A 1,153,433-nucleotide genomic window follows, 5' to 3' on the forward strand; every position below is an offset into this window, starting at 1 on the left:
CAGCCCTTCCAAGTCTTTGTTCCAAAGTTCAGGTGACAACTAGCCTGACCACTCCATTCAATACCCCACCTCTAGCACTCTTCTCCCTTTCTACACTTAATTTCTCTCTGTAACATACCTTCTACTCATCTGTACTTATCATTTGTTGCCTGCTTCCCTTCACTAGAAGGTAAACTCCATAGGAGGAGTTTTTACTGTTTTATTTCCGCAGATACCAGCACCTGTTTACAACGCCTGATACACAGTTGACCCTCAATTGCTTTGGGTGAATGAATGTATGAATGAATGGTCTCAGGAGAGAGGTATGGCATCTCCTGGCATGTACTTACAGGTTTTCCTTGCATCTGCCCTCATTCTCCCTAGCATCTTAGCACAAAGGCACACTTCAGAGATGAAGCCCCTGTCTCTGATGCTTGAATTCCCTCTAAGACTGGTGACTACTTTGTAACATGATGGCCCAGAGCCCCGATTTTGATAAGAACAAAGTGTTGAAAGTGTTAAATGATACGCAAAATAATATGGTATGGGGTACAGGTGTGCAAAGAACAGAGGTAGGGGGAAGGGAGGCAGGCAGGCTTCCATACATTGGCGCAAGCAGTAGGCTCAGAGAAGGGCAAATACACTTTGAAGTGCAGGATGGGTTAGAGGCAGGATAGCGCATTATTTCATATCAGTGCAGAGTAAGGCAAACCAATGATAGTGAACAGGATAGTGGTAGAGAGCAGTGCCTCTCAAACTTTTGCATAAACTAACCACCTGGGGATCTTGTTAAAATGAAGTTTCTGATTCCAGTGTGGGGTCTCAGAGTCTGCATTTCTAACAAAGTCTCTGGGGATGCCTCTTCTGGATTACACTTCGAATATTAAAGAACGTGGACTCTGCAACCAGACTCCTTGGGTTCAAATTACACAGTTACCACTGATTAGCCGTAATCTTGAGCAAGTTATTTAACCTGTTGGCGCCTCAGTTTTCTTGCCTACAAAATGGAGATCCAATGAGGTATTCTCTGTAAAACGAATACTATTGACATGTGACAGATGGTTAGCGTTACTTCAGTCGGGGAGGGTTCAGCACGGAGTGCGAGTCAAAGAAGTCTTAGTCGTACTTTTGTAATTTTTAAAATAAAGTATTCCGCTATTGACATGTGCGCGGATTTTCCTCCTCTCCCACGCAAGCAAGTTACATAAGAAGCCGGATTAGTGATGCCTGCGCTACGCTCTGGGCCGCCAAGGAAGCCTGTCTGCGAAGTGTTTCGGGTCTTCGGACGCAGATACCGTGCGTGGGGATTGTTTTGCATTGGGAGCCGAACCCTAAATTCCTCTCCCTCATGCAGGGCTCACGCGGCTCCAGGTATTCGGAAAGAATACCTTTCCCCGGCACCCGCGGAGCGGTGGCCACAGCGAGGCGCTCAGGAGAGGCGCTGCGAGGCGAGCGGAGGCGAGTCGGGGGCGGTACGGGGCCGGGGCGGGACGAGGGCCGGCCCACGTGGACCACCGGGTCCGGCGGGGGAAGGGGCGGCCGCCGGCCCGGCCAATCAGCGCGGCCCGCGGTGGGCCGGCCCCTCCCGGCCCGCGCGCCTGCCGGCTCCGCCCTGCACTGCTCCCTGCGCTCGGCCCGGACGGGGCGCACGGAGCCGGCGTGCGGCTGCTGCCGGACCCCAGGAGGGGAGTTGCGCCCGCGCTTCTACGGTTGCTGCTTTTCTGCGGCAGTTTCGGACTTGCCTTCGGAGAGACGTGGGAACTTTCACGGACAGCCTGCGGAGGTGCTGGGCCACTCCCTGGGCGCCCGCGGGGAAGTGGCGCGGTGAGCGTCCTCCGGCTTCTGTGCGGAGATCCGTGCCTCGTCCTGGGCCCGGCCGCCGGACTTGGCTGCGGCTCTAGTCAAGTAAGGTTTGGGAGCTGAAAGGACAGGGCGGGAAGGTGGCGTTGGGGTGGCTCTGGATCCAGTGCTCAGTCTGTGTCTCGTGGGTAGCAGCTGCCTCTCGGGCTGATACCGGCTTGACTCGGCCCCCTCCCCCCCGCCCCCAACCCCGATGCTCTTTAGTGCGGGAGTGACCTCCTGTGCGGTGTTTGCCGTGCACCTCGAAGTTGGAAGCCGCGCTCCTGAGTGAGGGGATGCATGGCTGGGGCTGGGCAGCTGCATCTTGCAACTTCAGGGTTCGTGTTTGCCACTCAGAGATCCCCGGGGAGCCCCTTGGGTGCGGGAAAGGCCACTTACGGATCGGTATGAAGAGGGCGAGGGCGAACTCGTGGTGAGCAGTTGTTTTGGAGAAGCCGGCCTTGGGCTTCAAACCCTTGGGTCTGAGCCGGGATCCTTATAGGAGCCAACGGGAGAGAGCAGGTTAGCCTACACCTGAAATCTTGGCTGTGAGGCTTTTGCTGGAAGGACTCAGCGTGCACCTGGCACGCGTCTTCCGGCTGAAGCGCTAAGCTTCCCGCCCATGTGGAAGCACTAAGAGCGGGTCTGGAAGTTCCGTCCCTTCCCGCCTTAGGCACCTCGGATTAGCCACCAGGGCAGAGTGTCTGCATTGCCTCCCCGCTTTTTTAAACGTTGTCTTGCATCATTTGCCCTGTCAGTCCGCTCCTGGAAGGGAGAGCATATTTAACCCTAAACTCATGGCTTGGGAAGGATGAGAAGTGAAAAGCCGGATATCCCACATCTATGGGCAGCTGAAGCTAGACACGGTGCCACTGGATTTTCTCCTGAATCAGTATTGTTTAACGTCTGGGGTTCCACGGATGCCAGTGACAGCCTTAGGCAAGTCATGAGGCAACTCGCAGCAAGATGTACACGTACAGATTCGTGGACTCACTGAGACCTACTGAAGTGCCCAAACTCCCCCCCCCCCCTCCCCTGCCCCCAACCAGGATTTAAGGACCGCCCTTGGTGAAGCATCTGCATCCCTGTACTCTTTTCCCCTTTAACTTTTCTATGGCCGTCCCTCCAAGACTAGCAAGGTTGATGTGATGTGACAGGCAATCCTGGTGTGTGGGGATCGGTGTGTTCAAAGCCTTGGTCGGCTTCTTTCTCTAATACCCTTGGTATAGGGATTATCCACACCAACCTGAAAATTAAACCTGCACACCCAGACACCCACACTTGCCCAGTCACAATATAATCAGTGTTTTACACTTGGTCATTCTTGAACAGATGTATGACTTAAAAAATTCAACAGCTCCCTGTGGGCTTTACAGTGAGAGGCATTTCTGCTAAGTTTGTAGTCATAAATCAGTGTGCAAGCCTAACACTTCCTTTGGATTGGAAATACAGATCTTAATAAGGCAGCAAGAGACAGTTTTCAGAATCATCATGACTAATAATGACTTATGTCCTCCCAAACTGACCGCGTGAGGAGGCATTGCTCATTTGTGCAAAAAGCTTTCTTCATATATGTGGACGTTACTTGATCAATATTCTCATAAAGCTGTATTTCAAGGTTTCCTCCCTCAGTTCTGTCTCATTGTTCTGCTTTGCGTGACTTTTCTCTCTTCCCTCCGTGGCATCTTAACTACCCTTTGATGCTTTAAAATTTACTATAAGGTTTTAAGTCACGATTTGACTTGGCCAATTTACCCTGTTAAAGAAAGTTGCTGTTCCCAGAAAAGCAATACCTGCTTGTTCACTTATTTTTTTTTTAATTTTTTTTTCAACGTTTATTTATTTTTGGGACAGAGAGAGACAGAGCATGAACGGGGGAGGGGCAGAGAGAGAGGGAGACACAGAATCGGAAACAGGCTCCAGGCTCCGAGCCATCAGCCCAGAGCCCGACGCGGGGCTCGAACTCCCGGACCGCGAGATCGTGGCTGAAGTCGGACGCTTAACCGACTGTGCCACCCAGGCGCCCCTATTCACTTATTTTTGAATGACTTTAATTTTTTAAAACTTCTCTCTCTCTCTCTCTCTCTCTCTCTCTCTCTCTCTCACACACACACACACACACACACACACAACTTATAAATGTTTTTACTTAATTACTGAATATTTTTCATTGGAAGCAACATTTTCATATTTCTAGTGCTAGAATGTTCTAGGTCACTTGAATTTCAATATTTATTTTTTGCTTTTTTTAGAGATGTGTATTGTTTGATGACCTAGTTTCATTTAATCTAAAAAAAAAGTCTTTGTCCCCCCACCTCCTTTTCAGTGTCACGTAACCTTTCTCTAATAGCTGCTTTTATCTGCACCTCCGTTTATTGTTACACTTAATATAATACTTTGTTATGTAAATGTTGTGTTGATGCATATGATATTAAAACTGCATTCACTGGGGATTAACCCATGGGGATGACATCATCACTAGCCAATCCTCTATCTGATTTGAACGTGCATTGACAAGAGTCACATTATCATATTGAGCAAGCGTTTGTACCTCGTCCGTGATGAATAAGAGAAAGAGGGACGTCATTTTGGCTCTTCCTAACTCTCAATTAGCTGCCCAGTTGGAGAGTTTTGGGGATTTCTATACTAAGAAGCTTAGCTTAATAAAATTAAGACTGCAGTTTATAGATCTCTTTACAATTTGCAGAGAAGTATGTTTTTCCCCCCTTCTGCCTTTTTCCTCTTTGGGAGTTTTTACCCTATATTTTGGCTCTAATTTCTTTACAGTAATGGAGAGACATCATGGTAACTGGCCTAGCCTGCTGAGATTTTTTTTTTCTCCTCAAGATAGATGGAACATCTATCCAACATCTAGATGATGGACTTATTTGTATATGTGTGTGCATTTCATCTGGTGTTGGATAAATACATCTGCTAAGATTAGCAAAATGACTTCAAGTCCTGAAGCCAATCCTGGATGACTGGGAGATCATACAGTGTACTTTATCCTAATTTGTTAGGGAGATACAGGATTGAGGGTGAGGGACAGGCAGTAGGGAAAGGATGTCCACAAAGGGATTGGCGAAGTGATCTTGGCCACATTAATCACCATAAATACTTGTTTTGAAAACATTACTAGAAAAAGCTCACTTCCTTCCTTGAAGTCCTTGCTTACAGACATAGGCTTGAATTACACTTTGTAATTAACTTTGGCTTTCCATCTTTCTGATATCTATTAGAAAAAGAAGTAACTCTTCCTGCTTTAGAGTTACTATTCAAACTAAATCCCATTTCTTCCATAAAGTCAGTTAAAAGGGCTCTTGTGCTTTTTTTTTTTTTACTTTTAAACATAAATTTAATTGCACCATCTGGTTTAAAGAAAGACCCAAAAGCTCACAGAATTTTAAATCTGGAGAATACTTCAAGAGTTTAGTGTTCTAAAAGATCAAGGCTAGAAGGTGTTATGACTTCAGTCCACTACGGTGTAAAAAGAACTAGGATCCTAACTTCTGGCCCAGTGTCCTTTTCTGACTTTTCCAATAAAGGCCTGCAGGGTGGTGTGGGGATGGTGGAAGGACCCCTCATTTCCGCTGTGTCTGCAGAGCCCAATCATGTCCCCTTCTTTCGCTTTCAAGGATCAGTTTGTTAGAATGTTATGCTGGTTGAGCCCAGCTCAAGAATTTGACAGCTGCAAGCTTGGGCCACTTTCAAGTAGCTGTCATGGTATCTGCGGTTACAAAAGAGACATTTAAGGGGAGGTGGCAGTGGAAGAAGATGGGGTAGCGTGACTCAATTTGGACCCATTTGAGCACATAATAAGACACAGATGTTAAAATGACGACGAGGCATGATACAAGGCTTGAAAACTCAGAATATTAATTTATTGAGGGATAGTCTCCTCTTTCATAGTTGGTGCTTTTTAGTTGCTGTAAAAACCAAACTGGTTATTTGGAATAAAACTCTGTTTTCTGGCATGGTTGTGAGTAATGATAATGGTGTTCTGCATTTGTGGAACACTTAATGTGTGTCAGGTGTAGAATGTTGATGGTAATGAAACATCCTGGTTAATAAATGGCTTTCTCTATATGGATGAACTACTGATTTTCAAAGAGTCATGAATCTAAAACCGTGTTGAATATTTTTTTTGTCACTCTTTTTAATTCAAAAGGTGTCAGGATCTTACTAGTAGCAAGCAAGTCATTAGCATGAGCATAAATAATTTTAATTCAAAAGTATGGTGGTGTCAGATATTAGGGAGTTCTTGTTAATAAAATGTTAATGAAATGGCAAATAAAAATATGCTGTGTTTAGGAAGATAGATAGTAAAGATGTGGCTAATTTGTCTCCTTTCATAAGATTGTAGTATTGCTCATGCAGAAGAATAAAATATCTCCTTTAGAAAGACACTCTAGTATTTTTCTTTTTTTTTTTTAAACATTTATTTATTTTTGAGAGACAGAGAGAGGCAGAGCATGAGCAGGGGAGGGAGAGAGAGAGAGGGAGACACAGAATCTGAAGCATGCTCCAGGCTCTGAGCTGTTTGTTAGCACAGAGCCTGATGTGGGGCTTGAACCCACGAACCGCAAGACCATGACCTGAGCTGAAGTTGGATGCTCAACTGACTGAGCCACCCAGGTGCTCCATAGTATTTCTTATAAAATAGAAAAAAAAAAAACAGTAGGCCTTTACAAATATTTATTTTTATTTTTTATTTTTTGAAGTCTATTTAGAGAGAGAGAGCAAGCAGGGGAGGGGCAGAGGGAGGGAGAGACCGAACCCCAAGCAGGCTCTGCACTGACAGTACAGAGCTGGACACAAGGCTTCAGCCCACGAACCGTGAGATCATGACCAGAGCTGAGACCAGAAGTCAGATACTTAATCAAGTGAGCCACCCAGGCACCCCCTAGGCTTTTTCTTCTTTTTTAATAAAAATATGGCATTGCAGAAAATAGTAGTCTATTTTGATTTTTTTTAGTGCTGTAAGTTCATTTCAAATTAGAAAGCAATTGAACATTTCTATAGCATTTTACTTGTCTTAACTAAAGGTGGAACTGTCCAAAGCCAGTTATTATTAGTTTTTTAAATGACAATTGCACCTGCTTGAATTCTGTTTCATATTTATGCCACATGTCCCAAAGTATTCTCTGAAAATTCACAGTTTTATTTCTTTTGCTTAATGAATCATGAAAACATCGATGAGACTTTGGTATATCGTGGGCACTTCCCTGTGCATCACTGGCCCTAAAACTGAGACTTTAGGCACAGAGTCTAAAATAATCCAAGAAAGTTTCCAGGAAGGAAGAAACTTAAAGACCATCTAGGGCAGTGGTTCTCAACTGGGGGCAATTCTGCTCCATCAGGGACATTTGCCAAGGTCTGGAGACATTTTTGGTTGCTACAACCAAATTAGATAGGTCTCTAGCAGGTAGAAGCCTGGGGTGCTGCTAAACTTCTGCTAATGAATGGGGCACTCCCACAACAAAGAACTCTCTGGCTCAAAATATTGGTAGTGCTGAGGTGGAGAAACTCTGATCCAGGTCAAGTTTTGGGGCCCAGACCAGTGAAAGGGCTTATCCAATGTCCCTAGCTCCCTATTTCGGGCAGGGTACTGAGGTCTGAGGTGTCTAATGCAGAAGCTAGGATTCTTGCTGTTGCTCTAGCCTTCTGGTTTGAAGATGTCTTTTTGATTTCTTTAATTTGTAAAGATAATGCGTGTTTGGGGTAGAAAATTCAAACACTGTAAGAGAGTATAAAAAGGAAAGTGAAAAATGAACCCAGTTTTGCCATCGAGAAAATACCTTTTCATATTTCAATAAACCTATTTCCATTTCCCTCCTTGTGCCTTTATCCACATATAGACGTTTAGACCAAATCATTTTAGATAAATGAGGCCATATATCATATAATCTGTACTTGGCAAAGGGCCACTGGCAGGCCTTTGGTGAAACCATGGCGGGGGAAAGAGACTGTTGACATCCATGCAATCATGTGAAATGCCCTTGATTAGGAAGACTTTCTGTGCAGTGATAGCTGTTTATCTGCATTCGTGTAAGACTCAGATATACTCTGGAGCCATTCTGGGAAGGATGACAATTCAGTGAAGAGAGCTAGAGGACATTCTTTTTCATGGCTGTGTGTTTTTCTATGTAAAATTTCATCTTCCTCCTGGTCATAAAACACTCAGAGTCAAAAAGCAATTTTGAGTTTCTTTATAATGCATTCCTCTTTGTCAGAGACAGCAAGTTTCATAATGTGAGTGTTGGAAAAAGTCCTTCTGTTCAAATTTTTTTTTTAATTGGTGTCTAGTTTAAGATTAAAAAAAAATTTTTTTTAACATTTATTCACCTTTGAAAGAGAGAGAGGGAGAGGGCGCGCGAGCGTAAATGAGGGAGGGCAGAAAGAGAGGGAGACACAAAGTCCGAAGCAGGCTTCAGGCTCCGAGCTGTCAGCACAGAACTTGGCGCAGGGCTCGAACCCAGGAACCACAAGATCATGCATGACCTGAGCTGAAGGCGGTCACTTAACCGACTGAGCCACCCAGGCACCCCTCAGTTTAATATTTTAAGTGGTTTGCAAGCCAGAAATTTTTTATACAGTGGGGCGTTTAATTAAGGCAATCCAAAAATATATTATTGGGGTGAATTCTCTGCATGTATCAGTGGGGGCAACAATTCACTGGGGCCTGCAATCTCCGTGACTATTTAAATCATTTGGCAGCTCTTGCAGAAGCAGCCAGATTGTAATGTAAACATCTGTTACCTTTTCTCTGCTTTCAGAACTGATTATGCAACCCGGCTTCACATCGGAGACACACAGCTTTCTTCATCTATATTTTTGGATTAATTCCTTCTCGACACACACACACACACACACACACACACACACACACATCCACACACACATCCACGGACACAAATCAAAAGAGCCATAAAATTGGTTACCATGGACCCAGTCCTCCCAGGATAAAACTCACATCTTCACCCTCTGTCCTGCTCTTTGCAGACCCTTGGATCTGCTCGGGAGCACGGAGCTCCATTAAGCAAGCTGGGGGATGGCTATGAGTCTGTCCCCTGGTACCAGTCTCAGTCTCCTTGTGTGCTGAATTTCCACTCACCTCAGCTGAGGGGATTTGGGAAATGAACTGGTTAACATTTAAACCTCCCCAGCAAAGCCACGTGGTACCAGCTAGTGTAGGGGTGGGTGAGAGTGGGCAAGGAGGCATTTGAATGGAATTGGACGTTAGATAACAAATGTCTCTTTCGCTAAAGTTTTCTGCTGGTATTTGCCACTGCTACGTTAGGGAATGTTTGTCAAATATTTGCTTTGTTGACCTTTCAAAAAATGATAGTAGCTACAATAGCTATCATTTGTTGAATAAGGATGTTGCTGGGTACTGCGCTGTTTTAAAAAATTGTGCTAAAATTGGGACGCCTAGGTGGCGCAGTCAGTTAAGCATCTGACTTCGGCTCAGGTTATGATCTCGTGGTTCGTGAGTTCGAGCCCTGTGTTGGGCTCTGTACTGACAGAGCCTGGGGCCTGCTTCGGATTCTGTGTCTCCCTCTCTCTCTCTGCCCCTCCCCTGCTCACAGCCTGTCACTCTCTCTCTAAAATAAGTAAACATTTAACAAATTGTGCTTAAATACAAATTACATCAGTTCACCTACTTTACCATTTTAATTTTTTTCTTTTTATTAAGATTTTATGTTTAAGTAATCTCTACCCCTAACGCAGAGCTTGAACTCATGACCCTGAGATCAAGAGTCATATGTTCTACTGCCTGAGTCAGCCGGGCGCCCTGCTGCTTAACCATTTTTAAGTGTGTAGTCCGGTGGTATTAAACATAAGCATTGTTTTACAGCTGTCCCCACCGTCCATCCCCGGAACTCTTTTCGTCCCATAAAACTGAAACTCTGTGCCCCTTAAATAGTGGCTCCCCAGCTCTCTCCTCTCAGCCCCTAGCAGGTACATTCTACTTCCTATCTCTAGGAGTTTAACTGCCCCAGGTACCTCACTGAAGGAGAATCATGTATTTGTCTTTTTGGGCCTGACTTACTTCACTTCGCATAGTGTCTTTGAGGTTCATCCATGTTGTAATGTGTGTTGGAATTTCATTCCTTTTTAAGGCTGGGAAACATCACCTTTTGTTTATTCACCCATCGATGGATGTGTGGGTCACTGCTACCTTTCGGCCTCTGTGAATAACGCTCCCATGGACATGGCTCTACAGATATTTTTCTGAGTCTCTGTGTTCATTTCTTTTGGATGTATATTCAGAAATGGAATTGGCGGATCATATGGTAATTCTATTCTTTAGTTTTTGAGGATCCGTCAGTATTGGTTTTCATAGAGGCAGTATCATTTTACTGCACTGAACACTTTTACGCACTATCTCATTTAATTCTCTCCCAAGCCCTCCATGGTAGAGAGCGTCATCATCTCCCTTCTGTGCACTAGGAAAGTGAAGTACGTTGGACGAAACCACACAGGAAGCTTGTGGCAGAGCCACGGCGTGAACCCAGGCAGTGTGGGAGAGCCAAAGCTCTTTCTAGGTGATTCATTTTTTCAGTTCAAGAAAGATGACCTGAACACCTCCTGTGCATGGCCTGGGTGTAGTGGGGGTCTAGGAGATAAATAACAAATGTGTTGATTGCAAGAAGAAGCTCTGAAAGTCCTGATCTTACCACACTAAGGAATTTGATTGAACTGCGGTGTTCTGTGAGTCACGCTCATTGTGAAATTGGTGTTTGATCAAAATAGTAAGAGGCCGATAAATATCTACTGTGGTTATTTTGGCTGTTCATATTAGTGCTGCCTCAACTCCTCTGGCGATTAATAACCATGCAGCTCAGGGTTTTTAACATGCCATGCCAGTTTTTGTTTTTCGTTGGAGGTGGGGGTAGCCATGGATATAGACAGTACAAGGAAATAATGGAGATCAAGATAAGCCTTAGGTAGGATCTGAGTGATGATTGCATTTTTATTTTACAGAGACAGTAGGCAGAAGACATTGGCGTCTTCCCCACCAAAAATACAGCTAAATGGAGTTCTTGCAAAAGAAGGCACGTTTTGTCACTTTATAGAATTAACAATTGATCAGTTTTGTGGTTCCCGAGTCCTTTATAAGCACCCCATGTTTATTCATTATTGTGATTACACAGTCCAAGCAGCTCTGCTTGATGTGATGAGCAAAAAGCAAGACGCTAGGGCATTTAAATACACTTGAAATTAACGTTTGCACAAACAGGTGTCTGATGGGGTATTCTAATTTGATTCTAAAGGCCTAGAAATAAGTCTGTGTCTAGGGGTGTCCTCCTGGGAATCCTAAGTCAGATGTGTGCAGTTCATTTGCAAGGTTTCTGTATTGTTTAAAAGGAAAATGGCAGTGTTTGGAACCTATCAGCCCTACGTCCTTTGTGGGTGAGTAGAGGGAGCAGAGAACCAGTAAACGTGGCTGTTGATACTGGCCTTGCATACTGGGTTACCCTTTAGGATGGAGAGGCAACCTGTAGGTTCCTGGTAACGGGAAAAGTCAGCTTGTCTGGATATATACTCGAACAAAGTACACTAATCATCCTACGGAAGTATTAATCAGAGAAGGAAAATACTCCTCAAGTCTGAAAGTTAAGGTCACCCTGAGAAAAAGGACTGGCAGAATTCCTAGAAAGCTCTGTTTCTTCAAGACATTTTGGTTCCAAATTTACTCTCTTCACATTTACAAAAGACTCATGATCCCAAGTGTAAACTCCGTTTCTAGTTTGATGTGCAAATATTTCTGAACCATAGCATAAATAGACATGAACTTACAAGCAGTTGACTACATCCATATACAAGTTTCAAAGTCCTCATTTACTTAGAAGTAAGTAACGAGGAGAGAATATAGGGTTTATGCTGATGGCAAATTTTTGTCCTCTGAACATACTGGATTTAAGAAATCTATTTCATGTTATCAATCTTGTTTGGTATGCCAGTATCCCAATTCTAATCTTACTGCAATTCTTTTTATTAAAGTATAACAGACACACAATGTTACATTGGTTTTAGGTGTAAGACATAGTGATTTAATAAGTCTATGCCTTACGCTATGCTCATCGCAAGTGTAGCTACCCTCTGTTACTATAAAACAGTTACAGTAGCATTGACTATATTCCCTATGCTGTATCTTTTACCCCGTGACTTACTCCTTACAAAACTGGAAGCCTGGATTTCCCACTCCCCTTCATCCATTTTGCCCATCCCCCAAGCCCCCTACCCTCTGGCAGTCATCACTTTGTTCTCGGTATTTAGGGATCTCTTTCTGCTTTTTGTTTGTTTGTTTTTTAGATTCCACGTATAAGTGAAATCATATGGCGTTTGTCTTTCTCTGTCTGACTTACTTCACTTAGCATAATACCCTTTTAGGTCCATCTGTGTTGTCACAAATGGCAAGATCTCATTCTTTTTTTTTTTTTTATGGCTGAGTAATATTTCATTGTGTGTGTGTGAGAGAGAGAGAGAGAGAGAGAGAGAGAGAGAGACATCTTTATTCCTTCTTTAGTCATCCTTCTATTGATGGACGCTTGGGTTGCTTTCATATCTTGGCTATTGTAAATAATGCTTCAATAAACATTAAACATAGAGGTGCATATATATTTTCGAATTAGTATTTTTGGTTTTTTTGGGTAAATACCCAGTCGTGGAATTACCGGATTGTATGGTATTTCTATGTTTAATTTTTTGAGGAACCTTTATACTGTTTTCCACAGAAGCCGTACCAATTTATACTCTCACCAACATTGTGCAGGGGCTCCTTTTTCTCCTGCAGTTCCGTGTTTTCACTTAGACTAGTGTATAAGGAGAATTTTGTTCAAACACAGATTCCCAGGGCTCACCCTCAGAGCTACTGGTTCAGTAAGTCTAGGGCGGAGCCTGAGAATTTGCATTCCAACGAGTCACACAGAGCGTTGATGCTGACAGGCTTGTGCTTTACCCTTCTCCAGTTCATCTTTCAGAGGTAAAAAAAATTTACAAAACAACAGGGTTGTTTTGATTAGGTTGTGAGCTTCTCATTTTGTGATACACTGGTTAAGTTTGTGTAACTAGTATAATTCTGAAGATCAATATAGATTACTGAGCCCAAAATACAAATTAGATATTGGTTGGATCAGTGTTACACATATGAGACACTGATTTTGATAATGTCCATAAGTTCCTTTTAGAATATAAGATGTATTTTCTGTAGTTGAGGACTTCTAATGTTTGTTTATTTTTGAGAGACAGAGACAGAGCACGAACGGGAGAGGCACAGAGAGAGAGAGAGAGAGAGAGAGAGAGAGAGAGGGAGAGAGAGAGGACGACACAGCATTGGAAGCAGGTTCCAGGCTCTGAGCTGTCAGCACAGAGCCTGATGGAGAGCTTGAACTCACCAATTGTGAGATCATGACCTGAGCCAAAGTCGCATACTTAACGGACTGAGCCACCCAGCCACCCCTGTAGTTGAGGCCTTTTAGAATAAGAATTGTATAGTTGTGTGAATGGGTATTGAGGCTGTTTTGCTGTATGTAGCATGTAACCAGCATATCACCTACTTCTGTCATCTGGCTGATGTCTGTATTGATCAGGAAAAAAAAAATGTGCCTTCTATTTTCTTCTATTTGCCTTTGAGTCTGATATAAATTGTAATCCTATCGGCAGGTGACATACAGGAATTTCGTTTTGGTTCCTGTATAGTTAAGACTCAGCAGATGTTAAAAGCTGATGTGGATTTAAGATTTCATCCATTCTGGGAATAATTGAAGATTTAGTTAGGACCAGAAGATGGAATTGTAGATAGAGTTATAGGACTGAAGGGGGTATGGAAAGTTTTTGCACAGATGCCTGGCTTGGTGCTTTCTCTTACCACTTGGAGGAATAAATTACTGTCCATGTTTGGTTAAATGAAAAGCTTTCAGTAGATTTTACTATGTCTTGCACTATTAACAAGAACTTGAAGTTTGCAAACCACAGTCTCTCCTGAATGAGAAACAAATGTTGAAGAATTTGATTGCTTAAATCCTTATTCATTTTTTTTTTTAAGTTGGGGTTTTGGGAGATTATTTTAGAGATAGTCTGACGTATAGAAATGTGTGGGTGTTGGCAGGAAGGTTGGAACTGGCAGCCACCAAGAAGAGTGGATGGGCTGGGTCAGAGTCGTTTAACCTCCTCTGTCTCCAGAGCTGTGTTGTAATTACATGGCTGGTTTGCGGAACTTTGGTGTTCTCTCGAAGGCTGTGGTGTGTTGTGGATGTTGTACTAACATTTCCTTGGGACCCATCAGTCACTGTTGTCCCTTTGGCACATTTTCACTTTGGTCATCTTTGCCCACCTGTCAAGATGCTATAGCTCTCTTCCCTGGCTGCCTGCCATTTTGCCCTCTGTCCCCCTCTAGTTCTCAACTCCAGACAGTTCGAAGATGAGGCTTCCAGGTTGAGTGGCAGACTAGGGCGCGGCAGAAGTTAGTTTACATGGAAGACAAAACGGCAGAAGCATCCAAACAACAAACTTGCCCTCATCTGCCCTAATCTTTTTTTTTTTTTTTTTTTAAAGAACAAATATCCAGTTAAAAAAAAGCATGGCATTTTATTTACTATAGAACCTAGAGAGTGTGGATGGAATTCTCTGTTGGCTGGGAATTGGCAGTGTAATTACAGCCGCAAGTTTTGTATCATATGGACAGTGATTCCACCAGTGATAATAAGCAACCAGTGACCTTGTGGAAGCCCTGCTGGTGACATGCAAGTTGTAAAAAAAAATAAAAGTAAAATTGCAGTAAGATAAAAAGTAAAGATCACCTTTAAGGACCCCTCCAATCCATTTCTAAAGCTGTCTCCCCACCAACTGTTAAGAATTTGGCTAATCTCTTTCTGCATATATTTACAATACGTTATGTCTCAGTGAAATCCCAACGTGAGGAGGGAGAATGGCCTGATGGTATGCTGGTAGATTCTCCCTAACCATTTGCAGTTCATCTGTCAGTGCTCACTGGTCAGTAGAAGTAGGGAGCATTTACGTTTATTTCAAAAGTATAATGTGGAAACATCAAAATATATTTAAACTTTTCTATTTATATTATTTAATTTACATATATTTACTAAATAGGTAGTATTGTGCAGTATTGTGTAGAATTTTTTCACTTAAATAGTAATTTATATACATCTGTTTCAATAATTTGCATTGTTCCCTTACCATTGTCTTGGAGAGTTCCCCATAACTCTTGTCCATTTCTTTAACTGTCTAACTTTCATTTGTTTCATCTGTTTCAGTAATTTGGGTTGTTCCCTTACCATTGTCTTGGAGAGTGACCCATAGCTCTTGTCCCTTTCTTTAACTAACTTTCATTAGGAACGTACTGCATTTTATTTAGTTGTTCCCCCTACAGGTCAAGCTTTTTACATTACAGATCGACAAAAGTTTCAGTACAACTTCCTGCCATGAAAGAGAATATTCTAAAATCCGTGTCCTCCACTAACAGCAGCCACTGAGCCACATGTGACTGACTGTTGAGCACTTGAAATGCGGCCGTTGTCAAGGAGGAACTGAATTTTAAATTTTATGTATTTTCAATTAATTTAGCATTATTTAAATAGCTGCTCATGTCTAGTGGCTGCCTTTTTGGACAGTGCATGTATAGGCATACCTCCCTCAGAAGGGGTACAGCTACTATTTTACTGTCAAAATGTTTTAGTAAGTGACTCATCGAGTGATGGAAGTGTAGTCTGTTTTGTTCAACAAGAGGATCAAGACTTTTTAGCTGAAAAGAGGGAGATAAATAATCTAATGAAAACAGGACGGAGTCGTTAAGATTTATCAGGCGTTTTCCTTCCCTCCTTCAGACCCCTGTCTGCTCTGCCGGGGCTGGGCTTCCTGATGGGAGCTGTATCATTCTACCAGGGCAGTTCTTTGTAAAGTGAATTGATGGCTATGTAAATACAGCCATTAACCTTAAGCACCTCAGACAGCTCCTTGGGCGCTGCAGTTCTGGTGCCCTTGAAAATGCTGGTTGATGGATGCCAAGATATTAAAAAATATTTTCTCCCTCTAACTGTTTGAAACACGGGACCTTCTAAGTGATAGGCCAAAGGAGCCAGTGAAATTGAGGCCCTACTAGGTGTAAATACTATAGCAGGGGTTTGGAATTCTCTCCTTGCAGAGGGATATTTTGTAGGTTTACTCTGGATAGATAAGCAATAGGATCCTGTGTATTTGTATGTATATCTTCTTTTAAAAAATACACATATTGAGATAAAATTTGAAAGCACAGAGAAAGCTTGTGGAAAATTTGCTTTTAAAGCAAACGGAGTTTTATAATTCTGAAACTTTGTAGATATTTGAAAATGAATAGCATATGTTGCTATTAAAAGATACCTTCTCTTTCTTGAAAGTTAGAGAAGGAGTTTGAGTGGAGGTGGAGACAGACAGAAGATAGATAACATTTCCATGTTGAAAATGGATTTTGTTGGGGCTCCTGGCTGGCTCAGTCGATAGAGTATGCAATTCTTGATGTTGGGGTTGTGAGTTTGAGCCCCATGTTGGGCATGGAGCCTGCTTTAGAAAAAAGAAGTGGGGCACCTGGGTGGCTCATTTAAGAGTCCGACTCTTAATTTCAGCTCAAGTCTTGGTCTCACGTTTCGTGAGTTTGAGCCCCACATCAGGCTCTGTGCTGACAGTGCAGAGCCTGCTTGGTATTCTTGATCTCCCTCTCTCTCTGCCCCTCCCCTGCTCATGCTCGCTCGCTCTCTCTCTCTCTCTCTTAAAAATAAATACATGTTAAAACAATTTAAAAAAGAAAGAAAATGCATGTGGTTGTAGGAAAAGTAGCAGTTGTGTAGAAGTAGGGCCAAAAGATGTCAGTTGCCAGTGTCTCAATTTTCTGATGTCATCTGAGACACCTTCCCCTTGCTTATTTCCCTAAAACCACTTTGGCCATCTCTCATTTCCTAGAATGCCTAAACTCATTTCTTCCTCAGTGGCTTTGTACTTGACGTTCCTTTCCTTGGAACTTGCATCCTGTTTGTTTCCTTTTCTTTTTTGGCTGGCTCCTTATTCTTTAAATCGTGAATGTTACCTCAAGGCCATAAATCCCTTACCTACTCAGAGCAACAGCAGTCTGGCCTCCTATAAAGCATTGGTGGGTGTTTCCAATTGCTGACTATGTGGAAATGCTTTGAAAACTGCAGCTTAGTGTATAAATGCACACTGTCATTATTCCTGAAGTCCTGCCAAAAGCCACATTGCCTCTGCCAAGCTGTAGTGATCTTCCATACGGCCGGGCACTGGTGTGAAAACGCAGAGCTGTGGAATTCGGAGTTTGGGCTTCTCCCTTTCCATCTGATCCTTGGTCAATGCCATCACTTCTCTCAGCTTTCAGTCCTGCCATGTTGACACACAGGGGAGTAAGACTGTGATCTTGCTCTTGGGTTTGGATGAGGTAGAAACACACACGGTTTTATAATCAAATTTCACAGGAGACAAAACCTGAACACTCAAACCATAGAACATGTTGGTGTCATAATAAGTAGAGTTGAGGTGCTGTTTACCTGTGAAATTTGCTACTTTGTTAACATGATGAGGGAATATGCACTACTGACCAATCCAAGAAGAAATGTCCGGTCTGAGAATATTCACATCTATGGGTGAGTGTTGGCCTCCAGGATGATAGAATGGAATCTCCTGGGAGGTTCCCTGAGGTGACAAGAGGCGCCATATTGGAGTATCTACATTTCTTTCTTTTATTTGGTCTTCGATGGTTCATCTGTATACATACAATACAGGGTTGTGGAAGAGATGCTTGTTGCCTACATAATATCCATTTCCACCCATTCCTTCCTAATGACGCTCTGATTTCTAGCTAGGCACATGCTGTACAGAATCATGACTGTTTCACAATCTTTCTGGCAGTAAGGTGGCCATGTGAGACACATGTAGAAATGACAGGTGGTATTTCTGTGGGAGTCTTCCTAACATTGAGAGTGGAGCCCTTTGGGGATATGTTAAGTACTGGAATGTCATGTGATAGTTGGTGCCCGAGCAGCCGTCTTGGTCCGTGAGGTGACCTTGAGGAAGAAAGACAGGTGGGAAGAAGGTTAAACAGATAAAAGCAGCAGGAGGCCTTGGCGATTGTATGGTGCTAAAGTACCTGCCTTGGCCTGCGTACCAGGGGACTTAATTTTTGTAAAAGAGCAAGTCATTTTGTGTTGAAGCCTTTATTTTCTACGTCATCATTACATGTAGTGAAGTGAAATGGTACAGGCAGAAGGTTAACACCTCACCCTTAATGAGTTCATAACATGGTAGAAGGATTTATAGCTCATAAATCCAGAATGCTCTGTCAAGTTATGTGTAGACATAGCTTTAGTTCTGGAAGATCTGAGTGATGGGAACAGACATGCTCCATTGCAGATTTAGATCTGGAGGGGTGCATTTTACATCCCTCCCATACTACATAGATACTGAGAACCATTTCTGGGGAGGGTCAGACAGAGATCCTCTGTGGTTTGGGGGCAAGAAGTGAAGAGAAAACTGCCACAGCTATTAAAAGCCATCAGAGCATTCTCCAAATTGCCAATATTGAAGTTAGTTACAACTCATTCTCCAATAGATTGAAGTCTTACCCATTTGATGTGTTTTGACAGGAAATGTATATTTACTGCCTGAAATGATTCCATGAGCTTTGAACCACAGTATATCATAAATGATTAACATTAGAGCCAGTAGGAACCTCACACCTTTTCTTAAACAGCATTCTATACGAAACAATTTCTCACAACTGTAAGATATTTACCCTATTTCCAAAAGTACACATTCACGGCGGTAGGTTTTGATTTTGAACTTGTCTGTCAAAAATATTTATTGCTTTTGCAGAGATAAAGAGTCACTTAAAATCTGAGGAAATGAGCACATAAACTCAGTGTGGCTTAATCAGTACCATATGTATTTAATGAGGACTAGAACTTCCTGTTTCTTCCTTCTTCCATGTATTTCTCAAATGCCCATTTTGCATAAGATGGTGAGCAGGGTACCATTCTTGATTCCAATATGGTTTTCATATTCAGGGAATTTTCAGTCTGGTAGCTACACTGAAGATAGGAGGAAGGATATTTCATGTGCAAGAGATAGTCTATTGAACGTTCAGAGGTAGGAAAATTCATCTTCCATCACTGTTTGACAGTTAAATTCTCTTATCAGCCAATTGGCACTCCCAATTATTTTCTCTTGGCACATTTCCATCAATAGCCTTAAGTGCTGATGCTCTGAAGATACGCTAATGCTGGGGCACCTGGGTGGCTCAGCTGGTTAAGCATCCGACTCTTGTTTTCGGCTCAGGTCATGATTTTGTGGTTGGTGGGATTGAGCCCCATGTCAGGCTCTATGCTGATAGGTCGGAGTCTGCTTGGGATTCTCTCTCCCTGTCTCTCTCTGCTCCCCCCCCCCCAAAATAAATACATAAATATTAAAAAAAAAATGAAGATGCACCAATACCTTGAAAACAGAAGAGGACTCTAAAGTGGGTTGGTTTTTAAGCAAGAACTAACCTGAGGGCTCAGTAACATTCCAGAAAAAAAAAAAAGGGAAAATTTTATTTTTTTTTGGGACAGAGAGAGACAGAGCATGAACGGGGGAGGGGCAGAGAGAGAGGGAGACACAGAATCGGAAACAGGCTCCAGGCTCTGAGCCATCAGCCCAGAGCCCGACGCGGGGCTCAAACTCACGGACCGTGAGATCGTGACCTGGCTGAAGTCGGACGCTTAACCGACTGCGCCACCCAGGCGCCCCAAAAGGGAAAATTTTATAATGTATTACGAGAAACCCATTAGTTCCCTCGCAACGGTTTGTTTTCTGCATTGTCTTGTGGAAGCAACTTCCGATGGTGCTCTGATTGCCACTGGGTCAGGACTCAGGGCTTGCACACATCCTCTGAGCTTTATAAAGTCAGACTCTGGAGCAAAAGAGCTAATTATGGTGGTTACTTGTGAACACCTCAGTGAGCAGGGATCTCAGGAACCCTGAGATCAGGACCTGAGCCGAAATCAAGAGTCAAATGCTCAACTGACTGAGCCACCCAGGAGTCCCGAAATTGGAATGTCAAGAAATATCATTTTGATTCCGCCTCCCCCACCCATGCTATTTAAAAATGCAAAAACCATTCTCAGTTTATAGGTTGTAAAAGAACAGGCTGATTCAGTCCTTCCACCCTTGGACTAGAATAAAGGCCCATTTGACTCCCGTCCATAGCTGCCTCATAATCTGGTGATTTCTGAATTTCTAAGTTTCAGTCATTTGCACATTGCCTTCATGTTTTTTTCCCCAAAATTTCCCATAGTTTTATTGAAATAGACTTATATTCAGTCTCATTTAACGAGACTGTGAAATAACGAGTTTGATCTTTCAATTAATGAAACACAGGCTAAATGCCTCAGTGCTTAAATAATGTTTGAAACTATTAATTATTAAAACAAAAAATTTAACTTTGTACATGTAATCACATGTACCATACTGACCAAATGACCCAGTTCATTTTTGAAACTTGAGGTGTAACTTACAATAAAGTACCCAAATCTTAGCCGTGTGAATATGCACATATATGCAGCATGCCCACAAAACCGCTATTCAGAATGCAGAATGGGTCCCTTATACCCACCCCACTTAGGTGACCATGAATCTCTCCCTTAGCTTTCCTTCTTCTATGGCTTCATGTACGTGGGAACATGTGTGTGTACTCTTTCCTGAGTTTTCTGGGCAATATGATGTCTGATCTTGCACATAACAGTTTTTCACTGCTATGTAGTATTTCATCACACAGATAGACCACTCTATACTTATCCATCCCGGTATTAAACATTTGAATTTTTTCTAGGTTTTGGCTGCTATGAACACTCTCATACGTGGTTTCAGTGGACATACAATGGTTGTTTCTTTTGCATAGCTTTTTTTTTTTTTTTTCAGACTAATGTTTGAGCCCGGGCTGTTCTTGCCAGAATTGTTAGTTAAAATAAAACACTTAGGTAGCGCTTGTCGTGTGCCAAGCACTATTCCAAATCGTTTGAACATATTAGCCCATTTAATTGGGGTGAGTAGGACTATTGTCTTCATTCTACAGAGGAGGAAACTGGAAAAGAGAGTGTGGAGCCTCTTGTCAGCATCTCTCAACTAGTAGCTCAGAGCTTGAATTTCTCCCCATCTCTCTCTTTCTGTCTTTCTCCGTCTCTAATTGAGAATGTCTTTCCAACATTGATCAGATTAGTAACATTGATTTCTCCAAATGGTTACCCTTCTGCAGGACCTTGTGCCCGACAGAGAGGCAGCAAGGAACAGCACTATAAATTGAACGCTAGCAGCTAGTGATTTGAGCTGGAATTTGAACCCAGGTGGCCTGCCTTCAAAGGCTCTGCTCATAACCGTTCTGCTAAATAAAACAAGCTTTGTCTTTGGCAGCCTTTCCCTGTCCCTTCCAGCACGTCTTTCCCCCCTCTTCCTGGACTCTTTGGTGTTCCAGCTGGCCATGCTGCCTCCCCTATGCCCTCTTTTCTGCTCCCTGGTGGTTAGCTTTATTTTGCAACCCCAACCAGCCACTAGGTGTGAATGGGGCAGAACTAGGTGGCCTTCAGAAAACCGTGCTCTACCGTCCCTCTACCTGGATTTCAGTCTTGGCTTCAGTCCTGACTCTGTGCAACCCTGGGCAAATAATGTTAATCAGGTGTCCTCATCTTTAAAAAGAAAATATCAGGTGTGAATTGGATAGGAAATACCCGCACAGCACACAGCGCAGTGTTTGACACGCAGGAAGTTTTCATTAAATATAAGCCCCCACTGTATTTATTATTATTTAGTTTCGTTGGTGTTATTCAAAAGGATTGTCATTAGGGCATTTTAGTGAAAGACTGAGTAGCCTAAAGTCTTCCCATGTTAATTCCTCCAGGACAGACAATTCCTTAATAACCCCAAGCATTGATCTCTAGCAAGATAACCTGGCTGGGGAAATATTTTGGGGCAGGATTCCTTCCCCCAGTGCCTTCAGTCGTGCTTTCTCAATAGCCACCTGCATTAGGAACCTGTGTAAATGCCGTGAACCCCTAAAGTGAGATCCCCAAGTGGTTTAACAAACACCCAGAGGAAAATATCAGAGAACTCAGCATCTTTTCTTTTCATTTTGTTAATCTCTAGTGGTTTTCTGAAGCCCAGGGAGAGTAGTCTTAGGACTTTGCAGTTTTCTGGCTGAAGTGGAAGAACCGAGTTTGATCTCTTGGGGCTTAAGAGAACAGCCAGAAATCCAGGAGCACTTGAGTGGGAGCCAACAGCACCTTGGTCTGCCTGGTTTTCAGCTACACCCGTCATTAATTCTCTCTGAATGCAGCGTCACATGCAGATGAGGAAGAGTTGATTAACGGTATGCTGCTCGGTTTCTCATCTGGTCCCCGGCACTTTGAAAATGCAGCGGGATGGAGTGGGGGTGGGGGGGGGGAACCAGGGGTGTTCCCTGTTCGGAAAAAAAGAAAAGCCCAATATAGTGTTGCTCATCCCCTTTTGCATTAATGCTACTGTTTTGCATTTAATTAGTGGCCAGTAGTTAAGTCAGGCATCTAACATTTTGGTTGTGTCCTTGAGCTATGGCAGTCTTTTAATCAACCAGTACCCCCCCCCCCCCCCCCCCCCCCGCTTCTTTTGATGTAGTGTCTGCAGGCAAATAAAAAGACCCAGCTTCGATGGGACTGGTAAAAATGGAAGGGAGATTTTGGTTTGCAGGTTTTTCCTGATGTTTCATGATTAAAGGGGCCCTGCCAGGTGTTAGGAAAGGAAATTGCTCATACACCCTTTAGGGGCAGGCTTCCCTTTAATGTCTTGGGAAGTGGGAAACAGACAAGGGGGAAAATAATAGAATGGAAATAATGGAATAAAGGTGCGGGAAATATTCTGTGAGCCTAGACTCAAAGAATGAAGGGGTAGGATCAGTGATTCGCTCGAACGTAGCGGATGAAACATTGATCCAAGGGGGCTTAGGGGAGGGGTGATGCCTCAGAGGTGAGGTGCGGAGAATTGAAATGATTTCACACCACTTGGGCTGATGATCTGGGCGCCAGAGCCCTCTGTGTGGGCAAGAAACATATTACTACTAATAAGGGTTTTGAGCCAAGACAGCCCCACCTGCTGACACATACATCACAACATACACGTAAGCTTTCCTGGAGGCTTTATGGCTTTTTATTTTTCTGTCTAATCTTTTCTGACATACTGATATAAATTAAACAATCTTCTTTCCCTGTCCCCTACCTGCTACCCCAAAATTACAAGTGAATTTGTATTTTTGTGTCTTTCCTGCTTATTGGTGCTCTGGCTTATTTATAAGCCGTCCAGTGCCCAGGACATATACTTTCAAATATTTGTTGATTGGCTTTGGTGATTCTGCTATGCTGGAGAGATGCTGTATATTAGGGGATCCTCTTCTGAGGGTCTAGCTTCCAATTCCATGTTGGGTGTGTGTGTGCGCGCGTGCGTGTGTGTATGTGCGCATGTGTGCGCGTGTGTGTGTGTGTGGCTTTGGGCAAACCGTGTAACCTTTCCCAGAGCTTCTGTTTCTCCATATGTAAAACAGAGTCGACCGTACCCATCAGTTAGGAGGGTTGTGTGATACAAATGAGCTAGCATGGGGACCTTGTCCAGCACAGTGCCCAAGACATAATGTCTCTGTTACCGTCCCCTTTCTCTTTACCCTCGCAGTCCACATCTGCAGGGAGTGTAAATCTTGTAGAGAAGAACATTTGGGTCTCATTGGAAAGCACCTTTTAATTGTCTGTGTTTAGTCCTTGTCTTCTGAGAAGATGATAGAGACATAGGGTAGAGGAGTGAGAAATCGCTGTGCTCAGTCCTCTATAGGAAAAAAATGGATTATGGAGGATTAATCTTTACAGTTCGTTTTATCGATCAGCCTGGCATAATTGCTCTCCTCTCGAACGTCCGCAGCGTCTTCGGTTTTAGCAGCAAGCTGCCCAGAATGTGACCGGGCCCTTAACATGTTTTGTGGCTACAGTTATTGAAATGTAAATTCCACAGAAGAGAAAGATACAGAGCCTAACCCTGTTTTGGGGAAAGTGACATCGAAATGAGCAAATATTCCAGGCACAATCTATCATCAAATCTTTTTTGTGTGTGTTTAGTAATTTAATAGGAGATAGGAGCTGATATTTATCGAACACTTAATTAAGTATCAAACATTGTGTCACCCTCTTAATGATGTTTTATCAGGACAAGCCTATGAGGTTGGGACAATGGAGTCAGACTGCCCATGGGATTTCGTGCTGAATTAAGTGTCTAAAAGAAAAATCGTGTATAGTCCGAATTCTTTCCTGAAACATCCCATAAAATATTTTTGGGTACAACCCTGTACAAGAGTTCTTATACCTTACGTTTGAGAACTGCTGAGCTAGTCCACAGGAAGGAACAAAGGGAACGCAGAAGTCTGGGTGTTCAAATGCATTGAATAAATGAATGCTGAATGAATTCTGCTTGTAACTACCAAACTTCCATAGATGGGTGATGGGTTGAGAATTCTTAAGTGTTTCTCTGGCTTAAAGGGTTGGCTTACTTTTCTTTTAATCTTAAATCTCTTTAACCTAAATCTATTCTATGAAATCTGTTGTTGTGACGTTTAAACACTGCTTTGGAGACAAACTTGACCCTGGTTACATTCTAAAGTGAGTTTGTATATTAAATGTGCCAATAATGACTCCATTGTGCTATTAGTGCTTTCTTTCTTTCTTCTTTCTTTCTTTCTTTCTTTCTTTCTTTCTTTCTTTCTTTCTTTCTTTCTTTCTTTCTTTCTTTCTTTTTAAAGTTTATGTATTTATTTTGAGAGAGAGAGTGAGAGCGAGAGCAAGCAGGGGAGGAGCAGAGAGAGAGAGAGGGAGAGAGAGAGAATCCCAAGCAGACTCCGGGCTGTTAGCACGGAGCCCAACATGGGGCTCCAGTTCACAAACCGTGAGATCATGACCTGAGCCAAAATTAAGAGTCCGATGCTTAACCAGCTGAGTCACCCAGGTGCCCCTGTTAGTGCCTCATTTCTATGGAGGAGAAGCTGGAGTGTGCTGACTTGTGAAGGTCACTGTCAGACACTGTGGTAGTTAGCCTTGTGTGATCCCTGCCTCCTAGAGTTCACACCTTTGTGGGCCAGGATCTGACTTGCTTCTAACCAATGGAATACAGCAGAGATGATGGGATGTCATAGCTATGACTGTTACATTATGTAAACTCTGGTTGCTAGTAGCCTTGCCCTAGAGATTCTCTTTGGTAGCTTGGAGATGTAAGCAGGCATCTTGGGAAAGCCCATGTGGCAAAGAAATGCAGATGACCTCTAGGAACTGAGAGCCAGCAAAAAGCCTTGAAGCTTTCAGTCCTGCAACCTCAAGGACAGTGTTGCCAACATCCTCATGAGTGGGAAAGTGGGGTCTTCTCCAGTTGAACCTTCGGGTGAGAACCCGGCCCTGGCTGACACATTGCATGCAGCTTCATGAGACCCTGAGGAAGCACACAGCTAAGTTGTGCCCAGATTCCCGGTCTACAGAAAGTGTGAGATAATAAACGTGTGCTGTGCTGTGTGAAGTTGTCAAGTGTGTAGTTAATCTGTTATGCAGCAGTAGATGTATCGTCACAGAAATAGTGAGTGTCAGGGTTTGAATCCCATCCCATTGATAGCAGATGTGAGGCTGTGAGCAGATTTGGAAGGACGTTGAAGGCGATCTAGTCCAGCAGCCTTTTGGTGGGTGCCTGTCCCGGCCAGTGGTCAGCCAGCTACTTAGGGACTCCCACACACTGGGGGAATTCATTGTGTCTTGACACATTTGTATTCCATTTGGACAGGTTCCTATTTCATTGATTGGTTCACTCACTTAATATATATATGTATTTTTTAATTTTTATTTTATTTTTTTACGTTTATTTATTTTTGAGACAGAGAGAGACAGAGCATGAATGGGGAGAGTCAGAGAGAGAGGGAGACACAGAATCTGAAACAGGCTTCAGGCTCTGAGCTGTCAGCACAGAGCCCGATGCGGGGCTTGAACTCATGGACCGCGAGATCATGACCTGAGCTGAAGTCGGATGCTTAACCGACTGAGCCACCCAGGCGCCCCCTTATATATATACACACATATATGTGTGTGTATATATATATATATATATATATATATATATATATATATAAACATATATATATATAAACATATACATATATATATGTTTAAGTTTAATTATTTTGAGTGAGAGAGAGAGAGAAGAGGAGAGGAGAGGAGAGACAGAGGATCCCAAGCAGGCTCTGTGCTGTCAGTGCAGAGCCCAGTGTGGGGCTCGAATTCACAAATTGGGAGATCATGACCTGAGCTGAAATCAAGAGTTGGATGCTTAACCAACAGAACCACCTAGGTGCCCCAATTCATTTACTTATTAAATGGAAGTATTTCTTGAGGGTCTCCTCAGTGCCAGGCACTCTGCTAGGGGGTAGGCTATGGTCTTGCTTTACGGAACTGACACTGTCATTATTAAACACTTATTTCTACACAGCCATGATTGTTTTTTAATTTTACTCTAATTTCTCTAAGTCCTAGTTCTGTTCAGTGGGCTCCAAAGAATATTTCTAACCCTTTTTCCACAAGACAGCACTTCAGATAGTAAATACTGTTGCCATTTTGTCTCCCCGAGTCTTTTTTTTTTCAGGCTTGCTCTCCTTCCGGCTTTCTTCACCATTTGGCGTATGGCTTGGTCTGGAGCGGTGCAGCTCAATAAGTAGCTATGAGCCATAAGCAGCTACATAAATTTAAATTGATTAGAGTGACATGAAACTAAAAATTCAGTTCCTCAGCCATACTAGCCACATATCGAGAGCTCAGTAGCCACATATCCAATGACTGTTGCATTGGAGATACAGAACATTTCATCGCGGCAGAAGTGCTATGGGGCAGGACTGAATCTTAAATTGGACTGAATAATATGAGATCTTTCATTCTGGTCTAATTCAGAGTATAACCGAATTACCCTTCTCTAGTTGTAAGTAATATAGTTTCATTAATGAAACGTAATATCAAAATAACATTTTTAGCAGCCATATTGTATTCCCCGGTTTAAATTCAGCATTTTAAATTCAAAGTCATTTGAGACATCTCTGAGCAATTTTTCCTCCATGTGCTACATGAGAGCGGTGTTTCTTCCATCCTCTGCTTTCTACTTAGGTTTTTAGCCCCAACCTTCATAATCTGCATTTGCCTCCAGAGAATTTAATTCTGTTAACTTTCAATGGATTAGGCACTTTACCGGAGTTTTTTCAGTTTTGCTTTTGACATATCAAAACTGTTGTTTTTCTTCCTGGGTTCAGATCATCCCCAAATTTGAGTGGGATGCTGGCAATGTCAGCATCTAAATTAATGATAAGAAGATGACCAGGATGGGGGCCCTGGACAGAGCCCAGCGCCATTCCTCTAGAGAATACACTCTGAATCGACATAGATGTAATTAATCAGCAGCAAGGAAAACTTGTGATGGGTTATTCAGCCTATTTATTTTCATTATGTCTGGACTATATTTCTTTATAGTTTTGCTTGGAGTTTTATGAAAAACTTAGAACATGTTGCTGAATTCTGGAATTGGTGATCATAACAGCCTTTGATCGTCAACTGCTATGAGTATGAAAAAGGGAATGAGCATTGCCTGGCATGGGTTATTCCTTGTTGAATCCATACAGATTCCAAGGAATCCTTGCTGCTCCTGGCCACGCATGTTAATAATGGCATTCTAAGTGTTTTTTGTGAGGTTGGCCCATGCTTACCGATAACGCGATTGGCAGAACCTCTGTTTTCACTCCTTTTCATTTGCTGGTACGTCTCCTGTTTCCTAGATTTTTCAGTTTGCCAGTAATATTTTTGCCACCTCACATCCCATGCCATCAGAGGTATGGGATTTAATTCATCAGGGCGAGGAGCCTTGGACTCATTTAGAGAGGGCAGGCACTCTGACAATTGCAACACCTATTTTGGACCGCACTTCCCTCTAACCTGTGTTCCCTCTACCCCTTATGGAAAGCATCTCATCCTTCTTAACAGAACACAGGCACAGACTGGAGGTTGAGTAATTCCACTCGCTGTCACCCGGTAGCATCATGCCACTGTCTCCAAGCAAGAGACCCATGTCTTGTTGTTCTCCTTGCCCTGAGCATGACAAAAATAGCCCTTTTGTAGTTCTGTGCGTTTTCTGCTGGGCTCAGTTCATTCCAGCCTTTTGCCTTCTTGACACTCGTATCAGAAGCTGGAAGATTGTTCATTTGAGGATCGAGGCATTCTCCAAAGCAGGTGACTTTCCAGGAGCCAGCTAGATAGAAAGCTATTATCTTGAGAATGACAGTTGGTGCATATCTTTGCCTCCACCTTCTGTTTGGACAATGGGCCTTAATTTCTTCGACTACTTCGGGTATTACTGGAGGATCATTTTCTCTAAACCTTTTTCTTTCCTTTTTTTCTCTCTCTTGGCTAAAACCATTTTTACTGAGACCCTTTCATGATGGATGTAACATACTGTGGAAACTGGTTTTCAGATGGCAGGAGTTGTGTGCGAGATGTGGGCTCTCTTTTCCAGGCGGGCTTCCAACCTTCACGACACCGTCACCACGGCAAGTCAGCTGTGCGGTTAACACCGATTTAACAAAGCCCTTAGAGCTTGTATTAAGAGAAGGACTCTGGAGTCAGACCCTTGCTGGTTCAAATCCCGGCTTCCCCACTTACCAGCTTTATGACCTTGGCCAAAGTATTAACCTTGCTGTGTTTGAATTTCCGCTAATAAGGTCCGTGCCTTGGAAAGCCGTTGCAAGACTTGAATGAGTTAATACATACAACAAGTTTGCAGCATAACATTTGGCAACTAGTTAGTGCTAAATAAAAGGTTTCTGATAGCAGTGATTATTATTTGTGGACTGAGACTCTCAAGGCTGAGAGGCTTCAAATAATTGAAATTAGAGGGCAGTCAGCTGGCAAGATTCTCAATTCTGATGTCCAGGGAGGGATATATGAAATCGATACCTGATTTTCTGTTGTGCCAATCAATGTATCATCACCCAGGACATGAGAAAGGGGCAGGGATGCAGAACAAGCTTTGCCATTTTGAGGAAGGACCCTTCACCTTTTGAGGAGCCCCGAGGCTGCACCTCGCTTCCTTAGTTGGCCTGTGTGCACAGGACACTGTTCACCTGTGCCTCCTGCCGCTTGCTCCTTACCTTTTCTCCCTCAGATGTGAAATTACTTTATGGTTGAGTTTTGTTTTCTTCTTTCCAAATGCCCTGGGACTACAGGCAGTTGGGGAGTTTTCCTTTGGGTTCAAGCCTCATTAACCCTGGGAACCTCCCCAGTTCAGTGATCTGTGGGTGAAAACGTGGAAAGCAAAAAAACCCAAAAAAAACAAACAAAAAAAAAAACCCCAAAACCAAAACCAAGCAAACAAACAAATAAAAATGAAAACAAAACAAAACAAAAAAGCAGGAAAGAAATCCTTTGGTTTGGTTGGAAATCTACTTGAAGACAGGACTGTGTATACTTTTCAGAATTTGTCATTATCTGAAAATGCATTTCCACAGTGCGCTTTCTCTCTCTGACCAATGAGAACTGCTGCTTATAATAAAAGCCCTCTTGTGGGGCGCCTGGGTGGCGCAGTCGGTTAAGCGTCCGACTTCAGCCAGGTCACGATCTCGCGGTCCGTGAGTTCGAGCCCCGCGTCAGGCTCTGGGCTGATGGCTCGGAGCCTGGAACCTGTTTCCGATTCTGTGTCTCCCTCTCTCTCTGCCCCTCCCCCGTTCATGCTCTGTCTCTCTCTGTCCCCAAAATAAATAAACGTTGAAAAAAAAAAATTAAAAGCCCTCTTGCACCCACCCTAGGGGAGACTGTTCTCACTAGCACTCTAGCTGGTCTCTTTGCACCTCAGGGCCTTTGAACATGCTGTTCCCTTTGTTTAAAAGTCCTTCTTCCATCTATCCCACAGCTGGCTCCTCTCATCTTTTAGTCTCTAACTCCAACAAGTTTCAACTGCCCTTGCTAAATTATCCTCTCTGCCCTCTCCCCCTTCCTTGCCACTTTCTGCTGTCATCTTTTTTTTTTTTTTTTTTTTAATCAATGTCTGGAATACTTTTTCAGATGGCTGATAACAGAATACAAGGCAGAGACCTCACGTGTCCCCTTTGCTGCTTGTCCCCATACCTTGAGGCAGTGCCTGTCACATAGTGGGGGCTCCGATATATTTGGTGAGTGAATGAATTTTGAAATTCAGTGCAGGAAAAGCTGCTCTGGAAGAAAAAAAGCTCACATCCCACCTTTGCCGTGGGTAGCAGATACCTCTGGTATCTTATGACATATTCCTCATCCCCCGGCAGCTGCAGAGGACCATTCTGAGCAAGTCCAGAGGTGAACTTCTGGGGAGCTGGGGGAAATAACACAAGGTAGCAACTTGAATGAGCAGCCCGAGCTGCTCACGTTCTGTCCCTTGTGTTTGTCAGGCCTCCTTCTGCCTTCCTCACAGGGCCTTCTCGGATGCAGTGTGTACAAGCCAAGGCGGCCCGCACGAAAATGGGAGGTAATACCCCTGATGAAAACCCCGTGGAGAGATGCTTTCACCAGTGGACGATTCTGGGAGCCGTTCTCTACAATTCTGGGGAGGCCCTATGGAATCTGCCTGCCACCATACATGGCAGCAACCTCAGTCATGCACCTCATGTCCTTGTCTTGGGCTCTGCTTGGGCCGGGGCCTCTCACCCCGAGACCCCGTTCGTATTGATAACTTCACTTCCTTGTCCCCTGCCTTCTGTCACAGCCTGCACACGCGCTTGCGATATAAATCGGGAAAGCTTTTATGAACCTCTTTGTTAGTGTTTGCTTGCATGTGTATTTTATCTCTTTCAGGGTGACAGGGGTCTCTTTGCCCTTGGACTTCTGACACTTGTTACCCTAAAGATCTTTGACAGTTCATCTCCCTTTCCTCTCAGCTGCTCACTGAGCAATCTGCTGGCCTCCAGCTCTGCCAGTTTCTTCCTTGAAGATGCAATCATGGAATCCAGCTTGCTCTTGCTTTCTTTCCCAGGCCATGCGTATTTATAGCTCTGGCTTTTAGATTGCGGGCTAACTTTCAAATGTGCTTGCTTTGAAATAGACTTTCTGAAGGACCTCTGTGGGGATAATGAGGCCATTTCTACACTTGCAAGTTGGAATACATTACAAATAGTGGTTGCAAGAAGTACTTGAAACGATGGTACTTTCTATACAGGGCAAATTGTTTTTTTTTTTTTTTTTTTTTAACCTTGCAAAACTCATTCTGCAACTCTCGCCTGGTGCTTTTGTGACTGGTTTATGCCTTACACAGAAGTCAGCTGCATCATCTGTGAGTTTTCTTTCCAACTTGTGGTGTCAGTACTGGCAGAATTGATGGGTGCTGGGTTCAGCTTCCATAGGGTGGGAAGGGGAAGGAGGGAGAAGGTAGCTGTGATGTTGTATCCCATGTTTTGCCACGTCTTGGGAGGTAGATTCTTTCACTTTTTCTGTGCCATAGTTACTTTTGGAGGTTTGGTGAGGCCAGTGGATCCTGTCTCAGAATAATACCTTAAAACACATTAAAGAAAGTTTATACAATTACAAAGGAAGCCAGCTATACTGAAATGTAGTGGTCAGGGGCGCCTGGGTGGCTCAGTCGGTTAAGCATCCCACTCTTGATTTCAGCTCAGGTCATGATCTCATGGTTCATGAGGTCGAGCCCCACATCAGGTTCTGTGCTGACAAGTGGAGCCTGCTTGGGATTCTCTGTCTCTCCATCTTTCTCTGTCTGCCCCTCCCCTGCTCGCACTCGGTCTCTCTCTCAAAAAAAAAAAATATGTAGTGACCAAAACATTACGGCAATTTGTGATCAAGAGCATGCACTTTTGTATTAATGCATTAAACAGCATGCTCTACAGGCGGATCCATTAACTACATAATTGTGGAGTGGTGATGGATACATATTCTGAGGTATGCACCACAAACTGTAATGTAACTTGAAAATACCTGTGGTTTCTCTTTGTGACCAAGTCTTAGGAACTGTTATAAACTTGTGTCGTTTGTTGCTGACTTTGATAATTGAAGGAAATACGGAGTTTCAAATAGAGGTTATTGCAAATAAAGATGTCATTGTTTTTCTTCATCCCAGTTCATGGACCCTTGAATTCTACCCAAGGACCCCAGATTCAGAACCCCCATTTCCAGGATTGACAGTTTGCTTTACGGCCTGTGCTAAAGCTCCTGTTTGGCTAGGCCACTGGTGACCGTCTGCTCTACTGTCTCCTCACGGATGAGATGCTCGGCAAGTGTTGGTTGAAGGGAAGTGTTGCCAGCACTGTACCTGCCGTCATTATAGGTCAGACCCATGTTAATGACGAGAGCCACGACCCTGGGATGCTACTTCGCGGGATTCCTGTGTCTGCTTTTTTTTTTTTTTTTTTTTTTTTTGGTTTCATCTGTTATAGAAATAGCCATTGATCGGGAGAACCAACGATGTCTGAAATTACTTATTAGATTGAAAATACTTTGGAATGTGGTTTTACTAACTTGGTTTGTCAGGTTTTCTCAGGCAGGATCCATTTGCTGATTACTACTTTGCATAACGCTGTGGAGTGAACAAGGCTGATTTCGGTTTTGACATCAAGTGGTTTCATGTCCAGTAAGGTTTCATACCCATACACGAAAACATATGCACACAAGGGGAAAACGTTTGGAGCGAAAGCCCGAGAGTGTGTATCCACAAAGTGAACGATCCAGGTATTGGTTGAAAAAAAGGGGTGGTAGGGGTAGGAGAAAAGGGAGGCCTGAACACTCCTTTGTAGACATTGGAAAGACAGTGTTGCACAGTGGTTAGGGGGGCAGAGGCTGGGACCTGGGTCCATATCCCAGCTCTGCCACTTGGTAGCTGAACTTGAGCAAGTTACATTTGGATGCCCTGCTTCCTAATTCCTCCTCTTTGAATGGGGATGAAGATAGCACTTGCCTCAAATTGTGGGGAGGATTAAATGAATTCATGCAGAGGAAAGCTTTAGGGCAGCATGGGGCATTTATAGGGGTTCTGGAAGTCACAGTGAGCTGTTATTACAACAACTCATCACATTAGCGTGGTTGCAGTTTACTCAGCCTTTCCCTATACCATGCCTCATTTCAACTTTACAGTAGCCCAAGTAGCTATTTTAAAATCCATTTTTGGGGTGCCCGGGTGGCTCAGTCGGTTAAGCGTCTGGCTTCAGTTCAGGTCATGATCTCGCGGTTCGTGAGTTCGAGCCCCACGTCGGGCTCTGTGCTGACAGCTCAGAGCATGGAGCCTTCTTCAGATTCTGTGTCTCCTCCTCTCTCTCTGTCCCTCCCCTGCTCATGCTCTGTCTCTCAAGAATAAATAAACTTAAAAAAAAAAAAGTAAACTCTAAAATCCATTTTTAAGATGAAGAACTTGAGGTTCAGGGAGGTCCGATGATTTGCCTGTTGAACAGATGTGACGCACTGGGAATGAGAGCCCATGTCTTGGGTTGGCAAGACCTGTTCATGTTCCAGTGTCTTCCACTGCATTTAGTGTATCGGCTGAAGGGAGCTTATGCAGTTTATTTTACTTTACTTTTCTTGGTGAGAAATGAACTTTTATTATGTTTGAGCCATTGAATTTTTGGGTCTTTTTGTTAAAACGGCTTGCATTCTTTTGCACCGGTGCTGGATATCATGTTTCCTGCATCCTGCATAGGAAGACTTTCTTAGCTTATTCCTTTATTTGGTGAGCACCCCCTCCAATTGCTTTCTTAGAAGGTATGCTTGAGCAGTAAATACCTTGGGAGCTGGGTTCATTTGCATTTGACCTGTTTTTTATCCTTGATAAAATCCTGGATCCTGGAACCTTTAAGGATCTTCTTTTTGTCTCCAGCGTTCTGGTGTATGTTGTTTTCCACTATTGTGCCGGGTACTAAACCCTTTCAATCTGGACACTTGTATCCTTCATTTCTGTGAATAAAATTTTTTCTTTGATTATTCCCCCCCTCCCCACCCTTGCATTTTCTCTTTGTTCTTAGTGGAACTCTTAATACTCAGGTACTGGACTTCCTTGTCTGGCACTCTAATTTTCTTGTGTTTCTCTCCTAGCTCCCCTCCATTTCTTTTTGTTTTACTTTTTGGGAAATGTCGTCATCTTCCTTCTACTGATTTTCTGGTTTGTTCCCTGAATATTTCTTTTTTCTCTTAAATATTTATTTACTTAAGTAATCTCTGCAGCCAGCGTAGGGCTCAAACTCACGACCCCGAGATCGGGAATTGTTTGCTCTTCTGACTTAACCAGCCAGGTGCTCCCTCTTTTGTTTTTAAAATAACCCCTTGATCTTGTTTCTTGGTTACAGACCCTCTCATCCCTCTGAGGACATTACTGACAGATTTGTGTAAGTTTTTTTTCTTCCTGTGTGGGTTGCTGCTTCTGAGTTGCCATTTCCTGTTTCTCGAGTTCATTTTAGGTTTTTCAAATGAAGGGGACTGACCCTTCATGGATCCAGTGCTGTCCCATAGAACTCTCTGCAGTGATGGAATTGTTCTATAGCTGTGCTCTTTAATATACCATTCGCCAGGTGGAGCTGTTGAGCAGTTGAAATGTGGCTAGTGCCACTGATGAACTCAGTTTAAAATTTTATTTCATGTAATTTTATTTCAATTTAATGGCTCACGTGGCTAGAAGCTATCACTTGGACAGGGCAGACGGAGTTACTCTTGCGTTAGAAGGTGTGAGTAAGAGGCCTGCCTGTACCACCAATTAGCTTTGTAACCTAGGGAAGCTAACATCTTGGGTCTCAGTTTCGCCATCAATGAGACGGGGGCAATTCTATTTGGATTCACCAACAACAACAAAAAATCACTCCAGCTAGACCAAAGGTGAAAATTACTATTTTAAAAAAATTCTTAGGAGTTCTTATGTAATGATGAGAGGCCAAGGAAAGGCTAAAAGTAGAACAACCTTGTGGAACCTGGATCAGACTCTTGTATCTCATTTCTGCTCTTTGAGTATCTGTGTCAGTCTTGTGTCTGTGCAGATTGGCTTGCCTTTTTTTTTTTTTTTTTGGTGCCTCTACATGTACTGAGAGAAAGATGGCCACTCCACAACTTCCAAATTTATGTTTCTCCCCTTCAGTAGCTTAGTCTCAAATGACTAGCTATCTCTGTTTCTTTCTTTTTTTTAAAGTTTATTTATTTTGAGAGCGAGAGAGCAAGCCAGGGAGGGGCAGAGAGAGAGGGAAGGAGAATCCCCAGCAGGCTCTGCACTATCAGCTTCTGACGCGGGGCTTGAACTCACAAAGTGTGAGATCATGACCTAAGCTGAAGCCAAGAGTTGGACACTTAACTGACTGAGCCCTCCAGGCGCCCCATCTTGGTTTCAATTCTAAGTCCCAGGAAGCAGAAACTTTACCTGGTGTGGCTTGAGTGAGCCATGGGCGGCAGAACAACACAACAAACGATATTGCCATGCATCTCATAAGAGGTTTGGTGGGGGCTGGGATGTTCTCAGGGAAAGCCGTAGTTCTAGTTGCTTCCACACCTAAAAAAGTGTCTGTAGTTAAAAATTTTGCCACAAGGTGAGTACTGTGATTGAAAACCCAGATTTGTTGGGGAAAGGAGACTGGATATCCTGCTTCAGTTTAGGTTTTCAGATTCATTTATTGATTCAACAGATATTTGTTGAATGCTTGGTACATGCCAGGTCCAGTAGCAGGGGCTAGAGATGAGATTCAGTGCTGAGAGAAGAAATCTGTCTCTGGCCTACATGGAACTTCCAGTCTTATGGGGGAGACTCCCGTGAGTATAACAATGCAATTCTGAATAATCAAGAAGAAAAGGCTAAAATTTAGAGATTTTATTTAGTAATTAGGAAAGTGCCTCCATCAGGGTGGTTGTCCTGAGAAATGAAGATGAAGCAGGAAGTAACTAAGTGGAGAAGGACAGAACAATATGTTTGTCTATGAACAAAAGGAATGACATGTGCAAAGGTCCTGAGGCAGGAAGCCTATGAAGGACTGGAAAAAAGAGCTGGATCATATTGGAATTTCATTGTTTCTGCTCCGTCTGGCCCCTGTTTACAAAAGTACTTTGGAACTGGTTACAATGGACGGGGTTTCAGGGGACTCTGTTATTTTAATGAAAGGTTAAAGGTCCCGTAGGTGACAAAGGTAAATCTACATCTTACGTATTTTTATGGTATGCAGCAGATTATGACAATCTTAGTTTTTATATTCATTTCTTCCTTTTGGGGATGAATGCTGCATTTATTACCTTGAGGGCATAAACTCCTAAGAATAAGAGGTTATTGTTGCCAGCCTCTTGTGTTTTTCTGCTTTAGAAGTCTTGTCAAGTTTGTAGCACATCTCTTCTGTGCTGGAATTACGAGATCATGACCCCATAATTTCCTTATATTTCCTTATATGGGCCTACTTGCTGCCAGAATATTTCCCTGATGCCCCAAAGAAACATGACTAGTGAATTCTTGTGTGAAAATGTGGACTCGGCACAGAAATTTCTTAAAACTCAGTTTCTGGTTGTAACACGTTATAAATGTTAGCTGGTTTTGTTTTTGTTTTTGCTTTTGTTTTGGGGCGGCGTCTTAAATACAGAAGAATGGCCTCACAGGTCTTTGTCTGAGTCGATGCTATCAAATCAGGAGGAGATTAAGACAATTGCTGTGAGTGCCACAGGTTCTTTCCAAGTGAAGAGAAAAAAAAATAATCCAGAGTGTATTGTTGTCTATGAATCACAACTTACGGTGTTACTGATAGGCCTGCATTTTGTTTTTCACTTTCATAATATATTTTGTTTAACCCTCATGTCTACACCGTTGCCGTTTCCGCGTGTAATGAGTCTTAAAGATGATTGGTGGGGCGGGTCTTTCTTTTGTACTCAGGCCCAGTGTGCCTTGCACTCGCAGAGCCCGTCTCATCTACTGAGATGTACTGAGACGTGTTCACTGAAATACTGGATAGGTGTTTCCTAGTGTTCACACATGAGGAAGTAGACATGTGGCAGGAATTTATGCGATGGGTTCCTTCCTCAGCTGCGGCCGGGTGTTAGGAGGGCTCCGTCCTTGCCATCACCTCCATCCTCGGACTGGGAGGCCTTCTGAGTGGGACTTTGTGCACACCGCACTCTGCAGTCTTGACTGAGCATGTACTACGTCCAGCTCCCCCTCTGGTTTCTCCAGACTTTTCTGTTTTAAACGCCCCTTTCCTCCCAGAGGGTGGACTCTCTCAGCCTAGTTTGGAATCCCGAGTCCCCCATTTCCTTGTCTTGTGCTATTGGGCAAGTAAGTGGAATGATTTCTCTTCTGTACGGATTGAAAACAAAATAAAACAGAACCGCGTTCTCAGATGATTTCGAGGAGTAAATGAGATGAGAAGTGAACCGACGGGTCCAGTGTTGGGCCCTGGGTATCCATCTGTTAGGTTATTACCACGATGCCAGATTCTTCGGTTGTCTTCTCCTGAGTTTAGATACAAAGCAATCGGATGTGGCTTTCCATTGCTTTCCAGGGCCCATGAACATTCTTCTAGATTCTCAGATCACACAATGCCTGATCTTAATTTCATATGGCATGATTGGTTGTGAATCCCTGTGAGCCAAGGCTGATCTTTTCTTAAAGCTGTAAAACATAGGCCCTTGGGGTCCCTTGCCATCCCATCCCTTGCCCCTTGTCTTCTTCCAGGTCCCCTGACTGCTTACTTCCCTATATTACATGCAATAGACTTTGGGCCTCACATAAACCAGACCCTAAAAGTCCTTTGACCCCTTCCCTAACGACTTACAATCTACCAGGAAACCCATCCTCGAATTGCATTGTGATTCATTGCCTGTTAATTCCTGTATCATGTGGTCTGGGTTACGTTTTTCATTTTATTCTTGGGAAATAATGTTTTACCCTTAGGTGACTGTCACAAGGTGGGAATTTTGAGTTCTGGTCTGGTGAGTGGCATGGGTCGGCAAAAGGGGAGTGGACAAAGAGACAGGGTGAGTTGAACTTTGGATCCCTTAAGGCATATTAGATAAAGTGGTCTTGTTCATATACTCATGTATTTGTATCTGTCCCCATCAAAACAGATTTGAGAATGTCTTTAAAAATATTCAGTGAAGATAAAGGGAAGATAAAGAAAACTAAGTATAAATTAGGCATATAAAACGCATGGTGAAGAGTTCTATTTGCTTATTGGAGGTAGGCTATAAATTTGGCTCGGAGCTTCCTAGTTAGCTAAAGGGAAGAGTGAAATAGAATACACTCTCGGGTGTGCAATGTCCGTAAAATAAGAACCAGTGTTCCTGGTACCAAGACCCGAGACTTCGACCTTGTAAGTTAGTTCATTAGTTTGCCTCCACACGGAGTGCCTGAGGTAACCCGGTGTTGTGTGTGAGAGGACTTCTTCGGAAAGAGGCTCGACTTCATTGGTGCTCTATTCTCGAGATAGCTGGACAAATTTCATTCTTTGTCTCTCTCGCTCTCTCTTTTTAAGTTGAAGTGTGCTCGCCACACCGTGTTACATTAATTTCAAGCCTAGATTCGTTCTCTTGCACTTCTAGGTTGAGACCTTCATGTGTGCCAAGCAAGCAGTTGATAAAATGTTTTGCTAGTTTTTCTTCACTTGAGGGTATAGATAAGGCAATAATTTTCTTGGACCCACAGGTAAGATAGACGCCAGCCCTAGAGAGAATTAATGAAGGGGAAAGGGGAGTTTACCCCCCTTGCTCCCTTAGGCACCAGCTCATTGGTTCGCAAACATCTATTGGTAGCCTGCTGTATGCAGTTGCTGCCTTAGGCTTCAGAACATGAGTTTTTCTTTGGCTCTTTTTCCACCATCCTGCTTCAAGCCCTCACCCTCTCTTGCTTGGACTCCTACAGTAGTCTCTCAGCATCCCCCCCTCCCCCCACCACAGGGTGCAGTGTCTTCCCAGCAGCTGGAGGGCTCTTTTCCCTAACCCGTCTCCTTTTCCTGTCCTGTTTAAAACTCTCACATCGCGTGTGTGGAATCAAATCCCAGCTCCACACTATGATTTGCAAGCTCCCTCATCATTTGCCCCTGGGACTTCTGTGATATCATCTCCAACCCCTCCCTCCCCTAGCTTATTACCCGCCCCCCCCCCCCCCATTCCCGCCACTCCGACTGCTGCTCTGCTGCTGACTACACCAGGTTTATTTTGGTTGGTGGTTCCTGCAAGCGCATGCTGGTTCTCTATGTAGGATGCACTTGAAGCCCACATTTTGTCGCTCACCATTGTATCAGAGTCCCCTTCTCAGCAGGCCTTCTCTGGGCACCCAGTCCAGGTAGCTGTGCATCCTCCAAGCCCAGCCAGTCTCTGTCACACTGTTTGCTTTTGTGTTCTTGGTTATACTTACTCCAATCCACAGTTACCTTATTCACGCTCGTTTGCCTGTTTGTCTGTCTCCCGTGCTGGAACACTAGCTCCAGGGCCTTAGCTATCCTCTGTGCACAGTGCCCAACACATGGCCTGCTGCGGGAGAGTTGATCAGAAGTGCTGGTTGGGGTGCCTGGGTGGCTCAGTTGGTTAAGCTCCGACTTCCGGCTCAGGTCATGATCTCATGGTTCGTGGGTTCCAGCCCTGCTTTGGGCTTTGTGCTGACAGCTCAGAGCCTGGCACCCACTTCGGATTCTGTGTCTCCCTCTCTGCGCCTTCCCTGCTTGTGCTCTGTCTCTTTCTGTCTCTCAAAAATCAATAAAAATGTTAAAAACAAAAAATAGGTAGAATCTTAAGTTTATTTAAGGATATCTTATATTCTGTTTATAAATATGGCTTTATTAAAAAATTAAAACATCTACTTATTTAACAAAAATGGGTCAGTTAACATTAGCACTGTCAAAAGACTTTTTCTTTTCTGCCACAGGAGGGCACTGTTGGCAAACATAAGATGATTTTTAGGTTGAAATTTAATAAAGGTTTAGATTAAGCTCTTAAGAAGCATTTGTCCCACTAATAGATTAAAATGGCCAATATTGTCGGCAGTGGGCATTGCCTTGCCATTAATCCTGTCACGGCTGAATTTACTGTGTATATATGTCCATGAACTGCATGTTATCTATATCAGAATCATACTGTGTTTCACCTAGAATGCTCTGTGAGTCATTTTCACATATGGAAGTCACCTTGGCGGGTCTTCTAGTTGAACTCTGTTAGTTCACAGGTTCATTTAGGGTCATAGAAGTTAGATGACCGTTCATTTGGGAGTGAAACTAAAGACTTACATTTATTCATTTATTTAACAGAGCATATTTAACACCCATGATGCACAGGACATTATGGTAGAGATTAGGGTACAGGAGAAATACAATATCATCCTTCCCCTCAAGAGGTTCATTCTGGTTGTAAGTGAACAGACCCTGACCCCCACCCCCATCCCCAACCCGTAACCCCACGCCCCAGCCAGGAGTGCAATCATTAACATAGTAGAGGCACTGTTACCCATCTTTATGTACAACTTACCTTATGAATATTCTTTAGGTAGACATTAGACACATCACATAACAACTTTTACGGTAAAAATTCAAGTGCTTGGCAACTTGTGGGTAGCCTTCACATATTATGTTGGTTATTTATTATGTTAAAATCCTTGGACGCTGTTTTGATGATTTGAAAAATGAGAAATGAGAGGAAAATTTCCAATTAAAAAACTGGTCTAATTAAAAGAAATAAACCCTCTGCAGTAAGGATAATTAGGCCTTGAGAGATTTATGGCTAAATTGCCATTACTGTTCCCATTGGTTCAGCCCCAGACCTGGGCGATTTCCCTCGGACAACAAGCTGTAGAGTCATGCTGGGTGTGCCTGAATTCGGTGAGTGCATTTCATTTCATGTAACTTGCCAGTTTGTTTTCTCCGTTTCCTGTATACCGGCTCTGGATGAAACCATTGTCACTTACTGATGATTGCTTTTGTGCTTCTCGTGGTCACTGGAAGGCTGGATTTTTCTTCATTAACAAAATGCACTGTTTGCTCATAATTCTACTAGAAAGGATTGTGTCACTGCCCTTAAGTAAGGATGCTGTGTGGTTTTAAGGAATTTCTCGGTTCTTAAAATGACAGTGTGTGAACCTTATAAAAACACAGCATGTCTGTTTAATTTATTTAAATCATCGCCAACTGGAAGAGCCTTTTTAAAGAACTCTCCACCACCTAATTTAGATGAGATAGTACTGGTAACACTTGAAATTAAAAGGCCGTTTATAAAATGTTTAATATTTAATAGACACAGTTATTGTCTTTAATGGCTCATTTACAACATGCTTTAATATGTTCTAAAATGGCTCAGTAGTAAATTCTTCATAGATGTTTTTAAGCAGGCAATAAAAAAGCAATTTATGACATGTATATACCACATTCTGGCAGAAAAAACGTGCCCACTCTAACATATGACGGTGAACATGCTCTAAATTACTAAGTAATTCCATGCGTCGTGTGATAATTATAAATGATAGCCCAGTGGAGGCATCGGACATGTATCCATGTTTGAAATATATTCATGTAAGCATCAATAACCTATTAGATACATTTACCTTCATCAGCACACTCTTAAAAATAGGAAACTCATTAATACTTGTTTCAGAATAAATTTGTCAAGAGAAGGTTTATATCGGCTTTTATGTATTTTTGTGGAAAAGCTGCTTGAAAATTTCTAGAAGACAATTCAATGCGGTTTTGTTATTTAAGCAACTGGAAATGGAAACATCTTTCCTCATTTCTGTCTGAAGAAATGATGAATGAATTTATGTAGGCAACTTCCATTTCAAAATTTCCATTGTTTATCAGACAAGACATCCCTTAGTGGGATCATCTTTTCTCATGTTTTTCACTCACGAACCTGCTCCCCCCCCTTTTTTTAACTCCCCAAACCCAGGTTGCTAATTTATGATGCATTTGTCATTTACATCATCTGCTGTCTTGGTTGAGTAGAAATTAGTGTGGTAAAATGATTTATTACAACGTCCAAACTTTTAAGGGTGTCACCTCTTTTATTAGTTGTTGGGAGAATTATGCCAACCTGTTCCCTGATACAGGGGTGGGGGGCTGAGAACCAGAGTTGCCAGGCCCTCCTAGTAGATCCCACCATGGGAGGTCAGACGAATTGAAGGTGAGTCTGGAAATAGCCAGTTATTGGAAAGTGGCCACTGTGCAGGTGATGCAAGGCAGAACTTGTAACACTCACCATTGGCCAGGCGGGAAAGGGCAGTGCCGTTTGGGACCATTTGCTTTATTATTTTTTTAAATTTAATTATTATTATTATTTTTTTATTTTAGAGACAGAGAATGAGAGTCAGCAGTGGAATGGGGCAAGGGGGGAGAGAGAATCCAAAACAGGCTCTGCGCTTAGTGTGAAGCCGACATGGGGCTCGATCCCATGACTCTGTGATCGTGACTTGAGCCGAAATCAAGAGTGAGTTGCTTAACCGACTGAGCCATCCAGGCGCCCCCTGTTTGCTTTGTTATTAAGCGAGAATCTGCTCTGCTGTGTTGTTGCAAAAATGCTTCCAAATTGGAGTTTGTCAGGAAATGAGTCTGGGAGGGTGCATAGACAAAAATCCTCTTTTTTTTTTCCTTTGGTTTTGTTTCAATGCCGAATTCCTTCATTGAAATCCACAAAAGTAATTTAGCCTTCATGCGGTATGTTCTGGCTCTGGCGTATTTTCTCTGCAATGTTTTAGACAAGTTGTGATCTGCAGTGTGGTTGTCTCCCATCTGTTTGAAAAATGGCAGCTTAAGCATTCAAGGACTTTAGAATTCTTGCATGTTTGGTCTTAATTTGGAAAATGACATAAGACTTTAATAAATCTGCAGCAAATCAGAAGCCTGCAGCAATTCTGAATCCCTGTTTTTCCGCAGCTTTTCCGAGATGAAGCAACATTTATTTAGGGGTTAATAGTAAACACCTTTGGCTCCAAGCCTGCATCTGCTTGCACATTTAGTCCAGTTGCCTACACACATTTTTCCAGGCAGAATTCTCATCTTTAGGATGCTGATCAAGGTCTTGAGTCCCTAAAGAAGATAGATTTATTTTCAGTCTATTTACTAAAGCATGAAAAGAGACTAATACGTTTTGGAAATAATTTCACAGGAACTGGAACAGTAGGTGCCTTGGTACCAGATGGCTTGAATTTGAATCCTAACGTAGCTGCTTGTTGGCTGGGTGACCTTGGGCAAGTCACTTACTGTCTTTATGCCTTACTTTCCTCATCTGTGTATCAGGGTATAAATAAATCCTACTGATATTTTATTTGTTAAAAAATTTTTTTTTAGTGTTTATTTATTTTCGAGAGAGAGAGAGTGACAGAGCGAGCAGGGGAGGGGCAGAGAGAGAGGGAGACACAGAATCCAAAGCAGGCTCCAGGCTCTGAGCTGTCAGCACAGGGCCTGATGTGGGGCTTGAACTCACCAACCGTGAGATCATGACCTGAGCCAAAGTTGGACGCTTAACCAACTGAGCCACCCTGGTGCTCCAATCCTACAAATATTTTAAAGTGCTTTAACATAGGGCCTGGCACTATGTGAGTGCTTCTGTGGGGGCTTGAGTGGATGCTCAGAGAATTGAATTAACCAGAACATTCCAACTACCAACTCTCCATGTTGTTTAGGATTGGTAATAAATTCTAAACCACTTTGGTATATCTTATGAATGGAAGGCTTTTAATTAGATATGTCACTTCTTGTGGGCTATGGGCATTGAGGAAGGCACCTGTTGGGATGAGCGCTGGGTGTTGTATGGAAACCAATTTGACAATAAATTATAGTACGTATAAAGACATGTAACTTCTTATTTTGACATCATTTCTGACTTAATGAAAAGTTGAAAGAATAGTACAAAGAATGCCTATATGCCCTTTACCTGGATTCACCAATCGCTTACATTATGCTCATTATTTTTTATATTCATACATTCAGTCTTCTGTGTCTCCCTTCCTTTGCCCTTCCCTCCTTCCCCCTCCCCCCCAGCATCATTTGAAAATGAGGTAGAGGCATCTGCTTTTTATTCTTAAATATTTTAAGGTGTATTTTTAAATTAAATTAAATTTAATTTTTTTCTTATTATTTTTTTAACGTTTTTTTTGGGACAGAGAGAGACAGAGCATGAACGGGGGAGGGGCAGAGAGAGAGGGAGACACAGAATCGGAAGCAGGCTCCAGGCCCTGAGCCATCAGCCCAGAGCCCGACACGGGGCTCGAACTCACGGACCGCGAGATCGTGACCTGAGCTGAAGTCGGACGCTTAACCGACTGAGCCACCCAGGCGCCCCAAGGTGTATTTTTTTAGTAATGACATTCTCTTTCTTATTTACAGTATGATCAAAATTAGGAAACTTAAGGTTGCTACAACCCTCTATTCTGCAGGCTACGTTTTGAAATTGTTAATTGTCACAATAATGTCATTCATTTATAGCAGTGTGTGTGTATGTTGTGTGTATGTGTGTGTAGGCACTTCATCCTGAGGATAGCTTTGTGTGTGTATGTGTGTGTTTCTGGTCCCAAGATCCAGTCAGCGCACCATCAGAATTGCATTTTGTTGCCATGTGTCTCTCCTTTATTTGAAACAATTCCTTAGAATTTTTTTTTTTTTTTTTTGGTCTTTCATGACCTTGATACTTTCAAAAGCAATTACATTTTAGAGTGTCCCTCAAATTTGAGTTAGTCTGATTTTGCGTCGTGATTAGATCTTGCTGTAAGGTCATTGTGTCTTCCAATTCTAAAAGGAACTGTGATATATCATCCCTGTAAATTTGTAGACTGGAAAGCTGAGAAGGAACTTGATGCTATCCAGATTGACATGTGTGGAGTGAGGCGGGTGTAGCAAAACCAACACAGATATTGTGAGGCTGCTTATCTACAAGTAAATGACTATTTCAAAAGAATAATCCCCTTAGGGAATTCGCCCTACTCGTGGTGGGGGCAAATAGATCCAGAGAAAAGAGAAAGGGAAAACCTCACTATTTCCTTGATAAGAAATCAAGTGTAGGCAGAATTTTTTCCTGTGTACAACAGAAATAAATTAAACATCTGAAGAATGGTCTCCTGTGGCTGGAAACCTCCAAGTTTCTTGGTACCAGGAAGCATAAATAGGCACTCTCTGCTCCTTTGTTGGAAGAGAGTGACTATCCCTACGCAGTACTAACACATGAGGGAAAAGATGAAAAATGTACCCGACATCTAAATGCCAAGTGTTTTGAGTTCATTCTGAGAATGATGGGGCGCACGAAAACATTTTTTTTTTTTTTAAGTCAAGACACGGGCAGTGTCTTTCATCATGGAAAACATGGAATCTCTTTAAAAACAAACACGTTTGGAAGCAGATGGGTAGGAAGGACTGTACTATGGCTGGAAAACAACAGAGAAGAGAAATGACTAGAAGTAAATGCTTTTGGTGCCATGTGCGAAATTATTCATGCTCTTGATTGCACTCAAGTTTGGAAGTGACAAGAAAGAGTTAATCCTTTGAAGCCAGCGCCTAGGGTACACCCTGGGAAAATCTGACCGAATGAGTTACTGTCCAGCCTAAAATTAAACTCCTGGCTCCTTGTCTGGCATACGAACGATGAGATCACATTTCTTTTCACTGATGGGTCCATTTTTTAATGAATTGAAAAGAAGAATCCCCAGTGGTTCCTTTTGTGTGAAGAAAACAAGATAAATATTAGCTAGGAAAGGTCATTTTGGTTTCCAATATGTGGGAAGTTCATTATGATGGATTCTGATAAATTATACTGTGTATTTCTTTCCGGTAACAGAAGGTCACACTGTGCCCTTGGGTGGACATCAGGACAAACATACTTAATAAAGTTGGAGGATGTGGGACATGAACAGTTTCCAGTACTTTTTTCCCCAAATACCTTATATTTGTGCAGTTATTCAAAGTCTCTTTCCTCTTGTTGAGCTGTTCACTCAAGGCCGACTCTCTTTCCTTAAGCCCCAAAGGGGTGGGTCTGTGTTCTTCAGTCAAACATGTAATTACCTTTAGGGGCGTCTAAAGAAGAGAAAAGGCTCAGTTGTGCTTTGTGGCGGGTTTGTAATAGGTTCAGTGTGATTCTAAAGTAACTAGACTGTGTTGCAGTGAACATTTTTATCTCATGTTTGCAACTGTAATATTTACTGATGCACATCGTCATTTTTCTCTGATCTCCACCACTGGAAGGGATGCCTTTAACTTAGCAATGTTAAATATGGTGTAGTTTTGGGGCACCTGGGTGGCTTACTTGGTTGAGCATCCGACTGTTGATTTCAGCTCAGGTCATGATCTCATGGTTCGTGGGACTGATCTGCTTTGGGATCTGTGCTGACAGTGTGGATCCTGCTTGAGATTCTCCCTCTCACTCTGCCCCTCTCCTGTACTCGCTCTCTCTCTCAAAATGAATAAATAAACTTAAAAAAAAAATGGCGTAGTTTCAAGGTCCACTTCCCCCCCGCCCCTTTGACATGTCTTTGGTTTGGGATCATCTGAATCCTTGCAAAAATGTTTCGCTGAGTGGAAAAGTCCTTTGAGGTCTGTGCATTAAAGGACCGTGTTGGATGTCAATTAGGGAATTAACAAGTGTTCTTTGTATTTTGGTGTAATGGTTTATATTGGAAAGACGTTTTTACCCTCTTCCTCCCATTAACATTTTTCGAAAAGGATCCTCACAGATTGTCTAGCAACATTTTTAGGTTTATGCCACACAAAGCTAGGAATTCAGATCTTCATGCTGGCTTTTCTTTCTTTCTTTCTTTTCTTTTTTTTTTTTTTTTTGGTATTCTTTTTTTTTTAATAAGAAATTTATTGTCAAATTGGTTTCCATACAACACCTAGTGCTCATCCCAACAGGTGCCCTCCTCAATACCCATTACCCACCCTCCCCACCCTCCCACCCCCCATCAACCCTCAGTTTGTTCTCAGTTGTTAAGAGTCTCCTATGTTTTGGCTCCCTCTCTCTCTAACTTTTTTTTTTTCCTTCCCCTCCCCCCATGGTCTTCTGGTAAGTTTCTCAGGATCCACAGAAGAGTGAAAACATATGGTATCTGTCTTTCTCTGTATGACTTATTTCACTTAGCATAACACTCTCCAGTTCCATCCACATTGCTACAAAAGGCTATATTTCATTCTTTCTCATTGCCACATAGTATTCCATTGTGTATATAAACCACAATTTCTTTATCCATTCATCAGTTGATGGACGTGCTGGCTTTTCCACTGCGCTGTGAGCTTGGGCAAGTTGCGGAACTCTTGGAATGGGCCATCTCCCACTTCATTTTCATCCCAATGTTAAAGAAATGGGGAGACTGGAATTTTGCATCATGAATGGTTTGGGATCCTCCATCAAATTTTGAATGCCTTTGCTGCTGAGAGAACTTTTCCTTTAAAATTGTGTTCTGGTAGCCACATCTGTGGCTAGTGAGCGTAGGATTCTGTATCCTTTCCCCCTTGTGTGTTAGGACACTTTAAAAATATAGATGCATTCCGTTGCCTACCACAGTCCTGCAACTGCAGATTTCACTGTAGAAAACAGTACTTTGCTACCGGAAATCTGTATCCTTTCAACATTAGAATGCTAATGCCTTGCCATCTTTTTTGTTTCTTAAATAGGTCTTCCCAAGCTAAGATAATTTTTTGGAACTGCAGAAATTGTTGGCGATAGCTACAAATGGGAATTTGGAGTTGGTCTGAAATTCATCTTGAAATAATTGTGTTTGACTGGAACCATATCTTATGAAGTCACCAAGGTAAAATGATTTTAACAGACACCTAGAGATGGTTTCTTTATGAAGCATTGAGGATTTAGCAAAACGGAGTATCTTAGAGTTGATGATCCTTTATAAAAGGTTTCTTTTACATTGAATTTTTGGGTATTTTGGGAATCCAAGTTTTTCAAATTTTAGTTCTCATTTTTGAAACCATTTCCGTCTGTAAAGCAGTGTCTTGGCTACTTGGTAGGGTGACAGGCGAAATTTTAAAGATAAGCCAATTTTGTTATACTTTTGAACAAAATGTTCAATGTGGAAGAAATTGAAGTTGAAATATTATGGTAGATGTAGTAGGTCAGAAATCTTTTTACTGGGGGTCTGGTTTATTGACTAAAATAAAGAAAGACTGTTGAATGTTCACTCATCCCCAGGCCTTTTTCCAGACAGCGACAGCTGTTGTTAAGTAAATACCTGTTCTAGGCACCGGAAACGTCTCCCAGGAACCTGCTACATAGAATTGTCCTTATAAGAAAATGGATCAGGGATCATCCCCTAGGATTGGAATGGGTGCCCTTGAGGCTTTGGCATTGGGGTCTGTTGTTGGGATCCAACCAGGTAAACAGAAAAGGCATTCTGATAATGTTGGACAGAGGGAATTGAATTCAGGGAATATATGTAAAGGGGGAGTCAGAGAAGTCAAGCAGAAGGTGTGGAGGCAGCCCAGGGATAGGGAACAGTGGGAAGCTACTACCATCCAAGGCTCGTAGAACAGGAAGGAAGTCGTGTTTGCCAGCACCTGGGAAGGAAGTTGTGTTTGCCAGCACCTGGGGGAAGGGACCCTCGGTGGGAGCTAGAACCATAATGGGCCTTCTGGCAGGAACTGGCACCATGGAGGAGAAATGACCCCTCCATAGATCCTGCCCAAATTGGAGAAGGTGGGGAGAAATACCCCTATCCTTTTTCTTTCACTCTCCAGGCTCTAGGTACCATCTCCTATTGGTTAAAGCCAGCTGATTCAGGGGCCTGGAAATCGCATCCGGTAGGAGTGACCCAGGGGAAGGGAAGAGAATGGATCTTAGGTCAAAACAGGCTCTGGCAGGGAGAGCCTTCATGTATGAAACCACTTCCTGTGACATTTTAACAAGCATGGTGTGGTCTCTTTATAGCTCTGAGGATGAGTCTTCTCTTGAGGATGACTCCCCAGCCCCACAAAGTAAATGAGGTGTATTTCATGTGCTGTCTTCTGTTTGAAGACGGACAGTAGTGGACACTACAATGCCCCGCCCAGATCCCCCTTTAGGAATGAAGGATTTATTCCCTCACTGTTGGGAGTGCTGCGGAAGGTGGCCTACAGCTTCTTTGAATTATCCTCAATTCAAAGAGCCCCCTTGCCTAAAATTACCCCCCTTTTTAGGGGCGGCTCATATCCAGTGATGGACCAACATGGAAAAGGTGTGGCCCTTCATGCCAGCTTGGGACCACTGAGAACGGGCATCTCAGCTGTGGAATTCTCTACTGGGTTATCTGAGGCCTTTTCCTCCTTCTGTCCTGCCTTCTCCCCTCCCTTTGCCTTCCTCCTCTGTAGGTGATAACCCTAGAGCACCCCTCAATTAATTCTCTGCTCAAGCAATTCCCAACCTTGATACTCAGAGAATCTCAAATACACTCTCCAAATTTGGTAAGACCCATTCAGACAAGTTTAGGTGATAAAGAGACTGATAAACAGATGGAAACCAGATTTCACTTGTACATTAGGTAGGAGAGGTTATAGTTCACCTGAAAGACCCAATCTGAATTTGGAGACTAAATTGGGTGGGACTTAGTGGTTAGAGACAGGGGAGCCAAGCCACAAAGCCGAAGAAAAGTCTTTAATGATACTGAGTGGAAGGTAAAGAATTAAGAAGCCAACGGGCATCTGGAAATTGGATTAAGAATAAAAAGGTAGGGAGGTGGGGCGCCTGGGTGGCTCAGTCGGTTAAGTGTCCCACTTCAGCTCAGTTCCTGATCTCACAGTTTATGAGTTTGAGCCCCGCGTCGCGTCGGGCTCTGTGCTGACCTCTCAGAGCCTGGAGCCTGCTTTGGATTCTGTGTCTCCCTCTCTCTCTCTGCCCCTCCCCTGCTCACACTCTGTCTCTTTCTCTCTCTCAAAAATAAGTAAACATTAAAATTAAAGAAGAAAAAAGAATAAGAAGGTGAGTTTCAGAACAGGTTGACTCTGATGGGTTTATTTACAAGGAGAGAGAGCAGTTCATACTTGAAATTCTCAGCAATGTGACTCACATCTCAGAGAATGGATCGTGGATACACAGACTGGGCAGGGGGGGATTCTGGTCTTCAGGTCAGTCTGGTACCTCTGAGGAATGCCAGCTGAAGGAAAGGATAGTGAGGGAGAGCACGTTCCCTTTGGGTAACATTTTCCTCGGAGTTGAGAGCAGGTCCTGGCTGTTGGCAAGAACACAAGGACCTCAATTATATGGGCCCAAGGAAATGGATTTTGCTGATAACACACAGTTGCTTGGACATCATGCTTTCCCCAGTTGAGCCTCTAGGTGAGGACATGCCCAGAGGACATTTTGATTTCTGTCCTGTGAGTCCCTGGGCCGAGGACCTGGCTAGAATGTGCCAGACTTCTGACTTAAGTGCCCTGTGAGATAATAGGTCCAGTGTCATTGTAAACTGCAGAGTGTAGCAGTTTGTTATGCAGAAACAGAACACTAATACCCCATTTATCTGATTCCTTAAAATTCTCCCTTTTGGGGTCACTAATTGCTGCCAACTGGAAGCCAAAGTGCCCGATCCAGCCTGCAAATGTGTTTTACTTGGTCTGTTCTGCACTCTGTGTTTAAAATAAGACAAATGGAGTTAGTTGCCAACATATAAAACGTGCTGATCGCATACCAGAGTCCATTTTCTCTTGAAAAGTTAGTCCTGGCCTCCCTGGGCTCACATTTCTGGGCTACAGTAACAGTCCGGGGCGGCAGCCGCTGTCCCTAGCTAGGCCTCCCCACTCCCTGCCACTCCCAGTGCCTCGGGTCTCGCCAGCCTACGCTCTCACTTGCAGGCGTTTGAATTTTTGACACTTGGGTTAGAGCTTTTGTAACAATTAGGTCAGCAACTAATATTGGAGTTAACAACTGGAATTTAAAAAAAAATTTTTTTATTTTTTTTTTATTTAAAAAAAAATTTTTTTTTTTCAACGTTTATTTATTTTTGGGACAGAGAGAGACACAGAGCATGAACGGGGGAGGGGCAGAGAGAGAGGGAGACACAGAATCGGAAACAGGCTCCAGGCCCTGAGCCATCAGCCCAGAGCCTGACGCGGGGCTCGAACTCACGGACCGCGAGATCGTGACCTGGCTGAAGTCGGACGCTTAACCGACTGCGCCACCCAGGCGCCCCTAAAAAAAAAATTTAATGTTTATTGTATTTTTTTATTAAAAAATTTTTTTTTAAACATTTATGTATTTTTTGAGAGACAGAGACAGAGAATGAGCAGCGGAGGGGCAGAGAGAGAGGGAGACACAGATTCTGAAGCAGGCTCCAGGCTCCGAGCTGTCAGCATGGAGCTCGACATGGGGCTGAAACTTGTCAACCACAAGATCATGACCTGAGCCAAAGTCAGACACTCAACTGACTAAGCCCTCCAGGCACCCCACAACTGGAATTTTAAAACACGATGGGTTGGGACAGAGCACTTTGCCCACAAATTCCGCAAATACGGAATTTTGAAACTACGTGCTTTCCCCAGTTAGTAATAAATTAATAATCAATTCCCTAAAATGATAATATAATTAATTACAGTTGATTCTTGAACAACACAAGGGTTGGGGCACTTGAGTCCTCCAAAACGTAACTACTAAGAGCTTGCTGTTGACTGGCGCACCTGGCTGGCTCAGTTGGTTAACAATCCGACCTCAGCACAGGTCATGATCTCACAGCTTTTGAGTTCAAGCTCCATGTTAGGCCCTGTGCCGACAGCTCAGAGCCTGGAGCCTGCTTTGGAATCTGTGTCTCCCTCTCTCTCTCTGCCCCTCCCCTGTTCACGCGCTCTCTCTCCCTCTTCCTCTCTCTCTCTCTCTCTCTCAAACATAAGTAATAAAACATTAAAAAAAAAAAGAGCCTATTGTTGACTGGAACACTTACAATAAACAGATGGGAGAGATAGGAGATGGGGCTTTGAGAAATGAAGGCATGTGTAGGGCCTTTACAGCAGAGAGACTTGATGTCCCCATGTTAGTTTAGAATGCTCAGGATTTCCAAGGCGACGGGCAAAACAAAGTCAACACTTGGTGCCTTTTTAATGCCGAGTTGTTCAAAGATGATACTGGAACCTTGCCTTCCCCTGGCTGCTTCAAAGGCAGACGGTGTCTCCTGTCAATGAGGAGGATGATACCTTTTCAACAAGATCTGTGTGGCTGAACTGGGAGACGCCAAGAGAGAAGGGTGGGGGTAGAGTATGATTTGGATGCTAGGTGCCCAAGGCAGTGCTTTCCCTCAAGCACAGACTCGGGGCTCTGGCTGAGGTGATGCTGGTGGTCATGGGACCTCGACCCTTCCTTCCAGAGCTTTAGGAATTTCATCTCTAGTGAGGCAAACCGGAGGCCAAGCCCATGGGCCTGTCTTTACTGTCTGTCTGTGAGTGTTGATACATGAACTACATATATGAAGGGGATTCCTTTGATCCACTCCAGTGAATTATATCAGGGACAACATGACTCATGTGCCTAATACCACTGGAGTTTCACATGCCAACCTCTCTGACTTTTGCTTGAAAAAGTTAATTTAAAAAATTTGAAACAAGTCGATCACGTTCTATCTAATGTCCTTGTCATGTCAAAAAGGGCAGGAAATTAGGGAGATGTCAACCATCCTTCAGTTAAAAAGCAAATTGGGGGATGGGGCCCCTGGATGGCTCATTTGGTTGAGCATTACACTCTTGATTTAGCTTCTGGTCATGATCCCAGGGTCCCAGGGTCATGGGATTGAGCCCTGTGTTGGGCTCTGTGCTGAGTCTGGAGCCTCTTAAGATATTCTCTCTCTCTTTCTCTCTCTCTCTCTCTCTCTCTCTCTCTCTCTCTCTCTCTCTTTGCCCCTTCCCCCCAGCTTATGTGTACGCTCTCTCTTTCTCAAAAAAAAGGAAGAAAGAAAGAAAAGAAAATTGTGGGGGGAGAATGCATTTTTGATACCTTCTTTTATTTCTTTTGGGTTTTTTTTTTTTTGAGAATAGTAGACTAAACATCCACATGAACTTGTCTTTGGGCAACTGTTTTGATATTGTCCATTCATATGAACCTAGGTTTATTTATCTTCCCAGCTTTATTGAAATATAATTGATACATAACCTTGCATGTGTTTAAGGTATACAATGTGTTGATTTGATAAATATAGATAAATTGCAAAATGGTGACCACCATAGTATTGGCTGTCATCTCCATCCTGACACATAATTACCATTTCTTTTTTGTAATGAGAACATTTAAGATCTACTCTTAGCAACGTTTAAGTATATGATAAAGTATTGTTAGCTGTAATCACCATGCTATACCTTAGGCCCCTGAATTTACTAATCTTGTAACTGAAAAATTGTACCATTTGAACAATATCACCCCCCATTTTTCTGCCCTCCCAACCTTTGCTAACTACAATGTTTCTCTGAGTGGCTTTTTTAGATTCCATATATAAGTGTTATCAAATACGATTGGTCTTTTTCTGTGTGACTTGTTTCCCTTAGCCTAATGTCCTCAAAATCGATCTGAATTTTGCAAATGACAGGATTCCATTTTTTTCATGGCTGAATAATATGCCATCATACATATATACCACATCTTCTTTATCTTCTCATCTGTTTTTATTTTATATTTACCTATTCTTGCCCATATTCCCACCAAACTTTGAGGCTGATAATCGTCTATTAATGTGTATATATAGTATGTAGCCAGGAGAGAACTCTCAGGCTGAGTGTGACAATTTCCATGGTTTCTTTGAAATGCAGAAACCGTGGCTATTTTATTTGAATCCACCTTTAAGTATGTAACTTTCTCATTTCATGATATAAAATAGTATATATACCCCCATGTTCTATCAGGACAAGTCAAGGTATACACTGGGGCTTCATAAATAGACTTAGCAGTTGTAAAAATTTTTTTAAAAATGGTTATTTTTGCAAGACAGAGCACGAGCCGGGTGGGGGTGGGGGAGAGAGAGCAGGAGACCCAGAATCTGGAGCAGGCTCCAGGCTCTGAGCTGCCAGCACAGAGACTGATGCAGGGCTCGAACCCATATGCCGTGAGATCATGGCCTGAGCTGAAGTCAGCCACTTAACCGACTGAGCCACCCAGGTGGCCCTAAATAGACTTCTCACTGAATCACATTGCTAACATGAAAACTCGTAATTACAAAAAGTGTTCATTGCACATTGAATTAATACGTGGTGCAAATCAGATGTAATTGGCCTTCACTTTCCTCGGGGGGAGAAGAAGTCCAGCACTGAATATGTCCTGCAGCTTTTTCCCAGTTCCCCCCCAGAGCCTGTTGGCATGTTTGCCCCAGGGCCTCACCTCACTGAGCTCTCGCTGACTTTGTGTCCTGCTTTCTCTCCAGGATGAGAGTCTCTGCTAAGTCAGTGTTACTGTCACACTGGCTCTTTCTGGCCTATGTGTTAATGGTGTGCTGTAAGCTGATGTCCGCCTCGAGCCAGCACCTCCGGGGACACGCAGGTAAGCCCTTTAAGCTCATGATATGCCACTGAGATCAATTAATAAAACCCTTGCAAACGTCGGAGCCCATGTTTGAGACACAGGTAATTGACAAGAGCTTTTGATGGTGTATAAATAACGGGAGAAAGCATGAAATAATCAGAGCAAAGCAGTTCAGTGGTGTGGTGTTTAAAGAATGTTGCTGCAGACATTTTTTTAAAGATGTTTTCCAGGTTTGTTCCTTTTCCTTTCTTGAGTACATTTCCATTCTTACAGTGGTTTTTCTCAAAGAATCCCAGAGAGCCAGCAGCACTTTCTTTGTGCATGTATTACTGCTGTAGCTTCCTTTGAAGGCAGAACATCTTTATTGGTAAACTTAAACACTTCCAGGGCTAGAACGAAGCTTTCAGATAATCTAAGACCTTTCCAACATGTGTGGAGAAACGATGGTGAAGGGTTTAAAAAAATGAAGAAGAAAGGAAAGAAAAAAGCAGTGGTAGCTTTTGTGTGGGACCTAAAATAAAACGTGTCTAAAGTTTTAGAGTATCATCCTCATAACTTCTAGTGAGACCCTGGTCTATACTTTGCTTATTTCTAAAAAAAGATGAAAATAATCACTTAAGTATCTGTGTGTGGTTGTGCAGGTGCATGTGTGTGTTTGTGTGTTTGCCCCCATTCCCCTTTCCTTGTGACATCTACATTGAAAGTGGTACATACTTGGAAAGCCCACAGTGAATTGTGTTTTCCTGAGTAATTCACGTTTGTGGACTTATTGCCAGGTAATTAATTTACTGTCTTGGCTTCCATAGTTTGAGGCGTGGCAATGCCAGGCTTGCTTTGACGGCTTAGTGAAAAAGTGAATATTGAACCCTTAAACCAGGTATAGGTCAGAATCGTGAATTCTCTCCCACAGGTCTTGTGTGTAGAGTTTATCAGATATCCCTACCTTCAGATGTGTAACAGGCTGTGCGTTCCACTCTGTTATTCTGGTATTTAAAGGTTAAGACATAATTTTAGGCTTCAGATGAGTTTAAAAATCTCTCACGACTCAATTTTCCCTTCTCAAACGAGAGTTCAGAGAAGAAGGGAAAAATAATTGAAATTTTAATGAATCAGCATAAAATCAATACCATTTGGCTGCTGTGAAGTGCCTACAGCTAGCTGGTCATTGCACTGTGTGTCTTTTGATGAGCTTGTTCTCAGGGATAGAGTGTGTGAAGTCATTAGTCTTATCTGTTTAATTCGTATCTCTTTTCTTGGGTGGAGGTTGAGAGGGTAGCAGTCAGGCAAACCTTTCAATGGGGCAGGTTATCAAGAACAGATTTCCAGACATCCAGGAACTCAGCTTGTGACACTGTGTTGGAAAGTGATTAAAAGTTGAAGGAAACAGAGGATGTGACAGAACCTTCAGTTTTTATCCATGTGGCAATCCTCATGTCTTTGAATTTAGAAAAGGTGCAACCATAGGGATAGATCTAAATTAAGATTAGAATTACATACACAAGAAGTAGGGACAGGATCTTCCATGTGAGCAAAGACTCAACAGCAATCAGGACAGCAAGAAGTCAGAGCAAAGCCTTGGCAAATTCTGCTAAGGAAATGAAATTTTCGTTCCTAGGTGATTTTATTTGGATTCTCAGCACGTGCTTCTTGGCTTTTGGGGGCTTCCTCCATCTTTGTGACTTAAATCCCTCTCACCACTTGTCTAAACAACCATCAAAGGAGCCAGGACTGGTTCCCTCCTGCAGGGGGCTCTGTTCTCTTATTCTTTTACCGTGTGTGTGTGTGTGTGTGTGTGTGTGTGTGTGTGTGTGTGTGTGTGTGTGTGTGTTAGATATAGAAAGAGATTTCTTATGATGTATTGGCTCACATAACTGTGTAGGCTGAGATGTTCCATGATCTGTAATCTGCAAGGTGGAGGGATTGGATGAGGCTCTGACACATTGGGCAGTGGCATCTACTCAGTACGCCAATTTAAATGCTAATCGCTTCCAGAAACACCTTTACAGACACACCCAGAAATAATATTTTTTAAAAACTATTTATTTTGAGAGAGAGCGAGTGAGTGTAAGCAAGTGGGGGAGGGGCAGAGAGAGAGAGAGAAAGAGAGAAAATCCCAAGTAGGCTCTGTGCTGTCATCATGGAGCCCAACCATGAGACCAACCATGAGACCATGACCTGGCCCGAAATCGAGAGTTGGGGGCTTACCCATCTGAGCCACCCATGTGCTTCAAGACACGCCCAGAAATAATGTTTAATCAGGTATCTGGGCATCCCATGGCCCAATCCAGCTGATACATAAAATTAATCATTAACAGCTATCCTTCTGGAAAAAAAAGAATGTGTATACCAGTATGTGTGTATGCACTTACATATTATTGTGCTCCTTGTTTTGATTTTTTTTCCCATTTAACAATAGAGTTTGTAGATTTTTTCATGTGAGTGCTTATAGATCTATTACTCTCTGTCACTCTTAGTGAGGACTCTTAGTCCTCTATGGTATGGATGTGCCATAAATGATTTGACCACTCCCAATTTTGTGGACACTTGGCTTCTTACCATATTTATACAACTGTGTATGTTCCAACTTCAGATGAATTCCTAGTAGTGAGATACTGAGTTAAAGTGCATGTAAATGCATTAGTGAGAGTAGCCTAATTGCTGTAACCAAAAGACCAAGTACACAGAATGGCTCAACAAATGGAAGTTTGGTTTTTGCTTATAAGTCTTGGGGGTAGGAGGTAACTACGTCAGCCGGGTGATCATTCTGTACTGCAGTCTCTTTGGAACCGACAGTGGATGGAAGTACTATAACTTTCAACCTGTGGCATCCCAGGTTGTCCTAGAGTGGCCTCTATTCTAGTCACCTGGGAAGGGAGATGTGCAGGGAAAATTCACCTGAGAGGTGTTAATGGGGTGGCCTAGAGGAGGGCTGCATCACTTGCACCATCCTGCCATTGGCTAGAGCAAGTGGGGGAGGAGCAGAGAGAGAGAGAGAGAGAGAGAGAGAAAATCCCAAGTAGGCTCTATGCTGTCATCATGGAGCCCAACTCTTACTCGATCTCACCAACCATGAGACCATGACCTGGCCCGAAATCGAGAGTTGGGGGCTTACCCGACTGAGCCACCCGTATGCTTCAAGACACGCCCAGAAATAATGTTTAATCAGGTATCTGGGCATCCCATGGCCCAATCCAGCTGATACATAAAATTAATCATTAGCAACTATACTTCCAGAAAAAAAAGAATGCGTATACCAGTATGTGTGTATACCAGAGGCCCATAACCACACCTTACTGCAGAGGAACTGGGAAACACTTTAGCTGCGGGTGCAGGGAGACTAGCAGAACCTGAATTTTGGTGAGTATTCAGCTTCTGACCCAGCACGTTAATGTTTCAGTAGTGCCAAAGTGCCCTTCGAAACTTTTGGACTTATTTATACTTCCACTAACAGTAATTGTGTGGTCATGCCCGTTTCCCCAAACCCTTGTCAGTGCTTGGTGCTTCAAGTTTTGTTTTGTTTTTTTTTTTTAACGTTTATTTATTACTGAGAGAGAGTCACAGAGCGTGAGCACAGGAGTGGTAGAAAGAGGGGGAGACACAGAATCTGAAGCAGGCTCCAGACTCTGAGCTGTCAGCACAGAGCTCGGGGCTCGAACTCACAAACTGCGAGATCATGACCTGAGCCGAAGTCAGTCGCTTAACCAACTGAGCCACCCAGGCGCCCCATTGGTGCTATCAGGTTTTAATTTTTCACCAACTTGTGGGTTGTATGGGCTTGCATCTGTTTTTGACTGACAACTCTGTGCTGGTGAACTGTTTGTTTTTATTTGAGCTACTGTATTCTTTATCCACTTTTCTTATGGCTCTTGTGATTGTTTACTCATTGGTTTGCAAAAGTTTTTTGTAGACTGGGCACTTTGATAATCCCCTCCCTCATCCCTTCACTGTTCTCCCTTTTCCCTCCCATTCCAGTGAGGCTGTGTGTGTGTGTGTGTGTGTGTGTGTGTGTGTGATGGGGAGGGGTTGGGGACTGGTAGAAATTTTCACTAACGACCTTCAGGAGAAGCAAGTCTGTGGTTTTCTTCCTAGCATAAGAGCTCCGCTGATAGAAAACTCAGAGTCAGAATCAACAGGAGTGGGGTGGGGGTGGGGGAGGCTGTCTGTACTGAGAGGCTGAGAAGCTCTAGTCAGATTTTTACTCCGCTCTGTATGTAGGCAGCTCCAGAGCAGGAACAAGCCGCAGAGGGTTAACTGCAGAAGCCTGTGCATGAGTGTCCAGAAGGACTCCTGACACTGTCCCAAGGGCTTTGTGTTTGGTGCTGGCCAATTAAAGGAGCTGTGGCCCCGGGAAACCCTAGTTAGAAGTTTATTGGATGCTTTTAATGGCTTGGATTAGGAGAGTGGCTCATTGATGGTTGTGTATAAACAAGGAGAGTTCTTTTTTTTTTTTTTTAACATTTTTTTAATGTTTATTTTTGAGAGAGCATGAGTGCGGGTGGGGCAGAGAGAGGGAGACACAGAGTCCGAAGCAGGCCCTAGGCTCTGAACTGTCAGCACAGAGCCCGACGTGGGGATTGAGTTCGCGAACCACGAGATTGTGACCTGAGTCGAAGTCAGATGCTTAACCGACTGAACCGCCCAGGCGCCCCTAAACAAGGAGAGTTCTTACAACGACTCTCTAAGATGGTGGGAAAGAAGGTGCGACTCACCCCACTTTTGCAAGATGAGGTGTTAGGTGTGGCTTGCGGTTTTCATTTCAGTTCAAGCATTAAGAAGCCAAACCTAATAAAACCCCACCTACTTTTCCTAGGATAGGTGGTGGGAGTCTTTCTTTAAGGCACATGGCATTCATGGACAGAAGTCCACAAGTAGTGTTTCTAAGGAATTAGAAAACACAAAAGACCATCCTTCTTTGTTTTTTAAGGTCTTACTTGATGTAATGATGGAGTGTGAGACCACATGGGCTTGTGTAGCCTCAAGCAATAGAAAAGGTGAAAGGGTCAACTGCTAGGTCAGTTTCTTTTAAAAGAAGTCAGAGTTAACTCTGTTATTTCTTCAACTAGCGATTTGTCTTTTTCTTCTTTTTCCTCTTTTTTTTCCTGTCAGTAGCACCGTTTCCCCGCAAGAGGGCAGCAGACAACACGATGGAAAGGTGCTGCCAGCTTCAGAAACTTGAGAAGCTTGTGGAATTAGTACTGGGGGGATCTTTGCAAAAGTTTCGTCCAGTGTAGACATGATGAGTTTGGGATGATAAACACCCTACGACCTTGAGATTGATTCCTAGGAGAAATTGGACACTTCAAAGAAATTTACAATTCCCCTTAGAAGTTGGATGCTGGGGCGCCTGGGTGGCGCAGTCGGTTAAGCGTCCAACTTCAGCCAGGTCATGATCTCACGGTCCGTGAGTTCGAGCCCCGCGTCAGGCTCTGGGCTGATGGCTCGAAGCCTGGAGCCTGTTTCCGATTCTGTGTCTCCCTCTCTCTCTGCTCCTCCCCCGTTCATGCTCTGTCTCTGTCTGTCCCATAAATAAATAAAAACGTTGAAAAAAAAATTAAAAAAAAAAAAAGAAGTTGGATGCTTCTTCTCTGATGTAACATCATAGCTTCTTTTCTGATGTAACAGACAGTTAGGAACGTAGGTGCTGCTGATTTGCAGATTCATTTCAGTGGCTCTATTTCCCCAGGGAGCTTTAAGTATGACCTGTTTTGGGGTTTTAAATGACAGCAGATGCTGTGGTGCTTAGCTGCTATTTAATATAATCTGCTTTGGTGTAAAGCCTCCTGTGTGCTATACTCTGTCCAGGTGTAAATAGGCCCTGACTAATTGGAACACACGTGAGAATGAAGCCATAAAGGGAACCAAGTATTTGGACTCTCAAGTCAAATATAATCCTGATTCTGCACGTATGGCTGTGTGGCTTTGTCAAGACCACTTAACCATTCTGAACCTACTTCATCGTCTGTGAAAATGGAACGTTCTATGTATTTACCTTACGAGGTTATGGGGATGACAGAATGAGAAAAAGTAGGCAGATGGATTAGCACATAGTAAACACTCAATAAATGGTAGCTATGTATGTATTTAGAGGCATCCAGAATGAGAGCCAGTCTGGAAACTTTCATCTTTGAGGAACGGCTGGGAATTGTGTCAGTACAAGGAGATAGATCGGTGCCTTGAGAGGTCAAAACTTTATCATGTACAAGAGAAAAAGGCTTGTTTTTCATGGTTCTAAAAGGCTGACTGTGATGAAGAGCATTGCTTTATGAAGACTGACATTTCGGCTCAACTTGAAGAAAGCAGGAAAAAAGGTATTTCTAACAAGGCTGCAGGAAGCTGGGGACAGAGTGAACTGGAGGTGCTGGAAGCTGGTCGGGTGATGAGAATTGTGACAGGTCTGAGATCTCCCCCTACTTGCCAGCTAATGAGTCCGCCAGTCACAGTTTCCTGGGTGCTGGCAGAAGACATGAAATGCCTGGGTCAGATACAAGGGATTGTACCGTTCGTGGTGCAGTGGGCTGTGGGAGTTTCACGTGTGCTTGGTTCCCCCTTCTGTACTTGGGTGGATTATCAATTCGGTTTGGGACTTAGTCTCCTCTGTGAAGTGGAGATAACAAAATATAAAAAAAGAGTCCCGTTAGGTTTGTAACTAGGGGTCCACCACAGGCATACTCTGTTTGATTGTACTGGGTTTTCTTGTGCTTTACTGAATTGTTTTTTTCTTCGTTCCTTTTCTTTCTTTTTATCTTTTCTTTCCAATTGAATGTCGTAATCTTGTGCAAGGAAGTGTACTGGCACCATGTTTGCAATAGCATTGGCTCATGTCACATCTTTGTGTCACATTTGAGTAATTCTTGCAGTATTTAAAACCATGTCTTTACCGTATTATGGTGATCTGCAGTCAATCCGTGATTATGACTCACTGAAAGCCTGGATGATGGTTAGCAATTTTTGTAATAAAGTATTTTTAAGGTATGTACATTGTTTTTTAGACCTAATGATAATGTGCCCTTCACAGACTATAGTGTATTGTACGCATAATTTTTATCTGCACTGGGAAACAAAATCCTTTTGTCTTTATTGTGTCGTTGACTTTATTGCAGTGGTCGAGAACTGCCCCTGCAGTATCTCCGAGGTATGCCTGTATTCACGTCTTGAAAGTGCTAAGAATTGCGTTCCACAGTTAGTGCTCAATGAATGTTAGTTGTCTTTATTGCAACCTGCCTTCTCCTTTTAAATGTATTCTATTTTCTAGCTATCTGTACTGTCGAAATTTATGGTAATTTAGGTGTCCTGTTTTCCGTATTATAAATGATGATGAAAATTTGAATGTTGTGGTTCTGTGATTTGGTGTGTCAGGGAGCAAGAATATCTGGTCCCCTCAAGGTCCTTCTAGCTGGATTAAGAATCAGACTGACACGAGACAGATAAACAGGAGAAAATAAAATTTAATAGGCTATGTACGGGGAATCCATACAGACATGGAAGTTACAAAGCCAGGCAAAATGAGGTATGTCCATCATTCTGAATCAAGAAGTGGGTAGGGGTCTGGGCCTTCAAAGAGAAGGAATGCAATCCTTAGGAAGAATGAAGCAGTAAATGTGCGGTAAACAGATGTTTGCTGGGATACTCAGGAACGGTGGGTTATAGACAATGTTCATGGACCAGGCCTATTCTCCCTCTCTACCATACCTGGTTCATATCATAACGTAGTTACTTCTGGTGATAGCTCTCTTCCTGGAGCAGGTCTTCTATCAAAAATCGTTTTACAGAGTTTTCACGGGGAGTTAAAGAGCGTTACTTAATCCACTGGGTCTTGATTGCTTTCAACTCAAAATAACCTTTATGCCAACGTGGCCCATCTTGGGGGTGGCCAGCCCTTAGCCCCTACAGGTGCCTTGTGTTATTTTTAACTTAGGATAAATCGAAGAGTAGTTATTGAATCTAAGTTTGAGCTCATGGTTCTGGCTCCTATAATGGCTGAAATTTTACAGGAACTCTGCAGGTACTTTTGATTGGAATGACTATTTTCGCCCTAATTTTCTGTAAGAAATGTCTTTCTTTCCAAGATAACAACTAAGTGGGGAATGCAACTTCTACTACAGGAGTTATTTTGATGAGGCTCAAATGCAACTTACTTGTGAAAACTGCAAATAATAAAGCTGCATATGTAAGCTACTATTGTTTACTTTGCAGACTAAAATGAATAGTACTTATACAGATGTTTGGAAAATGATTTGCCTGTGTTGCCGGAGTTCTGACACTAGGGGGCAGGCAAGGCTCAGAAGAGCTCAATAGCAGAAAGCAAGCCTGGTCTACTGCATGGTGGTCCAGTAGAAATATGAGAGCTGCATATGTAATTTTAAATGTTCTATAACCATGTTAAAAAGTTGAGGGAAATAGGTGAAATTAATTTTATGAATACGTTTTATGTAACCTAATATATCCAAAATATTATTTCTACCTGTGGCCCTGGCCACATTTCAAGTGCTCCATAGCCACATGTATTGTGATAAACAGCACAAGCTAACACATTGGGTCTGAACAGTACTTCCTGAAAGATGAGAATTGAGTTATTTGCATTTTCATGGGTCAATTGTAGGGCACAATGTTTTATCTGTGTTTTTACTTAATTTGTTTTTATGTTGTATTTAGTCCCCCTGCTCCCCCCCAATGACTACTTCTAGGTTTAGGGAAGATGCTAGGTAAGTGGGGTTTGTGACCTCTGTTCATAAAGAGTGGGGAAGATCGTTCCATTTCCTCATCACTGCCTATGTGACCATTCTTTGCAAGAGAGTACTTTTAGGAAGAGTGAAGTCTCAAAATAATTTGAGATTGTGTGTGTGTGTGTGTGTGTGTGTGTGTGTGTGTGTGTGTGTGTGTGTGTGAGTGATGGCTCCAGCCAGTCAGTCTTGAAGTTACTCCACGGACAGCTTCTTTTGACCAATACTGGGCATTTACCCCCTCAGGTGCAATCTGATGATGCAGTTTCAGTACGGTTTCTTCCATAATTTCCCTGTCCTCCTCCTGCCCCACCTCCAGCGAATGGTTTCTTTATGTACGCAGCTCCACAGGCAAATCCTTTGTTTTATCAACAAGAAGAAGGATTGTGGAATGGTCAAAAAGCCTCTGTTTGGGCGGTGATTGATAAGGGTGTCTGTATGATGATGCCTACTTAATTCTCTCTCTGAGGAGCTATTACACGATCAAAGGCAGAGGCTTTTCACCACAGCTGCGTTGCGTCTGAATCTTGCCAGGTGGAGCCCAGGCAACTGTATTAGCTAATAGCTACCTGGTGAGTGTTCAGGCCTGGGGCCAGAGATGAGAATCACTGATTTGGAAGGAAAAACAAAGTGAGACTCTCGCTCTTACCAAGCTCTGGTTTCATCCGGGCCTGTTGAGTCTCCATTTTAGCCTTAATGTGCCACAGCTGGGCTGATAGAGGGGTATTTTGCCTCTAAAACGGTGACTTCCATCTCCACTTTTCCGAAGGACTGTGAATAAATACTCATTTTGCCCCGGCACGGTCATTCCTGGATGCCGAAAGCCTCTAGCGTCCATTCACCTACCTTGTACCCCACATTGTTTTCCTCCAGCGCCATCTTGATGGGCTTTTCAGAACCTTGGCATTTAATAAGAAGGGAGAGGAACAGATTACACGAGGTGTTAGTCCCCGGCTTCTTCCGACGTCCTCAGCTCTAAGTTCGAGTCCCAGTGCTGTCGGCAAGGTCAGCCTTGCAAAATGCCTGACAAATGAGCAGGCTTCACATCGTTTTTCGAGGGAAGGAAGGGTTGTTTCACTGACTGGAGAGAAAAGAATTTCAGTTCCTTAAATGAGCTGGGGAGTCACCCTACTTGGCAAAGCAGGCTTTTCCTTCTGCCCCCTTTTGAGTCTTTGAGGCAGAGCAGGCAAAGATCCCGCCTTTGAAGGGTTCTCTGGGTAGTTAGGAAAAAGGTTCTCCTCACCCTTGAGAAGAAAGTTCCTCTTTCCTCTTTCAAGCCATGCAGTTAAACTCATCTAAACAAAGCCTACAATTTGGGGTTTAAAAGCTACAGGCCAGTATCTCCTCTGGATGTCAGTGCTATATAAGGAAATCAGAATCTTTTGTCCCATATAAAGAAGATGAAATCATTGGTAAAAAGAGTCAGGAAGGGTAGAGATGGGACAGGAAGAAAAAGGTTTTGTGTTTTCTTAGGTGTAGTTTGGATGCTTGAAATATTTTGCCGCATATGGTGGTCTCAGAATAGCACACTGGAAATAATGTTATTGAAGAGATGTTCAAAAAGCCACTAGAAATGATTGATTGTTTATGAGAAGGCTATGTGTGTATACAGAGTTAAAAAAAATTTCACTCCGGGGCGCCTGGGTGGCTCAGTCGGCTGAGCGTCTGACTTCTGCTCAGGTCATGATCTCAGTTTGTGAGTTTGAGCCCCACGTTGGGCTCTGTGCCGACAGCTCAGAGCCTGAAGCCTGCTTGGGATTCATTCTCTCTCTCTCTCTCTCCCTCTCCCCCTCCCTCTCTCCCTCTCCCTCTCCCTCTCCCTCCCTCCCTCCCTCCCTCCCTCTCCCTCTCCCTCTCCCTCTCCCTCTCCCTCCCCCTCCCCCTCCCTTCCTCCCTCTCCCTCTCCCTCTCTTCCTCTCCCTCTCCCTCCCTCTCTCCGCCCCTCCCCTGTTCACACTGTTTCTCCATCTCTCTCAAAGATAAATAAACATTAAAAAAATTAAAAAAACCCAATTTCACTCCTAATGTCATGTGCCATCAGTGTATCTGTTTTAGGGAATGTTGGAAATCAGGTGAGAACTGTAACCCATTTAAACAAGACTAGGAGAGCTTGAAGGTGGTGACGTCTCCAATTGGGTTTCCTGTTTCTTACCTGTTTGATGTGAGTTACGGGGTCTCAAGGTCAGAAGGGAAAATAATAGAGAACTTTGTTTCAGGAAAAAGATATTATGAGCACGAAATGAATAAAATGGGAGTATCCAGAGTGTTACTAGAAGCAGGTAATTTTTTCTGGTTCGTCACTGACCTTTGCTACCTGCTAAAGGACTAGAAATAAATACCTGAAGTCTGGGGGTGGAGGACTTGAGCAACCTGAACTTGGTGATGGATGAAGGAGAACATAGTTGTGTGTCTTCTTCCTCCAAATGAAGCACCATCACGGAAGTTGTTGTTTGGAAAGCATTTGCAAGGGATGGTGGAAGGCACTTCTTCCAACAGGAGCTTTGAGAGCCTGGGTAGATTTGAGTCAGGGAAGTGAATATGTTTCTGTTTTCTCTACCCCTTCGCCAGACGTCCTGCAGTGTCATCCTAAAGACTTCCAAGTAGTGTTGACCAGCGGACGATGGGGAATTCCAATTGGCAGTATTACATGGGCTTAAGCTGTTGCTGGCCAGTCGTATCCTGTAGGAAATAACGCCTGTATGTAAAGAGAGAGGGCAGCTTATTATTTTCCTAGTTAGCGTACTTTTAGGGCACCACCTAGAAATTTGAAACATCCACAGAATGGCTAGATCAGCGTTTGGTTGCCAGGGGTGTGTGTGTGTATGTGCATGTGTGTCTGCTCCTGGAGAAAAATTCAGGGGTTTGATCTCTCCAGGTGGGAGCAAGGTTATTAGCCTGTCCTTTCCACCCTGTGTTGTGCTGATGTTGAATTTATTTTACAGTGAGCCTCACTTGCAACTCTCAGGGGGTGTGTCACGCGTCGGAACCTGGATTGTTTCTGAGTCACTGAAACCTTAATTTGAACCCTATTAATTTTAGAGTTTGTGATGATCCTGGAATGATAGGGATGACATTTACCTATGTGCTGTCTATGAAAAGAGATTTGCTAAGCAAATAAATAGTGTAAATATATTTGCCTGGGAGCTGTTGAAGTTATCTTAAAAAATTGTCAAGTTCTTTGGAAACATTTGTTTAACGCGAAATCAAAATGCTTGTGCCTTTGCTCTGTAAAGTCCTAGCTATGTGAGTTCCTGAATAGCAAAGTTATTCATTCTCTTGGAGCCTCAGTTTCTTTTTCCTGGAAATGGGCCTAGCAACGTGCCACATTTCAAAGTGTTTTTGTGAGGTTTTAAATTAAAGAGTTCATATAAAGAGTTTTGGTCTTATGTTTGGAATGTAAAGCCCTTCTTTTAATTGCATTTCTTCTTAACGGCTTTATTGACGTGTAACTGACGTACCGCGAATGGCACATTTAAAAGTGTATAATTTGATAAGTTTTCTCTTTTTTGAGAGAGAGAGAGAGAGCACGCGCTGCATGCGTGTGAGCTGGGGAGGGGTGGTGGGGGGAGAGAACCTTAAGCAGACTCCATACCCAGTGCACAGCCCCACATAGGGCTCCATCTCCGGACCATGAGCTCATGACTAGAGCCAAAATCAAGAGGCAAATGCTCAACCGACCGAGCCACCCAGACATCCAAGTTTGTTGAGTTTTAGCACATATATGTACATCAGGAAACCATCTGCACGATCAAAATGATGAATATATGTGTCACCCCTGAAAGAGGTTTGCCCCTCATGATAACCGGTACCTCTCGCCCCCGCCCCCACCATCCCTAGGTAAACTACTGATCTTTCTGTCATTAGAGATGAGTTTGCATTTTGTAGAATTGTGTTTAAGTGGAATCATGCAGTATATATTTTTTTCTTCTTTGATTTCTTTGGGCATAATTGTCTTAAGTTTACTTATTTTTTGAGAGAGTGCATGCATGCGCAGGGGAGGGACAGAGAGAGAGGGACAGAGGATCTGAGGTGGGCTTTGTGCTGACAGCAGAGAAGCCCCATGGGGGGCTCCAACTCACGAACCGTGAGGTCATGACCTGGGCTGAAGTCAGACGCTTAACTGACTGAGCCATCCAGGTGCCCCTCCGTGTGCATAATTGTTCTATGATTCTTCCATGATGTCATGTGTATCAGCTGATTTAAAAAAATTGCTGAGTAATTCCATTGTTGGTCACACACTGTTTATCCATTCACCTGTTGATGGACATTTGGGGTGTTTTGCAGTTTGGGCCATTTCAGAGAGAGGCCTTACGAACATTTTGTACAAGAGCTTATGTGGACCTAAGCTTTCATTACTCTTAAGCAAACACCTGGGAGCACAATGATTGGTTCGTGTGGTGGATGTATGTTTGACATTTTAAGAAATTGTCAAACTGTTTTCCAAAGTGGTTGGACCAGCCCCCCACTCCCACCAGCAGTGAATGAGAGTCTCAGTGCCTCATGTTGTTGTGCACGCCTGGTAGGCTCTGTGTTTTTATTGGTGGGCTTTTCACTAAGTGTGCAGTGATACCCTACGGTGGCTCTCATTTGCTTTTCCCTAATGACTGATGATGTCGCACCAGATTTCCATTGCTGTGTGTATCTATGGCGGAGCGTGGATTCCAGTAATTTGTCCCTTTTTCAAAAGTAGGGTTTGTTTTTGCATACTGAGTTTTGAGAGTTTTTTATGTATCCTTGATATAATTCCTTCACCAGGTAAGTAAATTGCAAATAATTTCTGTCAGTTGGTTCATCCTCTTAGTAGTGTCTTTTGAAGATCATATTTTTTTTGTTGTTTTGATGAAGTCCAGTTTCCCAGTGTGCGCTTTTCTGTATTGCGCTTTTGATGTCTTAGGAATGGTTGTCTCTAACCCAAGGTCACAGAGGTGGTTTTCTAGAAAATGTTTTAGCTTTAGGCTTTACATTTAGGTCTGTGATTCATGTGGAGTTAATTTTTGTAAATAATGCACCTAATGCATTTTTAGCAGGTAAAATAAAAATATTGCCAATTATAAATTTTCCTCTTGTTACCTAGGTGAAGTTGCTGAGAGTACTTGAAAATAATAAAATCATAGATTTATTTTTAAATTACTTAGGCATGTTAATAAGCCAGACTGATATGACCACTCTAATTAGTCTGAATTAGTAAGTTAAAATAACGGTGTGTCATAATTTAAACCATACAACTTTTTGGATAAAAATATTTTAAATCACATCTGTGTAGTTCTGATGCCTGAGAACGCCTGCCAGGAGACCCGCCTTTCTTCCAGGTTTAGACAGTAACTAGTTTTGTAGACCATGAAATATTACTAGGATAAATTTCTGAATTTCTTGGCCTCAGTTTCTATAGCTGTAAAACACAGAAGTTAGATGAGTTTTTAAATTGACAATGTGTAGATCTGACTAGGAGAGGGGCAGATTCTTATGGGTCCTTCTATCCATCTTGGTAGCAATTACAACATTAGATAGATGTCCTCCATTTGTACGTATCTCATTTTTCAAGCGTGTGCTGATGGCATTTTAATGGAGAAAAAAGAAATTGACTTAAAAGGGCTTTGATTTTCTATTAATGCTGTGTCATGGGTGCCTTTTTGTAGTCAGAGTGCAACAATGCACCTACTGTCTCATTGGAAGTAGATTGTGACCTTTATTTTTAGGAGTAAAATGTATTCGCACTCAATGTAGCTTGAACCCTCCAGCTAAATGATCTATTGCTAAGGTGCTCGTGAGCATTGAGCTGTAGTGAGGGCGTGGCCACAGATAGGTCAGCAATTGTGGCCAGTGGGTTTCATCATTGCTGAGATGCCAGTTCAGATGGTTCCAATCCAGGATGACTAAATACCTGCATTCTGCTCCCTGGCCCCTGACAGTGTCCCTTATCCTGCTTGATCCACGTTGCTGATGGCTCATAAGGGGGCATGTGTGGCAGATAGAGTGATGCATTTCACAATTAGAAGATATTTGTAGCTTGAGCGTTCCTGAAGGATAGAATTAGAATCTCTATGAATATTGTGTAATAATATATACTAGTTTGGAAACCCTCAGGAACACGTTAATCAACAGGTTAATTAGGGTAAAAATAAACATCCTTGTAATGACTGTTGTGTGGTCCATGTGCCACTCTATGCCTATTTTTACTAACAGCGACATGTGGATGTGCATGTGTCCTAAACACTGTTTAAAAATGTAGCTATCTTACTTTGCAATCCCATGAGTTTTATTTTATCCATTTCCAATATTTGTTTTGAGAGGAAGTTTGCAGGTTTCACCGTGGCCTGAAAAAGAGGAAGATTTGCTGTGTTTACAGCCACATCCTTGTCTCCCTGCCCTTGTTAACAAGCCCAGGGTCTTGGTAAGGGGTGCTGGAAACACAGGCAACTAGTGGCATCCACGGAGAGCTGTTTCCCTCCAGGGCAATTACTTGATGGTTGTGTGGCAGGCTGGCCTGTCACCACCTCAGGTGTCAGCAAAGATAAGCTTACCCTTGGACCAGCTGGGAAAAGCCGTAGGGGATACGTCAGTCAGCACCGTGCTAGGGGAAAGCTCCGGTGCCATACTGCAATATTGGCACATGGAGCTTGTGTGTGACCCATTTGGGGGGACATTGGTGGAGTTTATTGGCCCTCCTCAGGTATCCAGTAAGTTGAATCTCCTCGGCTCCCATTCGTGTTCTCAATTTGCAGTTCCAGCAGTTGGGAGTCAAGATGACAGGTCACAGGTGGCTTGAGTTTCTGGTGATTCCTAGTGTCCCTTCCTGCCCATTTGTGGAGAGAGAAATAAGGGAATGCTTGAAAACTTGCAGGGCCATGGCCTTGCCGCAGAGGGTGTAGAGCTGAGCCCAGGGGAGGTGGGCTCACGCCCCTGCATGGCTGCCTAGAGCAGCGTGTCCATCCGTCTCCCGGCGTCCCATGGTGGTGCCAGTGCCTTCAGTGTTTTTCATTGCATAGGTGTGCACGTCTTTTGCGGCCTTTATCACTGGGGATGAAAAGGATTTGTGTCTTTCTCCTTTCCAAGGCAAAGAATTCCGAAAGGATGGGCACGTGTATCTTATTTTTGTTTCACAGGGTACCTGGCACAATATGATTTGTTTTAAAAAATGGAGCGAATATTGAATACAGTAGGCTCTTTTCTCATGTAAAGTAAAATTTCTCAGGGCTTGTCATCTCGGCTTTTCAGGATGTAAGTGGGAAAGATTTTCCCGAGTTAGTTCCTGAGAGTGAGTAAAGAACAGGCCCAAGATTCGAATTGTGGCCGAACATCCCATAGCGAGCGGACACCCTCCACAGGTGACTTCATTCTCTTCGCAGTGGACATTGGGTTGCTCCAGTTCTCCACTATCCCAGAGCCAAACGAGAACAACACCAACAAAAGTGCATTGGTGATCCATGTATGTGTCCCTGTATGGACCTGTTCAGAAATTTCCCTGGGATATATGGACAGCTGGGAGGAATTGCTGGGTTGTGTATGTGGGGGGTGCAGATGCCACATTACTAAATATTAATTGGTGGCAGGCCACGGTGGCCATTCTCCTTTCTAGTCCCAGAGGCTGTGGTTGAGATGTCTTCTTTGAAAGGGAGGAATTTGAAGGCAAAGATTGTGGAAAAATAATTTCTGGGCTTCCCTTGATCCGTTTCAGGGTCATAGCCCAGTGACGAGTGTACGTGAGTAGCATATTGGGTTAGAGACCTAAATGGACTAGAACTACCTTTTAGCAAACCCTTTGCAACCACCGGATTTAAACATTCTGCACACCCAGTAGATATTCAGTTTTAATTGTGTAGTATGCTAAGAAAATCTGGTGCTAGGAGTGTCTACAAAGTGGGCAGTGGCTGCTTGGGACTGAAATATTAGATGGTCCTTTTGTCAGAGTGACAGGTGTCCACACGGATTGGTGAACTCTCATCGCCAAACCTGTGTGATAGGCTACCGTCTCGGTGCTGCTTTCGCTGCTTGGATGCAGTGCAGTTCAAGGTTGGCGCATGGTTAGGAAGTTCTCTGCCTAAATCATTTCCATTATTTCCCGGGTCTCAGCCCATTAACCAATTTGGTCCAAAGGCCAGGAAGAGAAATGGCATTCTCGAAATATTATTAGCATTTTGCGGTGAATGCTAACTACTGTACATTTACAGCCGATTAAGTTTTGCTCTCTCTATTTTATTATGGATTATGACAGGGATTTTGAGACTGAGTTCTGTTAAATAATAAATAGAAGCAGCAAGGTCATTTTCTACCTGAGCAAAGGAAAACTTTGCAGCAGAAAGACATGAATTAAGAAACAAGTTTAGTTAACTGTCTCAGGAGGAAGGAGGGATTCACGTTTTCCAGAGTTAAACAGATATCAGATATTTGCTAGGAAATGTGAACATCACCAATTATTTATTTCCAGTGATTGGATATATTTTTCCCCCACCAAAATTTGGTTAAGTTATCGTTGGAAGCAGAGGTTTCAAAGTGGTGGACCACATAATGTTTTGTTTGGCCCAGATGATATTTAAAAGTGTTTTTTTAAATCGGTTGAAGTTTTTGAAAATCACAGGATTTGACATAAAAATTCAGATTTCGGGAAACAGTAGATTTTTGTTTCTTCTTTGTAACAGTTTGCTGTAGCTGACTGCTAGCTTCCCCAACCTTTGGGGCATTTTTCATTTTCTATGCCACCTGCTTCCCTCATTTATGTTGACTTTCTTGACCCTGCAGTGTCAGCAACTGAGTCTGAGAGCCTTGATTCACATGTTCAAGAATAAAGATAAAAATAAGTAGAAGATTTTTATTTCAGGTTGCATGCGTTGTCGTCATTCATAGCCCATTGGTTAAGAGTTTCGGCTCCAGGGTCAAAACCGCGTGGAAATAAATGCCGGTTTCTTCAAGATGAGCTGTGTGACCTTAAGCAGATTACTTAACCTCTCTGAACACTAGTGTGCTCAGTCAAATGAAATAGCAATTGTATGTACCTTGTAAAGTTGCTGTGAGGATTCCACCTGGATCTGTGTGGATGTGTGTCCATTAAACACTGACACTCAGACACACCCACACCACTTAGAATAGTTCCCGCTAACCCATCAAATATTTTTATGTACAATTTCGTTGAAAAAGAAGACTTAATGGATAAATAAAAAACATAATTTCTCTTTTCCCATCAACTAAGAAAGTCAAGAAGTAATACTTGTGCTTCCCACAGGCGTTCCTTAAAATGATGGGTTGCTAGGTTGATAGTATTATAATTTCACTGTAGCATAACTACAAGAAGGATATTGTGAAAGCGGATGGACGTTTTGCTGTTCCCGATAGCCTTCCAAGCACTGAGACTTAAGGGGATGGTGCATGTGTAAGGGATGGCAAGCATTTCCATGAAGTATTATCTGTGGGCGAGCCTTGTTCCTCATACGGGAACATGTGGCTTTATGTGATGGCTTCCTTGCTCCACGTGAGGACTTAGAGATAATGCCATACTGATTGATAAGGTGAGCAGGATCCGGCAGTCCACAGAGGGGAGGAAAAACAGGATCACTCTCAGTGAAGACAGCATCTTGTCGTGATATTTGGTGTTTGATAAGCAGATGGAGAATCAGAAATCAGATTTACATGACTGGATGATGGAATGAGATGGAGATAAATGGGTCTGCTCTAGTCCTTACCTCCTCTCTTGACTACAGTCAGAGCTTAATATATTGTATTGCTTCAGATAATAGGGCTTTTTCCTGCCCCACTCCCCCTTTAAAAAAATGTTGGTTTCAGGGGCTTTTTGGTGCTAAAACTAAGTGCTATTTCTGAGTGGTTTTTGTCTTTGGAGCTCTAACAAGGAGAATTAACATTTTACTATATATATACATATACATACATATATATGTATATGTAAATATATTTAACTGTGGTTATATATATAAATAAGTGTATATGCATTTATGTTTCACAGTGTACTTCTATATAACTTATTTTTAGATAACGATACATTAGGAAAGCAGTCATAGGATGTAAAAACCATTTTCCATTTCAATGATTTGAAATCATTTTGATGGCAATTAAGAGCATTACCTGAGTGGTTAAAGGTTGACATCCATGGGTTCTTGTTAGCTAACATCTAACATTATTTCCTCTTTAACCCTCTTTCCAAATTAGTCCCACAGTTTAGGGTACAGGCATTGTTTTTCCATCTGTGCAATGCTCTCTGTATGCTTAATGTGCTTAGTAAATTGACAGGCCATGATGTTCCTTTATTGAGAGGGACTTTGTCTTTTATTTTTTATTTTTTTTATTTTATTTTTTTTTAAATTTTTTTTTCAACGTTTTATTTATTTTTGGGACAGAGAGAGACAGAGCATGAATGGGGGAGGGGCAGAGAGAGAGGGAGACACAGAATTGGAAACAGGCTCCAGGCTCTGAGCCATCAGCCCAGAGCCCGACGCGGGGCTCGAACTCACGGAGCGCGAGATCGTGACCTGGCTGAAGTCGGACGCTTAACCGACTGCGCCACCCAGGCGCCCCGGACTTTGTCTTTTAGATGTACTGTATCACTTAACAATTGTGCCACCAGTATATCTTTGAGCTTTCAGAAGTAGCTATGTGGCAACATGTGGACACTGCGTGAAGTGGGAGGAATCATTGAATGCCATTGTGACAGGGAATCTGATTGCCACATTTGGAACCTGGAACAGGTGCATGGAAGCTGATTATAAGAATGCTCTGGGAATTTAAGTTTAATTCAGGAAGAATGTTATGTACATGGTGATGAGTTTAGGTGACAGTAGTAATTATTACGATGTTATTAACCAGAGCTGAGCCAAATCATCTACCATACGCACATCCCATTTGACTTCCACCCTGGTCCTGGAAGTCTGTGTTGTTATCCCCTCATGTTTGTGCTGAGGCTCAGATCCTTTCAGTGACCTGAGGTGTAATTATTATTTATTCCATCCATAGGAGTGCTGAAAACCGTATCTTGGGGTGAGTGCCTTTCCTAGTATCGATTAGTCCTAGTAGAAGGGGAATCATAATACCTAGTTTGCAGCTCAGGATTCCTACCTGAGACTACTCTTAGGAGTTAATTTAAAAATCATGTGAAGGTTACTGCTACATATGGAGCTTATAAAGTTTGTTACCCCAAGAGGCTGCTTAGTGGGTTGAAATCTAGGTCAAGAGAAGCTTCCATAAGACTCTGGGAGAATGGAATAGTCAGACAAGTTAGGTGTGTTTGGGAACGTGTTAATCTTTGGAGAGGGACATTGTGTAAGCCAACATGCTCGCCCATTCCTTTGTGCAATATTATCTATGGACTCTTAGAATGATCCTCTTTTCTTTTTTCTTTTTTTGACTAAGTGGACACAAATAATAAAGCAATGTTCTTCTAAAACATTCAGAAAGATAAAATCAGAGCTTCCAGGCCTCTTTGCCCATGTGCCCCTACCCAGTTTTGACCTCAGAGATAACCAGAGCTGTTAGTTTGGTGTATTAATCAGTTTGGATTGTGTTCACCTGCACATAATCAACTAAATGTAACCAAATCAACTTACTTTTTTTCCCCCTTAACGAGGAGCCTAGAGGTGGATAGTCCAGAGTGGTACACTGTTTAAAAATCCAGGTATTTTTTTTCCTTTCTGCCTCACTGTCCTTATTGTGTGACTTTTGTGGTTATGGTGGCAAGGTGGCCGCTCTAATCCTAGATAGCTGGTGTTCATTTCGGGCAGGAAAAACAGGAAAGGGCAAAGGGAAACATGTACATGGCACCTGACTCCCATCCTCTTTGTCAGGAGTGCAATAGGTTTTCTGGAAAACGTGTCCAGTACAATGTGCTTGCATCCATTGGTCACAACGTTGTCACGTGACCACTTTGGAACCCAATCATTTTGCTGATGGTAAGGAAGATGGGGCAAAGGGATGTTGGGTTGGTACTTATCTGCTTATCCACTCATTCTTTTTCAGGATGTTTAGGTACATGTGTAAGTACATACAAAACCCTTGCTCTCTTTTTTTCCCTAACCTAAATGATACCTACTCTAAATAATCTTCTTCAACTTCATTTCCCCTACTTGGCAGTTTCTAATGTCAGCAATTTATTGGGCTTCATTACAGAAATCAAATTTTCTTCTCATTATATATAAAGTACAAGAGCAAATCAATCTTCACCTACTGTATGCCGAAACTTGGCTTGAATTCGACGAATCTAGATTTCTATTTTACTGTTTACTTTTTGTAAATTAAAAGATACAGAATGTAAGTGAACGCTTTGGTGTCAACTACTTTAGAAGCGTTTAGTTTTGAGTTTTGTAGTAGCACTCTGCATAGTTTGTCTGTGATTTAGATTTTTTTTTTTTAACTTTCATATAATGATCTGTTATCACAGTCAATATTCTGGTCCCTAAGAACTCCACCATCCTGTATTAGAATTTTTATTCTGCTGTGCATTTGAGACCAAGGGTTAGGATTATAGGTTAAGTAAGAGTGTGTTGGGAAGTTATGACTGATTCTTTTTTCTTTTTTTAATGGTTATTTTTGAGAGAGGGACAGAGTGTGAGTGGGGGAGGGGCAGAGAGAGAGAGAGACAGAGAGACAGAATCGGAAGCAGGCTCCAGGCTCTGAGCTGCTAGCACAGAGCCTGATTTGGGGCTCAAACCCATGAGCAGTGAGATCATGATCTGAGCCGAAGTCAGACACTTAACTGACTGAGCCACCCCGGTGCCACGAGTTATGACCAATTCTTGCAGAGCTCCATAAAATGTTTTGTGTTCTTTCAGGGCTGTGCTCCAGCTGCTTGAGGTTTTTGGAATGTGGACTTCTGTGGAGGAGAAATTGTTGTTCACTTTTCTTTGAAAGGTGGATAGGAAAGGAAACAAACCAGCTTCTCCCCCCCCCCCCCCCAAAAAAAAAACAAAACCCGAGAAAAGAGCTTATTAGAAGATACTTGGTGATTTTTTTTTTTTAATAAAGTCAAATGAGAAGCAAAGATCATTCATTCAGTCAGAAAGCTTTGATCATATATCTGTTCCTTGCTCCAGAGAAGCTGGGTGAGATTCCAAGAATTGCAGGACTTGGTGCCTGCCCAAAGGAGCTCAGAGAACTCACAAGAGCACCTAGTGAATGGATAGCATGTTGACAATTAGTGAAAATGTATGTGATTCTACTATATTCTCCACACTGCACATCATGTCACTTCCTTACTTGTAACCGTGTAGTGGTTTCCAGTGACCTTAGAATAAAGCCCGTAGCCCTTCCCGTGACCTCCAAGGCCCTCATTAGATCGATCCCTGACAATCATCTCTTGCCATTGTCTTCCTTACTGACTTTGCTGCAGCCACACTGGCCTCCTTGCTGTTCTTATAAAAGAATGCTCTCATCTCAGACTTGTGTTCTCTCTGCCTTGAACTCTCTTTCATGTTCACTCCCGTATTTCACTGAGGACTTTGCTTCAGCGCTGTCTCTTCAGGTGCCCCCTGTCCCACCATATTACTCTCTCACCCTTTATCCTGCTTTATAATTCTTTATGGAACTCACAATTATCTGACATCCTAGTAGATTTTCGTTTGTTGTTCTCTCTCAATGAAAGAGGGTTCACAATGATATCCCCTGAATAGTGTCTGGTACATAGCAGGTGTTCAGTTAGTATTTGTTAAATCGGGGAGTGAGTTCTAAAATATGAAACTGTCCCTGTACCCTGTTTATTTCCATCTTCCCTGAGCCCAGGAATATGTTTAGAAATAGTGTTAGCAGTCAAAGCTAATACTTACTGAGGCCTGCTACACTTGAGGCAGTGTTGTGTATTATACTGTTAGCTCTATTTGTACAGATAGGGGAACTGAGGCACAGCAGTTAAGCAGCTAGCCCAAAGTCATGCACGTAGTAAGTAGAGGATCCAGAATGCCTCAGACTTGGGCATTTTTCCATCCATTACCTGCTTGGCTGTGCTGTCTTTGTCTAGAGTAGGCCTTCAATAAATATTTATTGCATTGAAGTGAATAATTAATAAAGGGCCATATCACGGAAAACAGATGAGTTAGAGAGTATAGGAAAATATAGAGGGGTGCTGATTGCATTGTACAAATTAAAAGAAGTAAAATAGGAATTAGTAAAGGGAGTGACCCAGAAAAAGTTAGAGGTCCCAGTCCCACCCCACGTCACAGGACAGTTGGGACTTACTTGGATTTTAAGAACAAGTTCCTTCTAGTAGGCAGAGAGGAGGTAAGGTGGAATTAATAAATGGTAAATCATGCATTTAAAACATTAAAATAAGCTTGAAGTTAATAGAAGGAAGATGAATGTTAAAGAGTCACACTTTCTCATATTAAAAACACAACTGACTCATATCTGTTAACACTTGAGTTATTTTTAGAACACTAGCAGGGGAAAAATGTGTTTTTTTCCCCCTTAGTTCTGTAGTAGATAATAATAATAATTAAGGCTAATAGATATGTAAACATTGTGACACTCCAACTTTATATCTATTTGACATTATAAATTAAAGTATAATTTACTTATTCAGAAATGACATTGCTTTGTACATTATTACCATGTTCTTGCAAAAGATTCAAGTGAATCACAACTGAACTTTTGCAATTCTGGTTTAAGAACCCTCAGTTTTCCTTTGAAGGGAGCTGAGTTTATTAAGGAGGAATTATTTCAGAACACTGTAGGGGAAACGCAGAGGGTTTTTAGATCCAAAAGGATTATCTAGTCTGATCATGAATATGAGATGAGGGATTTTCCCCCCCGACCCCAGAGCTCATGAGAGCTGAGGGCTCAGTCTTGGTAGTTTACTTTCCTTTTGGTGGGTGACAGTGCTAAATTGAGGGTGGTCTGGTAATGTTTGGGAACTTGGTTAGTGAATTTCAATGAGTAAGGATTCAGGCCTAGTGAATCTGAAAAGAAATTGGTCGTGGGTGTGCATTGACTTTTGTGCCAAGCTGAAGCTTGGCCATTTCAATTCACTTTAGTTCAATTCTGTAGCCAGTGGGGCTTGGTAATGCTTCTCCTTGGAATTAGATGGACTTCTGTATTCTATTGCTGGCAGATGTGGACAACCATAGGTCGGTTGCACAGAAGTGGCCCTCACGTGGCTCAGAGCTGGCCAAATACAAGTGTCCTGCGGGCATGGAAGTCCCGAAGGAGAAGGAAGGGGCTGGGTCCAGTTTATCCTCCCAAACTCCCGAATGCAGTTAGTAAGATGCCTGGTTCTTCCTAACACTAGTGGGCTTGAAACAGTCATCTCCCTGCAAATGAGCCCCTCCTGATCTCCCTTTTTCTGTCTTGGCCTTGTATGTCTTGAGACTGAAGAGTTCGTGCTGATTCATAATGTCTTCTCATGTTTCTTGCTCATCATGTGCTAAGACCCCAAGTAGGGCCTCTCAAAGAGTGGTCTGTGGCCGCTTACATCAGAATCAGAAGCTATTAGAACACATGTTCCTGGGCTCCCACTCAGATGTACTCAGTTAGTGTCTCTTGGACTGAGCCTAGGAAGCTGGATTTTTAAGAAGGTCGTTCTGAGGTGTGCTCAACTTTGCTCAACCCAGTCCTAGAGGTTTGACCTTAGTCCTGCCCTTGAAACTGTCTCCATTTCTGCTGCCACCATCCAGGTTCCTGCCCCATTTATCTCTCCCCCAGGTTGTTTTCCCCCTCTAGTCTTGCCTACCTTTGATCTTCCATACCTACTGGACCATATCAGTAAATTTTGAAATTAGATAATCCAATTTGTAGCTTACGCCTAAGTGTTTAGTATAGCATGTTGCATTTATTTGAAGGTATAAGAACCTTTGGTGACCAGATGGAATTTGAAAAGGAGGGCAAAGATGCTGGTTGCTCTATGGGGAAAGTGGCAATTTTGTGGCATCTTGGTAAATGGCAACCAGCAAGCCAAAGGCCCTTTAGAGAGGCTGAAGTATGGGGAGGGCAGAGCAAATAGATGAACCTGTTGAGGAATGGCAAATAAGCCATTCAATAGTGGATCCTTGGGGAGAGAAGATGGTGAGTGAGACAATGTGATTAAAAGTTGGGGTTTTGAGGCAGGACTGGTTATTATTTGAAGCTTGTAAGAGATGACTCCCAAAATGCAATGATTTCAAATAGCATTTTATTAGGTCGTGATTACAGATCAGGAATATGGCACACTTGGCGAGGGGGTGGTTCTCCACGTGGATTGGGTTGCTTAATGGCATTGAGATGACATCTGGGCTAGTGTGAGGGATTTAAGGTAGCTTCACTCAGGTTTATGCCACTTTGGCTGGCGTGGGAAGCCTGAACTCAGCTGTGTTTCTTTGCATGTAGTTTCAGGGTCTCTCCAAACGGTCTCTCTAGCAGCGTTATTGAACCTCTTACTACTGGCTCAGGGCTCAAGAGCACGCTTTCCAAAAGCTATGGAGTAGAAGTTGTCAGTCTTTGGAGGCCTGGGCCCAGAAATCGGCTCAGCGTGATTTCTGAATATTCTAATATTTGCAGTGGTCACACAGCACATTCATATTCAAAGGGAGGGGACACCCACCCCATCTCTCCCTCGGCTGAGTGTCAAAGCATTTGTGGCTGTCTTTAATAATGTCACACCGAGTTACCATCACATTTTAGATCAATCGATTGAGCAAAAAGAACCTAAGAAATCTGAGAAGAGGGAAATAAGGATTTTTAAGTGAGACTGCTACTCGAATAGCTAAATAAAGATAAATAATGGAAAAACTATGTTGCATTATGTTCATCAGCTGGAGTTTTTATTGCTCCTTTTCCCTGGAAGGATAGCTTGTGCTAGAGGTAGGAAATTTATTTAAGGGAGAACTTTTAGAGGACTGTTTTTATTTTATTTTTCCCTAGGCGTTTTTTGGTTTTGTTTGTTTGTTTGTTTGTTTGTTTTAGTTGGCATTCTCCCTGACAAACTGTTCCAGTGAATCCAGTTGGTTTTTGTTAGGTGAGCTTACACAATAGAAAAGAGACAGTGTGCCACATTCCACGTACTACGAACTGTGCATGTTCCCACCCTAAGGCAGTCATGCCTAAGAATGTGGTACGGGGGTTAGGACCTCTGTCTCAGGGTAGAGAGGGGTGTCATGCAGGCTTCACTGCCTCTGGAGGTAGTAATAGATAGTATTCCCTGAGCCGCTGGCCCTGGATGTGGGAGCTGTTAAAAGGGCATAGGGATCATCGAGGGGATGAGGAAGTAGGACAGAATAGGCTAGCCCCTATTTACCTTTAATCCACGTTCACGGATCCATTGCCACCAAGGTGAGTTGACCAACCATGGTCCATGGAGAGGCCGAATAGGAGAACAAAAAGACCATTACATTTTCTACCTTACTGACTGAAGACCTTACACGGGTCACAGGAAACTCCAGTTAAATTTCATGCCCACAGGACTAGAGACTACAAGTGGAGACCATGATTTTTATTTGCGGATAGAGGGCTAACAGCAGAGAGAGGATGCTGTCCGATTCGTTGTCTTCCATGCCTTATCTGCCTCAGGAGTTCCCTGCAGGGTAGAGCCTCGGAAAATGCTGGAGAGGTTCATTTTGTGTGTGTTCCAGTTACAGATGGAGAAGGCCGATACCCACAGGTGTTGCAAGGTGGCAGTTAATGGTGCAGGCACTGGAGCCAGACTGGCTGTGTTCAAATTTTGGTTCTGCCACTGAATGGCCGTGGAAACTAAGACTCGTTTGTCTCCCTTTCCTCAACGATAAAATGGGGCTGATAATAACATCTACCTTTTAGGGTAGATGTGAAGATAGAATACATTATTGCATAGGAAGTTGGCATAGTGCTATAAAAGGAAGAGGTATTAGTAGCGGTAGTCTTTAGCTTTCCTAGAGAAATTCCTAGCATTAATTCCTGACACAAGGCAGGGACTTAAAAATAGTTGGTGAGTGCCGTTTGTGAGATCGAGCCGCACGTCAGGCTTTGCGTGGACAGTGCAGAGCCTGCTTGGGGTTCACTCTCTTCCTCTCTGCTCCTTCCCCCCCAATAAATAAAATAAGCATTTCTTTTTTTTAAATATTTATTTTTGAGAGAGAGCTTAAGTGGGGGAGGGGCAGAGAGAAAGGGAGACAGAGGATCCGAAGTGGGCTCGGCGCTGACAGCAGAGAGCCCTATGTGGGGTTCAAACCTGTGTTCCATGAGTTCATGACCTGACCTCAAGTCAGACACTTACTGAGCCACCCAGGTGCCCCTAAAATAAACATTAAAAAAAATACTTGGTGAGTGAATTATGAATATGTTTCGCTTAACCTGTGGAGGACAAGTTCAAGACAGGAACTGCATACAAAGGTGGCAAATGTTTCCAAAATATGTTATGTATCTGGGATATTAATGTGGATTTTATGACCAAGTGATTTCATACCTGATTGTGCACAAATCTACCAAGGTGGAACTGGTAGCCTTTGAGAAGCTCTCACGCCCCTCTAGTAGATCAATTGAAGGTGACAGTGCATGAATTGTGGAGGGTGATAGTCATGCCATGTGATTTAGCTCAGGGGCTGATAGCCTTGTGCTGTCAGGGAAGAGAGGCAAGAACAAAGCCAGACCATTGTGGAACCACAGAGACTTAATGCAGATTAAAAGTTGCGTGTGTGTGTGTGTGTGTGTGTGTGTGTGTGTGTGTGTGTGTGTTATTCTTTAAGGTAACCTTCTGTTTAGACTTGTAAAAAGGAAGCCTTTGAATGGTGTTAGATTTTTGCACGTAATACAGCGTTACTGTCTTGACAGCAGAGGTGCGGAATGTGAGACAGGGCAAGCCCAGGATTAGAAAGAAACTCCACTTAGTTCAGTATTTTAGGAGATAATAGTAACTGAAGCAAGAATGGCAATGTTGGGGCGCCTGGGTGGCTCATTGGGTTAAGCGTCTGACTTCGGCTCAGGTCACGATCTCGTGGTTCGTGGGTGTGAGCCCCGTGTTGGGGTCTGTGCTGACAGCTCAGAGACTGGAGTCTGCTTCGGATTCTGGGTCTCCCATCTCCCTCTCTCTGCCCTCCCCCCTCTCCCCTGACTCCTACTGTGTCTCTCTCTCAAAAAATAAACAAACATAAAGAATGGCAATTGTTGGTCAGTCTAGCCATGGTTGGTGAAGAGTTTGGCAGGTATGGTGTCTCCCAGAGGGAGACCATGAAAGCCTCCTCATGCAGGAAGGGTGTTTGCTAATAACCTGTGGAACCATGGGGAAGGGCCAGGACTCGGTTTTCCCTTCTCCATGACCACACTGGGTACGTGAGAAGGTCATCAGCTGACTTCTTTAGCTCCTGTCTTTGGGTATTAAAGGAAACAGAATTAAAGAATTTTATTTTTAAAAGCCATGTGTTTTATATCTCTGGAGCATTTCTTGGAGAGATTACTTACCTAGGCTTACAAATGGTCTTTCTGCAACCTGTAAGTGGTGAGAATAAGTTCCGTCCCAGGGGGTTTCCTGATACAGTCCACATTTGCCACAGGGTCCTTTTGTCTCACAATCTCTATCTTTTCTTGAGAGTTTAGCCTATGGGAGCAAAGCATCTCTTTGGAGAAAAGATCTTGTCCTTTCACAGCTTCTATCAGAAATGAAAGGAGGTAAACTACGGAGTCTAATAAAGTTATTTCTTCCTCTAGCTTTCTGACTATAGAATATTAAATTTGTGGGCACAGCTTGGTTTTCATGGTGGACCCATTACGGTTCTCTTCCATTTTCCTCACATCCCAGCACCTCTGTGGCTGTCACTGATGGTCTCTATGATCATCAGTTTACAGAGTTGGTGTCCTTAGATTTTCCCCCCCTTAACTGTAAATCCAAAGACCAGATACTCTTTTGCAACAGACTTCGGTAGTGAGGATTGGCTGATCTCAAACTTAATGCTTCTAATGGATTAATGTGAGGTTGGAAGGCAGAGTGGCAGGCCATATGTCAGGGAAAGAAGGCATTAAAATGATTTTTTAAGAGGCAGGGGAACATTTTTCAATATGAAAAGGTTGTGAATTACATCGGAGTGTTAATGAAGCTTGAGTTGGTGCAGAGTTTTCTGGGACCTGTTTAAAATATTTGCATTTACATCATGTAGTAAAATTTTCACTTCTGTCTTGACCATTAATATTTGTGGCCTGAAGCCATTTTTATTAATGACTTGTGTTTGTTTTGGACATTGTTTCCTATGTTTCCTTATGGTGTTCGCATTATTCACCACGGTGATCATGGTTGTTTTTTTTTTTTTTTCTTTCTCAAAGCCTGTGTTTTATTTATTTGTATTTTTAAATTCCAGGGAGATTAATATACAATGTTATATTGGTTTCAGGTGTACAATAGTGATTCAACAATTCTGTACCTTTCTCAGTGCTCATCAAGAGACGTGAAACCATTGTTGCACTATATGCTAACTAACTTGGATGTAAATTTAAAAAATTAGAAAGAAAGAAGTGAAGTTTTGATCCCCATTATCTATTTCCTCAGGCCCCATCCATCTCCCCTTTGACAACCAGTAGTTTGTTCTCTGTGTTTCAGAGTCTGGTTTTTTCTCTTTTTTTCCTTTGTTCTTTTTTTTTTTTTTTTTAAAGTTTGTTTATTTTGAGGGACAGCTAGAGCACAAGCAGGGGAGGGGCAGAGAGACATGGAGAGAGAGAATCCCAAACAGGCTCCGCAGTGTCAGCACAGAGCCTGACATAGGGCTCAAACCCATGAATCATGAGATCATGACTGGAGCAGAAAGCGAGAGTCGGAAGCTTAACTGACTGGAGTTATCCGGGCACTCCCATTTATTTTGTTTCTTAAATTCCACATTTGAGTAAAATCATGTGGTGTTTGCCTTTCTCTGACTTATTTCACTTAGCATTATACCCTCTATGTGCCCTTGTTTACCGCAGCAAGATTTACAAAAGCCAAGATATGGGAGCAGCCCAGGTGCCCACTGATAGATGAATGGATAAAGAAGATGTGGTATTTATATACAGTGGAGTATTAGCCATAACAAAGAATGCGATCTTGCCATTTGCAACAGCATGGAGGGACCCATGATGATAATTTAACTTTGGCAGGCTATGCTGTATCTGCGAGAGGAATATTCATTTCTCTGTTTCATTCAGAATTCTGCTTACATGTAAGCTTCCTTGGCCACCCTCTATGAAAAGTCCTCTTCTGCTGTCATTCTTTACCTCATTATTTGTCTTCATAGAACTTAATTGCTCTCTACATTTTACTGTATTTGTTTACTACATGTGTCCTGCTAGAGTATGGTCTCTCCGTGGGCAGGGGCTCTTATCTGTTTTTATTCACTGTCGTAGTCCTATCACCTAGAGAAGGGATCCGTAAACTGTAACCCAGTGGCCCAATCTGGCCCATAGCTAGTTCTGGTACTGCATGAGAACCAAGAATGATTTTTACATTTTAAAGGGTTAAAAGGGGGGGGGTGTTAAAACTTGAAGAAATAATAGGGGGCCCACAAAGCCTTAAAAAACAGTGCCTGGCTGTGGAACAGGCTCTCGACAAATATTTGGGCAATGAATGAATGTTACATGGATCACTCAGTGTTGGACTCTCCATCTACCTACAGTGATGCCTTATAAACCTCTGGTGTTCAGTAAAGTTCCTTGATTAAGGTCATGAAGATATAAAAATGGATTCTTGTCACTGAAAACAGTAATTCTGGTAAAGTATTTTTTGTAGCTCAGAGTTACAGCACTTAACCCATGTACAGCCGTGGAGTCATCATTTTGTGATAAACTACTAACAAATCTCCCGGTGACATTTTCAGTATTATAAGAAAAATGTTAATAGCACTCGACACAAATGATACTTTTGATTTGTGCCCCAATTCTATAGGATATAAAAGCATACTTTTCAGTGTTTCCAAAGTGATATTCCAGGATCCCTTGTGTCTCAATATCTTCAGGGGGTGATGGTTTAAAAATTGTGAATTGTTTGACCCCATCTCAGGCTCATTGAATCAGAATCACTAGAGTGAGGCCTCAGGAGTTTATATTTTCACCAAGCTATATGTGTGATTCTGATGTTCACTAAGGGATAAAATCATTGGTCTTAATTCATCTCTTGGCTGGAGAAGTAGGAAGGAGAAAGTTGGAATGTACCCATTCATTGTAGAGCAAGAATGCGTGTATCATCATGGGCTCACTCCCCAGCTGGGTTTCCCAACCTTCCGTGTCAAATGACTCACACTTGGAGATCTTGCTAAAATGTGGATGGACTCAGGCCTCAGATTCTACTCTTCAAACCCGCTACTGGGAGATGCTCTTGGTACCTGTTCTCAGATCATTTAGTGTAACTCTGGGATTGCACCGGGAGTTGGCATTTTTTTTTCTCCAAAGGGTCAGAGAGTGACTGTATTAGGCCTTGTGAGTCATACAGCCTCTGTCACAACTACTCAGATCTGGTGTTGTCATGTGAAAGCAGCCACAGATTATGCATAAATGAATGGGTGTGTCTGTGTCCTAATAAAACTTTGTTTACAAAAACACGTGGCCAGTTGGATTTGGCCTCAGGGTCATAAAATTTTCCAGCCCTGGTTTGGAGAATCATACCGATTATGACCACTGTTCTTTAGGAATTTTGAACACCTTCCATATGCCAGGTAATTTGCTAGGTGCTTTCTTTCATCCTTTGCATCCTGATATAATACATAAAACTAAAGAGCTGGAAAGTTAATTAAGGAGCTTTCTCAAGGAAGCACAGCAAGCAGTCGACATGGTGAAATCTTGAACCCTGACCTCTGGATTCCAATTTGAGGGTTTTTTTTCTTCCATACAAAGTGAGTTCCATACTAGCAATGACTTTTGCTTTGGAAATAACTTTTCTTTTTGAAGGACTAGTAGAAAGTAAACTCCATCAGGGCAGGAATTTTTTTGTTTTGTTCTCTCTTCCCTGCCTAGAGGGGTACCTGGAACATAGCAGGTGCTCAATAGACATTTATTGAATGAATGACTAGTTTCTGATTTGCCACTTCTAATGTTGGTGTTTTTATTTTTTTAAGTTTATTTTGAGTGAGAGAGAGAGAGAAAGAGCAGGTGGGAGCGGCAGAGAGAGAGGGAGAGAGAGAATCTTCAACAGGCTCCCCACTCTCAGTGCAGAGCCCTATGTGGGGCTTGAATCAGGAACTATGAGATCATGACCTCAGCCAAAATCAAGAGTCAGACGCTTAACCTCCTGAGCCACCCAGGTGCCCCTATAGAAACTGATTTTAAAGGTAAAGTAATTCAATCGATGAATTGCTGTGTAAGTGTCAGTCCTAGAATCCAGATTTTTGTACATAGAGGCTCCTTGGTTCTCAAGCTTCTTGATACTCAGGCTGTTTCATATGTAGCAGTTGATTTAAATTTGATAAGTACCATTTGCAGGGACCTAAATTGTTCCCTGCGGCTTAAATAGATAAGAGCCCCTTTTAATTTTGAGCCTTCAGTTTCTTCTCAGTATTGGGAATAAAGTTGTGTTTTGACAAAACATCCTGGTGGATGGAGGAATCAGAATTATTTCTGGGGCAAGAGATTTGAGACAAAACCCCCATCCTCTTGTGACGGGGGTGTTCCTACAAAACATAGTGGTCCATTCTCATGCCAACAATCAGAAGAGGTAAGAGGCTTTGATGGAGGGTCGTACACCCATTTCTTCTTTCTTCTCTGTAGTTTCTCATTTTAGACCACTTAATAAGGTTTTAAGAATAAAACGTCCAGATCTTGCTGGAATGGGGGTTTTTTTTTTGGTAACTATATTGCATATTATTGGAAAATACACCGCGATTTGCACAGGGTTCTTCTGACTCAAAGGGAAGGGCAATTTTGTAGGCGTGCTTGAAGAATCCCAAGTGATTTTAAAGAGGGGTATGCAAAGACGAATAAAATGGCCGCCCTGAAGTGGAATGTACTAAAGTAAAGATGGTGTGGAATGGCTGAGAGTCTGGCTTTTGTTCCTGAGGAGGGAAGTGGAAAGGCGCAGCTGTGGAAGCGACCGGGAGACTGACTTGAGGAGACATACAGATTTCTTTATCGTTTCTAAGCAATTCCTGCCCCCAGTGACCTAATTATGTCACCTGCAAGCCAACTTTGTACCTTTGCAAGACAGCCACGCGACATCGGAGCTTTGTAGTGAGATTTCCCACAAAAATACTCTCTCTGTGCCGCGCTTGAGTGGCTAACTTCACGAGTTTACCTTAGTTGGAGAAATTGCAACTTTGCAGTTTGGGGGCTTATTTTTTCAAGATAGTTATTATTATCAAGTCTTCTAGAAGCCGCAGGCAAGGAAGAAAGACCTTTGTTTGTATCCTGTGCCTTCACCTCACTCATTTATTCCTTTAACAAATATCTGGGTATTATTAACTGTGTATCAGCCCGAGTTCTCATTTCTGGGAAACGAAGTCTTTGTCTTCAACGAACTTTTAATGCTAATAAGTGGAGATACACGATAAACAGAAAAAACAAATATCAGATGGTGATGCGTTCTAAGGAGAAAAATAATGGAGTCAAGGGACTGGAGGAGCAGGGTGGGTGTGGGCGATGTAGCTGTTCAGAAAGGGTCATCGGGAAAGGCTTTCCTGGGAGGCGCCATTTAGACAAAGACCTGAGGATAACGGGGAGCAAGTGTTCCAGGCGGAGGGCAGAGCAAGTGCCAAGGCTGTGAGGGAAGTAGGTGGTCAGATCAGGGAGTTAAGTGGAGTGAGTACTGCAGGGAGTGGGGCTGTAGACCATATTGGGCTTTGTGGGCCCCTGGGAAGACTTTGGTTTCTACCCTGAATGAGCTGCAAGAGCTTGGTGAGTTTTGAGCAGGGGGAGACCTTGCCTGACTTGCAGTTTAGAAGAATCACTCTGTTGGGGTGTTGAAACTTAGGAAGGAGTGAACAGAAGCATGGAGGCCACTTAGGAGGCTGTTGAAATAATTTCTGGCAAGAAACAGCAGTGCCTTGGATGAGGGTGGTAGCAGGAGAGGTGGCAAGAATGGAGTAGACTCTGAAAATGTTGTGGAATGGAGCCAACACGACTTGGCTGACAGATGGAATGTGGATTGAGAGAGAATGAGAGGGATCAAGGATGATGCCAATGTTTTTGGCTTGATCAGCCAGAAGGAAGGGGGTACTACTTCTGAGATGAGGAAGTGTATGGGAGGAACAGGTGTGTGTGTGGAGTGGAAGTGGATGTGGGATATGTTGAGTTGAAATGCTTATTAGCTACTCACATGAAGTTGTCAAGAAGGCACTTGGATATAAGGTAGTGAACCTCAGGTAGGAGGATTTAGGTGATGATGCTAGTAATAGGTATTAGTGTTATGTGCCTATTAGTTGAGGTAGAGAACGTTCTTTACCACGTGTCTGAATTCAGAACCAAGTGATAAAAATCAAACAGGTGGAGAATTAAAATTTCAACGTTACTGCCAATAACGGCAAGATTAGAGAATGTAGCCTTGGGTTTATGGCAAAGGGGACTTGCCCATACTTTAGTCTTAAATAAGATGGCTTCTTTACCATGTATGGTTGGCGTAGGTTCCTTACTGCACAGAGCCAAGAAGATCAGAATGTTAGTGTCCGTTCAGGTAAGCAGATTATAAAAGGGCTCGTACCACAGATGGACCTTGGAATGGCCACTTCCTTCTGCCTACACTTGCCAATCCACCAATTATGTAAGTCTTTGTTTCTCCTCTCTATAGAGGGGTTCTTCCAACTTGGGGAGAGAAGCCAGGGTGAGTGTTACCCTGGCTAATGAGGTATATGAAATGGGGAATGAATGTCTCCGCTAGCCATGTAACGGAGTGTTTGAAACTTTACAATAATTGTTTCAGGTAATCGTCACATTTTTATCATTGTTATATACATGAGGCAGCTTAGACTTGAGGCTGCCACTTTACCATAGATCTCCCGGCTCACCATGGGAATACCTTGGTATGCATTTGACACTAGACTTTTATTCCTCTGTTTTGTAAAGACAGGAACTTTGAAAGCGGTTAGATTTTACATTTTTTTAAACTGTAGACCTGAAAATGTTTGATTTTTGTCATTGTTGATGACGTTTTAGGAGTGGATCTCAGTTAAGGGAAACTTTCATTCAAAGTTTATAAAAGAATTAAGAAAAATAGTTCCTCCAAATTAAATATTTACACACAATTTAAATTAAAAAAGTTTGTGGAGTGTTCATTGTTAACAGACTTATTTTTAGGAAAAGTTCTTGATTTCATTTCTATTTCTACTAGTTCCTTTTCTTCTAGTTCTGTTTCACAACTAACCTGAATGCTTTCGATACTCACGATAATCTTTACACTGATGTTTTTGTTTGTTTGTTGGTTTGGTTTTTTTACTGGGGCTTCCTAGATAGACATGCTAATATAACCTTGGGTGCTATATTTCATATGAAGTTATGTTGCAGTTATGGAAAATCCTAGGCTCTGTGTCTGTGTATTACATATGCTGAATCTGTTATTATTCCAAAGTCTTTGGAGCAACAGGTAACTTCCTTTAAAATGCAAATCTGAAATAGTACACGACCTCTTATTTTATCTTACATCTGGTTGTCCTCATAACGTTACCGGGTAAGAAAGGTTGGAGTAGACAAGAATCGAATGTTCAGAAGGAATGTGTTTTCATAATTCTTGAGCCTCCTCAGACCATTGATGATACTGTACAGATCTTCCTTGATTTATGATCGGGTTATGTCCTGATAAACCCATGATAAGTTGAAAATAATAGCATAAACCAAACAGGTACTTAATAGACATAGCCTTCTGAATATCATAGCTTAGCCTTGCGTCCCTTAAATGTGCACAGAGAACTTAAATTAACCTACGGTTGAGCCAAATCAAGTAACACAAAGCCTATTTTGGAATCAAGTGTTGAGTATCCCATGTGATTTATTGAGTACTGTTCTGAAAGTGAAAAACCAAATGACTCTGTGGGTACAGAATGGTTGGAAATGTGTTGGTGGTGACCCTCGGGAGTGCGTGGCCGACTGGAGCGGTGGCTGCCACTTCCCAGCAGCACCAGAGAGCATTCTCTCATATATTGCTAGCCTGGGAAAAGATCCAGATTCGATAATTCCGTATGGTTTCTCCTGAATGTGTATGGCTGCTGCATCATCTCCAAGTCACAAACTCGTTAAGTCCAACCATCGTTGAGTCGGGGACCATCTGCACTATGTCTGTTTCCTCTTCCCCTTCCTTTCCAGGTAGTGCTTCTTTACTGCGACTGTACCCTCAAATGCAGATAAACACTGTGGTGGGTGGTTTTGCATCATTTTATTTATCTGCATAACACACCTCTGAATTAACCTTCTTCTTATCCTTTTTTTTATGGACAAGAAAACTTGGCATGGTCAAGTAATTGTGGTTACTCAGATAGTGGCAGAACTGGCTCCTCAAAAAGTAGGCTTTCTGATTCCAGGTCCAGTGTCCTGTTGCTATCTTACCTCTTCTCTTTAGCTCAAATAAACTTCCCTCGACTCTGCCATGATTCCTGGCCTCTGTGCTCTGTTTCTGTCCAGCAGCACTCTCTCACCCTTCAGAACCCTCTTTTCTTGCAGAGCTCCCTGCCTGTCCTGAAGGTCCTTCTGGTTTGATATCTTACTAAAAGCCTCTTTGTGATGTTGACCACCAGCCTGGGTTACTGACCGTGTCCCTCCCCGTCCAACAGGTTTGCACTGTTGATTTCTGCTTACTCCCTCTCACATCCATTAGGTTGTCAACTGTTTGAGAGCAGGGATGGACACTTCACTGTGTTGCCCATAGAATGCAAAAGAAAGCCTTGCACAGAAGGGCAGAAATGGTCATTGAATGGACCTGAGATATCCTGAACAGGACTCACAGGTAGCGAAAGGCTTTCCCTTCAAAGGTTGTGTTTTCATTCTTACGAGTTACGAGTTACGGCGGGGATAAAGAAGCTGCTAAGTGAGCCTCTCCTTTTTGCTTTCCCCTCCTCTGAAGTATGTCATTTAAGGCCAGGTTAATACTGGATAAATAAAAATAAAATTCTAAACTGACCGGGGTCATGGCAGTGACAGCACTAGGCTCTCAAAAGCCCTGAAGGAAAGCATTAAAACTCTTGGTTCAAGAGTAAGTGAGAACGGGTCTAGAAAAGATAGGGCAGCGAGTCTGGAGGAAAAAGGACAGGGAAATACCGAACAGGTAAAGCAGCTCATTCATGGTAGGTGTCCCAAGGGAGCTCTTGTTAAGAGTCTGGTGGCTAAGAGGAGCAAATCCTGGTTGTGCCCCTTGCTGGCCATGTGACCTTGAACTGCGAACTTAAAACCTCAAAATTCTCCTCTATTACACTGAAGATGATATTTTCAAACTCATTGGATTGTTTTGTCATGCTAAACATAATTAAGAAATATGGTTAGAATGGTAGGCAGAGTAAGGTTTCCCAAAGAGATCCGTATCTGAATCCCTGGAACCTGTGAATGGGTTATTTTACATGACACAAGGGACACTGCAGGTGTGATTAAAAGTTAAGTGTTTTGAGGTACGGAGATGGTCCTGGATGAGTCAGGTAGGCCCCATGTAATCACAAGGGTCCTTTTGAGTAAAAGGGAGTGGGGGTGTAGGGGTGTCAGAGTGAGAAAGAGATGCGATGTTAAAGGTAGAGTGATGTGGTTGCTAGTTGTGGAGATGAATGAGCCAGGAACCAAGCAATGGGGGCATCTCGTAGAATCTGGAAAAGGCAAAGAAATAGCTTCTCCCTGGAGCCTCCAGAAGGAATGTGGCCCTGTCAATGCAGATTATAATGCAATTACACCCGTTTTGGACTTCCAACATGCAGAACGATAAAAATAATGTTGGTATTGTTTTAAGCCACTGAATTTGAAGTAATTTGTTACAACAGTAATAGAAAAGAGATACAGTTAAGTATTAAAAAATGATCTTTGTTGTTGTTGTCACTTTTTTTGGGAATAACTTAGAGTAGCCACTTAGTCTCTCCAGGCCTTAGCTTCCTCACTGGTCCTGGGCACTGTCCCTGAACCACACCACCAGCGTTCATCCTCCGAGTCATGAACTCTTTTTGTCAGAAAAGAGTTACGTATGGATTATGTTTGTTTTTTTAAACAGGTTTTTAGACGTTTACTTTTGGGAGAGAGAGAAGATAGAGACAGCGTGAGCGGTGGGGGTGGGGGCAGAGAGAGAGAGGGAGACACAGAATCTGAAGCAGTCTCTAAGCACAGAGCCTGACTTGGGGCTCGAACTCAGGGGCTTGAACTCACAGCTCATGACCTGAGCCGAAGCCAGATGCTCAACCCACCGAGCCACCCAGGGACCCCTGGATTGTGGTTTTAGTTGACAAAATTAAAATCATTACTACAACAAAGGAAACCCATTATGTTTTTTTTTTTTTTTTTTAACACATACCACTTACCATCTTCACCATTTTTTTAAAATCCTGATTTTATTTTTTTTAAAGGAAGCTCTAGGCCCAGTGTGGGGCTTGAACTCATGACTCCTAGATCGAGAGTCACATGCTGTACCGACTGAGCCAGCCAGGTGCCCCCAGGAAATTTATTATGGTTTTAATTCATAAAATAAAGTTCAATACTACAACTAAGAAAACCCATTATACTGAAATACAGTTATCAAATATCCAAACAACTGAGAGTTAAGCTGATATTTGAACTTTAGTAACACACTTAAAAAGATCATGTAGCAGGCCTAATAACTACTGTAATTTTGAAGCAGAAGTGAACAGAAAGGACTTTTTAGCACGTCTGACACAACTGAAATGTGAGACGAAAATATCCACGATTGCTTTGGGTGACAAAATCTCAGGTACAGCTGATAGTATTGGGTTTCACTGACTATATTCATCATTGAAGGAACTGCTGGATTCAGTGGGAGGTCAGGGGAATAAAGATATAACTTGTTTTCCCCATTTAACTTCACTTTCCCTGTATCCCCTCCCCCACAAGTTTTGACTGTGGGCCCCTTGATGCCCGAGGACCTCAGGTATGCATCCCTGGCAGGGGCATTACGAAAAGACAACAGGAAGTATGATGAAATCCCAGTATCTCTCTCTCTCTCTCTCTCTCTCTCTTTTTTTTAAGTTTATTAGAGTGAGCGGGAGAGGGGGAGAGAGAATATCCCAAGCAGGTTCTACACTGACAGCACAGAGCCCAATGTGGGCTTGAACTCACGAACTGTGAGATCGCGACCTGAGCCGAAATCAAGAGTTGGATGCTTAACCACCTGAGCCACCCAGGAGCCCTGAAACCCCAGGGTTCTCATATTTAAAAGCCAGTGAATGTCTTCTATATATTCTCTGGGGTTGAAGAGGTGGTAAGTCCGTGAGGACTAGGAAATGAGTACATTCCTTCATTTAGAAAAGGTGAATGCAATTCTGGTAAATTTGTGTGAGTTGATGTAGGCCTCATGGTTTTGAAACATTATTGGAACAAAACTAATGTACCAGGAGAGAAGAGCTAGCAAATAAACAGTTTTACAGTAGAGTTAAAGAGGTGAGTGTGATATTAATTCCATATTAGCAAAGCTTTAAACACTGCAAAAGGAATGAAACGTGTCGCAAGAATTTCAGTGAAGTCTCTTAGAGGTATTTTGGATAACTAGCAGTGGCTAGAAATATTTTCTTGACTGAGAATGAATAAGAAGGTCCAGTAAATGGTGCTGATGGTTGTCCTTGAGAGGTATACGCAGATGAGCTTCAGCTGAAATTCATAAGAGAGTCGCTTATTTGATAGCATATTAAATAGCTCCTTGGGTGAGAATTTTAGGCTTACATCTGGCACATTGCTTTGCACGTAGTAGGCATGCAGATGTTAGTGACATTGACCTGATTCAGTATTTTACATCTTACCCATCCTCGGGATTACATTTTTTTTTTTTTTCAAAAGTCAGTATTTGTTTTCACTGGATAATTTAGAAAGACAGCTATGCCAGCCACAAGTAAACAAGTAGCTTTTCAAAGCTTTCCACACCTGCCACAGAAATAGAGTGAGCATAATACATTTTTATTTTGTTAACATGAGGCTCAGTAGGATTGCAAAAATTAATACCAGTAGAGGTTTTCTACAGGCGGTTTTCCTTGCAGATTTACTGGAGGAGCACTCGCAAATATCTCTGTAAGTGATGGATTTGACAGCCACGTGTGTCTTTAAATAGAAGACAGAGCGCTGTTAGGTACTTATTGTGGTTTAAGCATGTCAATATTTTCTCATTTTTCTTTTGGATAAGAAGTTGGATATGGGCAAAACACCTGAAAGAAGCGTAGTTATTGCGAATGGGCCCTCATGGCCTAACTCTTTGTGGCAAGACTTAAAATTGAGGGGGGCAGTGGGGTTTATTGTTGGAGTGATATGTAAGAACTCGTGTAATTCATAATGCATGTCTCTTTGAGGACTTGTTTTCTCCTGGAGAAAAAAGAACCAGAAAAACAAAGTTAACTTCATGGCTCGTAAATCTGCAGCCATCATATCTTATTGTTGCCTTGATGCTGTGTTTATTTCCTCCGTATTACCTCTAATAGCTCTGAGTTTGTTCCTAAATTAAGAGCTTGGTATATATTTTGGAGGTGGTTCAAAAGCTATGGATGTTTGGCCACGTTTTTCAGCATCATTGAATGTATGGATGACATTATTATAGAACTAAAAATAATTTGTAAGTGGTGACTGTTAAAACAACAGCACAATAGTGAGTAAGATAATTGGCAGAATCGGTTTCCACGGTACTAACGAAGTCACTGGGCGTCCGCATACCAGCTATATGGGCACCTTCCTGTGGCATAGCATGACCAGTTTGTAGTTTCCATGGCTTACTCACTTTGAAATGAAGTTTTTCACATTTTGTTTAAGTGTGGAGGATTTCATTTTTCCTAACTTTTTGCATGTAGTAAGATTGTAGTATTTTCTATCTCCCTATTATAAATTTGTATATTTTAAAAATGCAAAAAAAAACCCCACCCAGCTATATGATGTTGGTAACAAATCATGTTTCTAGACAAATAACTATAATCTCCATACTGTTAAAATGCACTATAAATTCATGTCTACCGTATTTTATTGTAGTAGAACTTAATTGCATTGGTTAACTAAATTCACAAAATGGCAATCCAAGAGATATTATTGGTTTTGATTTATATTGATCACTGTTCTTTCAGGGCTTCGACTTACACTTTAAATGTTCAAATCTGGGGCCCTTGGGTGGCTCCATTGGTTAAGCGTCCGACTCTTGATTTCAGCTCAGGTCATGGTCTCACAGTTCATGAGTTCGACCCCCCATAGCAGGCTCTATGCTTACGGTGTGGAGCCTGCTTGGGATTCTCTATTCCTCTCTCTCTCTGCCCCTACCCACGCTCTCTCTCTCAAATAAATAAACTTAAAAAAATTAAAAATGTTCAAAATCACTGCTATCATCATATTAGAATAGAATACCAATGAATGACTTGTTGCTGAGCATGAACCCTGTAAACTAGAGGTATGAAAGTATTGCTAGGAAGTGTTCACTAACTATGTAAGCTGATGCACTTATTAAAGATTTTAATATTCTTTGAAACTACTTGTTGCCCTTTCCTTCCCTGTGTCTATGACATCATGTTTGGTCATATGGTTTGCTTTAGCCAGTGAAATCTGAGTGGAAGTGACATGCACCTTCTGAGTAAAAATCTTAAGAATTATTAAGAATTCCCATGTTCTAGGGGCGCCTGCGTGGCTCAGTTGGTTAAGCGTCCAACTTCGGCTCAGGTCATGATCTCGCAGTCCGTGAGTTCGAGCCCCGCATCGGGCTCTGTGCTGACAGCTCAGAGTCTGGAGCCTGTTTCAGATTCTGTGTTTCCCTCTTTCTCTCTCCTCCCCCACTCATGCTCTGTCTCTCTTTTCTCAAAAATAAATAAACGTTAAAAAAAAAATTAAAAAAAAAAAAAAAGAATTCCCATGTTCTTTGTTCTCTCTGTCATGAAGAGCAGCCATGTTTAGGATAAAGGCTGCTCCCTTAATTTGTGTTCTAGAATGAAAATGACACGGAGCAGAAGCATTGTTGATCTACATCGGATGTTTAACATAAGTGAGAAGCAAACTATTGTGGTAAGCCCATGAGATTTGGGGGCAGGTTGTTATTGTACTGTCACATACCCTATTTGGCCTGCTGTGTCATACCTCGTGGCTCCCTCTAGATATTTAGAAGACAAAACGATCACTTACGGCTTCTGTATATGGGATTTGTATTGAAACATAAGGGAAAGATAAAGGGTTTAGAATTAGCTGAGAATAGGCTTTGCCATAGGGAAACCAGAAGGTATGAAGATGGGTTTTGAGACAGCTTGTGATCTATTTAGGGAAAAGTGTAGATTAGGGCGGCTCATTGAGAGGGCTTGAGTAGGCAGTAAGTTATTTTAGGAAGATTTGTTGGGTCTAGATTGTGAACACTTTAAGATAACTTGGAACTTTGGAAAGAAAGACATTAGTAATGATCATTTTAGGATGACTGTTATGGTGGCTGGATAAATATTAGGGTCATGGGACAGGGGCAAGAGGTATTTGCAATGGCCTGACCTGGGTGGGGGAGTTGAAGGTCCAGGGCCAGCTGGAAGCCTTGAAAGGGCCATTTTTAGAGGCTTGCTCATGGATGTGAGTGCCTGTGTCTTAGAACACTGCCTTTCTCCTGTATGTTCCTCCTCCTCTGTTGTGACTGGTTTCAACCCCATCTCAATTCTTTTTTTTTTTCCAAGAAATATTTTTCAGTACCTCCTTTACTGACTTAAGCCAAAGTTCACCAAGAGTACAATCTACTTATACACACAACTAAAGAAAAACTCTTTAGTACTATGCCTTACCCTATTATAAAGGAGAAACCAAAAGGAATAGAATGATCTGTATTCAATATGTAAATGCTCAGGCCTGACAGCATCAGAGGGCATGATGTTATCAGATACTTTAACACTCTGTAGAATCTCTGAATGTAACAGCTTCAGATGCAAACCAGCAGAGGTGTATTAGGTTGGAGAACGTGACACAAAGCAGTCCTGTATAGGTGGTAGGTCTACCTGACATGGTGAGCGTCTCTTTGCAAAGCTCTGGACAAAACAAAACGGTCGTCTCTACATTTACTTGTTAGTGCACTCCACCTTTATATGCAATGCAGGATATTAAAACTCAAGTAGATCTCTCGAGAGTTCTTCACTGTGCAAGACTTCAGGAGTATTGCAAGATGCCCTTGTCCACCCAATTCCTGAGACGACCTGAACTGCCCTATATATTTCCAAAATGTCTATGTGTGGGCAGTCTGGCTCTGAGTTGGGGATTACTGCTCTTCGTCATTGCTTCTGCTTGCTCCCTGTTTCTGCTGTGCTGTAACGTTAGCTAGCATTTGCCTTTAACAAGGCCTTGCTGTCCTCCTTACAGAAAGACAGACTTCATGAACTCCTGGCTTCAAGTGCCCTTGCTAACTACCTTATCTCTTGGCAGTCCTTTGTTCAAGTTCCCCATTACTGAACCTAATGAAAAACAAGAGAAAACAAGAGAAAAATCAAAACATCAGTAAAATAGGGTTAGAGACTGAGGTTCAGACCTCCAGCCCAGCCAGACTTGTTGATGCTTCCCTCCCCACCCTAGTCTTCTTCTTGGGACTCACCCTGGGCAGAATAGTTGCCAGTCACTCTTTTATCCACATAAATCATCATGGCAGGTCTCGGCCTGCGTCATACCTCTTGAATGGGTGATGGTCGCATCAACGTGGCACTTGTGAACAAATCAACCTTGCCCAGGACAGAGTTATGGATCAGGGATGTTGCGCTCCTCATTTTACCATTCAGATCAAGAGAAGATAGCAGTTTCAAACCAATTCTGTAGAAACACAGGGAAAGGAGTATTGTTCTAAGATATGCATTTCTGTATCTCTAGTTATTTAGTACAGTAAATAGTAGGCATTAACAAGTAGATGGATGTGGATCTCACATGTATTTACTTGCTGAAGCCTGGTAACTACAGAATATTGTCACAGCTGCAGTACATAGAAAATGAGCTCCCTTTGTAATTTCAGCAACAAAGAACTTTTTGGATGGCATTTCAGGTATCCAGTTAGGTAGATATAAGCAAGGAAAAAAGTCACAGTATCTAGAGAATGGTGGAAAGTTACGCATAAGCTAAAGCAAACCAACCCATTAGAATTGTCCATTGCGTTGTTCAGCTTTTCATCTTAAGAGTAAGAGGGGATTTTGACAGCAAGTTGCCAGAGAAAGCCCTTGAAATTCTCTTTCCGGTTTTGTAGTGCGAAAATGTGGTAATTTAATTGAAAGAAAGAAAGGCTAACTTCCTTGTCATGTAACCTTTAAGAATGAGGCTTCCACATGCGTCACCACTGCATGGAAAAGCTGGGTGATGTCTCGGGTGTTCTACTGTACTTAGAAATCTTATGCTGTGGAGAAGGGATTCTCATTCTTCTGCATGTGTCAGACGGTTCTCTGTGTGCTCTGTGTTGTTCAACATTGTTGTGTTTTGGCTGCTCTTCAAAGCAGAGTACTTCTAGAGCTTCCATATTTATGGTAACTTCAGGCCATCTGCTGCTCCGCTACTATTGGAATGAAGGACAATTTTCAACTGAAACACAGTCATACTCATGGTACCAAAGCACTTTCCACAGTATTTATTTTCTAATGACTAGATTTTGTTGTCCTAAACCTCCATTGTTATCAGTTGCTCCTTTTTTTAAGAAAAGATTTTCCTTCCTGCCAGCAAAAGAAAAAAAAAAGAATCACCAGACTGCCTTTTATTTCTGGGCCAATGTTCAGGGCTCTAAACATGAGAAAGATTCATTTTGACCTTCTGATTAGCATGTAAATTAAGATACTTGAAGCAGAAGGCTCCATATTTTCTTCCAGTTCATGTGCAATGTCAACAGATTGGTACAAATCAAAATGGAACACTTACGAAGCAGCTTCCATTTATAAAATGTCGATTAGAGAAGGAAAAATTGCCTATAAAAGTTAGCTAACTGGTGATATCCATTAGAATAGTTTTCTCTGTTGCTTAATACCACTATTATCATTTTGTAACAGGGTAAGAATACAGTGTAATCTCCCTCCTGTCATTTTGAAATATCTCTTGTAGTAAATATCTAAAGCAGGCTCCAGGCTCTGAGCTGTCAGCATAGAGTCTGACGCGGGGCTCAAACTCATCTGGTGAGATCATGAATGGAGCCAAAGGCAGACGCTTAACCGACTGAGCCACCCAGGCACCCTCATACTTTAAATTTTTAAAAGGTCAATTTAAATGGTTATTTAGGCATGGGAATATCCTTTATCCTGCTTCTTGGCCCTCAAAGTCTAAATATTTACTGTTTGGTCTTTTGAGAAAAAGGTTGCCAGCTTCTGGTCTGGATCATGGAATTAAGACTTGACCTAATTGAATTGGTGTGATAGATGGGTGGGAAGTAAAAAATGGTTTTAGGGGCCACATTCTTGTTGGTATCAACAGATACTTATAGCAAGCAAAGCACCACCATGGCTTGTGCTGTGAATGGAGAAGTATAAAGAACTAAGAAGCTTGTTAATCTAAGATTCTAAGAAGCTTCTTAATATACTTTTCACCTAAGCCACAAACAGCTATTAGTGGAAAAGAGATTTAATTGGTTTCCAACCTGTACGTGTATATTGCCCAAAACACTTCAGCAAAATTCATAGGGATTCCAGAGCTCATTCATAACTACAAGGTGATGGTCAATTAGATAAATTGACACAATAAAACAGGGATGCCTCAGCAAAACAGTAAGTCGTCTTAATGTTTTTGTTGAGAGGGATATGGGTGTGCGTTTCACCTGGAAATCGACATGTCCCATGATTAAAAAAATAAATGATTAATAAATACCATTTTCATGTACTGTCTCCATAAAAGTAAAATTAATGACCCTGGGATGATGGGTGACCTTTTCTGGAACTTAAATGCACAACAGTTCTGGCTTTGCAACTCTGGCATCCTAAGAGAGTGGCCACCCAAATTAATGGTGGGCTCTTTTGTGCCAGGCTGCGGTGGCCATTCAACACGTGAAAGCCCAATTAGTTTTGCAACTGTCAAAAGGTAGGCATCTGTGCTCTTCCCCTTGGATGCCTGCCACATACCTACAGCTTTGGTGACAAAGCTGATGTCCCGTGTTTTTGATCTTATAACTTTGCCCTCTCCTTAGCCTCTTTTCAATTCCACGTCTCATTAATGATGATTCCAACACATTTTTTTCATGCGCTCTGGTTCTCATTAAATTTGTGGAATATGTACCTGGCAGAAGAACTTGCTTTTCTTCTGCTCTTTAAGTTTTGACAAGCTTTCAAATGCACCTTAATGAAATTCTTCAAAAGGCAGCCTCCCCATTCTGGTGCCAGGTCTTGGAGAGCTGAGAAACAAGCATGGGGCACACCTGTTAGAGGGGAGTGTGAACAGCAAGGCAGGGAAGTCACTCTTTCTGAGGTTGGGCAGGTTGCCTAGCCGCTCTGTGGCTCCATTTTTTCCTATTGGCAGAACTGCTGGGCTGTGCAAGAATCACTCCGTGCTTCCTTCTGTTTTGAAAAGCCTAGCTCTGTGATGCCAGGATAGAGTGTCTGTAAGACCACTGGCTTTATACCACAAACATAATTGCTCCAAACAACACACATGTATCATTTCACAGTTCTGGAGATAAGAGGTCCTAAAATCAAGGTGTTGTCAGGGTTGGTTCTTTCTGGAGGCTTGGGAGGTAAATCTGTTTCTTTGTCCTTTCTTTGTCTCATTCCTTGGCCATAGCCTCTCATGACTCGGCCTCTTCTGCCTCTTCCCTTGTCACATTGCCTTCTCTCTGACTCTGAGCCTCCTGCCTCCCTCTTAGAATGACCCTGTGACCCTGTTGAGCCCACCAGAATAATCCAGACCTTTCTCCCCATTTCAAGATACTTATTCACACATGCAAAGTCCCTTGGCCAGGTAAGGTTACCTATTCACAGGTTCTGAGAATTAGGATGTGGACATTTGTTGGGTGGAGTGGGGCAAGGGGAAGGTTTGGTTTTATTCTGCCTACCAAGTATTCCTAACATGTCTCTGTTCAAAAATCCTTTGATGGATGATTCCCTGTTGTCTAGAACATAAACGTTTACCCTGATTACCAGGAATCTCAGCTCCTATTTATTTATTTATTTATTTATTTAAAGTTTATTTATTTTGAGAGAGAGAGAGAGAGAGAGAGTGGGAGTTGGGGAGGGACAGAGAGAGAGCATCCCAAGCAGGCTCTTGACTGGCAGCCCGATGTGGGGCTCAAACCCACAAACCACGAGATCATGACCTGAGCCAAAACCAAGAGTTGGACGCTCAACTGACTGAGTCACCCAGGCGCCCCAGCTCAGCTCCTATTTAAACTTAATTACAATAACTTTACTGATACTTATATATTTTATGATTTTTCTTGGTCCTATTTTACTTTGTGTGACTTCATTTTATTAGTTTTGCTTTTCTGAAAAAGGCAATATACAATTTTATTCTGTATATAGATATTTTTAAAATACTGTGTAGCACCCTTCTTTTTGGAACTAGCAAGGTGTCTGATTCCTATAATCAGGTCTTTGTCTATAGTTTGGCCATTTTTTTTTTCTTTTTCGGCCTCATCCCCTAATCATTGACTGTAAACCCCCTGCAATGAGCATGTGGTTTATTCAGGGTCTTGAGCTTTTATAACATTGGTCATAAGGATCCTTGTTTTACTTAGCTTTCTTTCCAAGTGGCAGTAAGTTATCCAATGTGTCTGAAGCCAACAACAAATCATGGATGGAAGGTACCCTTGTGAAGGCAGAACTTGCTGTCATTATAGCCTGATTGACCTTCCAACAAGAGCTCCAGAATTCACTTTTTGTCTGTCTTTTGCCTCTGCTCTCCTGTGGACTTTACCTTTATTTTCTGGTTCCATGTGGTGGCAAGATGACAGCAGTAGCTCAAACCTTCTGTCCTTAGGAGTTTCAGTGTTCTGGGACGGAGCAATAAACTCATCAGTTGGGTGTAAGACCAGGTTAGCTCTAACTGGGCCTGCTTTAGGTAGGACTGAGTTATGAACTTGACTAAATGCAAGGCACTGACCTCTTAGATCTGGGTCATAAGGTCTGTACATGGAGCTGGAGGGTAGGATCCTACCTGAGTCACCAGGTTGAGCCTGGGAAAGGAAGGGCCTTTCACTAAAGGAAGATCAGGCTGTTACTGGCACTGAGATGCTGGGCGGTCCAAAGCTCACAACTGTAGAAGCTGTTCCCATCTAGAACGCTTTCTGCCCTCTCTGCTTGTTTGTATCTACAGCTATTCTTGAATGTCTAGCTAATTTTTTTTTTTTACCTCTTTTCTAAGTGCTTCCTGTGGGAATCTCTGCACAAAATCATGTTTAATTTATCTGATTATCTGTGGAATCTATTCTTTTACTTAATGAACATTTAAAGGATATTTGTCTCTCAGACCATGTATGCTGAGTACTGAAGTGTTGATCATTGCTCTGAGGGATTTAAAATGTAGAGGGAGACACTGGCATTTCACAGGTCGCTGTAAGCACGATGAATGTTAACAATAAAAAAGGAATGGGAGAGTGTAACAGGAACGTTTAGTCAGGGGGTTCTGCAAGGTCTTCATGAGGAGCTGTTATTTAACATCAGTCCTGGAATTACCTACACATAGGTGTGGAGAATTTAGAATAAGCTGAATGGAATATTGCCTATTGAAGGATGTAGAAAGGCCCAGAAAGTTTTATACACCATATTCAAACTCCTGTGTCTAGGAGGATGCATAATCAAAAGAAGTGAGCCAGAATTGGTACAAGCTGTGGGGGCAGGGATTATGAATCAAAACACTCAAACCGGTTTCAAGTGTCTTTGTCCTCTGAGCTCCAATCTACGATGCTAGATTGTCTGGTCTTTCAAGAGTTTCTCATTTCATACTTGGGGAATTAAAAATGTTGGCAATAGATTAAAATTTAATTGTATGGGCAAAATAAAATTCTGACTGAAGTGTTTCTCTATTTTGTGATTTCTAGGACACATGAATTTGTTCGGGTAGCTAAGAATTGTAATCTGTAGATTTTGGATTTTATCCATTAAAAGTTTTAAAGAGCATGCACCTGGATGGCTCAGTCAGTTAAACGCTTGAATTTTTTTTTTTTTTTTTTTTAAATTTTTTTTTTTTTTTTTTTCAACGTTTATTTATTTTTGGGACAGAGAGAGACAGAGCATGAACGGGGGAGGGGCAGAGAGAGAGGGAGACACAGAATCGGAAACAGGCTCCAGGCTCTGAGCCATCAGCCCAGAGCCCGATGCGGGGCTCGAACTCACGGACCGCGAGATCGTGACCTGGTTGAAGTCGGACACTCAACCGACTGCGCCACCCAGGCGCCCCATGAATTTTTTTTTTTTTAAAGGAATGGAGTAAACCATTGAATTTTGACATATTGTGTGGGTTTTTTTTTGTTCTTTTTTTTTGTTTGTTTATTTTGAGAAAGTGAGAATGCAAGCAGAGGAGTGGCAGAAAGAGAGGGAGAATCTCAAGCAGGCTCTGTGCTGTCAGTGCAGAGCCTGATGCGGGGCTCAAACTCATGAAACTGTGAGATCATGACCTGAGCTGAAATCGGGAGTGGAACGCTTAAGCGACTGAGTCACCCAGGCACCCCAGGCGTCTGACTCTCACTCTTGATCTCAGCTCAGGTCTTGAACTCAGAGTCATGAGTTCAAGCCTACATTGGGCTTTGCGCTGGGCATGAAGCCTACTTAAAAAAAAAAAAAAAAAAAAAAAATTTTTTTAAGGAGGGAAGAATGAGTGTTGTACAAGACCGGGGTGTATACTGGCTTTGAAAACTGGTGATTTATTTTGTAAGACTTTGGCAAACAAGTTATTAAACCCTGGTAGCTTGAAATCCACCATGGAGGACTGGTTACACCATGGAAATTAGCAAATGCCACAAATCATCCACCTTTCCTGCCTCTGAGATGGTTGTTAAACATTTGCAACGCACCATTCTGTTCATCAAATACATACATATATTGTATATGTGTATGTGTGTATATGTATCTATTTTTTAAGGTTTTATTTGTAAGCAATCTCTACATCCAGTGTAGAGCTTGAACTCACAACCTCGAGATCAAGAGTTGCACGTTCCACTGACTGACCCAGACAGTTGCCTCATATACATGAGGTTTATATAATACACATTCATTTGTATAGTTTGAAAGATTGTTCTGGCCATATCACGGAGAATGGTTGGAGAGGGCAAAATGGAAGATAATACTGTAGGCGAGAAATTATGATGGCCGTAAGGAGATGAGTAAGTCAGTATAGAAGCTTTTGCCTCAAAACATACGGCTTAAAACAACAGCCATTGCTTAGCCTGAAATTCTTGGCAGTTGTCTTGGTTTGTGCCAGGCTCAACAGAGTATGATTGGGGTGCCTGTGTGTTCACCTGCTTGTGTGTCTGTGGTCATTTAGCAGGTCTCCTAGGGGCTGAATGATCAGGATGGCTCCACGTAGTAGTCTCAATGTGCAAGTCCCACTCAAATGCTTGCTAATGTCCCAGTGGCCAAAGTAAGTCATAGATATGTATCCTGGATTCAGAGATAGAAACAGATACCTCTTGCTGGGAGAAGCTATAAAGTCCATTGTAAGGGCATAAATAAAAGGAGGGGAGAAATCTTTGGCCGATTTTGCAGTCTGTCATGATGGATTTAGGAGGTAGCTGGGAAATAGTATTGTCAGGTCTGGTGACCGAGTGTGGAAGAGTGAGCATGATTGGCTTGTGTGTGCATGTAATCTCCCTCCCAGAATATACACGTAGGACAGAGAGTGTCATGAAATAGAGGAAACGATTGCCCAATACCATGGTCAACTTATTTGTTGTCCCAGTTAAGTAAAATTATTCTCTTGTCAATTTTGCCACCTGAGTTTGACTAAATCACAGCACCAGTTTGCCACACACAGAATAGTATTCCATGTTCATTTCCTTCCCAATAAACCTTGCTCAAAACTTCCCTATTTCAGAAAGCCCCCCCCTCCCCCCGAAAAATAGAATCTGCATACCCTGGTTCTTTCTGCCATGATGCATTTGATAGTCTCATGTGTTGAGGCCTTACTATTTGGCCTCAGCCCTTGAAGTGTGTATGCACATTGGTAAAAATGGTTTGTAATTCTACTGACAATACACAGTGGTGTGATGTCTCTTGTTACTGTCAGATTCATCCAGTGAATGGAGTAGAAAAGATTGTGTGCTCCGTGGGGATGGGGACCAGGTCTTTGTTGCTCGAAGCTATATCCCGAGTGTTAAAACAGCATCTGATGCACAGTAGGCTTCAAATACCTATTGTTGAAAAAGGGAGCCTTTGGAATTTATTTTGTAGTTCGTGGACTGACACACCTGTCTTTATTCTCTAAAATAGAGATGCAAAAGCACATCAGAAAACCAGCTTCTGCTATAAGTTCACTACCTTCAGCTCCTTGTTGTAATTCGTCAGTAACCTACACATCCAAAGAAACACTTGTGCCGGAAAAGTGTGTTTATGCTTATTCTTTTTCTTACCTGTGGTTCTTGAGTGAATCACTGTGAAAACCCAAGTATGTCTTTCAATGCTAGTAAAGCAATTATAGCAATTTAAGGTTTCAAAATTAATGGTGATTTTGCTAGTGAAGCATAAACATGATTCAAAAGCAAAGGCTTAGTTTAGGCTTTATAACTCTTAGTAGAGTATGTTTTTTCAACTGTACCTGCCCTTAATTCTGCAGTAACTGTATTGTTTTTCATCTTTGTGTTATGATGGAGCTAATTTCAACTACTCTTTGCCTTGGTGGTGTTAAGTGGGTGATTATTAATAATAATGAAGGGAATCAGAATTGCTGGGTCACATTCATTAATGGGGTTGCATCATGCTTTCTGCAGTGTGGAGTGTATGTACCAACCCCTCGCCCTCCACCTGCCATGATTGACACATATTCTTGGCACTGATATTTGCAGAGAGGCCTAAGCTATTTACTATTGAGATCAGTACTTAGTGTGGCATTTTGAAAGAAGTGTGAGGGAAGGAGGGAGCCAAGGAAAATGGAAAGAAGTGATTTGGAAGGGTTAACAAAGCTGGAGAGCAGACCTGTGGTCATCTGGGCAGGGGGGGAAAGGAGAAAATCATCTGAAGACCAGAGCTGTCCCTGTTACTTGTATTAACTGACAGTGAGGGCCTTTAAAGTCATTTTTGGTTACTCTGTATTAACAGCATAGATTTAACATGAGTAACATACGGCCATGTTTATATTAACCTATGGCTTTTAAAATGACCAAGGAAGAAGTGAAAACAGCCAGGGTGGAAAACAAAGGGTAAATTGGGGCGCCTGGGTGGCGCAGTCGGTTAAGCGTCCGACTTCAGGTCACAATCTCGCGGTCCGTGAGTTCGAGCCCCGCGTCGGGCTCTGGGCTGATGGCTCAGAGCCTGGAGCCTGTTTCCGATTCTGTGTCTCCCTCTCTCTCTGCCCCTCCCCCGTTCATGCTCTGTCTCTCTCTGTCCCAAAAAAATAAATAAACGTTAAAAAAAAAATTTTAATAAAAAAAATTAAAAAAAAAACAAAGGGTAAATAGAGGGTAAAGAAAAGGAAGCAAATTAATCCCCTTAGCTTATATTCATGGTCATTGACTCCTTATAACATGAGTTCCATGTTCTCATCGATGACAAAATAAATCATCATAGGCCTACCAAAGCTTGGTAAAAGAGACTAGCATTTTTAAGAACACCTTGTATTCCAAAGAGAGGAGTTTAAAAAAATAGGGGGTGGCACGGGTCAGGATCCTAGCAGCTCCTCAGGGAATGAAAGGTGTTTATGTCCCATCGATTCTGACAACCTGCCCACTTTTAAATGAGTCATCGGGGACAGGGTGTAAAGCGAAGCAGCTTTGCAGTTCCAGTGTCCTGACACATTTTTTGATTATGCCATTAAACACAGTAAGGCTACATCTTGAGTTATTTTATAGATCGGCAGGTAAAGAGATGGCGTTTTCTGAATTTCACTTTATCTGATTTGGAATCCCTCTGTCTATGCCTACATTTGATTCATTGTTACAAGAGTGAATTAAACTTGCATGCGTGATGCAGTTTTTAAAACCCACAACTCAAGCACGGCAATAAAAATGGCAGCTCCCTTTTTTAAAGAACTGGCTCAAAGTCTCATTCCTTTTGCAAAAGATTGTAACTGTTACTCTCCATGAAGTTCAGCTAACTCTTACAGTAGAGAGCATTTTGGCTTATGCTAAATGTTTTTAATGTTCTCTTGATCAAATATCAGCTCAAAATTAACATGCCATTTTTGCCATTTAGCTTTATGACTAATCATTGTATAAGTGGCAGTTGGATTTCCGAATTGGGCTGCCTAGCTACGAACCACCAAATAGGATTGCTTATCTGAAACAGTTCGCTGCAAAACCAAACCCTGAAACGAATGACAAGAGAGCAATTAAAACAGAGGGCGTTTTTCAGTAGACCGATGATCATCTTGGTGCAGTTACTGGCCCAGTATTCCTTAATTACACAATCCGCTTAGTGGAATTTAAAAATAATACTTTTTTTTTTTTTTTTTTTTTTTTTTTTTTTTAGTAAGTGTTGGGGGAATGTGTCTTTTTCTGAATTGAATCACATAATCTCATCCGCAGATCTATCTCCCAGTGTAGGATTTGGATAAGTTGGTTTCCACTTCCCTCAAATGAGAGAGAGATAAACTGCCTGTATTTGCCTGCCAGAGTTTGAGATGCTTTGCGAAGTCAAGAATAACAACAGCAGAAATATAGGAAAGATGTAATCCCGCTCTTAAGAGACACTATAACCCGTTGTTCTCCCAGAAGCAGTAGTGCAGCTGTACAGGGATAATGAAGAGAATGAGGAGGCTTTTTACCTGTGTGTAGATGGCCATCAATTTAATAGAAATAGGAAAATATCAAACTCATTTCATTTTAGTGTTTGAGATTCTGCTTGCATTTGAGATGAAAGGTCTCAGTTTCATTAGGAGTAGAAGCGAAGTTGTATCCATCCTCTGAACACATATTGTGCACAGTTAATTGGTATTCTTTTAATCTGGTTAATTTGAAAACACCTAAGATGGAAATTATTGCCTGTGCGAAGAAAAATAATTACACAATGACATGGGAAACTTTAGACCACTTTAGTAACCCAGAAGATTTTTTTTTTATCAGCTAAAACAGGGCAAGAGACAGCATAAATCAATCTGATTGTTTTCCTGAGAAGTTGAAAGCTTTGAGGAGATTATCTTTGGGGTATAAGTACATTATAATTTGAATTTGAAACAAATACTACCCAAGTGTTAGAAAAAGTCTTTCGGGGCGCCTGGGTGGTGCAGTCGGTTAAGCGTCCGACTTCAGCCAGGTCACGATCTCGCGGTCCGTGGGTTCGAGCCTCGCGTCGGGCTCTGGGCTGATGGCTCAGAGCCTGGAGCCTGTTTCCGATTCTGTGTCTCCCTCTCTCTCTGCCCCTCCTCCGTTAATGCTCTGTCTCTCTCTGTCCCAAAAATAAATAAAAAACGTTGAAAAAAAAATTAAAAAAAAAAAAAAAGAAAAAGTCTTTCATTCTATTTTCTATTGTACACGTTTGCAAACTTTGCTCCATACTAGGACCACCTGGTGAGCTTTTAAAAATCTTGATATCCAGGCCATGTACCAGACCACGACATCAGGATATGTGCCATCAACTTTGAAATTTCAGTTCTCTCTTAGAAAAATTCCCTCAACTCATTGATTGAAACAATGATTGTCAGTGGGTGAGTCCGTATATGTAATCATAGCTCATGTTCTCAATCAAAAAACAGAAATAAGATTAATAATTTATAATTTCCCTCTACTAATGATGATGAGTTAAGGGTTTTTGTCCATTAACCTCGTAACCTTCGTAAGTACTATTTAATAATGTGGTATCAGTCCAGCATTTCATTTTATGAGTGAAATGAGCTTGCACGGATGGATATTGATGGGATGTTTCTAAGAAAAATTAAGAGTGTTTAATAACTTCAAAAAATCCAGACAACTAGTGAAATCCACGGGTAGGCTCTTAAGTATTGAAAGTACTATGACTTTTCTGCCAGTTCCAGAGTTTTGTTAGAATCTTAGTCTCTGCCTTGGGGTACAGGGTGTGATTGACAGAAGGGATTGTAGGCTCACAGCTTGTGGGCCATGTTTGGCCCAAATAGGTGCTGCGTTCAGCCTGCACAGTGTTTCACTGTCTGAAAATATACACATCAGGATCTTAATTTCTTGTTTCTAACAGAAGTTTAGTATATGCAGAGCTGAGAAGCTGCCACTACCCCAGATGCAGGACTTTGATTTGTTTTTGTACCTATTTAGGTTATATGGCTGCTCTTCTCATTTACTTCGTAGGCTTTTAACAAGCCTGAGATGCCTGCATCAGGCAAAGGTGTGAGGCAGGGAGTGATTTATTTCTTGGGTGTTCTTCTAATGGAAACAAAACCTTATCTTTTCTTCTTGAAGTGATCATATATTCCAAAGAGAAATGTTGCCCTTTGCTGTCTTAGTTTCCTAGGACTGCCCTAACAAAGTACCATAAACTAGATGGCTGCCAATAACACAAAGTTTTTCTCTCACAGTTCTGGAGGCTAGAAGTCCAAAATCAGCTTGTTCATAGAGCCATACTCCCTCTGAAGGCTCTCGGGGAGGATCATTCCTTGCCTCTTCCAGCTTCTGATAGCCCCAAGTGTTCCTTGGATAACTGCAGCACTGCCGTCTTGCCCTCCATTGTTACATTCTGTGTGTCTGTCTTTACTTGGCATTTTCCTCCTCTTGTAAGGACACGGGTCTTTTGGATTAGACTTGATCTTAACTTGATTATATCTGCAAAGGTCTTATTTCCAAACAAGCACACATTCTTAGGTACTGACTTCAGTATATCTTTTTGGAGGACACAACTCAACCTGTAACACTTTGATTGAACAGAGAGCAAGACCGTTGTGACCAGTGGCCCTTGGGCCATGTATAGTCAGGTCTTTAGGGTGGAGCCCTTTTTTGGACCCTGTGGCCTAAGATCAGTCCATAGTACCGAGATGCCTCCAGCCACCATGACCTTGTTTTACCATGTTCCTTCCTCTTTGAGTCACATGTCTCTGATAACAGTCTCCATCTGTTACACACCTGACTTACTCTCCTACTAAGCTAATACCCACATTGGCATTGCCCATAAATACTTAAAAGTAAATCAGTGTGTTTGTTGGTAGTGGGCATGGATATTAGAGCCAAAACTTGCCCGAGTAGGGTTCCTGAGTCTTGCCTTCTTAGTTTCTTAATGCTAAGCTTGTACAAAAGGTGGGAGAGATCCTTTAAATTTAGTGCTATTTCTGGCTTATACTCTCCCCACTTTGCCCCAAGTTTGCAGATCCAATGGTTGCAGCCATTTTACTTCACTTCTTTGGCATTGTAACAATTTGTTCCCTGGTTGCAGTGCTTCTGGACTCATGTCTAATTTAAGGTCATTTGTACTAGGGGATTCAGGGGATTTCCATCTCCCTATGAATGGAACACTGAACTTCCATCTCAGAATTGACTGTGTAACGCACATCACCTGAGTATACTTAGCATGGCTTTTTCCCTTAGCATATGAAGGGTTCTTACTGCATTAAACTACAAGTATTGTTATTTTATTCAATCTGATAATCTCTGTCTTTGAATTAGTTGTTTAGATCATTTACATTTAATGTGATGATATATTTGGACTTAAGTCTATCATTTAATTATTTGGGTTTTTTTTTTTTTTGTTTGTTTATTTTTTGTTTTTGGTAGGTTACTACTTTTTCCTCCTTTGTTCTCCTTTATTCTTTTGGGTTGAGTGAATTTTGATACTTTATGTTATCATCTTTCTGGCTATATCTCTTTGTATTATTATTTTTTTTAATGGTTGATCTAGGGCTTAAAATGCACATATCTTTCACAATCTACTTTAAAGTTGCTATTTGGACTCACTGAGCAAAATATAGAAGCCTTCAAGCATATAAATCTGTTTATCCTCCCTCCTTTATATTATAGCTGCCAAATGTATTATAGATGTGTACATTAAAAACCCTACCAAGTAATGTGATAATTTTTGCCTTCAATAGCCATACACATTTTTTTTTAATGTAAGAGGAGAAAAATAGACAATATGTATGTAGTTATTTACCACTTAAATTGCTCTTCCTTTATTGATAAAGTTGCAAATTTCTTTTTGTTAGGATTTCCCTTCAGCATGAAAAATATCCTTTAGCATTTCTTTTAGGGCTATGATACATTGTACTCTCATTCTAGAGGTGTGGAGTAATCATGGTTTCATTATTACATACGTGTATGTGTTAAGTGTGTGCTTTTTGTTTTCTGAGGAGAAACATTTAATTCATTGAATGACTGTTTTCTTTCAGTGCTTTCTATGTGCCAGGCACTGTTATTCACCAGACAATTGATGATAGAGCAGTAGACAAAAGAAAAAAAAATTGCCCTCTTGAGGCTAACATCATAGGTGGGAGAAAATAGACACTAAATAAGCAAATAAACTATGGCATGTGTCATGAGTTCTCCAGGAAGAAATAAAGCTGGGATCAGAGTTGGACTTTTAAATTGGGTTGTCAAGGATGACCTCTCTTGGAAGGCAACTTGGGAGTAAAGACGTGAATCAGGTGAAGGAGCCAGCACTGATGAATTCTGGGGGGAAGAATGTTCCAGGTGAGGGAACAGCAAGTGCAGATGTCCTGACTCAGAAGGTGACTGGCATGTTTGAGGAGGAGCAAGGTGGCCAGGTGGTGAGAGAGAAGAAATGTAGGCCTTCAGCCGGATAGGTGAGGCTAGGATCATAGAGAGGCTATATAGTGAAAAAGAGCTGGGAAAAAGGATCCATCTGTTACACCATAGCATGACATTTATATACAGAAGGTTTATTTTTAAGTCTTTCTGCTTTTGGGACTATAACAAGGGTCAAAAAACCTCAAACACCTAAGACTTGTTTCTAACTGAAATAGGCAAATGTAGGCCTAGCATTGCAGTCTTCCAATTTTGTCAGGCAAGCTGGAGATAGACCATTGAATTAAATCTCTTGACTTTTTTTTTTTTTAATTTTTTTTTTTCAACGTTTATTTATTTTTTTGGGACAGAGAGAGACAGAGCATGAACGGGGGAGGAGCAGAGAGAGAGGGAGACACAGAATCGGAAACAGGCTCCAGGCCCTGAGCCATCAGCCCAGAGCCCGATGCGGGGCTCGAACTCACGGACCGCGAGATCGTGACCTGGCTGAAGTCGGATGCTTAACCGACTGCGCCACCCAGGCGCCCCTAAATCTCTTGACTTTTAAATACTGACAACTAAGAAATTAAATTCCTTTAGGATCCTTGAGCCAAACACAATACCTGTGGGCTGGAATCATTTTACAAGCTGCCAGATTTTGAGCCCTGGCCTAGAAGCCTTATCAACAAGAAGCAGCTCCATTCCATCCCTCTTTAAGGACAGATGGCTTTAAATTTGATTTGTGTTCCTGTGCCTTCTTTTAATTTAATGTTGTAGTCAAAGACTGTGTCCCATAGTGAATAGCTTGGTGAAAAATACTTCATTTGCAGGTATTGCTGCTTGTAGTACAGATAAGATGTGACCTGTTGGGGTAAGTCATGGGGATCTGGTTTCTGAAAGGCTCAAGGACGAGACCCATGATGCCAGTGGGCATCATCCAACTTCTGCCCTTCTTCTTTACATGACAGACTTTGGACATTATCTGACTTTATTGCCTGAGAGGTTTATTGTACTTAGCACAGCTTTCTCCACAGCCTGGTGAGATAATTATGATTGTTATCTTCCCTCTCTCTCCTTTTTATGAGATGAAAACCTCTGGTATAAATATGTGACAGCTAGGGCATGCGCTTTTTCTTCTTCTCAGCCTAATGGATGAACAGCTGGGAGTTAATGAGCTTTTAATAGTGAGTGTAGGGGGTTAGTTTGTTGCAATTTCAGTCTCTGCTGAATACTCTGAGGTCTCGTTGTTTTTCTATTTCCTCTTAACATTAGCTTTATTGATACCTGCAAACACCTGTTTAAAATTCACTCAGCATGGAGGGAACATATTTCTCTTTGGATCACCTTGGCCTCGACTGACTCTCCTTTAATTACGAGGCTCCTGTGGAACTTCATGTGATGTTTTTCTCTTCATTTTTAAGGACCTCAAAAATGTTAGAGATGAAATTTTTATTTAGCACAGAGATTTTTCAAAAAGCCTTTTGCATGAGTATTTGTATGTTTTCCTTGACCCTTTTAATTTTTCTACTCTGTCCTTAAAAGCAAAACAATACAAAATCCTTCCGCTAGTACATTTTATAGCTATTTTCTTAGCATTTATTTCTCATTTATCTTTTCACCTTAAATTAAATTTTCTCTAATCTATATCATGTAAATCCTGGGCCATAAAATGATTACCTCTAGCTTAGAAAAAATCATGATTAGCAATAATATGTGACTTTAATTCAGTTTATGCAACATTCTCTAAAGGTTACAAATCACCTCCATGCATCTGTATTTCCTCATTAAGTTTTCACAATTACCTTCTGAGATGAGCTGGACACGTATTACCATTTTACAAAGTAGAAAACCAAGGTACAGTATGTTATTATTCAAGGTTAAGTGGTTATAAAAGTTAATACATGTACATGGTAAAATTTGAAACAGTGCAAAGAATGTACAAAAGTTTTTCTACCTAGAGGTAGCCAGAGTTAACCATTTTCTTGTGTTTCTTCCAATAACTGTCCATGCATGTTTACACTTGTGTCTCCTTTTTTCTTTTTTTAAACACAGGAGGAGAATGGTCTCCATACTGTCCTGAAACTTGACTTATTTATTTAATTGTGGAAATTGAACATGTGTGATAGTAATCCCTGCAGATCTCTCTCCTGTATTGTGTGGACTTAACATAATTTGCTTAACTAGTCCCCTATTGATGGACATTATGTTTGTTTATGCTTTTTGGTACTGAAGAGCCTGATACATGATGCTGTGTAGATATTAGAAATATTTCTGTACCTAGACAAACACAAATCCCTAGAATTAGAATTGCTGAATTATTGGGTATGTGCATTCAAAATTTTGATGCGTATTTCTAAAAGTGTCCTAAATACATTGTTACAATATTTACACAATGTAACAATTTACACAAAAGATTGTGTCATCCCTCACAATGACTCTAATTATGTAGATTCTAGAACTTTTTTTTTAGTGTTTATTTATTTATTTATTTTTTTTTTAATTTTTTTTTTCAACGTTTTTATTTATTTTTGGAACAGAGAGAGACAGAGCATGAACGGGGGAGGGGCAGAGAGAGAGGGAGACACAGAATCGGAAACAGGCTCCAGGCTCTGAGCCATCAGCCCAGAGCCTGACGTGGGGCTCGAACTCACGGACCGCGAGATTGTGACCTGGCTGAAGTTGGACGCTTAACCAACTGCGCCACCCAGGCGCCCCATTAGTGTTTATTTTTGAGAGAGAGACAGAGCACGAGATGGGGAGGAGCAGAGAGAGAGGGAGACACAGAATCCGTAGCAGGCTCCAGGCTCTGAGCTGTCAGCACAGAGCCTGATGCGGGGCTTGAACCTACGAACTGTGAGATCATGACCTGAGCCGAAGTCGGATGCTTAACCCACTGAGCCACTCAGGCGCCCCTAAATCCTGAAACTTTAAATTGCCAGTCTAGGTTGGTTTAATTTGCACATTTTAAATTATTAGTGAGGTTGAACATCTTTTCATATGGTTAGAAGCAGTTTGTATTATATTTCTATGTCTGGTCTATTTGTGATTCTTTGGATACTCCGTAATCTTTTGTTACTGATTGTAAGCATTTTTGACATATTGAAGAACATAGTTCCATCTGTCCTGTTACAAATATTTTTCTAATTTATCATTTGTGTTTTGACCTTTTTTTCATTATTGCAAGAGCAAACAGGATCATTATAAGAATAACTCGGGAAAATCTGACAAGTGAAACAAAATTAACGTCTTCGTAATCTTGTTATTTAGTGACAACCACTTTTGTTGTATTTGGTATATGTTCTTTCCAACTTTTTTTTCTGTGTGTGAGTGTGAGTGTGAGTGAGTCAGGGAGAGAGGGAGAAAGAGGAAGAGAGAGAATTGTTTTTTCAAAGTTTATTTCATCTTGCAAATTCTGGAATCATCTGGGGTGTCAGAGAACTAGGTGGGGAGCTCTGAAACAGATGCAGCACCTTTTTTGCATCACCAGCCTCTTTGTATTTTATTTTGGAAGGAAAATCCCCAGTGCTTGCAAGGATCCTTTGTTGTTGTTTATCTAAGAACACTCCTAGGAAGTGGTAGATGGGCCTTTCCTGTTTGGACTTGGGGCACAGCACTGAAGCTCCTAAGCTGGTTAGAACTTTTTGTCTATGTTTGTCTGATTCTGACACTGTCCACCTTTGTTTTGGTTTATTGCTAGGGATGTAGTTATAGTATTTGAAGACCAGTTACAGTGTTACACATCCTGCATTTAAAAAAAGGCAGGTCGGAGGTTTTGGGGGGGAGGGGCCAATATGGGGGAGCAGTATGGAAGCACCAAACCATTTTGCACACCTAGAAAATTGATCTGAGGACTAACACAACAGTTAGTTGTGAGCCACGTGACTCAGCAGGTATGCAGCACGGAGAGGTGAACTAGGGGAGAGAGAAGCCACGGGGAGTAGGGAGCTGTTTTTGTTTGTGGAGAGAGGACAGAGATGGAAGAGAGTATAGGAAAAGCACTCCCCCTGAAAGCAGCTGGAGAGAAAGAGTGGAAACGCCCACAAGGAACTGAACGAGAAAGGGAAAAAGGAGAAAGAAGAGGGTTTCAATACCATTAGGACTCTATTAATAGGGGAGCACAGAATCGGAACCTCTGCAGCTCAATACCTGGCAGTGCTCGGGTGGGAAGGGCGTGTCCCCAGGAGCAGACAGGGAGGTCTGAGGAGTCCTCGGGTCGCGTGGGGAGAGGTGGTTCCCCTGCCGGGGGGACGTTTGGTAGAGGCCATGCAGCCTCCCCAGAGGCAAAGGTCCCAGCGGACCCCAGATTACAGCCGTGTTTGCTGGTGTGGGAACAAGGATGCTAGGGTGCAGCAAAGCCTGGCACCACATGTGTGTTGTGATTTACCATATCCCTGAACTGCTGCTGCTACACAATGATGGAAAATTTTTCTGGGGCAGGCTGGCACCTGGGCACAGTCTCCAGGCCTCTGCGGCAGCGCGATTGTGCGTTCCCGGGGTTGGGCGTTCCCGGGGTTGGGCTGACCCTCGGCCATTGCTTGGGGAGACCCTCCCCCAGAGGGTTGGAGTAGGTTCAAGCTGCAGGGTCCTTAGAAGTGAGGGGTTGGGAAACACAGCCCCATGTGACATACAATTCGGGAGGGAGGTGCCATTTGGCAGGCTGATGGCTTGGTCTCAGACACTGCAGAAACAGGGAGTGGACGGAAGCTGCAGACGAAGGATGCATGATTGGCTGTTGGCGAGAGCACAGAGTTCTGATGCTAGAGACTGGGAAGCTGAGTGATGCCATTTTCACCTCTCCCATGCATGCGCGTAGACCTGTGTGTGGGCCACACAGATCCACCCCAGTGAGATAAGCAGTGCCACCTAGTGGAGAACAGAGCCGTTACATCAAGCCCCATCCCAACTATGCCAACCAAGCCTTAGAGGACCGCCACAAGTCTCTCCCTCTGCTTAGTGTACAGGCTATAGTGTGCTTCATTGTTTGACTTCTAGGGCAAACTGGATGTAATTTCATTTGAATTACAGATGCATAACCTATAAGGGAAGACAGATAAGGTTCGCAGCAGTCCTACCCACAGAAACTTGGCAGGCCAGAAAGGAGTGGCAGGATATATTCAACATGCCAAAGTGGAAAAATATGCAGCCAGGAATTCTTTATCCGGCAAGGCTATCATTCATAATAGAAGGAGATATAAAGAGTTTCCTAGACAAAACCTAAACGAGTTTGTAACCACTAAACCAGCCCTGCAGGAAATTTTAAGGGAGACTCTCTGAGGGGAGAAAGGATGAAACAAAACAAAAAAGACCCAAAGCAACAAAACCTAGAAAGGACCCGAGAACACCATTAGAAACTCCAACTCTACAGGCAACACAGTGACAATAAGTTCATTTCTTTCAGTATTCTCTAAATGCTCCAATCAAAAGACCTAGGGTAACAGAATGGATATCAGACCCAAAGACACCTTCAGATTGAAAGTAAGGGGTTTTAGAATCATCTGTCATGTGAATGGTTGCCAAAAGAAAGCTGGAGTAGCCATACTTATATCAGACAATCTAGATTTTAAAATAAAGACTGTAACAATAGATGAAGAAGGGCATTATATCATAATTAAGGGGTCTGTCCATCAAGAAGATGTAACAATTGTAAACATTTATGTCCCCAACGTGAGAGCATCCAAATATATAAATCAATTAATCATGACCATAAAGAAACTCATTGGCAATAATACCATAAGAGTAGGGGACTCCAACACCCCACTTACAGCATTGGACAGATCATCTAAACAGAAAATCAACAAGGAAACAATGGCTTTGAATGACACACTGGACCAGATGGACTTAACAGATATATTCAGAACATTTCATCCTAAAGCAGCAGAATATACATTCTTCTCCAGTGTGCATGGAACGTTCTCCAGAGTAGATCACATACTGGGGTACACATCATCCCTCAATAAGTACAAAAAGATTGAGATCATACCGTGCATATTTTCAGACCACAATGCTCTGAAATTTGAAATCAACCACAAGAAAAAATGTGGAAAGACAACAAATACTTGGAGAGTAAAGATTATCCTACTAAAGAATGAATGGGTTAACCAAGAAGTTAAAGACAAAATTAAAAAGTACATGGAAACCAATGAAAATAATAACACCACAGCCCCACACCTCTGGGATGCAGCAGAAGGCAGTCATAAGAGGGAAGTGTATAGCAATCCACACCTTCCTAAAAAAGGAACAAAGGCATCCAAATCAGCAAGGAGGAAGTCAAGATTTCACTGTTTGCAGATGACATGATAGTCTATATGGAAAACCCAAAAGATTCCACCAAAAAACTGCTGGAACTGATCCACAAATTCAGCAAAGTGGCAAGATATAAAATCAATGCACAGAAATCGGTTGCATTTCTATACACCAATGATGAAGCAACAGAAAGAGAAATCGAGGAATCGATCCCATTTATAATTGCACCAAAACCCATAAAATACCTAGGAATAAACCTAACCAAAGAGGTGGAAAATCTATACACTGAAAACTATAGAAAGCTTATGAAAGAAATTGAAGAAGACACACCAAAAAAAAGGAAAAATATTCCATACTCATGGATTGGAAGAACAAATATTGTTAAAATGTTGATACTACCCGAAGCAATCTACACATTTAATAAAATCCCTATCACAATAACACCAACATTGTTCACAGAGCTAGAACAAACAATAAAATTTGTATGGAACCAGAGAAGACCCAGAGTAGCCAAAGCAATCCTGAAAAAGAAAACCAAAGCTGGAGGCATCATAATCCCAGACTTCAAGCTGTATTACAAAGCTGTAATCATCAAGCCAGTATGGTACTGGCACAAAAACGGACACTCAGATCAATGGAACAGAATAGAGAACCCAGAAATGGACCCACAAATGTATGGCCAAATAATCTTTTGACAACGCAGGAAAGAATATCCATTGGAATAAAGACAGTCTCTTCAGGAAATGGTGTTGGGAAAACTGGACAGCAACATGCAAAAGGATGAACCTGGACCACTTTCTAACATCATACAGAAAAATAAACTCAATATGGATGAAAGACCTAAATGTAAGACAGGAAGCCATCAAAATCCTAGAGTAGAAAATAGGCAAAAACCTCTTTGACCTCGGCTACAGCAACTTCTTACTCAACACTTCTTGGGAGTCAAGAGAAACAAAAGCAACTATGAACTATTGGGATCTCATCAAGATACAAAGCTTCTGCACCACAAAGGAAACAGTCAGCAAATCTAAAAGACAACCCATGGAATGGGAAAAGGTATTTACAAGTGACATATCCGATAAAGGGTTAGTATTTAAAATCGATAAAGAAATTATCAAACTCAGCACCCCAAAAACAAATAATCCAGTAGAGAAATGGGCAAAAGACATGAATACTTTTTCAAAGAAGACATCCAGGTGGCTAGCAGACCCATGAAAAAATGCTCAACAGCATTCATCATCAGAGAAAGACAAATCAAAACCACAAAGAGATACCACCTCACACCAGTCAGAATGGCTAAAATTAACAACTCAGGGAACAACAGATATTGGTGAGGATGCAGAGAAGGGGGAATTCTTTTGCATTGCTGGTGGGAATGCAAACTGGTGCAGCCACTCTGGAAAACAGTGTGGAGTTTCCTCAAAAAAATAAAAATAGAACTACCCTACCACCGAGCAATTGCACTACTAGGTATTTATCCAAAGGATACAGGTGTGCTGTTTCAATGGGGCACATGCATTCCAGTGTTTATAGCACGCTATTGACAACAGCCAAAGAATGGAAGGAGCCCAAATGCCCATCGATGGATGAATGGATAAAGAAGATGTGGTATATATATACAATGGAGTATTACTCAGCAGTCGGAAAGAATGAAATCTTGCTGTTGGCAACAACATGGATGGAACTAGAGGGTATTATGTTAAGCGAAATTAGCCAGAGAAAGACAAATATCATATGCATTCACTCATATGTGGAATTTAAGATACAAAACAGATGAACATAAGGGAAGGGAAGCAAAAATAATATAAAAACAGGGAGGGGGACAAAACATAGGAGACTCTTAAATTTAGAGAACTGAGGGCTGCTGGAGGGGTTGTGGGTAGAGGGATGACTAAATAGGCAAAGGGCATTAAGGAAGACACTTGTTGGGATGAGCACTGGCTATTGTATGTAGGGGATGAAACACTGCATTCTACTCCTGAAATCATTATTACTATATGCTAACTTGGATGTAAATTAAGAAATAAAAATAAATAAATAAAAATGAAAAAATGGCAGTTTTTTAAAGACATAATTTACATATGCAAAAATCATCTCTTTTGGAATCCTCATGCATTGTTGGCAGGAATACATGTTGGTACAGTCATTACAGAACACAGTATGGCGACTCCTCAAAAATTGAAAATTGAAATATCATTAATTCTATTTCTCCATCTTTCCTCAAAGAAAACAAGAGCACTAAATCAAAAATATATATGCACTCTTATGTTTACTGCAGCATTGTTAATAATAGCCAAGGTATGGAAGCAACTTAAGTGTCCATCAAAAGATAAATGGATAAAGAAGGTGTGGTGTATGTTCACAATGGAAAATTACGCAGCCATAAAGAAAAAAAAAAGAAATCTTGCTACTAATAAAAGCAGGTACGGACCTAGAGTGTATTGTGCCAAGTGAAATAAGTCAGATAAAAACAAATGTGGAATATAAGAAGCAAAACATACAAACAAACAAAAAACCAGAAACAGATTCATAAATACAGAGAAGAAAGTGGTGACTGCCAGAGGGGAGGGGATTGTGGGGATGGTGAAAATAGATGTAGAGGATTAAGTGGCATAAACTTCTAGTTATAAAATATGTAAATCGGGGATTTAATGAATAGCATAGGGAATATAGTCAACGTTGTGATGAACTTTGGTGAGAGGTTGTAACTATAGTTATTGTGGTGATCATTTTGTAATGTATATAATGGTCAAATCAGTATGTTGGATACCTGAAACTGAGATAATATTACATATCAACTATACTTCAGTAAGAAAAAGGACCACTTTTAAGTGCATACATTTGATTAATTTTGATAAATACATACAAGTAGGTGTAATAATCACAATCAAACTACAGAAAATTTCCATCATTCCTGAAAGTTGCCTTGGGTATGTTTGCTTTCCTGTTCCTTAATACCCAGCTCCTGGCAACCACTGATCTGATTTCTTTCCTTACGATTTCTCTGTTTTCTTGATTGAGATATAAATACAATGATACAATATATTGGCTTCTTTCAGTTACCATAATTCATTTGAGAATCCTCCACATTGTCGTGTATGTCAGTAATTTGTTCATTTCTACCGTGGCGTAGTATTCACTTGTATGGATTTCCCATAATTTGCTTATCTATTCACCAAGTGATGGACACTGGGATGTTTGTAGCTTTTAATTTTTGTTATTTTTTTTTAATGTGTATTTATTTTGAGAGAGAACATGTGCACATACACATGATCAGGGAATAGGCAGAAAGAGAGGGAGAAAGAGAGAATACCAAGCAGGCTCCACACTCACTGCAGAGCTGGACGTGGACTTGAGCTCACAACTGTAAGATCGTGACCTGAGCTGAAATCAAGAGTTGGATGCTCAACCAGCTGAGCCACCCATGTGCCCTGGGATGTTTCCAGTTTTTGCCCATTAAGAAAAAAGCTGTTATAACCAGTGTTTACATACAAGTCCATCTGGGGAAATAAGTTGTCCTTTCCCTTGGGAAATGGGTTACTGGGTTGTATGGTAGTTGCCTGGTTAACTTTGTAATAAACTGCAAATTTGCTTTCATAAGTGTCTATACAATTTTGCATTCCCACCAGCAGTGTATGAGAATTCCAATTTGTCTACATTCTCATCAGATTTGGTTTTGTCAGTTTTATGATTATAATTATTTTAATAGGCACCTACTGCACCTTATTAAAGTTTCAAATTGCATTTCTCTAGTATATGTTGATGTTGTTGTTATTGGAGAAGGAGCTATATATCCATTAGTTTGTTCTCTTACTGAGTTACAAGAGTTCTTTATATTCTGGATACAAGTCCTTTATCAGGTGAGTTTTACAAATTATTTTTCCTACACTGTGTATTAAAATTTCTTCTTTTCTTAAACAGTGTCTTTTTAAAAAAGTTTATTCACTTATTGAGAGAGAGAGAGAGAGCATGCAAGTGGGGTAAGGGACAAAGAGAGAGGGAGAGAGAGAATCCTAAGCAGACTCTGCACTCACGGTGGGGAGCTTAGACTTAGGAACTGTGAGATCATGATCTGAGCCAAAATGAAGAATTGGAAGCTCAACTTATCCACCCAGGCACTCCTTAAACAGTGTCTTTTGGGCAAAAGTTTTTAATTCTAATGAAGTTGAGTTTATCTAATTTTGTTTTCTTGCTTGTACTTTTAATGTCTTATACACATCTAAGTATCCACTGCTAAATCCAAGTTGTGATATTTTCTTCTTTGAAACATATCGGTATTGCTTTCAAGTGTACAACAGAATGATTCAATATTTGTGTATACTGCAGTGATCACAGTAAGTTTAGTTTCCAACACCTTATAAAGCTACATAATGTACAATACAACATTGCTAACCAGTCACCATGCTGTGCATTACATCCTCATTACCCATTCATTGTATGACTGGACGTTTGTACCTCTTGACCCCTTTCCTCCCTTGTTATCCACCATCAACCCCCTTTCCCTCTGGCAACCACCACTCTGTTCTCTGCATTGATGAATTTTGTTCCTTTATTTGTTTTGCCTTTTAGATTCCACATACAAGTGAAATCATACGGTATTTTTCTTTTTCTGTCTGACTCATTTTGCTTATCACAATACCCTTAAAAGTCCATCCGTGTTACAAATGACAAGATTTTGTTCTGTTCTTCTGGCTAAGTAATACTCCGTTGTATACAAATACTACAATTTTTTTATTCATTTATTCACTCATCTTTTGTGGACACTTGGGTGTCCTTATCTTGGCTATTGTAAATAATGATCTTTCAGTGAATATAGGTGTATATATCTGCTCAAGTAGACATTTTTCTTTGCTTTAGATAAATATTCAGAAGTGGAATTACTGGATCATATGTTCTATTTTTCAATTTTTGAGGAGTCTCCAGACTCCATATTTTCCCATAATGACCGCACCAGTTTGCATTCCCACCAACAGTGCAAAAGTGTTCCCTTTTCTTCACATTCTTGCCAACCTTGTTATTTCTCATCTTTTTGATCATAATCATCCTGAGAGGTATAAGGTGGTGTCTCCTTATGGTTTTGATTTACATTTCCCTGATGATTAATGATGTTGAGTGTCTTTTCATGTGCTGTTGGCCATCTGTATGTCTTCTTTGGAAAAATGTCTATTTAGATCACCTGCCCATTTTTTTTTATTAGGTTGTTTTTTGTGAGTTGTATGCATTCTTGATATATTTTAGATATTTAGTGGATATATTGTTTGGAGCTGTCTTCTCCTACTTTTCTAAAATAGCTTTCTGTTTTGTTGATGGTTTCCTTCACTGTACAAAAACTTGGTAGTTTGTTGCAGTCCTTTTTTCTTTCTGCTGGTGCCTTTGCCAGAGAAGAAATATTCCAAAAAATACCCCTTAGACTGATGTCAGAGGGCTTAGTGCCTGTGTATTCTTGAAAGAGTTGTATGGTTTTAGGTTTTACATTTAAGTCTTTTATCCATTTTGAGTTTATTTTTGTGTACAGTGTAAGAAAGTCCACTTTCATTCTTTTGCATGTGGCTGTCCAGTTTTCCCAACACCATTTGTTGAAGCAATTGTCTTTTTCTACATTGATTCTTCTTGCCTCCTGTTTTATAGATTCACTGACCACATAAATATGGATTTATATTTGGGCTCTCTATTCAGTTCCATTGATCTTTGTGTCTGTTTTTTTGTGCCAGTACGATGCTGTTTGTTTGTTTTTTTAACTGTAGCTTCGTAGTGTAGTTTAAAATCAGGGAGCACTATACTGCCAGCTTTGTTCTTTCTCAGGATTTCTTTGGCTCTTCGGGGTCTTTTGTGGTTCCATACAAATTTTAGGATAATTTGTTCCAGTTCTGTGAAAATGCTTTTGGGATTTCATAGGGATTACATTGCTTTGGGTAACATGTAACAGTATTAATTTTTCCAATCCATGAACACAGGGTATTTTTCTATTTATTTGTGTTATCTTTAATTTCTGCCATTAGTGTGAAACAGTTTTTAAAGTACAGGTCTTTTACCTCCTCTGTTAAATATATTTCTAGGTATTTTATTCTTTTTGTTGCACTTGTAAATGGGAGTGTTTTCTTAATTTCTCTGTCTGCTACTTCATTATCAGTATATGAAAACATCACAGATTTCTGTGTGTGAATTTTGTATCTTGCAGCTTGACTGAATCCATTTATTCTAATATTTTCTTCCTTCCTTCCTTCCTTCCTTCCTTCCTTCCTTCCTTCCTTCCTTCCTTCCTTCCTCTCTCTCTCTCTCTCTGTTTCTTTCTGGAGTCTTTATGGTTTTCTATATGTAGTATGCCACCTGCACATAGTGACAGTTTTACTTCTTCTCTACCAATTTGGATGCCTCTGTTTTCCTCTTATTTATGTGGCTAGCACTTCCGATACTATGTTGACTGTAAATGGTAAGAGTGGGTATCCTTGCTTTGTTCCTGATCTTAGAGGAAAAGCTTTTAGCTCTTCAGCTTTGAATGTGATGTTAGCCGTGGGTTTTTCATGTATGTCCTTTATTATGTTGAGGTGTGTTCCCTCTGAACCAACTTTGATTTTGTTATCAGGGTAATGCTAACCTTGTAAAATGAGGTTGGAATCATTCCTTCCTCTTCAATTTTTGGGAATAACTTAAGGATAGGTATTAAGTTTTTAAATATTTTGTAGAATTTGCTTGTGAAGTCATCTGACACTGGACTTTGGTTTGTTGGGAATTTTTTTTTAATTACTGATTTAATTCATTACTAGTAATTAATCTGTTATTTCTGTCTCAGTCTTGTAAGGGTGTGTGTTTCAAGGAATATATCCATTTCTTCTAGGCTGTCTAATTTGTTGCACAGTATTTATTTCTGTATATGCTAATTGTTCACAGTATTCTCTTCTGACCCTTTGTATTTCTGTTGCATTGGTTAAAATTTCTCCTCTTTCATTTCTGATTTTATATGGGCTCCCTCTTTCTTTTTCTTGATGAGTTGGGCCAAAGGTTTGTCAATTTTGTTTATCTTTTCAGGGTACCTGCTCTTAATACTCTTAGATCCTTTGTCTTCTTTCAGTCTCTATTTCATTTATTTCTACTCTGATCTTTTTTATCCTTTCTTCTAACTTGGGACATTTTTGTCTTTTTCTGTTTTCTTTAAATGTAAAGTTAGATTGTTTATCTGAGGTTTTTCTTGTTTCTTGAAGTAAGCCTGTAGTGCTGTAAACTTCTCTCTTAGAATTGCTTTTGCTCTCTCAACAATTTTGGAACTTTGCCTTTCAATTTTCACTTGTCTCAAGATATTTTTTTGCTGTCCTCTTTGATGTCTTCATTGACTCACTGGTTGTTTAAGAGCATGTTGTTCAATCTCCACATTTTTATGTTTTTTAATTTTCTGTTTGTTTTTTCCAGCTTTCTTCCCACAGTTGATTTGTAGTTCAGTCCCCTTGTGGGAAGAAAAAATGCTTTGAAATATTTCAGTCTTCTTGAATTTATTGAGACTTGTTTTATGGCCAAATATGTAATCTGTCCTGGAGAATGTAAATAATGTGTATTCTGCCTTTTTTGGATGGAATATTCTGTATATATCTGCATATATCTATTAAGTTCAGCTGGGCTAATGTGATATTTAAAGCTAATGTTTCCATATTGATTTTCTGTTTGAATGATCTGTTCATTGATGGAAGTGGTATATTAAAGTCCTGTGCTATTATTGTATTACTGTCTGTTTCTCCCTTTACTTTCGTTAGAATTTGGTTTGTATATTTAGGTGCCCTCATGTTGGATGTATAAATATTGACAAATGTTACATACTCTTGTTAAATTGAGCCCCTATCATTTTGTAATGCCCTTCTTTGTTTTGTTTCTGGTTTTTTTTTTTTTTTTTTTGGTAACAGTTTCTTTTAAAGTTTATTTTTTCTGATACAAGTATTATTCCCCCGTTTTGTTTTCATTTCTATTTGCCTGATAACATTTTTTTTCTAACCCTTTAAATTCCATCCATGTCTTTAGGTTTGAAGTGAGTCTTTTGTGGGCAGCACATAGAAAAAAAACTGTTGTTTGTTTGTTTGTTTGTTTGTTTGTTTGTTTGAATTCATTCAACCACACTGTGTCTTTTAATTGGAGCATTTAGTCCATTTACATTTAAAGTAATAATTGATACGTATGTACTTACTGCCATTTTGTTCATTTATTTCTGGCTGTTGTTTTAGTTCTTTGTACCTTTCTTTGTTTCTTTTGTTCTTTGAATGTTTTCTTTAGTGTTTTGTTTAGATTCTTGGCTCCTTTTGTGCATTTACTGTAAGATTTTTTTTCTTTGTGGTTACTCTTTTTTTTAACGTTTATTTTTGAGACAGAGAGAGACAGAGCATGAACGGGGGAGGGGCAGAGAGAGAGGGAGACACAGAATCGGAAACAGGCTCCAGGCTCCGAGCCATCAGCCCAGAGCCTGACGCGGGGCTCGAACTCACGGACCGCGAGATCGTGACCTGGCTGAAGTCGGACGCTTAACCGACTGAGCCACCCAGGCGCCCCTCGGTTACTCTTTTTTTTAAATGTGCATTTATTTTTGAGGGATAGAATGTTCTTGAGTGGGGGAGGTGCAGAAGGAGAGGGGGACAGAGGATCCAAAGTGGATTCTGTGCTGACAGCAGAGAGCCTAATGTGGGGTTTGAACTCATGAGCCATGACTCATGACCTGAGCCTAAGTCAGATATTCAGCTGACTGAACCACCCAGGTGCTCTGGTTACTCTTCAGTTTACATAAAATAGGTTATATGGATGTAACAGTCTCTTTTGAATTAATAATAACTTAAATTTGAACACAGTCCAAAACTTTACATTTTAATATTTTTGGTGATACATTTTACTATTTTTTTATGTATTCTCTACATAATGAACTTTACTCATAAATGAACTTTACTAATTTTTTTTCAGTGGCTACGCCTTCTTCTTTGGTTTGGAGCATATTCCTCTCTCTCCTCATTTTGCCTGTCTCTCTTTGTTAATCTGTATATATTAAGCTAAACAGCTACCTCCCTCAATCTTGCATAACTCATCTTCTGTAGGAGCTATTCCTTGTGGCGCAGAGTGCAGTCTCTCTTCTCCATCAGAGTCTGGCACTCTGTGGTGTCTTTCCTGTGAATTGTGTTTGGGCCTTGGCTTCTGTAAGGGAAGGGCCGGGCTCTGGGTATTAACTTGTAACAGGTTGCTGCTTGGTTACTGAGTGGTTTGAGCTGTGTTAGAGTTGATTGCTCGTCCTGGTTGTGGCTCAGTCTCTGTGTGGGTGTCAGCAGCACTGGGGAACTCCTTTCCTGCTTGGGAAGGTCATTAGTTGGGGCACTTACCCTGCTGGTTGCTCTTTAGTTTCTGGTGGGGTTGGTGGAGCTCCAGGAACTTACTCGGACTTGTTGTGGATTGGCTACTACATAGGGAGGATGGGGTTCAAGGTGCTTACTCTTCCTGCTTTGGAGTTGATCTTTCTGTGGGATGGGCTCTGCTCAGGGCAGTTGCTGGGCCCAGTTGTTGGTTAGCTGCAGTACTGGGATGTCACGGCTCTGGGCCCTTTTGTGGCTCAGTTTCATAGCTGGATGAGTGAGGCTTGGGGCACTCCTTGGTCCATGTGTGTTCCCATCCATTGCCTGAGGAGGGTGGGACTGGGATACTTGCATGGCCTGGTTTGGCTTGGCTGCTGCTGACTGGGGTGGGTAGGGCTCAGGGTGCCTGCCGTTCCCAGTTCTGGGCTAGGAGGGCAGGATCAGGTTGTTTGCCTGATAGAGCTGTGGCCCAGTATTTGCAAGGGTTGGGCAGTGCTGGGGTGTTTTTGTTTTAAAAAAAAATTTTTTTTAACACTTATTTATTTTTGAGAGGCGAACCGACCATGAGCGGGAGATTGGCAGAGAGAGGGGAAGACACAGAATCCAAGTAGGCTCCAGGCTCTGAGCTGTCAGCACAGAGCCTGACATAGGCTCGAACCCACAAACTGTGAGATCATGACCTGAGCCAAAGTCGGATGCCCAACTGACTGAGCCACTCAGGTGCCCCAGTGCTGGGGTGTTTTTGCCCAGCTTTTTTGCAACTCTGAACTGTAGGTGGTGGGTAGGGTGTGGGTATGGAAAGGACACCATATGGTACTAGCAATTTAGAAGGAGGACACCAAAAATGGCACCCTATCAGCTCTGTCACCAGCAAGTTAGGATGATTTTGCAAAAATAGCGTCTACCCACACTTCCTTCCTAGGTGGAGTCTCTGCAGGTTCTTGCCTCTCTAATAGCTGCTTTAGAATTAATAAGTTGTGTTCTCTATTGGTCTAGGTACTTTCAAACTTTTATTTTTGCCCTGGATATCAGGGTGAGTGGGTTCGTGCATGAGCTTGTTAAGACTGAGATCTCCGTTACCTGTAATTCTGTTATCCTCCTCGTCTTACTCCCCATTAATTTTCAAAGCCATATATTTTGGGTACTTATCTTTCTGTTGCTGGCCCCTGGAGATTAGGGTGCCTGGTGTAAGTAAGCTGTAAATTTATTGTGTTCACGAGAGGAGAGGAGTTCAGGGTCTTCTGGCTGACACCTTGAGCCCTCCTTCCATTTTCCCTTTAAATCAATCATTTCCCTTTATGTATTTTTTTTTTTTTATTTTTTTTTCAACGTTTTTTATTTATTTATTTTTGGGACAGAGAGAGACAGAACATGAACGGGGGAGGGGCAGAGAGAGAGGGAGACACAGAATCGGAAACAGGCTCCAGGCTCCGAGCCATCAGCCCAGAGCCCTAGAGCCCGACGCGGGGCTCGAACTCACGGACCGCGAGATCGTGACCTGGCTGAAGTCGGACGCCTAACCGACTGCGCCACCCAGGCGCCCCGCTTTATGTATTTTTAAGCTCTGTTGTATATAGTGTAACGATGTCTATATCTTCCTGTTAAACTGACCTTTTTATTCTAATGAAATGGTCATCTTTATCCATCGTAGTGCATTGTATCTTGAAATACGTTCTGTCTACTCCTAATACAGCTGTTTTAGTCTCTTTGTGCTTGCTCTTGCATAGTATATCTTTCTTCCATTCATTTACTTTTCACCTTTCTGTTTCAAAAGTGTATATCCTGAAAAAAAATAAAATTAAAAAATAATTAAAAAAGTGTATACCCTGTAGCTAGCATATATTTGGGTTAAGTTTTTGTTTTGTCTATTCTGACAGTCTCTGCCTTTCAACTGAATTCTATAGTCCATTATTATTTACTATAATAATTTATATGTTTGGATTTGAGACTACTGGTTTATTTATTTATTTTGCTTGTTGCTTTTTTTTTGTCCCTTCATCCTCCCATTCCTGCCATTTTGAATAGTTTTTGGAATTATACTTTAATTTTCCTGTTGTATTTTGCCTTCATTTTTGAACATAAATTTCTGGGTTGGCAGGTTTTTTTCCTTCAATACTTTAAAACCGGTGTTCCATTGTTTTCTGGGTCATTTTTTTCTTGGTTTCTTGTGTATGTCTCATAATTGTCATTTAATGCAAGACAGTGTGTATGGAAGAGGAAACTGAGATAAATATTATTTATGATCAGGAATAGGCCCATCTCTTTTTTTCCATGAGGCCATGAGTTAAGTCAGTCTAGTCTGTAGTTAAGCTGAATTTGTTTTGATGTTGTTCTTGCCCTCATTACCCTCAGTGCCCCCGCAGCTTTCCCATCCCTTCAGTAGTGGACTGGTGCTACCTTGTGCTTAGTGTTGGACCTGTGTAGAGGTGGTCTTTCTCGTTGCTTTTGTCCTTTCCCCAGTGGTAGACTGATAGTGCTCTTTTTTCAGCGCAAGTCTCATGAAGGAAGCAGGGATGTTGATGGCTCTTCTCTTCCAGTATCAGTCTTAGGCAACCCTGTATGTCTGAGCCTCAAGGACAGGGCCTTTTCAATGCTTTTTCTTCCTTCTGCCTCTCCCTCCTTGGTGGCTGAACTTGCCCTCGCATCTGTAGAGGGAAGGCAGTGTGGGAGGGAGTTGGTTTCCTACCCATCTCCTCTCTCCCCAGCCACCATGGCAGCACAGTTCTGCTTTTTATCATTGTAGGATCCCAGGATTGTTTTTGTTCTTACCTCTCTTTAAGCTGCCCTGCTCTTGGTTCTCTCAACCCAAAAGTTCATTAAAAATTTAACAAAAATCTTTTCACAATTTTTTAATGTTTATTTATTTTTGAGTGAGAGAGAGAGTGTAAGTGGGATAGAGGCAGAGAGAGAGGGAGACAAAGAATCTGAAGCAGGCTTCAGGCTCTGAGCTGTCAGCACAGAGCCCATCATGGGGCTCGAGCTCACTACGAGATCATGACCCGAGCCGAAGTTGGTGCTTAACCAACTGAGCCACCCAGGTGCCCCAAAATCTTTCCACAATTTTGATTTATCTCTTGTGATATAATAAAGAACATTTCTGGTGTTTGCCCCTTCCTGGCACAGCACTTTAAAAAACTTTGAAATTTCCTGAGTGGATAGTACTGTCTTTGTCATGCTAATGCAGCCACTTCGTCATGCTAATGCAGTCATGCTAATGCAGTCATGCTAATGCAGCTAATGCCGGGACTCAGGCTGGGTCCCCAGATAGCTTTGGAAGGGGAAGTAGAGGATGGCCACAAGAAAGACCCAGCTGTGATTAAACGTTAGGAACTTGCAGCCTTCCAACCTCTGGGTGGAGGAGGAGGGCTGGAGACTGAGTTCAGTCACGTGGCCAGTGACTTAATCAGTCACGACTATGTAATGGTAGTTCTGTAAAATCTTTGGACACAAGTTCCATTGACCTTAAGGTTGGTAAACAAAACCTCAATACGCTAGGAGAATGACATGCATTTAATCCAAGGGAAGGGGGCATGGGAGCTGTGTGTCCAGGACCCTTCCAGACCTTACCCTGTGTATATCCTTAACAAAAATATAAGTGTAGTGTTTCCTTGAGTTGTGTGAGCTGTTCTAGTGACTTATCAAAGCTAATGGGCTTGTGGGAACCCCTGAATGTGTCGCCAAGGTGGTCAGAACTGCAGGTGACTTGGCATCTGAAGTGGGAGCAGTCTTGTCAAGGATGTAACCCTTAATCTCTGAAACTGCGGTAATTCTAGGTAGCTTGAGGATTACATTGTAGTATTGCAGTACACCCTAGTTAGGGTAGAAACAGAACATCTAATGTTATAGGGGATAATATGTCCTCTTTTAGGAATGACTGTTGCAATTAACTGTGACCTTTTAGTAGATGCTCTCATCTAGGTGATAGAGAGCAGTAGTTGCCTGGTTAACTGAAAAAATCCTTTAGAGAAGGCGTTATTTTTTTTTTTTTAATTTTTTTTTTCAACGTTTTTTATTTATTTTTGGGACAGAGAGAGACAGAGCATGAACGGGGGAGGGGCAGAGAGAGAGGGAGACACAGAATCGGAAACAGGCTCCAGGCTCCGGGCCATCAGCCCAGAGCCCGACGCGGGGCTCGAACTCACGGACCGCGAGATCGTGACCTGGCTGAAGTCGGACGCTTAACCGACTGCGCCACCCAGGCGCCCCTAGAGAAGGCGTTATTTTTTTAAAAAAAGATAAAACTTGCCTTAAATATATTATTTGAAGTTAGTGTCTGTAAGTGTGCACTGATTTCCCAATCAATTGATTTGTCATATGAAGGTTATTTCTTTCAGCATGGATCTAATGTTCTGAATTCCATATGGTCTTTTTTGTGTAAAGCTTGCCTATTTGTCACTTTGGAATTGGAGATTCTTTGGAAAAGTAGAGGGTGGTTCTGAGACCCTTGTGAAGCCTTTAGGTTGACATCTAAAATTCTTCCTCATTAGTGAAATTCTTTTGGGATTTCATCTCTTAATGAGATGAAAGTTGGGGAGGATGCCTTCTGTGACACCAAATTTCAAACTCTTCTTTTTTGGGGTATTAACCCAGAAATATTTATTCCTAGCACCACAGCGAAATATGGGTTGCACAAAAGTTTCTCTTCATAAAATGAGAGAAAGTGAGCTGGGACTGGAGAGCAGGCATATTTGTGCTTCCATCCGAGCACATCCTATATGTTTAGGCAAAATAACAATGTATGGAGAATTAGCTGGAAACCAGTTTTCTTAATTGTGAGTGTACCTCTTCAAAAATCTTTCTGTATTTCTAGAAGTTGGCATAACCTCCTTTGAAAACTGCTGTTGCAGAACATTGGTTAAGAGAACATCTGCTTTATTTACTCCTATTTTTATAGTGCTTTTCTTTTCTTTAATTGTAAAATCAATTCTTGTTTATTCCAAAAATTGTCTTCCTTGGTGTCATTTTTCAGAGATGATCACTATTATCAGCAGTGGTATATTGTACTAGATTTGTTTCTGGCAGTTCAAAACATGTTATCACCCACTTGTCCTGGATACTCAAAAACTTTACTGTCCTTACAGCATTTAAATTGTATAACCCACACAAGAAACTCTATTTTTACCCCTCTTTGGGCATCATTCTTAAGGCCATCATGTTTTTAGGAGGGAGGCATTTTTTAATGTGTTTATCTGAAAAGTTTTATTAAAAGCAAACAAAACAAAACTGAAAAGTAAAAATGAACTAACTGATAAAAATCTAGGAAAAACAAGGTTTGGCATGTGAATAGGATTATATTTGAATTCCTCCTCCTCCTTCCCCCCCTTCCTCTTCCTCTTCCTCTTCCTCTTCCTCTTCCTCTTCCTCTTCTTCTTTTAATGAGTCTGAGTTCCCAGCTAGCCCAGAGGATGAGCATACAGTCTCCTGCAGGGAAATCTTCCTTGGTTTTCTGTGGTATTAAGGTTTTACTGGCTCGAGTTCACAGGCTATTGATGGACCTTTGATGTAGCTGTTGTCTTCTAGTATTAATGTGGGCTGGTATATGAAAAAAGAGGACTAACAGGCCTAATTCCTTAATTCCAAAAGAATTTATTGAATGTTTATTGTGGGGATCTAATCATGAATACAAGTTGTATTCTCTGCCTTCATGAACCTTATAGTCTAAGAGAAGGTGCTCAGGAAAAAAATTAACTATCATGAGCCCATCCTTCATTGAGATTACCCCTTTTGTCTTGGAAGTTTTAAAAAGAGTTTTTAGCCAATATTCTTGTAAGGAATTACGGTGCTATTGTGTGACTCCTTAAGTATATCTGAAAAATGCAGCACATAAAGATAGATTTTTTTTTTTTTACTTGAACCTTAGTGTCATAGAAAAAAAACTTACTTAAAATAGCAAACTATACTTAGGCATAGTTACCACTGCAAAGGAGCCACTTCTTATGTGTGCATACATCTGTGTTATGTGTATATGAATATATATCTATACACACACACATATACATGTGTGTGTGCGTGTGTGCGCGTGCATGCGTGTGTATCAACATATATATATGCATATCAACATATATGCATATATATATATATGCATGCCTGTAAAGATTTCAGCTATGAATATAAGATAGGACGGCTTTGAAAATCATCTGGCTGGTTACGATTAAATTTACCAAATTAAGATTGGTATATTATTGAAAATAAACTCCCTCCTCTCACTGTATTTCCAATTCTCTCCAGCTGAAACTATTTTTTTATATCTTAGATTTTTATTTGTACCATGTTTCTAAACATAGGCATATACTGTGATTTCTTGATTCATCAATTTTAGACATTATTAATCTTCTGTTATGACAGGTAAAGATTACATTGCTTTTCTTGGACAGTTTTACTGTTCCTAACTGTTTTATTTGCATGTATATATGTTTTTTGGGTTAGGTATCATATCAGAGTCTCTTGTTCCAGAATTATCCATTCTGGCTAGCTGAAACACTGACCCTGTGGTTTTGTTTCACTGATCTTTTAGATTGAATTTCTTGTTTTCCCCTATCTCTTTCTCACTTTGCTCCTTTATTTTGCTGTAGCATATCCTCCTCTAAGTTTTTAAATAGTTGGGTTCATGAAAATAAAAGTTTTGAAGCAATGCCTGAAAAATGTTTTGTTTCACACTTTATTGATAGTTTGGTTGGATATAGAAATTTTCCTTTAGAATTTGAAAAGCATGACTCCATTGATATTTAGCATACTGTGGTGGTTTTGAGAAGCCTAATAAAATGGTTTTGTTTCCTTTTCTCTCTATTAATATTTCCTACCCTGGCATTTCCAAGTTTTTACCTTTTTTGGGGGTATGGTTTTGTTGTTGTTATCCTAAAAAGTTTGTTTCTTGATTATGTGTATTGTGGTGTTGGTCTGCTCTTCATGCTGTGTTTGTGCAAACTGGATTGAAGTTACTCATTGTTCTGATCTTGGACATGTATTTTTTCTTTGGTGATATTCTCACCATGCTTTGTGCTTTTGTTGTTCTCTATCTCTAGAATAGGATTTTGGGCCATCTGGATTGTTTCTCGAAGTATTTCCTGTTTGGTTTCATTCTTTACATCTCTTTATGTTTTTTGAAATCTGAGAGATTTTCTTGGGGGCGAACTCTTGATTTTGCTATTAAAAAAATTCTTAACGGTGTTTTCTTTTTGCTGACATTATTATCGTACGGTTTTCAGTAACCTATTATGGGGATTTGAAATGTGGTTTCATTTTGTATTTTGAATATTTGATGGATGATTTTGTGAAACTGTGTTATTCCCGTTTTACCTATTGTCAAAGATTTAATGCGCGCGCGCGCGCGCGTGTGTGTGTGTGTGTGTGTGTGTGTGTATTCCATAACTATGGGAATTGATAGTTATATATGAAACTAATAAGGGGATATGTATAAAGGCAAATATATAGGCGTATGTGTATATACACATACATGTATAATGACACACAGTAAAAGTTCATCATCTCCTTTTCTTCCTTCTCCTCTTCCTCATTTTTTTTTTTTTTTTTGAGTCCTACAACCACTGTTAGCACTCTTAGGTCTTTGTTCCTTGCATTAATTCTCTATCCTCTAGTTTTATTTTTTCACTTTGTTTATTTTAATCTTTTTCATATTAGAAAATTTCTCCAAATGTTGTACTCTTTCTTGAACAGTGCAAAAGTTAGCACCAACCCCTGTGCCATGTACAACTTTTAACTCCCACAAAACCTTAACTACTAATAGCCTACTATTGACTGGAAGCCTTACTGATAACATAGTCAATTAACACATTTTGGGGGCACCTGTGTGGCTCAGTCCGTTAAGTGTCTGACTCTTGATTTTGCCTCAGGTCATAATCTCATGGTTCCTGGGATTGAGACCAGCATCTGGCTCTATGCTGACAGCGCCGAGCCTGCTTGGGATTCTCTCTCTCCCTCTCTCTCTGCCCCTCCCCTGCTCATGCTCTCTCAAAACAAATAAATATTTTTTAAAAAACCCACTTACATTGTATGTTCTCCATATTATATATTGCATTGTTACAATAAAGGAAGCAAGAGAAAAGAAAATCTTACTAACAAAATCATAAGAGAAAATACATTTACAGTACCATACTATATTTATCGAAAAAAATCCAGGCATGCGTGGACCCGTACTGTCAAACCTGTGTTGTTCGAAGGTCAACTGTGCTTTCTTAGGGAATGGTGACATCTCTGAATATAGATAGGATTTAGTGACTAGTAGGTTTTTATTTTGAGTATACTGATGCTTTCAGCCCCATGCCTTGAAGGACCCATTGAGTGCCTTGGAATTGAATCAGTCTCATTGCCTCAGTATCCACTTCTCTGTGTCTCTGTCACTTACTCCTAATCCACCTACTTTCCATCTTCCCAGAGACTATTAAAGGTGTCTCGGCTGTTGGTACCTCCACTTTGCTCTCTTTGCTTTAGTGAGTTTGGATCTTTTGTCTTCCTTTACTGGAGTTTTAGTGAAGTCTTAGGAAAGAGAGACGAACAAAGCTGGTTCTTTGACCATCTTTAACTGGAATTTAGAAATTACAACATCTCTTGAAAATTGGTTCTGCTGTGTGCTGTTAAAGACACATTGATAATGGCACGTCAGGGTAATTTTCTGTTTGAATTCTAGACTTAGGTACTTCGTGCCACGTATCATATGTCAAGAAAAATCATACTTATAAGAGAGTGTTTAAGTAACACCTAAAATATTGTTTAGGGTATGATGAAAAACATTATGCAGTTTCTTGCTAGAGTCTATTTCCATTAGAAAGTAAAATAGAACAAAATTTCCTAAGGGAGAATGTTAAAAATACATATATACTTTTTGTATTTTAAATGTACAAATAGAAGCGTATCGCCAATTTCTGTATTATATGTGCATACATTTATTTTTGTCTACTGAGATGGTTGTGCATACAAATTTAGTAGAACAAATAAATCTATCCAGCTATGTATGAAATGTTACTGAAATCACAAATGCAGATAATGAAAGGGATTTGCAGGGACTAAAACAAGCCTTGTTTATTTTATCTTTAATTCTCATTTGCTTTTATTTTGTATGTATCACTTTTTAAACATGTTCTTTGAACACAGCAATTTACTTGTCTTTCTTTTTGTTTTTTAAATAAACCTTACATTTAACCGACCCCTCCTTTTTTTGTGTGCTAGGAAAGAGGGGGAGGCAGACTGGGACTCAGAGGGGAGGCATGGGTGAAGTGTAATGTGGGCTCTCTGCTTCATCAGTTGCCTCTAAATGGAGAGGCTTTTTGCAGTCTCTTCTATGTCTCTGCAGTTATGTTCCCCTTTCAGAGGAAGGGTGCTCAGTCTCATCCACTGGCATGGGGAGGCACTTCATTTGATTTCCTGTCCCCTGGTGATCCTGCTGATTTTGAAACCAGTAAAAGTATTAGGCAGTAGTAAAACCAGGAGCCAGAGAAATAGGAACTGGAGTGTCCAGGATGGATAGGAGTCAAGACTCAGGTCATTGGAAATGCCTAAGTTTGTTATCACCTGGTTTTTGATCGGAGAGCTCAGGGTTTGAGGAGGTACTGGATGATCCTTGGGGGGAAGTAAATGGATTCATGTACCATGTTGGAAAAAATTAAAACAAAGATGGCTGACTATCTCCGATCTCAGAAACAATGAACATCAGTTGGCTAAGGGGCCTTTGCAATGCTGATTTCTTGCTCCTAGAAGGCATTTACTTTTTCCTTATTGTGAGAAGTATAATTTTTTGGAAAATGAATTGAATCTAGTTTCTTGTATTTCTTCCTAGATCTTCCCAGTTTGCTAGTTGTTTAAATAGTTTATAATAGGGACGCCTGGGTGGTGCAACTGGTTGAATGTTCAACTCTTGACCCTAGGTCATGATCCCAGGGTCGTGGGATCAAGCCCCACATCGGGCTCTGCACTGCTTGGGATTCACTCTCTTCCTCTCTTAGCTCTTCCACTACTTGCTCATTCTCTCTCAAAATAAACAAATAGACATTAAAAAAATTAATAGTTTCTAATAATAGAGTGATAGTTATGATCATACGTAGTGTATTATTACTAGTATTACTAATATTTATTGAGCAGCTACTATATGCCATGTGGTACTCTCTATATTAGCTTTATGCTCACATCAAACCTCTGAAGGTTTATTATTTTGCAGATATGGAAACCAAGGCAAAGAGAAGTGAAGCCCCTTGTTGGAAACCTCACAGAAGTAGAGAGATGGCAGATTGGTTTTTTAAACAGAGGCATCTGGGGTCTATAGCTCTATAATGCCTTCTAGTTATTTCTTGTAATGTTAGCTTGCCTCCATCTACACCCCCCAATTTCATATTTGCACACTTAGAAAACCTAAAGAAGGGTTGGAAGGAAAGTAGAATGAACATCTTTATATCTCTTACAAGAGTTATCACATTATACCCTATCATATTGGAACTACCGGTTAAAAATCTGTCTGCCTATCTTGCCATTTTTTTCTGAATTGTTTATAAGTAAGTGGCAAGCTACATATATTTCCTAAGGACCAGACCATTCTTCAGTACAATTTGGCATTGTAGTAGTCTTTGTTGCTGTAAACTAAGGCAGGCAGAATCCAGACCACCAGCAGGTAAAGACAAAAATCATGCCTTTTACTTGATATTTTCCAATACTCTGTAATGAATTGTAAAAGCAGTTTCACGGACATACACCTGTACCCATGCACACATGAAGAGACTTTTTCAGAAACGTGAGTGATCCCCAAAGATTTGTTTTGCCCAGTCATGTTATTAGTGCGATACCCCTTGATCTGAAGTATGTCACCTTTACTCATTCTCTAAAGTTAGAATTAATAAGTAACAGTGTATATTAGTCACCTCGGCCTGCCATTAGAAAAAGGAGAGATCAGGTGGCTTAAACATCAGAAAGTTATTTTCTCATAGCTTTAGAAGCTAGAAGTCCAACATCCATGTGTTAGCAAATTCATATTTTGGTGGAGACTTGATTCCTGGTGTGCAGATGGCTACCTTCTCACTGTGACATCATGTAGCCTTACCACTGTGCCTGTATGGAGAGAAGGGACACCATTCTTGCTGGATTAGGGCCCTGCCCTTAAGATCTCACTTAACCTTAATTACCTTGAAAAGGCCTTATCTACAACTGTGGTCACTTGGAGTTTAGGGCTTCAACAAGTGAATTTGGGGATGGGGGGTGTACAGAGTCCATAACAGACAGTTTGATGGACTGCTTGTGAAATAATGGAGGATTCGTTCCACTAAAATGTTAAGTGGTATTTCAACGTAACATTGAAAAGTTATGTGTTGTTAATTAAAGCCAGCTTTTGTATTATAATTAAAGTGGGAGCTATTGTGTGTGTGTGTGTGTGTGTGTGTGTGTGTGTGTGTGTGTGTGTGTTGATATGTGTGTATTTGCACTTGTGTGTATTTGACATACAGTATTGTTAGAGTTTTAGTTTCACACCATAGTGATTTGATATTTTTATACATGATAAAATGATCCCCATGACAAGTTGTTACCATCTGTCATCATACAAAAATTATTCTAGGATTACTGCCTATATTCCCCATGATGTGTATTACATCCCTGTGACTCATATATTAGTTCTTAATCCCCTTCACCTATTTACGTCACCTGCCCTCTAATACCTTCCACCTTGAGTAACCTGTAGTTTATTTGATGTTTCCATGAGTCTGTTTTTGGTTTGTTTATCTATTTTGTTTTTTACATTCCACAGGTGAGTGGAATCATACAGTATTTGTCTTTCTCTGTCTGACTTACTTCATTTACCATAATACCCTCAGAAGCCCATCTATATTGTCCAAATGACAAGATTTCATTTTTTCTGGCTCAGTAGTATTCCATGCACGTTGATGTGTCTGTGTGTTCACATCTTTATTCATTTATTGGTGGATACTTAGTTTGTTTCCATATCTTGACTATTTTAAATAAATGCTGCAGCGAACATAAGGGTACATATATCTTTTTGACTTAGTGTGTTTGTATTATTTGGATAAATATCCAGAAATGGAATAGCTGGGTCATATGTTAGTTGTATTCTTACTTTTTTGAGAAATTTGCACACTGTTTTAGATAGTGACTACGCCAGTTTACAATGTGACCAACAGTGTGTGAAGGTTTTCTTTTTTCCACATCCTTGCCTTGTTAAACTCGTTATCCCTTGGGGCGCCTGGGTGGCGCAGTCGGTTAGGCGTCCGACTTCAGCCAGGTCACGATCTCGCGGTCCGTGAGTTCGAGCCCCGCGTCAGGCTCTGGGCTGATGGCTCAGAGCCTGGAGCCTGTTTCCGATTCTGTGTCTCCCTCTCTCTCTGCCCCTGCCCCGTTCATGCTCTGTCTCTCTCTGTCCCAAAAATAAATAAACGTTAAACTCGTTATCCCTTGTCTTTTTGATAAGAGCTACCCGGACAGGTATAAGGTGTTACCTTATTCTGGTTTTTGTTTGCATTTACCTAATAATTAGTGATGTTGAGCATCTTTTCATGTGTCTGTTGGCAATCTGTATGTCTTCTTTGAAGAAATGTATACTCCGATCCTCTGCCCGTTTGTTAAGTGTTTTTATTTTTGTTGTTGTTGAGCCCTAGGAGCTCTTTATGTATTTTGCATATTTGCACCTGATCACATAGATAGTTTGCAGATATCTTTGCACATTCCTTTAGATTGCCTTAACATTTAATGATGGTCTACTCTGCTATGCAGAAGCTGTTTCTTTGATGTGGTCTCATTTGTTTATTTTCTCCTTGCCTTTGGAGTCACAAAGATGTTGCTGAGACTGATGAATTTACTGCCCATTTTTTCTTACAAGAATTTTATGGTTTCGAGTCTTCCATTCAAGTCCATCTATTTTAAATTAATTTTGTGTATGATGTAAATACGGTCTACTTTCATTCTTGCATTTGTGCCAGTTTTTCCAACACCATTTATTGAACCGACCTTTCTTCCTTGTATCTTCTTGGCTCCTTCTTACAGATTGTCCCTATATATGTTTGTGTTTTTATAGGCTTTCAGTTCTGTTCTGTTGATCATTTGTTTCTGTTGCCAATACCATACTGCTTTGGTTAGTATAGCTTTGTAGTGTAGTTTAAAATCAGGGAGCCTGATACCTCCAGTTTTGGTCTTCTTTCTCCAGGTTGCTTTGGCTGCTTGAGGTCTTTGGTAGTTCCATACAAATTTTAGAATAATTTGTTCTGCTTCTGTGAAAAATGCCATTGTCTCCTTGGTTAAATTTATTCCTAGGAATTATACTCTTTTTGATACAATTGTAAATGGTGTTGTTTTCTTAATTTCTTTCTGCTAGTTGTTTGTTTTTTAGTGGATAGGAATGCCCAAATTTCTGTATATTGATTTTGTATCTTGTGAATTCAATGAATTCATTTACCCCAGTAGTTTTTTGGTGTTTTTTAAATATAGTATGTCATTTGCAAATGGTAAGTTTTCTTTTTTCCTTTCTGATTTGGATGCTTCTTCTTTATTTTTCTTGCCTAATCACTGTAGCTAGAATTTACGGTACTGGGTTGAATAAAAGTGGAAAAGTAGGCATCCTTGTCTTCTGGATTTTTGAGGAAAGGCTTTCATCTTTTCATCATTGAGTTGAGGTTAGCTGTAGGATTGTTATATATGGCTTTTATTATGTTGATGTATATCTCCTCTAAGCCCATTTGGTTGAGACTTTATATCATAAATGGATGTTGAATTTTGTTAAGTGCTTTTCTGTATCTTGGGAGATGATTGTATAGTTTTATCTTTCATTTTATTAATGTGATATATTATGTAGATTGATTTGCAGATGTTGAACCTTCCCTGCTCTCTGGAATAAATCCCACTTGATTGTGATGTATGATGCTTTTAATGTATTGTTGAATTAAGCATTCTAGTAATTTGGTGAGGATTTTTGCATCCATATACATCAAGAATATTGGCCTGTAATTTTTGTGAGTGTGGTATCCTTGTTTGGTTTTGGTATCATGGTATTGCTGGCCTCATAAAATGTGTTTGGACGTTTTACCCACTGTTAGTTTTTGGAAGAGTTTGAGATGGATAGGTATTAATTCTTTTTTGGATGGATGGTAGAACTTACCAGTGAAGACATCTAGTCCTGGTCTGTTGTTGGTTGGGAGGTATTTGATTAGTATTTTAATATCCTTACTAATAAATGGTCCTTTCAGATTTTCTGTTTCTTCCTGAATCAGTCTTGGAAGATCGTATGTTTCTTGGAATTTATCCATTCCTTCTTGGTTATCCAGTTTGAAGGCATATAATTGTTTGTAGTAGTCTCTTGATACTTGTATTTCTATGCTATCAGTTATAACTTTGCCTCTTTCGTTTCAAATTTTATTTATTTGAGTCCTCTATTTTATTTATTTATTTATTTATTTATTTATTTATTTATTTATTTAGGCTAGTTTGTCCATGTGTTTGTCAATGAACCAGCTTAGTTTCACTGATCTTTTATCTTTTTAATAGTTTCAAACAGAGAGGGAGGCAAATCATGAGACTCTTAAATACAGAGAACAAACTGAGGGTTGATGGGAGGTGTGCGGTGGGGGGAATGGGTGATGGGGATTGAGGAGGGCAAATGGTGGGACAGCACTGGGTGTATGTATGTAAGTGATGAATCATGGGAATTTACTCCCAAAGCCAAGAGCACACTATACCCTGTATGTTAGCTAACTTGACAATAATGTATTTTTTTTAATATAATTTATCTTTTTAGTCTCAATTTCATTTCTCTTCACTTTGATCTTTATTATTTCCATCCCTCTACTAATTTGGGGCTTTACCTATTCTTTTTTGTCTAGGTCCTTTACAGGTAAAGGGAGATTTATTATTTGATATTTTTCTTATTTCTTAAGGTAGGCCTGCATTGCTATGAACTTCCCTCTTAGAAACCACTTTTGCTGCATCCTGTAGATTTTGTTTGATCGTATTTTTGTTTTCAGTTGTCTCTAGGTATTTTTTTAATTTATTTTTTGTCCAAAGACCCACTGATTTTTCAGCAGCATGTTGTTTAATCTCCATGTTTTGGTGTTTTTTCCAGTTTTCTTTTTGTATTTAATTTCTAGTTTCATACCATTGTGGTTAAATAAGATGCTTGATATTATTTTGGTTTTCTTGAATTATTGAGACTTATTCTGTGGCCTAAAATGGAATATATCTTGGAGAATGTTCCATGGGCACTTGAGTAGAATGTGTATTCTGCTGCTTTTCTATGGATGATTCTGTATATATCTGCTAAGTCCATCTGTTCTGATGTGTCATTTAAGGCTAATGTTTCCCTCCTGATTTTTTGTCTGGATGATCTGTGCATTGATGTAAGTGAGGTGTTCACATTCTCAACTATTACTGTATTACTGCCTATTTTTTCCCTTTATGCCTGTTAATATTTGCTGTAATATTTTGGTCCTCCTATGTTAGGTGGGTGGGTCTGGCCCCTGGTCCAGGGTTGGGGTTCATCAGCAACTGCTTCTGTGCATTTGTGGGCAGAGCTCTCAGTGGTACTATCCACTGATGCTAGCAAGTTAGGGGGAGAATTCTAAAATGACACCCATTCGGTGCCAGTATTAATAAGGTAGACTGAGATCACACAAATGGCTCCCACCCGTGTCTTATTTTCTGTGGAGAGTCTCTGCTGTCTGCTGCCTTTGTAACAGACACTATACAATTGGTAAGTGGATCTCTGTGGTCTAGGGTGTATGTGCTTTTCAGATTGGTATTATTGAGCTGGTTTCTAGGTCAAGTGATTGTGCACATGAGCCCCTTTACACAGTGTCTCCAGTCCCCACAGTTTGATAGTTCTCCTGAACATAATCCTCATCAGTTTTCAAAGCCTGGTATTTGGGGGCTTGTCTATCCTGTGCAGGGTTGGTGTCTGATGAGATCGAATCCCTTGCTTCTCAAGGAAAAGTTCTGTACCGTTGTAATGTCTTCTGGTTGTGAGGCACTGAGGCTGGGATGATTTTTTTCCTGGTGAGTTCATGTCTCTGCCTCTTCCTGTCTCAATGCTGTCCTTTTATCCTTTGTTGTGGATGTTCTCTGAAGTGGTTTTTCAGGTCCCTTTTAGAGGGAATTACTCCATACGTGGTTGTAGATTTGCTGTGTCTGTGAGAGGAGGTGAGTTCAAGATCTTGCTCTGTTACCGTCTTGAACCCACCTCTTTGACCTTATGCATTCACTTTTGGTTCTTTTAAGGCCACTGGCTATTTTTTCTCTTCTTCCAAACTCAACGCATAAATATTTTTTTTTCCCCTCTGGCTACAATTACTCTTTTGGAGATTTTATCCAGTGTGCCATGACTTTAAATACCATCATCCTATATTCCAGTGGTAAGTAACTGTGCATCTGAAAACCAGACTTCTCTCTTGAATTCCAGACTCAAATGTCTTACTGCCTATTTGACCTTCCTCAGTTAAATATCTAATTGGCATTTAAAACTTAATAACCAAGCTCCTAGTTTTTCACTCATTTATTTAAGGGACAACCCAATATTCTTATTGTTCAGGTCTATAATTTTGGAGTCAGCATTGACTCCTCTCTTCCTCTCACATCTTAAATTTAAGCCATCAACAAATCCTGTCCCTTCTACTTTCGAAATAAATCCAGAACCTGACATTTTCTTATCATTTCCACTGCTATGATGGTCCAAGCTATTATCACCTCTCCTTGGATTACTATGGGCAGGTGCTATGTCTCTGCTTTCATCCTTACTCTTCTGCTCATAGTAGATCTTTAAAAAATATATGTCCGATCAGGTCATTCTAAGTTCATAATTTCCAGCGACTTCCCACCCCATTGTAAGTAAAAGCCCAAGCCCCCAGTGACCCATGAAGCCCTCTATAATCTGCCCATTCACCCTCCATTATTTCTCTGGCATCTACTATTAATTTTTCCTTCTTTCACATAGCTCTAGCTTTAAGGGCCTCTTTCCCTGTGATATCTTCAGGACTTACTCTCTTACTGCTTTAATTTCTCGCTCAAATGTTAGTTTCTGAGGCCCTCCCCATTTTCAATTGTATCTTTCCTGCTTTGTGTTTCTTTCATTACTAAAATATGAAAAGTCCTTGCGGAAGAGGATATTTGGGGGCCTGTTTTGTTCAGCATTGTTTGCATGTGCCAGCACGGAGTAAATGCTCAACAAATATTTATTGAATAAATGTGTCAACAAAAACAAGTCATTTATTCAACATCCATGGTTTTTCAAGTAGTTCACTATGTTCATTAAGCAGTTTAAGATTTATAACCATCGTGTGATGTAGATAATAAATTCCTTGTGTCTGAGAAAATGAGAGTGAGAGCCTCCTTGGAATTACCCAAGTCTGCAAGGTAGCATCCTAGCTCAGCAATTCTGACTGCGAGGCCATGGCTCCCTCTGTCGTTACCAGAAGCTAAAGAGAAGGCCATTTCCTCCTTGGGAGTCTTGTGAGATATTTTGTTCAAGTCTCTCTACTTGTTAAAACCACAGGCCATGTGGCTTTATTGTTCTATCGTCATTGCCAGCAGGGGGCCTGATGCCTAGTGTGAGCTCAGAAGATACTTGTCTCCACAAGTAAGTTACCATACTTGCCCAGCTAGTCCCATGGCTACCATTGTTTTACATCGGTACTATGACATACCCCTTTGTGACTGAAAGCCAAGCTGGGGCAGGCATAGGGGGAGAAAGTTGAGAAATGTAGGAGAACCACAATCAGAAATACTAAGCATGTTTTCCAAAGGCGGTGACTACCCACTGCCTCGTTGTCTGCTTTCTATTCATGAATTCTTCTTTTCAGCATCCTCTTTCCTCTGTCGTGCTTTCGTGGAGAGAAAGGATGAGAATGCCACAGAGAAAACCACACTCAAATAAATGCCTTCTAAGAAGATCACTGGAGTGTGAGGCTTCCTTTTAAGGGTGTATGTTCTTGTGCTAGGCAGGAGAAGGAAGGGGGAAAAGGGATTTGAACAAAAGGAAAAGGATCCAAGGGAAATAATAGCAGGAAGCACATCACTCTCATCTGATGCCTCCTGTGTCTCTATTGGCTTTCAAATAGTTTCAGCGAAAGAACTTCTGTTGCAAATGAAATTTTGTAGTTTCTCTCCTGAACAGCGGAAGGGCCTTCACTGCATTGAGACAAATGAACATTTCCTTTGTTGTTCGCAACGTCTCTAAAAAGCATAGTTAATAAGGAAAAAAAGATAAGCATTTAAACAGTTTCCTCTCCACATAAGTTTAATCCATCTTCTATAGCAATTGCATAGTAGTAAATTAATGTTTTAAGAATGATCATAATACGTTGGATGATGTCCACATTAACTTCAGGTGAATGAAGAATTGCGTATCTTAGATTTTATGGTCTTGCTAATATCTTAAGTCACCTTTTATTTTCCCCCCAAAAAGAAAGTATGCCACCCCACCTGGTTGCAAGGTCAGAAGTGTGGAAAGGCATCAAGGAACAATGTCAAGTTTCCACATTTAGAAGATATGTCTTCAAGAGCACTGAGAACAGTGTCTAGTCTGTAGCATATTGTATCCAAGTGTTGGTTAAATAAATAGAAATAAATATCTTCCCTTCTACCTACCCAGACAAAACTGGCAGGGAAATGGCCTAGCAGCTCACAGGGATTAAGAGACAGCATCAAGACGATAGAGTTTTGTTTTTTCTTCAGCCAGTTTTTCTTCAGAGAACAGCTCTACTCCTGGATAACTTAGTCTTACCTGTCCCAGTTCATACCTTGAAACAGTAAGGTAAATCCCATATGGAAAGTTTCAGCTGCAACCTCTCTTATGTATACATATTTACTTTAGTTTTCAAGATGGATCCCCAACCAAAATGTTTCCTGTTGCTGAAGAGGGAGATGTATCTTTAAGTGAATTTATTGGTAGTGGCCACTCGTTGGTCCCAATCTTATTGTGCAACGCATCCCTCCTGTACTTTTCTAGAAAAGTGAGTTTACTATGAAAATTTCTTGTCTGTTTTAAAAGCTTTCATTTTTCCCCCAAGTAACAGGACTACACTACATAGTTGTGTGATGTTTATGGTGGCTAATTTTATATAACTACTTGACTGGGCCATGGGGTGCCCAGGTACTTGGTCACACTTTATTTTGTGTGTTTTTTGAGGGTGTTTTGGAAGAGTTTTGCATTCAAATTGATAGATTGAGTCAAGATTTCCCTCCTTAATGTGGGTGGGCCTTATCCAATCAGTTGAAGGCCTAAGTAGAACAAAAAGGCTGATTTTCCCCTGAGTAAGAGGGAATTATTCCTGACTATGGATTGGGACATTAATCTTTTCCTGCCATTGCAAGCTGAAACATCAGCTCTTGCTGAGTTTTGAACCTTCCATTCGTTGAGCTGGAATGCCAACATGGGTTCTCTTGGGTCTCATCAAGCCCTTGGGCTCAGACTTGAACTGAACTTTTGGCTCCCGGGAATCTCCATCTTAGTGCCTTTACCCTAAAGATCTTAGGAATTTTCAGCTTCCATAAGCACGTGAGCCAGTTTCTTAGAGCCCTGGCTAATACAAGATGAACTGCTCAAGCAAGTACAATCTGTGGTTTTTGTGCATCAAGGTCACAATGGATTCCTGTCTTCTGCTCTCGTTCCTTAAGTACTTTTAAGAACTCGTTTCTGAAGACTTATCGCCTCCGCCAGAAACTGTAGGTTATAAAGAAATGAGGGCTATTCTTACTCCAAGACCACAGTCCAGTGTTATCAGTACACAGACAACTAGACCTAGTGACTGTATAGAGTCCCACAGACACTGTCCTCATGGAAGAAAGATGTTTTCAGTGGGAGACTGAGCCATTTCTCGTGATTGGCTGAGGTGGAGATGCCATTTTGGCGCCACTTAGTGGAATAGTAGTTAACTACAGCTCCTACCTTTCCCCTGCACACTTTGACAGTCCAGACACTGCCTGGGTTTATGTCTCTCTATTTTTCAATTTCTAGTTGTGTGACCTTGGGCAAATTAATGTTTGTACATTTTGTTAAACGTGCAAAAGGAATGAAAATAGTACCCACATCATAGCATTTTTGTAAGATTACATAGGAAAGTATTTCTAAAGAATTTAAAACAGTGCCTGCAAACTACCCTATTTTATCAAATCTAAGACCATCAATTGTGAGACAGACTGCTGTTTTGTGTATTTCTGAGAAAGAAAAGCATTGCCAATTACAGTGATAGGATGCTATCAGTTGTGATAGCTCCTGAAATGTTAAAGATGAGAAAAATATGTATCTTAAAAATCAATGAAGTACAATAGTCAGTGGTCTGTATAAGTGAATAAAATCCTAGACCAGCAAGCTGATTATTCAGAGACAAGTTTGTGAAAAGGAAAAAAAAAATCTGTTTGTATTTGTGGATGGTTATCTAACTAGCAGCAAAATTCTAAGCAACTATAATACTAGTAAATGTCCAAATCACTTCTCAACTATTTTAAGTTGCTAAAACACATTTCCTTTATTTTCTTAAGGAGGTTAAGTGCTATCTTCATGGCTCTCTAGGGTCATTTAAAATCTAATTACTGTGGGGCGCCTGGGTGGCTCAGTCAGTTAAGCCTCTGACTCTTGATATTGGCTCAGATCATGCTCTCACGGTTTGTGAGATCGAGCCCTGCATGGGACTCTGCACTGACAGAGCGGAGCCCGCTCGGGATTGTCTCTCTTCCCTTCCCCTGCTCATGCTCACTCTCACTCTATCTCTCTCTCTCTTAAATAAATAAACTTAAAAAAAATCTAATTAATGCATGATGGCTGTTATATAGATGGAATATTTGTGTCCCCCCCACCCAGTTCATATGTCGAAGCGCTAATGGCCAAATGTGACTATATTTGGAGACAGAGTCTATCAGGAGGTAATAAAGGTTAAGTGAGGTCATAAGGGAGAGTTGGTGTTTTTATGGGAAGGAAAAAAAAAAGGAAGAGACAGCCGAGCACTGTCTCTGCCGCATGAGTGCGTAGTGAGAAGGCAGCTGGTTGCCGGAAACCAGGAAGAAAGCTCTCACCAGGAACTGAATTGGCCAGCATCTTGATCTGTTACTTAAGCCACCCAGCCTGTGGTACTTTGTTGTGGCAGCTGAGCAAATGGCAACAGTGGCCAACAAGGAGGGGAAGACACTGTTGGAGGACTGAGGATAAATTCACCTTGGCCCCCCCAACTACATGGCTAGCCATTCAGGGAATGTTTGACCTGACTGTGTTTGCTTGCAGTTGGAAACCAGAGACAGGATCTCCTCATGAACTCTTCGAAGACCTTACTTTTCTGCTTACTCAGCACTAAATTCCCATGCTACTTTCCTCACATTGTAATTACGATTTACTTTTACTTAATTTTTACAGTTTGTGTATAACTACCTATGGGAAATCCGCATTCTTGTTGTATACGTTTAATTAGGTTTATAGTTGTAATCACTTGATGTTTTCTTCTGTAGTGGATTGAAAACTCTCTCTCATGATGGTGGTTTGATTCTCTGGGAACTGGTTCTGCTTTTATGTGTTTTACAAATGAAACTTTGCCTTAGTATTTGTTCTTGCCAGTAATTTTGAAGTTTGCTTCCACCGACAGTTAGCACAGTATGCAGAGGAAGGGTGAGAAACTTGTCAGAATAATATAGAGGTTGTTTTGTGGAAGGGCTAACTTTATCGATTAAAAACATTGCCTAATTCACATTTTTAAGCCAGTTTTGTGATTTGAAGGCCATGTACCAAACAACAGAAAGCAAGCAGAGCATTAGTCCCTGACAGTCTTTGGGGAAACCTGTTTTAATGAGTAGATGAGATTGCTTGTAATTCACGGAACAATTTATATGTAAATAGTACGTGTGAAAATTGAGAGTGCTCAAGGGGGCTTGAAAAGGTTGTCTTTTATTAATAATTTCTACACATTGCCTCCACAAACTTGTTTACATTGTTTTTATCAGAGCAGAGGTAAGTCTCTCCAATCCTGGTATAGCCAGAATTAGTGTATTAGTTATCTATTGCTCTGTAACAAATTAGCCTAAACCCTAGAAGCATAAAACAACCCACAAATATTATTTCATACAGTCTCTTCTCTCATTATCAGAAATGTGGGTGTGACTTTGCTGGGTGGACCTGCTTCAGGGTTGTCTGATTGCAGTTAGCTGTCGGCTGGGGTTGGAATCTTTGAAGACTTGACCAGGGCCATAGGAACCATTGCGGGACAGTCTACAAAATAACTGGCATGTATTCTTTAAAAATGTCAAGGTTAGGGAAGATAAAGGCTGAAAAGTATTAGCTGATTAAAGAAGGCTAAAGAAATGTGAGAACGAAATACATCATAGGTCCCTGGGTTGGATCCTGAACAGGGGGAATAATGGCTATAAAGGACATTATTAGGACACCTGGAAAACCTGTAGATTATATAATAGCATTATGTAATAGCATTGTATCGGCATCAAATGTCCTGATTTTGGTAATTATGTAAGAGAATGTCTTTGTTCTTAGAAAACACACTCTCAGGTGTTATTTAAGGGTAAAGGGGTATCGTGTCTGCAACTGACTCTCAAATGGTTCAGAAAGATACATGAAAGAGAGGTAATGACAAGGCAAATAGGGTTGCATGTTAACAATGGTGAACCTACACATAAGGTATTATATTATTCTGCTATTGCTGCTGTGACCAGTGACCACAAGTTTAGGGGCTTATTTCTGTAGGACAGAAGTTTGGCACACTAGCTGGTTCCTCTGCTCAGAGTCTGACCTCTGGGTTAAAATCAAAGTATCAGCAGGAGTGCTTTACTTATGGAGGCTCTGAGGAAGAATCTGCTTCCACATGTATTCAGTTTGTTGTCCGAACTCAGTTCCTTGTGGTTGTAGGACTGAAGTCACCATTTTCTTGCCTTTTGACCCTCTGTCTTTAAGGCAGCAGTGGTGTTTTGAGTGTTTCTGTTTTCAATCTGACTTCCCCTTCTGCTTCATTTGTCTGCTTTCATGGGCTCATGTGATCACATCAGCCCTATCTGGACAATCCAGGATAATTTCCTTCTCTTAAGATCAACGAGTTAGTGATTTAAAAAAAAAATTTAGGGGCGCCTGGGTGGCCCAGTCTGTTAAGTGTCTGACTTTGGCTCAGGTCATGATCTCACCACTGGTGAGTTTGAGCCCCACATTGGGCTCTGTGCTGACAGCTCAGAGCCTGGAGCCTCCTTTGGATTTTGTGTCTCCCTCTCTCTCTGCCCCTTTCCTGCTCATGCTCATGCTAGTGCTCTGTCTCTCAGAAATAAATAAATGTTAAAAAAGTTTTTTTTTAATTTTTAAATGTTTATTTTTGAGGGGGAGAGGGGAGAGAGCATGCATGTGCAAGTGGGAGAAGAGCAGAGAGAGGGAGAGACAGAATCCCAAGCAGGTTCTGAGCCATCGGTGCAGAGCCCAATGGGAGGCTTGAACTCACTGACCGGGATCATGATCTGAGCCAAGCTCAAGAGTTAGACACTTAACAGACTGTACCACCCAGGTGCCGCTAACCAGCTAGTGATTTAAATTATATCTGCAAAATCTCTTTTGCCATGTAAATAACATAATTTAGCTGTGGCTGTGATACTAGGAGTTGAAGGTCCTGGGGGCTGAATTTCTGACTACCACAGGTTCATAGGAGTTTTGGTTTTTTTTTTGCATTATTCATACCACCTTTATATATATTTGAAATTATATGAAAGGGAAAAGTTATAAAGATTCCTAAGCATAGAACAGGAAGTTAGAAAATGTAGTCATGGCATCATTCGTCTATGTGGTAGCTTCATTTTTTCCTCACAGTGCCGCGTTTGTTTTTCTCCCCCTTTATCCATCAGGTCACCACCAAATCAAGCAAGGGACCTGTGAGGTGGTCGCTGTGCACAGGTGCTGTAATAAGAACCGCATAGAAGAGCGATCGCAAACAGTCAAGTGTTCCTGCTTCCCAGGACAGGTTGCTGGCACAACTCGGGCCCAGCCTTCTTGCGTTGAAGGTAAGACCTTTCTGGTCCATTTTCTCCAATCCTGCAAAAAGTGCCTAAAACTACCAAGAACCTCCTTGCTTTACAGTCCTTGCAACTCAAGGAATATGAGGCTGATTCTAGGTTAGTGCTGCTCTGAAAATGAACACAATTGTAACTCTACAAATTGCTTGGTGGATAAGGGAAGTTAATTAATGATATTTCCCAACAGGTACTAGTAGGGAATTCTGTTACTGGACCATCAGGGAGATAGGCTTTGATTTTTTTTTTTTTTTCCAACTGTCTATCCAAATCGTGTGCATCAAAGCAGTTGCTTCCTGGGGCACCTGGGTGGCTCAGTCAGTTGACCGTCTGACTTCAGCTCAGGTCATGACCTCATGGTTTGTGAGTTCGAGCCCCGCGTCAGGCTCTGTGCTGAGAGCTCAGAGCCTAGAGCCTGCTTCGGATTCTGTGTCTCCATCTCTGCCCCTCCCCTGCTCATGCCTCTCTCTCTATCTCTTTCTCTCACAAGTAAATAAACATTAAAAAAATATATATTAAAAAAAAAAGCAGTTGCTTCCCTAGACACAATTTTCTCCCTGATCTCAAGCTCTCAATTCCAAAGCGATTAGCACCCTGATTTTCTCAACTCATATTTAATGTTACAGACTTACATTCTCTTTATATCTAGTTTACTATTTTAACAAACATTTATGAAACATCTTCTTTGGAACAACTTCCTTGAGAAAAGTTTGGAATCACATGTCATTTATTGTCTCCAAATCCCTAGCAGAGTGCTGTGCCAATGAATATTTTTAAAAAATGAATGAATGTTGATAGAGGCCTGGGATTGATTCCTTTTGATGCCTCTGGCCGCTTCTAGCAGACAGCTTGTTAGAAACAAGTATCATTCCCCAGGGGAATGGATACATGAGGTTAAGGCTTGTAGCACTTGATCTATAGTGGCAAGAAAACTCCCTGAAAGTGAATGCTTCTACTCTTACTTGATGCGTGTCTAAAGGTCAGCCATTAAAATGCACATATGCATTCTCTACTCCAGAATCACACAATCAAGAATAATAATTGACTTTCCCATATCCCACCTCCCCTACCAAACACAGGTACAAATTTATGATCTGTATGGTCACTAGAGTTGGGTATCAGCATGATCTCAGCGACCGTTAAATCTGGAAAGTGAATATGGCCAACTTGCCATCTGCAATTCTTCATAGAAACCCTGGGGCCAAATGTGTTGCTGAATTCAGATTTTTTAAAGGCAGCATAGTACATACAGCATCTGTTACCTAACGAACCTACTGTCTTTTCCAGTTGTACCCCATATTCACAGATGCTGGTATTTCTACAGTGCAGTATATAGAATATTCTTTCGGAACAGGATAGGGCAAGATGGCCAACCTCCTGTTAATTCAAATCAGGTTTTGTTGCCATTGTACAGAACTCCTGTCCATTTTCAGAGCTTTTTGGATTTGGGGATACAGATAAAGGATTGTAATCTATAAAAGAAGATGGTTAACATTAAAACAAGACACACTTAAAAGAAATTTGCCAAGTTCCTCTCTCTCCAGCCGGGACAGCTGAACATATTTATTTTCTCCATCAATTGAATCCAAACCATACCTGTTTTGTCTCCAATTCTCTGTGCCGCTGTCACCTCCACGGTGTAGGAGCCCAGATTACATTTTGACAAGCTTACTACTCCTATCTCCCATTTTCCGCCCTGCAGTCAGAAGATCCTTCTGCAAAAACAGAACTTATCATGTCAGTCCTGTGTTTAAAACCACATTTGCGTGACCTCCCAGTATCTTTAAAATAAAATCCAAATTCTTTACCCTGGCTTTTGAAGCCTGGCGTAGTCTGGCTCTGTCTCCCTCCTCTCTTTCAACTATACTACCCACATCCAAGTGGGGTCCTTTATGTTCCCTTTTTATTTTTGAGGGGGTGGGTGGGGAAGGGACAGGGAGAGAGGAGGACAGAGGATCCGAAGTGGGCTCTGTGCTGACGGCAGAGAGCCTGATAATAGGGCTCAAACTCACAAACTCTGAGATCATGAACTGAACCAAAGTTGGATGCTTAACCAACTGTGCCCCTAGGTGCCTTACTTTATGTTCCCTTTTATCCTGCACTTGTACCTGTATCCTTGGCCTGGATCATTGCCTTCTTCCCCACAACACACATTCTGTCTACTTAATTCCTCCTTTCCTTCCATATGTCCTGTATGCTCTTGTGTCTCCCTGTATATCCAGTTCATGGCATGTATCCCGTTATGTTTTCAGATCTGAATGTGTGCGTTCCATTAATCTCTAGGTTGCTCGAAGATGGGAGCTGTCTCTCTTTCTTCTTTCTACCCACCCTCGCATTGGCTGGTGCATGAACGATTTGGGCACAATGGAGAACATAATCATTTTCAGTAATCATAGACTGTTTTCAAACGAATGTGTTTGTTTACTGTGCGGATTTTAAACCTCAAGAATTTTGAATTATAGCATAAACTCTCTTCTATCCAGCATAGAATCTTTAGATATAAGAAGTCTTCTACATTTCTCTCAAAGCGTCAGGATCTGGAAAATACAGTTAGGGTGGCAATCATATTTAATATCTTTCCCTTACTAAAGAAAATATTAATACCTTATTCTGCAGTAGCTTATTTTAATCTTTATATACATTTATTATTTGGGCCAAATCCCTGTTGGCCACCACTGTAAGAATAACTGCATTTCTCTGTTTGGTCAATACATTTTTTTTTTTTTTTGGCCTATTTGTGTATTTGAGATAGTTCTCCAGAAAAAGTGGTATATTGCAGTATGAATGCATGTTTTACCCAGATGGTATCATATTGTGTGTGTGTGTGTGTGTGTGTGTGTGTTTTAAATTTACATCCAAGTTAGCATATAGTACAACAGTGATTTCAGGAGTAGATTCCTTAATGCCCCTCACCCATTTAGCCCATCCCCCCTCCCGCAACCCCTCCAGCAACCCTCTGTTTGTTCTCCATATTTAAGAGTCTCATATGTTTTGTCACCCTCCCTGTTTTTGTATTGTTTTTGCTTCCCTTCCATTAGGTTCATCTCTTTTTTATCTTAAAGTCCTCGTATGAGTGAAGTCCTATGATACTTGTGTTTCTATGACTAATTTTGCTTAGCATAATACCCTCTAGTTGCATCCACATAGCTGCAAACAGCAAGATTTCATTCTTTTTTTTTTTTTTTTTAAATTTTTTTTTCAACGTTTATTTATTTTTGGGACAGAGAGAGACAGAGCATGAATGGGGGAGGGGCAGAGAGAGAGGGAGACACGGAATCGGAAACAGGCTCCAGGCTCTGAGCCATCAGCCCAGAGCCCGACGCGGGGCTCGAACTCACGGACCGCGAGATCGTGACCTGTCTGAAGTCGGACGCTTAACCGACTGCGCCACCCAGGCGCCCCAAGATTTCATTCTTTTTGATTGCCGAGTAATACTCCAATGTTTGTGTGTGTGGGTGTGTGTGTGTGTGTGGGGGTGTGTGTGTATCACACACACACACACACCCACACACACACCCACACACCCCCCCACCCCCCCCACCCACCCACCCACCACATCTTCTTTATCCATTCATCCATCGATGGACATTGGGCTCTTTCCATACTTTGGCTATTGTTGATAGTGCTGCTATAAATATTGGGGTGCGTGTGCCGCTTTGAAATATCATACCCGTATCCCTTGGATAAATACCTAGTAGTCCAATTGCTGGGTTGGAGGGTAGTTCTATTTTTAATTTTTTGAGTAAGTTCCATAGTTTTTTTCCAGAGGGGCTGCACCAGCTTGCATTGCCACCAACAATGCAAAAGAGATCCTCTTTCTCTGCATCCTCGCCAACATCTGTCGTTGCCTGAGTTGTTAACGTTAGCCACTCTGACGGTGTGAGGCGGTATCTCATTGTGGTTTTGATTTGTATTTCCTTAGTGAGTGATGTTGAGCATTTTTTCATGTGTTGGTTGGCCATCTGGATGTCTTCTTTGGAGAAGTGTCTATTCATGTCTTTTGCCCATTTCTTCACTGGATGATTTGGTTTTTGGGGTGTTGAGTTTGATAAGTTCTTTATACATTTTGGATACTAACCCTTTATCTGATAATGTCGTTTGAAAATATCTTGTCCCATTCTGTCGGTTGCCTTTTAGTTTTGCTGATTGTTTCCTTCGCTGTGCAGAAGCTTTATTTTGATGAGGTCCCAATAGTTCATTTTTGCTTTTGTTTCCCTTGCCTCCAGAGATGTGTTGAGTAAGAAGTTGCTGCAGTCAAGGTCAAAAAGGTTTTTCCCTGCTTTCTCCTGGAGGATTGTGATGGTTTCCTGTCTTATATTTAGGTCTTTCATTGATTTTGAGTTTATTCTTGTCTATGGTGTAAGAAAGTGGTCCAGGTTCATTCTTCTGCATGTCGCTGTCCAGTTTTCCCAGCACCACTTGCTGAAGAGACTGTCTTTATTCCATTGGATATTCTTTCCTACTTTGTCAGATTAGTTGGCTATGCATTTGTGGGTCCCTTTCTGGGTTCTCTATTCTGTTCAACTGATCTGAGTGTCTTTTATTGTGCCAGTACCATACTGTCTTGATGGTCTTGATGATTACAGCTTTGTAATATAGTTTGAAGTCTGGGATTGTCATGCCTCCAGCTTTGGTTTTCTTTTTCAGGATTGCTTTGGCTAATTGGGGTCTTTTCTGGTTCCATACAAATTTTAGGATTGTGTTTCTAGCTCTGTGAAGAATGCTGGTGGTATTTTGATAGTATTGCATTGAATATGTAGATTGCTTTGGGTAGTATTGACATTTTAACAATATTTGTTCTTCCTATTCAGGAGCATTGAATATTTTTCTGCTTTCTTCTGTCTTCTTCAATTTCTTTCATAAGCTTTCTATAGTTTTCAGTGTATAGATTTTTCACCTCTTTGGTTAGGTTTATTCCTAGGCATTTTATGGGTTTTTGTGCAATTGTAAACGGGATTGATTCCTTGATTTCTCTTTTTGTTGCTTCATTCTTGGTATATAGAAATGCATCTGATTTCTGTGCATTGATTTTGTATCCTGTGACTTTGCTGAATTCATGAATAAATTCTAGCAGTTTTTTTGGTGGAATATTTTGGGTTTTCCATACAGAATATCATATCATCTGAGAAGAGTGAAAGTTTGACCTCCTCTTGGCCGATTTGGATGCCTTTTATTTCTTTGTGTTGTCTGATTGCTGACGCTAAGATTTCCATTACTATGTTGAATAACAGTGGCGAGAGTGGACATCCCTGTCTTGTTCCTGACCTTGGAGGGGAAAGCTCTCAGCTTTTCCCCATTGAGGATAATATTAGCATTGGATCTTTGGTAGATGGTTTTTATGATCTCGAGGTATGATTCTTCTATCCCTACTTTCTTGAGAGTTTTTATCAAGAAAGGATGCTGTATTTTGTCAAATGCTTTCTTTGCATTGATTGAGAGGATAATGTGGTTCTTATTCTTTATTTTATTGATGTGATGAATCACATTGATTGTTTTGCAGGTATTGAACCAGCCTTGCATCCCAGGTAAAAATCCCACTTGGTCATGGTGAATAATTTTTTAATGTATTGTTGGATCCGATTGGCTAATATCTTGTTGAGCATTTTTGCATCCATGTTCATCAGGGAAATTGGTATATAGTTCTCCTTTTTTAGTGGGGTCTTTGTATGGTCTTGGAATCAAGGTAATGCTGGCTTCATAGAAAGAGTTTGGGGGCGCCTGGGTGGCGCAGTCGGTTAAGCGTCCGACTTCAGCCAGGTCACGATCTCGCGGTCCAGGAGTTCGAGCCCCGCGTCAGGCTCTGGGCTGATGGCTCGGAGCCTGGAGCCTGTTTCCGATTCTGTGTCTCCCTCTCTCTCTGCCCCTCCCCTGTTCATGCTCTGTCTCTCTCTGTCCCAAAAATAAATAAACGTTGAAAAAAAGAAAGAGTTTGGATGTTTTCCTTCCATTTCTATTTTTTCAGAACAGCTTCAAAAGAGCTTCTTAACACTTCTTTAAATGTTGGGTAGAATTCCCCCGGAAAGGCATCTTGGCCCTGGACTCTTGTTTTTTGGGAGATTTTTGATTGCTGATTCAATTTCTTTACTGGTTATGGGTTTGTTCAAATTTTCTATTTCTTCCTGTTTCATTTTTGGTAGTTTATATGTTTCTAGAAATTTGTCCATTTCTTCCAGATTGCCTATTTTACTGGCATATAATTGCTGATAATATTCTCTTATTATTATTTGTATTTCTGCTGTGTTGGTTGTGATCTCTCCTCTTTCATTCTTGATTTTATTTACTTGGTTCCTTTCCACTTTCTTTTTGATCACACTGGCTAGTGGTTTATCAATTTTGTTAACTCTTTCAAAGAATTGGCTTCTGGTTTCATTGATCTGTTCTGTTTTTTTTGGAGAGGGGGTTGTTAGCTTTGATTTCTGCTCTACTCTTTATTATTTCCTGTCTTCTGCTGGTTTGGGGTTTTATTTGCGGTTTATTTCCCAACTCTTTAAGGTGTAAGATTAGGTTGTGTATCTGACACATTTCTTTGTTCTTCAGGAAGGCCTGGATGGCTATATATTTTCCTTTTATCACCACCTTTGCTGCATCCCAGAGGTTTTGGGCTGTGGTGTTATCATTTTCATTGCCTTCCATGTACTTTTTAATTTTCTCTTTAACTCCGTGGTTAACCCATTCATTCTTCAGTAGGATGGTCTTTAGTCTCCAAGTATTTGTTATATTTCCATATTTTTTCTTGTGGTTGATTTTGAGTTTCATAGCGTTGTGGTCTGAAAATATGCATGGGATAATCTTGATCTTTTTATACTTGTTGAGGGCTGATGTGTGTCCCAGTGTGATCTATTCTGGTGAACATTCCATGCGCACTGATGAAGAATGTATATTCTGCTGCTTTAGGATGAAGTGTTCTGAATATATCTGTTGAGTCCATCTGGTCCAGTGTGTCATTCAAATCCATTGTTTCCTTGTTGATTTTCTGTTTAGATGATCTGTCCAGTGTTGTAAGTGGGTGTTGAAGTCCCCTACTATTATGGTATTATTGCCAATGAGTTTCTTTATGTTCATGGTTAATTGATTTATATATTTGGATGCTCTCACGTTGGAGGCATAAATTTTTACAATTGTTAGATCTTCTTGATGGACCGACCACTTAATTATGATATAATGCCCTTCTTCATCTGTTTTTACAGCCTTTATTTTAAAATCTAGATTGTCTGATATAAGTATGGCTACTCCAGCTTTCTTTTGTTAACTATTAGCATGGTAGATGGTTCTCCATCCCCTTACTTGCAATCTGAAGGTGTCTTTAGGTCCCAAGTGGGTCTCTTGTAAACAGCATATAGATAGATTTTGTGTTCTCATCCATTCTGTTACCATATGTCTTTTGATTGGAGTGTTTAGTCCATTGACATTTATAGTGAGTACTGAAAGATATGAATTTATTGCCATTATATTGCCTGCAGAGCTGGAATTTCTGGTGGTCCTTTCTAGTTTTTGTTGCTTTTGGTCTTTTTTTTTTCCTCCCATCTTTTCTTTCCTCAGAGAGTCCCCCCTAAATTTCTTTCAGGGCTGGTTTAGTAGTCATGAACTCCTTTAATTTTTGTCTGGGGAACTTTTAATCTCACCTTCTACTTTGAATGACAGTCTTGCGGGATAAAACATTCTTGGCTGCATATTTTCCCGATACAGCACATTAAATATATCCTGCCACTTCTTTCTGGCCTGCCAAGTTTTTGTGGATAGGCCTGCTTCAAACCTGATCTGTCTTCCCTTGTGAATTAAGGACTTTTTTCCCTTGCTGCTTTCATGATTCTTTCCTTGCCTGAGTATTTTGTGAATTTTACTATGATATGTCTTGTTGATGGTCAGTTTTTGTTGAATCTAATGGGAGCCCTCTGTGCTTCCTGGATTTTGATGTCTGTCTCTTTCCCCAGGTTAGGAAAGTTTTCTGCTGTGATTTGGTCACAACACCCTTCTACCTCTTTTTCTCTGTCTTCATCTTCTGGGACCCCTATGATTCTGATGTTGTTCCTTTTTAATGAGTCATTGGTTTCCCTAATTCTTAAATCGTCTCTTTTGCTACTTTCCCTTTTTTCTGCTTCATTATTCTCCATAAGTTTGTCCTCTGTATTGCTGATTTGCTGCTCTGCCTCATCCATTCTTGCCACCATGGCATCCCTTTGAGATTGCAGCTCAGTTAGAGCTTTTATTAATTCATCTGGACTAGCTTTTACTTCTTTTATCTCCACAGAAAGGGATTCTAATATATTTTCAAACCTAGTTAGTAGTCTTAATATCGTGATTCAGAATTCTGGTTCAAACATATTGCTTGTATCTGTGTTAAGTCCCAGTCTGTCGTTTCTTCCTGCTATTTCTTTTGTAGTGAATTCCTTCATTTTGTCATTTTGAAAGAAAAAACGGAATTAATAAGGTAAAAAAATTGAAATTTAAAAATTAAAAACAACACACACAGATCAAATAAATGATGCTAGATCCTAGGTGTGTTTTGGTGTGGGTGTTGAAAGGAGCTTAACAGGTTAGAGAAAAAAGAGAAAGATAAGAAAGGAAAAAAAAAAAAAAAAAGGAAAACGTTTAAAAATTTGAAAAAAAATGAATACAGTGAAATAGAATAAAATGAAATGATGGAAGTAAAATATAATTTGAAAAATTTACAAAAAGTAAAATATATAGTGGAAAAAATTAAAAATATTTTTAATAAAAATACAAAATAAAAATATTTTATTTCTCTGTGTTCAAGAAAAAGAAAAAAAATTGAATAGATGGATCAGTGTACAGACTGAAATACGATTGTAATTACACAAGTTTCCCCTAGAAGTCAAACTATGAAGCACTTTATAGTCCATAAATTAAGCAGGCAGAGAGATTTGTGGTGTTCCTGAAGAGTGAGGATGGCCCAGTTGGCCAGGGCTTAGTGTAATGGCTCCATTCTCCACTAGATGGCTCTGCTTAGCTCATGGGGTGTATTGTGGTGGTGCTTGTAGGGGTGTATGCGCATGTGCAGGAGGGGTGAAAAGGGTGTCACCCAGCTACCCAGTGTCTAGTATCAGAACTCTGTTCTGCCTGATCAGCAATCGCACACCCATCCTTTGTCTCTGGCTTCCATCCACTCCCCACTTTTATATTGTCCATGACCAAGCTGTTAGGCTGCCAGGCGGTACCTACCTCCTGAGTTTTATCTCAGATGCAGCTTTGTTTCCCAACCCTTCACTTCTGAGAAACTGCAGTTTGATCCACTCAGACCTTCTGGGGGAGGGTCTCACTGAGCAACGGCCAGGTGCCAGCCACACTACACAACGTGCTGCTGCCGATGTCCAGAGACTGTGGCTGGGTGCCAGCCCACCCCAGAAAAAATTCACGCAATTGTGTAGCAGTGTTTCAGGGATTATGGAAAATCACAACACACATCTGGCGCCAGGCTTCACCCTTGATGTCCTTGTTCCAGCACCAGCGAATGTGGTTGTTCTTTGGGGTCTGCTCGGACCTTTGCCTGTGGAGTAGCTGCACAGCCTCTACCAAATGTCCTCCCAGCAGGGAACCACCTTTCCCTCTGTGGCCCAAGGACCCCTCGGACCTCACTCTCTGCCCCTGGGGATTTGCCCTTCCCACCAGAGTCCTGCTAGGTATAGAGCTACAGAGTTTCATACTCTGCGCTCCCCTTGTTTATAGCCAATAAATGCTATTGAGCATTTGAGATGTTACTGGTATGGATTTAAATTTAAATTGGAACTTGTAACTAGAAGCTTCTCTATTGAACATTGCAGGATTAGCTGTATGTACATATGTAGCTCATGAATACAACATTTGTATCCAGAGAATAACCAAATTCTGAAGGATAGGATTATGATTGTGTGTTAATATTTGTGTCCCCTGCACCTAGCCTAGCCTGGCAAACAGTCAGTGTTCAATAAATGTTTATTGGATCAAAGTCACAGAGGAGATGTTGGAAGTCGTAGTTTAGGCTCTAGTTAGAATATGTGTCTGTTTTCACATCCCCCTGATCTTCTATTCATTATTTGAATGCTTCCATTAGGGCTTTTTAGCTTTATCCCATAATAATCTTTATCCCACAATAATTATGCAGGATCATGCTGCTAGTTGGTTTGTGGAAGACCTAGTCTCTGCTGATCCGTTCCTCTTTTCATATTTGTCAATAAGAATGTGGAGAGGATCTAAAATATAAAATTCACTTGAATTTACATTTAAATTAAAACAAAAGCGAGAAGACATTGGAGCAGGGCATTAATTAACGTTGACATAGAAAGTGGAATCTCCTTACGCATTTCTGTTAATCTAGAGCACAGATACTTACATTGTGTTTCCATTGCTTTTCCATAAAATCATAGCTTTTATTAGTTAAAAAGGGAGAAAAATTAGCTGTTGTTTTTCCTCCAATAAGTTCTTTTTTTTCTTAGTTATAATTAACTTATAAAATCCTGTATTGTTGAAATGTGTCTGTCCCACACATTGGGGATTTGGGCAGAGGGGTGGGAAATTACTTGATTATAGCCAAGGTTACTTGGTTCCTACAGCAAACAACTATGTGGTTGGTGAGCATGTTTCCATTTGAATCTTCAACTGCCAAATATACGAAGCTGTTTAATGACGGGAACTGTATTCTTCACATTTATCAAAATACCACTCTACAGAGATAATGCTGAATGCTTTATGATAAAACGGGATAAATGTGTACTATGGTGAAGCATCATTTATTTTGTCAGAGTGAATGCTTTCTAAACATTGGGTTTAAAAAAGACTAATAAAAGCTGAGAAATGGGAGGCAGCTATTTTTTTTCTTCTTCTGATGCCCCAGTTTGTTTTCTGAGATGTCACAGATTACTTAGTTAAGGCCTAGAATTCCTGTTCATATTGTAGACAACTTGCGTGGCTTTATGGACTGTGTGATAAGTTACAGGGTCTGTCTTCAAGATGTGATTTCACAAGGTTTTGTGACTGGCTGTGTTCCATGATGCCACCTGAAAGACAAAGTGGGTTTCTGAGTTTTTCCCAGTGGCGGTAGGGTGAATGACAACAAGGTGTACTTTACAGAAGCACTGGGGGAGGTTGGAAGGATGTGCACGCTGCATACATTGGTTCATTATATTTTAACTTAGCACATTGTACCTGGCATGTCCTAGGTGCTGGGGGATAGCATGTTAATGGGACCCTGGCCCTGCTTTCAAGGAGCTCAGTTTATGGGGAAAGAGAGACAAACTCTAGGAAATAAGGTACTTGAAGAGTAAGCAGATGTGGGGTCAGGGATGACATCCAGTGAGAAGCACTGGGTCTGATTTCACCAGGCAGGAGGGGAACTAAGTGGTGTAGCAGGGTAAAGCATGTCAGGATGAGCAGGGTGACCATGGGAACTAGAAGCAGCTCGTTTGGGCTCTGAGGTGGTCATAGTTGAGGCTGGAGATGCAGGCAGAGCCTTTGCTATTAGAGACCTGCCGTCAACTCAAATTTTAGGATTTAATTCCTGCCTTTGGGGAATTTATATTCAAGGAGCAAGGTTGATCTCAAATACCCTAAAATTCCGGAAAAGGAACGATGTGATCTCTGAATTTGACGGGTCAGATAGGTTGTCAGCATAGGTTTCAGGGTGAGCCCTGGAGTAGCCAGGATTTGTGTGTGGGAGAGATAGCAGTGAGAGTGAGCCAGAGAAACAGATTCAGAGAGAGATGATGCAGATTTTCGTCTTGGGGGATTGGCCACAGTGGAGGCAGGAGGGAAGATAAGGAGTAGAGGTGGCATTGTATTTACCGTGTATTGGGATTATTTTCACCAGCCAAAGCTTTAATGAAGTCTCATGAACTAGCTCAGCTTCTCATCATGGGCTGAGTACATCTCCGTAACCAGAGTTAAAATTTTTTTTTTTTCATGTTTATTATTTTGCAAGAGAGAGAAACCATGCAAGTTGGGTGGGCGGGCAGAGAGAGGGAGACACAATCCGAAGCAGGCTCCAGACTCCGAGCTGTCTGCACAGAACCGGACTGGGGCTCGAACCCGTGGACGGTGGACCGCGGCATGATGACTTGAGCTGAAATTGGATGCTTAGCTGACTGAACCACCCAGGCGCCCCTTTATTTTTGATTGAAAGTGTGTGCAAGTGGGGGAGGGGCAGAGAAGGGGAGAGACAGAATCCCAAGCAGGCTCTGCACTGTCAGTGCAGAGACCCTTGCAGGGCTCACACTCAACCAATGGTGAGAAAGAGTCAGACCTTTAACTGACCGACCCACCCAGGCGCCCCACCTCGATCAATGTTTCTTAACCAGGGGTGATTTTGGCCATCCTAGGGATATTTGATGATGTCTGGAAATACTTTGGGTTGTATACTGGGGGAGAGGGTGCTACTGGCATCTCGTGGGTTGAAGTCAGGGATGCTGGTGACAGTGTTATCATTTGCATGTATACCCCATACAATCGAGAATTATGGGGCCTCTAAAGGGCTACGATCGAGTAACTCTGCCTTAGAGGCAGGTCCCTGCTGTACATGGTTGTACTGTGTGAGCTTGCACGTAGTTTAGAAGACAAAACTAGATCCCAAAAGATCGTTCTGTACATATTTATCCACAGCCTCAGTCAGTACTCTGTGTACTTTGCGGAAAAAACAGTACCTTGTTATATGTGAAGTGTGTGAACAAGTGAAAGGTTCTTGAACAAAAAATCGTGTTCGTAGGACTGCCTTTTTGCATGTTACCTGGGTCAGGTTGGAATGGCTTCTTTTCTTGAAATAACAAATCTAAATTGGCAGGTCTTCCCACCTGCCTACCTTTAAAGTTAACCAACGGCTTAAAGTTAATAAACCTTTCTTTAAGGTTAATTCGCCAAGAGCATCTTGAAATGACAATGTTAAGAACAAAGTAGCTAAGTATATTAGACACTCAGAGCATATTTTTGTGATCGTTTCTATTTTTAAGACATCCATATTCTAGGAAGATGTGTTCTTCACCTTTCTGTCTGTAGTTTCATCGTCAAAGTGCCCTTTTCTTTAGAAAAGCTTAACTGGGCGTAAATACAACTGAACTAAGACAAAAAATGGAAGACCACCTCCTGAGAAGTGAGCCTGTTTGTTGGTAGTCTTATTCAAAGGTGGGTTTATGTAAATAGCTATATGAATACATACTGTGTTTTATGTCATGGAGTAATATTTAATTGGGACAAGGAATAGAAAAAAATCTCAATCTACTTTATGCAACAGAGAGGACAGAAAATGTACCAGGAACGAAATAGCTAATTGGTCCCATTATATTTTCACCTAGAAAACAGCATTACAGAAAACACTAGTCACTACCATAAAAGCAGAGCTTCAGGGTTTTTTGTTTTGTTTTGGGTTTTTTTTTTTTTGTTTTTTGTTTTTTTTGTCTTCTTTCTACATAAAACTAGAAATTCATTACAGGTTGGCAGCTTGAAGATAGGGATGTTTTGTATTTTCATAAGTCAGGAAGGCATGGGGCTTTCTAAAGAATTTTATTTTAAAAATAGAAGTGACAAGACACTTTCTCATTATGAAATTTTATAACAGGATAAAATAGATACCTCCTACAAACTTATTTTCCTCTGGAGACAAGGCTCAGTTAAGTGGGCAGATGTTCTCAAGAGTTATTTTAACAAAATCCTGCTCCTGGGTCCTTTGTTTCCACCCAAAGCTGAGCTCAGTACGCACTCAGAGCTTGACCTTCTGGGCTTTTTTCTAAAGATTTTTTTTTAATGTTTGTTTGTTTTTAAGACAGAGACAGAGCACCAGCAGGGGGAGGGGCAGAGGGAGCCACAGAATCCCAGGTAGGCTCCAGGCTCTGAGCTGTCAGCACATAGCCGGACAGGGGGCTTGAAGCCATGAGCTGTGAGATCATGGCCTGAGCTGAAGTTGGATGCTCAACCCACTGAGACACCCAGATGCCCGGACTTCTGGACTTTTTAATCACCTTATTCACTGGTGGGTGAAACCCTTAAATGGTCCTCACTTTAGCTGTGAGTTCTTTAGTCAGTCTTTAACCCATTAAGGAACTGGAAACTTTTCTTGTGGCTACTGTGGTGCTTCTCGTGAAGGTTTCCTTTCTGAAAGAGTATTTGTTGTTAAGTAAGTCTTTAACACACTTGTAGGGTCCCACGTATTCACTAAGATATGAAAATGATTTTTTTTAAATTTTTTTTCAACGTTTTTTATTTATTTTTGGGACAGAGAGAGAGCATGAATGGGGGAGGGGCAGAGAGAGAGGGAGACACAGAATCGGAAACAGGCTCCAGGCTCCGAGCCATCAGCCCAGAGCCCGACGCGGGGCTCAAACTCCCGGACCGCGAGATCGTGACCTGGCTGAAGTCGGACGCTTAACCGACTGCGCCACCCAGGCGCCCCTGAAAATGATTTTTTTTAAGCAAATAGCAACCTATCCTGAAATTTAAAGTCTATTTTAAGGAACCTACTGTGAATCTGTCTTCAGAAAAATCACATTTTCCAGTTAAATGAAAGAAAACTGGTAAATAATTTCACAAGAGCTCGATCTTCCATGCTTTGTTATTTTATTTAAATAAATTTACGTTTTTAAAGTATTCTGAAACTATTTTACTCTTTTCTATAGTTAAGAATTGGCATTTTTTTAAATCCCCTCAAGCTCCTTTTCTAGATTTGGCATCAGAATTATCTTGGGACCCCATGAGGCCAATAAGGGCTTGTATTTCTCTGCTGTGAAGTTGAGATAGAAAGAATCAAATTATTTCCTCTGTAGGGAATTTACGCCCAGATTTCTCAACTTATGCCTCACTTGGTCTCTTTCAGACTCCTTTTTGTCCCCAATGGTTTATCACCTGCCAGACTAGCTCTCCTGGGCACACAGTTTTCCCTTGATTGTGGAACCGCCTTACTAGAAACTTTCCATAGCTCGCTTCTGCTTGGGAAATCAAGTCTAATCTGGACTTGACATTAAGAGCCCCTGAAGGTTGCTTCTCAGACCACCTTGCTCAGCTGACTGTCCTTTGCTTTTCTGCTGACCCCTCACTGCAGCCACATGGACCTCCTCCTGGCTTTCTGGTGGGCCACTCCCTGTCTCAAAGCGCCAAGTGTCTTCACTTCCACAGATCACTTGTCATCTGTCTGGGCCTCTTTGGAATCCTCCATGAAGCCCTGACACCTGTCAGGTTGCCACTGCTGAGTGGCAGAGAATCTGCCTAAGAAAACTGTTTTAAAGATAAAAAAAAAAAGTATTTTAAATTCAGCTGTAACTCTGTGTAAATATAACTAAGCTCTGTCAACATTTATATAACTTTTGCAGTCCTGCAGATGGAATTTTCAAATTGAGGGTTGGGAACCATCTCTTATTTATCTTTATATCCACTTGGGACCAACCTGAGGTATTCAGAAAATAATGAATGACTGGTCAGCACATTGAATCTGGTCAAACTCTGTGTAGCCTATGGTAACCTAAACTATTATTGTAAATTGTGGTACAGTCGAAAGACTTGCAGATCAAGAGGAAGAAGCCTAGGTTCTCATACCTCCTCCCTCATTTTACTCGCTTTGTGGAAGGCTCTTGTTTTTATTTCCGGAACCATCTGCCTCTTCTTCCTGCTGCTGAAGGTTGTTGGGACAATCAAAAGAGCAACGGTATAGAAAGGGGCTTTGAAAATAACAAAGCTCCACCCAGTTTTAAGGTGAGATTTCTATAATGTTTGTGACTGAAGAGCATACAGCTTTCTCCAACTTCACCCGACTGTCTCTGTCTACTCAAGTTCATTGGCAATTTCTGCCAAAATAAGTAACCCATAGAGCTATATTCCTTTCTCAGCGTTGGCACCTTCTAACGTATGGTGTTTCTAGATCACAATTGTGCCTCATTTAGGGATTATTGGTTTTAATAGGACTCTAATCTGATAGTAGCACAGTATTGGGCCAGAGTAAGGAATGGTGGTTTCGTGTAGAGTAAACACAATGTCTGGCCATTTCAGCAGATAATGAAATGGTCCTGTGCCCTAATCCTGCCATAGTGCTGTTGCCTGACAGGAGAAGAGTTTTTAATGCATGAGCTTGCTGTATTATCTACTGTTGTTACTGCCTGTATACCTCTAATTGTTTCTACTACAGCTCGCTGGTGTGAGGGAGGGGTATGAATACAACAAGGGTTGATGAGGGGGCTCCAGTGGTCGAATGCCTCTGTTCCAGTGCTGTTTGCCCAGTGTGACTTTGAGCCTCAGCCTTTTCTTCTCCATAAAATGAAGGAAATACATTTAGCAGGATGCCTGACCCTCAGTAAAAACTAGCTATTAGGAATTCTCAAGATTTGCTTGAAATTGAGTTCAGACTTCCCAAGACGTGGTAGTTAAAGTCACATCCATTGAGGTATGTTTTTTTTTTACCTAAGTGCTGCTATTTCAACAGAAAAACAGAGCTCTGTGTGCCTGGGTGGCTCCGTCAGTTAAGCGTCTGACTCTTGCTTTCAGCTCAGGTTACGATCTCACAGTTTCATGAGTTCCAGCCTTGCATCAGGCTCTGCGGTGGCAGCATGGAGCCTGCTTGGGATTCTCTCTCTCCACCCCTCCTCCACTCACACTGTCTCTGTCTCTCTCAAAAATAAACAAACTTAAAAATTAAAAACAAGAGAGAAACAGGGCTCAGCCACCCCATCTCCCTAAATCCACACACCCTACCTGCAGCCCTAGATCTCTGATCCGTACCAGCCTTCTGGCTGGGCCCACCTTTAAATATGAATCACATTCCCTTTTGTCCTTTGACTCTGTGAGAATACCTGGCCAAGTTGATGGAGTTTCCTTAACTTCTCGTAGTCTGCGTCCACACCTGGAGAATTCTTAGTGGTAGATGTCAGCAGGGATGATGGGGTAAGGAGGAAAGAGAATTCCCAGGTGAGAGAACAAGCCTAGGATGTGGGCATGTGAGGGAGTACCAGGCTTACCAACTTTTACTTGGCTTCCAGCTGAGTTTAAGGAGTTATTCCACCACTTGCTGGACTGGCATGGAGAGATGAACCCCTCTCTGATGGAAACATTTACTGTTTTTAATCTGTGCCACTGGCAACAAAGCCCGTCAAATGTACTGACCACACCAGTAGCTAAGATTTTCTGACAACCCAGTGACTGGTCCATGGTTAGCCAAGACTTTGCTGTGGATTACCTTTATCTTCTTGACATCTGTGGTGAGGTTCTATTTTTATCTCCATGTTACAGATGAAGAAGCTGAGTCCAAGAGGAGTTAAATAGCCTAAGGTCATGGGCGAGAAAAAAAAAAAGCCCAGCCAAATCCATACCCAGGCATGTTGTAAAGCTTGGGATCTCACTGTTTTCTCGAGCATGTGGCTGAACGCAGTCTTTAAATTGACTTACGTTGAAATGGTTCTTATTTACAGTCTGAAATCTGTATACTGATCCATCTGAGCTTCATGTCGTCCCTGTTTGGAGGAAGAAACACCTTCACGAACACTGGCCTTTGTTTTCCAGCTTCCATCGTGATTCAGAAGTGGTGGTGCCACATGAATCCTTGCTTGGAAGGAGAGGATTGTAAAGTGCTGCCAGATTACTCAGGTTGGTCCTGTAGCAGTGGCAATAAAGTCAAAACTACAAAGGCAAGTATAGACAAACACAACTCTCGTTTACAACTTCCCCAGGTTATTAACTATGTGGTGTCCCCCCTTCAGTTTATCCTGGCACCACCAGCGACGCTATTTTATGTTGATAAACCTCCTTGGCTGGTCCCATCCCATTACTTTGGCCTTTTGAAAAGCCCATTGCCTAATATCACCCTTTATGTCAGATCGTATGGAGCAGGGACTTGCTGGATGAGTCACTCAATTCATTGCAGCTTCTTCGGGAGCCCACTTTAAAATAAAGGAATCAGAGTCGACAGCCAGCATATCCAAACAGCATGGTGAGATTCCACATCCAGATGATTTGCTCAAGGAGGGATACTTCCTGTGAGGAGTAAGACTTATATAACACTTGGATTTAAGTCAAGAGTCGTCTCTCGCAAGGATGTGCTTTCTAGTCCCCACACTTGCAGAAGTCTACCAGTGTCTACCCAGTTCTTGAGCCCAAAATCTTACTTCTTCCTTACCTCTCTATGTCCAGTCTATTACTGGTCCCTGCGCTTGTTATTTCCACCTCCCTCCTTGAGCATTGGTCACCATCCTTACAACAGTGGTCCTGTCCCCACTGTGTCTCATGTTGATACCTCACATCCACTCATGCTCCCTTTTTAGGTCATTCTCCATATGAGGACCACAATCACATTTGTGAAATGCAGATATTCCTAGCTAGTCTGCCTGCCTATCTGGGTCTTAATAAATAACCTGGCAAGCCACATCCCATCATTCTTTTGTTTGTTTGTTTGTTTCAGTCTTCTGTTAGTACTTCTTACCATGGTGCCTTTGCAATTGCAGAGAAAGGTGTTCTTCATGGAATGTGCTTCCCTCCCTTCTTTACTCCTTAACCATTATTTCTTTAGAATCCTTCACTGACAGGATTCATGTCTCCTCTATCTTGCAACATTTACTATGGTTATACTTTCCATGGAAAGGTATAGTTAGGTTTTTAGTACCTAGAGTGTTCTAAGAACAGACCTGTGAAGTCAGGGCTCATGTCGGTTTTCAGTTACCTTCATAGTCCCAATAACTTTTTTGAATAGAAAGTAATAAAATTGAAAAAAAGTAATAAAATTGGTCATTCTAATGAAAGAATAAATTTAGAACAATGATAACATTTTATAAACAACTATAAAGATAAATTTTAGCTGGCATCAAATACAAGATCAGCAGTAGTATAATTGTCAACTTTTGTTAGTAATATAAAGGTGACTTAATGACCTGATAAAGGCATATCTCGTTTTATTGTGCTTTGCACATACTGTTTTATGGTTTGTTGTTGTTTGTACAAATTGACGATTAGTGACAACCTCGTGTCAAGCTTTCCAATAGCACTGGCTCACTTGGTGTCTCTGTGTCACATTTTGGTAATTCTCACAGTATTTCAAATCCTTTCATTCAGTGATCACTGATGGTACTATTGTAAGTTTAGGGTGGCACCCCTTTGTGTGTTCAGTTCCCCTCTCTTCCTCTCCTTGGCCCTCCTTATTTCCCGACACACAACGATATTGAAAGTGGGCCAATTAATAACCCTACATGGGCTTCTGAGTGTTCCAGTGAGGGGAAGAATCACATGTTTCTGACTGTAAGTCAGAAGGTAGAAGTGATTAAGCTTAGTCGGGAGGCCTGACACAAGTAACCAAACTGTGAATACAAAGGCAAAACTCATGAAGGACATTTAAAAAAACTACTGCAGTGAACCCCTTCCATGGAGACAGTTTTAGTGGTCTGAATAAAACCTCCATCTAGCCACAATATTCCCTTAAACCAAAGTCTGATCCTGACCAAGGTCCTAACTCTTTAATTCTATGAAGGTACAGAAGAAAAGTCTGCAGCTAACAGATGTTGGTCAATGAGGTTTAGCAAAGAAGCCATCTCCATAACATACAAGTGCAAGGTGAAGCAGCAAGTTATCTAGAAGTTGTAGCTAAGACAATGAAGGTGGCTACTCAAAACAGCCGATTTTCATTGTAGACCAAACAGCCTTCTGTTGAAAGGAGATGCCATCTAGAACTTTCATAGCTAGAGAGGAGAAGTCAATGCCTAGACAGGTTGACTGTCTTGTTAGGGGGCTAATGCAGCTGGTAACTTTAGGCTACAGACAGGGCTCATTTACCATTCCAAAAACTCCTAGGGTCCTTAAGAATTAGGCTCAATCTACTCTGTCTGCTCTACAAGTGGAACAAAGCCTAGATGACAGTCCATCAGTTGACAACTTGGTTTACTGAATATTTAAAGCCCACTATTGAGACCTCTTGCTTATAAAAAAGATTCCTTTCAGAACAATCTACCTCGTCACCCAAGAGCTCTGATGGAGATAGACAATGAGATTAATGTTGTTTTCATGCCTGCTAAAATGACTTTGATCCATGGGCTGCAGAATGGATGTTATTTTGACTTTCATCAGGCTATAGCTGCCACAGGTAGTGATTCCTGTGATTGATCTGGGCATTGTAGATGCCATGAAGAACACTTCTCATTCCTGGAAAGAGGTCAGAATTAACAGGAATTTGGAAGAAGTTGCTTTTAACACACATGGACAGCTTTGGGGGGTTCAAGTCTTCAGTGGAGGAAGTAACTGTGGATGTGGCAGAAACAGCAACAGAACTAGAAATGGAGCCTGAAGATGGGACTGAATTGCTGCCATGTCATGAGAAATCTTAAGAGATGAAGACGTGCTTCTTAGGGTGGAGCAAAGAAGGTAGTTTCTTGAGATGGAACCTACTCCTAACGAAGATGCTCTGAAGATTGTTGACCTAACAACAAAAGACTTAGAATACGACATCAACTTAGTTGAGAAAGGCAATGGCAGGGTTTTAGAGGCTTGACTCCCATGTTGAAAGAAGTTTTGTGGGTAAAATGCTATCAAACAGCATGGCGTGCTCTAGAGAAAGCATTCATGAAAGGAAGAGTCTGCCAACGTCACCCCAACCCTTAGCAACCGCCACCCTGATTAGTCAGTGCCATCAACACAGAGGGCAAGGCCCTCCACAGTTAAAAAGATTATGACTGGCTGAAAGCTCAGATGATAGCATTTTTTAGCAATGAAGTATTTTTAAACTAAGGCTGGTACATTGCTTTTTTAGACCAAATGTTGCACACTTAACAGACTACAGTGTAGTGTAAACATAACTCTTACATGCACTGGAAAACCAAAAAATTAATTTGGCATGCTTTCTGGTGATACTCATTTTGTTGTGCTATTTGCTTTATGGCAATACTTGCTTGACTGGGGTGGTCTGGAGCCGAACCTGCTGTATCTCTGAGGTATGCCTGTGTATGCTTTTATATCCACAGCAGTGGACCTTCATGGAGTCCCTTGTTGGTGGACGAAAGAGGTTAGCATTCCCCATCATTTCTAATTAACTTCCAGTCTATATACACCCAAGTGTGCTTGCTAAGCAAACCCTGCCTTAAAATAATTCCACTATCCTTCCCCCCACCCTGGCCCTTTTCAGCCCCTTTTCCCCCTTCCCTTCCTGAATAAAAATGTTGGAGCTGCCAAGGAGCTAGCATATTAGATCCATCAATGATAAAAATGTCTTCTTATCCTATTTCTTGTGGACAAAGAAATAACATTTGGAAGATTATTCTTGTATTGATTCTTATACGTAAATATAAAACAAGACCATGAACACAAGCCAACTATGTTCCGGAAAAGAATGTGTCTAAGTAGTCTCTTGCTGGGGAGGCTCCCTCTCTATTTGTGTGCAGTTAGAGCATTTGCAGGAAGCAGACCTTCAGGGGCATTTTGGCTCTGTCTGCTGGGAATATAAGTTTGCTCTAGCTAAAACCTCAATGGTAGTGACATTTTATTTGGAAATTCTAAAAGTTGTAGAAACACAATACAGTTCCCTAAGCCATAATGATACTTAGCTGCTTTTTTTTTTTTTTTTAGTGATATGACACTTGAGAATAATCTCAAAGTAGTAAAATTTTGTTTCCTTTATTAATCCAACTCATTGTGGCTTGAACTGCATAAAACATTTTATGTCTTTTATGGTTCTTATGAACACAGAGCAGATTCATTTGTGGAGGTGTGACTGGCTTCTGGGAAGAACTTGGTGCCCTGAGATTCTCTTTTTCATAAAATAGATACTAACCTTACCCATAAGTGAGACAGCGGTCCTACAACGGTTGAGGGATTACAGTTCCTGCACACCAACATCAACACGTGGAAAGGCTAAAAAGTAAGATGATCTGCAGTAAGAGACCTATGTCAGAATTTTATTTTTCATTTAAATGCAAATATGAAGAGAGCAGTCAAGTTGAGAGATTAACAGATTTAGATGAAGATCAGAAAACAAGGGGGGCAGTTTCCTAGGAAGCCATGCTGTCTGTTCCAGGTGTAAAAGGTTGGCAGTGAGTTTATTGTGCCTGGATAGCTTTTGGTGTTCGCAGAGAGCATTCACCTACCAGTTCTTGTGGAAAAATACAACTTTCACTGTCATTCTGCCTCAGTTTTCCTCGTCTTCATTTGGAGTCGTTCGTGTTAAAGCTCCGAACAATTGCACACAATGTTGTTTCAGCACCAAAGCCAGCCACTGTCCAGGGCTATTTGATGTTTGAAAATGGAAATAAATCGTAGTGAATTTCAAGAAATTTTAGATGTTTAAGGTTTTTATTTTTCCAACATCTAAGGGTAAAGAGCTATGCCTTTGGAGCAGTTCTCAAACAGGGGCAGTTTTTCCATCAAGGGTCATTTTTAGTTGCCACACGTTGTGGGAATGGGGGTTGTTCAGACATCTTGTGGGTAGAGGCCAGACAGGTTGTAAAAATCTTAAAACGCATAGGAGGGGTCCCCCATAGCAAAGAATTAACTGGATCCAAATGTATTTTTTTTCCGGTAGCTCTTGGTAAGCATCCTACCTGATTCTCTTACTGCATTTACTTCTTCTAAGTTTGCATTCTCTGCATGCTTCTAGTATTTCATATTAGAAAATGAGAGAGAAGAGTTAAATGAGGCTTTCTCTGCTATACCATCTCTTACCCTTAAGATCTAAGATGACCCGTTCTTGTGGTATCTGCCTGAAAACACCCTGTGAACAGTACCTTTCTGTGTTTCTTAGGCTACCGCTATGAATCATCTTCATTCTCTTTTGCTGCATTATTATAATAATTATTTAATGGTAACAGTAGCTTCAGAAAACTCATCCTAGGGGGTCCTTGTACCCACTGTTTTGAGCCACACTCCTTGGATAGTCTGGTATAGTAAGTCTGGGATGGGGCAAACCATTCTTAAAAAGCGCTTCATCCGTTGATTGTCATTTAACCGGGCCCCACACCTGCTCTGTTTTTGCTGTAGTGCTGTTTTCTGTGTTTCCAGGGTAAATTCCTTGCCGAGGTTTCTCCTTGGTGAGAGACCATCAATGGATCCCCATGGGTAACAGAAAATAGAGTGTAAGCATCTTGAGGTCAACCCCTAAATGTGACTCCCCCAATAGACCATGTATTTCCATACCCCCACTGCTACCTCATTCATCACTTCTCTTTTCTCAAGTTCTAGTTGTCTTTTAAGTTCCAGCCGAGATGGTTCCTTTCCCCTGAGGTCTTGTCTTTCCTGATCCCTGTGGAGTAGAGCTAGTATTGGCATGTTAGCAGTGTGGTATCCACCGAATTTCAAAGTGACAATGAACCTTACATATACAGTTAGCAAAATGAAAACTTTACAGGAAAATAAATGCTAAAGAATCCTGTCATTGAACTTGAGATCGGCTCCAAAATGAGCTGGGCAGGGAAAGTAAGCTTCCTTAAATAAGATGCATTGAGAATTACATCCTCCATCTATACTTAGATCCAGAAAGAGCTAATGTGGCAGTAGCCACCATTTCATGAGGTTAATCACAGGACAAGCACCGGGTCATGGCATTCACGGTTCACTCACTCTTCACTATAAATGAAGGGAGAAGATGCTACTTAAACATTTAGCAGCCGAAGAAGCTCAGGCAGGGATACTCCTCCCCATCAGAAAAAGACCGGTATTCAAGATTAAGACTCTGGAGTAATTCCTGAATCCTCATTCTCTCCATCCTTTGTCCTGTTGGCTTTGCCTTTCAGCACTTCTACCAAACTGATCCTCTTGACAGTCCAGCCATGCACCCCTTGTCTCACTTTTGTACCTGAGGTGGAGAAAGGCCTAAGTTTTTCCCCCTAGGTAGTCAGGACTCCCTCTCACCACTCCAGATTCTCCTCATGTGACAATCCTCTAGAAATCACAAGACTTCTACCCACCTGGCCTTAGTATCTTTTTTTTCTCCCTAGTGTATATCACGTTCTGACATACCCTTTCTTTGTCTCTTCATCCATCCCTTTCCTCTAGAAGAAGAATCACCAAGCTGTGGCTTGCAAGCCACATCCAGCCCTTGGCCTGTTTTCCTAAGGTCTGTGAGCTAAGAATGCTCTGTACACTTTTAAGTGGTTGGAAACAAAAGGGGAAAAAAATTCATAACATGAAAACTACATGAAATCCTAACTTCAGTGTGTACAGCTCACATTTTATTGGGATAAAACAGTGCCCATTAGTTTACATTGCTGTCTTGTCTATGCTCCTTTTGTGCTATAAAGGCTGAGTTAAGTAGTTGTGACAATGACTATATGGCCTACCAAGGTGAATGTATTTACTATCTGGTCCTTTATAGAAAAAGTATGCTAGCCCTATTCTAGATAAACTCCATGAGGACAGGTTTCTGTTGTGTGTTTGCTCTAGTATTCCCAGCACAAGCAAAAGAGCAACTCTTTTGTAAAATGTATAAAATAAAGGCTTTATGTCAATTGACAGCAAATCTGAGGTTTGAATAAATAATTGATTGGGTCTAAAGACCAGGCAGGATGACTCTGTCATCAAGTAGTATCTTTTTATGTTATAGGCAGGTTCACATCTCAAGCTTTTGGGTTTTTTCCCCTCTAGCTTGTGTATGGATTATCTAACCTGTAAAATACATTACCAAATAAAACTATAGAAACTGATTTATTCTAAGTATTTAAAAGTAGAGAAAATCGTAAACTTCTTAATGAAGATCTGTTTGCAGTCATTATGGCAGTTTTCTAAAATAACCTATTTTTTAAAATAAAAGTTAACTACATTAAAAAGTAACAAAGGTAGCATTTTGATCTTGACATACACGGATCTTAACTGGCATTCATTTGAAAAAATTTAGTGCCTTCAAGAAAGCATGCTCAACATGCATGAGTTAACTTGATGGGCAATGAATGTACCTAATCTGATGGGGTTTTGATAACGCTAAAAAATACCAAGCTAAGGTACATAATATCGTGTTGTGCAAGTCTTTGTGCATGTTTTCTTTGCAACCTGAAAGTAAGAAATGTAAAGGATTTGAACAGGTGATTTGGAGGTGGGTTACAAATAAAGGAACAATGTGCCCAACGGTGCACAAATGACATAGACAGGGACTTACGGGTCTGGTAGTAGAAGGGACCGTTTTTGGTTGGGGCTGAGATACTGAATGCTCACTTACTTGTTTTAGGTAACACGGTAGCAAAGACAGATGTGCTTAACGTGGGAGGAGCGACAGGATGCAGCAGTCTCCTATTTGGATTACCATCCTGGCTGGTTTGTGGAAAATCGTCTTGGATTTCAGCAACATCACATTTGTATAAGTATGCTGTACGGAGTGTCATTCACTTAACTGTCCCAGCCCTCTCGGCTTCATGATTTTATTACATTGAATTATAGCCACGGGCTGCCACACAATTCACATCCTATCTGGATCCCAAGGACCAAACCTCCAAGAAACCCTGGAGGAACAAAGCAGAGACTTCAAAGTGGATCTTCGCTGGGTCTTCTGTTTCTTTCTGCCTTCACAAAGGAGCGTGGACCGGTTCACAGGGTTCTTATTCCTGTCTTCTTTTGAACTTTTCCTTTAGTCCTTGCATTAAAGTGGTTTCAAAGGGGTCTAAGTATCAAAATGCTTTGGCAAAACATATTTGCAGGTGTAGCTCAATGAAAACTCTGATTAGGGAAGAAAATTTATTTTCTAAACCTTAATGAATAGCCTTGGTGGGGTTCTTGTGTGTGCATTTGTATTTTTGCTTTAGAGCGTTTCAGTGTTTGCACTTTAAGTTCTGTTGTCAGGTTAGCAGAAATAAAATAACATTTTAACATCAGTACACCATTTTACGGAGTGCTAAGGAAGTGTATCAGCTCCAATATTTTATAACCAAAGCTTGATCATGACATATTCACAAAAGAAATAACACCTGTGGGGATTTTTATGGCTTAAGGTATAGTCCTAGAAGTAAATTATTTAAAATCTGAAACAGTCTCTGTTTAGATCAAGGGTGATTTCTGAGATCCAGTTTATGTCACTTAAAATATTTTGTTAACCCTTAGAAGTCTTGAAATGTTTGATTTTTAGACTGTAAATGATTTATTCACTTAGCACTTTTTTCATTTGTTATTTTATTTTTTTAAATGTAAGTAAAATCTGAGTCATTTTCTCTTGGTATAATGATTTTGCAGCAGACGTGTGTCTGCATAGTCTCGGATGCTGTCATGGAGAAATATATTACAGATGAAAAGTGACTGACCCAGATTTTAAATGCATAATGTCATTGAAACACCTACTACTGTAATAACTGATAGATTTTATAAAGAAATGCCAAAAACATCCTTTCTGCACTATTAATTATCCTTGTCCTTTCACAGTCATTGGGGAAAACATTACTATAACATTTATAGGAGCAACAAGTATGTCCATTTTAGTCTTGCAAAAAGAATGGAAATGGCTGACATGCACTTGTTGGCTAACTTTGAATTTGGACGCTTACCAGAATTATTACTGTCCTATGAGTAAGTAAAAAAGTCACTCTGCTGATGGCACATAAATTTTTGTGATTTTATTGCCTTAAATGCAAATGTGAAAAATCACTTAAAATTACATTTAATTGTGGGCATGTCAACTGTATGGCAAACTTGAGACCTATACACGTAACATTCAAGATCATTTAAAACCTAGGGAAATTTGATTAAGTGTAGGGCCCCACATGATGTTTTAGGCATTCTCTGCTGCCTTTAGTATAGGACCCTCCATGGTAAGAACAGAGAGTTTAAAAAGTCAATTTTATGGCACATGAAAGAATGTGTCTTTTGCACACACATCTGATCTTGTACACCAAATAAGATCAAGTACAAATGACACTGCTTCACCTTGAGATACATTTCTACTACTTTGGGGGGGAATAAATGGTCCATTAGGGAAAATGGTGGGTATTAGAGCTGCCATTCTCATCCATTATTGCTTCAAAGTGTACTTTTTATTGAGTTCAAAAGTTAGTCCTGAAATGCAGCCTACTTGGAGAAGCATTTTAATGTTATCAGCCCTATACCATTCCTGTAAGGAGGTGCATAAGATAGGTTTGCTTTGAATCCTAGAATACATAGAAAACTATTGATGGAGTTGTGAGAACATGATTAATGGCAGCATTAAGCCCTCTGATTGTGGCACTTGTGATCTTAACACCTGCAGACTTTCAATTCTTAGATCTAAAAACCTGAAGCTGCCCTGCAAGGTTGTAGACTTAGCCTGTGACTCTGCAAAGGCAGCAGCAACCTAGATTTTCTAGCTCTTCTTCAGATCCAGATGTGTGGCTCTGAAGTGTATGGACCTCAACTCTACACAGGTAGAACTCCATTCATAAGCTAAATTCAACAAACATTTAAAGAACCTTCCCAAGACCCCCAAATCGTCTACCCTTATACACACAAATCTATTTTTTCTTTTCAACTTGGCAGGTCTTTATGAATATTCCCATTGTATAGAATTTAAGACCCAATAAAATTAAACTTACCCACACTCACATAGTTACTACTAGGAATTTTATGAGAGCTTTTCAGATAACATACTAACCCTGTGTCCTAGGGTGTCAGGGACATGGGTGAGTCTTAGACTCTGGCTAGTAGCTGACCTAGTTTATCAGGGTCCAGCACCACACTGTTTGCCACGGTCTTATAATGTGCCAGTACACTGATGAAAAATCGTACTGCTGGCCTTTTTGAATTGGGTGAAAGGAGATGGTCCTCTAAGCCTACGAAGTCTCAGAACTCACTTCCTCCTATGGACACACCACATCTACAATTAAATGTAGAGCAATTTCTACTGAAGAAGAACCAAAGGTTCATTGAACAGCTTTGGCATAAGCAATGACAGGGGGACCACCTAAAGTAGGCTAGGACAGATGGACACATGGTAATGATGGGAACACCACCCCTGATGTGATGATCTGCTCTAGGGAGGGCTATCACTGAGAGACGTATACACACACTCACCTGCCCCAGGCACTGCCATTTAAAATGCAACGACACTGGAAGTGAAGGAAAGCCATTTACAACCCTACAGCATAAACCAGAGTGTGGGAACTCTGAGGTTTTAGGTGCCACCAGGCACTACTGTTTATGTAACCCCCTACCTTCATAGTACCCTGAGCCTGCACCACCCATTCCACCAAGGTGGCCTCAGTGTATGCTCTGGGCCTCCCCTGGCCTGTGCTCAAACCAGCCATCCTGCCAGGGCAGCCCTAGCACAGAACACCCAAGAACCGCCTCAGGCCTGCACCACTTGAGCCATCCTTCAAGGGTGGCCCCATCAAAGAGCCATCAGGCAGAGTGCCCACTTCTGCTTCAGTTCCAGCTATCCCTCCAGGGCAGCCTTAGGGACATGCCCTGAGAAGCCCAGCCCATGGTTATAGTTCCAGCTGTCCTGCCAAGGTTGATCCAGTTCATAGCACCCTGGGACCTTGCGGTCCATGTCCACTCCAGCTGCAGTTATCCTGCCAGGGTGGCCCTGGTGGAGCACCACCTGGAGCCCTCCAGCCTGCACCTGATTCAGCTTAGACTGCTCAGTCAAAGCCACCAGGCACAGATAGCACCTACACTGGGGATGCTCCAATGCAAGGTGACTCTTTCAAGATTGGGAGAGATGGGTGTTCTCCATAATAAGTGTTCACAGATACAAACACAGAAAGTTCAAAAGAAAAATAATGAGACTGAGGAATACATTATAAGCCAAAGAACAATATAACCCCTGCCCCCCAAAACTCTAATGAAACAGAGGTAATTTACCTGATAAAGAATTCAAAGTAATGGTCATAAAGATGCCCATTCAACACACAACTCCAGAGAAGAATGGAAGAACAGAGTGAAAGACTTAGTTAGTATAAGAACGTAACAAGTCACAAAGCTGAAGAACATAATAACTGATATGAAAAATATGCTAGAGGGAATCAACTACAGATTAGATGATAAAGGTCAGTAATCTGGAAAAGAGAACATTGGATATTACCCAGTGAGAAGACCTAAAAGAATTAAAAAATGAGACTAGTTGGACCTCTGGGACAACATCCAGCATATCAACATTTACATTATATTGATCCCGGCAGAAGAATAGAGATAAAGGGACTAAAAACCTTTTTTTGAAGAAATAATGGGTGAAAAGTTCGCTAACCTGGGGAAGGAAACCAACATCTGGGTCCAGAAAGCAGTCTCAAGAACCCAAAGAGATCCAAACCAAAACATAATATAAAAGCAAAAGTTAAAGAGAAAACCTTAACACAGCAAGAGAAAAACAAATAGTTGCATATAAGGGAAACCTTGTAAGACTATCAGCTGATTTTTCAGTGGAAACTTTGAGGCCAGAAAGAAGTGGCATACGACATTCAAAGTGCTGAAAGGGAAAACTTAAAACCAAGAATACTCCACCTGGTAAAATTATCATTCAGAATTTAAGGTGAGATAAAGAGTTTCCCAGAGAACCAAACCAGCTTTACGACAAATGTTAAAGGGTCTTCTTTAAGCAGGAAAAGACTTAACTAGAAATTAGAAAATACATAAAAAAATCTCAATGGTAAAATGAAATATATAGTAAACAGTATATCAGTCCTTTGAAAAGTTAGTATAAAGGTTAAAAGACAAAAAGTAAAACCAACTCTAATAATAAATAGTTAAGGGATGTACAAAATAAAATGAAGTAAAATAAGACATCAAAGTATAGAGATTAAAAATGTGGAGTATTGGGACACCTAGGTAGCTCAGTTGGTTGTCTGACTTTGGCTCAGGTCATCATCTTGCAGTTCATGAGTTCAAGCCTCACATCTGGCTCACTGCTGGCATTGCAGAGCCCACTTCAGATCCTCTGTCCCTCTCTGTCTCTGCCCCTCCCATGCTTGCACTCTCTCAAAAAAAAAAAAAATGTGGGGTATTAAAATGAATTTGAACTTAAGCAACTACCAGCTTAAAATAGACTGTTACATATGTAAATCACTATATTCCTCATGATAGCCACAGGCCAAACACCTACAGTAGATATACAAAATATAAAGAGAAAGGAACCCAAACATAACACTAAAAAATACCATCAGGGGCGCCTGGGTGGCTCAGTTGGTTGAGCGTCCGACTTCTGCTCAGGTCATGATTTCATAGTTTGTGGGTTCGAGCCCCACGTTGGGCTCTGTGTTGACAGCTCAGAGCCTGGAGCCTGCTTCGGATTCTCTGTCCCTCTTTCTCTCTGCTCCTCCCCTGCTCATGCTCGCTCTCTCTCTCTCTCTCTCTCTCTCTCTCACAAGAATAAATAAAACACTAAATTTTTTTTTAAATACCGTCAAATCCCAAGGGAAGAGATTGAAAGAAGAAAGGAAGAACTGCAAAAACAACCAGAAAACTAACAAAATATCAATAAATATATACCTTTTAATAATTACTTTAAAATAAATGGACTAAATGCTCCAATCAAAAGGCATGAAGTGGCAAAATGGATAAAATCAAAACAAAACCTATCAATATGCTGCCTACAAGAGACTCACTTCAGATTTACAGACATACACAGACTCAAAGTAAAAAGACGGATAAGGGATTCCAAGGAAAGGGAAATAGAAAGCTAGAGTAGCAATACTTCTATCAGACAAAGCAGAGTTTAAAACAAAAACCGTAACAAAAGACAAGGGCAGTACATAATGATAAAGGAGTCAATCCAAGAAAACGATATAACATTTATATATTTATGTACCCAACATAATACATATCTTAAATATAAAAAGCAAATGTTAACAGACATAAAGGGAGAAATTGAGAGTAATAAAGGAATAGTAAGGGACTTTAACACTCCACTTACTTCGATGTAGAGATCATCTAGACAGAATCAATAAGGAAACATTGGCCTTCAATGATACTTTAGATCAGATGGACTTAATAGATATATATAGAACATTCCATCCCCGAACAGCAGAAGACACATTCTATTCAAGTGCATATGGACATTCTCCAGGACAGAGTGCATATTACACCACAAAACAACTCTCAATGAATTTAAGATTTAAAAAAAGGTCACTTATTCTAATCACTTTTTTAGTTTCTATGAAACTAGAAATCAATTACAACAAGAAAAAGTGGGGAAAATGCACAAACACATGGACACTAATATGTTATTAAACAACCAAAAGGTCAATGAAGAAATCAAAGGGGAAATTAAAAAATAACTTGACACAACTAAAAATGGAAACACTGCTTTCTTAAGTGTATGGGATACAGCATAAGCAATTCTAAGAGGGAAGTTCATAGCGATGCAGGTGTACCTCAACAAACAAGAAAAATCCCAAATAAACAATCTAACTTTATACCTATAAAGAACTAGAAAAAGAGGAAACAAAAGCCTAAGTTAGTAGAAGGAAGGAAATAATAAAGATCAAAATGAGAATAAGTGAAAGAGACCAAAAACATACTAAGAAAAGATAAACAGACCAAATAGGTTCTTTGAAAAGATATACAAAATGAATAAACCTCTAGCCAGACTAATCAAGAGAAAAAAAACAAGGTTGAGGGCCAAGATATTTCAGAAATGAAAGAGAAGCTACAACTACCACCACAGATAAAAAGAGTGAAAGATTACTACAGTTATTTGCCATAAACTGAAAAACCTAGAAGAAATAGACAAATTCCTTGAAACATACAACTTTCCAAGACTGAATCATGAATACTCTCTGAACAGATTGATTACAACTAATGAAATTGAATTAGTAATTTAAGAACTCCTCAAAACCAAATGTCCACTACCAGTTGAGTTCTGCCAAATATTTAAAGCCATTCAATTAGTAATTTAAGAACTTGCTAAAACCCAAAGTCTAGTACAGTTGAGTTCTACCAGATATTTAAAGAAGACTTAATATCTATCGTCAATTTTTTCAAAAATTTGAGACAAAAGAATGTTTCCAAATTCATTTAATGAGGCCAGCATTACCTGATACCAAATCTAGACAATGACACTCCAAGAAAAGAAAATCACAGACCAATATCCCTGATGAACAAAGATGGAAAAATCCTCAACATAATATTAAACAAACTGAATTTAAAATGCACTGAAAGGATAATACACCATGATCAAGTAGGATTTATTCCAGTGATGCAAGAATGATTCAATGTGTGAAAATCAATTAGCATGATACACCACATTAATGAAGCAAAGGATACAAATCAATTGATCATCTAAAAAGCACTTAACAGAATTCAACAAAGCAGGTAAGGAAGAAACTTGGCTCAATAATAAAGGTCATATGTGGAAACTGACAGCTAACATCATACTTAATGGTAAAAAGCTGAAGCTTTTCTCTAGGATCAGGAACAAGAAAAGCATATCCACTCTTGCCATTTTTATTCAACATATAATTAGAAGTTTTTGCCATGGAAATAAGAAAAAGGAAGCATCCAAATCAGAAAGAAAGTAGTAAAGGTGTCTGCAGAAGCCATGATACTATTTATTAAAAAACCCGAAAGGCTTCACCAAAAAACAATCAGAATAAATGAATTGTGTGAAGTGATCAGATCCAAAGTAACATACAGAAATAGGTTTTGTTTAAACACACTAATAATGAGGGGCGCCTGGGTGGCGCAGTCAGTTAAGCGTCCGACTTCAGCCAGGTCACGATCTCGCGGTCCGTGAGTTCGAGCCCCGCATCGGGCTCTGGGCTGATGGCTCAGAGCCTGGAGCCTGTTTCCGATTCTGTGTCTCCCTCTCTCTCTGCCCCTTCCCCGTTCATGCTCTGTCTCTCTCTGTCCCAAAAATAAATAAACGTTGAAAAAAAAAATTTAAAAAAAAAAAAAAAATAAACACACTAATAATGAAACAGGAAGCTTAAAAAAAATACCACTTACAATTGGATCACAACAAACAAAATACCTAGGAATAAATTTAAGCAAGGAGGTTCAGAAACTGTACTCTGAAAACTCTAAGACATTAATGAAAGAAATTGAAAGTGACACAAATAAATGGAACAATAATCTGTGCTCATGGATTGGAAGAATTAATATTATTAAATGTCCATATGACCCAATACAATCCCTATCAAAGTCCCAATGATTTTTTTTTTTCACAAAAATGGAACAAAGAATGCTAAAATTTGTACAGAATCACTAAGGACCCTGATAGCAAAACAATTGTGAGAAAGAACTAAGCTTTAGGTACCATGCTCCCTGATTTCAAACTATATTACAAAGCTATAGCAATCAAAACAGTGTGGTGTGGACATTAAAATAGACATGTAGGTCAATGGAATAGAATGGAGTCCCCCTCTCTCTACCAAAAGACCTCAATATATGTATGATCATGAATGACAGAGGAGGCAAGAATATACAATGGAGAAAAGACTGTCTCTTGAATAAGTGGTGCTGGGAAAATTGGACAGCTACATGCAAAAGAATAAAACTAGACTACTATTTTATACCATTATACAAAAATAAAATCAAAATGGATTAAAGACAAATATAAGAAACCAAGAATTTCATGAAACCATGAAAATTCTAGAAGAAAACACAAGCAGTAAGTTGTTTGACATTAGTCTTACTAATATGTTTTTGGACCAGTTGCTTCAAGCAAGGACAACAAAAGCTAAAATATATATAAAAATATATGAAGCTTTTGCACAGCAAAGGAAACCATCAAGAAAATGGAAGGACAACCTACAGAATAGGAGATAATGTTTGCAAACCACAGGTCTGATAAAGGGTTACTATCCTTAAGAAATAAGGAACTCAGACAACTTAATAGCAGAAATACAAATAATCCAATTTAAAAAAGAGCAGAGGACCTGAACAGATGACATACAGATGGCCAACAAGCACATGAACCTCAACATGAATCATTATCAGGGGTATGCAATGGAAAGCACAAGGAGATATCATCTCATACCTGTCAAATGGCTATTATCCAGAAGACAAGAGGGGCACCTGGGTGACTCAGTCGGTTAAGTGTCTGACTGTTGCTTTCAGCTCAGGTCATGATCTCATGGTTTGTGAGTTCCAGCCCCACATCGGGTTCTGCACTGACAGTACGGAGCCTGCTTAGGATTCTCTCTGCTCCTCCCAAGCTAGCGCTCTTTCTCAAAATAATGATAAAAAAAAAAAAATAACAACTGTTGGTGAGGACGTGGAAAAAAGAGAACCCTTGTGCACTGTTGGTGGGAATGAGAATTGGTACACCCACTATGGAAAATAGTATGGTGGTTTACCAAAAATTAAAAACAGAACTACCATATAATCCAGCAATCCACTTCTAAGTATTTTTTCAAAGAAAATGAAAACAGAAGAAGAGATATGTGCACCACTTTGTTCATTGCAGCATTACAATAGCCAAAATATGGAAGCAACCGAACCGACCACTGATACATGAGTGGATAAAGAAGATGTGGTATGCTTGTATACAATATTACTCAGCCATGAAAAAAAAAAATGAAATCTTGCCATTTGTGACACCACGGATTAACCTAGAAGATATTAGGCTAAGTGAAATAAGTCAGAAAAAAATAAGTATCATGATTTCACATCCATGTTCATTCTAAAAAACAAATGAACAAATAAAACAAAACAGAAACAGACTCATAGGAAATAAGCTGTTGGCTACCAGCGGGGTGAAGGGATTGAGAGGTTGGCCAAATAGGTGAAGGGGATTAAGGAGTAGAAGCTTCCACTTATAATTTAAAGGAAGTCATGTATATAGTCAATAAGATCATACTCACTTTGTATGGTGACACGTGGTAACTAGAATTATCGTGGGGATCATTTTGCAACTTCTAACAATATTGAATTACAATGATACACACCTGAAACACAGGCTATTGTATGTCAACTGTACTTCGATTAAAATTATTAAAATAAAATAGGGTGAAATATTCATTAGCAAATGTCTACTTGAGTTTAAAACAGTGACTGTGGTCTCTTTTACTTATTGAAGGGACACTATGGGACTTAGGTAATATAGAACAAAAACTGAAAACTTCCAACTACTATCCAGTAGTTGGACTTAGACTATAACCAGCTAGAATTTTATAGATACCACTGTGTAAACTGGCAGAAAACCACCCTTCTCCATGTAATCTTTAGTCAGAGGCTGCAGGCAGGCAGGTATCTGCAGCCCCAGCATGTTTCATGGCTTCCCAAGGTTTTTTCTCAAGATGATGCAGTAACACTGAGTCCCTACTCCTCCACAGCTGTTGGATGGATGAAGACAGTGGCCTCTTTGACATGTGCTCCCTACTTAACCCAACCCCATGACTTGGTCTGCTTCCCTCAGCTGAATTGTTGCCCACACTAAGGAATTTCTGGAAAAAAAAATTGTTGATGCACAGACTGGGTATTGACTCCTGAAAGTGTCAATGGAAACAACCTTACCAAAATGACTGGTTCACAAACAAGTTTCCCAAGATTGGAAGAAATTTCTGCACAAAAATCTTTGTCATGCGCTATTAAGGACTCACTGGTGATGAATCCAACGCTAACTAACTTTACCATTTAGGGTGTTTATGAAATAGGCCAGGCATTATTAAGGGTTGTACCTAAAAGCATGTGGATTCTTCTGTAGGGGTTGGGCAACTGCAGCCTGTAGGGTCAAAATCAGCGTGGCTCTTGTTGTAAATAAAGATTTATTGGAACACAGCCATGGCATTTGTTCATGTATCATCTCTGGCTGTTTTTGCACTAAAACAGCAGAGTCACATGGTTGTTACAGACAACCATGGTCCACAAAGCCTAAAATACTTGGTCTTTGGACCTTTACAGAAACATTTCTTAGTTCCTGTTCAATACAAAGGAAGAACATGATTTTTTTGGTTTTTTGTTTGTTTGTTTTGTTTGTTTTTTAAGGAGTTCATTCCAACATGTTGTACAAGATAATGGCAAAGAGTTCAGGTGCTGAAGGCAAACAAAACAAAGTTTGATTATCAACTCTGCTATTTACCCTTTTCAGCTATTTTAAGTTTCAATTTCTTTACCTATAAAATGGTTATAATAATAAACACACCTCACAGGAAATGTTAAAAAGCATTTCGTATCACAACATGCTTAGCATGTTGATTAACAAATAGTTCTTGATGAAGGTGTTTCTCTCTGATAAGTAATTTGTAGCCCACGTAGTGGCCTCATACAAAAAAAGACTGAAACAGCCAGCCCTCGCTTCAAGACTGAACCTAAGGTTTAAGCAGACATAACCGACAGAAAATTAAGACCAAGTAAGAATAGGTGTTCAAGTGTGTTCCCTTTGTTTCCGAGTCCGTTGGAACTTTGAGAAAGCAGATCAAGGACAAATGTGGAAAACAATTCAAAGAGCATTGCTTTCCCTTGACCTTGGCTGTCAATTAGGTAGGATATGGAAAATACTTGTGCTTTCTTCGTGGACAGGTCAATGTCTTGGACCTGTAATACTACTCTGGTAGAAGCTGAAGCACTGCTAGGCAGAAGGATGTGGCACACAGGTACCTTGATTTGAATCTGCCACCTGAGATGGCAAATACAGCGCATACATACAAACAGCGTTCTTTCAAGTTCATCTTCCAGTAATCTTATAAACACAAAGTTTGAACAAAAGAGCTCTGTAAATAATTGATGAACAGTTACTGAAGCATGTTGGGCAGTCTTTGTGGTATTGATTTTGGACTGTGAACAAAGCAGACCTCTGCAAGCCCAGACTTTAGTCCCTTTCTCTCCTTTTTGGTGCTATCAATATTCATAGCCTTCTCACATGTTGGGAATGTGAAATGATGCTTCTTTCATGTTGCTCATTTGGGCCTTTGCTCTCTGTGGATAGGGTCTCTGACCCATCCTTTAATTATCAGCTTTGATCCCCTTAATGAGGCGTTATCAAAATAGTTCAGGACACTGAATTATTAATTGAATAACTGTAATTAACGATCAAGGAATGGAAGCAAGCAAATGAACTTTGGTCTTCTACTTCCAAATTCGAAATCCTACTCTCGGTAGTTCAGCTCGGGTCTCAGAACTTCTCTGCCCTCTTTTTGAATTGCATCTTCACCCTTACTTTGTTACACATATTAAGTTCAACGTTTGGTGTTTTATAGACCATTCACAGACATCATAGAAAATAAAATCATGTCCTTGCAATTTTAGCATTGCAGTAACTGAAAAGAAAACATAAAAAATAATCCATCATTTTTCTCTCAAACTCTCTCACACACAAATCAATAGAGCAGAATGCTTAGGTCAGCTCAGTGGGGGCATGGGTTGAAATAGGAATCAGGACAATACTTTGGAATATTTAAATATTTATGAGTGCTGTATAGCTCAGAGAGGACTGAAACAGATTCTTAATGCCACAGTAAAGAAACTGGAGTAAAACCATCAAGTCTCAGCTTGAGAAAAAGTTAGTGACAACTCTTGAAACTGTCACAATCAGAAAAACAGGTATTGGATGCCGCCATATGCTATCGCAATCACGGTCTTTCCTGATTCGCCAGTAGAGCACAAAGAATGGCAATTGGGAAGGGGATCTCTAAAACATGCTGTGTCTGACACTCTCAAGGGAAAGGGACTTTGTCGAAAATCAGTACAGATGACTCTGTTCTGGTGATGTAGGCACTTGGGCTGTGGTGAGAGGAAAATAGAAAGAAATTTGAGCGTGTTTTTGGAAGGCTCTTATTTCACTTCTGGTTAGACAAAAAAGTAGTGTAGAAGGTCTTCCTCACTTGTTACTCCATTCTTCTGGTGGTTTAAAGAGCTATGTTCATTTCTCTTTTCCCTCCTGACATCTCAAATGCAAGAAGGGGTGAGAGGTGGGAAAAAGGTTTTTTCAGGCTCGGGGTAGGGCCTGGAAGCTATCCATTTTCAATAGGAAAATATTTGTAAAAACTGATAGAATTGACTACATAAAAAGCAAAATCTTTCACACGGCAGAATTCTGTAAACCAATCTAAAACTCAGACTAGAAATCCTATTTACAGCTTATATGTCAGGCAAAATGTTAGTAGCCGTACATACAAAATTTTTACAAATCAGGAAGCAAAATATGAACACCTGAAGAGTGAAGTTAATAGACAGTATAATAATTCATAAAAGAAATACTAAAATGACAATGGTTTGCAATTTTTGATAAATAGTTGAGACTCAACAGTCTTTCATGTATCAGTTTGGACAATATTAAAAAGAAAGAACATTTAACAAGGGTTGCAGGGGTGCAGTGATATACTGTACATACTGCATATCAAGAGGCCTAGCGGTATAATACCTCTTGACTCAAGATTTCTACTTCGAGGAATTTAAGGCATCAAAAGGCCAAGTGGCATGAGCAAGAATATGTCACAGAATTGTTCCTAACAGCAAAAATCAGAAATCCTAAATAATTACTAAACGGAGCTATACTTTTGGTTCTGGGCAAGATGCATTCCATTTTACTTCTGCAAATTGCAACAAAAATCCCTGGACAAAACACATAAGTCATTTAGCAGAGCACTCAAAGATAGAGGAAGGTCAGACCTGCTAGGCACATTGGGACTCAAAGAACAACCTAACAGTGAGGTCCCGGGTTCCTTTACTTCCTTTGTTTCCCTTTTTCCTCTCGTTCCCTTCTCCCTCATTTGCTTCCTTCCTGTCTCCCTTCCTTCCTTGTGTCCTGTGTGTCCTGACTGAGGCACTGGAGAGGCCTTCAACCCAGAAATGCCAAAGAGGTCAGAAAAAAATAGGCCCCCTAAAAACCTTATCTTCTTTTGTGCAAACAGCTGGGAAGGGAGCAGTTCCACAATGCATAGATCTTTAATCCTATCTACCTTTTTTAATAAGTTGATTGATTTATTTTGAGAGAGAGAGTGTGTGTGTGTGTGTGAGAGAGAGAGTGGGGGAGGGGCAAAGAGGGGGTGAGAGAAGGGTCTCAAGCAGGCTCCACACTGTCAGTGCAGAGCCTGATGCAGGGCTCAAACTTACCAACCACTAGGATCATGACCTGAGCTGAAATCAAGAGTCAGGTGCTTAATTGAGCCAGTTAGGTGCCCTATTCCTATCTACCTATCTTGAGTGAGCACCGTACCAACCATGTGCAGCCATACACATCCCCACCCAGGGCTGAGAATACTACAGTTGATGACATTTTGTCATCAACATACAAGTAAAATAGAAGGAAATAACCCTGCAAAGGCTTTATAGCTAAATTGACATTTGAACTACCACCCACAAGAGTGAGCCAAGACATACATTTTGAATGTAATAGGTTGACCAGCCATCAAAACAAGATTTAAATGGGACCTAGAGTTTGATAACATAATATTCAAAATGTCCAGGATGCAGACCAAAGTTACTCATCACTAACAGGAAAATCTTAACTCAAATAAGAAACTATCATTAGCAGATGCCAACAATGACAAAGTTGCTGCAATTTTCAGACAAGGATTTTCTAGCAAGTGCCATAAAAATGGTCCAAGAGGCAATTATGACACTCTTGAAACAAAAAATAGACTATCTCAACAACAAAATGGAAGATGTAAAGAAGAACCAAATGGAAATTTTATAATTTTTTTAATGCTTATTTTTGAGAGAGAGAGAGAGGAGAGAGGGAGGGAGGGCAGGGAGGGCAGGGAAGGGCAGGGAGAGAGAGGGACAAAGAGTCCAAAGGAGGCTCCAGGCTCTGAGCTGTCAGCACAGAGCCCAACATGGGGCAGAACCCATGAATGTTGAGATCATGACCTGAGCCTAAGTTGGATGTTTAACTGACTGAACCACCCAGGCGCCCCAGAACTAAACTGAAATTTTAGAACTGAAAAGTACAGTAAGTGAAATTTTAAAAAAGCTTCCATGGATGGGTTTCATAGCAGAAATGAAATGAGATAGGAAAAAAAATCAGTAAACACGCAGATAGACCAATCAAAATCACCCGGTCTGAGCCACAGAGAGGAAACAGACTGAAATAAACTGAGCCTCAGGGGCCTGTGATAAAATAATGAGATTTAATAATCATCTCCTCAAAGTCCCACAAGGAGAGGAGAAAGACTATGGTGCTCAAAAAAGTGGCTAAAGACCTCCCAAATTTGGCAAAAGATATAAACCTACAAATTCGAGGATGCATGTACAAACTTAAGTTTTCACTTCTCCGGGATAAAGACCCAGGAATACAGTTCGTGGGTTGTATGGTAAATGCATGTTTATAAGAAAGATTGCCAAATGTTTTCAGAATTGTGGTACCATTTTACATTCCAACAGCAATGTGTGAGAGATCCAGTTACTCAACATCCTCACCAGCATTGTACAGGTGATTATTGTTATTCATGGTAGTTATTATCTATAAAGTCACCATGAGCACTAAATTAATGAATACTGAATCATTGTTCCTATAGCTTATACAAGCTTCTGTTCCTGCAGGCCTCTGGTCACATTTTCATCAACCAATCAACAGAGTACCTTATTTTATATGTGTTTCTGTTTAAAGACACCTTATCTAATACAATAATGTTGACTAACATTGAACTCCTGGACAAAAGCCCTAAAACTCATGATGGAACAAAGCTTATTTAACACATGCATTTTCTCCAGGGTAAATTGCAGCCTTCTTATGCTTAGAAACACTGGCCAGCACTCAGCACTACCCTTGGAGTCCATCTAAAATGGTGCAGTGACCACAAAAAGCTCAGAAATGCAAGAGAATGTGGTGCTAAGGAGACTGCCTAAAGAATCTCATTTACACTATGGGAGCTGAAACAAAAAGGCAGTGTCCCTGTATTTAACATCAACTGCAGACATTTGTATTGGATGACCCAAATTTTTATTGCTCTATGTAGGCACATGTCCAAATGACTGTGAAAGCTCTCTGAGTATTGATTTTGGGGTTACAAATAAATTTTAGCAAGTAGACAAATTCACAAATAACCCATGAATAAATAAGGACAAATTGTACCACCATCAATATTCTGGTTTCAACACTGTGCATAAGGTACACGTAAACTACTAATTTTCTAACTTCTTGTGAGTCTTAAAAGATTTCAAAATAAAATCTTATTGTAAGGAGGTGTGGCTAAATATGTTATCATATCTCGAAGCAATAAAGTATTATAGAACCATTAAAAGAGTACTGATTTATTTCTTGTATAATCCCATTCAATTAAAATATACACATAGATCTCATATATAAAATGTTAAGAGGGAGGACATTGTGTAGTTTTAACTTCCTCTTTCTCAATGTCCTTTTTTGAGACAGGTTCGCTAACATGTTTAATCTCCAACTGGGCTCCCTTCAGATATTCCCTTGGCTCCCTTGGTCATTCTAACTTAAACTGAATTATTATTCCACAGCAAGGAAGAGAATCCAGATATCTAGAAGTGACATCTCGTTTAAGTGTCAAAACTCTCTAAGATGATCACTCTTTCGACTTGATCTCTCATAAAAGTCCCACCAACCCAGAGATGTCATCTATCAGAATGTTTGGAGTGCTGTGTAGCCGTCGGAATTCATCTACTGCCTTTCTGTCTGATCCTCCAGATTCTAGGTTTTGATACAAGTCTAAGAAATCTTTGGATCCATTGTACAGAAATTGCTAGAAAAAGAAAGGAAACTGATGCTAACAAGCACCCACAATGACTGAGGCAGATGAACAGAATAAGTCCTAGAAAAAAAATGAAAAGCCACTGTGAATACTCAGAGATGTTAAGTATCAGAGCCTGTCATGTTCCTACCTAACCTTTTTCAGAGGACTGTAATTTGAGTCAATGTTAGTGAATAATAATGTCAGAAACCCCAACTCATTCTCATGGCTTCAAAGGCTTCAAGTACCCCCAGAGAAGGCAATGTAAAAATGAAGCTATATCAGGGTGGTGATACTAAAAATCAAAAGGAAAGAGATTTGGAGCCTAATGCTATAATTAATTTTGTAATTACATAAGACTGTCCAGAACTGGGAATTTGAGTTCTTAGAAAGTAAATAAATTTAAATGAGAATTACTTAACTAAAAATTTGATAAGACACTAATTGATTTTAGTAAAAAGACATTACGCGAAGTATAGTCAGCAAGACTGGTAAAATAAGGAAGTAGTGCCTTGGAGCTTAATGGAACTTCATCCCAATTGGCAAGACGCTGTCTCAGCAGACAACAGGAGCCCACAGGATGCTATTAGATAGGAAGAGGTTGTTCTCATGGCTAAAAGGAAGAGTAGGCAGGGCCTGGGGGGAAATCTCTTCTGGTTACGCAGCTCTGCATGTGATAACCAAATGCCTGTGGCAAAAAACACAAGATTTCCTTGGCCAGTCCAAGGTTTCTTCAGGTTAGAGAAAGGTCTCTCTTCAATCTGGGCCACTTAGTCCAGAAGAACAATGATGAAATTAAGGCCTGAGAGAAGAAGAGGCATATCTTCATTTGGTCTCCAGTGAAGCCACATATATTTTTCAGTAAGTATCCTCATTCTACTTTGTCACAATCTAACAAAAGAGAATTCCCTTTAAGTTTCTGTCTAAAAAGTTCTCTTTGTCAAAAAGATAGCAAGTATTGTGTTATCGCGAGCAATATCAAATCAGTGCTAATGACTGCATTTGGAATAAAATGCAGATAGCAGGAAAGACAAATTATAAAACCAATCTCTATGGTCCCCATGGAGGGACCATAGTGAATGTTGATTTATTGAATCAAAGGAAAGCCTTTGTTGGTAAAAGTGCCTAATGACATAATTAAACCTTTGATCATATGTGATGTTTGAGCCCTGCTTTAGTTTTTCACTCAAGATGTAAAAGCTATAATAACCCTTTGGTTCACAGTTAAAAAGGGGGAAGAATCAAGAAACAAACAAAAAGTTTTCTTCTGTTTTTTTTTTTTTTTTCCTGATCATTGAAAGAGCTGTGGTGTGGTACAGATCAATTGCTAGAGATGCCTCTATACATCAGATGTATTCAAGGGACACATTGATTCAATCGCTCAGGATAATTCAGAGTTCATCTAATGGGAGGTTAAGATACTAAAGCACCTCAGGTTCAATTTTCCTGCAGTTTCATCCTCCAATTGTATCTGAAATTTAGTCGTCCAGACAGTCCCAAGACACTGACAGAGACATGTAGTTAATTTGTCCATTAGAATCTAAGATGCCTTGAAAGGTAGGCAGATCATTCTCAGGAAACTTGACTCTTTAAATAACAGACTTGTTAGCAAAATGGCATGTTGAAAATCTAGGCCCACCAGGGTGAATTGTTCCCCCTCAGATTTACTTTTTAAGTTTGTATTTAGAAATAGGACTTGCAGGGATTATTATACAGAGAGATGGTCTCTTGTCTCTTTCACCAAGATCACCCACTGGTTCCATCGGACCTAATTACACCATAGTGTCAACACCAGGAATCCAACACTGGTACAATGCGTATGTGCAGTTTTAGACATAAAATTATTGCATTACCACCCAGATCTCCTTCGTGTTACCCTTTTAAATCACACCCGACCACCCCCACCCACCATTCCTAACCCTTGACCACCACTATTTTCCATCTCTATAAAAAGGCAGCTCAATGCCCTTGAGATCCGTCCAGGTTATACATGCCAGTGGCTTGTTCTTTTTAATTGGTGAGTAGTATTCCATGGTATGAATGGACCACAATTAGATTAGCCATTTACCAACTAAGGCATATTTTGATTGTTTCCAGCTTTTAGATATTATAAATAAAGTTGCTATGAACAATTATATACAAATTTTTGGTGTGAACATTGGGTTTTCATTTCTCTATGACAAATGCCCAGGAGTGCAATTGCTAGGTCTTATGATAAATGTATGTGGTTTTTTTTTTTTTATCATTGTTGTTTCTTTAAGAAACTGCCAAATTATTTTTCAAGAGTGGCTCTACCATTTTACATTCCACTAGTAATGTATGCGTGGACTGGTCTTTCAACATCCTCACCAATACTTTACCAGTGTTTGTTTTTAATCAGGAGTTTTGAGAGTTTCTTCCATATTGTAGATGCAAATCCTTTGTCAGATATGTCGTTTGTACCTATTTTCTCCCAGTCTGTAGCTAGCCTTTTCTGAACTGGTTATTTTGAAGAGTAAAAGTTTTCAAATTTTAACAAGGTCCCATTTATCAGTTATTTTGTGGATGGTCATGTTTTTAGTATCCTAACAGCCTTTCATTAAGCTGTTGGTCCTAAAGATTTACTCTGTTGTTGTCTTCTGTAAGTTTATCTTTGTTTTTCTTTTTAGGTGTAATTTTTTTGGTAAATTTTATAGTTTTTCATTTTACCCTTAAACCTATGATCCCTTTTCAGTTATCTTTCCTACAAGTGGAGTTTAGGTCAAAGTTCTTTCCCACCCCCCCACCCCCCCATGGATGTCCACTTGCTCCAGCACTATTTGTTGTAAAGACTACATTTTCGGGCGCCTGGGTGGCGCAGTCGGTTAAGCGTCCGACTTCAGCCAGGTCACGATCTCGCGGTCCGTGAGCTCGAGCCCCGCGTCGGGCTCTGGGCTGATGGCTCAGAGCCTGGAGCCTGTTTCCGATTCTGTGTCTCCCTCTCTCTCTGCCCCTCGCCCGTTCATGCTCTGTCTCTCTCTGTCCCAAAAATAAATAAACGTTGAAAAAAAAAAAATTAAAAAAAAAAAAAAAAAAAGACTACATTTTCTCTACTAAATTGCTTTGGTGCTAAGCAGGAAAGAGTATCCAATGGAAAAAATTCTCTTTAGCAAATAGTGCTGTGAGAACTGGACAGCAACATGCAGAAGAATGAAACTGGACCACTTTCTTATACCATACACAAACTGGACCATGTTTCTTACACCATACACAAAAATAAACTCAAAATGGATGAAAGAACTAAGTGTAACGCAGGAAACCATCAAAACCATAGAGGAGAAAAGTGGCAGCGACCTCTTTGACCTCAGCTGCACTGATTTCTTGCTCAACACATCTCCAAAAGCAAAAATTAACTATTGGGACCTCATCAAAATAAAAAGCTTCTGCACTGCAAAGGAAACAATCAACAAAATTAAAAGGCAGCCAATGGAATGGGAAAAGATATTTGCAAATGACCTATCAGATAAAGGGTTAGTATCCTAAGTCTATAAAGAACTTACCTAACTCAACACCCAAAAATCAAATAATCCAGTGAAGAGATCCAGGAAGAAGACATGAATAGATAGTTTTCCAAAGAAGACATCCAGATGGCCAACAGACACATGAAAAGATGCTCAATGTCACCCATCATCAGGGAAATACAAATCAAAATCACACTGAGATACCACCTCACAGTGGTCAGAGTGGCTAACATTAACAACTCAGGCAACAACAGATGCTGGTGAGGATGTGGAGAAATGGGAACCCTCTTGCACTGTTGGTAGGAATGCAAACTGGTGCAGCCACTCTGGAAAACACTGTGGAGGTTCCTCAAAAAATTAAAAATAGAACTACTCTATGACTCAGCAATACTACTGCTAGGAATTTAGCCAAAGGATACAGGAGTGTTGATGCATAGGGGCACATGCACCTCAATGTTTATAGCAGCGCTTTCAACAATAGCCAAATTAAGGAAAGAGCCTAAATGTCCATCAGCTGATGAATGGATAAAGAAGATGTGGTTTTTATGTACAATGGAATACTATTTGGTAATGAGAAAGAATGAAATCCTGCCATTGCAACCTTGTGGATCGAACTGGAGAGTATCATGCTAAGTGAAATAAGTCAGAGAAAGACAAATACCATGTTTTCACTCATATGTGAATCTTGAGAAACTTAACAGAAGACTAAGGGGGAAGGGAGGGGGAAAATGGTGTCAAACAAAGAGGAAGGCAAAACATAAGACACTCTTAAATATGGGGAAAAACTGAGAATTGATGGGGGTGGTGCGGGGGAGAGGGAAAAATGGCTGATGGGCACTGAGGAGGGCACTTGTTGGGATGAACACTGGGTATTGTATGTGATGGATCATGGGAATCCACCCCCAAAACCAAGAACATACTATATACACTGTATATTACCTAACTTGACAATAAATTCTATTAAAAAAAAAAAAGAAGAAAAATACCCTGTAAGCCAGCAATTACACTAATAGGTATTTACCCCAAAGATATAACAATACTCATTTGAAGGGGCACATGCACCCTGATGTTTATAACAGTGTTATCAACAGTAGCCAAACTATGGAAAGAGCCCAAATGTCAAACGTCCACCACTTGGTGAATGGATAAACAAGATGTGTCTCATATATGTAAATATATATGGTATATATACATAATGGAATATTACTCAGCCATCAAAAAGAATGACATCTTGCCATTTGCAACGATGTGGACGGAGCTAGAGTATACTATGCTAAGTGAAGTAAGTCAGAGAAAGACAAATACCATATGATTTCACTCATGTAGAATGTAAGAAACAAAACAGATGAACATAGGAGAACCAGGAAAAAAACAGAGAGGGAAGCAAACCAATAAGAGATTCTATAGCTATGTCTATAGCAAACAACCTAAGGTTTGATGGAGGGAGGTGGGCGGGGGATGGACTAAATGGGTGATGGGCTAAATGGGTAATGTGTATCAACAAGGGCACTTGCTGGGATGAGCAGTGGGTGTTATATGTAAGTGATGAATCACTAAATTGTACTCCTGCAACCAATATGACACTACCTGTTAGCTAACTAGAATTTAAATACAAATCTGAAACAAACAAAATAATACTAAAAAAAAATTGCTTTTGCACTATTGTCAAAAATCACTTGGCCATACTTGTATGAATCTATTTCTGGATTCTCTATCTTGTTTCATTTATCTATGTGTCTATTCCTCCACCAAATATACAGTCATGATTAGTACATAATAAATCTTACAATTGATAAAGTGACTCCTCTGGCTTTATTCTTATTTTTCAGAATTATTTTTAGGTGTTTTAGTTCCACTGTCTTTCCATATAAATTTTAGAGTAGTCTTGCTTATATAGAAAAATATAATTGTGGTGCCCGGGTGGCTCGGTTGGTTAAGCATCCAGCTTTGGCTCAGGTCATGATCTTGCAACTTGTGCGTTCTAGTCCCATGTCAGGCTGTGTTGAAGCTCAGAGTCTGGAGCCTGCTTTGGATTCTGTGTCTCCCTCTTCCTCTCCCCTGCTTGCACACTGTCTCTCCTTCAAAAATAAATAAACATTACAAAAAATGTTTTTTTAATGAAAAATATGATTGCATTAAATCTCTTTATTAATTTCTGGAGAATTTTACTAAATGGAGACTTCCAATTCATGAACATGAACATGGAATATCTCTACACTTCTTTACATCTTTGAATTTTATTCCATCAGTACTGTGCAATTTTCAGCATGTAAGTCCTACACAGGTTTTGGTAGATCTGCAACTAAGTATTTCATATTTTTGGAATAAATGTAAATAGCATTTATTTTTTAAATTTCATTTTCCATGCGTTCGTTGCTAGTATATACAAATACTTTTCCCTTTTAACTTCAAAGTTCTAGGAGGTTTTTTTTTCTTTTTATATATTCTTTGGGATTTTTTTTGTATAAAACTTCAGGCCATCTGAAACAAGTGTGTTTTATTTCTTCCTTTCTGATCATGTGCCTTTTCTTTTCTTTCCTCATTGTGCTAGTTAAAACTTTCAGTACCATGTAGAATCAGAGTGGTGAGAGCAGGCATCCTTGATTTGTTCTTGATCTTAGGGGAGAAGCATTTAGTCTTTTACCATAGAGTAAAATGTTAGCTTCAGGGCTGTTGTAGGTATTGTTTATCCATTTGAAGAAATTCATCTCTATTTCCTTTTTTCTCAGAGTTTTTATCCCAAATAGGTACTGAATGTTGTCAAATGCTTTTTCCTACCTCGAATGATATGATCTTTGTCATTTGTCTTCTTTAGCCCGTTATATAGTGAGTGATATCAATTGATATCTGAATATCATAACTTTGCATCCCTGGAATAAACCTCCCTTGGTCATGGTGTATATTTCTTTTCGTATATTACTCGGTTGTATTCATAAGAATTTTGTTAGTTATTTCTATATTTATATTCATGAGGGATGTTGGTGCACAGTTTTCCTTTTTTGTATGGCCTTTGCCTGGTTTAGTACTAGAATAATAGCAGCTATACACAATGAATTGGGAAATGCTCCCTCCTCTTCTGTTTTCCGGGAGACACTGTTTACAGTTGGTATTAATTATGCTTTAAATGTTAGACAGACTTCTCTAGTAAAACCATGTGGGCCTTGAGATTTTCTGGTCTATGCACATTGGTGTTGCCAGGTTACTGGTTTCTCCAGCACCCAGTCTGAGACAGAAGTGAGGCAGAAAGAAAGCCCAGGTAATTCAGTATCATATTGTTCCCTGGATCCTAGGTTTCCTAGTTAGTCTACCTTCTTGTTTCCACCTTTTAGACTTCTGTTATATTTGTCCAGAGATTTTACTTGCACTCAGTGGGAGAAATAATAAAAGGTACATATATTCCATGTTCCCAGAAGTGCAAGTTTCCCAAAGGACTTTAACCTGGCGGGTAGCCAAGAGGAAAAATATTTAGGACAAAGGAGAAAAGAGGGGAAATTTTGGTGAACTGTTCTGTCTTGGACATATATGGATAATGATGATTTGTGTCTACTGATGAACAACCTCCTTCACCTCCTTGTTTTGTTTTCTATAGAGCTATAATTCACATACCGTAAAATCTATGCTTTTCAAGTGTACCATTCAGTGAATTATTAGTATATTCAAAAAGTTTTATAGACTCCAGCACTGTACAATTTCAAAACAATTTTATCACTCCAGAATGAAATCTCATACCCATTCCTCCCACTCCACATTCCTTTCTCCCCAAAGCCCTTCAATGATCTACTGTCTCTCTCTATTTGCCTATTTGAATATCTCATATATGTGGAATCATGCAATACGTTTTCCTTTGGGTCTGGGTTATCTAACTTAGCATAATTTTTTAGGTTCACCCGTGTTGTAGCATATATCAACACTTTATATCTGATTGATATTCTATTGTATGCACAGACCATATTTTATTTATTCATTCAGTGGTTGATGGGCATTTTGTTTGTTCCTACTTTTTAACTATTAGGAATAACGCTGCTATAAACATTTGTTTATGTGTGTTTTTGTGGAAATATGTTTACAATTCTCTTGGATATAGATCTAGTAGTAGAACTTCTGGGTCATATAGTAAGTCTATTTTCAACTTTTTGAGAGATTGTCGAAGTGTTTTCCAAAGTGGCTGCATTTTACATTCCGATTGGTGATGTGTGTGGGTTCCAATTTCTCTACATTCTCATTTTCCATTAAAAAAAAAATTACAGTAATCCTAAGGAGTGTTAAGTGTTATCACATCACCTACTGGTATTATTTTCATTTCCCTATTTATTTTTATTTCTCTGTTGACTAATGATGTGATTACCTTTTCACGTGTTTTTTGGCTTTTTGTATAATTTCTTTGGATACGCACCTTTCCAAATCATGGCCTGTTTTAAAATTGGATTGTATTTTATTAATGGAATATAGGAGTTCTTTATATGTTTGGATACTGGATCCTAATCAGATAAATAATTTGCAAATACATTCTCCCATTTTGTAGGTTGTCTTTACGTACTCCTGACAGTGTCCTACGATATATATATTTTTAAAAAAATTATTCTTAAGTTAGTGAACATATAGTGTAGTCTTGCCTTCAGGAGTAGAATTCAGTGATTCATCACTTACATCTAACAGCCAGGGCTCATCCCAACAAGTGCCTTCCTTAATGCCCATCACTCATTTTTCCCACCCCCATCAACTGTTTGCTCTCTGTATTTAAGAGCCTTTTATGGTTTGCCTCCCTGTTTTTATCTTATTTTTCCTTTCCTTCCACTATGATAGTCTGTTAAGTTTCTCAAATTCTACATTTGAGTGAAATCATGTGATCTGTCTGTGACTGACTTGTTTTGCTTAGCACAATACCCTCCAGTCCCTTCTACGTTGTTACAAACGGCAAGATTTCATTCTTTTTCATTGTTAATATTCCATTGTACATACATACATACACACATACACCGCATCTTCTTAATCCATTCATCAGGTGATGGACATTTGGGCTCTTTCCATACTTTGACTATTGTTGATAGTGCTGCTATAAATGTGCCCCTTTGAATTGGCACTCCTGTATCCTTTGGATAAATTCCTAGTAGTGCAGGTACTGGGTTGTAGGGCAATTCTATTTTTAATTTTTTGAGGAAACTCCATACTATTTTCCAGGGTGGCTGCTGCACCAGTGTGCATTCCCACCAACAGTGCAAGAGATTCCCCTTTCTCCACATCCTTGCCAATATCCGTTTTTGTCTGAGGTGTTCATTTTAGCCACTCTGACCCGTGTGAGGTGATATCTCAGTGTGGTTTTGATTTGTATTTCCCTGATGATGAGTGATGCTGAGCATTTTTTCATGTGGAAATGCTGGATGTCTTCTTTGGAAAAATGTCTATTCACATCTTTTGCCCATTTCTTCACTGGATTATTTGTTTCCTGGGTGTTGAGTTTGGTAAGTTCTTTATGGATTTTTGATACTAACCCTTTATCTGATATATCAGTTGCAAATATTTTCTACCATTCATTGGTTGCCTTTTAGTTTTGTTGACTGTTTCCTTTGCTGGATGCACAAAATTTTTAATTTTGATCAATTTTATTTTTTCTTTTATTCATTGTGCTTTAGATATCTTGCCTAAGAAACCACTATCTACTCAAAGGTCACAAAAATTTATACTTAAGTGTTAAAAAAAATAAATAATTTGGACACTTGAATTTTAGTCTTTGGTACATTTTAAGCTAATTTTTATATATGATGTGAAGTAGACATATTAGGTTCATATGGCTTTTTAATAATTGGCTTAAAACAATAGAAATTCATTATCTCACAGTTTTTGAGTCCAGATGTCTGAAATTCGTTTCACTGGGCCACAAGCAAGGTGTCAGCAGCATTGTGTTCCCTCCAGAAGGACAAGGGGAAATTTTATTATTACCTCTTCTAGCTTCTGGAATGCTGCTGACATTCCTTGGCTTAGGACTACATCAGTCCATTCTCTACCTTTGTGATCACATGCCTTCAATTCCTCTGTGTGGAGTCTCCGTTTCCTCCTTATAAAGGATACTTCTGATTGCATTGTGGGCCCATCCTGATAATCTGGAATCATCTCCACATCTCAAAATTCTTAATATAATCACATTTGCAAAGACCCTTTTTCCAAATCAAGCAACATTTATAGATCCCAGAGGACAGAAACCGATACCTATGGGAATCCTAATTCAAACCGTTACATGAGGTGTGCAACCTTTCTTGTTTTTGCTTATGGATATCCAATTGTCTCACCACTTATTTTTGAAAAGTTTGTTCTTTCCCCACTGAATTGCCTTGTCGTAGTTGCTGAAAATAAGTTGACCATAAATTTATGTTTTTTCTTCTGGTTCCACAATTCTATTCCATTGATCTCTATGTCTGTCTTTTTTTCTTTTTTTAAGGTTTATTTATTTTTGACGGAGAGAGAGAGAACATGAGTGGGGGAGGGGCAGAGAGAGGGAGACACAGAATCTGAAGTAGGCTCCAGGCTCTGAGCTGTCAGCACAGAGCCCGATGCGGGGCTCGAACTCACGTACCGCGAGATGGTGACCTGAGCCGAAGTCGGATGCTCAACTGACTGAGCCACCTGAGCGCCCCTCTCTATGTCTCTCTTTATAGCAACACCACAATGCCTTGATTACTGTAGCTTGGTATGAAGTTTTGAAATTTGCAAATGTGAGTCTTATAATTCTTTTCTTTTTCAAGATAGATTATGGGAGGTCTTTTGTATTTTCTTATGAGTTTTTGGGTCAGCCTACACATTTTTGTACAATAGTCAGCTTCAATTTTGATAGAGAATGCATAGGATCAGTATATCAATTTGGAGAGCATTGGTATGTGTTAACAATATTAAGTCTCTCAATGATATTGTGTAGTTTTCAGTGTAAAAAACTTATACTACTTTTGTTACATTTACTCCTAAGTATTCATTTTGATATGGCTGAAAATGGAATTGTTTTAATTTTTTATTTCTCATGACTGAAGTATAGAAGTACAATTGACTTTTTAATCATGATCATGTGGGGCGCCTGGGTGGCGCAGTCGGTTAAGCGTCCGACTTCAGCCAGGTCACGATCTCGCGGTCCGTGAGTTCGAGCCCCGCGTCGGGCTCTGGGCTGATGGCTCCGAGCCTGGAGCCTGTTTCCGATTCTGTGTCTCCCTCTCTCTCTGCCCCTCCCCCGTTCATGCTCTGTCTCTCTCTGTCCCAAAAATAAATAAACATTGAAAAAAAAAATTAATCATGATCATGTAACCTGAAACCTTCATTAATTTATTAGCTTTAATACTTTATTTTGGTGGATGTCTTAAAATTTTCATTATACTAGAGCATGCTACCTGACAATAGAGGTAATTTTACTTCTTTTCAATCTGGTTACATTTTATTTTTATTTTCTTGCCTAATTACTCTGGCTAAAATCTCTAAGACATTGTTGAATAGAAGTGGCAAGAGTAGGCATGTACATCTTGTTCCTGATCTTAGTGAAAAATCTTTCATAGTTTTAACATTGAGTATGTGTTAGTTATGGATTTTTCAAGTGTGTCCTTAAACAGGTTGAGGAAGTTTCCTTCTATTTTTAGTATGTTATTAGTTTTTTGATCATGAATTGATGTTGGACTTTATCAAGTGCTTTCTCTTTTTATATTCAGATAATCATGTGTTTTTGTCATTTCTTCCATTAATGTGGTGAATTACAATGATTCTCATATGCTATACCAATCTTGCATTCCTGGAATGAATCTTTCTGGGTCATCATATGTAACTGTTTTTACATACTGGTGGATTTGGGTGGTTAAAGTTTTTAAGAGATTTTTCCATCAATACTCTTAAGAGACTTTGATCTGTAGTTTTAATTTCCTGGGATATTTTTGCTTAATTTGGATATCAGGATAATTCTGACCTGATAGAAGGAGTTGGGAAGTGTTTCCTTCTTTCCTATTTATGGGAAGAATTTAAGAAGTTTTAGTGTTAATTATTCTTAATCCTTTGATAGTATTCACCAGTGAAGTCATTTGCATCTTGGCGCTTTATTGTCGAAAGTGTTCCTGAACACTACATCTCTTCGCTTGTTATAGACCTAATGAGGTCTATATTCTATTTTTTCTTCAGTTATTTCCACTAAAATGTTTCTTTCCAGGAATTTTTCTATATAATGTAAGTTATCTAATACATTGGCATATAAAAGTTCATAATATTCTGTTCTAATTCTTTTTATTTCCATAAAGTTCATAGTAATGTTCCTTCCTTTTGTGATAATTTTTAATAGTCTTTTTTTCTTGGTCAGTTTAAAGATTTATCAACTTTGTTGACTTTCCAAAGAATTAACTTTTAGTTTTATTGATTTCCTCTATTTTTTTTCCTACTGTCTATTTCATTTGTTTTGGCTCTCATATTTATTGTTTCCTTTCCTCTGGTTGTATAAGGCTCAATTTGTTCTTTTTTTCAAATCTTAAGGTATAAGTTTAGCTTACTAATTTGAGATTTTTTTTTAACATAGGTGTTTACAGCTAATAATTTTCCTCTAATCACTCTGTTAGTTGTACCAAGTTTTGGTATGCTTTGCTTTCATTTTCATTCACCTCAAACTAGTTTCCAATTTCCCTTGTGGTTTCATCTCTGATCTCTGAGTTATTTAGAAGCAGGCTTCTTAATATCCACATTCCCCCCCCCCCCACCAAAATTTCCTTCTGCTAATGATTTGTAATGTCTTTCAGTTGCAGTTAGGGAACATGGCTTATATGATTTCAATTCTTTTAACATTTTCAAGACTTATTTTATTGCCTAGCATATAATCTACACTGGAGGTGTCTTCATGTACACTTTAAGTGTATTCTGTTGTTGGGTAGAGTGTTCTATAGATGTCTATTAGTTTGGTTGATTCATAGTGTTGTTCCATTCTTCTATTTCCTTGTTCAGCTTCTAGTTGTTTTTTCCATTATTGAAAGTAGTGACTTTAGTGTATTAACTAAAATTTAATTTAAACAATTTAAAAATCCAACTATTGTTGTTGAATTTTATTTGGTCCTTCAATTCGCCAATTTTGGCTTAATATATTTTGGGACTCTCTTGTTAGGTGCACCTGCCTCCTGTTGACACACTTCCTACGTGAATTGACTCTTTTGGGGCTCAAATATAGATAAAGCAATATTCTAAATATATTTCGTATGTAACAAAAGTAATTGAATAACGAATGTTCTCGATCGGTGGCCAGAAAACATTTTCAGCAAAGGGCCAAATACTGTTTTAGGTTTCTGCAGGACATACAGTCTCTGTCACAACTACTCAATGCTGCTTTCGAAGTGAGAAAGCAGCCACAGAAAACATGAAAGCAAATGAGTGTGACTATGTTCCAGTGAAACTTTATTTACAAAAACAGTCAGTGGACTGGACCACGTTTACCAACCCCGGCCCAGATGATTGCTTTTTGGAAGTGTGATTTATTAACAGGGTATGTGTATCAATACTATTCTCTGTACTCTTTTGGACTATTTCCTCTGCATTAATTCCAGCACATAATTTGATTTTATGCACTTTACTCAGAGAACATAATTGACCAACTTGTAATGAGTTTATTTGCAAGAAACAATTCTTCCTTCTTTAATGTCTTCAGTTCTGAAATGTGGCTATGAAAATGCATTCCTGTGTTTGTTTGTTTGTTTGTTTTACCAGCCATGTCTACATTAGTAGCATCTTGAATATTGACATTTGATATATAATCAACCTGAGACAACATAATATTCTCATCCTATATTCTCCATCCTTATGCATGGATTTGAATGAGTTGCATCTGTGTTCAGAGTAAACCCCTGCAAATCAATTACAAAAGAGCAAAATGAGGTATACCATATTTAGCTGAGAAGGCATGAAACTTTGTGTTTGACGAGATTTGGCAAGTATTGAGATTTCAAGATTCCAAGAATACTCCAGGGGTTTCAGAGATGCAGGGCAGGGAAACTGTGCCCATTCCAACATACAGGTGTGACAACAGGAAAATTGAGTGCTAATTGATTACTTGCTGCTCCGCGGCATGAAGCAGAGTCCAAATGAATAAATAATCAAATCCCAGCTATAAAGTAATGGAATGATAGATTGCTCAGGAAGGCTCTGTTACCAAGACATGTTAGAGCTGCAAGAATACCTTTATACTGTGGGAGGGAACAAGAGACATGATGCACGGTATTTATCACTCTATGATTATCCCATAGAGGGTTTTTTTTTCCCCAGGAGCCTTTGAGTTGCTGCCACAAACTTCATCAGTGAAAGGGGACAGAGGGGGAAGTTATCTTGGTTTAACAGACTTGGAAATGATGGCCCACAATGGCTTAGTGACATGCCACTGAGCTTGTTCGCTTCGGCTCTGGAACCCCTCCTGGGATGAAACCTGGACAGCATCCCAAGCTGCCAGCCTTCAACTGCATTACAGCAACAAGTACTTATCTGGCTTTGGCTGTGTCTGGTGAGGAGGATAAGAGGATAATGGTTGTTGCAAGCTTCTCTGGCGCCTGGTCCAGTGGTAAGGGTTTGACACATGTTATCTCATTTATTCCTCACGGATGATGCCACGTAGTGATTTAAATGACCCTTATTCTAAAGATGAAGAAACTAAATCTGAGCGCAAAGAACTTGACATATTTCAACGTTGTCTCTCTGATTCCCAAACTCTCTTTAAGCACTTTCTGTAGTTTCTTTGGGCAACACACCTGTTCTTGTTTGCTTGGCAGCTACACCGTGTGCTAAATGACAGTGATGTCATTCTGGCGTTCTGAGCAGTCTCTTGTGAATCTGGGCAGGCTAAATTAGTCTGTCAGAAGTGGATAGGTGATCAAATGAAGTTGCCCCAAAATGAGAGACCCACATGAATGAACTGGTTTTTGGGAGGCAATAGCCGCCTACATCTTGCCCCCTTTTCCCTTACCTACAGGCAACTGTAGTGGGAGGTTCTGGGGGGCTAAAAGCTGTGTAGGTGCTCCCCCTCCACCCCAAGATTTCTGCTCCCTGGTGAACACACCCTGTGTAATTCTCTTCCCTTGTGTATAAACAGGCCCTGTGACTATGACAGGACATCACTCCTATGATTAAATCGTATACCAGAAAAAAAGAAAAGGAAACAAACCACCAGAGACTCTTAAGGATAGAGAACAAATTGAGGGTTGATGGAGGAGAGGTGGGTGGGTGACAGGCTAGATGGGGGATGGATATCAAGGCAGGCGCTTGTTGGGATGAGCACTAGGTGTTGAATGTAAATGATGAATCACTGAATTCTACTTCTGAAACCAATATTACACTGTATATTAACTAAAATTTAATTTAAACAATTTAAAAATAGATTACATGTCAGGTAAAGACATTTTGCAGATGTAATTAAGACTCCAATTCTATTGGTTATGAATTAATCCAAAGGGAGATTATCCTGGGTGGGCCTGACTTAATTAGGTACAAGAGTGGACTGTTTTGAAGAGATTTATTCTCAAGCTCACCTTGAAGAAACAAGACGGCACTTTGTGAGAGGGCCACATAGCAAGGACTGCAGGCATTCAGAATCACCCCCAGCTAACATCTAGTAAGAAAATGGGGATCTCAGTTCTCCAATTACAAAGAACTGAATTTTGCTAACAACCATATGAGGTTGCAAGAGGACTCCAATTTCTAGAAGATACAGACTGGCCAACACGTGAATTGCAGTTTTGTTAGACCGTGAGCAGGGGCCTCAGTTAAGCCATGCAGGGACTCTTGACTCACTGGAACTGAGATCATAAATGAGCGTTGTTTAAAACCCTATGTTTCCATCTTTTTTGCTACATAGCAACAGATGACTAATCCAGAATCCTTTCTCGAGGAGGGATGTCTTAGGATTCCCTAGGGAAAGTCCCACTGTCTGTTCTCTGCAAGCTGGAGAACCAGAAAGCCAATGGTGTTATTTAGTCTGTGACTTTCAGAGCCCAAAGCGATGGTGCAAGGCAGGAGAAGATCAAGGTGTTAGCTCAAACAGAAAGCAGTCTGCTCTTCCTCCACTTCTTTGTTCTATTCAGTTCCTTTAACAGATTGGATGATGCCCACCCATAGTGGTGAGGGCAATCTTTATTCATTCTACTGATTCAGGTGCTAACGTGTCCTGGAATCGTCAAAGACACACCCAGAGATGTATTACCTGCTATCTGGACGTCCTTTAGCCCAGGAAGATTGACAAATAAAATTAACCAACACAATGGGCTTTCCCACTTCTTTTCTCTTGTCCCTCTCTACACCCACTGTCCAAAGAGCAGCTCAAGTGACCTTTCAAAACTGTACAGCAGATCACGTCTTTCCTTGCAGGAAACTCCTTAGTGTCTTTCCTCCTGACCAAAGTCTTCTCTAAACTACCTCAGCCTACAACACCGTGTATGACATGCCCTCGCTCTTTCCACGTTCACGGTGCCATTTCCTCCCTAGGCTTACACTCCAGCCTCACAAGCCTTCCTTCACTTCTGAGAGGGTACCACCAACCACTTTTTAAGTTCACACGTGCTGTGTCTGACATTCTTCACCACACTCCGAAGAACTTTATATTCATTGCTCAGGTTACTTTTTCAAAGAAGACCTTCCTCCTACCCTATATAAATTACAAGTATTTACTTACAATTAGTTATTCTGTCCCAAGGACATGTAACTGTGTATTTGTGTGTTTTTAATCATCTCCATCCTCCCTGCCTCATGAAATTGTAAACTCCATGAGGGCAAGGCACATATGGATTTCATTTTGCGCTGAATATCCAGATTGCTAAACACCGGTGCTATGCAATTCATTAGAGCTACTCACTGATAGTTTTTTTCTCTCTTCCAAAGAGCACGAGGTGGAATAGCTCTTTGGGGTCCCTGGAAGCTAGAGGCGAACATGGGACTTACTTTGGCTGATTGAATGCAAAAGGGCATGATGATTATTACTTCTGAGTAGAAGAATCGAAGGACTACTATGTAAGTGTCCATGTTTCTCCCACTCCTAGCCACACATGATATTCTGGACCTGTATTCTATACTACAGTGACCAGTGGCCAAATGTGGCTATTAAAATTTAAATTCATTGAAAGTAAATAAAAGCACAAATTTAGTTCCTTGGTCACATTCACCACATTTCAAGTATTCACGTGCAACCTGTGAGGAGTGGGTACCATTTTGGCAGTGCTGACATTGACCATTTCCTTCACCATATAAAGATCTACTGGACAGAGCTGCTGTAGATGCTGGAGACTCTGTGCCTCTAACTGAAGAAAGTATGAAGCACAGCCATCAGCCACCTAAGATACACGTATTATACGAGTGTAAAATAACCTGTGTTATCAGCAACTTGTATTGCAGGTTTGTTTCTGCAGCTTGTTTTCCCAGCCTATCCTAACTGCTAAAAGTCATCACTAAGTACTTGCTAAGTAGCTTAATGATCGAATGTCATCTGAGGTAAGCGGCTAAAGAAGGGGAATGGAAGAGCTTTGAAGAGTAGTGAACAGCATTAGCAAACGTTTAAACCTGAGAAGTAACCAGATCTCTGGGGTAGTATGGTTTATGCGATGAAGCTTCAGACAAGGGAGAGACCAGGAGAGAAGTAGTAAAAACTAAGAATCGGTACACAAAACATGAGAAGGTCAACGGTAGATGCCAAACTTGCATCTGACCCTTAGATCCACTCAACAGTTAAAATCTACAGAACCTATAACTTGAGCCCATGACTGATATTGCCTTGCCAATTTAACCACCATAGTATGCCACCTTCACAAACCACCACATCCTTCAAATGGAGATGACAAACCTACTTCAGAACATCATCAGTGATTTGCTGAGGAGAACATGTGTAAAGAACCTGGATGATGATTGGTACCCAGGAGGATGTCCTTTTGGTTACAGAATTGTGGCTTCAGCCCACAGCTGAAGAAGAGTGGAAAAATACAGGATGTTCCAAAGTCAGAATGAAGAGGGCAGCTACTTTCCTGGAGCACTTGCTCAAGGGCGCCATTAACTAGCCCCATCTCCCCCACTCAGCCTTGTCACCGCATTAAGAGAAGTACAGTAGGAAGAGCTACTGCTTCTATTTCTCCCAGTGGGTGACTGGTGAGAGGTACCTCCTCTCCTTGGAGTCAGCAGTCCTCCAGGAAAGTCACTTCTAAAGCTTGTGAGTGACTGAACTACTTTGCTCATGGGGTGGGGACAGGTTGGAGACAGGAGATTCTTAAGGTTGGCGAGACTCAGGATTGGACACAATGGGGCAAAGGGAGAAAAGATAAGAATAACATTCAAAAACAACCGGGACTGAATCTCGGTACGATCCTAAAGACACCACTGGATCAAGTGAAACATAAGACAAAACAAACAAACAAAAACACCTAAAAGTTGTGGAATTGAGCTGAGACACTAAGGATGATGTTACTCAGCTGGGAAAGAGTGGGGGCAATTTTACACATGCTTCTTTAAAAAATTTTTTTAATGTTTATTCATTTGAGAGAGAGAGAGAGAGAGAGAGAGGGAGAGTGAGAGAGGGCATGAGCAGGGGAGGGGCAAAGAGAGAGGGAGACACAGAATCTGAAGCAGGCTCCAGGCTCTGAGCTGTCAGCACAGAGCCCAATGCAGGACTCGAACCCATGAAATGAGAGATTATGACCAGAGCCGAAGCCAGACGCTCAACTGACTGAGCCTCCCAGGTGCCCCAATATGCTTCTTGAAGCCTATTATTAGAAAAGTTTTTCCCTAAAAGTTATTCTAATAATTTGAGATGCTTCAATGAGCCAATTATACGAGGATGATGCTGGGGACATAGCAAGCCCTTGATGATCTTTCCAGGTGTGACAGCTGGTGAGATGTTTTTAAAAATTGGCTCTTGAAGGCTCTTCACTTCTATCCCTTAAGCTCTGAGTTGATGAAACATAAAGTTATCATTAAAAGAAAGTGTGGGGATACAATCTGATATTCTTAGAGTATTGCTAGTTTTATAATTAATTCATGGATGAGAGAGCCATTATCCGATAGCATCCAGAAATGGGGAAATTATTCGTTTCAGACAAGCACCCCTGGTCCTGTTATAATTTTTGATTAAAATGAAAACTTACCAAGTTTTATTCTTCAAAATGTGATAGCTTCGTGGGCAATTGCAATCAGCTAGTTCCATTGTTGGGTTTCTAATTCCAGGGCTTATAATAATATTTTTTTTTTTTTTTGGAGTCAAACATGACATAATGCTCGAACTCCTGGAGCTAGCAAAGACGATAAAATGTTTTTGCCGCAGCAGGTGCTCTGCAAAATCCTTTATTAGAAAGGGCTGCCACACACAGGCTCCGAGTGTGATGGATTGTACAGAAATTAAGAGTGACATACTATGAATTTACAACATCAAAAATTTCCCCTAATTAAAGCAATGGGAATGGCCCCCAAACAGAATCTGGCTGGAGCTGGATGAGAATGATTATATTCCCCCAGGAGTCCAGAAGAAGGATTCTTGACCCACTGTCCTCACAACAACTTAGTACTTGAATTAAGCTATAAGCCGATGGTAAAAGGCAACTGACGTTATTTCACCAAAAGCCTTTCTTTTCTGCTATACTTTGACTTCTATGTCCAGCATGTGATGCGGACATTTCCTTTAAAAAAAAAAAAAAACGTGTGCAATTAGACTTGGTAATGTAGCTGTCCTGGTGACAGAGTAAACCCTCCTGACAGTACGAGCGTTCTACTTCCAGACATCAGAAGGGCTCACAGAGTCGTTCAAACTGTGACAGAGTGTCTTGGCAGTGACTGAGGAAAGCTTGACAAGCGGTACCTACTAACAAGTCCATGATTGCCGGGGAAGGTGTTGAGTGACTTTTCCTTACCTGCACGTTCGTTCTCGTTCATTCTCGCACAGAGGGAAAGGAAGGTATGTGTACGTCTCCTGCAGGAGGTATTTAATGAGCCACAACTATGACACAAAAACAGACGGATACCGTGTCTTTCCCAGCCTTTGGAAGAGAAAGGATAGGTGGCCAGGATCATGCCTGGAACAGAGCTTTTCGGAAATAATAATGTACCCACACAGATAATGGACTCTGGCGCTAAACGAGCTCACTTCTCCCCGGATGTATATTCATCTCCTAATTGTCAGGTAGGTGTTTCCCACACAGATCCAGACAGGGACACCCTAGTGTTTCCTTCATCCAGCAGATTTTATGGCTTCCCCCCCCCCCCCTTTAGAACTCTGAGGAGGACATGAATAGCGACACGCATATTCTCTCTCTCCCTCCCTCTCCATCTCCCTCACTCTCTCTCTCCCCTGTCATACATTATTTCCATACATTACGAAAAACATACACAAAGGACTTCAATTTCTCACTGTTTCTTAAATACATCTGTATTTCTCATCCTGATAAATCGTTTATTTTAATAACTTTTCTTCACTGGTGTGAAAAAGCATTATTATTATTATTATTATTATTATTATTATTATTATTTAATGTTTATTTATCTTTGAGGGAGAGAAAGAGTGTGAGCGGGAGAGGGGCAGGGACAGAAGGAGACACAGAATCTGAAGCAGGCTCTGTGCTCTGAGTTGTCAGCACAGAGCCCGATGTGGGGCTTGAACTCATGAACCACGAGATCATGACTTGAGACGAAGTCAGCCGTTCATCTGACTGGGCCACCCAGGTGCCCCAAAGCACCTGGCTGGGTAGTGTTGGGCAAGTTACCTAACTAAATCTCTTTTGCAAACGGAGGATGTTAATAGTATCTATTCTCAAAGAGTTGTTCTGAAGAAGAAATGAAATTATGCATGTATATCCAGCATATGGGGTGCACCCACTAAATGTTAGCTATGAATATTTACCACCATCATAATTATTATCAACGAACTGAGACCTAAAAATCACTCGAGCTGGTAAAAAATTGCATTTGCAGAAGCTGAAACTGGTAATAAATTACAAAACCGTTTCAGGAAGGCAAGGAGAGGCCTCTGCCTTTATTCATATACTCCTATTTTCATTATTCTCAGTGTCAGACATGGGTGATGTCAGAAAGAGGGTAAGAAAAATGTGAGGACAGGCAAGGGGGAAGAAGTGAAAAAGTGAGAAATTGAAATGGAGGGAAATTCCAGAATGTGGAGAATATGAAAGATGTGATGGTACCTAATTCTAAGACGACATTTTTCTCTCTTTTCCACAAACCAGCAGCTTCTCTGACTGTTCCACTTATTTTAATGAAGCCCCATATTCCAGCTCACATGCGTTTGAAATCTTCTCTAAACACTTTCCTAACACGATGATTTTAATGGTGTCAGGGCCAGATCAAAAATACCCTCACTATCAAAATCGCATATACCCGCTAGTCTATTCTATCCAAACCACGGTGACTTAGAATCCACGGTCCCAGGATGGCAAATAGACTTCAACTCAGATACCATCTCCCACTGAGTGGTTATGGCCACTTGCATGGCTGTGTTGAAACGATTTCTGAGTCTATGTCTGGCTACAACAGCAAAGAAGGGCACAACTCATGTCTGCCTCAAGCATGGGCGTGGGGAGTGGAGGCAAGATGTTCATGTATTAGCCCCTCTTGTGATCTTTAGCATCGTATCATTACCTTAATTGGTTATGAATCTTATCCTTCCTTGAATTCACTCATATGTGCCATCATTTCACCTATCCCCTATTTTTTTTTTTTTTTTTTTTTTTTTTTTTTTAGGAATTCAGAAAACAGGAGGTCTTTTTTCCCCTCTTAACAGTTCCACATGAATGCTTTGCATGCTGCAAATACTTGGTAATTATATGTTGACTGATTGACACCCGGGAGCAGAAATTAAGGTGTTTGAGTGATTGCAGGCAACCACACAACAACAGCTCTTCCTTTCTGCTGGCATTTTTTTTTTCCCTAAGCACCCAGACTGTAACACCTTACAAGCTCCCTTGGTGCTTTTGAAAGCAAGATACAAATACGCTGTACGTGGAAAGGAAGACGTGCCTGCCACGGTCTGCAGGATTAGTCTCTGCAACACAGAATTACTGAATCTGTAAAGTTCAGTATCATTTTCTCCGTCCTGCACGCCGTTGGGAATGGCAGGCTACAGAAAGCAGATCTCTTGAAAGGGAATGCACATCCACTCATCTCCACAGGAACCACAGTGAAAAGGGTGTTCAAAGCGAGGGCACACAGCTTAGGTTTGGCAAGAATCACGGCTAGCTTGGAGAGCAAGCGCCTACTCACAGTGATGCAGTTTAGCTTCTCCCGTTCCCCATTGCGCCTCTCAATGGGTTCAAGAAAAAGTCACAATGAACCAACCACGGCAGGGACGTGCTGTCAGCAAGTCAGAATAATTATGGCACCTTTCAGGCTGTCAAGATGTAGGCTCAAGAGACAGTCTTTATGGGGGCGCCTGGGTGGCGCAGTCGGTTAAGCGTCCGACTTCAGCCAGGTCACGATCTCGCGGTCCGGGAGTTCGAGCCCCGCGTCAGGCTCTGGGCTGATGGCTCAGAGCCTGGAGCCTGTTTCCGATTCTGTGTCTCCCTCTCTCTCTGCCCCTCCCCCGTTCATGCTCTGTCTCTCTCTATCCCAAAAATAAATAAACGTTGAAAAAAAAAAAAAAAAGAGACAGTCTTTATATTTGAGTTCACAAAGTGAGGGTGTGTAGGTACGCACGCACACACATAATAACAGGTACACATGGATCAGCTCAACCACTGCGATTTTTCGGGAAATTGATCTAGCTAGATCAAGCCAGAGAGATACGTGCTGCCTTGTGCATCACAGAATGCTGAGTGCATCCCTGGCCTCTCTACCCGCTGGATACCCTTAGTTAGTGTCCACTCCTGAGCTGTGATACAAGGGTCTCTAGATATTGCTAAATCCTCTGGGGAAATCTCACCCACGGCTGAGAACTGCTGGACAAGACCTTTCTTTTTCAGTTTCCTGAGGGTGAAAGAGACATCACATGCACACAGGATTTACTGGTGATATAGTTTGACAAATTGTATACATGTACCATTTATTTTATCACTCAGAATTGCCTTGAAGGAAAGTCGTATTTGTCCCAAGCAGCAGTTGTGTTAAAAATGTCTTTATGGGGCGCCTGGGTGGCGCAGTCGGTTAAGCGTCCGACTTCAGCCAGGTCACGATCTGGCGGTCCGTGAGTTCGAGCCCCGCGTCGGGCTCTGGGCGGATGGCTCAGAGCCTGGAGCCTGTTTCCGATTCTGTGTCTCCCTCTCTCTCTGCCCCTCCCCCGTTCATGCTCTGTCTCTCTCTGTCCCAAAAATAAATAAACGTTGAAAAAAAAAATTTAAAAATGTCTTTAGTGTATTCAATCCTTGCAAAGAACACGGGATTTTGATTTTGAAACACATCACCCTACATTAATCAGAGTATTTTCGTGGAGACAGAAATATACCATCCAAACACAAAGAAGTTAAAACTACAAATCATGGCAAAGCTGGCAGTATAACTAAATTGGAAATGAGGTGACAAAATAAATGAAAACACAAAACATTATAGAATAAGCATGTCCCTCACTGCATCTTTTTTTTTTTTTTGGTTATAAATTGAAGAGAAACATATACAATAGGAGTTAAATACACAATACTTTCCACCTATCAGAATGCACTAATGCAAATAGATTTCCGAGCAGGTGTATCTAAATGCTGTAGTCATTAATCTGGATTTGCAAACATCTTGACTTTCCAATGACAAGGTGGGAAAAAGTAAGTGAAATCCTCATCAGCATTAATTGAATGGTGAAACAGCGCTAAAGATACACCGTATCACAAGTTTTCAATGAGATTTTATACCTTTTGTTAGTAGGCATTCCTTCTATTTGTTTCTATTCCTTCTATCTGTAGAGTTGGCTGCTGCTAATTAACTTATTAGACAGTGATGATATGAAAAGAGGACAAAGACTGGGGCAAGTGACTTTTAGGAAGTTTTCTATTTCACAGTCATATTTTCTCCAGGACAAAGGAAAGCATTTAGTCAAATTGCTTTCACCAAGTAAAATGTAATTGTTAATTCAGCAGATCTAGGGATTGAGTAAAGATTGTTTTAAGTATAGTTTTTTATCACCAGAAAAAAAAGGATTAGAAACACACAGTCACCTCAACATTATGTTCACATTGGATAATATAACTGAGTAATAATTCTGTCAAACTGATTCATCACACCATTCCTTCCCGTTCTAAAAACAAGGATATTTTCCATCCAACTTAAATTTATTCTCTGTCAACAGCCGGCTTGTGCGCACAGCTGAAGTCACTACTTTTTTGTCACTGTAAGGAAAAGCCTTTCTATTTCATCGGGTCAAACTGTGAACTGTTTCATTCTTACTGTATTTGGTTTCTGGCTTGACAATTAGGCACCCGCCATTGAAAAACTTAATTCCTGCACTGAATTGGCACTTCTGTTGTGAAAGATAATCCCCTTGCTTGCTGAAGTATCTCCCCCATGCCTCCATTCTAACTATTAGGAACTGAAAACTCTTGGAGCTTGCTTTCCTTCCAGGACACAACTAGGGAGTCCAAATCAACCGCTAATGAACTTGTGAAAATGCAAGGCGTTTTCTTTTGACGATGGAGGTTAAATGCCTTCTGTGAATTTATACACGTGATCAAATGATGGAAGTGAAAAACAAGAAGTCACCCCTCCAGACTCAGCTCAGAGAATCCTGCCTCTATAAACCACCATGATCAGTCAGTCTATTTTTACTCTGTGCTGCATCGTTTTGAACCTAATTCCTGTTGGCATTTAGCTCGTGGTACCAGGATTATTTATTTTAAGGTCTTTCTCCCCTAATAGACTGTGAGCTACTTGAGGGCAACAAGCACATCTTATTTACTGGTTTGTCTCACAGAATGTGTCCTTTTGTAATACTTAGCATAATTATACAAACTTGCCTAATGCCTGTCTTCTCTGCTGGACTGTTACGAGGTGGCACACATTGATGATAGTAACTTGTGCTTACATACGTGGTTCTTAAAATGTGTGAGCCACTGTTCAAAATGGTTAATAGTATTAGTTACCTCCTATTTCATTCTCAGAACTATATAGAAGGTCAATATAGCATCAAATATCATGTTATAATTGTTTCAAGTTTATTTATTTTGAGAGAGTGAGAGAAAGTACGCGTGTGCACGTGAGCAGGGGAGAGGCAGAGAGAGAATCCCAAGCGAGCTCTGAGCTGTCAGCATGGAGCCCGACGTGGGGCTCAAACTCATAAACTGTGAGATTATAACCTGAGCCAAAACCCAGAGGGGGTTGCTTAACCAACTGAGCCACCCAGGCGCCCCCAGCATGTTATAATTGAGAAACCTCCCGTCTGAGAAGTGAAGTGACTTACCTAAAGCAATCAGCTACTAAGTGACTGGGCTTGGATTTGAACCCATGCAGTCTGGCCGAAAGGCAATCACTCTTCAGTTCCATTATGCTGCCTATCAGGGACCCTGACACTGTTTGGTAAATGAATACAAGAAAGAAAAAGGATTAAAAAGATTGAATAAAATGAAAAAAGGAGCAAATGAACAAGGAACTGTTGGTCATTATTAAATGTTTGCTAAGTAACAGAAGAGTAGAATCTAATTGCCACAGCAAGAAAACCGAGATCCATAGGAGGGGAAAAAAGGTTTTTATACTATATTCAAATAATGAAAAATGGAATTGACGTTAAAAATTATAATCTTGGGGCGCCTGGGTGGCGCAGTCGGTTAAGCGTCCGACTTCAGCCAGGTCACGATTTCACGGTCCGTGAGTTCGAGCCCCGCGTCAGGCTCTGGGCTGATGGCTCAGAGCCTGGAGCCTGTTTCCGATTCTGTGTCTCCCTCTCTCTCTGCCCCTCCCCCGTTCATGCTCTGTCTCTCTCTGTCCCAAAAATAAATAAACGTTGAAAAAAAAAAAATGATAATCTTGAGATTAAGTTAAGATGGCAGAGCAACTGGAGACCCTGAGCTTGTCTCATCCCTGAAATGCAGCTAGATCAGCACCAAACCATTTTGAACACCCAGGAAATTGATCTGAGGATTAACACAACAATCTGCATTACCTGAGCCACAGAAATCTGCAGGCATACCACGAGGAGAGGTGAACTGAGGGAGAGAAAAGCTGCAGAGGGTACTGAGTTGTTTTTGCGCAGAGAGGACAGAAAAAGAGAAAGAAAGAGGGCGGTGCACTGGGAGTGCAAGAAAAGCACTCTCCTGAAAGTACCTGGAGATAAAGACAAAGAGTGAAAACACTCTCATGGGACTGAACGAGAAATCTGTTCCCCAAAACCACTCATGGAAAGAAAGGGGAGGGTTTCAATACCGCCAGGATTCTATAAACAGTGGAGGACAGAGTCTTAAGTTCTGGGGATCAGTGCCTGGCGGTGCTCTGGTGAGGGAGCAGGGCCAATCCCCAGAAGCAGGCAGCGGGGTCTGACGGGTCCATGTGCCACATGGGGAGAAGTGGTTCCCCTTCCTGGAGTGCATTTGGTAGAAGCCATATGGCCTCCCCAGAGGCAGAGGTCCCCACAGACCCTGGAGAGCGGCCCCATTTGTTGGTATTGGGACAAAGACACCAGAATGCAGTGAAACCTGGTGCTGGCTGTGTGTTGTTGTTTGTCATAATCTCTGAACCTCTGCCACTATGCAATCCCACCAATGTTTTCTGGGGCAAATGGTTTCAGGCCAGCACCCGGCCATTGCTCAGCAAGACCCTCCCCCAGAGGGTTGACACAGGTCCAAACCACAGGGGTCTCTGAAGCATGGGGTTCTGACACAACCCCATCTGAGATCAAACTCTGGAGGGAGGTCCTGCCCAGGAGGCAGGCAGCTTGGATGTACAGGGTAGAGGTGGTAGTGGACAGAGGCACTCTCCTGAAAGTATCTGGAGGGGTGCTGAGAAAATGGAGGGGTGAGAGCCCGAATTTCCTGTGCTAGAGCCTAGGGAGCTGGGTGAAGCCATTTCCACCTCTGCCACACACGCACATGTGTGCCACACTGATCCACTCCAGTAAGTTAAGCAGTGCCACCTAGTGGAGAACAGAGCCATTACACCATGCCCTGCCCAACTGTGCCCTCCAAGCACATCACCTAGAAGACTAGCACAAGTCACTCCATCTGCTTAGTGTAAGGATTATGGAAGGCTTCACAGTTTCAGTCATAGGGAAAACCGGATATAACTTCATTCAGGTTTCATTCTGTTTGCTGGTTCATTTATCTGTTCGTTTTCTTTGCTTCTGTTTTTGTGTAAATTGCTTTCTTTTTTTCCTTCCTTTTCCCCCTTGTCTTTTTTTGTTGTTGTTGTTCCTCATTTTTGGATACAGAAAGAGAAAAATTAATGTTTTTTACTTTATTTTTTATTTAAAAATTTTAAATTCTATTTCATTTTCTTTATTTCATTTTATTCTATATGTATTCTTAATTTTTAAATTTTTCTTACCTTTTACTTTTCTTTCCCTTTTTTCCTCTATCAAGCTTCTTTCAATAAGCAGACCAAAACACACCTAGAATCTAGCTTCCTTTATTCAATTTTTTGTTATTTTTACTTAATTAATTTTTATTTTTTATTATTTTTTCCCCTCCAAAATGAGAAAAAAGAAGGAATTCACCCCAGAAGAAAGAACAGGAAGAAATAACAGCCAGGGATTTAATCAACACAGATATAAGCAAGATGTCTAAACTAGAACTTAGAACCATGATACTAAGAATACTAGCTGGGGCTGAGAAAAGCTTAGAATCCCTCTCTGCAGAGACGAAAGAATTAAAATCTAATCAGGACAAAATTAAAAATGGTATAACTGAGCTGCAATCTCGAATGGATACCACAATGGCAAGGAGATGAAGCAGAACAGCGAATCAGTGGTTAAGAACATAAAATTATGGAGAATAATGAAGCAGAAAAAAGAGGGAAGTTAAGGCAAAAGATCATGATACAAGACTTACAGAACTCAGTGACTTATTAAAAAGGGGCAACATCCAAATTATAGGAGTCCCAGAAGATGGAGAGAGAGAAAAAGGGGCAGAGGGTTTATGTGAGCAAATTATAGTAGAAAACTTTACTAATCTGAGGAAGGACACAGACATCAAAATCCAAGAGGCACAGTGAACTCCCATTAGATTCAACAAAAACCGACCATCAACAAGTCATATCATAGTCAAATTCACAAAATAAACAGACAAGGAAAGAATTATGAAAGCGGCAAGGGGAAAAAAGTCCTTAACCTAAAAGGGAAGACAAATCAGGTTTGCAGCAGACCACAGAAACTTGGCAGGCCAGAACGGAGTGGTGGGATATATTCAAAGTGCTGAACTCAAAAAATATACAGCTAAGAATTCTTTCCCAGCAAGGCTGTCATTCAAAATAGAAGGAGAGATAAAAAGATACCCAGACAAACAAACAAACAAACAAAGAGTTCATGACCACTAAACCAGACCTGCAAGAAATTTTAAGGGGGACTCTTTGAGTGGAGTAAAGACAAAACAAGCAACAAACTTTAGAAAGGAACAGAGAACATCACTAGAAACACCAACTCAACAGGCAACCCAATGGTGCTAAATTATTATCTACCATTCTCTCTAAATGGACGAAATGATCCAATCAAAAGACATAGGTTATCAACTGTTATTCCACATAGTATTGGAAATCCTAGCCTCAGCAATCAGACAACACAAAGAAATAAAAGGCATCCAAATCAGCAAGGAGGAAGTCAAACTTTCACTCTTTGCAGACAACATGATACTCTATGTGGAAAACCCAAAGTATTCCACAAAAAAACTGCAAGGACTGATCCTTGTATTCAGCAAAGTTGCAGGACATAAAAATCAATGCACAGAAATCGGTTGCATGTCTACACAACAATATGAAGCAGAAGAAAGAGAAATCAAGGGATTGATTCCGTTTCAAATCACACCAAAACCCATAAAATACCCAGGAATAAACCTAACCAAAGAGGTTAAAAATCTATACACTAAAAACTATAGAAAGCTTATGAAAGAAAATGAAGAAGACACACACACACAAAGGAAAACATTCATGCTCATGGATTGGAAGAACAAATTTTGTTAAAATGTCAATACTATCCAAAGCAATCTACATATTCAATGCAATAGCTATCAAAATAACACCAGCATTCCTCACAGAGCTAGAAACAAACAATCCTAAAATCTGTATGGAATCAGAAAAGACCCTGAATTGCCAAAGCAATCCTGAAAAAGAAAACCTATCCTGGAGGTACCACAATTTCTGGACTTCAAGCTGTATTACAAAGCTGTAATCATCAAGACACTATGGTGCTGGCACAAAAACAGACACTCAAATCAATGGAACAGAATAGACAACCCAGAAATGGACTCACAAACGCATGGCCAACTAATCTTTGACAAAGCATGACCTAGGATAAGCACATTCAAAGTAACAGAAGGTAGAAAAGAGGATATAAAGGTCTAGAGGGGATGGAAAATGAGGAATAATTGTTTGATGGGTACAGGGTTTGCGATGAAGTTCTGAATATAAATAGAAGTGATGATTATTCAACATTATAAATATATTTCATATCATTGAAGTATACACATAAATGGTTAAAATGATAAATTTTGTATATTTTACCCCAATATATATATAAGTAAATTAAAAAATATAGCTAATAATCTCATCTAAAGGTAAAAAAACTTAATGCTCCCTTAAATTTGCAAAAAGAGGGGCACCTGGGTGGCTCCGTCAGTTGAGTGTCTGACTTCAGCTCGGGTCATGATCTCATGGTTCATGGGTTTGAGCCCTGTGTCGGGCTCTGTGCTGGCAGCTCAGAGCCTGGAGCCTGCTTCGAATTCCTTGTTTCCCTCTCTCTCTACTCCTCTTTCGTTCATAGGCTGTCTCTCTCTCTCAAGAATAAAATAAAAAGATTAAAAAAATAAATTTGCAAAAAGAAAAAGATGACTCCTTTCAACATTTAATTAAATATTGTAGTGGAGGTCATAGCCAAAGCTATATAAAGCTAGAAAATAGAATAAAAGCCATAGATATCAAAAAAGAACAAGTAAAAATGTCTATTGGCAGATCACATGATCAATTGTGTAGAAAATTCTAAAGAATCTAAATAAAGTTACTAAAACTAGCAAGTAAATTTAACAAGTTCACAAGATCCAGAAACAAGGTCAATGTACAAAAATGAAACGTGTTTCAATTTAATAGCTACAAATAATTAAATAAAAAATTTAAAAATACCATTTACTGTAGCATCAAAAAACCGTGAAACACATGGAGATATGTTTATTAAAATTCGACAAGACTCAGAACCTTAAGATATCAATTCTTAGCAAACAAATCAATAGGTGCAGTCAACCTCAATCAAAATGCAGTCCTTTGAGTCTAGGTTGTATTAGTCAGTACAATATTTGTAAGATGTCTCCACGTTGCAGCCATGCATTATTATTTGGTACCATTTTATTGCTGAGCAGTATTCCACTGTGTATCTGTTTTCTATCCATCCATTCATTCCACAATCTTTGATCCATTTTTTCTGTTGTTAGACAATGTATTATTTCCAAGTTTGGGGATAATAGTGAATAAAACTATGAATATTGACGTGTAAGTGTATGACTATATATTTTCATTTTTTCTTGGGTAAACAACTAGGAACGGAATTGCTGCCTCATATGGTGTGTATATATTCGTCTTTGTAAGACAATGCTCAACTGTTTTCCCAAGTGATTTTACCACTTTGCTTTTCCCTAAGAAATATTTCAGAATTCTAGCTGCTCTGTATTTCTGCCAACACTTGATATGTATGAAAATTTTTTGCATGAACATTTTTGGAAAGATAGTTTTAACGGTGACAGAAAACACAAATGACTGTTTAAAGAGGTGGGGGTTGACTGCAAAGGGACAGAAACATTTTGAGGTAAAGGAAATAGCTTTTAGCTTGATGGTCTTGGTCATTACATGGGTCGTGGAGTTGTCAAATCTCACCAGAGTGTACGCTTTAAATAGGTGCGTTGTATATAAAGTTACTTCAACAATGATAGTTTAAAACTAACTCAGAATGTTTTTTAATCTAAGTACTGTATTCCAGAGTAGGGTAGTATTTTGACAGATATTTGTGAGTAATGTGGCTACAAATAAATAAATCTCTTTTCTAAGTTTCGGAAATTCCTCCACTTGGTAAAACAGAGCTCCTTTTCTACTACAAAACATTCTCGCTGGTAGCCAGGGAATGCGCCTATGACCTCGGTTTAGCCCAGCATATAAATCCCCTAACCGCACGCTTTTCCGCTTTGAATGACAAACTGGTCCCATGATGAAGTCAAAACTGCAGAAATCCTTGTGTGACAGGTGGTGGCAGCAAGAACTATGGATCCAGGAGCTCTCGGTGTCTGGCACTAATTTGGTGACTGGTGTCAATTGTGGTGCCTGTGCCTGGTATTGGAAGCACTAGAATGTTTGTGTTACAACCAATCTGGCAACAGAAGGGAGCCAGGTAGGTTCACTGTCTCCTGGATTCAAAGGCAATCTCTCTGACTACATCAGGAGATTCCAGTACCATTAGTAAGGTAGAGCCAACTGGGATCCCTATCAACAAGTGTCCAGGGGAATTGCTTTTCTTTCCCACTGAGCTGGAGATCTCTTTTCTCTGCCCAAACTCCAGGCAGACTGGGAAGAGGAATTCAGCCGCCATAAGCATTCAGCTTGGGAAAGACTATCCCCCCACAGGCAAAGAAGATTCCACTATAGTAAGTATCTTTAAAGATTGGCTAAAGGAAGTTCTTTATTTATTTATTTTTTTTTAATTTTATTTATTTATTTTTTTATTTATTTTTGGGACAGAGAGAGACAGAGCATGAACAGGGGAGGGGCAGAGAGAGAGGGAGACACAGAATCGGAAACAGGCTCCAGGCTCCGAGCCATCAGCCCAGAGCCCGACGCGGGGCTCGAACTCACGGACCGCTAGATCGTGACCTGGCTGAAGTCGGACGCTTAACCGACTGCGCCACCCAGGCACCCCGGAAGTTCTTTAAATATAACATTTGAAAATAAAAAATCTTACAAAGTGAAGGAAGACTATTAATAATGTTAAAAGCAGAAGTAAAGGTACATATAATACATGCTCTTTTTCTAATTAGTTGTATAAATCAAATTTGAATATTGCAACAAAAATTATGACGTCATCTGATCTAACAATGATAGTTAAAAACAGGAAGGGACAAGGACCTAAATGGAAGTGAGTTTTCCACAATTCACATGCAGTGGTAAAATGTTCATAGTCGTAGACTTTGATAACTCACAGAATGAAATTGGAATACTTGGCCACTACAAAAATTACATAAAGAGATATACTCAAAAGCACTATAAGTGAATCAAGATGAAATTTAAATAGAAAATGTTCAGTAACCCAGAGAAGCAAGAAAAGAGAAACCAAGAAATGAAAGAGGAGAAAAATATAAAACAAATAATAGAATGGCAGGCTTAAGTGTTAGCAAATCAATTATTACTTTAAATGCAAATAGTCTGAATATAACAATGAAAAGACAGAACGGCAGAGTACATTTTAAAGCTACATGGTTCAATTATATGTTGTAAGAAATCCAAATTCAATGACATAGTTAGGTTGAAAAGAAAAGGATAGAAAAAGATATAACCCGCAAGATTTTACAAAAAGTATTGTGGCTATATTAATAACTGATACTGCAGAATTTAGCACAAAGAAAATTACTAGAGGCAAAGAGGGATATTGCAAAATGAGAAAAGGATTAATCCACCAGGACGATATAACAATCCTAACTGTTTATGCACCAGACAAACAGTGCCTCTGTGGGGAGTTAGTTTAGGAATTCCCTGAGCTTGCACCAATGGGTTAACAAGGCTTAAAGCAGAAAGCAGCCACAGGGTGAAAATGACCCCAGCACAGAACAAAGCGTAGAGTGGGAAGCCACTTCCACAGGATCAAAGCATCTGAGAACAGGTAAACAGGATGAAAACACTGAGCGTAGAACAAAGTGTAGGGCGGGAAGCCACTTCCACAGGACGAAAGTGTCTGAAAATAGGTAAACAGCACAAGACAGCCACAGCAGGGTGAAAGTGCCCAGAGCTAATTAGCAGAAAAAAAAAAATGCCTTGTTGACCCTGAGGTAACTTTCTCTGTCTTATCCCCTAGACAAGTTAAGATAAACAGACAAGGCTCCTGGTACCTGCCGTAAACAGCTATCTGCTTGGTGCTGGGATTTTGTTTTGTATTGACCCAAACCCCTAACATGGCATATCTTCAAAACCCCCTTTCTTTCACACACATAAGTTAATGATCCCTGTTTCATTGTCTCTTTCTGCACGTCCATCACATTTGTAAGCCTTCTGATCCTAATAAATGCAGAGTAAAGACCTTTACTTGGGGCTCTTGTCTCCTCCCGGACACTAGCCTCTCTTGTATTCAATTTCTGCATCCACTCTCTTCCTGGACAAGAGAGAACTCCAGACTCACAGTCTGCGACATGCCTCAAAATACTTGAAACAGTAACTGATAGGACTGAAGGGGAACAAGACATATTAACATTATATTTGGACACTTCAACATTCCTCTCTCAAGAACTGAAAGGATTACTAGACAGAAAATCAACAAAAATATAGAGGATTTGAAAAACATAATCAACCAATATGATCTAATGACACAAATAGAACATTTCACCCAACATCAGCAGACCATCTATGTTTTCAAGTTCCATGGAGAATTCATGGAGATACACCATAACCTGAACCATAAACAAACTTCTACAATTTTGAAAAAGTTTAAATCATATAGAGTGTGCTTTCTGTCCATAATGGGCTCATACCAGAAAATCATTAACAGAAAGACAATAGTAAGACCTCTAAATATGTAAAAATCAATCAACACATTTCTAAATAATGTGTGGATCAGAAAGTCTCAAAGGAAATTACAAATTACAGCCCAATGAGTTAATATCAAAAGTTAATCTATCAAAGTATGTGATATACAACTAAACCAGTGCTTAGGGGGAAATTTTTAGCACCAAGTGGGTACACAAGAAATGAGGAAAGGTCTCAAATCAATAATCTAATTACATACCTCAAAAGCTAGAAAAAGAAGAACTAAACAAACTCAAAGCCAGCAGAAGGAAGGAAACAGTAAGAATAGAAGTCAAATGGAAGTGAGAATACAAAAATAATACAAAATAAATCAATCTGAATCAATCAAACTGGTTCTTTGGGAAAAAAATCATTAAAATTGATAAATCCCTCATAAGACTGACAAAAATAAAAGGGAAGAGGGCACAATAATATCAGAAAAGAAATAGGCAATTTCACTGCAGATCCTGCAGTCATTAAAAATTTAACAAAGAGATATTATCAACAATTTTATGCTCATAAATTTGACAATTTAAAAGAAAGGGCTCCCTTTCTCACAAACCACAAACTACCCAAACTTAATCTAGAAGAAACAAATTCTGGAGAGCTATAGAATTCTTAAACAAGTTCGATGTGTACTGTAAAAACTCCCCAAAATGAAATTTCTGGACCTACATTGTTTCCCTAGGGAATTTATCCAGAGATTTAAAAACAAAATCAACAATTTTACACAACACTTTCAAAAAATAGAAGTCTCATTCTATGAGGCCAGTGTTATCTTGGATATTAAAGCCAGACAACAGTAGTACAAATACAGAAAAATGCAGACCAGTATCTCTCAAGAGCTTAGGTTAAAAAAATCTCTAATATTAACAAATTGATCCAAAATGTCTTAAAAAATTATACACCATGAGTAATTTAGAATTATTTCAGGTATGCAAGGATTGTTGAAGACTTGAAAAAAATCAATACAATCTACCATATCAATAAGCTAAAGAAGAAAATTCATACTATTTGACAGAAGCAACATTTGGCAAAACCCAATAGTTACTGTGATAACAACACTCAGCAAGTTAGGCATAGAAAGGAATTGCTTTAAGTGATAAAGCACATCCACAAAAAAATTACAACTCGTGTCGTACTTAATTCTGTCCACCTGTCTTTCTAATATCAGAAAACAAGCAAGATTTTCTGCTGTCACCACTCATTCAACCTAGTACTGAAAACTGAAGCCACTGCAATAGGCAAGAAAAAGAAATAAAAGGCATATATATGGTAAATGAAGATACAAGATTATCCTTATTGCAGATGACATGATAGTCTATATAGAAAACCAAGTAACGTACAACAGCAAAAAATCAGGGCTATAATTAATAATTGCCTTCATCAAGGCTAAGGTATAGAAGATCAACACACAAAAATCAGTTTCATTTTCTTTTTCTTTTAAGTAGGCTCCATGCCAAGTGTGGAGCCTAATGTGGGGTCTGAACTCACAACCTAAAGATCAAAACCTGAGCTGAGCCCAAGAATTGAATATTTAACTGACACTCAGGTGTCTCAAAAATCAGTTGCATTTTTCGATACTAAAAATAAATGTGTAGAAAGTGGAATTAAAAATGCAATACCATTAACGGTAGCAAAAAAAGAAACACAGAAATAAAAGTAAGAAAAAAATACTTAGGTATAAATCTAACCAAACATGTACAGGATTTGTAGGCTGAAAATAACAAAATATTGATGAAATAAAGACAATCTAAATAAATGCAGAGACATACCATGTTAATGGATTGGGAAGTTCAATAGAATAGCAATACCATCTATCATTCTCAAATTGATCTATACATTTAATGTAATTTCTGTCAAAATCCCAGAACTGATTTTGTAGACCCAGACAACACCCTTGTGAAATTTGTACAGAAAGTTAAAGAAACTAGAATTTTAAAACAATTTTGAAAAAGAAGTATAAAGTAGGAGGAATCACTCTGATATTAAAGCTCATTACATGGTGAGAGTAATAAAAAGTATATGGTTTCACAAAGGGCTGGACACATATATCAATGGAATAAAAAAGAGAAACTCCAAATACCCCTTTGCAAGTACAGGCAAGTGGTTTTAAACATAGGTTTCAAAGTGATTCGATGGAAGAATGTTGGCCTTTCAACAAATAGTGCTGGAGCAACTGGGCATCCATAAACAAAAAAATAAACCTCAATTTAAACCTCATGTTTTATATAAAAATTAACTCAAGATGGATCACAGACTTAAATTTAATGTGTAAAACTATAAAACTTAAAAAAGACATAGGTGAAAAATCTTTGCAATATAGAGCTATGCAAAGAACTTTTCAACTTGACATCCAAAACAATTTCTAAGAGGATACATAAATTGGACTTACTTCATCAAAAGTCAGAAAAGCCCCTGTGAAAAGGATAAAAAGACAACCTATACACTGGGAGAAAATATGTGCTAATGATCCATATGACAAAGGCCTAGAGTTTAGGATATATTAAAAAAATTTTGAAAACTCAACAATGAAAAGCAAACACACCAAGTAGAAAATGGGCAAAAGACATAAAGAGACATTTCACTAAAGAAGATAAAGAGATAGCAAATAAGCACATGAAAAGATGTTCAACATCATTAGCCACTAGGGAAATGTAAATTAAAATGACCATGAGCTGTCACTATCAGCCTATCAGAATGGATAAAATAAAAAATAGTGATTATACCAAATGTCGGTGAGGATGGAGAGAGAGTGGATCATTCATACAAGCTGGTGAGAATGTAAAATGGTACAGCTATTTCAGGAAGCATTTATGTAGTTTTTACTTACTTACTTACTTACTTACTTACTTATTTATTTATTTATTTATTTATTTATTTATTTATTTATTTAAAATAAAACCCAACATATAGGGATACCTAGCTGGCTCAGAGAGCTGAGCGTCAGACTCTTGATTCTGGATCAGGTCATGATCCCAGGGTTGTGGGATCGAGCCCCATGTTGGGCTCTGTGCTAAGCATGGAGCCTGCTTGAATCTCTCTTTCTCTCTCTCTGTCTCTCCCTCTGCCCCTCTGCCTCTCTTCCCTACTCATGCACTCTCTCTCTAAAACATATAAAACAAACCGGCAAAAAAACAAAACAAAACAAAACCCTGCAATATGCAATTACCGTTTGACTCAACAAGTATACTTGGAAATTTATCCCAGAAAAATTAAATGCAGGTTCACACAAAAGCCTGTACATGAGTGCTTATAGCCATTTTCACAGGAGCCCCAACTAGAAACACTGCAGATGATCTTCAACAAAAGAATGGTTAAACAAAGTGTGGTACAGAAATGCCATGGAATACTACTCAGTAACAAAAAAGAACAAATTACTGATATTCACAATACCTGGATTGGATTATGCTGAGTAAAAAAAGCCAATTCTAAAAATCCAATACTATATGATTCTACTTATGTAGTATATGTTAATATCAAAATTTTTAGAATTGGAGAGCAAATTCAAGGTTTTGTGCTGTTAGGGATGTTGAAGGTGGGGAGGGAGATGGGTATCGTCATAAAAGGTCAACCTGGGTGAACCTCATAATGTTCAAACTGTTGATTATTTTTTTATTAATTTTTAAAGTTTATTTATTTATTTTGAGAAAGAGAGAATTCCAACCAAGCTCCATGCGGTAAGTGCAGAGCCTGATGTGGGGCTCAAATTTACAAACCCTGAGATCAAGACGTGAGCTGAGATCAAGAGTTGGATGCTTAACTGACTGGGCCACCTACGCACCCTTTAAGTGTTCATTATTTTGACTGTGATGGCAGATACACATACATATCCATTTGGTAAAACTATATAGACATACACACACACACACACACACACACACACACACACACACACACACATACATATAAAAGTAAGGGAATCTGAATAAATGTAGTGGGTTGTTTGAATGTCAATATTCTGGTTGTGAAATTATACTACAGTTTTGCAAAAAAGGCTACCAATGGGAGAAAAGGGTACGTGAGAATCCTGCATTAATTCTCATACAGAGAACTGTAGATTCAGTTATCTACAATTATCTCAATGAAAATTTTATTTAAAATTTGTCTGTACTATTTTTGAGAGAAAAATAGCTAACAATATAAAAATACACAGACTTTTAGAAAAAGAGATATAAAATTTGAGAAATGAATAAAAGATAAAGGGTATTATGTATGAAATGTTGATTAAAAATGTAAATTTATTGGGCACCTGGGTGGCTCAGTCACTTAAGCATCCAACTTTGGCTGAGGTCATGATCTCATGGTTCGTGGGTTCAAGCCCCATGTTGGGCTCTGTGCTGACAGCTCAGAGCTCAGAGCCTGGAGCCTGCTTTGGATTCTGTGTCTCCCTCCCTCTCTGCCCCTCTCCCACTCATGCTCTGTCGCTCTCTCAAAAATAAATAAATATTTTAAAAAGTGTATATTTATTGTCCTTTTGGGAGAAGGCCAATTTTGTAGGAAAAAAATGAATTGCAAGATGTTACTATTGACGGAAACAGGGTAATTATACAAAGAGACTCTGCATGATTACTTAAAACTGCATGTGAATCCATAATTATTTCCAAATTAACAGTTTAATTTCAAATTAGTGACAAATTCCAAAAAGATGAGACGTTATGGAGAAGGAGAGAAAAAAGGGAGATAATGACAAGAGAATTTCCACATATTTTAAATGATGGGAAAAAAGAGAGAAGTCAGGTCTGCAACTTGACCAAATAGAGAGTTTCAATAAAACTAGAGTGCATATTTCATTGTCAGTTACCTTTGATAGGGCCCATACTTAATGACAGTGATAAAGGAAATGATAATGATTAAAAGGGAAAGTCATGGGCAAGGAGAAAAAAATCAAAATTAGCACAAATCAGATTCTTATTACCAGGAATTATTGCCAGTAATTGAAGGTGGAGGAACCCCTATGATGCCACACCTTGGACTAAAATGAGGACTTGCAGAGGCCTAAGGGTTGCATACAAAGGAATAATTTGGGTTGGTAAACATATTCTATTGATACTATATGTCTAAATATTTCTGCATATTTCATATACCTGTTTCCCTCACTGGTTCAGCCACAACCAGAGACAAAAAATTAAACAGCTGTAAAGGTATCCTGTCACAATTCTACTAGTAGCCATCATAGCAAGAAGATATTTGGACTGAGGGATGGAAAAACTCACTGTCCAGGTGGACGTGCAAACTGCCTAGAAAAAAGGGAGGATACGAGAAAAAGTCAATAGAAAATATCAAAAATGTTCCTAAAGCAGACACACTACAAGGAATATAGGAGTATAACACAATAAAAGTTTAACGAACTGGATATTCAACATTCTAATGATTCGTAGGTGAAAGAGGAAACAGAGTGAAATTACACACTTTTGGAAAGTATTGTCAATGACACTTGCATTTATTAAAGTGTATAGGATGTAGCAAAAAAAAAAAAACTTGAAAAAAATTCCCACTCTTTAATAGTTCCATTGAGAAAAAAACACAGCATCAAAAAAACATTCAGTACAATAATATAAAAGGAATAAAGTAACAAGAAATCTGAAAGAATTAAGATTAAGGCAAAAATTAATAGATTTGAAAGCAAAAAGGGAAATGAAAGATATCTGCAAGAACAAGATATGTAAAAGCACCAATAAAATAGATCAGATTTTCACTGATTTGAATTAAAAGAAAAAAAAAAAGAAAAAGAACAACTTTGGAAAGAATAACAGTTAATAGTCATTCCTGGAAGATTTTTTTTTTAATAACAAAACAATTCCAGGTAAAGTTTGTCCATTTAAAAATCTAAGTTGAATAGTTGATTATTTAAAGAAATACTTAACAAAATGGATTCCAAATCAGCATATCCACAAGTTTAATTGAAAAGAGTACCAAAGATCTATGTCTTAAAAAAAAAAAAAAAAAAAAAAAAAAGCAGGAGAAAAAACTTTGTTGGTGAGTCTATAAAGTTATTTAATATTTTTGTATTTTTCACAGCACAGAAAAAGATGGTGTTACAGGTTGACTTGTAAACCCCCTCAGATTCTTAACCTCCAAAGTGAATGTATTTGGAGATAGAACATTTAGGAGGTAAATAGGGTTACATAAGTTCATAAAAGTAGGCCCCAATCTGATAGAGGCCATGACTTTACAACAAGAGACACCAGAATGCTTTTTTGCTCTCTCTCCCAGCCAGGTGAACACAGCAAGAAGGTGGCCATCTGTAAGGGAATCTGTTATCAGAAACTTGTTTGGCCTCACCTTGGTCTTGGCTTTGAGAATCTTAAGAAAAGAAAAGAAGAGAAAAGAAAAGCAAAGAAAAAAGAAAAGAGAAGAAAATTTCTGCAGTTTTAGCCAACCACTCTGTGGTAATCTGTTCTGTCAGCCCCAGGATGAAAACTTTCCCAACTTATTTTTACCAAAGTAACGATACTGATTCAAGACCTGACGGACAAGAGTACCAAAAACCAACAGCCCAATCTCCTTCAAGGTCTAAAAAGCAAATTTTTTAGGCTTTGTGAGAAAATCCATGTGTGTTACTACAAGTACTCAACTCTGCCAATGTAGCACAAAATCATCCATAGATAATATGTATATTATGTAAAAATTATGTTAAAAAAGGTCAGAGAGACAGAGGAAGGGAGAATCCCAAGCAGGCTCTGCACTGTCAGTGTGGAGCCCAATGTGGGGCTCAAACTCAAAGTGTGAGATCATGACCTGAGCTGAAATCAAGAGTTGGGTGCTTAACCAACTAAGCCACCCAGGTGCCCCAGAAAGCAGTCATCTTTTTTTTTTCTTTCTTTCTTTTATTTCCATAGGGAAATACAAAAAGTACAGCCATTCAAGTTAGGAAAAAGTTTACTGATGCCTGGTATTATTGCTTTCACTCAGTTATATTGGATATCTTTGCCAATGCATAGGCAAAAAAAACCCAAACCCCAAAACAAAACATAAATATTCTAGTAAAGAAGGTAATGTTTAGGCAGTATTTTTTTCTATTCTAAAATAGATGATAAGCTGAAAAATTATTATAATAGACACAGATTTGAATTGTGTGGTTGGAGACAAGATAAATATACCAAAAAATCAAGTGTTCTTTACAAAAGTTGGCATACGACAACTCCCCAACATCATTATTCTTCTAAACAATTCACCGTGCACAATTATGACAGGCCCCACTGAAGGGAAACACTGCTGCTGTGAGTCACTGTTAGGAATAAGAGTCACCTGCATCCTTTAGGTGAGCTAAATAAAGAACCAACTATTGAAAATAACTGAAGAATGTGAAGAAGGCAATCATCAAGTTTTCCTAGATGAAACATTTGCCACTGTAAGAATACTTAGTCTCCAATAAAATCACAAAAGCATGCTTTTGAACTAGAAAAACTATTTTGTCATGCACGTATTCATTCATCAAATGATTATGCTAGTCATTCTTCTTGCCTGAATTCATTAAAGAATAAAACATGGGGCGCCTGGGTGGCGCAGTCGGTTGAGCGTCCGACTTCAGCCAGGTCACGATCTCGCGGTCCGGGAGTTCGAGCCCCGCTTCAGGCTCTGGGCTGACGGCTCAGAGCCTGGCGCCTGTTTCCGATTCTGTGTCTCCCTCTCTCTCTGCCCCTCCCCCGTTCATGCTCTGTCTCTCTCTGTCCCAAAAATAATTAAACGTTGAAAAAAAAAATTAAAAAAAAAAAAAAAAAGAATAAAACAGGCAAAGGTTCCTGCCTTTGTGGAGATTATATTACAGCCAGGCAAGAGAGGGCTTCGACAAAATTCTAGTAAATAATGTAGATTAGGAGGCAATGAATATAGTAAAAGAGAGATCAACAATGTAGGGACAGGCACGTGAGCGGTGAGTTGCAATTTTAAATGGGGGTGGGGGGGGGGTGGTTGGCTCTACCCTTATTGAAGAGGCACATTTTAGCAGAAATCTGCAGCAAGTGAAGGAGGGAGCCATGATGATATCTGATGGGAGGAACATCCCAGATGGAAGGATCAATTAATGCGGGAAGAAAAGTAACAGATGATGTCTGAGAGGCAAGAGGAAGGGATCATGTACATCTTACATCATTTTATGAAAGTAAACAAAACGCTAAATATTAAATAGCACAATGTTAGTCGTGCCGGAAATAATTTATTAAAACACCATAAATGACCATGTGATGTAACAAGTAGATAAAAAAGCCTTAATAAAACAGAAGAAATGCTTTAGGAGAGCCACATATATTTGACAATTTGGTACAGGACGGATTTAGTGTTTCAAATTTAGAATAGCTATCTATTTGGGGGAAAAGTCTAAGTTAACCATACACCATGGAAGAATAGAGAGGACGTTGAAATGTAAAAATCACTGCTGGCTTTGAAGACAGGAGAAGCAGGTCCTAGCCAAGGCATGTGGGTGGACTCTAGAAGCTAAGAATGATCCTGAGCTGACAGTCAGCAAAGAGATTGGGATTTCAATCTTAGAATTTCAAGGAACTGACCTCTGCCAACAGCCCAAATGCACAAGGAAAGAGATTATCCCTTTGAGCCCTGACAAAATTTGATTTTAGCCTCATGCAGCCCATGTCAATTTTCCACCCATATTACTGTATGCTTCATAAATCTATGTTGTTTTAAGTAACAAAGAATAAAGAAAAGCATTAATTACATCTGAGTTAAAGAATTAAAGATTACATAATTTCTAGGAGAAAATGTATGAAAATATATTCCTAGTGTTGGTAATGGAAGATCTTTCTTGGAATAAAAATAAGCCTAGAAATTTTGAGGAAAAGGATTTTTGGTTACAGTGTATTTTAATTAAAAATTTTTGATATAGCAAATGGTATGACACACATAAAGTTAAAAGAGAAAGAAGAACCTAGAGAAATTATTGTAACATATTACCACTATGTGTTAATATTCTTAAACATGAAGAACAGTAAATAATCAAAATAAAGAGCAGCCTCCTAATAACAAAATGCACAAAGGTATGAGACCAAAAGTTACAAAAAATACAAATAGTCACCCGCAACCAATAATGAAAGAAAGTTTACCAATAATGAAAGAAATGCAAATTAAGTAATAAGTTTGATTTTCCTATCGATGGGAAAGGATTTGGGCTACCAAAAATGCTCAGGAATGGAGAAGGGAAAAAGAGACGGGCTCTCTCACAAACTGGTAAGCTGGTGGGTACTTAAATTCTTACTTTCTCGAGATCATGATGGCAAGGATATCAAGATTCTTTTTTCATTATTAATTTATTTTCAGATTACTTAACATACAGTGTAGTCTTGGCTTCACAAGAAGAACTCAGTGATTCATCCCTTACATATGATACCCAGTGCCCATCCTGAAAAGTGCCCTCCTTAATGTCCATCCCCCTTCTAACACCCACCCCCAACCTCCTCCCTCCAGCAACCTTCAGTTTCTTCTCTGTATTTAAGTCTCTCATGCTTTGTCTCCCTCTCTGTTTTTACTTTATTTTTGCTTCCCTTCCCCTAGGTTCATCTGTTGTGTTTCTTAAATTCCATACATGAGTGAAAACATATGATAGCTGTCTTTCTCTGACTGCCTTATTTTGCTTGGCATAATGCCCTCCAGTTCCATCCATGTTGTTGCAAATGCAAGGTTTCATTCCTTTTCACTGGTGAGTAGTACTTCATTGTGTTGATGGATATTTGGGCTCTTTGCATACTTTGGCTATTGTTGATAGTGCTGCTATAAATACTGGGATGCATATGTCCCTCTGAATCAGCATTTTTGTATCCTTTGGATAAATTGCTATTAGTGCAACTGCTGGGTCATAGGGTAGTTCTATTTTTAATTTTTTGAGGAACCTCCATACCGTTTTTGCAGAGTGGCTGCACCAGTTTGCATTCCCACAAATAGTATAAAAGTATCCCTCTTTCTCCACAAGAGATAACAAAATTTTAAATGTGGAGTGGATTTAGCAATTTCACCTCTGTAAGGTGATCTTAAGGATCAAATATGTAACTCTGTGAAGATATGTAAAGTTACATATACTATACCACTGTGAATAATAGTAAAATCCTGGCAAAATGCTAAATATTAATTGCATAATAGATAATGAAATTATGGAACATTCATATAATTAGATTAATATGAAGCTATTAACAATGATGAATTAATTTATACACATCATCAGGGTAAGTTTTCCTCTCTATGTTAAGCTAAAAAATCAGGTAGCAAGTAATATGGACACACTTATGAAACAAGATAAATGTTATGCAAGTGATCACCTATGAATACAAAATATGAAAAGGAACATTTCTCAAATAGAAGAAATATTTAGAGTTGGGAAAAATACATACCGACAATAATAATGATCTCTATGTGCCTTCACATGAGTACTTTCTTTTTTCTTTTCTTGTATTTTTGGATTGTTCCTTAATGAAATATGTAGTGTTTATAAAAGTTATTTTATACAAAAGTGTATTAAACAGTAATGAAGACAGTAGATAGATGGTCAAGTATCTAGGGAATCAATTCAATAAATACATTCACAATTCAGGCAAAACAAACAGATAAAAATAAAGGGACAGAAGGTTGGAAACGTGAAGAAATACATACAAGGAATCCCTGAAAGACAAGAGAATTGTCACAACAGAATGAGTAACAAAGAAAAGTACAGAATGGTCAATTCTTCTGTCTTTAAGAAAAGTTGTAAGAAAATATTAATGAAAAGGGCTAAATGCCTAGGCTTACCCAGTGACATCTTTTGAATTTTAGGAAATTAAAATCCATCTTAGGGGCACGTGGGTGGCTCAGTTGGTTGAGCATCAGACTCTTGATTTCAGCTCAGGTCATGATCCCAGGGTTGTGGGATCAAGCCCCGTGTTGGGCTCTGTGCTGAACGGTATCCTGCTTAATTCCCTCTCTCTCTCTCTCTAAAAAAAAGCATCTTATGAATAATCAGAAAAAATGTCACAAAGGAACAAAACCCTAGCTGTAGGTAGATACTGTAATACTAAGCCAAGAAAATAAGCAAATCACAAACAACATTTGAGAAAAAGTGCCTATCTGTGCAATAGACTAACACAAAGAAATATACATTTAGAACAGTAATAAATGAAGAGGATGTCTGGATGAAATTTGCTTTCTTAGACTCTTGAGACCAAAGAGCAGGTATTTCCGAAATGGCTAGGTAGAAGACCCAGGGATGGCTTTTGAGACAATCCCTCTCAATTTCTAGTGCTTTTCAAGGAGACAGCTCTTTCAAGGGAAGCAATTTCCATTTCCATTGATGCAAACTTCTGACAGGTATTTTTTAAAAATACAGAGAGCCATTATGTTGAGTTCATATAAGAAAGAACATCACTTAGAAGAGCGTGGCTTATCCTCTAAAGAGTAGAAATTACTCCCAATTATAGGAACGGCAATTAAATGCTTGAGTAGGCTTATGTAAATGACAAGGGGCATTGAAAAAATCTTGCACTGTGGGCATTCCAAACTCCAAGACCTGGCTGAGAAGACCTGGGAACCCCACTGGCAGGAATCATAAGGCTGGCCTCAGTTTCAGTGCTGTCACTGGGAGGTCCTGTGAAAGGTACGGAGCCTCTCACGGCCCTGGTTTCTTCAATCCCGGTCAATGCCTCATTTCCAAACACTCCAGAACAAGCCACTGGGCACACATTAGTGCATGGTACTGGATAAGATCCCAGAGGTTCAATGTCCAACAACTGGAGTTCAAATCCTGATTTGACCACATAGTCGTGGTGAGGCTGTGGGCAGTCTTGCTTTTACTCGTTCTCATCGGCAAAGAGGAACATAATCCCTCATCTTCTAGGTACATACGGAATAAATAGATACACATTATACCTTACATAGTCTGAAAGTGCTCCGTAATTCCTTCTATCAGAGGGGAAATATTCGTGAAATAAGAGAACGATAGCAATAAAAGCTTGCTTCTTCTATGCCAGGAACTTAATTATTACCTACAACAATTCCATGAGAAAGCCTTTATTATTCCCATTTTACTGATCAAAGAACAGGCTGGTGGGGATAAGAAACCTGCTCAAATAATAAACAGAAGCGCAGAAGTTGTACTATACTTCAGGTGTAACTAATTCCAGAGCTCAACTTTCAGCCACGACCATTTAATGCCTGAATAACTGTCTATACACTGAGGACATTTTGCATCCATTACACATTTTACCTAAAAAGGACTCCATTAAGATAAAGTATCCATTTCCCTCTCCTGATCTTAAATTGAGGTGACTAGCTTCCTAGCTTGCAAGCTGGTTCATTAGACGGAACAATTATAAGCACCGGAGGAATCAGTAAATGGTGAAGTTTGTCACAAAGTAAAATATTAACAAAGGCAGTTGCGATTAATTTTGAAATAATTGCTGGATCCTACTCCCACCAACACGAAGCTACATATATATTCCAACTAATTTGATGGGGCTGAACTTCAAAAACAGATTAAGTCTTTTTAGATTTTTACCTCAAAGATAATTAGCTTGAAATACAGGAGATGAGAATAAATCACAAATACTGTTATTTCAAAGACATTTCCTTTCGCTCGATCCTGATTTGCCTGACATCTTGATGCATAAAAAGTAATATTCCATCTGTGCAAAAGCTTTGCACATTTTGCTCAGAAATACCATTTTTATACTTTAGCCCCTGGATGGCGATTTGCACGGTTTCATCTCCACTTGCTTGACAGTTATTCCGTGATTGCTTAGAACCTCCTGAGTATACACAGCAAATAAGGAAAGGTGGTAAAAGTGAGAAATCTCAGGAAGGTAAAGATGAAATGAGAGAAGTGTACAGGAGAAGCTTGAGAAAAATAGCTCAATTCTTGCTGCTTTGGAAGACCAGAAGCCACTCCTAAGCCCTTCTCCTGTGTCTGGGTTAGGTCAGCTGGAGCTCTCACTGGTCTAGAAGGAACCTCAAGATATTTGTCTGCCTGACAGTTTCAAGCAAGGTTTTACCCCATATAGCAACATGGACATCTGGGCAGTGTTTGGGAAGCTGAAATAAACATTTGCCAACACAAAGCCCCAAGTTTGTCTTATTGCCTTAAAGGACTTTTTTTTTTTTAAGTGTTGTCTCATTTTTAGCAAAACCTCTACACTGTCAAGGGGACCCTAGACAAAGTCCAATTTGATTTCTCTCCTGTGGCTTTGCCTGATGTATCGTGCATCTTGCTCTCTAACTTGTTTACCGGGAGTCAACACTTATGTTTGCCTTCTAAAGAATAGCTCGTAACACCACTCATGTATCTGATTCTATGGATCACTGTCAATAACAAAATACTGAATGGAGTCATTTTCTGTTTTTCATTCCTGTTGGATTCACCGGCCACCTCCAGAGGAAAGTGTTGCTATTTGGTTGCTATGGTGGCCAAGGAAGGGAAATAGTGGCGTATATTTACCTTGGAAAATTATCTGCCCTTTTCCAAACCATGCACTCTGACTGCCTATCTTTAAAAATAACATTTCAAAGCCTGACCAAGGTGTTGGAAGTAAATTTGTACTAAAAGCTTGCCTTTTCTATCACTTCCCATTTTTTACTTCATTACCATGAGAAAAAGTGTATTAGTGTCTGAACGTCGCATCAGTTCTGAGAACGGGAGCTGTAGGCAGTTCATAAAATGGAAATTGTTAACTGGTTGGATCCCTATTTGCAAGGGTACCACACGCGCAACTGTTTGATTTGCAACAGATTTGCATACTTTGGGCTCCAATCTTATACGTGTGTATTGCGCTGGGAACAGGGGCTTGGTTGATGGTGGTGGACGAAGTTGTAGCACAGCTTGAGAGCTGAATTAGGGTTGTTTGTGCAGTAGGCAAAAACCTGAAACATTATAAAATATTCTGTTATTCTAAAATAGTACCTTACATGTCTTCCCTTTAAAATTGAGGTGTAATTGATATATAACATTGTGTTAGTTGCAGGTGTACAACAACGGGATCAATATTTGTGTACATTGCAAATGATCACCATAGTAAGTCTACTCAACATCTGTCACCATACCTGGTCACAGCACTTTTTTTTTCTTGTGATCTACGTATCTTCTTCTGCTATCACTCGTATTTATAGGCTACCTCCCAAAATTCGTTCTAGGGCTACAATGAGTCAATTATTGCCCCTGACCCTGTATGGATCAGATAACAGAATCACCGCCTAACTGGCTTTTGAAGTGTTTGTGTGAGAAACAAAATTGACCAGGGTAAAATTGATCTGTGCAAATCACCGTGGCAACTCCAAAACAACTCAGTTTTTTTTTTTTTTTTTTTTTTTTCTGTCGAGGCTTTAAGCAGACAGGGGCCACAAGGACCTGTGTGAGTCTCTCGTAAGACAAGGCATTTTCTTGGCAAACATTTTTCTGTAGGATGGGCGAAGATCATTTTGATATCCACTGTGTCCTACGTGGGAGAGGCTTTGCAGACTGCTAACATTACAAACACACACATATCCAAACACGAGCTTCGGCATGACTGTTCTGAGGGCCCAGGATGGAGTGTTCACCCCAACTTGTATACTAATAAGTGGACCTGTAACCAAAATGATACCTGATAAAGGGCAAGTGATTATGGAGCAGGGTTTCAGAACACGGATGTGTTTCCCAAGATCTCTATTCTTTGACTTCAAACTCAGGGCGCCTCCTTGGGCTCTCTATGGTCACGTGGGCAAAGTTTACAAGGGCGGTAGTCCATCTCAGCTGTTGCCAATCTTTCACACTCTCCTTGCAGTTAAAGGTGATTGATTAAAAGGATGCACGGCCAGCTCCCAGACCAACCCAATGATAGGTTTGGGGAAGGTACCCCTGGGGGCTCAGGAGCCATTTTGAATACCAAAGCTAGTTCTCCAAATTTAAGAAGAAACTGACTGGAATTACCTGGAGAAACCATAGGCAGGGATGGGTCCCCTAGAAGCCAGGTGTCCTCTGCTTCTCAGGGACAGCTCAGTAAGGTTCACCATCGGACCACAGATGACAGTGACAGAGAGGGGAGCTCTGAGTAGCTGGTATCTTTGCCATGACGGGTAAAGACAAGATTGACAGAGGGTAATCAATCTTCCCCTGAAGAGAGTGTTGATTGGTTCTATTTTTTTTTAACTTTAAAAAAAATGTTTATTTTTGAGAGAGATTGTGCATGCAGGGGAGGGGCAGAGAAAAAGAGGGACAAAAGATCTGAAGTCGGCCCTGCACTGACAGCACAGAGCCCAGTGCCAGGCTGGAACTCATGCACCGCAAGATCGTGACTGGATTGGAAGTTGGATGCTCACCTGACTGAGCTACTCAGGTGCCTTGGTTCTGCTATTTTTGGTTTACAGATCCTGAAAAGAAGAAAAATCTACCCAAATAAAAAGACTTCTTGGGGTGCTGGGCTGACTCAGTTGGTGACGCATGTGAGTCTTGATTTTGAGGTTGTGAGGTCGAGCCCCACCCTGGGTGCAGAAATGACTTAAAACTAAAATCTTGAAAAATAAAAAAGGACTTCTTAAATATTACAATTGAGCTAATTGCCTTGAGGGGATTGGGCCAGGTGGACTCAGGTTTTAGATAGACACCAACCTACAATTTACTTTGGTGTTTAGAAAATAATTTGTTAAGTTCTATCTTGATTTCTTCCCCCCCCCCCTGCCCCACCCTGTACCTTGACAAAATCAGTAAACTTCTTTCAGTAGTCAAATGACCCACAATTACTGGTTGAGTGAGCCTCAGAAAATCAGTGTAGTCACTCTGGGAAATATAAAACCATGATTCTCTAAAGGATGTTACCTGACAAAAAAGGAAAAACCTTACACTAAAAAACAATTCAAGAATAGTTTCATTTTACGAATATCTTAGAAAGTCATTGCATTCCAAAGCAGCCAAAAATGCTTCACAGACTACAAAGAATTGAGCTTTGAAAGCTAAATAGAATGTAAATAGGCATTTTATTTATCTATCGATTTTCACATTTGGCTGGTTACACCGTAATTTTCCTGGTTGCATGTTCCTCTCTCGTCCAGGAAAAGTGAGCCTCAAACTTTTTGAGCATGAGAATCATGTACTGTTTGGGGCACTTTCTCGGCTGTCTGTGCCTTCTCATGTTCCGAACTGGCTCTGAGCATTTCTTTCGGTTATATCCTCTTAAGAAGATAGTCCAGAATTGTCAAGAGCCATAATTTCTCCTTGTAAGTATTAATTGATCGCCACTTACAACAAATGGATTAGAAATCTATTATTCAGATAAAGATCCTGACTCTGGGTTGCTGACTGTAAGTAGCTGGCATAGGGCTGGGGAGGGGTCTGCCGATGGGATGCTGCTGGACACCTGGTCAAAGGGAGAAGGGAAGGGACCAGGGGAACTTGATGGGACAAACATATGCAGCCCAGTGTGACTATTGTAGTCCCTGGGCGGTTTGAGTCCTGGCTTTGCCACATCCTAGCTGCGTGACTGTGCTCAGATTTCTCAGCTTTTCTGGGTGTCAGTTCCTTAGGTAAGTGGATCTCGATGCTGCTGATCTGAAAATGGTATGAATATGAGCAACATTTGCTCAAACGGGTTACTGTGGGTGTTAAATAATTTAACATTTAGGAAGCCTGGTGGAATGAAAGTAAAGTAGATTTATTTTGTGTATTTAGTTTATTTTTTTAACTTTTTAATGTTTGTTTATTTTTGAGAGAGAGAGAGAGAAACAGAGAGAAAGAAAGAATATCCCAAGCAGGCTCCAGGCTCTGAGCTATCAGCACAGAGCCAGGCGAGGGACCCGAACTCATGATATCATGACCTAAGCCAAAGCCGGACACCCAACCGACTGAGTCACCGAGGCGCCCCGTATTTATTTTTAACTTTTCAAATATTCCATGTCATTGTTTACATTTCATTGTATCAATGTTTATATGGCATGAATACATGTGTTACATTTTCAATAGCTGAAGTTCATAAACTTTAAAATGGGGTGAGAAAAGAGTACCATTTCTTGCATTTTTAAAAAATTTTAAATATTTATGTATTTTGAGGGAGAGAGAGGGGGACGGGGAGCAAGCAGGGAGGGGCAGAGAGAGAGAGAGAGAAAGAGAGAGAATCCCACGCAGCCTCTGTGCTGTCAGAGCAGAGCCCAATGTGGCTCTCGATCTCAAGAACTGTGAGATCATGACCTGAGCCAAAATCAAGAGTCAGATGCTTAACTGAGCCCCCCAGGTGCCTCTCGCTTCTGCAATTTCATGCATCCTAACCTAAGAGATGAGAATCTGCAGGGTAGTACCCAGAACTCTGCATTTTGAAAGTCAGTCCAGCTATTTATAACACAGATGACACCTGAGCTACCTTTGAAAAACCATACATATACTCCAAATGTCTTCTTGCGGAGACAGCACCTCTGGATATCTTCAGCAGCTAGTACAGAGCATGACACATAGTAGCTACTCAATAAACATCTGATGGATGAGTAAAGGAATCAACCGTTGGATGAAAATAAATACTAATCCAGAGTTTCTCAACCTCAGTGTAACTGATTCCGGGCCAAATAACTCTTTGTTGCGGGCACTGTCCTGAGCATGATCGGATGTTTAGAAACAACCCTTACTCATTCCCATTGGATGCCAGTAGCACTCCCTCCAGTCGTGACAACCCCAAATGTCACCAGACATTACCATTTATCTCATGGGGGCCAAACGAGGCCCAGCTTCAAACTACTGTCCTAGACGGAGGCACCGGTAGAAGGGGAAAGCCCTCACACACTGTGTGGCACACAATAAACATGGGCCCAACATTGCTGCTATTGCTTTAAACCATTTGGGATGCTGAATCACTGCAGATGAAGAGGAGGAAGCACCCAATCAAAGGGTTGTACTAGAGTTCTGTGAGCCTTCTTGTAGGATTAGATAATTACTTTCTCCTTCCGAATGCTTATCTGAGTATGCTCGTAAGAAAAAAAATTAATTTGATTTTGAGCACCCCTAGCAGATGTCTGGCCCTTAATTTAAAAAAAAATGTTATGTGTTGTAATTGATCAGTGTGATTCCTCTTAAGTCAGTGGGGAGTCAAGGAATAAATCCATATACAAGGCTTCAAAGTGTAACCTTGAGTGTGATCCACTTGTTATATTCATGAGAATTATAATCGATTGCCTATATAGGGACACATTTATTTTATTCCCCCACCCTTTAAAAATCTAAAGCCACACACACTTTGTAAAAGGAACTCACTTTGTCAAGAAAGCAAGCAGAAAAATTAAATGTAAAAGATCAGTGTCCTAAACACCATTTTCACCTTATTCTTTAAACACGTGGCCACTCGTACAGCTTCAGACCAAACTTTTGAATCTCCCTCAGGCAACTGACAATTACAGTTTGAAGTACAAGGAGGTGTGGTTTTGTGCTCTCCTCCAACAAAGGTAAAAGTGAGGATTAATGGCCTCATGGAAGCACACGTGGGTACATAGCTCAGATGGAATTCTGCGTTTCGCTTGGGGTTCAAAATAATGACTTGGGAACTTCAGTAAGACAGGTAAAATGAAAGAAATGATAGAGAAATCCAGCCTGAGTTCTGCTCAGATTTCTACCACAACAGCAGTTAATGCTATAACAACGTCAACAACAGACACAGACCACAAGACAATACACATCTCAACTGCAAACTTTTGTTCTACACCTGCTGTTACTAGCCAATCATGGCAAGTGCTATTCCTACGCATGCCTGCGTCTGGAACAAGGTATGACAACAACCCTAACCAATATTTTTCCTACCGCTCCTCCACTGCTGCCAGAAAATAACTCTACTGAGACCTCTCTACAGTCCATAAGCTTCAAACCATCCGATGAGGTAGGAATTTAGTTCCATGTTCCCAAACTGAGGCTTAGGGTTTGTCTGATGTGCTCACTAAAGGCAGGAAGACCACTCAAGTCGTGAGTCCTCGTCTCCAGTTCAGTGATGTGCTACTTGACACCGTGGCCAGATGGCCCCACCTTCCTGGAACTGGGCCATCTAGTTTGTTGAATGCCGGGAATGGATTAGGTAACATGTAAGCAGTTTCCTCTATTCCTTCTCAGATGAACTCTATCACTGTATTACATAAGCCCAGAGCAGCATGGCCCCACACAGTGACCCGGAACGGAATGTTCAGATGTGTCCTCCGGGTTCCCATAGGGGCAGCTAGCTAGAGCTGTGGCTCAAGCCAGCAGGTGTTAATTGAATTTGTTGTCTGCTGGCCAATAGGGCAATGTTGAGATCAGGAACCTCCCCTCCCCCCATGTCCACACCAACACTGACCATTAAATAAGCCATTTGTATTTGAACTTTGAGGTCCAAAGAGTGAGGACTATGGAAACCCCATAAGTTAACCATCCTTTAAGAACATGTTCCTTCAAGAAGAAAGACTAAGGGAGGATTTGAGAGTAGGAAGGACAAGTTCTGGCCTGTTTGTAAGTAACAGCATTGTCGATGACAGCAATGTTCCTAGTACTGTTTATAATAGCAAAAAGTTGGATACCACTTACAAGCCCATCAGGAGGGGGCTGGCTACATTAATTATGAGACTTCTCTACAGCACAGTACTGCAAAGCCATTAAAAATGATGTGTAATTCTGTATGTGACACAAAATGACACTCATTTTATGTAAATGACAGGATAAATTATCATCATACTCCCACTGACAAAAGACAACTCATTTCTTTTTTTTTAATTACTCTTTTTTTTTTTTAATGTTTATTTACTTTTGAGAGGGAGGGAGAGAGAGAGATAAACAGAGTGCGAGTGGGGAAAGGACAAAGAGAGGAAGACAAAGAATCCAAAGCAGGCTCCAAGCTCTGAGCTGTCAGCATAGAGGTCGACGTTGGGGCTCAAACTCACGGATGGTAAGATCACAACCTGAGCCAAAGTCAGACGCTTAACCGACTGAGCCACCCAGGGGCCCTCATTTCAAACTCTGTGTTAACAACGAAAATTGTATATATATATATATATAAAACCACTACCTCTTGGCAGTGGATTAAACTCGATCTTTATTTTTGCCTGTATAAATTTTAAATAATATGCAGAAAAAAGATACAAAGCTATTTCTAAAGACAGGGAAATCTAGACGTAGGAGGCTACACTTATATTCTGGTGACAATTTTCTATCACATCCCAACTTGGTAAACAGCCTATCGGTTTCGTTTATATACTGTATGAGAAAATCAGACCTCTCCTCTTTAAAAACCCACATCTCCTATCTGAACAGCCATGTTATTTGTTAGCTTTGATCCTGAACAACTGGTAGCCTCTCGTGAAAAGTCAAATCCCCCCAGCAGGAGATGGACTAATCCTGGCAGGTGCAGGTTATGACAGTAGCTCATGTAAACACCATTAGAATAAATACGAAGCTTCAAAGTCAACTGCAGGGAAGGAAACAAGGCTAATCTGAACACATCCATTATAAAGCGTGAGGAAGGAAGAGCACTTTTTTACGGCACGTAAGCCAACACATAGAGAGATACAATCAGCTCCCTTTAGCATAAGTTTTATATGATTTTCAAATGAAGCCTTTCCGCATCTCCCATCGTGCTTCCCAGACCCAATTTGGTTTGCTGATCTATTTCCATCCGTCAATTTTCTCCTTGAGTACAGTGCATTGTGGGCTCCTCTTTTCCTCGAGGCCTGAGGCATGTTAATAGGATGAGTCAACAAATGAGCTTAATTGATCCTGTTGGGCTTTTGTTTACGCAAGGATGGAGAGGAGCTGTTGGCTCAGTTCTCTTCTGAAAATTTTAACTTGGGAAAAATGCATTTCCATCTAATTTTACTTGCCGAAAGGATAGTCACCTATCTATTATTCAACACATATTGACCACTAGATTACAAGCGTCCTCACTTTAAAAGACACCTTTCGGGGCGCCTGGGTGGCGCAGTCGGTTAAGCGTCCGACTTCAGCCAGGTCACGATCTCGCGGTCCGGGAGTTCGAGCCCCGCGTCGGGCTCTGGGCTGATGGCTCAGAGCCTGGAGCCTGTTTCCGATTCTGTGTCTCCCTCTCTCTCTGCCCCTCCCCCGTTCATGCTCTGTCTCTCTCTGTCCCAAAAATAAAAATAAAAAACGTTGAAAAAAAAAATTAAAAAAAAAATAAAATAAAAGACACCTTTCTCCAACACTGCTGGTACGATTTACAGCATCTGTTCTCCAAAGAATTCAGGGGCTTTCAAATACCTTCTCACGGCTACCCCCTGCCCCCACCCTCCCTTGGCAGTGTGTAGGTGAGAAGGAAACCTTATTTACCAGAGGATGAGGAACCAGCCCAAGGCCGCTAGCAAATTTACACCAAAGAGCACAGCAGGACATTTTTCTCAGGTGCTTCCCACCTCCCATGACCACCGCCAGGGTTTGCCTCCCTGCCATTTTCTTAGGCTGCCAAGACGCAGTGAATTCCTTGATGTGCCCTGAGCACATTCCTCAAAAACAGAAAAAAAAAAAAAAAAAAAAAAAAGCCCAGTACTGGAGATGTTGTCCTGTCCCCTCTGCCCGCCCCCCCCCCCCCCCCCAAAACACAGAAGCAAATGACTTGATCTTTTGCTTATCCCTTGACCCATCGTCTGGTGGTAAGCCATGCTTCCTGGCGTGAGTACCTTGGTTCCCTCCCCGGTTGTCTCCTGACACCTCCTCCCTTCTCAAAATGCTAACATCTCCTTCGGCTCAGCATTCTTAGCTGACCAGCTTGCCGTTTCCTTCTTTGAGAAAATTCAAGCAATAACACGAGAACTTCCACAATCTCCCATGTCCGCATCAACTCACCTTTCCACAGGCTCTGTCTCCCTTCTTGTCCCTGCCGGTAAACCACCTCTGCTCCTCTCCGAGGACATTACCTTACCTTGTGCCCACCCTCCTTCTCTCTCCTGCTCAAACCACCCCTCTCCCTCCCACGTCATCAATTCTCCCCTGTCTGCAAGATTGTTCCCAGCTGTGTGAAAGCACAGACGTCTCTCCAGCCTTACAACAGTCCCCATTCATTCCATCGCTTCTTTCTCCCAGAGCCTCATTTTCCTCCTCTCCTTTAGCGAACCTCCCCTAAGAACTGTTTAGGCTAATGGTCTTCACTTTGACCTCGAGCTTATTCAACCATTCTTTTCCACGCTTTTCTCCATAGCACTGTGTTGAAGCCACTCTGTAATCTCACCGGTGAATTCCTTGCAACTACTTCCGGTGACCTCCTAACTTAGTCTCCCTTTTCCCATCTTTACCTCCCATGCAATATGATAACCCAGCAGTAAAAGTCAAACCGTGTCATGCTTGTGCTCAAGACATGTTCATGGCTTCCCATTATATGAAGTCCCAATAATTTTATGCAATGTCTTATGTCATATCACTGTCTCTCACCATTTACTCTCAACCCTCATCCCCTCTACTCTGCCTCAGCCATGTCATCTTCTTAGTCCACCTTGAAGAAATCAGGCACACACCCACCTCAGGGCCTTTGCACTGACGATTCTCCCTCTGATATGCTCTTCCTTCAGTTGCATGCTGGCATACTTCCTTACATTCTCCCTGTACCTGCTTAAATACCACTCTCTCATTTCGGTCACCCTGTCTATTCTATTTACAAATATACTTTTCATCTCCGTGCCTGGGACTGCCCTGCTACCACCCCCAACAATTAGGTTTGGTTTTTCTCAACATCACTTACATTTTATTATTATTTATTTATTATGGTGTTTATTGCTTATCCCCTTTGGTGGAATGAAAGCCAGTTGAAGGAAGTGATATTGTATTCTACCTTTAAAAACAATTATTAGTTTTAAAATTTTTATTTATTTTTGACAGAAAGAGAGAGAGAGAGACAGACAGACAGAGAGACAGAACGCAAGCTTGTACCAGCAGAGGAGGGGCAGAGAGAGGGAGAGAGAATCCCAAGCGGGCTCTACACTGTCAGCACAGAGCCCAATGTGGGGGGCGCAGACTCATGAATCATGAGATCATGACCTGAGCTGAAGTCAAGAGTCTGGTGCTTACCAGACTGAGCCACCCAGGTGCCCCTAGAACAATTCCTGGCACAGCACACGCTCGGTAGATCTTGAATAAAGGAGTTAGTGGCAAGATGACCACTGGTACTCTAAGCAACTGGTCGCAAGGTACTTATAAAACATGCAATACATTTGACTCCATACCTAACTATTTAATTACAGTCTCTGTGGGTAGGGCCCAAGAATGGAACTGATTCTTTTTTTTTTTTTTAATGTTTATTTATTTTTGAGACAGAGAGAGACAGAGCATGAACGGGGGAGGGTCAGAGAGAGAGGGAGACACAGAATCCGAAGCAGGCTCCAGGCTCTGAGCTGTCACACAGAGCCCGACACTGGGCTCGAACTCACAGACCGTGAGATCATGACCTGAACCAAAGTCGGACGCTCAACCGACTGAGCCACCCAGGCACCCTGAATCGAACTGATTCTTATTCACAGTGATTTCTGACAGCAATGATTTGAAGAAGGTTAAAGAGCTAGAGCTACAGAATTCTGAATGGCTCTTTGGTAGCAAGCCAGGGGGAGGTAGTCACTCAAAAGGCTTGAATAGGCCGATGATTCTGATCCAGGGTTGTGTGCTCTCCATCGGACAATGTCTAGAGCCATTTTACTCGTCCATACGGAGTACTACTGGCATCTAATGAATAGAGGCTAGGGACCCTTGTAGACATCCTACAATGCACAGGAAGGCTCCCAATCATCAATAATTATCTGAGCCAAAAAAGTTAATAGTGGTGAGGTTAACCTTGGACTAACCTCGTTTCATATCCTGGGCTGTTCACTTGCACAATTTCTGATCCCTAGCTCCCAACAAGAAGTGTGGCAGAGATTTACAGAGAGAGAGAGACCAAAGGACAATCAGGCAAAGGGAACATTGCTTTTGGAGGAGTTATCTGACTTCCAGCCTCAGCCCTGTTTTTAACTGTATGATCTTGATTATCACAACTATTCATTCTGTTTGGATCATGTTATGGACTGAATCGTCCCTCTCAAATATTATACGTCAAATGCCCTAACACATGATGTGGCTGCATTTGCAGATAAGGCTGTAAGGAGGTAGTTTAGGTGAAATGAAGTCATAAGGGTGGGGCTCTAATCCAGCAGAACAGATGGGATTCCCTTATAAGAAGAAGAAGAGACACCAACAGTCTGTCAGTACAGAGGAAAGGCCACGTGAAGACACAGGGAAAAAGTGGTCCTCCGTAAGCCAGGAGTAGAGGCCTCATCAGAAACTAACCCTGTCAGCACTTTCTTTAAAAAAAAAAAAAATTTAACGTTTATTCATTTCTGAGAGTCGGAGACAGAGCGCCAATGGGGCAGGAGCAGAGAGATAGACAGAGGGAGACCCAGAATCCGAAGCAGGCTCTAGGCTCCAGGCCGTCGGCACAGAGCCTGATGTGGGGCTCCAACCCACAAACTGTGAGATTACGACCTGAGCTGAAGTTGGATGTCCAATCGTCTGAGCCACCCGGGGAACCCCTAACACTTCCAGCAGTTTGATCTTGACTTCCAGCCTGCAGAACTGTGAGCAAATAAAATTAAGTGTTTGGTGTTTAAGCTCCCCAGTCAGCGGGGTTCTGTATGGCAGCCCAAGATGACAGATGCAGAATGCAAATAAACTTTGGGTTTATGCTGCCCAGCATACACTCCCCTTTCTTCTTAGGTCAGCATCTTGATTTTGCCTTTGGAGCGCCGGCTCACCTTTTACATCACTCCCTATAGTTCAAGTAGGGTTGACCTCACCCTCTGGCTCCAAGGGCTGACCTGGGAACTCAGCTTGGCTAATCGGAGTGTTTGTTCTCTTGACCACAGTGATTGAAACCGGGGCAAAAGCAGGTATGGGATTTTTGTTGGATTTCTTGGAAAATTCTGCCGGCTTGCAGCTGGGAACATGGGCTACTGTAACCGTCAGGTGTCTTTGCAGCATACGAAGACAGAGCCAAGAAAAGGAGAGACAGAAAGTTCTAGCAACTTGCAACCAAGGAAGTCCTGACTCAGATTTCCTTGAATGTTAAATAAAAAGGTAGATTTACATTACAGCCAAAAAGTGATAAGATGCAGTAAATGAGACCGAGGAGCCAATGTTTTTATATCTTTGACAATTATCAATAATAATCACATGCAAGGTGAGCCTCTGACCTTCCCCCCCCCCCCCCAACCAAAAGCGGACCGTGAATCAAGTTTGAGGCCTAAGGTAGGGATGAGAAGAGACCCCAGGTCTCTCCCCTGGGGTGAAGATTAAATTGGAAACAGGAGAAAGCCTTGTAACATTTGTGAGACATTAAAGTTCAAGTGGTAAGGCGAGCCAACTCTGGCCTAGTGGAAGGGGAGAGAGAGGAGAAGAAATACAACAGTAAATTAGTATTAAATGTGTTCACGCCAACTGGCTTTGCTGATAAGTCTTCATGTATTACATACATCCCATGATGTACCTAGTGTGGAAACCGGGTTTATCGTCCCTTGGAAAAGACAGTCATAATTCAGAGCTATTAACAAAAATAATAGGGCTGGGGCCCCGAGGAGCTTTTCTTAGAATGCCTACACACATTCTACCTAACCTAATTTAAGCGATGTCATGAGTCAGAACAGATCCCCATCAAGCCTGTCATGCTTGTCATAACATAGCATTTGAACAGAAGACATCCCTTCCCAGGAGATATTCCTGCTAAGGAACTGTGTTATTTAATGGGGTTTAAAGAGTCCTTTTAAGTTGCAGGGCCTGTTTGTAGGAAATTTGCATTGGAGAAAGCAACTGCTGGCTGAGCTCCACTTAAAGGGAACCAGGCTTTCTCCAGGCTCGGATTTGGAGGGCAGGCTCCACAGCTGTAATTAGCTAATGATGGCAGGAGAGCATCGCGGACAGAGGGATTGGGAGGGAGGGGTTGGGGGGAGGGGGGCTTTGGGTTGAATTTGAAATGACGGGCATGGTTTTTTAAGAGCTACCATCTGGGATTCTGACTCACTTCCAAAATAGCCCTGTGGTTATTCATGATGATGTTTGCATTTCATGGTGTCGCCTCTCTGCATGAGGTGATCGGACCAGAGTTGGACACCTGGCCCAGTTTTGGCCATCATATCTTCTTGGGGTTTGGAAATGAGACACAAAAGTAATCTACTCTGTTTGTCCCAAACTTTTTTTCTTGAACTTGGGACATACACATTTCAAGAGACATAGGCTGATGGAGGCCACAATTTCCACTTAGCTTGGAGGAAGGAAGAGCATTAGCTTTGAAGCCTTTGGACAAAGCCTTGGTAAAAGCAGAAAGGGACCCAGAGAGAGAGAGAGAGAGAGAGATCTAGAGCACTTAGAACCTTCAGTCTAGTTCTGAGACACGGCAGATTCCTTATCAGGTGAGTGATTTCAAGACTAGTAGGGGTTAAGAGAAAAGAGTGTGTTTAATTACCAAAACCTCTTTATAATTTTATTTCAAAAGTAGCACTTCAAACTCCGAGGTTCTACTGGTATAAAAGTGACAGAGTAATAACGTCGCTGGAGTTATTTAAACAGAGAGTTACTAAAGCGTCTTACTCTTACCCATCTTTAAATTCTTTCCTTCTGGCACTCTCCACCTTTTCGAAGGATATTTTTGACTTGAAATTAACAAAAGTGGTACCTGAGTAAGGAACACGGTCAAAATGGCACAGTAGGATTCACCCTGTTTAATTCAGAGAAGGATATCTGCTCATGGAAAGGTAGACACAGACTGCAGATACAAAAAGGCCAGCTTGGTATGTCAATCGAGTACCCAGATATTGCCAGTTCCTAAATATCTGCACTCATCTTTAATGTTACGGGCTGGGTCAGTATCCAAGTGATTCATTATTCCTCTGGATATGTGTTTCAGAGTTTGTTTGGCAGTTAAGTAGCAGGAAAAAGTTCCATTTTTCACATCAGGAAAAATTCGCGAATAAAACGAAACCTCTCATTAGTGCCTCTCCTTTCTAAATGCTGTGTTGCCGTATTTATCACAAGTCATGACAGCACCTTATTCGAACCTCACACTTCTATTTCAGCTTTCCTTGCTTTCTTTACTTATCTATTGTTTTCTGTCTCTTTTACCTCCCTGGTTAGAAAAACCTCTCAAACTCTAGTTCAGTAAAAGTGTCAGCTAGGCTTTCTGGAAGACAACATGGTTGGAGCAGAGGGGAGAACACTAGCCCTGAATGGTTCATGTTTTGGGGACTTTGGGCAGAAAATAACAGCTAGAACGTTTGTTGCTAAATAAAATTGTTATTTTTAGGTCCCTTACTCAGCGAGCATCACGAAGAGAATGCTCCTTGTCTGTCAGAAAGGAATGGTTTACCTCTCGTAGTCTCTGGATGATTGGGGCAGAGGAGGCTGACAGTGAAAACCTCCTTACAACCGGCACTGAGACAGTAGTTGTGGTCAGGCTACTAAGTTGGTGGTGGCAGCGTGACTATCACTACACATTCCCAACCAATTAGTCCTGGGGTGGATCCAGGAGCCTTTGAACTGCAGCTGCAATATCAGTTTGGCTAAGAAAGCTAACTCATGAACCACAGGTAATTTCACCCCAAGGCGAAAGCCTGAAATATTTGTGGGAGAGCAAATTCGTCAGGCGTCTCTCTGTAGGGATACTGAATTCATTCTGGCATACACATAGATTGACTTCTGGGAAGTCAAAGGAGCGGAGAGCTTCAGGAATGGCTGTATCCAGGGGACCTGTTGTTATCCGTCTCTCTCCATCTTTCAGCTCTGCTTTATTCTGGATTGACTTTTTAGTCTTGTACAGGCCTTCTCATCGTGGTGGCCCTAACAGCTTCAGCTTACACTACACTTAAAGCCAGAAGGAATCCAAAAATTCCAGTAGAAAGAGATCTTTCTCCTTTATTGTCCCCCTTTTCCTCCCTAATATGCTCACAGTATTCCTGAGATTGATTCACTCTGGTCTGGGTGGGTAATGAAACTCCCTGACCAGACCAAGGAAGTGCTCTTTTCTGGAGACAGGTGCGTGTGTGTGCGTGTGTGTGTGTGTGAATGGGACAGGGTGTTGTCACCTTGCACTAAAACCCATAAATGAAGAGTGAGAAAGAGGTGACTTTCCACAGAGAACCTAGGTACAATTTCCAGAAGAATGGGGGCTAGAAGACGGGTTTACAAAAACCAGTTTGCAGATATTTTGCAGATATCCACCCTAAGGAAACCCTTACAAGGACTGCCCTTCATCCCTGAGCGCACAAGGATTGGTAATTATCCACACTGCGCATAAATGTTCACATACCTTCACTCACACTCACAGGTTGGCAAAACCCAGCTCATTTAGGTTTGACCTGTTTTAAATTGACCAGGATGTGTCCGCATGGGAGGGGAGCCCCCTAACCTTTACTGAGTACCTGCCACATACTGAGCACTTGCGTATGTATGATTTCACTCTCTTCTCATGATGTTCTTTCAAGGCAGGTGTTGTTAGCCACATTTTAATACGGAAGCCAAAACGTACAGCAACAAAGAGGCCTGTCCACAATCATACAGCTAGTGGGAGAATCTAGCACTGGCCTTCAACCTAGCACATTACTTTTATGTTTACATAATTCACAACATTAATTAATAAGCCAGAGGTCTCATGGTTGGTGGCGATGGTGGGGGTCACTCCCAGAGCCTCAAATGTGTTATCTTTCTAGCCCTTGATACAATTTCTGTGGTTCTACTGCTTGTCTGTCTTAGTGCTCACACTGCTGTGACAAAACACCATGGATTTGGTGGCTTACGCAATAGATATTTATTTCTTACAGTTCAGGAGTCTGGAAGTTTAAGATCAGAGTGACAACATGGTTGGTTTCTTGGAGAGGACTCTCTTCTTGGCTTGTAGACAGTCACCTCATTGCTGTGTCCTTGCATGTTGGAGAGAGAGCAAGAGCTCTGCTCTCTTCTTCTTATAAGGACACTAGTCTCAGCAGGGGCCCCTGCTCTCATGACCTCATCTAAACTTAATTACCTCCCAGAGGCTCCATCTCTAAAAACCATCACAATGGGGGTTAGAGCTTCAACAAATGAATTCTGCGGGGGCAGAAGCACTCAGTGTATAACATCATCCTATCTTCCATTCTAGCTGAACTTAACTCATAGAGTTATTTATTCTCATATTCCTTTCCTCAGTTCTGACTTCCTGCCGTATCTCTCTGCTAAACCTATCTACACCACAATAGGAACTGCTTTTGGAAAATGAGATAGAGTCTCTCTCCCCCTCTCTCTCTCTCTCTCTATCTCTCTCTCAGACTCTTCTGACATCGGGCATCCTTTAGCAGGCATGTTAATGCAGAGAAGGGAGAACTGGCTTTCTAGAGGCCACTTTTGCTTCTGTGTTCAATAGTGCACACATCTTAGAGCCAGAGGAATCACTTTGATTCTTTTACTCAGGCTTTACCATATTTCATTCCAATACAATTTGGGATTTTTGAACCAGTAACAGTTATGAGTTGGATTCTCAATTAACTTTCCCAAATAAAAAGGGGGGGGGTATAGTGCCACCCCACTCATTTTGATAAAACACTTTATTTGGCATCTACTGAGAATAACAGCCTTAAGGTGTTAGCTGGCTGAGCTGAGTAGATTAATAACTTGCCTTGGGTTATCAGCTGAGTTTTATCCGCAAATAAATCCTGTCTGATCACTTGGTACGAGCCATGAGATTATTCCATCTAGTCCAGAGGCAAGGATTTTTTGCCTTGTAATTGAGCGGCAAAATGACTCTGAATAAAGCATTATTTTGTGTGTCTCAGGGTTTGGCTACTTTATGAACTATGGTCATGGAAGAAAGATGGTTTGCTCCCTGTCATCAGAAATTATATAGTCAAAGAGCATATACTTAAGCTAGAACAGTGGTTCTCAGCCTGGGGGAAATTTTGTCATCTTCCTTCCCCCAGCAGACATTTGGTAATGTCTGGAGATATTTTTGATTTGTCACAATTGAAGAGAAGGGTACCACTGGCCACCAGTAGGTAGAAGGCAAGGATGCTGCTAAGCATCCCGCAATGGTCAGGGCATCCTCCTCAACAAGGGATCATCCAGCCAAAATGTTAATAGTGCTGAGGCTGAGAAACCTTACGGTAAATCGTAAGTAGCCAAAATGACCCTTGGATTTCTTGTTGGATAGGCTATTTTCTTAAGCTCAAACAGGAAACACCTTTCTCTTTTGCAGATGCTGCTGGTAAGGAATGTAGTCCTTGTATTAGTTTCCAATGGCTTCTGTAGTGAATGACCACATGCACGGTGGCTTAAAAAAAAACAAATGCATTATGTTCCACTTTGGGAGGTCAGCAGTCTCACTATGTCCCTTCTGGAGACTCTAGGAGGAGAATTAATTCCTTGCCTGTTTCAGCTTCTAGAGGATACCTGCTTTCCTTGGTTTGTGGCTCTTTTCTACCTTAAGAGTGAGCAATCCCTTCTCTCTGACCTCTGCTCAGGAATTCTCTCTCCTTCTCTGACTCCTTAGAACACCCTACCTCCATCTTGGAAAGATCCTTGTGATTACGCTGAGCTCACTGGATAATCCACGAACATGTTCCCACTTCAAGACCCTTAACAATATCTGCAAAATCTCCTTTGCCATATAAAGGCAACACATTCACAGGTTTTGGGGATTAGGAGACAGATGTCTTTGGGTAACCATTATTTCGCCTATCATGGTTCCATTCCTTTGATACAAGTACCTGTAGGCTACCCCTAAGTTCTGAGATACCTCTGCCCCAAATGCACATACATTACTAGAATCCTGAGACTACAGAAAAATAAAAAGCAGTTCTAGAAAAACAAATCAAAACAACAACATCCCTGCCAACACACGAAAGAAAATTCTTTTAAAGGAGCTTCTGGCCACTTGTTCAAGCTCCTAAACTAATGGCACGTAAGACTGAATACAATAATGATTATAACTTCAAGATTTCAAGAAGATAGGAGAATTGAACCATTCTTGGGACTTGCATCATTTCTTCTTTCCGCATAGAGATTTATAGTAAATAGAGTCTTCTTTTTAAAATTTGAATCTCTAGTATTCTTTATTCTATCACTGAATCAAAATTCAAGAATCAAAATTTCAAGAACACAGCTACTATTTTAATCCAGGTGGGTGTCAATATTCAACTCAGTCCTTCATGGCCTCCCAAAACGCAGATACTGAACTTGAAGCTTACCATAACAGAACTGCCTGTAGGGTCTGTATTAACTGCGTGGACTGGAGCATCTACATGCTTATCACTGTGCTTTGGAGGGCAAAAACGGGTACTGGAGAAAAGCCAGGCATCCTGCAAGGGTTCAAGGAACTTAAATCATGTTTGCCTTCACTTGAGTCGTTTGGGAACTAGAAGAATAAAATTCCAGACAACTGAGTAAACGTTTATAGAGCATGTACTCTACACTACCTTGGCATAAAATGTTAGGATATAAAGATAAATACACAAATGCTTCTCTTGAACTCAGGACCCAGAAGGAATGCCTTAATCTTTCTCATCAGGCTGTGTTATCATAGGCATTTCTATAATAGTGAGTCTTCAATTTGTCCCCATCTATAAAATTGTGTATCAATAAACGTGACACTGTGCAAAGAAAAATAAAGTCATTGCCTCCAAAAACTAAGCTTTCAAATCCTAGAATTTCTCTTGGGGTCTCTTCTTAAAGAGGCAATATGACATGGTAGAAAGCACAGTAGCTCTCAAGTACACAAACGTCAGTATGAACCCCGGTGTGGCCCCTGACCAGGAAGTAGGACCTTGGAAAAGTCACTTACTAGTCTTTGTTTCAGTCTCCTTATTTGTAAAATGGGGCTAATAAGGGTTCCAACTAAGACACCATAGGAAGGGCCACCAAAAATGGTGGAAGGACTTCACACAGGAGCATAGTGGGTGGTGGATGAGTGATGCCTACAATCCTCACTCTCTCTGTCTCTGGTCATGGACCCACTGCTTCCATTCAGCCTTACCAAGTTTGCCTCAGTTGCACACTCATCCTTTACGGCTCCCCCACATCCCCCATGGCCTTGGAAAGAGCTTAATATGCAGACCAGTTACAACCTTTAAATGTAACTCACTTGTCCCATAATTGGATGCTATAAAAGCCTACACCTTTTTTTTTTTTTTTTTTTTTATTACACAACTGAGTATCTTCTAGAAGGTGCTGACTTTACACTTTTTAAAACTGGTTACTTAATGGAGTCATTTTTCATGTTGGAAATAATCTCTCATTTTCATGGAGCACACAGGGCTGGCCACACAGCCAACTGGGAGCTTTTACAATTCTCCATTCCATTCATCTGTCTCCCATTTGGTATAATTTTGCCTGGAGAAAAAAAAATAGTATTGACATTTTTGATCCATTCCCTGCTTCTAGGAAATTTGAACATTGACATCTTCATTTTATGATGCAATATTTATGTGGTTTTGAAGTGGTGAGCAGTTGAGATCTTGGGATCTGTAGTCAGGGAGGATGTAATTTCAATTCCAACTCTGCTACTTACTAGTTACGTGGCTTTGGGCAAGATACTTCCCTTTCTGTCTCTCAGTTTACCCATCTCCAGAATGGAAGCTGTAATAGAACCCCATAATGAGGTTCACTGAGATTAGGCATAGTACTGTAGTGCCTAGTGCATACATTATTATTATCACTGCTGCCATTATTATTAACAATACCATCACTTTGATTTATTATTACCATTGTACTATTATACTTCACTGATTGACGGTTGGGATAAATTTAGATGTTACGCGTAAAGTACTTAGCATAAAGTCTGGCTCGTAGTAAGTTCTTAGTGAATGGCAAATATTATTTATTATTCTTTATTTTTACTTATGGAAGGGTTTTATAGACCATAACTTAATCATTATCCTATGTGTAGTTTCAATTATTCCCATTCCAAAGGTAGATAAACTGAGGTACCAAATGGCTAAAAATTCTGCTCAAAAAATACAGATATTAAATGGTAAAGCTGGGGTTTGAACCCAGGCACTTATTAAACACAGCTCCATTTTATTCATTTGGCTGTAAGATGCTGCTCCATCTAAAATGTGTCATCAAAATGCCCCTCGTATGTCATTAAAGTCATGGCCATGCCGAAAGGTCAGTTAAATTATCCCGAACTAGACAAGATAAATGAGATTATAAAAATATTACTGGGCTTAGTGTTGTCCCTCCCTTTCTAGGGCAGCACACCATCTGGATGGCCCAGAGAAGGCAGGGAGTCAAAATCATTAATAAACTGGCTCCCTCAGTGTGGAGCGGCCATGAATCCAGCATCCATGAAAAGAAGCGAGGCGCCCGCTGATTCAAGCAGACTGGTTCTTTAGTAAGAATAACCGAACGTTTTCGTTGTCTTGATGGCAATTGACACAGCTTCTCATCAGCAGCTGCCTCACTCCCTTAAGAAGAAAGGTCTTAAATGGGGATGTGGTTTAGGAACACTGCTTCTGGTAGGAAGCTGAAGGGAGAGATTACATTATAATGCTGATTAGAGCCCATTGAGTAGGGTGATTGGCTGGGAGAATTCAGAGGGTCCCAGGAAATCAGTGGGTTGGATTACTCAGTGCCCAACAGAGACACTGCTTGTCCTAGAGAACACTCCTTGGCTCAGTGCCATCTGGTGTGCAGGGAGCCACTGCATTTTACAGCACAGGGGCAGTGATGGATTTGACAATACTATTCTTAGTGGATACCATTTACTGAGCATTCATCAAGGGTGTGGCCCTTTCCGTACTAATTCTCACTGAATCCTCACATGAGCCAGCTAAAGAAAAGTAGAACCTTTTTTCCCATTTCACATAGGAAACTGAGACTCAAAAGCTTGAATGCGCCCATGTGGGCACAGTCAGAATTCAAACCCAGGTTGGGCTGACGCCATCACCTACTGGTTTAATTACTCAGCCACACACAGAGCTGAAGGTGGTGGAAAGGGCCAGATCGGAAGAATTGTAGCTAGCCGGGAAGTATAAGGGACAGCACATTGTTTTCTCATCTGTACAATAAGGAGTTTGTACACAAAACACCCTTGGCGAGTCTCTGTCGTTCACAAAGACAACCTGAGGAACAAATATCATATAACTTCAGTATGTTTTGAAAAGTTTAGGAGGCAGCTCATTTGATTTTCCACTATTAGAACAAAAAGATATAGCTGAATATAGCTCAATATAGAAGCCAAATTTCTAGAGACTTTCCTAAGAAAGGTACAGATTCATTTGTGGCACTGAAAACTCGAGCATAATTGTACTTGAGTTATCCCAGCTGATTTTCTATGAGTTCTCTGGATCACTCAAGAGCAGCACTTCTCAAACTTTAGTGTGTATCAAATCACCCAGAGGGCTATGACAATGGAAACTGCAGGGCCCCACCCACGCTCAGGAAGTCTGGACTGGGGACACAGCAGTTTGCATTTCTAAGTCGCAAGCTAATGCTGGCTCTGCTGGTCCAGAGACCACACACTGGAAACCACTGATCTAGACGGTAGTATATTTCATGGAGGTTTCATTCAAAGGCATACACAATATCACCAACACCCAAATGGCTCTCCTCTCTCTGCCCTCTGCAGAATTTCCTTCATCTTAGCCTCTGCACTTGCCTTTAGCAATTCCTCATTGTAATGGCATCAGTATTTCTGTAGAAGAGCTAGATTCTATTTCCTCAGACCTCGCTTTATAAGGGTGAGAAAGCCAGGAGACCCGGGTGGCTAGGTCGGTTAGGCATCTGACTTCGGTTCAGGTCATGATCTCGCAGTTCATGAGTTCGGGGGCGGGGGGGGGGGGTGGGGGGGTGGGGGCTCGGACTCTGTGCTGACAGCTCAGAGTCTGGAGCCTGCTTCGGATTCTGTGTCTCCCTCTCTGCCCCTCCCCCCCCCTCTCAAAAATAAAGATTAAAAAAAAAAAATTACAAGGCTGAGAAAGCCAGAGTTCCTCATCCCTGGGAACACCATCTCTTTCCCCACAATGTTCCGTGGATCTTCTTGGTTCTGATCTGTTCAGGTGCTTGTTTTTGAGCCAATCCCTTGGGGATGGAGGTTGACCAGGCTAATCAGAAACTCTGGAAATATAAGTGGGAAGTGAACCCCACCTGAAACACATGGCTGAGAAGGACTGAGGAGGAATCCCCCAAAGAAAAATCAGGGACCTGACCTTTCATGGGGTGGAGTGGAGATAGATACTGGAGAGATAAACAACATATTCTCACAATTTTATAATACGTGAGATCCCTCGATAAAGCCAGGGCTGAGGTCAGAGCTAGTCCTGGCCATGCAGGCAATTTCAGAACAGGAACATCCTTCAGGAGGTAGCCTGACTCCTCAGAATACTTAGCCATGCTTGCACGGGGTTCAGCCCCATTTTCTCTTATTAGGTAGGTATCAAGTGTTCAAGATAAATGTTATCTCTTCCTGCTTACATGGCTTGATAGCACTAAGGAAGAAAGAGATCTTATAGTCAGAAGATACCAGTTTCCAGTTACGAGATAAGTAAGTGTAGGGGATGCAATGCACAACATGGTGACTACAGTTAATATTGTACTGTACATTTGAAAGTTACTAAGAGATAGATCTGGAAGGCTCTTGTCACAAGAAATAAGAAAAAAAAATATCAAGGACGTTTGGGTGACTCAGTTAAGCATCTGACTCTTGATCTCAGCTCAGGTCTTGGCCTCAGGGTTTTGAGTTCAAGCCCCATGTTGGGCTCCACGCTAGATGTGGATAAATAAATAAATAAATAAATAAAAACAAAAACTGAGTGCTGGTGGATGTTAACTGTACTTTCTGTGGTGATCATTTTACGACATACACATGTGTCAACTCATTGTGTTGTACAACTAAAACTAATACAATATTATATTGCAAAGAAAAAGAGAGCCCCGAAAACTGGCAGTGTGACCAATTTTTAAGCCTGCCAAAAAATCTCAAAGTCTTAAAGCTGTAACCATTAGCCCTAATGATGACTGGGGTCTCTAGAGAACCCATTTCTCAGTCCTAGGCGATTATTTAGGCAATAAGTATCCTTATCATGTAGCTCAGGGTGGGGTCCACAGACCTTTGATCCATTGTCTAGACAACAGGGAAAATGCTCCACTCAAGACAATGCTTTGGTAAAGGAAAGGATTGAGGCTCATTTCACCTAAGGTCAGCTTTGTTCATTGCACCTAAGTAGGGTGGGCTTCTTGGGAGGGGGCCCGGGGAGAAATAGCTCAGGCACAGAAGTCCTCATACATACGGCTTCTTACAGAGAGTCAGGCTTTTGTCCCTTATGTCACCCAGTTTCTAGGTCTCTTAGACTGACCCAGACCAGTATTGGGAATTCTCGACATCATTCCTGATTCCCCAGCACGTAACATATTGCTTGATAAAAATGAGAACCCCAAATGAAAAACGTTTAAGACTATTTGGCCATTTTGGCTAGACTTGGGTTTCTGGTTGGCACTCTTTTCTGTACAGAAAGGGTTCGGCCCATCTTTTGGCAGCTGCCGGGGTCGGTGTCCACCAGATCTTAGAAAGCATTCCTGGGACCTTGGAATGATTATGGAGGGGAACAGCCCCAGGAAGGGAAAAAAGACATTTTCTCAGTAGGAAGTCTTGTGACTGAGTCATTTCATTTGCATTTTCGACCACAAACTGGTAAAATTACAGGTCAGTAAAATAAAGATGACAAGAGCAACAATTACATTTAGTATATCTTCGAGTGCTCACTAAATGCAAGGCATTTTTTAAAAGCACTTTATGCATGTTAGCTCTTTCCATGCTCATTTTAACAGTGATAAACACTATTACCATCACCATTTCCCAGATGGAGAAATTAAGGCGAAGGGTTTAGGTTACTTGCCTAAAGTCATGTAGCTACTAAGTGGCACGTGCTGCTTTTGGTCTTAGATTGGTGGCTGTCAAATATTAACAAGTAACAAATCCTTTTCCGGCATTTGTTAAAACACCAGTTGGCTAGGCCACGCCCCCAGAGTCTCTGATCCTGTATGTCTGGGACGGGCCTAAGAATGTGTATTTCTAAGTGTGCAGGAGGTGCCGATGGTGTTTTTTCCAAGGGCCACACGTTGAGAACCATGATTGTAGAGAGACAGATTCTGGAGTTTACACACCTAACAAATTTGGGGTGAAAGGGACATTCATTGAGAAATTGTGGCACTGGTTGCTTTGACTTTTTTACTTTTTACTCCTGGTAAAAGTTTGCATTTCTGTGCCCAAGTACGAGTCATCACTTTCTTATGTCCAGGACCATGAGCATTCACACTGAGCACTTCCGAAGCACGTTGTGTAGAGTTCCCACAGCTGTAGTGTGAGGTTGACTTTTCTTCTGTGGACTGTTCACTCTCAGACCAGCCTGCTACTCTGGCCTAAGTAGCCCTATGTCTGGTGACCATCATTTAGTGATAAACTAAATAAAAGTCTATACATCTAAACAAAGGAATACTACAAACCTGGAGAAGAATGGTGGTCCTCCTAACATCTGTTTTCTGCTTTTGTTGGCTACATGGCCGGTCAGCTAGAGAAATCATTTCCCAGATTTCCTTGAAATGAGGGGTAGCCATGTGATTAAGTGCTCCCCAAATGACGTGGATTCAGCTCTCACTTTATAGGAAACTTGTTTTTTCTTGTTTTTTTTTTTTTTTTCCTTTCTGCAAGTTGGAGTATAGATAGGATAGCAACCCAGCTTTGATCTTACAGATGATGACAGGACCCTAGGGGTAAGAGAACAACAAGATAGGAGGAACCTGGGTCCCCAAAAGACCGTGTGGAGCACAGCTTCCCTACCAGCCTGGGCCTCACATCTCCAAACTATTTTATGGGAAGCATAATAAACTTATACTTATTTAAGTCATTGTATTTTAGGATTGTTGTTTCTTTATTAGCCTTTGCAATAACTAACAAAAATGACATATGATGTATGTTTTAGTTATCTAAAATTATCCCCAAACTTAGTGGCTTTGAAGAAACAAATGTTAATGATCTCCCAGTATCTGTTGATCATGAATTTGGGAGCAGGCTAGCTGGATGATTCGGACTCAAAGTCTCTCATGAGGTTGTAGGTAAGATGTTGAATGAAAGCCTTACTTGGACTGGAAGATCCATTTCCAAAGTGACTTGTTCACACTGTATTGGCAAGATGCCTCAGTTCTTTGCCCCTCCATAGGGCTACTTGAGGACTCTCCCAATATGGCAGTTGGCTTCCTCTACGGTGAGTGACCCAAGAAGGAATAAGGAGGAAACCACAATGCTTTTCATGACCTAGTTTTGGAAATCATACTTCATTCTTTCTGCAGTGTCCTATTTGAACACGTCAGCCCTATTCAATGTGGGATGGGACTATACAATTAGGAGGGGGTCACTGTGGTCATCTTAGAAGAGTTCCACTGTATCATATGAAACTATATCCAAGATAAACTCTCAGCCACTAGGGGGTGAAAGGTAGGCACAGTATGCTCTCATGTGTGTTGATTTTATGGATATACATAATACGTGCTTATATACACATACGTGCCTGGAGATTGTTTGAGGGGACACCTAACAAACTCCTAACAGAGAATGCCTCTGGAGTAAGAGTTAGGGGACTAGGGGTATAGAGTAGAATAGTAATATCGTTCATGGCACATCATTTTGTCCTGTTTGATCTATATATTTATTTGTAGCCAATATTTAGTGAAAACACTTTTTGTTAAAAGCCAAACCAAAAAAAATGACAATAATGCAAACAAAAATTGTAATCCAAACTTGACTCCAATATACAACCATCCCTAAAGAAGCAAGTTAGTATTAGAATTTGATGTTGCTCCTTTTCTTCCCCTCAGATTAACTCACTATCATTTAATAGCGATTTTTTTTGCAGAGTTAATATCTTTGCTCTAATGCATAAATATTTGGAAGGCGAAGTTGAAAGTGCTGGAAAACAAAAAGTATCATCAATAGCAAATGTGTTCAGTAGGCAGAAATAACAAAGAAACGTAATGAACTCCATATTTCACTTTTAGAAGAACAACTTCTTTTATGTCACCAAAGGCATTTAAAATGCTCCTAATTGATATGGTTTATGTCTTGAAACAAAGAAGCCCATGTCTACAGAATTGCAAAGTTATTTGCAAACAACGAACAAACTCTGTCCCCTGGAAGGCTTTACAGAAAGTTTATTTTAGATTGTGTTCTTCAAAAGAAAAAGGGAGAAAAAATCTCAAAAAGAATTAGCTAGAACAATAAGTTGGCAGAAATAACAATCTTTTGTTTAGGACCCCAGGGTTGGAATGGTGAATGGGGTTTATGTAACTAACTATGGAAAAGTAAAAAACTTTTTTTCCATTCCCAGCTTGTGAGCTACATCAGTGGATCTCAATGGATTTGTAGCGAGCAAAACTTTTAAAACTTCGCAATCCATGGTATGACCAATATAGGGCTCATGCCATGTGTGACTCACCAGATGAGCTAGACAACATGCAAACTAGCCTATTTCCTTAAAAAAAATTTTTTTTAACGTTTATTTATTTTTGAGACAGAGAGAGACAGAGCATGAATGGGGGAGGGTCAGAGAGAGGGAGACACAGAATCGGAAGCAGGCTCCAGGCTCCGAGCTGACAGCACAGAGCCCGACGCGGGGCTTGAACTCACGGACTGCAAGATCATGACCTGAGCCGAAGTCGGGTGCTTAACCGACTGAGCCACCCAGGCGCCCCAAGCCTATTTCCTTTAAAAGAGGCTAAGTTCAGTGAGCACAGGCTTGAGTGGCATGGCAATGTAAAATTACTATGGACGTATCTAAAACTTACTCTCTATTTCTATATTTACTTCCTCTCAGACCTAGTCAGGCAGTTCACAAAAGGTGCCAATCACTGAGCCAGACATCAAACAATACTGAGTTAGATCAGTGGTTATGGGTGGGAAGTGATTTGGCCAATAAAGTATGATTGGACATGTTTGTCTCATACATACTGTTGTGGGTTCAACTGTGCTTCTTGAAAAGATATGTTCCAGTCTTAACCCCTGGTGCTTGTGACTATGACCTTATTTGGAAGTAGCCTTTGCAGAGGATGTAGTCAAGTTAAGATGAGGTCACACTGGATTAGGGTGAGCTTGAAATCAAATGACTTGGTGTCCTTCGAAAGAGAAAGCGAGCTGAAGACCAAAAGAGCCACAGGGAAGAAGGCCGTGTGAAGAATGAGGCAGAGTTGAATTACATAGCCACAAGTCAAGGTACACAAAGGATTGCTGGCAGTTATGGAGGACAGGAAAAGGCAAGGTCACTCTAATTCTCCAATGGCGTCAGAGAGTATAGCCCTGCTGTCACATAGATTTTGGTCTTCTAGCTTCTAGACTATAGGAGAATAAATTTCTGAGTTTTTTGATATCCAGCTTGTGTTACTTTGTTACCATATCTTTAGCAAACAAGTACATACACTAGTAGTGAATTCTGTGGAAAAAAGTTTAAAAAAGGTTTTTACGGCCAAATAAGTGTAACAAGAAGAAAGTTAAACAAAGCTAAAGATTTAATCTCAATAACATTCCTCAGGCCTTTGACATAAAATCAGCAGCGACTATTGACTAAAAACTGTCCCGAAGATGTGTCAAAAGTGTTAGGCACACTAATGTACTTGGTTGACACAACAACTCTATGAAGTTGAATGTGTTCCTGTCCTCATTTTGGAGATGATAGAATGGAGGCACAGAATGGTAGGACGACCCACATAACTGGTAAGAGGGGTGGAGCCAAGATTCAAAGCCTGGAAGTCTGAGTCTGGAGCTTGGACTCTTTCTGGCATGTGAGGAGCACGGAGGATCTCTGAAGTCTCCCCTGGTGACAGTGGGATCCTTTTTTTGTACAGCGATTCATAGGATGAATGTTCAGTGGGTAATGACTGTGGACCTGTTCTAGTACTGAGATTATCTCAGGATTCAGGCAGTTCAGAATCTCTGAGAAACTAACTGAAGCGAATACCCATGGCTTCCAGTGGCTCAGACATTTTCAAAGAGCTGAACGAATTATTTTTATATCTAGACATTCCCATTTGGAAGCAACTTCTTTTTTATCTTCCACAGGTTCTGGGATTTGCACAGGGAGGCACATCTTGGCTAGTAACGAGTACAGCCTGACAAAAGCACAAGAAAAAACCCACCCTGGCAAATGGAAGAAGGAGCTAAATTGATGGGCCATAGAGTTGAAGGGAGACAGACCCAGGTGTAAAGAAACGGGCATGGATGTGAGTCACGCCATGTTGCTAAGAGAATGAGGTCGTAAAAAAAAAAAATGAACAACACAAAAGGGATCAGGGAGACTCGGACAGAGAACCAGGGGGATATGGCTATTGGCAAACAGAAGGAAAGGGAGACACGGTCGGTCAGAAGCATTTCAAAATGCACACACATTGAGAGGAGAGGTCAGGCAGGAGGATGACTACAAAGGAGTAGAAGCTGATACTACTGGCAGAAAGTCAAGCTCTGTTTTCCCACACAGATCATGACTTTCCTTCTTATTTCGTTGAGAACACAGGAGCAATCAGAAAACAATTTTCTCATGTTTCCATCACCAAATCTACCACCCACCCGCATCTGTACCCATTTCTTTTCTTTTGCTCCTGATACATGGCATCATCTATCCCTTCCGGTCCTGCCACCATGCACTGGATGACTTTCCTTCTCACCCACTCTGGGACTTTATCCTGCAGTCTTCCTCTTTCCCTCTGGTGTCATTATTTGTTCTTTCTCTACAGGATCATATCAATCAGTTTATAACCATACTGAAATGATTTCCCTCCTTAAAGGGGTTTCCCCCACCCCTATTTCTCCCTCCAGCTACAACCCCATTTCTTCCCTTCCCCTCTCATAGTGAAACTGAAGAATTCTTCATACTCCTCTTTTCCACTCTTTAGCTCAATCTGTCTTGCAAACACTCCAATCAGGCTTTTTATCTGGACCACTCCACTGAATCATTCTTGTTAAATCTGCAATGACTCTGTGTTGCCAAAACAATTCTCTCTGTCCTCATCTTACTCAACCTCGCAGCATATTGACATGGCTAATCGCTTCTTTGAAACTCTTTCTTTGCTGGGTTTCCAGAGTACCAAATGCACCTGGTGTTTCTTCCATTTCACTAGCTGCTTCTTTTCAGTCTTGGTTCGATTCTCTTCTTTTTGACCTCTAAATGTTGGGACTCAGTCCTTAGATCTCTTCCCCATCTATACTTGCTCAGCAAGAGCTCTCATTCAGTCCCATGGCTTTAAATACCATCTATGAGTGGTCTTCTCCCAAGTTTGCATCTCCATTCCTGACTTTTCCCCTGAGCTCTAGGCTCATACATACAATGGCTTCCTTGACATCTCTCTTTAGCTGTCTAACGGATAACTGACACACATTCTGTTTAAAACAGAACTCTTAATTTTCTTCCCTCTCTGCCTTCAAACATGCATATACAGGTTGGGTTCTTTGGAAATAAATGTTGAGACGGAGTTTGGTGAGCAGGTATTTAGTAGGGATAAGCATCTGTGGATAGGAAGGTAGAGAGGGGGAGAGAAGCAAGATCGAATACAGAAAGGAGTTTCGTTGTGAGGCAGAACCAACAAAATGTTGGCTTACTCCCTGGAGAGTTCTGGATTGCAAACGACCCATTAGAGTTGTGCCTTCTTGGGCCAGGCCTTTCTGCTCCCTCTTCACCAATCACTGAATGTGGGCTTCCCTCAGAAGGGTGTACTCTCAGATGGGGCAGCTCTGTGCAGCTGAGCAAACCATGAAGGCACTGACAGTTGGAGGTGAGTATCTCTGACTGGAAGGAAGTCTTTGTCATCACTAGAACCACGTTGGGTTCTACCTAACCATTTTGTAGAGCAGACCACCTCTGAGTTTTAAACAAGCAGCGCGTTGTGAATACAGGCATTTTGCTAATTGTTGGCATTTTATCCCCGGCTACGAGTATTTTTTGCATAACATCAGGACCCCGATGCATTCACTCTACGATGATTACAATGGTGATCTCCCCAAAGCCGCTACCCACTTTATTTTATTTTAAAGAGATTTTTCAAAGGCACAATTATGACAATGAAACGCTAAAATTGTGAGGCTCGTATCTCCAGAAATAATGAATCTCTACACAAAGACAAGCAGAAACTAAGTGTAAGGAATTAATTCTGTACAGGGGTTTCTGTAAGTATCTCAAACTAGAATGGATTGAGAGTCTTTCAGGCTAGGTTTTTTCCAAATTTCTACGTAGTTGTTGAAAATAAAGTAATTGAGTAAGTCTGTAAAGACTTGTGTATGAGGTGAGTCCCTATTTTCTGAACGATGAATTTTGAGGCAAATATCTTGCCTTATAACCAGGCATTACGCTATTCAAGATTACGTAAAAACCAGATAGATAGATCTGTCACAATGGTTGAAGTAAACCTGACTCTATATACCGAAGTAAGTTCCTCATGGGCCCAAGCAACAAAACTACTTTTCTTCAAAGCGACACATCTCGAAAAAATCGTGCATTCATGTTTTACCTCCATTTAATTTTCTACCTACAACTCCTCTTGAAAACACAAGCGCCTCGTGGAACAGGTAAGAGACCCTTAATTCAAGGCACAGACTTTAGTATTCCACAACACGTGGGCCCAAGACGCCAATTTCAAATTTTATAATCTGCTTTTAGAAAACTTGGCCTGTCCTCTTCTCCCCTGGGGTTCGCTTCCTCATCCGGGACATTCGGGATGTCTTGACTGCTAAAGTCAAGAAATAGGAACGAGTGCCTGTGGGGACAGGTCTCAGAAGCCCACACATAGCGCCTCTGTGTTTCAGCGAAATTTGTGGATATTTCTGTCACCTCACAATGTGTCAAGGCCTCAGACACATGACTGCAGAAGTCAGAAATGAAATGGAGAGCAGACATGTTCCTGATCAATACGTTTTATTTTTTAAAAGTTTAACAAATAACAAGCTTTCATGCCACTCTCTACGTCTATCAAAAGAGATGCTATTGTTTGCTGTTTATTCCTACTCTTTCCCCACCTTCACTCTGCTGTTACTAAAAACCTGAAGAGTAGCATCACGAAAGGGACTTGGTACTATGGTTTAACTGTATTCTGTGATCTCCCAACATGGCCTGAGGTTACGTGGACCACGACATGGGCTACTACGTGGCATGACTGGGAGTCACCACTGCACGGCCTCCTTTTCTTTCAGCTTGTCTTCTCCTTCATTTCTCTCCCACAACATCCTTTGGCTTAAAACAATTTAAACCAGTCATTGTTACAAAACAATCCAAGGAAACCAGCTAGTATTTATGGACTGTATGTTTCGGGGTTATTCATCTCAACTCTCTCCTTGAGAGCGAGACATTATCTCTCGAAATGGCCATTATCAAGCCCATTTTGCAGATGAGAAAACTGAGACCAAAGAAGTGAAGAAACTTCATAGACAAACATATTTAAGTGGGAGGTTTGGCCTACCTGCCAAAACTTATCCTCTTAACCCCAGCTTATCTCCTTGTGCTCAGAGTTTAAACGCATCCAGCAAATTCTCTGTTCCAATCACCTCATTTTCAGGACAGGAGAGTGACTCATTTGAAATTACACAATAGCTAAGCCAGATTATAGCTTGGATCTTTTTCATTTAAATCTGATGGTCCAGGTACACTATGGTGCTGCCTCCAACATGATGAGGATTCTAGGAAATAAGAGACTCAATGCTCCTACTGGTTTTGGCACAAAGAAAATGCACTTGAAATTCTAAGAGTTATATAAGGGCAAACACTTAGGACAGAAAGTAGTGTCTCTTTACTTCCACTTACTTTTCAGCTTCTTGTAATTCATGCCCATCATGCTAAATTGGCACCCTTCAGTGATGCCAATATAAAGTGCTCTCATTGATTTGGTGTCTGCCTGTGTGGATGTTTGGGTATGACTGGGAGGAAATCATTTTGCTTGTCTGATTTTCTAGGACTTTGCTCTAACTTTACTCATCTTGCTTGTTTAAAAGTGAGACCAGCAGAATCACTAACATGAATCTTTGAGATATTCTGCACGCTGTATCTTAGTGCTAGTTTTTTTTTTTTTTTAATTTTTTTTTAACGTTTATTTATTTTTGAGACAGAGAGACACAGAGCATGAACGGGGGAGGGGCAGAGAGAGAGGGAGACACAGAATCGGAAGCAGGCTCCAGGGTCCCAGCCATCAGCCCAGAGCCCGACGCGGGGCTCGAACTCACGGGACCGCGAGATCGTGACCTGAGCTGAAGTTGGATGCCCAACCGACTGAGCCACCCAGGCGCCCCATCTTAGTGCTAGTTTTTTTTGTTTTTGTTTTTTTTTTTTAATATATGAAATTTATTGTCAAATTGGTTTCCATACAACACCCAGTGCTCATCCCAAAAGGTGCCCTCCTCAATACCCATCTCTTAGTGCTAGTTTTTAAAGGATTTACAGAATATTTTCTCCCTCCAAGCTTTATCACTTCTCTATCCATTATCTATCTATCTATCTACCTACCTACCTAGCTACCTACCTACCTACCTACCTACGTATCGACCTATGTGTGATTATATTTTTATTTCTTTAGTGGCCAGATGAGAAAACAGATTCACACACCAAACCAAGTATGATAATAGAATTCCTCATAGAGTAAAGAGTTGGCTTTCTATACATTCTGGTTTAACTATGTTTTTGCTAGTTTTTTTTTTTTTTTTTTTGTGAAAACATTTCATGGAGACTGATACAGAATTCAGAACCACTTCTGAGTTGACTGCCAAACCTATTTATTAATTAACAAGGACAGTGACTCCATGCAGGGGTAGCACTAAGAGAGGCAGTTTCATAGAGTATGGCACAGATTTTGATCTACAAAACTCTTCTAATAGATTTCCTGGCTAGACTTTCAATTCTTATTTGCCATGGTACTGATGCACACTACTTTTCATGGATTAAAACAAATGATGGTGTTGAAGAATAATTTACCACCCCTTATACTGGAGTTTGATAGAACTATTCAAAGCCATGTGATCAATGAATTATTTATAAACTACAGTACTGACGTTGGGCAGCAAGGCTATTTTTAAGGCTCTGTCGGCCTTTCCAATAGATCTCAGCCTTTGTTTCTCCCTCACTGTGGATCACTTGCCCATTTTAAATTGTAGCAAGTAGACACTTGGTGGAGAGAATGACATTTTATAACGAAAATCACCAATGGCTCAGTAGATAGTAAAGAAAATTGCCTTCTCAGTCACATTTAAATCCCCAGGCACACAAAGTTTGCAGGTAAGAGAGTTGGAATAAGCATACATTTTTTTTCTCAAAACAAAACCAAGGTGGGTTATTATCGAAGAGCACAATACACTATGTTTTTATATAAGATTTGAGATAGGGTGAACATACAAATAAATTACTGGGCAAACTCACACTACCATTTCCCCATTTATGGGGATCATTGTCCCCTGACACAATTAGACCTACCCCCTAAATTCTCTCAAGGCAGCATTTCCCAACATCTTCAACTCCCCATCATTAGCATAGGGGAAATGTGGTGCTCATGGACATGACAGACATCACTAATCAACTGCAACACTATTACAGCCCTCTTTGCTGCTGAAATTGGCTTGGCCAAAATGTAATTAACCTTTGCTAGTTGTCTATGCACTCATATCCACTGAGAATGCACTCCACCACTCCCATTCAATGGGAAGAGCAAACACAGTTTTGAAAGGTCTAAATTCTACTTCAAATCAATTTCACAACAGTTGGAGGCACTGTGGAGATAGTGGGAGAGGAATCAGATGTGACTTCAGGGCACAATTAGCTCACTAGACCACCCTGTGTATGAGTGCTGGTATAAAATCTCCCCTACCTCACTGAGTAAAAGTGCCTCCTTCATGACCTTAAAGCCACACATGCTCAATAAATAATAGGAATGAAAAGGAATTGCACAGACAGGTCATGCCCTGGTTGTTTGATCTAAAAAAGTAGCCACTATGCATTAGAATGAATGCGGTTTCCCTCACTGACCCACCTCCTCAAATCCCATCAAGTTTACCATAATCTAAATTATCACCATCTCCTACCTGGAATAATGCAATAGCATTTTAAGTCATCAATTCTTTTTTTTTTTTTTTTTTTTTAAATTTTTTTTCAACATTTATTTATTTTTGCGACAGAGAGAGACAGAGCATGAACAGGAGAGGGGCAGAGAGAGAGGGAGACACAGAATCGGAAACAGGCTCCAGGCTCTGAGCCATCAGCCCAGAGCCTGACGCGGGGCTCGAACTCCCGGACCGCGAGATCGTGACCTGGCTGAAGTCGGACGCTTAACCGACTGCGCCACCCAGGCGCCCCAAGTCATCAATTCTTAACTTGGGTCCCTGCACAGAGTTTGGGGAGGGGGGTGTCCTTGAAATACAATGGGAAAAAATATATCATTTCCACTAACCTCTAATTTCCTCCTGGTTTCCCTGTTTTCATTTGCAGTTCATTCTCCACGCTGCAGTCTCAGGGATTCCTGTCAGAGCTTAGCACTATCATGTCTCTGACCTTCTTCTGCCCTCCAGTGGCTTCCCAATAGAGAATGAAATCTAGACTCCGTGCTGTGGTCTATATAGAACCCTCTGTGACCTACCCACCACCTACCCCATTTTCTCAGGTCCCATCTGCTATGTCTCTTGCCCACCCTGACTTCTTTGCTCTTCTTTTGGGCTTACTCATCCATCTGGATGGAAACCTTGTCCCCTGGTTATCCTCATGGTTCCCTTCTTACTTCTTCAGGTTTCTGCTCAAATGTATCTATCGGAAAAGCCTTCCCTAGCTACTCTATTTAAAGCAGCTCCAATCTCACCACTCTTTCCTCATTTTGTCTAATTTTCCTCATTGCTTTATCAACCGAACATAGTATATACTGTTTTTTCCTCCACCGGATGCTTAGGTTTGTGTCAAAACAAAAAAATGGGTAAATAATGTGAGGAAAATGCAGAGGTAAGTAATGCACAGGTGAGACAAAGCAAGAGGATGCCCAAGCGCCAAACTGAAGAGTCCCACTATTTCTCCAGAGTCCCCTCCTGCCAGGGGGATGATTCAGGTGATTTTCATGGGTTTACAAGAGGTCAGGTGATTTTACCCTAATCCTCAGCAAGGGGAATTCTGGGAAGGCCAAGCAAAATCAGCGTGTGGCCTGGGACTGAGGCCTAAAGTTCTTGAACTGGGGCGAGCTACATAACGTCTCCAAAATCTATCTTTCTCAGCTGTGGAAGGAGAAAATATTTGTGTTCATTGGGTCAAATATACGGTAGTACAGAAGACTAAATATTCATGAGCTTTAGAGAGAAAATACTACAGGTCAAAGACATTTCCTACCATGGAGGCTTAGGACATTGCCCCCATATCTCCAGAGGGTAGAGCACCACTTATGGCTGCTGATGGGTGCTGGTGATGGGTGCAATTTAGCACAAGCATGGGAGAAGCAACAGAGGTGCTTACATTTTACTGCGAAATCAAAATTCTCTGCAAAAATGCATTAAAATGCCCTAGGTTTTAATTCACTGGCTGAGAGGTGAGACCCAAGGATGTGCATATGTAAAAAGCATACTAAGGAGTTTTGATACAAGTGGTCCAAGGCCCACTCTAAAAAAGATGTACTGAAAGGAAAGAAGTAAAAAAGAAGGCCTTTCAACATATATTAGCTTAGGGTCAGAGTGCATAATGGTTTAGGGAAAACTCTATAGGTAACAACAAAAAGATGCATTTGCATGGAGGGCCCTTTGTATCTGTAGTATTGGAACCCATGTGGTGATGGAGGGCTGGTTGAGGCTTAGAGATCTTTACCATCTTCTCCTTGGGGACCTAGCTCACATCCACTGCATTTTCTATGATTCATTTACAGTCCTTTTTATCCTGGAACAGCTTTTACTCTGTCCAGTAGTCCAAGGGTAAGTTCTCGATTATCTCCTGGAGTCCTAGATTTAGAAGGAAGATCTGGTGTGCAAATACTAGCAAAGAAAGAAGACAGAGTACGGTAAATTAGGTTGTTATTAGGCAAAAGAAATCATTTGCTTTCACTTCTCCCCGACCTCCATGGGAGGAGTATACTTCCCAGCCCTGTTAATTTTGGGTTTGATATGATAACTTCCTTTGGCTAATGGAAATTGAGAAGGGACAGTGTGTGAATTCCCAGCCCAGACCATAAGATTCTGTATGTTTCTACTCATTGCTTTGTGTATTAGTTTTCTGCAGTTGCTGTAACAAATTGCCACAAACCAAGTGGCTTAAAATAAAATTTTTCTTTCACTGTTCTGGAGGCCAGAAGTCTGCAATAACGGTGTCAGCAGGGCTAGCTATACTCCAGGTCAAGACTCTAAAGGAAAATGCTTCCTTGCCTCTTTCAGCTTCTTGTGGCCCCAGGCGCTCCCTGTTTGTGTCTGATTCACTCCATGTTCTCTTATCTTCACGTGACCTTCTCTTCTATGTCTGTGTCTTCTGCTTCTTTTAAGGACATTGGGTCACTGGATTTAGGGCTCATTGGGATTACAAATCATCTTACCTCGAGCACCTTAATTACATCAGCAAAGATACTTTTTCCAAGTAAGGTCACCTTGATAAGTTCAAGGGTCAGGACAGGAACATTCCATTTTGGAGGCCAACATTTAACTGAATACACTCTGGGAGCTTGTGGCTTCTACAGTGAGAACATGCCTTAGTTCTCCAGTCTGGGCCTTGACAGAATTTAGCCCAACCCATTGCCTGAAGCAGAGCACATCAGGTGACCTGCCAAAATTTGAACAAGAGATAATTGCTGATTTCAGTGTGCCACTGAGACGTTGTGGTAGCTTGTCATGCAGCAAAAGCTGACTGATACACCAGGTGTGAAGAACATACTCCTTTATTTCTGTCTTGGTGAACAAGAATTTGTAAACTATGTCACAGACACATCAATGGTAAGCAATAGTAAGAAGTGACTTTCTTAACATGGAAGTTACTAGAAAATCTGGTTTTGGGGTCTTATTCCAGATAATTTACCCCTATATTGGACTGGCAATATTCATTCTGCCTCAGGACTCACATAAAGTGATATAGCTGCCAATAGGGTGGGTGGGGAGAGGAAATTATTTTAGCACTTCTTACTTGCTTACTTCTCAATAATGCAACCCACAGTTGCAAACAGTGATAAGGCTCCTTTGGATAATTTGCATTTTTCTTACAGAGAGAAACTAGCTTTTTGAAATCTGATTAAATGTATCTTGCTACACCACACTGTTAGCTGAATACATACCAGTCTTTGTTCAGCTTTAAGAAAGGAGTTATTAGTCAGATTAGAGAAAGTAATGGATGAGACTGTGAAAAATGTGTTTGCCACCAAGCAAACAGAAGGCAATATATAGGAATGGGGAGGCACTCAGCAGTGGAAAAAAATTACAGCCTCACTTCCAACCCGTGGTCTTTGCCCATGGACTGAATTTAATAGGACATTTACTCATTTTCATAGCAACCTGTACAAATAGCGGCTGCAGTCTGTGAATTGAAAGAAGGGACTAGATTTTGCTCAATTTTGTGTCCCCAGTACCTGGCCTCAAGACTGACACTAAGTATATGCTCAGTAAGTGTTTGTTAAATGAACATGCAGGAGCCAGAGTGAGACTCTTAAAAGTGTAAGACCCGTCATGTCACTCTTCTGCTCAAAACCTTTCAGTGGCTTTGAGCCACTGTCATCCAAAGAAAACTGCAAAGTCCCCTTGATGACTCTCAAAGCCCTACATTGTCTGACCCTAATGCCCGTGTAACCTCATCTATCTTCTCGTTCTCTGTAACTCACTCATTCTTTCCCAGCAAGACAGCCCTCCCTCTGTTTCTCGAGCTCAACAAGCATGCTCCTACTTCAGGACCTTTGCATTTCTTAACCCCTCTACCTGTGTTGTTCTTCCTGGGTGTCTGCATGGCTCACCTCCTCACATCCTTGAAGTCATTATTCAAATGTTTCGATCTCCGACTGGCCTTCCGTGATCACCACACATGCAACTACATCTCCCAACCTTATTCCTCAACACTTCCTGCTTCCACTTACTGTTTTATTAATTTAATTTTTCTTTGTTTTTAACCCAATATAACAATGGATCCCAATATATTTTTTTTCTCTTTCTAACTAGGCTGTGAGCTTGCCCGAATGAAGAGATTTATATATGTATATATATATATTTTTATTTATTGCAATATCCTAACATAGTGCTTGGCACAGAGTAGTAACATGATATAATTTGTTGAACAAGTGATAGAGTGCCAGTATGTGCTTCACAGAGGGTGATTCCAAGAACAAAGAAATACACTTTGGCAATGAATGCTGTTGCCCCAGCTTAGGACCATGACTGTCTCTGTAGAACTCACTTGAAAGGAATGCTGCTCTTAAGACTGATAGAAAGTGTGTAGGAGATAATTCTTCAAGTTGTTTGTGCTTATCTAACCTTGACAGCTGGAATAATAAGCCAGCTTGGTGCTAACGTGCCATGTAGGGGCAGCAAGTGTATTTTAGTTCAAGATTAAGAATCAGTCTACAGCTTTGTAGTGGTCAACAGGAAACAGCCAGACGAATACTGTGATTTATTAAATATGTCTCCCTAATTAAGCTAAAATAGTTGATGCATTAGTATTTCCCTTGCCTGCTGCCTGAGTCTAAGGAAAAATAAATCTCCTAAGAGATAAGTCCCTCAGATTATGATGTATCGCCTTGGGGGAGGGACTTTTGAAAAGCTGGCTTTTTCTGATGAAAAGTAAAAGGGAGAGGCACCCTAAAAGTTGTGAGTTCTGGAACAGACTGTGGCTGCCTCTCTGCCATTATAGCCAGTCATTAGGGTGGGGCTCTAAGAACCAATGCTACCTCTCTGGCTCTCCCTGGACTGGAAAAGATGGGGGCCCCAGTCAATGGCTCAGAAAGTGTCATGAATACAGCATTTTCTACAAGTGAAACCAATTTCTAGGGGGAGGAACCTCAGACCTTGTTTACCTTGAGTGTGTTGTATCTTGGGGTCAGGGTAGGAGAAGAGAGGAGGGAACGGAGATACCCATTTCAACTTTATCTTATCCTGCTATACACACATGCACACATCTCTTCAGCAGGCTTTCTTGAATACTAGGATTAAAGAATGTTTAAACCTGGTAAACCACATTGACAGTCTCAAGAGAACTCAAATACACTCTACTTTTTAAATAATCCAAATGACGGTGTATAAAACGAATAGGGCTGTACTGTGCAAAGGGAAAATTCCAATCTATCAAATCCCAGGGCATAGATAGAAGGCTGCTGTGGAATCCAGGGCAGTGACTATCTTGAATGTTGGCAATATACGCAAGGTGTAGCCACATTATCTAGTAGAATTCTCATCACAATCTTATTAAGGTGATAATACCATCCTAGTTTTTTGTAGGTATTAGAAGGTTAATATAATTTGACTAAATAATACATTATTATTTAAAAAATTTTCTAAACATTTATTCATTTTTGAGAGACAGAGAGAGACAGAATATGAGTGGGGGAGGGGCAGAGAGCGAGAGAGACACAGAATCTGAAGCAGGCTCCAGGCTCTGAGCTGTCAGCACAGATCTTGACGTGGGGCTCAAACCCATGAACCATGAGATCATAACCTGAGCTGAAGTCGGATGCTCAACCGACTGAACCACCCAGGCACCCCAATAATACATTATTATTATTATTATTATTATTATTGCCCAAACAGGAAACAGTTGTAGTGAAGTTAGGTGACTTATCCAAAGTCAAACAGAAGCAACAGAGTCATAATATAAAGCTGGGTCTTTCTCTTCCCAAGTCCTCGTCACCATACCCCACTATTTCACCAGAAGCAGGAGAGGATCGGACTGACATCACCTCAAAGAAATACAATATTATGCAGAAAATAGTTTCATATAAAACTAGTTTACCAAAAATGGCATTCTTGGAAAGCTCAAATTTTGAAAAAAATTTTTTCAACGTTTATTCATTTTTGGGACAGAGACAGAGCATGAACGGGGGAGGGGCAGAGAGAGAGGGAGACACAGAATCGGAAACAGGCTCCAGGCTCTGAGCCATCATCCCAGAGCTCGACGCAGGGCTCGAACTCCCGGACCGCGAGATCGTGACCTGGCTGAAGTCGGACACTCAACCGACTGCGCCACCCAGGCGCCCCTGAAAAAAATTTTTAAATGTTCTTATTTATTTATTTTGAGAGAGAGAGAGTGCAAGCTTGTGAGAGCAAGAGTAGGGGAGGGGCAGAGAGGGAAGGGGAAAGAGAGAATCCCAATCAGGCTCTGCACTGTCAGCGGCACAGTCTGCTGCGGGGCTCCAACACTTGAAGAACCACGAGATCGTGACCTGAAACCAAGAGTTGGATGCTTAACCGACTGAGCCACCCAGGCACTCCAGAAAGCTCAAAGCTTCAAAAGGGCTCTGCACAAGTTCAACTCTTACCCACACCTTTGACTATCATATTTTATTTAACTCTCCAGCTGAACATGATTGCTCACAAGATTTCTCATCTCCATGTCTTTGCAGGAACATTGTTCTTTCACACAGAAGGCTTCAACCTTCAAAACAAACACTACATACCTATTCCCCCAAACCTGTATGAAACGCCTTCCATCTTGGGAGCCTCCATCTTTGGAACCTAGGTACTTGCCTCTTTACACCCCTCCTTGGGAGCCAGGTTTGTCTCTGATTTATTGCTACGATGTATAGTAGTCGCTTAGAACATACTTATAAAATGACGAGATGAAATGAAAATAGACTAAAACTCCATACTCTGCACGAAACGTGGCCCAGAGCTCCTTTTGCACACATCACCAAGCATCACAGACTAGCACCTTGAAGAGAAGCCAGGCCATTAAAAATCTGGCCACATGTGGTCCACCAACTTTGTCCCTTTTGACGTCTGTGCATTCCCTTCTAAAAACCCTCCCACTTGTTATTAAGGAAGAACAGGTAAAATAGAGAAGATAATTTACAGAGCTGTAATTTTTTACCTATTGCAAAACTTCACGTGCATTGAGCAGTGTTTTGTCTGTCATGGCTCACAACAGCACATGATAGGGAATTCAGAGAAATGCTCCTGTCCTCAAAGCAGATGAGGTGATTTGGTAGAAGGAAAATAACACAGGCATACATAAGAGTCAGAAGATCTGGGTTATAATCTCAGATATGCTACTTTGGGTAATCACTTAATCCCACTAAGCTCAAATTCCTCATTTGCAAACAAAATTAATCACATTTTTTTCTGCCTGCTTTGGAGGGAGATTCTGGCAATAATTTAAGAAAATATTATTTCTGATCACTGTAAAAGCATAATTACAAGTTTCCTAAGTAACAAAAACCCATAGCTTTTGTTAAGACAATCTTTATTCCGTATACCCCCATGTGGACTGGCCAACCTAGCAAAGTGTGGGCAGAGGATATTGAAATCTACCATCAATCACATTTCTTTTAAATAAGTTATTGTCTTATTTCTGGTGCTGCCTATGTACTAGCAATACTATGAGATTAAAATTCACAGTTTCTTTTTTCTTTTTTTAGGATTTAACTATCTCACAGGTTAACTGACAAGAAAAACAACTCCATGTTTAATGTGGTTACTGCTCCTTGAGGTTCCAAATCAGCACTTAAGATCCCATCTTGAAAACCTCAATAGAAGGTGAAACCATGCTAATTAGGATAATGGGAATTTATATATCGAAGTATAAGCATCCATCGGGGCAGCTCCTCACTCAAGTGGGAGTGAAGAAAATATACTGGGAAGGTGATAAATATTTACTACCCAATGAAAATATATCTAGAAGACTCTATCTTCTTCTCTGCTTGGGGCAGATTTAATGCTGTGACACAGACTCAGAAGGAATTCTCTGGTGTCTGAGATCTATAGATACTTCCCTATCCCTCAGTCTCTTGTGTAAATCTACACACACACACACACACACACACGCATACACTGCAGTGCCTTTTCAAATTCATTTTCCCCTTTAAGCCTGCCTTAAGGCTTCCAGCACTTATTAGTTCTCTTCAGTATCATTTTTGTTGCCTCTTCCAAGAAAAGGGGATACTAATTCTATTGGTCAGATTCTAGGATGCCTTAGGGAAAATTTACTAGTGGATGGAGTCACTGCAAATTAAGAGATTAAAAATACGGTATTTAGGGACAGAGTCAAAACTCTTTAAGAAAGTTCAGTGTTAAAATAGACTTTGAATGAACTAACGTACATTTGATACCTAGAATTCTTCCCCTAATATCTGTCTCACATCTACAAAACTGGATCCCTGTGGATAGTCAGATAAGAGCATGAATTTTCTTGTCTTTCTTTTCCTCCGAGATAATTGAGTGTGATTTTCCCCTTCATTCAGACTTTCAGTTCGGAGAATCAGTTATATCCCAGTGTCAACAAGGGTATAGATGTGAAAGGTGACTAAAATAAGTTTTCTTGCCTAGGGATTTATATTTTTGAAATTCTGTTATTGGGTTCCAAGGAGTTTATTCTTGTATCTTTGAAATATGAAGTGACAAGCTTCCTCACACCTCCACCTCCTCCCATTCTGTCTCAGAGACATGGGCATTTATGGTCTTTGGCTGAAGGAATTAGTGGGAGCGAGTTTGTCACCGGGTATCATTTGGGAGTTTATAAAATCCTCGTGAAAGCCTGTCTCTCTGAGTCAGCCTGGGATGGGGACTTTGCTTGACTCTCATGACACTGAGTACACCACACCAGAAGAACAAATTCCAAGTTTTGCCAACCTAATTGTCTCTTTCTCCGTGACACTGACGAGACAGGAGCCAGTGGCACATGCACACACATTAGACACAGCAGTTGGATATAGTGCTCTCTCTCTCTCTCTCTGCTTTTCTCTCTTCTTTATCTTATTTCTAAGACAAAGGTACACAGAGTCACTGGAGGAATCTTGTTAACATTTAGATTCTGATTCAGTAGTTTTGGGGGAGGGCAGACATTCTGCATTTCTAACAGGCTCTCTAGTGATGCCGCTGGTCTGCAGACCATAAACAAGGACATCCCCAAGCTTTAGCTCGGCTTGCCAGAGGGTGGCAAGGGTAGGGTGGTAGCCACGGATCCACTTAACAGTCCATTGGTATTTTGCTTTCCCTCACTTCTATCCCTTGTAGGTGCAATTCCCTTAAACTCTTTTATTTATTTATTTTTTTTTTGTGGAGAGACGATTGGGAAGGTAGGTAGGATCGTCTGGTGCAGATATTGCACTGATATCTCCAGGATGTCACCACTATTCCTGTATCCCACTATTCCATCGAAAAGTCTAGATTTAAAACTGTCATCAGTTCGATTGCTGATATTTTTGCAGACGCCTGCGCAGGGGCTAGTAAGAGCTTTTCTAAACCAATGACACCTGAATTAAAATAACGTTCGCAAACACAGCTTTCAACATAAATGAAGACTCAGCACAGCTACAGAGGCACATTAGCTTGCTTAACGAGGCAGGCAGGGAGATGGAGAATTATTCTTGTTGGATTGAGGACCTTAGCAGCCTCTGCAGAATAGCTGTTCTTTGGCATCAGTAATAATCCTGAATTCTATTCCTTTACGGGAGTGTTCTTCTATAAACATTATTGAACATTTGCTTCGTGTCGGGGACCCCTGTGAAGTACTGTGGGAGAAACAAAGATGAATAAGACAAGCGCCTGGTTTTCAGAGATCTAAATGCAGGCTAGACCTAACACATTTAGTCGCACGAGATTTGCAAGGATTTAGTAGGCCATTAATGTGTTCATCTAACGGATCTTTGTCACATCACTACCACGTGCCAGGACATAGTGGTGAAAAGAATACATACAGTCCCTCATACAGTGGAACTTATTAAATAGCCAGCCACACAAATAAATATGTGATGGCAAGTTGATATAGGTGTGATACAGGGGAGACGGGCGGTAAAGGAAGAAGGACCTGGTTGAGAAGGGAATCAGAAAGCTGTTGAAAAGATGAGCTGCTCTGCTCATTTCTCCTGAGCTCTTGAAGGATGAGGAAGCGTTTGCTAGGTAAAAGGATGTCCAGACCAGTCCAGGAAGAAAGAAGGTGTATCCTGAGGCCCCAAGGCAGGAAAGAGCTGGTGCATCCCAGAACTGACAGGGGGCCAGTGTGGCCAGATGGCTGTGAGGGAGGCGATGCGGGTAGTACGATGATGCGGGACCAATGAGCAGAGCAAGCTCACCTTACGGCAACTGCAGGACCTCTTATGGAGTCTGCATTTTCTTCTGTGTGCACTGGGACACCTAATAATCGAATCTGCATTTTGAGAAGCTGCCTCTGACTGCAGGCAAACAGAAGAGAGGCAAAAGGCAATGCCAAGGGACCAACGGGGGTCACTAGCTGGGTCATGCTCATCACCTTCTTCAAGAAGCTTCCACACTGACTCAAGTGCCTGAAGTCAACTTGGACACAAGTCTGGCCACAGTGTTTCATTCACTCATTTGATAACTATTTGCTAATTATCTCTTATATGCTGGGGAAAAGAAGTTAATAAGATAGAAAAAAAAATCCTAGCCTCTCCCCTTCCCCCCCCTTTCTTCCTCCCTCCCTCCTCTCTCCCTTCCTCTGTCCTGTTTTCTCTCCTTTGTTCTTTTCCTCCCTAAAATGTGGATTAAGTGGCTTCTGTGTGCCAGGCCTTCTATAACAAGCTTGTGAATACTTCTTTGCACAGAGGTCCTTTAACCACTCATACCTTTGGGTGGATCAGATCTATTAGTTATTAAGATCTGCGTTGGGATAAAATAAGAAAGTACTTCCTATTAAAGTTTATCATCATTATTCGTTATCATCTATTCCCTTGCTTTCCTCTATATTGTAAGATCAGGCCCTCTGAGGGGTGTGAATTAGAGAAAGAATTTTAGAACATGTCCTCCGGTGAAGAACGTGGGTTTGAGAAATGACCTATAAACACATAGTAAATCTTAAATTATTCTTGTGGGTAAGAGCAGTGTACTGGGTGCTGAGGGACATGGGTTCCCATTCCCATTCAACTCTTTGTAAATTGTAACCTTGGGCAGAATGCTTATTTTTCTCATGTACAAAGTAAAAACACTGAATTGTGTAATCTCCAAGGCCCCCCTCAGCTACAAGTTTCTTCTGTGGAAATCAACATGGGATTTGCAATCGGAAGACCTAATAGTTGTGCTCATTCACTTGTGACCTTGGCAAAGTCACTTGATATCCCTGAAGCCAGATTCCTCGTCTGGAATGAAGAGAGAAATGACACCATCTCAACCCAGTACGCTAATGCAATGCCTAGTACTTAGTAGAAACTAAAAAGCTATTTTTCAGTGGATGATGGATACATTCTATCTTATAAAAATTAAATGAGATCAGGCATATAAGAAAGGTCTGGACTATGTGGCACTCTTTCAATAATAGTTCACATACTTCTTATGAACTGAGTTTATATTACACATTTAAAAAACCCTTTGCTGTGGTTTGGGCAGGGCATGACTCGTTATCCAGCATTATTTGTTAAATTGAGGATACATCTCCAAATTCTTCGGGGCACATTACAACAGCAGAAAGTAAGGTTGGGAGAAATGAGTAGGCATGCCACTTAATGAGCTATTAAACTTCCCATCAGAAAGCCAGAAACTCAGAGGCAGTCCAAAATAGCAACTCTGCATAACCACCCAAATAATAAGCTACACTCGAGAGCGAGCGATCCATTCTTAACACGCCGACAAGATAAACTAAACAGGAAGAAAAAGATGCCAGCCTTGGCTCAGAGACTTCATTGTAAGGTAACTTTATTCATCATCTTGAACCCTTCCGATTTCCAGGCAACCATCTCTTAACATGGGCTTGCAGGTTTCACATGAGGGTGACAAGGAGTCTGAAGTATGAAAAGTTACCTCCGCTGCAGTGTGTTTGTCTTAGGTTGGAATTTCTTGATTTCAACCTGTCACTGCTATTTGAATGCCAGGGTGGTTATCCACCCTGGTCCCCACCCTATGTTCCAATACTCCAGCTTGTCCACCACCGCTTTCCCATTCTGGAAAGAGTTGTAGGGGGACCGGCTGTAGTTTGGTTTGGCTTTGATGTCCAGGAGCCTTCCCATCCTTCCCATGAATGATTTCTGTTGCTGAGACTCACTTTGAGCTTGAGGTAGAGTTCAACGTTCATTAAAGACTGAAAAAAAAATTCCCTTTGGTACGTATTGTAAAGAAAAAACACTGCCTCCTTTTTTCTGCTCCAGTTCATCTCTCTGGAAGGCAGGCTGGTGGGAAGGCTGGAACAAAGGCTAGGCTAAATTATTCTGGTTCCAGCACTCACTACTGATCTATTGCACCAGGAAACCTGCTGGTGGCCTCCTTGAGTGAGCTGGGAAGAGGATAAGGCAGGGATGGCTGTGACTGTAAGGGGCAGAAGAGATAGGAGCCAGTATTTCCCCAGGGGTAGTGTGGTTGCCTATCTTATTAGTAAGAACCGCAGCAAAAAGAGAAGCAACGCCAGTAACAAAACAACTACCATTTAACTGAGTGTCTATTACGTGTCAGGTACCATGCCTTGTTTATTCCTTTCAAAAACCATGTAAGATTTCCACAGATGAGAAAATGGAGGGAAGGGGAGGTTAAGTGATTTACCCAAAGTTATGCGGCTTGGGTGATAAGAGCTGGGAGTCAACGCCAAGTCCATCAGGGTCTACAGCCCAGGCTTTCACATTTCATCACACGATGGAGTGCCAAGGAGGGTCTCAAGGACTTGCGAAGGATGGCCTTCTCTTTCTAGCTCTCCTGACTTCCAAGGCTTATGTGAGGGAGATGGAGTTGGCTCCGGGCTAACAGAGTGATTCTTTTTTGATGAGAGAATGAGAGCTTTGATTTTATTTTTTCTGCTTAAAGCTAACAATAATCTGAATTTTGAGGTGTTGGCAAAAGGAAAGAGGGGTGGTACAAAAGGTAAAGAGCATCCTGGTCATGTCTGCAAACTAGTAGCAGGTGGATATATACCCAAAGGGGAAACACAAAGCCCAAGAGGGCTTTACGGCAGAGATGAAGTATATCTAATTAGGCGGCAGTGACAGACTCCCAAAAGGCTTCATCGAGGAGGTGGCTTTTGAAAGACAGGAAGAGTGCTTTGAAAGAGAGGAAGAGTGATGGGAGGCAGAAATGGGTATATTCCAAAGTTAAAAATAGAATCCTTATTAATTGCATCCCAGACAAAAGCGTGATCTTAGGTAGGAGAAACTCACACCGTGAAGGCAAGCATCTTCTGGCCAGTAAAAATGTTGACCCCAGAAGTTTGCTAGAGTGGATATGAGTGCACTCAAGTGGAAAGATTATTTACTTGGCTAGAAGGTCTGCTTTCAAATTCTAACTCTGGCACTGAGGTAGGAGGTAACCACTCTGAGACTTAATTCCTTCAGCTATAAAGCTGTTATGGTCTCTGCCTACCCGCCTCCCAGGTTTTGGAAAGGTTCAGGTAAGATAAAGTAGATGAGAGGTTGCAAGTTAAAAGAATTATCATTTCCTTTGAAGGACTTTTTTCCCCTAGTACTTTCTGGATAATTCTGGGGATAGTGGCTTCCACTGGAAAATTCCTTCGAGTTCCCCTGGCTAACTGATTGGCCTACACCTTTTAAGAGTCTAAGTCAAAGCTTGCAAGGTATTTGAATTTCTCAAACAAGTAAATGATCAAGATACGTTTTTGATACAGCTTTCCACGCATCAAAGTTGGTCATAAAGAAATCCATCACATTTGCACACACAGCACATATACACGTGCAAATACAAACACACACTACCATCGGTTCTCACCAGCCTTCTCTTGAAGAAAGACACTTGGATGACAAAAAGTAGGAAGGATAGAACTTCAGTAAACTGTCCTTTAAATGGAATAAGTGTGGCTTTAGGAGAAATTCACTGTAGCGTCCCTCTGCTGTGAAGATTAAAGCATCATACTGTCATGACATCAAGCCACAGGGGGCCCCATTTCAAATTTGCCAGATGTTTGCTGGGGACAGTTTATTTATTTATTAAAAAAATTTTTTTTTAACCTTTATTTATTTGTGAGATAGAGAGAGACAGAGCATGAACGGGGGAGGGTCAGAGAGAGGGAGACACAGAATCTGAAACAGGCTCCAGGCTCTGAGCTGTCGGCACAGAGCCTGACGCGGGGCTTGAACCCACAGACCGTGAGATCACCACCTGAGCCGAAGTCAGGCGCTTAACCGACTGAGCCACCCAGGCGCCCCAGGGACAGTTTATTTTATTTATTGACTGGTTTATGTGGATGGTCATTCCATACGCTTGAGGAGAGAATTTCTAGGTACTGCACTTCTGTAGGTTGAGACGAAGTTTAAGACTCCACGTATCCTTTTAAGGCATCTACACTCCTAGCCCCGACACAGTACCTGAGATGGAGGACTGAAGACGGTGCTGGGGCGTAGGAAATATGAAAGGAAATTAGTTTATTTACTCTTTGAAGTTTCTAGGGGTTTATCAGGTAAAAGAGAAATTATGTTGGAGATGGAGCATGAGTGCATTTAATCTACAAGATGACTATAGACCTAAAAGTTTCCCAACCCCACCAGCCAGAATCTTACACCCAGATTCTACTGTATCATCTCCTCTACTAGGTGAGTGTTAGAGAGTTTTAATGGGAAAGTGGCATAAACTCTGAACAATCAGGGGCATTTTATAGTTTTTCCACATATCTCACTTTCTGCTAAAGATTTTCTAGTTATGTTACATGCTCAAACATTCAAATGTCCAGGTATCTACATAGGGACTTCCCTCTTGTTTCTTCTTTCAGGGCTTCTCAAACTCTGATGGGCATAGAATGATAGAAGGATGTACACAAAATCACGGACCTGAACTTTGGGATAATCTATAACCTTTTCAAGGTTATTTTTGATCAGTCATAATTTCTGCCTTAACACAATGACATTCCCTTTGAACTGAACGATGGACCAATACCATGAATCACTGGGCCAAAACTCCCAGAACTTGGAATTTTACTGGCAAGTAGAGAAATTGTTAGCACTGTGGTTAAGTGACCCAGCAAGTTCAGGAGAATGCTGAAACACTGCCAAAGAATTTGCATGAAAACTAAGAAAAAGCTTCTAGTTTGTGTCTGTGATGTTGTATTAGTCGGCTATGGCCACAATAATACCATATAACAAATGAACTCCGAGCTCAGTAATTGAAAATAACAATTATGTATTATCAGGCACTTGGGTCAGTGACTCAGGTTCTAGGCTGTAATCCTCTGGGCAGCTCTGCGTTCAGCTGTGGGTCAGCTATACATGGCTCTAGGCTTGGGGTTCGGCTCAGTTTGTTCTGTGGTCCGGGAGGAAAGGGCAGGAGCTACCTAGAGCATGCTCTTTTCAACCTTGAAAGTACAGTTCAAGTTTATGCTTGTATTGTCACTAACTGCCTATTATCAAAACAGGCCACATGATTTGCAATCAATCATGAATGTGACCCCAAGTGAGGAAGTCCAGCTACACCATGGGAGGAAGGGTTCTGGAGGCTAAAAGGACCAAATCTTGCTTGGTGAGTTAAATTCTCCTTCAGGCTGCTAATTAAGCACCCCTTCCCAAGGAAGTGACTTGATTTTCCTATCAGGCTTTATTTCTGTTGCCAGATCCAGGCTCTGGTGGCTATGATTGATTTCCCCAGAGCTAGTATATGGCACATAGGTGAACATGGAATAAAGGTTCACCAGTCAAACTGTGGAAAGCTCAATCCTTGATTTCTGTGACCTAATCCTTAGCCCCAAAATAGAGCAGTGGTAACCTGAGACAAGTTACTTAACCTTTCTTTGCCTCAGTTTCTTTACTTATAATTATAGTGGATCCAAAAATGTATCTGCTTCATAGGATTATTGAGAAGAAATATAAGATAATGTGGATGAATTATTTGTTATAATAATGTCTCGGTAAACGCTTTCCTTGCTACTTAAATGAAAACAACTCTCAGAAAGGACATCCTATAGAAGGACAAAGAAGGATTTCTCAGAACATGTTATATTAAGTTCTTCTCAAGATGACTGGAGAAGGAAGGATACTGTAATGGTACTTTTAAGTGACTTTGACAAGAGAACAAAAATGGATATCTAAATACAAGAACTCCGGTCAATGTGACTGCTAAAAATCAGCAGCTCCTCATTTCTGCATTGCCTTGTTATCTTACATTCTGGCTTCATGGTCACTTCAGGAAACATTTGCTGAACATACTGTCAGGATTTTCACTGGAAGAACAAAGTCGTGTCTGGAAACACTGTTCATAGGACCTCTCAACTCATACTTTATTTTGCCATGCTCTGAGCATTAGGGCTCTGGAATGTGTTTATTATTCTGAATTTGTAAGAAGTATCATTCTGAGAAATCTTTTCATAACTTACACACTTGTCTAGACGCAATGACTTAGGACACAGACAACTTTCAGGAAATAACAGAGCTTTATTTGACTTTGCAAAATTTTGATCAAATGCCAGGCTGGGAGTTTTGTGGGCTGACAATATCAGAGTCTATGTGGTATTATCCCAGGAGCGGTTATTGCTGTTTGAGATGAAAATCAGGAGTCCGGTGACAATTCTTATTTTAGTGATTCTCAAAAGGAACGTCACAATATTACTGGAGTGCCATGAATCCTTTGCATGTTTGCTTTCTAGTTTTGATGAATGTGTCCAATTAATTTCTTTTTCAACTGAGGGTATATATTATTATAATTTCTGTCTGATATAGGGTTGTGCAGAGTGAGACTTAGGAAGCCCTGTAGAGCAGAGAAATGTTGACATTAAGAAGAGGCTAATCATGATATCAAGTCAGCATGAAGAAAGAGTCGGGTTTCTTGGAATACTCAAGAACTCTGCCTTGTGGGTATGTCAGGGGAACTTAGGAAAGTAAACCGTTCGTCGTCTAAAACAGTCTACATAGTCTGCATTGTGTTGAAAGACAATCAACGAAGATGATAAGACGATTTTTTTTTGTGTGTGTGTGTACTATGTGGTATCATCTCATTGTAATAGAATTGTACCATAATTATTACAGACTGATTTATTGTTGCTTTCAATCTCTTAAGGGCTTTAATGTGTGGCCAAAATTTCTGTTATTATAAAGGTAGAGAATCACTAACTTACCACCACAAAACCCTATCCTTTAAACGCTGTAGGGAGAGGGGGGCCTGGGTGGCTCAGTCGGTAAGCATCCGACTTCAGCTCAGGTCATGATCTCACGGTTCTTGAGTTCAAGCCCCTGTGCTGATAGCTCAGAGCCTGGAGCCTGCTTTGGATTCTGTGTCTCCCTCTCTCTCTGCTCCTACCCCACTCACACTCTGTCTCTCAAAAATAAATATACAGTAAAATTTTTTTTTTTAAATGCTGTAGGGAGAGAAGCTCAGTATTAACCCAGTGAATGGAAATCTGGGATCTAATGTTCCAGGTTCTCAGGAGGGTTGTGGGATTTGAGGAAGCACAAAAATATCTGAGTGGCAAGATTGGAACCTCCCATATTAAAAAGATGGAGAGAGTGATGATGGGGAATCAAATGCCCTAAAAATAATGAATAATAAAATGCAGCTAATAAAAAATTGCTACATGCAGGACTTTGAAGGAACAGAATACTAGTGACTGAATACTTACTGGCTGACTAGACAAACGAATAAATTAGTCAATGAATAAATAACCTTTACCATATATTATATATATAATATATGGTATTGTATATATAACATATATATTATATATATAACATATATATAACATAATATATAATAATAATATTATATATTATACATGTATATGATCTTATACAAGAAGGCAGATATTCTTACGCCCATTTTGCCCTTAATGGTTTAAAGTGAGAAATTCACTTGTCCAGGATGAGCTAGTCCATGATAAAGCTGGGATTTGAATTCAGAACTACCTAATTACCAAAACCTATTCTATCAAGCTGTTATCATTAAACAAAAAGCTGTAGATCTATTCACTACAGATGAGCCCAATTAATCATATAAAGCTTCAATGTGATCATATCCTTCTATTAAAACCCCAGGACGGTTTTCTGTCACTCAGAAAACAAAGCCCCAACTCCTGACCCTTGGGCAACAAGGTGTCACATCATCTGGCCCCCGCCCACCTATGGCCCCTCATCTTTTTGCACCGGGCTCTTCTTGCTGTTCTAATCAACCAAACTTGATCCTCCCTCCAAAGGCTTGCCTTTACTGTTTCATCTTCCTGGAGTATTCTTCCCCCCAATCTTTTTAGATCTGTGCATAAATGCCGCCTCTTAGAAAGCCATTCAATGGTCACCCTGTCAAGTCGTATGCTCTATTTCTTTAACTTACTGTTTAAACCATTACCTGAAATTAGATGTTTTGTTTATGTATTTATTGTTTCTCATTTCCAGTAGTATGTGAGCTCCAAAGATCCCTTCAATATTATCACTGTAGCCCTAGGCCCTCAATCAATGCCTGGAAACAGCAGATCCTCCACTAATGTTTATTAAATGAGTGAACAAATTCATTCTCTGAAGCAAAGACTGAGCACTGATTGCAATCATGAAAACATTTCTTTTGTCCAGAAGATAGATAATACCTCGTAGGATTAGGTAGGTGAAAAATAATGTCTAGGTAAAATATTGTCACTTTAAGAAAGCACAAGATTGATTAAGGGACACAATCCCCCAGCCTGTAAGAACAAGGCAGCATAAAGGTGAAGGTGAAACATAGAATTGAAAGGGTTGAAAATTTGTGGTTATATTCTCACTGGTCAGGTTAAACTTTATGACCTCAAAATGGTGCAGGTAAAAATGAATTTTGGCCAAAGTTAGCTGAGGACAAATTTGGCCTCAGGGTCACAAGGCAGACATAATTTTAACGTAAACCACCTTCTGTAGCAAGGGCAGTGTCCTATTTGTGAGTGTGATTCTAATGTAATATTTTAAGGGGCTGCAGCAGTTTTGGCCAGGCACAGGACTATACAAGTCTCCAGTTAAGTTTCAACGACTGCAGAATTCAGAATATGCCATCTGAGTGTCAAACTGTGAACTCTTAGCTCTAGCAAGTTTTAGAAGGTGACAAATCAATTCCCATTCAGCTACCCTTCCCAAGGTTAAGGTATCTCTGAGGCACGATCTCCAAGACTCAGATGTAGTTTGGAATTTAACAGTTATTGTTTCAGGTTAGAAGTATAATCTAATGAAGTGTGCAGTAATATCCTGTGGTGAGCACTTGAACGTTAATCTGCTTGGAATAAGGCAGTGGATCTCATCCGACCTTGTCATCTATATTGAATTTAACACTCCCAGTGAACGCATTTCGAGCAGCCCATGTCAAATGGATGCGATCTATTTCGATTTTCATTCTTCCCCCTAATAGTTTAATACAGCTGAGTAACTCCTGGGGCCTCGGTACAAATCAGCAGTAGCTCCTGCTGCCAGTTACGGGCTGGTGCATGACATAGCCAGAAACTGACCTTCATACAACACCTCTCTATTTTCCTTCACCGGTCCTGATTCTAGGAGGTGATTGCAAAACCCAATAGCTAATTCTCCCCGAAGCGCTAATTCTCCCCTGAAGCTCTCCCCTCAACTAGCTCTTGGAGAGCCCTAGTAGATGCAGGAAGGGTGAGAGATGGGAATGTCTTTTTTTTTTTTTTTTTTTTTTTTTTTCATATTTAGAGCTAAACTTCTTTGAGCAGTAGTTTAATGCTGGGGGGTAACATTATACAGCAGCTGCTAGTTTCCATATTTGGTAGAGAACGGTGAGTATGGCATTATTCAACACTGATCAATTCCATTTTCCCACAGAAAAGAATAGCCTTTTTCTACACCCCATCCAAGCAAACAATGGATAATTATTTAACTAACATTATTGTATAGGCAATTGGAGAATCCAGGTCTCAGGAAAGGGGCTGCTTATGTAATAAGCTATGTTGAGAATGAATGTGTTAATCTGGAAATTGGTAACTGTGGGCAAAACACACCCTTTGGATTATAAGGGAATATGATATTTATTCCCTTTGTGTAAATCAGATTAAACTAGGTAGACTTTAAAAACCTCTGGGGCGCCTGGGTGGCGCAGTCGGTTAAGCGTCCGACTTCAGCCAGGTCACGATCTCGCGGTCTGTGAGTTCGAGCCCCGCGTCGGGCTCTGGGCTGATGGCTCGGAGCCTGGAGCCTGTTTCCGATTCTGTGTCTCCCTCTCTCTCTGCCCCTCCCCCGTTCATGCTCTGTCTCTCTCTGTCCCAAAAATAAATAAAAAACGTTTGGAAAACAAAACAAAACAAAACAAAAAAAAACCTCTGTTACTCCTTGACGTAGGTTACACAGCTTTACTCTCCTCAGGAAAACAACTACAGTTTACGTACTCAGAAAGACAACAAAAATGGGTCAAAATGTCACCTTAATCATTTATGGAGAGCCTACTAGGTATTACAGCTGAGTTTCATAAAATCAAGTCATTTTAAAGATGAAAAAACTAAGGCTCGGAGAGGTTAAGTGATTTTGCCAAGGTCTCACAGCTGGTTGCGGGCAGCCCTGGGATTTGTAATCAAGTTCTTTCTGATTCTAAAGTCCAATGTTGCCACAACATCCATCTGCAATCCAGTTTTGAGGTTCTATCTACCAGCAACGGGCTGACTCCCTAAAGAGATAAGCTCTGAAGGAGCTGAGATAGAAGCTCTGAAGGGTCCTTCTGAGACAGTACTACCAGCTGGTGCATTTGTTGAAATACTTGGAGGATTATACCTGCACAGTTTCCACGAGGAAATATTCATGTCTGTTGTCTTCGTTAGTTATTCCTAGTATCTGGCAAGTAGTAGGAGCTTCATAAGTAATTAGGTGCAAAAGGGAATGCATGAACAAGTAAATGAATGGCATACTCAAGAAGAGTCTAAAATACTTTCCTAAGTAGAAAGACGTTAGATTATCAGCTCTGGGTAAGACACACGTACGTCAAAAGCAAGAAGCAATCAAGGATACCCTTAGTTCAGGCTACGAACTCTGCCTGAATAATCCTATAAATCTTTGTGCATTTGGCTCTTTCTTTTCCCTGAGGGCTCATTTCCAAAGTCATCTCCCCAGAGATGCTTTCCTCAACCCTGGCTGGGGTTTGCCTCAAATCTAGTCACTTCGTGTTCCCTGACCCTGTTTGATTGATTGATGTTCACGTAGGCTTCACTCTCAGTGTGGAGCCCAATGCAGGGCTTGAACTCATGACTCTGAGATTAAGACCTTAGCTGAGATCAAGAGTCCCACGCTTAACTGACTGAGCCACTCAAGTGGCCCTGATTTATTTTCTTTATAGAACTCGTCATCCAGGATGTCTTCATTATTCATTTGTTTGTTTCTTATCTTGCATATTGTGGGCTTCCCACCTTTAGAATGCCAGCTGGAAACTTGCTTGTTTTCACTAAAGTATCCTCAGTGCCTAGGCACACAGCAAGCACTTTATAATTATTTCCTGAATGAAGGAAGCCAAATTCTAGAAAATGGGTTCAAATCAGGATTTCAGAGGTCAAGGTCTAAGAGAAGCGTCAAGATCCAAGAAGCTGGACCCTAGTTAACGCAACAGCACATAGCTGATCCCCCTGAAATCCTACATGTCATCTCTTTTGGAGCTGGCCTGCTTTCCAGGACATTCTCCCTGCGAAGACTGCATGGACTGAAATTTTTGAATCCCTTGGCCTTTCCAATTATTCTTCAGTAACCAACACAGGAAATAGGTGATTGAACAGATTTCAGTCTATGACATCAACATTCCTGACCTCATTTCAAAGGCCATAAAGGGTCCAAATGGTCCCTTGCTGGAGAGAACTCAGAATCTCTTAGGAGATACAGTATGTTGTCCCTGTGTCCCTGAACTCCGGGAAGGTACCATTCTCCAGGATCAGCCCATCCAGGATTATCATCTTCTCTATGACCGCTGTTAGCATTTGGACCGCTTGGTTTTCTTTTATAAAAATCCTCTCATTTATGCTTGGGGTGCCTGCATGGCTCAGTCGGTTAAGTGCTGATTCTTGATTTCAGCTCAGGTCATGATCTTAGTTCGTGAGCTCAAGCCCTACATCAGGCTCTGTGCTGACAGTGCAGAGCCAGCTTGGGATTCTCTCTCGCCCTCTCTCTGTTCCCTGTCTCCACTCATGCTCTCTTTCTCTCAAAATAAATAAATAAACATTAAAAAAAAAAGCTTCAAAAATCTTTTCATCTAGGCTCCACGGTTATCCCCATCTTATAGATGAAGAAATGGAGGCTCAGAGAGGTAGGGTAGCCTGGCCCACAGATAACCCAGCTGGAAAGTCATGCTGGAGAAAAATACAAGTTAATCTGACTTTAAAGATTATACTTTTCTATAGCAACATGGAAGTGAAAAGCTGCATGGCTCTGCCTGATGCTGAACTCTTCATTTTGGCCACAGTTATGACAAGGGGCTGGTGGGATAGCCTTCAGCCTCTTTCCATCTCTGTCCTATTGAAATTGTATGTATTTTTCCTTTTTCTTTAAATGTTTTTTTTTTAATTTTTTTTAACGTTTATTTATTTTAGAGACAGAGAGAGACAGAGCATGAACGGGGGAGGGTCAGAGAGAGGGAGACACAGAATCTGAAACAGGCTCCAGGCTCTGAGCTCTCAGCACAAAGCCCGACGCGGGGCTCGAACTCACAGACCGCGAGATCATGACCTGAGCCGAAGTGGGACGCCCAACCGACTGAGCCACCCAGGCGCCCCTCTTTTAATGTTTTTTAATGTTTATTTTTGAGAAAGAGAGAGCAAGTGGGGGTGCGGGAGCGAGAGAGAACGGGGGAAGGGCAGGGAGGGAGACAGAATCCAAAGCAGACTCCAGGCTCTAAACTGTCAGTACAGAGCCGAATGCAGGGCTTGAACTCATGAACCGTGAGATCATGACCTGAGCGGAAGTCAGACACTCAACCGGCTGAGTCACCCAGGCACCTGTCCTGTTTCTTTTAGCCTTAAGCTCTCCAACAGCATAGGTGATTACATCTAACTAGTTTTGAAGCCAGGACATGTAAAGTAAGGGTTAAATGACTTAAAAGGCACCAGCATTGAGCAGTCAAAAGGTAGTTTGGAAATGTTCCCCAGGGATGGTTCACCTGAACAGATCTAGCTTCAGGGGCTGGCTCCTTACACGGTGATGTCTTGATGTCCTCCCTTCTCGCTCCCCCTACCCTTGGTCTCCAGCCAGACAGGCAGCTTCATCTTCCTGCCATCGTGCTGCATTTCTCACCCTGAGATTCAATATATGAGTCTTACCAAAGTAAATCTCATGCAGGCTGCCTGGGCGGCCTCAATATTAGGGCAGGAAATGCTGCTGTCCATCACTGTTTGGGCTTTTCCTGAGAAAGCCTGCAGGTTCAGGGAGGTCTGTCATTGTCCAAAAGGCACATTCTTTTCCTCAAGGCAAGAGAGGAGATTTGTCTAATCCCAGATTGCACTCAAAATCATTTTATTTTCCTGGAGGCTGATGGGCTAGAAACAAATAGGAACATGTTAGTGGTGCACCACTCACACAAGGTGAATTGCTCATAATGATCGTCCATAGTGTTATTATGGCTGAAATGTGTCAAGTATTTGTTAAGTGCCAGCCTGCATGTTGCGTTACTTGATCCTCATACCAATCTTCTGAGGTAGTATTGTGATTATTCCCATTTTCTGGAGGCTCAGAGATGCTAAGAAATTTTCCCAAGGCCGCACAGCTAGAAAGTGCTCGAGGTAGGACTTGAACCCAGATACTCTACAGCAATGGTTCTCAGTTGGGGTTGATTTTTCTTCCAAGGGGACATTTGCCAAAATCCAGAAACACTGTTTTAAATTAGCTTTTTTATTTTACAAGAGTTTCACAGTTACAGAAAAGATCTGAAGGTAGTGAGTTTCCATATACCTCATATTGAGCTTCTCCTCTTAAAAACATCTCTTGTGTTAATCATTTACATAGTACATTTGTAACAATTGAGAGCCAATACAATACATCCTTAAATAAAGTCTGAACCTTCTTCAAATTTCATTTGCTGTTATGTGATGTCTCTTTTCTGTTCAAGGATCCCATCCAGGGTACCATGCAAGGTTTAATCATCTGACTTGTTAGTTTCCTCTTGGCTGTGACAGTTTCTTGGACTTTCTTTGTTTTTGATAACCTTGACAATTTTGAAGAGTGCTGGTCAGATATTTTGTAGAACATCCCTCATTTTGGACTAGTGTGTGTTTGTCTGATGAGTAGAACAGGGTTATAGGTTTTGGAAGGAAGATCACAGAAGTAAAGGGTGATTTTCATCACATTATATCAAGGGTACATCGTGTCAACATGACTTATCACTGTTGATGTTCACCTTGATCACCTGGCTGAGTAGTGTTTGTCAGGTTTCTTCACTATAAAGTCACTTTTTAAATCACCCATACTGTAATTTTCAGAAGGAAGTCACTACATGCAGCCCATACTTGATGAGTGTGGAGCTAAATACCATCTCCTTGGAGGCAAGTATCTACATAAATCACTTCGAATTCTTCTGTAGAGAAGATGTTATTATCCCATTTAATTGTTCGATAATTTATTTAGATCAGTATAAACTCCTGAATATATATTTTATACTTGGGGTTAAAATCCTTACTCATAAGTTTAAGGCATTACTTGGGGTTAAAATCCAATGCTACTTTATTTTGTCGCTCAAATTGTCCCCAGGTTTGGCAATTGAGGGCTCTTCGTTTGGTTACTGGGGTCCCTTTGACATCCCCCCATCCTTAATTTTGTGTGTGTGTGTGTTTGTAACTTCCTTTTTTTTTTTTTTTTTTTTTGATACTGTGAGATGCCCTAGGCTCATCTTATGTATTCTTACCCCCGCCACAGAATCAGCCATTTCTCCAGAAACATTTTTAATTCTCATGACGGGGGTGGGGCGGGGTGGGGGCGGGTGCTACTGGCATCTAGTATATAGAGGCCGGGGATGTGGCTAAACATGGTGTGATGCACAGGACAGCCCTGCAACAAAGAACGATCTTGTTGAAAATGTCAAGAGTGTCAAGGATGAGACACCCAGAAGTGTTATCTTGACAATTACTGCCTTCTCTTTATCTAAACCTTCCGAGTGAAAATATTGGAAAGGTGGGGACACAATCTTTGGGTGCCACACGCTGTTCCAACCAACATGAAGACATCAGGCTGGTTAAAAGATTCTTTTTGCATTTGCACACATTTTCCTTGCCTGGATGCTTGTCTGGAAGAATGAGATATATTTGACAAAAGGAGGAAGAGTTTTTAAAGTAGAGCACATAAAACAGAAGGAGCAATAAATGAAAACATGAGGTTAGCATCTGCTAAATTAAAAATAAAAGTTTGCATCCCTGGAGAAAGCTCTGGTACCTTTCCCTCTTTTCTCCTAGCAAATTCTCCTTAGTAAGAAGAACTAAGACTCCTCTCCTACCCTCTTCTATATGAGGATATTTTAGAATCCACCCTGGGAGACATTATGTGACCAGAAAATACAACACAGTACATGGTAAGAGGAATGGACTTGTGGCTTGTTTGTGTCTTCTCTTAATTTCAGTACAGTTAGTTTAGAATCAGCAAAGATTACTGCCTTCCGTTTGGTTATCACAACTTCCTAACACCTGTTCGTGTCAAAGTCACATTTGTCATAGGTTTTCACGTTGTAACGTCATGGGCTAATAGAGCGCGCATGTTCTCTCTTATGTGCATACTTTCTCTCTGTCTTTAGAACAGATCCCATTCCCACTTATACGACCTGCCAACACTTGCAAACAAACTGATAAAAGAACAACACTATTCATGAAGACAAAGCCAGGTCATTCAGAGAAAGTCAAAGCTTATGAAGTATGCCAGGTCAATCTCTGGGACACCCAGATATGTCCTTAGCAGATTGAAACAGATTGAGAGAGACCAAATTACCATCTAATGTGGATCATCCTTAGCCCTTACCTTCAGCCCAACACATACAATGATCCATGATTGAAGGGTACTTCTGTGCAGGGAAAGACACTGGACTAAGACAAGTTTCTAGTCCTGGCTCCATCACTGCCCAGCCAGGTGAAAGGCCAGACATTGAACCTTTTTGAGCCTTCTGGGTAATCATTTGTAAAAGTGGGATAATTTAACTACCTCAAAGAGTTAAGAGGATTCAGTGAAATGGTGAATAGAAAGCACTTTTCATAACGCTGTTTTCAAAAAGCTACATGTCTTAGACATTTCATAAATTATGTGAATTAGACTCACCTATTTATAAGAATTATACTGATATGGTAATTCATAGAAGAATAGCTTTCTGAGAAAAAGTGAAGCTCAGCCAAGTTAGTTCACTGCTATTGATCTTGGTTTCTTCATTTAGAAAAGACAGGGTGGGACAAAATGATCTTTGAACTTCCAGAGTTGATAAAATTCTAGAATTCTATGATTCTATTAAATTAGCATTGAAATAATGAATATTAGCCAATTATGACTGATATACATACACACATATTTTTGTTGCTATTATTTATCATAGGAGGTCCCTACATCCTGTTTTCATAGACCCCTGAAAAGAAAGGGCAATTTTCAGCCCAAATTCTCTCTTCATCCCCCTACCTTGTAATCCATTCCTTGCCTTTCCCCAGCCAGGAGATGTAAGGAGACAGATCCAATAAATGGCAGAGAAAGGCAGACCCAGAAGGGCATTGGTAGAGTAAGACTTCAACTGGTACAGTAGAGAGGTTCATTACATCTTCACAATGAAGCCATGGAGAAGAGGGGATGATGGGCATGTAGAGGATGGGGCAGGGGTGGACAGTGGGCAAACAAGGACTCCAAAGAGTCTCCAGCATGTGGAGAGAAGAAGAAAGGGGATATAGTAAATGTTGAAACTTTTCAATTGGATCTCTTGAATTATCTCATGAATTCAGGTAAGGAGGGACTTTTCCCTTTGAACTTCAAACAAGTACACACCCCTGCCTGCTCGACTCTCTTCATCCATTCAGACTGCTATAACAAGATACTACAGACCAGGTTGCTTATAAGGCAACAGTTCCTACAGTTCTGGAGGCTAGAAGTCTAAGATCAAGGGGCCAGCATGGTCGCTTTCTGCCGAGAGCCCTCTTCCTGGTTCACAGCTAGTGCATTCTTGCTGAATTCCCACATGGCAGAACGAGTGAGGGGTCTCTATGGGTCTATCTTGTAAGAGAACTAAATCCCATTCATGAGGGCTCTGCCCTCACGACCTAAGCACCTGCCAGAAACCCTAACTCCTAATACCATCAAATTAGGGGTGAGAATTTCAAAATGAGAATTTGGCAGGGGTGGTGATGGTGGGAGGGGACACACAAACATTCAGATCATTACATCTACTTTGCCACTTGGATACCTAACCAGCATTTTAACATTGCCTGTTCAAAACTGAATTCCTAATCTTTTCCCCAAACCAGCTTTTCTTATCATCTTTCCTATCGCAGCTGAGGACACTGTGATCCTTTAAGTTGCTCAGGACAAAGTCTGAGAGCCCACCCTACTGGAGTCTTCTCACACACTCATATCACATAATCAGTCAATTCAGTGAGGGCTACTGTCAAAAACCAATCTGATTACTTCTCACCACCTACATTGCTACCACCCTGTTCAAACCACTATTATCTCTTGCCTAAAATATCGACATAGCCTCCTGGTTGGTTGCCCTATGTCTGCCCAACACACCAGCTAGAGTGATACGGCTACCATATAATCAAATCATGCCATTACACTGCCCAAATCCTTTAATAGCCCTCTATCCCATATACAATGTGATGGTGATGATTAATTCTATGTGTCCACTTGACTGGGCTACAGTGTACCCACATATATTGGTCAAATATAATTCTGGGTGTTTCTGTGAGGGTATTTTTGAGGGTTTAACATATAAATTGGTAGACTGGGGAAACCAGATCTCCTTTCCTAATGTGGGTGGGCCTCATATAATCAGTTGAAGGCATGAATAGCTCAAAATACTGGATTTTGAGCCTACTGGTCTTCAGAGTGGAACTATACCATCAGTTCTTCTGGGTCTCTAGCTTGGCAACTGCACATCTTGGTACTGGTCAGCGTCTATAATCTTGTGAGCCAATTCCTTATAATCTCTCTCTCCATCTCCCCCCCCCCCCCCCACACACACACATGCACACACATGCACACACACACATACACATCCTGTTGGTTCTGTTTCCCTGGGGAACCCCGACTAATATCCAAAGTAACATCCAAAGTTGTTGCAATGATACATAAGACCCTACACATTCAGATATCACTACACCTGCTCATTCTTTTAGACCAGAGGTCAGCAACTGATGGCCTGTTGTCTGTAGCAGCCTTCGCACCACAGTGGCAGAGCTGAGTGGTTGTTATGGAGACTGTATGGACCCCAAGGCTGAAATCTTTTACTATCTTGTCTTCACACACAAAGTTTGCTGATCCTGGCTCTAGTCTCTTACGGGCCTCCTTGTAATTCTAAGAAAGGCCTAGCATTCTCCCACCTCAGGCCTTTACACTTGCTGTTCTCCCTACCTGGAATGTTCTTTCCTCAGACAACTGCCTCTCTCCTGGCTTCCTTCATACTTTGGGACAAAAGTCATCATCTCAAGGAAGCTCTCTGCTCCCAGTGCTCCCAATCGTCTTTTGCTGCGCTTTTTTCCATATCGCTTTTCATCATCTAACTTGTCACTCATTTTATTTTGATTGACATATGTTTTCCTCCCCTCAGTGTAAAATCAATGCGAGAATACTTTTTGTTTAGTTTGTTCACTGTTGAATCACTAGTGGCATGAACACGGCTGGCACAGAAGATATTCAACAGAAATATTAAATAGGCAAATGGAGTCCATCTTAATCTATATCGGGGTGTTGAACTATGCCTCCCGAATGAGATACCATAGACTGACCACATGGGTCACAGATGCCATAGGGTTTCACACGCTTATTTAGCTTGTGTACGTGTGGATCAGCCCAGAATCGCATAGAATGAAACAGCAGCCTGCGCAAAAATACAACAGAAATAGATTCCCTTCATCTGAGAACACAGTGTATGCTTTAGGCATTACAAAAAATTTCTTCTAATCTTTTTTCCGACCCTTCTCTTGCACTTATAAGCATGTGTTGCCCTCTGCTTACTTCCTTGACTCCCTGACTTTCCCTGAAATGACTACATTTGGTTTTCCTGTTCTTATTATCTTCTGATCCTCTTCTATTTGTCCAGATCATCTCAGCTCTAATCCTTTAATTCCATTTAGCAAATAAGAGTGGAAAGAATGAAAAAGAGAGATAAACCACAAGCACGGAGATTGTGGACCAAAAGAAGTTGTTATGAGGAATAGATATCTGCCTCTTATTAAATAGCTCCAGGAAGTCTCCTGGGCAACTTTGCACACTTACTTCTTTTCATAGAAGCAGATATTCCTGGGCTTATATTTTGTGGGTGGATGGATGGGTTGTGGGGATCTGGTGACTTTGTGTACTATTCAAACACCAACATATTTATGAACCTTTCCCCTGAATGCAGTTTCAGACTCCTACATAGAAGTATAGACAGACATATAGATGATATCATATGATATATGTGATCTGTATCTATAATAATAGATAATATCTATATCCATACCTATTATCCTTTTGGCATTCTCTATGCCTCAAAATATTTATCAGATTTTAAGATGAATCACTATGAGTGGAAAAAGAATTCTAACTTCCCATTTTTAGTCCTTGTTGATTCATATGGTAAGAAACTTAACTCAATCTGGTTTAAGTGAAAAGGAAATTTTTGGGCTCCCATAACGAAAATGCCTGTGGGGTGATTTCAGGCGTAGTATAATGCAAGGGCTCAAACTGACTCAAATAAGCCCCACTTTCTTCAGAACCCTAATAGGGAGACTAACAACATTCCGTGGTAGCAAAAGCTAAAGGTGCCTTACCCATATCCTCCTTAGGTCTTATTTCAGGGCAGCAGGATGTAACTTCCAAATTCTAGCATCTGTATCTCTTTGCTTGATGTTACCCTTTGGTGACTAAAACTTCTACTCTGCTTGTGCTCAGGGTGGGCCAGAGGTAGGAGGGATGAACACGCCCAGGAGCAGCCCTTTACCAGTGACTGACCGGGATAAATGTGCACCCCTCTGACGGCTCCTGTTCTACACTGACTCCTCGTCCCCCAAGATGAAGCCCCAATTCCCCTCCCTTATAATTTACCTGATAATGTCAACCAATATTTCCTGAGATCATTTGTCAGGTAAATGATTTATACTCAAGTCCTAATCTCTAGATGTGCTTCTGGGGGATTCTTTCTGATTGAACATATCACAAACCTTACCCCGGTTGGACAGTTTGGGACCACACCCCATCCCTGCACCAGTCACTGTGACTTGGGGAATTGGTGTGTTCATTGGTTAGATTTTGGTCACATTCTCTACTCATGGAGCCAGAAGCCCAGACAAAGCAAAAGCACGTGAACAGAGGGTCGGGTGACAGTGGTTCCCAAATGACACGAAGGGAAATAGATCCTAAGTAACCCAGAAAATAAAACCAAGAATGACCACTATTACTTATGTCGGCTATATCCAATAGGAAAGTCCATTTGTATCTCCACATTTTATGCCCCGGGTGTCATATCTAGTCGGAAGGTGGACTTGCTTTGGCACAGATAAACTCGATTAGAGGTTGGGCTGAGTCTAGCTGCTGACTGTTGTATGTAAGTAAAGTTTTATTGGAACCTAGCCACACCCCTTTGTTTATGTATTGCCTATGGCCATTTTCAAGCTATAACAGTGGCGTTGAGTAGTTGCAGTTGAGATTTTATTGCTCACAAAACCTAAAACATTTACTATCTCGCCTGCTATAGTCTGAGTATTGGTGCTTCCCCAATATTCCCCTGTTGAAATCCCAATTCCCTTATAAAAGAAGTCCCAGGGAGCTTCCTAGCCCCTTCAGGTAGACAAGATAAAAGAAGATGTCTGCCATCTTGAAGAGAGCCCTCATTCTACCATGCTGGCACCCTGAGCTTAGATTTCTTGCCTCCCAAACTGTGACAAATAAATACCTGTTGTTTATAGGCCACCAGTCTGCGGTATTTTGTTATCGCAGCCTGAACTAAGACATGACATCTGCAGAAAAAAATTTGCTGACCCTTGAGCTACACAGTAACCACTCTGACTTCAAGATGTTGTCTCTTAGGTTCCAAGACAGCACATGAAGAAACGTGATTCTCAACTCTTTTGTCTCCTTTTCTGTTCTTTTGCAGAGACCTCCATGTGAGGAGGAGCACATGAACAAATGGCGATTAAATTAGCAGATTCAACTTGTCATGCTTCCTTAACCAAGAACTTTGTATTAAATCACACAGCTCTGCAGCGAATCTTGTCAGCAGCTCCGTGCCCATGGTCCTGGTAATGGAATACACTTAATATAAAATGCAACCTGAGCACTTCTAAACACAGTTGTCACAAGTATGATTAATTCAGTCACGTTCCCCGTATTCAGCCTGAGAGGATGAGTTACTGAAAGGTAAAAGTTGGTGGGTTATGAACCCAAGGTGACAATCTCGGGTGTGTAAAAACTAACTCTATTTCGATGAAACCTGTTGATTTTATGAGTCAAGAATCCCCCAGAGAGAAAAATTAACCTATCCCTTTCTAGGACTAGTCCAGAAATTCAGTCCCCTCCAGAGATTGTGACTTGTTACTTCTAGGTTAAAACTCAGGCTCATTCAGAAGATCTCACACAATCATCTTGAGGTTCTCTGCTTCCCCCCTAAACCAATCCTGATGCTCCAGGGCTAAGACAATTGCTACAAGATGCCACTGGGGAGACAAGTACAGATTTTGGTCTTACTCTGTCTTCATACTTGGAATTTTGGGGGGGGGAGGGACACAGATTCTTTAATATCGGCAAAACTTGTCTTGCCTGAGTCTTGAGGGTACTATCCGGTCTACTATGGCATTTTACCCTTTACGGCTTAGAGTCATTGGCTCCTAGCTACTCTTTGGGCACATCCTTTTAGCCATATTAATGTATTTGTTGAAAATGACCAATGATGCCATCATCTCTGAATAGGGATAGCAATGATTTTCAAACATTTCACCCTTCTAACCACCCACCCAACTTTTTCAGTGAATGCCTGCTATATACATTATTCTGGGCTGGACTCTGGGGATATAAAACTTGCCCTGGAGAAGCTCTCATTCAACTAGGGGGGCCAGAAAGTAAAGAGGTAATTTCAATGCAATATGATAAGCACAAAAGTAGAAGTATGAATACAAGGCTGTGGGAACCCAAGAAGGTAGTTTCTCACCCATGGAAATATTCAAGGAATAAAGAGGGTAACTTTCCAGAGGGAGATGACAAAAATAATATAGAAGTTAAGAACACTACTGTAGTAGGCTTCACATGATATCCATTTCTAATCGTCAGAACCTGTGGATAGGATTCCTTACATGGCAGAGGGGACTTCGAAGATGTGATAAATTAAGAACAGAGATGGAGAGATTATCCTGGATTATCCAGGTGAACCCAATGTAATAACAAGAGTTCTTTTAAGAGAAAGGCAAGAAGGTAAAAGTTAGAGGAGATGTAAATGGGGAAGCAAAGTCCCCCCAAAGAGAGGGGGAGACAGAGACAGAGAATGAGAGAGAAAGAAGGAGGGAGGGATAAAGAGAGGGGAGGGAGAGAGATAGGGAGACAGAGAGTGATTTCAAGATGCGACACTCCTGGCTCAGAAGACAGAGGAAGGGGCCATGAACCAAGGGCTGCAGACAGCCTCTAGAAGCTGGAAATATCAAGGAAACAGAATCTCCCCTAGAGCTTCCAGAAGCAATGCAGCCTTCTGACACCTTAATTTTATCCCAGTAGAATTCATTTTAAACTTCTGTCCTCCAGAACTATACAACAGTACATTTGTGTTGGTCTGTTATCGCAGCAATAGAAGACTGATACAGCTACTTTGGAGTCAGGATGTCCTGATTTGAATTCTCACTCTGCCAATTCTGAGACATGTATCCTTGGATAGGTGTCACTTTGCTGATGATGGACATGTATCCTTGGAATGGTGTCACTTTGCTGATGGACATGTATCCGTGGAATGGTGTCACTTTGCTGAGCTCCACTTTGCTCTTCAGATTCCTTCTTATGCCTAATAATGGTAACACATCACAGGGTGTTGATCATCACAGTGCTGGATATGCAACATGCACTGAAGACATATGACTTACAAAGGTGATCCTTGGTTAAAGACTTGAGGCCTCCAGAGGAACGTTCCAGGCAAAAGGCAGAGAATATACAAGGACCACATCATGATCAGTTGGGAGACAGTGAAAACTCTGCTATGGCTGCAGTAAAACATACAGCGTGGAAGAAGCCAGATACGAGGCTGAAGGGGTAAGAGAAAGACAAATTGTGAATGTCTTGCATGGTATGTTAAAAAGTTTCAATTTTACCTAGTCGACTAGGAGTGATCTTTTTTTTTTAATGTTTATTTTTTATTTCTGAGAGAGAGAGAGAGAGTGAGAGAGAGCATGTGCAGAAGTTGGGGAAGGGCAGAGAGAAAAAGACAGAGGATCAGAAGCGGGCTCAGAGCTGGCAGCGAGAGCCTGATGTGGGGCTCAAACTCATGAACCGTGAGATCATGACTCGAGCCAAAGTATCATGACCTGAGCTGAAGTCTGATGCTTAACAGACTGAGCCAAACAGGTCCCCATTCAGAGTGATCTTTAAGGGAGGGAGGGCCTTGATGAACTTGGGTATTTAGAGAGAGAACTCGTTTGTTGGTGATAATATATATGTATTGCTACAATATATCTATGTATCTATATTCATAAAAGAGGAAGAAAGAGAGGGGGAGAAGATCTGTTTGAGGGAAATAAGAATGCAAAATGCCCCGCAGTTTGACAAATAATGATGATAATTACTGTCATCATAACCATCAAAATCCAAGTATTTCTTGAGTACTTACTTTATGCCAGGCACTATGCTAATTACTTACCAAAGTTATTTAATATAAGGATCCCAATAATCCTATAACTTGGCAAATCATTAACATCAATAGACAAGGGAAACACGTACGCTCAGAAAGTTAGGTGACTTGCCTAGTGTTACCCAGGAAGCAAGGAGCACAGAGAGAATTCAAGTCCAAGCCATTCAGATGCCAAAGGCTGTCATTTTACCTGCTGGGTAGTTTTTCACTTCTATCTTTCCGGCGCAATCTCATAAGTAAAGCCCTCTTTTGAGGAAATCCTTGGGCCTTTGAAAACTAAAATAGGCCTCCATGAAGGACCCTCACTTGTAGCTATCCGATCTCGTTCTTTGGAGATCCATACCCGAGCCAGTTTCCAGTATAGTAGTTCTCTATGAGCTCACTCTTGAATCTAGCCCTCATGTATGCTAGAGACTGTTGAACCACTGAACATCTTTATGGCTATGGATTTATGCCCTTCTCTGTGTTCGGCAGATGAAATAACAGCTATTGATGAACCAGTGAAGCACTGCTGATGCTGGCATTCTAGAAATATAGCCAATTAAATTCATCGGGCAGAAGTGAACCCTATCATAACTGTTGCCGGTGAAAGAGACAGCTGTTTATCTTGGTATAGGAAATAAATATAATCAGTTTTTGCTTTCTGAAAGTGCATCAGAGACCATAGCTGCCTTTCTGGGTACAGAAGATGCTGTGATAGCAATTGAATACCTTTCCTTATGTGGAATGGGTGAGAAGGAGATGGATGGAAGGTAGCTCAGGTAGAGGAGTCATATGAGATGTCCTTTATTAGGGATTGTTAGGGAGAGCTCGACCAGCCTCAGTGACATACCTTTAAACACCAAACGCACCCAAAACCCAGAGAGTGGGATCGAGAAAGGGCAGTGTGGAATCTGACGTTGCAAACTTAAGGCCGAATGAAACTGAAGAGCAGCTTGAAAGGCAAAGGAAGACACTTGTGGTTCCTAATACCAAAATAAGTAAGGTAAGTCAAAAAGGAGGAATAGAAAGAGAGAACGGAGAAATACAGAATTATGGATTTTAAGAGATAGGAAATTGTAGCTTCTCTAGTTCAGGGTTAGCAAACAGGTGACGTTTGGTCCGTTATATCCCATGCACTCCTGCAGGGATTATTCCCTGACCTCAGTGTTCTCCTGCCTAACAGTCCCCTGTTGGTTGAACAAAATGACAGCCGGGAAATACGGAAACCTGTGACGTCATACCTAAAGGTCAGCCTGGAGGCAGAGATGTGGTGAAAAGTAGGTAAAGAAGGGCAAAAGTGAGGTGTCTACAACACTGTGGGTAAAACTTAGTCTTAGTTTAACAATTAGAAATGACTCTCAAGTCCCTAGAGTAGTGAAAGTGCTGGAAGAAGCCATGTGACAGCCTGTGTATCACACCAGGATGGATACTTAGCTCCTTGGTGGCATCTCCTTCTAGTTGTAGAGAATCAGGCAGTGGTCTCTCATTAAAAGACATAATAGGGGCGCCTGGGTGGCTCAGTCGGTTGAGCGTCCGTCTTCAGCTCAGGTCACGATCTCGCGGTCCGTGAGTTCGAGCCCCGCGTCAGGCTCTGGGCTGATGGCTCAGAGCCTGGAGCCTGCTTCCGATTCTGTGTCTCCCTCTCTCTCTGCCCCTCCCCTGTTCATGCTCTGTCTCTCTCTGTCTCAAAAATAAATAAATGTTAAAAAAAAACTAAAAAAAAAAAAAAAAAGTAAAAAAAATACAAGACATAATAAGTCTCTCTTCTCTCTTATTTTTTTAAATGTTTATTTATTTTGGGTGGGGGCACGCACACATGTGGGAGGGGCAGAGAGAGAGAGGGAGAGAGAGAATCCCAAGCAGGCTCCACACTGTCAGCGCAGAGCCCGATGTGGGGCTTGATCTTATGAACTGTGAGATCATGACCTGAACCAAAATCAAGAGTCACCAATTAAGTGACTGAGCCACTGAGGCACCCTTCTCTTCTCTCTTATTGAGCCAATAGTTCATCCTAAGAAATACTTGGTGACAAAGAGTTTACTGTTGTACATGAGCTAGACCCAAGGTCAGACCCAGCTGGTGGAAAATCACGCTGAGTAACTTACAGGGCCTACTTGCCTTCAACAGGTGGCTGTCCTTGCTTCCACCTCCTGTATGTCCTACCTTCTGGAATATTTCCCCAGCACATTTCTACTATACTCTTCACTCCTTAGGTTAAGCTGTATAGCTGTTTTTGACCATGGGAAACACTCTTCAACCTTATGAGGAGAAAACGAAATACCACCACACGATTCATGAAGCTGAACACTCACAAAAGGCGTACTTTTCGATATATACACATACATATTCCACTTCAGCGAAAAGTTAACATTTGTTGAAAAAAGTGACGTTTCCTCCTAAAACGTATGCACACATTGTTTTCAAACATTCAAATATGGTTATTTTAATATAAGTCATTGAAAAATATGTTTCTGTTAGAATAAAAAAGTGTGGCTTTTCAGAATGTTCAGTATGTTTCTGTTAGAATGAAAAAGTATGTCTAGTGGACACAGAGATCTGTTTTCCTCCTCAGCTCTACTTTCTTTGTGGGATCATTTCTCCCACTGTCCATACGATTTTGTGTATGGTGGCACCCGCTCCCTGAACCTACAGATGATCATGTAATTCACTTGTGGCCAAAGTACTCCCTTCCTCTGGCTGCACAGACTGATGTGAGAATGGATACTCAACTCAAGGAGGCCAATCACAGTCCTCCTTGATATATCTGCTGGAAATCTGAAGAAGATGCATCCTCTTATGCTTAGATACTAAGTTGCAAGAAGGACTGAATACACATGGGACTGCTGGCTGTCGTCTATCCAATTACATGACAGGAGAACGAAAATGAGGCCAACGCATATTGGAAGTGAAAGAGAAGGACACATAGAGATGAACAGAGAAAAGCAGCCAGACATCATCTGAGGCCCTGGAATCTGCTATGCCCCGCATGTCAACATCTGTGCTTGACTCCACTCCTGGACTTCACCGCTAGATGAGCCAAAATATTCTGTTTTTACTAGTTTGAGTAATGATTCTGTCTTTTTTTAAAAATATTTTTTATTTATTTTTGAGAGAGAGAGAGAGAGAGAGAGAGACAGTGTGCGAGCGGGGCAGAGGCAGAGAGAGAGAGGGAGACACAGAATCAGAAGCAGGCTCTAGGCTCCAAGCTGTCAGCACAGAGCCGGAGGTGGGGCTTAAACTCATGAAACCCGAGATCATGACCCAAGCTGAAGTCAGACCCTTGACCGACTGAACCACCCAGGTGCCCCTATTTCTGCCATTTGTAACTCAAAGAATTCCATCAATACAAGGGTGTTAGTAATGTTTCTATATTTAAAATTATTATTAGGTTTCTTTTCTTCCAAAGGTTGAAACACATTATGGGCCTCTCCTTTGGAAGGAGAAATTAAATAATAATTGTTTTGTTATTTTCCAATCTCATTGTGCCTCACATTAAAGGGAAAACGATCTTATATTCATCAGCATGCATAAGCCCTGTTTCCATATTCAAGGATCATTATTGTTTAAAAGGTAGATAAAACCCTGATGAAATCACAAAATCTTCTGGATTGTATATTCCCCCCACGCAGTGGTCTTGAGATTCTTGACTTTGAACTTGCCTCTGAGACTACATTTATGCGAAAGCATTCCAATTCAGTAGAACTCACCTCAGCTTTCTGGGATTTGTAGGAAGAAAGAGAAAGGCAACGACCCCTTCATTTGGAGAAGCAGAGAAAGGCTAGTGTATGGCCTCTACCGAGAGATTGAGAAAGTCAAGCCCCCAAGAAGAGAAGGCTCAGCGACCAGCAGAACTGTCCCAGACTGTTCAAAAATACCCCCAGGGTCATTTAGAGCCTGCCAGGACCATAGCTGTTAGGTTTGTCCTCATTCACCTACTTTCTGGGAACTTCCATGTGCTTTGGCCTACAGTCAGACTCTTTCCATATTTCAGTTTTAGAGCAATTGCACATATTATTACATTCTCTCTTGGAACAGTTGCAAAGAGAAACCTTGTTGCCTTCTCTCAGGTTGACTGGTTTCACAACAGACCCTACAACTAATCTTCTATGATGACACTTAATGAGAACATGGCCTTGATCTTAAAATAACTAATAAACCCTAACTTTAAGGATGTGTAGCCCATATAAGATGTGATCTCAGACATTAAGATTTATTTTCTAGGCTGACCCTGGCCTTTCCTTGAAATCTGAAGTTTTGTCCTATAACACAAGGTCATCATTTTTGGAATGAGAGGGATTTACCTACTGATCAAGGTACTAGAGTCTCAAAGCTGGTTTTCCCTTCTTCTGGCTGTTTATAGCATCCGTTTCTTATCACCTTGTCTCAATCAGTTTAGGCTGCTGTAATGAAATGTCATAGACTGGGGGGCTTAAACAATAAACATTTATTTCTCACAGCTCTGGAGGCTGGGAAGTCCAAGATCAAGGTGCCAGCAGATCTGGTGCTTGGTGAAGGTCCTCTCCCTAAGTTGCACATAGCTGTCTTCTCATCGAATCTCAGATGGTGGAGAGCAGAGAGAGGGAGATCCTGAATCTCCTCCTCTTTACATAAGGACATTAATCTCATCATGAGCCCCTCACCCTCATGACCTCATCTAACCCTAATTACCTCCCAAAGGCCAAATACCATCACATTGGGGGTTAAGATTTCAAAATATGGGGGTGCCAGGGTGGCTCAGTCGGTTAAGCATCTGACTCTTGGTCTTGGCTCAAGTCATGATCTCAAGCTCTGTGAGTTCGAGCCCTGCAACGGGCTCTGCCAATGCAGAGTGTGCTTGGGATTCTTGCTCTTTCTCTCTCTGTCCCTCCTCCACTCATTCTCTCTCTCCCCCCTTCTCAAAAAAAAAAAAAAAAAAAAAGATTTCAACCTATGAATTTAGGAGGATATAAACGTTCACTCCACAATACACCCTCACTTCCACCCCCATTCTGGGCTGCCATTATATCTTGCCTAGATTGTGATCATAGTCTCCTAACTGGTCCAGCGGCTTCTATATTTGTATTTCCACCTCTACAATTTTTTTTCAAGAAGCAACCAGAATTATTTTATTAAAAGAAAATTAGACCATGTCACTCTTGTGCCCAATACCCTACCATGGTTCCCATCTTACTTAGATTAAAAGCCCAAGTCCTTACTATAGCCCAGAAGTCCCACACAATACAGGTCCTTATGACTTTTCTGATGTCATTGCTACCTCTCTCTTCCTCATTCACTTTGCTTCTGCCCTTCTGATCTTCCTGCTATCTTTGATCTTCCTCAGATTCACCACACATCAGCCCACCTCAGGGCCTTTCTACTCATTGCTCCTTCTGTCCAAAATGCCTCCCTTCAGATAATCTCCTGGATAGCACCCTCATTTTCTAAGGGTCTGTTCTCAAGAGTCACTTTCTCATGGAGGCCATCTAGGACCACTTGATCTCAATTTCAAGCCCCATCCTCTAACATTTCATCTTGTCCTTCTTGCTTCGTATTTTATTTCACCAACTAGTTCTGTTCCTTCTAGTAGAACGTATACTTTCTGAGGCAGGAAGTTTGGTCTGTTTATTTCACTATTGAGTCCTTAGGGGCTTGACGAGTACCCAACATAGAGTAGGTGTCAAAAAAAGTTTTGTAGAATGAATAAATGAAAGGATGCATATTTAAAATGGACGACAGGGACACGTGGTTGAGGGCTAAAATGAAGATGCATCGGGGAGCCTTTTCAGAGAAGGGTTGCTCCCAATGGAAGAGAGGGCAATGGCTTTCTAGAAGCAGGGAATACACAACGTGTATGAAATGCTATTAGAAGTTAAAAAAGATGAAGTTGAGGCAAACATATTGACACAGAACAATCTTCAAGATACACTAGAAAGCAGAAAACAACAACAACAAAAAGGAAGTTGCACAGCCATGAACAAATAAAAATATGCAACACTGTAGATTTCTGTCTATTTGTGTGTTTATATATGTACAGACATAGATACATACCTAGCAAAAGGTCTGGAAGTCTATCCCAGTAGTCAAACATTTTTTTGTCTCTAAAGGACCAGACTGGAAATATTTTAGGCTTTGCAGGCCCTAAAACTGTTGCTGCTACATATTATTCATGTTTTTATTTTTAAATAACCCTTTCAAAATGTAAAAAGAGTCTTAGCTCATGGAATGTACAAAAATAAAATCTAGCCTGTGGGCTCACTGCCTGTTGACTCCTAATCTGGGGCTTGGTTAGTTATGGTGAAGGCATTGGGAAGAGTGAAGTGAGAGTTTAGATTTTTTTTTCCTTTGTATGCTTGCTATTGTTTGAATTGCTTTTTTTTTCCCTCAGGGAACGTATTCCTGAAATGTATGGGCAAAAAATAATATGTGATAAAATAAACGAATGGGAAAAAGCCTGGCGCATAGTAGGTATTCAAGATCATTTGCTGAATAACCGAATGGATTTTAAATGAATGAATAATTAAATCTTCAAAGGAACAGATGAATGCATGGATTCATGTGCTCCCAGTCTTTTGGCTATGTTTTGTGTGGAAGCAAGGAAGTTGTTTCTGAAGTCCTAGAGCTAACAGAGCACGCCCTGAAAAAGATCACATAAGCTACTAATTTTACATTTTCATCATTATCAGTTTCTTAATATTAGTACAGGAAAACCTGTTAAAAAGTCAATTCTTTGTAATAAAAACCCTTTTACCTAATGCATTCATCTTTGATTTGTATCAGGTTCTGCTATAATACACCAGAGGAAAGCTTAAAATAATATTTGGTTACTTCACATTTTATTCCAGGCTTAAGTGGGCACTGGGCCACGAATATTTATTCATATTAAACCCACTTTTCTAAGTATGAGCTGCTTTGCAGGCTCAACATATCAGACAGTTTTTAGAATAAGCACTTTAAACCTTCTTGGATTTTTGCTAAAAACCTGTTGTTCAATGGCCTGTTTGCAAAGAAGGAAAAAAAAACATGCACGTCTGTGTCCTTGTGGAGAAAGGAGACTATCTGTGCTTTTGCTTTAAAATGCTATTTTAATATTAATAATGTAAATTTCAAATTGTCCTTGAGATTAGTATCTAAATTGCTAACAATTGTTTAAAACATCCCTTCACCATGCTTTAGTACCTATCCCATGTGGTTTCACAAAATAGCATATTTATCATCATCAACATAAATCTCATTAAAAACACACATTAGGCACCCATCTGTACTGTTCTGGTGCCATACCGAAGGACTTTGGGAAAAAGAAAACCAACAGTACAAGTCTGGGGAGTCCTTTAAAAGTCGCTATCAGGAATGATTTTAATCCGGTAAGATTTTTGTCTCTTAAATATCTAGATTTTCTCCCAGCATTATCGAGATACAAATGACAAATAACAGTGTGTCAGTTTAAGGTGTATAAATGTAAGGATCTGATCATTAAATATCTAGATTTCCACCCCCACCCCCACTTTGTTTGCAGGAAGTTTTCACTACTCAGTTGATTTCCTAATTTTATTTTCAAAGAAGTATTTGATTGAGGTCCACATTTCACTGTTTTAGGCTAGAATTACCATCATCACACAAGAGTTTCTTTCGGCTTTAACTGATGCTGTCAAATTTACTGCACTGAATGCCATTTAAAATAAATGCTAAAATACAGTATTAACTATCCGTGAGCAAATATCCGACTACAATATGTGAACTACCTAATATTTTCTTATCGTCGCCAAAAGTGTGAATTAAATTATAATATAATGAGAAACGAGCAGTTTGTAGTAATTCCAAATGCGGCAAATCTTCACCAGTGCGTAAAAAATTTTCAGTGACTGTGAAAAACAGCTGACTGATTTGAGCCTTGAAGCTTTCTCCCAACGACCAAAAAGGACCCAAAACAAACAAGCATAGCTAAGCATTTCACCCTGGAAGCGGCTTATTGAATTAATAAGACAAGTCAATTAATGTAATGCTCTGTTGCTTTGGGATAAAACATGAAAATGGAAAAATGTGGAGCTGTTTACCATATTAGGATCAAGCAACCAGTAAGTCTCTGAAAAAAACATCCTCCTTTCTCCAAGTCTTAGAGAGGAACTTGACACATGGCTTCTGCTGTCGACTGATACGTGTTCTCCCCAAATTCATTTGTGAAAGGCCTAACCCCCAGTGTGGCTGCATTTGGAGACACGGTGTAATGGCGTATGAGGAGTAATTAAGTTTACAGAAGGTCATAAGAGGTGGGCCCTGATCCCATAGGATTATCATCCTTACAAGAAGCGACACCACAGAGCTCACTCTCTCTCTCCACAGTGTGAGAACGCAGTGAGAAGGCAGTCATCTATGAGCTACAAGGTGGGCCCTCCCCAGGAGTCGAATTGGTAGCAGCTTGATCGTGGCATTCCGGCCTCCAGAACTGTAAGAAAACAAATTTCTCTTATTTGAGCTACTCAGTCTGTGGTGTTTTGTTATGGCAGTCAAAGCAGACCAATGCCGCTTCCACAGGCATTCTGTGTAGTGCTCTGGAGAGAAGTCTGTGGTGAGACCAGCCAGAAGTTCACCATTTGGGTCTCTCAGCCTTCCCAGGCACACAGTGGACTGCATTTCCCAGGCTCCCTTGCAGTTATGTGGGGCCATAACCTGGATTTCTACTTAATGGAAATCCATTGTACTGTACTTGTACTGTATTACCACTTCCAGGGCTGCCTTAACAATTCCAGAATGGTCCTCTCTCTTCTCTGTCTACTGATGGGAAGCGGAGGCTCAAAGGGAAGTGTCCATGGGCCCAGAAGTGACAGAGACTCTCACGAATTTTTAGCCTTGAGTCCATGAATGCTGGCCTATGAATAAAGTTTGAGGAGTCCACTAACTTGGTTAGAAGAACATCGTATCTTTGTTTTCATGAAACTCTGCTTGGTTAGAAAAACATTAATCTCTATTTGCATCAAACTCGAACTTAAATTTAGCGTTTTCTTCTATTATGAATGTGGGCAAATAACCACAGTGGTTTAAGCCCTACCTCCGACTTTGTTACCTAGAGAAATCACAGGTATTTCATGTCACATTACAATTACAGATATTTCAAAATATTTTGCACTTACCACTGCTTTACAGTTATGATAGTTAATAAACCTGCCGCGAGATTTTATTATTTAATGCTTTAATAAAGAGGCACAGATATTACTATATCACATTAAAGAATATTTTGATGACTGAATTTTAATATAATTTTCTTTAAATCCTGTGTATTTTATTTTATGCATTTGAAAACTATGATGCTGGAAAAGAGTTGACAGTCATCTCCAGACTGCCCAAAGGGTCCAAGGCACAAAACGATTCAAAATCTCAGCGCCCCGTGGAAGGAGCCTGTGACACGAGGGGAACATAATCATTTGTTGGGTTAGCACACAGGCTTTGTAATTGTTCATTATATTTGTCAGTCTCTGCAAATAAAAGGGTCTACACCCTCCCAGACATGGGTCAGCAACGTTTTTCTGTAAAGGGTCAGACAGTAAATATTTTGGGCTTTGTAGGCCACACATTCCCTTTGCAATTATTCAACTCCGCCATTATAGTATAAAAGCAACCACAGACTACGTATGAATGAACAGGCATGGCTAGCTTCCGATAAAACTTTATTTATAGGCACTGGGATTTGAGTTTCTTATCATTTTGATTTGCCACCAATATTATTCCTTAACGTTCTTTTTCAGTCATTTAAATACATAAAAACCATTCTTAGTTCACAGGCTATACAAAGGCAGGGAGCGAACTAAGTTTGCCAACGCCTGGTCTAAGACATGGGTCAGGTGGTAGTTTGGGGCAAGATTAGGGAGGGTTATCGTGTGAACCGTTCAACTAGCGGGATGAGTCAATGCAACATTGCATGAGTTATTGGAGACATCACTCAATGGCCATCTGAAACAATTCTTTACTGTCTATTCTTCGTAAATCTAAATATCATCCTAATATCATCACCACCTATGTCCTTCATGTTGAGGTTAGTGGTTCCGAGTCTGGCTGTGTTTTACGACAGCATGGAGAGAACTAAGAAGCAAAAAACATCAAGGCCTTGGGCTTCACGCTGGACCCATTAAATCAGAAACTCAGAAGCTCTGAGAGCGTGCACTGGCATCCTTACAAAGCTCCCAGATGTTACCACATACAGTGAGGGAGGAATCGCTACTGCTCATGCAGTGAGGCTGGACATGAGCACTACTGCCTTCCACGATGGGGGGCTTGAATGAAAATGAAGATTTCTTTCTCCAGGGCCTTGGTCCTCACTTTGTTTCATTTCTGGTAGGTTGCAAATGGCACGTATCATTTTTGCTGAATAAATACAGAACATCTCCTCTCTTCTAATACATACCACATCATGAGAGCAGTGCTGAATGAACAGATGTAGTCTTTTGCTTGGAGTTTGAAAACTGGTGGTTTATGGAACGACTTTGACCATTTGCTTCTTTTTCCTTTTTTTTTTTTTTTTTTTGACTTTGACCTTTTCTTTTTGGTTTCCTCTCAGCCTCTCTGCCTCCATCCCTCTCTCTTTCCCTTATTCCCTTTCCTCTTCCTTTCTAACATATGTTTATTGAGAACCTACTGTGCACTTGATGGATACTTTTCTGGACACCTTGAGATTTGTTTTGGTTTTCCTGTGCATTGCCTTAAACACTTTTCAATTATTTCCCAATCTTTAAAAATAGGGAGATTTCATCGCATCATTAGAGGAGATGGAGACACTGGACATTTCCACATGGTGACAGTCAGGTATGGTTGAGTACCAGGATCCCTTTACGTTGGGAGGGCAGGTTCTTTCTGCTGAACTCTAACCTCACCACTTCCAAAATCTTATACACACGTACATCTCTCATGTAACTGAAAGTTTTCACCCTGCAGAAATTTGATCTGTGACCTTCTACCAGAGCCACACTGTCTTTAAAACAGTTTTACAATAAAAATAAATAAATATAACAACAACAACAACAACAACAAAAATATTCTATAATCCACACCTTTCCTCTCACTAAGTGCAAATTCCCACATGAAAGCAAAATATTCTGTCCCCGTCTATATCGGAGGTGTGCAAACTATGGCTCAAACACCAAATCTAGCCTGTTACTTGCTCTTGCAAATAACTTTGTAAATAAATTTCATCAGAATACAGCCCTATCCATTTGTATATGTATTGTCTATGCTTTCTTGCAAGTGGTGATGGCAGGTTCAGTAGTCCCCTGCAAAGTCTAAAACAATTACTTCCTGACCGTCTACACACAAAAAGATTGCTAACCCATGATTTAACTATTTGGTTTAAGAAACTTGTATACCTAGACATCTGTTAGAAGCAGACTGATTTCATTTTTAGCTTTTCATTCAGACGTTTCATATTGTTGTGGCATCCACTTACTTCTGCATAATCCATTGAGCAACCCGGAGGGCCCTGCTCATCTCTGAGAACATAGAAATTTCAGTAACAGAGAACACAGATGGAAAGATGTTAGGAGGTTAGTAACATCTATGGTTGTTCTTTAGCTGAAAGCCTTTGGCTTCATATTAATTTTAGTCACAGTTATTGTTTTTTTCAGTCAACTGCTTACAGAGTCATTAAGAAAATTTTATTTTATCTTATTACCTAGGAGAACAAAACCCGCGCCGGAATTTTCAGCAAATTCCCATTTACTCCCAACCTGTAATGGACAAAAACACTAATGGTTGGAGATCATTAGACCATTTAAAACACTACGGTTGAAGCTAATCGACTTGAAACATGCTTAAGAAAATATGCTTATGTCAGATCTCTAGGCAGCAGGAAAATGATCCAGTTTCCCAGGTTACAGCAAAATGCTTGACAGTAGTAAGATACCTATCACAAGGCTTCATTCTTTCCCAGGAAAAGCTAGTCCAACCTGAAATTCTTTTTTTTTTTTTTTTTTTTGAGTTTCCTCTTGTAACTCCAACTTCTCCCCACCCCTGCTCAACTAAGAAGGACTTGTTAAAAAAAGGTTCAGTCTTTACAAAGTGCTTACTCGGCAACACTTTCTCAATCTTCCTTCATCCTGGGATATGGACTTTTTGATGAACTTCATGGACTGTGAATCTCATCAAGAGAAAACAGAACATGGTATAATTCACTATTTTGGCCCATAACATTCCAATGTTCTGTGGGAACGGGTAACTGTGGATTTAATCACACACTTGTGTCTTCAAGTATCTTAGAAGGTGTCTAAGGTTGTTCTCAAGACTGGAATGGGAATAACCATAAGAAGGATAAATAGGGTTTAGCTTTATTAAGACACAGTGTTAAGAGCCCTGATATCAGAAGATCTGATATTCATCACAGCTCCACAATCAAGGAGGCTTGTTTACCCTGGCAGAGTTGTTTCATTCATCTGGGCTATGTGTCCTCTACTATTCAACATGGGTACCATCAGGTACTGTCTGAGAGCCCAAATCCAACACTGCTAAAATGATGGGTGAGTCCAAATGAGACAAAAGAGTGTTAGCACTTTGTAAAGCACTCTACAAAGGGAACTCTCTCTCTCTCTCTTTAAAGTTTATTCATTAATTATTTCTGAAACAGAGAGAGAGAGAGAGAGAGAGAGCGAGAGAGAGAGCGAGAGCAAGTTGAGGACTAAGAGAGAGAAAGAGAGACACATAGAATGTGAAGCAGGCTCCAGGCTCTGAGCTGTCAGCACAGAGCCCAATGCAGGGCTCAAACTCACAAACCGTGAGATCATGTCCTGAGCTGAAGTCAGACACTTAACCGACTGAGACCCCAGGCACCCCAACAAGAGGGAAGGGGCTCTTAATCGCTGCTCAGGAAGCCCTTGCAATTCCTAAGGAAATTCCTTTCTGGTTTGCCTTTAAAAGTCCCTGGAAAGCCCTCAATAAGTTTCAAACAGCAGAAGAGGAGGCAATTTGAGCTTCAGTAAGGATGAGACATGCAAAGAAACAAAAGACATCAAATATATTGACCTCCACAAAGTCACAACAATACTAAAAAAGTCACTGATTACATTGGACGATGCTGATGAAACATCTCAATATTTTGAAAGCTGACAAATGAAGAGAAGCAAGCATTTATTATGCCTTCTTATAAAATCTGTACCTCTAGATAATGATGAGGAGAAAATTTCGTTTTTAGACAAGTATTCCAGTTAATAAACAAAGAAGGAATGAGAGAATTAAAAATATCACTATTTCTTTTTTAAAAAATTTGTTCAATGTTTATTTTTGAAGGAGAGAGGTGGGGGGCATGAGTGGGGGAGGGGCAGAGAGAAAGGGAGACACAGAATCCAAAGCAGGCTCCAGGCTCTGAGCTATCAGCACAGAGCACATGTAGGGCTTGAACTCACGAGCCATGAGATCATGATTTGAACTGAAGTCAGACAACCAACTGACTGAGCCACTCAGGCGTCCCCAAAATATCACTATTTCTAACTTCTAAGAAATCAGTGAATCTGAGTAGTGATCATCAATCACTGATGATCAATGACATCACAAAAAGAGGCAACCAGACATTATGTGCCTCCTGATGAAAGTATAAATCTTTGTTGGAGAAGTCTTACCTGAAGAAAGAAAGAACAAAAAAATACAACATGAATCTCATCTAGCCTCTTGATCTCATTACTGATATATAGGAAATTCAACGGACAGGATTGTTTTAAACAATACTACGGAGATCTAATCCACAAAGTGAAGACTTTGGGAAAATTCTACAGGACAGAGGCAATTGACTGTTTCAATTTTTTTTTTTTCAGATGGAAAAAACCAAGGAAGATAGAAGGGAAACCCGCAAGATTTAGGAAACATATCAATCCATTGTTGCATATGGAACTTGCATCCATATTTGGATCTTGCAACTTACTGAAAAATCATAAGATAATCAGAAGAGCACAAATAGCACTGATCTGTCATTTGGTGATATTAATGATCCATTAATTGTTTATTAGTTTTGGTAATCATATCATGATGATGTTTTCTTAAAAGGTGCCTTACCTTTTACAGCCTGAAAGATGTACAGTTGAGATGATACGAGTTGCTTCAAAATAATCTGGGGTGGGGGATCTTGGTGGGCATGTGGAGAATAAAAAAAAGTTGGGCTACGTACTACCATTTGTTTAAGCTGGGTTTTGGGTAAACAAGGGTTCATTATACTATATCATCCACTTTTGTTTTATGCTTGAAATTTGCTACAATAAAAAGTTAAAAAAGAAAAAAACAATTGCTCCAACATGGAACAAGTAATGGACCTATACGTCCTCATGTGTGTTCAGGAACTTTGGCCTTAGAGCTGGAAGTTCTCCGAGCAGAGAGGGTAGAATGAGGGCCCCAAAGACTCACTTTTCTATCAAACGCTTAAACTAGGCTTTGAGTTGCCAACCCTGAAATTTCATAGAAATTCAAAGCCCCCTCTGTCAAATCCATGTCTTACATATGCACACATGTCACATGTCACTGACATCTGTTAAATACCTCAGAAGGTAGAAAACCAACATAATGACCACTGTTTCCCAGCTAATTGAAAGGCTGTCCCTGAGAGACTTTTAGCCGGTCTTGAGTTTTTCTAATAATGTGTTTGATCTGACCCAAATCCATTATGCTTTTTACATGCAATCTGGAATAAATGTGAAATGTGAGCAATTTGAAATGTAGGGTTTACCTTATTCAAAGAGATCATTAATTTTATGTTTAGACTACAATATTTGACACAAAGAGTTTTTATATCCAGTTGTAGAATTTGCAGTGTTTATGTTGGAGGCCAAATGGAATTATCATGAAAAATATAAATCTATCTCTAATTCTTCTCTGGGATTTAAAAATCCTCAGTTGGTGCACCTGGTTCGTCGGTTAAGCAATCATCTCTTGGTTTAGGCTCAGGCCATGATCTTAAGGTTATGAGGTCAAGCCCCACATGGGGCTCCGTGCTGAGCATAGACCCCCTTGGGATTCTCACTCTCCCTCTCTCTCTGTCCACCACCCTTCAAAATAAATAAATAAACATAAAAAAGTACTCTGTGGTGTTTAGGAAGAGAATGACATTTTGAAATCAATGCCTTCTTTTCTCCTCTCTTTGGAACTATAGTCAATGTTTAAGCTGAATAATTATTTCATCAAAATCCCATCCCATAAATGGCAATCGTCCACAGGAGGCTGCAGAAAGCATGCTCCCAGTGATGTTGGCCAGTGACCAGCAGGCCGAGATAGTATTTTTGAGAAAGTCTGAGTTGCATTATCCATCTTTTCTAAGTTACTCTCAGGGCATATTCTATTTTGAAAAAGACTATAAATAAAAATAAAGTATTTTGAGACTTTTAGACTCTCTTTGAAGCCATTAGAGACATCTTTGTGTGCACCAAAACTTGGTTTAGGAATCAATGACTTAGATCTTGGTTTGAAGCCTTCAGCATTTGGAAGGGAACGATTCATTAAAAGAAAAACTGAAAAGGTTCTTAGTTGCTTTTTGTGATGCCAAGCAGCCCACAGTGCAGCTTCAACCCTGCAAGCCATCAGTCAGTTACTCAGTTTCACATTTGAAGCCCTTCCCATGCCTTGAGGCTCTCTTAACTGCTGTTTTAAATGAAAAAAGAAAAAAAAAACCCAAGCAAGAATGAAAAAGCTTTGAGAAACATTAAAAAAAAATCCTAAATAGTTTGGAAGCTTTGTGTGTGTTTTTTTAATGCACCCTCTACCTCAAAGCACTACTGAACTATAAAGTTGTTAAGCTCCTTCTAAGAAACATATCATTATTGAATCTTAAGAGAGGCTGTAAATTCTGAGGAATACCGCACATCTTAATAATTTTTATTTTGGAAAAAATCCAAACAGAAACCTGCAATCATCTCATGGATCACGGGATAAGAATATATTCTGCATTGCTGTCTTAAAAATTGGATGGGGAGGGAAAGGCAGATGAAGGAACCAACAGACACAGCTTGAACAGTGCTTGAAATCCCTAAGGGGTGGTAAGTGCTGATGGAAATCCAGCAAAGTACAGTGCCAAGTATTGATACGTCTTAATTATTTTTGCATGCTGTTATGACTGTAGTTCTTAACAAGAGCAAAACCTTACCCTTATGGACCATGTGGAAATTTGTGCAGCGATTTATTGTTGCTACAGGGGTTATGGGCTGCTACTGCTATGTGATGAGAAGAAAAAGATGCTGTATGCCTGAAGTACGCGACATAATGCTGCTCAAGGCAGAGTCATTGTCCCAAAGAATAATTAATGTCACAGTGAACGTTGGTGTAAGTGAAAACCTGTTTTAAGTGATCTGAGCCCAGAAGTGAACTCAGACACAAAAGAGAAATTTTGCATGTTTTTTAAAAAACTGAGGCATAATTAACATTCCATAAAATTCACCCTTCCTCCTTTGATTTATTTATTTTTGAGAGAGAGACAGAGAGAGAGACAGAGAGAGAGAGAGACAGAGAGACAGCACAAGCAGGAGAGGAGCAGAGAGAGAATCTGAAGCAGGCTCCAGGCTCTGAGATGTCAGCACAGAGCACGACACGGGGCTAGAACCCATGAATCACAAGATCATGACCTGAGCCAAGGTCAGATGCTTAACCAACTGAGCTATCCGGGCACGCTTAAGTTCACCCTTTAAAGTAGCATACAAATCAATGGTTTTTAGTATATTCAAAAGGTTGTATATCTAGATGGCAACTACACTTGTGGCGAATGGAGCATAATATATCAAGATGTTCAATCACTATGTTGTACATCTGAAACTAATGGAACATTGTGGGCCAACTATACTTAACAAAACAAAAACCAAAAAACAAAAACAAAAACAAAACAAAACAAAACAGAAAAGGGAAAAAAAAAGAAAAGGAAAAAGGAAGGTTGTGTATCACCATTATCTAATTCCAGACCATTTCCGTTAGTCCCAAAAAACAACTAGCTGTCACTCTCCCATTCCCCCTTCCCTCCAGCTCCCGGACACCAACCAATCTACTTGCCTATTCTGAACATTTCATTTAAATGGAATCATATAATATGTGACCTTTTGTGTCTGGTTTCTTTCACATTTTGTTTAATCTGTTCGTCAATCGATGGACATTCGTGCTGGCATGACTTTGATATAGTAAATTTACTCAGGAGCGTGGCTAACATGTACATGGGGAAAGACTGTCCTTCTTTGTCCTGAACTTTACCGAGAATTAGTCACCATTTTAGAAACAGCACATTAGCAATAGGAACATGGATTGTGGATTTGAGTCAGCAATAAACCTAACTCTTTCAGTTTTTATTTACAGATGCTGCATTGTTGGCTTTAGGTAAACACACCTTCTCTGTTACTTTGTCTATATTTTCTTTTTCTTTTCTTTTTTTTACATGAAATTTATTGTCAAACTGGCTTCCAAACAACACCCAGTGCTCATCCCGACAGGTGCCCTCCTCAATGCCCATCACCCACTTTCTCCTCCCTCCCACCCCCCATCAACTCTCAGTTTATTCTCAGTTTTTAAGAGTGTCTTATGGTTTGACTCTCTCCCTCTCTAATTTTTTTTCCTTCCCCTCCCGCATGGTCTTCTGTTAAGTTTCTCAGGATCCACATAAAAGTGAACACATATGGTATCTGTCTGTCTCTGTAATACTTTGTCTACATTTTAAAGCATTTGTACACACACTCACAAAATTTTTCTTAATCTGTAATTTAAAATATAATACGTCAGCAGTATCTGAATAAATTTTACTTCTCTTAAATCTAAACTTAGTCATTATACATGTGCTCAAGTCTCTAAGTTTTTCATAACGTTTTCTGGCATTATGTGCCAGAGCACTTACACGTCAGAATAAATATTATTTTTATTATACATCAATTTTCTTGCATTTCTCTTTTATATTATACTTGCAAACTACAGTAAGTTTTTGGAAACACATGTATAGAGAAGTTGTAGTATCCATGAATTTCATTACAGGAGGCTTAGGTGATGTCGAAAGGAGGCAGTGCATCTTTCAGGGTTGACAATCACCACATTAGGGCAGGATTATAAAGAGATTATTTTGTAGGGCGATGTTCCTCTGACATAGGCCACACATTTCTTTGATGGCATTTGCATGCAGGCAGGCATTGTTCAGCACTAGTATTTGGCACTTTGTTGTTGAAGTCGGGGTAAATGTACCACAATGAAAAATTAATTAACAATGAACGTGGCACCCCTGAGTGTTTCCATTCAACAATTTTCTCCCCAAACAAAACTTTCTCCCAGGGCAAAGGAATATCTGGTGGTCTTTTATTTAGATATGCCTGGAAACAGTGCTGAGATCATAATGGGCATGTTAAGACAGGAAAGTGAAATAGAGTTGAGGTTTTGGTCCAGGTGAATTTTCATTTATGGAGTATCCCACTAATTATATGTTACTGTCTTTAATGATAACTATAACTTGAATGATAACTATAATCTGATAAACCATTGGAAAGGTAGTGGAGACATCCCTGGGTAAAATATTTGGTGAGGTGTTCAGTTTTACATTTTTGAACCAAGTCCTGCCTTCAGCCATTTGGATTTTGACCCATGTGTTTGTGGGCTGCTTCCCTGTTATCAAACTTCTGATTGGTTCATCCTTGCAGTTGAAGTTATACCTGATCAAACATCCCGGAAATCTTTTGTCCCATCTCCATAACAAAGGGCTGCTGGTTTCCTGTAAAATTCCTGTGACCCCAAGTCACTCCCATCATCATCTCATTATTGCTGTAACGGGCTGATGAGCAATGGAGCTGGCTTGCTCCAGGTGTGGCCAACTTGCTTTGAAGAAACTGATGGCCGGTGAACAATACTTCTGGGTCAGTTAAGGGATATCTGGACATCTGAACGAGGCAACTTGGATACAGGCGGATTCAGTTGCTCTTCAGGGTTTAAGAATGTCTTGCACCGGGGCGCCTGGGTGGCGCAGTCGGTTAAGTGTCCGACTTCAGCCAGGTCACGATCTCGCGGTCCGTGAGTTCGAGCCCCGCGTCGGGCTCTGGGCTGATGGCTCAGAGCCTGGAGCCTGTTTCCGATTCTGTGTCTCCCTCTCTCTCTGCCCCTCCCCCATTCATGCTCTATCTCTCTCTGTCCCAAAAAAATAAATAAACGTTGAAAAAAAAAATTAAAAAAAAAAAAAAAAAAAGAATGTCTTGCACCATAAGAATCTGACAGTACAAATTATCTCTAATTTTATTTCTACTCTACTGGTAAGAAATCAGGCTCAGCACATTACAAATTCTGAGAAGTACAAAGTTGTGTAGGCATGAATCCTCCTAAAGAACTCCTAAGAGTTCTCTTCTGTGTGAACACCATTCACAGCAAGAAAATCACTAACTCCTATGAAAAGCCTATTGGGTACATTGTTCTTACCTTCACTGAAATATATTTAGTTATAAATTCCATACACTCTTTAGAAAACTAATTTAGTCCCTCTTCTAAACGACAAAACCTCCAATATTTAAATATCCTTAAATATCCTTCTCCTTCTTGATCTGTTTATTCTTTTTCACAAATCTAAACATCATGTCCTTCAACTATTCATAACCATCAAAACTACTTTCTTCTGCCTACCTGTTTGGTTGAACTTGATTTCACCATCTTATATTCTCAATGACCACTTTGACTGTAGACCATCTCCAAGATTTGTCTGCATACGATGTGAATACCCTCTTTCACATGGTTAGTAATAAGACAATGCACTGGACACAGCCAGGACAGAACTCAGGTTTCTGCTACTAGGAACCTTCCTCCAGAATACAATCATTCCATGATTTAGAAACATTTGAATATGGCTATTCATTATGGTTATGAGCCCACACAAATTTTTTTAAATTTTTAAAAATTTATTTATTTTTGAGAGACAGAGAGAGACAGAGCGTGAGCAGGGGAGGGGCAGAGAGAGAGGGGGACACAGAATGTGAAGCAGGCTCCAGGCTCTGAGCTGTCAGCACAGAGCCCGATGCGGAGCTCGAACCCACGAACTGTGAGATCATGACGCTCACTGACTGAGCCACCCAGGCGCCCCGCCCACACGAATTTTTACTATCATCCAGCCTTTTCCATAATAGACCAGGGGTCAGCAAGCTTTATAAAGGGCCCACTGCTAAATATTTTAGGCTTTCTGAGCCATCAGATCTCTGCTGTAGCCATTATCCAACGGCTGTTATAGTGCAAGTGCAGCTATAGCCAATATGTAAACAATTGGCTGTGTCACAATAGAACTTTATTTATAAAAACGGACAGCAGGACAGGTTTACTGTAAGAGCCATAGTTTGCCAGTCCTTGGCCAAGGACACCTACCTTGCTAAAGTCTAGACATATCATATTCATCAATTTCTTCTATTTTCTTATTTTTTAATGCTTATTTATTTCTCAGAGAGACAGAGAGAGAGAGACAGAGCATGAGGAGGGAAGGGACAGAGACAGACAGAGACACAGAATTCAAAGCAGGCTCTGGGCTCTGAGCTGTCAGCACAAAGCCTGATGTGGGGCTTGAACTCACAAGCCATGAGATCATGACCTGAGCTGAAGTCAAATGCTTAACCGACTGAGCCACCCACGCGCCCCCATATTCATCAATTTCTTTAAGTCTTCCGGACTAGTTAAAGAAAATAGGCCAATGAAAAAAAGGTGTCTGGCATGACTTTTTTCTTCTCAGTGAACACAAGTTGGCTCCTGGTGATCACTATTTTCCCAATTATTCACAAAAATTCCTTAAATGATCTACTGCAGCATCTTGCCCTGGGCTGGCTTCAGGGGCACTGGTCTATAATTTTAAAAATTCACTTCCTCCTTTTTAACAATTGTAGCTATACTTAACCAATATTAGACTTCAGGTGTCTTTTCCAGATATCTCAAAATTCCCCGTCAGGAATGTAGTCATTTTTTGATCGTTTTGTGATTTTTTTTCACACAGGTGGTTATACACTGGAGCTGGCTCTTACTGGCTTGTGGGGGTCAATCACACACATCTCTTCCCTACTTCACATTCGTAGCTTGAAATCGGCCATGACGCGAGTATTTACAGCGCAGAAATCAATGGATAGTACAAAGCAGGGCTTCCTCCCTCCCCCCATCACTGCACAGGGTGCTTGAATCATTGAGGAGAGCTAGATGCTGTCTTACAAACCACTTCTTCTATGTGATATATACATTATATTACTCAGCCATCAAAAGGAGTGAGATCGTGCTATTTGCAGTGATGTGGATGGAACTAGAGTGTATTATGCTAAAACAAAATAAGTCAGTCAGAGAAAGACAAATATATGATTTCACTCATGTGTGGAATTTAAGAAATAAAACAGATGAATGTATGGGGGGGGGGGCGGAATAAAGAGGGAAACAAGCCACAAGAGACTCTTAGAGATAGAGAACAAACTGACGGTGGATGGAGGGAGATGGGTGGGGGATGGGCTAGATGGTGATGGGTATTAAAGAGGGGATTTGGTATGATGAGCACCAGGTGTTGTATGTAAGCAATGAATTACTGAATTCCACTCCTGAAACCAATATTGCACTGTATGTCAACTAACTAGAATTTAAACGAAAATTGGAAAAGAAAAAAAAAAGGTAAACCACCCCCACAAATTTCTTCTTCTATCTTGAGTTTCTCTCTTAACAATATATTCCTTCCAGATGTTTTAGGCAGAAGATAATTTTACTGACAAAAAAGAAAATAGAAACAAAATAGTTGGCTTGAGAAAAATCTGAATTTCTATCACCTTCCTGGCTTTAGGCAGTAGATTTGTCCCATTTGCTCTGAACATAGCTACAAGAAGTTTTTTTTAGCATGATCTTACTATTCCTGGAAGTCAAGTTTAGTCGTAAATTCATTTACCTTTGTAACGATATTCTTAGAGGTCTCTGTCACTCTTACATACATATAATCTTTACTGATTATGTGACTGTACCAATTTTTCACTTACGTGCTTTAAAATTCCACACTGGAACTTTAGGCCAACATTTTCTCCTGTTGGGATGATTTGGTATCGCCTGCACAGGATGTCATTTCTGAGAACCCCTTCAAGAAGTGTAAATGATTCCTTAAGTTAGGCCTAGAGATTTGGGTTCTTCACTGCATTTTCTAGAATGCCATACTTGTTTTACCATTTGGTGAAAGAAAATACCAGGATTAGAGACAGATTTGAAATTTTCTCGTTAATAATTGAAATATACTTGAATATATACTTGAAGCTTTGCTCATTGATGATGAGGCTAGGTCGAATCACAAGGGACTAAAAGCTTGCTCACTATGATTCACTTTTATGAGATGTGGCACAGCCTTATTGGCTAATCAAGATGGCCTTGGATAACTAAGCCTATTAAATGGAATCTACAGATGTAGTTGAGATGTGAACGCAAGCTCTTAGCTTCTCCATAAAATGAAAAGCATGACTCGTTGATTTGCCCCCGGTTTTGATAGGAAAATTCTTCATACATGTTTACTAAATAGTATAAAAACCTCCTTACCGGTACCTTCAGTTCCACTTGTGTGCCCTTCCCATCTTTTTCCCTTTTTGGACTATAGTGGTCACTTTAAGATTGCCTTAGGTGGCTCTCTCCATAGGAAGGCTGGGAGACAGAGATTTCAGTGCAAATAGTATAGATGAGAGATGAAAGTACGCAGCACTGGCAAGGAAATGAGGCAGCGAGACAGGAAATGAGAGGAACCCAATTAAATGCATCTTTATGGGCAGGTTTGGGGCAGCTGGGGATCAATCCCACTTGGTTGTCCAATACAATAGCCATTAGCCACAGCTGGCTATTTAATTACTAAAATTAAATAAAAATTGAAATAATTTCTTATGTCACAGTTGACACATTTCAAATGCTCAATGGTCACAGGTCACGATAGAGAATATGACTCTGAGTTGTGCCACCTGCGCGAGAGAAAACTGGGAAATTTGTACATCGAGTCCCATCTGCCAATGGTTGATGGTTGCTCTCCTTCTTGCCTGATACATCTGGTCTACCGTGCATGTGTATGGGACCAAGGAGACGATATGGATGGATACTAATAATGTCAAGTGTAAGTATAAATGAGATTGTGTCACTCCGTGGTTAAAAATCTTTTTACTAACATCTCTTCCTGGCACAATATAGATTAAACTCAAACTCTGTATAGCCTCATTATCTGACTCCAAGTTTACCTCCCCAAACTCAGGTCACTTTGCTTTAACTACTTCTGTGACAGCAAACTGAAAGAGACTTTATCTCAGTTTTGCAAATACAATGAAGTCCTCCGTGGCTAAGGCCTTGGTACATACTAATCTGCTCACCTCCTGTCCTAATCATGTCCTCAACAGCATGGCTGTTGCCTGCTACCCTCTAGTTCTTAGCCTAAATTTCACCTCCGTGAAGAGAGGCTCCCTCACTACCCTTCTTCCTAAAGTTCATGTTTCCTTCCCATTATTTACTTTCTCGGCTCCTTTAGCATTTATTTTATCATGATTTATGATTATTTGTTCATTTTTGGTTGGTTTCCCCTAGAATAATGTAAATTCTGAAGTTATCTCCAGCATCTAGTATTGTGTCTGACATACAGTAACTACTCAACAGACACTTGGTAACTGAATGACGACTGACTGAAAGCAATCTTTACCAGTTTAGCAGCTGTAAGAGTGGACAATGAAAGGTCATACCTCTGCAGTAACAAGGGTTTTATGGGAACCTGCTTGGACAGTTAGCCCGAGGGACAAGAGGCTGGATGTGGGGAAAAAAGTAGCCAGGTAATAACATCGTGTGTAGTTGCTGAAAACTGTCTTATGTACCAGATGGCTCAGATCGTTATCAACTGGATAAACATTCTGGACACCAGCAAGGTGCCTTCTCCAACCCGCAATTGCTTGCTTGTATCAATGGCATTGCTCGAATGTAAGTTACATTGACATTTTCCAGTGGTTTAAAAACAGCAGCCAGTGGTAATGGCAAATGGCAAATCCTACAAAGTGGAGCAAGATCGGTCTAGACATTTAACTTTCTAGAAAGAGAATATGAAATAACATTTTGGCTGTTTTACCTAAGTTTGTTCTTTGGTTTACCTTGAGTGGGGCTAGCATTGACACAGGTAGCATCTAGGTGACACATAATCATAGGAATCTGAAAGAAGAACAAAACAATCATGCTTACGTACTGATTTCCATTTATAAAACATTTCCATCTTCTCTATTTCCCTGGTCCTCCCATAACCTTTAAACTTTGTGCACAGTCTCTGCTTTATAGACATGAAAACTCAGAGAGAGAGGGTATAGGATTTTCTAGGTTGCAAGTGGGGAACAAGGACTTAAATCTTTGGGGGGGACTTTTCTGGCTTACATTTTAGGGCTTCCCCCCCCCCCAAAAAAAAACAGTGCCCTATCAGCCTGAAATGTGAAAGAGAGGAGAAAAGTAGCCATGCTGAGGTGAGCAGCAGGTGGGAGGGGCAAGAAACCTTGAGAGTTTCTAAATCTGGGGGAGGATCCAGATCAGGGGCAAAGAACTCAAGAACCCACATGTGTGGCAGCGGTATGTGGAACACGGAAGCAGAGAGAAGAGGCCATTCTGACTGGGCACCCAATTTGTAACGTTCTTCAAATTAAACGCACAAGCTTCTCACATCTCTTACCACCAGCAGCTGGGATCTGCTGAGCTTGCACTGCCCTCTTCCAGTCCCTGAAGTTTACTCCCACACCAGCTCGGGGCCCCCAAGCTGAAATCTACAGATTAATCAATTTACTCCATTCTAGACAGCAGATGACCTCTTTGTGTGACCATGGCATGATCCCGATCAAGGATAGTTGATGTCTATTGCTGCACCCACAGTATTTTCCATAGAAAAGTAAAGCAGTCGGCAAGTTAAGCACAATGATCTTCAAACAAGCTCTATCTCCGTTGCTTTCTCTACCACCGGAGGAGGCACATGATAATGCCAATCCATGGGAATCATGTAATTTTAGGCCAGATTTGCAGACTGTTATTTCATGGACAGAACAGAGTCGTCAGCCACTTTCTTTTAATGCAAATCCAATGTGTTATAAATTTCTGAAATTTAGAGAATTCATACAACCCTCTGAGTTTCTGGATTTTCACAAAACAACAACAAACAGAAGAACTGGGCCACCCCGGCTCCCTACTGCTGCGTGGCAACAATAGTCTGGGACCAAATGCTGGCTGCTGGAACCGTGGTGTCCCATCGCCAGTCTCGTCACTGTGGCCCTATGCGTTAACAGGTGACCCTTGTTAATTAACTTGTGTTTCCCGACTAGCTCCCGTAGGCACATAGGCTTCTTAGGCCTTGTTTGAGAACTACCCTTGAGCCAATTATAATTCCTTCCAAGACATATTTGCAGACTTTATTAATACTAAGAAGCCACTTCCGGCCCACTTCATGAGGTATGACCACGCATCCATGTAACTTGGCGAAACGGTTGACAACCACTGACTTAACGGCAAGTCTGGCCTCAGGTTTTCCTCAGCACATTCATGCGAGCCTATTCTTGGGTTAGCGCCTCTCAACAGGTGGGAATTAGGGCTACAGATGCAGTGCCTAGTCTATAAATATAGTCAGTTATGTCTGGGATCCTGGCTTTCCTGTGTAAGGACTGGCTATTATTATTTTTAAAAATAATGCAACTAGCTGCCAAAACAAATAAAGGAGGGCTTAACACTTTTCAAAAAAGTGAAACAAACTAAATAACAAACAGACAGATGAGAGCCATTCACTGACCAATGATGTGAGCATGCCAGACTTCCATTGATACGCCTCCGAGAAGTTTTACAAGGAAAAAAAAAACACCTGGCTTATTCAACCTAAAAGTTTTAAATCTTAAAAAAAATTATTTAGTTGCTTTTAGTTTTGAAGGAGAGACAGAGTGTGAGCTGGGGAGGGACAGAGAGAGAGGGAGACACAGAATCCAAAGCAGGGTCCAGGCTCTGAGCTGTCAGCACAGAGCCCGACGCGGGGCTCGAACTCACAAAGTGTGAGATCATGACCTGAGCTGAAGTCAGACACTTAACTGACTGAGCCACCCAGGTGCCCCTAAAAGTTTTAAATCTTTAACATGAGATGGTGTGTGTGTGTGTGTGTGTGTGTGTGTGTGTGTGTGCGTGTGTCTTTCTTTTTAATTTACTTTTAAGTGTGAACATGAGTCTATTTTAAACAGTTTGTCTGAGGTCCACAGGCACTAGGATATCTGATTCGATCACTGCTGCCATTAGTCCTGAGTCCTCCCTTTCCTTAGTACATCTTTTATCTTATTTTCTCACATTTATAAACTAGATGGAGGTGGGTTAGCCCTAGAATTTGCTAGACACTAAACCTTTTATTTAGAAGACAGCTCGTTAAAAGGAATACGATACATTTCTTTGTCAAGGAAACCTTAAGAGATCTTGAAATGAAAGTGTCAAGCTTAATTAAAAGAAAAACTCATATTATGTCAGGCTATTTAACCTTCCGGGACGCAGTGCATATCCCACGTGAGGAATGTGTGGATCTCCTCATATAAACAATCTTTATACCTTTCATAACTTATATCAGTGACAATGACAAGGTAGCACTATAAAATCACCATACTGTTCTGTGAAAGTTACATTGGATTTCACCAGAAAAAGGATGTTGGATTGTGTGTTGGTGAAAACATTCTTTATCATTCGATAATGGAATAGTGCCAAGTAGCAAAACTTCTCGGTGTGCTTGCCAAATCCATTAATAGATAAAACTAATCAGGCAAAAAAAGTCAACAAATAAGCTCTACCTAACTGGCAAATCTGTCTTATGAAATGAGCCATATTTTCTTTTTTACCAAGAAACGGGGTCTGGATGAAACCCTTTCCATTTGCTCTAATTATGTTATGACATTATTCATCATCCTTGGTGCACAAGCTCAAAATCATTATTAGTCATACCACACTGAGCTCTTTATTACAGCAATACATGATAAAAGTTTTTAAACCACACATGTAGGCATGGGGTAGCCACTGAATCCCCCCCTAACTGGGGTGGGTCCAATTTAAACACAACGTGACGGTTCACACATTTGTATAAGGGACTTGATAAATCCAAATTGAATTTGATGACATTTACAAATATTTGCACGGTTTTACGGGACGGTTGCCTGATTCTGATGTGGTCTTTTTTTCTCCTTCTCTCTTCTTCCAGGCCTTTCCAAGGGAGGCTAATGCATCAAGTAACCACTACGAAATGAACTGACAGATGTGGGCCTCTAGACTAATTCTTTCATTGGCTTACAGGCTCTGGTTACAGAAGAGGAGAAGCTGTGAGTTCCCCATATCGTAAATTATGAGAAGGGTCTGTATGTGCGAGGCCAAACTTCACATTGGGTTTCCATTCAGGACCAACGCTGTTAACAGGGTATTCCAGGAAACAGTAATCTCATAGAAAAGACTACATGATCACGGAATTTGGGGCAATAACAATGCTTGCAGAGTTTTTAATAGCAAACATCTCAGATTAGTTCCTCTTATTTAAGAATGTTAGGAGATGTTACATAAAAATCCAGATTGCTGGTGCTCTTGGAAAAAATTGAAGATGTAACAAGGCAGTGAATATATCCTCACAGAGAAATAATTTCTTGTACCTTCTTACTAGGCAGGGATGTGCTGTCCATTAGTCAAGTATCCACCTAACAGGTCTGGATTTGGGAAGATTTTTACTTTGCTCCCCGTGTTTTAGTCTTTCCTGAAGACATACAACACTTTTTGTGCATTAAAGGTTCTGAAAATTTCCTCAGTAAATATGTCTGTTTATTTTATTAAAAATGTTCCCCCAATATATTTGATTAGGGAGGTTTTTTCCTCCCCATCTTGGGATGTACCCAAGGTCACTCTTTGCATTTAGGTCACTCTTTGCATTTAGGTCACTCTTTGCATTTAGGATCTCAGTTGTTACTCTGAAAATTACAGGTGAAAGTCGATTGCCAATATATTACTCGGTGCACGGAAAGGGACCATAAATTCAAGAGACTGTGATTTGGTTGTATGAATATTATGCTATCTTCTGACAAATATTTGTGAAAGTATTTGGAAAGCCTAGATTTTGTAGTTAGGATTCCATTTCCATTTCTGGATGCTTTTATAGGCATTCAAGATGGAGAACCCATCTATCTGATTAGAGTATCTACATATTCAATCAGACTTCAAGTTATACTGGTAGGCATTAAGGAGCCTCTGGATATTACCTGAGGTTTAACTTTAAAACTCCAAACTAGGCGGCCCAATGTGCTGGTGATCTAATACGAAGCCCTAAAACATGTATTCTAGAGGGAAGGCTTTGGAGAAAAAGTAGATATCCTTGCAATATGATAGGTTAAGCAACAGGAATGTATAATACTATTACACTATCCCAGGTAGATAACAAGTAGTTATTTCCTTTTTATAATCATTATCTGAGTAACTTTTAGAAAGAGAAGATGGACAAGAATTTCTTTTTTCGGGATGGGAGCCCCATATGTATTGTCCAAGTGACCAGTACAGAAACCCAATAATGGGATTTGACATTTAATCTTGCTGGCTGAGAACACAGCAGTCATAGTAATGAATTTCTGATTTTCAGAATACTGGGGTTGGAAATATTGGCTGCGATTGTAGCAAAGACGTCATGGAAAAATTCTGGGTGACTACGAGTCTCTAAGCAGGGTGTTCTGTGGATTTGGCTAAAACTGACTCAGGAAAAATAAATGGCAAATAAAGAGGACAAGTAGGTTTAGAAAGAAGTTATTTACCACTTTAATAGGGCTGTCCAGCATTTGGTCACATAGATCATTTTGAAACCTAATTGCTTTAATGGTCTTCCTATCTCACCAGAAGAGATTTGAATACTCATGAAAAAAGCAAATCAAACATAGAAAGAGGTACCATGATAAGACTTGTTGCTACAGCACTATGTACTTAATGATGCCAGACTTTGGATTTCATTGGAGGACATTTCTGCAGTCTAGGACAGCTATACAAAGCCTTAAGACATTGTATTTACAGAACTTATTAATACAGGGACCTGTATTCTACCATAATTTTGCCAGAGTCTTAATAGCACGGTGGAGCAGCTCCCTCAAGAATTCTTATTTTTCTTATCTGTGGAAAGCTAGTAGTTCTAAAAATACTTTCCTGGAAGAGGTTAGGATGGTTATTATATATCAATTGAATATAAAGTATGGTTATGTAAGCCAAGCTTGCATGCTAATATTGCACAGGGTAGAAAGCAATAAAACAGGACGATGTGCTTCCTTGGGCCATCTGGTAGAAACAGAAGGAAGCTCTCGATTCAGTATTGTTACGATGCCTCAGATTCCAGGAGTCCACCTGTAGCTGGCCTTCCAGCGTGAGTGCCATGTTGAAATTTCAGAAGGGCACATGTCTTCCTCGCCAAGAGAAAAAGAAATGCAACAAAACAAAACAAGACATCCAAACTCAAAGAGGTACACCAGCCGCCTCAAACTGTGGTATTGTTCATTTCTTGAAGAGAATATATAATATTTCAAAATATTATATATATACATATATTTAAAATGGTACAAAGTAACTATAGATCCAAATTAGAAGATAGTTGATCGTTCTTCGTAATCCCCAAAATTTTCACGGAGAAAACCCTTTTTTTAAACCCACTTTCCATGGTGTTGCCAAAAATGCAGGGTCTTCTCACTATAGGATACTTCATGACACACAGTAAAAGCACTGTGATTTTCTGGTAACCAGTCAAAGTGCAAATAAGAAATCCATTTGGCTTGTAATGTGTAAGATGTTTTAAATTCTTAAAATGTGTTTTCTGCAGAGGTGGTTTTCCTTTGCTACTATAACAAATGCTTCCATTAGGTTCTTGGGTGAATCTGAAACCAAAGAAAGAAAGAAATTTCAGGGAGAAAAGAACAAAATGAAGGCATAAAGAAAGGTGACTAGGCAGAAAATGAGGACATCTTGAATTTTTAGTATGTGGCTTCTTTCAAGTGATCTGAAGCCAAAAATGTTAGTCTACAACCGTAGTTCTCAAATGGTGATAAAAAAGCACACTGACAGGCCATCATATTTTTATTAGTTCATTAAAGGTATTTTGCCACAACCGAGGAAATGGACTCTTGGAGCAATGAATAACGATGATTGGCTTCATGAGCATGTCACATATGCATTTGCACAGAGCCCTGTGCTGGAAAGGGCCCCACACTTCATTTAATGATCTTCTATTGAAGTCTTGAAATTATTACTAATTTTTAAATGAGAGACGCCATGTTTTCATTTTTGTACTGGGCCCTTCAAGTTATGTAGTTAGTCCTATGTCTGATGAGAATTTGAACTGAGTAGGTCATTCCATGACCTTGTCAAGCTGGCTTGCTGTGACAGGTAGAGGGGTGGCCATAAGGTAAAGTCACTGCCAAGGTTCGAACACATTTTCTTAGGAACACAGGAGGGCTTTGCAGGTTGAGGAATTCTCCCTCTCAGTGACATAGTATTCAAGAGTAACCAAGAGCATACTCCTATAACTAATGATGCCATTTAATCTATTTGAATATGGCCCAAAGACTCTAACATTCAACAGGATACATGCACAGAGTGTCACTGGTTTAGGGCAGAAATGATGATTCTAATAGAGTTGAAGGTTCTACTTTAGAGTTCTAGGAATAGGCATTTTTCTTCATAATCTCTTGGTTCTTTATAGTCTTAGAAATTGAGTGTTCTGGGTCCAGGGGTGGAGTCCATTAAAAGATTTTAAGGTTGGATAGGAATAGTAATAAAGTTGCCTTTCAAAAGTTGGTTGTGCCATGGGCAGCATGTGTAAGAAATCTTCACACACTTATTATTTTTTTTATCCTCTCCTTAGAAATGACAGATTCTTCCAAACCTCGGTTTCCTACATTCTGATAATGTATATCACCTCCTGTTTCCACTGTCTTATTTTTCACCAAAAGGAGGGAGAAAGTGACATTTACAAAACTGAAATGGGTTGCCTTTCTTTTATCTCTATCAACTTACCATCTCTACCCCGCGCTACCCAACCTTAGGCCCTATCCTCCATGTAAGAACAGGAGGTTGGTCATCACATCCCAAGACCTTCACACATTAACTTTACAGAGCAGAGGCTTAAATATATTTATTGGCCAAAGAAATGGATGAGTTCACTTGGACCCAGGGGCAATTGTGATGGCATAAATTGATTTGTTTTTCTTTCTGGAAATTTCCAAATCCACACTTTCCCTCCTACTCTTCTCTCTTAAAGCTAGTTCATACAAAATGGTCTGAACATCAGGATTGTAAAGGCTTTTATAACCCTTGACACCTGATGGAATTTTGAGTGATGAAGCTGGGATGTGTCACAGCTGGAAGTTTGCCCTTCTGTGATATAAAAAACACTGGCTGATGAGAATGGATGGAAATATGTGAGGTCAGAGTCACTGTTAGGAGAATGGGCCCAGGTGAGTGTGGGCAAATGACAGTAGTGCATTTGTGTGAAACATCAATTTGGCTGGACAGCCATTGTGGTGAGATGGGCAGTCTAACACGGCCTTTTAGGGAATGGAACTTGACTCTATGTTGTATATATCTAACTGTTCATTTTCCCAGGAGTCTGAAAGACACTAACATATTGGGTTGAAGGAAATCCAAAGTTGCTTGATAAGTTCCCAGGTATTATACCAGATTATGTTCTACTATTTTAACCTGTTAATTTTGCCTTCCTAGTGACTTTGGTTTTCTCCTCATTTCCTTCCCTGCCTTGTTATGTCCCCCAAAGCCAATGTTCCCTTTTTATATGTGAATTATTACAGCATTGTCAAACAACTTATTTCCTCTGGGGCGAAGTCTGTCTTTATAAATTAAAGCATTATTCTTGAATACACAGAGTATACATTTCTTCCTGAATGCATTAGATACAGCATCCCTAGCTTATTTTTTTAATATGTACTATATTATAGCATATTATGTATTATTATTTCATATACATTAAATATAATATTGATTATAGGGAATTAGCTCATCTGATTATGGAGAGTGCAAATTCAAAATCTGCAGAGCCAATTTCCCAACAGTGCCCCCAACTTTCAAACTTATGCGTTTTTTTTTGTTTGTTTTTAGAAATGTTTTTATTTTTGTTTCTATTTTTGAGGGAGAGAACATGCGAGCAGGGGACAGGGGCAGAAGGAGAGAGAGAGAAAGTCTTAAGCAGGCTCCACGCCCTGCATGGAGGCTGACATGGGGCTGGATCCCATGACCTGAGCCACCAGGGGCGCCTCAAACTTATGTTACGTTTAAAGAAAAAAAATAAACCAATATTTATGTAAAACCATAGGAAACTACCTCTTGTGAATATCTGGATTGGTTTGTCTTGCCACAAACTACCAACAAAGTAATTCGACGAAACAACTGAAGCAATGGTCGAGCAGGTGTAGTTTAAAATTTAGCCATGAAACTTCACCCAGATGTACCAGGCTTCTTCCCAGGAGGGTTTCTGGCACCAGCTTTATTGTACCCCATGCTGGGTTTTGGAAAACTTCTCAAGGGTGACTACCTTCTTTCCGTAAAATGACATTCAGGAAGCTTCCTCTTTCCTAAGACTTATTCTCTCCAGTCTCCTGAAAGGGAAGCCTATGCCTCATTCTACTTATCTTTTCTCCTGCCTTCTGTAGGTTATACTGTCACCCAGATCTAGTTTCCCCAAGGTTCTCCTTCAGACTGTGGCCTGTTGTCCTGGCTAGTTCATATTCTGGGCTGCCTGGTCCTTTAAATCAAACAATGAATTTCTACTCTCCACCATCCTTAAAAAATGAGCACCATGCAACTTTGAATTAGATCACACTTTGAAACATCTTTTGTTTATCTACATTGCACAGACTGCTGAGAATTTTGACTCAGGGTGATTATTTGGGAAGTAATTCATAATAGGAAGGTTTTGAAAACACCTACATAGGGAAAATGACATCTTAGGACTCTATCTTGCAAATATCTTCATATTGGCGTTACTTTTAAAAAATAACAGTATGACGGACGGAAACTCGCAGTTGCCATTAACTATCTGGGGATGTTTCTTTTGTGTTTTTGGTTTTTTTTTGTTTTTTTTTTTTTTACTGAGACCACTCTCTTTGAATCAGTCTTATATGTAAGAACCAAAGAGGTGATTTAAAAAAATTTTTCCTCTTTGAGAAGAACTTGAATTTTTTATCCTAAAGATTACCTCTTAAATAAGAGTAGAACATTGAAAACCTATGACTCACAATTAAAGTACATCTGTTTATTAAACTGTTTTGAAAGTTAAACTGCCAGAGTCAATACTTGAAGTGTATAGGCATATTTACACTCTGACAGGGAAAAACACATAGGGCATACTAGAAAAATTAATATAAAACCTATTTTGGAGCCTATGATCTAAGGACTGGTGTTGGCCTGCCATTTATACAGAATGGAAAGCTCCTGTATGTATCAGCTGAAGTTAATTGGTGCCTTTGTGTTTAAAAGTGCTTATTTCACTGTGAATTTCTTTGTAAGGAAGTGGGGAGAAAATTTAAGTCAGTAGTAATGTCTGAGTCCTCTCAAGGTGTAAAAAGTACAGCTTAGTGTTTTCTTTTCCTTCTCTAAAGACAGAGTTGAGATTTATTAGTTGAGTGATGTGTTGCTCACACGACTGTAGAGCAACCTCTTATTTCCTCGCTTGAAATGGATGCACATATCAGAACAGGTACATCCTCTGCTTTCAAACCAACTGCATGGGCGATTTATTTCTCTTGTACACTCAACTGTCGGGTTGCATTCAGCCCACCCAGGACAGTAGCAAACACAGAGGCTGTGCTCCAGCCTCTATTATTGTGATCAGACCTGCACTGTACTTCTGTGAGGAAAGAAAATGTCTAGGATGTACTTACAGTGTTTTAAAATATACTCTACAGAGGCCAAAAAAAAAAAAAAAAAAAAAAAAAAAAGAGTGTTACACCGTCATAAAAAGTAGCATTAACAATTTCTGTGTTTTGTTTATTTATATTCTATTTTCCAAAGAGTCTCCTAGTTAGTACCCTTGGAATCTCACATACTCAAATCCTGAAGTAATTTGACTTGTATTCTTATTCTTGACTGAGTTTCAGGTCTGGAGGAACCATAAGATCAGGGTTTATATTCAATAAAGGGAGATCAGTTATCATTTGGAAGAGGAAATAGAGTTTTGGCAGAAAATACATCAGCAACCTGTTTTAAACAATGGTGATCGAATTCCAATCATACTGATGATAATTCAGAGTATCTGAAAACTGACTTGGAAGGGCGTCTTCAGATTGTTTTGTAAAATTAGTTTCAGGCAAAATGTAACCAAAGGGAAATATGAAATCCACTCTCCATCAGTTAATGAAGATGGTTTCTGGAGGTAAGTGTCATGAACTGGGTTCATTTTTGAATAATCTCTCCTGAGGCTGTTTCTTTGAAGTGAAATATGATAATCCAAGCTGAGCACCTCAGGTGCATGAATGCATGTTAACAAGCTAGGATGGTTCAGGAACCTCTCTTGGCCACAAGCCAATGAGGTATAACAATTTACTGCTTAATGCAGTCAATATAGGCAATGAAATTGGATATGCAGAAGAGTCTCCACTTATCTTATGTATGAAAGATATGTTTTATAAGATATTATGTTTTCCATATCACGAGGCTGCCAGTACCAATGTTTTTTCTTGAGAAGATAATGCTGAGAACAAAGATCAATTTAAGACTCATTATATAGGGGTGGGAATTAGAGATGCCCTTTTAAATTCGAGTCACCCTTTTGGAAGGCTACAAGTTCAGCATGTTGGGATTTGTAACTGGTGGATCTGGCTTTCAACAATACCCAGTACATTAAAACACATATACACGCAACAGGGCTGAGAGCCACATGATATACATACATAAAACCACACTAGTTATTAAAATATTGACATGATTGTAATTATGTAATTAAAATATTGTACTACATTTGTATTTTTTTTTTAAATCTTTTTTTCAACGTTTTTTATTTATTTTTGGGACAGAGAGAGACAGAGCATGAACGGGGGAGGGGCAGAGAGAGAGGGAGACACAGAATCGGAAACAGGCTCCAGTCTCTGAGCCATCAGCCCAGAGCCCGACGCAGGGCTCGAACTCACGGACCGCGAGATCGTGACCTGGCTGAAGTCGGATACTTAACCGACTGCGCCACCCAGGCGCCCCTGTACTACATTTGAATAAATACTGTCTTAAGTGCTCTGAACTACCCTGTCTACCCTGCCCTCTTTAGGACTCCCCTACCTTCCCATGATCTATTATCTACAGGGCCAATGGCTATCCTACCTGGGCTTTTCCAAACTGCTCTGGCAACATGATACCAATTCTCATGGGTTGGATGGCCTCACCATATAGGTTGTTATGTATTTTGAACATAGCTCCTTATTTTACCACAGAAACCAAGGAATGATAATTCACATCACAAAAACTTTTCACTCATTTAAAAGATCATCAAATAATTCTTTTAAAGAACATGTAGAACAATGGCTGTACTTAAACGCAGCCCTCTTCCGCAAACCATCTGGACAAATTAGGCAGGACTCTTATTTTCTTATCTATTTTGAGCACCGTAGTAGTTGGCTGAATTATGCGACTAATTGCTTTACCGTTCTTCTTTCTTTTGGCTATGCTAATCCAGCTTTATTTGTGACCCAGTCACACAAACGCTAAACTGCTCAGCAGGGAAAAGTCAAGTTCCATGTCTAACTTCTTGTTGCTGGATGGACACTGATATGAACAGTTAAGAATGTTTTCTGTCAGGGAAAAGGTCTTCTTATCTCCTGTTCAAAGCTTCCCTGGATGCTGTTGTACAACTCAAAGGCAACACGGTATGGTTGGTAACATGCATGAGATATTTGAAAGAAATACACTTACTCTTGTGGTCTTAATTTTATTGCCTGTAGCGCACATCCAACCGGAATTATCAGGTAGCGTTTTACATTCTTCTCCTTCTAGACAAGGCTCCATCTCACACCACCATTTCCCAATCACTATGGAGGCTGTGCAAAAACAGGAAACAAGTGTGTTTGCAATTCATCCAAACAACGTGGGCACCAGTGACGTGACCCTCTGTAGGTGTTCATTCTCTTTGAAGCACGCTACTTTCTCTTGAGCCTTCTAGGGCCGGCTAAGAATTCGTTATGAAGAAAAGTAATATTTTCATTTACCGGTCTTACAGAGCAAATCTAATTTTCTACTTTTATGGTTTTATCAAGCAACAGTTTGTCAAAAATCACCCTCGTACCCTGAAAGATGAAAATCTATGCATTGGGAGGTATACTCTCTGGAGAAAACTTTATGTTTTCACAAACCGAGGACCTTTTACTCTTTCTTTTCAGGGAAGGGGACAAAAGTAGTAACTGCCCTTCAGAATGATAGAGCTATTCCTTCAGAAAGGCCAGTTTATCCACCCGGCATTAGGGCTCATCCCCCAGCCTCGGCATTAGGGCTCATCCCCCAGCCTCGGGCCTTCTTTGAGAATTTCAAAGGCCTACCAACAGGAAAAAAAAAAAAAAATGAAATGACTGGAACCATAAAAGAAAGCCTGCAAAATAAAAACCAAGGGTATTAATAAAAAGAAGTATTTGTTTACAATCACAGGTATATTCATGTCAGCTGCATTTCCTGTTGATGTTTGATATGAGGTGGGTTGAACTTTCCAAAGTTGAGCCTCTGATAAAAAAAAGCCCTATTTTGCAGGGTGATATCAAAGATGACCACAACGGGAAGCTGGGGATGAACTGAGTGGATGTATTTATAGCACAGTCTGGTTTTTATTTTAAGATTGTATGAAATAGCAACTGAATGCACTGCACCCAAGTCAAGGAGCTCCACATCTTCCTTACTGCCTTCATGAGCGAAGAATTATTTCTGCCATTCGAAATTCTTAAAACGTCTGCCAGTGGTTCTTGTGTGGTGCTTTCTGATTGCCTGTTTTCACACTGGACTAGAACCCTAGTTCTAGAGATACTGGCCTTCAGCCTCTTACACCTGCCGGAGGGGAGTCCCCACCTTGATGTTTCCTTCTCACAATGACAAAGAGGCCAGATGACATCTGTTAACATCACAGAGGATTCTTATTAAAATGGAACGAAGTAAATCCCGAAGCAAAGCAGGAGTACATTATAAGTCCCCAGTGGGAGAGAGGGATTAGATTGCTAATTTAAAAACAGAATGGTTTAAACATCCGGATGTCTGCCCATATTCAAGTTTTCTTCTTTCTACACTACCCTTACTTTGGACTTTCCTTCCTCTGGAAGCCAGCGTATGGATTGCAAAATTTGATCTTATATGCAAAATCATGTCTACTCCATTATCGGGTCAATTTAAGGAATTTTGCAAGGGTAATTTTGCCTCTGCTTGATTTATACCTTATGTGCGGACCAGAATGAACCACATAAAATGCATCTCCATTGGAATATAGCACGCAAGTATAGGAAGTAAAATCTCCTAAATAGTCCATCCATATGCAAGACAACGTGATATTTTGGTAAAACATGGCGTAGTAACAGAAGACACAAATTCTCCACAGGGTACAAAATGATTATGAGAGTTAAGAGCGTCTTTCTTTTCAATAGCAGGGTTCTCTATGAGCATGTGGAATAAGGGAAGATTCCAGTCACGGGTAAAAGAGACCTCATTTAGGTGAATTAATAGGTGACGATGTTAAATGAGAGAAGCATGTACTTTGGCAGCAAGAAAAACACATGCAGCGTTGAAAAGGGAACAAAAATAAATTGCAAAGCTTCCAGTAACCTAAGATAAAAGCCAGGGTTTGGCAGTGTTTATTGAGAGCCTAGAATCGGAAGTGTCCTTTCGGTTAGCACTCAGGCAGCAACAGGCTGGTGACATTTGCCACACTTGTCCCCTGAAATCCCACCTAATATTTCACTATTGCTGCCCTGAATCGACACCAACAAGAATGGAAAGCCTCTGATCTTAGCTCCGAGGGGAAATTGCCTTTCCAGACAGTCTTCCATTTAGGGTTTGTGACTTTTTTTTTTTTTTTTCCCCACAGAGGCACACAAATAATGAACAACTGCCAGTGGGGTCAGCTTTAGCATCTCTACTTTCTTCTAAAGGATGCTGTTCCTTCTTCTTGAGGTTGCTCTCTGCCCTCTCAGAGCTGACCTACTCTGTTGTTAGCTAACAAAGCAGTTTCTGTGTCTTAAGCATTAATGTCTTCTAAATGAAAATGTAGACAATAGGAAAAAGAATGCGTCTCAAAACCCACAGATCACCTTTAATTCAAAGGAGTAAAGGTCCACTGACTCAAAGGGAAAAAGGAAAGCCTTTCTAAGAATAAAAACATCCCCAGACTGGCCTGTAATCTCTAAAAATTCCTATTACACTTGCTTCTCCTTAACAGAGTTGGATGCTTTGACGTTACCCTCTGGTTTATTGGCATCTAGTTCATTCTTCCAGGGTTGCTTTTCTAAAGATGCTATTAGACTGATTTTGCTTTTGATTTATGCATTACATGGTCATTCTGATATGTTTCACATCATCTTCTAGGTCAAACTATAGTCTTTTCCCCTAATTTTTTCATATACTCGTATTTCCTGCAATATTTTCAAAAAAAATTCACAGAGAGGATTTACAAATTGTGCTCTCTCCTCCCATACTGGAAGTCACCTAAAACCTTCAGATTATTGAAAGAGGAATGATCGATTAGATTTAATCAATAAATGCAATATTAATGCAACTTAACTGGCTTTATAATTTTTCTTATGGAGATACCTATAATAAGAAAAATGCAGCACAAATAATTCTAAATATCTTGAATTACAATGGTCAGTGCAATAATAAAAATGATAATGGACATTTTTGATGGCCTCTTCTGGGTTTCTGTGTTAGGTACTTCAAAATGTATGATCTTAGGGGCGCCTGGGTGGGTCATCCGGTTGAGCTGAGCGACCGACTTGGCTCAGGTCATGATCTCACGATTTGTGACTTCGGGCCTGTGTCGGGCTCTGTGCTGACAGCTTGGAGCCTGCAGCCTGCTTCCAATTCTGTGTCTCCCTCTCTCTCTGCCCCTCCCCTGCTCACACTCTGCCTCTCTCTGTTTCTCAAAAATAAATAAATGTTAAAAAAAATTTTAAATGTATTATCTTAATCTTCAGAGCAATCCTAACGGTGGGTATTATTATGAACCCATTGTATGGATGAAAAAAAAAAATGAAGCTCAGAGAAGTTAAAAAACTTGGCCAAGCTTACACAGGTAGGAAGTGTAGGAATTAACACTACGTGCAGGCCTGCTTAATGACAAAATCCTTGTTTTTCATCATTATAGTGCTAACTTATGATAGTTTTGTGTTCAGGATTCAGAGAACTCTTAAGAAACATATGATTGCTGAGTGAAGGAATGAATTCTCTCTGATGTCTTATTATTGAAGAAAAATTCATATAAATACAAACGCTTGAGGAAAATACAAAACATGTAGTTTCTCATAAAATTAAGTTAACATAAAAATAAGTTGCGTAATAGCTAGTTTATATCATATTTGTTTCTTCCTAGACAGAGCTCCATATTGCTTGATTTTATTCCTTACAGCATTTTAACAGAAAGTCTCAGTAGTGAATAATTTTTGAAGCCACAAGAAACTTGTGAGGTAGACATATAACTTCTGTGAGGACTTTTTATCCCCTAGAAGAACAGAGTTAATTAAATATGAGCTGCAAAAACCAACTCTCTCTTATCTATGATGATTAGGAGAGAGGCTCTTAAAGGTCCCTTTTAACCCTGGGGTTTGGAATTCGCTCTCTTACTGGATCATGTTCAGGAAAATATCTGATCTTCAACTTGGTCAAGAATGTTCATTTTCCTTGAAAGATTCTTAAAATTACTAAAGCTACTTTAATCATGAGTTTTGATTTCATCCTTATATCATCATGTTGCTGCAGAGCAAAACAGAGAGACTGTGAAAGGAGACTCAATCCAATTTTCAGTGAGAAGTCTTAAATAGAGAAGTCCTTCTGTTGCTGTTATTGTGTTTACTTTGGGGTATCTTACCACGTAAAGAGAACAAGGTACTGATAAGCAACGGAGTTAATAAATACAGCAAATATACATTATCTTATTAAAGAGTCAAAGTCCCTTTTTATCATTTCAATAAACAATGTTTGGGTCTCAATTTAATAAGTGTTCTTTGGGCACTTTCTGCAGCCAAAGGACTATGTGGCTTAGTGGCATGGATAAAATGATGAACATGACATAGTTCCTGCCCTGAGAGCTTATGACTTAGCTCAAGGTTTCTCTCTCTATGGGCACTATTGGCATTTTGGCATGTGTTATGGTAAGGAGGTGTAAATGAGCAAAGTGCTCCTCTGGCAGGAAGCACGTTATTGTGCAGGAAGAATAGGCTCACGCTGGGAGTGGGAAGGGAACATCTTAATAAGATTGTGGAAGTTCTTGAAAGCATGAAGCTCAGGCTTCCCTCCCCCCTCAAAGGAATGGCAAGTCACTGAATATTCTAGATTCTGTGAGCAAAGGGAAGACATGATTAACGGGTGTCTGGGGGAAGATGGATTTGGCAGTGATGTCCAAGATGGAAGGAGGAAGAAGAAAGTAGCTGAAATGCCACATGAGCACAGGTGCATTCAAAGAGAAGGGATAGGTCTTGCTTTTGGATGCCTCCTCCAGAACTGTGAAGAAGGGCAGAGCTGAAAGCGATGTTAGGAACAACTGAGGAAACCATATAGCAATAACTCAACTATGTTAGCCGTAACCTTAACCACACCGCACTTGAATTATTAGCTCGTGTGCCTGTCTATTCACCAGGCAGTGTGCTTCTTGAGGGCAGGGATCATATTGCGTTCGTCTTTGAATGGGACATGGTAACTCAAGGCAGGTTTGCAATTTATGATTGAATGAATAAAAAAATGAAAGAGAAAAAGAAAAAAAATCATGCTTCTATCAAAGGATGGTGAGGATGCCATGAGAAAATGCATTCAAAGCACTTAGCAGCGTATCTGGCATTCAATAAATGTTTGATAAATATTAGCTATTATTATCATCGGCATCATCATTTTTATGACTCTAAAGAATAAAATCACTCCAAAACAGAAACACAGTTCTTCACAAAGTGAGAGAGTAAACCATTGTTCTTCGATATTATGCCAAACACCCAGCTTGCTTCTATGACTTATGAGAGTTTGAGCATAAATTAAATGGTTGAACATATGATTGCATTCATGTTCCCAGAAGTACATTATAAGTACATCAATCAAGACAAATTTCCAGGCTCATTTTTGTGCAACCTGTCATGCAATTTAGGCAATGGCTGGAACTCCATTAGAAGGCTGGGACAGCTCTCCCGCCTTCCTTTTCGCACAGGTTGTTGGAACAGCTGCTACAATGCTCTTCTTCAAAAGACGTGCAGTGGCTCCCTCTGTGTTACTGTCTTTATCAAAGTAAACAGAAAGTTAAAGGCATTGAATACTGTTGCCTGCAGCCATGCCCAACTCCCTCTTTCCTGTGAGCCCACATTTAAGGATAAGCTCCAGGGCAGACGCATCATGTAATGGTTAAGACTCTAAGCTCTTGGGTATGTGACAGAGGGACCTGGGTGTGAATCCTAACTAACGCCACCACTTCTGGACAGCATGGCTTTGGAAAGTCTCTTAGGTCAAGTGGCAGGTTATTGAGTTATAAAAGCACTTAAACAAAATCACAACTGGTTACAGTAAATTTTAGAGGAGATCAGGATCTCGGTGTAACACATGATAAACTTTATATGCAACAGATGGCAGTTATTACTGTTATTTATCCATGTGTCCTTATCGAGCTATGTATGCATCCATCCAATTACCTTCACAGAGAGTTAATGCCTGATCTTTAACGGAAGCTTGTATGAATTGTGGGATGCTTATATCCAGTTTTTTACTAATTAGGCTGTATTTATTAGTAGCATCTACAATATATTTCAGAGGCACACATGAAATTAATGATGAGTGATGAGCATTGCTTTCCTTCTACGAATTCTATTCCAGGGTTTTTCAAACTGGGGCAATTTTATCTTCCTTGAAGGTGTTTGAAGACAAAAATGATCTTTTATTCATTGACTGCCGTGAACGACATAAGTAGACATAAGACAGACGCATTTCCTAGCCTACCCTAAAGTGGCTTACAGTCTGTTGTGGGAGATACTAAATATAATGGTGGGATAATACAGAGTGACAAATTATGAAAAAGGTACTAGGGAAACTAACGAGTGGATCTGATTTGGATTGTCAGGGTGATGGTAGTAAGACAAATCCTCATTAAACATAGGGGTGCATATATCTTTTCAAGTTAGTGTTATCATTTTCTTTGGGTAAATATCCAGTAGTGGAATTATTCGATCATTGTGTGGGAACCTCCATACTCTTTTCCACAGTAGCTGTATCAATTTACATTCCCATCAACCGTGCATGATGGTTCCTTCTTCTCCACATCTTTGACAATACTTGTTCTTTCTTTTTTTAAAAAAAAAACCTTTCTGACAGGTGTGAGGTGATATCTCATTGTGATTTTCATCTGCATTTCCCTGATGATGAGTGATGTTGAGTATCTTTTCATGTGTCTGTTTGCATCCACATGTCTTTTTTGGAAACATGTTTTTCGAGTCCTCTGCCACTTTTCAATGAGATTGTTTGGTTTTTGAGTGTTGAGCTGAGTCAGCTTTTTATATATTTTGGATATTAACCCCTTATTAGCTATATCAGTTTCAATATCTTCTCTCATTCAGTTTTATACAGCAATAAAAGGAGTAAGATCTTGACATTCCCAACAACATGGATGGACCTAGAGAGTATTATGCTCGGGGAATTAAGTCAGACTAAGAAAGACAAATACCATATGATTTCACTCATATGTGGCATCTAAACAACCAAACAAATGAATAAACAAACAAACAACAACAAAAAGTCAGAAAAAGACCTACAAAGTGATGGCAGCCACATGAAAGGGAGGTAGGGAATGGGCACTACGCTCACCGAAAAAAAAAAAAAAACAAATAAAGGTCTTCCTTGATGAAGTAATTTAATAACTAAGTCATCAGCAAAATTGTTTCCATAGTAAAGCAAACAATTATACATGTTGTGAGGCAGACGCCTAGCTTCAGGGGAATTTCAAGATAAAACACAAAATGTAAAGAAATCTTTTACTTGTCCTGGGCTGTTCCAAGCTGTCTTATCAGACCGTAGGGGTGCAGTTCGTACTGCTTTGAAAAAAACTATCTGCTCCGGTAACAAGGAATACGCAGAGACTTTTTGTCCACTCAAGGGAGTGCTCCTAATTCTTACCAGTACTGATACTCTTCTTTGTGGGCTACAGACACCAAGGCTGGAGTTCCCGGCTTGGCCTGCACTTTCAATACATGATGACTCTATCCTTGCGTTCACTTATAAATCAAACACTGGATGGTGGTAGGCTTTCACTAAATCAGTGGTTTTATTGTAAAATTAACTCTAGCTCTGTTTTTTCATTTGTGTGTATACCTAACTTTAAGTTTAAGAAGGAACGCAAAGAATCATGGTTATTAAATAAATTTTCTACTGAACATTCCTGTGTTCTCAAACTTAACATTCTATGTTTAAAACATTTAAGAGCAACTCTGAGGTTTATGGTAAAGTGTGATGTGTAATTCTGTGGAGACACACGCATTCTGATGTTCTTCTTTTTGCCAACCATAGAAACCTTTCCTTTTCCTAGTTTTTTAATTGTTTTTGAGAGGGAGCACGAGTGAGAGGGGCAGAGAAAGGGGGACAGAGGATCCAAAGCGGGCTCCATGCTGAGTGACAGTAGCGAGTTGGGTGTGGGGTTTGAACTCACAAACAAAGACGTCATGACCTGAGCCAAAGTCAGATGCTCAATCAACTGAGCCACCCAGGCACCCCTTTCCTCCCTAATTTTTAAAAGTAATAGATATTCTTTTCTAAAACTCAAAGCATACAGATAATTAGCAAAAGGAAAATAAACATTATCACATTAGGCAGAAGTAGACTGCTACATATGGGTATGTTTTTTCCAGAATTTCTCTCTGATTATTCTTGACACAGCATCCAGCGTGATCTTTTAAAATGCAAATCATTTCCTATCATTCCTCTGCTTAACACTCTCCAAAGGTTTCCAGCACATGGAATAAATTCCACATTGCTTACTCTGCCCTTCAAAGTCCCATGTTACTTGGCTCTTCCTCTCTCTCCGACCATGTATTTTTCTACCAGCCCCACCCCCACCCTCCATCTGTATCAACCTCTCTGCCCCTCTACCTCTTTTGCAAATCTGTAAATCTCTTTTCTGATTTGGCTCACCCTCTGTCCAGGGAATGTTCTCCCCAAACTGCCATTAACCCCAGTTCATAAGCCACAATTCAACTGTGTTGTGTTTTGTTTTGTTTGTTTTGTTTTAGAGTGGCCTCTCTTGATAATTTACCTAAAATAATCCACACTCGCTTGACCCTGACTCTTTCCCCTTATCGCCTGCTTTGATTTTCCTCATTACTCCCTGCATTCACATGACATTGTTACTTTACCTGGATATTTGTCACAGAACAGGTCATCAATATGTATTTTTTAAATGGTTGAATAAATGCATATACTAACTAGGATAATTTTATTAATAAAAGTAAGATCATTCCACACATACTGCCTGCCACCCTTCTTCAACACCTAACCATGGAATCATAAACAGTTTCCTATGTCTATAAAAATGAAATGCATTATTTTAAGGCCCACATAATGCTCCTTAGTGCATCTTATTTAGCCAATCCCTCAGTGTTAGAAATTTTTCTTTTTTGTTGTTGGTTGGTTGACGGTTTGCTATTAGTAAAGATGCTTATATCAACACCCTTGCACACATATCTTTGCAAATATATTTAATTATTTGCCGAGGGAAAATTCCAAGAAGTGGAGTTTCTGAGTCCCGAGGTAAAAAAAAAAAAAATGTTCAGCACTTGTGATACATAAATTGTCAAGTTGTCCTTCGGAGAAACTGTACTAACACTGTTTCTCACCATAAGTACCCATTTCTCTGCAAGGCTGTATCAACCAGATTAGAATTCTTGACGATTTTAGTGAAGTATTTAGTGAAGATAAGCATTTACTTATCTTTTGGGGTTACAGAAACACATTCTTAGCTAGCTAGTGAACGCAGCCTACTGTCAGTCTTCATATTCCATGTTGACTATCTATAGAATAGACCTAAAATAGTAGAATAGCAACAATGACAACAAAGTCTCAATTTGTCCTTAAAGAAATCTAACCAAGAGGGCTATAACAAGTGAGGAGAGAATAATGAGGTCAAACAGTGAAGGCTCTACACCAATACAAAAAAAGGACAACAAAAAAATCTGCATTCCTTAGTGTAATTTGATATTTCTTTAAAAACATTTTTTTTAACGTTTATTTATTTTTGAGACGGATAGACACAGAGCATGAACGGGGGAGGGGCGGAGAGCGAGGGAGACACAAAATCCGAAGCAGGCTCCAGGCTCGGATCTGTCAGCACGGAGCCCGATGCAGGGCTCGAACTCACGAACCATGAGATCATGACCTGAGCCGAAGTCAGATGCTTAACCGACTGAGCCACCCAGGCGCACCTTATAATTTGATATTTCTTGGCAGTCCCTGAAAAATGGGATGTCTTTACTACGCACGTACACCTTAGGCTTAGCAAACTCAGATGGAGAACCTTGCTATTTCAGAATAAAATAGGCATTTATGTTGGTCCCTTTGAAGTTTGGCTTCCCTGTGGTCACCGTTGCTGTCTGATCCTTTAACTTTCATGGTAACAGAACGGGGGCGCTGGATGTGGTTGTGGAGAAGAACTCCAAAATGTCTCTGTATTTTAAGTCAAAGTGAAAATCAGAATAAAAAAGATACATATGCAACTTTTAAGCCACATGCACATGTATAGATCTTTTGAGTGCTAGCTCTCTGTGTTCTTCCAATAGAAATGGCTCACTGGAGGAATATATTTGTATACAAGTATTTTCCCAATTTGGAGAAGTACTTTGCGAGGTTATTATTAAATTCTATAATACAGTTTTTGCTAAAATTGCTACAGATTTACCAGAATAAAATAATGTCAGTTAAGTACATTTTCCTCTTTTTGTATGTAAAGTAACCACGTTTACTGTTATTGATACATTAACATATCACTTTTGGTTGATTCCACTTTGCAACTGATCCCAAATATTAAATTATTCCCAGAAAATTCTTGGCATCAAGTCCCTTTGCAAAGCTAGGGCTTGCGATCTTGGCAGTAATGGGAAAGTTGTACGCCGATTGTAAGGTCCTTCATTTTAATCTTGCTCCCACTAGAGAAGATTGATATAAATAAAATTTAAATAGAAAACACATTTCAGATGCCAACAGTGAAAAAGACTTTGTCAGCCTAATGAAAAGGTATCAATTTTCTCTACTTTATTCAATAAATTGTGAGTCATTTTCTAAATGGATTAGATTAAAGGAAAGTTCAAACTCCCAGGGAGATGCTCTTGGCAATGATGGAGACTTCAGACAAGGGAAAAGGGACAGGGCACATAAAACCTCTTAGGTCTCTTCAGATCTATAAAAATTGATAGCAAGTAGGAGAGAGGTGTCTCTAACCCTGAACTCACCTATTGCCTTAGAAGCCAAATCATGGGGAATTGAACAAGACACGTTGTTTCTCTTATTTTATTAGGATGTCATGGGTGGTTGAGTAAATTACAACTGAGAACATGGAAACCTTGGGAGGGGTGAGTCCTGGATGAAAAGCCTGTGGCTCTCTATGCTTTCTCTGCCTGTCTCATAGATGTATGCTAAAGTAAGAGAACAATATGCTCTAATGCGATTATGCTCATGCAGTCTCTGTGGGAGACTCTGAATACCTTCAGGTGTATTATAATTAATTTAACTTCAGAAAACATAACCTACCTTTCATGTGAGGATGAAATGTGTAAACTTTGATCATAGAACACTCTCGGATCTAATGTGATTCGTGTGTACGTGTTTGAAATGGCAAAATAATTTGATAACTGAATATTTTTGTAATTGAGAAGAACTGCCCCAAACCTCTTTAGCATGTGCATTCATTTGCCAACCCCTTGAGAACTGGGAAATAAGAATCAATGTTTTATTTTCCTCTACAGATACCACACAACTAGCATGGTTATTTGTGTGGAATTGTCTGAATGGTTTGGAAGAATTCAACTTTCCTTATCAGAAAATATTTATAGGCTGTCTACTCTATGCTTAGCACCACTTGATATAGGCAGTCTGAGTGACACAAAAGCAAACCAGAGCTGTCACATATGAGTTTTAAAGTAGAAGAGGAAATAAGAAATCTTAAGGTCCCGATTCCTAAACATTTAGTTCCAGTAATACCAAACACTTTGAAGCTGTGACCGAGATGGCAGAATGCGAAGACCTGGAACTCACCTCCTTCCACGGGCACACCAAATCTAAACCTACATATGCTGCAATTCCTCCTGAAGAAGAATCGAGGGCTGACGGAATAGCTTTTGCACACAAACAATAGAGGCACCACATAGAGGAGGGCAGGATAGATAGAGACATGGTAATGATGGGAATCCCACTCCCACTATGATGATCTAAGCTAGGAAAGGATATCACTGAGAGGCCAGTGCACTGACTGGCCTGCCCTGGGACACAATGGAAAAAAAAAATAGTTTCAAAGGCAGCTGGACTATAGGTGAAGGCAATCCATTTATTAGCCTTAGCCTTAGACAAAGGTGGGGAACTGCTAGAACTCTCTCTGGAGGGGGAGGCACTGGCAAACTCCACTTTCTACGTTTCCCCTCTGCCTTGATAGCATGGGTCTTGGTACCCTAGCCAGCCTTCCAAGGCAAACCAGAGAGCCCCAAGTCCCCAGCTCACCCCAGCTCCAGCCATTCTACCAAGGTGCCACTGGCATGGAAAGCCCTGGGAATCTCCTGCAAATGTCCCACCAAAGTTGCTCTGTTGTATCCTGTCCCAGGACCCATTTTGACACCCACAGGAGCTTCAGCCACCCACCAGGGTGGCCCTGGTGTGGTGCACCTTGGGACTTCCCTGGCCCACACCTGCTCCAGCTCCAGGAGGTCTGTCAAAGCTGTCAGCACATGAAATCTATATAGTGAAGGTTCCTACATGAGGCCACTCCTTCAAGACAGGGAGAGGTAGTTGTTCCACGTAACTAAGAGAAACAAATAGAAGTCAAACAAAATGAGGAGACAGAGAAGTATGTTTCAAGTGAAAGAACAAGATAAAACTCCAGAAGAAAACCATAATGAATCAGAAGTAATTTACCTGATAGAGAATTCAAAGTCAGGGTCATAAGGATGCTCACTGAACTCACCCAAGAGTGGGGAACACAATGAGAACTTCAATAAAGAGTTAAATAATATGAGAAAACCAGTCAGAGTTGAAGAATATTGTCAGTGAAATAAAAAGAAATATATATATATATGTATATATATATATACATATGTATACATATGTATACATATGTGTGTGTGTGTCTATATATATAGAGAGAGAATCAACAAGAGATTAGATGATACAGAAGAATGGATCAACAATCTGGAAGACAAGGTAAGAAAAAATCATCCAATCAGAACAGCAAAAAGATAAAAAGAGTTTTGAAAAATGAAGTTAGTTTAAGGGACCCCTGAGACAACATCAAGGGTATTATCATCCACTTTTTAGGGCTCTCAGATGAAAAGAAAAAGAGAAAGGGGCAGAAACCTTATTTTAAGAAATAATGGCTGAAATTTGTCTGACTTGGGGAAGGAAACAGACATCCAGGTCCAGAAAATACAGAGTCTCAAACAAGAAAATCTAAATAGATCCATATCAAGACACATTATAGGGGCGCCTGGGTGGCACAGTCGGTTAAGCGTCCGACTTCAGCCAGGTCACGATCTCGTGCTCCGTGAGTTCGAGCCCCGCGTCAGGCTCTGGGCTGATGGCTCAGAGCCTGGAGCCTGTTTCCGATTCTGTGTCTCCCTCTCTCTCTGCCCCTCCCCCATTCATGCTCTGTCTCTCTCTGTCCCCAAAATAAATAAATGTTAAAAAAAAAAAAAAAAAGACACATTATAATAAAAATGGCAAAATTTAAAGATAAAGAAAGAATCTTAAAGGCAGCAAGAGTAAAACAAATAGTCGCATATAAGGGAAATCCCATAAGACTACCAGCAGAATTTTCAGAAGAAATTTTGCGGTCCAGAAGGGACCAGCATGGTATATTTAAAGTACTGAAAAGGAAAAACTTACAACCAAGAATACACTACCCGGCAAAGTTATCATTCAAAATTAAAGGAGAGACAAAGAGTTCCCCAGACAAGTAAAAACTAAAGTTCATCACTACACCAGACTTACATGTTAAAGGGTCTTCTTTAAGCAGAAACGACAATTCACTAAAAATAAGAAAACATCAAAGAAAAAAAATCTTACTAATACAGGCAGATATATAGTAAAGGTACTGAGTCAGCTACTTAAAAAGTTGGGATAAAGGTTAAAATACAAAATTTGCTACACCTTCATGTAGTTATGTTGTGGCTTTACAACGTGTTTAAACTTAAGCAACTATCAGTTTAAAATAGACTGCTGTATACATACAGGTCAATATATATGAACCTCAGGTAACCACAATCAAAACCCTACACTGGCTACACAGGTAATAAAAAGAAATGAATACAAACACAAAACTAAAGAAAAATACCAAATCACAAGGGAAGAGACCAAGAAAAGAAGAAAGGAACAGATAAAAACTACAAAGACAGCCAGAAAACAATATTAATAAAATAACCGTAAGTATATACCTATCAATAATTAATTTAAAAATAAATGGACTAGGGGCGCCTGGGTGGCGCAGTCGGTTAAGCATCCGACTTCAGCCAGGTCACGATCTCGTGCTCCGTGAGTTCGAGCCCCGCGTCAGGCTCTGGGCTGATGGCTCAGAGCCTGGAGCCTGTTTCCGATTCTGTGTCTCCCTCTCTCTCTGCCCCTCCCCCGTTCGTGCTCTGTCTCTCTCTGTCCCAAAAATAAATAAAACGTTGAAAAAAAATTTAAAAATAAATGGACTAAATGCTCCAATCAAAAAACATATGGTGACTGAATGAATAAAAAAAAAAGGCTAATTTATATGCTGTCTACAAGAGACTTACTTTAGATCTAAAGACACACACAGATTGATAGTGAAAGGATGGAAAATTATATCCTATACAAATGAAAACAAAAAGACAGCCTGAGTAGCACTATTGACATCAGAAAAATAGACTTTAAAACAAAGACTGTAACAAAAGACAAAGAAAGGCATTACAAAACGGTAAAGAGGTCAATTCATGAAAAAGATGTAACATGTGTAAATATTTATATAACCAACACAGGAGCACCTAAATATATAAAGCAAGTGTGAGCAGACATAAGGGGGCAAATTGATAGTAATACAATAATAGTGGAGACTTTAACAACCCACTCACATGAATGGATACATCATCCAGACAGAAAATAAATAAGGAAACATTGGCCTTAAAAAACACATGAGACCAGATGGACTTGATAGATATATATAGAATGTTCTATCCCCAAACTGCAGAATACACATTCTTCTCAAATGCACATGGAAGATTCTACAAGACAGATCATGTTAGGCCACAAAACAAGTCTCAACTTCAAAAAATTAAAATAATATCCAGTGTCATTTCTGATCGTGACAGTACGAAACTGGAAATCAACTATAAGAAGAATGATGGAAAAAACACAATCACATGGAGACTAAACAACATGTTACTGAACAACCAATGGGTTATTGAAGAAATCAAAGAGGAGATAAAAAATTACCTTGAAATAAATGACAATGGAACCACAGCTTTCCAAAATGTGTGGGATGCAGCAAAAAAGGGAAAATACTAAAAGGGAAATTCAAAGCAATATAGGTCCACATCAAGAATAAGAGAAATCCCAAGTAAACAATCTAAATTTACACATATAGGAACTAGAAAAAGAACAAACAAAAGTCAAAGTAAGAGGAAGGAAATAATAAAGATCAGAACAGAAATTAAAATAAATAGAGAAAAAAAGCAACAGAGAAGATTAATGGAACTAAAAGCTGGTTCTGAAAAGTTAACAAAATAAGTAAACCTCTACTCTGACTCATCAGGAAAAAAAGAGAAGGCCTAAATTAATAAAATCAGAAATGATGAGGAGTAGTTACAACTGATACCACAGAAATACAAAGGATTATAGGAGATTGTTATGAAAAATTATAAGCCAACACACGGGAAATCTCAAAAAAGGAATGTTTCTAGAAACACACAAGCCAAAACTGAATGATGAAGAAAAAGATATTTGAATAGACAGATTACAAATAATGAAACCGAATCAGTAATTTTAAAACTCCCCCAAAACAAATGTCCAGGACCAGATGGTTCACAGGTAAATTCTACTAAACAGTTGCATAAAAGTCACTACTGATTCTTCTCAAATTATCCTCCCCAAAAAATTAAAGAGGAAGGAATACTTCCAAACTCTTTTTATGAAGCCAGTGTTAGCCTGATATCACAACCAGACAAAGAAACACACACAAAAGAAAATCATAGGCCACTATGCAGCGGATGCAAAATTCCTCAACAAAATAGTAGCAAGCCAAATTTAATAATAAATGAAAAGGATCATACAACATGACCAAGTGGGATTTATTCCAGGGATGTAAATATGGCTCCATTAACATGATACACTCTATTAACAAAATAAAGGATAACAATCATTTAATCATCTCAACAGATGCAGGAAAAACTGTTTAACAAAATTCAACGTCCATTTATGGTAAAAACTCTCAAGGAAGTGGGTATAGAAGGAATGTACCTCAACATAACAAAGACCATACGTGAGAAACTCACAGCTAACTTCATAGTCAATAGTGAAAAGCCAAAATCTTTTTCTTTAAGACTGGGAATAAGACAAGGAGGCCCAATCTAGCCACATGTATTCAACATAGTACTGGAAGTCCTAGACAGAGAAACTAGGCAAGAAAAAGACATAAAAGTCACCAAATTGGGGTGGGGGGGCGCCTGGGTGGCTCAGTTGGTCACGCATCTGACATTTGATTTCGGCTCAGGTCATAATCTCAGGGTTCCTGAGAATAAATCCCATATCAGACTCCATGCTAACAAGTAACAGTGCAGAGCCTGCTTGGGATTCTCTCTTTTCCTCTCTCTTTGCCCCTCTCCCACTTATGCACGTGTGCTCTCTCTCTCTCTCTCAAAAATAAATAAACTTTAAAAAAACGTTACCAAATTAGAAAGGAAGAAGTAAAACTGTTACTATTTGCAGATGACATAACCCTTTATATAGAAAGCCCAAGATTCTACCAACAATCTACTAGTACTAATAAATGAATTCAGTAAAGTAACAAGATACAAAATTGACATACATATACCAGTTGTGTCTCCATACACTAACAAATAGGTATCAGAAAGAAAAATTAAGAAAAAAAAATCTTATTTACAATTGCATCAAAAAGAATAAAATACCTTGGAATACACGTAACCAAGGACGTATGAGACCTGTTCTCTGAAAACTCTAAGATACTGATGAAAGAAATTGAAAGCAACACAAATAAATGGAAAGAAAGACTGTGGTCATGGATGGGAAGAATTAATATTGTCAAAAGGTCCATACTAAGCAAAGCATTCTGTAGGTTTAATGCTATCCCCAACAAAAAACCAATAGCATTTTTCTCAGATCTATAACAAAGAATCCTAAAATTTGTATGGAACCACAGAAGACCAAGAATAGCCAAAGTCATCTTGAGGAAGAAGAACAAAACTTGAGGTATCATGCTCCCTTCAAATTATACTACAAAGCTGCAGTAATCAAAACAGTATGGTACAGCATGTAAACAGATACATAGGTCTGAGAACCCATATATAAACTCACGAATATATGGTCACTTAATCTATGATAAAGGATGCTAGATTATACAATGCAGAAAAGGCAGTCTCTTAAAAAAAATGGTGGTGAGAAACCTGGACAGCTACATGAAAAAGAATGAAACTGGAACACTATCTTATACCATACATAAAAAAATTCAAAAAGGGGGGCACCTGGGTGACTCAGCCGGTTAAGCGTCCAACTTCGGCTCAGGTCATGATCTCATAGTTTGCGGGTTCGAGCCCTGCACTGGGTTTTGTGCTGACAGCTCAGAGCCTGGAATATGTTTCAGATTCTGTGTCTCCCTCTCTCTCTGTCCCTCCTGTGCTTGCACTCTGTCTTTCTTTCAAAAATAAATAAACATTAAAAATAATTCGAAAGGCTTTAGAGCCTTTTGAACATACGACCTAAAACCATAAAAATCCTGGAAGATAACAGGCAGTAAGTGCTTTGATAGGATTCTGAGCAATAATTTTTTTGGATCAGTCATCTCAGGCAAGGGCAATTGAAAGCTAAAATAAACAAATGGGACTACATTGAACTAAAAAACTTCCATATAGCAAAGAAAACCATCAGCAAAAAGGTAATGTACTGAATGGGGGTTAATATTTGCAAATTATGCATCTAATAAGGAGTTAGTATCCAAAATACATAAAAAAACTTATATAACTTAATATCAACCCCCCCCAACAAACAACCAATTAAAAAATGGGCAGAAGGCTTGAATAGACATTTTTCCAAAGAAGACTACAGATGGCCAATAAGCACAGGAAAAGATGCTCAACATTATTAATCTTCAGGGAAATGCAAATGAAAACCTCAATGAGAAATCACCTCACACAAGTAAGAATGGCCAGTCTCCAAAGATAAGAAACAACAAGCTCTGGCAAGGATGTAGAGAAAAAGTACCCTAGTGCACTGCTGGTGGGAATATAAATTGGTGCAGTGACTGTGAAAACACTATGGAGATTCGTCAAAAAATTAAAAATGAGAACTACCATATAATTCAGCAATTCTACTTCTGGGTGTTTATCCACACACACACATACATACATACACACACACCCCCCCCCCCCCCCCCAGAAAAGAAAGAAAAGAAAACACTGATCTGAGGAAATGTATGCACCCCCATGTTTATTGCAGCATTCTTTATAATAACAAAGATATAAAAGCAACTTAAATGTTCACTGATGGATAAGTGAATAAAGATGTGGTATATATACTATGGAATAGCAGTCATAACAAAGAATGAAATCTTGCCATTGACAATTCCATGGATGGACAGGGAGGGTACTATGCTGAGGGAAATAAGTCAGGTAGAGAAAGACAAATACTACATGATTTCACTTAAATCTAAAATCTAAACCAAACAAAAACACAAGACAGAAACAGACACCTAGATACAGGAAACACACAGCTGGTTACCAGCGGGAAAGAGATGGGCGGGTGGCAAAATGGGTAAAGGGAATTGAGTGGTACAAGCTTCCAGTTGTACAACAAACAAGTCAGGTAATGTACAGCATAGGAAATATAGTCAATAATATTGTCACAACTTTGTATGGTGACAGATGATAACTAGACTTAATTATGGGGATCATTTTATAATGTATGAAAATATTGAATCACTATAATGTACACTTGAATCTAATAGGATACTGTATGTCAGTTATACTTTGATAAAAAATCAGACACATTTTTTAAACAATCAGAATAAGCTTTTAGGAAATGCTAACATACATGGGAAAAGAAAGCTCACTATACTGGCATTTCACAATTAAAAACAATTTTTTTAATGTTTATTTATTTTGAGGGAGAGAGAGAGAGAGACAGAGCATGAGTGGGGGAGGGACAGAGACAGAGGGAGACACAGAATGTGAAGCAGGCTCCAGGCTCTGAGCTGTCAGCACAGAGCCGGTTGCAGGGCTCGAACTCACGAGCTGCAAGATCATGACCTGAAGTCAGACACTTAACCAACTGAGCCATCCAGGTGCCCTGGCACTTCGCAATGTTTTTTTTTTTTTTTAAATTATCTATTTCTTTAACGAAAGAAAGAGGGAGAGAGACAGAGCATGAGCGGGGGGAGGGGAAGAGAGAGAGAATCCCAAACAGGCTCCTCACTGCCAGGGCAGAGGCTGGCATAGGGCTCAAACTCACAAACGTGAGATCATGACCTGAGCCACAACTGTTTGACACTTACGACTGAACTCAGGAGCCCCAACACTTTGCAACTGATTTACTTCATGTTAATGACAGCGTCAGGAAAGCTAGAAAATCAAAGGAAACCAGTAACGTAAATATAACAATGTTTCAGATGCAGCCATTTGCAAAAAGTTCAGAATTCTAGTTTGTGCCTTGAGGCACCTATCTTCTCCTTTTGTGATTTAAAAATCTGTAAGTTTAGCTAAATTGGAAGCGGGATGCATTGTAAACCCAAAGTTCACTCTGAGGGCTGAGCATCTGTGAAGAAGGTGGAGATGGTTGCACTGGCTGTGCTAGGGACTTAGTCATGCGGATTCATTTTTAATTTTTCTATTTAGCATCTCTTTATGTCAGGTGATACTAATATCCTCTCTCCTGATCACAGCAATGGCCACAGAATCTTTCTCTCTGTCCAGAGCTTTGCAATGTGACATTGCCTCTCCTCCCATCCAGAAGTGGAGTCTGGCGGGGGGGGGGGGGGGGGAGGGGGGGGCGGTGGATGGGTGAAATAGGTGATGGGGATTAAGGAGCGAACTTGAGATGAGCACTGGGTATTGTAGGGAAGTGTGGAATCACTATATTCTATACTGGAAACTAATATAACACTGTATACTAATGAACTGGAATTGGAATTAAAACTTAAAAAAAAATGGAGTCTATTTCTTCAGTCCTTCTATCTGGGTTTGGTCATTTGATTTGTTTGGCCAATTAGAAATTAGCCAACATGGCACAGGAAGAGGCTGAAAGCTCTTATGTCTGGGTTTGCTGCTCTTTGTAACCCCCTGCTGACCATGACGAAAGGTAGACTATTCCACCTGAGGCCTTCCTGGATTAACTAGCCTACTAACCAGCAGATGTAGGAATGAGATCATCCTTGACTCTAGCTCCACAAAGTCACTGCTGGCCTGTCCTCAATCCTCCTGCTTGCTGTCTTGAACACTTATCGTGACAGCTGTAACTTCAGTAGCTATCACAGCAGGAAACTGCTCCTAGTGCTGACGTCACCAGTGAACGAACACCACTAGCCAATACCTCTGGATTTCTTGCCATACGAGAAAAAGCAATTCATATTATTCAAGCTACTCCAACTGGGCATCTGGTACTTGCTTCCTAACACAATCCTAAGTAACAGTGAAGGTATTCAATAAATACTTGTGGACTAACTGAATGAATGGATAGATGAATGAACGAACGAATGCAGTAGTTTCTTTGCACCGGACCAGAACATTGCCATTTCTAGCCACAGGTACTAGATATTCACAACAGCTGAAGAACAATTTCCTTTTTGGCATTGAAATTCAGAAATTCAATTGACCTATAGACAATCCTGAGAGTGGCTTTCGGTCCTCATTATGTGTCTCCCTATTTTGCATGTACAATCACATCATCCTTCACCACGCACCAGATGCAGAAGATAGAGAGCTGGCATAGCTCTATGTAAATGAGGCATTTTCCCAGAGCACTTCAGTGTCAGTGGCAATGTTGAGCTTTCTTAATTACAATCCAGATACGCTCACGATGGAGTCACACTAACTATTATGGTCCAGAGAAGCCGCATTCAATTTTACTAAACTATTAAGATTCATTTACATGTCTCTGGTACTATCTGGGCGAGAAGAAGAGAGCATTTAGAGATTGCTCTCTTGGTGAAATTTTCTTCTGAAGCTTGCTGTAGCACAAGGAAGAAATTGGAAAAGGGCTGAAAATCAGCTCTCAAAAAAAAGGGGGGGGGAATGCAACTAAAGAAACTCCTAGTATTTATTTGTTGGTTTAAAATCATTTTCTGTCTTAGCTGTAGCAGACTGAAATCTATCTCTACCTGAATCTGAGCCCTGGGAACAGAGTCTGAAAATATTTTTGAATTGATATGATTTTGGGAGAAGACAGGTCTGAAGAAATTTTTTTTCTTATTTTATGCTCTGAGTTTTTTAAGTTGGCTCTAACCCAAGTGCCAAGCTCAAAAAACCATTTTTATTTCACTTTCTGAGATGACAACTTTTCTTAAAGAAAAAAACCATCACCAGTGCAACATGGATTAACATGAAATTCTGAGTAAAGGCATACTGCTTTGTATTATAGAATTTTTTCCATAATACACACACAGCCTAATATGAATTTATTTCTGAGATGTTTCATGCTACGGAATGTAGCTGATCCAAAACTATAAGGCAATCATCAGTAATTTTCTAATTAGCCCCTTTCTAGATTGTAATTTAGACCAAGAAGCTCAACAGCTTGAAAAATATAGACACACGTGTCACCTTCTACTATTTGGGAGTTCAAGACAAATTACTGATATTCAAAATCAAATATAGCCTTATTTATATTCATTGCAAAAGTTGTCATCATGTAAAGAACCAAGGAGCAGGCCTCATGGAAAAAGAAAAATTAATCTGAATCCAGTATTGTTCTTGTCTGTTATTTTGGCCTCTCCAATAATAATTCCATTTCCCCCACTGAGTTAACCCATTGAGTTTACCTTGGGAGAAACAAGCTTCTCTCATTCTCTTAATTCATATGGTCATGGGTCCTAGTCCCAACCTCTGCATATTCCTTCCCCTGTGCCTCAGTGATTGGTTCAGATGTAAACGAAACTACCCCATGACTTGGTTCTGAACCTTTGATGGGCTCTTAAAGAATGTCTCTTTCCCACGAGTTTGCTAACCCCGTAAATCAAAAATCTGGTGTCCAGGACCCCACATAAAATAGTCCTGTTTGAGAACAAAGACAAAACACAGGAAATCACAGCTAAGAGTTAGTGACCAAGAGACCGAGTCTTGAGCTCTACTGGATGGTCTGAGTCCAGATGTGCCTCATTTGGCATTTGGACTTTTCAATAGCAAGCCACGGAATTTATCTTGTTTTGCTCAGTCAGTTTGGTGCGTTTGTAACTAACAAATGGAACAAACCAGATTAATATAAATAGTACCTGGTTTGATGCAAATGGTGGTAATATTGTGAATTATACTGAAAAGCTTATCATCTGAAATAAACTAAAAACAATCTAGTACCCATATCCACACAGACTTATACCTGTTACATAAATTTCTTGAGCAGCAAAGTCATTGAAGTGTGACTGTTAAAAGTGAAATCTTTGAAGTCTGATTCCCTTGCTTTAAATCCTGGCTCTATTGTATGATGTTGGGAAAGGCATTAACTTCTTTCTGCCTCGGTTTTTTTTTGAATATCTGAGATGGAGATAATAATAGGACTTAAATTAAAAGATTGTAGAATTGAAAGGATCAATACACATAAAACCCCAGATCAATGCCCAATACAAACCTTAGCTTTTAATTACTATTATACAAGAAAGCATCAGCTGAGCTCATCCGGATGCAAGTCTATTAAACATAAATGTACTGAATTTCTGTACTATGTTGGGGCTAAGGACAAACTGAATAAATTTCAGTCCACATATACCCTAAGCCTAAGGAGCTTTCGGTTTAATAAAATATCATTTAATCAATCAATGTGGTCAGTGGGTTGATAAAATAAATAACACTTTGAAATCATAACACCTATTGAGCACCAGGCACTGAGCTCATTGAATTGTATTGATTCTATAATTTAATCCTGTTAAAAATTCTGGAACATGAGCACCATTATTAGCCCATTTTAGGGAGGAGGAAATTGAAGCAAAGGGAGGTTACATAACTTGTCCATGCTCGCACCGCTAGTAAGAGGCAGAAGTGTGAATCAGCCCAAGCCACCTTTTCCAGAGCCGATTAAAGGTCAGAGAAATGATGTCAGAGATAAGTGCTCAAGGATGAATAGTGATTTGCAAAATAGCAAAGTGGAGAAGCATCATCTGAGTGGAGGTAATGCTGTGCACAACCCAGACGTGTGAGTTAGAAAATTGTATTCCCAGAACTATTAGTGAGCGGTTCAGCATTTGTGGACCACTAGTGCATGTTTACGAGTGAGTGAGGGCAGGTGAGGCTGGATGTACTTTAGGTATTGTGAAATATGATCACAGTCTTCTTAATTAACTAGACAAATGCAACTGATGTGACAAATCAAAGATACCATGATTATAATGGAAACCATCACTTTTGGTCCAGCGCCAGCTCTGTCCTCTCAGGTGATACCGTTTCTCTGTCACACGGATTTCTCCTCTTGTGCCACAGTTCTGCATTTGGAAGGTGCAATTTAGTAGGTGGTTCTAGGCATGAATTAATTCATTTGACAGAAGCAAGCAGTGTGGCCTCCCTGAATGTTTCCTTCTGTTCAGATCTCCATCAGAGGTAACCTAGAAGATCCTTGTATCTCTCCTCGGATCGCAGGCTTCCACAGCGTTCCCTGCACCCAGGCTGCAAGACCAACTTGGGACGCTTGGCCTATAAACAAGGAGCCAGGGCAACAGAAGCTGTACAAAGAGCTTCACCTGAGTTTTAGGCCACAGAGTGTCACTTCTAGAAATAGCTTCTTTTACTTAAACAAATTTATACAAAAAGGGAACTTTATTTCCTTGTTATAAATGGAAAATGGGTGTTTGCTGTAAGGTCTAAATAAAAAACAATACAAAATAAGGTTACTAAATCTAGTTAGATACTGTTGTCCTAAGGTGAAGTCCTCAATTTGTTTTTAAAAATTGGCAATGAGCAAATTTTAGAGAGACGTTAAAGACAGGATAGTACCAAACTGAGATCTTCTCTTTAAAGGTATAAAACACAATAAAACGACCTCTCTCTCTCGTTATGGCTCTCTTGATCTTTTTGCTCACCTCATGGAGAATGGGAGGAGGTAGCATGAACTAGTTCTATCCTTAATTGTCACACAATATCCCGATTGCTTTCAACCCAAGAGCACTTTTAATTGAGATCAAATCCAAGAACTAGACACATTAATTGAAGAGATAAATAAATGGGGCTGTAAAATACGAAAACAGCTGCAACCTAAGTAGCTTAAGATTTTCGGTTGGCGTTCACACTAAAAAAAAAAAATGTATAATCCAAGGCTGACATTTCTTGAAGGACAGTTCAGTTTTAGCTGTGTCTTCATGATGAAAAGCACCAGACTGAGAAGTCATCGGTCTGGTATTTTAAGACACATTTAATCACTGAATTTGGAAGACAGTTTCCAGGACCTGAATGTCCAGGAAAAAATATTAAGCAATCACGTTTTATCAGTGATGACCAATAAAAGAGAAAAGGTAAATTCAGCCCTAAATTTCGTTATTAAGACGGGTTGAGCCGCCTCCCACATTCCTTAAAACACCAATGGCCTTGAGTGCTCAGGATTGTGAGAGAGATGCATTCTGAAGATAAAATAGGAGAAAGATGAACAGAGACCAGACTGTATCTGCTTGTATTGATCAAGGTGAACACTGTGAAATGGATTTGGGGAACTGATGGCCAGCACAGCCTGTAAACAATGCCTAGTTTCTGCACACTTCAAACTCCCTAGGCTACTACATTCCATGCCACTGTCAAAGGGGATGTTCGTTTCAAGAGAAGCTCATGGCTACAGTTTAGGATGTTTATCTAGGAAAGAAAAATAAGGGGACAACATGTTTGAACAAACCTCAAGTACTTTATGTACAGTACTTCATTAATGCTCACAGCAAACCCTAGGATGGCTATTATTATCCACGTTTTACAGATAAGGAAGGTAAGGTTCAGATTTTAGATAATTAGCCCAAGCTAATTAGTGGCTGAGTGAGGATAAAACTGGAGCTTTTATGAGCCTGATGTATTTTTTTTTGGCATATTTTTTTTCCCCCACAAAGCTGTTGGAATCACAGATTTGGTGATGCCAAGATCAATTTGTAACGTAGCTTGTTGTTTCTATGTACCTAGCATCTGCTTCCTTGTCTTCTGGCAAAAATACCCTAATCTTCCTTTGGGGAACTACTCTTGTCACAATGTCAGTCGGATGCTTTGGATGGAGGTGGAGGGGTCCATCCCTTGGCAACAGAGAGGGCATATGACTAGGCTCGTCCAATCAGATCATTCCATATGCATGTAGCTTAATGATTGCAGGAAAAAAATAGCCACTCCTCTTATTGAAAAGTAAAGTATCGTTTCCCTCCTGCTGAAACTGAGTCGGCCTGAGTAACTTGCTTGACCAACAGAAAGCAGCAGAGGTGTATTCTAGGATTTCTTAAGTGAGGTCATAAAAAGCCTTGTAGCTTCCACCCATGCTTCTTGGAATCCTCTCTCTGTAAATGCTTGTTAGAAGTTCAGCTACCCTGAGATTACCACGCTCAAAAGAATGTAGATAAGCTGAATCCATCCTTCCAGTCATCCACTTTAAGCCTGTAAATGAGCCATTTTTGACTTTCTGCTCAGCCCAGCTCAGTCACCAACTAAACACCATGGGGTGACTTCTGGTTATGTCATGTGGGACAGAAGAATCAACCTACAGACACGCATCCAAATTACTGACGAATAAAAGAGTAACGTGAAATTAAATGATTACTATTTTAAGCCACTTCGTTTGGGGGTAATTATGCAGCAGCTAAAAATGAAAACAATCTCTTTGGCCACAGTGATTAGTTCAAAGATGAGCTTGTGACCTGAGTCAATCAGTGATATTCATTACAGGAGTTTTGCTAATACAATTGGGAAAAAGATGCTTTCTTTTCATTATCAGGTGATGGTCTTGTAAGGTATGAAACTGGGGCTGCTGGTAGCATTTTTTTTTCTTTTATTACTAGAACAGAGCTTGTTTGAGATTGAGGTCAGTATAGAAGAAAACAGAAGGAAGATGGAGAGAGGGGTAGTGATGTCTGAAAACAGTCATAGCACTGGCCTTTCATTCCATGGGAAAATAAAATTTTGTCCAAATTAGTTGAATTTTTTTCTCACCACTAAAGGAGAATTCAACTAAGAAAAGCTATACTAGGGGGAGAAAGGTGAACGAGAAGGAAAGATTTACAAACAATAAAATCAAGGATCCCTATACATGTATTTGTATACATGTGCATATTTTAAGTGAATATCAAAGGCAGTTTTAACAGTGAAGTCACACTAAAAGAAGGAGGAGGGGCAAACTGAAGATACGTCTAAAAATATTTTGCCAAACCCAAAGAGGAGGGCTCTCAGTCCAAAGACCATTTTGATCTTTCTAATTGTATGTCTAACAAAAGCTACTGGGAAAAATATAAACAAGCAGAATAGTGTAATGGTCAAAACCATTAGCTCATGTCTCAATGGGCAAGTTACTTTGATGGCTGGAGTTCCATCTTCCTTCTCTGTAAAATAGGAATAACACCTGTTTCATTCCTCATCTTAACAAGGTTTTTAATGAAAGGAGTTAGGGCTTTTACAGGCAATTTGAAATAGGCAAATAAAACCATGTTTAGGGCTCACAGTTGGGGGGACTTACTTGGCTGCACCTCTCTTTATGAAAGAGGCAATGATTTGTGTCAGCAGAAAAGACAGATACGACTCCTAAGGTTGATGCTAAGAGTCCAGGGCTGCTATTGTCAAATAGGGCAGACACCAGGTACACGTGACTATTTTTTTTTTTTAATTTTTTTTTTCAGCGTTTATTTATTTTGGGGACAGAGAGAGACAGAGCATGAACGGGGGAGGGGCAGAGAGAGAGGGAGACACAGAATGGGAAGCAGGCTCCAGGCTCCGAGCCATCAGCCCAGAGCCCAACGCGGGGCTCGAACTCACGGACCGCGAGATCGTGACCTGGCTGAAGTCGGACGCTTAACCGACTGCGCCACCCAGGCGCCCCTACACGTGACTATTCAAATTAAAATTAAATGCAATTAAAATTTAACTCCTTAATCACACTAGGTACATTTCAAGTATTTAATAATTATAGGTGGCTGTGGTTCCCCTACTGGACAGTGAAGAAGAGAACATTTCTCACTACATAAAGTTCTGTTGGATACCACTGCTCTAATATACCTGACATACCATCTGCCCTGCATTATTAACCATCATCTGGCATAAGCCCGCCTACCCCTTCACCAGCAGTACCCACGCTACTCCTAAAGGAGTTAGCAGCTTTGTTCTCCACATCCCTTTCATGTTTTATGCTCACCACTCTGGAGGCACCTCCTGAGTGATGTACAGTGGAAGGGAATTTAAGACTTGAGTTCTGATCTCATAGGGACCACTAGTGTAGATGAGAACTTCAGCCAATCATGTCATGTCATTAAATCTCAGATTCTCATCTGTAACGTGGGTGTACCACTCACTTTACACAGTTGTTATTGAAATTACAGGAGAGAACACAGGTGCTTTGAAAAATGTACAAAGTTTAATACTGACAAAGCTCTCAGAAAGTTAAACTTTTTTTCTTAGGCACCTGTCAAGCTTTTATAGTCAATAGTCAAGATCACAAGCTCTCACACCAAATAAAACACTCTTTTTAATGTATTTGCTTTAAATCCCAGTTAAGTCAATTACTAGCTAATATGACCTTGGTCAAGTTTTTGACCCTTGGCCAACCATAGCCTTTTTTTTTTTTTTTAATGAAAGAACTCACTTAATAGCAATGTGCTAATTTAATGAGATATCACAATTTTAGTATTGTATCTGGTACACAGATGGAATAAAAACTATTAGCTGACTCTTCTAGCCATGGACACCCTACAGGCCATTACATAGCCTTCAATAAATACACATGCATGATGGGTGGTTATAGGATTATATCTGTACTTTTGTGGGTGGATAAAGAAAATCGTAGAGACTCGTATCTAATTTTTTAAAAGTATATTTTCTTAAGCTGGCTGCTCATAATTTCTCATGTTGATAAAATGGTCTCAACTTTGAAAAGTTAATGATATTTTCTTCTTTTAAAAATTTTTTTTTTCAACGTTTTTTGTTTATTTTTGGGACAGAGAGAGACAGAGCATGAACGGGGAAGGGGCAGAGAGAGAGGGAGACACAGAATCGGAAACAGGCTCCAGGCTCTGAGCCATCAGCCCAGAGCCCAACGCGGGGCTCGAACCCACGGACCGCGAGATGGTGACCTGGCTGAAGTCGGACGCTTAACCGACTGCGCCACCCAGGCGCCCCAATGATATTTTCTAAAGAGTAAGTTTTTTTGGAAGTGCCTAAGTTCTATATTATGGGCAATAAATCTAAGTCTGCTAAGTGATGAGAGAAACAGAATGAAGTTTATAAAGACTGGTAGTCCTTCAGCGCATGAATTGGTTGAGAACTTTCACTGGGGAGTCAGTGAGGCTAAGGTTCTTGTAACTTTGATTACATTGGGTGACTTCTATAAACCTTGGTGCCTGCTGTCATCAGACAGGGACAATCATAATTTTCCTATCTGGTAGCATTGATGGGATGAGTATGTAGTAAACAGTTAATACGGAGAGAAGTTAGAAGAGGGCCTGCCATCTATAAATTCACCATGTGTTATTGATGATGGTGATGGCTGCCATCATCACTTGTAGCACTCAGAGCCATTCCTGATATATAAGTGCTCAACTTAATATTGGATATCACTTATATATTTATTACTGTCTACTGTTACTCTACAATGATATATTGGTTTTAATTTGAATAAGTAAGCTATATTAAGAATTATAGCAAAGACAAAGGATTTCAACAAATTAAGTTTTTCTATGGTGACTAAGACCACCAGGAAAACGTTAAAGGATTGTAAGGCTCGTGAATATTAATCTGAATTTAACTAATAGTATTCTTTTGCAATTTAAAAGTAGGTATTTCTTTTTACTGAGTAATTATGGATGTTCCCCTTCTTAGCTTAAGTAAAGAATTCCTCAGAATCATTTTATAGCATGAAAAACTCGTGATATTTATCCAGCTCACACCCCATTCTCTCCATTCAATTAACTCAGGGTTTACTGTTTTGATATAAGAACAATTACTACCTTTTCTAGTGTATTTCTGAGTTCTAGAAGGAATAAGTTATTTCATCTTGTCTTCCCCTAGAAATATGTGATTAGCAACCTACTGAAGCTACAGAGATAATTACGTTAATAACATTTATGACAAATGCATTTGCTAACAGTATTATTTTCACATTTGTTTTCATACCCATTACTTCATGTTTAAATTCATCATAGCAAGAGGCTGAGCCTTATTTCCATATTTATTGCTACCCAGATATTTATACTATATGTTTATTTAAAAAAACAGCAATGGGTGTAATCTTCAATATGCAAAGCAAATGGAATAAGATTACAAAAGATCTAATGAGGTTTCTCCCCACCCCACCCCCACCCCTGCTTTCAGAAAATAGCTAACACAGTGTGGAGAGATAGGTATTTGCATTTGAGTCCTCTTAATATATGCCTGGAAAATCAGTACAATAGATACTTGACCTTCCTCTTGTTCTTCTGAATAAACAAGTCCATACTGAAATCAAAAGGTATAAAATCGTATGTATCATAATAAGCTGATTTACATCTGGGAGCAAATTTGTAACTTCTATTTACCTGATAGGCAAAGAAGAGTAATAACTTGCCTATTACTTCCCTTTACTCTTTTGCAGAACCCAATATATCTGTCACTTTCCTGCATTTTTATTTTTGTTTTATTCATTTTTTTCTCTATGCAAAATGTTACAGCAGAAAGAACAGTGAATTGAAAGTCAGAATTCCCTAGCGTACATCTGCCCTGTGTCGTTAATGAACCATGTCACCTTGTTTGACTTCCTCAACTTTTGTGAGTCTCCATTTCTTTACCTTAAGAAGTATGTGAACTCTAGGGGCACTTGGGTGGCTTAGTCCTATTTTAGCTCAAACCTCGCTCCTGCTTCCCTCCCTCCCTCCCTCCCTCTCTCAAAAATAAACATTAAAAAAAGGATGTAAATTCTACATTTTAAATGTAATATACATTTTGATAATATCTTAGGGACAGTTGGGAGCATAGTTGGCTGAGGGCTTTTGCCCTGAGACACAGAACTGGGAAATGTGATATTGGACCTCTTTGACCAGAGGTGGCTCTCTGAGTTAACAGGTAAGCTATTCTTCATGAGAGAGGAGGGTTAAACTGTGCTTCCTCCTACAGCTCAAGGTGTAAACTGGGAGTGACTTTTCACTTTAGGACCCGTGAGTGGAAGGGAAAATATCAAAGAGGGCTATGTACGTATATATCTGTTTATTGCAGTGTGTATGGGTGGCGAGGGGAGGAGGTGATCACTTGATTGCCTGGCAGTCTACCAGTACTAGGCAAAGTGCTAACTAAGCACTGGGGATGCAAGGCTGGCCAAAGCACTGTTCGATCTTTTCCCTTGTTGCTCAGAAGGCAGTAGATGTGACAGTCAAGTCAATGGGCAATTGTGATTTTGGGTAACAAGTCTATTGTAGGGTAAGCAGTGGATATTAAGGCAGCACAGGTGAGAGACGCCAGACTCAGCCTCGGAGGGTAAATAAGGAAGATTTTTGTGAGCGATGCAAAACAGAAAAAGAAAGAGCACCAGAGGCAGAGGGATCAAATTTTGCAAATGCCTGAATACTACAGGAAGCATGAAATAAAAAGATGGGGACAGATCATTAAAAGTCTTGTAAGGCATGATAATGGCATTGGACTTTATCCTGACATAATGGAGACTCAAAGTTACATATAATGTGGGTCTTTCCCCCTTAAGTCCAGAAAGGGACTAGTTGTGGAGCCAGGTGCCTTGACAAAATGGTGTTGTTCCTTTCAGCCTCATTTTATCCTTCCTTTACAGATCCTATTTCCCTTTGGTTTATCCTCTGTCCTCTGCCTCCTCGGCAGTGTTCACATTCTGAGAACCTTCCTTTGCTTTTCCTCGTGTAGCTGTGTCATTCTCTGAAGAGGAATGAACCAGTAAATTACACGCACGTGGAAATGGCTGAAAAGGATGAGATGTGTCACCCTTTCATGGGGCTTTGGGTTTTAAAAACAATTAGGATGACAACAGTGATTTTTTAAAAAGTCTCCCATTTTTCATGATCTCTATTAGTCCTTGCCCATAAGCATATCTAAATTTTACATGATTTAAATTGAAATTTGGTTAATTCTTTGAATCCCTTTTTGTTCATATAAAACTAAGAACATACTCACTTTGTCTTGATAATGGCTTCACCCAGCAAAGAGTGGAATGTGGGGTTTCAAGAGATGGGGTTGCCAGGTACACCTGCCTAGGATCATGAAAAAAATCTGGCCAGTGTCCTTCAGTTAAATGTATAACTGTCTTTCTCTCTACCTTCCTGAAGGGTAGAGTGAATATGACATGAACTCTAGCAAGGCCACGTATATTGACAATGCTTGATTAACTTGTGTTCTTTCTTTTCACGTCGGACCACACGATACAGGATTCCCCCAGACTCCTTGTGTAATTTGTTTGTGACAGTTAAACATAAGAGTGTATATAAGTCACCTAGGACCGTGCCTAACACATACCAGATGTTCAATAAATAGTTCTTTTTGTATGAAGAGATTAACAGGAACACATCAATACCTAGAGGCCTATCTGCCAGTCATTAGCCAATTGGACAGACTAGTATTTGATTCTTGACCTCATTGCTGACACCCCCACCATGCTCCTGCCTTCCGGCCTCTGCTCTTGCTTTTTCTGCTGCTTCTCCTGTCCCATCCCATGGCTTTGCTTGGACAACTCCAACATCTTCTTCTGGTACTTATTCGACTCTAACTTGCTCTGTGAGCTCTATGTGTATCATTTTATTTAATGTTATTACTTATCTCCCTTTCTCCAAGCATTCGGGACCCAACATCATCCTGTTTTTTCATGAACTTATAATTTCCTAATTTAAAATATTACTGTTCTCTTCTCTTCTCTTCTTTCTCTTCTCTTCTCTCCCTGTCTGTCTGTCTGTCTGTCTGTCTATCTAATTCCCACCGTTGGAATGCAAAGTTTTCAAAGGCAGAGATCTCTTTCTGTTTTATTCATGAATGCATCTTAGGTGCTTAGGACTGTTCCTGGCACAAAGGAACAAAAATTGTCTTGAATGAATGGTTCTGTCACAAGTCACGTGGTCACTGGGCCAAATGCTTGACTTTTTCAAGCATCTAGAAAGTACGCATAATGACAATATCTACCAAATAGGGTTGCTATGGAGATTAACTGAAACAACGAAGAGGCTGACACCCAGTGAAAGCTCAAGATATGCTACAAAAGATATAAAGGCAAACCCAAGATGTCTTTCTGGACAGTGGGCATTTTTCTTTGTTGTTGTGTACTCAATTTTGGTGTCCTCCCAAATTTATAGGTGGAGCCTTGACCCCCAGCATGGCTGTACTTGAAGTAAGTAATTAAGGCTAAATGAAGTCATAAGGATGGGGCCCTGATATGATAGGATTAATATTCTTATAAGTGACATCAGAGAGCTCACTTTCTGCCCCACCCTCCACTTCCATGTACACACACCAAAAAAAAAAAAAAAAAAAAAAAAAAAAAAAAAAGACCATGTGAGGCATAATGAGAAGGCAACCATTCACAAGTCAAGAAGAGAGACCCTACCAGAAATAAGAACATTCACCTTGGACTTCCAACCTCCAGAACTGTAAGAAAAAATTTCTTTGTTTAAGTGGCCAGTCCAAGTATTTGGCCATTTTGCATATGAAGACATGGGTTAAGGGAGATAAGAGGTTCATATAAGGTTGCAGAGTGAGATATGCTAAGATATCTGGGTATTTGGTCTACAGTTATCTTTACCACATCAAATTTCTACTCAAGAGTTAATCTAGTCTTATGGAAAATGTAACAATTTTAGAGTTCAAAAACCTTGTAAGGCCCACTTAGAAGGACCCCTGTGTTTCTTATTAGATCTTGTATTTCTCAGCACAGCCCAGCTGAATGTTAACTATAGTCAGAAGGTACGTTGAAGGGGAGAAGAGCTGAAGAATTCTAGCTCCTAGTTTTAATTGAACTTGTTTGCTCTGATCTGACTACCACACAATCAGAGATAATAATTTCCAAGAATACTCACATATCTCATTTTTTCCATATAAATAATATTTCAATAAAACCATCTTTCTACTTTATCTCAGTAGCACCAATAGCAGGCTTTCTTCCCTCAACCCATTACACCACTGTTCTTCATCAGTCTATGCTTACTACTTGTTTTTTTAGCAGATTATCTCATCTTTAGTTCATTTTGGGGACCCAAAGGTGGTTCTATGGTAAGGTAAGTTAGGTGGCTGTCCAGAACAGGGAGGGCCAACAGGCTTTAACTCAAGTGCCAATCCAGTCATTGATAGTGGCTGCATAGGGTACAATTTTGAAGATTGTAAAGCAGGGTCTAAACTTGAGAAGAAAGAGTGCTCTGATTATCAGTGTCTCCCGTGGGTGGCAGGAAGGCATCATGAAAGCTATGGATTTGCTATGCATGGGCTACAACTTCAAATATCCAAGACCCTTCCTGGAACACAGGCCTCGCTTGTGGCCATAATAAACACCTTCCATCCCGGAAAAAAATAATGTGGGATACTATAATGCCATAGGAATACAGGTTTCGGATTCATTTGCAGGATGGCTGCTTTTGGGAATGATTTAAGTGAAATGAATGGCTATATTTAAATCTTTCCAAAATGAAAGACATTTTCAGGAATATTTCCTCTGTCAAATTCATTGCAATGATCACTGTTAGGTGTTAAATTAGGGCAACCTGAAAAATTAACTTCCATGACAAATATTTTACATATGAAACATTTTGTCAATACAAGGACAGTTATTTCACCCTGAATTAATGGGCCTCAGTGAACCAGTCAGATCACAACCAAATACAGACCAATGGAGCTCCATATAGAGATCAATATGTATTATGCCTAAATAAGGTTTACACCAACTCTCAGATATTGGAAACTACCTTGGAGTATAAATTGATAAGGCATATTTGCTATATGTATGGTGCACAGGGGACACATGCTAAGGTGACTGCTAATTATTTGTGTCCTCTTTCAATCCCCTCTGCATTTTATGAGTAGCACCTGTAAATGCATTTTAGAAAACAGATTATGGAAGGGGAGCCTGGGTGGCTCAGTCAGTTAAGTATCCAACTTGATTTCAGCTCAGGTCATGATCTCACAATTCATGAGATCGAGACCCACGATGCGCTTTGCACTGACAGTGTGGATCCTGCTTGGGATTCTCTCTCTCTCTCTGCCCCTCCCCTGCTCATGTACTCTTTCTCTCTCTCTCAAAATAAATAAACTTAAAAAAAAGAATATGGCAGAAGAGATGAGGATGTCACTTCCATAATTATGTTTCATTATATAAGATTCTATCTTCGTGGACCAGAGAGAGATTCTCTTGCTGGACTTGAAGAAGGAAGCCATCATGTGTGAACTGTCGATGGAGAGGGCCATGGGATAGGGAATTATAAGGAGCTTCTAGGATCTGAGGGGAGGTTCCATCCGGCATCCAGTAAGAAGCCAGGGCCCTCAATCAGACAGCTGCAAGGAAATAAATTCTAGAAACTGCCTGAATAAGCGTGAAACTGGATGCTTCCTAGTTGAGCCTCCAGTTGAGAATGTAGCCTACACTGACTTTGAAAGCAGACTGGTAGACACTGAACAGAAAACCCAGCTAAGCCATGGCTGAACTCCTGACATCCAGAAACTGAGTTGATGTACGTGTGTTGAGTCGCTAGATTTGTAATTTGTTATGCAGACACAGAAAAATAATACAAGGTGGTGGCGAATTGGTAATGAGAATCTTACACTTGAAGGGTGTGATTATAAGGTTATTAACCTGATTGTAAAGTTATAGGAAAATGTCATGTGTGAGAAAACCTGTTAAAAGGCAAAAGGAGAAGGTGTTGGAAGAATATAGGTTGCATCACGTATGACTATATCCTGGACCGTGGTTCTTAATGTGTTGTGTTTGCAAAACACTTTTAAACACAGTGGTTTAACACTTGAAAGGATTAAACTGTCACTGCCTCTGCAATTTCCACATTACCTACTGGGGCACCCTCCAAAACCTTGTCACTGTTTGAGTAGAAGCATTTGCTGCCCTGACTCTGCTCTTTTCCGTACATAGGAGGTAGCTCTTCCACGTTCCAGTAAACACATTTGGCCTTTGGTTCCTTGTTTAGCCAAATGCCACGTTTCTTTTACTTGCAAGATATACTCTCTCCTTACCATTCCATGAAACCCACAAATTTTACACTGACAGCCTTTTGTCATAACCTTTGTTTTTGAGTTGATCACTTTAGTTTTAGCAGGAATAATATTCATTTCTTGACCATATCTTGATTCCTTGAAGGGATGGTGGTACAGCTGTGTACCACAGCACAAGGTTGAAACAACTGTCCTTTGGCTTTGCTACCATTGGAGAGATTTTGTGGTCGGTGATGTTTTTATTAATGTAGATGGGGAACATTTTTTTTTTAATTTTTTTTCAATGTTTATTTATTTTTGGGACAGAGAGAGACAGAGCATGAACGGGGGAGGGGCAGAGAGAGAGGGAGACACAGAATCGGAAACAGGCTCCAGGCTCTGAGCCATCAGCCCAGAGCCTGACGCGGGACTCGAACTCACGGACCGCGAGATCGTGACCTGGCTGAAGTCGGATGCTTAACCGACTGCGCCACCCAGGCGCCCCAGATGGGGAACATTTTAAAGCTCATTACCTCAAATGTTTTGAGGCTGGAAGGGAAATTTGTAGTAAAGGGCAAAGAAAAGGACTGATAACCACAATATAGATTTGACAGATTTCCTTTTTCTTTGAAAGAGATGGAGTCATATCTGAAGACACTTGATATATGGTCGCATGGCAGGGATAGGTGCAGGGCTTTTGTGATTGTGCTCTTGTATGGCTCAAGCGAAACTAATCAAGTCAGGTCAAAGACCTAGTGGTGGAAACTGCAGGAAAAATTGGCTGTCATGACTGGATCCTAGTGACAAGCTTGGTTAAGATGCTCCAGGAACACAACTCAAGTCAAAGGAGGTCCCTCACAAGGCTATGGCAGGCAAATCGACACGGCCACTCTGTGAAGAGTTTGTGCTTTGAGCAACTCAGGTTTGGAGGGCAGCAAAAAAAGCCCTACTGGTTACCAAAGCAAAGGCCTAGTGAGCAGTTTCCCTCTGGCTCAACCTGGTGAGCTGGGCAAGACAAACTTGGTCGTACAGGAAACATCCTTACAGAAAAATGCCTACAGTAAACGAAAGGCATGTACAAATTCCATGGCTGGCAAGATCTACCCTTTTCTTTTTATTTAGTTGTACACAAATGAGACTCACATGTGGTTATTTATCTTTTCCTTGTCCCTTCATCTCAAGTTTATACTTCAAATATGTAATCTTTTATAAAACACCAGTCAATTATGCACTAAAAATGAGTTTTATATCTACCGGATTAATTTTCTTTCTCTGATTACCAAGTTTATCCCGATTATATGGTGATGATGGTATAATGATGATGATGATTACCATGGCCATGGATCATCACCATCACCAACTAGTTAATCCTTCTGTCAGCAGTGAGCACTTAGTTCAAATACAAAAACGAATCCATCAGGGCTGTTTCACTGGCTTCCTTTCCAAGATATGTGTTATCAGAAAATGAGGCCTCATTCTGGGGAAATGGATACACACTCGCTTTTTACCAGAAAGGCCTTCCTATCAGGAATGATTCTTGGAAAAACTGATAAAAAGCTGTGAAGGCAAAATTCACATAACTAAACCATTTTAACTATTTTAAAGAGTAAAATTTCAGGGTGTTTTAGGGCACTCACAAGGTGTATGTATCACCACTATCAAATTCCAGAACATTCTCATGGTCCCAAAAGGAAACCTTGTGCCCACTAAGCATCACTCCCCATTTCCCTCTTTCCACAGCCCCTGGTAACCACTAGTATGCTTCCTGTTTCTAAGGACTTGCCTATTCCAGCCATTTTATACAAATGTATATACAATATGTGCCCTTTTATTTCTGGCTCTTTCATATAGTATAATCTCTTCCTTCTCCTCCCCTCTCCTCCCCTCCCCTCCCCTCCCCTTCTCTATGTTCATTTATTTATTTTGAGATACAGAGATAGTGTGAGTGGGGTAAGGGGAGAGAGACAACACCAAGCAGGTGCTGCACTGTCAGCGCAAAGCCTGGCATAGTGCTTGAACCCACAAACCATGAGATCATGACCTGAGCCAAAATCAAGTCTGACACTTAACTGACTGAGCCACCCTGGTGCCCCTACTATAATGTTCTTTCTTTTCTTTTTTCTTTTCTTTTCTTTTCTTTTCTTTTCTTTTCTTTTCTTTTCTTTTCTTTTCTTTTCTTTTTTCTTTTCTTTTCCTTCCTTCCTTCCTTCCTTCCTTCCTTCCTTCCTTCCTTCCTTCCTTCCTTCCTTCCTTCCTTCCTTCCTTCCTCCCTTCCTTCCTTTGATTCACTTTAAATCCAAGCTAGTTAACATATAGCGTAATGATTTCAGGAATCGAATTTAGTGATTCATCACTTATGTATAACACCCAGTGTTCATCCCAACAAGTGTCCTCCTTAATGCCCCTCACACCTTTAGCCCATCCTCCCACCCAACACTACACCAGCAACCCTCAGTTTGTTCTCTGTATTTAAGAGTATCTTATGGTTTGTTTACCTCCCTGTTTTTATCTTTTTTTTTTTTTTGCTTCTCTTCCCCTAGGTTCATCTGTTTTATATCTTAAATTCCACATGAGTGAAGTCATATGATATTTGTTTTTCTCTAACTTATTTCACTTACCATAACACATCTAGTTCCATCCACCTTGTTGCAAATGGCAAGATTTCATTTTTTTTGATCGCCAAGTAATACTCTATTGTGTTTGTGGTGTGTGTGTATACTGATTGTTTATATATGATATATATATTGCTGATTGTTTCCTTTACTGTGCAGAAGCTTTTTATCTTGATGAGGTCCCAATAGTTCATTTTTGCTTTTGTTTTCCTTGCCTCTGTGTGTGTGTGTGTGTGTGTGTGTGTGTGTGTGTGTGTGTACACATACAAACACATACCACATCTTCTTTATCCATTCATCAGTCAATGGACATTTAGGCTCTTTCCATAATTTGGCTATTGTTAATAGTGCTGCTATAAACATTGGGATGCCTGTATCCCATCAAATCAGCATTCCTGTATCCAATGGATAAATACCTAGTAGCGCAATTGCTGGATCATAGGGTAGTTCTATTTTTAACTTTTTGAGGAACCTCCATAATATTTTCCAGAGTGGCTATACCAGTTTGCATCCCCACCACCAGTGCAAAGCAGTTCCTCTTTCTCTGTGTCCTTCCCAACATCTGTTGTTGCCTGAGTTGTTAATCTTAGCCATGCTGACTGGTGTGAATTGGTATCTCATTGTGATTTTGATTTGTAGTTCCCTGATGATGAGTGATGTTAAGAATTTTTTCATGTGTCTGCTGGCCATCTGGATGTCTTATTTGGAAGTTTCTATTCATGTCTTTTGCCCATTTCTTCAGTAGATTATTTGTTTTTTGGGTGTTGAGTTTGATAAGTTCTTTATAGATTTTGAATACTAACTCTTTATCTGATATGTCATTTGCAAATATCTTCTCCCATTCCATGGGTTGCCTTTTAGTTTTGCTGACTGTTTCCTTTTTTTCTTGATGAGATCCCAATAGTTCATTTTTGCTTTTGTTTTCCTTCCCTCTGGAGACATGTCAAGTAAGAAGTTGCTGTGGCTGAGGTCAAAGATGTTGTTGCCTGTTTTCTCCTCTAGGATTTTGATGGCTTCCTGTATTAAGTTTAGGTTTTTCATTCATTTTGAGTTTATTTTTGTGTATGGTGTAGGTCAAGTTTCATTGCGTATGGTTCAGGTTCATTCTTCTGCATGTTGCTGTTTAGTTTTCCCAACACCATTTGCTGAAGAGACTGTCTTTATTCCATTGGATAGTCTTTCCTACTTTGTCAAAGATTAGTTGGCCATACATTTGTAGGTCCATTTTTGGGTTCTCTAGTCTGTTCCATTGATCTATGTGTCAATTCTCAAGACAGTACCATACTGTCTTGATGATTACAGCTTTGCAATACAGCTCGAAGTCTGGAATTGTACTGCCTCCAGCGTTGGTTTTCTTTTTCAGGATTGTTTTGGCTATTAGGGATCTTTTCTGGTTCCATACAAATTTTAGGATTGTTTGCTCTATCTCTGTGAAGAATGCTGCTGTTATTTTGGTAGCAATTGCACTGAATATGTAGATTGCTTTGGGTAGTATTGATATTTTAACAATATTTGTTCTTCCAGTCCAGGAGCATGGAATGTTTTTCCATTTTTTTTGTATCTTCTTCAATTTCTTTTATAAGTTTTCTATAGTTTTCAGTGTATGGATTTTTTACGCCTTTGGTTAGGTGTATTACTAAGTATTTTATGGTTTTTGGTGCAATTGTACATGGGATTGATTCCTTGGTTTCTCTTTCTTCTATTTCATTACTAGTGTATAGAAATGTAACCAATTTCTATACAATGATTTTATATCCTATGTATCAGTTCTAGCAATGTGGATACCTTTTATTTCTTTGTGTTTGATTGCTGAGGCTAGGACTTCCAACCCTATGTTGAACAACAGTGGTGAGAGTGGATATCCTTGTCATGTTCTTGACCTCAGGGGGAAAGATCTCAGTTTTTCCCCATTGAGGATGATATTAGTGGTGGGTCTTTCATATATAGCTTTTATGATCTTGAGGTATGATCCTTCTATCCCCACTTTCTTGAGGGTTTTTATCAAGGAAGGATGCTGCATTTTGTCAAATGCTTTCTCTGCATCTATTGAGAGGATCATGTGGTTCTTATCCTTTCTTTTATTAATGCCATGTATCACATTGATTGATTTGTAGAATTTGAATGAACCCTGCATTCCAGGAATAAATCCCACTTGATCGTGGTGAATAATTCTTTTAGTGTATTGTGGGATACAGTTTGCTAGTATCTTGTTGAGAAATTTTGCATCCATGTTCATCAGGGAAATTGGTATGTAGTTCTTTTTACTGGGGTCTTTGGTTTTGGAATCAAGGTAATGTTGGCTTTGCAGAATGAGTTTGGAAGTTTTCCTTCCATTTCTATTTTTTTGGAACAGCTTCAAAAGAATAGGTGTTAACTCTTCTTTAAATGTTTGGTAGAATTCCCCTGGGAAGCTATCTGACCTGGGACTCTTGTTTGTTGGAGATTTTTTATTACTAATCCAATTTCTTTACTGGTCATGGGTCTGTTCCAATTTTCTATTTCTCCCTGTTTCAGTTTTGGTAGTTTATATGTTTCTAGGAATTTGTTCATTTCTTCCAGATTGCCCAATCTGTTGGCATATAATTGTTCACAATACCCACTTCCAGCAGTGGACAGATCATCTAAACAGAAAATCAATAAGCAACAATGGCTCTGAATGCCATACTAGACCAGATGGACTTAACAGATATATTGAGAACATTTCATCCTTAAGAAGAATACACATTCTTCTCGAATGCACACGGAACATTCTCCAGAATAGATCATATACTAGGTCACAAATTAGCCTTCAACAAGTACACAAAGATCAAGACCATACCTTGCATATTTTCAGACCACAATGCTATGAAACTCAAAATCAACCACAAGAAAAAAATCTGGAAAGACCATGAATACTTTGAGATTAAAGAACATCCTACTAAAGAATGAATGGGTTAACTAAGAAATTAAAGAACTTAAAAAGTACATGGAAGCCAATAAAAATGAAAACACAACAGCCAAAACCTCTGGGATGCAGCAAAGACAGTCATAAGAGGGAAGTATATAGCAACCCAGACCTTCCTAAAGAGGGAAGAAAGGTCTCAAATACACAACATAACCTTACACCTAAAAGATCTGGAGAAAGAACAGCAAATAAAGCCCTAAGACAGTAGAAGAAGGAAAATAATAGATATTAGAGCCAAAATCAATGATATCAAAATAAAAAGTACAGTAGAACAGATCAATGAAAACAGGAGCTGGTTCTTAGAAAGAATTAACAAAAGTGATAAACTCCTAGCCAGACTGATCAAAAAGAAAAAGGAAAGGACCCAAATAAATAAAATCACAAATGGAAGAGGAGAGATCACAACCAACACTGCAGAAAGGCAAACAATAATAAGAGGATATTATGAGCAATTTTATGCCAACAAACTGGGCAATCTAGTATAACGTTTTCAAAGTTCATGTATCTTGTAGCACGGAGTAGTACTTCATTCCTTATTTTTGGCTGAATAATATTCTATTGTATGACTATATCACATTTTGCTTACCTATTTATCTAATTATGGACATTTGGTTTTCCAACCTTTTGGCTACTATGAATATTGTTATTAGACACATTCATGTAAGAGCTTCGGGTTGAATAGAAATCTTCAATTCTTTTAGATCTTGGAATGATTTTGAGGCTTGAATTTGAGTCTTATGCTTTGGTCAACACTTGTTCCGACAACATCATAGCTTTCTGCATGTGATATTTCTGACAGCACGAGTAAGCAGGTGTTTGATTTGCAAGGATGAAGGTGAATAAGGCAAATGGCAAGTACAAGTGGCAAAGTCAGGGAGGGAGAAGCATGCAGGCAATGGGAACTGGGTCCTCTCTGAAGTAAATGTAATTCTGCATAGTCTGGGGCGCCTGGGTGGCTCCGTTGGTTAAGCATCCAACTTTTGATTTCAGCTCAGGTCATAATCTCAGATTTCGTGAGAATGAGCCTCTTGTTGGGCTCTGTGCTGACAGCATGGAGCCTGCTTGGGATTCTCTCTCCCCCTCTCTCTCGGCCCCTCTCTCCCCCAAATAAATAAACATTTAAAAAATAATTCTCCATAATCTGTTATATTGGTACCGTAGAGATTATATCTACTTGCCTATGATTGTCTGACTATTTTCATCTGTGTTTCAGTAGTATGTTCAGTTCCTATCCAGTTACTCAATGTTTAGTAATCCATCAATTGTCTGAAATGATTAGTACTAATTATCATAAATCAGGATATTTGGACATTGTAGCCACGTTCCATTAACAAGTATTTTGTGTTTGGTGACAGTCCTTGTTTCTATGTATTTTAAAGCACAAGAAGACCCAAATTTATTTTTCCTAGCAGACAATAAGAACAGTAATTATAATCATTATCTATAAAATGGATTTCATAACAGGCTTGCTGTGAGGATTAAGGAATTTAACACATTTAAATTGCTTAGAACATTGCCCTTAATAGGAGTCGACTATTATCATCATTATTATTACTCATTCAATACATAGCAGCAAAACTGATATTAAAAAAAATAAATCAAAGCCATACCATCCACCTGCTTACTATCCTTCAGTATCTTTCCACTTTACTATTCAGTAGAGAATGTGCAAGCACTAAGACACTGCCGGAATGATTTAGCCTCTAAAATATGCCAAAGGTTTTTGGACTATTTTTATTCTTGCTTAGTCGATGTCAACCACACTTTTTTTTCCTAGAACAGATCAAGATTTCCCTGCTGCAAAGACTTGGCAACTGCTTTTCCCTTTTTTGAAAATGTTTGTACACTATATTTCTTTTGGCTATTTGCTCCCCTTTGGGGGAACCTGGATTCCGTGCCACTTTCTCACAGATGTCTTCCTTGCTAAAGGAGATTCCCCATTATTGATCTCTGTTCCTACTCCTTTTGGTTAGGTCAAATGATAGCCAAATTATAATCTGCAGTTATTTTATTTAATTACCCACTGATTACAGTTTTGCTCCTCCCTCCAAGTCTCTTGAAAAGACCAATGTCTAGCACAGTGTTTAGATATTCATGGTATGTATTTATTAAATATTTTCCAAACAAATATAATCTCCAAATAGTTTTCATTTTCATTTCTGATAGAGTTAAATAATTGTAAGTATGATCACTTTATATACTATCATGGTAGATATAATCAATTCTCTTGTTATTATACCATTTTAAAATTATTTATTTATTATTTTGCATATTTTCTTCCTCTTCATTTCTCATGGGATTTGAGATAACAAATTCTATCCAGTCTTGGTTATGGCCCGACTTCACCCAAGGCATGTTTTGACCGTGCATTCATTTTGTATAATAATTCAATTTGAAGTAGAATCAAGGAAAGAGGAAAAGAAAAGTAGAAAGATCTAAATTTTGTACATGAAGGTTCTTAGCTTCCAAGAATATTGTTCCCTTTCTTCTTGTAACTGAATTTCAATTCCCATTGGAAAATCACCCCATTTTACCGTGCACGCATATGCTTCATGAGTTGTGCGTATTACTTTTGCGCGTCCAATCATAAACCATGATCTTCTGGTCACAGTGATTGTTTAATGTAGGAACTGACAAACCTTATTCTGTATAGGTACAGACAGTAAATATTTCCACCTTGAAGGCAACAGTCTTCCTCCAACTAGTCAACTCTGTTATTACGTGATGAAAGCAACCTATTCAATATGTAAACAAATGGGCATGACTATGTTCCAATAAAACTTTATTAACAGCTGGTGGAGGTGAAGACTTGGTATGTAGGTTATAGTTTCCTGACCCCTGGCTTAGAGTACTGCCCCTTCAAAGGGTGATTGCTATGGGCCTGCAACAAGGCAAGTACAGAAATTAAGAGTAAGTGGTTAGAAAATTTGATATTAATTTGACAGAGTAATCTGATGTCTATGAAATTTAATAATAATTTGGGCTTGTATTTTGTAAGTCCATTTTTTCTTTCATTTTTATGTTAATTCGTTTTTAACAGTATTTCACAAAATTATTGCTCCATGACAGATTGGTTATAAAAAAGAAACAATGAAAAAGTCCTTGGTGATGGAAACACCAAGGCTTAGAACACAACATGACTTAAGCCAAGCTCACCAGTCCAAACTAAGCTTATCCCAAGACTTTTAGGAAGAGACTCGCTTCCCCCAGAAACCCAGAAAAATGTGAGGCTGGAGATGTCTGGAGCCGCTTCAAAGGGCCTAGGAAGGAAGGTAATATATTGGAAGATTCGACCAAGAAGTGGACAGAAACTGAGCATGATGACATCATCTGGGACCATACCTTGATGAAACCTGCAGTTTCCTTGTTACTGTGTACTTGTGTTTTACCTGGTCCCCCAGCTAGTAAGTTTTCACCACTGGACATCACTTGTATGTAAGCCAAAAAAAATTCCTTCTGCTCCTTCAAAGAAAAAAAAAAGCCAGTTTAGGCTTTCTGTCGCTTGTCACCAAGAGAATCCTGACAAATATAAATTTTCTAACCTTTCACTTTGATTAACTGTAATATAACCACCTCCCTTAATCATATATTCATTTCCCCATCTAGGAAAATAATGGGGTTTTCCCAAATACTACCTTACTTCTATTAGAACTTTAAAATCTATTACTACACTTACATTTTTATGGTAGGTTAAAGGTTTTTATGTTGTAAATTTAAAATGTGAATTCAAGAATTTAGTTTGTATTGCATATTCTTAGAAAAAAAGGACTCCTAAACAATATGAGTCCAATGCACTATCCACTGTGTGACAGAGCCACCTAAGACTCCTAAACGATAAACAAGAACAAAAAGCAAAAATAGCGTCCCTCCCGAGAATTCAAATTTCAGTTAAGTCATGCCATTGCTAAAACATATTTAGAACGATTTGAATGCTTCAATAAACAGTAGGTGTTTTTTTTTTTTGAATTAACATATAAAGAGTTTTCATGGAAAATACTGCCCCAGATAATTGTCATTCCTGTCAGTTTGGCCCTGACAAATAAAATGAGTTGCTTAATATAAATAAAAATTCTGCCTGGATCTCCAACAATATTTTAATACCCAGGCTGCTTTATGAGGGTTGAGGGATAATGTATCTCTTCGATAATTTCTACAGCTCCACTTTAGTGACAAGAAGCTGACCATTTTGACTTCTATCAAGATAAAGGCAAAAGATGGTTGCAAAACTAGGAGAGGGAAAATTTACTCCTAGGCTCTAGCCAATACATGTCAAAAATCCCGTTTGCTGGAGACAGGCTTTCAAGGCTCTATTTCCCAGTAAGTGTTAAAAAATATCTCCTGTACTCATGAAAGTCCCTGAAGACAGTTTCAAAGTCAATCACCCTGGCAGCTGATCCTCCAGACATAGGGACTACTTCAAATGTTTCCTTCTACGTGGTGGCCACTAAAATAGTTTTCTCTCAAAAAAAAAAAAAAAAGCCACCAAAAAACTTCTGGAGGCATTTTTATGATCCAAAATAGGTTTTTTAAAATCCTCTGCTTGAATCAGCTTTCAAAAGAAAATGATCTTTGCATCCTCAAGCTGTCTTGCATTTCCAGTGACATCTTGGGCTCTGTAACTACCACATTTTCAATCAGGGGTCACCTTGGCCTTGTTTTCTTAAAATAATAAACTCCACTTTCGAGACATGCAGCTTCTTGGGCCCATCTCGCCTCAGTAAACTTTTGTGGTTTGGGATTTACATTTGCACAGACGTAGCACTGTTTGTGGCTCACAGCACCCATTTATCCATGTGATTTATAACCCAACACCTGCAGATTATAAGTATCTGTGAGAGTGGGGACAGTCACTAATTTATCTTTGAATCCCAGTGCCTGGTTCAATACATATGTGTGGAATGGATGATTATAAAATAATAATAATTATTATCATTAAGGCCTCTCTCCATTCCAGGCTCCATCATGAATATTTTCTCTACTTCTAATCCTCACTGCTTGAAGGTGACCGTATTCTTGTGCCCATCTTACAGATGACAAAACAGGGGGTACAGAGAAGTGAGTCTTCCAAGGTCCTCCAATAACCAGTAAGTGCCGAGTCAGAATTCAAACTCTAACACAGAATCTCTTAACCATTTCACAACACTGAGGAGTGAACTTGAAGCCACTCTTGATGAAGAACATACTTGACCACCAAGCCAGAGATAAGCCATCAGAACCCCTGATAGGTGGTGCTCTCTAGAATATCATCAAGTAGATCCTTTGGAAAAATTCAGTTCGTTCATACCGACTGGGGATAATTCTCCAATGGCAGGGGACCGCTGAGTATTTCTCTTCATCCAGGCCACCACTATGTATAGTCCAAACCATCCCTTTCCTCCTGGGCTACAGTTATTTCCTCTAACACACACACTTATCCCATCCTTTCCACACACAGCAGTTACAGCCATCTCCACAAACAAACCCACCATACTGTCATTTTATTTTTGAAAACCTTCACTGTAATTCCATATATCCTTAGGAAAAAGTAAAAATCCTCCTCTGAGTGTGTAAAGTACTTACTGAGGGGTCTGCTTATTTTTCCAGGCTTCTCTCAAGCTTTTCTCGCGATAGCCAGCCCCACTCTGTCTACTTTCATTTCCTGAGGGAACCATGCTCTTTCCTAGCTCAGGACATTTGCTCAGGCTGAAACTTGTGTTGGACACACTACCACCCCCCACTGCCACCCACCCAACTGTGTCACTTTCACTTGCTCTTACACGTCCACTCATCCTCCTTTTTGGTATCAACTTGTCCAGAAAGGACTTTCTTGAGACCTCTCAATCCCAGATCGCCTTGGATTCCTCTAATTTATATGAGCATAGCTTTGCCTTGCTTTTCTTTCTTTAAAACTCTCATTATACCCTTACAATTTCTTGTTTAATATATGCCTGCCTTCCCGGCCAAATCCCCTGTGCCCATAATAAGGTCTGTCATATTGCTGACACTCCATAAATCGTTATTGAATGTGCTAGTGGACCTATGTTAAATCATTGAAATATTGTTACTTCTAGCAACCACTTCGAGACGAGAAAGGGTCCAAAACATATCTTGAAATTTTGAATAGTTGATAGAGCACTATAAAAGTTTACCCAAGAACATTGACAGTCAGAAAAAAGTGGCATTATTAGCAGCTAATATGTGCCAAATATTTGCTATGTACAAGGTACTGAAAAGTGGTGGGTTTTGGTTTTGTTTTTTCATTTGGATTTTCACGAAGACCAAGTCAGAAATCTCTCTCTCTCTAAGCTGGTGAGAAACAATAACAATGTTAATAGTAGTGGTAGCATTGGTGGTAACAGTAAAGATAATTGTGAAGATGATGACGATGATGTTTGTGCATTACTATATGGCATGTTTATTATATGCAGCATAATAATATGTGGTCTTCAGGACCATCCCATGAGTTAGTTAATACTATTACCCATACCATAGAAATGAAGAAACTGAGTCACAGAAGCAGTAAGTAATTTTCTACCTTTGTGTAGATAATAAAGACCAAGTCAGGATACATACCAACCCAGTCCTGACGTTCAGATTGCATGCTCTCAACCACTATGCTTGACAACATCTCTTATAGTTATCTACCGCTGAAATTTTAGTAGCTGAAAACAACAATATGATATTTCAATTTTGTGGGTTGAATGGCTCAGATTTGAGGTTCTTGCTTGGGATCTTTCATGAAATTGCAATCAGTTGTCAATTGGGGTCTTTGGTCATCTACAGGTATGAGAGGTTTGGATATCCAAGATGGCGTACCTGCAGGAACAAAACTGCTGCTGCTGTTGGCTAGGTGCTCTTTGAGACTGTTGACTGGAGGACCGCTCCATGAGGCATGGGCTTTTTGCAGCACTAGAGCTGAGTTTTGATAGGGATCATCCCATTAGGAGTGCTCCATGATACCAGAGCAAGATGCAAAGCTTCATGTGACCTGGGAGTTCAGAATGTGACTCCTCTCACATTCTATTGGTCAAGCAAACATGAAGAATGTCCAGGGTTCAAGGGGTAAGGAATTAGACTCAGTCACTCAACATAGAGAGCAGCAAATATGCACACAGATGAAGGCCACCTTGGAAACTATCTACCTTAACATGCTATCTTTCCCCATAATTTATTCATTCCTGGTACTCTTTAACCTTGAACATACAGACTAAGAAGGCAGGCCTTGCCATATATACTCCTTCAAATTCTCATGGGAAAACAACTTTAGGCATACGTTAGACAAAACACAGACACAGTGATATCTGATTTGAAAAGATCTGCTCTTTGCCTTTTTCTTTTTTCTTTCTTTCTTTTCTTATTCTTTTTTTGTTGCTGTTGTTTTGCTCGAGAAAAAGAAGGTTCACTATCATTGTGTTTCAAGAGGCAAGTAGGAAAATCCTACAAGACAAACAAGAGCACTTCAAAGGACGCCTCTTAAATCAATGTCCACATAGATCCTTTTTCCCTTTAAGTCTGTGAGGGAAGTCTGGAGTTGCCTAACTGACTCTGATGTAAATTCCTTCCTCAGTTTCCTTTCTTTCTGGATCCACATGGGAGCCAGAGGGGCGTGCATCTTTTTGTACCCTAACAATCAACCCTGTGTCGCTTTAGATATTTGTCCTTGGGCTATGCCTGCAGCAGGGTAGACTGTGGACAGGGTGGAAAATGTGCCCCCTAATCCAAAAGGACTGAGAATGGTGAAAAGTAAATTAGTCAAAAAATTCAGTTAAAACAATAAGTGACAAGTTGATACATATACCTTATATACATTTCAGTGTAACTTAACATAGCCAAATGTACACTTATTTTCCAATTTAAAAATTTAAGGCCAAGAACTTTTCTTAGAGTAAGAATCCAGATTTTGAGGTTCCAAGTTGTCATCCTTGCATAAACTACAGTTATTATGCATTATCTTTAACGCCAGGTTTTGTTTTATTTAAAGTGGGAACTTAAAGCAGAGCAGAGAATACTTCCCATGAATACTTTTTGAAGCAATTTTTCCCACCTGCAAAAGGGCAATGTTTCTTTTTTATTTAAACTTTCTAAAGCATTTAACTCTTTTTTTTCCATCCCATATTTCATTAACTTATATGATATTTAATTGTGTATTTCAATAGCAAATAAAATATGCATGAACAAGTTTGGAAACAATGAATCTTGGTACGTATGCAACTCAATCAGCGAAAACACAAGTATTCAAATGAACGAGGAAGTGGCCTCATAGCCAGCCAAAAGTTTTGGGGGCATTTTTATGGAAAGAATGGAGAGTATGAGTTCACCTGGTGTGTTGGTTAGAGGTCGGTTAAGGGAGTTTCTGCTGTGTTCCCTTGGTTTTCACCCCGGCTATCGCTTAACCTCATTGAAAACCACATTGTCCACAGTCCAGAGAATCAACATGATCTTTTTGGAAAGTACTAAGGAATCCAAGCCCAGTTTAAATAAAAATTATCACTTTTTTTTTTAAAGCATGTTCTATGTGCCAGGCATTGTTAAACACGTTTCACGTGCTTTATCTAATTTTATCCTTACAGTGACTGAATGAGGTAAAATATCAGTAGGAATTGCATTCAAATGCTAGAGTAGTTGCAACAGAGGCTTAAAAAGTTTAGGCTTCTTGTAGGAAAGATGACTTAGAAGGCATTACCACAAGATTTGTGTACTATCATTAGGAATTTAATCATTGTGAGTAATTCCTGTTTTCAAGATCATTGCATGATCCAAGATGACCATTGGTGCCTTCACATCTGTTTTTCAGCAGCAAATGTGGCAAGGGAGAAAAGTTCTCTGGGAGACTTTTCTAAGATCTAAAACTTACATTGCAAGGGTCACACTTGGCTATATATTTTTTAGCAGTGCTATTTGATATTCAGCATAAAATGTGAGTTATTCTACGAAGAAAGAAGAGACTCACACACTAGGATGCAGATAATTTTTATCATTGACTCTGTTTCATAGAGGAGAGAACTGAGAATAATCAAGGTCAAAGTCTTGATCACCAAGGTAGTAAGTGACAGGTCTGAAATTTATACCAGATGTGGTGTTAGAGTTAACACCACCAACCCTGAAAGCTTTATAATATCAGTCCTAATTTTCAGGAAACTCAAGCTTAGAAAGGCTAAACCCACAAATAATTACATGGCAAGTAAAATCAGAAGCTAATATGGAATCCTGGTTCATCAGATTCTTAAGTATGAGCTCTCAACCATCATTACATCATATTTGACTTCACTGGGTGCTTTTGGGAAGAGTCAACATCAATTTCGGATATTGTCTCATTCCTCTGTGCTTGATGCCTCCAAAGAATGTTGCTCAGTTTAGGAAAATATCACATATTTACAATATGCAATTAGCAATATGGTTCATTATCCTTAAATCTGTTTTAAACTTTCCAATCACTCAGTATCCAAATATGCCTGATCATAAAAATTACCTGATGTATTTGTCAAAAACAAAAAAAAATTCCCAGTTATTTTCCCTAGAAATTACATTCAGTAGATCTGGGATAAAACCAAGAAATCTATGTCCAAAAACTTCCCCAGCTCAACCTTATGAACAAGCTAACATGGAAAGTACCCTTCTTACATGCTAAATCGGGGCTTTTAAAAAAATGTGTATTTATTTTGAGAGAGAGAGAGAGAGAGAGGGAGAGAGAGAGCGCTAACCACAAGCAGGGGAGGGGCAGAGAGAGAGGGAAAGAGAGAACCCCAAGCAGGCTCTGTGCTGTCAGTGCAGAGCCAGATGCAAGACTCTGTGTCACGAACCATGAGATCATGACCTGAGCGGAAATCAAGAGTCAGATGCTCAACTAACTGAGCCACCTAGGTGCCCCTCAAGGGCTTTCTTTTTAAGGCTCAGTTCACCCAGAGCTTGAAGATGGAAATGCATTCTCACAAGACTGTTTTTTAAGGCTTTCCTTCTAACAACAACAAAAATCCCAAAATGTTGTCTTTCCTTTCTGATCTTCTGTGTTTTCTACAAAATAAATATGGAAACAATTTCAAGCAAACTATGGTTCAAACTCCAAAGTCACTTATCTTGAAACTTCATGATTGAAAAGTCATCCCTGAATAAAATCAAGAATGAGAGTCCACAGTGAAACAACAGAGAACTTGAACAAACACTCTTTTCAGATTCATTCATTGGTTTCTTCTTTCATTCATGGAGAGATCAGATGAACTCAAGAAGAAAGGAGGCTATGCAGACTATCAGAGAAGCAATTCACTCAGAAATTCTCTCTGTAGTCTGACTTCCCTGGGTTTTGCTACCTTAACTTTCACAAAAGGAAGCTTCAGGGACATAGAAACCTGCACTGAGTGTTCTGGAAAAGGCTTGATGCAGAAAGGCCACTGATGGAAATAGAATAGGGCCAGAAAAAGACGATGGTTCTTAATTTATCAAGGCTCAATCACAGGAGGGAAGGGAGTTTTTACAAAGCCTTTAGCCTTTTCTGGAGCAACACAACAATAACTGGGGACTCACATGGACCAGTCTCTACAGGTGCAATATATAGAACAGAAAACATCTCATCCTCTAATATTCTGTGTGTGTGTGTGTGTGTGTGTGTGTGTGTGTGTGTGTGTGTGTATGCTCAAGTTTTTGTCTATGTGTTCATAATACATTAGCACAGAAGCGCTTATATGCAGACTAAATAAATAAGAACACATAACCTGAGGGTATGCTCCATCACATTGGTTATTTCATTATTTTTATTCATTTATAATTTGTGATAAATCTCTTAGCAGCTTTCCATAATCACAACACTGTGCATTAGATCCTCAGAATGTATACATCTTCTAACCACGAAGACTGTACCCAATAATCAGCATCTCCCCCATTCTCTCACATTTCTACTCTGTTTCTATGAGTTTAGCTTTTTAAGATTCCACATATAAGTGAAATCATATGGTATTCATCTTACTCTAACTTCTCTCACTTGGTGTAATGTCTTCTAGGTCCACCCATAGGATTTCCTTCTTTTTTTTTTTTTTTTTTTTACGGCTGAATAATATTCTAATTTAAAAAATGGGCAGAGGAGCTGAATAAACAGTTTTCCAAAGAAGACATACAGTTGCCCAACAGACACATGGAAAGTTGCTCGATAACACTGATCATCACGGAAATGCAAATCAAAACCATAAGACATCATCTTATACCAGTTAGAATGGCTATTATCAAAAAGACAAAAAGTAACAACAGTCGGTGAGGATGTAGAGAAAAGGGAATCCCCATGAAATGTTGGTGGTGCAGTGCCCAAATTGGTGCAGTGACTATGGAAAACAGTATGAAGCTTCCTCAGAGAAATAAAACTACAATATAATCCAGCAATTCCACTTGAGTATATATTCAAAGGAAATGAGACAGGATATTAAAAAGATATCTGCCTTTTTATCTTCATTGCAGCATCATTCACAATAGCCAAGATATGAAAACAACCAAAGTTGTCCATCAGTGAATGAATAAATAAAGAATATCTCATTTAATCTTTACAAGGCCCTGTGATGGAGGTATTTTATTGCCATTATACAGATAGAAAAAAAATGAAGCCCAGGGAATTCAAGGAATTTGCTCAAGATCAAGCACAGTATCTGGATGTGGGACTGGATGGGGCTCTAAAGTGTTTATTCTTAAAAGCCACAAATTCTGCCATCCATCTATAGTTCTGGAATGTGTTGAAATATGCTTATATCCCTCCCTACTGATCACCGATTGTCTATGGGTGGAGGGACTCTACGAAGAGGAAATCTGTGCTACATTTCTTTTATGTGGAAGTTCTCCAATACGCACCAATGAAAAGCAAAAGTAAAAACATCCACGAGACCCTAAGCATTTCAATAAGATTAATTTCTATCACATTATCTTTTTTGGTAGAGCAAACAGTTTGACGCTGACAGGAGTTTCAACATTTACAGCAACACACATCCACCTTTACCAGCATGCCACAATTTATAACAAAGCCTAATTAACTGGCTGTGAAAAACGAAAATCACAAACATATTTATTTTTTCTTTTGTCAAACCCAGAGGTTTTAAACAATGAAAGAAATTCATATCATGGTTAAAGCCCATGTTGCTGGTTTCTCACTGTAATTAGAACCATGTGTACTTTGCTGGTGAGAACTACCAAGTTTCCCCAAACCTTTTCTGACCTTATAATATTTTGGATTTAGGTCACATATCTGAGCAATTGACATTCTCTCTTATTTGCAATTAAATTCTGAAGTTTTCAAACACTCTGACCCATCCTAATATTTTCATCTTTTTAGAAGTTTAAGAATGCCCTTGCTTGGGTTAATTGATCCCAAAGGGCTGTACTTTCTTATATTTTATTTCATTTTGTCCTTGGCTTATTGTCCAAACTTACTGGAAAAAAAAAATCATCACAATAAACTCATGTTTAGTACTAAATGCTTTCAAAAAGAAGCCTACCAACAGCACATGCCAATTTGTCCCCCAAAGAGTGCATGAGTATTGGTCATGATGATTAAATGCCACACAGACAGATGAGAAATAGGTAACTCAGTCGTTCAAATGCCCACGATATCAAGACATCTGGATAATTAACTTAATGATTGCCTTTTTATAAGGATTATTGCTATGCTGACAACAACAAACAAGGGTTCATTTCACAGAGCTGAGTTCACCATTGTTAAATGCTTTGCTATGTGCCCCATCGTGGGTAAGTCCAATGCATTGTCTCTTACAAGTAGTTATTTCAAAACCAACTGGCTGGAATCAAACATCTGGTAAAGCCAGTTGGCGAGTTGGCAGCATTTACCCGTCTTCCCCATCTGGCTTGTGTGTGATAAAGTACTGGCATTGACTACCAGAGAGATTTTTTAGCCTGTAGCTGTGGAAATTATTAAGAAGAAAAAAGGACAGTCATTTGTTCTGGGTGGATTAGAAGCGCTAAAGGCTTGAGTGCTGGGGACTGCAACCAATGAGCCCTTTTGTGGCTTCTTCATCTGTGTAGATACGGCCACATCCACCTCTTTGAAATTCGAGTAATCCCCCTACCTTTTCAAGAGCATGTGCCGCCATGGAAGGTAATCAAGAGATGAGTTAAAATAGCCTTGGTTATGATTCTTGCCTTGAAATTAAACCCCAGCAAGCAAATTGTTTCCTTTTTCCCCGAGAAGGTTTTAAATCCAATTTATTTGAGGTTTCTATTTAAATGGAAAATACTGTACCATCTCATGCAAAGTGAAATCAATCTCTTCAGAAACAGAAGGAGGAGAAGGGAGAAGGGGAGAATGTGGGCCAAGCATATGTAGATTAAAACTTGCTTTTTCAAAGATTTTGAAATATGAAAAACTATCTCTGCCTATAAGATTAATGATGGATCCTTGGGACCGCACCACTCTGTTTAACTGCTTTCTTGGATGCTTAATAGGCATCTTGAACTTAATGTATCTAAACCCAATTCCTCATTTTGCTTCTGCCTAGCTTAGTTCTCTCCTAGGCTTTGTTCATGCAGCAAATGGAACCAACAACCCAGCTGTTTATGCCAACCTGTAGAAATCCTCTTTGATTCGTCTCTGCATTTCTCAAATCCAATTCATTAGATCTTATCTCCCCAACACATTCCAAATTAATCTCTTTCTGCTTCTATTACCCAGGACCATCTCCTTTCCTCTAGACCACTGCTAGGGCCTCTTAGCTCATTCCCTTGTTTACATTCTTACTATAGGAAATCCATTCTCTACACAGCAGAGGGTGCTTTAGAACTACAATGTCCAACATGGTAGCCATGAAACACAAGTGGCTATCAAACCCTGGAAATGTGGCTGCTTCCAACTGAGATATGCTTTAAGTGCAAAATGCACTCTGTATTTCAGAAACTTCGTACAAACATGTAAAACGCATTGTAAAGTTATCTCATGGATATTCTTTATATGGATTACACTTTGAAGTTAAAATATCCTGGATGCCTTTGGATTAAAGAAAGATATTACTGAAGTTAATTTCACCTGTGTCTTTTTACATTTTTTTTTGCTTGTAACTGCTAGAAAATTTAAAATCACATGCGTGACGCACATATTTCTATTGGACAGAACCATTATGATACAAATATTATAAAATAGATCAGTCTCCTCATGTGTCCTTTTTGGTATAGCCCACAAACCCAGCCACATTCATTTGTTTCCTTATGGTGTATTGGGTTGCCTCCGTGTTGTAAGTGTGGAGTTGGATATTTTTGAAAGAGAGCATATGTGACCTCTTGGCCCACAGAGCTGAAAATATTTACTACCTGATCCTTTATAGAAAAGTGTGCCAACCTCTTATACATATATAAAGTTATATGAGATCCTTTATGAATCGAGCTTCGTCTGTCTCACCAATATCTTCTCAAGTCATTTCCTCTGTCCCATTCGATGCTGCAGCCAAGCCACACTACATGATGACGTCTGCTGGCACCATCTTCTCTCAGGGGTTTACTTTGGTGCTTGTTTTCTAGTCTGGAAACATCTCTCTTCCCTATATCTGGCAAAACCCTATGTTGGTTGCAAGAGACAACAGAAATGACCCCACCTAGTTTAAGAAAGAAGTTAAATTCAGTGATTCTATGAATTAAGCAATACACAAATAGGACTAACTTTATTCCGGGGTTTAAATGATGTCCACAGGTTTCTTTCTCTCCATTGCTCTCTTCTTCCTCCTCTGTTTTGGCTCCAGATGCAGAAGGCTTTCAAAAGCTCCCTCAACCCTAAGGTTCTAGAGGTTCCCAGGGAGACTGTTACTGAATGGTTCCAATTGGACCATCTGTTCCTGCGTGAATCCATCACCCTGGCCAAAGAATGTGTTGCTTTAATTAGCTCAGAACTAGGCTAGTTGTCAGCGTGGTGAATGAGGTACGCCATCAGTTCTAGTACAGGGCAGAAGTGGGGTGCCTGTGTGGCTCATTCCATTAAATGTCCGACTTTGGCTCAGGTCGTGATCTCGTGGTTTGTGGGTTTGAGCCCCTCATCAGGCTCTGTGCTGACAGTACAGAGCCTGGAGCCCACTTGGTATTCTGTGGCTCCCTCTCTCTCTCTCTGCCCTCCCCCACTCTCTCTCAAAAGTAAATAAACATCAAAAAAAAATTAAAGAAAAAAGAAGGCAGAACTGAAGGTAGGGAAGGTGATCTTCTCAAGAAAATTAGGACCTTGTAACCAGGAGAATCAGGAAATGAAAACTGTGTAGCAAAAATCATGGATGTTTCGGGGCGCCTGGGTGGCTCAGTCGGTTAAGTGTCCGACTTCGGCTCAGGTCGTGATCTCGCAGTCCGTGAGTTTGAGCCCTGCGTCAGGCTCTGTGCTGACCGCTCAGAGCCTGGAGCCTGTTTCAGATTCTGTGTCTCCCTCTCTCTCTGCCCCTCCCCTGTTGATGCTCTGTCTCTCTGTCTCAAAAATAAATAAATGTTAAAAAAAAATCATGGATGTTTCACTGCCATGTCCATTAAATCTTGATGGAAAGGCCAACATCTTCTTTTGGGAGTCTTCACTGATCCCTTCAACACGGTTCCAGCTGAGTCCTGTACCCATTCTGGTCTCCCATGATCCTGGGATTTTCCCTACATGAGCACTGCTTAGATCACATGGTAATAAGTGGCTAACTTGCCTCTTTCCTGCAGAGGCTTCAGCTTCTTGAGACAGGACTTTGCTTTTTGTATCCATAGTATCCAAACACAGTGCCTGGTATAAAGGAGGAACCCAATACATACTGAGCAAATGTTTATTAATATGTACTTTATCCACTGTTTTCTCAAGTAAGGAATAAGTATACAAAGGACGATTACTCTGGTAATGACTTACAGGGTAAATGTGGAAACACTGAAGCTATAAGGTCCTTATTATGTTTTGGAGTGAACTGAAGAGGGATGGCAGGGGGGGCTGGGCCATGGCAGTAGGGAAAAAGGTGAAGGAACTTGATGACTAGAAATTCTCTCTCTGTATCACTCATCTAGAAGCAAATTCCTAAATTATTGATCCAAAGCTTAGACCAATTTAAAAAGCTGCTTTTTACTGATACTTGCTTCTGTGCTAAACCCTATGCTATCTACTTTATAGAAATTAACAAATTAAAGCCTCTCAGGACCCCGTAAGGTAAGTAATATTCTACTTTTAGAGCTAAGGATATATTTTCAATAATGTTAAGCAAGCTGTTCAAGATATGCAGTGAAATAAGGCAGAATCTAGGTATGAATAAATACCTACCACTAAAGGTCACATTACCAATAAAGTGAAAAGAGGTATGTAAAGTGAACAATTTTTCTAAAACTCTTTCATGTTCCCAAATAAGTGACTTTGCGATTCAGGGTTTATAATTACTTTTTTTTTTTTTTTTTTTTTTTTTTTTTTTTTCAACGTCTATTTATCTTTGGGACAGAGAGAGACAGAGCATGAACGGGGGAGGGGCAGAGAGAGAGGGAGACACAGAACCGGAAACAGGCTCCAGGCTCTGAGCCATCAGCCCAGAGCCCGACGCGGGGCTCGAACTCACGGACCGTGAGATCGTGACCTGGCTGAAGTCGGACGCTTAACCGACTGCGCCACCCAGGCGCCCCAATATAATTACTTTTAATAATTACAGGAAGTCATCGCTTGTTTATAGTAATACTCTTCAGAAAACTAACAGATTAAAACATCCACTGTTTATAGACTCCCAAAGGTCTACTGTCATCATAAGATTTCAGGAGATTTCCCTGATGGCACCGGGTAAAGTCAGAATTTAGGTAATGCTCATGAGTTGAATAAAGAGCTCATGCTTTGTTGTCACAGAGTCTGAGTAAATAGCAGATCTAGTAATCAGAGAGATATTAGAATTCAGCCATTTAAGTTCAAAAGATAATTGTTGATAAGGTAGCCAAGATGATGAGGTATTCTTATAATAATATACTCTCATTATTTGCTACAAGAAGCAACACTTACCATTAATTGTATTTCTGGCCTCCTTCTTTCTCTCAAAAACCTCACAATCTAAAAGAAAGCAATGAGATAGATACCTAGGGTCTTGAGGATTTGAGAGTTTCATAGAACATATGAGTTGGTAGGGATATTCCAGATCATTTAGGTGAATGGTTCTGAAACTTCAGCATTCTTCGGAATAACCCGGAAGATTTTGTGAAAACAGGTTATTGGGCCCCACCTCTAGAGTTTTTGACTCAGCTGCTTCTGAGAAAACCTTGAGAATTTACCTTTCTAACAACTTTCCAGGTGATGCTGATGTTGTTGGTATCCAAGTCACATTTTGAAAGCCATGTATCTTAATTTGCAAATGAGATAATCCAAGGCCAGAGAAGTGAAAGACTTGTTTCAAATCATGTTAGCTAATGTCATAGCTGAAAATGAGGCAAATAATAATTTATGGACTTCTCTCTAAAGTGGAGATGTGTGTCTGAGTTTGTGTATGTGTCTACGTGTGAATATCAATGTATGCAGGTATACGCATGCTGTTTTGTTGTTGTTGTTATTATTGTTGGCCTATAAAGCATCCGTTACTCCTTCCTGTGGTCATGACAATACTTTCCTGCTCTTGATTCCTATGATTTGAGTGGAGTTGATATCATGCCTAACTGCAGAGACAAGCAAAAACCTGGAAATATTTTAAAAATTTATGTAACCCCTCTGATAGAGCATGTCGATTTTCCAGAATGTATCCTACAAATACAGTCTCGTGTTATATAAAGATATTAAATATGGATGTCCATTCCAGCACTGTTTTTTTAAATTTACATTTTAGTTGGGTAATATACATTGCAATCTTGGTTTCAGAAGTAGAATTCGGGGGTGCCTGGGTGACTCAGTTGGTTAAGTGGCTGACTCTTGATTTCAGCATAGGTCATGATCCCACAGTTTGTGACATAGAGCCTTGTGTCTGGCTCTGCCTGACAGCCAGAAGCCTACTTGGGATTCTCTCTCTCTCTCTCTCTGCCCCTCCCCCGCTCAGGTGCACACACTCTGTCTCAAAATAAATAAACATTAAAAAAGATTATTAAAAAATAAAATAAAAAAAGAATTCAGTGATTCATCACTTACATACAACACCCAGGGCTCATCACAAGTGCCCTCCTTAATACCCATCACCCCTCTAGCCCATCCCCCATCACCTCCTTCCATCAACCCTCATTCGTTCTCTATCATTAAGAGTCGCTTGTGGTTTGTTTCCCTTTCTTCCATTCTTCCCCCTTCCCATATATTCATCTGTTTTGTTTCTTAAATTCCTCATATGAGTGAAGTCATGATATTTGTGTTTCCCTGATTGACTTATTTTGCTTAGTATAATACATTCTAGCTTCATCCATGTCATTGCAAATGGCAAAACTTCATTCTTCTTGATAGGTGAGTAATATCCCAGTGTGTGTGTGTGTGTGTGTGTGTGTGTGTGTGTGTGTGTGTGTCACTATTAGGTATTTACCCAAAGGATACAAAAATACAGATTTGAAGGGATACATGCACCTCAATGTTGACAGCAGCATTATCAACAATAGCAAAACTATGGAGAGAGTCCAGCACTGTTTTAACAGAAAAAAACAAAACAAAACACAATAGCAAAGAACCAAAATGTCCACCAAGAAGAGAGTTCAGGGGTGCCTGCGTGGCTCAGTTGGTTAGGCGACTGACTTCGGCTCAGGTCATGATCTCACAGTTCGTGAGTTCAAGCCCCGCATCAGGCTCTGTGTTGACAGCTCAGAGCCTGGAGCCTACTTCAGATTCTGTGTCTTCCCTCTCTCTACCCCTCCCCTGCTCACGATCTGTGTCTCTCTGTCTCTCAATAATATATAAACATTAAAACAAAAAAAAAAAAAAGAAGAGAGAGTTCAGCTGAACTATGGGAGATGGCTGTACTGGCAACTTATGTAGCCATTTCAAAAAATAAGAGAAACGTACTGATATTGATTACTGAAACTCTTGGAGAATTCTCATTGAGGACATTGAAAAACTAAGATCTAGGGGCACCTGGGTGGTTCAGTAGGTTAAGTGTCTGATTTCAGTTCAGATCTTGATCTTGCAGTTCTTGGGTTTGAGCCCTGCATCGGGCTCTGTGCTGACAGCTCGGAGCCTGAAGCCTGCTTTGGATTCTGTCTCCCTCTCTCTCTCTGCCTCTCCCCAACTTGTGCTCTCTATTATAGGGAATAGAAATATATGCATTCATGTAAATATACATCAGCACATAAGTATATCTGTGTGTATGCAGCTACCATTTTAGCATAGAGCAATATATATTCATATATATATTTATATACATATATATACATATACCACATATTAATGCATATAGGATCACTATGAAGGAATATGTATTTAAATATATCATAAAATTAATTTTCTCTTTGGAATTCTCTTTTTCTCTTATAATGTAGAACTGGAGTTTGGTATTTGCATACGTAACACATTTATGCATTTTTCAGGAAAACAGTCACTCATTTAAATAATACATTTTAATCACTGTGCAGTTACATGTTAGAGCTCAGGTTGTCCTTATGTAAATGAAAAAAAGGGCTGGTTGCTTCAAAGTGGAACAGAAACTGAGGACCACTTAAAATAAAATAATCCTAGCATTGATAGGTTCAATCTACATAAACTTATATTTATTCATCACTTTCCATAGCTTATAAACTACCATAGCACAGATATGATTCCAGAATTTGAGGGAAGAATGATTATTTCAGCTTTTAGCTTCTTATGGAAGGTGGATAAATATTCATTGAAAAAGAGTTTCAAGTTACTCAGACTCTAAACCTCACTGAAAATAATTTTTTTTCTTTTCTTTTTTTTCTTTCTTCTTCTTCTTTTTTTTTTTTACTTCCCCTTCATGTCATGGAAGTAACTAGAATTTTTTTTCTCAGATTGCTGAGAGGCTTGCAGGATCTCTCATTTAGGGAGAACCCATTGACTTTCTTGCTGAGCAACATGAACAGAACAACTAAATATGCACAGGTGTCCTGAGCACATGATGTAAACGTTGCTGAGAATTCTCAGTTCTTCTGTCAACTTGCCACCCCATGTTCCAATTTGTTAAACAAAGATAGTGGCAAAGTTGGAAGGACCGAATGGGACAGGAAATGCGAAGGCTGACATCTGTGAGAATTTAGGAATCACAGGGAATGTGTCTGCTCATTTTTCTCCAAGGACCAACCTCAGTCTTAATCCCCAGAAGTCTTCCTAATTCTGAAATTCTGTGCTTGAAAAATTGCCTCCTTTTTCTATGAATAATACACCAGATCGAAGTCTCTTGGGAACAGATGAAGGATCCCCAAGCCATTGGCACAACTGTTTCCATGTTTACTGATGATCCATACCCTTCATTCTAAACTCAAATTCTAAAACTCAAATTAAAATGGCAAGGATACATCAACAATATGATTTAACATCTCATCCCTGCAAAACCTGATAATATGAAGTGTTTGCAAATATATGGAGCAATCTGAACTCTCACACACTGTGGGTAAGGGTATATGTTGATAAAACATCTTTGGAAAATTATTGGATGGTATCTTCTGAAGCTGAAAATATGCATATTCTTTCACCCAGAAATACTACTCTTAGGTTTATATACAACAGAGATAGTCACATATGTGTGCCAAAAGAGGTATGTAACAACGTCTATAAATGTACTATTTGAAATAGTCCCACACCAGAAGCTAATTCAATACACATCAAAAGTAGAATAAATCAATAAAATGTGGTATGTTCGTTCTGTGAAATACCATACAACAATTAAAAAGAAGATACAATTAGTTTAAACAATAATATGGATGGATCCTGCCCACAAACTAGGTTTAAAAAACAGACCAGGGCTTCTGGGTGGCTCAGTAGGTTAAGCTACTGACTCTTCTTTTTCTTTTTTCTTGAATGTTTATTTATTTTGGAGAAAGAAAGAGAGACAGAGTGCAAGGAGGGGAGGAGCAGGGAGAGAGGGAGACAGAATCTGAAGCAAGCTCCGGTCTCTGAGCTGTCAGCGCAGAGCCCAATGCGGGGCTCAAACTCACCAACCGGGAGATCATGACCTGAGCTGAAGTGGGACACTTGACCAACTGAGCCACCCAGACGCCCCCTACCGACTCTTGATATTGGCTCAAGTCATGATCTCATGGTTGTGACATGGAGCCCCACATTGGACTCCTCACTGAGCATGGAACCTGCTCGGGATTCTTTCTCCCTCTCTCTCCCTGTCCCTCCCCCACTCACACTTTCTCTCTGTCTCTCTTTCTCAAAATAAATAAAGAGACATTAAAAAACAAATAAAAATAAAAGAAATCAGACACAAAGGAGTAAATAGTATATAATTTCCTTGACAAAAAGAAGTTCAAATGTGTTCATTCATTCAAAAAAAGTTGGAAAACGAATATATGGTGTTGGAAGTCAGGATACTTAATGTCTGTGAGGGAAAGTAGGAGGTAGAAGGAAATACAAAGGGGCTTCTTGGATGCTGATAATATCTGTTTCTTCATCATGTGCTGGATACATGGGTAAGTTTACTTGCTATAAATTTCCAGGAGTTTTCAGTATGTACGTTATATACTGACAAAGACAACAACAAAATCAATAGCTATCATGATAGACTTTACCTGTTTCATTGTATCACCAATATTGAAAATTCTAATAACTATAACACTGGTATAACTTTTTTCAGGTTACTGTGTTTTACATCTCCTTTTTAAAATACGAGATCCTGGGAAAAAATTCCTATGAGCTTGAGAAGACAGATGTTAGGACATAATCCACTTGGGGTTAATGTAGGTGAGGTCCTAGTTCACATCATATACTGTAACCTCAACAGGTGCATAATCAACAGGTGTCTAACTATGAAGACATCCTAACAGAAAAATGCTATTTATTGGGTTTCCTTAATCATATGAAAATATTCTTTCTTACTCCATACTTTCAAATAGGCAGTGAATGGAGAATAGGTATAAATTCGGGTTAAACCCGAATTCTTCACAGATTGTATGTCACCTCAAATTCTTCAGTGCCCGGTGTCTGTATTTTTAAAGACTAGTTGAGTTCCATGCTTCTCTTTCATAGCCTCTGTGCCAGGCAGGACAGATACCAAGCACTTTCTCACTATGTTAAATGGCGGCTGGTTTCTGGAGACCATGGTGACTATCTCAGACTTAACAGCTGAAGGTCAAGCCCTTCAAAATGAGAAGCCAAACATTTAAAAAGTTGCTCCAAAGGGTGGCGACAGAACCTTTTCACATCTGACCTTGAGCAAGATGGATTTTTGATTTCAACATCAATGGTAAATTCAAAGGAACAGAGCTTCTTTGATAAGGAAGTAGGACCTTAGCTAATCAGTTCAGCAGATCTCATCTCAGCTCTGAGAAACACTTCACATTTCTGATATTCAAGAGGAAAAACAGTCATATAGTGAAGAAACAAAGCTACCCTAACGTGATAAGCAAGAACTTTGTCTCAGGAATCAAAGTTATCTCTGCCACTTTCATTATTTCTCCTTCTTACACTATTTTTTCACTTCTGCTAGAGACCTTATCCTACTGATGATTTATTTGGGTCCTTTTGTGTTAATCTCTTCTATGCCTTTCTATGTATGAGCCTTGTCAAATTTTATTTCTGTGGAAAAGTAACAGAAATGATTGGGAATATAGTTAGGGAAACAATTTTCAAGGATTTATGAAGCTAAGATTGTCAAACCCATGATACATCCATGGAAAGTTGGCTCTCTTGACCACCGTGCTCTCTGAAAGCTGCATTTAACTCTTTGATCACTAGAGACCAAAGGCTACACAGTGAGTCCATACCTTACTGAGCTTTACTCTGGTGGCTTCTACCAAACAAGTTCTAAAGCTTCTGGATGTAGATAAATTCTGACAGCTGGATAGCTCTGGCTTGCCCCCATGGATGGTATAGTCAGCTCACCATAGTTTTGAGTAATGGGGCATAGATGTAGAAATCAAGCCTGAGGCAAAACCTCAGATTCTCAAACTGATGAGCGGACAGTGCTTCATTCCTATTGTAATCCCTGTTCCTATCCCCTTTAGAGAAGTGACATAGCCTGCAACAGTGGTAAAGACACATGTCCAGAAACAGGTGCACTTGTGTCTGGAACAATTTGAGAAACCTGGTTTAGTCACTTAATCTCTCTTTGTTTTACTATCTATCTACCATCTATAATGCCTTCATAATAGTGTTACGATATTATAAAATACCTATCTATGTCAAGTGCCTAGGAAATGTTTTGGCATTGAAATTATAGTCAAGACTTAAAATGAAACCGTGCCTTTTATTCATTTAGGTGGCAAGGCACCATGTCATACAAAGTCAAAACTTAATCCACTTTGCTCATGGTGACTTTCTCCCTGAAGCCTTTCTTCATTTCAATATTGATCTCACTCTTCCCATGTTTCAGAACTCTTATGCGCTGGCTAATTAAAGCATAACAAATTAAAAAAGGCTATAGCCCTTGTGGAGATTACATACTAAGGGAGAGGAGATACGGAATAAATAAGCACACAAGTAAATAAATAAAATGATTAGAGATTGTAATAAGTTCAAGGAAGATAAACAACAACAATAACAAATTATGTGAGAGAGTGAACGGGGTTGGGAATGAGTATGCTAATCTCAGTCGAGAGGGTCGCTCTAGAGTTTTTCTGTACTTGTAGGAATCTGGAAGTCAGGGACCAAGACCAAGGCCAAGACTATTATTTCCTTTGTCTGGAGCTACTTGGCCCGGCCTACCATGGCAGACAGATTGCAGAGATGATGCTCCTTATCTCAAGTGACTATTATTTCCTTTGTCTGGAGCTACTTGGCCCGGCCTACCATGGCAGACAGATTGCAGAGATGATGCTCCTTATCTCAAGTAATCATTCCACCTTTGGTCAATTCTAGTTGAGAAGGAGGCAAATGCAACAGGTGAGGCTGTTGCTACCTGGTGGCAAGTTTCATTATGGAAACGATGTCATCCACAAATACGACCACTAGGTCTTTAGTGTCTGGTAATAAATGCTAAACACAAAAAGAGATGGGCAAGTTAAGAAAAAATCCACTTAGCAATTTATACATCCAGAGATTACAGAAAATTCTTCATTTTCTATCTGTCCTGGACTGTCACAGACTCATGTTATAATCATCATCATCCTCATTGTCATTATCATTGTCTTGGGATGATCATTATCATTTTCATCATTTCCTTCTATATCCCCTCTTTGTCACTGGGAAGAAGCTGTGAATTAGAATCCCATTTCTATGTTTTCTGGTTAGATACAGTCAATGAGAGGCATTTGAGTGAGTTTTGGAAGGTGGATGAGAAATCAAAGCCATTGTTCTCTAGTGGAAGTTTCAGCCAGTTCAGGTCAACAGCTTTCCTGGGCTACTGAGGATTCCCAGGTAGCTGAAATAATGGACGGTGGTTTGCTTTATCATCTGTGGGATCTTCTGAAAATAAAAACCTCATCAAAATATCTAGAGTGGCTTCTATTTTCTGTTGAAAGCTTGACTGATATGCCATTCCTCATTTTTTACGTTGTGTTCCACATAAGAAGCAAATTTTATTGGTCAAAGTAATTCATTAGGTAAGTGGGCACTTGGTTTAAAAATAGCTATCATTCACTGGGGACTTATGATGTCCCAGGCACTAAGTTAATTGTTTTATATGCATTTTATTATTTCTAAGTTAAGATAATTATAAAAAATACCATAGAGAGAGCTCATTACTTGGTTTACTCTAATAGTAACATTTTGCCAAAATATGGTAAAATATCATGACAAGGATATGGATATTAATACAATCTACTGATTTTATTCAGAGTTTTACAGTTTTATTTGTATTTGTGTGTGTGTGTGTGTGTGTGTGTGTGTGTGTGTCTGCGTGTGTGCATTTAGTCCTAAACAATTTCAGCACATGTTACAGGCTCATGTATCCACTACCACAGTCAAGACACTGAACATTTAGTTCCATTACCATAAGGACTTTATGTGTAGTTTTAAAGTTCAAACCCATAGGTGCTATTATTATATATAGGTGCTGTTATTATCTATTTCTATTTTCCAGGCAAGAAAACTGAAGCTTTGATAGTATAAGTCAATGGCCCAAGGTTATATAACTAAAAGGTATCAGAACCAGAACTTGAACCCAAGTTATTTAACATCTGGCCCAGTAGGAAAGAGGAAATGCCCCTGGAAGACAGCCAGTGAAGTTCCCAATGTCCGACCGAACATCTCTCTGACTTTTCAAAAGAAAAAAACAAGACAACCAGACTTAAAAGCTAGCAAGAGATGACGAACGAATTATGGTTTTTCCATTGTTAACATGCCTCCTTTCCATCTGAAGAACAACTGACTGTTTCTTTCAAATTCCGTCTTTTAACATCCAACAATACTGTAACAAGACAAAATAAATGCATTCTTTTTTCCAACTTTTTAAGCCTTTTCTAGCTCTGACCTAAACAAGTAATTGGAAAAGAACTTCAATTTGAGCTGCTGGGACATGCTGCTCATTTCTTCTTCTTTTTTTTTTCTTCTGTGACTTTCCGATGGATCAACCACTTTGACAAGAAATAATTTGACACTTTGTGGAATTCATTCCTTACTAAAAATGATATAGCTATTGATGAGTTAGCAGTTTTTAAAGTCATGCAGGCAGCAAACATATGTCTTTCTTAGAAACCAGATTTGAAGAGAATAGAAAAGTGTTGATAATGTGAGCTTCAAGCTGGATGTAGCTAACCACTGAAGAAGCATCATAAATCTCAACAATATTGCCAACTCTCAACCATTGGTGGTAATAGAGGTCTAGGAGAGCACAAATACTATAATTGAAATCTACTGATAATTTAAAAACTTCATTTTACCCAATAGCTTCAGTGCCCTCTTAGGCCAAACCCTTGACAGGAATGGATTATCAAGTGGTCAATGTGACTAATTTGAGTTTCATCTCCTTCTTCCTGTTTTGGCTCAACCTAGCAGCAGAGGTGCTCAGCCTTGAAAATGCAACGAGCAAAGCCTGTCGTTGAGGGGCTGCTGGTGGAATTTGGCTCATGTCTCATAAATACAAAGAACTGCAATTTAGACTTATGAAAATATCTTCAAAGAGTTTTATACACAAAGTAACAGAGGCACAATGTAGGAATACAGGAAAGTATATGTCATACATAGTTAAACTTCTATGCTGTCTCTAGATCACTACCTTCCTGGTTTAGGCACTATGAATTAATATTTTTTATACCTATTATTAAGGTGTGAATAACAATAATACTATGTTTCTTTCATTTTGCATCAAAAGCTAAAACTTGTTAAATAAAAGTCTTCAAACATCTTATAAGTTTTGAAACTCTGTTTTAACATTGCTTGACCTTTTTGTATGTATCAGGGCCATCAACAAGTGGAAATGGCCTGTGACACTGAAAGATCTTTAAAAGAATTTAATAGGTATTGGGTAAGTCTTCCTGACATCATACTAAGGGGTACAGTTATCTTTGATTTTCAAAAGGTAGAGACTACTTATTAAATCTTTACTATAATGTATATAAGTTTTATGAACATCTCTAGGTTTTGAATTTTTTAATGTTTATTTATTTTTGAGAGGGAGGGAGAGGTGGGGGAGGGAGGAAGGGGCAGAGAGAGAGGGAGACTAGGTTTTGAGATATTTACCCACTCATAAGCATGGTCTTAGTGTGAGTGTTCAATGGTCAGAGACCTAGTGTTTAAAGAAAACTGGTGAAATCATGGCTATGAGGGTCCGGAAAGCCTTGAAAAGTATAAATATAGTTTCTTCAAAAGTATTTATCATTAGGATAAACAGTTAAATATTTGTAATGGAGTACAGAGAATGAGAAAGACTCAGATTCTCATACCTAAAAAAGATCGAATGTTTCAAGGTGTGGGCCGTTCGCATGTTATCTACCTTCCTACCTTCTCTAACCATATGGAAAGTGGAAATGGTAAAAGTTACATTTCAGCGCTATTAGAATGGAAGAGAATATACATACATCAGTTAAGCTTCCCGGGTTACACCATGAAAACAATATCCAAATTTCAGGAGCTTAAAACAAAGTTTTCTTTTCCCACTTGTGTGTCCCCTGCAGGTTGGCTGGGCTGTCCGCTCCATCTCATTGTCGTTCGTAGTTTGGGAATGAGACCAAGAGAGAAGACATGCTCTGGAACACCTGCTACTGTGGCAGTGGAGAAACTCTGCACAGTTTTGCATCAGTAAATAATGCTTTGCTGAGATGTGAAGCACGTCACCTCACTTATGCCTTTCCCAAGCTCTAGGGTAGCAGGAAGTGCATAAAGCTACCATATGACCCGACACAGAGCAAGAAGTGGAATATTTGGCAGCCAGTTCAAATGCAGAGCCTGACGCACTCAGTAGATGGTAGCTATTACCACGGCAATACACAATACGATCAGTTCTCAGTACGCCAATAATTGCCAATCTGCCAATACAGCAGTCTGTGGCAGACAGACTGCCGGCATCTCTGCTCCCCCCTGCCCCCCCATATATTACCTTCTTCCGTTGGTAATTGGTTCTCCAAGTTTTCACTGGATTCACAGTTCTTAAGCCAAAAGGCATTTTCCAGCCTCTTTTGTAGCTAAGAGAACTCATGTGACCAAGGGCAAAAGTGCTGTTGGTGGAAACAGCTGTCCTTGAAAGGAAAGGCCTTATCCTTCTCTTTCCTCTTTCCTGCTGGTTGGAAAGTGGACTTGGTAGCTGGAGATAGAGCAGGTACTTGTCCTAAAATGTTACTTTGGAAATGGGTTCTCCGGTAGTAGAAGAATAAAATTAAAGACCCATTCTAGTCCTGGAATATCTGCATCTAGACTTTGAGAAACTGACTGCTATGTTGTTTAAATCATTGCTCTTTGGGACTTTACTCCTCATTTTACTGTCCATGATAGGGCTCAGCAAATTTATACACACATATACCAATTAGAATGTTTTTGGCTGTAAATAATAGAACACCCAAATCAAAACTGGCTTAAGCATAAAAGACAACTAGAAGTGTCTAGACATGGATGGTTCCACAATTTTGATGCTCCATAGTCTCAGGCTCTTTCTTTCTGATCTGTGATCCCCTGCACATTGGATTTGGTCCCTGTATACTCATAAGATGGCTGCTGTAATGGCAGTAATCCTTAATACTTAATATTTACGGCATAAAGAGGCAGCGGCCTCCCGTTATCTCTCTTTTTATTGGGAAGCAAAATTCCTTATGGCAGCTTATGAAGCTCTCTGCTCTTCTTCCCTCCCACCCCACTCCACCGAAAACTTTCTCCTTCATTATCTGTAAGAAAACCACATACCCTCTTCTAAACCAATCATTAGCAAAGGAGGCTGGGATTATTATGTATGGCTTAGGACATCATGACTCATCTCGCAGGACTGAGGAATGGACTACCCGTCCCTGAGCAAACCGCTGCCCCAAATCAGGATTCTGTAGGTTAAGGAAGAAGGTGGAAACAGTGTCTTCCTCAGCAGTTAAAGAATCTGTCTACTTTTTCCTTTACTTTATTTTAATGTTCATATATTTATTGGAGAGAGAGAGGGAGAGAGAAAGACAGGCAGAGAGAGAAGGAGAGGGACAGAATCCCAAGGTGGCTTTGCACCACCACCAGCACCGAGCCCCACGCGGAGCTCAAGCTCACGAAGTACGAGCTGAGATCAAAAGTCAGAGGCTCAACCAAGTAAACCACTCAGGCACCCCTAGCTTCTCCTTTACGTTTGTACTTAGCAAGTCATATAGCTCCATGTTTGTTCTAAATACACAGAACTACAACCTGAGAGGCAACGCAAAAAGGATATCTCATCACTGCTCTGCCTTTCATCCATCCCCCTACCTTCAACTGACTCTCAAACAGCAGACATTAGCTACATTGGTTTTTTTTTTTTTTTAACAAATCGTATAACATTACTGCCTTTGCTTAAAACCCACTGAAAACTTCCCACTGCGTGGATGAAAATATCCACACCTCTGACTGTGCTCTACAAGGTCCTACGCCGTGTGACCCTGGCTTCCTTCAGTACGACATCTCATGCCACTCTCTCCTTCCCTCACTGTGTTCAGTCAGAAGGGACTTCTGAGTATTCTACAAATGGTATGAACTCATTCTTACCTTGGAGACTATGACTGGGAGTCATGATTCCCCATAAGATTTTACCTGAATGGCTCCTTCTGGTCCCTTCAGGTCTCACTTCAAATGTATCTCTCCTGAGAGACTTTCTCTGACCATTCGGGGGAAAGGAGCTCCCTCCACTTCACCTGTCTGTACCTTTACCTTTTGTTTTCATCGCGTTATTTTTACTATCAGAAATTATCTCATTTAAATATTGATGTATTTTTCCTTCTTGTTTAGTGTTTTACTCCCACTGTCTTCAAACTGGAAGGCAGCCAGGGCGTCATCCATGTTCTTTATCTATGTAGCTCTAGCAAATATGTCAGTACCTGGTACATGGAAGGTGTTCAACAAACAGACAAAAAGTTGGGCGATGGTGGTGGTATTCGAGATCATCCCTACCTGGCTGACAGAAATGGCATGAAATCAAATTTCATTTGCCTACAAAAGGGAAATGTCATCCTACCTCATCAAGAGTCTACTGACTCAAATCTGTGAAGGGTCAGAAAAAGCACAGTTGCTATTTATGAAATGATGTGGAAAGCATAAGCCTATCCATTCACTTAATAAATAGATCAATGAATTTGTGTCAAACCATATGTTTGACCATATCTATCTATCTATCTATAACCATATATATGTATATATAACCATATATATATATATATATATATATAAAACCATATATATACACACACACACACACACACACACACAGTAACAACATGTATCTTATTCATGAGGGCTATTTCGGAGGCTATGAAATTGCCTCCTAAGCTATGGTCATAATTCAGCAGAAATGTCTCAAGGAAAATAAAACTAAATGTCAATCCTACCAAAAAAAGTTACCAGGTTTTAACTTTAGCCAATAATAATGCCCAACATCAACTGGCAAAGCTTATTCTTGGGTATGAGGACGTGCTCGGCATTTTATATTGAAGTGTTCCTTTCTGTGTAAATCTGGAACACAGGACACAGATTCAATGCTCGGGTGGAAAGAGAGTTTACAAGTGACAAATATAAAGAAAATAAGCAAAACAATTCAATAGGCAGGGGTACCTTTTCTGCATGTTGGGGGGGTGATCCAGGGAGAAAACCTAACTGATTATATTACTAAAATCCTCATTCTCTCGTCAAGAAAAAGGGCTAATCAAAAACCCAACTAAAATGAAACCTTTTGATAAAAAAGGTTTGTAAGTGACTGCATTTGAAATGCAAGTTGTTTGTAATAACTCCGGGATGAAACAGTGGTTTTTCCATTATGCTCCAGGAAATAGATACTTGCTAAAAAACTCCTTTAACTTTTTCTGGCATCTATTGATTATATGCATAGAAATTAACTGAAGAAACCAATTAAGTTTAAAATTTAATGGTGTTCTGATGCTGTTAATTTACTGGCTGACTCATTCAATGTGTCACCCTGGATGGAAATCTATGCCCTCCTCCCATGTGCTAGAGAACTCACTGATGCCCTTTCAGCTAAAATTATAGTGATCACAAGAAACCAAAGAACTTAGAAGCAGGTACCATACAAAGAAGTGAGAGAGTGACAACAGAAACCTACAAGAATTTAATCTATGTTTTTATAGAGATCACTGAAATTGAATTTAACAAACGTCTTGAGTAGTTTTGACTATCTTAGGGCTTGCCAATTTTGGAACTCACTAACTGCTATATAAGCCACACCCATAACAAAAGGTAAAATTTTCTCTACCAATAAGAGCTTTCGCATATGTGTGCATGTGCGTGTGCATGTGTGTGTGTTGTAATTTTAATTTGCTTGCGAGGAAATGAAAAGAAGTTCTGGGCATATGCCATGATTTAATATGAAAAAAAATGCATGGTTACTCTCGAAGGAGATTATTCCATTTATCATAAGATATTAGCATACAGAATAAGCCTAAAGCTTAAACAGTCACTTTATGACAGTGGACTTTCCCCATGATACCATTTAAGACAAACTAGTAGTAATAAGACACAAGTCACTAGAATATCTTACTTTTCACAGAATGTACCAATGATCGTTTCTCTATTCGTTTAACGTATTATTTCCTTTTAAATGATATTTTGTTAAAAATGGTTTTTGTAGATACGTACATGTATTCAAGAATACTTCAAAATACACCAAAATGTTAGATCCTGTTTATCTACCATTAAAATGAGAATTTTCCCAAGCTTTTCAAAAGTGTACCTTTAACAGCCAAAATATATTCTATCTTATCAATGCCTCATAATCATTAACTTTCTCTCTTCTACATAGCAAGATTTTACCACTTTCTCTACCTTGAACTTCCTCGTTGCAACCCAGAAAACAGCTCTGGGAGAGATGATTTCTTTCCTCCAAAGGTGTTAACCCAGTGTACACTACAACCAAAAGCGCCCGCGGTACTCTCTGTCATGGAGGAGTAACCAGAAAACCAGCAGAGAAGGGCGCATCTACTGTCCGGCCCTGCGTCCCAGGAGAGCACTGCTAAAATTACATACCATGATTGCAGTGGAAGAAAGGCAAACGGGACCACAAGGGCAACGGTCTTCTGCTTGAGAATAGATGAACATAATAAATGAGATAGGTTTTCATTCTCAACGACACTATGATGATATGTTGTGGGTAGCTTGTGCTCTAACATGAGAGTTTCCACAAAAACCATAGAGACCACTGTTACGGAAAGGGGATGGAAATAAACAGAGGGAGATGTATGGAGCAAGGCTTCAATCCCTCTTCAGGTTGGCACTTCCACCAAGATCCAGGATTCAGTGAGGACTGCCAGGGAAGCTGAGAGCAGATTGGATGCCGCTAGGAAAAAAAAAATTGGGCCACATGGCCAGTTCAGGCTATGCACACACACGTGCAGCACAACTGGTGTGGACCTCTTCAGGATATCCTGGCCAGGTATTTGCACACTTTCGGTTGCCTGTCTTGGGCTCTAAGAGCAGATCTTTATCTGTTTTACATTTGGGGGTTTGGAGACAGATTTCACTTAAAGGTATCTTCTTCTTTTTAAATCTATCTATCTATATACAGATACAGATACAATTTTTAACGTTTATTTCTTGTTGAGAGACGGGGGTGGGGGGAGGGGCAGAGAGAAAGGGAGACAGAGGATCCAAAGCAGGTTCTGAGCTGAAAGCAGAAAGCCCGATGCCAGGACTCAAGATCATGACCTAAGCAGAAGTCAGAGGCTTAACTGAACCACACAGGCGCCCTTCAATATATTAAAAACATTTTTTTGTAAGTTTTTAGCATAGTGGTTCTCAGTGTGTGATTCCCAGACCAACAGCATGAGCACCACCTGGGCACTTGTTAGACATAAAAATTCTCAGGCCCCAGGCCAGCTTTATAGAATCAGAAACTCTGGCAGAGGGACTCAGCAACCTGTGTGCTAGCAAGTCACACAAAGTCTTGCCTCCCCTTTCACTGGCATCTCTGTGTGTATATTCATCCTCTGTGTTTGGGGCTCCACTCCTGGGAAGGGGCAAGGGATGCTTTGAATCTGGAACGTAGAGAAGAGAAAGACATCCCCACAGAGATCTTGCCTCTGAATGCAATCGCTAAAAATATAGCTCAACATCTTTTATTAAATGGTTATGTTCCTGCTGGCATCTACCCTGCACCTTATTATGCTAAAAGTCTGTCTCTTCTCTGGATCTGAGTAACAGCACTGAAAAATAAAAGTCCTTTATTCGTGGAGAAACTAGACCCCAGAGAGTGAGTGGTGAGGGGGAAAAAGAAAATCACCCTTCCATTGATTTCTTCCATGATGTAAGAAGGGAAAAACGTGATGCATCAGATGGGGCAGGGTGAGCCAAAATTTCCTTCCAAATCTGGAATTCTGAGATTTGAAAATGTCCACTTTTTTTCCTCCCCTCTTTTATTTTAATTAATACCACCCTAAGCAGTTTCCAGCTAAGTTTTTTTTTTTTTCTGTAGAAAGAGGAAGCATAAAAAAAAAAAAAGCCTCATTCCTCCTTTCCTTCTGATATCTAAAAAAGTAATTTTTGAGCCCACTTGGAAATTGGGGGAAAAACATAAGGTCCCCATTTTAGGTGATGGAACTAGTGTTCTCTCCAGCCCCAATGAAGGGCCTTCAGTGCATTCATTTACCACGAAATGGTGATTAGTGGGTGAATCTAAAGAAACTAATACTGATAACACAGCTTGATTTTAGAGTTAATGATTTTAACACAGCCTCACTGTGTTTTCCAGAGCCTCAGGAATCTTGGATTACACATGAGAAGTTTACTTTTATTTATCATTTTCTTTTCTTTCGCTAGGGATGATATTACTTCATGGGCACTTGACTGGGGCATCTCAAAATGAAAGTCTTATACGGGCAAATAGGGAATTAGGGAAAAAGCAGCAATGAGATTCCTTTGTATTGATCTTATCACTCATTTCAAAGATGAGATAATACCTTCTATCAACTGCAAACACTTTCATTCAGCTCCCATAAAACTAGTATTAGTTCCATTTATTTTGTCCTCCGAACCAGGATTTAGTCATATTTATTCAATTCTCTGAACTTGTATTTTTCAAAAATGAACATTCAAGGCTAAATCATTGCTTACTTCTCCTAGTGCATTAAAAGAAGTAGGGAACAAAAAATCATGTTTGAAATTAGACCCTACTTTAAAAATCTTATTTCTTTCTAGAAGATGGATTCTGAACTCCCGATCAAAGTGTAAAAATATACGAATTTTTAAACATTATCAAGGGTTCTTAATATTCTAAAGTCTGTCTATTATCTTTGTTCTTAAATGTTGCTGAAGCTTATTATCCTAAAGACTAGGAATATTTGTGGTGGATCTCCACTTTCGCGACCAAGAGGCTCATTCTCCCAGATCCTGCGGGGGGCCACAGTTCACTGGGAATTGCCTTCAGCTGAAGACAGCCTCCTTGCCCAAAGTCAAATCCCTCCCAGGGGTCACCCTGCATTCAATGAGCAGCAAATGTGGGGAGAGAATGGCCTGCCTCCCGGCCTAAGGGAGAAAATCCTGAAGAGCTATCCTGGGGTGATGGCTGTAGAGTTTGCTGTGACTGCATCACAACTCTGCCCCTGCCTCTGTCATCCTGGCTACCTTGTACCTTCCCTCCCACAGGTGCAGGTCCTGGGGCCATTACTCAATATAACTTCTTTTTAAAAAAATTTTTTTTAAATGTTTATTTTTTTGAGAGAGAGAGAGAGAGAGAGAGAGACGGAGTATGAGCAGGGGACGGGCAGAGCCAGAGGGAGACACAAAATCCGAAGCAAGCTCCAAGCTGTCAACAGAGAACCCGACGCCGGGCTCGAGCTCACTGACTGGGAGACTGTGACCTGAGCTGAAGTCAGTTGCTTAACCCATTGAGCCACCCAGGTGCCTCCTCAATATATCTTCTGCAAGCATATCTCTCCTAGAGTCTGTATCCCAGAGAACTTATCTGAGAAGATATTACTAAATATAACGTGATTTACCCTTTCCTATAGCAGTAGTGAGAAAGTTTTTAAAAAGTAGAAACTCTCCAAATATATCTACTCCAACCACACAAGATTCTCAGCCAAGCAACTCTAAGTGACCTACATATGGAGTATTTGTCCATAAGACATCTGGGAATGTCACAGTAGTAGTTGCCATCTTAGGATTTATTCCCAGTTGAGAATCTTTAGAGACCCTTAAGAAGACTGGGGTGAACAACAAACAGAATTAAAATCCTATGCCCTGGTGTTGAATTGGACAGACCATTTAACTTTGCTGAACCCTCTTAGAAATGATAAAATAGTGAACAAGTGATCTTGGTGAAAAGCAAAGCTGTAACCATGGATTATCGAATATCTGCCTACTAATTCACACAATAAAACCAAAGATTAAAATGTTTCGTGGATTCATTGCCTTACATAAGAGTGATATGGTCAATTATTTCAAAGCATGATTCATAGGAAAACTTCATCAGAATGACCCAGGATTTTTGCTAAAAAGGCAGATTTTTGGATCCCCACCCCCATCTACTGAATCACAATCTCTGGGGGTGGTGTTAGGAAGATAGCATTTTAACTAGACATTCTTGGTAACTGTTATGCAACCTGAAGAGTTACAGGACAGGGGTGGGTGTGGGGGCTTTGAAGAAGAAGGAGAAGAAGAAGAAGGAGAAAGAGGAGGAGGAGGAGAAGAAGGAGGAGGAGGAGGAAGGGGAGGTGGAGAAGGAGAAAGAGAAGAAGAAGAAGGAGGAGGAGGAAGGGGAGGTGGAGAAGTGAGAAGGAGGAGGAGGAGGAAGGGGAGGAGGAGAAGGAGAAAGAGAAGGAGGTGATGGCGGGGGAGGAGGGGGAGGAGAAGAAGGAGAAGGAGAAGGAGGAGGAGGAAGAGGAGAAGGAGAAGGAAAAGAAGAGGAAGAAGAAGGAGGAGAAGGAGGAGGAGGAGGAGGAGGAGGAGAAGGGGGCTGAACAAGCAGCTCTTATGGATTAGCAACAATAGTCACAAAGAACTGTCACTGAGAGCTGAGGTGTGGATGGATGAAATGGCTTTGCCTAAGGTCCAAACAGCCCAAGACTTCCAATACTTCTTAAAAGCTTAGGAATGGGCTTGAAGGCAATGGACTTCTCTAACAATCTATAGCTGGGGTTGGTATCAAATAGCATACAGTGAGGGAATATAGATAGAGGCTGCCAAATTCAGTTACGGAGCAACACTGCTTGAAAGACCTGACACCGAGATCAACACTGGGGAGGAAGAACACCAGGACCAAGTAGGAGATGACAGACTGAGGAAAGAAGGAGGGACCAAGGGGTTTTCCACTAGGGGTAAACAGAATCAAGTTCAGGAGAAGCAACAGAATAGATGGAACACAATAGACGAAACACACAAAGGTTTCAAGCCAGGGAACATTTAAGAGACGAAATATATATGGTGACCCTATTTCTTATGAAGAAAACACTGGAAACCTGGAAAAGCTGGCACAATTCTTTTACAATTGGGTCGAATATAGGAGATCTCTTATTTGAAGCTGGAGAAGACTCATGCCCATTTAACAACACAAGTGCAGCCACTGCTATAAATAGACAAGTTGCCCTAGGTGCCCCACTGATAACAAACATCTGTTAACCTGCTTCTACTTCCATTGAATGTGCAAAGAATTAATTTTTCGTTTCAGTATTTCTCTTTACGCTTTATTTACTCAGATGTGCCCCAGAGTTCAGTTCAGATTTCCAGCAGAGTGCCAAGGCAAGAAGGCATTGAAATTGTTGCATCTTTATCAATGAAGGAGAAGCACGGAGAAGATTATGGGGAATGTGAAAGCCTTGCCTGCAATGAAAGACTTGTATCTAATTGTCATTTAAATCATGGGGTTGATGAATAACATCCCAGGAATAATGAGTATTCAGCTTGACAAATAGTTCCTTAAAAATTATCTAACACAATTTTGGCATATTGCTGTTTGTCAAATTACTTCTATGCCAGATGCTTACACAAAATCTGTTGCCCATTGCCAAATGGCATCGCTGCACATTTTCTCATTAGATGGCATTGATATTCTAGGCAGAGAATGTATCAAAATATAATTGAGGACAAAGAGATTTGCACTTGTGTTCTGCACGGACAATGCCTGTTGCCACTCCCTACCTCCACTCACCTGCTGTTTCAAGTCCATTCCTCATCCACTCATTTTGGGCATCCGGAAAAACCTCAGTCACTGAGGACAGGGCTCCAGCTTGCATTTTTATCAGAACAGGAGTGAGAAGTGGCTTGAAGAAGAGTTGCATTTATAACATGCACTATTTCTGTCATTTTTGAAACACGCTGCATTTTCTGATTGGAGACATTTTCACATCCTAATATAGGAGCTGTCACTCCCCAGCACAAATTACATGAGGTTGAGAGGAGTCTGCATTGGCTCTCTTGTCAAGACAGAGGGTTTGGGGCACCACCTCTGACCCACTCAAACCCCATCATTCTTAAAAAGAATTCAAAAATCTTGAGCAGGTAACTCTCAAGGTTAGCGAACACTTATGTCTCTAGAGATTAATCCAGTTTTTCAGTCTTAGTGAAATAAAGCAATGCCATAGCAGTGAGGGGGAAAAATGAGTGTCTGGCTACATGTAGTGTTTCAAATGACTTTATATTATCATTCAAAGAGGAGAGGAGATGAGCCCATGATTGACAACTACAGTATTCAACATTTACAATTCCCTCTTCAGGGATATTCAGAATCGATTGAAAAAGAATGCAGTGTTTAGGAACTACTCAGGGGTACTTTTAGTAAAATGCTTTAAATAATGATTGCCCAAAGCCTGCTAGACACTTTGTAAATGTCAGAAACACATTAAATATGTTAAATGGGCATGTTCAATATGTAGAAAACAACACAAGTGATTTACAATCAATTTCACACATGTCCAGGAATGCCTCCCTGATGGAAGACAAGAGCGTCCTCTCTGACCGAGGCACACCGATCCCAAGTCTTCATTTTGGTACAGGATTTTCCTCATCCAATGCCTGGTCTCCAGCCTCAATCAGGCCATCACAATTGCCCTTTAATCCTTGTATTTATCATCAGCCGATTGCCTACCTCACCGTCACTGACTGTTCTGAAACTCCACCTCTCTCCTTCAGCTTACAGGACTCATTCTTAGCAAATGGCTCTGGCCCCTGCCTCAGTGAGTGAGTATAATTCATCATTGTGGTCCTTCTCAATTTTCCATCCTGTGTCTTTATAAATTTTTCATGCCTGTGTACATCTGCACCTGTATTTTCCCCATCTTAGATGTTGAATTTTCCTTTTCTTTTTTTTTTAAGTCAACCCCTATGTTTTCTTTGGAAAAAGTCTAGTCAGGACCTCTGCCCATTTTTTAATCAGACTGCTTTTTTGGTGTTGAATTGTATAAGTTCTTTATATACTTTGGATACTAACTCCTTATCAGATATGCCATTTGCAAATATCTTCTCCCATTCAGTAGGTTGCCTTTGTAGGTTGATGGTTTCCTTCTCCATGCAAAAGCTTTTTATTTTGACTTAGTCCCAGTAGTTTATTTTTGTTTTGTTTTCCTTGCCTTAGGAGACATATGTAGAACCATGTTGCTACATATAGCCACTGTTGAAAACAGTATGGAGCTTCCTCAAAAAATTAAAAATAGAAATACTGTATGATCCATTAATTTTGTTCCTGGGTATTTACCCAAAGAAAATGAAAACACTAATTCAAAAAAATATATCCACTCCTATGACTTTTGCAACATTATTTATAACAGTCAAGCTATGGAAGTAACTTAAGTGGCCATCAATAGATGAATGGATAAGGAAGATGTGTGTGTGTACATGTATATAAATATATGTGTGTATACTTAAACATATGTGCATATAAATATACATATGTGTATACACACATATAAGTATATATATATATGCACATATGTGTATATAAATACACACATATACACACAATGGAATATTATGCAGCAATAAAAAAGGATGAGATGCTGCCAGTTGAGACAACATGGATGGACCTAGAGAGTATTATGTGAAGTAAAATAAGTCAGACTAAGAAAGACAAATACCATATGATTTCACTTATGTGTGGAATCTGAAAAAATCCCAACAAATAAACAAAAAGCAGAATCAGACATAAATACAGAGAACAAATTGATGGTTGCCAGGGTGAAGGGGAGAAGGAGGTATGGGTTTCCAATAATGGAATGAATAGGTCATGGGATAAAAGCCACAGCATAAAGAATGTAGTCATTGGTATTGTAACAGCATTGTACGGTGACAGATGGCAGCTACACTTGTGGAGAACGTAGCATAACGTATAAACTTGGTGAATCACTATGTTGTACACCTGAAACTGATGTAATATTGTTGGCCAATTATACTCGAAAAACAAATAAAACCATTTCAACCTCTCTGTGCTTAGAACATTATTAGGAGTCAACAAATATGTGTTGAATGTATAGAAGAATGTCCAGATGGAGAGAGACGATGATAGGGATATGAATTTACGGATAAGGTCTTTTTTTGTAAGTTTATTTATTATTCATTTTGAGAAAGAGAGAGAGAGCCCAGTGGGGAAGGGCAGAGAGAGAGGGAGAGAGAATCCCACGCAAGCACCCCACTGTCAGCACGGGAGCCCTATGCGGGTCTTGAACCCACGAACTGCAAGATCATGACCTGAGCCCAAGTCTGATGCTTAAATGACTGAGCCACCCGGGTGCCCCAATGGATAAGATCTTAGTAGCGTTTATCTTTTGTGATGGAGGAGTAACTTCAACACCATCTCTTTTTCTCCCTTTAGAGACATCACCACATGTCTTTTTCCGTATTCCCTCAAGTTTCTCCTCTACTGACAAATTCTTTAAAATTTATTAATATGTTTGAGTTTTTACCATACTAGGTACCAATTTCACTCCTCCACTCAGATTCAACATTTCTCATGCATTTATTTAACAACTGCTTCTCAAGAGCTTATATGATCTGTGACACATGGTGACTCAAAGACGTGTCTAGGCTCACAATATTTTTTGACTGCTCACTGCATGAGTGGGGTGATCAGATATCATCTCAATCTAGACACTGCTTCTTTTTAGGTAGGATGTTGGCACAATAGGCATAAACTGGATCACTCTATTTTTTACCCATTTCAGTGTGAAAACAGAACCTAACAGTACTAAAATCCAGAGCCTAGACTCTGGAGCTAGACGGCCTGGGTTTGAGACTTTACCCCTACCTCTTACTTGCTGTCCTTCCTTGTGAAAATTTTGTAACCTCTGCCCCTCAGTGGGCTCAGTGTAATATGGGGATAGCCACAGTACCTTATAAGGTTTTGTTTTAAAAGAGTTAAAATGAAAGCACTTAGGGCTGTGCCTGCAATGTAGTAAGTACTATGCAATTATTATTGTTAACTGGTATTGTCCTTATCAGTTCACTGAACTTGCTTTCACTAAAATGAACAATGAACTCCAAATTTCCCAGACGAATGGGCCATTCTCTCTTCTTAATGCATTGGACACTTCTTAGAAATCTATTCCTCCGGCCTCCATATACCCTATGTCTGGAATCCTTTTATTCCTGTTTGTTTTTCCAGGGCGATTTTGTGGGATCTTTTCCTCAAATGTGCTGTTCCCTGGGCATCTGTCAATGAGCCATTCTTGAACGTCAGGCTCTCCCTGAGTGATGGAATATACTCTCATGGCTTCACCTACCAACCATCTGCTGCTGACTAGTGAAATCCAAATTTTTCACCCAGATCTCTCTGCTCACATAGCCAACTTTCTGCTCAACATTGCTGTTGTGTGTTCCAAGTTTACCTCCAACTCAACATGTCCCTAACTGATCTCATCTTCACCCTACGTCTGCCTTTTCTTTCTTATTCCCTTAGTCGACAGAACCACCATCAGTTTCCATATACAAAGCAGAAACCAGAGAAGGTAATTTTTTTGCTCTCATAGCCTCCAAGCCAATAATCACGAAGCCTTCGATCACATCCCCTAAGGATCCTGTGAATCCACCCCGCCTTTCCAACCTCATCTCCATAGTTTGAACCCTCTTATCCAGCCTTGCCTGGAACATAGAAACCTCCCACTATTCTCCCTGCCTCCGGTTTGCTCCTAGAACCCATCTCCCAGGAGCCCATCAGTCCACGCTGTCTATGGCAAGACGGGCTGCAAATTCAAATGTCAAGCTTTGGGCAGGTATCGTGAGTGAGTGAAGCATGCTAGAGTAAGAAAGAAAATATTGTCTCTCTCATTTTTCTTGAAACATGTGGTCTACTTGGTGTATCTTTCACTTTTTCACTTTCAACAGATACATGAGTACAGACAAATACTTCTTAACTATAGGAAAAGTGCCATAAACCTGGTGATAAATGGTCTTACTTATTTGGGCTCGGAGTTGGCAAGGAAACAAAAAGTGGTGGGACCAAGACCACCTGGACAGCTCCTGTCCAGTCTAAATGAGACAGTCACTAGTCAGCCATGGCCAAATGATGCCAAGCACAATATGAATTCAGAGATATTGTATCTTTTCATTTTTTGGAAGGAGGGTAGTCTCATGATTTTTAAAAAACGTTTCTTTATTATTTTTGAGAGAGAGAGAGGGAGGGCGGAAGAGAGAGAACGAGCAGGGGAAGGGCAGAGAGAGATGGGGACAGAGGATCCAAAGTGGGCTCCACACTGACAGTAGAGAGCCTGTTGTGGGGCTCGAACTCATGAACCATGAGATCATGACCCGAGCGAAAGTCAGATGCCCAACCAAGTGAGCCACCCAGGTGCCCCTCTCCTGATTTTTAAACATAGGAAGAATTTTAAAAAGTCAATACACTCGGCAAACAAATACCAATTTTTTCAGAAGATCACCAATTTATACTCTCTTTCTGATCTCTACATCAGATCGTATCAATCACTTACTCAGAAGACATTAGGGTCTCCCATCCCCTACAGAATACTGTTCAAGAAACCTAGCACAGCAGGTAAGAACTTCTGTGTTCTGGCGCTTCCTTCTCCCCTCTTATCTCTCCAAAAGCCCTCTCCTCTCTAGTAATTCATGCTCTGGAGATGGCAAAGGAGTCTCATTTCCTGCATTCATAAGGTCTTTTCTTATTGTGTATTTCTTGTTATGCTGCCCCCTCTAGCTGTAACATCAATAACTCTTTCTTTGCCTGACAAACTTCTATTCAACCTTTAAGGCTTGGTTATCACTTCCCGCAAAGGCGAGAAGGGTGGGGAGGGTCTTCCCTGGCTCCTGTCTCCTCGTCACATTATCACTGCATTTCCCCTACTATTTTGTGGAGATATGTCTGTCTTTCCCAGAGTAGATTCCAACTGTCTTGAAGGAAGGTGGTCATCTCACTCATATTTATATCTCAGCAGCATGAACCCTATCCCCGTGTGGACACACAGGAGGCATTCAGTAAAAAACAGTTTGTTTGTTCTTTTCCCCAGTATGAATGGGGAAGTGGCTTCTTGAATACTAACCAAGATCTCTTAGAATTTATTAAGAAAAGGCTTTAAACAGTCATTTCCAGCTACATTATTATTTTTTTTATCGAGATCATCCACAGAACAGAGGTTTGTTCCCATTTTACAGTGGAAAAAAAAGTGAAACTCAGAGAGGTTAGGAGACTTAGTCAGGTTACATAATTACAAAAAAGTTATTAAATTCTACTTCTTTTGCCTCCCATATCCAGTTTTCCTTTTACAACATCAGAACTACTTTTAATGTAGTTCAAAGTTTCAGTGTTCGGAAATAAGAGGGTCTGTGACCTTCACAGGAACAAAAATTACGTCTTTACCTTCATTAACCTTTAAGTGAAATTTATCAACTCCTTCCATTATGTAAGAAGGTAACAAACACTAGAACAAGAAGTTCGCGCAACTATATCCAGATGGAAATCGCCAAGATTTTCCTGCCACAGCAGAGTTGTTGCAGATTATTTGAAATTCTGTTTATGTTCTTCATTATTTCAAACTATAGCCGCTATTAGACTCACTGATGGGTCTTGTTATTTACTGCATTAATAAAGGAGTATGTATACTACTCTCTTACAAAGTGACTTCTACAAATACGTTTAACATGTGGATTTCAGTATATTTGACTTTTTTAGTTACCTCATGTGATTTGTAGTATGCATTTAAAACATTATTCTGGGAAGGGGTCTGTGGATGTGACAAGACCGTTAAAGCCTCCATTGCACAAAACAGATTAAAAAGCTCTGAGACTATCTTCTTATGTTGTCCCTCACTAGGAGAGTACCTCAGGCATGCAAAGGTCTGTCACACACACTCCTGCCCTCTAGCAGGAAGTGACCACACCATTGACAGATTCTTGGGCTTGTATCCTGGCCCTGCTACTTAATTACACTGAATGTGAATGGGGTAAATCATTAAACTCAGTGCTTTGGTTCCTTCACATGTACCTATTTTATAGGACTGGTGTGAAATTAACCAAGGTGATATTTTAACGTGTTCAGTTCTGGACCTGGCAATTCCTGCAGTATGTGTTGATTTTTTTCTGATTACTATTTATAATGTTCTTTCCTTCTACAGCAGCACAGAGCTTCAGAATCCTTCTCAGTATAGCACTGCAGCAGCCACTGACAATTGATTAGAGGCGACTTGAGAGGTGGAAATTATTTGACAGCCTCGGGATTATTCAGTTTATGGGACTGGGCGTGCTTCCCCCTGATTTTGAGGTACACTACTCTGTGGAAACATACACTTAAAAAAATTTCAATTACCATCTACACTTATCTACGTATTGTCCCTATCTTTGGGATGGACTCTTTTGGCTTAGTCCATGATCAGACCAGAAGCTAAAGAGTTTAGGAGCTGTGGCCACCGATACCTGATGCAAGGCTGTTTTCTGTAGAGTAGACAAGTGACTCACCGGGGGAACAGGTAAGACCAAAGTAAATGATGCTTATGGATGAATGTAATGATCACATCCAGAAAATTTGTGGAGGGAGTTTACCACGGGCAGAGTAGAGTAGTTGACAGTTTCGTTGTTAGTTCACAGTTCAATCCTGGCTATGGCTTTTACTAGTAGGGTAAACTTGAGAAAGTCCTTTCAGCTCTCTAAATAAAGCTCAGTTTTTTGTTCTATAGAATAAAGTAATGCTACCATGAATATCATGAGGCTGCCAAGATATGTCTTGAGCTGATAAGCATCAATGTAAGAACAGCACATGGCACATTTACTTTCCTTTTTTTTTTTTAACCTCACTTTTTAAGTATAGGATATCAACCCAATACCATATAATCCTCTTAAAGTTTCTTGCCCAAATGACCAAATACAATGCAAGAGAATCTTTTAGGTCACCCTTTACTGTTGAACAAACTCAAAAATGCAACAGACAGATAATTGATGGCCCTAAGTAAAGCACAGTGATCAGATCCAAGGAGTCAGCACGAGGCTATAGATCTTCTTTTCTGACGACTCCAATGAAGACCTCATCAAGTAGCAACAGCATGGAGATTATGCGCTCTGTCCAGTGAACACCTTGTATTGCGACTCATGACTTGGGTCCACATGAGCAGTTCTCTCTAATTAAATGGACATGGCAGTGAACCACTCATCACACTCACTGGGCCCCTTTGTCATCTCAAAAGATTAAGCTTCCACTGTGTCTTTTCCAAGAGTGAAGGGTTTAAGAGGAAAGCTGACTTGGTGATTCCTTTTAGATGTAAGTCTTCCACCCATCTGGCAGAAATTGGGTACTGAAGGGTGTAATTCAATTTCTTTTAATTTGCACTCTTTAATGACAGGCATATATAAATGATTTGTCTTTATGATTTACCGTCCTGTTGGTGAGCTCATAGCTAATTCAAATTCTGAGGCCATACAGGGAACTTACATAAGGTACAGATGGAAGAGAAGGGGCCAGGTCTCTTGCCATTCTCTTCCACATTTACTTCCCTATTCTTTAGCCAGGGGTCAGCAAATTCTTGAGATAAAGTAACAGATACTAAATATTTTTGGGTTGGCATGCCATATGGTCCCTGTTAGGACTATTCATCTCTTCCATTGTAGTGTGAAAGTAGCCACAGACCGCGAGTAAACAAGTGATCATGGTTGTATTCCAGTAAAACTTTATTTACTGAAACAGATGGTATGTCAGACTGAAGGTGCAAGACATAGTTCGCTGAACTTTGCTTTAGGCTAGTGGTTCTCAGAGGGAGATCTCAATAAAAGCAACATTACTTGAAGGTTTTTTTTTAAAAAAAAATGTACGTTTCTGAGCCTAGATGTACAGAATCAGAAATCTTGAAGATGAAGTCCAAAAATCTGTGTTTCAAGAAGCCCTCTAGGTAATTCTGCTGCATGAGAACCCCTGCGTTAGCCTAAGGCACCATGTGTCTGAGGCAGATAGAATTCCCTCCTACCAAGTTAACAGCTAGAACTCATTTCAAAAAATTTTCATGCTGAATGCTAATTTCAATGTCTGGAACTGCATCAGTATTTATATATTTGTTCAATATAAATTATCCATGGAGAATTCCTCTGAGAAAATTAGTTTGCCCATACTCCATTGCATAGATCATTTGTTCATTTGCTGACTGATTAAAACAATAATCTCACAAAGCAGATAATCCTTCAGTGCTCAATTCTATAAAGGTGCACATCCAACCACCACACAAATTGGGATCGAATTATAGGCTGTTTGGTGCAATCAGAAGACTTTCTTCTAACTGGTCTGAAGTGATTGATACCACTTCCCCAAGATGCAAAATTAAAAATGGCAGAAATAGACAATGGACTATTCATAATCTGCTAAGCAGGTATCTGAGTAAACCAGCTAGTTTTGCAGTAAAGAAAATGCTCAAAATGCAGTGTGTGTCTATACATAGACACACACACACACACACACACACACACACACACACACACACACGGCATGCCTTCAAGCTTAAATACCAGCAAGTCCAAGTCTTGTCTAATTACCATTGGATTAGGACAAAAACTAAACGAAGAGGGTGACTATAATTATCAAGAGAACTCTTCACACACGTTTTAAGTTACCGAAAAGTTATTGGTAAAACTAGATAAATTTATCTTCCCATAACAACCCTGTGAATATTTTATAGATTACAAAATGGGATGTTAAATGTAGTAGAGTAGTGCTTGAGATTACAGGAGTTGCAAAGGGTAAATCTGGCATCTGAACACAGATTCATCTTAATTTCAAGAAGAGCTCGCAGCAGCAGAGGCAATGGACATTCCACAGACACGGTACAATGTTCATATTCCTGCAAATATTCTTAGGGACAAACAGTTCAATGGCCAGCTCTTCACTGGAGAGTTGTATGTTTCCATGGTGTAATATCATTACTGGAAAGCACAGACAAGCAAGGACTGTACTTCCAGACTCAGTCCATTTAGCAATGGTCATGTGACCACTTCTGGTGGAAATAATGCACGTCACACAAGGCTGAGAGAGCAAAGAAATAAAGCAGACTTGAGAACGCTTTCTAAGAAGTAACACTGGAGATGATTACTGGTAGGCAGAGGTTATGCGGGAAAAATAGGTCAGGAGCCTCTGAGTGTTTGAAGGAACTATGTTGCCATAAGAGAAAGCTCAGATTTAAATTTAAAAAAAAATGTATTTAGCCATCCAAGCTTAAAGAAACTCTTAGGTTCCCAAATCACTAAGAATAAGAAATATGCCGTGAAAACTGTAGAGCCCGAGGGGGCCACTCTGCCTGGCACTCTACTCAGATGAGGCCACAGGGGATGATGGACAAGGAGGACCTGCCATGTGACTGAGGAGGGCCATGGAAGAACATGGACCACTAGGGCAGGGATCCCTACAATGCCTGTTGGGCAGGATTTCAGATTGGGAAGAAATGGTGACTCCGTTTCTTTCCCTTTCATTCCTGCTCTGAAGGGCACTTTTCATTGCTTCTGTTCCTGCTTCCACACATATATTTGGTATGTGGGGTGGGGTGAGGGTCAAATCATGCATGTTATAGTTTCTAGGAGGCCAGACGATGAGGAGTCTCGTCTAGTCTGGAAGAAACTACTCAGATATAGGAGACTCTGGACTTTGGCTATCTCTTCTGGTGTTGGGGATGGGTGTTGTTCTCTGTGTGGGGACATATTTGGTGGCTGGAGACAAGTACTGTGGAAGAGACACCCGGCTGCCTCCCAGAGCTCTTCTGGAAGTGTTCTTCTTTCATAGAGCAAAGAAGCGACCAAGAAAAGTCTGCCTTGCTACCTTGCTAGAAACTCTATTTTCCAGTTTCCGCACAATGAAGCGGGACCGCTCACCAAGACCATGTGAGTTGAACGGATGTGACCATTTCTGGGCCTTAGAAGTAGGTGGGTCTTCGCCACTGTCTGCCGTATGATGGAGATGCTCCCAGTAGCCATAAATGACAGAGCTACAATAAGGAGGATTTGAGGTTTCCTGGATCACCACACAGAGGAGAGCCACCTGCCATGCAGGTACCCATGAATCAGTTTTCACGTGAGTGAGCAGTGAGTTTCAGCCACTGAATCAAGAAGCCAGAGTTATATAGGATGCTAACATCAAATCTCTGCCCCTCAATTCTTATCAGATGCCTGGTGCAGAGCAGCAGTCTTTAGGAAAGTTTGCCTGTGGGATAACCCAAGCTCTTCCCTAGGTAACTAAAATCTGTTTCTGGTTTCAGTCAGGCTAGCTGAGCACTGCTGCATGAACTGGGTCATTGTGCAACACACAACCACTGGAACTACTTTTATTGAATCGTGGGAGGCCATCAGCCCACACTAAGGAATGCTGGCAAAGCACCCCATGAATTTTGTGATATATAGTACAGGCTCCTCCAACCTTGCTTTCTTCCTCCATCCACTCACTAAATATGTATTCGCAGACACTCTGTGTTAAGCACTCTATTAGGGTGTTGGGGTTTGCTGTAGATACCATTATTTTATATGGTATCCTCTCTATTTGAACCCGGAGAGGTTGCTCTCTGGCATTGTGCCAGGAATAGCTGTTCCCCTCCTAAGAAATTGCCTGGATTAAGCTGGGAACCTCCTAAATCTTGTAACCAATCTCGTTTCCCTCTTTGCATTGCCTGTAAGGCTTAGAAGGCTTAAGGCCAATTTGTAGCCCACTGCTGGCATATTTATAGGCCCCCGTGACCTTCTCTCGATGTGTTCACTTCCCTCTTGGCCTGCTCACAAGTCTCCTATGCTTGCTTTCCCTGGATCCTGACTTCTTTCATGCGTACATTACATTTTATCTTTCCCTGATGTGTGGGCTGCATCCCGGGAAGTTACCTTTAATCTTTTTCTGAATATTTATAAATGAAAAATGAAGAGAAGAGAAACCATTTTCAGCACCATTAAGAGGTTCCTAATAAAGTGGGCTGAATCGGGACAACAGAAGTGGAGTCAGCTCTATCTGTGAATGAGAGCCAAGGTGTCACAAAGACGAGCATCTGTCTCCCTGAGCACCGGGGATTATTAATACCCAGTGACTCCTTGTTCATTTTTGAAGCTCTATGCTGATTTAATCTCAGCTTTTCACAGAGACATCTGTTGGTCCCACATTTGTGTTAAACTGATATCAGAGTCCAAGTTTTGGAATGGACTCTGGGCGACCCTTTAATTTATTCTACTTTGTACAATATACACCTGCTTCCCTCACATTTGGGGACCACGTTATTAGATGATCAATTAATGAACACTTGCTCAAATGTGAACATTAGCCTGGAACTCAAGAAAGCAATTTGGCCCCAACTTGCCTTTCTAAATGTTTTTTCCTATTACTCCCTGAGGCACCAGCCAAACTAATTGGTGCCCTTGGAACATGCCTTGTGATTTCTGCCTCTGTCCTCATTTCTCTTATTAAATGCATCTGGGTTAAGAAAAATAGTTTATATTCATCAAGCACTTATCTGCCAGGTATTTGTAAATCACTTTATTTGTTAACTCATTTAGTCCTTGCAATGATCCTACCAGGGAGATAGTATTAGTTTTCCATTTTACAGAAAGGAAACTGAAGGCAGACGAGTAAGAACTAAATTCCTTTCATGCTGACATTACATTTTATCTCTGTCTTCCTATGTCAGATATAGCAATATAAGCCACCTTTAATGCATAAACAAATAAAAATTAAAATAGCAAAAATACTTCCATTTCCAGAAAGGGCTGTAATTCTAACTCCCACCACCTTAGTCTCCAGCCCATTCTGTTGCCCACTACACATTTGGTTCTTGAATCTAGTTACAATTTAGTATCCCTTGTGGAGCTTTTTTTTTTTTTTTTCAACGTTTTTTATTTATTTTTGGGACAGAGGGAGACAGAGCATGAACGGGGAGGGGCAGAGAGAGAGGGAGACACAGAATCGGAAACAGGCTCCAGGCTCCGAGCCATCAGCCCAGAGCCCGACGCGGGGCTCGAACTCACGGACCGCGAGATCGTGACCTGGCTGAAGTCGGACGCTTAACCGACTGCGCCACCCAGGCGCCACCCAGGCGCCCCCCTTGTGGAGCTTTTAAGAAATACAAACGGCCAGGCGCCACCTTAGCCCAATTAAGTACAAATGCCTAGGGGTGTGGTCAAGACATTGGTAGTTTAAGAACCTCTCCAGGTGATTCTAATGTGTAGCTAAGTGGCAATGCATAGTGTTCTTTAATCTTCCTAGCATGGGAGGTCTCTTCCTTCCATGGTGAAGACATCAGTGGAATCAACTCTCCTCTTGCCATAGTGCTATTGATACACTGCCAAGAGTTTTCCCGAAGAACCTTGGAATCCCGTCCTAGACCTTCTGAATATGCACAGTGCAGGGCTTTTGAGTCATAGGTCTAATTAAATGCCATGACTTCCTCTGAAACTTGCTTCCTCTTCCATAATCTTCACCCTGAGTTTTTGCCCACAAAACTGTGACACACCTTTGCTGAGCGAGCTTTGACCCAAATATCACAATTGACCGGCATCCTTTCCGGCATTCCTTTCTTGGGTTTATTCTATCGTTAGAAATATGGGCCCAAGTACAATGAAGAGCAGTTCATTATATAAGCTCCTATAAGCAGTTCTTATAGGAGAAACAATTTGTTAATTCCTTTGCTAGCTAATGATAACTCTCCAAGATAAATCCAACCATGCCATTTATGGGCACACAATCCTTTAGTGCCTGAGTCCATCCATTTTGGACAGAGTTCCATTTTTGCAACATGGCTGCCAGGATGCTGCATGAGCTCTCACCCTGGTGACCACTCTGGTCTCACATCTGCTCACACCTATCCTATGCTCATCTCTCCCCAGGTGCACTGAGCTGCTTTCAGATCCTTGGATTCATCAGATACCTTCTTGACTCCAGACTTCTGCAGGTATGGTTCTTTCTACCTCAAACATTCTTTCTCATCATCTTACCTAGATACTTAGGGCCTCAGTGTGAATGTCAGTTCTGATGGGGAACTATCCAGAGCCTTCCCCAGCTTGGGTTAGCACCCTCACCTCTGCTCTCACAGCACCCTGGACTAATCCCCATCACAGCACAAATCACCCAATTTTGAAAGCACCCATTTACTGTTGTCTCCCCTGGATCTCATAATCATTAAAGCAGGGTCAGTGTCCTATCAGTTACTCTATCCCTGATGCTTAAGATCAGAGAGGATGAGTCAGTATTTGCGGAGTGAATCTTTTGAGGTGGGCATTTTCTTGGGCCATTTTATATATCATTTTTGGTTTATACAGGAGGTGGGATTAAACACTTTTCTCTTGAATTCTTTTTTTAAATTTTTTTTTCAACATTTATTTATTTTAGGGACAGAGAGAGACAGAGCATGAACGGGGGAGGAGAGAGAGAGGGAGACACAGAATTGGAAACAGGCTCCAGGCTCTGAGCCATCAGCCCAGAGCCTGACGCGGGGCTCGAACCCACTGACCGCGAGATCGTGACCTGGCTGAAGTCGGAGGCTTAACCGACTGCGCCACCCAGGCGCCCCTCTCTTGAATTCTTTAGATCCTCAAAGATTAAATCATCAAAAATGACAGGTTTCAGACAAATGATGTTAACTCTAAAAGATATACCAATATTCTGTCAGTCAGCCAGCCAGTCAGTAGGCTACAAAGCCATTGGTAGAGCTTGCCTGCCTGAATAATTGTTGAGTACACTGAATAATTCTACCTTTGATCAAGAGTTCTGTGTAAACTTCATCCTCATATATGTTTTATCTCCATTGGAACACAGGAAGAGTCAGGGATGGGATATGTTTCTGTCTGAGGTCTTTTTTGTTTGCATTAAAATGGAATAAAAAGTTCTCATTATATAAACACAAAGAAAGGGCTAAGTAACGTCAAGCTCTTGAATGTACTTTAAAACAATCATTTTAAGTGGAGAATCTGATGAGTTTCTATAGATGAATCTGTTTATATAACTTTTATAAGTAGTAGAGAATATTTACACTGTCTTCCAGTGAGTGTTACTTATAACAAGTGCCTAGCTAGAAGAGGCTGCATTCAGAGACAAGTATAAAGGCAAGAGATAGACTAACCTTCCAGAGATTATAGCCCTTTAATTACTGAAAAAGCTAAATTTTAGGGCAAAGCATCCCAAGTTACCACAACACACACCACCATCCAGGTATTAGTAACACAATGTAAAAACCCAATTTTATTTATTTTAGGTCGAGTAAATATTTAAAAAGAGTTCATTGTCAATTGGGTTTTGATAGTGATTATCCCTTCCATGAAGTTAAAAACCACCTGACTTTTGATTTCTCCCACCAATTACAAGGATTCATCTTTCCTCTGCTTTCACCATGGAGAAAAATTAAAGGAGTGCAATATTTCAGGTGAATTTGTAGAATAATGAGGCCAAAAGAATCTTCTGTTCTGTACAAACTATGCCTACTCAAGTGTAAGGCTGAAAATTGCTGTGTTGACTTTAATTTCTCCATATTAAGAGTAGAGAGCCCCACAGGTGGTCCACCAGAAATGGAGGGTCTTTACCCTTAGAACCAATATTTATTGAGAACTAATTCTATGTTACGTGCTCTACACGCATTTCCTCAATTCATCCTGATGATCTCACCATGAAGCTGTCTTCTTGTAATTCCCATTTTCAGGAATGTGGAAATTGAGGCTTAGAATCATAGTAGAGTGGGGAATGGAACACAAATCTGTCTGATCCCACTAGCCTAGGTGTAAAAGGCGTGAATTATTTGAGCGTCTACACCAGGCATTGAGCTGGGCACTGACGTATAGCCTGAACAAGACATTCGCATAGCATCTGTTGTACAGCAGTGAAGATAACATTGAAATGTAGTTTAAAGTGGAAATTATGCTACAAAAGGGGAAGAACAAAACACCCTGGTAGCATCTATCAGGAAGAATTATATTACTTACTGAAGGCCATGTATGAGAGAGGCTTCAGGCAACAAGAAGACATTTCAGCAATGAACGCTAAGGATGGCAATGGCCTGAGCCTGGTTGTTAGAAGTAGGGATGGAAAAAAGAGAAAAGATTGGAGAGATGTTTAAGCAGTAGCATCAAGGATGCCTGGTAGAATGGATGTGGGTGTGAGGAAGTGAGACAAAGCAAACATGTTTCCCGAGAGGCTGGCTTGAATGAGGAATAGATGAATGTCTTAGTTCTTACAGGCTGCTAAAATAAATTTTCATAGTTTGAGTAACTTTTTTTTTTTTTAATTTTTTTTTCAATGTTTATTTATTTTTGGGACAGAGAGAGACAGAGCATGAACGGGGGAGGGGCAGAGAGAGAGGGAGACACAGAATCGGAAACAGGCTCCAGGCTCTGAGCCATCAGCCCAGAGCCCGACGCGGGGCTCGAACTCCCGGACCGCGAGATCGTGACCTGGCTGAAGTCGGACGCTTAACCGACTGCGCCACCCAGGCGCCCCTTGAGTAACTTTTTTTAAAAAAAAAAATCTTTATTTTTAAGAGAGAGAGAGAGAGACAGAATGCATTCAGGGGAGGAACAGAGAGAGAGAGGAAGACACAGAATCCAAAGCAGGCTCCAGGCTCAGAGCTCTCAGCACAGAGCCCGACGCAAGGCTCGAACTCATGAACCATGATATCATGACCCGAGCCGAAGTCGAACGCTCAACCGACTGAGCCACCCAGGAGTCCCTGTAGTCTGGGTAACTTTTAAGCAGAGATTTATTTCTTACGATTGTGGTGGATGTAAGTGAAAGATGTGGGTGCTAGCATGGTCAGGTTCTGGCGAGAGCCCTCTTCTGGATTGCAGATGGTCAACTTGTTGTATGCTTGCTGACAGAGTGAGGGATCTCTCTGGGGCCTCTTGTATAAGGGCACTAATCCCACTGTGAAGGCTCCACCCTCATGACCTTAAGGGGCCCTACCTCCTAAGACCATCATCTCAGGACTTAAGATGTCAACATACGAATTTGGGGGGGACATAAACATTTAGTCCACTGCAATACAGGTGCTGTTCACTGATGTGAGAATAACGTGTGCATTACCATGCTGGTAGAAATGTGTACTCCATTTTGAGCATATTGAATTTGGGTACCTTTGAGAAATCCAAATGGTGATGTCTAATAATTGCCTGAATAAAAGGGCCAGGAGTTTGGAAAAAATGGATTAGGTTAGGTAGCAACCGTCTAAGTCTTTGAAGCCATGAGAGTGAATGAGTGAACTCACCCAGGGAGAGTGTCTCTAGTGACAAGAGAAGAAGGCAGCTCTTCTGTGAATGTTGAGAAAAGACCAAAGCCAAGGTTAAGTCCATTCCAAATGGAAAAACAAGTATCACATTCAACTTGCTTTCTTTCTTCATGCTTCTCTGGGGACAGGATCCTAATTAGTTATCTCACCTTCTTTTGTTTCTGTACACACATTTGCAGGAGCTTAAAAGTCGTGGTTTTTTTTTTTTTTTAATTTTTTTTTTCAACGTTTATTTATTTTTGGGACAGAGAGAGACAGAGCATGAACGGGGGAGGGGCAGAGAGAGAGGGAGACACAGAATCTGAAACGGGCTCCAGGCTCTGAGCCATCAGCCCAGAGCCCGACGCGGGGCTCGAACTCCTGGACCGCGAGATCGTGACCTGGCTGAAGTCGGACGCTCAACCGACTGTGCCACCCAGGCGCCCCTAAAAGTCGTGTTTTATGGTTGGAGGTAATCCACTGAGGTGGGGGTATATAACTATTGGTATTTCAACCAAAACCACAGTTCTGACTCATGGTTTCTTATCTCAAAATCTAGATGCACACTCATTAACAAAAATATAAATTTAATATTGTTTTCTGAAAATAATCATGAATTTATTAGAGTTAATATAACGGGGGACTCACGATATGCCTGGGGATTTTGTGGTTTGTGTGCATTATCTTTTTTTTTTTAATTTTTTTTAACGTTTTTTATTTTTGAGAGAGAGAGCATGAACAGGGGGAGAGTCAGAGAGAGAGGGGGGACACAGAATCAGAAGCAGGCTCCAGGTTCTGAGCTGGCAGCACAGAGCCCAACGCGGGGCTCGAACTCATGGACCACAAGATCACGACCTGAACCGAAGTCGGACGCTTAACCGACTGAGCCACTCAGGCGCCCCTGTGTGCATTATCTCATTGGATACTCTCATCAACTCTTTGACATTGTACTTTTTTCATTCTCTGCTTAACAGATGAGGAAACTACGGCTCCAGGGGAATAATATGCTGAAGGAAATTGGACTAATCAGTGGCAAAACTAGGGTGGAAATCCAGGCCTGTGCATGTTCCAAGTGCAGCATTCTATATTGCCACACAAATTTTCTTGTTCTCTGTCTGGGAAGCAACACAGTCTCAACATCTTACAGGAACGCTGCTATCCGACTATCCAGGATTAAATCCTGGATCTACAGTTGGGTAGCCATGTGACCTTTGGCAAGCCCCTTTTTGTTCTGAGCCTCACTTTCCTTATCAATAAAATGGGGACAATAATAACAGTATCCATTTCATGTTGTAAAATGACATGTAAAAATACGGCTCACATTCTCAGGGAGGTGCCTGACACATAGTGCTTAACGATTTACAATTTGTGTAATTATTATTATAGTTTTTCTACAAGGGCTGTTAAGTACAGTGAATAATTTTTATAGCATACGTATGGCTTTATTACATTGTTTATCAAATGCATGTGCTTGAATATTCTGAAGGGAGCAGGACTTGTTAATGTGAGAAACAACCATTTCTCCATTATCTCCTTCACAAAATAGACTCATTAATGCCTGTGTACCCATTTGAATTTTATACACTACCGCAGATTTTTTTAAATTATTATTATTATTTTTAAATGAAATTTATTGTCAAATTGGTTTCCATACAACACCCAGTGCTCATCCCAATAGGTGCCCTCCTCAATACCCATCACCCAACAACCCCCTCCTTCCCACCCCCCATCAACCCTCAGTTTGTTCTCAATTTTTAAGAGTCTCTTATGCTTTCGCTTCCTCCCTCTCTAACCTCTTTTTTTTCCCTTCCCCGCCCCAATGGTCTTTTGTTAAGTTTCTCAGGATCCACATAAAAGTGAAAAACATATGGTATCTGTCTGTCTCTGTATGACTTATTTCACTTAGCATAATACTCTCCAGTTCCATCCACGTTGTTACAAAAGGCCATATTTCATTCTTTCTCATTGCCACGTAGTACTCCATTGTGTATATAACCACAATTTCTTTATCCATTCATCAGTTGATGGACATTTAGGCTCTTTCCATAATTTGGCTCTTGTTGAAAGTGCTGCTCTAAACACTGGGGTACAAGTGCCCCTATGCATCAGCACTCCTGTATCCCTTGGGTAAATTCCTAGCAGTGCTATTGCTGGGTCACAGGGTAGGTCTATTTTTAATTTTTTGAAGAATCTCCACACTGTCTTCCAGAGCAGCTGCACCAATTTGCATGCCCACCAACGGTGCAAGAGGGTTCCCGTTTCTCCACATCCTCTCCAGCATCTATAGTCTCCTGATTTGTTCATTTTGGCCACTCTGACTGGCGTGAGGTGATATCTGAGTGTGGTTTTGGTTTGTATTTCCCTGATGAGGAGCAACATTGAGCATCTTTTCATGTGCCTGTTGGCCATCCGGATGTCTTCCTTAGAGAAGTATCTGTTCATGTTTCCTGCCCATTTCTTCACTGGATTATTTGTTTTTCGAGTGTGGAGCTTGGTGAGTTCTTTATAGATTTTGGATACTAGCCCTTTGTCTGCTATGTCATTTGCAAATATCTTTTCCCATTCCATCGGTTGCCTTTTAGTTTGCTGATTGTTTCCTTTGCAGTGCAGAAGCTTTTTATCTTCACGAGGTCCCAATAGTTTCATTTTTGCTTTTAATTTCCTTACCTTTGGAGATGTGTCAAGTAAGAAATCGCTGCGGCTGAGGTCAGAGAGGTTTTTTTCCTGCTTTCTCCTCTAGGGTTTTGATGGTTTCCTGTCTCACATTCAGGTCCTTTATCCATTTTGAGTTTATTTTTGTGAATGGTGTAAGAAAGTGGTCTAGTTTCATTCTTCTGCATGTTGCTGTCCAGTTCTCCCATCACCATTTGTTAAAGAGACTGTCTTTTTTCCATTGGATATTCTTCCCTGCTTTGTCAAAGATTAGTTGGCCATACGTTTGTGGGTCCAATTCTGGAGTCTCTATTCTATTCCATTGGTCTATGTGTCTGTTTTTGTGCCAATACCATGCTGTCTTGATGATTACAGCTTTGTAACACTACCCCAGATTTCAAGAACACAGGGGTCAGACATTCTTTGGTATAGGTATTAGGGAGACTTTTTTTTTTGGCTCCAAAGAACATGGCATTATCAATTCATGATGAAATGAACTGGAGTCGGAGACGATCAAGTGTTCAGAAAGAAAATAAACTAACCTGAGCCTGTAGTTAGCCCCCACGTTTATGTATATCCCAAATTATAAACCTTTTGCCTTAATGCCCCTCTAGGAATAAAGAACCTACTAGTTAAAATGTTATCTAATGACAGACAATAGAATTGAAAGTCAATGACTTAAAATTTCTATCAGAAGGTTTTGTTTGCTTGATTCGGTGGTAGTTATGAGGATTCTTTCAGCAGGATGAGTGGTTGGGAACGGACAGAGTGTGAGACATTCAGGTGACAGCCACCATGTGGATAACAGCATGTGAGGAAGGCGGTGATATCAACAAGGCAATTTGATTTGCCATGCTTTGCCATTGTTTGAAGTGTGAGTGTTGAAGTTTTGCAATCTGTTGGCAGACACTACAGAAGGAGGATTTGGTCGCGGTAGAGGCCTCTTGAGTCACCTCCTCATGTACCAAATTCCAGGCTGACTTACCATCCAATTTCCCACAAGAGATTCCACGTCGCTGCCTTCTCTAAGAATTTGATTAGCACGTCTCAGTTTTAACAATTAGGATAACGTATAAACTTGTTGAATCACTATGTTGTACAGCTGAAGCTAATGTAAAACTGTGTGTCAACTACACTCAAATTAAACAAAAAAGAACTATATTAAGAACTGGAGAGGCACAGATCAATTACAACAGTATTATTTAGCCCTGCCTATCTTTTCTGCCTCCTTTCACACATGATCTTATTGTTCTTTGGGTTTCAGCCACGATGGCTTTCTCTGAAGTTCTTGATCAAAACCCAAGGCTATTGCCCATGCTGGCTCTTTGCCTGGAAAGCTTTTCACCCAGCTAGCTTGAGTCATATCTCCCATCTCCAAATTCCTCTCACTTCTTCACGGAAGCCTCAGCTTTCCAGCCTTCTTTAGATTCTTTGTTATAACACCCTCTCTGAGGACTGAATTCTTTCTGTCTGAACATGTAATTTCTACCTGAACACTGGAACATGTAATTAGATTAACATGTATGTGTTCCCCTGCTGGACTGTAGGCTGCATGAAAGCAAGGGCTTTGTTCATCATTATGTGAGTAAGTGTTTAGCATAATTCCTAGGATGCCGTCAACACTTTGCAAATAATCGTTGAATGAATGGGTGAGTCTATCAGGGAAAATCACAGTCAACAAAAGGATCTAGTACAATATGTTAAGTTACAGTAAATGTTGTACAGGATGCTTTGAGGATGTGGAGGAGGGTATTTATTAGTTTTGAGTGTGGTGGTTTGAGGGAGGGCCTCTGGAGCTGGTAATCCAGTTGGGTAACAAATTCAGAGTTGGACAATACAGAGCATGGTATTGAAGGAACATTAATTAGGGTCAACATAAGAGTCTATGGCAGTAATGAAATTAGAGTATGGTGAGAAATTGAAGTATCTGAGAACCATGGGATGTGAATGTTAATGGTGTATATATTTGAGGGGATGCTTAGGTAAGGACCTAGCACGCCTGAATGGCAGTGTCATTCTCTGAGGAAGGGAATACAAGAAGTGAGCAGGTACTCTGAAATTTTGCTATCCGTGCTTCTCGTACAATCTTCTACAACCATTTCTAGCAGTTCCTCATTTGGGGCCCCAGATCTCCTGCTGCTATTCTTAGAAGAAATGATTTAACTTCCCTATGGCATCAGGTTCTTCCTCAATAATTTGGGGATAATAATAGCAACTTTCTTATAAGGCTGCTGCTTTAAGAATTACATAAATTAATACAGGCCTATTTCAGAAATATTGCAGGTACAGTTCCAGACCACCACAATAAAGCAAATGTGGCAATAAGGCAAGTCAACTAATTTTTTTTTGGTTCCCAGTGCATGTAAAAGTTATGTTTATATTATACAGTAGTCTATTAAGTGTGAAATAGCATTATGTCTAAAGAACAATGTACATGCCTTAATTAAAAAATACTTTATTGCTAAAAAATGCTAACCATCATTGGAATTTTCAGTGAGTTGTAATCTTTTTGCTGGTAGAGGGTCTTGACTCGATGTTGATGCCTACTGACTGATCAGGGTGGTGGCTGCTGAAAGGTGGGTTGGTTGTAGCAATTTCTCAAAATAAGATGACAAGAAATTTGCTGCAGTGATTTTCACCGTAGCATGGGATGCTGTTTGATGGAATTTCACGCCCAGTAGAACTTCCTTCAAAATCCGAGTCAATTCTCTCAAATCCTGCCTCTATATTTATGTCATATTCTAAAAACCTTGTCTCATTTCAACCACCTTCACAGCGTCTTCACCAGGAGTAGATGCCATCTTAAGATGCACACTTTTTTGCTCATTCATAAGTAGCAACTCCTCATTTGCTTAAGTGTTCTCATGACATTGTAACAATTCATCCCATGTTCAGGCTCCATTTTTAATTCCAAATTTCTTGCTATTTCTACCACATCTGTAGTTACTTCCTTCATTGAAGACTTGAACCTCTCAAAGTTGTCCATAACAGTTGGAATCAACTTCCAAACTCCTATTCATATTGGTATTTTGACCTCTTCCCATGAATTATAAATGTTCTTTTTAAAAAAATTTTTTTTTTAACGTTCATTTATTTTTGAGACAGAGAGAGACAGAGCATGAACGGGGGAGGGGCAGAGAGAGAGGGAGACACAGAATCAGAAGCAGGCTCCAGGCTCTGAGCCATTAGCCCAGAGCCTGATGCGGGGCTCGAACCCACGGACCGCGAGATCGTGACCTGAGCTGAAGTCGGATGCTCAACCGACTGAGCCACCCAGGCACCCCAAATGTTCTTTTTAAAAAAAAATTATTTATTTATTTTAAGAGAGAGAAGGGGTGAGCAGAGAGAGAATGGGAGAGAGAGAAAGAATCCTAAGTAGGCTACCCAGTGTCAGTGCAGAGACCAGTATTGGGCTTGAGTTCACAAACTATGAGATCATGACCTGAGCCAAAATCAAGAGTTGCATGCTTAGGGGTACCTGAGTGACTCAGTCAGTTAAGCATCTGACTCTTGATTTTGGCTCAAGTCATGGTCTCACAGTTGTGGGATCTAGCCCCACATTGGGCTCTGTACTGAGTGTTGAGCCTGCTTGGGATCTTCTCTCTTTCTCTGTCCCTTCCTCACTCACACTTTCTCTCTCTCTCTCTCAAAATGAATAACTAAACATTAAAGAAAATTAAAAAAAGGGCCTGACTCTTAATCAACTAAGCCACACAGGTGCCCTGAATCACAAATGTTCTGAATAGCATTTAAAATGGTAAATCATTTCCAGAAGGTTTTCAATTTACTTTGCCCAGATCCATCAGAGGAATTGCTATCCATGACAGTTATGACCTTACAAAATATATTTCTTAAATGATAAGATTGGAAAGTCAAAATTACTCCTTGACCCATGGTCTGAAGAATGGATACTGTGTTAGCAGGTACAAAAACAACATTAATCTCATTTTACATTACCATCACAGCTTGGATGATCAGGTGAGCAGTATTTTGAAAAAAAAAAAAAAAAAACAAAACAAAAAAACAAACTTTCATTATGAGCAGGTCTCAACAGTGAGCCTCAAATAGTCAAACTATGTGATGAACAGATGTACTAACATCCAAGCTTTGCTGTTCCATTTCTAGAGCAAAGGGAGAGTAGATTTAGCATAATTATTTTTTTTCTAACTTTTTTATTTTAATTCCAGTACAGTTAGCATACAGTGTTATATTAGTTTCAGGTGTACAATATAGTGATTCAACAATTCTATACATTATTCACTATTCATCATGATAAGTGTGTTCTTAATCTCCTTCACCTATTTCACCCATCTCTCACCCACCTCCCCTTTGGTGGCCATCATTTTGTTCTCTATAGTTAAGAGTCTGTGAGTCTATTTCTTGATTTATCTCATTTGTTCCCCCATTTGTTTTCCACATATGAGTGAAATCAAATGGTATTTGTCTTTCTCTGACTTATTTCACTTAGCATTAAACTCTCTAGTTCCATTCATGTCATTGCAAATGGCAAGATTTTATTCTTTTTTATGGCTGAATAATATTCCATTCATCTATATCTATATCTGTATCATCTACATCTATATCACCTATATCTATATCTATGTATCTATATATTATTTATCCATTCATCTATCTATGGACACTTAGTCTGCTCCCATAATTCGGTGATTGTAAATAATGCTTCAATAAACATAGGGGTGCATATCAATCCTTTCAAATCAGTGCTTTTGTTTTCTTGGCATAAATACCCAGTTGTGTAATTACTGGATCGTAGAGAGACTTAGCATAATTCTTAAGGGCCCTATAGGATTTTTGAAATGGTAAACAAACACTGGCTTCAACTTAAAGTCGCCAGCTGCATTAGCCCCTAACAGGACTGTGTCAGCCTGCAGCTATTGACTTCTACTCTCAAGCTATGGGAATCCCAGACAGCATCTACTTTTAATAGAAGGCTGTTTCATCTACATTTAAAATATGTTGTGTAGTGTAGCCACGTTCACTGGTTATCTTAGCTAGAACTTCTGGAGAACTTGCTGTAGCTTCTACATCAGCATTTCTTGCTTCACCTTGGCATTTTTATGTTATGGAGGTGGCTTCTTTCATTAAACTTCATGAACCAACCTCTGCTTCATATTTTTCGTATGAAGTTTCCCCACCTCTCTCAGCCTTTACAGAATTGAGGAGAGTTAGGTAGGGCCTTGCTATGGATTATGCTTTGGCTTAAGGGAATGTTGTGGCTGGTTTGATCTTCTATCCACACCACTCAAACTTTCTCCATATCATCAATAAGGCTGTCTCCCTTTTTTATCACCCATATGTTCACTGGAGTAGCACTTTTAATTTCCTGAAGGAACTTTTCCTTTGCATTCACATTTTGACTAACTGTTTCAGGCAAGAGGCCTGGCTTTCTGCCTATCTTGGCTTTTGACACATCTTTTGACATGTCTCACCAAGCCTAATTATTTCTATCTTTTGATTTAAAGTGAGAGATGTGACTTTTTTTTTCCACATGAAAACTTAGGGATCATTGTAGGATTATTAATTGGTCCCATTTCAATATTGTTGCATTTTAGGTAACAGGGAGGTCCAAGGAGAGAGAGAGAGATGGGAGAGCAGAGTTGGTCTGTGGAGCAGTCAGAACACACACTTTTATTAAGTTCACCATCTAACAGGTGTGGTTCATGCTGCCCCCCAAAACAACAGCATTGGTAACATCGAAGATCACGGAGCATCACATCAAACGTAATAATAATGAAAATGTTTGAAATACTGCAAGAATTACCAAAAAACGTGATGCAAAGACACGAAGTGAGCAAATGCTGTTGGAGAAATGTTGCTGTTGCCCCAAACCTTCAATTCGCAAAAAATAGAGTATCCGTGGCATTCAATCAAGTAAGGTATGGCTGCACATGTAGTACACAGGCACTGGCACAGAGGAGGACTCGATACTTTTCAGCCAGTATAACTAGCAGTTTTAAACTAGTACTATAACTAGTGACCATACAGTTGACAGGACTGTTTCCAGCTAACATGGACAGACTTAACCTCCCTCATCCACAGAGAAAAGAGAAGAAGGCCAATATCCAGAAGGGTCCCCAGACGAAAGGTGACATCATGTGTGAGACAGAACTATGAGAAGCACACGTGTCCTGGTTCTGTGTTAGCTTCCTTGAGTCTCGCTATGGAATAATCTCTGCGCTTGGACTCCTGTAGAGTCTCACAATAACTTGGCTTCTCACTTGAGCCACTACTGAGAGTGTTTAGGTTTCCTGCATTCTGAAGAGTGTTGATGAGAACAGGTGTCCGGCAGAAAGCAAATCTGGTGTGTAGGCACCAAAGGAGATGATGAATGAGACCTTCTGAGGAGGTGCATACAAGCCCTTCTAAATCTGAAAAAATGGGACCTTCCTTTGAAGGAGTGGCTGGTTAACCATGCAATCACTTTACCAGCCTAAGTAATATTAGCTAGAACTGAATTTGAGTCCATTGAATTTTCCATTGAATTATTTAAATAATGCAATCTTGGGAGGTGCCTGACTAGCTCACTTGGTGGAGTGTGTGACTCTTGATCTCAGGGTTGTGAGTTTAAGCCCCACACTGGGTGTAGAGATGACTTAAAAAATAAAATGAAGAAAAATGATACAGTGATGAAAGTACCAAATAATATCAGGGATTATAGGTGAAGTACCTAGGTTGGGGGAAGGTAAGAGTGTTCCACCAATGTCTTAGCTCAGTGAGAAATCTAGTTTTAGGTAGTTGGTGCATGAAATTTCTTTTCTATGTCCACTCTACCTATTAAGGAGCCTAGGTTCCTCCTTTCACTTCCGGGAATTCATAAGCATCCTGGAGGTCACCTATGCAGTATGGAAGGCTAAGACTCCGGTGGTTATAACTGCTTTTGGAGAGTCAGGATGCAACAGGCTAGCTGCCGTTTGTGGATGGTCTTCCCAGGAAGGCAACCAAAAGGATATGAAGACAGTGTGTTAAGTTATCATGTACAGTGCTCTCTTGGCTGGTGGTTGGATAGGTGAGTCTATACGTCTCTGGTGGTAGTGGTAGGCAGCCTTTACTCCAGTGGACCACATTTTTCCTCCTCAAGTGTTCCTTTCTTTCTCCCTCCCTGAGCTGACCCATCATATTACCTTGGGGGGAGGAATAAATGAACTCTTCCATTGTATATCGGAGTCTCAGAATGGCTTTTGAACTTAAACACCAAATATTTGGGCCTCTATTCTCTGGTTAGTGGGTGATTCATGTTTTGTTGGTTGGGTTTGAAGTAGGCCCTCAAAAATTCCACTAGCTTGGGTATATTGAGGAATACATCATTAATTTTTCAAAAGAGTATTCATCTGCATAAATTTCTGCACAGGCTTCAGAAGGGGACATAAGTTTTACCACATTCTTAGATGAAGATATCGGAACACTCCACAAAGAAATGTACCAACATCCTGAGCGGCTTCCAGCATTGTTGCGGAAGGACAGGGCTATAGATTTTCCTAGAAGTGTGAAATAATTCAGAAGGCTCGCTCGTTATTCATGTGGACAGCACATTAATAACACAGGACCCTGAAATCTTGCCTTATCTGGGCTGAGGCCCAGCTGGAGAGGGATGAGGAGCTGACTCCTTAGATTTAGAACAACATTTTTCCCCTTTTTTGAAAGAAATAAGAATTGATTAAAAGTGCTCTCATATCAGACAAGAACAGGTATTTGAAAACATCTAAGCTTTTTGGAGATAAATGGAAACGAATGACTTTGGAGCTACTTTCAGGATATTTTCTTAATGAGTTTGGAATTCTGTATAAGGAAGTACATTCCAACTAGGTAAGGGACAAGAATTTGGTGTTGTACCATGATTACACACACACACACACACACACACACACACACACACACACACACACACACGACATGCACACCACTACAAATACTTGTGCAGAGAATTTTGTATCTCCCAAGTGGCTACATTAATGGACTTTACAATGGACTTCCTACATTTATGTCCAGGTGGATGCACTAAATATACTTTCATATATGGTTTTCCCATGGAAATGAAATCAAAATCCTTAGAAGATGTCTTAGATGATATCCATATGGATGAACCTGACCTTTTTGAAGAAATGCAGGGCATGATGCACACATGAACTCTTGCTAAATAAAGTCACTGTGAGCAGTTAAAACGCATGTAGTTCATATTATGTTCCCCAAACATCCAGTCTCATTACCAAATTTCCTATTTATCTTCTTCTCTTCTGGTGAAAGAAATAAAGAAAAGTGGCTAACTAATTGAGTCTGTAAGCTGTTTATCACTGAGTATGATTTATAAGTAATTTTTCTCTCCTTCCTTAATTCTGGGTATTACCAAACTTTTTATCTCTGCCTATTTGATTGATGAAGCGTTACATTTCAGAGTTTAATTTACATTTCTTCAACTGAGTGATGCTGAACATCTTTTCCATGTGTACCGCCCATTCTTTCACTGAAAGACAACTATTGGAAGATATTTTCTTTTTTTTAAATTTTTTTTCAATGTTTTTTAATTTATTTTTGGGACAGAGAGAGACAGAGCATGAACGGGGGAGGGGCAGAGAGAGAGGGAGACACAGAATCGGAAACAGGCTCCAGGCTCCGAGCCATCAGCCCAGAGCCTGACGCGGGGCTCGAACTCACAGACCGCGAGATCGTGACCTGGCTGAAGTCGGACGCTTAACCGACTGCGCCACCCAGGCGCCCCAGGAAGATATTTTCTTATGCTAAAAAAATACAGATTCAGACCAATGTTTCAGTTATATAGCACCATTCTGATTTATCAGGTTGTATGTATGTGTTATCCACAGGCCTGCGGGGGCATGGCTATATTCTCTAAGGATGCACAGAAAGCTGGCAACAGTGGATGCTTCTGGCAATTAAGATGTGAGAGGTTCAGTGGGAAAGGGGAGAAGGGGATTTACTCTTCCTTTCTCTGCTGTTTTTGTGTATGTACACTTCTATTTATGCCAAGTTATGTATATCACTTTGATATCAAAGAGCAGGTTTTTTTCCCCAGAAAATTAATTTTTTTATTCATGAGAATAGCAGGGAAATGACTCTCAGCAGGAAGCATGGATTCCCCTATCGTCAGGGATCAGGCAGGTCACATCAGAGGGCCACAGCTAGGTAGGTGTGTAATAGAAAGTGGAGAGGCACAGGAAAAACTGGAGTGTCCCTTTGAAAGGCACGCAGTCAGGTTTCCCCATCACTCTGCCAACCTATGGAATAGGTCTGAGGGTAGTTTCTGCCAGTGGGCTGCCATGTGGCAACTGCTGCTTAAAAAAAAAAAATGACATCCACTCTTAGTTTTAGAAGCATGGGAAAATCTGGGGTGCCTGGGTGGCTCCGTCTAAACATCTGACTTGGGCTCAAGTCATGACCTTCCTGTTTGTGGATTCGAACCCCACAACATCCGGCGCTGTGCTGACAGCTCAGAGCCTGGAGCCTGCTTCCCATTCTGTGTCTTCCTCTCTCTCTCTCTGTCCCTCCCCTGCTCACACTCTGTCGCGCTCTCTTTCTCTCTCTCTCTCTCACAAATAAACATTTAAAAAAAAAAAAGGTAGCATGGGAAAACCTGAAAGCTGAATTTCTGTTGTCTTTATTATGCAAAGGAACAAACGCAGGGACAGACCTTTTATCAGATGGTACAAAAAGCTTTGTCAGTTCCTCTACATCCTTTCTCTCCTTCCTCTTGCCAATGTAGGCTTGGATCCCTCACGTACCTGGGCAGGACTAGGTGCCAAGTAGGGGAGCAAAAGCAAATTTGTATGTAATTCAGAAATTATACCTAGATGTGCCACAATTTTACTAATGGTCCTTTAGTAGACCCTCTTCAATAACAGTGGGATCTCCCTTCAGAAATGCCTCTTGATGAAGCCAACTGAGCTCACCGTCCCATCTATTAAACAAGCTGGAGTCTGCCTTGAAAGAACAAAGCAGGCTTCGAACAGAGACAGTAATGAAGGGACCACAGACTGTTGCTGTGCCATCCCGATCCACCAGAGCAATTCATTATCTTCGTATTTCATTGTGTGGACAAGTAACAAATGGCGGAACCAAAATAGGTCATCTTCCCTTGTTCTCGAAAACGGTTAATATTTGTGAATAAAAATAAGGGCTTAAGCTTTTTCATACAGTGTTTGCTCTGGAAGGTCCCTAGATGATTTCCAAACTGCAGCTGAGCCTGACATGTCACAGAGATATTATAAATCACATACCACCAAGACCCGTTGTGCGATGCTTGGTTAGCCAGTCTTAGGAAAAACACTGAGCTACTGGCATAGGAATTATTAGTCAGTCTCAAAAGACCTAAGAGGAATTCCTGGAAACAAAAACAAAAACATAGTCCATAACGTCCATACCAGCATGGTCCAAAGTCTGTTTCATGGAACATTGGGTCTACAGGAGATGAATAAGTGTTGAATACAAAAAGGTTCTCTAGTCAAGGAAGTTTGGGACATAATGGGTCAAAGTTGAACAAGTTTCTTGTCTACAGAACTTCTCAGAGCCTTTAATATGCTATCGTATTTTGAATGGCTATGAAGGGGTTGTTACATGCAGTATTTCTCATATATATTTCATAACATTCTACAGAAAACTGTTGCTGAATTTCAAATTTCCTTCAGTTATCAGACCTTTTTCTCGACCGTGGCTGCCTCTAGGGAATGTGTTGGTATGTGGTCAAGAAACTTTTATCATGTTTTTTCTAAAGAAGCAATCTCCAGAAGCTATTTTTACAGATATTCTGGTTCTAGAACCTCTTATCATACAACTTGAAAAAAACATTCAAAGTCTCAATCTACCAAGTAGATTTCATTTTGTTAAAATTAGTCATAACTGTGAGAGTGAATACAAACAATTGTTTGGACAAATGAATAAAGCTATTTCATAGGTAGATGTTTAATATACCTTCTAAGCACTCATTGTCTCATATCTCTTTTACACCTCTTTTTCTTTGACTCCCCCTTTCCTCGTCCCTCTTTGTATGTCCTCTCTCACTGTCTGTCTCCTTCCCTGTAAGTCTATCTGTTTTTCTGGGTCTGAATATTTGTGTATCTTTCTTTCTTGCTTGCTCTTATCTTAAAGGTTATGTATGATGAGCCAGCAGTAAAATGTCATCTTATATTGTGGGTTTTTGTCTTCACAGAAATAGGCAGGAATATGATTACTTTTCCATTACATTAACTGTACACAAATCTTAGTTACAAACAAAAAATCTGGGATTTCCATAGCTGTCAAAGTTAGGAAGTTCTGTGATGTAAGCTAGTCACTTCTGGCTGGTATCTGGTATAAAAAGACGACAATAGCAGACAATGTTTGTAGCAATCAGTCATAGAAATGGTCAGAATTCACACTGAATGAAAAGGAAAGGCCTATGAACTTATCATGTAGACTCTTCTTAATAAGACTGATGCCAAAATCTACAGAGAATTAAAAACCCTTCTCTACAAACTAGTACTTGATTTTTTTCACATTTACAGTGCATGAGAATAAAATCCTAAAGAGAGAAAACCACATGAAAAATTCCCCATAAAATAGTTATTTTATGCCACTTCCCCATCTCCATGACACTTCAATCATTCCATAGAACAGAAATCATTATTTATAAAAATGCTTCTAATTGCTCAATGACTACAACCTTAGAAAGGGCAATTAATCAATCCTCTCTGACACAGAAAGGGAAGGGGCAGGTATGGTCCAAAGAATTGGATGTTTCTGAAAGTCAGCACATAGTTGGGCTTCCCCCCTCTCCTCACCTAGAGATTTTGGTATCTCGCAAGAAAGGCTTTGGAAGGGAATGTGTGTTTGTGTTACATCCTTGTTTGCCCACACTTGGTAAATAGGGCCCTGGAGTCAGACAGCCCGGGATGGATTTCTGGCTCTGCCACTATTGGCTGCGTGATGGTTAGCAAGTCACAAAATCTCTTTGCTTCAATTTTCTGACAGGCAAAAGGGAAGTAAGAGAAGGAGACACCTTCAGAAGTTGGGGTTAGAGTTAAATGAATACAGAGACTTGAAAGACTTGAATCATACATACATGGTGAGCCTTCAGGAACACATTAGCCATTAATTTTTTAAATGTTTATTTATTTTGAGAGAGAGAGAGAGAGAGAGAGAGAGAGAGAGAGAGAATCCCAAACAACCTCCATGCCCAGCAAGGAACTCAAGAGGGGCTCAAACTCACCACCTTGAGATCATGACCTGAGCTGAAATCAAGAGTCAAATGCTTAACCAACTGAGCCACCCAGGTGCCCCGCCCTTATTTTTATTATTGTTAACAATGATAGTGAGGAAGGTGCCTTCCTTTCGGGTTAGAGAATACTTAACAAGACACAAGAGGGTGTGAATCAGAGTGTAATGATTTAATATTTGGTCAGAAAAGTGCTAGGCACAAATCCAAGAGCATAACACTTTAAAAAGTCTTTATACACATCACAAAATTGAGTGAATGTTAGTGTTGAGAGTTTCTTTTGGTATTTTCACTTATTAGGTGATAGAATATACTTTTTAAACTCAAAGGCCACTATTTAAAAATTTTTCCCAATATCCTATATTCTACTTTTGAATAAGTTGCTAAAATTACGCTGCAAATGTATGTCCCATTTTAAATCATCTGGTCTCCGATTCTGAATAATACAATATATGCTTATTTTAAAATCATAGCTGTTTGTCGGGTTTTGAAAATGCTATGGAAGGCAAGTGACCTGTAATTTCAGAGGAAAGTAAATAACAGCAATTGGAACGCTTACATGGGAAATGCACTATGTACAACAGAATATATTCAGGACAAATATGGTGTATGGGTTGTCAACTACTGTTATGGGGAGAAGCTGGTTTCCATCCATTTTTAGACTTAGAGAAGTGTGCCAAACATTGTAAATATGCCAAAGTGGAGGAAATAGATCAATCACTTATATCCACCTCCGAAGCCCCATGTAGTTATTAACAATAATGTTTTTGAAGAATATGTTTTAAATTGGGAAACGTTCACCTCATGTTAAAGGAAACAAGCTGTTGATAAAAAGCACTATAACATTTTAGTTCAATAAAATACCTACCACGTGAGTTTCTTTTTAGTAATGGGTTAAGCCAAAGGGGACATATACATGTTTTCTTACAAAGTAATGATAATCTCTGAGCAATAATATCCTGTGTGATTTTAAGGTATGGATTATTTCTGTAGTTTTCAGAATTCCTATAATAAACTTGAATTCCTGAAGATGACTTACCAGCATTAGTGATCTCCAGGATAATCAGTGAGAAGCAGTTTTAGGAAAAGGTTGGCACTAAAATGCTACCGTGTTTGATTACAATGAAGCACAACTTTGTGAAGCAATGTGTTCTTCCAAGTATTACCCACACTTATTAGTAAGATAGGAAACAGATGCCATCATTCTGCAAGCACTACATGGGAATCAGACATTATGCAAAACACACTTGACTTCCTTAATCCTCATCCCAAACTAGAGAAGTAGAAACAATTACCATCTCCATTTCAGAGCTAAGGAACAAGTAACAAGCTTATGTGACCTGCCCAAGGTAATTCGATTAGTAATTGGTGTAGCTGAGTTCCACTCATGTCTGTCTAATGGCACAGCTCGTGATCGTAATAACTACACTGGAATGATTATTAGTTTATATATATGCTTCGTTTTTAATTTGCATGAGGAGATTTGGCCCATAAAAATAATTGTTTAATATCTACTTATGTATCTTGAGAGAGAGAGTAAGTAGGAGCAGGGGAGGGGCAGAGGGAGAGAGAATCCCAAGCAGGCTCCAGGCTCAGTGCAGAGCCTGACATGGGGCTCAATCTCATAACCATGAGATCACAACCTGGGTCAAAACCAAGCTCAACCAACTGAGCCACCCAGGCACCCCCATAAAAACAATGTTGGCCAGAGTAACATGTAGACTTTACTCTGACGCGCCAACGGAGTCAAGGATTTTGGAAGAGTGGAATGCTTTAGAAAATATAAATCATCAGCTTGATCCTATAGAATACTCTATATTTTACAGACTTTTGCTTGGAAGATAGGGACTAATAGCCCTCTTGCCTGAACCTACCACCTTAAAGGATTCAGAGTTTCCAAAGTCAAGCACACTTGTTCCGACAGACAAAATATTACCACCATGTGCTTTAACTTCTCATAGAAACTTAGGGCCAGATGCCATTTCCCCCTCTGCCAGCATAAACAATGTATTGTTCTTTGTGTCTTACATCCAAATCCTGAAGGCAATTCTATTTCTAGATCATTAGAGATAAAAATGAACTGGAAACAAAATGGAGATTTATAGCAAACAGACTCGATGTTTTTTTCTTTGGCAGACAATGTGAGAAACTATCACGGTTTTACAATATTTATTGGCTTCAAGGGCCAAGAGTTTCCTCCTGCAAGTAAGAAAAGCAGCATTTCTAGTCTAGCTGCTTGCCTTTCCTGCACTGGAGGTACCTTGCCGTGTTGACTGCGATCTACAAGAAATAAATAATCATAGCGCAGGTTTTCAACCTCAGCTCCATTGACGTCTGGGGCTTGATAATACTTTGCTGTGGGCGCTGGCCTGTGCACTGTAAGATGTTTCACAGCATCCCTGGCTTCTACCCATCAGATGTGAATAGTACCCCCATAATTGCAACAGATGTCTAGGCCAAAAAATGTCTCCAAATAGTGCCAAATGACCACTGAAAATGCCTTAATTGAGAACTTACTGATCATAGTATATTCCCAAACTTGGCTTCTCCACATCCTTTGGAAAAAAGAAAAAAGAAAAGCTTGGTACATGATGGGCAGCTGTACGTGCCACATGTACGGCTCTCTGGCTATGGCTGATTGGGCAAAGGTTGACACGTGACCCAGGCTGAGCCAGGTATGTTTTGTCTTTTTGGAGAACACATTTAAAACACAGAAACTGAGTCAAATATTTTTGGGCTGTATTGTGATCCCCATGAGATCAGAGTTGGCACCATGGAAATAAGAACTTGATGCCAGCTCCTAAGCTATGGGGGTTCAAAAGCTAAAATCTTGGAAGAGGGAACCAGTTCACATGGAGAAAAATGAGGAGAACAGAGATCAGAAAAATGCGTGTCCCATGAACAAAGAAAACAAGATGGCTTCCACTTGAAGGATTTATGAATTGAATCCCATGAGGTTTCCTATAACTGGGCTCCCCAGGATTCTTATATTTTCTTAAAAAACAACTTTACTTGGTGTAGCTTGAGTTTGTTTCTCTTTCTAACCACATAATAATGAAAATAAATAACACAAGTCAGTCTAGAAGGTGTCCTGCTCTGTCTACATTCTAGAGGTACAACCAGGGATCCTAAGCCAAGAGATTCAGGGTCTAATCGCTGTTGTGTGACCCTGAGCAGGTGACTCACTTCTCTGAGTCCTGATTTTCTTACTGAAGAATGTGAACATCACCTCACGCTTGGCTCTAAAATTATGAAAGATAAAGATGGGGAGAGATATTTGTGGTCCTTGTGAGCCTTGGCTCAACTATTAGGACATACAAAGTTGTTTTAAAGATGGTAGCCAAGACTTGGTATTACAGTTAGTTACTCTAGGCTTAAGAGTCAGTCAAGCTACAACTTGTCAGCCATGGGACCAATGGAACATTACATAACCCTTCTAAGCCTCTGTTTCTTAATGTCTGAAATGGGAGGAAAAATGTATCTGTCTCAATGATCCCTGTCTTCTGGCCTTCAAGTCCTGATAGTTCACTCCCACACTGAATGCAGATGACTTCACTAACCAATATGATATTGTAGAAACAATGAAGGGTAACTTCTGAGGTTAGATTATGAAAGAGAACGTTATTGTGGCTTCTATATTGTTCTCTTGGATTACTCACTCTGGAGGAAGCCAGTTGCCATGTTGTGAGACACTGAGCTCCTCTGCAGAGGACCACACAGCAAGGAAGTGAGTCCACATGCCAACAGTCTTGTGAGTGAGCCATCTTAAAACCTTCCTCCAGCAGCAGTCAAGCCTTTAGATCTTGAATGCAACTACATGAAATGCCCTGAGCCAGTCACACGCAGCTCAGTTGAATTCCTGACCCACAGAACTTGTGAGGTAATGTTTGCTGTTTAAAGCTGCTAAGTTTGAGGGGCTAATTTGTTACACAGCAGTAGGGAACTATTATAGGATCGTTGGGAGGTGTAAATAAGATAATGCATGGTAAGTGTTTAAGACACTGCTTGGCATATCGTAAGCATTCAAAGCATCTCTATTTGTTTACGAATGCATGTGATAAACCCAGAGCAGTGCCTGGCATATAGTAAATGCTTGTTATATTTGCATTGAGTAAATGTTAGGTATTGTTATCTAGTACTATCGTTATCATCATCATTATGTATAACCTCATCTAAAATTACTTCCCAAATGAATGGGGCCCTCCAATTTCTTGACTTGAAGAATTACTGTACCTTAATCTCTAAGAAAACATTAAAATGGAGCTATGTGACAATTCCACAGCCAGAGAAACAAGAATTCAAAGTCTGCTGAGGACGGGCATTTGTACAGCCGTCTAACTCTTTGGATGCACCGTGTTCGTTATCCTGAACCGTAGATGAAACAAAAAATATTTATTATGCGCAGTGAACACCTCCATAAACACCTAAGGATAGATGTAAAACTGGCTACTTACCATCGACGCAGGAAGGTCTGTTTCTTGTCGTTCCAGCCACTTTTCCAGGCAGACAGGAACACTTTACTGTTTGTGACCGCTCCTCGATTCGATTCTTATTACAACATCTGTGTGCAGCTATCACTTCACATGTCCCTCCTTCTGGCAAGACAGAAAGAAGAGGGACACTGATTAGAAATAAATCAGGGGCCGTTAAAGCCTGTGGGGGTACACGTGGAGGGGTTGGGGAGAGTAAGAGAAATTACAGAAAAAGTTTCCAGGAAGTATAATTACTGTGGGATTCTCTGTCACCCTCTCTCTGTAACATCGATACACACATGTATACAAGATTCTATAGTAGGTACGTGCAGTCCTGCAGAAGACAGGTAGTGATTCCCTATACTTCAAATGCACCAAAGACCACCAATGAATAGTGCTCAAGAGGCAACGATTCCGGGCTGTATATACTGAGAAGCGGTGAACCAGGGAATGCCTGGCGCTAACACAAAATAAAGAGTCTATCTGATTTAAATGCATTATATTTTGGGAGCTCAATCCTATGTTATCTTTCCATTTAGAATTCTCTGAGCTCCCGCTTAATGACAAGCAACTGACACTCCAGTGATACAGAACCAGCGGTGGCAGGAACACTGCCCAGAAATTAGCTCTCCCGCCCAATGCCCGCCTACCCTCAAGGGGGCTGAATAGAAAATCTAGTTGGGGAGTCATTTCCCAAATCCAGATCTCATCCAAAAAATGATAGAAAGAATTGCTGGAGAAAATAGGTATGTGCTTTAAATGGCATCTCAAATTACAGAGCTAGGCATATGGCTTCACTTAATTGTTACAGGTCAGCCATGCATTCAACATTTATTGGCAACCTAATGTATGTCACTCTCCACTAGGTTCTTAACAGGTGCACTGCTGGGTCTGTCTAAATGTTGGTGAGCATTCAGGTGGGTCTTGCCAGCCTGTAGGATAGCTCTACAGGGACACTAAAGATACTCTAAGTACCCAGAAACCAGAAATTAACTTCCCCGGTATCAAGTTTTATGTTACGAACAATGTTTTTTATTTGACCAGAATGGACCCGTAACATTTAGGATCCAGCTGGCATAAATTCAGCAAGTATTTAAGCAACCACTATATACAAGTCACTGTGTGATAAATTGTTAGGGACATGGGTTCAGCCCATACACAGGGGGCACTTAGGAAACACTGGAGAGAAGGAGAGGAGGGAAGGAAGACAGAAGTCAGGAAAGACTTAAGACATGGCCCCATCCTACCCTGAGAACCCACAAAATAATGTATTGATTCTCAAGGCAGGGCTGGGGATGGGGTGATTTTGCTATTTGCCCTCTCCACCAGTGATATTTAGTAAAGTCTGAAGGTATTTTATTTGTCATCGCTGGTGGAGGGTAGGTGCTACAGACATCCAGCAGGTGAAGGCCATGGATGCTGTTAAACAACTCACAACGCACAGGGTAGATCCCACACCAAAGAACGATCTTTCTCAAAATGTCAAGAGTGCCCAGGTTGATAAACCCTGGTTTAATAGGAAAGAAGCAAAAGAAACTCTGGTTCAAGTGAAACTAATTCTACCTCCTCTCAATGGCAGGAAGAGCTCGGGCTTTTGAGCCAGCCAGTTTTCGTCTGCATCTCAGCTCTGCCTCTTACTGTGTGCTTCAGTTTCTTCATATGTAAAATGGTAAAAATAGTAACACCTGCCTCAAAGGGTTGCATGAGTGCACACCAAGATAACACACGTAGAGGGGTGAGCACTGAGCCTGACACACGGCCGAATGTCCGTATATGCTACCTATGACTATATCTGGTCACATCTGTATTATATTTCCTTGGCAATTTCCTCCTCCTTTCTGCCTCAGTGACTGTGCAAAGATGGCGTGTCCTAGAATACTTCCTCCTACTTCCTATCCTTCCACCCTCCACCCACAACTCAAATGTGTTCACTCATGAACTCTTCTCTGAACTAAATGCAAAGGTCAGTTCTTTTAAGAAAGCGTCCTCACTGCTGCCACTGCTCATTCTCTTAGCACCCTACGCATTGCCTCACACAACTGCAACCACACGTCTGTGACCGCAGGCAATTTGAAAGCTTGGCCAGGGCCCAGGTTAGCCTTACTGTCAACAAGCGCTGTAGGTACACTATAATTGTTGGTTGAATGAATGAAGAAGGAAGTTCATTACCTAAAATTAACACCATAAGGCAAGTAGCAATTTCTGTGGATATAGGCCAAAGGGGAGACCCATTTGTTTTTGAAGAATTCGAAAGGCTTCTTCTTTTTTTTTTTTTTTTGAGTATCAAAATATTTACTTATTTATTTATTTTATTTTTTAAAGATAATTTGTTGTCCAATTGGCTAACAGACAATGTGTAAAGTGTGCTCTTGGTTTTTGGGGTAGATTCCCATGGTTCATCGATTCCATACAACATCCAGTACTTATCCCAACAAGTGCCCTCCTTAACGCCCATCACCCATTTTCCCCCTCTCCCCCAGCCCCCCTGTCAACCCTCAGTTTGTTCTCTGTATTTAAGAGTCTCTTATGGTTTGCCTCCCTCCCTCTCTGTTGGTAACTATTTTTTTTCCCCTTCCCTTCCCCCATGGTCTTCTGTTAAGTTTCTCAAGATCCACATACGAGTGAAAGCATATGGTACCTGTCCTTCTCTGACTGCCTTATTTCACTCAGCCAAACTATTGAAAGGCTGCTTAAGTTGTGAGTTGAAAGGGAGAACTTCAGCAGGCTATGATGAAGGGAAAGCATTTCACTAATGTGAAAGGTCACGGCCTTTTTTTAGAACCACGTTTTAATTAATATAGACTTGTCTTAGGTTTATAGAAAATTTGTTAGGATAATACTGCCAGTTCCCATATGCCACACGCTATTATTTCCTATTTCTATTCTGCTAATGCTAACATCGTATATTAGTATGCTGTATTTGTTACAATGAATGAACCAACACTGATACATTATTATTAATTAAAGTCTATGCTATATTCATATTTTCTTAGTTTTTACCTAATGTCCTTCTCTGTTCCAGGGTGCATTCCAAGATGCCACATTACATTCAGTTGTCATAGCTCCTTAGGCTTCTCTTGGTTATGATAGTTCTCTATCATAGTTTCAGACAGTCCTTCCTTTTTGAGGACTTTGATAGCTTTGAGAAGTGTTGCTCAGGTATTTTGGAAAATGTCTCTCAGATGGGATTTATCGGATTCTTTTTTTTCTATGATTACACTGAGGTTATGTGTTTCTGGAGGAAGACCACAGAGGTAAAGGGCACATACTATCAGCATGACTTACCACTCTTGATGTTGACCTTGATCACCTGGCTAAGGCAGGGCTGGTCAGATTCTCTCCAGATAACATCACTCTCCTCCTTGCCTTTCCATACTGTCCTCTTTGGAAGGAAGTCACTATGTACAGCCCACACTTAGGGAGTAGAGAGTCAGGCTCCACCTCTGTGAGGTTGAGGCATCTACTAAAATTACTGGGAACTGTGCATGACAGATTGGTCTCTTCTTTTTCATCTGTTTACTTAATCATTCATATCAGTATGGATTCAAAGATGTTTATTTTACACACTGGGTTATAACCCAACACTACGTTATTTATTTTCTTGCTCAGAATGCTCCAGTTTTGGCCACTGTGAGTCCCTTCAGTTGGTTGTTGTGTTGTGTCTCCCCATGTTGCTTGCCCTTCACCTTTTTTTTTTTTTTTGAGCACTTTCTTACTTTCTGACTCTACAAGATGCCTCAGGCTCATCTTGTATATTTCCCGTCCCAGTCCTATAACTAGTCATTTCTCTAAGGAGCTGGTCGGGGCATTAAAAAAATATTTTAGAGTAGATGAACTAAGGACCTGAAATAGGATTAAACTGGAGAGATCTTCCCTCTCCAGAAAGAGTATTCAGTGTGATTCTGTTCGAACAAAGCACAAACGGGGATTTTGAAGCCAAGAACTGAAAGGATCTAGATACTGTTCAAGAGTGACTGACCATCCTGGCTGCTGTGTTAGGGAGGAATTGGAGACGTGCAAGGTAGCAAAGCAGAAGAAACATAAGGCCAATACAAAATTCTGAGCAGGAAATAAGGGGGTTTGAAATTGGATCATGGGAAGAGTATCTCACTGTCACCACAAGCCTTTCATTGGGATGAGAGTTAATGAAACAATAGGGCTAATCACACATTACATTCTTTCACCCAGATAAGGGCAATTAGGTTGCTTTAACTTGTAATTGTCAGTTGTAAGTACCCTCACCAATTCAGTAATAGCTGGTTCTACACTTTATGAAAATACCACCAATGTTTAAGTCACCACTTGGCTTTAATGGAAGACTAGAGCAACATTCATGAATAAAAATAGCACACGCCATAGAAAAGCTTCTAGGATAGATCTTGACTCTCATTTGATTTACAGTTAAGGCAGTGACAGACATGCCAAATCATCCAGATTGTTGCCCTGAATTAAATAATGTGGACAGGGAGGTGGCCACTGGAGGCCCAAAGCCAGTCTCTCCCAACACTCTTGTAGATGAGCCAAAGGAACAGTTCTGCACCAGCTAAGTGCTCATTGACATTGACTGGATTCTGATTGGATGGATGCTGGGCACTGTCCTCAGCACTTTACCCACATTACTGACAAACCTTGCAGCAACTATAAAAGGTTTTGCCCCTATTTTAGAGAAGAAAAACTGAGACTCGGAGAGGTTGAATAACATGTCCCAAATTACACAAGCATGATTTGGGCCTGCTGGGCCCCAAAGTGCTTTTTTGCATCCTGTCACAAGCTGTCATTCTTTAGAAGTTCTTGCAAAAGGAAGTCTGAAGCTACGTTTAGGAAGCTTATCAAGGTTAAGTATCCAACTCACGCTTCCTCCTCGAATTATATTCTGACCTCATCTGCTCCTATCCTTCCCTCCATCTCTCTGTTCTAGGGACACTGGTCTTGCAAGCTATTGCCTCTAAATGGTAGGTGTGGTCCCTCTTGAGGGTTACTCTAAATTCAGGGAGGCACTGCTCTAAGAGGCTCCTCTGATCTTCTTGACAAGTTGAACTGTGCCCCACCTGGGACACTCTTTTAGCAAATCTATTGGGCCTTCCCTTACTCTCTCCACATCTTTTCTCAAATGTCATTTTTTTCAGAGTTTCACTGGACTACCCTATTTAAATCATAATTCTCTTAGAAAGCGTTCATTATCTCCTTTATTTTGCTCCATGTCCTTATCTTCATCACCTCCAGACTATTTGTAACTTTCAATTACTGTAAGTAGTTTATTTATTTACCTTATTGCCTATATGCCCCCCAACCCCCTCAGAATATAATATCCTCAAGGACAAGGACCCTTATTGTCTACTTCTTAAACATTTAAGTGCATATTTCAATTTACTTGCAAAGTACTTCACAGATTGAAATAGGACTATTGTTATGCTGATTTTCTAGTGAGGAGGCAGACTTAGACCAGGCAAATGGCACAGCCACATAAGTAGAGGTGATAACTATAGGAATATAGGAGTTAACCATTTCTTGAGTACTTACTATTTTCCTGACACCATGATAGACACATTATAAATCTTCCATTTCCTTTATGCTTATTAGAGCCCAATGAGGTTATGATTACCCCCATTTTACAGGGGACACAACTGAGATCAAGAACAGCTAAAAAAGTGGCCCACGTTTTAACTACCCAGATAACTATTATCTGTCCGCGTGTGGACCAGAGCCCAGATCTTCTGACCCCATATGCAGTGCTCTTTCGCTAGCCCCACTCGGGCATACATGCTGACATTTCTGTGAAAAGGGGAGGAGAACTCAGAGACTGGGAATTGACAAGTGCTCCATTTGCATTAAAACCTTGTGTATAAAGTCAGTGACCCCAGACCACGTCTTCCGCAGGCTCATGGATGATGGATTTGCACACAGGAAGCCAGAGAGGTGTTGCTCTAAATAACAGGCTCACCTGATCTTGACAGCTTGAACTATAGCTTCATTTTACACTGACTGCTTAGGTAAGCCAATGTGGAATATGCAACCAGGTTCTGGAGCCCACAGGACCCTAAAATTCAGAAAATCTTATTGGACCTGTCATACCCAAATCTCCTGACTCCAAAGTTGTATATTTGTGACTGACCTGGCCACAGCCAACCAGAGCAAGTTAATCTATCCAGACCATGAAACCCTGGTCCAATGACTTGGGTTGACAAAATAAAAATATTAGATCTTTGACAGGAAAAGGCTCACTTGTATCTCTAGTCTTTTGCTTGTAAGTTTTTAAGTTATGCTTTTAGGGGCTCTATGAATTACTTAAGAGGGTTCACTTCTACTGGAGACAACGAGAAGCACCTCTAGTTGTTTTTGACATTGAGTACAAGAATCTATTTTTTAAATTTGAGACAGGGTAGGGGGAGAGGGGCAGAGGAGGGCAAAAGAGAAAGAGAGAGAGAATCTTAAGCAGGCTCCACGCTCACCATGGAGCCTGACACGGGAGTAGATCCCATGAGCCTGGGATCATGACCTGAGCTGAAATTGGACAATCGACTGAGCCACCCAGGCACCCCAAGAATCCATTCCTTAAAGGAATGCTTCTGCAAAGGAAAAAGTGGAAACAACTTTGTTTAGCTAATGATCAGCCCTCTAAAGCTAATATCAAATGATAAATATTATTGGATGGATGGACAGATGGGTGATTGAACAAAATGAATGATTAGTATGAGCCGGTCATGAATTTTTACACAGCCAAATAATATGTAACTTACTGTTTCTTGAGAAGCTTGGATGCCTTTGGTGTAGTAGTGTATAGTAAGATTGTAAGATCAACTTCCCCCTCCCAATTTCTATGTGTTTTTTACTTCTTGGCTATATAAGGAACCCACATTTACTTTGGTCTACCCAAGACACAATGAGAAACTGATCAAATCCTGTGAAATGAAATAAAATTCTGAACTTCTCTTATAACCATAGGGATAGAATTTTTCTATCAAGCTGGCTGCTTGAACAAGGGGACTGCAAACCAAAATATTCTTCAGGTTTGTCCCTGATGATGAAAAGGAAAAGTAAGATTTGTCATAACCCTTTCCAGAAACTAGAAAATGGTCCCTTTAAATCTATTTTATCTGCGATTTAAAGATTATCTAGTTAACTGTCCCTTCAAACCTAACTGCCAAGGTTATTGCAAACTCATAATGATAATATTTATCATGTAAATGTCTTTCAGACTTTTCTTTGGTGCCAGTGCCAATCCATTCATAAATTCTATCTCAGTCCAAGTCAAAATGATTTCAAAATGATCTATCGCTGCTCACAGCATTCATTTAAGTGTTCCATAAATTGAACTTCCCCCCCCCCTTTTTTTTTCTGCTTATGGATTATCTGGAAAATGGCTTTTTACCTGGATTTCACCCAGCATCTGTAGATCTATCACATAAGACAATGAGGTAACCTATCAGCTAACAGCAAAGAATGGGGCACAAAGAACAGTAGGAAGGTTTTCTGTACTCTTCAGAAATTTCCAGATTATTACTTGTATCATCACTTGACTTTGTCCATGGGAAAACATCTAAGATACAATATAAGAAATTAGCCATGGTTTGCCTGGGTGGCTCAGTCAGTTAACTGTCTGACTCTTGGTTTTGGCTCAGGTCATGAACTCATAGTTCATGAGTTTGAGCTCCACATCGGTCTGGCTCTGTGCTGGCAGTGCAGAGCCTGCTTGGTATTCTCTCTCTCTCCCTCTCCCTCTCCCAACTCTCTCTCTCTCAAATAAACAAATAAACTTTAAAAAAATTAAAAAAAGAAATTAGCCTCATATCCTAAATTGCACTTCATAAGGGGCCTCCTAGTTCTTTTAGATTAGAAGGTAAATGCAGTAATTACCTGGCTCACATGGGTCAGTCAAAAATGTTAGATGTGTTAGATGAACATCTATTGCTCAGTTCTTCCTCTCCCACAAATTTTCTAAATGGGAGCCTTGCTTCTCACTCCATTTGTCCATTTCACCCCAGTGGCAATGGCAGCCCCCTGTAGGGAAGCTCTACGGGTCAGCTCTCCACTTTCCCTTCTGCTTTTTCTCTTGTGTTTGTCAGACCTCTGAGTACATTATCAAAACCTATTTTTAACAAGAAGAGAAAGTTTCTAATATCCCAAAATGGGGGTGGGGAAGACAGCATTTAAAGATTATTTCTGGCAGCAGCAACTCTCTCTTAGCTGGGGAAGTTAAAAAAAATGCCAAGCCCAATATGCTCCTAGCAATGATCCCTCCTTCCCAGCTCAATACATCACTGTCTTCCCCTGCACATGTGAGGAAACACAAAGAAGATGAATTGCTAAGGGTAACATTTCTCTTAAAAAGAGTCCCCACTGATGACAATTATATGTCAAGAATGAAAGGGATGATGAGGTTAGAAATGACTGGCAAGCAGATGGCTAAAAACTTGAAGGCTGCCATCATAAAACAGGGTTTGCTCCTGGAATGGTCATCTAACAGTGCTCATACCAAGCAACTGGATTGCTCTGGGCTACAAACTGGGTCAGCCACTTAAGAATGGGCACTTATGGGAAAATGCTATGTCTAATCCTTTTCATCTGCCAGGCAATTTGACATTCACTAGTATATTTTGGTGTTGATGGCTTAATGTCAATGACTAAGCATAGCCAAGTAATTCAAAATTATCATGACACTGGGTTTTCTGGGAAAGGAAATGCTAGGGGACAGTACAAAGTTACAAGAGAAGAAAATAATCTTAAAAATAAAAAGAGAGAGACTGTAAGTCTAAACCCTGTACTATATTTTTATTTTATTCTTTTTTTTTTTGCCCCCCATACTCATCATTAGGATCATCTTTAAGTATCCTTGAACCATACAGTGAGTTAGATTCCCCTGCTATATGATTCTACAACCTTACATAATTCTCCCACAATAATATCACAAAGTATTATTTTGGCATTTTCAAACGATGTCTTCCTTTTCCTATAAAGGGTGAGGGTAGCAATTTTTCTTTTTTATCACTCTATCCCTAGTACTTGCCTTAGAATCTGGTCCAGGTTTGGTCTGTAAACATTTGTTGAATAAATCTCTTCCCCAAAGACTAGCTTTGGATCCCCAAGGTATGATCTCTTAGCAAGCCTAAATTCTCCTTTGCAGTGTATCTCCCAGTAAAAATGTTTGGTTCACTATGTGTCTATCCTGTTGGGCTAGATACTCCACGTGGCTGGGACCACATCTCGTTTACTTCTTTATCCTTAGTGCCTAGAATAATAGTATCACTTTTGCTAAATGATTGAATGATGAAGGAAGGAAGGAAGGAAGGAAGGAAGGAAGGAAGGAAGGAAGGAAAAAAAGAATGGAGGGAGGAAGAAAAGAAGGGAGTAAAGAGAGAGGGAGGGAACAAAGGAAGGAAGGAAAAAAGTGAGGGGGAGAGAGAAAGTAAAAAAAGAGGAAATAAAAGAAGGGAAAAGAAGAAAGACTAATATAAATTAATCATCTCTGGGGGACCTATTCCTATTTGAATATTCACTATGAGATCTTTTAAGAAAACAAACTTGAGTGATAGATGTAATTTTTGCAAAGAAATGACCTAATATACCTTCTAGAAAAATCTACTTGGAACTTTGGTTTGGGGTAGTGCCAAAAAAGTACAAAAGACAGGCTTTTTATTATTCTAAGCAAAATGACTGGAAAATGAAATCGCAATTAAGAGTAATCATAAGAGAGGCACCCGGGTGGCTCAGTCGGTTAAGCATCTGACTCTTCATTTCGGCTCAGGTCATGATCTCATGGTTTGTGGGATGAAGCCTTGCATCAGGGTCTGTGCTGACAGTGTGGAGCCTGCTTGGGATTCTCCCCCTCTCCCTCTCTGCTCCGGCCCCTGCTTGCATGTATGCACACACTCTCTGGCCTCTCTCTCCCTGTCTCTCAAAATAAACACACAGACTTTAAAAAATAATAATAACTGTAAGAAAGCTTTAGTCCTCATTAAGAGTTAAGCCAGGATATATCTGCTTATAGTTGAGGGCAACTTCTGGAGGAAATGAATAAAACATAGCAAGGAATGTTAACACAGACATAATTACTCAGATCCTTCCATTTTCATTTCATTGCAAATGGTTCCTTTCTTTAAAAGATGTTACGTAGGAGACAAAGCACAGATTTTTCTGAGATTCACTTTTATAGGGCTTCTTGATCAAGACCTTATAAATAGCTCTCTTGGAATGTATGGTAGTGGCTGTCAGAAATGCATATTTAAGACTCTGTTAAAAATGCTTTATTGACCCAGGAGACTGGAAGGAAGCTCCAAGTGTCTTCGTCTGTAAATCACTGACAAGAGAGACACTAATGGATCCTTAAGCATGTTTTGGTCGAGGAGGGCAAAATGGCTGCTTGATTTGTTTATGCTTCAGATTAAACAAATTACCATCTCCTCCCTCCTAGGGCTCTGGGGTACAAAGAAGACAGATGAATGGAAGAAAAAAGAACAAATTCTGGGCTGGGAAGCCCTGTTTGAGGCAATATAGCATAATGAGTAAGATCGCAGATTCTAGAGCTAGGCTGCCAAAATTCAAGTCCTGGATCTGCTGCTTCAGATCATTTTGCGTGCTATGCCTCAAGGTTCTTGTCTATAAAATGTGGATAATAGCATTAATTTCATAGAGTTGTTCCAAGGACTATGAGAGAGTATAAGAATTAAATAAGTATAGGCAGCTATAATAATACCTCATTAGGAGTAAGCTCTGAAATGCATTCTGCTCTTAATAATACTATTGGAATCAGGATTATTACTGGGAAAAAAATGTGACCCTTCTCATTTTTTCCCTCATTTCACTAACATGGACCATTCCTCACACCTGTATCCCTACTCCCAGTCAGGGCCACCGGGAAACATTTAGACCCCGCTATTCCCCTAAAACAAGATTGCTAAAAGTAATGAAATACTACAATGCACTTATCACCCATCCCCAAGATTTCTCCTTTATTTATTTTTTTTTAAGGAAGAACATGGCTTACACATAGGATATGATGAAACTCTACTGCAAAAATTATTTTTAAGAACTTCTCTAACAACATGGAAACAAATTTTACCCAAAGATGTACCAATGAGCTTATAAGAAGAACACCTTTCAGTCTTTAGCGTTCTTTAAAATTTTTTTTTTCAACGTTTATTTATTTTTGGGACAGAGAGAGACAGAGCATGAACGGGGGAGGGGCAGAGAGAGAGGGAGACACAGAATCGGAAACAGGCTCCAGGCTCTGAGCCATCAGCCCAGAGCCTGACGCGGGGCTCGAACTCACGGACCGCGAGATCGTGACCTGGCTGAAGTCGGACGCTTAACCGACTGCGCCACCCAGGTGCCCCTAGTGTTCTTTAAATACTACACAACTTTTACTCTTTTCCCAGCAGGGATGCCTTGGATTGCATTAGAGAGGGCAAACCCCAGTAGTGGTTTGGATATCAGAGGATGTAAAATAAATAAGTTGTGTTCTACTCTTTTTTAAGTTTATTTACTCATTTCAAGAGAGCGAGTGAGCAGGGGAGGGGTAGAGAGAGAGGGAGTAAGAATCCTAAGCAGGCCCCAAACTGTCAGTGCAGAGCACAAGATGGGGTTGAACTCATGAACCGTGAGATCATGACATGAGCCGAAGTCAAGAGTCAGATGCTTAACTGAATGAGCCACCCTGGTGCCTCTCCGCTATTTTGATGAAGGCAAGGGTTAAAAGGGAATGAGGATTAGAGGAGTAGCTATGTCCACTGGTCCCCTATAAGGTACAACTTTCTTCTTCTAAATCCCACTTGGATCCCCCCAAGTCCTTTGCCTAAACCAAAATCACCAGTCCAGCTAGGTGGTAGGTTACCAGGTTTTCTTCTCTATTACTAGCCTTCCAGGCTGGGAATGATAGGGCAACAATTTTTAGCAAACAGACAGGCAAACTCATTTCACATGAGCAACTCCTCTGATTATAATATTATAATAATTCCCCTAAAATTACGTGAAACACTGACCTTAAAGGTTGAATACATTAATATTTAAATATTTCAAATAACGCAATATGGGTTACTAGCTGGATAACTAGGAACAAATCGTAATCTCTAACTTCTGGTCCTTCATAAAGAAAATGCCCAACTCTACAGGATATTAGGAGAATTAGAAATTGTGTATTAATATACACAATTAATATACCAACTAGTATACCAATATACCAATTAATATACCAAACAGCACTCAGTAAGCTTGCCATTATTCTTATGGCAAACATAAAAATACGAAACCCAGTTTTAAAGACAACACTGGAGGCAGTTACTTCTCACAAGAATTTTGATAAAGGAAGAGAATTCTGAAAGGGTGAAAAATGGAAGAATTTGCCTTGCAGGCTCCAGAATGTCCTGTCAATGGTGGGTGGTCTGATATGTTGTCTATATTGAATCTTATCTGCTCCTATGTCTTTATTCATCTTTCTATTTGGGTTTCTTCCCGGCATTTATTTAATGGTATACAGATAGGAATACTCTCTGAGGTGGAAGTCCAACAACAGTTATACACTTGTTTTATTCTCTTAAAATGAGATTCTTCCATTATCCTTCACAGGTAAGTATAATGGATGTTAATAGGAACACGGGTGGTAATTATACATAAACTCCATTAGGAAAACATGAAAGTATACTCAACAAAATAAAGCAGGCAAGAGAATGACTCCAAATCTATCACCTCAAAGCCATGACTGTATTCTCTGACATGTCTTCCACAAGCTACACAACGCTAACAACAAAAATGCTGGTACAACAACATTCCTGAGATGGCCGAGAAGCAAAGACAGGAAGACAGATACACCTTGAGTTAATCCAGGAAGAAAGTGGCTGTAAAATACTCTCCTCTGAAAGAAGTGATCTTACTTGAGGGTCTGATGCCCACCAGGGGGTCCCCCTGCTGAGTCAGAAAGCGATTTTAAACTACAAGTTCCTCCTTCAGTATCTGGAGGAAAACCACATGAATCTCCAACACACAATCCTACCTGAATTATCGGGCGTTATGGAAATCTGTCCCACAAAAATAAAAAGTAGCATTTTGCATCTACTGAACTTTACAATTAAGGGTTTTGTCAGGGAGGGGTCTCTACCGTACCAAGGGCTGGCACTTCTGTGAGTCCCAGGGGTTTGCACGTGGTACGATGGTAAGAGTCCAGTGTTTGGATGGGATTCTGGAGCTCTGTTGACTGGGTTGAAATACTGCCTTCCCCCTTGATTAACTGTATTTACCTCAGGAATATCACTTAAGCTTTTCATTCTCAGTTTTATCATCTGTAAAATGGGGAAGATAATAGTACTTTCAGGATGAAGTTGTTGTGAAGTGCCATGAAGCGAGTAAACACTGGCAAAACACTTGGATCAGTGCCTGAGGTATAAGAAAAATGCAATTTCCTCCTATTAATATTCTTGCTGTTATTAGTTTTAGCTCTGGCAGCCAGCAGGAGTGCTAAATGACTCTCTCTGGCTCTCTTCCTCCTGGACTTATGCGTAGTTCTTAGTCGCCTTGTGGGAAGTGGGGCCATGTGACTATTTCTGTATTAATGAAAGTGACTTATCACTACCGTGATGAGTTTTTAATTCCCTATGCAAGACTCACCAAGGCTCTCTTCTTGCTGGTGTGATAACCAGAAATATAAAAAAAAAATTTTTTTTAATGTTTTATTTTATTTTTGAGAGAGAGAGATGGAGAGAGACAGAATGCAAGCAGGCGAGGGGCAGAAAGAGAGAGGGAGACACAGAATCCGAAGCAGGCTCCAGGCTCTGAGCTGTCGGCATGGAGCCCGATGTGGGGCTCGAACTCACGAACCGTGAGATCATGACCTGAGCCAATGTCGTACCCTTAACAGACTGAGCTACCGAGGCGCCCCCAGAAATATATTTTTTTTAGTTTAAGTTTATTTATTTATTTTGAGAGAGACAGAAACAGCACGAGAGGGGGCGGGGCAGAGAGAGAGGGAGAAAGATGCCCAAGGGGGCTCTGCACCATCAGCACAGAGCCCGACCTGGGGCTTTAACTCACAAACTGTGACAGCATGACCCGAGGTGAAACCAAGAGTCCGAGGCTTAACCAGCTGAGCCACCCAGGTGTCCCCAACCCAAAATATTTTAGGTCAGGGGTCGGCACGCTTTTTCTATAAAGGTCCAGATAGTAAATATTTTTGGTTTTGTAGGCTACCTGATCTCTGTGGCATCTACCAAACTCTATTATTTTATCAGGCAAGTAGCCACGAACAATACTTACACCAGTGAGTGTGGCTGTATGCCAAAAAAATTTTATTTATAGAAACTGAAACTTGGGTGTCGTGCAATATTTATGGGTCACAAAATATTCTCCTTTTGAGTTTTTCTAGCCATTTAGAAAGGTAAAGGCCATGCTTAGCTCATCGGCAGTACAAAGCAGATAGGACGTCTGGGTCAGAGTTTGCCCACCCCTTGGTTTTAGATGGTGGCGCCCCCAGCAATGCTAGTCCCTGAGTGACGTCTGTCAACACAGCCCCACTGTTGAACCACAACAAGCATGCTGCCAGATGAAGATATAAACCTTTGTTGTATGAGCCAATCAGATTTGGGGGTGGTGAGTTGGTGTGGTTTAATGCGGCCTAATCCGACTAATAAATTACTCTTTAAGATGATTAAAGTAAAAGTAGTATATTACTCCCTTAAGAGTGTTTAAATAACTTCTATAAATATGTTTAATGGTAACTAGGGAGGCAGACTCTCCGAGGCTTTCACCCGTGAAATATGGTCTTTCAAATCTATGCTTTCCAGGGAGAACCAGAACAAGACAGAGCTTCCTAGTTTCCCCCGTGCACATACCTCATCTGAGCCAAGAATCTGGCCCTTGTCATCTTGATATTTTATTGGCTTCGCTGAGAGGTGATAATAAAAGTATATACTTATTTATATCATGAGACTGTGCCTCACGTTCACAGCCAGAAATCTCAGAAAACACACATTTCGGGGGAAAGCAGACAAACAGAAGCTCTGATTTGTGTTACACATTGTAGAAGTCATTAACTATGACTCAGGTAGAAAAACTTATTACTTCTCTTTTTGACAGTGATGACAATTTAATAGTATTTGACTCTACCGAGTTACATACAGCGTCCAGAGGCACTGAAAGGGACTGTTTATCAAGATGATAAACAAGGTTTCATTTCCTCCCTGGCTGCATGGATGTGATCAGAAGTCTAAGGCCATCCGAAATCACTTAGTCTGGCCACCAGGCAGACGTTAAGCTACTTGGGACCATCTGCGCTTGAAATGAGCTTCACTTAGTGGACCTTCTCTAAGCCCATCAGCACCGAGGGAAGTACGTGTGCATGAGTGTGCGAGCACTGGGGCATACGGTGTGGACGTGAGGGCTGAGGGAAGGGTTTTAGTCCCACCAAAAACCCCATCCTCTGGGAATCTCATACTTACCAATTTCAAACCTCAGAGCTAGTTTTTCCTTCTGGGTTGGGTAAAGCAGGCTGGATACATTTTCAAAACGCTGGGAGTGTAGAACGGATTTGTATGGGTAGGTATAATAAGGAACACTTAGAAAATAAGCATTTTTCTTAATGTTATTACTATTATTTTTGTTAGCTGTGGCAGTGAATGAAGCCATTAGTCATTTCTACCCTGTGGCGTCCCCTGTTCCTCCTGTCTGCCCAGCAAACATTCCCACTCCCACTGGTGAATGCTTCTTGCTTTTCCATGAGAAGCCAACGGTCTTCATCCTCATTCCCACATCGTGGAGTTTTGAAGATGCTGCTTCTATCCCCGTCCGGGAGAAGGCACAAGACTTAGGACTTGCAAGGTGGATCATGCATTTTCTGGTGACCAAGGGATTGCCCCAAGCGTGGGTGCCTGGCCTAACCCACACACAATGGGAGCCAATCAGAAAATATTTATTCTTGGGAAAATAACATTTTTTTTTCCTCCATGGGTTTCTGATAAGAATTTGTAAATCTGGAGCTTGCCACGACCTTACTATCATGAGAGCAAAAGCAGCAAACGAATGGAGTCAACACAGAGGGAAGCCAAGTGGAAAAGCATAGTGCTACTTGACAACATGGGTGATGTTACCTGATGTTACCTGGTGCCAGAAGGTAGAGGGTGAACCGTAATGAATACATGTCTGTTTTTTTTAAAAAAAAAAAAACTCAGTGTGAACTTAGATTTTTTTTGCTACTTGCAATAAAAAGAGTCACGAAGTACAGTCCTACTAGGCATCGCAAGACTCCGTGTCGTGATTTTTTCTTCTTTGCTCTAAACTTTGTTATATGAAGGACCCTATGTTAGGTGCTAAAACTGAAGTAGATACCACCCTAAGGGCTCCTCGTTCCGGAAAGCCTTCCTAACTTCCCTGATTAGGTCCTTCGTATCTCCTCCTCCCCTTCCCAATGCTCAGAGCCCTGTGACCTTTTTCACATCAGCACAATTACAACTGAATTTTACATGTGTTCAACAAATACTTTTCATTATTGCCTGTGTCCTCTAATTAGGAAAAAAGCTATATGAAGCGGGGGCCATAACTGTTTTCATTGATCATGTTGCCTTGAATGCCCGGCACAGTGCCTGAGGGTGGAAATCACTGTTGCCGACTCAACGCTTATTCTCTTCTTTTTTCACAGAGCTAGACCAAGAATGTTGATCCAAGTGCCTAAATGCCTGCCCGTTCAAAAATATTTTTCCATTCTCCTTTCAGCTACGGATGGAAACACGACACAGTTCTTGCCAGTGGGATACAAATCAAAGTCTGGTGAGGCTACCTAGGAAAACTTTGTTTTCCAGACATATTAACTTCCTATTTACCATTTTCTGCTTCTTCCTCCCCAAAATGCAGGCTTGATGCTGGAACTATGGAAGCCATGGTGTGCCAATGAGAAAAAGCAATGCTTAAAAAAAAAAAAAAAAAAAAAGAAGCCAAGAGAATCACAGAGATTTTAATCTTGAGAGTTTGGGACCGCTGAACCAATGTCACCAAAACTCTACTTTCAAACTTTTTTTTTTTTTTCCTACGTTCAAACTTTTTATTGCATGAGAAAAAATAAACCGCCTGCCAATCTGTTTAACCCACCATTCGGTTGGGGTTTTCTGTCCCTTGAAACCTAATGTAGTTTTGGTACAATGTCACACATTAGGGTTTGGATAAACATTTGTCAAATGTATGAATAATGAAAGGAAGGGCGGGCCTTCGGCTTCAGAGATCTAGTCAGAGTGCTGAGACATGGAAAAAAAAATGAGTATTTCAAAACAAAAAGTAATAAATGTCCAGAGAGTTTAGGGATCGGTACTGGAGGTTTCGAAGTAACCAGGAGATACTTCCTTCAACCTAATGGACTAAGTAAGTCTTGGGGAAGTAGAAGTATTTGATTCAGGCCCTTGGTCCTTCAAGGAGGACTTGTTTTTGCAGTGATGGGAAACACACATTTTATTTTATTTATTTATTTATTTTTTTCAACATTTATTTATTTTTGGGACAGAGAGAGACAGAGCATGAACGGGGGAGGGGCAGAGAGAGAGGGAGACACAGAATCAGAAACAGGTTCCAGGCTCCGAGCCATCAGCCCAGAGCCTGACACGGGGCTCGAACTCCCGGACTGCGAGATCGTGACCTGGCTGAAGTCGGACGCTTAACCGACTGTGCCACCCAGGCGCCCCGAGAAACACACATTTTAGGTAGTGAGGGCAAGTTGAATGAAGGCCGAAGGGTGGGCCAGTGACAGATTCTAGAGTGTCCCCTAGACTATAGAATGGAATACAGGAAAGGTAATAGGATGATACTCCTGTAACTAGGCTACATTATGTGGCAAGGATGATGTGATGCCACACCACGGTTATCTCTATCTTTATCTCTAGGTAAGATCTTGTTAGTAGACATTAGGGAGATCCTCTCTCCATTGCTAGCTTTGAAAAAGTTTACATGGCAAAGAATTGCAGGTGGCCCCGATGAGCTGAGAGTAACCCCTGGCTGGGTGTCATACAACCACAAGGAGATGAATTCTGCCAACAACCTGAGGGAACTTGGGAGTGAGTATTTACTTACGTTACCCTCTGAGGAGGGTCTATGTGACTGTCATCTCATACCTACCCAGTGCATATTCTCACCAAGGATGAGGGATTAGTTAGGCAATTTCAGGTAAAAATGTCTACTACATTTGGCATTTGATTCCAGTTACTAGGGACATCTTCCAAGAATCGACAGCATCTATAAGATCTGTACAAATAAGAAAACATGTATTTTGCTCTTTAAGAGTCTGGTTCAGAGTTAGTAATTTTACTTGACTGAATCCAAACATAACTCTCTGTTCTATTTTAAGTTTACAAGCACGAGCAACAAGCTCCTTTTGAAAATCTTTACTTGCAGACTTAGTTCCTAGAAATTCACTGTGGTTTTATAACTACCCTGAGATTTCCTGGCTGGAATACTGGCTTTATATCTTAGTAACTGGCAGATACTGACATGTCACTCTAAAGTTCTTGAACCTTAACGTAGCTGTCTATAAAATGGGGATAATGGAGACTATCACTTTCTGTAGCTGAAATCCACTGTTCTTGCTAATCTATGACTCATTTCCTCTTCTAATAAAAAAGTTAATCATCTGGGGAGTGACCACCCCACCCTAGTTTCAGTCCATGTAGTGCAGGTGAGCAAAGTCTCCAAGGGTGAAATTGTGACCTAGCATAGGCAAAACTGCATGGTCCATCCCAGTCACAGAGACTGGTTTGAGAATAAGTTGTGATCTAAGGTGGTTCAACGAACTTAAACATGAGGGCTGTATGGAAGTACTATGTGAAAAGAAGCTTTCTTTTCTGCTGGGCTTAAAGCTGTGGGCTAACTTTTGGGGAGACTCTGTGTGAGACCAAGCTGACATGGAGAAAAGCGGAGAGGAGTCATAGCAAAGGACTAAGCCCTCATGACACATTTGAGCTTCAATAATGCTGGCTCTACCTTTGAACTTATTAAGTGTGCTAATATACCTTCTTCCTTTTACCGTACATGAGTGGGCCACTGGGAATTCTGTGGTTTCTTTCTCATACCACACCTCCAACGCTCCAACAGAAACTAATATCCAACAATTCCATTCAAATTATGACATTAACTACTTGGAGTTAGCACAGACCCCACAGATTGAAGGGATCAGTCCCACAAGAATGACTTCACTTCAGACACCTGTCACAAGTGGGGTGCCCGAACCACACGCACTTCGGTCTGACTTGGTGATAAATTTGGGGATTCCCAAGACCCCTTGTCAGGTCCAATAACTAGCTCGAATGGTTCGCAGAACTAAGGAAGGCAGTTTACTTACATTTACTGATTTATTATAAAGGGTACAAGTCAGGAATAGCTACAGGGAAGACATGCATAGGACATGGTATGGGGGATGGGTGGAGTGTGTTGAATGGAGCTTCCACCTGCCCAGCATCTCAATGTGCTCACCAACTCAGCTCTCCAAACCTTACATTTAGGGGGTTTTATGGAATTTTCATTACATACATAAGACTGAAAAAGTCAATGGCCATGGATGATTAACTCAGCCTCCAGGCCCTCTTCCCTCCAAGAAGTAGGGGAGCAAGGTTGAAATTTCCAAACCTCTAACATGTGTCAGTCTTTCTGGTGACTAGCCCCCATTTTGAAGCTATCTAAGCACCCCCAGCCACCAGTCATCTCTTTAATCGACAAAAGATACTCTATTACTTTGGTAATTTCCAAGGGTTTCAGAAGCTATGTGCCAGAAACAGGAGGCAAAAGCCAAATATTTTTCTAGAATACCACAGGAATTAGGTTTTAGGGTTCTAACATTATACTTTATAGGGTCTTTGTGAGGACTAAATTTAAAAATGCACAGGAAGCATTAAGCACAGTGCCTGGAACCTAGTAAGTATTCAAAGTAAGTAGTCATTTTTGTTACCACTATTATTATTATTATTATTATTATTATTATTATTATAGCTATTGTTCTACTCTTTTTTATGAAGTGACTGGAATTTTATTACACTCATATGCTTACGGGTCTACAAGTATTGTTGAATATTTCTAAATTTACTGAGGGAAACTGATCAAGAATCAATGTGATACTGATTTTCTGTGACTTTTACTGCAGGTGAAGTCCAAATAACTCACCACATCGATCCCTGGCAATTGATAGTTCAAGAATCAGTTGAAGTGACTCATAGTCAACTGGATGGTTGAGGCTATGTTGTTAAGCAATCCCAAACAACAGAGCCATGAAATGATTGGCAAAATCACTCATGTGATTTTGAAGCCTCCTGGGCTCAATATCTGCCAAATGTGGGTTTGAATCCCAAACTTGCTGCTTATACATCACGTAAAACAGATCCATTTCTTAATCTCTCTGAGCTGTGTAACATGGGGTTAGGGGAACACCTTCTTCATAAGGTAATTGTAAGGAATAAATGGAGTAATAAATCTGAACTGCTCAGTACAGCCTAACTCAAATTGTACAACACCCTAATCCCCAGCCCTTCTGATGTTTTAATTATGTTGACTGATATGAATAAACCAGTTCCATCTAAAGTAACACAAAGTTACCTTAACATTTTTATGGCCAAATGCATTGATTCACTGTCATTTGAGCAATGTAGAAGCAATACCTCAAAATAGATCAATTTTGACTTTTAAGCTATGTATACTAATGAGAGACATATTTTTATGCCTAATGTAAAAGAACGCATTCTTAAAGATATTAAACGCACTAGTTTAGATAAATCATACATAAAGAATGAATGACCCTGCGGTGAGAAGCCTGTAAAAAGAAATGACCATTCTTCCTTGGTTAGATGTCAGTTTGACAGCAAACATTTGTGAGTGATCACTTGAAAAAGCAGAGCATGATTATTGAAGTTTTAAGTTCTTTTAAGAAACAGTCAAGTAAGTTAATAACTGTGATGAAATAACGTTAGGGAAAGCTGTCCAAAAAGTACATAAATTTCAACCTAAGTCTGAAGTTTTCTTCTTCACAGCAAATTATATTCAGGTTAATGGAGTCTACATTGGGGATTTTAGCTACTGAGAAGGCCTAGTTGGCTCATACCAAATTTCTGCTAACATCAATAACGCATAGAGGGGCGTGTGGGTGGCTCAGCCGGTTGAGCATTCGATTTCGGGTCAGGTCATGATTTTGCAGTCCATGAGTTTGAGCCCCACGTTGGGCTCTGGGCTGACAGCTCAGAGCCTGGAGCCTGGTTCAGATTCTGTGTCTCCCTCTCTCTCTGTCCCTCCCCCGCTCATGCTCTGTCTCTCTCTCTGTCAAAAATAAACAAACATTGAAAATTAAAAAAAAATAATGCATAGAGACATTTGGAAGAATGCTATTACCTGAGGATACTTGTGAACATGTAAGGTCTTCATGGGAAGAGCCTTACAGAGAGAATGCCTTTCTCCTTTTTACTCCATAGTTTTGCTTAGACCTTTGTGTCCACCTAGAATGGCTTCCTTCCTGTCCAACAGCTTTTCACCTTCCAATCTCTCATCCCTGAACCCACCACTTTTTTTTTTTTTTTCTTCCAGCACATCTACTTTGAAAGCTTAGGGAAGCAATATAAAACAGCAGCCAAGGAAACAGACTCGGACCACTCAGGGTGCAGTTTAACTCCCAGTTCTGGTATTAATTTAACCTTGGAATCCTTGATCAATTTCTCTCACTGTCAGTTTCCTCATCTGTTCAATGGGGTTAATTTTAAAGTTCATTTATTTTTTATTTTTGAGAGAGAGAGAGAGCACAAGCAGAGAGAGAGAGAGAGAGAGAGAGAGAGAGAATCCCAAGCAGTCTCCATACTGTCAGTGCAGAGCCTGATGTGGGGCTTGATCCCATGAACCATGAGATCATTACCTGAACTGAAATGAAGAGTTCGATGCTTAACGGACTGAGCCACCCAGGCACTCCTCAATGGGGTTAATTTTAAAGATGATGGAGAGGAATAGGCAGAAAAAATACTGGGTTAAAATTACCTAAGAAAATCATTACCTCCTCCATCACCCTGGAGAGATGCCTCCAGCGATGGGGGCTACATGATTTAGGAGGAAGTGGAGAAGAGGAGACGCAGGACCCCTAGCTCTTGCGTGCTCACTCCTGGCAATCCTAAGAGGGGTGAGGGTCAGCACCACGTACCTTGTGACTGACTCACTGTTGGCTCTAGCTCTCCCCTTCTCAAGCATAAGCCGCTGAACTGAGCAAGCTTAGCGCATGCAGAAGGGCGTTCCTGCTCTTTCTCTTGGAAGATTAGAGAGAAAATCAATTCTACCCGATTGTCATTTTATCTTAAATTCCAGCAAGAAAGAATTTTGTGGAGGGTCACCTGGGTGGCTCAGTCGGTTAAGCGTCCGACTTCAGCTCAGGTCATGATCTCGCAGTTTGTGAGTTCAAGCCCCGCATCAGGCTCTGTGCTGACAGCTCGGAACCTGGAGCCTGCTTCGGATTCTGTGTCTCTCTTTCTCTCTGCCCCTCCCCTGCTCATGCTCTGTTTCTCTCTGTCTCTCAAAAATAAATGTTTTAAAAAAACTAAAAAAAAAAAAAAAAAAGAATTTTGTGGAGCTTTGTTTTCTCTCAACCATGTTATTTAAGTACCTGCATAATACCCTCAATTTTGTCTTTTGGCCCACAAAGCATAAACTAGTTCTATCCTGCCCTTAACAGGAAAACTTTGCCAGACCCTGATGCCGCTGAATTCAAATTCCAACTCTTCCCTTAGGCATTTGATAAGTGGAGTGAGGGGCAGACAGGAATTAACATTAACAAAAAACAAAACACAAAAAAATTTTTTTGGGAGAGAGAGAGAGGGCAGGGGAGGGGCAGAGCGAGAGGGGGAGAGAGAGAATCCCAAGCAGGCTCTGCACTCTCAGAGCAGAACCCATTGCGGGGCCTCAACTCACAAACTGTGAGATCATGACCTAAGCCGAAATTGAGAGTCAGACACTAAACCAACTAAGCCACCCAGGCACCCCAAAAATTAACATTTTTGCGGCTAAGTGAAAAAAGGTTGATGTGTCCCAGTCTTCCTTTATCTCAGAGGGTGTGCCTCAAGCTGTGAGAATGATCGTGACCACTAACATTGGTAGATCACAGGGCTTTACCTTTCAGACTTTAGTTTTTTTAATCCTACAACAAGCTTAAGGCTTAGTTTCTGTTATTACCCATTGTGTAAATAGGAAGGCTTATCCCCGGGCACAGTTAGAGAGGTTTGGAATCAGGACTCAAACCCAGGTTCTCCATATACAGACAGATATTCATGGTAGTGAAGCGATACAAAGTTACTGTTCACATTGGTCTAAAACCCTCAGCACTTGTGTTGTGCAGTGTTGTGTTTGGTAAGTATGCAATGATGGAGTGGAGGGTAAGGGACACGTGAATGTACACAAAGAGACACATTGTACGGAAGAGTTTCTAGAAACTCAAGTAGAATAATTACAATTTCATGGGTCCTTATTTTAGCCAGCGGTTTTGGGTCCTGAGGATCATGAGTGGCTTTTATCTGTTCCTTTGCACAATCATTAATTCATTCAACAAATATTTTGAAGACTACCTACTGTTTGTCATCACTACCTTAGGCAAAAGGATACAACAATGTAAATATCCCCAAGGTATTTACAGTTCAGTGGGAAAGACAGAAAAATTAAAAAAAAAAATCCAATTCAGTGATGTAAATGCTATGATTTTGATAAGCACCTTAAAGGGGACCTAACTCCAGTTTGGTGGGAAGGGGAAGTTTTCTAAATGACTTAAAACCTGAACGATGAGCAAGATTTTCTCAGCCAACAGGGCAAAAGAGAGCTGAAAAATTTCCAGGCACAGTAGTGTTCAAAGAGGCTTTGTTGTAAGCATAATTGCAAGGAATTGGGATGGCTGAAGATTACTCAGGTCAACACAGAGGAAGGTGCTTTATAGATGAGAATAAGGAAAGTGGTCACAAGGTAACCTGATGTGAAATTCTTAAAACCCATGTTAAAAAGTTCTCAGTTTATTTTAAGGACCCTGAGCAAAATGACATGATTGAAGCAGTGTTTTAAAAGAATGTTTAGGGGCAGCTGGGTGGCTCAGTCAGTTAAGCATCTAACTTCGGCTCAGGTCATGAACTCACGGCTCATGAGTTTGAGCCCCCCATGGGGCTCTCTGCTGTCAGCACAGAGCCTGCTTTGGATCCTCTGTGCCGCTCTCTCTTTGCCCCTCCCCTGTTCGTGCTCCCTCTCTATCTCAAAAATAAACGTTAGAAAAAAACCATGAAAGAATGTTTAAGTTTGTATGGAAGACTGTCATCCTTCTTCTAGGTGTATACCCAAGGATAATGAATTTATCTTGCATTTATGCAAGAACCGTCCCAGAATTCTCATAGGAGGTTTATTCATAATAGCCCCAAACTGGAAGTAACGAACAGTCAGTGAAAGCAGCCAGACATCAAAGAGGATATAGTATACTGATGAATTTAAATAAAAAGGTTTTTTGTTGTTGTTGTTTGTTTGTTTTAGGCAAGACCAACCTGTGGGGTTAGAAATTAGGAAAGAGTCACCTTGGGGTCAGTAGTATACTTCTGGATTGCTGCCAATGTTCTATTTCTTGATGTGAATTGTAATATGAATGAGTTCAGGTAATGAAAATTCATTGAGTTGCTCACTCATGACTTGTATGCTTTTCTGAATGTATATTGTGTTTCCGTTTTACAAATTATTTAAAAAGAAGTAAACACTGGACACTGTGACTTTCCTATTTTAAAAGATCTCCATCTCAATAGGGTTTTTGCTCTAAGATAAACAAAGAAATAAATGAACAAAAACAAAGACCCTCACTTTAAAACAAGAAAACTGAAGTTAACCTAGCAATAATTTTCCCCAATCAGTTTGGTAAAAATGGACAGGGATGGTTGGTATCCAGAGGTGATGAGGGCACACAGAAACAGACACTCTCAAACACGATTAGGAAATATCAAGAAGACGTTTTTAAAGAATAGAATTTGGCAGTATTTACCACTATTTAAATGGACATAGCTTGTGGGGCGCCCGGGTGGCTCAGTGGGCTGAGCGCCCAACTTCGGCCCAGGTCATCATCTCACGGCTTGTGGGTTGGAGCCCCGCATCGGGCTCTGTGCTGGCAGCTTGGAGTCTGGAGCCTGCTTCGGATTCTGTGTCTCCCTTTCTCTCTGTCCCTCCCCGCTCACACTCTCTCAAAAATAAATAAACGTTAAAAAAAATTTAAATGGACATAGCTTTTGACCCAGTGATATGAATTCTAGAAGTTTCTTCTACCACTATCTTTGCAAAAGTTTACAAAGCTGTATCCACAGATATTCAAGGCAGCCTTATTCATAATAGATAGGAAAATATTATAGTTATTGAAGATGATATAAAAAATGAACAAAATATTTTTAATTACCACGAGGCCAAACTGATGAAAGCCTTTATGTGTTCTTCTGGTTAAAACAAATCTACACCAAAAAAACAAAAACAAAAACAAAACAAAACAAAAAAAACCCCAAACAAATATGAGCTTAAAACGCACTGTCAAATACCTATTATATTTAGGCTTAGAAAGAATAATTGAAAAATCAAAGCGAAGTATGTGACAGTTTTACAACTACATACAGATCTCCTTAATCCAAGGTAGAGATTGTCCAGACATATTCTCCAGGATAGCTACCGAAGGGGTTCATAATGAGCCTCATCAAAGTGTGCCATTTTAGAAGGTGGATTATTCTGAGCTAAAGACAATCATGGCCCCAAAGACTCAAAGTGTATTTTACTTCCTCCATTTCTGTCTCTAAGAATTTAGGGGTCCAGGGAGATAGCTATCACCAAGGATAATTACCCAGACTATGGGTCAGGTGTGGTAAACTGGGGGAAGCTCAGCAAGGCCTGGAGAGCAAATCCCTCTGTGTGTCCCCCTGTCTCTGCATGGCATGACAACCATTTGTTTACCAAATGTTTGCTCTTCCGGTCTTCCTGTACACTATCCTCCTCCCCTGCAGCCCCAGATCCCGACCTCCTTCTCCTTAGCTCAGTGTGCATATAAGCCTCCATTGCCTGACTGTGTCTGAGCCTCCCCCATCTTTGTGGGGCTCCTGCATACCCAAAATACAACTCGTTTTTCTCCATTAATTTGTACTACGTCAATTTAATTAATAGGCCAGCCAAAAACATCTAGAAAGGGAAGAAGGGAAATTGTTTCCCTCGTACTATCTACAATCCCGAACTTTGGAAATATAGAATTGTCCTTATCAGCACAGACTATACGCTAGTTGGCAGAATCCACAATTTCATTTTTAATTAAAAAGTTATTTGCACCTTTCGGTCCATCATCAGGAATAGTTTTCTTATTTTCCTTGTAGAAAAAATCATGCAAAAAATACAAATAAAGGGATCTGTATTATGGCTTATTAACTTGCACAATAAAAACCCCTTTTCCAAATCACCGATGTACAATAATTCTCTTGGGCTAGTTTCCCAGATAAATATCACTTAACAATGCAAACAATTACAACCTAATTTTCTCCAAAACGGATTTTTGAAGTAAAGCTGAAGCATCAATGGCTAATCACATGGAGATCTATATTCCATTGTGATGGCGCTGTTGGCTAATTGTTAAGCTTTAGAATGACCATTCAAAAGGCTTCTTTTGCTGTCTACGTTTATATTTAAAAAAATCAAATGGCCACAAACTTTTAAAAAGGAGCAGGTCTTTCTTAAGATTGATTTGGCTTCGTGTCGTTGTTTGTCAGTTGTACAGTTTTAGAATATGGGACCAAAGGGGTCCAGAGGAATGTGGTACCATGAACGGTGGCATGCTATCTAAATCTGAAGGTGATGGGGATTTATTCTGGGGAGCAAATTAAGATACTGGTGGGAAGATCCAAAAAGAAACCTGCAGGTGGGATAATGAGCTGAACGCAGCTAGAAGGAAGCAAGAGAGATAAATGTTAGACACGACATATTAGAAACAAGTCCCTAAGTATAGATGGAAAAGAGGCTTAGCAACTGCAGTGGTTTGAAAAAGAGAGAGAGGTTTAAATTGATGGTGAATTTTGAATGAGCCCTCCGTGTGATGTGGTTACTAAAATCGCTAATGTGCTTGTGGGTTTCATTAATAAAAGCTTAGTACCTAGTTTAGTGATGTCAGCCATTTTTTTTCCTTAAATCCATACTACCTTTTGATAAAGGTAAGATTTAAATCTAGTGATGCTAATATGCATTTATTCAATGGCATATCCTTCCCTAAATCTCTTCTAACAATCTTTTTTTTTGTTTTTTGTTTTCTGTTTGTTTGTTTTTTGGGTTTTTTTGCATATCTCTTCCAGCCAAGATTCCTTTGGCCCTAATTTTGGTAATGTGAGTTAAGACATAGGAATTTTATTTGATTTCTAAAAATAGCAATGTACTCATATACTGAATACGCCTCTTCAAACTATATAGAGTATGCTTGTAATGTGATAAATGATTAACACTCTTTTATAAAATAACGTGAGTTCCTTTGGTGGAATGTGGAAATGTTACCTTGAATCTCATGAATGAGTTTTAATGATATAGCCAGAAAGGACTTAGATACCAAAAAGAATATAATATCATCATTGTTTTGCATGAAAACATAGCGCTGAATGGAGGGTATATTAGAAATAACCTCCCCATCACAATCCCATACTTTAGCCTCTACTACAAAGCTGTAATCATCAAGACAGTATGGTATTGGCACAAAAATGGACACAAAGATCAATGGACTAGAATAGAGAACCCAGATTTGGACCCACATATGTATGGCCAACTAATCTTTGATAAAGCAGGAAAGAGTATCCTGGAAAAAAGACAGTCTCTTCAACAAATGGTACTGGGAGAACTGGACAGCAGCATGCAGAAGAATGAAACTAGACCACCTTCTATACCGTACACAAAAATAAACTCAAAATGGATTAAAAACCTGAATGTGAGACAGGAAACCATCAAAATCCTTGAGGGGAAAGCAGGCAACAACCTCTTTGACCTCAGCTGCAGCAATTTCTTATTCGACACATCTCCAAAGGCAAGGGAATTAAAAGCAAAAATGAACTATTGGGACCTCATCAAGATAAAAAGCTTCTGCACTGCAAAGGAAACAATAAAACTGAAAGGCAACTGATGGAATGGGAAAAGATACTTGCAAATGACATATCGGATAATGGGCTAGTATTCCAAATCTATAAAGAACTCACCAAACTCCACACCCATAAAACAAATAATCCAGTGAACAAATGGGCAGAAGGCATGAATAGACACTTTTCCAAAGAAGATATCCAGATGGCCAACAGACACATGAAATGATGTTCAATGTCCCTCATCATCAGGGAAATACATATCAAAGCCACACTGAGATACCACTTCACACCGATCAGAGTGGCTAAAATGAACCACTCAGGAAGCTATAGATGCTGGAGAGGATGTGGAGAAACGGGAACCCTCTTGCACAGTTGGTGGGAATGCAAACTAGTGCAGCCACTCTGGAAAACACCGTGGAGGTTTCTCAAAAAATTAAAAATAGAATTATCCTATGCCCCAGCAATAGCACTGCTAGGAATTTACCCAAGGGATACAGGAATGCTGATGCTTTCAACAATGTTGGCTTTCAACAATAGCCAAATTATGGGAAGAGCCTAAATGTCCATCAGCTGATGAATGGATAAAGATATGGTTTATGTATACAATGGAATGCTACTTGGCAATGAGAAAGAATGAAATCCTGCCTTAACAGTAGACCATGGGGGAAGGGAAGGGGAAAAAAAAAAAACAGTTACAAACAGAGAGGGAGGGAGGCAAACCATAAGAGACTCTTAAATACAGAGAACAAACTGAGGGTTGACAGGGGGGCTGGGGGAGAGGGGAAAGTGGGTGATGGGCACTGAGGAGGGCACTTGTTGGGATGAACACTGGGTGTTGTATGGAAGCCAATTTGACAATAAATTATATTAAAAAAAATAAGAAATAACTTTCCAAGGCAAGGTAGGTCTCAGGAAGCTACCATGTGCCTCTCTGCTAACAAAAAGGAGAGAGTGAGAGAAAGTTTTCACGTCACTGTTGGAATAAGCATTTACTACTGATGACCCTGTATAGGGATTCTTAACCATGGCAAAGAAATGATGTCCTGCATGAAAGGAGAAAGAAGACTTACAAAAGAAAAATCTGAGAAAAGAGATCGACTTAATACACCCTGATTCTTTTGTTTCCCCAGCACCAGCATAACGCCAGGCAGAGAGCTATTTCTAAATAAATGTTTGTTGAAGGTTGAGCACAAGGTAAAATTGTACCAAGACTCTTCATTGAGACATAAAATTTCCATGGTACACTGGGACAAATTACCACGTAAAAAAGTCTAGGTGGTGCTTTTTAATGTAAGAAAGCATAAATAAGTCCACATTAGGCTTCTTAAACCTAATTTTTCTTTAATAAACGATCCTAAGGAGAGGTTTTTAATGTAACTGGAAAATTCCAAACGCCACTTGACAATCTATCAATGTCTTTCTTAATGTTGTGAAATAGATCCCCATTGCAAAGTGGACTACAGACTGCCATTTGGAGTTGAGCATAGAGGACATGAAATCTGTATGAAACCTAATTATCACTGGAAATACAATGCCTGGATTTATAGCCACCAGAATTTTTAATCCCACCTTCAGCCAACAACAAAGACAGCTTTTTGAAGGTTCAGATATCAGATTCATTCCATCACATTCTTCTCATGCTTAAGGGCTTCATCCTTAAGAAAGAGTCTATATGCAGACACCAAAAAAGGATCATTAAGGCACAGGGTGTATGGATTTAATTTCTGACTTTACAAAGAAAATTCAGAGCACACTAGCAATCTACATGTAGAGCAAGTGTATGTATTTCCATATCAAACCAACATACACACTAGAGAATGATCTTTCCTTCTAAACTAAAGGTTCTTGCAAATTGATCTCACGGGAAACCTTTCACTGGACCTAATTCTTATGCACATGACGTATTTCAAAAATGAATCAAAGGAAAATGGTACCTTCTCAAACAAAATAAGCTTCTAGGGGGGGCAAAGCTTCAGACATTCGGTATTTCAACTAGCTCCACACCTACTACAGTAGTTACAGAGCGGATATCCAAGAGGCCAATAAGAAAGGAAGCCACAGTCTGTAACATTAATTCATCAGCTACACAGCTGGCCTTGTGGAGGCAACACTGTTGGTGAAGGCCAAGTGTTCCATCCTGGAAGGAGGAGGATGGTTTTCAACAAAGATGGAGGCAGGAAAACACACCTGTCACCAGGCTAGCTTTATTCAGGCTTGTCAAGTTAGATCGAGCACGTATCATCCTGCCTGAGTTCTTGGTGCAGGTAAAATGCAGGTGGGTGGCCCAAACGTGGACTTTTCAAACATGAGTTCTTTGTACCATCTATATCTGAGATTAGAAACAAAGTGAAAGAGGAGTCGCTACCAAAGCCCTATTTGTCATCAAAGAACGACCTAAGTGAATCTGAGAAATATGGTTAGAAATGTGGATTTTGAGTCATAAAGGAAAAAACAGCGGTTCAAGTTCCACACTCTTTGCCATTTGCTAGTTGTGGGACTTTGGGCATTTTACATAATAATTCTAAATTTTTGCTTCTCCTTATGCAAAATAGGGATAGCGATAGTACCCACCTAGTGTTATTGGCAGAAAATATTTTTCATGCTATGGGGATTAAATTTAGTCCTGTAAAGGTCCAGATAGTAACTAGGTCAGTCTTCAGGGGCCAAGTGGCTTTCCTCACCCCTGCTCAACACCGCAATTGTAGCACAAAAGCAGCCTGACAATGTGTCAAATAACGAGCACGACTGTGTTCCAAGAGAACGTTATTGACAAAAACAGGAGATGAGCTAAATTTGGCTTGGAGGCTATAATTTGCAATGGCTTACAGATATGCTTAATTGCAATATTATAAATAAACTTAATGATATCAAATATTGGAAGTTGTTTAAAATACGCTACATATTGTACTGTTTCATATGGATTGGCTCATTCAGTTTTCATAAAATAGAAACTATTACTATGTCCATTCTTACAAAATTAAACAGGCCCAGAGATGTTAAATAACCTGAGGAAAGTTACAGACCTAATAAACTGAAAAGGTAGAATCTGAACCTACGTCCTCAGGCTTTTGAGTCTGTCCTCTTAGCCACTCACTATGGCAGTGTCTACGACCTACTAACCCCTGTTAGAATGCAACTGTATGCCAGGTGAAAGCCAGTCTATAACTAAAGTTCAAACAAAACTCTAGTGTATTTGAATTTTGAGGAAATACATCCTCCATAATTGTGAGGTAAATGAGGCAAGTGGTGAATCTAGAGGAATTTCTATTAGCTTTATCTTTGATTTTGACCATTGCTATTTGTTTTCTCAGAAACATGTCCTACCTATGAGTCACTGTAAGTTTTCTCAATGTTGTAAAATTCTGTGAATGAAAATGAACTAATGATGATACTGATGAAGATGGATAGGGCATATCTAAGTTTTTCAGGTCAAAGAGAACTTTAAGAATGATTTATTATGTGGGGTGCCTGGGTGGCTCAGTCGCTTAAGCGCTGACCCTTGATTTTGGCTCAGGTCATGATCTCATGGTTGGTGGGTTTGCGTCCCACGTTGGGCTCTGCGCTGACAGTACAGAGCCTGCTTGGGATTCTCTGTCTCCTGCTCTCCCTGCCCCTCCCTCACTCACACTCTCTCTTCCTTAAAAATGAATTAAAAATTTTTTTAAAATTTTCTATGGAGTATACTCACTTATAAAAACAATATACCAACATCAACAATTCATTTAAAAACACAAAATAACTTGGTTAACCAACAACGTTACTTGTTGACCAGGATTTATGTGGTTTTGTAGTCATTGGAAATGTTTCTAAAATGACAAGCAAAAGGCTATAGAGGACAATGCGAAAGGCAGTTCTTTCCCGGTTCTTTGTAACACACTAGATGCATGCATTATCTCATTTAGTCCAGTAAGGTAGGCTCTATTATTATCACAGATGAGAAAGCTGAGGTTGAGAGAGGTTATCTTGCCCAAGCAAACCTAGTTAGTAAATTCCGGGACTGGGAAATAATCCCAAGATATTAGATTCCAAGGTAAAATATTAAGCCAATTAAACTCTGCCCTGAAGTGTCCCTTTTCAGGAATGGCATTTAACTGATGGGTATGGAGCACGTGGGGCTCAAAGGTCCATATCCTGCTTAAGACCAGAGGACAAACAAAAGATACAAATTGAAATGGAATGAAGGATCAATGGAAAACATCATCTAATTAAGATACTGGTGCTCAAATACTCACTGGTGAGTATCTGTAGGAGGCTTTAAAAATATAGAGATGCCTGGGCTGCTTGCTCAGAGATTCTCATTCATTTTGGACGGGGGTGGCGCTATAAACACAGGGGCTCATCCTCGACTGTGTGCTGTGATAAGGCAAATCTTTACATATGTATATATAAACATTATTTATTTTTTATTATGTTTATTTATGTGTGTGAGAGAGAAAGAGGATAAGCAGGGGAGGGGCAGAGAGAGAGAATCCCAAGCAGGCTCCGTGCCATCAGTGAGGAATGATGTGGGGCTCAATCCCATGAACTGTGAGACTGTGGCCTGAGCCGAAATCAAGAGGCAGATGATTAACTGACTGAGCCACCCAGGTGCCCCTACCTATGTGTAAATAAAGAGTGGGCTACAGTAAAGGTCTCCAACATGGCCTCATACGTGAATGACTTGTGTATACAAAGTTAGAACAGCGCATGATATATAGAGAACACCAAAAAAAATTCATTATTACTATTAGCTAAGAATGTTAAATATGAAGGAGTGGATACTATGCTGGTTTTTAATGAATGTAAGTTACACAAGGAAAAGAGATTCATAGTGGTCCTTGGAAATCATCTATACATTAATCTGAGATTGACTTTCCCCCAATGTGAGTTGATGGGGGCATATTTATATACAAAATGTGTAGATCACGATCGACGTAAGGTCAGGGACAGCATGTGATTCATCTCCATTCCTTTCACTCAGTGACTTGTATGGAACAAATGCAATATATACTCCCTGAGCTGATTTCCAATGTGGTTTATGTAGGTAAGCCACCATGTATGATTTTTAATGAACCATATTTTAATTGATATAGATTTAGAAATTATTTGCTTGGTAATAGAAAGTCCTGATAGACACTGTCAAGTGATAACATCGCTGTCTGGAGTAGGATGCACAATGGAAACGAAGCCTGTTTGGAAAAAAGCTCTCGCTTTCAGTGACAACGGCTGAGCAGCAGACAGAGTGAAAAACAGGAGGCCAGAGAGCTATTTATGTGGGAGAGGATTAGCGTTCAGGTGGGAACCCTGAAAAAAACGTCTGGCACAGTCATGTCAAAAGCGGACCTCCTTCTACAAAGATTTGGGTTTGATAAGATCAGCACCAGATAAATTTATCCCCAAACACAATTATTTTGAAATGTGATTAGCCTATGGAGAGCCCATGATGCCATCACCAAGAGAGAAAGGTGGTTGGAGAGAATGCTTTTCTTTTACTTTTCCACTGGAGGCTGATTTTGCAGGCAGGGAGATAAGAGGCAGTGAAAGTAATGCGATCCATAAAGAATGTATAGAGACAGAGCTCGTGAGATCGCTGGGATAATATGAAAAGGCTGAGCTGGAGTTCCTGGCAGGGCTGGGGACATTTATCTCACAAGAAAGCATAATAAGTAACTGAACAACTAGGAGACCTGGAAGTAAATGAGTTTCATCAATACATATCATAAGGTGAATGCTTAACATGATGCTGGCATGTCGTGGTGATCTTTAGAAACAGTCAGGGTGTGGTGACATAATACAGAATGGTTGTGGGGTTCTTAATAGTCATTTTATGCATCAAGCCATACTGAATTCTAGAGTGCTCAAAGAGCCAGTTTATCATAAGAAACATTAATCTTTTAAAACCCTTACAATCAGTAACATCTCCGTTCAAATTCTACTCTGTATGAAACTATACACAGTAGAGACATTTTTCTTTTGTATGTGTGTATAGATAACAGTATGGAGGACCACCGAAGGTAGCTGACTTGCTAAGAATCCACTCCCCATCACCCCTTTCTTCTTTACAGGAACCAGCCCCTTACCGCTCTGCTCCACCCAAATGTTTACAGTGCAAGCAACCGTATTTGCAAAATGTGACCTCTGGCTTCCTGGTTTAAGTGGATTGGCCAGGGGTCGACCGCTGACCCAAGCTGGACCAAAGGGGATTTGGGATTCCTGCACGCACGTGGCTGGCCTCCTGAATACTAAATTTAATCACGAAATGCATGGATAGCTGTGTTTTACCATGGGAGCTAAGAAGCAGAAAAGGCAAGTTTGCAGGGAAGAGAGATTCAGAAAGGACAGTGACCTTGTCTTGGGTCTAGTTCTGAGTCTTAGGTGCATTCCTGCCCTCAGGTTTGAAGAGACACTGCGTATCCTTATAATAAATTTCCTTCCCTCTGTTTTATTCTTGCTCAAGTGGGTTTCTATTCCTGTCAGACAAGAGTCTGAACTAATGCAGAAATGGGCTCTAGCTGTTTGCAGAATCCATTTGCTTTTACTTATGAAAAAGGGTCCTAAGAAAATGAATGTTTGCCAGGCAGAATGACCCAAGTTTCCAGTTTGAATGCTGATAAGCATTTCCCTCACACTGGAGTTAGATTTAAAAATCTGGCCTCAAATTAAGATTGGCATATCTGGTCTTCCAGAGGGTGACTCGTGTCTTGATGTAAAATGAAAAGACTTCTGTCTCTTACGGTAGCTCTGACATCAACATTTATTACACAGCCAGAGCATGCTGATGGTTGCTGAGCAAAACAAGCCAAGACGTATTGTTTGCCAGGGTTTCCTGGAGGAAAACAAAGCAGGTATGGGGACTGTGATCTAATAGAAAGAGCAGTCGGGTTAAAGGAGATAACCTGGATTTAAGCCTTCTGTTTCTTTGTATAGTTTAAGCCACCTCCTCTAAGCCCATCTGTATACAACTAATACAGAAAGGAGTCTGCTTCGAGAATTAACCAGCTTCGGGTTCAAATCTCACTTCCGCCACTCGGGAGTTATGTGACTTTCATTCAGTTCCTCTCTCTTTCTGAACCTCGGCGTCCTCATCTGTAAAATGAAAAGCATACTCTTTTCTGCCCTTAGAGTATCAGAATAAGCAATACTATAAAAAAGCTAGGAACACAGTAGTTATTCATCATATGGTAGTTACCAGATCGAGCAAGTGAATTCAGTTTTTACTTCATTTACTTCTTCATTTATTCCACAAGTATTTTTGCTGTGACTGCTGTGTCCCAGCCACTGTGTTAAAGGGCTACAATTGCACCAATCAGTGAATAAAAGTGGCGGCCACGTCTTTCTGGGGCTTGCAATTCAGGGGGCATTAGAGTCATTAAAGAGACCCCATAAAGGTACATATCCCTAACCAGGTCTGGTCTGAGCATAAGCAGTCCCCGTTTGCCATTGTTTTAAATGCAACGTTCACGAACATGCTTCTTCACCCTCAATGCTCATTCTTCAATCACGTGTAAGAGGGGCTAGCCATTTGGACAATTTTCTCTCGGGCACAGTTTCAAGGCTAGGATCTGTACGTTCCTCATGAGCAGCACCCCGGCACTCCATAAATGGTAGTGGGAACTTGCAATTTAAAACTATAAGGATATGTTAACTGTGAACTTTACATACTGAGGGACCAAATTTTTCCCCACTGAGGTTGAGGCCAAATAAATCCATTACCATCTCCAGTGCGAGATCTGCCTGCAGACAGACTGGGGGTCTTGCACATCGGTTTCCTTTATAAACCTGGACGGCTTTGCAAATAACTTTTGTATTTTCCGACAGATTCCTGGGTTTAGTGTCTCATAGAGGCTATTCCTATGGTGTCTTTTAGTTCTTCCTTCTAATCACTGATTTCCTCGGTGCTGGCTTCCCGCCCCCCCCCCCCCCATCTGATTGGTTGTGCTATTTCATTTTATTAATTCAACCTTTGTTGGATCAGATCTTGGCAGTTTATTCCCCAAATTGTATTTTTCCAGTTCGCCTTTCATTTGCTTCTATCTGAAAACAAGGCTCTACTGTACTATGCCCTGAAATTTCTCTACGCTGCATTTTCTTAGCGTCTGCCAGTTCTGTACTAGGCTATTTGTCATGTGGTAAGCAATTAGTATAAATGGCATTTTGAGCACATGCCCAAAGCAGCACCAAAGATTGGTAGCCCACGTCCAATCCCACCTGGCTCTCTTCATCAAAGTGCTCATTAACTCAGAGTTTGGGCTTCCATGCTGTTGCTTGCTGGGACTGATTATTCTCCATTAGGGTCTGGATCAGTCTCGATGACAGTCTTGTTCTTTCCTTGCATGTCAATCTTCACCTGAGAATGAACCATTGTGTTGCTGCCAGGCTCTAGACGAGCTCCAAATAGTGCAGAGTTGTGTTCTTCTGGCATTGGCCAGACCGCAAAACTATCAACATGATTCCTGGTGTATTTTAAAAACAAACAAATGACACCAAATTTCTGGGTTTCTTGGATTGTTTATTTTCAACCTTTGGGGACATCTTTAAAAATTTTTTTAAATGTTTATTCATTTTAAAATTTTTTTTTTCAAAGTTTATTTATTTTTGGGACAGAGAGAGACAGAGCATGAACGGGGGAGGGGCAGAGAGAGAGGGAGACACAGAATCGGAAACAGGCTCCAGGCTCTGAGCCATCAGCCCAGAGCCTGACGTGGGGCTCGAACTCCCGGACCGCGAGATCGTGACCTGGCTGAAGTCGGACGCTTAACCGACTGCGCCACCCAGGCGCCCCTATTTTTAAGAGAGACAGAGTGTGAGTGGGGAAGGGACAGAGTGTGAGTGGGGGAGGGACAGAGTGTGAGTGGGGGAGGGCAAGAGAGGGAGATACAGAATCCACGGCAGGCACCAGGCTCTGAGCTGTCAGCACAGAGCCTGATGAGGGGCTTGAACCCATGAACTGTGAGACCATGACCTGAGCGGTAGTTGGATGCTTAACCGACTGAGCCACCCAGGCACCCCTAGGGACATCTTAAAATAACTTAAGAATTTAGATAATTCTTAATTATCTAAAGTTAGTTAAGCTTCCAACTCTTGGTTTCGGCTCAGATCATGATCTCAGGTTGTGTGAGTTTAAGTCCTGTGTTGGACTCTGTGCTGATAGCATGAAACCTGTTTGGGATTTCCTCTCTCCCCTTCTCTCTGCCTCTCCCCTGCTCACACTCTCTTTGTCTCTCAAAATAAATAAATAAACTTTAAAAAAAAAAGGGTCTAGGTTTCTAGTTTCTCTGCAAAGTATCAGAATGTTTGACAACAGTGGCCTCTGTGCCCTCATGGGAATAATGATCTGGGGCCCAGGCTGACTAGGTACCCCACTTTCAATTAAAAGTAGCCCCTGCTCCACTTGTACCCCAATGTTTATAGCAGCACTCTCAACAATAGCCAAATTACGGAAAGAGCCTAAATGTCCATCAACTGATGAATGGATAAAGAAATTGTGGTTTATATACACAATGGAGTACTACGTGGCCATGAGAAAGAATGAAATATGGCCCTTTGTCGCAACGTGGATGGAACTGGAGAGTGTGATGCTAAGTGAAATAAGCCATACAGAGAAAGACAGATACCATATGTGTTCACTCTTAGGTGGATCCTGAGAAACTTAACAGGAACCCATGGGGGAGGGGAAGGAAAAAAAAAAAAGAGGTTAGAGTGGGAGAGAGCCAAAGCATAAGAGACTGTTAAAAACTGAGAACAAACTGAGGGTTGATGGGGGGTAGGAGGGAGGGGGGGGTGGGTGATGGGTATTGAGGAGGGCACCTTTTGGGATGAGCACTGGGTGTTGTATGGAAACCAATTTGACAATAAACTTCATATATTGAAAAAAAAAAAAAAAGTAGCCCCTGCTCATCTGTTTACCATGCTCACTTCTGCCTCCAAATTGGCCGCTTTGGCTACTTTTAAATCTCCTACATCCTGTATGCAATCGAGGTGACACATCTGGAATAGGGGATTACAAGCATTTTAGCTTCACAAAAACCTCGAGAAAGAAGTATTATCTGCAGTTTACCTATGAAGAAACAAAGGCTCAGACAGGTACCTGCTGGGGAGATGAAAACAATGACAGTCTTCCCTTAAGAGAAGAGTCAGTAAGAAAAACAAAGGGTTTCTGGCTTGCTTGACCTGTTCATACCTTTTCTTCATTGATTGCTAGATGATTATACTAGTTTACTCTTATAGTTAAAGGAAAAGATAACTAACCAAAGGTAGCTAAAGAATGAGGTGGGAGGGGAGGAAAATCAGTGTTCTGTAAGATTATACCCCCAAATACCTTCTTCATACCAGAAGATTTAACCACATGGTGACAATTAAGTGCAGAGTTTCTTTTTTTCTCCCTCCGCCGGACCAGACTGCCTTGTTTGTGCACTCATCGGCTAGAAACTGGAACTGAATGGCAGGTGTCCTAACACATTTAATAAGGGGAACTGTGTCAGCATCGCTTCTAACTGCTCCCAACCAGCTCCCTGACACCCCCACAACGTATCCAGTGATTATGGAGCACAGGCAATTAAAAATAAACAAAAATAAAAACAAACACACACAAAGAGGAAGGAGGTTCAGCAAGGATATCAGCCATTCTCAAATTTTCTAAGAGTTTTGTTGTGGTTCTTCCATGTGCCTTCATGAAGACAACTTCTTATACCTATAAGGGTTTTGACATCGCTTTTGTTCTTCCACACACTTAAAAAAAATTAACTCTACATCTCATTTGTAACACCTATTTCCTTAAGTAGTAAGCAATTCAGTTTAATTTTTTTTTTTGGCAACCAAAGTTCAGCTCTTTCTTCCACTTCGGTTAAATTCAGGCTACAAAACTTCTTTTTTTGTGAACGCTGTGCAATTTAAAACAAATGTTTGTTCAGCCATCAAATCTCTTGTGTGTTTTAAAAGCATATGGGTGGTCTTATTTTCTTCTCTATTGTCTTAAGGGAGGCTTTCTCCTGGTTTTAAAGGTGTAACACTTGCAAATATTTTGAGAAGGACATGGGTTCATCCTTAATAAGAATCCTAGAAAGAGAAGCTCTTGTTTAACAAGAAGAGTATTTGTGGAAACAACGCAAGAGGCAAAGCCAATTTATATTGAGATTGAAAACAATGTGAGAGTAAGTGACGGCAAATCCCTAAGAAATTGAGGATTTAAATGGAACAAGAGCTATAAAAATAGAATTGGCAAAGGGAGAAAGATCACTCAGAAACCAGACTGGACAGTATCGTCTTTGTACTGTGACTGCAGATGCCTAATAACCAATTCCGTAAAGCAGTTGACAGAACTGAGTTTTAAAACTAGGTCTCATCCATATTCTGCTGATTTATATTATTTGTTTAAATGCATATACCTTCACTGCACACATGATTTCTTTGCAAAAAATTTAAAAATGCACTTTATTTTTTTGCAATTTTGTTGAACTTCACCGTTAACGTACTGACATGCAACGCAAGCCAACATGTCACCTCTATCTTTGCATGCATGATAAAAGATATTCTGATCCAAGTATATGTCAAAAGCTCATCTCAACTGGAATAATGGTTGCTGGTTTCATGGCCTTCCATTACAAAATTATTTACGTACTGGACTCTTTAGTTCTATTTTCATTTGGTGTGGCGGGGCGGGGGGGTGGTGTGCACACATACACACTAGACTGATGGTCCAGAATGTTCTTCTCCTGACTAAGCAGTATTGGAGCCACAGAACCTGCTTTGGAGAAGTGAAGTCTCTGCTATATAATTTGATAAAACAAGTTTATATCAACTAATAAAATAGCCATAGAGAGATGATATCTCCTACACAATAAACTTTATTTTCATCCAACGCTTTCCTTAAATGATTTCTTAACTCTCCACCACACGTTGGTTCTCGTTCTAATATGAAGTTACTCACAGAGGAAATAAAAAGAAGAAAAAATAGAGGATAGGCATAAACCACGAATTCAGAATACATTCATGTGTGATGAGGTCCTGCTCCTAAATTGTAGCCAATCCCAAGGATTTGTTGTCCCCAATTTCCCTTGGGTCTAGGTGAAAGGTTTGTTGGTGGAGACACCATGGCATAGATGGGACATACTAGGGTTCTGTTTCCCTCTTTCACCTGTGCAAATAAATAAATCTAAAAATGATGCTGAGGAACCAAAGGAGGGAATAGAGAAGACAATTTAGAATCTCCATTTTCCATTACAAAGAACACTAAAAATCTCAAGATAGTTTGGGGTTACTTGTCAGATTGACATGCCAGCTGTCTTTATGAGGCACTTCTGTCAGTGTTCTGTATAATGGGGTTTTCTTTCCTTTGACTGTGTTACCTTTACATTTCATGGAGAGATGTCAGGGCTTTACGGCCCATGAGAAATAATCTCATGGTGTAGTAATAAGGTCGTTGGTAAACCCCCTTGAACTATCTCCCAGTGGGACGTGGAAAATATCTATTCTTATAGACCAAATTCTATGATGCTCAGTGCTAGTCTTGTTTACGAACTCTCAGAAGGTTGGGTTGTCAGAAAAAAACTAATAGTTTAATAGCTAATGTCTATCTATTAGGTTTGTTACATCCAGTAAATTTAGTTAGATTAAGAGACTAGAGGAGAAAATGGTGAGGTTGAGCACATTTTCAAAGGCTCCCCAGTTTGTCTGGTACTTAACAAAGGCAGGGTGGAGGGATAGAATTCCCAGCTTTTCACTTGGGAGAGTGAACAAAATGAAAATTCCAGGCAACTAACGGGCAGAATTGCATGTATATTTATACATAGGATGGCATATTTCTCATTGTAATTAGCTTTTAGAGCACCGCTTGGGATTCAAATAAATGTATGGGACTATGTTCATATAAATAAACTGTTTGCATTTGAGTTAATTTGCTTCACCACCAGATACAGGCAGCAGTTAAGTCAGCCATTAATGTTGAACATTAGTTTTGCAAACAACAGAACCACTCCCTCCACCCAGGCAGTTGCCCTTTGTTTTCTGTTGCTATCCTACAATCTGCCTTATTACAACTTAAAAAAAATTTTTTTACATTTATTTATTTTTGATAGACAGAGAGAGACAGAGCACAAGTGGAGGAGGGGCAGAGAGAGAAAGAGACACAGAATCCCAAGCAGGCTCCAGGCTCTGAGCTGTCAGCACAGACCCTGACGTGGGGTCCGAATCCACAAACTGCAAGACCATGACCTGAGCAGAGGCTGGATGCCCAAACGACCGAGCCACTCAGGTGCCCCTGCCTTATTATAACTTTTATGCATCATTTCCTAAGCTTGGCTTAACAATGGAACCCCTTGGAGGCTTTAAAACAAACAAATTTATGGTTCCCACCAGAGAGAGCCTTATATTTTGTCTAGGGTATGGCTGGGCTACAGTAATTTTTAAAAAGCTTCTCAAGTGATTCTAATGTGTGTCTGAGCTGGTGGACCAAGGAATCCCAGGTTGACCTTCTTCAGATTTTAGGAGCATCAGCTGGATGAACACAGTTCTTCCAGCTTTGTCTCCTCACTTACAGGTGACTTGTGGTGTTCTTGTTTATCCTTTGCCATTTGATGGAGAAAAATCATGGCATAAGACCTTTGATGGACGCTGTAAGCTGTTATTAGACCAGAGGGTTACACAGTCATTTGATCCAATTTTTGTTTCCTTTTGCTCTATTTCACTCCATCACTGCAATACTGTTAAAGACCTTGCATGCTTCCTAAAACAACTGTATCAAGTGAAGTAAGGGGCTGCTAAATGGACTGCAATTGCTCAAGAGTGGCTCTGATTATTTACAAGAATTGTCATTTCCGAAGGGGGAACCAGAAAACACTAGACTCTGGGAGATTTCTGTGCCAGAAATTGTTCCCTTAAAGGTTCAGCTGGGACTTAAAAAATAGACAATCTGACCATCTCTGTAGTGGAAAAGCCTGAAGCACTTTGACATAGAACCTCACTTGGTACTTGACAGCAGCATTATCAACCACAGCCAAACTGTGGAGAGAGCCCCAATGTCCATTGCATGATGAATGCATAAAGAAGATGTAATGTGTGTGTGTGTGTGTGTGTGTGTGTGTGTGTGTGTGTGTGTATACATACACACTGGAACATACATACATACCAAAATATTAGTCAGCTTAAAGAGAATAAAATATTGCCATTTGCAATGATGTGGATGGAGCTAGAGTGTATTATGTGAAGTGAAATAAAGTCAGTCAGAAAAGATAAACATGATTCCACTCATGTGTGGAATTTAAGAAACAAAACAAATGAACATATGGGAGACAAAAAGAGAAAGAGGGAAACAAACCCTAAAAGACTCTTAAAGATAGAGAACCAACTGAGGGTTGATGGAGGGAGGTAGGTGGGGGATGGGTTAGATGGGTGATGGGTATTAAGGAGGGCATTTGTTGGGATGAGCACTGGGTGTCGTATGTATCACTGACTTCTACTCCTGAAATCAATATTGCACTGTATGTTAACTAACCAGAATTTAAATAAAAAATTGAAAGAAAAAAAGTGAAATTAAAGGTATAAACAATGAGTTCTTGAAGCTTTGAATGAGTCATGGTCAATGTCCAGGGTATAATAATTGACGAGAGGTAAGAACATAAACATCTTTGAATATGATCTGGCATTAGAGGCATGGACACATTTCCAGGTTTTTCATTCTGAATCTTGCATCTAATAATAACAGTGGGTCCTATTTATTGAGCACATACTATTCGTCCAACCCTACACTAAGCAACTCATTTTAATTATTTCATCTGATCCCCCCAATCTGAGATAAGTACTATTCTTGTTCCCACTTTATAAAAGAGAAAATGTAGGCTTAGAGAAGTTAAGGAACTTGTCCAAAACTCAAAGTTGGGTTTGCACTGTCTTGCCTTGAAACTTCTATTTTGAAATTCTGCCACCACTGCCTTGTTCTAAGGAAGGAATTAACCACATTTGTATCCATTACATTATACTGCTTCCTGTGTCATTACATTTCCACCCAGTGAAGTCCCTGTCTCCATTTTAGATCTTTCTGCTTAAGACCAATCAGCACCGTATCGTGTAATGGTCTGAAAACAGGGATTCAGCGTAAGGATGTTAAAGGAGGTCTGTGAGCTTCTCTGTTCATACGAGGAGTGGTGCTTCTTGCCTTTTCTGGAGGTCAGGATTCAAACCATTACACTCACTCACACTGAAGCAGGGCTCTGGCTCAGCTACTACCTCAAGAGGGAGACCAGAAAGGACACCCATGCATCTTTACTGGAAATGTCCTACATGGTAATTCACATCCTTGATATTTATTCCACATCGGTGTTCCCTCTTCCCCCTCTGCGCCTTTATCATGGTCAAAATGTTTCCTGCATTCCATTTTTTGAGCGTCCAAACTTGCCTTCCTCTGTAAGTGGTGAGGTCCACAAATAATTTCAGGTACAGACATGACTTCAGTAGACATGGTCCTTGTGTTGGAAGTCATTTGTCTTGGGTCTGAACTCTTCTGAGTACTGACACTAATTCCCTAAGAAGTGGCAATACAGTGTCCAGAAAATGAACTTTCCGGCCAGAGAGACCTACATTCAAAACCTGGATTCATCATTCAGTATCTATGCCATTTTAGCAGTTAATGAGGATCTTCGGAAAGAAATTCAGTTTCCCTATCTGCAAAAAGGACCAAGGCATACTTACTTCACTGGGCAATTCATGAGGTGAAGCATATGAATGGCAAAGCACAGTGCTTGCTTGGTGCATGTTACTTTTACAGCAAACACAACTACAATGATCATGACTCTCCTACCCCACTGCTTAATAAAAGAGTCTTTCAGCTTTATGATCAACATTAAGGGCAAAAGCTGCTTTATAGACAAGCTGGTTGTCATCCAAAAAACAACAAACCAACCGACCAACCAACCAACCAACCAACCAACGGTGTTATGTAGCAGAGAATCTCCACAGCTAGACATCTGGGTTCAAATCCCTGCCTGGCTCTTTCTGTGTGAACTTTGATAAGTTCCTTAAATTCCCTGTGCCTCAGCTTCTTCATCTATGAAAGGACGATACAAAAGGTTGTTATGAAGATTGAAAAGGTAATATGAAAATTATCATGTGGGAGTTCCTTGGACTAGTATCATGTACATAGCTAGCTACTTTTTGTTATTATTTCACTTAAGTTCACCCAAATCCACAATGGCAAAAGAGAATCGAAGAATGTGTAGTCTACGATATTCTTAGGTACGTATCTCGGTTTCTAAACTTGTTTGTTTAGAGGTTATAAAGTTACATGCGTATCAGCTTATAAGATAATTATATCTTCCTAGAAATAGGTTTCTTTTGAAATGCATCCCTAGCTTTAACACCCTTACCCTCTTTAAGTCTTTGCTACAAATTCCTCTTTAAGGTGCTCTTGTCATTTGGTAGCTTAATTTCTTAAAGTTTAGAGATGGGCCTTTCGAATCACACACATTACCTAGGCTCTGCTATGGGTCTTAATTGCCACGAATCACCGTTTCTGAAGTTGGTGTGCCAGGATTCACTAGAAGTGCTTGTGAAGTAGACAGATTACCTGGCACTTCCCAGAATTCCAGACTCAGCAAGTCTGGGCTGGAGCCCAGGAATCTGTATTTAAGGAAAAACACCTCAGGATATGCTTATTGCTAGCTCTCTCTCTGTCCTAAGGGCTGATTTACTTAAAGTGGAGGCGGCAAGTAGTAACCACGCCTCCAGTTACACTTGTCATTCTACTTCCTGTTGTCACTTCTCCCAGCCCCGTTGGGTACATTTCTCAGCTTCTTCCTGGGAACAATTTTTTTAAAACACACTGTGCAATCTTCATTTCCAAGATTCCTAACTTCTGGTAGCTCATGCTTTTGAGTCCCCCAAGTTCATGGACTGTAAACAGTTCTCAGGTCCTGGTGAACAAGATGGAAACCATCCAATGCCCAATAGTCTGCGGCGTGGAGGGAAATAGGTAAAAACCTTGCGGTGGCATCACTGTGACCTTGAAAAATACAGTGAGGTACCTGTACCTTAGTGTGGGTACCCAGATGGAAAGAAGCTAGAAGTTGCCTTTCTTTGGGGATGCATTGGGGAATTGCATTAGTTATTCTAGGCAAGAATGCTTTCAAAAGAACCAGAATAAGAATGAGGGTAGGTCTTCCAAAGAAAATCAGACAGAAGGCATTTTAAAAATTACAAGTGTATTTTCTGGTTTATGTTTCCTTCAAGTTATTGTTTCTCAGGAAATGTCTGGAAGACATAAGATTTCTCTGCCCTCTCTCGGTTGGACAATATAGCTTAGGGGTCAAGAGTATTCCATGCTTCCATGTACTAGCTATGAGACCTTAGAAAAGTCACTCAGCTTCTCTGAGGTTTGGTCTTCTCAGCTATCAACTAGGGACAGTACTATCCGCCTCATACTATTTAATCCAAATTGATTTTGGATTTAGCCAACTCTGCTACTCACCAACTCTGTAACTCAAAGAAATTTGTTACTTTCTTGGAAACCAAGTTTCCCGTGCAAAACAATAATAAGACACATTTTTTTTGCATCACAAATAAATTAAATAATATGCAAAATTACCCAACACTGAAGGTTGCAAATAGTGTATATTCAGACACACTGATTCTTTCTTTTCATTTCTTAGGTCTTACCCAAGACTGTTGTGCAACAATTTAATCTGTTTATGTTTGCTCAACACTTACTGGAGGCAGCCAGTGGAGACTGACTACCCGTCTACAATTATTCAAATACCCGAATAAATCCGTGATATCATTCTTCAGATATCAGTAATTAAGTTTGAGTTTCCACCAACATTGTATTTTGCCTTAGTATTTCCTTTTTTTAACGTTTATTTATTTATTTTGAGAGAGTGGCAGTGCACATATGTGGGTGCCAGCTGAGCAGGGGCAGACAGAAAGGGAGAGAGAGAATCTCCACACTCAGCATGGAGCCCAACCCGGGGCTGGATCTCGCGATGGTGAGATCAACACCTGAGCCCAAATCTGGAGTCAGACGCTTAACTGACCGAGCCACCCAGGTGCTCCATCTTATTACTTCTTTAGCCTAAAATCATACCAAACTTTTATCATCATGGCAGAAAATACTAGAAACATTATGCCTTGTGAACATTAAACTTCTTGATTTAAAAGACTCTCACCAGCTCTAATGTTCAATGAATAATAACTGATATTCATAAATTTTAGTTTTCATTGGGATACTGTAAAGCCTATTTCATGGCGGCAATATGTTGTCAACATGCTAACGTATAGTACAGTGATTTCTGTTTTAGAACAAAATGTAAGCATTTCCATATGAGTCAGTGATTTTAGCATTGTTGTGTCTTCATATGAGGCCAAGCTGTGAATTTAAATAGTAGCATATGTCATACTTATGTATACAGACAGTATTTTAAATGACTAACTATGACAATATTAGTGATACTGATTTGAAATTTTCAGCCTACTGAGCGAACAGTTGTGATTTTAAAAATTTACACTCAGTGACACAGCCATTGAGTAACTAATAATGTGAATTTTGCCCCTTCCTTCCAGCCATGGCCCTTTTGTTTGTAAATGTGTGTTGGATGACAAGTGAAGTTGGCATCCTACTCTGGGAGGAAAATTTGAATTAGTTATGCCAACAACAGTGCTGGGACTCCATGATGTATATCATGTCACATATTATGGCCATAACTAGGCAAATAGCCTTGCACAGAGGATAAGCACCTATGCTCTATGAAGCATTTACATTGTTAACCATAAATGCTTTGCATTTGTTAAACTGGTTGCTCAAAACAGCTGCTATTAGTGATATAGTCAGAATTCTCTGGATGTTGTAGGCCTCCAAGAGGATGTGTTGAATAAATACTCTTCCACGAAATCACCATGTCATTTAGCATTAGGAAGCATGGAATTGAAGAACCACTCAAGTTGGTTATTTACTTATATTGTTCAAGGGGTTTGGGGGAGGATCTATACCAGTATTGCATGGCTGTGAATACGACAGCAGCATGGATTCAATTTTGAAAAATATAAACTGGGGTCTGAAAAACACACACAACTATCAACACGAACGGTAAACCCATGCGCCCTCTTGATGTACAATTTTATAAGGGAGCAAAGATTTAAATTTTCTCATTCGATTTGTCCATGTTTTGTTGAAATGTCTTCTATCGAGGTCCCCACTAATGGAACCTACAGAATGGCTCATTATGAAAATAAGTAGTTCCTTTGATGAAATAAACCCTCTGGTATGGCAGTGAAATAAAGTTGAGCTCCTGCCATGATTTGGTAATCTATAAAGGGGTATTTACTGGCTATATTACTTTCCTATTACTATTCTAACAAATTACCACAAACTTGGAGGTTTAAAACAACACGAATTTATTATATGACATTGTGTAGTTCAGAAGTCCAACATGGGTCTCACTGGGCTAAAATCAAGGTGCTGGCCAGGCTGCATTTCCTCCCGGAGCCTCTCGGGGGGAATGCATGCTTTCGTCTTTTGCACCTTCTCAAGGTTGATGGCTTCCTTCCTCTACTGTCAAAACCATCAGTGACAGATTGAGTCCTTCTCACAACCTATCACTTAAATCTTCTTTTCTACCTCCCTTTTCCATTTCAAAGGACCTCTGTGATTATACTCAGCTACACAGATAATCCAGGATAATCTCTCCAAAATCAGCAAATTAACAACCTTATTTCTATCTGCAACCTTAGTTTCCCTTTCTCATTTAACAACATATTCACAGATTCCAGGGATTAGGATGTAGCAGTTTGTGGGGGGAGACTTTATTCTGCCTACCACAGATGTTAAAACCCAAGAGTTACTGGAATCTTTTCGGCAATTTCTGAAAAACGTGATTTTAAGAATATTTGCCTTTTACCACAGAACATATAGGAAAAATTTCTCATACATGCACAACAGGTGAACAATAAAAAAGGAGCTATCAGGGCACCTGGGTGGCTCAGTTGGTTAAGTGTCCAAACTCTTGATTTCAGCTAAGGTCTTGATCATGAGTTCAGACACCATGATGGGCTCTGCACTGGGCGTGAAGTCTACTTAAATCAAAAAAGGAAGTATCTTCAGGAGAAGAGTCTTATTTTTTATTTTTATTTTTTTTATTAAAAAAATTATTTTAATGTTTATTTATTTTTGAGAGAGACAGAGACAGAACGTAAGTTGGTTAGGGGCAGAGAGAGAGAGGGAGACACAAAATCCAAAGCAGGCTCCAGGCTCTGAGCTGTCAGCACAGAGCTCGACGCGGGGCTCGAACTCATGAGCTGTGAGATCATGACCTGAGCCGAACGCTCAACTGACTGAGCCACCCAGGTGCCCCAGGAGAAGGGTCTTATAAGTGATATGTGTCTGCTTCAAGAGTAGGAAATTGTGCACTGGACACCAAGTTTATGCTGTCAACCCAATTCACGCAAGAAAAAGACTTTCTGTTAAAGTGGCAAGACCCAGTTATATTTTAGGGGTGGATTGGCCATACCCATAAGAGAAGAGAATACCCAATTAATTCCATATGTTAAAGCAACTTCTGCCTTAGGCTGAATTAAAGGTAGATTTAGGTCTGGAAACAGAAAATCAATTCAGATCACTCGATGGGTGCCAAGAGCTTTAACAGTCGTGCAAGGGTTATTGTCTATTCCATGATGCTGTGGTGAGTTTTCTACAACTGTATCCAAGAACCATAACAATATCACTAACTTGGGCCACAGGGGCTATAATTCCAAAGGCCATAAAAAGAGGGGTGGGCAGCATTCATTCATCAGCAGCACGTGTAGCTGAGGGCTATGGGTAGCGCAGTGATGGAGACAGAGAGTTGTCTAGGGACAGGGGGTGGGGATGGGGCAGTCTCAACGGGGACTGGGTCAGTAGAAGTTGTAGGTGAATAACAAGACACCCAGGTGATTAATATTCAACCATTTAGGAAGTGAAGCCATATTTTATAGTGTTTGAGAGGGTCCATCAGCTATCAGCTATGTATCCTTGAGCAAATTACTGGACCTGTCTAAGCTCCAAGGGCCCTTCCTATAAAATGGAGATAATGATAAAACTGGGATAATGCCTCAGGTGGATTGGAATGTTAATGAGATGATTAATGTAAATATAAGAGTATAGAACCTGATATATGGCATGTCCTTAATAATTATCGGCTGTGTCTGGCATTTTAATTATGAATATTATTATTAGCTCAATAAGAAAACATGTAACAATATCCAGGATACAAAAGTAAGGATAATTAAGATATAGAACTAGGGGTACCTGGGTGGCTCATTTGGTCGAGCACCCAACTCTTAATTTCAGCCCAGGTCATGATCCCAGGGTCGTGGGATAGAGCCCTGTATGGGGCTCAGTGTTGAGTGTGGAGCCTGCTTAAGATTCTCTCCTTCCCTCTCTCTCTCTGCCCCTCCCTCACTAGCTCTCTCTCCCTCTGTCTCTGCCCTCCCCCCACTGCACTCTCGACCTCTCCCTAGGCCCCTCTCCTGCTTGTGTGCACTCTCACTCTAAAATAAAAAAATTAAAAGATATAGAACTAGAATGATTCTATTTTTAAAAAAACAAGCCAAAATTATGTACACAGAGAGCTCACATAAGTATAGAAAAATGTCTGAAAATACACACATCTGTTAATAATTCTGGGCATAGGATTGGATACAGGTATCTTCGACTTCCAGCTTTATTACCATGGTAAGAATAAACAGCTTTGTTGAATGCTGGCTCCCTGCAAATATCACCCAAACCAACTGCTGATAAGACAGTCTATTTAATAAATCTATAATGCTTTTGTAAAAACAGCAACAAAGCACATAAAGCAACACGTAAAGTAAATCTAAGCACTTGCATGTAATATTTGAAGACTTTTCATAATCTGCTATCATTCTGTCATCTCTCAAAGAAAAATCCTCTCTCCAATTTCCAAGATTCAAAAATCTAAAGTAAAATGGAACATCTTCCTCAGAATTCCTTGGGAACCAGAACAAATAGAAATGGAAATCCACAAAACCCAAGGAACATTAAAATCTTGAGCAGGGACACAAAAATGCCTGGTCATTCCACATTTATTTATTTATTTATTTATTTAGCACAACAATGAATCAGAAAGCTTGGAAAGCATGTAATTGCTAACAGCCACTCTCTTCCTTTGCCTCAGCCTCTTCAGAAACATTTGCTTAACCAATTGTTGAGCTCATTGGAGTTTTCTAACCGACTGGCTCAGCAGAGAAACTTGCTGAGAAACTGACCAGGGTCGGGGAGATCTTTTACAATAGAAGAAGTGAAAACTGTCTTAAACAAACAAACAAACAAACAAACAAATGTCATAGCTTTTTAAGGAATTAAGCAACAATAAAATAAAACAAAAAATTACCAATGGGTTCTATACCAACCTAATGCTTTTTGTGTCCCCTATGGTCCCAGTTATCTCTCTGAGAAAAGAAGATCTTTCCATCTTGACAAGACCCATCTATCAATCACTCAAGTGATAATGAATATATACATAATGAGAGTATGTTGTGTTTCATGAAAATGGGTACGTTTTCACTGAAGTAAGTTGCTAAATAAGAAACATTTCTTGGTCAGTATGTCCTTTTAGGAGATTTAGCTCCATATAATTAGGCAAATGCTTGTTTAATCCTTGTGTGTTGTGTACAGTTCCTAGAGAAAAAGAAGAAACAAATGTAACAGATATAATTCTTGTTTACTAAAGGCTTATAGTATCATTGGGAAGGGGAGAGAAACATTGGTATTTTTAAAAAAATGTTTATTTATTTTTGAGAGAGACAGGGAGCGCTAATTGGGGAGGGGTGCAGAGAGAGGGAGACAGAGAATCTGAAGCAGGGTCTGCACTGACATCAGAGAGCCTGATGTAGGGCTGGAACTCACCAGCTGTGAGTTTGCAGGACTTGAACTCATGAGATGCAAGATCACGAACTGAGCCGAAATCAGACACGTAACTAAGCCACGCAGCCACCCTGTTATCTTCATCTTTGTGTGACAAAGGCCACAGGGACATCACCCTTAAAGATTCTGCTCATCTATCTTATAAACAAGGAGGCTAGGCTGGGCACATAGCAAATACCTAGTATTAAAGAGACCTGGGTCCAAAAAGTTGTGTCTGTTCCTGTGTAAGAATGGTTAAAAACAAGGCATTTGAATATTCAAAAAATTTTCACCTACAAAACAGCTATAGGAATTAAATGGCATGATGTATTAATGTTCTTGGCACAGTATCTGTCATAGGTAGTAATCTATATATATTAACTGTTATAAGTTAGAATTATTCTGAGTCAAAAGAATCTGCGTTTGAATTCTGTATCCATACCCTTTATAACTGTGGGTAGACCACACGCTCTGTAAACTTCAGTTTCCTCAATATGAGGACAGTGTGAGCACTTAACTCCCAGGATGGTGGCAGGAATCAAATGAGATATTGTATGCAAGGAGTTTAGCTTAGAGCCGGGTACACAGTTATATGTTCTCCGATGGTAGCTACTGGTTTTTTGGGGGGAAGCTGACACAAGAGAGAGGCTTTACTCTATTGGAGATGGCTGGCTCTACATAATTCCTTGCCTTCAGCTTAAGAAAGAACCGAGCAAGTGTGTGATGTCCCACTTTCTCCCAGATGCCGAGCCTGAATTTTATCCATTTATACTCATAATTACACTCTGAGGCAAGTTTTAGTTATTGAGCTGGGGAAATTGAGGCTCAGCACCAGCGCTTTGTGTGGGCAATGCGTGAGTCTGAAATCCAGGAGTCCATGGGTGAGTAAGCTCCATATCACTCAGTATACTCAGTATCTCTGTCCCTTCTTTACATTTGTTCCATGCTTCCTGGATTGACCTTTCCAGGTAATCAGATTCAGAACTCCAGAGCAGGACATCCCTCTACAATGTGCTGCTCACCAGAACTTTCTGTGATAAGGGAAATGTTCTCTGTCTGTGCTATCCAGTGAAAGGGCCACTAGCCACTAGTGGTTATTGCTATTAGCACTTGAAATGTGGATCGTGTGACTCAGGAGCTGTTTTATATATTTCATTTAAATTTAAGTAAAAATTTAAATACACTACCTCATGGCTACATATCTGGACAAGAGACCTACAGCATCCCTGACAGACAATTATCTAGTCTTTGCTTGAACAACCTAAGGGACAGGGTGCTGATCACCTGACAAGCAGCCTATTCAGTTACTTTGTATCTCTGAAAATAAGAAAGGCCTTCATTGTATTGGAATAACATCTGTCTAACTTTTGCTTATGTAGTCCTAATTTTTCCCTCGAGTTATATAAAGTATGCTTAATCAATTCCACAAGCTACTTCCCCCTAATAGTCTTCACCATGCACAAATCTTTGCATAACTGCAAAGCATTCTGGGATCAGGGTTTTTTTTTTTTTTATGAGGCTACTGTTGGGAGTCAGCAAAGTGGGATGATAATAACATAATGATGGTAATAATAATCATTAGTGTGTACTAAGCACAACACCACTTCGTCAAAAGGCCAAAATGGAAGGAAATGGAAAAGCTGCTCTTGCCCAGGGTTTCAACCCAAAATACCTACGGAGGCCGGGAAGCTCATGGAAATGAATGAAGTGGGTTGTTTATTTCAAAGTATCTTGGTTTTCTCAAATTTGTTATTGCCCATTGTTTTTTCTTTGGAACACGATGTCTTCTTGGGTTTCCTTATAGTTTCTCACTGCTCACAGACGTATTTGTACAATGAATGATCCATAGTCACTTGACCAACCACACTACCACGGGAAGTGCCAGGCGAGCTAATGGCTTGGCACCTAGTCCTATTGTCTGGGTGGAAGTAGAGAGAGGAGAGGACCCTGTGGGAAAGTGAGGTGCACACATCCTATCCAAAAGGGCAGTCATGGGTGACTCGGTTGCTTTTTTCACTGCTATAAGCAAGCTTATGAAGTGATGCACACAGGACTCTAGTCATTAGAACCCCTGAGCTTTCAAAGGATGTGTGAAATCCAGATTTCTTAAGTAAAATATTTTACTTTTCAAGAACTGGCAATTCAATTTAAAAAATACCTTGTACTACATGCACAGTGGTACCCTAGATTGGATCATGAGATAAAGAAAGGACGTTAGAAGAAAAACAAATGACATCTGAAAAAATCTGGAGTTTAGTCTTTTTTTTAAAAAGTGGGGGGAAAAGGCCCTAACTGGAATATCAGTAAATACATACGTAGCCTATGGGCTGTTAATACGCCATCACTAATCCAGTCCAAGGACCATAGTTAACGATGAGAAAGCAGAGGCCCGAAGTTCAGAAACACTTTGCTCCAAGTCACATGCATTAGTTGCAGTGTTTTGTCTAGAAACCCCATTTCTTACTGCTCAGGCCACTGATAAATTCTGGAATTGTAATAGAACTTTCCCTTTCTCAGTCCACACTTGGAATAAAGCAAACCTTACGGATACTACTGGTGAAATTCATCACATATGGTAAGACATTATGTGATGGAAATGTTGTGCTGCCTTGCTAATGATAAAGATGCTTTCTCTTCTTCCTTCCCCACTGGCTTTCTTCCCCCACTCTCTGCCTCAGCCTGGATTTTTCTTGCCATCACCTTTTCCTGAACATTTAGAGTTTTCCTTCTATTGTTCCCTACCTCCCTGAAGCCACTGTTGCATGAAAAGGCAGATTATGCAGCAAACTGTGGGCTATGAACACAAACAATGTGCTTATCCATAGACCTAGTTCAGAAATACCCCTCCATTAAAGCATCAAGAAAATTTCAAACCGCCAAGGACGAATTATTCCTACAAGGCTCATGCCACACCAGTCGCATTCTGGGCTTGCGTGGAGCAGAGAACCATAAGGCGGGGATCACCTATACATGGCCAAGAGGATGGACGTGTCTTCAGTAAAGAAACAAGGAGACGCCTGTAAGCATGTCCATCTTGACAGCGTGACTCTTACAGAACAGAGGGGACTTATGAAAGCAGACTGCAGACTTCTTGCCTGTCCAAATATGGACCAAAAGATTTAGGTGAGCTTCATAAGGCAGGCAGGAGACGAGTGAAAAGTGAAAAACTGGTGCCTGGAATAAAGGACCATTCCAACACAGGAGAACAACACATTTGTGGAGTGGATTCTACTATAGCGGGTACAATTTAAGGACTGAGAAGAGAGGAGTAACCCCAGTTGTGAAAACGCACAGTTTTAAGAGGACAAAGAGGCCATTTTCTAAGTGTCCTGGTTTATTACTGGGTCAATTTGGCTAACGAGGAGCTGGGTTTTTTAGATCCTTTGATTTGTGACTGAGTCAGACTTGAGCGCAACACAAGCCTGCGATTCTGAAGTGTGTCACAGTTACAGCTGGCCAAGGAAAGACGAGGACTCGTGGTTTTCCTTGCTCTCCCCCGCTGCTGACCCTGCAGATCCCCAGCGACCTTGGGGCCAACATTAGACTCTGGGCCAACAGCCTTCCACGGGCTTCTCTGCCAGGGGCTAGGACACCTGCCTTCCCACATTTCCACGCAAGCTCCTACTTCACCAGAGCTTCGGGAGGGCTGGTTAGAGACTTCTTTTTGCACCTTCTTATTCCTTCAGACCCTCACTTCTCCAGCTTCTCCCTCAAGTGTATCTCCTTATTCCTATTCTACAGTCCTTATTCCTTAAGACTCTTGGTAATCCTGCCCCCACACTGAACTCTGATTGATGTACTAAAGCGAAACTCTTGGGGGTGTTTTGCCAAATTTACCAGATCACAACATTCACCTAGCTTGCTTATTGAAAACACACATTCCCAGGACCTATGGCAGGCTTGTCAATGCATGAGAATGTTAGAATGTTGAAGATAGGGGCCTGAGAGCCCACACTTCTAACAAGCTACGCAGGTCACTCTCAAGATCAAGTAACTTCTGGGCTACACGTTCAGTAACTTAGGTTGCACGTGAGAACTACCTGGGGAGCTTTAATAAGAAATACTGATTGGGGCGCCTGGGTGCTTCAGTGGGTTAAGCAACTAACTCTTGATATGGGCTCAGGTTGTGATCTCATGGTTTGTGAGTTTGAGCACTGCATCAGGCTCTGGGCTGGCTCTGATAGCATGGAGCCTGCTTGGGAAACTCACTCTCTCTCTCTCTGCCCCTCCCCACTTGCATTCTCTCTCTAATTCTCACTCTCTCTCTCTCTCAGAATAAATAAAAAAACTTAGAAAAAATACTGATGCCAGGGTCCCATATCCAGAGATTTGGATTTAGATGATCTGAGCACAGCCTGGACATCAGGATTTTTTTTTTTTTCAACGTTTATTTATTTTTGGGACAGAGAGAGACAGAGCATGAACGGGGGAAGGGCAGAGAGAGAGGGAGACACAGAATCGGAAACAGGCTCCAGGCTCTGAGCCATCAGCCCAGAGCCTGACGCGGGGCTCGAACCCACCAACCGCGAGATCGTGACCTGGCTGAAGTCGGACGCTTAACCGACTGCGCCACCCAGGCGCCCCTGGACATCAGGATTTAAAAGCTCCCATGCAATGTCCATGTGCCTCCAAGGGTGAGAAGCCCCGTTCTTCTGGAATAAAGGTGAGCCATCTAATAAGAGGGAATGATTTTCTTCTAACTCACTAGCAAGATATGATAGGCCCCACATGCTCCAGAAAAAGAAATCTATAGAATTTTAAAGTCAATGTGCCAGCTAGAAGGGGTCTCAGTGGTCATTTGGCAATGCTCTCATTTCTGCCCTTCGGGTAGAACACTGAGGCCAGAGAGGTTAAGTGGCTGGTTCAAGGCCACACAGATAGTTATTAGAAGACCCGGCACAAAACTCTTTTTGCCACAGATTAGCAACCTTTCATCAGCGCTTAATTGTGCCTGGAATAAATGTTCTTACATGTAATTGACTCTGTTCTGAAGAGGCACCCCGCTGCTTTTCTGTTAAAAGGGGATTTAAATCACATCCAATAAACAAACAGGAAGTACTATGTCTGTACTGATCTTGTTGCAGTTCTGCAAATTCCTCCCCACATAAGAAACACACTGGGGCCTTTTAAATATGCAGATCCTGAGAGGCTGATGGGGGAAATCTGTGGCAGGCCTAAGAATCAGCAGTTCCTACCAAGTTATAAGTATACTTCCCTCCTACTTTGCCTCTGATGCAACTAGTTCAGGGGCCAGACTTTAAGGAACCCTGTCCTGTCATTCGATCCCACACACTGGTGTAAAATATTCAGATGAGAACAGCACCTAGCTCTTATCGTATATAACGCAATACTTGACATTTTGTTTTTCCAAATTTGTGTAGAACATTGGAGTCTCAGCTCTTCTAAATCAGAGATTATATCCACAGCTTCTCAAGTAATGCTCTATCAAACAAAGCCAATTGAATCACTAACTGAATATGTACAAATTGCTTTTTAACTGCAGTCTTGCCATCCATAGTCTGGCTCTCCAGAGTTTGAAAATAATGCATGCTATATATATACCAATATGTTTGCCTATGAGTGACTGAGTTTGTATCCCTTAAACCTGTCACAGACTCCAAATCCTAGAGGCCAGAGAAGTATCGCTGATGAATCAGGCCGACTGGGCTGGGAGTTTCACAGGAGGTAGTGGGGCTGTAGCTAATTTATAGCTCATTCTGTGTCTCAAAAGAACAGTTGTTGTTTGACTCTGGATTCTTATGATGCTGATCTTCTGGTCTCGCTTGCCCATCCTGCACTCAAGAGAAGATGAGAACTGAAATCAAGATTCCACAAACCGGGGAGCTTGGGAGGCTGAGTCGAATAAGCGTCCAACTTCACCTCCGGTTGTGATCTCAGGGTTTGTGAGTTTGAGCCCCTCATCCCTATTTCTGCTGCCAGCGCAGAGCCCTCTTCAGATCCACAATCTCCCTTCTCTCTCTGCCCTTCCCCTGCTCTCTCTCAAAAAATAAATAATAAACATTAACTAGGACCAGAGAGCCAAATCCAACCCCTCATCTGCCTTTGCAAATAAAGTTTTACTGGAACACAGCTACACTCTTCTTTACATATTGCCAGTGGCTGCTTTCTCCCTACAATGACAATTAAGTATTTGTGACTGAGATATATGGCCCTCAAAGCCTTACAATATTTACTCTCTGGCCCTTTACAGTTTAAGTTTCCTGATCCCTGATCAAGATTTGTTAATGTGTGAAAATCTAAAATGCCAGGTCAGATTCTAAAAACACAGCATATCCAAGTAAAACAGATACATTGACAAACTAAACAATCATTACTGTTTACCCCTCCTCTTGTCTGTATGGGCGGGAAATATGAATATACAGAAGCAGAACAGAGACGGGGTATTTATTTCTGCAACACCTTTTCATAAAAGAATATCATGTCCAGAAAAATGAGCACTTAAGTACTGTGATATGTGATGGAAAATTATGGCAATTAGAACAGATTTTGCTGGTGGAAACAAAGAAAAAAAAAACAAGCACAAAGGATTTTGAAGACAATAAAGCCTGATTTCATTTTTCAAATGCCTCAAAGAGAAGGTATAGTCTAGATAACGGACTGTGGGAGATACTATCTCAAATTTTATGACATTAAACACATTTCTTGAGTACATTCAGAATGATTCAGGAGAAGTTTCCCAAAAGAAAAAAAAAATGTATCAGTCCCTTATAAAGAACAAGCAGGTTGGCATGCCTTTTAAGAAGGTTTTAACATCAGAAATCCAGGTTGTTTCAGAAGCAAAGCCTTCTAGAACTTTTATGAATTGTGTTTTAAAATTATCAAAACCTGTTCCTATTGCTTTCCCCTTACCCTCTATTTTATATGAGTCCTTGATCTTTTCTACCACAGTTTTTCCAACCATTATACTTTTCATGCAGGAACGTGATCCCTGTGGCTGTTGGGGGATTGCAGTAATTCATTCTTAGATTTCACGTTGAGTTTTAAAAATTGCTTTCAGAGGTTTTGGGGGGTAGAAGAGAGAAGGAAGAAAACAAGGGTCATAAAGAAGCTTGGGTTGAAATATTTCAGAACAGTAGCAAGATGGAAATCCTCTAAAATTCACTGGTGCTTTAGGAGCCAAAGTTAAAGAACAGCTCAGAAAAAAAGACAGCCTAAATTTCCCTTCCTCTAGCTTCTCAAATGCATCCAAGGAATAAAATTAGGAAGAGAAGTTGTAAGTAGCTGGCAAATGGTTTCCATTCCCCCAATTTCTAGTTCAAAGAAGCATGTGTTGTGGTAGAATAAATTGTTATTTAAGAAGTCAAATACATGTGATGGTAAAAGACAATCACAGTATATCAATAAGAAAAAAATTAGACTTATACTGTGTCTAAATCTACACTATGGTTTGGAATTCGTGAAGCAGTCTATCACCATAAGTATATGGAAAAACAGAAATACTAGTTGGTATGGACTTTCTATGTACAAAGCTCCATAGTGAATACTATACATATATCATCTCTTTGATTCTTACAGGGTACATGATCCCACCTTCTACGCAATGACTGTGAGATCTAGAGAAGTTAATAACTTGTTCTAGATGATACAAGAAGTATAGGCTGGAATAAAAAATATTCTGTTTTTCATACTTTCAGCTTCCCAATAGCACTGTGAGTATGTCTGTTTTACAGACAGGGGATGTACAAGCTGTGTGGAGTGAACACCACGGAGTTAGCAAATGAGAGCATCACGACAGAGCCCAGGTTTCCTGACTTGGGTGCCCTTTCCATAATGCCACACCACCCCCCCATATGAAAATCTTCTAGTCTGCCATTCCAAGTAAAGGGAGCTACAGAGAAGGAATCTCAATGTTGCGGAGAAGGACGGCAGTGGCTACCTCAAAAGGGACCCTTTCAAAAGGCACATCTTGACGGACTACTGCTAATATACTGTGAACAAAATGTAAGGCCTTTCACGCACACACACACACACACACACACACACACACACACACACACACATATCAAAGCTAGTGATTTTAGGGTAAGAATCAGCAAACTGTGGTCCTACTGGCCACATGTTTCCCCAAGTTTGTTCATTTGTTCCGTTTTGAGATTCTACATGTAAGTGAAACTGTGCAGTATTTGTCTTTTTCTGTCCGCCTTATTTCATTTAGCATAATACTCTCAAGGTCCATCCAAGTTGTTGCACTTGGCAAGATTTCATTCTTTTTTATGTATGAGTAGTAGTATTATTGCATACATATCACGTCTTCCTTATCCATTCCTCTCTTGGTGGGCACTTTGGTTACTTCCATATCTTGATATTGTAAATAATGCCACAATGAACAAGGGAGTGCATGTATCTTTTCAAATTGGTATTTTTGTTTTCATAGGATAAGTTCTTGGAGTGGAATTGCTTGTCCATATGGTAGATTTTTAATTTTTTTGAGGAAATTCCATACTGTCTTCCATAGTAGCTGTTTATACCATCCCCAACAGTGCAAGAGGGTGTGCTCTTCTCCATTTTTGCTTGTTATCGAGTTGTATTAGTTCTTTTCATATTTTGGATATTAGCTCCTTATTGGATATATGATTTGCAAATATCTTCTCTCACTAAGTATGCTGCCTTTTTGTTGATGGTTGCCTTCAGTGTGCAGAACTTTTTCATTGTGGTGTAGTCCCATTTGTTTATATTGGCTTTCTTTTTTTTTTTTTTTTTTTTTTTGCTTCTCTAGTTACACCCAAAAACATAAAACCAAGATCCCTATAAAGGAGCTTACCACCTATGTTTTCTTCTAGGAGTTTTAAGTTACTGGTCTTATATTTAAGTCTTTAATCCATTTTGAGTTAATTTGTGTGTATGGTATATAATAGTGGTCCAGTTTTATTTTTTTGCATGTGGCTATGCAGTTTTCCCTACACCATATATTGAAGAATTCTCCCCATTGTATATTCTTGCTTTCTTTGTCATAATATATAAATTTCAATATATCCATCGCTTTACCTCTGGGATTTCTATTCTTTTCCATTGACTTATCTGTCTGTTTTTATGCCAATACTATACTGTTTTGATTACTGTAAATTTGTAGTATAGTTTTAATCAGTTAGTGTGATGCCTCCAACTTTGTTCTTCCTCAGTGAGAGAAATAGTTTTGAGACCTTTTGTTATTCTGTACAAATTTTATTATTGTTTTTTCCATTTCTGTGAAAGTGCCACTGGAGTTTTGATAGGGACTGCAGTGAATCCATAGATTTCTTTGGGTAATACAGACACTTTAACAACATTAATTCTTCCAATCAATTAACTAGTTCAATTTCTTTCATCAGTGTCTTAGAGTTTTCCACATATAGGTCTCTTCCCTTTTTGGTTAAATTTATTTTTAGATATTTTATTCTTTTTGATAGAATCGTAAATGGGATTTTTTGTTAGTTTCTCTGATACTTGATTGTTAATGAATAAAACTGCATTTTTTTTTTATATTGTGTTCCTTGCAAATTCACTAAATTCATTTATTAGTTCTAGTTTTTTTTTTTTTTTTGGTGGAGTCTTTATAATGCTTTGTATATAAAATTATGTCATCTGAATATAGTGATGGTTTTATTTCTTCCTTTCAAATTTTGGTGCTTTTAATTTCTTTTTCCTGCCTTATTGCTGTGTGCTATTGCTGTGGCTAAGACTTCCGATACTATGTCAGATACAGGTGGGCATCCGTGTTTGATTCTTGATCTTATACACAAAGCTTTCAGCTTTTAACTGTTGAGAACGATGTTAGCTGTTAGCATGTCATATATGGCCTTTATTATGTTGAGGTACACTCCTTTTATACCCACTTTGTTGAGAGTTTTTATCATAAATGGATGTTGACTTTTGTCAAATGCTTTTTCTGCCTCTACTGAGAAGATAATATGATTTTCTTCTTTCATTTCATTCGTGTGATGTATTTCACTGATTTACAGATGTTGAATCATTCTTGCTTCCCTGGAATAAATCCCATTTGATCACAGTGTATGACTCTTTTAACATATCGACGAATTTGGTTTGCTGTTATTTTGTTGAGGGTTTTTGCATCAATGCTCATTAGGAATATTGTAATTATTTTGTAATTATTTTGTGTGTCTGATGTTTTTGTATGTGTTTTGTGTGTTTATTTACTTAAATATATGTCTATATTTTAATATTTACATATTATCTGAATATTTTAACATGTGTTGTTTATACATATTTATATATAAAATGTATGTACAATAATTTATATAATTAAATAAAATATAATTATAATATATAATGCAATAAACCATGAATATATAATAAATACATACATATATTATGTGTTTTAATAAAGTTTATATAAAACCTATATATATTTCTCTATATCATGTAAGGGAAACAACTGGGAAACCAGTATAGTTCATTATTTAGGACTACGGAACAATTCTAGTTAGAAATTCTAAACTTGGGTAGTTACTTTGTGGCTTGAAACCTCTAACCACAGCTTTGGCAGTTAAATAAAATGTACACCAAGTACTGTGTATAATGATGGTCAGACAAAAGAGGTTCAACAAATGTTAGTGATAATTTGCAACCAACTCTTCTGCTGACTTCATAAAAATAATAAAGAATCCTTTCGAGTACTATCACTTGGAGATATTTATGCTGGGAGGTTCCCCTGTGAGTAGAGTAGTGGGGATTCTGGATTCAGAGAAGGAAAATGACAGGTAAGCAGTATCCCCTGCTTAATATCTACATGCGAAGCTTACTTTTTTTAAGTTTATTTATTTTGAGAGAGAGAGAGCACATGAGCTTGATCCAGACAAGGGTAGAGAGATAGGGAGAGAGAGAGAATCCCAAGTAGGCTCCACACTGCATGGAGCCCCATGCAGATCTCAAACTCATGAACCTTGAGATCATGACCTGAGCTGAAACCAAGAGTCAGTTGCTTAACCGACTGAGGCCCCCAAGAGCCCTAAACAAAGCTTAATTTTATTTTGGTAGGCTACCCATTCTTCTAGCACTTTAAATATTTTTGCTTCTTAATTAGACAAACTTGATCTATATGCAGGTGGTAAGGTCCCAGAGAAACTGTTGGTAAGGAACAGCAACTAAGCAGCCAGCCATTCCCTCTAGAAAAATTCTAAGCAGATTTTTAGTTGGTTGGTAGAGCCCAGTATGTAACTTAGCAAGCTGCTCTTTCTTGACAGTCTTTCCCATCTTTGTCTCTAAGAATGTACATTTCATGATCAATTATCCTCAGTGCATCTTCTGACTCACCCTTTTCACCTCCAGTCCCCGCACTCCCACCCCATGCACACAAAATATTGCACAAATTTCTAATGGGATACCTTTGGCTTTCCAGAATCTTCATTAAAAATATTCAAAAACTATCATCGGGTAAACACAACACTTTTCACTGAGGCCTGTTTCCTTGTTTTGTTTCTTAAATTTCTACCTATAAGAGTATTTTCCAGGCAAGAGCAAACATTTGAATAAGATGGTATCTCACTGCCTTAAGGAAATGCTTGAACATGATCTCCTGGGTCTCCTCGTCAAGCTGAAATGTCATTCTATGATTCATGTCAACATATTGCCGATTTCTCACGTTCTTCTCTGACTTCTTACACTCTGCGTGCTGCTAATCCCTGTTCTATTTTCCTTGAGTCAGAGGATTTTCCTGTGTAAAAGAGCAGCTCTCTTTCTATATCCATCCTGGTACATAAAGAAAGGCTGTGATGATGAGACTAAGGGCAGATGGAAAGTACGAAGCAGCAACTGCCTGGTCCCAGGTTCAGATTTCTTCTTCTAGGCCTACTTGCCTAGACTTCCATGAGGTTACATCCAGCCCTGGTTGTGCACTTTATTTCAATCTGTTGCCTCCCCCTGCCTCAATGACAGGTCTCTGGAGATTCAGTGGGACACAGCTTGTCTTGAGGGGTCAACAGTTGGTCTGGATGGTCTCTTCCAGATCCTGGATGTAGGTTAATATTTGATAATACTCCATTTGATATCAGTCTCCCAAGATCTAAATATGAATGAGGCACTTGATTTTACTTTCTTATTTTAAAGCCTGGAATAGAATTTAACTCAATTTATTTATCACTCTTGTAGACAGTGATTAAGAATGCAAGTTCTGGTGTTGAAAAGCCTCTGTTCCCTTCAACTCCCAGTATCTCAGTTTGCATATCTGTTCAATAGGGATAATAACCTAACTCGGGGATATTTAAAGATTAAATAGAGGACACCTGGCTGGCTCAGTCAGTTGAGAGTCTGACTTCAGCTCAGGTCATGATCTCATGACTCATGAGTTCAAGGCACACATTGGGCTTGCTGCTGTCAGTGTAGAACTTGCTTTGGATCCTCTGTACCCCTTTCTCTCTCTCTCTCTCTCTCTCTCAAACAAACAAACAAACAAACAAACAAACAAACAAACAAACAATTTAAATAGAATAAGGACACAAAGCACTTGGAAGACTACCTGCCAGGCAAAGGCTCTGTAGTATTTATTCCTCCTTTCCTTCTTATCTCTGTTATTAGCTGTGGTAGACTGAACTAAAACCTAGAAATTCAGAGAAGTTGAGTGACCCAGCCTAAGTCACACAGCTAGCTAGTAGCAAAGTCAGAGTGGAATCAAGGTTACATGCTGTCCAGTTCACTTTGACCGTTTGTCTAGGAGAGGGACTCTTACGCTAATGACTCAGACCTGAGAATCCTGTCCCATAAGAGCTGGCTCACATGCACACATGCACTCTGAAAATCTTTTATGAGGTTATGATGTGAGAAGCACGTAGAAGACACATGGCACGTAGAGACAGGCAGACTTGGGCTCGTATTTTATTTCCACAAACGCATGCTTTACATCAGAGGTTCCCGAACCTCGTCAGGTCACATGGTATCCACAGCGTCTCTGTGGTTTCTTCACGGGGCATGCCAGGCCCAACCTTCCAGCTATTAAGTGGTTAGTACAACCACTTCATAGATATTTATGTCCTAACAGCTTAGCAGCCATTTGAAAATATAATACGCATAACCTGAAAGATTAAATATTATAAAAGATATATTTCCCACATAATAGTATATACATATTTCACATATTTACATATTTAAACATATATATTTTTTTATCTAAATAAGAAATAGACTTAAAATATAAAAATATACAGGGCGCCCAGGTGGCTCAGTCGGTTGGGCGTCCGACTTCGGCTCAGGTCATGATCTCCCAGTTTGTGAGTTCAAGCCCCGCATGAGGCTCTGTGCTGACAGCTCAGAGACTGGGAGCCTGCTTCGGATTCTGTGTCTCCTCCTCTCTTTGCCCCTCCCATGCTCATGCTCTGTATCTCTCTGTCTCTCAGTAATAAGTGAATGTTAAAAAAAAAGAAATTAAAATATAAAAATATAAGATGTATTTAAATTTATTGTATTTATAGATAATATATAATATTAAATGGAATATGTAAATATTATATTAAAATATATCCAATATTATAAATATAGAACATACATATAAAAATTTATATATGACAAAATATTATTACTGTATTAAAAAATGTATATATGACAAAATATTATATTGAAGCACAACTTGTCAGACATCAGAATCAGACTAGACACCACCACTCTTTTTTCTTTTAATTTTTTTTTAATGTTTATTTTTGAGAGAGATAGAGAGAGAGAGAGAGAGAGAGAGAGACAGACAGACAGAATGTGAGCAGGGGAAGAGCAGAGAGAGAGGGAGACACAGAATCCGAAGCAGGCTCTAGGCTTTGAGCTGTCAGCACAGAGCCGGCTGCGGGGCTTGAACTCATGAACCGTGACATCATGACCCGAGCCGAAGTCAGGTGCTCTTACCGACTGAGCCACCCAGGTGCCCCGAGACACCACCACTCTTATTTCTTGGGACATGCTTTGGATCACAGCAACTCCTGGAAACTCAGCTATACAAAGACAAAATATCCTCAAAAATATGTCGCAGGGGCGCCTGGGTGGCTCAGTCGGTTAAGCGTCCGACTTCGGTTCAGGTCATGATCTCACGGTTCGTGGGTTCGAGCCCCGCGTCGGACTCTGTGCCGACATCTCAGAGCCTGGAGGCTGCTTCGGATTCTGTGTCTCCCTCTCTCTCTCTGCCCCTCCCCTGCTCATGCTCATGCTCTGTCTCAAAAATAAATAAAACATTAAAAAATATAAAAAATAAAAAAAATTTAAAAAATGTTGCAGAAAGTACAAACGATACAGAATTTGAGAGCGAACTACCATAAGCTAGGCACCGGCTCACTATTCAAGAGATGTTGAGCATCACTGTATCTTTCCCCCAATTTTAAAACATCCTGCAAAGCTCTGTGAAATCAATGTAGTTAGTGTTCAAGGATGGAGCAGGACACAGTGTGAGAACCAGACACATAAGCCACGCCCATCCTCATTACCCTTACCTACAAACCTGGGGAGGCTAATACACAACTATTTGTGGGGATAAAATTCAGTAGTAAAACTACCAAACCCAGCAGTGAGTCCCCATCTTTCGTGTGCCGAAGAATCACACGAGTTCTTTTCTTCTGAATGTGAATTATCGGTTCACTATCCCCAGAAATTCTGACTCATCAGGGATGAGGAGTACCCCAGGAATCTGCATTCTTATTCCCACCAGGAGACTTCTACGTAGGTGGTCGGAAGCCTACAGTTGGAAAAAAAAAAATTGCCTGAGAGGTAACATTTATTTATTTGGGATGCGGGAAAATGCCAGCCATTTAGAGAACAGAGTTAACCCATGACCTTTTCTTCATTATGGGTAATGAGAAAGCTCACAACGCCTCCGGTGGGTTGCTAAGTAAGTTTCTTTCATTCAATTCCCGAGGTAATCAATCTATAGATTCTCACCCACTCCTACATTAGCCACCTGATAGCACTTTGTTAAAACAACTAGCCTATAGGAAATTTGATCCATGAATAAAAAAAGGACTTGAAAGGATAAAAGATACTTGGAATGTGTGAAGAATCTACTATTAAATCTTAAAGGCAGCACTGCATAAAGTGAAATTATTGTTATTAAATTCTCCACAGATTACAAGGTAGCAGCAGCTCATATTGTAAAGGCCAGATTGGGCCTTTGTGATGTGTAACGTGCTAAGCACAAGGGAAGTAGACTTTGCTTCTTGAAGGATATTTGCCTACAGCATAATACCAATAATGGAAATAATATCAGATCACATAAAGTTGAGGCTTTTATTCTCCACAGAACTGAGAAATGATGAGAGAAGCACTCTGGGAATTTTCCCTTTAGATTAAATATTTGAATCATGACTGTCTGAGACAATCACATTCAGCTTGAAAATTACTTTGCTATCTCAAGCATGCTGAGAAGAAAAGACACTTTCGGTATCACAATTAAGACATGAGAATCTTATTTTCTACGGGATTTGTATAGTTAAGAAAAGAGAGAAAAAAATATTTGAATGGTACCTAATGTTTTAGCTAACTTTTACTAGCTCTTACTGCCTTCGGATGGGAATAAACAAGTTGGCAACCTGTTGGAGCTGATTAAAGATCCTCCTCAGTTCTAAGCAGGATCAGAGACGAGAAACAAAAGAAAAGTCAACAGGGCAACCGCTTTGTTGTTCTGCAGTGAGGTGGCAAAGTTTTCCAGCACCTTTTTAAGTTAATTTCCAAACTGGCTTGGATCTCAAATTCCCCTGACATATCACTGAGGCCTTGGTGGGAAGGGGCAGCCTTCATTTTGTGGGTTTATTCCCTTTACCTTGTTTTTGTCAGGATCAGTTGTCATTTCTTTTGGAGGCCACCCAGCTTCCAGAAGAATTGGTCAGAAGGGTGCAAACATTCCATCCATCCATCTACACATGTGACTGGCCTTAGGAGAAGGGGGTAACCCCTGGGTGATAATTTCTTTAGCAAGATCCCTTTCCCATAATATGCCCCTACTCAATGATCCGCTCTCAGTGAAGTTCATTCCCAAACCACCTTGGTACCAGAAGCCTTTTTATCAAGGCTGCGTTTTTGTTCCATGTCTCTTCTTTTCCCGTTTCAAGCTCCTGGGAAACTGAATAAGCAGGATATCTTTGTGTATCATCTCTATTCCCCCATCTCTCCAACTCTTTCTACTATGGAAGACTATCTCACCCTTTGTCAACCTCCATATGGTAACATCTTACCTACTATTAATGCTACTCTTTCTAGAAAGGCTTCAATGGCTCCCAGCACCCCCCACTGAGGAAGTCTCTGTTTTACTTGATCTGGACCTAAGATACTGATCATGTGCTCATCACTTTCCTCCTGATAGTACGGACATGCAGGTATTGGTCAGATTCGTGTTTTCCTGATTAGATTCTGAGTTTTGAAAAGATTTAATTCACTTTTGCATCTTTCCTAGCATAGAAGAGGGCATATAGCCTGCCACTGGTGAGTAATAAATGAATTAGTGAATTAGAGAAAACAAGTCATATGTGGTTACTGCTAGAAATTCTTCAAGGACTCTAATATATCTAAGATAGAAGCAACAGAGCTTTCTTGTTTCTGTGCAAGGAAATAGTCATGTAAAGAGGAGAGAAGGACAGTACACAGAGTATGAGGTCATCACTCAACTGTGGAAAGATGATGCCACAGGGAGACACTTTAAAGGTACCCTTCACCTAGTTTAACTAATTTGCTCAACACCTGGCAAGGGGGGCTATTTTTTCCCCATTCAAATCCATGTCCACGCAAATAAGAGAGGCAAGGCAGCACAGATAGCTATCATATTGACCACATTCCCCAGTGTAATCCACAGTTACTGATCCGGATTTCACATAGCCCGTTTCAGATGGAACTGGCAGACAGAACAGGTGGTACGTTCTTTGGTTCACTGATACCTTGACTATTTAAGTTCAAAGAAAACATGAGCTTCTTTCTTAAACCAGGAACATGTAACAGACAGCATGCTACAAAATCATGTAATTCTATGTGTCTTTCTAACGTAGAAGACGTAATTGGTAAGTACATCAAAAACACAGGGACCTGAGGCGCTGGGGTGGCTCCGTTGATTAAGAGTCTGACTCTTGGTTTCAGCTCAAGTCATGATCTCACGGTTCATGGGATCGAGCCCGCAATGGACCCTGCACTGTCAGCTTGGGATTCTCTCTCTCTCCCTCTCTCTCTGCTCCTCCCCCACTCACACTCTCTCTCACAATAAATAAATCAACATTAAAAAAAAAAAAGAGAAACACAGAGGCCTGTTTTGAGGCTTCAAGCACAGCATTTTCATAATGATCTGCACACTTACACATGACACAATGTTTTTTCCAAATGTTTATTTATTTTGAGAGAGATAGAGAGCATGAGTGGGGGAGAGGCAGATACAGAGGGAGACACAGAATCCGAGGCAGGCTCCAGGCTGTGAGCCGGCAGCACAGAGCCCGACGTGGGGCTCAAACCCAGGAACCGCAAGATCATGACCTGAGCTGAAGTCTGACGCTTAACCGACCGAGCCATCCAGGCGCCTCCATCATGCAATGTTTTGATGGTATATGAGACCAAATTCAGTCAATATGAAAGAAAATTTACAAGAAAATAAAAGAGATAAGGAACTTCAATGGAGGAAGTAGTATTATTTATATATTATTTATGTTGGAAGAGGTTCAGGTGAGCTGGCTAATAGCAGCATTATGTGAGTTGGTTCTCAAGCCACTGGCAAATTGAAAGGGGCCATGGTGGGAATATTTATGTTACAGAAATTAGCAAACACGACAAATCAAAACCTTTTTTGTTTGTTTGTTTTTTGGAGAACTGGTTTAGCAACACCACTGAGTAGGCATGAGGGTAAGTCATAGTTTGCAAAGAAGAATAAAAAAGTAGGTTAAGATATTGACATTTTGTTTCTTCAAAAATCTACATTAAGGGGACTATCAGTGACTCTATGTTCAAAATCACTGGTGTACTTGGGTGGCCCAGTCGGTTAAGTGTCTGACTCACGATTTTGGCTCAGGTCATGATCTCAAAGTTCATGGGATCAAGCCCTGATTGGACTCTGTGCTGCAGAACCTACTTGGGATGATCTCTCTCCCTCTCTGGCCCTTGCCAACTCACACACACACACACACACACACACACACACACACACTCTCTCTCACTCTTTCAAAATAAACATTAAAAAAACACTGACAATGTCTGAGTAGAGCTGTACGCATTGCAAAAATATGATTCTACTGAGAACAAGAGGATTATAAATCCTAGCTTCACCAAAATAAAACATCAAAAGAGCTTTTAATAAAATGCCTTTTTAATACACAAATCTCCTATTTCTCATGTATATATAATATCTTCCATAATGATTGAACCTTCAATTACTTTCTCTGTCAAGTTTAGTTGGCCATTATCATCCACATTGTCATAATCATCTTTAAACAGTAATCATGGCATAGACAGAGACTGTGTCTCTAATAATACAATTCTCCACTTTTTTATAAATAAGTTTTCTGTGGTAAAAACACCATAAAATGATAGAATAACTTTTTTTTTAATTTTTTTTTAACGTTTATTTATTTTTGAGACAGAGAGAGACAGAGCATGAACGGGGGAGGGGCAGAGAGAGAGGGAGACACAGAATCGGAAGCAGGCTCCAGGCTCTGAGCCATCAGCCCAGAGCCCGACGGCGGGGCTCGAACTCACGGACCGCGAGATCGTGACCTGAGCTGAAGTCGGACGCTTAACCGACTGAGCCACCCAGGCGCCCCTAGAATAACTTTAATAAGTGTCACAGAATAAAATCCTGTTACACTTTGTAGATAAGTACAGTGATTTTAATGCTGTGCTCATTAGAATCCAATCCCATGTCTTTGACAGTGAGAAAGAAAACAGTTGTTCTGATATATCTAATCATTGCTGTAATTCCTTATATACCTTCCCCTCTCCCAGTATTCACACTCTTGAACTTCACATCCGTGTACGTTCCATGACACTGCTGATGATATTGGCCATATAGAATGTGGGTAGAGCCCACAATGTGTCTCGCCCTATCCCAAGTGCTCAAGAACCATTGTTCATTTCTCTTCGTTCCTGCCACCAACCATGAGGAAACTATGCCCTAGAAAGCTGCCATTCCTTAGCATGACCCCCAGCATAAGAAACATGGAATAGACATTAACCCACCCTGTAGTCAGATCCAACCTCAGACAAGCCACTGACCCATGAGTGAACAATAATGCTCATTTTAAGTTGATGAGTTTTGAAATAATTTGGTAAGCGGCATTATGGTAGAAATAGGTGACTAAAATAGTTATCAGACATTAGGCAGAAGCAGAAATTATTTGAAACTTTCCTTAAGACAGTTTATATCTTTTATATCAGTTTATACTGATATACTGAAACTTTTTATACTGATATACTGAAACCTTCCTTAAGACAGTTTATATCAGTTGTAAGTACAGGTTTGGGGATGAGGAAACAAAATTTTGAGTCATGGCTTGATTATTTATCATCCTTCTAGCGTCTCTTTTATCATATATAAAAAGACAATAATATTTATTTCACAAGTTTTTGGTGAGGATGAACTAGGAATTCTCACCATAAAATAATCTATTATAAAGGGTTTGACATCCTGGATGCCTGGGTGGCTGAGTCAGTTAAGTGTCCAACTTCAGCTAAGGTCATGATCTCACTGTTCATGGGTTCGAGCCCCTCATCAGGCTCTGTGCTGACACCTCAGAGCCTAGAACCTACTGCAGATTCTGTGTCTCCCTCTCTCTCTGCCCCTCTGCTGCTCGTGCTCTGTCTCTGTCTCTCAAAAATGAATAAATGTTAAAAAAAATGTAAAGAGCTTGACAAAGAACCTGGTACATAATAAAAGCTGAAAATTTGATAGGTGAAAGTATTGTTTTTTATTTAATAGCATTTATCGAACATTTACTATTGACAAAAGCACTAACACTAACTGAAACCTGGAAGAGAAATGAAAAAGCATTTTTTTGGTTTAGAGTCAGAAATCACTAATAAAACAAAATCACCTGCAAGACAACATATTCAGTATTGACTGTAGAACACAGCCAAATGTAATTGCTTTCGAATTAAACACAGATTTGGAACAGGAATTTATTTTTTGAACACTGCTTAGCACTGACCATATCAAAAAGTCTCTGTAAAATGTGATGGATGAGTTCCATTATATAAGTAAAAATTAAGGAATGGCCTTATCCAAGAGTTGTTAACAAGAGGCACTAAAGATCCGTAACAGGTAGCCCAGAGCTCACCAGGGAGGAGAGTTTTCAACATAAGCTTGTAGAGCAAAAACAAATACTCACATCATTAAATGAACTCCAAGCCAAAGAACCTTCAGCTTTGTACTTGAACATAGGCTAATCCAATTTGACAGAAACCCACTAAGTGGTTAGAAAATTCAACCATGTGGTCTTCAGTGAATTAATGAAATTGGTTAGGGACTCAATGTCTCAGACATGCCCTAGCGCTCTTTTTCAGTTACAAGAGACAAAATAGATATATAGTCAAAAACGTAAAGCTTAGGTGGATGCACGTATCACTTCACATAGTAATGATCCCTCTGGGAGCCACACTATCCTGTCCCTGTGTCTCCCAGAATCTGCCTTATGGTTTCTCTCAAAGTGTAGTACCTTCAACCAGTGTGTGGTGTTAAACGTTAGAGGGCACAGAATCATGTGAAAAGCTTTCAATTTTTTATTGGGCCAAATACTCAAACCCTGACTCAGTGGTCTGTGGGGTTAAGCCATCTGGACTGATGGCTGGAACTCTCCTTTTTTTCCCTATTTACACCAGGTAATTGTCAAACAGATATGGTGAGGAATCTCCTTGGAAGAATATTGAATTAAGGTTAATAGGAGGTCACAAACTAGTAGCCCATGGGCCAAACACGTGTTTGTATCGGTTCACAGATTTGTTTTACTTGACAGGGCCAAAAAGGAGGAAACGTCACATAAACAGATTTCCAGATTTTCTTAAAACGTAAGTAGATATGGCAATGTCTAGGTTTCTACGGCAAAGCCAGGTTTCTGCACAACAAAAATGCACTGGAGAAGTGTAGTAACAGGGAGGTCTGTTTGGAAGATCATGAAAGCATGAAACCAAGAGATCAAAGGTTTTGTCATGGCAGGGCGGGATGTCACAGCTAAGGCTCTCAGGCCGAGAGCCCAGTTCACATGGCATTACAATAATACCCAACATTTAAACAACCCAAGTAACGAGCTAGACCTTCTTCTAGATGCTTTGCATATCTTGTTTATAATCGTCATAACTACCCTGCAGAGTAGATATTATGCTCTTTATTGTAAGATTAGAAAGCCAACGATCAGAGAGATTCAGTGTTTTACCTGAGGCCACACAGCTGGCAAAGGGAGGTGCTGGGCTTCAAGCCCAAGTCTGCCTGGCTGCAAGCTCCCTTTCCTTAATGATTGCTTGCTTTTCCAACTCAGCATATTAAGGAGAAAAAGAAGCACAACAAATGCTGACAGCAGTGGGCTGGGATTCAGGAATTGCAAGGAAGGGTTACAAATCAAAACTTGACAAAGCAACTATGAAATGTTTTCTAGAACTAACCCTTCCGTGTTCCCAGCAAAATGTATCATGTGACTTTCTTCCTTTCTAAGGGCATTTCTGTTTGAGGAAATAATTCAAAGACAGCTTGGTGTTTGTTCTGGCTACTGACATCATCTATTATTTATCCTGTCATTTTTAGAATTAATGGAAATTCTTACAGTAAGTGGACTCAATGACCTGCCAAATTTGGAACGTGATCATGTGTCTTCTGATGCCATTATCTGTATTTGTGTGGGTTTAAAACCATATATCCTTAAATTTTCTAGGATATCCTCCAATAAAAAAAATTGTGCCTAAGAACCACTAGAAGAGCCTGGAAGTTTTAGTTATTCAGCATCTAAGTTCCATTTTAATTCAACTGTTTTAAAACTAAAAGGGGGCCAAAATTCTTTGTAAGATCATGTGTGTTCCCCGTGGATATGGAAAAACTGCTCTCTGGATGATCCATCCATCATTTGCCATTTATTTAGACTAAGAAATGGGCAGCGGTGCCATAAAAAATTCATGAAGTATAAGCCAAAACAACTGAATTCTAGACTTAATATTCCTTTTCTGGAAAGAAAAGTGATTACTCTTCTTTTTACGCCTCTACAAGTAAGAGGGTTGGAAATAACTTCTACAATTCTTTTTGGCTCCCAAACTCTATCGGTCCATAAGAATTATTAGCTTATCCTACGAGGAGAAAGAAAAATCACTCCAAACTCTCTTGTAAATAGCATGTATCTAAAGCCTGAAGGCAAATGTATTTCCTCTGAAACTTGTGAATAACTAGTATATTCACATGATGCAATCCCATGCACAGGCTCTCAACATGACAAGTTACTATGATTCACTAATATATTATTCTGCTCTACTTCTGGGTATAGAAAGATTATAATTCTCTGCTTCCTTGAGCTTAGGCATGCTCACAGGATGAGTTCTAACTAACCAAATATGATTAAAAGTGACATGGGACATCTTGAGGTCAAAGTACTTAATTGCCAGGGCTCAAATTACCAACCCTCACATTCCCCATCCTTTAGATGGTTCAACTACAAGATGTTAGATTTTTCACTGATGTAGGTGCCTGAGTGACTCTGTATAGCTAAGTTTCTCACTGAAACTTCATCAGATACATAACATGAGTAAGACATTTAAATAAGACTCACAGCCTAAGTGTCAAAACACTGGCGTTTCAGAATTAATTTCTTCCCACAAAAATCAAACTGGGTGTATGATCTAGCAGCGGTGGTGTCATCTGGGAGATTAAAAATGCAGACTCTCAGGCCTGACCCCAGAGAGAGCAACAGAGCACACAAGCTGGCGAGGAACAAGGAGAGAGGGAGAGAGAGAATCCCAAGCAGACTCTGCACTGTCAGTGCAGAGCCGGCTAGGGCTTGAACTCACCAACTGTGAGATCATGACCAGAGTCAAAATCAAGAGTTGATCGCTCAACCGACTGAGCCACCCAGGTGCCCCAAATTAGAAGCTACGTTTTTACAAATTCACCAGGGGATTTGTATGCACATGTCCTGAGCGTCTATCCTGATTTATACGATGCTCAAGTAATTCTGTCCAATGTAGATACATTTGAAAGATCTTGCATTCTCGAATAATCATGACCTTCTTCTGCTTAAGAATCTTCTTCAGTATGTTCCAAAGCTGTCTCACAAATCTCACGGCAAAGAAGTAATTGAACTATAGCATGACTACACTGCATCGAATTATACTTAATAGTATGAATGTTCTCTCCTTCTAACTTGAAGAATCAAGAGGGGGAAACACATGTAAATGGTCTTACAAACATTTCTTAATCACAGGCTAGAAGATGGGTGCCTTTGGCTTCTGTCTATCACAAAGAACATGTTTCTGTGCAACAGAGTAGAGTAGAGTCCTCATGACCAAGTTACTCCAAAACTTTTTTAAAGTTCTGGAATCTCACCAGTTTCCGTTCATTTGTTTATTCGGCAGGGATTTTTTTGAATACCTACTCTGTGCTTGGAATTTTTTTGTGGCAAAATTCACATAGCAGCAAATGCACCAGTTCAACCATTTTGAAGTGTACAATTCTTCAGTGGCATTTTGCACATTCACAGTGTTGTGCGTTTATCACCACAGTCTACTTCAAGAACATAGTCATCATCCCCAAAGGAAATCCATGCCCTTCAAGCAGACATTCTCTGTTCCTCTCTCCCTGTAGCCCCTGGCAACCACTAAGCTATGTTCTGTCTGTATGAATTGCCTGGTCTGGTTATTTTTTAGATATGTAATCATATACTACATGGCCTTTGTGTTTAGCTTCTTTCACTTAGCATAATGTTTTTAAGGTGCACCCCTTGTAGCATGTAAAAGTGCTTCATTTCTTTCTATAGTTGAATATTTCGTTGAATGGGTATACCACATTGTGTTTATATACTCATCAGTTGATGGGCATTTGGATTTTTCTTTCTATCTTTTAGCTATCGTGAATAGTGCTGCTATGAACATTCTATACAAGTTTTTGTTTAAATACCTGTTTTCAATTCTTTAGGATATGGAGCCACTTTTTTTTTCTTTGGAACCACTTTTAAACTGGAAAAAACAACAACAAAACACACAACCATGAATGAAATTCCCTGTATTCAAGAGATTTAAATCTAGTAAGGGAAAAAGACATATAACTACTGAAAGTAGAAAATGTCAGAACCTCTTAGACTAAGACCACTAAGATAGGCTTTCAATTTTATATCGCAGAGTGACAAATCTCCAAAGTTAAATGGAACAAACAAACAAGATTAGAAGGTGTGGTAGTTAGTTACACTTGATTCCAATCCCAATTCTATCACTTACTGGTTGTGTGACCCTGGAAAATGTACTTAATTTCTCCAAGCCTTAATTTCCTCTTCTATAAATGGGGAAAATGATAACATATCTTACTTCATAGGATTGTTCTGGAGACTAAATGTGGTAACACATGTGAAGCACTATAAGGGCTCGATAAATGGTCATTATAAGCATATGAAATCAAAATAGGGCTTAGTCAAGGGAAAGTGAAAACAGAGAGAGGGAGCCTGGCATATATCCACTCCAAAGTCCCTTCTTACATGATTACCGAAATTCTTTACACAGTAAGTAATGCATTTTATGCAGTTTAGTCAGGCTGGCATGATTCTTGAATCATAGGAATGAGCACCGGGCCCAGCTTGGCCAATCTGAGGACTCGATCACTTCAGAGAATGTCAGGTGATCCAAGATGGACAGACTTTGGAAGCTAGACACCAAACACGGTAGTTTAGTCATTAAGATTGGCCACAGGTAAGATGATGTTCTATTTCTCCAAGTCAGCTTGAAAGACACGATGAAAGGCATAGATAGCATCAGAATACTTGGCTACATCATTATGTTATCCTTTTCCCTATTTTTCACATACCTTGCGACTAACCTGCCATTCCGTATTTGCCTTCCTACTTAGTTTTTATTTCATTATATGTAATCTCCCCTCTTTGCTTACCACCAACTCTCTCTTCTTTGCTTCCATGCCACTGTTCCCTCCCATTAAGCTCTGGTTTCTAGCTCAATTTCATTTGTCTCTCCTCTTTGGAGCTGTAATGCTAAGTACACATTCATTATATATAAAGAGCTTATTCTCCGAAATGAATGAAGAAATAAAGAGCGTACAGGAATAAGTGTTATCTGTGAGCTGATGTTCAGACAGAGTAAACTCCAAAGTAAACCGCACAATGAAAACTGGGTAACGCATCCATGCCTCACATTAGCCTTCTGGTTTATGTAAGTCCCTGGAAAATGCACTGAACAATTTAGGATAATCCACAGAACTTGAAATGTGCACAGGGCAACCACACGGGTTTGTTAATACCTCTCAGGAAATAGCTGAAATGCTTAGACTAGCTTCCCGGCCCGGCAGACACTTTGCCCAGCAATTTCAGCTCAAGGGGCTTCAAAGCTGGGTAATAACTACTTTCCCCAAACACAAATCTGAAACTAAATAGGATCATCAAGAAGAAGAGACTGTCCTTCTGAAACTGGGGCGGCAATTGCCGTGTTCAATAAAAATAGCATCTTACCCAACATCAAAAGCAATTTTATGAAATTGGTAATTTCAACACTCCACACAGCCTGGGCCAGACACTGGGGAATGCATTTGTGAGAGCAGCACAAAATCCCAGTTGATCACCAACAAGCTGATTCATGAAAACTAGACATGTAGAAAATATAGAAGTTGAGGACAGCTTTCCAGTTGAGCCAGATGAGGAAAATGAGATCCTAGGCAGCAGCAAAGAGTAATATCTTTTTATAACGACAGATTCATAGATCAATAATGTACAGTAACTCAGATGCCCTTAAAGTTACCATATTAACAAAGTAGTACCCTGTAATCAAGTCAGTGTTTCAATATCCAGATACCTCCATTTAAAACTTTACTCATATTACAAAAAGTTGTAGTAATAATTCTCAAGGATTTGGAGGATGTCTAGTTTCTAGATTACCCTGGTCCACTTATTCTTCCTGATGGAGTTCGATGGTGAAGGAAGGCAGCCCTACATGTTGCTTTAAATGATATCCATTTGAAAACACTTCTTCAATGAATAGTCCTATCATTAAGGAGAGGCTGAAGATATTCATGAATTTTAGTTAATTACAAACAAATGATACTGAACTTTAGGCAAAGCAATGAATACCCCAACTCATACCCTTCTGTGAGTACTTATTTTGTGCCCAGAACTGTGCCAAGGATATATATGAATTAACCTATCTCATATTTTCAACAAGGCTGTAAAATTACTGTAGGTATCTCTATTTTACTGAAAAGAGAATTAAAGCTTAGTGATGTTAAATATTTTGGCCAGAGTTTCACACAGCTAATTAGTGGTAAAGCCAGCACTTGAACCCAAGCTGGTTTAATATCATAGCTAATACTTAACCTCGTATTGCCTCTCCTCAGTTGTACATCCATTTTAATTTCAAGTTTTTCTAAATGTATTTCTTGCTGAAGCTCTAAGTTTAAGGCCTAAAATTCATAAAATACTTTCCCTGTTCATATCTAAATACGCTTGGGAAAGGTAGCAGTTTAGGCAACATAGCATCCAGAAGCTGGACCCTTATATTTGAAGTAAGATGTCCAAACTCCGTTTTATAGTTGTGGGTTTATCACATAACACCTCTCTGTCCCATCTCTTCATCTTTTCAAAGGGGATGTTAATATCTCCTTTCCAAAGGCTTGAGGATTAAATGAGACAATTTATAAATATCTCTGCATTGTGTGTATCTAGTAATAAGAGCTGTTTACATTCCAATTTGCTTTCATTTTGCCATGATTACTCTTTTCTACTTCAGGGTGAAAGTTTACGTGTCTTTTCAAACAACAGATTTTTTTACCTTTATTTATTTTGAGAAAGAGAGAGCATACATGGGGGAGTGGCAGAGAGAGAGAGAGACAGAGAGAGACAGAGAGAGAGAGAGAGAGAGAGAAATAGAGAGAGAGAGAGGATCCCAACCAGGCTCCACAATGTCAGCACAGATATGGGCTCCAACTCAAGAACCCTGAGATCATGACCTGAGCCAAAATCAAGTCAGATGATTAACTGACTGAGCCACTCAGGTGCCCAATCAAACATCCCATTCTGGGGGCACCTGGGTGGCTCAGTCAGTTAAACGTCCGGTCTGCTCAGGTCATGGTCTTGAGGTTTGTCAGTTCGAGTCCCACATCAGGCTCTGTGTTGACAGCTCAGAGCCTAGAGTCTGCTACGGATTCTGTGACTCCTTCTCTCTCTGCCCCTCCCCCGCTCATGCTCTGTCTCTCAAAAACTAAATACATGTTAAAAAATTAAAAACAAAACATCCAATTCCGATGATGCACTGGCCATGTGGAGGGGGCAGTTAGCTAGTGGTGGCACAGCATTATGGAGATCAGCAGAAACGATGTGGTGAATGCAAATAATGTGGCAATCAAACCAAGGCTGATGTGAATATACAGATAATTTGAAGGGGAAACACATACGTGTTACAGGTATGATTAGTGAATCCAGCAAATTCCCAATGGTTCTCATTCTATTCAGTTGTATCCCTCCCCTTTACCAGGCTTAATTTCCCTGGGTCATTGTCAGTGACACAACCCAAAGGATGCAGCCGTCAAAACTCACTGAAAACAACTGCAGATACTTTTACACACATGTGACACAAGGGACCCTCCACAAGTTGGTTCTACTCAATACTAATATCAGCAAACAGGGAACTTAGTGTTCTTTATCAGCCTGAAAATTTCAACTCCTTTTATTGTCATGTGAAAATTAAAAAAAAAAAAAAAAAAAAAAGAGGATCTTCAGGAAAAGAGCATTTGGGACTTCAAAGTCCAGTAAATGCTGCTAAGCCCTTCACTTCTATTTTCGTAGGAATAGCCATCTTCTTGGATTCTCAACATTTTAACTTGTCCTAACTCGATTTCAAATGACCCCCTTCACCAGCTAAGACCAAAAAATATCATTCTATCTACTGCCCCATAATGAACCCTTCGTGTCACAGCACTGTGATCCCAGAGGAGCGGTTGAGAGTTTGGGATGTGGGTTCAAGTGTGCTTTATCACCAGCAAGGCATGTGTCATTAATTAGTATTAATACTAAATACTAATCCTGCTAAATTCAAGTCTCAGCGGCCTCATTCAGGTTAGGGGAGTCTTTGGGATCCTCAGAGAATTATGAGAACCACAAAAAGTGATGGACAAGTCAATAAATGTCAAATACTACATGTTATTCATACAACAATAGATCTTAAAACCTCAACTGGTTCCTCTCAAAGCTCACTGCCATTGCAGCTCCCAGAGAGAAATTCACTGGGATGTCCAGCCCAGCATTTGGCACATAACAGGTACACAATAATGACAGTGATCTTTCGCATCACTATCATACCAGTAGCTACAAATACCGAGCACTTAGTGCAAGGCACTGCTCTAAAATCTTTACATATATTGCCTAAATTATCAGAACAATCCTCAGAAATGCATACTAATATCTTCATCAGTTTCCAGATAAGGAAGACACTGAAAAACCAGCCCAAAAGGTCATAGAGTAGGCAGGGGACAAGATTCAAACTAATTCATGTGGCTTTTATCTACACTGTTAACCAGAGAACTTGACAAGGAATAATGCATGTTTAACTCACCCTTCCTTCTATAACTCCTAACAGTGATGTCCAGCGCCATTATTTTCCTAGGGTCACACATCTGGAAACTCAAACCCATGTTCATCAAGACTCTATTGCAGTGGCTCCCAAACTTGGATTTCATGAATAGTTGTGATATTGAGAACGAGACAGAGAGGAGGGGGAGAGGCAGAGGCAGACAGACACCCCTAACTGGCATACTCCTGTCAGTGTGGAGTACTGGCTCTAACAGACCATGGTATTTTCCTGCTAAATACAAAGAATTTCTCAAACACCAACCAACATCAGTTAAGCCTACTCTGTGGCCCTGATGAAGACCAAGAGAGACCACCCTCTTATCCTATCTGAGCACAGAAAAAACAAGAACATGATCAAGCCACAAAAAAATGACCAACCACCCCCCCAACCTTCGCCTAATATGAGGGACTGCTGTTTCTTTACTAATTACTGATTTACTAATTTGTTCTTCTTGCCTACTTAAAAGACTTGTCATGGTACCCAGTCACAGAAATGCTCCTGTTTTCTGAAAGCACACAATCCACAGCAAAACCAGAAACGTCCCTCAGATACCTAACAAGATACATCTTATGACAAGCCCTGCCTCACAGTTTTGCTATAGGTCCCTACACTTTCCCAACATGTGCGGTTCCCAGTAAGGAGCCCTGCTTTCATGGCCTTGTAGATGTTCCCGGTATTCTTGCTGTGTTTCTGATATTCTTTGATGTCCTTAGGCTATATAGACATAGAATTTCCAAATATTTTTTTTTTTATTACCTGAAGGTAATTTTTAAGAAATTACTCTCTATGGCCAAGTTCCTAAAAGAAAGGGCATTTAACAGCAAAATACAGTAAGGAAATATTTCCTCCTTCTCCCTGCATTAAAAAAAATATCTCACCAAAGTAGGATTAATATGATTAGTTTAGCTTTATGGAAAAGTCTCTACATTATTCTCATTTTTCTCATTTCATTTTGGACTAGTGATATGTTTGTCATGGACCAGCACTACCAGAAAGAGGTCTAGGTTTCAGGAAGCCTAAAGCTTATAAAGTTCGGGGGTAGGGCAAGCTATTTAAGAAAAATACAGAATTAAGCAGACAAGTTGTTTACTGAGAGTGAGAAAAGAAATACAGACTCCCTGGAGACTTAAGAGATGTAGGGGCCCTTCTTCTGATATCCCTGCAGGCAATTTATCAGAAATAGTTAAACAGAAATTACTCCTGATGACAATCTGGCTTCCCCTCCCCATGGCGCACACCGTAAGGTTCCTCCAAGGTGGAGGGTTCCAGATCTAAAGTTTCATTCGCCTCATAGTAAATCCACCAAAGGCTGGCATTTGGTAAACAATGCTCTACAACATCCTGCTTCTGAGAATTATTTCTCAAGAAATGAATTCCAACTGATCTCACAGGCTAAAGGAATAAACAAATATTAATATCACCAGGCTTACCTTCATTCTTGGATGGTTGGCGTTTCTTCCCTCTTCCAGGTTCAAATAAGTATGGGCGGTTCAGCCTCGAAAAATGTTAATTTTGAGGGCCAAAGTTATCTAGTTACAAACACAAAGATGGGCAATTCAATACATTTTGGCCAGAAAATTGTCAACCACCGACCCATGGTTAATTCGGATGCTCTTGCTTCCTCTCTTTGTAGAAGTCGACATTTGATTCTGTTTGGTTTGGCTTCCAACTCCCCCCAGCTTTTTCTTTGCAGTTGTGTTGGCTCCTATTTGCCGAGTCTCCAGCCTGTTTCCAAGTTCTGGCCACTTGCATCTATTTACTTCAGAGAATTTTACACAGCTGGGTAGGTCTGCAGGTGGCAGCCATTACTTTACACAGGTGGATGCATAAATCCTAATTCCCTTCATCTGGAGGAGAGAGCGTCCCTCCCCAGTATATGGTTAGTTCACCCGGATCCAGGACATGCAGCCCTGGTCACACTGAAGCCAGGGTTTAATGTGAGACCAATGCTTGGCAAAATTACGTGAGGATTTTATGTACAAATGGTTTTGCAAGACATCTTTTAATATAAGCAATGACACCCCTTTGCAAGAATTATGTTTATGATCCCAGAACCCCAACTGGCTTTGATTTTCCTAGAGGCAGTGAGGCTGTGCGATGTAGCGGGAGAAATTAGACTTCACCTAACTCATTTAGCTCTTGCCCAAACTTTGTCTCTTATTATATGAATCTGACGGGGCAAGCGGCAACACCTCTCCAAATCTGTGGATCTGAATAAACGGGAGACAGTTACACTGACATCTCAGGACTGTGAAAATTAACGAACAATGGCTCTCTGGATTTCTCGAATACAGTGTGTGTCATTGTAAGGATAGATGATGGTTCCGAGAGGAAGAGGAAGGACATAAACCCAGCACATCTTACTCAAGTATTAATTTTACTTAAAGATTGACTAAGTAATTTAAATGGTAAGTATGTCAAACTAGTATTTTTGTGTTACAATGATTATGGAGTCCGAAGCAAAATGTGAATGCGTCCCATAAACTTCGCTATGATACCAGATCATAGAAAATGTTCCCTTACGTAGGTATTTTTGGCATATTGGCCCCAGAACCATGAAATTAGAAAAGAAGCCTCCTCTGCCCTTAAGAATAATTTGTCCTTTGTATTTATAAAGTATGCTGTGAGGTTCGAGAACCATTGTGTCCACGGCTATGGAAAAAGATCTCTCTGTTTTAGGGAAAGACTATAGCCTAAATGCATGGGAATTTATTTTAGGACGGAAATATGTCTGTTATGAATGACATTAAACAAAGAGAGAAGAAAGTGACTATTCATATTTAGGGTCTGTCAGAAAACCTTGGAGTTGCAGTTGGCTATTTCCTTTAAAATGGTAAACAAGGTCCCCCTGCAGTTTTCATGGCCTCTAAGTCCAGATGGAGCCTAGGATAGGCTGAAAGATGTATAATCGTAGAAGGCCAGGTGGGAGGGGGTAATGCAGATGGATAAATAGTGGGGGAGAGGACGGCCAAGGGGAGGGTCAGGGAAGGAATGACCTGGTAGGCAGAGAGGACAGAATAGACCATCAAGAGGAATGATGGCTTCCTATCATTCAAATATTCAGACAACATGCAGCTTCCTGAAAGTCCCTAGCATGTTAAAAATTTCAGTCTTTATTATTACATGCCAGCCTTACCTAATGATTCTTACACAAACCGGAGCTATCTTCTTACCCCTTAAGCGAAACAAGTGAAAAGAAACATCTTGAACATTTGGTTCTCAAATATTTAAAAATCTCAATTTGTGGGGCGCCTGGGTGGTGCAGTCGGTTAAGCGTCCGACTTCAGCCAGGTCACGATCTCGCGGTCCGGGAGTTCGAGCCCCGCGTCAGGCTCTGGGCTGATGGCTCAGAGCCTGGAGCCTGTTTTCGATTCTGTGTCTCCCTCTCTCTCTGACCCTCCCCCATTCATGCTCTGTCTCTCTCTGTCCCAAAAATAAAAAAAAAAAAAATTAAAAAAAAAAAAGTTGAAAAAAAATAAAAATCTCAGTTTGTTTACCAATATACTTTTATTTCCCTCTTTTTTTCCTCTCTCCACCATTAGGGGGAATATTGGTTAAAGATGCCCCCAAATGAAATGACAATAATTGTAAAGTAACTAAACACTCATTATGTGCCAGACATGTGCATTATCCCATTCAATCTTGAACTAATCTATGATGTAGGGGCTATTTTTACCTCCATTTTATGGGCAGACCCAGAGGGACAATAATAGTAGCCATGTATAAGAGGGTTTCCATGTGCCAACCAATGTTCTAATAATTGTTTTGTATAAGACAACATAGAGCTAATGATACTTTTATGAAGTAACCTTATTATCCCCTATCTTCTATACTGAGACCAAGTAAAGACAGATTAGTCGGCTTTCCTGTATAAAAACAGCCAGCAAGAGGCAGGTGGTGAGTATGAACCTAGACAGTCTAGCTTTAGAGATCATTCTTATGGCTTTGGTCTGTATGGTCTCCGGTGTAGAACAAACACGGAAATTTCTACCCCATTCTCCAGGGGGAGCTAAATGGGATGGACTTTCTTCAGCTCCTCCCCAACGTCTACGCTCTCCCCAGGTGGGAAGAGAAATTCTTACAGGATCAAAGAGCTGGGGGGGAGGGGGGAATGACCACGAATGCTTGTAGCTCCTCCAAGGAAGAACCTACTCTCGGGGCGTGAACTTTCTCTTCTCAAGTTCCTGCCGTTGGGGCAGAACCTTGAGCTCTGGGTGCAAGAGACGTGTGGAATTCTAGGGGAGTCCAAGTGTGAGAGAGTCTTTAGAACATGGCTTTCATCAGAAAACTACTTATAAGAGCTGAGGGAAAAGGCGTGAAGCCAAAGAGGAAATGAGGCTTGGCAGTATTAGAGAACCAAGTGTGGTCCTGGGCCGGAAGGAGACCAGAAGGAGGTGCTTTTCTGGGGGCTTCACTTTCAGAGTCTATCAGTGACAGGTGGAACCATGGCAGGCCTCTCTGGCAGGATGTGGAACCACAGGGTGTCTCTGGGACAGAGCTGTTGGGGACGTCGCAGAGGCAAGGAAGGAGGAATACTCGTTTGTCCTTTCCTAATACCTTCCAACCTCCCATCAGCACCCACTATGGTCTGAACCCAGCTGCCAAAGGAGCCAAGGAAACGCAGCCTGCAGCAGCCAGCCACACTGCACGCGGCAGAGCAAGAGAAGGGTGAAGTGTGGGTCTGAGGGCAGAAAGCCAGGCCCACACAGTGGGTGAGTCCAACGGGGAGGGAAAAACACAGAAAAGCCATACTGTGGCCACTTACCTAAGCCTTGCTCCCAACCTGGCTTTACCATGAATAAAGCTAAAATATTATTATATTCCTCATTTATAGGACCTCTATTATCTTTCAAGTGACAGGGACTTTGGGGAGGAAGAGGAAGGGCTTGGTGAATTATTTCCCCCAGTCCCCCAGCCCAAACTGCAAAACTGATGGTTAAATTGCAAACAATGGGGGCGCCTGGGTGGCTCAGTCGGTTAAGCGTCTGACTTCGGCTCAGGTCATGATCTCGCGGTCTGTGGGTTCGAGCCCCACGTCAGGCTCTGTGCTGACAGCTCAGAGCCTGGAGCCTGTTTCAGATTCTATGTCTCCCTCTTCCTCTGACCCTCCCCTGTTCATGCTCTCTCTCTCTCTGTCTCAAAAATAAATAAATGTTAAAAAAAAATTAAAAAAAAAATTGCAAACAATGAAGCCTTTATTGTTTGTTTTTTACATATGTGTATACGTAAAATATATATTTTCTATTCATAATGTATATAAAGTATACATATTTCTTCAAATTAGACATGAAGTATTCAGGTGAAATTCAGGTGAAATCATTATTTTAGAAACAACTCTGCTCTAGTAGTATCTCATTACTTGCTTTATCAAAGCTAACAACCATTCTAATGTTACTATGAAAATACCAATTATTTTTATGATAATGAAGACTTTAAATAGCTCAGTAGGATAAATTAGATCCAAACCTTGGCTTAGCTAGTTCCTTCCATCTTAGGAATACTAAACTAGAATGAAGGATTTAATCCTTCTCATATGGAAACGTCTCTTCTGAACTATAAAGAAAAAAAAGATCCTCTTACTCTATTTCAAGGATGATGCATTAATTTTGAGATGGGAAAGTGAAAAAAAAAAAGATTATTACCTGAGGGACAAAGCCCAGAATGAGTTTAACTGTGTCAAAATCCTTACTGGTAACAATGACAGACATCACCAGTACGCATCCATCCATGTGATGACAATGGACAGAATGACCACATTTTTATAAGCCACCTACCCTCCTGGATACCTTGGATGGAGCAGCTAGGTCAGGGCTGCCCAACCTCAGAGAGTCCACATTTGAGGCCAGGTAATTATTTGTTGAAGGGACGACTGTCTTTTGTAACATAGGATGTTTCACAGTGTCCCTGGCCTCTACCCATTAGATGCAGTGGCCTCTCCACTCAGTCATGACTATTACATCTCCAGACATTTCCAAATGTCCCCGGGGGAGTGGGGCAAACTAACCACTGGGAGAGAATTTCTGCTCTCGACATTTACAGTTATCTCCCTTATGCTACTGCTGGCTCTGTCTGCCACTTGTGTTGAATTAGCTCAACTTTCAGCTTTGAAAACCATGCACGTTGAAATGGATTCTACTGGTGAAGAAGTAATACCCAGGGATCAAATCTCTTTGTGGGATTAAGTCTTTTTATCACCTATCTCCTACATGTACTTAAAGTGAACCCAGATTTCAGTTTCAGTATGCCTAATGGGACCCAAGACACCTCAAGCGAAAAGGATGTGTTTGTTGAAGATGCATAGGTAGGAAGGAAAGAGGGGGAGGAGAGTGATCTTCAAATAAAATGCTGTCTTCTGAGATATCTGCATTAGAGGAATTCCTTAAAAAAGTGGGTATTTATTCATGTCATGAATTCTTTCTTCTAGCTATGAATTTAAATATTGGGATCCATTCCTTGTGTTGGTAGATGTATCACACGGTGTATCCTTAGGGAAGAGGGCTTAAATTCAACTAATTCTCTATCTAGACCTATCTGGACCATACGCCCTTAGAATCTTTTCACCAATCATAAAATACATTCTTTAGATGCAAAAAGAACTAGGTTTCATGTGAAAAAAAATGTATCAAACGGTTTAAGAACAATATTCAACCTGTCCTATCGCTTCAAATGGAAACTGGAAACAAAAAGCGATTGAAATACTCAAGGAGGAAGAAAAATAGAACTCTAGAATTCAAGACAATGTAACATTAGATAGATGGTTTTGACGGCTGATTTCTTGTCAAGTTTGTACCAACACACTATAGATGATCACAGATATGACACTCTATTTCTGTGGGTTTCGGCTCCTCAGCAGGAAGGTAAGAGAGTCAGATTAACACAATGCAGGGAGGGGAAGCAGGCAGCTGGTGCCCCTCGTGGGGTAGGTAGGGCTCACCAGCAAGTCCATGTGCCTGAGCAAGCTTGAAATTAGATACCAAATAAAGAGAGAGAAAGGGAGAGAGAGAGGAAAAATAGAAAATATACTTTCACAAGTCTAAAGGGTATGCGCCCCCGTATTTTTCAAATAAATGGCCTCGCTTTTCTCTTTGCACAGGGTCACACAAATAATGTAGTTGCCCCGGTAATCAGCCAACACTCATTGAGCATCTGGCATGTTCCAGGTACCATGCTAGGTACAAGGGACCAGAAGAGAAAAAACAAGTCGCATTCTAGCCCACGGGGAGTTTTCAACGACTTCATCATTATTACACTCCCTTTCCACCCCTGACATTCCTTGTAAAGACTCCTTATGAAGACATTCTCTATATGCTGGTGAGAAATTGGCAAAATCACCTATGATAGATTGGATTACTAGCTTATCAGGTGTTCCAATTTCCATTCCTAGGAATCTCAGGGTCAGGAATATACCTGCTCTCCCTGGTGAGCTCAGGAGTGGCCATACAACTTGCATCCATCAATGAACAGTGGACCAAAGTGTTCTGTCGCTCGTGGACAGCAACTTCAAGAACTGGTACACAGTTCACCGGGTCTCTTTTCCTTCCGGGGCAGTGACTGGAAATAATCTTAAAAGATATTGGTTCTTTACCCTGGGTCCTGGGAGGGAAGCATCATAGAATAAAGCTGCAGCTGGCATGCAAGCTAATTAAGAAAGAAACTTTGGTTGTGGCAGGTAACAGGGGAGTCCTTTGTTAACGTACCATCATCTAAGCTGGTCTCACAATTCCACCAATTTATTCCATTTCGCTTGAGAAGAGCTATAAACTCCCCAGAGATTTCGCATGAGTGATTACACCTCTGACATCTCTCTCTCTCTCTATGCAGAAAAGAACAGTTTTTCAACAGAGTATTGGAATCCTTTTTCCTATTAATCAACTCCTTATCTAGCAAAATTTCAGCTATCCCCTTCTACAACTCATCAGCAATTTATTGACTCTGCAGTTATTATGTATGGAGCTTAAGTTTTTGCTCTATCACCAGCTCTTTCAAGGACCTCACATACAATGCAATAGAAAATATGTACAGGGGCGCCTGGGTGGCGCAGTCGGTTAAGCGTTCGACTTCAGCCAGGTCACGATCTCACGGTCCGTGAGTTCGAGCCCCGCATCAGGCTCTGGGCTGATGGCTCAGGGCCTGGAGCCTGTTTCCGATTCTGTGTCTCCCTCTCTCTCTGCCCCTCCCCCGTTCATGCTCTGTCTCTCTCTGTCCGAAAAATAAATAAAAAAACGTTGAAAAAAAAATTTTTTTTAAAAAGAAAATATGTACAAAGAAATAATGGACATATAAGACTATTTTTCCATTTACCACAACAGTTGAGAAACATTCATTCATTAGCTATATTCTCGCTACTTTCTCTCCTTATCTTAGAAAAGCAGGCCAAGAATTGACTAAAGTCAGCGGATTCAGATACTAGCATGTAGTTCTACTTCGTGGATTCATCCCACACATGTCTACTGAGGCCCTACTATGTGCCAGGCACTTGTAGGCATTGACTCCTCCCAGTGCCTAGGGTAGCATCAGGCGCCTATAGCGGTCCGTAAATATTTTTTGAAAAATGTGAATTTAATGAATTTAAACCCATTAAATGTGATGAATTAAATTCTCTATCCACCTCACAAAACGGTAGGGTTCTCCAATGTTTTCGAGACCCCTTACTTTCCCTGTCTGCAAGGAAATGCCGAGAAAAAGTCGAGAGAGAGAGAGAGAGAGAGAGAGAGAGAGAGAGAGAGAGAGAGAGAGAGAGAGAAGCCCCGGGCCACTGCAAGTAAGGCACCTAAAAGGAGAGCATTCTGAAAAATCCAAACATTGCAAACACATTAATCAGCCAAAGGTTTAAATGTAAAGCAACACGAAACAGTACTGGTAAATAATTAGTTTTGTTTGCTTTTCACACGAGGGTAAATTCTGAGGTAGGGCAGGGCAGGCGAATTTTCTAAGCCACTGTGATTTATTTAACCATTTAGCAAGGTGAACCTCTTCCTCACCTCCCAGGTATGGTTCGGCTTTGTCAACTTTACAAGCAGGCAGTAAAACACCTATTTAAAATAACCATTTCAATAGGTGCATTAGCATGGCAATGGAACAAAATAGTCTTCACTCCGCTTAGAGGAGTGAATCCCTCATTTAATTACAACTGCAAAGGTTAGAAACTTTTTATCGTACACACATATTCTCTGGGAATTATCTGGCTCTGAAATATAATTAATCATCCTCCGTCATGCTTTCATTATATGCACCGCTCTCCAGAGTCACTGCTTTCTTCCTTCTTCATTCATATTCCTCTGACCTTCCTCCTCACTCTTACCACAGACCTCAGGTGATTTCCGTGGCCCGCTCAGAAATGACTGGATATTGTTAAACCCTTTTGTCAACCACATTATCAGCTCACAAACACGAGATCTCTGCATATGTTTAGCCTTTTCCATATATAGCCGTCCAAGTATTAACATGGATGGCATCTGTCAATGTTGACAAAAATTAAATTTCGAAACTACTGTAAATAATAAAGCAGTCATATAAAGATTATTTCTCTGGAGCATAAGCTACCAGTAAACACGATTTGCATATTGTGCTTACAGCTGTTCCGACATGAGCTGTTTGCTGTGGTTCATTAAAATGATTTGATTTGTCAGATTCTAGGATAGCTGAAAGTTTGTATGTAAAACGATTTAAGGAAGTTTTGGGAAATTTTTGATTTTTAGAGCTGTGCACATATGGCATAAGAAGAGTAAAGTGAATGGAGTCCTCTATCTTCAGAGAGAAATCACCAGGGTTTTAAGGCATAAGAATTCATCATTAACTCAATTCCGAAGGGCTTCAGGGGAAACCAACTTGCCTGTCCCAGCAAAGCTCATGTACTTTCCGCACACGGCTCAGCGGAGGAGGAAGGCTCACCCTTCTTATTTCTTATGAAATAAGGAATACTTTTCTCACCTCCATGGGAGAGGACTCTATCGTCTTCCATAACAACAACGGAACATGACAGAATTAAGCATGGGTTCACCAGCCAGGGAAGCATTTAAGCTTGTTTCTGACAGTTTTGTGTGGAATTGACTTAATTCTGTAATCCTGCGGCTCTCCTATTCCATCACTTTCCAATCAGAAATCATAAAATCTTACTGCTCAGTGGAACAGAGAAAGGACATGTGGGTTGGCATTTCCTCCCCCAGGAAGAGCAGAACTGGCTTTAGAAAAACGGCTGCAAAGTCTGGCTTTCATGATTTCCAGAGAAGAATATTCCATGATGTCTTACTTACTGCAGTCCTTTCTTATAATGAAGAAAGCTGCTTTTTTCCATGTCTGATGACCTTCTTCATATATTTTATTCTTTTATCCAACACTGATGTATGTGTAGTGATATATGCAATGTACATCACTATTACCATCATTGTGCATGCCAAGAGCTATCCTGAGAATGAAAATTAACCAGAGGAAGTCACCTTTTAGCCAACTCTTCCAAATTTTGGACCCGAATATTCTTTCCCATATTATTGTGATCGCTTCTGTGCCAGAGCTTCCCGTTTCATGACGCTGAAGGGGTCAGGCTGAACTTCTCTCACTATAGGTCATGTCTTTAAAAAGAACTTTTAAGATTTCTGATATAAAAGCACTTGCTAAATGCATTTACAAATGCACTACCAGTATCCGTGAGGAAGTGCGTTCAGTGGCCATTACAGGGACCGTGTGCGCGCGTGCACAGGCCCGCACTCACGTGGACCGGAGAGCAATGCTTTCTCCCTCAAAAATCAATCCCATCGGGGCGCCTGGGTGGCGCAGTCGGTTAAAGCGTCCGACTTCAGCCAGGTCACGATCTCGCGGTCCGTGGGTTCGAGCCCCGCGTCAGGCTCTGGGCTGATGGCTCAGAGCCTGGAGCCTGTTTCCGATTCTGTGTCTCCCTCTCTCTCTGCCCCTCCCCCGTTCATGCTGTGTCTCTCTCTGTCCCAAAAATAAATAAATGTTGAAAAAAACAAATTTTAAAAAAAAAAAAAAAAAAAAAAAAAAAAAAAAAATCAATCCCATCAAGAGAAGAATTTGCCAATCGTTTTTATTTTTCCAGTGATATGTGGTTTTAATGGAGGAAGAATTATTTGTAGACACCAATTTGTGGACCACTAAGAGCCGGAGAATCGGAGTGTAGGGGACGGAAGAAGTGGCAGGAATGATCATGTGTCAACAGTGTGACTTTGCTGTAAGTCTGCTGCAAAAGGCAGATATTAATTTCCTTTATGGGTAAGTATCCACATAAAGCTCAGCTCTCAACATACGATCAGCTCCTCTCTGAGCAGGAACAGGTGTTCCTATTTGAATTTTACAAAGAAGTGTAGAGTTGCCTACTCGCCCACATGTCAACCATCACTATCTAATTGGACCAGGTGTTCAATACACAGGGTAGTGTCTTCCCAAAAGATAGTTCATGGGCTGTCATAAGAAAACCAACAATCCAACGCCAAACTGAACAAGACCCTAAAGCCTAGGCAAATAAACAACAAAGACTGGAGTCATTTTAATCCTATGCAGGGACACTCCGTTATAATGCGGTGGAAATTGTAGCGTTGCTTCATGTTGGAAAAAAACGGATTCCTTTCCACATTTCTACTTATCTTTGTAATCAAACATGCCAAGCACATTTGTTATTTCTGCAGGCTGATATTCACACCGTTTCTTAAAACGAAACCATCCCTCCATTCCTAGCCTTTGGGCTTCTACTAAGAATGACTTTAAACTTTGTCCCTAAGAGTAAAAGGAAGGCACGTGAGAATAGTCCATGCACCACGCACATGCGTGGAGTGATTGACTTAGACAAATAACCCAAGGCTGGCTATTAGGGTCAAATAGGATGTATTACGTTTTTGTTATTGTTTCCCACTCTTTCCCAGGCAGTTGTATACAGTTGTCCGGGTTGTACACTGAGGAAAGACATTAGATCTGAGGGGCTACCATTCATATTGATATATCTTCTTTATTATGACATTTTGTTTCTTATAACTTTGTTAGCTTCAGCACAGATGATTTACATATTTATTTTAACGATTTGGGGGGCAGATGGTACTAAGATGTCTTGTTCTAAGAAAATCAGCCGATTAGGACAATTTTCCAGCAAACCAAAATAAAGACTGTTGCTCTGACAGGGTATACATAGATCATTATGCTTTGACTGATGAAAGATAAGCAAGCTGGAGAATTCAGACACTCTGCCAATGCAGCAGCATTAAAAATAATTTCTGATTCTAAGCAAGGAGCTTACAGAGTAGACAGATTCTGGGATGCAAAACAATACTATAATCCCCAAACTATTTGCTTTCAAATGTATTTGATTAGTGTTAATTTGGCATGAAGTTGTAAACAAAATTAATGTTATCAACAACACAATGAGCAACCAAATTTCAGCATAAAGCATTTGAAAGCACTAAAAGAAATAATGAATTCTTTGAAGAAAAATGAAATGATGTTTTAAAAATACATATAATTTAAGGTCCATAAATGTAACATATTTTAGCATTAATATTGAGTTCTCCAGCACAGAAAATATGAGACTCATTTCAAATATGAATACCATTATTATTCACTTTCTATGGCCCAGAACTATATTTTAGAATACATTTCTTCCTACACTGTATTTTACATTAACCAATTCACCTTTCAAATACAAGTTTATAATAGTTTATGAGACTGTTAGTTGAGATGTAATTTGAAAAATTATAATGAACAAGAACTACTCCAATAGTGTAAAATATAAACTTGAAATTGAGGAACAAAGTAAGGAATGGGATACTGAGGGGACATCAGGAGATGATGATGTAAACTTGCTATAGGTTTTCTAACATTTATAATACAAAATTACATTTATAATGAATTTTAATACAAAATTACAAATATTACAATGCAACTCTTGTTGCAGCAATGAAATATTCATTCCCCAGGAAAATTTCCACGTGGTTTCATTTTAGAACATTTAAGATCCATTCAACTTAGGCAGTACTGGTCATCAGTCAAGAATGTGGCTTTTCAAAATTAAAAGGAAAACTACTTGCGGCCTCCACCTTCACTACAAAGACGGTGAAACCTATAGTTTCACTCTTGGTGCAGGTAGGCTTTGAAAATATTTCATTTTGTTTTTCTAAAAGGACCCCATGTAATTGTTTTCTGCCAATTAATACATGGAAATGACTTTGGATTCTTAATTTTTGTGATTTAAAATGTACCTATTCTATTCTATTATTTTCAGTAGTATGATTACCACTGTTTTTAAGAGTGCATCATCTATGTTTCCGTAATTACTGATAGAGTCATACACCACGTTTGGAAATTTCCTCAAGATAGGGGTACGTTTTTCTAATTTTTACAAACATACCATATGGGCTGGCAGCGCTTTGACTACTGGGGAAACAAACCTCCTTGTTCCCACTGACATGAAAGAGAATACATGATGTCTGTAGCTGCTAGAACTACCCACCTGCCATGTGCACACCAAGGAAGGAGAGTATGGAAACTGGGAAGAAAAAAAATGGGCTCCTACCGTCATAATACGAGCACTAGGTCAAGCCTCCTTTAAAGATATCCCTCCAACCTGCTCAATTTTGTGCACTGAGACATTTATTTATCTTATTTTATATTTTCACTCAAGCAGATTTAAGTGGAGATTTCTACCACTGCTAACAACAAAAAAAATCTAAATGATATAAATCTCACGGAGTGTGCATTTACAAGTAATCCCTTCTGATGGCCAGAGGGAGAAGTGTTAGGTAGGTAAATAGGTCTCTGGGCCCTTCGTTGTACATATTCTGGGTTTCTTTCCACATTTGTGCCTAATGGTAAATGACAGTGCTTTGTTATAGGATAGACATGGGTTCAAATCCATCTTGGTTATTTAGGGATGCTGTGAATTCTCACGATATGAGAATTAAGTAAGACAATTTAAGCACCTTAGTGCTTATAATAGTGGTTATAATACCTTAGTTTTAGTAGGTGCTCAGTAAATGATAGATAGCCTTTCCTCCTTTCCTCTTCGAGATACTAGGTATCTTTGTACACACTATGATTATTTATTTTACTACTGAAGTCTACGTGATTATATTTAACAAATAATTTTTTGAGCACCACCTATATATTCCTGGTATGTGGGGGACTGAGGATATCATAGACATGGTATGTTTTTCACTTTCACAGAGCTTATGGTAGAGTGGAAAAAATGAGTAACAAACCAAGCTGTTAGGCGTGATAAGCCCTAAGAAGACAATACAATAAAATTGTGGCATGTTAAAAGTCTGGAGTAAGGGGTACCTTCAACTGGTTAAGACGTGAGCTTAGGTCTAACTGATGAGGAAGAATTGGCCATGTGAAGATTCATGACAAGGTAATTCTAGGTCAAAGACAAAGGCTCTAGAGCAGGGGGCACATTCCAGGGATAGGAAAAAACTGGTATGGCACTTAACATACTGAAGAAGCAAGGTGATAAAAATTAGAGTTGTCGGCAGGAAGTAGATCATTAGAGCCATAAAAGCTAGAGTATTTGTACTAATTTCTATTTGATTTTAGTACAACCAGTGCTTTTGAACTACCTGCTACTTCCAGGTGTGTGTGTGTGTGTGTGTGTGTGTGTGTGTGTGTGAGAGAGAGAGAGAGAGAGAGAGAGAGAGAGAGAGAGAGATGATTCAGGCTACTTACTACTTTCTAACAGCACTTCTTTTTGTTTTGTTTTTTAAATTTTTTTTAACCTTTATTTATTTTTGAGACAGAGAGAGACAGAGCATGAACGGGGGAGGGGCAGAGAGAGAGGGAGACACAGAATCTGAAACAGGCGCCAGGCTCTGAGCCATCAGCCCAGAGCCTGACGCGGGGCTCGAACTCACGGACCGCGAGATCACGACCTGAGCTGAAGTCGGACGCTCAACTGACTGAGCCACCCAGGCGCCCCTCTAACAGCACTTCTTATATATATGTGTGTGTCATTGATGAGCATATGCTCAAAATAAATGACCATCATCCTCTTGATGGAATCACTTGTTTCCCAGGCCACGGTGGACAATGATGGAACCAACCCCACCATTTTTAAATTTTAGGGGGCTGATGAGGTTTTATAAACAAACTGGCCAAGGAGAAACTTTTCTGCGTTGTTATGATGGCCTCTACTTATTATACTATCCATTTCATGTGGTCTGTGCAGGAAACAGCAAATTCACTGGGAAATGCAGGAGGGAGAATAAAGAAAAAAATTAAAGTAAAAAAGTATTTTTATTATTAAATGAATACAAGTATCTCTTTAAAAAACAAACCAACAGGGGCACCTGGGTGGCTCAGTCAGTTGAGTGTCCGACTTTGGCCGGGGTCATGATCTCACAGTTTGTGAGTTTGAGCCCTGCATCGGGCTCTGTGCTGATGGCTCAGAGCCTGGAGCCTGCTTCAGATTCTGTGTCTCCCTCTCTCTCTGCCCCTCCCCCGCTCACACACTGTCTCTGTCTCTCTCTCAAAAATAAACATACATTAACAAAAATTTTAAAAAATTAAAAAAAAAAAACAACCAACAAACAAAAATGACCAGTAACTTTAGAGTATGACCATGTACGGGGCGGCAGCATTTTCATGAAGACAGTAATAAAGTAGGGGCAATTTTGGATATTAAGTAGTGTATGTGGTAGAATGACCTAAGGTAGGAAGCCTTGCCAGAGCATCTGAATTTACACACTAGGATTGGTGTGTAAAACCTAGGTTTTCGGTGGGTGAATGCTCCAACATTTTGGGGCTTATTTTCAATTTAGGACGTGAAATTTCCATTCAGATCACCTAACTTCTTACTATACTTGCTACTTGGTCAAGTAATTTCAACAGAGGGCAGTATTAAAAACAAGCACTTTCCCTTTAAGGGAGATAATTATTTTGGAACAGTTAAGAAGGCTAACACATGGGGCGCCTGGGTGGCGCAGTCGGTTAAGCGTCCGACTTCAGCCAGGTCACGATCTCGCGGTCCGTGAGTTCGAGCCCCGCGTCGGGCTCTGGGCTGATGGCTCAGAGCCTGGAGCCTGTTTCCGATTCTGTGTCTCCCTCTCTCTCTGCCCCTCCCCCGTTCATGCTCTGTCTCTCTCTGTCCCAAAAATAAATAAACGTTGAAAAAAAATAAAAAAAAAAAAAAAAAAAAAAAAAAAAAAAAAAAGAAGGCTAACACAGTCATATTAGAAACCAATGAAGTGACAAGGGCAATTATGAGTCTCTGGTGCAATGATCATCCATTTCTTATGCATCTTTACAAATTTCTAACCCTGACCTCACGCTCACCTTCTCACATGGAGTTCACCCTCACTATGTCTTTCCAGTCCTGGGGAAGCCACTGTCTCATGAATTCCTCAATCCCCAGATGAAATGAAAATGCCAAAACAAGGAAGGAGTCTAGGATACGCTTCCAATCTCCAATCCTTTCAAATGTTTTGCCCTGTTCAGTGAAACAAAGTAACCATCAAATAATAAGGGTGAACTATGAAAATTGTTTTAAGGAAAAGTGGAGGCGCATTCCCAACAAAAGCCACAAAGGAGCACTGGACAAAGTCATACATCCATTATATTTGAGTAAATTAGAAAGTCATATTATTTATACAGGTAGTTGAATATTACCGCTGAATATAATAGATGTTACTGTTCTAAATATATTTCTGGAACTGCAGAATTTGTGGCCATTGTGTATTTACATACCTGGCAATTATCTTACCTACTAGACCACTCTAGACTGGCAATGGAGCACTAGAAAAATTATTCAAAGTGTCCAACTTCTTTCTCATCTTGAATTCCAAGCTTAGACAAATAGTTCTAAATCAAGCTAACCAAGATAATTCCCAACTTTTGAATAAAGGTAGGTATAAATAAATATTTTAAATAACTTTCTTTCATTATTATAAGATGGTCTTTGGCCTTGGAAAATGTGGGATGAAAAATGATAGCTAAAGTTGGGAAGGTTGATTAGGCACACAGCTATGTGCTGCGGAGCGTGTTAAACATGTAACATAGTGTATCCCAATCACACTATTATTATTAGCATTTTACAAATGAAGAAACAGAAGCCTCACAACAGTTAAATGGCTTTCCAAAGTCATATGGTGGAACTGGCATTTGACCAGTCATTGCTGGCTCTGAAGATGGAGTTCTTAACCATTACATAATGCTGCTTTGAAATGTCACCAAACATTTACAGAAAAAGGCATGCAAATATTTGGCAGAAACTGGCTGAGCATATGCAAATTAAACCATAACTGGTCTCTTGGGGAAGCATGGGGGTGAGGCCGGTGCTGGAATGTGGATACTCTAGAGGAAGATCCCATCTCTTACACCCTGAAGGTTCAGCATGAATGACAGCCACCTAGGTGGTATGGCCTTCCTCTTGGGCAGCCAGGTCCAGAGGCACCTGCTAGTCCTTCAGACATTTCAGACAGGTAACTGATGGGGGGACAGGGTTTCAGAGTATGGTTCCAGAGACCAGCTGTAGCTCCTCTGAGATCAGGGTCTGTCCAGTGGGGAAATTTTGTTAATTTGTATGAGACCAAATTTAAACTGTTCCATCAAAACATGTTTTTGACAGCATATACGTTTGAACACACACACACACACACACACACACACACACACACACACACACACACACTGGATGTTTGAGTTAAAGAGTGTTTCTACAAGTTCAAAAACTAAACTCAGGCAAACTAAACTCAGGCAAACTAAACTCATGTAATTCTTGCATGTTTCAAAGGTAATAGCAATCTGATAATTGTTGTTATTTAATGACATTTTTGGCAAAGTCAAACCCAAATAGTTACTTGTGATTTCCAAGCACTGAATCCACTGGGAAGAAAAAACACCCAGTAAAAATGAGGTACAATGAAATACAACTTCAAAGAAAGGCAACCACTAAGTATAAGTCATGACCCAACGGTCGGATTGTTTTATTAGAATCTAAAGATCACTGGTTTGTATTTTCTCTGCAAGAACATCTTCAGGCATCAAGTCCCTATATGAAATCACAGTGTTCCCTCTTTTTTTTTTTTAATTTTTATTAATCTTTGAGAGAGAGAGAGAGAGAGAGAGAGAGAGAAAGGAGGGAGGAAGTCGCAGAGATAGGCAGAGACACAGAATCGGAAACAGGCTCCAGGCTCCGAGCCATCAGCCCAGAGCCCGACGCGGGGCTCGGACTCACGGACCGCGAGATCGTGACCTGAGCTGAAGTCGGACGCTTAACCGACTGCGCCACCCAGGCGCCCCTTCTCTTTACAATTTAATACTCACAACTGTCTTGTGCTATTATTATCTCCATTTATATGAGGAGACTGAGGCATGGAGACATTATCTAACATGTTCCAGTTCCAACGGGTAGTAAGTGGTGGTGCAACACGTGAATCGGCCTTTCTGGCTCTTGCGTTCTTAATCACTCGACTCACACCTGTCAATTTTCATAATTTTACCTCTGTTCTTTTGCTGGTGATACTTGTAAACCCTTCAGAAGCAAAAGGCACCTTCTTCTACTCCCTCACCACACTCCGTCTCAAGAATCCTTGTAATTATGTGCTCTAGCTAGAGGATTTATTAGTTATTTCTATATTTCCCAGGGATCTAAAGTGCCTACTATTTTTCTTTTCGAAAATTATGCTTTCAAGGGATTTCCCTTTTCCCTAAGTCTTTGTTAGGGGTTGGATGCTACCTACCCCTCCCCCTCCCCAAAATATGCTGAGGTCCTAACTTGGCAGGTGGTGAGTTTGTGAATGTGACTTTACTTAGGAATAGCATCTTGGCAGATATAATCAAGTAAAGATGAGGCCATTGGAGTAGGCTCTAATCCAATATGACTGGTGTCCTTATAAAAAGAGGAAAGTCAAGGGCACCTGGGCAGCTCAGTTGGTTAAGCATACGACTCTTGGTTTCGGCTCAAGTCATGATCTCACAGTTCATGGGATCAAGCCCTGCAGGGAGCTCTGTGCTGACAGTGTAGACCCTGTTTGGGATTCTCTCTCTCCCACTCTTTCTGCCCCACACCCCTGTATGCACACGCACGTTCTCTCTCTCAGAATAAATAAATAAACGTTAAAAAAGACAAGTGCCAGAAGAAACAGACACACAGGAAAACCACCATGTGATGACAGAGACAGAGAATGGACTCACGCTACTCTATGCCAAGCAATGTCACCAATTGATGGCTACAGCTGAAAGTCAGAGACAAGAAAAAATGGTATCCAGAGTCTCAGAGGGAGCGTGGCTCTGCTGACATTTCTGGCCTTCAGAAAGTTAGGAGAATGAATCTCTGTTGTGTTAAACCACCTAGTTTATGATACTTTGTTTTGGCAGTCCTAGGGAACTCATGGAGTCTTTTGAATTCTAGTTTTATTCCTTTGTGTTCTACGGGGCGGGGCAAAATGGACACATCCTCAAAGGGATTAGCGACTATGTAGTTATGTGATCTACTCCAATGGCTCTTTGCCTGGCCTGCCAAACACACAAAACAAATGAAACTACCCAACCAAGCAACCAAATAAACCTTCCTTAGCAAACTTTTCCCACAATAACTTCACTTTTACTTCCTCTTACGGACTAACCAAATAACTCATTAGCATCAAAAGGAAATGTACCTTCTTGGTTCTCTATTTTAACACTGTGGGCTTGCCAAGGTTCTCTTCGACCTCTGTACGTAATAAAGTATCTGTCTATTACATTTCAGTGGCTGTTTGAAAAGAATAAAGTGGGATAGGGCTTTAGAAGCTTTATCTTACTTCCTGAGTACCACAGTAATGGTTGTCACTCCTTTATTAGTACAAATCCTGGGAACAAGGCATTATCCTCAGCCTACATGCACATCCCAGTATCTGGAGGGGGCATAGGAAATGTTGCAGATCTGAATCCCACCCCTCATTCATACCATTTAGGAAAGAGTTACATATGGAAAAAATTAGCTGTAACAGAAAGATAAAACGATTAACGGGAAGACCTTTTACCTCAGTCCACATATAAAGAAAACTTCAAAAGATTTCTTCTCTATGGTTAGGTATTTGCTTATACTGACTTGGGATTTTACAAGTAAAACTTGGCTGTATTTGAATTTTGCAGTTTATTCTTTTTTTTTTAATTTTTTTTTTAATGTTCATTTATTTTTGAGAAAGAGACTAAGCACAAGCGGGGGAGGGCAGAGAGAGAGAGAGAGGGAGACACAGCCTCCGAAGCAGGCTCCGAAGCAGGCTCCAAGCCGTCAGCACAGAGCCGGACGCAGGGCTCGAACCAGCGGACCGTGAGATCATGACCTGAGCCCAAATCGGACGCTTAACCGACTGAGCCAGCCAGGCGCCCCTGCAAGAGTTTATTCTAAAGGCAAACTTCTCCTTTATGTACACTTGCATCAGGTATCTATCACTTAAATCACACAGCTATTGAATATCTTCTACTAACATTTTTTTTAATTTTATTTTTTATTTTTTAAAATTCATATCCAAATAGGTTAGCATATAGTGAAACAATGATTTCAGGCGTAGATTCCTTAATGCCCCTTCCCCATTTACCCCACCCCCTTCCCACAACCCCTCCAGTAACCCTCTGTTTGTTCTCCATATTTATGAGTCTCTTCTGTTTTGTCCCCCTCCCTGTTTTTATTTTTTTGTTTCCCTTCCCTTATGTTCATCTGTTTTGTCTCTTAAAGTCCTCATATGAGTAAAGTCATATGATTTTTGTCTTTCTCTGACTGACCAATTTCACTTAGCATAATACCCTCCAGTTCCATCCACGTAGTTGCAAATGACAAGATTTCATTCTTTTTGACTGCTGAGCAATACTCCATTGTATATATATATATATATATATATATATATATATATATATATATACACACCACATTTTCTTTACCCGTTCATCCCTCGATGGACATTTGGGCTCCTTCCATACTTTGGCTTCCTTAAAATTTTTTTAATGTTTATTTATTTTTTGAGAGAGACAGACAGAGCATGAGCAGGGAAAGGGCAGAGAGGGAGACAAAGAATCCGAAGCAGGCTCCAGGCTCTGAGCTGTCAGCACAGAGCCTGACGTAGGGTTCGAACCCATGAACCGCAAGATCATGACCTGAGCAGAAGTCTGACTCTTAGCCGACTGAGGCCACCCAGGCTCCCCGAATATCTTCTACTTCAATATGCGATAGGATGAAAACATGGTTAGAATACTTTTACAAACCTTCATTTTGCCATATTTGAGTATCCAATTTCTGATTTCTATCATTTCAAAGTGGCTCTGCCTTATTTTTTGTGGATAAAACTGTACACTTTAATTTTCCACTAATATTATGTCTACCTTTCTTAAGAAAGTACTGTATTACAGGTGCAGACCTAATATTTGAAATTCTAGTGAGTATACATCCAGGGAAACACAGGGCAATAAAATGTTTTAGTTTTGCTTTTTTTAAAAAAAAATTTCAGTAAGGGGAAGGATTGGTTTTTTTTTTTAGCTGCTTTTCAAATTTATGTCAGCAACCCTGTAGCTTCCTTTAAGAATTTTGCCTGTTTGTGACATATTTTTAATTCTTCCACAGAATTCCCATAACCAGAAGAATTGGACCAAAAGGCATTTTTCTTGTCCCCTCTTTAGACAGAGTAATGGCAAATTTTTCAGCATTCAGTTCAGGTCAATCAAAAGCTCCTTTTCTCAAAAATCTCATCTGTCAGTATGCCAGCATTTCGAAGGATTTCCATTTTGTCCATAAATTTGGTTAAAAGCACTGAGCTTCCTGCTGGAACACAAATGCATGTCTCTGAAGCAGGTAACTTGGCAATCTGGAAGTCTATACCTGTATAGCCTTTTTTCTTTTTTTTTTAATGTTTATATATTTTTGAGAGAGAGAGAGAGAGAGAGAGAGAGAGAGAGAGAGAGAGAGAGACAGTGTGTGTTAATCCAGAGAGAGAGGAAGACACAGAATCAGAAACAGGCTCCAGGCTCTGAGCTGTCAGCACCGAGCCCGAGGCGGGGCTCAAACCCACGAAACGTGAGATCATGACCTGGGCCAAAGTCAGCCGCTTAACTGACTGAGCCACCCAGGCACCCCCTGTACAGCTTTTTATAAAGAGAAATTACTTTCCTTCACTGTCTCACTTGTTTCCCACAGTAGTACTGGGAATAGAAGTGGCTAATATTTACTGATCATTTATTATGTACCTACTACATATTGTGAAGCGGAAATAAAGTTCTCCCAACAACCTGATGAAGTAGATCATTTGTGTTTTTCCTATTTTGCAAATGAGAAAACTGAGGTTCAAAGGTCTACGTAGCTTGCCCAAAGTCATACACAGCACGTAAGTCATAGAGCTGGGCTAAAACTTAGGTGTTCTGACTCTAGAATCTGAATTTGGGGACTGAATCGCGAGTCTCACTTTATAACTGGAGAAACTGAAGCTTAACACCCTTGCTGATTTATATAGTTAGGAAATATCAAGGCAGGGATGGGAATTCAGGTCTCCCTGATTTCTGGCCAGCTGGTCTTTCCTGTAGGCTAGACTGTCACCTCTGTCCCATTCATCAAAAAGGGTTCATAGCATCCCTCCTGTGTGCCTGACTTGGATACAACAGTGAACAAAACAGATGAACTCTGTGGTCTTAGAACTTTCATTTTCATGTGTGGGTGTAAATGAACATAAACAAAGGAATAAAAGGATAGAAATTTTTCAAAACGCTAAGAAAAAAATGGAAATTGTGATATATAAGTGCCCGAGAAATCTCATTGCCATTGTCACCCATCATCACATAAACTCCACTCATTTTTCAAAGCAGTTAGCTATTATTCGGAAATGTTCTGCAAGAAGAAGTCATGTGTGTGTGTGTGTGTGTGTACACACACACACACACACACACACGTTTTAAATTAAGTTCTACATCCAGTGTTGGGCTTGAACTCACAACCTGAGATCAAGAGTTATACGCTCTATTGACTGAGCTGGCCAGGCACCCCAGTCGTGGTAGATTTTTATATGAGAGACCAGGGGACTCTTTGAGTAGGAAATTCTCCCTTGGACATATGTCTAATGCCTGATGCATAAAAGACGCTAAAAAATTCTTTACTGAATTTAATGGCTTTTCTGAGGAATTCTTGGAATCTCTAAGGCAGTGAAAGAGTACTGGGCTCAGTGCTCTAGTATTTTTTTTTTTCTAGTATTTCCAGTATTTTTACTGATGAGTGGAAGTCTAAGATAATCATTACCTTGGCCATTCAAACTCCAACTCAGAATATTTACACCTCCTTTTCAATTATGGTAAAAGAAAACATCTGATGTCTGGTAGTGATGATTGAATATGTCTTAACTGGACTTACATTTGTGTTTATGCACACACACACACACACACACACACACTTGAAAGAAAGTATAGAACAAACTCTGAAGCCTTTCTGATTATCAGAAAACATAAAGCAAATAAGTTGTTAACAAAAGGAAGTAGAATAAACTGAACTAAGAATATGAAGTTGAATAAGCTTAGCAGAAAAGTTGATCTCTAAAATATGTACATTTAATTAATGCTATCATTCTGGAGCAATCTTTCTTTCAACTCGGTTTAGACAGTTAGGTGATGTTCTTTCTTGCTTTTCCACATAAGCACTGTCCGTCATCTGACAGACTTCTGACAATTTGCAGAGTGCTGCTGAGTCTCCAATGTCAGTTTTTAATTCAGTGATGACCCCGTTATCTCAAGTAGTTCAGGTGGTGTTCTCTTTGATTAAAAAAAAATCCATCCTTTCAGTCTTGCAGAGGTGTACTGCTTTTAATTCTTCTTTTTCTGCTCCCAGCCACGTGGCTACTTTGCCCCTCAGCCTTTGATAGAGCGGCCCCAGTTTATTGTGCACATTTGGCAAGCTTCTCTTGAACTTACCCTAAGGCTCTTGTTTTGTGGTATATATTGTGGCATGCTTTTTGGCAAAGAAAGCCACTCAGAGATTGTGTAAGTGAATTAAAGGTACAGAGTTAATACAATGGGACACTGTGCACTTGAAAAGAAGCAAGGAACTCTCAGTGTGAGGATATGAACTGATCTCCAACATATATTAAGTGAACACAGCAAGGGGCAGAATAGTTTACATAAATAATTTACCTTTTATATAAAGAGGATATACATTAAAATACATACATATTGGGGCACCTGGGTGGCTCAGTCGGTGGAGCTTCCGACTTCGGCTCAGTTCATGATCTCATGGCCTATGAGTTGGAACCCCACATCAGGCTCTGTGCTGACAGCTCAGAGCCTGGAGCCTGCTTCGGATTCTGTGTCTCCCTCTCTCTCTGCCTCTACCCTGCTCACTCTCTCTTTCTCTCGCTCTCTCTGCAATAAATGTTTTGCTTTACATTTTAAAGAAGGATGAATGGAAGGAAAACACAGACTAGTGAAGGTGACCATTTATAAGGCAGGAAACAAGATGAATGGGGAAGTAGAGTTGGGATTTAAATGTTTCATTGAATACCTTTTAATATCATTTTGATTTTTTAGCCATATGAATGTACTACCTTTAAAAAAAGATTTGACAGGGGCGCCTGGGTGGCGCAGTCGGTTAAGCGTCCGACTTCAGCCAGGTCACGATCTTGCAGTCCGTGAGTTCGAGCCCCGCGTCAGGCTCTGGGCTGATGGCTCAGAGCCTGGAGCCTGTTTCCGATTCTGTGTCTCCCTCTCTCTCTGCCCCTCCCCCGTTCATGCTCTGTCTCTGTCCCAAAAATAAATAAACGTTGAAAAAAAAAATTAAAAAAAAAAATTTAAAAAAAAGATTTGACAGATCTTGGTAGTGGTTATAGAAATCTATACATGTGATAAAATTCCACTGATCTATACACTTAAAAAAAAAAAGCAGGGCATGAGATCTAAATAAGATCTATGGTTAACAGTATTACACCAATGTCAGGCTCCTGGTTTTACCAATTGTGCTATGGCCCCTTAAGAGGTTATCACTGGGGGAAGTTGGGCAAGGGGTAATGAGAATTCTCTGTCCTGTTTTTGGAACTATGTGAGTCTAAAAGTCTTTCAAAACAGTTAAAAAGCAAATTACCGAGCTAGCGGGGCATTTCAAAGAATCAAAAGAAATAAAATAAAACTTCTGAATAAACTTCCAAACGAAACTTCTAATGAAAGAGGGAAGGAAAAAAGATAAGTAACACTTAGAAGAAAAATGAGGGGGGCGGATCTAACCACTAATCCGATAGTGAATTCAGGGACACGAAAGAGAATTGGAAGGACGCATGGCAGGATACAACTCTTCCCAGTAAAAGCAATTTCTCTGTGTCCTCATCCTCCTGCACATCTCCTTCTCCCTGGCCCACTTCTCTCTGTATCATCATTTCTATCCCCTGTGTCTCTCTGCCCCATTGTCTCTTCTACAGTCTTCTTTCTGTCAATCTCCCTTTTGTGTGTTTTCCTCCCTTCCTCTGTCTTTTTGTCGCCCTTTCTATCCATTCCACTCTTCAGCTCCCAGATTTTCCATCACTGCTACAATCCCCTTCAATTTCTCCTTTTCTGGCCCTTCCTGTCCTTTCCATTGTATTCCATTCCCTTGACTTGCGCTCCTCCAACATCTGCTCAGCAGATGACATACGTACTATTTGGCCATTGGTATTTATAGCCCCACCCAGTCCCATTTCTGCATGGCCTCTCACTTCAAGTAGCCCAAACTAACTAATTAGATATGTTGGACCCGTGTTTCAAATTCCTGCACGGAGTATGTAAGTGCCTCTGCCAGAACTGGTGTCCACCTCCGGCCGCGGCCAAGAGAGTTGTATTATTTGGCTTGTGCTTTGTTTATCGGGGACTGTGGGCACCGGCTCTCCAGGGCAGTCTACAGCAAGAGCAGATACCTCAGTCTATATAACGGACGGAAACAGACTAACAGATAAGGACAGGGAAAGCAATCTCCAGGTCCGAGGAACTAATTTAGTCTGAGAGGAAACATCTTTGTCTTACTTCTGAAGTGTTCAGAAAGTATAAATAATACCGACTGCAAGAAAGTAGTTGAACGATAGTAAGTTCTTACAGAATGAGAAACAAGATAAAAACAGCACGATCTGAAAATGCGAGACTTACTGAGCTTGTTGTAAGAACTGCTTGAGTTCGGTTTCAAAGTAAAAGCAAACACCAACTTAAAGAGAATCAGAATTTTTTGAGGAAAGCAAAAGAACGGAAATGAATGTAGAGAAATAGTCTTGATATAGATGACCACAGAAACTTCAAAAACTGAAATATCACAAAGCCCACTGACATCAGGGGAGGAAAATTATGGGGCGCATGGGTAGCTAGGTTGGTTAAGAATCTGACTCTTGACTTTGGCTCAGGTCATGATCTTATGGTTCAAGAATCTGAGCCCCTCATTAGGCTCCATTCTGACAGGGCAGAGCCTGCTTGGGAATTCTCCCTCTCTTCCCCCCACTCTCTCTGACCCTCTTCTGCTCACAATCTTGTGTGCCCCCCCAAAATAAATAAACTTTAAAAAAAAGAGGAAAATCTTGCTGTAAACCTTCCCCATTAGCTGATTTCCAAAAATGACTGGTAATATCGTCTATTCTGCCGAGATTGACATCAATAAATAAAGGGGTGAAGCACAAAACTGAATTTCTGAATTTCCAGCCTTTGTTGACCATCAGATTGACTAGGAGAAGGTTTAAAAGATAAAGGTGGCTGTGCCCACCCTAGGTCTATGCAAACAGAATCACCAGGAATTGGGGAAGGAGGTCTTATCACCTAATTTGCTGTAAATCTCACCAGCGGCTCAAGATGCAGATCCCGAATTGAGAGTAGCTGTTCTCAAAACCCAAGGAGAAGGTTCCATGGTAATTCTTGGCTGGCTTAAAAAATTGAAGATGGGCTAGTGACAGTCTAAGTTGTCCCAACAATTGAAGTGATTACCTTATTACAATGGGTATTAGAAAAAAGATCAGAGGAGCACCTGGGTGGCTCAGTCGCTTAAGTGTCTGACTTTGGCTCCAGTCACGATCTCATGGTTCACGGGTTTGAGCCGCACGTCGGGCTCTGTGCTGACAGCTCAGAACCTGGATCCTGTTTCCGATTCTGTGTCTCCCTCTCTCTCTTGCCCCTCCCCTGCTCGCACTCCCTTTCTCTCTCTAAAATAAATAAACATTAAAAATTTTTTTTAATAAAAAAAAAGACAAAGACGAGATTAGGTGTAAAGGCTTAGACTCAAGATCAACATCTGTGATAGAGCCAACCGAGCCCAGCAAGGTCTGCCCCCCTTTTGCGTCATCCTGTGTTACACTCCTGCTTCTTTTCTAAGCTCCAGCTACATGGGCTTCCATTGTCTTCTTTGAATATGCCATGCTATCTTCTACCTCAGAACTTGGGCACGTGCTGTTCCATCTACCTGGGGGGTCCACCCTCCTTTTCTCTACTATTGTCAAGTGAGCACTTTGTCATACTTTGGGTCTCAGTTCAACCACAGAGGCCTTCCTGACTTCTCCAATTAGGTTATTTCCTTCCTAAAGCCTCCAATTTCACTGTTTCCTCCACCTTTCTCTGCTTCTCGCTATGGTTAAATTTTTCCATTTGGTTATTGGATGAACAGGCCTCCCCTGTGATAACAAGCTTCCTAAGGGCAGCACCTGTGTCTGTTCACCATTATCCTGAGCACCTAACACACTGTGTACACATAGTAAGTGCTATAAACTGGATGTTTATATCCCCTTGAAGTTTACATGTTGAGGCCTAAATCCCCATTGTGATGGAATCGGAGGTGGGGCCCTTGGGAGGCGATCGGGTCATGAGGGTAGACCCCTTGCAAACAGGATTTGTGCCCTTATCTGAATAGACACGAGAGAGAAGACTGCTGTCTCACTACAGGAGAACACAATGAGAATACCGCCGTCTGCAAACCGGGAAGAGCCCCTTCCCCAGGAGCTCCCCAGGCTTGCACCCTGACCTCAGACTTCCAGCCGCCACAACTGTGAGAAGTAAGGTTTTGTTATTTAAGGTACCCCGCCTGTGGTATTCGGTTATAGCAGCCTGAATGAAGACAGTAAGCATTCAGTAATTATTAATATAATCAGTGTAAGTATATTAATATACAGGCACACAGGTGGGTCACTCGTATGTTAAATTGGGAAGTGCTTCCATCTGGACAAGTGTGTTTACCAGAGACCTAAGAGCAAATTGACTAAAATCTAATGCAGGAGGTATTGTTCAGTAGATGTCTTTCTGAGCCCTTACACATCACTTGTTACCTTGTGTTCTCTTCAAGGGTAATCTGAATACATAAAACGGATTCTAACTTTCTGTGGCTGAATAGCACGAAAACATCTAGATGAATTTCCATCAGATCCAAGGTAATGTTTGGGATTATGTGGTCTGTATAGAGATTTCAAGGTACATGTGACAGAAATTCATTTAGGGGGCTTTGGGGAACAATTCAACCGAGCAGGCAATAATCCCCTAGAGAGGCTAACACTGAAATTCAAGAGGATATACCCATAAAGAGACATACACACGTTTTAAAATGCTTGAGACAGGAACAACACACATGGATGCCAAATACATAATCAAGGAAAAAGTTAGGAGGGCCAGTGATCCCGACTGCCAGGGCTGATTTTGTGGTGGGGCTGCAGCTCACACGGGCCCCTTTATGGAGTTGGGTTTCATGATATAAAATAACTCTGATTTATTGGTTTCTCCATATTGATTCCCATGCACATTAATAAGGTTCATTCGCCAAAGATAATTAATTTGATCTCTTATGAATGTAGACTCAGAGGCTTCTGCTTTATATCAGATGATATTTTTCACGTCCTGATTTTTATTATTTTTATTTTTTTTTTTTTTTTAATTTTTTTTTTTCAACGTTTTTATTTATTTTTGGGACAGAGAGAGACAGAGCATGAACGGGGGAGGGGCAGAGAGAGAGGGAGACACAGAATCGGAAACAGGCTCCAGGCTCTGAGCCATCAGCCCAGAGCCTGACGCGGGGCTCGAACTCACGGACCGTGAGATCGTGACCTGGCTGAAGTTGGACGCTTAACCGACTGCGCCACCCAGGTGCCCCACGTCCTGATTTTTATTACAGAAATAATGTATGTTCTTTGTTTAAAACTGAAATAATCCAGAGGACTTTGAAACAAAACAGAAAAGCTCCTCTTTGAATCTCTACCTATGGGGTAAATAGGTTTAACAACGTGATGTGTATTTTTCCAAACACACACACACACACCCCCCACTGTGACCATGCTACCACTTAAACTCTTCTTCAGAAACTTCTGAAGTATTCCTTTATATTTAAAAACTATATCTTGAGAACTAAAAATCAAGATGAAAGCATTGATTTTGCTAACAGGAAGCAGAAAAAAGAACTGCTTTAAAAAGGTAACAACCCACAGAATCCTACCTTTAGGATTTATAATCAACATTAGCAATAGGGACGATGATTTGTTTCAGTCTCCACAAATGTAGAATCTGATTTGAAATCCCTATAAAATTAACTCCCTCCCTATCATTAAATTTAAAATACCTTATGTTTACATTTCATTTTACAGTCCATTATCTTACTCAACTCTCACAACAAACAAATTTAACAACTTGGCAGGGGGGGGGGCTCTGTAAAAGCAAAAAAAGTGAGGCTCAGAGAAGTTAAGCAAGTTGTACAAAGACACACAGTGAGTAAGTGGGAGACAGGATTCAAATCTAGAGCTTCTGACTCTAGTTATTTTTTTTCTTAATTCATTTATTTATTTTGAGAGAGAGAGAGAGAGACAGAGAATGTGGAGGTGTGAGCAGGGGAGGGGCATTGAGAGAGGGAGAGAGAAAATCCCAAGCAGGCCCCATGCTATCAGCACAGAGTCCGGCGTGAGGCTTGATCTCACAAACTGGGAGATCATGACCTGAGCCGAAATCAAGAGTCAGACACTTTTAAAAAAAAATTTTTTTTAATGTTTAAATATATTTGAGACAGAGGGAGACAGAGCGCGAGTCGGGGAGGGGCAGAGAGAGAGGGAGACACAGAATCCGAAGCAGGCTCCAGGCTCCGAGCTGTCAGCACAGAGCCCGATGGGGGGCTCGAACCCACGAACCGTGAGATCATGACCTGAGCTGAAGTCGGACGCTCCACGAATGAGCCACCCAGGTGCCCCTGGAGCTTCTGACCATAAATTCACATTCTTCCCTGTAAACCCATGCTCTAATATGGCAGCCACGAGCCACCCGTAGCTATTATGTACTGCAAAAGTGGCTATGTCACTCAGGGAAAGGAGTTTTAATTTTATTTATTTTTATTTTTTACAGTTCATTTATTTATTTGGATAGATACAGAGAGATCAGGGGAGGCGCAGACAGAGAGACAGAAAGAGAAAATTCCACACTGCCAGTGCAGAGCCCAATGTGGGGCTCGAACTCACAAACTGTGAGATAATGACCTGAGCTGAAATCAAGAGTTTGGATGCTTAACCCACTGAGACACCCAGGAGCCCCAAATTATTTCTATAAAAATTTTTTTGAGTTTATTTATTGAGAGGGAGAGAGAGGTGCAGGGACAGAGAGAGAACGAGAGAGAATCCCAAGCAGGCTTCCCACTGTCAGCAAGGAGCCCGATGAGGGGCTCAGACTCACAAACCCTTGGGATCATGACCTGAGCCAAAATCAAGACTTGGAGCCTTAACCAACTGAGCCACCCAGGTGCTGCTAATTTTATTTAATTTAAAAATAAAAATAATATAAAATATTTTTTCTCTAAACACAACCTAATTATTTTGGCATTTCACTTTTATCACTGAAAATTTAGCATCAGAAGACAGATGCATTGTAAGTGTAACAGACACAATGGATTTCAAGACTTGGTATAAAAATAAGAATGCAAGACATCTCATTAACAAATTTGTATATTAAGTATGTGCTGAAATGATACTTTGGATATATTGGATGAAATGAGATATAATTTCACTTTAACTTTTTAAAATGCGTCCACATGAAAATTTAAAGTCAAGCATGTGGCTTGCATTTGACTGAAGTTGTTCTGCATTACACTGTCCTATCAATTCCATAAGCATTGGGAGAACATTGTGTATGGTATTGAAACGTGAATTTTTGTTGTTGTTTATTGCATACTTTGACCATCACAGATAGTGTCAAGTATTCCCTAAAATAAGGGAAGAACTAAGCAAGAATAAAATAAGTTTCTCTCAATGGATTGGTAATGTTTCTCTGAATGCATTTCACTACAAATGAACAACAACAAAAAAAATCCTAAATCTTATTCGATAGTGTTGCAGAGAGATTCCCTGCTTTGATCAAGTTCTGCTTCTTTGTGTTTTTTTGGCAAGGTTTGCTTTCTCCCTGCCCTCCTTTATAAAAGGGCTGGAGGGAGCATCCCCCAGCAGGCCTCAAAATGAAATGAAAAGGGCCTTTCTCACCCCAGTTCTCAACCTAGAAATTGATCTTCAGTTTCCCTCATTGGTCTCTCGTGACTAGCTTCTTTGCCCTGCCTTCCATTTCCAGTGAAAAGCTTGAGATACTAAGTAATTACAAACGTTTTATGAAGAGAACAATAGTTAACATTGATTAAACCCATGTGCCAGGCAACAAGCTGTGCCCCGTCATATCCAACATCTCATTTAATCTTTTACAGACGTCCAAAGACGTAGATGCTTACCTGAACCATGGGACTAGGAGTGGCCAGGTTGCCCGTGATTAAATATCAAAGACAAGGTCAAGGTTTGAGCTCTTACCCATCGATCCTGAGTATATACTGTGAACCATGACATTCTAGTCAAGATCAAGGAAACTAAAGAGGTTGCTAAGAGGGATTCTTAATCTCGGGATACGTATATGAAGAGTATACGACATTTGATGTAATGGATATAGAAAGAAACTACAAATGTGCCCAGGTTTATTGTGGCTGGGAGAGAAAATGGTAACAGAAGAGTATAAGCCATGAATGGAGGTTGAAACCATGTTTGTAAAAATACAGCAATAATGTTCTAAAGATTTTGAAAGGTAAATTTCTCTGAAATTTTTCTAAAATCATTGTTAGAAGCCTTATAGACTTCCAAGCCAAGGGAATTGTTCAGCTTAAAAAAAAATGTTTATTATTTATTTTTGAGAGAGAGAGGGAGACACAGAATCTGAAACAGGCTCCAGGCTCCGAGCTGCCAGCACAGAGCCTGAGGCGGGGCACGAACTCACACACCGCGAGATCATGACCTGAGCCGAAGTCAGATGCTCAACCTAGATGCCTGCCACCCAGGCACCCTGCGATTGTGCAACTTTTTAAAGGATCCCGCAAAGATTGCTTTCCCTCAAATGTAAACTCCTCTCCTGGGAACTTACTTTTTCCCTCACATCTTTTTTTTTTTTTTTTCAACGTTTATTTATTTTTGGGACAGAGAGAGACAGAGCATGAACGGGGGAGGGGCAGAGAGAGAGGGAGACCCAGAATCGGAAACAGGCTCCAGGCTCTGAGCCATCAGCCCAGAGCCCGACGCGGGGCTCGAACTCACGGACCGCGAGATCGTGACCTGGCTGAAGTCGGACGCTTAACCGACTGCGCCACCCAGGCGCCCCAGCTCCTATATATTTTAAGGAAAAATATTATCACCTGCCACTCTCTTATCTCCCACTAGACAATTACCAGCTTTTTAAGGGCAGGGAATGCATTTTAACTGTCATTCCTCGCAGAGCAGCGGACCCAGGATTCTCTAAACAAACGTGGTTATTTGGAAGGAAGCATTCAATCCAGTGGGATTTGTGGGTTTAGGGACATCAACATCACTTTGGGTTATAACACTGTGAAAATTCTTTAAACGTGATCCAGATTCTTTCTGTACGGAATGGACCTATTGTGTTAACATGCCCTACCTTACGTGTGGATCCTCCTCTAGCTTCCATTCCTTCTTTTAGGAAAGGACTTATTTAATAAGAGTCTTTCAAAAGTAGTGCTTACAGTGGTTAAGAGTATGGGTTCTGCAGGCAAAGAGACTTAGGTCAAAATCTACCTCCATCGCTTACTCGCTCTTTGGTCTTACAGTCTCTAGGCTTAATTTTGTTTTTCTTGTACCACGGGATCCACAACACTGCCCACCTCATAGGGCTGTTATGGAGATTAACTGAGAGCATGCTTGTAAAAGGCTTAGCATAGCACTGGACAGGTAAAGTATACTCTGTGTATGGATGCTAGAACAGTGTTCTCAAAGGTATCTTCCAGGTCTAGTAACTATTCATAATTACATGGACAATTGTATCGAAGATGGGATAGTATCTTACGGTCTATAACTCTGGTGTTAAATATGTGTTAGTCTACTAATGTCGTAAGGGAAATTTCAATGTGATTTAATGTTATTTCAATTGAACAAATACATGTTGAGCTCATACTCCTGTCGAACCGAAAAGTCTTTATAACTGAGACGGATAGAGCTAACGTTCCTTGCACATTTTATATGGGCCAGATTCTGCTCTAATCCTTTTATACACATCCTTTCTATTTGATGTTCACGATGATCCTAGAATCATTATTCTTCCCATTCTACAGGTCAGAAAAGTAAAGCTTAGCTGGGTCAAAAATAACACATAATCGAAATTGAAATTCAATTGAAAGTGAGTTATATCTTCAGGAAAAAATGTTTTGTTTTTTTTTTAAATGGCTCATTCCATTTTGGGTTACAGTTTTAGATTTATCTATGCTTGACATCCGTGGGCTTGATCATGAGTAATTTCTTTTTATAATTATTTCTCATATGCAGATCAAAGGTTACAAATTAATAGTTAAACATACTGGGGAGCGTACATTCTTTTAAGAGCAGCAATATAGATATCAATTAAATAGCAAATTAGATATACCTTTTGACTTATGTGTAAAGAAGAAACTTGCTACAGTATTAAAGTGTTTTTAACTACTGGATAGTCAGGTAATTAGGAAGCTGTCAAAGCTTGTTATGTTATCTTGTAGCAGTTGGTGTTAAGAATATTTCTTGCTACTTGTGTCTGAATGGGATGTGGTTAATATGCAGCTTTAGTCAACAAAGGTTCAAAGGGGACGATTTAATTATGACTCCGTAACTTCTTAATTTTCAATTATTATGACACAAGGGAACTGCCCTTCACAAAGGGCAGATAAAAGACATTTTGCCACTTGCATAAGATTGCAGAAATAGACAAATTTGATCAAGCATAATGTTTACTGTTCGCTTATTTTTGAGTGTTGCAATAAGTCTCCAGGGTGTGTGCGCTTGTGTTAACACGATAGCACAGGCTGATGAATAACTTTTCCTGAAGATTATTTCACAGAATACTAATGCTAGTTTCAAGGCATGTTAACAGGTCTTCCTAAAAAGCACTTTTGTAGAAAAAAAATTAGAGAAATATCGGGTTAAATAAAGCAAAAGTAGCATTGTTTTCTTACAGAATTTCCCTGAGACTTCAGTGATGTATATAATAAACCATCAAGGGAGTTAGTATAAAAAGTATCCAAAGTTACTGGACCAGAAGATCTTACTTTGTTTTTCTATAATGCTTTGTAATGGGTTCAATGGCATTTTCTGTGCATTATATTGCTGTAATGGAGAAAAGTCCTAAACGTAGGGTCAAAACACCTAGGTGCTCCAGTTTTGTCATGTACAAGTCTAGTGGATCACTCATTCATTCTTTCATTCATTTCCACTTAGATGAATCACCTCAAACTGAACCTGAATAAAACATGATTTTTTTAGTTTGCCCTACAAATCTTTTTTTAAAAAATTTTTGCCTGCATAATCATAATCGGTAATACCGTCATTCACCCAGCAGCTCAAGAACCAAGGAGGCATCCTTAATTTCTTTTTCTCTCCTCCCCATCTATAAAATTTGAAGGCTTACCTCCTGAAACATTTCTCATATCCAACCATTCCTTTCTATGATCACTGTTACTCCCCCAAATCTAAGCCATAACCATTTCTTGTCCAAACTGCTGAAGCAGAATATTCTAAATGTTCTCCCTACTTCGTCTCTTGTCCATCTTCCATATGGCAGCCAAAAAAGGTCTTTATCAAATAAAAACTAGCCATGCCAAGCCTCTTCTAGGAATATTCTAGTGGTTTCCCATCGTTCTCACACCAACACCCAAAATAAGTTTTGGGGTCACTGTAGATCTGACTCCAAAGGGCAAGCAGTAAATCTTCTAGGAAGTAAAAGTGAAGACTATCTTCATGTAAAGAGATTTTTACAATCGGATACAAAAAACACAGGCCATAGCAGAAAATTCTGTAAATTAGACCACAATAAAATTAAGAACTTCTATTCATGAAAAGATATGAATAAAAGAGTGAAAATTCAGCCTACACAGTGGGCTTTTATTAGCACATTGAGTACACAGAGAATCCATGTCTAATCCTTACAAAGAAAACAACAGCTATAAGTCATACAAGAAGCGGAAACAACCCAACAGAATATGGGCTAGACACACGAATAAGGCACCTTTAAAATATACTATTTCTTGGCCACAGCTGTGGTTATATACTTTGTGTTAATTCACTGAGCTATAGGTTTACAGTATGTGGTTTCCACTTCAATAAATGCTACAAAAATTTGCATACCCAAATACTTTAAGACATGAGCTAACTTCCTTGGGGACTCAAGAAACTTGGCCTAGTTGGAATACTTCCTTACCTCTACAATGGTCTTTACAAGACAAGTCATTTTTTTCTTTGAAAAGATAGACATATTTCATTTTTTTTTCCCTACAGGGTAGTACCAGCAGAGCATTTTTGAATAAGAATTGCATGCTTATATAAAGCCCTAGCTCTCCATATCATACAACAGTCATTAATAAGTCATTGTGTCTGCCCATACACTAGCATTTAATATAGACGGGGGGCTCGCTGTTGCGTTTTGCATAAGATGAATAAACAAAGAATCCAAGAACAAGCGGTATTAATATTTTAAGTACGATATTTAATTTGAAAACCAGGATGGGGAGACATTAGCATTGATAGCAGATAGGGAAAAGTGCTTGGATGAGAAATGATTAAGAGACATCATGAAAAATAGTGGTTAGGGAAGACTACAAACACAAAGAATTCTCGTCTCGTAATCTTGCATGGGCCAATCCTCCAGTAGGCTGAGCCAAGGAAATGGAAGCTTCCCACAGCCGATTTGCATTTTATTTGCCTCATTTCTGCCTTCACCACCTCCTTTAGATTCAACACAAACATGAGCCCAAGGATAGCTCCATGTTAGCAGAGCTGCTTAAAAAAATAAATGTTCTTTTTGTGCCTGTGGCAATGTCAGGCATCACACGGGGGCCTAGAGCCACGTTCTGTTTTACACTGTGACAGGTGAGCAGCCACAAATGTGGGAGAATTATTACCTCGAGGAGTATATTTTTCTCTATCTGCTAATTCTGAATTAGAAACAGCCATGAACTCTCAACCCTGCAAGGAGAGGGTAGATCATCCATGACCAGAGAGAAAACTAATGGAAAATGAGAGCAAACGCTTTCAGAAACCAAGGACAGGGCGTCACTAAAAGGAGTCTACATGGTCTCTTGCAATGTCCTCAGAAAGTTGAAAAAAATCAATCAAAGGACGCTAATCATTTGGGGGCTTTCAGAAAGACAGCCCCCTGCCCCAAAAAACCTACTACCAAACAAACACCTTACAGACGTAAGAAGTGTGTACATGTTGAGAGGTCTAAAAATGTCCTTTATCTATGGAAAGATGCATGTATAATTAGATTTCACAAATGGGCCTTACTTCAGGGCATCGTGGAGGGAGGGATAATAAAGAATCCTAATTGGAAGTGTATATAATGTGTAACACAGGCTAGGAAACATCCACTGTTAAAATCATTTCCTCAGATATATTTTTCATACACTTAAAATGCACACAGGAACCTCAGGAGTGATCTTTAAAGCCTTTAGCAAGGGGCACAATGGAAAGGTGAGGTCCTCCAGTCTGCAAAGGATCTCACAGGGTGCCCAGCAGCCGGGTGTCCTGGGATAGACTTCAAGGGAAAGAGAACAGTGCTTAATGCTCCCTGTCCCGTGAAAGCAAAGAAAAAATCTTGTTGCCCCTCACTGTGATTTTCACGCATCATAACTTTAACTCCAAATGGAACTCATCTGTTTGCTCATGGAGCAGAGTGGGGAGACCAGTGCGGGGGAGGGCAGAACAGCTGCCATTAAAACAAAGTGGCTCGATCAGGTTTCCATAGTTTGCAGGTGATGAATGAAGGGCAAAGGGAAGCCTGTTCCCCATGTAATAGGGCAATAATAGGAGCCTCATTTGGGCTGCGATACTCCACTTTGGCTGGTGTCAGCTTTTCTATGACACACGCAGTTTTTCATGAAGGTGATAATTCAAGGATTAAGGAAAAATAAAAGGGAACTAAATTAACCGTGGGCTGAGACTTGGCAAATAGGGTCTCCACTTGGGCGTGCAGAGCCCAAGGAACTATGAAAGCGGGTCACTTTTAATTCTAGGCCAGAGAAATGGCTATTTCCTGGCATTTTTCTTTGCAGTGTGGTTGACTGCAGGGCCCTGTGACCGTGGAGTTTCCCTGCTTGAAATGCAGGGAGCCTCTATTCCGATTGCAGAGCGTAAAGGATGGCACTGTTAAAAGTGTGATGCCAACACACGTGCCTGGCTCTCCCGGAGAGATGGTGTCCTCTGGTTCTGTCAGCATAAGGAGCAGAGAGTGCTTCAGATGTCTCTCACGGGCTCACTCTTCTCTTGTACCCACCCTTCTGGTAAGAGTTTAATACTCCATGTTCTGATTGCTCTGCATTACTGCAACCTTGTGCTTGTCCCCTAGTCCCCAAAGAGTCCAGTGGGACAGCCTCAGGAAGATGTCAGCAACAACCTCTCCACTGCTCAATGCTGGGGGGGGGGGGGGTAGATGGGACGTGCTCAGAAACTATTTGCTGATTGCAATTCACAAAATGCTTTCTGCAATTCCTAAATTTCCTGGGCTTTCTGCCCTTTTTTTTTTTTTTCCTCCCCTCCTGGGTCACCTCATTCATCCCAGTTAGCCTGCTCTAGGCTCTCCATTCCCTTTGTCTATTCTTTGCATATTAAGCATCTTCGGCTGTGCCAGCTCTTTGGTTCGCTCCAAATATTCTCTGTATCCGGTTTCTTTCAAACCCAGAGCTGCAACTTGAAGAACTGGGGGTCCTTTTATCTTTCTCTCTGGGCCCAACCTCAGCGATGAGCTCTTGGCCCACAGAGTCAGCAAGCTCCTCTTGAACAGCTCACGGATACATCAAACTCTGTTTCAAAAAAGGGACTCATTGGGGTGCCTCGGTGGCACAGTCGGTTAAGCATGACTTCGGCTCAGGTCATGATTTCACGGTACGTGAGTTCGAGTCCTGAGTCATTGATGACTCTGTGGTGACAGCACAGAGCCTGGAGACCGCTTCAGACTCTGTGTCTCCCTCCCGCTCTGCCCCTCCCCACCCCTGCTTGCGCACGTGCGTGCTCTCTCTCTCTGTCTCTCTCTCTCAAAAACAAACGTTAAAAAATTTTTTTTAAATGGACTCATTAACTCACCCCTCATCCCACCCTAACACTTATTATTTTTGCCCTACTTATTTCAGTCACCTAAGTCATAAAAGTGGATTTCATTTCTAAAATTCAACATCTGGGCATTATTCTTGTTTCATTTGTTTGCTGACCCTTTACTGAGTGAAATATTTAATGCCAGTCCTAGACACCTTACCATTTTACCTTGAGTCATGATACTATCATCCCCCTAATGATATAAGCCCCTAATATCATTTAGCAACTAGCTCATGTTCAGTTTTCCCCCAATGACTCAAAAATACCTTCAGTTTTTTTTTTTAATATTAGGATCCACACAAAATCCACATAAATTGCATTTGACTGATATGCCTATTAAAAAATTTTAAATCTGTGATAGTTACCTCTTACTCCGTTTTTTCATGTCCCATATTTGTTGAAGAAAGTGGGTATTCAGAAAGTTTTTTCATAAAAATCAGTAATTTCCGGTGTCTATCTTATATTAATAAATCTCTTCTAGTACAATAGACAGGTTATTTGGAGTTTTTTGAGGCATAATGTGGATATGACAAAATCTACAAATCTTTTTTTTTTTTTTTTATTAAATTTTTTTTTTCAACGTTTATTTATTTTTGGGACAGAGAGAGACAGAGCATGAACAGGGGAGGGGCAGAGAGAGAGGGAGACACAGAATCGGAAACAGGCTCCAGGCTCCGAGCCATCAGCCCAGAGCCCGACGCGGGGCTCGAACTCACAGACCGCGAGATCGTGACCTGGCTGAAGTCGGACGCTTAACCGACTGCGCCACCCAGGCGCCCCCAAAATCTACAAATCTTTAAAGCACATAGGCATACATTTCACACACACACACACACACACACACACACACGCACACACACACGTGTTGAATACTGGCACCACCCAGATCAATATTTAGATCATTTTTATCCTAACACTTCTTGCGCCACTTTCCAGTGATCAGCTATCCCCCCCCCCCCAGAAGCAAACACCATTCTGACTGCCATCAGCATAGACTGGTCCTTGTACTTCACATTAATGAATTTATACATTATGAACTCTTTTGTACCTCACTTCTTGTATCAATCTTAACGGTTTTTGAGTTTCATCCGTGCTTCTCAATGTATTTGTAGTTTATTCTTTTTTTACCGCTGTGCAGTTTTCTCTCGTATGAACATAGCATGACCAATTCACCCATTCTCCTGCTGATGGACATTTGGATAGTTTCCAGTATTTGCTCCTGTAAATAAGGGTGCTAAAAACACGCACGATCTTTTTGAAGACATATACCTCAATATCTTATGAACATAAGCTGGGTCATAGAGGAGACCTATGTTTTCTTAATGGCTCCCAGTTTTCTAAAGCGGCTTACCGTTTGACATTCTCACCAACAAAATACGAACGTTCCAGTTATTCCACAGCTGCACCAACACTTATTACCAATTTTTTAAATTTTGGCCATTCTGAAAAATTTGGTGCAGTGACTGATGAATTTACAGTGCTGGCATTTATTTTTAATCCCCAAAGTGATGGAAAAAATTAATAATCCAACAGCTTACATAAGTGTTTAGACTTTAATTTTTTTTTTTTCAACGTTTATTTATTTTTGGGACAGAGAGAGACAGAGCATGAACGGGGGAGGGGCAGAGAGAGAGGGACACACAGAATCGGAAACAGGCTCCAGGCTCTGAGCCATCAGCCCAGAGCCTGACGCGGGGCTCGAACTCACGGACCGCGAGATCGTGACCTGGCTGAAGTCGGACGCTTAACCGACTGCGCCACCCAGGCGCCCCTGTTTAGACTTTAATAGGAGCACAGTCTTCTGAGTTGTATCTTCTGACATCAATGAAGTGTAATTAAGGTTGTTGGCTGAAAAAATTTATAAAGACTAAAATCTCATCAAACTTTTTCCTCTTTCAAAATTCTTTGACTGATGTGGGCACCTACGAAGATTCAATATCAAAAGCCTAATGTCAACCTGGCCAGTTACAAATAATACCACGTGGTGGATGTGGAATAACCAGAGAAATCTCAGTCCCGGCTTCTTGTTCAAGTTGATATGTTCATCTTGTAACTTACAGCATTTACCTAACTTAACAAGATGTGTGAAACTACTCAACCATTCATTCAAGAGGATTCAGCCAATAAATGAGTATTTTGCAAGATGTGCACCTATGCAATGTATAAAAGTTAATAGCAAACGAAAACAGCTGCATGCCCTTGAACCCAGGAATGAACACTCATTGCTGCTTTATAGTAGGGAGAGGCAAGCTGGGAAGGAAAGTGACATTAGCCAAGTATTTATAATGTGTCAAGACCTTTGTGGTTAAAATTGTTGTAATATGCAAGAACCTTAATGTATATATAGTCTTAAATCTAATTCAGTCATCACTAAAATATATCAAGGTGGGTTTTATTATTCCATTTTACTGAGAATGAAACTGAGGCTCAGAAGCATTTAGAAGCTTTTACTGTAAATGCCTGGGCCAGAATTCACCCAGAAATATAGGAATGCCACGGAGTTTTATCTTCTAAGGAGGATGGAGATTTTATTAAATTTAGAGATAATATTAAAAGTATGCATAACTTATCATAAAAAATTCTTTGCATATCCCACAAAGCAGGGCCAAGTGGCTTGGTGTATATAACCCCCAACAGTAATACTTACGTATACTACAGCTTGAGAACCAGTATATTAGAGTAAAAGAAAGAACAAAAGATATCAGATACAGACTCAGGGCTCTCTGCCTTTTTGCATTTTAAGGTAGTTATAAAATCTCTATAGGTGAACAGTTATGGCAGGGTTTACTCATTTAAGTATCAATCCTCTTTAATCATAAAATAAATTACATCTGTCTGTTGCCCTGAGAATTAATTTTACAATATAGGAGAATCACAGGTGGAAGGAAGTTTATCTTCCAAAATCAACCAAAAGGTAAACTGTGTATGCAACATGATTTTTTTTATTCCTATTGCATTATGAATAAAACCAAGGTTCAGAGAAATTTGATATAGATGCCCCAAAGTCTACAGCCAACTGAACCCATTCACCTAATTGCAAGCTCAAAGTTGAAGGCTCTTTCCATGAATCAGCCGACCAGTGGTTTGGCTACAGTAGACCCAGAATCAGTTAACCGGGAATTTGATATACTTCAGACTGACTTCGTGAAAGAAAAGACCGGACAGCTTGTCCATGAAACTGCGTGCACTAGGCAAATACTTCACCCGCTAGAGAATGAAGGCCAACAATTTTCCTCTTCAAAGATGAAATGCTTTGGGACAGCTCCTCCCAACCTTGATGCTGCTGTGATGGTGCTGTCCAGGGGGCTGGCTGTGCTCCCCATTTATGTACCTGGTTGTGGTTTCCATGACTTTGCTCTAACTACAATCCTTAAGATGGACATAACCTGCCATCTTACGTTACTAAGAAATTGCTACCTTCAGACTTAAAGAGGTAGCCTACACATCGGCAATGCCCTTAGAATAGTTTTCATTATCTTGCTGCATGAAGGGGTGGTTAGGTTGATTGTGATGAGAAGGAATCAAAGTCATGTCAGGCATATGATGTGAAGTTCTCACAGGATACCACCACCCAAAGATATTTCTTTGCTAAGTACAAGGAGATGCCCACAAGTCTGCTTTATAGTACCAGGAAAGACAATAAATTATATATAATACCGGGAAAGACAGCATAATCTGGCCAATTCTAAAAGAATCAGTGCTGGATCTGGAGAGCCAGTGGATAAATTCCAGTTCTACCAATCACGCAACTATCCTGATTCTCAGTTTCCTCATCTGTAAAATGGGGATAATAACTGCCCAATAACTGTAGCTGCCCAACAAGGTAGTTCGCAGGGTTATGTACAGATAACACACATACTATTCAGAATAGTGTCTGGTTCACATTAAGTTCTCAGGACCTGTCCATGATCATCACCACTAGGAAGAGGAAAGGAAAGAGAGCAAACTGAATTCACCCACTTGGGTGGATCAGATATATTGATATTTTATTCTAATGGAAATCAAACAAGTAGAATGGTGGTGCCACAGACACATCCACTCTTTTAATTATCCTGAGTAAAAACTTTTCATGGAAGAAGTCAAATGTATCAGCTCCCACAGAACTATCACATCAAATAAAAGGCCCCCGTACCTTTAATTGAATTTTGGAGCTGATGACAGATTGTGTGAACAATGACCCAGATGAATGAAAAATCTGAATATGAATTTTAAGTTGGTTGCAATTCACCTATATCACTATTGTACTGTAAATAAAGAGAATTCAATATAATTCCTTTCAAAGAAGCAGCTATCTGCTTTGTTAGAGTGTTTAATATGGAGATTGGGGCCCTCCCCAAATCAAAACATCTTAAATAACTGATTCTAGGGCTTCATGTTACAGCATGTTTTCAGCATTTTTTATTCAAAAATCGCTAAAAATAGGGGCACTTGGGTGGCTCAGTCAGTTAAGCATCTGACTCTTAATTTCTGTTCAGGTCATGATCTTACAGTTGGTGAGTTCAAGCCCCATATTGGGCTCTGTGCGGACAGTGTGGAGCCTGCTTGAGACTCTCTCTCCCTCTCTTTCTGCTTCTCTCTCACCCCCACGTTTCTCACAAAATAAATAAATAAAAAAGAAACCACTAAAAATAAAATTTTAATATGGCATAAAGATAATATCAAGGGCAAAATGGTGTAACAGGAAAAGTACTAAGTCAGAAAGTGAAGGTTTTAGTCTCATAATACCATTTCTTTTTGTGCAACTTTAAGTTTCTTTGTAATGCATAAGGCTTCCAGGTTGTAATCACTGTCTTTAAACTTCCCAAGATTCAAATTAATCATCTGTAAAACCTCAAATAAAACATTTATCACGGCTATCATATAGACCTATTTTAAGAACTGAAGGGGACAATGTATATAAATTTGAAAATGCTAAAATCTTATAAAATATTTTATTAGAAACTATATGGGTTTCTTATTCCTTAAGAATACTCCAAAAGAATAAGAAATAAGTTGCCTAACAGCATCAAAACATTTCTAACCATCCCAGTGTGCAGCAGGGGACAGATCACCAAATCAAGTACAGGCGTGCTCAATTCCTTTAGAAACGGAGGTAGAGATCTCTAGCAATGATCGTAAGGCTGACAGTCTATATCTAGGCATCCTTTTTTTTTTTTTTTTTTTTTTTTTTAACATTTACTTATTTTTGAGACAGAGAGAGACAGAGCATGAACGGGGGAGGGGCAGAGAGAGAGGGAGACACAGAATCGGAAACAGGCTCCAGGCTCCGAGCCATCAGCCCAGAGCCTGACGCGGGGCTCGAACTCCCGGACCGCGAGATCGTGACCTGGCTGAAGTCGGACGCTTAACCGACTGCGCCACCCAGGCGCCCCTAGGCATCCTTTTAACGAGTACAATATCCTGCCTAAAAGCCACTTTTTTTTTTTTTTTTTTTTTTTTTTTTTACCACCTGTGGAATTTCCTAATTCACTTACTTACTAGGCTGAATTCATCAACACATATATGTTGAGACTGTTTAACAGTGAACCACAAAACAGGGCAGAAAGAACGCCACTAACTGTGTAACTTACAAAGAGTGATTGCCAACCAAGGTTGTTAAAGGGATCAATGGTATTGAAAGAATGAGTTGTGGTGAGTGGAGTATTGACCATTGAAAAGAATGATGGACAATTACAGTCCCGGCCCAATATCAGTGTTAGAAAGGTCACTGCTGAAAGATGTCTCAGTTCCCTCTTTTATAAGTCTTTTTATGCTTGATTACAGTTATTTTTCCTTTTCACTATTCTGTTTTCTCAAGCAATCCTTTTAGAATCTTTTTTTTTCTTTTTTTTTTTTTCAACGATTATTTATTTTTGGGACAGAGAGAGACAGAGCATGAACGGGGGAGGGGCAGAGAGAGAGAGGGAGACACAGAATCGGAAACAGGCTCCAGGCTCTGAGCCATCAGCCCAGAGCCCGACGCGGGGCTCGAACTCCCAGACCGCGAGATCGTGACCTGGCTGAAGTCGGACGCTTAACCGACTGCGCCACCCAGGCGCCCCTTAGAATCTTAATGACAGTGAATAGCACCATCCAGCAGATGGTAAACATATCACTTACATTATTAGCATTTCATAATTTTTACACCCTGTATAGAAAGCTATACAGGACGAGAATTTAGGAAAACAAGAATGCGGTGCAAGACTACAATTGGCACATTACTTAAAATGCAAAAACTACAGTTGTATCTCATTAAGGCTACAAACTGAAATTCCCCCAAAGTCAAAGAATGAACAAAGTTATGGTTCTCTAGGTGGTGTTCACTTCCTCTTGTCGTATATACTGTGTAATGAACAACATGTTGTATTATTCTTACAAACCTAGCTAATAATCGGCAATATAACCCATGTGCAAAACCCATACGATGATTACATGGAGGACCATCACCTTGGCATTCTTATGCTTTGTGAGATTTCTTGTTGAGCGGGGAGTTTCCTATTGAGCAAATGTTTAAATTTAACTTTTAGGGGCGCCTGGGTGGCGCAGTCGGTTAAGCGTCCGACTTCAGCCAGGTCACGATCTCGCGGTCCGTGAGTTCGAGCCCCGCGTCGGGCTCTGGGCTGATGGCTCGGAGCCTGGAGCCTGTTTCCGATTCTGTGTCTCCCTCTCTCTCTGCCCCTCCCCCGTTCATGCTCTGTCTCTCTCTGTCCCAAAAATAAATAAACGTTGAAAAAAAAAAATTTAAATGTAACTTTTAAAAGGGAGAAAGCAGAGAAAGAAAACCAATCTTTTTCTTCTCTGACTTCCTATACAGGTAGATTATGTGTTATTGTATCTGTATCTTTCACCAGGTTTTCAGATCTACAGAGATACGATCATCTCCGATTCAACTCCTGATTCATCTCTACATGGCCCACAGTGTGCAGCAGCATCATGTAAAAGGTCAATGCAAATACGTGTGTCTTGATAAGATGGATGGTTTGGAAAGGAACCAGATGAATCCAAGAAAGAACACCTGTGCATCATCTGTGGCATGTAAAGCAGTGGCTCCAACACTTACTTGTGCCCTCAAATTGACAAAAGAGTTGTCTGAAAGATAAATTTCCAGGCTCCACTCCAAACTCAATGAATCAGGATTTCTCATTGGAGGCCCCTAGAATCTAATTTTTTTTTAATGTTTACTTATTTTTGAGAGACAGAGACAGAGAGGGGGGGCAGAGAGAGGGGAGACACAGAATCTGAAGCAGGCCCCCGGCTTTGAGCTGTCAGTCCTGGTTTGGAACTCACAAACAGCGAGATCACGACCTGAGCCGAAGTCAGACACTTAACCAACTGAGCCACCCAGGTGCCCGTGAAGTCTAAATTTTAAGAAAAGTTTCGCAGTTCATTATTCTGTATCCAGTGTGGGCTTAGTCTGTGTAGTGATATTCAAGACTCTTTGAAACCAAGAAAGCCCTTCCTTCTCGGTCAGGCATCGCTGGCTGATTAACTTCACAAGCCTTCTTTCTATGGCAGTGTGGCCACTGAAGATCTACATACTGAAATTTGGTCCATGGACCAGTAATACAACTGGAACCTTGTTGGAAAGGCTGAATCTCAGACCCACTGAATACAAATCTGCATTCGAACGTGATCTCTAGTGATTCATTTGTGCAGCAATGGAAGCACTGGTCTAGAAAAATGTTAACGTGTAATATATAGACAGGTACCATCAGCATTGCCTAGCAGGTTATTAGAAATCCAGAATCGTAGGTGCTGCACCGAATGTACTGAATGAAAATCTATGGAGGAGGGATCTAGGAACATGTTTTTAACAAGGTCTCCAGGTAATGCTATGCATACTGAAGTTTGAGAACCATTGCTCGAGAGTCATAAGGATACACTGGGGCTTCCTGCAAAAAGATGTATAGCTCAATTAATAATATCTACCAAGGTACAGAAGGGGAAAGGTAATGAGATTCTTGCCACATATTTATTATCTCTGTGATAGAGGGAAAACTTGACTCGTGGATATGATGTTTCAAGACCAAATACATAAAATTGTGAAGAAATCAAAATTGGTACTAGGATGACAAGTAAAAGACGAACAACCAAACAATGATGACGACGATAACAATAACAACAACAACAACAAAGAGTGGAGAGGGAAATGGCAGGAAAAGCAAGCAAAGGATTAAACCCCATGCAGATAAAACCAGTCTGGCCATATATTGGTAACTGCTGAAACAGGATTATGGGCAATGAGAGTTTATTGTACTATTCATTCTATTTTTGAGTATCCATGATATTCTTCATGATAAAAAGTTTCAGGGGGCACCTGGGTGCTCAGTCGGTTGAGTGTCTGACCCTTGGTTTTGGCTCAGGTCATGATCCCAGGGTTGTGGGATTGAGCTTCATGTTGGGTCTCAGTGTGGAGCCTGCTTGAGATTCTTTCTCTCTGCCCTTCTCCCCTACTCCTTCTGTCTCTCTCGCGCACAGGCGCTCTCTCTCTCTCAAAACACTACAAAATAAACCCATCCAGTGATACATTATTGCCTATGTTGTTATAAAACAATAATATTGATAACATCCATCGTTGATGCAGATATGGAAAAGGAAATTCTCATATATTGTTGGGAACATGAATGATTATGACCTTTTAGAAGGCAACTTGACAGTAATTATTAGAATGTTTAAAAATGTTTCATATGTATTGACCCAGCAATTCTATTTCTAGAATGCTTATGTACAAAAGAAGTCATCCATTTGTGTATGCATACAGTACAAAGATACACACTGTTGCCTTACTTGTTAACAATAATTTGGAGAAAGTCTATGTATCTACTCAGATGGGGAAGTTTAACAATTATAATATATTCACTGTGGGGACTATAATACAATTATTATTTCTAAATGGTTTAAGTCTAAACATATTGATCTGAAAGGTTGCCAATGATACACTGTTGAGAAGAAGAAAAGGTCTACCATACCTTTTAATGGGAAGAAAAAATAACTTTAATGTATGTGACTCTCTTTGTCTATACACAAGCAAGCATATGGAAGTTTAATTCCAAACAGTCGATGCTTATCTTAGGGAAAGAGAATTTCTACTTTTAAATTTTTTTTGTTTTTCAACGTTTTTATTTATTTATGGGACAGACAGAGACAGAGCATGAACGGGGGAGGGGCAGAGAGAGAGGGAGACTCAGAATCGGAAACAGGCTCCAGGCTCCGAGCCATCAGCCCAGAGCCTGACGCGGGGCTCGAACTCACGGACCGCAAGATCATGACCTGAGCTGAAGTCGGACGCTTAACCGACTGCGCCACCCAGGCGCCCCATACTTTTAGAAAGATGTATATCACTTTTAACTTTGTACAATTTCATATGGTTCTTCTCGCCTTTTGCATCTGGATTCACATGACAGTTCTAGGCAAGAGATAGAAATCTCCATCACTGGGAAAATTCTTAAGTTCTGAGAGAGCTTGTTTACAGGATCAGACTCACACGGCCCTTCCTTTTGCATTTTTTCCTTTACCTTCTTCCAGTTCAAAATCTGGATGAACATCTGAATGAAGGGCAGCTGTTTTGTAAGCTTTGGACCAATGAATCCATGCTTAGCAATAGCACAAGAGAAAAACAAAGGAGCCTGGGTTCCCAGGGGAAGCGTGGACTCATTGAATCAGCCCTGAAGGGTTCAAACTTTTTATGTAAGTAAGATAAAGCCATTAATTTAATAGTTTTCAGGTTTCTGCCACTTAAAGCCCAACAGTTCCTGGCCAAGCATTCCTTAACTACCCAGGTGTCCAGGTACATCTGGTATGAGTAGAGGCAGAATATACATACTAATATATATGCAAATAGGCTTCCCCTAAAGAGGTACCTGTACATCTGGTTCACCATGAATCTTGAGCCTTAGCACAAAATCTGGCACATAATTTAATGAGGGAATAAATTAATCTATTAAAGCATAATATACATAGTTACCTCTAGATTGTGGGTTTATAGATGATTTTAATTTTCTTCTGCACACTTGCCTATATTCTCTGAATATTTAAGATTAGGGAAAAAAGCTCTTTTTAAAAATTCTTAAAACTGTATGGGAAAACCGTATGGTACAGCTTTTAAAAAAAATTTTTTTTTAACGTTTATTTATTTTTGAGACAGAGAGAGACACAGCATGAACGGGGGAGGGTCAGAGAGAGAGAGGGAGGCACAGAATCTGAAACAGGCTCCAGGCTCTGAGCTGTGAGCACGGAGCCCGACGCGGGGCTCGAACTCACGGACCGCGAGATCATGACCTGAGCTGAAGTCGGACGCTTAACCGACTGAGCCACCCAGGCGCCCTCATATGGTACAGCTTAATGACAAAGTGGAACTGTGTTATTCCACAGAATACAATACATTTCAGGTCAACTTTTTTTCTCCTCTTTCCCTCCCTCAACAAACTACTTAAAAAATAGAATAAAATTCTAATAAAACTCAATATGCCAGATGAATATTAGTCTGATCCCCCATCAGAATGATAAAGGAGGTTTACTCTACAATTATATTACATATTTATAAAGAAAAACTTTGAAAGTGGTTTCTTTTACAATGATGGATGTCTGAACACTAACCATAAAAAGTCATAAAAAAATTAAGCATCTTTGTTTAGCTGCTGCTAAGAACATATGCATGATGTACAGTATTTCAATTCAGGGGACACATTTCTACCTCTCGAGAAAACTTTGCACACAAATCAGTTGAAACTCCTCCAGGTGGTACATATTCTGCAACATTTTACCAAGTGTCAGGGCATTAATACTTTTTTTTTTTTTAATTTTTTAATGTTTATTTTTTTTGAGAGAGAGAGACAGTGTGTGAGAAGGGGAGGGGCAGAGAGAGAGAGGGAGACACAGAATCCGAAGCAGGCTCCAGGCTCCGAGCTGTCAGCACAGAGCCCAACGCGGGGCTCGAACTCACCAGCTGTGAGATCATGACCTGAGCCGAAGTCAGATGCTCAACAGACTGAGACACCCAGGCGCCCCGGCATTAATACTTTCACACCCGTTGTCTTAACTGGGCCATATGGCAATATCTGGAGTCACTGTGGGTTGTTACCACTGAAGGGGTGCTACCAGTTTCTAGTGGGCAGGGTGTAGCCATGCTGCTAAGCTGAACAGAATTCTTCAGTCCAAAGTATTAACAGTTCTGAGGCTGAGAAACCCTGATTTATATAATTTTTTCCCCCTGTCTTGTTACTTAGGTTCTATCTACCCTTCCAGGTAATTTGATTGCTTTGATTTCTAGATTTTTAAACATTGGGGTATTAGACTACAAAATGGCTGATGATTGTCAACATTTAAACGATTTCTTTCTAGTTTTAGAATTTTAACCCTAGATTTATGGCCACTTTATCTGAGAGATTCCTTTGTGAAACAAACGTTTGCTGAGTGTCTAATGAGTCCTAGGCACTGTCGCAGGCACTGAGAGTACAGAATAGAGGAAACGGGGTCTCTGTGAAAGAGAAAAAGCCCCCACACCTCAGGAAGCAGGAAACCCAGACAGGTGACAGCACTGGCGAGCAATAAAATTAATGAGTACACACTCAAGTCCAAATCCTAGTCAACCATTGCCTTCTATCTATTCATCAGACCCAACCACAGTCCTGCTTCCTGGTCTTTTGCACCTTCTAGCTCTTTCGCTGGACGAATATCCTTTCTTCCCATCTCTCCTCTGCTGGGCCTTTTGCGCCATTCAGGTCTCCGTTCCAATGTCACCTCTTCCCAGAGATATTTATCTCTGTTTATCCTAGCTATATCCTGTTATTCCCTGTTTATCCTAGCTACTATCTCCTCTAAGCTTTCTGTGTCTCATTGCCCCGTTCCATATTCCTGCTCTAAAATTCTCTTGATTACTTGTATAGCGTTTGTCTCTCCGACGGTGACTTTTTATGACTTTTGGAAAAACGGCCCACAGTACTTCAAGGCCTTGGATGACGCAACATCTGAAGACATGGGTGGTCTTACTTGAAGCCCTCCTGCCTTCCTTCTTTCTCCCTTCTAGCCACACCGGTCTTGCTCTGCCCCTTCATCAGAGCATGCTGCCTCCCACAGCAGTAAAAGGCACACCACAGGGAATAGAGTCAAATGATATTGTAATAGCATCTTGCGGTGACTAATGGTAGCTACACTTGTGGGGAGCATGGCATAGTGTGTGGAGATGGGCAATCACCATGTCGTATACCTGAAACTTACGTGACCTTCTGCATCAACTGTATTCGAATAAATAAATTGAAAAAAAGAAAAACATAACATCTTTGAGCATTTGCCTAAAATTCTTCCCACCTCCCCCTGGCAGGTAACTATTCATTCTTGAGCAGTTATCTTTCTTTTCTTTTCTTTTCTTTTCTTTTCTTTTCTTTTCTTTTCTTTTCTTTTCTTTTTAAAGTCTATTTACTTTCAGAAAGAGACACAGCATGAGCGGGGGAGGGGCAGGGAGAGAGGGACACACAGAATCCGAAGCAGGCTTCAGGCTCCCAGCTGTCAGCATGGAGCCCGATGAGGGGCTTGAACTCATGAGCTGTGAGATCATGATCTGAGCCAAAGTTGGACGCTTAACCAACCGAGCCACCCAGGCGCCCCGAGCAGTTATCTTTAAATGTGACTTCTTCCACTATCCACCAAGGGCTGCCTTCCATGTTTCTCCCCACTTATTACATTTTAATTATTGGCTTCTTTTGGCTGCCTTCTCTTTTAGGCGCAAGCCCTATCAAGGCAGAACCCCAGTTCTTAGGCTATGTGCTCAACAGATGCAGACTGATTAACTTCCTCCATCCAGCATCCTAAAACGGGTTTTGAAAAATTACATCTAATAGAATATTTAATAACACTTACCTTGTCTGCTTTGCTCAAGGAATACTAACTTTAGGCACACACCTCCACGGTGTTTCCACAGATTACGTGCGGACTAAATATTAATTCTGCAACATTAACAAAACTGTGAAAAAGGTCCTTTGCTAAGAGAATCACTTCCGGAGAATAGAACTCAATGAGAGAAAGAAAAAAAAAAAGGCAAAAAGAGAAAGCGAGCATGCACACATGGTCATAATCTCACTGAATTGAAGCAGGAGCCCATAACTGAACTTTCTAAGGCTAGTGACACACATGCCTCATGGGGAAAAATGCAAACACTAAAAGCCTCTGCGCTCTTGTGAGGTCCTGATGATGTGATTTATGGGTAGTGTAACTATCCAGTCCCCCAACGTCCTCCCGGTACAAAATATTGCCTCCCACAGCAATCCAGACCAACTCCTGGAGAAGCCAAAGCAGGCTGTGTCTTGTCCTTGAGGATATTAGTTGCAGAACGATTTTTGCAAAGCGCGCCGTGAAGCTCACATTGATCTGCCGGCAGCATTTGAATCTGCAAGCAGAAACGAACTTTGGCTTTTCTTGAATGTATTGGCATCCCGCACTGTTCTGCTCTTCATTTTTACCTGAACGCCAGAAAGAAAATGTCGGAGGAGGTGTGGAGAGTGTTCTCTTTCTAACTCTTTAGTTAATAAAACTTTCATCACAGCTCTTTTTACTCGTTTGCACCTCTCCATGAAAACCATCATCCTAAACACCCCCGAGTGAAACTTAATTAACCTATAATCTGGATTTAGGAACTTTATAGTCTGCATTTGGAATTGGACATTTGTTTGTGTACCCGAGTTACCACTGTTTGAAGTCATTGCAACTGGAAAAGAGAGAAAATAACACCATTTCGAGGCGAGCCAACCCGCGCAGTTCTCAAGAGGATCCACGCTAATTTCTTATTCTTTGGTGCATCAATATTCCCACACTGTTGCCTTGGGGAAGGTCTGGGAAGCTGGTCAGAGCAAATCACCGCATGTGACCTAAGCCAAACAGATTTGATAGAAGGGTTCATCTGGCTTAGAGATATTTATAAACTAGAATAAAATGTTGATCTAGGAGAGTCCTTAGAGATTGTATTCTGCATGCCCTTATTACAGTGAAACGGAGCTCCAGAGATTGAAAGCGATGCAAACAAGTGACATAGACACTCTTAAGGCTGCAAGTTTCTTCTTGTGTGGGTGACAATGTCACACATCCTGCCTCCTCCAGTGTAGCCCCTGTCTCCTTAGGGGATTTCTCTAACAGCTTTCTTTTTTTTTTTTTGTAACGTTTATTTATTTTTGAGACAGAGAGAGACAGAGCATGAACGGGGGAGGGTCAGAGAGAGGGAGACACAGAATCTGAAACAGGCTCCAGGCTCTGAGCTGTCAGCACAGAGCCCGACGCGGGGCTTGAACTCACAGACCGTGAGATCATGACCTGAGCTGAAGTCGACTGCTTAACCGACTGAGCCACCCAGGCGCCCCTCTAACAGCTTTCTAACTGGTATCGTCTCTACCAAACTCTTGCTCCTTCCCTACAGTACCAAGAGTGGTGTTAAAGATAAGTCAACTTGTTTCTTGCAACCGTGTCTCAATGCACAAAAAAAAACAAAAACAAAAATGAAGCAAGCTCTTGTCAACACTACAAGAGCACATATGATATGGCCCCTTCCTTTCTGCAATTACACAGTTTTTCCCTGACTAACCCTGCTTCAGCCCTACTTGTTCGGTTCTTCAAAGATATCCAGACTGCACTTAACTCAGGGCCTTTGCACTTCCTTTGCCCTCTGTTGGGAATGCTCTTCTCTTTCTCCTTTGCCTAGTTGAATTTTTTTTACTCTGTATCTCAACTTAGATCTCACTTCCTTTTACAAGCCTTGCTATAGGAAAATAAGGCTGCCTTAATTAGTAATATTTGTTTCTCTTGGTCTCTCTCTTTCCTTCATAGCATGTAGCAAAATTTGTTATTATTTTGCCGTCACATAGTTTTACCCCCCTTCCCCCAATTAAAATATAACCCCTGTCCTGAGCAAAGAGCAAGGGACAGAGCAGGCACTCAGTTCATCCTTGTAAGATAAAAGCATGAATGGGACTTGAATCCAAAGCGCTCACCTCCCAACCCAGTGCATATCCAATGGTGGGAAGCCAAAAGTATTAAAATAAAGGCTATTTTAATATGTTATCAGTTTCAGCCACTACCAACTCATTGTTTAACTTGATGACAAGTTTAGCTCTGTTTCAAAAACATTCACCACGTTCTTACTGTACACAAAAACTAAAGCTACCACAAGTTTTTTTTACTGCGAATCTTTTGAGTTTTAAAGTCTGAAGGGGTCTTAAAGGTTGTATTTGGAATCTCTTGTTTCATAGATGAGGAACCTACAGCGAAAAGGGATGCATTCCCATAAGTGTCACAAAAAAACGGCTGCTTAGGCTTTTAGTTCAACACGTAGTCTGTTTTTTAATCCAGAATCCCCCCAAATAGAATGAAGGCACCATTTGCCCAACTTGCATGGAATTATTAGGGTCCATTTACTACACCAAACGGTCATACACTTACCGATCGCCAATTGTTTGTGTCCTTGTCGTATGCCAAGTCCTGTGTTTTATGTTTCATGGGCTTGATCTGACTAGACCCCCATGCTTTCCGTTACTTTATCATAGTCACTGAAGAGATGAGGAAACCGAGGTTTAGCAAGCAAAGCAGGTCCCCAAGCAGGAGAATAATCGGAGGCCATATTGGTGCCAAAGCAGATGGTTTCAAGCCCGCCTCTTCCCTCCCTCTTTGAAGGGCACTCCAGTGGCACCTGGGAGCTGACACGGGTTTCCAGAGTGCCGTGCTTTATTACAAAAAAGCAGCTTTTCACCTGGTGAGAATAAGGCTCTTTTCACGGAAAGTGATTTTTATCCTTGGCAGAAAGCGAATGCAATACAAAGCCGTATTTCACTGTGCTCAGAGCTTGGATCTCCTCATACATCTCCATAAGTCAATAGGATTGGGGAAAGAGAATTTTCCCCTGGGCATCTACTTAGAGTTACAGAGTGCAAATAGCTATATACTTGGAAATCATTTAGCCACATTTCCATCATTTGAGTAAAACCCTCTGGCTGGCATCACATCCCCAATTCTGAGGTGAATAAGCTTATTGTGTACATTTATACACACACACACACACACACAAGTGTAAGAGTAAAATCTACTACGGAAAGTGACAAAATACTGGTAGGTATAATCCTCCACCCCAACTTCTCAACTCTTAACCCTTTGGAAGCTGTCAAGTATTTGCCAAAAACACCTTGTCTCTGACAGACATCAGGCACTCTTTCTTGTCAAGGCTTGGATTCTCTCTCACCCAAGTTTTTTTTTTTTTAAGGAATATATCACTTTTATTCCCTTTGAGATCTTAGAAATCAGTTCTTTTTCCTGCCCATAATCCATTCTTTCTTCTTGAAATAATACCCTGATTTTATTAGAGATATCGTCTTTATCACATTCTCAGGGATGTAGTGTGCATGGCCCGGGTCTGGCCAATTAGAAGGAGACAATTCCATCCCCCGGACTATTATTGGTTCCTGGACAAATGTGTGACAAAGCTAGGCCTACAAAATTCCATCTCAGGACTTCCATGGGTCTGTGCTTGGAAAGCAGGTGTTCTTTGTTTCATTGGAGTTTTATGCCGTGGTGGGAAATACAGCTGGAATGGATCGTGGCCCTCTTTGTACCAGCGGAGAGATCTTTCCTGAGATGGAAACCAAACCAGAAGAAAGAAACACCAAGAGATGGGGAGGAAGAGAGAGCAAGAGAGGCGGGCTGTGGAACAGGACACTGATCCCCTGAATCGTGCCATGCCCCAAACCAGCCGTATCCTGTGAATTGCAGTTATTCAACCCAACAAATTCCACGACCACCACCCCCTGCCTTTTTTTTTTTTTTTTTTCGGTTTAAGCAGTTTTACTTGGGTTTGTATCATTTTCAACAAAGACTCTTGATTCATATAGATCAAAAATCAATGCTTTTAAGAAGTCTTCAATAAAAGCAATATTTTCTGTTCTTTTCCCATCATTCTGAGCTCATTTTCTAAATGGCTCATATAAGCTAAATGGCTCCCATGTGCTTCCCTAATGAATTTTGATTGAGGGTTGACTTTCCTCTACTGTTTAATCTATGATATGTCCCACAGCTGCTGGTGGGTTAGTCTACCACACCTCCCAGGAAATAGTTACTTTTGACCTTTCCACGAGAACCTTCATCCAAAGGATCAACACCAATGTTAGAAGCTCCACGCCAAGTAGAAACCTACTTGTGGTTGAATCATTTGGCAGTTCCAGATTGCATTTTCATCCTTGGCCCACAGATAACCCTGACCTCTTGAAAAACCCTTGGTACCAACAGGAGTCAAGTTCCAAATGATTGTACTGACGGGGAAATCAGTGCTGCATGAAAACACTAAGCCACTTGTATATACACTGAGCATTGTCTAACTTTCCACATACAGTAACATTAAATACTTCCTAATTCCAAGTACAATGTTAGAAACGTTGGAATGGTCTCTCCTCTTCTTCCTAAATACAAACACACCAAATGTGTTGCGCCTGGGTGGCTCAGTTGGTTAAGCCTCTGACATCGGTTCAGGTCATGATCTCATGGTTCATGGGTTCGAGCCCCATGTCAGGCTCTGTGCTGACAGCTCAGAGCCTGGTGTTTGCTTTAGATTCTGTCTCCCTCTCTCTGCCCCTCCCCTGCTTGCTCACTTCCTTGCTCTCTCTCTCTCTTTCTCTCTCCAAAATAAATAAACATTAAAAACCCACACCAAATGTGACAAGAATCACCTCAAAATATTAACCGCTTACATCTGAACTCCTGTGTTCTGATGCTTGCTAACCCTCCACTGAGGCCATCCACAAACCCATCTAGGCACCTACTACTTTCAAACTTCCTTTAACCAGGGGTTTAGAGAGGTTCCCTTAGAAAGCAATAGAGAATAGACTGAAATCCACTTCTGCTGGAATCTAGAAGTCTTGGAGCCACTTCAATTCTGTACCACAACAGAGGGGAAGAATACATTTGGATGTGGTTCCTGGAAACCTTTTAGCACTGGGGAAGGGCATCAGACTTCCCAGAGTTGAGATGGGAACTATTTCACCAAACAAAGATCTGAGCGAACAGGTTCTGGCACGGCCTTTGGTTTTGTTAAAAATCGGTGACCTCTCGGGGCACCTGGGTGGCGCAGTCGGTTAAGCGTCCGACTTCAGCCAGGTCACGATCTCGCGGTCCGTGAGTTCGAGCCCTGCGTCGGGCTCTGGGCTGATGGCTCAGAGCCTGGAGCCTGTTTCCGATTCTGTGTCTCCCTCTCTCTCTGCCCCTCCCCCGTTCATGCTCTGTCTCTCTCTGCCCCAAAAATAAATAAACGTTGAAAAAAAAAAATTAAAAAAAAATCGGTGACCTCTAAAAGCACTAGAAACGAGTGGACCCCTGTCTTGAAGTTTCCCAATGCGTAATCCCAGAGTCTGCCTCACGGTCATCTCCAGGAACACTGATAAAAAGGAGAATCCCCAGCCTCATCCTCATCCTACACTTACTGAATCCGAATCTGTATTTCAATAAGTCCCCCAAGTGGTGCAAATGCACACCCAGATTTGCAATCAACTGGACTGGGCCAAGCTATCAGTGTGTGGTCCTTAGAAGAGCTGCATAAGCATCAATGAGAACAAGGCTGGCAGATGTGGAAGAAAAAAAGAAAGGAAGGGGGAAGGGAAGGAGGGAGGGAGGCAAGTGGAAGGGAAGGAAAGCAAGGGAGGAAGAAATATTCACATTCGCTGGAAACTCTCACATGCCTGGTGTAATGGGAGATTAGAATTAATGTTAGTTCAGTCAGGCAAGACAGCTTAGGGTAATGAGTTAGTGTCAGCCACTCTGAAAGTTTACATCTTTTTCAATTATCATGATTACTCAACTGACTGGTTTCTTTCTAACAGCAGGAAAGGGCAAGGAGCAAGCCAGAGAAGCAACAATAGCAGCCCCTACAGCATATGCATAAGGAAAGCAGAGCAGAAATGTCAACCAGGTAAGAGGGGGGTATTTTTAGGTTTCTGGAAGAAAACCGAAGGGCTTCATCCGACCCTCTTCTCCCACCCATCAGGGTGTCTGGCCACTGGCCACTGTTCATTCTTTTCCTTTCTATCCCTTTCACCTTTCATTTCCTTCGCCCTATTTTCTCCCAGTGTGGGGGAACAATGATGATAATGGCCATCAAAGAGAGGTCAAGTAGCAGAGGAAGAAAATGCCTCAGGAGCTCTAATATTTAGCTGACAATTGAACTGCCCACCCCCCCCCCCCCAACTTGTCAGCACCACGGTGCACTGAGTCACCGGGGCCAGGCAGTTTTGGTCTCTGGTTTGGATGTGCTAAACCTCCAAATGTCAAAGTTAAGGCAACACCTTAAAATATATCTCTTCTTGTTGAAACTGAAATGGCGTTTTCTCCCCTCTTATTTTCTTAGATTCCTGACCCGGCTGTCCTTTTTTTAGAACATTGTCTTTCGGTGCCAAAACTTTAGGCATCTTCTCGAAATAAGAAGGGCACGTAATGGCTGTCAAAGACTTCAGAACTTTATTTTTGGAGCTGGTGTCATAAAAGAGAGCGACAAAATGATGCTGAAAATATGTCTCACCTCTTACCTTTTCCACACAGTCAGAAAATCTCAACACAAAGAACAAGCCAAACGCACTGTCTGGACTGCCAGTGGCAAGGGACCACAGCCCTTCTAATGAGTTCATGACTGAAAAACTCCAGAACTGAGTCATCTTAGCCAGTTCGTGTTCCTAGTAGCACCTCGTAGCCCTAATAACATCTGACAATTGTCTAGCAGAGATGTATCTCATGCCAGTAGTCTTCCTACTGCGGACGACTTACTGGAAGAAACAAGAAGGAGACAGGGAAAGAGCCCTCAGAGGAAAAGAAAAGGCAGAATTGAAAAGTTACATACACAAAGAGTAACGTAAGGGTTTGGATCTCCCCACCCCTACCCCTTAAACATTAGAAAGGAAATCCTTCAAGCAACCTGTGCAGTGGAGAACAAAATTTCCAGGAGTTACCAGAGAAACCTTGCCGTAATCGAGAATCCTTTTGTGAGGAGGAGTCCCCACAAATTCGCTACACAAATTCACTTACATCGAGGTGGTGACAGAAAGCTTTCCATCCAGAGCAGGGGGACAATTCTTGAGACCTCTAGGTACACAGGCTCTAGAGTCCCACGGTTGAGCTTCAAGTGTTGCCTTCAGACTCGATTTTTTGGTAAAGCTGGTATGAGTAACTTCAGCTTTTGGAGCTCAGATTCCTTATATGAAATGACAATAGTTTACCCACCTTAACGCAGACGCAGGATCGTTTTGTTTGAATAAAATAATACATGCAAACTGCTTAGTAAAAAGTATGGGTGTAGAAGTCTTAATCTATGTGTCCCAGTGTCCCAGTTTATACCAGGGGGTGGGAACACATGGTTACCCTGAGGAGAAATTCAGCTCTTTGTTAATGTACCCCTGGGAAGGAGGCTCATTCGCATGCAGGAAGACTATCCCTGGGAAATCGGTTTTTACTGGCACCCAATGCTCCCTGCATCTTCGGGAATATTCACAGGAGAAACTGAGGTGTATTCATCCACAGAAGCCTCCTTCGCTTGACTAAACCCAAGAGTGGATGTGCCCCACTAAAAACCAGTCAGGCAGGACACATGGCTTCAGATTATGGCAATAAGCCAATTAAAACCACACGCTTACGCCTGGGAGCTGGGCAGCATCCCCTAGGGAAGATGGTTGCAGAAGCCAGATAAGCTGATGGACAAAGGTGGCCCGATTCTCTGGCCTTCCTTTCCTATTCTCTGCACATCCCCAAGCATCTAGAAACCGCATTTCCTGCTCTAGGTCTCCTGGAATGATCCGTGCTCCCAATCCCTAGCCAAGAACGGACAGCCCTGTGTTCTAGAAATGCAGCATTTCAAACCTGGAACAAGTGTGGTAAAGGAGAATAGCAATCCTGGGCACGCCACGGAGGTATAAAGATTCAACACACTTCTGTTTGTGAAAGCTCTTTGTAAACCTTAGAAAATGAGCCAAATGTCAGTATCACTAGCAGTGGAAGTGAAGGGAGGCAGAGATTTACTCAGGGTCAGTCTATCCGGACCTCCTCCTCGAGGAAAGGACATGCATTATGTTTCTTATAAAACCTTTAACTCCACAACACACATCCTAGAGATCTCTCCAATTAAAGAGGTTTTCTATCTCCCTCTCATTCCATTAAGCCCCAAATCAAACTTCACTCTTCACCAATGGCAGGGACACCCTTACCCCAATGGTGTCAAAACTTAAACGACCATCCTGGCTGTAGCTGAAATCGCGCCCCATGAAAACGATGACGTTCCACTTCTGTCTCAATTCAGCCCCAGCGGTGACCACTTTACTTTAATGTTGCCCTTATCACGGGTGCTTTCTTTTCCCTACAAAGGAAAGGTTTTACGCCCTTAAGTATAGCAGCTTGGCATGTGCAGGAGGAATAAGAACTGGCTGACTGCGTCTGGGGAGTCTCAATCTGACGGCGCCGGTCAATTTAGAAACTCAAGACGTTAGCATTCCACCGACTGTATAATTTTTTTCTTCTCAATATTCAGACCTTTTACTTGAAGGTAGAAACCCTTTAAAATGACATGTGAGAGGGGTGAAGTGTCCCGGAGAAATAGCTCAATGCTATTGGGCCTGGCACCTTAATGAGCCACGTCAGGGCCAGGTGGTCCAGACCCTTCTAAAGGGCTGGTTTAGCTTCTCTGTCACTCAGCAGTGCTTGTAGAGCATGGGAGGGAAGGGACTTGGCTGTCTTGGGCCAGCTCTGGAACAAGCCTCACAGAGACAGCTCCTTCCAACTGGCTGCGAAGCTGTGTTTTTCATGTTCATGTGATCTTTCTAAGGACTGAAGACGAACTCAGGAAGTTCGGGCTTCACATCGCATTTGTGCCCTAGAAAACTTCCTCTCCCTACAGGGACAGATCAAAACATCCTTCCGACATTTCAGAATTCATAGAAATTCCCACTGGGAACATCAAGTGTGATGTGGCCAAACCTTGCCAGGAGTCAATAGGCCGGTCTTGGTGGGACGCTGGGTGAGTGTGCTAAATCATCTTTAATTAACGAATGAGTTGCCCTTGATGGTGGGGAGTCATTTTCACATGAAAAGACCTCTCAAATTAGGTTGATGTTGGAGGCAGCAGGGCCAGGGCCCCTTTGGAATACACAGGGAGCATGCTGCGGTTAGATTTCCTAGCAAGAAATGATTAAGACAAAGAGAGTGAAATCAACACATGTTAATAATGGCTGAGGAAAATTAAATAGGAGATTGTGATCTAAGTGAACAGAGGCTCAGAAAGGGTTTTTGATGAGATTCTTTTTAAAAAAAAAAGCTTTCGAGTTAAACAGAACCGTGATGAGGGGAAAATAAAAATTGGAAGGATGGAAACTATACTAAATTGAACATGTTTCTTGCATTGCCAGTTAAGCAGCCCCGGAATTTCTAACTTCAATATTATATAAAAATGCCCCCAATTTTTATGTACATTTTCATAACACATGCTAATTTTATACAAGGGCCATATGTTATTATAGGAGCTCTTAATAATTATCGATAAAGTCTTACCATCTTTTGTCAGCTTTACTGAGGTATAACTGGCAAATAAAATTATATTTAAAATGGACAACCAACATGATGGTCTGGTGTTTGTATATATTGTGAAGGGACTCCGCCCAGTAGGTTAACATAACTATCACCTTACACATCAACCTTTTTTACTTTTTTTCTGGGTTGAGACATCTAAGCGCTACTCTTTTAAGCAAATTTCAACTGGACGTGCAGTGTTATCAACTGTGTATCGTCGCTACATTATACGTTACATCCTCACAACTTATTGGTAATCTGCAGATTCTTATTCAGTGAGTGTGGGGTGGGGTCTGGGATTCTGAGTTTCTAAAAAGCTCCCAGGTGCTGCTCGTGTCTGGACTGTGTTTTACATGGAAAACATGCTAGGATACCTTTGATGATATCCAAAGCAAAACATGGCCTGACATCGGAGGAGAAGGCTTCCAGTGTTAGGCATCAATTTACAAAGTTATTACAAGACTCTGAAATCACACCATCCACAGCTGGTATTTCTTGTTCTGTGGAATAGCATTATCAGAAATTTTGATTTGCAAATATTCACTGAACACTAGATTCACCATGGCAACCACTCAGTTAAACAAAATGACTAAGTCACATCAGTTTCTTATTATTCTGAAACAAAATATTTTAAAGGAAATACTCTGTAACAGAAAGCCAATTTTAAGTTTGTTTGTTTTTAAACAGAGACAATATAACATACTCCTAAGAATCAAAACAGTCAACAACATGCCATACAGGACCCCTGACCAATCAGAACCAACATGTTGCATCAACTTAAGTCATGGTATACTAGCTAGGCAACCAGGGTATATTAGCTAAACGTAACTCCTGATTTCTAACCCACTTTGGTTATTTTTTTTAAATTTTAGAATTATTTTAGGTTAAATTTTTTTTTAACATTTATTTATTTTTGAGACAGAGAGAGACAGAGCATGAACGGGGGAGGGTCAGAGAGAGGGAGACACAGAATCTGAAACAGGCTCCAGGCTCCGAGCTGTCAGCACAGAGCCCGACGCGGGGCTTGAACTCACGGACCGCGAGATCATGACCTGAGCCGAAGTCGGCCGCCCAACCGACTGAGCCACCCAGGTGCCCCAGGATTATTTTAGGTTAATAGAGAGTTGCAAAGCTACTACAGACAGCTCCTGCATATCCTTTATTCAGCTTGGCCTAGTATTAACATCCTATATAATCACAGTTCATTTGTTAGAACTAAAAAATTAACAACGGTACATTACTGTTGAGCAAACCAGAACCGCCTTTGAATTTGACTAGCCTTTTCCCTTTTGTCCCTTTCTTCCCCGGGATCACACATTTTATTTAGTACATGTGTGTCCTTTGTCTCCTCTGCTTTCTACCGTTTCTTTATCTTTCCTGGTTTTTCATGATCTTCAGAGTTGGGAAGAGGAATTTTGTAAAATGTCCCTAAAATTGAGTTTGTTTGATGTTTCCTCCTGATTAAGTTGGGATTCTGAGTTTGGGGGAAGGATATCAACCAGGTGGAGTGTCTTTCTTATCCCACCATGTTGGGGGTGCATGATATGAATGCTTTAGCATTGGTTATATTTACCTTGATCACTTGGTTAAGACAGTGCCTTCCAGGTTTAGCCACTGTAAACACAGTTATAATTTTTTACCTTTTTTCCTACCATTTATATGCTATTCTTTGGAAGCAAGTCATTAAGTTCATCCCATACTGTAGGGGAAGGGTAGCCAACTTTTAGAGGAAACTAAGAGTCCCTTCTATGCCCACTCTATGAAGATAGATCATTTCTTCTTTTGCAAAATGGCAATTCTAAAGGTAATTAACTCAAAAAGTTATTGTGATGAGGAAATAAAATCATGAGTGTTGTGCCCTTGGCTCAGGGCTTGGCACACAGTAGGTGTTCATTTGTCCACGCATTCACCGATTCAACAACTATACATTAAGCACCAATCATGCCTGAGGCAATATCCTGGGTATCCAAATACAATGTGAAAAACCAACCAACCAATCAACCAAAAGACACAGCCCCTGTTCTTATAGAGTTAATTGTCTACTGGGGAAGACAGATGTTAAACAAACACAGAGAAAAATGTAACACTACTAACGGAAGTAAGTTATACAAAGGAAAAGATGAGTATGCTTTTCAGAAAAACAGATTAATGATGGGGAGACTAATTTAAATTCTAGGGTAGGGTGGCTGGGCTTCAAAGAAGTGCTCTCTAGGAAAGTTATATTTAGCTGAGATCTGACGGATGAGCAGAAACGAGAGGTAGGAAGTACAAATGGAAGGTGTCCCACATAGGAGAACAGCATGTGCACACGTACTGTGGCTAAAAATACTTCATGTATTCAAGGACCGAGGGAAGGACAGTGTGGTTAAAGGCAGTGAGCGAGGCAGGACGGGACATGAAGCGAGAGAGGGAGGCAGGAGCTTGATGCATTCTGTTTACCCCAAGTCCAAAAAGTGAGTATGCTCAGCATGGGAGTGACATGAGGTGGTGGACAATCCTCAGTAATCAGGTGGGCTGCAGTGTGAAAAACAGACCAGAGGAGGTACAAAGGCATTTGGGAGATATGGCTAATGTGGGCAGAGCAGAGATGGTGGCAGCGGAGAGAGGGAGGGAGAAGTGGATGGACCCACTCAATAAACACATCAACAAACATCAAAACTCCAACAACCCTCTTTTCCCCTATTACCCAGCTTGATTTACATTGTAATTAACCCTCCAGTTAAATTTGTTGTCCTCACATTCCAAAGTCTCCAAAAAGCATTCTTCATATCAAGTTCATGCACATGAATTTATAAATAAGACTATATGCATGAAAACATTCAAAAACAATTATACAAATGCTTTCAATGCTATCTTTATTTTTTATGGTAGACACTCAAGATGTTTAACAGTGAGTGCTAAGTAATGGACAGAGACATTATTTTCTTAAGGACACAGTAACAGCTCATAAATAACACCGCAGGTGAAGCATCATTTAAAGATGTGACTTTAACTACAATGTGAGGAGATAGGTACAATTATCATCCCCACTTTACAGATGTGATAACTAAAGTACAAAAATGTTAAGTACCCTAATTAATGTCTTGATCTCACAGTTTATCTACATGCTCTGACACATCTCAGTGCTAAGGGAGTTTGGGTTTGACAGAATACTTGGCATTTCCCTGTGGCTAAAGGAAGAATTAAAGAAGTATATTTTTAAAATGTGGCAACGCTTTAGCAACCATGCCCTAAAAACTCCTGAGACCGAGTGAGATTGAAAGACCAAGTGAGAATAAAAATTCTTGTATTCTACTCCACAACTGAAAAAGCTGTTATTATGCCCCAACTTAAAGGTAGCTGGAGGTAGCCATCTGGCCTGATATGAGAATCTAATATTCCACAAATGTTTTAATTCAATTTTCTGGCTTTGATAAATAGTACGTATTGCAGCAGTTAAAGCTAGTGTTCTGAAAGAATGAATTAGTCCCAAATAGAATCACTGACAAGATGAGTTATTAGTAAATAGATTCATTAACCCCATTTCTCTTAAATAAAAACATGTTTGTTAAGACAGAAACCTCCTCAGTTTTGACAGCTTTAACTGTCTGTCAGCCAGAGAAAGTGGAGTGGCCTTTCAGTTTCTATCAGCCTGCCTCCAATCATCCCTGCTACACACATGTTAGACAAAAGAAAATCCCAAGAAGCTCTGGGTCCCTTAAACGAGTAAATTATCATTCCTCATAAAACAGGCAAATGAACAAACAAAAAAAAAATGTAAAGATCTCTACCATGGGATTTAGTTTTCCCTTGGTCTTTCCCTATGTTGCAGCCATTGATCGTGGTATCCTATGAATGGACATCAAGACAATAGGTACTTCACACTACCAGACATAAAGTGGAATATAAAGTTTCCTTCCCAATAAATGTCACATTTAAGGAAAAAGACTGGTGACTGCTGATTGTACATCAAGACTTTTTAAAGGGTCCTCAATTTTGAATACTTCTTTGGTATACCAAAGGGTTGGTCAATGTTTTTCATTACCCAGATTTAATGATAACTTGCAATCGGTACCAAACCAATAAATGTAAATGGATTACATTATTTTAAATTAGACACAAACCAGATTTATATACGTAGATTTGTAAGTCAAAGCTAATAGAAAAAAACAATATTTAATAGAAGGTCATACGAAAACCACACCGGTTCTTTATTCCTTCTTTACTCAGTCACACTTCTCAGGTTGAATCATCCTACTTTAATCTAATAGTTTGGAGTTGCAGATGACCTAAAGATGCATGAATATTCGTCACCTGTTTCACTAGCGCTTATTGGACTTATTGCTTCCTCTTTTGGCAAAATGGTCACTCTTTGGAGCAGTTATTATTTCCTATTGTAAAATCAAATACCTTTGAGTGACAATTCATTACAAGATTCATTTCCTCCCCACCTTTTCAGTGGGGCCAAGTGTCTGCCACTTCCAGGGCTAGCTTTAGCCAGAGGATCAAATTACCTTTTCTATTCCTTTCATGATGTAGGCTGGCATTGTGAGTGTGGTTTGCTGCCAGCAGAATTAATTTGGTTCTCTGTGATCAATCAAATGACCTCACTACTCCCGTCTGCCGGCATGGCAGATACCATGGTCCTTGGGAGAGTCTGACATGAACATTCTAGAAGGTCACTTTCAGAAAACTAGGACTTAATTGTGGTAGACCCACGGTTAAAAACCAGGATTATTTGTAATATTGCTACTTATCTTTAGCTTTCCTCCACAGAGGTAATAACTATCCATCACAAGATCTCTTTGGTTCCCATATGGATGGATTTCAGCAGTAGTATTTAGAAAATGGCCTTGGTAATTATAGCCCTACTCCCCACCATGATGGCATATGGAATAGTGTTTTATTTCAGAGACTTATGCAAATGATGGCACAAGTATCTTCCTTCCAGGTTTAAAAACTTTTTCTGAGATTTGACTGAATTTTACACAGCAATTCACTGACATTTATCAAAAAGTACACTTTGAACCTTCCACCTCTACTAACAATCATCTTCGATGGCTCAATCTTGATGTAACTGATTTCCACACTTTCTCAGTAATTATTTGCATTGTCTCTATCACATAACCTAATATATCTTGAATTCTCATATTTTGTCTTTTATCCATCTTGAAGACGAAGGCCCAATATGAGCCACAGTCATTTCTGTGTGTGTATATACGGTTTCGTATATAACTTCGAGAACTCCAAAGAAACAGACTCCCTGGTCATTTTTATACATTGGCCGATTAGGTTTAGAGCTTCCACTTGGAATTAGTGTCACACAGTCATGACCTTCCACCCATCTCAACCGCCATTCAAAGGGATGGAGAAACTATTTCAACTCCACAACTTTGCAATTTGTAACTGGCTACCTTTTCCAACCTTCCACTGACTGGAGAGAAACATGACCTTCTAACTTGGTATTGTTGGCCAAGAAAAGTATCTTGATAAAATTTTCCTCATGAGGTCTCAGAAAATAAATTTTATACTGCAGAGCATTGGTGCCAACTCTCTGCCAGCAGGTTGAAACATGACCCAATCATCACCTGCCATGCATCTCTATTAGGATTCTCCTATCTGGTTAGAGAGAGAAAACACCAGCACAAGATAGCTAAAAAGCAATGCAGGGGTGCCGGGATGGCTCAGTTGGTTGAAATGTCTGACTTTGGCTCAAGATCTCATGGTTCGTGGGTTTGAGCCCCATGTCAGGCTTTGTGCTGATGCCACAGAGCCTGCTTCGAATTCCCTGTCTCCCTCTCTATCTGCTCCTCCCCAACTCGCACTCTCTTCTCTCTCAAAAATAAATGAGCATTTGAGAAAATTTTTAAAAAGCAATGCCAAGGAGTAGATGAATGTACAAGGGATAGCACACAAAATCAGAGCTGGAGGAATGGAAAGCAGTGAGAAATGAAGTCCAGCAAGGGTGGCCAGTGAAGGCTTCATAAAGGGGTAAGCTTTGAAGTGGACCTTAAGAGATGAATAGGAATCAGTGATCACAGTGGATCGGATAGGCAATTTGGGAATGAGGATTGGGATAGGCACTTAGGAAAGTGCCTGGCAGGGAGATGAGACTGTAAAAGACATGTTCACTTTGAAAACTATACCAATTTAACTGATGCAGAGCAGAAATTATAAACAGCAACCTTAAAAGTCACCTTTTATTGAGTGCTTTCTACATCCAGTCATTGTTCTAAATGTTTTCGCATGTATTAACTCATTTAATCATCACACCAGGGATATGAGATAGGTATCACTGTTACCTACATTTTGCAGAGCAGCCACAGAAATTTCAAGTAACCAGTCAACATCCTAAGTTGAGTAAGTGAGAGAGCTGGAATGTCAACCCACTATTTTGGCTCCATTAAGTACTTAGAGCTAACATTCTTCATTAGTGCCAAAATCCGTGTCCATGCCTACAAGGACCAGACAGGTTATATATGATGTCTGTGGATGTCTGACTATAGACAGTGGTGCAGACTGTGGAAAACCGGAGAGCTCATGCCCCACACCAAATGGGCAGCCACTGCTCAGCTTCAGCCTGTGGGAACACGGGTCCGGTGTTGTGACTTCCGATTTTTCTAGAAGAGAATCTAGTATCCTAATTTGTATGGGAAAAAAACATTTTGAAAAAAAAGGTACGTATGGTCACAATATCACCTGCAGATGAGCAATCTGAGATGTTGAGGATATGGGAGAGACGGGATTGAAAAGGTAGGCTGCTGTCAGATCACTGAGGGTCCGGAAATCACAAGAAGATAGAGCATACATAGCTGGAAGGCGATAGGATAGTGGGACTGAAGGAAAAGAAGGACCACATCCTGTGAATTTTATAGGGGATAATTAACTGGATCTGTGACTGAAAGAGGGGATTAAGGGTAAGTGAAAGCAAGGAATACAATCAGAAATTAGCCAGCTGAGATTTTGAGTGAGGGGATGTCAACAGAAAAGGAAGTTAATTTCAAAGTTAAGTTTGTCAATAAAGTCAATAAAAGGGCACACATATATGAAATTATCTACTGAGTAACTAAAAAGCTATGCTGTGATTATAAATGATTAACACTTTGGAATTGCATAGATGTCTTACCCTGGCTGTGGGCTTCTCAAATGGGTCCTATCAGTGAGTTATTTATTATCCCTTTATTTTCAGTTTCCTAGCAGGTAAAGCATTTCACTTCCCTGCTCCACCCACATAGGGCTTTCCATTATCCACAGAAAGAGATCCAGGGTCTTTTTCTGGCCTCCAAGGCCCTGGCCCTCCTACCCCTCTCAGCACATTCCATTCACAGAGGCCATACTCTGTTCTTCACAAGCACTGTTTCTTCCACAGGACCTTTGCACAGGATGGTTTCTATGCCTGGAACACTTTCCCCGGAGCTCACTCACACCATTGCTTTACTTAGCTCTCTGCTCAGATTTCATTTTTTTACTCCCTCTCTTCCACCACCGTCTCGTCTTTCATTTACTATCTCGTGCCCCCACTAGAAGGCAAACCTTGCCTTTCCTTATCACTATATCCACAGTACCTAGGACAGTGCCTGGCCTAGAGTGGGCACTCAGCGAATGCTCACTGAAGGCTATGAATGGATAGAATGAAAACGACAAAGGAAGGGAACAGGAGAACTGCTAACAGAGAAGTATGCAGATCAAAGAGACGATACGCGTCAAGCACTTAGCACATAGCCGCAGCAAACATTAAAGAAGAAAAAGTAGCTGAAAAAGACAGGAGGTATTAAGACAGGGCAGAGAGCTGGAGGTGAGTCCTGGAGCTTGGTGTCTGAGACTGTGAACAGGATCGTGAGCAGCTAAATCTGTACCCACCGTCACGACCCAAACTCTTGAAGGTATATCACCTGCACTGAGTGAGAAGTGAATGGCCACATTTTGTTTTCTTGTTTAAAGATAATCTATAAACTGCCACTTATCACTGCTTTGCTAATAAACTGGAGATAAGGGAATGGTGCGGTATGACACCAAAAGCAGCGAGAAGTCAAAAGAAAGCAAATGCCAAATATCTTATGTACTGTAGCTCTTTCAAAAATTACCATTACCATAATAAGGAAAAGAAGGTTCTTTTTCTGATTGTTGTGTAATTATGCCCTTTATGAATAGTAACTGACTTGAAAATAGATCCTTGTCTTGTAGGGTCAGGCTCCGGGGAAAAAGAAAATTGCTAGAAGAATGACCAAAGGACCACTTAAGTTTGCCCAATGTGGCTAGTAAATTCCTTCTCTTCTCTGAATCCCTGTCGGAATCCCCACTGAAGCCATTTCCTTTTGCCTTAGGGGTTGGCTACCTGAAGAAGAAATAATAGGTGGGGATTTTAAAGGGCACAAGATAATCTGTTGCTAAGTCTGTGAATGTTTTGGGAACAGAGCTAGTCTCTTGACCATGGGAAATATTATGGGTTATTCTGAGAGAGTCTGGATAGACAAGGTAGGTCTCCCCCCTTCCCCCCTCGGGATAAAATATGAGCCAGAGGCCAGGCTGAACTAGGAACTATGTAACTCTTGCTCTAGTTTTCAGGCCCCTAATACTGAACATTGGTATATCATACCTTCTCAGGATATTATAAGAGGTCTGATTAATTCTGAGACCATTTTCAAACGATGCCAAAATGCCTGAACAATAATCAGAAAGTGTGTTTACTGTCTGTCCAGTATCAAGATAACAAATCTCTGCAAGGGGTATTATTATTATCCCCATGGGACAGACAAGCAAACTGAGAGTCACTTTTGTCCAGGGTTACATACACAGTTAGCAGGCAGAGGAGTGTGGATTAGAATCACCACATTGAACCATGAGGCAGGGATAGGACTATAGGTAATGACAGGGCATGCCTATTCACTGAACTACTTTTTCTCTGGAATGGATTTGTTGCGTGCCTTCACATTAATAATCTCGATATACGTTTGGGAGATGAAAACCCTGAAAAAGTTGTCGGTCAGAGAGCCATTTTTCATTGTTCGGTGTTCTTCAGGTATGTGCCTTTGGAGGACAAGTAATTGAAACACACACGTCACAGTCTAGGGGCCCACACTGGAGCGGAGGCTGTGCTTCTGGCCCCGGAGAGTACTCAGAAAATACCAGCACGTCTCTGAGACAGGGCTTCATGATGGGGCAGTGCTGCACCTTCTGTAGCTTGGGCAGCCTTAGCTTTATTCTGCTCCCTTCTGTCTAGTGGTAAAGTGGATCTCAGGCACTGGGCGGGGGAGGTAGGCCATCTCATGTCCTCTTTTCAGTGTTTCTCTCCTTTTGGGCTTGAGGTGCTCAGTTTTCCATCCCATTCTTTCCAAATTTAGCTTTGGCAGGGGGTGGTACAGGACACCATGTTGTTTATGTTTCTTGGGCAACCATTCTACTTTTTCTGGTAACAGAAGCTCTACTTCCTCTGGAGAAGCACCTTTATTTATTTATTTTTTTAATGTTTAGTTATTTTTGAAACAGAGACAGAGAGACAGAGAGATACAGAGCTTGAGCAGGGGGAAGGGCAGACAGAGAGGGAGACACAGAATCTTTTTTTTTTAACGTTTATTTATTTTTGAGACAGAGAGAGACAGAGCATGAACAGGGGAGGGGCAGAGAAAGAGGGAGACACAGAATCCGAAGAAGGCTCCAGGCTCTGAGCCATCAGCCCAGAGCCGGACGCGGGGCTCGAACTCACGGACCGCGAGATCGTGACCTGAGCCGAAGTCGGCCGCCCAACCGACTGAGCCACCCAGGCGCCCCGGGAGACACAGAATCTGAAGCAGGCTCCAGGCTCTGAGCTGTCAGCCATGGCCCAACGCAGGACTCAAACTCACAAACTACAAACTCAAACACAAACGTGGGACCCAGATCATGACCTGAGCTAAAGTCGGATACTTTACCGACTGAGCCATCCAGGCACCTCTGGAGAAACACCTTTATTGTATTCTTATGCCTCTTGATACAAGGGAGGATCAATGTTGAAATCAAGCCCTGGTAATCGTGAACCTCTCAGGGGTGTCCTGGGACACAAACCAGGTAACGAAGACTCCGTCTCAGAACTACTGCTGATACACCTGGGAGAGACATTTTCTCCCGAGTGGAATTTTTGACCTGGTGGATGTGAAGCCTGGAACCCCTGAAATATCTTGACTTGACGGGAAGGTTCTGCCCAGTAGAGAAACTCAGGTAAGACAGGCAGGATCAGGGATTAGGGGAGCCCAAGTTCTGAGGACGTCATTGAGTTCCTGGATTTGGTTTTATTTCTGGATTATTTTAGTCACTTGAACTACTACTTTTTTTTTTTTTTTTTTTTTTTTTTTTTTTTTTTTTGGTGCTTAAACCTATTTGAATTGGGTTTCTGAAGGCAGCTGGCTTCTGTGGAGATATCTTCAGTAGGCATGCTGACTTTAGTAAGATGTTTACTTTGATGTCTGGTTTCAGCCATTGTACAAACTTTGTTCTTTCCAAGTGATCTATCTCATCCTTAATCTTTTCTCAATAATTTAATTTTATTTCTAGAAATGTCAAGCCTAAAGGCAGATTGAAATGTTCTCTCCACTACAACTACAATCTGCAACTACAGAGCTTTATCAAGTGTTTGCACTTAGTGGTCCTTATTAGGGTTGTGTATGAACCAAACTGGGATTTTCTTGGATTTATAAAACAAGTAGCCCCACACTCGGACTCCGCAAATAAAGTTTTTTGTACTATTACCACTGCATAATGGTTATTAGAGATTATTACAATGAATATTTTTACTGTTTCACAACTGAAAGTGTTCTAGTCAAAGCCCCCTCCCCAGCCAAGCTTGCAGACAAAACTCACAGGTGTCCGTACTTGGCCCTAACTCTTTGTTTTTCTAGGTCATGAAGCTCCCCATTCTCAGAAAATAGACCACAATTACAAAACATATTCTTCTCCAGCTGGATCACACCCCACATCCAGGACGGCCCCCTGGGAAACCGTCACCTCCTACTCTACCTGGCCAAGAGGTGACCCCCTCCCTACACACTCTACCCTATGGACATAGCTGTAACCCTCTCACATCCTTCAAACCCCTTAAAAGTCCCACGCTAATAGAAATTCGGGGCCATCACTCTTGAGGTCCGGCCCCTCTCCTCCCTTGGAGAGTAAGTAAACTCTATCCTGTCTGTTGGTCCACTCCGTGCAATTCTTTGCCACCCGGGTCATTGGCCACCCTAACAACAATCATTTTAGCCATTGTTTTTGACAAGCATGCACTGAAAGCCACTTATGTTTTCAAGGCTCGCATTCATCGGATTCTCAAAGTCCAGGTCTTAAAAGGATCTTAAAATGAGATTTTTTTTTTTTGTAACAGTTTTTGCAACTAAGTATTCCAGATGTGGTCACCCTCAGTTCTGCCCTTTAGCCTATAGTACCTTGATATTCAAATGATCTACAGTTTTTCAAGGATACAAACCACAGCCTGAGAATTTAAGTCACCTTTCCAAAGTTACACTACATAATTCACAACGACATACTTTCTACGCATCTCCACACAAATGGAGACAAAGAGTGATCAGGCTAATTGATTCGGGCTCAGTGCAGAAACACTGCAGAGAGCTCAGAGCCCAAGGTGCCCACCAGAACTTAATTCAATCACCCAGTTGCAAGACTTTCCCCTTCACATTCCAGGGTAGAGTCAGAAGCCTTCCTGCAAGGGTGGTTTTGTTTTGTTTTTTAAATCAGACGTAATGATATCCCATTCTCCCATGCAGGGCTGCAATCAGATCACTGGCTTAAAGAAATTTGTGGAAAAAGGAAAGGATTCAGCAAGTACAAATTAAAACGACGAGGCAGCGCTTGGGGAGAGAGTCAAACAGGACCCTGCTTACAGCCCTACAGAATCCCGGGCCCGAGGGTGCACGGATCCTGCCCAGCCTGTCACCTCCAGGTCCCCTGGCCAAACCTGTAGCGGGAATGACTTGAAGTGGCTTCAGGCAAAAACCATCCTGAAATTGACAAGGTTCCAAACGAGGCCAGGTGAGGAGGCCTGCTGGAGCTCACCAGGGCTGGAATTAGGACAGGTGCTAGCTCTGGTGACATGTGAAATGAGAAAAAGTAATCCTCCCATGCCTTTGTTTTTGTTTTTTGGTGTTTTTTTTTTTTTTTTGTTGTTTTTTTTTTTGCAGGGGTGGGGGTGGGGAGTCTTCAAAGCAGGAGGAGAAGGAATTAAACAATTCCTAGCAAAAGAGAGAATCTCCTCCAGAGGATGCATATGAAACAGAGCTTTAGCTAGTGTGGGAGGGGATGTTCCAGGTGGACTTTCTTCACGATGATACACAACAAACATCTCTGTTTCTAATTACACTCATCTTTCACACTCCAGAAAAGGAAGGAGGGAGACAGAACCAGGTAAGGGGTGCGTAGGGTGGTTCGACGTTTTAATAATAGCAACACAATAACTCATATGTCATGAAGTTTATTATGTGCCAGGCATTTTGCTCATCATCTGACATAATTTCATTTCATCAACCCCCTGAGGCGAGAATCATTATCCGCTGGCATTTAGCTGACGGAGAAACTGAGGCACCAGGAAGCTCAATAAGCACAGGGGCCAATATTGGGACTCAAGGGGCCTAATTCCCTAACTTTGTTTTTTCTCATTCCATGTTTTCACCTATATTACCCTTCAGAATCACCAGTCACCTATTCTTTCTCCGATCCTTCTCCCCAGGGGGAAAAGTGAAGACTTGCCCATTTTCCAAGTACTCTAATCCTCGCATTATAGTGCAAGGTGGAACCAAGTCAGTGAGCTGAAGCAGAACAATGCACCACTCCCTGGTAGGAGACAGTAACAATCCTTTGACTGGGGACGGCACTCTGCCATTTGCAAAGTCCTTTCCCTGTAAAATCCCATTTCATATTCACAACAGACCAGTGAGAGCTCATTATACAGAGAGAAAACAATGAGACCAATGAAAACAGACTGACCAAGAGGATCCCAAACCCTTATTTTCTTATTCCAGTGTTGTGTCCCCGGGAAGGTTGGGACCCCGTCCGAGGTTGGTTTGGGCACAATGAAGGCAACAGATGGCTGGGGTTTGGGTGGCTGCCTTAGGATAAGTGTGAGATACTCAAGTTCCAGGGCACTTCAACTGATTTCACTACCTTACAAGCTCCACACAGAGGTATGGAAAAAGGAACTCCAAGAGCAGACAGAGGGGAATGCCAGACTCTGTTGCTGACCTCGGAGATAGGGGCAGGGAATGAAACACACAGATTCTTGGTCCTTCCATTTCTGGACACTGTGTCACGTTAACTTTTACCCGTGCCTGTGTCTTGCCTACTGCCCTCAATAGGCTTTCTCTTGGCTCCTGTCAAAGACCCACATGCTTACTCTTGCTTCAAAACACCCAGCTGATACATTGCACAACACAGTGAAAACAATAAAAGCTAACCCTCAAGAGCAAAGCATTATTTTCCTTTGTGATCTACACTAATAAGATGTGCAGGTTTAGAATTGGAGGCTGCTCAAGGTCATTCAGCAACTAACCAGTAGAGGAAGCAAAGCAATTCATCTTGTGATTTTTTGCTCTACCCACAACATTTTCTATTTGCAAAAGGTGACCAAGTACCAAATGTTTATGAAAAAAAGTAGAACTATGGTAAAAAAACAAAACAAAACAAAAAAGAACTCTTGCCAATTCCCTTCCAGGCAACATATGGCACTAGGTGACCCTCTTGTTCACTTTGCTTTAATTGGCAACATCTAAGCAAGCCTCCATGAAATGAAAACTAGCACATTAGAAATATATGTAAATTGAGGGTATAACATGTAAATCACAAAGAAATCATTACTACAGGTTAATGTCCAGGAAAATAGCCTATCAAGATTTTAAAAAGGAATTAGAGACTCAAATAAGGAAAGTCATCCATAGCTATGTGATCTTTGTTGAAAATCAGAATGATTCTGGAAGAATTTCTGTTAAATACAAACTGAGTAAAAAAAGAGCAAAAATGTGTTAGATGCCCTGGTTGTAACCATTGGCAGGGTAAAGATTATCATTTAGAAAGCGATCCTGGGGGTGCCTGGGTGGCTCAGTCAACTAAGCGTCCAACTTCGGCTCAGGTCATGATCTCACAGTCCTGAGTTTGAGCCCCGTGTTGGGCTCTGTGCTGACAGCTAGGAGCTTGGAGGCTGCTTTGCATTCTGTGTCTCCCTGTCTCTGCCTCTCTCTCTCTCTCTCTCTCTCTCTCTCTCTCAAAAATAGTAAATAAACATTAAAAGTTTGTTTAAAAAAAAGAAAATGATTATGGATGAAGACATCATTTCATTTTCTAAAATGGTTATAGATAAAATAGCAAACTTCTGGTTGAATTTCATTACTGGTCTCCAAACTTCTAGCTGCTTTCTTGATCTGCAGAAACGTATTTTGAAGGTTCTGCCAAAGAGGTCATTTTGATCCTGACTGAGCAATATAATGACTTGAGAGATGAAAAGCCTTGATTCTGAGCTTCCTTTGGTGAGCAAACATTTTAGTACTAAGCATGTTATGGGTTTTTGATCAGAGACACCTGGATTTCTAACTCTTTATATCACATTATCTTTGCGATCTTGTCATATTGGTTAATGTTTTCCAACCTTTGTTTCCATAGCTCTAAAATGAACATAATAATAATGCGCACATAGGTTTGTATGCAAAATAATAGTTAATAATTTAAGTAAAATGCTTATAAATATGCCTGGCACAGAGTAAGTGCTCAAAAGTTTCTAATTATCATTATGGGAGACGACACATAACTTATTTAAGGACTATGTATCTTTTAAAATATCCTGCTGTGATGAAGTGGATGAGGAGTAACTTTTTGATAACCATTTCCAGAGTCAATGGACATCACAGGAAATCAAATGAGTCTGAACATAAACCTCATACTTTTTGTAAAATTTAACTAAAAATAGATCATGGACTTCAATCTAAACCATAAAACACTAACATGTCTAGGGGGAAAAAACAAGAAAGTCTTCAGGACCCAGGAGTAAGCAAAAAGTGCTTAGACTTGATGTCAAAAGAACAGTGAATGCAAGGAAAAACTGAGAAAGTGGACCTGGTCAAAATTAAAAACTTCTGCTCAGCAAAAAGAGGATTTTGCTCCGCAAAAGAGCATTAAGGAGATGAAAGGACAGATTAGGGGCTGAAAAAAACTATTTGCCAATCACATATATGATAACAGGCATAAACTACAATAGATCAAGTTCCCCTCAGACTCAACATTAGAAAACGAACACTGGAACTAGAAAATGAATAAATGACATGACAGTTCACTGGAGAGGATATACCTACGGCAACTAAGCACATGAAAAGATGTTCAACATCATTAGCCATTAGGGAAATGCAAATTAAAACCACAATAAGGTATCACTGAACACCTATCAGAATCGCTACAATAAAAAATAGTCGTCAGATCAAATGCTGGTGAGGATTCAGCGGAACTGCATCCCTCACACATTACTATTGGAATATAAAATGGTACAGCCACTCTAGAAAATAGCTTGGCAGTTGCATTAAAAACTAAAAAAGGAATTACCACGTACGATCCAGAGATCGCACAATCGGTTATTTTCTGCAAAGAAATGAAAAATTATTCTCCTTAGAATGTGCACGGCATCTTTACTCACAATACCCAAAACCCTGAAACTACACAAATGTTCTTCAGACGGTAAATGGTTACACAAACTGCGGCGTATCTCTATCGTGTAAGATTACGTGGCAATAAAAATGAGTGGACTCTGGATACACCTAGCACTCTGGAAAAACCACAAGGAAGTTGTACCGAATGAAAAACATCCCTCTTGAAAAGTTACATACTGCATGATTCCACATATGTTGTATTTGTGGACTAGTGGAATCATAGAATGGTGAACAGATTAGCGGTCGTGAGCTGCTAGAAATGGGAGAAACACATGGGTGTGGCTATAAAGGGTTTGCACAAAGCAGCCTTGTGATGACAGTAAATCAAGTATCTTCATTGCCGTGGTGGTCCGTGAAGCTACACATGTGATGAAACTGCACAGATATAGGCGTGCTCACATATATGCACACACGCACACACGCATGCACATGAGTGTAGGCGTCAACTGGCGAAATGCGAATTCGCTCGGTGAATTGGACCAGTGTCTATTACCTGGCATTGCCATGGTACTTTAATTGCACACCAGGTTAACGCTGGGGAAGCCGCTGAGTGAAGGGTGCGACAGAGGACCCCCAAACCATACATTTGGTCACAACTTCTTTGGAATCTGTGATTATTTCACAATACAAAGTTACAAAAACTATGGTGATTTCAGGATTTTAGGTAAGCACTTGCAAAGCCTTGCACTTTAGGAAAAATTCCACTGTGACACCGAAGCTCATGGGTACCCATGCTGTTCGGGAGAGAGAATAATTTAAAATGCTTCCTAGGAAATTAGAGATGGAAAACAGCATTTATTTCATCATACTTTCTCCACTGCACATGCACACACATCTCACATCGCTCCTTGAGAATCCCCATATGCTAAGTGTTACATACAACACATACAGCAATAAGTTTTATATAGTCCGCATCAAATTTTACAGTTTATGTAACGATATGTGCCTGCACTTAATTCTGACCAGTCACACTGAAATAGGAGAAAGAAATCACATTTTGGGTCCTATAACTAAATTTGTGATGTTAGCAAATCAACTCTCTAAATTGTTTTTAATATGGTGATTAAACTAGGTGATATTAAAGATTCCAGCTATAATTAAATAACACCTTATAACTAGGAGCAAAAATTCATTAGGTACAAGTGCTGGAGATGTACTATACTTAACGTACAGTAAAACCTCATTAATTTAGATTCCATTAATTCATAACTTGTAATAACTTAGACTGCTTTACGTATCTTTATTTTAATATTTAAGAAAAAGAGGAATTTGCCATATAAACAAACTGCAAAGAAGTGTCTAAGAATATTTAAACAGAGCCAACTTATTAAAGGAACAGTGAGTACTCTAGAAATTCTTGTGTATGTGCAAGAACGGAGGGGTTTATTAGAAATGCTTCCTATCTATTGCTTCATACGGATGCTTGAGATACGGGATGGACAGGGACTAGACCTTCCCAAGAGACTCCCCTAAACTCATTCATGCCAAAAGAACTCCCCCCAGCTTCCAGTTGGTACCCTAAATGGCATCCAGCTTGCCAACCTAATAACCCAGCCTCAGGCTGTATCATTGCACAGACAGAACAAGTGGTCAGGCCAAAATCCAGGGCTATTAGGATTAAAACAAACAAAAAAACAACAAAAATTACAATTAACATGACAAAGGGGCAAAACAAAATCTCTGGTTCCAAAATTTTATTTCTAAAATTTAAAAATGATATCCACATTTTCAGTACTCAGATAATTTGCTAAGCTGCCGGATTTTCCAATGGCCATTTTTTAAAAAATATCTTTCTCATACCCTATGCTTCCTGTGGGTCTTGCTTTTGGCCCTGGATCCAAGATTAATGCATTTTTTGGGAGTCTGGGTTCTGCTGGGAAGGAAAAAAAAATAAAACCTTGGTATCAAGCAATAAATTGTGTGTAATGCACATGTGTCTGTCACACCCTTTCCTCTGCCCATTCATTTATTCACTGAGCTGTTGACCACCCCCCCCCCCACCCCCCACCCCAACTGGCCTGCGAGAGGTCTAAAGTTGGGTCTGGTACCGGAACAGAGCCATGAGGAAGTTTAAGTATCAGACGAAATTAAGATACAACAACGTCTGACCCCAATCCATTATAGGAAAAGCATTATTACATCCTTGGAAAAATACATCTATTTGGAGTTTAGAGTCATTTTCTGGGTCTCGCTCTAAAGTTCTATTTCTTTCTGGCATTAATTCATTTACAAGCTGAAAAAAATTCTTTAAAAGTCATGAAGAGATGGACATCTTAACATTGTTTCTCCCATTAATACACTCTGAGTCCAGAAAGCCTTAAAAAAAATCTCATAGAATCATAATATTTGTCCAAAAATATCCCTATAATTATGCCATCTCACGGTATCAGAAAAAAAAAAACACACAAAAGATCACCAAGTAATTGTTGTATTCTTTTACTTCTATTTAAATCTGTAATAAAGAGACTTTACCAATTTTGTGTTCTTTCTAATAGGCCAAGTAGCAAAACTTTTTATATGAAATAACTATTCTAATGAGCAATTTTATGAAAAATATAAGGATCATTTTGCAATGCCAACATTTTCTTTACTCCTCTCAGAAGTGACCTAATCATGGTGAAGACATAAAATTTCTTATTATAATTTCCGATAGGCAAACCAGAAATATTGTGATGGTTTATATCTGAGGAGATCTGTATCCCCCCCTCTCAAAGAAAGATATGAGAATATCCACACCAGAGATGATTTTAGTGCCTCAAAGCTTTCTTTGGCAGAGATAAATATGGTCAAAACACAGACTTCTTTAGTATTTCATACAATTCTGTACTTATGGCCGAGTTGCTTTCTGTCTTTGGGCAATAAAGCCTAGACTGAGGAAGAGAAGCATATCTACTCCCCCTCGCCCCCAACCGGTAGTCCAAATCAGTAAGAGACTGTCCATGAGTTCTTTGGAGAAAGTTCTTTATAAAATGCAAAGCAGTTTCAGAAGGCATATTGAACTCTAACACAATGTTAGAACCAAGATTTTGCCTCTCTTTATCCCTGTCTATCTTGCTTACCAGAGGAGAGTAATACATATTCAGTGCATCAAATTCTAGGACATACTATGTCTATGTCACAGAATGGTCCCTGTTTACCAGTGGGCAAGGTTGCTGTGTAGTAAAAGGTCATACGAATGTGACACAGTGTGAAGGTACTGCTTCTCTCTGCAGCTGGAGTGATAACAAAAAGAGGAAGGTTTTGGTGATGTTCTTAATCATACATCTTCTGGCACTCTCTCTGCTTCGCTTTCTGGCGTCCCATGTAGCGGACCAATCACAATAGTCTGAAACTTGCCTTTGTGTTTAAAAGAGAGGGAAAAATCCCTAAGGTGCCCTTAATTGTTAAGACTTCTGACTTGCTATTTTGCACATGCTCACCTGCACACGAAATGCTATTGTGTTCTGAAGCAACTTTCCTGTTCATCTGTCTCTTGAAGGGACACCATAAAGTGGGGTGGACTACTTGAGGATAAGATAGGAGTATTCCTAGATCGTTTGGCATAAAATATCCAAGAGCAACCCATTCCCTCCATCGTTTCTAAAAGTGTAGTAGAGCGAGCACCGAACTGGCAGTCAAAAGACAGTAAGTTCTAATCCTGGCTCAGCCACGAACTTGGGCAATCGCTTCACCTCCTTAATTCTCTGTTGCCTCCTCTGTAAAATCACTCATTTTACAAAAGAGCTGCTGGGCGCATCAGATTTCAGAATGCACAAGAAAGCCCTTTAGTGGTAAAGCACTATTTATTTATAAGGTGCTATTATATATTTAAAAGGCAAGTTCATTTCCAACAAAACCATCTGTCTTCTCATCTATGAACGTGTCAATGAGGTTCCATGAGGACACGGGGGCTGCAAATGGTTCTAATTGTCTGAGGGATTCAGTGATCAGTTGGCTGTTTGCTCTAAATGCCACAAAAGAAGCAGATGGACTGCTTCCTTCCCCTCGACTAAAGCTGCTAATTGTTTTGGCAACTAAGCCTCCGAGAGATTAGAAGTTACACTAAACACTACTTACACCCTTCTACGTGTGCCTTGAGAACTCTCTGAAAGGCTTGGACCCATCTTTAAATACTGGCAACATCATCATCAGGGTTAATGTTTTTATTTGGAGCTAGAGAGGGATAGGGGGTGTAACTCACACAGAACTTCAGGTGCCTCTCCTGGGTAAAGAGTGACAAACAGGAAAAAAAAAATATCCTCTTCCCAAACATTAGGGAAGAAAGGATGGTAACTGTTCTACCAGAAATTGGAAATTTAAGACAGCTAATTAAGAAACAAATCCAAGCACTTAACTGTAAGCAACTATGTGAGTTTACACTGAAGACTCCTGAGTTCTAACATCTTATTGACAAGCCTTCTAACATTTGCTTAAACGATACTAATTTTTTGGCCCCTACTCTCTTCTTCATGATACCTCTCAATACCGCATTCTTGACAAATGGAAAGTGGGGTAAAGGAAGAAGAATGGAAAACTAAGAGGATTTCCTTACTTCCCATTTAATTGACTTATCTATAAAAGTTTGTTTTGGCACAAATAAGTATAAATACACATTCTTAGGGTGGTTCCAGTCTATGCCTCATAAAATCAGTCTCCAGCAAAAATTTAATATGAAAAAGGCTATATTTAGCTCAAGAACTTCCATTTGGGAAAACTTCTTAGAAATCAGCCTAAATAAAAAAGTGGGATACGTTTTAAAGGTGTGACCCCAAAAGAACTCCATAGACCATTAATTTTCACATGTTTCAAACTTAAGTATCTGTTGAAAGAAACTAGTCTTAAGCTATGGATTTAAATACTCACTAATAAGGTAACGTTTTCCTTCAGGGAAGGATTTCCCCTATAAAATTACATATGTATTGACTGGGGCCATGGAGAGAAGAGAGACCAAAAAATGGATTTAATATCATGGTTGTCTGCAGTGTCCATGTTTCCATTAAGATATTACAAAATATTGAATCGTCAACCATCAACTTGGCAAAGGAAAGAATTCACAAAACAATTCCACTCTTCCTTTGGTATTTAGTCACTTTCTGCCAGCGTTTGATTAAAGTCTCATTCAACCCCCTACCAAGTTGTCATTGTCATAAAAGTGAAATTTTCAAAAATTAGCTGCATTAATGGGTCATAGACAAGCATTATACATATGAAAATTAAAGCTTTTATCCTGGACAATTCACCTGAAGGAAACACATAACCAGACCTGGCATTGAGTTGCCAGTCCCTCTTCATTGCAAACCCTGAATTTCTCCTCTAACCAGTGCATGTAACCAATAGGAAAAATTAGCTGGTAAAATTAAGACGGTTCATGAAACCCAACAAGGTCTAGATCTCAGACTGGGGGAGGAAGGTTCTCCAAGGGTTCTCTGTCTCAGCACTAAGGGTAGTGAATGTTCATTATATCTCCTATTCTAATTATATTTAGGGTTTCTTTAAATCTTAGTAGCCAATCCCATGGTACTCCAATTCCCTATTGTAGACGATAAATCTTTATGTTAAATTTCTGTTCCAGTTACTGTGTGATTTCTCTTTTATGCTTGGACCCTAATCCAGCATCTTTTGAAAGAATTTTATTTATTTATTTTTTTACAATGAGTAAGGAATATATTTGTAGTTGAAAACAAACAACAAAGAGAAATTTTAAATTAAAAACAACAAAAAAAGAGGGGTACCTGGGTGCCTCAGTCGGTAAAGCCCTGGACTTTTGATTTCAGCTCATGGTTCTGAGATCGAGGCCCACATTGGGCTCTGCACTGGGTGTGGAGTCTGCTTAGGATTCTCTCTCTCTCCCTCCCTCCCTCTGCCCCTCCCCCATGCACACACGTGTTCTCTGTCTCTCAAAAACAATTAATTTAAAAAAGCTAAGAAAAACATAGATTATGTATTTATTATGATATAATCTGCCTCAAAGATATGTTATTCCCAGAATGTCACGGACTGCATTGATGAATACCTGAATTCATATATACATGCCTAATTATCCATTAGCACTTGATGTGTGGGTAGCATTTAAAATAAACCAACTGACAGCCTATTAGCTACTTGAGGATCAATAGTCTACGCTGTGCATCGTGTCTTACAATGCTAACATATGCTTGTGAAATTATTCAGTGGTTTACTGTTTAGTGAACACAACCTAATTTTGATTAGAGCAGCTAATTCATCTCTGAGATTCCCGTTGAAGCCACATTAATTCCAGCACACGTTTTATGAGCTCCTATTGATGCGCCATCAATATCCCTCCACAAATAATTCCACAATCATGATATCATGAGAAGGTACTGCCTCTCCCAACACAACTCAGCCAGGAGGCTCAATGAAGTGGTTTCAGTGGAGATGTCATTTCATGAAGCCATTTTTATGTGACCCAACAGAGACGTTCTAATTGACACTTAGTTTCAGGAATAATTAAAATCCACTTTAAGATGAACAATTTCTCATGAATAATATTAACTCACTGTGAATATGAGAGACTGTAACTGAACTATCTGGTGCAATAGAGGTGTTTTAAACAACTCCACTCCATAATTATTTTTTCCCATTGTGTACTTGGTTATTATCTGCCTCCTAAGTTGGGGCCATAAATATCTCCTTTTAGCACATCTTATTTTTATTTTCCCAGTCAGAGAGTCCATTAACAAATAATGAAAGGGAGTGAATTTAACTGGTCTTAGCCCAGTTTTTCGCCTACATAGGAATGCCATTTCCTAATTCCAGAAATGGTAGTAATTTGTGTTTTTTTTAATGTTTTTATTTATTTTTGAGAGAGAGAGAGAGAGATAGACAGTAGTGAGCAGGGGTGGCGTAGAGAGAGAGGGGAATAGAGGATCCCAAGTGGGCCCTGTGCTGATAGCAGAGAGCCCGATGCAGGGCTCGAACTCACAAACCTTAAGATCATGACCTGAGCCGAAGTCAGATGCTTAAATGACTGAACCACACAGGCAAAATGGTAGTGATTTATAATTTCATTCTGAAGGATCTAGTATGTGGAAATATATTTTTCAAAGTATGAATTATTGAAATAAACGTATAACTAAAACAATCTCACTGATGTGTGTGTGTGTATGTGTGTGTATGTTTTAAAACACTTTTATTTTTTTAACGTTTATTTTTGAGACAGGGAGAGACAGAGCATGAACTGGGGAGGGTCAGAGAGAGGGAGACACAGAATCTGAAACAGGCTCCAGGCTCTGAGCCATCAGCATAGAGCCCGACGCGGGGCTCGAACTCACGGACCGCGAGATCATGACCTGAGCTGAAGTCGGCCGCCCAACCGACTGAGCCATCCAAGTGCCCCTGTGTGTGTATGTTTTAAACAAAAAGCTTAGAAAATTAGTCAGTATGCCCTGAGAAATTAGACATATGAATAATTAGATGGTTCAGAATTACCATTTTTATTTTTTTAATTAATATTTATTTTGAAAGAGAAGGGAAGAGAGAAAGAGGAGGGGGGTGGCAAAGAGCAGGGAGAGAGAATCCCATGCAGGCTCCATCTGCCAGCTCAGAGCCCACATGGGGCTTGATCTTGCAAACCTCAAGACAATGACGTGAGCCAAAACCAAGAGTCAGATGCTCAACCAATTGAGCCACTCAGGCATGTCCCTCCCCCCAAGTTTTTTCATAATGCGATCCTTTCCCTTGGCTCTACTGAACTATGAACTGTCCCATGTTCAGCCTTTATTTATTTATTTAAAAAGATTTTTTTAACGTTTGTTTATTTTTGAGACAGAGAGAAGCAGAGCATGAATGGGGGAGGGTCAGAGAAAGAGGGAGACACAGAATCCGAAGCAGGCTCCAGGCTCTGAGCGGTCAGCACAGAGCCCGATGTGGGGCTCGGACTCACGGACCGTGAGATCATGACCTGAGCCGACGTCGGAAGCTCAACCGACTGAGCCACCCAGGCGCCCCACGTTCAGCCTTTACTGAGCATCAACCTGTACAACAGATTGGCAGAGGAGGGCAATATCGTGGTGGTTTTACTACTGACAAGTACAAGAGTACATTAATCAAGACTCCCAACTGCAGTTGCCAAAACACCCAACTCAAACCAACTTAAACAAATGGAAGTCTTTGAACAGTTCTAGTTTCAGAGGTAGCTCTAAGATGGTCAACCCATGTGGCAAGAACTCCCTATTTCTATTTCTCTTTGCCCTATCTCAGCTCCACTTTTCTCTGCTTTAACTTCACTCTCAAGACATTTCAATGTAGGGGCACCTGGGTGGCTCAGTCAGTTAAGCATTTGACCCTTGATTTCGGATCAAGTCATGATCTCACAGCTGTGGGATCAAGCCCTGTGTTGGACTCCACACCGAGCATGGAAACTGCTTGAGATTCTCTCTCTCCTTCTCTCTCTCTCTCTACTCCCCTTGACACACACACACTCTCTCTCTCTTAAAATAAATAAGCATTTATTTTTTTTTATTTAAAAAAAAATTTTTTTTCAACGTTTTTATTTATTTTTGGGACAGAGAGAAACAGAGCATGAACGGGGGAGGGGCAGAGAGAGAGGGAGACACAGAATCGGAAACAGGCTCCAGGCTCCGAGCCATCAGCCCAGAGCCTGACGCGGGGCTCGAACTCACGGACCGCGAGATCGTGACCTGGCTGAAGTCGGACGCTTAACCGACTGCGCCACCCAGGCACCCCAAAATAAATAAGCATTTAAAACAAGTTAAAAAAAAAAAAAAAGAAACTTCGATGTGCGTGGTGGTTCTTGGAAGCTCCAGATTTATACCCCCCCAGCTTAATTCCAGCTGAAAGGCAGTTTCTCTTTGCCAACATGTACATGAGCATCCCAGCTCTGAGTCTCAATGGACTACCGGGGTCACAGGAAGCTTTCATTGGCCAGATTCACAGAAGATGGGTGTGTTCAGCACCAACTACATCACAAGGACTCCCTAGACTCTCTAGGAAAAATGGAAAGAGGTGTTGGACAGACATCAACAAAAGTTCTACATTTCCAGCATGCACTATTTATTTTGGATAAGTACCAACCTATAAGCCAATACTTAACCCTCCTGATACACCTATTTCTTTGAATCATTACATGTGATTTACAGATGAGACAGTGGGTGCTCAAAGAAATTAATTAACATGCCCAGGATTTCATCATTGGTAGGTGTTAGAGCTGCTATCAATATAATAGAGACAAAGTAATTACTCCTGAAGAGCCCCAGTCTGTAAGGGGATGATCTCCAAAATGCTTTCCATGACTAATGTGGCAAGATGTAGGAGAAAGAAGTGTTTAACTCAAAATAATACACTTATTTGGATTTGGGTAAGATTTCTACTTCAAGAGCGGAACTCAAAGTCTCTCTAGAAAACAGCAATATTAGAGGCAGAATACCTACGATCCTTACAGAAGCAGCAACTAGCTCCTTCACCTTGAACTGAAATGAAAATGCAATTGCCCTTTTAGGGCAAGACCTTCAAAACTCCAGGGAAGGTGTATATGTGCACACACGCACGTGTATGCACACGCGGGGGCGGAGCAGAGAGTCTGGTCTGTGAGAAATTCAAGGCCAGCTGCACCAAAGAGACAACGCAAGCTACAATGCTTGAAATAAAAGTGACCTGCTCTGTCACTTTGCCCTCAACCATTTGCTTTGCAGGGACTGAATCATCGGAGGAAATCTAAGTACACTGACTGCAAGCGCCAATGACACTGAGTTTGTTGGTTTTACTTTTTGTTTTGGTTTTGTTTTGGTTTGGTTTCCCAGAACTATAAAATGTGGGAGACATTAACCTCTTGGAGAAAACCTAAGCGGGGAAGACTCGGTCTTAGAAGGCCAAGCAGAACTTCGATGGGCCAGGTGAAAGCCAGGAAAAAAGAACCCAGAACAGTGTCACTTGTGAATGGGTCTGGGGCCAATCGTTTTGGAAACAGAAAAATGGGAACTGTAGATGTACAACGTGTTGGAAGCACTGGTGCTTTTTTATACTTCAACTGCACTCAGATGTGACCACCCTCAAATCGTCCCCATTGGGTTGGCAGTGACAATTTTATCCCCGAAAGGAAAGATGCCCCACGTGTGAGGGAGGCGTTCCAGTTGCCCGCTCCCCACCCTTCTATATCTTCAGGGGATTTTAATGTCAAAGAAACCTCAATCTGTTTGCTTGGAAACCTGCCACAGAAGCGACTTCCCTCTGAGAACGCCTTCGACTTCCCTCCTCACCCACGAAGTCAGCATCTAACTCCTTCCTGTAGGAGGCCAATTCCAAAGGCAGTTTCCAAACACCTGCCATTGCTGTTGTCGGGTTGCACGCTCAAATGCCATGGTGGGGGATCTGTTCGAGCAATTACCACCCTAGCTGATAACCCACAGAAACATCAGCTGCTGGGTAATCTGTGCATTCCCCCATCTAGGGATTTTCCATGGAGGTACAGAGATATTCAGCAAAGCGAGCCTCAAAGCAGTCAGCAAAATGATGAACAGCCTGGGTCTCCGGGTTTTCTGGCCACTTTCAGTCTTTCCTCCTTCTCCTCTTTCTTGCCTCATTTGTATCTGTAAAATGGGAATGATTTCGTGCTCTAGGTATAAGGAATTGAAGGGAGCAGAAAGATAACAATAATTATAGGGACATATTTTTTTGTGTCATATAAACTCTGCCTCATGAAAAAAAAATAATCAGGTCTCTCTGGTCTTGGACAGTCTTGTCAAAATCTTTGTAGTCCAGGGAACCAAAATATAGGAGCACCCCATGAATCCATGCTATGTTGGTTAAAACTTATGCCCTTTCAAATCTATTGAGACAGAAAACAGACTGGAAGTTGCCTGGGGCTGAACGTAAGAAGAGGGAGTAACTGTCAACGGATATGAGGCATCTTTTACAAGATGATGGAAATGTTCTCGAATTGGAGTATGGCGATGGTTATACACTCTACCAGTTTACTAAAATTCGTTTAATTGTGTGTTTTGAAACAAGTGGACTTTCAGGCATATAAATCACATCTCAATAAAACTGTTAGCAAAAATAAAATGGATTCCAGAACAAATGGATCTGTTGATACACGATAAATATAAAATGTTAACTGTGCAAGCTGGATGTTGGCAACGAGTGTTTATCGTTCAATTTTCCTGTTTCTGGATATTGAAATGTTCATAATGAAATGCTAGGTAAAATACATGTGTACAAAAGTTGGTATCTCCAGGCCTGGCGGAAAGCATGGAATCTTCCTCTTAGTGTAGTTCTGTGTAAATCCACAAACACAAATGCATATATTTAAGTAAAAAATATAAACAAATGACCCCCTTCCGTCCTTGAGAAAAATACACAAAATATGCTAAGATTCTTGTGGTTAGAGATGGCTCTCAGTAAATAATGAATGAATGATATTCAAACAATTACTTATTAAGCCACCGCCATATCTGCTGTGTGCTGTCCTAAGGACTTTACATACATTATCACATTTAGTTTTTATAAATAGCTGTGTGAGGCATGTGCTATAAATACCTCTCTTATACAGATGAAAAAGCTAAGGCCTAAAGGGTTTTAAAATGCACATGTAAGTGGAAGAGTTCGAACATGAAACAGATCCAATGTGAAGGAAAGCCCATCTATATTCCGGTCTAACAAATGTACCTTGGGAGCAACTCACATGACAAATGATCACAATTTTAGGAGTCTCCTTCCACCTGTGGGGAAAAAGTCAACCGTCTAGGTGACAATTAGTCTGGCCATGCTGTACTTCTAGCCTATGTTTCTACATTTTCTACCCTAGGAAAGCATTTTGCAGCATTTGGGGAAAAACAAAAACAAAAAAGATATTTTGTGCTATTACTTGGGTTACTTTGGGGTATTTGCCCCAAGGCAACCACAAACCACAAAAATTGTTGAGAGATGATATTTCAGACGGTAGAACAGCAGGTGTTTTTTCTGTTTTAGAATAAGATACCCCGGCAAGAACTTAACATTTTTTTCAGCTAGCATATAAGAATTTCTTACACATGTTTATTTCACATAGATCAAACTGTTGCTCTTGAGCACTGAAAAAAAAATTAGAACGAGCAACAGGAAATCTGAGTTACCTTCTCAGTGAAGAAAACCAGTAAGGAAACATTCAGAATGACTTTCAAATCTACTGTAACACAAAATGTTGCCAATACTATTGTGCTTATTTGGTTCAAAGAGGTAAAGCCAGTGGCCAAGATTTCTAGAATTGATGAACATCAAGTCACCTGTTTTTGAACAGTTGTGATAGATGCCATATTTGGAGGGGGCAGTGAGCAGGGGGCCACAGGAGGAAAAGTGTCCTGTGCAAAACGCACTCTTTGGGGCAATCCGTTCACTTTTATCCTCATAGTGTCCCTCTTCCATTCTCTTTTCCCCAAATCTCCTCCTTTCTTCAACCTTCACTTATCCTTAGATCTATGGGTAGGACTCAGCTTATTTGGAGGAGGGGTAGGTACCATCCTGGTCTGTGTCCCTTTCCAGTGTGACATCACATTAGATGGTTTTATTCAGGTTTTGACTTATTTCCCAAAGCATGACTTATTAAGAAGCTGCTTTTAAATCAAGTAAACTTGTATATACGGACACAGTTACTTACCATGGCAGCCAGAGAAAATTAAGTAAGTACAGAGCCATATGGTATTGCTATAAAGAAAAGAAAATATATAATAGTAATAATAATGTGTTTTCTATAGACATGTTTTTGAGTCTGGTTATCAGGCAACCTTGACGTAGTACAAGTTAATATTTATCGAGGGCTGACAACACATCAGGTGATGAGATTATGCTTTACATGCATGATCTCCTTTTATCTTCATAATTATCCAGTCAGGTCACTATTATTTTCTCCATTTTTACAGATGAGCCAACCTCAAATACACCTGCTGGATGAGGGTGTGTTTATCTTCCCATCCAGGAGGTCCAGCTGCAAGCTGGATGCTTCTGCACCTGTCAGCCTGTCTCCAAGTTCAACCCTTTGCTGCTTTCTCTGCAAGGCAGTGTCCAAAATAAAGCATGTGTTCAACTCTAAGTTACAGCTGGTGATAAAAGATTTCCTTTTGGGGAATCACTTTTCACTTATAATGTACAGACCTTGGTCCATGGAGCATCTGTGGTGGGAAAAAAGGAATCATTTTAATAAAATGAAAAGCCCCAGATGCTCCCAATATTGAGTGATAAATTCACACCCTGTTTGGGAATTCACTAAGGATTTGAGACAGATCTGTAGAGAGAAAGTTAATATCTCTGACAGAGTTGGAAAAGAACCACATCACTTTTTTCTCTAATACAGAGGTGATCACTTTTTTTTTTTTCCATTTCCATCCAGCCTTCCTCTTAATTTTTTCCCCCTTGCATTTGGTGGTCTTCTTTGATGCACTCTTTCCACTGCCCCCCTCCACCAGTACTGCTGTGTGGAGTCCAGCTATGTGGGAGGTGGCATTCTGAGTTTGAAGTACTCATGTTCCAGGTTCACCTGGAGATAGGCGGTCTCCAACTTGGCCAGGCTTGAAAGGACCTGGCTGAACGCCAGCCCCCGTAATTATGTTCTAATCTGTCTTTATTCCCTCTCCTCATTTTTCATGTAATGTTCTTAACACAGCTCCAACCACAATTTCATTGCTTTCTAGCAGGAAGGGAAATTAATGGATGTACTGTGAGGTTATCTAATGACATATGATTTATTTTTAGTTCACTCCAGTTAGATGATACCTAAACAGAGAGTGCTAGGATACGAGCTAATCCACAATTTTCAAAGTATCTATTTTCTATATGAAACATGCCAAATTTGCATATTTTAGCTGTATTACATGCAATCGTATGATATATGCAATATTTGCATATATAAGCTAGACATAGTGGAAATATTTGCCTCCTGTTAAAAAATTTTTTTGGGGGCGCCTGGGTGGCGCAGTCGGTTAAGCGTCCGACTTCAGCCAGGTCACGATCTCGCGGTCCGTGAGTTCGAGCCCCGCGTCAGGCTCTGGGCTGATGGCTCAGAGCCTGGAGCCTGTTTCCAATTCTGTGTCTCCCTTTCTCTCTGCCCCTCCCCTGTTCATGCTCTGTCTCTCTCTGTCCCAAAAATAAATAAAAACATTGAAAAAAAAATTTAAAAAAAAAAATTTTTTTGTGTGAAACACTTAAAGGCTAAGTTTTACCAGTAACAATAACTAGTTGACTCCAGGCTTGCAACCCCACCTATGCATCTTGGTTCCCCATAATAATAAATGTTCTCTAAGTGACAGAGGCCAGATCAGCCGCTCTTCATGTGCCCTGCAGCACCTAAGGACAAAGCTGGGTTACCCTTGGCCCCTCCAAACGTCAAGTCTGCTTCCTGATGGTGCTCACTGGCAGTCACTGCCTTTGCCAAGAATGGTTTTCCCAAGTGTTTGCATGGCGGGTGGGGCGGAATGAGGAAGCATTAGGATCAGGCATTCACATAAACATGGCCGTATGGCCTTGCATTCTATTTTAAATGCTGAACTTAACATAAAGCAGGGTGAGACCCAGACAGCTCTGATCAATCACTGATTTCAGTCTAAAACTGCTAACAACTTTAGGTGTGGCATGAATTACATTTGCCCTGACCAGCATTTGTCATGGCTCTGGGTAAATAACATTCCTGATAAAATAACAGCCATTTGTCTAAACTTCTTCATCCCATTAACAAGCAAGGAGAAAACTCTTAGAGGGCTAAATATTTGGGATATCACCTAGGGAACTTGGGAGGGTCTTTCAAGAATTGCATGCTACCCATCCGTTTGTAGGTAAAATTCTGCAGACTTAGGTTTTTATTACAGAGGCATGGCAATGATAAGAAACATGTATAAGAGACTTTTGTGCATCTACATGTAACTCACACACACTCACTGGAGAAAATAAGCAAGCGTCTTAAGTGCTTTATTTCTAAAGCTCAGTCACCTTGGTTGTAAATACTGGATGACACTACTGAATAACATAATACATACAAAGCACTTAGCACGATGTCTAAGACATAGCAAGTACTCATTAATTGAAAAAACAAACAAACAACAACAACAAAACTTTGAGTAGAAACTCTAGATTGTTTACGGGCAGAGATTTCCCTCCAAGGGTGTGGGGAAAGATAGAGAGGCTTGGTAACTTATCTCACCCTTAAGTACTTTGAAACGGCCTTAAAAATCATTTAATAGGCCCTTAAGGAAAGCACACTGATTATCTTCACCAGAAAGAGAACCATTCATCCTGATCCGCCCCCAACTCGGCCACCAAACGCGGGTTTCAAAGACTTGCTTTCTTTCAAAAGGGAAATGAAATCGCAAAGGATGAGAAAAATGTCATAATTAAGGGTGTTCAATAGATTGTGATTTCTGTTTTAAAAAATGATAGGCCCTCTCAAAAAAATCCTTTAAAAAACTGTTTTAATGTTTACTCATTTTTGAGAGAGAGAGAGAGAGACAGAGATGGAGACAGAGCGTGAGCGGGGGAAGGAGAGAGAGTGAGGGAGACACAGAATCCGAAGCAGGCTCCAGGCTCCAAGCTCTGAGCTATCAGCACCGAGTCCGACCCGGGGTCTGAACCCAAGAACTATGAGATCACGACCTGAGCTGAAGTCGGACACTCAACCAACTGAGCCACCCAGATGCCCCATTTAAAAAAAAAAAAAAAAGAATTCTTAAGTCACGACTCATAACAATGATTCCTCCATTGGAATGAGCACTCAATCTGCTGCACAGAGAGGGAACAAAGATCCTGCACAAATAAACTCCAGGAAGCTAATTCTACCAAATTAACTGATCAAATAGATATTGAATCCCCTCCAGGTGGAAAAAGATAAAAAAAAAAAAAAAAAAATTAGACTAGGAACTGGAAGGGTGAAAGGGTATGGAAATGGAGCAAAACAGCCCCACTCTTCCTAGAACTCAGAAGCTGTCAGCCAGAGAGGCAAACAGGTAAGAGACCAACTCTAATTGCCTTACTTTAAACCCTGCAAATAAAGATGGACCAGAAAAGGAGACGCAAAGGACAACACAGTGCTTCCCTATCTGGCATGAAATTTATCTTGTGAAAAGAACAATTATCTACAGGCCGACTTCTTCCTCCATGACATCAGATCAAGTTTGCTGGAAAGGGCAAGAGAAACCACATCAACCTTTATTCCTTAGCTGTGCTGTGGTTCTAAAAGACACATGGCATTGCACCTGTAAATCAGAACCACAAACTTTAAATGAGCCAGGCTTTCTTCTGATCCCTCTCACTCTCATTCAGACCACGAAAGTAAAATGAAAAAGCAGATTTCGGGTTTGCTCAAGACCAGCAGCTATTCATCTTGAGGAATCAACTCTCCATAGCTGGCCCCAAAGCACTGTCCAGGTGTCATTCTCTATTATATTTCAATGTTCAACAACTACACTCTGAGTTCTTGTTCTACCACACATATTAGGTAACATTTTTGTGTGTGTTCAAATTATACTGCAGATATTATGATTTTTAATGGCGTATCAGAAGGGATGAAAGAAAATAGCACGATCACATCATGTTTTTGTGTATCATATTCATTAAGAATCTCCCCACCAGGGGCGCCTGGGTGGCGCAGTCGGTTAAGCGTCCGACTTCAGCCAGGTCACGATCTCGCGCTCCGTGAGTTCGAGCCCCGCGTCAGGCTCTGGGCTGATGGCTCAGAGCCTGGAGCCTGTTTCCGATTCTGTGTCTCCCTCTCTCTCTGCCCCTCCCCCGTTCATGCTCTGTCTCTCTCTGTCCCAAAAATAAATAAACGTTGAAAAAAAAATTTTTAAAAAAAAGAATCTCCCCACGGTATATTTGCCCTTTCTTTTCTACCTACCTACTCTGCTGATTAAATTACCAATTAAACTTTGAAATGAGTTTCAAAACCATTAAGGTGCTTTTCATGGACTCTTTCTTACTTTTACCTCATTGTTCCAGTATATTCACCTGTTTTGCTGTAGAAGAGGATGGGTATTAGGAAGGTAGGAATAGGAGCGCCTGGGTGGCTCAGTCAGTTAAGCATCTGACTCATGACTCAGGTCATGATCTCACAGTTTTTGAGTTCAAGCCCCATGTTGGGTTCCACATGGACAGTGTAGAGCCTGCTTGGGTCTCTCTCTCTCTCTCTCTCTCTCTCTCTCTCTCTCTCTCCTCTCTCTCCATCTCTCTCTGCCTCCCCCCCGCCTCAAGAATAAATAAATTTTTAAAAAGTTAAAAAAAAAATGTAGGAACAGAAGCAGGACAAGGAGAAAGGTAATTTTCCTTCTGGAACTGAAAAAAAAAAAATCAAGGTTGCTGTAAAACAATTGCCTTACAAGCCATGCTATTTACTTGAGAAAATATAATCAAGATTATTTTATTCCTCATTTAACATATCAACAGGCAATCTAGTCTCTTTATGTTACAGTTTCATATAAGGAAGACTCAGACAGGAATAGGGATAAACCCCTTGTTTTAAGGCCCAAGGAAATAATGGAAGGAGAAAAAGAAGAGGGGAGTAAAATTCGGTCCGGATTTTCTTCACTCTAGGCCAAAGCCCAGTGAGTGGAGTTGACTAGATGGGCAAATGAAAAAGGGCACCTGGTGCTACAACATGACGCTTTTCTAAGCCATTTCCCACGTCAGTTTGAGGACACAGTGTGTCACAAGAGCACGGAGACAGAAGTCCCGAGGCTTAGCATTCCTGAGCCCACTCTTGTTTCTGGTGTGGTAGACGTAAGACTAGAATTTGCTGATGGTATGACTGGAAGGCTTCCAACAGAGGCACGATAGCAGGAGGAAGGCAGCTTTGTTACTAGGGCTATACGCAAATCACTGAAGCCAGGTCTTGATGGAGGGCACAGGTAGTCTGCAGAGGTCACAGGCATCTCTCCCAGCGGAGATGACTTGAGTCTGAGTCTGCTGTGAGCACCACTAACTCCAGTGAAGCCAAAACAGACCTAGTCAACAATACCACCAGCCACCCCCAAAGCCAGCAGTATAAGCTAAAGAGAGAGAAAGAAGGGATATTACTCAGGAGACAGGAGCCAGAGAATTCCATGACCTAAGGACCTCAAAATCTTCTCCACCAAGAGACAGAGAAAGCCATTCCTCTTCACCCACACACCCAGATGCCATATTGGAGGATATCTCAGGGGTAGTGGTACAAATCAGAGGCTGAACACCTTTTTTCCAGCACATTCTTGAATAAGAGACTGAACACTTCCTAAAGAGACTGTGTGAACTAAAAGATCAGACAGACCTGTTATCTTGACTGGAAATTCACCCACAGTTATATTTTTTCCTTCACTAATTACAGGGTAAAGGACTTGGGAAGAAGAGCGTATTAGTTATAGATTATTTAAAGAAATGACATCTTTTCTGCACATTCAGGTTGTATCAAGAGTTAAATGCCTTACCCTGCTCTGCTCCAAGCCTCAGTGCAATTCTTTATCTGTGAGAATTAACTGAGTTTGAATTAATCATTTCTTCATCTAACATCTGCCAGGTCTCACTTTACTTGAGCATGGACTTTTTTCAGATTTGTACTGCAGACAAGATTTGTATAACAATGTCCCAAACCTACAAACTCTCTGAGGGTATCCTTTCCAGTGATCCTGTAATATTTTGTCTTATTGACTAAATAAACAAACTGAATTTAGAAGCTAAATGGCATTTTTTTCTAATTAAAAATGTTTTGTTTCTAAGGTCTAATTTGTGCTCTACTATAGTTCATATTGTGACTCACCTAATTAAGTGGGTCTATGTAAAACTTGTAAACTGGTTTATGATTTTTTAAGTTTATTTATTTATTTTGAGAGACAGCCAGAGAGACAGAGAGTGAGCGAGAGGGACAGAGAGAGCACAGGGGAAGGGTAGAGAGAGGGACAGACAGAATCCCAAGCAGGTTCTGCGCTGTCAGCAAGAAGCCCGACATGGGGCTGGAACCCACCAACTGTGACATCATGACCTGATCTGAGATCAAGAGTCAAATGCTTACATACAGAGAAAGACAGATACCATATGGTTTCACTCTTATGTGGATCTTGAGAAACTTAACAGAAACCCATAGGGGAGGGGAAGAAAAAAAAAAAAAAAAAAGAGGTTAGAGTGGAAGAGAGCCAAAGCATAAGAGACTCAAAAACTGAGAACAAATTGAGGGTTGATGGGGGGTGGGGGGGGGTGGGTGATGGGTATTGAGGAGGGCGCCTTTTGGGATGAGCACTGGGTGTTGTATGGAAACCAATTTGACAATAAACTTCATATATTGAAAAAAAATAGGGGCGCCTGGGTGGCGCAGTCGGTTAAGCGTCCGACTTCAGCCAGGTCATGATCTCGCGGTCCGTGAGTTCGAGCCCCGCGTCAGGCTCTGGGCTGATGGCTCAGAGCCTGGAGCCTGTTTCCGATTCTGTGTCTCCCTCTCTCTCTGCCCCCTCGCCCGTTCATGCTCTGTCTCTCTCTGTCCCAAAAATAAATAAACGTTGAAAAAAAAAATTAAAAAAAAAAAAGAAAAAAAGAAAAATAAAATAAAAAAAGAGTCAGATGCTTAATTGACTGAGCCTCCCAGCCAACCCTAAACTGGTTTATGATATTAAATCTACAAATGATGGTGGAGGACAAAAACTTCATGCTTTGATGACTATAGTAGCTCTCCTATCTGTTGCCCAGTATGCACAAGGTCTCGTATTGTGGTAACAAATCCACAGAACTCAAAACCAATGGTAAGCCAAAACTGTTACCATCTGCGACAGGCAGAATTGAAGATGGCCCCCAAGATTCCCACACTCTGATGTAGGCACCCTGTGGTTCTCCTCATTTTGGTGTGAGCAGGACCAGTGACCCCGAAAGAATAGTTTTCCCTTGCTTAGGTTACCAATCAGTTGACTTTAAGTTAACCATAAGGGAGATTCTGGATGAACCTGACCAAATCGGGTGGGCCATTTAAAAGGTGAAGCATCGGTGATGGGCTCTCTGGAAGGCCTGGAGAAAGCAAACACCCATGTGTGAGAACAGAGGGGCTCCTGAGAGTGACTCCTGGTAGATAGCCAGCAAGAAAGCTAATGGCATGGACCTGGGGTTAGAGGCAGTGCAATGGTGAGGTGTTACAAAGACACCTGTATTTGCACGCAGTTGCATTTGGTAGATCTGAAAAGGAAGAGGGACAGAGGGCTAGAAAGTCACTACTTTCTAAATACTGTGCATTCCCAACTATGTTTTGATGTTCAATGATGTCTGCATTAGTAAACTACATTCACAGGTGGATTTAACTCCTCTGGGTTTTATTTCACTACAGTTTTGTCAAATTAAAATACTTTTTAAAATGTCTTTGCGTTATAAGAAAACCTGTTCTGGAGAGGAATGTAAATTCATTTCTCACTGTCAGGCTATGCCTAAGATTTATTTTTTTAAGACATAATAGCTGCAGCCATATTTCCCTAGTGATAAAAAGAAATCCCCTTAGTAATCCCTACAAAATCCTAAAGGGCTAAAATGCAATGAAGAGGGTTTCTAATGGTAAGTTATAAATCCTTTTAGAGAACATCTTGGTTTAAAATAATTTCAAAAAAAAAAAAAAGAATGCTTAGGAATGGAGTGGTACTATTTAGAAATCCTTCAGCATTATCAAGGACACTCAAAAGGATTTCACATTCAGAGCTGAGAAGATGAAGTTCTATTTGTGACGGTCAGAGGCGGTAAGAAACTAAAAGGTACCAAGGAAACACATCTGTACACTCTCAAATCTTGACAGAAATCCAGGGGGCCATTCATTCCGTCCACCCCAAATTCAGACACTCCTCTACAGCAAGGATCACAGCCAGAGATCTAACCATCTCACAAGCCAACATATTCCTCCGGTGAATTCAAGAGAAATTTAGCTCAGTGTAAATGTTAACCTTTATATAAATTTTACTTTCTGGCACTCCAGAGAATAAGTTCTCTCTCTTCTAACTGGATGTACTTCCAACATTTGATGGTAACTGTCATAAAATGGATACCAATCGGGCCAGGCATGAAACTTAAAGACATAAAGATCTAAGATGTAAAACTTCAAGACAATGGGAGTGATAAGCACCACTGCAGACTCCAACATCAAGGTCTGCACTGACAGAGGCAGCGTCATTCCCCACAAACGTGTGGTAATTTGGGAAATAATCACCACAAACCAGGGATCTGGACTATCAAGAATAAAATCCTCCCCTCTAAAAAGTGTCATGAATTAACCTGGATATTAAGAAGTCACATTTGATCCCCCTAAATATATAGTTATATTGAAACACACTTTCAGCTGGCATTTTATACTATTAGTATTTTAAACCACTATTAGTATTTTAAAACTATCTGTCATTCAATGTTGAGAAGATACCCGGAAAGCTACATCTACGTAATTAAATAGAAATGGAAATCTTGAGACCCTTCATTGAGTTTCTACAGTTGGGGCCTGAAAGGCTTGAACGTTTTACATTGAGTTTTGCATTGCTGGAAAATGCAAACAACAACTATTGAGGGATGCAGATTACATCTCCAGGGAACATAGTGTGTAAAGATCCATCTGCCGTAATGACCGGAAGACATGGTAGGTGCTTTGGATACTGTTCCTAGAAAGCCATACAAGTACATAGCATTTGCCTTATCATTTCTGAGCTTCATCCACCACTTTGAAAGATATTCATTGTCTTCAAGTCTAAATAACCTTCGAAATAAAAATGATAATGATAATAAAAGCTAATGCAAATGAAGTGATGCAAAGGGTTATGGTGAACATTACAAGAGATAAATGCACTTATCAAAGAGTTGTAAGAATGAACTAAATTAATACACATAAAATGTGTGAACTATATACATGATCTTAACTTTTACCAACTCTCCAGTTTTAAAACAAAAATTTTTTTGAACAGTATTAGACATACAGAAAATCTATGAAGATAATATAGAGCTCCTACTGACTCCACACCCAGTTTCCCCTATTACAAATATTCTACATTACTTGCCTTAATTATGGATTCCATACTGACATATTATGATTAACTAAAGCCCTAGTTTATTTACGTTTCCTTAGTGTTTTCCTAATGTCCTTTTTCTGTTCTAGCATACCACCCAGGATACATTATATTTGATCATCTTAACTTCTTACGTTCTTTTTGGCTGCGACACTTGGTCAGACTTTCCTTGTTTTTGATGACCTTGACAGTTTTGAGGAGTACTGGTCATATAATTTGTAGAACACCACTCAATTTAGATTTATCTCATGTCTTTCTCATAATTAGACTGAGATTATGGGTTTCTTTTTTAAATTTTTTTTTTCAACGTTTATTTATTTTTGGGACAGAGAGAGACAGAGCATGAACGGGGGAGGGGCAGAGAGAGAGGGAGACACAGAATCGGAAACAGGCTCCAGGCTCTGAGCCATCAGCCCAGAGCCTGACGCGGGGCTCGAACTCCCGGACCGCGAGATCGTGACCTGGCTGAAGTCGGACGCTTAACCGACTGCACCACCCAGGCGCCCCATGAGATTATGGGTTTCAAAGAGGATGACCACAGAGCCCAAGTGTCATTTTCTTTTTTTTTTTAAGTTTATTTATTTGAGAGAGACAGACACACAGACAGAGAGAATCCCAAGCAGTCTGTGCACTGTCAGCACCGAACCCAATGTGGAATTCGATCCTGTGAAACTTAAGATCATGACCTGAGTCGAAACCAAGAGTCATACGCTCAAATGACTAAGTCACCAGTTTTCCCCCAGTGTCATTTTCATCTTATTACATCAAAGGCACATACTATCGAAATGGCATCACTGATCATGTTAACCTTAATCACCTGGCTGAGGTGCTGTCCGTCAAATTTACCACTTTCAAGTCACCCTTCCCTCCCATCCCCCGTTGTCATATTGTTCATTTTAGAAGGAAGTCACTACTCACAACCTACACGTAGAGTAGTGAGTTGTGTCCTAGATCCTTGAAGGGAGAGCATCTAAACAAATTATTTGGAAGTTTTCTACAGGGTAGATCTATTATTTCCCATGTATTTGTGGGTTTAATTATTCGTTTAAATCATTATGAACTCATGGGTATTTATCTTAAACTTTGGGTTATAACCCACAACCACTTTATTTTGTTTTTCTGGTTTTGTTTGCTGGGAGCTCTCTCCGTTGGTGCCTGTGTCCCTTTGACTCTATTAGTGTGGGGTGTTTACTTTGTGTGTGCACATCCTTGCTTTCAGGCATTATAAGATGCCCCGGGCTCATCTTGTATATTTTCTGCCTTAGTCTTTGAATTAGCCACTTCTGCAAGGAGTCCTGGATCTTTTTATTAGATGATACTATTAGCAACCAAGATCTGGATGCTAAGTGTGCTCATTGTTACAGCAAGGGCATTTGTGTGTCTTTATCAACCCAAATATATACACATTTAACCCATATGTGTTGATACACCTTTATTAACTACAGTGCATGTTTATGTGCAATTTCTTTTACCTCTGGTTTTACAAACTCCATGCATTTCCAAGACTACTTGTCAGTGTTGTTTTTCTCTATTCCTTTTAATGAGGTTGTTTCCTATATTTTAATACGATTCTTTTTGGTTGTTGTTGTTCTTTTCCTAGTCTACATTCATCTGGGATTCCCTTGACCTCTAAAGGATTTTTTTATTTGCATACATTAAAGTTTATTCTTTTTCTGTAAATTTTAATAGGTTTTGACAAATGCATAGTGTCATGTACCCATAATAACAGTATCACACATCATTGTTTCACTGCCTTAAACAAATCCACTGCTCTTGATCTATTCAATCCTGCCCCATTCTGAATATCTGGCCACAGATGATCTAGAATACCACACAGTAGGAATCATGCATCACGTAGCCTTTCCATAATGGTTTCTTTTGCTTAGCAATATGCATTTAAGTTTGCTCCGTGTCTTTTCATGACTAGAAAGCTCACTCCTTTTTGTGCCGCATAATATTCCACTGTCTGGGTATGCCATAGTTTGTTTATGCATTCACATACTGAAGCTGTTAAAAACATTTACCTGCAGGTTTCCATGTGGACATCAACTTTTATATCAGTTGGGCAAATACCTAGGAGAATAATGGCTAGATCATATGGTAAGATTATGTTTAACTTTGTAAGAAAGTGTTCAATGGTCTTGGAAAGTGGTTGTACCAATTTTTACTCCCACCAGCAACAAATGAGAATTCTATTTGCTTCACATCCTTGCCAGCAACTGCTCTTGGAAGTTTTTTTAGTATTTAAGCCATTCTAATGGCTTGCTATACCTCACTGGGTGTTTGTTTTCCATTCATTTTTTCCCAGAGTCTGTGGTTCTGTCTTTCCATATTCTTAAAATCTGTCACAGAGCAAAAATTCTATTTTTTAAAAAATTTTTTTTTTCAACGTTTATTTATTTTTGGGACAGAGAGAGACAGAGCATGAACGGGGGAGGGGCAGAGAGAGAGGGAGACACAGAATCGGAAACAGGCTCCAGGCTCTGAGCCATCAGCCCAGAGCCCGACGCGGGGCTCGAACTCACGGACCGCGAGATCGTGACCTGGCTGAAGTCGGACGCTTAACCGACTGCGCCACCCAGGCGCCCCCAAAAATTCTATTTTTAATAAAGTCTAATTTATCAGTATCTTCTTTGGAGGCTCATGTTTTAGCACTGTATCTTAAAACTTACCATCAAACCCAACTCAACCTAGATTTTCTCCAACCGTCCAATTTTTAAGAATTATATACTCTTTTTTTTATGGCAAAATTGGGAGTGAAATATAACTGGGCCAAGTTCACATAGCTTGTATGTCAACTCAGGTTGTCTGACGCCCCCCCCACCCCCATTTTATGATTTTTCAGAACTATGTCATTTGTGTGAAGATTAAATGAGATAACGCATAGAAAGTACTCTGGGCATGTTGGATACAACCTGCCTTTCCATTTATTATTGTTACTTTGTTTTTGCTACTATTAATATTCCTCTTGGACATGCTTATTACCTAAAGTTTTTTTTTTAAGTTTATTTATTTATTTTAAGGGGTGGGAGAAGACGGGCAGAGAGAAAGGGAGGCAGAGAATCCCAAGCAGGCTCCTCACCGTCAGCACAGAGCCCAAGGTGGGGCTCGAACTCACAAACCTGAGCTGAGATCAAGAGCTCGATGCCTAACCAGTTGAGCCACCCAAGCGCCCCAACTACCTTGGGTTTTGATTTCAGTTATAACCACACTAACTCATGGTGAAACCTCTCTGGCATACTGGCCTAAAAACGTAGCACTGAATTTAAAGGAGCTTTATGGAGCTTTATGTTGCTATGATTAAATAATGCAGAAATCTGAGTTCCCTTCATTTCACAGATCAGCAATAGATACATGTAACCTCTAAGCAAAACTATCACTTTCTTCCTTATTGAGACACTTGAGCTAAGATTGTAGAGAAGTCCCCACTTGCTCTTTGGGGTCTCTTTTTCCTTATCACCTTCAAAAGCAAACATTCGGCATTTATTATTTAAAAGACAGGTGCAAAGAATTCTCTTATGAGTGCAATGAATCACCAAAGATAGTTCGTATATGGGGGGACTGGGAATAGCCTGCAAAGCATGTCATAAGGGGACAGGGAAGCTGCTGGTAACTTTAAACATTTTTTGATCTCTTGATGTGTGTTAGACACAGTAACAAGAACTGAACACGTATTACATTACTTAACCTCAGTTACTCTATTATATTTGAAAACCAGGAAATGGAGACCCAAATAAATGAACTAATTTGCCCAGGGTCACACAGTGAGGCAGAATGGCATCAGGATTTGAATTTGGGTCTCTCTGAACCCAGAACCTTTGCTCTGAAGCACAATGCCCTTCTACCCAATGGAAATCATGCAGTTAGAAGGCCATACCTTCTAACATGCCAAATTTCTTGCAAAGGGAAAGATCTCATAGCACCTAAGGTTTGGATGGGAGGATTTTGGAAGACTACTCAAAAGGCTGTACTTACCCTATGTGGCCAGGAGAGTGACCAAACATCATAGCTTCTATTTACAGAGCTCGGTTCCTCATCAGTTTAGTAACTAAGCTATGCTGCTCCAAAATGTTTGACTGTATTCTATAAATAACTAGAAGGAATGAGAAGGAGAGACAAAAGCATCTGGACCATATTGAATGCTGAGCTGTCAATGTATGCCAAGGAAAAGACCAATAGCTTAGGTGATCTGTTCTTTCTAACAAGCTAATCCAAGAAATCAATGCTATTATGTTTGACTTGGATAGTCAGAATCAACTGAGAAACAGCTTCAGGACATCCCACTGGTATAGCAGAGTAGACACATACATACACAACTGATAGTGGGAACAACATGAACTACTTTGAAGTTAACTCTTTTTTTATATATAATCATATGTTTTGTGTATAATAATACCCATCTGAGGCAAGGATGGACAAAAGTCAAGTACTTTTTTATTGAAGTCAAGGTTGAATTGATTCAATATTGGAAGAATGTGCTAAGGGCTCTTCTAGGTTTAAGCAAAACTTTCTGGTTGACTCCAATGGTAAGAATATTTAAGCTAGACACACCCTCACACATTAACCATGGGTATAATTCTTAAACTGGAGATTATTATGCAGAAATACGTGGTATATGACTTTTCATAATTTACTGATCAAATAACCCTGAACGTGTAAGTTGGGCCTCTTTCTGGCTGGGTGTGAGATTGGTAGAATCCACAGGATCAATTTCCCCTAAGATTTAATATCTCTCATACATCAATATCCTCCCTTGCCTCACCCTGTAGGGAGTCTGGAGGCAGAGGAAGAGAAAGCAAAGTATCACTTGTAGTAAAGACACCATGATTTCCTTTTGGAATATTACTTCTTCCAAGTACACAGTGTCGAACTACAATGAGCTTTCAAAATTTTTAAAGTTAAGAAGAATGAAGCAAAAAGGAAAATAACAAAAGTGGTGAAATCCATTCATTATGGAAGTGAAAACCTGAAGAAAGTGTGAACTAGATCCTATATCTTAAATCATGGCCAGCTAATGACTTCTTTGGGGTTTTGTTGTTGGTTTTTTTCCCTAAAAATTGTTTTTCCAACATTTCCTTCAATTTACCTAGTCTCCTGGTGGTCATCCAATAAATTTATTTTCTACTTACATTAGCTGAGTTGCCTTTTAGTTAACTGACGACAAAGTTTTATAACTGATCATATCACCTAAAAGAATCAGGTACCAAGCGGTACTGAAGTGCAAAGAAAATGGTGGCATCTCTAGGTTTATGTTTTATTTTTTCCTCTGCCTAAAATCGTTTTTATAAATACCACCATTTGGAAGTTATGTCTGTCAAACCCTGAGAAAGTTTACTGAAAGAGACTATAGCATATCCTGAGAGCTTCTCAAGATGACAGCTTCCTCTTTGGCCGGAATAGTGGGCTACAAGCCCATCTAGAGGCTCCGTGTTTACTTCAGCCGCGGGGCTGAGTGTGCACACGCAGAACCAACGAAAGAAAACAAAAAGAAGAATGACAATAATAGCAGGTGAAACTGTCCATCCATTTTCTACCCAGTGGCAAGATTGGTCAACCTAAAACCTAAAGAACGTCATGTTGCTTCTCTACTAAAAACCTGTCATTGGCTCAATGGCTGCCATTGCATTTAGAAAGGACCCACAAGGCACCTGTTATTTGGCCTTTTTTTTCCCCCTTCCAATCTCATCTCATACTCCTCTCCTCCCCACTCACTGTGCTTTAGCTACACTGATCTGTTTTTCAGGCTTGTGACAGCCTGGTTTTCCTGAGTTGAGTCAAGCTACTTGCGACAAAGCCTTCTAAGTTAGTTTCACTTTCTTCAACTTCTGGTAACAGAATCACATTTCTAAGGTAAAACAAATGGCATGTGTTAAATAATAGAAATTTCTTCAAAAATAGGACTTGATAGTAATAGGAGAGATCGTTGCAATTATTTTCTCCCTTTCTTTTTCTCTCAAGACACAAGCCCTCTACAGATCCGGGGCAGCAAAATGAAAAACAAAACAGATGTGCGATGAACTTTGATGCTTTCAAGGACGCACTTAAGACAAAAATTAAAACTGAGGTACGCGAGTTTAAAAGAGAGGCCCAGAATTTCAGTCACTAAAGGTTTCATCATGCCTATTACTTGGGACTATGTATTCCTGCATTTCAACCTGATGATACACTAGGTATCAATTTCGGTGGCTCTTACACTTTTTGTTAGAGCTGTATCTGTATTATGAAACCGAAATATTCAGTTCTCCAATATAGCACTCATGAACAACAGAGACAAAAACAAAAAACAAAAAAAAACACCTTAGGGATGTTGCAGTATTTATTGATTCAATGAAAATATTTCGGCGATTTCGAAAAGAAAACATACCGCAGCAATTCTGAATCTATGTGCCAACACCCTGGAAGCCAAAAACCCAGGAAGTCCATGGGCAGAGACCACACATATGATACAATAGTGCATGTGGGAGACAGCAGAACAACTGGTTAAGAAGCCAGAAGGGACAATAACAACATGATATGCCAGCCTCTTAACTGTCGGTGAGAATCACAGCATTTCTGTGCTGCTTTTCGTTTGCTATGAAACCACATGATCCAGTTTTTGTCTAACGGTTCTCGGAAATTACCACTACGTGGTGGAGTATTCCGGATGGAGGGCTAAACGTGTTCCAGGCTCTGTTTGTGTTCCATTGCCACCTAACGCCTTTCCATAGAGTTGGTGGTCTCCAACAACGTAAATTGATCATCTCACAGTGTCTGTGTCAGGGGGCTGGCACGTTACAGCTGGGTCCTCTGCTCAGGGTCTCTGACAGCTGAAATCAAGGCATTGGCTGCCTGTATCCTCATTTGGGAGCTGGACTAGGCAAAGATCTGAGGCCATGCACCCTCAAGTTGGTGGAATTCATTTCCTAGCAGCTGTATGACTGGGGTTCCCCATTTTTTTTTCTAGATGCTGGTTGAGGACCTCAGCACCCAGAGCTCTCTCTCAGGCCCTATCCATTCAACAGCATAAAAAGGAGGAGGTGAGCCTACACTTTTGCATTTCTCAGGTTTTTCTGACTGATCATTAGGCTCGCTTTTAAAGGACTCACCTGAGTAGGTAACTCCCGGTCACACTCAAGAGCAGGGGTTCTTCGGGGCCCGGACACCAGGAAGGGGGGGGGGGTCTTGGGAGCCACCTTCTAACTTTGGTTACAACAAAGGCATACAGGTTCGAGGGAATTTTGCACAGAAGGCCAGCATGGGCATAGGCACATGCCTGCCACCAGGAGAGCTGCCTTGCTTCTTTTTTTCTGCAGGGAGAGGAACTGCCTGGGCCACTAAACGATGGTGGTTATGGTATTGTTCCGAGAGAACTGAAACAGCTTTATTCTGAAGACAAGAATGTGGCCTTGCTGGGGCTGAGTTCATCCCAAGAGCCAGCCATTCCCTAAATGAAAGCATTCAAATTATTTGAGTAGGTTCTCCTGACCAGTGACTTAACAGTGACTACTAAAGGCGGGGTGCAGAAAGGATTCAGGTATTTTCTCAAATCTGGCAGGACCCCACCTGCACAGAAAGTCTTCTCTGGAAGTGTGTACCCAGAGAGGCCTCAGGGTCAAGAGAAAAGTGTGCCCACATATACTGCATAGATTCTGCTTGCAGTAACAACCTGGCTGGCTACACCACTGAGCCAACCCACAGGGTGTGCTCCGACATTTAAATGCATGAGGGGCTCTACTGATGCCAGAAGGCACTGAAATGGAATGACAAGGTTTGCACTGGTGCACGGGTCCCAGGCAGACAGAAGGGATAGCTTACAACATGCACATCCTCTCCACAGCGGTGACTGGCAAATCGTGTCTTACCGTGGACAACGCTGTAAGATTAAAACTAACAATAGTAACTTTCCCTTTTCTTTTCCCATACAACTAAAAATAAAAAAACAAGCCGGGTGGATATTCAAAGGAATATGAAGCCTATTGTTATTCCATTGATACCTGAAGAAAGCACCTTTCCAAGTGCCAAAATGACAGAATGAGATGGAAGGGTGAGAAAATGAGAGTGTTGCTGTTTAGAGGTATGGCTTTGAAGAGACACTTTTTTTTCCCTCTCCATTTTCTATAAAATGGGACTCATAAAAGCACCTAATTGGAGAGAGATGCTCACCAAATGAGACGTGCATTATGCCTCGGATACGGTTAAGAGATTAGTAATTACTTCCACTATGGCAAGGGTTAGTACTGTTGGAACAAAAACTTTTCATGGAATTGTTGTTACAAAACCGTGCCGACAAATCGCTTGCTGGTTTCGCAGTTGGTAGTGCTTAAACCTTAGTGTGCATCAGCATCTAGATGCACATAGATGACTCAACTAAAGAGAGACTACTGGGACCCAGTGTCACAGTTGTGGATCCCAAGCCTGGAGTGGGGCCCCAAGAATTGGCATGACATGCTCATGACCACGGTCTACTCTGTGAAGTTGGCCACTTCCGGAGGGCAACAGGAAAAAGAGGCAATCCAAGCGGTAACGATGTTCTCCTGCATAGTCAACCCTTTAGCACGTGGGCATATTTTTCACTTTTAGGAGTTTTTCACAAGGTTTACAGAAATAGTACCTGTTTTAATTAACCGTGACATTTTACCATCATTTAATTTGGAAAACCCCAAGAAAGCACGATGTGTAGGATCTTGGACCCCTGCCTTAAGATTAGGCAAGTTTTAGACAACCATAAATGTATGGATCTTGATTACCAAGAAGTCACCCGGTATTCGTCAACAGTGAGAAGCATCCTCATTTTTTGCTAATATGGGGCTGAAAACTACCTGTTTTGTAAAAACCATTAATCAGGCAGGTTGGTAACACTCAGGGTAGTCCTTACCAAAGGTAAGGTCCTTGACCTTAAACCTATGACCTATGCATACTATGTACATAACATTTATGGATTTTATTGATGTTAAAGTATGGCTGACATAGCCCAGTTTGAAACCACTTGAAAAAAAGAAGTTTTCTTAGGCTCGAAGTAATTAAGGTGACAGAATGTAAAGCAGGAACTGGGGGTTGGGGTAGGTCTCTTGTCTTCACACAGAAAGACCTTACCAGACAACAATACCAACTCAGAGAACAGCAAAGCTTAGAAATAGGAGCATGATTAATGGTGATGTTGAACAATTGGACCCAACTATGCCTGAAACATATTATTTTTTTTCCCATATATATGAATCAATAAATCCTTTTTTTTTTTGTTTAAGCCAATTTAAGTTGATTTTTCTATGTGAGGCTGAAAGAGTGCTGGAAATTGTTCTATTTTTATAAAACATGAGTAACTTATTATCAACACATATTTTATAGCATTTCATGACAAATCACAGACATAGAAAAGAGAAGAAGCCCTAACATTTATTTTAAGACTGCCAACTAGCTTTAATCTGTCATTGGTTGTCATACTACACATTTTTTCTAAGAAAATATCATATTCTCTACGTTGATAGGGAAGTAAATTCAAATCAGCCATTATGCTACTCCCTTAATAAACACATACTGTATCTCTTTATTATCTCATAACGTTAGACATAATTTAAAACCTACTCTAAATTTCTTTACTAGTCAAAGATGGCTGGTTACATCTGTGTACATCTGCAGTTTTAAAATAAAACACAGAACAAAGATTGAAACCACTTAAAATCATCCCAATCTCCATGTGACATGGGGATTGATAAGGAAATTTTAGACCATGCCCTTAGTCATATGGTTGCTGTATCAGGGTGACTATCTTCTTAATTCCACTGCAAAAGGATTCCAGTGCATTGTAACCACGCAATGTTTTTGCATGTTTCCAGAAAGCTCGATTTAACCGAAGAGAAAATCTGAACACCACCTAACTTTTCCCCTTTCTCCAGGTTAGTATTTTGCTACCGAACATATTCTTGTTAGGGTGAGCAGGACCAATTCTAGGAATAATTGCTCTTTTTGTCTTTATTCATGCTTAGGTAAACAGTAATTTTATGTTTTCTGGGGCACAGCTTATGATAATTTGTATTTCACTTATGATCTGTTCCTTTGGAAATTCACATCAGTTACAAATAAATATTGTGGTTTGAAGAAAAGATTATCTAGGGACACTGTCCCGTCTCCATGAGTCTAGTGTCAGGCTAAGTTCACCTTTGCCCTCTTATAGCAACGTAGCTGCTCGTTACTGATGCACCTGCCTAGTATGTGATCTCTAAATATCCACCTCTTAACCCATATAGAAAGTGGGACTTGGAGGGGCGCCTGGGTGGCTCAGTTGGTTGAGCGTCCGGCTTCAGCTCAGGTCATGATCTCTCCGTCTGTGAGTTCGAGCCCCGCGTCGGGCTCTGTGCTGACAGCTCAGAGCCTGGAGCCTGCTTCGGATTCTGTGTCCCCCTCGCTCTCTGCCCCTCCCCCACTCATGCTCTGTCTCTCTCTGTCTCAGAAATAAATAAACATTAAAAAATTTAAAAAAAAAAAAGAAAGAAAGTGGGACTTGGAGATTCTGTGCCTTGTCCTAAGTCAGAAAGCCCTGTTGGACTCCAAGCCCTATGTTCTTTTCCATTTCCTACAGTCCCTTATGGTCATTTACCTCTTCTCAAGGCTTTGAGGCTGAGTCTAGCATATCGCAGTGGCTACTAGCTGTGTAAAGAGCGGCTGTGAAATGAACACAGCCAGAGTCCCGATCCTTGCAATGATTTCCATTGGGTTTATCGACTAAGAGTTTCAGCTCATAAAGCACAAACTCCTGTTATTGAACTGATTTTAATCATCTCAGGAAGAATGTGATGTCTAAAAATCACACCTATCTTACAGAATAAGTTAAAAATCCTCCTTCACATAATTCTCACACTGCAATGTTATTAAGTCATGGTTCATTTTCTTGGGCTTACCCAAGTTATGGAATCCCTACACATTACATACAAGGTCAGTTTCATCCTGTATGTGCAACTGCAATTGGCCAATCTACTTTATAATTCTATAATAGGATACGATTTACTAAATGGGAAAAGTTATGCTTGAAGTGAAAGGAAAAAAAGGAAGTAGGTTTATAGGGCATCTGGGAAGCCAAATGATACAGTGGGAACAGGCTCTCAACCAGGCAACTGTAGATCTTAGTTATCTCATAGATTAGTCATTAACTCACTGGATGACCTTGAGCAAATCACATTTGCCCGAGCATTTCAGTTTACTCATAAGGGAGTTGGGAAAGTTTACCACTGAAATCAAACTCTATACAGAAAACCTCAAAGAGAAAACTCTGTACAGGCCATCTGTCCTGAACTGCTCTGGGATTGTTGCTTTTATTTGGTCCTTATTTGCGGGATCTACCTCTTTTTCTCTTCATGTTAGTCCCAGAGGCTGCCAATCCCAGTAGTGCATTTCCTGCCCTGTGATGGTGCATGATTTAAGCTCTTCTATCAGGGTATCTCCGCCTCGAGACACAGTTACTGGTTCAGAAATGGGCAGTATCATGAAAGAGAGATAATCACAATCACTTATTAATTCATATGGATGTAGGGGGACGGAAAAATGGACTCATTTTCTGGGATCTCTAACCATAAGGCCAGGTGAAACTTGGCCTTCTCACGACCATCTTTGCTATGAGATGTGTAAGAATTATGCCAAACCAGGGGTGCCTGGTGGCTCAGTCAGTTAAGTGTCCCACCTCGGCTGAGGACATGATCTCACGGTTTGTGGGTTCGAGCCCTGCGTTTGGCTCTGTGCTGACAGCTCGGAACCTGTAGCCTGCTTCGGATTCTGTGTCTTCTTCGCTCTCTGCCCCTCCCCCACTTGTGCGCGCTCGCTCTCTCTCTCTCTCTCTCTCTCTCTCTCTCTCTCTCTCTATCAAAAATAAATACATGTAAAAAAAAAAAGAATTATGCCATCCCAGATGAAAGTAGAGATGAAAATATAACCAGAGAGACAGAATCCAGGTTTTATCATTAGGACTTCTGGATCTAGCTATAACTGAGGTCATATTTACTTTCGTGGACTTTCCAAAACATAATCCAGTAAATTTCCTTTCTTCACTTAAGATAATTTGAATAGCTACTGATTGAATTCTGATTAGTATCTCCAGAAATTGTTATTTAAATTTTTTTTTTCTTCAACGTTTTTATTTATTTTTGGGACAGAGAGAGACAGAGCATGAACGGGGGAAGGGCAGAGAGAGAGGGAGACACAGAATCGGAAACAGGCTCCAGGCTCTGAGCCATCAGCCCAGAGCCCGACGCGGGACTCGAACTCACGGACCGCGAGATCGTGACCTGGCTGAAGTCGGATGCCCAACCGACTGCGCCACCCAGGCGCCCCAGAAATTGTTATTTAATCTCTAGAACTGAACACTATGCTGTAATTAAGTAGGTGTTCATTACATATGTGTTGATAAAGTATGTGTTATGAAGCGTTCTAGGAAATCTATGCCCAGTATTAAGGTCTACATTGGGAGGATTTTTAAAGACTAATCACTATTCATTCATTTGTTGAATATTTATTAGACAACTTTTACATGCTAAGCAAGCCCTGAGGATACAGTACCGAACAAAACAAAAACTCCTGTACCCACTGAGCTAACATTCTAGCAGAACTTGAGTTACATTGTATTCAGTCACATGTAACTCAAGTTTCAAAAGCATTCAAGCCACTATATTCAGGAACAATTAAACCAAAAATGAAAAACGAAAATATTTAACAGATCTCAGTTCTCCAAGTACTTTTCTTTCACGGTACAGTGAGTTTGCAACAAAGTTTACCATCGAAGCCTGAAGGTAGAGTTATTTGTTAAGTTTTTAAACAAGAGCTCTTACCTGCAGTTTTGACAAAGATATATTTATGCCTTGTCTGATTGTACATTTGTGTAAAATAATTTGGAATAGTTCCTGTCAACCGAAGTTAGATTTAATAACAACCACCTTGCCAGCAACTAAGAAAAAAAGGCACTGACATTTCCTTTTGTATAATTAGATGTTGCCACTGATATGGAGAACAGACACCATGGTCTTGAATTTTGATTGTTGCCTGATGCAATGCTCACCGCGTTCCCCTAACCTCAAAGGAGCTTGTCCTTCTGACTGAAGGGTCATAAAATGTGCTAGGGAAAAGTCGGGTAATTCCAAAAGATATACCTGATCTGATGAAAGCATACAATCCATACCATACCCACTTAGTTCTCCTAAATTTTACCTTTTTTTTTTTGTTAAGAAAAGCCATACAGTATGCAGTCGGAAACATTTTAGCAAGCATAAATGTTCTATTTATGGGCTATGGAATTTTTCATGCTCTGTGCTGGCAAACCATTCTAAATAAACCAGAGTGCTGGCAACACCTAACATAGTAAATTATCACACATTTTCTTCAGTTGGTGATTATATATATTCGCCAATTACAGCTGGGGTATAAAGCTTGATTCTAGGCCTTGTAGAAGAAAAAGAGAGGCAACACTTGGTGAATCTGTGATATGATATCTGATATACTGGGCATCCGCTATGCTTTCTTGTCTAGCAGTTCTTTCTACACTTTCTGCTAGTTATGAACTCATTCTTTGGTCTCTGAAATCCAGTCCATGCCATTGGCTGGAGTTTTGTCTACCTCCCCCAGCCAGAGATTTGGTCCTATGGTTGGGATCAACCTGTATGGCCAGAGTGATTGGTTCAGATGCTGGCAAATGACCCACACTGAACCAATCAAAGTTCTTCCTAGGAAGGTTCTCAAGAAGATTCTGGGCATGATTGCTCAGCAGGGACTGACAGTGGCCTTCTGGCCCATCTGTAAGATGGACAGAGACACAGTGCTGACAATAGCAATTGGAACGCCTGGTTCCAATCATACAGGAAATGTAACACAGGAAAACAGAAGGAGGAAGAAAGACAAAAGATGGAAATCTGATCATATCATTTTTGCTCCCCATATGCAACTACATTCTAGGTCTGTCAAAGTATTTGAGGGAATAAATCTCCCTTTGTTTTTTCCCTTACAGTAACATGACCTGCATTTCCTCAGCTAAAAGAATGGTGACTATACATTGGGAAACAGATGAGTCAATACAAATGCAGACCCACAGAAGTATCATCCAAACTGACTGATTGATTTATACATTGATTGCCTCCAAGATTCATTCACCTGTTCAAATGCGTGCAAGGTACCTACTGTGTTCCAGGCACTGGGGGGAACAAAAATAAATAAGACCAAGCCTTCAGGAGTTCACTGTTGAGAGGGAAAGGTATGTACCAAAAAGCTATTCTGATACAACGTAATGATAGCTTTAGTTGCAGTGTGCAGAGAGAATTGAGGGTCTGATGAAAGCATTCTTGGATGCTAAGAAAATTAGGGAATGGCTCCACGAGGCCTCAAGCACAGAACAATGAACTAAACTCAAGTTACCCATTGATATGTGAAATGGGTATTTTGAGGGCCTAGGGGTAAGTACTAAGTTACAGAGAACAGAGCAATGTGGGCCTGGCGAGAGCTGCTCACCCATGGATGAGAAGGGCAGGGCCAGGTCCCTCATTCTTGACCAGCTTCCACCTTGCCCTTGGGCAAGGTTGGAGGATCGTTTTTTCCCCCAAACCTCAGCTCTTTGACGCATGACCCAGCTTCTAAGAATCATAATGTTTCTGAAATCCTATGCAATTCTGGTGCTATTTGAATGACAGGAAGAAAGAAAATATATTTTTTCATCCCAAGTGGCAGAGTCACTTGGGTGCAAGACAGCAGACTCCACCAAAAAACATTTATTGAGCATCTACTACTTCCCAGGAGCAGTGCTAGGAGCTCAAGGCAACACCAAAACAAGCTATGGAGAGCCAGAGGGGGGAATAATCAAGTATTATATGGTAAAGACCTCACTGCAAAGTAGAAATCTCTCTGGTTTGAGACAGTCAAATACAATGTGATCATCCCGGGCATGGTTTGGAGCAAGGTTTCTCAGTCTTGGCACTGACATCTGGGACCTGAGGATTTACTGGTGTGTGGGGCTTGCGCAACAAAAGATGTTGTATACCATCTCTGGCCTCCACGCACAACTTCCAGTAGTATCCTCCCTTATGACAACCAAAAATGCCTCCAGACATTGTCAAATCTTCCCTGGGGGGTAAATCACCTCTGGTTGAGGACCCCTGGCCTAAATGGACTGAAGTTGAAAAACGGAAAGATCTTGGGGCACCTGGTGGCTCAGTCAGTTGAGCGTCCGACTTTGGCTCAGGTCATGATCTCGCGGTCTGTGAGTTCGAGCCCCGCGTCGGGCTCTGTGTTGACAGCTAGGAGCCTGGGGCCTGCTTCGAATTCTGCCTCCATCTCTCTCTGCCCCTCCCCCACTCATGTTCTCTCTCTCTCTCTCTCTCTCTCTCTCTCTCTGTCAAAAATAAACATTAAAAGAAATTTTTTTAATGGATAGATCTTATCTGAAATTCCAGCTAAGACACAGTAATAAGCATCTGTACATAAGAAATTCTCAAACTCTAATTAAAAGTTGATAAGTCCACATGTTTGTAGTAGTATGCTGGGACTAGGGGGACTAAATGGGAACAAGAAGCCTTATGTTGTATCCTCTCAGGGCATAAACTTTCCCCTGGAGAATTTAGAAATAAAGTAAGCAATGTAGTAGTAATTCAAAGCACCCATATTTATATTTAAGCAAATGCACATCAATTCGGTAGAAGCTCAAAAGAACATTTTCAAATGCTATGGGCTATTTCAGTCTACAGCCCCAATCCCTTCAAACACACCCTCGACCTCCTCTGCCATTTTTTTTTGGGCGGGGGACACAAGAGACCTAGCCCCAGAAAGTAAATTTGTTTTAAATGTTGCTTCATAATGACCTTTGCCATCAAGATAACATTAAAAAAAGCACATGAAAGCCAGACATAGATTAGCATACAGGGAACACATCCACTTTAAGCAGGATTATAGAACATGAAATGGCTGGACTCAAGGAGTGACTATTACTGAGAAATCTGGAAGAAAACAATCACCCCTATTTGGTGATGACGTCGACGACAACCCTACCCCTGCAATGAATACGTCATATATGCAAGTCTCTGTATTATACACTTTCCACGTAAGACCTTACACCCTATGGGACAGCTACTGCTGTCACTGTCATTTTAAAGCAGAGGAAATGAAGTTTTCATACACTGAAGTACTCTGCCCCGAGCTGTATACCTAGCATATTAGTTTCCTGGGGTTGCCGTAACAAAAGACCACATACGAGGTGACTTAACACAACAAATTCATTCTCTCATAGTTCTAGAAGCTAGATGTTGCAATCAACTTGTTGGTAGGACCGTGCTCCTTCTGAGGGCTCTAGGGAAGAATCCTGTAGGCCTCTTTCTAGCTTCTGGCGGTCGCCAACAAGCCTTGTCGTTCCCTGGCTTGTAGCTGCATCACTCTACTTTCTGTCTTCTGGCCTTCTTCCTCATATGTGTGTGTCTAACTCCAACTTATCTTCTCCTTATGATACTCTTTACTCAATAAAATCCAGTATGTCCTCGTCTTAATTTGATTTCATCTGCAAAGACTCTATTTCCTAATAAGATCTCACTTAACCGATCCTGGGAGTTAGGACTTCAATGTGTCTTTTTGGGGTGCGGGGTCACAATTCAACGCACTGCCCCAAGGGAAGGACGTAAGCATGTCTCCCACTCAGGATCCATGTACATCCTCTACCTAAAGAGCCCTGTTATGTAACAAGCACTTATTTATTAAGAGACACTGTGTGCTAGACAATTTTCTACGTGTGTTCTAGGCATTCGTTGTGTCAATTCTCCTAAGAGCCCTGAGACCCTAATGCTATTATTATCCCTACTGTACATAAAAGGTATCTGAGGCACAGAGAGTTACAAAACTTAACTGAGGCTTCCAAAGTCTGGCTCTTACTTCCTCTGCCATCCTGACTTCCCCTTTTGCACAATGAATTGTAAATTATAATCAGAACCTCTGGGCCATGATTGGAGGTCACTGCACATAAATAATGTAGCTGCAAAATGCAATAAAGGGATGTCTAGGTATATGAGATACATGGCTGACACCCAACAAAACTTACCCTTTTTATTTTGTTTTTGGTTTTGTTTTTTAGCTTTATTAACACAGAAGATGACTCTTAGTTCTAATCACCTTGTTACCATTTTTAAAAGCAGTATTACTTTCTTAAAGAGAACTTGAAGAGTAAATGTATTGAGTACTACTAAAATCTACTCATGTTTTCCCATTCAAAAGTAATACTTTTGAATTGTTTATTATTCTGTCTTCTTACTCTGTTTTTATTACTTTATTACTTCCAACTCAACCTCAATCCTGCTTTAAAAAACTATCTCTATTAGCTAAAAATGACAAGCTTGTTTCTTGAAACAGCTTTCATTTCTAATTTTACAATATCTAACTGATTTACTGCATACAAATGTCCTTTATCCCTGAAGAACATCTTAAGTGGATATTATGTGGCAAAAAAAAAAAAAAAAATCATACTGCTTGGTCGTATGATCTGATTTTTTTGAATGCAGTTTATCTTTGATAATGATAGCACAGCATTTACTGTTTAATCAACTGACACCAAGTCTGCCATTAGAGTATCTGTAGAGATAATTCTTTGGTTAGTCAAATCTTTCCCCCCACCCCGCCCCCAGAGTGGTTAAAGAGTTCCAATTTGCACAATGGCATAGTCTAAGTGGAGAAAACAAAGGAGACTCCCATTTAATGATACTTTAGCCACCATGGTAGGCTTGATTATTGCTCCCAATGTTTCACTTCCTCTCTCTGATAGAACTGTACACGCCCTTTGCACATAACTTGGCAGACAGTCCCCTTACTGGAAGCAGAGCATGCATCTCTAACTTAATGACTTTGAGCTTGACCATTTCACTTGCTTTACAGTGGGCACAAGTGATAATATTTCAATTCTAACCCATGGTTTTAAGAGGCATTGCAAGATTCCACCAGCCCCATGAACTTTAGCCCTCTGCCACAGGAAGAACATACCCCAGATAGACAACAATCTTTCCTAAGCCTCAGAACGAATATACACAAAGCCAATGTGAATCTGAAACAAAGCCTGAAGTATAGCCCATCCCATCCAAATTCAGCCAAGACCAGCTAAATCACACTGAAAGGCAAACCCATGAACCTATATATAAATATATACAGTCCTAAGAAACTGGGATTCAGATGATTTCTTGTCACACAGCATAAGAACAGAAATCTAATACAGCTACCATATATCACAGATACAGAGGAGATCTATTCTATTTTTTTGCAACCCAGCTCTAAAGCCTAGGTAAGCTGACAAACTTGGGGAAAACAGAATTTGTGTAAGGAAAATCATATTTTCCTATTGAGTCACATAATCATTTCAGAGATGTTTTTGCCTGGGGAAAAATGTTGGCTTCCAAATGATAATGAAAGCCACACTCTCAAGAATGCAGCAGACTCAACAAATAAAACTCTGCCTAAGTCCCTGTCCTTGACAATGCAAGCAACTGTTGAGTATCAATTCAGGCTGAGGGAAGAAGGCTCATCGGAAGAAGACATAGTCTGGCTTTTTGTTTTCTTGATGTTTGGTTAAGTTTCAATGGTAAATGTTCTGATCAACTTTTCTTTCTAGAATACTATTTAACTTGCTGTTCCCTTTATTGACACTTTTAGTAAAATACTTAAGGTAGGACATAATGTTTTGCTATTTCTTTAACTTGACATCTTTAAAAAAACCTTTTTTTCCCTTGTTAATTTTTTTAAGTTTTTTAAATTTACATCCAAATTATTTAGCATATAGTGCAACAATAATTTCAGGAGTATATTCCTTAATGCCCCTTACCCATTTAGCCCACCCCCCCCCCGCAACACCTCCAGTAACCCTCTGTTCCTCAACAAGTACAAAAAGATTGAGATCATACCATGCACATTTTCAGACCACAACGCTATGAAACTCAAAATCAACCACAAGAAAAAATTTGGAAAGGTAACAAATACTTGGAGACTAAAGAACATCCTACTAAAGAATGAATGGCCTAACCAAGAAGTTAAAGAGGAAATTAAAAAGTTCATGGAAGCCAATGAAAATGCTAACATCACAACCCAAAACCTCTGGGATGCAGGATAGGCGGTCATAAGAGGAAAGTATATAGCAATCCAGTTCTTCCTAAAGAAGGAAGAAAAGTCTCAGATACACACACTAACCTTACACCTTAAAGAGCTAGAAAAAGAACAGCAAATAAAACCTCAAACCAGCAGAAGACAGGAAATGATAAAGATTAGAGCAGAAATCAATGCTATCGAAACTAAAAAAAAACTTTTATTACAAAAATAACTTATGTTTGAATAATAGGGAAGTATCTAAATAAAAATAAGGTATCTCTCTCTTACCAGATCCTACCTCTCTAGGACTGTAGTTAAGCATGATACATAAAAGGTGCCTGGGTGGCTCAGTCCATTAAGTGTCCAACTTTGGCTCGGGTCATGAGCTCACTGTCCGTGAGTTCAAGCCCCACATCAGGCTCTGTGCTGACAGCTCAGAGCCTGGAGCCTGCTTCAGTTTCTTTGTGTACCTCTCTCTCTGCCCCTCCTCCACTCATGCTCTGACTCTCTCCCAAAAATAAACAAACATTAAAAAATCTTTTAAAAAAATAGCATGGTATGTAGAATGAAGACTTTTCCAGATCCACTCTTATCCTGACATACACTAACATTTATCTTTTACTCAGGAGTAAGACATAGGTCTTGTGGCTGATTCCTCATACTTACAACACTTCATTGGCTTCTCATTCCCCCCTGGCGTAAAGCTCAGCATCTTTAATGAGACTTAAGAAGCCCTGAATGGTATACCCCCACCTACCATCTAGGCTCATATTCTCTACTGTATTTTGTCCTGTTTGATTTACAGTCATCCTGGACCTCTCTGGGCACATTTCTATACTCTATTCCCTCTGCTCAACTATACCATAGGCCCCACCATCCCTGAGTTAACTTCCTTGTCAAGCTTCAGGTCTCACATGATCCATTATGCCCTTCAGGACCATATCTTTTACTTCTTTAGATGAGATAAAGCCCAGGACTATACACTTTTAGAGTCTCCTTTACGTTCTTACTAAAATCTTCATTATAATTTTAGTCACATTTGTTTACTTTTTTCCAGCTTTATCAGAGTATAACTGATAAATAAAACTGCAATGTATTTGAAGTGCACAAAGTGATGATGTGATATATGTGGACACTGTAAAATGATTCCCACAATCAAGTTATTTAACACATCCATCACCCCACAAAGTTACTTTGTTCTTTCTTTTGATAAGAATGCTTTAGATATACTATCAGAACATTTCAAGTATACAATATTGTGTTATTAACGATAGCCATTGTGCTGTATATTAGATCATCAGAACTTACTCATCTCATAACTAAAAGGTGTTTGTCTACTTTTAGTTGTAGTGATCTCCATGAGAATAGAAGCTGTGTTGCTTATTCCCTTATAGCCCCGCATAGGGCACAGAGTAGTCGCTCAAAAGTTGTCGGACTAGAGCGACACAATTCTCATAGCTCAGAAGACAAGTACTTAAGAATTAAAGCTAATGACACATTTATGCAAGGCTCTGGGAACAAAAGGGAGACCAAAGCAAAGGAGAGAAACCTAAAACGTGGAAGGAAGCCCTGCAATGAGAATTCACCTAATAGTTGAATCAGGAGGAAGCAGGTAATTCATTCACTATGACTGAGAAGATTACTCCAATACCATCAGGTCAGGTTCTAGATAATGACTACATCAATCAGGACCCCCAAATTGCCCATGGTGAAAACCAATTGCCCATTATCATCTGGCTTAGGGACCTATGAGTATTTGCCTCAAAGCTGCACGGCCTAAAGTTGACCTGTCATGTTGGGACCTTAAGCCAAGTAGGCTTTGGTAGGCTTTCATTCTACGGCCTTAGCTGTAATAAAAAAAAATTTAATTAAAAAAAAAAAACCTGTGGCAACTACAGAATTAGGCTGAGCTGACGAATCAAGTCCAACTTACTAATATGGAACTTGACCTAACTATAGCATTCCCTCAAATACTTTTGCTCTGTCAGTTCTACAAGTAACAACACCAAAGCCAAATGAACAACACGCAAAGACAAGAATAACTGGGTACAATTTCAGCTTTGCCTCTTTAGTGAAGCCACAAGTTTCAACTTCAATTTACCCGTGAATGTAATTCACTCTCTTTTGACAATAATCATGGTTTTTCACTGCTTGAACAGGATTAATAAATACTTCCATGATGACAGTCCTAGGTGTCTTGGGGAAATGCTTTTAAGGTCTAAATTAATGACACAGGCTACCTTGACTATGTACTCAGCTCTTTGTCGAGTTGTTGGCGATTCCGTAGGAAGGACATTAAACGAGAAAGTACATCATATGGATTAAAAGTGTTGTACTGTGTTTGCCACTGAGTTTAACAAAACAACAGAACAGAACAAAACAAACAAGATAGACATGCTCTATATTAGTCATAAAACATTCACTAGCCTTTTCTCTAAATGTAGTGTCAAGACCACTTACGTGCGATTTCCTCTAGGGCATATTTGAAGTTCACATCTCAGACTGGCTGAATCCAAATTTCTGAATTCAACCTGCTATGCAAATGAGCATTTAAGACCTCAAAAACATGAGGATTGCAATATGGGGGCAACATCTACAAGTACTAGGATGTCAATATGAAGTGAGAGGTGTTTGCTAAAATTGTGTCTTGGGACAGACACTGTATTTATTGTATTTGAACTCTGGTCTCTCCAAGTTCATACTACCTTGTTTGAGGAAGCCCCAGATACATACTATATTAGGAATAAATAAAAAGGTTATATTTCTCTGGTTCAAAAAGATATATCAAAAATATCTATTCACAGCTCCCGTGGTGAATTTCCTATTCTGTTCTCACTAACCCCTTCCAACTCACTTAGGGTGACAGACTTTAAGCGCATGCTTTTCCCACCTCACTATTTTGTCTTCAGGAAAAAAAACCCTCCTACATATCAAGTTGAGATGCCTGAGTGGCAGAATCTTCAGGAAATATTTGCAAATGTCTTTCCTAATGACATGCGGGTATCACTGAAAGCTTATCCAAAGGAAGGCCAGCCTCCCCCTATCAGAAAGACTGCCAAGCTGTAATGTAGTGAATCTCAGATAAGCTCTGATCTAATTAATCATTTCTTTCACTCCAGTACAATGTAGCCATAAAAGAAGCTTTTGGTGACCGACAATGAATAATAAAGGGGGAAAAAAAATGACAAACATTAGAATTTGTTAGTATCTCTCTGACACCATTCAAAGGAGAGAGCAGGCTGATTCCACATAATAGCAGTTCTTTTGACAGAATGTCCTTCAAGTGGAGGAAGAATTCATCCAGTCCCTGGACCCTGATATAAACATCTATGAACTTCATCAGCTTCCTTTGTTCTAATTCTTTCTCACCGAGCAATCTTCTCCTCTGTAAATGGGTCTCCAAAGTCCACTCACATGCCAGGAGAAACTCCCACAGCAGATGACCAAGAACACCAATGATGCCATTAAGAATTACAGAATTGACAAGAACAAGAGCTAGGGCAACTCCCTTTGTGCCAGGCCCTTGTCCTACAGTGTCTCATTTCATATTCAAAGCTTCTCTATGAGGGAGGTCTCATTACTGCTCTCATTTTAGATATGAAGCAACTGAGGCTTAGAGAGATCAAACAATTTGAATGAAGGGAACAGCTACATAATAATTAAGTGGACAAGACATCATTGAGGCTCTTTTTATCTGAATATAAAACATAGCTTCTATAATTTTGTTTTCTTTCTCTTAATAGAGCACCTTTTGTTGGCTTAATTTGTGAACTTCTAAAGGGTGAGTGCTAGAAGTGAGAAGCTCTCAATGAGGCCTTGGAATCAGAGTTTGGGGCAAGGCTGTGAGTGGGCAGCCATATTTAAATACACAAAAGGCTAACTGAAATGGGTTGCCAACCCAGAGTTGATATTTAAACTGGGAGTATAAAGCCCAGAATGTATGAAATAGAGTTAACAAGAACAGGTGCAGGGGTGATGATATTAAAGGTCATTGTGAAGCAATATTTAAAACAAATTTACTTTCTGGGGCTAGACTCCTTACCCTCACCCCGCCAAAAATAGCATATGGGTGAGAATGCTAAATTAAAAGAGCCAAGGATCAGACAGTGCTAGTTACTTTCTAGTACATAATTCTTCTTTCACTGAAGCATCTTTTACTGAGCACCTACCGTGTGCCGAGCCATATGAATACAATGATGAACAAGACACAGATCCCACCTTCATGCAACTTGCATTCCACAGTTTTACATTCCAAGAGTTTAGGTCATGCTCCATGGATTTCAACTGGTGCAAACAAGCCCCTGAGAATATAATCACTCATGGTGATCCAACTTGAGAGTCTGACTGTCCAAAATTGATGACCACAGCCTAGATCTAGAAAGACTTGAACATGGTCATAAGCCCTCCTTATTCCATGGCACACACCTGGTCCCTCATCTATTAAGGAAATAGAAATGGCAGGCCACAAAGAATATACTTCATCAAAATTGCACTGCTTAATAAAAATTAACCGAAACAAGCATCATTTAAAATGGTGGTCAGTGTCAAAATGTCATCTTTCCTTACTCATCCGTGGTTCTATCCTCAGTGCCAAGAAGAATGGAATTAAGAGTTAAGAAAAGCTACTGTCCTTTCTCTCTAAAGCACTTAATACTTCATGGAAACACAAAGACTTCACTGAAAGAGCCAGTGTTGCTTCTGTAAACATTAACACAGATATAACAGGTACTAGTTTCCAATGGCCTTATAGAAAAATATTTAGAGCAATTCCAATCCATTAAAAATTACGCCTTAAAGCCAAATGACTATTTAAAATAATTAACTGAGCACTGATAGGGGAAATCACATTGCAAACTTGCTCTTACCAATGTTCAGGAAAATTGGGCAGCATGGAATTTGTAGGTTGTTACTGAGGATTTTTCAACAAGCAAAAAAGTAGACTTGACTGCGGTAAAGGTAAAATTTTCTGTTAAGTTTATAACCAAGCAAGCAAACACCCGTAAGACAATGAGAAAGCAATCTACAGAATAGACTATGCAACACAGATGAGAAAAGTCTTATATGCAGAATATAAAATGACTGCTCTCAATCAGTAAGACGAAGCTAGACAATACGGTAGAAAATGGGCAAGAAATGTGAACAGAAACAGCAAGCTCACAAAACAGAATATCCCAAAGGCCAATAACTCATGAACAAGAGTTCAACTTCATTAGGAATTAATGAAATGCAATTAAAGGCAAAACGCCACCGCACCACTCACCAAAATGGCAAAAAAAAAAAAAAAAAAAAAAAAAAAAAAAAAAAAAAAAGACTGGCAGAACCCAGAATGAAATGCTGGCATGAATGACCAGCCCAAAGGATTATATGCTGCTCCTAGCATAAATATAAATGTGTCTAACATGTTGAAAAACTGACTGGTATTTTCTACTAAAGCTAAACAAATGCTTTGCATAGAATGACCCCCAAATCCCATACCTAAGTATGTACCCAACAGCAATACGTGCTTCCAGAACACAAAAAGTTCGTGGCATCATTACTTATAATGGCTCCACACTGAAATTCACTACTACAGAGGATTTATAAAAATGGTCCTGCAATTCTACCCTGCAGTGATGAACTATACCACTTAACATAGTTAATTTCACAAACATACTACGGCACAAATAGGACCACAGAGTAGCAGTCCATCACCAGAAGTTCACAAATGAACAAAACCAGTCTGTAGGGTTCTAAGTGAGAATTGTACCTTCAGTCGGAAGTAGAGGTAAATAGGAGGGGCATGAGAAAGGCTCCTGAGTCACTGATAATGTTCTACTTAAGGCTCTAACGTGTTCATTGGTAATGATACATCAAGCTCTACATGGATAATTTGCACACTTCTTTGTGATACTTCTACAAATAAAAATTTTAAAGATACTTTGAAGAGCTGCTTATTATACACAGAAAAGGATTTCAAATTATTTGGGAAAGTAGACAAAGAAGCAATGCTCATGTTTTATTTTTTATTCACACTCAAAAATGATAAGTGAGATGAATTGAGCATGCAACTCAGGGCTTCATTATTGCACAGATATTCCTAATTTCCATAAAAGTTAGGCCTGAAACAGAGTGATAACCTAATGATGGGATGGGTAACTAGGAAAACTGGCCTGAGTCATTGTCTGAACAAGTTCCACATGTTTTCAAAAATCTGTTCATTACCCACAGAGGAAAGAAAGATCATTTATAGGAGTGTATTTTATGGACTAGACATACTGGTCATTTTAAGGGGCCAATTCCTAGCAAGATGGGAAATTAGCATGCCATTCCCCAAAGTTTGAGCTTTCCCAGCAGCTTAATGCAATTCAATATATCCTGAGCACTTAGTAAAAACTCTGGCACACACTACATTTGATAAATGAATTAATGAACTGGAGACAGCAGGAAAGACAAGGAGGGAAGTAGGGAAAAAGGGAAGGGGAAAGAGAGGGAGAAGGGGAAGGGGGGGGGGGGAGAGGGAAGGAAAGAGCCCAGGCAGATTAAGTGTCTGCATGAAGAAGGGTTAATAGAAGGGTAGAGTCACCAACAGAGGAACCAACAATCCTTCCTAGCTCCAAGTGGGGACAAGACAAGGATTCTTCTCAGCAATGGAGATCTGACTCAGAGTACAACATGTAAAATATACAACCTGAATTGCATTGGTTAAATGGAGTAATGAGAATGCAGAACTCTGCTCTCTTAGTAACTGATGCCACCAGACTTCTTAGAAGCATATCTGAAACATGGAAATATCAATCAATTGCCAATTCAAAAGCATATTTTCCTTCAGTAAGAGAAAGAAATAAATGCATTAAGTGTATGATTTTTAACTGTAAAAATGCATGTGTTGGAGGCCACTAGATGCCACACTACAAACACCAGGAATTTGTCCACTTACTAACATACATTTATGGTGCACTACTATGTGCCCGTCCCTATGACAGGGATGAGGGGTAGGACAGTGAAAGAAAGTAAACAAAAGCTTAGGATCTGCTCTCACATCCTAGTCAAAGAGGCTTTACCCCAACGGTCTATTATTATAATGAGAGGCGGCTGCATTATGCCGGAGAGCGCAAAATCACACTTGAATATTGAAAACCGAACACGAGAACTCAAAGGCATTTTCAACTTGCTGCTTTGGCTTCGGGCTTTTCTGGATACTCGGTGGACAAGTTAGGGAAGCATACCATGAACTCTTTAAAAGCCCTCCAACAGTTTCTAATTGCTCTTAGGACAGAATTCAAAATCTTTATGATTTAAAATAACTATTCCCAAAGAGTGGGAAATGTATTATAGAAGACTCTCAAGATGATTGTGGATAGTACTCCAAAGGGGTGGTACATGGCTGAGGCACTAAATAACCATGACTGCACGATGAGAAAGTTTATCAATTTTCTTATAAGAAGAAAGTTTCATACTGGCGCTAGGCTAGCTTTACCTCCTTCCTAAGACCGGCTCCCCTCCCTTTGTGACAAAGAACAGGCTTAGTATCTTCAGAGGGCAGCAATTCTGACTTCGCATTTAACAATCTAATTTTGTTTCAGTTTGGTTCATTTAGAAAGTGGCCTCCTAAATATGTTAGATAGCAGTGTGAAGTCTTTCTTTAAAACAAAGGCATTTGATTGTATTTATTTATTTATTTATTTATTTATTTATAATCTTTACTTATTTTTGAAAGAGAGACATAGTGTGAGCAGGGGAGGAGCGGAGAGAGAGGGAGACACAGCATCGGAAGCAGGCTCCAGGCTCTGAGCTGTCAGCACGGAGCCGGATGTGGGGCTTGAACTCACGAACCGCGAGATCATGACCAGAGCTGAAGTCAGATGCTCAACCATCTGAGCCACCCAGCCGTCCCGAAAACAAATGCATTGAAGGAAAGAAATGAACAGATGCAGAGCCTCATATTCAGGAATTAACAGTACAAGTGTACTCAAGTGGAACAAAATCATAAAAGCGGTATCAAAGTACTGAAGACGGCTGAGCACAAGTTTATACTGTCCTGTAGTTTCCACCTTCATCCAGCCCCTTCTATGCCACAGTCCTCCATTACATTTTCCAGCCATTAACGCTTTCTGTGTTTCAAATCCACCCTGTTTTATTGACTCCGGGCCCACACATAGGATTGTCTCCATTTGGTAGTCTCCCATCTCTGTATCTTCCCTTTCTTGCCTGCCCTTGGCTGGCTCCTATACAGCCTTCAAGGCCCTTCAAATGCTACGTCTTCAGGGGTGCCCTTCCTGCTGCTCCAACACAGATTAGTTTAAGTGCATGTGTGCTGTGTATTCAGTTGTCTGTGATCCCTAACAGCCTGGCAGCTATGCGACAAAGTGTTTGGGCCAAGTTCCTATCACATATTGTAGTTAAATATTTATCAAGTTGATGAGTGGGGGGGAAGAAGCATCCCAAACAGGAAATTGAATTTATACCACTGGTTATTCAAATGAAGATTGCAGAATGATTTCCTGGGCGCTGGTGTAAAACACACTTCCCCAGGCTTCCACCTTTGAGAATCTGCTGCATCACACTAGGTTGAGGAACCAACATTTTTTACAAGTAAAATAGTCGTCCATACATTACTTTGAGAAAGATTAAGTGTGTACGTATGACAGGCAATATCCTTTGGACCCATTATCTTTCTTTTGCTAGAACAATTCCACACGAGTGAGTAGTTTATTTTTGCTCATTTACTCAAACCCAATATTTATTCAACACCTGCTTTGTCGAGATCATCAATAGTACCCATTTAGAGACAGAAGCAAAGACATCCCCCAAATCCATTTGTAACATTTCAGCTTATTTTATTGCGGTGTGATTTTTATGCACACGCTCACACACACACACGTGTGTGCACAGAGCTTATCTTAAATGTGAAAAATATGTTGGTATACCTTCTAGCCACAGCGTTTCCAAAACAGGAGTTCTAATAATTTCCTAAGCCTCCAACCCCGCAAGGCCATCAAATCTGTTATTTGCTTTTGTGTAGGATTTAGGCTGAGATTGCTGTCATGTTATCTTGTAGAAGTGATTTATTTCATCACCATATCCATCTTCTGTCAATCATCTGAGTTATAAATGTTAGCATCAACTCAGTCATTTGATTCCTTATTCACAGAAATTCATAGAAAAGTTCAAGGAGAACATGGTACAGGAGGTACTTTTTGCTGTCCAGGTCCCTTCTGAGGCATACAAATGTAAAATGCCACATTGACATCCTGGAGACAAGGAGCTTAATGTTCGTGTTTGGATAAGACGTTTGAGTTTATTGTTCAGGTTACGGATTAGGAGCAATTACATTAAACTGTGATGAAGGACAGTATCTTTTTGAGTATATTAGCTCTGCATTACAGAAGACCAGGGTTAGCTCATTATCCCTCATTGTGGTTATCTCTGAAGCACACGGAATTATATTACACATTTGTGTATTCATTCTCCCTGACATGTTAACTACAGTTATGACTGTTCAGTATGCATGGATTCCCATTCTCTGAGCAAAATGAAAACTAGAGAACTGACTCCGATCTACATAAAATGTGCTTAGTAGCAAATATGCTATCTTAATCCCTGGTATTACCAAAGTGGGTTTGGAATCACCACAGAGGAAATGAAATAATGGCCAGTACTTACATTCAAAAGTGATGCATGATTAAAAAGCTATGTTTTAAGTGGACTGCCTAAGTGCTGGAATGATCAAACAACCTTGTCTCTCGTGGCTGAGGGCAGCTAATAAATAGTCACTAAACATAAACAGGATCCAATAGACTCTTCCCGAATCATAACAGTTCCAATCTGAAAGTCTTCATTATATCGAAACTATAGTTCATTATCAAAATGGGAACTTGACCAAGCTATTAATATGCACCTCACTTTATACCTCACTTGAGACAATGTATCTGAGACATAATAAGTTGCTGGAGTGTTCTAATGCATGATAATGCATGTCTTCTAGTTCATTATTTCCTGATGTTATGACATTGCTGTCCAATCCTGGAACATAATGAGGAGCTGGAGATCTTATATTATCACTTAATGAAGCCCAATTAAGCATCATTAACCTTTGATCTACTTTGCATGTTTAATGGACAATGAGTGGTCCTGGGAAAACTTTAAAAGGTGAACTTGGGCAAGATTAGTCAATGGACTTTTTGAAGAGTGAAAGCTGTCTCAGACTACCATTTTCACCAAAAGCAAGGGCCAGGTGATGCTACTGATTGATAATAAAACTACATACACATTCTTCAGGTCAAATGTATTGAATACAGCAAGGATTTTATAATGGGATAATTATTTAGGAGAGTTTATTAATACAAGAGGTAACAGAAATGTGATTTTGATGATTTGCATTATTAACATGTTATCTATTAACTGCTTGAGGGGCGCCTGGGTGGCGCAGTCGGTTAAGCGTCCGACTTCAGCCAGGTCACGATCTCGCGGTCCGTGAGTTCGAGCCCCGCGTCGGGCTCTGGGCTGATGGCTCAGAGCCTGGAGCCTGTTTCCGATTCTGTGTCTCCCTCTCTCTCTGCCCCTCCCCCGTTCATGCTCTGTCTCTCTCTGTCCCAAAAATAAATAAACGTTGAAAAAAAAAAAAATTTAACTGCTTGAACCTAGATACAAATTATATTTATTTTTATTTTCAACTAAATCTAAGTGATATTTATCACCATCAGATGCGTAAAATGAAAATGTTTATAAAACATGATTTATTATCAAGTAAGAAAATAAATTGGCCCACACTGCTAATAAATGTATAAAATGCATAAAGTACTATGTTTTATGTAAGGTTCACAGGAGTGCAAGGTTTATACCAAGAAATGGTATAAGGGCTACAAGAGATTACACTACAACACACAGTGAAGTATGTGTGTGTGAGTATCATTAAGCCCTTTAAAAGGATGTTTCAGGTTCATCTGAAAAATTCAGTATGATACAGAAGTAGGAGAATTAAGACATGACAGGGGTACAAGTTGGAGCAAAAACATAGCATTCATCATTCCAAATTCTCAGGTCTGTATTTGAGTATGTTAACTCATCAAAATAGTTTTGAATAAAATACTACTGCACTGTTTGTAGCCCTTAAAACCTAAATATTATAATCTCAGAAGCTAAAGGTACCATGCATTGCACTCCATGTCTTATCTACTTTTATCTCAAAATGGAACACAATTACTGGTCCCATCTGGAGGCTTTTACAAAGCTTCTGAATACAGAAATGCACAGAATCCTGTTTTCCAACTGACAAAGAGGAACCCACTACGGGTTATACAGTGACACTGAGTAACCCACTAAGCGTTATAAAGCTTATTATCAAAGAATCATATTCTGATTAGTGAGTACAAGATCTTTGCCCTGCCCTGCTTCTTTTTTAACTTAGATTTCATCCTACTCTACAGATGAGGGAGTTGTAACCACTGCTCTTCACCCCACGCTTACTGAGAGGAGCCCATCCACGTGTCTGGAGTTTCATAGAGTCTCCTTTAGGAGTCTGATATTCTGAGAACTTAGTATAGTCAATAGTATTCAACCTTTTTGAATTTGAGACATACAGAATATTCGAGATAATCAGAATATTTGGAAGGACATTTGAAGGGGCTTCAGAGAAAATCTACTCAAACAATACTGATGTAATATTATACAAGTGACATTTCTGTGTAACAGTCTCATGGGACAGTTAACGTACCATTGGCAACCTTTATTTCATAGCAACTACTTCTAATGTCAGTCATTATGCTAAAACTATAGTTATGAGATTTAAAAAAAAATCACTGGTTTGATTTTTATCATCACAAGGAGATTTTCTTTAATATTATTTTTGAGAGAGAGAAAAAGTGCAAGCAGGGGTGAGGAGTAGAGTGAGAGGGAGAAAGACAAAAAGAATCTTTTTTTTTTTTTAACGTTTATTACTTTTTTGACAGAGAGAGACACACATAGAAAACAAGTGGGAGAAGGGCAAAGGGCAAAGAGAGAGACAGACAGACATAGAATCTGAAGCTGGATCTGTGCTGACAGCACAGAGCCCGACATGGGGCTCAAACACCTGAACCGTGAGATCATAATCTGTGCCAAAGTCAGACACTTAGCCAACTGAGCCACTCAGATGCCCCATGAGAGATAGAGAATCTTAAGCAGACTTCATGCTCAGCACGAAGCCTGGAAGGGGCTCAATCCCACAATCCTCGGATCATGACCTGAGTTGCAATCAACCAACATGCTCAACTGAGCCATCCAGGTGCCCCCAAGATAAGTTTCTTGTAGGGGTTACTCAAAGCACCATTTTTCTCTGAAGTAATATGATATATTATTTATCTATTGCTGCTTAACACATCACTCTGAATGTCAGCAGCTTAACACAACATAGTTTCTGGAGGTCAGGAATCTGGGTACAGCATATCTGGTCCTCTGTTTCAGGGTCTCTCAGGCTACAACCAAGGGATCAGCCAGGGTTGTGGCTTTATCTTAAGACTCAACCAGTGAAGGATCTGCTTCCACATTCACCAGTGTGGTTGCTGGCAGGATTCAGTTCCTTATGGGGCGTTGGACTGAGGGCCTTAATTCTTAACTGGCTCTTGGCCACAGGTCACTCTTGCTTCCCTACTCAGTGTGCCTCATCACGCCAGCAGCTTGCTTCATGCAAGTAAGCAGGCTAAGAAGGCAAGACAGAAAATGCCAGCAAGATGGAGGTCATATCCTTTAATAACCTACCTCAGAAGATCCCATCAATTTTGTCAAATTGTGTGTGTGTGTGTGTGTGTGTGTGTGTGTGTGTGTGTGTGTGTTTCAGAAGACAATCACTAGCTCCAGCCCACCACAAAGGGAGGGGATCACACAAAGTCCTAACAACTAGGAGCAGGCTATCACTGGGGGGGTCATTTAAAAGCTGCCTACCACATAGGTGATGTTAGTGTTCTTTCTTTTTTTTTTTAATGTTTATGTATTTTTGAGAGAGAGAGAGAGAGAGAGAGAGAGAGAGAGCCAACAGCAGGAGGGGCAAAGAGACAGAGATTCAGAATCCTAAGCAGGCTCCAGGCTGAGCTGTCATCACAGAGCCCATCGCGGGGCTTGAACTCACGGAACATGAGATCATGACCTGAGCTGAAGTCAGTCACCCAACCAACAGAGACACCTAGGCGCCCCAGGGATGTTAGTGTTCCAATGATCACGCACTTGAAAGGCTACAGGGATCCAGCAAAGACTGTAAGCAACTAAAGCATGTCAGATGCTAAGAGAAATAATGCAGAGATCCTGGCAAACCAGGGGCATGTGCCTCCTCTTTGAGGGGGAAAAAAACACTATAGCTCGTGCTGATTTGGGCCAAGCAGGAATGAGGGCCCCCTTTTGCCAACTGACTAATTTTTCAAGGGACACTGTGAGTTCTAGTTTCTGTCTTAAATTATCTGAATTTCAAGTATTGCGACAACACAGGTTGGCCAAAGAAAACTTGCTTATAGATTCTTGCTCAGTATCCTAGCCATCTCTTACATGTCTCCTCTGCCATTTCGACTTACAACCTGCCTAGCTCAAAGTGAGGCTCAGAGTGATAATTAAAACACTCTATGTTCTCCGTTCTAGGCAGGAACAAATCTTAACCAGGTATCAAAACGTGATGTGCACTAGCTGACTTGCCTATATTGGTTATCCATGGTTGATGATTTATTGCATTCACATAAACATATAAATGAATGGGTGGGGTAGATGAGGGACATACAGAAGGCTGTCCTCCCAAATGTGAAGAGTATGTATTTAAGCCGGATTGCCTTACTTGACTTAAAACACAATTCAAGAGAAATGATGTTCTACTTTACAGATATATATCTTCCAACTCATTTAGTTGATAACTAATGCATGAAAAAAAAAAACTCCAGCATTGTTGGGGTACAGCAAGAAGAGAAAGATTAGTTGGTGTTACTTTGGAAACTTTACAGAGAAAACATTTTCAGTGTTCTCCAGGGACAGAGTTGCAAATAAGAAGTCCTTGAATAGAGTACTAGATAAGTGCCTGTTATTACATTATTATTTAATAATTCAGCAACACATGGAGTGCAAAAAAAGAAAGCCCTCAATTCAATTTTTACAACTTCAATTTCTCTAGAAACACATGCCAAACTAAAATGAGGAGAAAAGAGGGATGAACCAAAAAAGCAGAAAAACCATAGTGTGAAACAAAAAATCGAATGAGACTCCCACATTCAGTCTGTGATCCTTATGCACTCAAATTAAATTATGAAGGTCATGTAGTAGTATCATATTGTATGATGCTTAAAAATATTTTCCACCTAGAGAGGAGAAAAATCAAAGAAATAGGCTGATCTGGTACATGTCCTGGAATTTTAAATTTTTTAAAATACCCGAAGTGGTGTTTTTGTGCAAAGAAAATAAGGAGATGGAAACTATAGTTTTTCTGGAAGTGAGTTACGACCTAACGAAAATATGAATGATGAGGTGAGTTTCAAAACAACAGTAAATGCAATCGTGAGTGGTTCTGCTATAAAAAGCTACTCTTATTTACCAAGTAAGTGCCTTCTGAGCACTCCTTCCCCCACTCCCTGATCCATGGACAATGAAAACATCTAACATCCCAAAGTGTATCAGCTACAAAATAGCCCCAGATAGGGAAGTTTGGAAATTTCCCCTATGATCAGTAAGGAGGAAGCCTGGGGAGACACTGGTGATTTCTTCAAGCCATACTTGATAGGGCAACTTGAAGCACCTCCTTAAATCTCAACCTTACGACACGATGTCTTCTAGAGCTCCTGTCTACATTCTAAATGGAATCTAAAATTCTCACAAGGGTTACCAAGCCCAGTACTACCTAGCTTTTGTTTTCTTCTTTAAGCTCATCTAATGATTCTACCTCATCTTCCTTATGGTCCAGCCACCGGCCTTCTTTCAGATCCTCGTGCGTACCAAGCTTTTTCTACATCAAGGCATACACAGCTGCTGCTTCTCCAATAGGAATACTTTTCCCTGAGCTGGTCTTCCAAAGACTCCTTGTTCCTCAGTTATTAGGTTCATAAATAATGCTTGCTAGAAACCTTCCCTGAATGCTCTGAAATTAACTATCATGCCCCTCTCCCCATTGTTGATTTCCAACCTCAACTTTGGCTTGCTTCTTTCCGAACACCTCTTATAATTCATGATCATGTATCTGATTGCATCCTTTCCACCAGAGGGTTAACTAAATGACCAAGAGACTCTACCTATTCTGGTCACCATTGTACCGTTTTCAGCACATGAAAACAATTGACAGGTGTGACATAGGAGTGAGTGAATGAATAAATAAATGACAAATTGAAAAGCCTTTCTGGTTAGGCCACCGCATTGCTTAACCGTAGTAATTACCACATACAAGACACTGTGCTTTGCAGGATTATCTTTTTGATTTTTATAATAATCCTCTGAAGTAGCTACTATAATCACCGTGATATTTTAGGAAGAGAAACAGAAGCTCAAAAGTCTGAAGTTATTTGCCCAAAGCCCAGACAGACAGTAAAGGGAGCGGTAACAGTGTTTGAATCCAGTTCTGTCTGACCCAGGAGTTCCAGCTTGTAACTATTACACACACCATTAATATTAAATCCCTTGTTGAAAATCAGGAGTTCCTAATTATTTATACGGGGACTACATTTTAGATAACGGCCTAAAACCACATTTAAATGTGTACCCAAGATGACAATGTATCTAATCACAAATTGACTATAATAGGAGTTCAGTCTTATTATATTCTTGATTACTACGGCTACAAGTCTCAGGATGGCAAGTTTCTCTCTTCCAAAGAGCAACGTGACCGTAAAGCAGCTGGAAGAGCAGACAACTCCAGGATTGTTTTACTTAGTAAGGCTTCCCTTCAGCCACTAGCTCTGCAGCACATCTACGAGAAGTCAAATGTGAATGTTCGTTTTCTGAAAGAGTCAGATCTAAACTTTTCTAAACATCAACATTGATTTACCACTTAAGCATCCCAGAGAAATTCACAGGAGCACGCTTTGGTGTCTCCCTGGTCGAAATATACAGGCAACCTAGGAATCCACTGCAACCTCCTTCAGTGAAATATGTGACCATTTCTGCCTAATTAGAATTACTCCTTTTCCCTTTTAATGGCTTTCTTATGCATATTTGTCCCCATTTGTGTAATGTAAACAGTGGCACCTTCTGAGTGACTGCAATATTTACAGTTTGAGTAAGGTCTAGGAAGACGTGAGTGAAAATACCAGTTCTCCATCATCACCAGTCCATAAAACATCTTAATCCAAATGCCACCAAGAATCAGATGAGCAGTAATAGTGAATCACAAACAATGAAATCAATTTTCCTCCACATTCCTCCCAGATCCGGCAAACAATCTACTCCCAGGTTGAGCTTTTGTGCTGACTTTCATCCCAGAGCACAACTTTACAGCAGAGTTATAAACCCCTAAATTGCTGATACAGCCTTAATTATCGCTATGCTGGTGACATCGTTGTAATGAACCCTTGGCTATTTTATGTAGCCTGGGAATCCCAGAAGGAGCATTGTCTAAATGTACAAACGCACTGGTCAGGCTTTAGGGGGATATTTTTGGAATGGATTATTAGTAGATGTGTGTGTGTGTGTGTGTGTGTGTGTGTGTGTGTGAGAGAGAGAGAGAGAGAGAGAAGCTTTTAGCGCAAATATGAATTATGTAGATTTTAATGTGTGTGAAATCACAATGGTGATAGCATTTGCTATTAGCAAAGACACTTGAAATACTGTAAATCTTCCCAATTTAAAAATTTATCAAGATTAAAAAGGAGAAAAAATTATCTGTCAACTGTATTTATGTTTACATTATTTCCTCTATTATCATGAACAAGCAATAATTCGATTCGCAAACTAAAATAGCAGCTACCATTTTCAGTTCCATGAAAATCGGTGCCTCTCAAAGTATAATGTGCTTATACGGTGCAATCCACTGAAAATTCAGATTGTGATTTGGTATATCTGGAGTGGGGCCTTGGATCGTGCATTTCTCCCAAGCTGCTGGTCCATATTACTATTTATTTGGAATAGAATTTCTAAAAGAGATTTGGGTTACCACTGCACTCTTTTTATAACATTCAAAATCACTTTGAAAATATGTTGGGTAACAGATTCACACCCAGAAAGATGTGTTTCCTTACAAGTTGAAGATATGATTTTTAAAAAATTAAAAAATCCTTTAACTTGTTATCTAAACATTCTTTATTCATTCTAGCACTGGTTTTTAAAAAAAAAAAAAACATCAGAAAGCCTCTGAAAAATCAGTGACTTTGGAACTGAAGGGAGTAGCTTAAAAATACCACAACAAACGACAAATACCACATTTCATATTGGTAACTTAGGGAAAGAATACTTAGAAATAAAGTTAATGAAAGGAAGACAAAAAAGGAGCATGAACACCAACCTTTGTAGATTTACATCTATTCTTTCAATGTATTCTTATAGGAAAGGGAGACTTGAATCCCACAATTTTCTTAAGTGTTTGATGATTTCAAAATATACTTTCTGCATAAATCTATGGACCAATGTGTATTTAAAATCTAGGTAAAGATAAAACAAGGAACCTCACACTATACTATTTCCCTGGTTCTCTTCGTTTCAAGCTTGATGTCTTAAGATGACCAACTGCTCTTTTCCAACATGAGGATATAGCATTCCCATTAAGGAAAACCTAAGGAGGAGAGTTAGCTCAAAAGCTATAGTCCTCAAAGTCCGTATAAAAAAGCACCACAAAGGAAACAGGCCACATGTGTGATGACAGATTCCAATTCCTACTCCGAAACAAAACAAAACAAAACCATAGACACATAAGACTGCTATTACACTTAGAGGATTTACTCAAAATATGCACCTTTATTCCAATGTACTGGGAAATTCAAACATTTATCAACACAGGAAAGTGAAGAGGCCACTTAAGTGCCCTATAGAAATGAATATACATTCTGGTATATTCATTGTATGAATTACATCTCTAAGTTGAGAAAACGCATACATTTCTATGTGTGAGCTTCCACTCAAGTATTTGCAAAGTAGTTCTTGAATGACTTGTGTGATTCACAACTCTGACATATTACATGAAATGTTAATAATACAGCAACACAGAGGCATGGGGAAGATGGTTGAGTAGGAAATCCAAAGTTCACCTCGTCCCATGGACACACTTAGAAAACAGCCACATCAGTGCAATCGACCCAGAAAATGATCCCTGGACAGGTGGAAGAGACTTTCCTCAGTTAATCATGGAGAGGAGGACATACTGAAAAGTGTAGGAAGGGCCGAGATGCAGACGGGAACCAAGGTTCCAGTAAGACTAAAATGACAAATGGGATGGACATCACATGCACAGAGAAGGGACAAGAGCATACTGTACACCAAGCATCCCAGACATAGAGAGCCTCAACTGAGAAAACGATTTCCCTTAACATTTGGTTTTGAAAAACAATGGGGCTTAACCTCATCACTTTTTCTAGACGGTGGGGCTTAACTCCAGGTACTTTCAAAATCAGTGGGTTTGGCTCTGGGAGAGCTAGAGGGCAGTAGGAAACTGAGTCACCACCTTAAACATGCATAACAACAATGAGATACAGCATAGAAATGGTTTAAAAAGTGCCTGTGGGGGGCACCCGGGTGGCTCAGTTGGTTGAGTGTCCGACTCAATTTCAGCCCAGGTCATGATCACAGGGTCATGGATGCATCCCTGTATCAGCTCTGCACTGAGTGCAAGGCCTGTTTAAGCTTCTTTCTTTCTCCCCCTCTCCTCCACTCCCCGCTTCACACGTACTCTCACTCTAAAAAAAAGGAAAGAAAATTGCCTTGCGCTTACATAAAGATTTATTTACACATGTTAGGATATATGCTGGAGGAGCAGGGATTTTTATAAGACTTGTCCAAGAACAAAAGAGCTGCTGGGCACCATATCTCTCCCACACTCCCCAGGCTAGATACTCAGACACCTGCAGGAACCAGCGAGAACATTCACCACCTTTCTTACTAACAATGCATGCCCCCATCCTGTATTCTCTTGTTGATGGTCTCATCCAATCCATCGCACTCAGGAGTCCATCCAAACTGGCTCCTGCCTAGTCTTACCCTATAAGCAGCCCTGGCAGGGACTGCTGCCACTCCCAAGTGACTCCTGCCCTGAGGAGAAGGTAATATAACCACACACACCAGTACACTCACAGTCTCAGCAGCTGAAAATTATAACTGGCAATACAGAGAGAGTACCCTGCCAACTAGTGCATTTGAAATCCTGGCAGGCATCTGGCCTGGCTGCTGTCTCTTTTCACCAACAAAAGCCTCTCAAGGGACAAAGCAAAGGAAGATACCCCATTGGTTAGTGATACTGCAGCCCCAAAAAACACACCGGGGGCAGACATCCAGTTTCTCTGCAGGCCCCACCCACCAACAAAAGCCTCTCAGGCGACAATGCAGGGAGAGCACCCTGAAGTTCAGTGGACCTACAACACCAGGAAACAGACTGAGAGCAGGCATCTGGTCCAGTGCCCAACTATGAGTCCATCATGGCCCCAGACTATTCCTTTAACAACAAAGGGACCAAACCCAGGCCACAATAGGCAAAGGAGTCATCACATCCAAACAGACAGAAGGCTAATGTGGCTCAGCCACAATAGCAGGGCACATTCAACCTGCAAAGGAGACACCTTTGAAGTGCTCGTTTCTGGCGGGCAGGGAACATTGCACTACAGGGCACCAAAGAACTTCTTCTCCATAGGGCTATTACTTTCAAGATCAGGGGACATAAATGACTTTCCTGATACATAAAAATGAACACAGAGAATTAGACAAAATGAGGAGAAAGGGAAATATGTCCCAAATGAAAGAATTGGACCAAATGACAGCTAAAGAGCTAACGAAATGGAGATGAGCAATATACCTCATCAAAGATTCAAAGTAATGGGCATAAAGATACTTCCTGGACTTGAGAAAAGAGTGGGGGACCTCTGACCTTCAAAAAGGAGAAAGAAAATATACAAATGAACCAATCAGAGATAAAGAACTCAATAAGCAAAATTAAAAATACACTAGGGGAATCAGTAGAATAGAAAAGGCAGAAGATTAGATCAGCAAGTTGGAAGACAGATTAATGGAAAACAACCAAACTGAACAGCAAAAAGAAAAAAAAATGAAAGTGAGAATAGGTTAAGGGAACTCAACAACATCATCAAGCATAGTATCATTATAGAGATCCCAGAGAGAAGAGAGAAAAGGGGGACAGAAAATTAATCTCAAGAAATAATAACGGAAAACTTCCCTAATCTGCTGAAGAAAACACACCTTCAGATCCAGGAGGCTGAGAGAGCTCTCAACAAAATCAACACAAGAAGGTCCCCACCAAGATACATAACAATTAAAATGGCAAAAAGTCGTGATAGAAAATTTTTAAGAAAGCAAGAGAAAAGAAAACAAGGGAAACCTCTTAAGGGTATCAGCTGATTTTTCCTCAAAAAACTTTGCAGGCCAGAACAGAATGGCATAATATATTCAAAGTGCTGAAAGGAAAAAAAAAACCTGCAACCAATAATACTCTATCCAGCAAGACTATCATTCCAAATAGAAGTAGAGGTAAAGAGTTTTTCAGACAAACAGAAGCTAAAGAAGTTCATCACCATTAAACCAGCCTTACAAGGAGTAGTCAAGAAATTTCTCTGAGTGAAAAGAAAGGCTACAATCAGGAGTAAGGAAAAGAAAAAAAAAAGAAAAGGGACAACAATATGTACACCTACATATAAACGTGAAAATTAGATTTATCACTTACAAAACCAGTACAGAGATCAAAACACAAAAGCAGTAAAATCAATTTTATAAAAATCAGTCAAGGGGTTCAAAAAATAAAGGGATGTAAAATAGAATATTATATACATAAAATGTGGGTGAGAAGGAGTAAAAAATTAGTAATTTTATGTTGGGCTCAAACTTAAGTGACCATCAACTTAATATAGACAGCTGCATGCATAAGATGTTATACATGATCCTAAGGGTAATCACAAATCAAAATATGTAATAGATATGCAAAAAATAAAGAGAAAGTGGGGCGCCTGGGTGGCGCAGTCGGTTAAGCGTCCGACTTCAGCCAGGTCACGATCTCGCGGTCCGGGAGTTCGAGCCCCGCGTCAGGCTCTGGGCTGATGGCTCAGAGCCTGGAGCCTGTTTCTGATTCTGTGTCTCCCTCTCTCTCTGCCCCTCCCCCGTTCATGCTCTGTCTCTCTCTGTCCCAAAAATAAATAAACGTTGAAAAAAAATTTTTTTTTAAATAAAAAAATAAATAAATAAAGAGAAAGGAATCCAAGCATACCACTAAAGAAAGCAAACAAACCGCAAGATAAGGGCAAGGGAAGAAAGTAGCAGAGAAAAACTATAAAAACAACCATAAATAAGTAACAAAACGGCAATAGGTAGATACCTGCCAGTAATTACTTTAAATGTGAATGGACTAAACGTTCCAATCAAAACATAAAGGGTGGTGGAATAGATAAAAAAGCAAGACCCATATATATGCTGCCTACAAGAGACTCACATTACAGCTAAAAACACAGGCAGATTGAAAGTGAAGTGATGGAAAAACATTTATCATGCAAATGGAAGCAAAAAGCTGTACCAGACAAAATAGACTTTAAAGCAGAGATTGTAATAAGAGACAAAGAAGGACCCTACCTAACGATAAAGGCAACAATCAAACAAGAGAAAATAACAACTACATACACTTATGCACCCAGGATGGGAACACCCAAATACACAAAGCAACTATTAAGAGACATAAAGGAAGAAATTGACAGTAATACAATAATAATAGGGACTTTAACACCCCACTACATCAATGAATAGATCTTTCAGACAGAAAAAATGAGCAAGGAAACAGTGTTTTTGAATGACACACTGGAGATGTGGTCGAGATGTACCCAACAGATATATTCAGAACATTCCAACCTAAAAGAGCAAAATACTCAAGTGTACATAGAACATTCTCTAGCATTAGATCACGTTAGGATACAAAGGAAGTCTCAATTTCAAAAAGACAAATCATATCACGAATCATTTTTTACCCCAACAGTATAAAACTGGAAGCCAATTATAGGACAAAATCTGCAAAGAACACAAATACATGGGGGCTAAATAACATGCTACTAAATGATGAACTGATCAATCAAGAAACATGGAAACAAATATAAACAAAAATACAAAAGGTCTAAAATCTTTGGGATGCATCAAAAAGTGTTCTACAAGGCAAGATTATAGCAAGACAGACCTACCTCAAGAAGAAAATTATCAAATAAAAAAACCTAATTTTAAACCCAAAGAAGCTAGAAAATGAAGAATAAGCAAAGCTCAAACCAATAGAAGTAACAATATAAAGATTATGGCAGAAATAAATTAGAGACTAAAAAGCAATAGATCAATGAAATCAGGAGCTGATTCTTTGAAAGATCAACAAAACTGTTAAGTCTTCAGCCAAACTCATCATAAAAGAAGATAAAAAACTAATGGGGCACCTGGGTGACTCAGTCAGTTAAGGGTCCAGCTTCAGCTCAGGTCATGATCTCGTAGTCTGTGGGTTTGAGCCCCACGTTGGGCTCTGTGCTGACAGCTCAGAGCCTGGAGCCTGCTTCAGATTCTGTGTCTCCCTCTCCTCCACCCCAACTCACATTCTGTCTCTCTCTCAAAATTAAGAATTAAAACACTTGTTTAATTAGAAAAAAAAAAGATAAAAAACTGAAAATCAAAGTGGAGGGGAAATAACCAGCATCCCAGAAATACAAATGAATGAGATATTATAAAAATTATATGCCAACAAATTGGACAACATAGAAGAAATAGATAAATTCTAGAAACATATAACCTTATAAAACCAGATCAGGAAAAAATAAAAAATGGGAACAGACTGATTACTAGCAATGAAATTGATTTAGTAATAAAATAACTCCCAACAAACAAAACTCCAGGACTAAACAGTTTCACAGGTGAATTCTACTAAACCTTTAAAGAAGAGTTACCGAAGCTAGAACAAGCAATCCTAAAATTCATATGGAACCACAAAAGGCCCTGAATAGCCAAAGTAATTTTGAAGAAGAAGACCAAAGTGGGAGGCATCACAATCCCAGACTTCAGCCTCTACTACAAAGCTGTAATCATCAAGACAGCATGGTATTGGCACAAAAACAGACACATAGACCAATGGAATAGAATAGAAACCCCAGAACTAGACCCACAAACGTATGGCCAACTCATCTTTGACAAAGCAGGAAAGAACATCCAATGGAAAAAAGACAGTCTCTTTAACAAATGGTGCTGGGAGAGCTGGACAGCAACATGCAGAAGGTTGAAACTAGACCACTTTCTCACACCATTCACAAAAATAAACTCAAAATGGACAAAGGACCTGAATGTGAGACAGGAAACCATCCAAACCCTAGAGGAGAAAGCAGGAAAAGACTTCTCTGACCTCAGCCGTAGCAATTTCTTACTTGACACATCCCCAAAGGCAAGGGAATTAAAAGCAAAAATGAACTACTGAGTCCTTATGAAGATAAAAAGCTTCTGCACAGCAAAGGAAACAACCAACAAAACTAAAAGGCAACCAACGGAATGGGAAAAGATATTTGCAAATGACATATCGGACAAAGGGCTAGTATCCAAAATCTATAAAGAGCTCACCAAACTCCACACCCGAAAAACAAATTACCCAGTGAAGAAATGGGCAGAAAACATGAATAGACACTTCTCTAAAGAAGACATCCGGATGGCCAACAGGCACATGAAAACATGCTCAATGTTGCTCCTCATCAGGGAAATACAAATCAAAACCACACTCAGATATCCCCTCACGCCAGTCAGAGTGGACAAAATGAACAAATCAGGAGACTATAGATGCTGGTGAGGATGTGGAGAAATGGGAACCCTCTTGCACTGTTGGTGCGAAAGCAAACAGGTGCAGCCACTCTGGAAAACAGTGTGGAGGTTCCTCAAAAAATTAAAAATAGACCTACCCTATGACCCAGCAGTAGCACTGCTAGGAATTTACCCAAGGGAGACAGGAGTACTGATGCATAGGGGCACTTGTACCCCAATGTTTATAGCAGCACTCTCAACAAGAGCCAAATGATGGAAAGAGCCTAAATGTCCATCAACTGATGAATGGATAAAGAAATTGTGGTTTACGTACACAATGGAGTACTACGTCGCCATGAGAAAGAATGAAATATGGCCCTTTGTAGCAACATGGATGGAACTGGAGAGTGTTAGGCTAAGTGAAATAAGCCATACAGAGAAAGACAGATACCATATGGTTTCACTCTTATGTGGATCCTGAGAAACTTAACAGAAACCCATGGGGGAGGGGAAGGGAAAAAAAAAGAGGTTAAAGTGGGAGAAAGCCAAAGCATAAGAGACTCTTAAAAACTGAGAACAAACTGAGGGTTGATAGGGGGTGGGAGGGAGGGGAGGGTGGGTGATGGGTATTGAGGAGGGCAACTTTTGGGATGAGCACTGGGTGTTGTATGGAAACCAATTTGACAATAAATTTCATATATTGGGAAAAAATAAAGAAGAGTTAATACCTATTCTTCAACTACTCAAAAAAAATAGAATATGAAGGAAAAGCTTAAAATTCATTCCAACAGGCCAGCATTACCTTGATACCAAAACAGAAAAAGACAGTATGAAAAAGAGAACTATAGGCCAGTATCTCTGATGAACATAGATGTAAAACTACTCAACAAAGTATTAGCATATCAAATCCAACAACACATTAAAAAATCATTTCCCACCATCAAGTGTGAGTTTATTCCAGGAACAGAAGGCAATTCAAGGTTCACCAATCTATCAATATGATGTATTACACTAACAAAAGAAAGGATAAAAGTTCTATGATCATCTCAGTAGATTCTTAAAAATGAATTTGACAAAGTACCTTTATTCATGACAAAAACAGTCAACAAAGTAGGGGTAGAGGGAACATACCTCAATGTAATATAGTCCATATATGAAAAAGCCACAGCTAACATCATACTCAATGGTGAAAAACTGAGAGCTTTTCTTCTCAGATCCGACATAAGACATGGATGTCCACTCTCACCACTTTTATTCAACGTAGTACTGCAAGTCCTAGCCACAGTAATCACAAGAATTAAAAGGTGTCCAAGTTGGTAAACAAGAAGTAAAACTTTCACTATTTACAGATGACATGGCACTACTATATATAAAAAACCCCTTGGGGCAGCTGGTTGGCTCAGTCAGTAGAGCTGGTGACTCTTGATCTCAGGGATGTAAGTCTGAGCCCCACATTGGGGGTAGAGTTTACTTTAAAAAAAAAAGAATATTGGGGCGCCTGGGTGGCTTGGTCGCTTAAGCGTCCAACTTCGGCTCAGGTCATGATCTCACGGTCCGTGAGTTAGAGCCCCGCATCGGGCTCTGTGCTGACAGCTCAGAGCCTGGAGCCTGTTTCAGATTCTGTGTCTCCCTCTCTCTCTGCTCCTCCCCTGTTCATGCTTTGTCTCTCTCTGTCACAAAAATAAATAAACGTTAAAAAAAAAATTAAAAAAAAAAGAATATTAAAAAAAAATCCTGAAGACTCCACCAAAAACTACTAGAGTTGATACATGAACTGAGTAAAATCATAGGATACAAAATTAATAAACAAATCTGTTGTGTTTCTATACAGTAATAATAAAGTAGCGAAAGAAAAATTAGGAAACAATCTCATTTACAATTGTACCAAAAAATCCTAAGATACTGAGGAATTAATTTAACCGAAGAGGTAAAAGATCTGTTATTCTGAAATCTATTAAAACATTAATGACAGAAGTTGAAGACTATGCAAATAAATAGAAAGATATTCCATGCTCAGGGTTTGGAAGGACCAGTATTGTTAAAAAGTCCATGCTACCAAAAAGCAATCTACCGGGAAGTATCACAAACCCAGATTTGAAGACCTCCTACGTAACTGTCATAATCAAAACAATATGCGAACTGACACAAAAGTGGATGCATAAATCAAGAGAACAGAAAAGAGAGTCCAGAAATGAACCCACACTTTCATGGTCAATTAATGAGGAAAGGTATACAATAGGAAAAATCCAGTATCTTCAACAAATGGTACTGGGAAAACTGGACAGCAACATGCAAAATGATGACAATGGACCATGTTCTTACACCATACACAAAATAAAATCAAAATGGATTAAATTGGAGACCTGAAACTGTAAAATTCCTGGCAGAAAACATAGGTAGTCATCTCTTTGACATCAGCCACAGGAACAGTTTTCTGGATATGTCTCCTTTGGCAAGGGAAACAAAAGCAAAATTGAACTGTTGGGACTATAATGAAATAAAAAATCCTGCACAGAGAAGACAACCATCCCAAAACCAAAAAGGCAACCTACTGAATGGGAGAGGTAGTTGTAAATGATACATCTTACAAAAGGTTAATATCCAAAATATATGAAAAACTGAAAGAAGTCAATACCTAAATAAATAAATAAATAATCTGATTAAAAATGGGCAAAGAATCTGAATACACATTTTTCCAAAGAAGACATACAGATGACCAAGACACTGAAATGATGCTCATCATCACTTATCCTCAGAGGAATGCAAATTAAAACCATAATGAAATATCACATTACACATATCAGAGTAGCTACAATCAAAAACACAAGAAATAGCAGGTGTTGTCAATGATGTGGAGAAAAAGGAATTCTCTTAACACTGTTGGTGGAAATGCAAACTGGTGTAACCACTGTGGAAAACAGCATACAGGTTAGTCAAAAAAATTACAAATAGAATTACCATATAAACCAGTATTTCCACTACTGGATATTTACCCAAAGAAAACAAAAACACAAGTTCAATAAGGAACATATACCCCTATGTTTATTATAGCATTATTTATAGTAGCCAAGATATCGAAGCAACTCAAGTGTCTATCAATAGATGAATGGATAAAAATGTGGTACACACACAAACACACACACACACACGCACACAGTGCAGTTTTTACTCAGCCATAGAAATGAATGAAGTCTTGCCATTTGTAACAACACGGATGGACCTAGAAAGTATAATACTGAGTGAAATAAGTCTGTCAGAAAAGACAGATTCTATGTGATGTCAATCATATGTGCAATTTAAGAAACAACAACAAAAAAGAACAAAAAAAAGAGAACAAAAAGCAGTATCTTAATACAGGGAACTGGTGGTCGCCAGAAGGGAAGTGGTGAGAGGAGAGGTGAAATATATAAAGGAGATTAAGAGTTTATTTGTTTGTTTGTTTGAGAATGACTCGGGGAGGGGCAGAGGGGGAAAGAAAGAGAGAATCTTAAGCACCCAGTGTGGAGCCTGAGGCAGGGCTTGATCATGACCTGAACCTAAATTAAGAGTTGGAGGCTTAGGGGCACCTGGTTGGCTCAGTCAGTCACCTGACTCTTGATTTCGATCTCACAGTTTGTGAGATCAAGCCCCACATCAGGTTCTGTGCTAACAGTGTGGAGCCTCCTTGGGATTCTCTTTCCCTCTCTCTCTGCCACTCCCCTACTTGTGTGCTCTCTCTCTCTCTCTCTCTCTCTCTCAAAATGAATTTAAAAAAAAGAGTTGGACGCTTAACCAACTGAGTCACCCAGCATCCCTATAATACATTTATCTTGATAAGCACTAAGAAATGAATAGAACTATTGAGCCATTATATTGTATACCTGAAACTATTTTAACCCTGCATGTGAACTATACTTGAATAAAACAAATCATATAGCACACACACAGTCTAATTGGAACTGCATGCATTCAAAGTCTGTGGTACCTCAGAGAGTTTATACTCTACCTGTCAGGGATATTGCAATTTTATTGTGGAAGGGAAGAGTGCAAGGGTTTCAGGGAAAATAGGGAAAAGAGATGGGGACCGTATTTAAATAGAAATTCCTATCAGAGCCTATGGAGTGACACAGCTTAAAAACACTTCCAAAACATCTAGCCTGGGGACTTGTGAACTTTTCACCAAGCAAAACAACGTACAATGTATAAAACAGATGAAGAAGGATTTGCTCTGGTTTGGGTCCCTCTGCTCTCCTGGCCTCTCTCAGTTCCTCCACCAGGCGCTACCCTTTACCATTTCCAAAGACAGCGCCCTGAGGGAGACTGTTCCACCTAGGGTCTAACTCAAACTCCACATCTTACTCCGCAACTATAAAATTACTTGTCAAATAGTGCGCGCACGCGCGCGCGCGCACACACACACACACACACACTTGCAGTCGGAAACCTGAACTAGAATTCCAGCTAGGTTCTCCTTATTCCTAGTCCACAGCCGAGTGCCACCATGATACTGTGCTGCCCAAATTGATAACTATCTCTACTACTATAATCGAACCATCTCTACTGAGAGTTTTACGTGAAGCACGTTTCTCAACACACACACTGAGGACAAGGATTTCCTAGCTTTTGTTCTGGTTCCTGAATTAACACTGCTTCCGTAACCTCAATTACTATAGTTTTAATGACATGTTACTTAATTTAAAAGGTTCTTCTTTTTTATATATTACAGCTTTACTAAGATATAGTTCAATACCATAAAATTCACACTTTTGATTTCACGATTCAGCAGTATTTAGTATATTCACAGGGTTGTGCAAACATCACTGTTATCTAATTCTAGAACATGTTACCATCTCAGTAAAAAAAAAAACCCATAACAATTAGGGTAGCAGTCACCCCTTACTCTTCCAGGCCTTAGAAAGTACTAATCTATTTTCTGTCTCTATGGATTTGTCTATTCTGGCCATTTCATAAAATTGAATACTGTATTATATGGCATTTTTGACTGGCTATGTTCATTTAACATATTATTTTCAAGGTTTATACATTTCTAGCATTTATCAGCACTCCATTCCTTTTTATAGTCGAATAATATTCCGTTCTATAAACCACATTATACTTACACATTTGGCAGTTGATGGACATTTCAGCTGTTTCTGCTTTTGGCTACCATGCATAATGGTGCTATCAATGGTTGTGTACTGGATTTTTCAGAGGATGTGCTTTCAGTTCTCTTAGGTATACAACTTGGAGTGGAATTGCCGGGTCACACAGGAACACTATGTTTAACATGTCAGAGGCCAAGTCTAAGAAGGTGAGGTAGGATGACCCTGAACTCATCTCCTCCCACAAACACACCTAATTTAAACCTACATATAGAACAATTGCCCCTGAAGAACAAGTGACAGTGATTTCAACAACTTCTGCGCAACAAATGGTAGAGGGTTCACATAGTGAAGGGTAGGACAGATGGAGGCATGGTAACAGGAACCCTACCTCCATTGCAACAACCTAGAGTAGGGAGGGATATCACTGAGGGGCCTGTATGCAGACTTATCCACCCTAGGGAATGGGCTGGGGGGGAAGCATTTTAAAGGGCAACTAGACTGTAAGTGAAAGAAATCTATTTACCAACCTCAGAACATGTGCCAGAGACCAGGTAACTGCTGGAACTTTGTCTGGGGTCAGAGGCACTGAGAAGCATCAGTTTTTATATCCACTCCCCCCCACAACTATACCTCCAAAGTGGCCTGATACGGCAGCCCCCTGGGACCCTCCCATCCATGCCTACAGCAGCCCCAGCTGTCTCACTGGGGCAGCCACAAAACACACACCTCAGGAAACCTCTGGCTCATGCCCACTTCAGGCCCATCCATCCTGGAAAGGCAGCCCTGGTATGGCATATCCCAAGACCTCCTGCAGCCAAAGCCCACTACAGTTTCAGCCATCCAGTTAAGATAACCCTAGCAAAGTATGCCTGATCAACCGACCCCACCAAGGCAGCCCCAGTGCAGCATGCCCAGAGACCCCACCAGGCTGTGCCCACTCCAGCTTCAGCTGTTCTACAAAGTTGACTCCAGCAAAGTATGCTTCAGGTGCACCTTGGACCATGCCCATTCCAGTTCCAGCTATCTCATGAGGGTGGCTCCAGCAAATAGAGACCCAAGAACCCTAGTCTGTGCCCTCTTCAGTTCCGGCTGTCCTCATAGTGTGGCCCTGGAATGGCACACTCTGGAACCCCTGGATAGCACCTGTACCAGCCCCGGCTGACCCGCCAGGGCGGCCCCAATGCAATGCATCCTGGGACCTCCCCAGACTACACCCACTCTAGCTCCAGCCAGCTCCCAGAACCTCTAGGATCACACAGTTTACAGAGAGGATGCTCCCAAACAAGGCCCCTCCTTCAAGACTGGGAGAGGTAGCTGATCTATTTCATTCACAGAAACAAACAAAGGAAGTCAAAAAGAATGAGGAGACAGCGGAATATGTTCTACACGAAACAACAAGATAAAACCTCACGGGTGGGAAGAAACTACAGAAATGAACATAAGAGTGGAAAGTAATAAAGATGCTCACTGAACTTGGGAAAAGAATGGAAAGAACACGGAACTTCATCAAAGTTAGAAAATTCAAAAATGAATCAACCAGAATACAATTACTGAAATGAAAAATACACAAGAGAGAATCAACAGATTAGAGAAGACAGAAAAATGGATCAGCAATCTGGAAGAAAAATTAATGGAAATAACTCAATCAGAACAGCAAAAGGAAAAACCAATTTTTGAAACTGAGGATAGTTTAAGAAACTTCTCAGACAACATCTAGCATGCTAACAATCACATTGCAAGGGGTCTAGAAGGAGAAAAGAAAGACAAAGAGGCAGAAAATTTATCTGAAGGAATAAGAGCTGAAATGACCCTAAACTTGAGAAGGAAACAGTCATCCAGATCCAGAAAGCAGAGAGTATCTCAAACAAATGAACCCTAAGAGATCCATACCAAGATATGATTTTTAAAAAAAACGCAAAAGTTAAAAAGAAAAGAGAATCTGAAAGGCAGCAAGAGAAAAACCCAGAGTTGTATACAAGGGAAGCCCCATCAGATTATCAGCTGATTTTCCAGCAGAACTTTGTAAGATTAGAATAAAGTGGCAGGATATAGCTGAAGTGCCGGAAAGGAAAAACTTATATCCAAGAATATTTTACCCAGCAAGATTATCATTCAGAACTGAAGGACAGATACAGAGTTTCCCAGACAAAAACTAAAGAAGCTCATCACCACTAAACTGGCACTGTAAGAAATGTTCAAGGGTCGTCTTTAGGTGAAAAAGCAAAGACCAAAACTAGAAATAAGGAAATATATGAAAGAAAAAAAAATCTCACTACTGAAGGTAAATATAAGTGTCCTAAGTGAAAGGGTATTTTCCTACTAAAGGTAGTGGATTAGCTACTTAAAAAGCTAGTGCGAAGATTAAAAGACAAAAATAGTAAAATCAACTAAAACTACATTAAGCGATTTAGGAATACACAAAACAACCAGATGTAAAACTTGACATCAATAATATGAAAGTGTGTGTGTGTGTGTGTGTGTGTGTGTGTGTGTGTGTGTGTGTGTAGAAAGTAAAAATGTAGTGCTTTTAGAACGTATTTGAACCTAAGTGACTATAAGCTTAAAATAGACTTTTATATAAATATGTTATATATATGTTATATATATGTGTTATATATGTTATATATATGTTATATATATGTATTATATATGTTATATATGTTATATGTGTGTTATATATGTTATATATATACGTTATATATACGTTATATATACGTTATATATACGTTATATATGTTATATATGTTATATATATGTTATTTATATATGTTATATATATATATATGTATCATATATACACACACCTCATTGTTACCACAAGCCAAAAATCTACAATAGAAACAAAAATTAACAGAAGGAACTTAAATAGAACACTATAGATAACCACCAAACCACATAGGAAGAGACCAAGAGAAAAAAGTAGCAGAGAAGAGCTACAAAAGCAACCAGAAAACAAGTCCAAAATACTACATACCTATTCATAGTTATACATACCTATTCATAGTTACTTTAAATGTAAATGGACTGACTGCTCCCAAAGATTAGCTGAATGGAAAAAAAAAACACAAGACCAACTATATGTGGTCTACCAGAGACTCCCTTCAAATCTAAAGAACACACAGACTGAAAGTGAAGAGATGGATAAAGATATTTCATGCGAAGAGAAATATAAAAAAGCTGGAGTTGCAATACTCGTATCAGATCAAATCAGACATTGAAACCAAGACTGTGACAAAAGACAAAAGAAGACATAGCAAATGATAAAGGAGTCATATAAAGAAAAGGACATTTGTAGATATTTGTGCACCCAATATATAAACACCTAAATATATAAGGTGTATATTAACAGACATTAAGTAAAAATTACAATAATACAATAATAGTAGTGGATTTTAATACCCCACTTATCATCAGTGGATAGATTACCCAGACAGAAAATGAGTAAGAAAACATTGGCCTTGGGGCACCTGCGTGGCTCAGTTGGTTAAGCGTCCAACTTCGGCTCAGGTCATGATCTCACGGTTCATGGGTTCAAACCCTGCGTCGGGCTCTGTGCTGACAGCTCAGAGCCTGGAGCCTGCTTCAGATTCTGCGTCTCCCTCTCTCTCTGTTCCTCCCCTGCTCTCACTCTGTCTCTCTCTCTCAAAAAGAAATAAAGATTAAAAAAAAATTAAAAAAGGGGCCCCTGGGTGGCTCAGTCAGTTGAGCGTCTGGCTTCAGCTCAGGTCATGATCTCACAGTTTGTGGGTTCGAGCCCCACATCGGGCTCTGTGCTGATGGCTCAGCGCCTGGAGCCTGCTTCGAATTCTCTCTCTCTCTCTCTCTCTCTCTCTCTCTCTGCTCCTCCCCCACTCATGCTCTGTCTCTCTCTTTCAAAAATAAATAAAAACATTAAAAAAAATTTAAAAAAAATCAGTGTATGTCTATGAAAACCTTTAAAAAACAACAACAACAAAAAGAAAACACTGGCCTTAACACATCAGACCAGATGGACTAAACAGATATACACAGTACATTTCATCCAAAAAACTGAAGAATACACATTTCTTTCAAGTATACATGTAACATTCTCCAGGACAGATCACACCTTAGGCTATAAAACAAATCAATAAATTAAAGAAAACTGAATCTTATCAAGCATCCTTTCCAACCATAATGGCATAAAAGTAGACATCAATTACAGGAAGAAAACTGGAAAAAAATAAATGCATGGGGACTAAACAACATGCTACTAAACCAGGTGAATGAATATAGCAGAGTAAATCACAAAGTACCTTGAGACAAATAAAAATGAAAACACAACTTTCCAAAATCTATGGGATGCAGGACTCTGAAAACTCTGAGACTTTGATGAAAGAAAAACAACACAAATGGAAAAAATACACCATACTCATGAACTGGAAGAATATTTTTAAAATGTACATATTACCTAAAGCATCCTACATATTCTATGCCATTATTTTCAAAATACCATGACATTTTTAACAGACCTAGAACTATTATAAAATTTGTATGGAACAACAAATGACCCTGAATAAGCCAAAGCAATCTTGAGAAACAACAAAGCTGGAGGCATCATACGCCCCAATTTCAGTCTATATTACAAAGCTATAGTAATCAAAACAGCATGGTACTGATATGAAAAATAGACACATAGATCAATGGAAGAGACAGCCCAGAAATAAACACACTGGACAACTACATGCAAAAGCATGAAATTGGACCACTATCTTACACCATATACAAAAATAAATTCAAATGGTATTAAAGACTTGAAACCATACCTGAAATCATAAAATTCCTTTAAGAAAACATGGGCAGGAAGTTTGTTTTAAAGAAATTCATCCAAGGATTTTATTTTCACCTAATACAGGCAGAAAGCTCTTGGACATCAGCCTTAGCGCTATATATATATATATATATATATATATATATTTGGACCCTTTCCTCAGGCAAGTGCAACAAAAGCTAATATAAACAAATGGGATTATATGTAACTAAAAAGCAACTCCACACCCAAGAAAACTATCAACAAAACAAAAAGGCAACATAGTGAATGGGAGAAGATATTTGTAAACCATACATCAAATAAGAGGTTAATATTCAAAATACATAAAGAAGTTATACAACTTAATAACAAAAACACAAATAATAAAATATACATACAAATTAAAAAATTTTTTAAAAATTAAATAAAATACAGAATAAAATATGGACAGAGGACTTGAATATACAGTTTTCCAAAGACATGCAGATTGGCCAATGCATACATGAAAACATGCTCAGTATCACTAATCATCAATGAAATGCAAATCAAAGCTACAACATAATATTAGGCCATGCCCATCAGATGGTCTATTATCAAAAAGAAAAAAAAAATAATATGTTAGCAATGAAGTAATTAAAAGGGAATTCTCATCCACCGTTGGTAGGAATGTTTAATAGGTGCAGGCACTATGGAGAAAAATAAGATTCTTCAAAAAATTAAAAACAGAACTACAATATGATTTACCAATTCCGATTATGGTTTTTTTAATCCAAAGAAAACAAAAAAAAATCTATCTCAAGAGATATATACACCACTGTGTTCATTACAGAACTATTTATAATAGCCAAGATATGCAAACAACCTAAGTGTACATTGCTAAATTAATGGATAAAGAAGATATGGGATACATATATGCAAGGGAATATTATTCAGCCATAAAAAATGTAATGTTGCCATTTGCAATAACATGGATGAACCTGGAGAGCACTTTCCTAGGTGAAGTAAGTCAGACAAAAATAATACCATATGATTTACCTGATATGTGGAACCTAAGAAACAATAATAAACAAAACAGAAATCGACTAATAGATATAAGATACAAACCTGGTGACCAGGGTGGGGAGGGATAGGGAAGGTGGCAAAATAAGTGAAGAGAACAGAGAGGTGCAAACTTACAGTTATAAAATAATTAAGTCATGGGGATGTGTACAACATAAGGAATACAGTCAGTGATATTATCAGAATTTTGTATGGTGATAGATGGTAACTGTAGTTATTTTGGTGATCATTTCATACTATATAAAATTATAAAACTATTTTGATGTACAGCTGAAATAGGTTACTACATGTCATTATACTTCAGTAATTTTTTTCCAAAAAATTGCCCAACTATTGTCCTAAGTGGCTGCACCATTTTACAATCCAATCAGCAATGCCTAGGTGTATGAAGCTTCCCGTTTCCCTATATCCTTTCTAATTCTTGTTTTTATCATTTTTATTTTAATCATCTTAATAGGTGTGAAATTGTATTTCATTGTAATTATTTCTATTTCCTGAATTACTCATTATTTTGAACATATTTTTATGTGCTTATTTGCCATGTGTAAGTCTTCTTTGGAGAAATGTTTATTCAAATTCTTTGCCCACTTTAAAACTTTTTTTTTATTGTTGAGTTAAAAGGGTTTTTTATATATTCTAGACACTATACATTTATCAAGTATGTAATCTGAAAATACTTTCATCCATTCTGGATCTGTATTTTCTTTTTTTTTTTTTTAACATTTTATTTATTTTGGCAAGACAGAGAGAGACAGAGTGTGAGCGGGGGAGGGGCAGAGAGAGAGGGAGACACAGAATCCAAAGCAGGATCCAGGCTCTGAGCTGTCAGCACAGAGCCTGACGCGGGGCTCGAATTCTCGAACCACTAGATCATGACCTGAGCCGAAGTCAGATGCTTAACTGACTGAGCCACCCAGGCGCCCCTGGATTTGTATTTTCACTTCTTGATGGTGTCCTTGAAATACAAGTTTATTCATAAGGGTAAGTAATAATTGATAAAATTGAATTCAACATTTCTTCTTTCATTGCTTGTTCTTTCTGTGTCCTAGCTACTAACCTACTGCCTGATACAAGGTCACAAAGATTTACTCCCATTTTCTTCATACTGTTTTACAGTTTTAGCTATTACATTTAGTTCTGTAATCCATTATAAAGAATCTTTTCATATGGTGTGAGGTAGGGGTCCAACTTCATTCTTTTGCATTAACTTATCTAGATGTTGAATAGACAGTTGTTTCCCCACTGAACTTGGTTGGCATCTCTGTCACAATCAGTTAACTGTAATGTAAGAGTTATTTCTGGATTCTCATTACTATTGCATACACACAGGATATATATAAAATATATATAGCATAAGGATGAAAATTCTGTTATATATATAATAATAATTTCCATCCTCACGGCAGAAACACATGATCCTGTTTTGACTATTCTAGGTTCTTCGCATTTCTATATGAATTTTAAGATCAGCTTTTCAAAATGTAAAAAAGTAATTGGAATTTTGACAGAGATTACATTGACTCTGTGGATCAAATTTTTGTCTTAACGTTAACTCAATCATGACCATATGATCTTTTAAATTAACTGTGACATTTAATTTTTTCAGCCATGTTTTATAATTTACAGTGTATACGTCTTGCACTTTTTTAAAGTTTATTCCTATTTTATTTTGTTGCTAATAAAAGTTTAATTGCTTCTTAATTGTGAGAGTCTCCATTACTAGTATATAAATATACAAAAGACTTTAAATTTTTTTATGTTTATTTTTGAGAGAGAGAGTGAGCATGAGAAGGGGAGGTACAGAGAGAGAGAGAGAGGAAGACAGAGAATCTGAAGCAGGGTCCACACTGTCAGCACAGAGCCCGATGTGGGACTCGAACCCACGGACCATGAGATCATGACCTGAGCTGAAGTTGGGTGCTTAACCAACTGAGCCACCCAGCTGCCCCCATAGAAGAGACTTTTTTTTTTTTTCAACGATTATTTATTTTTGGGACAGAGAGAGACAGAGAATGAACGGGGGAGGGGCAGAGAGAGAGGGAGACACAGAATCGGAAACAGGCTCCAGGCTCTGAGCCATCAGCCCAGAGCCCGACGCGGGGCTCGAACTCCCGGACCGCGAGATCCTGACCTGGCTGAAGTCGGTCGCTTAACTGACTGCGCCACCCAGGCGCCCCTAGAAGAGACTTTTTGATAGTGACCTTGTACTCTAGAATTTTGCCAAACTCATTTATTAGTTCTAATAATAATTTATTCATTCTAAAAGATTTTTAGTGGACTCTACTGGATTTTCTAAATCAAGATCATGGGCATCAGTAAATAGAGATAGTTTAACTTCTTCCCAATGTGCCCAATCTGGATACATGTATTTCCTTTCCTTTTGTAATTTCCCTGACTAGAACCTCCAAAACAATGTTGAATAGAAGTGGTGAGACCAGACATCCTTTTTTTGTTACTGATGTTAGAGAAGGAAGCATTTCTTCTTTGACCGTTAAGTGTGCTATTAGCTGTGGGATTTTTGCGGACCTAATTTATTAGGTTTAGAAAATTCCTTTACATTCCTAGTTTTTAGTTTGTTTGTTTGTTTGTTTTGGAAAGGCTATTGGCTTTTGTCAATTTTTTTTTTTTTTTTTTTGCATCTACTGAGACGGTCATGTGATGTTTTCCATTAGTCTCTTAATATGGTCTATTATACTGATTTTCATATGTTAAACCAACTTTGCATTCTAGGGAAACATTCTACTTTGCGATGGAGTATAATCCTTTCCATATATTCCTGGATTCTACTTACAAGTATTTTGTATGAGGATATGTCTATATTCATAAGGGATATTGAGCTTTGTCTGATTTTGTTACCAGAATACTACCAGACTCAGAATGAGCTGGGAAGCATTATGTTCTCTTTTATTTTTTTAGAAGGCGTTGCGAACCACTGGTGTTAATTGTTTAAGGTTTGATCATCAATGAAACCATCTTGGCCTGGGCTTTTCTTTGCAGGAAATTATTTGATTACTAATGTATTATGTGTGCTTGTTACAGGTATAGTCACATTTTTTCTTCCTTCACTTTTAGAAACTTCATTCTAGGAATCTGTTTAATTTGTTTGCATACAATTACTCAGATTATTTTCTCATTATTTTTATTTCTGTAATATCATTAGTGATATTCCCTTCTTGACTCCTTATTGTAGTAATTTGATATTTGAGTCTTCTCTCCTTCTCTGGATCAATCTAGGTAAAGTTTTGTCAATCTTGTTATGTTTTCAAAACACAAAGTTTTGATTTTCTCCCATGTTTTTCTATTATCTGCTTCATTTTTTTCTGCTATAATCTTCCTTCCTCCCTTCCTTTCTTCCTTCCTCACTCCCTCCCTCCCATCCTTCCTCCTTCCCTTCCTTCCTTCCTCACTCCCTCCTCCCTTCTTTCTCCCTTCCTTCCTCCCTCCCTTCTTCTTTCCTTCTTCCAGTTTAACTTGTGCTTATTTTTCTTGTTTTGTTTTGAAATATGGAACACATCACAAATTGGCACGTCATCCCTGCACAGGGCCACGCTCATCTTCTCTGCATTGTTCTAATATATGCGCTGCCAAAGTGAGCATTATTTTTCTTGTTTCTTAAGTGGAAGATTAGGCTGTTAGTTTTAAATGTTTTCTTCTTTTCCAATATAGGTATTCATTGCTATACATTTCCTTCTAAGCAACTGCTTTTGTACCATCCCGTAAGTTTTAGTATTTTATATCTTCATTTTTATTTACCACAATGTATTGTGTAACGTTGGCAGTTTTCATCTTTGACACCTTGACTATTTAGGACTATGTTGTCTAATTTTCACCTATTCGTGGATTTCCCCAATTTCCTTCTCTTATTTCAAATTTGATCACCTTATGGTTGGAGAATAAACTTATGATTTTTATCCTTTTACAATTATCAAGGCTGGTTTTATGGACTTATATATGGCTTACCCTGGACTATGTACCACATGTACTTGGGAGAAAAATGTACATTCTGTTATTGGTTGAAGTGCCGTATAGTTGCTTCTTAACTCTATTTTTTAAGCTTTCTATTTCTGTGTTATTCTACCCATTATTGACAGGGTGGTATTGAAGACTGAAGTCTATCATTATTGAATTATCTATTTCTTCCTTGGAGTACATCCCTACTACCTTCTAGGCTTCATGATTTCTGATGAAAAGTGATGTTAATCTTTTTGAGGAGGCTTGCGCACGATGAGCTGTTTTTCCTTGTTGCTTTCAAGATTTATTTTTGTATTTTGACAACTTGAACATATGTGTAGGTGTGCATCTCTGTGAGTTTATCCTGTTAGGAATTCAGGGGTTTTTTAATCAAATTTAAAAATATTTATGTCATTTTTTCACTATTTTTTCTGTTTCCCTCCTTTTTCTTAATTCATTTATCTATATATCTGTACATGTAATGAGGTTCCCACAGATTGAGGTTCTGTTCATTTTTCTTCATTCTTTTTTAAGAATGGTTTATTCTTAAATAAAGAATATTCTTAATGAAAGGAAGGGAGGAAGGAAGATTATAGTAGAAATCTTGGACTAAATTGATCTATATTCAAATTTTCTTTGTTCTCTCTTCTGCCAGATCAAATGTTTATTCCCAGGGATCTTGTAATTTTTGGTTCCATTGCAAATGAGATTGTTTCCTTAATTTCTCCTTCTGCTGCTTCATCATTAGTATATAGAAATGCAACAGATTTCTGCACAGAGATATCTTGTGACTTTACTGAATTTATGTATCAGTTTCTGCAAAATGTATCATGTCATCTGCAAAATGGTCTGTGTTACTTTTTCCTTACCAATATGGATGCCTTTTATTTGTTTTGCTTGTCTAATTGCTGTGGCTAGGACTGAGGGTAGTATGTTGAATAAAAGTGGTGAGAGTAGACATTCTTGTCTTGTTGCTGACTTTAGGGGAAAAGCTCTCCGTTTTTGATGATGTTTGCTGTGGGTTTTTCATATATGGCATTTATTATGTCAAGAACTCAAAGAACTTCTATTTGCCTCTTTCTTTTATAATGTCTCTTTATTGACAATTTGGTGAGACATTTTTCTCAAGTTTTTCACTCATCTTTAGACATAACTTAAAAAAAATTTTTTTTAACGTTTTATTCATTTTTGAGACAGAGAGAGACAAAGCATGAACGGGGGAGGGGCAGAGAGAGAGGGAGACACAGAACTGGAAGCAGGCTCCAGGCTCTGAGCCATCAGCCCAGAGCCCGACGCGGGGCTCGAACTCACGGACCGCGAGATCGTGACCTGAGCCGAAGTCGGCCGCCCAACTGACTGAGCCACCCAGGCGCCCCTAGACATAACTTTTATTAAACACTTTTAATGTAGTTCACTCAATGCTTTTTTTTTTTTCCTCATTCAGTGCTTTTAATAAGCTTACTTACAGTCTTTGTTTATGAAGTCTGACATTTGTGCTGGCTCTGGGATAGTTTCTATTGACTGGCTTTCTTCCAGGGTATGGGACATGCTTTCCTCTTTTTTTGTAACCTGTCATTTTAAATATATAATCTTGCAATTCTGAAAAGCATGTCCTCCCTGACCCCATATTACTTTCCTCTTGCCACTGAAACAAGTTACCACAAATTTAGTGATTTAAAACTATGCAAATTTATCATTTTACAGCTTTGCAGGTCCTAAGTCCAAAATGAGTCTCAACAGGCTAAAACCAAAGTGTTGGTGGGACAACATTCCTACCAGAGGCTCTGTGATTGAATCTGTTTTCTTTCTTTTAAGGTTTTTCTAGTTTCTAGACACTGCCTGCATTCTTTTACTGGTGGCCCTATCACTTCTTCCAAGTCATTAGCAGCTCTTTGAATCTTTGCCACATTTTATCCCTAGGAGAAGAAGTCTTCTTCCTCTCTCTTCCACATTCAAAGAGCCTTTAAATTGGAAACTAGATAATCCAGGATAATCTCTTCCAAGCCAGCTGTTGGCTAATTTAACTCCTCCTTTTCAGGTAACAGAACAGATTCCTATCTCCTGACCATGAGAACTTCTACGTCTTTGGGGAGGAGGCTTTACGGTGCCTCCCACACCTCCACAACATTTGCTATTGTTACTGGTAATGGTTCAGTGAATTTTCCGGACTAATTGTGTAATGTCTGAATTGTGTGTACATGTGGCCACTCACATCTCTGCTTGAGGAACTTAATTGTTAGCTAGTGAATGGTTAGAGATTTCCTTAAATAACTGGAACCAGTAGGTATCCCAGTCTTTGCTGAGTATCTGTATGTTTTAGGACATGGCTCCAGTGTTCTGGCATTTTACAACTCTGAATTAGCTTTCCACTTTTGCCCTGGACTGAGTCTCAATATGACCCACAGATAAAACACAGTTCAGGACCTTCTCAGTTTATTTCTGACATGGGCACAGCCCTGAACATGTGTGTTACTTCTGGGCTTTTATTCGAGTATTTAAAATATGCTGGAGCATTTAAAATGTTCCTATGGACATCTTATTTCTCAGTTCTTCCTTTTAATTTTTTTGGTCAGCACTTGTATCCCTGCCTCAGGATTAAATCACTGCAGCTGACTGTTTTAACACTCGGGATAGGCTGTTTGCACAGACAAATCTGCATCAGACTACATAAAAGAAAGCCCTAAGAACTGGTTTTTTTCAAGGAGCTACTGGATAAGAAAAATAGTCAAAATACTCCAGGGATCGGGCTGTTGAGAGAACCCAAACTGTTTTGCCCTACCCAGCGCCTCACAAACTGTTGGTTTTGACAAGTAGCATGGTTGCGAGGTTATCGGTTTCCACAGCTACTACCTTGCCTGGACAGGGAAACGGGAATAAGAAAACTTAAGATGTCACAAAGCTTGCTTTTCTTACTGACATTCAGCTGCATTCTTTGAATAAGTGCTACATTAATTATTAGAAGCCTTTACTTCCAAATTCCTACACAAGCTGATTTAGAGAATGTTTGCAATTGTTATTGCTTTTACAGAGAGCAGATTTTTACAGGGACTTATTCCACCATTTTGGAAGGGCTTCCTGACAGGTCTTTCTTAAATTTCCAAATTTGCCTTTTCTGCAACTCGCATCCTTTCTCATTACCAGGATATCAAACCTTCTGACCAACCACTGAAGGTTTAATCTTTTGAGAATTTACCACAAGCAGGAGTTGTTTTCTCTACCTCACCACCATAATCTATTCTTCTAAAACCTAGTTAAAAATTAATTTTTCTCTTAAAATCTTCATATAAACCAACAGAATGAGATATAGATTATGATCATTATGGCAGCTGGCATGCATCCAATAACCTGAATCTTTCACATCATGCTCTTGTCTCTAGTCATAAAACTGTGTATTTATTTTCTATTGTTGAGTAACAAATTACCCAAAAGTTATTGGCTTAAAGCAATGATGATCATCCATTAGCCATAAAAGTCCTATCCATTAAACAGATGTTCAGTTGCTATGTGATCAAGCAACTATTGGTCTGTGGTTTCTGTGGTAAAGCAAATTGGGACTGTTTGGTTGGGTGATTCCAGCTTGGATTCTGTTTTGTTGCAGTCAGGTGATGGCGGTGTCAAAAAGACTCACTTCCAAGGTGATTCAACTACAAGGCTAGTAGCTTTGTGTTGGGTTTTTATTCAGCAGCCTCAGTTCCACTCCACATGGGCAAAAGGTTGTTTGAGAGTCATCATGACATGAGAGTTGGTATCCCCTGGAGTGAATGATCCAAGAAAAGAAGAAGCTCCGGTGCCTTTTATGACCAAGGTTTGGAAGTCACACATCACACCATTTGGCATATTCTGTTGGTCACTCAATGTCAACTCTGATTCAACAGGAGAAGGGCACCAATTCTTGGAGACATGAATCATTTCAGGACACGATAGAGGCCCAGCGTTGTAACACCTGTTTTGCTTAAGACCTTGTGCAAGATATAAGATGTTAAAAATATGACCCTTCCCTTAAGGAAGTACAGATCTGGGGCGCCTGGGTGGCTCAGTCGGTTGAGCATCTGACTTTGGCTCAGGTCATGATCTCATGGTCTGTGAGTTTGATTACCACATCAGACTCCGTGCTGACAGCTCAGAGCCTGGAGCCGGCTTCAGATTCTGTGTCTCCCTCTCTCTCTCTCTGCCCTTCCACCACCCATACTCTTTCTCTATCTCAAAAAAACAAAAAACAAAAACAAAAACAAAAAACATTAAAAAAAAAAAATGAAGTACAGATCTAATGCAGAGAAAAAGGTAGGTATTCCAGTACCAATACTACTGCAAATAAGTGATATGTTATAAATGAAATAAAGACTGTATACTCTGAGAATTAAGGTACAGACTTATATATATATGCTTGTTTGTGTTTTTTGTTGTTGTTGTTTTAAATGTATTTATTTTGAGAAAGACAAAGAAAGCTTGTGTATGCATGAAACCCAGGGAAGGACAGAGAGAGGGAGAGAAAGGACCCCAAGCAGGCTCCATGCTGTCAGCACAGAGCCCCACATGGGGCAATGAGGACCTGAGCCCAAACCAAGAGTCAGACACTTAACTGACTGAGCCACCCAGGCTCTCCAAATACGCTTACTTGAATGGCTTAAGCAGCAGCTTTAGATTACTTGAACTAAGTTTTTATAAAAAGATTTTCAAGCTCATGGTAGGTAAAATAACTTCAAATATCATAAATAATTTTTAGCTAAGCCCTTGATACCAGAATTTATTGGCCACAATTATAAACTGCCAGTAGGATTTGGAGAAAAACCAGTGTCTTCTGAATTTAATTCCTATCCTCGAATAGAAATTACCTTGATACCATGTACAACCAATCAAAACAATGTGAATAGATGGACAACTAGCAAAGAAATTGAATCAGAAATCAAAAACCTCCCAAGAAACAAAACTCCAGGACCAGATGGCTTCACAGACAAATTCCACCAAACATTTAAAGAAGAGTTAATACCTATTCTTCTCAAAATGTTCCAAGAAACAGAAAAGGAAGGAAAAGTTCCAAATTCATTCTATGAAGCCAACATTACCCTGATACCAAAACCAGATAAATATGCCACAAAAAAAAAAAAAAAAAGAGAGAGACAGAGAGAGAACTACAAACAATATCCCTGATGAACATAGATGTGAAAATACTTAACAAAATACTAGCAAGCTGAATTCCATAATACATTAACAAAATCACTCACTACAATCAAGTGGGATTTATTCCTGGGGTACAAGTGTGGTTCAATATTCACAAATCAATTAACATGATACATGACATAAATAAGAGAAAGGATAAAACCCATAAGATCATTTCAATAGACACAGAAAAAGCATTTGACAAAGCATACAATCCGTTCATGATAAAAATCCTCAACAAAGTCAGCTTAGAGTGAACATAATTCGACATAATAAATGCCATGTATGAAAAAACCACAGCAAACATCATCAAAAACGGAGAGCTTTTCCCCTAAAGTCAGCAACAAGACAAGAATGTCTACTCTCACCACTTTTATTCAACATACTACCCTCAGTCCTAGCCACAGCAATTAGACAACAAAAACAAATAAAACTCATCCAAACTGGTAAGGAAAAAGTAACACTTAGACCATTTTGCAGATGACATGATACATTTTGCAGAAAACCTGAAATACCCCATCCAACTAAAACTGATACATAAATTCAGTAAAGTCACAAGATATAAAATCTCTGTGCAGAAATCTGTTGCATTTCTATATACTAATGATGAAGCAGCAGAAGGAGAAATTAAGGAAACAATCCCATTTGCAACGGAGCCAAAAATTACTAGATCCCTAGGAATAAACTTAACCAAAGAGGTGAAAGACTATAAAACACTGGTGACAGAAACTTAAGATGACACAAATAAATTTGAAGACATTTCACCCTCATGGATTGGAAGAACAAATCTTGTTAAAATGTCTATACTACCGAAAGCAACCAACCGATTCAATTCAATCGCTATCAAAATACCAACAGCGTTTTTCACAGAACTAGAACAAACAATCATAAACTTTGTATGGAAACACACAAGACTGCAAGTAGCCAAAGCAATCTTGAAAGAGAAAAGCAAAGCTGGACGTATCACAATTCCAGACTTCAAGTTATATTCCAAAGCTGTCGTGATCAAAACAGTATAGTACTGGCATAACAATAGACACGGAGATCAACGAAACAGAATAGAAAGCCTAGAAATAAACCCACCATTATACGGTCAATTAACTTTCAACAAAGGAGTAAAGAATATGCAATGGGATAAAGACAGTCTCTTCAACAAATGGTGCTGGGAAAACTGGGCAGCTATAAGCAAAAGAATGAAAGCTGACCACATTCACCATACACAAAAATAAACTCTAGATGAATTAAAGACCTCAGTGAGAGACCTGAAACCATAAAAATCCTAGAAGGCAGCACAAGCAACTTTTTTTCTGGATAGGTCTCCTCAGGCAAGGGAAATAAAAGCAAAAATAAACTATTGGGACTACATCAAAAGACTGCATCAGAGCCTGACATGGGGCTTCAACTCACAAACCTTGAGATCGTGACCTGAGCCGAAATCAAGAGTTGGATAGCCAAGTGATTGAACACCCCAGGCACCTCCTAAGTAACAGACTTTTAACTATAGAGAACAAACTGATGGTTACCAGAGGGGAGATGAGTGGGGAGATGGGTTAAATGGGTGATGGCGATTAAGGATTGAGTCTTTCCAGAAATACAAAGTTGTACAGTTTTTAACTATTTGCTCCAAAGTTGGCAAATATATTAATATACAACAGAGAATGACTATGTGCTTTACTACATTACGTGCTGAACATGCTGGGAACTTCAGGGAATGATTTGCTCTAACAACATTAAGTGAGTTGACAGGCACACCCTAATTCATCAAATTTTGAGATTTAAGAATCTTTAGTTACACCCAGTGCCACCAGGCTGGGAGGAATACAACCTACAACAAGGTGTAGTGATTCAGAGTGAACTTAACAAATCAAATTTGTCTTGTGTTTGCAAAGACATAAAATTACAGAGAAAAAAAAGAAAGAAGTTTGTTAGGACCAATAAATCGACAACAATGGTGAGAATTCTGAAGCACTGCCGTTAATAATAGAGATTCCCCCCAGGATCCTACTTCAAGAGAGTTTGATTGGGTGAAGGCCTCCAGTTTGCATTTTGACTCCTACTAGCTGATTCTGAAGCAGTCACCTAAGACCACACCTAAAGAATGAGAGCATTACTGTATGGGACTTACCCTCTTTGAGCACAGAAGGAACATCCTACATTATGATTCGGTAGACGTGAGTATATGTCCCAACCACAGCACTAAGCAGCCACGTGACCTTGACTAGTTCCCTTCCCATTCCTAAGACCCCTGTGAATCATGGTGAAAATTCTCGTCTCATGCTCGGTAGTAATGAAGATAAAAATGGCAGCGTTAATGAAAGCCTTTCTAAACTGTAAAGCTTCTGCAAATGATATTAAGAATATTCTTACTGCTGAGGCATCTGCCAGAGGTGGCTAGTTTACATCCTTGGTCTTATTTATCATTCAGAAGATATTTACTGCATGTCTACTCTGCGCAAGGCTTCGTGGCGGATGTACTTCCTCTGGCCTTTATACAAGCCTATAACGGGATTTCAGGACTCACAAATGGGCTATTAAACCACCAGCCTCTTCCTGAGAGTTCTGCCCTCCCTTTGATACACAGAACTTTCCTCTGATGATTAAATTGGCACCTCTGTATAAAAATGTTCCCTTCTTATCCTCTGGGGAGGGTGCTTTCTCCCGTTATGAGCTTCACAAGGGAGGAGTGTGGCAGGCTTTGCTGTAGATTGCAAATTGTTAATTTTTAATGCGAGAAGGCAGATTCTGCTGGCGTTATGTTACTGATTGCACTGTTGGTCTCTCACCCACTCTGCAATGCATCCCGTTAGCTGCTCCAGGAAGGTGGCTCTTCCTTGCGAGAGGTTTCAAGATGCCAAGTTGTTTAGTGACTTTCTAAGTAAGGAGACACAGGATCCAACTCTGTTCACCATAAAGGACAGATCTGACGAAATTTCAAAGGAATGGTAAGCCGTCTAGTTGACTGACAGATGAGGAAGAAAATGTACTAACAGGAAGGACAAAACACTACCCAAGATGGTGGTAGAGGTGACTCAGGAAAGGAGAAACTCAGAAATGCAGATGGGATGCAGAGTAGTCTGCTTAAACATTTTCAGGTGTCACTAATCCATAGGAGAGCAAAACCTTGTCCCTGGCAAGTAAGACTTTCACGGTTGAGTTCCAAACCACCTGTCCAGTCTCTGAGCTTGGGTTGCAGTGAATTTCTGGAATGCCTTATGGTCTTTCACATCTACACTTGTTAGAGCTTTTCTCTCCCTTGTCTGACATTGCTGCTTCGCTTCTCTCCACTCTTCCATCTCCTCCAAACAACTCAAGGTCAGGCTGGACTTCTCAAGCTGATGCAGACAGAAGGAACTAGTCCTTCCTTCGTCCCTGATGATCACTTTGCCATGCGAGGGTTTCTCCTTTTGAGGCACCTGTGACCTTGTTTTACTCATGATTATTTTTATTCAAGTTCCCAAATATTTACTGAGTATATACTATGCACCAGGTACTGTACTAGATGGAGGGGATATAGCAGTGGGCAAAACCAAGTCACTAGCCACACACCCCCCACTCCCGAACACGCGTGAGTGCGCGCGCGCGCGCGCACGCACACACACACACACACACACACACACACACACACACGGTGACTACTGGTTCATTCTTCTTTCCTGGGAGATGGGAGGGCAAGGTATTGCCTATTTAGTTCATCAGTCTACTCCCACAGTCTAGAATAGTGCCCTGAACATAGATAACACTTAATGAATATTTGCTGAATAAACAGACCTTATTTTCATTCTAAAATGCACTATAGGGTACCAGTCAGGAATCTGTTTTGCATAACAGATTGCAGGCAATTTGAGGGTAGAGGACACATCTTCTTTACTTTTTGCATCTTTAGACCAGAGCCATGTACCTGGCATGGAACAGATGCTCCTGAATAAATAAAACAGTCTAAGCTTATCTTTTTAGCTACACCCATGCACTTTATATTCAAAAGCTTAGTTGGCCTAATTGTACAATTATTTATTCTGAGACAGCTTAAGATCAAAGTGTTACCCTAAAAAGTCTTGTTCTAAACGTAAGACTTTAGACAGGTTTGGAGTGGAGAGAATCTGCTTGGAGTGGGAGTCTCACTGTTGCTGATTAGGCAGTTTTGCTAATAGCAGAAAGGGTGTTGGGGGTTCCCACTTTATGCCAGGGAGGTTGCTGCAAATTTACCAATGTTTTCCACCGTTAGCATTATTGGTTGATTCAGAGTCACTCATCAGAGAGAAGATGAAATTCTAAAATTCCAACAGTTGATGGTTCTCCATGCACAAAATAGCAAAACTTCTGGGAATTCATCTATGTTCAAATTCTCTTTTAGGCTGCTGCACTGTGGCCTGAACCTAATCCTTTTCACTACCCATTATGGACAACTGTACGAAGAGTTCATGTATGACCAACTACTCTTCACTTCTCCATAGAGTGGAAGAAAAGGGACCCATACACTTCAAAATAGTGGCATATGTAGAGCAGCATTTAAATCAACGACTTTCAAAGAGATTTTATCGAGTCTGGAGAACACAATACATTCCCAAAATGATATACCTCAGAGAATCTACAAAGGCCTTTACAATCATTAACGGTGCATTGGAGTGGGGGGAGAGGAGTTAATCTGTTTTATTTCAGATGGGTGGGAAAAGTAAAAGTGGATCCACTTTGCAGTGGATCCACTGCAAAGTGGATCATTCTACGTGAACATTTCAGAGCCAACCATAAGCACTGATATCAATTTCCCCATGTAGACACTTCTTACACCACAGTCTCACACACATACACACACACACACACACACACACACACACACACACACACACACACACTGCAAAAATAATGGATGTGGTAGATGAGATCATGAGGTGAAAAACTAAGAACAAAAACAAATGGAAAGGGGAAACAATGTAATGAAAAAGAAGAAATTCTGCAAAAAGGAGAATTGATTGAGTTCACAAAAACTGGAAATGTTCTACACGATATACCCAGGGCAATTACCCAAGGCAGGACAAAAGGATCTATTCAAACCTTGCCTGATGACACGTCCATGATGAAGTGTCAACATTTCGAGGAACAAGTTACAATGCCTTGAAGGCCCCTTCCAGAATTCCACTTGAATATCTATAAACTCTGCAATAGTTCACCTACATTAAACGATGTATTTTAAGATTCTGTTTGAAAAAAAAATGCCATTCAGAAGCAGGACTTCCTATGACAAGCTTCTACTCCGAGTGAATTTTTATGGCCAAATTAGAAACCCTGGAAAATAGAGATTGTACTGGAAATGCTGACTCGGCAGTAAATTGCAGCAAGGCAATGGGACACTAATTTAATGATGCTAGACCTGAAATGCATCGTTCCTGAGATTAGCATATCTGTTATAGAATAAAAAAGAAGAACGATCAGCAACCCAGCTAAAGCATTTCACTAGCGGTCAGCAGAAAGGAGATTTTTGCATAAATGCAAGACTGGGAGATAAGGTCAGGAGATTCAAAAGGGATTATACAGTTTATAGATCTAAGAGTTTGAGCTATGAAACTCCAGATTGCATTCAGTCTCTGTATGCCTAAATTGTTCCAGAAGGATGTTCTTTAGTACAGTCCCTGGCAGATTTAGACACTGCTTACATGGTCATTCCCATCCTTCTAGTAGATCTTCCAGTTTACTGGCAAGAATTAAGCCTCTTTAATTAGCTCATCTATCAGAAATTTATTTAGCATCCACCCTATACAAGGAACAGGAATACCCGGAGGATCAAGATCCAGCTTCTACCCTCAAGAACATCAACATTTACAAGGGAAGTACAGTCAGCAGGGCAAGTGATTTTAGCCCGGAGTCAATTGTGCAAGATAGAAGTAAGTAGAGAGGACTATGGGAATACAGAAATGAGATACTTAACCTAGGTTGGGGGAGATGAATGAAATCAAGCGTTTTTAGCCTCACCTCAAGGGTCATAAGGTTGACTCAGCCTTTAGCATACTTTTTCCAGAATAATTAACACATTCCAAGTACAGCATCAATTTTAGACTTTAAAACCAGTTTAACGTGTATAGGTAGAACCTCCTGATGAAGTGGAGAGAGTAGGTCTTGGTCTTAGAATCAGATCCAGGCTTCAAGCTGAGTCTACCTGCTAGTTGAAAGGTTTTCTGCAATTTATTTCTTCAGTTCCTATGAAGTAGGAATATTATCAACTTATATGAACTCTGAGATTTGAAGGAGATAATATATATAATGCACCTGACAGAGAGCACCAAAAATGGACCCAATAAAATGGTAGCTGCAATATTTGTTCTGCTGTTGTACCTGCGGAGCTGCTATGCTTACCACTATTATTAAGATACAAATATAGTTTTTCAAGTTGAGGTCAACAAGCACAAAATTTTCATGGCTCTACATTTATTCCTACATTTCTTAATGTATTATTGAAGGATCTTGTTCATCAAAATAGTATTGGGCAGAACTTTCCAATAAACTTTTTACTGATGAAAATATTTACGTGGGTCACTAGCCACATGTGGCCGGCTGTTCAACGCTTGAGATTTCCCTAGTATGAAGAATCGGATTTTAATTTTTATTTCATTTTAATTAATTTAAATATTTAAATAACCATGCTATGGTCTGTTCGTTTATCCAAAGATGATGTCAGCAGGAGGTGGGGTCTTTGAAAGGTGCCCTAGGGTAGTCATGAGGGTAGAGCCCTAGGAATTAGGATTAGTGTCTTATAACAGAGGCTCCAGAGAGATTCCCTAGCTCCCTTCTGCTATGTGAAGCCACACGAAGTCTGTGACCCTGAAGAAGGTCCTCACCTGACCACATGTGTGCTCGGAGACTTCAGAACTGTCTGGTATTTTGGGAGTCTAGTACTTTGGCATAGGAGCCTGAATAGACTAACACCAACCATGTGTATGGCTAGTGGCTACTGGATTTGACTTCCTAATTCTAGGGCAGTTGTTAAACAAAGTTACCAGGATTTCACTGTAGGCCCAGTTAATCAGGAAGAATGATGAGAATTTGCATTGATATAAAATCTAATAGAAGATTCTTAAGAATGCCGATGTTGAGAACCACAGTTCTATTCCTCTGTGTGGTTTTGATTTCGTGGCTATGTGTTTGTAGAAGGGCTCTGAGGTATTAATTAAATATATTTTCCTGGAGGGTATCTCTATGCTAGGCTCTAGAAGTTGAACACAGCCTACGGGTAAGGGTCTGTTTTCTCTTTTATAGACATTTTGGAATTCTTAAAAAAATTTCTATTTATTTTGAGACAGACAGAGAGACAGAGAGAGAGAGAGAGCTGGGGGATGGCAGAGAGAGAGAGAGAGAGGCAGAGAGAAAATCCCAAGCAGTCTCCACAAGTACAGACCCTGACATGGGGCTCAAACTCATGAACTGTGAGTTCATGACCTGAGCTGAAATCAAGAGCTGGAGGTTTAATCAACTGAGTCCCCCAGGCGCCCAAGAAATTTTGCTGTTTTGTAAACTAGTTAAGACGTACACAACAATTAGGAAAGAAAAACTATTTTTAAAGTAGGTAAAAAAGTAATATATACAAATAGGTTGTGAGTGGAGGGTCTCTCCCGTAGAGTTATCAGAGAAACCATCAAAAGCCAAGCAAGTATGAAAACAGAAACTACAAGGGCAAGAGTGAGTGTGGTTGGAACGAAAATTTGTTGACAACTAGGAAACTACCAACAGTCTTAATTTTCTCATCTAATACAAGGGGGATATGTAATAATAAATACTAATTGAGCACGTACTTTACGCTGAGACACTTGACCACATCATCTAACTCTCCCCAAGACTTTACAAGTAGCTTCTACCATCACATTCCATTTCACATCTGAAGACAGTGAGTTAAATAAGTTTCTCAAGATCACAGATTTTGTTTAGTAAGTGGTATCAATCTAGGCTAGAGAAAATGGTAGATCCAGGGGCCAAAGGAAGCCATTAAATCTCAATTGAGCTAAATTTAAGTACTCCTCTAATATTCATCATAGAGGCTCTATTTAAAACACACAAAAAAAGATGGAAACCACACTATCACCAACAAAGATAACAGGTGTCACTTCCTGGGCACTTACTGTTGCCAGGTATTCTGCTAGAATCCCTGAATTCTCCTGACAATCCTCGAAGACAGGCACTGAACAATGAGGGGAACAAGAAAATGAGCAAGCATGTTCTTCAAGAGCCTTGGGGGAAGAACCATGCCAAGTGAAGAGAATTTTTTCCTCTTCAGTACACAAATAGGCTCTTTCATTTAGATCACCAGTATAGAAGAGCATCCAAAGGGGATGAGACACATACAATACTCAGGTAACAGTGTTGACATTAGAGTACAGCTCAAGCTTTTGCACTAAAATAACATTTTATTGATTCCTTAAACATGGAGGTTGTGCCTTTCACCTCCGGGTCATAATGGTGAATTCGGGAAGTTCTAGGGGCACCTTTTGATATGTCAGCAGCTGCTTGAAGTTTTCCATTGTAAGATGTTAAGGGATTTCCACTCCCCCCCCACACACCTACCCACTCCCCATTTTTGGTCCCAAAAAAACTGGAACCAGATCTATAAAGATTACAAGTTGTTTTCTTTGCTAATACAAACACAAATATTTATCTCAAAGTATGGTTTATACAATAAAAACCATTATACCAAGACACTAATATACCTGGGGATTGATTTCTTTGTCTCCACAATCTTTTGAACATTAGACAATGTTCTTCTATTATGCGCAGGGTTTCAAACAGAGTGCATAGTTTTTAATTAGAGCTGCATGTAGGATTCTTACTTTGACAGTGACCAATGTTAAATGTATTTTAACAATTATAACTGCTCTATCACCCCTATCTCCCAGATTTATTTTTAGGACAAGGCAAAGTTAAAACTTTCATGCCAATTTTGTTGTCCCTCAAATAACCATGAGTAACTATTCACTCTTCCGGGTTCTATCCATATCTTGACATGTGCAGGCTGTAAAATGTAAGTTTATTACCAGAATGTCAAACTACAGAAGATACATAGGAAAAAAAAATTATGATTCTACACAGCATCATAGAACCCAGAGATCATCTACTTGTTTATTGGCAAATCATTTAAATTTAGACAGCAGCTACTAATTCTTGAGATGAGCTGTTCAGAATACTGAATTGAGGACAATTTTGAGATTGGCTTCCTGGAGAAAGAAGGTGCAGGGATGAATTAGTGACGTCTGCCATAATGAAAGCGACAGAAGTGATGGTAGAATTCACTTGCAACTCATTTTGTTCACACTGTGACTTTAGTAATTAAGAAAGTGGGTCCCCATGGTTTTGTCATCTACCCAAGGTTGTACAGAAAGAGTAATGTATAAAGATGCTTATCAGTTAACTCCCACATCACATGTTTGCCCACTCTATCAACCTGCAGTCATGCTATGCATTTTTTTTTTCCTCCCCAACCAACAATACTTAAAATCCAGCTAAACGCACTGGAAAAGGCTGATCAATACATAGACGAGAGCAGTCCTTCAGAAGATTACACAGAAAGAAAAATAAATTGCTATGCCCTTGAAAGAAAAGCTACTTTTATTTAAGTTAATAAAGCTTTATTTGTTCTCCAGCCGTTAAGTTTATAGAAATTAAAAGTCTTGACTATTTGTCTTTTGCCAACATGAATTTAAAAGTGGCTTTAAAAAATCTCATTAACATTGTACTTTTTTTTTTCTGTCCCAAGCTGATTCAATACAAAACAGATTACCTCCTGTCTGTGCCACTAAAGTGCACATAAATATTTTACAAACCAATTTATCTAAAAATTTTGTCATTCCTCATTCTGAGTCTGGACATAGAGCTCACTATAAAGCACTTTAGGTTTTCCAGATAACATAATCATTCAGGCAAGAGTATATTATATTTCCTTTTTTTGATTCTCGCCTGGGCTCAAAATATTCCTCTTGGCGTGTTTTCAGAATTTTGCTATGTCAGATAGGTACAAACACAGTTAATGGGACTTCCAGAGAATGACCAGAATATACTTAAATGAAGTAATTTAATAGTCAGAATACTGATAGAGTCCACACTTTTGAGCCATAGGGGAAGAAGAAAATAAACTTAGCTTTTACTGATTCAGGTGGGAAAAATTATAGTCCTAATGTGAAAAGACTGATCTAGTTCACCAAGAAACACATGCAGACAAGAGCAGAGGAACCTTCAGTACTGAAGTTAGGAAAGCAAAGTTAATGGTAGTAATCTTGAGGTATTTTATCAATCAAAAGTAATGTGAGGTGTCTGTTGCCTCTACATCAGGGCTAGTCATAGGGGAGGCACTCAGCAATTGCGTGTTGAATGACTAGGTGATTGAACAACAACAACAAAACCCACTCCCTTTCCCGGGCCTTGGAATTTCTCCCTTCTGTCACCACCCGGCTTGGCTGACTTCTAAAGGATGCAGGTATTCCCAGTTCCAGCTGCAGGGTTCTCTCCTTGCCTCTCTACATGCAAAATGCCCTGACCTGCTACAAAACACATGAAGGTTCAGCATACATTTATTTAAATTATATGAAATCACAGTATTTATTTTGCAAAAAAAAAAAAAAAAAAAAAGATAAGTGTGCAAATGAAAGAGAAAATGGGAAAAAATAATTTGATTGCAAATTCGGGATGTCCTCTCGTATTGAGGCCATCTCATCTCAGAGTAGCATTCCAGGGTTCAATGCTCTAGTTTTTATATGCAAGTCAAAGACTTCATCTTATACGGAATGGAACAAAGAGAAAACAAACTGCACTAACCCTAACAACTCGGCTGGGCGGGCCTTTTTGATTTATGAGCCCTCACACCCATCTCCATTGTGGCATTAAATAGGGCCACGATGTATCTAATACCTCTGTCATCAAGATTCACTGAAGACACATTCGCATCATTTTTATGAGCTATTTATACGATTTACACGTTACAAGTTGAATCTGAAATCAACCCCAGCACAAGATGCCATGCCACTCTACTGTACATGTTACACGTTCAAGGACAGCACAGTTACTGAAAAGGGGAGGGGCGCCTGGGTGGCTCAGTTGGTTAAGCATCTGACTTCGGCTCAGGTCATGATCTCGTGGTCTGTGAGTTCAAGCCCTGCGTCGGGCTCTGAGGGAGCCCGTTTCAGATTCTGTGTCTCCCTCTCTGACCCTCCCCTGTTCATGCTCTGTCTCTCTCTGTCTCAAAAATAAACATTAAAAATTTTTTTTTAAAAAAAAGGAGGATTCCCAAGGAATGCCGGGAGAACCTCCACTTGGACCCTGCAGTAGAGTAGGCAGGCACTTCTGAACAGACAATGCTGCAGAGCAACTTCAGGCAGACACATGCCAGCCTAAAAGATGTGCTGAAATCTGAAGCCTATTTCCTATCAATCTTGGGCTGTCAGGAGGATAAAGATCCAGCAAAGCTGTTTGTCTGGGATTTCGATATTCAGGTTGCTCTTCAAGGTAGATTTTGTAAAGGGATTGGGGGAAGCCTCTTCATGGATTTTAATTTCAGCTGATTCTTACTGAAAGGTATTGATTGATCTCTGGAACTTGTTAAGTGCAAGGTGGAGATAATGGCTCTGATTTCACAGTGAAGAGACCCAATGTGAAACCTGCCCAGCGCTCACAGTGGCTCTTCTTGGGCCAAAAAAGACGAGACAGTTTTTCATGACTGTAGCACACTACTTTCAAACCAAGGAGGTTGTCTGTTGGTAAGGAAACCGAAGGTATTATGTGGCTATCCGCCTAGCAGTGGCGGATGCTAAAGACAGTTCTAAAATGAAATTTGCAGTCAGAGGTATTCAGAGATAAGCTAAAGATGCCAGCCCTATTTGGAAATGACTAAAGACAGCACATAGAATTTTTTTTTATTATCTTGGTTAAATTAATAGGAAACATAAAACCTGGGAGATGAGACCATAGGCTTTCTTTGTCCTTTCTATTGATTGGATAAAGGGTCCCAAAGGACTCAAAAGTATTTAAAAATAAACTATTTTTCTCCTGCTTGTTACCCGTGCCTTCCAAGCAAGACTTTTTCCCTCCTCTCTACCGCAGTTGGCAGAAATTAGTTTCCAGTTAAAAAATAAGGCTTATTTATCAGATATTCATGATAAAGTCGTGATCATTATTATTGCAGTTATTTCTAATACCTCTTGCCAATGCTCTACTTTCTAATTTAAGATCATGGACCTCACGAAGTTTCCTACCTGCCACTGAATACACTGACCTCAGAATGAGTTTCGACGTGAAACTCCAGAACCCATTTTGAAGCACAGAGAAAGCAGGCAAAAATAGAAGCTAACAAAGATAACCGTGATGAAGAAACAACAGCTTTCCCAGGCCCTTTCTGAATACGCATCGAATGCATGTTTTCCATAGCATACTGATCGCTTCTGAGATAAAGTTGAATTAAAACGCAAGGACGAGGCTAAGATAACCCTACAGTGCAATAGAAGAGTTAGTTAATATTGCAAAAAAGAACCTGAGAACATTTCCCTCAGGGTTTCTTAAGTCAGAAAAGAGCAGTGGTTAAAAGGTGATGGAATTAATATATCTGAGTTCTAACTCATCTCCCTCATTTATTAGCTAAAAACCGCCAGGAAGTAATTTCTCTGTGCCTCAGGTCTCATCTACAAAATGGGTACGTTAGTATCTGGCTCAAGGTGAGGGAGGACATAAATTAAAGCTAGCACTGGATTTACGGTTTTCCCTGGCACATTATTCATATTCCAAAGATTAGAGCTGTTATTGTAGAAATGAAAATGAGGATAATATTGATCATTTCACAGCTTATTCATGGTCAATCATCCTAGCTGAAAATGTAGGTTACTGAACTGTTTCCTATTTTGTATACAATACAGATAAAACAGGTTAGCATTAATGAATCACTTCAGTGTAGAGCAGACATTTTTTTAATTAAAAAAAATTTTTTAATGTTTATTTTTGAGAGACAGAGCACGAGAGGGGGAGGGGCAGAGAGAGAAGGAGACATAGAATCCAAAGCAGGCTCCAGGCTCTGAGCTGTCAGCACAGAGCCCGACACAGGGCTCAAACCCATGAGCTGTCAGATCATGACCTGAGCTGAAATCCAACGCTTAACTGACTTGAGCCACCCAAGCGCCCCACGGCAGACATTTTAATATGCAATGTTGATGCATTTTCTCAGTCGGCACAACAGGCATGTTAGCCATCTTGCCGATGAGGAAACTGAGGCCTAGGAAATCACGTAATTTACCTGAAGCCCGACACTTGAAGCAAAGCCAAAGGAAAATAAACAAGCCAGCAAAAAAGCAACTCTGATTTCAAATCCAAGGAGTATGGCCACTAAGAAAACACTGTTCATAAATTCACACTGCATACCTACCTTTGGATGTTCATCCTCGTTTCCCAGAGACGCTGGTTAGAGGGAGTAAGCCAGAAAGCCAAACCCTCAAAGGTACAATGGCTGCTGGTCTAACAGTCTCTGCCTTCTTCCAGACTTAACTCAGTATCCCAGATGCTCTTCTTTGCTTCTGTGTCAGAAACACCAGGCCGGCACTTAGGCTTTATTTACCCCGTCCCCATCTACTAGCTTACTGTGCCGCAGACCTTAGTTCCTTCAAAAGCACTCAGCATCCGAAACGGTATCCTGGAGGCGAGCGCAGCCTGCTTGACCCTGGGGTTTAGACCAGCCAGGTACTTGCAGGGGAAAAAAAAGCAATAACCTAATTACTGCAACCACCTGCTGCCCTCGCTTTTGTGTTCCTGACTGCAGCCAGGTGCTAAGCTGCCATGCTTGGATCAATTAGAAATTGTAACTGAAGCTGACTGCAATTAATTATATAACTTTAAGCTGTTCAAGCTTAATACCGCCCCCCCCCCCCATTACTTCATGAAACTGGGCTATAGCGGATTGCAGCAAATAAAGAAAAAGAGCTATGAATAAGGTTTCTGTAAGTGTTGTCTTCAGGTGTGGATCATACCCAATCCTCATATGTCATGTGCATGGCCAACTTGTTCCATTTACCCATTATTAACGAAATGATTCGTGAATTTCCAACTTGTGGCCCAAGACTGAGAAGTGTGGCTGTTCCTCTCACAGACCGCGAGGGAGGTGACTTCTCCCTTGGGCCGTGCTGTGATGGTCTTCAGTGAGGTACAGGGCAGTGCAGTAGATTAGGGACTATGGGACGGTAGGGATCAAGGTTTGAGTTCTGGCTCCGCCCTTAGGCAACGGGATAAGGGATAACCTCTACCCCTGCTTCCTCATCTGTAAAATAGGGATAATATTAACACTGGAGAAACTCATCAAAACAGAGTATACACATTGATGGATGTGCTGTCTGGCATAAATTGATGCTTGATAAATGCTGATATGCCACCACCGGCTGCTAACCTTTGCAAATTTCAGGGGATGAGCAAACCTACTGAGGCTCTCTCACAGTGACAGCTCCCCCACTGACCAGGAACTACAGTGTGATATGGTCGTATCTATGGTACCTGGGCTCTTGTCATGAACTATACCCAATAAGGTGTGTGTCCAGGAACCAGCAATGTAACTTCTTCCAATCCTATTTTCCACATCTTAAAGTAAAGAGAAACGTTACCTGTTTCATAGGGTTGCTTCAATGACTAAATGCCATAGGGCAGGGCTCTGATAGGCATAAACATTAGCAAGACATGCTAACATTTACTCATGGCAAAATAATTTCTTGGAATTATAATTTGTATTTTTTTCTCTTGGCATTTTCCCCTGTCCTCATTCCACAATGGTAGCCAAGCCTGTCAAGGCTTCTCGCTTCAGGAATCTTGGTAAGGCTGAAAATATCAGTCAAACTAAACGTCCCAAGTGCACTAGGTGAGTGGGTGCGGGTGGGGGCAGGTGAGGGCTGAGAAGTTTTGTGAGAATGGCAGAAGTTCTGCAAGAGAGAGGAGAACCAGCCCCAGACCAGGAAAGAGAAAGGATGTCTGTGAGTCTCCGGAGCAAGGAAATCTACATGTGTTCTCTGGCAAAGCCTGGAATACTAGCAAGAACATTAGGTAGATAGCTATATGCTGCCCTGAGAAAGATGAACTGAGAACATCATGGTTTCCAGCCTCAGCATGAATCCCCACAGGGGTAGGAAAGAAGAAAAACATGAGCCTCGAAGAAATGGCATGAGTTTGAGTAAGAGGATGGGAAGGGTGTTAGCTGCAATCCTAATAGGCTAACGAGACCCCCTTTTGCAACAAGTTACCTAGATTTTACTCTAATCTAGAAGCAAAAGGAGTGAAGATTATATAGTTGGAAGTGGGTGAATACTATTAAATCCATTTCCTTTTCTTGAACACACAGAGAAACTACCTTTACCAGCCTTCCTTGTGGTTCACGTGGGTCATCGCAGTTAGATGTGGCCAATGGAAAATGAGGAGACGTGATGTACACAAGTCCCAGGCCTCTAAAACCCTTCGGGTGATGTGTCATAGTCTTTGCCCATTAGCTGACTCTATGCATAGGATGCAGTTAGAGAATGGATGGAAGGATAGAGAATCCTTGAATTGCCACATGAAAAGTCACTTGCCAAATATGTAATCAGAGTATGAAAAGACTAAGAGCGGCACCTGGGTGGGTCAGTCGGGTAAGCATCTGACTCAATTTCCACTCAGGTCATAATTTCACGGTTCGTGGGATGGAGCTCCTTGTTGGGCTCTGTGCTGACAGCGAGAAGCCTACTTGAGATTCTCTTTCTCCCTCTCTCTCTCTCTCCCTCCCCTTCCCACACAGGCATGTGCATGTGTCCTCTCTCTTTCTCAAAATAAAAAATAAATGTTTAAAAAGACTAAGAGATAAATTTATATGCTATTAACCCCACAACAATTGAATGCCATTTATTAGAATGGCTAGCATTAAATACTCTTATTTTTTAATTTTTTTAATGTTTATTTATTTTGGAGAAAGAGAGACAGAGCGTGAGAAGGGGAGGGGCAGAGAGAGAGAGAGGGAGACACAGAATCCGAAGCAGGCTCCAGGCTCTGAGCTGTCAGCACAGAGCCCGGCGTGGGACTCGAATGCACAAACCGTGAGATCATGACCTGAGCTGAAGTCAGACCCTTAACTGACTGCGCCATCCAGGCACCCCTAAATACTCTTATTAATAAAATGTCTGGGGGTGCCTGGGTGGCTCAGTCGGTTGAGCGTCCGGCTTCGGCTCAGGTCATGATCTCACAGTCCGTGAGTTCGAGCCCCGCGTCAGGCTCTGTGCTGACAGCTCAGAGCCTGGAGCCTGCTTCGGATTCTGTGTCTCCCTCTCTTTCTGACCCTCCCCCGTTCATGCTCTGTCTCTGTCTCCAAAATAAATAAACATTAAAAAAAATTAAAAATAAAATGCCTGAGGTAGAATTTTTCATCAGCCCTAAAAGGTGTAGGATAGAAAGCAGAATTGAAGTTGATTTAAGAGAAATAATCAAATACATGTCATACCTGAATTTGTGCATAACTTTATTACAAAAAGATGGATTTTCCACGCAGCAAACTAAGAAATACGTGGGCAAAAAGAGTTACAAAAGGCAAGTCCTTTACACCATGGGCTGTTCGGATAACAACTCAAGAAGTCACGTGACAGGGTTCTCTCCAGAAACACGCCAAGGTTGGGGTGACTGTCCCTTAGTCATCTCACCACGAGAGTGCCCACAGATAGATCACAACACCATCTGACTCAACCACCTCTATGAAGTCCTACCTGCAAATATGCATGATGCTACTAATACCTGCAGGTATGAGCAGGCAAAATGGACTTGTCTCCGAGGAGCTCAATTTCAAAGCCCTCCAAAGCTGTAAATGAGCTTTTCAAACTCTAAGAAACACCCTCATTTCTATCTGTATCTTGCAGCTTTGCAAACAAAGTTCTCATTCTCTCCAGCCCCTCATCCTTCCACGTTTTCAGCTTCTAATTAGGACCTTCCCGTCCTCCCCAACCTGCAGCAGTTTCTAATTGGTCCTTGAAAGTGTCCTGTGACCTGTAATAAACCATTTTATCCATTCCAGTGATTTGAAGCATCTGGGAAATAAATTCTATGAGAATGCTAATTGGGCCTGATGTGAACAGTTCACTATTGATCTATGAGGAGACGTACCTGACAGAGCGCAGGATCGTGTTAGACTTCGTGACATTTAAAAATATTTGCTAAGAAAATTATGCTACACCCAGTCACCTGGGAGAAAATGACAGCTGAGCTTTGAACAGAGTATAGCTCATTTTATCTATTCATTGGTAAGAAGGATATCCATTGATTTTCGTGCTCACCATTTACTCCTCTTGCTTGTAGTAGCAAGACCCAACTTTCCTTTAAGAACTAAGCCTTCCTGGGGCACCTGGGTGGCGCAGTCGGTTAAGCGTCCGACTTCAGCCAGGTCACGATCTCGCGGTCCGTGAGTTCGAGCCCCGCGTCAGGCTCTGGGCCGATGGCTCAGAGCCTGGAGCCTGCTTCCGATTCTGTGTCTCCCTCTCTCTCTCTGCCCCTCCCCCGTTCATGCTCTGTCTCTCTCTGTCCCAAAAATCATTGAAAAAAAAAATTTAAAAAAAAGAACTAAGCCTTCCTCACTTGGTTCATGAGTGATTGATTCCCCCTCTCAGTGCCTCTTTCTCCCAGGTTCAGGGCTGTTTACAAGATCCAGTTTGGCCATACTTGGGGAGCATGGCATGCCCTAGCTTCTATTTGGTTCAGGAAGATTATGGTAGCAATCTGGGCCCAAGCCCTAGGGTTTTTGAAGGAATTATGTTCCCACCAAAGTTCTAACCTGACAGAATAGAAGCCTGGAGGTGGTAGGGGGCCACCTCATCACTGATGGGAAATGGCTACTTAAGAATGAAGCCAAAAGGAAGAGAGGAGCACCAAAACATGGAGAGAAGGGGGTTCCTGGTGATCATGTTTGAGCACCTGGGTATAGATATATTGCACATAGTCAAATGAATCTCCTTTCATGCTTCATCCTGTTTGGACGGGGGTTCTCTAAAAGCATCCAGCCTAAAACCATGGGACTGAATTAAACTGGCAACATCAGATTTTCATAGAGGTGGTGTATTCAGTCATCATTTACTTCTGGGCATCCAAAATCGTCTCACTTGCTGCCTTGTACCAATGTGACCATAGTATAGTTACTCTTCAAGGGACTTTTCAAAAAGTATGAGCTTTTTACCTGAGTAAAATTTATATGCGTTCCAAGGAGAGTTGGGAACGTTTTGAAAAATTATAGATTCCTAAGCCATATATGGGCAGATTCTGATTTAGGAAGTCTTTTGAACATTCCACAACTCAGCATTTTCAACAAGCAGCCTAGATGATTCTGATACAGGTAGCCACATTTTAAGAAATATTACTGTGACGCACAGATCAGAACTGAGGGACTCAAGTCATATTCATATAAATTTCAAGTCCTGGTTTCTACTGCCTACGAAGTATACCTTGGACGAATGGCTTAATCTTTCTTTGCTTCTGCTTCCTAGTTTACAAATGAAGATAATAAAGCCATCATAGAGGGCTTTGCAAGATAATGTTTGTAAAGAATTTAGCGCAGTCTATCATACCAGTAAAGGCTCCATTGAATGGTATCTGTTGGTAATTCATTTGCATGGATTAGCTTCTCAGATAAACCAGTTATTACTCCTTAGAATTCAGCAGCATATAAGACCTGGTAACAGTGAGACAGAGGGTATATAAGTTTTGGTGCAGAAAAAAGGAGGCAGCCTCTACTTTTCAGCTTGATAAATGTTCTGGTTTACAAAGAACAGGAAAATTGTAAGGGAAAAATATCTATCTTATCTATTATTGGGGCAAAAAACCCTTAGGGCATTATGCTTGCCAATATGATTTTATTCTTTCCACCAAAAACTTCTGTACATTAAATAATAACTACCCAGACACAAAAGTGAATGAGGCGATGGGGCCAAAATAGCATCACAAAACATGTTGCCCCTTGTGTAACAGGTGGGGATGTATTTGAGGGGGGATGTAAATGGTGAATGTGGTGGAAGGAATAAAGAGGACACCTGAAAGATGTAAGTTTGTATGGCATCCAGATATGGAGGATAGGCTTTGGAGGAGGGCCAGCCATCTTGGGTTTAAATCACAGAAGCCCCATTTATTAGATTGAGCCATCATGTTAATGAGTCACTTAGCCTCCAGTTCCCAGGACATAAAGAAAAAATGAAGCCAATCTTGTTAGGTTATATTGAGGACCCAGTGAAATAATGATGTAAATGTCTAATAGAAGGCTTGACATATGATCTACGTTCTGAAATGTAGCCATTATTATTATTTATAATAATAGTATTATAATAACAATAGTATTGTTTAGTATAACAATATTATTTACGATAGTAATTAATATTATTATTATTGTTGTGGGGTTTTTTGGAGATTTTTTTTAAATGGCAAGATGAGGGGGTGCCTGGGTGGCTCAGTCGGTTGAGCATCGGACTTTGGCTCAGGTCGTGATCTCCCGATCCGTGAATTCGAGCCCCTCATCAGGCTCTGCGCTGACAGCTCAGAGCCTGGGGGCTGCTTCGGATTCTGTGTCTCCCTCTCTCCCTGTCCCTCCCCCGCTCACACTCTCTCTCTGTCTTTCTCAAAACTAAATAAACATAAAAAAAATGGCAAGATGAGGATGTTTTGCAGGAAGAAAAAGGATTCAAAACATTGGATATTTCTGCAAACATTGACAGTGAGGAGAAGTAATAATCACATACACCCCAACTTATCAATTTCGGTACACTGGGGGGAAAACAAGAGGAAGGCTAAAACAAGTACTTGCTGTCAGTCACTGCTGCACTCCCTCGTTTCGTAGGTGAGGACTTGGTTGGCCTTTGCCCACAGACATGTTGGAGCAAACACCAACCACGGCTCTGACTCTAAGGATCTCCACTGGCTATCTCCAAAATCCATGTTTTAATGATTAGCCTTTGCTGCCATAACAGTTGCAAAAAAATCAATTCCACAATTTTTTTCCTTTTCTAAAATGCCTGGTTTGGGGCTGATAAAGCAATGATTTAAGTCAATGGCCGAGGGGGGAATTCGAGTATGTTCTTAAAGGATAATCACTAGGCTCCTTCTTGGGATGCATCTGTTTTGAACCAATTTCTCCACTCTGTGCTAATTAAACAAGGAGGTGTACAAAACACAAACAGTGGAAACTGGAAACGAGCTTCATTAGTTTCTGTATCTTTGGTAACTACAGGTGTGTGTTAATGAATTACACGACTGGTAAAATAAAATTAAAGGCAGCTGCACGTGTTTACAAACCTGCAGCCACAAATTACAGGTATCTGTAGCATCCATAATTCATCCATAATTGACAATTTTCATATTACTGGAATAGAGAATCGAGTCATGCAGATGATTACAGTATTTGCCTCTCAGCACTAGAGATTTTGCTTCATTTTTCATGCAGCATCTCAAATGAAATAAATCACAGCTTTTACGTGGAGCTGGACGTCAGGGTAAAGGACCAAAGTATTGCAGACAACCTAGCCCGGAGTTCGACCTCCTAAGCTTCCGACTTCTGACTCCCTACTATTCCCTAAGTTTGCTTACCCACTAGCTTCAGAAACACATGAGCTGAGTCCAGTCTAGATACTGCTACCCAAATCTAGAAACGAGAGCTAAGTTTTTAAAAACGCTACGCCTCAGTTTCTTCGAGTATTAACAGAATGACAAGAGTGCCTACCTCACAAGGTCATTAAGTTTGAGTTCATTGAGTTGATATAGCTCTTCCCATAAGCAACCTGAGGTGATCCCTGAAAATAGTGTGCTATTCACTTGACCCAGAAAACCCTACAAAATCATGCAAATCAAGAGGTCCCAATCTTCCTGTTCACTTTAGGAACACATGTGCAACTGCCCAGGCCATCAAGGGTATGCACATCAGAAAAGCTCCCAAGTATCTGAAGGATGTCGCTTTGCAGAAGCGATGTGGGCCATTCCATTGCTACAAGCTACAATGGCAGAGGTGACAGGTGCTCCCAGGCCAGACAGTGGGGCAGGACACAGGGTCAGTGCCCAAAAATAGTGCTGAATTTTTACTGCACATGCTTAAAAATGCATGCAAATCCCCCAAGATGCGGTGTAGAACTTACAGGGTCCACGGTCAGATTAACCCACACATGAGCTCTCCCTGCCACACCGAGATGGTCCTCACTGAAAAAGAGCAGAATGTTCCTAAACCGGAAGAGGAGGTTGCACAGAAGAAAAAGACATCCGAGAAGAAACTGAAGACACAAAAACTTAAGGTCCGGGAGTACATTGCTGCATAAGATAAATGCAAATAAAAGTAAAAAAAAAAATTGAGTTAATATAGGTACACTGCATGAAGATGGAGTAACGGCTGGCACTAAGAGCTTAGCGAACGCTTAACTATTAACTTCTCCAAGCTTCAGTTTCCTGAGCCAGAAAATAGGGGTAAAAACATCACCTATCGCACATGGTTGGTAGGACAAGGAAGTGAGATAACACACGTGAATTGCCTAGTTTACTTCCAGATATGAGCACTCGGTTTTCCCGCCAGTAGTAGGCATAGTAATAACAGCAGCTTTACCTCAAAGGGACACAAAAAATGAATACTGTTAATTAAAAAATTATTTTGTGTAAAAATCCCACATCTTCGGCTTTTAATTTTATTTAGCAGATTTTTTTTCCCATTTGGGTATTCTGATTCAGGTACTGTTGGGGATTTGATTTTCACAAGACATCTTGGACTCAAATAAATTTGCTCTTGATTAAAAAAAAAAAAATCTTGGGGCGCCTGTGTGGCTCAGTCGGTTACGTGTCCGACTTCCGCTCAGGTCATGATCTCACGGTCCATGAGTTCGAGCCCTGCGTCGGGCTCTGTGCTGACAGCTCAGAGCCTGGAGCCTGTTTCAGATTCTGCATCTCCCTCTCTCTCTGACCCTCCCCTGTTCGTGCTGTGTTTCTGTCTCAAAAATAAATAAACGTTAAAAAAAAATTAAAAAAAAAAATCTCTCCTGTAAAGAGATGGCCTGTGCATCGTTCTAGCTTCACCTCCCCAAAGAGGGCTAGCCAGAGGCACACAGATATCTCTGCTGCTTGATGATGGTGAACAAGGAGGCCGCTTTGAAAGCTACCAGAGTTGTGAGGGATTCCAGCAGGGGACCTGACAGAGACAAAGCTGGGAAGCTTCAGGGACACAGACTAAAGGCTTGTCTGAAATCTCTGTAACGTTCCCCAGAACTTTCTCAAGTACCCGTCGTTTCACAGATGCTAAGTCTCGAGTCTGCCTGCATGCTGGTTCCTATCACTGAAATTTAGGAAGAGAGGACAATGCAAATACACAGTAATGACAACATACAATTTCTTAGACAAACTCATCTGAACTTGTGTCGATGTTTATTGCACGTTAATGAGGGACCCAGCACGTAGAAAATGCTCATTGGAACGACATGGATGAGGGAGGTTAAATACACGAGGCTTCCAGCAAGGTCCAGACTGCTGTGTTCCTTGGAATGGTCATAAAAAGGTCATATTTTTATCAGTGGTTGGGTAAATTTGTAGCACAATATGGAGCCATCTTTGGTCATAACCCATTCATCAGAAATAAGTAACCTGTAAGAGAAGCAAATGAAAAGCAAATTGATCTGTAGCAATTAATTAGACATACCGGATAACAAAGTTGCTCCTGACTCTTCCGCAGAGGACCATTTTGCACCCAGGCACTGGGCAGCCGTCAAATACAAGCAGCACTGACAGGAGCACAAGGGTCCCGCTTTTCCTCAAATTTCTGCAGCAGGTAATCAAAGACACCACACCTTTTACTTAATGCTCAGCGAGGGAGAGGGCGTTTTTCTTTCAGAATAAGAGCATGTTGTAGTATTTTAGATGCATTTGGTGGAACAGTTTACCAAGTGTGTTCTCTACACAAGCTCACATTTCAATTGCACACTAGGTCTGAGAAGGAGACAGGGTAGATGCCAAAAGGCATCCGACACCCAAGGAATATTATATCCAGGGGGGCTAAATGTCTTTGCGAGTAATGTATCTTTAAGTGGATGAAAGAGCCAGGCATGGAACTGATGTCCAGTGCAGGTATGGAAAACATTTCTCTTTCAAATATTTCAAGGGCTGCAAGGAAATTCTTAGCTCTGGGCCGATAGCAGACACAGATAGAGACATGCATTCAATAGCACGGAGGCTTTAGGGAGTATTTAAAAGTCCTCTTGCTCTTTCTCCATCCAATCTGTCAGTGCCAGTGTCCCCATGTTCCCAGCCTGACTTAAGTCATGTAAGTCTGTTTAGACAAGAAACCTATTGTATAGAGGTAGGTCTAACACTTCAGAAGTTATCATGTTTAGCATCTGATCACAATGTGTTAGCAGATACGCTATTTCGACTTCTGAGCTGTCCCCAGATGTACTCTGTTAGGAGAATTTCTCCCTCCTGTCCAGCATTGTCCAATGTCCATTCTACATCAGAATCTCCTGGAGAGAGTTTAAAAACTATTGATATCGAGGTTGCACCCCTCCCCAAATATCTGATGTAACGAATCCAGTCAAAAGACACTTGGAAAATATGTAAGGGAAGTTCTACATTTGACCATGTAAAAGGGTTTTGTTAGTTTTTTTTTTTTTTCTCCAGTAGGGTTTCTCAGAGTTTTTAATACATTCACGCATCATGTGACTCTCCAAGATGGGGAACCATAGTTGATAGAGTTTGGCAAACTTATTTCACTCCAAAGTCTTTTCGGTGTTGAACATTTCCTGGGACTCGTGTTGCATACTGACCTAATGAATTCTAGAAGAGAAGGAGGGATGTTTTCATCAGCTCTGAATTCCACAGGAGCCACAAGGCACCTACTAAAGAGAAAGACTCCATCCAAAGAAAGACATGATTAAGACGATCTTCCTAGTCTAGAGCCTCATGACTCAGTGAGGTCCCTGCCCCAGCCTCACCTGCCTCCTGGGGAGGTGGTTAGAAATGCAGAGTCTCAGGTCCCATCCCAGACCCAAGGAAGCAGCATCAGCTTTTGACAAGATTCCTGGGGAAGTCACAGGCACGTTAAAATTTAAGAAACCTTGCTATAATCCACCATTTTTTCAACCCCTTCTCAGGTTTCATCATTCTGGTTTTGAGACAGATGTCACCAGTGGGTCGACAGGAGGACTTCTTGTAGCACACCTTGTGCGCTCCACTGACGGACAAGGAAAGCTCAGACTCTGGTGGCACAACTCCAGGGGCATCAGGCACAAAGAACATAAAGGAGACACTGTCCCCCAGAGTTGTGTCAACCAAAGAAATATTTTCAAAATTGATACCATACCATGTAGATTATAGAGACTTCATACATGAGTCCTGTCAAAGAGATTTAATTGAGTCAAGCTTATCGATAACTGCTAATACTTTTTGAGAACTTAATAGGGTCTAGCACCTTGATGTCACTTTACAGTCTTTATTTTATATTATCAGTATGACAACACTCTAAGATATAATCTGTTATTGCCCTCATTTTTGATGAAACAGAGGTTGCTATGAGTTTATAAAAGATATCATGCTCAAGGTCAAAGAATTGAAAATAACATACGTGGGATTAGACTCTTGATCTAATGCTGAGACCACGCTCTTACTACAGAAAAGCTGAATTAAGAAAAAATCTGTAGGAAAGATTATTGAGGTGAGAAATTACAGGAGAGTTCATATGAAGAGAGAGGTTAATATGAAAGGCATGGCTAGAATGTGTTCTTAGGGGACTAGGTTTTGCCCAATTTAAAATGAAGAACACTGCATAAGCAGACAATGATGAAAAAATATTTGCTACATGATTACAATGTCTGATCACACTAACAGATAATTTCCATAGGCATTTAAAAATCTTCAAAGAGCTACTCTCTTGTTTTACGCTCACCATAGTCCAATGGAGACTTTTACCACTTACATGTTCAGGGACAAGGTAAGTCCCAGGAATTTAAGAACTCCTGAGATCTTGAAGCCTGGAAGTGATGATGGTGAGATACAAAACCAGGTCTTGAAACTTTCATACTCTGAGCTCTCTCCACTACAGCATAGCCACCTTCCCAACCATCAGATAAATGTCAGGACCTTGAGAATAAAAAACGGTAGATCCACTTCTCAGCTGGCCAGCCTGGCCTGGACAGCCAACAGACACAAATGAGAGGGCTCATGGAAATGAATTGATAGAACCACAATAACAAAATTTAGAAAATGCCTTCCAACAATTTTTCACACTTTAGCAGACATTTGGTTCTGACAAATGGTCGATTCTGGTACCTAAGAGCACAGAAAGTTATTTTTCCACAGTCCTTAAATTTGATTTTTTTTTCTCTCTCTCTTGAAAAAAAAAATGTTTCTGCCAAGCCTACTAAAAAAAAAAAAAAAAAAAAAAAGGAAGAAAAGAAAGTCTCCTCCAGGTTTCCTGCTGGCATAAAGGGCATTCTGGATGGTGCGACAGCTCGACAAGCCCTATCATTAGTACAGGCCACAGGGACAGGGAGAGAGAGGAATTAGGCCAGGTCACAGATGAACAGTGTTCTAGAATTCTAGGGTCAGCAGGGATTTTGAGAAGTCAGTGCATCCATTCCTCTGTCTCCAAGAATGATTCACCTTTCCCCAATAATATGGACCATGATAGAGCGAGTTTATTCTATTTTACAGAATACTGGAAGACAGGTTTTTCTGTGGATCAACACTTTGCAAACACCTGTCCACTCTTACACATCTTCTCTTGGTTTTGGTTGTCAACTGAACCATGTTTTGCCTTCTCTCCTCCCCACCCTCCCATTCACCCAGGAGACGCGTGACAATGTCTGGAGACTGTTTTCGTTAAGACTGGAGAGGAGTTCACTACTGGCATCTAGAAGGTAGAACCCGGGATGTTGCTACATACCCACAGTGACAGGACAGCCCTGCAGCCAAAAATTATCTGCCCCAAAATTGAATATGCCAAGATTGAGAAACTTTACAGAAGAGAGAAGGGCAGTCATCCTTTGTATATTGCTGTCACAGTGTGGATGGGAAGGTAGGTAACACAATATTTGTTGATACAAGTGCCTACCCATAGTAGGCTAAAGTTCTATGCTTCAGAAACACATTTCTTCATAAGACATTTAAAGGATATGTAGAATTCTTTTTTTTTAAGTCATACTGACTTAACTCTTTACTGCCTAGCTGGGCTTAGCTATTGGACAATAATTCCATGAGGGCAGAAACCATATACGGTGAATCTCTACTCTCCCAGGGTCTACCACAGAAAATCGCAGTTGGAAGATGCTTCATATATGTTTTAAAAGTCTCTATGTAAAATTCAAATTATCTGGTTATATAAAAACCTAGGTGGATTTTCACCAAATTAAGGGCATGTGCTAAGATGGTCTATCTTAAAGTTACTGGTTATTTTGTGTACTTGATATTTTGGTGCTCCCTGGGTAAGGCATCTCAAAAACATGGATAGTCTTCCAGAATAGTTGAAACCAAGGAATCTTTGTGACTGTAATTGGGGCATGGCGTGCCATATGTGTGAAGATTTTATACAATAAAAAGTAACTGTGGTTTCCAAAGTGAGTCCCAAAGTGAAAATCATAGAGGTAAATTCTGCAAATTATGGACGCTGCTTTGCTTCCCACAAGGGCAACCCTATTTAGTCATGTAGTGGTCCACTTCTTGGAAATAAGCCACCACTGAGAGGAAAGTCTTAAAGAGAATCAGAGCTGAGCAATTCATGGCATGGGGTGTATTTAAAGTGCTCTTGGAAAGCTACCAATTACCAATATCACAGACACAACCCATTTCTGTTTTAACAGGAACTGCTTTAGCCCATCCTGTTAGAGTAGGAGGCTTCACCAACTTCCTTTAGACTTTAATTGATAACACACAAATCTGTTGCCACAGATGGTTGGGTGGGCAGCATCTGAAGCTGAGGTCTGGAAGAAGGCTTCCCACCCCCAGCAGATGCAAGAACATTCAAGAAGTGTCGATGCAGGGCGCACCATGGAAACAGAATTGAGGGAAGAGCTCTGGGTTGCACATCAAAGCACAAGGGGTCTGGATTAAAGGTGCCCCTGCATGAAGAAGGTTACAAGGTTCTAGCTCATCTTTATGTCATGTGCGAATCAGATCATATGGTTTTGAATCCCAGATATAGCAGCCATTAACCATGGGATCTTGGGCAACTTATTTAACTTCTCCAAGCTCTGCCGTTCCCCATATGCAATGGAGATTGATATCATACCTCTCTTTTTAGATTCTGAGAAGCTTGAATGAGATATAAAGACATTCTCTATTAATTATTAGTATTTCCCCATGTATAAAAGAGAACTATCCTTGAAATAACCTCTGTTTTCCTTGTCTTGGAAAATTTTTCGTTTGTTCGCAATATGGCATGCAGGATCTATGGCATCCCATTGATCTACAGGTAGGATGGCAGAACTCAACAGTTAGTAAGCTCAGTGACCTCAGATTCTTTAGGGACAACTGAAGGAATCTCATATAATGCCAACTGCTCAAAGAAAGTAGAAATCACCTGTGAAGGTAGATATCTCAGAATGAGGAGAAACTTCACTGAACTGGTCTCTTTCAATGGCAGGTGATTGAAAGTTAACAAAAACTGCCTGACGGAATAAACAGGAAGACATCAATGGACTCTCCTTCCAGATGAGAAGCCCAGTGCAAAGCTTCAGGCCAGGTGGTATCTAGCTGATGAAAAGAGATCATGGGGACTCTGTTTCTATCTCTTGGCTTTACTTCCTTTTGTGTTGACTTTGCTCTCAGCAAGGCCTTCTGCAGGGATGACTCCAACAGCTCCAAATATATATCCTCTCACTGTCAAGGCCAACAGACCAAAATGTATCTCTCCCCTTCACTCTTGTAAAAGGCTAAGGATTTAATCTGTTTTGGTCAGACATGGGTTGTCTGCCTACTATGGGCAATCAGAACACGTTCATGGGTTGAGGAGGGAAGAACAAATAATATATGCACTTCCCCCACTAAGAAATGTGCAATCCAAATGTAGTGGATATCATTCAAGGCGACTGAAGAGAAAAGGGTATGATTCTTGATCAACGCAGAAGCTGAGGCGCCTGGGTGGTTCACTCTTGTTTTCAGCTCAAATCATGATCTCAGGGTTGTGAGTTGGAGCCCTGAGTTGAGCTACACGCTGACAGCGTGGAGCCTGCTTGGGATTCTCTCTCTCTTCTTTCTCCCTCCCCCACCCCCCAAAGTAAATAAATACACTTTAAAAAATGAAAAAAAAATGCAGTAGTTTAATCTGGAAGGAGTTTCTGGAACAGGAAATTCGTTTTGATATTCTAGAAAAAGAGTAACATACTCAGCTGCTTCTGAAAGAGACCCTGTCCTCTTCCTTCAAAGCTTTAGGATAGTATCACCTACGAGGGAAAGGAAAGATCATCCTACAAAGTACTCTTATTTCTAGACCTTGAGAAACTAGTTTGGGAAACAATAAACCCCTGACATAATGGAAAAAACATTCTGGTGCTTTCACTCTTGTCTTTTGAAAACTTGTACCCTTGAAAACACTATTATGAGATTTTCCCCTCAGCCAAATCCTTGGGGCCTGAGTGGCTGATGGCAGGTCCTTAACAAACAGGTGAAAAGCAGAATGAAAGTACCCTTTGAAATTTCAGCGAACCACTGGGCCAAAATTCACTATCAACTGAGAAACAAATTAATTGATCCACACTGTATCTCATCAGAATGCTCACTGATGGAGGAGAGAATCCCACATACCCACAGGTATTTTTTTTAATTACACCTTTTTGATTTGTATCCACCCAAGAAGGAGACAAATCAAGAAAAAGAAAAAAAAAAATCCCCTGCTTTTCCCCCAGGGTCTGTTGTTCACCCCACCCCCTTTCTCCATTTAGGAACCCAAAACATATATATTTCGTTTCCTTCCCAACCTGCTCATTTAAAAAAAAAAAAGAGAGAAGTAACAAATGCACTCTGTGAATGGGGTTGCCATGGAGAAGCTGTTCCAGGTAAAGAATAGTCACTACAGAAAAGTGGCATGCAGCTTGTCAGCAGAAATGCTGCCGCAGCCCCAGAGCAATCATGATTCTGCCCCTGCTCATTTAAATACAACAGGGTTCTGCAGGTCTCCAGAAAAGGCTCTGTCCCTTCGTGGGGGGGCCTGACTTTCCAGAGGAGCTGCATCCTGGCTGTTTGTATTTAAATCAAAGCACACACTGTCGTATTTAAGAGAACCCTAATGAAAATCCTTTGTTTAAAGCTTTTCCTCTGGTTTCAGAGCATCAGGTTTACTTATAGTGGGATCAACCCATAGAGTTCTAACTCGGGACCTCTGCCAGTGTGAAGGAAATAAAGGTCCATTGTGAGCTGCCTTAGTTTTGACTCTTCTCTTTTTCTTGAAAAAAAGGCATCGGCCCAAATCAGAGGAATAAGTACAAGTTTACCTTTCTGGAGTCCAGCCTTTTTCTCTGCTGGTTAAAAATTATTCTTTTTTATTTATTTTTATTTAAAAAAAATTTTTTTAACGTTTATTCATTTTTGAGACAGAGAGAGACAGAGCATGAATGGGGGAAGGCCAAAGAGAGAGGGAGACACAGAATCTGAAAAAGGCTCCAGGCTCCGCGCTGTCAGCGCAGAGCCTGACGCGGGGCTCGAACTCACGGACCGCGAGATCATGCCCTGAGCCGAAGTCGGACGCCCAACCCACTGAGCCACCCAGGCGCCCCCAAAATTATTTCAAGACTATGTAAGTAAATTTAGGTTCCTTTATTAGACTTCAGCATAACAGCTCAGGTTTCAGAGAAAGGAAGTATGTTTAAGGGGGCACGAGATACACACACATACCCTAAATATGCAGGAACCATATCCATCTAGCATCATACCTAAGGTTGTTTCAATGTAAAATGGAAAGAGAATCTTGATATTTTGGAAGGAACAAAGAAACGGTGATTGTGACTCAGTTAAGACTTGTTCAAATAAACTGCTATTCAGCAAGCCCTCATGATCTAATCCTTCAAGAATCGGCTTCTAGCTTTGAGCACGCAACAAATACCACTGACATTTCTTAAGTATCTATTATGTTCCAAGCACGAGGCTGGATCCTTTATACTCATAACTGTGTTTGGTCCTCAAAGTAACTCCATGGTGGTTTACAAACAAGAAAATAGTGGTTTAGGGGCGCCTGGGTGGCTCAGTCGGTTAAGCGACCGACTTCGGCTCAGGTCATGATCTCACGGTTCGCGAGCTCCAGCCCCTCATCAGGCCCTGTGCCGCCAGCTCGGAGCCTGGAGCCTGCTTCAGATTCTGTGTCTCCCTCTCTCTCTGCCACTCCCCTGCTTGCGATCTCTCTCTCAAAAATAAATAAATAAACAACAACAACAACAACAACAACAATAATAATGAAGAAGGAGGAGGAGGGGAGGGAGGAGGAGAAGAAAATAGTGCTTTAGAGCGGTTAAGCAACGTGCCAAGGCCTATTCTTCCATACTCTGGCCAAGCTGAAGGTTCAACCCTGGGTCTTGCAGACTCCTGCAGAGTGTGTGCTTCTTCCTCCACGCTGCCAGAAAATCAGGAAATGACAAAATTCAGCTGCGGGACCGCAGCCACGCAAAGCACGTGCCCCATCACTGAGGACTGGGACAGCATCAGAGAAGAAATGATAGAGGCTTTGTTTGGCCTGGGCTAGGTATCCCGGAGATGCATTATGGCAGACACTGCTGGACGACCATCTGAGATCTACTCTCCCCGGCTCTTTGCTAACAAGTGGCAACATGCCCAGCTTCACTACTACACTTGCCAGGCTGCTGTACAGACATGTGTGGCGAGTGACATGTAATCAAAAGCTTCGGGCAAGGTTTGCAGCGAAGTTTTCTAAAAGGGTCTCGTTTGGCCAGTCTGTGTCTTCTTGCTTTTTCACCTGCCTGCACACCCATCTCAGGGCTGAAAGGTGGGTGACAAGTCATAATAATCAGAGAGGAACTCAGAAGATAGAGACCAGGGGCTAAGAGACTTCACTAACCTGAAGACAGTGATTCAAGTCCTGGTTTCTTGTTTATGTAAAAGAAAATTACCGTGACTCTTCTTTAAGCCAGTTTTACTTAGGGCTTCTGTCATACAAAGTCAAAACCAGCCCAACTGAAACTTCCATGACGTTAGAATAAGAAAAAGGAGTCAGAATTCATTCCTTTGTCTTCCCAGTGCGATGATAGCATCCCGGAGGCTAGAGACCTTATCGCTTACATCTCCTTTTTTGCCTCCCCCAATACCCAGAACTTTTCCAGATAAACAGCGGAGTCTATAGTCACTTGCTTACTTAAGCCAGTAGATATTTTAGAAAAGAGCCAAGGAAGGTCTAACTTTCCGGATGTCATTTTTTTTTTTTTAAAGCTAAACCCTGGATGGATTCCATCAGGCCACTGACACTGACTGACAGTAAGCACCATCTACCTGAAGAAAACAACAACCCAGAATTAAATTTGTCTCTCAAAACGACACCGGCTAACAAAGGAGATATGTGGATATTTAAATTATAGTTGGCAAAGAAATGACTTTTTATGCACACACACACACACATGCACGTGCACACAAACACACACCTATCAGGGGTCCTTGTAGAAACTCATCCCACTGAGAGTCTGAAGGCAACTTGAGTGTCGGTCTCCTGATTGAACCCCCTTCTCCCTCTAAGGACTCACTGTGGCCTTGTTCCCTTTCAGGCCATTGGATCTATTTACTTTTGAAATCTCCAAATTTCCCCCCCACCCCCAGTGCCTAGTTTGCATACTTACTCTCTCCTCTTGCACATGCCTTGGGAAACCTGGGTGGCTCAGTCGTTTGAGCGTCTGACTCTTGATTTCGGCTCAGGTCATGATCTCATGGTTTGGTCAGTGAGATCAAGCCCCATGTCTGACTCTGCACTGGCAGCACAGAGCCTGCTTGGGATTCTCTCTCTCTCTCTCTCTCTCTCTCTCCCTCTCTCTGCTCCTCCCCTGTCCAAATGCACACACACTTTCTCTCTCTCAAAATAAATAAATAAACAAACATTTTGTAAAACTAGAAGGCATTGCTCTACAGTTGTTTAATCTTCTCTAAAGCCACAGTACCCCCACTGGTAAATGAATAAAAGAATAAAATCTCATCTGGTTGTTGGCTAGATTCTATGAGGTTATAGATTAACAAGCCTGGCATAGTATAAGCTTCGTGAGATATAATCAATCAGTAAATATTGGTGGCCTTGGTTGTATGACTCAATCAAAATTCAATCTCATAGCGACATTTATTTTAGCTCTCCCTTTACTCCAATCAATAAATCAGGGATCTCCTTTTAATCCAATTACTTAATCCAATCCAATTAATCAGTCGTCTCCATTGCACTATTCATTTCAACTAATGTCCACTCTTATTCTGATGCCCAGCCCCAATCCCACACTCTCCAAGAGTCCAGTCCAACCACTATGACATCAGAAATGCCTCCAAGTTTTGCATTCCATCCAGCCCATGGGGCTTTACAAACTGAACTTGAACCACAATGCTACAGTGATTCTAACACATGAGCTTGAATGCTGAAGGTTTTATGCAGCCCAACGCCCTGCAGCAAGACACCCAAACACCCACCTGCGCTCAGTAGCCGAAACCCGTATTCACTCTGCGGATTTAACAGTCCACAGCAACAGCGAAAAAGTTTGCTTAAACTACCTCAGAGCAACACTAGTAAGTACAGCGGCGGATTGAAGAAGGGCAGCAGCATGGTGGTGAGAAATCTGAAAATAAACATAAAGATGCCGGAAAGGTGGGACTTGAAGGCAATTGACCTATGCTCTTCCTCTGGGGAGAATAGAGGCAACTGACTGGCCAGCTCAAACAGTTCCGACAGCCACCTTAGAGCCAGACTCTCCTTTTGGGAATGAGTATGAGTCCAGGGGTGATTCTAGAAAGATGACACCACGCATCATCCAGAGCGTGGGAGAATGTGGGATCTCCCAAGAGGAGCTGTAGGAATCACTGATGAGGTTAAACAAACAAATAAATAAATAACCACTACTTCATGATGGTTCCAAAGATCACATGGGCGACCAGTCCCATGTCGCTGCAAATAATTACCCGGGAGACGCTAATTCCCCAATTCATTCATTACACATGGACTGGTTTCCTAAAATATTTATTAAGGCATTATGCCGGTACTAGGGATAAAATGGTGAATCGTCAGAAAAAGTCTCTACCTTCATGGAGCTGCTCATCCTTTGGGACAGGCCGACATCAAACAAGTCATCAATGAATGACCAAGAGAATAACAGGTTATGAAGGAAAAGGACAGGGTGATGGGCTGGAGATGAGCTGGAGAGGTGACAGGGAGGGCTTTACAGGGGGCGTAATATTTGGGCTGAGACAGTCACAATGAGGAGGAACCATCTCTGCAAAGATCTAGTGCAAAGAGAGTCTTGGAGGCAAAAGGAACAGAGGTACAAAGGCCCTGAGGCAGAAAAGACTTGGTGTGCTTGGGGAAGAGAACTATGACAATAAAGGGAAACCGAGACAGGAGAGGTTGAAATGGACAGGAGCCAAATCGGAAGAGCTTTGGAGGCTGGAGTACAAACTCAAGGTTTTACTCTAACAAAGGAAGGTTTTAGAGCATTGCAAGGGCAAGCCCCAAGCTCTGCTGTGGCTTGGATTCAATGGAATAAGAGAAACAGGGAGACGACTCAAGAGGCTGCTGTGGAGGCCTGTATGGTTCAAGTGAGTCTGGGCAACGGCAGACATGGGAACAAATGGCAGGATTTGAGCTGATCTTGGAGAAAGAACCACTTGTGGCTTTTACCCAAAGGCCTCGCTACTCCAAATGTCAGCAGCAAGCTGTTCAAGTGCCTGAAATTTCTGAAATTACATAATTAAAAAAGAGAACGGGTTATGTTCAAAACTAACTCAAGGCAGAGATTTTAGGAAGTTTTGCTTCCAGCTTCAGCTTCCTGAATGCATGGCTGCTTTGTTGTTGGCCAACTCTTTAAACTAACTGAGGTGCGGTGGGTTCTACATCCCAGGGTCTGTCTCAGGCTACCTGGAAGGGTTGTTGTGAAAAGTTAACTAATTAATAACAAATAAAGTAAAAGCCTTTAAGGCTCTAGGCCAATATTTCCCAAACCAAAACACGTTTGTCCCAAGAAATAAGAAAATAAACACTGCGTAGTCAGACACAGGTATAGGCTTCTACATCACAGGACTTATCAGAGCCTTTAATGAATTAATGGGTATGTTACCGGCCAATATCATACTGCATTTCTCAAAATTATTTCAAGAAGGAGGTTTTTTTTTTTTTTTTTTTTCCTCTCAGACCACCTGGTTGCAACTGCCATGGAACCCAGTTTGGCAAACACTGTATTACAGAGATGGAAAAGACTATTACTGAGACACCAGGAGCCCTTTTAAAATCCAGAATCTGCTAGCGGGGATCATGTATTGCACAACTTATAATTGTCAGGGCTTTGGAGAAGAATTACCAGGTTAGGGAGTCAGCATCTTGCCTAGGTGCCAAACACATAAGGTACTGATCACACAGTAAGAAGAAAAGAGCTGCCTAGGCAACACATTTTAGAAATGGAGCCTCCCATAAACCATAGACGAAACCTGTGAAGTAGCCGTATTGATCTCCACGTAACAGATAGGAGAACTGGGCTTGAAGGGGTTGAGTGACCGACATCAGTACATGCAACTAATGTGAAACCAGGAAGGGAACTTCTAACCATTATACCAAAGGCTCATTAAAAAAAATATATATATAGGGGCGCCTGGGTGGCGCAGTCGGTTAAGCGTCCGACTTCAGCCAGGTCACGATCTCGCGGTCCGTGAGTTCGAGCCCCGCGTCGGGCTCTGGGCTGATGGCTCAGAGCCTGGAGCCTGTTTCTGATTCTGTGTCTCCCTCTCTCTCTGCCCCTCCCCTGTTCATGCTCTGTCTCTCTCTGTCCCAAAAATAAATAAACGTTGAAAAAAAAAATTAAAAAAAAAAAAAAATATATATATATATAGAGTATAGTGACACACAATGTTACAGTAGTTTCAGATGTACAACATAATGATTCAAGTTTTCTATACATTACGTTCTGCCCACCACAAGCGCACCTACCTCTGTCATCATACAACTTTATTACAGTATCATTGACCATATTCCCCGTGCTGTGCCTTTTATTCCTGTGACTTATTCTTTCCACAACTGGCTAGTGTGGCACCTGTTCCAATTCCAACCACAAGGAGCAGCAGAGAGCAAGACTGTCAAGGGTTATTTAAACCCTGGCTTTCCCACTTACCAACTGTGTGATGTTAGGCAAGTTGCTTAATTTCTCTGAGCCCTGGCTAACTCTTCTGCACCAGAAAGATAGTAACAATGCCCCCCATCCACTCTTAGGTTTGTTATGAGGATGAAATGGGACAAAATAAGTACTTAGCTCAGCTCCAGGCACATTGGGAGACCCTATTAAGTATTCAGTCTTGCTTACTATTTTGTATAGGATATTTAATTTGTATGTATAATTTGGGATGTTTCAGGGGCAAAGGCCCCCTGGGGGAATTCTGGGTGCCAAAAGATGAGGAAGAGCTTCACACTTTTCAGAGTTTTGATTAGCATGATTTATTCTGATGTCAAAGTCAAGGTTTAAGTGACAGAGCACAAAAGCTACACATTTTCACTTAATCTAGGGAGACTATCTTTTTCCAGAAATCAGCTTTGAGTAAAAGACTTTATCATTTTTTTTCTGGGAGCACTCAGTTTAGAGTTAACTCACTGAGCCTGAGCAATGTGAAGAAAATTGGAAACCTAGTGAGAGATAAAGACTTAGCTCCGGATGTCTAAATGATTCCCAAAGTATTGCTCTAAGTACCAGATTTTCTCTCCATGGAACGTGCCCACATAATAGCAGGTGGGGACAAGCACGGGAAGAACGGATCATGAGAACGTGGTAGACAACCAGGAATGACATGTGTGCATATGTGTGGAGGGAGTCTGTTGTGACTATGAATAAAGCTGCTGATTTAAAATCATACCTATTCTCGACTTAGTTAAATCCACAAGAATCCAGTTTTTGACCTTTAAAAAACAATATCATCTTGTTCACAGTCCCCTGTGAACTGCTTGTCTACTTAATAAAATTGTTGCCTGGCTCATAAAGTTGTGGCTGAAGTCCTGCCTCTTAGCCATTAACTTCAGGATCTGAGCACAGTCTTCTATTCATTACACTCTTACGTCTCTTAGCAGAAGGATGTAGAGTCTTGCTTAGAATTGGATTTGGATGGCCTCCGATCTTGATGAGTTTAAATTGGAAAACAAGATGTTAGGATTAGTATAACGACTATGTGGAACAAAGTGTTCGGCCTCTGGAGTCAGCCTGCCTGACTTTGTGTCTTGGTTCCACTACTAAAGGCAAACTCTCTAAGCCTGTTAATTCAGTTGAATACCTGAATAATAATAATAATAATAATAATAATAATAATAACAACTACACGACATCGGTACCTGATTATGAGCATTAAAGGAAAAGTAGGGTACCTGGATCATAAACACTCGCTATCATTATTGTCACCACCATCACCATCACCATCATCACCATCACCACCACCATTAATCATTACTATTATCATCAATCACCACGATTCCCACCACTATCAGCAACACCATCATCATTACCACCATCATCACCGTCACCACCACAATCATTACTGTCAATCACCACCATTGCCATGACCATCATCATTACCACCATCGTCACCCTCACCATCACAATCATTACCACCGTCAGTCACCACCATTGCCATGACCATCATCATTACCACCATCATCACCATCACCACCACCATCAGCACCACAATCGTCATCACCACCACCATCACAACCACCATCATCAACACCATCACGAATCTACAATCACCATCCCCACCACTACCAGCAGCACCGCCATCATCACCACCATGGGCACTACCACTGTCAGCAGCAACAAAAATGTCCAAGTCCACACAAACCTATAAGCCCGATTCTTCAAGATCCACTTAATATCTCCTTATCTTCTTTCATTTCTCCCACGCCCATTTTAACCTGTGCTTATGTTTTCCATGTTACAAGTAAAAGCAATTTTAAGCCTAACAGGAAGTTAATCAAGAGCCGTTGTGGCAGCTAGCTGTGGTCTTTAACAACCCCTATTTCTGCCTAATTTAGATAGCTTAACTCAAATGTTCTGCCCTCCGTCCCTTTTCTGACACTCATACACTATCAATGGCCTTCATATTTTCTGATTAATCCCTAAATGAGACTCATCGTCTTTTAAATATTTATCTGCAAAGACTTCTCCTCCCCTTTAGCTACCAAATGAGTCTACTCAGATCTACTCAGGATCTTCAGAAATATGACTGCTGAATTTTGCTTGGGGTCTGATATAGCAAAAATCAGTTAATAAAGCTCATTCATGAGTTTTCAGTTTATATTAACTGTTCTTGCAGTGAAACCCTGTTGTACACATTTTACATTTTCAGGGTAGGTAGTAATATCATTATTCTAAACCAATATCCAAAAATACTGAGTTCATCAGATTCTGCAGACTAAATCTCTAAAACTCCCATCTTCCTCTTTTTAGGAAGACAGAAATTATGCGCCTATTATATTGAAGAGTTCACACAAACTGCTCTTCTGTAATGAAACAGGAACATGACCACTCAGTGAAGAACATTCCACAGTCTCAAGTCAGGCTGGCAGGATTGCTGGGTCATCATTGTTAGTGAACGAGGTGCATAGTCAAACGAACCCCCATCTAACATGATGTGCCTCACATTATAACCTCCCAGGGTACAAATATCATCCCATGATGTATTCTTGACTGTGCCTTTGGCCTATAAACTCTGTATTTTGTCTATAAGCTCCCTCTTGCTCTGTATTTGGTCTATAAGCTACATCTTTATCTATTATTCCAGCCTGGGACAGGGCCCATAACAGAAAATCAATGGATATTTGCTGATATGTAAAGCATGTTTATGTTTGGAAATATATAATTTTTGAAAACATAGACAGCCATCAAATTCACTATTTGTTTTCCTTCAGGATTACAGGGGAGAACTGAATGATCTCCAAGAGGAAAGATGGAAGTAACCAAGCAAGACATGAGAGCCTTCCAAGGAAGATTCTGACAACCAGCTGCCAAGTTACTGGTACAGCACTTAGTAAAGAAAATTGAGCAGTGCACAACTGATGTGCTCATTATCAAAGTCTAAGAGGCATATTTATTTATTTGTTCACTGATTGAGTCATTCAACTAGCATTGGCTGAGTGCCTAAAGTGTGCTAGGCACTGGGGGCTCAACAGTAAATAAAGGAAATGGAATTTACAGATTTGCACAATGGCACCGGCTTTGGCATTACAGTTTTAGAACAGCATATGTGTCTCAGTTTGGGTCCCAGAAATCAGAGCCTGAGACAAGGACTTAAGTACAGGTAGTTTATTTTGAAAGTAATTCTGTGAGACAAGAACAAGGGAAGAAGGAGAGTGACACAATGAAAGAGCAAGTCAAATATAAGTGAGTGTTTTGAAAGTCTGTGTTGAAGGCAGTAGGGGCTGCTGAGAATCCACTGGGGCCTCTGAGGAGCACACACGGCACGTTCTAGAATTGTCCACCAGGAAAGTTGGAAGGCTGCAGTGTTTACCCACTAGTCAGCACTGTCTCCATTGGCTAAAGATTGTTTGCAGGCTACTGAAGGGTAAATTGGGGAATGGCAACTTGAGACACCAAAACCCAGGGACTGTCATTCTTTAAGAAGCTTTAATGAGGGCCCGCTTCCAGGCCCTTTGCTAGGATACTGTCTGTGAGCTTGAAAAGACAAAGGGCTTCCACATCTCCAATTATACCCATCTTTAGGCAGGGACTGTATCTCTCCAGCACACTTAGAACATCTTTCAGCTCACAGCCACAGACCAAAGAAACTTTTCTGGTGATGAGATTCACTGTCCCTTTTTAAAGCATATTAAATGTTAATTTTCAAAACAACAAAAAATGGTAGTAGTAGTAATAATAATAATGGTGATAATGGCAAAAAATACACACGCACACACACACACACACACACAAAACACACAAAAAAACCAATAGGACAAATGACTCTCTCTATGTACCAGGCTCTCAGAGCTTTACATATATCATCTCTTTTATTCCTCCACTAATTCAATGACATAGGTACCATTATTATCATCCCCATTATGTAGATGAGGCAACAAAGGTTACAAGAAGTTATAAGATATGCCAGTGAGATGCAAGGCAAAGACTGAAACCCACAGTCAGATTTGAGTCTGCACTCACGACAGCATTCTGTGTCTGGACGCCTAACGGAGAAACTGAGCGTTGCCCGCTTATTCCAATCATCTGCATTTTTTCACACCTATTTCTTGTACACAGTCAAGTGCTTTCAGATATCATGAGTCTGAATCGATGCCTGGTGGACAACAAACAGTTGTCTGTTTCTATTCTAGAACTGAAAAGAAATACAGAGCTCATGCACTATGACCCCAACCTCAACCCCCCACCCTTTGTCCTTACCCCCTTACCCATATTTACAGATGCTCCAAGAGAACAAAAGTTCCATGGGTAGGGATAGAGCAGGTTCCAAAACTCTTGTTTATTAGTAAAGGTTCTAGGAGCCCAGGCTCTGAACTCAGACTTCCTGAGTTTGAATCTGACTCACGCAAGTTGTCCAAAGCATTGGTTTTCTTACCTACAATATGGGCATGATAATAGTGTCTTACATGTTAGATAGTATTTACAAATTCTGTAGCACAGTTTCTTAAACTTGGAAAGCATTGGCTATTATGCTTATTCCCTCCACTGTCATATACCCTTTATGAAAGGAGCTCATGCTCCTAACTTAGAGAGTTGGGGCTCCAATTAAAAGTTCATGATATGGGGCACCCAAGTGGCTCAGTCAATTAAGCATCCAACTCTTGATTTCACCTCAGGCCATATTCTCACGGTTCATGAGGTCTTGCCCCACATCGGGCTCTATGCTGACAGTGAGGAGCCTGTTTTGGATTCTCTGTCACCTCCTCCCTCCACCCCTCTTCCACTAGTGCTCGCTCGCTCTCTCTCTCTCTCTCACTCTCTCTCAAAATAAACAAAATTAAAAAAAATTCATGATGCTATGAACATATCTTCCTCACAAATGCACATAGGTACCTAATGTTTCAGACGGTCTCAGGGACATCACAACCTACTAAGCATCCTTATGGGCTACACAGGGATATGGTGAGGGATTCCTAAAGTCTGTAGTGAATCAAACACACTTAAAAATAAGTTTCGTTCTTTATCAAAGTGTAAACGTTGTATAGATATTCTCATAGTACAGCTGGTTAATTAAGAAAGCAAAGGTAGCCCATAGTATCCGAACAAATAGCTACTCTATTATTAAACCTACAACCAAATATCAGGTGAGCAACTATACGGATTTAGAAATAATTCCCGTGGACACACTGTTATACCACTTGGTTGTTAAACCAATCACAGACCAAGCCACTGTGCTAAATGAGAAGAGATGAACTCAGGCTGAATGAAAGAAGTCCAATTATTTAATTGAAATTCTCAAGAACAGACCTCTGCCATTTCAGACAACTGAAGGAGTCTTACCAGACCTGGAGGTCCCACTGCCTACCTGACTATGCACCATGTTTTCTTGGGTATACAATAGGAAGAATTCTGTATTATCTTAGGAAGGGTTCCTCTAGGGGTTTTGTGCAAATTGTGCAAGAGGAAACGACTGCTTCCCATTTTTCCCTTTAGAGTCCTTCACCCATCTCTTCCTAATAGACAACATCCCCTTCAGGCACTCTGGGAAATATTTAAATGGAGCAGAGCCTTTGGCAAACCTTTAAAGGTACCAAAGGCAGCAGCCCCCTTTTTCTATGCTTCTTGTCAACTTTTTTCCCTGGTGAGTACCTCTTACCTTCTTAACTTTTCTGCACACTTATAATGCATCTTAGCATCTAAGGAGGTGAACCTGAAAATGAGCATGATGGAGAGTCGCCAAGGGAGAAAAATAACACATTTTCCTATGGCAAGAGGAAACGCTTGCGTGAGAGCTATCTAGGGTGGGGAGGAAAGGAAGGAGGAGAAGAACGGAGGAAGGGAGGAGGAAGGAATCTACAGAAGTATTTTCAAAAATGAAGGTTATTTTCTTTACTGCTATTTTCAGTGGGTCAGCCCCCAGTACCCAGTGAGTCATGAAATTTCAATGAGTCATGAAAATACACACACACACACACACACACACACACACACACACACACATATATAAATGCCACGAAGTAAGTTAAGGTGAATAAAAGCAACTGAAGTCTTAATATAAAAATAAATAAATTTCTCATTTATTTCAAGTTCTGCTTATGGAATTTTAAGCAACTTGCTTTTTCCAGGCTTTGCTTTTTACAATGAACACATAAAATATGCCAATGGCAAACTACTAGGTTTATCTTGACATTGGTTTTCATCAGAACATGGCCCTAAATTCATATTTAACTTATTTTCTCTCCTCATACAGGAGTAAGTGTTCCTGTCATGTGGATTGCTTAAGCTGCACATTATGTGTAGCTCCATATAATCCTTTTCATTCTATTATCGTCACCTCATTTATGATTCCATTCCAACCTGCACTTCTCCTGGGACATATGTGATTATTTAATCTTTTATAACTTACACTGCATAGAAGACAGAACTCCCACTGGGCCACTGTATTTATAAATATGATGAAATCTATACATTATAGGGACAACTTCCCCCAGTTATTGGCGTCATTGCCTTGGCGGAGATGAAAGACTGGCTGTATAATTGAAAAGGAAATTCTCAAAATCATTAGGAAAGTTAGATCACATAGAAAGCCTTGGAACTAAATGATACAATGAACAGTTGTATCAGAGACCCACACAGAGTAGAACATCATGAAAATTTGACTCTGGAGTTAGATAAAATGAACTTTGAAACCCAGAGACATGACTTATTAGAGATCTCAGCTTTCTTCTTTCTAAAATGGAGATAAAAAGAACACCTACTTCATGAGATAGATGTGACTATAAAGGGACTGTATACCTCAGGCTTAGCAGAGTGCTTGGCACACACATACGGAATACTCTAGAAACACTGGCTGCCATTATTATCAGATACAAAGGACAATATATTTGTAAACATCCTGCAATTAACCTTCCTCTATGCTTCCAAATGATGACCCCATACAAAATTCCTATCAAAAATCATACTTAAGCTTCTGGAGGGAAAGAAGGGTACTCCATTTTTAATTGATTATCATTTGTTGTTACAAATCACAGTGCATGTGTTTTAACTGATCTAGATGACAAAGGTATGATATTGAACAAAATAATAAATTATGTCCATTTATGTTAGTATTTTTATACTCAGTCATGAGCACTGCTTCATTGTGGGAGAATTGGAAAACACATGATGATTGAATTAGGAACACCACGGAGAACTTAGTATCCCAGCTGGTTCATTCACACCCCAGACACATACTGTTCTTATTCAATTACAGCCTGTACATTCAGTTCAATAGTGTTCTTCAAAAACCTTGTTAGTGAACTTCAAATTTCTTGGAACGCCAAAAATAAGCTTGATTATGTGAAAGATCCACTGACACAGAATAATGAGTAGTGCAAGAATTTTAAAAACAGAGGAAAATATTCATATTTTGTATTATTTAATAATGATTTAGCCAGAATATCCTGAGGAATCTATATAGGTATATATGTATGTATATTGTGTATTATATATATAATATGATATTATTATTCACATTCTGTACCTATATTCAGGTATATTTTAAAATTCTACATCAAATCGTGTCCTATGAAAAACTAGGATGAAATGCATTATAAAGAGTATTTTTCAGCCCACGCTGAAACATTATTAGCAAGGAAACTCAGTATTGTTTTCTTTATTAAGACTTGGAGAAATTTACACCCTGGATTGTCATCCCCATACTGCTGACTCAGTAATAGGAAAAAGCTGCGGCCAAAAAAATAAATAAATGAACGAATGAATGAATGAATAAAAAAAGCTACTGGAAGAAAGAAGACACCATTGACTCCATGCAGGATTTGAATTTGCAATTTAGCGCTCAATCTAAGCTAAAATCATATAAATCATATAAATCATATAAAGTTCTTAAATGACTTTTAGTTAACTTTTCAGGCATTTGACAATAAAAAAATGGAGCCAGACCTTCATATTCCTAAAGGTGAGAGGGATTTGAGAAAAGTACTTTAACACTTTCAGTACTTCACATAATCCTTTTATTCTCTTAGGGGAACTGAGTCCTCTGGGGATATCTCTTATCACATGTTCTAGAATAACCACCCCCAAAGCCTCATGGAAAAACAAGTTTTTTCCATGTATTTTCATAAAAGAGTAGGCCTACAACAAATACCTACCACACAGAAACCTGAAGGTGGAGAGTGGTATCTTCAAAAGGCCCATTACCCAATAGTTATAAACCTCACCACAGGTAAGATGAAGCCATATCATCTCTGTAACTCTCAGGACGGGAAACAGATCCACACACAAATGTTAAGGCTGTGCAGGCAATGTGAAAACTGACTGGTGTAGTTTGCAAGCAAAGAGGGCCACTTGAGTATTCTCCACTACTCTCCAGATTAAGGATACCATAGTTCTCTTAAAAGAAGAATGGAATGGGGGCGCCTGGGTGGCTCAGTCGGTTAAGCGTCCGACTTCAGCTCAGGTCACGATCTCACAGTCCCTGAGTTCGAGCCCCACGTGGGGCTCTGGGCTAATGGCTCAGAGCCTGGAGCCTGCTTCTGATTCTGTGTCTCCTTCTCTCTCTGCCCCTCCCCCATTCATGCTCTGTCTCTCTCTGTCTCAAAAATAAATAAAAAAAACATTAAAAAAATTAAAAAAAAAAAGAAGAATGGAATGAAAATTCCTACTGGGCATTTACATATGGATCTACTTTTTCCCTTTGTTTTTACCTCTAACTGTGGTTTACACAAATGTATTTTATAGGATTGCAAGGAACTATGCATATTACACCATGTTGGTGACCCTGAATATCAAAATGATGTTGCAAAAGAAGGATAAAGCTGGATGTCTCACGCTTTTCTGATTTCAAAACTTATTACAAAGTTACAGAAATCAAAATGGTTTGGGGGGCACCTGGGTGGCTCAGTCCGACTTCAGCTCAGGTCATGATCTCACAGTCTGTGAGTTCGAGCCCCACGTCGAGCCTGCTTCCGATTCTGTGTCTCCGTCTTTCTCTGTCCCTCCCCCACTCATGCTCTGTCTCTCTCTCCCTCTCTCAAAAATAAATAAACGTTAAAAAAAATGGTTTGGTAGTGGCATCAAATCAAACACATAGACCGATGGAATAGAATACAGAGCCTAGAAACAGTTTTGTATATATCGTCAAACGATTTTGGACAAGGGTACCAAGAGTTTGCAATGCACAAAGGACAGTCTTTACAACAAATAAGTGAATATCCACGTGCAAAAGAAGGCAGAAGGCAAAAGTTTAATCCTAACCATATAGTATATATAAAAATTAACTTAAAATGTATCAGACCTAAACATACAAGCTAAAGATATAAAGCTCTTAGAAGAAAACATAAGGGAAAGTCTTCTTGACATTGTATTTGGCAATGATTTCTTGGATGGGATACCCAAAGCACAGGAAGCGAAAGTAAAAATAGACAAATCAGACCGTATAAAGTGTAAATTGTGCATCAAAGGACACACTCAATAGAGTGAAAAGGCGATCAGCAGAATGGGAGAAAATGTTTACAAACTATACATCAGATAAGGGATTAATAGCCAAAATACATAAAGAACTCCTACTCAATAACAGAAAAACAACTCAATTAAAAAATGGACAAGAGAGTTGAATAGATATCATCTATTCAAGAGAAGGTGCACTAATGGCCAATGAGCACATGAAAAGATGCTCAGCACCACTCACTGTTCATTGGGGAAATGCAAATCAAACCCATAATGAGATATGACTTCACATCCATTGGAACAGTCACTGTTTTGTTTAATTTTTAAACTTTTATTTTAGAGAGACAGAGAGAGTGTGCATGCAGGGGAGGCACAGAGGGGGAGAGAGAATCTTAAGCAGGCTCCATGCTCAGTGCAGAGTCTGGATGGGGTGCTGGATCCCACGCCCCTGGGATCCATGACCTCAGCTGAAATCAAGAGTCAGATGCTCAACCAACTGAGCCACCCAGGAACCCCTGGTTACTCTTTTCTTTAAAAAGACAGAAAATAGTAGGAAAATTAGAACCTCTGTGCACTGTTGCCGGGAAGGCAAAGTGGTATAATCATTTGGAAAATGGTATGGCTGTTCTTTGAAAAATTAAAAACAGAATACCATATTATTCAGCAATTCCATTTCTGAGTATAATATCCCTAAAAGAACTGAAAGCATGCTCTCAAAAGAGACAACTGTACACACGTTCATATCAACGTTTTTCATAATAGCAAAAGGTGGAAGCAACCCAAGGATCCATTGACAGATGAATGTATAAACAAAATGTAGTATATACAGAAAATGGAATACCATTTAGCTCAAAAAGGAAGGAAAGTCTGACACCTGCTACAACATGAATGAACCTTGAAGACATGATGCTAAGTCAAATAAGTCAGCAAAAAAGACATTGTCCGATTCTACTGATACGAAGTACCTAGAACAGTCCACTTCATAGAAACAGTAAGCAGATGATGGTTGAAAGGGGCTGGGGGAGAGAGAGAAATACTGAATTACTGTTGATGGCATGGAGTTTCAGTTTGGAAAAGATGAAAAAGTTCTGGAGGTTGGTTGCACAACAGTGTGAACATAGTTACCTTGGCTGAATTGCACACTTAAAAATGGTTAGGATGGTACATTTTACACAATATGTATTTTACCACAATTTAAAAAAACTGGGGGAGCCGGGGTGGCTGCAGTAGTTATGTGTCAAACTCTTGATTTCTGCTCCAGTCATGATCTCACAGTTTGTGGGATCGAGCCCCGCATCAGGCTCCATGCTGACAGCTCAGCGCCTGCTTGGGATTCTCTGTCTCCCTCTCTCTGTGCCCCTCCCCTACTCACGCTCTCTGTTTCTCTCAAACTTAAAAAAAAAAAAACTGACGAGTCACTTAAGAAAAAATCAAAGTTAGTTCTGACTGTAGGAAATTTTCATTATGAAGTAATGAAAACTATTAAAACCGAACCCTTACATTAACCCGTCATTCTACTATATTTCCTGGCTATTTGTTATCAAGTTTTGTGTTTATAAAGTAATAGAATTATAAGGAACTATAAATATCAAGTAACCAAGCTTTTTCCAGTTTTAAAGAAAAAGCTGAGAGATACTGCTTGGAGATGGGTCCCACTTCACAAGTTTATACATAGCTAATGGGATTACAAACTTAGAGACCAGTCCTCTGTACATTCTGTTATCTATTAAAAGCTAATGTACTTTTATCCCTGAATGCTGATAATCTACCATGGAATCCAACTGGGGGTTATAACAAATCATATTATCCACTCTGATATACCACATTCCATCCTTATTAACTTGGCTTTTCACTGAACTCATAATCTGATATATTATTGCCAGTTTTCTGAGAATGAGAGCTGGACCAAATCTCATATACGTAATTAATGTGCTCCTGAGAAGTTATGCTTAACTTGATTCTCATACTCCCAGACCTCACTGTAGTTTAGCATAACCAAAACCCCAGACTGGCTGCAAGAGAAAATGAAGGGCACTTAATGCAGTGAGGAAAGGAAGTTTGCAAACACAGACCACAGTATGATAAAACAATTCATTAAAGGTAACATGCAAAAAGAAATGTATTTGGGCAAAAGAGAAATGCTTAGAGACACTAATAAAATGATTATTTCATTCATTCAGTATTCAACAATTACGGAGAACCCACTATATTATAGTTATTGTTCTAGATCAGGGATCAGCCACTGTTTCTGTAAAGGAGCTGATAGTAAAATATTTCAGGTTTTGCAGGCCAGACAGTCTCTGTCTCCAACCTTTCAACCCTGCCACTGTAGCATGAAGGCAGCTATGGATAATATGTAAGCCAATGGGCAATGCTGTGTTCCAATGACTTTATTTGTAAAAATAGGCAGGTGGGCTGGATTTGGCCCATAACCATAGTTGCTAACTTCTGTTGTATATATTAGAAAATAATATGGAAGTAAACCCAGTAATATTATTTTCACGAAGCTTACCTTCCAGTAAAGAGGCAAGGGGAAAGCATACATACATACATAATACATACATATTCAGATGCTATTAAGTGACATGAAGTTATGCTCTTTAATGACAGAATGTTCCAACATCTTCTAAACTAAAGGTTTTAAGATCTGGCAATTCAACAGATTGGCCGAAAAATTTGTCAAAAATTCAGACTACAGGGCTTCATCTGGGAAAACTTTTAATTAAGTAGACCTACCACAGACCTCTAGGATACAGTTTGCAGAGCGTCCCTCTTAAAAAGTTCTTCAGGTGAGATCTCTGATTAAACAACTTTTCTTTCTGTAAGTATTATTGATAACAACTCAATTATTAATAACAATTAACAATTGTTAATTAACAAATAACAGTTATTAATTGTTAATAACATTGAGAGAAAAACAGAGAAATAAGCTGAATCAATGTTCAAATAATAAATAGCTTTTTCAACACACAAAGGCCAACACATGTGCATTATTGTAAGTAGCAGAGCTAAATGGTATACTCGTCCTTCTTTTATGTAAGAAAGCTAAACACATTTGCATTATGTGCATGATATGAATTCTATGCTCTTCTTTAAGACTTTTTCAAACTGACGTATTTTTGTCAGAGGATAATTGTACATATCGATACCACAGGGGTAGTTTGTCCCCGAATTTCGTTTTTACCAGAAATATTTTATGGTAACAACAGGGCATGTGTTACATGAGTTATTACACGCAATTCCAAATCGTCCCCAGATGCACTCAACGGGCTTTGAATCAGATAAATAAAACAATCTTCTTGTCATAAAAAAAATGAGACACGGGAACAGCTCATAGGAAAAAACTGATAAGGTACAGGCACTTCCTGATTTGCATCCGGCTGTGTTTTCTGCTGACACGTCCATAACACTGAGAGACGGGGACACACAGCCAGCATGGCCGAAACTGCCCAGGGATCAGGGAGCAAAGCCTCGAAGAACTACCTCAGCTAATGTGGGTTGCTACTTAGATCACGTTAAAAAACCTCAACCTGGTCCATCAGATGTCATCTCTCGCTAATTCGGGGGCTCAATATTTGGGCTCTGTGCCAAAATTGCTGTACCAGCATCTTACTTCAATATTTAAAGGACGACTCAGAGCCATCTGGTCAACCAGCCTTTTACTTTATAGACCAAGGAGTTGTCATAGCAGGGGGAACGGCAACAGACTGCTTGGCTTTTCAGCAACATCGTCACACTGCTATTTTTTTGCCCACAATTGCTATTCTTGAACTCCCATGATGCCTCTCTGTCTCTTTAACATTTTCATTATGAAGTATAACATGCTTACTGCAAATGCATAAAACATAATTGCAGTAATTAATAAATTACCATATAGCAAACCTTCATGTAATCTTCCCCCAGGCCAAGAAATAAAAATTTTGCCAGCATTCCAGAAGGCTCCTGGCTGCCCCCTGGCACTTAAAATCTCCTCCCTCTCTGATAAATGTAACCATAATCCTGACTTTTATAGTCATGGCTTCCTTGCTTCTCTTTATACTTTTATCTCCAGTGAACTATAAATTATACTATAGTTTAGTTTTGCCTATTTCAATGGTATAATTATATCCGTTATAAATTTCTGTGCCATATTCAACATATGTGATACATCATGTTGCTGCTCTTGATTGTAGTTTTCTTTTTCATAAGTGTATAATATTCCATTGTATGAATATATCACTGTTTATCCATTTATAAATCGATGGATACTGGTTGTTTTCAGTTTAAGACTATTACAAATAATGCTGCTATGAAAAGTCCTGTGTATGTCTCTTAGTATACAGATGCATGTGTTTCCTTTAAATATGTATCTAAAACGGAAATTGCTAATCCATAAGGTATTTGTATTTTCAGCTGTGTTAGCTGATTTCAATCTGTTTATCAAAGTATTTGTGTCATTTTACATTCCTACGGGAATCCTATGAAAATTAAAGTTGCTTCATATCTTTATCAGAAACTTGGCATTGTTAACTTTTAATTCTAGCCCTTCTGGTAGGAGTCTCATTGTAGTTGTGTAATTCTCTAATGATTAACAAGATTGACCTTCTTCTCAGATGTTTATTGGTCACTTGTATATGCTTTTGTGCACAGTGCCTGCTTGTCTATTGTTTAACTGCATCAGTTAATTGTTGCTGAGTAACAAACTATTCCACACCTTAGTAATTTAAAACCAACTAAAAGAGGACATTTTCAGCATTTAATCATTAAATATAATATCTACTTGTGTTTTGGTGACTATATTAGATTATACACTCTTTTTGTTGTTTCCTAAGAGTTTTTTAAATAACTTATAGTTTTGTCACATCTTTGCATTAACTGAAATGACTTCCCTCTTTTATTCTGTTAATGTGTTATATCGGACTTAAAATCTATCAAAGTTAAGCAACTTTAAATTTCTGAATAACCTCTACATGGCAGGATATATCCGTCTGCTAACATTGTTTAGGGTTTCTGCATCTACACTTACACATGAGACTGCCCTATATTTTTCACTTTCTGTAACTCCCTTTTTGAGTTTTGACTAATTACGCATACCTCCTAAAATGAACTGGGATTGTGGCAACTTTTAATATTTTAAGATTAGTTGTTTAAGATTATGTTACTTCTCCCTTAAATGGTTGAACTGACAAATCAACCCAAGCATCAAGTTTCTTTTTGGCAAAATTTATTTCTCTGCAGATAGAATTTCTTTCATTGCCATAGGACCATGCATACTTAGTATGAACATTCTGTGTCAGTTTTAAGTACTTGTATTTCTATAGAATATTTTCCATTTTATTTACATTGTCAAGTTTATTGGCACAAAGCTCATAAACTGTCCCTTAAATTTATAGCTGTAGGATATATGATTAGGTTCTCATTTTTATCCCTGATATTACTCCCCCCTTTAAAAATTAAGCTCACTAGAGGCTTATTAAGTTTATTAATCTTCTCAAAAACTAACTTTTGATTGCACAAATGTTCATTATTGTTGTTTAGTATTTTATTTTTTAATAAAATTGTTTATTCTTTTACGTTTTATTAATTTTTGATAGGCAGAGAGACAGAGCACGAGCAGGGGAGGGGCAGAGAGAGAGGAAGACACAGAACCCAAAGCAGGCCCCAGGCTCGGAGCTGTCAGCACAGAGCCCGACATGGGGCTCGAACTCACAAACCGCGGGATCACGACCTGGGCCAAAGTCAGACGCTTAACCGACTAAGCCACCTAGGCACCCCTGTTTTGTATTTTATTAATGTCTGTTCTTACCTTTATTATTTCTTTCTTTCTACTTTCTTTGAATTTATTCTGTTCCTTCCCTCTCCTCCTTTTTTAACTTCTGAGAAGGACCTTCAGAGAAAGACTTTCCCTTCAGATACATGCATTGAAGACTAGTTTTTCCCTAAAAGCATGACTACAGCTGCATCTCACAACTTCTGATGCTAGTTTCATTGTCATTCAAATGAAAATATTTTCTAATTTCCATTATATTTTTTCTATGAACTACGGACTATTTAGGAATGTATTGTTTAATTTTCAAACAGTTGGGAGTTTCTAGTTACCTGTGTGTTCTCATTTTCTACAGTAATCAAACTCCAGTCAGAGGACATATACTCCGAAAGTTTAATTTTTTGAAACTAGTTGAGAATTACTTGATCTAAAATAATGTAAGTCTTAACAAATGCACTACATGTGCTGACAAAATATGTTTCTTGCAGTTACTGGATATAGCATTAAATATATCCACTGACTTTTAAAATATTCTATACTGATTTTTGATCTGCTTGTTATATTAATTACCGAGCAAGAAGTGTTAAAATTTTCTACTATTCACCAGAAACCATTGGTCAATTACAAGCCTCAGGAAAAGTTGCAATAGAAAATATATAGCACCACTGAGGAAGAAATCTAGTCGAAAATAAATTGAACCAAAGTCAAATCAAGTCTCCAGAACTACCTACCAACTTGATGGGGAAAGAGGGATAGAAAAACAAGGTAAACAACATGATGAAGAAGCAATAAGTCGGGGCACCTGGGTGGCTCAGTCGGTTGAGCATCCGACTTCAGCTCAGGTCACGATCTTGCGGTCCGTGAGTTCGAGCCCCGCGTCCAATTGGAGCAGTTGGAGCCTGCTTCCAATTCTGTGTCTCCCTCTCTCTCTGCCCCTCCCCTGTTCATGCTCTGTCTCTCTCTGTCTCAAAAATAAAATTAAAAAATGTTAAAAAAAAAAAAAGACGAAGAAGCAATAAGTCAAATACAGAATATAGGCATGGTACAGGATGAACAATGCCATTTATTCACCAGAACAACAGCATGAAAAACAAACAAAAAGACAAGGATTATGAAAAAAATAAAACACATTTGAGACAAGTTTCTAATCACTCACTATGACTGTATAATTATTTCCGCTCACGACTGTAACCATTTTTCTTTGCATATTTTGAGCCATGTTCCTAGGTGCACACATATTTAGAATTGTTCTATCTTCTTGGTGAACTGTGTGTTTTATGATGATGCCATGCCACCTTTTGTCCCTGGTAATTTTGCCTTATAGTTGCTCTATCTGATATTGATATGGCTACACCAGCTTTATTTGGTTAGCGTTTTATGGAGTTTCTTTGCCTATTTTAGTGAAATAGCCATCTGAAATATAATTAGCTTTTACTTGGGGCACTTAATGCAATTATTGATCTATTTCTGTTAATGTAATCTACTATCCTGTTACATGTCCTGCCCTATGTCTCCTCTTTACTCCCAGGATGGCACCCGTCAGGATTCGAGACCAAGCAAAAAGGATTTTTTAATGGACTCCACTCCTCAGGGGTTCTCGACTCCAGCTTTTTTTCTCTCTTCAGTACTAGGAGCTGCTAGAAGCCCTGATCTGTCTGAGAACCTCCTCTTTTAAGATTGAAAGATGGCCATAATTTATCTACTGCATTCCACAATCAGTTTTACAGCAAGTACTGTATTCTATCTCCAAAACATATCTGTAACTCATGACTATTCCCAGCCTTCAATGCCACCAGCACCTCTTAACTGCATGACCTCAATTATCATCCTACCTTGTCTCCCTGCTTCCACCTTTGCTTCCTTTAGTCATTTCACTGAACAATTAAAACCAGTCACATAATTACATAAATCAGATCATGAGGCTCCCAGCTTAATCCGCCCATCGCTTTCCCACGGAACTTGAAGTGTGCTGTTTCCCAACATTCAAACTTCTTACCTTCTCACCTCTTCATGGTCTTTTCATGGTCTGGCCCCTGTGTTTCTCTCTAGACATACTAGAGTAATTTTTGATCTATGAATAATCCAAATTAGTCCCTTCCTTAGTTTCTTTGTGTATTTTGCTTTATCAGAAAACAAAAACAAAAACAAAACTGGTTCTTCCCCCTTGGTATATCTCATGGTTGGCTCCTCATGGCCATTCAATTTGTCCTTGAATGTTCTCTCTTTCACAAAGTCCTTACCATCCTAGCTAAAGTTCTCCTCCTACAGTGACTCTTTTGTGCATTACTCCATTAATTTTGTTCATAGCATTTACCACTCCCTGAAAGTTTCCTTTTTATTACATGCAACAAATTTCAGTCAAAGATAATGTGAAAAGGCCTCTTTTTTTTTTTTATAGAGGAGACTGCTTGAATGTCATAATCGATGAGAAAAACTAAGTCAACAAAAAGAAATTACACATAAAAGCATGTGGCACAAGGCCGGCACATAGAAGATAGTTTTAAATACGTTTGCTGAAACCGAAAACACAAAGCTCTGGATATCACACATAAATCATTAATCCAGTCATGGTCTTATGAATTCATTCTTCATGCAGCCATCTGATTCTCTTTCCTTTTACCCTTCATTTCAAATCTCTCCTTTGCTTTCACCCAGTTTCCTTCTCAAGAAAACAGCATTTTTTTCAACTAAAAAAAAAAATTGTTTCTAGTAACATATCCAAACAAGCAGTCTCCACTTAAGTGAGCAAATAATTGGGTACAAACGTGTACTGTAATAAGCAGGAAAATGAAAAACCTAAATATTCTTTAAAAGAGATTGGGCAAGTACATTATATTGTATCTTAAAGCCTAATTATATACTGCCCTGAGGTAGACCTGGAGGTATTTTCCTGGAAAAAGTTAATGATAAATTGTCCATTAAAAAATGTACAAGTAGATGTATACTATGGTAAAGCTTTCATTTTTAAAATACCTCTCTCTATGTACACCTATATACAGAAGTTGTGTCTATAGAGCGAAATTGACATTGAGCAAAGACTGTTATTTTGTATTTCCAAATCCCTGCTGTGTTCTAATATTTTACTTATGTATTATGTTTTTTTAAATAATAACAAAAGCCCAACAAGCCCACTCAGATTTTAAAAACCATACCCTATGATTTTTTGATCATTACATGTAGCTGTGTTTTTACATCTTTATCTAATCAACAATGACATTATTCCCAAGGTGTCAAAAATTACTAATGCACTTGTAAAGCTTTAAGCCGTCTAGATTAATTTGCTCTCCTCACTTCAAGTCTAGTGTGGCAAGTTCTGCCAGGAAACTCACCACTTAACCAAACAACACTGTGATATCCCCAGCCCAACAGGTAGGTATGGCAGCCAGCATAGAGAGAGCATATTGTAATCCTTAACTTTACTGTATACAAAAGCCTCAAATCAGACATTTTCCCCACTACTTTATCTTGGCTTTATTACATTGGACATTCCAGAAAGCAAAGTTACCTAATTTGAACATAGTTTGGCCTATTTTTTTTTTTTTTTTTTTTTTTTTTTGGTCTAGGACCTATTGATGCATTAAAAAAAAAAAAACACATTACTTATTACAAGTCAGCTCAATTGGAAATCACTAAAAAATAGCTCTCATAGCCCTTGTCTGAGCAAGTTGACATTTTATAATATAAAATAAACACTTTATTATCATCATTATCTTTTGATTCTAGAGAGAGAGCGAGAGCACATGAGTAGGTAAGAGGGGCAGGGAGGGAGAGACAGGGAATCTTAAACAGGCTCCACACTCTTAAACAGGATCGATGTGGGACTCGATCCATGACCACGAAATCATGACCTGAGCCGAAATCAAGAGTCACACACCCAGGTGCCCCTAAAATAAACACTTAAAAGGACAGAAATAATAAGCGATTATACACTATTTCACACATTTGTCCTAAAGAGTTATACAATAATTATCTTTTAAAGATTATTTTATTTTCAATAACTCCAAAACCTTGAAAACCTTGCTCAGAAATGTGGGAACATAATATGACTAGAAGAGAATCCTACCAGCTTGTTAAACTCTGTATTTCTCCACCCATACATTTTAGCATTGAATCATCAAAGTTAGGCATGAATAGGTAATTTCATTCTTTTTTTTTTTTTTTTTCAACGTTTATTTATTTTTGGGACAGAGAGAGACAGAGCATGAACGGGGCAGGGGCAGAGAGAGAGGGAGACACAGAATCGGAAACAGGCTCCAGGCTCTGAGCCATCAGCCCAGAGCCCAACGCGGGGCTCGAACTCACGGACCGCGAGATCGTGACCTGGCTGAAGTCGGACGCTTAACCGACTGCGCCACCCAGGCGCCCCGGTAATTTCATTCTTAATAAGCGTTTAACAGAATTAGTACTCTGATGACTAGGGCAGAATCATCCAAAGGCCACTGTAAAATCAATAAAAACACAAGAAAGAAATTGGAATAGACATTAAATTATGTGCTAAAAGACTTTAGCCCTTTAAATTTGGATTTAAAACTAGACTTTGTTATTTGATGCTATTGTCTGAGTATCAGAAATCATATGAAATCAAGCCACTCCTAGGAACTTGATCAAGAATGAAAATTTCAAGCTTTTTAGTCTCATATAAGATATGACATGTCCCTGAAAACTCACATAATGGATTAACTGTAATTATAGCCTGTCTGGTAATTCAGAAGTAAGTTTCATGCTCAAAAAATTGGGGCAATGTGAAGCTTTATTGGAATAAAGTATTTTGGATTAGGGTCCCAAGGGAAATACTTAGCTTAATTCATATTTGTAATTCTATTTTTTAAATTTTTAATGTTTATTTTTGAGAGACAGCAAAAGAGCAAGGCAGGGGGAGAGAGAGAGGGAGACAGAATTCGAAGCGGACTGCATGCTGTTAGCACAAAGCCCGACCGACATGGGGCTTGAACCCACAAACCGGGGAGTGGTGAGGTCGTGACCCACGCCCAAGTCAGATGCTCAACTGACTGAGCCACCCAGGTGCCTTGTAGTTTTATTTTTAAATGACGGAGAGACAGAGACAGAGAGAGAAACCCTCATCAACCACTCAAAGTCTCTTGTATGTTACATTCTATTCATTGTGGTTTTTAGTTTCCCTAATGACTACTAAGGAAGACCTTCTCTTGTGCTTATTTACCTTTGTGTCTCTTCATTGAAGTATCTGTTCAAGACATTTGCCCATTTTGTTTTCTTATTATTGCAATTTGAGACTTCTCTTCCCTGCTCTGGCTACAAGCCCTTTAGCAGGTAATTGCTGGTAAATATTTTCCCCCCAGCAAATTGTCTTTTCATTCCCTGACCACGGTCTTTTAAAAAAGCAAAACCTTTAAAAACTTTTTATATAGTCCAATTTGTCATGTTTTTGTTTTGTTTGTGCTTTTTCATCCTATCTAAGATATCTTTGCCTAACCCCAGTTATAAATATTTGTTCTTGTAATGTCTTCTAAAACTCAGAGGTCCAATACAATAGCCAACATCCACATGCGGCTATTTATTTTTTTTTAAATGTTTCTTTATTATTGAGAGACAGAGAGACACAGAGCGTGAGCATGGGAGGGGTACAGAGACGGGGAGACACAGAATCTGAAGCAGGCTCCAGGCTCTGAGCTGTCAGCACAGAGCCCGACGAGGGGCTCGAACTCACGGACCGCGAGATCATGACCTTAGCCGAAGCTGGATGCTCAACCGACTGAGCCACCCAGGCACCCCTTACTTTTTTTTTTTTTTTTTAGTGTTTATTTATTTTTGAGAGAGAGACAGAGCGTGAGTGGGGGAGGGGCAGAGAGAGAGGGAGACACAGAATGTGAAGCAGGCTCCAGGCTCTGAGCTGTCAGCAGAGAGCCCAACACGGGCTCAAACTCAGGAACCGCAAGATCATGACCTGAGCCGAAGTCAGATACCTAACCGACTGAGCTACCCAGGCGACCCTTAGAAGCACTTTCTTACAAGTTTACAGTTGTATGTTTTACATTTAGTCTCTGTATATTTCAAGTCAATTTTTGTAGATGGTGTGAGGTACAAGTAGCGTTTTTGGTTTTGCCCATGAATTTCAAATTGTTCAAGTGACATTTAAAAAAAAAAATCTGTTTTCATTTTTATTACTTTGTAAATTTTGTACGTGAAAGTTAATCACAAAGGCTTCCCTTTGGCATTTTTTTTTAACTTCTTGCAAAAAAAGGTATACCTGGGGATAAAAATATTACATGCCTGAAACTAGTTGAGTAAGGCCCACCAAATTCACCAGGTCACATTTGCATTCCCTACTGCCCTTGGTCTCCTGAATCAGCACCTGTTTCTGACATTGTGTCCAGCAGGCCTTAGGGAATTAGCCCTGGTTTATATAGAAAGGCAGCTCAAATGAAAGGGCAATTCTGCCTCTTGCAAAGAAACTACCAAATAATCTGATCAAGGTAGGAAAACCTCACTTTGGCCCCTTATGTACAAGAGATGGGCTTCTGCAAATGGACCTTTGTTGTCCTCTGCAAATGGAACAGGTGTGAGGAGGTTTGTTTGTTTACTTTCAATAAGTTTACATTTTAAGTCTGCTTTAGAAGAAAAAGTAAATACTTGATTATGGGTTTCTTTAACAGGCTGAACATTTCAGAGTCCCAACATTGTTTTGACACAGCTGTGCTTTTTGTCCACTTGGAAAGTCTCCAATATTAGGTAACTTTGAAGTATTACTGAATTGCGTATATCAACCAACAATTCAGTCTGTACAAACTGTTCAGAGCAGGAGTCCTCAAACCTTTTCTATAAAGGACCAGAGAGTAAGTATTTTACTCTTTCGGTGTCATATGATCTGAATCACCAGCACTCAACTGTGCTGTTACAGCACAAAAGCAGTCACAGATAATATGTAAACAAATGAGCTTGAGTGTCTTCCAATAAAACTTTATTTATAAAAACAGCTTCTGGGGACGCCTAGTTGGCTCAGTCGGTTGAGCGTCCGACTTCGGCTCAGGTCACGATCTCACAGTCCGTGGGTTCGAGCCCCACGTCGGGCTCTGTGCTGCCAGCTCAGAGCCTGGAGCCTGCTTCGGATTCTGTGTCTCCCTCTCTATTTCTGCCCCCTCCCCTGCTCATGCTCTGTCTCTGCCTCAAAAATAAATAAAAACATTAAAAAAAATAAAAAAAAAAAAACAGCTTCTGGGCCAGATTTGGCTTGTAGGCTGTAGTGTGCCTACCCCTGATTTAGTGTTAAAGTTCTTTACTCCAACTCTTTAAAATTTCAGTGCAATTTGTGTAAAAATAAATGAAATGTAAATATTATTCATTTCCTTTCAAGTGATTTCTAGGAATGTGACTTTTTTTTTAATGTTTATTTATTTTTGAGAGGGTGAAAGCTGGGGAGGGGCAGAGAGGGGGGTGGACAGAGAATCTGAAGCAGGCTCCGTGTTCTTAGGGCAGAGCCTGATGTGGGATTCAAACTCACAACCCATGAGATTATGACCTGATCAGAAGTCAGATGCTTAACCAACTGAGCGACCCACGCATCCCAGGAATGTGGTATTTTTAACAGCAGCATAAAAGTCATGAATTTTTCCTGTTAATATATATCACAATTTTTATTTATTTTTTCTCATTTAAAAATTGTGTATTTTGCCATGCATTTAAAAAAAAATAAAGACAACTGAATGAGGTAATATAATTCTTAAGGAACTGTCCTGGGAATTGTTTGATGCAAGCTTATGACTTCGGTAGTTATCTAAATAAACACAGTAGACCATATGAGTATAAATGCTAGCAATCTCCCAAACCTCTTAAGGACCAGAATAGGAGACTGGTATAATGATGGCTACTGAGTCCAGAATGCAACCATTATAATAGTAAGGGGAATAAAGATTAATGATACACTCAAGATAGTCTAACATTAGTCTTCAAATTTCTATAGAGCACTGGAGACACATGAATGGTAAAATCAGTAAACAAGGCTGACAAAAGGCATATGCAAATGAGGTGGGAACCCTAAGCTAATTGGAAGAGACAATCAGAGACCTGGGTTCAAATTCTGACCCTCTACTTATTAACTCTGGGTTTGGGAAAAGTCGCTTTAGAGAAAACCTTTAAATATACTCATCCCTTCCCCCAGCCCCTAGCATTTTCTTCTCAAAAATGTTAGGTTACTCTCCTGCGGCTAACTTCCTTGCACCCCCTTTTAAAGAGGGGGCACTAACAGGTCCAACAAAACCTGCCCCAACACTTGCAGGGCCTGAAGCAAGAGCACAAATGGAGACCACCTCCCCAGCCCACCGGCCTCTCCTTGCCCAACTCCAGTCTGTACTAGGAAGAGTTAAGCACATGATTTTGGACAACAAAGCCCTTCAGCTCCACCTTAAAAATATCTACTCTTTGGTGATCCCATATACACACGCTACCAGAATTCCTTTCTGACCTTGAGGTAATAAACTCATGAGAAAAGGAACTTGAAAACAGGTTCAGGGCCACTTGTGCTAAGAATCTGAGGGTCTCAAATACCCAGAGCATGGTGTGGGTGGGGGGCATGGGTTCTGGATGGACACGTCCCTTAGCGCAAAGATTCTCATGGGGAGAGGCTCAACCAGAAGAGGCCAGAGCTTCACTCTGAAGCTCAAGGCCTAGAGTGGGACCAGTGGTCTGGGTCTAGGGTTGTATTGACTACAAATGGTTGATGAACCAGATCTAAGAATCAGAGAAATAATGAGGCTTTCTGCCAGGCAAGTGGTTGAAGTAGATTAGTAACTGAGAGTATGTGTAAGTCTAGACATCTTCTTTTCCTATGTTCCCAGAAACTGGTAATAATACATAACAGCAAGCTATCTGTCTTGTTTTTTAATGAGTACTGGCCCAAAAGTCAGCCCCATGTAAAATTTTATGTGTATATATAGCAATTCCATATGGGAGCAATATTTTAAGGACCAGCTTTCTATACATATTATTATTTAAGTGACATTAATGTCTCTACCCAGTTTTCCTACTAATTAGGGGTGTGTAAAAATCCTGCTTTATACATAATTGAATGGTAGGGCAGAGCTACAGGATGTTGCAAAATGATCACACCACAGTTACCTGAGAAGTCGATAATTAAATGTTAGGAAAAGAGCAGCCTTTTAAATCCTAGGTATAGGGTATTTGAAGAATTGGGAAGTGGTTTGAGAACTTTGATCACAGAAGAGTTTACAGCCTTCTCAATTTTAAGAGATCCCCATCAGCCTCACAGTTCAAGCCAACCTGGATGTTTCCACCTAGAATCATTTAGACAGAGGGAAAGAAAGGAAGCATCGCCATCTGAAGCCAGGACAACTTCCAGACTTGAAATTTCACAATGTTACTAGCCCTAACTCAAGGGAAACAAAAGAAGCAAATAAACTATTGGGATTGCATCAATATAAAAGGCTTTAAACATCAGAGGGAACTGTCAACAAAATCAAAACTTGATCCACTGAATGGAAGAAAATATTTGCAAATGATATATCTAATAAGGGATTAGTATACAAAATATTTAAAGTAGTTATACAACTCAACATCAAAAAATAAAAAAACACAAATAAAAATTGGGCAGAGGACCTGAATAGACATTTTTCCAAAGATGACATAAGAGATGGCCAACGGTCACATGAAAAGATACTCAACATCGCTCATCATGAGGGAAATGCAAATCAGAACCACAATGAGATTATCACCTTACACCTATCAGAATGGCTAGAATAAAAAAAGACAAGAAATAACACGTGTTGATGAGAATGTGAAGAAAAAGGAACCCTTCTGATCTTTCAGTGGGAATGCAAATTGGTGTAGCCACCGTGGAAAACAGTATGGAAGTTCCCCAAAATATTAAACGTAAAACTACCATATGAATCAGGAATTCCACTATTGGGTATTTATGCAAAGGAAACAAAAACATTAATCTGAAAAGATATATAGACATATGGACCTTTATGTTTATTGTATCATAATTTGCAATAACCAAGATATGGAAGCAAGGCAAGTGTTCATTTGTTTACTGATAGATGGATGAATAAAGATGTGGTGTGTGTGTGTGTGTGTGTGTGTGTGTGTGTGTACAACATATTTTTTCTAGATAAGATGTCATCTTGCCATCTGCAACAACATGGATAGACCTAGATGGTATTATGCTAAGTGAAATAAGAGTGAGAAAGAAAAAAGCCATATGATTTCACCTATATGTGAAATTTAAAAAACAAACAAATAAGCAAACGAAAAAGCAGAATCAGAACTGTGAATGCAAAGAGGGAAGAGGTGTTGGGGGATGGGCAAAATGGATGAAGGGCAGTGAAAGATACAGGCTTCCAGTTATGCAATGAATAAGTGATGGGAATAAAGTTGCAGCATAGGGAATGCAGTCAATGGAAGAGAAAAAGCTATTAGCTACTCTAACACGCCTAGCTCCTCCTGCAAGTTTGTCCAGCTCAGAGTCATCCACTTTGAGATCTGTTAACTTGGGATTCTGGAGGGATGCTTCAGGAATAACTGGCCACAGAGGCAGAGCTACGTGAGCTGTTCAAGGCTTGGATGATGGGAGAAGCTGCCAGAGTCTCATACGGCTCTACTCTGAAATGCCCGGAGTCCCTCAAGAGAAACCAACCCCAGGAGAACTTAGCAGCAACACCTCTTGGCAGTTGTGTTCTCAGTCTCTGTCTTCTCACAAGACCTGGGCACGGCTGCTTTCTAGTTCTGCTTGTGCTCCCCTTTTCCCCTTTTGTTTCAGAAATGGATAGGACTCTTCCTACTGGATAATCTCTGGAACCCGGCATCCAAATCCTCGAAGCGCTCACCTCCCTTCAGGAACTCACCTGTCTCCTCTCCCTTGGCCAAAAGAGTGGCTGAACCTCCAGGGTCTGGTTGCACAGGTAACTAAACACATGGTAACACGTGGTACTAGCAAGGTATGAAAACTCAGGCATACGTTTTTTCCCAGCCTTTGTTTCAGGTCTATGATTTTACCATATTCTGAGTCAGGCTCCAGTGATCTACATTTTTTCCTACATCATTTCCTAACCTGGGAGCTTCTTGAAAAGAGAGATGAAATCTCACCCCTTACTGATTTCAGAGCAGCATACGTGACACACAACCCATGCTCAGGAAATATCCCTTTATGGATTATTAAATCGATGTCAGTAAACAGGTATTTGGAATGACGAATGATGACCTATGAAGGAATGTTTAGCGTGGAACCTGACAAGTAGCATCAAACGCTACTTTTGGGATGGAGACTAGAAAACAACACATCCATCTGGTGCACATGACAGTCCCGTGCTATGTCGAGACGCTCTTGCCACATGTCCATCGCTCTTGGTATCTCCCTGCATAGAATTTAACTGCCCTCCCATGTAATAATTTGTGCATGGGCTTGTCTTCTCTCACCTCCCTGCCATGTGCTCCTCCAGGGCAGATATGCCATCATAGGAGTGGCATGGAGCACTGGGTATAACTAGTGACCATAAATCATTTGTCAACAGATGGACTAATGAAGGAGGCCCTACTCAGACATAGGTCTCTTAAAAGCACACTGAGATATAGAAGTTAATGGCTTTATTTTATTTTATTTTTTTAAATACTCTTTTTTTTAAATTTTTTTTTTAACATTTATTCATTTTTGAAAGGCAGAGAGAGACAGAGCGTGAATGGGGAGGGGCAGAGAGAGAGGGAGACACAGAAAGAGAAGCAGGCTCCAGGGTCCGAGATGTCAGCACAGAGCCCGACGCAGGGCTCTAACTCACGGACCGCGAGATCATGACCTGAGCCGAAGTCAGCCACTTAACCGACTGAGCCACCCAGGTGCCCCAGAAGTTAGTGGCTTTATAAATTTATTTTTATTCTTCTCATTTTAGAGCTTTGGAAGCTGAAACTCCTGGAGGCCCAGTAGCTATACCTCCAAGTCACAAGTGAGGAAGCAGCACAGTATACTAGAGAATTTTGCTCGTTTTTTTTTTTAATTTTTTAAGCATTTATTTGTTTTAGAGAGACACAGTGCGAGTGGGGTAGAAGCAGAGAAAGACGGAGACACAGAATCTGAAGCAGGCTACAGGCTCCGAGCTGTCCGCGGAGAGTCTGATGCGGGGCTTGAACTCATGAAGCGTGAGATCGTGACCTGAGCTGAGGTCAGACATTTAACCAACTGAGCCACCCAGGCGCCCCTGAAAATTTGGCTCTTCTTAAGGAAACACTAGTCATTTGGAAGGATGTAAGAGAAACGTTTAAAACATAATCACCCTTTATTTTTTTTTCTATAAAACATGTTTTTCTTTATTGAAAATTTGTTATAATAATTATTGGAATAAATCAGATAGTAACTGAGATTTGGAAACAATTTTTAATATGGATATTATTGTTATGCTAATGTATTTTATCTGCAAAATATCTAAATATAAACTGTTATAGAAAAGGTTTTAAGCTCTCAAATCATTCAGATTTTCCTTGCATCAGATTCTATAGAATCTTTCAGATGGCATGTTTTTCCTGCCTCTAAAGAATCAGCTTTTGTTTTTATAATTGTTCCACATAAAACATAATCACACTTTAAAATGTCTAAGTTGGGATGTTGTGATTTTTTTTCTCCCTTTTCTATTTGATGCATTCGATTATTGACTTCCATCACGATTCTGTTAAGACACCACAAAGTTTCCTTTCAGAGGAATAACATAATTCTATGCAGTGAGAACCCAACCAGTCTCTCATGGTCAATAGCAATTATAGCTATTGACTGCTTAACCTGTGCTAGTCACTAAGAGCGTCCACATGAATCATTTGCCATTTTACAAAAGAGAAAATCGAGATTTGGGAGAGATACCTGTCAATGCTTTCATGCATAGAAAGTAGGGAAACAGAGTAGAGATTCACATTTACCTGACAGTGGAGGCATGTTCTGGACTGCCATGCTGTGAGGGTTTGTTTTCCGGGGGGCTGTCAAGAATGGCAGGGAGAGCTTCCTCTGGGGAAAGTGGTCTAGCATCATACATTTCCATGGCTCTCAGGTTACCCCTTTATCATAGACCTTTACTACACGTTCCCGTGAAGGTACTCACCGGACAACTATTTACTGAGCATTTCCTAAGTCCCAGGCATGGGGCACAACAGTGAAAAAGACAGATAAAATAGCCCACCCTGTCCTTTGGTCAGAATGTAAGCTGCATAAAGACAGGGGATATGTTTGCCTTCCTCCCTCTCCCTTCATTCTTGCATAAATGAGATAATTAAATCTACTGAGATTCAAAGCACTGAATAATTGCTGCGAGACAACAAAATACAAGCTCAAACTATACACAAAGACATTTCATCCAATGCTTATTTCAGGACAAATGAGAACTGTTTAGTATTGGTGTGCCATGCAGGGAACGCAGAATCAAATGCAGATTGTGAAGGAAAACAAACAGAGGCAATAATTTATTTTGTTTACTCAAACATAAGTAGAAACTAATTGCTCTTCAACCTGAACATAATCGTTGTGGCCTCGAGGCTTAAAGGTGTTCATTTCAAATGAGGTTTATTACCGGAAAGAAGCATCATGTGTAAAAACCTATGTTAATGAAGCTGAGATTCTGTAATTATAATCACGAGAAACCCAACCCCGGGTTATGCCCCCATTATGATCTCTACTGTGCTTGTGTATGAGATGATCATTTCTCTTACGGTGTGCTCATGGTGAACACAAGGATGGGAAATGCATCGATGGCGACAAAAGACAATCCTTTTACTTTAATAAGAATAATCTCAGAGCATCTGTTACTGAATCCCTCAGCTCACAGAAGCACAGTGTAGACAGAAAGGCACGGGTAGTGAAAGAAGAATTCATCAGTTCCCCAGATACCATTTTACCTGCTGAGCGTGCCTGGGGGCAGACACCTGCTAGATGGTAATTAGGTGTTTTCAAAACCCTCCAATTCATCTGATGGCTCCTTACCATTATCTCTCAGAATAACTTCTCCAAACTCTCACTTCTATCCTAGATGAAAGTGCTTTGTGATTACAATTCTGTGATTACAAAAGTGTAGGGTATGGACACATGTTTGTATACTATTTAGACATGTTAATGATAGTGTCGTCTTTGTTACAGATCAAACTCCTACAATAGTCTAATCTGCGATTTAAGAGTAGAGGCTTGGTTGTTCCAAATCCCAGCTCTGCCTTTGACAAACTGGGTGGTCTTAGGGAAGTCACCTAACCTCCCTGAGAGTTAGTTTCCACAGCTGGAAAACACAGCTAGTGCTCCTCCTTCACAAAGTGTCTCCAAGAACAGAATAAGATAACGTACCCTAAACATTTTCAGCACAGCGAGAGGCAGGAAATCTCTGAGGCCTGCTCTGATCCTTTGGCAAGTCATTTACTCTCTTTGAGCCCAGTTTCTTCATCTGTGAAAGGGGGATACTGAGAGTACCTAATTCATAGGCAATTTTGCCAGGATTGAACTACTTAATGCACAGCAAGTGTTTAACCTAGTGTCTAAGACATGGTAAGTGTTCCATAAATGTTACCTGTTAGTACTGTGTTGTTGCTATCATCCCCATCCTCATCATCACCTGATAATCTACTGTAAGTCAGAGACCAGGGTTTACAAATGTTTCCTCAGCCCAGATGCTAGGGAGCTAAAAATTCTTTAATATTTATGGATAGCTATCATGGAAACTTGGGGGTGAAATCTCTACGGAGTAAAGATATACCACTAGGGAAGGAAGGACTTGCTATTAAATAATAAGACATTAAACCCACGATATGAAAAGCCAGGGAGTTCCAAGACTAATATAAAAAGCTCTTCAAGTGTGAGTGCTGGATAGCACCAGGCCAAGCAATCTCATTGCAAAAATGTCTCTGAATAGTACTCTTTGAATTAATAAAAATTTTTATTAATGGTAAGGTCACTTAAACTCAGGCATGTTTCCATTTGAATTGGTATCAAGATCCAGGAATTTCTTCTCATGGGAAGTGAGAAATGAGAAAATGTGTAAGCAGAAGAGTTCAGAACCTAAGAGCTGTATCCGATGTGGGCAGAACAGGAGTGTCTGGGGAGCTGTAGACACAACTCGGAAAACAGCCAATCAGATCTCTCTGGCCTGAAGAGGAGGGACCAGAATGCTGCCTGCCTGAGGCCAAGCTACTGAGGGGCGAAGGGCCTCTGAGAGGGTCACGGCCCATTTCCTGTGATGGGCGGCCTTGCACACACTGCTGTTGGAGTAATTCTTTGAGACTCCCAAGAGTTATTCTACAAGATGACTCCTCATTAACTGGAGAAAAAATGGCCAGGAAGAGCGAAAGCAACTTTCAATTATTGTTGAGCACCAGAGTCCTTGTTCAATTTCTTTTGCCTCCCTTCCTTCCTCTGATTTTTCATATCACCCTACAGGCTGATACCTAGGGGAAGGAAATAGAAGGAAGCTACGATTCAGGCACAACACTGTAGGATAGGTAACCCTATGTCCACTTTACAGAGGAAAATACTAAGGTTCGTGGCAATTAAACAGCTTGCCCAATATCACATAGCTAGGAAGTGGCAGACACAAGATAAAAGTTAATCCTCCCCTTTTCTCCTTCCATGAGAACTGACATGTGTCTGTTTGTTCCACATTGTCACCTCAGTGTCTGATATTTTCTAAGCATTCTTTAATGCGTATTATTAAGACAACATACTTTCTCACTTATATGCAAGACCTGACTCTTTTCAGTATTTGTTGCTAAATGGACATAAGGGAGTCTGTTTCTTTTATCCATTCATCCTTTACTTATTTAACAAACAGTTATGAGACCCTAGTAGGTTCCCGGCACCAACGGATCATCCATTTCAGGCCCTTGTGGATCTTATATTCTCAAGGAGGAAGTGAGACAATAAGCGATAAACTGAATAAATAAATAAATTGTTTAGGATGTCCAAGAAAGATTCATTGATCCAGAGGAGATGAATGATCTAACCACCCATGAACCCATCGAAGTTGGAAATCATAACTTAATAGAATTAGAGTTTGGATAAGTATAATGTTTTTGAAAATATTAAGCTGATGTACTTTTCATTCCTCTTAAATCACCATACCCTGGTCTCCCTCGCCGACCCTAAAGGGTTTCAGCACCTCAGAGAAAGGGCAGGGATCACCTAGAATAACAAAATCCTTGCTTCATATTGACTGTCAAATTAAGTTTATTTTGAGTCCATAACAAGATCATAGTTCTGACAGTCAGGCGTTGTCAAAAAAGAAAAAAAAAATTCTCAAAACTCCCTTTCCATATCAAGAGACAAGTCTGATGACTGCCAGCAGTAGACAAAACTCAGGATAGAACATAATGTAAATTCCCATCTAAGTGGGGAATAGAGAATGCTTCCAGGGAGGTCGGAAACTAGGGTTCTTATTTCTCATAAACCCCTTTCCACTGCTGGGGACCAATCTCCAGGAGGAGTCATAAAAACATAAGATATATTGACACAGGATGCTGTGAGCATCTTTTCACCTGTAACTCAGGAAAGTGTTGCTAACAGTATGCACCTTTCTGATATGGGACAGCTACCACACATTATAAATGGATACAGGGCAAAGTCAGTCAGAAAATGACTCCATCAGACTGAGCCACCTCCCCAGAATCTACCGTGTGGCCTCATGGATCACTTATGATACAGAAAATATCTGAAAGGATTTCTTGGGTCGCTTAATTTAAGAACCAAGAACCTGCCACAGACACACCAGGATAATTTTTAAGGTCTTTCTCATAGCTGAAATGAGGGAGACGGACGCAAGAGGATCTCCTGAGACCAATTTATAGCGTGGAAAACGGGAGGTGGAAGGGACAGCCACTATGATCCACTGGGTGAAGAGAATACCGTCAGCAGCTGTGAAGTTGGTGGCTGAACAAGAACGACGTTAAGGGAGCTAAGTAAGAACCCAGGCAAGAGTCTTGCTACTTACACTTACTGCCGCTTTCCTTTCTCCATCACCATGAGTACAGAAAAGCTTTTTATCTATGCCTGACGCCATCTTGGATTTTCAGGAAGGACAGGGGAAACTTTTGAGAGAAAATAAACATAGATGAAAGTGACTTTCAACCATTCATTTGTGAATACTCATCCAAAAGAGGCTGAACGAATTGGAAAGAGACGGTTTACAACCAGCAGGGAATGAAATACCTACAATCAGGCTATTCCCAGGCAACCTCGTTCAGCTAGAGACAATAACGCTGAGTTGTACGGTGTAAATCTTGATCACTGTGTAAAGGGGCTACTGACTCGGCAATTATGATTTATCCCACATTATCCTATATGCACATGGGGCCAGCTGGTTTTATTTTGACACGTTTGAGAAGTACCATCGCTATTCTGGTAGGTCTCCAGATACTAAGAGTTCCTGTTTATGACTGCTGGGAGCTGTTGTTTTCTTTGTTTGTTTGTTTTGCTTTTTTGTTTGTTTTGGAGAAGAGGAAAAAGTGTTCTTCTGCCTGTTGATATACCTGTAAACTCTTTGAGGAAAACTACTTAATAAGCTCCCTGAGAGATTTACCTCAGAGAGAAGGAAGACTGGACTGGCACAACAGGACTCAATTTCTTTTTCTCTTGCGCATTACAAGAGATCACTCATCTATCTAAACTTCCTTTGAATAAGTTGAAATCTCTCACCGTGCTGGTCCTTATTCTTCATAGTGCCTACCTAGACAAATACAGCCCTCATCTCCAATCATTTGCTTATCTCCATCTGCTCAGAGCCTTCCTTTCTGAGTAGGACTTTCTTTTTCTCTGTAACAAGTTACTTTGACTAATTTTCATCTTAGTAGGTCTTATTCCAAACCTTGACTCAGCAATTCAGCTCCATAGGGAACACATGGGTGAGTGGGTTGAGTAAGGAGGCTGTTAGAAAGGGCTTCTTCTAGAATTTGGGATTAGGTAATTGAGATATAGAGTATTAACTTGGTCATTTTGGTGGTTTCTTCATGTTTTTGTCTGTATTCAGAAATGATTACAGTCACTGTCTTGATCAATTAGAGTCAAAGAAAGACCTTCCTGATGCTGATGTTCTGTGAAATTCTTTACGTTCAACAGAGAAAATCCAATTTTCAGTGCTGCTTTTCCCTTGCTCAGTTTGGTCATTTATTTACTCAGTTGTAGTAGTTTATCAAAATTGATAATTAGCTCATTAATTGGTCTGCTTGCTTGATATTTCATCTATTCCTTATATTACAAATAAGCTCTAGGGGCGCCTGGGTGGCGCAGTCGGTTAAGCGTCCGACTTCAGCCAGGTCGCGATCTCGCGGTCCGTGAGTTCGAGCCCCGCGTGGGGCTCTGGGCTGATGGCTCAGAGCCTGGAGCCTGTTTCCGATTCCGTGTCTCCCTCTCTCTCTGCCCCTCCCCCGTTCATGCTCTGTCTCTCTCTGTCCCAAAAATAAATAAAAGTTGAAAAAAAAAATTTTTTTTTTTAAAATAAAAAAAAGAAATAAGCTCTAAAAGAAAGATACCACGTCTGATTCATCATTGTATCCCAAGTAACTGTTCAGTGCCAAAGAAGAGAGCACCCAGTGGATTGAGAAGTCTTGGAAGGTCTCACTCAAATCAGACACGTAATAATTCCATTACATCTTCTAGCTCACAACACTGGAGACATGAGAATGGATAGAAAGTCAGCCACTCAGTCCAGACTTCAAAAAGCAAACTTTTCAACAAAAAGTTTTTTAAGACATACTGTATGCCCGCAGAGCTAACCACTAGGGTATACTTTTTTTCTTAGACTGTTTGTTTCAGACAACCTGCCAAGCTTTTGAAAATGCCCAATTATCAATGTTCCATCATCCCTAGAGGGAAGCCTGTGGGTATCCTGGATGATCACAAAGAGGATTTCAAGAAGCATTAACTTATATTGTCATTTAGGCAGGAAAATCATTCACCTACAATTGTCCAGCTGATCAGAACAACATTCGACAACCAAAACAATGTTCGTCAAGAAAGCCATTCTGGAATAGATTGTTTTTTTCAGACTTGATTTTAAGACATTTCAGTAGTTGGCTCATTGATATTTAACTGACATCGGATTTTTTAACAGAGTAATAATTTTTCCCATGTGCTAGGACACATATGTATTTTGGTTTCTGGGGGATGGAAATCTTCTAAGAACAGATTTGGGCTCAGGGAAACAAAGGTCTTACTGACATTGATTTTCAGGAGCATCACCACTAATGTCCTAGTTTTCTATGACATGTTGCTGAGTAGGTTAATTGATTATCTCATCCAGATGAAACTCATCCAGCCTCTCCTGGTGTCAGAAACTTTGCCAGGTGCCATAGAAACAATAGTGAATAGAAAATGTAATTTTTGCCCTCTGAGGTTATAGTCACAAAGGAAAGCTGATACTGAACAAAGATTACTAGTGAGCTGAGGGTTACAAAAGGCAAAGTACACAATACTACCAGAGTGCATGTAGGAAATCTATCCAGACCCACAGGGTCACAGTTGGAGGGGAACAGCATAGGGTAAAAAAAAAAAAAAAACCCAGGATAATAGCATTAGCTGAGATGTCTTTGCATGTCTTTAGAGTTGTAGTTTCAAATCTTACATTTTTAATTCCAATGATTCAAATCTCAGTGTAATCTTAAGATTCCAAATCTTAATATAAAGATGAATTGTCAATATCCTGGCTATGATAATAACTATAGTTTGGCAAGATTATTACCATTGGGGGAAAGCGGGTAATGGGTACAAAAGATCTCTCTGTATGTGCATCTACAAGTATCTCAAAATAAAGGTTTAATTAAAAAAATGAAACATATATCTTACAGGGATTTGTTTGTTTTACGTGTTGAGGAGCATACTCTTGAGTTATCAACAAATGACCGATATTTCTGCCATCACAACTCCAAAAATACTATAATTCTCAGCTAGTAGGATGTCTGGTTCACATTAATTGCTCTTGACATCTTTGTGATTGAATGAAGGAGGGAATTCTTAGTGAGTACATGGGCTCAGGTTGCTAATCTCAACTGCAAAGTCTTGGTCATCGTGGTGAAATATTCACTTAGTGTTTACGAAGGGTTCTTGAGAGGTCAGCCAGCCAATTTCATTTTCAGAGATCACACATATAATAGCTTCTGTGAGTCATGAACATGTTTTTTAACTAGAAATTGTAATTCAAGCCAGGATTGTTTATATTTCTCTCTTTAATATTTTATCCTTTATTCCTAACAAGGCCTAGCCCAGACATCAAGGGACCATGTAAATACAGATGGCTGAATTATTAAAAGGATTCTCTCTGAGCATGTCAAGGACTATACAAGGCTTTTCAAGTTAACATTTCCATCTGGGTGAGGAGGGTCAGGACCACACTCCAACCACAAAGATTAGAGTTGGCACAGTCAACCATAATAATATGGACCCTGGGATTCATGGCTTGGTTTCCCTGCAAAGTGTAATTAATAGCCCCTATTTATTCAACCTCTAATCTAAAGAAATTTTAGGATCTGCCTTTTCTCCTCTACCCTCTATACCCTACACAGAAGCTAGACAAACACACATTTTCTCCACCTTCTGCAAGTCTCTAAATGGATTTTAGAAGTGTTCTTATTGGCTAATACCTTCACTGCCAATTGATCCATCCATGTAACATCATAATTAGGAGAAGGAGCTAATATTTATCACCTACTTACTATACAACAGAGAATGTGTTGAAAATTTTATAAAATTCGTATCGCCTCAATTAATCTTTACAAAAAGCATCTTACAAATGATTCAGCTGAGGCACAGCAAGATACATTGCCTCGATTAAGAGCATTTAGCCAATGCTGATAATCCCCAAATTTAAATTGCCAGTGCTGGCCTCTCTCTTGAGGTTTTGACCCATATATCCAGTTTCCCCCTTGAACATCTCCAGCGGCATGTCTAATAAGCACCCCAGAGAATATATGCTGGCAACCCTTCCCTCCACCCCCATGAAAACCTTTGCTCCCTCACTGTCCCCCATCTCAGTGACTGACAACCAGAATCTCTTTAGTTGCTCAGGCCAAAAACTCTAGAGTCATTGGGAACATCTCCTTCCTGCTCACCCTACATGCTACCCATCTGCATATCTGATCAACTCTACCTTCAAAATAGAGCCAGAATGCGACTATTTCTTGCCATTTCTGGTGATGCCACTGTAATCTCTACCTTGTCAACTGTAAGTGCTTTTTCCAATGGGTCTTTCCACTTTCACACGTGGCTTTCTATAGTCTATTCAGACACCCATAGCGATACTAATCTTTCAAAATTTTAAATGTTGAATCACTCCTTGGCTCAAAACTCTCATTGTATTTATTATTTTGTCATCCCTATCTCTAAGCATAGCTCAGATTGAAGGAATCCGTACTCGTATTAGGATCTCAGAGCATTTTGGTGGTAACTTCCGGCAGTAATATCGAAAAACCCAAAGGCTAAAGATTGCTGGATTGCTAGAAACTGAGAAATTATTTAGTGATATGTTCTCATTTTACAGAGCAGGAAACTGAAGCTCAGGAATATCTGATGACCTCCAAGGTTAAGCAGCTAATAAGCAGTTTCATACTGAGAATTCGCGGCTCCTGGCCAGGGCTTTATACATGATGCCACACTGTCTCCACCCATCTGGTGGCTATGAGTGGAAACCTCCGTATGTGTCAAAACCACAAGTGATCAATAAAACCAAAATCAATGGAAAGATAAATTCTGCGTATTTGCCTGATACCACCTTTTGACTCGGGCTGTGAAGAGAGCCGGATAATACAATTGTTACATTATTTTTAGTTAAATTAAGATAGGCTATGGATGCCCTGTGAGTACATATTATTCTTTCCAAGCCCATATTACAATGTTATTTATACAAAGTCTCTTAACGACCTTGGAAAATAAAAAACCAGAACTACTAACCTTCTAACTCATGATAAAGATTGTCTCAGTACAAATAAATATTGTTTCCCCAAACTAAATTTAACAACCTTATTTTATTTATCACGGAAGCATAGGAAGACAGAAACACGAGTTGTGTCTAACATTGTTGTAGCTAAAGAATCCAGCATGTAGTACTAGCACAACAAATATTTTTTGAAGAAATGATTGCATGGAAGCCATTTATCACAGAAATGTTTATCATAGACAAAACTTAGAAACAATATAAATGCCTAGTAGTAAGGGATCCGATATATAATTTATGGCACATTTATACAACAAAATAAAACTCCCGTGAACTAGAAATGTATTTACTGGCTTGGAAGACATTCAAAGTACGCTGCTTTATTACAAAAGCAAGTTATAAAAAGTTCAGGTTTAGTATAATATTAAGTTTTGAATATGAGGATGGTTGGATGAAGCGGAAAAAGGGAGGGGGTGCAAGAGGAAGAAGGGAAAGAACGAAAGAGGAAGAAAAGGAGGGAAGCAAGGGTGAAAAGTAAAGAAAGAAAAACAAAACACACTACAAAAGGGTATTTTCTAAAATGCCTTCTCTAGGTGATAGTATTAAATAATCTGTATTTTTATGTTTTTGTGTTAAAATGAATTGCTTACACGAACATCAATCATTGTTTTAAAAAATGCCCAGCACAGAGAGGCAAATTTCATTGGCAACCTCATGTCCTCTGAAGCAAATGCAAAATATTGAGAGTAATTATTTTCTTTGATTAACACAATACCAAAAAGCCCTCCAAACCAAGTGAACATCTATTTCCCAGCATTTCAGCTATTGTCTCAAAAAGGATTTCTACTGAAGTATCTGGGTATGAAAGCTTTATGGATTTTGCAAATCAGATTGAATTCCTTTCTAAATGCAATTCCTGCACAACAGTGGGTATCCAATGGTAACTAGGCAGGGTTATTTGAACAATACATAAATATTTCATAGTGTGCAAAAAGCCACAAATGCCAAACTCTAAAATGTCTGCAAACATGCAAGATTTCCAGTTCCAAGGATGTAATTATTGTCTTGGGATTTGTGCGGTGTCTTGTTGAAGACCCTCTGTATTTTGATAAAACGATGATCTTGCAGGCAAAATTATGCTGTAACATCTCCTGCTAACCTCAATGGTCCTGATCAAGGGGAAAGATTCCTTTTGTGAACCCTTTAAGAGAAGACTACCTAACGTCTTTTGTTATCTAATAACATTCAAGAATTCTTTCCACCAGGCCAGTATTTGGGAAAATGGGTTTACCCCACAATAAGTCTGACAACTTCAAAATCATGATTATAGGCATCAGGCTGCCAGCGCTCTTTAAGGGTAAATTAGAAATAAATAATGTTTTCTCATCTTCTCCACATTCTCATTACAGAATAATAATAATAATAAATAACACCAAGTCGGGATAAAAATCTTGAAATCAGAAGGGGGAAATTATAGTCAGAATGCTTTTTTATGCAGTTACTAAAGAATAGGTGAAAATGAGCAAGAATGTTGTTTTAACGGGCAATGATTAATCAGACACACCTATGACAATCCGGCCATAGAAGCATATTATTTGTTTTTAAGTTTTATTTATTTATTTTGAGAGAAAGGGAGAGAGAGCACAGCGGAGAGGCAGAGAGAGGGAGAGAGAGCCAGAATCCCTGGACTGCCAGCGCAGAGCCCGATGCAGGGCTTAAATCCATGAACCATGAGATCATAACCTGAGCCGAAACCAAGAGTCAGATGCTTAACCCACTGAGCCACCCACGTGCCTCCAAAGAGATATATTAAATATACAGCTCACACTGCTGAAATGAAAAGGCAAAGAGACAGATAAGAAGCTCTGTCAATCATGATGGAACCCCTAGGAAAAAACCTCACATCTCCAAGAACCTCCAAATGTACCTGGAGCTCTACATAGTTATGGGCACCTGACATTGGTCAAGCCCCTAGATGAAGTCACTGATAAGTGCCCTCAATAATCTGGGCCATATTCTGGAAGTGTCTATGAGCATAAAACACTTTGCGATAGGAGAGGAAGTGACCTTCAAAGGCTTGCATCCCGGACTACCCACAAAACAGATCGGCACATCAGGTAATTCTCTACTTCCAGATGTCTCGGTTAATGACTGGCCATTTTAGTATTTGCAAATAAATGGGCTGTGCCTCCTGTGAGGAGAGAAAATGCCTTCAGGGTAGTAGGGAGAACTGTGAATTTCAACAAGTATCAGCTGTTGGTTTTCTCAAATACCAGAATTATTGCTCAGCTTCTGAAATAAAGATCAAGACCTGGGGCTAGAGCTTTCCATGTTGGACACATCTGTTCAGGTGGTGACGTACGGTGTGTGACAGCTTCACCACATTCAGTGTGGAAAGAGATTGGGTGAAAGCACAGCCTCCATAAGAATACATATGCCCTCATTAGAATATCAAAGTCTGCATGGGTAGGGGGGAGTTGGTTGAAAACCTACTGAAACTACAGAATATCTAACATTGTATTCAACGTTTGTCCTGGTCCCTGAGAGACCTGGGAGTCCCAGTGAATTTCAAATATGTGACAGAAACTTACATTATTGCAGTAGGTAGATATGCTCGTGGGAGTGGATGAAAGCTAAAAACAAGTAAATTTCACTTCTAAGCTCTGCAGAAAGCAGTATGTTGATCTTTTGTCTCTCAGAAGGGTCAGGAGTTGTGATCGCCTTTAAGAGGCATATTTGACAACTTCCTAAGAAACTGTGTGTTTTGGTGAACGAGCTGACTTTTTGAAAAAGCAGAGATGGTGAGAGAGTAGAAGCTGAGAGAGAAAGATAGTAAGCAACGATTGAAAGAAGTCTAGTTGAGAACGGACCAGGCGCGAGAAAATACACCAAAAGAGCCAAACCCAACAAAGCAGTTGAAGTCTGTAACTGCCAGAGTGAAGAGGGAACTATTAATGAGGTTTGCAGGGACACTATTCCTTCATTTGCATTTCCCATGATGCCTGAGCACAGGTCCTCAAGAAAGCCCCACTGGCTTACTGGCCACAAGCATTCACACAACTGGGCCATTCTGAATAAGTCTGTCCCATGCCACTGACAGAAACTAAATTAAAGCAAATTTGAATTTAGAAAGAAGAGAGAAAACACTTATAATCTCACCGCTCACACATAATGATCATTTTGGGGTATTCACCTCCAGTCTTTTTGATGTATAATTTTATTTTAAATGATTTTCATGTAAAACCTATTGAAAAGAGGCAATTAAAATCCAGATAATTCAAACAAAGACAAACATATCAACTAAAATATGTAACTGCTTAGAAATGAATAGGTGAGGGTTGGGGGCTGGGTGCAGTTAAGTGCCTCAATCAACTTTCTGATGACTCACCATGCTTTTTCTTGCTAGATAGATCCCCCTCTGAATTGAGAGGCTCTCCCTTATTTGGCATGAGCATGACATAAGGCACCACCGCCTTCACACTCTTTCACTTGGGCTCTTTTATGCTGGAGCATTTTACAATTACAAAAAAAAAAAAAAAATGAAATGGTAGGTTATGAACATCATTAATATTAAATATTAATCCCTCACAAATTAAGATACAATTTGGCATTAAGTGTTACATGCATTTTTATAGCATCTCTGAAGGGCAGATAGGCTACCCCTTCTTTATACATGGAAAAAATGGGTAAGCCCAAGAGGGCAGGGATGTCCTCAATGTCAAATCGCAGCATAGTCAGTAAGGACAAGCTATGCCTTGCTTACTCTTTAACTCCAATTCATTCAACTCAGTCCTGTATTTATTAAATATCTTCAAGATGGCCAAAACTGTCTCTGAGAACACACATGAATATAATTCACTCGTACCTTCAAGGCATTCACTGCTTAGTGGGAAAGGCAGACATAAATTAGCACACACTATACAAAGGATATCTCCATCATCATCATCATCATCATCACCATCATCATCTACACAGAGTATGCTTTCAGACTGTTTTAATTTCTTCATGTGAATTCCATCTTTCAGTCCTCAAACAAGCCAGAGTTTAGGCACTATCGATGGCCCCAGTTTATAGATGTGAAAATAAGACTTCAAGAGATTAATAACGTACCTGATGTTACAAAACTAGACAATGTCATGGTTAGAACTTGCACCCAGGTTTATGAGACAGCAAAGTTCAGGTTTATAACTGCTGTATTGATGGGCCTCCTGTATTTAAGATGTATGTACATTGCATCAGGAACAAAAATAAGGAATATATTAATTAGGAAATAGGAATAATGCAAAGACTCCTATGACTTATGGGTTTTTGTGGGGGTTCCTTTGGAGTCTTGCTCTCTTTTGTCAAACTCTGATCCCTAAAGACAACTGGACTGAGAGTCAAAATACCTGGGCTCAGGTTCTAGCTTTCCAACCATCTTACACCAAGAATATTTAAATGGCAGTGGAATCACAATAAAAAACTTACGTTTTCTACAAAGATCATGTCATTCTGCTAATGGAGATTTTAGTTAGATGATTGAGAGGGATTTTTTTTTTTTCTATGAGAGACAACGGTCTTGGTCCAGTCACAGTTATGTTGACATTGGCTTTACCATTCCACCCACTTGAGACACTTGGAAGATGTCTAAGGATTAGGAGGTTAACTTCCTTAGACAACATCACAATTGCTGCTTCTTCACAATGTGTAATAAAACAGCATTTACTTTTAACAGCCCCCTTGTTAAAGTCTTTGGTACTTACAATGGTGTAAAATGAAAACAATTCATTATAATTCTACTGAAGTGATCTTTTCTTTGCAGAGTCAAATGTAACATCCTAGTTAGGTTTTTCAATATTCTTATCACAAACTACAAGCTGGTTTCTGAATCAGTGTATGGAAAGAGAACAGAGAGGAAGAAAACTCACTGAAGTTGACTAACAGTCTATTAGCCTAAGAGTAAGATTCAGAGTCACAGGGGTCCCAGACTTCAGTGGAAAGTCAAAAAGCAGCTAATTTTATCCCAGTGCCAATTAGTAGGGAATGGAGGAACTGTGCAGCCCGTATAAAACAGGATCCAATGTGGCCAGTCTCAACACAATACTGTATACAAAAAAAAAAAAAAAAAAAGCAGTCAGATTTAGAGTTTTAAATACTGTTCCAATAATAGTATTGATTGAGCCTGGATAATCTTCTGTGATTCTACTTTGTCTAGTCTTGCATGCTAAATGGGCACCTTTTGTCAACTGTCAGTTTCCTGAGAAAGACCAGTCACCTGTGATCCGAAAAACGCTAAAGCTAAAACAGGCATCTGCAACCACTCCAGAGGATTCACAAGTGGAACATTCCAAAGCTGAAAATGTCCTGGATAACAAAGCAAAGATGTCTAACTAAGATCTTCTTCAAGATTTAACAAGCAAGTTTCAAGATTCGAAACTGAAGTGATCTATTCAAAGAAAATGGCAGTCATGGTTTTGAACAAGCTTGGGAGTCAGACAGACCTGGATTTGAATTCCTGCTCTACCACAAGGCAGACTTGTGGATTATTTCACTTCCCTGAGCCTCAGTTTGCTACTATGTGTAATGGGAACAATAATAATGCCTCCCTGTTAGAGTTGGGGCTATAAGCTTCGCCAGATGTTTCATGTACGTTATGTTTTTCATTTTAGTCTTACCGCATCTCTTTCAAGCAGGCACTTGTATTCTCCTTATCCATACTGATGTGGAAAGTGAGATGTCGAGAACTGAAGTTATTGTTCAAAGTCATATACCTAGAAAATGGTTGCGCTGGGATATAATCCCAGGAATTTGAACCTGAATGTGTTAAGATTTCGATTATACCTTTGCACAGCCTCTTATGTAGGTGGCAGCTGGCCTGCAGAAAGCGCTTAATAAACGTCTATCATCATCCTCACCATTACCATCACCATCGTTACTAATTTCACCATGACCGTGCAACTATAGCTACTACCATTGCTGCTGCTACTACTTGCATAATTAATACACTTTCAGGAAAAGAATGGGCAGGAGGATGTGACGTTTGTCTTTTAAATATGGAAACACTTCAACCCAACAGCATTTTCTAACCAAACCTCACGGGACAGTTTCAAACTAGTATACTATGTTTTGCTGAGAAGAGCTTTCCAAGCCAATGTGTCCACTCCACTCCAGCGGGGCTATATTTATTCATCTGTGATGCTCTCCTTGGCTGGAAGGTAAATAGAGAAAAGGGCGGAACAGAATTAAGGGGGATGCAAAGATATATGCGTTTCAATACTGAAAATACTGTAGGGAACACTGAGGATGCCCAGTGCCTCAATCCAGCAGACTTCATTCCGAGTGCCTGGTCCTGTCATGTGTTTGCTGTGAAATCTGGAGCAGATCACTCGGCCTCAGGAAACCACTTTTTTTTTTTTTTCACACACACTGTAATACCAGGCTGCTTCTAACTCTAATACTGTGTGAATCCATAAACATGCCTTCTTCTTCTAATAAAGCCATAGGTAGAAGTGATCCTCCCATAAGCCCACAACAAATGGAAAAGTCTACCCACGGATCTCTTCTGCTGGTTTATCTCCTTATTTTCTAATTAACCAAGAACAAGCATGGCCTGTCTGGAAATTGCCTTTGGAGGTCTAGAATTTGAATGCATGTCACTGAACGCGGTGTTTTCTTTTCAGAAATCCTTCTAATGAGCTGGGGAAAGAGTATATTGTTTCTTTTTAGAAAAATTTCATTGGAGTTCTTTGTATTCTAACATAAACTAATTATTGCTGAAGACTGCGGCAATAGGAGAGCACTGCTCTGAATACTTTATATGTGCAGGGGGTTTTCTGCAATTTATCGGAGCGTCTGCATCTATCAGGTCACATCTTCCAAGCTTCAGACCAAAGCAGTGACTCAAACTGTACACGCGTCATGTCCAGCCCCTACGTGCTCTGTGATAATGCTTGTCTTTATGTGGACAACATACCATCACAGACTCCACAACCCACACTGAACTCACTGAATCTGCACACACATTCCCTGACGCTTTATCTCCATCGGGGGCATGGCCATTCACCCAATTCCCAAGACAGAAACCTGACTTTTGTCCCTCTCTTCTTGTTAACCTGGCCCCATAAAATCAAGAACTGTCTGTATTATCTCCCGAATATTTAAAAAATACTCACCCTCCACCTTTTCATTAGTGTCTCTATTATATCTCTTCTCTGTCACCTGGATCCCCCCAGGTCCTCCTAACTAGTCACCCTGTCATCTTATTTCCCTCAAACCCAAGCTCCGCAGATCCATCGGAGTGCTGTCAAAAATACCGCTCTCTGACACTCCTGTGAAGGTTCTCCATCACTTGAAAATCAATGGTACAAGCCCAGGGCCTTTGGGACCTGACCCCCTGCCTACTTCCTTGGCCTCGCATCCCAGATTTTCTCCTCGGGCAACATGAGGCTGTTTCTCATCTCTATGCTTTTGTGCATAATGTCTCTCTGCTGGGAATGCCACCTGCTAATACCACATCTGGTAATCACCTGCTAGACTCTTCCGCATCCCGTAAGCCTCAGCTTAAGGATGATACCCTTGAAGAGCAAAAAAACAACGAGAGCAAATAACTAAACATCACTTACAAAGTGCCAGCCACTGTTCTAAGCAAAATTGCAGGTGTGAACACATTCAATTCTTCCAATGGCCACATGAGTCAAGTACTATGTCTATTCCCATTTTACATGTGGGGAAACTAAGGCACAGGAAGACTAAGTGACTTAGTCAAGGTAAAACAGCTAGCAAGTGGCAGAGCTGGGCTGGAACTCACGCTGCTTGGCTTCAGAGTACTGGTCCTTATCATTTCACCTCACCTCTTCTAGGAAGCCTTCCGTGATTTATCAGTTATCACCCTACCTATCCCACCAACAAGACATAGTTACTGGCAGATCCAGGTTCTTGTCTTCCATTCTAGCAATTTATTTGTTATATTATCCATGCTCCATTGCTTCCCGAAGGGTAGTTTTAGCAACATCTTCATTGAAACGATCCAGCATGTATGTTAAAAACTACAGGGTTCAAGTTACTCCCTTTCTTTAAACCATCCAAAAAATGCAGAGTGCTGCACCTAACCCAGACCTAGTGATTTGCAATCTCCAAGGGCAAAGCCAGGAATGTGCATTACAGACAACACACATAGTATATTCTCATGTATAACAATGAGGGGGATTAAATCAGATAATGTGTGTAAGGTACTTAGCTTGTAGATTCTCACCTGATGAACACTCAGAGTGTTAGCTACTATTATGGTATGGTTTCTTTGTTACTGTTTGATCCAAAGACAATAAATAAGAATAACTTTTCTATACACTATGAAATGAGGGAGAAAAAGGGAGACAGCAAGCATGTTACTAAAACCATAACACAGGGTCTTTCGTAAGCAGACAAAGACCAGTTTTGGAGGAAATAAGAAGTTCGTGGTTTCCAGTTCCATGTTCTTTGGGGTTTGTTTTAGGTAAACCACAGGGGAAGAAAAGACACAGATACATTTTTATTATAGCAGTTTTATTCCTGAGAACAGTGGCGCCTACTTAAGTAACATGACCCCAAGTGCAGGAATTGGAGTGATTAAAGATTTAAAAGCTTAGAATCATCAGCATGGTCATACTGTGATGTCTCAAGACTCAGAACAGCAGAAATAGCCAGATACCATAACAAGAGGAATCTGTCTGTGCTAGAAATAGGTGTCTGATTCTGGAAAAGAAGATCTACGATAGTTTAACCCATGAAATGTACATTAAAGTCCTTGATGGGCAAAGTGACGTCTTCAGGTTGTGGTATTGCACAACCTCAAATCTCATTCCATGTCCTGTTACGTTACATGCATCACATATTGAAACCAGTTACTTAACTTACCTGGCATCTAAGGGTCCATTTGAAACTATTTTTACGTAAGTAGTGTTTGCCCAGTATGGGTTAGTTCTCTTTTTTTTTTAATGTTTATTTCTTTTTGAAAGAGAGACAGAGAGACAGAGCACAAGCAGGGGAAGGGCAGAGAGAGAGGGAGACACAGAATCTGAAGCAGGTTCCAGGCTCTGAGCTGTCAGCACAGAGAACGATGTAGGGCTCAAACTCACATACTGTGAGATCATGACCTGAGCTGAAGTCAGATGCTTAACTGACTGAGCCACCCAGGTGCCCCTGTATGGGGTAGTTCCTAATGTCTAGTAGCCAGTGCCCAGAGCCAGGAGACCTGCAGTGAGCTGTATTTCCTAGGCAGCAAAAGCATTGCTGCAGCCTGAAGATATGTGAGGACACCAACTATCAGAGGAAGCAACAGGAAGTACGATGCTGGTCACAAACGAATAACCATGCCAATCTTCACACTGTTGTTTGAGCATTTCCTAATTCCTTTATTAGAAGAATTATGTTTCTAATTATATCATAATTGTTTATGCATCTGTCTTTCTGCCAGCTCTTTGACGGCAGGGCCAGGGCCTCATTCAACTTTGGGTCACAATATGTAGCATAGAGCTGTCGATCAAAAAATGCTTGTTGAATGAGTGGGAAGAAGGAAGGAAGGAAGGAAGGAAGGAAGGAAGGAAGGAAGGAAGGAAGGAAGGAAAGAAGGGCAAAGGAAGGAAGGAGGGAGGGAAGAAAGGAAAAAAGGAAGGAAGGGAGGGAGGGAGGAAGGAAAGTTCATTAATGGATGACCATAATTTACAATTTAATTAATATTGATGCAAATTCCAAACTTACAAGAATAACACAATAAAAACAATTTTTATAAAAACCATTGCCTCTGCAAATAATGTAAATGTCTACCATGTGCTGGGCAATGTGCTGGATTCTAAACCTAAGTGCTTGTATTACCTATCAAGCCATGTACTTAAGTATCCAAATTCAGTTGCACAACACTGAGACAAGACACATGGCTCAGAGCAGCCCATTTAAAAGATGTTTAAGAATAGAAATTGGACACAAATTCAAGTATACACTGGCAATGAATAGTGAATGAGAAGTGGGTAAATTGGCCATAAAATTTTAAATGTGATATAAAAAATAGCAAAAACTTAGGCTACATTGACAGAAATATAAAATCCCAAATGGGAAATGTTAGTGTTCTTCAAAAGACAGTCCATATCTAAAGGATTAGGTCCAACTTTGTGTCCAAAAGAGAGTGACAACTTGTTAATTCATTCTTTTGGTGAATATTTTCTGAGAACCCAGCAGATGAAAGACATTTTGATAAATGTTGCTATTTATCAAATAAGAACAGAATAGCCACACCCCTAACACTCACAGAGCCTTCAGTTTGGGAGGGGGAAAGACTTTTAACTTTGAGATGAAAGTGAATTTTCTACGGCAAAGGGGGAAGTACATGATGGTGGTGGGGTAAAAAACAGCAAAGCTGGTGAGAACATATGAATTATGTTACGAAGAATAGATAAAGGGATGTTGAACGCAAAGAAAATTAGGAAGAATGTTAAGGTGGTCTAAACCAATAGAACAGGTAAATCCCAGACATATTTAGGATGGTTATACAATGTAAAACAAGGACCCAAACATAGATGTCACAAGAAAGTAGATTTGGGGTTAATCTGAGGAAAAATGATCTCATTGTAGATTCTCAAGCTTGAATCCCGGCCAGTATAATGGAAACAATTTTAATTTACGCTAAAGTTCTAGGTCATTCTTTCCAAATCAACTCTAACCAGAACATTTATTTCCCAGTTATTCTATATGGAGTTGACGATCTTGCCTGGTACCATATTGAAGACCCTATACAAGTGACTATTTCTATTTAAAAAAAATTTTTTTACATTTATTTATTTTTGAGAGACAGAGAGAGACATAGCATGAACGGGGGAGGGGCAGAGAGGGAGGGAGACACAGAATCGGAAGCAGGCTCCAGGCTCCAAGCTGTCTGCACGGAGCCCCATGCGGGGCTTGAATCCACCAACTGTGAGATCATGACCTGAGCTGAAGTCGGACGCTTATCCAATTGAGCCACCCAGGCGCCCCAGTGACCATTTTTATTTAAACTCCCTTTAAGACCATGTGCCTCAAGGAAAACTACTGCTCTTCCACTCTGATAGAAATCCAGAATCATGACAGGCATATACCTTGTAGACATCATGGGGTTCCTCTCCAGTTCTATCCCTGGTCTTTTCTTTCTCTTCCTCTCTGCCCCAAATCCACCACATTTTGGTCTCAGGATATCTTGCCCTTACTATTACCTGTTGATGACTTTTATAATGTTACCATAGCTCCTAAAATGACCAGAGCCTTCATCTCCTGAAAATTAGAAGTTAACTCTGTATGGTCAGATCCTCTCACGAAATATTTGGCTAATCTTTTGTCTTTCAACCTACAGCTGGATTCTCCTTCTACCTGTTTATTCTGTGATTGGGGTAGTGCTCAGTTCTTTGTCACCTGGGTGGGTTTTTTTGTGTGTTTTTACATTTTCCAGGCCCATCTGGAAATGTTCCTACTATATTGAGAGAAAGAAAAAGATGATGATGATTTTCACACAATACACATTCAAAAGAAGGAATAGAAGATTTATATCTACGGAGCTATGTACCCTTTTTTTGCATTTATTTATTTTTTTAATATTCATTTATCTTTGAGAGAGAGAGACAGAGAGAGAGAGAGAGAGAGAGAGACAATGAGCAGGGGAGGGGCAGAGAAAGAGGGAGACAGAATCCAAAGCAGGCTCCAGGTTCTGGAGGTTCTGAGCAGTCAACACAGAGCCCAATGTGGGGTTTAAACTTGTGAACAGCAAGATCATGACCTGAGCTGAAGCTGGATGCTCAATTGACTGAGCCACCTAGACATCCCTAATTTATTTTTTTTAAACAAATATTTACTGAGCACTTACTAAGTGCCAGAAACAATTCTAAGTTATGGGAAAATAGCAGTGATAAAAAAAAATCCTTTGCTTCCATGGAGTAAACGTTCTTTGTTTACAGAAAAGGGAACACATGTGCACACACATGTAAATGCACAGACACCTATATAGCTCCACTGACCTTCAACAAATTGTAAATAGTGTACAATTTGATAGACTTAATATATGTACACACCTGTGAAGCCATTAGCACAATCACGATAGTTTCCTCTTGCCCCTTTAAAATCTTTCCCCACAACCCCCTCCCATATAACCACTGGCCCACTTTCTATCACTTTGGATTGGCTTATATTTTCTAGAAGTTTATATAAATAAAATCATAAAGTATGTGCTCATTTTCATCTGGTATAATTATTTTGAGATTCACCCATATTGTTGCATGTATCAACAGTTCAACCCTTTTAATTGCTAAGGAGTATTCCTTTGTATGAATATTAAAGTTTATTTCTCCATGTACCTGTTGATGGACATTTGAATTGTTTCCAGTTTATATAAACAGATAGATGCATAGATATACACATATGTGTGCACCTATATATTTACATATGTACATATGTATATATATCTATATCCATCTACACACAAATAGAAACACACACACATATGTACATATTATTAATAGATTAAATGGAACACACATATGTCTCCATTCAATTTGCATTCTCCAACACTTTAACTGGCTCTTTTGGGAGTTCTAAGTAGAAGGAAGTTAACAGTCATGATACTGTGATACAATAGCAAATACATATTTTGTCTTCATCCCTGGTTCCTGGCACAAGAGCTCCTTGAACCCTTGAAATATCATGTGATGAGTGTTTTTCGTATACTAATGCAATTACTGGTGGCTCAGGGCCCCTAGGTATCTTTACATTAGAGACTGGATACCAGAAAGACCAAGGCATGATTAGAAGGTTGGAACTTTCAGCCCCAATTCCCTATTCCAAGTAGGAGAGAGGGGCTGGAGGTTCAGTTCCATCATCAACAATTTCTTCAATCATGCCTACGTAATACAACCTCCATAAAAATCCCTAAACAGTAGGATCTAAAAAGATTTCAGATTGGTGAATGCATCCCTGTGCCAGGAGCGTGGGGCACCCCAACTCCATGGGGATAGAAGTTCTTGTGCTTGTGACCCTCTTTCCTGGATGCTTATTTGTACACTTTATAATAAGCTAGTAACAATAAGCAAAGTGTTCCGCTGAGTTCCGTGAGCCATTCTAGCAAATTGTGGAGCCAGAGGAGGGGGTGTAGGAATCCATGATTTGTAGCCAGTTCATCAGACGTACAGGAGGCCTGAAATTTTTGACTGGTGTCTGAAGTGAAGGCAGTCCTGTGGGACTGAGCCGTTACCTATAGGATCTGTCCTAACTCCAGGTAGTTATCATGGGATGGGAATTGAACTGTAAGACACCCAGCATTTGAAGAATAATAGGTTTGGGAGACCAGCCCATGGATTCAAGGATTAAGCAGGAAAAGTTACTCAATTACCCCAATGGCATCTTTAAACAAAGAGGGCAAGACACTAGGCACCCTCTCAATCACTCATGAGGCGCCCTTATAACGTGCTTCCACGTTATAGGACATTGCCCAACACAGCCAATTGCTCTGGTTCTAGTTTAGAAAATCTTCTCCCAGAGCTCAAAGAGTACATGTTCCGATTTACGTGATCAAGTAAGGAGCCACTTCGCAATCACTCTGGTAAAATCCTAAGTAAAACAAACCAAAACCCCTACAATATGCCAAGAAAGCCCATCAAAACTGAAACACAGTCACCCAACAACAATCTAAGTTACAACGGACACTGATCTGTTGCTTCCTGTCCCTGGTAGAGATCGAAGCATCTCCCTAAATTGAGAGCTGTTACAACTGACATGAAAGACGACGGCACAAACTAATTGGATATATGACCAACAGGAAGCCACTTGCAAAGTGCAAAATCCTCAGTAGTACAATCTGTTTGCTCTACTCCACGAGTCTGGATTTACTCACTACCCCACAGCTCCAGGAGATGACATTGTGGGCATATAATGTACACTTAACCATGGCAAGCGGTAACTAGCCAAGAAGTACAGACCAAGGCAATTTTTTTTTCTCAAAAGTGCAGATATTTTCAGAAAAGTACAGAAAAAAGAACTTAAATGAAGAAAAAAGACACCCTAGAGCTTGCGTCTTTGTCTCTCATTAAATTTACAACACAAAATAATTTTATCATCAAAATTATATAATAGCATAAGCCACAATAGGATACATTTTAGGCCAAAAAAAAAAAAAATTGAACACACACACACACACACACACACACACACACACACACAATGTTTTCCAAGGAGTTAAGAAGCTTTCTTGGACAAGTTATGTTACAATAAAATATTAATGTGTGCTCATTTGTCATGTGTTAATTAGCAGAATAAGCTGTAGGAAGTCCGGATTACCATGCAAATGTTAATTAGGTCATAATTTATGTTAAGCATTTCTGAGTTTAGGAGCACTGCGTCTCATTTAGCAGCGGTTGAACTTTAGAAATAATTTGCATGTGCAACTGCTCCTTTTCAATTTTAATATGACAGTCACTTCATTTTAATAAATACAAGAAACTGCATTTAAATAATAGCAAATTCAGAGCTAATCTGGTCACAGTCAGTACATTTCCATGGGAGATAGAAACTCTGTCTTTAATCACTACACAGGTGAAAAAAAATGCTTCTGAAGATACTTTTTGTAAAAGAGCTAAGAGAGTCCTTCTCACCCCCAACGACTATTCAGAATATTGAAGCCCTACTTTCTTTTTAAGAAAATACACTCTTAGATCATTTTTTCATGATCCAGCTTGACCATCTTTAGGTCCAACGTCATCATGTTTCTCTGTCTCCACGTTGGTTCACTACAGACAACCACTCGGCAAGGTTCTGTCAGTTGTCCCTGACCCTGGTTTTACACATTGCAATGTAACTGAGACAGAGCAGGGACTGTGGGGTTCTCTCACCTCCAAACACAGAATCCAGAGCTCCTGGGCTAAGTCCACAGAAGAAAATGCTGAGCCACCTGCCTCTTAAGTCATGATCTCATGGAACTGGGAAGTAGGATATTCACCCAAAAGGGAAGCTTGGCTGCAAGAGCCAGACCAAACCAGTCTACTCCAAGATGGACCCCAGCGCTGACCTTTCACCTACTTTCTCTCTCATTATAACAGTGAAAATCACACCCAGGGGCAGAGATTCAACATGTTAATTAGGCACGTGATGCATGAAGAAGCATGACGCTTGAATGCCTAAGCACAAAAGAACTCCCCGTCCCTACCTGTTTAGACAGCACCCTTTTCCCGCCTAAGGACTCTCAGACCCCTGCTTCTGAGAAGCAGCCTGAGGACATTTCCCTTTGTGCTGTCTCCGCTGTGCTCAAGTACAACTCCTAGCAAAGCCTTGTCTGGAACTTCCAGAATGGCCTTGTCAATTTCCATTGTTTGGCGAACCCCAGGCTCTGGTTCAGTCACATAATCTTTTCAAAAATCTTTATTTTTTAATTCATTTTTGTTCTCTGTCATAACAGTGAATGATCCCAACTACTCCTGAATTCCTGGGAGCAACAGAAAACTCTCCTGGAAGGGTTGTCCGTCTCCCAGGTAGGAAAGCTTACAGAAAGGAAAGCCAGACTACTATCTCCAGAGCAGATCACCTTTTTATCTACTGTTAACGCTCATCAGAGCAGGGTTTCTTAACTTTTCTCATGTCCTGAGCCTCTTTGGAAGTCTTGGTGAAGTCAGTGAGCTCCTGCTCACAGTAATGTTTTTTAATCCTTAAAATAAAATATGGGATTAAAAATGGAACTAATTATAGTGAAATATTATATTTTAGATATGTGACACAGTGGTTTATATATGTGCTTCTTTATGAATACTTTACAGAACATGATCCAGTGTGGGTCTGCTAACCACTGTGGTTTCAAAATCTCTGTAGAAATAAGTTAAATGTTAAGCCATCTGCGTTTCAGCACTGAAAATACCTGGGATTTCGATTGGAGACAAAGTCGCAGAGGTACAGCTTAGGCTTCTGTGGGTTGTTAACCGTTTCATAATGGAAGGAAGTGCTACACTTCAATTAGAGGATAATGAAAATAAAGATGCAATTATGCTTTTTTTCAGGGTCGTACTCCCCACCCACCGAGAATGCTCTTAGGCTTAAACTACTGATTTGGAGGAACAACAATTCCTAGACTTCTAAAAAGATTTCTTAATTAATGTTTCCCTAACTTATATTTTATACTATAATTAGGAAACATTTGAAATGAAATCATCTTTTTACTCACAAAAAACTATTTTCATATTATACTTCTTGTCCATGTGCATGCATTTTTTTACATATTTGTAATTATAATGCATGCCAAGTTTATTCTAGCCTCAATGGTCTCCCATTATAGACAGCAGTAATATTTAAAATACGCTTGAGGACAAGAGACCACCCTTGGCTCAAGAAGGAAAAGAATGTAGACTCAGGACTTAGGGCATGAATAACCTTCATCCCCCCAACACCCCCCCCACCCCCGCCCAGCAACTCTAGGTTTATTTTACATATGAACTTCCAAATAAGCTTTGCTTCACACTTTTTTTAAATGGGAGTTTGCTGCCAACATTTAAAAACTGTAAGTTTCAAATAAAACCCCAGATTTTAGACTTCTCATGGGCAAGGCTGGCACTGCATTTCTACATGGCAACAATCCACTGGACCTAAGTCTGTTTCTTATCTAGATACAGTGCCCAACCCACCTCCAAAATAATTTTGTCATTTTTGGTTACCTTCCTGGCTCCTGTGGGCGTTTGAGTTGGCAACCGCCTGCTAGAAGATAAAGCTCATCCTCCTTTGCCTGCCTTTTCAAACTCTCAACAACTAGTGCCTTCAACTAATTGTTTTCACAAGCTCTTTACTCAAATGGAAGTGACGTTGCCATTGTCCCAGGAAGGGTGTTAGAAACTCTTTATACCATGGGGCTTTCCCTTCCTTCATTCAACACTTCAGGACTGCTTCTTCTTCGTTATTATTATTATTTTTTGCTCTTCACCAGCTAATATTCATATTTCTTTTTTTTTAACGTTTATTTATTTTTGAGACAGAGAGACAGAGCATGAACAGGGGAGGGGCAGAGAGAGAGGGAGACAAAGAAACTGAAACAGGCTCCAGGCTCTGAGCGGTCAGCACAGAGCCCGACGCGGGGCTTGAACTCACAGACCATGAGATCATGACCTGAGCCGAAGTCGGACGCTCAACCGACCAAGCCACCCAGGCGTCCCTAATATTCATATTTCAAATAATAAATCAATATTACCATGAATCATCCTCTTTTACTCTAAACTGAAATATTTGCCCCTACTCTCCATGTGTAGCTAGCAAAGAGTACATGTTTTGGCTTATGGTTTAGATTTTCCAGTGAGCAAACCCTGGAATACTACACATATAGAAAGACATTAATTACTTGTTGATTTTATTTGAGTTGGTTTGGTCGAGAACCTGTATTTTGTTTTCTTGGTGCTTTGCTGTTGCTGTTTATTTGGTGTTAAACCCCCTTAACAAGTCATTCTCTAGAAGTCACAATTAGAGTTTCAGGGCCTGTATATCATTTCAAATGGCAGCAAACTTTGTTACTTTGAACATATTTCTGGCATCTCTTGAAAATATTTGTGTGGGATCACAACTTTGGGTCTACAGCCCCACATGGAAACTATTGGCTGAAACTGAGTAGTAGCAGCCTCCCTTAACAATGGAATATGATCTCTAGTTTGCTACAGTCCTCACCCTTCCTTAGTAAGTACCCTGGATTCATCTCAATAGTCCTTATGACTCGCCTGCCTGGCCCCTCCTATGTTTCTTGGCTTGAGACCACCCAATCTATACAAAGACAAAATTATTACAGAAAAAAATATACAAGTGACAGTCAGCCAAGGGATTTGACTGTTAGAAATGTAGCAGCAAAAGATACATTGACAGCTTCCAAAATAATATACCTCCTATATGTCTGCGGGAAGCATTGGAACCTCTTCCATGAGTATGAGAAGAGAGACTATACTCTTTAAGGTATCATTTCTACATTTGCCCATAAAACGGAAAATGCCATTTTGATGAGGAATAAATGTAATCCATCCAGGGAACATAAAAAGAAAGTAATCTTGCTATAGCTGGGCCTCCACCTCCCCCTCCTTCCATGAAGGGTGTTTTTGTGGAGAGAGATGACTTCATCCTCCAAAATAGAGATGTTTCCTGAATGTTCTTAATGTACCTTTAATCATCAACTACAGTTTTACTCTTCACTTATTTATCTGCCCTTCTTTGGAATCTGCTTCTCTTTCAAGCTGCTGCACATGATCAATAGTGCTTATGACCTGTGCAAAATGCATCCGTTATTCTAGTCTTAAATCACCACTTTCAAGCTTCGAGCAAAACCCTCAGTTTTCAAGGATGTGATAAACAAGTGTACATTTATCACGCCTGGCCCCTTTCTAATTTTGTGCATGGCTACACCATTTCCACTCAGACCTAGTATCCCTACGCTGACTCCCACTGTGCCTTTCTAGCCTTGTCTCATAAAGAAACTTGCTCATCACGTTGAACTTATTCAGTCTCTTTTCTCAGGATTTATCCTGCTTTTTCTGCCCTCCTTGAGGCACACAAATGGAATCAAATGTAGAATTCTTGGTATGGAAAGTCCATATGAACAGAGAAACTTATCAAGCACCATCCTTTTAATGAAATTTACTTTCATTACTTGATTCGCCATGTTGACAATCAAGTTGCAAAAACCTCTCTCAACCTTAATAAATGTCCTCAAACTCTGCCACCGGATATATGCCATCTGCACAGGGCACTGATGAGAATGACGGAGTTACACATCCCATGTCACAGAGCTTCCTGCTGGGAAGTTTCCCTGTCTCTTCACTGGCTACTGTCCGCTCAGTTTACGCAGATATTTACTTTCTACAACTGTCAGTTGGAAAAAAAAATCCAGAGAGAGAGAGAGAAAGAATGTGTGTGTGTATGCACACTAGAGTAACATGTAGTCAGTACAAATTTGAACCTATATCAAAACGCGCTAAGGGAACAAGTGGAATCATCCATCCTGGCAAGATGGTGTGTGACATCGGGACCTGAAGAATCCACATTTTCATTATATGGAGCTTTCCTGCTAAGAAGAGCAATCAAAAGCCAGCTAATTGAATTATCCATGAGCCCATTTAAAGAAGAAATATTGCTCAATAAAATTATACAGTCTCTCTCCAGCCCGCCCCTCCAACTCTTTTATCTTTCCTGTAAGGCATACGTGCCTGACATCATGACAAAGACGCTGGGCTCCGGAGACAGCTGGCCCAAGAACAGGCCCAGAGAGAGCCAGTGTCTCCACATTCATAGGGACAAAAGGAACGCTATTCACACACAAAAAGGGAGTTCGCCGTAAAAACACAACGCATAGATGTCTATGAAAGGCCCATAACCTCACCTGCTGGTCCAGAATATTCTCCCACCTTCCTGTTTCGCTGTCTGAAATGCTACCATTCTGGCTTCAGCCCTTCAAAGCAAGGCAGCATGGCCTCAAATAATGTCTTATGGAAATAAAAATACCCATCCTGGGGGCAACAACAACTTGAAGCTGCATTGGTCATTTGTACACCCGGTGTCTATACATAATGCAGTCCAAGCAGCAGGTGTACGAGCCCTGATGAAGGAAGGCTGAGGTAATTTAAGTTGCTGTATGCATGCACACACACACATGCACACACACACACACACACACGGTTGCAATAGTAGACTTCTGAGGCAGTGAGCATGTGGGTTACAGGACAATAGGGAGGCATCAAAGATAAACTTTCTCTTCCCAGTTTTGCTTGGGCAAGCCCTGATCACCAAAGGAACAAACCGTCTTAAGTATCCAGAGCAAATTCTCTCAGGTTAGTCTCCTAAACGGGAGGAAGCCAGGAACAAGGCCCACGGAGCCCCCAATTGCCTCACACAAACAGATTTATTTGCAGCCAGCAATTTAGGCTCAGGTGCTCTTATAAGTAAAAACAATTACACTCCTCCACCATGGCACTTGGGTTAATAATTCCCAACTGAGTCGGTAAATCAAACAAACACATTTCTTTTTTAACAAAGACCTATTTCCTCTGAATCTTAATTCATTTAGTTAGGGCTGGCCCTTGGCTAAATGGTGGAATAGAGAAAGATTATCCGGGGGACCTTCTGTTTCAATTCGTTTCCCTCCATCCCAGCCCCCTTCTGTCACTGCACAAACATATATTGAGCACCCCTTGTTCCCACAGTGATCAGAGACACTCTGATGGTATCTTAACTGGGTCTGTACTCTCTACCCACCATCCTCCCTTCTTGCTTTCAAAACTCATCTATGCTGTGTGCTGTTCTCTGAGGTCTGTTGTCTAGATTCCAAGGTAACTTACTAATGAGTAGGAATGTGGGCTCTTGGCGCCAGGTCACTGGAGTTCAAATCCCACTTCTGCCACTTACTAACTCAGGGAACTTAAGCAAGTGCTTTAGCCTCTCTGCCTCCATCCCTCATCTATAAAATCAGATAACTAATAGTTCCCACCTTGCAGGGTTGTTATGAGGAATAAACGTATTTATATATATAGCAGGATCACAGCAGTGCCTGGCACTTTCCAAACACTCAATGAGCGTTAGCTATTACTGTTATGACAAATGGCATCTGGGACAATAATCCTTATCACATGGTCTCGTGCTTCCAGCCATTAGCATGAATTTTCCCCAATACGTTTTCTCAGCTCTTGGAGTAAATATGAGGTTGCAGGAAAGATGAGGTTGCAGGCACCATGATACCACCATTCAACACTGAATGTGACAGGGACAATTACGTATTACTCACTTAGCATGTCGAATAGTGAACAGCTCCACAATTTGGTTCCATCTTCAGCCATCACTGCGTGGCTTCTGATCCTGAAACTTCTCAATTTGGGACGTTTTTCTGCCACCGGACCTCATCTCTCCAGGCAGTGTGACTCAACCCCGAGAGAGAGCAGCAGAGACTATTATATGAGCCTTTTTTTTTTTTCCCCTGCGGCCTATTCATTGAAAAGTCATCAAACTCTAAGGTTTCTAGAAGCCTAAAACCCAGATATCAGTACACAGTTCGGTTCAACAAACAGAAGCCAAGTTCATTCTGAGATAGTAAACCCGTGGGGCTGTGGGTGGGCCATTATTTAACCAAGCTTGTTTTCCTTTACTTCTGGAATTCAACCCAGAAGTGAAAAGAGCAATGGGTTAGGAGACATTCTCAACCACACCTATTAATGACTTGGAGACCTTATGCAAAGCCGTTATCCCTTCCAAGATCCTATGTGTCTATACAGGAAAGGGCAAGGGAGAGAAGCGGGAAACAACCCCACAGGCTTGATTTAAGTTTAAACTAATATGTTGAAAGAGCTCTGTAAACTGTGAGATCATCACAAGTATAATGATCATTGCTGTTACATTACAATAATGATAGCCAATGCTTTTGAGCTCTTACTACATGCCAGGAACTCCTCTAAATGCATTATATACATCATCTTGTTCAATGCTCATAACAACACTATACCTGACATATCATTACAATGCCCATTTCACAGATGAGGGAACCATGGTTCAAAGTTGCTACCTCACTTTCTGAAGGTCACTGCAATTAAGTGATAGGGCCACGGAACTTGAACTCGGTTTCTTGAATTTTTAACATCTACACTAGACTTCCGCCAGAAATAGAAGTGCCTCCACTTTAGCTCCCAAGATCATTGTCATCTATTATACTCTGTGCATTAGTTTCCCGTTGCTGTTGTAACGAACTCCTACAAACTTAGTTGTTCAAAACAATGCACGTGTACATATTATCTTACAGTTCTGGAAGTCAGATGTCTGAAACGGTCTTAATGGGGGCTGAAATCAGGGTGTTAGTGAGGTTGCACACCTTCTAGAGGCTCTCGAGTATTCTTTGCCTTCTCCTACTCAAAGAGGCTGTCCCCTCTGCTGGGTTCCTGGCTCTTTCCTCCATCTTCAAAGCCACAATCACATCAGCCTGACCACTGCTTCTGTCTTTACATCTCCTTCCCTGACTCTGACTGGAGCCTCTCTCTTTCACTTACAAGGATACTTGTGATTACATTGAGCCTTCCCAAAAATCCAGGATTATCTCCTTGCACCAAGATCCTCAATTTAATCATAACTGCGACTTCCCTTTGCCATATAAGGAAACATAGTAATACGTTACAGTAATCAGGATGTGAACATCTTTGGGAGAGCAATTATTTTGCCTTCCACATGCTCCAATGGCCAAGTTATAACCTTACAACCAAAGAACTGCTTCTAATATATACAAATGGAAAGGGAGTAAATTGACTCTATCCTACCATCATTTCTGTAACAAAGATCCATGTTTGAGAGAGGTAGGAAAATTGATGTTGACTCATCAAGCTAATAAAATGATGTGAGGTCAGCAGCAGAGTGAATGAGGAACACCCTGGTATCACCTCTTCCAACACTAATACAAGGGGGCTGGCTTTGGGTGGGTGTGGGAACTGTTTCAAGGGATGGTATTTGACCACATGCCACAGCTAATGGAACATCTCTAGCTGTAAACCATCAGCACCATTTGAGTTGTCACAGTGGCAAATCTGCAAACTATGGATTTATATCCCTGTCTCCCAATTCAGGGTTGTAGACTATACAATGACTCTGATTTGGGAAAGGATGCCCCTTCAATCGTGGCTCAGGTCTAAGAGAGTCCTGTAGCTTTTTCCCATTAAACCTCCTGTTGTAAGTCTTGCCCAGCCACCCCTTTAACTATGACAAAGTCAACTTAACATATGTGGATCCAAGAACTGCCAGGGGGTAGGAACACCAAATGTCGAATTGCCTCACTTATCTTCCAGATCTTTCGGTGTCTCCAGTCAAATACCAGCTGCCAACCTCTTCATTCCTGAGCCTGAGCTTTTTTTCTGCCCCTGAAACTATAACAAGAACACTCCGACCCTGGTCAACAGGCTGGAAGTACCCAGAATTTAACACCCTCCAGGAACAGTCCTTCCCAAGGACTCTGAAGGATTGGTAGGCAAACCTCCCAGTGTCCTTACATCTCTACTGGGAAATTTCTGGTGCATGTATTTTGCCCTACTTTCCAGTTTTCCATGAGAGTAAGATCTGATTGCTTACTGTGGTATCTGGCTTAATAATGTTGTCTTGATTGGCTGTCTTCCCTTCAACATATCATATTATTCACTATACTTCCTGAACAAATCTGGATGGACTCCAAGGTCCACCTGTGCAGCAATAAAACAGTTGGAAATAGGGTGACCAACTATCCCGATTTGCTCAAGACTTAGGGGATTTCGGGAAGGGATTTTCAATGTCAAAACCAAGAAAGTCCTGGAAAAACCATCCCACATTTACCTGAAATTGAGGACTTTTTCCAGGACATGGAACTTTCAGTGCTACTACAGACAGTAATAGGCAAACCAGGATGAATGTGTCACCCTCACCGGAACACAAAGTCATCCTAGGAAACAAACCTTTGGAATCGGCTTCTGTTGCTAAACCAGCAGAATGGCGATACAACCACCATTGTTGGTACCACGGTGAATGGTGTGCTATGTGGTAATTACTAAAACTGTCACTTGAGGCTGAATTGGGATGGGACAGATAGAAGAGGCCACGCCAGTTTGTGCAATCCCTCTAACATTTGAGACATATCACGGCAATGACCAGTGAAGGGTCCCGGGGTTGGAGAGCTGGGTCAGGTACCATCAGGGAGCTGAAAAAAAAGAAAATGGCAGAGGCTCAAGTGACCTGAACACCAAGCCATGGTACAGTGGGAAAGCCAGAATATCTCTCCAACAACATTTAAAGAAACTCACCTTGTGCAGGTTAAGGGAAGATCATGTTGAAAATTAGGGCTTAGGATGTGATGTGAAAGAATCATTGTAGGGACTGTTTAAGTCACAGTCCCAACAAGCATGCTATGTTATAGTCGGGAACTGATTGAGCAAACGGGGGACCGTGAGATATGGGATAGGTTCATCTGGGTAAATGTACCCTGGACACTTGAACCCTCAGACTCCTCTGGACTTCTGGGACTGCAGAAATCACCCACACCCCACGGTTAGAAGATAATATTCTCTCCTTGCCTGGTGACCAAGCAGAAGCTTCGCTTGAGAGAAGGCTTTGCAAGATGATGCCTTCCTTCCTCGAGACCTGCCCTCACCTTCCCATATGTCTGCACCCAGTGTGAAGTTTCACTGGAGAAGTACCAACTTTGCTTCAGGAAGACAAGAATTATTCGGCAATAGAGCTTTAGGACCTGGCTACCGGGTACCTGTAGAAACTGAGTAAACGTGCTCGGTCATGACTCTTGTGGAGACTACCCTGTGAGGTAAGGGAGGGGAGCAAACTAAAACCCTGGATGATGGGCAATTTGTAGCTATCAAGGCACATCCCACATGAGGAAAGCCAGAAACACCAAGAAATTAAAACTCCCCCCTCACACTTCACACTTTTGTGAGCGCATGGGTGCGCGCGCGCACACACACACACACACACACACACACACACACACACACACACAGACCTATTAATGACTCCTGAGAGTTAATGTATCAATAGTCCCTTCCACCCTCTTGTCTCTTAGGTGGGCCATTTCTGAGGTGTGTGTTTTACACATTTCCCTGAGTTTCCTCCTGGGATTCAGCTCCAGTCACCCACTGTGGTAGGTGGCTTAGTAATACATCTTCTATGGACTACTTTCCCTTCCCCTTCTTACCTTCCCACTCCTCAACCACTCAAATAAAATGCCCATGCTTAAATCCTTACCTGAGAGTCTGCTTTTGGGAGAACCAAAACCAAAACATGGAGGAAAAGATCTCATTACTAAAATTTTGCAGCACATTCTTTAATCTCTCCTCTTAAAAATCAAAAGAAGAAAAAAAGAAATACCTCTACCCCATTTACGCCAGATTAAATGCTTCTGAATCATAAAATTGTGGCTCCCATTATGTTATGATTACAGATCTTAGAACACTGTCTGGCACACAGTAACTACTTATTAAGTATTTGTTCAATAAATAAATAAACAAATGAATGGATGAAAGATTAACTCCCACCAATTATATAACTCAGGAGCTGGCAAAACTCTGTCCATAAAGGGCTGGATAATGACTATTTTTGGCTTTGCAGGTCACAGAGTCTCCATCCCAGTTGGCCAACTCTGCTGTTGTAATGGGAAAGTACTCACAGAGAACATGTAAACAAATGAGAGTAGCTGTGACCGAACAAATTTTATTTACAAAAAAAAAAAAAAAAAAAAAAAAAAAAAAAGGCAGTGGGCTGTGTTTGGCCAATGTTTGCAAACCATACAAGCCATAGTTTGAAAACTCTGGTGCAAATCAAAATTCAGATCCTACAAAAATTTCAAATGGACAAAGTCCAGAAAAAGTTCTGATTTATCTGATGGCCACTTTTTAAAAACTGTATTACTTAAAAACAAAAACAGATCTTCTCATTTTTGGTGGCCCTGCTTTGCTGAAAGCTTAATTTGCCATTTGGGTAATTCTAAACCACACAAATTACCATAAAATAAAATTCTGCAAAATAAAAGGCAGAGACAGATTCCACTGGATGGAAGTAAAACAAATACATACATTAAAATATTGGACACCGAGGTTTGGGAGGAAGAATGCAAAGAGATGGAGGAGAGTAGGAGATAGACCTAATTTTGCTTTTATTGCTATTGGAAAAAGTACCAGAAGAATCTACTAACAGCCTACACTCATGACTTAAATGTGGACACTGTCACTTGTAGAATAAAGTCACTATCACATTTGTCTAAATTTAAATTTTTTTAATGTTTTTATTTATTTTTGAGACAGAGAGAGACAGAGAATGAACAGGGGAGGGGCAGACAGAGAGGGAGACACAAGATCTGAAGTAGGCTCCAGGCTCCAATCTGTCAGCACAGAGCCCGACACGGGGCTCGAACTCACGGACTGTGAGATCACGACCTTAGCGGAAGTCAGAAACCCAACCTATTGAGCCACCCAGGCACCCCTCATTTGTCTAAATTTAAATAGGCAATCTACTGCGAGTGCAACTTGAAACAATTCTCAGTAGGATTTCCTTTGGCTCTCTGGTCTAAACAAGGTCCCACCCCGACCTAGCACCCTGTTTCACATCACATCGCTTTATTTCTGTCATTTACTTCTGTCCTCATCATCTGAAATGTTTGCATATTTGAAAATTGTCTGGGCTAGGAATCGTCTGAGAGAATTTGTGAAGACTTTGGAATGAACCACAATAACTGCTGTAGAATGCTAGATGCTGTCTAACGGATCCTCTGGGGATAATACGATTGTGTGGCGTATATACCTTTCATTGTCTTTCACCAACCTATTTTGCAACTCTGGGAAGAAAAAGTTAAATTATAGACAGTGCTGGTGAAATCAATGCATTCTTCAGAGAGCAAGGCAAAAGCTACCTGCTCATGGCAATGCAAATGAATAGCGTGCCCAAGATATGATAATTCTTCGTAAATCCAATTCCCATTCAAACTAAGTATTAAATATTACTGGTTCCCTCATTAATTAAAGAGTTAAATAAAATCTTTGATGTGCTTTCATTCTGTGTGTGGGAGTCATGGTTTTCCCTTTCCAAAAATTAAGTAATGCTAGACACAAGATTCAGAACCTGATAGGAGTCTTTGTTTGTTCACTCTTGTGCCAGGCACATAGAAGGAACTCAATAGATAATTGTTGGCTGAATGTATACATGATCAAATAAACGAATAAATAAAATAAATGGAGATGATGCAACAGGAGAGAAAGCCAGGGGACAGGTCTGGTTAGGATATAACTTTTAGGAATGTCCTGTAAGAGTATACAAGCTGGGCATAGTTCAAGAGCTCCCCATCAAGGCTCTGTGTCCTGCTTTATGGAGATTATTTCCTTAGAGTAAAAGATCCCTTTCTTTATACCCCAAAGGTTCCACATGGATCAGGGGAAGATGCAAGAACAGTGTAAGGACATTGGAAGAACCAAGGAGCCATGGAAATCTAGGGAGATTCAGGTGTAAGCTGAGCCCCCGAAAAGAAAAAGGCTGCCATTGAGAAGGGATATATTGATGGAGATGGCCTATTTAGAGCTGCAATTTTTTTAATACAAATTCTCTAGCAAATTCATCTGTCAAGTTGAGAGAAGATCTCAACACTTAAAAAATAAGAGAAAGAAGAGTTCATGGTGATTTCTCGACAGTGAAGAGCTATTAACAATCACTCCAATGTGGTGCAATTCAGAACAGAAAGCATTTTGAAATGGGACAGTCCATTTCAAAAATCACGCTGTCATAATATTAGAAGTTAAACAGGTATAAATAATAGCCTTGCATTCTTCTCATTGCCAGATAGCTCGGTAATTTATGGAGAAAAGTCTTCCTTAAATCACAACATAGATGATGGATTGGGGAGGCTGCCCTTCATCATCTCAAATGCTGTCCTAGATTGATAGAAAGATAAGGAATGTAAAGAACATCATTTGTATTGTTAGAAAGATTCTTCAACAGTTAAAATTGTTTTAGAAGAAAATGAAGTATGTGGTTTTGTCAACCAGGCACCTGGCATATTTTTTTTTAAATGATAGTGTCATTCAAAAAATAACACTCCACACCTAAATCTATTTATCTTGACAAAATATTCCCATGCATCTTTTTGAAGCCTATGAAGCTGACAAATCATGATGACAATTTAAAAATCATCTGAAATACTGTGACATACACAGTACCAAATGTTAGAGGGTAAAAGTTCAGAAGTGACATATCCAATCTAAACCAGGTTTTCTCAGTCTCAGCACTAGTGACATTTGGGGCCAGATAAATCTTTGTTGTATAGAACTATTCTGTGCATTGTAGAATGGTTAGCAGTATCCTTGCCCCTACCTACAAGGTGCAAGGGGTGTTTCTCCCCCGGTAAGGAGAAACAAAAAATCTTTAGATATTGCCAAATAATCCTTGAGAAGCAAGTCACCCCTATTTAAGAACTACCGATTTAAGCCCAGGAAGTTATAACAGTTTATTCAAATGTAACTGGCAAATATTTGTGCCAGACCCAAATCTTACCAAGGATCTCAAGAACTATCGTGTTATCTTTCCCCAGCAGAATTCCAGCGGAATCTTCCAATGAGAAAGCAAAGTAGTAGTAGAAATCAAAATGAATGTAATGGAAACATCTATTAAGTTCTGTCTGTCAAACACTGTGCTAAACCGTACGTGGATTAATGCATTTAACCCCCGTAAGAACCCTAGGAGGCAGACATTCTTATCATGTCCATTCTGCAGATGAGAAAACCGAGGCCTGGAGAGAAGAGATGCTTTGCATGAAGTCGCAAAGCAGAAAGAACACCAGCTGAGGTCCAAAACCAGGCAGGCTGACACAGACACTACCTGTAATGTCCACGCTCTATGGTCTCCTGTGAAGTAAACCCTGTTCTTTATCACACATGAGACAGCTGTGGAAAAAGATACTTGGGCTTATGGGAGAAACAATGGTCTAGGGGTCAGATCCAACCCATAACCTGTTTTAGTAAGTAAAGTTTTATTGAAACACAGCCATGCTCATTCACTAAACATTCATCATGTTTAGAGATGATGTTTAGAGAACCATGGGGCTCCATGGTTATGAGAATCCACCATAGGGCTCACAAAGATGAAAACTCTACTACCTTGATTTTCCGTAAGAAGTTTGTTGTTGATGCTGACCCCTGCTTTAAAGGCTGAGAAAGAGGCTTCCCGAGGGGTAGGTGGTAGAGCCTGAACTTGAATGCAGCCCAATTCCATGCCCTGGCTCTAACCCACAGGGCTCTTTTGAGCACCACAATAGGCATGGCCCCAGCGCAGAGCTAGGGCTTGCTATGTGCCCGGCACTCCACTAAGCACCACATGGAAACTCACTTCAAGTAACCCAATGAAGTATTAGGATGTGTCATCACAGATGCTGTTAGTGCCCAGCCCATAGCCCCCCCAGGTTTCACATCCACACGCTGAGGGCTTTTCTTTCCTTGCTTTGGGAGCACATTTGGTCCAAACACAGGGAAAGTGGGGAGTGCCAGGAAATAACTGACACAAAAGCAACCATCAAAGGCTTAGCGATACATTTCTGAGAGTCTTTTCCCTGGAATGGGATAAATTTGAGGTCTCTTCTACACTCACACCAAGTTCCCAGTTGTACGTTTAATAACACGGCCTTAATTATTGACTTTTTCCTCTCCCTCTCTTACTTCCCCATTTTCCAACCCATGTTTCCTGGAAACGTTTCCCAAATAAACTACTTGCACTTGAATTCCGATGTCAGAGTCTGTATTTGAGGGAATTAAAATCAAGATATGCCATTTTTCTCAGCAGAAAACTAAGGCCCAGAGAGGTTATGCAACTACCCCAAATTCACACACTGGGAATTGATGGTGTCAGGATTTGAACCAGGCCGTCCATCCAGCTCCAGAGTCCATACCCTTTAACGGCACTCCCAAGTAACAGCCATTTGGGGGGCATCTGGATATTTCTGCTATTCTTTCTCTACTTTTCAGGAAAAATAAATAATCATGAACACCCAGAATTTATTCAGGGAGAAATAGAAGTCATTTCAGGGGGAAAACACACACAGAGCATGCTCTCAGCTTCCTCCCCTCCCTATCTACGGGGGAGAGTCAATTTCTATGTCAAAACCCAAGACAGGGGGACAGAGGCAAACTTTTTTCTCTTTCTCATCTTAGAAAGTCACATCTATATATTCCCTTTGCTTGTGCTCCATTACCAGCCTTACCCAAAATTTTCCCGCAAGCTCCACGTAAACAATCAGAATTCCCATTTCCCCAGGCCTTCTAATAGATATGAAAGCTCTGTCCAGATTCCATTACTGACGTAGAATCCGTGTGTGCCTACCAATGCAAATTATGTTTCTAGTCCTCTTCAGTGTAGAAAAAGACTGCCATTCTCTTTTCTCTTAGGGATTAAAAAAATGTGATTGATTTACCACTGCCATAACACAACCACAGCCTACAGTCCTCAAATAATGAGAGACATTGAAATCCCTCTGCCTGTCATGCATACATCCTGCCTAAGGGCTGAATAAAGGCTGCTCCTCAGGGGAAAAGTCCTTCTTCAGTAGAGACCCTTGACTTGCCCCTATCTTAGACACTTGAGGCAAAGGTTTGGGGTTTCTTTTCTTTTCATAACCTATGTGTTATAAAAAGGAAATTTATGGGAAGATGAGTGGCTAGAAAGAGAAAATGCGGAAATAAGCCAGGGCCAATACAAATAGTTATACATTGTGGACCATGTGATTGGGGCTCCCTCGAATTGATTGCTCAGTGAAAACTCTGGCCAACTATAGGTAGCATCCCTGCCTTAAGACCATCTCCAAGGTTCATAAACCTCATATGCATCTGTCTTGCCCAGTACATTCTTACAATCATAACTACTATATTATTCAGTATCATTGATTTCAGAGTACCAGAGTGCTTCTTTGTGGCAGTTACAGAGTACTCAAAAATAGCACTTATATTTCATAAAGTAGGAAGAAAAGAAAGAAGGTAGTTCGAAGTTTTGATACCCTCATGATTTTAAGATATCTAGGCTCTGTGTTGATTTCTCTGGAATTACCTTGGCTTCCGCCTCATGGTCAAAGGATGGCTGCTGAAGCCAGCTCGAAACATCATCTCTCATAAACAGTTGGCCATCTTAATGCATTCACATGGTCTGAGTGACCCTGTTAGTAACTGAGTCCCCCTCTTTTGAAATAAAGTGTTGGAGTCAGAATCCTAGGTGTCTGAGCTTTGCAGGGCTATTTCAAATCTAGAATCACCCAGTAGTTGGTGTCTTCTTGAAGCCTGGTTCTTTTGTTCCTAACATATAAATTTTTCTAATATATCCCTATCCCCCACTACTTAATATAACTTGAGTGAGTTTCTGTTCCTTGTAAAAAAATCATTTAAACAACTCAGTTCGCTGCTACTAGAAAAGGATGTTTCTGCCACCACAGTTTGAACCCAGCGAAATCACAGGGCATTTCAAAGAAAGAACAGAAACTGTTAATTCTGGTGCATTCCCGAGATGAGGGTTTTCAGTCCTCTTTAAAAGTACCTGCTACCCATATAAAATAAGTTTTCCCTTGTAGCTTTCCATGAAGATTCAGCCGACTATGTTATTTCTCTGTGATGAACCCCTTCTTGAACTTACTTTTTTTTCTCATATTTGCTGTGTGTTTTATTTCACCTGGAAGATTGTATCAGAATTATTTCATACCTGGGTTCATTTATGTTAGTATATGTCACCATCTGATGAGGGTTGTTTCAAATTTCTATACCAGCTTCCTATGCTGAAAGAGATGATAGTACCCATATCACACCCTAGAGTTACCTGAAGGAGAAGTAAACTCTGGGATGAAGGAAGCTACAATACTTTCAAGGGCCTATTTACCGTGTCTTTGTTTTGAGGAAGAATTGTTTTATACTCGGCAGTCAGTCACCTAAATATCAACCTATCATCATAGGCAACATATTCCGAAAGAAAATATCTAGACCCGCATTTCAATTTTTCGGTTTAGTGCCGAAACTAAATAAAGATATGGATTTGTTTCAAATCCTGAAAACCACTGCCAAAATAACTATGCTACTCAACACCGTGGTTGCACAAGTGAGTATCCTCCATGGGAATATGGCTTACGTAAATAATGGGGACAAGAGAAAAATGAAGGAATTACTGTAAATCTAAGAGGAACAGTAAACTTATTAGGTAAAATATGCTGTCAATGGGACAAGTTAATTAAAACTTGTCACTAAACTAATTCCCAAAACTTTAGTAATTAACTTATGGCAATATCACCAGAACACTACTGCAGATTCTTTACAGTTGATAATCATCTATGAATGAAATCTTTTGTAGGATATAAGGTGTGCTCCACCATAAGAATGTTCCCTTTTATTAATTTTGGCACCTCATTTTAAAAATGGAATAAAACTTGGAAAAATAATAAAATGAATAATTAGAAAGTTGAAAAGACTTAAGAGACAACCTATGAGCTGACGAATAAACAATACGTGATACATAATAAGTACAAATCACCTGTGCCATCATTCCCCTCTCCAGTGCTCGTGTTAGACATAATAAATCTGAGCTGGCTGGTCCCATAGCTCAGGGGAACGCCTCCCAGCCAAGATCAACTGACTCTTGGTTGCATAAGTAGGCCAGCTAAGATCAGTTGTAAGGTGCCCCCAGTTAATCCAAAGAAGCCTGAATGGGGAAGAAGCCAATACTTTATACCCTGTGATTATGTGGATATTTGTTACACAGCAGTAGCTGACTGATATAATTATGCATAAGATAATGATGATTACTATCTCAAGAACTTCTATATGCCAGGCATTTTGCCATTTTATGTCTAATCTTCACAAAAGATCTGCAACAGTATTCTTATTTCCCATTTTAGAGAATCAGGAATGAGATCCAGAAAATTTTAAAACTTGCCCAAGTTCTAACACCCAGTAAATGGCTGGTCTATGGTTTGAACTTGTAAATTCCAAAAGCCATGTTCTTTCTTAAATACCATACTTACTCTCTCTTTTCATCTCCTATCTAGCTATCAATATCAATATATCTATTGATATATTTCTATTATATTTCTATTCTATTGATATATTTCTATTATATTTCTATTTCTATATTTCTACATATATTGATATATTTCTATATTTCAAAGCCAGAAGGAAGTTTGCCAAGGGAAAATAGTAGGATGTGTGGTCCAGGAGAGGACCAGAGTCTGTGTTATCCAGGGCCACTCAGCTCACTCTAGCAAGTTCCGATTTTACTCTGAGCAAGATGGAGGGCCATGAAAAGGGGAGTGCAGAGTGTGCTCGTTCATGTAGTCACTCAGCAGATATTAATAAGCACTTCACTAGACAACTAGGGTTTCAATGGTGAGCAATGAAAGGACAAAGTCCCTACCATTGTTGACTTTACAATGCAGGGGACAAGAACAAAATATGAATTAAACAGCCAAAAGGGCACCTGCAGGGCTCAGTGGGTTGAGTGGCCGACTTTGGCTCAGGTCATGATCTCACAATAACGGGTGTTGAGTCCTGCATCGGGCTCTGTGGTGACAGCACAGAACCTGGAGCCTGCTTCCGACTCTTTGTCTCTCTCTGCCCCTCCTCTGTTCCCTCTCTCTCTCTCTCTCTCCCCCCCGCTTCTCTCTCTCAAAAATAAACATTTAAAAAAATTTTTAAAGAGCCAGAAATAAAAATATAACTGGCATTAGTGCTACAAGGGAAGAGTACATAATACATTGAGCACCTGAAGTAGAAACAAATTGAATGAATGATTGGATGAATGAATGAACAAGATGGTAGAAAAGATTCCCATCCAAATCTAAGGGCATGGCATGCTTGTTATACATGATCAAAGAGTAGAATCCTAAAATTCAGGGCTATGAATGTTCTCACCTGTATGTCTGAGTCAAAAGGGTGGCTGGAAAGATGGGGAAGGGGGTTCTAGATCAGAAAACGAGAATGAGTTTTCCTAGAAGCATCCCTGTGTGCGTCCCGTAGAAATAACGTACTTCAAAAGAAATACCATCACCAACAACGTAGGCAGCTTTTGACTCTGGCAAACACCATCAAAGAGCCCATATATTAGAATGACCCAAGAAAAAGAAATATAGGAGAGAAAAAAAAATGTTTAAATCCTACAAGCATCCCCAGCTTCTTTTTTAGGATTTGGATGGAAAAAAGCAAAACTCGAGCCTTACTTTTAAGACGCTAGAGAAAAAGAACTCATAGAAAATTCTATGAATAATGAACTTGGATTTTTATTTTTCATGTTGTGGATTCAGCTTTTTCTTCACCAGGAAGAGAAATATCAATTACTTGGAAGAATTCTGATATTTATTAAAGGAAATGAGTAGTTTCTGAGATAGGCTCGACATTTGTATGTTTTGGCTTGGCTAATCTTTTAATTATCTTTCAAAAACATACATTGATATAAATATATACACATCTCACCAAAAATAATAATGTATGAGTAATTTCTTAGAAAATCAATACTACTGACTCATATACCTGGATAGTTCTTTACTTTTGAAGGAAATTCTTTTTTTTTTTTTTTTAATTTTTTTTTTCAACGTTTATTTATTTTTGGGACAGAGAGAGACAGAGCATGAACGGGGGAGGGGCAGAGAGAGAGGGAGACACAGAATCGGAAACAGGCTCCAGGCTCTGAGCCATCAGCCCAGAGCCTGACGCGGGGCTCGAACTCACGGACCGCGAGATCGTGACCTGGCTGAAGTCGGAGGCTCAACCGACTGCGCCACCCAGGCGCCCCTGAAGGAAATTCTTTTAGACAGTTAATCTTTCAATCAATTCTTAAAAATACTTCTCCCACCCCAAATAGAAGAACTCAAAGAGACTCAGGGGAGGAACCTGGGTGGATCTAAAGTGAATAGAAATGAGAATTCAAAGAAAATATTTATTTACTTCTTTTGAGAGAGAGAGAGAGAGAGACAAAGACAGCGAAAGAGAGAGAGAGAGAGTATGAGCAGGGGAAGGGTGGAAAGAGGGGGAAAGAGAGAATCCCAAGCAGGCTTCACATCCAGTGTGAAGCTCTACAAAGGGTTCAGTCTCACAAACCGTGAGATCATGACCTGAACTGAAATCAAGAGTGAGACACTTGACTGACTGAGCCAACCACCCAACCCCTTTTGAGAAGACAGTTTTATCAGTTCCTTCTCACCTTCCACCATCACCACCTTCCCCTTCCAGCAAGTAATACCCGAGTCACACAGCAATTGGTTGGCAAAAGTCAGAACCTGCTAGTTTTTTTTGTTTCTGTTTTTGTTTGGTTGTTTTTACAGAAAACACTGCACTCTCCTGTTAACACAGAAATGCAGAACAGCACAATGTAAGTGGTTACTTAAGTGGAAATTAATGTACTCCTGAAGTTTTAGGGACCTGAACCAGAGTCACCAGCCTCTGTGCCTCTCATGTGTAAAACAGGAGAAAAACAGTATTCTTCTAAGAGATGTGCTGATTAAATAAATATGCAGACATCTAGGTACAAGTACAGCTAGTACTCCATTTAAATATAAATATGTAAAAATCAATGTTTCCATTAACCAAAATTGAAAACAGTATTTGCTCTGCATAAAGTCAGAGAAATGTAATCACTATACCAATGTAAAGGATTATTACGATCTCAAACATGCAAGAAGTTAAGGCGATAAGCAGAACATCCCATAGGTTCACAGTAGGTGAAATAGAATAGAGTAAGAGAAGAGCAGCCATAAAACTGGGGATGGTATGGTCTGTGGTGAATTCCAGACAATCATGAGAAAATGAAGGCTCCCTGTAGCCAGATCTGCCAATTCTCTCAGAGAGGCTAGAACTCTAGCTTTTTTTTCTGAATTTTTATAATATTGGCAAGTAATTAAAATGTTTTCAATATGATTACAATACTGAGGGCATCCAGCAAAACCTCTCTGTGATAAATGTTTACAACCTCCAGTCTAGGTCATTAGTTCTCAAACCATGCTACGTGTAAGATCCAGAGCTGGGCTGGAAGATTCAGAATCATGCCTGCATTCAATGGACCACAAGTTGGATTTACTACCCAAGGTGAACTGCCTCTCACCAGAGTAACTCAAATTTTATCTTTTAGATGTTGAACTTCTAGATAAGAAGCATTTTGAATCAACGGATTCAGTGCTTGCAAAATGGTGGGAAAACACTGGTCTGTAGAGAAGAGAGTATGGGTTTTTTGTCCACTTTGGACTGGGAGCTTGCCTGTGTCTGTCTATTTCTCCACACAGCCCCAGCACCTAGCAGAATGCCCAACACAGTAGACAGTCAACACCTGTTTTTCAAAGAATGAATGACGAAACCAGCTAAGTGTTAAGTTCCAAAGCTTTTCAATCCAGGTTCATTTTCTGGACCTCCCCACATTTAGGTTATTCCTATAGGGAAAATGGGAGACAAAAAATGTGTACTTCACAGGGATACAGCAAAGATGCATGAAATAACCTATATGGGTGGCTTCAGGTTCTAAGAATGTTTCTAGACAACTCGAGGGCATATATGTGTGTTCTCTGACTTTAACCCATGTATAAATTCTTGGAGAGCATACAGACTGAATTTTGGCAAACCAAGTAAGTTAGTTTCAATATTTTTTAGCCAGATTCTTTCACAAGCAAAGAGGATATGTTTTATGTAAAAAGAACCTCAACAGGGCACTTTTGGGAATATGAACAACAACACAGGATGGAGGGGAGAAAGAGGTACTGGAAAAAAAAGTTTTTTGGTTTTGAATTACAGATTTCTTTATAGTGAAGCACATGCCTTATAATTCCCAGCCATAATACTTGCAAATGTTATCATTCATTTTATGAAAATGCTTTAAAAGATATAATCATGAAATAATCAATTTGTATGATTACAATAATCCTTGATGTATTGGAAGAAACAGAGGCATTGACTTAATATGAGTTTCAAAATAATTTCTGTATTTGCATAATCCATAAATGTGCAAAGGTTGAGGGCACTGGAATCTTCATTAGGGATGCGCTACTAAAGGGGAAAAAAAGTCGTTAAGAAGGGTAGGAATTTGCTATTCTCCTCGGAAAACAAAATGAACTTTCCTCTTATACAAATTAATTTGCCACAGACACTTGGACAAATGTAAATGGTAAATGACAACAACTATGGTTCTGAAACTTTCGCGCTCGTGAAAATCTCCTGGAAGGCTTGTTAAAACATATTGCTAAGTCCCATCCCAGAGATTCTGACTTGGTAGATGTGGAGGAAGGAGGGTCCAAGACTGTGCACCTTGAACAAACTCCCAGGTGATACAGATGCTGTGGGTATAATGACCACACCTTGTGAGGCAATGGACGCGAGGAAAGCATAACACTGTTTTCAAAATAAAGCTGTGGTAGCTCTGGATAAATCATTCATCCACCATTGGAACACCAGCAAAAATTACATCCTGCTTAGTGCTATAAAAGACATTTTCTTGGACACACAGGTTGCATTCAGCTTCAGAGTCATTAAAGCAGTGACTGAGTTTCTGGACTCAATTCACTTGAAACCCACCTAGAGGAGCCATGAACCTCCCCTGGGAGAATGTTAAAGAGTTGGGTTGTGTCTCAGGAGAGCCAAAGAGTGTTTCAAGATAATTAAAGTGAATGGCTGACTCAGCAGGAGAGGAAGCTAAAAAGGTATAAAAACAGTTATGCGTGGAACTGAACCACAGAGAAGGTGAGCGACGTTGCCTTGCAATAAGCGTTTTCACAAGAAAACACAGGAGCCAAGACGCAGGGTCTGGGTAAAAGTGTTAAAAGAATAATTTGACATCGTTTCTCAAAAATACCTATTAAAGCATAAACACAAATGCACAAGAAGGTGGCACAAGGATGCCGTAGCAGGTGGTCTCCACGTCCTGCCCACATCCTTTCTAAAAACACTGTTCCCGAACACCCAGAGCTTCCTACTGTGAGCACTAGATTGAGAACTTGCTATGGACGTGAATGCAAAGGCATGCTCAGCCCAATCGCAGGACAAGTCAGAAGTGCTCTGGAGTCAGTACTCTGAGATTAACCCATAGCCAATGATAAACTGAAGTTGGTGGAGTCCTACCTCAAATAGGATTTCTCTGAGGCATGTTCTTCACAACCCCCAGAAGGCCCCAAGGGGACTGAGTCCCACTTGTCCCAAGCAATGATCCCAAGCAATGCTTATGGGAGCAATACCGTTGGCTCCCCTCCCTTTCCAGTCTTATTTCCCCACTCTCAAACTGGTCTCTCCTAAGATCATCAATCACCTCCAAGTGAACTATCTGACCTTAATCCTTGTTTCAAGGTCTTCATCTGGAGAAATCCAGCTGTTCACCAAAACCTTGTTTAAAATAATTAGAAAAAGGGGCAGATGGCTGGGTTGATCAGCAGAGCAGGCAACTCTTAATCTTGGGGTAATGAGTTCAAGCCTCACACTGGATGTAGAGATTACTAGAAGAAGAAGAAGAAGAAGAAGAAGAAGAAGAAGAAGAAGAAGAAGAAGAAGGAGGAGGAGGAGGAGGAGGAAGAGGAAGAGGAGGAGGGGGGGAGGAGGAAGAGGAAATAAAAATGAATTGCCCATCATTGTGTATCTGTAAGATGAAATCCAACATAATCACTGAGTGGGCAGAGATATGTAGAATAGTAAGAATAATATTGTTTAAGTTAAATAAAATATATACACACAAACTGAAAGTATATACTTTTATGAATTCATATATATCATGGAAAGGCTGAGAAAATGATGAGAAAAATTCAAATCCACCAATAACTAGGACCCTCCCTTCAAGGAAATGTGTTTGATAAAGAGTACTTGGGCCTTATTTGTAATGTTTCCATTTTTACATGGTAAATATATCTATGTATTATCTTGTAGGCATAATTTCTAATATTGATAGGAGTGAAATCACTCATCGATGCTCCTGTGAAAAACATTAAAAGTTTGAGACTCAAAAACAAGTTTAAGCCTCTACAGAGAAAGACAAATACCGTAAGATTCCACTGGTGTGTGGCATTTAAGGAAGAAAACACACAAGCAAAGGTAAAAAATAAGAGAGAGAGAGACACCAGTCAAGAAACAGATTATTAACTGCAGAGAACAAACCGGTGGTTACCAGAGGGGACATGGGTAGACAGAGGGGTGAAACAGGTGATGGGGATTAAGGAGGCACTTGTTATGAGCACTGGGTGATGTATGGAAGTGTTGAATCACCATATTGTACACCTGAAATTACTATTACACTGTATGTTAATTACACTGGAATTAAAATAAATATTTAGGGGTGCCTGGGTGGCTCTCGGTTAAGCGGCTTGGCTCAGGTCATGATCTCACAGTCGTTGGGTTTAAGCTCCACATCGGGCTCTGTGCTGACAACGTGGAGCCTGCTCAGAATGCTCTCTCTCCCTCTTTCTCTGTACAGCCCCGCCCCCACTCTCTCCCTATCTCAACATAAATAAATAAGCATTAAAAGAACATTACAATAAACATTTAAACAATTTTAAGACCAATAGTAGAAGATTAAAATAAATGAATGACGGCATATTCCAAAGGTAAGAAACCATGCAAACAGTACAAACAAAAGAGTAGTCAGCAATCAACCAATGCAGGGTGTGGTTACAGAGCTGAGGACAAGGGAGGCATAATTCTTGTCCACCTAGAGTTTATAGTCTAGTGAAGAAGGAAGACACTAACGCAGAATCTTGTACAGTATGAGTTGTATGTGAGTTAAAATACAGATACTTGTGACAAATCAGTAGAAAAAAATAGGCCACAAACCAGTAGGTACAATACCGTCCCATTTTCTTTTTTTTTAAGTTTATTTATTTATTTTGAGGGAGAGAGTGCGCGTAGGCCTGTGTCCCCATGGGAGCGGGGGAGGGGCACAGAGGGAGAGAGAGAATCCCAAGCAGGCTCTGCGCTGTCAGCACAACACCAGAAGCGGGGCTCAATCTCACAAACCACGAGATCATGACCTGAGGCGAAATCAAGAGTCAGACGCTTAACTGTGTGAGCCACCTCTGTGCTCCTAGTATCTCATTTTCATAAAAACAAGTGCAAAAACAAATATATTGAGTCAGTGTAAAGAAGATAGGACCTTATATAATGAAATGGTAACAGTAACAATCTCAGGGCGGTGACATTCATTCAAAACCATCTTGGTTAAAGTCTGCAAGAAACTAGAGGTGTTTATTTTTCCACACTTAATGTAAACGTTCTCCTGCAAGCATTGACTGTTGTGTAGTTGTTAATTTTTTTTTAAGAGACGGCCTCTAAAATGACTTGTAACTCCTATTTGAGCAATCTCCATCTGACCTACATCAGTTTCTAGCTTACCCTTCCTCATCTCATCAGTGTTTTGAACCACTCAGTGGTTAGGTCAGTACTGCAGCCATCTTGATCCCGGTCATTCCTGCAATTGCCACTTACTGTATTTCTGCTGGAATCTATGCTCTGTGCCCAATCCTGCGCACTCAGCTGAGAGAGACATGCCCCTGGGCTCCTAGGGCTTCTAGTCCAGAACAGAGGACTGATAAAGCAAAGTATGACCTAAGTTGTTACACTGAGCTCAATAGAGAACTCTCTATTGGTTGTACTGAAATTAGACCTTCCCAACCTTAAGGGAAGATTAATGTGACACCAAACTTTGGTTTTCAAAAGATTTTAATTACTTGTCTCAATTTTCTAAATCCATTCTTTCCCATCACCTTCCCAAAGTGACTCATTAAAAAAGCATAAGGAAGACTTTTCAGACTCCATGATCTATTGTTCTTAAATGTGACAATGACAGTCTTTAAAATTATGATAAAATATGGTAAAGTATTCCACAAGGCAAAACAAGAGTACATTAAGCTAAATATACTGTAGGCAAAATTCAGCACTGCTCTGGAATTTCCTAATGCTGCTTCTGTGGTCTGTTAATGGCACAATCAGTTGACAGTCATGTATAATATAATAATTCAAGTGACATCAGGCTTTTATGCAATTATATGGAAAGGTTCTTTGTGGTTTTCTTTGTGTTTCTTTTCCTTATTCGTCTGTGTCAGAGAGGAGGAGAGAGACCACATATTATTATGGGGATTGCATGCCTACTTGCACAGAATGGTACACAGCAAGGAAGGATTTGTTTTCTTCCTCTGTCCTATCTGGCCATAAGATGTTTAAAAAAGGATTTGCTTAAATTGAGACTCCAGAGCTGTAAAATATATCTTGCTACAGACTCCCTCTCCACATTGCCTCTGGGGCGATCTTTCTAAAATGCAAATCTCACTGTGTCTCTTCTCTGAAAACCATTTAAAAGGATCCCTTCCACCTACCACAGGAAAAGATTAGAATATTTACAGGCTGAGTTTTTTCCCACTAAAACTGAAAATAGTTTTACCAAATCCCATGCATGTACTGTATATTCTTCCAAAATGGATTACCTGCTTTATTGAATAGATGAATGTCATTGGGAAAGATTGAAGCTGCCGTTTACACAGAGAAAGTTAATACCTAGACGTTTGTGAAAAGCAACGTGAGGGTAGCTCTCTAATCTTTCAACCAGAAAACTAGATAGTGGGCTTTGATAGAGTTATATGGAGCCTGTGGCTTGTGGGTTACCCATCATCACAGGCTTGCAAAATTGAAATATGAATTCCTGAGCATAATATCCAAGACCTTGCAAAGTTGGCCCTCAAATCTCTGGTGTCATCCCCAGACACAAGCACCTTTATATGTCACCGTCTAGCAATTCTGCACAACTTGCCTTTCCCGGAACATACTTTTCTCTCTGCCTGGAGTGCCCTTCTCCCATCATTCTCTGCCTGGAAAAAAATGTATTCATCGTTCAAGACTGAATGTAGCTACCATGATTTCTTTTCATTCTTCCCTGACCTCCCCCAGCAAGAAATTAACCACTGCCCCTCACCATTCCATGCAATTATTGCCATCAGTTACATGTCTGTCTGCTTCACATGACTATGGACTCCAGAGGGTAGGACTTGGTTCTACTTCCCAAGTTCCTGGCCCAGGACTTGGCACTTAGTGGTGCTAGATAAGTGCTAAATAAATGAATGATTGCACAAATGAAAAGATAAAGAGGAAATTCAATATGACAGGAGAGCAATAAAAATCCCGTTGATTTTGAAGTGGAAACAGACTGGGTTCTTCTTATCTAAGAAGCGGTTTTGTTAAATAATTTCCTGGACTTCTGGAAACCCTTGAGGAACTAGAAGGATTGTCCTAAAAGTCAATACCTTTTTGGAAATCCGCAAAGCAGACTTCATGCTCTAACATTTAGTTGGGAGAAAAGGGCTAAGATTTGGGGGCAGAACAGATAGATGAGGAGAATAAAGGTAAATGGTCCGTCTTCACCAATACTTGTACAGCTAGCCTGACCTTGCGGGAATTTACCAGGCCCTACCTACCTGAATGTCAGCTACATCCAAATAGTGTCACACCCTCCAGTTGGTAGATGCATCGATTTTTACCCAACTCAAAGAGAGAAGGTCCAAACAAAGAGGTGACAGGCTCCAGGACGTCATACAAATCATCCTATCAATCTACAAATACGCCAGGATATCTTTCCTTTTTACACTTTGATTCATTATTTTTAAATTTACTTTCAGTAAAACTCATCCTTTTGGGCGAACTGTTCTAGTTTTGACAAGTTCATACAGTCATGTAACTATCACCGCTATCACACTATGAGAACATTTCCATTAGTCCCCCAAATTTCCTCACGCGGCCACTTTGTGGTCCACCCCATCCCCCAACCCTAGCCCCGGACACTAGTGATCAGTTTTCTGTCTCTATAATTTTGCCTTTTCCAGGAGGTCCTATAAATGGAATCCTACAGGATGGTGTCTTTTGTGTCTTACTTCCTTCATTTAGCGTAATGCACGATACTATTGTCATTGCGCATACGTACCACAGTGTGGTTTGTGTCGTCTCATTCATTAAAGGGCATTTAGAGCATTGTTCCCTTGTTAATGATTGTAAAGAGAACTTGTAGAGATGCTCATGTATGGGTTTTGTGTGAACACGAGTTTCATCTCTCTTGGACAAATACTCAGAAGTCAGATTGCTGTGTCATATAGAAAGTGAACGTTTAATTTTGTACAAAACTGCGAAACTATTTTCTGAAGAAATTGTGCCAGTTTTCGTTGCCATACAGTTGCTTCACAGCCTCACCAGCACTTGGTGTTGCCAGGTGTTTTTGCTTTTGTTTCTGTTTTTTTTTGTTTGTTTGTTTTGTCATTCTAATCAGAGGAACTGGGATGCTTGGAAAGAGAAGGTGGGACTTGTAAACAGGTATACAAAACTTACATATAAAATGATAAAAGGAGTTAGTAGTAGCAATGATGTAATTACAGTGGAGGGGTTCTTTTTACCAAATATATTAAATTCTTCATTTAAGGAAAATTGCAAAGACATCACATACATAGAGAGTCTGGGGTTTCAGAACAGGGAGCATGATTCTAAAGGCAATAGAAGCTTTGTGCTAAGTGAGGATGTCTCAACATGGCATGTAGGCTAGACTGGACCACAAATCTCTGGAAAGAAAAGTCTGAGTTCAGATGACAAATCCAAGGGATGCTTGTTTTCTTAAAATCTATCTGAGATGAGACAAGATCTGAGAAGGTAATTATAATTAAAACACACACACACACACACACACACACACACACACACACACACTCACACACGTCAAGCTAATGTCATTGTGAATAGAGGGAATGCCCAAATCCACTGTATAAGCAAGTTTATCTATATATGTTGAATGGCTGACCCAGAGGCATAATCTTCAGATCGAAAGAAAAAGGATTTGTGATTAAACCTTAAGATGCCTCCAAACTGGGCACCACCATACAGATGGGTGTGTAAACCATAATGAATAGATGATATACCTACTTTGGAGTGTAGATTTTTTATTTCCCCTTTCTACGACAGTGTCAGATATTTGCCCGCCTACGTGTTCAAACATTCATCCCAGTACTCCTGTCTTTACCAATCTATAGTGCTCCCAGTTTCTCTCACCTCCAAGCTGTCATGTGTACAGGGACGGAAGTGCTTTGGGCCTTACACCCTAGAACATAAAGCATCTGTACTCACCAGAGACATGCAATGATAATAGTGACTTTCTCATTCTCCAGTCCCAGGAACACAAGAACGAAAAGCAGAAAGGAGCAACTTTGTCAAGCAACACTTTTAGGCTTTCTGCAATAGGCCAGGTCGGAGTAGAGCCAATTCAAGGTCATCTTTAAGAGCTGGGGGTCTGGGATCAACTGCTTGGGCTCAAATCCCACTGCCTACCCCTCAAGTACTAGGCATGTGATGTTGCTGGGCAAGGTATGGAAAACCGTGTTGCAGGATCCTATTATGTCAAATGGGATGAATAACGTGAGTGCCTTGAAGCACCAAGATTGATGAAGATTAAATGGATGTACACAAGTACAGAGATTAGAATAGCGCCCAGAACACTGGAACATGATCATGATCCATGTTGCATATTAACTATTACTACTCTTAAGTTGATTATCATTATTACAATTAATATCATCATATATCAAGTGAAGGAAGTATTCTAAGTAAGTCTCTGATGCTAAAATCACATGGCCTTATTTCTGCTACAAATCCAAGCTACTATTTACTTGGCTCCATTTATAAATTAGGTCATGTGCACTACAGGGAGGTATGGGTTAGCACATAGTGCTCTACCTACAAAAGTCACCACTGTGTCTAGTTTATAGGTCAAAGGTGAGAGGTCACAATGACTGTCTTTGCTCCTGAGTACATTGCTTTGCTCCTTGTTAGTGTGGTCATTTCTCATTTGGTTCACGGTGATACTGTTACCTGCCCACCTTGCTGTTAAAGGGTTGATATGAAAAGTACATGTAACTGAAAACTGAAAGGTGCAATTGGAAACCCAAACATAATGTCTACTTGTCCATCTAGTCTAACCCCATTGAGATTGTAAATTATATTTCTAGCATTTAGACACCAGTAAAGATCTCCACTAATAAAGATTTTTTGACAGGGGTGCCTGGAAGAATCAGTCAGTTAAGCGTCTGACTTCAGCTCAGGTCATGATCTTACAGTTTGTGGGTTCAAGCCCTGCCCTGCGCAGGGCTCTGCTCTGACAGCTCAGAGCCTGGAGCCTACTTTGGACACTGTGTGTCTCTCTCTGTCCCTCCTCCACTCACACTTTCTGTCTGTCTCTCAAAATAAATAAACATTCTTTAAAAAACCTGTTCTGTAAGGTTGTTTGACAGGGAAATATATTATTTCTCCAGTAAAGAATAAATGAGGCCTATTTAAATTTTTTTTTTTTTTACTATTGGCTTATATGCATACAAAAGTACCATACTATCAGACGGAGTATTAAAATTGGATGGAGAATGTTCTTTTTTAAAAGAGAAACATCTAACATATTATGCAAAGTCAATATCAATGTCAGAAGCTAAATACTTGCATTGTGAATGCCTTAAAAAAACACACGCACGCAACAACAAAAAAAATTAAAAATAAGCCGCGAGTAATCCTATGCTCCTAAAGGAAAAATATAAAGTTGAATGACTTTGAGATAGATTGTTCCAGATATGTCAGATGTTGAAAGTAAAAGTACAGTCCCCAACTGTGAGGACAGAGAGAAGGTGAAGATTGGAACAGCTGAGCAAGTTGGCAGAAAGGAAGTGGGTATGAAAGCTCAGACACAGAAAAATGGAGGAGTCCCCGATTTCATACAATCAAACAGCAACTAGGTCAATGGAAAATGTGGAAAATTACAAGAGAGGTTATCTATTTTTGCTGAACATTGAAGGCCATTTAGTCACCTTTTCATTATCATAAAAGTGTTCCACAACCAGGCATGACCTTCCTAAATGACTGTTAAGTATATAGATTTAGTATCAAATACATATACATTTAGTATTATATGTAATTACATATACATAATTATGTGTATTAGTATATATATTTAGTATTTATAAATATTTATATACGAAGTACATATTTTTTGCGTCAACTATATAATCATACATATAAATGTTCTTTGCTCTGGCTTAATTTTGGGAGAAATGAAAAGCTATCACACACAGAAAGGGCAAGAGATGGAATGAGGAATCTGGAGGGGAAGACAGAAGGAATAGGGTGAAGAGGTAAGGACAGAAGTGTAGCAGAGCCAGTGATTCATTAACAAGTGTTAACATCCCCCAAGTCCTCAGGTATGCCGGTCCTAAGGAAGATCCTTTTCCTTCAATGGGCAGGAGGGTATGAGGGCTAAACTAAAGAGGAACAGATTTCTGTACCTGAGAAATGGTTTAGGGTTTCCCTGAAGAAAATAGCAGAGGAGTCTGGGACAGGAGAAGCAAAGGCAAGAGAGGACAGGGACGTGTGGGGAGGGAAGCGGACCAGGTGATGGTGAGAGGAGGGTTTGGAAAAACATGGACAAGGACACAGGTGACTATTGGGAGGACTACATCGAAAAGGAGGATTTTAGCGAAGTCTCACTCCATGTTATAAGGTGCAATTACTTTTGTCTTAGCGCTACAAAGGTAGGTCAGCAAAGCCCTATGTTACCTTCTAAAACTTTTGCCAACGAATTATTATTTCATTTATGTGTATTCATAGGATGAGATGGGCTTTGGGGGGCAGAGCTACATGTCTACACCTTCCATGGGGCGAGGGACAGAAGGAGGGATAGATGAAGAATAAGAGGTCAAAACAACAGTCAACTAAATCTGCCATCATTTGATAATTTTAGCACATCTGTATGCATCTCTCTTCTTGGTATTTTAGTGCACTTGTTCACCTAGAGAGAGAGAATATTTGTTTACCCTCTAAAGCACTGTAAAAATTCAAAATAATTTTGAGAGTTTCAACTAGTGAACCTCAGATACAGACTGAAGAAGCTCTTGCTTTGTTCTACAAAGATGAGGCTGCCCAAACCCAAAATCAATCCGAAAAGATGTCAAGGGTACCTGCATGTGGCTTAAGATTCCAAACACAATGAAATCTCTGAGAGAGAAAAATACCAAGACTCAATTTTTAGTGTGTGCAATGAGTAAATAAACCCTACAGCTTAGAGAAGGAAAATCTATAAGAAAATACAAATAGGTATAATTTAGAGATTAAGAATGAACACCATGGCTCTTCGATTCTGGCGTAGTTTATCACAATGGGATATGACCCAAGCAGTATTTAGATTAGAACTGAAAATAGAGTCCACGGGAAATCTAACAGAAGACACAAGTCATCGAAACCAACCCTCTCACAAAAATACTATCGTTCTGCATTATTCAGAATGGATGTTTACACAATGACGCCTAAAGTGTCTTTATCAATAAAACTTTTCAGATCACATGTCTCATTTATTCACTACTCTTTTGAATGATTAGTTATCCTATACAAGGCTTTGGGATTTATGGCAAGCCCATCCAGACATTAACAACTTGACAAATGGAATTATTATTGTGATCTTTCTTCCAGGCTCACTTCCACTGCATCTACTCCAAGAATGAGCTCTCCCCCCAACACCAGGTAGTGTCATTATTCTTCTCTCTTCCTCATACCTTTATTCAACAATTACTTCTCTTTGCCTGATCTTACTGTTCATTTTTTAGCCATTGCCCACCACATCATAAGACCTTTGGTGAAAAGATCTTTTACTCATCTTCTTTTATGGCACACCAGTTCTAGCACAGCACCATGTAAATATTGGAGGAATGGAATCAGAATCAGATAGGACAAGAAATTGGTCACCGGCTATCCCACTAGAAAATTACTTCAACGTCAGTTTCTTGGTATGGATAACTACAGGCCCCAATCTGTACTGAATATTTATCTCCTTCCAAAAATGATTGTATTAAAATATTCCTGAGACCTGCTAGTTTCTACTTTTAAATAAGGGTTGGGTTTTTTTGTTTTGTTTTGTGTTGTTTTTCTTAAAAATTTGCTGAGCATTGATTCCGGATGGGAACTTCTGAGGTGGTAGAGAAAACAGCTCCAAAGATTAGAACTGATGCTTGCCAGCCAAATATTAGCAGCATGTTTGAGTAACTTAACCATCTCCACAGCCACAGTATTTTTTGTTGGTGCAGTTCTTTCTGGTATTGAATCTAAGCTGCTATAATGTAATATATGGGCTGACTTGTGGTCTTTTTAAAACCACTAAAAAGGGGACATCCTTTCCCTTCCTAAGAAGGGTACATTTCAGCCTAGGACTGCTATTAAGAGCAAATAATCGGCATCTTATTTGGTAAACCTCTCAGGCAAAATGCACTATATAAAAGATATATGGCTTAAGACTCCATTAAGTTGTGTTCTGGTTAAAAAAAAAAAAAAAGTATGAACTTGTTTTGTCTTTATAACTTGTTTTACTGATGTGACATTACTGTTTGCCATTATTAATAATGCTATTCACTATGTTTCCAGTTATAGTCACTCTCTTGACATTTTAAATATATTCTCTTATTTCTTCATTTTACAAAACATCAAGTTAACGTCCTGAAGAGAAGTTAATTAGAGGAACTCAGAAGGACATTCAGATCATGTTGGATGAAAACCTGAAATCAAAGTTCCGCTGAGGTTCTAAAGCACTGAAATTTCAAATAAACTGGCTTCTTGGGCCAAATACAACTGTCTTCAGATGTATTTTCTCATCGGTTCCCTTATTTATCGTCCATACAAACATCTGACTCATGGGGCACGGGCAAGGTAAGAACACCAATATGAGTTGAGACACATTCCTCCATGAGAGGCAGGGAGTCCTGCCTATCTTGTTTATTACCATATTCTCAGGTCCCGACACACTTTAGGTGCTCAAAAATACTCGCACCACAAATGACAACACTTAATGTCACTTATGGCTAAGTCAGCAATATATAATGGCATACGTCAGCTATTATATATTATTATTAAATTGTAATAATTGAAGTGTTACCACTGCAATGTACAACACAGCACCCACTCGTTACATTTGGCGACTAAGCTTGAAATGTAAGGAAACAAATTTTTCGTTTGTTTATTTCGTTTCGTTCAAATTTTAAAACTAATATTTGATTTCTCACCGGAAAACTTTGAAATATGCTGGGAAGAACTCAAGTATGTGAATCAACTTTTTTCAACTTTAAATTTTACAAACTCTAAATAGAGATCAATAATGTCCAACGAAAATTTGGTGTCTGAATTGAGATGTGTTTTAAGTATAAAACGCGTACCAGATTTAAGAAATTTAGTACAGAAAAAAAAAGAATGTAAAAGATCTCATTAACAGTTCGTTATATTGATTACATACTGGCATGATCATGGAGGTGGGCTGAATGATGCCCCCTCCTCAAAAGATAGGTCCTTGTCCTCATCCCCAGAATTTGTGAATATTACTTTATCTGCAAAACAAATGCGATTAAGAATCTTGAGAGGAAAAAAAGGAGTGGGGGGATCTCCAAATGAGGCACGTACCCTGGATTATCCTGGTGGGCCCTAATTCCAACGACAAATGCCCTTTTAAGACTGGAGCCAAGAGAGATTTGGCAGGCAGAAGACGAAGTAGCAGTAAAGAAACAAAGACTGGAGTGGTGTGGTCACAAGTCAAGGAACACCAACAGCCAGGAGAAGCTGAAAGAGGCAAAGCATTCTCCAGAGAAACCACAGAGCGTGGCCCTGCATGCACCTGGATTGTGAACATCTGGTCTCCAGAACCGTGAGATGGTAAATTTCTATTGTGTTAAGTAACCCAGTTTGTGGTAATTGTTACAGCAGTTACAGGAAACCAATAAAATAATATTTTGGATATGCTGGGTAAAAATATTATTAAAATCCATTTCACCTGTTTTTTTTTTTAATGTTTTAAAATGCGGCTACTGGAACATGTTAAATTATATATGTGCCTCTCATTATATTGCTATGACATCCCATTTCTCTAAAACAACCTATCAGAGGTTGACTATCTCTTCAAATAATATTTTGCCTGAAATTTCCATCTCTTAGGTCACATATGGAAGAAGAAGCTTCAAGATCTTCTTTAATGCACAAAATGATGCAATGTTGGCATACGATTACCATTCCTGGAATGTGGTAGTGGTCAATCCGTGTTCAGAAATTAATTTGTAATATTTAATTGATAGATTGCTCTATTCATTCAAAAACATTAAGCTTGTAAGTCTAATGAATATATCCGATGAGAGACCTGGAATGTTTAAAGTTTCCAGTAACATGAAATAAAGGCTGAAATCTAATAAGATGGAAAGTCACAGGGACAAATTTAAAGGCCACACTTGAGTTCACGTAGCCAGCTGTGAAAACAGACTTGAGATGATGTGTCTTCACTGCAGCATGTGTGAAAGGGACCTGGGGCGGGGTTACTGATGATAAACTCAATCTAAGTTGGCAGGGTGGTGGAGATGCTAAAATAACTACTGTGACCTTGGGCTATTTAAATAAAAATTGGGGTTCTACAACTGATAGTCCTGTTCCAGTCCACAACTGAGCCATTTCATGTGACAATCAACTAGCCTGGAAAAGGGATGTCCAAAGGGAAACGTATTAAGATATCTTTGCATCTGAAAGGCTCTTCTATGGAAGACACAATGAGCTTGCTCTGTTCCCATCATCAGGTTTAAAACAATCTGGATATTCTTCCCCAGTCCCAATTTCCTCAGGATTCTACCAAGTATCAGGGGGTAGAAATCTAGCTAGTATTTTTTAGCTTCTCCGGTATTGAAACACACTACCACAAAAGGCAGCAAACTTTCCATGTCTCAGAGGAAATATAAGAAAGTGCCTTCTATGGGGTCTGAGATTTTTTTTTTTAATTTTTTTAATGTTTATTCATTTCTGCATGACAGAGAGAGAAAGAGCACAAGCAGGGGTGCAGCAGAGAGAGAGGGGGACACAGAATCCGAAGCAGGCTCCAGGCTCCGAGCTGTCAGCACAGAGCTCAACGTGAGGCTCGAACTCACAAACCGCAAGATCATGACCTGAGCCGAAGTCGGGCGCTTAACTGACTGAGCCACCCAGGCGCCGCCTGAGAATGTTATTACTTTGCCTTATGAATGACATCACAAGATAACTGTGTACCCCTTTCCAGAGTCAAGGTACGTACATGTGAGAGGATAAAACAGTGGTTAGGAGCACAAGGTACAGATTCAGACTGGCTGGATTTGAATCCCAGCTCTGTCATTTACTAGCTGTGTGACACTGGGCAATTTCCATAATCTCTCTGAACTTTTTCCTGACTTGGAAAAAAAAAAAAAAACGGTAATGAAAGTTCTTACTTTCTCAGGATATTGTCACAGGGTCTTCCCATGGGCTATTGGCTTCAGGCCAACCCCCATGCTCACTGCCATGGCCCACAGAGTCATGCCAGGGGTACAGACTCTTGAAACTAGAAAACAATTGCATTTTTGGTGGAGACCTGAAGGCTGTGGGGGAAAGATATGAATATTTATTGTGTAACATTTGATGGGGAGAAGAGGAAATGGTCTCTATCTCATGAAGTCCTAAAATTTCTTTTATTCATTCATTCAGTCAGTCAGTCAGTCAGTCAACAAATATTTCTTTTCTTTTTTTACTCATTTACTTTGAGATAGAGAGAAAGGGAGAGAATGCCAGCAGGGGAGGGGCAGAGAGAGAGAGGGAGAAAGAGAATCCCAAGAGACTCAGCGCTGTCAGCACAGAGCCTGATGTGGGGCTTGAAGTCAGAACCATGAGATCATAACCTGAGCTGAAATCAAGAGTCAGACGCTTAATTGACTGGGCCACCCAGGCAGCCCAGTCAACGAATAATTCCTAAGAGCCTTCTGGTGCCCTGTGATACATCAGAGAACAGACCTGATGAAAATCTCTGCCCTTACGGAACCTACATCCTGATGGGGAAAGACAAACATTACATTTAATCAGGAAGTGAATGATACAGTATACTGAAAGGCAACAGATGCTTTTGCAGAAAGTAGCATGGAGTTAGGGGATCCAAAGATCTCAAAGGAGGGTGAAATGAATATAAAAAGTAGTCAAGAGAGCGGTCCCAGAGGAGGTGATATTTGAGCAGACACTTGAAAGGGGGCAAGGATGTGTATCTTGCAGATATCTGGGAAGGCATACTATAGGCAGATAAGAGCCAATGAACATGGAAGTGTGCATCTTTGAAGGGACAGCAAAGAGGCAATATGCGTTCAGGAGAGGGAACAAAGGCACAGTAGATGTCACCAAGGTAATGGGGGAAGACGAGGGCACATTGCGTAGGGCCATGGACTCTAACCCTCAGAGAAATATGAAACCAGTGAGAGTCTTGGAGAGATGAGTCAAAGATCTGACTGACTTTTCAGTCTTTCCACCCATTCTTGGTTTCTCTGTGGAGAGTATACTGTAGGCGTAACAGGTGGAAGCAAGAGACCCACAGCCACAACACTCGGGCTGGTATTAAGGGTTAACTTGCTACAAGCTAACACACTCCTTACTTGCTGACCTAAGGCCCTTGATCTGTAACAGAACTAATTTACTTTCTTTGAGATTTGCAGACCACTGGCCTTGAGGAGTGAAGGACCAGAAATTCCCAGGCCCCAGAGGCCAGCAAATCTGTTTGACACGGCCTTGGCTTTCTGATTAGCCCAGCAATTTTTGCCAGCAAAGTGTTTTTCTTTCCTTTAGGTCAAAGAAATGATTTTACTGACCTCCCTTAGTATATCTATAGACCTTGCTCTCCTCTGTAGATAGAACAGAGTCCTCCTGTATATCAAGAAACAAGAACCGGACCGCCTAGCACAATTCCCAAGCACTGAGATAATGCCCATCGAGTCTGCACATGATTGAGAAATGCTGAAGGTCACCACACTCTCTTTACTGATTAACTACCCTAAATCCCTTTAAAAGCCCCTGAGCCAGGCAGAAACCTTGGAGTTGGTCTCTGGACAAGAGTCGCCTTCTCTTCAAGTGGCTGGCCTCCTAAATAAAGCTCCCAATCCTTTTCAATCAAAACTCATCTTTTGACTAATGATCTTTCTGGTGAGGGTAGCCGAAATTGGATTGGGTAACACCACCATAGGTTTCTGTAACAATTCACCTCAGAGAAACAGTGGTTTGGCCACTGTCTTACCATGGAGGTGGTAAGATGTGGTTGGATTCTAGATATATTCTGAAATGAGCAGAGATCGTTTTGCTGAGATTGAATGTGAGATATGGAGAAAGGGAGTTGAGAGAGATTCCAAGATTTTGATGTGAAGAACAGACAGGACAGAATTGCTATGAGCTGAGATCAAGAAAACTATGAATGGAAGAGGTTTGGGGACAGCAGCAGATCTGTTTTATGACTGAAAGAATTTTAGGCCAGAGAACAAGTCCCAAGTTCAGCATACCCCAAGTCAATATGGTGGTAAGATCCAACCAGTGAATCAACAACCACTTGGCAGGGGGTATTTTGAGGCAAATAAAGTGACTGATGACAGCTTGGTTTGGATGATTGCTAAAGTAATTTCCAACTCTTAAGTTACTTAGGTATGATATTAAAATATTTTAACACTACATGAAGGAGTGTGTGTGTGTGTGTGTGTGTGTGTGTGTGTGTGTGTGTGTAGCAAGGAGATAACGTAGAAAGTCCTTTCAAATCTTGACAAAATAATTGCCTAAGCTTTATCTCACTTTTAAGAGGTGGGAGGTCAGCCATGAAAGCCAAGTTTCACAGACCTAACCCAGATGGGTGAGTACTGTCTTCCTGAACCATCCATGGGAAAGCAACACTTGCTAATGACATCGGAACAGATAAAGTGATGATGGACCAAGCTAGTCTTCCTATTTTTTTTTCTTCCCTCAGATTCACAATAGAGAATTACAGCTTTTTCTTCCCATCAACACAGACTTTTTCTTTGGCTAATCAGGAGAAATCTTGTTCCTTAAAAAAACAGCTCTCAGGAAGCCTAATTCACCCTAAAACAACGTTTCTTCAGCTGGGGTCACTATGGATTATGAGAATGCTTTATTAAAGGAAGGGGGAGAGGAATAACACTACTGTACTTCTAGGGTTTGAAAATAAGTCATTTAGCACCTAAAACTGCAATGTTCTCTGCTATCACTGTTTCCTAGCTTCATTAATTTTTCCTTTTCAAAGTCAACATCCACCCTTACAAGCCTTTGTCTTTTGCTGTCATAAAAGCATTTATATGCATTAATCCATGACAAATGGATGCACTTGATCCATAACTGATTTCTCTGCCCGACAACTAGAAACAGATAGACTGCTGAACATGAAAATAAGAATTAAAAATACCTAGGAAAATATAAAAATATCACTCACTTGCTCAATATGCCCTAGAAAAGTTTCATCTGAAAAAAACAGCATCCCAGATAGTGTAGTAGGTAACGCTTTGACCTTTTATTCATGGGTGACCATTCTTAAAACTGAAAATCAGCTCACAGATTAGATTCCTACAAATGAGAGCGTGGAGGGAGGGAAGGGGAGAGAATAAGCAAGCAAGAGCCTTGGGTGTTTGCTTGGGGAAAGAGACTGAGCTGAAGAATAGGTCAGGAACTCTCATTGTCCCAAAGGTTTATTTCACATTCACTCAGCTATGGGGCTGGCTGGTAACACCCACTTACTCAACAGTCAGCTATGTGTAAACAAACAAAACAAAACTAGATGCTTGGTGTCACATTGTATTTTGATTTGACTTTTTTTTTTTTTGACTCCCTCACTGAATTATCCTCTTGCTTATAGACTGCAGGACTGAAGTTTCTGGAGCCTTCTCCAAATAGTGAAATACGCTAAGATGTGTAGGGTTGGATATGTGAGACTGGAAGAGTACCACAACAAAGAAAATATCATCTCCTAACCACTAAGGCATTTTATGGTTGGCATGAATGCTCTACATACACCCAACATTGCCCACTCTTGACTTTCTGGGCACGTGGCAGGGATGCACCTCGGAGCCCCTAACCATCAGGATGAGTCACAGTACCAGGACTGGCCAATGACTTGTGAGCCGAAGTGACCTGCACCACTTTCAGGCTGGACTCTTTTATTTGTAGATCTTAACCTCCAAAACTCTCTCTCTTTTTTTTTTCCGCCATGATAACAGTACTATTTCAACTAGATGCTTCTCTTAATTGGGGATTGAAGATAACATGGAGCACAGCTTCTAGCCAACCTCAGGGAACAGCAGCATGAGTGAGACATAAACTTTGCTAAAATACAAAATTGCTTCGTGCGATTGAGATTTGGAGCTGACTGGTTACCACAGTATCACCTGGCCTATTGTGAGGTACATCGATTTCCTCCAGATACTGTCCATCACAATGAAAACAACAGTGGCAGAAGCAAAGAATTTCAAGTAGTATAGTCATTAGGAGGGTGGGATCTGGAATCAGATTACCTCAGTTCAAATCCTGGCTTCACACTTATTACCAGTGCCCTTCGGGCAAGTCATTTAAACTCTCTCAACCTTATTTCCCTCATTGGTGGAAAAAGACAACAAGAATAGTTATCTCACAGTGATAAGTGTAAGATTAATGAAATAAAATAGAATTCTTGGCACAGTGTCAGGCACGTAGTAACTACTAAATAAAAATCTATTTAATGAATATATACATCAGACACAATGAAGAAGTTAATTTTTTAAGGCTAAATTATTATTATTTTTTCTTCCAAAGTAAGTTTCCACTGGGTCTCTTGCTGCCTTCAAAGTATTTGCATGCATTAATCCATGACAAAGGAGTCCCATTTCCCTGATAGCAGGATCTTCCCCGGATTATGCATCTGCCTTCACAATGCTGTTATCTTTGCCTCGAATTCTTTGCTACCCAAACCCCATCCCTAACTGTTGGTACACTTCTTATTTCTTCAGGTCTCATCCGAAGCCCCTTTTTTTCATGGAAGCCTTGACCCAGATCTTAGATTCTTCTCACCACCAAACAACTCCTCCAAGGAAGGAAGGGGAGGTGGAAAGATGGTCTTGGAGCCCCTCAGGGGACATAGTAAAAAGTGATGTCTTCCTTGGCCGGAACGCCAGTATTCTTACCTAACAATGGATTTAAGATACCAAATACTATGTGAAGCTTCCCTTCCAAATGTTCTATTATAATGACAACTCTCTTTAATTAGCATTTTTATGCTGCTTTCTGTTGCCGAATAATACCATGCCCAGAAGAAAGAACTTTCCACAAGATCTTATTCACACAAACAAGCACATCAATAGAGCCTTCTGCTTACAATAATAATAAACTACCCTTACTTGTTTTCAACAATTTAATTAAATACAATTAACTCTAGTTTGTTTTGGCAACCTATTAATGTCACAATTGAATATAAATAGACTCCTGAAAAGATTAAAATTAATAAATCCTTTACACTGCTGTAAAATTACTTCAATGCTCTGCTTGCCAGAAATACTTAACAGCAGTTTTGAAGTATGTTAATGAGGACAGTAAAAAGGAGATAATAAAGTTTTATCAAATAACTGAGCAAGGCTTTTGTAAGGCTTTGACCTCTTCAGTTGAGAGCTCTCGCCTGGTGGGTATAGTTCTTAAGAGACTCTGAAACACTAATTGCAAATTTATCATCCTCTTATATTATCTTTAATCCATGTCTCTAACCTTATAGGCTACCCACTCATGCTAACTCAGGTTCCCTAGTGTCTTAAAACATAAGACACTAACCATAGCACTTCTTTTTTTTTTTTTTTTTTGGTTTGTTTTGCTAATTCTCAAAATAAGAGATACAATGATGCTCAGGCAATCCTTAACACACAAAGATATAATTTTGTATTCAGGATAGAAAATATGAGATACATGTATGAGTACACATAAATGTAATGAAACCTATGACCATTTAGGTACTAATGTGTTTATCAGTATATGCCTGGGTTCCTTCCTTTGGTTGATGGGGTCTATGAAAAAGAAGGGATGGCTTATTGTAAGAAGTCAAATAGTGGAAAGAAAAAACACTGGAGGAAACACAGATAAATAGTATCAGATTTCAGTTGATTAGTGGCTCTTTTAATAGAGTTATAATAAGGATATAATGCATTCTGAGAATCACAAAGCACCAATGCTGACTTCTAGACTATTTCCCACTAATGAGTTATTGGCCAGATGTTTAAGTTAATTAACCAAAGTTCACTATTATTTGGCATCACGCAGACTCTACCAAAACTTATGGATTAAAGCACCTTCATCAGTAACTACATACAGAAATGCCATTGGAAGGAAGGATGCTATTAAGTACTGACCTGTTCTTACTGACTTAGCACCCATGCCAACCCATTACATAGAGATTGTCTATAAAATCGCTATCTTTAAACTGTGCTAAGTATATAGATTTTATTAACAAAAGACTCAACTGTGATCATAAAATGAAAGTAAATTCAAGTTGCAAAATTTCTATGGGCATCCTTTTTTGTACAATAAACTGTTAGGGAGGTATGTGTTAGTATCAAGCTCTTCTCGGCCATCTTCGCATTGACATTCATATACTTAGATGACAATACAATGAGATACCATATGCTGGATACCTACCGTATGGCACGTATAGAATAGACATCACTCTATTCTTCATGCAAACCTGCAAAGTGGGGATTTTGGAAACAGGGATCCCCATTTTATGGATGAGGCAAGGAGAGCTACACTCATGTGCCCATATTTAGAGCTAACAGTATAACAATGATAGAGGTGGAATGCAAAACCTTGGTTCACCTTGTACACCAAACTGCTCCTCTCTCTATAGGTTCCTTGTGCCAAGAGTAACTGGTAACAAAGAGGGGGAGGTGGGGGAAAACACCTGCAGGCATGTCAACTTTCTACCCAATTTTCAAAGATGTATGGAGATGCTATACTTGCCTTAAGGGGGACTTACCCTGTTGTGGGAACCTTTCCAAGAGCTATATATTCCCTTGACTATTTAAATTATTTCAATCATTATTTGTAAATGAATAACATGGCCCACCTTGAGAGGTGAGTTAAATTACATATAAAGACAGCCTAGACCATTAATGGACAATATGTTTCATCTTAAAATTAAACAGATAAATCCATATAAGGCACTTTGCACAGAATGTGACATAATATATGCTAAGTGATGATTGTTTTGAGGCAGTTGTGTTTTTTTCTAATGTTTATTTATTTATTTTTCTGAGAGATCATCAGTGCGTGTGCAGGAGCGCACGAGAGACAGTGCGTGCGTGCCGAGGGCGGGGGGTAGAGGAAGAGGAAGACAGAGAATCCCAACCAGGCTGCACGCTGTCAGCACGGAGCCCAATGGAGCCACCTGAGCCAAAATCAGGAGTCAGACACTTAACTGACTGAGCCACCTGGGTGCCCAGGTTGTGGCTGTTTTTGAAATCATCAGTATCTCCTTTAACAACTCAGTGATTGAAGCATTGTACCTGGAAGGATTCAGAGGTTGAATCTGGGTGGGTTAGCAATGCCTTCAATGGTATAACCATAGGAAGAGGGGGCTTTGTATCGGGAATCTGCCATCACTAGCCACAGGGATATTTTTGGAACAAAGATTTATTTTGATGATGAGAGGAATTTAAAAGGGAGGCTTCAGATTTGATTATATAAGCAATTTCTACCTAGCATGTTACTGGGCTATGCATCTAGCAAGTTTAATGTGAAAGACAGCAAATTTCATACTTTAGCAAAAAGACACTACTACAAATGATCAAACCACTTACCAGAAAGGTCAGCCCACTTTACAATATTCTAGATAATTTATAAAGTCTCAATATGATGAATACGAAAAAAAAAATCTTATCAAAAAGTTAAACTGCCATTAGGGAGAATTCTTTTCCAGTGTGAATGATTTACAACTTCATTTGAAGTGAAACAGAAAATCTACACTAAGACCGAGTCTAATAAATGTAGATTTATCCTATGTTGTTGCTTTGCTACACGGAGCGCAAAAAGGGTCTCCAAAATCTAAAAACAAAAACAAAACAAAACAAATACTAGGAGACTGTAAAAAATATTTGAAAATGAGGTGCTGTTAACCCAGTAAGAGAACACGGTTTCAGCCAGGGGTATTGCACAGCAAAATTGAGACTAAAGCATTACTCAGTCACAAGACTCAAAATTATTAAGTGACCTAGCTACCCTAATGCTCTTAACACAGAAATTTGTTTTGTAATTTAAATTAACCAGGACTAACTTCCTGATATTCCTAAGGGCTATAGCAGTACTTGGCTGTGATGGAAAGACTGCCGGAGTGCAAGTCAGTGCCAAACCTAAGTTTTCCTCTCAGCTTTATTAACTATAATGCACAATTCTGCAGTGTTTTGTACAACGGAGGTAACAGCACCAACCACATAGGGTTGGGGCAGAGTTCAAATGTCATATTCTAAGAATCAGCCCGTATCAGGACCTCCCCACAGCAAACACTCAGTAAACTGAGCTGTTATTCAGAGGCTGGAAACATTCTCAATTTGCCCTCCCAAGCTACATGGCTTTGAATAAATCAGTTAACTGGGTTTATATTTTTCATTGGCTCAATGCAAAGATGATCTACCTCCCAAGTTTATTGTGAGGATTCAATGAGACATCAAATTCCTAGCATCATTCATCCATTCATCCACTCATTCGGCAGTTATTTATTTGGCTCTCGCCATATAGCAGACACAGTTTCAGGCATTGCCAGATCAGGGCGGGGGGCAGGGGGCTCCCTACCCTCACAGAACTGACAATCTAGTGGGGAAAGTACAGTTAAACCAGTGACAATAAAGCGGCATCACTACCATTACTGTGGAAGCATAGTGCTCTGTACCTAGTAAGCAGTCAGCAAACATTTGTTGATAATGAATCGGTTGTCAAAAATCAAAAATTATTTATCCTCAGATTTTGGTTTAGAGATATGCAGTTTTCTCTAATATAACAACCAGACTTTTCAAGTCAACCGTAGTAACATATTTTGCCTTCCTTACACAAAGGTAACAACAATTCAAAGGTGCGAAAGGCCTCACGATGGGGACTCAGAGAATCTGTCCAGAGTGCAGTGCCTGGGTTTTTCGTAGTTAACTGATTTGCTTTCCATAGAGACCTTAATTGTAGATACTGGGACTCTTTCCTTCCATCTTACCTAGCTAGCTCTCCAACTGCGGTCATCAGTGTACATTGATATGGCAGCCCTCAGAATATAAAATGGTGACGAAGAAAAAGTAAATCTTGCTTTCCCTTTAATTGGAATAATACAAAGTTTCTCCAACCAGTTTAGGGCCAATATCCATCCAAGCCCCTAGCCCACCACATCCCCACTACCTGCTTCAGGTTTACTTGTTCTGTTCCTTCTAGTTGAACAGGCTACCCTCGATCCTCTCTTGTTAGCTGACTTCCTTTCCAACATTCAAAGCCCAACACAAAATCCCCCCTCCGTGAGAGCTTCCCAAATCCAGTCTGCTCAGAATTGGCTTCATGCTTTTTGATCATACAGCATGCTGTTTGGTTAGAGCTCATATCATAAACCACTCAGCATCTTAGACCTAGAGATACAGAAGAATGGAGAAAGGAATGAAAAACTTCCAGAGGAAATGAAAAGAGAGTTTTGTAACTCTCACTTTTCGAGAGAATTGCCTAATGCCGCACTATCTTAAACAGCAGCTACGAGACACACGCAGCTCTTTAGATTTTGATTTAATTTCCATTTGGCTCATCGTTCTTATTTTTTAATGAAATCTTTCATGGCGTGTACTTTTTTTGGATAGGAAACAGATCCTTGAGATGGTCAGTCAACTAACCCACAACAGAGATCGACAAAGACTCCCAACTTGCGCACCACTGACCATCAATGGATAGGCGGTGTTTGGCGAAGAGATTGAGCAAGATTCTGAAATCACATCCTGGCTCTGTGGGAATAATCACTGTGATTGATGACCTGGGCCTGTGATAGATGGAGGGCTGGAGATTGGCAGCTTGTATGCCATAAATCTGCTCTTACTTCTAAACAATCCTGGGAGTAGCTGTCAAAAATGTTGCCCTACAAATATTCACCCAGTGACCTAGTTTCTCAAGCACATGTCTGATACATGGCATCTTGCATTTTCATCAGATAAGAACACATAAGAAGCTACAAAAACAACTCACCTAATAAGACCTCATCTGATAAGCTTCCATAGCACCTTCTCTTGTCTTATAACTTAACATTTTATTTCAGAAAAAAAAACAGTTTTATTTTTATTTTTTGCCATGCCACATATTTCTTAATTCAGAGTTATACATAGGGCTTCTCTAGTTACAACTTCTTCATTAAATATTTGTGTTCAGACTTTCCTGCCCACAGTACACCAAAAACATGAAATATCCAATTCCAACCTGTTTCCATTTCCCAGTGGGAAAATACTCAGTTAATAAATATTTAGAAAGATACACTTAGGAATCACTAATTATTTTTATAAAATAAGATGAGCCTACTAACATGCTCATTTGTTATAACATGATGTCCTGTGGTTATAAAAACAAACCGAAAATGTTACTTATCTTGAGAACTATTGTTATAGAAGTTAACAGGCAGTATTAAACAATGCCACTATATAAGCGTCACCATAGAAATAGTTTGAGAGTGATTACATTTACGTGTTTTCAAATATGGATATACGTTATTCATTTCTGAACCACAATTCAAGAATGTCTTCAAGTCTACTCTTTGGTAAGTCTAAAATCCAAAATATGCAAATATGCATCATTACAGACTATACGGTTAATGAAACAGGCCACAGCAAATTTAATTGATAATGATGAAACTAAACCAACGCTAATTTATAATTAAAAAGCAAAGACCACAGCAATTGAAAATCACTAACAACTCAAACAACACTCAAGTTACACTGGTAACAAATGATCCCTCCCCAAATTGCATGAATTCTAATTATTTGCATGCAGGCACTTTGCAATGTTTCCAAGAGCTGGCAGCCAGTTTTCTTAATAGAATACTGAATTACGAAAGCTCAGTAAACCTTAGTTACATGTCATTCTAATAGAAGGATAATTCAGTTGGTATACTAGTAAGTAGACTATTCATATACAAAATGAATGCACATGTGATCTTAAAAGCAGAACAGCAAAACACAAAAACAAACACCAAAAAACCCCAAAACAATGTTGAGTTTCAAGATAAATTTATAACCTACTAGTGGACTGCAGATTGCATTTTGAAAACTTTAATAAAGTATTAAAATTCAGCATTTTATATAGGCAATAGAACTCTGCCTGATGCTAACCTCTGTTTCATTACATTTGTAGTTTATTCCTTCTGCCAAACTTGAATCCAAAGGAAAATTAATTTATTTTTAGCTAAGATTCAAAGGAGACCTCTTTTCAGGCCATTGACTTCATTATATAAATGCTCTTTGTTTATCAGAGTCCCAGGGATACCAGTTAGTAGCTGTATACAAAATGCCCAGAGACTCAATGCTTTAGGCATGTTGGGGATAAGTCAGGAGAGGCCAAAACTGCAGGCATGATTTTAAAGCAAGCCAAGAGAGATGTGCATAGAATTTCCCCTTTTAGCCCCACTGCCTTCACCTTTCTCTACCCTTCTTGCATAAAAGGATTTGAGAAATTCATTAGAAATCAAAAAATGTTGGAGGTGGAGATAATCTTGTCTGAGGTCAGACGCTAACAGCCTACAGGTGGGATACAGCCGTGAGTCAAGTTTTGTCTGGACCACCTGACATTTAAAAGATAAGGAAATTACACATAAGATTCTAAGTTCCCAGCGTGCCTTGATCTTTCGGATGATCTGGTCACACTGAGCCCATTTTGGGCATAGCTAAGGATGCAATGTGCCCTCTAGATGCACACGTGCTCTTGAGCTGCTATGGTTGTCACCATTTTGTAATGTCTGGCCCCTAGGCGGATCCAATCATTTTTGTTAACTGGTCTATGAAGGTATTTGCCTTGTCCATCTATGATGGACAAGAATATACTTTATGTTTGCAGGATGCACCGATGGCCTCTTTGGGACATCTATACAAAATACGAAAATCATTGTTTCCATCCACCCTCTTACTGGAGGCCTGCAATCGACAACTTATGGGAGATCTCAATGCTCCAGTATCCTACCCCTACTCTGCGGCTCCTTTCTCATTACCATTCCATACAAAAAAGGCTTAATGTGGTGTTTTCCCACCAGTATACGCATTCTTAAAGGATGTAAAGTTCTTGCCTAGTTGATAAAAAAATACCTATTGAATATTTACACAACATTTATTCAGTGAGAAGTATGATCTGCCAGCCTGCTGACCCTAATCTAAGATATATTATCAATTTCAAGAGCACTGAAGTGCTTTTTCCTCCTACTGTGTGGTAGCTCATCTAAACCTGGGGGCTGACATACTGTAGTCACTTCAGAGCCTATGACTCAATCCATCCATTCTTCATCTACTTTCGGGGGAAACACACACACACACACACACACACACACACACACACACACACATGCCTTTGGGTGTATACAGACTCAGCTTGCATTTATTCTTGGGTAAAACAGAAGCATGCCTAAAAGAGTAGGTCTAGTCAGGACACAGTAAAGGTAAATACAGGTGATGGCAAGAGCAGAACAATGACCTTGGCTGAGGATGGGGCTCTTCCTCCCTTCTGGACTCTGGGTGAGATTTGGTTTGACTCCTTCCCTGCATGGAGGAAGAATCTGCTTAATGAATAGCCACATCACTCAGCATATCCATCCATCTTCTGAGAGAAAATTGCTATGATTATATCATTTGTCTTTTCTTTCTCTGAACCTTTATTATATAAAGATGGGGGAAGGAGAAAGAAATAGTGCGCCAACATGGTCCCCTAAGTGCTTTGAAGACATTATCTTTAGAAAAATCCAATTAGTTTACACAAATTGTTAACAAAATAATTCATTTTCTTTCTACCCCAAAGAAAGGAAAATTGCTGTCTGTTGTTATTTTCTCCCTGCTACAAAGATGAAGTGAATTTTTCTCTTGCTATCAAACAATTTGAGAGCAGAAGGCCTTCCCTTATTTGCTAAGTGAAGTTTCTCTTCAGTCCCTGAAGACCACACTTACAATATTTTCTAAATCCATAGGAAAAAAACCCATGCTGTGACTGAAAACCTTAGGGATTTAATTTTGTACTACATCCCTAAGCACATTCTTTGGATTATTGTGATTAATGGAAGTGCTGTCAAATATTAAATAGAGTAAAAAGCTACACAAAGATATTGTAAAAAATACACACACGCACACACACATATGCTATACTGACAATTTAATGTTTACACCACTCTCCATTTGAGGTATCTCTGAATGGCAAACATGCACACATATACATATACATCCATCCATACATACACACTCACACACAAGTAGTAACAAATGAGGGAGAGGTTCAGATTTTACCAGAACATTCATTCCTTCTTCACTTAATAACGTAACAACTATTTTCTGAGCACCTATTATGTTTGAAATTCCTTACTAAAAGTGAGAGATAAGAAGATGAATAGCACAGGTTTCTAGAATTATTTCGGGTCACGCTTCTCAATGCATGTGATAAGAATAGATACTTGAGACATTGCCCGAGTAAAATAAAAGTGTTTGGAAATTTTTAGTTCAACACAATCAAGTTTCCTATCTGCAAATCTTTCCAGAGCTTGTATATACATTGCATGCACTGCAAATCTCCGAGAGGAGAACATACCAGACAGTCAGTACTGCCCCAACACTGAACAGCTTTTTTCCAAGGAGCATCGTGAGGGTACAGCATTTTGTGAACTGGAAAATGCTGGCCTAAACATTTTATTGGATTAAGGCTCTAAAAAGGAAAAGGGCCTCATGCCAATTTTGTTTTTCTTTCTCCTTAAACTAGGATCAGTGTGATACATTTCTTTTTTTTTTTAATTAAAAGAAATGTTTATTTATTTTTGAGAGAGAGAGACAGAGCAGGGGAGGGGCAGAGAGAGAGGGAGATACAGAATCTGAAGCAGGCTCCTGGCTCTGAGCCGTCAGCACAGAGCCCCACGCAGGGCTCGAACCCATGACCCATGAGATCGTGACCTGAGCTGAGGTAGGATGCTCAACCAACTGAGCCACCTAGGCGCCCCAATACATTTCTAATTTTACCATAAAACTCTCTACAGCTAATATTTTAAGTTTCTTTTAAAAAAGTAATGTATACCCACATTAAAAACAAATCCATAAAACACGTAAGTATAGGAAATAAAAAGTCTAAGTCATTCTAGCCTAATACTAGGTTTAACTAACACTATATAGGGAATGTTTATATACTTTCCGACATTATTTTATGCCTGCGCTAATATTTTTTCCAAAATTGTTTTGAAACTGTATATTTCGTTCCTTGTTTTTTTCACTCAGCAGTACATCATGGGCATCTTTCCTTAACAGTGCATATAAATCCATCTCACCCTTTGCAGTGGCTACATTGAATCCCACTGTTCAGGTGTACAATGACTTACTTTACCAAACTCCTTTTGACGGAGATAAAACTCTCCTCTAACTATTTGCCGTTAAATTAACAAAATCCTAACATTCACTTTTCTAAACCTGTCCAATCGTTTTCTTAGGATAAGCATACCAAAATGGAATTACGTAGGATCCGCATGTTTTACACTTTGGGACACACTGCCGAATTGTTTTCAAAAAAATCGTATACCAAGGTATACAATCAAACTTTGAGATTTTCACACAGCTTAAAACTGGAACAGTTTTTCAAAAAGTTCAAGTTGTCATCTCAAATGAACTTTAAGAAATTGACAACTGAACTCTAATGTTCATTTGGGCCACTCCTAAATACTTGTTTTCAGTGTGGTATAATATTTATTTTCCTTAACTATGAATGGAGGCCATAGGCTCGAGCTCACATAAATAACAATATTCATATAGCACTGTAATAATTCTCCTATAAATTCATGAGATTAACAGGAAATATTTATTTGCATCTCTACTTGGTTTGGATAATTTGAAGTCTTATCAAATGTCCACAGCTGACTCTGAGACAAGGTCAATATCATCAATCAGATGATCAATGGATTATCACTAGCACAAGCCTACACCAAATAACAACCTGTCTGCTCTAATCCTCAGGTCAATTCGCTACACTTAGCAATCCAGTAGTGGTACAAATTCTTAAAAAGCCAACATGCAACCACTGTTGTTCTGACAATTTCTTTTATATTATAATTGTAAAACAATGCTTTATTGTAATGTGCCAGGGTATTCTAATGCATATTCCTTAAGCAACTTTCAGTACAGTAATATTGAATAGTAAGGTAAAAACAAGTATAAGATATACGAGAAAGCTTTTTAATATTTTAACCAAAAACACCACACTTTTAAATGGATGGTGATATTCCCTATGTAATCATTAAGTCATAAACGAATACCTCTAAATACACAGTTTTGCTTAATACAGTTTTAAATCAGGCCAAGTATGAGTTACATAGACAATTCTATTAAGTGTAATCTTTCCATATATCATTTCCATATACACCTGTCAATACAATAGCAGCGACTCAAGAATAAATGATTCATTAGGCACTTAAAACTTCTTGTCTCATGTAATTTATCTTTATAATTTTAAATTACTAAAGAATCCCAAGGATCTTTTCTTACTAAAGTATTTTGAAATGATCCATATTTCATTAAGTTTCAAGAACAACCCCCCACACACATACCCACACACTCGAAATTAAGTAACCATTAAACTTACTGTCATAATTCATATATCCATAAGGGAGAAAAACTAATTCTAAATTTAGATAGTTACGTCCAGCGAACCATTCATCCTTTTTCACCTGTTACACAATAACTAACGATCACAAAGAGTTGAAGCTGTCTTTTTTAATTACCTGAAACAAGAGAACACCACTTTTGGGTTTTCGTTGTTTAGTCTTCCTTTATAAAATTATGTGTGTGTGTGTGCATGTGCGTGTGTCTGCGTGTGTGTGTGTGTGTGTGTGTGTGTGTGTGTGTGTATAAGGGCACAGGTATTCTTCAAGTTATCATGGCAATTTCCGACATCATTACCAAAATAAAAACTTGGTTTGACCAAATATTAAAATATTGACATTACAAATCTGTTAACGTACAGCTCATTTCACACATTTGTGTACTTTTAAAATTCACTTCCATTTGACTGACTATTTTAATCCTCCTTAACTAGTGAGTAAGTGAAAATAAATGGTGTGTTCCTAATACCAGAAATACGGAAAAGAGAAAGTACTTTGGGTCTACAGGGAAACCTATTAAAAACAGCCCGTTTTCCAGTTAACCTACTCTGATTCTGTTTGTGTACTAACCCACTGTACTGAGAAGACAGATCTCCAATTCACGGGCTCGCAAAAACATTGTCCCGATTTCATGTTTTGACAGCAGAAATTGGCCCAAATCTCCAACCATTTCCCCTACAGGACCCTGTCCGGCTGGTGCCATCCAGGTGCGGCACAGTCTGACAAGGGGAACGTCGCGTCAAATTCCACTCATCTGTCAGTGTAGTGGATTATTTCTTGAGAGACTGAAATTGGCTACTTAGGATGGGAAGACCATCAATCTTCCTGTGTAAGGGATGGCGAAGGGGCTGCCGGTAAGAGGCTGGCAAGAGGGGGACCAGCCGCTCCTAAGCAGGTGAGGAGGCAGCTGTAAAGCCTTCCCTCTCCCCCACTCAGGGCTCTGAGGGAAAGATTTGTCATTTTTCACATTTCCCGGATACTTGGTATGCACGCTGTGTCTGCCTGCTCCTGCTTTATGAAAGAGGCGATTTTTCAAGCTTAGGCAAATGTGGCAAAGCTCAGGGTCTGCCTGGTGTCTCATTTTTTCTCATCATGTCACTTGTTTTAACTGATTGGAGAAAATGAGATTATGTTTTTCCTTTTTGCTCATTTATCCAGCTATTTATTTATTTATTTGCTCATTTAGGGGTGGATTGTCACAGATAACCGGTCCTGATTTCTCTCTTGTTTTCACGCACATTTCATTAGTGTCCCTGAAGATTTAAGGCCCACAAAGGGAAACATCACAACTCTCATCACGAAAAGCATATATTTACTCTTAAAATCAAAACAGATTGTATTAAAGGAGATTGTATTTCTGACTGAAAGAATCTAGAATATTGCTATGTCCAAGATCTATCGCTTTAATCTTCACAGCTATTGTTGAAAACCCAAGAAAGTTGAATAAACCTATTACGTAGAACAATTGGACTTTCACTCTGATATCATTTGAATCTTTCTGCATCGAGGAAGGAGTAGATATAGTTTCTTAATTTCATCAATGAATCCGAAATGGATCTCAAATGTGTAAGCACTTGAGTTGAAATTGGTTTGGGCACTAAAATTTCTTAGGGTATTTGACACACGGATCAACCACGCATGGATGATGATAAGCAACTTCTATCAGTCGACAGTGGAGAAAACAAACACTGAGTTTCATTTTAGTCAGAACTTAATGTTTCTCAGTTTAAGATTATAATGTTTTGATAACAAGCCCCCTAAGGATTTACTTACAAGTAGCATGGCCATAACCCCTGGCCAAAAAAACCTCATGTATTAACTGATTAACGGAGATAGTCTAAGTGAAAGCGCGCATTGCAAAGCGTACTATATTTCACAACTATACAAACTGAGTGTAACAGACACATGGCAATTGGTGATATATTCTAGCCAGGTATCAAAGAGCTAAAAAAACAAACAAACAAAAAACATTCACAAGAGTAAAATGAGATTTTTGTCCCAGGTGGATTATTAGCTGTGTGCACAGCAAAACTTGACTCATTCAGCGTTTCTGACAAGTACCTTTGCAGTCCATTAAGGGGACACGTCAGTAATCGCTGATATTTATGAAGAGCTTCACAGGTTTGCAAAGCACTTCCGCAAAGACGATTTTATTTACGCCCCCATAATATCCCTAAATGGGAAACTGGGCTCAGAGAAGAAAAGTGACTTTCCCAAGGTCATGCCATCTGATGTTAAGTCACAGACAGGAGGACCGGCCTGAGCTCCACACCAACCAAGGACACCACCGATCGCCTCTGCCGGGGGCCACCCTTCAGAATGGGTTTGCAATTTAAAAGAGTCCAGGAATTAACATAGCTTGGAAGTTTTCACAAATTATGGAAAACCGTTCAGACCTCCTCAAAGAGGCTACCTGGCATGGCCATTCTGTGCCCTGGGAGGCATTACCCCCTCCCTGGGAAACAGGGCAGGGAGGTGACATCAGACCGTCCTGACTTCCATTGGCAGTTATTGGCTGTGCCTTCTCGCACTAGTCACCAGATCCCTCAGAACTTCGGTCTCCTGGGCAACAGGATGGGGGGTGGGGGGGAGGGAGGGCAGCGCTACGTTTGGGGCGGTGGGGTGCAGAACCTACTTGCATGGGGACTAAGACAACGTGACACTGTGCCTGAAACAATCACAACAGTTACGTCTGTTAGGAAGTCTTATTGTTCAGTATTACAATGCATGAAGATTTCCCGCGTTATTTGTACGGCTGTAACAAGTCAAAAGCATTTTCGCCACAACAGACTGGCGATTAACTGACTAACCTGAAGATTCCAAAACCTACGTTTGTTCTTCCTCCACCTCGGCGCGGAAGCCTGGGGGTGTGGCGGTCCCCGCTCGGGGTTCAGGACCCACGAGGCAGAAATGCGAGCGCGCGGCAGGGGCGGCAGAGCGGTTTCTACGCCCGCCTGCAGGGGCACCAGCGCCCGCTCGCCTTCCCTCCCAGACCCGGGGCGTGGGGAGTGAGGGTGGCTGGGGCCCAGACGCAGCCCGGGGTTCAGGCCGCCCCCAGCCCCTCCCCCCGCCCCCGCCCCCTCCCCCTCCTCCCACGGTGGCCCGGCTCCTGCGGCTCGCGCGCTCCCCTGCAGCCCGGTGCGGGCGCGCGGGAGAACCCAGGGCTGCACCCTCGCGCGCTCCTTCCTGCCAGCAGCCCGGAATCAGCCGGGGGAGGCAGCAAGCGGCGCCCCGGGAGATGTTGCTGGACGACTGTGCCCAGGAGCCCAGGATTGGTGCCCAGGCCGCTTGCGGAGCCAGGGAAAGGCTAAGGCGTGGACGCTGGACCGCGCAGCTGGAACGAGCCGAACGTTTGGGAGGAGGCCAGGAAGAATTTGGAGAGGGGCTGGAGGGCTGGGAGCGTTTCAGAACTGAGGATCTGGAGCTTGCCGCGCAACTAGTCCCCCCCCCCCCACCCCAGCCGGGACTTGGAGATGAGGGTGGGGGGGAGGAGGGGGGGGGAACAGGCGCAGGTGGAGGGGGGAGTAAACCAACGCAAAGGCTGAAATTAAACAGAATGTGGAAAGAAATCTTTTCAGACAACCAGGGAGGGTAAGGACAATCGAGCTGGGGGACAGTAACGAGAAAGGCAAAGAAGGAGAAAAAAAAAAAAAAAAAATCCAGACTGAAGAGTGAGGCCATGGAAGGATGAGAAATGTACTTGAAACAGAAAGGCAAAGAAAGAAAAATGCGTCCGGAAATCAAAATTCAACATGGGGGGAAAATCAGGCTACAGGCAACGTGTTCCTGAAAGTGTCAAGAAAGAGAGAGAGAAAAAAAAAAAAAAGCCGCCGAACAAACTGGAAGAACAGAAAGTGAAGGGAGAAAGGAAAGGAGACAAATTAAACCAGACAAGAAATAGTAAGTTATTTTTAAATTTCTTTCTCATTGACAAACTACTTCCAAAGTTAATTTTGGCACATACATCCCCCCAAAATTCTGAGCTGCATAGACACCGACATTAGAGTATCTACACTTAGATAGACTATCCCAGGAATATATACACATTATTTTATTGGTAGCAAAGATCATGTTTTGCCTCTAAAAAATCCTCAAGTCTTGCAAGTTATCCCCCCTTGTGCAGAATATTTTGCTCTTGGCCAAAGTACCCCAAAAAACCATGACTTCTACTTTTTAAGGCGTGAGGAAGAGGGAAGGGAGATCTCAGCGAAGACCTTTTTTTGTTTTGCTTTGTTTTTTTCCTGAGAAATTAATAGAAATACCTCTAAGGCATTTTAGGATCCCCCCCAAGCATCCAGCCAACAATATGTCTTGGAATTCAGAGGCAAGCTGCCCGCATCATAGCACTTTCTGTCACTTACATTCCACCATCTGTTAAGGTGACAGCAGCGAGACTGGAGGCTGCATTGGAGCCAGCTTCCGACTTACCTGGTCTGTGCAGGTGGTGCTGCTGGAAGGTGTGCTGAAGGGTTCCATGGCACAGGAGCACTGCACAAGCACTTATCCACAAATACAGGACCCAGGACATTGCAGAGACCATTGCCATCCTCTAAAGACAACATGAGACAGCAAGGATTACCTCCAGCTTCAAGCCCCCAGCTCAGTCAGTCCCAATGATGAAAGAAGGAGGGGGGGGGGGTCTCAGACGTCATGTCCCCTTTGCTACTTTGCTGGCTGGAATTAATAACCCAGCAGAGGTCATGCCATGAAGTGGGACTGAGGGAAAGCTCTCTCCAAGAGATCGTGAATTCTTTTTGAAATTCTGCAAAACCCAACTCCAAGGCTTGCCAAAACACAGAAATAAATTCAAGTTTTTGCCTTTGGGTTAGGCAGTTTGCAACATAGTATCCTGACTATACATCCTGTTTTGCGCAATGATCTTTAAACTATAGTTATTCCAGGCAGTGAAAAGCTGCAGACTCCTGTTCCTTCTAACTTCATTGTAAGTCTGACATAAGCCTGAAAGGAAAGAGTGGATTCTTTTTTTTTTTTAATTCTACAGTCATGAATTTTTAATCATTCTGCTGTCTTCTAAACTAAGTAATCATTTCTCAGAGGCATGTTGTAATCTCCTGATAGAACCGGTCTTTCTGGCTGGACTTAGAATCAGAAGGAATTGTCTTCAGCCAAAATGAGTTTCAGATGCAACATCTATGCTTCTATCCTAGAGCGAGCCATAATTTACAATATTGCTTTGCCTTCTAAGATCCCATTGTGGCATGTGTTGTATAGTGTTGATGAATATGCATATACAGGTGGTGTATGTATTTATGGATGAACATGTACCTTTTCTCAGGCGCTGAAACTTTGACAGTCTTATCTGCACCTATAAGGATCTTAGGAGCTACAGAGACTCAACTGTGCTACATATTGTCCAATTTCTTAAACAACACCTTATGCTGCATTTCATATTGCCAAATTAATCAAACTTGAAGCATCGTCCTTACTCAGCCAGTGATATGGAAGCATTTTCTCTACAAGAATCCAGTTAAGTGTATGCTTTTCTCTTAGAGCTCCGGAACCCAGATTGTTCCTTTTTAACATTTTCTACTGTCAAATTACACACTACAAGTATTTCAACTATACATTTAAATCTGCTAGTGACCTCCCAGTGTGGTTTCTTTATTCACGGAAATTGGCACTCTTTCAAAAACTGTGATGTTCAGAAAGCAGAAAGATATAGATATATAGATACACACACACACACACACACACACATATGTATATACAGACATAATAGAAGATAATTTATGGGCTTTAGGAGAGAGATGCAGTCTTTAAGAAGGGTTTAGGACTATAATAGACAAATGGTGACAACCATAATTAAGTGCAAAGTAGGAAAACATTATTTGCAACAGCATGGTGCCTTTCATGCCTCACTCTGTGATTCAGATGGACCATTGACTTTATAATTACTTTCACTGCCCACTGTTTACTTTTGTAGACAACAGATTTAGCTTCATTGTCTTCAGAACTATCAATATAACATAGATGCATTCTCTTCAGCAGAGATAAATAGCAACACCCCTTTTGTGAACCTTGAAATGAATGCGTTTGGGGGCCTTTTTCAAATACCCTGCAAATTGTAGAAAGACAAAATAGAGGTGACTGTGGCATGCATTGACTACTTGTGAATTTCAGTTAAAATGCACTAGGAATTCATCTCAACTTTCAAAAAGCCTACCACAATCAAAACTTAACAGTTTTTCAATGACTGTGCTTTCTCTTGCTCATTTATTCACCCACATATATTTTAGCACTTAAAAAGATTACTGTGACTTCACATTTGCAGTATTTTCCTTCTTTTTCCTTTTTTAATTTAACTTTCTTTCATTCTTAGCATCACTTCCAAGGCTCGTGCATTATCACTCTCATGGCTTACTCTCACCAAGAGCTTGTCTCCATGTTAATAAGTGTCTTCCACCAAAATAATGCATCCAGCCTTACATAGTTCTCTAGATATGACTGAATAGGTTACAAATCTGTTTTCTGAATCTTAAATCCTTAAAGAGGCTTCTTACCTGAAAAATCCAGCCAAGAGCAGAGTACTCTATTAGTGTTCATTGGAAAGCTCTAACACTTTCTAAAATCCATCTGTGCACAATTGGAGATTTTTTTTTTAAAAAAAAGAGCTTCCCAATAATCTTCTTTATCAGGATTAAAAAATATGTTTTTTCTTCCGATGCTATTTCCACAGTAAAGAAGACATCGGGTGCATTCAGACTGTATTGTCAGAAAAGGAGCCAAGGTTTGAGGGGTGGAAACCTTGTCATTTTCACCTTTAAATCATCTCCTGGCGTCACCTCTGCCTGATGAGACCTTTGAAGGGATGGTGGAATAATGTGCAGTTTCCTGATGAGAGTCAGTTTACAGTTAATGACGGACCATCCCCGGTCCTGTGCATTCAGGGCAGAGTAAGGCAGCAAAATGCAGGAGCAGGGCTGCTATACGGGTGCTGTAAGTAGCAGTAGTCTGGTAGTCTGTTTCGATACATCCCTCCTCTGTAAAGTATCACATGTCTTAAAGTGACATTACCCTCTATTACAGCTACAGTGAATTGTAATGCCTGCCCACTAACTCTTCAACAACTCAAGCAGCACTTTAACACTGTATTGCCTGGTATGTTATGTAGAGCTATTACTGATGCCTTTCATTTGCCAAAAGAGTGAAGAGGGAAGGAGAAACAAAAGAGAAAGCATTCTGCTAATATTGATAGTGTTAATGGGGGTTAGACTTGTAACAATAAATGCGAAAGTGAACTGCGAGCCATTTCTTACCTCTTCACGTTCTTTGAACCAGTACGTTAACCAAAAATATTGTTAGGCTTATACAAATGTAAGTCTGTCGATGGTTTTGGCAGCTAAATCTGGGAATATGGTATACTTGGAATACAATATATGCATAAGCCCGATAGAAACCTTCTGAGGTTTTTGAACATGTTTAATAAATAGAAACATGTCATTTTCAGCACCAAAGCCTGGGTTATGACAAATAAGTATGCTCAAGGCATTTTTTAAAAAATTTCCCTCTCGCTCTAATAACATGCTGGTGTGGGGAGAGAAAACACTCAGAAATTGGATATTTTGTTTCTAGTACTATGCTTTGGACACTCTCTCCTTTGGAAACATAGTGTGATTGTACCTGAACATCAACACGCTCGCAAGTTGACCTAGTTTTCACTTACAGACTGCATGAGCACTGATTCTCAGAAATACTCATTCAGTTATTTCATGAATTGCTTATAAAGCACCTACTATGTGTTAGACACTTGGACAAGGCAGAGAACAAAACCAATGTGGTCGCCACTGTTACAGGTCATACTGATGAGGGAGCATGGGACAAGCTGAGGGCAAAAACAGGCTGGCACGCCCGCCTCCCAGGTGGAACAATGTGTGATATTCCTCAGACACTCCTGGCTACCCAAGAACAGAGGAAGGGGGTTTAAGTGCTTGCCATGGTAATGTGGGAAACTACTGCAAATTAAAAACTGAATTCCTTTACTGCCTATAGCCCATTGACAAGTCCTTGACACCAGGAGAGTGACCTCCCTCTAGGAGCTCAGCTGCCTTGATGAGGACACTTTGCTTGGGGCAAAAGGGAATCTTAGGTTAACATTATCCCAACCTCCGGGATCCTGTAAGTCTGCTTCCTTTGTCTCAACTACCCCGAGATATGTGATGTCAATCATACTCCAAGCTTATGGCCCCCCGAAATAGGGTCTCATGACTGAGGTTGTATTCAACAGTAATAAATGGCGTTTCCCTAGCAACAGCTAGCCCAAGGTCCTTGAAACCTTGCTTCCAAAATACCTTAGAGACTTAACTCTATCCCTAACTCCCAACCTGAGGGTATATAATCATTTACCCGCCACAACCCCAGAGCAGCTCTTTCTGCCCACGGGTCCTGTCCCTGTGCTTTAATAAAATCACCTTTTTGTACCAAAGACGTCTTCAAGAATTCTGTCTTGGCTGTCGGCCCAGACCACCCACCATCACCCCAAAATTTCATCAGTACTGTTTAGTCTTTCATCTTTTTTTGAAAATCAAAGTGGTTCCCATAATTTCCCTTGTTCACAAACCTTTGGAAATACCGCAGAATGCTCTTGCCTTGTGCAGGTGTCATAAAGAAGGGCCAAAGCTGCCACCATGCTATTTTGGAAGCCATCCCCTTTTTTCATCTTACAGAGTGAAAGAGGGAGAGGCCCTGCAGACACGGAGCTCTTCCCCACTGGTCTTTCCCATTGCACATTACATATGTAACAACACCAAAGTTCTAGTTAGTAGTGTGTGTTTCATTTCAGCGGTTCATGATTGTTGTGTTGGTGACACCTACAGAAATTTTACACCAATAGTGCAATCTCAAGAAAAAATAATAATGGCAGTGCAGCAGCTAATGTGCATTAAACTTTTGCTATGAGTAGCATTACTCTATATGATGTTGTTTATAAGGTATAACTTAATCCATTTTACTAACTCCATAGGATAAGTGTTATCATTCTTATCTCCATTTCAAAGATGAGTAACCCGAGGGAGAACAGGGAGATTTAAAAACTTGCTCAGGGTAATATAGCTAGTAAGCCTTAGAGCAGGTTTCAAACTCCAGTGATCTGGCTTAAGAACCCATCTCATAAAATATTTCATGGTTAAAACAACACCCCAAAATTAACCATTACATTTCCTTATTTCCTTACCTTTAAGATGGTCTCAAAAAAAGTATTATTCATTCATTCAAGAAGCATATATTGAGCACATTCCAGGCTTTTGAAATATAGATGTGTGTAAGGTAGTCTTTATGATTTTTTTTTTTTTTGGTTTTGTTTTTGCTATGCTAATGCATTCAAATTAAAAGGAGGTTCACATTTACTAATAAAGGCTACCATTTTGAAAAAGTAACCATTATGTTCTTCCTTTCTAGGGATTAAATAAAAGCTAAACATAGTTATCTACAAATTAGTTCAATTTAATAAGCTTGAAAGACATAGTAATGGATTATGTTCAAGGCACTCAGATAAGCATTGTTAATTTTTCAAAAAAAGACTGGAAGAAAGACTTGCTCTTTCAAGCTTAAGTGACTTTCAATACATGTATATGATGGAACAAGAATATCAACGTAGTTCCAGTTTTTTCTCCCAAATACCTTGCAGTCCATTGTATTGCAGCCAATGACCATTTGTCCTAATACTATAGGCATCAACAAATATTGGCATTTAAGTCAATTTAGTCCATTATCCCACCTTTTTTGTGATAGCAAAACTATTCTCACACCTTTCAAAGAAGTTGGGTCTTTCTACCGTCTGGCCATAGAAGGACTGTCTGAGTATCCGAACTCCTTTATGGTTGAGTGGGCCATAAAGTTCTGGCCAATGAAGTATCTGCAGAATTGATGGTGTCTTTTTGAGGCTGAAGCATTTATTTGTTGAAGCAGCATCTGCCTTTGCTTGATGAACAGGGACTAGCGACACTCTCAGCCTGGATTCTTGAGCGATCACAGAGCACAGGCCTTCCCTTTTTCCCACCAACCCAAAATGGATATACACAGTGAATAAGAAATGTTTTGTTCTTTAAGCAAGTGAGATTTGAGGGCTATTTGTTACTGCAGCATAACCTAGTCTACTCTGACTGATGAGGACTTTAACGTACATTATTCATGTATTAATTGAATTTTTATGGTCCATACACTGCCCTGAGCTCTGTGGAGACAGCAGTACACACATCAAACCAAGTTCCTGCCTTTTCAGAGCTCCTTGCAATAGAAATCCATTGGAGACTTTAAGTTTTTTTATCATTATTTTTAATCAGAGCAGCGATAAACCCAAAGCACTGATTGTTGCTGCTGGAATCCCTTAGGATTCTTAGAAACCAGGAGTTATAGACTGATTGCTCATGTGGCCCATGGCTGTGTCCTACTCAGCCATTTTCTTATGCAGGCACAGTATTTACAAATGGCCAAGGACTACAGCGGCATTTTTTTTTAGCCCATCCAGTTTTATTAATTCAAGATACCTATGTAGCTGGGTGTTCAAACCATGATTCAGGCCAAACTCCTAAAGATCTACATTTCAAACATAGTATCTATGTATATACACATTTGTTTATGTAAAGAAGAGAAAAGTCTATTCATTAGCCTATTTATCTGCCCCATGGAGAAATCCACTTTAATTCAGAGGAAAAGACCGACGCAAATAACTGGGGGTAAAAGCTAAAACACTCAGAATGGTTAAATAGCCAAGAATATTCAGTGAATTGCCCTGTATAATAAGAAGCAGTGGGCAGAGGGATGAGTGATAGAGGATATGACAAGGAGAAAACCAGGAGGGAGAAAAAAAAAATGGTGGGTGGTAGAGAGGCAGAGACAGAAATATATTAGAGGCTCGGGAAGAGGCCTTAGAACAGAAATGTCCAAAGGGGATTTCTTGGTGGAAAACTATATCCTATGGAGTGTGACTCTTCCCTGTTTCACCAAATGATTATAAAAGTCTTAAAAAAAAAACTCACCTATACTTTGTGTTAGTTATTAAGTTTCTTGGGAAACCCATTGAAGGGGCTAATTCCTGTATCCTGACATAAAGTACCATGAAAGAATCCCTCACTCCCCTGATTACCACACTTCTTACTTCTTAGCATTAGAAATAAAAGCCATCATACTTCAGTTTAAGAACAGTCCACTTAATAATTTGGCTAATTTTAATTCACAAATGTGCAGGAAAAAAATTTGAGACAGGCAAGATTTTATGTCTATGCATTTTCTAAATTGAAAAACAACTAAAGGAATTTAAATAAATTACATCTGGACTAAGAAACATGCCAAGTTTCAATCCAATGCAAATTAAAGTGGCTTAGATGTATACCATTTAAATCGCATTTCTTGAAATAACACATTTTGGTTGTGATTTCCCAACCCTGATGTTTTTTCTTATTTCATTTCAATTGGTTAATGAAAATGGAGGCATGGATAAAAGGACAATTGTCATGGTACTTTCTATCTCAACTATATGCCTTCTGTAGCACTGAAGTCCAATTTCTTTTTTTCTATAGTCACTGGGGCTACCTATCAATTGGCTGAAAATGTCTATTTTAAATCATGATCATGAGAAGGCTATATACCTTATCCCTTGGCTAAGTAATAATGTTATCTTTCTTCCATTTGTGTATATAAATCATTTTATTATTTTACTTTTTTTTCTAGAACTCACCTGAAATTTTCCAGTCTACCAAACAGTCCTATGTGCCCTATACCAGATACACAGCAGTTATCCCTAGTTGTCAGTCTTACCTTTGGGACCTAAACAGCATGTATATACTTGCCTTATTTCTCTTATCACCTGCCATGATTCAAAATATATTTAAGCTAAGAAGAAGGAAAGGATGATGAAGAGAAAGTAAATGAAGTACAATAAGAGAATAGGAGTTATAATGATAATATATAATATTGATGATGATTGATGATATATAATATATGACATATATAATAACAATATTATTATAATTAAGAATATAATCAAATATAATAATGATGAGGGGCATCTGGGTGGCTCAGTTGGTTAAGCATCCAACTTTGGCTCAGGTCATGATCTCGCAGTTTGTGCGTTCAAGCCCTGCGTCAGGCTCTGTGCTGACAGATCAGAGCCTGGAGCCTGCTTCAGATTCTGTGTCTCCCTCTCTCTCTCTCTGCCCCTCCCCCCCACTCGTGCTCTGTCTCCCTCTGTCTCTCAAAAATAAACATTAAAAAATTTGTATAATAATGATGACAGTGCTATTCTATTAATATCTATTTGGGGGTGCTGGGGGCTGGGGGGGGGACTCTTTCTATATACCAAACCCTGGCTGAGCCTTTACATTCAGTGTCTCATTTAATACTTACAAAATTGCGAATAGATCTATATCTTATTGATCTCTATTTTATGGGTAGAAAATCAAATTTCAGAGAAGTTAAGTATTTGAACTAATATCACACCTCTAATAAGATTGAAGAACTAAGATTCAGACTTATCTTTAGTTCCCAGAACCTAAGCTCCAATCATCCAAATACAGATAAGCAGTATTAGTAAGAAACAATACATTTTGCATAATAAAGATAAAAGACCAAGTAAACAAAGATGAGCCTGATGTAAAGTTTGAACATGAAATGTAAACTGTCAAGTGATACACAAAAAGCATTATTTTGACTCTAAGTTTCCAACTAGCAAAGAAGAGAAAATTATTTCTTAAAAATCCGTAGCATCCACAAGGTAAAAAACAAGACAAAAGCAAACAAGGAAACAAATAAAAAGCCAAATTCTGCTCAAGAGAGAATAAGCATCATTAATAGTAACAAAGAATGAACAGAACCTAAATCATTTCCTATAAAACTAGTGATACTTAGGTCTATATTTGAATCTGGATACATAAGGCAGAATTTTCAGGAACTGTAAGAAAAGGGAAATGGGAGACAAAATTTTTCTTAGGCTGGAAGGAAAGATAACCTTCATGTAGAAATCTCATTTTTCACCTCTAGCAGCCTATCTCTACAATTACTTTATCAATTATAATTCCTCATTGCTTATCTTGTCTGTCTTCCAGGCAGAAGAAAAAGAAAGAACAAGGTCATTTCTTTTGTTCTTCTAGTTCTCATCTCTTTATTTTTCTTTTAGAACAGAGAGAAAGTTGAAACAACAGCTTCACTTTCTTCTCTATGATCAAAGTAATAAATAAACTAGTGAGTTAGAGACCAAGTGGCCTCTTTATTACAAGAATATGAACATATAAGCACATAAAGGTCATGAAAATGACTGCTTTGATGATAATTATAAAAACAGTAATGATTTCTTTCGTTCATAAAACTCACACATCCATAGTTGTATTCATCATCACTGTTGCCTAATCCCAATGAATGGTTCAAGCCAAAAATGAAGACTGTCTTTCCCATCTCCCTCTCTATGAACTTCCACATTGTGTCATTTCCTATTACTTTGACTTTCTGTCTATGCCTTAAATCTATCCATTCTCGCCCTCTCCATTCCAACCCTTGTTTAGGCAACCATCATCTTTCATCAACTATGATAATACTTTCCTAATATATGTGCTCCTCCCAGCTATCAGTCCCCACTCTGCAGTAAGAGGCAATGTGTTTGAGATGCATGTTGATCATTCCACTCTTGTATTTAAAAACCTTTTGGTAGTTTTCCATTGAGCCTAAAATAAAGCCCATATTCATGACCATGGTTGAGAAGGCTCTGTATCCCTACCCCGGTCTACATCTCCGGCCTCATCTTACAACACTCTCACTCTTGACTCGTGCTACAGTTTTCTCTTGGGTCCCTGAATGGGACAGGGAAACTTCCTCCTGGTAGCCTTTTGCTCCAAAAGAGATCAAGTCCCTCTGCTACATGCTCCTGCAGCCCTCAGGGTATCATCTCTGTAGCCTTAACCACCATTGTAAATAACTGTTTTTGGTATTACTTGCTTGTTATCTGCTTTATCTCTTTCCTAGAGTCACCATGAGAGCAAGGAAAACCAGTATCTTATTTACCACTGTATCTTCAGAATTGAGCATGTATGTAGTACCTGGCCTATAGTATACACTCAACTGTTTGCATAAACAAATGAATAATAATAAATCAATCAAAAGTAAAATATGAGTTCACTATCATGACCGCATACACAACAAAATGTTTTTCTCTCAATAAGTAGATGGTGTGCCTTCCCCAATACCTTTTGCTAGTTCTCTTGGTAGCCAATAGCATGCTTTTACAAAGTGACACATATTCAGGATGACTGCCTTGATTTGTGTTAGTCAACGGCTATGACACTTAGTCAAGGAAATTGGCCCATACGTTGTTTAAACCCATACTTACCTGCCACTAAATCTGTGTTGGATTTTTTTTTCTTTTCCTTTTTTTGCCAGAAGAAAAGAAATGAAACTGCCCTGAATTTTCAGTCCTCGTTCTCAGTATTTGATATCTGAGTATGATCTCATGATAGAGCGCACAGCTGACCCCTGAAGAATAAAGAAAAGTCTACAAATGTTAAAAATCAAAAGAAAGCACTTAGAATTTCATTATATTGAAACTAGAAGAGATCCCTCCACCCTCCAAAACCTCCTAGTCCAACCTCTCAGCTCTAAAGGAAATAAAAAGATGTAACAAAGGGAAGAAGCTTACTTACCAAAGGGAATATAGTGAGTTTAGTGGCCTGGGTGATGGTTAGAACACAAGTTTTCTAATCATCTACTGTCTCTCTTTCTGTCTTAGTAGGCACTAGACAGTAGCACTTTCTGTAATGCTGGAATTGTTCTATGTCTGTGCCGGCCAAGATAATAGCCACTATCCACATGTGGCTATTAAGGACTTGAGATGTGGCCAGTACAACCGAGGCAATGCATTTTTAATTTAATTTTAATTAATTTCAATTTAAGTAGACACATATGGTTAGTGGATACTGTATTGGATAACACAGTTCTGGAATATGCCAGCTAGGTCAAGGAAAATAAAACCAGTAACATCAAATAATTTTCTATTAAACTGGAAGATCTTGAATTACCTGACAGTAACTTTTCAGGACAGGGATAACAAAGAAAGAAGGAAATACGATATGCTTGGTTTCAGTTAATGGAAAACAACAACAACAATTCAAGCTACGATGCATAATAAAGAAGATGAATGATTTCTCTTCTATAATTTTTTTGTTACGTTTATTTTTGAGAGAGACAGAGACTGAGTGGGGGAGAGGCAGAGAAAAAGAGGGAGACACAGAATCCAAAGCAGGCTCCAAGCTGTCAATAGAGAGACTGACGCTGTGCTCGAATTCATGAACCATGAGATCCTGAGTGGAAGTTGGACACTTAATCCACTGAGCCACCCAGGCGTCCCAAAAATGAATGATTTCTTAAAGGTTGAGAGTTCACAGGTGGGGCTCACCTCCTAAACTCCGTGGCTTTGATTCAGTAATTCCACCAAGACTTCAAGGACCTAACTCATTTTCAACTCTCTCTCTGTCTTTCCAGTAGCGCATCCTACGGCAGGCTCTCCACAATGGATCAAGCATAGCTGCCCACAGCTGTCTCAGTTATGAGCTTCTTCATCCACATAATGGCAACAGAAAGAACTGTTTTGATTTCTGTCAGATGAGCAAGGAAGATTCTTTTTCAGCTTCCACTAGCAAACCACTTCTCGTATGGCTTTAATTTAACTTGGGTCACTTACTGCTCCTGGTAATCAATGACTTGAGCCAGTTACCTGGCTTGGCCGAGGGAAAAAAGATCATATTGCTAGGCTTAGAGCCACACCACACTCTCCAGGCCCAAATCAAGAAAGAAATCAGTTTCTGCCAGAAGAGATGCATGGAGTGAGGTGACTGTGGTACTTAAGGAAAAATTAGGACAATAGTGATAAAGAGGAAATGAATATTGAAGAGAGACCATTGTGTTGACTAAAGCTAATAATGGTTTCGTATGTATTTTTAGAACTGACGTACTTTGATTTTTTTTTCCTACATATAAAGTGTTAAACAACAAAAAATTTGAAGATCTAATTGGTTTTATTAAGTGATTCGGAGGAGAGCTCCAAGGAGATGTCCAAAATGGAAGATTTTGTAAGAAAGAAGGTGGGGCAAAGAAGTTGTTTACAAAAGAAAAGGAAAGAGTGTTTCTGGCAAGGTCATGTTCTCTTTGGGGAAGTGCAGGGGGTCTTACTAGGTAAATTACCTCATTTTCCTTGGGGGTGGGGATGGAGAAGTGTCCTTTGACAGACTGCCTCTTTGGTGCTGACCAGAAAATTCTGGACTCAGTTAAGACCACATTTCTGGGAAAGGTTAAAACTGATATTAGGTGAGGTATTAAGCCCTGGTTTGGTGACTTGGCCAAGCATAAGTGATTTTTTTTTAATGAAAGTAATATATTCATATTTTAAAAGGTAGAAAACTAAAGATCTAAATAGTAAACTTTTGGGGCTACTGGGTGGGTCAGGTGGTTAAGCATCCAACTTTGGCTCAGGTGATGATCTCGTGGTTCATGGGTTCGAGCCCCGCATCAGGCTCTGTGCTGACAGCTCAGAGACTGGAGCCTGCTTGGGATTCTGCATGTCCCCTCTCTCTCAGCCTCTCCCCCACTCGCACTCTGTATCTCTCTCTCAAAAATAAATAAACATTAAAAAAATTAAAATAAATAAAGTAAAATAAAAATAGATAAATAAATATTTCTATTTGCCACTTTTGTGGCACCTGAAATGCTCAGGTCATGATCTCGCAGTTGTGGGTTCGAGCCCCTTGTTGGACTCTGGGCTGACAGCTCAGAGCCTGGAGCCTGCTTTGGATATTGTGTCTCCCTCGCTCTCTGCCCCTCCCCCTCTCACACTCTGTCTCTGTCTCTCAAAAATAAATAAACGTTAAAAAATAAAAAATAAATAAATTGAAAACTTTTAAAGTCAACTATAATTTATCACATGTAAGTTACCAGTACTTACATTTAAGTGTACATAAACTTTTCCAAACATCCTTATTTGGTTTTGTTGCTTTTCTAACAATTGTACTTTAATATACAATGTGTTTTATGATTTGCTTTTTTTTCTCTGAAAAGTATCACATTTTCCAATGCCACTAACTTATTCCTCTAAAGATGACCTTAGTCTACATAACCAACCTAAAGTACTTTTCTTTCCCTAAATATTTGTTGCTTGTAAACTGTAGTTGATCTCACTCCAGTGCCAGTAAATTTCTTGCTATGCAAGACCCAAGAATTAACAACAGGAATGTTTTTCTTTTTCCATAGGATCTTACATGATACCATTGGTTAAACTACAATAGACAATCATAAATCACCTTTGGCTGGTGTGGGCTTAAACTCCATTAAGTTTTCTTGACACCTTAAGTTTGTCTCTAACTTCTCTTCAAGTAAATTTCCTTTCTGGTCTTTGTCTTATTATCAATATGGCTGATTATCTCTTACTTCTGGTTTGAATTTTAATAATGGGGGAAGATAATTTCCAGAAATAGAAACAATACAGAAAAATAGAAGTGTATGTGTTCATATATAATATAATATAATATAATATAATATAATATAATATAATATGTATAATCCATAATTCTTTGGGCCTCCTTCCTTTTCCTTCTTTATTTTTTGACTTTGTCAGTAACACACTATAATAGAAAAGCTAAGAGAATGAACTCTGGATTTCAGCTACACCACAAACTCACCATTAGATCCTATGCAAATACCTTCCCCCAGTTGCCTGACTGATACCTAATTCAAAAGATTGTTAGGGTGTGCACCAGAGTGCCTGAAATTCTAAGTCTCCATAAACTCTTAAAATTAAATTTGATTTATATGTGTCACTAAGATTTAGCTCTAAATTTTTAGATACTTTGTTACATCTCCGTGCTTCTGTACATTCAACGCTTTCTGTTTGAAACATCCTGTTCGTCTTTCCATTTCTTTTTTTTTTTATTTTTAAATGTTTATTTATTTTTGAGAGAGAGAGAGACAGAGCATGAGAGGGGGAGAGGCAGAGAGAGAGGGAGATACAGAATCCGAAGCAGGCTCCAGGCTCTGAGCGGTCAGCACAGAGCCCGATGTGGGGCTCGAACTCACAGACCGCGAGATCATGACCTGAGCTGAAGTCAGAAGCCCAACCGACTGAGCTACCTAGGCGCCCCTCCTCTTTCCATTCCTATGTACCTTTCTTCTTCCCCTTCCACCTCCTAAATCTACTTGTGTAGATTTGGTTTTGGTACTACATTCTCCATGGAGTATTTCTTGGCTTCCCGAGTCTAGACTGGACACTCCTCCTCTGCAACCCTACACAATTCAGTGCCTGCTGCATTCGCCCCAGCATCTCTGCTCCGTGCCATATTTACTTATTCACTTGTCTGTCCACTAGACTATCTTTCATCTCTATATCTTCAGGTAAACATAGTGCGTTTCTGTTCTTCAAACCTCTTATGCCTTTCTTGGCTCCCAGCTTCTGCACATCCTGTACCCTCTTTCTGGAACATTCTTACATCCTATTCTTTGGCGCTTTTTGAATCCCTCTGGTCTCAGAGATACCTTCCCTGTCCTTATCATTTCTTGTTTGAAAATACACCCTCGTTTTCCAATGTACAGAATATATGTCAGATTTTGTTTTCAAGCCATAGACTGCAGGCCCAGCGTAAGCCATTTATACCCGTATTTCCAACCTGAATATCATCCCAGTCCTCCCTACCCACTCCCACCCTCGCCATACTCCAGTCACTGTGGTCTTCCCTCAGTAATACATTCAGGCATTCATTCACTCAGCAAGTATTCATTCAACGACCAAGGGACAGGGACTAGAACTCCAGAACGGGTGACCAAGATAATCATTGTGCCGTCTCACACACTCCAAATACTTTCCAGATTCAGGGCCTCGGTACATGCTATACATTTCTGTTTTGTTTACCCCTGTTCACTCACCGTCTGGCAATGTACCTGGCACATAGTAGGTGCTCAGTAAACAGTTCTAGAATAGATGAGTAAATGAAAGGGTGAGTGAATGAATAAACATAACCGTTTCTCATTTATTCATGTTTTAGGGGTTTTACGAATTCGCAGCAAAATTCTGAGCAAGCGGTTGGCAGTGGGATGCACAGGGAGGAGGCAGGGAAGAATTTCAGATGATGTGTCTGTATGTGTATGGGTGTTTGTGTGGGAATCTGAGTCTGAGAATGCCTACATGTGCATCACCAACCACATCCTGGTGCCAGGAAGAAAGGCTTTTTGCATCACTTCTTGTTTTCTCTCATCCACCCTTTTGTCCCTTTCTCCTAACACACCATATTGACAGTAGGCCTTCCCCACTCTTGGTTTCCACCCTCACATTCAGGTTTTTTCATACTGTAATGGGGACCATGTGATATCTCTGGGAGTCCCAGCTTAGAGAGGGGAATCTAGTAGTTACTAGTTTAGAGTAGAGGAGGAAAAGAGAATTATAAAAAGGAGTTCAAGGGAAGCTTGGATGTGACTGAAGGGGGTAGAAAGCATGTGTGCGTGCCCCCACTTAGATGCCCTAAACCAGAGGTCCCCAATCTTGACTATGGATTACAATAACCTGGGGGAGTTTTGAAAACTCTAAACGTCCAGACCTCCACCCCAAATCAATCATGCCAAGATTTCTAGATCTGGGATCCAGGCGACAGTATCTTTCGAAGCTCCCTAAGTGGTTCCAATTTGCAGCCAAGTTTGAAAACCACTGTACTAAAACAAAAACTTACTGCAGTAGGCCTCTGGTCACTATAGCAACTCCAGAAATACCCACGATTTCTGTTAATTAGTTGCCAACTGAGAAGTACCTTCTCTGTGTTTATCTGCTTTAAGGTTAGCCCAATGCCTGCATCTTCATGGAAAGCTTATTAAGTGCTTAATATGATAATAGTTACCATATAAACTTCTATTTTGTTAATTTGAGGTTTTTTTTTTCTTAGCTCTTATTTAACTGTGAGGATTATGCAAACCTTAGATTTTCTAAGCGCTAAATGGTTAGTAAACTTCATGGTTTCCCGCTTACCTACATTCTCTCTTCTTGATTTTTAATGGGTTAGTAGCCACAACCCCTTTGCTTGGGCTAAATGTTGGTTGTAGGAGTCTCTCCCATGGCTCAGGGCAGTCGGATTCCCCGGTCACGGTCAGAGATGAGCAAAGAAGTCAACGGGTGCCAATGATACGCAAAGACAGGTTTATCAAAACAGTTCTTCATTCATCTAAGATTCAGGAAATGATTTTCTCTTTTTGTCCAGACCTGAACAATGAAGCAGGTCATTGACTCGAAGTCATTAACAGGCATGTGGACATTCTAAAGAGGTTGCCACCCTTCACACGAGGCTGCTACCATGGAAAGCCAAGTGCCTAATGGTAAAAATATTCTTCGCTGAATCAAACCATCCAAGTCCACACAACACATACTAGACTTTCCCTGGGATAGTTTGAGGCAGTTTGAGTAGGGCTTTCTGTTACGTGCAACCAAAAGAATCAATCCTAATTAACAGAGCATTAATAGACAGCTTACAACAATGGAAACATAAAACTAAAAATGCCCCAGAGATTTTTAAATCCAAACTCATATTTTAAAAATAAGAAGATTAAGACCCAAACCACTGATCTGACTTGTGCAAAGTGACACAAAGGACCTCACTTTATGTTTACCTAGATTTAGGTCTTAATCACAAGTGTCCTCATTGCCAATCCATTGTTCATTCTACTGACATAGAAAGTTATCTTCATTGTGAACACTCACTTTAATTTTCCAGTGTTGCTAAATTAGCTGTGATGACCCTAATTTTTAAAATCCCATTAAATTTCCTTGGAAGGAACTCTCTCTAGAAATAGATATTCTCAGCATTCTCTTTAAAGACACCCTCAAAGCCTGTAGATACCATCTGATTTTTAAATGCAGACGTCATGAAAGAATATGTAAAACTGTAGAAAATATGTATCACGCAACCCACCCCCAACCAAAAAAAAAAAAAAAATATTTAAAAGTTCTATCCAGTTAGGCTGCTTCAGTAAATTATGTTGCTGAATATATAAAATACTTGAATCTAAATTTAAAAATGTTCCCCCCCCCTTGATTAACCAGATTGTCCCCTCCCCTATATATAGGAACACTGTGTGCCTGAGCCCACTTGCCATCTGTCACCACATTTTCCAAACTTCTCTTCCACCCCCTCCTCTTACACAATCTTATCACATAAAAATATTAGATTTCGGGGATTTGTATAATTTCATTAAATTTTCTGAGCCAAGTAAAAATAGAGGAGGTATTGGTGTACCAAACTGACTCAGTTTTTGAGTGCCCAACACGCATCTGTAGTAGCCAGTAATGCCTTTTAGGTAGAATTTATGTGGCCAGGAATAAAAGGAATACGTTTTTTTCCCCTAATTATGGCATCTCCTATTAGGAATTTGCAGATGTTCCCCATGTTGCAGAGAGGAATTTGGAGAGCTTCCAGAGAATCCTGACTCATATACCATCCTGTTGCTTTGTTTATTACTTTTTATAAAGTTTTGTGAGTTTTCATAGATTAGAAAAATACTTACAAGCCAATTGGGGATTATCCATGTTACTGCGTCCCCATCTGCTGCCCCCCCCCCACAGTTTGAGGAATGATTTTTAACCATCCAAATACAGGGTGCCTCTACTCACCCAAGTACTTAATGACAGACACTTAAGATCTTCCTTGGTTGCTCTCTTTCCTGCTTCTCACATACAATCCAACAGAAACCCTAACCAGTGCTTTTGTTTCCAGACCACGCAGGAGGTCTTTGAGGAATAAGCCTGGGGACTGGGTATATAGTATCAAGTGTACCACACAGTAAGGGACTGTTAGGGATGGTCCTCTGAACTTGGTTCTTCACTGCTTCTCTACATCTGGAGGAGGAAAGAGGCTTGTAATGAGCATCCTGTTGTGTCGACCGAGCACCATCCCTTCTCCCATCCCTAACCCTGGTTCTACTGAAAGGCTCATCAGTCACAGCGCCTCAACTATTCTCCAAACACAGGGGTAGTCATAGGACTCCAGGCCTGACCAATCAGGAATTCCCATGCCCTGCCAACAGAGACTGTTCTAAGCCCGGGCATATTACCCAAGAAGAACACTAGGGAGAAAGAGATTTATTTCCCATATGACAAAGACTGGTGGCTATTGGTGCCATTTCCGTCGACAGTGAGGAAAAAAATCTGCCTGTGGCAGCAGGGAATATAGTCATACCCAGATGAGAAAGAGACAAATGAATGAAAAATGGAAAAGGAGAAAGAGGGAGGGGAGTAGGAATAGTCCAAATCAGGGGTCAGCCAACTAAGGTCTGTCTCTTGTTTTTGTAAATTAAGTTTTGTTGCCAAACACATACACCCATTTTTTAATGCATTGTCTATATCTGCTTTTAGAGTACTATGTTAGAGTTTAATTGGTGCAGATGCCATACCTGACTGAGAATGCCTGAACAAGGACACATAAAGTATCTTTGTCCTTTTCAAAGACCTTACAATTCACTGAATTGCCAGAAATACAAATACATATTTATAGCACAATACGATGATGGGGGGGGGACCCAAAATACAGAATTAGAAAGAACACATAAATCAAACAAAATAACAGTGGAATAATGATGATAATAATGTTACTGATGATGGCAGTTACCATTCATTGATTGCATATTACATTGCTACTTCATGTGTATTGTCACTCATCCTCCAAACAACCTTGCAAAGTAAATGTATCAGTCAGGATAGGATAAGTTTTGCTACAGTAACAAACAACCCCAATATCTCATGCCCCATTTCCAAAGCGGATCAGCAGAAGACCCTGCTTATTGCTGACAGCCAAACCCCAGATGGTAAAGGCTCCTTCTTCACACATTTCCATATTTGACTCATTGAAGTAGGGGACCATAGCAAACGACACAATGACTCTAAAAGCTTCCATTCATGAGTAAAACACATCACTTCTTCTCAGATTTTATTAGCCAAAACAAGACGTAGAGCTATGACTAGCACTGGTGGAATGTAATACAACCGTGAGCTCAGGAGGAGAAGATGTGGAAATATTTAAAGAATGGCGGGAGTGTTTACCCAGATAGGTGTTGTTAGTTCTCACCTTTCCAATGAAGAAACGCAGTAAGAGAAGTTAAGGGACTTCTTCAAAGGCAGAGCTAACAAGTAGTAGTGGTTGTATTGAACTGAGTCAGTTGGACTCTAAATTGCAAGCCCTTTTATGCCGTACCTTATCGTTATCTTCCCTCATCAGCTTCATCTGGAAAATAGTACAGTTTACCAATGACAGGAATAGTAGGTTGCATGACAGAGGACCGAGAAAGAGATATAGGCCTCATGAGCTTGGAAATAGTAAGCACTTTAACCTTTTTGTTAAGGAAATTTACAAGATTTAATCAATGTTTAAGCGAGATATGGAAGGTGATTTTTGACTAGAGAACTGGACTCAGTGTGGAATGACTACGGAGGGGGAAGGTCAGTAGAGAATCAGGATGAGGTAATATAATTTGAAAAGAACAGTGATCAAGAGAGAAAGAGAGAGAGAGAAATAGGGAGAGAGCGAGTGAATGAGAGAGAAGGAGTAGTTGTAAGGGAGATTTTAGACTGAAACTATTCCTGTTCTTGAGTGCCTTAAGTATAATTCTTTCCTAAAAGGTTCGGGTTCAAATATTTATGAGACAGAGTTACTATTCCTCTTAGAGGCTTGTCAAGTGTAAAAGAGGAGGAAAAATCTGTTTGTGAAGGGAGTTTACAGTATACTTAAAGTTTATTTTAAAAATAAATAGGACTTGATAGATAGGGCAATAAACAACGGGCCCCACCAGTAACCTGCCAGGAGCACTAACAGGAGGCATCTGTAGGCTGCCAAGAGCCAGAAATAAGAATGAACAGTTCCTACTGTCAGAGAGTCAGAGGAACATTCACAAACAAAGAGATTATTTGGGGTGCATCCTTTCTAAGCCAAGTTACTCTGTCATGCACACACTCACAGTTTATGTGTAATACACCCACACAGGTAAAGTCACATCTGAGTCAGATGTTGCTGGCTCCCTTGGCTATGAATTCCAGGTTTTGTTTCCGATTGAGATTGTTACGTGGCACACAAAAATATGTAGAGACCTTTAGAAAAATGGAATATTGTAGGGATATTAAACTTTGTGTGACCTCAATCATTAGGAAATACATGTGATCTGAAAGGGGTCTATGTGTTTCCCTCTAATCTTTCTTTCTTTCATTATTTATATTTATTAAATGTATACAGTTGTGACTTATTATTTATGTGTGCCTACAATGCTGGGTAGGATTGCAGGGCCTGGGGATACAGATGTGAAGAAGAGAAATGGTCTTTATCTTCGTGGAATCTCCTATTTTAATGAAGGAGAAAAATGAGAAAACAAATACATGAGGTGATTAAAGACTGGGGTAAATGAAATAAAGCTATGAAAACAATGATACACTAGAAAACCTGAGGGTTGAAGAATGGGACTGACTTTAGACAGTGGTCAGGTAGTCCATTGTGGTGGGGACCTTTGAGCTAGGACCAGAAAGGTAAGAAGCAAACCATGCACTAACACGGTTTGATATATGTTTAGGCCTGTTTAAATTAATAAAGACTTCCTTTCTGGAGACAAAAAAAAAATAATAGATCTGGGTTATAAAGCTCATTGAATGAGGACTCAAGAGATCTGGATTTCTTCGCTGCTGCTTATAATAGCTGCATGCCCCTAAGCTAGCCATGTAAACTTTATGAGTCTGGATTTCTTCATCTGTGAAATGTGTGAGTTGGGTCAGAGAATCTGTAAGGTCTCTCTAGGCGTTAAAAGTTTATACTATTTCCTCTTCTGTTCTTATTGTATGTGCATGCGTATAAGCACATGTACATGCAAGCACACACACACACACGCACACACACACACGCGCACACACACACACACACACTGGATGCGTGTATGAAGTTTTATTTGTCTATCTATTTATTTATTTATTTATGGCAGAGAGAGTGTGAGTGGAGGAGTGGCAGAGGGAGGGAGAGAGAGAGAGAGAGAGAGAGGGAGAGAGAGAGAATCTCGAGTAGGCTCCATGCTCAGTGCACAGCTGGATGTGGGTTCCATCCAATAACCCTGGGATCATGACTTGAGCCAAAATCAAGAGTTAGACGCTCAACTGACTGAACCACCCAGGCACACCAGGTCTCTTGTTTTTTGATTGCTGTAAGGAACAGACCCAGGGCAAAATAAAAATGCATACTTAATATGTTTTCGATATAAGTGACAAATACCTTGCCTTTTCAAACAACTCTACCTTTGCTGAAATACAATTAGTCTATTCCATAAGCGTCCCTAGGAACAAAGGTGACTACTTCATGTTAGTAGATATACCCACACCCTTCTCCCAAACTACCTATTACTGGCCACAGCCTCTGATATTACAACAGTATGTGACTCTTCTTCTGTATTCTCCCCCTCCAGAGTACCCCAATCCATCCACATCTGATTGGATCAGGAAAATAAAACACCTGACTCAAATAAGCATCAACCATAGTTTGGCCACAGATCTGGAAGTGAAGAGAAAAGGTGAGTCAGGCCAACAGATTGGCTTCCAAGGAATTTGGATTTGGGAATGTGAAACATGATATATAGGTTGGTGGCAAGGCCAAAAATTAAGGACACATAAAAGACTGCCAAAGCATAATGATGACAAAAAATTTGAATGAAGTCTATTAATTTTCTGACTGTTCTGACTACTGAGTCTCCCAGAGCTGTTTAGATCCAGACTCACTTTCCAGTTTCATTTTCCATGAGGCCCTGACATTACAGTATTTCCTATCCCTGAGATCTATGAAATTTCCATGTTCTGTCCACAGCCCCCATTTCTACTTGAGTTAGTTTAACTGGATTTCTTTCAGCCACGTCGCAGTCACAAAGTGTGACTCATTCAATAGATAAGCTGAACTCCTTGGAAGTGTTCATGGTGACCAGATTTAGAAACGGGAGCAATTTTTTTTTTTAATGGGGGGAAGACTTTGCTTTCAGGAAATAGAGGTCAGAGGGCCATGAGTTGCTTGCACACAGAGGTTTGAAAGGCACCTGTAGGCAAAAAAATGGATGCCACAAAACACACCATTTGGAGGTGCTCCAAAATTGCTCTGGAAAGCCTAAAAGAGAAGCCTAGAATGGGAATATGTGACCCACAGTTTTGCTAATGAGAAGCACTCAACTTTGTGGGAAATCAACAGCCCCCGGAGCTCTCAAGCACTTCGCTTCCCCTCCTCCCATCTTTCTCCCAGCACAATGCATGATATATAGTGAAAAATAATAATTCTTATTAGTGGAGGCATGAAATTCTCTCCTTCAGGAACCACACCGGAAGGCATTTTTCCCTAGTCATTCTTTAAAGAACACTCTGTTTTCCACCCCTGCTTAACTCTTCAGAATTTTTCTTAATTCTGTGGCTTATGCTCCTCAACTTAGGGACCACGGGGAGACAAATCAAGCTTGTTGTTTTTAAGAAGAGGGTGGTATGGAGTGATCGTCCAATAGTCACTTCCAACTGCCATCTGTGATAAGTCTGTAAAACATTTCGTTTGCATAATATATGGGAACGCTATTAAAATACAGCACACTGTTAGAAGAAGGGGGAATATTCTGAGTCAAATTATGTCTCCTCATAAAACAGTCCCCCTGCTATTGGCAGCAAAGCAGAGTTCTTCAGTATTGCTTTAAATTAAAAAAAAAAAAAAATCGGCTGCACAAGGAATTACCAAATAGACACTGAACCTAGTTTAATCCAATTCTGTAGACATGTTGTGAAGTTATAATGAACACAAGGCTGAGCAAAGGTCATTTAGCAGAAATATGCCTGTTTAGAGTGAACATCTTCTCTGCTCTGGGGTAAGCAAGGACAGAACAGCAATCAGTTTACAAAAGCAGGCACTGTGGGCCATCCATAATGTGGACCTATATATTTGACCTAAAAAGGCCACTGCTCACGTTTCCAGAAAGGAAAAATGTATATCAAATGCTTTACCTGCAAGAAAAGATCTCTGTGTTTAGTCAGAAGTGGGCCAGCAAACTATCGGGACAGCATGCTGGAGAATCTAGTGAAGGAGTATGGAGGGTCCTTGGGCTTTTCATTCATTCCCTGTCTCCGTCTCTAGAATACTGACCTAATTGCTCTAAAAAAGGATACTTTGCTTGTCTAGGTACCGAATTTTCAAAGCAATGCTATTCTTCTTAGGTTCAAACCAGATTGTGGCTACCAATGTGGTTTTTCTAAAAGCCGCCAGGTTAGCAAAGCAAAGACCATGGTAGTTATTTAGTGACTGGTCAGGTCACCTCCACAGACTATCCAAATTTCAATGATCACTTAGAGGAAATTAGAAGGGAAAACAGGACAGGAGAGAATGGCAGAGGGTGGGTTACCTTCAGTGTTTTAATTAGCCCAATCTAATAAAGTAATGTGAATTACCATTGAACAGCTTAAACATCATTGTTGAAGAATTCCTATTGAAATGTAAGCCCTGGAAATAACCTTCAGAGGCATTTTTAATTGTCTGGTTCCAACTCTGTATAGGGTGTTAACTCAAGGCTGGAAAAACGTACAAGTGGTTTTGCCTTACAAACAGTGTGAATGACAGTCACTCCTATGTCCTATTCCTTTTAAGACAGATGGTGAGAGCACAGTTTACTGTTCAGTTTCAATTCACTGCTGCCTTTTATAAGCAACATGGTTAAGCAAGCTGCTAAAGAGAAAGGCTCCAAAGCCATTCTGCTTAATTTTAACAATACCAGGATGAATCCTCATGCTTTGATATTATGGTTCACTTCCCTGTAGTGTTTTATGAAATTTGCCTTAAATTTGTCATCCCAAACTCATGACGGATGGAATTCAGATGGTCTCCTAAAAATGAAATCTAGGAGAAGTTTATAATTTTCTGTGTCATTCCTGACACCATTGTCCATCTTTTGTTTTGTACGGGTGTTTCTCATTTTCAGGTCTCTGCCTCAATGTGCTTTTATGGCCCCATTTTATTTCCACATGCCACCAAAGAGAAGCAGAGATGCTCTCCAAACTTGAATAATCCCACACCTGGATTTGTGTTTTCCTTTATACTGAGTGCTTAAGGTGGACCAGTCACTGTACTAAATGCTTAAAGTCTTTATCTGTATTAATCTCACACAACTGTGAGATCCATTTGATAGATGAGAAAACAGAGACTCAGGTTAGGTAGCTTTTCCAAAGTTATATGGCTCATACACAGCAGAGCAGAAATGCAAACCTAGGTGTAAGGTTACAGCCTCACGTGTTAACATACTTCACTAATCAGCTCCTGCCCTTAAATCTATTGCTCAAAAGGAATGCTTCAGCAATGAGTTTAATAATAAGGCCTGAAAAAGAGCAGTGTTACCTTTGAAATTCCAATCCAGGCTTCCATTTTGGTGAATTCCCACCGGGCCACTAAACACCTGTGTTATTTTGTGCCTAGACCAGGTGGAGGGAAACTGATTTTCTTTGGGGTGGAGACAAAGATAGTTCAGGCAGGCTTTGCCCCATAAAAAAGGCTAATGTGTATAACTATACTCTCCCTTATGTTTAATCCCATACCACAGTGCAGTTTCCAGAAGTTCCGAGATCCAGTCTTATAGCCATGCTTGGAGCCCAGAGATTGGCGCTTAGATATTCAAGTATTTGTTGAAGGAATGAATGAGTGAATGAATGAACAGAGGCTTCATGACTTCAAGAGACCTCAGTGTAGGAGACTTTCACTCTATGTCTTGCTTTCACCAATTATACTACAGATACCTGTCCATTGCCTGGTTTGTGATTGCCAGTTTATTTATTAACCTAACAAAATCTCCACCTCAAAGCTTCCCTTGGATCTCTCCCCCTTATTGAAAAATCTGTGTCCACCCACAAGCTTATCCTTAGTTTCAGAATGAATTTCCTCTCATGATAGTTTGATACTATTTTCTCCATACCTAGCCTCCAAGGGATAAAGGGGTGGGGGGAACCAGAGATTGCTTTTTTGTGCTTTAAATTAAAGATAAATCATCAGACTTCTTAAAAATGAAATGTTAATAGTTTATCATTTTCATTCATACAAAAAATATTTTTTGAGTTCCTACTGTGTGCCAGGTATAAGAGCTGTGGATAGTCTGAGGATGCAAACCAACCAGACAAGAATCTTTGACCTTGTAGAACTTAAATTGCAAAGGAGGGAGCCAGTAGTGAGCCAAACAGACAACTAAAACACAGGGTGTATTAGGAGGTGATAAGCAGAAAGAAAAGAAACAAAGAACAGCAGTGGGATAGGCAGTGATGAGGGCAGGGTGCAATTTTTAATGGATAGGGTGCTTATGGGTTCCATTACAGCCCATCACAAAGGTACACTGAAGTCCTAACCTCCAGTATTTCAGAATGTGACATGATTTAGAAATAGTCTTTGCAGACGTCATTAGTTAAGATGAGGTCATGCTGGAGTAGGATGGGCTCCTAATACAATATGACTGGTGTCCTTCTAAGAAGATAGTGTGAAGACACACAGGGAGAGTGCCATGCAGTGAAGAGGCAGAGGTTTGAGTCACTCAGTTAAAAGATTTAAGACCACCACAAGAAGCTGGGAAGAGGCAAGAAAAGATTCTACCCAGAGTCTTCGAGGCAACATGGCCCTGCTGACACCTTGACTTGGGACTTCTAACCTCCAGAACTGTGGGAGAATAAATATGTGTTTTAAGCCACCCAGTGTGTGCACTTTGTAATGGCAGCCCTAGGAAACTAAAATAGTGGAGGGGCTGGGAGAATCCCTCAACTGTGAGGATGACATCTAAGAAAAGACTTGAAGTTGGTGATCAAACCACATGTGTAGCTATCTGGGAGAAAGGGAACAAAAACTACAAAGGCAAAGCAGTAGGAGCAGACTTAGTATATTCATGTGGCTACAAGGAGGCCACAGTGGCTGGGGTAGGGTGAGGAGAGGGTGTATAGTCAATGAAATCCAAGGGTAATGAGATCTAAATACCATAGAGTCTTGTAGCACAGTAGTGCTCAAACTTTAGCTGGGTATCATAATTACCTGATGAACTTGTTAAAACACAGATTGCTGGGCCCACCCCTAGACCCCCAGACTTTTCTGAATAAGTAGATCTGGGGTCAAGCCTAAGAATATGCATGTCTAACACATTTCTGAAGCCGATATTTTTGGTCCAGAGACCATCTTTGAGAAGCATGGTTGTAGAGCATCATAATGACTTAGGTCTTTGTTCTAAGTTAAGATACAAGCTATTACAAGGTTAAAGCAGAGGAGTGACACAATATGACCTCTATTTTAGCAGGATACTGTGTTCATGGGTTGGAAATAGGCTCTAAGAGGTGACAGGTAGAAGCAGAGAGACCAGTTATGACATTATTGAAATAATGTGAAGCATGTATTTAAAAGTTGATATGAAAAATTAACAACACAAGAAACAGCAGGTGTTGGTGAGGATGTGGAGAAAGGGGAACCCTCTTATACTGTTGGTGGGAATGCAAAGTAGTGCAACCACTCTAGAGAACAGTATGAAGGTTCCTCAAAAAGTTAGAAATAGAACTACCCTATGATTCAGCAATTGCACTATTAGGTAGTTAGCCAAAGGATACAAAAATACAGATTCAAAGAGGTACATGCACCCCAATGTTTATAGCAGCATTATCAACAATGGCCAAGCTATGGAGAGAGCCCAAATATCCAATGACTGATGAATGGATGAAGAAGATATGAGATACACACACACACACACACACACACACACACACACACACACACACACAATGGCATACTACTTAGCCATCAAAAAGAATGAAATTTTGCCATTTGCAATGATGTGGAGGGAGCTAGAGTATATGATGCTAAGGGAAATACGTCAGTCAGAGAAAGATAAATACCATAAGATTTCACTCATATATGGAATTTAAGAAACAAAGTAGATGAACATATGAAGGGGGAGAGAGAGGGAAACAAACCATGAACAACTCTTTTTTTTTTTTTTTTTCAACATTTACTTATTTTTGGGACAGAGAGAGACAGAGCATGAACGGGGGAGGGGCAGAGAGAGAGGGAGACACAGAATCGGAAACAGGCTCCAGGCTCTGAGCCATCAGCCCAGAGCCTGACGCGGGGCTCGAACTCACGGACCGCGAGATCGTGACCTGGCTGAAGTCGGACGCTTAACCGACTGCGCCACCCAGGCGCCCCCATGAACAACTCTTAAAGAGAACAAACAGGATTGATGGAGGGAGGTGGGTGGGAGATTGGCTAGATGGGTGATGGGTCTTAAGGAGGGCAAGTAAATACAACTGGGTGTTGTATGTAAGTGATGAATCACTGAATTCTACTCCTGAAACCAATATTTCACTGTATATTAACTAACCAGAATCTAAATAAAAAATTGAAAAAAAATAAAAATAGATATCAACTAGTATGTGTTACATATGACCCAGGGTTTTTTTGGAGAGGGCAGGAGCATGTGGGTTAGTCCACAGAAAGTGAATATATAACTAAGAGACCTAAGTTACCTGGTGCCTTGAGAGCTTGGCATTCTTAGAGGACAACTCTTATTTAATATGAGTTATATTACCTCTGAGCAGCACTACCTTCCCTCCTGTCACCTCCATGCACAGCCAATTCAACAATCAAGGCCATGTCACATCTTGAGATTTTTAATGGGCTCTGTAGGCCATCCACTGGAGTTTTGAATTCTTGGATTGCTTTTAAAAGAGAAAAAGGTCTCTTTCCTCCATCCTAACACCAACCCATTTTTTGAATTTTAAGAGTTTTTGCTTGAGTAGCTAATGAGGACTCTAATACATATGTCCTGTTAAGGCTCTCAGATCATTCCCACAATGACCTTTAAGAAGGTCCTAAAATAGATTAGAATATATGTATCTTTTTATATAAAGCCTAAACCTTACAGTGGAAGAAATTTCAAATGTGAAGAATAAAACAAAATACTAGGGTTAATAATGACCAAAAAAGTAATATTTAGAAGGAATAATACATCCAACCTTTACAGAGCATTTGATTTCTATTATCACATTCTTTTTTCACTCAGTGTGTGCTCTCACCTTCCTATTGATCTATCATCCTGACAAGACGCTCATAACATCTACCCAGACTGCTTCAAAACATAATGGTTTTATTTCTTGACTGTTTGAAAGACATTTTTATTTTGTAATTGTTTTTTTTAAAGACCTTGACTTAAAAAATGAAGTCTTTTTAAATAACCAGAATCCTGGAGAAAGACATAGCCTTTCTGCTGCAAGAGAAAAAGTGAAGCATCCTCAAAGTCTTATCTAGACCAATGGAATGCTGGCATACTCTATCATTAGCTATGTGACCTTAAGGTAGAAATTAACTTCTGTTTCTCAGCGTCCATATCACTAAGTTAAGGGAGTTTGGACCAAATCATGAAGGCCCTAGTAAGCTGGAGAATTTGCTGATTTAAACTGTACCATTGTAGCCTAGATTTATTTTGGCTTAAAAAAAAAAGGGAAGTTATTTTAATTGTGTTCTCTCTGTTATTAGAACTTTGACCCAAATTCAAAACTTACAAAGAATAGGCTGGTAGCATAAACGAGTGAAGCAAATGAACAAAGGAAACAAAATCAAGGACTAAGAAGTGGTCATGTATTGGGGCGGGGGGGGGGGCAGGGAGGCACATGATGACCTCAAAATGAAGGATATTTGATACTGAGCTGCAGCCTATGTGTCCATACTAGACAGAGAGACTTGGATTTGTTAGAGTTCCCAATGCTTTACAAGCTCTAAATATTCATTTCTGTTTAAAACACCTTGATACTTAACCTGATGATTACCAGAGGGGAGGTGCATGGGGCAGATGGATGAAATAGGTGAAGGGGATTAGAAGTACACTCATCTTGAAGAGCACTAAGTAAAAAATGGGACTGTTGAATCAGTATATTGTACACCTGAAACTAATATAACACCATTAACTTCTGAAACTAAGCTAAAAAATAAAATAGGCATAAAAAAACTGCCTTGATTTTTAAATGACAAGTAATTAAAATTAAAATCATCATCATCATTGGGCAGGCCGAACCAACATATCTTCCAGCTGAATCCAATCTACAAGCTGTTAGTTTGCACGATGAAAGCCATATTGGTTAAGATTCATCCCTTCAGGGATTATTGTTGCATGGAAGTTTCCATAAAGGGAGAATCAGGTTGCATGAGTCCTTATCTTAATTGATTTTCTTGTTGAAAAATAACTACCAATCTCATGCATACCCCTCCAAGGAAAAAGTTAAATAAAGCATTCATAATAGCCAGAGATAGGCAGAACGACAGACACAGGATATGTAAAAATGCCTACAGAACAACACCAACTGATTTTGTAGAGGAGGCTTAGCTGAGATTTGAACTGTCTAGCCCTAAATCAAGATATGCTCTATTACTGCTCAGTTCAATTGGCCAAATGGTGAACAGCAGAAGTCATGGTTGGGCTGATTGATCAATCAACCTGGCCACAGGATGAAAATTTATCTTCTTTTCCTTTCCTTCAATTTATATTTCTCCCATAGATTCTGTTCATTCACAGCTTCAACACGAAATTACTCATTGGTCATAAGTCACAGCTGCCCCAATATCTCTCCCAAACCTGGCAAAGAGACAAGTGAGGATATAATTAAAATTATAAATACGGCTTTTTCTTTGAAAGAAAGATTAATAAGATTAAGAAGTAAGCATCTTTCACATATCTACGTGTTTATTAATGATAATTCACTTATTATGTGGAGCTTCATAAAAAATTTCAAGAAAAGGTATTTAGGTTTATGGATTTTCTATATAAATAAAATTAGATTCCCCAGTTTTTCTTCTTGTTACTGCAGCGCACAAGAAAATAAGGGGATGAATTTTTGCCACTTTTGGAGACTACAGTTGAGACGGTCTGAGTGAAAATATAAGCTATATTCTGCATGTCAAGTTGGATTCTGCCATCAAACAGCCCGAGACAAAGTCTCAGGTAATTTATTTGAGACATGATCCCAGGAAGCAGGAAGAATGGGGACAGAAAATGCCAATTAAGCTGCATTATTTTACTGGAGATGAGTATAAGAAACTAGGCTCATTCCTACCTGGAATTTAGAACCTTGTAGAATATGTTTCAGAATGGGTCTCTCCAAAACTGGAGAGGTTGGGAAATTTCTATATAGACTCTCATCCTGCAGCAGTTGAGATTTGCTGTGGGCGTTACCTTCCCAGCATAGTAAGAACTGTTCATAGATCTGGAAAAAGTTTGGAGGCACAAGAGCAGAGAGATCCTGGAGGCATTTTAGGTAGGATCCCAGAACATCATAGGAACGACCCATCACATTTGCAACGACAATTACAGTTACAGTTAACTATTACAGTTGACTACCAAACAAACAAACAAAACCAAAAAGAAAAAAAAAAAACCAAAAAACTTGTGAAAGCAGGTGTGCAAAATTGGGATCCATCAGAAAGATAGGATGCTATCCTGCAGAGTAGCTAGAACTGAATGGAGGTACGAAGAGAAATCTACGAATTTGCCATCATATGTTTTCCAGAGAGGAAACATTTGATCTTCACAATTGCCAGCTGTGGTGAGTGCCGTCTATGTACAGAAGTATTGCATGTGTTATGTGTATCAATTCATTTAATCCTTGTCTATGCCACACATGCTATTTGTACTCTATGCTCTAATAAGCAAATTAAAGATTGGGAAGATGAAACAACGACATTTCAATATACCAAGGGACAGAACATTTAACTGTGCCCCAAGTACATGCCCAAATGAACAGTCTTGAGGGAAGAGACCTTGAATCTTGGGCAGTGATTTGCCGCACGCTGCTTCACACATGGGCAACCCCAGCAAATATTCCCGACCTAGTAGCCGTTAATGACATATTTATTTGAGTGTAGTGTATGATTCTCTTAAGCAATGATCAGCCCACCAGCAAGTCCCCAATTAAAAGTTTTCTTTTCTGAACATCTACTCAAATTATCTGGGAAAACAGGGCTCGAGTTAAAAACGTCTCATGGGTACTGAACTTTCAAGAAACACACCCACTGTATATCAAAAGATCCACTTACATATAACAAGTACTTATGCAAGTGTATGTGAAGAGAGATTTATACTAAATAGAATTATGTTCTTTTAGAAAATATACTTTTCTCTCCTACTGGGCACTGCCATTGTGGGGCTCTAAAACAGAAGCAGGCATTTATAGTTAACTCAGTACCACACTTGAGTACCAAAGACTTGTGTGCCCCACACAGAGACCTTGCTTGTCTTTTATGGTAACTAATGACTCCTCCGTGTTCTGCTTTTTTGTCTTCCAACACGGGTTTTGAATGCCAAGGGGAAGAAAATGGAAAAACAAGAGCAAAGAGAAAATGAACTGCTGAAAAATAACGGGTAAAGTTATACCATGTCGCAATGAGCATTTTTACTCAGATTCATTTGATTTTATTTAGACAAGTGAGGTGTATAAATGTAGACTTGGTCAAATGAGTCCCCGTCGGTGAAATTATTTGAAATCCTGCTAATGATGCCAAACCTGAGGGTTAAAAACTGATGCTTTGCAATTAAGAGATTTATCGATCTATATTGGTGTTCTTTTCTTTACTGTCATGACAGATCTTTCTGAGATTTGAGTTTCAATTTTGGCTAAACTAGAGGGATTTTGTTAAACTGTATTCCATTCTATTCTATTAGTTAGCTAGTTAATTCCGTTTCCTGGGATATGAAATCATACTGACAAGCAGATATCACACTGTCACAGAAATCTTCTCCAGGTTGCTTAAAAATATAAAAGTGAATAAAATAGAAAGAAAAAGCAGACACCTAGACAGTATAGATATAAATGGCAATGGACTTAGGTGCAATATGAGAGTTGGCTTGTCCAACCTGTTAACACACTGTTAGAGATGCCAGTGTCTTGCTTACTTACCTTTCCATAGAAGATCTTCATTTTCAAAGTAGATGGTTCTGTTAATAACTGGCCAAATAATATTTGCGTGTTAATTTTTTTTAATCAGAGCCTATGACAGTAAGCCTCCTTTTCCTGTTTTCGTAATATTATAATGAGAGGGGAATGATTTTGGCTTGGTCTTCAGAAACTCCTTGATGCCCTGATACTGTGTGCCAAATTATGGGTGGACATACTTAGGGCACAGAGTCCATAGCTTTCATTAAAATCTCAGAAAGATCTGAGACATTCCCCCACATCATACACACACACACACCGTGCACAAATACATACCCCAAGTCCAAGAAGAAATGAACACTCAGGCTGAAATAATTTGATCTTTAATTACCTTTGGTCTCAAGTGATCAACTACTTTCAATGAGGGCTTTCAATGAGGGCTATCAAAGAGTCGCCCACTCTATGACACGGGATCCATTCCATACCAGAAAGTCTTTCTGGGCCGGTAAAATGTTCGCATGAACCCCTAGATGGTATTCATGTTTTGGCGATAGCCAATCTAAGGAAATGCTTGAATAGTTCTCTTTGCTTGAAACAACAGGTTCAGTGCCAAGTTTATGGCTCCTGGACAGCCACCGTACCAGACTATAAGGTTTACATTTCCATGATCTAATTTAACCCCAGGATGTAATAGTTTTCTGACCTTGTGCCCAACTTCCTCAAATATTTAAGGAATTATTCTGAGCCTTGTGTATTTTTATAAGCTACTTTAAATTCCTGTGCAAAAAGAAATCATAAAGTTCCTTGTGAGGAAAAGTAAACCTGGGGCAGTTAGGTGACATTTTTATCGTTTTGGGCCCTGACCTTGCTTGATTTTTCCTCACAGCGCTTATAAATAACTCTGTGACAATATATTACATATCAATTTGTTTATGAGTTTTGTCTGTCACCCCAAAGAAGATAAATGCCATCAGGCAGGGACATTGCCTACCATATCCAGCACTGTATCCCCAGTGGCTAGAGCCAAGTATAATCCTAATAGGACCTCAGCGGAGACTGGCTGAATGAACTTAGTTATCTGAGTTTCTAGAAAAGCTTAATGAGCCACTGTTCCCTAGAGGCCAGTCAGCCAACTCACTCCTCTCTGCTGTTTTGATTTCTTCTGATGAATACCCCAAAGTGTTCAAATAGAATCACGCATGAGTTTTGCAGTCTCCCAGGTTTAGACAGCAATCCTTTCAAGACCCATGAATGTTCCCCATTTAAATAACGGTATAACTCTTACCACTTGTTTTAAGTGATCCTAAAAGGAGAAAATCATTGACTTTACACGAATTTTATAATTGGAAATCTGGGTACATTTGAGCAAAAGCTAAGGGATCCATATCTATTTTCCTGTGAGCCTCTTTTCTGTAGTGGCTTGAAAGGCACTCTTATTAAACTTTTAAGAATATTCAAAACAAGCTTTCTTTTATGTTTCTCAACAAAATTAACATACTGTTTGTAGCCTTATACCGACTTCAGTTTCATGCCCCTTAAATCATCATTTATATACTCAGGGTTCAGCAAAGAACAAAATATGTGTCCCATAGAATTTGTGGTTTGTTTTAGGGACACATGAGAGTACAACTGAGACCCATGTGATTCATAACAAATTCAATCTAGACAAGACAGCAGACCATTAAATGCAACTCCACCTCCTTCTCCTTTCCCATAAGAGACTGAAGAGTGGAAGTCATTTGCTCAAATATGAAATTCATGAAACACTTTAATTCTATGACAACCATACACCACGGACCAGAAAAATCATTTCATCTCATAAAGTTTTAGAGACCCCAGGCAAATGTAAACAGTAGATGCTGTTAGACATTAAGAATTCATTACAAGTACTAAACAGCTAAACTGAAATCTACTGATTTATTTGGAATTCCATGGGATTCTGGTAGGCGATTTGTCAAATTATTTACCAAATATGAACATAAAAAAATTACTATTTATTGAATCTGAATATAATGCTTACGGGCTTATTTCTTTTACAACATGGTTTATATTAAGAGATTATGTCCATGGTGAAATAACATCTAGCGTCTACCGTTAATTCTCCAGTAGTTATCTCACTGGTGATCTTACTTCTAGGAGCTGATTCACTGGTGTTTAAATATTCCTAGTATCTCGTGATAAGATTTACCGTCTATCAGTGACACCTATCTGGGACTCAGAGACCAAGATTTGGTATTTATATAGACAGCATGGTCTTCTGTCTACCCATGTCTTTTGAGACAACTATCCACATAATTTTACAACTGGTTCCACGTAACTCATCTTCCAAACTTTCTGAACAGACAGTACAAGCACTGGATATCATTCTTCCCTTAAGTGAGTGTGTTCTTGCCAAATATTTACCTCCATACACCATATAAATTTCTACATGTATATCTGTATACATATTCAGATACTGTGCATGTGTGTCCACATACCCAGATATTGTGAGCATCTGTATACATCCAGATATTATCATGTGTCGGTATATACACAGACATTGGAAGCAACTATACGTGTGGCAAAATGAAAATGAAGAACGAGAATTCAGCCAGACAGTTCCACGAATAGTACAAATTATATGGTATGGGTGGGATGAACAAAGACATCGTTACAAGAGTGTGGGTTAGCCAAGAGATCAGATGACCAAACAAATTTCAGCTCGGATAAATCTGTTTCCTGGTGGATAAGATTTCTTGGGTGATAATGGAATACAATAAAATGGTCATTCATCTAAATGAGAACACACTGATTTAAAGTAGGCTAACCAACTGTGGTTACCAATACGTGATGGTGGGGGATGCAGGAAGACTGCGATAAGGAATGGTTGGTCACAGGGATGAAAGGGACAGCATGAGGCAATTGTATTTCTGTGGTGAAGGCTGGTTGTATCAGGGTCCTGATAAGCGGAAGAGGGAGGCAGAAGAGAGAGAGACAGAGATGGAGACAGAGAAAGAGAGAGTGAGAGACTTGAAGATGCTACATGATTGGCCCTCACGATAAAGGCACAGGGCCACAAGCCAAGAAATGCAGGCAGGTCTAGAAGCTGGACAGGCAAGGAAATGGATTATTTTCCAAAGTACCCAGAAGCATCCCAGTCCTGCAGACACCTGGATTTTTAGTCCAGTAAGAATTCTGGCATACAGAACCTTAAGATGACAAACCTTGACTGTTTTAAACCACGAACTAAGTTTGTGGCAATTTGGTGTAACAGCAATATGAAATTAATAGACCCATTCTTACCAGGAGTAGCCTCTTCTCATGTGACATGTCTAGAACTATCTCATTTTGTACTCATTGGATCCAGGAAAGCAGAAGAATACTTTTGGATGAATCAACTTATCTTCCATTCTTCCTTCCACACCCTCAGTTTAGGATTGAGAGGTTTATCTGTGGAAAAGTTGTGGTGGCTGGAAGGACTCAAGTAATTCGTGACATTTTCTAATCAAATTTGACTGTTCAAATCATTAAATCCGGTAGACCTCACATTACTTCAGATAATTACTTAATATAAGTTTTAAGACAGTTTAATCATAAAGGGAGAAGTTGGTGTTTTCCTTTAATAAGCAATTAAATTAACTGGATTGACTTTACCCAATTTAAAAATTATTTTAATTTATTAACACTGGGTCTATCACACTGAAGATCCAGAGATTTGTTCTTATAACTTGATGATTCTGTTGAAAAATAAAAGCTAAGCTCTGGTGTCTCTAGACAAAGAAGAAGTAAAAAGTCGTTTTCACAACCCATTTCACATTCTGTCTCTCTTTGTTCCTTACATCAGTTTACATGTCCCTCAAGGAAGTATGTCTATATATTTTTGTGCATCATAACCTTGTTAACTCCTCATCCTGGTTGTTCATTCTCGCTGGAGGGAAAAGATCAAGGGTTTCCATGGGGTGTCTGCTTAGGGCTCCATAACCATGAAACCTGGGCTGCCTCCTTTCTGTGTGGTCATTTGTCACCAGTGAGAGTCTAGAGGGGACAAATGCCCTAAATTCACCTCCACCCAAGACTGACCAGGGATCATTAGTTTGTAATCTCTGTGTTTTGTCATTTTTCTTTAAAAATAAACAAACAGGGGTGCCTGGGTATCTCGGTTGAGCATCTGACTCTTTTTTTTATTTAAAAAAAATTTTTTTAACGTTTATTTATTTTTGAGACAGAGAGAGACAGAGCATGAATGGGGGAGGGGCAGAGAGAGAGGGAGACACAGAATCTGAAACAGGGTCCAGGCTCTGAGCCGTCAGCACAGAGCCCGACACGGGGCTCAAACTCATGTACCACAAGATCATGACCTGAGCCGAGGTCAGATGCTTAACTGACTGAGCCACCCAGGTGCCCCAAGCCTCTGACTCTTGATACCTGCTCAGGTGGTGAGATCAAGCCCTGCATTCAGCTCCCTGCTGGAAATGGAGCCTTTTTAAGATTCTCTCTCCCTCTGCCCCTCCCCCACTCATGCCTGCATTCTCTCTCAAATAAAATAAAATAAAATAAAATAAAATAAAATAAAATAATAACATAAAGTAAAAACTAACAAACAAAACAACTAACAAGGAAAGCAGCGTAACACAAGGTCAAGCCCACACGTTTTGGAATCAAACTGGGGTTTATCCGCTGGCCGCCATTCTCCCTAATGTGTGACCTTGGACAATCGACTCCATTACTTCTAGCTCCCATTTTCAAACCTATGCAAGGGGAGAAGTAACAGTCTTTATTTTGCTTGTCTGTTATGATGATTAAATAAGATATGTCTTGGGGCGCCTGGGTGGCGCAGTCGGTTAAGCGTCCGACTTCAGCCAGCTCATGATCTCGCGGTCCGGGAGTTCGAGCCCCGCGTCGGGCTCTGGGCTGATGGCTCGGAGCCTGGAGCCTGTTTCCGATTCTGTGTCTCCCTCTCTCTCTGCCCCTCCCCCGTTCATGCTCTGTCTCTCTCTGTCCCAAAAATAAATAAACGTTGAAAAAAAAATTAAAAAAAAAATAAATAAGATATGTCTTCAAAGCTTCTACATAACCCTAGTCTGTGGGTTAATCGCTCTATAAAATGCCTCTTACATCTCTTAAATAACGATTTGAGTGCAAGACATGTTCTTTAACTTCTTTTGGGGTCATCTTCTTCATTTGTTAAGAGAGTTTGACCGAATAATAACTTATTATTTCCCCTTTAGTAGTGAAATTCTTAAAGCAACAGAAATATAAACAGACAGTTGCAAAAGTGAAGAGATATTTAGGCTAAAGGGTATGGAAGGACGATAATGTATTTAGATGTGTTTCTCCAACTCTTTTTTTATTAATACTTGTTCCCATATTAGCTGTGAAGTTCTTTGGTGCCATGGATCAGTCGGGGGTATGTTGATCTGTGAGGTTTGTTCAATCAAATGTGTAGCAAAATAAAAGCTAATATTTTTTTAAATTTTTTTTTCAACGTTTTTTATTTATTTTTGGGACAGAGAGAGACAGATCATGAACGGGAGAGGGGCAGAGAGAGAGGGAGACACAGAATCGGAAACAGGCTCCAGGCTCGGAGCCATCAGCTCAGAGCCTGACGCGGGGCTCGAACTCACGGACCGCGAGATCGTGACCTGGCTGAAGTCGGACGCTTAACCGACTGAGCCACCCAGGCGCCCCAAAGCTAATATTTATTGTTTATGGCAGACACTGTTTTGAAGTGTTGTGTGTTCATTCACTCATCTGGTCCTTGAAAAACACATGTATATATACATATATATGTATACACACACATTTACACACAAATTGGGAAAGTTATATATACATATATGTGTGTGTATTCTAATATAATATCAGTATATATTATATATTTTATATATATTATACATGTTATATATATCATGTATTATAATTAATATAAGAACTGAATATATATATTATATATTATATATGTACACATAGGGAAAGTACCTATTTTACATTTACAGTAGAGAAGAAACTCAGGTAGAACTTTCCATTGTAATTATTCAGTACAATTTTACTTCATTGTTAAGTTCTATCTTTATAGGATAAAATTGCTTTGTAACCTAACCCTCCTCTCTACCTTCATACTTTTTTTTTTAGAACACTTTAGACTTTTACAACACATATGAAATTCTAATTTGAAAGTCATTTCAAATTTAGGAAGGTTTAACAAACTTTTAAATAGCATAACACGGTCCAGATTAAAGTGTAGAGTGCCAAATATAGGAAATAAACAGATGACTATGTTAATATGAGCCTTAAATACTGGCATAAAAGTCTAAATCATTTTAAAAGGGAAAACATACTAAATAAAGAATAAAATCAGGGGAATATACCCAAGAAAACTGAAAACTCTACAACAGTATTGTCCAATAAAAATATAATGTGAAGTGTGCACGTAGGCCACGTATATTATTATACATTTTCTAATAACCACCTTAAAAGAATTTTTAAAAACAGTGGAATTACTGTCAGTAATATGTTAGTCACATTACATTCAAAATATTTTCATTTTGACATATAATCAATATTAGAAATTATTGAGATATTTTACTTTCTGTCATAGTAAGTCTTTGAAATCTCATGTTTTTGATACTTAAAACAATTCAGACTCTCTACACTTAAGGTGCTTCACAGTGATATGTAACTAGTGACTACCAGGTCAGACAATACAGGTTTAAGTCTATCCAGATCTGTAGCTAATATCCAAGGTGTGAGAAGAGGTTAATCTATGAAAAATCATACATGTACTTCTATTTCGAGATTCAAAAATTGTTTCAGGAAGGTATCTGTAGGTTACATAGAATTCACTGCTTAGTACAGGTGATAGGTTTGGGTTTCACAAGTATTGGGATTGTATCCAGAAGGAGAACACTAGGCAGAAACAGAAGGCCTGGAATCAAGTCTTAGCTTCGTTGAGTCACTTGAAATACATAGAACTCATTTTTCTCATCTCTCAATTGGGACATATTACATGTTCTATTTACTTCCCTGCATCACATTTTGAGAATTAAATGAAATAATTTAAATGAACTCATAGAAAAGAATAGGATATAGGGGCGTGTGGGTGGCTCATTTGGTTGAGTGTCCACCTCTCGATTTTGGCTCAGGCCGTGATTCTAGGGTTGTGAGATCAAGCCCCACTTCGGGGCTTAAGATTTTCTCCCTCTCCTTCTGCCACCCCCCCCTCATGAGTGCATGCACACACACTCTCTTTCAAAATAAATAAACTTAAAAAAAAAAAAAGAATATGATATAAAGAATAGCGACTATGATTGTTGTTGAGATAATGTTGGTGGTAATGATGATGATGTCAGCATTGTTCTTTTTAAACTAAAATCTATATCAAATAATCCTTCCAAAGAAGAATATTTCTAATGAATAGAGCTTTGGCTGAATCATTCAATTATAAAATTATTAAAAGTAGAATTACTGTGCAGTTACATAATGATTGAATTTGCTTAATAGTTGCCCTTCTTTTATTTATTCATAAAAATTGGATCTTTAGTTCTAAATATATATATCAAAAGATAGAGGAAGTATGCATGGAAACTTAATGGAAATGGTGATTTATATATCTATAATTTAGGATATATGAATATACATATATTCATATAAGGAGTTATATGAAATGGAAGTATAATATAGCTAAAAAAATCATTTTGACTACATTATTATAAAAAATAATTATGTCAATACTTTGTGTCAATAAAACAGGTAAACTAGAGAGCTATTATATTTAATCAGGAAACGGGAAATTTTAAGAAGCAGCAGTTAATTATTGTCATTAGCCGGATTGGTAACAATTCATTTGTCCTAGATTGGTTTAATCACAAACATCAAATCCTCTCCTCAGTAAGAGTACATGATTGTATGCTAACAAGGAATTGAAGAGTTTTAGACACAATGTCAACTGCATTTACCTTCACTTTTGGTGAGAGAAATGCCAGGCATAGATCCGTGAGAGAAAAGTCTGCATTAACTTACATTTTTCTAGAAGTTTTTCTGAAACTTTGTTTCAATTAGTTACAGTAAAGCAGGCAATATTTAAACCTACTCTTTATTTACAAAGTAACAACAGTATCCTTTAAGGTTCTGTCTCAAAGAATAATAAGCTGGTAAAGAATCACATGTGTAATGATAAAATACGTCCTTCATCACTGGTATCATTTAGTTGGAGGAATTGTCTTCTCACATGATAGATTTTGTAGAACCTCAATATATAAAAGAAACTATAGCAATTTTTTATTAGCTTCAGTTAATTTCATGTTCAAATATATGTTTTCTTATTAAAGCCCATCAATAAGAAGGCAGTTTGGATCAAATAAAATATTTAAAATAAGATTATTGCCAATCTTGGGGTCTCATTCTCTGTGTTTGTATCTTTATATATGGATTGCTATGAATATTAGGATAAACCATAAGATCTTCTTAATTTGACCAATTTTAATCAGCAAAAAAGAAAACATCGCATCACGCTAATGGTTATAATTGTGCTTGTGTTTCTTTTTTTTTTTTTTTTTTTTTCAACGTTTATTTATTTTTAGGACAGAGAGAGACAGAGCATGAACGGGGGAGGGGCAGAGAGAGAGGGAGACACACAGAATCGGAAACAGGCTCCAGGCTCTGAGCCATCAGCCCAGAGCCCGACGCGGGGCTTGAACTCACGGACCGCGAGATCGTGACCTGGCTGAAGTCGGACGCTTAACCGACTGCGCCACCCAGGCGCCCTGTGCTTGTGTTTCTTTAACATCTCCACTTGTGCTCTTTCCATTCCCTTTAATTTATAGCATCCAGAAATTTGAAATAGAAATACAGTCAAATTTGCTTCAAGGTGTAATCACTAACAATATCAAGAATTTGCTCACACATGCTATCCTGAGAGTAAGAGTCATACCACAAAAACTGAGTGATTTATTGAAGGTTCTGACTCTCACTAAAAGAAACTCTAACAGATGTCTATCAAACAGAAGGAAAATTTTATCACATGGAAGGGCTGAGTTGCAAGAAGGTGAATAAAAAAATCACTAACAGTAAAGAATATAATAATATTGTCTAATTTGGGAGGGATTAAAACTCACACATAAAAAATGGTAATATGTAGGTTGTAAGGGAGATGATCTGAGTAAAATGCTCTAAGTTCTTATTATTCTGCAGTGTGATAAAGATACTGGTTAACTTCAGGCGTCATTAAGAGAGGCATGTTACAATAGCTTGGATCATTACTATAATAATAGATATATGACCTAGAAGTTCCAAAAAAATCAAGGGTTAAAATGGAACTAAGGAAACAAAATTTCATAAATCTAAAATAAGAGAAAAAAGGGGGTGGGGTAGAGAAAGAAAAGCAAGACCAACAGAGCATAAATAAGATGACAGCAATCAACACAAATATACTAGAAATCACATGAATGTAAATGGGCTTAACTCTCTAGCAAATTCTCCAGTCTACTTATACAAAACTGCCTGTTTTTGACAACTTCAGCATCTGCCATTTATCGGAGATACATCTTTTTTTTTTTAATTTTTTTTAACGTTTATTTATTTTTGAGACAGAGAGAGACAGAGCATGAACGGGGGAGGGTCAGAGAGGGAGGGAGACACAGAATCTGAAACAGGCCCCGGGCTCTGAGCTGTCAGCACAGAGCCCAACGCAGGGCTCGAACTCACAGACTGTGAGATCATGACCCGAGCTGAAGTCAGAGGCTCAACCGACTGAGCCACCCAGGTGCCCCCGGAGATACATCTTAATATAAAGATTCAGAACAGTTAAAAGATAAAGGACATACCAGGTAAATAGTAACTCAATGACAATGGGTATAGAAGTAATCATATCAGACAAAATAGACCTTAGGACAAAAATAATTCATTCCAATAGTAATCATTTGATACTAACCATAATAACAATTTAATTCACTAAGAAGGTAGACAGTTCTAAACTAGTATAAACCTAAAACCATAACCTCAAAATACATAAAGTAGAAAATGACAACTACAAGATGAAAAATAAGCAAATTCACCATCAGAGAAGAAAGATGATGTACCTTTTGTACAAGCAGAAAAAGACTTAGCAAAAATATAGAAAAGTCAAACAACAAAATTAGCAAGCTTGATCTCATAAGCTCAATATCTACACGGTTTTCTGGAATCCCTGCCGTCCTTTACAGAAGAAGGGGTTAAACCCATAGCACAGCTTCCTCTTTTTATGAATTCAGGAGTGCATCTAGTCCTCTGCTTACAGAGGCTATAGGAGAAGTATGGAAATGATAAAGACACGGTCAGCTCTTAACACGCCTTACGTGGATACCCTTGGCTGACTTCCTTTTGAACAAAGGGGTTCATAGGCCCTACTTCCATGACAACAAGCAAAGTCCAATGCTACATTCTATCATGCTTGAAATACAATTGCTGAAGCTATCCCAAATGGACCGTGCTCTTGCATATGACCCTGTTGTCACCACACTGTGTGCCATTCTGTTCTTAGGAGAACTGTACCAAAGAAACATCACTGCCATTTCATTGAGCTTGTACTCACCTGCCTGGTTTTAAAAGAGCAGACAAGCGCGCTTTGGAATTTTAATCCAATGACACTTTAGAATTAATCCCAAATCATTAACATGTTCTCGGGATTTCAAACATTGCATATACACAAAAGGAGGGTGTGTAGGCCAGAGGGTGGAGGTGAGATTCCAATGTCTGGAGGAAAGGACTGGTTAACCTGGTCACCAAAGTTCAATGTTAGGAATTTTAATGTGTTCCCAGGAATTATGAGAATGTATGTTGGTTTTTATTAATTTGTTAGGTAGCTAAAAACACAGTTATAAACAAAATCAGAATTAAATATACGAGGAACCCTGCAGCACTCAGCAGACCACAGGTAAGGCAACCAGCAGCCTAGGATATGGAGAATTGCTACGCGGATACTTAGACACAGAGGAAAAGCAAAATACGCTTACTTTGGGTACTTCTTTCTAATGAGCTAATTTCGGCCATCCTGCATTTATTCATCATGCTTGTCACTGTGAGGTCATATCCCTGCCACCAACTATGTAATTCAAGAACAAGCACAGATGACAAACACCTGGTTGGTAACCAGTGTGAGTAAGTACTATGCATGATAAAAGTTCCTGCCAACATTTATTCACTGACTGTTTTATTAATTCAACTAATAGTTTTCAAGCTTCTACCAAGTGTCAGGCACCCTGCCAGACCCTGGGGATGCAATATTGACCAAAACAGACAAGATTCCTGCTTTCACGGAGCCTACATCCTAAAGCGGGAGGTAGGCAAAGCCAGGAAAAGGAGTGAGTGAGAGTTTCAAAGGGTCAAATTCCTTCAAGAAAATAAAACAAGACTGTACGTTAGATGCCGTTTTGCAACTTTAGGACTACAGATATATTGTGCCAGACAATTACTTGCTGTGGGGGTTGGGCTGTACATCATTTGGTAACATCCCTGGCTTGTACCCGCGAAATACCAATAGCACCTTCTCAGTTGTGACAACCATCGATGCCTCCAGACATCGCCAAGTATCTCCTAGGGGTGCAAAATCACCTCCAGCTGAGAACCAGTGCAAGAGTGACCGGAATGGAAGTGGGTTTTTGTATGGTCTGGTTTGACCCCTTCTTGGGTGCTCAGGGAAGACCTCTTTGAGGGCTTGAAAATGAAGAGGGGGAAAAAAGACGAGAAAACGATTTTGGAAGAAAGCTTTCCAGGCAGAGTTGAACAGTGAGTACTGAGACGAAAAGGTGACAATCGACTTGGAATCCTAAAGGAACGGACAGAAGGCTTGGGCACCTAAAGCAGAGAAGCAGGAAGTGGTCTCAGAGAGGCAGGCAAGAGCAGATCACAAGATCACATAGATCCTTAGAGGCCAGAGTAGAGGGGTCACATTTTTTTTTTCAGGGTGATGAGAAGTTTAGATGAAGGGGAGGATTTCTGATTAATTGTGAAGAAAAACATGTTTCTAGCTAGCCCTTTAAAGATGGAGAGGCCTGGATTTTTACACTGTGAGATGAGAGAGTGTTCCAGGTATGGGTAAGGGATCAGAGATGATAATATGTGGCTGGGCTGGGGCGAGGGATGAACACAATTCCAGAATTGTGAGAAGTGGAGAATCTAATGTAGGAGGAAGGGATTTTTGAGGGGTATCTTCTACCAAACACTTCTGGAATAACAGCTAAGAGGAACTCTGAAGGAGAGTGTGTTTTATGCAACATATTGGCAGCAGCTGTGAGCTGTGGGACCCACCATGTGTATGTGGACTCTGGCTCAGCCCCAAACATGCCCCTTTAGGGAGGGAGGGCCCAAAGCCAAGGGCAGGCCGGACTACCCAGCAGGAGCCAGAAACTAACAACCCAGGGACAGGTGACTACCGTCACAAAGATGTCAATGTCTTGATTCTAAAACATTCTTGCTTGGAGGTTTAGAGAGTCAACTCTTTGAGACCAAGGGAGACAAGGATAATAACTTTAGCCCTTTATTCCAACTTCCTCACTGTTGTATTATCACTACCATTTTTTAGGTAATGGCACCTGTAACGCATTATTCTAAGTGTTGTCCATCAATTTTCTCATTTAATCTTCTGAACAATCCTATCAGGTAGGTTCTCTTAGTTTCATCATTTAAGAAAAAAGGGCACCGGAGCCTAGAGATGCTCTGGTACTTGCCCATGGAATCTGAAGCCTAAGCAATCTGACTCAAATCCAAACTTTTAAACACTGCATAATACTCAGGTAAAGCAATCCATATGATATGCAGCTCAGACGAAGCAAATGACAAAGATGAAATCACTTGCCGAAGGTCACACCCAGCTAATGTCTGTCTGAGAAATAATTAATGATAAATTTCTAGTATTTGAACACTGACTCGTTTGTTATTTTTCTAAGCACTGTGTATGAATTCTTGTTTAGTCTTCATAAAAACTATAAGAAAGGTCTTATTAGTTGTCTCATTTTATAGATGAGAAGCCTTATGTCTAGAGATCTTGTCACTTGTCCAAAGTCACCCAACCAGCAAATTGTGGAAATGAGACAGCAATTTAGGTGGTCAAATGCCTGAGCCTTCACCCCTAACATTGAATCACAGAACCCAGTTCTCTTCCTGCAACAAGAGACTATTTTAGAAACTCTTACCGTCTTACTTGGTAAAAATGTGCATGTGTGATTTACAATAATGTAACACCACTGAAAAGAATTTTGCAAACAAGAACATCTGATAGCACAGTCCCTTGGAAAGCTTTGTGCAGACGTTTTACAGAAAATATGTTAAATTCGTTTATCAGTTCATCTCACATGATACCTTAATTTCCAAATAAGTTTATGAAAAAGGACAATGGTGCATTGATTCTGCATTCTCTCATTAGAGTCCCAGGAGGTACTGTTCTGGAATCTGTGTGTTTGTCTGACTTCCAGAGGCTGACATAGGAATGCCAGTCTGCTGCTATCCATGCACTGCCCATTTCCCATGGCACCAGTGTGACATAAGAGAATGACCCAATCTGTTGGTGATGTAATCTGTTGAAAAGTATATTCTCAAGCAAGAGAACTGGAGGTATTCAAAGGCATCCATGGAGCAGTGAAAGAAAAGCAATATTGGGCATCAGAACGTTGACATTTGAGTCCAGTTGTACCGTTTAAAAGCTCTGTGGCCTTGGGGAAGTCACTATGACTGCTCTGAGATTAGAGCTCTTCATTACGCAGGAGGCAACCTAATCCTGACCCTGGCTACCAGACAGGTTGCAACGTAGATCAGTAAGACGATTTGTGCACGGGTGGTTTATGAACTGTGGGATGCTCTGACAATAAAGGGAGACATTCATAATAGAGATGTCAAATAGCTAGTTACAAGGCTGACTGTTTACCGAACTAGGGATAGTGTGTCTCTTTTCTATTGTCAGGTCTTTTTGACAACGGCAGCGTGCCGAAACAAAGCCAGCTCAAGTCTATGTGTTCTGGAGCTAGAGGAGGGATGAGGTCAATGGGAACAAGATATTTATCCTTGAGGCAGCTGCTCAAGACAGAAACTAAAAATTCCCAGTATCTTAAGGCACTAAGTCTAACCCGACTAGGTAAAATTTGAGTGAGATAAACCTTGCAGACCCAGGAACAACTCTCTTTTAAAATGTTCAATACCGATAATAATAATGATTACAGTCGTGGTATTTCATATATGAGTGAACTACTTGAATAATTACTATTTTTTAAAAAAAATTTTTTTTTAACGTTTATTTATTTTTGAGACAGAGAGAGACAGAGCATGAACAGGGGAGGGTCCGAGAGAGGGAGACACAGAATCTGAAACAGGCTCCAGGCTCTGAGCTGTCAGCACAGAGCCCGAAGCGGGGCTCCAACTCACGGACCATGAGATCATGACCTGAGCCGAAGTCGGATGCTTAACCGACCGAGCCACCCAGGCGCCCCGAATAATTACTATTTTAATAATAATAGCATCTCACATGTCCATCAACCACTTTTGCCAACAAAATATTCTAAGACTCCTCTCCTTGCAAATGATTATTTATTCTCAGTTCTCTAACTGCATGGTGGGTGGGCATTGGTTCATCTACGTTGGGCTCAGACAGGGAGGTTGGGCTCAGACACGTAGTTCTGCCTCAGATGGCAGGCCCACTTGACCTTTCTTCTTACGGTGGGTTGGGCTCACGTGTGCTTCTTCTGGAGTCCAGGCAAATTGAAAAGCAGCTACCTATGGGTAAGGCCTGCTCATGGCAACAGAAGAAGTGCAAGAGAGCATGTGTGTGATCATATTTCAGGCCTCTGGTTTAATCCCTGTGGGTCCGGTTTACTAGGAACTAACTTTGTGTTCAAGCAACTGTGTTCTAAGAGGTTTATTTTACCCGTTCTTTTACATAATCTTTACAGCAACCCTGTGAAGCCAGGCTCATTTTTATCCTCGTTTTAAAGACAAGGACATGCAGGTAAAGAGAAGTTAAGAAACGTTCCCCAAATCCTACAGCTAGTAAATGGCAGAGTCAAGATTCCAGGATAGACAGTGGGACTCCAGGAACTATACAATTTGCCAGTACATTCTAATCACTGCTTAAATCCTGGGCCATCAGCACTGCAATTAAAATGGGACTAGTTTCAAAGTGTTGAATATGTCCGGGTTCCTATACCATGACACTTAAAAAATGTATGAATTTTGTTTTCTTTATATCATGAAATACTTGCTTTGTACAAGGCACCTAGTAAAATGAACACATATGAACCCACCACCCAAGAATGAGAATATTACCAATATCTTTGTGTGATCCTTTCTGTATCAACTTTCCCCCTCTTCCCTGAAGGTTACCATTATCTAGAATTTTATATTTATCATTCTCTTGTTTTATAAAAAAATTATATTGATTGGATATATCAAATAGTTTTTGCTTGGTTGAACCCTCAACTGTGCTATCACGTGTACCTATAGTTATGTCATGTTTTAAATTGTTGTATAATAGTGAATTTCGTGAATGTATCACAATATATGTATTATCCCACCAATGAATACTGGGCTATTTCTAATGTTATTCTATTAAAAATAAGGCTTTTGTGAACAATCTCACTAGTAATGTATGAAAGTTTGTATTATGTTACATTCATTTTATTTTATTTTATTTTATTTTATTTTATTTTATTTTATTTTATTTTATTTTATTTATTCCTTCACCTACAGTGATGTGTTAATTTTAGGCATACAAATTAGTGATTCCACAATTCCATGCATCACCTAGCACTCATCCCAGCGAGTTGTGCTCCTAAATATCCATCACCCATTTCACTCCCATCTGGCCACCATTCATTTGTTCTCTATAATTAAGAATCTGTTTCTTGGTTAGTGCGTGCCTCTCCCTTTTTTTCCTGTGGTCATTTCCTTCTTTTTCTTAAATGCCACATAGGAGTGATATCATGGTATTTGTCTTTCTTTGACTGACTTATTTTGCTTAACATTATGCTCTCTAGTTCCATTCAGATCATTTCAAATGGCAACATAACTTTTTTATGGCTGAATAATATTCCTTTGTGTATATATACATATATGTGTGTGTGTATATAAGCACACACATACACACCACATCTTCCTAATCCACTTATTTATTGATGGACATTTGGGCTGTTCCCATAGTTTGGCTATTGTTGATAATGTTGCTATAAACATTGGGGTGTATGTATCCCTTTGAACTAGTGTTTTGTATATTTTAGGAAAATACCCAGTAGCGTTGACTGCTGCACCATTGGGTAGTTCCATTTTTAACTTTTTCAGGAAACTCCATACTGTTTTCCATAATGGCTGCACCAGTTTGTATTTCTACCAACAGTGTAAGAGAGTTCCTATTCACATCCTCTCCAACACTTTTTGTCTCTTGTGTTTTTGATTTTAGCCATTCTGACTAGTGTGAGATGATATCTCATTGTAGTTTTGATTTGTATTTCCCTGATGATGAGTGATGTTGAGCATCTTTTCATGTGTATCAGCCATCTGGATGTGTTTTTGGAGAACTGCCTCTTCATGTCTTCTGCCCATTTTACAATTGGATTATTTGTTTTCTTCAAGTTGAGTTTTATCAGTTCTTTATACACTTTGGATACTAATCCTTTATCAGATATGTTAGGTACAAATATCTTCTCCCATTCAGTGGTTGCCTTTTAATTTTCTTGATTATACCTTCCCTATGCAGAAGCTTTTTATTTTGATGTAGTCCCAAATGTTTACTTTTGCTTTTATTTTCCTTGCCTTATGAGATGTATCTAGAAAAAGGTTTTTGGCTTTCAGCTTTGAGGAGGCAACGGTGCAACAGTCTTCGATCATCCCAAATCTGGGTTCATCTGACACCAACCACTGACACCAACTACCTCCCACACGCCTCCTAAGCTCGACCCCAACTAGATCAAAGTCATATACCTGAGGTGCGCCGGTGGCAAAGTCAGTGCCACGTCTGCTCTGGCCCTGAAGATTGGCCACTGGGTCTGTCTCCAAAAAATGTTGGTGATGACATTGCCAAGGCAACAGGTGACTGGAAAGGTCTGAGAATTACAGTGAACCCGACCATTCATAACCAGACAGGCCCAGATTGAAGTGGTACCTTCTGTCTCTGCCCTGATTATCAAAGCCCTCAAGGAGCTGCCAAGAGACAGAAAGAAGCAGAAAAACATTAAACACAGTGGAAGTATCATTTTTGATGAGACTGTCAACATTGCCCAACAGATGCGGGATCAACCTTTAGGCAGGGAACTCTCTGGAACCATTATAGAGATTCTGGGGACCACCTAGTCCATGGGCTACAATGTTGATGGCGGCCACCCTCATGACGTCATAGATGACATCAATAATGGTGCAGTGGAATGTCCACCTAGTTAAGAACGACAAAAGGAAAATATTTTAATAAAGGATCATTTGACAACCAAAAAAAAAAAAAAAAAAAAAAGGAAGGAAGGAAGGAAGGAAGGAAGAAAGAAAGAAGGAAAAAAGAAAAATGTTGCTACAGCCTATGTCAGCAACATTACTGACTGTACTCTCTTCCAAGATGTTTATGGTTTCAGGTTTCATGTTTAGGCCTTTAATCCACATCGTGATTATAATCTTGAGATTATAATCTTGAGATTATTTTTGTGTAGGGTGTAAGAAAGTAGTCCAGCTTCATTCTTTTGCATATTTCTGTCCAGTTTTTCCAACACCATTTGTTGAAGAGACTGTTCTTTTCCTCTTGGATATCCTTTTCTGTTTTGTGGAAGACTCCTGACTATATAATTGTGTATTTTTTCTGGTTTTTTAATTCTGATCCATTGATCTATGTGTCTATTTTTGTGCCAGTACCATACTGTTTTGCTTACTACAGCTTTGCAATATAACTCGAAGTCTGGGATTGTGATGCCTCCAGCTTTTCTTTTCTTTTCTTTTCAAGATTCGTCTAATTGGGGTCTTTGCAGTTCCATACAAATTTTATAATTGTTGGTTGTAGTCACATGAAAAATGCTGTTGGTGTTTTAACAGGGATTGCATGAAATCTGTAGATTGCTTGGGGAAGTACAGCCATTTTAACAATATTTTTTCTTCCAATCCAGGAGCATGAAATGTCTTTGCATTTCTTTGTGTTATCTTCAATTTCTTTTATCAATGTTTTAAAGTTTTCAGAGTACAGGTCTTTCACCTCTTTGGTTAAGTTTATTCCTAGATATCTCATATTATGCTACATTCTTATGAATATTTGGTATTGTCAGATATAATCATAAGTAAAATAATATTTTATTATGATGTTAATTTGAATTTCTCTGCTTAATAACAAGGTTTGGCACATTTCCATTAGGCAATCTACCATATATGTTTTATCTTTTGTGAACTGCATATCATGACCGTAGTCAATTTTCCTATTGAGTTATTTATCTTTCTTATTGATTCCTATCAGCTATTTATATATTATATATAGTGTAATTATACAAAGTTGTCCATTATATTACTCACACCTTCTCTCAGTTTTTGTGTTGTCTTTTCATTCTCTTTACAGTGAATAGTCAAAAGATTTATCAGTCTTTTCCTTCATAGTTGTACTGAGTTGAATAGTGCCCCCCAAATTCATGTCTACTAAGAACCTGTGAATGTGACCTTATTTACAGATAGGGTCTTTCTGGATATAATCAAATTAAGATGAGGTCACACTGGATTAGGATGGGCCCTAAACAAATCACTGGTTTTCTTATAAGACGAAAAATTAGACACAGAGAGAGAGGAGACACAGGGAAGAAGACTACATGACAACAGAGGTAGACACTGGAATGCTGCCATGGAAAGCCAAGGAACACCAAGGATTGCCAGCAAAAACCAGAACCTGGAAGGAACAAGAAAGAATTCTTCCCTAGAAGTTTCAGAAGGCACATGGCCCTGCAGACATCATGATTTCAAAATTCTAGATTCCAAAACTGCCAAAAAATAAATTTCTATGCTGTAAGCAATCCAGGATGTGGTAATTTGTTATAGCAGCCCTGAGAAGCTAATATAATGGTTAACAACTTTTGTTTTAAGAATTTCTTTTAGGGGCACCTGGGTGGCTCAGTCAGTTGAGCGTCTGGCTTCAGCTCAGGTCATGATCTCACAGTTTGTGGGTTCGAGCCCTGCATCAGGCTCTGTGCTGACAGCTTAGAGCCTGGAGCCTGTTTCTGATTCTGTGTCTCCCTCTCTCTCTGCTCCTCCCCTGTTCATGCTCTCTCTCTCTCTCCTTCAAAAATAAATAAAAACATTTAAAAAAATGTTTTTTTTTAAATCCTAAAGCTATGAAGATACCCTATATATTATTTTCTAAAACTTTAAATACTGCCTCCACATTTAAGTTTTTCATCCATAAAATACTGACTTTGTTTATGGGCATGTGTAGGAATCCCATATTATTGGGTTTTTTGCTTTCCTCTGTTTGATTTTGTTTTTCTGTTTGGATAATGTACTGTCCCAGCACCATTAACTGAAAGGTTTATCTTTGCTCCATTAATTTTCAAAGGCTCCACCATATATGAAATTGCCATAAAAGTTTGGGCTTCTTTTGGTGCTCTTCTGAGTCTATTCATTGGTTACTTTGCCTATCATACTATTCTAGGCTCATTATTGTAAATTTATTATCATTCTTCCTATCTAGTAGAGTTAATACTTTCACAATTCTCTTTTTTTTCTTTACAAGTCTCTTGGTTATTCTTGGGTATATGATCTTCCATTAAAATTTAAAATAAGCTTGTAAAGCTTTTCTTAGAAGTCCGTTGAGATTTGGATTAAAATTTCATTTAACCTATAGATCACTTGGGAGAATTAACATTTTTACAATATTAAGCTTATCTATTTATAAAAATAGTTATATATTTTTATTTACATTTTAAAATAAATTAATAACACATTTCAATTTTCTCCAGATAAGTCTTGTACATTTATTGTTGAATTCATTCCTAGGTGCCTTCCATTCTTTGTTGCTAACGTAATATTTTCCTTTCAAAATTATATTTTATAAATTTTTGGTTGGTGTATATACATGCAAACTTTTATTGTTGGTATTATACCCACCTTGCTAAATTTTGTCATTATATTTACATGCCAAAAATGATGACAGCATGGTTTCTTCTTCTGCAACATTTATACTCTTCATTCTTTTTTTCATGTTTATTTGTTTATTTTGAGAGAGAGAGAGAGAGTGTGTGTGTGTGTGTGAGCAGGAAAGGGGCAGAGAGAGAAAGGGAGAGAGAGAGAATCCCCACCAGGCTGGTTACTGTCAGTGCAGAGCCCAATGTGGGGCTCGCTCGAACTCGCAAACCCTAAGATCATGACCTGAGCTGAAATCGAGAGTCAGACGCTTAACAAAATGAGCCACCCAGGCACCCAACCCTTATACTCTTCGTATCTTTACCTCTCCTTGCTTCTCTGTCTGCGACCTCCAGTATAAGGTTATGTATAAGCAGTAAAATTGGACACCATTGTCTTGTTTCCTAATTTTAAATTTAATGCTTCTACTGTTTTACAATTAAGAATTATGTTTGCTGTAACTTTTGTGGGGTTTTTGTACTCTAAGAGATTAAAAAATTTCCTTCTATTCATAGTTTGCCAAAAGTTTTATTGCAAATGAGGGTAGAATGTATTAAATGATTATTTGATATCTATTGAAATCATGTGTGTTTTATCCTTAAACACACTAGTGTGGAAAATTAAAGATTTTTTAACTCAGTGAAGTATGACTGACTTACAAAAAGTTACATATTTCAAGCATACAGCTTGAGGAGTTTGTAGGTAAGTATACATCTGTGAAACCATAACTACAATCTATGCTAGAAACATCTATCACTTCCAAAAGTTTCTTCCCATCTTCTTTACCAGTGTTTTATATGTGACAAAAACACTACACATAAGATGTATTCTCTTAGCAAATTTTTAATTACACAATAGAGCATCATTAACTATAGGGACTGTGATGTACTCAAGATCTGTAGCACCTATTAATGTAGCACAATGGAAATTTTCATTTTTGACTAATACTTTTGACTAATACTTCTGTTTCTTGCCTCTTCCCCCAGCTCCTGACAACCACCATGCTTTTCTTGAATTTGACAATTTTAAATTCCATATGTAAGGGGTATTATGTAGCAGTTGGCCTTCTGTGTCTGACTTATTTCACTTAGCATGTAAGGAAATAAGGTTCATCCATGTTGTCACAACTGGCAGGCTTTCTTTCTAAGGCTAACTAGTACTCCTTTGTAGGAACATGTCACATTTTCTTTATCCATTTATCTGTTAATGGACACTTAGTTTGCCCCCACCCCCGTCTTGACAATTGCAAATAATGCTGCAATGAACATGGGAGGGTGGATATCTTTTAAAGATTCCAATTTCAATTCCTTTGGATGAATACCGGAAGTGAAATTGCTGTACCATCTGGTAATTACATTTAATATTTTTTTTAGTAATTTCTGCACTGCTTTCTATAGTGGCTGCACCAATTTGTCGTCCCACCAACACTGTACAAGAGTTCCCTTTTCTCCACATCCTTGCCAACATTTACTTTTGCTTATGAAGTAATAGCCATCCTAAGAACCGTAAGGGGATATTTACTGTGATTGTGATTTGCGTTTCCTTGGTGATTAGTGATGTTGAGCACCTTTTCACGTACTCGTTGGTCATTTGTATGTCTTCTTTGAAGAAATGTCTATTCAGTTTCTTTGTCCATTTTAATCAGGTTATTTGGTTTTTTGTTTTGTTTTTTTGCTATTTACTTGTTTGAGTTCTTTATATATTTTGGATATTACCCCCTTATCAGATTTATGGTTTGTGAGTATTTTTTTTTTTAATTTTTTTTTTCAACGTTTATTTATTTTTGGGACAGAGAGAGACAGAGCATGAACAGGGGAGGGGCAGAGAGAGGGAGACATAGAATTGGAAACAGGCTCCAGGCTCTGAGCCATCAGCCCAGAGCCTGACGCGGGGCTCGAACTCACGGACCGCGAGATCGTGACCTGGCTGAAGCCGGACGCTTAACCAACTGCGCCACCCAGGCGCCCCGATTTGTGAGTATTTTTACCCATCCTATAGGTTGTCTTTTCACTTTGTTGATGTTGTCTTTTGCTGTGAAGAAGCTTTTTAGTTTGATGTAGCTTATTTTTTATTTTGTTGCTTGTGCTTTAAAAATTTTTTTTGTTAACGTTTATTCATTTTTTTGGGGCAGAGAGAGACAGAGCATGAACGGGGGAGGGGCAGAGAGAGAGGGAGACACAGAATCCGAAACAGGTTCCAGGCTCCGAGCCATCAGCCCAGAGCCCGACGCGGGGCTCGAACTCACGGACCGCGAGATCGTGACCTGGCTGAAGTCGGACGCTTAACCGACTGCGCCACCCAGGCGCCCCTTGTTGCTTGTGCTTTAGGTGTCAAATCCAAAAAAAAAATCGTGACCAAGACCCATGTCAAGGATCTTCCTGTTTCTTTCTTTCTTCCTATGTTTCTTCCAGAAATTTCATGGTTTCAGGTCATATATTTAAGTCTTTAATCAATACATAGTTAATTTTTGTGAGTGGTGTAAGATATGGGTACAGTTTCATTCTTTTGTATATGAATATCCAATTATTCCAACACCTACTATTGAAAAGACTGTCTTCTCCATTCAGTATTCCTGGCTCCTTTGTCAGGTGACTGTATATGCGTGGCTTTACTTCTGAGCTCTCAATTCTGTTCCATTGATCTATTTGTCTGTTTTTATGACAATACCATACTGTTTTGATTACTACAGTTTATAGTATAGCTTGAAATAAGGAAGTAATAATGCCTCCTACTTGGTTCTTCTTCCTCAGGATTCCTTTGGCTATTCAGGGCCATATGTGGTTCTATACAAATCTTTATATTCTTTTTTTCTGTTTCTGTAAAAAAATGCCACTGGAAACTTGATAGGGATTGCAGTGAATCTCTAGATGGTCTTTCGTACTAATGGCATTTTATTATTAATTCTTCTAATCCATTAACATAAGACACCTTTCCATTTATTTGTGTCTTCTCCAGTTTTTTCATCAATGTCTTACTGTCTTCAGAGTAGAAACCTTTCACTTCCCTAGTTAAATTTATTTCCAAATATTTTGTTGTTTTTGATGCTATTGCAAGTGAGATTGATTTATTTCTTATTCAGGAAATTCATCGCTAGTACATGGAAACACTACTGATTTTTTTTTTATCTACAACTTGACAGAATTCATTGACTAAAAGTTTTTTGGTTGAGTCTTTATGATTTTCTACTTCCAAAACTGTATTATTTGTAAATAGAGAAAATATTATTTCTTCCTTTCCAATTCTAACTACGTTTAATTCTTTTTTCTTACCTGATTGCTCTATCTAGGACTTCTAGTACTATGTTAAATAAAAGGGGTGAGAGAAGGTAGATTTGTCTTGTGCCCGATCTTAGAGGAAAAGCTTTCAGCCTCTCACCATTGAGTATGATGTTAGCCATGGACTTTATTATATTTATATTTATTACATTGAGGCATGTTCCCTCTAAAGCTGGTAAAGCTCTTTGCTGCCTTAAGTCAAACTGCACCCGAAGTTCCCTAGCCAAACAGGGCCACTGGCTTTTTTCTGCACACTATCAGCTCTGCTCACCCTTCTCTCAGCTTGTGTGTTATTGTGTCACACAGCTTCCAGGAGTTGTCATTCACCCTTCTGGTCAGACAGGGTGAAAGACGCCACAGCAGGTGGGGACTATGTCTCAGATATCTTGCCTGGGTGGAAGAAGGAGGGGCCATTCCTGGCTACTCTCAGGTTCCCAAACAGGCTCTCCAGTTGGCAGAGGCGGAGTTACTCTCGGCATAAGCTTTGAATTAATTGCCTTGCTTGTGCATAGCATGGTACATCTCCACATCTAACACTAGCTTTGCCCTTAGAGCAATCTGCTCTGGCTTCTCATCTCTCGGCCCAAGTGCCACTGGGCCACACAACTTCCAGGAGCTGTTGCCAGTCATTCTAGTCAGATGGGGCCAGAATGCACTTTCCACAGGGTGTGGGGCTGGGATTCAGCTTCTTGCTGGACATGGGCAAACTGGGCTCTAGGGCTGGCAAACCTCCTTGTTTGAGGATCCAAATCAGGCACATCTAGACCCTGCTGACTTCCCTGGTTAAAGTGAGATCCCAACTTCATTTTGCAGATGCAACGATTTTGCAGCAAAACTGCTGGTTCGGACTATAACTTGGACACTGCAGTATGAACTTGGTCTGCCAAGATCCTTGTACTGTTTGTTGCAAGCCCCTTCCCTCTTCCCTGTCACAGTCTGATTCCCAATGCAACATACCCTTGCAATTCTTGTGGTGCAAGACCAGAGCAGGGACTCCTAAAAAGCAACTCAAAATGCTAGTTACTGATTATACTCCCTGGGTTCTCTTTTTCCACTGGTGACACTGACCTCTCCATATGGTGTTGTGCTGGCCAGGGGAGGGGCAATGGGGTCAACAGGTAGCTCCTTCTCTCACCCTTCTAACACAGGCTGTCTTGTTCTCTGTTATATAAGGTAATTTAGCTTCACCCCCTGTGTGTTAAGACTGTTTCAGTGGTGTCTTGTTTTTGAGTAGTTAGTTGTCCTTTTTATGAGGAAGACTGAAGCCAGGAACAACAATATTGCCATCTTGGTCATATCATTCCCCTAACAGTTTTTCCATTAATCTTTTCTATACATATTTATGTATAGGAACCATATATCTTTGTTTTCTAAAAGTGCCCCAATATTAAAACGCTGGCCATACTTGATGCAAAAATAGACTTTGACTTGTCAAATATCTGGTTATTCTTGGTAACTTCAGAAGTTGCTTGCTCATTTTCATTGCATCTTTCATTTCTTTAATGTGTTCATACCGTAATTTATATTCTATGTATGATATTCCTAGATCAAATAATTAGGTATCTAAATTTGATTGCTTGCTTGCTTTTGCTGACTCACTCATGGTGGTTTATGAGCTCCTGCTGATTTACTTTAATGAATTGGGAACCTGGGTGCCTACCCCCGGAGGATACTTTGCACCATGGAGAATTTGCTTTCGCTTCTGCTGAAAGCCAGGAGATGTTACAAGCCTAGGATGACTTTAGACCCTTCAGGGGCCACAAACTTAAACTAGGAATCTCAGCTTCTGCTCATCTAATCACCTTTGGTAGTCCTATTCTTATGAAATTTAGAGATAAACAATATACACATATATTCACATGTAATCTCTTCATAGTATATGAGACACCTAGAATAGGTGTAGAATACAGCACTTTAAATTCTTGTTATTTCATCCTTCACTTCAGTCACTGATATGATGATAGTTTCTTCCAACTTTTGATGGTGCAAGCTCACAGTGACTCATTGCTTTCTAAGGTTGTCTCCCTTTCTGATATTTTATCCTTTGCATGTTCAATGTCATTAAATAGCTCCAGGAATTCCTTTAAGGTGAAGTTTATGCCATACTTCATATCCCTCTTGCTTCCTTCCTGAAAACTTATAAGACATCATAGGATGAAATTTCCTACAAGAACTCACTTACTTTCTGGAGGAGTGAGGTAGTTCATGTCCACAGGGTTACTTCTGACCATTGAGGGCTGGGAGTGGATGGATAAATACATCTCTGTCCTTGAAATAGATAGCTTAGGTGGGGCCCCAAACTGTTAGGATTGGTTACAACTCCACTTTAAGAGGAAGAGAGCTATCTCTTTCCTTGTGTGCAAGCTCACAAACAAGAGTTCATGTGAGCATATGGAAGATGATGGTCACCCACAAAACAGGACAAGAGGCATCAGAGCTAAACCTGCCTTGCCAGCACTTTGATAGTAGACCTTCTGGCCTCCAGAACTGTGAGAAATACATTTCTGTTGTTGAAACCACCCAGCCTATGGTATTTTGTTATGGCAGCCTAAGCTGAGTAAGACAAAATGTTTTATATATTTATTTAAAAAATTGTATTGCCTTCCTCTTCTCCTCACAGAACTTATCATGAGTTAGCATCTTTCCTATGTATTGGCAAATTCTCATACTCTTTTCTAAATATGAGTCACCTTGCAACACTTTCACCTTAAGCTTTCAGCTTTCAGAGTCATGAATGATCTCCAAGAGTCCCTTTATTTTTTTTAAATCTTTTTAAGATTTTATTTTTAAGTAATTTCTACATCGAACATGGAGCTCAAACTCACAACCCCAAGAACAAGAGTTGCATGCTCTACCAGACTAAGCCAGCCAGGTAACCCTTCAAGAGTCCCTTTAACGGAAGCTTTGCTAATGTCACTTCTTCTGGAACATGTTCCCACTGTCATCACAATCCCTTTCCTCATTTATGTTGATCACTTTGCCTTCACTGAGTTCATCTACACATGTAGGTCATTTAAAAGAAAGCATTTCTATTGTTTAATAATTTGAATCCTCCGTGTGAAAACCATTATCTGTGGGATTTGGTAAGTTACTTGTTCTAATTCCTTTGTAGCTCAATATCTTTATTTATAAAACAGAAGTAGGGGCGCCTGGGTGGCTCAGTCGGTTAAGCGTTCAACTTCAGCTCAGGTCACGATCTCACGGTCTGTGAGTTCGAGCCCCACGTTGGGCTCTGGGCTGACGGCTCCGAGCCTGGAGCCTGCTTCCGATTCTGTGTCTCCGTCTCTCTGCCCCTCCCTCATTCATGCTCTGTCTCTCTCTGTCTCAAAAATAAACGTTAAAAAATTTTTTTTTAAAAAACAGAAGTAATAACAACACTTAACATGTTTTTTTTTTTAATTTTTTTTTTTGGTTATCATTCACTGGTAACTTAAATGCCATGCAGGATGCTAAACATGTTAATATGGTAATGCCTAAAAAAAGGTACATTTAATGTTTCATTTTCTTTAGAGATGTTAATGTTTTCCATATTATTTGGTAATGTCCTGTTTTGGAGGGTTATTTATTTATTTATTTTTTGGTCTTCCCCCAAAGATGGCTTACATGTTTAAAAGACATTCTGCTCGTAGCAGGTTCTATTCACCCATAAGATTAAAGCATACTGTTCAGAAAAGTCATGACCTGCATATGACTATGAATAGTCTCCTTTTAATTGGCTTTTTAAAGAAATACTTAAAATAATTAGTGGTTAAACAGTACAAGATACAATACTTCTTGTGACCTTTCCATTTAGGTTACAGAAATGAACCAACTCATACAATCAAAAAAAATAATAATGAATATCATCTGAAAATGACTCCATTCTTGATTTATAAAGCCCTTTGCAACACAGTACATACAACTGATAAACACCAGCTTTTAAAGTCTTACCACCATTGTTTTTGTGGAATAACACTGCCTTACTATAACTTCTATTATTTTAACCTTCTCTTATCTATTTATAATTTATTGAGAAATTCACAAAAATGCTACTATTGACTTTATAAATCATAACTCCCTAATCAAATATTGATGAAAATTTTAATTCTCCAAAAATCACACACTCTCTAGAGACTTTTTATTTAAGAAATGCTATATTTTTTGAGTTGCAAAAGGGGAACTTACATGTATAGGAAAACTTAAACACATGCTAAGAAAAGGAAACCTCAGGTGTTTCTTCTACAGAGAATTGGTCTTAGGATTGTAATGCACAGACTGCTTTGAAAGGATTGTTTCCTAACTTTCATCACACTGTGATCATATTTTAGGAAAGAAAACCGAAAAGTCATTGAATACAGTGATAAAAAGGAAAGATTGTTGCAATAAAAGTTTTTTTAATGAATATAAAGCATGGGTTAGTCATTCCTACAGTTTGATAAGATAAGGAAGAAGGCCAAAAAATAAACACAAACCAGCTGCCATCACTTTTAAGTTAAATAGATCTGTAATTTTTTTGTGTTCTGTTTTCACGAAGGTGAGTTTCAATGTAAGTCTGTTAAAAACAGCATCTTCCCTATAAAAATAAGAAGTTTTGGGCGTTTCTAAATAATTATCTTCTTGGAATTGTTAACCTGAAAACTTCCAATTGATTACACATGTTAATCATAGGAAATTTCAATTATAATATCTTAGGTAAGAGATAGAGAGATAGTCATACTGGCTAAAATGAAAGAGAGAGAAAATACCAAGTGATAGGAATCACCATATATTTCTGATGTGAGTATAAAGTGGCAACCACTTGTGAAAACTGACATTTTCTACTAGAGATGAAAACATGCACAGTCCACGACCCCAAAATTCCACTCCTAGGTATATTTGCAACAAAAATGTTCACATGTTTATAAAACAACATGTCTTTGAGCATTCATAGCAGCATTATTTTTCATAGCCCCAAACTGAAAACTACACAGATGTCCATCCTAGTGGAATGGAATAATAATGGAATATTCACTCATCAGCAATGAGAATGAGCCAACTGCAATGTATGAAGTCTCATGGATCAGTTTACAAATTCAATGCTGAGTAGAAGTCAGAAAAAATAATCCTGAAATTTGTATGAAACCAGAAAAGTCTTTGAAGACCCAAAGCAATCTTGAGAAAGAAGAACAAAGCTGGAGGTATCACAATCTCAGATTTCAGATTATACTACAAACCTATAATAATCAAGACAGTACAGTATAGCACAAAAATAGATACTGAAATTAATGGAATAAAATAGAAAGCCCAAAAATAAACTCATGCTTATATGGTCAATTAACCTATGGTAAAGGAACCAAGAATGTACAATGGGAAAAAAGACAGTCTCTTCAGTAAATGGTGTCGGGGAAACTGCACAAGTACATGCGAAAGAAGAAACCAAACCCCATCTGACACTATACACAGAAAAACTCAAAATGTATTAAAGACCTAACTATAGTTAAGAGTCTGTTTCTTGGTTCGCCCCCCTCTCTCTCTTTTTCCCTATGTGTGCCCATTTTGTTTCCTAACTATAGAGAACAAACTGATGGTTACCAGAGGGGAGGTGTGGGAGGGGAATGGGTTAAACAGCTGATGGGAATTAAGGAGTGCACTTGTTGTAATGAGTACCAAGTGTTGTATGTGAGTGTTGAATCACTATATTGTACACGTGAAACTAATATTAAACAGTATGTTAGCTAACTGGAATTTAATTAAAAACTTAAAAAAAAAGACCTAAGTATAAGACTTGAAACCGTAAAATTCCTTAAAAGAACATGAAGAGTAAGTTCTTGAACATACGCTTTAACAATCTTTTTCTGAATCTGCCTCTTCTGAAAATGGAAACAAAAGCAAAAATAAACTACTGGGACTACATAAAACTACAAATATTTTTCACAGCAAAACAAAATCAACAGAATGAAAAGGCAGCCTACTAAATGAGAGAAGATATTTACAAATGATATATTCAATAAGAGGTTAATTTCTCAAGTATATAAAGAACTCATACAATCCAACAACGACGACGACAACAACAACAAAGCCTGATTAAAAAAGGAGCAGAGGATCTCAATAGATATTTCTGCAAAGGAGACATACAGATCGCCAATAGACACATGAAGAGATGTTCAACATCACTAAACATCGGGGAAAAGCAAGTCAAAACCAATGAGATATCATCTCACATTGAATGGCTAGAATCAACAAGACAAGAAATAACAAGTGTTGGTGAGGATGTGGATAAAAGAGAACCCTGGCACATCATTCTTGGGACTGTAAATTAGTGCAGCCACTATGGAAGATGGCATGGAGATTCCTGCAAAAATTAAAAATAAAAAGATTACATGATCCAATAATTCCATTTCTGGACATTTATCTGAAGAAAACAAAAACACTCAATTGAAAAGATATATACAATTCTATGTTCATCACAGCATTATTCGCAATAGCCAAGATATGGAAGCAACATGTTGAATGGATGAAGAATGGAAGAATGTCCATTATATATATATAATGGAATATTATTCAGCCATAAAAAAGAATGAGATTTTTGTCATTTGTGACAACATAGATGGGTCTTGTGGGTATTATGCGAAGTGAAATAAGTCAGACAGAGAAAGACAAATACCATATGATTTCACTTACATGCAGAATCTAAAAATCAAAACAAATAAAACAGAAATATAGTCATAAATGTAGAGAACAAACTGGTGGTTGCCAGACGGGAGGAGAGTGAGGAGAGGGGCGGAGTAGTTGAAGGGGATTACTAAGGACAAACTTCTATTTATAAAATAAGCAAGTTGGGGGAATGTAAAATACAGTAAAAGGAACTTAGTCAATAATACTGTAATAACTTTGTATGGTGACAGATGGTAACTACACCTATCCTGGCGAGCATTTCGTAATGTATTATAAATGTCAAATCACTATGCTGTACATCTGAAATTAATACAGTATTACATGCAAACTCCACTTCAATAAAAATAATTAAATAAAAAGAGAAGTCAGACACACAAACAAGTACATGCCATGTGGTTCCATTATATAAAATACGATGTAGAAAAAATATCTACACTGTTCAAGACTCGTGGTTACTTGGGGAGGCGAGAGGCATCACGTCTGGAAAGAAGCATGAGGGTCTTATAATGTGCTTGTGTGTGAATGCTGCTCACACAGGTATGTTCAGTTTGTGAAAATGTATTGAGCTGTAAACTTTCATGTGCAAGTATATTTCTCTATGTAAACTGTATTTCAATAAAAATTTAGTATTAAAAAGCAAAATGCTGTGACAATTGTGTTTACTCACTTCAATTTATATATTGTTTTCCATATTAACTTTATGACAGTCAACAGCCAAGCAAACTTAATAACAGAACTCTCACCTTCCCTGCAGAATATTATCGGTAAGTTAACTAATGGCTCATAAAACACAAAGCAAAATCGACTTCTACAAAATGGGTTGAGTAGGGCTTTCATAGCATTGCTATAGCAGTAGAATAGTTATGTCCCCCCCCTCCTTTTTTTTTTGGATAGGCTTTAACTGAATTAACACACCTGAAGATTGCAGAGCAAATATTCTATTATCCCACTTCAGAAAGGCATTTTATTACACAAACATTAAAATCCACTCCTCCAGATAATAAGACAAAGTTAACTGAATTTACAACCATTTGAGGTTTAATGTCAGAATTTTGTTCTTAAAATGAAAAGTATGTAAACACAAAATTATCCTTGAAAGGTCCTGAATAGTGTGGTCCACCAGAGACCGAATTACAACTCACAGTCTCTACCAGATGCCTCTATTACCAATTCAATGATTTTTTGTTTAATTTAACAGGAGATAAAGAAGCTAGCTTACATTTACAGCCATGTTATTAAGAGGAGACAAAAGTATCGGGAACACATCAGCCTCACAGGCATCTGGGAGCTCAAATGACCTGGGTCATAGCAGGTTTACAGCGCCCATCTCAGAGTTGCCGTGGAATACATATTCACTGGATAAAATGGCTACTTGGATTATCCATATTATTTAAATTATTTTCTCTTTCATTCTCTTCTATCTCCAATCCTGGCCCCAGTGCAGTGCACCAAGACATGAATTCACAAAAATTAATCCCACACACGGACTCCATTGTACTATGCAAAGATCTGAATTTTATAGCCACACAAATTTAGAATCAGTGGCTGGATCTGCCATTTACCATCAACTGATGAATCTCAGTTTATTTGTCTGGAAAATGGGGTTGGTTTCTTATGTTGTAGTGTTAAAAATGAAAGATAAATGTATATACAACGCTTTAGGTGTTGTATTTGACACATTATAAGTGCTCAGTAAATGACAGCTATTATTATGGTAAAGAATGTGAAAATAAATGATGGATTTACTGTCATGCATTCTCAAACCAAAGTTTAATAATACTTCTTTTCAAACTGGAAAAACATGCTTTTTTTAAAAAAAAAAGTTTTATTTTTTTTAAATTTAGATCCAAGTTAGTTAATATATAGTGTAATAATGATTTCAGGAATAGAATTTAGTGATTCATCACTTATATATAACAGCCAGTGCTCATCCCAACTAGCACCTTCCTTAATGCCCTCCCCCCATCCAGCACCTCTCCAGAAACCCTCAGTTTGTTCTCTGTATTTAAGAGTTTCTATGGTTTGTCTCTGTTTTTATCTATTTTGGCTTCCCTTCCCCTATGTTATCTGTTTTCTTTTTTTTTTTTAATTTTTTTTTTCAACGTTTATTTATTTTTGGGACAGAGAGAGACAGAGCATGAACGGGGGAGGGGCAGAGAGAGAGGGAGACACAGAATCGGAAACAGGCTCCAGGCTCCGAGCCATCAGCCCAGAGCCCAGCGCGGGGCTCGAACTCATGGACCGCGAGATCGTGACCTGGCTGAAGTCGGACGCTTAACTGACTGCGCCACCCAGGCGCCCCAGTTATCTGTTTTCTTAAATTCCACATCTGAGCGAAATCATATGATATTTGTCTTTCTCTGACTGACTTACTTCACTTAGCATTACAGTTGATTCACGTTGTCACGAATGGCAAGATTTCATTGTTTTTCATTGCCAAGTAATAATCCATTGTGTGTATGTATGTATGAATGTATACGTATAGGTGTATATATATATATATATACACACACACACACACACACACACATACATATATATTATATAATATTATATGTATGTAAGTATGTATATAACATTTTCTGTATCCATTTGTCAGTTCTTGGACATTTGGGCTCTATCCATACCTTGGCTGTTGTCAACAGTGCGACTTATAAGCATTGGGGTGCACATGCCCCTTTGAAACAGCACTCCTATATCCTCTGGACAAATACCTAGCAGTGCAATTGCTGGATTATAGGGTAATTATATTTTTAACTTTTTGAGGAACCTCCACACTATTTTCCAGAGTGGATGCACCAGTTTGCATTCCCACCAACAGTGCAAAGGATTCCCCTTTCTCCACATCCTTGCGAACATCTGTCGTTTCCTGAGTTGTTAATTTTAGCCATTCTGACACATTTGAGGTGGTATCTCATTGTGGTTTTGATTTGTATTTCCCTGATGATGAGTGATGGTGAACATTTTTTCATGGGTCTGTTAGCCATCTGAATGTCTTCTTTGGAGAAGTGTCTATTCATGACTTTTGCCTATTTTTTTCACTGTATTGTTTTTTGGGTGTTGAGTTTGATAAGTTCTTTATAGATTTTGGATACTAACTCTTTATCTGATATGTCATTTGCAAATATCTTCTCCTTTTCCATTGATTGCCTTTTAGTTTTGTTAATTGTTTTCTTTGCTGTGCAGAAGATTTTAACTTGATGAGGTCCCAATGGTTCATTTTTGCTTTTGTTTCCCTTGCCTCTGGAGACATGTCAAGTAAGAAGTTGCTGTGGCTGAGGTCAAAGAGGTTGTTGCCTGTTTTCTCCTCTAGGATTTTGGTGACTTCCTATCTTACATTTAGGTCTTTCATCCGTTTTGAGTTTATTTTTGTGTATGGTGTAAGAAAGTGGTCCAGGTTCATTTTTCTGCATGTCGCTGTCTAGTTTTCCCAGCACCATTTGTTCAAGAGACTGTCTTTATTCCACTGGCTACTCTTTCCTGCTTTGTCAAAAATGAATTGACCATACATTTGTGGGTCCATTTCTGGGTTCTCTGTTCAGTTCCATTGATCTGAGTTCCATTGATCACACTGTCTTGATGATTACAGCTTTGTAATACAGCTTGAAGTCCCCGATTGTGATGCCTCCAGCTTTGGTTTTCTTTTTCCACATTACTTTGGCTATTTGGGGTCTTTTCTCATTCCATACAAATTTTAGGATTGTTTGTTCTAGCTCTGTGAAGAATGCTGGTGTTATTTTGATAGGGATTGCATTAAATATGTAGATTGCTTTGGGTAGTGTCAACATTTTAACAATATTTATTCTTCCAATCCACGAGCATGGAATATTTTTCCATTTGTGTACTCTTCAATTTCTTTCATAAGCTTTCAATAGTTTTCAGTGTATACATCTTTTACCTCTTTGGTTAGGTTTATTCCTAGGTATATTATGGTTTTTGGTGCAATTGTAAATGGGAAGAATTCCTTAATTTCTTTCTGCTGCTTCATTTTTAGTGTATAGAAATGCAACCAATTTCTGTTTGTTGATTTTATATCCTGTGACTTTGCTAAATTCCTTTATCAGTTCTAGCATTTTGTGGGGGGTGGAGTTTTGGGTTTTCTTCATAGAGTACCACGTCGTCTACAAAGAGTGAAAGTTTGACTTCCTCCTTGCTGATTTGGATGCCTTTTCTTTCTTTGTGCTGTCTGATTGCTGAGGCTAGGACTTCCAACACTATGCTGAATAACAGTGGTGAGAGTGAACATCCCTATTAGGGGGATAGCTCTTGGTTTTTTTCCACTGAGGATGTTATTAGCTGTGGGTCTTTCATGTATGGCTTTTATGGTGAGGCATATTCCTACCATCTCTACTTTCCTGAGGGTTTTATCATGAAAGAATTCTGTGTTTTGTCAACTGCTTTTTCTGCATCTATTGAGAGGATCGTGTGATTCTCATTCTTTCTTTTATTAATGTGATGTGTCGCTTTGATTTGTGGATATTGAACCAGCCCTGCATCCCAGGAATAAATCCCACTTGATCATGGTGAATAATTCTTTTAATGTATTGTTAGATCTAGTTTGTAGTATCTTGTTGAGAATTTCTGCATTTAAAAATAGATACACTTTGGGGCACCTGGGGGGCTCAGTTGGTTAAGCGCCCAACTTAGGCTCAGGTCATGATCTCACGGTCCATGAGTTAGAGCCCCACTTCAGGCTCTGTGCTGAGAGCTAAGAGGCTGAAGCCTGCTTCAGATTCTCTGTCTCTCTTTCTCTCTACCTCCCCTCATTTGCTCTCTCTCTCTCTCAAACATAAATCAATATTTTAAAATTTTTAATGAAAAAATATATACATTTTATTCAACTCAGGGTCCTTGGCCTAAAGCTCAAGACCAGGTAGCCACAGTGGTTTACTTTTTAGGACCCATATCCCTGGTATAGCGGCTCTGAAGTCCCTTCACCAAGAGGTAGAGGTCAATTTCCCAACCTCATGGACCTGAGCTGACTTGTGGCATGTTTGGCCAACAAAATGCAGCAAAAGAAGCAGAGTGCCACCTCTAGCTTTGGGCCTCAAGAAGTCATGCAAACTGTCAGTTTGTCTCTGGAAACTCTGTCTTAGCCATGAAAATAACCTCAGGAGGAAGGGAAACAATAGAGATGAGATGCCAGTCCAGCTAATTCTGCCAGTTGAGATCCCAGATATGTGCTGGGTCCCAAACTACTGAGAAGAGCCAACTTAGATTTTTCCAGTGGCCACTCTCAACTGACCACAAACACATGAGGGTGACAGCTCACATTAGAACTGCCCAGCAGTGGGGTGCCTGGGTGGCTCAGTCAGTTAGGCAGCCAAATCTTAGGTCACAATCTCACAGGTCATAATCTCACAGTTTGTGAGTGTGAGCCTCTCATTCGGCTCTGTGCTGATAGTGTGGAGCCTACTTAGGATTCTCTCTCTCTCTCTCTCTCTCTCTGCCCCTTCTGCACTCTCTCTCTGTCTCTCAAAATAAATAAATAAACTTAAAAAAAAGAACCACCCAGCAGAATTGTGAGCCAAATAAATCCTTGTTATTTTAAGTCATTGTTATGGTGGTCACCCATATCTAACTGTTAAAGACCAAATGTTTTCTCATCAATTCTTCAAAACTTTCCTTTAAACTGAGAGCATTAGTTCCCATTTGAGGTTCGGATAGAGTATGATATTCCTACATATGATTTAATAGTCTCAGACATTTTAAAGATTTGTATGAAATATACATATACACAAACTTAACAGTTGGTCTCATAAAAATGTCTCACTGACTTCAGAATCTTCTGTATTTCTTTCTCAGTGCAACACGTGTGCACCTATAGTGACAAAGCAGGTAGTTAGATTCTAATTACCAGTATACTCCAGTCATTTTCTTTTTAAGTTTTATTTATTTTGAGATAGAGAGAGAAAGAGAGAGGGCATGAGTGGGGGAAGGGCAGAGTGAGGGAGAGAGAGAGAATCCCAAGCAGGCTCTGCACTGCCAGTGTGGAGCCCAACGTGAGCTCGAACTCAAGAACCATTGAGATTAGGACCTGAGCGGAAACGAAGAGTAGGACACTTAACCAACTCAGCCACCCAGGCACCCCTAGTCATTTTCTATCTTGTCACATTATAAATAGATTATTTAATCAACATATATACATATGAGAGTTTCTTACCAAGGTAATGAGGTCAGCAACTTATTTCAGACTTGCCGTATAATTAGGAGACATCTAAGATCCGCTTTAATACCAACTTAGCATAGTTGTATGGAAGAAGGCACTTTTAATCTTCTTTTAAATTTAGATAGGTACATATAGTGAAAATTGATTCATCTTCTTCCTCTGTCTTGTTCTAAAGGCAATCTCATTGCCAATTTCTTATACATCCTTTCAGAGATATTGAATCTGTTTGTATACACACTGAATATGTATACACAAAAGTATATGTGTGTATATTTCTGTGTACGTACATATACTTGCTCCCCTCCTTGCTCCTTTGAATTTTACAGTTTGTCCTGGAAATCACCTCATATCATTAAATAAGGATTTTAAAACAGACTTGAAACAAGACAAGCCCAGTCAAGGTACCCAGAGCTTACTGCTACTGAGTAACTATGAACGCAAATTTACCAGTGTCTAGAAGACAGAGCTTCCTCTCTACTATTCAATTTCCATTTTTTTTTACTCCTTTCATTGAAGAGAGAGACAACGTATGACTGCCAGAAAATTAGAGATCATTAGAGACCATTTACTCCTCTTCTCATTAAAGTAACATTTGCTGAACTCATGGTAGCTTTTAGTGCAATCAGTAGTCACTGATTTAAATAAAATCAGCCCCAGAATTTGAAAGGGCAGAGAGAATTTGGCCTTAACTTGGATCAAGTTATTTTAAGTTTATAATTCCTTAAAAACAAACCATTTTATTACCTTAATGATATTAGGAAGTTTTATGTTTTCTAAGAACGTCTATGTACAAAATCAGTCTATATCCTTAAGGGAAAATTAGGAAAGCATCTGTGCTGTCAAATGTCAGAATGTGTGATCTATACACCCAAAAGTCCAGAAATAATTAAATCATAGAGGAGGTGATGGCGCAGATACAAGTCCTGATTTAGTCCTTATTTAAAATAGGAGCCAAGTCTATACAATTAAGAACTCTGCATTTTTCAAAGGAACACTTGTGGCTTGATGATCGCCCTTCATAAAATTGCCCTTAAAGATTGTGTTGCACCACAAACACATCTAAATTCCTTTTAGCACCCCGTACAGAAAAACATCAGTGATATAGTTCCTGAAAGTTTTAAATCTGTTCTCAGTCTGTATTGCATTATATGTTGAACAAAGATAGGTTGTTTGCTGTTTTCCTGTTGTTTGATGGTTGGTTGGTCTGTTTCCATGCTGCTGCCTAATTCAGATAACGCTAGCTCAGTCCTGAAGACACAAAGTCAATAAAACACTAGCAAGTTATTATAAGATATTGAATCTGCAATTCTGTTTTTAAGAATCAGATTAACTTTCATATGCATTTTCTATAACAAAAATTTCAAGATGCTTCAAATTTGGGACACTTTTTAAGCAATGTTACAAGAACTAAGATAGTGGAAGAAGAGGAGGGGGGCGCAGAAGTAAAGCAAAGATGGAGGAAGAAAGGAAGAGGGAAGGAAGGAGAAAGAAGAAGGCAGGATACAGGTAGGAGGGAAGAGAGGAAAAGGAAGAAGGAGGAGAATCAAGATTTCTTACTCCCTAAGCCAGCAATTCCATGAAGAAGTAATTCTATTAGAGACATTTAGCTTGCTTCTGAGGACCAGAAGACATTCTTAACTGGACGTTCAATTGGAAGATTATTGCGTACTCTGGCTTTATCACAGATGAAGCAGCTCATTTTCTTAGAACACCAACAAATAGGCTTCAGAGAATTATATGCTGAGGACTCGGTGATTGCTATAAAATAAACAAAAGCTTTTGGTTTATTCCTCATTAGATGAGAATCTAGAAAACATTGAACAATTCAGAAGAGAAATCTGATACAAAAACTCCATTTAAGAAAACATTAACTTGTACATCCAGAGAGGTAAGGGAAGGAAACAGTTCAAACTACTTTTTCCCCCTGTTATATTTTCTCTTTCTGATAATTTTGGGAATAACATCATGTCCCATATTCCTCCAGTTACTGCTAATGCTCTGAACTTTCTGTTCTTGCCTGGCAGGGATCCATCAATACACCATCTTTCTACTATTAAATGTATTTCCCAATATAGGTCACTTGAGTCAGAATTACTCAGTTACAGGTAAGATATAACCCTCCGCTAGAGGGACATACCTTTATCTCAACATGCAAAGTCTTGCCTTCTTAACATTCCCCAGTGTTAACGGAGGTTATGCTCATAGCTCTTTTAGAAGAGAATATAATTTAGAAATGTACTCTACCCTTGATGATTGGGCATAACTTCTAATTAATATAAAATGAGAATTACGTGACCTACAGGCAGCAAGATCAGACCTCTTTGTTTAAACTAATGGTCAAAGTTTTGACTTCTCCATACCGTGAAAGTCTCCTCTGAAGCATACCAGCATTCGTGAAAATGCCCTTTTACCTCCAGAGCTGTTGCCTTGAACTCAACTGGTGAATATTTTATTTTATTTTTTTTAAATTTTTTTTTCAACGTTTTTTATTTATTTTTGGGACAGAGAGAGAGACAGAGCATGAACGGGGGAGGGGCAGAGAGAGAGGGAGACACAGAATCGGAAACAGGCTCCAGGCTCCGAGCCATCAGCCCAGAGCCTGACGCGGGGCTCGAACTCACGGACCGCGAGATCGTGACCTGGCTGAAGTCGGATGCTTAACCGACTGCGCCACCCAGGCGCCCCTCAACTGGTGAATATTTTAAATCTTTACATCAAGTCTGTATACTGTGGGTGTCACTGACTCATTTCATGCTTTGCTTTAAATAATGGCTTGCATTTCAAAGTAAAGGAGATTCACTTTGCTAGTATACAGTTGGCCACAGGTGACAGATTCAATTTTTTCTCATTATCACCTCTTGGTGATTTCAAAAGGTCCTGGTGAAGCTTTTACTCAAAGCCTACTTTATCTTTAAATCACCATAAATATGAATTCTTTTATGCATTTAATAAGAATTAAATGCAAATTTGGCTATGACAGTAAGACCACAACACTAAGACAATTCCTATCAAAAACTAAATTTTTATAATTCTGAAAAATCCGCTGCATATCCACGTGGCATATTATAGATATTATTCAGGAATTGTTAACTTGAAATCCTCATGTTTTCCTGTCAATACATTATACAATCAAAGAAAAGGCAAGTTACCCATATCACCTCTTTTAAAAATTAACAATAAATACTGTCCCCCCCTATTGGGATCATGGAATTATCAGATAGATGTATTACGAACTTATGACAAGTGCATTCAGACTGAGAACATTTTTAACAAACCCCTATGTAGAATTGAGTGGGCAAGGTGGGAGGGATTGGGGTAAACGAGACCCTCAAGAGATCCTTGACACACTAAAATGTGTAAGATAAACCAACTAATGTGTTTCTTAGAAAAGTATACTCGCTAATGACTGATTTACTCTTATTTTAGTCATTTCCTCTTACTTGAGCAATTTTAGTTATTTCATTTCTGGACACATAAGCTATTATAAAAAAAACACACACACACAAGAAAGAAAACAGAAGTTCAGACACACTTTCAGCAAGAAGTTGTGTCTAACACAGAGGGAGAGGACAGAAAATAATACAGCATCCGACACAAGTATTCACAAAGTACAGCTCGCTGGGATTAGTGAGGGCATCTGAAGACACCACTGTTGTCCACATGGTCCAATAATAGCTTTAAAAAAAAAAGAAAGAAAGAAAAGAAAAGAAAACCCTAAGATACCTTACACAAAACACAAAACTTGTTGAAAAATACTTGTTGCAAGAGGACAGAGGAAGCTATACTTCATTGTTGAAACGCTTTCATTTCATGGCTAAGTTTGTGCCGTTATTGTCAAGGTTTTGCTCACGCAAGAAATAACTATAATTAGCTAAGCAAGTCAGCTATAAGGACCCAGACTTCCCACGACTGTAAAGTAAACAAGATTATTATGTGTGCCTTTAGTTATGTGCTACGGAGAATTGATTTCATTTGACCCTTATTGAGCCCCTAGCCTAAGAAAGATGCATTGGAAATGAATGACATTATATGTATTAAATTTCTCATCCATTCAATTTAATTAATTCTTTATTGCAGTCATTCATGACAATGGCCGTGAGAAAATTTTTAAGCCTATGTTTATATCCCCTCCTCACCCTACCAAAACACAATGTCAGTAAAAAAAAAATTGATGTGACAATAACGACAGCAAATAATGGGATAGCACTAGCTAAGTTTCACACACTGTTCTAAGTCCTTTACAGATATTACTTCATTTAATCCTTACAACCTTCCTGCAAAATAGGGACAATTATCACTCTAAATTTAAAGATGAAGAAACAGACACAAAGAGATTGATTGCTCAGGAACGCATAGCCAGTAAGTAGCAGAACTGATATTCAAATTATCAGCTTATCCATGAATAAGGATTTTTATAAGAACATAAATGATGTATTTTAAATATCACGAGGACCAATTATCTTAGATTCAGAACTGTCAACATGGTATGTCTAGGCTTAAATAAACATTTGAAACTCTCCAAAATTTGTCACGGTTTGTTCTAAAAGACTGGCCACATATGTATGTATGCACTGCTTACATCCAGTTCAAATGCAAACTGCCTCAATGGGTCTGAATGCCAGAAATATCAGATAGCCTTGTATGCCGTGGACTAAGAGTATTTTCTTTACAATCTGGTTTATCATGCAGTATTCAAAATTTACCATCATTAATGGATCGTGAGAATTAATATCTCAAGTAAGTTAGAAAAAAAAATAAGCCACAAGAGATGAGAACAATTGTGTGCGCGAGAAAACGTTCCTGCTAAAACCAAAGTTTCAAACACTAGATTCTTTTGGTTGTCAATGGAAGAAACTCACATCAAACTAGTGTAGGCAAAAGGGGTGTGGAGGATATAGTTTATTCACTCATGAAACTGGAAAGTCAGATATTCAGTGATTCCAGAAGTACAATGTCCGTAGGGCTCTGCTATGCTTAGCTTTCAACTCTTCTGCCCAAGGGAAGCGTTGCTGTCTGCCTGACTTTTCCTCAAGGCACAGAAAACAGCACTGAGTAACCCCAACACTGACTTTCATCACGGAGTTACTAGGTCTTAGATAAGTTTCTAATTAGCCTGGCCTGGATCAAGGGCCCCTCCTCAGCTAATTACTGAGCACGGAGATCAAATATCACGACTGGCTCTGGGATTAATTGCTTAACCAAGACCTCACGGACGGGGAAAGGGCAGTTGCCCAAAATAAAAATACAATGTTTAGTTACCTGAAGAAAGGGAAGATACGCTAGACAGGCAGAAGCAACATTTAACCACTACCGTCTTGATGCACATTTCTTCATGGACAAAGCACAGATTTCATGAAGGTAACAACTACTTTATATTGAGGACGAATTATGGCTCAAGCATAATTGTTAAACATTTCAGATGCCTAACTTCACTTAATCCTTGCGACAGTCTTGAGGTAGGCACTACTGTTATTATTTCCTGGAATGATACACAATTTACACATCAATTCACCTGTAACTGCCAGGACTCCCCCTAACTGGCCTAGGCCCCTTTCAGTGATTCGGTTCCCATGCACATCAGATGATGTCTTTTGAATGACCAATCTTGGTTATTTCCAATACTTCCATAAGGCAACTGAGTTTGACAATTTAAAAAAGTAAAATTAGGAAGTATGAACCCTGAGTAAACGCAGTAAGTGTTATTCTTTATTAGTGTTAATTACATCAAAGCCTAAACATGACAAATATTATAAAGCGTTATACTCTAATTGCTTAAGAGCTTCACTGCGGTGCAATTTACATAGAATAAGATGAACCTGTTCTAAGTACAGAGTCTGACAAGTTTCACCCAAAACTACAGGTTTGTAACTACCACCCACCTAAGACAGAGAACATTTCCTTTGCTCCTTTTCAATTTCTTCCCCTCACGCCTGTTATCCACCAACCAAAACTCTGTTTTTTCCCTTTCTAGAATTTCATAGGAATGGCACCATAAAGCACATAATCTTTTGCATCTGAGTTTTATCATTCAGGACAGTAACTTTGAGAGTCATCTACCTCATTGCATGTATCAGCAGTTTGCTCCTTTTTATTGCTGAAGAGTATTCCCTTGTTGGGAGATACCATATTTTACTTATCCATGCATCAAGTGATGGAAATTGTAGTTTACTCTAATTTTTAGATGTTACAAGTAATGTGAATAAATATTCACAGCAGAACTATGAATCCTAGGAGAGACACGTTTCATTTTTGGGGGATAGATAATCAGGAAAAGAGCGGATAGGTCATAAAAATAAGTGTATACTTAACTTTATAGGATACTATCAACCTGTTTTCCAAAGTGGCTATTATATTTTTGCTTTTTCATCAGCAGTGAATTAGAGTTGCATTAGCTCTACCTCCCTACAAAGGCCTGATGTCATTACTCTTTTTGATTTTGGCCATTCTGATGGGTGTCCAGTGGTTTTTCTTTGATAATTTAATTTTCAAATGTCCAGTGACATGTAACATTTCCAGTGTGCTTGTTGGTCATCATGTATCTTCCTCACTGAAGTATCTGTCCAAATTTTTGCCCATTTATTATTGGATTGCATGTTTTGTAAGTTCTTTACATAATCTGGATACAAGTTTTAGATTTATGACCTCGTAAATATTTCTACCAATCTGTCAATTACCTTTCTTTTTTCCTAAGAGTCTTTCAAAAAGACAGTGCTTTTTAAATTTTAATGAAGTCCAATTTACCAACTTTTCTTCTTCAAAGTGTATGCCTTTTATATCATACTTAAGAAATCTTTCGTTAAACCAAGAACACAAAGAGAAAACGATTTTTTCTTGTTTTTATCCAAAAGTACTATGGTTTCAGGTCTTACACTCAGGTTTATGATGAGTTTCCATTTAATTTGGATATCCCATACACATATCCAATTGCATTATTTTTCTATGATTGTAGCACATTGACAGAAAGGTACTGGTTTAAAATAACATGAATTTATTATCTCACAGTTCCATAGTTTAAAATTCCACCATAAATCTCACAGAGTCAAAATCAAGTTGTCAGCAGCACTGTGACCCTTTCTGAGAGCTCTAAGGGAAAGCCCATTTCCTGGTCCTTTGTAGCTTACAGAAATTGCCCTTGGCTCATAGCCCTCTTCCTCCATCTTTAAAACCAGCAGCATTGAGCCCAGTGTTTCTCACCCTGGGACCTCTGTGGTTCTCTTTTTTTCCCGCTTTCTCTTTTCAGGATCCTCATGATTATATTGGGTCCACTTGCATAATGCAGTATGCTCTTCCCATGGTCTTCCAAGGTCAGCTGACTGACAAATTGAATTCCATCTGCAAACTCCATTCCTCTTTGTCATAGGACCAAATAGGTTCTAAGGATTGGGTTGCGGACACCCTTGGGATAGGGAATGTTATTTTGCCTACCACATTAACTGTACCAGGATCATATGTTGAAAAGACACTTCTTTCCCCCATTGAATTAACTTGGTACTTTTGTTGAAAATCCATGTATGTGTGTATTCATTCTTAGATGCTATTCTGTGCCTCTAATTTGTCTTCTTTTTAACTATGACCGTGGCATGTCTTGTTCACTATAGATTTATACTAAGATTTATACTACAGCTTGAAATCAAGTAGTATAAGTCCTTCATTTCATACTTTTCCAAATTATGTAGGCAGTTCCAGGCCCTTTGCATTTCCATATAAATTCAGAAACAGTTTGTCACTTTCTACAAAAATTCGGAGAGAATTTTAAGAAGAATGGAATTGAATCTATATTGGAGAATTGACATCTTAATAACATTGAGTCTTCAATCTGTGAACATGGTATCTCTCCCCCTTTATTTAGTTCATCTTTAATTTATCTGAGCAATTTTTTGTGAAATTGTATACAGATCTTACACATTAATCTTTGTTAAAATAACTCTCAAGAACTCTATTTATTATAGGTATCATTGTAAATGCAATTGTACTTTTAATTTCATCTTCCAGTTGTTCATGACTTGTATTAGCAACAGAGTTCAGGGGCACCTGGGTGGCTTAGTTGGTTAAGTGTCTGACTTCGGCTAGGTCATGAGTTCATGGCTCGTAGGTTCAAGCCCTGCATCGCGATCTGTGCTGACAGCTCGGAAGCCGGAGCCTGGAGCCTGCTGAAGATTCTGTGCCTCCCTCTCTATCTGTCCCTCCCCTGCTTACACTCTGTCTCTCAAAAACAAATAAACATTAAAAAATTAAAAAAAATGAATAGAGTTCATTTTTGGATATTGCTTTTATACTGCATAAAGTTACTTAATCTGCTAGTTCAAACAGCTTTTAAAATATATTTCTTAGGACTCTACATACATGATATTGTCATCTGCAAATAAATATACTTTTCTTTCTTCCTTTTCAATATAGATGCTTCTTCCTTCTTTTTCCTGTTTTGTTTCACTGATTCAGACCTCCAGTACAACACTGTATCCTTACAAGGATTTAAGAATTTAAGAAACAGACATTCTTAACTCATTCCAGGTTTTAGGCAAAATATACTCAGTCTTTAAGTATAATGCTTGCTGTGAATTTTTGTCGATGTTCCTTACCAAGTTGAGAAAGCACTTCTCTGATACTAGTTTTATGAGATTTTAGTAACACAGGTGTGTGTTAAATTTTTTTCTACTACTATTGAGATGATCAAATAGTTTCTTTAATCCTTTATCCTGTTAATGTCATACATCACATTCATTAATATTTGAATGTTAAACAAATCTTGAATTCCTAGGATTATACTCTCCTCTTTGCGATTAATTTTTCTTTTTATATAATGCTGTATTTGATTTGCTAAGATCATGTTAAAGATTTTTGCATCTGTATTTATGTAGTTTCTTTTCTAGGATATCTTAATATGGTTTTGCTATCAGTGTAATACTGGTTCCATAAAATGCGTTGACAAGGGGACTCCTTTTTTTTTTTTTTAACATTTATTTATTTTTGAGATACAGAGACAGAGCATGAGCGGGAGAGGGGCAGAGAGAGAGGAAGACACAGAATCAGAAATGGGCTCCAGGCTCTGAGCTGAAAGCACAGAGCCCGATTCAGGGCTTGAACTTACAAACTGTGAGATCATGTCTTGAGCCAAAGTCGGACGCTTAACCAACTGAGCCACCCAGGTGCCCCTGGACTCCTATTTTTTAAAGAGTTTGTGAAAGACTAGTTCACCTCCTTCATTAAATGTTTATTTTGCTAGTGAAGCCACATGGTTTTACATTATTTTTTCTTGAACATTTTTTTTTTAATTTTTTTTTCAACGTTTATTTATTTTTGGGACAGAGAGAGACAGAGCATGAACGGGGGAGGGGCAGAGAGAGAGGGAGACACAGAATCGGAAACAGGCTCCCGGCTCCGAGCCATCAGCCCAGAGCCTGATGCGGGGCTCGAACTCACGGACCGCGAGATCGTGACCTGGCTGAAGTCGGACGCCTAACCGACTGTGCCACCCAGGTGCCCCTTGAACATTTTTTAAAAATGTTTATTCATCTCTTTTTTGAGAGAGAGAGAGAAAGAGAGAGTAAGAGTGCATGCACGAGCCAGGAAGGGGCAGAGAGAGAGGGAGAGAGAGAATCCAAGCAGGTTTCACACTCAGCTCATCACAGATCCTGAGGACTCCATCCCACAACCCTGAGGTCACAACCTGAGCTGAAATCAAGAGTTGGATGCTTAACCAACTGAGCCATCCAGGCGCCCCTCCTGAACATTTTTAAATTGTGAATTCAATGTCTCTAATGGACATAGGGCTGTTCAGGTGTTCTATTTCTTCTTGAGGCTGTTTTGGTAAATTGTATTTTTCAATACATTTGTCCATTTCATAGAAAGTATCAAATTTATTGACGTAAAATTGTTCATAGCATTTCCTGACATTGATTTCTGCTTTGATTTTTATTATTTAGTCACTTGTTACTGAATTTAATTTGCTCTTTTTTGCTAGCTTCTTTAGAAACTGGTGCAATTTTTTTTTTTAACGTTTTTATTTATTTTGGGGACAGAGAGAGACAGAGCATGAACGAGGGAGGTGCAGAGAGAGAGGGAGACACAGAATCGGAAACAGGCTCCAGGCTCCGAGCCATCAGCCCAGAGCCCGACGCGGGGCTCGGACCGCGAGATCGCGACCTGGCTGAAGTTGGACGCTTAACCGACTGCGCCACCCAGGCGCCCCTAAACTGGTGCAATTTTAGAACTTGAGTTAGGATGTTTCTTCTTTTAAATATAAGTATTTAAATCTCTAAAAGTGCTGCTGAGCATTGCTTTAGCCATATTCCGTGAAACTGAACATGATTTATTTTCCCTTTTATTACTTTCAAAATGATTTCCATTTTTTTCTTGTAATTTATTTTTCAACTGTGGTAAATAACACGTAACATAAATTTTGCCATTGTAGACATTTTTATTTTTTTTTTTTAATTTTTTTTTCAACGTTTATTTATTTTTGCGACAGAGAGAGACAGAGCATGAACGGGGGAGGGGCAGAGAGAGAGGGAGACACAGAATCGGAAAGAGGCTCCAGGCTCCGAGCCATCAGCCCAGAGCCCGACGCGGGGCTCGAACTCACGGACCGCGAGATCGCGACCTGGCCGAAGTCGGACGCTTAACCGACTGCGCCACCCAGGCGCCCCAACCATTGTAGACATTTTTAAATGTACAGTTCAGTGGCATTAAATACGTTCCCATGTGGGCCACTACTACTCTCATTCGTCTCCAGAACTTTTTCTGTCTCCCCAAACTGATACTCTATACCGTTGTACAAGACCTCTCCAACTCCTCCTTCCCCCCCAGACCCTGGACACCACCATTCGACTACTCTCTGTCTCTAGGAGCGTCGCTACTCTAGATACCGCATCTACGTGGCATCATACAATATTTGTTTTTTCCTGTCTGTCCTACTACAGTCAGATAACACCCTATGTATGATTTCAATATTTTTGTACTCGCTGTGGTTTCTTTTTATAGCCTTGTATTTGGTGCGTCTGGGGGAAAGTTCCATGTGTTTGTGAAGAGAATGCATCTTCTGCTGTCTCAGTAGAATCTATTTCGAAAATGTCATTTTGGTGAAACTGGTTCGTATTTTTCAAGTCTTTTAAATCCTTTCTGCTGTTCTGTTGGTCCTGTAAATTACTGGGAGAGGAGTACTGGAGTTTCTAACTATGCTTGCTCATAATTTTTAAATTGTCTATTTTTTTCACTTCTGTTATTTTTTGTTTCATGTATTGTAGAGCTATTTTATTAGGTACATCGACTCCTATAACTGGTTTATCTTCCTGTTGTATGGATCTTTTTTTCATTAAATATTACTGTCTCTGCTACTACTCCTGGTCTTAAGGTCTAATACGTATATATATATACATATATACATATATAATATGTTATATATTAATATATTGATCCCCTTCTTATGCTTACTATTTAAATATTATATAATTTTCCATCTTTTTACTTCCAACTTGTTTGTGTATCTGTACTTATCTATTTGTTTATTTTTAACGTTTATTTATTTTTGAGACAGAGAGAGACAGAGCGTGAACAGGGGAGGGTCAGAGAGAGGGAGACACAGAATCTGAAACAGGCTCCAGGCTCTGAGCTGTCAGAACAGAGCCCGACGCAGGGCTCGAACTCACAGACCGCAAAATCGTGACCTGAGCCGAAGTCGGCCGCTTAACCGACTGAGCCACCCAGGCACCCCTATTTGTTTATTTTTAAAGCTTATTTATTTATTTTGAGACAGGGAGAGAGAGAGAGAGAGAGAGAGAGAGAGAGAGAGAGAGAGAGAGATAGAAAATACACACACAAGCAGGGGAGAGGCAGAAAGAGAGGGCAGAGAGAGAGAATCCCAAGCAGGCTTGGTCTTCCTTATTCCAAACATATGTAGTTTTGTGGTCACCTTGGGATTTGGGGAAAGTTTATACTCAGATTTTAGACTGCAGCTCTTTAATTTCTGATTTTTTTTTTGTTTAAAGATCAAACTTTTCTGTGCTCAGAACTCTATCTTCTGTTACTTCCAAGTGATAAGGGAGGTTGGGGTAGTTTTTATTGAGATAATTATAATTTATATCAAGTTCTAAAGAATAATAAAGAGAGATCTCATGTATGCCTTACTCAATTTCCCTCAATGTTAACATCTTGGAAAGCTATAATACAATATCAAAACCAGGATATTGACTGATAAAATACACTGATCTTATTCATATTTCTCCAGTTTTCCTTATTTGTGTGCATATATATTTTATTCTACAAAATGCTATCACACGTGTAAGTTTGTGTATCCACCACCATAGTCAAGATACTCAATGTTTCTATCAGAAGGATCTCTTGTGTTGCCCTTTTAGGAACACATCTACCTCTTGCCTGCCCCTATCCCTTCCTTACCTCGAGCAACCACTAATCTGAACTTCATTTCTAGAATACTATCATTTCAAAATGTTACATGAATAGAATATGTAGTATTCTGGGACTGACTTTTTTCACTTAGTGAAGATTCATCCAAGTTGTGGCATTTGTCAACAGTTATTTCCTTCTTATTGTTGTAGCAGTCATTGGAATAAATACATACACAGTTTGTTTAGCCATTCACTTGTAGAAGAACATCCGGGATGTTTCCAATTTTTAGGTATTATGAATCAAGCTGCTGTGAACATTTGTGTGTAGCTTGTTGGGTTTGTGTGCGTGTGTGTGTATGTGTGTGTGTGTATACAGGTTTTCATTTATGTGGGACAAACACTCAAGCATATAATTGCTAGGTCATATGATAATTGCATATTAGAGTTTTTTAATTGCATATCAGTTTTAAAAGAAATTACCAAACTGTTTTCCACAGTGTTCTAGAGTGACTATACCATTTCTCAGTCTCATAAGCATGAGTGATCTGGTTTCTCCATGTTCTCACCAACATTTGGCGTTGGTATTATAGTTTATTTTAGTCTCTCTCTCTTTTTTTTTTGAGAGAGGGAGAATGAAAACAGAGACAGAGCAATCAGGGAAGGGGCAGAGAGAGAGGGAGAGAGAGAATCCTAAGGAGGCTCCGTGCTGCCAGTGCCAAGCCTGGAGCCTGACAGGGGGTTCCATTTCACAAATATTGCGATCAAGACCTGAGCCAAAATCAAGAGTCAGACACTTAACCAACTGAGCCACCCCACGTGCCCCTATTTTAGCCATTCTAATTGGTATCCAAGACTACCTCATTGTGGTTTTATTTATATGTTCCCAATGGACTCATACTTAGAATATACTGATAATCTTAACAAATAATCAATTAGAAGGGCACCTGGGTGGCTCAGTTGGTTAAGCGACCGACTTCGGCTCAGGTCATGATCTCACGGTTCATAGGTTCGAGCCCTGCATCAGACTGTGCACAAACAGCTGAGAGCCTGGAGCCTGCTTTGGATTCTGTCTCCCTTTCTCTCTCTGCCCCTCCCTCCCTGACTTGTGTGTGTTCTCGTTCTCTCTCTCTCTCTCAAAAATAAATAAATAAATATTTAGAAAGAAAAAAATACAAATGATCAATTAGAAAATGGACAAAAGACCAAAAAAAAAAAAAAAAGACATTTCACTGAAGATGATATACAGATGGAAAATTCTACATATGAGTCTTTTAAGGCTGTTTTGTAGGAGGAATTAGCTGACATCTTCATGCTGCCACTATGGAATTGAAATTACATAGAAAAACATCTGTAACATTAGTATAACACAGAATGGGATTTCATTAGATATGTGAACATAGCACTATTAAAAACAAAAACAGGGACTTTGTCAATGAAAGACTAAGAATAAATACACCAAAGTTACAACGATTATCTTTGATGATACTAACGGAAGTAATTTTTGTCTAGTTTCCATTCCTTTGTACTAGTGGGTGGCTAGTTATCTTCTATAATTACAAATTTTTTCAGCAGTTTTATTAGGTTACTTAATCATGGCTGAAACTGTTTCTCAAAGATGTGAATGAAAATTATACCTGGAATATTATGCATAGTCATAGGACTTTCTACACATCCCCTAACTCAGCTTTGTGAAGGTAATACACTTCCCTAAATCCCCTGAAGCCATAAGTAAGTTGTGATGAGAGCATATAGCTCTTCTATTATCAGGTAAGGGTTAGGTAATGATTCCTAATTGATTTAGTATCATTCATACAAATTATATGCATATAACATATTATTAACTATAGTAACATCTCATGAATAATTCAAGCAAAATTTAACCATCACATAAAATAAGGACTTTAAGGCTAGCCTCCTAAAATATTAAATTTAATACGCCAACAATTAAGGTAAAAATACACATCTAAGGTGTATTATTCAAAGATGAGATGTCTTTTAACATTTTAAAAAGTAGTTTCACATATAAGAAATAAAAAATTAAGTAACAAACTAGAACTTTTATGGACATTTTGGTAAAGTCTCTTAGGATAAGCTGGGCCCTGGGCAACTCTTTCTAATTTGCTAAGATGATACATTCAAGTTATAGTGAGTCGGTCAGAATTTCCTATAAATGTAGCTGAACATTCTGGATTTGCTTAGACAAATCCGCATAATCCATTTAAAATTTATTTTGGTTCATTTTTCCCCCAGGATCAACAGAGAAATCTGTCCTCCTCCAAAATCAGTAAACCTGGCATATTAAATTCAGTCTTTTAGGCTCAATTATTATATTCAACATTCCAGAAAGTTTTGCTTTCAAATTTATAAAAGTTCATAAACACCTATAATTAAAAGGTAAGTAAAAATGACTTATTTGACAATCAAGCCATTCCCATGCCAAGATTACAAAATTCTGAAATCCCTCAGTGGAGTGTATAAACCTGTCATTTTTACCATAAGGCCATTAACATTTAAAAATTGGCAAGGTTGGCATTTCATGTAGTAAATAACTCCTGATAACACTACCATCCACACATCAATGTCAATGGCCTATGTTCCAACCTGACCTGGCTGTTTATGGAAGTCAATGAATATCATTTTTTTTTTTTTAATTCTTTTTTTCAACGTTTATTTATTTTTGGGACAGAGAGAGGCAGAGCATGAACAGGGGAGGGGCAGAGAGAGAGGGAGACACAGAATCGGAAACAGGCTCCAGGCTCTGAGCCATCAGCCCAGAGCCCGACGCGGGGCTCGAACTCACAGACCGCGAGATCGTGACCTGGCTGAAGCCGGACACTTAACCGACTGCGCCACCCAGGCGCCCCAATGAATATCATTTTTAAGAATATTCTTTTTGCTTGGAATAGAAGTTGGAGGGAAAATCCTCTGAGTACAATATTAATAGTTAGTGTGCTGATGATTAGTGTACAGTTAAGAGCTCATAAATTAGAAGTTCAAGTCATGAATACTGCAAACACTTCACTAACGCACATGCTTCTAAAAACTCAGTGGGGCATAAGGAGGGAGTTGAAAAGGGCTGGTTTAAAAAATTTATGTACTTTTTATTTCCCTTTGGTTTTTATAATAAACAACTACACAAAAGAAATAAGCTGCCAAAGAAAAGTTACAGTAAAGTAATCTGGGGGCTGGGACTAAATCAGGGAATCAACATTCTTTATTAGTGCTGAAATTCTGCCCCAATAGATAGAGCCCTGGCCTAGTCGTGGGAGCTCTGGTTTGCTTCTTAAATCCACAGGGGATAAGATTTAGGGATTTGACTTACTGCTTTTGAAAGGCATTTTAAGTTATGTGACAGGAGTGAAATTGGCAAAATGACTGTACTGATATTACATACCTCAGATACTCTTTCAAAGATTTCTCAGCAGCCAATATCCTCAATTTACTTCATCTACTACAATGTTACTTTTTGCTTTGGGTACCTTATTTTAATGTGAAAACATCCCATTGAGTATCAAGCATGTATGATGAATTTATGCCTAAGGAGTTTTCCCTCTTGCTGCCATTTCCATTTTGGAAAATGTGATTGAATTGGTAGATGTTGTACGTTGACAGAACTACCCAGTTGGCTGCTTGGGATGTGGTATACGCCAGTGTGATGCATTGTTCTTTTCTTCTTTTTTCAGTGATATATTTTGCAGGGTCAGATGCTAAGGACTGGGAATGCACAAGCCCACTTCCATCAGAAAATTTATGTTTTGGTGCACTGAGCTCTCTCATAAAAAAACATTTATGTTTCTTTCCTGACAGTGATGCCCAGTGACCTAACACTGGAATCCTATAACACACTTCTCTGAGAGGCTCCAAACACAGACGGATGGTCCTGAATTCTAGTCCTTCCCACCCCCCTGGCTCAGTGACCTTGTATGAAAGCGTCTGCGAGAGGGGCCGAGATGGCAGAACAGTGTGGGAGTTTTTTTGTGTCTCTCATCCCTGAAATGCAGCCAGATCAACACTAAACCATTTTGCACACCTAGAAAACTGACTTGAGGATTAACACAACAATCTGCACGACCTGAACACACAATTCGGCAGGTATGCAGCATGAAGAGGTAAACTGGGGGAGAGAGAAGCCGCAGAGGGCAGGGAGCTATTTTTGCTTGTGGAGAGAGGATGGAGATGGGGAAGAATATGGGAAAAGCACCCCCCTCCCTGAAAGCAGCTGGAGAGAAAATGTCAGAGTATAAACAGCCACAAGGACTGAACAAAAGAGAGAGAAAGGAGAAAGGAGAGGGTTTAAATTCCATTAAGACTCTATAAACAGGGGAAGTGCAGAGTCTGAAACTCCGGAGCTCGATACCTAGCGGTGCTCTTGTGGGAGGGGCAAATCCCCAGGAGCAGAGAATGAGGTCTGAGGGGTCCTTGGGCCACACAGAGGTGGTATCCCTGCTGGGAAGACATTTGGTAGAGGCAGTGCGACCTTCACACAGGCAAAGTCCTCAGCAGACCCAGGGGAATGGCCACATTCGCTGGTGTTAGAATGAGGACATGAAGGGTGAAGCTGGCAACAGATGTGTGTTGTGATTTGCCATAATCCCTGAAACCCTGCTGCTACATGATTGTGCAAACTCTTTCTGGAGTGGGCTGGCACCCAGCTGCAATCCCTGGGCATTGGCAGCAGCTTGGTTTCATGAACGTTCCTGGGGGCAGGCCAGCACCCAGTCATTGCTCAGGGAGACCCTCCCCCAGAGGGTCAGAATGGGTCAAACCCGCAGTCCTTCAGAAGTGAGGGGATGGGAAATGCAGCTGCATCTGAGATATAACTCAGGTGGGAGGTGCCATCTTGAAGCCTGATGGCTTGGTCATGAACAGTGTAGAAGCAGGGAGGGGACAGAAGCCAGAGACAAAGGAGGGGTGCTCAACTGCTGATCAGGGAAAGCACAGAGTTCTGGTACTAGAGACTGGGTAGCTGGGTGACACTATTTTCACCCCTTCAGTGCATACACATAACACGCCTACACGTGCCTTAACAAGCCACCCCAGTAAGATAAACAGTCCCATCTAGTGGAGAATGGAGCCGTCACACTAAGCCCCGCCGAACTAGGCCAACCACACTCTTGAGGAACACAAGTCTCTGTGCCTGCTTAGTTTACAGACTATAAAGTGCTTCATAGTTTGATGTCTAGGGACAACTGGATGTAATTTGAATCATATTTGATTCTGTTCACTGGTCCATCTATTCAATTATTTTCTTATTATTGAATATGGAAAGAAAAATTTATTTTTATTTTCCATTTTTATTAAAATATTTTTCTTTAATTTTTCTACCATATTTTTTGCTTTTTTGTAAATTTTTAAAATTCTATTTACTTCCATCATTACATTTTATTCTATTTTAATGTATCCATTTTTCAAACTTTCAAATGTTTTCCTTTTTTCCTTTTTTTCCTTTTCTTATCTTTCCCTTTTTTCTATAATTTATCAAGGTGTTTTTTTAACAACTAGACCAAAACACACCTAGGATCTAGCATCATTTGATTTTTTTGTGTGTTGTTTTTAATACTTTAATTTATTTTTATTTTTTTTTTACTTTATTAATTTCTTTTCTTCCTTTAAAATGACAAATTGAAGAAATTCATCCCAAAAGAAAGAAGAGGAAGAAAGGACTTAATCAACACATATACAAGCAAGATGTCTGAACCAGAATTTAGAATTATGATAATAAGAATATTGGCTGGGGTTGAAAATAGATTAGAATCCCTTTCTGTGGAAGTAAAAGAAGTAAAAACTAGTCAGGATGAAATAAAAAATGTTATAACTGAGCTGCAATCTCAAATGGATGCTATGGCAGTAAGAGTGGATGATGCAGAGCAGTGAATCAGCAATATAGAGGACAAACTTATGGAGACTAATGAAGCAGAAAAAAAGAGGGAGAGTAGCAAAAGAGCACAATTTAAGAATTACGGAAATCAGGGACTCATTAAAAAGGAACAACATCCGAATCATAGGGGGTCCCAGAAGATGAAGACAGAGAAAAAGGGGTAGAAGGGTTATGTAAGCAAATTATAGCAGAAAACTTTCCTAATCTGGGGAAAGTCAGAGACATCAAATCCAGGAAGCACAGAGGGTCCCATTAGATTCAACAAAAACTGACCATCAACAAGACACATCATAGTCAAATTCACAAAATACTCAGGCAAGGAAAGAATCATGAAAGCAGCAAGGGAATAAAGTCCTTAACCTACATGGGAAGACAGATCAGGTTTGCAGCAGACCTATCCACAGAAACTTGACAGGCCAGAAAGGAGTGGCAGGATATATTCAACGTGCTGAATTGGAAAAATATGCAGCCAAGAATTCTTTATCCATCAAGGCTGTCCTTCAAAATAGAAAGAAACATAAGAAGTTTCCCAGACACACAAAAATTAAAGGAGTTGGTGACCACCAAACCAGCCCTGCAAGAAATTTAAGGGGGACTCTCTGAGGGGAGAAAAGATGAAACAAAACAAAAAAGACCAAAAGCAACAAAGGCTAGAAAGGACCAGAGAACACCACCAGAAACTCCAACTCTACAGGCAACCTAATGGCAATAAATTAATATCTTTCAGTACCTACTATAAATGTCAATGGACTAAATGCTCCAATCAAAAGACATAGGGTTACAGAATGGATAAGAAAACAAGATCTACCTATATGTTGTTTATAAGAGACCCATTTTAGACCTAAAGATACCTTCAGATTGAAAGTAAGGGGATGGAGAACCATCTCTCATGCTAATGGTCACCAAAAGAAAGCCAGAGTAGCCATACGTCTATGAGACCATTTAGATTTTAAAATAAAGACTGTAACAAGAGATAAAGAAGGGCATTATATCATAATTAAGGGGTCTATCCACCAAGAAGATCTAACAGTTGTAAACCTTTATGCTCCAGACGTGAAAGGGCCCAAATACATAAATCAATTAATCACAAACATAAAGAAACTCATTGGTAATAATACCATAATAGTAAGGGATTTCAACAGCCCACTTACAACAATGGACAGATCATATAAACAGAAAAGCAACAATAAAACAATGGCTTTGAATGACACACTGGACTGGATGGACTTAACAGATATAGCCAGGACATTTCATCCTAAAGCAATGGCATACAATTCTACTCCTGTGCACATGAAACTTTCTCCAGAATAGATCACATACTGGGACACAAATCAGCCCTCAGCAAGTACAAAAAGATCTAGATCATACAGTGCATAGTTTGTGCATAGCACAATGCTATGAAATTTGTAATCAACCACAAGAAAAAATTTAGAAAGATAGCAAATACTTGGAGACTAAAGAACATACTACTAAGAATGAATGGGCAAACCAAGAAGTTAAAGAGGAAGTTAAAAAGTACATGGAAGCCAGTGAAAATGATAACACCACATCCCAAAACCTCTGGGACACAGCAAAGGTGGTCATAAGAGGGAAGTATATAGCTATCTAGGCCTTCCTAAAGAAGAAAGAAAGGTCTCACATACACAACCTAACCTTCCACCTTAAAGAGCTGGAAAGAGAAAAGCAAATAAAATCCAAACCAACAGGAGACAGGAAATAATAAAGATTAGAGCAGAAATCAATGATATTGGGGAAAAAAACCCAGTAGAACAGATCAATGAAACCAGGAGCCGATTCTTTGAAAGAATTAACAAAACCGATAAACCCCTAGTCAGATTGATCAAAAAGAAAAAGGAAAGGATCCAAATAAGTACAATCAAGAATGAAAGAACAGAAATACAAACAATAATAAGAGAATATTATGAGCAGTTATACGCCAATAAAAATGGGCAATCTGGAAGAGTTGGGGAAATTCCTAGAAATATATAAACTACCAAAACTGAAGCAGAAAGAAATAGAAAATTTGAACAAACCCATTACCAGTAAAAAATCGAATTAGTAATCAAAAATCTCCCAAAAAACAAGAGTCCAGGGCTAGATGGCTTTCAGGAGAATTCTACCAAACATTTAAAGAAGCATTAACATCTATTCTTTTGAAACTGTTTTGAAAAATAGAAATGGAAGGAAAAATTCCAAAGTCATTCTATGAAGTCAGCATTTCCTTGACTCCAAAACCAGACAAAGACCCCACAAAAAAGGAGAACTATAGACAAATTTTCCTGATGAACATGGACACAAAAGTACTAGCCAACCAGATCCAACAATACATTAAAAGAATTATTGACCACAACCAAGTGGGATTTATACCTGGGAGGCAGGGATGGTTCAATATCCACAAAACAATCAATGTGATACATCACATCAATAAAAGAAAGGACAAGAACCACATGATCTTCTCAATAGATGCAGAGAAAGCACTTGACAAAATACAGCATCCTTTCTTGATAAAAACCCTCAAGAAAGTAGGGATAGAAGGACCATACCTCAAGATCAAAAAAATCATATATGAAAGACACAATGCTAATATTATCCTCAATGGGGAAAAACTGAGAGCTTTCCCCTTAAGGTCAAGAACACGACAGGGATATCTACTCTCAACATTGTTATTCAACATAGTATTGGAAGTCTTAGCTTCAGCAATCAGACAACCAAAGGCATCCAAATAGGCCAGGAGGAAGTCAAATCTTCTCTCTTCACAGATGACATGAAACTCTATATGGAAAACCCAAAGGTTCCACCAAAAAACTGCTAGAATTGATCCATGAATTCAGCAAAGTCGCAGGATACAAAATCAATGCACAGAAATCAGTCACATTCCTATAGACCAATAATGAAGCAACAAAAAGAGAAATCAAGGAATCAATCTCATTTATAATTGTATCAAAAACCATAGAATACCTAGAAACCTATACCTATACCTACAAACATACCCAAAAAGGTAAAAAATCTATACACTGAAAACTATAGAAAGGTTATGAAAGAAATTGAAGAAGGCACACACAAAAAATGGAAAAATATTCCATGCTCCTGGATTGTAAGAACAAACATTGTTAAAATATCAATACTACCCAAAGATATCTACATATTCAATTCCCTCCCTATCAAAATAACACCAGCATTCTTCACAGAGATAGAACAAACAATCCTAAAATTTGTATGGAACCAGAAAAACCCCAAATAGCCAAAGCAATCTTGAAAAAGAAAACCAAACCAGGAGTCATCACAACTGTGGGCTTCAAGCTGTATTACAAAGCTGTAATCATCAAGACAGTATGGGACTGGCACAAAAACAGACACTCAGCAAAATGGAACACAATAGAGAACCCAGAAATGGACCCACAAACATATGGCCAACTAATCTTTGACAAAGCAGGAAAGAATATCCAATGGAATAAAGACAGTCTCTTCAGCAAGTGGTGCTGGGAAAACTGGACAGCGACATGCAGAAAAATGAACCTGGACCACTTTCTTACACCATACACAAAAATAAACTCAAAATGGATGAAAGACCTAAATGTAAAACAGGAAACCATCAAAATCCTCAAGGAGAAAGCAGGCAAAAAATGACTTTGACTTCGGCCGCAGTAACTTCTAACTCAACATGTCTCTGGAGGCAAGGGAAACAAAAGCAAAAATGAATTAATGGGACCTCATCAAAATAAAAACTTCTGCATTGTGAAAGAAACAATCAGCAAAACTAAAAGGTAACCGATGGAATGGGAGAAGAAGATATTTGCAAATGACACATCAGATAAAGGGTTAGTATCCAAAATCTATAAAGAACTTATCAAACTCAAATCCCAAAAAACAAATAATCCAGTGAAGAAGTGGGCAAAAGACATGAATAGACACTTCTCCAAAGAAAACATCCAGATGGCTAACAGACCAATGAAAAATGCTCAACATCACTCATCATCAGAGAAAGACAAATCAAAGCCACAATGAGATATCACCTCACACCTGTCAGAAAGGCTTAAATTAACAACTCAGGGAACAACAGATGTTGGTGAGGATGCAGAGAAAGAGGATCTATTTTGCACTGCTGGTGGGAATGCAAACTGGTGCAGCCACTCTGGAAAACAGTATGGAGGTTCCTCAAAAAATTAAAAATAGAACTACCCTATGACCCAGCAATTGCTCTACTAGGTATTTATCCAAGGAATACAGATGTGTTGTTTCGAAGGGGCACATGCACCCCAATGTTACAGCAGCACTATCAACAATAGCCAAAGTATGGAAAGAGCCCAAATATCCATCGATGGGTGAATGGATAAAGAAGATGTGGTATATACATATATACACACACACACACAAAGGAGTATTACTCAACAATGAGAAAGAATGAAATCTTGCCATTTGCAACTATGTGGATGGAACTAAAGGGTATTATGCTCAGGAAAATTAGTCAGTCAGAGAAAGACAAATGTATGACTTCACTCATGAGGAATTTAAGATGCAAAACAGATGAATATAAGTGAAGGGAAGAAAAAATAATATAAAAACATAAGAGGGGGACAAAACATAAGAGACTCTAAAATATAGAGAACAAACACAGGGTTGCTGGAGGGGTTGTGGGAGGGCTAAATGGGTAAGGGGCATTAAGGAACCTACTCCTAAAATCACTGTTGCACTATATGCTATCTTGGATGTAAATTTAAAAATTAATTAATTAATTAATTAAAAAAGAAAACTGCTGCCACTAAATTCTATTAGTTACAGTATCACTGCTAATTTGAGATGAAACCTGTTGTTTTTGCAATAATATTCAGGGATATAGCTTATCAATTGTTCATTTCTGTTTCTGAAATGAAAGAAAGTTCAAAAGTAAGACTTATCTGTACTTATCCAATCACGATGAGTAGGACATATTTTTCTAAAAATGTGTCCACACTTCATGGAGATTTGTTTAATTCTAGGAAAGGTGGGGAATGAGGCAGGGAGGAAGGGAAAGCAAGACTGGGTAGAATGTTCGAAGCTGGCCTCAGCATCCCAGCAACCCAGCTGAGTCACTCAGTCACTCAGAAGCCATGCCACATGGCTATGCCTCAGAGCATTCCTTTGAGGAGAGGAGTAGCAGCACTTTATCTGCTGACTTGTCTCCCTCTCCCGCCACTTACTGGCCAAAGTTCTGTCCATGGGCTATTATGGTGCTATTCCCTGCACCTTTGGGTTATGGGTTAATATCTTCCCGGAACCTTTGGGCAGCCATTGGGAAAGCCAGAGCTCTGTGGGCACAGAGCTGGGGCTGGAACTGATGTGGCTTCTACCATAGGGAGAACAATGATTTTCACACAGTAATCTGTGTGAGGAGGGAAGGTCATAAAAACTTCAGAACCGTAAGAACAGGAGCCTCCACTGGGGCCATTCTAACAGGAAACTAAGCAAGCAACTGATGTCCGCAGTGAGAGTGCATGTAGGCTGAGCAGGTGTAAGGAGGCATGTAACCTGGATCTTGAATCACCCGCAGAGATCCATATGAAGTCTGCATGGTTCTTTCTCACAGAAGACCCCAGTCGAGGATTCTTTCTGAGGTTTCTTTGTGCAACACAATTTCATGATAATATGGCAGCAAAAGCCAACTGCACTACTGTTTAGATAATTTAAACCCCAGATATAAAGAATTACAGTGAGATTTCAATAGTCTTCTTAACTTTCAGGCTTTTTAACCCTTGTAACTCTTTCCACACAGCTGGTGAACCCAAGTCAAGCGTGTCTGTGGTGGCTGAGGGGCGTGGCTGCTTGAAAGCAGGGCATGGATGTAAATGACGTCAGTGACTATCCTATTTTTTTTCCCAGTGTTTATTTATTTCAAGAGACAGAGCGCATGCATGTGTGTGCAAGTTGGGGAAGGGCAGGGGGAGAGAGAGGGAGAGAGAGAATCCCAAGCAGGTTCCATGCTGTCTGCGTGGAGCCTGACACGGGGCTCATGTCACAAACGGTGAGATCATGACCTGAGCTGAAATCAAGAGCTAGATGCTTAACTGACTGAGCCACCCAGGAAACCCTGGGTTTTTTTTGTTTTTTTGTTCTTTTTTAAACTTTTTATTTCAATTCCACTACGGTTGACCTACAGTGTTATATTAGTTTCAGGTGTACGATATAGTGATTCAACAATTCTGTACATCACCCGTTGCTCATCATGACAAGTGGACTCCTTAATCCCCATCACCTATTTCACCCATCCCTCCACTCACCTCCGCTCTGGGTTACTCTTCTATTTTTTAAGAAATATTACAGACACTGAAATTTAAAGCAACAGGTAACATTCTGCATAAAATCTGTTCCACCACCTGGTGCCACTAGTTGGTTCTTTTCCTTATAACTTTTTTGCTTCAAAGCCTCCCTGGGGTTTGGCTGGGCAAATAACTGATTGAGCTGCGCCTCTGATCACTTTCCCAGCTCTCCCCGCAGTTAGGTACTGATCCCTGCCTTCTTCTGTGAAAATGCACTGTCCTTAACCTCAGATTGATGTGACTTAGAGATGTGTATCTGCATTGGCATGTCTGCCTGAAACTTCTAGCTTCCTGCTTAAGTCAGTCCTTTGTGCAATTAGGACCTTAATACCTATTTTTAAATAATTGCAAAGAAGCTGCTTCAGTGGCGCTGGCAGCAATGAAAATGGCACTGAAATGATTTCTTCATGGGTTTCATTTTGAAAAGCTTCTCAAGGGTGCTTAGCTTTGTATCCTTACTTAGTGGCTAAGCCAAAATCTGCCTGCCACATTGGAACGACTCAGTAAATACCTAGTGAATAAACGAACAGCACGGAGAAGATGGAGAAGATTAGCCCTGAAAAGCACAGACATAGGACAGTGGGAAGAAAATTCATGATTTTTCATTATAATATCATATGACATCTTACACAGAACACAGCTATGTAAATCAGCAGGATGGAAACTTTTTCTCCGTGCTAACAAGGCAACTGTGTTCAAAAAGCATATAATCACAAATATACACAAGCACACGTATAAAAATAATGTAAAGGACACCACTGAAAGAAAGTGCAACAAAACATAAATAATAGGCCCTTGTGGCCAGCTGGGGCATAGGTAATGTTTGCTGTGTTGTTTGTATTTTTCAGATTTTTCCAAAATGAACACGTATTACAATTTATAATTTGAAAGATGATACTATAAAAAGTCTTACCCAAAATTCAATAGAGGAAAGAGGAGAAGGAATTAGAAGAAGACATAATCATTTCATAATTTATCAAAATATAAGAATTGCACTTATCAGAGGATGACTAACAATGCCACCAAACTTTATAAAATGGTGTACTAGACAGCAGGGTGAAGCAAAGTAAATTCTCTACCTAGAATGTGCTTCTGCTATATGATTTTCTGACATCCCAAGACCTGTACCACAGAATGATGGGGATGGAAGAGACTCCTCAAGGAATCACAGAATGAGGATTTGAGGCCATAGTGTGCCCGGCCACTGCTCATGCTACATACCCAGGTAGAAAGTCTCCCTAGAAAAGCCGTACTGTTCCAGTGATAGGAAGCCATGCCATGTTCTTTGTTCCAAATTCTTGCTTTGCGGAACGATTTGAAACCTCCATCTTTGTTTCAAATCTTACACAATACAGAATGGAACAAGAGAATCAGAAGGGCGGTAGGACAAACAGAATGTATGGTTTTAGGTGAGTGGTTCCTACAGGATATGATTTTGCTGACAAGGGGACATGTGGCAATGTCTGGAGACAGTCTGGGTTATTACAACTGGGAAGTAGGACAGGTGCGGTGGGCACCTCACAGAGGCTCATCATCTCACAACGTCAAGTACAGCCCTCACAATAGAATCATTAGACTCAAAACGTCAATATTATCGAAGATTATTGAACATTATACAAACACTGCTTTAGAATAGAAAAGAATGGGTTCAAAATGAGACTTAATGGCCTCCACCACTGTCAGGAAGGTGGAGCATTGAAAAACTGCCTGGAAGGGCCAACTCCAGACTGGAAACAACACAGATACCAACAAGCCACTGCCATAACAACTATTGGTTTCACAGCCAATACCCCATTTCCTAGATTCACATTCCCAAGAAGGCAAATGGCATGCCCTTGGCCCCAGCCTGAAATCATAATCTCAGGATTACTCACTGGAGCACATCAACAGAAAACTCAAGGCTTGCAATCAGGGTCACGCATGTAGACAGAGTAGAAGCCAAAGTGCACCTACATTTTATTTCTGCTTTCTGGAATCTTCCTGTGGAGCATCCAGTTGGAAAAGTCTAAATCAAGGAATGCTGGGAAAGGAAGGCTTTACTGTCATAACCTGCACTATAAAATGAAGGTGGCAGGGAAGTTAGCTCTCCCTGCCCAGTTTAGATCTGCTTAAAACAGAGAAGTCTGTAGTGAATAAAGGAGCTGTGGTTGGCTTCTCTTGTTCCCCTGCCCATCCTCCACAGCTTCCTCCCCAGATAGGTCTCTGAGGCATGAAGACTTTAACCCAGAAAGATGTTGCGGTTCAGTGGCTGAGCCTGGGACATTCTCCCAGGGGGAGCTTCTAACTGTAGCTCCCACGATACGAGCAGTGTTTCCTTTTTATATATATGGCTGCTTTCAACTCTCCTCCTATTCCTGGTCTTACTGCTATTTATTCCTCTTTTGGGTCATTTGACTCATCCTGGGAGTTATCCTAGATGGAATCTCTTTCACAATGCTTCTGTGAAACTATATACCATTTTTTATTATTTCCCGTACTACCACAGACCTAAACAAGAAGGGACACCTGTCCACGTCCCTTAGTGTTCCTCTTATATCACATCTTACTTGGGTTTAGGTAGAAAGACACACAGCCCTTCTCTTCCCCATGAGGGAACAGTGTGCAAACAGGGTACTCCACACCAACACTTTTTGGTGTACTTCCCTCTAATTTTGAGTGCCAATATAAACCAGATGTGGATATTCTCAAAACCTGGCAGAATCAGGTTTGCAATTGCTCTAAACTGATATCCAGGATTTAATGTATAGTAGCCTGACCAAATGATGATGCGGAAAAGTCCATGTTAACAGAAGAATTTATTACCTATATTTCCTAAGACAAGGGGACACATCATGCCACATAGAGCCATAGGGGAAACACCAGGATGGTTAGAAGGCTAAAGACCAGAGTGAGGGGAAAATCTAAGCCCCAGATTTCACAGGGGTTTCCTTAAGAGAGGCAAGACAGGGCAGAGCAAACAGTTTAGAATTAGCTAGTTTGAATAATTCAGACACATAGTTGGGGCACAGGGGCTGTCCCTTCTTGTCTGGTACCTGGTCCTGGGGTGATTTACAACAGGGAAATATTGGCTTGTGTGTTAAGTACTAGATAAAGGAGGTGGCTGGAGCTATAGACTTGGGACTGGTTGCCTTACATATAAGGGATGTGTTCCTGGTTGAGCTTTTGCTATCTCTAAGAATTGGCCAGCCGTGGGAGGGACTTCTCGTCCAAGGTCTGTCAGGCCCCCAGATGCCAGAGCATCAATAATACAGAAAATAAGTAAAATAGTTAATTTAATTGGCCATATGGTGAATTAATCTCAAATAAACAAATATGGCATCTTAAAAAACACAGAACAACCATTTCTTAGCAGATCTTGCTTTAGTGATCTAACTTTCTACTTTATGATACAAGGATATTTAGTATCTATGGTCTTTTAAAAAATATGTTTATGTATTTATTTTGATAGACAGAGAGAGCACTAGCAGGGGAGGGGCAGAGAGTGAGAGGGACTGAGAGAATCCAAAGCCCACTCCACACTGTCAACAAAGAGCCAGATACGGGGCTTGATCCCATGAACTGTAAGATCATCACCTGAGCCTAAATCAAAAGTCAGAGGTTCAACCAACTGAGCCACCCAGGAACCCTTTTATTGTATTTTTATTTTTATTTTTATTTTTTTAATTTTTTTTTCAACGTTTTTTATTTATTTTTGGGACAGAGAGAGACAGAGCATGAACGGGGGAGGGGCAGAGAGAGAGGGAGACACAGAATCGGAAACAGGCTCCAGGCTCCGAGCCATCAGCCCAGAGCCTGACGCGGGGCTCGAACTCACGGAACGCGAGATCGTGACCTGGCTGAAGTCGGACGCTTAACCGACTGCGCCACCCAGGCGCCCCATATTGTATTTTTAATATAGGTATGTCACATGCAATAATTGGGGCACATTTATACTAAAAAAGTATTATTGTCTTAGTTTCCTATTGATACCATAACAAATTATCACAAATATAGTATCTTAACACATGACAAATGTATTATCCTGGACAGCTCTGTAGGTTAGGAATCCAACATGGGCTCCAACGGGTGAAAGTCAAGATTTTAGTTGACCGGACTGCAAACATTTCTGGAAGCTGGTGGGATATCCCCAACGTGGGGAAACATCTCTTCATTGTGAACACTGTTAAGGTGCCTTGCCCTCTGGCCAGTGATGGACAGACAGTTTTCCTCAAGTAATTGAATTTTAAGTAGAGCCATTCAAGATTGGAATCCATTGGAGCTATTTCATCACATCTGAGGGGACCTGCAGTGACTAGTCACTTGCCCATGCCTCCTAGATCCATGGCATTGATTCTTGCCCTTTCTGATGCCTGGCTATTTATCTATTCTCTTGACTCTTTGAGCTACACCTTATCTTTCCAAGAAGTTTTTTTCGTTTTTAACCCAAGTTGGCCAGAGTCCATTTCTGTTGCTCTCTACCGGATAAAAATGATATCTAGTGTTAATGTTACACAGAAGAAAAGGGGAAAGGGTTTTGAATAGTAATTCTGCACTGTTGATTTCACAGTCAAGTTGTGTTTCTGTGTTTCCATGACATATTGGATGCTAAGAATCACAGATCGATAATATCTTCATAAAGTATAATACTTCATTTTGCCTCACTCCAGGAAGAATTCATTTTGTTTGGGAGAAGTCAATGAAAGAAAGATAACTAATAAAAATTCACTGTTTCCTTAGAGTGATTTAGGTTTTTGCTGAATTTGAAATTTTTATGCCAATACTCCATGGGTCACTGATTTAGACAAATTAAAGGCATAAATCATATGAAAGCTGTAATTGCCAGAGTGGCTTGGTTTTCACTTTATATTTATAAAATCTATCTGTTTTGCTCTCTCTTATTGTCTCTGCTTTACCTGATTTTGTTGTTATGCTAAAACAATTTCTTCCTTGAGATATCCACTTATCTAGGCCCTGTGTTACAAACTGTGTTGAATCATAGTTGGGGCATGCTGGGCTTTACCTGTTTGCCAAATAGCATTAACATCTTTTAAAAGGAGCCAGTATTTCTGCGGTAGCATTCGTGATATTATCAATCCATGGAAAAGTCCTCTGGGAGATATCTGTGTTAATAAATACCTGGGCAGCCCATTATAATGCAGAATTATTCTTTTAAGAAATCTGTTCCTTACTTAATAATTAATTATAAATAATAGCTACTTTATTCATTTATTGGATATTTATTATATGTTAAAGACAAAATTAAATTTAGTTTTAATAGTAACCACATACTTTAGGAATTCATCATGCTCAATTAATAGATAAGAAGCTAGAACTTGGGGACTATAAGCCACATGCTTCAGCATCACCCAGAGGCAGAGCTGGGATTTGAAGCCAGACCTAGACGACTCAAAACTCATTGTTTCCAAAGACTCCAACATTTGGATTTCCATTCACCTCCTAAATGATCCAAAATGTGCTTATCTTCTTTATCCATTCATCAGTTGATGGACATTTAGGCTCTTTCCGTAATTTGGCTATTGTTGAAAGTGCTGCTATAAACATTGGGGTGGTTTAAATGGAATACTACTTGGCATTGAGAAAGAATGAAATCATTCCATTTGCAGCAATGTGAATAGAAGTGGAAGGCATTATGCTGAGTGAAATAAGTTAGTCAAGAAGGACAGATACTGTATGTTTTCACTCACCGTGGATCTTGAGAAACTTAACAGAAGTCCATGGGGGAAGGGAAGGGGAAAAAATGGTTACAGGGATGGAGGGAGGCAAACCAGAAGAGACTCTTGAATACAGAGAACAAACTGAGGGTGGATGGGGGAGGGGGGGAGAGGGGAAAGTGGAGGAAGGCACTTGTTGGGATGAGCACTGGGTGTTGCATGTAAGCCAATTTGACAATAAATTATATTTAAAAATGTGCTTATCTTTATTTTTTATACTTTCAACAAAATGAAAGCCCAAATCTTTGCCTGAGGTATCATGGAAAACTCAGAAATCTCACTTGGATATTAACTTCCTTGAAACCCTTGGCCATCTAAGCAACGTCAGAGTGGTTGTTTGGGTGTTTACTTGGGACGGTATAGAATCTTTGTTAAGTCAGTAAATAAGGGGGAGTTTGAATAACCCCTTTGAGAACAACTCTCATGAAGCTATGCTTTCCAAGCATCTGTGGAATTGAACCGTGGGTCCACTCACACTCAACTATAAAGCAGCAGGTGGAAGATTCCAATAAATGGGACTGATCCTTTCCTTGGCTGAATCGTACTACTCATCTTACAGAAAGAAAGCAAATAAAGTTGAAGTGGTAGAACTTGACACCTGACAAAAATCTCAATACAGCCTGTTCTTCCATTTTCTGTATTAGGAGATTAATTCGTCATCAATGATACACATTCTTCTTAGCATTTTACGATGGCTGTCTTTCTACTTGTGTCTGCACATTTGTGAATTTATATGTGACACAATGTAGCATGGTGATAAAATACAGGCTCTAAAATCAGAACACTTGGGCTCAAATCTTGGCTCTGTCAGTGACTAGAACATTTCATCTGACTGCTCTGTTCCTCAATTTCTTTGTCTGTACAAAGGAAGTCATAGTTTCTACTTGATTTCACAAAGTTTTTGAGGATTAAATAGGGTAATACTCACAAAGCACTTACAAAAGTTTCTAAATTATTATGTGTTTGATAAATGTAAGATGTGACCTTCATTTTGTATTTCATTCAAGTGTGTGTCTCGAATTGTTAAGGGCATATTTGATACTGAAATAAGGGCCCTCAAAAGTGACTTCCCAAAAGAATCACTATATGCACATGGCTATAATGGCCCTGCCATTGGGCTAAATATACCAGTTAGCGTATGCTAACTTTTACTACTATACAAAACCACCCTAAAATCTCATTGGCTTGCAAAGTTTTATTTCTGGATTGAGTTTCACAAGTGTGTCATCTAAAGCTAGGCTGCATGTCATCACATGCATGCCTCCTCTTTGAAGGAGCAGTCCTTCGTGCCACGTCTTGGCTGGCCTCATGACAGAGGGGGAAAGGGAGCATTGAAAAACCACCAAGGACTCTTAAACTTCCTACTCGAAAGTGATGTGTATCACTTTTACTTGCCAAAGCAAGTCACCGTGGCTAGCCTAACTTCAAAGGATCAAGGAAAATCAATCATCCCACATGGAAAAGAAGAAAACAATTTGAAGCCTACTATGGCTACCATAGCAAACATAACTAGTATTTGCTGAGCAACTCCTATATGCCAAGCATTGCTCTACATACTCTGAGACACATTATAGATATGTAATATCCTACAATTCAAAATCTGGATATATCTTCACAAAAGCCCTGTAACACAGTTCTTTTGTTCTTTCACTATAAATGAAGAAATCTACACACAGAAAATTTTGATATATTCAGCCACAATTTTTGCATTCAGGTCGGTGATAAGCTTAGCATTGCACCTTACTGTGGAGGTACAATAATGACCAGGAAAGTCATGACCTTTACCTGCAGGGAGCCTGAGATTTGCAGAGGAGATTAGTTAACATGTAATTATTTGAATGCAATTGTGAGAAGTGTTCAAAGAAGAGACACAGGATGCTATGAGAATAAATGCAGAGCGGTTTCAAGCAGAGTTGCTTAGAGAAAATCATCTTTAAGTTGAAATATGCCAGATGAGTAGAAGGTAGCAGGATGAACGTATGGATGGACTTGAAGTGAAAAAGGTCCAAGGAGGGAAAGGACAGCCCTGACTTTATAGCAGCATAGTTACATGACCAATGGGACTATGTCAGAATCAGGGGAAGGACTCAGGTGCTTTCAAAGGAAGTAAAGCAGAAGTCATTTAGCCTAGAAGTTAGAAGTACAGGCTCTCAACCCATATTATCCGGCTTCAATCCTGGTTTTCTCACTTACTATCTGAATAAAATAAGGCAATTTAACCCCTTGTTGTCTAAGATTCATTACAAAATGGGGCTAGAAACGATAATGACTTTCAAATTGTGCCAAATTAATTAATTTTTGTAAAGCACTTAAAGTACAGTGCCTAGTGCTGAATTATTGTTCCGTAAATTTTAGCTTTTCTTAGTATTGTTATTAAAATGCACAGAACAGGAAACACAGTGGCATATCTATTGATATGCCTGGACACCTGATTCGGGTGTCGAGGTGGGCAATTAGGACAATGAGCAAAATGACAGTAACTATCAAGCATTTAGGTAGTACTGTGACAGAGTAGGACACAAGAGAGGTGTGGCTTCCCCATTTTTCCATTGCCCCCCGTGGAAGTGTAATGGGCAAGGGGCAGGGGTGGGCAATGCACATAGATGGGAGATTCCTCTCATGGCTGAGGAGCTCTGAACAAGTCTCCTGAGTTCTCATGGGCCCATGGACCGGAAGAGGAAGATGCAGGGGAAAAAAGGGGTCTGCGGGGAAAGGTACCAGGTCAAAATAGGGAAAAATGCCTCAGCAATGACCCCTGATTAGGAGGTCTCATCAGAGAGGTCTGGGACAGGAATGCAAATTGCAATGCACTCCCCGTGCACCCAGTCTGGTGTGGGGAGGGCAGCTACCCCTGATCAGACCTGCTGGGGAAAGTCTGGGAATTGCCTGTGGTTGGGTCTCAAAGATCACAGAGAGAATTTTAACCTGGAACCAGATTCCTCAACATTCTGTTAGAGCTGTACATTGTTTTGGCTTAAATTGTCCCTATGAAGTTTCCCAGCTGCTGATCACCCTGTAATTGGAGTAGGAATTGCAGCAGGTTCCCTGGATGGGTCTCTGGTTTCCAGTCTTGCTTGTCTGCTTTGTTTGTTTTCAATAACCTTCTACCTCATCTCCGTGGATTTGGAGACCGACTTTCCAATTGGTGGAAGTGATTGCCAACAGCCTAGCACCTTGCTCAGTGCCACTCAAGATGAATTTCCCAAGGAAATCCTCCTCCTCCTGGGTGAGGCGTCAGGCCCATTAGAGGACAAATCCTGCATCTTGTTTCAATAAAACAATTAAAAGGCTGATGTGACGGCAGTGAGTTTAAATGGAGGCTCAGGATGAGGCTGGAGAACAGAAAGGGTCAAAGTGCAAGTGAATTGACCAAGGTCATACAACCGAATCACTAGGGAGTCAGAACCTGAAGCCGTGTGTGTCTGGTTCCAGAGCCCTGATGAGCACACTGAGTCAGACACACACCATCATTTATGCATGACGATGGTTGAGGAAAATGTCTGGTTTTTCTGCAAAGTTGTACCTGGAGCAAAGGGAGAAGGTGGTGCTGTTAAACATAGTTCGTTGTCAAAAACAGAAGAAATTTTTGCATGATCCTAGATTCAGATTTTAATCTTTTGGTCCTAACAAGAGGGAATGAAGCTCACAGGGCTATGAAGCTGCTGGGAAGTGACGGACCAGATGAACAACCTGACTCCAATAGTCTATCAGTGCAGATATGGCTAATACCCTCTCCAGCAGTTAGCTTTTCCATGCAACATAATGAGGGAAAAAGTAAATCTGAGTCAATGATACATCTGCTCATAAACTTCCATTTGTTAAATATGAAGCAAAATTCTGACAGCCATAAAACAGGGTGAACAGTTGTGTGTTTGTATTAAAATATCATTGAGATAAGCAATAACCAGCTATCCGAGCAAAGGAACATCTGTGATATTATCACGCGATTTCTGGCTGAGTCATCTCATGCTGGGAGAAAACACAGGGAAATGGAGATATCACTTGTGGTGTTCTTAATTGAGTTAAGAAAGGGCTCTGTTTTTTATCTTCCCAGGGTAGGTCCTGGAAATGCAACAGGTAGCATTTAAAAATAAATTTTTAGCTGATTGTTACAGCTCACTGCAAATCAGTCCTTGCAGCCTACTTAAAAAAAAAAAAAAAGGCTGCCATGATAATTCCTGGAATAAAATGTAAGCACTAAAAGTTTTATAATTCATGAATCTAACTTTTTAGTGGTTGGAAGGACTTTTTGGTTTGACCTCTACAGAGAAGAACAACAGTACATCAGAAACATTCAAAAATGCTATTTTCCAGGGTCCCCTGGGTGGCTCAGTTGCTTAAGGGTCCAACTCTTGATTTCAGCTCAGGTCATGATCTCACAGTTTGTGGGGTCAAGCCCCATGTCAGGCTCTGTGCCGATAGCATGGGGCTGCTTGGAATTCTCTCTCACCTTCTCTTTCTACCCTCCCCCACTCATGCTCGCTCTCTTTCTCTCTCTAAATAGACTTTAAAAAACGCTGTTTTCCATGTTTTTGCCATGAGAAACCCTAAGTAGTAGGCAAAAGCCTTTCTCTACCAGGGAGTAATAAGGTGCTTAGTAATTTATTAACTAAACCCCTTGAATAGGGATGAGACCAAAAAAAGACAGTTATTATCCCAAATTATATTCTACAGAAGAGTAATGAATTCATGGAATCAAGATTTTATACTGTTGGAGGAAGCCTTAGAAGTAACTGAACATTGGATTTATGGGCTTGAGCAAATTATTTAATAATTATGAGCTTTAGTCGATTCATCTACAAAACGGGGAGTCTTCTAGAGTTCTTGCATACACTAAATCAGATAACATATCTAAATTGCTAGGACACAACACTCTACTCCTAGCAGATACAGTAAATAGTTTTTCATATCAGCTTGAGTCCACACAGCCTGTTGACTATAGTGAGCTATTTCTGCAAGTATAGTAAAAAGAGAAAGAAAGTCAAAGAAATCTAGATCTTGGAACAGTGTCAGTTTTTCCAGGTCAATCTACCAAGCCCATAAGAAGTATATGCCTCTAAGGATTACCACTACACCTAAAAAGTCTACTGTTCATTTGTTTGTTTGCTTGCTTGTTTGTTTGTTTAAGAGAGAAAGCATGATGGGGGGGGAGGGGCAAAGGGACAGGGAGAGAGAGAATCTTAAGCAGGCTCCAAGCCCAGGGAGGAACTGGACTCAGGGTTCAATCAAACATGAGGCTCAGTCTCACGAGTGAACGAGATCGTGACTTGAGCAGAAATCAAGAGTCAGATACTTAACCGACTGAGCCACCTAGGTACCCCAAGAAGTCTACAATTTAAATCACAACTTATTCAAGGAGACCTTTTCCAACCCAAGTAATGCAAGGAACAAAGCAAACTTAGCCTGAGGATTAACTGAGTGCAAAAGACTAACTAGACTGATCAGATAATCCTGCCACCTAACTTTCTACGTGGTAGAGAGGAACAGGTATGTTACCATTGTTGCTGACAAGGTAAATTTTGCCGGTTGATTTCGGTACAGCCATGCTTTGTATTCAGAAGATCTGATTCACACATGTCCTCAGCTTCCCCAGATGCCCACTGAAAGCCAAGAACCCACAGCCCGCAAGTCATTTATACAGACAAATTCAGACTCAGGCATAAAGATACCTTATGGACTAAATTTTAAAGACAATGATCTCTGTGTACCTCTGTTACATATGTAGATCCCTTTGAATATTACCTTCAAAGAGCCAGATACAAACAGCTGGTGACTTGAAACAAAAATTTACTTTGAAGTAGTACAAACTAGAGTCATTATCTTAAATTTGTGTTCTTTAATAATATAAGCTGTAACCTGGTACAGTACCTTTTATCTAGGCTTTATTGATCAGGCAGCACATTACAAGTATAAAAAATTAAATAACTCATTAGAAATACTGAAAGCTTAGAAGGGTTGCTGTACTTCTAATGCATGGCTTCTATTTAAATATAACTAACTACCTGTAGAGAGATATAATAAATTTATACCTTCCTTCCAAATGCTCAGCCCCTTTGCCAGCAAATGGACTTTCACGACATCTCTATGAGGTCTGAATGCGCTGGTGTTTCACCTTCATTTTCTATTTGTGTACTATGGCAACAGTTACTTCCAGGTGTGAACCGTATTCATTGGATCACAGTGGAGCTGGCACTCCTAGTGGGGTTGACACCCCTCTTTGACACCCGGTTGATGGCTCCTTACTATACATGTTATCTAAAATTATTCCAGGCTTGGGGCGCCTGGGTGGCTCTGTCGGTTAAGCATCCGACTCTTGATTTTGGCTCAGGTCATGATTTCATGGTTTGTGAATTCAAGCCCCGTGGTGGGCTCTCTGCTGACAGAGGCCTGCTTGGGATTCTCTCTCTCTCTCTCTCTCTCTCTCTCTCTCTCTGTCTGCCGTTCCTCTGCTCACACGCATTCTCTCTCTCTCAAAAATAAATAAATTGATTTAATAAGATAAAAGTATCCTGGGCTTTTGTTGCCCGTGTTTTTTCCTATAAACCCTTGCTTTGAAATGGACATCATCTATGTTCTTGCTTTGCATGAATTCTTGTAGGTATTGACTTCAGCAAACACATGGGACATGCCCACCAGTCCTTCAAGTTATGAGTCCCATACACATCAGAGGTCTCCTATGGAAAAATCTCAGAACCATATGACCCTATCGATGCAGCGAATGAATATCAAGAGTTGGTTAAAATGAATCTGTATGTGAAAACCTAAACTCCCTTTAAAATATCATGGAACTCCCACCTTCCAGCATTTGCAACACCATAGAAGGCATTTATAGTCAGTTACTGGTAACCAGAAAAATTCCGAGGAAATTAAGAGAAATATCACCATCATAGATCCCATAAAAACTGATGGTTTGGTTTTGAACTGTTACTTTGGATTTTTGTTTCTTTAAATACATTATTTAACATGGTACAAGCATCTATTTGTCATCCTTAATTATGATTTACATTAGTGTTTATATTGATTGGTTTTTGATTGGCTCTGAACTCTTTGTCCAGAAACAAAAAATTAATTTCCATGAGAATTGCCATGGGTTATGTTCTGTGGTGTTTAAAATGTGCTCTTTAAAAATGCATGCTTCTACAATGACTGGGGCAACAATCATTTTTAACTACATCTAACCTCTAGTTATTGGGTTATGCTAGTAAAATAATACAAGGTTTACATGTAATTGCCAAGTGGTGTTAATATTTTACAAAGTCTGATTTTCCCAACAATTAAATTTTTAGTCTAGGTTGCCTCAAATGTTTGAATTTATACTTACACTGAATGAAAAGGAACTTGGACTAATGTTCCATTTCTCACATACGATTTAGAATTCTCTGGAGGCGCTTGTTATAAATCATGGACTTGCCTCCGGGCCTAATGAACCAGACACCACAAAGGTTATTGTGGTAGGTGAGTCTTTGGCTTTAAAGTTGGAAAATAAAGAAGATAATGATGTCGATGCCCATTTTATTTTATTTTATTTTATTTTATTTTTTTAAATTTTTTTTTTCAACGTTTATTTATTTTTGGGACAGAGAGAGACAGAGCATGAACAGGGGAGGGGCAGAGAGAGAGGGAGACACAGAATCGGAAACAGGCTCCAGGCTCTGAGCCATCAGCCCAGAGCCTGACGCGGGGCTCGAACTCACGGACCGCGAGATCGTGACCTGGCTGAAGTCGGACGCTTAACCGACTGCGCCACCCAGGCGCCCCCGATGCCCATTTTAATGGTAAAGAAATTGAGGCTCAGGAGGTTAAGACACTTGTCCTAAGTCACTTAGCTATTTAGAAGTAGGCCCAGGACATAAACCCATGTGGGTCCCACACCAAAGCCTATACCCTTCCCCACAGTGCTTCAAGGTACATCAAATTCATATGAAATTTATAAATTTATACAAATTTCTATAAAAGATTCCCAGAGACTATAGATAAGACAACAAGGAAAAACAGTACGAAAAGGCTGGAAGAACAAAAGGAAAAGTTTTTTCAGGAGACTATAAAGAATTCCTATTGGCCCCAACAGTAGTTTCCTACTGGGTTTTAATGTTTAACTGAGAAGCAAGCTCCATAATGGGAGGCATCTTGAACGGCAAGTTGAGGAAAATGTTGGTAAGCCAGACAGTGGTCTCCCACTAAACATGCTATTCTGTCTACTTCTCTGGACACCTTTGGTTCAGACTACCCTCACCTCTCAAATGGACCACAACCATGCTGTGCCCACAGTGTTCTTTCTAAAATGAAAATTTCATGTCATTACTCCCCTTGAAAACCATCTTAACTTCCCATTACCCTCAGAATAATGGAACCTAAGATATTTACCCTGGCTTCCATACCCTATTCAAAATCACATCCCACCATACCTTTTTACCCCTCAGTCTTCACCTCTAATGATGTCTTTTGTCTGCCTGTCTTCACTCAGTCTTCCCAATCACCTACTTCACTCTGACCCCAGATACACATACCTTTTGTTTCTTTACAAGGCCATCATTTTTTTGTTCACTTGGCCCTTACATATCCTGGACCCTGCCAGGAACATTTTTATGTCATTTTTACATATTTCACTGTGAACTCTTACTATCCTTTGGGTCTCTGTTTATACACCATCCTCCTCTACCCCAAACCTACCTATCCAGGTACATTTGCATGTTATCTCCCTTACTTATTCTAGCATTTATCTCACGGTATTCTAATAGGCTTCATGTTGGTCTAGAAACCCCTTTAAAGGCAGTATTCCCTTGGGGTAGGTTCAGGCTCTATCTTATTTGCTAGTGAATCCCTAGTGTTTACTATAGTGCCTGCCAGTAATTACCCAACAAACATAATTTGTCAAATTGATGAAGAGATGGATGGATGGATAAAAGAATTATGTGGGGTGTGGATATGACAGAACAGATGAGAAAGGATAAGAAAGGATAGACAGGAAAAACATAACCAAGCAATTTAGTCACACTGGATAAATCAAAGAAATATATATATATATATTTAACCTATATATAAACCTATACATAAATCTATATATATAAACATATTTATATATATATATTGTATTTATATATTGTAATATGTATAAATAATATATATTTTATATATGCATATATATAAACATATTTTTTTCTTTTACATTTATTTATTTTGAGAGAGAGACCATGCACATGGGAGTGGGGGAGGGGCAGAGAGAGAGGGTGAGAGAGAATCCCAAGCAGGCTCCACACTGTCAGCGTGGACCCCGACGTGAAGCTCAATCTCACCAACTGTGAGATCACGACCTGAGCCAAAATCAAGAGTCAGAGGCCTAATCGACTGAGATAAGGCACTCCAGAAAAACATATTTAATACCACCAGGCACCCCAGAATAATATATTCAATACCACCATGTATTAAATGTATGCACATTTTCAAAGGGAAAAAAGTCTTTTCTTCAAGTTGTCTTGAAGGATAACAGGATGTCTACGAAGTCTGGAAACAAAGATAATATTTTATTTCCTATAATTTGAAGAGTTCTTTGATGATATTATATAATAATAGTGATATATTTGCCTACATTTCGAGATTTTGTGGACACCTACAGATGTAAGTATCATGCAAATAACTTTTACAATCCCTACTGCCCCAATTTCCATCTGATGTGGAGACAATTGCAGCCCTTCCAGTCATAAAGGGGGGAATTAGTTGATAGTAACAAGTTGATCTGGAATGTCTCATCGATCTAGAGCACATCACCTATGGGATGGATGGCCTCCTATGAGCTCTGTCCACCTCCAGCCACTAGGGAGATGCTGTGACAGGTTGATGGAACACACTGGTCCAGAGGATGGTCTTTTGTGTCATATAGACCTAGATTCAAAGCTCTGCCGGGCCTCAGTAACCCAGGAACATTCCAGACCTAAGTTTCTCACACACAACCTTCCATACCCAAATAACATTTTTACAGCACCTCTGTACTAAGAAGGAGACTCATTTCCGGAAGTTGTGGCCACTACCAAAAAGGTCATCAGCAAGTAACAATGTCCCCCAAAGCCTCCTCTTGCTTTTTCAAAGGCATATTTAGAAGGAAACGCTAAGTTACTCTTGGGTGAAGGAATAATGTGGAAGAAACAACCTGAATAACAGTCTTGCCCGCCTAGAAACCAGCACAGCTGTTGATCATTAAGGAATTAGCCAAAAAAAAAAAAAAAAGAAAAGAAAGAAAGAAAGAAAGAAAGAAAGAAAGAAAGAAAGAAAGAAAGAAAGAAAAAGAAAGAAATTTACAACAGAGAAGGGGAACATGTTTCCCTTGAAGAGAGGCATTTCTGTGTAAATGCCACATCTTCAATATAACCATCTAAAATTATATACAAGTCTCTGTTAACTATAGTTATCTAGAAAGGAGAACCATTTTCTCATTAGCTTCATGTACTCTCAACATTTGTTACTTATATAACGTGTTACTATTATTTAAAACAAATAGAAAGCACTATGGTGAATTGTTGTGTAAAAGTAGCCTATTCTTAGTACTTTTGTTCCAGGCCTGGAAACCTTTCCAGAGTGCCTTATTTTTTGTATTTTTGTGGCAGAATAATCACTTCGGGACATAATGCTGTATATTAGTTCCTTTAAAAAGAACATTTCTCTATCAAATATTAAATTCTTCAGCTTTTCATTAATTTTTAGAATATTTCAGGAGGGCAGGTTACATTTCTCGTCAAAGGAAAATCACTCTTGGCATCTTCTGCAGTTAGAGCAAGAAACATATTCCTCTTCAAATTGCCTTTTTTATTTTTTTATTGTTGTGTTACAGCACAACCAAGAGTGTGTAGCATACAAATGATAGGTGGTAAAGATATTGTGGGTTTGCATGCATAATAAATGTGGTTTCATTTCAGGAGTTGGCGAGCATTTCATAACGCAAGAGTGGAAAATGGGACAATTTGAATATTTTGGGAGGCTTCAATATATACTCACGGTGCATGCATATACATATTTACATATAATTTTCAACATTCTTATTTATAAGCAAATAGCCAAACAGGCAATTATTTGCATGTGGGCCAATATGACACAGTCAATGGTTTGGAAAATATAGGCTAGCTAACTAACTCATTATTGTAAATAGAAAGTGCAAGTAAGGTATATCAGTTCTTTGAAACATAAGCCACTGAAAACAGAGTTGCTTCCCTTAGAATCAAATGTAGGAGGTATGTTTAGATAGAAGTCCTCTCCTTTTCGTGATATTTAAGAAAACATGGAATTGTGAAGCGTCTTAGAAAATCCCTTTTAGAGTAAAATGTGGACCAGTCCCTTTCTACAGCAGCAGCCAGCAAATCAAAACCAATCTATTCCCTGTGATTTTACGTTTTAATTCCTAGGAATATTATATGAACTGGGCCCCGGCTTCTAATGCACTTAGTCACCTGAGTCACAAATAGTAATACCTGCAGAGAGTGGTAAAATAAACCTAATGAGCCCTTACATTAGTGTCAGAGTCTCTGTTGAAGTCATGCATCTGAAATTATTCAAACGAAGGAGAAAGAGGAGACACACAGGGCACGACAGGTTGTTGCGGCGAGCGAAGGTGTCGTCTGGGCGCGAGGATGCGGCCAGCGCTCCATCAATGCCCACCCTGCTAAAACACTGAACGAAAATGACTGATCTACAATTTGCATTCTCTTTTCAGTCCATCAGCAGAACATTATTAAAACCAGTCAGCCAAAACCCATTAGAACAGCACTCACGTAGGAAACAATGCCCAGGTCTGCTTGTTCTCCATTTTTATGCACTGCTACAGGACTATAAATATTCATCGTAATGTAACTGAAAATTATTGAAGTGAGAAAAAAGAGAAACAGGGAAGCCATTTGCTTCAATTCATAAACAGCATCTGTTGGGAAGTTATTCATAGATTGCTTCAGGGCCTGCTGAGCAGCAAGCCCACGGAAAAGGATGCCATTGCAAGCAAATTGGCGCAAACTGCATGGAGATGCTATTACACATGATTCACTGACAGCCAGGGAGAATGATCAGGCACTGGGTTGTTTTATGTGTTCTTTTATCACTGGGACACAGGACTACCCTCTAGCCAAAGTCTCACACAGTTCAAATTAGAAGAGCAACCTTCTAAGTGTATTAAGGCCTAACCAGTAGCTAGAGAAAGTTAGAATAACCAGCCAGACTCCTGGTGATAGAGCTTGTTCATCAGCCCACACCTTAGGCACCCTCACATCCTGCCCGTACAACCTGGCAGATGTGAATGTCCTGGTAATACTGTGTCCATCAGAAATCAAACATTCGAGGAAAAAGTTTCTAGAAGGTTGAAACGAAATTTCTGGCTGGGATGTCCTGAAAGAAATGTAACGGAACGCTCACCACTTACCAAACCAAGGTTAAGAAGAAACATTGGCAAGGAATGCTTGCGACCTGGCATTAGTGGTGAAGTTGTATTTCATCAAAAACTGGATTTACGGCTTCCTAGTCAAAGCACCAGATTCAGTGCAGAGAAAATAAACACAGCAAGAGCTTTCAGAGGGGAAGTGATCATGAATAAAATGGGTGGGTTGATTTAGTAAGTGTTTACGCTTGTATATTGATTTATGTTTTTGTGGTAAAAAGGCATCTTCAAGACTCAGAAAGAAAATATGTATTTCAGATTTGGGGTGGGTTTTTTTTTGTTGTTGTTGTTGTTTTTTTTTTGGCAATGTTGAATGTCATCCATTTCAGCCTGAGCCCACTGATCAATCTTAATATCACTAAAGGAGAGAGAACCAGACACGATGTGTCCCCTAAAAGGAGGCAATGAGAAAAAGTTCTACCCTTCCCCATGAAAGACCCTTGTGGTTGCATGTAGTCTCCCCTCCCCCCACAGAGAGAGAGAGAGAGAGAGAGAGAGAGAGAGAGAGAGAGAAACCTAAATCAGATCAAGCGCTTAGATCCAATTATGCTCTATAGAAAACAGACAGGGGACAGGAGAACCCATTACCAACACTATAGAAGTAAAATCAGCGAAATTCAGACTGTGGAAAACTTAAGACTTCAGTGACCTGGTTTCCCCAACAAATAAGTTGCAAAGAAAATAAAGAAGGTGGGGGGGACGAAGAGAGAACCTATAGATTAAGAGAGATTTAAGAGATGTATCAACTAAATACAATTGTCTGGATCCTGATTTGGATAGGCTCTGTATACCCTCCCCCTCCCCCCAAAAACCTCTATGTACTCAGGCAAATTTGAATCTTAGTGGTTAGTTGATAGTTTTAAGGAATTATTCTTGGTATTTTTTTTTTTTTTTTTTTTTTGTATTGTGGTTGCATTTTTAAAGAGTTTGCATCTTTTAGAGACACATTTGAAGAACGGGCTTCAACATAACCCATCTGGGGATGGAAGGAGCAGGTGGGATCCAGATAAAACAAGAATTTGCATGGTTTGATAATTACTGAAGCCAGGTATTGGGAACATGGGAGTCGGTTAGCAAATTCTCACTTCTCTTGAAAAATTTTTTTTTTTAATTTTTTTTTTTTCAACGTTTATTTATTTTTGGGACAGAGAGAGACAGAGCATGAACGGGGGAGGGGCAGAGAGAGAGGGAGACACAGAGTCGGAAACAGGCTCCAGACTCTGAGCCATCAGCCCAGAGCCCGACGCGGGGCTCGAACTCACGGACCGCGAGATCGTGACCTGGCTGAAGTCGGACGCTTAACCGACTGCGCCACCCAGGCGAAAATTTTTTATCAAAAGTTCTTATAACCTCATAGTTATCTTATCCACTATTTTGCCTAAATTGGCTTACACTGGCTCATGAGAGTTGACTGTTAAATTTTCAGAAATTTTACCAGCCTGTTGTTAAACCATCAGTGGCTAGAAATCAGCCAGAGTGGATGTGTTTCCACCATGGAATTTAACCATACTGTAATTAAGGCTCCCCTCTGCCTCCCCGTCCCCCCCCCCCACCCCTGCCCACCACCCAAAGAATTGATTGGAAAATATTAATCAGCACACCACTGGTCATGACCCCGAAGCCCAATGCACAAAACTCTATATACAAGTTGGATATTTTGTCAATTAGTACAAGATGCTGCCTTTTCAGCTTAGGTCTCTCTCTGTTCTCCCTTCCCATGTTTTGTTGTCTCAGATCCCAAGGTGTGGCAATCCATGGGCCCACCCTGGAACATTCCACCTGGGCTTCAATCATTCCTTCCTGTGGTAAGTCTTTACTATTTCTCCTTCTATCAAAATGTATCCAGGGTGTGGCCCTTTTCTCTCAAGACTAATCTGACAGAGAACAGTGCTCAGATGATGAGGTTAACAGATTCTGAATAAGAAGGAGGAAGCCTGAATCCTTCAGAAATAATTTTCTCTGGAAATTTCTGACCTTTTGACAGCCTTCATATTCTTGGGTAATTCTATACCTCCAAAACACCTTTATACAAATAGGTTCATTTACTTATAAATATTGTTGGTATTTTTTAAGTGACTGCTTATTATATAGAAGACGAACCCTCATTAGAACATTGTCTCATTAAATCCTCAGAATAAAAATATGAGCTAACACAGAAGCTAGAATTTTGTTCCTCTGACAAGTAAGGGCATAAATAATAATAATAATAATAATAATAATAATCATGGAAGTCAAGTGTCTTATCTAAGGTCACCTGGCTAGTTAGAGACAAACTCAAGACGAAACCTAAGAGTATTTCCTATCATGAATCAAGAATCTTTCCACAAACCACCAACCCACCAAAGCACCCAACCCATTGTTTGGGTGAACAAGCAGATTTTCCTGCCCTCTCCAAAGGCAGGTTTGTGTTAACTATGTGGACGACAAAGAAAAGGAATCCCAAAGGCATTTTTTTTTTCTTTTTCACATACATGAGCATGAAGGCTACTAGTTATTTAAGTCTAATCTAGAAGCATTTATTAAGAGCCTGCAAGATAATGGAACACCCACTACATGGTACCAAAAACAAAAACATCCTACATTAAAAAAAAAAAAGGGAACGGCGGCTCCCTCAATTTTTAGTTAGCCTGTATTGCCAAAAGGGTGTGTTTTGTTTGAAATACTGTGATTTGCAAAATTATGTGTTTGTCATTACTGGTTTCTTCCTGCATTTCAACAGAAGCCATGTCAACATTGCCCAGAACTATTTAGGAGGCTAGGCTGTTGTCCCATTAACATCTAAATTTACTGCATTTGTGTCCTTTTCAAACGAGATGAGTAAGACAAACAACCCCATCAACTCTTGTGGTTTCCTTCTGCTTTTCTATGACTATTAATTGTAACTCAAATCCTGCAATCGAGAAAATGGCTGAGCATGGGGAGGGGTGGGACGTACAAAATGTGATCTCCTCACTAACACTGAATAAAGACATATTCTGTCCCTGTGTGTTCTTGGCAGAAATTTGAGGAGAAATTAACTGCTCCTAATTGCTCATCAATTCCATTATCTCTTTTTATTTGTGCATTTGTCTCTTATTGACCAACTGCTATATGCCAGGGGCTGTGTAAGAACTTGGGATATGATAGCGAAAGTCCTTGGTCCCAAGTTGCTCACTGGGTTGTGAAAAATAGACATGTAAGTAAAGGCACAAGGACATTAGAGCATTCAGAGTGCTAAACACTGAAGAGTTCAATGGGCACACAAAGGGGTAAATGGAGTTCGATGGGCACACCTTCAGCCTGGGGTAAAAAGAAATATTCTTAGAGACGGGGGCATCTAAGCCAACATGAGAAATACAAAGAGAGTTGTTCTAATGAATAACTGAACTGGGAGAAGACACTTCAGACAATGGGAACAACATAGGCTGAATTTGGGAAGACCCAACCCTGAGATGCTCTGATGCAGTAAATCTGAAATGAAACCCAGGACAATGTATTGTTAACAAGCACCCCAAGAAATATTAATGCAAGTGATTAAAGACGTTTGAAGAAAGTCAGAAGCAACATGGTAGTTTGAAACAGTTCGCATGTGGTCATCCTAGAAATTTTGGAAATATGTTCAGGAATCTGCACAGGACCTTTCTTGGCACCATTTACATAACTAAATCGAGTCATGTTGATTATGTATCTGCTGTGTGGAAGCATGGGAACATAATGGGGTAGCTCTCAAGGTAGACCAAGGAGAGAGAAGTTCCAAATGAGTGGTACACACAAGAAATATACCACAAGAAGGGTAACATTAAAGAAAGGCTTTCTGGGCTGCACGATGCTGAACTAGGGCTTGTGGAAAGGGTACAATACAGAATAAGAGGGCACAAGCCGTTCCTGTAACAGAGATTTGTAATTTTAAAGTCCGCATCGAATCAACGTTTAGCTACTTGTTAGTTGTGACATTCAGCAAGTTGTACGACTTTGTTTCAGTTGCTTCATGTGTAAAATGGAAATGATAATTATTTCAACTTGGCAAGACTGATGTGAAAAACATATGATGTGATCTATCAAGTAAAATATATATGGGTTCTGGTACATAGTAAGTGCTTAGTAAATATCTACTGAACAAAAAAATGCAAACTAATTGTTATTTCTTTTCTCTCTGTGGCTCCTAACCTCAAAAAATATTTTTCTAAGCAATGACCTTATATTTAGCAATAATCTCTAAGAAACCTTATATGTTATTACAGAACCATGGCTCTCTTCAAGGGACTTTATGAGATCATTTGATTCCAGCTCTATATTTTACAGTAGGAGAGTATGGTGAAAAGGATACAGGTTTTGGGATTAGACTACCTAAGTTTGAATTGTAGCTCACTATTTACTATCTCTGTAACCTTGAACATGTTTCTCGAACTCTTTTAGGCTTGGTTTATACAATAAAACGATGAATGTCTAACTCTTAGGATTATAAAGAAGCCTATGGATTCATTCACTCAAAAATGTGTGAACCGAGTACAGTTGACCCTAAACAATGTAAGGGTTAGGGGTGCTAACACCCCGTAGAGTTGAAAATCCATGTATAACTTTTGACTCCCCTAAAACAACTACTAATAGCCTGCTACTGACTACAAGCCCTACTGGTCACATAAACAGTGCATTGACACATAGTTTTTGTTATATGTGTTACATACTGGATTCTTACAATAAAGAGAGAAAAAAGAAAGTGTTATTAAGTAAATCCTAAGGAAAAGAAAATACACTTACTATACTGTATTTATTGAAAAAAAAAAATCCACATGTGGACCTTCACAGTTCAAACTCCTGTTGTTCATGGTTCAACTTTATTTACCAAATGTGAGAAACTGGTCCAGGATCTGAAAATTAGCAGTGAACAAAAATGAGAGACCCCTACCTTCCTCAACCTTATACATAAAAGATAGCTATATTATTTCTCTAGAGATATGTAATAAGTTTCTATAAACCTGGCTTAAAACAAAATTTATTTTCTCAGCCTGGAGACTAGAACACTGAAGTAAAGGTATCCTAGGACCATGCTCCCACCAAAATCTCTAGAGAAGAATCTTTCCTTGCTTCTTCTAGCTCCTGGGAATCGTCGTGTTCCTTGGCTTACAGACCCATCACCCCAATCTCTGCCTCCATTGTCACATGGTATTCTCCTAATGTGTATGAGTCCAAATTTCTCTCATCTTATAAGGACACCAGTCATTAGATTTAGGGCCCATTCTAATCCACTATGACCTTATCTTAACTTTATTACATTTGAAAAGACCCTATTGTAAGATCACATTAACATGTCCCAGGGGTTAGGATTTCAACTGATCTTTTCGGGGGACACAATTCAATCCACAACAGTAGTTAATGAACAACTTGGCCACATAATTTTTGGCAGGCCATCCTAGGATCAAGCTTCCAGGAAGCCCTCATTAAATGATAGCTAATATGGGGTGACATATTTTGGTCACATTTTTTCAGGTAAGTTCGGTGAATTTTGCATTGTTCATCAAAGATCAGAAAACTAATACAATGGAATTAGAAATCTGATAAAATAAATCCAAAGAAGGGTCTCTATAAACAGCAGTGTCTCCCAAAATTGGTTATTCACATGCCTTACGGCTTCTAAAAAATTTTAGGTATTAAGAGGACAATCTTTACTTTTAATAATTATGTATTTAACATGCATTAGAAGAAATATTACTAGCACTTAAAACCCACGATTTCACAAATAACATTTCTTTCAAGGTGTTTTATACAGAGCTGTCATTTAAAACAGTTAGGCGTTTGCCTTTCAGCCAGAATTGCCATCTTGCAATTCGCCAAAATGACCAACACGAAGGGCAAGAGGAGAGGCACCCCTCTCTCCAGGCCTTTTATAAAACATGGAGTTGTTTCTTGGGCCATGTTCACAGGAATCTACAGGAAAGATGATACCGTAGACAAAGGGATGGGCACTGTTCAGAAAGGAATGCCCTACACATGTAACCATGGCAAAACTGGAAGAGTCTACACTGTTACCCAGCATGCTTTTGGCATTGTTGTAAACAAACAAGGGCAAGATTCTTGCCAAGAGAACTAATGTACATATTGAGCATATTAAGCACTGAAAGAACGAAGACAGCTTTGTGAAATGTGTGACGGAAAATGATCAGAAGAAGGAAGCCAAAGAGAAAGGCACTTGAGTTCGACAGAAGCACCAGCTTGTCCCACCCAGAGAAGCACACTTTGTGAGAACCAATGCCAACGGGTCTGAGCTGCTGCAATCCATTTCCTATGAACTCATGGCATGGTAAGTGTTAAAATAAATAAAATAGCTCAGGACTGTGAAAATAAACAATTAGGCACTTGAGTGAATCAATTCATTAAAAAAATGACAGAAGAGTCGGTAAGTGGCTGTAGCGAAAAATACTGCAGTGGGACTTGGGTGACTCAAGTTTCAGACATGTCCTACTCCCACATGATGCTTCCTTCTTCATTCTGTCAAACCAACTAGCATCGATGGCTGTATGTCTTCACATGGATCCAATTTGCAGAATGCAAATTTTGGGACTTTCCCAGTTGGGGCATTGGACGTAAAGATGCAGTTTCTATCTTTATGTCACCTGCATTTATTTATTTATTTATTTTTTTTTTTAAATTTTTTTTCAACATTTATTTATTTTTGGGACAGAGAGAGACAGAGCATGAACGGGGGAGGGGCAGAGAGAGAGGGAGACACAGAATCGGAAATAGGCTCCCGGCTCTGAGCCATCAGCCCAGAGCCTGACGCGGGGCTCGAACTCCCGGACCGCGAGATCGTGACCTGGCTGAAGTCGGACGCTTAACCGACTGCGCCACCCAGGCGCCCCGTCACCTGCATTTATTTATTTATTTATTTATTTATTTATTTATTTATTTATTTATTTTTACTTATTTAATATAAATTTATTGTCAAGTTGGCTTCCATACAACACCCAGCGCTCATCCCAACAAGGGCCCTCCTCAATGCCCGTCACCCACTTTCCCCTCTCGCCCACCCCCCCATCAACCCTCAGTTTGTTCTCTGTATTTAAGAGTCTCTTACGGTTTGCCTCCTTCCCTCTCTGTAATTTTTTTCCTCCTTCCCTTCCCCCATGGGCTTCTGTTAAGTTTTTCAAGAGCCACATATGAGTGCAAACGTATGGTATCTGTCTTTCTCTGACTGACTTATGTTTACTTAGCAAAATATCCTCTAACCATCAACACCCAAGAGGAGAAAGCAGGCAACAACCTCTTTGACCTCAGCTGCAGCAGTTTCTTACTGGACACATATCCAAAGGCAAAGGAATTAAAAGCAAAAAATGAACAAGTGGGATCTCATCAGGAAAAAAAGCTTCTGCACTGCAAAGGAAACCATCAACAAAACTAAAAGGCAACTGACAGAATGGGAAAGATATTTGCAAATGATGTCAGATAAAGGGCTAGTATCCAGCTGCCTTTAAACTGATGATCACTTCTCTCAAATCCACATCTTAAATACGTCTGAAGCTCAGTATCAAAGCTTAATGATTAAACTACAATAATCAAGACTGTGTGGTAATGGCATAAGGATATACATGTAAATGAAAGGGACAGAATTAGGAATCCAGAAGTCCTCCCACATTTATTGTCAAATGACTTTCAACAAGGGTGTCAAGACAATTCAATTGGGAAAGAATAGTCTTTTCAACAAATGGTACTGGGGCAATTGAATGTCCACATGCAAAAGAATGAAGCTGGACATCACTTCATCTCATTTACAAAAATTAACTCCTCATATATAAGAAAAGAGTATGTTATCATGTGTGTGTGTGTGTGTTCACACAAATATTTTATTCCATTCTGGAGGTTGTCTTTTTTCTTTCTTGATGGTATCCTTTGTTATGTTTTCTCCCCACCTTTTGTTGCTTGTACTTTAGGTATCATACCTAAAGAACCATTGCCTAATACAAGGTCATGAAGATTTACACCTGTGTTTTCCTCCAAGTTTTAGTTCTTACAGTTAGGTTTTTAATCTGTTTTTAGTGAAATTTTAAATATAGCATTCTCTCCATTTTGATTTATCTCAGAGGCTCTTAATTTCTCAATTTTTTTGAGATATTTATTTTGATGGAAATTTTGAGATAATAGTTTTGATGGATTTTAATAAGCTTGACAGTCTTTTTCTCTGGACACAATGAATATATCACCACACTGTTTCTAGCCTACTTGGCTTCTGAGGAGAAATCAGTGATTAACCTTATCGATAATCCCTTTAAATGATGAGTCACTCTTCTCTTGCTGCCTTCAAGATTCTCTGTGTCTACCTTTCAACAATTTATGTTTTACCTAGGTGTGAATCTCTTTGAGGGTATCCTACTTGGATATCCTACTTGGAGCTTATTGAACTTCCTGGATGTGTAGATAAATGTTTTTCATTAAATTTGGAAGTTTTAGCCATTATTTCTTCAGCTACTGTTTCCACTTTCATCACTCCTTGTGGAATTCTCATTGTGTGTATATTAATATACTTGAATGTCCCTTGGGTCTCGAAGGCTCTGTTTACTTTTCTTTCTTCCTTTTCGTTTCTGTTCCCCAGACTGGATAACCTCAGTTGTCCTATCTTTAAATTCAATGATTCTTTCTTCCACCTGTTCAATTCTTCCACTGAGCCCTTGTAATGAATTTTTAAATTTCAGTTATTGTACTCTTCGAATCCAGAATTTCTACTTGGTTCTTTCTTTATATCCTCTATATCTTTATTGGTAGTCTCTATTTGGTGAGAATTTATTCTTCTATTTTCTTTACTTTCACAAGCATGGTTTCCTTCAGTTTTTTGAACTTATATAAAATAGCCAGTTTAAAATGTTTATCTACTTAGTCTGGCATGTGGGGCTCCTTAGGGAGTTTAATCAATAGATTCTTTCTTGTGTTTGAGCTATACCTTTTTTTTTTCTTTTTTTTTTTTTTTTTTACAAGTGCACTCCTTAATCCCCATCAACAATTGAACCCCACCCACCTCACCTCTGGTGAATCAGTTTGTTCTCTCTAGTTAAGAGGCATCTTGGCTTGCCCTTCTCCTTTTCCCTTTGTTTGCTTATTTCGTTTCTTAAATTCTACATATGAGTGAAATCGTATGGGTTTTGTCTTTTTCAGACAGAGTGATTTCACTTAGCATAATGCTCTCTGGCTCCACCCATGTTTTTCTAAGTGGCAAAGTTTCATTCTTTTTCATGGCTGAGTAATATTGCACTATATATATACATCTTCTTTATCCATTCATCAGTGGAGCTGAGCTATATTGGAGTTGATGAGCTAGACATTCTTATTTCTTTGCATGTCTCATAATTTTTGTTCAAAACTTGACATTAAAATAATGTATTGTAGAAACTCTGAAAACCATCATCTCCCCCCCCCCACAGGACTTGTTATTGTTGCTGATCATTGTTTATCCAGTAATGTTTCTGAACTAATTCTGTAAAATCTGCATTCTTTTCCTTATTTGGCCATCAAATTTCTGCTTAGTTAGTTTAGGGATTGCTAACTTGGAAACCAAGAGGCATCCTAGTCTTTGCTAGGGACCTCCATGTGCGTGTGGGTCATATTTTAATACTCAGTCAGCCACTTGACAACTTTACCTTAGTCTTTACTTCATGCTTTGCAAGGAACATCAAGACTGGCCAGAGGTTAGAGGTTAGGACATGTAACGTAGGTCTTTCGTAAGCATTCATGCCGCCCTGGGAATGTGCACAGCCATACCTATGTGCTTGTCTTCCTAAATTCTCAGAAATATGGGAGAGTTTTCCAAAGCCTTAATAGACTCCTCATTTCCCAGTTCTTTCTATTAAGTTTTTTTTTTGGGGGGGGGTGTAGCCTATTGTTTGCTGCAACCATCATCCAGTGCCTCAGGCAACCACAAAATTAAACAATCACCCCTACAGATTTTTGAGAAATGTCTCAAGAAAAAGTCGTCAATAAGGCTTTCTTCAGTGGGTGAGCTGTAAGTCAGGTCAAAGAAAGCCAGCTTCATAACTGGGGTCATCCTAGGAACTATCAAACAGGTGAAATAATGCTAATTCTCTAGGAATGTGGCTGTGAGGCAACTCCGACCATATTCTGTCTCCTTATTCTCTCAAGATTGTGGTCTGCTGGTTTTCAGTGTTACTGTGGAGCTGTAGAGAGGGAGATGGGAGGGGAGCAAGTTAAAATATAACAAAGCTCACTCTTCTTAGGAAGATTTACCTGTTTTTCTTCAATGAAAATTCTCCAGATTGCTGCAAGCCTTTGTTAGCTTTTAAAATTTTGAAAAACTTTATTTGGACAATGCTGTCCAGTTTTCTCACTGCTTTTATAAAGAAAACTTTCAAAAGTCCTTATTCATTTTCAATGACATCCCCTCTGTCCTTCTTTCTTTGTCTATAAGTGCAAGGTTGGCTTCTCACCAGCACTATGCTAAGTTGTTCCTCTTTTTTTTTTTTTTTTTTTTTTTTAATTCTGTCCCTTCTTTTTACTCTGGAAAATACAAAGTATCATAGTTGGGTAGAGACACCGGTGTCAGATTTGGTAAGTGTTGAGAAGATGAGGATCATTGAAGGGTAATGATCCTGGAGTATCATTTTTATTAATTTTGTCCCATCCCAGATGGTGATTACTCCACTTAACCGTGTTGTTATTTTACACTAAAATAAAGCTGTCTACTAAAGCACAAACATTAAATGACATCCATGTCCTGATGATGAGAAGAATATACATAATGAGACCATCACAGATGCTAAAGCTGAAGAATACAGGTTGAGTGCTTCCTTTCCAATCACATCAGGAAACATGGTTCCTCAGACTATCTTCACCTCACCAATAACCCACCTTTCAACTTTTACCCCATTCCCCTTCATCTGGGAGTCCTTTTTCCAAAGAAACATCATTACTGTTATTGTTTTAATCAACTGGTGAATGTTACTAAATACAGGAAATAGTCAAATATCAAAGCTCCGTGGAGATCTTAATGCTGGGCAGTTAGCTAGGTTCACTCACTAGCTCAGTGACTCATTCTTTCACCTTATCTGACAAAGTTGAATATTATTACCTGTTACGAACCTTTGAGGTCCTCGGTGCAAACTCACATTGTGAATTTTGAGTAACAAAGACCAATACTTTTACACAAACTGCAGAGACTTTTACAAATGTTTTCTCGAAAATGAAACAGCCAGTGATTCATAAGCGCAAAAGTAGAATTCACCAGCTGTTTCATATGCCCTTTCCCATCAGGCTTGACCTTTTCTTCACTGCTTCCCCAAATTCCAAATTCTTTCCTGCCTGAGGGGAAGGAAAAGCATTTTCTCCTGCCAGCGACAGACAAGATGCTGCAGAAGCAACAGCTGGCCAGAAGTGATTCTACCTTCCCGCGGAGCAAGCCAAGTCAGAGACGTGGATCATTATGTTTCTAGGTGAAAATCCCAGACTGGTAATTCTTTGGGCTTTTTTTAACTTCTTTTATTTGATGAACATTTAGCATGCCATCTCTCTATGCTCAAAGGTGTAACATTTATGTAACATAACCAGAAATATATCTGACCAAATAGAATGAAAATTATTTCAGCTGAGGCTACAACATCAATATTAATACGAAACCCATGCCACAGTCCCTTAGTGCCATTAACCCATAAAAACATACACAAATTAAGGATGGTTATGGTTCTGAGGTCTCACTGGCAGTTGGGAAATGGGAATTTGTGTTGTAGCCTAAGAAATATTCCTCAAGTGGATACCTAGTGTTCCAAATTTGACCAGTTTTTGGTCACTTTAAAGAATTTATTTACCACTTATTACCTCAGTATCTATGATTCAGAAACTTTCAGTATTTGGGTCTTTTTCACCTTACGGCTAAAATGTGAACAAAATTCATTTGTTGTTGTCGTTTTTATTTTTTTAAATTTTTTACTGCTTATTTATTTTTGAGAAAGAGACAGAGGGTGAGCAAGAGAGGAGTAGAGAGAGAGGGAGACACAGAATCTGAAGCAGGCTCCAGGCTCTGAGCTGTCAGCATAGGCCCGACATGGGACTCGAACCCATGAACCGTGAGACCATGGCCTCAGCCGAGGTCAGACGCTTAACCCACTGAACCACCCAGGCGCTCCTCATTGTTTCTTTTTTAAACCGTTGTGTTAAGTGAGGGCCCCTAACCACTATCCCAACCAGGGAGCAGCTCCAGAATTTCCCGACTGCTCAGTGAGGCTAGTTTGACCTGCTGAAGACAAAGCCACCAGTACAAGTGGTGAGCGCTCCACTGGACACATTTGCCCGTCTCTGCGTATGGCCAGAAACATCTGGCAGGGACAGAAACTCACAGCCACCTTGCTCACAGTTGCAGACTGTTCCTGAACCATCTGAATCTGGCTGGAGAGGAAGCACAAAGCAACGTCCTAGCCACTTAATTTTAATTCAGCAGGGAGATAAGGAAGTAATGACCTTGCTTCTAATGTGAGTTCCAAGAAAGGAGATGAATAAATTGCCTCTCCTCTATCCAGACCACTATTAATTTATACAAATACTGGTCAGTTAAATTAGATTACACTTGTAAAGTGCTTGGCTCCAGGGCCTGACACATAGTGAGGCTTACAGTAAATCTTAGTGGCAATTAATAATAAATCATATTCTGAACTAGTTAATGATATTTTGCATGTATTTAAAATTTCAACAGAGAAAATGACCTCAGTGCAAAGACACCAACACCAAGTGTTCCTTTAAACACATCAGGTATCATGTAATGTTTCACATGTCTGGAGAGGCTGGGTGTTCTGCTTTTGCACATGTATGAATATCATATATGATTGTGTTTGGGAAAGACAGAAAGAACACCGGCAACTATAGAGGTGAGGGGTTGAAAGCCATATGATTATCTAATTAAAGTGATATGTGACATACCTGTTACTTATTTCCTTTGTGGACAATGTAGAGCCAATGAACCAACAACATTTGAATCTTTGAACAACCATGGAGTAAGCAATGAGATACTACTTTGTCTCAATATCCTTTGTGTAAGAACCCTAAGTGAATTTCTGTTTTGAGATTCATTTCAGAAAAATCGTTGCCTTTGTAGATTAATATATCTGCTTTCTATTTTCAGAAATCGCTTGAGTCACTTGTTATCTTTCTTTTGTTGCTTTAACAGCTTTATTGTTATACCTAAGTTTATCACCCAGGTGGGTAGAATCTGCTCAACCAATATATGCAATGCTAAAAACATCGACTCCTTCTGCCTTCTCCAGATGGTTTGGAGATGTCTTACCCTACCCAGTGTTTGAAATTGCCTTAGTATATAAAGGTATAAAGAATGGCATAAAATAGCATTTATAAGAGAATAATGTGGCATAATGGTAAGTTGTGCTATTCATGTTTAGAAAACCACTTTTGGGGCTCCTGGGTGGCGCAGTCGGTTAAGCGTCCGACTTCAGCCAGGTCACGATCTCGCGGTCCGTGAGCTCGAGCCCCGCGTCAGGCTCTGCGCTGACGGCTCAGAGCCTGGAGCCTGTTTCCGATTCTGTGTCTCCCTCTCTCTCTGCCCCTCCCCCCTTCATGCTCTGTCTCTCTCTGTCCCAAAAATAAATAAACGTTGAAAAAAAAAAAAAAAAGAAAGAAAACCACTTTTACCAGTTATTTGCCTCTTTAGTTTCTCCATATCCATTTGTCCAAAGACAAAGGTCTTTGCTCCTACCTTTTGCTGGGTTGGTATGCCCGCCCCTCCCCCTTTTCTCTTCTGATACAAGCCAAGTCAAGTACCATATCCTTGGCAGATCTTTAACCTATAAACAGCTCATGTCAATTACTATACTTCTGTCCCTCCACCGAGAGAGAATTGCCTGGGAGAACATGTGACTCTAGAGGGTCTCATCACAGCAAAGTGCTTTAGTGCCTAATATATATGGTGGAAACACTGAAGAAAAGAAACTCTCTTCTCAGTAATCCTGGGGCTTTCTGGTGGCCATGTTGATACCCAAAGGAAAGAAGTTGCTGGAAATTTAATAGTGACCCTGTCTCATTGAGTCAACACTCTTGTGAGGGATACCAATGAGTCAATGAGTCATAATAACTGCTAACAGCAAATAAATACAGGGAGTTATGGGACCACTCAGCAAGAGCATTGACCCAATTTAGGGAAGATCTGTCAAAGAAGACAACATCATATGGATTTTCTGTCACCTGCTCCTCAGGGGTTAAATTAAAGATGTTACATTTTTATCCTCAAACTGAGTGCACAGTGAGTAATAACTTTGACACCTAGCCATAGGTATTATCATTATAACTCTAAAACTGTAGCTTTTCCTTAAAATTCCCACCCAACAAGATGTCATACCCCATTCTATTTTAATAGCTAACTTTGCATTATTCATGATTATTGCCTCAAAAACATAGATTATCACAGCTGCTCAGCCATCATATATATAGTTTCCAACCCCACCACCCACTCCCAATCAGAATTTTGGCCATGGCCCCAGTTGGTACTGAGAGAGAACACATAAACGTTAAATACTATAACAATCTGTGGTAGAAGAGAAAAAAAAATTAGCCACCAACAGGGCTGCAGAATTGTAACCAGGAAAACAAAAATATCTCATCTAAGTACCTATTTTTAAAAAATGATATATTCTGACACAGCAATTCTTTGATAGGTTTAGTAAACCCATCAAAAAGCTCATGGAATGAACTCAGTAAAACCTTCCTTTTAGGACTCTCTTACTGAGAAAATAGGAGAGTTGGTCAGGATTTGCACAGTAGGTTAATTATCAGAAGCCAATGAAGGACAACATGAATTTCATGTATGTATAATTTGCTGGGTGGATAACCTATTAATTTCTCTCTCTAAATGTATATATATTTTAATCACATATAAATTGTAAGAGCTGAACATTTTCAATGCTTAGTTAAAATTTTAAAACAAAGGACCAATAATATTAGATTGTTCAGCATCTGCTTTTGGGAGTTTTTCCCAACCCATGTGTCCTTTGGTTGTTCAGTACCAAAGACTTTGTGAGGAATTGCACCACGAGAGATCCAGGATGGAAGCTGTCAAGACGTCCTTCAAAACACCCTTATAAAGCCTGACTTCAGGATGAAAAACTTACAAAAACCACCAACAACAAAACCCCCCCAAAAACCTAAAATGGAATTAAAAATGATGAAGCTTTCCTTGGCTAAGATATTTCAAATGCGGAGGCCTACGTGAGACATGAATCCATGAGACTAGGGCTGATGAAATGTGGTAGACAGGCTCAAGACAGTCGTTAGTGATTCTTGCCTTCTACATTTATATCCTTGTGTAGTGCCTTCCTACGATGATAGGACTGGCCTTTTCAGTCAATAGGATAATGCAATATAAAGGAGGGTGACTTCTGAGTCAATAAAGATGTTGTGGCTTCTGTCTTGCTTTCTTTTGAATAGGGTAGTCCACAGAAAGCTAATCACCATTCTGTGAAAACACTGAGAGAGACCTCTGCAGAAGACTAAGTGGGAAGGAACTGAGGCTTCTCACTAATAGCTAACACCAACGGGCCAGCCATGTGAGGAAACCACATTGGAAGCAAGTCCTCCAGACTCAGTCAAGCCTACCAACGCGGATATGTTGATTATGACCTCATGAGATGCGCTGAATCAGAACTACTCAGCCAGGCCACTCAGGGGATTCCAGATAGACAGAAGCCATGAAATAATAAATAATTATTGTCGTTTCAAGCCACAACGGCTTGAGGTAATTTGTTAGGCTATGATATATAACTAATTCACCAGGCAGTTAACCTACTCATGTCTTTTTCTCTAGACTTTACAGCTATTATTTATTTAATAATAGGGTGAATGTGTTTCTGAATATTCATCAATACTGATTACAGTTAAGAAATGAGGTCCATAATATTTTTCCAGTCGTCTACACATGCCGATCTTGAGATGTAACAGATTCCTAAGACTGAAGGCATCTGTAACTCCACTCAGTACCTCTCCAGTACACAATTGGCATAGTGGACAAATTGCCCATCTACTCTATTTTCATGCAATTGTTTGTAAAAAGATGCTCACACTTATCCATGTATGCAGTATGTTTCTCTGCACCTTGACCTTCATACAATTATTAATCAGAAAAATTGATACAGATCATAAATATCTTCAATTTCAGCCCCCTCTTCAACATGCCAGCTGTAAGTTCTTCAGGCTAAGTCATAACACTTTCAGGGACAGGAATTCATTATTTATCGCCATCTATTGAAAAACTCAAATAAATTTATTCAAACAAAATCTCTCTCTCTCCCTCTGAATTCCAAATACTAGCCTTAGACACTGAGTAAGTCATATGCCACTCCGATCAGTCTTTCAGATATCTGCAGAAAATAGTATCTTCTGTCTGAGATCTCACTTACATAGGATGAACGTATCCAGCTCCTACTATTTCCCTTAAGACATGATTGATCCCCTGATATCCGCGATGCTTTCCTCTGAACTTGCCCCAGTTTCTCTTACAATCAGAGCCCATGATCCAGCAGCCTACAGGCCTGTAGATGCTGTTTTGTTCTGTTTTGTTTTGTTTTCAGACATTTGTTTCTGGATGCTTTTGGACGTAGCTTGCCATCTTCGGTTACCACAAATCCCACAACTTCTTGCTGTCTTATAGCTCAGTTCCCGTCACCCATTCTTACCTATCTGACTCATGTCTCCCAGAACACAATACTCCTGACTTAGGAGTTAAAACTGCGGCAGCGCCCTTTCCACATGCCACAGGTGGAGATAATTCAGAAAGCTGCTCCTGGTTATTACCGGGAAGAAATCGGTGTCATCACCTTCTCGCCTCATTCTTAACCATATCAAGTTAATCAATACCTACTAAGCATCTCCTGAAGGTCTCAGACCAGGAGTTGTGTTAATAACACAGAAGACAGGGGTGCCTGGGTAGCTCAGTCAGTTGAGTGTCTGACTCTTGATTTCAGCTCAGGTCATGGTCTCATGGTTTATGAGATCCAGCCTTGTGTGGGGCTCTGCACTGAGAGCACAGAGCCTGCTTGTGCTTGTGATTCTCCCTCTCCCTGTCTCTCTCTCTGCCCTGCCCCCATTCACGCCCTCTCTCTCTCTCTCCCTCTCAAAATAAAATAAACATTTAAAAAATAATAATACAGAGGACAGAACACTAGTTAGTTCACTCCTCAAGGCCAGGATCTGTACCTCTTATCCACCCCCTAGTTCCCTCCCTGCATGAACCTAGCACGTAACGATTACTCAGCACACGTGATTAAAGGGAAGAAAGCAGAAACGTACGTGAGGACAACAACGCCCACATCTCAATTGGCAAGAGACAAGCAAGAACTACGTGAGAAATCTAAACGGGAGAAAGATGTCTACCCCTTCGTATATCCAAATGGAGGGGCCATAGAATGGGGATAAATTCCTCATTGGGCAATTGTTAGTCCGTTTGGTCTATCCCATAAGCCTCAATGGAGCATGACCATTTTGGGGGTGTTTAATCAGTGCCTGGCAATAGCTATCTCTGATTTTGCTTCCCTGTACTGGCAACCTTAAGGACTAGAAGATATTTTTTGCTGTTTACTGCATGATTTACTGATGGTATAAATTTCAGAGAGTTAGATCTAAGGTCTTTTTACCTTTCTACTAAAGAAAAAGTTATAGTGGGTCAGAAAACATAGGCAGTGAGTTGTTCTCAGTAAGAAATATTAAAGGGAAATAAATAATACATGGCACCCCTCAAGAGGTCTATCTTTATTGTTTGTTCCATGGTACACACATCCTGGCAAGCCTCAAGTAGAATAATTACTTCTCTAAATAGCAGCCGAAGGGGGGGACAAAAACCAGCACACAATAGCACTCGACTTTTAATTCCACTGGCAGCTAGAACACCATTAAACTGAACTTCAAGTCTTTGAAGTGCTAAAAAGTTCACTCAGAAAATATAATATGGCCATGTATCCGGCTTAATAGCTAACGCGGTCCCCTCTCTCTCCAGTTGAGAAGAACATTCAAACTACAGCAGAGTGGTGTCGGAAACTTTCAAAACCATACTAGCAAGTCTTTTGGACCAGTTAAAAAGAATGTAGAAATCATAACCTCTTCCCACTTCACTGCCTGTATCCAATCATATTAGACACTCTTGAGAGGCAGTAGAGATTACTGGTTAACAGTGCAGGCTTTCTCTGCACTCAGAGAGACCGCAGCTTGCCACCTAGTCTGAAGCCTGCAAACCATTGTCTGGTTCAACCACCTGATTTCGGTGACACTCAGTTTTCTCCTCTAAAAATGGAAGTGATCGTAGTACTTACCTCATAAAGTTCTTTTTTTTTTTTAAGTTTATTAATTTTTGAGAGACAGAGAGGACAGAGCACGAGTGGGGGAGGGGCAGAGAGAAAGGGAGACACAGAAGCAGGTTCCAGGTTCCGAGCTGTCAGCACAGAGCCCGACACAAAGCTCAAAACGACAAATCATGAGATCATGATCAGAGTCAAAGTTGCATGCTTAACTGACTGAGCCACCCAGGTGCTCACCTCGTAAAATTCTTAAAAGAGTAAAAGCAGTGATATATGGTAATCATTACCACTCTGAGTTCTCTATTTACTGAGTGCTTACTATGTGCCAGGCTCAAAGCTAAGGGGGTACATTACCCACACTGATCCTGACAGTGGTGTTTCCCTTTCCCTACAACTTTATAGAGAATACTCAAGAGGAAGCAAATTTGGGGGAGAATAATACTCAATTGCATTTGGGACAGGTTGAGTTTGAAATATCAGCAGGCCATTGGAGGAGAAAACATGGCCTCCACATCTCTGAACCACATCCCCAGGTGCTCTTCAGATAAAACCACGCTGAATTTTAGACTATTCCCACTTGCCAATAACAGCCGTAGGAATGAGTTCACGTTCTAAATATAACCTAACAATACTGTATGTAGTGGCTCAAGGCGTTTACCTAGGGTGGTATCACCTATTTAGGCAGCTCCTTTATATAAGCTGTCCTTGTCACCTACATCCTCTATTTTTTTTCTGCCCTCCTGAGGAGACTTTAATCCAAATCATCCTGTTATCATTCTTGGATTTTTGATACCTCTGAACATTAATTGTCATCAGAATTAATCTTAAAGGAATTCTTTACCTTTTTAGCTTGTCACGTTAGATGTTCATTTTCACTTTGGCATTCTTCACATTAGCTCTCTCTCCTAACTTCAGGACAACCACTATAACATAAGGAGACTTTTATGACGGACTTGAAGCAAAACAAAACCAAATAAGACAAAACCCTCTTCACTCTGTGGAAAGAATATGGAGACACATTTCTAATGCCAGCTGGAGTCCAACGCTTTGAACCTGACCTGTCCATACTATTTCTAACATCCAGAGTATAGCAACTGACATAGTGTCTACATCCAGCTCCAATATGAAACATTTGCACCTCCATCCCGCCGGTGCCTTAGTTCTCAGGCCATGAAAGAAAATGTACAGCACAAGAAATGTTAGCAACTTAGAAGCGACAATTTATACTGGCTAGGAAAGGCACGTAGTTCTACAACAAGTTATCAGGCACTCCCTTATTTTGAAAATCAAACTTTCTGTACAAAGTGATGCTCAGTTTCTGCAGCTGGAAATTCTTAACTAAAAGCAGATTTCACTATCAAGTTAGTAAGTCATTCCTGTGCAAGTTGAACCTTGTACAATTAACTATTTTAGTTTGGATGTGGCTGTATTCTCTTATGATATTAAATACACATCCCTTTGTTTCCTATATCCTGACACAAGAAATGAAGCAGAAAGATACATCAAGAGCGATGAGGAGAAACTTCCTATTCATCCAAAATTTTCATGGGAAATGTGAAAAGCCAATAGCGTTCATATGGGAAGAATTATTTCCATTTTCTACAGGATCACGAGGTAGTATGTTCGTAGCTATATATAAGGACTAAAATTATTTAAAATAGTTAACCACATAGCCCACTAGATATTGAGAAATAAAGCTATGAAAGGGTTATAAACAGGTATTGGATGCAAAGTTTAATCACTAAAGTTACATACAGAACATACCAAAGTCCTTTTTAAACTTAGAGTGAAAACAAATGCCTAGGGGCTTGGCTATAAACTAAGAATTTCAGAGAACAATATTCACCATGAGGGACTATTATGTGTTGGTTATATATATTTTAGAGATTTACATGGACTTCTAAACGTTTTATTGGCTCGTTCCCTAACAACACGTGGAAAAGAGAATCTGACAAATCCTGATTTATTTTTTAAATTATTTTTTTTCCAAAACCGATCGTTGGTAAAATTTTTCTAGGATCGTTTTCCTAAAAATTACATGGGCCACATCCTTCCACTTCCTGTAAGCTTAGTGGATAATAGCAGGGTTTGATTCTCAGTCCCATCTAGGTTTGATTCTATAGCTTCTTAACTCTGTAATCTTTCATTCATCACTTAAATTCTCTGAGCCTCAGTTTCCTAATCTGCAAAATGAAGATTGAAATGCTCTTAGAAGAACATTCACAATGTTTTAATAAGGAAAGCCAACTCCTTTTCCTTCCCTTTTCTTTTCTTTTTTTTTATGAAATTGTTAGATTAATTCTAAGAATTTCTTTTCACCTTCTGGCATGGTTTCAAGTTTATGTTCTTGATTTTCAAGACAAGACATCTTTCTTGTGGTTGCTAACAATTTGTGTTATGAGTTTGACTCCTTCCTGTCAACTGTGAAAGAATAAGAAGAGAAAACATTTGCAAAAAGAGTAAGAAGGCGGAGAAGGAGGAGGCAGCAAAGGGATCAAAGGAAAGTGGAAGAATTACTTTAAAAAAATTTTTAAAGTAGGCTAGAATCTGGGAGGCTAGAATCTGATCCTAGGAACAACTTCCTTAAAAGATTGAAGATCACCTACCCCGAAGGATCCAGGTATGCAAACTCATGGAATGATCACTTGGAGTGGCACTGTTCACACAGACTAGTGGGTCACAGAGATGATCTGTCACCCTCATCACTAATTACCCAGCTATCACTGAAGGAAGAACTTGTAAGGTAATCTTCCCTTGAAAGCAAAACAAATAAAGCATCGCCTATAAACACCTAGCAGGAGTGATATGTATTTATGGTAAAACACTTGGTAGATTTCAATTCTTTGGGCCCAGTGAACCCCCATGAACATACCTCTCAAGATTACGTAGGAATCTGTATGTTCCTCCAATGGTGATGAGACTTTGGACATTAATTAGGGTGATGATGGAGAAGTTACCTGTGCTTGCAGGGTAGGTAAGTTAAACTGAATAAACCCAAGATTCTCATGCTGGATCAATGATTACACATTACATATTATTTCCTGCCTCGCTGCGTTCTTAGAAAGATTAAGTGAAATGACTTCTGTAAAATTCTTGGTATTGTGAGGATTCAAAATGGTAGCTACTTTCATCATCAATATCACAGTAGCAGTGCCTCCTTGTGTTATCAGGACCTTAGACAGCTTCGGCAGAGATCAGAGAGGAGGGATAAATGGTGGAATAGAGTCGGGAACTTTATAAGAGGTAGCCTTGGTCATCAGAAGCTGCCAGAAAATACAGGAGAGAACACGAGGTCATTACAAGAAAAGCTGTCTCAGAATTTTACATTTTTTGACCTGGAAACAGCCTTGGGATTATCTAATTCCAATTATTCATATACAATCACCTCTAGCTACAGATACACAAACACCGATGAGAAGTTAAGTTTCTACAGATATGTTTTCAATAACTGATCACCTAAAATAAGGTGTATGAGAGATATTCCTGACTTTCACTAGCCCATGTCTGAAGATTTTGCTCTCAAGAATCAATGCCATTGAACAGTTGTGTTTTTTTTTTGAAATCAAAATATATTAATCAAGACTCGTCTGAATTGCAAATGAACCCCCATTGAAATTCAATGAAGTAGGAATTTCCTGGCTGACCTGAATGCAATGACTAGAAGACCTTCAAGCAAGAAAGAATTGAGCTGCTCAACAACATCATCAGGATTTAGTTTTTCTCTGTGATCTTCAATTCCTCTGGGTCCTCTTCTCTTGGGCAGTATCTCTCTTTTGAATAAGAGTCAATGCAGGAGACCTAGTTGAAGAATGACTTTCTCTTCACAACAATCAGATCCAAAATTCCAAGACTGGGTGTCTTTGCCTATCCTGGGTCTTGTGCTACATCTCTGAGTCTATGTTGATTGCCCTGGCCTGGGTCACATGGCCACTCCTGGAGATAAAAAGTAGTCCATCCTCACACAAATCAAATGTATGAGACTAGGAGGTTATTCCCCAGAATAAATTGGGATATTGTTAGGAGAGAAAAAAAAATGCATGTAAGGCAAACAAAAACAACAGATGCCTACTAAAGCCAGTTTTATGAGAATACAGAGTGTCAGGATAGACAAAATCCAAGTATAAATTCAAAGTTCTTCAGTACACATTATTATTGTTTTCAGAGAATAGGCAACTATCCAACTCTTAAAACACTTCTGCAGAATGCAAAAGGTCAGAGAGATACAGACTTTTGGCTCTCATCTCTTTTCATAGACTTACAAATACTAAATCAAGCATTTACAGTTAAATTGTGGTTCCCTTACCATCTTAATGACCAGTTTTATACAATCAGATTGGTCATTTAATCGATCCTATTAAGTTTGAAAGACAACCCCAAACATCAAATTGACCTCTCAGTCTAGGATTTTCTTAAGTCCTAGACAATGTCTCCTTCATTCTCATTTACAGTTTTCACATCTATTTTTTTCTTCTACTTTCTTCTTTTCTACTTTTCCCATATAAACTCTGACTCCTCTTGCAATTCACACAGCAGACCAATGAATTCAACTTCCTATTTTCCTTTACTTTCTCGGAGTCTCCTAAAGATATCTTGATTAAATTATACTCTGCTCCATTTATTTAACAAATATCTGTGTTCCAGGAAGGATTCTAGGTGCCTGGGTCACAGCCACAGACAAGTCAGACAAGATTGCTGTTCTCATAGAATTCACATTCTAGTGCTGAAAACAGGCAAACTTACCACCTACTTGTGATTCCTTGCCTGCTGTTATCCACCATGAACCGTGGTTGTCATGAACCGTGGGTAGCTTTTCAAACACATTATTTGTTATAAACTTCCCAACTCATCGTGGAAGGTAGACCAACTTCCACTAACCTCATTTTACAGATATTATTCAACAGAGAGGTAAAGTGAGATCATTAATTTAATCATTCTAGGATCTCCTAAACCTCTACCTTAAAAAATGCCAGATACTATTTTGGGCTTTGGAACAATAACGTTGACTTCGGCATTATCCGCATGCGTCTAGTGAGGGACACTGATAACTATAATCGCAACTAAAAAAAAAAAAAACCAAAACGAAACAACAACCACAAAAAACCTATGAAATCAAGTAGCAAGTTAGTGGCAGACCTAAAATAGTGGACAGCATTTCAGACGTGAGTCTGTTATTCTCACAAAAGTGTGACTCTCCCTGCAAACGATCACTTGACCAAAACCCGTATGAGGATGAAGCACCAGCACCTAAAGCTATTCTTACCGTAGCACCTGCTGCACAGATCAGGCCTAAAAAAGAATTCTATAATCCCCGATCATGACAACACCTCTACTTCACAAGAAAATCCACTGACTCCACCTCCAGTCACTTCTACTGTTCAACATCTACTGAAGGTCTTCATGAATGCAATGGGTAAGATCAGATGGATGGGCTAGGACAGGAGGTGACAACCTAGCTTGCCTCTCAGGGCAGCCTGGCTCCAGAAATAAAGCTCCTAAACATTCTGCTATTGTGCCTTTACAAAGAAGACCTTAATACAGGGAAAATACAATTTGCGAAAGAAAAAACAAAATTCACCCAAATGAAAAGCTTACGAATAACTTAAGATTGATATAGGGGCACCTGGCTGAGTTGGTTAAGCATCCAACTCCTGATGTCCACTCAGGTCAGGATTTCATGGTTCATGACATCCAGCCCCACGTCAGGCTCTGTGCTGACAGTGTGAAGTCTGCTTGGGATTCTCTCTGTCTCCCTCTCTCTCTCTGTCCCTCCTCTGCTCATGCTCTCTCTCTCTCTCTCAAAATAAATAAACAAATTTTTAAAAGATTAATATAAAGAAGCAACAGGATGCGGATATTTTTTAACACAAACAAAAATAGGAAACAGTATTCAGAAAAAATAAGAAATTCTACAAATGAGTTAGAAAAAAGAAATGAGCCAATGATTCACACAGGCAAATTAGAAACCCAACAGCCACAAACACACGTACACACAGCTCAACTTCAAGTAGCAACCTAAGTATTACGAATGGAAGTAATGACAGCATAGTATTTCATACACTCAAATAGGGTGAAAAATGTCTGACTTCATAAAGTGCTGATAACAGTGTATGCTTCTGGAACGAACTGAGTTGCTGCAACAACTTTTGAGAACAATTTGGCAACATACCAGTAATTTCTAAAAAGGACATAATCTACAACCCAACGGTTCCGTTCCTAAGTATATACCTTACAAAAATTCTTGCACTTGTATCCCAGAAAACTGTTTGAGAATGTTTACACCAGCAATCATGAAATTGTATTATAAAAACCTACACATCTTCCAATAGTAGAATAGATAATTAAGGGGGAGTGCAGTCGAATTTGAAAGGAAATAGCTATACCTATAACATGCAGCACAGATATTAAAAACATAATGCCACGTGAAAAAAGTGTACATACAGCACATTATACTTTCTGAATCTTTTGCGGACCCAAACAGTACTATATATATTATTTACAAATAGAAAAGAGAAAATAGAAAAAAAAATTTCTAGAAATAGAAAACAACGACTCCAAGTATGCCTCCTTAAGTTAGGAGTCAGTGGGAGATGAAAAGGGAATATGGAGGGGTAAAAGGAATGTCAACATTGCCTGTTCTGTTTTGTTTCTTTTACATTAAAAAATGTGAAATAAGACTGACAGAAGGAAGTCTTTATCGATGTCAATATCCCAGTGTTTTTATATAGTTTTCTATGCTTTAAATTTTCAGTATTTCTCAAAATTAAAAAAAAAAAAACTCTCTGTATTTGCTACTTTATGGTTCCAGATGCCAAGATGAGCATAATGGTAAATTAATGGGGCTCTGGATTAGAACCACTTGGATTCCAATGTCAGCCTTGCTGTGTATGTGGGTAAGCTACTTAACTGCTCTCTGCTACAGTGTCTCCATGTGTAAAAGGGGGAAAGCAAAATCATCTTGAGTGTGGGGATATTGAGGGAAACAAGTGAAATGGCACATGTAAAACACTTCTTAGCACCAAGATTGGCACCGGTAGTTACTTTCGTGATGACTAGTGGTAGGGAAAGCTGGCTGGGAGCGACTGTACTCCAGGAATCTACCGCTGAGCCAGAGTCCTTGCCTGCCTGCCATCTCGGGCTTCCAGCCCAAAAGAGAGGTCACATCTCATTCATGCATCTTCCATGGTGCCCTATCCATACTTAACTGAAAAATTACAACTCAGACAATTAAAAGTGCAAGGCAAAAATAGGATCTCCAAACAAAGAAATCATTACCATTTCTTAGCATTTTCTTTCCTTGATCTTTTTCATTCATTGCTTTATTTAATAAATATTCACAGAAAGCCTAGCACATACGAGTGCGACTTGAAATGGGGTCCACAGTTCAGCCAAAGGCTCACAGAAGCAGCATTTAACAAGATCCCAGCTGATACATATTCAATTTAAACTTGCCTAAATCAACTAATGTTTTTCCTTGTTTGTTTGTTTGGTGTGTGTGTGGAATGCTTGGGTTTAAATCTTTGTTCTAGTATTACTAACTATTGGACTTTTACCATGTGATACGGCTTGCCTGAGTCTGCTTTCTCATCTGCCGTTGGGAATGTAAGCCCCTATCTCACATTTGCTGTTAAGAACTAAAAAATTAGTTCTGCCTAGAAGTGCTTGGCATAGCCATGTGACATAACCCCCCGATGGTGTTAGTTTTGTTATTAAGTTAAAGTCTGAAAGAAATAACAATCAGCCAAATGAAAACATGGAAAGGAGGGGAAGGATCTCTATCATTAGGGGCTGAGGCAAAATGGTTCCAGGAGAAGCAATGGTGAAAAATTAATTAGGGCAGGGTGGAGGAATGATTAAAAACAAAACAAAACAAAACAAAACAAAACCTTTGCTCTACATTAATTCTGAAATCGATTTCTAGCTATAATACATCATTACTTCTGTTCTAGAACTTAATGCAACTAAATTTTTCTTCTTCATTCCATAAAGATGCACTTTTGATGGTAGTGATGGTTTGTTATGGTGTTTATCCTGTATTTCATGTTTTGTTTTTAAAGGCTTCAACTAGAAAAATCCATGCACGTGCACAGTGCAGGTTTTCTGCTCATGATGGAGCAATACCAGGCTCAAAAGAGAAGCACTGGACAGAGTCCTACATCCCTTGCTAGGGGCTCTCTCCCCACCCCTGCCACTCATGATGTTCTGTTTATGATGTTCTGGTTCCCAGGAGGATTTAAGACATGTGCCCTCTCACTCTCACCAGATCATTTTCCACGCTTACCCTGCTGCATCCCCTACTATGCAAAGTGGAAAGAAGGAGATTTTTAAAATAACATTTCTAATGTTATCATACCATTTAAAACCCTCAATAGTTGCCCAGCTTTTCAAATGTGGGTGCCTATAAAGACGGAACATTCATGAGCTTAGCTTGCCAGGCAGGAACTGCACAGAGTTCCCTTTCATCCTCCCTGTAGTCATCACCTGGCTTCTGTCCCTCCCACACACCATGACCGCTCTGGCCCATGCAACTTTCCACATGGTCAGCTTTCTGAGAGGACTGCTCACCCGGCACCTGCAGCAGCCCAACTCAGCCCCACAGAGTCCGCTCCAAACACAGGGTCTCCAGTGAAGCTGCCATAACACATGCCTGGCCAACTTTAGCCAGATTTTTTAGCTGGATACTCTCAGAGTACCATCTTGCTTTCCTTCAGAACACTACCTTAGTTGTGGGGCTTCCATATTCTACTGTCCGGTGTGTTTTCAGGGTTTTTTCTTCTAGCTTGTGAGAGTCTCCCTCACTTTTTCCTACATTCAAATGCTTCTTCATATAGTTCATCCAGCGTTTGGAGTATGTTACAACTGGAGGATTTCTTGTTACCCTGGGACTTAATATCACAAGAAATGTAATTACTCTACACCAGAATGTAAATGTGTACTTATTCCATTATTTAAGAAAATTTGTCCATTTCACCCTAGTGCATGGCAATGTCTGTGTTCGACTCATCACTGTCATCAGTTTTGTTGCGAGCGCCCAGCACAGAGTAGGTACTCAGAAAACATTTGTTGAATGAATGAACAGATCAGAGCTTGAGGGTAGGGGGATATATCTTGGAGCGTCTTGCTGAATAACAGGCTGATAAAATCCAACCAAAGGCGATATGACAAATTCCAAGATGTCCCACATTCTTCCAGGCACTTCAGATGAAAGCCTCAGAGTCTTTGATCACCAGAAAATGTGGCTCTCCTACTAGTCTAATGTCGTTAATCTTTAATGCATTTTCACTCCATCCATCCTACACTTAAGTTTCCATATTCTTCATTAATTCTGACATCAGCAGGCTGAATTCCTCTGAGGCCCAAGGCACTAGAGCTCTCCCTTCAAATACCAAAGGCACATTTTTTTAAAAGACAGGCATAATTTTTGCCCACAAGATTTTGTGTAACAATATTACCAATTAGCCTCTTGTGCCGTCCAAATAAATTGCCTACTAGTCATCACTTTAAGGGATTAATTGACCATGCAAATACTGAGAGGCATAAAATTCTGCCGCCAAACAGAGACCTAGTTAAGGCCTCTGTAAGTATTTGTCCTTGGGAGCAAACTCCCTTATATTTTAATCATATTGTATTATTTGAATAAAACTTACAAAGTTCACTTAAGGTTTTTTTTTTTTCCCTAGGATCATCCTCAATTCATTTGTTCTTTGCCAGACTAGAATTGGCCAGACTTTCTTCAGACATTGTACACAAAGCGGGCAGGATGCTAGAACGTAATGTTAGAATTCCAGCTGGTTTTCCATACCTCTCATTGTACCTCGGAGAGATTAACCATGGCAGAATTCCACCTGACTTATCTGAGCTATGGATAGAGTCAGAATATTGGTAATGGGAGGTTTCTTAAAGGTCATCTAAGTTCAATGAGAGGTTGGGGAAATAGATAAGTAAGAGCCTATTAGAAAGGGCCTCACCAGGGATCCTGAGAAACTTAACAGGAACCCATGCGAGAGGGGAAGGAAAAAAAAAGAGAGCGAGGTTAGAGTGGGAGAGAGCCAAAGCATAAGAGACTCTTAAAAACTGAGAATAGGGGCGCCTGGGTGGCGCAGTCGGTTAAGCGTCTGACTTCAGCCAGGTCACGATCTCACGGTCGGTGAGTTCGAGCCCCGCGTCAGGCTCTGGGCTGATGGCTCGGAGCCTAGAGCCTGTTTCCGATTCTGTGTCTCCCTCTCTCTCTGCCCCTCCCCCGTTCATGCTCTGTCTCTGTCTGTCCCATAAATAAATAAAAACGTTGAAAAAAAAAATTAAAAAAAAAAAAAACTGAGAATAAAGTAAGGGCTGATGGGGCGTGGGAGGGAGGGAAGGGTGGGTGATGGGTATTGAAGAGGGCACCTTTTGGGATGAGCACTGGGTGTTGTATGGAAACCAATTTGACAATAAATTCATGTATTAAAAAAAAAAAAAAGAAAGGGTCTCACCAGGAAATAAATGGCACAGTCCAAATAGAATAATGGGGATAGTTTTACTAAAGAAAATGTTTACAAGGGTGTAAGAAAATGGTAAAAGCTGTGAGAGTGCCCTGATGTTAGGGCCAACAGAGTTGTCACCGCCCCTTTGCTGGAAGGGGCCAAAAGAGAGCACAGTTACAAGAACTTGGAAAGAAAGAGACATAAGAAGAGGCCCCCCTTTGAAGGAGCTATGATCTTTGGTCAAAGAGAAAGCCAGTCCAAAATGATCCCTTAAGTAAGGAGACAAGGAAATAAAACAGACCAGCCTCCCTCTCCTTGCCTCCTCCCACATTCCACCACAGCTTCCCATTGGCTCCTGTCAACAGGAAGCTAGATATCAAGGGAGTTCACCAAGGCAGTTCACAGAGCTTGGCCTCCTGAGACTAAAGCATGACTAAGAAAAAAAGTTGAGTGCACATCTAGAGGGTAAAACAGGAGATATCCAATATAGCAGACGCATCTAGGGAAGACTCTTAAAAACGTAGATTCCAGGGCCACAGCCCACACTTACTGAATCAGAGTCATAGCAAAATTCAAAGGCACATGAATTTTGGGAAAACTGCATAGGCAATGATGATGCATACTTATGGTTAAGAATAGCTGACATTTTTAGTTTAAAACCCTAATTTTAACCTTTATTTCACAGCTCTTGGTAGCCCAGGAAAATTAACAATTTTGGTGCTGCAAATTTGTCTTTGCACCACAAACATCAATTTTCATCAACTATCCAAGGGAATGGGGCTATTTAGGGACCCAAGCTTTCAACCTGGGTAGATATCCACCCTGTTCACATTGTTTTTGCTATGCCAGTGGTTAAACTATTTAATTACCTATTAGTTGGCAAATAGCCATTGCTCTAAGCTCCCAAGTATCCAACCTCTACGCGAGCTGTCCAGAACTTCTTCAATACAGCCACTAAAGGGTTAACACCCCAGGATCCAGTCTGATTAGATGTTTTGAATACCACATCTCAGTTTTCAACTAACTTATTCTCCTTCTCCACCATACTTTACCTCTTAACCAGGAATGCTCACGTGTAAATCTGATGACTCTCTGGCAGATTTATTAATAAACCCAACAGCCAAAGACTATTTTTGATGAGACACAGAAACCTACTAGGCAGCTGGATGTTTTGTCCCTAAATTAACACCACTGTGCATTTTCCCTGTACCGGTTTTCAACACTGAACCCAATAACTGTTAACCTTAAATCCAAGAACTGGAGGAGCATAAACCCAAAAAAGAATGGCATTTGCAGTCAAAATCTTGCATTCAAATTCAGTTGTTACAACCAGGTGGTTGACCTTGGTCTGGGTATTTAGAGTCTGGGTCTCAGTTTTCTTATCATTTCAGGATTTAAAAACACAACACGGGTGACCGGGTGGCTCAGTCGGTTAAGCGCCAGACTCTTGACACTGGCTCAGGGCATGATCTCACGGTTCATGAGTTCCAAGTCCCACATCAGGCTCTGTGCCTGACAGCATAGAGCCTGCTTGGAATTTTCTGTCTCCCTCTCTCTCTTCCCTGCATTCTCTATCTCTTTCAAAATAAATTTTTTAAAATTCTAACTTTAAAAAGCAAACAAAAAGCTTACTCCCAATGTTGCTGGACAAAATACCCTAAGTGAAAACAGACCTCATGTTTTGATTGTTCAGTTAGTAAGACCAAAGAAAGCAAAGGGGAAAAAAGGAGAGGAAAAGTTAAAATGAACAAAAAAATAATAAGGACAACACATTCCAGCGTGTTATCACATAAGTAACAAAACACCTACCACATATGAAGCTATTATGTTTCACTGAGAGGAGAGTAGTGACTTTGCACACATTTAGTGCTCACCTAAGTCCTAGCAGCTAACGTTTTTAAAGGCAGAGCACTAAAGTAGACATGAAGCTCTGAAATAACATGTTTAAGAGCACACAACAGCAGAAATAATCTCCCAGGTAATTTCTTGGCCTCCCAAGTGATGTACCAACCTGCTAGTTAAGACAATAAAATCATCAGCTTATGGTCCCATTATTATAAACAAGACCTTTAAAATCACTTACCGACCAATCACTTACATCTGATTTCAGAAAAAAAAAGAAAATTACCAAGTATTGATTTTTAAGGGGAGACCCTTATGAAACTGCTGTATAAAGAAAGGTCCATTTTCTTAGGACTTCTCCATTTATCTGGATTGGCTAAATTCTAGATTTCTAATATGCCAAAAAGAGTGAGTCATGTAAGTGCTTCAGGGATTTGTAAAAAAAAAAAAAAAAAAAAAAAAAAAAGTAACAAGCTATTGATTTCTCTTTCTGTAAGACTTTGTTTACATGTTTATTAACATGACCGGCATCAAAGTAACTCATGGCTCAGGAATTTTAGTTGTAACAAGAAAAAAGAAAGCACTTTCTCGGGAGAATGTAGGCTTAATCACATAATTTGGGGCTCTTTCAACTCCATTCCGTCCCCAAAATATGTAGATTTGATCTTCAACCCCCAACACATCTGGGGAAATAGCTTCAGGGGATCTAATACGGTCCTATTCAATAAAGACCACTATGGGGACAAGAAAGAAGTACACTTCACGGACTTTTTTTAAAAAAAGCTCTTTTTTTTTAAGTCAGTGCTTTTCTGTTTATGAAAAGACATTGACTTTGTTTCCTGTTTCACAGGTTGTAGAAAATGCATCGCTATAACTCATTTTCCCCTAATCCAGGGCTCTAGATCTTCAAGAGCTTTTGCCTCCTGATCTCAGGAAATCCTTACTACAGCCACACGAGGAGTGTGCTACCACTGTCCCTGCTTCCCAGAGGACTTTAGGGATTTGTCTAAGGTTGGTGGTTCTTAAGAATAGCTGCTTGTTAGAAAGGCAGAATCAGGAGCTCCGTACTTCTCAAATCAGAAACTTGGAGGGTTTAACAAGTTCTTCAGGTGACTCTGATTCTTGGTCAAACGTTGCTTGATAAAACTTACCTGGGATATTATTCTTCAACCAGAACTCCTAGCCGGTGAAATGGATGAGTCCCCGAAAACCCCTCCCACAGAAATTTTGTCTCAGGGGGTCCCAGATGGAGTTAAGGACTGAACTGTGTCCTCCCCCAATTCCTCTGTCGAACCCTAACCTCGACTCACTCAGAATGTGACTGTATTTGGAAACGGGTGCTTTAACGAAATAATTAAGATAAAATGAGGCTGTTAAGGTGGGCCCTAGTCCAATTTGATTGGCATCCTTATAAGAAGAGACTAGGACACTTACAGAGAGAGACCAAGGGCACACAGGACAGGGAAAAAAAAAATCATGTCAAGAGGCAACAAGAGGGCGGCAGTCCACAAGTCAAGGAGAAAGGCTTCAGAAGAAACCAAACCCTGCTGTTAACCTTGATCTTGGATTTCCAGACGTGCCCTTGTTTAAACCACCCAGTCAGTACTGTGCTGTTATGCCAAAGTGTCTGTATTTTCAATCAGCACCACAGGTGATTCTTCTACTCTGACAAGTTTCAGAGACTCTAACCCATCACCCTTGTTACTCGGATGTGATTTTCAAAATAGTAGCTTTCGCATCTCAACTTCTCAACCAGAATCTGCATTTGAATAAAATTCTCAGGTGATTTATATGCATAATAAAGGTTGAGAGACACTGTCCTGGGGTACATTCTAAGGGTGCCATACTTAGCCAGTAAATGTTTGTGGTATTTGGGACCTGTTCATACATACATTCATATAAAGATATATTTATACTAAAAAGTCATTGCTTACCTAAAATTGAAATTTACCTGGGCATCTTATATTTTATCTGGCAATCCTATCACAACAGCTCATCCTGAAGTGCAGGGGAGAAAGTGGATAGGCTCACCAGAATGATGTCAAAACAGGACAAAGACTCACCTTTGGTTTCTAAAAGCTCCTTTATGGTTGCATGTTTCTTGTCCTCAGATTGAGTAGTATAACAACGCTCCAAAGGGCTGACATTTCCATTAGCTGAAAGAATAGCAAATCTCAATGATCTTGTCTAATCTTCAGGTCGTGAAATTTCTTACTGGAAACATCTGTAGCAACCCTCGCCCTTAAAGCCGACAACTTATTTTCCGGAAGGCAGCCCCGAGTTCAGAGCTCCTCATAACCCAAGCAGTCTCAGAAACATCACATGATTATTTCTTATGGTGGTGTCGTATCTCTCAAAGTAAAAATGGCAGGTCATTAATTTTGTTATTTCTTAAAAATCACAGAGTATTAGCACTGGAAAAAAGTATTGTAAATCTCTGAATTTAACCTCGTGGTATAGTGTTAGTAGTCATAACAATCACTATTTACAGAGCAGTTACAAAACATCAGAGTAATTTACAAACATTCTTTCAAATTTTGAAAAGAGTAGGTAGGTATGATGATTTCATTTTTCATAGCAATAACTTGGCTAATGTTACTGCAAACTTACTATATGGTGGGCACTGTACTATCATGTACTATTCCAACTTATCTTAAGCCTCTAATGTAGATATTATGTACTCCATTTTACACATAAGGCAAGTTATTTTCCCAAGGTTTGCAGAGCTGATAAGCAATTGAGCAGATACTCAAACACAGGAAAAAATCTCTAAAGCCTTCACTGCTAGTTACTGACATCACCTCACCTGATAGAGGTGGCAAGTCAAAATCAAAGAATTTAACCCACCTCCCTCTTGTCAGAGCTGAAATTTAAATAAAAACCTGTGATTTTGAGAACTATCCTTTGTGTGAGCAAAGTAGAGAACTTACGTGGCTAAAGGACCAGGCTATGGTCTCATAATGACCAGTGACTCAGTCAGCATCAGGACTCTACCCTGAAGAGCTTCAGTTCAAAAATGTTCCCACCCTCTGCACATGGCAGCTGGGTAGGAGAAAACAAAGGCATCCAGGTAGGTCACGTGACAAGCCACGGTTGCCATGATTGACCAACTGGACTTACATAGTATTGCATGGCTATAGCAGGACTGGACCAAGAAAAAAAAAAAATCAAGAAAGGACACATAGAAACATAGCATCTGTGTAAGGGCTCAAGGGCTAACATTTGCAGAGTATCGGAACATATTAGAGCATATTTATTCATTCGTTCAACAAGCCAGTATTGAGTGCTCTCTATTTGCCAAGCATTCATCCACTCTCTGGAGAGCCGACCTCAGTTTCAACAGAATAACAGAGTACCTCAGATATTCTTCTTTAATCATCGTGGGAAATATTCTTTGCACACCACCAAGTGGTAGTCACCTTTTACTCCACGAATTTTTGAATTTACAAACCAATTAAGTTTTATAACAGCATATTCCACATGTGTTAGCATATTAGGCTCTGCTTCCTAGCATCAGTGTGAACCTTGGGAACATTTTTTAACCTCTCTGGGCCTCAATTTCCTTATCTGTAAAGTATTGGTACAAAGAATATCAAGCTAATAGGGTGGCCGTGAGCATTGATAGCCAATGGTTTTCAAGTAGCTAGAAGGATGTCTGGTTCGCGATTGCTATCAAGTGTTACTTATCAGTGAAAGTAAACTGAGGCTCCAAGATCAGATGTCTTCAAAGATGGTGCCTGGACCACCTGAGTCAAAATCTCTTAGGGCAGTTGTTAAAAAAGGTGATTCCTGGGTCGCCTATCTACTGAATCAGAATCTCAGGAGAAACATTGCCACGTAGCAATGAGAAAGAATGAAATATGGCCTTTTGTAGCAACGTGGATGGAACTGGAGAGTGCTATCCTAAGTGAGATAAGTCATACAGAGAAAGACAGATACTATATGCTTTCACTCTTATGTGTATCCTGAGAAACTTAACAGAAGACCACGGGGGAGGGGGAAAAAAAAGTTAGAGAGGGAGGGAGCCAAACCATAAGAGACTCTTAAAAACTGAGAATAAACTGAGGGTTGATGGGGGGTGGGAGGTGGGGGAGGGTGGGTGATGGGTATTGAGGAGGGCACCTGTTGGGATGAGCACTGGGTGTTATATGGAAGCCAATTTGACAATAAATTTCATATTAAAAAAAAAAAAAGGAATCTCAGGAGAATCTCTGGTCATTACGAGACCGCCTTGCCTTTCAGGTGATTCTTATGTACATAAATGTTTGAGAAGCCCTGTCTTGGAGAAGAGACCTGCTCATCTCTCAGTGGTAGTATCTTTGCCGACCAGCAGATGAAAGACAGGTGAGTCCTCCAGAAAGAACTCAGTCCCTGGCATATAGCAGAGTGCCATATAAAATGGAATTTTAAGTGGTTCTTTTCAAGCTAACAAGTCGTCCTAATAATAGAACCAGAATTTCAATGCATGTCTGTGACTCTTAAGGCCTGCTTCAGCCACCGCACCAGCAGGAATAAAAATGTACTCGGGAGAAACTCACCTGCCTCTAAATGGAGTGGAATGAAATCTCTCAGAACATCTTCGTCACTCGTGTTGGACGTCAGGCCACCTTTTCCATTAAACCAGAGCATCATTTCTGGCACTAATTTATGGTGGTCCCCTTTATCCTAAGGAAGTCTTGTGCTGAAGAGCAGACCCTAGGGTGTCTGTTAGAAGGGTGGGTGGGGCCTGCCAAAGCCAACGTTTCTAATTGAAAGCATCTGTCTAGCACGTAAGACCTCACTTTGGAGCCGTAGTTAAGAGCTGAAGGCTGTTAAGAGCTCACACCAGGAACACTGCCTGCAACCAGGATGGCCTTTTGGTCCAACCGTATCACTTCTGAGATTTTTCTTTAGATGGGGGTTTAATGGTCAGAAGGGGACAAGGTCAACCAGCCTGAGCTCTTCAACAAGTCAATGTTAAAGGGGGGAAATAGAGAAAGTAGGGACTACTTTAGATTAAAAGACACTTAAGAGATAAGTAACAGCCATAGGTGATTCAGCCTCTTGCTCGCGGTCTGATTTGAAAAAAAACACTATATAAGAATATGAAAGCATTTTGCACAATTGAGAAATTTCCAACTAAACTTAGTATTAGGTAATATTAGCAAATTATATTTAATTTTGTTATGTATGATAATTTGATGGTTATATAGGGAAATGTCCTCATGTTTATGAAAAACATATTATGTAGTGTTAGGCCAAAATGTCAGGATGAAAGTTTTATTTTTAAACGCTTAAGAAAAATATAGATCAAGTATATTTGGCTAAACGTTTATAAACAGGCTAAATATAGATGCTAGTCATACAATGATATTCATTATACAATCCATTTTAAGGCTTTCTTGTTTTGAAACTTTACATAACAAAAAGCAAATAAAAAAACCTTGCATTGGACAGTTTGAGCCCGACAAATCCACTTCTAGAAATTTGTCGATATTTGTGTGTTTATTAAACAAATGTGCCAAGCAGTAAGAAAATAATTAGGTAAGTATTTAAGTTGATTTTTGCAGTGTTATGTGTAATAGATAAAAACTAATTTTTTCTTTTGAAAATTTTTTTAAGTTTATTTATTTATTTTGAGAGAGAGAGAAAACATGAGTGGGGAAGAGGCAAAGAGAGAGGGAGAAAGAGAATCCCAAGCAGGCTCTGCATTGCAAGCACAGAGCCTGATCATGAGGCTTGATCTCACATACTGCAAGATTGTGACCTGAGCCAAAATCAAGAGTCAGACACTTAACTGACTGAGCCACTCAGGTGCCCCCCAAAAAATTATTTTTTGAAAAGCTAAATGTCCAACAATTAGATACTGCTGAACGGTGGGGCGCCTGGGTGGCTCAGTCGGCTGAGCATCCGACTTCGGCTCAGGTCATGATCTTACAGTTCGTGAGTTCAAGCCCTATGTCGGGCTCTTTGCTGACCGCTCGGAGCCTGGAACCTGCTTCAGATCCTGTGCCTCCCTCTCTCTCTGCCCCTCCCCCACTAGCGCTCTGTCTTTCTCTCTCTTTCTCTCTCAAAAATAAACATTAAAAAATTAAAAAAAAAAGACACTGCTAAATGAATTGCAGTTCATGTATACAATGGGGAGGTGTGCATCTCATAAAGACAATGAACGATATAGGTGCCTGTTTCCAGAGTCGTGAAGCCATATGTGCAAAATAAAATTGTTACATGAAAAAAGCAAATACAAAAGAGCATGCAGGCTGTTTTTGTGAGATATTTTGTAAAAAAAAAAAAAAATATATATATATATATTTAATACTGATTTTACAAGCTGATCTGAATTGAGAACTTACTAGTTTCTAGTGCCTGGGCCACATCATGATTATTTCATAATTATCAGCATTGTCCAGATTGGGAAGTTGAGGCACAGAGAAGTTCAGTCACTTGCCCAATATCTTCCAGCTAAAAGAAAATTGAAACCTACGTCTGTGGGATTTCTGGCCAAAGCCCTTGTGCTCTGCCCTGGGTCTCTATCCAGGCAGACAATCAGCCCCAACGCCAGTCTTAACACTGGTTCTGACTGTATGATCGGAGGATGAGTACTTGTATTCCCGATATGTTTCCCTATAGCTTTTATTTTTTTCTATAACACTAATACCTGGGGCTCCTTATATAAATTTAGGAACGAATCATTAAAAAAAAAAAAAAAAAAGGAAAAAAACGCAACAAGGAGCAGAATTCTCCTGATCTGGGCACAGACATCCACCATCGTCTGTGTGATGCTGTCTGTCTACTCTGCGGCCGCCCTGGGAGGCTGTTTCTAGGGACCTGCTCTAATTTTCTCTGTGTACATGTGCCTGGCTGATACCCAGTGTGTCTAATGTTGTCAAACCTCTTGCCGAACTTCCCTTATAATATCTTCCACTTTGTTGTAGGTCGTATTTGCCAAAGGTCAGTCATATCCATTTCTCTCACGCCACATGCTTTTCTTCATATAGGACTTGTCTGTGATCTTGCTATTCCCCCATCAAAAGATGGTGTCTAGGGGCGTCTGGGTGGCTCAGTCAGTTGAGCGTCTGACTTCGGTTCAGGTCACCATCTCGCGGTTCACGAGTTCAAGTCCCACGTCGGGCTTCGTGCTGACAGCTCTGAGCCTGGAGCCTGCATCAGATTCTGTGTCTTCCTCTCTCTCTGCCCTCCCCCCACTCAAAAATAAATAAGCATTTTTTAAAAATGAAGAAAAAAAAAAGAGATGGTGTCTACATCCCTTCCTTAGAACCTAATGGAAGCCTGTGACTGCCTTAATCAATACAGGAAGGCACAAGTGATTCTATGTAACCTCCCAAGCTCCATCATGAAAAAAAACATACAGATTCTACCTGATTCTTCTTCTTCAGGACGTTTGCTGTTGGGATGCAACCACCATGCTTTGAGGAAGTCCAGGCCACATGAAGAGGCCGTGTGTTAGTGTTGTAGTTGACAATCCAAGCTGAGGTCCTAACCAACAGTCACTATCACCCAGCAGCCACCTAAGTGAGGAAGCCTTTGAGAGGACCCTGGCCCCAGCACTCCTGACCACGATTATCCAAGGCATCCAAGCAAGAACCACCCTGTTGAGCCCTACTGACCTCTGGAACGAAAAGAAATAATAATAAGTTGTTATCTCATATCACAAAGTTTGGGATATTTTGTTCCTTGGCAATAGATAACAAACAGAATTGTATAGCACATTATAGTTTATGAAGCATTTTTATGTTCCCTTTCATACAATCGTTACAATCCTGGGGGTGTAGTTAAGATCATAAGAGCCTCTTTATAGAGGAAAAAACTGGGGCTTTGGGAGTTTGGACTCTGGGATAATTAGTATCAGACATCTGGGTCCAAGTCCTACTTCAGGTACTTACGGTCTTAAGAGTTAAGTTTTGAAAAACTCAGTTTCTTCATCTATAAACTGGGTAGAATGATATTCCCAGCCTAACCGAGCTAAGCAGTGGGTTGTCTAAGGCAAGTGCAGTGATTAGCACTGGCCAATCTCAGTAAATGCTTCTGCTTTTCAGGCTCCAAACCTTGGAGGGATCCTTGACTCCTTCCTTCATTTGTCACATTCAACCCAGCATATTCTAGCATTCCAGCCCCAGAATATATGCAGAACGTCACAATGTTTCCCAGTTCCTACTGGTCCAAACTCCAGCTATCCTTCTCCCGGATTAGGGCAGTAGTTCCAATGGTCTCTCAGCTCTGCACTCGCCTTCCCAGGAGTCTCCTTTCAATACAGATGCAGAAGTGATCCTCCAGTCAGAACACCACGTCGTGTCACATCTCTTCTCAGAATTCCCAGTGGCTCCTCACTCTGCTCCAAGCAAATGCCACAGTCCTTCCATTAGAGAGCCAGCTGAATGTGCACAGTCTCACTGCTCTTATCTCTTCCACCTCATCTACTTCAACCCTTCCATCCCGCCCACTTCCCTTCTGCCTGGCTGGCCATTTACTCACTCTCCAGCCGGCAGCCCCGAGTCCTTTGCACTTTGCCATTCCCTCTACCTGGAAGACTTTTTCTGTGGATGTCTACCAGGCTCACTCCCTCCCCTCCTTCAAGATTTTGCTCACATGGTAGCTCTTACTGAGGCTTTCCGGGACCATCCTATTTAAAATGGCAACTGTTCTTAACACCCCCAGAACTTCCTACCCACCTCCCCTCCTTTATAGTCTCTTTAGTGCTCATCACCATCAGATATACCATATTCTTCAGCTTATTTAGTATTTGGTTGTCTTTGCTCCACCCACCTCCACTAGAGTGTAGTCTCCATGAGGACAGAGATTTCTGCCATTTTTGTTTATTACTGAAGTCCCAGAATCTAGAATAGTGCCGGGCATACAGTAGGTGATCAATAAATGTTTGTTGATCATAAATGAGTGCTTGACAAATGGTAAAAAAGTACAGTTATTGTTGTATTATCAATTGGGATTAAAGCCCAGGTTTTCTGACTTACTATCTACTATAGTGGGTTGAATAGTGACCTCACAAAAGATATGAGGAAGTCTTGACCCCATGACCTATAAAGGTGACTTTGTTTGGTAAAGGGCTTTTTTGTGGATGTAATTAAGAATCTGAAGATGAGATCATGCTGAATGTAGGGAGGCCTAAATCCAGTGACAAGTGTACTTGTCAGAAGAGGAGAAGGCGACTGATAGGAAGAAGGTGGCAGAGATTACAGGCAGAGATGTATGTATCCACGAGCCAAGGAACACCAAGGACTGCCATGCAGCCACCAGAAGCTGGGAGAGAGGCATGGAACATACCATCCCTCAGAGCCTCCAGAGGAACCAACCCTGCCAACACCCCATTTCAGACTGCAAGCCTCCAGGCTGGGAGAGAGTAAATATCTATTGTTGCCTATCAGGTTTCAGGTGATTTTTTTATGGCTGCCCTAGGAAACTTATACATCTCCTTGGACACTAAAGTTGTCTCCGGTTTGTCCTAGCAGTCTGGACTTGACCTTAGTTTTTCAACTGGCCTCGTCATAACTACACCCCCTTTTGCACGTGGACAAGCATGCCGGCATGACCTCCACTCCCAGTCCGCACACTGTTTGGGCCACTTCCCTCTCCAGCCCAGCCTGGCTTCTGGTCCTCACGCTCCCCAGCTTGTCTACACCAGGCCTTGGTACTGCTGCAAGTTGCTGATGAAGCTCTTTGGTCCCGTCTTTCTGCCTATGTTTCTGATTCCTGTCTCCAGACCTAAGTGGACTGGATATGATACAGCATCCGGAGCCAGAACAATTGGCCTCCCGAGCCCCAGCCTGTCTGCGGGGCTGGCTGCGAATCGCCCCGGGGCCCCATACCTGCTGGTGATCTCACCACCCCTCTGAACCCATTGGCCAGACTGCATTAATAGAGTGCTGGAAGGACCTTGGTTTCCTGTAACTTTTCCCAGCCTGATGTCTGCTGTGATGTTTAATTTATGCTGTAAGAAATAAAAGAAGCATACTCCTTCCTGCTTAAAATCTTTACATCCGCTGAGATCTCCAGTGTTGTTCCTGTGCGATGGAGACAAAGTATCGGGAGGAAGATTCTGTCTGAATCCAGAAAGGTTCAACAACTCCCTCCTCCCACCAGGTTGGAGCCGCATCCTTTCAGATGTCCCAAACCTCTAGATAAATCCCTCCTTACCCAGGTAGCTGAATTTCAAAACCCCTTTCTTCTTAACCTTCAAACAGGCATCGGCAACTGAAGAGATGGATTTCCAAATGCCTTTGGCTTCCTGCTAAACAAGCTGCCATGCTCTCCTTCCCAGTCTACCCTAATTTTTCAAGTCTCCCCCCAAGCCACGCAAGATGAAATGGAGACACCTATCTCTTCCGCATCATTCTTTATACCTGTACAGAGCAGTAAGCCATCACGTCATAAAAAACAAGTAAATAAATAAGCAGAGCATTCATCAAAGGGAAATCTTTATCTCGTTGAATAGCTGATGGCTAAGAAAAATAGTGTCCTGTCTGTGCTGGAAATTTTTCAGTCCAAAAAAAGAATTTCACTCAATGGAACCAAAATGTATTGAGTACGTCTCTGTACCTGAAATGGTTCAAGAAAGGCCAGCCCTCTCTCGCATGTACAGTCCTGAAGGGCAAAGACTTTTTAGCTGTGCTCAATGTAGCCATAGTGCTCTGAATGGTCCCGATACATAGTAGGTCCTCAATAAATACACGATGAATGTGGAATCCTTAGGAAAGAAAGCAACTGGAGATTCTGGGAGAAACTTCCAGAAGGAGTCCTAAAATTCCAAAGTGGCGGGACCTCTTTGGGATCATCTAGTCTACCCCTCAATTTTCATTAATGGTAACAACAGCCAGCACTTATCGTTGAGTGCCCGGCACTCAACTGAGCATTTAAAATTTATTGCCTTATTTAATCCTATCCCAATCCTCATTTTATACATGAGGCGATGAAAATCACAGAGGGTATCAGATCAGAGTAAATAGGTAAAGAGTAACCTAAGGTCACACAACTGGTGAATGGCCAAGTCAGGATTTGCAATCAGTTCTTTGAGACCAGGGCCGGTCCTTTTTAATTCTGTGCTATATTGTCACTTTTTATAGTTCAGTAAGCTGAAGCCAGGAAAGAGGAAGAGGTCACCCTAATTTTCATGCTAAAATGGGGCAAAGAAAGCCCAAACTTGGTGTTACTGGATCTCTAACTTGGTGTTCCTGGCATAGGACCACACTGCCTCTTAGCACTTGTAAAACCAGGATTCAAAAACTTTAGCTCTTTTCAGAAAAAGTGCTTTCTTATCTTGCTACTCTTTCCTCTGGGGTTGAGAAAGAAATCTCGTTGGTGCCTTTTAAGAAGAAATTTAAAAATCAAAAAATTCTTTTGGGAAAAGGCAACATGTTTGATCATCAAAAGAAAAAAAAGACTTTTATTCACATAGACAAAGTTAACCTGTTTAAAATATTAATATACTGTTTATATACTGCCTTTCTTCCAGGAACTGAAAGAGTTTAATATAGCTCATTAATTCTTGGACCATTTCTGCAAGGAAAGAAAGCAAGCATCATTATCTATATTTTAATATGAGAAGGAAACTGAAGCATAGAATCAACTAGATAGTCGGGAAATACCGCCAATTCAGATTCCAAGCCAAAAGGGAAAGACATGATCATTAAGTCACACTATAGCTGGAATGTTCACTGGATGTGGATCATTTCCCTGAAGTCCATTGATCTTTCTTGAGTACTAGATGCCTCAAGAAGTCCGTGGTGTCATACCATTAATCAGTGAACCCTGTGATTTATAGCATTTTTCTTGAAGTAAAAGTCAAAATAAGTGATTCTCAAACCTGAGCATCCATGAGAATCAGCAGGAGGGAGAAAACACACATCGCTGGCCCCCACCCTCAGAATTTCTGATCCAATAGATCTGGAGTAGATCAAGATCTTGCAGTCTCACAAGTCGTGGCCCATGGCCAACAGTTCAGAACCACCCTTCTGTTACAGACGGTCCTACGGGAATCAACCACTCAGATCTGGAAGTAAAGCTGTTACGGGCTTGAGTCCTGGCTCTTCAAGTTTACTTAATTCTTTCATACTTCTATTTTTTCTTTGGAAAAACCGGAGATTATGATAATAGCTTTAACAGTGTATGGCAGAGAAAGAGTGCTCCATAATTGTTGGTTACCCTCATTTTGTCATGACTCAGACCACACACACTTAGCAATCTTCCTTGGTGCTACAGAGCTCTCACTAACAAGGTATCATAAATTAGGAAATATCCCTTCTAAGAAGTTGGGCAGGCCCCAGGGAAATTAACATCAGGCAGAAATCTTAATTATGAGAATGACCATTAAACTCATAGGTCCTGAAACTTTGATCAACGGGTATATCGCTTTAGGATACGGACTTCCAAGACTTGCTTTACAAGTTCCGTGAGCAAGGGTAGAGACCCTAACTTTGATACGTTTCCAGAGACTTAAATAACAAATTATCAATGTTCATGACGCTGGTGAGAATAACTATGTTTGGTGGAGGTATCCTCGGTAATGCTGAGCTCTGAATTTTAATGAAGGAGATTTTCCTCTGTTCCTAGGCTACACTTGTTCCCCACCTAGAAGAAAGGATGCTGTGTATGTGCTGCATGACAACGACATGCTAAAATTCTTGCCCAGGTTTCCACAATTCCTCCGGAGCAATGGAGGAGATGGTACTGTGTGTTTAAATCAGATCACCTAAAATCCCATTGCTGGCCCCTTCGAAGGCATAAGGGGGGGAATGATTCAGATAATTTACGCTAATGTTCCTTTCAAGTAGTTAATAGGCCTCATGTTGTTCAAGGCACTTTATGGATGTGAACAGGTAATGCTATGGATTTTTAAAAAGTGCTTGAGTGCTAGCTCAGCAGCTCGTACATGACCAGTCCTGCACCTCTCCCCAGACTGCATCCTTCTCCAACCTACGAGGCTGGGTGCACACCCTATCCCCGATCACTATGGCAGGGCATCAGTTTTACATCTTTGCGCACAAATTGAATTCCCGAAGGTAACTACAAAAACTCGTCCTAAGTTATAACACACAGAGCTAATTTACTTTACTGGCCCCTAATGAAGGACACTACAGGTATTTGCGCCCATTTGTTGCCCCTCCCCTTGAATCTAGACCAGCTCTGTGACCAACAAAATGCAGCAGAAATGATGAATGTGCTTCAGTGGTAAGAAAGCCTACGGCTTCTGCTTTTGTTCTGTGGGGGAAGCCTGCTATCAGGTAAGATATGACCACCGTAAAACTGCCATGCCATGAGAAGTCCAACCTAGTCATGTAGAGAGGGGCATGTGGAAGAGAACCCCAAGCCAGGAGCCCCGGAGGGATTCCCAGCCGACAGCCTGCACCGGCCTGCCAGCCACGTGAATGAGGCCATCTTGAATGTAGAGACTTCAGCCCCCCTGGAGCAGCCGAGCTGTGATTTGGGAACACATAAATAAAATAGTTTTTGTATAAGCCTCCGAGTTTGGTGTATTTCATTAGGCAACAACAGATAACCAAAAGAGCTAACTCCAAGCATAGCCCAGCCCTGCTCCGCGTATGTAGACTGTGGAAACATTCGTCCTGATACAGCCTTAACCAGCCCACAATCTTTTGTCTGGTGCTTTGTAAACCATATCGATTCCAAGTGAAAAATTACACATGCATTATTTAATACTCGTTTCTGACAACAATTTCCTTTTACCATTTTGTTCTCACCCCTTTTGTTTTGGTTTTTACATCAGGAAGAACCCAAGAAGAGTTTTTCGTTTTGTTTTGGTTTTGGTTTTTCATGCCGTTCTGACAGTCAAATAATCTAGGCCTGGCATTTAATTACTTCTCATCCCTTGTTGTCATAAAAGCATCAGAGGGGCGCCTGGGTGGCACAGTCGGTTGGGCGTCCGACTTCAGCCAGGTCATGATCTCACAGTCCGGGGGTTCGAGCCCCGCGTCAGGCTCTGGGCTGATGGCTCGGAGCCTGGAGCCTATTTCCGATTCTGTGTCTCCCTCTCTCTCTGCCCCTCCCCCGTTCATGCTCTGTCTCTCTCTGTCCCAAAAATAAATAAACGTTGGAAAAAAAAAAAAGCATCAGAAAAAATGGAATTGTCAAGTTCACAAAGGTGATGACCTGCTTAAGCTGATGGTTTCATGTGCATTTAAAACTGAATGTACTTCAGTGCTTTGGGGTCTGTGACCCATTCCATCCCCTGGCCTTATATTACCTGCCTTGGTAGAGCTACACATTTCTCTAGGTTATGGGGACAACTACGCAGAGTCAAAATTTCTAACGGTTCATCTGTAACGCCATTCAGAAGTCTACCCCTGGTCTTTTCAAAATGAGAGAAAGCACACAAAATCCAAATGCACAGATCAGCAAACTGTCACTACGTAAATATTTTGTAAAATCGTATCTTTTAAACCCTGAGGAAAAACTCATACGCAGCCGGTTGTAACAACGAGAGACTTCCTTTCAAAGTGTCTTCATTCTCCATGGAACCCTTTCTCCAGATCTCACATGCCCTCTAAATTTTTCTTCCCTCCGGAGAACGGCAGATGATTGCATTAACTCTTTGCTAATTCCATCCTGCAACTAGGGAGACTGGAAAACGTATTAAGACTATGTGTTTACCTTTGCAACAGTGGGGTTTTCCAGAACTTCTGCAAGCAGATCCTTTAACCTCATGAAATGTTTCCTGAGAATTGAATAGGGGGAGGCATATACCTACAAGGAAAATGAACTGCATGGCATGTTTGTCTGCTGCTGCCTACAGGGAGGCACAGAAAGCACGCTGGACAGACTCAATGTGCACTTGGTCTGCAATTAATTCCATGGCTTCCTGGGCAAATGATTGCATGTTGAAGCCTCAGATTCCCCATCTGTGAAAGGAGCATAGGGATACCTAAGCATGCGTGCGGATAAACAAGATGTTTGAGGAAGCACATTGACATGCGCTCTACAAAGTCAAAGAACTGTCCTTACTGTTGTTGCTATTATTATAACATTCTTAATCTGCCCTAAGTATGAAGAATGGCAACCACGTGTTGACTCTTGTTATGCTCTCTTTGCATGAAAACATCGTTACTTGCCATGGTAGTTGTATGATCTTGGACACGTTATGCTCTCCTCTCGAAGGCTTTGTTTCCTCCCCAGCTGATATGAAGACATAGTTGTGGGGATCAAGTGAAATAGCCTGGGAGCGTAGCACTGATGACTTTTGCACTCCGCCCCACACTGCCTCTAGTCCCTGAGTGTTTCAACTAGGGCTTTACCACCACAGACTGTTGTGTTCCTTTTGCATCTAGGTTCCAACATGCCGCAGCGGCTGTTGATGTGCCTCCCTGCCCCATATCCCCGCAGTCCGGGTCTGAGCTGACCTGCAGCTACAGTGGACAGTTCCTGGCCACGTTGTATCTTGAGTGTCTTTTTACTTTGCCATCTGGGATTCCTTTGGTGTCCCAGGTGCTCACTTAGCCCATGCCTTGGGGAAAATTTCAACCAATGTCGTATAGAAGCTGGTAGACACCAAACTTCTCTTTGAGACACTTCTAACCTGCCATCTAGAGGACTCCTTACATGATGGTCAAGAATATTGAAATTCATTTGTTTATATTTGTAACCTGCTCATTAACGTTCCTTTTAATGGGCTTTCATCTATCCTCTCCCTCACTTTTCCCATTCCTTCACTTGAACTTCCAGGTTTACTTCCCAAATAAGCAAATAAGCCAAAAACCGCATCTCAAGGTGTGCTCTTGGGAAATCTCAAAGTACGAAACCATACAAAGTTTGAGGTAGGTGTGCCTAATTCACTAAGGCTGTCATTAGCCCATCCTTTAGCTGTAAGGCAGACTGGAAACCTGGGTGCCTGACATTTCGGCTTCCAGTGAGACGAATCCTCTCAGTTCTGCCTCCGTAGTATCCTTATTTTCTATATTCTCCAAGCAGGTGAAGTCTTTTTAGTATATATATATACACACTAGTATATACTAGTGTGTGTATATATATATATATATATATATATATATATATACTTTTTAGTATATATATATATATATATATATATACTAAAAAATTAAAAAATGTCTCCTATTCAGTATTTCTTTTATCAACAGAAGAAAGTACACCTAGCTTCATATTCCTCTGGCATGTAAATATCTTGTAAAAATGTGAACATTATTTTTATCTTTACAGTGGTGGTTCTAAAAATCTGTTTATAAGCCTTCATTGCACCACAGCTCCCTCCTGGATCCTCATGAGATTTCCATGGGCTGTTTGGTCTGTTATTAGATTTAACCAGCAGACTCCCTTTGTGTTAACCCAAAGCCTAGAAGAACAAATGAGTCACTGCCTTTGGTCCTTAACTTGTCTGCTATCTAGTTATGGAAGCAATCATACACATAGCTCTGATTCAAGGACCCTGGCTAATGCTATAATATAGGTACCGAAGTCAGGAAACTGGGAAAAGGAAAGATTTGTTTCCAGTGAGAATAAAAAACTTTAGCGTTTCACCATTTGCAGACTCTGGCATCTCTCAGTGATAAGCAACAAGACTAGCAAAAACCTAAGCACTAATCTGAAAACATGCAAAAAGTACTTTTCGACCCTTCAAACAATCTATAGCTGTGAGAGCATTTATGCGAGCAACACAGTCTGTCACGGATTTACAAGGAGCTCCTCCGGGCAAGTGCCAAGCAGTTCCCCAAGTGAGTCCCTGATTAACTGCAAGGTCAGGGCTGGTTCATGTAGGAAAGATGGCCCTGTAATTGACACAGTGTTGAAGCTCTGGCAAGACAGGGAGTTTGGGAGATTTCAACTGATTTTCATACTCCATGTATTTTCTTCATGCTTGGGAAGAAGCAGCTTTTTGATTTACAAAGGCAGGGATGGCTCATCTTGACACAGTGATGTTTTCTCTTCTTTAATAGCCACCACATACGACCACAAGATCAGGAGCTGATTCCACATAATGTTTTGGCGCCTCTTCTATATGCATTCCCAATTCTAGCACATCATCTTTCCCATTCGTTGCAAAACCATGGGGCTTGTATCCCAACAGTAGACTTCCACCCATTCTCTTCCATCCATTACAACCTTTACCTCCCTGGTTTTGGATGTGGGTGGATCATATTCAGATTTTTGCCACTTTGTCTCTCTGTCTTCTGCTGCGAATTTTTCCTATCCAATCCAGTCATCTTTCCTCTGCCTAGAGCACCTTTCTGAGGCTTAATTCCAAGCAGTATAATGGAGAGATTAAGAGAACAGGAGCTGGCACAGACTTGAATTGGAGTCTTGGCTCTGCAGATTAGAAGATATTAAATGGGAGTGATGATCTATGTCCATAGTTAGCAAATCTGGCCTGTCGCCTATTGGTGTAATAACCTTTTATTGGAATTAAGCCACTCCCACTCATTTACATGTTGTCAATGATTGTTTTCCTGCTGTAATGGCAGAGCTGGGTAGTTATGACAGGGATTATACGGCCCACAAAGCCTAAAATATTTATTATTTAGCCCTTACAGAAAAATTTTTGCCAATCCCTGATCTATCTCACAGAAGTGCTAGAAGAATTAAATATAAAAGTACATGAGAAGAAAACACTAATGTGCCTGACACATTATAAATGCTCAGTAAATGTGAGCTATTATCATCGTCATTATTTTAGAATCTCTATTCACTGACTTCCATGTAATCAATTCACCCAATTAACCAGTGCTCTCTATTCCTTGTGTATAACATAATGACTGATGGTCAGGGCATACCAAAAATACTCAGCTAGTCAATCACCTCTTGCCACAATACTGTATTTGCCTAGAGAAAATGGACTTGAGAACCACACATTTAATCCCTATCTATTCTAGTTTATCCCACATCTCAAGATTTCTATCAGATAGCTCTGCTTCAACATCCAATCTTCAAATACCATAGGCCCCAAAGTATATATTTTTATCCTCTCCCAAATGGGCATTCCCTCCTGAATTCCAAATCTCTATCAATGAACTACTCTTAATGCAGTCTGGAACCAAGTTTAAAGATTCAGAGAATATCGGAACTCACAAAACATTAGAATTCTGTCTCCTTAAACCAGAAGAAAATCATATAATTCAGCTGTCTTACTTCTTATAAATCGTTTTGTTTCTTCATTTAAGGCATCTATTTGTAGCCAAATTTTATTTCTTCTTCTCTTTTAATTGTTTCCTTTTCATACTATTTATCCACTTCCATCTGTACTGCTCCCCTTTCATGAAAACATCCTCTCCTTTATTCACTTACTCCATCATTTATTTATCCCTCTGATATTCATTGAACATGATTAAGTGGCACGTGTTGAGTTGAGGCACTGGGGATATGACAGTGAATAACACTCAGCACCTGCCCTGCAGAATTTACCACAAATATTATGGAACTGAATTCTCATTAGGAATAATGAAAACAATGAAATCCTGGTAAGCAGATTGCTCATTCACTTCTCCACCCCTCTGACAGTGGAATTCAGCTTTTTTGGAGTTCTAGATACTTTACATTGGTTGGAATGTATTCATTTGTCTGCATTTAGATATAGTCTATAAGGAAACATATCTTCTGCTTGTACCATGAACTTCTCACAGTTTATTTCAAAAATTTCCACAGTGGTTTGGTTTTATCCATTGGTTTTTTAAAAAACACAACCCACAGATTTCTTGCATTCTACAGAGCTTCTTTGAGTAACAACACTTCAGGAAGGAAAAGGAAGAGAAGCAAATGGAAGGGCTTTTCCCTTCAAGTGCACAATGTATCAATCATGATATGTTACCCACTTATAACACCTTGAATAACGAGGACCCGTGAGTTTTAAAAAGTTTTAAGATCATCTAGAGTCTTATCGATAACAAAAATTTTATTTTCATTTAAACTTTCTGAAAGTAACCCAAATTCAATACGGAAAATAAAAGTTCTTTTATAAACACTTACAATGTGCTTTTTTAATCCTCCCAACAAATGTATTCTATAGACCCCATAATTATGTCTGTGTGTTCACATGAGTCACTCTAGGGTCAGAGAGGTCAGGTGACCTTCCCCGTGTGCCATAGGTTGTAGGGCAGAGCCAAGGAAAGAATCTCAATCTCTTTGACTCAATACCATTGCCTTTAACTGCTCTGCTCTCTAGAGCGTATGGTTGACGCTTAACCAACACAGGTTTGCACTGTGCTGGTACACTTGTACGAATATTTTTTTCAATAAGTACAGTTCTATAAATGACTTTCTCTTCCTTACCATTTTCTTAACATTTTCTTCTCCCTGGCTTATTTTATGGTAAGAACCTACTCTATAGTATATATAATATACAAAATATGTGTTCATCTACATAAACGGTAAATCAATAAGGCTTCTGGTCAACAGCAGACTATTAATAATCGTTCTGGTTTTTAGGAAATCAAAACTTACATGCGACTTTTTAATGACAGGAGAGAGGAGAGTCAGTGCCCCTAACAACCCCCATGTTGTTCACGGATTAAGTGTATCCTACTTTCTCTGTTTCATCACCACATTCTCTCACTCTTTTCCTTTGTTTTGTTTTCTTCAAATAGCGCATGCAACAGTCCTTTGATTTTCACTTAATTTTTTTTATTTGGCTGGATATTTTTACTTTTGTTTTTTTAAGACTCCAAGTACATTTGCGTGTCTCTGTAATGCCAACCTTTATCCGCCTATCCCACACACTTACCAAATTAATCCACCCGAAATACGTTTTTCTTCTTTGCCGTATTTTACAATCTTCTAATTCCCCCTACTACCTACAAGGGCATTATCCAAAATAGTTTGTTCATTGAGATGCTGCCAGATAATCCATTTAACCAAAGTGGAGAGGTGGGGGGCAGGGGGGACACTTGGTATTTTAATTTCCTTTTCTTAGAAGAAAAAGAAAAGAGAGAAGAATTTAGATATGTTTTAAAAGACTGTAATTCTATAAGGTAATTGAGGAAAATACTTTTAAGAAAAAATAACTTTTTTTTCTTCTGAAGCAACCAGACACCTTTGTTTTTATGGCTGAAGTTTTGTGAAGAACACTGCCGGAATCACTGAACCAAAAAATTCTTACATTTGTCATTTCAAAAACTTGAGAAATAAAGAAGCATAAAATGTTACATGATTAGTGGTCGGTTACAGCCTAAGCACTTTCTTGGGAGCGATAACTTAGTATCGAGGAGATAAGATTCATTCATTATAATCCAAGTTTAAGTTGTAGTCACCCTCTGGGGCGCGAAATAGAGAAGATGCAACAATCCTACAAGCAAAGAACACACTTAGTGTCAGAGATGGTCTCCTTATAAGGGCAATGGTGTTAACAATAATAAAACTTTTTTTTTTCTAATGTTTATTTATTTTTGACAGAGACAGAATGCGAGTGGGTTAGGGGGAGAGAGAGAGAGGGAGACACAGAATCTGAAGCAGGCTCCAGGCTCTGAGCTGTCAGCACAGAGCCCGACGCGGGGCGCGAACTCACGAGCTGTGAGATCATGACCTGAGCCGAAGTCGGACACTCAACCGACTGAGCCACCCAGGTGCCCCTAAAACTTCTAAGTAGTATTAATTTGAAACTATCTTCTAAGGGTGGTGGAGTCACCAACCTGGAAAGGTCAGATCCCACCTCCCCAAACACAATCCTTAGAATGAAGAGAAGGAGAAACAAACTTTGATTGCGTCCAAACACTGAGATCTGGGTAGTTATTGCAGCTGGTGTGAGTTATCCTGAGAGAAACCGAGGCCCAGAAATGTGACGGCACGTCTGAAGTTCCACGTGAATTAAGGGTATAGCAGGCTTGTTCCTTCTACCGGAAGATACTGCTTTAGATGTTGCAGACATCATTTTTCCGTGTCTTTTATTTTTTAAAACCAATTTCTAAAAGGTCCTTGTTTGCAAGTAATCATTGGTTTCTTTTCATTTACTTCAAGTAAATGTAAAAACTTCAATGACCATGACATTAAACCAAGTCTTTATAAAATTACAGAGGCATCTACTCGAAAACATTTAAAGCTGCTCTATAATGCAGCACATTCAGATAAATGAAGTCACATTGCTTAAAGCTTTCTGCTTTTATCCACTAATAGAAGAGGGCAGCTTGACATGACACAAAGGGTCCCACAGTCTCACAGTAAAAGCTATATGTACTTTAGACAACTTTCCTCCCCCACACCAATAGTTCTGCTCTAAATTTAATTATATGGGGATTTCTTACTTTAACAATCCCACAATGTAGGGCATGGTGTCTTTAAACACAGTCCTAAATAGAAACCCTAATAAATCACTGTGTTTTGGACGAAAGCCATGTCTGCAGTATAAATTGGAAGGGAAGATAAATGATTCTGCAGGGGGACATTCACCTAAATAGGTTTATCCTCAGTAACAATGACAATCCCCTCTCTGGGTTGTTGGAATAGAATAGAATCGCCAAGGAAGTTGGAAAGGTGAGATTTGAATAAGGTGAGGGCAGGTCCTTCCTGCCTTGAACAGATATGCCCATGCCAATCCTGACCAAGAGTCAAGGATCTCAAAAGTAAAAGATTAAACAATGGAGACATTTGGAGTCTTTTTTTTTTTTTTTTAAATGTAAAGCTGAGGCATGGACTATTGTTCCTGCATTCTGTGTGCCTCTCACAATGCACGTTAAACTGTAAGCCTCAGGAAGTCAAGAACCTATCTTTCTGGTTCATCACTGTTATTTCCAGTATCTTCAATAATACCTGATACGTAGGAGGCCATAACATTTGTGGGAGGAAGGGAAGGAAGGAGAAAGTAAGGAAGAGAAAAAGAAAGGAAGATATGAGCATCTTGCTGTACTGAGTGTCTCTATTTTTTGATATAACATGGCCCCAGTGAGAAGCCATCTACTTTTACCAAGTGTGAATGGAAGGAATAGCAACAAATTCTAATGGGGGGAGGGGGAACTAGCTGTGTCGGACTTTTTGAAAGAATTTTCCGGGGTAATTTTGACTATACACAATGCTCTGCTTACGTACTTTAAAACCCAACTGCCCAGTGAGACGCAACCCTATTGTAACAGTAATTGTATACAATTGTATAAAAGTAATTGTAACAATACTTGTATAACCTAACTCATGAGGCTCATACAACAAGATTAAAACATAGAATAGTATTCTGCATAGTAAACAAGGTAGTATGCAAATGCCAGGCTTAAGTAGGTTGTATCACTATCTGACTTCACCTACTAGTTTATCCTCTTATAACTGTTACATACCACAACTATTGTATACAGTTTCTATAGTGACCTGACAAAAGGAATTTCTACCGTTCAACTACTGGAAGTGATGATAACCGAAGAACATGAAAAGTAGCCAAGGAAGGAAATATCTGCTATTCTTTCCATCAGCCAACTTAGCCTTGTAGCGCTATTGACATTCCCATCTTGATTCCGTGAAGCTTGTCAATAGAGATGCTCACAAACAATTAAATCTCTTGCTACCATTGTTAAGCTTATAAGCATGTATTCATTACTATTTGTCAGGTGTTTTACAATCTAGTGACAGTCAACTCATTTGTTCAGCTGCTGGTATAATAGTGTAGGCTACTAGCTAAGGGAGACGCCTGTATCTTCAGACAGACCTGGGGTCAAGTTTAGGTTCTCCATTGATTTGTCATAGGACTTTGGACAGGTCATTCATGCCCTTTGTGTCCTCTTTCTCAGCTGTACAACATGTCAACCATGCATCTCAAACGTGAAGGGTCCTAAATAGCTCTTGGTTCTCATCCTAATGCTCATGCTGTAGTCCTGTCCACCTACATAGCATCCCTCCACCCCCAGATGATTAAGACAAACACCTAATTGATGCCTTCCTTTCCCTTATCCACGCCCAATATCTAAGTATCATCAAGTTCTGGAGGTTCTTCTTGCAAAGTACATTTCATTTCAAGCCACTTCTCTCGTTCACTACCATTAGCCTACCACAAACCACTACAAGTTTTCCTGAACTTCAGTAGCCCCCAAACAGGTTGATTTTCCTCTCTTAGCCCTTCTCATAATGATTCTTTTTAAATCTCAAGTCAGAGAATGCCACTACCCTGTTCAAAGCCTTTTCATCGTTTTCCTTCTATTTCTACTAGTATAAAAATCCAAATTCCTATACTGTGCCCTACAAAAAAACCTTCTTTTTTTAAATTTTTTTCTTTAGATTTTTTTAACCATTTTATTTTTTTAAATATGAAATTTATTGTCAAATTGGTTTCCATACAGCACCCAGTGCTCATCCCAGCAGATGCCCTCCTTAATACCCATCACCCACCCTCCCCTCCCTCTCACCCTCCATCAACCCTCAGTTTGTTCTCAGTTTTTAAGAGTCTCTTATGTTTTGGCTCCCTCCCTCTCTAACCTCTTTTTTTTTCTTCCCCTCCCCCATAGTTCTTCTGTTAAGTTTTTCAGGACCCACATAAGAGTGAAAACATATGGTATCTGTCTGTCTCTGTATGACTTATTTCACTTAGCAAAAAAACTTAATGCCCTATTGATTGCCTACTTCTGTGAATTCATCTTCTACCCATTATTTATCACTCACTACTGTCTAGGTAAACTGTTCTGTTTCTCAAAACATCAAACGTCTTCCCAGTTGAGGTCTCTGCCATGATTACTCTTCCTTGTACGTAGAATGCTCCCTTGGCTACTTACAAACAAATTAGCTCATTTTCATTCTTCAGGGCTCAATCGGCTCCTCAGAAAATCCTTTTCTGACTACCTTCATGCTCCTTTTTTTTTAAATTTTTTTTTCAACGTTTATTTATTTTTGGGACAGAGAGAGACAGAGCATGAACGGGGGAGGGGCAGAGAGAGAGGGAGACACAGAATCGGAAACAGGCTCCAGGCTCTGAGCCATCAGCCCAGAGCCCGACGCGGGGCTCGAACTCACGGACCGCGAGATCGTGACCTGGCTGAAGTCGGACGCCTAACCGACTGCGCCACCCAGGCGCCCCTCCTTTTTAACCTCTATAATCTCAATTTTCTAGAAACTACCTCAGTCTATAATAATTAATGTATTTAAATATCGTTTCATCCACCAGAAAGTAACTTTCATGACATCAGAGACCTTCTCATCACTCTGTGCCCAGGATGTGGCACAGTGAAGGCACTCAATAAATAATTTCGAGTGATGGAATGAATTCTGGGACAGAAAGGGGTGGATGGATAGCTGGGTTGTACTTATTGAAGGATGGGTTTCCCAAAGATAATTTTGACTATACACAATTTTCTCCCTGCATGTTTAGAACCCATCTCCTTAGTAAGGTATAACTCTATTGCAATCATATCTGTGTAAACTAACTTATTAGGCTTATAGAAACTCAGGGAGATCGGGGTGCCTTGGGTGGCTCAGTCAGTTAAGCGGTTGACTTTGGCTCAGGACATGATCTCGCACTCCGTGAGTTCGAGCCCCGCATTAGGCTCTGTGCTGACAGCTTGGAGCCTGGAGCCTGTTTCAGATTCTGTGTCTCCCTCTCTCTGACCCTCCCTCATTCATGCTCTGCCCCTCTCTGTGTCAAAAATAAATAAATGTTAAAAAAAATTTTTTTAAAAAGAAACTCAGTGAGATTAAAACGCATCATAGACACTCTTAAATGTTAAGTAGTCTGCAAATGTCCTATTTTTCTTATTATCATAGTTTGACTCTTGATGCATCCTCTTACATTAATATTTGTATGTAAGAGACCAATGTTCATGTTAGAGTTAGGATGGATTGGGAGATAAGGAACAGAAAACCCATTTCAACCAAGCTTAAATGACACAGGGAATTTATAGGCTCACATATCTGAAAAGTTGTACAGATACAGCAGACTACTCAGGACCCAGGCTAGTTCTTCCTTGAATTTTCTTATCTCTCCCTCTTTCTGTTGGCTTCATGCTTAAGCTGGTAATGAGAAGGCTGCCACCACCAAGCCAATGTACTCAGCAAGGGGAGGCCATCTTTGTCAATGGCTTTCTCTTTTCCAAATTCCCCCCGCAAGTATCTGGTCTGATCCCCTCTACTTGCACTGAGTCATAGGCCACTTTCTGAAACGATTCTTGTGTGCAGGAATGGCTGGGCATCTTGGGCTTGAGCTCCTCCACCAATTATCACCAGAGGGATGCAAGACAAGTCAGACTCCACCTGGGAGCCGGAGACAGGCTCTGTTTCCCTGAAGCACTGGTGTTGTGCTGCAAGCAGGAAATGAAAATACCTAAGGGTAAACCAGGCAGGAAGAGGTGATACATTCACCACATTTATGAAGATTAAATGGCTTATGGCCCATAAAACACCTAGACATCCCTGGGATGTGGGGGGGAAAAAAAAGCTCCATATCATAAACTGCTCTTTTGTTGGGACTATAACTATTTTTCTAAATAAAATTTTAAAAGTATGGGCAACAAAGAATTTGTGTCACACCAAGAAAAATCATGGCCTCATACAAAATATTTTGAAGATGTTCAAATTGACACGCGATCAGGTATTATTGTATGTTTTCCAGTTGGGTTTTGACATGGACATGAATATGTTTTAGTGTCTACACCATGAAAGACACGATGTACAATGCTGCAGAAGACGTTAAGTCTAAAACGTAGCTTCCTCTAGGAGCTTGGGAGCTAACATACGACATATGTTCTGAATCAACATACAATAACAATGTACGTTAAGTATTTGATGAGTGGAACTCTATCGACACGCAATAATAAGTCAAATCTAATATTTGTATATAACCTAAATATGTATACATACTATTTTTACATAATGCTAGAAATACTAGCTAAGTGGTTTACCTTGGCAGCCTGCAAGAGCCTCGGCATTAGAGCCACGCAAAATAGGGGTTGATCCTGGCTCTCGGATTGTTATCTGGGTGATACTGACTAATGTATTACTCCTTTCCTAGCTTGAGTCTCACCTGTAAAATGTACCTAACTCACTGGGCCATTGTGAGGTTTACTTTAAAGGAGTTGATGCCAATAACCACTGTCACTGTGTCCAGCATATCGGAAACGCTGCATAAAGATTAGCTACTCTTAGAATCACCATCCTTGTTATGATTCAGCTTTACAGAATTCCAGAAAAAGAAGTCAAGGAAACAGATGCGATTTGGTTCCCAATACGAAAGGAAGCGTAGGATTCGAACAGGAAAGGAGACCACTCACTGACCAAGTCATCACATCCCATGTGGGGACTCAGTAAGTAGCCCAAACTGTATGGGTGGGGGGAATCCATCTAATAAGAGATCACATTTGTACAACATTGCCTGACAATCTTTCTAGTGATAATCAAGGTAGCTATTATGTCCCCTCATCCCCATTCCCAGCCCAAAGCACCTAAGTCTTCTGTTTACAAACAGGGAAACTGAGACTCTGCAGGGATGGAAATGGACAAGAGCCTGGTTTTTTAAATAAAAAAAAAGCTTCCTACATTACTCAACGCCTTCCACGTAAAGAAATTACAAGAGAAGATTGTTAAGGAGCATCTCTGGAGAGTGTAACGGTCAGAAACTCAGGTGAACACACCATGAACTAATCCATTATATTCCAAGTGTCAACACAGTATAATGGGCAAGTGTACAGGTCTAGTTACAACTTTAGTTCCTCCTGTTACGTGGCTCCGCGTCCTTAGGTTCTCTTTTCCTTCATCCATGAAAAGGGGATAAAATAATGGTATTCATTTCACACAGTAGTAATCATTAAAGGAAACGGTGCATGTGGATCATGCAAACCTGTGCTTAGAATATAGAAAGCACTCGGTAAATGTTAGCAATGAGTATTTAGAAAAATGAAAGGACTGACTTTTTAGAGCATTGCTGTTTTTTACTTGTACCCACCAACTCTTGTGTCTGAGCGTATGCAATTCAGAGTTCTGCTGCTCCCTTGTCAGAGCTGTAGATGTGGCTCTGTCAGCTCTAGGAACAACATCCTCAAAGTAGAGAGGACTGTGGTCTCTGTTTTGCTGAAATTACTCCAGGGAAGATATCATCCACCTCATCACACACATGATTCAAAACTAGGGAAAATGTCTACTCCTCTACTTCCAGGAGTCTGATACTCCGGGCAGGCTACCTAATTTGTAGGGACCAGTGCAAAATGAAGGCAGGGGGCTTCTTGTTCAAAACTAAGAATTTCAAGGGGCGCCTGGGTGGCTCAGTCGGTTAAGCATCCCACTTTGGCTCAGGTCATGAACTCATGGTCCGTGAGTTCGAGCCCCGTGTTGTGCTCTGCGCTGACAGCTCAGAGCCTGGAGCCTGCTTCAGATTCTTTGTCTCCCTCTCTCTCTGACCTTCTGCTGTTCATGCTCTGTCTCTCTCTGTCTCAAAAATAAATAAACATTAAAAAAAAAAACCTAAGAATTTCAAGATAGCAACAGCAGAGGATTAAACCAAGTGTGGGACCCTTGTGAGCACATATACACATTGCAGACCCTGCTCATGCTTTAAACATCTCCCTCCCTCCCTCCCTCCCTCCTTCTTGTCTTCTTTGCAGTCATCTTTCTGCTACTTTTGTCCCAAACAGCTAGCAGGAAGTGTTCCTTGCTCCCTTGATCTTTGCAGTAACTTGCTTTGCATTCTGGAATGCACATACCGGGATTCACATTTGGATTCCACTCCTCACTAGGCCATATAAGCATAGGCAGAATGCTTAACTTCCCTTTACCTCTATGTTCTCATCTGAAAATTGAGGATAATGATAATAGCAACCTTATAGACCTATTAGGATTGAATAACAAGCTTTTAAGTAGAATCTAACACAGTGGTTCTCGACCCTGGCTTCACATTAAAATCACCCGGGATTTATAAACAAATGCCCGTGCCTGGACCCCACTCATGACCAATTAAATCAGGGTCCTGGGGGTGAGGTCAGCACAGCAGTAGTTTTAAAAGCTCCCCAGGGGATTCACATAAACAGGAGGGTTGAAGGCCACTGATTTTGTGCCTGGTGAGTACTCAATGATAAATAATAAATGTTATAATAAATAATATAATACAAATGTAAAGAATATAATAATAAATGTTGGCCAGTTATTATCACACAGTTTAGCTAAACAAAGTAAAAAGTTCTGTTTTCCTTTCTTCCCTTGGATCTACTCTGCATCTGGCTTCTTTCTCCCACTCTCCTCTGCTTTGATCCAGCATGTACCTGCGACCAATATAAATCAATACCAAAGATGTCTTACGGTACTCCCGCTGAGACGAAGGTGCCTTTGAATACAGGTCTTTCCATTAACCCAGAGATAAGAGGGGAAATGTCAAGTCCTCCAACAGGGGTCCTTCCTTTGATATCAGAATGGTGTATATTCCGAAAGCTCTGCACACTGTGGGTTTTGGGGGGCAGGGAGGACTTCAGTCAAGTCACCAGCGATCCCTAAATAATGCAAAGCGAAGAGAGACAAGGCATTGGTGAGAATGTTAATTTCTTGAGCTTGCATTTCTCTCCCGTCAATGTGGATAATCATCTTTTTGAAAATGTCCTTTTGTCATATTTATGATGGTGACACATCCATTATGAATACAGTAGCTCATTTGCAACATGACCTGACAAATATTGAACGTTCTAGGCTACATTTAATTCCAAGGTAACTAAAAATCATTTGTGTTTCTTAGTAACCAGAAAGAGTTCTGATCAAAGTTGAAAACACTAGGGCTTTTTATGACTTGTTCTTCATAATGAATCTACCAATCAGGACCTAGACTGAGGTTGGGGTAGGAGCTGGAAGACTAGTCAGGTGAGTTAATTTGGCCTCAAGATCGGGAGGATCTCAATTTCGGGGTGAAGTTCATGGACACATTGTTGGAGGACAACTGGGTGAGCCAAGTTTCTTTATGGAAACCCACTGACCATTTCCTCCAGCTAAATCAGGGAACAGGGGGGGCGCCTGGGTGGCGCAGTCGGTTGAGCGTCCGACTTCAGCCAGATCACGGTCTCGCGGTCCGTGAGTTCGAGCCCCGCCTCAGGCTCTGGGCTGATGGCTCGGAGCCTGGAGCCTGTTTCCGATTCTGTGCCTCCCTCTCTCTCTGCCCCTCCCCCATTCATGCTCTGTCTCTCTCTGTCCCAAAAATAAATAAAACGTTGGAAAAAAAATTTTTTTAAATAAAAAATAAAAAAAATAAATTAGGGAACAGGGTTTCAGACCCAAGGCCACTGGACCTCGGAATATAAAACCTGACTTGTGGAGACTCACAGAGGTCCCAGCCCCAAATATCCCTGTTGTTGAATACCTGTTATGTTTATGGGATTGTGGACCTGAGAGAAAAAAAAAAAAGATCCCGCCCAGAACTACTTATTAATCTATCTGGCTGTCTAAATCCTAAACACCTGAGAAGGCAACTCTTAAGAGACATTACAAAATTACATAGGTTTAGCTGGGAAAAGGATCATCATAGTTAGGACAGCGTTTTTAATAAGGTTTGAAAGCATTGGTAAGTCCTAACCGCTAATTTAGTAACTCAAGACAAACATTTTTAGAATAGGATAGATGGAACTAGACTAGATCAGGGTGCTTTCCTTTCAGTGAAGTAGATTTAGGGATTAAGTATTGTTTTCTAAGAGTTTTGCTTCATGCATATATGTTCATGTGTGTTCATATCAGGCTGCAATATGAAATGGAACTTGCTGCTATGGTTCAAGGTCTGAAAAGAAGAAAGTTCACCAAATCTGGGTGAACATGTAGTCTCTTCAGGCAGAGTTTACAAACTGGTGAGTCACAGAACAGATATGGCCCAGTAAGTGGATTGGGAGTTATATTACTATCATTTTTATTTTGTTTTTGTGGTTCACAGAAAGAGATTTTGAAAAAAAAAATCTGAGTCGATGGCTAGCAGTTAAAGTCAGGAAGTTTCATATTTTAAAAAGATTTTTCAGCTTCTCTTCAAATGCCAGAACATCTGGAAAAAGTCAACTTGCATTCCCACAGGATAAGATAAACTTTTTTCTCAAAAAGGAAAAATTCTGATGGGTAAGTCAAATGGATCCATTCTATATTATTTTCTGTCCCTGTGTGCTTTGTCAAATGACTTGATTTTTTATCTGCTATGTCTTCCTTCGTCAACCTACTTAATTGTCTGGCCTTATCACTCGTCTCTCTGAATAGGCCATGAGCTCCCTGAATGCAAGAGCCATGTCATATTTGTCTCTGCTTTTCCATGCGATTGTCCAGACCAGTGAATTGCATATAGCAGATAGTCAATCATCGTTTGACGAATTGGATTACAAAAAAGACTTCAGTATAAGGCTATTCATTACAGCAGTGCTTGAAATAGCAACAAATTGAAAACAATCCAACTGTCCATCAGTTGAGTTTGAATAAATCACTCATGGCACCTCCACAAAATGGAATTCTCTTAAAAATTACTAAAAACTATTTCGATCTACAGTTGGTGATGTAGAAAGACATTCAGGGCATATTATTAAATTAAGAAAGCAATTGACAGAAACACGGAGAGAGCATTATCCAAATAATTTTTAAGTAGACATTCTATATGTAGAAAAGACCTGAGAGGACATATATTCGTTCACCTCACAAATATTGACTGAACACCTACTATGAGCCACATGTGATTCTAATAGCTACATACACATAATAAAACAAAGCAAAATCTCTGTGTACATGGAGTTAACATTCTAGCAAGGGAGAGAACAGAGAGAAAAACTTTAAGACAACAATAAGTGCAACGAAGAGATATAAAACAGAAAACGTGAATAAACAGTGATAGGGGAGGTGTGGTTAACAATTAATTGTAAAAGGTGGTTAGGAAACACCTGTCTGATGAGGGATGATTCCTCCAAACCTAAAGTAAGACAATAAGCCATGTAGTTATCTGAGGAGAGTGGATTCCAGGCAAAGGGAAAAGTAAGTGTAAAGGTCCTGAGGTACAACTACACTTGGTGCGGCAGGATACAATAAGTACAAGGAGAAGCTGTAGGATATGAAATAAGCAAATTAGTGGGAAATCACATTGTGTAATGCCCTATTGGAAATTTTGATTGTCATTCCGAGTATCTCAGAAAGACTAGCCGATTTAAAAAAAAAATCAAGAGTTTGGGTAATGGACATGTTAAGTTTAGGATGTCTATCAGAGCTCCAAATGGGAGGCAGACAGCTGGATACATGATCGGGGGTTCAGGAGTGAAGCCTCGGCTGGTATTATAGGTTTGGGATGACGCATAAATGGTATTCAAATCCACTTTCTCTGTAGGTGAGACCGCCTTGAAAATAAATAGAGAAGGCAAAGAGGACTGAGCCATATGGCATTCCATCATTAGGGTTCCAGAAGATTAGGAGAGTCCAGTAAAGCTTACTTAGGGAAAAAAACAAAACAAAACAAAACATCATTGAGGAAGGAGATGAAGGAAATAGCTCTGTGAAGAAAACCTAGTGAAGAAAGCACGGTGCGCTCAAAAAGGAGGAGGAGATGAATTCTAAAAAAATTCTGCTGAGTGGTTGGATGGGAGAACTGAGAATTGACCATTGAATTTGGTGCCATGGGGGTCACCGATGACCTGAAAAAAGCAATCTTGGAGGAATGATAGGGACAAAATCAGAGTAAATTAGGATCTCAAGAGAGAATGGGAAGGCAGGAACAGTGAGTTTATACAACTCTTTCAAAGCCCTTTGAAAATTAGGAAATATCAGACAAATTTGAGATGTAGTCCAGAAATCAACTGGCCTCTTCTCCACAAAAACGTCAGTGTCATGAAAGATAAAAAAAGGCTAAGGAAATGTTTCAAGTTTAAAAAGACCGAAGAAACATGACCACTAAATTGTATAGATGATTCTTGATATAATCCTGGGTTAGGGGGAAGTTGTTATAAGAGGCATTATTGAAAACAAATGACAAAATTTGAAATGGACTGCATTTCAATTGCGGATATTATATCAATGTTAAATTTTCCAAATTTTGTCATTGAATTGTAGTTATTTAATGGAATGTTCTTCTTCTTAGGAAATAAATCCTTAAACACTCAGAGGTAAAAATGTAGGATAGATGCAACTTCCACTCAAATGATTTGGAAAAATAATACTAAATATATACACATATGAGAATATATGTATACAGATATATTATATAATATATACATAAAGAATATAGAAATATATAACATAAATAATAATTAATATAATCTCTATATAATATGGATTATTATAGATAATCTATTGATTATTACATATATAGAATTGAGATGAGGAGTACACGGGAGTTTTCTGTGTTATTCTTACAGCCTTTCTGTAAATTTGAAACTATTTTACAACAAAACACTTTTGAAAGTACTATAGTGGTTATCTCTGAGTAATAAAATAATGGATTTTTTTCCTGTCTCTTTATTTCTACTTTCTTTTTTTAACAGCAAACAGGGATCAGTTATGCAAAAATGTATTTTTTAATGCCAAGGAAGTATATCAATTGACTGTATCAATCACTCAGAAGGGAAGTGTTTTAATTATCTGCGCAGATACTAATCTCAGGAGAAATATGTATCAGATATTTCTGAAATCATAGGACAAGATTTGTAACAGATCTCTAATGATGAGATTGTATACCTACGTATGATACCTGTGGGCCAATGTTCATTTATCAAGAAGGAGGGAGTTAATAAATTGGGATATTGCTTTAAGCATTTTCAATTAATTATGATGATAAAGCACCATATATTCATCATTTTGAATCTTCCTTAACTCAATTGCCAGAGCTTTCTTAAGGGCTTAAATTATTATCTCTATGTTTTGTGTGTTGGCCTGACCATCCACAGAGGAGAAATCTCAAGCAATTAACTAGACCCTTTAATCTCCCTCCCTGAGAAATGTTTATAGGGAACTTGTGAAAAAAATAAGAGCAGAAATAGGGTAATCACAAGGAATCTGTTTAGTCAGATTCTCAGCCTGGGGAAAATCTGCTTGAAGATCCAGTGGCTATCAGAACAAGCTTGCCATTACCACATAACAGACTTGTGGGAGAAACTCAATAGCCATGTGTTGATGAAGTGGCAGGAAAGGCAGGGGAGTTTATACCAGAGACAACTTGACTTTGCAAGATCTGTCAAGGTTAGCATCAACTCTGTCTCAGAATGTACAGTATAAATACCACAATATTTGAGGCTGAGTGAAATTTTTTAAAATGTCAGTCCATTTAACAAAAAGGATAACTTTGTTGACTGCAAGCCTTAGGGTACTTTATTGACTCAACAGCCAAATAAGAAAGAAAAATGGTGGAAGCAGGGAGTAATCAGTTAAAGAAGTCTGAATAGCAATAATTGTGCTATGGAGATGTGTAATTCAACAGAACTAAGTCATTTAAATTAAGCTTTTAAAACAATTATATGGATATCTTTTCAGATTCATTACAAATATTGTGTTTTAAAGGTGTTTAAAACGTATGTATGTACATATGCTTTAGTACATCTTTCTCAATTTCGGTTTCTGGCAGTATGGCAGATTAAATAAACTAACTTACCCTCTTGACTAAAATTAAATAAAAATAAATTAAAATATGAATATTCATTTCATTACGTTGACAAATCAACAAGAAGATAAGGATTCTCGAGAGACCTAAAGTTTAGGGAAGATGTAAGTTCAACATGGTAAGCAGAAGACAGCTCACTTTTACCCTGAGGGCATCTTCTAAGCCCAGATAACTTTGGGCATCACTTTTGAAGGCCTCACAGGACGTGAAGATCTGAGAAAAATCTTTCTGGGGGAGGGGGGGTGGTGCAGGGAGGCCTAATAGGAGAGTCTACCCATATACCTGAGCTTAAAAATCACACACTCGGCGAACAAACCAGAAATAAAACCGTACCTTTTAGGAATAGAAAATAAAATTAGCTATCTAAACCTTGTTTCTGGATGGAAGCCAGGAGGAAATATTTAAAAGTAGAAAGGAGTACACATATACAAAAGAAATTAAATTTCCTTATTTGAAAAGCACTTGAAACATGTAATTTTTAAAAAAGATAGCATTTGCGATAACACCAACAAATCAATCTCACCAAAGATGTACAAGACATTACCAACATCAAAAAAACTGTGAAAATTTATTGAAACATATTAAATAAGAGCTAAATAGATAGATGTAGAGATGTACCATGGTTTGTAGATAGGAAGACTCAATATTGTGAAGATATCACTTTTTCCGAAATTGGTCTATTTGTTCACTCCCAATAGGTTTTACTTTGAAACTTGACAAGAAGATTGTGAAATTTAAATAGCAGAGCAAAGACTAAGAATAGTCAAAAGAGCCCATCACAGGAATACATAGTGGAGCTATCTGCCTTACCAGGTGTCAAGTGTTATAAAAATCTAATATTTAACATAAGGTGGTATTGGTCTGAGATAGAAGAAAGCCAAAAAAACAGTATCATGAACCCAGAAATAGATCCCCACACCTATGGAAGTTTGATTGACAGATGAGTGACAATAGGCATTTTTCTATAAGTAGCGCTAAAACAATAAAATCGACACCTAACTAAAACAAGACGACCCTGTATGAATGAAAGATCTAAATGTGAACAGCAGAGGTATAATAATTTTAGAAGGCAATGTAACAAAATGTCTTCACCATGGTATTCAAGAAAGTCTCCACTGTGTCTAGAGTTGGTCTTGGAGTAGGGAAGTATTTCTTAAACACTAAAGAAGTAGAAACCAGGAAGCAAGAAACTTAAGTTCCATTACCTTAAAATTAAGATCATCTGTTCATTTAAAACATCGTGTGGCAGAAGCTATGAACATTCCCGACTGTCAGTGGGTTGCTCTACACTTCCCAGACTCATTCGCATTACATGGGGCCTAATGATACGGTTGTGACATAAGCCACTTCCAGGCCTGGCACTTACAAATAATCTGTGCATTCCTCCAACTGTCCTTCCCTTACTATAATAGCTTTGAAGACCAGGTATTTTCTAAGGTACAGCTTCAAGACAGAGGATGTCCCTACTAACCCCAGACTTTGTTACTCCATTGAAATTCAAGGTTTGTTACCCCAATTGAGCCTATCTTATACTAACTAATAAACGTCATAGAGAAAATGACAGCTGCGAAGTGGAGAAGACATTTTTGGTACCTCTACTTGACAAGAGATTAAGATCCAGTCTTTTTTTTTTTTTTTTTTAACCTCCCATACATGAATAAGAAAAGGAGAAGCATCCCAACAGGAAAAAATGGGCAAAAGATATGAACAGTTTGGTTCATAAGGATCAACAACCACATAAAAAGACATCCATTCTCTTCAGTAAATGTGAAAATGGTACCTCATCATTTCCACTCCCACCAATATGGCAAAATGTTTGAAGTCTGACAAGTGGTCACCCAGTACCCAGTGTTAACACAAATGTGGAACAATGGGAATTCTTATCCACAGCTAAGGGAAGGATAAATCAATGAAATACTTTGGAAACCATCTTTAGCATTACCTAATAAATGCTTAGGAGCTCATGCCATCCCACTCAGCATCTCTACTCTGACATATATACTCTGGTCCAGGGCTGCCCAGCAGAACTTGGATGTTAATGGAAATATTCCATAATCTAGTTGTCCAATATAGTAGCGGCTTACCACGTGTGGCTACTGAGCCCTTGGAATGTGGCTACCGTGACTAAAGAAGTGAATATCTTATTTTATTTTAATTCATTTAATTTTAATTGAAATATCCACATGTAGCTGTGGCTAATATACTGAACAGCACAAGCCTAGGGGTTTAAAAAAAAAAGAACTGGGTCACTTGTGCTTCTGGGAAGAAAGAGTAGATATAGTTTTTCCTATTTCTCTCATTAAGTATAACTAAAAGCCTGGTGGGAGAGGGAGAGAGCTATATGACCATGCACAGTGGAGAGAATTCAAACTGGGACCTCAGGACCCTATTAAGCAGATAAAAAAGACAAACTCGAGATTGAGAACAAATATTTACAAACCACGTATCTAACACAGGTCAGGTAACCAGAATCCTTAAAGAAGTCTTAAAACTCAACATTTAAAAAGCAAGCAATTCAAACAGAACATGAGCAAAAGACCTGAAAAGACACTGCACCAAAGAAGACACATAGACGGTGAATGAGCGTGTGAAAAGATGTTCAACATCATTAGCCATACTGGAGATGCAGATCAAGGCCATGACGTGATTCCACTGCACACCTGTCAGAATGCCTAAAATAAAGCAGAATGGCGACACCGATAACTGGTGAGGATGAGGAGAGAGAGCGAATGACTCAAGCATTGCTGGTTGGAATGTAAAAAAAGGCACAGGCACTGTGGAAAACCTGTTTTGCAGTTTCTTAGACCACAAAAATGTAATTGTTATAGGACCTAGTAATTGCTCTCCTGGGTACCTATCATGAAGAAACTAAGGCTTATAGTCCCATCCAAACCTGGACCCAAATGTTCATAGCAACTTCATCTATAACGGCCCCAAACTAGAAATACCTGAGGTTGGGGAACAGGTCAATGGTTAAAGATCCCAGAGTACACACATACCATGCACTAGGACTTGGCAGTAAAAAGAAATTGAAGTATTGTTCCATGCAACTGGCTGGATGAATTTCCAGAAAATTATGCTGAGTGGAAAAAGTCAATCCTAAAAGGTCATATACTGCATGATTCCATTTAGAAAATATTGTTGAGGGCGCCTGGGTGGCGCAGTCGGTTAAGCGTCCGACTTCAGCCAGGTCACGATCTCGTGGTCCGTGAGTTCGAGCCCCGCGTCGGGCTCTGGGCTGATGGCTCGGAGCCTGGAGCCTGTTTCCGACTCTGTGTCTCCCTCTCTCTCTGCCCCTCCCCCGTTCATGCTCTGTTTCTCTCTGTCCCAAAAATAAATTAAAAAATAAATAAATAAATTAAAAAAAAAAACGTTGAAGAAAATATTGTTGAAAAGAGAAAACGATAGAAATGAAGAACAGAGTATTGGTAGCCTCAGGTTAAGGAGAGAGGGAGGGCTTGAGAAATGAGTATGGCCATCCTTGGGCTGGTGGAAATGCGTTGTATGTTCACTACATCAATGTCAATATCCTGGTCATGAGATTATACTAGAGCTTTACAAGATGTCCCATTTGGGGAAAACTGGGTATAGGTTATATGGGAGCTCTCTATATTATTTCATGGAACCACGTGTGAGACTTTAATTATCTCAAAGTAAAAAGTCTAATTTAGAAAAATACTGGAAAGAACTCAATATCCATCAACAGCAAAATGCAGGAATACATTGTAATATATTCATTTAATCATTGGAGCAAAATAAATTCAGTAAAGGGTATTACCTCTAAAGCGACGTTTTCAAGGGTGGGCACCTAAGGGAGCTTCAAATAAAATGTAATATTTTTCTCCATAAACTGAGTAGTGGGTACACAGGCATTCACTGTATATCCATTTTTTATAACTTACACATATTTTATAAAGTTAAAAATACGTAAATGTTAAAGTCCTTTTCAAAGTTAAAACCCTTGTATTTTAATCTGCTTTTAAATGATATTTTAAGTTCACCAATAAACTAGAAATTAAGAAGAAAAAGTCCACACTCCTCAGTAATATGTGCTGAATAATTTCAATAAAAAACAAGCCTTGCATTTAGCAATTAAGATTAGGATTCATATTCTGCTTCTGCACAAACTGTGTTAGACAACATAGCCCCATGATCAGCATGGGGCTCCTGGGTGGCTCGGTTGGCTGAGCATCCAACTTCAACTCAGGTCATGATCTCACAGCTTATGAGTTCAAGTCCCGTGTCAGGCTCAGTGCTGACAGCTCAGAGCCTGGATCCTGCTTTGGATTCTGTGTCTCCCTGTCTCTCTCTCTCTGCCCTTCCCCCGCTCACACTTGGTCTCTCTCTCTCTCTCTCTCTCAAAAATGTATAAATGTTAAAAAAAAAAAAAAGAAAAGAAAAATAACCTGCATGTAGTTAGAGACAAGGCAGCAGGGACACAGGAGATGATGGAGGATAGGAGAACCCAGAATCTAAGGTTAAAATGAAACGATCCCCTTTTTTTTTTGAACATTTATTTCTTTTTGATAGTGAGAGACAGAGCATGAGTGGGAGAGGGACAGAGAGCAAGAGAGACACAGAATCCAAAAAGGCTCCAGGCTCTGAGCTGTCAGCACAGAGCCCAATGAAGGGTTCAAACTCACGAACCGTGAGATCATGACCTGAGCCAAAATCAGATGCTCAACTGACTGAGCCACCCAGACGCCCCAGAAGTGATCACTTTCTAAACGCATGTAACAGAATGATGTTGGGCTGGGTCGGAGAACAACAGCCAGAAGAGGTATAACCTGCTACCTCTCAAAAGCAGATGGAGACTTTACTATTTTGGATGGAGAGGACCCGGGAGACTCTGGCCATTTCTCAGACATGCCAGCACTTCTGTGTATGGGTGGCCCTAAGGAAAAGGAGCAGCGTTTTAGAATACAGCACTCATTAAAGGAAGGGCCTAGAGAATTCTGTGCAGGAGACAAAACCAAAATATTAGGGCATATTGTATTATAAATTCACTGCAAATGTCTATCAAATTTTGAACAAAGTCCATAGTGGGAAGAAAGGATAAGTCCGTAGGTGGTGGCTTGTTTTGGGAGCTAAAGGGAAATTTGTAGTAAGAGGTGACCCTTATTGAACACTTACTGCATTTCAGGCATGGCGCTAAATGCTTTACATGCACTGCTTCATTCCATAGTCACAGAATTCTTCTCCAGTAGGACTATTATTTTCCTGATTTTACAGGTGGGGAATCGAAGACTCAGTGAGGTTAAGGTTGCCACTAACAAAAGGCAGAACTAAGACACAGGCCCAGATTTGTGAGTCTCTAGAGCATGTGCTCTTAACTGCTGTGCAGACTGCTTCAGCATCAGAAAAGGGAAGGGCAGAGAAAAGTTGCAATGACAGGTGACTTTCTGCTTGGGAAAGGGGAAAGGAATGGAAGGCATGAAGACCAGCCACATAAGTAACATTATACTGGTCTAGCTTAGTTAACTACCAGAGAAGTCTGCAAGCTTTCCATTTAGGAAGTGAATGCATGGCTAAGATCCACATCCTTTGTTCTTGGTCTGTCTTTTGCATTTGTTCCCCTCTGTACCTTGGAGTGGATGGCGGGGGCGAGGGGGGTGGGAACAAACTACATAGTCCAGCAAGTGTTAAGAGGAGAAGAAGGCTGTCAGAAACTACAAAGTTTCAAATTGTAACATTTTTGCTGACTACATGAGAGAGGTGTTAACATGAGGAAGGAAATCCTAGTTCTGATGTGGTCAAAGGCAAAACACTGGGGTTTCTAAATATTGAACTTACCTATCTGTCTGGAAAAAAAAAAGTTGCACATCACCTTTTGAAGAAGGGCTAGAACCCAATTTTTTTCTGGTTCTTTGGAAAGTGAAAGCCATTTTCCCAAGCCAGGACAGCATCCAGAAAAGAGTAGTTCTGCTTCCCAAAAGGCAAAATGCTTTCTGAGAGCAAAAAACTAGCTTGCCCTTGGTGTAATTTAGCAACGCTTCTATCCACTGGCAGAAATAGCAACACACTTCTGCAGATCAAATTTGCAATTTCTTCGGAAAATATCTTGGGTTTTGTAAATGCATATTCATAAAATGAAAATAACTCGATTTGCTGGCACTCTGGTCCTGGAAGCAGAGGGGCTTGGGGGAGAATTATCCCTAGGGGTTCAAGAGAAAGAGCAGGGCCAGAGAACACAAGACAGTGGAGGGAAAACCTGGGTCAGGTTTCTGGAAAGAGGAGGAATGTACAGATGTTAACAGTGCAGATGTGCTGGGGAAAGAATAGAGCTTTTCTAGTCAAGGTACTATAGTGTGAACTTGAACGCCCCGCTTGCCTGACCCAGATGGTGGAGACTCTCACGTCTGCCAGTGCAGAGCTGAAGGTGTGTCTGGATACAAGCTGGCTGGGACTCCAGCCAGGGAAACAGAAGTGAAGCTGGGAATGAGAGGGAGGCATTCTGATCTTTTTCAACAGAGGTGCCCTTCAGAAACAGGTTCCTATCTACCGCATTGGCAGCATCTTGTAGAAAAGGAGGGGGGAATGAGCTGGATATTCTTTGTTTGCCCCTCCAGTTCCACTCTCTGCGTTTCTGTGTATTTTACTGATGGCTGGCTGGCTGGATGGTTGGATGGGTGGAAGCAAGTGATTTCACCGCATTTATTCTGTAGCCCCTTCCCGGCTAGGCTATGGGTTCTTCCAAGTCCACAGCTGCTGGGTGGCTGTGGCCGTGACCGTGCCCTGCTGCTCTCCGTGGGGTGCCTCACCATCTCCTCTTGTGTCTCTTAACACTGCCCTTGCCTATGTAATGATCTCCTCAGGATATCCTACCCAGTGGGGGTAATTCCCCCCCTCCAGTGTTTGTCTGTCTCCTGCCAGGACCCTAACTCAGGCACTGAATTTCTTCCGGCAAGTAAATGAGTTCCAGAAAGGCAATTTGAAGAGGGGGAAAGAGACTAGTAGCAATGACGGGAGAGAGGCCTCCAGGACAACATGCTGTTTGTGGTCCTTGGCTGTCCTCTAGAAAAGCAGCACTACCACCGAAGCCATCTGGCTTAGGTTACGGTGTTGCAGAAATTAAGCAAATGACATTGGGTGTCATTGGGAGCTCGGAGGTGGGAGGCAGTGTGAGGTTATGAAATAAACACAGGTTTGAAGGTCATAGAGACCTGGATCTGTTACTTGGTAGTTTTGCAGCCCAGAGGAAGTACTTAGATCCTGGAATCTCTTTGTTATCATCGGTGCGAAATGATAATGGTACTCACGTCTTGGGAATTTTGTGAGATCTTTAATTATTAAGGTAAAAAAATAGAATGCATGTAGGACAGGGTCCAGAGTGTTGCAGGTTCTCAGTCAGTGTTAATTCCTTTCTTCATCCTCTGCTTCCAAGCAACAAGACCCACGATGGGAGGCCATGGCCCGGGAGAGTAGATGCTTCTAGGTGAGAGAGGTGATGATGGTGCTGGACTATTGCTTTGCTAATAAAAGGCTGTGGTACCCAGTGGAAGGTGCACTACACTAACATCAGGTTCTGGATTCAAGGTTTAGACCGTCCACAGTGTTAGTTGATATGTACAGGACATTTCTCCTCTCCGAACCCGAGGGTCCTACCAGGAAAGGGAATCATTTGGGTCATAATCTAGGATTATGTAGGACTATAATCTAGACTTTGGAGGAAGACTAGGGCATAAGAAGCAGAGCGTGTAGGGCGCCTGGGTGGCTTAGTCAGTGAAGCGTCCGACTTCGGCTCAGGTCATGATCTCGCGGTTTGTGAGTTCGAGTCCTGCGTCGGGCTCTGTGCTGACAGCTCAGAGCCTGGAGCCTGCTTCCACTTCTGTGTCTCCCCCCCTCTGCCCCTCCCCTGTTCATGCTGTATCTTAACAAATAAACATTTAAAAAGTGAAAAAAAAAAAAAAGGAGAGTGTGTGTCCCCTCAACTTCCACAAGGAATATAGAAACGGCAATAGAGATAAAAAGAGTGCATTAAATTACCTAGAGCGAAACTAATGGGTTGATGGGCCATATGCTAACAACATTTGCATGTGTGTCGTCTTTGACCTTGTGTGGCAGTGTTTTTAATTTTTCCATTATTTCACAACCTTTTGAAGTCAGGAGACATCACGTGAAGATTCAGATCATCAGCTTCTTTTGAAGGTCCAGCCGCACTACGCCCTCTACCACAGAACTTCCTACAGAGTATATTGGTAGTCAGGGCTGTGGAACAGCTCCCACCCTCAGAGCCTGAATTTGGCCACAACCTTCACCTGAACACCTTCACTCATAAATAAATAAATAAATATATATATATATATATATATATATATATATATATATATGCTGCACACCAGGCTCCTGGAGACATTTAGGTGCCTGACATGTAAAACATGAAGAAATTGAAGTCCCAACACTAATGCGTCCGCAAGAGCTAAAAATTTGCCTTTATTTTCATTAAAATAGAAAATAATCATAGAAAGAAAATCTGAGAGTACAGTGGCATAATACAACTGGTCATTGACTCAAGGGACAATTCAGTGACACAATTTGCCAGGAAGAGATTGATGGCGTCACCGCCTCCATTGTTGGCCACAGCCAGAGAAACAGCCACACTAATTGGAAAGTTCATCACTGAGGAGAAAACAATCAAAGATGTGTTCTGTCTTTCTTGTATGAACTCTATTTCCAGGTGACCAGGAGTTGGTGAGGGAAAAGCTCCTTTTATAGACGTATTTCCACTAATAATTGCAGAAGGAGTGATAGAATTAAAATATCATCATGTTATAACACTCTTTGAAATGATGATTTTGATAAGCATCAATGGTGTCTAAGGCCACATCCGGATGGATGCACACAATACCATCTAAGATATTCTTTCCCCCAAACCAAAACTGAATCTCATCAAATCTGTAATGCTAACAATATTGTCACCAACTCGGAAATACAAGGGAACAGAGACACCGGACCAATGATACCAATGGGGAGACAACCCACATTATCCAGACCTAGGAAAACGACATTAATTCAACAAATACTAAAGAAAAAGTAATAGAGGGAGGGGATAGCCCATAAAGTAAAAAAGCCAATACAAATCAACTAATGCCAATGTATGCACCTTATTTAGAACTCGATTCAAGCAAACTGTAAAAATAAAAAATTCATAGGGCAATCCGGGACATTGATTGGATGTTTCATGGCATTTGACAAGTGCTGCGTTTACTTGTTGTAAGAATTACATTAGCACTTTTTGTTATTAATAAAATTTACTTTTCACAGTGGTTTCAGACTCACAGCAAAATTGAGCAGAAAGTAGAGTTCTCAAATACAGCCACCTCTCACCCCCAAACACAAACAACTTCCTCTGCTATCCACATCCACCACCAGAGCGGTACATTTGTTATAACTGATGAACCTATAGTGGCGCGTAATTTACATTAGAGTTCACTCTTGGTGTTGTACATTCTCTGAGTTTTGAGAAATGTGAAATGTATGCATCCACCATTGTACAATCATACAGAACTGTTTCACTGCCCTAAAGAATCCCTTGTCCTCTTCATCTCTCTCTCTCTTACCTATCCCCTGGTCATCTTGTTACTATTCTAAATAATTTGCCCTTTCCCAAAATGTCCTCTAGTAGGAATCATACAATATGCATCTTTTTTAGATTGGCTTTTTTCACAGAGAATATGAATTTAAGTTTCCTTCCTGTCTTTTCGTGACTTGATAGCTCATTTTTTAAGTACTGAATAACATTCTGTTGTCAGGATTTACCAGTGTATCCATCCACTTACTGAAGGACATCTTGGCTGCTTCTCAATGGTGACAATTAGGAATAGAGTTGCTATAAATATCCACATGCAGGTTTTGGTATGGACCCGAGTTTTCAGGTTATTTGGGTAAATATCAATGAGCATGTTGACTGGATCATATGGTAAGAGTATGTCTAGCTTTGTAAGAAACTGCCACACCGTCTTTCAAAGTGGCTGTCCCATTTTGCATTCCCACCAGCCACGGATGAGGGTTCCTGATGCCTTCCATCCTTACCAGTGGTTGTGGTCGTTAGTGTTTGCAGCATGACCATTCTAATCCTGGTGCAGGAGTATCTCATTGCTGTCTTAATTTGCCTCTTCCCAATGCCCTGTGATATGGAGCACTTTTTCATTTGTTTATTTGCCATCTGTGTATCTTCTTTGCTGTGACCCATTTTTTAATCAGATTGTTTTCTTATCCTTGAGCGTTAAGGGTTCTTTGTCTATTTTAGACACCAGTCGCTTATTAGATGCATCTTTTGCAAATATTTTCTCTCAGTCTGTGGCTTGTCTTCTCATTCCTTTGGCACTGTATTTCACAGGGAAGAAGTTTTTAATTTTAATGAAGTTCAGCTTATTAATTATTTCTTTCATGGATTATTCCTTGGGTGGTGGTGGTGTATTTCAAAAGTCATCACCATGCCTGAGGTCACCTAGACTTTCTTTTATGTTATCTTCTATGAGTTTGGTACTCTATTTTTACATTTAGGTCTCTTATCCACTTTGATTTAGTTCTGTGAAGGGTGTAAGGTTTGTGCTTAAATTGTTATTTATTTATTTATTTATTTGCACATGCAGTCAAGTTGTTCTAGCACCATTTGTTGAAAAGGGTATCTTCACTCCCTGTATTGGCTTTGCTCCTTTGCCAAAGATCAGTTGGCCACATGTACGTGGGTCTGTTTCTGGCCTCAGTATTGGGTTTCATGGATCTATTTGTCCATCCTTTCACCAAGACCACACTGTCTTGAGTACTATACCTTTACAGTAAGTCCTGAAGTTAGGTAGTGCCAGTCCTCCAACTTTGTTCTTCCCCTTCAGTGTTCAGTTTGCAATTCTCGATCAGTCTGTTAAAATCCACAAAATTATTTGCTAGGATTTTGATTGGTATGACATTGCATTTACAGATTAAATTGGGGAAAACTAACATCTTGACAGTATTGAATCTTTCTATTCATGAATATTAAGTATCTCTCCATTAAATTAGCTCATCTTTGGTATCTTTCATCAAAGTTTTGTAGTTTTCTTCATATAGATTATATACATATTTTGTTAGTTTTAAGTAAGTATTTTATTTGAGGAGGGAGTTACTATAAATGCTGGTGTGTTTTTAATTTCAAATTCCATTTATTCATTGCTAGTATATAGGAAAGTGATTGATTTCTATGTATTGACCTTTACTATAATTATTTACCAGTTTCAGGAGCTTTTTGCTGATTCCTTCAGATTTTCTAAATATTGTCATCTGAAAACAAAGACAGTTTTACTCCTTCCTTCCTAATCCATGTTCCTTTTATTTCCTTTATGTGTATGTGTTACTCCATTAGCTAAGACTTTCAATATAATGCTCCACTGCTAGCTTATTAAGAGTTTTTATCATGAATAAGTGCTGGATTTCATTACTTTTCCTGCATCTATTGATATGATTATGTGATTTTTCTTCTTAGCCTGAAGCAATAGATTACATTAATTGATTTTTGAATATTGAACCAGCCTTGCATACCTCGGATAAATCTCACTTGGTCATGGTAAGTCACTGTTTTTATACACTGTTAGAATCAATCTGTTAATATCTTGTTAAAGACTTCTTAACTGTTCCTAAGAGAAATTTGTCTGTAGTTTTCTTGTAACATCTTTGTTTAGTTTGGTGTTAGTGCTGACCTCATAGAATGAATTACAAAGTATTCACTCTGCTTCTACCTTCCGGAAAAGATTGTAGACAATTCATATAATTTCTCTATTAAATGGTAGACTTCAGCAATGAACCCAGTTCTTCTCTATTTTGGAAGTCTATTAGTTACTTAATTTCTTTAACAGATGTAGACCTACTTCAGATTGTCTATTTTTTTCTTGTGTGAGTTTTAGCAGACAGTAGTTCTTTCAAGAAATTGGTCCATTTCATCTAGGCTATCAACTCTGTAGGCATAGAGTCATCCATAATACTCTTTTAATTTTCCTTTTAATGTCAATAGATTCTGTAGTGATGTCTCCCCCTTCATTTCTCCTATTAGTAATTTGTGTCTTCTCTATTTCTTTCTTAGTTAGCCTAACTAGAAGCCTACCAATTTTATGGATCTTTTCAAAGGATCAGCTTTTGGTTTTTTGATTTTCTTCTGTTGATTTCCTATTTTTAATTTTATTGATTTCTGTTCTACTTTTTATTTCTATTATTTATTTCTCTTAATTTATTATTTATTTTTTTCTTCTTACTCTAACGTTGTAAGGTGGAAGGTTAGATTATTGATTTTAGATCTTTCTTCTTTTCTAATGTATGTGTTCAATACTGAAAATTTCCCTCTAAGCCCTGCTTTCATGGCATCTCACAAAATTTGATAAAATTTTGAAAAGAAATATTTTTCATTTAATTCAAATATTTTAAAATTTCTCTTGACTTTACCTCTATTACCCATGTGTTATTTAGAAGTATGTTATTTAATATCCAAGTCAAATGGGACTTATAGCTATCTTTCTGCTACTGATTTCTACTTTAATTCCATTGTGCAGACATTATATGGTTCCTATTTTCAAAATGTGTTAAGGCATATTTTCTGACCCAGAATGTGGTCTATCTTGCTGAATATTTCATATGAGTAAGAAGAATGTGTAATTTGCTGTTGTTACATGAAGTTGTCTATAGATATCCACTATATCCAATTGTGTTGTCCTGTTGAGTTCAACTATGTCCTTACTGATTCTGTGCCTGCTAGATATGTCCATCGATGACAGAAGGATGCTAAACTCTTTACCACTGTCAGTGGATTTTTCAGTTTTTCTTTGCAGTTTTATGAGTTCTGCTTCATGTATTTTGATGCTCTGTTTTTAGGTGCATACACATTAAGGATTCTTATATTCTGTTACAGTATTGACCCCTTTATCATTACAGATTATCCCACTTTATCCCTCATTATTTTCTTTGCTCTGAAGTTTGTTCTATCTGAAATTGGTAGAGCTACTCCGATTTATTTTACTTGATGTTAGCCTGGTATATCTTTCTCCACCCTTCAGGTTTATAGGTGTCTTTAAGTTGGGTCCAACTTTTGTGACCCATTCTGGTATTATCTGTCTTTTAATCAATGTATTGAAATTTAAAGCAAATACTGAGACAGTTGAATTAATACCTACCACGTTTGTTACTGATTTCTATGTGTTGCCCTTGTTCTTTGTTACCTATATTTTTTATCAACTTTTTTCCTTGTAGCTTTGAGTATTTTATAGGATTACATTTTCTTTCTTGTCTTAGCATATCAATAATAATTTTTCTTTTAAACATTTTTAGGTGTTGCCTAGAGTTGTCTGCAATATACATTTACTGCTATGTATATAGCTCACTTATAGAGTTCAAATATATGTATATATGTATTTATATAAATATTTCTATTTATTTATATATATTTATATATATTTCTTTATATATATTTATATATAAATACATTTTGCTATCATTATTTTGAAGAAACTCTTATCTGTTAGATTAAATGAGAATAATAAAAATAATCGTATTTATTTTATCTTCACTTACTCATTTTTTGATGTTCTTCCTTTTATTTATTTATTTTTTTTTAAATTTTTTATTTTTGGGACAGAGAGAGACAGAGCATGAATGGGGGAGGGGCAGAGAGAGAGGGAGACACAGAATTGGAAACAGGCTCCAGGCTCCGAGCCATCAGCCCAGAGCCTGATGCAGGGCTCGAACTCACCGACCGCGAGATCGTGACCTGGCTGAAGTCGGACGCTTAACCGACTGCGCCACCCAGGCGCCCCCCGATGTTCTTCCTTTTAATATACAGACCCAAGTACCTGTGTACATCATTTTCTTTCTTTCTAAATAACTTCTTTTAACATTTCTTGCCAGACAGGTCTACTGGCAACAAGTTCCCTCAATTTTTATTTATTTCACAAAGTCATTATTTCACTTTTGAAGGACAATTTTACAATTTTACAAGGTACAGAATTCTAGGTTGATGGGTTTTTTTTCTCTTAGCACTTCAAATTTTTCACCCCACTCCCTTTTTGCTTTCACAGTTTTTGACAAGTAGGATGTAATTCTTTTTTTGTTTGCTTCTTTTTACCAACAAAAATGCATTGCTTCAGGAATAGCAGAGAATTGCAATCAAGGACAAACAAACAATGGCAAAACCATAAGCAAGTCCCAGCATATAATTCTTACCTTTTCTCCTCTCTAGGCAAGATGTTTTTTCTGGCTTTTACAAGATATTTTTGTTTCATTTTATGAAGGTTGAATATGATATACCTTAATATATGTTTCTTTAGCATTTATCACCTGGTGTTCTCTGAATTTCCTGGTTTGTGGTTTGATGTCTGACATAATTTAGGGGAAATTCTCCCTCATCATTGATTCAAATATTGCTTCTTTTCTTTTTCCTCTTCCCTCTCTTTCCGGTAATTCCCATTATGTGTATGTTACACCTTTTGTCATTTTTCCACAGTTCTTGGATACTCGGTTTTCTGTCTGTTGGTATCTCTTCTCTTTGCTTTTCAATTTTGGAAGTAGCTATTGTCATTTCCTCCAATTCAGATATTCTTTCCTCAGCTGTGTCCAGATTCCTAATGAAGCCATCAAAAGTATCCTTCATCTCTGTTAGAGTGTTTTTGATCTAGTATTTCTTTTGGATGCTTTCTTAGAATTTCTTACAAATTGCATTTCTCTGCTTACATTAGCCACCTATTCTTTCATGCTGTCTACTTTTCCCCCTAAAGCCCTTAGCATATTAACAGTAGTTCTAAAATTCCTGGGATGTTAATTTCAACATTCCTGTCATGTGACTGTGGTTCTAATGCTCATTCTGTCTCTTCAAACTGTTTCTCCTGTTAGTAGGCCTTATCTTTTATTCAAGAATGTACATGATATACTGGGTAAAAGAGGCTGCAGTAAGGAGGCCGTTAGTGATGGAGGAATAAAGAAAGGGGAAGAAGCTTCCTATGGTCCTATGAGTAGGTCTCAGTCTTTCGTTGAGCGTTTGCTTCTGGAAGGTGAACTTCACAAGTACTTCCTAGAGACTTCCCCCAACTCAGGTGGGGCAGGATGGCTAGAGGGGGCTGGGTATTTCCCTTTCCTTGCACAGAAGATTAGAGCCAGCTGAGGTTGGTTAGATTAGTTGTGTTCTGGTGAAATAGTTCCTCCTTGTTAAGAACACAATGCTCCGGTGTATTTAAAAATGGTTCCTTTCCTTTTCTCAAATATTTACTGTGAGAACTTGATAGAGCTACTGGAGCTAAAATTCACAAAAATGTGGGGATTTGACCAAGTCTCCTTGGAGTTTTCTAATTCTCAGAGTTGTCCACACTGAGTCTCTAGTAATTCATCAATAACAATTCAGGTTTTCCTTCCTGACACTGGTTCCCGAGGCTGGGTCTGCTTGTGGGTTTCTGCTCCAGTAATTATGATCCTCTGTTTCGGCTTGTCTGTCTCCAATACAGGGGCAGTGGTTTGCTTGTGACCTCACGTCTGTGACAGATCCAAGAACGATTGTTGATTTTTTTTTTCAGTTTATTTGGATTTTTACTTGTTTAGACAGAGGGGCAACTGGGGCAACTTGTTAAGTTCCAGACCAGAGACTGGAAGTCTTTTTAAATTTTCAACGTTTTTTTTAAATTTATTTTTGGGACAGAGAGAGACAGAGCATGAACGGGGAAGGGGCAGAGAGAGAGGGAGACACAGAATCGGAAACAGGCTCCAGGCTCCGAGCCATCAGCCCAGAGCCCAATGCGGGGCTCGAACTCACGGACCGCGAGATCGTGACCAGGCTGAGGTCGGACGCTTAACCGACTGCGCCACCCAGGCGCCCCTGGAAGTCTTTTTTTTTTTTAATTTTTTTTTCAATGTTTATTTATTTTTGGGACAGAGAGAGACAGAGCATGAACGGGGGAGGGGCAGAGAGAGAGGGAGACACAGAATCGGAAACAGGCTCCAGGCTCCGAGCCATCAGCCCAGAGCCTGACGCGGGGCTCAAACTCACAGACCGCGAGATCGTGACCTGGCTGAAGTCGGACGCTTAACCGATTGCGCCACACAGGCGTCCCTGGAAGTCTTTTTAAAAAGAGTTCCTATCTCTTCAAGATACATGGAAACTATTTATAGGTGGAATGATATGAAATAGGCGATGCTTCAAAAGGATTTGAGAGGCTGGGGATACAGATGAGTCAAGATCGGCCATGAGTTGATCATGGTTGACTTGGGAATTAGCTGCAGTGCACTGGTGTCTGGTTCTCTATACTTTTGTATTTGTGTCCAATTTTTCAAAACATAGTTTGTCATGTGGCTTCTTTTCTACTCCCTGATGAAATTCCAGTAGCTACACCTCTCCCGGTCCATTTGTCCCCTCCCTCCCTCTCTCTCTTTCTCTCTCTCTCTCCTCTCTTTTCTCCAAATACCTTCTAAACATTGAATACAACTCACGGATGTCCAAAGAGAAAGAAAAGTAATTATGCCTTGGGAGTATTTCTCACACCTCTGGCCTTTACGTTTCTTCACCCTGATCTTGAATACACCATTCTATTATTCTCTTGAAAATATTCTTTCATTTTCTTTTCCATCAACTTTTTCATAACTTTGCCCTAAGAATATTGTCTATGAAATCAAAATAAAAGCGGTTGTGGCAAATTTAAATACACATACAAAGAAATCTTTAACCAGCTGTAGGTTCACAACCCTCTGGGGAGATTTTCTGGGGTAACTTGGAATCTGTACCCATACACAAAGGGCAGAGAGAGACTGCAGAGAGAGGCAGGCCACTCGAGGTCGGTAGGTGATGGCCTTAATAAGAGCGATAGGCACTTACACGCAAGGCCGGTCTTGGGCAGCAGCAAGACGAAGAGATCCCTGCACCCGCCCTCCAAATCTTGAGGATTTATAAAGAGCCCCTAATCGGGCTCAGTCACGTATACTGTGCAGGTGTTTTCAATACCACATCACCATCTCAAGGCTGTGTCCTTGGAGCAGCTCCTGGGAACGGGGGGAAGGCAAGTGGAACCCACATTCCAAGCACAGGAAAAAGGATGAGGAGCCGGTGAGTGCCTGAGTCCAGGCACTTTTTTTTTTTAATCACGGTTTTCAACACCAGTAAAATAAAATGCATTGGTTCATGCATCTCTTTTAAAAAATGTTTAATGTTTATTTATTTTTGACAGCGTGAGAGACAGAATGTGTGGGGGGGGGGGGGGGAGAGGCAGAGAGAGAGGGAGACACAGAATCCAAAGCAGGCTCCAGGCTCCTAGCTGTTGGCCCAGAGTCCCACACAGGGCTCGAACTCAAAAACCGTGAGATTATGACCTGCGCCAAAGTCCGACGCTCAACTGACTGAGCCACCCAGGCATCCCTGGTTCATGTATCTCTTTCAATCAACATACATTTTACCAGAAGATATATGTGTGCTCTGCTCTGGGAAATACTGCACTAGCTCAAGTGATGGTTACAACCATGGAGAGAGGTACGTGGCTACCCAACGCCACCACCCCCCCCACCCCCACACCTTCAAACACTTTAAGTCATATTTATACCTCCCTGTTCCTGCACTAACATTTGGAAAGTGATTAATTAGCAGAATTGGAATCTCTCACTTCTCCCGTGTGGTAGTTTTTCTTAAACCTGAACGTCTATGAGAAATTGCACCTGCTTTATTATGCAAATTCTCAATAGTTGCAGAGAATTCAACTGTTGTCCTGTCTCTCATATGAGAGAGGTATAAAAACATGTTTGCTTCTTGAGAGATGCTTCAGAACTCCAGCTAAAAGAGAGAGCTGCTGTTTTAGATTCACTTTGTTTTTAATTTATCTGCGAAGGGAACTCTGAATGAATTGATCACAGAAGATGGGATTTCGTTTCTGAATGCAGCCATGTAAAAATCAATGTACATATAAATGTGGCAAACCATTTCAACTGTGCCTAGAGTCTTGGTTTCTCTTTCACCCCTTAGATTGAGTTTTCTTTCATTGGATCAGTGCTGTGGAGACCCTGAGGGGGGGAACAAAATAGAAAAAAGTACAAGTTTGGGCTTTGATTAAATCTTACAGAACTTGAAAAATGACAATTCTTTGGCTTTTGGTTATTACAATGCAACAGGACCAGCAGCCGAGTGATTATAAGAAAATAAATGTTCCAATAAATTGGTCAGGTACTACCACCACCATTAAAATCTGAGCATTCCTGGCTGGGAACCCAACAAAACCCGTGAAATCCATGTGCAGAAATGCTTCTGAAAATGGAATGACTGTTGAATGCTGGAACTTTATAAAAAAACAACCAGGACAATTTCAATAAGCGTGCCAGGCTTTTAAATTAGCCTTGAAATAATGAACGTCAATTTTCAACCTTTTTGGGGTATTTTATATCAAAGAATGTGATGAATGTTGCAATATCACTTTTTACTCTGGTGCAAAAAAATATTATTCTCTGTAGACATTGCAACATAAAACAAAAATGCTTTTATTACCAGTAGCAGTGATGTGACAAGCCTGATAAATGTAAGTTTAAGATTCCTTTGGGTTTTGGCATCCCTTCACACTTATTTTCAAGTTACTAATAGATTCTGTAGGTTTGACTAGCCATCATTTAAGAATGTCATTTAGTCTGAAATGACAGAAAAGTAAAATGTTCTTAAATGCCCAATTTTTCTCTTTTCCCTGACTGAGTTGCTAATGACTTAAAGTAATATCTTTTATTCATGTTGTCTGAGTGATGAAATGGTCATTGCAAAATGATGAATATCAAGCAGAGATGTTTTCATTTAACACTCTTAAAAAAAAAAACTCTAATGGGAACATGGCTGCCCATTTTGGTTGTTTTTGTTTTTGTTTTTGTTTTAAAGAGACTTGGATTGACAGATAAATTCTTCCAACTGAATGGGCCTTAAATATCTCTCATGCAAAACCGAGATGGGTTAGATGAAGCCTGCTTCAAATGGGTTGGCTTAGAGGCTAATTGGCGCATTGGAGAGCAAACAGGGTTTTCCTGTTTTCTCCTACACTATGGAGGTTTCTCAGACCGCGACAGTTGGCTACCTACACGTAAATAGTTAATGACAAAATGATCCATTACTTTCCAAGCAGCATTTTCTTTGAAAGTTATGTGATCATATTCGAAATGCCACATAATAGCCACATTAGGGATCTCTGGGCTCCTAAACATGTATTTTGAAATGTAAATAACCAGCTCAGGTCCCTCGGGGTGTCTTGGAGGTTGACATTTAACTAGCTTTTAATATTTTCATTTGCCATTTGGAAAAATATAACTTTTTTTCTTTACAAACAATTCCAAAGACACATGAGACATCCCAGAACTTGTGCAAAACAATATTTATCGTTGCAGGAACTTTTCATTCATTCACTCATTTCTTCATTTATTAATTTATCCCAAGAAAACACTTTTTTGGTTTCAAACACTGTGTTGCACACAGGAAGAATGACGGCGAACAAGGCAGATGGATCTCCTCTCCTACAATGACTATACCAATGTGAATTTAAATAGTGACCAATAAATGAGGCCGATTCCTATAGTGACAGAGTGGCAGAAACACATAGAAAGATGGGGTGCTTTTGTTAGAGGGAAGTGTCAGCAAGGGAATCAATGCCCATGAACAGTGATACTCAGAATATGTTCCCTGGACCGGCAGCCCCTGCAGCATCTGAGATCAAGATGAAAATGCAAGTTCTTGGGCCCCACCGTTGACCAGAGGTCATCCCCGCTGTCTTGTTTTCACCATCCTGCCCCTTGAGAGATCCTGATGCATTCTTGAAATTTGGGTGGGGCCGGTGATCTCATTTGAACAAACCTCCAGGAGATTCTGATGCAAAGTTGGATCTTGACGTTCTGATAACACTGAAGTAATAGTCTACCCTTCTCTTCACCGCACAACTGCCCCCAACCTCCACGTTATTTCCCATATCTTTGCTCTTCAAAGAGAGTTTAATTCCTTCCCTCACAATCTTTCTTGAGTCTACTTCAGTCAACTCTTTGTTGATATCACTACACCAAAACTGCTCAGGCCAAAATCACCAAGTGACCTAGCTGCACTGAATCCAAGGATTTTCAGTCTTTGCCTTACCTGAGTTATTGATAACATTTGCCACAATTGACCAACTTCCTTCTTGAAGCAGTTCCTTCCCTAGGCCGTCTCCTACCTTACTAGAGAGGCTTCCTGTTGGCTTCCCTCTATCTCCTCCACTTGTGAATTGCAGTGCCCCAGCCCTTAGACCTCGGATCTCTTCCTCACTGGTCTCACTTAGTTTCACAGGTTTAAATATCACCTACATACTTCCAACTCCCAAACTCAGATCTTTGTCTTTGACTTTTCCCTAAACCTCAGACTTCCACTTTCGTGTAGGTGTCTAATTAGCTTCTTAAACTTAATGAGACTTTAACGGAGCTTCTGATCCTCACCATGAAACTTGCTTCTCCATCTCAGTAAATGACACCCCCATCTCCGGAACTGTCTGGGCTCACATCTTGGAGACAAGCTTGACTCTTCCTGTTTTTTTTTTTTTTTTTCCAAAGTTTATTTATTTTTGGGACAGAGAGAGACAGAGCATGAACGGGGGAGGGGCAGAGAGAGAGGGAGACACAGAATCGGAAACAGGCTCCAGGCTCTGAGCCATCAGCCCAGAGCCCGACGCGGGGCTCGAACTCACGGACCGCGAGATCGTGACCTGGCTGAAGTCGGACGCTTAACTGACTGCGCCACCCAGGCGCCCCACTTCCTGTTTTTTTTAATCCAGTATCCAATCGTTCAGTATTTGCCTCCTGTTAGCCTTACCCTCAAAATATATCTCGAATCCTGCTAGTTATCACCACCATCACTACTACTGGCCAAGCCACCATCCTGTCTCACTTGGATAATTGCTCTGGCTTCCTAATGGGTGTTTCTGCTCTCACACTTGCTCCACATAGTCTGTTTTCCACAGGAAGACTCACCCATCTCACTCAAGGAACAGGGCAATGTTTTTACAATAAGCTAAAGTCACATGTGGTCTGAAACCCTCGGAGCTTCTAGCACCCTCTCCCTTGTTCCCTGTACTCCCTTGTACTTAGCTTCCTAGCTTTCCTCGAAGAAACAGGCATGCTCCTGCCTCACGACCTTTGCATTTGCTTTTCCAACTGTCTGCAGTGCTCTTCCTCCAGATATTCTTGTGACTCATCTGTGACTCCTTCAGGATCTGCTCAAATGTCTTCTTAGCAGTGACATGTGCCCTACTTTACTTATCTCTTTATGTGTTCAATAGAATGTATCACCCTCTGAGACATTATATCACTGCTTCAGTGATTTGTCTATTGTCTACTTCTCCTCACTAGAACTGAGGACAGAGACTCTCAGTCTCTGTTCATTTCTTTCTCTCCAGTGCCTGGCACAGTGCCTGGCCCATGGCAGGGCTTCCAGTAAATATTAGAACAAAGAATGTATTTAATGCTTCAGGTCTGAGATCAAATACCCACCTCCTCAGGTGCCCTTCTACACCCATCTAAAATGCCCTTCCACACCCCTAATCTATAGCTTCTCACCCTGTTTGTTTCTTTATGGGATTGTGAAGATCTGTGCTACCTTATTAATATGTGATTTATTTGTGCATAATATCTTCTTCCCAAACACACTAGATTGTATACCCCATGGGAGTCGGGACCTCATCTAACCTCATGATGTTTAGCACCTAACACAGTGGTGAACCTCAAATATTTTTCAAACAAGCGTGGAAAGAAAAGAAAGAGCTTTCTCTATGCTCTCTTGATGCCACCCTATTTATTTAATTTTCATATCACACCGCTGAGACATAGGATGTCACCTCCATTCTATTTCTGAGAATACCAGAGCTCAGGGAGTCTAATAGCTTGCTCAATGCCACTTAGAAACAAATCACGAAAGTCAGGTCAAGATCTGAAGTCCACTCTCTTTCCATTTCATTCCTTGATAGGGAAACCAGCCACAGGGTCAGTAGGATCTCTTTGACATAATACCCTAGCTTGAGGAAGAAACTATTTCGTCTAAGGTGTAAATAATCGATAATGTCTTTATGGCCACCCCTCTCTACTGCTTTCTTATTACTTTAAAAGAGGAATTCTCATTTTAACCCAAGGGAGTAATAAAGATATCGAGATCTATGCAAGAAAGTAATTTCAGAAAATAAGGGTTTCATTTTCTTTAATGACTCCAAAATGGTAGATAATTTTTGGGTCTACATCTAGGAGTTGGTACAGTGGAGGAAGTATTGAATTTAGAGTCCGGTCTGCTACAAATTAGACTCTGAAAAGCATCCCATCACCCCCCCCCCACACACACACACACACACAGTGGTAATTTTCTCACATACAAAGGGAAGATGACACCTACTCCAAAGAGCCGCAGAGATGAGAGCACTAACAAAGTCAGTCAAGTTGTTGTCACTTTGACGTCATTGTCATCCCTTCTGGGGTGTCCTCTGTATTGTCCAGAAGCCAGAACCATTCCCCAAACCCCCTTCACAGAACACCTTCCGGTTGGCTTCTGCCAGGAAGAATCAATTGTAGAAGACGTGGGGGACAGAAGGGAAAAGCAATGAATTACCAGAAAAAGGCATTGTGGCAGATGTGATGTCCCCAGCAGCTTCTGAGTGAACTCCTGCACATCACTATATTCAGGGCTGCAGGCTTGCGAGGTTTTCTCCTTTCTCCTCTCCATAGAGAGTCACAGCAGCATGCAGTGAGCCCCCCGACCCGCCGGTTCAGGGCTGCAGGCTGAGGTGATTAGAAATCCTGACCTTTCCCCCCTCACACTTTCCAATAATTGCACAAATCTCTAATCCCCAGAATTCAGATCTTTATGCTGGAATACATGGAGTGATGTCTGTTTGCTCCATAAAACCCCTAGGAGCTCCATAAATCCTAGGAGTGCCTGGGTGGCTCAGCCACTTGAAGATCCAACTCTTGATTTTGGCTCAAGTCATGATCTCATAGTTTGTGAGTTTGGGCCCCACCTCAGGCTCTGGACTGATGGCGCAGAGCTGGCTGGGGATTCTCTCTCTCTCTCCCACTCTCTCCGCCCCTCTCTTGCTCCCTCACGTACACACATGTGCACACCATCTCTCTCAAAATACATACATGAACGTTTAAAAAACAAGCAAACAGGGGCTCAGTCAGTTAAGCATCAGATTCTTGGTTTGGGCTCAGGTCATGATCTCACAGTTTGTGAGTTCAAGCCCTGCATGGGGCTTTGCACCGACAGTGCAGAGCCTGCTTGAGATTCTCTCTCTCTCTCTCTCTCTCTCTCTCTCTCTCTCTCTCTCTCTTTCTCTCTCTCTCTCTCTCTCTTTCTCTCTCTGTCTTTGCCCCTCCCATGCTCACTGTCTCTGTCTCTCTTGAAATAAATAAATAAACTTAAAATCTTTTTAAAGAAACAAATACAAACAAACAAAAAACCCTGAATCCTAAACAATAATAACAACGTATGCACAAGGAGCATGTCCTGCCCCAGCACAGAGCTGTTTTTTCAGCTCTGAATTCCTACAGTAGCCCTGCGAGACTGATGCTGTTACTAGGTCCATTTAACCTATGAGGAAACCGAGGTTTCAAGAGGTAACTTGCACACAATTTATCAGCACCAAAGTGGGGATACGCTAAGTGTTCTGTCAGGTAGGCTGCTGTAATGAAGAGCCAGAGACCTGGTGGCTGGGGTGTCCTCTGCATTGTCCAGAAGCCAGAACAATTCCTGGAGAATGATTCCCAGCATTCCTGGCCTCCACCCACGAGACGCTAGAAGCATCCCCAAAGATACGGTCACCCAAAATACCTCCAGGCACTGTCAAATGTGCCCTGAGGGGCAAAATGCACCCTCTACGTGTCCCCTTTCTGAGCCACTGTGTTCTGGGGCTGCGATGGCATAGATTTAGCCTCCACTATGGCACCCTCAATGGTTTCTGTGCTAATGTCACAACAGGCTCTTCAGGCTAATGCATGCTTTTACAAAACCTGAAAAAAAGATGCGGAGTGTTGTATATAGTATCCCATTTGGTTTACAAATGTTGAAACCTACCTAGAGCAAAAGATACGAAAAGAGTCATACAAAAGATACGAAAAGTGTCAACCTGCTCACATTTATTACATCAGAGATGTGAGCTGGAATAAGAGCCGAAGAGCTGGTGAGCTCGTCTCAACGTGTTCCTGCTGGGGCTTGCCTTATTAGAACGAGCTAAACTTTTCCAAATCGTGTTTCCAATCATTTTATTGATTACAGTTAAACAGTAAAAATCAGAGCACGCTGTCCGTGCAGACCCCAGTGAAAGAGGCCAAGAGGAAACACGTAAAGCCCCTGCCCAAAGCCACCAATCCTTTCTGGAAAGATCAGGAGGTTTGAAAAGCTGAGAGAGTGTTCCTGAAATGTTCTTGAGCATTCTAGGATGGGAAGTCAACATCGTGGGCCCTAAAACAGAACAGCAAGAGAGAAACAACTCTGAAGGCATCATCGCCCCACACCCCAGCAGCCCCCAAACAACATCTTTGCTTGATGATCTGTGATGAAGGAAACCACCTGCAAGTTCCCGGGGCCGCGCTCGTAGGCAACAGGACTTTATTCTCCACACGCAAAGAACTGATGACCCCCTGTCCTGACTCAGTCCCTACTTACTTAAGCTATCTACCCTCTCCTGCAGGACAAGGTAAGCTATGCCTCAGTGGAAAGCAGAGAAGATCACTGATTGTTGGCACTCCCTGATTCACTTAACATCGGCCACTAGGGCTCCATGTTCTTTGAATTAAGGACGGTGTTATTCACTCTCGAAAACAGTGAACACCCAGTATGTTTCTCAAAGTAACTAACTGAATGAAAGGTACTGGGATGGACACTGATCATACTGCATCTGAATATGAGGGCAGGGGACAGTGTGGTGCAGAAATCTGACCATTAACAACTCCTCGGGGAGACATTTTTGCACAGAACGTATAATATTTTGTACAGGATGCACTTAATACATATTTTTCAGTCATTTCAAATCAATTCGGATGAAACCAAGTGAATCCTTCATTGGATGCTAAAGTATAGAGAGTTGTTGAGCTGAAAAGGGACGAGTTTCTCAAGGCTGGCATTTCCCTTCCATAAAACCTCTGTGACTTGGGTAAAAGCAGAGTAACTTCCGAATTAGACAGCAGTCTGAAAGGCCTTTAGAAATGGATATGAGGGGCGCCTGGGTGGCTCAGTCGGTTGGGCGTCTGACTTCGGCTCAGATCACTATCTCGCGGTCCGTGAGTTCGAGCCCCGCGTCGGGCTCTGTGCTGACAGCTCGGAGCCTGGAGCCTGTTTCAGATTCTATGTCTCCCTCTTCCTATGACCCTCCCCTGTTCATGCTCTCTCTCTCTGTCTGTCTTAAAAATAAATAAATGTTAAAAAAAATTAAAAAAAAAAAGAAATGGATATGAAACATAACACGAAATGGCCCCAAATTCCAGTAGACTTCGCAATTTAAGTCTGATGTCTGGGCAAGCTATTAGTCAGCTGTATTTGTCTGAGAGGTGTTGGAGAGCAAATAATTATGAAAACTATCACTTTCCTAATTTCATTTTAGAGGATCCAAATTTCCTTCTACCTGGACGTCTGCCTGGAGCAATCAAATCATCTCTGTGCCAGCCAGGTGAGGGGGACTCCTATGTGGTGCAGTTCTAAGAGCAGCACCTCTAAGTTTAAAGTCTTAGTTAAAAGTTTCCAGGTATGTCCGAACTCAAAAGGGACGCACTGCAAATTATGATATGGACGGGAAAAATAGCAGTGTTTCTTTAAACCAATCCTAAGAGGGAACACCTGAGTGACTCTGTCGGTTAAGCCTCTGACTCTGGCTCAGGTCATGATCTCATGGCTCATGAGCTCAAGCCCCATGTCGGGCTCTGTGCTGACAGTTCAGGGTCTGGAGCCTGCTTCGGAGTCTGTGTCTCCCTCTCTCTCAACACCTCCCCCTGCACGTGCTCTGTCTCTCTTTCTCTCTGTCTCTCAAAAATAAAAATAAACATTAAAAATAATGAAATAAATAAATCCAACCCTAAGAGGAAGATGGCCAAAACAAAGGAAAAGATTTTCAGCACACAACAAACAGAAGGAAATAGATTTAAAACCAGTAAATAAACATTGATTAGTCTTTATAGGTAGGTTGTTAAATTAAATTTATACTGAAAGGATGAAATTTTCGGAAAATGGCACACTGAAGGCTTCATTTTAAATTATAAATTCTCATCTAAAGAGAAAATTGTCTTAAAGGCCCCATTTTATTACTCAGCACTGTTTTCACTTTATGGAATATTTTGCATTATATTTTAATTAAAGTTATAATTACAGAACTAAATATAATTAGCTTCTTTCTTCAAAAGAAATTGGAAGTGAACTTACTTTATTAAATTTTCAATTTGTTTCCTGCAGTGTTACATGGTTTATTCTAATTAATTGAAGGAGAGCTCATAAATATTTTATCAACATGGGAATATGATTAAAAACTCAGGAATTTTACCCTTGATTTTTTAAATTTTATACCCCTAATTTTTGGCTTGTGCTCAGATGTAAGCAGATGAAGTAGGATAAAGTCCCTTGATATATTCTCTCTTGACCTGGGAACATTTCAGGAACACTCTCTCAGATGCTTAGCATCTGGGTTAGTGGAGGCATTTATTCCTCCATATTTCTTTTTCCTCTGGGGTCAGCATTTTGAAGTCATTCTGAAGGCTTCCCAAAGGAGGAAAGGAAATGGTCAGGCTTTATTTATCCTTACTGGATGGACACGTTAGTGGATACAAGATGTCAGTGCCAGATGTGGTATTTCTGTCTGCCTCCTGCCCCCCGTAGCCCTCCTGAGAAATACATTACTCAAGTACGGGTACTTCATTTGTTTTGTTGGCTGTCCATCCACAGAACCAAAAACAGCACCCAGTACAGAGGGAGTGCTCAGTAAATGCTTACTGAATGAATGAATGGACCCAAACTTCCCAAAATGTGTTCCCTTGAAGACTAGTTCTGAATGATAAGCAAGGGTACAGCATGATGATTTGGTATACACAAGCAATGTGAAAGATCGCCCCCCCGCCATCTAGTTAATTAACACATCCATTACCTGACATATTTATTTCATGTGAGACTATTACAGTTCTATTTTCTTAGCAAATTTCAATTATGTAGTATGGTGTTACCAACTATAGTCAGAATGTTTTCCTAAAAATTTCTGAAAATTTTCACATTTATCAAACTCTCCTTATTTCCCCATCCCTCAGATCCTATAGCAACCACTTTTCTACTCTCTGTTTCGGTGAGCCGAACACCAACAAAAAAAGTCAAACTCATAGAAACATATTTAGTTTCTTGACCGAACAACTTCCAAGGGAATCAAATGTGTAACTTTACCCATTGTGATTTAACCAGGAACATTTATCCCCTGGTGGATGTCTCCTGAGACTAGTATTCTGCAGAACATACATTGGGCAATGGCGCTTGTATGATGCAAGGAGAAAGAGACTAACACTGAAAGCATACTGAACCATATAAATTCAATTGTATTTCAAATGAATATCATAACTACCCTTAAGTGACGCAGAAAGAAAGGACAAGAGGGAGAGAAGAAGGAAAGAGGGAAGGAAAGAAGGATGAACTAATGCAAGCAACTGATTATACACTTTCAGTTTGTGGCAGAATGGAGTAGGGTGGAGTGGGGTGAGGGCAAGAATTGCAAGCAAATCCTCAGTGGTTTTTAATAAGGGCTGTTCTTTGTAATGGTATGGGCAAAGCAATTGTGAAACTATTTTAACTGGATTATAAAATTGAGCAATTGAATAAATTTGGGAGCAAAGTGTTCCAGTGAGGAAGAAGATACATAAAGACATGAAATGGGAAAAGACAAGAAAGAAACCTGGAGTGGCGATTTGGAAATTGGGGCTATTGATGTGAATTTCAAAGATATGTATATGAATGAGCATATGTGTGTATATGTGTACATGGTTAAGCATATATGTAAGCATAGGTACATAAATGTGTGTGTGTCTGTTGCATTTCTATACAATATAATAATTAACGATCAGAAAGAGAAATAAAGAAAAAAATCCCATGTAATGATTACATCAAAAAGAATAGAATATGTAGGAATAACTTTAACCCAGAAGGTGAAAGTCCTTTATACTGAAAATTATAGGACTGTAGGCGTTTTTAATTGTCAACCTTGTAAAGAAACGAAGAAAGACTGTGGAAATGTTCCACATTTTAAAGGAGGCAAATAGACATGACAACTAAATGCAATACTTGACTTTAGACTGGGCCCTATATGAAGAAGAAAAATGCTATAGAAGACATCTCTGGGCCAACTGCTATGCTTGGAATATAATAAAATTGCATCAAAATAAATTTGTGAAATTGATAACTTATGTAAGATGTTATATAAGGTCATGTAAGATGATATTTCTATTCTTAGGAAATACACAGGGAAATATTTTTTAGGTAAATGTCCATGACTGGTAAAAATTATTCTCAAAGGATTGAGAAAAAGAAAAAGAAAATATTAAAGAAAAGGAAAGAAAGAGCAAGAGAAACTACATGTGCCAATGATAAAGGAAAATAAAAAAAATATTAATAGGTGAATCTGGATAAAGGGTCTCTGGGTATTCTTTACATTATTCTTATTCTTTTTTAAGTTTATTTATTTATTGAGAGAGAGAGAGACGCAAGGAGGGGCAGAGACAGAGGGGGAGAGAGAGAATCCCAAGCCTTCTCCACACTGTCAGTGCAGAGCCCAATGCAGGCTCAAACTCACGAACCATGACCTTGCGACCTGAGCTGAAAGCAAGAATCAGTTACTTAACCAACTGAACCAACCAGGCACCCCACATTATTCTTCTTCTTAGTTGAAAATATTCTATTTAGATGACACTCTTCTATATTAGTCTATCTTATTTGAAATCATTACTGTCATTACTATTACTTATTCTGTTCTTATTTGAAATCATTTCTAAGTAAAATTCTTAAAAAGAATGTATTTCTTAAAGGAATACTCTTTTGAGAATGGTGATAATATTGAAGCTGGGTGATGGGTATAGAAAAGGTCCAATATTCTGTTGTGTTTATTTTGTTTATGTATGAAAATATTCCACAATAAAGAGACTTTTCATTTTTTAGAAATGGTTTGACTTCTTACTGGATTTTGTATAAACGGCGATTTCTTGTTTTGACCATGGGCAACACTTGTGAGATGTCATAAAAGGGACATCTCTGTACTGGATAAGTAAGTGTCCATACCACACATAACATGCTTGCAAAACTGAAGCTTGCACAATCCCCCATGATCATCTAGTCCAGCACTAGGGCTCTTATCTTTGCTTTTGTCCTATTGAGCCCATTCAATCTTTCTCTCCCTCTCTCCCTCCCTGCCCTCCTATCTCTTTCCGAAATTTAAAGACATTTGTTCTTCTGCATGATGATGTTATAAATTAAGACACCTTTTCCAAGTTGATCTCTCACTTCCTTCTAGGCTCTTCCATCTTTTTTTCACTTGTTTACTATTACCTTATATGTCTACAGCATCACTACACTTTTCAAAACACTTCACATACAGAATCTGACATCATCTGCAACCATCTGTAACCACCTGAGAGGTCTCAAGGGAAAGCTATAAATGTATACAACCATATTACACATTATGTAATAATATATAACCATATTATAATATATATACATATACATATGTATACATATACGTATACATATACATATATGGCTATATATACATAAAACCATGCCAACTTGGCCAACAAAGAACCTGGAGAGGTGGATGGCAAGTCCAATGTCTCCAGAAGAAGGGATTAGAAACCAGTCCATTTTCCTCCACAGCATGCATTGGCCCAAGCAAGCTACATCATGAAGTCTGACACAAAATAGTCCCTATTAATAGTTTCTGGTAAGCTTTTAAATAACAACACAAGGCTTGTTTTTAGCTTATGATCCACTCTGACAACCATGTCTTTTTCTGCTGTGATTGTGCAGAGCCCAGCTTTCCCAGTTTTGGAGCTATGTCTTCGCATGTGTCCGTATTGATTTCAATCCCATATGAAATATTTACATATGTTTATCACTTTGTCATCATTTAGCATGGCATCTGTTTGCTGAAAATGAGTCAGGTCTCAGCCACAGCAGCTTGTCAGAGCGGCATATATAAAGGAAAGGGGAAATTGCCTTTTGGTAATTAAAAGTAGTTTGGTTTAGGGGCATCCGGGTGGCTCAGTCGGTTAAGCCTGTGACTCTTGATTTTGGCTCAGGTCATGATCTCATGATCATGAAAGTGAGCCCCCTATCAGCCTCCACCCTGATAGCTCAGAGCCTGCTTGGGATCCTCTCTCTCTTAGCCTCCCTCACTCACACTTTCTCCCTCTCTTGAAATAAAAAAACTTTTAAAAAGTAGGTTGTTTTATTCATTATTACCTGACATTTCATTATTTTACAGTTTCAAATATGTTTTTGCATGTTTCTCTTCATTTCAGACTTAGGACAACCCTGTTAGATATGTAAAGCATCTTATTATTGTGGTTGTGAATTCAAAATCTTGAAAAGTTAAATGATTTGGAAAAGGTCACACACAGGGCTGAGAGCACAAAGACCCAGGTCTCCGATTCATAGAGTCATGGTCTTATCATCAAACGTGCTCAGTCACGGCATTAAAATAAACACTAGGATGTGATGACTTTTCAAAGATGCCAGAAACCGATTTTACAATTAAAATAACAGATACCATTTAGTGAGTATTTAAGTATTCATTTAAATATATAAAAGAATATTACACAGAACGCTTTCTGTGGTTCTGGAAATCAACTAAGTCTCAAAGTCCCACAAGTCAGGAGATAATCCCTTATTCAAAAAAAGGTGACTGAACTGGGCTTCTGACACTCACCCCCATCACCCATCCCACCTATACAAGCAGAACACAAGTGTTAACAGAGATTGGTTAAATCAGAATGATTGTTGGCCTAGAAGGCATCCCACAAGCCAAGTGAGAGTGTTTCTAAGGAGAGATTGAAAGCTGATTATAAGGTGAGAAGAGCCTCATTCACTGGCAGGCCCCTTTCAGGGCTACAGAAAATCCTAACTTCCCACCTCTCCCCCTCCTCTACCTTGTAGTACAGAGCTCAGTGACAAGATTCTTGAAGGAGCTTTACATATGTCCCCTAAATTTGGGATCATATGTGAAACAAGAAGCTGATATTCAATTCCTGTTTGAAGTTTCCCCAAGATGGAAAGGGAGGCTGGCTGGACCCAACCACACAACAGGGAGAGGAGAGAGCAGCAGTGAGAACAGCCTGCTCTCTCAGCATGGCGAGATTTCCATGCACCAGGTAACTTATTCACCTGACTCAAACGATCCTGACGGTGCCATGCCCAAGATTTCTCCATGAAAGGAGCAGCGAACCCAATAGAAACAGGTCGTATGTGGGCCACAGAAGACAGAAGCTCGTCAGTGTCACCAAATCCTCAACCAATGGGAAGCGAGCATTTTGAATAACTGGTCCCAATATCCCTGTCTTAGACCAAGTTTCCTAGAAGCAGATATTGAGACAAAGATTCAGACATAGGGATGGAGAAGTCTCAAGAGAAATCTATAAAGGAGGAAATAGAAGAGAATCGGGATGGGGAAAGAGTCAATCTAGTGAAGACAGGTAGGTCTAATCATGGTGTAAGCCATGGGTGGAGGAGGACTCTGCAGCATAAACTACACAGCTGAATTGTTCTCTCATGAGGCAGAGGGCCGGTCTTCTCTATCCCTACATCAATTATTCAATGGCTATTGGCACCTGGAATGAGAAGGTGGGCTTAACCAAGGACAGTTCCGAGGAGAAGCAGCGACAGGGTGGGGAGGCAGCTCTGAGCCATCCAATGCTCAGCTTAACTAGGGAACGTTTGCACTGGACCAGTAAAGGGATCCAGGTATGGAGGCAGCAGCATCTGCTACACTCCCCTTCCTCTAAAGAGAATGTTCTCAGTATGTTCCAGGAGGTATCTCAGAGACTTTGAGCCCCAGTTACTCATTGTCGCCACCTGCTCATAACAAAGCTTTTTGCAGGGGTGGAGGGTGTCTTTCTTTTCTTCCTCTTTCCCCATCTCTTCACTTGTACCACCTGGAACCACCTCCCAGACAAACTCATTGCACCCAAATTCTTGTGTCAAGGTCATTTTGTGAGGGAAACCCAAACGCAGACAATTACCAAAATGAAATTATTCTTATATCACTGAGTGTTACCTAAGACATGAGCTCCAACTCAATAGCCTTAAGCAGCGAGGAATTGAGAAATGTGGTTGCGGGGGGGGGGGGGGGGGAGAATAAAGCTCTTTCCTGCTTGTGCCTCCATGGAATTTAAGTTGGTTGATAAATCAACACCCATTAATTATCTCATGTAATCCTCACAGTGACTTTCTGAGGTGGGTGTAATTACCTCCACTTTACAGATAGGAAAACAGAGGTTCACAGAAGGTAAGTATGTGGCCCAAAGTCTCTCAGCTGAGATTCAAATTCAAGTAATCTGATTTTAAAGCCAACGTTCTTGTCTGCCACACCACATCACCTTTCTTGAGGTTTTAGAAACATGACACTGATGTTCATTTGCTCATTTCTAAAATTATATATAGTGCAAAAATAAGTAAATAAAATTGAATACAGTGCTCCTGAAACAACTCTTAAGACAAGGGTGGTGAGAAGTTCACTTTTTTGTCTGATGAAGGGGCACATTTTTTTCCTTTTCTAATGTAGCCAAGAAGATGAAAAGACCAGATAGCATGCTCTGTTTTTAAACTGACAACATTATTGATATTTTTCAAATTATTACAAGAAAGACCCAGAATTCACATGTTTTATTTAAGGCACTCCCTGCATTGTTTGGACATGACATTATTTATGCCAAAAATGGTATATTGGATGAACATTTATTCACCCAATAACATTTATTAGTTACAACCAAGCAGTTTTAAGACCAGAATAAACACTGGGAAAAAACAGGGAAGTAAAACAGTGTCTTATTTCCCTGGCATTCTCTCCGACATGCAGAGATTTTGTTCAAGTTATAAACTACGTTCTTGACATTTTCTCTATAGGGTCAACAAAACTCCCTAGGTGGCTGGCTACTAGGAGTGACTATTAAATCAGCCAGGTATCAAGCACAGTTTCCATATAGGAGATCATGCTGTATGGTAACTAGGGTCCATTCGTTGGTATCAGACCGTCTTTTATTAAATGAGGACTTGACTTTTATTAGCTTTGCAATCATAAACTATTTATGTTCCTTATGACTCAGTTTCCCCTACATGAAAACTGGAAATAATAACAGCTGCTCCATGATAGGGTTTGGGAAGCATTAGGTCTGTCATGAAGACAAAGGCGTTACATGTATCTGACCACAAAGCAAGTACTCACTAAATGTTTTTATAAGCAGAATAGAGTAGAAGGGGGTACTTAGATGAAAACAAATAAGCGTTCATTTTGCAAAGTTTTGGCCTATCCAGTTCCGGTCTTAGGCATGCCATACTTTCCTGGAGGCCAACAGCTAAATGGTATGCACAAATTCCCTGTGCAAAGCACATTGGGACGACTGCATTACTGACAATGTTTATCTGGAATGATGTCACCTACAACATTCCCCTCTATGGTGCCTTTTGGGGATTAACCCTCTCCCCTGGGAAAGCAGCAGAGGTAGAAAGGGATTATAAACAGTAGAGAGAATATATGTCGATGTGGAACTCTGTAAACTTCCATTACTGTGGTTCTGGGATGACAACATAAGTCACAGGAAGGGAAGCTTCAAATGAATTACACAGGCCTTCCCCAAGAAGTGGTAATAAAACCGTGGAGTACCATTTGCCATCCCATATTTCATGTGTGCCCGATAAATTCAACTCAAGAATTTTATCTTCATTTTTTTCCCCATTTTAAGTCTCTTTCTTATTGCCCCTGCCATGTGACTCTGGGATTTATTTTTTTCATTTAACATATAATTATTGAGTGACTTTGCTGTTCTGTAGAAAGGCATCATCGAGCTGTAAGTGCAAACTATGGTGATTATTTCCACGGATACCTCGCAAAACATTGTTTTCCTGTTATAAAGGATGGATAACAGAAAAACAGGAAAAAAATAATGTTTATTAAGCACCATATGCCATCTCTCTCTAGCTGACACCATTATTTGATGTAAATTAAGAGTAAATGTTAACTGATTTCATGGTTGCTTTTGTGAAATGTTAATACTATAACAAGGAAGGACAAGCAGAAGCTCAATAAAGGAGAGCATAATAATAATAATAATAATGTTATTATTACTATGGTTATTATTTCTGTGTACCTTAAGCCATTCTACCTCTATTACCCATTCCCCAACTCTTCTCCTGTCCCCCATGGTCTGTAATGAGGCACTATGGGTGGAAAGGTCATTAAGAATAGATGAAAATGGCAACTGAGGGTCCCTTAGAGCAATGGCAACATGGAAATTAAGATCTCTTGGATCGATTTCCCGAAGTACTCTAACAAATGTATGTGATTAATTCCTGATGACCCAAGATCTCTCATTTTCAAATTAGAAATGAATTAGCTCCTTTGCAGGCTTATTTTGAACGTTGCATATAATGTCTGTAATTTATCTCGCATAACTCCTGGCACACAGTAGACACCCAAAAATAGTGGCTGTAACTATAAGTATTATAATTAATAATGTGTGTTCACTGTTCTTAGGATGAAAACAATGATTAAAATCTATTTTTAATCCCCTAATTCCAGCGGATGGGATGTGATGGAGGTGTGATAGTTTCTTTCCCAACATCCTCACTTCCATTTGCACACTAGATGTTCTAGGACATCAAGGTCGGTCTGGGAAAGCTAACAACCTCAAGGAGAGCTTCCAGCAACTCTAAGTGGAGTATGCTATAAACTGTTGTAATACACAAGAATCCAGGCACAAAGTGGGCTGTTCAACTCACAGTCAATTAGAACTCTGATTCTTTATATTTCCCCCTTAATCCCCATGGCTTTAGTTTTAAGCAGAGCTGGGTCATGTGGAATATTAACAAAGGCTTCTCTGAAAATCCAAAAGAGCTATTCTCTCTGTGTTATTATGAAGCCTCTTTTATGACCTTATTATATAAGGGGTTTAGTTAAACAGGATTTTTTTCTCCAAATTAGCACAGAACATACTTTACTTTTTTTATGTCTCAGCAAGGTTTCAAAAATCCTTCCCACATTGTGGTTCATTTAGCCCAATTAGAATTCCATGAACAAAAGATAAACTACAATTTAAAAGAGAGAGAGAGAGAGAGAGAGAGAGAGATCGAGAGAGAGAGAGAAATACTAGGAATGTAAAACAGTGCAGCCACTCTGGAAAACAGCTCGGCAGTTTCTTTAAAAGACTCTACATGCATCTACCATGGACCCAGCAGTTGTACTCCTGTAGAAGTTTCCTAGGGAAATCAAAATTCATATTTACCCAAAAAGCCCTGTACATGAATATTGACAGCAGTTTTCTTTGTAATAGCTAAGAACTGAAATCAGCCCCCATACCCCTCAGCAGGGGGATGGTTAACCAAAATGGGGCACATCCGGGCCGTGGAATATGACCCAGCAATAAAAGAGCCAAACTCCTGAAACAAACAACAATCTAAATGATTCTCAGGAAATTAAATTGAGTAAAAGAAGCTAATCTCAAAAGGGTATATACTGGTGACTCCATTTTTATAACATTCTTGAAATGACAGAATTTTTAAATGGAGGAGAGATTCATGGTGTCCAGGGTCAGGAGCTGCAAGATAGCAAGAGTGAGCAGAGCAGGTGTGGTTAGAAAAGAGCAAAATAAGAGATCCTCGTGGTGTTGGAACCTTCAGGATGGTGACGGTGAGAGTGGACACAAGAACCTAAACCCATGACAAAACTGCATAGAACACAAAAATGAGCATAAATAAAACGGGGGAAATCCGAATAATGTTGCTCAATTGTATCAGTGCCAATATCCTAGTTATTATTATCATACTATGATTTGGTAAAATGTTAACCATTGGTGATAATGTGCATGTAATCTACTTCTTACAAATGCATCTTAGTCTGAAATATCACAAAATTTTTTCAGTTAGAAAATAAACTAAACGAAAAAAAGAAAATAAATGAAGCCACGAAGAAAAAGAAAAAGAAAATATTTTTTCTCATATATCATGCTCCTGTGGTTCTTCCCATTCTAAACAGGTTTTCTCTAAGCACATTCCTGTATCACCGGGGTTTTCTTACAGTGATCGTAGTATTCTAAGTGTGATATAAACAGCACAGTAGAGAGGCTATGACGGCTAAGGTTGAGAACAGGGAGAAGGGGAACAGAAGTTGGTGTAGTTTTAAAAGGGCACCAAAACTAGGGATTGTCGTGGTGCTAGAACTGGCTTGTAGCTTGACTGCATCCAGGTTAATATCTTAGTGGCGATTCTGTATAGTTTTGCAAGACTTTATTTACTCGGAAAAACTGAGTAAGAAGTATAAAGGATCTCTCTGTATTGTTTCTTAAAACCATATGTAAATCTAAAGTTATCTAAAACCAAAAACTTTAGGGGCACCTGAGTGGCTCAGTCAGTCGGGTGTCTGACTTCGCCTCAGGTCACGATCTCACGGTTCGTGGGTTTGAGCCCCGCGTTGGGCTCTGTGCTGACAGCTCAGAGACTGGAGCCCTCTTTGGATTCTGTGTCTCCCTCTTTCTCTGCCCATTCCCCACTCATGCTCTGTGTCTCTCTGTCTCTCAACAATGAATAAAGGTTTTAAAAAAAGGTTTTAATTAAAAATTTTAACTAAAACAAGACGCTGGGTGGGGAAGACCTGCCTCAACTTCTAAGCTGTTATAAAATGCTGAGTGCTGATAAAAATGAAATTTAGCAAACCAAAAATACCCAGATTCCAACCAATTCTGTGCGGGTCACAACAAGATGTTAATATCTGTGAGTAAATATGCTTGAAGTGGTTTATGTTTGGCTCTGAGCTGTGCATCAGCAAACAATTAGTATATGACCTCTGGCATCTGAATATTTGGAAAAGTACACATATTTATAGTATGCATTTAGATAAGTATTGCATAGTTTTCATACTTTGGCTTTTTAAAATTTATCCATACATGACAACAATCCTTGATTGTTCTCCTTGATTGTTCTCTTTCTGTCCCATCACATGCCCAATCTGTCAGTAAGTTCTCTTGTCTTTGCCTTCAAAAATATATCCACAACATGACCATTTTGTTCATCAATTCTACTGCTACCCATCTCTCACCTGGAATATATTAACAGCCTCATAAATGGCTTCTACAATCTCCCTGTTACTTTACAGTCTATTTTCTTTTCATTTTTTTATTAGAGAGAGAGAGAGTGTGGGGGAGAGGTGAAGAGGGAGAGAAAGAGAGAGAATATTAAGCAGGCTCTACACTCAGCATGAAGCCTGATGCTGGGCTTGATCCTATAACCCTGGGATCATGACCTGAGTCGAAATCAAGACTCAGATGCTCAACCAACTGAGCTACCCAAGAGCCCATACAGTCTATTTCAAGCACAGCAGATAGAATGGTTCTTTAAGACATAAGTCAGATAATGATATCCCTCTCTTCAAAACCTCTCGACAGCTTCTAAACACAAAGAAACAATCACGGAAGATGTCAAAATTCTTGCCAGTGCTTTGATGTCCGGCATGGTCTGACTCCCAGTGTCCTTGTCCTCTCTAACCTTGTGTCTTCTACTCCCCCCTCCCCCCATCCATCAGCTCCAGTCTTACAGGTCTCTTTGCTGATGATCGCAAATATGGCAGACAAACCCATATCTCAGGGCTTCTGCACTGGCTATGCACCCTATCATGGATGCTCTTCTCTAAAATATCCACATGGCTAACTCTCCCCCACCACGTAGAGGTTTGCTTAAATGTCATCTTACCACACATTCCTTGTTCCTTTCTCTGCTTGTTTTTACTAGAACTTAAAGCTATCTGCAAATTATTTATTTTATTTATCAGTCTCCTCCATTAAGTGTGCATTTTTTGTTCACAGCACGACAGGAGTGTTGCCTATGATATCGAAGGCAGTTTATTGAATAAACTCACTAAATAACTGAAATGAATGAATGTAGCATTTCCATAACGGAAAAAAATGGTTAAAATTTTGAGAAAATTCTCTTCCTTCAGGCCTAAACCACAGCCCCCTCCATACTGCCTATTCCTTTCCACGCAGTACAACCCCTTCACCAAATTCATAAACTCCTTCACAACACCCACTGCTTCGTTTTTGTTCTAATTGCTCCATATATGGTTTGTGTTCTCAAGTAAATTCAAGCTCAAGAGTAAGAGCTATGTTCTCATTTTTCCATCCTCCCCCATTGCTGGCAGAGAACAAGGCACACTGCAGGTATTCTAGACACAAATACTTCTCCACTTGTTTCCATCCCTGGATTTCATGATCCCTCCTGTACTGTTCTCACTTTGATATCTATTTTATAATGTATTTTAATTTTAGGATGATTATGTCTTCCTTTTTTTTTTTTTTTCCAAATGTAACTGAGGCCCAATAGCCCTCTGGCTACTCAAGGTTTTCCACGGATGTGACTGACCATATAAACTCGTAAACCCACCCCACTCACATTCCCCAACAGAAATCTCTGTCACCTCATTCTTGCCATTAGTTGACTTGGAAAGTAAAGGCTGTCGCCAAGAATATTTAAGTCACAGATGAAAGAGATTTCATGGGAAGTTCATCCTCAGAGAAGGGGAAAACATTTTGTAGCTCACAAAAACAAGGAAAGGATTCTATGAAATCCTTCTGGCTGTGGGGATTTACCTCGCCATGCATGATGACTGAAGCAACCATTTCCACTAGACTTTAGAAATGCAGATTCAAAGACTTCATTTTAGAGCATATCAGAAACTTAGCTTTTCATCTGACTGTTTCTATCCTTAAATGTCACTCCGAGTTTAAAGCTCTTGAATATTGTTTTATGTAGAGTCCTTAGAGATAACTCTGTATATTGCAGATTGGGTTTGTATAGCATTGGGTTTGAAGAAAAAGACGAGGGCAGTAAGAAAAACTATAGGGAATGATAATTCTTTGAGGAGACTGTGCTGATGGAAAAAGGGGCCGGGAGAGGCAACACAAACCACCTTTTTGTAAAAGATAATAAAATGCAATGAATTTCAGGGGTGAGGGAGCCCTAACAATCATTTATTTCACCCTCTTTAAGTAATGCAGGCAAGTAGGTTGGCCTAAAATGGTGAAATAAGTTGCCCACGGTTGCACAGTGGTTAAAGACAGAAATGCGATTAGAGCAGATTTCTCAAGCTTAGCACTAGTAATATTGGGACCAGATTATTCTTTGTCATATGCGGCTGCCATGTATATTGCAGGATATGTAGTAGCATCTGCTCAGTCTCATTCCATTCATGTTTCCCTCCCCAGATGTAACAACCAAAAATGCCCTCGGACTTGCCAGTGTTACATGTAGACAAAATCCCCTCCCCTTTAACGAACAGTGGTGTCAAACCACTACTGGACATGATCAGTGAGTGAGAACCACTGAGAGGTTTCCACTTCCAGTGCAATGTTCTAAGATTCTACAACCAGAAGTTGGGGAAGATGGCGGCGTAGGAGGATGCTGGGCTCACCGCGCGTCCTGCTGATCACTTAGATTCCACCTACACCTGCCTAAATAACCCAGAAAACCGCCAGAGGATTAGCAGAACGGAGTCTCCGGAGCCAAGCGCAGACGAGAGGCCCACGGAAGAGGGTAGGAAGGACGGCGAGGCGGTGCCCGCTCCACGGACTGGCGGGAGGGAGCCAGGGCAGAGGGGCGGCTCGCCGGCCAAGCAGAGCCCCCGAGTCTGGCTGGCAAAAGCGGAGGGGCCTGACGGACTGTGTTCCGACAGCAAGCGCGACTTAGCGTCTGGGAGGTCATAAGTGAACAGCTCTGCTCGGAAAGCGGGAAGGCTGGAGGACAAAGGGAAGGAGAGCTGCTGAGCCCCCGGACGACAGAGCTCAGTTTGGTGGGGAACAAAGGCGCTCGCCAGCGCCATCTCCCCCGCCCATCCCCCAGCCAAAATCCCAAAGGGAACCAGTTCCTGCCAGGGAACTTGCTCGCTCCGCCCAAACACCCAACTCTGTGCTTCTGCGGAGCCAAACCTCCGGCAGCGGATCTGACTCCCTCCCGCTGCCACAGGGCCCCTCCTGAAGTGGATCACCTAAGGAGAAGCAAGCTAAGCCTGCCCCTCCTGCCCCCGTGCACCTTGCCTACCCACCCCAGCTAATACACCAGATCCCCAGCATCACAAGCCTGGCAGTGTGCAAGTAGCCCAGACGGGCCACGCCACCCCACAGTGAATCCCGCCCCTATGAGAGGGGAAGAGAAGGCACACACCAGTCTGACTGTGGCCCCAGCGGTGGGCTGGGGGCAGACATCAGGTCGGACTGCGGCCCCGCCCACCAACTCCAGTTATACACCACAGCACAGGGGAAGTGCCCTGCAGGTCCTCACCATGCCAGGGACTATCCAAAATGACCAAGCGGAAGAATTCCCCTCAGAAGAATCTCCAGGAAATAACAAGAGCTAATGAGCTGATCAAAAAGGATTTGGGGCGCCTGGGTGGCGCAGTCGGTTAGGCGTCCGACTTCAGCCAGGTCACGATCTCGCGGTCCGTGAGTTCGAGCCCCGCGTCGGGCTCTGGGCTGATGGCTCAGAGCCTGGAGCCTGTTTCCGATTCTGTGTCTCCCTCTCTCTCTGCCCCTCCCCCGTTCATGCTCTGTCTCTCTCTGTCCCAAAAATAAATAAACGTTGAAAAAAAAAATTAAAAAAAAAAAAAAAAAAGGATTTAAATAATATAACAGAAAGTGAATTTAGAATAATAGTCATAAAATTAATCGCTGGGCTTGAAAATAGTATAGAGGACAGAAGAGAATCTCTTGCTACAGAGATCAAGGGACTAAGGAACAGTCACGAGGAGCTGAAAAGCACTTTAAACGAAATGCATAACAAAATGGAAACCACCACGGCTCGGATTGAAGAGGCAGAGGAGAGAATAGGTGAACTAGAAGATAAAGTTATGGAAAAAGAGGAAGCTGAGAAAAAGAGAGATAAAAAAATCCAGGAGTATGAGGGGAAAATTAGAGAACTAAGTGATACACTAAAAAGAAATAATCTACGCATAATTGGTATCCCAGAGGAGGAAGAGAGAGGGAAAGGTGCTGAAGGGGTACTTGAAGAAATAATAGCTGAGAACTTCCCTGAAGTGGGGAAGGAAAAAGGCATTGAAATCCAAGAGGCACAGAGAACTCCCTTCAGACGTAACTTGAATCGATCTTCTGCACGACATATCATAGTGAAACTGGCAAAATACAAGGATAAAGAGAAAATTCTGAAAGCAGCAAGGGGTAAACGTGCCCTCACATATAAAGGGAGACCTATAAGACTCGTGACTGATCTCTCTTTTGAAACTTGGCAGGCCAGAAAGAATTGGCACGAGATTTTCAGTGTGCTAGACAGAAAAAATATGCAGCCGAGAATCCTTTATCCAGCAAGTCTGTCATTTAGAATAGAAGGAGAGATAAAGGTCTTCCCAAACAAACAAAAACTGAAGGAATTTGTCACCACTAAACCAACCCTACAAGAGATCCTAAGGGGGACCCTGTGAGACAAAGTACCAGAGACATCACTACAAGCATAAAACATACAGACATCACAATGACTCTAAACCCGTATCTTTCTATAATAACACTGAATGTAAATGGATTAAATGCGCCAACCAAAAGACATAGGGTATCAGAATGGATAAAAAAACAAGACCCATCTATTTGCTGTCTACAAGAGACTCATTTTAGACCTGAGGACACCTTTAGATTGAGAGTGAGGGGATGGAGAACTATTTATCATGCTACTGGAAACCAAAAGAAAGCTGGAGTAGCCATACTTATATCAGACAAACTAGACTTTAAATTAAAGGCTGTAACAAGAGATGAAGAAGGACATTATATAATAGTTACAGGGTCTATCCATCAGGAAGAGCTAACAATTATAAATGTCTACGCGCCGAATACCGGAGCCCCCAAATATATAAAACAACTACTCATAAACATAAGCAACCTTATTGATAAGAATGTGGTAATTGCAGGGGACTTTAACACCCCACTTACAGAAATTGATAGATCATCTAGACACACGGTCAATAAAGAAACAAGGGCCCTGAATGAGACATTGGATCAGATGGACTTGACAGATATATTTAGAACTCTGCATCCCAAAGCAACAGAATATACTTTCTTCTCGAGTGCACATGGAACATTCTCCAAGATAGATCACCTACTGGGTCACAAAACAGCCCTTCATAAGTTTACCAGAATTGAAATTATACCATGCATACTTTCAGACCACAATGCTATGAAGCTTGAAATCAACCACAGGAAAAAGTCTGGAAAACCTCCAAAAGCATGGAGGTTAAAGAACACCCTACTAACGAATGAGTGGGTCAACCAGGCAATTCGAGAAGAAATTAAAAAATATATGGGAACAAACGAAAATGAAAATACAACAATCCAAACGCTTTGGGATGCAGCGAAGACAGTCCTGAGAGGAAAATACATTGCAATCCAGGCCTATCTCAAGAAACAAGAAAAATCCCAAATACAAAATCTAACAGCACACCTAAAGGAAATAGAAGCAGAACAGCAAAGGCAGCCTAAACCCAGCAGAAGAAGAGAAATAATAAAGATCAGAGCAGAAATAAACAATATAGAATCTAAAAAAACTGTAGAGCAGATCAACGAAACCAAGAGTTGGTTTTTTGAAAAAATAAACAAAATTGACAAACCTCTAGCCAGGCTTCCCAAAAAGAAAAGGGAGATGACCCAAATAGATAAAATCATGAATGAAAATGGAATTATTACAACCAATCCCTCAGAGATACAAACAATTATCAGGGAATACTATGAAAAATTATATGCCAACAAATTGGACACCCTGGAAGAAATGGACAAATTCCTGAACACCCACACTCTTCCAAAACTCAATCAGGAGGAAATAGAAAGCTTGAACAGACCCATCACCAGCGAAGAAATTGAATCGGTTATCAAAAATCTCCCAACAAATAAGAGTCCAGGACCAGATGGCTTCCCAGGGGAGTTCTACCAGACGTTTAAAGCAGAGATAATACCTATCCTTCTCAAGCTATTCCAAGAAATAGAAAGGGAAGGAAAACTTCCAGACTCATTCTATGAAGCCAGTATTACTTTGATTCCTAAACCAGACAGAGACCCAGTAAAAAAAGAGAACTACCGGCCAATATCCCTGATGAACATGGATGCAAAAATTCTCAGTAAGATACTAGCAAATTGAATTCAACGGCATATAAAAAGAATTATTCACCATGATCAAGTGGGATTCATTCCTGGGATGCAGGGCTGGTTCAACATTCGCAAATCAATCAATGTGATACATCACATTAATAAAAGAAAAGATAAGAACCATATGATCCTGTCAATCGATGCAGAAAAGGCCTTTGACAAAATTCAGCAACCTTTCTTAATAAAAACCCTTGAGAAAGTCGGGATAGAAGGAACATACTTCAACATCATAAAAGCCATTTATGAAAAGCCCACAGCTAACATCATCCTCAACGGGGAAAAACTGAGAGCTTTTTCCCTGAGATCAGGAACACGACAGGGATGCCCACTCTCACTGCTGTTGTTTAACATAGTGCTGGAAGTTCTAGCATCAGCAATCAGACAACAAAAGGAAATCAAAGGCATCAAAATTGGCAAAGATGAAGTCAAGCTTTCGCTTTTTGCAGATGACATGATATTATACATGGAAAATCCGATAGACTCCACCAAAAGTCTGCTAGAACTGATACATGAATTCAGCAAAGTTGCAGGATACAAAATCAATGTACAGAAATCAGTTGCATTCTTATACACTAACAATGAAGCAACAGAAAGACAAATAAAGAAACTGATCCCATTCACAATTGCACCAAGAAGCATAAAATACCTAGGAATAAATCTAACCAAAGATGTAAAGGATCTGTATGCTGAAAACTATAGAAAGCTTATGAAGGTAATTGAAGAAGATTTAAAGACATGGAAAGACATTCCCTGCTCATGGATTGGAAAAATAAATATTGTCAAAATGTCAATACTACCCAAAGCTATCTACACATTCAATGCAATCCCAATCAAAATTGCACCAGCATTCTTCTCGAAACTAGAACAAGCAATCCTAAAATCCATATGGAACCACAAAAGGCCCCGAATAGCCAAAGTAATTTTGAAGAAGAAGACCAAAGCAGGAGGCATCACAATCCCAGACTTTAGCCTCTACTACAAAGCTGTCATCATCAAGACAGCATGGTATTGGCACAAAAACAGACACATAGACCAATGGAATAGAATAGAAACCCCAGAACTAGACCCACAAACGTATGGCCAACTCATCTTTGACAAAGCAGGAAAGAACATCCAATGGAAAAAAGACAGTCTCTTTAACAAATGGTGCTGGGAGAACTGGACAGCAACATGCAGAAGGTTGAAACTAGACCACTTTCTCACACCATTCACAAAAATAAACTCAAAATGGATAAAGGACCTGAATGTGAGACAGGAAACCATCAAAACCTTAGAGGAGAAAGCAGGAAAAGACCTCTCTGACCTCAGCCGTAGCAATCTCTTACTCGACACATCCCCAAAGGCAAGGGAATTAAAAGCAAAAGTGAATTCCTGGGACCTTATGAAGATAAAAAGCTTCTGCACAGCAAAGGAAACAACCAACAAAACTAAAAGGCAACCAACGGAATGGGAAAAGATATTTGCAAATGACATATCGGACAAAGGGCTAGTATCCAAAATCTATAAAGAGCTCACCAAACCCCACACCCGAAAAACAAATAACCCAGTGAAGAAATGGGCAGAAAACATGAATAGACACTTCTCTAAAGAAGACATCCGGATGGCCAACAGGCACATGAAAAGATGTTCAGCGTCGCTCCTTATCAGGGAAATACAAATCAAAACCACACTCAGGTATCACCTCACGCCAGTCAGAGTGGCCAAAATGAACAAATCAGGAGACTATAGATGCTGGAGAGGATGTGGAATAACGGGAACCCTCTTGCACTGTTGGTGGGAATGCAAATTGGTGCAGCCGCTCTGGAAAGCAGTGTGGAGGTTCCTCAGAAAATTAAAAATAGACCTACCCTATGACCCAGCAATAGCACTGCTAGGAATTTATCCAAGGGATACAGGAGTACTGATGCATAGGGGCACTTGTACCCCAATGTTCATAGCAGCACTCTCACAATAGCCAAATTATGGAGAGAGCCTAAATGTCCATCAACTGATGAATGGATAAAGAAATTGTGGTTTATATACACAATGGAATACTAAGTGGCAATGAGAAAAAATGAAATATGGCCTTTTGTAGCAACGTGGATGGAACTGGAGAGTGTGATGCTAAGTGAAATAAGCCATACAGAGAAAGACAGATACCATATGGTTTCACTCTTATGTGGATCCCGAGAAACTTAACAGGAACCTATGGGGGAGGGGGAGGAAAAAAGAAAAAAAAAAAAAAAAAGAGGTTAGAGTGGGAGAGAGCCAAAGCATAAGAGACTGTTAAAAACTGAGAACAAACTGAGGGTTGATGGGCGGTGGGAGGGAGGAAAGGGTGGGTGATGGGTATTGAGGAGGGCACCTTTTGGGATGAGCAATGGGTGTTGTGTGGAAACCAATTTGACAATAAATTTCATATATTAAAAAAAATAATAATAAAAAAATAAATAAATAAATAAATAAATAAATAAATAAATAAAATAAGATTCTACGACCAGTAAGTACTCATGCTGGTCAGAATTCTGGCTGAAGTGATGGAACTCCAAGTGAAACTAATTTAAACAATGCGGTCACGCGTGAGCAAAGCACAAAAGGCAGGTATCGAGCCGGCTGGCATTGGACGGCAGCTAGGATCTCCCCACTGCTCCTTTTCTTCTTTCTCTCTTGCCGGCCTTATATTCTCAAACCATTCGTCTGGGAGTGAACACAACCCTACAGATCTGGAGACACTTCCTTATAATTCAATCAATACCCAGGAAATAAAGAGTAATCCTGTTATCTCCAGTCAAGAAAGTCCTAGAAGGACCACAATTGGTCCAGAGTGAGCCATGTATTCAACCCTATGGTTGGGGTATTGGCAGCCCTGTTTTCACCAGAATGGGAGGTGTGGGGAGAGAGGTGAAGGATATTGATCAGCAGCGTAAGAGCAGCAATGATAATAAAATGCACTCTCCAGTGCCGTGAAAATCACTAGAAAGAACTATCCTAACTTACGTTACCATTTCCTTTAAATCCTCTATACATTACTAGTTAGGTTGGAGGTTTGTTCAAACCAGATGGAAAGTTCATGCCTCGAGAGCCCAATTTTTTTTAATTTTTTAAACTTTATTTATTTATTTTGAGACAAATTGAGAAAGCGAGTGGGGGAAAGGCAGAGAGAAAGAGAAAGAGAGAGGGAGAGAGAGAATCCCAAGTAGGGTCTGCACTGTCAGCACAGTGCACTGTGGGGCTCGAACTCACGAATCCTGAGAACATGACCTGAGCCAAAACCAAGAGTCAGATGCTTAACCGACTGATCCATCCAGGCATTGGGTGCCCAATTTCTTAGCATGGGTATTTTTGCTGTTGACAAGGCCCACCTCTGCACAGGGTCCAGAGTAAGATTACAACTGGAGGCCCACAGACCGTATAGCTAAATATTTATATCTCACTAAATGTTAAAGAAATATATTCTTTCTTCCTACCTTGACAAATATATCCTCATAAAGATCTAGAAGGTCAGGGTTGAGCTTAGAATTCTCAAAGTCCTTGGTGTTCTGCAGCAGAAAGTGGTAGCATGGGGAGGGCCATCTTCCAGCCCCCAAGCACTGGTCTCCTCACTCTACTCTCACCGTGAGGGCCTGTGCATGCACGCCTCATCTGCGTTCTCTGCAAATAATTGCCCTCAAATACCCTGCATGCATAGGGTTCCCATACTGGCCGCATGGTCTATCCCAGATAAGATAGCTTCAGTTAAGAGGTCATGCAGGCTCTGTAAAGAGAATCTGAACCATCTGGGCAGGGAATTCTAGATCTAGGTGCCAACAGCTTGTGCCAGATGAAGCTGGCTGTGCCAGATGAAGCATGAGCTCCCTGGAGACACATCCCCTTAGCCACAGGAACTCTCATCCTGTGGAGAGCCAGTGGTGGGCCTCTAAAGCCTGGGGCCCAGGGTTACCTCTTGCTAAGACCTAAGGGTTCTACTAGGTGGAGCATGATATATATATATTCTGAACAAAACTTATGTCGCCTATGAAATAGAAATTATAAATAAGCCACCCGTGGAGGGGGGGGGGGTGGAAATACAGTCAAGGGTGCTCCAAACCTCTCCAGCTTCATAACCGAGTCAATAACAAAACAACAATTGGTACCTTGGAAGATGCTTCGAACAACTGAAGAAGGCAGCTCAGTGAGACTGCCATCAAGGCATTACTAATGAGCAAGAAACGACACGATACCAGTGCTGGCTTGTGGGCAGAGTCCGTGCACGTTGAAAGGAAGTTCTGAGCCAGCAGGGCTGTTGTTAAGGTGGGCCTAGAAGGAAGTGCACCTGTTACAAGACAGGAGCTCGGCAAGGTTGATGGGGCGGGAGTTGGATGCAGACATTTATTTTTAATTTTCTTTAAAATGGAAATGACAGAAAAAAGAAAATAAATAATAAAATTAAATTAAATTAAAATAAAAAATAAAATAAATTAAATTAAATTAAATTAAATTAAAATAAAATAAAATTAAATTAAATTAAAATAAAATAAAATAAAATAAAATAAAATAAAATAAAATAAAATAAAATAAAATGGAATTGAAAAGTCTCCTGCATGCAGAGCGGAGAACTAAAGGCCTTTCCTTTTCCCACTGAAGGCTCTAGCTCTTCCCATTGTTGTAGCCCTCCTTGCCTACGAAAAAGCACATATGACTCCAACATCACTTTCGTGTTTCAACTGACCTCATTCCCTATTTACAATTGCATGCGAACTAATTAACGTTGTGAGAACACATGTAGTAGCAGGACAAACTCCACAGCTCATTTATCTTTATTATTAAAATAATGATTTCTTGGCTAATTATTGAAAGAATGAAACACAGGCTGTCACCCAATTGAAATCACAATTTCATGCCGCACTAATTCTATTCCTTGTTCAAGGCCCCATTCGAATGCCACCTATTCAGCATGTTTTTTACCTTTGTAACTTTTTTACATTCTCTCGCTACACGTCCTTTAAGCAGTTTATTACAGTTGTGTTATCTCATTAACTGCAAAATTTATGTTGTATTCATCTTCCCATAGGTCACTGCACCTCATCCAGAGCTTGGCCATGGGAGGTGTTCAGTAAATGCTAAAGCAAATAAGTAAAATCTAAGATCTAGAAGCCACAATTGTCCGCTCAAGTTCAGTTTTGAGTGACGAAAATTAGATGGTGATCCTGTCTTTTCTTTTTCTTTTTTGAGAGGTAGAGCAGGGGCAGAGGGAGAGGGAGAGGGAGAATCTTAGGCAGACTACATGCCCAGTGCAGAAGGCGATACAGGACTTGATCTCACGGCAGTGAGATCAGGACATGAGTGGAACTCAAGAGTCAGGAGTCGGACACTTAACCCACTGAGCCACCCAGGTGCTCCAGTGGTCCTATCTTTATTACCCAGCCCCTCTTGCCTGCCTTTGAGAGCCTGAATGTGGTTGTAGAAAACAGAAAACAAAAATTGAACAGAATAATTATATATATATATAACTATAAATATAATTATTTCACTATATATAATATATAATTATAATATAAATGTAATAACATAATATAACAAATATTATAATACAATAAATATTGTTACTATATCATATAATATTTATATAATATTGTTATATTGTATGTTTTATAATAATATGTAAATATTATATATTTATAATAATATAATTGTAGTATATAATTATTATATTATTACATATAATACATGTTATTACATATACTAGTTTTGTTATTATGGTTATAGCAATTTGAGAAAAGAAGGCATGAAGCTAAGTACATAATGTGCATTATCTCACTCAAAAACCATCCCGAAGGTAAATGGCAATACTCTTCTTTCATAACAGAAGAAGCTGATGCTCAGAGAGGTTAAGGAATTGTCCAACATATCAGAGTCTAGGTGATGGAACTTACTGGCAAATTATGTGAATGTCAATGTCTCATCTATAAAATCAAGGCAAATGTTTCCTCTGCAGACCTTACAGAACCATTGTGAATTGATGTGAGCTGCAACAAGCCTAAGAAAACATTAATTTCTTACATTTGCAAAGGCCATTAAAGGTTTTCAAAGCGTTTTCTCATGCATCAAGCACTTAAAAAGCCCAAAGGGTCTCTGCAAATGTAAATTATTATAAATCTCCTATGCTGTTTTAATCCCTTACATGTTTTAGATAATAATAGTATCAACAGCTTGTATCAAAAACTGCTAAGCTCAGTGCTAAGAGCTTTACACTGATTGTCTTAATTTATACAGAAAAGAAAGAAGAGGTTAGTTTTCTTAATAACCCACTTTATAGGTAAGAAAATATATGGAAATTAAGCAATTTGTATAATTCATTTTTAGTACATTAGCATGTCAGGATTTAAACTTATAACACTACTTAAAAATTACTTATTTTATAAGAGAATTCATCCAAGATGTCTTGATTATAACAATGTAGAATTCAATGTACGTGTACTCATCACTGATTATGATAACCTATAAATACAGAATTTGGGGAGGAGATGCTTAAATTTTGAATAAATTGCGCCCTCTAAAGCATCATACCCAAAAATACTTAGCTGGATTCTCTTGAAAAATTCTGTGTACGTCAATCATTTCCATTCAGGAATAACTCAATTTGCCCAACAGCTATAATACTGTAGAATTATATATTTGCAAGTAAAATATTTGTAAATAAAATCACATTGTGAATGTACTCGGTAAAGCAGTTCATCTTTAAAGCAGAGTAAATTAAGAATTTTATATGGGGTGCCTTAGTGTCTCAGTTGATCGAGTTCTGACTCTTGATTTCGTCTCAGGTCGTGATCTCACAGTTTGTGAGTTTGGTTCATGAGCTCAAGCCCCCCTTGCTTGGGGTTCTCTCTCTCTTCCTCTTTCTCTGTCCCTACCCCACTCATGCATGTGCATGCCCATGTGCTTCTCCCTCTCTCAAAACATATAAAACTTTAAAAAAAATTTATCAAATAACAACCAAAATGGAAATTACTTTTCTAAGCTATACCATAAGTTAATATTATCTTGTATCAAATTTTCTCAGTGATAGTAAATGCTTTTTTACTAATCAATTTTTAACCACCTTTATATCTACACAAACACTGAGCAAAACTGTGCAGAAAATTCCCACGTACTCTCCCTACCCAGCCTGGAACATGGTTACCCTTACTATTTATATCTTACATTAGTATGGTATATTTGTCATAATTAATAAACTAGTATTGATGTGTTATTATTAACTAAATACCATGCTTCATTCAGATTTCCTTACTTTTACCTAATGTCCTTTTCTGTTTGAGTATCCCATCCAGGATACCACATTACATTTAGTTGTCTGATCTTCTTGGGCTCCTCTTGGCTGGGACAGCCTCTCAGAGTTCTTTGTTTTGATGACCTTGATAGTTTTGAGGAGTATTCGTGAGGTATTTTTCAGAATGTTCCTCTGTTGGGCTTTGTCGGATAGTTTTCTCACAGTTATACCGAGGTTACGAGTTTGGGGGAGGAAGTCAATAGAGTTGAAGTGCTGCTTCCATTGCGTTATATTAAATGTTAAGCTCCCATTATTTGCCATCTCGGACTTAATTGTTCAATTCCAGTAGACTTGTATAGCAGTATCAGAATTATTAAACAGACAAATAACTGTATCAACTGGACTACAGTGCTTTTGTGCACTTCCCTTTGCATGATTCCTTTTGCCTTTAATCATCCAGACTCTATTCATCTCCAAAGTTACTTTTATATTCTGCACCTCAGTAAGTTTACTTCACGCTTTGTAATACATTTAGATTTTCTTGTCAAGTCTGCATTATTCCTGGAATCCCCTGACCTCCTAATTTATTTTTAAAATTTTTATATATTGCCACTCCCTATGTCGTAAAGTTCCATGGCTTTTGACGGATACATGATGCAATGTTCATAATGCAAACTACAGTATCTTACATTACAATCTCATAGGCCCCCAAATCTCTCATTCTTGACCTCTTCTTCCCTTTCCCCCAAACCCTGCCAAACATTGATCTTTTTATCGTCTCTATAGTTTAACTGTATCTCCGAATATCATAATTGGAATCATACAGTATATAGCCTTTTCAGAAACTTTTTTCATGTATCAAAAATGCATTTAAGTTTCCTCCATATCTTTACATGACTCATTTCCTTTTTTGTTGCCAAATAATATTCCATTGTATGAATGTACATTTTTATGCTTTATTCATGCATCTATTGAAGCACATTTGGTGGCTTTCGGTTTTTGTTACTATGAATAAACCTGCTATAAAAACTCATATGCAGGTTTCGTGTCTACATGTATTTTCAACTTAACCTGGTTTCAATTAATTAGGAGCAAAATTGCAGATTATTTAGTAAGACTATTTTTAGCTTTGTAAGCAACTGATAAACTATCCCACAAAGTTGCCATACCATTTTACCTTCTTACCAGTAACGAGAGTTCCTATTAGTCTGAATTCTTAATGGCATTGGGTATTATCGGTCTTTGGGAATTTAACCATTATAATTGGTATATAGGAGGGTTATCTCATTGCTGTTTTAGTTGACTGTTCCCTGATGACATATGATGTTGAGTGTTTTTTCATACGCTTATTTGCCATTTGTGTATCTTATTTGGTGAGTTGCCTGTTCAGATCTTTAGCCTATTATACACAGTTCTTTCTACATATTGGATCCATGTTTTAACAAGTCTATGTTTTGAAAATATTTTATCCCAATCTGTGGCTTGTCTTTCCATTAACTTAAAAAAAGCCTTTTATAAACTATTTTTTTACATTTAATAAAATTCAAGTTCACAATGTTTTCTTTCATAGATCATGATTGTGATATTATGTCTAAGAGCTCATCACCAAAACCATGATCAACTAGATTTTCGTTTATCATCTTATAAACATTTTAGAGTTTTCGTTTACATTTAGATTTATGATCCATTTTGAGTTAATTTTTGTGAAAGTATAAGGTCTGTATCTAAATTCATTTTTTTGCTGGGATGAGCACTGGGAGTTAATGTACACCGTATATTAACTAACTTTAATTTTTTAAAAATAATAAATAACAAATAAATACATAAATAATAAATTCATTTTTTTACATATACTTATCCAATTTTTAATGAACATTTATTAAAAAGACTATCTCTTCTCTCTTGAATCTTGATATTGTACAGAATCAGCTAGCTATATTTGTTTGGGTCTGTCTGGGCTCTTCTGTTCCACTGACTTGTCTATTCTTTTGCCAATATGACTATACCTTTATAGTATTACTTGAAGTCAGATAGTGTCAGTCGCCCAACTATGCTCCTTCTTGTTTCAGTATTGTGTTGGCTACCCTAGGTCTTGTACATTTCCATATAAACTACAGAATCAGTTTGCCAATGTCCACAAAATGGCTTGCTGGGAAATGAATGGGATTACCGTGAATCCATAAAGGACTTTGGAATAATTGATTTCTCAACAATATTGAGTCGTCCTATCCAGGAACATAAACGATCTCTCCATTTATTTAGATATTTTTTGATTTCTTGTATCAGAGTTTTATAGTTTTCCATATATAGCATAGAACTCATACATATTTCGTTAGGTCTTTATCCAGTATTTTTTTTCTTCTGATACAAATATAAATTATATAACAACAACTTTTCGGTTTTGATAATTTTTAATTTAATGATATTTTCAATTTCAATGTTCAGTATGGTATGTATTCTGTATATACAACAGTAACTGACTTCTGTATATTAACCTTGTATCCAACACCATTCCTATAATCACTTAATTAGTTCCAGGAGGGTTTTGTTGTTGTTGTTCATTCCTGGGTATTTTCTAAATAGACATATTCACATGTTATCTGCAAACAAAGACAAACTTATTTTTTCTTCCCAATCTTTATACCTTTTATTTCCTTTTCTTGTGTTATTGTGCTAGCTAGGACTTCCAGTAGACTGTTGAATAAGAGTGGTAGGAGAGAAGATTTTTATCTTGCTCCTGCTCATAGAAGAAAAACATCCAGTTTCTCACAATTATGTGATGATAGTTATATTTGTTTTAAATGTTCTACATCAAGTGAAGGATGTTTCTCTCTATTCCTAGTTTTCTAAGAGTTTTTATCATAAACGGATGTTGAATTTTCTCAAATGCTTTTTCTGCATTAATGGATATAATCATAATTTTTCATTAGCTGGTCAATGTGATAAATCACATTGAATGATTCTAAATTTTGAATGGTGAACCAGTCTGACATACCTGAAATAAATGCCACTTATCGTGATGTATAATTATTTTTATACATTGTTGGATTTAACTTGCTAACATGTTGTTGAGAATTTTTGCATCTATACTCATAATATATAATAGGCTATAGTTTTCATTCCTTGTAACATCTTTCTCTGGTCTTGGTATTAGGATGCTAAGGCTATGCTTGCCTCGAGATGCCTGGATGGCTCAGTCAGTTAAGTGTCCAACTTTGGCTCAGGTTATGATCTCACGGCTCCTGAGTTTGAGCCTTGCATCAGGCTCTGTGCTGACTGCTCAGAGCCTGGAGCCTGCTTCAGATTCTGTGTCCCTCTCTCACTCTGCCCCTCCCCTGCTCATCCTCTGTCTGTCTGTCTGTCTCTCAAGAATAAATAAACACTAAAAAAATTTTTTTAAGAATATGTTTGCCTCATAAAAGGAGTTAGAAAGGGTGCTCTATGCCTCAGTTTTCTGGAAGAAATTATTGGGAATTGGTATCATTTCTTAACTGGCAGAATTCACCAGGAAGCCATTTGAGCCTGGTGCTTTCTTTTTTGAAAGGTTACTAATTATTTATAAATGTCTTTAATGAATACAGATTTAGTTAGATAATTTATTATTCTTTCCAGGAGTTTTGATGGCTTGTATCTTCCAAGGAATTAGTTTCTTTTGCCTAAATTGTCAAATTTTGCCAGCAGAGATTTTTTTGCAATACTCCTTTAATACCCTTTTACTGCCCATGGTCTCGATAGTGATGACCCGTATTTCCTTTCTGATAGTAATTTGTGTCTTCCCTCTTTTTTTTCTTGGTTAGCTTGGCTTTGGGTTTATCAATTTTGTTGATCTTTTCAAAGACTAGCTTTTTGTTTCATTTATTTTCTCCTCTTATTTCCTGTTTTTAACTTTATTGACTTCTTATGGTTTTTTTTTTTAATTTTTTTTTAACTTTTATTTATTTTTGAGACAGAGAGAGACAGAGCATGAACGGGGGAGGGGCAGAGAGAGAGGGAGACACAGAATGCGAAGCAGGCTCCAGGCTCTGGGCCATCAGCCCGGAGCCCGACGCGGGGCTCGAACTCACGGACCATGAGATCGTGACCTGAGCTGAAGTTGGACGCTTAACCGACTGAGCCACCCAGGAGCCCCTTCTTATGGTTTTTTATCTGCTTATTTTAAGCTTAATTGCACTTCTTACTCTACCTTCCTAAGGTATAAGTTTAGATGATTGATTTCTTCCTTTTTAATATATGCATTCGATGCTATAAGTTTTGCTCAAAGCACTGCTTTCACACTATCCCACAAATTGGGTGAGTGGTATATTCCATTTGATTTAGTTCAAAATATCTATAAATTTTTCTTGAAACTTCTCTGACCTATTTGTTATACAAAAGTACGTGGTTTAGTTCTAAATATTTTGGGATTTTCCCGCATTCTTTTACTGATTTCCAGTTTATATCTTTGTGGTCCAGTCCCACTTCCTCCAGGTCAAATAAGGCTCTTATAAAGCTGTTTCTCTTGAAAATTAAACCTTTGTTATGAAGAATGCCCTAGGAGTATTTCAAAAGAGTTATTTTCCCCTTCCACCTGAGCAAAACATGAGGGCTTTTTCCTAGGATCCCACTATGAAAATCTGGTGAGCTTCCTCAAGGTAAAATCCACCTTGAGGAAGCGGGAGGGAATGTGAGCATTCCCTTAAAATTGGGCCCCCAGAAGTTTCAATTTAGTCCACACTCAGAAATTCATTCCTACCACTTTATGGCTCCAATGTCTTCTTTATCTTCCCTGTATCCTTTGCCTGTCCAGCCATTGAGACAATGATTTGCCTTCAACTCAATTCTCTGATTGGTCAAAGAAAAGTTATTGAGGGGTGTCTGGGAGGCTCAGTCGGGTAAGCATCCAACGTTGGCTCATGTCATGATCTCACATTTTGTGAGTTCGAGCCCCACATCGGGCACTGTTCTGACATTGCAGAGCCTGCTTAGGATTCCTGCTTAGGATTCCTGCTTAGGAATCCTGCTTAGGATTCTCTTCTCTGTTCCTCCCCCTCTAGTGCATTTGCTGGTTCTCTCTCTCTCTCTCTCTCTCTCTCTCTCTCAAAATAAACAAATACTTTTTAAAAAGCTATTGATTTTCAGTTTGTTCATCTTTTTGCTGTTGTAAGTGTGGGAGTAGTTGACAAATGACTGTCAAACATTTGGCATATCAGAGCTGAAACTAGAACTTCATATATTACCTTCTTAAATCACCCATTTTTTAAATTCTTTTTGGAATCTTTTTTGTATATTTCTGATCTCAAATCACAAAGCTCTTGACATTCAGTAAGGCTTAGTGAGAATGCCTGGAATTATTCTCAGGTTTCTTTCAACTCCATTATTCTAAAATTCAATCATTCACAAGTCTAAGAAAAGCTTGTTACAAATGCGAATGCTGAAGTGGAGGAAGCTGAGTAACTTACCTTCAGTCACACAGCTAGTTAACCCCAGAGAAAAAGCTAGTATCTCTAAGGTCTTCTTCACCCACCATTTCTGCATATTTCCAATGTGTAATTTCATTCTATAATATCCTTCCAAAATAATATAAGACGGTGAGGCTGTAAACATAATGTAGTTTCTGTTAATACTTTATCTGGTTGCAAAAAAAAATTGTTATAAATCTACATGATTCAATATTAGACACATTTATTTGGTTCCCTTCCTTGTAGATGTTATTGACATAATTAATGGGAAAATCATTTCAAGGTATTAAAAAGTAAAACTTTGTTACAGTAAAAATGAATGTGATTAATGACATAAAGTCCCATTTTTCCATTAAATAATTTTCTCTTTAAATACTGAGCGATTCTGATTGTACTTCACTGTTTTTTAAAAAATAGGTACTTCCTAAAATGCAACTGACTATTTGTTTAGTCTGTCGCTAAAGAAAAGAGTTAAATGATACAAGTTCATGACATAAGTGTCCATGTTGAATATGTGTGTAGTGTTTAGACAAAACAAAACACAAACAAAAACTGTTACGGAAAAGAATGTGAATTTAGCTAGCAGCGTGTCTTTGAAAAGGAACATGTTAATTTGTAGCCTCTCATCTGCGTACTACCGCATTTTCTACCTACCGAAAAGATGTTCATTTTAAGGCACCTACAAGTCTGAACTGTTAAGAAGCTGTACTCCAGAATCAATGTTGGTTTTGTCTCCCACCCCTTCATAGACAGCCCTTCTTTGAAATCAATTTCTCTTTGGGGCTAATTGTTTAAAAGCCATGACTTCATTTCCAGGTTAAATACATGTCTGTACCTCTCTGAGAACTAAAAGAAAAATACTAAACAGAAAGAAAAGAAAATCAGTATTTGAGTACTATTGTCAATTTATTGAAAAATGTCTAGAATACTAAGGTATTTCCAAAGGCAAATCTTTGGTGTGACAGACGCATAACAACATCCACAGCTGAAGGGTCTTTCTTAGAAAAGCATCCTGTAGCTACTTTAACAAGAGTACTGGGTATCATCTATAATTCATGCAAGTATATTGAAGCTTTCTGCTGCCATCCAAGAAAGATGGTTTTCAAAGCTACAGAGTGCAATAATCCAATATTCCTTGTAGAGACTTCCATACATCTCATACAGATTTTACACTAGAGATCATTTCCATGCTGAAGTCCTCAAGAACACAATGTGATATTTTCACAAAACACAGATTTATGCTACATGGGTTTTTTGCAGGCTTGGGGAACAGCCATTAGATCATCAAGTGGAGGATGTATTTCTAGCTTTCCTTCATCAACATTACAGGGGTCACTACAAAATGAGTAGGTGTCTAAGTGCTTTAAGAACTTCATTTTTCTGTTCAATATATTTTTCAGCGGCAAAATGAGTTTGATGATCAGAGTATACGCTTGGCAGAAAGCAAAGTGACTGTAAGTATAATTCGATCGTTTCTTTTAAAGTATGGAACTTAGGAAACAAGATCAACTTCCGTTGAATTATTTTGCAAGCCAAAAGAGGTGAGCTTCCTAGAGTGGTTTAATTATTTGCCATTACCAGAAAGTGATAATGCCATAGGCAACCATTAACATGTCGTCATTGTAAACTCTGAGAAATACTACGGTGCATTGGAAGAATATGTAGTCAAAAAATAATAGTCATAATTAAAGCCATTTTTCAATGGATCAGTCTATGCAATATCATATTTAATCAGAATTCAATTATAGGAAATTTCCTAAGCCCAGTAATCTTCAAGTAGCCACTTACCTCCAATACTTCTCTCCTTTCTTTATGAATTCTACCAAATGGCATCAGTCTTGCACAGTTACTACTAAACATGGCATAAAATCTCTTGTCAGAGTTGTGCCAGTAACTGGAGAGAGAAGTTACCCATGGTAGAACTGAGGAGTCTTTACAACCTAGGGCTATACTGCCACAAAGTATGTATGAAAGAATATTTGTTGAAAGATATCAATAAATGAACAAACCAATCGACACACTAATTAACTTAATGAATAACTGAATTTTGCTCTGACTGGTTTGCTTTTCATTTTTTTTAATTCCAAGGCTACAGGCTTTTGAAGTAAATTTTTATTATTACAGAATAGGTTTAGATATAAAGAAAAGTTACAAAGATAGTACCGCCATTCCCATATATTTCATATCCTTCCCCTATTGTTAATATCTTACAAAAGTATGGTATGTTCATCACAATTACTGAACCAATACTTATGTGTTATTATTAACTAAATCCCCTACTTCGTTCATATTTCCTAAGTTTTTACCTAGCATCCTTTTTCTGTTCTAGGATTTCATCTCAGATGTCACATTATATGAAATCATCATGGCTCTTTGGTTTGGGACAATTTCTTAGCCAAATTTGAAATGACCTTGAGTATTTCAAGGAACACTGGTCAGGTGTTTTGTAGATTGTCCATTGGGTTTTGTCTGGTGTTCTTCTGGTAATTAGACTGGGGCTATGAATTTTTGGAAGACAGACCACAGGTAAAAAATCATTCTCATCACATTAGATCAAGGGTATGTGCCAGCAAATATGACTTATTACTGATGATATCAAGTTTGATCACTTGGCTGAGGTAGTGCTTGTCAGACTTCTCTGCTGCAGAGTTATTTTCCCTCTTCCCACACTTTCTTCCTTGGAAAAAAGTCATTGTGCACAGCCTACACTTAAGGAATGAAGGAATTATGATCTACCTCCCTGACAGTGAACTGTGTAAATAAAATATTTGGAATCTTATGCACAGGAGATTTGTCTATTCTCTTCAATTTATTACTTTTTTTATTTTTCTAATGTTTATTTATTTTCGAGACAGGCAGAGTGTGAGTGGGGGAGGGCAGAGAGAGAGAGACACACAGAATCCAAAGGAGGCTGTCCGCACAGAGGCCAACGCAGGGCTCGAACCCACGAACTGTGAGATCGCGATGTAAGCTGAAGTCAGACGCTCAACCGAATGAACCATGCAGGCGTCCCTATTCTCTCCAATTTATTTATTCTATCATTAATTTATATCAGTATAGACTCATGGACATTTATTTTATACTTTAGGTTATAATCTGATGTTACTTTATTTTGTTACTCAACTTGTTCAGTGTTGGCCATTGAAAGCTCTTTTTTTTTTTTTAATTTTTTTCACATTTATTTATTTTTGAGAAAAGAGAGAGAGAGACAGAGCATGAGTCGGGGAGGGACAGAGAGAAAGGGAGACACAGAATCTGTAGCAGGCTCCAGGCTCTGAGCTGTCAGCACAGAGCCCGATGGGAGGCTCAAACCCAAGAACTGTGCGATCATGACCTGAGTGGAAGTCTGGCACTTAACCGACTGAGCCACCCAGACACCCCGAGAGCTCTTTTAATTGATTTCTGTTTCTCTTTTACATACCTCTATCATTGTGGATTTCTTTTTCCTTTTTCAGGACAATTTTTTTACTACCTGAATGTAAAAATACTCTGGTTTTCTTGTTTATTTCCTACCTTAGTCCTAGAACCAGCCATTTTCCAAAAACTGCTTGTCCTTTTTTGGGGAGAATGGTATTAGAAACCAAGATCTTAGGTAGCAGTAGATTCTACAGGAGTTGTTGTGGTGGTGGGGGTGGGGATGGTCGTTGTTATTTTATGTATTTATTCATAGGATATTCATAATCCTTCCTCTGGTGGTCACCATACGTAACTTTTGCTAAATTATCTGGAAAGTGGGAATAATTCCTCCTTCATAGTCATTAGCATAGGACATAGTATAAAAACAAAACAAACTGTAGCTGAAAATGATACTACTACCAATGACTAGAAATGAAGCAAATAATAATAATTTTGTTTCTCAAAGTTTACTTTAATTCTCTAGAGGTTTTGTTTTTGTTTTGATGTCCTTTCCTTGCCTTTTCAAATAGACAAAGAAATTAGAGACTACAATTCTAGGCCGAGTTCTGTTATTAAAAATAATTTAGTCCAATCACCTATTGTCCCTTTTTCTCTAATGGGTACAATGCTGTTTGCTCAGTCTAAGACCACAGGATTAGTCTGTAGATAAAAGTGAGATTAACCAAAGTTTATACAAATGTATGGATGACAGTATTACTATCCTTTTGGTCAGTATTAGTAAGTATTATTAACCTCTGACTCTTTTGTTGTTCTTCTGTCACTTCACTTTTTTCCCATTTCTCCAAAAGGTACTCATGATGCCATCTTGAATCTTTCCCTTAACACGAAAGTGAATGATACCAGGTTTTTAAAATCTAGTATCTAAATTTAGATGTAACTATTGCTTTCAAATTTTATTACAGGGGATACAAATTCAGCAACTATTTTAGATGCTTAAAATTCAGTTCACATTTTTCTAATTTATCCACAGATAGTATTTTAAGCTGCTTAGCCTTCTTAGTTCCTTCTTGAGAAACTTCAATTAAACCAAGTATCACTAAGCCCACTGAGTTACCAGGTCATAATGAATACGGGAAGATAGATGTTTGACACAGCAAGAGATGACAGGAAAGTGTAGCGTCTCAAAAATGCCCACTTATCAAATTATTGATGCGAAGCCATTGACTATGATCCTAAGAGGCAAGGCCATCAACTGTCTAGACATGATCAGACAGCAAAGTCGACGGGTTTTGCAATCTGATCATCTTGTTTTCCTTTACCAAGGTAAAGGAAAGGAGCTTCACCATGCCTCATAGACTACAAGCAATATCAGTATAACTACATGAGTGAAGTGCATCTCCTTAGAGTGCATCAACCCTAGGAGATTAATGTAATTTTTTACTGGTCTGTCTGCCGAGGAGTATGGGTAAGGGAGAATAAATATTTATCTCTAAATCCTTTGTACCTCACTTCCTTTAAGATACCAGTCATATCCCATGGAAAAACCCACTCTAATTTATCTTAAGACTTAAGGGCCACATGTTGAGAAGTAAATTGAACTAGGTTCCCATGCTTAATGTGTTAAAGGTCATTGCTATCTCATGATTTACACTTATAAATAGCAAATTCAAGTTTAACTACTTGTAGGCACTATTTCCTGTGCGTCATCTAATCTCTTAGACCTTCAGTATATCTGAATTCTAAAAAACCAAATATATTAATAATCCTGTGACGGATATGGTATTATTTATTGATGAATGCTTTATTTTAGATTTGCCACTTTAACTGATTTGTCAATTTCTATTTCTTCACAGTCTCCTAGCTACCTTTTTTTTTTTTTTTGATAATGGACTCTTCTACCAGCATGAACTTCATAGCAAGTTCATAACAAGGCTATGCAGAGAGAGAAAGCTTCAAAAATCCACATATACATGTATTACCTGGAGATGTTAGAAGAGTGGAAAAGACATTCTTCCCCACTGAGTATAGATGTTGTGCTTGATTTACATCTTACTGTAACAGATAAAAGAAAGGAAGAATTTGAGAGTTTCTGACAACATTAGGCACCTCTGAAGAATCTTAAATCCTAGAAGTTCCATTGCCTGCTCAGTCAGAAATACATTGGTTTTTTCACGTGGGCTTCCGAAGGACCATTAAGAACCAACCTGAGGGGCATCAGAGATTCTGGTGGACATGGGAGCAAGGAGTGACAACGCAGTGCATTCTAGTGCAAACTATTTTAAAAGACAAATAGAGAAGATAGAAAATGAAGGAAATACATCCACCCAGGGCCTGTTAAATATCCCTTCCTCTCTAACTCTCCCATTTTAGCACAAAAGGGGACATGGGCTGCCACTCTCTGCTCATGCCTCATGAAGTTGTAGTTAATAACAAAAATCTATTCGGGGAAGTCAGAAGAATTCTTAGCTATCATTCAATTAAGCCATCATGTCTGGTTTTTTCTCTTCACGGAACAGCAAAGGGACTACTGCTCTGGTGTCCAGTGTTTCAGCCAAGCCACATACTATAATAAGCCAGTTTTAAGTGATGAAGTCCCAATTCAAACACACATTTAAAAATGTATTAGCATATCTATATTTCCTCAAAAAGAACACATATTTGGAATAAATAAAGAGCTCTCATAAATCAATAAGGAGAGATAACGCAATAGAAAAATGGGTAAAAGACTTGAATCCTTCATCAGAGAAGGTATCAAAATGGTCAATAAACATAAATTAAAGGTGCCCAACCTCATGAAGCATCTGGGAAATGTAAGTAAAAACCACAATACAAATTCATCCCCCAAACAGAATAATAAAATAAGTGAGATGGAAAATGCTCAGTGCTGACAAGAAAGTGGAGTAATCAGAACTCTCATACATTCCTGGAAGAATATCCACTTAGGACAACTATTTGGTGGTTTCTAACAAAGCCTAACATATGCATTCCCTGTAAGCCCATGGTTTCATCGCAAGGTACATTCCTGGTGGAATTGTGTGCAAATGTTCACTGAAGGTCATGTTCAAGAATATTCATGGCATCACTATTCTTGATAAACAAAAAACTGGAAACGTCCACCAACCACAGACTGGATAAACTGTGTTAATATTCACACAACTGAAAATTATACAGAAATGCGAATGAAAAATCTAAATCTAATCTTGTCCACACACATGGACAAGTCTCATGAGCAGAATGTTGGATGAAAGAAGTCAGATGAAGAGGACTATATATTATCTGATTACATTTGTACAGAGCTCTTAGAAAAAAAAAAGCACTAATATATGCTGTCAAATTCAAGACAGCAATTTCCTCTGGGAACTAGTTGAAAGTAGACAAGAGTCAGGGTGTTGGGAAAGCTATAAACTTTGGTGTCCTGATCTTGCTCCTGGTTACATGGTTGTGTCCAGTTTTTTAAAATTCATCAATCTCTACATTTAAGATTTATGAATATATGTAATACAACAACTGTCTCTTTTTTATTAAGGTGTAATTGACACGTACCATTATATTATTTTCAGGAATACAACATAATGATTTGAGATGTTTATATATTGTGAAATAATCACCCCATCTGTTACTCTACAGACTTACAAAACTTTTTCTTGTGATGAGAGCTTCTTCTTCTTCTTTTTTTTTTTTTTAGAGGAAGTGTATGTGCAAGTGGGGGAGGGGCAGAAGGAGAGGGAGAGAGAGAATCTTAAGCAGATTCCAAGCCCAGTGTGGAGCCTGATGTGGGCCTTCATCTCATGACTGTGAGATCATGACCGAAATCAAGAGCCAGATGCTTAACTTACTGAGCCATCCAGGCACCCCAATATGAGAGTTTTGAAGATCTACTCTTACAGCAACTTCTAAATGTGCGATATATTGTTAACTGTAGTTGCCATACTGTATATTACATTCCCACAAATTATTTATTTTATAACTGGATGCTTGTACTTTTTGACCCACTTCACCCATTTCACCCATCTCCCACCACCTGGTCTCTGGCAACCACCCCCTGAAATTGGCTCTTGTAACTGAAATACCCAGCGTTAACCCTCAGGAAGAGTTCTGTACAGGTACCCGAATCATGCCATTAGTGATCTCTCTTTCTCTCTCTCTCTCCCTATCTTCCCTGCTGTCTTCTTCATTGGCTATTGTTTTTGTTTTTAATTTTTTTAATGTTTATTTATTTTAGAGACAGACAGACAGAGCCCAAGTGGGGGGTTGGGGGCAGAGAACAAGAGGGAGACACAGAATCTGAAACAGGCTCCAGGCTCTGAGGTGTCAGCACAGAGCCCGACGCAGGGCTCAAACTCATGGAACATGAGATCATGACCTGAGCCGAAGTCAAACGCTCAACCCACTGAGCCAGCCAGGCACCCCCCTTCATTGGCTATTGTATTCGACAGGCTCTTCCTGTATGGCATGATGATGCACACTAGGAGCCCCAGGCTTACATGCTATTCAGTTAGAAACAAAGCAAAAGGAGAGATCTTCTACTCTTTCTCACGGTGAAGATCAAGAAATTGAGTCCGAATGGATCAAACTGAGATATACATCCAACCCTGTACAAAATGATATGAGCAGGGTGTTGAACTATAGTGAAAGAAAGAACTAGGTCATATGTCCATCTCATCAGCTCTCAATACTCGTGGTTGACTGCACTCCCCTATGTAGTTCTCACAGGAGGGTCTTACAATATGGTTGCAGTAAGATAGATTTTTGGCTCGGCTGGACTCGTCTTGAAGACTTCCTTCTCATACATCTGTCCGAAAAGGCTTAAACAACTAGGGCTCCTTAGCATCTCCTTCTATCTCTATATCATCTTTCTTCAGAGCGTTTCCTGAATGGTGGCTTCAGGACGGCTAAAAATGGTGGCTTGAAGGGGCGCCTGGGTGGCGCAGTCGGTTAAGCGTCCGACTTCAGCCAGGTCACGATCTCGCGGTCCAGGAGTTCGAGCCCCGCGTCAGGCTCTGGGCTGATGGCTCAGAGCCTGGAGCCTGTTTCCGATTCTGTGTCTCCCTCTCTCTCTGCCCCTCCCCCGTTCATGCTCTGTCTCTCTCTGTCCCAAAAATAAATAAACGTTGAAAAAACAAAAAAAAAAAATGGTGGCTTGAAGAGTGAGATTCCAAAAAAAGATATACAGGTCACAAATAAGTATATGAAATGTATATGTGTTGCTCCGCGTCATATGCTTTCAGGGAAATGCAAATTCAAACAACAATGAGATGTACTACTGATGTATTAGAATGGCCCAAATCCAGAACACTGACACCACCACATTCTGGCAATGATGTGAAGCAACAGGAACTCTCATTTACTGCTGCTGGGAATGAGAAATGGCACAGCCGCTTTGAAACACTGTTTAGTAGTTTTCTCTCAAAACTAAACATACGTGTATCTTATGATCCACCCATCACGCTCCTTGGTATTTACCCAAATGAAAGCTTTGTCTACATAGATACCTGCACATAAATGTTTATAGCAGCTTTGTTCATAGTTGCCAAAACTTATCTTTCAGGAGGTGAATCGATAAGTAAACTTTGGTACATCTATACAATGGAATGTATACAGTACTAAAATGAAATGAGCTGTCAAGCTCCTGAGGGAAGCTCATGAAGTGAGCTATCAAGCTAAATGAAAGAAGCCAATATGAAAAGGCTACATACTGTATAATTCTAACAATATGATATTCTGGGAGAAAAATACAAACAGATGAACTGTGGAAATGGTAAAAAGATCAATGGTTGCCAGAGCTGGGGAGGAGGGAGGGAGACAAAGGTAAAGCACAGAGAAACTATTTTGTATGATATACGGTGGCAGATACATGTCATTATATTTCTAAAGCCACAGAATGTACAACACCAAAAGTGAACTCCAAAATAAACTAAGGACTTCGAGCGATAATGACATGTCAACAGAGGTTCATCAATTATAATAAATGTCCCACTCTGGTGGGGGATATTGACAATGTGGGAGGCTATGGTTCTGTGGGGGGAACCATAAATACACAGGAAACCTCTATACCTTCTGTTCAATTTTGCTGTGAACCTAAAAATTCTTTTTTTTTAAGTTTATTTATTTATTTTAAGAGAGAGACAAAGAGAGCACAAGCTAGGGAGGGGCAGAAAAAGAGAGAGAGAGAATCCCAAGGAGGCTCCACGCTGTCTGCACAAAGCCTGACGCAGGGCTCAGAAACAGGAATCACGAGATCATGACCTGAGCTGAAACTGAGTCTGACACTTAACCAAGTGAGCCACGCAGGTGCCCCTAAAACTTCTTTAAAAGAAAAAAAAAGTCTACTTGAAGAGAGAGAGCTAAGCAGAAGCCACATCATCTTTTACAGCCTAACCCATGGATTGGCCAACTATAGCCTGTGGCTCAAATCTGACCACACACCTAATTTTATACCGTTTCATCAGAACACAGCCGACCTCGCTTGCGCTCCATGCTACAGTGGGTGAGCTGTGTAGTTATGACAGAGACAATATGGGTATGGCCTGAAAAGCCAAAAATATTTATTCTCTGGCCCTTTACAGAAAAAGTTTGCTGACCTCCGACCTGGACTCAAATGTCACACAGTGTCATTTCTGCTGCCTTCTATGCACTAGAAGTCAACCTCTAAGGCCTGCCCATGCTCAGAGGAGATGACTTTATGGGTATCTCACCCCAGTGTGGAGCCACCTAATACACATGCATTGAGAAGACAATGAGGGTGTTGTTGGCTACAGAAGGCATGGGGGTACTAAGCTGACCCAAGCAGAGAACCCATTCTAGGTGAGATAATGTGTTTCTTATTTTTTTTTAATGTTTATTTATTCTTGACAAAGAGAGAGAGACAGAGCATGAACGGGGGAGGGGCAGAGAGAGAGAGGGAGACACAGAATCGGAAGCAGGCTCCAAGCTCTGAGCGGTCAGCACAGAGCCCGACGCGGGGCTCGAACTCACAGACCGCGAGATCATGACCTGAGCCGAAGTCAGACGCTCAACCAACTGAGCCACACAGGCACCCCGTGATAGTGTGTTTCTAAGTCTCTGGGCAGGTTAACTAAGTTGAGAAGCTACCAATGGTGCATTCTTTTTCCAACTTAATTAACGCTAGTGCCCACACCAGGGTGGTAAGAGAAGAACTTATTCCTCTCCACAATTATGCCTATTGCTCAGGGGCACTTATGCTGAAGTCATTATGACAGCTTTTTACAATGCTCTAATTGAACTGCCTGGACACAGAAGAATTGCTTCGTGCTACAGGAAAATAGTGGGGAGAATTACAAAAACGGCATATCAGAAAAAATGCAACATATTCTCAGGCTTTTGAAATGTCAGACTTCTGGGCACCAATTTATCTGACTTACATTACAGGGCTACAAATAGTTGGCAACTCTTATTTGGCCATTTTTCATAATGAAAATACATTTCTAAGTGCTATTTTAGCTCAATAATGATTGCACAGATCTATTTATTTTGCGTTTACGTGTGTACATGTTGGGAGGAGGGAGTGGTTCTCTAAGTAATACCTTGCCTTTGGCAATGGTGGGCAACAGAGGAGAATGTATTATACTAATCAGATCGGATCACTTGCTTAGTGAGGAGAATTTAATCTGAATTTTAACAAAATACAAAGCATTCAACATTCCCACGTAAAATTAAGCAGTCACTGAATTCCTTCTACAGAAATATGACACTATCATCTCTTCAGCTCTAGGGTAATGGAGAAGCCTGAGGGCCATTATCATAATCTTGAAGAGATTTCTTTTGATTGTATTATGCCCAAAGAGGCAGCTTACAAGGTGGGTTGGAAATGGAGGAGAGTCTTCCACTGCAGGAAGATAGCAGACTTCTTTTGACTGACCACACTTCTCATAACAATAGGTGTGTATTTATTTATTTATTTTTAATTTATTTTTTAACGTTTATTTATTTTTGAGACAGAGAGAGACAGAGCATGAACAGGGGAGGGGCAGAGAGAGAGGGAGACACAGAATCTGAAACAGGCTCCAGGCTCTGAGCTGTCAGCCCAGAGCCTGATGCGGGGCTTGAACCCACGGACCGTGAGATCATGACCTGAGCCGAAGTTGGACGCTTAACCGACCAAGCCACCCAGGCGCCCCTAATAGGTGCGTATTTAGTATCTCATGAGAGAAATACTGGCCAGCAGAACTTTATGAAACATGGGCAGAAATTGACAGACACGGTATTTTTACCACCTGTGTTTCAAGCGTTGGTGTGAATGGGGAGATATTTTTAATTACCTTTTTAAGCAAGCTCTTTAATGAAACATTTGGGCACATGCACCACTCTTTAGAAGGCGGGCACAATGTGCAGAGGACCTGTCACAGAGTAGATGCTTAAGAAATACAAGCTGGATGAGAGCTAACACTCATGTAGGGCTTATACATAGCAAGTAACATGGTAAATGCTGTACACACGTTCCATCTTCGCAATGATTTTATCAATTACAATGCGACTATATTTATTTTAGAGGCAAGGAAATTAAGCCTTCATAAAGCCAAGTAAATTGTTCAAGGTTACACGAATTTGATTTTTGACCTAAGGAAACCTGATTCCAGAGTTTGTAATCTTAATTACTAGGTGTTACAACCACTTAATGGATGGATGAATGGGTGGAAGGATAGAATGATAGATAAGTGGTTGGGTGGAAGGACAGATGGGTGGATGGATGGATGGACGGACGGATTGATAAATGGAATAACCAAAATACTGTGATAAGGTAGAGGAAGGAGTAAGATCATCTAACTAGCTATTGAAGAAGGATAAATAGAGTCCTGAAGAAGACAGATGTTTCCAGGTGGAGGAGATAATAATGGACTTCCCCAGGCAGGCAGGGGAGCATGAGCAAAGGCAGACCTCCAAATCCCCATGAATCTAGAGGATGACAGCTAGATCTGCCTGAGTAGGGCACAGATCCTAGAAGATCCAGGGTAGCAGCCCAGAAAACAGGCTGCTGAGTGGGAGTACATGGTGAGGGGTCTGAAATGTCTTGTTGAGAAGTTTGGGCTTTTTTCTGCAGGCAGGAAAAAAAAAAACCTTCAAAGGTTTCTTTCTTTTTTTTTTATTAAAATTTTTTTTTCAACGTTTATTTATTTTTGGGACAGAGAGAGACAGAGCATGAACGGGGGAGGGGCAGAGAGAGAGGAAGACACAGAATCGGAAACAGGCTCCAGGCTCTGAGCCATCAGCCCAGAGCCCGACGCGGGGCTCGAACCCACGGACCGCGAGATCGTGACCTGGCTGAAGTCGGACGCTTAACCGACTGCGCCACCCAGGCGCCCCAAAGGTTTCTTTCTTAATGATGAATAAAATTTACTGAGGACCTACCTTGTGCCATCCAGGAAGTGCTAATATCCTCACAAGAACCCTATCAAAGTTAGGAATAGCTATTATCCCTTTATTTTATAGGTAATGGAGTTGAGATTCAGAGAGGTTCAATCTCGCTGAAGTCAGACAATCTAAAACTGCTTGAATCTACATTTGGACATGGGCAGTTCTCCAGAGTTCCAGAGCTAAACAGAGCAAGAGCATGGCATGATTACATCTGTGTTTAAAGAGATAACCATGGAAGCAGTGTGGATGAGACTGAAACATAAGAAAGAGAAACTAATTAGGAGGCTGTTTATGTTTAGACAAGAAAGGCTGTGGAAATGAACCAAGGCAGAGCCTCTCAACCTTGGTACTATTAACATTTGGGGATGAATAATTCTTTGCTTTGGGAGCCTGGGTATTGTAGGATATTTAGCAGAATCCCTGGCCTCTACTTAGTAGATGCCAGTAGTATCCCCTTCAAGCAACCACCACCACCACAACAACAATAAAGTCCCCACACGTTGCCAGATGTCTCCCTGGAGGGCAAACTGTCCCTGGTTGAGAACCATTGAGCTAAGGGATTGATGAGAAAATGGAAAATAGGATATTTCACAAATATGATCAACAAGACCGAGTGATCAAAAGGTAGAGGGTCTCAAAGATATGTCCATATATGTGTGTAACACAGTCATGGTAAGAGTCAAGTCAGTACTAACTTCAAAGGTTCAAAGCTCAGCATCTAGATTTCACAGTCTTGGGTTTGAAACCCAGCTGTGCCACCTACTAGTGGGAAAACTTGGGCAAATTACTTATACTCTGTAGGTTTTAAAAAGAACATCCTTAGAAGAGGGGCGCCTGGGTGGCTCAATTGGTTGAGCGTCCGACTTCGGCTCAGGTCATGATCTCATGGTTTGTGGGTTCAAGCCCCACATGGGGCTCTGTGCTGACAGCTCAGAGCCTGGAGCCTGCTTCAGATTCTGTGTCTTACCCTCGGTCTGTCCCTCCCCCACCCATTCACTGTCTCTGTCCCTCAAAAATAAATAAACATTTTTTAAAATTTTTAAAAAAGAAGCTCCAAAGAAAATATTCGCAAATTACATAACCAACAAGGGGTTAATACTCAAAATATACAAAGAACTCATATAACTTAACAACAACAATAAAACAACCCAACAACCCAATTAAACAATGGGCAGAGGATCTGAATAAACATGTTTCCAAAGCAGACACATACTGATGGCCAACAAGCACATCAAAAGATGTTCAACACCACGAATTATTAGGAAAATGCAAATCAAAACCACAGTGAGATATCAATCACCTCACACTAGCTAGATCAGTTATCGTTAAAATGACCAGAAATAACAAGTTTTGGTAAGAACATGAGAAAAGAGAACCCCGGTATGTTGTTGATAAGAATGTAAACTGGTGCAAGGGCACAGGGGTGGCTCAGTGTCCAACTCCTGGTTTTGGCTTAGGTCATGATCTCATGGTTTCATGAGTTCAAACCCTGCATTGGGCTCTGCACTGGCAGCATGGAACCTGCTTAGGACTCTCTCTCCCTCTATCTCTGCCCTTCCCCCATTCACGCTGTTTTGGTCTCTCTCAAATGAATAAATAAAAAAAAAAAAACTTAAAAAAAGAATGTAAATTGGTGCAGACAGAATGGAAAACAATATGGAGAGTCATCAAAAAGTTAAGAATAGAACTAACATATGATCCAGCCATTCTATATCTGGGTATTTATCAGAAGAACATGAAAACACTAATTTGAAAAGATACATGTACTCCTACGTTCATAGCAGTATTATTTACCTTAACCAAGATGTGGAAAGAACCTAAATGCCCATCTATGGATGAATGGATAAAGAAGAAATGGTACAGGAATACAATGAAATACTCCTCAGCCATAAAAAGAATGAAATCTTGTCATCTGTGACAACATGGATGGATCCTGAGGCTATTATGTTAAGTGAAATAAATTAGAGGAAGAAAAACACAAACAGTCTTATTTCACTCATATATAGCATCTACACAAAACAAGTGAACGAGCAAAACAGCAAAAGCAAATTTATAGACATAAAGAACAGGTTGGTGGATACCAGAAGGGAAGGGGTTTGGGAATGGTGAAATGGGTGAAAGATGGTAACTAGACTTTTGAGATGATCACTTTGCGATGAATAAAGATGTTGAATTATCATGGTATACCCCTGAAACTAATATAATGTTATATACCAATTTTATAAATATACGAATACAAATACAAATAAATATATAAATATATAATTTATTTAAACACAACATAAATTTATATTTATATTTTAAAATAATGTAAATATATGTATATACATATATATATACACACACACATATATGTGATGATAGAGATAGAGATAGAGATAGAGATAGAGATAGAGATGGAGATGATAGAACATCCTAATAGCATTTATTTCAAAAAGTTGTTGTAAGGATCAAAACAGGATACTATGAATCAAGGGCTTAGCAGAGTTTATGCTTTCAGTAAATGCTCAATAAATGTTATTACTAGCCAGTAAGAGAAACACAGGGAAGCTTCTTGAGCCCCAGTTTGTAAAGTTCATGGTTTGAGAGTTTAGTGAGTGGTCCCTGAGAACTCTATACATAATTTTACATCAGATTAAATATTCTCCAGCTCATGAAAATTAAATTTAAAAAGAATATGTAAGTGAATACTTATTTTTATACCAATTTGGGTGCCTGGTATATGTATGTATATATGTGTGTGACTCTGTGTTTCTAGGTATATTTATGAGTGTACGTGTATATATACACTAATCAGGTATTTGGAATCACACCAAAATATTAATACCAATTCATCCAAATTAGATAGTAAGGTTATGGGTGAATTTAATTTTTTTTTTGTTTTTCTATTTTCCTTTAATTTGTTCCATAATGAATAAGTATAACTTTTGTAAATAGGAAACAAAAGTAAATGGTCTAAAATGTCTTCCCTTAAGATATATTAAGAGGCTACTATGTACCAGACGCTGGGCTAGAAACTGAGGATATAATAATAAAAACTACCCTCCCCTCCCCCCCAACACACACAGACATATGCATATATACACACAGGAACAACAAAATCCTCAATAAATCAAATGTGTGTACCAGAGAGCTGGAACTTGAAAAACCAAGTTCAAATATAACAATGATACTCCAAAAGCAATGAAAATGGTGGGTTTTAGCAACATCATCCTGATCATGTTCTTAAGTCTGATAGAAGATCCAAAAGAATTTTCTAATTTTCCTATTCTGCAAGTGGTTCAGCACAAAACACCATCATCCTCTTGTTTTTAAGATTTGGCTTCCCGTATTCAGTTAATTCCTATCCTCAAGGAATATAATGCAATTTTGCAACGTCCAAACCAGCCTTGAGTCTGATGAGTAGGGAAGCTCCCCTGAAAATTATAATTTTCCACAGAGAGACTTATTTCAGTAACAAAGGATTTCTTCAGACAGTGTATAAGGGGGTTTGTATTTAAAAATAAAAATCCCCGCCTCCCTGAACATTTAGGGAAATTTAAAACACTATGCGTTTTCTCAGCTCCCACAGGCTTCTGAAAACAACAATTTGGGCCTCAGGAAAACTCTTCAACATTCTGACTGCTTAAGATGGAAGTGCCTGCATTTGATTGACTGTAACAAGGTTCTGGCTCAAAGTTGTCACTCTCAGTTTCAACTGGTATTAGTGTGGAGAGTAATGGAAACGATCAATTAAAGATGCTCACTCTACCCTGTGCATCCCTTTTAATTACGTACATAGTCAAAGGATGGGCTTTATAGAGATGACAGTATAGCCACTCTGTGTCTGCCCCTTGTCATTCTTTCCCACTGCTGTGTTTCTGGAAGTAGGCTTCGTGTTCTGCCATCTCAAATATTTTAATACTTTACTGATCTTGAACGTGTTTAGCCATAGGAGGACAGCCGTAAAATAAAATTTTATAGCCAACAAAGTCCTTTATAACTAAAGTTTATTGCACATTTTATATTTTGTTTAACAACACATGGCTCCTTGAGACTCTGAAATAAACATAACTTCCTCCAGTTGCAGTTTGTGTGTGTTCTTTTATTCCTGGAGAACTGATTCTGTTAGTGGGATAGAAAGAATTTCTGATAATTGGCCAGAGTGGCTGAAAAGTTAAGGGGTAAGTGCTTCTTTCTCCAAAAGTATTGAGACAAACTTAATGCTGAGAAAAATGGCCCAATTTCATAGCTGCTCCAAAAATATATGCATTTTCCACGCAGAGTGACCATGGACTTGCAGTTTTTATCACTATGGTGAGGATTTCAATCCATTTCAACCAACAAGTCAAGAAACAGACAACTGATCAAATTAAAGGACCCCATTTCCTCATCGAGTCATTGATACGTATTTCCAGCAACAACTTTTCTTGTCTAGCTACCATCTGTGGAAACGTTACTTTATAAAAGTGACAAAATTATTTCCTGTAGTGAAAAAAAATTTTTATGTTTATTTATTTTGAGAGAAAGTGCAAGAGACCGCGTGCAAGCCAGGGAGGGGCAGAGAGCGAGAGCGAGAGAGAATTCCAAGCAAGCTCCGCACTGTTAGCGCAGAGCCCTATCCCCTGTCCGGGGCTCAAAATCACAAACTGTGAGATCATGATCTGAGCTGAAATCAAGAATCAGATGCTCAACGGACTGAGCCACCCAGGCATCCCTGTAGTGAAAATATTTTTAAGTAATTAACATAATCTTAATTACTTCATTGCCAAGTTGGCACGGGTGGCCCCAGAATTAATGGAAGAATTTTAATATAATGTCAGACATTCAAGTAGTTTCTTTTTTTCCCAGATTGAGCTAAATAACTGGCTTAAGGTTTTGGCTGTTTTTGTTGAGAGTGCATAGGAATCAAAAACAAGCAAAAAAAACCTCTAGATTTTTCCATAAGACAAGCTGCAGAGAGAACTAGCATCCCCAAAGAGTATAATGTATGGAAACACATTCATACTGGCTTTATTGCCCAGTTCTGATACTATTATTCAGATGACCAAAAAAGCATGTTATTCAGTTGCCCTGTTACTTTTTAAAAAATGGATTAAATTTCATTTCTGAGGTCCTTCTTTACTCCGATTTTCTGTAGTTCTCAATAAAATACATTAACCTGATTTGATCCCAACTACACTATTATCACAATTTCATATTTCATTCCCTTATCCATATCTCCCACCAAGATTTATTAAACAACCAACGCTCATTTAGACCTCAATATCCTGACTTTCTTGTCACCACTACTATTTCCTCACAGGATATATTTCAGGATATTCTTGGGAGAAAGGGTTAAGGAGAATGCTAACTGCCATACAAAAATAAACCACTGATCTCCTTGGTCTTACTGAGCTCTTGACCTATTTTTTTGCCTGAATAGGGAGGAAAGCGATTCAAAAGCCTTTAACCCTCATACTCAGAAACAGAATCTAAAAATATACACATCTGATAGAAGTTCCTCACCACCTCTTCTTATCTCCAAGGATGAGCTCACTGAGTCTTAGAACAGGAGCAGTGTTAGAGGGGTCACCATTTCTAGATGCTGACTTCGGATTTGCAAGACTCGGGCCATTGCGGTGAGATGCTGTATCTTCTATAAGGCCATCTTAAGAACTCAAATATATCACAAAGAGTGGAGTTTAGTTCTTGGATTTTTTAATGACTTGTTTCCCCAGATATCCTTATGGTTAGGAAGTTCATTCCATTGTCTACCTTTCCTGGCTTCAATTTAAATGTATTTTTTTCCAGTCTGTCTTCTATTGAGATGGAAATCTCATATACCCCTTAGAACAGCCTTTTTTACCCTTGAATATAGTTGCTAAGGTGCCCTTCAACCATCATTACTGTAAGCCATGTATCCTCCGTGATAAACATAATTAAAAACTGCTCCAGGGCCTTCTTAAAGTAATGTGATATTTTTACATTTTTATGCCTGGTGTGGGTGATGTTAAAGCAAGTAGCACTGGGATGGAAAGGTAGGAGGGATGTCAAAAGATACCCTCTATCCTTAGCACTCCCTTGATGGAAATGACAGCCTTATTTGTTTTGTTAACCAGTGTATAATTAAAAGTCAATATTCAAGATCATAATAAAAATCTGTATAACTACTCATGTTATGAGACTGAGGCTTGGAAGGAAAATCCATTAAAACACAGCCATGTGTAATTTACAAGAAATCAGTAATAAAATGTTTGCTCTCGACATTATCTGCAAAATGGTCTGTATATTACCAGAATAAATCCATATTACTTGGAGGCTGTAGATAAACATCCATAGGCAAAGTTCACATTGAGGTTATCTGCCTCATGCTCTGAAATGGGGAGTGCTATTTAGAGGAGATAAATTGTGGTTCACTTCTCCAAGTCTCAAGTACCTCGTGCAGAAATGAGTTTAGTTCCTGAGAGGGTATCTGTCATATCCAAACAGGAGGGAATACCATTACAGGGTTGTGCCCACTGCCGAAAAGGATACAGCTTTTGTCCTTAGTGGAAAACAAAAGGAAGATTGTCAACAGTTAAAAGCCTTGAAAAACACTGATGCATTCAGCAGTAGAGTGATATCTTATTTAAAGTCGCTAGTGAATTCACTGCTCATGCATGTGAAACTGTTCGCGAGGCTGTACCTTGGAATTCTGAAGTTAGAATATTTTTACACATAGAAAAAAAAATTAGTAGCAACAGGATGGAACCCTGAAACATCCTAGCAGAGTTCTTATGAGAGGTCTGACACCTCTCCAGGCAAGAAAATGGACAACATCTTTAGATAATAGTCAATTTCCTCACATTAACTAATGACTGTTATTTTATGCTATTTAAATTAAACTCTAAGTGCTGGGGAAAGGGGGTGAAAACATTCTGTTTCTTTATTGTCATTTTGTCTTCTTTCCCCTCCCTTGGTCACTTTTTTCCATCAGCAGAGGGGACTTCTCATCCCATCTGGTAATGCCTACTAACATCGATCTGTGATAAAAAAAAAAAAACAAAAAAAAACAAAAAAAACCTCCAGGTTTAGAACTCTATGCTTTGCTTTTGATATGGAAATGAAAGTTCTGAAATTCACAAATCCCACATCTTTCTCAGTACATTTGACTTTCAAGAACTACTGTGATTCTCAAAGTGTGGTCTGAAAATCAGCAGCGACAATATCTCCTGGGAACTGATTAGAAATGTAAGTTCTGGGAGCCTGCCCAACATCTACTAAACCAGAAACTTTGAATGGGTTTCAGTAATAGGGCCCAGTTATTCATCTCGTAGCGAACCCTACAACTGCTTCTGATGCTTACTAAAACTGGATAACCACTGCTATCTGGACTCCAGAATATTCTTCCTGAGGTTCAGAGCCCAGCCATGATGTCTTTGCTCTGGATGTTACCTGTCTTCCCCTCAGCCAACAAATGCTATGGACCTCATGGGTGGGGAAACATAAGGCAAGATTTACTTAAGTGAGAAAAAGAACTACATTATATTTCAGAAACATTAATCCCTTGATATGCATCCCATTCAGAAAAAATTTTTTTAGCAAATCTATTGGGTCCTTATTTTCATGAGCATTTCTTATTCCCACAAACCTATGTCTCATTCTCTTTCACTGCTGCCAGAAAGTATAGTTAGTCCAAAGTTGTCTATAGCTCTAGACCCATTTGACACTACTGGTGTTAGAGAAATAATATATTGCATAGTACAGCTAGTATAAAACTGGCATTCTGATAACATAAAATCTATAAGCTGGGCACCACTGAACTCACTAGAACCATGTTCATGAATAATCACGGTGAGGACCTCAAGACTTGGAAGTTCTTCTGAGTCATGAAAAATACAAATACATCAAGCTACACTGACTCTAATTTTAAGTAATAAGTGTATTCTGTTATCCTCTCCAGATTTGATAGTTCATCTCCATGGTTTTAGCTCAATTCAACATGACTGATGTTGATCCAGTTTACTGGCAACTCTCTGAGCCTATATTTTTGACTAAGCAGAATGCCCCTTGTCCTAACACGAACACAGGATTTGGGGATTAATGCATGGATATCACCACGATAAACAGAGAAAAAATAGCTAAGGTTTGAGTTCCCGGACTGTGCACAGAGCACTTAAGCAAACACAACAGCACAACAGGGTGTTTCAAATATGTAAAAGAAACAGAGATACTCAAGATCTGTAGACACTGCATGAATTAGTATCTATGATAGTTCACAACTTTGACATTGGCTCCACTCCATTTGAGAGCGCCCTACCTTTGTAAAGATGAGTTTTCAGCACGTACTCTGATAAAAAGCCAAGGCCACGTAAAAATCACGATGGAATGCAAATAAAGGATGGTGGGTGTTCTCTCTGGCACCAAGATTTGAAAAGTGGTGTAGTACCTGACAGGCACACCCATCTGTCAGTCAATAATTATGGTTGTTTAAAATTGAAGTAAACATTTTTTGTTGTCCAGTGCACGTGTGTTTTTTTCTAACAGCTACTAAATTGTTAGGACATAAATATGTTATACATTTTAAATTGTTTAGACCTGGGGCACATGGATGGCTCAGGTGGCTAAACGGCTGACTTCAGCTGAGGTCATGATCTCATGGTTCGTGAGTTCAAGCCCTGCATTGGGCTCTGTGCTGAGAGCAAGGAGCTTGCTTGGGATTCTCTCTCTCCCTCTTTTTTTTGCCCCTCCCCCACTTGCTCTCTTTCTCTCTCTCAGAATAAATAAACATAAACTTAAAAAAATAACATAAATTATTTGGACCTAACTACTTAATAAAACTCTTGGCGATATACATATATATAGATATGGATATATATAGATATACATAGTTGGTGTTTGTTTGTTTTTGTCCTAAAGTTACCATTAACCATTAACCAGTTTGTGGGTCTCAGGGCTAAGGGAATTCCCCTCGTTTGGAATCACACAGAATAAGATATCCACCACAGAGGTGGTAGGAGCCAAAGTCTGTCAAGGTTACAGTCGATGTCAAGAATTCAGGTCATTGCCGTCATGAATCCTTCATTAGCCCAAAGACTTTACTTCCAGCATAGCAACTGTTTCTCTCTGCCTGATATTATAATGAATCTTTACACATCAATCTCCCCCATCTTATATATTCCTAAGACTTATCCTTGTTTCCACACTCTCCCATCAAACCATCTATGACATGTTCTGAGATCCTCCCTTGGAATCAAGCAACTTTTAGATTCAGATTGAGGCTACTCTCTCAATTTCCTATTTAACCATTCTGGGATCCCTCAGATTTCAGTTGGGGTCAACCTTTGTGATGAGGCCTCATGCTATTCCCATGAACTTGTTTAGCTGATCAGATGTCAAAAGTCAAGTTTCCCTTAAACCTGAGGGTTGGGGCCCAACGGCCTGGCTGGCCCCCTCTTTCAGAATCTTATACCTGTGTTATACTTAGTGAAGGAATCGATAGATGGATGCATGGATGGATGGATGGATTCTCTCCAAAACATTGAACTGCAGTTTAACATTACTGCCATCAGTCTTCTATGTTAGCAAACCAAAGGTAGCACACAAGAGTGGCCAACACAAACACTGCTCTTCTTAACACCTGGGAAGACCTCTTCTGAGAAAGGCATTCTTTAAAGGGCTACACCAAAACCATCAGCTTAAAGATTGTGCCTATCTTAAGAGTCATGAAAATCTTTTCATCTGTTTGGAAACAAGGTTTTCTAAACAATTCACTGTACGTGAGAATACCTTCCTAACCTCCCGCATACTCACCAGGAAGGGAACTGAGCTCTGTTTAAGGCATAGTTATATCTAGGTCATCTATCCAAATAAACACAATTGTCCCAACTTGTACATCTGATCATATCTGCTAAAACTTTGCTCAGGAAGACACCTGGTTATTGGAGTAGAGGAGGAAGACTAAGTTAATCAAATGATTCCATGTAATTAAAGTTCATTGATGCATCCCCTAGATTTCTTAGCAGTGTGTGCTTGCAAATGAATTGTATTCCACTGGTTCATTTGTTAATTAGTTGTGTGGAACATGAAATTCATTTTTCCATTAAAAAAATACTTATAAAAAGTAGTTACATTTCCAGTCTAGCCTCCCAAACTTACCTACGCAGTAACTTTGCTAGAATAAAGTAAGTATATTCACAATGGGTTCATATTGCCTTGATGTACATGGTTAAACAAAGTAGAAAAGATAAAATTGAATAATAATTTCATTTTTTAAAAAATGTAACTTGAAGACTCATGCTTTGAAAAAAGATAGTTTTAATAACAAAAGTGATGTATGTGCTCGTTCAGCAGCACATATACTAAAATTGGAATGATACAGAGAAGATTAGCATGGGCCCTGCACGAGGATGACACACAAATTCTTAACACAAAAGGCATGTGATAGGAGAAAATTTTCAGGAAAATTCTGAAACAGATTTTGGGAGAAATCGGAACCTTTAGGATCCTATCTCCAATTCAGAAGAGATAGTTAAATCAGAGATAGCAAAGAAAGTCTTGGTGTTTATGGGATTAATTTTCCCCTGACCTCATTCTCTACTCAGATTATAACTTCCTCTGTGGACAATAGATACATGTTGATCTATCTTCCCAGCATTCCTTCCTTCTTTCGCTGATAGTGTCTCAATATTCCTCTATGGGAAATATTCCTACCCTTCCCTCAATTTACGTAGTTCAATAGAACTGACTCCATCTCTGGGGTTAAGAAATGTATTAGGAATTTAGGCTAATCTGAGCATTCCAGTCTTCAGCAGATTGGTCCAGAGATGAGCATGTGATCTTAGTAGTTCCAGTCAGAAAATGTGCATCACTCTTACTATTGTGAAAAAAGACCTTCATTCCCCTAGAGTGTCTAAGATTTTAAGATACAAACCTGATGCTGCTTATATAAATAAATAAATAAGATTTTAAAAGTCTTTGGAAATTAAGCCGACACAGGAAGGCAGAGCCAAGAATCGTACAAAGATAAATTCCTGACCACAACTTTTAAATCCTTATGCCTCAAACCTATTTATTAAATATATGAGCCGTTGATTTTTCCTTTGTTTCAGGCATTTTTTCAGTTGGCTTTCCCTTACTTTCAAGCAAAAAACTTTATTTATTTCACAAGAAATGCCAACTACTAGTATATATTTTAGACTACTTCTATAACAGTAGAAGGAAGCCCCATCCAACCTCTCTCCAGATTCTGACACCAGGTGAATTGACTTCTAGATAACGTGAAGGGAATTTGAATTACAGGATACAATAGTTATTTTGTAATTTTTTTTAATTTTTTTTTCAACGTTTATTTATTTTTGGGACAGAGAGAGACAGAGCATGAACGGGGGAGGGGCAGAGAGAGGGAGACACAGAATCGGAAACAGGCTCCAGGCTCTGAGCCATCAGCCCAGAGCCTGACGCGGGACTCGAACTCACGGACCGCGAGATCGTGACCTGGCTGAAGTCGGACGCTTAACCGACTGCGCCACCCAGGCGCCCCATAGTTATTTTGTAATTTTTTATTCATCTATGTATGGCTTTCCTTTTCTCGATTTGGGTCAATTCTTATCATTAATCACCCATTGCTAGTGATATTTTATTCCCCTCTACCTTGCCCCCAAGGTGATTATAGAAATATAACAAAAAGAGAAAGAGGGAATTATAAAAATGCAACAAAGAGAGAAATATTTTTTGTTAGAGAAATGGAATTCTGATCTTCTGTTTCACTATTAATAAGCCTGTCCTAACAAAACCACTTTAATCTCTCCAGGTCTTTGTTCCCACATTTGTGTAGAAGCAATGGTGATTCTGTTGACTTCTGAAGTAATTGGAGCTGGAAGGGGTAAGGTTGGTGGACCAGGGCTAAAGAAAGATATAGGAACAGGTAAGAAAGGGATTTCCTGAGGTGTGATGGACTGAGGTGAGATCAGAGGAAGACAAGAAATCTAGGCATGCCTTGGACACAGTCCCAGTCAAAGGAAAGACAGTGGTTGAGAAAAGACAGAGCCAAACACTTCCCTGGGGGAGGCCTCTGGCAATGGCCCCAGACAGGGGCTCATAGAGTAAGCATTGCAGACCCATAAGCGGTTGTCTACTGACTGAAGACTGTAAACTTTCCTGAATGCTCTCAAGAAGTCTATGTTTAATAAATCTGGTCATTTATGCGACTCCTATAGTAAAACCCAGATGAGGAAACACTTAACTTTTTATAACAAGGAGGTGAGAGAGAAAGAGAGAGATTTTATGACACGGAATTTTTTTCTCTGAAAATGAACATAACTCTGGCTAATATAAGCAAGAATTTTCAACTTATTGGAGTAATTAGTTGACACTTAGTTATAAAATAAACCAATTTTAAAGTGCTGATTTCTGCTTTTTCTGTAGCTACTTAAGGTCCACAGAAAGGTTTTAATTCCAAATAAAATGGACTGCTGGTAGTAAGCTAATAAGCTATTTAAGATATAAAAACTACACAATATGTACAGATTTAAATGCAACAGCATAAGGCCAGCCTTGAATTGTATATATTATATATTCATCCACATATTTCTTTTTGGAGACTGTGATGCTAACTCTATTGCCACAGGTTACTTGATACGTATTCTATGGTGCCTTCCTAACTAGGTGATGAACACACGAAAAGAAAATTTGTGTTTGTCTTATGTCTACTCTAAAAAAACTAAAATGCACATTACAGTAAATTAAAAAGCATTAGCCATTAAAATGACAGGGTTCAAGTTACTTCCATGACAGGAAAGATGGAGTAGTCATACTTTTTCTTATTCCTTTTACTAAGTACCACTAAAAACCTGTGCATTACATATGGAAGAAACATAAGGAAATTCTTAACGATAGAGAGAAGACAGATGAGCTGTGGATCTTGGGACCTGAAAAACAACACAATGATCAGGTTCCCGGGTTTGTTTAATTTGTGTTTTTTCTAGTTTGATTTTTGGGGGGAGGTGGGCAGGAGCCGTTTTGCTTCATGCATTCTAGACAGAAGAAACCGGCAATCCAGAAATTCTAACAAGAACATACAAAAGAAATTCCAACTAAATCCTGCTTTCTCCCAGGCACGTGGGTGGCTCAGTCGGTTAAGTGTCTGACTTCAGCTCAGGTCATGATCTCACAGCTCACGGGTTGGAGCCCGGCATCGGGCTCTGTGCTGACAGCTTGGAGCCTGGAGCCTGCTTTGGATCCTGTGTCTCCCTCTGTCTCTGCTCTTCCCCCACTCATGCCCTGTCTCTCTCTTTCTCTCTCTCTCAAAAATAAATCAACATTAAACAAACAAACAAATGAACTCCTGTTTCTCCAACCAAAAACCAGCGAAAGGACAGCCTAGCAAGAAAGAAAACTGTCAGAAAATAACTACTGCAGCCACACACCACAAAAAAAACACCATGGCCGCTTCCCAGCTTGCAACAGCAAAGGCTGATGGGGGAACCTAGAAGTCACCTCTGCCAGGCTGAACAAAGCACTCCAAACGCTGCTAAAGCAGTAACAAAAGGCAGGGCAGGTAGCCGAGATTTCATCCCCACAAGGGCAGTAACGTCTCCCTGTCCCACCCTCAAAGAAGAGTGGGGAGCTGGAACTCCCACCTTGTCTGGTAGTATCAGGGAAAGCCAGCTAAAACAGAAGGCTTGAATAAGATTCAGAAATACCTAAATATTTATAAAACCCCAAATTTCCAGGTTTTAACAAAAAAAAGTCACACATCATACTAAGAACTAAGAATATCCTGAATTTAGGGGCACCTGGGTGGCTCAATCAGTTGAGCATCTGACTCTTGGTTTTGGTTCAGGTCCTGATCTTAGGTCTTAGGATCAAGCCCCATGTAAGGCTCTGTGCTGAGTGTAGAGCCTGCTTATGGTTCTCTCTCTCTCCCTCTGCCCCTCTTCCTCCACTCTCTCTAAAATATTAAATAATTAATTTTTAAAAGAATATCTTGAATTTAATAAAGAACATCAATAAATGCCAACACCATGCTGACATAGATGTCAGAATCACATGACAAAATGTTTAAAGCAGCCACCATAAAAATGCTTTGATGAACAAGTAAGAATACATTTGAAACAAATGGGAAAAAAAATTAAGTCTCAGCAAAGGAATAGAAAGTTTTTCTGGGGGCGCCTGGGTGGCGCAGTCGGTTAAGCGTCCGACTTCAGCCAGGTCACGATCTCGCGGTCCATGAGTTCGAGCCCCGCGTCAGGCTCTGGGCTGATGGCTCAGAGCCTGGAGCCTGTTTCCGATTCTGTGTCTCCCTCTCTCTCTGCCCCTCCCCCGTTCATGCTCTGTCTCTCTCTGTCCCAAAAATAAATAAACGTTGAAAAAAAAAATTAAAAAAAAAAAAAAAGAAAGTTTTTCTGGAGAAATAGAAGATATAAGGAAAACAAAATGGAAATTTTAAACCTGAAAAATACAATAACCAAAATTTAAAACCTCAGTGGATGGGCTGAAAATCAGAATGGAGAGGATAAACAAAAGAATACTGACCTTGAAAATAAAGCAATATAAATTACCCAAACTTAGCAGGAAGAAAACAGATTTAAAAATAAATAAACAGAGCCTCAGGAATCCATGGGACCACACAGCAAAAGATCTAGCCACTGGATCATGTCATTGGAGTCCCAAAAGGATAGGAGAAAGATGCAGTACTAAAAAAAATTTCAGAAAATAATGGCTGAAATCTTCCTGATTTTGAAAAAGACATAAACCTACATTCAAGAACCTAAGTGAATCCCAAACAGGATAAACTAAAAAAAATCCACACTAAGTGTATTAGTCTACTGAGGCTGCCATAACAGAAGAGAATGTAGCACACTGGGTGGCTTAAATGACAGAAATTAATTTTCTCACAGTTCTGGAAGCTGGAAGTCTAAGATCAAAATACCAGCCAAGTGAGTTTCTGGTGAGGACTTTCTTCTCAACTTATAGATGACTGTCTTCTCGCCCTGACCTCACATGGCCTTTCCTCTGTGCATCTGGGCATGCATGGAGAGAAAGAGAGAGAGAGATTAATCTGATATCTCTTTCCCTTCTTATAAGAACACCAGTCCCGTCCAATTAGGAATTCACCATTATGACCTCATTTAACCTTACTTACCTCCCTAAAGGAATTCTCCAAATGCCATCATACTGAGCATTAGGGAGAGCTTCAACATATGAATTTGGGGGAGGCACAATTCATCCATCACACCAGGACACATCATGGTCAAACTTCTTAAAAGTAAAGGCAAAGAAAATATCTTGAATGCAGTGAGAGAAGTGACGTCTAAGTTGAAAAAAATTTGGATGATAATGAATTTCTCATCAACAGCAATCGAGACCAGAATGAATTCTCACCTTTTCAAGTGAGAAAGAAGGAAGAGAAAGAAAGAAAGAAAGAAAGAAAGAAAGAAAGAAAGAAAGAACGAACCCAGCCAGAACCTTCTATCCAGAGAAATCATCCCTCATAAATTAAGGAGAAAGTAAGACATTCTCTGATAAAATAAAATTAAGCACATTTGTCTCCAGCAGTCCTACCCTAAAATAATGGCTAAAGGAAACTTTCTAAGCATAAAGGAAATAATAAAAGAAAGAAGTTTGAAATATCAGGAAGGAAGAAAGAACACGGTAAGCAAAAATATGGGTAAATACAATAGACTTTCCTTTTCCTCCTCAGTTCTCTAATTTACATTTGGTCATTGAAGCCAAAATTTTAATGCCATTGGATGTGGTATGAAGAAGAAATATTTAAGACGATTATGTTACACATGAGGGAAAGTAAAGGAACATAAAGGAAGGCAAATTTTCTATACTTCACTGAACCAGAAAAATGACACCTTCAATAGACTGTGACAAGTCATGTATATGTGATGTACTACTTAGAGTAACTGCTTAAAAAGCTATACAGAGAGATACACTCAAAAGCACTATAGATAAAAGAAAATTGAATTGTAGAATATGTGAAAATAGAAAAGCAGAAAAAAGAAAAAGAAAAAACAAAAACAGAGAACAAACATAAAACATAAACAAAATTACAGGTTTAAGTACTAACATATTAATAATTTCATTAAATGTAAACAGTCTAAATACACCAACTAAAGGATAGAAATTATGCCATCTACAAGAAACTCTAAATATAACACTACAGACTGATGGAAATGAAAAGTATGGAAAAATACATTTTCTGGAAACGTTAATCAAAATAATGGGATTCACACATAAAAAATGAAATTGAACATTCTAACTCACACCACACACACACACACACAAAACTACTCAAATGGATCAAGATACAAATGTAAGAGCTAAAACTATAAGTCTTAGGGAAAAAACGTAAGTGTAAATCTTCATGGCTTTAGAGTAAGCAGTGGTTTCTTAGTACAACACTTAAAGACAAGCAATCAAAGAAAAAAAATAGGTAAGTTGCAATTCATCAAAATTGAAAACTTTTCAGCTTCAAAGGACACGATCAAGAAAGTGAAAAGACAATCCACAGAATGGAAAAAAATATCTGAAAATCACAGATCTGATAAGACTAACAAAGAATAAGAGAGGAGGCTGGGGTGCCTGGGTGGCTTAGTCCGTTGATGCCCTACCCGACTTCAGCTCAGGTCAGGATCTCATGGCTCATGAGTTTGAGCCCCGCATTGGGCTCTGTGCCGACAGCTCAGAGCCTGGAGCCTGCTTTGGATTCTGTGTCTCCCTCTCTCTCTCTCTGCCCCTCCCCTTCTCACGTTCTGTCTCTCCCTCTCTCAAAAATGAATAAATTTAAAAAAAAATTTTTTAAAGAAGAGAGGAAGCAAAATTTCCAGCAGCAGGAACAAAATAGCATTACAGACCCTACAGACAACAAAATCAGGGAATGCTGTGAACAACTCTGCACACATAAATTTGACAATTCATATGAAATGGACTAATTCCTGAAAAAAGCACGAGCCACACCTCACCCCATATGAAGTAGATCATTTGAATAGCCATATAGCCATTGAAGAAATTGAATTTGTAATTTTAAAACTCCCCAAAATTACATCTCCAGGCCCAGATTGTGTCGCTGGAGAATTCTACCAAATGTTAAAAGAAGAATGAATACCAACTCCATATAGTGTCTTCCAGAAAATAGAAGGAAAGGGAACATTTCCAACACATTTTATGAAACTAGTATTACCAGGATACCCAGCTATGCTGGGTGAAAAAGTCAATTCCGAAAGTTTACATGCTATGTAATACCATTTGTATAACGTCCTGGAAATGACAAAATTATAGAAGTGGAGAGCAAGTAGTGCTTGCCAGGCATGAGGCAGGAAGTAGGGGCAGGAAGGAGGTCGGTGTGTCTATAAAAGGGCAACATGAAGAAACTCGTGGTCTTGGAAACGTTTTGGTTTTAATTATACCAACATCAATACCCTGGCTGTGATATTGTACTACACGTCTGCAATATTTGCCATTGGGAAAAAGTGGGTAAAAGGTTGATATGTCTTACAATTGCCTGTGAATCTACAGTTTGAGATAATCACAATTATCTCAAAATAAAATGTTTAATTTTAAAAAGACACTTCATTAGTGTGAATGCAGCCAACGGTTAACAATGATAGGAGTGTGTATAAAATGCTTAGCGGCAGTTAAAAATGAGATAAAGAACAATGCAAATCTAATGTATATATACATATATATACATACACCTGAAATTTAAATCCTGATGGTTCTGGGTGTATTTGCAGCTGTTTTCAGCAGAGATTTGAAGTATCTGGAACCATAAGTTTCTGGTCGAACATGCGCTGAAAATCATTTAATTACGACTGAGACCACCCCTCTTTTCCTTTTTTAAATTATTAGAAACTAAGCCTGTTTTCTAAATGACCTGCCGCAAAAATGTACGCATAGTATGTATTACCCGATTTTCACATAATTAGAACAACCATAACAAACCTGTTTCCTTGACACAACCTCAAAATCGCACATACTTACAATAAGTCAAATGGGTTCATTGTTGAGTTCCTGCAAGTCTGAATTGCTTGAGAATAAGAGACAGCAGCTCTCTCAAATATTCCCACTGCCTGATTCTTGGAAGTAGGGATAGGGAGAAGCCAGGTTAGCAGGGAAGCCCATTTCCCTACACCCCCTGCTGTCTTGGTTCTTAAACACACCTCCCCTCTGACCACCATCAAGCCTCCTTCTAAAACTGAAATTCTGGCAGTGGGAATACTAGCTAATATCTTCTGAGTAGTTATTATGTGCTGGTCACTATGCTAAGCATATATTTAATGTTAATAATGGCATATGGTCCAGGTGTTATTTTTATCTCCACTTTACAAAAGAAAAAGGAAGAAAGGAAAAAAGAAAACCAAAGTTAAGAGAGGTCAAATAACTTTCCCAAAGTCACAGTCTAGCAACAAAATGGAAATTTGAACTAAGATTTGTCTGAATTCAAAGCTTAAGCCTAGCTAACGCCGTTACTCTGGTGGTTCTCAAATTTTTCTATACATTAGAATTGATAGTGCGGGTACCTGGGTGGCTCAGTCAGTTCAGCATCCAACTCTTGACTTCGACTCAGGTCATGATTTCACGCTTTGTGACTTCGAGCTCCGTGTCAGACTCTGTGCTGAGAGCACTGAGCGTGCTTGGGATTCTCTCTCTCCCTCTCTCTCTCTGCCCCTCTCCTGCTGGTGCCCTCTCCCCCGCTCCCTCTCTAAAAACAAATAAAAATAAACTTTTAAAAAAATGGATTTTTTTTAATCCTGATGCCAGGTTACACTCCACACAACAAAGTCAGAGTGAAGTAGAAGCCAGCCTCAGCCTTTTTAATTTTTTTGTTCTTTTTTTTAAAGTTTATTTATTTATTTTAAGAGAATGTAAGTGGGGGAGGGGCAGAGAGAAAGAGAATCCTAAGCAGGCTCTGCACGGTGAGCGCGCAGAGCTGACACGGGGCTCGAATTCACGAAACTGTGAGATCAGGACCTGAGCCAAAATCAAGAGTCAGATGCTTGACCAACTGAGCCACCAGGCACCCCAGCTTCATTCTTTTTAAAAAGACCTTCAGGTGATTCCAACGTGCAACTGATTTGGGAACCACGGCACTATGATCTCGCCTTTTCATTGAAACTACAGGTGCCCAGATGTCTAGCATTACCAACCTTCATCCACAAAGCTCTGCCTATTTCATATCCAAGTCTCTAAATGCACTCTGTCCCAGAGAATACCTTCATCCTGAATCTGGCCCCTGAAAACCTGGTTAGAATTTCTGGATTACTCAGGACACTGTTCCACACTAGAGTTTAAGTTCATGAAGGCTGAACACCTTTCCCCTCTGATGTAATGATTCACACTGAGGCTTGGATGCCTCAGCCCCGGAGCAGTATGGGCATACAGATATTTGGGACCCTAAAGATTCTCTGAAGCCAGTTTTATTGCACACTTAGCAACAGCACACGTGAGTATTTGTGAGCCCATTCCTGAAAAAAAGAATGTAATGAATTAGAAATCACGAACAGGGTCCCCACGATATGAACCAATGGCTTTCATAAATAAAGACTTTAGCAATGATTTGCAAAGGCTCTCAGTGCCAATTGTATACCAGTTGAACTCCCCATGTTGGCAGAAGACATTGAAGATAAGGAAAACAAGGCCCAGAAAGTAGAAAAAGCAAGGCGACCCAGCTAGTAAGGAATGACAGTGAGATTATAATGTCCGGTGGCTCTTATGTGGATGAATGTATTCATGCATGGCCAAGTTATTTGCATGGTACCTGTTCCATACCTCCTTACCCATGGACAGACACCCACTGTCTCTTGGGCTATTACTTCCTCTGTTCTTGTTCACCATGTTCACAGACATTGCAAAATCAGGGGAACAGAAGGGTAACTGATAGGAACAAATGTCGGTAGACAGAATAAAGAAAAATAAAGATGGAAGGAGCTTATAAAGTCCACAAACCCGAAAGCAAACACTCAAAGTCAATGTGTATGGTTCAAAATAAGTTGAATGTTTGGAAGAATTGGAATTAAGCTATGCTCTATTTAAATCCAAATTTAAGACAAAAGTCAACTGAGAAATATGCAGAACCCAAATTCATTCTGACCCCTCTTGTTTGCCTGTCACCCCTACCAAGAACAGTTGAAATCACTAGGTAGTTAAGAGAAGTTAGGAGAAACTTGGTATCTCGAAATTTTTCAGGACAATATTGGCAACCGTCCCTTCACAAATTACCCTAGAAGCCATATCTTGTCTGGGACTGTACTTCAGTTTTCCTTGTCCCAGGTAGTGATCATATGCCCCTTTGTAAATTCCTCAGAATAACACTGTTGACACGTTTTTCCTTTAAATTTAAAAAGTGATGAAGTTCTGAAAAGATGTCTGCCTACCAAGGCCTGGACTTCCCTGGGCAGAGAAGAAAACTGTTTGCTGCAAGAAGCTAATATATGAATGGTATTCAGGCATTCACAGACAGTGGGAGGGGTCAGGCCTCACTGCAATGCTGCATTGAGGCCAAGGCTGACAAAGTCCACATCTGAAGCAGGTCCCGGGCACACACCTGCTTTTCTCAAATACCCTTGAGGTCTACCATGTGCCAGAGACAAAGCTGAAGGAGAAACTCTTTTCAGGGCATTAACCCAGTGTGCTCATCAAGGAAGCATCAATCCCCTCAGCTGACCCTCCATAGGGTAGTTCCTATACTCCAAATATGGCCAATTTCTATAGAACACAATGAAGAAAAGCTTGTAATGAACATAATATATGATGCATCTCTCTCAAATCTCAAAATCGCTTCAGAATATAATGAGTAAATGTAACTGACTCATTTGAGCTAGTAAAGGTGCTTATTTATTTCACTTATTTCAAAGTGGAAATTTCAGGCAAAAGTATACTCCTTCATCCTGAAAAAGTGAAACCAACATGTATTAGTTATGTACTGCTGCATAACAAATTTCCCCCGAACACAGTAAACTAGAATAGCAAATATTCATTATCTCGTGGCTTCTGAAGGTCAGGAATCTGGGCACAGGGCAGATAGACACCTTTGTCTGAGAGTGTCGCAGGCTGCAGTCATGTTACCCCTCAACTGGGGAAGGATCTATGGTAAAGCTCATGCACATCTGATGGCAGGACTCCTGTCCTTTATGTCTGTTGGCTGGAGTCATCACTTCCTGGCCATAAGGACCTCTCCTTGGGGTTACTCACAACAGATCAGTTTGTTTCCCCCAGAGCAAGGGCCGCAAAAGGGAATAACAGAGTGAGGAGCAATATGGAGGTCACAGGGTTTTGTAACCTAATCTCAGAGGTGACAACCCATCATTTTTCTTCTATTCTCTTCTTTGGATGCTATGAAGTCCAGTCCACAGTCAAAGGGAGAGAATTTACACATGGGCATGAACGGTATCGAGGTTGCCTATCACACCACATATTCCTTGTCCCCAGGTTATACAATACTGACACTATATTCTTTCCTGACCCCAAGTTAAACAATTCTGGGATGGGCAGAATTTCCCCACGTTAAAAAATACCAACAACAAATATTACTTAGAGGCTGGCTCCAAAAAACACCTACTCCTGGAAGATGAGGTGTAAAAACTAAGACACTTTACTTAACAAAATTAATCTCTTGCCCACTACATCTGCTTCAAGCCCCTCACCTCACTGTGCCCATGAAGCCAAAGCTATGATGTCATAGATTCTGCCCCATCACAATGAAGATTCACCTTAAAGTTCTCTGGCCCACCTGCTAGAACTCTCTATGTGTCCTACTGCCACTTCACATTTTCAGACAGTACAAAGCCTTTGCAAAGGTGCTATTCTTCCTTACTGCAATAGTTTTAATAATAGCTTTGCAGGACCAACAGATTTTTCTGTGGGTTTTTTTCAGAGGTCAAGAGCTGATGATCTCAAGTATGAGAATAATTATTTCCATTTTCCATTACCAATGAAATCTTGACCCTTTGTCACTATAGAATGACAAATTATTTCAGTCAAACGCCCCCTGAAATATAAAGGAAATAAAATTATAATGAACCTCAAGAAAAGGTACTGTGTATGGTTACACATTCAACAACATGTCTACACTATAAAGTTATATTATATTATATTATATTATATGTTATATTATCTTATACTAAATAATCTTAAAAGTATCCACTGAATTCGATGTATAGCAAAAGATCCAAATTAATGTCCACATTCTCTTTATATCATGCTGCTATTTCTTAATTCTTTATTGGGGGGTGGAGGCTTTTGATGCCTTTCCCTACTATCCTATGAACAGAAGCTGGAGAATTGCTAAATTCTCTCTTTTCTACACAGGCAAAAATTTCACCAGATGCATCACTCACAAGATAAAATTCTCTCCCATCTGAAAATGCTAACTTGGCATTTCAATGTTTTTAAGCTATTCTTTAATATATTTTGAAATTTCCGGGAAATTTTTTTTAGGAAAATTAAAGAATCAACCTCTTTTCTGTTGTCCATCGTCGAAAGCAAACACCACTGTGATTCATAGCACTCGTTGCTACTGTGCTTAATTAAAATGCAAGTGTTTGGGGGGAGGATGTTTTGTTAGCTCGTGAAAATTAATGACACTACTTTTGTAAAAAAATATAGTTAATACTTAGAATGTTGACATGACTGTCGTAACCCAAACAAAATAAGCTGGCTTCCTTTGGATTGCATCTTATTCTTTAAATGTGTTTCAGAACATTTACCTTTATTTAGAAGTTTTCCTCTACCTAATATCTACCCTTTCAGTCTGAGCTGCCGTGTTCAATTGTAATGATGGAGACAATATTTTTAATGTGAAAGGAAGTCATTCCTACATGCGCTGTTTGTCTGCTAATGATGATTAATGCTGTTCATTTGATGCCCAATTGAATTTATGAATTTTCGAGTTTGGTTTTTGTTTGAATAGCCAGATAGGCCATCACTGTACAATAGCACCCATTCAATGAAGGTGAATGGGGAATGAAGGAACGTTTACCTGTAGATGATCAAGCATTCAATAGGTTAAAAAATATATACATTCCCAAGTTTTAACTTTTAAAATACATGTAAGCAAATGGGAACTTGTTATTTATCTCAAATAATATGGAGACACACATCTCAAGTAAACACAGACAAAAGAAGGATTTCATTATGTTAGTGTCAATTTAGACCTTCCTAAGAAAATTTTTCTTTCATTTTAGATCAAAACCATGGCCTTATAGCTCAGAATAGGAGCCCATTGAGACTTTGAGACCTAGCCAACACTTTTAATGAAAATCACTATATTTTTTCAAGTCCTAGGATATTTGAGTCCTAGCATTCTAATGAGTAATTAGTACCACTACCAACCCATTAATCACACATATGGCTGCTTTAATAAGTAATTTTTCTGTGAATATGGCCTAAAGATTATGATGGAAATGAAAATGCCCCAGCTCTATCAGCTTATTGATATTCTTGATGAATTGACTCAAGCCCCATGTTTTCATGTATTTGGAATTGGTTTCACAAAATAAATTATGTCATTTTTCAGAAATGTTCATACTCTTGCTAATGTTCAATATTCAATCTGATCAAGCATTACAATGTGAAATATTAAGATCCAGTGAAAAGTCTGGATGTCAACATGTAACAAGATTAATCATTTTAAAAGGATTCATCTTTACATTCACGGGAATCATTTGTTTCTTTACAAACGTGCCTCTAGACAGTGTGTTATATAGATATTAAATGTCTGTATGTGTGTAATTCCCTCAACTACAGAAATTCTGGCCCACCAGCCTTCACTCACCCTGGCTTCCAGCTGAGAAATCTGACAGTCAAAAGAACAGAGTTAAGGGGCACCTGGGTAACTCAGTCAGTTCAGTGTCCGACTTCAGCTCAGGTCTTGATCTCATGGTCCATGAGTTCAAGCCCTGTGTGGGGTTCTGTGCTGACAGCTCAGAGCCTGGACCCTGCTTCAGATTCTGTGTCTCCCTCTCTCTCTCTCTGACCCTCCCCTGCTCATGCTCTGTCTCTGTCTCTCTCTCAAAAATAAATATTTAAAAACATTTTAAAAAATAGAGTTAAGTTTTAAGCCTTATTTCTTTCCAAAACTGAGGATCTCAAGGACAAAAACTCCTTTTTTTATCCATGTGCTAATATGTACCTGCCTAACCACCACCCCCAGGAGGAGGAACTTGCTTGGAAATACACGATTTCCCATTACAGCTTCTTTCCAGGGCCAGCTTCCCAAAGGATGTGTCTGTCCAAGTCATGATGCTGAGTCTAAATCACCATTTTTAATCTGATGAGGCTTAAATTCAACTTAAAATTCAAAGTAGTAAAACAGAAAAAGAATGAGGCAATCAGAAAAGGGCCTGAAATGATCAGGAAAGCCTTCCCTGGCACACCCCTTGGTACCCCCTCTCCATGGCAGTGGCCCTTGTTTGTGTTCAAGCTTCCAGACGTTCTTAAAACCATTTTGAAATTTTAGAAATACATAAATATATAAAAATATGTGATACTATACAGTATTTCATTATTATGTATAATTTTATATATTACATGTAATATACAAACATATGTACACAGACATAGGGTGTATATATATATATATATATATATATATATATATAGCATTTTTAGTGCTAGCAAAAAACTAGGAAAAAACTTAGTATCTATTATTAGGAGACTAGTAAATTATCCATCCATACAATAGAAATCTCTGAGGCCAAGACAGGGACTCTTTACATCTAAATATCGCAAGGTCTCTGGGCCACTGGGTGGCTTAGTGAGTTAAGCATCCAACTCTTGATTTGGGCTCAGGTCAAGATCTCACAGTTCGTGGGTTCAAGCCCCACATAGGCCTCTACACGGACAGCACAGAGCCTGCTTGTGGATTCTCTCTCTGCCCCTCCTCCATCTCAAAATAAATAAAGTTTTAAATAAATAGATGGATAGTGAAAAGTCTCAAATACACCATCACAGGTAGAAAGCAAGGTACAGGACATTGTGTATTGTGTGTATTTCTTTTTATTTTTTTAATGCAGGAAAATATATCTAAAAGGATTATAAAGGAAAACAAACTTGACAACCTCCAGGGAAGGGAATCAAGGAGCTCAGACAGAGGGAGAAGAGAGTCTCAACACCGATCATCTTTCGCACATTTTTAATTTAAATAAGTAAATATAATGTATAATAAAATTAATTTTTAATCATTAAATAAACAAATTGTAGTTATTAGGAAACCTAAATTCTGCCTTATGACTTCTTTACATTAATGGAATTTCATTATATGGATTATTCTGCAACATGCTTTTTATCACTTAACAATGTCTCTTATAAATTTTTTTCTGTTCAGTACATAGGAGACAACTGAATTCTTTTCAAAGTTGCACATTATTCCAACAAAGAGAACCTAAAGTTTATTTTAAAATTCCTCTATTAACATACTAAAGGTTGGGGGCCAGTCAGTAAGTGCTTCATGTCCTAAGTTAATTAAACTCTCTACTCTTAGAAACAGGAACCCTCTTGCACTGTTGGTGGGAATGCAAATTGGTGCAACCGCTCTGGAAAGCAGTGTGGAGGTTCCTCAGAAAATTAAAAATAGACCTACCCTATGACCCAGCAATAGCACTGCCAGGGATTTACCCAAGGGATACAGGAGTACTGATGCATAGGGGCACCTGTACCCCAATGTTGATAGCAGCACTCTCAACAATAGCCAAATTATGGAAAGAGCCTAAATGTCCATCAAGTGATGAATGGACAAAGAAATTGTGGTTTATGTACACAATAGAATACTACATGGCAATGAGAAAGAATGAAATATGGCCTTTTGTAGCAACGTGGATGAAACTGGAGAGTGTGATGCTAAGTGAAATAAGCCATACAGAGAAAGACAGATACCATATGGTTTCACTCTTATGTGGATCCTGAGAAACTTAACAGAAACCCATGGGGGAGGGGAAGGAAAAAAAAAAAAGAGGTTAGAGTGGGAGAGAGCCAAAGCATAAGAGACTGTTAAAAACTGAGAACAAACTGAGGGTTGATGGGGGGTGGGAGGGAGGGGGGGGTGGGTGATGGGTATTGAGGAGGGCACCTTTTGGGATGAGCACTGGGTGTTGTATGGAAACCAGTTTGACAATAAATTTCATATATTGAAAAAAAAATTAAAAATAAATAAATAAATAAACTCTCTACTCTTAATTTACTATTAACTCTTCCTTTGGTCTATTAGTAGACAATACATATAAAATAGCAAATATGTTCAGTTTTACTATTGATAAAAGAAATGAACATTAAAATAAAAATGGGAAAAATCCATTACTTGCAAAAAAAACCCATTACTTATGGATAATAGGGCATCATCATACATGTCAAAAAAGGAATAAAATTGGACAGTTGGAATGGCAATTTGGTAATTTGATTGAAAACCTTAAAATGCATATATTTTTCTTCCATGAATTCTGTCTATGAATTCCTTTATTCTATGTCTATAAATTCTTTTTAATTTAGCAATTAGGCAAGTTAGTCAAAATAAATGTGCAAATGTCTGTTATAGCATTTTGTGAAAGGAAAAAAATGAAGATAGTAAGAATATCTAAGAATAATAGGTCACTAGTTAATTTATTAGGGCATGTCCATATAATAAAATACTATAAAACTATCTAAAATAAATATGTAGAGAATTATCTTTTTCAAATTGTTGAAAGATAAATTCAGATTACAAACAGTATATTAATCGTTATATTGCTTTGGGAAAAAAATATATTTGCATTAAAAAAATCTGTAATATATATCAAAACATTAAATAGCAATCTTTGCCAAAAATCGGAAGTATTGGTAATCTTTATCCCTTTCCTAGTAAGGATTTAAATTTTTTCTGACATTAGCATGCATCACTTGTATCATAAAGAAGTTGACACAAGGTTTAGTAACTGTTGAGTAATCTCTTAAACTCTAAGAGGTTGGAGCAGATCAAGGGCCATAGCATAGTCATAGTGATAACGAACGTAAAGACCTTTTATGTTTAAATTTTAACTTCTAAAACTTGCAACTATTTGTGTATATAGTGCCTATTGTTGAAAAACATTGTTTAAAAATAAAGCCATTTTTAAAAAAAGGGAGCACCTGGGTGGCTCAGCTGATCAAGCTTCCAACTCTTGATTTTGGCTCAGGTCATGATCTCAGGGTTGTGGGATCGAGCCCCATGCCAGACTCTGCACTGAGCATGGAGTCTGCTTGGGATTCTCTCTCTCTCCCCACCTCCCACGCTGCCCCTTTCCCCTACTCATGTGCTCTCTGTCTCTTTAAAATATAAATAAATAGGGGCGCCTGGGTGGCGCAGTCGGTTAAGCATCCGACTTCAGCCAGGTCACGATCTCACGGTCCGTGGGTTCCAGCCCCGCGTCGGGCTCTGGGCTGACAGCTCAGAGCCTGGAGCCTGTTTCCGATTCTGTGTCTCCCTCTCTCTCTGCCCCTCCCCCGTTCATGCTCTGTCTCTCTTTGTCCCAAAAATAAATAAAAAACGTTGAAAAAAAAATTTTTTTAAATAAAATATCAATAAATAAATAAATAAATAACACCATTAAAGGATACAAACTTTCAGAAATAAGACAAATAAGTTCTGGGCATCTAATGTATAGCACATCTATTGTAGTTAATAACTCTGTATCATATACTTGGAAGTTGCTGAGAGAGTAGCTCTTAACATGTTCACACCACAAAAAGGAAATGGTAATTATGTGGCATGGTGGGGGTGTTAGCTAACGCTACGTTGGTCACTATTTCACAACACATAAATCTATATATCGTACACATTGTTCACATTAAGCATATACATTAAACATGTTATATGTCAATTATATCTCAATTAAGCTAGATGAAACAAAGTGAAAGCCACAGTTGGGGAGATGATAACGAATCTAATTCTATGGATTAGACTCAATAATTAGTCATTGCTATCCATCTTGGTGTAGATAAATGACAGCGCCTATTCTGAACGATTTGTAACTGATCTTTAAAAAGCAAAAAGCAACTCTTAGAACTTCAGAATATCAGATTTGCACAGCAAGTGCCATTCAAGCCACACTCATCAACAAAGCTTGACAAGCCAAATAATGTTTGAATGAGTAAACTAAACCTAACAAGAACATGGGCACTATTGAATGGCAACCCGATGTATGAAGGTTACCCCTAAGTAGGTGATGTGACATAAAAAAAAAAAAAAAAATCTGTGCTGCCCTGTGAAGTCTTCATAGGAACTCCCTGAACCCAGACTTTACCCTGACAGTGCTCAGAACAGAATATTTATGACACCATGGTTTTTATTGATGTACACACTTTCCCTCCACAGCTTGCATGTGAAGTTTGTTAAAGACACAATGTGACATGGTTTTGTGGTAAATATTTTCTAAGGGCTTTGGTTTTGCTGCCTAAATGCTCTGTTTTTATGTGGGAACTTGGAATGACAAATCATGCTCCCAGCTGGAATCTTCCTTTCCAATATATTCTTCAGTGAACAAAGTAACTAACAAGCAATGCAGACCATGGGATCAGTGGGGTACCAATTTCTTTGAAGAGCATAGATTTCGGTTAGTAGTAGTAGTATGCCTACTATCCAAATCTGTTCCCAGTTAGTGGGAGTTTACACAGCAAAGTCAAATAACAAGGGATTCTGCACTATCCAAATCTATTTGGTGGCAACAGGTTGGACAGTGAAGGAATTGTCAGAATATGTATCCAAAACTACATCTTTCCGGAGTCCAAAAAAGGAAAGTTCAAAATTGAATTAAATATTGGATATTATCTCTTAAACAGTCAAGATGAGACTTCAGGAGATCAGGTGACTTTTTACTTTCTTGTCTATTTCCTTTTGTATTATAGAAATTTCCCTAAGTCAAGCTTGAATGTTTTGTTTTGTTTTGTTTTTTGTTTTGTTTTAAGAAAAGAACCTGAGCAGTGACTCACATTTCAACAGCTCTTTCAGAAAAGAAAGATCTAAGTCAGTGTTGAGAGGTGAATTATGTGGCCACTGGACTGTTTGCTCAGTCAACATAAAAATCATCACATAATGCAACACACTTTCTTGATCAAAATAAACTTTGCAATCATCTGAAGAAAGAAATATTCTCAGAAATGTGTTTTTCTAACTGCCCCCAAGCCATTCTGCACAATGCTAAATAAAATTCACCATCTTCGTTACTTACTATATTAAGCCAATAAATTTTTGAAGGAAAAAACAATCTGTAGTGAAATAGGAAGCAAAATTATTTCCCTCATAACAACTGTCTTTTAATCAGGTCACTATGAATTCAATAAAACTAATCTACTTTTGCTCTATCTGCATTGTTGAGATCAATTCCTCAATTGCAAAAGCAATGAAAAAATATTTAATGTCCGAATTAAAATCAATATAATTTATTCCAGAATCCACTCTCATTTACTTGAATTGATGTACCTAAGGCCTGGAGAATCCCTGTACGTCCACTAACGTGAATGTAAAAAGTGAAGCTTACCCTACATATAGCAATGTAAATACAGCAGTGGCAGTAAAAACAGGGAGGCATTTATTGAGCGTCTGTGGTTTGTGGGGTATCCCTAGAGGTTGTCAAAATGCCAAAGTCTGAGATAGGAATGCATAAGACATGGGACCCCTGGGTGGCTTAGTTGATCAAGCTTCCAACTCTTGATTTTGGCTCAGGTCATGATCTCACTGTTCATGGGATCAAGCCCCCCATCGGGCTCTACTCAGACAGTACAGAACCTGCTTGGGATTCTCTCTCTCCCTCTCTCTCTGCCCTCCCCCACTCATGCTCACACGCTGTCTCCCTCTCAAAATAAACAAACGAACATTTAAAAAAATGTTCCAAAAATTTATGCCCATATATAGGTCAGATGGAGCACTTGCACAAAAATATGTGCTTTGTCATTTAATTTAACTTACTTGAATTTGCAGTCATTGTCATAAGGATCCCACAATGAATGATGTTCCCTGTGCACGTGCTCCATTGTCACTTCTCCTCTCAAGAGGCCAAGTCTATTTCTCCACTCACTTGAATATTGGCTAGCCTTGTGACTTTCTTTAACCAACAGAATCTGGCAAATTGTGTGTGTTCTACAGCCTAGGCCTTAAGAGGTTTTGAAGCTGCTGCTCTCATCCGTTTAAACCTTGCCACTGCTGTGCCTGAAGAAATGAAAAAACCTGAGATAAAAGAATCCATAGAGAGAAGCCCATCTCAGAGGAGCCCAACAAACCCACCCAAACCAGAAAGTAGAGTGCCTGACCTCCCAGGGGATCTGGACAAAGAATACACAGGTTTTGGTTTCAGCTACTTAGTTTGGGGTGGTTTGTTACACAGCAACAAATAAAATATGGCTTCAGCTCTTTACTCTTCGAGAACCATTTACTGAGTGCAAACTGTGTGCCAGTCACTGGCACCGGAGAAGCAGGGATGAACACAAAATGGTCCCCTCTTCCACGGTGCTTACATTCTAGTGTTTGAAGGCAGACAAGGGAAAGTCTGATGATTACAAAACAGTGAAATAAATAATAATTTCACATACAAGGAGGTGAGTGCTATGATTAAAACAAAGCAAGATAAAGGGATGAAGTGGGGCAGAGGTGGGACAAGATGGTCAGAGAAGGCTTCTCTGATTGGTGACATTTAATCAGAAACCTGAATGTTAAGAAAAAAGGAACCAGGCCAAAAAAAAAAAAAAAACGTAAGGGAATGACATCCTGTCAATAAATTTAAAGGCTCTGTTGAGGGATCAGGCTGCCTGGGTCGCAGACAGCAAGCTCAGGGGCAGGAAGGCAATGAACTAGGGGTGGGTGCCCCAAGTGGTGGTCCAGGAGGCAGGTGCGGGAAAGAGCGTGTAGGACCTCGGACACCACAGTAAGAAGGCCGGTTTTATTTTCAATCAGTGAGGATTTACTTCACTTTTAACTCTTGCTATCCAGAAACAGAAAAACACATTACTGTGAATAATCCAAACGGTGTGGCAATAAAGTCTTCCCTCTCCCCACCCTGTAAAAGCCAGGCTGCTGTCACCGCCATTTTGCCCCTTGCTTTAAAATTAGCATCTGCCTCATTATGAGCTTAGAAAGCTGCCTGTTGCATGGGTCCACATTAGATGAGCAAAAAGTCTCTGCTGGGAATAGTATCTTCAAAGTAGCTCGTTCTTACCCCAGGAATCCCTGACACGGGAGGAAAAGATGATTCAAATTTGTGTCCAGTGAGTAGGAACTTAGAAAGCAGGTATTAACAGGACAACTCTGCGACTGAAGACACCGTTATGGTCAGAAACTCAGAAGGAGACTTAGCCGGGCAACAGAGGCCTTTCCACTGCTCCTTACACCGTGCAGTTGACACCGTGGTTGATTTTACAGCTAATAAGGCATTAAACTGAATCTCTTAAGCTTTTCATATTGAAAGTAATTGCAAATTGAATTTGCTAAAACAATAACTTAAAGAGGCAAGACTTGAATGTTGTCGGAGCCAATCAAACGATGATGCGGAATTTAAAGGGCCGCTGAAACAAGTGTCTTCGAGTACTTTATCGATCTGCCAGCAGCAGCTACTGAAGCCAGAGCTCTGCTTGGCAAGTGGAATTATTGCACATTGATTATTCATCATGGAGTGAGGTTGTAAGGCTCCGGCTGGGGGGGGGGTGGGGGCGGTCATTTACATTTCAACACTTTGATTCTTAATAAAGATAACCTACCGTAGAAAGAGAAGAGCCAAGACACGAATCCCACCTGCGTGCAGAGGCAGGCGCTGGCCCATTTTCAGGAGGGAAGGGGAAGGAAAGGCTGAAAATTTTTAACCCTGAAAAAACACTGCAGCTATCAAGACCATGATGGTGGTTGTTTGTGAGGGCTGCCTTAACAATGTACCCCAGACTGGGGGGCTTAAACAATAGAAATGTATTATCTCACAGTTCTGGAGGCCAGAAGGTCAAGTCAGCCTGTCAGGGCTGGTTCCCTCCAGGGCTGGGAGGGAGAATCTGTTCTGTCCCTCTCTCCCGGCTTCTGGTGGGGTTCTGGCCTTCCTTAGCATTCTCTGACTTACAAAAGCCTCACCCCCATCGCTGCCTTCCCCTTCACTTGGTGCCCCCCTATGTGGCTATCTGTCTCTAAATATCTCCTTTTAATAAGGACACTGGCCCTGGTGAATTAGAGCCCAACCAAATGACCTCATTTTAAATTGATTACATCATCGAAGACCTTCTCTCCAAGTAGGATCACATTCTGAGGTACTAGGTGTTAGGACTCAAAACACATGAATTTGGGGAGAGAAGGGACACAACCTTACCCATAACAGTGATGGCCCAGGAGGGTAGGGAATCACTTAAGTATTCTCAATTTTGGCTCTGTGAAAGATCTCCTGGGAAGCTTTGAAGAGGAGCTATGCCTGGCTCTCACCCTCACTAATTTCGATTTAATTGGTCTGGGTTAGGGCCCAGGCATGAGTATTTTAAAGGAGTATCTCAGGTGGTTCTAAAGTGCAGCAAGGATTGAAGGCTACTCATGAAATGCCTCCTTCGCTAGCATGTTTAAGAACAGGGTCAACTATCATTCAGAGGGGAACCTATAAAATAGGTCAATTATTTTAAGCACCGTGAGGGCAATGACTGTCTGCATTGATCACCAATACATCCCTAGGACTGCACAGTGTCTGGCCTGAGGTGACTATCCCATAAATATTAATGCGAGAATGAATACATGAATAAATTCAGTTTAAGTCATATTCACCAAACATGTACTGTACCTTAAGCATTACAGTAAGCATTGAACAAACATAAATATTTGTTGAGGAAATGAATGAGTGAATGAAGAAATGAGCTCATATCCAACATGTCCAACATTCCCTTCCAGTCTACTTATAATATGTAATGTGTATTACAATATAGGGTTAGCATTTTCAGTGTACTGAAACAAATTGACTCCAACTAAAATACTTACTTTAAGTCAACTAAACAGCCTGCATTTTTGCCTAGGAATTCTTTTTTTTTTTCGTTTTTTTTTTTTTTTTTTTTTTGTGGGGAGGGGGGATTGGCTCTTATATAACTAGACCTCAGGGCCATTCTCTTTTACTGAGAGTATAGATGCTTATACAAGAGCCAATGGACTCCTTGTTGACATGTTTTAACATCCCCGCAGAATGTCCAAGAGTTGCTGCCAATGTATATGAGAGAAAGAGAAGTACACACAAATCATCATAAAAAATACCTGTGTTCACAATAATACCATTCAGTTGCCATTGCCAGTGGAGTAATACAACCTAAGATGCAGACATCAGGACTCATCCTTCACGGAAGTAGTCAAAGATTGACTAGAATAAAGAGATAAGCGATCAGAGATTGACTAGAATAAAGAGATAAGCGATAACCCGTTAAATCTGATCAGTTTTCATAAGCTGACTAGATAGTTTTAGCCCAGTGACAAAGCTTATTTGGCTTCTCCTTCTCCTCCCTCTCCTTCTTCTTCCGTAGCTCTAGAGGATTATGGGAAATTTCATTCACTTGTTTCTTTATCCATCCATCCAACCAGGTCTGCTATTAACATGTACTATGCCAGTATGGATGTTGCAAAACTGGGACCTCTTCGGTAAATAAATCCCAAAATATCTTATTTTTTCCTTCCTTCCCCTATGTTCATCTGTTTTGTTTCTTAAATTCCACACATGAGTGAAATCATATGATATTTGTCTTTCTCGGACTGACTTATTTCACTTAGCATAATACACTCTAGTTTTAGCCATGTTGTAGCAAACGGCAAGATTTCATTCTTTTTCAATGTCAAGTGGTAGTCCATTGTATATATACACCACAACTTCTTTATCCATTTATTCAGCAGTCGATGGACATTTGGGCTCTTTCCACACTTTGGCTATTGTTGATAGCGCTACTATAAAGATTGGGGTGCCTGTGCCCCTTCAAAACAGCACTCAAGTATCCTTTGGATAAATACCTATTATTGCAATTGCTGGGTTGTAAGAATAGTTCTATTTTTAATTTTTTGAGGAAGCTCCATATTCTTTTCCAGAGTGGCTGCACCAGTTTGCATTCCCACCAACAGTGTGAGAGGGTTCCCTTTCTCTGCATTCTCTCCAACATCTGTGGTTGCTTCAGTTGTTAACATTAGTCATTCTGACAGGTGTGAGGGGGTATCTCATTGTGGTTTTGATTTGTATTTCCCTGATGGTGAGTGATGTCGGGCATCTTTTCATGTGTCTGTTTGCCAACTGGATGTCTTCTTTGGAAAAGTGTCTATTCTTGTCTTCTGCCCATTTCTTCACTGGATTATTTGTTTTTTGGGTGTTGAGTTTGACAAGTTCTTTACAGATGTTGGATACTAACCCTTTATACAACATTTGCAAATACATTCTCCCATTCCATCAGTTGCCTTTTAGTTTTGTTGTTTCCTTCATTGTGCAGAAGCTTTTAATCTTGATGTGAAAAATAGAGAGGGAGGCAAACCCTAAGAGACTTAAATACAGGGGACAAACTGAAGGTTGCTGGAGGGGAGGTGAGTGCAGGATGGGCTAAATGGGTGATGGACATTAAGGAGGGTACTTGTTGGGATGAGCACTGGGTGTGGTATGCACATGATGAATCACTGAGTTCTACTCCAGAAACCAATGCTACTCTGTGGGTTAACCAACTGGAATTTAAATAAATAAATTATATGCTCTTTAAAAAATAAATAAATTACAACCAAAATAGACGTCCCTCCTTGGGGCCGTGACAGCTTATGCCATTTCAAGCTGGATTTTAGTGCACTGCTTCTTAGCGTTACATCTTTCTGCAGGGTGCTAATCACCATATAAAGAAGCCTTTCATCCAACAAACATCTATGAGGTATCTACTATGTGTCAAGACTGTGCTGGTCTCTGGAGATACAAAAATGAATGAGATATGAACCTGACCCTCCCAGAGTCCACAGTCCACCTGGGCAGACCCAAACCAAATGAACAACTATAGGATGATATAAATAGGAAAGGTAATTGTGAAAATACAGCCAAGGGCTCAGAGAGGAAAGAATATTAGAAATGGGTCTTCGAGGATGAGTAGGACTTTAATCACATAGCAAAAACAAACAAACAACGAACAAAAAGAGAGAGTGAACAGAGAATGCCAAAGGGTGATGACGGCAACCTATGCTTAGGGGGGGGAAACACACAGTTCTAGAGAGCCATTTCTGAGTAAATGGAAATAGTTGCAAAATTAGTCTGGAAATGTATGCTGGCACTAAACTACTTATATCAGTCAGCTAGATAATAGATAAAGATGGGTCAATTTATTGAAGCTAAGGGGAAAGATTTGAGTAACCCAGATAAGGTTGGGAAGGAAGAAGGCTTAAGCAAACCAGCACTCAGGAAAGATGTACTTACTTTCTGTCCCTGAAAACAGGAAATTTCCAGCATCATACAGTTTCTGTTTTTTTAAGCCACATCTTCACGGGTCAGTTCTATGAATTACTTGTGTTATCACACGAATGGATTTCTAAATGTCTCATGTAGTATTTCATTTAAATTTATGCGTTCACTAAAAATGAAACTGAGGCATCAACCCAGGTTGCTCAAGCCATTTTGATTTGATGTTTAAATACAAGGTATAAGATAATTTTCCAATATTCTCTCATGTGCAAATAAAGAAACTAAAGCCATGTGGCTTTTTCTAACAGCATTGCTGATGAGGTAAAGATGTGGTTAATCCTGGGGTATGTGCTGCTTTGCCCTGAAGCCAGCAAATATTTTTTAGTAAAGTTGGCATACACCCCTCCGAGTCTTTGGTTTATGACCATCTTCTTTTTCTTCCCCGTTTGATCTCTGCACAGCAGTGAGAGATTGTAGTAATTAACAAACCCAGTTTATGGTCAGTATCGATTTGAAATTATGTGGTATCATAACACTTTGTGACTGCCCAGTTTCCGTGAAATTTCAAATTAGATCACTTTTTGGTAAGGCTGTCAGTCTACGTTCTTTTTCTTTTTTCAGTTGCTTACATTTTCCTAGCGCCTTGGGGCTCTGTAAGTTCCTACTCAGCTAAAATAACATGGAATCTAATTTGAAAAATCCAGTGGAGTTTAACCATAAATTATTCTGTGTTATATTCAAAGGCTAGAGGTTTTGAAATTGATCACATCAGCAACGATTGGCTCTAATTGCATTAGGTTATTTGATAACGCTTTAACATACAATTTGCACAGAGCGTTGCTTGAAAGATAATCCTTCAGGATGAATAGAAGCATCAGATGTTGAATATAAAAGGAAACTGTCAGATTTGAAACCAGTTACGGTTCCACAGAAGACCAAATTAAATGCCTTGTCAAACCATACAATTGACATGTATCACTGCAACTGCGTGGATGGGGAGATTTTGAACCATAATCATTTTTTACCATAATTCTGCCTTGCTATCTAAAAATATTTTTATAATCTTTTGTGAACTCCTTGAGGGTAAATTAAACAGAACTTGCCTTTGCATCTCCACCGGGACTCTGTCCAGTACATGCTAGGTATTCAAAACACATTTACCAAATAAAGGAATAATAATAACTTTTCCTATATACCAAACTCTCTGCAAAATATTTTATGGGAATTTTCTCATTAGTTCTTCACAGTCACCCCCATGAAGTCATTACCATTGTTAATTTTACAGATGAGAAACACAGGCTTCGAAAGGTCACACAGCTAGTAAAAGATAAAGAATGGGTCTTGGTAGCTCTAAGCTCCCCATTCTTAACTGCTGTGTTATATTAGATGAATGCATAAAATGTTTAAGCAAATAGTGACTCGTGTGCTTGAATCTTTATTTGTGCAGTGACCACAGCGTGCATGTGGCCATGGGAGCCTGTGCATGAAAAACAGTCTAGGAGCCTCTCTTCTGCTCACACTCACTACCCTTCTGACAGCAGACGTGTGGAGATTTTCCTCACAGCAAGCAATTCTTTGCGACACCAGCTGGTTGTGTCCTACAGTTCAACTTGATTCACCTGGAACACTAACCAGAGTGCAGACCCCACAGGGTAAGGGTTCAGTTCCGCAAGACCGCCCTTGCCCCCCACCTCAGATGCCAGTCATAAATCCCACGTTGTCACCTGTATTTCTGACCAGCCAGCTATATAAATCAGAGGCTCCCATGACCCCCTTCTTTGGTTTGATTATTTGCTAGAACAGCTCATAGATTTCAAGGAAATACTTACTTTTATCAGTACATTACGTAATAAAAGATGTGATAAAGGATATAGATGGAAAGATACATAAGGTACGGCCTAGAAGGGTCCCGAGCACAGGAGCTTCTGTCCCCATGGAGTTGGAGTGTGTCCCCCTCCTGGCACATGGTGATGTTCACCAACCCAGACACTGTCCAAACCCAGTACTATTGGGACCTTTATGGAGGATTTATCATGTTGACCTGCTCAATTGTTAACTCAATCTCCAGCCACTTTTCCTCTTCCTGAAAGATGGGAGGTGGGTTAAAAGTTCCAAGTTTCCAATCATGGCCTAGTCTCTCTGGTGACCTGCCCCCATCCTGAAGCTAGCCAGGAACCTGCCAAAAGCTGCCTCATTACAATGAAAGATGCTCCTATAACGCACGGAATTCCAAGGTTTTTAAGAGCTCTATGCCAGGAACTGAGGCATATTCTTCTATTGTTTCACAGACCCATATACCATATACCCCCACAATCCATAAATTATGATGAGATGCTGCAGGTGGAAATACCTGTTATTAAGCAAAAAGAGATTTGGGCCAGAATCATGCTAAATAGTTGCCATTATTCATGAAATCATCAGGACATTCTGCAATTCTTAATTGTCTCATTCACTATTCCTGTCAAAGGCATGAAGAATTCATCTATCCACTCAGGCAAGTAGAAATCATGTGAAGTTATGGATTTTTTCCAGCATATCTTTGTATTAAATAATCAAGGTCTTGGAGAAATATTATTTTGAGTCAGACTTTCCAAGAAAGGGGCATGGAGCTAAGAGAACTGTTAAATTATATTCAATTATCAAAGCATAACTGACAGGAATCAGACTTCTGAAGGGCAAGAACATGACCTATGTTGTAAATTAGGGAATTTATTTTTAGCTAGACACATATAGATATGACAATACACAATTACCAAGAATTCTGAGACTATTTTCCAAAGAAACCCTGATTGATAGTTTGGTCTAACACATTAAACAAAGTAATGAAGAAGGCTCTTACCCTGTGATCAAGTTAATTTGTATATGGAAACCTACAAAATGGAGGCCTCCCCAGTGGCCCAGCTCACATCACAAATCTAAACCGAGGTCAGCCTGCTTTGCGGAGAAATATTTCCCTGTCAGGGAAACCTAACACAAACTAGTCACAACCCTCCAACTCAGCTTTAGCTAGCTTACCTTACCCAAGAAAATAGGACCTGCTAGGCTTATAAGGAGATGCCAACCTCTGAGCCAACCATGCCCTATTTCCACGTTGCCTCGGCTAATGCTCTGTAACACTCACTTTTGTCCTAAACCCCTCCAGAAAAATGTGCCACTGTTTGTGAGGCACTGTGCTCTCCCACTCCACGGATTGTTTCCCCTTGAACGAAGGACATCAAACTCATTACTAAATTTAGTTTTGTCATATGACACTTAAAAATGATGAGGTCTAAATTTAAACCCTGGCTTTGCCATTTACTAGCTGCATGTTTCAGCTTTTTCAGTAGCTCCATTATGAACACCATGGATGTGGCAATCGCATTGGTCATAGTCACTGCTGCATTTAAAGAGAGTAATAAGTAACCGTGATAACAATAATAAAAAAACAGTTTCAACTACTTTCCATCTGCCAGAGACTTATCTCATTGCTAAAGTGCACTGTAACTTACCTGAGGTCACACAGGACGTGATTGAACTGGGACTTGGACTCAAGCCATCAAATTTGTAAGAACCTACCAAAAAAAAAAAAAAAGTTACAATTAGGAAAGGTAGGAAGAGGGGGAAAATGTGAAGGGAAGAGGGAAAGAAGATCAGTAAAGGTAAACCTCACTGAAATAAAGTTGGAAAGCCAGCAGGGGGTGTCCTCAGGCCCTACCACTCCCTGCCAATCACAAATCAAACAGGAAGAGATGAACCTTGCTCAGGATACTACTTTAGGTACTACTTAACTACCCCAACAGGAGAAAGAAAGGCTTTCCTCCTTCCCTGGCAACAGCCCAGCCAATGAAAGGCAGTCACAGCTCAGCCAATAAGAAGCCACTATACTTCGAACTCACAGCTGACTACAGTGAAGTTCTTGTTTATAACAGCCTCCCAGAACCCTAGCCTTTCCTCCATACAAGAGTGTTCCTCTCCTTTGTGGGGTGGACTTGCTTATGGTTTTTGCTGTAGCTCCCTTGTCCTGGATTGCAACTCTCTGCTCTTCCTGAGTAAACCCATTTTTGCTGCTAAAATAACTGGCAGTTTTATTTTTAAAGTTAACAGGATAAAAGCAAAGAAAGGAGAGGGGAGAAAAGGCAGTCAGGAGGAAGGATGGGAGGGACGGAAGAAAGAGGGAAAAAAATGAAAGGGGAAAGGAAAAGAAACATCACAGAGTTGTGGTGAGGTCTAATTGAGATACATAAAGCAAGTTTCATGTGCAAGGTGCTATGACGTCATAGTATTGGTACATATCAGCACTCTTTGGGAATTAAATGTCAATATCAATGGAGGAAACTATCGTAAATAGAGCAAAGCAAATTACAAAGTATGATTTGGCCCGTTATTTACTGAAATTATAGGCAAAGTGCAGTCTCCTCACTCAGTGAAACACACAGCACTGAAATCGTCCTTTGTCTGTTGAGCAGAGAGGATGGATGGGCTCTAACGGGGGAAATGTTTCTCCCCACACCTTCATTCACAGCACAAAATGACAGCACAGGGGACCTGGCTTGATGCATGGACATCAAATAGATCTAAGCATTTCAATGACAAAAATAGCCAAGGAAGGCAGTTTTTCAGCCAAGTTTACCAGGCACTTCATTCAACATTGGACCACCCTAAAATAGCCCTCCTATTTCCTCTCTACCATTCACAACAAAGAAAAGACACAACCGTGCCTCAGAGTCACTTACAGATGCTGTAGGGGGCCACAGGTGAGTGAATATATTTCACACAAAGTGATTTACCACCTACAGCAGAGATTCAACACAGGGGAAATGGGCCATTTGGAAGCACTAAGTGCTAAAGAGGAAGGCAGCCCTAAAAGGACATGGGTGGCAGGCTTTGTATCGAATGTGCTAAGCAAGATGTCCTAAGTGACCCTGGACCTGTGGGAAGATACACCCATGTACCTTAAGTGCCTTGAGAGAAAGGGTCTGAAAAATCCGTTTTGTCCTTTAAGCCACAGCTGAAATCCACTTCATCAGAAAAGTCTTTTCTGATCCTTTGCCTCAGCCAAGTTCTCTGCTTACACTGTCAGAATGCTCCCATCCCCTGCCTCACGGCCCTGGCCAATATTTTAACTTTTGTAACTTTTTGTTCTAACAAATTTTAAAATACACAAGAATATTCTCCTATAGACCTGACGCTCACCTTCAACAATCTAATAATTGCAGCACATTTGCTTCATCTACCCCTTTTCCTGCTCTTTCTGCTTTTAGGTTTGTCGAAATAAAACCTGGGCGTAATGACATTTCATGTCTACGTACTTCAGTATGCATGTCTTTTAAAATAACCAATTTCCGGGGGCGCCTGGGTGGCGCAGTCGGTTGCGCGTCCGACTTCAGCCAGGTCACGATCTCGCGGTCCGTGAGTTCGAGCCCGCGTCGGGCTCTGGGCTGGTGGCTCGGAACCTGGAGCCTGTTTCCGATTCTGTGTCTCCCTCTCTCTCTGCCCCTCCCCCGTTCATGCTCTGTCTCTCTCTGTCCCAAAAATAAATAAATAAATAAAAAAGTTGAAAAAAATAAAATAACCAATTTCTGTTACAACCACAGTCCCGGCCTAGGTTTCCCCCAGAGGAGACCTGAAACAAGAGCTTGCATGCCAGCTGGTACTTGGGGAAGTGATCCCAAGGAAGGATGTGGAGCTGAGAGGGTGGAACCAGCAGAAGGGAGAGCCAATCCAAGGATGCACCTGTGGGCACCTGGGTTTGATGTTGTTGAGACGCCTCTGAGGAGCCATAGAACGTCACTCAAACTGTGTATTAAGTGACTGAAACAGGGAGTGTATACTCACTGGCTCCCAAGGCTCCCATGCCTAGTCAGGGATGCCCCACGGAGTGGGTGTTAACACTCCCAAATTTGCAATGGAATGCTTCAGAACAAAACAGAATAGATGGAAAGGTTCCCACAGGTGCCCTACAGGAGGCAAGAGAACAGCTCAGAGCAGAAAGCGAGCGATCGGTGGTGCAGTTTAGGGGCGGTGCCGTCAGATTTCATCTGCACAGCTCTACCTACAACAGCTAACGTGAACACGGAGCTGGGGAGGCCAGTTCCAGGACCGAAGACATACATGACACAACTCTAACGCCATTGCCACAGCTAATCAAATTCATTCTAATGCTCTAAGATCATCTAATACTCAGCCCAAAACGAAATGCTCGCGATTGACCCAAAGATGGCTTTTAAAAAATGTTTTCAATGTTTCATTCGTCTTTTTGAGAGAGAAAGAGGGACAGAGAGCAAGTCAGGGAGGGCCAGAGAGAGAGGGAGACACAGAACTCAAAGCAGGCTCCAGGCTCTGAGCTGTCAGCCCAGAGTCTGGCGTGGGGCTCTAACTCACGAACAGTGAGATCATGCCTGAGCCGAAGTTGGCGGCTAACCCACTGAGCCACCCAGGCTCAGTGAGAAACCACTGTACTTCCAACCCCCAGCTGGGTACCGTGGACTTCTTGTTTATAACAGCCTCCTAGCCCCCTTTCCTCTATACAAGAGTTTGCCTCCCTTCTGCGGGGTGGACTGGCTTGCGGCTCTCGCCATAGCTCCCTTGTCCTGGATTGCAACCCTCTGCTATTCCTGAGTAAACCCATGCTATTCCTGATTCCCCGGAGATGGCTTTTTAGAGTTGCCTTGGTCTAATTAGGACCCAAGCAAGGATCACACATTATGTCCTTAATTAGTTAAGGTTATGCCCTTAAGTCTCTTTTACTCTTCAGCGGTCCTCCTTCACCTTTTCAAATGCCATTGATTTACAGACACACACAAAAATGTGTCTCTTGTCCTAAGACTGTTCCACATTTTGGTTTGGCCTCGTTAGACACTCATTTCTCTATCCCCAGCCTTCCTGCAAGTGATCACAAACTCTTCCTTCTTTATTAAACTCAAATAGTTTTACGGCAAAAAAAAACACCATAAGTGATGTGAGTGCACCCCGCCTGAGGACACATGTAATGGAACGAATGGTGCCCCCCCAAAAGTTATGTCCACGTGCAAATCCCAGAACCTGTGAATATTACTTTCTATGGCAAAAGATGTAATTAATATAAGGGTCTGAAGAAGAGCTTACCTTACATTACCTGGGTGGACTCTAAATGCGGGCATAAGTATACTTCGGCAGAGAAAGTTTGGGGACAGCCCCACAAAATCTAGTGAAGACAGAGCAGAGATTGGAGCGATGTGGTCCCTAGCCCAGGAACCCCAGGGCAGCGCCCAGAAGCTGGAAGAGGCATGAAATGGATTCTGCCCTAGAGTCCCTGGAAGGAGGGCGACAGTGCTGGATGTCTGATTTCTGAACTCCAGAATTCTGGGATAGTACATTTTCGGGGTGGAGGGACATAAAAGCCTGATCCCCTCATTGCCAAGTTCCCCACAAACTTTCCTTTAAATGGTTCCACTCACTGATGCATGTGTCCGTCATTTGTTATTCTTCAAGGGTAATAGAATGACTTCTGGATTCTATCATTCCTTCCCACATTATTAAGAGTTGCTTAGGGGCGCCTGGGTGGCTCAGTCGGTTGAACGGCCGACTTCGGCTCAGGTCATGATCTCGCGGTTTGGGAGTTCGAGCCCCGCGTCGGGCTCTGTGTTGACAGCTCAGAGCCTGGAGCCTGTTTCGGATTCTGTGTCTCCTTCTCTCTGACCCTCCCCCATTTATGCTCTGTCTCTCTCTGTCTCAAAAATAAATAAACCTTAAAAAAAAAAAGAGTTCCTTATAAAGATGGACTTTTCGTTATCACCTTGGGCTCTTTGCTTATTCTAAAATGCAGCTCGTGCAGGAAACACTAGGATAAATATTTCATCCCTCCCTTTTAATTGCTATACTCCCAAGTAAGGAATTGGCCATGATAGTATTTTTTTTTAAGACATTTTTTAAAGAACAGATTTAGGTTCACAGCAGACTTGAGAAAGTACAGAAATTTTCCTTATTACCCCCCGCCAAATGCCTAGCCTCCCTACCTATCAATCTCCTCCATTATAATGGTATATTTGTTACAATCAACTCATTTGGACGTTGTACATTGTATTTGTACGTTGACACATCATGATCATTGAAAGTCCATAGTTTATATTAAGGGTGCATTTTGGGTGTTATATATTCTACAGGTTTGGGCAAATGTATAGTAACATGTATTCACCATTATAGTATCATAAAAATTCTAAAACCTATCCTAAAAGTCCTCCGTGTTCTGCCTATTCATGATAGTAATTTATTTTTGTTTAATGTTTTTATTTATTTTTGAGAGAAAGAGAGCTCACGGGGGAGCAGCAGAGAGAAAGGGGGGGACAGAGGATCCAAAGCAGGCTCTGTGCTGACAGCAGAGAGCCCTATAAGGGGCTCGAACTAGGAACCGTGAAATCATGACCTGAGCCGAAGTCCAAGGATGTTTAACTGACTGAGCAACCTAGGCGCCCCCATGATAGTAATTTAAATCCTTCTTTGCATCATTGTTTAATATCTCTCTCCCTCACTAGATTCTAAGCTCTGTAAGAGCAGAAAATCTGTCCAGCTTCTTCACTGCCTAGTCTGTAGTGCCTGCCACAGGGAAGGCGCACACCTAAGGTGTTTTAATAAATTCTTCCTATCCCTAAGAAATCCCAGAGCCCCAAGAGGAATGTAGAACCACCCCACCCCCTTCCACCTGCTTTTCTCTTTGATCACAAAGCAGTAAAATAACCTAGGATTTTTTTTTTCCCCAGCTCTAAAGCAATGAAACAAAATCCCTTCAGACAGTATCAGCAACTTCTTGGGAAAAGAAACAGACTTTGATGGGAAGGGATCTCAGATGGAATCTTGGCATTATTTTTCTCACTAGAACCATCTTCTAGGATGTAGGGGTGGGGGGATGCATGGAGGGAGGTACGGTACTTTAGCAATCACCTAGTCAGGTGCTTGTAAACAATGCAATTCAAGGGCACCTGGGTGGCTCCATCGGTTAAGGGGTTAGGCAGCTGACTCTTTTTTTTTTTTTTTTAACGTTTATTTATTTTTGAGACAGAGAGAGACAAAGCATGAATGGGTGAGGATCACAGAGAGAGGGAGACACAGAATCCGAAACAGGCTCCAGGCTCCGAGCCGTCAGCACAGAGCCCGACGCGGGGCTTGAACCCACGGACCGTGAGATCATGACCTGAGCCGAAGTCGGACGCTTAACCGACCAAGCCACCCAGGTGCCCCTAGGCAGCTGACTCTTGATTTCAGCTCAGGTCATGATGTCATGGTTCATGAATTCCAGCCCCACGTAGGACTCTATGCTGATAGCACAAAGCCTGCTTGGGATTCTGTCTCCCTCTTTCTCTGCCCCTCACCCTTTTGCTCCCTATCTCTCTCTCAAAATAAATAAAAAGTTAAAAAATAAAATAAACAATGCAATTCAAAACAGCCACCACTATAATAATAACAATAACAAGAATAATGGTAATACAACTAAATACATCATATAAATGCCTCAGGTAACTAAATCAACATCTTCAGGATCAAGCTTTGGAAGGCGCAGAGGTTCAGGGGCAAGGACCTCTCTGGAGCACCATTTAGTCCATTGTTTGCAAACTGAATCTATTACCTCAAGAGCCTTTTCAGTTACCAAATCCTAGAATTTTTTCCTGCATATTCTCATTCAGAATGAACGTGAAGCCTGGGAATAAATATTTTCAATGAATCTCTTCTTGTGCAAGAAACAAAAACGAAGTCTAGCTTTTGGCTTATTGAATCAAAGGAAAGGCAGAACATACAGGCCCTGATCAGGACTGGGACAGCTCCAAGGGCCTGGATAGCAACAACTCAAGCGTGATTTCTCCACAGGTTATAGTCAGAAAGAACTGGGCCATGCATAGGTCACTCTAATCTAGATGAAATTCCAGTGGGAAAGAGTATGACTAACCTAACCTCAGTCACATTCATACTTCTTGGAAGGACAGACCATTCAATTGTCAATACCATCAAAACTGCACAATAGTAGAGAGATAATTTATCCAAGACAAAAACCAAGGTACTATTAGCAGAGAAGAGGGCGAGGATGCAGGCAGGGAGTGGATATCCACTTCTACTTCCCCAAGGTTCGACAGCCAGGTTCAAAAACCAATGGCTTGGTTCAATCCCTGGTCAGGTATTTGAACCCTCCTGGCATCACACATATCAACATACTTGAACATAACCTTGCCAAGTTGACTTTCTTCCTGGGGTATACATATCCATAGCTTTTCCAAAGGACTGTGGCCTCCCTCATGGTCCTATTGCACAAACAGGGTATCTCACCTCACCCAACAGAATCAGCTCTTTTTTCCCCCCAGCTCAGTCTCCAAGGTTACCCTGGCATCTTGTTATTCCTTAAGCTTTCCAAACACACGCTTCCCTAAGTTCTTCTGTACCTGCTGATCCCCTGAGTGGAGCACGGTTCCCTTGGGAACCACATGCTTTGCTCTCCCTCTCCCTTCATTTAGCAGTTGCCTTTAATGTCACCTATTCAAAAACCAGCTTCATCTCCCTCCCTGGCACTCCCTTCCTGCTTTTTATTTTCTCTGATTCACTACCTGATATACTACAAGTTTTCCTAATGTACTCATTCATAGTCTATCTTTCCTCTCTAGAATATAAGCCCCTTGCGGACAGGGAGCTGGTATGTTTTATTCACTGTTGTAACCCCATACTTATTATTGTGCCTGGTGTATTGTGGATCTTCAATGGCTACTGATGATAGCTCAACCCTCAAGACCCTCTAGAAATTATTCTCTGACCACTCCTACTTCTTTCACTACCCAACAGGTATTGATCCCGAGAGCAGCACCCAAGAAACTTCCTGCACACTGATCTCTGTCGCAGAGTCTGCTCACCCAGGAAACCAACCAGCCATGATGTCAATCATAACAACAAAGTCGAAGTAATAGAGTCTTTCAGAGCCACAAGGGGTCCCAAGCAGGATTTTCTGTTTTGAGATAATCTTTGCAGAAACTGGCACAACCACAGGTCAAGCCTTGGAGCCGAGCTTCTCACCCATTAGACATGACTGGCAGTGACTGACAGCCACCTGTGTTTTTGCTGGACCGTACAATGTGTTTCCAGAACACTGAAGGGGCGTGAGTGGTAGAAGGGCTAAGACTGCTGTGTGAACATTAGTGAGTGCACACGCCAGGCACAGGCAGGCTCCGAGGTGGGATGATGCACAGGGGGTGGTGGATTCTGGGGTGCACCAGGCAACTTTCTCAGCAATGGCAGGCTGCAAACAGATGCAAATGAGCAGCTAGATCTATGATTATGAAGTAGAGAGTGCAGTTTCTTCACACTCACTCTGACGCAAAGCTGTTTGCCGTATCGGATTACTTAGACCAGTACTGAGATAATGATCTGAGTTCAACTTGAAAGTGGCTATGTAATGTGATGTTTATCGCAGCACTAAAAAACCAGATGCCAGTGTCTTAAGCAGGCCCCAGGAGAATAAAATGGGTTCCCAGTTAGATTTTGCCTTCCTACCTTTTGTTCCTACCCTACCGACCTTTTCTTTACCCCAATCTCCCTTCTATCTTTTTTTTATATCTGACTCAGGGGCTGACAAAGTACAGCCACCAGGGCCACATCCAGCTAGCTGCCCATCTGTCAATGGTCCCCAAACTAGGGAGAGTTTTAAAAGATTGCACTTGAAATGGTTATATAAGTATCTTTGTAATGGTCTCAATTTTGCTTCTTTGCCTGGAAATCCTGAAATACTTATGATCTGGTCCTTCAAGAAAAAGTTTGTTGAGCTCTGGTCTAGCTCACAAAGCAGCATTTGTGGAGAGGAAAATGACAAGCCAATGCCCGTTTTTTTATGACCAGTAGATTTTGTCGTCTAACTGTCAGGGACTTGGGGACGCACACCAGGTGAGCGTCCAGACGTCATCCAGGTGGAATCTTGTCTTGTGATGCTGCCTCAACAAGGCTGTCTCTGAGCAGGTTCGTGCTGGACGTCTTTTCTCAGGATTCGTCAGTCATTAAAGGTTCTAGAGCAGGTAGTAGCTTTTTTATCCCTCCATTTGGCAAAATATGAGCGCTGAGTAAAGAGGGGCCAGGCCCTGTGACAGAGGATGGATATATTTCCATGAATAAAATCCGTACATCCAGGGCCTCACAGAAATTGCAATCCAAACACTTTGTGCACAATCCACATGTTATGTTGTCCTCAGATGGTGGTTTGCAAACCAGCAGCATTGGCATCACCTGGAGGCTTGGTGGAAATGCAGATTCTCAGGCCCCTCAACTAGCTCTACTGAATCAGAAGTCTGGGGCTGGTGGGGCCCAGCCGTCCCAAGTTTGAGAACTACTGAGCTATGCCAGTAAAATTTGTGCTGGGATAGAGGTTTCACAAATCAGGTTTTCAGAATGTAATTAGTTTTGGGGCACCCGGGTGGTTCAGTCGCTTGAGCGATCGACTACAGCTCGGGTCATGCTCTCATGGCTCGTGGGTTCGAGCCCCGCTTCGGGCTCTAGGCTGACAGCTCAGAGCCTGGAGCCTGCTTCAAGCTCTGTGTCTCCATCTCTCTCTGCTCACCACCCCCCCCCCCCCGCCCCCTGTTCACACTCTTTCTCAAAAATAAATAAAAATAATTTTTTTTAATTTTTTTGTTTATTTTTGACACAGAGAGAGACAGAGCATGAGCAAGGGAGGGGCAGAGAGAGAGAATCCGAAGCAGGCTCCAGGCGCTGAGCTGTCAGCACAGGGCTCGACACGGGGCTCGAACTCACAGACTCTGAGATCATGACCTGGGCCGAAGCTGGACGCTTAACCGACTGAGCCACCCAGGGGCCCCTAAAAAAATTTTTTTTTAAAGAATGTAATTAGCTCTTGACAAAACCCATGTTACAGGGTACTTGGGCACCTCACTCTTCTCTGTGTTTGTTTTTACTGAAGTTAAAAGAAATTGATAGTAAAATCACACTACAGAATCTATAGGTTGCTTCATATGTGCGGGATATTGAGCTGGGCGCTTCAGCGAAAGCTAAGGAAATAAAAGCTGCTTATCACCCTGCTTCTTTACGGGTGAAAAAGAAGGTGAACCTGCAGCAGCGGCATCATTATATACTCAGGGACCAGCAACCAGTTTCTGTAAATGCCCAATTAGTAAACGTTTTAGGTTTTGTGGGCCAATGGTCGCTGTCATGACCATTCAACTCTGTGTTTACAGCACAAAAGCAGCTTAACTATAAATTATATGTACATAAATGGGCTTGGCTATGTTCCAATAAAACTTTATTTACAAAAACAGGCAGCAGATATTGCATACGATGCCTTAATCCATCCTGTATGGTTCCACTGTATACTTTATCCTGTTCTCACTTTTTGCACAATTCTCCCCGATCACCTAATTTTGACCGTATAAAGTTCTGTTGGTATCTTGTTTGTGCAAAAATTGGTCACAGCAGTAGCCTTCTAGATATAACTTATTCCAATGAGTGTTCACATTCTACTTGTGTATTATGACAGTATTAACTGTTGTGACAAAAATCCTTGAAGTTAATATTATTATTTTGGAGATGAGAAACTAAGGCTTAAAGACATAAAACAAATTGTTGAAATTCATGCAAATGACACGTTTTGGAGCCAAGGCTCAGACCCTGTTTTTCCTGGCACCAAAGTTCAGACCTTTAGCCATTACCGGATGCTTCCTCCGCTATGCACGAAATAGCCAATACATGTTCAATGTTGAACCAGAAACTGGACTCAGGGTACAAATGCAACATTTATGTTTGATTGGCTATTTCTCTTCTTGACTGTGTTCTATGACTGTGGTCCCAGTCTCATGTCATTCAATACCCTTAAGTCCCAGTACAAGCAGACTCATATTGTAGATGGACCATAACCCAAAACCGTAAGTGCAATACTACTTAGATCATTCTACAATAATAATATTCTTTAATGGCTCAGTCATGAACATAGTATCTTTTGCAACATGGTTTTGAGTCATTTTTCCAAGGTCTAACTCTCTATGTGACCAGTCGCAGATCTTTCCCCTCTTTGGATGTTAATTTTCCTGATACAAAGGGTCTTCATCTATATATTATCAAGAAGTCTATCTCTTTTAGTACAAAAGTCTAATTCTATGACAATGTGACATTCTTCCTCCAACTATGCCACTATTAAGGAGACAACCCATGTGTTTTTCCATGGTTACAGAATGCACACTTCTTCTGTTGATACATATGTTAAACTAATTGTGCAACTTTGTAGCATTTACAACCTAAAAGATTAAGGAAAAAATCATTGCAAAGCATGGAGGAGAAATTAATACCTGTGGCCACCATCATTTCTAAAGAAATAATAAACAAAGCCAAAGATGATAACACTTCCAGGGAGTTCACATGCAGTAGTATTCTGAAAATTGGAAGAGAAAATAAAGGTTGATAAAATAAAGCGTGTTAAATCTGAGAATATGAGCAGATCTGTACAGATGGGAACATCAGTGAACAAGCAACCATATGCGTGTTTTCAGGTCAGATGCAAAGCCACATGAAAATAGATCAGAAAGCACCAAAGCCTGACAGGCATGCATTTGAAAGAGGGGAATTTAAACTCAACCTCTGTAGAGGAAGAAAAAGCCTCGCCGTCATTATATTCCCCTAATAAGATTGACATGTTGATCATTCAGAAAAGTATAGGAGCCAGATACAGGGGAGAAATGGCTTACAACAATCAACACAGAAAGGAGGTCCAGGCTTTCCTGAAGATTCATCAGTTTGTATTCAGTGCCTGCTTCACATGAATTTCTTACCCTTCAAAGTGAGATGAAAAAAATGAGGACTTTTTCAGGAAGCTGAATTCATCCAATTGAAAGGATAGCGTTGTTTCTTAGGTTACATCCTTCCATTTTTATTGTCGTTGCAAAACTTATTTACTCTAAATGAAATGATGAGAGTAGCTGATAGTTGGCTTGGTGTTCTTCCTCATTGTCTTTACTTAACAGGACAAAAGTTTGTGCACTTTCTATCAGCTCCGTCAAAACAAAAATGGAAATTTTTTTAGTTCATGAAAGCCAAACGACCACAAAACCTGACTGGTCTGACGCTTGGATGCGTTGATTTTGCGGATGTTCACAATAGCTTCATTGTTGAGGGCCTGTTCCATTCAAATGCTTTACATTTTTTATTTTTTTTTTATTTTTAAAAAAAAATTTTTTTTTTCAACGTTTATTTATTTTTGGGACAGAGAGAGACAGAGCATGAACGGGGGAGGGGCAGAGGGAGAGGGAGACACAGAATCGGAAACAGGCTCCAGGCTCTGAGCCATCAGCCATCAGCCCAGAGCCCGACGCGGGGCTCGAACTCACGGACCGCGAGATCGTGACCTGGCTGAAGTCGGACGCTTAACCGACTGCGCCACCCAGGCGCCCCTCAAATGCTTTACATTTGTTATTTACGGTTGCCCCCCAAATCCGTCAAGACATGTATTGTCATTTGTAATTCACAAACAAGGACGCTGAAGTTCATGAAAGCACAAGGTCAAATGACGGTTGAAATGGCTGTCTCACTTCCTAGATCATCAGGGAAATGCAAATTAAAACGACAATGAGATACTACTACGCATCTATTAGAATGGCCAAAATCCAGAACACTGGAAACACCAAATGCTGAGGGGGATGTGGATCCACAAGAACTCTTTGTTTTTTCTAACATTTGTTTACTTTTGAGAGAGACAGAGATAGAGTGCGAGCTAGGGAAGGGCGGAGAGAGAGAGGAGACCCAGAATCTGAAGTAGGCTCCAGGCTCCAAGCTGTCAGCACAGGGCCTGACATGGGACTCGAACTCACGAACTGCGAGATCATGACCTGAGCTCAAGATGGCCGTTTACCCAACTGAGCCACCCAGACACACATAAACTGTTAATATTTTTATTTTTTTTTTAATTTTTTTTCAACGTTTATCTATTTTTGGGACAGAGAGAGACAGAGCATGAACGGGGGAGGGGCAGCGAGAGAGGGAGACACAGAATCGGAAACAGGCTCCAGGCTCCGAGCCATCAGCCCAGAGCCTGACGCGGGGCTCGAACTCATGGACCGTGAGATCGTGACCTGGCTGAAGTCGGACGCTTAACCGACTGCGCCACCCAGGCGCCCCAAACTGTTAATATTTTTATTTTTATTTATTTATTTTTTTTAATTTTTTTTTTCAACGTTTATTTATTTTTGGGACAGAGAGAGAGCATGAACGGGGGAGGGTCAGAGAGAGAGGGAGACACAGAATCGGAAACAGGCCCCAGGCTCTGAGCCATCAGCCCAGAGCCTGACGCGGGGCTCGAACTCACGGACCGCGAGATCGTGACCTGGCTGAAGTCGGACGCTTAACCGACTGCGCCACCCAGGCGCCCCAAACTGTTAATATTTTTAAATGGTCATGCACAACACCTCTATCCTCTCTCATAGGCAATGCAGCCTCTCAGTGGTGTACTATCGAAAATGGGCAAAACTCCTACTTACCTATAAAGAAACACAAACAGCAATCAGCAGAAAGACACCCATCGTCACCCACAACCTCCATGACTCAATGTTAAAGTTTCCCCCAAGTACCAAAGAAGGTGTAAGTGATGTTACATGTTTATGTATCTTAATGTGGTGGAATCTATCAGAAAGCTCCATAGCATTTTGGACATACTCCATTTTGGAAGAGTTGGAAAAACAGTTGGCAGCATTATATGCATTTCATTTTAATTTAGAGGAGGGACATTTGAGCTCTGCAATCAATAAAAGGTTTGGCTGTGATGAACTGATGTAATTCACAATTTAAACTCATTTGAGGAAAATAACAGCAGTCACATTTGCCAGGGGGACAAATGGAATATACAGCAATGCGGCAGGGGTGTGGGGGGAGAGTGGACCCAGCTTGTTGATAGTACTGTGCATTAGGAATTAAAAGGGCAGGAATAGCATCCATGGACAATCACTTGACATTTTATGAAACACAATAGAGACTTTTCTTTTCAAAAGGATTCATTCAAGAAGCTGTAATAATGAGTGCCTGTGTGCAGCTACAACCTTATGATGAGTGGAGTATTGAAAGAAGGAAATATTTCATATTGAATCGTGTTTATTTGTTTTTCTTTTTTAAAACATTTTAAGATATATTTGTACCCTCTTTATGCATTTCTCCCCCTATCCACACCCTGCCTCTGGCAACTACCAATCTGTTCTCAGCTATCTAGGAGCTTGGTTTCTGTTTCTGTTTTGTTTTGTTTGTTTTCAGATTCCACATATAAGAGAGATGATATATTTCTGTCTGGCTTATTTTATTCAGTAAAATGTCTTCAAGTTCCATTCATGTTGTTGCAAATGGTCTGATTCCATTCATTTTTACGGCTGAACGATATCCCATTGTTTATATATACAACATTTTCTTTATCCATTCAACCATTGAGGGATACTTCGCTTTTTCCGTATCTTGGCTATTGTAAATAATGCTGCAATAAACACAGAGATGCATATATCTGTTTGAGTTATGTTTTCATTTTCTTCAGATAAATACCCAGAAGCTGGAAGAGCTGGATCACATGGTAGTTCTATTTTTAACTTCTTGAGGCAACTCCATGCTGTTTTCCATAGTGGCTGCACCAATTTACATTCCCACTAACAGCGCACAGGGGTTCCCTTTTCTCCACATCCTTGCCAACACTTGTTATTATCTTTTTGATACTAGCCATTCTGAGTAGTGTGAGGTGATTTCTCATCATGGTTGTGATTTGCATTTCTCTGATGAATGATGATGTTGAGATCTTTTCGTGTAGCTGTTGGCCATCTGAACGTCTTCTTTGGGCAAATATCTGTTCAGATCTTCTGTCCATTTTTTTTTTAACATTTATTTATTTTTGACACAGAGAGAGACACAGCATGAACGGGGGAGGGGCAGAGAGAGAGGGAGACACAGAATCGGAAGCAGGCTCCAGGCTCTGAGCCATCAGCCCAGAGCCCGACGCGGGGCTCGAACCCGCAGACCGCAAGATGGTGACCTGAGCTGAAGTCGGACGCTTAACCGACTGAGCCACCCAGGCGCCCCCCTTCTGTCCATTTTTTAGTCAGATTGGTTTTTGCTATTGTGTTGTATAAGTTCTTTATACTTTTTGGATATTAGTCCCTTACAGTATATATGATTTGCAAATATTATCTTCCATTCAGTAGGTTGCCTTTTCATTTTGTTGACAGTTTCCTTCCCTGTGCAGAAGCTTTTTAGTATGATGGGGTCTAACTTATTTTTACTTGGTTGCTTTTCTCTTTGATGTCAGATTCAAAAAAATTGCCAAGACCTAAGTCAAAGAGATTACCACCTATGTTTTCTTCTGGGAGTTTTATAATTTCAGGTCTTACACTTAAATTCTTAATGTATTTTGCTGTTATTTGTGTGTAATGTGAGGTAGCTGTCTAGGTTCTTTCTTTTGCATGTGGCTGTGTAGTTTTCCCATCAATATTCATTGAACAGACTGTCCTTTTGCCGTTGTATATTTTTAATTGAAATATATGCATGGGTTTTGGGGGGCTCTCTTATTCTGCTCCCCTTGTCTATTTACCTGTTTTTACGCCAATAACAATCATGTTTTAGTTAATATTGTTTTGTATATTTGAAGTCAGAGAGCCTGATGCCTCCATCTTTGTCTTTATTTCTCAAGATTACTTTGGCTATTTGGGGTGTGTGTGTGTGTGTGTGTGTGTGTGTGTGTGTGTGTATGTAGTTCCACACAAATTTTAAGATTATTTGTTCTATTTCTTTGGAAAATGCCATTGGAATTTTGATAGGGATTTCACTGAATCTGTAGATTGTATTGGGTAGCATGGACATTTTAACATTATTGGTTCTTCCAATCCATGAACATAAAATATCTATTTATTTGTGCCTTGAATTCTTTCATTAATGTCATGTTGTTTTCAATATACAGGTCTTTTCTTTCCTTGGTTAAATTTATTCCTTGGTATCTTACTCTTTCAAATGCAGTTGTAAGTGGGATTTTCTTTATTTTTTTTTCTGATAGTTCACTATTAGTGCATGAAAACACAACAGATTTTTGTGTACTGATTTTGTATCCGGAAAATTTGCTGAATTCATTTATTGCTCTTAATAGTTTTTTCATGGAGTCTTTAGGATTTTATACATATAATGTGTCATCTGCAAATAGGTACAGTTTTACTTCTTCTTTTCAATATAGAAGCCTTTTATTTCTTTTGTTTGCCAAATTGTCCTGGCTGGGACTTCTAATACTATGTTGAATAGAAGCGGCAAGAGTGGGCATCCTTGTTTGATTCCTGATCTTAGAGAAAAGGCTTTCAGCTTTTCACCATCAACTATGATGTTAGCTTGTTATACATGGCCTTTATTATTCTGAGATATGTTCCCTCTATACCCACTTTGTTGAAAGTGTTTACCATAAATTGATATTAGGTTTTGTCAAACGTTTTTTCGGCTTCTGTTGAGATGATCATGATTCCTATCCTTTATTTTGTTAATGTGGAGGATCACATTGACTGATTTGCAGGTGTTGAACCACACTTTCATCTCTAGAATAAAGTTCACTTCATCATAGGGTATGATCTTTTTATTGTATTGTTGAATTTTGTTTACTAATATTTTATTGGAGAGTTTTGCATCTGTGTTCATCAGAAATATTGGCCTATAACTTTGTTTTCTTTTTTCATCTTTGTCTGATTTTATTAGCAGGGTAATGCTGGCCTCAGAAAATAACTTCAGAGAGTTCCCTCCTCTTTCATTTTTTGGAAGAGTTTGAGAAAGACTGGTATTAATTCTTCTTTGAATGTTTGATATAATTCACCAATGAAGCTGTTTGGCCCTGAACTTTTGTTTGTTGGTAGATTTTTGAATACTGATTCAGTCTCCTTAGTACTAACCTTTTCTATTTCATAATGATTCAATCTTGGTGGATTGAATGTTTCTAGGAAATTATCTGCTTTTTCTCAGTTGCCCAATTTGTTGGTGTATAATTGTTCATTGTAGTTTCTTATGATCCTTTGTATTCTTTGGTATTGTAACATCTCCTCTATTGTTTCTGAATTTGTTTAGTGAATCCTCTTTCTTTTCAATTTTGTTCATCTTTTCTAAGAATCGGTTTTTAGTTTTGTTGATCTTCTATTGTTTTTTTAGTCCCTGTTTTATTTGTTTGTGCCCTAATCTTTATTATTTCTTTCCTTCTACTAATTTTGGGCTTTGTTCCTCTTTTTCTATTTCCCTGAGGTACAGAGTTAGATTGTTTATTTGAAAATTTTCTGGTTTTTTGATGTAGGCCTGTATTGCTATGAACTTCCCTCCTAGAACTGTTTTTGCTGTATCCCATAAATTTTAGTAAGTTGTGTTTCCATTTTTGTTTGTCTTGAGGTATTCTTTTATTTCTCCTATGATTTTTTTCATTGACCCTTTGGTCATTCAATAGTATGTTGCTTAATATCCATGGATTTGTGATTTTTTTCAGTTTTTTTTTTTCTTATAACTGACTTACTATTTCATACCATTGTGGTCAGAAAAGATGCTTGATGTGACTGAAATCTTCCTAAGTTTATTAAGACTTGTTTTGTGGCCTAACATTTGATCTATCCTGAAAAATGTTCCATGTGCACTTGAGAAGAATGCATATTCTGTTACCGTGAGATAGAACATTCTATATACATCTGTTAATTCCTTCTGACCAAATGTGTTATTTAAGGCTGATGTTTCCTTATTGATTTCCTATCTGAATGATGTAAGTTGGGTATTAAAATATCCTGTAAATATTCTATTGCTGTCTATTTTTTCCTTTAAGTCTGCTAGTATTTGCTTTATGTACTTTGGTGCTCCTATTTGGGTGCATCATTATTTACAAATGTTACCCCTTTTGGATTGATCTCTTTATTGTTATGTAACGCCCATCTTTTTTTCTTTTTACAGTATTTGTTTTAAATTTTATTTTGCCTGATGTAAGTATAGCTACTCCAGCTTTCTTTTGGTTTCCATTTGCATAGACTATCTTTTTCCATCCCTTCCTTCAATTTCAGTCTGTATCCTTACTTCTGAGGTGAGTCTCTTATGGTTGACATATAGATGGGTCTTTAAAATAACAACAACAACAACAACAACAACAAACCTATTCAGGTGCTCTAAGCCTTTTGATTGGAGAATTTAGAAAATTTACATTTAATGTAATTATTGGTAGTTATGTACTTATTGCCATTTTTTAATTGTTTACTGTCTGTTTTTGTACTTCTATGCTCTTTTCTTCTCTTGATCTCTTACTTTGTGGTTTGATGACTTTCTTTACTAGTATAATGATATTCCTTTTTCTTTACCATTTTTGTATTTACTATAGGTTTTTGTTTTGTGGTTACCATGAAGCATACCTATAACAATTATATCTATAACAGTTTATTTTAAGTTGGTAATTTACATTTGACCCTACTGTAAAGCTCAACACTTTTAGTCTCCATCCCATGCTTTCTATTTTTTATGTCACATTTTACTTGTGGATCCAGTAGCTAATTATTGTAATCATAAGTATTTTTACTACTTTTGTTTTTTAACCTTCATTCTAGCTTTATAAGTAATACCCACTACCTTTTCACTATATATTTACCTTTCCAGTAAAATTTGTTGTTTCATATGTTTTCTTGTTACCAATTAGTTCTCTTTCTCTTCAGCTTAAGGATATCCCTTTAACATTACTTAGAGGCTGATTTAGTGGTGATGAACTCCGTTAGCTTCTTTCTGCTTGTCTGGAAAGCTATTTATCTCTCCTTCAATTCTGAATGATAACTTTGCTAGGTTTTCTTGGTTGGGAGTTTTTCTTTAAACACTTTGAATATATCATGTCTTTGCCTTCTGGCTTGTAAAGTTTCTGCTGGAAAATCTGCTTATAATCTATTGGGGGTTCCCCTGAACACAACAAGTTGTTTTCTCTAGTTGCTCTTAGTTTTCTCTCCTTGCCTTTAACTTTTGACATTTTAATTATGTGACATATATATGTGTGGGGTGGGGAGAATAGGTTCTTCTTACATAAAGGGGTTAGGGAAAAGCTTACAGCAGAAAGCCGCCACCACAGGGTGAAAGCGCCCAAGGTTAGTTAGTGAGATACTGTAATGGGATCATGAGTAACTTGTTATATCACCTGCAGAAAATTACCATCCGACGCCAATATACTATCGTACTTGGATCACAAACTCCACTTGCCCCCCAGGCCCGTTGCTTCTTACACACACAAGTTAATGATTACTATCTGATTGTTTTCTCCATGTTCACATGTGTAAGATCTTGTTTTATTCACGCTCACCACATGGGTAATATCTTGTGAGCTCAATAAATACAGAGAGGAAACCCCTGTTCGGGGCTCTTATCTCCTCCAGAACTTTAGACTCTCTTGTATTCAATTCTGTGTCTGCTCTCTTGTTGGACAAGTGAGAACTCCAGACTTGTAGTCTGCAATATATATATATATATGTATATACATACATATATATATATATATTTACATATATTTTATATATATTTTATATATATGTATGTGTATATACACATATATGTATGTGTATATATATATAGAGAGAGAGAGAGGAGAGAGTGTGAAATGATCACAAGTTACATAGTTATAAGTTTTTTTTTTCTTGTGACAAGAATTTTTAATATCTACTCTTAGCAATTTTCAAATATACAGTACAGTATTGTTAATTATAGACACTGTGTTCTGAATTACATCCCCAGGACTTATTTATTTTATAAACCAAAGTTTGCACCTTTTGACCACCCATTTCACTATTAGAATAAAGCAGTAAGTCTATTCTTTTTGTTTATTTTGTTGTAATTTGTAATGTAATGTGGTATATATATGTATGTATGTGTCTTCATTTTTTATTCTCCAACTCTTTATCATGCTCTAAAATTTAGAGTCAACATTAATAAAAATTTGGCAGTTACCTTCTCCAGAAAACTCCCTTGTGTCTTGGTACAGATATCTTTAGTTTCATCTTATTTGGAACTCTCTGGGATTCCTGGAGCTGGAGGTCTGTTTCCCTCTCCAGATCAGAGAAGTTTTCATCCATTATTTCTTCAAACAAGATTTCTTTCCCTTTCCCCTTCTCCGTCTGGGATCCCTATAATGTGACGAAATTTTTTTTTTCTTTTTGATACTCTGATTTGCTATTCTGAGTCCCACTCCCTTGTCTTCAAGACAGCGGATTCCTTCTTCTGCTGATGTTGAACCTTTCTAGTGTATTTTCAAAGTGAGTCATTGAATTTGTTAGTTCTGTGACTTCTACTTGGTACTTTCTTATATTTTCCATCTCTTTGTTGAAGTTCTTACCGTGTTCACCTATTCTCCCCACTTCAGGGAGAGCATCTTTATGGCTATTATTTTGAACTCTTTATCCAGTAAATTACTTATTTCCGTTTCACTGAGGTTTTCCACGAATTTTGTCTTGTTCTTTCGTTTGGAACATAATTCTCCATTTCTTCATTTTGCTTGGCTCTCTATTGGTCTCTATACAGTTGATGAAACAACCATCTCTCCCTGTCACGAAGGAGTAGCCTCACATAGGAGGCGACCCTTGTCATTTAACCCTGCCCCGATTTGCTGTCATCTCTCAAATCTTTGTGTTTGTCTAAGTGGCCTAATATATAGCTTCCCATAGTTGAGGATATGCCAAGATCTGTTAGTGTCCCTCAGGAAAGGCTCTCAGACCCTGGATTCAGACTGTTTGGAAGCCAGACCCTCTAGCAGCAACTTTTTTTTTTCAGCAACTTTTAAAAGTATACAAATATTTACATTCCTGTGGGACCACAAGCAGAAGTACCATTGGCCAGGTGATCTGGGAGTGTCCCTTAGGCAGTAGTTCAAAAACTGGGACTCCAGACAAGTGTATACTTTCCTTTTCGGGAGATACTAGAGAGTTGCAGCAAAGCAGAAAGAGAGTGCCAAGATGACCAACGCCAGTCTCCTTCCCTGGAGAGTGTCACATCGGGCTCTTAGATGTGCATGTTAAATTAGATCCCTGCCCTTCCTGCTGGCACTTTAATATAAGCAAGTGAGCTTCCTTTAAGTCTGGGTGCAATTTCCTACCTCTGAGCTGGGTCCTTGAGAGGGTAAATCCAAGAGCACAGACCCCCTTGGGAGCTCTCTCCAAGATCACTACAGTCCTCTAGGTCTCGGGACACAAAGTCCATTCATTTTCAAAGTTAGATGTTTTACGGATGCCTGGGTGGCTCAGTCAGTTGGGCTCAGGTCATGATCTCATGGTTTGTGAGTTCAAGCCCCACGTTAGGTTCTGTGCTGACAGCTCAGAGCCTGGGGCGTGCTTCAGATTCAGTGTCTCCCTCTCTCTCTGCCCCTACCCCACTCACACTCTGTCTCTCTGTGTTTCAAAAATAAATAAAACGTTAAAAAAAAACACAAAGTTAGATGTTTTAGGGGTCATCTCTCAGAAACAGGTCCTAAAAGCTAAGGTTCCCCCCATGTGGAGTTCACACCCTTTGCTCTCTGGGGAAGAGCTCCAGGTTTTGACTTTTCTCCTTGTACTGGATTGCTGTACCCAGAAAATTCGTAATAGTGAAATTGTGTCCCAGTCTCTCCTCCCCACATCAATGTGTTTTTCTTCTCATTGGCCCAATATATAGTCATCCCTCAGCCAGGTTTCAGTTTTTGTAAGAGGAAATTGTTCCATATGTACGTGTAGACTCAGTGTATTTGTGGGAGGAGGTAAGTTCAGGATCTTCCTTTGTCTTGAGTTGGAACCTCCACATTGAATTATTAAATTAAAAATGTGAGCTGGAGCCCTGAGTGACAGGAAATATGTGCAACCAGGAATCGTACAGGAAATTCCCTCATTCTGTCCTCTCATAGGAGAAAAGTCAAAATTCTAATGACTTGAGATTTTAAATCCTGGGGAAATTATGAACTTGAGCATACCGGGTCAGTGACTCTCTGTCCACAAAACTAATATTTATCCATTTAGTGGTTTTCAAGGAAGCCTGTGTCCTTGTGGGGTTTACTGCAACATTCCATCTCGGAAAAATCCTCCAGCATTGCAAATGAAAGAGACAGTGACAAAACACGGTTTCCTTCCATGTTTTTTGGCCCGTGGGAAGAAGAATAAAGTCAAGTTTCATTTCCCATTATGTGAACTCTACTAAGGCTCATTGTTCTCACTGTTTCATTTAATCAATTAAATATGCAGGGAATGATTGTTTCAAATATCAAACTGTATTTTGCTTCCTGGGAGGAAGCTGGTTTCCCCCAGTGGCCGGCCTTCGGCCATTAAGGTTAGGCAAAGAAGCTGAAGCAGACGACCCCAGGGCAAGAGACAGATACCATGTAAGACCAGATATTTGCAAGAGCAAAACTGGGAAGCCCTTGCAGAGCTGACAGGAAGTGTCTTGGGGAAAACAAGAAAACAGAGGCAAGGATCCAGCCCCTTGCGTTTTCCCAGACGTGCCTAGTAGATACCACCTTAGGACACCAAGGTACCAAGCAAACAAGCTAGATACCAAAAAAAAAAATTAAAATTAAAAAATTTAAAAAAATCCAGCATTAAAGATGTTCACCCCAAATACCAGAATCATATGGGAGCTCCCCAAAAGGAATTTCTCCGGGAAGAAAGGCCAGAAAACTGGGAGGGCGAGAGTCTAGAACACTATGTCTGGTAGAAACATATAGCTGTAGAAGTATATTGCAAGCCCCACCTGCAATCGACAATTTTCTAATAACCACATTTTAAGAAGTAAAAAAAAAAAAAAAGGTAAAATGAGTTTTCATCATACAGTTTATTTAATCCAATACGATTAAAATATTATCACTTTGGTCTGTAATAAATACAAAAGTCTTTGTCAGACATACACTGGATTTCATTGACAGCACATCTCCACTCAGACTAGCATTCTTCAGGTGTTCAACAGCTATATGTATTGGATAGCACAGATCTAGCATAAAATAAGTTTACATCCTGGGGTGGTTAAAATCAGAGGAAACCAAGTGATCCTGTAGGGACAATTCTGTTTCCTTATTTTTCTAGCACAAATCTGAAACAATGATCAGAGAGAAGGGAGAGGTTGGTTTTAGGAAATTGTTTAAAGCCATAGGATTCTTTTAGCTGTTCACTGGGTTTTTCTGAGGTGTCCTGTAGAAACTCTGACTCTACCACACGCAAGTTGATTGCGTGTCTCATGTGTGAGAGGTACTGGTTGTGACCGTGGAAATGAAAGGAGGAATAAGACGTTGCATTGCCCATGATGCTCAGGCGCGTGTCCATAATAAAAAATAAAGGCATAATAGAATACACATAGAGACAAAAAAGCAACAGTGTGGGACTCCGAGGAAGGCAGTAATTAATTTTTTCTGGATTCACCGGTAAGCTCTATGAGGGCTCGAACCATCTCTGGGCTATTTGCCACTTTCTCCACGGTACTGACATAGGGCTCAGTAGAACTTTGTTGAATGAATGAGTGGATGGATGAATGAATGAATGAATGACGACTGGTCAGAGAAAATCAGGTGAGGAGAAGCCTCACATGTGACATGACATCTGAGTTCAGTTTTGAAGAACTAACTGGTCTTCCCTTAGGAGAGTAGATACTGAAGACTAACAAATCTGAACTACCTACAAGGTAACTAGTTAGGGCACATTCAGTCAATGATATTTGAGGTAGGCCTGTAGGTGGGGACAAAAGATCAGATGGGAAAGGTAGATGGGGGCCAGATGGTGGAAAATGGGGAAGGGTTTTTATGAATTATTTGCAGGATTAGTCTATTCTAGCCACCTGCTGATAGCACTAGAGGGTGAGAAAAGTTCCTGCAATGCAAAAACAGACTTTTGCAGCATATTGATCTCCTGTTCTTAGAGCTTTCAGAAAGCAATCAACCATCAGACAGCCAAATGGTGGTAAGCGACAATATACATTCTTTAGAGCCTCCTGTACATTGCTATTGAATTTTCCCCAACTCGGTTGACTTTTTTTTCCCTCCTGAAAAAAAAAAAGTTACCAAGAGAACGATATAAGCAGAGAATGAAATGAAAATGTGCTGGTTTACATTTCACCCCCAAATGATAGAATGGATTTTTTTTTTTAATGGTGAGAGGAGTGGCAATCTTTGCTCACTGTTATCATCAAGCCTCCCTTTAAGGATTTCTTATATCGTGAAATAATATGAAACACACCATCCAACTGGTGATATTAATGCATAAATCCCAGAAATGCATCTGGAAATGTTTGTGCTATAAAATATAGAATGTTCCTGACTAATGTGGTAGTTTATAAATTCAATGTGCATACGGCAATAGCAAGTTTAGAGAGAGGCAATAAACAAAACAAAACAAAAAAGTGGGGGAGGGTAGTTTATGAAGCTTATAAAGGCATTTATTCCAGCATTTGGATAATTGGAAATTTGATGATGGCCTACACGATTTGCGCCCATGTTGAAAGAGATATGGTACCATGTGAATGGTTAATAAAACAAAAATTAGAGTCAAATATGCAAGGGTACCAATCCTGGCTCCTTTTCTTGCTAGAAAGTGACTTTCTTCTCTGATCTTCATATTTTCATCTGTAAAATGAAGTGATAAAAATACTGTTGAGGGGCACCTGGGTGGCTGAGTAGGTTGAGCTTCTGACTCTTGATTTTGGTTCAGGTCGTGATCCCAGGGTTATGAGATTGAGCCCCACGTTGGGCGCTGCCCTGAGCAGGGAGCCTGCTTGGGATTATCCGTCTCCCTCTGCCCCTCCGTCTTGTTCATGCTGTCTCTCTATATATAATAAGAAAATTACTACTTAACTGTGAGGGTTGTTATGAGGTCAAATATTAAAGAAGTGTCTGATACATGGTAAGAGCTCAGTAAATGCTACCTATAGTTTTATTTTTGTTCATTGAGTAATTGTTGAGCATGTATGATGTGCTGAGTTCTAGAAATTCAGAGATAGAAAACAGTTGACTTGAAAAAGTTCACTGTCGAATCTAACAAATATTTTGTAGAAAACTAGGTATTGTTACACAGACTCAGGCTATATGTTCTATACAGTAAGGGGAATGGTTTTCTCACACTGTTACCCAAAGCCCAGAGTTTCTCAACTTCAGCACAGCTAACACAGGCTGGATAAATTTTTTTGTGGTGGAAGGCTATCTGAGCATGTAGAATGTGTAGCCACATCTTTGGCCTCTTTGCACAAGATGCCACTAATATCCCCTAGCTGTGACTACCAAACATTGCCAAACGTCCCTTGGGAGACAAAATAACCCCTGGTTGAAACCACTGGCATAGCCCGATGGCAACTGTTCCCAAGTCTTCCTAAATTGGTAGGTGGAAACAGACAGTACTCAAAATAAATTATTTTATCATCTAAGTTAAGGTTTTAAATTCTTATTTGATAAGGCACCATTGCCCAAATCAGCCAGCACGGTTAAGATTACATTTAGTCCACAAAACCTAACTATGTATCTATGTCCCAGTTTGGTGGTGTGGCCAAAGTGTCATCTAAATCGTGCCCCTCCTCTGTATTTCAAAGGCTTCTTTCCAACTCAAGCTCACTGCATCTCGCCCTCATCAGAGCCACTGAACCACTGAAGCGGTCTCAGAGCCTCTTTTCTCTTCCCACCCAACCTGCACACGGTCAGTAGACTCATATCCCCAAAACACAGCACTGATTGTATACTCTCCTCTTCAAAAACCTGTGGTGGTTCTGGGCAGCAATTTGTAACTACTTCACTGGCAGTGCTAGAGTGGTCATTTCATCCTGTTTTTCTCAGAACTTCCCCAGTTTTATTATTTTAGCATTGAAAGACTAGAGGGACACCTGGATGGCTCAGTCGGTTAAGCGTCTAACTTCAGCTCAGGTCATGATCTCACAGTTCTTATGAGTTCGAGCCCCGCGTCGGGCTCTGTGCTGACAGCTCAGAGCCTGGAACCTGCTTCAGATTCTGTGTCTCCCTCTCTCTCTGCCCCTCCGCTGCTCGTCTTCTCTCTCTCTCTTTCAAAAATAAATAAACATTTTTAAAAACTGAAATAAGAAAGAAAGAAAGGAAGGAAGGAAGGAAGGAAGGAAGGAAGGAAGGAAGGAAGGAAGGAAGGAAGGAAGAAAGACTGGAAAACCTTCTGCCCTGGGCAGACTAGGTTAGCGGGAACAATGAGCCCAGTTTATTGCTAGGCAATTCTTCTGTGAAACTCCAGGATGCACCAGGCAGATATGAATCTTGGGCTCTGACTCAGGTGGGTGAAATTTGTCATCACTATTCTTATTATTTTAAAAATAATCTAGCTTCATTTCTGACTGTTCCTCATTTTTCTAGGAACAAAAAAATCTACTTCAGCCTAAACTGTGACCTCCCTCATACTTCCAAGCCGCAGTGCTGGGATCCTAGGCAGAGCCAACAGGTTGAGGATAGAGGGGGTTCCCTGGTCTGCAGTCACGTGTGGGTCCCAGGGAGTTGCTGCTGAGCGCCCTACGGTCCCTGTCCACCTGGCCTCTTCCAGTCCAAAGGCTCACTCTGCTGTATCCACGTCATGTCTGCCAACATATAGCCGTCGCTATGAGGTCTCATAACCTCCTTAGCAGCCCAAATAGGAGGAATTCAGGAATATTCCTCCCCACCGAGGAACCCCCATCTTAGGGGGTGGGAAGTGGCAACAGCAATACATCCTTTGCTTCTCCTACCTATAAATTTGGTGCCTTTTAATTTGTTGCCACCTTCTTCACCCATTTCTTCCAAAGTTTAGTCCAGAGGTCATAAGCAGGTAGTACTTGGGCTGACTACAGCCCCAGATAAGCTTTGTGTGGCTTGCACGGTATTTCTGTTTGTTTGTTAAAGCTTAAATCTGAATCCCTTAAAGGAGAAAAGTGCTCTCTGGTTTACTGCAGACCTTGTCGTTTCTCCCCGCCCCCCCCCCGCCCCCACACACACACCAAATCCCCTTTGCCTGTTTACATCACCTGCCTCATGCTTCTTGGCAAGTGAAGTTTCGAACCTCTGGCCCCCACTAATGGAAAACACAAAACAGACAATGAGCACAGAGCAATTCTCTGTTTGAATGGAGTGAAATACAGAGAGGGAAAATAACACAGGTTTATATCTGAAAATACTGTCTTAGCCACATATGAGGAATTAAAAAAAAAAAAAAAACTACAGTTGAGGTGTAGACAGGTTGTCCAGAGCCCTGGCACTCAGCCTTCCAAGTTTAAAAACCACAAGCCTGCTGAATGAGTACAAACCTTAACAGTGACATTTGAGACTGCTCATCGTATGACAACCATCTCCTTTGTCATCCTATCTCCCTCTGAGGCTCAACAATCACACTGCGTAACTTACTCTTACATATATCTGCCCTGCTCACATTGTCCTGAGTGATTCAGCTCATTATGTCCCCTCCATCCTTGAATCTTCATCCTACTATTTCAAGTCAGAAGCTTAATTAGCCTTCGAGTAGGAGCTTGAACTTGATGGTCCTATGCTTTCACAAAAGGTTCTTGTCTCCTTTACAGGTTTATTCATTTCCACCAGCCCATTAGCTATGGGAATTGTCAGGAATCTTAGGGCTTCTTTTTTAATCTCCTCCCTGGACAATCTCCTCCAGGGTCACAGCTCCAGGGATGACTTTTAGGAAGGTGGCCCACCTATATATATTTCTAGCCCAGTAGTGAACACATATCTAATTGCCTTCTTGACATCCTCTTTTTGGATATCTCAAAGACATTTGAAGATCAGTATGACTTAACCAATGATCTTACTCTCCTAAACCTTTGTCCCTTTTTCAGTGATGCCCGCCACCAACTCGCCATCCGGTTTGCAATCAGAAACCTGGGAATCATCTGGGATATGCCCTTCTGTATTACATTTCATCTGTAAACCATCACAAATGTAATTTTTTACAAGAGGGGGATGTCCTGATCAAAACGGTTTGACTCTGATGCTTCTTGTTGCACGTTATTGACATTTTTATTTTCCTCCACTGTTTTTGCAATGTATCCCTCATCAACTCTGGGGAATTGACGGTTTAATTTCAGAATTGGTCAGGCTAAGAAGGGGAGTGACTCAAAGTGAAATGATTTCCCAGGATAAGCGTCACCATATGAAGGGCTGTCCGAGTAGCCCACTCATTATTCTAGGTCCTCACCACTCTGTCACTATGAACCCAGCCACATCAGTCTAGATTCTCCTGAGAAACAGTTATATACATAGCTATATAACTATAACTATAACTATAACTATAACTATAACTATAACTATAACTATAACTATAACTATAACTATGTGTGTGTGTGTGTGTGTGTGTGTGTGTGTGTGTGTGTGTGTATTATGAAGAATTGGCTTAAATGATTATGGAGGCTGAGAAGTCCAAGATCGGCAGTCTTCCAGTTGGACAACCAGGAGAACTGATGGGATAATTCCAGTCCAAGTCCAAGGACCTGAGACCAAGGAAAGCCAATAGTACAAGTTCTAGTGTGAGTTCAAGTCCAAAGGCAGGGGAAGACCGATGCCCCAGCTTGAAGACAGCCGAGCAGAGACAGACAATTCTTTCCTACTCAGCCTTTTGTTCTATTCAGCTCTTTAGTGGATTGAAGGAGGCCCACCCATGCTGGGAAGGACCATCTGCTCTACTCAGTCCATGGACTCAAATGTTAATCTCATAGAGAAAGAACCCTGTAGATACACTAAGAAATGTTTAACTAAATTCCAATCCCAGGGGCTCAGTCAAGTTGACACATAAAATTAACCATCACAGAAGTTAAACTTTGCTATTTGCCTTTGTATCTGGTTTGGCCTTATTATTTCATTAGCTCTCAACACTCAGCTTGCACAGAGTCTGGTCCGCTAAAGGCGGACCCAGGCCTTCTCATAACGGGAACAAAATCTGCCTGTTCCTGGAAGCAAATGTTGTATTCTGACCAATACTCTTTCTCCAGGGGAGAGACAAATGTCATTTAAAATGCAGCATTTCCAGGCACCTGGGTGACTCGGTCAGTTAAGTGTCTGACTTCTGCTGGAGTCATGATCTGGCAATTCTTGGGTCCAAGCCCTTACATTGGGCTCTGTGCTGACAGCGCTGGGCCTGCTTCAGATCCTCTATCTACCTCTCTCTCCCTCTGAGCATGTTCACGCTCTCTCTCTCAAAAATAGATTGTTAAAAAATTAAGAAAAAATTTAAAAATGCAGCATCTCCACAAAATGAATTTCACAAAATACCATTCTTATGAAATACACTGGAAAAAAAAGAAAGAAAAAATTTCTTGACAATCAAGTGCTGCATGCCTGCATTAGTTTTCTATGCTACATAATACATTACCACAAACTTAGCTGCATAAAACAACATCCATAGTTTCTGTGGATCAGAAATCCAAGCTTGGCTTAGCTGGGCTCTTTGCTCAGATTCTCACAGGAGTTAAATCACAGCCTTGGTTGAACTGTGTTCTTTTCTGGAACTCAGGTCCTCTTCCAAGCTCATGTGAGAATTGCCAAAATTCAGTTCCTTGTGGAGTTTGTAATTGAGGCCCTCAGCAACTAGAGACAGCTCCCTCTATAGGGAATCACATGTGGCTGCTTGTTTTTCAGTCAGCAGGATGACCCTTGTCTCTCTTTTAAGGGTTTTCACCTGATTAAGTCAGGCCCACCCAGGAACATCTCCTTTTGATTAACTCTGAGTCAACTGATTTGGGACCTTTCATATTTGCCATATAACATAGCATAATTACAGGCGTAATGGCCCATCATTTTCACAAATCCCATCCACATTTAGGGGGAAGAGATTATATAGGACCAAGGGGTTGTAATCTTGGAGGCTATCTTAGAATTTTACCTGCCACAATCTGAGTTTGTGAATTAGCGTGTTACAGGCTCTGAAAAATCCTGGAGCTAAGAACTCAGGTTAACTTTATTGCCCTTATTGTTCCCCAAATTAATTTGGCCTTATTTTCACATGACACCTCTCATCATTCTGGAAATTCGTATTCTGTACCATCCATGTTGTGGGATACACTGGAATGGAAAAACCCTGGGCCATGAGGTTAATTCAGGATTCCAATACCAAACCCGCCTCTTCCCTATGGCTTCAGCTTGGCCTATTTCCCTGACTTTGCAGAGTCTTGGTAAAATGGGTGTGGAATATTAGGACTGTTTCTCATGGCTATTACAACAGTACATTGAAAGTTAGTAATACCTTGGAAATGGCTGGCACAGGTTAGAGATCCGGCAAGATAATAAAGCATGTTGGCTTCCCTCCCTCTCCTTTTTCATGCGAAATTTTAGAAATAATTACAAAAAGGGTGAATATGCTATTGATGTTAGAGTCATATGAAGGTTTTGGATATCAGACATGAAGTTTCTTTCATAACATCCTTAGGCTAAAAAAATCTAAAATTAAAATTTAAGAGGAAAAATAGTTCTTTATTCTGTCTGCGATAATTAATTTATGTTTTAAACAGGCTTTCATCAACACCATCAGACCACAGTAAAGACAGAAGTGAATCATTAGCATATGTAGGAGATTCTGTGCTCATCTGAACCACCCAAACAGCAAAAACATGGAAAAATTGACGTAATCACTTGTTTAATAGGTTAAAATTGATTGAGATGTCTCAAAAATGTTAATTACCACTCCCTTTATCCAGCAAAGTAATGTGATAAGACTTCAGCCACATAATGTAAAGAATAAACTACTTAATGCCTTTAGAACAAGGGACAAGTTTTAGAGACAAAATATTTGTTTAGACTAACCTGTAGGGCAGTGTCTATTATAAAGGTACAGAATGACAAAATTTGTGGGTAACGTTGAAACATGGTGATAATTGTGTGAACTTCAATAAAGTATTTACCCTTTCTAAACCTCACTTCTACCCTAAGAAATGGGTATAAAAATTGTACCATAGGCGTATAGTAAAGGTACAACAGGTAGAAACTAAATGTGATGGTGTTACTTAAATATAAAGTTAATTGTTGTACAAGTTTAAGCTCTCACTTGATCTCAATTGCTGTCGCATTGTGCTTTTAAATTCTTGAATGAAAAATACGTGCTGAATTCTGAACAATTCAAAAACTTTAGAGTGAAGTTCATGCGGGACGTCTCATTAAAAGGAAAAGAAAAACAGCGCGCTTGTATTATTCAATGTCGTTAGCCGTTAACAGAGGCGAGACAAGTGCAGAGAATATATTACTCATAAAATTCTTCCTAAATGAAATCCTTTGCAATATATCCCATGAGGCATCTGTAGGTCTTTAGGGACACAGAACAATTTATTGAAACTTCTGTGCAAATTGAAACTCCTATTTGGAGCAATGCATTAAGAATCTATAGATCATTTATTCCTGCTCTTGCTGAAGGAATTGCAGAGATCACTTTTATTATACAAATGCTCCTTCAGTGATTAAAATTCCTTCTCTCTGGCATATACATGAGAAATAAGAATAAGAATGAATAAGAAATGTAACCTACTCTGATAGATAAATTGCATATATTCAAGAACAAGGAAAATAGTGTGTGTGTGTTATCATATTAAAAAAAATAAAACATATTGGGAACTCCTTGAGTTTCTTTCCTCAATAATGAGAAGCGCAGAATGAGAATGTTCACTTATAGTAATTTCATCAGTGCACCAGTGAGGCCAGAATGAATGGTAGACAGCAATGTGAAAAGGGTATCATTTTTGATATTACTTCTGCAAACACAGCTAGGCAAGCTGATGCTCATTTTAAACTGCATGTCAAGGCTTCAAAAGAGTCACAACCAGTAAAGAAAAAAACTCTTTTTCTGTTTCACTACCTTTTGCTGGGAGCTATAACATACCCAGTCCTTTCCTGGGTAGGATCAACCATATAAGGAAAAGATGTTAACATTTCCTAGGGCCAAGGTAAGCTTGTATTCACTATGTACTCCATGATTCCAAAGAGACTGGCCTTAGAGTTTTGATAGTACTTAGAACAGAGTTGGGAACCCTCTTGCACTGTTGGTGAGAATGCAAACTGGTGCAGCCACTCTGGAAAACAGTGTGGACATTCCTCAAAAAATTAAAAATAGATCTACCCTATGATCCAGCAATATCCCAAGGGATACAGGAGTGCTGATGCATAGGGGCTCTTGTACCCCAATGTTTATAGCAGCACTTTCAACAAGAGCCAAATGATGGAAAGAGCCTAAAGGTCCATCAACTGACAAATGGATAAAGAAGATGTGGTTTATATATACAAAGGAATACTACTTGGCAATGAGAAAGAATGAAATATGGCCTTACAAAAAGCAACGTGGATGGAACTGGAGGGTTATTATGCTAAATGAAATAAGTCATACAGAGAAAGGCAGATACCATATATTTTCAATCATATGTGGATCCTGAGAAACTTACCAGAAGACCATGGGGGAAGAGGAGGGGGAAAAATGTTACAGATAGAGAGGGAGGGAGGCAAACCATAAGAGACTCTTAAATACAGAGAACAAACTGAGGGTTGATGGGTGGTGGGGGAGAGGGGAAAGTGGGTGATG

General features: G+C 40.1%; 2 protein-coding genes, 4 long non-coding RNA genes, 1 other non-coding gene and 1 pseudogene across 9 annotated transcripts; 5 read left to right on the plus strand and 3 right to left on the minus strand.

The window, feature by feature from the left end:
* Positions 1 to 1,278: 1,278 nt before the first annotated feature.
* On the plus strand, positions 1,279 to 177,577 carry TAFA4 (TAFA chemokine like family member 4). Of its 2 annotated transcripts, none has more exons than XM_086697622.1 (6): positions 1,279 to 1,884; positions 47,468 to 47,604; positions 54,166 to 54,281; positions 150,971 to 151,126; positions 168,593 to 168,676; positions 176,217 to 177,577. In XM_086697622.1, the coding sequence occupies exons 2-6, from the start codon at positions 47,591 to 47,593 to the stop codon at positions 176,402 to 176,404; spliced, it is 558 nt and encodes a 185-aa protein (XP_086553748.1). In that variant the 5' UTR covers positions 1,279 to 1,884; positions 47,468 to 47,590; the 3' UTR covers positions 176,405 to 177,577. The 2 variants fall into 2 exon arrangements, with proteins under 2 accessions (XP_086553748.1, XP_086553749.1); XM_086697623.1 differs by having other exon boundaries at positions 1,294 to 1,884; positions 168,593 to 168,717.
* Positions 177,578 to 335,290: 157,713 nt separating this feature from the next.
* On the minus strand, positions 335,291 to 842,247 carry TAFA1 (TAFA chemokine like family member 1). 2 transcript variants are annotated; one of them, XM_086697624.1, is made up of 5 exons: positions 841,784 to 842,247; positions 839,691 to 839,811; positions 455,665 to 455,802; positions 342,446 to 342,570; positions 335,291 to 336,411 (listed from the first exon to the last, which is right to left on the minus strand). In XM_086697624.1, exons 2-5 carry the CDS (start codon positions 839,806 to 839,808, stop codon positions 336,394 to 336,396), a joined length of 399 nt encoding a protein of 132 aa, XP_086553750.1. In that variant the 5' UTR covers positions 839,809 to 839,811; positions 841,784 to 842,247; the 3' UTR covers positions 335,291 to 336,393. The 2 variants fall into 2 exon arrangements, with proteins under 2 accessions (XP_086553750.1, XP_025772243.1); XM_025916458.2 differs by having other exon boundaries at positions 455,665 to 455,805; positions 841,784 to 842,246.
* On the plus strand, positions 563,392 to 583,374 carry LOC147583551 (uncharacterized). The gene is made up of 3 exons (XR_015248298.1): positions 563,392 to 563,576; positions 580,589 to 580,679; positions 583,263 to 583,374. It is a non-coding gene; the product is annotated as an uncharacterized LOC147583551 (long non-coding RNA).
* On the plus strand, positions 592,574 to 594,028 carry LOC147583552 (uncharacterized). Its single transcript, XR_015243173.1, has 2 exons — positions 592,574 to 592,662; positions 593,098 to 594,028. It is a non-coding gene; the product is annotated as an uncharacterized LOC147583552 (long non-coding RNA).
* Positions 691,194 to 691,291, minus strand: LOC112853079 (U6 spliceosomal RNA; annotated as a pseudogene).
* Positions 719,151 to 723,090, minus strand: LOC147583553 (uncharacterized). Its single transcript, XR_015248299.1, has 2 exons — positions 721,712 to 723,090; positions 719,151 to 719,388 (listed from the first exon to the last, which is right to left on the minus strand). It is a non-coding gene; the product is annotated as an uncharacterized LOC147583553 (long non-coding RNA).
* Positions 842,248 to 849,025: 6,778 nt separating the features above from the next.
* Positions 849,026 to 864,047, plus strand: LOC147583554 (uncharacterized). Its single transcript, XR_015248300.1, has 4 exons — positions 849,026 to 850,645; positions 850,743 to 851,088; positions 860,709 to 860,813; positions 863,850 to 864,047. It is a non-coding gene; the product is annotated as an uncharacterized LOC147583554 (long non-coding RNA).
* Positions 864,048 to 1,092,973: 228,926 nt separating this feature from the next.
* On the plus strand, positions 1,092,974 to 1,093,079 carry LOC112853071 (U6 spliceosomal RNA). Its single transcript, XR_003222879.1, has one exon. It is a non-coding gene; the product is annotated as a U6 spliceosomal RNA (small nuclear RNA).
* The last annotated feature ends 60,354 nt before the right edge of the window (positions 1,093,080 to 1,153,433 follow it).

This window comes from Puma concolor, chromosome A2 (assembly GCF_028749965.1).
Source record: "Puma concolor isolate L17-30 chromosome A2, mPumCon1.1.hap2, whole genome shotgun sequence".
Classification (NCBI taxonomy): Eukaryota; Metazoa; Chordata; class Mammalia; order Carnivora; family Felidae; genus Puma; species Puma concolor.

Excerpts from the sequence above, each read along its gene's own strand:
- TAFA4 (XM_086697622.1), top strand. Across the intron at positions 54,282-150,970 it reads GCACCTCCGGGGACACGCAG|GTCACCACCAAATCAAGCAA; the intron begins GTAAGCCCTTTA and ends TTTATCCATCAG. Across the intron at positions 168,677-176,216 it reads AGTGCTGCCAGATTACTCAG|GTAACACGGTAGCAAAGACA; the intron begins GTTGGTCCTGTA and ends TACTTGTTTTAG.
- TAFA1 (XM_025916458.2), bottom strand. The coding sequence starts at position 839,808 with ATGGCAATGGTCTCTGCAATGTCCTGGGTCCTGTATTTGTGGATAAGT. Across the intron at positions 455,806-839,690 it reads GCACCACCTGCACAGACCAG|AAGGAGGGACATGTGAAGTG; the intron begins GTAAGTCGGAAG and ends CTGTCTTGCCAG. Across the intron at positions 342,571-455,664 it reads CAGACCTTCCTGCGTCGATG|CCTCCATAGTGATTGGGAAA; the intron begins GTAAGTAGCCAG and ends GTTTTTGCACAG.